At 35.0% G+C, this 1,153,433-nt stretch overlaps 49 protein-coding genes and 5 long non-coding RNA genes across 83 annotated transcripts; 39 read left to right on the top strand and 15 right to left on the bottom strand.

Moving 5' to 3' along the window:
• Positions 1 to 6,160: 6,160 nt before the first annotated feature.
• Positions 6,161 to 10,658, bottom strand: LOC135838242 (protein yellow-like). Its single transcript, XM_065353865.1, has 7 exons — positions 10,230 to 10,658; positions 7,957 to 8,211; positions 7,672 to 7,874; positions 7,286 to 7,409; positions 6,938 to 7,201; positions 6,571 to 6,854; positions 6,161 to 6,488 (listed from the first exon to the last, which is right to left on the bottom strand). The coding sequence occupies exons 2-7, from the start codon at positions 8,168 to 8,170 to the stop codon at positions 6,303 to 6,305; spliced, it is 1,275 nt and encodes a 424-aa protein (XP_065209937.1). The 5' UTR covers positions 8,171 to 8,211; positions 10,230 to 10,658; the 3' UTR covers positions 6,161 to 6,302.
• Positions 10,659 to 13,526: 2,868 nt separating this feature from the next.
• On the bottom strand, positions 13,527 to 22,683 carry LOC135838176 (protein yellow-like). Of its 2 annotated transcripts, none has more exons than XM_065353819.1 (7): positions 22,525 to 22,683; positions 20,883 to 21,119; positions 15,089 to 15,276; positions 14,876 to 14,999; positions 14,537 to 14,800; positions 14,156 to 14,439; positions 13,527 to 14,060 (listed from the first exon to the last, which is right to left on the bottom strand). In XM_065353819.1, exons 2-7 carry the CDS (start codon positions 21,094 to 21,096, stop codon positions 13,674 to 13,676), a joined length of 1,461 nt encoding a protein of 486 aa, XP_065209891.1. In that variant the 5' UTR covers positions 21,097 to 21,119; positions 22,525 to 22,683; the 3' UTR covers positions 13,527 to 13,673. The 2 variants fall into 2 exon arrangements, with proteins under 2 accessions (XP_065209891.1, XP_065209886.1); XM_065353814.1 differs by lacking the exon at positions 22,525 to 22,683 and adding an exon at positions 21,748 to 22,002.
• Positions 22,684 to 27,293: 4,610 nt separating this feature from the next.
• LOC135838206 (protein yellow-like) lies at positions 27,294 to 34,219 on the bottom strand. Its single transcript, XM_065353840.1, has 7 exons — positions 33,647 to 34,219; positions 32,217 to 32,416; positions 29,486 to 29,609; positions 28,331 to 28,594; positions 27,943 to 28,229; positions 27,587 to 27,856; positions 27,294 to 27,496 (listed from the first exon to the last, which is right to left on the bottom strand). The coding sequence occupies exons 1-6, from the start codon at positions 33,876 to 33,878 to the stop codon at positions 27,599 to 27,601; spliced, it is 1,365 nt and encodes a 454-aa protein (XP_065209912.1). The 5' UTR covers positions 33,879 to 34,219; the 3' UTR covers positions 27,294 to 27,496; positions 27,587 to 27,598.
• A 5,384-nt stretch (positions 34,220 to 39,603) lies between these two features.
• LOC135838194 (protein yellow-like) lies at positions 39,604 to 45,603 on the bottom strand. The gene is made up of 6 exons (XM_065353829.1): positions 45,163 to 45,603; positions 41,409 to 41,608; positions 41,196 to 41,319; positions 40,831 to 41,094; positions 40,455 to 40,741; positions 39,604 to 40,290 (listed from the first exon to the last, which is right to left on the bottom strand). Exons 1-6 carry the CDS (start codon positions 45,377 to 45,379, stop codon positions 40,009 to 40,011), a joined length of 1,374 nt encoding a protein of 457 aa, XP_065209901.1. The 5' UTR covers positions 45,380 to 45,603; the 3' UTR covers positions 39,604 to 40,008.
• A 2,383-nt stretch (positions 45,604 to 47,986) lies between these two features.
• On the bottom strand, positions 47,987 to 52,973 carry LOC135838267 (lipase 1-like). The gene is made up of 8 exons (XM_065353877.1): positions 52,773 to 52,973; positions 52,502 to 52,685; positions 52,301 to 52,415; positions 51,957 to 52,197; positions 51,681 to 51,839; positions 51,475 to 51,553; positions 48,340 to 48,482; positions 47,987 to 48,213 (listed from the first exon to the last, which is right to left on the bottom strand). Exons 1-8 carry the CDS (start codon positions 52,896 to 52,898, stop codon positions 48,034 to 48,036), a joined length of 1,227 nt encoding a protein of 408 aa, XP_065209949.1. The 5' UTR covers positions 52,899 to 52,973; the 3' UTR covers positions 47,987 to 48,033.
• An 8,185-nt stretch (positions 52,974 to 61,158) lies between these two features.
• Positions 61,159 to 76,378, bottom strand: LOC135838229 (protein yellow-like). Its single transcript, XM_065353857.1, has 6 exons — positions 75,645 to 76,378; positions 65,957 to 66,244; positions 65,642 to 65,857; positions 65,200 to 65,433; positions 64,805 to 65,109; positions 61,159 to 62,130 (listed from the first exon to the last, which is right to left on the bottom strand). The coding sequence occupies exons 2-6, from the start codon at positions 66,242 to 66,244 to the stop codon at positions 61,899 to 61,901; spliced, it is 1,275 nt and encodes a 424-aa protein (XP_065209929.1). The 5' UTR covers positions 75,645 to 76,378; the 3' UTR covers positions 61,159 to 61,898.
• Positions 76,379 to 148,313: 71,935 nt separating this feature from the next.
• On the bottom strand, positions 148,314 to 150,926 carry LOC135838113 (probable ATP-dependent RNA helicase pitchoune). Its single transcript, XM_065353686.1, has 10 exons — positions 150,683 to 150,926; positions 150,537 to 150,593; positions 150,210 to 150,464; positions 149,975 to 150,124; positions 149,735 to 149,899; positions 149,506 to 149,646; positions 149,199 to 149,359; positions 148,969 to 149,121; positions 148,727 to 148,897; positions 148,314 to 148,649 (listed from the first exon to the last, which is right to left on the bottom strand). The coding sequence occupies exons 1-10, from the start codon at positions 150,762 to 150,764 to the stop codon at positions 148,335 to 148,337; spliced, it is 1,650 nt and encodes a 549-aa protein (XP_065209758.1). The 5' UTR covers positions 150,765 to 150,926; the 3' UTR covers positions 148,314 to 148,334.
• A 5,682-nt stretch (positions 150,927 to 156,608) lies between these two features.
• LOC135838318 (uncharacterized) lies at positions 156,609 to 164,190 on the top strand. Of its 3 annotated transcripts, none has more exons than XR_010557378.1 (3): positions 156,625 to 156,889; positions 157,031 to 157,182; positions 157,322 to 164,190. It is a non-coding gene; the product is annotated as an uncharacterized LOC135838318 (long non-coding RNA). The 3 variants fall into 3 exon arrangements; XR_010557370.1 differs by having other exon boundaries at positions 156,627 to 156,859; XR_010557368.1 differs by having other exon boundaries at positions 156,609 to 157,182.
• A 24,213-nt stretch (positions 164,191 to 188,403) lies between these two features.
• Positions 188,404 to 199,727, top strand: Usp15-31 (Ubiquitin specific protease 15/31). The gene is made up of 11 exons (XM_065353755.1): positions 188,404 to 189,779; positions 189,856 to 190,092; positions 190,172 to 190,310; positions 190,510 to 190,654; positions 194,754 to 195,062; positions 195,145 to 195,250; positions 195,337 to 195,509; positions 195,594 to 195,817; positions 195,901 to 196,128; positions 196,217 to 196,305; positions 198,951 to 199,727. The coding sequence occupies exons 1-11, from the start codon at positions 188,937 to 188,939 to the stop codon at positions 199,014 to 199,016; spliced, it is 2,559 nt and encodes an 852-aa protein (XP_065209827.1). The 5' UTR covers positions 188,404 to 188,936; the 3' UTR covers positions 199,017 to 199,727.
• Positions 199,728 to 200,032: 305 nt separating this feature from the next.
• On the bottom strand, positions 200,033 to 203,157 carry LOC135838317 (uncharacterized). Its single transcript, XR_010557367.1, has 3 exons — positions 202,824 to 203,157; positions 200,449 to 200,578; positions 200,033 to 200,360 (listed from the first exon to the last, which is right to left on the bottom strand). It is a non-coding gene; the product is annotated as an uncharacterized LOC135838317 (long non-coding RNA).
• A 7,107-nt stretch (positions 203,158 to 210,264) lies between these two features.
• On the top strand, positions 210,265 to 228,188 carry wmd (serine-threonine kinase receptor-associated protein wmd). Of its 3 annotated transcripts, none has more exons than XM_065353879.1 (8): positions 210,265 to 210,420; positions 210,681 to 210,961; positions 211,046 to 211,185; positions 211,265 to 211,415; positions 223,372 to 223,496; positions 223,610 to 223,722; positions 223,994 to 224,130; positions 227,213 to 228,188. In XM_065353879.1, the coding sequence occupies exons 2-8, from the start codon at positions 210,841 to 210,843 to the stop codon at positions 227,407 to 227,409; spliced, it is 984 nt and encodes a 327-aa protein (XP_065209951.1). In that variant the 5' UTR covers positions 210,265 to 210,420; positions 210,681 to 210,840; the 3' UTR covers positions 227,410 to 228,188. The 3 variants fall into 3 exon arrangements, with proteins under 3 accessions (XP_065209951.1, XP_065209953.1, XP_065209952.1); XM_065353881.1 differs by having other exon boundaries at positions 210,271 to 210,420; positions 210,723 to 210,961; XM_065353880.1 differs by lacking the exon at positions 210,265 to 210,420 and adding an exon at positions 210,427 to 210,631 and having other exon boundaries at positions 210,723 to 210,961.
• Positions 228,189 to 231,272: 3,084 nt separating this feature from the next.
• Positions 231,273 to 577,039, bottom strand: LOC135838325 (uncharacterized). Of its 2 annotated transcripts, none has more exons than XR_010557381.1 (13): positions 576,920 to 577,039; positions 566,305 to 566,429; positions 533,216 to 533,296; positions 472,571 to 473,719; positions 410,158 to 410,228; positions 398,870 to 398,982; positions 384,447 to 384,492; positions 372,789 to 372,898; positions 315,890 to 315,959; positions 276,760 to 276,828; positions 276,380 to 276,488; positions 248,236 to 248,354; positions 231,273 to 231,499 (listed from the first exon to the last, which is right to left on the bottom strand). It is a non-coding gene; the product is annotated as an uncharacterized LOC135838325 (long non-coding RNA). The 2 variants fall into 2 exon arrangements; XR_010557386.1 differs by having other exon boundaries at positions 398,907 to 398,982.
• On the top strand, positions 240,699 to 248,145 carry LOC135838100 (fibroblast growth factor receptor homolog 1-like). Of its 2 annotated transcripts, XM_065353669.1 has the most exons (7): positions 240,699 to 244,691; positions 245,635 to 245,890; positions 246,203 to 246,480; positions 246,593 to 246,786; positions 246,952 to 247,092; positions 247,227 to 247,329; positions 247,914 to 248,145. In XM_065353669.1, exons 1-7 carry the CDS (start codon positions 241,131 to 241,133, stop codon positions 248,007 to 248,009), a joined length of 4,629 nt encoding a protein of 1,542 aa, XP_065209741.1. In that variant the 5' UTR covers positions 240,699 to 241,130; the 3' UTR covers positions 248,010 to 248,145. The 2 variants fall into 2 exon arrangements, with proteins under 2 accessions (XP_065209741.1, XP_065209745.1); XM_065353673.1 differs by having other exon boundaries at positions 244,567 to 245,890.
• Positions 251,757 to 259,873, top strand: LOC135838090 (plexin-A2-like). Its single transcript, XM_065353659.1, has 7 exons — positions 251,757 to 255,335; positions 257,965 to 258,199; positions 258,473 to 258,759; positions 258,910 to 259,103; positions 259,169 to 259,309; positions 259,409 to 259,511; positions 259,619 to 259,873. The coding sequence occupies exons 1-7, from the start codon at positions 251,790 to 251,792 to the stop codon at positions 259,730 to 259,732; spliced, it is 4,620 nt and encodes a 1,539-aa protein (XP_065209731.1). The 5' UTR covers positions 251,757 to 251,789; the 3' UTR covers positions 259,733 to 259,873.
• Positions 261,427 to 276,282, top strand: LOC135838080 (fibroblast growth factor receptor homolog 1-like). 2 transcript variants are annotated; one of them, XM_065353636.1, is made up of 8 exons: positions 261,427 to 261,611; positions 264,108 to 267,685; positions 273,523 to 273,757; positions 274,090 to 274,370; positions 274,469 to 274,662; positions 274,752 to 274,892; positions 274,985 to 275,087; positions 275,950 to 276,282. In XM_065353636.1, the coding sequence occupies exons 2-8, from the start codon at positions 264,179 to 264,181 to the stop codon at positions 276,019 to 276,021; spliced, it is 4,533 nt and encodes a 1,510-aa protein (XP_065209708.1). In that variant the 5' UTR covers positions 261,427 to 261,611; positions 264,108 to 264,178; the 3' UTR covers positions 276,022 to 276,282. The 2 variants fall into 2 exon arrangements, with proteins under 2 accessions (XP_065209708.1, XP_065209716.1); XM_065353644.1 differs by lacking the exons at positions 261,427 to 261,611; positions 264,108 to 267,685 and having other exon boundaries at positions 267,739 to 273,757.
• On the top strand, positions 278,571 to 290,905 carry LOC135838123 (plexin-A3-like). Of its 2 annotated transcripts, XM_065353709.1 has the most exons (9): positions 278,571 to 278,799; positions 279,085 to 279,470; positions 285,189 to 288,744; positions 288,906 to 289,140; positions 289,460 to 289,746; positions 289,875 to 290,068; positions 290,146 to 290,286; positions 290,383 to 290,485; positions 290,567 to 290,905. In XM_065353709.1, exons 3-9 carry the CDS (start codon positions 285,265 to 285,267, stop codon positions 290,660 to 290,662), a joined length of 4,536 nt encoding a protein of 1,511 aa, XP_065209781.1. In that variant the 5' UTR covers positions 278,571 to 278,799; positions 279,085 to 279,470; positions 285,189 to 285,264; the 3' UTR covers positions 290,663 to 290,905. The 2 variants fall into 2 exon arrangements, with proteins under 2 accessions (XP_065209781.1, XP_065209789.1); XM_065353717.1 differs by having other exon boundaries at positions 278,571 to 279,470.
• LOC135838075 (plexin-A4-like) lies at positions 291,777 to 301,685 on the top strand. The gene is made up of 2 exons (XM_065353623.1): positions 291,777 to 291,956; positions 299,169 to 301,685. Exon 2 carries the CDS (start codon positions 299,214 to 299,216, stop codon positions 301,560 to 301,562), a length of 2,349 nt encoding a protein of 782 aa, XP_065209695.1. The 5' UTR covers positions 291,777 to 291,956; positions 299,169 to 299,213; the 3' UTR covers positions 301,563 to 301,685.
• LOC135843158 (fibroblast growth factor receptor homolog 1-like) lies at positions 307,270 to 315,710 on the top strand. The gene is made up of 8 exons (XM_065360936.1): positions 307,270 to 307,339; positions 308,123 to 308,967; positions 311,960 to 312,194; positions 312,280 to 312,566; positions 312,768 to 312,961; positions 313,069 to 313,209; positions 313,321 to 313,423; positions 313,540 to 315,710. The coding sequence occupies exons 1-8, from the start codon at positions 307,270 to 307,272 to the stop codon at positions 313,624 to 313,626; spliced, it is 1,962 nt and encodes a 653-aa protein (XP_065217008.1). The 3' UTR covers positions 313,627 to 315,710.
• On the top strand, positions 317,192 to 372,653 carry LOC135838069 (plexin-A4-like). Its single transcript, XM_065353608.1, has 8 exons — positions 317,192 to 317,381; positions 342,891 to 345,718; positions 369,888 to 370,122; positions 370,244 to 370,530; positions 370,716 to 370,909; positions 371,011 to 371,151; positions 371,797 to 371,899; positions 372,013 to 372,653. The coding sequence occupies exons 2-8, from the start codon at positions 343,010 to 343,012 to the stop codon at positions 372,190 to 372,192; spliced, it is 3,849 nt and encodes a 1,282-aa protein (XP_065209680.1). The 5' UTR covers positions 317,192 to 317,381; positions 342,891 to 343,009; the 3' UTR covers positions 372,193 to 372,653.
• Positions 374,578 to 384,326, top strand: LOC135838049 (fibroblast growth factor receptor homolog 1-like). 2 transcript variants are annotated; one of them, XM_065353589.1, is made up of 7 exons: positions 374,578 to 374,779; positions 379,839 to 380,073; positions 381,633 to 381,919; positions 382,065 to 382,258; positions 382,353 to 382,493; positions 382,613 to 382,715; positions 382,841 to 384,326. In XM_065353589.1, the coding sequence occupies exons 2-7, from the start codon at positions 380,064 to 380,066 to the stop codon at positions 382,928 to 382,930; spliced, it is 825 nt and encodes a 274-aa protein (XP_065209661.1). In that variant the 5' UTR covers positions 374,578 to 374,779; positions 379,839 to 380,063; the 3' UTR covers positions 382,931 to 384,326. The 2 variants fall into 2 exon arrangements, with proteins under 2 accessions (XP_065209661.1, XP_065209654.1); XM_065353582.1 differs by having other exon boundaries at positions 376,088 to 380,073.
• LOC135842807 (fibroblast growth factor receptor homolog 1-like) lies at positions 396,494 to 398,647 on the top strand. Its single transcript, XM_065360455.1, has 5 exons — positions 396,494 to 396,885; positions 397,117 to 397,310; positions 397,410 to 397,550; positions 397,909 to 398,011; positions 398,127 to 398,647. Exons 1-5 carry the CDS (start codon positions 396,619 to 396,621, stop codon positions 398,301 to 398,303), a joined length of 882 nt encoding a protein of 293 aa, XP_065216527.1. The 5' UTR covers positions 396,494 to 396,618; the 3' UTR covers positions 398,304 to 398,647.
• LOC135838045 (fibroblast growth factor receptor 1-like) lies at positions 403,161 to 409,387 on the top strand. Its single transcript, XM_065353568.1, has 7 exons — positions 403,161 to 404,864; positions 406,539 to 406,773; positions 406,883 to 407,169; positions 407,393 to 407,586; positions 407,696 to 407,836; positions 407,922 to 408,024; positions 408,108 to 409,387. The coding sequence occupies exons 1-7, from the start codon at positions 403,173 to 403,175 to the stop codon at positions 408,216 to 408,218; spliced, it is 2,763 nt and encodes a 920-aa protein (XP_065209640.1). The 5' UTR covers positions 403,161 to 403,172; the 3' UTR covers positions 408,219 to 409,387.
• On the top strand, positions 445,258 to 446,022 carry LOC135842798 (uncharacterized). Its single transcript, XR_010558187.1, has 3 exons — positions 445,258 to 445,289; positions 445,418 to 445,676; positions 445,762 to 446,022. It is a non-coding gene; the product is annotated as an uncharacterized LOC135842798 (long non-coding RNA).
• LOC135842803 (uncharacterized) lies at positions 446,648 to 447,478 on the top strand. The gene is made up of 3 exons (XR_010558188.1): positions 446,648 to 446,980; positions 447,052 to 447,190; positions 447,333 to 447,478. It is a non-coding gene; the product is annotated as an uncharacterized LOC135842803 (long non-coding RNA).
• On the bottom strand, positions 455,385 to 464,997 carry LOC135838037 (uncharacterized). The gene is made up of 2 exons (XM_065353556.1): positions 464,641 to 464,997; positions 455,385 to 459,526 (listed from the first exon to the last, which is right to left on the bottom strand). The coding sequence occupies exon 2, from the start codon at positions 459,340 to 459,342 to the stop codon at positions 456,019 to 456,021; it is 3,324 nt and encodes a 1,107-aa protein (XP_065209628.1). The 5' UTR covers positions 459,343 to 459,526; positions 464,641 to 464,997; the 3' UTR covers positions 455,385 to 456,018.
• Positions 522,142 to 533,071, top strand: LOC135838138 (plexin-A3-like). Its single transcript, XM_065353729.1, has 8 exons — positions 522,142 to 522,314; positions 524,426 to 527,214; positions 529,925 to 530,159; positions 530,278 to 530,564; positions 530,859 to 531,052; positions 531,157 to 531,297; positions 531,410 to 531,512; positions 531,606 to 533,071. The coding sequence occupies exons 2-8, from the start codon at positions 524,551 to 524,553 to the stop codon at positions 531,786 to 531,788; spliced, it is 3,807 nt and encodes a 1,268-aa protein (XP_065209801.1). The 5' UTR covers positions 522,142 to 522,314; positions 524,426 to 524,550; the 3' UTR covers positions 531,789 to 533,071.
• On the top strand, positions 534,950 to 545,046 carry LOC135838169 (plexin-B2-like). Of its 2 annotated transcripts, none has more exons than XM_065353789.1 (2): positions 534,950 to 535,156; positions 542,837 to 545,046. In XM_065353789.1, exon 2 carries the CDS (start codon positions 542,945 to 542,947, stop codon positions 544,541 to 544,543), a length of 1,599 nt encoding a protein of 532 aa, XP_065209861.1. In that variant the 5' UTR covers positions 534,950 to 535,156; positions 542,837 to 542,944; the 3' UTR covers positions 544,544 to 545,046. The 2 variants fall into 2 exon arrangements, with proteins under 2 accessions (XP_065209861.1, XP_065209872.1); XM_065353800.1 differs by lacking the exon at positions 534,950 to 535,156 and adding an exon at positions 536,860 to 537,119.
• LOC135838144 (plexin-A4-like) lies at positions 548,410 to 566,232 on the top strand. Its single transcript, XM_065353742.1, has 8 exons — positions 548,410 to 548,547; positions 555,168 to 557,971; positions 563,150 to 563,384; positions 563,518 to 563,795; positions 563,894 to 564,087; positions 564,890 to 565,030; positions 565,174 to 565,276; positions 565,912 to 566,232. The coding sequence occupies exons 2-8, from the start codon at positions 555,263 to 555,265 to the stop codon at positions 565,948 to 565,950; spliced, it is 3,699 nt and encodes a 1,232-aa protein (XP_065209814.1). The 5' UTR covers positions 548,410 to 548,547; positions 555,168 to 555,262; the 3' UTR covers positions 565,951 to 566,232.
• LOC135842788 (fibroblast growth factor receptor homolog 1-like) lies at positions 574,879 to 576,792 on the top strand. The gene is made up of 6 exons (XM_065360427.1): positions 574,879 to 575,108; positions 575,196 to 575,473; positions 575,614 to 575,807; positions 575,971 to 576,111; positions 576,198 to 576,300; positions 576,536 to 576,792. Exons 1-6 carry the CDS (start codon positions 574,931 to 574,933, stop codon positions 576,629 to 576,631), a joined length of 990 nt encoding a protein of 329 aa, XP_065216499.1. The 5' UTR covers positions 574,879 to 574,930; the 3' UTR covers positions 576,632 to 576,792.
• Positions 577,040 to 578,006: 967 nt separating the features above from the next.
• On the top strand, positions 578,007 to 595,378 carry LOC135838030 (plexin-A2-like). The gene is made up of 8 exons (XM_065353545.1): positions 578,007 to 578,162; positions 587,939 to 591,464; positions 592,986 to 593,220; positions 593,309 to 593,592; positions 593,716 to 593,909; positions 594,009 to 594,149; positions 594,877 to 594,979; positions 595,093 to 595,378. The coding sequence occupies exons 2-8, from the start codon at positions 588,009 to 588,011 to the stop codon at positions 595,171 to 595,173; spliced, it is 4,494 nt and encodes a 1,497-aa protein (XP_065209617.1). The 5' UTR covers positions 578,007 to 578,162; positions 587,939 to 588,008; the 3' UTR covers positions 595,174 to 595,378.
• A 9,282-nt stretch (positions 595,379 to 604,660) lies between these two features.
• LOC135837983 (plexin-A2-like) lies at positions 604,661 to 658,805 on the top strand. Of its 3 annotated transcripts, none has more exons than XM_065353452.1 (4): positions 604,661 to 604,938; positions 613,071 to 616,593; positions 658,200 to 658,302; positions 658,558 to 658,805. In XM_065353452.1, the coding sequence occupies exons 2-4, from the start codon at positions 613,141 to 613,143 to the stop codon at positions 658,563 to 658,565; spliced, it is 3,564 nt and encodes a 1,187-aa protein (XP_065209524.1). In that variant the 5' UTR covers positions 604,661 to 604,938; positions 613,071 to 613,140; the 3' UTR covers positions 658,566 to 658,805. The 3 variants fall into 3 exon arrangements, 1 of the variants encoding a protein (XP_065209524.1); XR_010557284.1 differs by lacking the exons at positions 658,200 to 658,302; positions 658,558 to 658,805 and adding exons at positions 621,266 to 621,358; positions 621,450 to 621,885 and having other exon boundaries at positions 604,662 to 604,938; XR_010557283.1 differs by lacking the exons at positions 658,200 to 658,302; positions 658,558 to 658,805 and adding exons at positions 621,266 to 621,362; positions 621,450 to 621,885 and having other exon boundaries at positions 604,662 to 604,938.
• On the top strand, positions 628,962 to 640,711 carry LOC135837968 (plexin-A4-like). The gene is made up of 7 exons (XM_065353428.1): positions 628,962 to 632,270; positions 632,817 to 633,051; positions 637,896 to 638,173; positions 639,451 to 639,644; positions 639,805 to 639,945; positions 640,094 to 640,196; positions 640,453 to 640,711. Exons 1-7 carry the CDS (start codon positions 629,469 to 629,471, stop codon positions 640,606 to 640,608), a joined length of 3,909 nt encoding a protein of 1,302 aa, XP_065209500.1. The 5' UTR covers positions 628,962 to 629,468; the 3' UTR covers positions 640,609 to 640,711.
• LOC135837996 (uncharacterized) lies at positions 640,852 to 751,131 on the bottom strand. 6 transcript variants are annotated; one of them, XR_010557293.1, is made up of 6 exons: positions 750,876 to 751,081; positions 750,014 to 750,110; positions 709,246 to 709,364; positions 672,988 to 673,121; positions 658,935 to 659,068; positions 640,852 to 640,968 (listed from the first exon to the last, which is right to left on the bottom strand). XR_010557293.1 is itself a non-coding variant. In XM_065353488.1 (5 exons), the coding sequence occupies exons 3-4, from the start codon at positions 744,437 to 744,439 to the stop codon at positions 726,567 to 726,569; spliced, it is 2,382 nt and encodes a 793-aa protein (XP_065209560.1). In that variant the 5' UTR covers positions 744,440 to 744,486; positions 750,014 to 750,110; positions 750,876 to 751,122; the 3' UTR covers positions 725,297 to 725,517; positions 726,539 to 726,566. The 6 variants fall into 6 exon arrangements, 3 of the variants coding, with proteins under 3 accessions (XP_065209544.1, XP_065209552.1, XP_065209560.1); XM_065353488.1 differs by lacking the exons at positions 640,852 to 640,968; positions 658,935 to 659,068; positions 672,988 to 673,121; positions 709,246 to 709,364 and adding exons at positions 725,297 to 725,517; positions 726,539 to 726,679; positions 742,171 to 744,486 and having other exon boundaries at positions 750,876 to 751,122; XR_010557290.1 differs by lacking the exons at positions 640,852 to 640,968; positions 658,935 to 659,068; positions 672,988 to 673,121; positions 709,246 to 709,364 and adding exons at positions 726,577 to 726,679; positions 742,050 to 744,486 and having other exon boundaries at positions 750,876 to 751,131.
• Positions 651,025 to 657,757, top strand: LOC135843150 (fibroblast growth factor receptor homolog 1-like). Its single transcript, XM_065360922.1, has 4 exons — positions 651,025 to 651,750; positions 653,657 to 653,891; positions 653,979 to 654,256; positions 657,560 to 657,757. The coding sequence occupies exons 1-4, from the start codon at positions 651,025 to 651,027 to the stop codon at positions 657,755 to 657,757; spliced, it is 1,437 nt and encodes a 478-aa protein (XP_065216994.1).
• LOC135838014 (fibroblast growth factor receptor homolog 1-like) lies at positions 660,760 to 682,651 on the top strand. 4 transcript variants are annotated; one of them, XR_010557296.1, is made up of 10 exons: positions 660,760 to 662,435; positions 662,664 to 662,721; positions 662,819 to 663,005; positions 667,774 to 667,958; positions 668,073 to 668,264; positions 668,670 to 668,854; positions 671,517 to 671,637; positions 671,723 to 672,036; positions 676,313 to 679,176; positions 679,830 to 680,223. XR_010557296.1 is itself a non-coding variant. In XM_065353523.1 (7 exons), the coding sequence occupies exons 1-7, from the start codon at positions 679,063 to 679,065 to the stop codon at positions 682,270 to 682,272; spliced, it is 1,173 nt and encodes a 390-aa protein (XP_065209595.1). In that variant the 5' UTR covers positions 678,712 to 679,062; the 3' UTR covers positions 682,273 to 682,651. The 4 variants fall into 4 exon arrangements, 2 of the variants coding, with proteins under 2 accessions (XP_065209595.1, XP_065209604.1); XM_065353523.1 differs by lacking the exons at positions 660,760 to 662,435; positions 662,664 to 662,721; positions 662,819 to 663,005; ... (3 more) ...; positions 671,517 to 671,637; positions 671,723 to 672,036 and adding exons at positions 681,417 to 681,610; positions 681,712 to 681,852; positions 681,948 to 682,050; positions 682,174 to 682,651 and having other exon boundaries at positions 678,712 to 679,176; positions 679,830 to 680,064; positions 680,177 to 680,463; XM_065353532.1 differs by lacking the exons at positions 660,760 to 662,435; positions 662,664 to 662,721; positions 662,819 to 663,005; ... (3 more) ...; positions 671,517 to 671,637; positions 671,723 to 672,036 and adding exons at positions 681,417 to 681,610; positions 681,948 to 682,050; positions 682,174 to 682,651 and having other exon boundaries at positions 678,712 to 679,176; positions 679,830 to 680,064; positions 680,177 to 680,463.
• Positions 687,757 to 698,804, top strand: LOC135837957 (uncharacterized). 2 transcript variants are annotated; one of them, XM_065353415.1, is made up of 8 exons: positions 687,757 to 687,954; positions 691,420 to 693,925; positions 694,018 to 694,252; positions 694,352 to 694,638; positions 696,864 to 697,057; positions 697,881 to 698,021; positions 698,097 to 698,199; positions 698,315 to 698,804. In XM_065353415.1, the coding sequence occupies exons 2-8, from the start codon at positions 691,532 to 691,534 to the stop codon at positions 698,411 to 698,413; spliced, it is 3,453 nt and encodes a 1,150-aa protein (XP_065209487.1). In that variant the 5' UTR covers positions 687,757 to 687,954; positions 691,420 to 691,531; the 3' UTR covers positions 698,414 to 698,804. The 2 variants fall into 2 exon arrangements, with proteins under 2 accessions (XP_065209487.1, XP_065209477.1); XM_065353405.1 differs by having other exon boundaries at positions 689,910 to 693,925.
• Positions 700,127 to 709,231, top strand: LOC135837977 (plexin-A4-like). The gene is made up of 8 exons (XM_065353438.1): positions 700,127 to 700,377; positions 702,428 to 705,318; positions 707,041 to 707,275; positions 707,450 to 707,727; positions 707,873 to 708,066; positions 708,247 to 708,387; positions 708,517 to 708,619; positions 708,859 to 709,231. Exons 2-8 carry the CDS (start codon positions 702,502 to 702,504, stop codon positions 708,967 to 708,969), a joined length of 3,879 nt encoding a protein of 1,292 aa, XP_065209510.1. The 5' UTR covers positions 700,127 to 700,377; positions 702,428 to 702,501; the 3' UTR covers positions 708,970 to 709,231.
• A 1,887-nt stretch (positions 751,132 to 753,018) lies between the features above and the next one.
• Positions 753,019 to 758,617, bottom strand: LOC135837947 (uncharacterized). The gene is made up of 2 exons (XM_065353395.1): positions 758,390 to 758,617; positions 753,019 to 756,748 (listed from the first exon to the last, which is right to left on the bottom strand). The coding sequence occupies exon 2, from the start codon at positions 756,556 to 756,558 to the stop codon at positions 753,259 to 753,261; it is 3,300 nt and encodes a 1,099-aa protein (XP_065209467.1). The 5' UTR covers positions 756,559 to 756,748; positions 758,390 to 758,617; the 3' UTR covers positions 753,019 to 753,258.
• Positions 758,618 to 767,278: 8,661 nt separating this feature from the next.
• LOC135837925 (uncharacterized) lies at positions 767,279 to 774,271 on the bottom strand. Its single transcript, XM_065353372.1, has 2 exons — positions 774,177 to 774,271; positions 767,279 to 771,141 (listed from the first exon to the last, which is right to left on the bottom strand). The coding sequence occupies exon 2, from the start codon at positions 770,952 to 770,954 to the stop codon at positions 767,577 to 767,579; it is 3,378 nt and encodes a 1,125-aa protein (XP_065209444.1). The 5' UTR covers positions 770,955 to 771,141; positions 774,177 to 774,271; the 3' UTR covers positions 767,279 to 767,576.
• A 4,554-nt stretch (positions 774,272 to 778,825) lies between these two features.
• Positions 778,826 to 787,664, top strand: LOC135837936 (plexin-A4-like). Its single transcript, XM_065353384.1, has 7 exons — positions 778,826 to 781,630; positions 783,906 to 784,113; positions 784,206 to 784,495; positions 784,624 to 784,817; positions 784,903 to 785,043; positions 786,553 to 786,661; positions 786,744 to 787,664. The coding sequence occupies exons 1-7, from the start codon at positions 778,922 to 778,924 to the stop codon at positions 786,849 to 786,851; spliced, it is 3,759 nt and encodes a 1,252-aa protein (XP_065209456.1). The 5' UTR covers positions 778,826 to 778,921; the 3' UTR covers positions 786,852 to 787,664.
• A 2,322-nt stretch (positions 787,665 to 789,986) lies between these two features.
• On the top strand, positions 789,987 to 804,225 carry LOC135837916 (plexin-A4-like). The gene is made up of 8 exons (XM_065353361.1): positions 789,987 to 790,170; positions 795,217 to 798,068; positions 801,580 to 801,841; positions 802,159 to 802,436; positions 802,519 to 802,712; positions 802,891 to 803,031; positions 803,176 to 803,278; positions 803,517 to 804,225. The coding sequence occupies exons 2-8, from the start codon at positions 795,312 to 795,314 to the stop codon at positions 803,598 to 803,600; spliced, it is 3,819 nt and encodes a 1,272-aa protein (XP_065209433.1). The 5' UTR covers positions 789,987 to 790,170; positions 795,217 to 795,311; the 3' UTR covers positions 803,601 to 804,225.
• A 5,598-nt stretch (positions 804,226 to 809,823) lies between these two features.
• Positions 809,824 to 812,589, top strand: LOC135836880 (plexin A3-like). Its single transcript, XM_065351950.1, has one exon. It carries the CDS (start codon positions 809,824 to 809,826, stop codon positions 812,587 to 812,589), a length of 2,766 nt encoding a protein of 921 aa, XP_065208022.1.
• A 5,787-nt stretch (positions 812,590 to 818,376) lies between these two features.
• Positions 818,377 to 819,816, top strand: LOC135836832 (fibroblast growth factor receptor homolog 1-like). Its single transcript, XM_065351884.1, has 6 exons — positions 818,377 to 818,477; positions 818,565 to 818,854; positions 818,959 to 819,152; positions 819,284 to 819,424; positions 819,523 to 819,622; positions 819,706 to 819,816. The coding sequence occupies exons 1-6, from the start codon at positions 818,396 to 818,398 to the stop codon at positions 819,814 to 819,816; spliced, it is 918 nt and encodes a 305-aa protein (XP_065207956.1). The 5' UTR covers positions 818,377 to 818,395.
• Positions 819,817 to 873,950: 54,134 nt separating this feature from the next.
• LOC135837885 (uncharacterized) lies at positions 873,951 to 880,527 on the top strand. 3 transcript variants are annotated; one of them, XM_065353319.1, is made up of 3 exons: positions 873,962 to 874,837; positions 877,331 to 877,399; positions 877,530 to 880,527. In XM_065353319.1, exon 3 carries the CDS (start codon positions 878,708 to 878,710, stop codon positions 879,893 to 879,895), a length of 1,188 nt encoding a protein of 395 aa, XP_065209391.1. In that variant the 5' UTR covers positions 873,962 to 874,837; positions 877,331 to 877,399; positions 877,530 to 878,707; the 3' UTR covers positions 879,896 to 880,527. The 3 variants fall into 3 exon arrangements, 2 of the variants coding, with proteins under 2 accessions (XP_065209391.1, XP_065209399.1); XR_010557273.1 differs by lacking the exons at positions 877,331 to 877,399; positions 877,530 to 880,527 and adding an exon at positions 874,940 to 876,096 and having other exon boundaries at positions 873,951 to 874,837; XM_065353327.1 differs by having other exon boundaries at positions 877,331 to 880,527.
• A 5,191-nt stretch (positions 880,528 to 885,718) lies between these two features.
• LOC135837866 (deoxyuridine 5'-triphosphate nucleotidohydrolase-like) lies at positions 885,719 to 889,023 on the bottom strand. 3 transcript variants are annotated; one of them, XM_065353308.1, is made up of 5 exons: positions 887,963 to 889,023; positions 887,734 to 887,870; positions 887,506 to 887,651; positions 887,231 to 887,432; positions 885,719 to 886,565 (listed from the first exon to the last, which is right to left on the bottom strand). In XM_065353308.1, exons 1-5 carry the CDS (start codon positions 888,043 to 888,045, stop codon positions 886,549 to 886,551), a joined length of 585 nt encoding a protein of 194 aa, XP_065209380.1. In that variant the 5' UTR covers positions 888,046 to 889,023; the 3' UTR covers positions 885,719 to 886,548. The 3 variants fall into 3 exon arrangements, with proteins under 3 accessions (XP_065209380.1, XP_065209370.1, XP_065209363.1); XM_065353298.1 differs by having other exon boundaries at positions 885,719 to 887,015; positions 887,097 to 887,432; positions 887,963 to 889,021; XM_065353291.1 differs by having other exon boundaries at positions 885,719 to 887,432; positions 887,963 to 889,019.
• Positions 889,024 to 895,762: 6,739 nt separating this feature from the next.
• Positions 895,763 to 899,640, top strand: LOC135837856 (hepatocyte growth factor receptor-like). The gene is made up of 3 exons (XM_065353280.1): positions 895,763 to 897,152; positions 898,990 to 899,101; positions 899,197 to 899,640. The coding sequence occupies exons 1-2, from the start codon at positions 895,839 to 895,841 to the stop codon at positions 899,044 to 899,046; spliced, it is 1,371 nt and encodes a 456-aa protein (XP_065209352.1). The 5' UTR covers positions 895,763 to 895,838; the 3' UTR covers positions 899,047 to 899,101; positions 899,197 to 899,640.
• An 8,793-nt stretch (positions 899,641 to 908,433) lies between these two features.
• On the top strand, positions 908,434 to 910,700 carry LOC135836814 (fibroblast growth factor receptor homolog 1-like; the record flags this gene model as incomplete). Its single annotated transcript, XM_065351861.1, has 6 exons — positions 908,434 to 908,695; positions 908,781 to 909,070; positions 909,186 to 909,379; positions 909,502 to 909,642; positions 909,725 to 909,824; positions 909,900 to 910,700. Coding segments are annotated over 6 exons (1,098 nt in total), but the record flags the coding sequence as incomplete, so codon positions are not given.
• Positions 910,701 to 912,295: 1,595 nt separating this feature from the next.
• Positions 912,296 to 917,642, top strand: LOC135837852 (uncharacterized). The gene is made up of 3 exons (XM_065353266.1): positions 912,296 to 912,451; positions 913,600 to 913,911; positions 916,228 to 917,642. The coding sequence occupies exons 2-3, from the start codon at positions 913,613 to 913,615 to the stop codon at positions 917,216 to 917,218; spliced, it is 1,290 nt and encodes a 429-aa protein (XP_065209338.1). The 5' UTR covers positions 912,296 to 912,451; positions 913,600 to 913,612; the 3' UTR covers positions 917,219 to 917,642.
• A 7,493-nt stretch (positions 917,643 to 925,135) lies between these two features.
• On the bottom strand, positions 925,136 to 933,004 carry LOC135837903 (uncharacterized). 2 transcript variants are annotated; one of them, XM_065353350.1, is made up of 3 exons: positions 932,465 to 933,004; positions 929,964 to 930,099; positions 925,136 to 929,192 (listed from the first exon to the last, which is right to left on the bottom strand). In XM_065353350.1, exon 3 carries the CDS (start codon positions 929,087 to 929,089, stop codon positions 925,136 to 925,138), a length of 3,954 nt encoding a protein of 1,317 aa, XP_065209422.1. In that variant the 5' UTR covers positions 929,090 to 929,192; positions 929,964 to 930,099; positions 932,465 to 933,004. The 2 variants fall into 2 exon arrangements, with proteins under 2 accessions (XP_065209422.1, XP_065209413.1); XM_065353341.1 differs by having other exon boundaries at positions 932,482 to 933,004.
• A 5,304-nt stretch (positions 933,005 to 938,308) lies between these two features.
• Positions 938,309 to 940,596, top strand: LOC135837843 (ankyrin repeat and LEM domain-containing protein 1 homolog). The gene is made up of 2 exons (XM_065353254.1): positions 938,309 to 938,470; positions 938,807 to 940,596. Exon 2 carries the CDS (start codon positions 938,820 to 938,822, stop codon positions 940,134 to 940,136), a length of 1,317 nt encoding a protein of 438 aa, XP_065209326.1. The 5' UTR covers positions 938,309 to 938,470; positions 938,807 to 938,819; the 3' UTR covers positions 940,137 to 940,596.
• A 33,436-nt stretch (positions 940,597 to 974,032) lies between these two features.
• Positions 974,033 to 974,617, top strand: LOC135836763 (uncharacterized). Its single transcript, XM_065351784.1, has one exon. The coding sequence runs from the start codon at positions 974,033 to 974,035 to the stop codon at positions 974,615 to 974,617; it is 585 nt and encodes a 194-aa protein (XP_065207856.1).
• Positions 974,618 to 1,106,860: 132,243 nt separating this feature from the next.
• LOC135837831 (uncharacterized) lies at positions 1,106,861 to 1,113,722 on the top strand. Of its 3 annotated transcripts, XM_065353230.1 has the most exons (3): positions 1,106,861 to 1,107,779; positions 1,110,267 to 1,110,335; positions 1,110,466 to 1,113,722. In XM_065353230.1, exon 3 carries the CDS (start codon positions 1,110,480 to 1,110,482, stop codon positions 1,112,829 to 1,112,831), a length of 2,352 nt encoding a protein of 783 aa, XP_065209302.1. In that variant the 5' UTR covers positions 1,106,861 to 1,107,779; positions 1,110,267 to 1,110,335; positions 1,110,466 to 1,110,479; the 3' UTR covers positions 1,112,832 to 1,113,722. The 3 variants fall into 3 exon arrangements, 2 of the variants coding, with proteins under 2 accessions (XP_065209302.1, XP_065209310.1); XR_010557262.1 differs by lacking the exons at positions 1,110,267 to 1,110,335; positions 1,110,466 to 1,113,722 and adding an exon at positions 1,107,882 to 1,109,274; XM_065353238.1 differs by having other exon boundaries at positions 1,110,267 to 1,113,722.
• A 4,941-nt stretch (positions 1,113,723 to 1,118,663) lies between these two features.
• Positions 1,118,664 to 1,121,638, top strand: LOC135836577 (uncharacterized). Its single transcript, XM_065351503.1, has 4 exons — positions 1,118,664 to 1,118,875; positions 1,118,965 to 1,119,127; positions 1,119,247 to 1,119,591; positions 1,119,668 to 1,121,638. The coding sequence occupies exons 1-4, from the start codon at positions 1,118,664 to 1,118,666 to the stop codon at positions 1,121,330 to 1,121,332; spliced, it is 2,385 nt and encodes a 794-aa protein (XP_065207575.1). The 3' UTR covers positions 1,121,333 to 1,121,638.
• A 17,161-nt stretch (positions 1,121,639 to 1,138,799) lies between these two features.
• On the top strand, positions 1,138,800 to 1,151,323 carry LOC135837822 (plexin-A4-like). The gene is made up of 8 exons (XM_065353217.1): positions 1,138,800 to 1,138,968; positions 1,143,779 to 1,146,604; positions 1,149,524 to 1,149,758; positions 1,149,852 to 1,150,141; positions 1,150,257 to 1,150,450; positions 1,150,546 to 1,150,686; positions 1,150,781 to 1,150,886; positions 1,150,960 to 1,151,323. Exons 2-8 carry the CDS (start codon positions 1,143,818 to 1,143,820, stop codon positions 1,151,053 to 1,151,055), a joined length of 3,849 nt encoding a protein of 1,282 aa, XP_065209289.1. The 5' UTR covers positions 1,138,800 to 1,138,968; positions 1,143,779 to 1,143,817; the 3' UTR covers positions 1,151,056 to 1,151,323.
• Positions 1,151,324 to 1,153,433: the final 2,110 nt, after the last annotated feature.

The following is a 1,153,433-nucleotide window of genomic DNA, read 5'->3' as shown; positions in this document are numbered from 1 at the left end:
TAGAAACACACATGTGCTTTATAGACCTGGAAAAAGCATATGATAGGGTTAATAGAAAAAAACTGTTTGAAGTCCTAAAGGATGAAGAGATAACATATAAAATGCGAAAGGTGATAAACAGCATATATAAGAACACTAGAATAAGAGTACGAATTGGAAATAAACTCTCAGAACAAGCAGAAATAAACAGAGGAGTTAGCCAGGGATGTCCACTGTCTTGTGTTTTATTCAACATGTATATGGATCACATGGAGTTTGGCTAATGCAGCGGTTTGTGTTAGACGTGTTTTTGTGCGTTCAGTTAATGTGTCGGGTATCAGCTGGGTGTGGAAATCTAGCTTGGCTTGTTATCTACTTCGTGAGCCGAGTGTAACGCGTAACGAATGGAAATATAACGTAGTTATCGACTGTATTTATACACACACCTCGTTATCAGTTGTATCAGTTGGTCAGATTAGTTCACATTCGCTTCAAAATGGATACGTTAACGGCTTTAGTAACTAATATGGCAGAAGACCTCAAGCAAATTAAATCAACAACAGGACAAACAAATTCTAAGGTCGAAGATATAGGAGTGAAATTAGACAAAATCGGCTCAGAGCATGAGCAAATGAAGGATGATATTGATAATCTTTTCGAGGAAAACAAGTGGTTGAGAAGTCGTTGCAACGACCTAGAGCAATACTCGAAAAAGCCTAACATCATTATAAGTGGAATACCAATTCAGAAAGACGAAGACCTATACTATGTCGTGAAGTCTCTAGGAAAAGAACTGAATGTAATTTTACACTAGTACGATATTGTGGCAGTGCACAGATTACCATCCAAATCAGAAACACCTCCAATAATAGTTCGTCTGTTGAACTATGATAAAAAGGCATCTCTAATCTCAAGTGCGAAACGCTTAAAACCAAAAACAGATATGCTGGGCATTAACCCTTCAGTGCCGATTTACATTAGTGAGCATTTAACGTTCGAGACAGCAAAAATCCTCCAAAACGCTCAAAACCTCAAGAAAGATAATCTAGTACGTTTTGCCTGGGTTAAGGATGGGAAGATTCTAGTCAGAGTAAAGGAGGACTCTCCAGTAATCAGAATGACGAGTATAAACGACGTAATTCACCTCCGAGAAAATCTTCAAAACACTTCGAACTCGGAACGCGAAGATGGACCGTATACAGAGCCAGTAGCAGCGAATACTAGAAACAAGAAAAACAAACAGCAACAAGCACAGCAGAAGATCACTCATTATGCGAAACCTAAACCTAATAGAAAATGATGTAAAAAGCCAAACTCAGCCTGCCCAGTCAGATCTGGTCAATCAGGGCAGGTAGACCAAATTTCCCCAGCAACTTTTAATAGCTACTCAAAAAAAAGAAAAAATCTAATTAATATTGCAAGTTTTAATGTTCGCACCCTTTTAAGCCAAGAAAATCTGCTTGAACTAGAAAGTGCTTTGGAAAATTCCAAAATTGACATCTTAGGACTAGGAGAAGTGAGGAGAAGGGGGGAAAACTTAATTGAAACGAAAGAAGGAAACCTTTTCTGTTATATAGGCAATAGTTTTGGACAAAAAGGGGTTGGTTTTTGGATCCGTAAGAAATACAAAAAATCACTAAATGAATTTAGAGGAATAAATGACAGAATAGCTATTTTAGTGATAAAGACAGGTAAAAAAGATTCTCTAACACTAATCCAAATTTATGCACCTACAGCTACTTCCAACGAAAATGTGAGTGAGAAGTTTTATGAGGAACTTGAGGAAACCTATAATTACATTAAGAAGAAAAAAAACAATCAAATTATCATAATGGGTGATTTTAATAGCCAAATAGGCAAGAGAAATGAAGAGGAAAAAGCGAACTTGGGTCCATATTTCTATGGCAAGAGAAATGATAGAGGATGGCGATTAGTAAGATTTTGTCAAAAAAATAATTTAAAAGTAGTAAATACTCTGTTCAAAAAAAGATACAACAGGAAATGGACCTGGGAAGCACCTAACCACGAATTCAAAAGTGAAATAGACTACATGCTAACTCCTTTAAACTCGAAAAATATCACAAATTTTGAGGTTATTTATGATTTCCCCTATAATTCCGATCATAGAGTAATATCTTGCACTCTGGCTGTTCAAAACTCAAATTATCTCCAAAACCCTCAAAAATCCCAAAAAAATCTAACCAATACACGTTGTGGAAGACCTTCAGAGGAAAATAAGCAAGCATACCAAAAAGAACTAAACATAAGTCTCAGTGAAATAGATTGGGAAGGGGAGATAGACTACATAAACAAACTCATAGTGAAAGCCTTAACAAGCGCTGAGAAAAACACACAAATAAAAAACAAAACAATAAATCCCAACAAATTACCAGAAGGTATAAAAATCTTGATCCAGGAAAGAGAAAAACTAAAACTTAAAAAACACAAGACAAAAAAAACAAAAATAGAACTGAATCTACTATGTAAAAGAATAAAATCAGAGTTGAGGTTTTTCAACAAAGAAAAAAATGAAAAATACATTTTAGAAATTATGGAATCTACAAAAAGCTTGAAACAGATTTAAAAAAACCGATATCTGGGAAAAATTTACACTCCTTACCTCTCTGATGAAAGGAATAACAAAATTTATGATAGAAACAAAATCAACGAACATGCAACTCAATTCTATTCAAAATTATATGAAGACAAAAATCATCTGAATCCATCAGGAAATGCACTAGGAATAGAGTATTCGGAACCTGAAATTCTATCTAGAGAAGTGGAGTGGGCTATAAAAAACTTAAAAAACAACAAAGCTCCAGGCCCAGACAAAATTACCAACGAATGCTTTAAAATAGGAGAGGAAATTGTTATAGAAGTGTTGACCAAATTCTTTAATAAAATCCTAAAAGAACAAAAGATACCCAAAGATTGGAAATACTCAGATATCATCTTAATCTTTAAAAAAGGAGAAAGGGACAAAATTAATAATTATAGACCTATTTCTTTAAGTTCAAATATTTCTAAAATCTTCTCCAAAATTCTAGAGAGGAGACTTAGACATTTTTTGTATCAACCTAGAGAACAGGCTGGTTTTCGCTCGGGGTTTTCCACAATCGATCATCTCCAGGTCCTAAACCAACTAATAGAAAAATGCAAGGAATATCAAATAGAACTCCACCTAGCCTTCATAGATTTCACTAAAGCCTTCGACTTGTTAAAACATAAATTTCTGCTATTGGCCTTGGAGAGACAGGGGGTCCCTCCCTTTTTTGTTGGGATCATAAGAGAACTATACACTAAGTTGAAAGGAAGAATAATTACAGACGTATCTGGGGAACCTTTTGATATTCAACGGGGAGTAAGACAGGGGGATCCCTTGTCACCCCTGATGTTCAATAGCAGTCTAGAGGAGGTGTTCAGAGATCTGGGATGGGAAAAGAGGGGTCTAAAAATTAATGGGGAGTACTTAAGCAACCTGAGATTTGCAGATGATGCAACACTGGTAGCAGGGACAAAACAGGAGCTTGAAAAAATGATAGCAGAACTGAATGAAAAGGGAAAAAATGCTGGTTTGACAATGAATTTATCAAAAACAAAATTACTCAACAATGCGGGTGAAAACTACAACATAACCATTAATGAAGAAAAAATTGAAACTGTAGAAAGCGTAATCTATCTTGGACAAAAAATTTCATGCAATAACGATCAAATAGAAGAAATCAAAAGGAGAATAACTCTGGCTTGGAACAAATTTTGGTCACTGAAATTCATTTTCAAAGGTCCCTTCTCAGCAAAAATAAAAAGCGAAACCTTCAACACATGTGTCCTCCCAACTCTTACGTATGGCTCCGAAACGTGGACAATATCAAAAAAAATAGAACAAAAAATAAGAACTGCTCAAAATTCAATGGAAAGATCCATGCTAAATTTTAAAAAAAGAGATCGGATTAGAATCAAAACAATTAAAATGAAGTTGAAAAATAACCGGAACGCAGTCAAATTAATAAAATCAAAAAAATGGGGGTGGGGGGGTCACGTGGCTAGATTAGGGGACAACAGGTGGACACAAAAAGTCACTTTCTGGTTCAATGCGGGGAAAAGAAGGCAAGGGAAACAGAGGGCTAGGTGGAGGGACGACTTTAGGAAACTACTGACCCATGACCATTTTCAAAAGATCGCCCAGGACAGGAAAGAATGGTGCAGGCTGGGGGAGGCTTTTGCCCTATCTTAGGGCCACGAGTGTTATTTATATTGTTTATATTTGTAACACCTGTACAATAAAGCTTGATTTGATTTGATTTGATTTGATATGGATCACATGGTAAAAGAATGACAGAAAATGAATCCAAAAGGAATCAAGACAGACAGAAGGCAAGAAATATCAACAGTATTATTTGCAGATGATCAAGCAGTACTAGCTGAAACAGAAGATGACTTACAGAGATCAATGTATAATTTAACAAAGACATCAGAAAAGTATGATATGAGAATATCATCAGAGAAAACAAAAACAATGGCCTTCAAAGGAAAGGAGCCAGTAAGAAGCAAGATTGTAATAAATGGAAAAATCATCGAACAGGTCAATAATTTCAAATATGTACCTGGGAAACACGATATCATACCAGGGAGAAGTAGATGTTGGTGGAAAGATTGCAAAGTTCCTGAGAGTCACAGGACTGATAAATAGGACCCTGAGAAGCAGTAAGGTGCGAAAAGAAACAAGATTGAAGGTGTACAATACCCTAGCAATACCAATGATGACTTATGGAAGCGAGGTATGGGCACTGAAGAAATCTGATAAAAGAAGAATAACGGCAGCAGAGATGAAGTTCATGAGGAGAACGGCAGGGGTGACTCTCAGAGACAGAGTCTCATCTGAGAAAATAACAGCAGATCTCGGAGTGAAGCCAGTCATGAAGAAGATAAAACAGTATAGGAAAGATTGGAGAAATCATGTCAAAAGGATGGAGGAAACAAGATCACCAAAACAGGTCCTTCAATATACACCAACAGGGAAGAGAAGCAGAGGGAGACCAAGGAGGAAACTCACGGGTTCCACACCGCAGCAGACAGGCCAACAGGCCTACCGCTTATAAGGAAACGACAATGACGAAATCAAAAAAAAAAAAATTATAAAATCACGTAATTTGAAAATCAGCTGAAATAATTGTCCATCAGGTTTGAGTCGAGGTGATCTGATTTCCCAAGTACGAATTTGGAAACAATTGATCAAATTTTTGAGTTCACAAACGATTTTGATTCTTAATGAATTTAAAAAAAATTAAACTCTGGTGAAAAATGGAAAAAAATCAAAATTTTACCAAATGGAGCAAGAGAGTGAAATTTGGTGTGTGCCCTGTTTTCGACTCTCCAAATGGATTGGAAACGGTTTTGAACCATTTTGAGTGGCCGTTTTGGAGCACCCAAGCAGATTTTTGAAAATTGAAATTTCCACAACATTTTATGCAATTGAGTTGTTGAAATGAAATTTACTTAGTACCCCATTTTTAATATGCTGGGTCGATTGGAGGTGGTTTTAGGCTGTTCTGGAGCCTTCGGGTATTATTTTGGGAAATTTCAAATTTTCTAAAAAGTGGTCTAAAAACCGTCCGAATTGACTTCAGCGTCATTTTTTTTCAAAATACAGGGTATCTAATAGGTAGTGAAATCAGTGAAAAAGTTGTGATTTTTGAAATGGGTAAAGAGAGTAGTGAAAAAGTAGTGAATTAAGTCAAAAAAGTAAGTAAAAAAATGAAAAAATTCAAACGTGCAACAAAAACTTCCAATTTATTGAAAAAATTGATTGAAATTAAAAATTACTTTGCATACAAATTTTTTTCCAGTTTTCATTTTTTTGAAAATTTTTCTGTGAAAAATTTGATTTTGTTAATTTTTTTGTGTATGGGAGGATGGAAGGGGGTCGAGTGGAGAGCTTTATAAAAATTTGCTTGAAAAAACATGGTGTAAAAAGTGATGATTTTTTCAAAAAAAATCTGTTAGATACGCCATGGTTTTCGCCTCCTTTTTTTTAGGTCAATTTGACAACATTTTGATTTTCCCTCCATTTTTCAACCCATATTTGATTTTCTAAGATTCGCTGAAAATCAAGAGAAGTGCATTTAGTACTTGAAACTGAGGATGATGAACCCCCCCCCCCTCCACCTATTAAAAGCAATAATTCATGTGCTTGCATGATATATTTTTAAAACGATGAATTTCTAATCTATGCAGCATCAAAATTGTAGTTGAATTCTAAAAATAGATCCAAGATTGGAAACATCTTGGTGTGGTCGAATCAACTGGTTTGGTTTGCTGATCACTTATGATTTTAGACACGGCGATCCTTTGAGTAGTTTGTGCACATCGTCGATAAAAATCACCCGATACTTGACATCCGGACCGTTCGAATGACCTATAGCATAATTCTGCAGTTTAGAAGAAGTGATCGTCAATTCCTTATCGTTCTTCAATTTCATCCCATTGATGAATTGTAAATTTTCATAACTCTGTGGAAAAAAAATTGAAAATCATTAAGAACAGGTTTTCAATCCTCGATTTGGTAAATGTGAGGACTGAGTAGTGCTGTACTTGATAAACAACGTGTAAATTTTCTTTTACAAAAGGAGTATTCGAATTCCAACACTTGACCGATAATCCTGGTATATCGGCGAACAAAAGTATTCCACCTTTGGTCATCACTTCGACAGTGGATTGGCCAGAACGAGCTTCGACGCTGATCTTTATTTTGTCTCTGATCTTATCAGGATTTTGAGTAATGGTGGTATTTTTCAGAACGCTGACCAGAGCGTAGGATTCTCGAAAACTGGCGTAACTGTGGAAGTATAATTTTCGCGTGTTGGCGTCTCCAGGTCCTATTGAAATTATTCGTGAAATAGTAGGTACGAGGATGTGAATAGTGAGCTACATATTTAGCATGAGTTTGGTCAATTTTTACCCAAAGCTAGACCAAATACTCCGTCCATAAGATCAAATGTGGTTCCAGCAACGGTCGCTGTGCCAGAGGTTTGCGTCGGCCAAAAGTAATTGTGCTTTACTCTCGAGCTGCTTCTCTTTTTTAAATCAAATACAATTAGTCCATGAGCGCTGCAGTCTGCGATATAAGCGATACTATCCGTACAATCCGATTTGTAAGATTCGGTCACTAGAGTGATTGGAAGACTCCCTTCGATGACAATACCATCAGGAAATTCGTATCTTACTGTAGAAAATTTACAACATAATGCGATAAATGTACTTTACCATACTAATCACAAATGTACATAAATAATGGTGAATTACCTACATAATAATTTATCGTGATTTTTCAAATCGTATATCAGCAATTTTGGAGGACATACTTTTGTGGAATTGACGAAAACATTCACTCTTCCCGAGTCCAGAACCCATAATAAGCCACATTTATCAATCTATATGAACATTGTAACATGTCTAGAGGTTATTTCTGGTGTCTCAAAATCACTTCTAAGCTACGAATTCAATTTTTTTTGGGCGCCACTTTTGAATTAAATGCTCCTTTGATTTTTTTATCTGCTCAAATTTTTTTTGATCAGTTGAAATTATGTATGTACTTGAATACAACTTCATCAAATTGAAAATTAAACTGGTCAAAACATTCCTGAAATATTTTTGCATTTACGAAGGTATAATGTACGTACTTGAAGTACTCACATGTACTCGAAACACAGATTTTGCAAATTCGCAAGTTGAAGGATCAGAGCTACTCCCTGCTGATTCATCAAAGCTAGGAAATGGTCTCAGTAAATGTTCTCCTCGAGCATCGAGTTCTGTGGTAACTTCCGAAATGGTGAATGGTATTCCATCTTTGAGCTGCGGTGTCGTGATGAAGACCCTTTTCGGAGATTTTTCATCGACTGTAAATTTGGATCTTAGTAATTTGAATGGCGTTGTAAAGAATTGATGAGATAATCAAAAGGTAAAATTTTTTGTGCTTACGAGAATAATAATCTGCATCTATGATGGCGACATTTTCCCGTTTGTAGAGATGTTTTTTTACTGCTTCTGCTTGAGTTTGTCCATTGGGGTACTGAAAATGGACAAAGGTCCATTGGTACCAAATTTTAATCGTTGCATCTTTTTCTGTCTGATGAGTACCACAAAAAAGCGAAAATATGATCAATATGTACGAGAATATTTCAAGTTTTCGCATTTCCTCTTGTTTTCTTGTTCTAAATGAGTCTTTGGCTTAATCTAAAACACAACGCAATTAAGGCAAAATTGCATTAATTAATTGATAGAAGAAATTGAAAGATCAAAAGGTTGTAAAAATTATATTGGAGAAACCAGATGACTCTCAGAAGCCAGCCAGACAGCTCAATGACCTTTGAAGGCCAGACAGCACTCGAAAACCAGTAAGACAGGTCAATGACCCTTGGAGGTCAGACAGGAAGCCAGATAGGCAGGTCATTGACCTTGAGAAGCCAGCCATAAAGTCAGATGGTACTCGAAAATCAAACAGACGGGTTAATGACCTTCGGAGGCCAGACTGGACGACATATAAAGAGGTCAAAGACCTTGATAGGTTGGAATGGGCGTCAGACGGCCTTCAAAAGCCAGATAGACAGTTCAATGACCCCATGAGGCCAGACAGGAAGTCATTTAGACAGTTCAACGACATTGAGAAGCCAGCCAGAAAACCAGACGGTACTCGAAAATCAAGCAGACAGGTCAATGACCTCAGCTCGGAGGCCATATGAAGAGGTCAATGACCTTGGGAAGCCAGTCAGAAAACCAGATGGTATTCAAAAATCAAACAGACAGATCAATGACCTTAAGAGGCTATAATGGACGTCAGATGTTCTTCAAAGGGCAGATAGACAGGTCAATGGCCCCCATGAGGCCAGACAGGAAGCCAGATAGACAGGTTAATAACCTTGAGAAGCCAGCGAGAAAACCAGACAGCCCTCTAAAATCAAACAGATAGGTCAGTGACCTTAGGAGGCCAAACTGGACGCCATATGAAGGGTTTAATGACCTCAAGATGTTACAATGGCCGTCAAAAGCCAGATAGACAGGTCAATCACCTCAGAAGGCCAGACTGGAAACCAGAAGGTCTTCAAAAGTTGTACAGAGATGTCATGGAATGACCTTAGGAAGGGACACCAGATGGCCTTCAAAAGCCAGACGAACAGGTCAATGACCTTCAGAAGTCAGATTAGAAGTTGGACGGCCTTCAGAAGACGTCAGACAGACTGGCCAATGACCTTAGAAGGCCAGAGACCGGAAGCCAGACGGCCTCCTCCCCTTTAAAAAAGCGTCATTTTTGTGCCTGAACCAGAGAAAAATTATCGAATTTTCGCACATTTTTTGTAAAGTTTTCTGACTAATTTCATTACTTTCTGAAAATTGAAAAAATCGTATGACGTACTTATGCTTTATTGGGTTTTTGGGGAGCGCTGAATACAAATATCAGATCCCTTTTTTTGATTTGGCCTCTCAAATGCTTCTCATTGGCCTCTCAAATTTTCTGAAGGCGGAAATAAGTTTTGTCGAGTTCAAAGTTGAGCTTTTTTGGATAGATCAGTTTTCAAAAGCTTGCCAATTTCGGAGCTATAATTTAAAAATTTGAAAAAAACAAACTCTGTTTTTCCAGACTTGAGAAAGTTTGGAGGCTAATGATGGTGATTTTCCTTTTTCATAATTATTTGAGGAACTTAAAGTAAAAGCAATGGGTTTTTTTGATTTTAGAGAATGTGGAACAAATAAATTCATCTGGGGTAATTTTCCCAACCCACAATTTTTTAAGGGTTCACCCACCATTTGAAATTGAAAGCCTCTGCATTTCAACCTATAAGTTCTAGTGAAAAAAAGTTTCTAAAAAATGGACAAAAGTTTTGTGATATTCTCTGGAGAAATTTTTTTGTATCATATAAAAAATGAAGGTAGAAACACCTAATCTCAATGATTCAATAAATTATCAAGTTTTTCAACATCTTTTGCAGAGAAATTGCTGATTTCAAATTTCAATTACTTACTTAAGTATTATTAATCCAAAGTCATTTTTTCGAACTTAATTTTTCAATTTAAAAGACATGAGTTCCTATCGAATTTCTGGTGATAAATAAAATTGTGGGAAATGCTTCAATCTGTTTTTTGTTTGTTTGTTTGTTTGTAAAGTCATTGGAGCCAGGTTGCCGAACATACCATGTAGCTCTCGTGCAAAGAAATCAAATTGAAAAAAAAAGAACTGACTCTTATTCTGAACTTACCTGTAGGTGTTTGACCTCTAAAAAACATCTGATGAAAGTTTGTTGTTTTGGTTATTTGTAATGGTCCCTCCACAGTATGAGATCGAGGTCGTATTTTTCAAGAATTCAAATTCTATTATAAAAACAAACGTTATGCATACGCGGTTGATATTGTGATCGGGATTTTGTCCTTCGCGTTTTCAACTCACGAAAATAACATTCCCGATTAAAGAAAACGAATGAAACCCGAAAATGTAAACAAAAATTCTATTCAAATTGAGCAGAAGTGAGAAGGGGAGACAACATTTCACATTAAACACGAATTTAAAACTAGGTACCTGTACCAGTGTATCTATTTACGCTACGACAAATACAACTTGGAAAGTCTTATCATATCTACTTCACACCAGCATGCAGGTAGTAAGTAATTCTACGTACTGGTAAATGGTCTAAGCCATATCATAATGTCAGTACAGGTAGACAAAGTCCCACCCGCCTTCCTTCCACTCCAAGCTTTAAAGCGCTTTTATATGTACATAATTTTAAACAAATTATGTTATTAGATTTTTAAAAAGTTTGTAAGTATAAAAATTTCCATTCACTTTTTTAAAATCCACGAAAAAACGCATTAAAAAGTGTTTTCCAATTTTCAGTGTGTTTGAAAGAATTTTTGATATCAAATTCAAGTTGACTTCTTTTGTCTAGGAAAAAAATAAGCGATACGAGTACGAGTAGTTTGAACTTGTTTTGAACAGGTGTCAGCTGATTTTAGTCAGTTTTATTTTATTACTTATTTCAAAAAACTTAGTCTGACATAATTATGACAATATAGGAATAATCGTCCCTTCCCCGATCCTCTGAGACAACTTTTTCCTTAAATGGGACATCCTGTAGATGAACATTTTAAAGCCAATTTGCCAAAAAAATTCGGCCTTTCTAAAAAAAAAAATGAAGGTCATTTCGATTGACAGGTTAGCCGAAATCACAGCTTTTGCTTTTCAATAAAAGGACTCGCACGAAATTGTTTGGACTGGACAAAGATAGATCGAAAGAGCATGCAAAAATTTATCACCAGCCAAAATTTGGAGCGCTCAAGTGTGTTATTCGATTTTTGGTGAATTTTTGAAAATCAAATTTAGGTCAAAAATGAGGGGAAAACATCAAAATTACCCCAAATTGACCTAGAAAGCTGAAATTTGGAATATGTCCTATTTTTGACCTGCCAAGTCGATTGGAAACGTTTTCCAGCCGTTTTGAGCAGCTCTGGAGCCTCCAGCAGATTTTTGAAACTTGAAATTTCCTCAATATTTCATCAAATGAAATTGGAAATCCGAAATTCACCCAGCAGTCCAACTTAAACACGTTATCAAGTCGACTACTGCTGAGTTTAAGTAATTTTGGAGCCTCCAGCAACTTTTTGAAAGTTTTTAGGGCCTTCAATAGATTTTTGAAACTTGAAATTTCCACAAAATTTCTGCAAATGCAGTTGGAAAGCCGAAATTTATTCTGTAAATTAATTTCAATACGTTATGAAGTCGGCATCAGGAAGATTTCAAGTCGTTTTGGAGCCTCCAGCAACTTTTTGAAAATTACTGGAGCCTCCAGTAGATTTTTCAATGCTCAATTTTGGCTTCCATTTCCATTTGATGAAATTTTGTGGTAATTTAAAGTTCCAAAAATCTGCCAGAAACGGTTTGAAATTGTTGTGAGCAGTTCTGGAGCCCCCAGCAGTTTCTTGGAACTTGAAAATTCAACAAAATTTCATCAAATGGACTGGGAAATCAGTAATTTACGCTGCACTCCAACTTAAGCACGCTATCAAGTCGTCTGCTGGTGAGTTTAAGTCATTTTGGAGCCTCCAGCGACTTTTTGAAAATTCTTGGAGCCTCCAGTAGGTTTTTGAAACTTGAAATTTTCACAAAATTTCATCAAATGTGGTTTGAAAGCGGAAATTTATCTTGTATGTAAACTAATTGTAATACGTTATGAAGTCGACTGTAGGTAGATTTCAAATCGTGTTGGAGCCTTCAGTGACTTTTTGATATTACTGGAGCCTCCAGCCAATTTTTGAATGCTCAATTTCGGCTTTCCATCTGCATTTGATGAAATTTTGTGGAAATTCAAGTTCCAAAAATCTCCTAGAGATGGTTTGAGACTGTTGTGAACAGTTCTGGAGCCTCCAGGTGTTTTTTGGAACTTACAGTTCCCACAAAATTTCATCTAATGAAGTGGGAAATCAGACATTTACGCTGCACTCCAACTTAAGCACGCTATTAAGTCGACTGCTGGTGAGTTTAAGTCATTTCGGAGCATCCAGCGACTTTTTGAAAATTCTTGGAGCCTCCAGTAGGTTTTTGAAACTTTAAATTTCCACAAAATTACATCAAACGAAGTTGGAAATCCGAAATTCATGGATCACACCAACATGAACACGCTATGAAGTCGACTATTTATGGGTTTAAGTCATCTTGGCGCCTCTAGCGACTTTTTGAGCAATTCTGGAGCCTCCAGTAGATGTTCGATACTCGAAATTTCCACAAAATTTGTACAAATTCTGTTTGAAAGCCGAAATTTATCCTATACTAATTTCAATACGTTATGAAGTCGACTGTAGTAGGCAAATTTCAAATCGTTTTGGAGCCTCCAGCGACTTTTTGAAATTACTGGAGCCTCCAGCAGATTTCTTAATGCTCAATTTCGGCTTTCTATTTGCATTTGACGAAATTTTTTGTGGACATTTCAAGTTTCGGAAATCTGCTGGAAGCTCCAGAACTGTTCGAAATGTCAAAAATAGGGTATGTCCCAAATTTCAGCTTTTTAGCTCAATTTGGTAAAATTTTGGTTTTTTTTTCTCTCATATTTGGCCTTAATGTTGATTTTCAAAAATTCACCAAAAATCGAAAAATGCACTTAATTGCTTGTAATTTTGAGTAGGTAGTTTCCAAATGATCGCGGGAGACTCCCAAACGACTTGAAATTCACCTGCAGTTGACTTCACAGAGTATTGAAATTAGTTTCCAAAGTTAATTTCAGCTTTCTAATTCCATTTTAATGAAGTTTCAAAAATCTACAGGAGGCTTCAAAAAATTCTAAAAAGTCGCTAGAAGCTCCAAAATCACTTAAACTCGCCATTAATATAACGTGTTAAAAGAAGTTCAGCGTGAATTTAGAATTTCCGACTTTATTTTGTCGAACTGCTCGGAAGGGTTTGAAACCATTTCAATTGTCATATTCCAGACTAACCGCCTTAACTCATCGTCTCTAGGCAACCTATAAATCACACCAATGAGCGACCGAACGAGAACAAAAAACGCAAAATGTTGTTGTTTGATATTAATTTTTACATAAATGCAAATTTTACCTACATTAAATTGATCGTATCGTGCGACAATAAACCGTATATACAATTACATTTACGCGTCATACAATATTAACCTACAGTGTGAAAAAATTCATTTTCAAGTTTCAATAAGAAGAAGGCTTTGTTTTAGTCGTCGATTTATTATTGCTCCATACTGGCGCATTGCCTTGGGGCTTGACTCTCGATGGAGGACCTTGCTGACTCGAAGATGATCCAGATTCATATCGGTTATCGGTATCATATTGTCCTTGTCCAGAAGGTCTAGGTCGGTTCGATGGTACACCAGCCGATGGTCTCGATGATGAATAAGGATCTTTACACGGCGATCCTTTCAATAAGTTATGTACGTCGTCGATGATAATCATACGGTATTTGACATCCGGATAGACTAAACGACCTGCGATGTAGTTCTGCAGTCTGGATGTGGTGATCACCAAAGCTGTATCTCTTTTCAATTTCATTCCGCTGATGAATTGCAGATTTTCATCGTGCTACATCGAGGGGGAAAACATGAAAATTGGAATTAATCGAAATGAAATTTTTTACAAATGATTAAGTGCAAGGTAAAAAGGTAAGAGTTACGTACTTGATAGGCAACGTGTATGTTTTGTCTTTTGAAAGGTGTGTTCGAGTTCCAGCACATAATGGCTAATTTGGGTAAATCGGCGAATAAAAGTATACCGTCGTTGGTCATCACTTCGAGGGAACTTTGCCCTGTACGAGCTTCTTCGCTTAGTACGATTTGCGTTCGCAGCAAATCAGAGTTTTGTACAATGGTGGTATTTTTCAAAACACCGACAGGTATCCAGGATTCTCGGAAACTAGCCAAACTGTGGAAATACAATCTTCGGTTGTATGCGTCTCCTGGTCCTATTGACGTGAAAAAAAGACGATAGGTACTTAGATTAGAAAATTGAAGTGATCTAGTATTCGAGTAGATACATATTTTGTGAATAATGATTCTAACCTAGAGCTAATCCAAAACATCCGTCCATTAAATCAAAAGTTACTCCGGCTACGTTCAAGTTACCAGCGTGTTGAGATGGATACATGTAATTGTGTTCTACTCTCCAGCTGTTTCTGTTGGGTAAATCGAATACAACCAATCCATAAGCATTGACGTCGGCTATGTAAGCGATACTGTCTTGGCAATCGTCTCGGTACGATTCGGTGACCAATGTGATCAAATTACTTCTATCGTTGATGACGCCGGCGGGAAATTCGTATCTTACTGTAAAATTTTCAAAATCGTGGTACACAGGGATTGATTATTTAAGGAGTTGTAGGCATATGCTTAGATACTTACATAACAAAGTGTCTCCATTTCTCAAATCGTAAATTAGTAATTTTGGCGGACATCCTCGGCTGGGATTAGTAAACGTGTTTATTCTTCCTGTATCCAAAACCCATAATAAGCCACATTTGTCGATCTGCCAGTAGAAAACACGATGCAAGATTAGTTTTTGATTAGTTTAAAATCTCCCTTCAAATGGATATCTGATGAATGATGTGAACTTACATGGATCCGATAAACAGATCTGGCAGCATCGCAAGAAGCAGCACCACTTTCATCCCAGCTTGGGAACGGTCTGAGTAAATATTCTCCTCTGGAATTGAGTTCTCTCGAAACTTCCGAAACTGTGGCTGGTATTCCGTTTCTGAATTGAGGCGTTGTGACGAAAACTCTCTTGGTGTATGTTACATTGGCTGTAATAAATTTCATCAATATTTAATAAAAATGGAAAGGCTTTTATGCAGAAAAATGTGATAAGAAAAAAAAAAGATTAAAATTGCGTAGTTTATGTTTTAATTGGAACACCACCCCCCCCCCAAAAAAAAATTCCATTGTTTTCACTGACCAATGCTAACTTCTAAAAAAGTCCTTTGAAAAGTATATTACTTTTTAAATTGAAAAGGTAACCTCCTATCAGAAAAAAAAAATTATGAAAAGGGGAAGTGTTAGGAGTCTGGTGGATTAAATCAAAAAACCAAGCGGATATTCGGACTCAGCACCTTCAAAAACGTGAAAAACGACATGTCACATGGTATTACCATTTTTTTAAACTCTGGGACCAAATTCGAATGTCTGTGGTGGGGGTTGGGAGGGTCAGATCAAAAAACTCAGTTGAAATTTAGACTTGGTGCTTCAAAAATCCCAACAAACAATATGTCACATGACGTGATCATTTTTTTTTCATCTTCAGATTGCATTGGGCCTGATTGGACGTGATTATTTTTTTTTCATCTTCAGATTGCATTGGGCCTGATTGGGCACCTGTGGTAAGCATTGGGAGGGTTATATCAAAAAACTAAGTAGATATTCGGACTCATAAATCCAACAAACGGTATGTCACAAGGCATCATCTTTTTTTCATCTTTAGTAGATACCAACTTCCTCACGCCAGCAAGGTACTACTAAACATCATACACAAGCGCATCAAGTCATTCATACTTCCTCAAATACCTCCAGAACAGCCAGGTTTTGTCGCAGGAAGAGGAACAAGAGAACAAATCCTCAACATTCATCAGATTATTGAAAAGGCTCGAGAATTCAACAAAACCATCTACGTCTGCTTCATTGATTATGAAAAAGCCATTGACAACGTTAAGTGGAAGATATTATGGGGAAACCTCTGAAAAATGGGAGTACCAAAACACCTGATAGACCTGATGAAGAACCTGTACAAAAACAACAATGCACAGGTGAAAGTAGAAGGGGAACTGACTGACTACTTCAAGACCTGAAAAGGAGTGAGGCAAGGACCCATCCTTATTCTAGCCCAATAGTATTCAATGCATATGGAGAATGGATAATGAGGGATGCTGTAGATGGATGGAAGAAAGGAGTTACACTAGGAAACTGGAAAATATTGAATCTGAGATACACAGATGATACTACAAAATTGGCTGAAAACATCAACAACATGAAGCCAAAGAAGAGCATCAGCAAGATTGAACAAGTTAGCCTATAGCCCCAGGGATCTGAAGGTGAACAAATCGTCAACTTAAAGGCAATGGCGTGTATGTCCATTTAAAAAAATCATCTTTGTTCATAACTGATAAGCGACAACGTTCAACTCTCAACCAAATCAAAATTATTTGTTTTGGTTGGACGTTATGCGTTATATTGAATTGAACATTGAAGATTCCAGCCAATGATAGAGCATCTTCTGCCAGTTGTGTGAGTTGCGCGTTAAACATTGTCGCTTTTGTAGGAGAGCCCTAAGACTCTGGGATGCCCTGAAATGGAAAATTTGCATCATGTGTGCAGTAAAAGTGAACCACAGAAGATCCACAAAGCTAACCAATGTTCAATCAGGAATCAATGAACCCTTCCAAGCATATCCGAACTTCATCAGTGATGCATGAAATCGTACTTCTTTTAATGGACATACACGCCGTTGCCTTTAAGCCGACAAAATCAAAGACCAGGATGATGATAATGGATAGGGTAAATGACATCCTACCTGAGCTGCAAGAGATAGATGGAATAGAAGTGGTATGTACAATATCTAGAATCCCTAATAACCAACCCGTAAAACAACGACGATGCTAATTTCAATGTGAATGTCGACCCATCCATATCCGTCACTTTTGGATGCCACATGTTGATGTGAATTTTGACCCTGTGTCGAGCTAATTGTCAATGTAATTGTTGACTGATGTTGATCTGCATTTGTGTCGACAATTGGCTCGACACAGGGTTGAAATTCACATCGACATGGGGCATCCAAAAGTGACGGATGTGGATGGATCAACATTCACATCAAAATTTATGTCGACCTCCTGCTTCTTAAAGTTATAAAATTTGAGTTTAAAAATTTTTAATTTTTTTTTCCAAAAATGTTTTCCTCTAATGTGGCCATTGCTTATGCTGAAAATAGCATCAATTCAAAGTCCACTTCCAAAGAATGGAAGAAGTACGGATGAAAAGTCTGTATAGTCAAAAAGTTGAACATAAATTCCTTATATCAAAGATGGTGCAATACTTTATCTAAGAGTACTAAACTAATCCATTTTCATGTTGACATGTCGATGTTAATGTTGATGTGAAATTCAACATCAACAAATACATCCACAATATCAGCATCATATCATCTACAACTTCAAACTGTGGAAAAGTGAATAATTTCATCAATGCCCTAAAAAATTAGTTTTCCTCATTGAACAAGATCATATTTTTGAATGTTTACTAAACTTTTGAACACTAAAACAGAAATTTTAATTCTGAAAAATTGGTTGACATAGTTGTAGATGTAAATTTTGAGCATCGATTTTTACATCTACATGTTGAGATGGCATGTCAAGGTATCAGAAATGATGAGAAAATTTTGAAAATTTTCATTTACCGGGCTTTTGTATGGACAGAACATTCCTACTAAATGATTAATTGATCACTTTTCCATCATTATGTTGGAAAAAAACGTAGTCGATGTAAATGTCGACATCGACAATTGTTGTGCGGGTAGATGACACTACAATACTGGCTGAAAACATCAACGACATGAAGGAGATCATGGGCAAGATTGAACAAGTTAGCTTACATAGCCAGGTGGGGTCTGAAGGTGAACATATCAAAGACCAAGATGATGATAATACATAGATAGGGCAAATGACAACCAACCTAAGCTGCAAGAGATAGATTGAATAGAAGTGGTACAAAGATTTGTATATCTAGGTTCCCTAATAACCAACAAAGGAGGTTCTGAAAATGAGATAAGAAGATGCGCATCAATTGCAAAAACAGCAGTAGGAAGACTCAATCAAATCTGGAATAGCCATGGAATTGTCAAGAGAACAAAACTAAAGATTGTAATAACGCTCGTATTCTCAATATTCCTACCTATATGCCTCAGAAACATGAACAGTGAAGAAAACAGATTAGAGCTGGATAGATGCATTCGTACTGCTATAGAGGAATGCTCAGAATCTCATGGACCAAGAAAAGAACAAATAGGTCAATACTGGAAGATCTATAGGTGTGAAGGACAGACTCAGCATCATTGTAAGAAGAAGGATCCTGAGATATTTCAGACATGTAGTGCTGCAAGACAACTTAGAGAAGTTGACGACTGTTCAAAGACACATAGAGGGAAAGAGGTGGCGTGGCCGCAAGGGAGATCACCCAGAAGGTACAGGGACCTGATAAAAAAGGCTACTGGACTCACCCTTAGAGAGTGCACCAGAGAAGCTGAAGATAGAGAAAGTTGGCAGTAGCTAATTGGGTCTGGGGAGTTAATGACGAAGACGAAGGACCAAATTGAGGTGTCGATGATGGGGGTTGGGAGGTCCAGATCAAAAAACCAAGCTGCTATTCGAACTCAGCATCCTCAGAAATCTTTCAAACACTACGTCGCGTCGTACGATTTTTCCACTGCTCGCCAAAAATTGAAACTCTGTGACAATTTTGACAAAAAAATGGGAATTTTTTGACCATTTTGGCAAAAACACGATTTTTTGGGCAATCTTGACAAGAACAGGACTGTCGACAATTTCAGCGAAAATTTACCTTTTTTTGACAATTTTACCAAAAATGAACGCTTTTTGACTATTGTGCCAAAAATGGACATTTTGACTATTTTGCTAAAAATTGACATTTTTTGAAATTTTTTCTTCAAAAATTGACGTTTTTTGACGCAACTTTTCCAAACATTGAAATTTGGCTACAAAGTTTAGGGAAAACAGGGCTTTTGTTTGGCAATTTTGAACAAAAAGAAGACTTTTTAAATATATGTACTTGTAGATGAGATGAACATCAATTGGTTTTGGATGTTCGGGGTGCGAAAAAGGTCGTTTTTGATTTCACAAATTTATTTCTCAAGTTCTTATCGATAAAATAACGTCATCAGAATTGTCCATCTCTCTTCTTTTTTTGCTCGCTTTTCAAGTTTTCATGAGGTTCGACGAAAAATGAATCGTTGAAAAAATACATCGAAGATCTAATACTAAGTATGTTGTGATTTATTTTTCTGATGAACTATTCATCGTTCTGAAGAATATTGTTTACATTGTGATTCATTAAAGAATAAATTGTATTTGCTCTCGCCATTTTGAAAAAATACATCGAACATCTAATACCATGTTGTGATTTATTTTTCTGGCGTAATTCATTATTCTGAAGAATCGTGTTTACATGGTGATTCATTAAAGAACAAATTGCATTTGCTCTCGCAATATTGAGGTATCTCAATTAGAAGAAAATTTTTTGAAGCAGACAAATTGTTCCTATCGAAAGATGAAAAAATACTCACAGGCCAGAATTTCAGAAGCTAAAGTTCATTTTTGATGCTTATTCAGCTTTGGATAATTTTTGAAAATTAAAATTGGCTCCAAAACTGGCAAAAAATCCACAATATTTTACCTAATGGAGTTGGAGAAGCTGAAATTTCGCGAGTGCAACATACCTACCTTTTTACCCCCTCTCCTTTCCTCCTCAACTTCATATTCAAAACGATTTCGAGACGTTTATTTAAACAGTTTTGAAGCCTTCAGTACATTCAGAGAGGAAGGAAGATGGGGGGGGGGGAGTCAAAAATACGAGTAAGAATGTACAAATTCTTGCTCAATGAGATGAAAAATTCAATTCTTATTGCAAAATTTTGTTTGGGTAGAGAAAAAAAATTGATTTTAGTTATCCAAAGTAGTTGTCATATTTCGAAGGAAAAGACGAATATTTCAGGAACTCCAAAATGAACTTTGAACTTTTGTAATGGCCTAAAAGCGATCATATTGAAGTACCTACTTGAGATGTCAAAAGACGACTTGAACTTAAAAAAAAAGTCAAAAAAAAAATTGAAAGAATTGAAAATTGTTCAAATTTTGAAAACTGAGGTCGAGACGACAGGGAGGGGAGAGGGTGTCAAACTCTGACCAGAAAATTTGAAATTTTTTCTGCACCTGATTGAGGTTATTTGGCCATAATTTTTAATCAGGGTACCTATATCGAAATTCAAAAAAAGTTGAAAAACAACCGACTCTAATTTGTAGTACAAATTTTATTAAATTTCATTTAAAAACCAATCAAGGATTGTTAAATTTCCAAAAATTGAGCAAAACATTGATTTAGGCTGCTGAAATTTCGATTAAAGTGTTTTGGAATATGATTTTTTTCAAAATTTGAAACCGGAGCCGTGAAAATTTTCAAAATTGATGCTTAAAAAATTACTCTTCGTTTGGTTTTTCATTTTTGAATGAGTACAAATCTTGCTTTAAATTAATTTTCATTCTTCGTAAGGCTTTAAATGAATTTTGAGGCTCTATTTCATATACTATTAGGTACTACAATAAATGAGAAAAATTCGATCGATTCTTACAAAAATAATAATCCGTATCCAAAATAGCTACATTCTCCGGAATGAAGAGCTGTTGGTTCGTTGCTACAGTTCGTGCTTGCTGACTCGGGTATAAATAATCCGGATAGGTCCAATGGTGCAAAACTTCGATGATCGCATCGTTAACACTTTGTTGAGATTGATAAACTATTGATAAGAATATCAATACGTACGAAAGTACTTTCAACTCTCGCATCTTCTCGAATTGCTGTTTTTAATCTGCAACATTTACGTAGATACCAAACTAATTAGGTACTCATTTTAATTGGCCTATAATTAGCGTATTTGCGATTGCGAATGATAAGATATAAAGTAGCTGGTTGTTTTTTTCCTTCATATCTGTTCAAAAAGTAGGAAGGTACTGATTGGCATTTTACGTCAATCTTTAATTTTTATCTTTATCAAAACTGTGTGGAAATGGAAAAATTTGAGAAGAATGTATTTTTTTAATAAATTCTCGAAGCTTTTGTGATTTCTCAAAAAAATATGGGGGGGGGGTTGAGAAATTGACCCTTTTCTCTCCTCATGCCTCAGTTCACTTGTAACTCGACAGCATGTTTGTAGGATTGGTAAGAATATTGTGATTTGTGATTTGTATTATTTTTAAAAATGAACTATTGGGCCTTTTTTTTGCCAAAAATTACGTCCAGTGGTTCTAAATATTTCAAATTATCCAGAAAAACATCAAATCATTTCACCAAAGTCTATTAGGTACATATTTTAATACCCAGACTCCGAAAAAAAATTCACGATTTGTCCAAAAACACATTATCCAATCACAACGATTAGATCTTCATCAGCATGGTCTTGGTCTATTTTTAGGTAAATTAAAATGCAATGTACTCACAAGAAATGATCAGCAATCGATGCTCCAGCTTATAATATTATTTCTACTACACGTTGAAAAATAAAATACTTATCAGGCACAAATTCGACAAACGAGTATGAGAAGAATACACCAAGATGTGAAAAAAAATTTTGCCGAACGAACCTTAAAATAATACCAATTATATCTGAGACTTATCGAACCGAGTTCAAGTTTACTACAAATATTTCACACTTTGACCGGTATGACCGGTTGGCATGTTTTATCTCCATGAAGCTAAATATTAAATACGCTACCTAACTTATCAATAAAATAATAGCAGAAATTCCCCACGTTATACACGTAAAAATAATAAACAATAACAAAAACATCTCGCGAATAGGAAATATTCTAATTCTACATCGTGTCATTCCCCTTTTACCCTCCACCCTCCTGTGTGGTTTTATTTTTTTCTCATTCCTGTACCAACCTATGACAGGATGATCGACTCTGCGGTGTAAATTAATGATTTAAATATAGCAGGCTTAAGATGTTTTATTTTTATAATTATGGGTAATTAATTTTTAGAAACTTGCGAGGTAGGTAAAATTAGATGGGCACAGTGATTTAAACGTTCGTGAGAGATTTTACAAAATAGGTGTAATTAATGCACGAAAAAAATATAGGAACAAATTCTCAAAAATGAAAAAATTTATCAAAAATTATCGAATTTAATTTTGATCGAAACAGAATTTATTTTTAAAAAATTGCTTTATTTACTGGGTTTAATTAAATATGTAAATGAATTTTTGTACTTACTTGAACAATTATACGATGACTTCGGTGATGAGCAAAAAAAACGTACGTACTTTGCAAGTACTTACCTCAATGTACATTTATAGTTATCAGTCGAGGTATTTCACAACCAATATACCCCGAATGCTATACCTATGATTTCTCATATAGTGGATGTTAACTTGAATTTTTCTTGAAAATGAAGAAGACACACACAGTAGATGTGTTGTTTTTTTTTTTTTTGGTTTAACGTATATTTAATAGGGTACTTAAGATAACGAGTTTTTCAAGTTTTCTTCATCGTACATATTAACTTGGCAACCAGTGCTAATGTTTTTTAAATAATGTATGCTCATTGGTATTCGAGTTGAGGTGAGATTTGGTGGATATATCGCGATCGCGTGATACTACAAATAGAACAAGAGAATGATAATTTTTCAAGCTGGAAAAATAGGTACTGATAAAATGTTTATATTTGTGGTGAGATCAGCGAGATGGATGTGGGTAGAAAATTTGTTGTCCAGTTTGAAATCTAATCCGGAAATGTGAGGATTTTTAGATTTTTCGCAGAAAGAGTTGGTTTTTGTTGTAGGTCAATTTTTATAGAATATGGAGGTGTGGTTTTCGCACGTGGTTATTTGTGTACGTACTTAATTGATTTACGTGCTAATTATGCGGCCAGTCTTGACGTGATTTTGTTGTTCTTCGCATGATTATTTATCGAATGCGACGTAGGTAGGGAAATCCCTGTGACTAATCGTAGAAGTTTAGATAAGTACGTGTATTAACTCTACTTGAGAAATAAGTAGGTTATAATGGAATGTATTTGTATTGTCAGGGTTGAAAATGACGAGTACTTTAACCAGTTTGGAAAAATTTGATCGACGCGACGTCGAAGTACATAATTGAAAAGATTTTTAAAAATCCATCATGAATCATCGTGCAACATTTTGGTACCTATTTTTAATTTTGGCTAATTTTTGAAAATATGCAGCAAACATTGAATAATCGTGTGCCTGAGTTGATCAAAATAGCCACGAGAATGATTAATTCGAGTTTGCAAGCGCTGAATTATTTTAATGGGGATCTTTTAGTGAAATTTTTTAGGAACTGTGGAATGCAATAATCGGTTGGAGACTCTAATGTAATTTGGATGTATTGAAATTAAGAAAAATTTGAGAATTTTTATTGGAAACTTTCGATTTTAAAAAGCAAATTGTTGATTTTTGAAAATCAAGAAATTCTGATTTCAACAATTCGAAGATTTTGATTGCAAAAATTGAGAATTTTTAATTTCAAAATCGAGATTTTTTTTTTCAATTTTTGATTTTTGATCTTAAAATATGAAGAATTTCTGGCTCCAAAATTGTGAACTTTTGAATCCAAAAATTGATGATTACTAACTCCAAAATTGAGAATCTTTCATTTCGAGAAAGCAAACTGTTTTTTAATTTAAAAACTCGAGATTTTCAAATTAGAAAATTGCAAATTTTGGATATAAACATAAAGTTCAAAATTTTTGATTCTAGAATTGAAATATTTTGACTCTATAATTAAAAACTTTGGATTTCAAAATTTTGAATTTTTGATTCCAAAATCAAGAATTTTTATGTTTTAAAATTTTGAATTTTCGATTCCAAAATATTGAGAATTTTTACAGACTCCAAAATTGGATTGATTCCAAAATTGAGAATTTATGGCTCCAAAATTCATCATTTCTTACTCCGAAATTGGGATCTTCAATTCCAAAGAAGCAAACAGTTTTTGAATTCAAAAAACTGGTGATTCTTGAATTACAAACATTGATAACTTTTGATTTCAAAAGTGAGAATTTTTCACTCAAAAATTGAGAATTTCTGATTCCAACATTCAGAACCTTCTGATTTCAAAATTTGGAATTTTTAATAATTCCAAACTTGAGAATTTCTGACTTGAAAATTCCACAAAATTGAGAATTTCTTTCTGACTCCAAAATTGAGAATTTGACACTTCAAAATTGAGAATTCATCACTCTGACATTAAGAATTTGTTAGTCCAAAATTGAGAATTTGTTATTCTAAAAAAGCAAACGATTTTTTTCTGATTTCGAAATTGAGAATTTTTGATTCTCAAACTTTTAATTTTTCACTAAAAAATTAAGAATTTCTGACTTCAAAATTTAGAACTCAATTTGGAATTTTCAATTCCAAACTTGAGGATTTTCAACTCCAAAAGTGAGAATTTTTCACTCAAAAATTAAGAAATTCCGATTCCAACATTTAGAACTCTTGATTACAAAATTTGAAATTTTCAATTCCAAACTTGAGAATTTCTGACTCGAAAATTGAGAATTTTTCATTTCAAAAACGAGTAGTTATTTTTCACTTTGAAATTGAGAATTTCTTTCTGACCACAACATTGAGAAGTTTTCACTCTGATATTGAGAATTTGTTAGTCCTAAATGGAGAATTTTTTATTCCAAAAAAGCAAACAATTTTTGATTTCAAAAACACGAGATTTAAATTACAAAATTGTATATTTTGAAGCCAACGTTCGCAATTTCCCATTTCAAAATTGAGAATTTTTGACTCCAAAATTGAGCTTTTGATTTCAATTTTAAATTCCAAACTTGAGGATTTCCAACTCCAAAATTGAAAATTTTTCACTTTAATAAATTGATAATTTTTTATTTTAAAAAAGCAAATTTTGAATCCAAAGCTCACCATTTCTGATTTTGAAATTGAGAATTTCTGACTCCAAAATTCAGAACTTTCAATTTCAAAATTTTGAACTTTCGATTTTTAAAAATTTTGAATTTTTTATTCCAAAATTGAGAGTTTTTTACTCCAAAATTGAAAATTGACTCCAACATTAAGAACTTATAATATCGAAATTGAGAATTTCTATCTGCAAAAATTAGAATTTTTTGTTCTAAAAAAGCTGACAATTTTGATTTAAAAAACTTGAGACTTAAATTACGAAATTGCAATAATTTTGAATCCAAAATTCACCATTTTTGATTTCAAAATTGATAATTTTCGATTCCAATCTTGAGAATTTTCAATTCCAAAAAAGCAAAAAGTTTTTGATTTTACAAAGCTGAAGGATCTCAAATAACAAAATTGCAAATTTGGAATCCAAAGTACATAATTTTCATCCAAAATTGAGAATTTTTCATTCCAACATTGAGAACTTTGATTCCAACATTGAGAATTTCTGACTCTTAAATTGAGAACTTTTGGTATCAAAACTCTGAATTTTCAATTCCAAAACTGAAACTTTTTGATTTTAAAACCGTAACTGAGAATTTTTGACTTCAAACCTGAGAACTTTTAATTCCAAAATTGAGAATTTCTGACTCGCCAAAATTGAGGACTTCTGATATCAAAATTTTGAAATTTGAATTTCAAGATTGAGAATTTATGACTAGAACTTTCAGTACCAAAATTTTGAATTTTGAATTCCGAAATTGAGAATTTTTGATTTCAAAAGTGAAAATTTTTGATTTCAAAACTGAGAATTTTCGATTCCAGAAATGAGAATTTCAGACTGCAAAACTGAGACCTTTTGATTCCAAAATTAAGAATTTCTTACTCGTCAAAATTGAGGAATTTTGATATCACAATTTTGAATTCCGAAATTGAGAATTTCTGACTCTAAAATTGAGAACTTTAGGTATCAAAACTTTGAATTTTTAATTCCAAAACTGAAACTTTTTGGTTTTAAAACTGTAACTGAGAATTTTTGACTTCAAACCTGAGAAATTTTGATTCCAAAATTGAGAATTTCTGACTAGCTAAAACTGAGGACTTCTGATATCGAAATTTTGAATTTTGAATTTTAAGATTGAGAATTTATGACTCTAAAATAATTGAGAACTTTCAGTACCAAAATTTTAAATGTTGAATTCCAAAATTGAAAATTTTTGATTTCAAAACTGAGAATTTTCGATTCCATAAATGAGAATTTCAAACTGCAAAACTGAGTCCTTTTGATTCCAAAATTAAGAATTTCTGACTCGCCAAAATTGAGGACTTTTGATATCACAATTTTGAATTCCAAAATTGAGAATTTTTGATTTCTAAATTTTGAATTTTCGATTCTGAACTTGAGAATTTCTGACTCCAGAATTCAGAATTTTTTACTCCCAAAGCTAACGGTGTTTTTTTTTTAATTTTAAAAACACGCATAGGTATTTCAATTCCAAACACCAACCGTTTTTGATTCCAAAAATGATTTAACGATGAGAAGTTTGGAGTTCAAAATTGAGGATTGTGGACCCTAAATTGTAAGTTGTAGGTTCTAAAGTGAGAATTTCTCGTCCGAAATGAAGCATCTTCTATCACAAAGTACAAAATTTTTGGCAAAGGTGGAAATTTTTGATTCTTAAAATGAAGAATTTTTTGTTCTAAAATTGAGAATTTATTCTGATTCTTTTGGGAATTTTCTTATTCTAAGAACCAACACTGAGTTTTAAAATTGAAGATTTTTTATTTTGTAAATCTATTTTTTTTTTTTTTGATTTTAGATAGTGAATTAATTAATTCCAAAAACCGACAGTTTTTATTACAAAAATTGCAAAATTGAGGATTTTTGGCCCAAAATTGAAAGTTGAAAGTTCAAAACTGAAATTGAGAAATTTTCAATCATTTTTTTTTAAATTTTAAAAACCAATTGATTCCAAAAACCCACAGTTTTGTATTCCAAGCATATATTTTTTTCTTCTAAAATTTCGATTAAATAATTTTATTGCCAGCTACACTTAGAATGTATCTCTTTTTCTATCTGTTTTTAAAATTCTTCAATTCACATGATTCTAATTTATGTGTTTTTTTTGTTATGATTTACAAACAGATGTACCGTGGATTACATTTCATGACTCGAGAAAATACCAAATACATATTAACATATCTGCATACGAGTGGCTCTGCTCATCTTGTCGTAGTTAATATTATCACCCAACGTTGGATGTTTTTACATTGATTCGAAAACCTTTGCCTTGATCTTCAGCAAGAACCTGCGGATATTCAATTATCGGTAAGTGCCAAATAGCTACATAAGTATTATGTAAATTGGTGGCGGATTACGTATATTAAATATTACATACACTTGTAAACTATTAGTATGGTCTTCCTCCAAAACGATTCGGTGGCGATGGAGGTGGTAACCCTGGCGACCGACTAGGACCAGATGACACGCATCTAGTGCCCTGAAGCAATTCCGAGATGGATTTAACGACCAAAACCCTCATACGAAATTCATTCCTGGCATTGGTGGCATTTGAGGGCGAAAATATATTCTGAATGCGATTCGTGGCGATCCACAATGTATCGGTTTTCAATTTCAGTCCGCTTATGAATTGTAGGTGTTCGTCGTGCTGAAAATATTGTATAAGTACTTGGTTAGCATCGAGGGGTGAAAATTACAGTGAAAAAGAGATGGCAAAGAATGGTTAGAGAATACCTGGTAAATAACTTGAGTATTTGATCTAAGTGGTGGAGTTGCTGTGTTCCAACAAACAATCGCGTTTCGGATTACATCGGCGTATATGAGGATGCCACTTTCGGTCATCACTTCCAGAGTGCATTGACCTTCGCGAAATTCGGGCGAGATTGTGAACAGGTGCCTGATGGCGGTTCTGTTTGTTATCAAAGTGGTGTTTTTCAGCACCGAAGTTGGTACCCAGCTTTCTCGAAGGCTGGCCATACTGTGGAAGTATAGGAGTCGATCTCCTGATGTTTGAATGGGTCCTGAAATATGTGGAATGAGGTAGGTATCAGTGATTGAGTTTTATTTGCTCAGGGTGCCAAAGTCATGTTTATGATATTTGTACTTAGAAGGTGTTTATTACCTAAAGCTAATCCAAAAACACCATCCATTAAATCGAAAGATGCCCCTGCGATGGTGAAAAATCCATTGAGGGGATTTGGAAAGAAATAGTTATGATTTACTCTCCAGCTTGTCCTCTGGCTCATGTCGAATACAACCAAACCGTAGGCGTTTAAATCGGAAATGTAAGCGATGGAATCTCTACAAGTATCCGTTCTGGAGTCGGTTACAGTTGTAGTTAAGCTGCTACGATCGAGATAGACTCCTGTTGGGAATTCGTATCTGTCTGGGAAGAAATTTATAAAAATTATGAATTGTGATGAAAACTGAAATTTCAACTGACTGACGGGGTATCTTTTGAGCAGGCACACTTTTGATTTGATTAAATTCAAGTTAAATCAAAAGGGTATGTTGTAAAACCCCTCGTGATCAACATTTTAGATCCTCAAGTTCATTTTTGAATTTTTGGCGAATTTTTGAAAAATTTAAAAATTCAAAAAAAAAACAGTTTTAAGAGAAATTTTTAGAAATTTTTTCATACAATATAATTTTTCGAGCAAAAAGAACAAATCAACTAGTGTAGGACTATTCTGAAGTCTCCAGCGAGTTTTCAGTTTTCTCCAGAAATTTCAGATCGTTCTGGAGAGCCCAAAAATGAATTTTAGAACCTATAACTTTGGTCGGTGCTTATTGGGCACCCTCTGGGCCGTTTAACGTGATTATTGCAGAATTCCAAGAGCTCCGGTCCAAAATTGAATTTTTGACCAATTTATAAATTCCTGAAAAAGTGTGAAAAAAATCAAACTTTTAAAAGAAAGTGCATCGAGTGATTTTTTGGCAAGATATGGCGTGATGAGAGTGTGTCCAACAAGCACCGACCAAAGTTCAAGGTTCTAAAGTTCATTTATGGCCCTTCTAGGGTCATTTTCGAATTTTGGGGGAAAATTTAAAAATCAATGAAGGCTTCAAAATGATCCAACAGTTTTTTTGAATTTTTTGTATGTTCAAAAATTCCCAAAAAATACAAAAATGAACTTCAGGATCTGAAATTTTAGTTCCTGCGGTTTTAGGACATGTTCTTTCGATCGATAGCTTGGTCAAGTTGTAATCAGAGAGTGCCAGTTCAGAAGGTTCCTTTTGTAAGATTGATTTCCTTGTTGTTTAGTTTTTCACTTACCCACCAAAGTATCGCCATTTTTCAAATCATAAATTAAAATTTTTGGCGTGCAGACTCTTCGAGGTCCTGTGAACAAGTTTGTTACGCTCGTGTCGGTGATCCATAAAAGACCACATTTGTCAATCTGAAATTGTAAAAATACTCATCGTGAGATAGAAAAAACATTGGAAAGAACGGTTGATGTTTGGAATTAAAATATAAAATCAAAAAACTGTTAGATTTAGGAATAAAATTCGAGATTAAAAATTCTCAATTTAAAAATGAAAAAATGCTCAACATTGGATTTAAAATTTGCAATTTTGTAATTGAAGGCGCAAGTTTTTTAAAGTTGAAGTTGTTTGCTTTTTTAAAATGAAAAGTTTTCAATTTTGAAGTCAGAACTTTTCAATTCTGGACTTACAAGTTCTCAATTTTGAAGTCAGTAATTGTCAAATTTGAAATTAAAAATTCAAAATTTTGATATCAAAAGTTATCAATTTTAGAGTAAGAAATTCTCAATTTTGGAATCAAAAGTTCCAAGTTTTGAGGTCAGAAATTCTCTATTTTGAAATAAAAAATGCTTAGTTTTGGAATTCAAAAATTTTTATATCAAAAGTCTTCAATTTTGGTGAATCCGAAATTCTTACTTTTGGAATCAAGAGTTCTCAGTTTTGCAGTCAGAAATTCTCAGTTTTGGAGTCGAAAATTCTCAATTTTGGAGTCAGAAATTCCCAATTTTGGAATCAAAAACTCTCAATTTTGAAGTCAGAAATTTTCAATTTTGGAGTCAGAAATTTTCAGTTTTTAAATCAAGAATTTTCAATTTTGGAATTCAAAATTCAAAATTTTTAATACCAAAAGTTCTTAATTTTGGAGTCAGAAATTCTGTATTTTGGAATCAAAAACTCTCAGTTTTGAAGTCAGAAATTTCAAGTTTTTAAATCTAGAATAAGTATTCAGTTTTGGAATTCAAAATTCAAAATTTTTGATACCAAAAAAGTCAGAAATTCTCAATTTTGGAGTCAGAAATTCTCAATTTTGGAGTCGAAAATTCTCAATTTTGAAGTCAGAAATTCTCAATTTTGGAGTCAGAAATTCTCAAGTTTGGAATTAAAAACTCTCAATTTTGAAGTCAGAATTTCTCAATTTTGGAGTCAGAAATTCTGTATTTTGGAATCAAAAACTCTCAGTTTTGAAGTCAGAAATTTCAAGTTTTTTTCAGTTTTGGAATTCAAAATTCAAAATTTTTGATACCAAAAACTCTCAATTTTGGAGTCGAAAATTCTCAATTTCGAAGTCAGAAATTCTCAATTTTGGAGTCAGAAATTCTCAAGTTTGGAATTAAAAACTCTCAATTTTGAAGTCAGAATTTCTCAATTTTGGAGTCGGAAATTCCCAATTTTGGAATCAAATACTCTCAATTTTGAAGTCAGAATTTCTCAATTTTGGAGTCAGAAATTTTCAGTTTTTAAATCAAGAATTTTTAATTTTGGAATTCAAAATTCAAAATTTTTGATACCAAAAGTTCTTAATTTTGGAGTCAGAAATTGTGTATTTTGGAATCAAAAACTTTCACGTTTTGAAGTCAGAAATTTCAAGTTTTTAAATCTAGAATATTCAATTTTGGAATTCAAAATTCAAAATTTTTGATACCAAAAACTCTCAATTTTGAAGTCAGAAATTTTCAGTTTTTAAATTAAGAATTGCAAAGAATTCTCAATTTTAGAGTCAGAAATTCTGTATTTTGGAATCAAAAACTCTCAATTTTGAAGTCAGAAATTTTCAATTTTGGAATTCAAAATTCAAAATTTTTGATAGCAAAAGTTCTCAATTTTGAGTCAGAAATTCTCAATTTTGAAATCAAAAAATCTGAGTCAGAAATTTTCAGTTTTTAAATCAAGAATTACAAAGAATTCTCAATTTTAGAGTCAGAAATTCTGTATTTTGGAATCAAAAACTCTCAATTTTGAAGTCAGAAATTTTCAATTTTGGAATTCAAAATTCAAAATTTTTGATAGCAAAAGTTCTCAATTTTGAGTCAGAAATTCTCAATTTTGAAATCAAAAAATCTGAGTCAGAAATTTTCAGTTTTTAAATCAAGAATTACAAACAATTCTCAATTTTAGAGTCAGAAATTCTGTATTTTGGAATAAAAAACTCTCAATTTTGAAGTCAGAAATGTCAAGTATTTAAATCAAGAATTTTCAATTTTGGAATTCAAAATTGTGATGTTAAAAGTTTTCAATTTTGGCGAGACAGAAATTTTCAATTTTGATATTAAAAGTTCTCAGTTTTAAAGTCAGAAATTCACAATTTTGGAATTCAAAATTCAAAATTTTTGATAGCAAAAGTTCTCAATTTTGAGTCAGAAATTCTCAATTTTGAAATCAAAAAATCTGAGTCAGAAATTTTCAATTTGGAGTCAGAAATTTTCAGTTTTTAAATCAAGAATTACAAGAAAATCTCAATTTTAGAGTCAGAAATTCTGTATTTTTGAATAAAAAACTCTCAATTTTGAAGTCAGAAATGACAAGTTTTTAAATCAAGAATTTTCAATTTTGGAATTCAGAATTGTGATGTTAAAAGTTTTCAATTTTGGCGAGACAGAAATTTTCAATTTTGATATCAAAAGTTCTCAGTTTTAAAGTCAGAAATTCACAATTTTGGTATTGATAATTCGAAATTTTCAAATTAAATGTTCTCACAATGATTTGATCCGATCCAATAGAGTGTAAAATATGTAGTTACTTACGTGTATTTTATCGACTGAGACGAGCCCATTGCATGCTTCGTCGACAATCTGAGATTCCCAATTTGGAAATGGAGACAGCAGGAATGACTCGTTGTTTCGTATATTTGTGATCGTTGATAAAGTTGCAGGAATTCCTGGTGCTACTCTTGGAGTTGTTACAAAAATACGTTGCTGGGCAGCGTTATCATTCCTCAATTCACCTAAAATACATAGGTAATGATGTAAGAGTAATTTTTTTCACTTCTGCATTATTTAAATCTACCTATCAATAGTTTGCATGGAGAAAGAAATAATGAAATTTGATTATCTCTTCACCCTTTACTCCTCTCTGATACTAGGAACATCCTGAATACCATAAAACTCAGAATCGCATTTAAAATATTCGTCGACCGTATATAATGGACGAATAATTCAAATCGCAGGAAATGACGGCCACATTTTGGATGCAGAATCCAGGAAACCATCTGCACATGCGCCAAACATGATGCTTACGGCGCTGGTGGAGAGAGAGACGGTTCACTGGCTCAACCCATGTTCAACCAGTAAACCGTCTCTCTCACCACCAGCACTGTAAGTGTCATGTTTGGCGCATGAGCAGAAGGTTTCCTGGATTCTGCATCCAAAATCTAGCCGTCACATTTTGTCATTTTTTCACCGTTGAATTATTCGTCCATTATATACGGTCGACGAAAATATTGAAACTATCTCTCTAATAATGAATGAATTTGCTCGGAAAATTGAAATAAAAAAAATTGATGACATTTTTTTCTACTAGTAATTAGCTTTTTAAAATGTCCGAAAAACTTGAAAATTTTACCTCACATTTTTTTTTTTTTACATTTTAAATAATTATTTTTGGCTTTTCATTGCTTTCTAATGAATTTTTATCGATATTTTAGGACCTCCTTCGCCAAATTTGGGACCTTTAAAATAAAGATGGGACCTTTGATATGGTTCTCTGGCAAAGTATGTACTTGTTGAGATCTTTTTAATCTGAAAAAAATCAGCTCCTTTGCTTCAACAAGTGCCGGATGAAAATTTATATAACGTTGCAGGGGGTCCAAAAATTTGAGTTTTTGAGCATATCCCGGCACATATGGGCTCTAATCAGTTCAAATTTGATATTTGGGGTTGAAATGCAATTGAAAAAAAAAAATTGTTGAAAAAAATTTTAATGTCGATTTCAGACCTCCTTACCCCAAATTCGAGGTCCTCAAAATCAAAATTAGTCCCACACTACATTTTCTTCGTGAAGTACTCATTGTGAGCTTTCGATTTTAAAAAAAATTCAGCCTCCTAGCTTCGATAGGAACCAAATGAAAATTCGTAAAATTGTCTCATTAATAAGCTTTGAAATAAAATCGACATTATTTGGTATATTAATTTACATTGAAAAATTGAAATTTATATTTTGTCTCATAAATACTTACCAGGCCAAGCATCGACATCATTTACTACAACGTTCGATGGCGCAAAACTGCCATTCGCAATAGCTTCAGCGCGTTCTGTTTCGCTAGGATATAAATAGTCAACATCTCTCCAAGCATAAGGAACTAGAATATTTTGCGACTCGCAGTCTCGAATGCTGCCGAAATTAAAAATTAATAAAAATAAACAATACGTTAAAAACGATATCGATCTCGTATCACGTTTAGCCTTCATTTTGGCATCAGCTAGGTATTGGTAGGTAAATCGAATTGGTCGAAAAAATTGATAGGTAATTAAAATCTAAAATAACGCATTCACATTGTTATAAAATCGCATTAAGTTAATATCTTTACAATCGAGTGTAAAATTCACATTTCACAAATTCAGCAGTTATACTGTAGTCTTTTATCCAGGTATGAATTAGAACCGAATATGAGCTATTTTTATCAAGATGAAAATTCTTAAACGTCGCAAATTCTTATTTAATGGAAGGAGTAGGGCAGTTTCATGCAGTGACGTTCGTATAATGGAAAATACGCCCGCAGAAAGATCATTATAATATTTTTACAGTCGAAAAATTTGAATAAAAAATAATAAGTTATAGGTACTTAAGGTGCGGCACGACAAGACGGACAAGGTACATTATTATAGTAGTATGATAAAGAAAAGAAGTAAAAACCCGATCAAAATAGGTTCAAGGGTGTGCCACACATGGTTGAAAGTATTCGTCGATTAAGAGATTAAAAAATCAAATCGTAGTGCATCAAAGTGTATGAACTTATGTGAACAGGTGATTTATTAGAATTGGGTTTTCTATTTTTTTTTTTTTTTTTTTTTTTGAGATCAAAATATCGGAGACAAGTAGGTAACATTGTACGCAAATGTAAATATAAAAAAGGATATTTCTGTTTATCGAAGTATTTTTTGGTCGCATATTTTTGGGGATTATTTTGTAAACAACTTCTGGAGGCCCTCCCATCATATTAAAGAACAAATTTGTTGAAATAGTTTTTTTTACTACTTACTATTCAGTTTTGAGTCTTTTCTATCCATGGAAAAATTACCATCTTACATTCATCGTAATTTTCTATTTTTTATTGACAAGGTATGAATTCGGAAGGAAGAACGTCTTCATAAAAATTTCCCTCGGTTTCCTTTTGTTCAGCTGGTCTCGCTCATATTTCAACAAATTGATGGAGAGCTGAGGCTAAGGAAGTTCTGAGCAGAGAAAAACCTACGGATGGAACCCTGGTTCCACCTCCCCTCCCCCACACAAAAACTTATCAAAAAAAGTCGGCTAATTTTCAAAAAGTAATCATTATTTCGTTTAAAGTCTGCAAATTTTACAACTTTATAATTTTGAGGACTTGAGTGTAATTTTTTTCACAAAATCGGAAAATTGACCACGAGAATCGACCAATTTTATAATTTTGAATACTCCTACGGTCAAAAATGGATTTTGGTTCTTGGATTTTGAAAACGTATTTTGCCCCTTCAATTTTGAAGATAGACTTTTAGATAGACCATACCTTCACTTGACTTTTTTTCTCAATGGTATCCGCAGTTGTATCCAAATCTGAATTTTGTATCACCACTCCCCTTACACCATATATACAGGTTTTTTGAGAGGGGGTCGATTGAAAATTTGTCGACTGGTTTAAAAGTTTTCATTTATTTTTCTGTTTTTGGATGTTGAGGGGCCCAAATGTGAATTTTTAAATTTTGAAACAAGAAACAGATTGGCCCGAGTGAACCAAGGGCAACAATTTTTGAATATTTGATTAAGGGTAGAGGCACCAAATATGAACCACTTTTTTTTGGAGGATTGCCACTTGAAAACTATAGGACGTAGAAACCTCCACAAAGGCTTAAAATGAAGTTCCATCCTTCCACCAACACTGTACAAAACTTCAGGGGTGAAGGTCAACTTTAAGTATGTTTTTTTTATTGTTGAGTGATGAGTGTCAAAATGACAGTTCGAAATTTTGGACGCCTAATATGGACCACCTATAAAATTTCAAAAAAAACTTATTCTCAGCAGTTCAGGTTAATTTTGAATAATTTTTTTCAAATTGTTGAATGACGAGTGTCAAAATGACAGTTCAAAATTTTGAACGCCTAATATCGACCACCTAAAGAATAATTTCAAAATAAACATATTTTTACGTTTCAAAACATATTTATTAGTAGAAATGAACAAAAAAAAGTATTTCAAGCATTCCCCTTTTCAGTGGCTGAAAAAAATGAGTAAAAAATTCAATATCACAGGTGGTCCATATTAGCGCACCCCATAAAAAAAATTTTGCACCAAAAATTTCTGTACATACTCTCATTTTTAGCAAAAACTGATCACTCCAGCAGAAACTACATCCTTTTTTGATATCATAAACATCATTGACATTTAGAAAATTACACCACATATATATTTTAATAAAAGTTGAAAAACACACTAAAAAAATTTTTCAGTGTCTCAAAACAGTTTTTTGTAAATTTCTCAGTGAGTTTTGAGTTTACAGTTGTAATTTTTGTCTCATTCGTTTTTTTGATGAAAAATACATCAGAATACATTTTTTCCTGACCGATTGCGCTAATTACCAACGAGAACGGGCGCTGGTCCATATTGCGGACTGGTCCATAATTGGTGCCCTTACCCTTACAAGAAGCATAAAAACGATGTCTTTTTTAGCAAGTAGATTCTGAAAAAAAAGAGGAAAGGCCTGGAATAAAGCTAGGACGAAAACTTATGAAAATTTGTATGTTGAGTGAACTAAAAATGATGTTTTTTATGCAATGAGTTTATTTTTGGACACTTAAAAATTTTTTATTTTTCCATAGGTACTAAAGCCCGAACGAGCGATGTCGTTAGTTGCTACAACGACATCGCTTAGAAGTTGTTAATGATACTGTTAGTAACAGGTTTTTCATATCAGCAAATTATTCACATCGTTTTCTAACAAGTTTATTTGAAACACGTTGTTGTTAGAACTGTTAGTATCAATACTGCTTTTGGATACTGACTCTCACACATACACGCCCCCAAAGCTCATATAAGCGTGCGCAACCATTCATGTATTCATACAACAGATAAGATTTCTTTGCTAATGCATAAGCAATACTGAAATAATCGTTTAATAAAAAGTGATTGTAACAACTAACAGGTTTGAGTTTCATTTGTCAATACCAATTACTAACAGGTATCGCTTTTAAGCGATGCAATAGCTGTTATAAGTACATCACTAATGCCATTGTTCCAGGCTTTAATAGGTACCTACCAGAGTCCTGCAGGGTGTAGTTAAAAGTGATCTGCGTTAGTCGCGCGTCGAGCGCGGATAGCTATGGTTAGTAGTCATCCTAACGGCAGGTTATAACCGCACCGGCCAGTGTGATAATATTTGTAACTCATATAACGTAACCATTGACTAACTTGTAGTTAAAATAACTACACTACCTGCGATTATACCGTGTTCTTATCGGAAAAATAACATTTGCTTCTTTCTTATTTGTTTGATGAGTCACCAAAATGTACTGATGACACACCTACAGAACTGAAGCTAACTTACCGCTGCATCGGCAGGTAGTTGTAGTCTAGTTAGTTATTTGTCGGTTTGCGCGCGCCGACAAAACTAACTACAGTTAGTAACGTGTAGTTAAATTAGCCGATAGCTTCGGCAGTTATCCAGCTATTTTAACTACACCGTGCAGGACTCTGGTACCTACCAGAGCTGAGAACAGTTACACTACCCTCTAACTGGTATCCGGCTAAAATACTGGTTAATCCATCAGTAGCTGGTATCAAGTTGATTCTGGTGCAGATAGTAGGGTATAGAGAGCGCAACCTGATTGTTTTCGCACTTAGTCTGCGCACACACTTCAAAACTTGATAATGTGTAAGTGGGGGGAGTTTCATTTTGGCACCTGTCGTAGGTGCGTGTAATTGACGTTTGATAGTGATTGTTGATGATGATGACATAATGCAGATACACCTGCTATGCATACAACATGCTACCAGCTACAATGTGAACTGGTGTGAAATTTTTCCAACTCACTACCAGCTACTAGCGAGCAGCTGGAATTTACAGTATGGGTACAGTAGTTACCCGCTGCTAGCAAGTACCGTTTTCAGCTCCAGTACCTACTTATAGCCTATTTAATTGCTTTGAAGGATATTTTTAGGGTGTTGGCTGATGAAACAATTGTAGGGGGGAGAGCATGGCACATGTCCGAATTAACAGAGAAACAACATCAGAGAAATTCCACCCTGAGAGAGGAGTTGGACAGGGCTGCATTCTGTCCCTACTCCTGTTTAATCTATGCGTACTGAGAATAATATATAATTTGTGAGATGCTGCAGGTAATTGTATCAGAAAGTGCCGATGACGATGGCTCAGGCAAGTGGCAGGGTGGAGTATTGATCAGAGGTGCACGCATGTGAAATCTTCAATACACTGATGACACAACCCTCATCACCTCAAGTGTTGAAAATATGACCAGTTTTCTGAAATGTCTGGAAGAGGTTAATGCAAAATATTGCCTGTTGATAAATAAAGTGAAGATGAAGATCATGATTGTGAATCGGCCTGAGAACAACTCGCCTGAAATCCAGAAAATTGAGGGAATCGAAGTGGTTAATCAATTTGTATACTTACCTGGGATCCATTATTGATTACAAAGAAGGCAGTGAAGCTGAGATAAGATTTAGAGTGCAAATCACACAAAGCGCTACGTCTCGTCTAAAGAAGATGTGGTTAGATGCAGCAGTGAGCAAGACTCTGAAGATAAGGCTTATAAACACTCTACTTTTCTCAGTTTTTCTCTACACGTCAGAAACCTGGATAGTATGTGAGGGAGACAGAAGAAAAATTGATACGCTCGAGATGTGGTGCTGAAGGAGAATGCTTCGGATCCCACAGATGAAGAAAAGGACCAATGTGCCCGTCCTGGGGGAAATCTGTATCAAGAAAAGGTTGTTGGCAGTGGTACTCAGCCGAATCCTCAAATACTTCGGGCATGTCACAAGGGCAGATGTGATAGAGTCCCTATTCATTCAAGGCAAGGTAGAAGCAACAAGAGGGCGTGGACACTCTCCCATGAGATGGACAGACTCCGACTCCATCCGAAAGGCCATTGGACGCAGCTTCCCAGCATGCATCAGTAGCACCCTAAACAGAGACAGTTGGAGGGGCTGGTATATCGTTGTCATGGAAATGTTGCGGCGGCTGGTGCATCATAGTCACAATACCCCTTTGGGGTGAAACGGCACCAAGAAGAAGAATTTTGAAATAGAAAAGAGAACAGGCCCAAGTGAGGTCGAAAGGTCTTAAAATTGTCCCTTTAATGCATAAATTTGGACCTTTTTTTTGAAAAAAATAATTTGACTGGAAATTTTGCAAACTTGTAAATTTTTATGCAAATTGATTTTTTTTATGAAATGAATATCAATTTAAATCTAAAATTGAGTAAATGTGTATAAAGAACATTTTGTGACCAATTGGTCGATTATCAGTCCATCAGTGACCATTTTTTTAAGCTGTGGTCACATGTGACCACTTTTGCATTAAATGGTCAAGTATTTCTAGAGGCAAAAAAATGTTACTTTAAATGCGAAAAATTTATTTTTTCACTTTAAAGCTTTAAAAGTTTGATTATACCTACGTATTTCTTTTTTCAGAAATTAAGATTTCGAAAATTTGTGTTTTGAGAAGTAAAAACACAACGGTTTCTTTCATCACAGGCCCTTCTTTTGCCGGGCCCTTCAGAAAGCCTGGGCTCGGGCCAAACGTCCTCCTTTGCCCCTCCTCTCGACGGCCCTGCTGAAGAGTTGATATGGAAATGAAAAAATGAAGGTGGTTATTTTACTGGATTGACGAAATGAAACTTGTGAAAAAATTTCAGAAAATTCAAATAACCTCAGTTCATTTTTGGTCGATTCAGTGCAGATGATAAAATGAAAACAAACAAATACTTACATACATTGAAAAATGTATCATTTATTGATTGCGATAGCGAAAAGTTTACAACGATTTGATAAACAATTATTCACGTATGTTGAATATTACTTCATTATCAGTTAATTTATGATTATGACGCCGGAATGTGTTTTTTGTATTTACTTATTACATTGCGAACAATTTTCATCGATAAATTGATATGTACATAGGAACCAATTAAAGTCGAAAAATTCGATAAAATGATAAAACTACCAAATTCCAACGAAAAATCGCAGAGTCGACATTTTCACGATCCTGGTGTTATTTCATTCTTTACGTAGTCGCTTTTTGAACTCCGCAGACCCTTCGTACGTCGATTTTGAAAATAATACTTTCAAGGATAAAAGCCAACGCCATCCAGACTTTTAATAAGAATATTATATCAAGGTTGGCCTAGGGTACACTGGATGCGGAGGAGGTCCCATGCCCAGGGGTCCTCTCTTAGGAGGAGGCGGAATAGATGGAATCGGGTTCAAACATTTGGTTCCTTTGAGTAATTCTGTAATGGATTGGATGACTATAATTCTCATACGGAAATCGTTGGCCGTATTTGTGGTGATATTTGTACGAGATAGGACAGTCTGGACACGATTCGTAGCGATCCATAAGCTGTCTCCTTTCAGTTTGAGTCCGCTGACGAATTGTAAATGTTCGAAGCTCTGCAAAGAGAGAAAAGACAAAAGGATTAAATAAAATCGAATACGAGTAACTACGTTTCGATAATGGTATTGAAAAAAAAAATAATAATCTCGTTATTGAATAATCTGAGTATGCAAATTTATAATCGCCTAGGTCTAGGTCTAGGTATATCTGGTCTAGGTACCTCGTAAATAACTTGGGTGTTCTCTTTGATCGGCTCAGTAGCTGTGTTCCAACATGCTAATGAGTTGTGAATAACATCGCTATAGATGAGTATGCCGTTTTCGGTCATTACTTCCAGAGAGCTTTGACCTTGGCGGAATTCCGGCGATAGATGGAAACGTTGTCGGATTAAGTCTGGATCTCGTACCAGAGTGGAGTTTCTGATGGCTGAAGTAGCTACCCAGCTTTCTCGGATACTGGCCAAACTGTGGAAGTATAGGGTACGGTCTCCGGAGGGTTGGATTGGTCCTATAAAATGTACGAAAAAATTGATAAAAATTGATCCATCTTCATCTTATTTTAGAATACCTCTAGATTCATTCTTCGTCATTAATTACCTAAGGCCAGTCCAAAGATACCATCCATCAAATCGAAGGATTGGCCAGCAATCGTGAAAGTACCAAATCGAGGAAATGCGTAGAAAAAGTTGTGATCTATTCTCCAACTAGCTCTTTGGTATAAATCGAATACCACCAAACCGTTGCCACTTAGATCGGCAATATACGCGATGGAGTCTCTGCAATTGTCTGATCTGGAATCGGTGACGGTGGTCGTGAAACCACTTCGGTCAAGGTAGACTCCTGTAGGAAACTCGTAACGTTCTACCGAGAAAAAATTAAGTATCGTGTAAATCAATGCACAACATAGGATAAGTATAAGTATCTAGTGACAGTCTAGGAAGGCATTCCTGCAGATAACTTACCTATTAAAGTATCTTGATTTTTCAAATCGTAAATCAGTATTTTTGGTCTGCAAGATCTGGTAGGGGCGAAGAAACCGTTTATCACGCCTGTATCTATGATCCATAGCAATCCACATTTGTCAATCTAGAAATTGAAAAGTACGTTTTATTATAGACTGTTTCCTGATATCGAATTTCTAAAAATATTTGCTCAATTTTTATTATGATACTTACATATATTTTATCGACTGAGACGATCCCGTTACATTCTGAATCTATTGTCTGAGATGCCCAACTTGGAAATGGTGACAGAGTGAAAGAGTCATTGCTTCGCAGATTTGTCACTATTGATAAAGTCGCTGGAATACCATTTGTGACTCTAGGAGTTGTGACGAAAACACGTTGCTCTGCGGCGTTTTCATTTTTCATATTACCTGAAAACATACAAGAAAAACGAGATGGGTTAAGTAGGTATATAGGGGTTAATTTGAAAAATTCAACATTCACGATCGTGATGAAATTTCTAGTGATGATAAAGTCTTGTTTTTTTTTTTTTACCAAATTTCAAAAAAAATGTTTTTATCCAAAACGTCCTACTATTTGTGCCAAGTTTGCAAAAAATCATGTTTTTTTCAAAATTGCCCAAAAATTATTTCTTACTGAAAGTTTACATTTCCGCAATTTAATTTTAAAAAATGTGTTTTTAGTCAGGAAGTCTTTTTTTTGTTCAAAATTACCTACTTGAAAATATTTTTTTGCCAAAAATTTTGTATTTTTTTCAACATTTTACAAAACTTGTTCTTAGTTGAAAAGTTCTGTTGTTTAGTAATTTACCTTTTTGTCAAAATTTGAAAAAAACACATGTTTTTTACCGAAAAATCCTGATTTTTCTGCCAAAAAATGCCAAAAAGTCGTGTTTTTTTTTCAAAATGAAAATTTTGCATTTTTTCCAAAATTTTACAAAGCTTATTCTTGAACAAAAAACTCTGCTTTTTCTGCCAAAACTGCAAAAAAGTCATGTTTATCTTCAAATTTGCTACAATCAACAAGGTACGTATAAAATAAATAAGGCTTTTTGCCATAATTGCAAAAAAAAAATCACACCTTATTGACCAAAATGTTCTGATTTTTTTGCAAAAACAGAAAACTACAGCTTTTAGGCCAAAATTTCAGAGATCTTGTTTTTTTCCCGAATTGTAAGAAATCCTCCTTTTTTTAAAATTGCAAAAATCTATGCTGTTTGTAAAAAAATCCAAGTACCTTACCTAATACATATCTGATGCCAAAATTGAAAAAAAAAAACAACATTATTTTACTTTGTAAAATAGTTAGTCGCGGGGGGGGGGGCTTAAAGATCTATCATCCCCCCCGTCGATCCTCTGGGATAACTTTTTTCTAAAGGGGGAGCCCTAAGGAACATTTCTAGCCCTTGTACTCAAAAAAAAAGTGGCCCTACTTCCAAAATGGCGGCCGTTTTAATTGACAGGTCAGCCGAAATCGCAGATTTTGCATTCCAACATAGGACTTGCACAAAATTTTTCAAACCGTACAAAGGTAGACCGAAAGATCAGGCAACAATTTATCACCTGTCAAAATTTCTAGTGCTAAAGTGCCTTTTTCGATTTTTGGTGAATTTTTGAAAATCAAAATTTCGCCAAATTGACCAAGAAAGCTGAAATTTGGAGTACATCCTATTTTCAACATGCCAAATCGATTGGAAACTGTTTCAAACCGTTTTGAGCAGTTCTGGAGCCTCCAGCAGATTTTTAGAACTCGAAATTCCCACAAAATTTCATCAAAATGGAGTTGGATAGCCGAAATTTACGCTGGAAACTAATTTCAATACGCTACTAAGTCAACTACAGCTAGGGAGATTTCAAGTCGTTTGTAGAGCCTCCAGCGATCTTCTGAAAATTACTGGAACCTCCAATAGATTTTCGAAACTCGAAATTTCCCCAAAATTACCTTTCTTTTTCTGCAAAAAACTATGGAAAAGTTGTGTTTTTTTTAATTTCTCAAAAATTTACTTCTTCATCAGAAATTTTGTTTTTATTTTTACCAAATCGGATAAGTCATAACTTTTGTCGAAATTATAAAAAAACTATGCTTTTTTTCCAAAAAGTCCACTTTCTTCTGCTAAAAATTGTCAAAAAGTCATGTTTTTTCTTCAAAATCGCACAAAAGTCTTTTTTTACTAAAAATTTTGCGTTTTTTCCGAAACAGAAAAGTCACGTTTTTTGTCAAAATTACAAAAAAAGTCATGGTTTTTTCCAAAATCAAAAAAGTGATGTTGATTTTTTTATATTAAAACAGAAATGAAAGGGCCTGTAATTTTTTCAAGATTACAGAAAGATAATGTTTTTGTCAAAAAAAAATCCTGTTTTTTCATGATTGCAAAGACACCTGTTCTTTAGTCAAAAAGTCCTGCTTTTTCTTTCAAATCTCAAAAAAAAAAAATTTCCCCAAAATTGCACTAAAATCTTTTTTTTTTAATTGAAAATTTTAATTTTTTTTACAAACAGAAGAAAAGTCACGATTTTTGTAAAAGTCCTATTTTTTGCCAAAACAAAGGAAAAATTGCTGAGTGTTTTTTATCAAAATATGACAAAAATGTCATGTTTGGTTTTTGTCAAAAGTCAAAAAAAAAGTCATAATTTTTCCAAATTTTTGCAGAAAACTTGGCTTTTTCGCCTAATAATTGTCATAAGTTAGTCGAAATTAACAAAAATTGTGGGTTTATAATTATGTAAGTATGAAAAATTGCCTACTGACTTTTTTGCAAATAAGGAAGGCAAAAAAATCATATTCTTTCCAAAATTGCAAAAAACTTTTTTTTTGTCAAAAAGTCCTGCTTTTTCTACCAAATCTGCAAGAATTAAGACTTTTTTTTCAATTACAAAAAAGTCCACCTTTTTACCAGAAGTTTTGCTTTTTTATCATAACAAAAAAATAATTAATGTAAGTACATGCTTCTTATGTCAGAGTTGCAAAAATTCTATTTGAGCCAAAATTGCAAAAAAATTTGTTTTTTGTCCCTATTGTTTCAGTCCAAATTTCCAAGAGGACCTATTTTTGCCAAAATTTCAAAGCAGTACTGTTTTGTTCTTTTTGTCAAGAAATTCTACAATTTTGATAAAAATGAAGTAGGTAGATAATTAAAATTTTTGTTTTACTAAAACAGTCGTGCCTTTTTTGCAAAAATAATAGAAAAGTTATGTTTTTTATGCCAATTGTGCAAAAATCCTGCTTTTGTTAAGACCACAAAAAGGCGTGGTTTCTGTCACAAAGTCCTGTTTTTTTGCCAAAATTTTCAAAAAAATCCAGGATTTTCTGGTCAAAATGTTCTAATTTTTTGCCAAAATAGGAAAAAATTATTTTTTGATAATATTTCAAAAAAGTCTGCTTTTTGGCCGAGATTGTAAAAATGTGCTTTTTACCAAATATGTGAAGGACTTGGTTTTGTCCCAGTTTCCAATTGAAAAAAGAGTCCTGCTTCTTGTCGAAATCGTAAAAAAGCTCATTTTTTCATTTTTTCAATCATGCTTTAAAATTTTCCAATTATTCTCTTTTTTTTACAATTTTGATTTTTTTCTTTCATTTTTAAAACTTTTGAATCATATTTAACTCGATCTCTGTTTTCAAACTAAACCATTTTTAAATGTTTTTTTGTTAGAGGCATTTTTTCTGTCCTTATGACTGCCCGTACAAAAGTTGTAAGTTTTTGAAAATTCCCGATTTTCCCTCAATTTTTAGAATTTTTAGGATCTTTTTGACTTTGACATTTTACATAAGGTATTTTTCAGCGCCTGTTTCTAAAAATGACCTTTTTCCCGCATTTTAATTTTCTTTGAAACGATTTTAAAAATTGATTTGGAACCTTGGAACGTGCCCTCGATGTAAAATATAAAAATGGCTACTACATTAACCCCCCCCCCCACCTCTCTCGTTTACCTCTACAAATTATTAGTATAAAATTATGAAAACTTACCTGGCCAAGCATCTACATCGTTTACGAGAACATTCGCAGGCACAAAATTACCATTCGCGATAGCTTCGGCCCGTTCAGCCTCACTGGGGTACAAGAAATTCACTTCTCTCCAAGCATAAGGAGCGAGAACATTGTGACATTCACAATCGCGAATAGCCCCAAAATTCAAAACCAATAAAACTAAAAAATACATCGATATTTCACTTCTGGTCGACATTTTCTATCACGAAATCTTTAAAAAAAAATCTCGACACCGATTTCAAAGTAGATACTAAATTTGTATGTATAGTCTGAAGCGTCGTCGCAGCAAAAATACTTAGGCTAATCACTATTATGTTGATAATTTTGTAAACCGATTTAGCTCACGACGATGGATGCCATTTTCAAGACGTGATAAATGATGGCTATACTCACAGCTCATTATACTCTACCTGCCCTTATATACCCATCGATATCAGTTTTGTATAAAAAACGGGAATATTGTTGACGCATTGCATGGTGAACTCAGGACAGCAGATTTCTGTTTTACCGACCCGGCTAAAGTGGAAAATACGTTCGATCTAGATTATATATTTATTTATTTATTTTTTTAATCCGAAAGAATTTTAATAAGATTACAAAAAAGGAGAGGAAAAAACCAAACGTAACAAAAATTCGTAGTACAAGAGAAAAGCGAGCTGATATTATGTTGGGGTATTATTATATTATTATTTTATCTCTCGAACGGACCGAATAAATAACAAGTTCAACGATGTGAAAATTGAAATTAAAAATGACGATATGGTTTATCGCATTTTTGATGTGCGGTTTTTAATGATTTTTATGGAGGTATTTAAATAAAGAGCAGGTAGGTAGTTATGGTGTATGCAGGCACCAGGTACACAGATTCATTTGAATTACTTGGTATTGATCTGGATAATGTAATGGCTATTGGCCAGGTCCAGGTAGAAATAGGTACTCGTATGGCTAGCTACGAATATAAGTACCTAATGACGAACAGAAGGGTATAAAACCAATATTTTAAAATCCAATATTCGTGATATTACAGTGAATGACTGACTTTGGAATATTCGTGGAAAAACGACTTGTCTGGTCGAGGTTAGTGATGATCTTGATTTTATATATGTTTTCAAGACGTTGAGCCTTGTCAAAAGGTCTCGAAGTGCTTCGATACATATATTTAATGGTGTGTCACAAATCCATAGTAATTTCCATTTCGATTAACTTATTGGTTATTTCTCTTGTGAGTCGTGTGCTGGTCTAGAAATTTTTTTTTTTGTCAACGTGATGTACTTAAATGGATCATTATCTACGCTAATGCTAATGGAAATTCAGCTGATGATCTTGTTCTTTTGGAATGGAAAATATGAGATTATTTAAATATTGAGACGTCGTAGTAGTTGTTTCTCTACAGTGGCGGATTTAAGGGGGGTGGGCCCAGTACGCAAAACACTTCAGAAGGGCCCACTTCAGAATAAGCCCCCTTACTCTCAGTAACGTCGGGAAGGGTTTCTCCAGGGGGGGGGGCGACGATTTCAACGTGCTGACAATGAGATCACTGTGGCATCAAAAAATTTTGAAAATCTAGTGGTTCTATTCAGAAAAAATGAAAAATTGACATTTTTCATACGCTTTGAGTATTATGAGTAAGTATTTCTGGAATTTTTCTGTTTAATTTTCATTTTCTTATCATTTTTAAAAGGAGCATTTTGAATGGCCCGAGCGAAGCGAGGGCAAAAGTTTTCGAAAATTTATGATTTAAAACGTAGAACAACATCAAGTTTGGATGAAAGAATAGTTTAATTTTCATATTCGTAACACTTCTAAAAAGAACACCAGGAATGGCCCGAGCGAAGCGAGGGCAAAAGTTTTGGAAAATTTGTGATTTGATAAGTAGAACAACGTCAATTTTAATGTAAGAATTCGGTTCTGAATTTTATCAATGGTTTCTTGAGATTTTAAACGAGGGCAAAAGCTTTTCAAAATTTATAGTTTCAAGAAGTTAAACAGCAGTAATTTTGAAGTGAAAAGTCAGATTTTCCACCACTGACATCTTTTAAAGTTTGAACAAAAATACTTTTCAAGCACAATTATGAATAATTTGAGAAACGAGGGCAAAAGTTTTTGAAAAAAATAAGAATTTTGAAAATAGATGGATGATTTTGTCGACAAAGTAAAGATTTTTCCGACAATTTCTGACGTCACGCAGGAGTCGTCTTAGACGACTGAGACGAATATAGGACGACTTGAACGACTGGATTTTTGACTTGGGCGACTCACCCCCTATCACGACGTCACTGCCCACTCTCTACTCTTAACGTAATTTATATCATGTTTCCTGTCTTGTCTCTGTTGCTAATTTTTTTCGTCACTGTGAAGTTTTTATTCCCAATTTTTTTCATCAAGTTGAAGGTTCAAATGAAGGGCCCATCATTTACCTTAGGGGCCCACAGCCAGGGGGGCCCAGTACGCATTTGCATTTTTGAGTACATGTTAAATCCGCCACTGTTTCTCTACCTTTCACTGCATGAATGACGAAGCGAAATGGGTGGTATTTGGATTTATTGCAGGCGATATGGTTATTGTTTTTGTGGAAAAATGATTAAATTTGTACTTATTCATTTTATTTTATTTTTAATGCATTGAAATTGATGTTCAGCGGTGCGATGTATAATTTTATAAGTAGAGGTACCCAAAAAGTCGAGCTGTGAATCCCAGTTTTGTATTTTTAAAGTATCGCAGATATCCACAATGGTTGTAACAAGTCTTTGAACTTCGCATCGGGTATTTTATTACCAATTTATGTCCAATTTTAGTTCATACATTAAACAATTTTTTTTATTATTTTATTGAAAGCATTGGTGTTAATGTTCAGGTGATTGTGCTCGAAGCATTATTATTGAGCACATCATTTACAAATTGTATCACATCATCGTACATTAGTTTTTTGGCATTTTTATTCCAAATGAAGTCCATGTGAGTGAATCCTAAATCAGATATTTCTATCAAACCGGCCTTTTTAGGAAGCTTACTGTACAATGATCGCACATCCTGCAAAATTTAAAAATGATTCGGGTTAGATATCGATTTTTATGAATGTTCGGAGTTTACACGTTACACTGATGCCAACTTGGTGTGATCATTTTGATTTTTGAACACACCTCTGGACCCTCTTACCTTGAGACTTGATGCTATGTCTAGTAATGCGTGATAGATCCTTGTGGGTATGTTTATATTACTGATATTGTATTTCGGTGGCGAAGGTGTGCCGTAAATTTGCTGATTTTCTTTCAAACCGTAATCAAAGTAACTGAAAGAATCTGGGTATTTGGGAAGACAAAATTAGGTGCGTCAAGTTTTTCATTAACGGTCATAGTCCATCATATTACAATAGGAATAATTGCACCCCCTTCCCGATCCGATGTTTTCTTGAAGAAAACGTCCTAAGGAACATTTTGAAGTTGACTTGCCAAAAAAAAGTTTGCCTTTGCTAACAAAATGGCGGCCGTTTTGATTGACAGGTCAGTCGAAATCGCAGATTTTGATTTCCAACTTAGGACCCCCCACGAAATTTTTTAAACTGGATAAAGCTAGATCGAAAAAGCATGCAACAATTTATCTCCAGCCAAAATTTCAAGTGCTGAAGTGCATTTTTCAATTGTTGGTGAATTTTTGAAAATTAAATTTCGACTAATAATGAGAAAAAAAATCAAAATTTTACTAAATTGACCTGGAAAGCTTAAATTTTGAAAATTCCCTACTTTCGACCTGCCGAATTGATTGGAAACGGTTTCAACCAGTTTTGAGCAGTTCTGGAGCCTCCAGCAGATTTTGAAAACTTGAAATGTTCACAAAATCACGCTGATTTCCAACTTAAACACGCTATGAAGTCGATTATTGATGGTTTCAAGTCATTTTGGTGCCTCCAGCGACTTTTTGAAAATTCTTAGAGCCTCCAGTAGATTTTTGGAACTTGAAATTTCCACAAAATTTTATCAAATGCGGTTGGAAAGCCAAAATTAATTCTGTAAACTAATCTAAATTTAGTATGAAGTCGACTGCAGGTAGACATTAAGTCTTTTTGGAGCCTCCAGCGACTTTTTGGAAATTACTGGAGCCTCCAGCTGATTTTTCAATGCCCAATTTCGGCATTCCATTCGCAATTAATGAAATGCCGTGGAAGTTTCAAGTTCCAAAAATCGTCTGGGAACAGTTTTAAACTGTTGTGAGCAGTTCTGGAGCCTCCAGTAGATTTTTGGAACTTGAAATTTCCACAAAATTTTATCAAATGCGGTTGGAAAGCCGAAATTTATTCTGTAAACTAATCTAAATTTGGTATGAAGTCGATTGCAGGTAGATATTAAGTCGTTTTGGAGCCTCCAGTGACTTTTTGGAAATTACTGGAGCCTCCAGCAGATTATTCAATGCTCAATTTCAGCATTCCATTAGCAATTGATGAAATGCCGTGGAAGTTTCAAGTTCCAAAAATCTGCCTAAAACAGTTTAAAACTGTTGTGAGCCGTTTTGGAACCTCCAGGAGTTTTTTGGAACTTGAAATGAACACAAAATTTCATCAAATGAATTTGGAAATCAGAAATTCACGCATCACTTCAACATAAACGCGCTATTAAGTCAACTGCCGGTGAGTTTAAGTCATTTTGGAGCCTCTAGCGATTTTTTGAAAATTATTGGAGCCTCCAACAGATTTTTGAAACTTCAAATTTCCACAAAATTTTTTCAAATGTAGTTGGAAAGCCAAAATTTATTCTGTAATCTAATTTTAATATGTATTAAAGTCGACTACGGGTAGATTTCAAGTCGTTTTGAAGCCTTCAGCGACTTTTTCGAAATTACTGGAGCCTCCAGCAGATTTTTGGAACTTGAAATTTCCACAAAATTTCATCATAAAGTTGAAAATTTGAAATTCGTATTGCACTCCGACATAAACATGTTATTAAGTCAACTGCTGGTGGATTTAAGTGATTTTGGAGCCTCCAGAGACTTCTCGAAAGTTCTCGGAGCTTCCAGTAGATTTTTGAAACTTTAAATTTCCTCCAAACTTTATCAATATTTCAGCTTTCCAACTCTGTTGAGTAAAATTTTATGGAAATTTCGATCATTGAAAACTTGACTGTAGGTTCCAGTATTTTCCAAATAGTCGCTGGAGGCTTCAAAACAACTTGAAATCCACCAACAGTCGACTTAATGGCATGTTTAAGTTGTAATGTAGCGTGAATTTCGGATTTTCAATTTCATATGGCGAAATTTTGTGGAAATTTCAAGGTTCAGAGATATGCTGGAGGCTCCAGAACTACTCAAAATGGCTTGAAACCGTTTCCAATGGATTTGTCGAGTCGAAAATAGGATATTTGCCAAATTTCAGCTTTCTAGATCAGTTTGGTAAAATTTTGTTTTTTTTTTCTCATTTTTGGCCTAAATTTTATTTTTAAAAATTCACCAACTATCGAAAAGCTCACTTCAGCTCTTGAAATTTTGGCTGCGTGATGAAGTTTTGGATGATCTCTCGATCTAGTTTTAAAAAATTGGCCGAAAATCAATAGCCCGTTTGTGCATCTGCACACTTGTAAAAAATTGTATCCCATTGAGTTTGATATCGCGTTTGCGCATATTTAGACTTAGGATTCCCAAAGTACTCAAATTATCTATTTCAACCCCGGTTTCCTCTGGGATTTAAGCATGGCCGGATTCAATTTCATGTATCTTTCGCTCTGGGTAAACTTTTTTTTCGATTCAACCTCTTCCCCCTCTTCCAAAAGTCCCAAACAGCAAATTATTTTCGCATCAATCAAAGGAGAGCTGAAAAAGCACACAAAAACACACCACTAGGACAAATTTTTAATCTCAAAATTCCATTTCTTAATTTTTAATAAATTTTGAAAAAATTCAAAATTGCTTGGTTTTTTATTGAAAACTTGAAATTTGGTCAAATTGAGATAAAAATGCTGAAATTGGGTTCAAATCTTATTTTCGCCTTTCAAATCGATTGATGGAGATTTTGAACTTTCTTAGAACGTCCAAGAGGATTTTCATATTTTTCTGTGATAAAAAGATGCTACATTTTGTTCCTTTTTCACAATTTTCTCAAAACTGGACTATCTAAAAATGCGCTGAAAGAGACTCCAAAAATTGATTCAAGAGATCAACAATAAGACATATTAAGCAAACAGAATGTCCCTTTTAAGAAAAAAGTTGTCTCAGTGGTGGGGGAGGGGGTTTCAATTATTCCTATTGTCATTATTAGGCCGGGCTAAAATGTTTCTGATATAATATGATAGGTACAATGATTCTTACTCTCAAATTGGAATAGTTGTTGTGTTGTTTTGACCGAAGTTCCTGCAGGAAAATTATTATAAATCGTTGGCATTATCTCCTGAAACAGTCAAGAAGCATGGGTAGTTACAGTGGACTTCATCGAGCTCCATATTAGGAGAACTCGAAATTTTCTCAGGATTTTTAGTAATTGTAAGATAACATGATCTATATGAGCATTATCTCACCCTGTTTACGTGATTTGGCAACCAACCATACGCAATTAACAAAGCAAACTCGTATAAACTGTAGCCAAAAAATCGTACTGATGTCAGAACTTTCACTACTAATTTCGTTAATAAATCATGTTCGAGGAATGCTCCCTGCGTGTTCTGATACAGGTATTCCTACGTCATTATGGATGCATGAAATAATGATTAAAAACAGTTTTAAAAAACATACAGGAAGTATTCCAAAGTTCTTATAAATTCTTATGATAGGTAATATAGTTGTGTATGAATTACCAAAATGTAATCTATAATGGGCTGTAATATTATGGTCAAAATCGACGGAGACTCGTGGTAAAATGGCGCTAGACTAACTTGAGCTATAACTTTATCGTTGTATTGTGGTAATACGGATAAGGTGATGTAAAATTCAGAATTTCCAGCAGAATCGCATATGCACATCAATTGGTTGTGGTTTGTCTTGTTCAATACGAAGTCGATGGTTGTTGGTATATCGTAGATACCCATTTCATGAAAACTGTCAAGTTTAAGTACCATTGGAATGGATTTAAATTCAATTATTCAAAGTATAGATTATCACAAAAGTTTTCAAGAACATTGATCTCTTCTCTGATACCTACCTAAAGTCCCAAAAAGCTCGCTCCATCGGAGTGTAATTTGCATGGCTTCGAGAAAATGTATTTCCACGTGTGTTAATCATCCAAACATCATATCCTTGATTAGCCAATAAGTAAGCTGCATTTGATGGATATTAATTGAAACACTTTCTAGATTAAGATTTCTTCGTTTAGATTCATGCTTTACTATACATATTTACCTACCTAGGGCTGTTTCTGGACCATCTGCAATCCATGTAAAAGAAGAATCCAGATATCCATGAACCAAAAGTATCGGTAGCAAATTTCCATCTCTGTTAGGAATCCTATGTAACTGAAGTATAAATCCATCTGGAGTTCGTACATAAAAGGTTTCTACAGGGTATCCGTGTCTTGTGATTATCTGAGGCTAAATACATATCATCTCAAGTTTGAGGCATAAGAGAGTTCTAGGGGAGAAAAATTCGAGATTTTGTTGTTCAGTGCACTTACTTACTGGGGTTAAATAAGTATCCGGATTTGATGTGGTTTGTAGCCCATTAATGAAATCATTAGTCAGATTGATCGGACTGTACACGTAGATCGACAAAATTACATACAGTAAAAAATCTAAAATAGACATTTTTGAACCAGGAATTTTTACAATTGTACGAGTACATTTCCGTTTGCGTTCAACTTTGTTATCAAGATAGTTGTACTTATGACTGTAGAATTTTCAAATGGTTCTCGTTTTACAAGTACAGTCGCATATCAGAAGTCAGGACGATAAGCTTAATTTTCCCCATTGAATGGATAACATTTTTCATGGCCGGAGGTATCGTACTTATAGTTTTCATTGCCATGTATTTCGAACGACTTGGTATACTGTATTTTTCTTCTGAATGTATGTAGATTGTATGAGTAGTTTGTGATTGAATTGATTTTTATGGATGAGGGATGCGATGAAAAGGACTCGTTGTATTGTTTGGATATCAATTGAATAGTCATCTTTATTATGTATGTACTTCGAAGCCTACTCTCTAAATTATGGCGTCATTAATCAGTACCTGTGCTTGCATGAGAGTTGGTTTGACTTTGCCACGGAAGTGCTATGTTTTCACGATTTTTTTTTTTACTACAATTTTGATGATTTTTGAAAAAAAAGTCTGCCCAATTCTAGTCAATTTTTTCCAAACAGGAATATCGATTTTTGGAATTCGATTAATCGATCTATCGATTTTTCATTCGCAAGTCTGTTTTTTAGGCTAGAATATTATACACTCATGTTCGACTACATCAACTACATGATATCGATAATTGCAAATGTAGCGATTTTTAGAATTCGATTAATCCATTTTTGGAATTCGATTTATCGATTTTTGATCACGATCGATTCTTGATCCAGAAATAGATATATTTTTGAAACTGGAATTAATTTTTCATGAAAAAAATTTCATCCGCTTAATCATATGAGGTCTAAAATCGCTAATGATTCGATTTTTGGAAATCGATAAATCAATTTTCGATCATGATCGATTCTTGATCCAAAGATATCATCAACGTCAATGAAAGATATATTTCTGAAACGTGAATTAATTTCTCAAATGTTCGATCATACTCGTATGAGGTTGAAAACCGTAATCGATTTTTGGAATTCGATTAATTGTTTTTTGATCACGATTGATTGTTTGATTCGGAAATATATTATGAGGTCGAAAATCGCTAATGAATTGATTTTTGGAGTTCGATTAAACGATTTTTGATCACAATCAATTCATAATTTCAGAAATATATTTTCGAAACTAGAATTGATTTTTCATTTCTGAAATGTTCGATCATATGAAGTCGATAATCGCTAATGAATCAATTTTTAGAATTCGATTAATCGATTTTTGATCACGATCGGTTCTTAATCCGAAAATCTATTATGAGGTCGAAATCGCTAATGAATCGATTTTTGGAATTCGATTGATCGATTTTTGATCACGATCGATTCTTGATCCAGAAAGAAATATATTTTTTGAAACTGGAATTAATTTTTCATGAAAAAAAATATTTCAACTGCTTAATCATATGAGGTCGAAAATCGCTGATGATTCGATTTTTGGAAATTGATTAATCGCTTTTCGATCATGATCGATTCTTGATCCGAAGATATATTTTTGAAACGTGAATTAATTTTTCATTTCTCAAATGTTATCACTCATATTAGGTGGAAAATCGATAATCGATTTTTGGAATTCGGTTAATCGATTTTTGATCACGATCGATTCTTAATTCGGAAATCTATTATGAGGTCGAAAATCGCTACTGAATTGATTTTTGGAATTCGATTAATCGATTTCTGATCACGATCAATTCATAATTTCGGAAATAAGTATATTTTCGAAACTAGAATTAATTTTTCATTTCTGAAATGTTCGATCATATTAAGTCGAAAATCGCTAATGAATCGATTTTTGGAATTTGATTAATCGATTTTTGGAATTCGATTGATCGATTTTTGATCACGATCCATTCTTGATCCAGAAAATATATTTTTGAAACTGGAATTAATTTTTCATGAAAAAAATTTCAACTGCTTAATTATAATATCAGGTCTAAAATCGCTAATGATTCGATTTTCGATCATGATCGATTCTTGATCCGAAGATATATTTTTGAAACGTGAATTAATTTTTCATTTCTCAAATGTTCGATCATACTCGTATGAGGTTGAAAATCGTTGATCGATTTTTGGAATTCGATTAATCGTTTTTTGATCACGATTGATTCTTAATTCGGAAATCTATTATGAGGTCGAGAATCGCTAATGAATTGATTTTTGGAATTCGATTAATCGATTTTTGATCACGATCAATTCATAATTTTGGAAATAAGTATATTTTTGAAACTAGAATTAATGTTCCATTTCTGAAATGTTCGATCATATTGAGTCGAAAATCGCTAATGAATCGATTTTTGGAATTCGATTAATCGATTTTCGATCACGATCAATTTAAATTTTAAAATTTCGAAAATAATACATTTTCAAAACTAGAATTGATTTTTCATTTCTGAAATGTTCGATTATATGAAGTCGATAATCGCTAATGAATCGATTTTTGGAATTCGATTAATCGATTTTCGATCACGATCAAGTTAAAATTTCGGAAATACATTTTAAAAACTAGAATTGATTTTTCATTTCTGAAATGTTCGATTATATGAAGTCGATAATCGCTAATGAATCGATTTTTGGAATTCGATTAATCGATTTTTGAATTTGATTGACCGATTTTTGATTATGTTCGAACATAATGAGATCAAAAGTCGCTAATACCCCGATTTTGGGGATTCGATTAATCGATTTTTGATCATGGCCATTATGGAATCATAGGTCTATTTTTGAATCTATCGAGTTTTTCATCTCTAACTCTGTCGATCGCATGAGATTAAAAGTCACAAATGATTCGATTTTTTTGGGTTGGATTAATCGCTTTTTGATCGTAATCGATTTTTGAGGCTACGATTGTAGTCTATTTTTGAAACCAAAAATGGTCAAGGTTTGATCTTTTTCCACCGAACGTTGTTTTTCTTTTCACATATTCGCCTATAGCCGGAGATCGAAAATCGCAAATGCATATTCGATTACTGATCTGAAGATGCATTTTTTCGATCTTGATAGATTTTCGATTTGGAATATTCTATTTTTGAATCTATGGTTGATTTTTCATTTCTAACTTGTTTGATTAAACCTGAGATCGAAAATCGCAAATGAATCGATTTTTGGAATAATTTCTGTATTAATCGATTTTCAACCGTGATCAATTTTAATTTGCGAGTGTAGGTACTTTTTATGCTATAAAATTGGACTTTTTCATTTCGAACATGATTGATCGTACGGGCTCGAAAATCGCCAATGAATTGATTTTTGGGATTCGATTAGTCGATTCTTGTTTGCTAGTCTGTTGTTTTTGAGGCTAAAGTTGAGTATTTCTTTTCGAACACTCGCATTGGGATCAAAAATCACGAGTGAGTCAAGGTTGGTGGTTGGAGTAATTGGTTTTTTGATCAGGAGGCCTGCTTCCTGGGGTTGGTGAAAATTGAACGTTTCAAATTGCACGTGAAAAATTGCACGTGCGAAATTGCACGTATACAATTGAACGTGTGTGATAATTGCACGCATGTGAAAATAGAACGTTTACAGCGTTCAATTATTACGTTCAACTATCTGTATTGTTCTGAAAAGGCTAAAAATGAAGTTCAGCCCCTATGATTTTGGTCAGTGCACATTGAGCACCCTTTCGACCATTTTAGGGAGTTGTCGCGAAATTCCATGAGTTCAATTTCAACAGTTTTATCTGCTCATAAATACCAGAAAAAATGAAAAAAATTCAAGTGTAACACCGTAGATTTAACATGCAGACGGTTTCAACCTGTTCAGGCGCCGGTAGCCATATTTCGAAAGTTCAAAAGTTAATTTAGACGGTTTTTATGGAACTTTGTGAAAATCTGAAATTTCCAAAATACAACCGGAGGTTCCAGTTCCAGAACGCCTTGAAACCATCTCCAATTGACTCAGCATGTTGAAGTAAATTTTAGCTTTCCACCTTCTTTGAGTAACATTTTGCAAAAATTTCAACTTTCAAAAATCCGCTGGATGCTCCAGAACTGCTCAGAACGTTTCGAAACTGTATTTTGGGTTGGTGAAAATCTCACATTAATAAATCATTTTCAGACGTTAAATTTGCAGACGTTCTATTTTCACATGCGTGCAATTATCACACACGTTCAATTGTATACGTGCAATTTCACACGTGCAATTTTCTTACGTGCAATTTCATACGTGCAATTTGCGGGTCCCCTGCTTCCTGGTATCCAGGTTATTATTTTGATGTACTGAAGGCCTAACAGTCAACACTAAAGTTTTTCCAGGGCAAAAATACACAAAAAGCAGATTTTCTGAAGTATTAGGCAATATTATCAACTGGTGATTACAAAAAACACGAGGAAAAAAAGAAAAATTTATTATAAAATGACAATGGAAAATCTATTCAAAGTTCACAATTTTTGATTTTGAAAACTTCTGACTCCATAATTGAGAACTTTTAATTTGAAAGTTTTGGATTTTTGGATCCAAAATTGAAAAACTTTTTATTCCAAAATTGAGATTTTTTTCACTTGAAAATAAAAAATTACTCTAAAATTGAGAAGTTTTGTTTTCAAAAATTTTGATTTTTCGATTCTCGTGACTAAAATTAAAAAATTGCAAATTTTGAATCCAAAGTTCACAAAATCTACTCAAGTATCGCGAGCAAGACTTTTCAAGTAGGTATTTTTTTAGTGTGCGTAGCACACTATTAGTTTCGGTCTGAAAGTGGAAAAATTCTTTGGAACGAATGTTCTCTAAGATGGATGGACCGATTTTTTTGAAATTTTTGTAGGTAGGTGTGGTTTAATGTGAGGCATGGAACGCCGTAATTATAATTGCAATTACTCAATTAGCTTCTTGAGTAATTGCAATTAATTACGAAAATTTGTACCAAAAAAAGAATAAAAAGGGGAAAAGGGCCATATCAAAAGGAACGCCGACAAAAGCAAAGCCGACCTCAGTTAAATTTCGAAATTTATGTAACGCCACAGGGGTTCTAAAATCTTTTCTATTGTTCAATTTTCGAATTTATTTTTCAAAATTGAACAAAGGAAAAGATTTTATCAAAAGTGAAGCCGACCCCCTGTGGTGTTATATTTATCAAAAGGGAAGCCGACATCCATTTTAAAATGTAACACTGCAGGTGTCCTAAAATATGCTTATCTACAGTGTTATCTTTCCCTTTGTTCAATTTAAAACATTTCTCTATTGTTCAATTTTGAGAAAGGTTTTTAGAACACCTGCAGGTGTTTCATTTACACACATTCAGTACCTAGACACCGCAAGCAGGTGGTTACCCTTTCGGAACTGAAAGCAGGTGGTTACCCTTTCGGAATCAAAACCCACCAGTCATTTGTGATTTTGCTGTGCTCCCAAGAGGTTCTCTCAGTACCGTAGTGCTTTTGGAGTCGCATATGCTTTCAACTCAGGAGCTTTCAGAATAGCATAGTGTACTTATTCGGAATCGCTTTGTGCTTTTTATTTCAAAATGACGTGTTTTTTTTCAAATTCGCGTTCTTTTTTTTCAAATTCGCGATGTGCTTTTTTTCAAATTTGCGTTCTTTTTTTTCAAATTCGCGTTGTGATTTTTTTCAAATTCGCGTTGTTTTTTTTCAAAATCGCTTGTGGTTTTTTTTTCAAATTTGCGTTATGCTTTTTTTTTCAAATACGCGTTGTGCTTTTTTTTTCCAAATTCGCGATGTGCTTTTTCTTCAAATTCGCGTTGTGCTTTTTTTTCTAAATCGCGTTGTGCTTTTTTCAAAATCGCTTGTGGTTTTTTTTCAAATTTGCGTTGTGCTTTTTTTTTCAAATTTGCGTGGTGCTTTTTTTCAAATTCATGTTGTGCTTTTTGTTCAAAATCACATTGTGCTTTTTTTCAAATTCGCGTTGTGCTTTTTTTCAAAATCGCTTGTGGATTTTTTTTCAAATTTGCGTTATGCTTTTTTTTCAAATACGCGTTGTGCTTTTTTTCCCAAATTCGCGATGTGCTTTTTTTTCAAATTCGCGTTGTGCTTTTTTTTCTAAATCGCGTTGTGCTTTTTTCAAAATCGCTTGTGGTTTTTTTTCAAATTTGCATTGTGCTTTTTTTTTCAAATTTGCATTGTGCTTTTTTTTTCAAATTCGCGTTCTTTTTTTTCAAAATCGCGTTATGATTTTTTTTCTAAATCGCGTGGTGCTTTTTTTCAAATTCATGTTGTGCTTTTTGTTCAAAATCGCATTGTGCTTTTTTCAAATTCGCGTTGTGCTTTTTTTTCTAAATCGCATTGTGATTTTTTTCAAATTCGTGTTGTGATTTTTTTCAAATTTGCATTGTGTTTTTTTTCAAAATCGCTTGTGGTTTTTTTTCAAATTTGTGTTGTGCTTTTTTTTTCAAATTCGCGTTGTGCTTTTTTTTTCAAATTCGCGATGTGCTTTTTTTTCCAATTCGCGTTGTGCTTTTTTTTGAAACCGAGTTATGCTTTTTTTCAAATTTGCGTTTCTAAATCGCGTTATGATTTTTTTCAAATTTGCGTTCTGCTTTTTTTCAAAATCACTTGTGGTTTTTTTTCAAATTTGCGTTGTGCTTTTTTTTTCAAATTCGCGTTGTGCTTTTTTTCAAATTCGCGATGTGCTTTTTTTTCAAATTTGCGTTGTGCTTTTTTTTGGTAACCGAGTTGTGTTTTTTTTTCAAATTCGCGTTGTGATTTTTTTCAAATTCGCGTTGTGCTTTTTTTCAAAATCACTTGTTTTTTTTTCAAATTTGCGTTGTGCTTTTTTTTGGTAACCGAGTTGTGCTTTTTTTCAAATTCGCGTTGTGATTTTTTCAAATTCGCGTTGTGCTTTTTTTCAAAATCGCTTGTGGTTTTTTTTCAAATTTGCGTTGTGGTTTTTTTTTCAAAATAGCTTGTGGTTTTTTTTTTCAATTTCCGTTGAGCTTTTTTTTTCAAATTCGCGTTGTGCTTTTTTTTCAAATTCGCGATGTGCTTTTTTTCAAATTTGCGTTGTGCTTTTTTTCATATTTGCGTTGTGCTTTTTTTCAAATTCGCGATGTGCTTTTTTTTTGAAACTCAGTTGTTCTTTTTTTTCAAAGTCTCCTTGTGCTTTTTTATGCTTTTTTTCCGAAATCGTGTTGTGCTTTTTTTTTTACTGAAATCGCGTCATGCTTTTTTTTCTAAATCGCGTTGTGCTTTATTTTGCTTTTTTACTGAAATGGCGTTGTGCTTTTTTCCCCAAAATCGCGTTGTGCTTTATTTTGTTTTTTTTCGAAATCGCATTTTGCTTTTTTTCTTGAAATCATGTTGTGCTTTTTTTTTCGAAATCGCGTTGTGCTTTTTTTCCGAAATCGCGTTGTCCTTTTTTTGACTTTTTTCCGAAATTGCGTTGTGCTATTTTTGACTTTTTTCCGAAATCGCGTTGTGCTATTTTTGACTTTTTTTCTGAAATCGCGTTGTGCTTTTTTTTCTGTAGTCACGTTGTGCTTTTTTTTCGAAATCTTGTTGTGCTTTATTTTGCTTTTTTTGAAATCGCGTTGTGCTTTTTTTTGAAGTCGCGTTGTGCTTTTCTCCGAAATCGCGTTGTGCTTTTTTTCAAATTCACATTGTGCTTTTTTTTCCAAATTTGCGTTCTTTTTTTTTTTTTGAAATCGCGTTTTAATTTCGAATTTGCGCTGTGCTTTTTTTCAAATTCGCGATGTGCTTTTTTTTCCAAAATCATGTTGTGCTTATTTTTTCGAAATTACGTTTTTTCAAAATTGTTTGTTTTTTTTTTTTAAAATTGCGCTGTGTGTCCTTTTTTAAAAAATCTTATTGTGCTTCTTTTTTCAAAATCGTGTTGTGCTTTGTTTGGAAGTTGTGTTTTTTTAAAAATTGCATTGTGCTTTTAAAATCAAAATTGTGTTCTGCTTTTGAAATCCCAATTGCGTTTTTTCAAAACCGCGTTGTGCTTTGTTTTTCAAATTCGCGTTGTGCTTTCAAAATCAAAATTGCGTTGTTCTTTTCGAAATTGGGTTTTACTTTTGTAACAAAATAAGCGAAGCACACTGTTGCAGCTGCGCTTAGCGCAGCTGTCTAGTTTTTGTTCAATATTCTTCAGGATCAAGTCCATTTATTCACTTTTATGTTACAACTACACAGTAATGTAATTTGAATTGCCGCGCATCTCATTTCAGGAGTCGTCTAGTGCTCTTTCAATGTCTGCAAAGTTAATCACAGCCAAATTATTTATTATGTAGGTAGTAGGTACTCATACTTTTGAAATTTCTGTTGTAGACCACAAAGTTGAACAAAATAAATAAAAATTTTACAAAATTTATTAAATTAGTTACACATTTTAAAACATGGAATGAAAAACTGCGTTTAAAAAATACCATTATTTTGATCGATTGTACATAAAAATATGTATCAACTGAGTGAAAATTATCAGAAATAAATAAGTCGAACAAGCCACTAATTCTATGATTTCTATGAAAAAAAGAGGCGTATGCTGAGCAGTAGGCACATCTTCAAAATAACGTGTGACTATACGCGATTACCATGATACGATTTCGTAACAATCGTATGATGAAGGGGGGCCTGATTAACGCGATGTAGCATTGACTTGTCGACAATTTTTTTTAAGTACATAGATGAGTAGGTACACTATATAATAAGTAGGCGGTTTTATAGGTAAATATCATATTATACTGTATACTGTGCGATAATAATAACACGAAAATTATGGCAAAAAAGGAGGAAGAAGGAAGTACACGTGAATGATGAGACGTTTTATATCGTGTACTTCCATACGATGAAAGGACATCGTTTTGTTGCGTGGACACAATTACCTATTGATGGAAAACTCATAATATACAAAAGGTGGGAATTTTTGGCGGCCTTTTTACGTAGCCCATACCATATGCAATCGTCCACGAGTAGGTAATAGGAGATATGTTATCTCGAAAAATTTTGTATACTAAAAGGAACACTATGTTGTAAAAAAACAAAAAACACAAAAAAATTATGGCAGACGTATCGAGAACATTATTCGATTTGATTATTTCTTCTTCTTTTTATTCAGGTAAAACGACGATGTGCTGTTATGGCCGTAGAGAGGTTCGACTGGTCGTTTAACTCGTAATATTCGTAGATTGAAATCTTGTCCGTTGACTGTTTTCTTGAAGAATTTCTGGAACTTGGTTGTGATCATCCAAATATTACCATTGTCTCGTTCGCTGACTCGAATATCCAATGGGAACTGCAGTAATTCGGGATCGTAAGCTAGGACTCTGTGAATGAAAACGTGAGGTTTTAGCATCACTTATTACCATAATGAGAGAATCTTTTGAATTGAAGCTCTTCGAATTGAACGAAACCAAGATTTAATGAAAATGTTTGAAAATTGCCCTCAAAATAGTTTTTTTTTACTCGTAACGAAAAACTCGATTTTAGCTTCAAAAAAAGTACATGACGGAAAAATCGATTAATTGAATTCCAAAAATCGATTGATCGAATTCCGAAAATCGATATTAATTTGCGATTTTCGACCATAATAAGTATGTCCGAACATGTTCAAAATGAAGAACATGATCATAGCCCCAGAAATTGATTTTGTGAAAAACAGATATCGATTAATCGATTTCAAGAATCGATTCATTTTCGATTTTTCAATTTTAAATGATCGAAAATAGGGCGAAATAAGAAATCGATTTTAGTCTTGAAAATGGGTATGCGGATCAACATGTTAACAATTGATCAAAAATCGATTTATCGAACCCAAAAAAATCGATTAATCGCATTTCAAAAATCGATTCATTTGCGATTTTTTGACCATAATTAGTTCAAACATGCTCAAAATGAAGAACATAATTTTAGCTTCAAAATGGATTTGGTTGAGAAAATACATATATCGATTAATCGATTCCAAAAATTGATTTATCATCAATTTATCGATTTTTCAATGTTATATGATCAAAAATGGTGTCAAATATGAAATCAATTTTAGTTGTAGAAATTTACTTACGGTTTAACAATCAATGCTGATTAAAAATCGATTTATCGAACCCGAAAAATCGATTAATCGAATTCTAAGAATCGACTCATTCGTCATTTTTGATCTTTACATGTTCAAAATGAAGAACATAATTTTTAGCTTCAAAAAATAAATCTTATAAAGAAAACATATCGATTACCTAATCGATTCCAAAAGTCGATTTATATTCGATTTTATATGATCGAAAACAGTGTGAAATAAGGAAACAATTTTGGATTTGAAAATCGACTTACGTATTTATTTACCTATCAATCCTAATTAAAAATCGATTAATCGAATTCTAAGAATCGATTCATTCGTCATTTCCGATCTTTACATGTTCAAAATGAAGAACATAATTTTTAGCTTCAAAAAATAAATCTTATAAAGAAAACATATCGATTACCTAATCGATTCCAAAAGTCGATTTATATTCGGTTTTATATGATCGAAAACAGTGTGAAATAAGGAAACAATTTTAGATTTGAAAATCGACTTACGTATTTATTTACCTATCAATCCTAATTAAAAATCGATTTATGGAACCCGAAAAATCGATTAATCGAATTCTAAGAATCGATTCATTCGTCATTTCCGATCTTTACATGTTCAAAATGAAGAACATAATTTTTAGCTTCAAAAATCAAAAAATCAATCTTATAAAGAAAACATATCGATTACCTAATCGATTCCAAAAGTCGATTTATAGTCGATTTTATATGATCGAAAATAGTGTGAAATAAGGAAACAATTTTAGATTTGAAAATCGACTTACGTATTTACCTATCAAATATCAATCCTCATTAAAAATCGATTTATCAAACCCAAAAAAATTGACCAATCGAATTCCAGAAATCGATTCATTTGCGAGTTTTCACCACAATTAGTTCAAACATGCTCAAAATGAAGAACATAATTTTAGCTTGAAAAATCGATTTTGTAGAAAATATACTTATCGATTCCAAAAATCGATTTATTTTCGATTTTTTGATTTTATGTGATCGAAAAAAGTGTGTAATAAGAAATCAATTTTAGTTTTGAAAATTGACTTACAAATCGACAATCAATGCTGATTAAAAATCGATTTATCGAACCTCAAAAATCGATTAATTTGTGATTTTCGATACAATGTGATCGATAATAATGAACGATCAATTCTTTACACTTTTGGATCAATAATCGACTGTGATTTAAGTAGGTCAAATTGAATCCTCTTAATCGATTCATTTGTAGTGAAACTTGATTTTAGCGTCAAAAATCGATTTTCGGATCAACAATCGAATGATCGAATTCTAGAAGTATTGTTGATTAATTTATGAATTTCGATCCCAATACTTATGATTGAACATGTGTGAAATTAAAAATAAACTTGAGCCCCTAAAATATAGACCTGGTTCGAAAATCACTCATGGCCGAAAATCGATTAATCAAACCTCGAATGTCGATTTTTTTGCGATATTCGACTGACTCATCTTCGAAATTAGAACTCAATTTTATTCTCAAAAATAGACCGCTTCTGGATCAAAAATCGATCATGGTCAAAAATCGAATGATCGAATTCCATTCATCGATTCATTTGCGATTGTCAATCTTTGATTTTCGAAAATTCGCCAAAAGTCGTTTATCAGGTGATTTATTTCTGCATGCTGTTTTGATTCAACTTTGTCTGGTTCGAAAATTCGTCTTAGGTTTTTGGAGGATTGGGAATCATAAAATCTGATTGACACCAGAAAAAGGTGAATATGGTTGACCCCCCCCTCCCCCTCCAGAGAACGCTTAGTTTTGTCCCTGTTTGGCACTTGAAATTTTGATCTCAGGGGTTTCAAGATATGCTCTTTCGATCTAGCTTGGTTTCGATCAAATTGAAGTGTGTGACTTGAACAGGCCACCTTTGCAAGAAAAAGGTACCTATTTCTGGAGATGAGACTTACCCATGATCTTGTGATCCTGGAATCCACGTAGCTAAGGCAGTTTCTGTAATAGGACTAAATATTAAAGCTCCATCTCTGGGTTCGACTGCCAAAGGTGCAGCTTGCGACGATTTATGGCCAACTAATGAGACTGGTAGTTCGCCATCGTCTCCGGGATTCGGACCTGCTTTCAGAACTGACGTAGGCACTGTGAATATCCTATTCGATGCGAATGCTTGGAAATACAGTTGTTTGTGGGGCAGTATTGGGGCTGATAAGGCTAATCCGATGATTCCGTCCATGAGGGTGAACGATTCCCCGGCGACCTGTGAAAGAAATTCGGATTTTTAGTTTGAAAATTCTCCATCAACAATTTTTTTTGAAAATTTATTCGCCATTTTTAATTCGTCGCTTACCCTGTAAGTACCATAATCTGGATCTGGGAACATGAAAGGACTAGATATTCTCCAGGCACTATCTTTTCTCGAATCGTACACTATCAAAGCTGGATTCGTACTATCTGACATGTAAACGAACACATTATCACAATCAGGTACCCCGAATTCTCCTCTGGTGTTATCGTCGATCACTAAATTCGTCAGTAGTGAGTTTCTTCTCAGGATTTCAGGTGGAAAAGTGACGATTCTTATCTAGAAAACATTGCAAATAAATGAATGAAAACCCTGGAATTTCGTATGAAAATATGAATGGAGATGTTTTTGAATTAAAAAAAATTGTTGTTTTTATTCTTGAAAAAAATTTTTTTTACATAATTTTAATTTGAATGCGAAAAAAAAGAGAAAGTTCGTATACAATAAAATCCGTTTAACTATTTGTTTGCATACTTGCGCGCATTACCAGTTGATCGGTCCTTGAATCGAATATCAAAAGCTTTGGCGGACAAACGACCGTAAATGTAGCCAAACTATCCATTACTCCGGAATCCAAAACCCATAATCTGTCACATTTGTCCAATCTGATTCGAAATACCGATATTATATTTGTACAGTTTTCTTTTGTCGACGATACGGTGTTGGTGGTCGCTGCTCTGTGCCAATCCCAGCTCGGATATGCCTTTGGAGACGTAAAAAAAAGATTCACTCATCAAAATACATAAAATCCATAAAAATTTGCTTAAATATTTTGTAGTCTTGTGAAAATATGTAGGTATACCTGTAATGCTGGAGATGTCTCGCCAGTGTTTTCAAAACTGTTTCTTGGGATCCATGAAATGGTAGCTGGGTTACCAGGCCAAAGACGAGGGGTGGCCAAAAATACCCTATCCCAGCCTACTTCGAGTCCGGTAAATACAGCGTTTTCTGGCACGTAATTACGTAATAATGGGTAACTAAATGGTGCGTTGTATTTTAAAAACGTCCATTGGTTCATTATCTCCAGCTGAGCTGATACACCGCATAGCAGCCAGCATATGCATAGTGATAGTTTTATCCACGGCTTCATCTATAAATCACATAAAATCATACCTATTATTAGTGTAATTGTTTCATTCGAGCAATTGAGCATTATTTAGCTAACATTTGTAAGATAACTTTCTATGAATCAAAATACGAGTAGGTGAGCATTTATTTCATTTTCATCAATTCTAAGAATGTCTGAGGATTTATTTCTGCGAAAGCACCTCGAAGTTGGTGTTCAGGTTCGGCTTGACCTTGGAATCGAGAGTGATGACCTTGACCCAGAATACTTCTACGGCCAAGTTTTTAAGATAAGTCAAAATAAAGAATCAATTGATAGAAAATCAAAAGTTGTATTTGTAGGCATATCAATTATCCAAAAATTAGCATCTAACATAAGAGCAATTTGGAGGGAAAAAATCAATTTCCAAATTGACCAGATCTGATCAAAAACTAAAGTTCAAAAACCCGTAATAATTGAAAAAATTGATTCATTTGTGATTTTTGATCTCACATGATCTCACATGGTGTGAAATAAGAAATCAATATTATTTTAGTCTTGAAATAGACCTTCTGATCAAAAAGTGGACATGATTGAAAATCGATTAATCTAACTTCAAAAATAGACCCATTTACGATTTTTGATCCCAGTTAATCACTCATGATCGAATCGAAAATCCCAATTTTGGCCTCAAAAATGGATTTCCGAACGAAAAGTTGATTGATCGATTTCCAAAAATCGATTCATTTGCGATTTTCGACCATAATTTTTTTAAACATGTTCATAATGAAGAACGCAATTTGAGTAGGTATCTAAAATTGAGTTTGTAAAGAATCGATTAATCGGATTGAAGAATCGAATAATCGAATTCCGAAAATCGATTTATTTGCGATTTTTGACCATAATTTTTTGAACATGTTCAAAATGAAGAACGCAATTTTAGCCTCTAAAATTAATGAGTTTGTAAAGAATTGATTAGGTAATTGAATTGAAGAATCGATTAATCGAATTCCAAAAATCGATTCCTTTGCGATTTTTGACCATAATTTTTTGAACATGTCGAAAAAGGAGAACGCAATTTTAGCGTCTAATATATTTGAGTTTTAAAAATTTTTTAAAGAATTGATTAATCGAATTGAAGAATCGATTAATCGAATTCCAAAAATCAATTCATTTGCGATTTTCGATCATAATTTTTTTAAGCATGTTCCAAATGAAGAACACAATTTTAGCCTCTAAAATTGAGTTTGTAAATAATCGATTAATCAAATTGAAGAATCGATTAATCGAATTAATGAATCGATCAATCGAATTCCAAAAGTCGATTCATTTGCGATTTCCGACCATAATTTTTTAAAACATGTTCCAAATGAAGAACACAATTTCAGCAGCTCTAAAACTGAGTTTGTAAAGATAAAGAATTGAGTAATCGAATTGAAGAATCGATTAATCGACTTCCAAAAACTCGATTTATTTGCGATTTCCGACTATAATTTTTTGAAACATGTTCAAAATGAAGTACGAAATTATTGCCTCCAAAATTGAGTTTTCAAAGAATCGATGAATCGAATTAAAGAATCGATTAATCGAATTCCAAAAATCAATTAATTTGCGATTTTCGATCATAATTTTTTTAAGCATGTTCCAAATGAAGAACACAATTTTAGCATCTAAAATTGAGTTTGTAAAGAATCGATTAATCGAATTCCGAAAATCGATTCTTTTGCGATTTTTGACCATTTAAACATGTTCAAAATGAAGAACGCAATTTTAGATTCTAAAATTAATGAGTTTGTGTTTGTAAAGAATTGATTAATTGATTTGAAGAATCGATTAATCGAATTCCAAAAATCGATTCCTTTGCGATTTTCGACCATAATTTTTTTAAACATGTTCAAAATGAATAATGCAATTTTAGCTTCCAAAATTGAGTTAGTGAAGAATTGAAGAATCGAATTAATGAATCGATTAATCGAATTCCAAAAGTCGATTCATTTGCAATTTTCGACCATAATTTTTTTTAACTCGATGCAATTTTAGCCTCCGAAATTGAGTTTGTAAAGATGAAGAATTGAATAATCGAATTGAAGAATCGATTAATCGAATTCCAAAAAATCGATTTATTTGCGATTTCCGACCATAAGTTTTTGAAACTTGTTCAAAATGAAGTACGAAATTATTGCCTCCAAAATTGAGTTTCTGAAGAATCGATGAATCGAATTGAGGAATCGATTAATCGAATTCCATCAACATTTATATTACAAGAAAAGAAGTTTACTCAATTGTGGACAATCATCGAATGAATGTTTATTATCGTAAGATCGTAAGATATGCGCGTCAACAACTTCAACTATCAACATAGCCAACTATTTCTCTAATACTACATTTATATTACAAGAAAAGAAGTTTACTCAATTGTGGACAATCATCCTGAGACTTAAAATCTCCTGTTGCATAACCTCCGAATTACCAGCAGTACCAGCGGCCGCCGTTGCGGCATCGCCTGTTCTCGTTCGAGCCATTTTTATTTTAAATAAATGTCTTTAAAAATTCTCTGCTACCACATCAACATTTATATTACAAGAAAAGAAGTTTACTCAATTGTGGACAATCATCCTGAGACTTAAAATCTCCTGTTGCATAACCTCCGAATTACCAGCAGTACCAGCGGCCGCCGTTGCGGCATCGCCTGTTCTCGTTCGAGCCATTTTTATTTTAAATAAATGTCTTTAAAAATTCTCTGCTACCACATCAACATTTATATTACAAGAAAAGAAGTTTACTCAATTGTGGACAATCATCGAATGAATGTTTATTATCGTAAGATCGTAAGATATGCGCGTCAACAACTTCAACTATCAACATAGCCAACTATTTCTCTAATAAATTCCAAAAAATCGATTTATTTGCGATTTCCGACCATAAGTTTTTGAAACTTGTTCAGATTGAAGTACGAAATTATTGCCTCCAAAATTGAGTTACTGAAGAATCGATTAATCGAATTGAAGAATCGATTAATCGAATTGAAGAATCGATTAATCGAATTGAAGAATCGATTAATCGAATTGAAGAATCGATTAATCGAATTGAAGAATCGATTAATCGAATTTCAAAAATCGATTCCTTTGGGATTTTTGACCATATATTTTTGAACATGTTCAAAATGAAAAACGAAAATTTAGCCTCTAAAATTGAGTTTGATTAATCGAATTGAAGAATCGATCAATCAAATTCCAAGCATCGATTCATTTTCGATTTTTTTGATTTTACAAGATCGAAAATGGCGTGAAATAAGAATTAAATTGCAGCATTAAAAACGGGCTAACAGAGTAACAAATTTTTAAAAATGAATTGAGCTCTAAAAATTTAATAAGTATTGTCACTCGATTCTTTTTCTTGTCCAAAATTTTTTGTGCAGATTCAAATTCATAAAATCGTTACTGCCGAAAGAAAATATTTTTAAATGAATAAACAATTTTCAATTTTTTCAGCCAATTTTGAACCTGAAAAAAAATGAATCTTTTCTTGATTTTGAACGTTTTAAGGTTCAAAATTACCATGTTCAAAGTTCAAACATTTGTAAATTGAATAAATATTCATCCTTAACAAACAGATCGTCCAATATTGAAATCCAATTAGTAATTACTCTAGTTTCAGGATATTGGGGGGGGGGGGGGGGGTAAATCTCGATAGTCGTTTTCAACGCTTTAAAAGTCAACGATCCGGAGCTCCATTCACACAATTCATCTAAACTATGCGACGTATCTAATCACACATAACTCATAAGCTGTACACGGGGCAAAGAGAGGCAAAAGACGAAATGAGTCAGGGCGACATCGACAGCGACACCGGGTATATTAAAAAGCACACCAACAATAAAAATATTAATAAACGAATAATGAAAAAAATAACGCGAGATGGAAAGTCGTACCTAACAAAACAAGTCTGAGGTACTCGTCGTGTAATCAAAGCACAGCCAGTTTTAGTTTCTGAGTAAGCTCTCCGTGAGCCGGACGGACGTCGCGTACGTCGCTCTAAAAAGCAGACATGGTCATCGCAGGAAAAAGATAATTCAACCAATTAAAACGTAAGATTGCCAGAATCAAATAGCAGCACGGGGAGGGCAGGGGTGAGAAAAAAATTACTGCGACGACGAAGAAGGATTTTTTTATTTTTTGGTGAATGGAATGGTACGTTATGTTAAATCTTTTGTATCCGAGTATGCCTTAATCAAGGTTAAATTGTATTTTTACGTAATAAATATTTCCGCTTTTTGACCAACCGTTAATGTTTTGTAATGTCTTCGGCGTTCTCATTCTGCGATTAGCTAGGTATTAAGTGTTAAACTCTATTTAAAATTGTGTAGGTAGCCTATAAAATTGAATTTAATGCCTCATTAGTCCGCGATACACCGTCTTGTCGCGTGCATATTTTCTCTCAGCATTCCGAACGATGCGATCTTTTTAAAATATGTGAGAGGATTCGATGAGTAGTGAGTGATCCTCGAATAAATGCGGATGTATTTGTGTTAGGTAGTGATTGGATTTAAGTGGAAGGGAAGCGAAGTGGGGAGTAAGTGTTGGAACTGTTGGAAGAAGTGATACGTAATATTATGTGATCTTTTAGTCGAGAGCTGAGCTGGAGCTCGAGTGATGCGATGATGATGATGAATATTTTTTATGGTTTTGTATACTGTCTTCTTATTTAAAAAAAAATCAAAATTCTTTATTTTTTTCAAACTAGGTTTTCTTCTTAATTAAAAAAAAAAAATGTTGTTTGATAAGACAACGTCTAGAAAATGAAATTCGTCGTTTTTTTTCTTTTTTCAAAAATGGCAGTGTGCTTTCATGATATGAAAATGAATAAGAATATAGTGTTATTATTAGCTATTGATATATTTGCGAGAAAAAATTAAGAAAATCTGGGTCATAGTTTTCTTGGATTATCCGCTTATCTTCCCTTCTTTTTTTCATTTTGTCGCCAGACATTCTGTATTTCGACGATGAAGAAAAATATTAATCGTATTATATCTACTCGTACAGACTCGAATATAGTGTTGTAATCACATCGAGCTAAAGAAAGGCTTCAATTAGTGATAAAAGCAATATTGTTTCGATAGATACATACGTGTTTTGAGCTTGCAAAGATGAGAATGATTTGAAAAGCAACTTGTTTCGCGAGGGTAAGGCTGTAAAAATTAAATTTTTTTATGGGTTTTTGTTTTTCGTTTTCATTTTTGAGTTTTCTGGTTTCAAGTTTTTATTTTTAGTTTTCTTTTTCGAGATTTTTTATTATCAGTTTTCGCTTTTATTTTTAGGTTTCTTGATTTACAAGTTTTTTTGTTACATTTTTGTCTTTATATTTCGAGGTTCTAATTTTGTTTCTGAGTTCTCGTTTCAAAATTTTTTGGTTTTCGTTAATTCTTTTCATTTCAAGTTTTTTTTTCATTATTTTGTTTTGAAGGGGAGAGGGGTGATTTTTGTTTTATTTTTAGGATTTTTCATGTTTTTAGGTTTTTTGTTTTCGTTTCAAGCGTTTTTGTGATCTTCAGTTTTTCGTTTTTGTATTGATTTTTCAGCTTTCGTTTACATATCAGTATTATTTTATGATTGTCAATTTAAAATTTTTTGAATTTTAGTGTGAGTTTTTGGTTCAATTGTTTTGTTCCAGTTTTTATTTTTCATTTTTGGTTTCTGTTTTGAGGTTTCTTCGTTTTTTGTTCACATTTTCATTTTTAGGTTTCATTGATTTTCTGTTTTTTGGTTTTAATTACTTACTTTGTTTCAAAGTTTTTTGCTTGTACAAATAAGTCTTTGCTCTTTTTTTTTGTTTTTAAAATTTTTTCGAGTTTACAATTTTCATTTCGTTTACTTAAAGGTGTTTTGGTTTTCAATTTCGTTTTAAAATTTTTTAGTTTTCAGGCTTCGTTTCTGTTTTTTTTTCAATTTTCGTTTTTAATTTTATATTTTTTGTTTTTTTTTAAATATATTTCTTTTATCAAAGTTTTTTTGCTTGTAAGATTTTGTTTTTGTTTTTTTGGTTTAATTTTAATTTTTGGGTTTTTATTTTCAATTTTTTTCCAAATTTCATTTAGTTTAAAGGTTTTTTGGTTTTCAATATTCTTGTTTTCAAGTTTTTTAGTTTTCAGTCATTCGTTCTGTTTTTTTTTTTGAATTCTAGTTTTTTTTGAGGGGGGGAGTTCATTTTTATGACCGTTTTAAGGGTTTTAATTTCGTTTTTAGGTTTTTTGGTTTCAATTATTGTTTTAATTTTGAGTTTTTTTTTCAATTTTCATTTTCACGTTTCTTTAATTTTTTAATTTTTTATTTTGGTCTTTTTTTGTTTTATTTTTCTGTTTTATTTTTTTCGGATTTCACAACCCTATCTCATGATTGTAATTTTCTTGTTGGAAAATTTGAAAAAAATGTATTAAGAATCAGAAAAACTTGGCTTGGGATGAAGAATGAAATCGTGTTTGGTTTTTGGGCTTACTTCATGTTTTGAGCTGTTTGAAATTTTCGACATTTTCCATTGAATTAGATGAAGTTTCAAAGATTTTTTTTCATTTTTCTGTCTCTGAATTTTCTCATATTTTTGAAATGTTGACAACTCGAGCCTGAACGAAATCAGATTTCAGAGATTGGGGAGAAGGGTATTTAAGATAAGATTCAAAATCGATAATTCAAAATTTGAAAAACTTTAAACTGATGTTTTGAGATAAAAGCTCGACCACTCTGCATCATGAGAGCGAAAGTTGCAACCAAAATTTAAAAATTTGACAAAAAGAGTGAATAATATAAATATTTTTTCATTTTAATTTCCTTCTCGATAAATTATTTTTCAATTTATAGAATCTGAATCACCTTGGAAAAAAAGACCAACTTTTGATCAAAATTCAAAAAAGTGTCAATTTGAAGGCTCTAAGTGAAAATATTGGTTCATTTTCTCAACTTGACCTCTCTTATCCACCCCTTCCCCTCGAACAAAGCCTGTAATCTGATCAAAATACCATTTGAACCAAGGACGCAAACGTTTAAAAAAACTGTCATTCTGGAACTAAATTCCAAGAGATTCTCTTTACGTATCAATTATTCGATCAATTTTCTCAACATAATTTGACCCATTTTTCAAAAATTCAGTGACTTTGTACTCAAAAAGGCATCTCTGAACGACTTCAGAGCATAATACATACATCAGGTTTTGACCAAAATTCGAAAAAAAAGTCCTTAATGACCTTCAAGCTTTTCTAATTTTGGAAAAAAAATCAAAAATTATAAAAGCATGGTGTGATTGGTGTGGTATATCAATTTCTAGTAATGCAACGGTCGCTGAATTCGAATATCTAATCATTTTTTCGATCTAACCCTTCTGTACCCCTCTTCTTCCCCCATCAGTGTTTCTCAATCATGGACCAAAATACGAAAAAAAAATTGATAATGATGTGTGACATGTGACATTACGTTTATTGTGTTTTTATAGGTACTATTCTTGAATTTCTACTTTTCAAAAAAAAAATTTACCCTTTATTGTGACCCTCAAACAGCCCCAATTTCGAAAAATATTTGAAAATTTTGAAAATATGGTGTGACATATCAATTCCTGCAAATGAGAGGTCGCTGAATTCGAATATTCGTTTAGTTTTTCAACCTGGCCCTTCTGAACCCCTCTTCCCACTTCATCAATGCTCCTCAGACTTGAAAAATTGAAAATGGGTCATTCCACGTCAATTGGACCATGAAGTGGTAGGAGGGTTCGGCGATTTTTTTGAAATTTTTCCTGTGGAAATACCTTCTGAAGGGATGACCAATGGCGCAAATCGCAGCCCTCTAGCCCATTTTTAAAGGCAGCCAGAGGGTGTCAACGTTTTCAGTGAACCTAAAATATCATCCATTTCAGCAGTGGATTACTCGATAGTCACGATACCTACCAAAATGGAACATTTTCCCATAGTTAGTGGGTTTGAAAGGCTTTTTGGTGATATCATAAAAATCAGTGTTGCCACTTTTTTTCGTACAAAAAATTAGCTCAAAAAATTTCAAAACGTAGTTTTCACATCGTTCCGACTCTCAAAAATTCTGAAAAAAATATATTATGGACAACTTTTCATGCTGAACAACATATTGAAAAATTGGGATGGTAACGTTGCAAAGTTGGTTTAAAAAAATTGAAAGGTTGCGAAAAAATGCGATTTTTTGAATTAAAACATGAAAAAAAGTTTTGTTTTAAAGTTGACTAATTTGACCCCTATTTTCACGTATCCGTTGAAAAAGTTGAAAAAATCCCTTCTCTCGGTGAAATTAACTCATCACAAAAAAATCAAAATTCGAAAAAATTCAAAAAATAAACAAATTTTTATTTTTTTGCTGTGAGTGTGATTTTTACAAACTTTTTCATGAAATACGTCAGCAAGAGGTCAAAATAAGACAACTGAATAAATTTAAACTTTTTTTCATGTTTGAAATTGAAAATTGAATTTTTTCGAATTTTGATTTTTTTTTGTGAGAAGTTCATTTCATCGAGTGAAAGGGTTTTTTCAGTTTTTTCAACGGATACGTAAAAATAGGGGCCAAATGGGTCAACTTCACTAATCACAACTTTTTTTCATGTTTTAAATCAAAAAATCGCATTTTTTCGCAAACTTTCAATTTTTTTAAAACCAACTTTGCAACATGTTACCATTCCAATTTTTCAATATGTTATTCAGCATGAAAAGTTGTCTATAATATATTTTTTTCAGAATTTTTGAGAGTAGGAACGATGTGAAAACTACGTTTTGAAATTTTTTGAGCTAATTTTTTGTACGAAAAAAAGTGGCAACACTGATTTTTATGATATCACTAAAAAGCCTTTCAAACTCCCCAACTATGGGAAAATGTTCCATTTTGGTAGGTATCGCGGTTATCGAGTAATCCACTGCTGAAATGGATGATATTTTAGGTTCACTGAAAACTTTGACACCCTCTGGCTGCCTTTAAAAATGGGCTAGAGGGCTGCGATTTGCGCCATTGGTCATCCCTTCGGAAGGTCTTTCCGCAGGAAAAATTTCAAAAAAATCGCCGAACCCCCCTACCACTTCTTGGTCCAATTGACGTGGAATGACCCAAATTATGTTTTTCAAACTTCAGTTTTTGCTTTCTTAGAAAAAAATAATTTTATCGAAATGAATTTTCTAGAAATTATATTTTCAAATAATTTTCTTTGAATGATTATTTGGCATTTTTTATAGTTTGATGAATTTTTTCAAAAACTAAAAGACGATTTTTACAATTTTTTGTCAATTTTCTCGACTATTCATTGATTTTTTTTCCAATAACTCTACAAATTTTCCAATTATTTTGCTGTATTCATAAAGCACCTACCTAAAAGTATACATTAAATAAGCACCACTTTTGCGAGAAAAAAAAACTAAATAAAATACTTCATCTACAACACTAATCGTACGTACCGTGTAATTATTCGCTGGAAAAATTCCTCCAATTTTGGCACACGACACAAAAAATATTCAAAAAAAAAATCAACTCAAAGGCACACGCGAAATGCACATGGGCACGACGAACTTGCAGTCGTAACAAAAAGCACACACTTTTTTATCGGATTTTAAATTAAATCACACACACATTGACCGGCGGCTTCAAGTCACTTCTCACGTGCCGCGAATACGAATATCACGTTAATACGAAAAATATAATTCGCGAAAAATGAAAAAAAAATTATTCAGCGTGGGTGGCTGAAACGAACGTGATTAAATTTTTGAGCAAATCGGCGTACTCGGACGCCTAAATAGGTAGTTGTAAAATTGAAAAGGAAAAGGAAAAAGAAAAATTGCACGTGTTATTATCGGCGTGATTTTGTACGAGTTGGACAGGTAGGTATACGACGAGTACCTATAAAGGTGGATATTCTCGTACGAATATGTAATAATAATATAAAGTAAAACAGCCGACACGACGATATTACACTATCGCGGTATCTGAGAAAGTTACGTTAGCCTTGTTTATAAGAGTACTCGCGTACTCGTATACTCGTACTCGTAGTCGTACCGCACACGACACAATATTATACTCTCACGTAAGTTTTGTACGTAAGTAAATAAATTCAAGTTACCGCAGCGCCACTACGACACATATCGCAGTATACTTAACTCTTTTTACTCGTACATAAACTATACGCGTGTACGCTATATTTGTGCATTTGTTAGCAGCTCTGTGCTCTGTGCCTTAGTAGCCTTATACCGCATCTTTCCCTTTCTTTTTTCCCTCCATGTCCATGGTCTTGAAAGTGTGTGACTGTGTCTGTGTGAGATGATTTTTTTTTTCAACAAATACAAATACGAGCACCCGTTTCTCAGATTTAACTCTTTTTTTTTTTATTTACTTTGCTTTGATTTACGTATGCTAAACGATAGGTAGGTATCTACCTGTTCCTGGTTACTCAACAATTAAACACATGCTATGTCGTAGTATATAGCATCGTCGCGTCTCACATTGCTCAGCCAGGCCAGGCAACCGAAAAAAAAACGAACAATCGTCGTAATTAAATACGAAAACCGATTGCATGATAACGATATTTTGATGTAATGTACATAATATAATGTATTAGTACATATATTGTACTACCTGCAGAATAAATACTCATACGAATTAGTGCTGTACCTCTAGATCCTACATAAGTAAACCTACATCTACATGTACTCGACTATCTACGTCTTGGTTGGTATCGTGGTATTCATCTGATCATATGTATGTACATTGCCTACAAATCTGGTCATTATTTTCGTGTACACTATGCATTGTCATCTTGGTTTAAAATTATATACAGGGTGTCCTATCAAACGTCGAAGAATCACTGTTTTTTTTTGAGTTTGAGTTTGAGATTTAGGTGTGCCTAGGAAGAGAAATCAGCTATCGAGTCTCATGTCTATCTCATCACTTGAAGGGGCAGTGATAATAAAATTTTTGAAAAAATGTACTTACCTACTCCAATGTTAGTCCGGCATATGGTTACAGGAATAATTGTACCTCTCCCTCCCTCCCCCTCCATCATCTGGGACAACTCTTTTCTTAAAGGGGTATTTTAAATCAAACTTTCCTAAAAAAAAAAGGTTGGCCTTCCTAACAAAATGGTGACGATTCTGATTGACAAGGAACTTGAAGCCAAAATCGCACATTTTGCCTACCAACATAGGACCCGAACAAAATTTTTTGAACTGGACAAATCTAGATCGAAAGAGCATGCGAAACTTTATCACGAGCCAAAATTTCAAGTGCTTAAGTATCTTTTTCGATCTTTGGTGAATTTTTAAAAAATAAAAATATTTTGGTCAAAAATGAGAAAAAAAATCAAAATTTTACCAAATTGACCTAGAAAGCTGAAATTTGAAATTAATTCCATTTTAAACCTGGCAAATCAATTGGAAACAATTTCAACCCGTTTTGAGCAGCTCTGGAGTCGCCAGAAGTTTTTTGGAACATGGAATTCCCCCTAAATTTCATCTAAGTAATGAAGTTGGAAATCAGAAATTCACGCTAAATTCCAACATGAACACGCTATTAAGTGCACTTCTGGTGAGTTGAAGACATTTTGGAGCATCCAGCAACTTTTTGAAAGTTCGTGGAGCCTCCAGTAGATTTTTGAAACTTGAAATTTACTCAAAATTTGATGGAAAACTGAAATTTCTTCTGTGAACTAATTTCAAAACGCTATAAAGTCGACTGCGGTCTGATTTCAAATCGTTTTGGAGCCTCCAGTGACCTTTTGGAAATTAATGGAGCCTCCAGCAAATTTTTTAATGCGCAATTTCGGCTTTCCATTTGCATTTTGGTGAAATTTTGTGGAAATTTCAAGTTCTAAAAATTTGTTAGCAATGGTTTGAGACTGTTGTGAGGAGTTCTGGAGCCTCCAGCAATTTTTTGGAACTTGAAATTCCCACAAAATTTCATCAAATGAAGTGAGAAATCAGGAATTCACGTTGCACTCTTACTTAAACACGCTTTGAAGTCGACTGCTGCAGAGTTTGAGGTATTTTGGAGCCTCCAGCGATTTTTTGAAAATACGTCTTGGAACCTCCAGTAGATTTTTGAGACTTAAAACTTACACAAAATTTCCTGGAAAGCCAAAATTTACTCTGTGAACTAATTTAAATATGCTGTAAAGTCGACTGCGGGCTGATTTCAAATCGTTTTGGATTCTCCAGCAACTTTTTGGAAATTACTGGAGCCTCCAGCAAATTTTTTACTACTCAATTTCGGCTTTCCATTCGCATTTTGATGAAATTTTAAGTTCCAAAAATTTGTCAGCAGGGGTTTGAGACTGTTGCGAGCAGTTCTGGAGGCTCCAGCAGTTTTTTGGAACTTGAAATTCCCATAAAATTTCCTCAAATGAAGTAGGAAATGCGAAATTCACGCTGCACTCTTACTTAAACACGCTATGAAGTCGACTGCTGCAGAGTTTGAGTTATTTTGGAGCCTCCAGCGACTTTTTGAAAATTCTTGGATCCTCCAGTAGATTTTTGAAACTTGAAACTTCCACAAAGTTTCCTGGAAAGCCAAAATCTATTCTGTAAACTAATTTCAATATGCTATAAAGTCGACTGTGGACTGATTTCAAATCGTTTTAGAGTCTCCGGCGGCTTTTTGGAAATTCTTGGAGCCTCCAGCAGTTTTTTGAAACTTGAAATTACCTCAAAATGTCAACAAGTGCTTTTGCAAAGCCGAAATTTATTCCGTAAACTAATTTCAATACGTAATGAAGTCGACTGAAGGTCGATTTCAAGTAGTTCTGGAGTCTCCAGCAACTTTTTGGAAATTACTGGAGCCTCCAGTAGATTTTTCAATGCTCAATTTCGGCTCACTGTTTGCATTTTGATGGAATTTTGTAGAAATTTCAGGTTTGAAAAATCTGCCAGAAACGATTTGAAACTGTTGTGAGCAACTCTGGAGCCTCCAGCAGCTTTTTGAAAATTGAAATTCTTTCAAAATTTTATCAAATGAAGTTGATTAGAAATTTACGCTACACTCCAAGTTGAACACGATATTAAGTCGACTGCTGGTGAGTTCAAGTCATTTTGGAGCCTCCAGCAATTTTTTGAAAATTTTTGGAGCCTCCAGTAGATTTTTGAAATTTTAAATTTCCACTAAATTGCTAGAAATGCAGTTGGAAAGCCGAATTTTTTTGTACTTTAATTTCAATATGTTATGAAGTTGACTCGGGTAGATTTCCAGTCGTTTTGGAGCCTCCAGCGACTTTTTGGAACTCACTGGAGCCTCCGCGGTAGGTTCTTCAATGCTTATTTTCGGTTTATCATTTGCATTTTTGATGAAATTTCGTTGAAATTTTAGGTTCCAAAAATCTGCTAGAAACGGTTTGAAGCTGTTGTGAGCAGCTCTGGAGGCTCCAGCAGTTTTTTAGAACTTGAAATATTCCCAAAATTTCATCAAATGCAGTTGGAAATCAGAAATTCACGCTGCACTCTATGTTAAACACGATATTAAGTCGACTGCTGACAAGTTTAAGTCATTTTGTAGCATCCAGCGACTTTTTGAAAATTGTTGGAGCCTCCAGTTGATTTTTGAAACTTGAAACTTCCACAAAATTTCAACCAATGCAGTTGAAAAGCCGAATTTATTCTGTAATCTAATTTCAATACACGTTATGAAGTCGTCTCAGGTAGATTTCAAGTCGTTTTGGAGCCTCCAGTGACTTTTTGGAAATCACTGGAGCCTCCGCTAGATTTTTTTAATGCTCGAATTCGGCTTTACATTTGCATTTGATGAAATTTTGCGGAAATTTCAAGTTTCAAAAATTTGCTGGAGGCTCCAGAAGTGCTCGAAACGGCTTCTAATTGATTTGGCAGGTGGAAGATTGAGTTTATACTAAATTTCAGCTTTCTAGGTTAAGTTGGTAAAGTTTTGATTTTTTTCTCTCGTTTTTGGCTTTTGATTTTTCACAAATTCACCCAAAATTGAAAAATACACTTTATCACTTGAAATTTTGACTGGAGATGAATTTTTGTATTCATCCTTCGATCCAGCTTTGTCCAGTTCAAAAAATTTCGTACGAATCCTAAATATATTAGAAAAGTAAAATCTGTGATTTCTGCAGAGTCGTCTGCAAAAAATGATAATCTGAACTCAGCATCCTCTGATGAGCAAAAAGTGACATTTTTTCGACATCTTTTTCCAAAATTGAAATGCTGGAAGGGCACTGAAGGACCTTTCATCTAAAAAATATGTAGATCTTCGAACTCGGCACTCTCAAAAACATGACAAACGACTCTTATCACGTCATTTTTAATTTTTTTGGTGAACACACGAAGAGGGGAGGGGGAGTTGATGATTTAGATTCAGAAGGGATTAATAGTATATTACATACCAAGTTCAATAATGTGGGTGATTATAAACGAGTGCGAATTGCAGGACGAGCCGAAGGCGAGGACTGCAATTCGCGTACGAGTTTATAATCACCCACATTTTTTGAACTTGTGTGTGTAATGTATTTTATTCAATACATGCATCCAGGGTCACGCTCGTGACCCCACCCCGCCCCCCAAAAAAAAATAAATAAAACGAAAACGACGAATTATAAACGAAAACGAACGGAGGAAAACAACGAAAAAAACGGAACGAGCCGAGCTGACACTGATATTCTGAAAGGAACTCCTCTTTGTTGCGGTGTGTGCCGCCAACTCATTTTACTGAGAAAGCGTTTGTCAAATTGAAGAATTGAAAGTACCATTCTTTCTAATTTTTCAAGCGCTTTCTTTTGAGACCATAGCGAAGTTTCTACGATGAAAATTCGCGAAGCTATAATTTGGCTCTATTTTGTCATTTTTGTAAAATTCTTCGCCATCTTCAAACACTATTCAGAAAAAACGGCAGAATGGATTTTTGCGAAATTTGGGAATTGGGTTCTGTTTATCAACCATTACGGACTAGTGAAGTCAAATTTTGAAAATTTTGAAATTTGACCTTTCACCCCCCCATTTGGGGCCTCAAAATTTTGAAAAAATTGAATTTTATTTCAAAAATATATTTTTTGAGTTTGAAAAAACCTATATGCCAAATCTGAGCGAAATCGAACATCAACTAAAAGCTCCATGAGCTTTCGAAGTTGCAATAATTTTGAGATTTCGCCTATTTTCAAATGGATAATACAAAAAAAAGAGAACTCATTTCAAAATGCAAATAGGAAAGGAAATCCTTCTCATGTTTGAAGAACCCATATACAAAATTTCAACGTACTTCGTTTCCAAAAAAGCTCTGTAGCTTTGATTAAAGTTTTACAAAAAGAAAGGACCGTTACATTTGAATCCATGCGTATTCCCATGCACGTTTTGATATCTAGCGTAGCAGTAATGTGTTGTAGTGACGTAATTTCACAGCAGCTGCGTGGCTGCATGCATTATGTGTCGGATCGCCACGCGGAGAGTCTATGGATCGAATCCCACTCGATTCTACTTAATTTTTTTAAAGCTAATTTTCTTGGCGTAATTTTTTTATTGTCATCTGATCTGTGAAAAGTGAGTACCTGGTGTTTGAAACATACTTTTCGAGAAAAACATGTTTCATTAATGTTTACTTAGTTTTTGAAAATTAAAAAAAAAATCATACATATTATCTTTTCACCATTATGCTACAAATAATGTTTTTAATGTATTTTTTTCACATTGATATCACGAAAAAATTTTGAAATTTCATTGTTTTTTTTTTTAAACCAGTAAAATAAAATTTACACATTCGACTTCAGGTGGATTCAAGTGATTTTGGAGCCTCTAGCGACTTTTGGAAAAATCCTGGAGTCTCCAGGAGATTTTTTAAACGTAAATTTTTACAACAATTTATTAAATGGAGTGAGAAAGATGGAATTCTGCTGCAATTTCATGTTTCAAAAATCTGCTGGAGGCTCTAAGAATTTTCAAAAAGTCCCTGGAGGCTTCAAAATAACTTGAACCCACTATCAGTCAACTTAATGTCGTGCTGAAGTAGGAGTGGAGCCTGAAATTCGAATTTCCTACTCTAATTGATAAAATTTTATGAAAATTTCGAGCATTGAAAATGTGTGGAAGGCTCCAGTAATTTTCAAAAAGTCGCTGGAGGCTCCAAAACGGCTTGAAATCCACCAGCAGTCGACTTAATAGCGTGCTCAAATTAGTTTGCAGAAACAATTTCAGCTTTCTAACTAGCTGCATTAGTTGAAATGTTGAAAGAGTTTCAAGTTTCAGTACCTATCTGAGCGTTTAAAAATTGGATGATTTTTTTTAAGCAACAATTTTTCATTCTGAAGTTTGCATTTTAAAATTTAATGAATTTGAAATTTGAAATTTTTCAATACCTATTGCCAATATTTTGTCCAATTTTTATGATTTAAGAAAAAATGTAACTAATTTCTAACATGACAAAATTTATTTTAAAAAAATGACAACTTCTTGATATTTTGAGATATTGAACTCTTAGTCTGTCTTTTGAAAACAAAAAAAGATCATAAATTGCCAAAATTCTGTCAAACTTTTTAAAAGTTGAAAAAAAAAATTGTACACACTACGTAAGAAAAACAACTGATATCCCCCAAAAAATTCTCCGAAAAAGAATCGTACACCCCGCCCTTATCAGGGGAAAGAATGTAAATATTTTAGTCATAAAATGTTGTGATATAATTATGAAAACCGCCCCCTTAAGTTCAACCAAATTTTTAAGGCTTTTCCTCCGAAGTCAAAATTATAAGTTAATTCTGAAACACCTTCTTTTTAACATAATTTTTAATAAAAATAAGCTTTCAATTATCAATACAAAATTATTAAGTGTGTAGGTTCAACAACAAAAATTTCTAAAAAAAAAAAAAAAAATGAAAAAAATAGGACAGATACAGAGTTTGAAGAAGCTTGTTAATCTAATCTGAACGTTAAACTGTGTCTACCCCAATTTTTTCAGAAATTTTTTTGTTGTTGAACCCACACACTTAATAATTTTGTACTAATAATTGGTCTAAAAAAATTTTGGGCGGACACAGAGTTCGAAGAAGCTGGTTAATTTAACCTGAACGTTGAACTGTGTCCGCCCAAAATTTTTTTAGACCAATTATTAGTACAAAATTATTAAGTGTGTGGGTTCAACAACAAAAAAATTTCTGAAAAAATTGGGGTAGACACAGTTTAACGTTCAGATTAGATTAACAAGCTTCTTCAAACTCTGTATCTGTCCTATTTTTTTCATTTTTTTTTTTTTTTTTAGAAATTTTTGTTGTTGAACCTACACACTTAATAATTTTGTATTGATAATTGAAAGCTTATTTTTATTAAAAATTATGTTAAAAAGAAGGTGTTTCAGAATTAACTTATAATTTTGACTTCGGAGGAAAAGCCTTAAAAATTTGGTTGAACTTAAGGGGGCGGTTTTCATAATTATATCACAACATTTTATGACTAAAATATTTACATTCTTTCCCCTGATAAGGGCGGGGTGTACGATTCTTTTTCGGAGAATTTTTTGGGGGATATAAATATACACAATTATACCATCAATGTTTAGACGTGAAGAAGCGTTTTTATGAGTCGACACGACAACCGAAGTATGCGTAGTGCGTACTCGCAGATGAAGTGTGTAGCCGAAATGATAAAAGGAAAACAAGCTTAGGGCGTGGAGGGAGGGGGAGGTGGTGGATCTCCTGTTTCTGCTACAATTTTTTCCCCGTAATAATCGGACTTTGTCACCTTCCGCGTCATCCCAAACAATAGGATTCGAGCAGTGCGGCCACGTAATGAATGTTTATTATTTTCCTAGGACAATAATGTGAACATTATTTTCGTTTCATTTAGTCGCTCATAAAAACGCACTTTTCGCGTCTAGTATTGGTGGTATAATTGTGCGTTTATATGCCTGTATTGAATAAAAGCACTTTAAAATTGGTGAGAACAAATATTAGGGTGGTTCAAATTGATCTTACTGAAGCTTGTGGAGATTTTTTTCAAGATTTTGTCTTGACTAAATTCTCACCCAATCACTTCCTCCTACCCCCTTTCACCTGTCCTTAAAAGAAATTGAAGCATTTGAAAACATGTTCTTCTTAGCATTAAAAAAAAAACAATGGAAAATTCCATTTTAGTCATCTTCAAAAACTTTGCTGAAAATATTCTATTCAATTGGTGCCTTATATTAAGTATTTCTATACTTAAGTATCTACCTGAATTTGTATTTTCAATTATTTGCTATGTAAGATGATTACTTGATTAGGTCAATTTTACTGATCAATTTTTATTTATTCATTTTTTTGTTTCAGGTGATGTAAGAGGGTAAAATGACTTAAAGCATGAAGTAATTGGATACTTACGATGGTTGCTATTGTGTTGTTTCCTAGAAATATCCCTTAGAGTATTTCTACTAAATACTCACCGGAATACCTCACATGCTCGGCTAGGGCGTGGGTAGGAAAAGGTTGCTTTTACACTCTTAACAAATGATCATACACACCATAAATAATGACAAGTTATACACAAGAATAATATTTAATGTGTGCAAATTAACAACACGTTACAGGTTTTTACATAGTTACATCTGACAATGTATATGTACGTTAACATGACACTTTCTTATAATTAAGTACACACGTTGGTGTAGGTTTGGATAAGTGATCTCCTCTGGCAAGGAGATCTAACTTATTCACACTGATATGTGCAAGTACTTACCCAGAGTGGCGACGAGTAGATCATCAATCCTTCTCGCCTAATAAATGGTTTCACTAATAACTAACTATAACTAACTGACTAAAGCTAACACTTAACACTCGAGAGTAAAACTTATACTTAAATGACTGCATTAACCCATTAACCGTGAATAACATACCCGCGTGCACTCGAATACGTTACTGGCGTTCTGTACTCTCGTCGCTTTACTCGTGTGGCTAGCTGACGAGAATACAAACGCAGTGTTGCCTTAGTGCAACGCAGTGTTACCATGTGGGCGAGCCCTATACATACCACGTACGGCATAGTAGTATATCACATATGCCCCTCTGAGGTTTGCTCGATGGCGTAACCAGCGGAGAAAAGCACGGATAAAAACATGATATACTATGCATGTACGTGGCAGCGGAGCTGTCCCCCTGCCCCCCTGCGTTTCTACGATGAGAATGGCAGAGGCATAGGTAATGAAGAGAAAAATGACAAAATAGATAAATAAATAAATGACCATCAAGGCCCAGCAACAAATACATGTATGGGTGGTACCGCGTAATAATCAAAGGATGGTATTCAAATTACAAATTTTGTGCTTGGTAGCTTCGCTGCGTTGGACATACGTATGCAACATCTTATATGTTGCGTCCATTTATCGAAATCTCTCGCTGCGATGTCTGCCAGGAAAGCTGTCCTCATTTTTTGAGGTTGATAATACGAATTGTCTGCAGGAATCAGACAATATGCGAAAAATGGCACGTGCCTGCCAGGTCGCGATTATCGAAATGTACAGCGATTCCTGCAATTCTCGCCGGGATTTCGCAGGCTGGGAAACCTGTTATTATAGCATATCCTTGTTGCAGCGTTGTCCGTCTGAACATATTATAACACTTCATCTGTGTTAAAATTGGCATTTTTGATAACACGAAAGCTCGAACAACACCAACTACGAAAAGAAACTGGCTTCTTTAATTGAAGCTGTGTCATCGGTTTCGTGTGTGTCATGGCTGCAGAAAGGTAGTCATCGCTACATTTCATGCTGGAACTCGGAATCAGTTCCGTGCAACTCATGGCGTTATCAGGCAGCGTACCTGTCATTTTCGGTAACGTCACGACCGCGGAATCCTCCAGGACTTCGCCTGATTTCTTCCAGATACGGGGTGCGTACCGTGGCAGAGCACCAATTATTAATATGTTCTTATGCGGACTTTCTTGATGGTTCGTAAACCATGCTACCAAATTCCTCTCAATTCCCTAGGTGTCAGCATCCCATTTGGACATACTATAACATCTTCTATGTTACTTCCATGTCACGTGATCGCCGAGTACAATTCTACGATTGTTCACCGAATAGTCACGTGTTCTGTTCTTTTTCGGTAATCTTCGCCTCCCAAGTGAGGGAGATACCGTGGCAGAGAACCGACTATGGTGCATGTCCTTGTGTGGGTTTCAATTGGTTCAACGACCAAGATTGCTGATCAGCGGTCTGCCTGGTTTGAACATGCGTTTATAACACCTTATGTGTTACAGTTCATTTTTGGCTCACATCGTCAATGATTGTGAGAACAAACGCCCTTTCAGACGGTTCTCTCCATTGGCAATGGAGATGGCAATACCGTGCTCTCGAACAAGCTGCATTGCGCAAGGTTGTCGGCATGGTATGCCTCCATGGCAGAGTACCAATTAATAGCATGTCCTTTTTCAGGGCGTTTGGGTTCGTAAACCTCGACCACTAATTTACCAATTTTGAACTTGCTGTAATTGTGGACCAGTTCGAATAATACCTTGCATCTACTCGACGGTAGTTGCATATACCAACACGGTACAAATAAACTCTCCGAGCATACCAATATAACACCTGATGTGTTACGGTCAATTTTCGGTAATATCATTTACACAGCCCAAAGGTGAAGAGGCCTTGAGCACGAGTCTCCCCAAGATCTCGCGATTTGGTGGAGACATGTCCCAATTTCTCAACATCTTGGCGCGTAAATGTACCGCGGCAGAGAACCAATTATTAATATGCTCCTTGTGGAGGTGTTACGAGCGGCTTATAAAATCCGACCTAGAAGTCGATTAAAGCGCATACTTCAACTGGTTGTCATTACAAGCAAGGTGACAAGGCCGAAATGAGCTTTCAGATACGATTCGGCGATCGTTTTCCTATAGCTCGAAAGACTCGATCAGTTTATCGTGTGAGAACTACACCGCGGTAGTTCTAATTACCATCGCGGTAATTGTGCTCCCTGAACATTGTATCACCTCGTGGAGATACTGTCTGTCATTTTTTGGTAACAACATCCAGCGTTGAAAAAATCCAATAAACGTTGTTTTTGAATTTTTCAATGTGGTGGTTACCCAGGCAGAGTACCTGTGGTCATTTTAGGTAATCACAGAGAAGCAATGCGAATCCATCGCTTCTTTATAACCTGCGATACCAGGGCAGAGCACCTATTAAATTAATGTTCTTCTGGGAGTCTTGCGGCTTACATTTCCAACCTTATGTCGGAGAAAGCGCTTTGCAACTGATCGTCTGATTGAGAGGAAAGTCAGTTTATTTTTTAAAGGGACTACACCGCGGTAGTCCCGAATACCATCGCGGTAATTCATTTAGCTCTCTGAACATTTGTAACGTTGTCTCTCTCGTTACTCTTCAAAACAGTACCAACAAGGAGCCATCGGAACTCTGTCCATTGGAACTCGCGCCATCACGATTGGACGGCGATCCTTGATGATACCTCATTTTAGGTCACGTTCGGATCGCGTGAGCTCGCCTCAATCTATGATTCTAGAGAGACAGCGCATCGATAGGTATCGCGTATCCGAATCGTGCCTTGGCAGAGTACCTATTATTTTAATGTTCTTCTGAGAGCGAGCGTCTTACATTTCCAACCTGACTGTCGGATAATGCGCATTCAACTGACTCGTTGTTGCTGTTGAGGGCTGTGGTCCCATAAATAAATACATAGATGGTTGCGTTCGGCGACGCATCCAATGTCAACCAGGACAAAAAAAAAGAGTGCTCTTCGAACTTGCTACACCTGATGTGTTGCATATATCGTTCAAAGAGACTTTGCGGCTTACAGTATCAACCTGTTTGTCGATTCATGCGCCATCTTATCCTGAGGTGGAAACATATCTCTTTGGACTGCGTGATAATCGATTCTGACAAATCAATTATTTCGAGTTTGCACGGGTATGTAGTACCAATTCGGCGATTGGTGCTCACGTGAGATAACTTCAACGAATTGTCATCACGCTTAGCAGATTGCAATATACGGCGATATCGCATTAAAAGGTTAGTGACAACAGCAGAGAAAATAAAATAAAACTCTACGCAAATGCAAAATGATACTACACTATAAAGAACGAAGTCGTTTCTACCTACGATGAGGTGGTAACAGACTGTAGGAACTATGTACAAACATTCAAAAAATTCGAAAAAAGAAAAAGAAAAGAAAAAAAAAAATAATACTAGAACACACAAAAGTAAAAATACAAAACAACAAACAAATTAGGGTGACAAACACATCACTGGGTGAAAGTTCAAACAAAAATTAATGCGAATTGTTACAAAAAAAAAAAAAATTAATACTAATTAAAGGAACAAAAACATTATCACCGTGATACATCAATCACGAAAAATTAAGTCTTCTAAAAGTAATTACAAAACGAAAATACAAATAACGGAAAATTCATACACGTAGGTATGTATTCGAGAACAACAAAAAAATTAATTCTAACATGATATTTACAAAACAGCCATGATGAGAAAAAGTAAAAACAATAAAAACTTTGAACTGTCTACACGCAGGTAGATGTAGCAAAGAAAAATACAAAAAAAAATATATATATATAACAAAATGACAAGAAACTTTGAAATGTCTACACGCAGGTAGACGTAACAAAGAAAAATTATTTTTTAAGCGAAATATTTACAAATTAGTGTTGAAAAACTGGTCATTACGGTGAAATACGAATATCGTCGACGTAAGTCAGCGGCGGCGTAACTCGTTCCAAATGGATGGTGAACGAATGAACTCTCGGCGTTTCGTTGAACGGGAGACGATCGAATTCCACATTCGGTTCGGGTTCGTATCGCGACTGCAGGATTGAATCGACGATAGCATCGTAGCGGTTTAGCGGACGCACAGTTGGCCGTCGATGGACTTGTATCCAGGTGACCTGTCTGTGATCGTTGTAGGTTGCCGGTCCCAAGATTGGTTGGAGTTGCGGCTCGCCATTAGCGTCTCTGGTGATCTCATAATATCGCCGTTCTTCGCCACTTGGCATTACCGTGATGATGTCGGCTGCTTGCGGAATCGATGGTCGGCGAGTGAGAATATTTGGCTGGAACCTTTGACGACGCTCGACGGTGTCATCGTTCGGTGCGAGTAAACGTCTCAACTCCGGGTGCCATGGAGGAATAATGGGCCACGGCCGGGCTGGAACTTCGTTGTCTCGGACTGGCGCATGTAACTCGTCCAACGACGGTTCCCGGAATGAATGCCGTACCGGCATCTTAGATATGCAAACCATTTTTTCGACACTGTAGAACAAAGTATTTATTAGAATTGATGGTAAAAAACTCAACGAACTTCGGCGAGTTCGTAAAACAGAGAAAAAGACCACCAATTCGACGATTGGGATAAATAAAGATGATTTCGATCGACTCCTGTCAGAGACATTCGAAACATCATATATTGAAAGTTTCAACAATGCGACGATTGTGAGCTTTCAATTTTATAGATTTGCCAGATCAAGTCATTGTAGAGTAATAGCAGTGCAAACCATAGTATAAAATATTCTTTGTCGAGTTCAATTGATCGAGTTGTTGTCGATACGTAGAAGCAGTCATCTTGATTATGACGTCTGATGCTCATGTGCGCGATTTTTTCAGATAGAGCATACGTTACTGAGAACGAGTGCACTAATCTGTCGACAAAACGCAATATGTAATAAATATCGTTGAAGGCACACCAGCGTTCTTGAATATTCATTATTGCTGTAATCAAAATAATAACGACGAAGTAATTTAGGAACAATGATTCAAAATCTTATATTTTGATATCAAAATTATACAGTATGGCTTATTACTATTACAACTACGTATTTTGGCAAAAATAAACAAATATCAAAACGAAAGTAACGAAAAGTAGAACGAATATATATCAAAAGACGCGGGTTTATTTAGAGATCTTCGTCGTCTTCGTCGTCGTCTTCACCGTCTTCGTCGTTTTCGGCGGTTGATAATTCATTTGCCGGTTCGCTCGTTTGCTGTACTCCTTCGTCGAGGAGCGCTGCTTCGGTGCGAGGTGACACTGGCTGTTGAGATTCCTCGTCGTTGCGAGGACTCTCATTAGTCAGGTCATAATTACCAATGAGGTGTGCCGGCTCGGTAGTTTCAATCGCTTCAGTGGTGACTACGGTGGTTACTACTTGACGGATGGTGGTGAACTCGTCGTTCTCGGCGGAATGAAGAGTCAAAGTGGTATCCTGCACCGCCGTGTCGACCTTTTTAAGTATACGCTGTTCGATCGACTGCGCTCCTCGCGATAGTTCCTCCTCGGCGGAAGGATCTACCGTGTTGGTGAGGTCGATCGTTTTAAGCGGTTTGTCTGATTCCGTTGAAGACGCAGATTCGGTTAAGTCGACCGTCTTAATAGGTTTCTCATGCGGTGTTGATTCTGTCAAATCAAGCTTCGGCACGAGTACCTGCGGCTGAGTGCTGACTGTCTCTTCCGTCAAAGGGTTGTCAGCTTCAGTTTGCACTTTCGGTTGCGACTGTTTACCGAATACCTTTTTGAGGACTAAGTTGCGCTTGAGCGCTGCGTTTACTCGCTGCTGCTTTGCGCGCTGCTGCCTCGGAATGTAGGTAAGTAACGTTTGCGGCGGCGAGAGCTTAACCTTTACCGAGCTGCGTGATTTGCGCGGTTTTGACTTGACGACTTTTGTCGTGTCGCTTTCTGATGCCGAGGCAGAGGCAGAGGTCGTCGAGTCGGTGGGTTCAGGTACACCATCGGTATTACCGAATATTTCGTACATTCGTCGCTCCGTTTCGGTCGGAGGATTTCCGGATGGTGGAGTTTTGACCATGAATCCAATGTATTTGCTGTCATCGGTAGTCGGGTTAGGTTTAAGACCGGTGTTGAGTACGGACGACTTATCTCCCGACTTTACCTTGCGATCTTTCGATTTATTCGACGATGTTCGGTGCTCTGATCGAGAGCGTTCTCTTGCTTTAGAAGTTGCGCGGGATGGAGTTTTAGACGTGCTTTGCGCGAGTTTGTTTTTTGAATCATCTGACGAATTCCCGGATTTTTCAGAAACATTGCGGGCTGGTTTCTCCTTCGTCGAGGAGATGCCAGCTTTAGCATTATCGTCTTCTTTCTTCCACTCCATCTTTTCCTTCAATGTTTCGCGCGATTTGGCGTCTGCGGCTAGTCGCTCCTGCTCTTTCGCTTTACTAGCTTTTACGTCGGCTTGAATTTTGGTGAGGACCTTTGCGCGTTCGATCACCTCTTTATCAGTAAGCGGTTTCTGTTCGTCGTCAGAAAAACCTACATTTGTCAGGTGCAAGCCGCTGTATGGTGAAATCTCAACTTTCGTTGAAGTTGTTGATTTCGCCTTGGGTTTGCGCGGATCTAATGGATGACATCCTGGTGCCGGTGTATCCACTTTGGGATATGGCGGCGTCCCGACGGCTTTATTTCCCAGGTAGTTCGCTGTTGCCTGTTGCAACTGCGGGTTTACGTAGGATGGTGATAAAGTATCGGTTGCGATGTCAGTCGGAGTCTGCTGGAACGACGATTTGGGCAAATTGAACTGCGGCATCACTGGTGCAGAAGTTTGTTGCGAATCGACGTTCGTATCAAGCTTTGCTTTTGATGTCGGCGGCGTTGCAGGTGACGATGCGGCGCTTTTAGCGTTATTCGACTCGACGGTTGAATCGCTTTTTTCGATGATTGGTTCCGGAATAAATACGGCTGCGATGCAGTTTGCTACTTTTTGGTAAGTAGCTTTCGTATATTTCGGGCCATGTTCGTCCACTGACGCCAGCTCGAGGTTCAAGTCATTAAGCACATGGCTCGCTACCATGTACTGGAATTTTTCACCCCAGTTATACGAAAAGGTTTGGGCTATTTGCCGGAACGTGTTATGGTGCAAGCGACCGCTCGCATTCGGTGGCAGCATTATTACCTGTTCGACTTTTTTATTTCCTAAAACTTCGATGAGCTTCCGGAAATTTAGGTCGAAGGTATTCGGTGGCGTAAATGCGAAAATATCGTACGTACCAATTGAAATCATGAGATTTTTCGGGATTTGTTTTAATTCGACGATTAAATCTATTAATTCCGAAATTTTCATGTTGCGTTTATACATGCGTGGATCTATGTTGGCATGATATGGTTTGCCTTCCGTAATCGCATGCATAATGCCATGGGCATGGATGTCGCCTACGATCCAATATTTGTAGGCAAACAGCGCCATAACCGGTTTTGCTTCTCCGATTTTTAAACCGCACACCGCAAAGTGTTGCGGGTAAGCGTTTGTCGGGTAGAACGGCGCTAGTACCTCATGCGTTACCTCCGGGTATCGTGAGTCGAAGGTATCTCGGTTCGCTTTGGTATTTGATTGTTTTCCCGGTTTTGCCCGTTTCTTCTTTTTTGGTACCACCGCCGGAGACTGATTCGCCGTTGGTTGAGCGCTTTCGGCCTGGTTTTCAGGTTGCAAATTCACGTTCGGATCAACGGAATGTTGCACTTTGGCGATATCAGGCACGCTGGGTTTCGACTGCTCGCCACTTTGGGCGAGTGGTCTCTCCCAGTAATCTGTATCTTTCTTCTGCGGGGTGTTCCAGTAAGATGAAATCGGTGAATGCGAGCTCGCAACCGGTACAGTCGGCGCTGTACCCGGTTGTATAAACGGGATTTTGAAGCTAATAAGCGCCCCGTCGGCCGCGTCCTCGACGAGAGCGAGTGTCCGTGGGGCGGTTGTCGTGGCGGCGTTCGTCGCGATGGTGCTCGTATTCGTTGAAGTGCCGATTGTCGTAGCGCTCGTCGTAATGTTCGTCATAGCGTTCGTCGCGGCGATCGTTGCGGCGTTCGTCTCGGCGTTCGTCGCGGCGCCTGTCATGGTTGGGAAGCCGGGCGGCGGGCGGTGAAGGCCTTGCGTAAGGTTGCTCCCGGTAGCGGCGTTTATTTGAGGTATCCCTGTACCCACCGGCGTGGGCGCGGGGATACCTCTTTCCGCGTTTTTTGACGGCTTCGTCGCTTTCGGCGTTACCTCTGGTGTACCGTTGTTGACTGGAGGTGGTTGCGGGAACGGTGACGGTACAAACCCCTGGCAGAGTTCGTTGGCCGTCGCGGTGGATGCCGTGTTTGTCGTATTTATCGGTAAGGTCACCGTGGATGCTGGTAGCGAAGCTGGAGTCGTCGCGTTCGAGCTGGTCGCAGACTGCTGGTACAATTGACTGGCGATGGCTGTAGAGCTCGGGAACAGCGATGACATTTTGGCTTTACGAAGTGCCTCGTATTTCGCTGTGGTGGATTCCAGTTGAGCTTTCAAACTCGCGATCATATTGTTGGCATCCGTTAATTGTACTTCGAAAGCTGTCATTTTCTTGTACATGTCTTCGGATAGATCTTGTTGTAATTCTTTGTCGGTGATAAGTTTTGCGACTTGACTACGTAGAGTTTGCAGCTCGTCGGTTGCAGCTCCAGCAGTCTCCGGCGTTGAGGTTTGAATGCGAGTCACTTCTACCTTATAACAAAGGTTCTCCATGACGTCGCAGTCGCAGCCAATATGTGTGCAGTGAGTCAACTGCACGCCGGCAGGATCTCGTAGTTCAGAGTTTTTGATCGCTTTCATAATGCAGCTCTTATGGTAAAGATGCTGGCATTTAGTTATGTAGATTGATTCGGGGACCTTTTTATCGCCTCCATACTGCTTGCCTGGTGATGTAATCACCAAACCGCATTTGTCGCATGCGAGATGCGTAGATTCTGCCATCGCTGTGAACAGAAATGCGACGAGATGTTAGACGAAGTTGTAAGGCAATACCGAATTAGCGAAAAATTAAATTCTGAATAATAATAATAATAAAACAAATCGGCATAGTGGGCCTATTGTCTTTTACGTTAACACTGCTTAGTATAGTTGAAGCGTATTAATTGTACGAGTTTGTACTTACCACAGGAGCTGATGACAAATATTTAAAATTGAAACGAGATACGAAAATGATATACTCGAAATAAGTAATAATTACTTACGATAGCAACGCAAAAATAAAACGCGAACCAAGAATACAAAGATTCGAAAGCGCATTGACAAAACATATAGCAAGAGCAAAAGCATGTACTCGATAGCACGTGAAACGAAATAATGATTTCGATAGTTGTATCAGGTTCGTCGTTGCTTCCAACTGCCGAGTCCTTCCCCCACTTCGCTACTCGGCGGCGGCGAACGTGATTGGCCGAACTCGGCGTTGTGTTGGTAGCGATGCGCTCGAACGGCAGGTTTTGACTATAACCTTCTAGAATGTTCTAAGCAGAAAATATCAGACGGCGCCGATTTTCCTGGAACGGGTTTGTCAAAATGTGCGCCTAGATGCGCAGTTCGGCCGTCTTTATTGTTATGATAAACTACGTCGCAATTAAATCGAATTTTTTAACGGCCTGTCAGCCATTTTGCTATCGCTACGAGTCACGTCGCTTTCTTTTCTTCGAAATGAAACATCTGCCTTTTGCTAAGTGCACGTTTTTTCTTTGTCTCGAAAATATTGCGTCAGATTTCTTCATCGATTCCAATCTTTTATCGGATTTGATGGTTGAAATTTGCTATCGAATCGAATTATTCGAGGTTAAATTATTTCTTCTCATTTGTCATCAATTAAATATCATCACTCCTGTGGTTTTTATTTATGTCTTTTTCAGGTATTTGAAGAAATTTGCGTCACTGTCTTTTACTGTATCGCAAATATTACGTGAAAAAATATCCAAAATCTATTATTTCGGTCATTTTTTCGTGTTTTGAAAATTTTCAAAATCTACTATTTCGAAGAACTTTCAAAATCAGAGGCATATGATACATGATGAAAACTGAATTACCATCTGAATATGGTATTACGTGTTTTAGAGTGGGTGATTATCATCGAAAATCTTAATTACTAACACGTCAACAAAATTTAATATTTTGGACTATATGTTGGTGTCGATTTGTATTAGGTATTTTTCAAAATTCGATGAGAAAATGAATTTTAGTTTTCGATTTTAATTTCCAGTCACCGCAAACAAAAAGGGCATATGTATGAAAGAATGAATTACCATTATTATATGGTATTACATTTCAAAGAAAAGTTTTCCAAATCTGTTATTTCGGATAATTTTTCAACATGTTTGCATTTGATTGGAAATCGAAAACTGCATTTTTGTTCTTAGCGAAAAGAAAATGCACCGTCTATGTACGGTGGAATTTTTCATTTTACGAATGTTGTTCGAAAGTATTTCAAAATCTGTTATTTCGATATACTTTTTTCGTCGTAGCTATTTTGAGTCAAAATTTTCTATTTTGTTATTTCAAATTTTAATTCTCAGTGTTAAGACAGGGCATATGTAATCGTACATAAATCTCAGTAAGATAACTAAGTTTTACCTGTACGTATAGATGCGAAGGTAGCTTTCTAATAAAGTTTCCAAGTTGTTGCTTTATTTCCAATTTCTATTTTTTCTGATTATTTCCAGCTGCTACTTTCTGTTGCGAAAATCTGATTATTTTCAACGTACTCGTAGTTGGTTTATCGAGAAAAAACAAACATTGTATTACTTAACACTGATACTAGAAATTTCAAACGATTACATAATTGGTCACTGTACCTGTATTTTCACTGTTAAATGCTACGTCTGGCAACGTTGCTATTCTCCGTCCGTACTGTCGGCGGTGCTATTTTATACAACGATAAAATTGCTCGTCATTCGTACACGATCTGGAATCTGTATGAAAATACAGGAATATTATTAGCGATCACAATTTCTAAATAAATTATTACTGCTAATTATTCATAAATCTACGTTGATTTAGTACGATTATTTGGTCGTGACATGACCGGTTTCAGTTTCGTAGCTCTTTTAGCTACTTCTGAAAAATCGTAGCTTTTCTTAGCTATGATCATTTTATTTTTTGGTAATTTGAAAATAAGCGCTATTTGAACAATCTGTACTTTGAGAGATCGTATGGTACTGATTATATACTTACGTTGAAGTGTATAGTTAGTACTTGCGTGATATTTTATTTTACCAAAGAGAGAATTTTGCTTCAACGTTCGGTTTCATCTTTGTAGCTCTTCCACGTTGAAATCGTTCCACTCACCGGTGAATTGATCGTAGATGTCGTGCTAACTTTCAAAATCTAGTCCTAAGTTCGAAATCGACCCTTGTTAGAGTAATTTTCAACTTACGTACCATTTTGAAAAGAAAACCGAATGTGATAATTCTGCTGTAGATATTAATTTTGAAATGTTTACGTTGCTTGCTTTCTTATCGAATCATTTAGTTTACAAATAAACTTCGAGTTGTTACCTGAATTTGTATTTGTAGTTGTTCGATGTATTTTTCATTTCAGCTTTCATCGTCGCTTAATTGCAGCTTCCATTCTTCTTGATTGCTAAATAATCGATCGAAAATAAATTAGTATCGAGTCTGATTAAAATACCATCAAGCGTTTGAGTTGTTAATCTTATGATGCGTGTGTTGAACGTTAGGTTACTTTCTACGAAGTATCCATTTGTTCATTAGCATGTAATTGAGCTGTGTGCGAATGTACATTGTTTACTTTCGGCGAAGTATGCAACGTAAAGCTGTGTAATGAGAGTGTGAATGACTAATTAAAGCAAGCGGTATGAAATACATTTATATTTATAGCATAAGAAACAAATACGAAAATGCAAATTAATATGATACGACTAAATTGATCACGACGATGATCACATCTTGTATGTGTTTCATTGTCGTAATCTGGTGCGCTGATTCACCCGCAAATACGTCGATTCGCTGGAGTTTCTACGCCGTCGTTATCGTACTAATTAACTACTCCTTGATTTAACAAACAAATCACATGTAATTGGTTAGGTTTGTTAACGGTGATGATTATTCAGAGTGTTGACGAAAGGATATACCTGATAGTGGTTGGTATTCTCCGTAAGATTATCCCACCATTCCAGGTAGGATAGTTGGATCCATTTCGGTGTTTCGTTACCGTTGCCATTTCTGACATAACATTTTCTGAAGATCTCGCCGTTGATTTTTCTAATACGACATGTTTGACGAATCCGCTGCGTCGATATATTGTGTTCATGGTGAACAACGTTTGGTTGAGCTTCCATCTTTCTGTTAAAAGATTGAAGCGAGATTAATGAAACTGTTCGATATTAGTTTGAACTAAATATCACGTAATCGAAGATTTACTTACTCGTTTCGATACAGCTGGCACTGTAGAAATCGGTGAATAATACTTTAACACGTTGATAAATCTCAAAATAGCTTCAATTACTCGAAAGAATCGCAGTTTTACTTGGAGTAACTTAGAAATTCGTCAAACTTTCCTTCGAAGTGATGAAATCGTGATAAGAGCACATTTTCGCCGGTGTTATTTCGTCTGAGTATTTGCGGATGAGGTGGCTCACGTTTTTGCCCGTAACGTAACGCGTAACGTTTCGCGTAGCGTTATTTTTTCAAAATTTTGAGATTTTACTCAAATTTTCACGTTTTAACTGCTCAAAATGATTATTGGCTATTGCGTGGTCATTCCCTTGTGGAATATTCACAAGTTTGGTAATTTTTAAAGTTGAGCTTCGGTTTTTTACCGAATTCCAACTCCAAAAATGCCCAAACTAAGCCAATTTTGTGGTTAAATTTCAATCTTTTATTGAATTTTAACTTGTTAAAAATTATAATGGAGCGTACGTGATTTGTGGCCTTTTCGTAATCATTCTCTAATAGAATATTTACTAGTTTGATGATTTTTCAATGTCAGATTTCGATTTTTTATCAAATTCCAGTTTTTGAAAAAATCCAAACTCAGCCGATTTTCGAGTTAAAGTCCAGTCTTTTACCGAATTTTAACTCTTGAGCGAATTTTAATGTAGGATGTACGTGATTATGTTTTTTCAAAAATCTAATTATTTTCGAAATTGGTCATTTTAAATGCCCCAGTCCGCGTTTACGTGTTTTTTGGTTGTATTTTCGAATCTGATTATTCAAAATTTATAACTTTTCCTCGTGTTTGTGATTTATTCTGACTGTTTAATTTCCTGTTTGAATTTTTACTAATCGGAATAAATTTACATCGTGACTTGGATTTCAGCGAATCCTGGTCCGTGGCGTATTTTGATTACTATCTGGTTATAGTATTCAAAATTTCCAATTATGATTTTACAAAATAAATTGAATAGTCTCAGATTTTATTGAGTAACCAGCCATTCATGGCGTTGGTGATTGTACTCTTTAAGAATTGTGCAATTGCATTTTCATTTCTAGGTATTTCACACTGAGGTGGAATTTCAACCTTTATGATTTCTCCTTCCAGTTTATAATCTGGTGGGAGGGAGATGAAAATGTTAATTTCATTTTCCTCAGGATTGATCTCAACCGTGACCTTATTGACCTCGAAATTTCTCGGTTCCACAGTATAGACTTCTTGTAAGTCTTCTGTGGTCGGTTGTTCTGAGTCTTCAATAAAGTAACTTTTATAGAGACTTTTCTCAGAGTAGTGATACGGGACAATCTGATGAAAATCGTAGGTTCTAGGTGGGTCTTGACCCATACGCATTAAACGTGCCTTGATTCTCTCAGATTTCCTCTGAGATTTAGTCAATTTATTCGGGTCTTTTGCCGGTTGTGCGCTTCCTCCTGTCGTCAAATCTCCTGATTGAGATTGCGACGTTGAAGGTTGCGGTTCCGCGGCGTTTGTCACAATTCTGGATGTCTTTGGAGGTCGACCTCGCGGCTTCTTCACAGAAGGAGTGAGTTGTGCACTTTGTTTGGGTGTGGCTGCGGATGCCCCAGTCGAGGCTGAGGACTCTGGTTGAGCCTCTGCACTCCTCTGAGTTTCTTCAGTGACATCGGTATTTTGAGCTGAGATAGTTGGATCAACCCCCTCTCGTAATTCAGAGGATGTTGATTCCGTAGACTGTTGTTCAGTTGGCACTTCGTCAGTTACTGCAGTTTCAGTATCTGGTGCCTTGTGTACCTCAACTTCTACTCGTAACTCAGTGGATGTTGAAGTACTAGCTTGATCGCGCTTCTCAGCTCTTTGTTGGGCTCGAAGGTCGCGTGCTGTGTTCTCAAGCTGTCGTAAGATAGCAGGTGATGCTTCTGCAATGTCACGCTCATTAATACCGACACCCTGCGGTGCACGAGCTGGCGGATCGTCAACGTCTTCCTCACTGTCTGACATTGCTTCGCGAGCTTTGAATAAAAATTCTTTGATTTTTTCTTCAATTGATCGCTGGTCTAGTAATGATTTGAGACAGTCGCTTTTTTCCATATCTTCGATGTTTTTACTAGTTAGGAATAGCGTTAGCTGTCTTATATTGGAAATTCTATCTACAGTTGTTCCATCTGTAGGTTTCAGAAGGTAACTGTTGAAACCTGACCATTTTATTACTATAAAAGGTCCATGTTTCTTTTGATAGAGTTTCGCAGCTGTTCGTTTTTCGAAACTTGACTGTTTGTGGTTGGTAATTAGAACCATATCGCCAGGTTGCAAATATGTAGGATCAACGTGCGTTTTGTTGAAGCAGTATTCTTCTTCAATACGCTTTTGCCGTCTTTTTTCTCTAATAAATGCTTCAACGGCTTGGCGATCAGTCAAATTCCCGCTTCTGTCTTCTTGCCATTCACTTGTGTACACAGCTTTTTTGGCCAACATATCTGCTATAATGTTAGTGTATTCCACTTTGCGTGCGTATACGTGCTGAAATTCTACATCTTCGAGCTCCTGCCTGATAGCAAGAATACGTTGAAATAGTTCAGCATGGTGAACTGGCTTATTTCGGGAGTTTTTCCAGTTGTTGGTTTTCCATATCGAGCACGTGTTCGTTAGCGCTTTGATTACGTAGTTCGAATCCGATAACAATTTTACTTTTTTAACGCCGTTATCTCGTAATATTTCGAGCGCAATGATTATTGCCATAAGCTCGGCGTAATTGTTCGTAACCTGAAATTCTACGCTTACAATCCTGTCAGATATGTTAGCAGTTGAACCCGGTTTGAAACAGATTCCTATTCCAGCGATGGCTTCGGGTGAGCCATTTTTGGAACAGGCGCCGTCGGCTGTGACTCTAGCATAGCCATTGTTGTCGATAAAGACTTCCTGTTCGTTGGACGGGACGTCAAATATCTTGAGTTCGCGGCTTCGGCATTCCTCAATAGTTATTGATGGAATTTGGTTGTTTTCGTTCTGATCGTGTAATCTTGCTAACGCATCTCGAAAATTGAAGGTTCGTATTTCAGTTGGAAAACCTGGTATTGTCGTGTCTGGTATAAACCAAGCCTCGTTGGGCTTGAAACCAAACGTCGTTGGTGTGTTATTGATTTCGTTTTGGATTTCTCCAACAAATTTACTCCAGCCAAGGTGAGTGCGGTACGGGTCGTAAACTTCGTTGAGTTTGACTCGTAACTTATCGCCAATCACTCTCATTGTTCGTTCCACTGAAGAACTTTGAGGATTGTAGGCTGTCGTGTGTGCAACTTTGATTCCGCATTTCTCCAACAAATTATACCACGAATCAGAAATAAATTGCGTACCGTTGTCAGTGATCACTTTCTTGATCTTGACTTCGTGGATTTCAATTTCAAATAAAATTGATTCCATTGCGTTGCAAACTACTTTCTTTTGAATCCTGTGCATGTCTCGGAGCCAGACACGACTGGTAAAGATTTCTTTTGCAACTAGCAAGTATTTCGGATCGTTCTTCAATGCTGGAACTGGTCCATAGATGTCTACCGATAGCACGTCGCCAATGGCGTACGCCTCGATTTGAGCGTATTCCAGGACTTTGTGCTTCGCGTAGTTCTTGTTCACTTTGCATATTATGCAGGTATTTGTAATATCGCGTATGTACGCGAGTGAACTAGGGTGGTAATATAATTGTCTAAAAATCATGTCTAATCGATTTGCCCCAGTATGCCCATAGGCACAGTGTAGGTAGTCGACAGTGTCATACAACAGGCGATCAGGTAAATATGGTACTTGCGATTTGTCTGGTAAAATTTTCATCAGACGTTTCTTACCATCGCGTGTGTGCATTATATCGTAAATTTGTTTTTTACGAAGTGACGTACCCTGTTGCTTCTTATTATTTGCTGGTACGTCTTCTTCTAAGACATCCATTATCTTTTTGCAATATTTATCTCTAGCTTGTTCTTCTTCTATATTGGATAGTAGGTCGAACAATCTAGGTATGTTTTCGTCCATAAATTTGCAATCCAGAGGTGGTAGGGCGGTCTTTTTGCTGGCACCTATGATTTCATAGTTGTCTTCCTTATGAAAACCTTTCGTAAACCTGGGTACCACTTGGTTAATCATCAATAGATCGAGCTCTGTTAGCTCTTCTACGACGATATTTCCGACTACCAGTTCTGGTGCTTTGATATCGTATAAAGCTTTATTTGACAACTTCATGTCATAGATTAGATCGAAATTGCATATGGTTGTGACCCATTTTGCAGCTTTTCGGTGCGTTTTCGCCAGACTCTCAAATTCCTTGTAAATTGGGAGTAGATTGGCGCGCACGTGAACTCTTCTACTGAAAATCCACATCCAAATCTTTTTAATGACTGAGTAGAGTGTTAGCATCTCTTTGTCGTACAGCGTAAAGTTTTTCTGGTGCTCCTTAAAGCCTACAGAAATGAACATGATGATTTGCTTTTGTTCATCTTCCTTGTAGAAGAGAACTGCATTCATCGCATCGTCTGTATAATGCGTATCCAAGAATAGGTCGCCCTCACGTGGAGGCTGTTTCAACGTGAATTCCTTCAAGTACTCCGATTTGAGTATGTCGAAGGCCTTCTGTTGAGCATCCGTCCAGACTATAGGGTCGTCGCCCTTTGTCAGTTCGTATATTGGGCTCAGGATTTGCATGTATCGGGGAATAAACGGCTTGTACAGCACGGTGTTCCCAACAAGAGCTAACACTTCTTTGTTATTCTTGAGTACGAATTTACCATGTTTCGTATGGTCTTTTTCGAATTTCAGGAATTTTTCCTTTTTTAGGTCCTGTTTATCAATGTTTTCTTTGGATAAGACGAACCCCAAGTGGTCTGTACGCCTCTTGAAAAAATGGGTTTTTGTCGGATTCAATTTTAATCCAGCCTGTCTTATCTTTTCGAATACACTGAGTAGTCTATCAAGTGTTTCTTTAAACGTAGTGCCAGAGACTTTGACGTCATCCACAAACTTGGAGATGCCTTCTTCGTCCTTGAGCACTTGGTTTATCATATGAACAAACTCACCGCTCGAGATCTTCAATCCGTACGGTAGTCTGTTGAATTCGTATACTTGGCCGTTTATAATGAACGCTGTGTACTTTTTCGATTCTTCATCTAGCTCTAATTGCCAGAATCCGGACGTAAAGTCCAGCGTACAGAATAGGCCATCTGGTGAACCACTGAATATCACGCTATCGATTGTAGCGGGTTCAGTTAGTACGCATTGTAAAAAATTGTTCAACTCGTCAGCTGCTAAACACAGTCGTATGTCGCCATTCTTCTTAATGACTGGTGCGAGTGTATTTATAAAAACTGAACGAGATGGCCGAATTATTCGCAAATCCAACATCTTTTGAGTCGTCATATCGAGGGCTGGTTTTAACCGAGCTGGAGGTCTATATTTTTCACCTCTTGGTACCGCTAGGTGCCCCTCGCCGGGAATAAAGTTGAAATGTACTTTTTCGCCTTTGTAGCATCCCGGATTCAGACTAAAAATGTCTTGATAAGCATTAATTTTTTGCATGGCATCGTCTACCTCCTTTTGAGGTGCAATGCCAAGCTCTCGTATTTCAGCTAAATCTTCGATGAGATTTTTCTGCATAATACGTACTGCTTTAATTCGGTCTTCTTCAGGCTCTCTGAGCTTGTCTCTTGTAGACATGCTTGTGGCCATTACATCAATAGTTATTGTAGTGTGTTCAGGGATTTGCTCAATCTTAAATAAAGAGAGCGCATCCTTGTAAACATCTGGATTGATAAATGCAATTGTAAAATGATCGTCATCTTTAGGTTCGTGACTTACGCATCTCTGGCGGAAATGTAAGTGTAGATCCAGGTGTTCCATGGCTACTCTTCCCAATATGAAAGTGTTACCAATGGTGTCCATTATGTAGAATGGTACTACAAATTCCTTCGGTCCGAGGTAAAATGTAATTTCAGCCAGAATTTGTGATGCTCGTTCAATTGCGTTATTGGCCATACGTAGCTGTACGATGCGATCCATTGCGATCTCGCGTACTGCATGTGGCACTTTTAATTTAAGTTGTTTCAGCACATTCCTTGAGATAACATTGGGAAGTGCTCCCGAATCCAACTGGATGGCGACGATCTTATCACCTATTGTGATTGGAACGACGCAAGTTGGGTCATCGGTGCCTTCGTTAACCACTAATGGTTTAGCTTTTTCTGTCAGCTTAGTTTCATATAGGTGAGCGTTGTCTATTGCTTCAAGTGCTCGAGCTTCTTTTATTATTCGTTTCCGAAGTGCGTGGTGTCTCCATTTCTTGTCGGCAGGTAAACCTCTTATGAATTTCACGCGTGTTGTAGTCGTGTCACTATTACACGGGAATGTCTTGATACCATCCCTTGTCAGCAATCTGAGTAATCTGTCTTTAGGAGGTTTCTTGATTATCGCATTTTTAACTCCAAAATCTCCGATTGGTCTACGATCTTTCGCTCTATGGTGAATGTTCAAGACTTCAAAAGGAGTTGGAGAATAATCAAGTTCTGGGATTTCGTCTAGTACGAATTCCGGATCCTCCATTATCAAACATTTAACATCCATCTCTCTTATGGATTTCTTAGTCTGATTGTTTTGTACTAAACCGTCGTCGTCGAGTTCTGTTAACTGAGCCGGACGGGTGTACTTATCCGTAAATGTTTCATAGTACTCTTCTGGCAACATACAACATGTCGGATCTCGTTGGCAATTTGGGTTTTTGCACGAGGTTCGATATTCCATAAACAAGGTTTTCTTTCTAGGTTCAACGACCTGACTACCTTCTAATGGTTCGTCCTTTGTATGTTCCAATTGCGTAGGTTGCTGTTTAGGCGGAACCATGTACGTGTACGGAGGTTGCGGACGTTGTTGGAGTATCTTTTGCACTTCGTCGTATGGAGATTTGAGCGCGTTTCTGCTTAAACGTACTCGTTTCCATTCTTCAAATAGTCTGTAAATACCTGTACAGACCATGTCGTAAATCACACGGTACGTAGGTATAGCAGGGTAGTACTTGTTCCTATCCTTTTCGAATTTGAACTTTCGTTCACAAGGAATTACTCGTTGGTTCTTATATGCCATGACGCCAATTGCTTCGACACCAGAGGCCGTTACCAATTTTTGCGTCTGCAAATAGTACATGGGCGGTTCTTTCCAAAATACTACGATTTGGTCGTCTGCCGCGTTTTGAAATATCTTGCGATATTCAATATATCGGTCTAGTTTAACGCCAATACTCTTGGGGTCACCTGGAATGCAGGGTTTTACTATTGGAAAGATTAATATAATCAATTCCGCCCCTTTGTCCTTGACTAACAGGTCTAAAAGTTTTTCTAAACTTTTCTTTATTTTGTCATAAGGTTGAGGTGAGTGATTCAATTCGAATTGTAGAGCTGATAGAACGAATTTTCCCTCTTCGGGGAATTCCGTTTTTTCTATGCGTCTATGTAATTCTTCGATTGGTAATTGATCACGTAAATATGGTGGTACCGCTACAGGTAATGGCGTGTCTCCTCTTTTTAGGAAATGCGCTATACCGTCGCCTACCCAAATGAATTCCGTAAAAATCGATTTACTGGGGACTTTGATGTTACTAGACCGTGCCCCTGTAGTGTCTAGTCCTTTCAGTTTTCCGAATTATTATCGTTTCCTTGATCTTGACCCTCGTCGGAGTCTTGATCTAGGTCGATTTCTTCAATTTCTGCGTAGAAATCGGCGTTATCCGGAGTTCCTTCTCCTACCGTACCATCTTCGTTTATTACGAAGAAGTGTACTGGTAGAGGTATCTGACTAGACACTTTCGGTTGGAATTTCGTGGGTTTATTGGCTTCGTGCGATTTCTCACCATTATTATCGTTATTGTTCTGGGGTTTTGCGTTATTGTTGCTGTTGTTACCGCCAGAATTGTTGGAATTAGTATTAGAGTTGGTGTTCTGTTTAACACCATTACTATTACTAGTCTTGTTCGAGTTGGGGTAGAAATTGACTTTCTGATTCCCTTTGAAGTTGTTGCCTAAAGCTTTCTGTAGCTTTTGGTATGCCATTTGTAGTTGTCCTTCGTTTACGTTTTTGTTCGTGACAGGTGGGTATGATTTTTTCGGTGGTTCCGGCGCATTGTGCGGTGAGTTGGTGATCATGGGTTGGTTGGTCCAGTTCCCTGTTGGAAGAGGACCTTGCGTTGAATTCCTATTCCTGTCAGAATTAGAATTCTTCGCATTCTTCTGAGAATTCCATCCCCCGTTAGGGTTGGTATTCTTGAAGTTTTGATTGTTACCCATGTTCCAATTCGAGTTGGAGTTTTGATTCCAACTTATCTGTGGGCCGAAATTTTGGTTCGAGTTCATCGGAGTCTGATTACTCCATTGATTCGAATTCCAGTTGTTGTTCGGGTTACCGGGAATTTGAGTCCATTGTCCATTCGCATTGAGTATCCAATACGTGGACTGTGGTACACCATTTCCGTTATTCCAATTGTTGTTAGGCATTCTACCCCATTCGAATGATGGAGTTTGTTGCCATTGAACAGGTGTCATTGTGCTGTCGCGAACTGTAATGCGTACATTGTTTTTGGGGTCAGAGTCATGATTAGCGAATTCGTCAAGTTTTCTTATAAAACCTTCCACCGTAGTTTGTTTCGCTAGTTTCTTATCGTATGGGTAAGGCACTTTTTCAGCTGCCACTTCCAATACTTTGGAAATATTTGGATGTTTGCGTTTGATTAGAGATAGGACCCATCTCTTTATCTCCAAGAACAGACGTTTCTCTGTTTTGGTTTCGCAAAAATATTTCTGAAAGTATTCCCATGCATCGTTTTGGCACTGACTGTTCCAATAATGTTGAAGGAATCTCTGTTTTAGGTCTTCGTAGTTTGTTACTCCCACCATGTCGCCTTTCCACTCAGTCGCATCTTGAGTCTCAATTACTCCTTGGAATGCGTAAATTTTCTGAGTTTCGGCGGCATTGCTTTTGTTTACGTAGTCCTCAAACTGACGTACAAATTCATGGGGGAAGAAACGTTTCGATTCGTCATAATAAATGCCTGCACTTCTGACTAAGTTGGCATTTATTTTCAAGGTTGGGTTAGAATTAAGACCACTGTTGGGTCTACATCCACCTTCCTTTCTCATGTCCGCAACTACATGGGCTAACTGGCTGCATTCTGTCTTGTGTTCGGCCATTTCGACTCTGAATAAATTGGTTGCTTGGTCAACTTTGGTATCAGCTTGCGTTGCCTTTTGCATCGCGCTGTTAGCTTTTTGTAAAGCTGCACCGGTGGTTTGACCTACGTATTCCTTTATGCCAGTGGCCCATTGGGTACAGTGTTCACGAAGGTCTTTTACGTCGTTTCTGAATCCGTCAATGTTGCGGTTCGTACTGGTGGCATGATCGACAAGATTAATTAGACAGTCTTCCATTCGGATGAGACTATGTTCTTGAACTGCTTGACCAATCTGTAGGTTCTCTATGGCACCTTCAGTGAAATCCCACGTTTGTTGAAACAACGATCTCAACGGATCATTTATTTCAGCATCGGTGGAGATTTCAGGTCGTTTAGGTTCAGTCTTCGATCTACATTCTTCCCTTTTCGAGTCCCTGTAATTTTTCAGGTGACGTTCCTTCGCTGGGGGAGGGTTGGGAAGATCAGAGCCATTGATCACGTGGCTTTCTTCGGTAGGTACGTAATCTTCGTCATCCTCATCATCGTCATCGTCATATTCTTCGTCAGAATTGTTTGTTGATGGGTGACTGCTGAATAACGATTCCACAAGGTTCTGCGGACTCGTCTGTGATTCAGGTTGTTCTACGTTCAAATCCTGCGTAGGTGGATCCTTGCGATCCTTCCTTTTGGATTTGCTATTCGCATTTTTCAATGTTATACACGATTCTTCGTGAGTTTCGCCAATACATAGGCAATGTACTTGGTGTTGCGTAAGAGCTACCGCTTTGCTTCGGGTGCCTGCAGCTGGTCCAGTAAATGCCATTTCGTTCGAATTGAATTGCAGCTGGGACAGTATTTCGGCGAATGCTTTCCCGTTTGTGTGAGATCTCTGTTAGATTTCGAACACAAATTTAGGTGCAATGCTGTTTTTAATTCGCGAGCTGGTTCGGTACACAGGAAATATTTTATCACGTAAATCGCGATTCACTAATGCTGAGCTGTGTCAGTTGATCGATTCAAAGGCGCTAGATTACTTTTAAGTAATCCGGACAAGATAACAAGCGCCGAATCAAGACGAACTGTTTTACACGTGCTCAAAACGTGTTTCTTAGCGGGATTCTAGTGCAAAGTCACTTCAGAGGTGACTCGGACAAGATAAAGAGCACTGAATCTCAATAAATTCGCACGTTTTCGAAACGTAATTCTCTAGCGAGCTTCAAGTACAAAGTCACCTCGGCGGGTGACTCGGACAAGATAAAGAGCACTGAATCTGAACTAGAGATGAGTCTCGAAACAAATTTGTTAAATCGCGAACACGAATTGCTGGAGAAAAAATTCAGTTGCCAAAATACCACTTGGTATTTCTGAAAAATACAAGGGCACTGAATTACTGCACAGCTATGAGTGCTGGTCCAAAATACGCGAAAAACACTTGCGGTGTAGTTAAATCACTCGCAAAATGAATAGTAATATTCAACGATATTACTTACCAATACTGCTGCAAAATATCGCTTCGAACGTAAAGTTCTACTGATGACGAACGCGTGGTTGAAAAATAGACGCGAAAAAATTATGCAAATAAATTGCTTAGTATCAAAATTCACTTTAAAAATTAAAACGTGAAAAGATACCGGACAAGACACACACTGAGGACGCAAAAATGCGCGCGAAAAATAACACAATGACAGTCAAGCTGCTTCTCAGGAGGAGCGTGGCTATAACCGTCGTCACACTTGAAAAGAAAAATATTTAATGCGAGCCGCGGTAGCTATCAACTCGACGGTTGGTGGCTACGCAGCTGCAGCGGCGACATCAAGAAGATGGCGGCTAGTGCGACGTGTGTGTCTGTCCTTGGGTGGTGGTAGGGGTCACGCAACAATGCGGCGGACAAGCTGGAACTCGCTTTTCACGTTTCAACGAACGGATTGAGTTCTGAGAAATTCTCAACGGATATTTTATCCATCGATGGATTTCATCATCTACCACCACACCTACACATGTAAAAATAAACACGTTTTCGTCAAATTCTGGCAAATTTGACTAGGTGTGTGTGTGTTTAGGTGAAAGCAACTTAATACTTTCGTGATTATTTACTTTGAAATATTCACAAGTATTCTTTCCTTGCCTATTCTCGGACACGTTGGTCTGATAATAGACAAGAAGTGAATCGTAAGTACAATGAAATCATACTGCAAGTATTATTTTCCAAAGTTTGGCTGCAGTCTAAACTTTGTACTCATAACGATTTACTTCCTCCAAGCTCAGATTACTACGAATCTGTGCTTTTTGGACACTCGGAAGGGCGCCAATGTAAGAGGGTAAAATGACTTAAAGCATGAAGTAATTGGATACTTACGATGGTTGCTATTGTGTTGTTTCCTAGAAATATCCCTTAGAGTATTTCTACTAAATACTCACCGGAATACCTCACATGCTCGGCTAGGGCGTGGGTAGGAAAAGGTTGCTTTTACACTCTTAACAAATGATCATACACACCATAAATAATGACAAGTTATACACAAGAATAATATTTAATGTGTGCAAATTAACAACACGTTACAGGTTTTTACATAGTTACATCTGACAATGTATATGTACGTTAACATGACACTTTCTTATAATTAAGTACACACGTTGGTGTAGGTTTGGATAAGTGATCTCCTCTGGCAAGGAGATCTAACTTATTCACACTGATATGTGCAAGTACTTACCCAGAGTGGCGACGAGTAGATCATCAATCCTTCTCGCCTAATAAATGGTTTCACTAATAACTAACTATAACTAACTGACTAAAGCTAACACTTAACACTCGAGAGTAAAACTTATACTTAAATGACTGCATTAACCCATTAACCGTGAATAACATACCCGCGTGCACTCGAATACGTTACTGGCGTTCTGTACTCTCGTCGCTTTACTCGTGTGGCTAGCTGACGAGAATACAAACGCAGTGTTGCCTTAGTGCAACGCAGTGTTACCATGTGGGCGAGCCCTATACATACCACGTACGGCATAGTAGTATATCACAGTGATTACAAATTTTCGTAATAAGAGTAGCGGAATATGATAATCAGTAGGTAAGTACCTAGGTATTTATTCTATTTGTTTTTTATGAACATTTGTTTAGTTTATGAAATTCAATTACTCATTTTTTTTTATAGAAGGAGAGGAGAGGGGAAGGGGACAAATTTATATTTATTCTGAGATCATTTTGACTCTCGATGGTTCTGTAATCTATGTACGAGTACATTAGAAAAAGTTTACCTCTTCCCAATTTCCTTTTATACCCCACAGCTGCTACGAAGTATTATATGTACCAGCTCTTTAATGGGACACCTTGTATATACGATATTAGTTCTTCAAACTGTCTATTTAGAATATTATTTTGTACGTTCCTTCCTCCTTCTCCTCGTTTTTTTCTCGTTGAGTAAATATTTTCACATCATTGATTGACTCATAGTCGGCTAACTATACTGATGGCAATTACCGTGTATTTATTCGGATAACAAAATTCTAATTAGCGTATTTATTGCCGTTATACTTCTTACCTATACCTGCAGGATTTTCCATCGGTGTTTATTACTTTTCATCTGTACATTCGCGTACCTAACAATAAGTATTATATTGAATTACAGTGATGTGATATTAATATGCGGTTTTGTCGGCGCTCCGCGACTCGCGTTTACTTTTCGGGTTTCCTTTTCGCTCTATTTTGCATGAGAAACGGGAATGTTCCATTGCTGAGCTGTTAATGGAAGCCACCAAGTTTTTTATTAATCATGAATCGCGAATCGCGATCCGCGAATAAATGTCAATCATCCATCATGTTGGTTGGTTTCTCTTATCGTATTTGCTGCTGTTGAACACGTGCTTCTGATACAGCTTCCGCTTCGTTTACCAGGACCAGGGTCTTCGATGTTTGTTGTTTTTTTATTTTTTATATCGGTAGGTATATACCTACTCGTACTTACTCGTGTATCGGTGATAGCGGAACGATAACGTAACGCGAAATACCGTAAATTAGCATAACGGAACGGTACGAGTAACGAAATTTTTCAAGGTATTGGGGTCTATAGCTTGGAGTGCTGGAAAATGGATGGATTTCGAGAACTAGAGTTTTTTGTGGGGTTGGGGGGGGTTTCTAGATTTTGTGATTGGAAAGGTTCAAGAACGTTAAAGATTTTATTCCCTCAATAAAATTTAGGTACCTGGATTTGGTTAAGAAAACTGAACCAAAACTTGGAAAGCTGAAATAGTTGAATAACCTTCCAAAAAAATATAATACATATGTAGGTAGGTGTTTGATGAAAATTTTAGTTACACATGTTTTTTTATCGCCAACTGGTATAAAGAAAAATGTAGACTTTTTTCCTAAATTTCAGATTACTTATACCTTGAAACAGGAAATATTTAACACGAATTTATTTACATAATATAATATGCGTGTGCAAAATATTCGTATTTATACGGTTTACCTATACCCAATCCGGCTAACGACCTAATGCTGCTACGTGATGTGACAACATAAACGTGACCTCAGGCGAGGATCGAATTTCAAAACAAGTGCCTAAAGAAAAAAAAAAGTTAAGTATATTTGGCAACGAAAAATCTGTATATTTTTTCTTTACGCTAAATTGAAAAAAAATGAGACGAAATTATTTTTTTTTCTTAAAAGTTCTTCTACTCCTCAATCCTCATAGTTCGGCATATGACAACAGGAATAATTGCAACCCCCCTCCCTTCGGTTCACCGCGACAACTATCTTTTTGAAGCAGACACTCTGAGGAACATTTTTAAACAAACTTTCCAAAAAAAAGTTGTCCATTTTGATTGACAAGTCTGCTGAAATCGTACATTTTACTTTCCAACGTGGAACTTGCTCGAAATTTTTTGAACTGGGCAATGTTAGATTGAAAGAGCATGCAAAAATTCATGAACAGCCAAAATTTCATGGGCTAATGTGTATTTTTTTGTTGGTTTTTGGTGAATTTTTGAAAATCAAATTTAGGCCAAAAGTGAGAAAAAAAAACAAATTTTTGGCAAATTGACCTAAGAAGCTGAAATTATATCTTCGACCTATCAAATCGATTGGAAATGGTTTCAAATTGTTTTGAGCAGTTCTGGAGCCTCCAGCACTTTTTTGGAACTGAAATTCCCACAAAATTTCAACAAATGCAGTTGGAAAGCCGGAATCGATTCTGTAAACTACTTTCAATACGTTATGAAGTCGACTGCAGGTGGATTTCAAGTCGTTTTGGAGCCTCCAGCTACTTTTTGAAAATTACTGGAGTCTCCAGCAAATTTCTCAATGCTCAACTTCAGTTTTCCATTTGCATTTTATGAAATGTTGTGGAAATTTCAAGTTTCAAAAATCTCCTAGAGACGAGTTGAAACCGTTGTGAGCTGTTCTGGAGCCTCCAGCACTTTTTTGGAACTGAAATTCCCACAAAATTTCAACAAATGCAGTTGGAAAGCCGGAATCGATTCTGTAAACTACTTTCAATACGTTGTGAAGTCGACTGTAGGTGGATTTCAAGTCGTCTTGGAGCCTCCAGCGGCTTTTTGGAAATTGCTGGAGTCTCCATCAGATTTTTTAATGCTCAACTTCTGCTTTCCATTTGCATTTTATGAAATTTTGTGAAAATTTCAAGTTTCGTAATTCTCCTAGAGACGGTTTGAAACCGTTGTGAGCTGTTCTGGAGCCTCCAGCACTTTTTTGGAACTGAAATTCCTACAAAATTTCAACAAATGCAGTTGGAAAGCCGGAATTGATTCTGTAAACTACTTTCAATACGTTATGAAGTCGACTACATGTGGATCTCAAATCGTTTTGGAGCCTCTAGCGGTTTTTTCGAAATTGCTGGAGTTTCCAGCAAATTTCTCAATGCTCAACTTCAGCTTTCCATTAGCATTTTATGAAATGTTGTGGAAATTTCAAGTTTCAAAAATCTTCTAGAGACGAGTTGCAACTGTTGTGAGCAGTTCTGGAACCTCCAGCACTTTTTTTTGGAACTGAAATTCCCACAAAATTTCATCAAACACTGTTGGAAAGCCGGAATTGATTCTGTAAACTACTTTCAATACGTTATGAAGTCTACTGCAGGTGGAATTGAAGTCGTTTTGGAGCCTCCAGCGGCTATTTGGAAATAGCTGGAGTCTCCAGCAAATTTTTCAATGCTCAACTTCAGCTTTTCATTTGCATTTTATGAAATGTTGTGGAAATTTCAAGTTTCAAAAATTTCCTAGAGACGGGTTTGAAACACTTGTGAGCAGTTCTGGAGCCTCCAGCACTTTTTTGGAACTGAAATTCCCACAAAATTTCAACAAATGAAGTTGGAAAGCCGGAATCGATTCTGTATAAACTACTTTCAATACGTTGTGAAGTCGACTGTAGGTGGATTTCAAGTCGTTTTGGAGCCTCCGGTGGCTTTTTGGAAATTGCTGGAGTCTACATCAGATTTTTTAATGCTCAACTTCAGCTTTCCATATGCAGTTTATGAAACGTTGTGGAAATTTCGAGTTTCAAAAATCTTCTGGAGACGAGTTGAAACCGTTGTGAGCTGTTCTGGAGCCTCCAGCACTTTTTGGGAACTAAGATCCCCACAAAATTTCAACAAATACAGTTGAAAAGCCGGAATCGATTCTGTAAACTACTTTCAATACGTTGTGAAGTAGACTGTAGGTGGATTTCAAGTCGTCTTGGAGCCTCCAGCGACTTTTTAGAAATTACTGGAGTCTCCAGCAAATTTTTCAATGCTCAACTTCTGCTTTCCATTTGCATTTTATGAAATTTTGTGGAAATTTCAAGTTTCGTAATTCTCCTAGAGACGAGTTGAAACCGCTTTGAGCTGTTCTGGAGCCTCCAGCACTTTTTTGGAACTGAAATTCCCACAAAATTTCAACAAATGCAGTTGGAAAGCCGGAATCGATTCTGTAAACTACTTTCAATACGTTGTGAAGTCGACTGTAGGTGGATTTCAAGTCGTCTTGGAGCCTCCAGCGGCTTTTTGGAAATTGCTGTAGTCTCTAGCAGATTATTCAATTCTCAACCTCAGCTTTCCATATGCAGTTTATGAAATGTTGTGGAAATTTCAAGTTTCAAAAATCTCCTAGAGACGGTTTGAAACGGTTGTGAGCAGTACTGGAGCCTCCAGCACTTTTTTAGAATTTGAATTTTTCACAAAATTTCATCAAAATGAAGTGCTGCACTCCACCCATTTTAAATATTCCACACGAGACGAGAAATTTGTTTTCTTTATAATTTAGTGAGAATGTATCCGAAATTTTTTCAATTTTTTCCTGTCTTTTGGTGCCATTTTTTAAATTTTCTCATTAAAAGTATCTAATAATTTTTAATTTGAGTCTCAAGCTAAGAGCAATGTCGGTTAGGGCGAATTTTCCCCAAAAAATTCAATAAATTTTGACCAAATTCAGCAGAAACTTTCACTTATAGAGTGGAATGTCACTCAGGAAACATTTCAGCTCCGGAGATGCTCTTGGAGGGGGAAAGGGGCTCTCAAAGAGAGAGCTTTTTCGAAAAAATCGTGTTTTGTTTCACTCCTGTCTCCACTCAACCGGTTTATTCGTGTTTTGAGAATTTTTTTCTAGAATATTTCGCAATAATCGTTCCAAAACATCGAAAGGGAAAATTTCCAAAACTGGAGAAATATTTTGGAAGGGAGTGGTGTCAATTTTTGGATCATTAATTGATGCCAAATTTTTTCGATTTTTTAAAATTTCCAATAATGACTAAAAAATTAGCACCTTTGCGTTCCAAAATAATTCCTCAGTTTCAGGAATTGTAAATGTCGATGTTTTGGCTTGATAAATGCAAAATATGAATTTATCCAAAAATAAACAATTTGCAAATTTTCAACTGTTGAGTAGAACCCTGAAAGTTCCAAAACTGATTCGGTAGCAATAGAAGTGAAAAAACCACGATTTTTTTTTTTTTTTTCAAAAATGCCTCTAATTTGAAGGCTCATTTTCTTCCCTTCTGCCCTAGGGCACCTCCGGAACTGAAATGTTTTCTGAGTAATGTTCAACTCGAAATGATGGTCGTTGGTGAATTTGGTTAAAATCTGTTGATTTTTGAATGTTCTCAAAACAAAAAATCAAGCTTTTCGTGATAAAGTTTCATATTTACCCAAAACATTAAAAATTATATAATTTTTTTCAATCCGTTACAAAATTTAATTTCAATTTTACGACTAAGTATATTAAATTAGAACAAACGTAATTTCTAAACTTTGATTCAAACTAATCACGGTGAAAGCTCTGCTCGACTCCCATTATCTTTCGATTTCAAATTACTCGTACCTTGCTTGGGTTAATGTACAATGTGAAACGTAACAATATGCCGCAGTTCTTCGTATAGTAGAATCGATAATGGTTAAATTAAAAAAAAGGGAAAAAAATCCTACAGTAACACAACTATACATAACTACTCCTATTTATGGTATCTGCGTGCGAACACTTCATTTTTTAGGGTGACGCCAGCGTACAGCGTAAGTTATTTGATAAAAATCTGTAGGTACGCGTGTATTAAAATGGTAGGAAATTGTCGACGTTCACGCTATGGCTATACGAATATACGCGAAACTCCGCGGTCAAGGAACCAATCCCTAGAATAATTTAATTGATTGGTGTTACTGTTGGCGAGAAAGACATTCGAAAGGAGGAAATTAGTGCGGAAAATACTGTACAGCAGTATACGAGTAGCGAATACATTTGTATGCAAGTTTTACGACTTAACCGTGTTCCTTTTGGGTCAAAAAGTCGGGTGAGGTGGTTCAAAAAGGGTTGGTAAAGTTGAGGAGAGCAGCTGAGCAGGGTGTGATGGTAAAGGGGTGAACTAAAATTGAGGAATGCGAATTCGTACGTAATACGTATATAGCTTTATACGCCTATAATGTTTTAAAATAAACCGAAATTTATTTTATTTGTGTTTAAGAGGGTGGAGGGGAGTAGAGGGTCATAAAAATTTATCACGCGATGTTTTTAAAAAACGGTAATAAATTGTTCTCCCACTACCCATTACATTTTCGAGTTTTAAAATTTTTTAAATATTGCTAAAATAGAAAAAAATCTTTTGGTCAAAATTTCGGAAAAATCTTGTTTTTTTTGTCAACGTTGTAAAAAAAACATCAGTTTTTTATCAAAAAATATTACTTTTTTGTCAAATTGCAGAGAACTAACTTTTTTTATGAAAAATGTAAAACAAACTCATCTTTTGCCGAAATTGTCAAAAAGATCTTGGTCACTGTTGTCAATCAGAAAACATTTTTTTGCCAAAATGTTCAGAAATTCTTGCTTTTTTGTCAGAATTGATAAAAAAATCAGTTTTTTTTTCATCAAAATTAGGAGAAAGTTTTACCTACTTCTTTTTCCAAAATTTTGAAAAGTCCTGCTTGTTGTAAAAACTGTTGAATTGTTGCTAATAAAAAAGCAAAAAATTCAAAAATGTTAAAAAAGTCTTGATTTTTTGTGAAAATTGCAAAAAAATATTTTGTTTATCAAAATTACAAAAAATTTACTTTTTTTATTGTCAAAATTGCAAAAAATTCTACTTTTTTCCCCAAAATTTATTAGAAAAGTCTGTTTGTTGTCAGAAATTGTCAGAACTGTCAGAAAATTTAGTTTTTGCCAAAATTGTAAAACAATCTTTTTTTTGATCAAAATCGCAAAAAAAAACCAAAAAGTGTACTTTTTGTCAAAATTGTAAAAAAAGAATCATCTTTGGTCAAAATTGCCGACGAAAAACTAGTTTTCAATTACCAAAAGAAAAAGTTTTGTTATTTTATGGTCAAAGTTCTTCTTTTTTTTAGCCAGGGTAACTTTTTTTGCCAAAATGTTTGTAAAATTTTGCTTTTTTTTTGCTAAAATTGCAAAACAAATCCTGCTTGCTTTTATAGCAACTGTAAAATAAGTCTATTTTTTGTTATTTTGTCAGAAAAAGTCAGCTTTTTAAAAAAAATTAAAATTGCCAAAAATTCTTTTTCATTTTTACTTTCAAAATTTACTAGAAAAAACTGCCTGTCTTGGAATTATCAAAATGACTGGTTCTTTCTTCTCAAAATTGTCAAAATAATTTTTTTGCTAACAATTCTTTTTTTGGTCAAGAGTAAATTGTTTTTTTACATAAAAATTACCTATCAAAAAATTCATTTTTTTGCAAAAATGCAAAAAACCCTACTTTTTTGTAAAAACTGTAAAAAAGACTCATCTTTTGTGTCAAATACTGTCAAAATATCTGTTTTATTAAATCAAAATTATTGAAAAATTCTCGTATTTTGGGTCAAAATTTCATTTTTTTTAGCAGAAAAAACTTTCTTTTGCCACAACGTTCAGGAAATCCTGGTTTTTTGTCAAAATTGATATTCAACAAAATGAGTTTTTTCACCACAATTGGCAGAAAATTTTACTTTGTTTGCTAAAATTGCAAAAAATCCTGCTTGGTTTCAACAAATACTGTAAAATACACCCATTTTTTGTTAAAATTGCTAAAAAAAAAAAAACAGTTTTCTTAATGCCAAAATCCCTAAAAAAAAACACATGGTTCTTTCTTGTCATATATTTGCCTAAAAATTTTATTTTGTTATTAAAAATTAAAGAAATTCTTACATTTGGAGATGAAATTTCTGAGGAAAATGCATCCGTAGAATAAATGGTCGTTTGGGGAACATTAATTCGGGAAATTGAATCCGATAATTCAATAGTGAGGAGAAAAAATGTTTGGGAAAAATATTTGACGAAATGGTCATTCAGGGAGATGAAAGTCAAGAATTATGGATTCGGCAGATTGTGCCGGAATATTTCTCGATTTTTGGTGAATTTTTAAAAATCAAAAATCCAAAAATGTGAAACAACCAAAATTTTACAAAATGAACCTAAAATGCTGAAATGTTCCGAGTTTCTTATTTTCGATCCCTCGAATCGATTGGAAGTATTTTCGAACCATTTTGAGTGGTTCTAAAGCCTCCAGCAGATTACTCAAAGTTGAAATTCTCACAAAATTCTATCTCTAGAAGAGTTGAAAAGCTGAAATCTACTATATAAGTTACGTTTATTTCAACATGGCGAGTCGACCAGAGGTGATTTTAAGTCGTTTTGGGGCCTCCAGCCAAACGTGGCATTTTTCATGCATGAGAGTTGAATTGAAAAAATTATCCATAAAAAAAAAGTTGAAAATCGTCCTTGAAACAGTTTTTTGATTTTTTCCAATTTTCAAAAATTTTCCAAAAGCAAACTCTGGCACTTTAAAGTTTTGTTAAAGGGGTTTCAAAACATACTCGTAATTCATATTTGAAAAATCTGGGAAATCCGAAAAAATTATTTCGTAGGGAAGATTATCTTATTTGAAACACCGAACACTCTCTGTTTACAAATCAGACCATTTCGCAGCTAAAACAAAACATAGGAAATGAAATCTTCACGGATGCCTTCGCTTTTCCTGTTTCGTCTCATTATCTGATTGTACGAGAATTTCAACTCTCGAAATTATACGCGTACTTTTGGCCTCGAATATCAACGAAAGTGCACTTGATCGATTTAAACACCTTGTCTGAATTTGAAAACGATATTTATTATTGTTTTCATTTTCACGTACTCCTATATGAGTAGGTGTCGGTATAGGTAAGGTATACGCGTACATCAAACAAACAAACAGGACCAGCGAATTAAACCGGTGAACATAAAGGTACTCGAATTAACTGCTTCTGTATTTTAGTACGTACCCCGTGGTATATGTGTTACTGGTTTTTTTCATTTTTTTTTTTCATTAGTGTGCCAATACCTACTTACGCTGACTGAATGCACGATCGATATAGGTAGAAATAAAAAGTTGATCATTTGGGAAAGGGAAATGCGATATGCGAAATGGTGCAGTAATACGTGAAACCGGTTTCTTTATTTTCCAATTAATCCTTGCTGTAGTAATGTTTGCGTATTTACTCTCAGAGTCGAACGAGTCGCGGTGGGAAAAATTTTCACATCATAATATGTATTTATAATGCATAAAAATACAGATATAGCATTGCGTTGTGCGGGTGTGCGGCTGGCTTGGTAGTTAGTCTTGGTATCGCACGTATAGAATAAGAGGTGCTATTAATGCACGAGCTAGGTGAACAAGTGCTTAGTCATATCTCAATACGTAAATGGTAATTCATCATCCAGTATGGAATAATGAGACTAATTAATCTTTTTTTAAAATACCAATAAGCTATTGTAAAAGTTTAACACGAATTTCTATGTATTAATGAGTCAGAAACTAGTATGTACAAGTGCTTGCGCTCGATTCGGAGGCATGATTTGAAAACTAATCAGAGCTCCTTTTTGGAACCAATAAAAGTTTGGAAGGAAGGGGGACTGGCAATTAGATGATAACTGATTGGTGAAAAATTTCATATTCTTTAGTAAATCTGCAGCCTCCAGAAAAATTTGAATTTTTCCAAAATTTTGGGTATTTGGTTTTATTAGTTCTTCTCAAAGTCTCTCACTCCCTTTCTTCGAATTGAATGAATCTAAGCTAGATCGAAAAGCAGGGGCTTTCACCCTTCTGAAACATGACAGCCGACAGGGCTGACGAAATCAATGACTTTTTGGATCTCTGATTTCCAAGCAAAAATCTCGAAAGTATTTTTTTTAAATTATAGATAAAATTGAAAAATTAATTTTTCAATTTTATCTTCAGAATTGTGAGAAAAACATATTTTCTATCAAAATTTCCATCGAATTTTATTGTTTTACAAAATTGCAGAGAAACTTGTTTTGGTCAAGATTCTACAGGCATCCCTAGGTACCTACTCTTCTGTCAAAAAAATTTTGTTTTTCGTCAAAATTTCCAAAAAGAAATAATATACCTATGTTCTCATCAAAACAGCCAAAAAATCTTAATTCTGTTCTTCAAAATTGTAAAAAATTTTACTTTTTTGTACAAAAGCTGCAAACAGGACCCATTTTTGACTTTTCATTTACCTATTTTGTTTTGTCGAAAATTTCCAAAAAAAAGAAAGTTTTTTTCATCAAAATTGCTAGAAACTAGAAAGTCATTTTTTGCCAAAATTACTAAAAAAAAAAACGTCAAAAATTCCAAAGTCTTGATTTTTTTGCTACAAAAAATTTTTATTCGTCAAAATTGCGGAAAAAACAAACTTTTTTAAAATAAGTATTGACTCTAACAATATCAATATCCTACATTTCCCAATTAACCTACTACCACCCTGGCAAAATTACAATCCTACCATTGACCTCTCCCTAACAGAATTTAATAAAAAACAAACAAATCCAATAATTTTCAAAAAACATTTTCTCTGTCTTTTAAACAAATATGAAAAATTTAATCAAATATACACAGATGGTTCAAAATCAAATCAATTTGTAGGTTGTGCTTTCACTCAAAAGGACTTTACCACTCCTATTGCTCTACCTTCTCAATGCACTATTCTAACTGCTGAATTGTATGCGATAAAATATGCTATTTTATACACTACAGACTTCTTACAAAACGAAACTGTCATCTTCTCTGACTCACTCTCTGCAATCCTATCTATAAAAAATTATAAATCAAAGAACTCTCATCCCATCTCTCAAGAAATTGTAAATTTTCTTCAGTCCACCCCTCAGCTTCAAAATTTAGTGTTATGTTGGATCCCTTCACACTCTCAAATAGAAGGTAATGAAATTACTGACAAAACTGCTAAACAGGCTTTCAAAAATCTACCTATAGCAAACATACCAGTTCCCCTTTCTGACTTAAAATTACATGCAAAAAAGATCATGTTTGATGAGTTCCACTCCTACTGGTCTCAAATTCCTAACACAAATAAATTGAAAAGTATTAAAAACTCTGCATCATTCTGGAAAACATCTGAACAACCCAACCGTCGTTCAGAAGTAATACTAACTCGCCTTCGAACTGGACACTCTTCACTCACCCATCAATACTTATTCCTAAAACAACCTCCTCCTATGTGTTCCACTTGCAATGTTCCTCTAAATGTTCCCCACATACTCATACACTGTCCCATTTTCCAACATGCTCGCTCCCTCTTTCTAAATTCCAATCAAATAAATACTATCCTATCAGATGATCCAGTCGCAATAAATAATGTACTGAACTTTATAAATATCGCAGGATTAAGACAAAAATTATAATTTAATAATTATATGCTTATTTTATAAATTTTCTTACTTTGTAATATCTATAATTTGTAATTTGTTATGTAGATAACTGTGCCAAATGTAATGATGAGGTGTCCCTAGCCATAGTAGCTGTATATGGCACCCAATAAAATAAATAAATAAACTAATAAATCTTCATTTTTTTAATCTATAAATGTAAATTGCAAACAGCTGTATATTTGTGAAAATATTATTGTATAAAAGGCCCATTTTTGTCAATAATGCAACAAGGGTCATTCCACGTCAATTGGACCAAAAAGTGGTAGGTGGGTTCGGCGATTTTTTTGAAATTTTTCCTGTGGAAAGACCTTCCGAAGGGATAACCAATGGCGCAAATCGCAGCCCTCTAGCCCATTTTTAACGGCAGCCAGGGGGTGTCAAAGTTTTCAGTGAACCTAAAATATCATCCATTTCAGCAGTGGATTGCTCGATAACCGCGATACCTACCAAAATGGAACTTTTTTCCATAGTTAGGGGTTTTGAAAGGCTTTTTGGTGATATCATAAAAATCAGTGTTGCCACTTTTTTCGTACAAAAAATTAGCTCAAAAAGTTTCAAAACGTAGGTTTCATATCGTTCCGACTCTCAAAAATTCTGAAAAAAATATATTGTGGACAACTGTTCATGCTGAACAACATATTATTAAAAAATTTGGATGATAACTTGTAACAAAGTCGATTTAAAAAAAATTAAACTTTGCGAAAAAATGCGATTTTTTGATTTAAAACATGAAAAAAAGTTTTGATCGGTAAAGTTGACCCATTTGACCCCTATTTTTACGTATCTGTTGAAAAAGTTGAAAAACCCCCTTTCACTCAATAAAATAAAGTCATCACAAAAAAAATCAAAATTCGAAAAAATTCAATTTTCAATTTCAAACATTAAAAAAAGTTTAAATTTATTCAGTTGTCTTATTTTGACCACTTTCTGACGTATTTCATGAAAAAGTTGATAAAAATCTCACTCACAGCAAAAAAAATAAAATTTGATTTTTTTTTGAATTTTTTTGAATTTTGATTTTTTTGTGATGAGTTAATTTCACCGAGTGAGGGTTTTTTTTCAACTTTTTCAACAGATACGTAAAAATAGGGGTCAAATAGTTCAACTTTACCAATCAAAACTTTTTTTCATGTTTTAAATCAAAAAATCGCATTTTTTCGCAAAGTTTAAATTTTTTTAAATCGACTTTGTTACAAATTACCATCCCAATTTTTTAATATGTTGTTCAGCATGAACAGTAGTCCACAATATATTTTTTTCAGAATTTTTGGGAGTCGGATCGATATGAAACCTACGTTTTGAAACTTTTTGAGCTAATTTTTTGTACGAAAAAAAGTGGCAACACTGATTTTTATGATATCACCTAAAGCTCTTTAATACAAGTATGGAAATAGAGTATGCTCTTAAGAAAGTCATAGCATTGCATCAAATCAGCTGTTCACGTACAACGTTGCACCCCATTGGTTGCTCCACCGCGTGACGACACCAACCTGCCATGCGCAGTACGTATAACATACGTAAAATGCTATGACTTTCTTGAGAGCATAATATATTTCCATACTTGTATTAAAGAGCTTTAATATCACCAAAAAGCCTTTCAAAACCTCTAACTATGGGGAAAAGTTCCATTTTGGTAGGTATCGCGGTTATCGAGCAATCCACTGCTGAAATGGATGATATTTTTGGTTCACTGAAAACTTTGACACCCCTTGGCTGCCGTTAAAAATGGTCTAGAGGGCTGCGATTTGCGCCGTTGGTCATCCTTTCGGAAGGTCTTTCCACAGGAAAAATTTCAATAAAATCGCCGAACCTACCTACCACTTCTTGGTTCAATTGACGTGGAATGGCCCACAAAAAAACCTGTTTTTTCATAAAAGTTGCCAGAAAGTCATTTTTTTTTGCCAAAATTGCAGAAAACCCCATTTCTTGACCAGCGTGCTCCCTTCGTTTACCTACATTTCCTCCTATGTTACGTTCTTCCAAATCATTTTTTTTTTCATTCGAGAGCTACCTATATGTCTTCTTCAATGCCCTAATTTCAAAATTTCAAGGACGTCTTACTGGTATCCAGAAAATGTCTCGTCATCTGAACACCCAACTCTTTCTCACGACAAATTATAAGGGTGATACTCGTACTTACTCGTGTCATGAAATATCATACCGTAATCGAGCAATTTTCAGAATTCGCATTAGGGCAAGGTTATTGGGCGTCAGTTCATGTGGTGTCACTGGTGTCCTAATTTGAGTAGGTAATGTTCGCATAGTTACCGACTCTCGAAGATGAAATTTTAATGATTTTTTGATTTCGAATTCCTGACCAGATCATATAAGTTGAAACTACCGATATTATATAATTCTTATGTATATGAACGCCATTACTGACCCTCATCATAAGTCATAAGTACAACAGGTGACCAGGAGTACATACATAATAAAGTGTCTCCATCAATTAATACATTGAGAGCAGATGTTATACGAGTGTGGACCTATCATCTGGACAACGTATTCTTACACTTAGCATACGAATATCTAAGCGAATAGAGGAAACAATAATAGTAATGATTTATTCGAAACACATTTATAGATCCTACTCTCACAAGCACCAAAATAATGATTTTGATTGGTGCGATAAGTAACGAAAAAGGAAACGTACCTACTACGAGATGGAGAACCCAAATCCAATAAATTACATTTGTATCATTTATTCTACTCGTATTTGTCGCACCGACGACGACGGACAACACGAAGACAAAAACATTCTTCAGTCGGACAGTTATGGTATTTTGATTAATTTAAAGATAGGAAGGAAGATGACTAGGTTTTCAACGTGTGGAACGTGGGAATAGCTCTGAAATTGGTGGTGAATAATCAGGATGTACGCGCGACGGACATGGCAGTTGGTTGCGTGACGTTTCGATAAAATTAATTACCGCTCGATTTCGAATTGTACAAGTACATATGTATGTATAGAATAAGTACAGTACGAAAAGTACCGAGTAAATCCAAGGAATACGGTACCATCTACACCCCACCGCGAATATCTCTCTAGTATTACGATATTTTGTCTTGATGGTCTTACGTGTGCAAAGCTAGAACAAAATTAATTTCTTCGCGTGCACCTTTATCTACGATTGATCGTATCAGTAACATACAAATGAGCAGAATGATCAAGAAGAGAAGATAGAGAAATAGAAAAAGTGAATAGTAAACAGTACAGAGGCAGACCAAGGGTCTTATTTGGCGATAAATACTTACGAACGATGACACATAGATGACGACGAACGATAGGAAAAAATTAATTCATTATGACTGAGTCAGTGAAGTGTGAAAAAATTCATTAATCTCAACGTATAATGTTCTAAGAATTTAATATTTTGGATGCAAATTTGAAGAAAACTTGCATATTGCAGACTGACACCTACACATGAAGGCGAAATGACCCCCCCCACCACCACCACCACCACAACGATACTTTTGTCGCTTCTGTCGAAATTGGATCTCTTGAAAGGATCAATTTTTCAGCGTGACGGATCCCGATTTTCATTTTTTTTTTTCGTTCGATTTCATGCAATTTTTTGGACAATTTTGGCAAATCCAAGACCTTGGAAGACCTTTAATTTTTTATTTGGGCATTAAGATTTTTCAAAGGAGCTGGAAGTATGCCAATTGACACAAAAAATTTTCAACCATACCAAAGAGAATAGATAGAGAACCCCCCAAGATACACTACAAGCCAAAATTTCAGGTGTTCAAATTCATTTTTTTGTGGCGAATTATTAAAAATTTAAACCAAAAATGGAAAAAATTAAAATTTTACCAAATTTATCTCAAAAACTGAAATTTTTGAGTTGATTGGTGATAGTTTTGATGCGTTCTAAAGCCTCCAGTAAAATTTCAAAATTCTGCAGTTTTAACAGAAAAAAACGCACCAATTATTATAGTAAAAATTAAATTCAGCACTAAAAGCTCAGATTTACCATATTTTGTAACACCTTTCATCGATTTGGACACATTTTTCAAAATCTTTTTGAGCTGATCAAAGTCCACTGGAAGCTTTAAAACTATCACAGTGGCGTTCGCCTTGGCTGGTACCTATAGCGATGCCTGTAGAATCTTGACCAAAACAAGTTTCTCTGCAATTTTGTAAAACAATAAAATTCGATGGAAATTTTGATAGAAAATATGTCTTTCTTAAAATTCTGAAGATGAAATTGAAAAATTTTGAAAATTTTGGAAGAAAATATGTTTTTTTTTTTAGCAATTTACATACTTAGATAAGAGAGAACAAGTCATTTTGAGAATTCTGATTGCAAACAGATTGTTGTTGGCAAGAATTCATCATTTTTTGGTAATTTCAACTATTTTGATGATTTTTTTCCCAAGTGGTTTTACACAATTCTAACGCGTTTTAACCCTTCTTCATATTTTTTTGAGTTTGGGCAACCTTTCATAAATATTTGAAGCGTTTTTGATAATTTTCAGCGATTATTATGTTGTTTTTTTTTTTGTTTGAACTTTTCTTCAAAATTTTACACTTTTTTTTTGGTAATTTCCAGTTGAGAGGGAGGGGGGGGTTACAGAATTTCAAAAGGTATTTGACACTTTTGCATGAATGGAAAAAAATAGAGATTTTTTTTCTTGCAATCTTGACAACATTTTTAAAACTTTTAGTTTATTTTGATAAAGCAAAAGAGCAAATTTCATAGTGTCAAAAAGCGAGATTTTTTATAAATTTTGACCAGAAATTTTTTATTGGAAATTTTGGCAAAAACAAAACTACGAGTAGGTATTTTGGAAATTTTTAACAAACAATTGGTCTTTTTAAAAAGTTTTTACAATAAAGTAGGATGCCTTATTTCGAAATTCGATTTTTTTTCTTTCTTTCTGGAATTTGCATAATGATTAAAAATAGTTCACTTTTGAATTCACAATCCTGGAATTTTGCTGTAACCACCTAAAACGTTTATCGACCAAAGTAATATATCCCAAAGATTTGAATTTAAACCTCGAAAATATACACTAGCAAATCACAAATCGATTTATTTGTCGATTTTCGTCCTCTTTTATTACTGGAAAATCAATCGTAGCCTGATGCCTGAAAAATACTACTAGGACTTTTGAATCAAAAATCGATTTATTTGCGACTTTAAATCTGATACAATCAACTATTTTCGAAATGAAAAACTCAATTTTAGATTCAAATTAGACCAGTGATCCTAAAATTGGCTGTGATCGAAAATAGATTAATCGAATCCCAAAAATCGCGTTATTTGCAATTTTCGATTTTATGTAATCGAACCTATGTGAAACTAAAAAACCGAATTTAGTTTCATAAATGGACTTGTGATTCAAAAATCGATTAATCGCATTCCAAAAATCGATTAAATCGAATTCCAAAAATCGATTAAAAATCGAATTCCAAAAATCGAATAAATCGAATTCCTAGAATCGATTTTATCGAATTCCAAAAATCGATCATCTCGAATTCCAAAAATCGATTAAATCGAATTCCAAAAATCGCTTTAATTGAATTTCAAAAATCGATTAATCGAATTCCGAAAATCGATCTATTAAACCAAAAAATCGATTCATTTCCGATTTTGGATATCACAATACAGTCGAACAGCGAACACGTGTTAAAATACATAAAAAACCAAGGTTCCTAATTTTAGTCTCAAAAATAGACTTGCAAATAAAAAATCGATTTTTCGAATTCTGATTCATTTGCGATTTTCGACCTCATATGATATGATGAAACATTTGTGAAATTAAACAATCAATTTCAACTTGAAAAATCGATTCGTTTGTGATTTTTGAAATCATATGATCGAACATGGTTATTTGTGATATGATAAACTCCATTTCACCTTTGAGAACAGACTTGTGAATCAAAAATCGATTCATTTGCCGATTATCAGATCGTAGGTGCATCAATTTTGAAACGATTTCAAGATGAAATGAACGTTTTTTTTATTCTTACCTAATACACCTACCTAAAACCTATTTAGAATTCAGAAAGTTGATTCCATTTATACCTACTTTGATTCAAATTTCGTTCACCTTAAATTGACTTGACCTTTGATCCCGTCGAGCTTCTTTAATTGACAATGTTATGCATCTGCAATGGTACCTAGTTTAATTAGGTATATTTACGTAAAATGTCAAAGTACCTTCGTCCGCGTTTAGAAGGTACCTACATGTAATGTACCTTGGTGTCCCTTCATATTCAATGCCAATGTCGACGTTAACATGAATAGATGCACGATGCACGAGCTTATAGTTCATATGATAGTATTATTGGTCTCGTGCGTCTACGTACCGTACCTGTATAACAGACGGGAAGATACCTACCCAGCAACTCAGCGTTAATTTGACGTGTGCACGTAATTACCACGTTCTTTGTAATTCATAACATTATATTTTGAAAGAAGGTAAACATTAAACATTCGCTCGGTTACACTTTGTTGGCTGAATGGAATGGGAAATAAAAATACGAACAGGAGCAGCTCGCGGAAGGTATTGTTATGAATGATGGTAACGCGTGCCATTCCATGCCACTGCCTGAGCTGCGCATTCTTTTATCGTATGAGTGCATTGCTTTCGACTCGTGATCTTTGTCAGGTACTTACCTGGATTTATCTCTTCCAAAAGAAAATATCCTTCCGATTAGTATTGATGACTAGATTTGAAAAAAATAAAAAAGAGAAAGAGTGGGGGGGGAGGAGGTTGAATTATCTGTCACTGTCAGGTAGAAGGCTTTAAGAAGCTTTTTTTTTTGGGGGGGGGGGGTTGCAGGTGAGAGGAAAAAAATTGAAATTGGAACAAAAGTGAGGCATCCAGAACCAGAAGTTGAATTTTCATAGACAATGTCCATTTACTGAAGGGGATCTTGACTCAATTACGTATTTCGATTACTACCCATCTAAGTATTTTAGATTGATAATTTAGTATGTACCTATTTTGAAATGAATTAAGAAGTAATCTGTTAATTGGTAGTTCGTTGTATTTTTTTGTTTCAGGTGAGTAATAAATTGTAATAAGAATAATCAAGAGAAGATGAAAGGTAGTGTTTATCTTGTTACTTCTGATAAAAGACTTCGAGCTGAACTATCTATCAGCAATAGCAACCAAAAATTACTATTTTTACTATAAAGATTACCGTCTTCACCAAAAATTTCCACGTTTACCAAAAATTATTATTTTTGGAATTTTTACAAAAAATTACAGTTTTTATCTAAGAATACCTGCTTTGAACTAATAATTACCATTATTTTACCATTCTTACCAAAAATTACCATTTTTACGAAAAAGTAGTATTTTTTATTTAAAATAGCCTTTTTGACCAAAAATTGTCATTTCTACCAAAAAAATGTAATTTTTACCAAAAATCACCAGAAATTTACCATTTTTACCAAAATATTAACAATAATTCACCATTTTATTTTAAAAAAATTATCGTATTTATCAAAAATTTATTATCAATAGATCACGTATGGTATTTACTTCAATTTTTGGTAGTTAAAAAAATGTATTCACGTCTAAAATTTTTTATTGAGAGGGGGGGTGGAGAGAGGGTGTTTGCTATTTGCAAAAATTTGGACTTTATCGAATCGAATTTTAATCCGATTTTCGTATTGTTCAGCATAATAAAAATTGGAAACTCGGTAAAAAATGCTCTGCAACAATACGCGATGTTTAATCGTAATTTTATTACGCTTCGCGAACCACTTAATCAGCACTCAAGTGCAGTTTAATATTTAATTAGGAGTAATTTAAAATTCGCAATGACTGAATATTTCGCAAAATGATCGAATTTATATACTCGTAAGCTTCAATCCGATAACCGAGAAGAAAGTTAGGCGCATAAAGAAGTTTCCTTTTGATCAAAAAATGTGGGGCAAGAGGAACGTGCGTCGCGTCGCGTCGGATGATGTACGAAGCATGTAAAATTTTAATGATTGTTGGTTCATCTTTGTGGACTTTCACTGACGGTAATTTGCGGTACCTTATTAAGGGTTTAAAATAGTGATTCAAATTGGGTACTTTATGATTGAGCACATTTTGGCGATTTCAAGTTCAATGTTCAAGTGCAAATTTTTTTGCAATCATGAATGGGTTATAGTAGGCATTTTTTAGTCACTTGTTTTTTTGGGAGAGCGCGAATTCTCTTAAGTTGTAAGTCCATAATTTTTGCCTCCCCTAACCCCACCCCAAACATCCAAAAAAAATTGATTTTTGTTTTATTTGCTTAAGAAAATTCTCTTTCTGTACAAAAATTGTCAAACAAAAAATCAGTTTTTTTGCCAAACTTGCTTATAATAAGGTTATCGAGTGTCAATTTTTGAAAAAGTTGTCAAAAAGTGTCAATTTTGGAGGGGTAAGATGTGGTGAAAAGCGTCAATTTATGGCAAAACAGTCAAGAAGTGTACATTTTTGGTACAATCGTCAAAAAGTGTTTATTTTTCTAAAAATTGTTATAAAGGGCAAATTTTTGCAAGAATTGTCAAACAATCTTGTTTTTGCTAAGATTGTCTAAACAAATACTGGGGTTGCCAAAATTGTCAAAAAATTTCTATTTTTTGTCTTTGGCGAGTTGACGAAAAGTTGTAATGTTTTTTCGACAAAATTCTCAGGAAGTAGTTTTTTGATAAAGTAATGAAATGGTCGTAACTTTGCAAAAAATTGCCAAGAAATAATATGTGTTTTTTATTTAGCAACACCTGCTAAGAGCATTGATTTTTGCTTTGCCAGTTCAAAAAGTAGGTACCTTTTTTGTTTCAAACTTTTGCGAAAAAATCCTATTTTTATCAAAATTGCTTAAAAGCTTCTAATTTCATTTTTTTCCAAACTCTCCCATTTATCAGTTTTTATGGCAACTTTTCGTTATTTTTGAAATTTTTTAGGAGGACTTTACGTCATTAGCCCGTATTTCTGTCTTTTTAAGGTCACTGACCTACCTGCCTTGCCTTTCATGGTCGTCTGTCTGCCTTTCTGGCCTTACGAGGTCATTAACCCGTCTGTCTAGCTTCCCCATGTCTCCTATCTGCCTGTCTGGTCTCTCAGGATTATTGACCAGTTTTTAATAGTTTCTCAAGGTCGTCTGTCTTCCTGTCTGGTTGGTTCTAAAGGGCATCGACTCGTCTGTTGGCCTCTTAAGGTCGCTGATTTACCTTTCTAGCCTCTAATGGTTGTCTGCTTTTCTGGTCTCTTGAGGTCATTGACCCGTGTGTCTGGATTCTCAAGGTCACTGACCTATGAACTTGCCCAGGCACCCACCGTCGTTTGCCCATCTGTTTGCTGTTTTTTTTCAATGATGTGAGGAAAGGAAACGTAGGTGCTAGTAGGTGCTAGTAGGTGCTCTAACATTGAAACTGAATGCTCTGGACAGATCGATCGATGCTCCATTCTTCAACAACATAATTATTGCTGATTTTAGCTGCGTAGGTTGCGTTATTGTTTCGTCAGCCCTACCAAAGTTTTTTTTTTTTTTTTTTTTTTTTTTTTTTTAAAGAAGAGGAGAGTTTTTGGATCCCTGATTTTCAAGCGAATATCTTGAGAGTATTTTGTAATTATTATTATTATTTCTTCAGAAGAAATTCAAAAATTTCAGAGAAATCGAAAGTCTCCTTGGAAGCTCTAGAATGACCCTATAAATGGGTGTTCATCATTTTTACTGAATGGGATTCATTTTTTTTCAAAAAAACGTGGATTAATCACCAAAGCTAGTGAATTTCTGCATCAAAAAAATATTTTCCAAGTCAATTGCATATGAAACCATGACCTGCCTTACATATGTTTTTATATCCGTTTCTAAGACTTGGGAAAATTTGATGAATATCCGAGCGACAGCTTGAAATATTCTCAAGCAGCTCATGGTACATATTAGGTATTTCTATTCACTCCTTCATTATACATATACGATATAGGTACCTGCTAATGAAGTAATGAAATATCCGCGTCATTAAAATTAATATATCTCGGAAACAATACAATCTTAATTAAATGCGTCATCGATGGCTCCCTTATTCAACACCTAATGGAATAAATTAGCAAAAAGAAGAAAAAAAAAATCTGAATAAATGTAGGTCAAATTATCAGACAACTTTTCTATTCGTTCTATAACTTATGAATGATCCCAGACAGTCTCAATCACCTACCAAAAAATCGCTCGCACGCTCGACGTACTAAATCACATAATGTACTAACATTTACGTACTGGTAAAACAATTATGGCCAAAATATTTGGAAATAGAAATGTAAAACATGGTCACGTGCCCGAAAGTCAGATTCGACAAGACAAAACACACCCACCAAGTATACCCGACAAAGCGATTGTATTGTCGTTACATTAGGTTAGGTTAAGGTAGCACAGCAGCCTTTAGGCTGAAATAATCAACTCCGGTATCATTTATCACTTACGTAGCGAAATTATTTTCGTAACAGTGTATCGCCCGAAGGAGCCTATAGACATGTATGTGTAGTCTACGAGCATTTACAATAATAATAATGCATATATCATCTCACCAGTCTATACTGTACAATCATACGTAAATGTTTAATTGCCAATTGCCTTCATACATGTAGAGTGCCCGAGCACGAAATAATCAAATGTTGATGAAGCAGCAAAGCCAAAGAGAGAGGAATTAAAAACGTATGTACTTAAAATTTTATGTACGAATAGATAAGTTGTAATGTACGAGGCACAGGGAGGAGGAGGATGGCGGAGGTACACTTGTACTTTTAAAGACCAGCGATCATGAATCGTGTAGGTATATGGATATGTCGAGAATAATCTAAAATACATGAACGGAGACAGGCAGGCACACCTAGATACATATTACGAAGGACTTTTTTTTTTCTTCAACGTTTAATGATGAACGAATTACGTAAGACAATTACATCGGACTGTGAGCTGCGTCGTGCACTATACAATGCCCATTCGTTTACGATAAATACGTATACCTATTACCTATGTAGGTATATTTTTATCTGCATTTTATAATGTAAGTAAAAACCTAATAATACCATAGCTGAATGTTTAATCAAATACATTTACCTACGTAGCTCTTGGATATAGAGAATTTGCATTTATGGACTTCAACTAAAATACCTACACCTAAATTCAATAGTCAGCGAGGTAGAGCAGAAGCATGACGAAATGAAGTGTCGTGGGAGGGGGGGGGGTGAGACTGAAATTTTACCAACTTTTTTCGCCAGATTTTCTCAACTTTTTATTCCAGATCCTCCTCTTTCGGATTTTTTCAGCTAATTATCCAGATGTGGTTCGAACAAAGAGCCTTTCAGAATAAGATAATGAAACTGCCACTTTCTCCAATTTTGACAAAACTTGCCCAAAATGTAGTTTTGATGTAAAACCATCCCAATTTTTTTTTGAACCGACCCCCCCTCCCCATTACAACTCGAGAAATGTGCCCAATTGCCCATACGTGCTCAAAGTTCAATTCTTGTTCTCCAGATGTGTTTTTTGCTACCGTCAGGTAATAAAATTTTGAAAAATGGGAAGCTGATGACCCCTTCCCCCTCTTCTACCTCACCCTAACCGGATATCTCTTATTGAGTTTAGCGAAAATTTTGTGCTTCTGTCTGAGCTCCACAAAAAATATACATATGTTACACCTTATATTGGAATGTAACCAAATTTCTGAAAAAATTACGAATTTCTGAAATTAACCCCCCCCCCTCCCAAAAAAACCTTGCAAATATGAAAAAAAAATTGAAACAAAATTTCAAACACGCACCTACCTAAATAAAAGTTTCAACATTTTTTGACCACCCCCCCCCCCTACCTGCAAAAAAATAACTTTGAATTTTGAGCACGTGTATGGGCACATTTCACAGGTTGTGGGGGGGAAGGGGAGTCGACTAAAAACATTTTTTTGGGATGGTTTTACATCAAAACTAACATTTTGGGTGAGTTTTATCAAAACTGAAGAAAGTGTCGATTTCACAATGTTATATCCTGAAGGGTTTTTTTGCCAGGGAGAGTTCAACTTTGGAAGCAAAAATGCTCAGCTTCGAAACATAAAGAGGAGTTTTTAAGCGGGCAAGACAAAAATCAATGCTTTTTGCTCGTTTTTATAAAAAAAAGTACAAATTTTTTAGCAATTTCTTGAAAAAATTAAGACCATTGGACTATTTTATCAAAAAACTACTTTCAGAGAATTTTGACGAAAAAACATTACAACTTTTCATCAACTCTCCAAAAATTGACACTGTTTATTGACAATTTTGACAAAAAATGGAAATCTTTTCACAATTTTGGTAAGAACGTGGACTTTTTAACAATTTTGGCAAAAATTGGCCCTTTTTTTACAATTTTACCAGAAGAGGAAATTTTTTGACAATTTTGAAAAAAATAAACACTTTTTGACAATTGTGCCACAAATGTACACTTCCTCGATTGTTTTGCCAAAAATTGACGTTTTTTGACATTTTCCCTCTGGGTCATTCCATGTCAACTCAACCAAAAAAAGACAATTTTGTAAAGTCATGTCTTTCGATTTCGCTCAAATTTTTTTTACAATATATACCCACCCAGTAAGTAAGAACCCCGTAATTAGTTTGGTCTCAGCCCCCTCAGGAGACGGGTGGGGGGCTTCCATTATTTTCACATTGTCTCGAGGTACTCAACTTCAGCAGCCCATTCCTCCGAAACTATGATACTTTGATCAAAACTGATTTCACAGTTTGAAAGGGCATTGCATTCAGAACTTTTTAAGCATTTTGAAATTTTCAAAAGTTGTAAGTTGAACTTTCAAATTGAAAGTTCAAATTTCAAAATGGCGCTGTAAGTGGGAGCTACCATTTAAAATTTTGAAAACATTTCCATACATGTACCTTTTGATGTTTTTTCGAAATATTTAAGATTCGAGATGGGATCTCTCAATGGAAGGGGAGTACCCCCACCCCTAATTTTGTGCGAAACTTTCGAAAGAAAATCTGGGGCATATGACATGTCAAATTCTATGTTTTTGGTGACGCTGAACACGAGTATGATGTCAGATTTTTGATAAGACCCCATCCACGGCCCCCAGCACCTCCCCAAAGGGGGTAAAAGTTCAAAAAAGTGTTTTGTTCGTGTGACACTCCAATGGAATTGTATGTTTTTGGTGACGTTGAACACGAATATGACGTCAGATTTTTGATTGGATCTCATCCACGGCCCCCAGCACCTCCCCAAAGGGGGTAAAAGTTCAAAAAAGTGTTTTGTTCGTGTGACACATGGAATTGTATGTTTTTGGTGACGCTGAACACGAATATGACGTCAGATTTTTGATTGGATCCCAAGACTTTTTGTTTGACAATTTTTGAACAAAAAGAAAAAGACTTTTTAAACAGATAAGACATAAATTATTTTTTTGGATGTTTATCGTTAGTGAAAGTTTAAAGATACGAAAATCGTGAAAAAATGATTTTGGTAAGGTTGCAGAAAGGAGCTAAGTAGAAGAAATCTATTCACATGGAGCAATATATCTACATCGAATCAAAATTTTTTTGGATGGGGGGGAGGGTTTAGTAGGGGGGGAGGAGGTTACACAAAAACTGTAGATATTTTTGAGTTCAGCGCGAAATTTTAACCCATTTTGATTGGTCACACGGCCACTTTTGAAAAAAAAATTGCGAAGTTGATATTTGATAAAAAGTCATACTTACACAACTTTGAAAATTAATCATGACGAAATGTGCGGGTCGAATAGCGTGAATGTGGTGATTTTGGAAAGGTGAAGCTACGGTGTAACGGTATATGAGGGAAAAAATTACCCCCTCCGCATATATTGGGAACTGGGGCTGAGAAAGCTCAATAAATGGGCGAAAATTGTGTGTACCCCTTTTAGTCAAAAATACCCCTAGTCTGCACTGAATTTGGTCAAAATCCATCAACATTTTTTTTTGCAATTCACTCTCCAAAGTATCGACAGGCTTACATTTTTTCAAAAAAACAAAAAAAAACATAAATCGCTTAAAATTTGAATTCTCGGAAATGATCCCTGAATTGAAAACTCAATCTGACAAGGGAACCTCTTGAGGTGTCCGCCTCCGATTTGAACGGGACCGCGATTTTTGGAAAGAGCATGTTCTAAAACCCCCAAATCCAAATTTTCAGCTGCCCAAGTTCATTTTTCGATTTTTGGCGAATTTTTGAAAATCCAAAATTGACTATTTTGGTGATTTATGCTTTTTTTAAAAAAGTACGTACTTGATCAGTAAAAATGTTCAAAATGAGTCCTAAAACTGATATTAACCTCCCCAAATCCAAATTTCGCCATTTCCAGCCATTCTGGAGCCTCCAGCGCTATTTTTCAATTTCTCCAGAATTTTGAATTTGCTCCAGAAGGCGTGAATATGAAGTTGGGCAGCTAAAAATCGAATTGTGTGTTATACTCGATCTGTTTAACGAATTTATCCACATTTGAGACGATTCTGGAGCGGACACCTCAAGAGTGGTTTTTTGACCAGCTTTTTTCATAATAAGAAATCCAAAAAAAATCATAATTTTACCGTTTGCGAAGAAATTTTTGAAATTTGTGCGAATTGCTGTATTTCGAACACAACAAACCCCCTGAGGCCGAGTTCCGCCACTTCCAGCCATTCTGGAGCCTCCAGTGCGATTTTTCAATTTCTCCAGAATTTTCAATTTACTCTAGATGGCGTGAATATGATGTTGGGCAGCTAAAAATCGAGTTGTGTGTTATATTGGACCTGTTCAACGAATTTATCCACATTTGAGCCGATTCGGGAAAGGACACCTCAAGAGTGGGTTATTGACCAGCTTTTTTCATATCTAATAAAAACATCCAAAAATGAAAGGGAGGCCCAAGAAAGGCTGAAAATGGCGAAATTCGCTCTCGTGTGGTTAATTAATGACGAAATACAGCGATTCGCGCAAATTTCAAAAATTTTCTCACAAACGAGGAATTTTTGGTTTTTGGATATTTTTATTTTGAAAAAAATCTGGTCAAAAAACCACTCTTGAGGTGTCCGCTCCAGAATCGGCTCAAATGTGGATAAATTCATTAAACAGGTCAAGTTCAAACACACAACTCGATTTTTGCTGCCCAACTTCAGATTCACGCCTTCTGGAGAAATTGAAAAATCGCACTGGAGGCTCCAGAATGGCTGGAAATGGCGGAACTCGGCCTCAGCGGGTTTGTTGTGTTCAAAATACAGCGATTCGCGAAAATTTCAAAAATTTCCTCGCAAACGATAAAATTATGATTTTTTTGGATTTCTTATTATGAAAATAGCTGGTCAAAAAGTCACTTTTGAGGTGTCCCTTTCGAAATCGACTCAAATGTGGATAAACTCGTTAAACAGATCGAGTATAACACACAATTCGATTTTTAGCTGCCCAACTTCATATTCACGCCTTCTGGAGCAAATTCAAAATTCTGGAGAAATTGAAAAATAGCGCTGGAGGCTCCAGAATGGCTGGAAATGGCGAAATTTGGATTTGGGGGGGTTAATATCAGTTTTTAGGACTCATTTTGAACATTTTTACTGATCAAGTACGTACTTTTTTAAAAAAAGCATAAATCACCAAAATAGTCAATTTTGGATTTTCAAAAATTCGCCAAAAATCGAAAAATGAACTTGGGCAGCTGAAAATTTGGATTTGGGGGTTTTAGAACATGATCTTTCCAAAAATCGCGGTCCCGTTCAAATCGGAGGCGGACACCTCAAAAGGTTCCCTTGCGTGAGCAGCTGAAATTTATTTCCAAAAATCGCAATCCCGTTCAAATCCAAAGTGGATGTCTCCAGAGCGGTTCCCTTGTTAGATGCCCAATATTTTTCTAGACTGGAGCTCGAGTTCCATATTTCGTAATAAATTACATAAGTACACGTGAAAAAAATTATGCAAACGTACACGTGGTCAAAGTCTTGTAAAAGCAGTTAATTTTTTTCCAAAAAATATACAGCAATAATGTACCTATGTAGATGCAATCCGAATAATTTCTTCGTTAAAAGAGATTATCTCACTCGATTCCTCATTGCTGCTGTATACATAACCCGGACATCGATACCAGCATCGATATTTTTCGCATTCCTGACCAATGTATGAGTACGTAAATATCTTTCATTCATTCTGCTTAAGAATAAAAAAAAAAGACAGAAATACCATAGCAAATAACCTTAACCCTGTAGCCTATACAGCATGCAACCCGTATTACGCGTCTTCGCGAGTACCATAATATACCATGCAGACTGCAGAGGGAACAGGGAACCCAGCCCAGTTACGAGTATTTTGCATATGGGAAATGGAAATGGATACAAGGTACAAGGTATGGCAATTATAGGTTATACGCGAGAGTGATGTTTGATCTTTATACATACCTACATTACATTTAAAAAATGTAGCTCGCCAACTTGACTACACTTACGTAATTGTAGCAAATATGCGATATTCGTTTTTTATTTGTATTTGCGAGCTTATACCTACTCGCTGGTAAATGGAGCATTCTGTGTCTTTCATTCGGTCTTCGGTTCCAAATACCATTGCCAATGTTTCTCATTATTCAACCTTTCTATACCTAACGAGTCGATGAAAGTTACACGAAAGTAACTTTCGATAGATATTCTGCAGTTTTTGTTGCATCTTTATTGATGTTTACTACCGTTTTATTATTATTTTTTTTATTACGATCGGTTTACTCGTATTTTAATTACCTACCTACTCTCTAATTATAGGTAGATTAATACTCTAGAATGGGACAGGTTTTTGGTCATTTCCGCGTACCTACCTATTTAATTTCTTATTTTATTTTTCGTTCGTGTTTGTTGAAAAAAAAAAAAATCCAAAATTAGATCAACACTTGGATATAGGTAGAGGTACTTAATAGATTATCAATGACGATTAAAAACACTCGATTGAACGTTTCTAAAGGACACAACAACGGTTAGATAACGATTACAAAATTGTAGCAAAAAAAAAAACAACACCAAGAGAACAAGATCAATGTCTATTTGTAGATATAGATTGGTTAAATCATGGCTCGGCGTGACTCGTTAATTATTTGCGTAGAAAGGGAAATGGAATGGTTAAAAGTTTCGAGCCAGCTATAAAAACAAGACGGATACGTTTACGTTGAAGGCTCGATACTGAGAAAAGGCGTTTTTTTCGTTTTTTATTAATCAGCTGTTTTTTATTACTGACCAGGATGGATTGGGTGGCCTCCTGCGGCGATACTGGTAAAATATCGGATTCGGTGGTTTTAAAATCTGGCTCGAGGGGAGCTGCAGCGCCAGGTAAGTGATCACCGGGCTGTTCTGGAATGTAACTCGAACTCGAATCAGGCCATTGATCACCGACTGGAGATTCTATCGAGTCTGCAACTTCTCGAGTCGCAGATTGTGTCGAGTCAGCTGCAGAATTCAGGCATATTTTGCAGGTATCGGGTGGTTTATGGGGTCTGCGATGTAATCGACGAGTTGGTCTCTTCACTATGGTCTGATCAGCCGAGCAACATGGTATCTTCGGTATGGTCGAATTGACATTCGAATACGACGGTAAACGAACCACCTCGACTTTGGGACGAGCCACTGTTGGACGTTTGGCTTGGTTTTCGTCGTCGATTCGGTGTCTGATGTTTTTATACGAAGGATATTTCTTGTAGCTGATGGCGCATTTTGATCGGCCTTTCACCGATGTGGTTCGATTTTTTACCACGTGCGACGGTATCTTGCAGGAGACTCGACTGAAACTCGGGTATCGAACGATGCGTTTCGGTGGCGTATGCTGGGTGAGATTTTCACGCTTGTATCGGCTGGTCTCGGTCGAACGACGAATTTTACTGCGGGCTCCAAACGCTCCCCATAACGAAACGGCGGATTTATTTCGAAAATGAAGACCGGTGTGATTGTTTTCTTGGATGGGTATTTTTGTTTCCTAGCAAAATTTCGTTTTTCGATGTTGGTAGGTAAACGTATGAGTGACGAGTAGTTTTAGTTTGCCAGGGTTCGAGCTACAGGACCTCCGAAAAGGTGGAGCTGGGATGCAAGTAGTCGTATATGTACACAAAATAGTGTGAGTGTGTATCTGGAGCCATCATTGGCTGTACTAAAAAAATAAGAAAGGTCCTTTGTGCTGAATTTTTTGGAGTTTTTTACGTGCAGAGGAGAGCCCTTCAAAATGTCATCATTTATCTACCCTTAGTTGAAGTCTATTTCACGAGAGACTCGATGAACAAAAATTATTCATTACGTAATGCATGAATCAACCTCTCCTTCAGAGGCCTGCCAAATGAAGAGAGAAGGGAGCGAACCCCTCCCCCCCACAGAAAAATGTTGGCAAAAAGTTGACAATTTTTGGGAAAAATAGGAAAATTTGGGTTAGAGAAAAAAAATGATCTAGCTCAAGCAAAACAAATTTTCAAAAACTTTCGCTCTCTCGCAGTTTTTTTACTTGAAATTTTCCAAAAAAAATTTAATGAGTTTTCAATCTAAACTATCAGAAAGTCTCTTAAGTTTTGCTGAAATATCTTAAAATGTGCTATTTTTTGCAGAAAATTCGAAAACCATTTCTGATTTTTGTCAAAATTGGTTCCTTATTTTGAAAATGTAAAAATTCATGTCCTTAAAAAAAAATGAAGAATCATGATTTTTCGGGAGCTTCCAAAAATGAATCAACGTTACCTATTTTTAAAACAATTTTTCAAAATTCAAATTTTGAAAGATTGATATAGGGGGGAATGGAATTACTACCCGAAGGTGGTAAAGTTAGAAATTAATACCACTGGGGAGAATTTAGAAATATTCCTTAGATGGGGAATATTTGCCAATACCTAGATAGCTCAGAAGGGTGGTAGTTTTCCTAAACTGCCCTATACATCATTCAAAAGTATATACCCAATAAATACGAATCTGTAATATTTACAAGGTATATTTACAATTTTTTACATAAATTCATTGACCTACATGATTCTACATTTGTTTGTTACTAAGGTCCTAAATGAATTTAAAACGAAGATAGATCTTACCATACGTGTGATGGTATAGATCAACATATTTTTAATCATAGTCCAAATTAACAAGACTTCATCCTACTCCATCTCCGAAGGTGTAGGATGGATAAATTTTGCTTAAAAATATTATTTACATGAGAAAACAACATAAAATATTAATCATCATAGATTTCGACGCCCTGCTCGTAATCTATGCGAAGTGAATACAATTCAAAAGAAAGTAAGTGTACTTATCCTGTTTACCACAAACTGTACGCGTTTTCCATCTCTTTCCTGGTCTCACCTAATACTACGAGCTTTCGATAGAACTTAACCAAATGAGACACATTTCAACTCTTTGCCTATCTTGGTGATGCCCGGGTGCATCCCAAAATATCAAACAGGTACACTCGTTATTAACCGTGAATATTTCGGTTAATCTAGGTTGGATTAAAATATTATCCATCAAAAGATGAGATGGAAAAAACAAAAGAACTTCTGCCATGGTCTCCGATGAGATGTCCATGGCTTAAGTTTAATCAACGATGACGAGAGAACTGACGATTCGCGAGTTGTCTGAACCACGTCAAGACTATGTATTTAGTTGCTGGAACCATGTCCTAAGGCATCCAAAAAGCATCTCCGTCCGTTGCAGTATAAGAATCTGTATTATATAGAGACTTGAGATGGTCAAATCTCCACCCCTATTTCTGGGGGTACCAATAGCGTACTTGCTAAGTACACATAAATTAGACAATTTATGTGACTTTACTTATTTATTGCCGAAATCCCTATCTCGGGCTATAAACGTCAAAGGCTGTCAAGGGCTCGCGAACCCTTTCTCTTTTACATTTGCCAACTCGCGGGTGCGGCCCTACATGCGCGACTAGATCGCGAGTACCTCGAGTACTTACAGGGAACGTTCAGAAGTGTAACCTGCCGATCGGGATGAAATTGTGCCTGTGTGTTGGTGGGTATGCAACTACCAACGCGCTGTATACCTTTTGTCTGAAACACGTTTCCTTCTGTTGGTGGATTTGAAACAAATTATTTTTCAGACTGTGCTTTGACGGGTCACTTGATTTTTTCCACGGCGCTGTCGTGGGAAAATTCTTACTGACCCCCTGCTCGGTGGGTAAAATTTTTATATGCAGACGAGTTTTCTTTTTTTTAATATAGCCCCTAAATAAACTATTTTTCAATCAACATCGATCTCTTTTTCCTAATATTTCATCATTTTGCGCTCTAACTTTCTGAAAACAAATTTTAAATGCCTGAATTGAATTTTGCGTTGATTGTTCATTAAAAAATTCACTTATACGCTTCAAAAAAAATTTTGTACTTTAATTCTTTAACCAACTTTATTAAAAATGAAAAAAACTAGCCTGGATGAAAAATTTTCAACCAACGATTGCGCATTAGGAAGAATTTTAATAGGACAGTGCCATAGAAAAATTCCACTTCATCAGCCGGGGGTCAGTAAGAATTTTCCCACGACAGCGCCGTGGAAAAAATCAAGTGACCCGCCAAAGCACAGTCTGAAAAATAATTTGTTTCAAATCCGCCAACAGAAGGAAACGTGTTTCAGACAAAAGGTACACAGCGCGTTGGTAGTTGCATACCCACCAACACACAGGCGCAATTTCATCCCGATCGGCGGGTTACACTTTTGAACGTTCCCTATCTCTAATAGTCCGGCATATGACAATAGGAGTAATTGCACCCCCCCCCGACCCTCCGGGACAACTTTTTTCTTAAAGGGGACATCCTAAGGAACATTTTAAAGCAAACTTGCCAAAAAAAAGTTGGCCTTACTTACAAAATGGCGGCCATTTTGATTGACAGGTCAGCCAAAATCGCAGATTTTGCGTTTTAACATAGGACTTGCACGAACTTTTTCAAACTTTACAAAGGTAGATCGAAAGATCATGCAAAAATTTATCACCTGTCAACATTTCAAGTGCTAAAGTGGGTTTTTCGATTTTTGGTGAATTTTTGAAAATCGAATTTAGGACAAAAATGAGGGAAAAAATCAAAATTTTACCAAATTGACCAAGAAAGCTGAAATTTGGGATATACCCTATTTTCGACATGCCAAATCGATTGGAAACGGTTTCAATCCGTTTTGAGCAGTTCTGGAGCCTCCAGCAGATTTTTGAATCTCGAAATTCCCACAAAATTCCATCAAATTGGAGTTGTAAGGCTAAAATTTATTCTAAAAACTAATTTCAATACGCTATGAAGTACTGCAGGTGAATTTCAAGTCGTTTTGGATCCTCCAGCGACTTTTTTAAAATTCCTGAAGCCTCCAGCAGATTTTTGAAACTTTTGAACAATAATTATTCATCACGTGCCGAATGAAGAAAGAGGGAAGTGAGCACCCCCCCCTGTCCGACCGTCCTCCAGGAAAATGTTGGCAAAAAGTTGAAAATTTTTCGGAAAAATTGGAAACTTTGGGTCAGAGAAAAGAAAAAAAATGATCTGGCTCAAGCGAAGCGAGGGCGAAAGCTTTTGAAAATTTATAATTCAAGAATAAGTAAAAATACTAAATTTTCATTACTTGAAATTTTCCAAAAAAATTTAATGCGTTCCAATCAAAACTGTCATTAAGCCTCAACTTTTGCTGAAGTATCAAAAAATGTGTTATTTTTCGCAGAAAATTCGAAAACCATTTCTGATTATTGTCAAAATTAGTTCTTTTTGAAAATGTAAAAATTATGTCCTGAAAAAAAATGAAGAATCATGAATTTTCGGTAGTTTTTAAAAAGGAATCAACGTTTACCCATTTTTAAAACGGTTTTTCAACATTTTTAAACTTCGAAAGATTTTTAATTTTTTTTATTTCATTTTCCCCAAGTTTCGATTTTTTTTCAATTTTCTAAATTATTAATTTGGTCAATGTTTTTGTATCTTAAAATTTTAGTTTTTTTACACTTAATTTTTTCAATTTTTGTTTTTCAAGATTCTCATTTCATTAAAACTTTTAGTTTTTTGCTTCAAATTCGTAATGCTCTTAAAGATTGTAATTTTTAAAAATTTTCAGAAATATTTCAAAAAAAAAAATTGAAAAAGAATGAATCTACCAAAAAATAAGCAATTTTCAAGTTTTCAACCGCTCAGTAGAATCCTAAAAGTGGTCCTGGATTTTGATGGCGATCACCTAAGTCGACCCAGAATCTCAAATGCCATATTTTAGAACTTGACTATTTTTCCCAAAGTAAATTCGTTAGATGGTAGAATGAAAAATCCAAATTTTTTTCGAAAATTCCTCTTACATCATGAGAACTCATCTCCCATAGTTTGGAATAGTGGAATTGAAATGTGAGGGCAGGAGTGGTTATTGACAAATTTCAGCTATTCGTGCAAATTTCAAAAAATTCCCTACTACAAACAGGAAAAATATTTGATTTTTTGAATTTTTTCTATACGTTTGGTCAAAAACAATCGAAGTTCCGCCTGGAAATTTCACCAGATGTGAGTAAACTCGTTACACTCATAGAGTCGTAGATCGAGAATAAGCCAGAACTCAATTTTTAGCTCCCCAAATTAATTTTCTCTCCTTTTTGAGAAATTTTTAAAATTATTGAAAATCTGTTACAGTCCCCAGTATTTTCCAAAAAGTCGCTGGAAACTCCAAAACGACTTGAACTCCACCTGCAGTTGACTTTGTAGTGTATTGAAATTAGTTTACAGGATGAATTTTGGCTTTCCAGCATTTGATGAAATTTAGTGAAAATTTATAGTTCCAAAAATTTACTGGAGACTCCAAGAATTTTCAAAATATTAGTGGAGCCTCCAAAATGACTTAAACCCACCAGCAGTTGACTCAATTTAGCGTGTTTAAATTGGAGTACAACATGAATTTCTGATTTCCAACTTCATTGATGAAATTTTGTGAAAATTCCAAGTTTCAAAATCCTGCTGGAGGCTCCAGTAATTTTCAAAAAGTAGCTGGAAGCTTCAAAACGACTTGGAATCCACCCGCAGTCGACTTTACAGCGTATTGAAAATAGTTTACAGAATAAATTTTTGCTTTCCAACCACATTTTATGAGATTTTGTGGAAATTTCAAGTTCCAAAAATGTACTGAAGACTCCATGGAACTGCTCAAAACGGATTGAAATCGTTTCCAATCGATTTAGGAAGTCAAAAATAGGGCATATCCCAAATTTCAGCTTTCTAGGTCAATTTGGTAAAATTTTGATTTTTTTTCTCATTTTTGGCCAGAATTTGTTTTTTGAAAATTCACCAAAAATCGAAAAAAATACTCGAGCACTTGAAATTTTGACTGGCGATGAATTTTTGCATCTTTGTACTTTTGTGAGAGTCCTATGCTGGAAAACAAAATTTACGATTTCGGATGTTCTGTCGATCAAAATGACCGCCATTTTGTTAGTAAGGCCAACTTTTTTTTTGGCAAGTTTGCTTTAAAATGTTCCTTAGGATGTCCTCTCTACATTGGAATATAATTTTGAAGGTTCTTCAATACGTCGAAGCTGCTATAAATCCATCGCGAATAATCCCACCGATTCGTACCAAGTCGCGTGCAAAACAGACGACCTTCTCCATACAGCTAATTGATTCATCGAGAAAGATGATTTTTCATCAATTTTTCAATAAAATCTCCATCATCCGAACTGATGAATTATATGGCTCATCTTGAAATTCTTGTTCAAAACCAATCTCCACCAAATACGTTGTTTGAAATAATTATAAATCAGTATTATAAAGAAAGATGTGCGACCGGCATCAGCATCACTCAAGACTGATTTGATACGAGTATCTCCGCTGTGCGGATTCACGTCCACTGTCAACGATGATAAATTATCGACCGGAACGTTTTGCAATTCGTATTCTGCAACAGCTGACATGGCATGGTGCGGGAGAATCGAAAATTATTAACAAAGTATTTGGTAATAATATTGTTAATTGATGTTTTGAAATAAGCCTACAGAGGCTCGGTGCTCGTGATCAAGCACGGTGTCCCCGAGCAGCCGGAGGTACTAAAGTATCGAATTTATTACCTGTTTATTGGTTCGCGTAAACTGTGAACGATTATTTTAGGCGGACAGATATGTCTCCAGCCTTGATCTAGTACATAAAATATAGACGACCTTTATTACCATCGGTATCCATTGTAATGGGTGATTGGGATTTACTACATTCTCCTAATAATTCCTGTATTGGATTCCAAAATCATGTGGGTGGAGATAAGAATTTGAGTACGATAAATCATAATAGATTTTTATTAACCTTAAGGTACCTGCTGTAGAAAGTTTGGGGTAAGGTCTTGGGCTGAACATTAAGGAATTCTTTGGCCATGGGATCTCGACCAATGTTACTTTTTGGGCCTGGTCTATCCTTGGGATGGTAATGATAACTCGGCCGATGAGCACCATTTTCGCGATCTAAGTGTTTAATTTTTGATTTTCTAAATTAATTAGTCATAGAGTTTGGTTGATTCTTCGATAGGTCCCTAAATGAACTTGGAAGACCTTATTTTAATTTACCTGCTTGGTTATTCTCTTCGGTAACATTTTGCCTGCTGGTAATTCAGCAGCCCAAACTATGTACGCATAGGTTAAGTTGCCGATCAAAAATACTGAAGGGGCAATATTATAGGATATTTTATGCTAAATGTTGATTCTTCAAGTCTGCATGTTGATTACTTGAATGATGAAAAATTTTGAAAGCAGCATTAAAAAGGTTGTTTTCAATTTTAACTCATCGTCAACATTTAGCTAATGAGCTCTGACGGATTGAAATTTTCAGAATTTTTTGTATGGAGATTTCATCGGAGATTTTTTTACTTTTGAGGAATTTCAAAAATTTTATTGCCTGCAGATTTTTTTGTCCAAAAATTTTTCATCTCCTGATTTTTTTGTTCAGAAATCTTTTCCTTAGAATTTAGTCTTTTGAGTTTTTCATCTTGAGATTCTTCCAGGGATATTTTTTTGTGGCTGAAGATTTTTCCAGAGATTATTTGTGTGCGGATTTTTTCATCTGGAGTTTGGTTAAAATTTTAGGTACTGAAGCTAAAATACATTTTTTGATTTTTAAAGATCAGATTTGGGCCAAAAATGAGGGGAAAAAAAATCAAAATTTCACCAAATTGATTTGCGAGTAGAAGTTGAAATCGAATCATATGCATCTGTTTTTCGACTAGTCTTTCCCGCCTCATTGATTAGAAACGATTTTAAACCGTTAGTCTGAAGCCTTCAAAAATTTTTTGAAAATTGAAGTTTCTACAGAATTTTACCAAATAAAATTGAAAAGCCAAAATTTGCTGGGTAACTTTATTTCAACATGTTGAATGGACTGGAGCTGGTTTCAAACTGTTTTGGAGCCTCCAACAACATTTTGAAAATTTCAGTTTTCCAAAAAAAAAACTCTATAAAATATGCTGGAGGATCCACAACATTACTCAAAATTCTTCGAAACTATTTCCGATCGATTCAAGAGGTCGTAAATGAGGCAATCACAAAATTTCATCACTTGAGGTTCACGTTGGTAAAATTTTGGTTGTTTCACATTTTTGGCTTTCTAATTTACAAAAGTTCACCAAAAATCGAAAAAAATTCTGGAAAATTTTCAACATTAAAGTTGCTAAAAAACACAAACAGGATTTTTTGAAATTTTCGCTAAAAAAAAATAAGTAGATAAAATTTTCCGTCAATTGTGGCAAAAAAAAATTAATTTTGTTAATATACAAATTTTAATTTAAAAAAAAAAAACAAGATTTTTCTGACTATTTTTGTAAAAAAAAGTGATTTTGACTAGAAAAACTATACTTTTTTTGGTAATTTTGATTTTAAAAAACGTTTTTTGACAACTTTGACAAAAGATGAGTACTTTTTACAGTTTTAAAAAAAATTGGCTTTTTTGTATTTTTGGGGAAGAATTAAGATTTTTTGATGATTTTAATTTAAAAAACAGTCCTTTTTGCAATTTGTTCTGCAATTTTGGCGAAAAACAATTTTTTTTGAACATTTTCAGGCAAAAGAACCAGTTGTTTTATACTACTAACAAAACAGATTTTTTTTGTAAATTTTGAAAAAAATTGATTTTTTTGCAATTTTGGCAAAAGAAACATTCTATCAATTTTTTTTGAAAAAAATAATCTTTTTATACAGCTTTTGCAAACTGTTTCTCAATTTTGGAAGTAGAAGTAAGTTTCATGGTAATTTAAAACAAAATTATTTTGTTTGCAATTTGGACAAAAAAACAAGGCTTTTTTGGAAATTTTGACCCAAAAAAGTGTTAGTTTCTGCAATTTTGGCCTAAGAGCAATTTTGACATAAAAAACCCGTCATTTACTTAACAAAATAGAGATTTTGATTTTTTTTTTAAATAGCAAGATATTAAGAAATGTTGGTTTAAAAAAGTTCCTCCCCCCCCTTCCAAAAAAAAACAAACAACAATTTTTTGCAATTCTGGAAAAAAATGAGCTTTTGCCCATTTTTGAGAATCCGGAATAATGAAGTTCCAAGAAATTGGATTCGGGAAATTGGTAATTCAGAAAAGTGGCAATTTGGTGTTTTCAATTCGGGGAAATGTATTCAGGAGAATTTGAAAATGGTTCAAAAATTTTGCCAGTTGGTATAATTATGTTCCCTCTTGATTTTTTTTTGTCCAAAGATTGTTGTTTCATGCCCAGATTTTTCGTATGGATTTTTCAAATTCTCATCCTCAGTAAATTGTTTCAATTAGGTATTTCAATTTTTCCAATTTTTTTGTCTGAAGATTTTTTGAAAAACTTTTTTTGTCTAGAGATTTTATCATCTGGAAATTATGTATTTTCGTCTAGTGTTTATTTTGATTTCTTTTTTTGTGCATGAAGATTTTTCCGGGAATGAAGTCTTGTGATTTCTTTGGGTATATACGTTGTTTTATCTCTTGTTTTTTTGGACTGGAAATTTTTCTTAAGATTTCTTTTCCTGAAGATTTTTCCAGATATTTTATTTTATGCAAATTTTTTTGTCTAATCATAAGATTTTTTTCATTTTCTAATTTTTCTTATGTTTTTCTTGGCTCAAAAATTTTTTGACCACAGATTTTTTAGAAATTTTTTTGTGGAAATTGGTTTACCTCCAGCACTTTCTGACCAGAGATTGTTTATCTGAAATAGACTTTTTGCTTAGAAATTTTTTTAGATTGGAAGTACTTCGTTTGGAAATTTATCTGCTTCGAAAACTTTTTGTTCGGAGGATTTTTCATTTTATGTACATATGAATAGAGATTTTTCCAAATATTTGTTAATTTGGAATTTATTTTGGCTCCTGATTTTTTTTTTGTCAAGAAATGTTTTCGTCTGCTGATTTCTTGGAGATCTTTTTGAGCCAAAATTATTCGTCTGGAAATTTTTTTGGTGATTTTTATTGTGTGGAGGTTCACTTGACTCCTGATTTTTCACCCGAAAGATTTTTTTTTGGTCCGGAAAATGAAAAAAAAATGAAGATAGGCGATTCTCTTACGTAAGTTGACAAAAACGATCCTACAGGAAGTGCAACATTGTGATTTTTTATTCAAAAAAATTGAAAAAAAAGGAGAAAATTTTCGCTCAAATCCAACAACTTCCTTCGTTAGAGGCGATTTGGACCAAAAAAATCTCACAAGAACGTCCAAAGAGTTAAAAAAAAAATTACTCTAAAAAAGAAAAAATCTAACTTATTCAACTCTGTAAAACAATCATGTATTTTTCTTCGGTTGCTTATACGTGTATTGCTTATTACTACTTTTGGGTTTCTTGTTTAAGGTATTAAAATATCCTAATCCTCCTCCAGCTTTCCTCTTCCTCGGTCTGTTCTGTTTACTAGATCCGACACTCAAGTCGATAGCCGGAGGTACGATGAATCCAAACGACGCTGCAGCTTTAGCTAAGTCGATGGTCTCTACGTTGAAAATATCTTTCATATGATGCGCGTCGTAAGCTCTAATGTACGATTTGAATGCTTCTTTAGCCGACATATGGAGGAAGTAATTTTTCTGAATTAATTGCTGCAACTGTCGAAACGTAAAAAAAACCAACAGATTATCAAAATTCTAGATATCGATGAGACGGTGTGAAAAATTTAGCTTACTTGGAGTTGAACGTCGGTTACTTTTGCCCATGAAATATCGTATTCGTTTAGAGGGATCTTGGCTTGTTTCAAGTATCGTAAGAAACCCAGTTCTTCGGGTCTTAAAATGAGTAAAGCGTGTCCGCTGGCGTTGGCTCCTCTGGCAGTACGTCCTACTCGATGAATGTATTCCTAAGTGAGAGAATCGTACATAAGTAAGAATTCCAGAGGAATATATGACAAAATTCAAGAAGTAGATTTACTTTAGGATCATCGGGTGGATCGAATTGGACGATCCAATCGACCAATGGAATATCTAAACCTCTGGCAGCTACATCTGTACACAATAATATACCCTTTTCGGCGTTACAAAATTGGAAAAATGTAGTCGTTCGTTTGAGTTGTTTTTGTCTTCCCTGTAAATAAAATGCATGATTAAATCATCCATTGAACGAAATGAAAAACGATGCATTTTATTGCAAAAACAACTCACGTGAATGCTCATAACTGGCATATCGATATAGTTTAGTAATTCGTGGTGGAATTTAACCGACATACAAGAGCTGAAGAAAACCATTATCTTCTTGTTGCGATTTTTCTTCAGAAATGTAAACAGCAGTAAGAATCTTTTTTCTGATGGGCAAACTACGTAACCTGTGAAAATAGACAAGATGAAATAAAGTTACTCCTCTAATTTGATTTTCGTCATAATTTCATTTCAATGAGAAAAAAAATTAGAACTGGTGCAATTAATAATCCCCCACCCCCTCCTGCTCGTAGGAATTGATTCTATTAATTACCTTGTTCTAAGCCTTCAACAGTAGCACTTTCTCTAGTGTCATCAACTCCGATATAGACAGGTTCTTTTTTCAAAGCTAATTTAGTCAGAGCTTCGGTCTTTTCGGTGGTCGTAGCGCTGAACATCATCGTTTGTCTGCGTTCTAGTGATAGAAAATAGATAAAAATATAGTTACCATCGATTTGAAAATACAAACGAGTTAACATCTCGTAGAAATGTAGAATAATTACTTGGTAAAATATTGATAATTTGTTTAAGTTCTTCTTCGAATCCGATATCTAGAATACGATCAGCTTCGTCGATAACCAAACATTGTAAATTTTTGTACAAGAAGTCCGGTGTATTTTGCAGATGATCGAGTAATCTACCAGGAGTGGCTACGATGATATTGATACCTAAACGAGACAAAATATTCAGAAATACTGCAGAGGAAGAAAAACACGAAGACGAGACGAACTTCAATCACTCACCTTTGGATAGTTTCTGAGCTTCAGCTTTCCGATCAGCTCCGCCCATTAGAAGACCGTAAGTGTGATTATGATGTTTCATTAGCTCTTTAAGTACACCGAACGTCTGCATGGATAATTCTCGAGTAGGAGATATGATTAAACAACCTGTGCCTGTATCATAATCACCGAATTATATTGAAAATAAGTCGTGAACAGTAACCATCGTAATAAAATCAATACGAATACGAAAGCTAACCATTTCGAGGCATGAATTTCAACTTATAAATCAGTTCGATGGCTGGAATGAGAAATGCTAATGTTTTTCCCGAACCAGTTCTAGCTGAGCCGACTAAATCGCGACCTTCTAGTAAATATGGAATCGCACGTGCTTGAATATCGGTCATCGTTTCGAAACCCATTTCGGTTATAGCGGTCAACGTTTGCTCGCAGACTTTATCCCTTAAATTAACGAATGATTTTTCATCTACGACTTGAGGTGTTGTATCTGAAGCTGAACAAAGGATATTACTGTAAATAGAGTTGATATCGTGATAATATGCATTGGGTATGGAGTCGGTCTCACCTTCTGCTTCTTGTTGCTGTGGTTCTTCTTCTGCTACGGTTTTATTTTTTAGTTCTTCTAAGAAACACGAACAAAATGCAAAGTGTTAGTATGAAAATTATGAGCACGACGTTACGATTTATTGCGATTATTTCTAATTTACTCACTGTTTTTTTTCTTCTTCATCTTTATCTTTTTCTCTTCGGTTGTACGAATCTTTCGCATCAAGACTTTCTCCGGTAAACCCATTACGAAGTAGGATGATCAAACCTTCGTAGAATATGCACGTAAAATGCTAACTTGCAATAGCTATAATGAGATTAATTAATCGTAATTACAACAGAAATTTGCATTTGCAAAAAAATTGATCAGGTAACACTTCACACGTGTGTTTTGAAAAAAAAAGTAAAGATTCCTAGATAAAAAAACGCACAGATAGATAAAATCAGATCGGTTTCAGAAAGAATGTACTTTTGCGCATGCGCGAATACTCTGTATTTTTTAAATTCCGCCATTTGATTGGCTGTTACTCTGATGACGTAATTAAGATGTTGCAACACTACCTACCTTTCCGAAAATTTTATTTTTTTCTCGATAACAGTGATGGAAAACTGAAACTGAAACTAAAACTGAAACTGGTTAAAAACTTGAACTGAAATGGAGAAACTGAAACTAAAACTGAAACTAGAACTGAAATGAGAAAAACTTAAACTGAAAACTGAAAACTTGAACTGAAAAAAATAAAACTGAAACTAAAAACTGAAAACTTGAACTGAAAAAAATGAAACTGAAACTGAAAACTAAAAACTTGAACTGAAATGTAAAAGTTTTGCCATTCACTGAATTTTGTCGACAAAATCATCAATCCATTCTCAAAATTCTTATTTTTTTCAAAAATTTTTGCCCTCGCTTCGCTCGGGCCAATTTGAATATTTTCTTTCCAAGTTTCCGTAACAGTCAGAGTTTAAAAAAAAAACATTGATAAAAATGAAATTTAGAAAAAGTTGAAATCAGAAAAACAGAATGACGAATTCTCTCATTAAAATTGATATTGTTCTACTTTTTGAACAACAAATTATCCAATCTTTTGCCCTCGCTTCGCATGGGTCAATTTGATACTCTTCTCAGAGTTACAATTTCATTCACATTATCCCGAGGTACTCAACTTCAGAAGCCCATTCCTCCAAAACTATGATACTTTGATCAAAACTGATTTCACAGTTGAAAGGGCATTGAATTTTGAACTTTTTAAGTATGTTGAAATTTTCAAAAGTTGAAAGTTGAACTTCCAATTTGAAAGTTAAAATTTCAAAATGGCGCTGTAAGTGGGAGCTACCATTTAAAATTTTGAAAAAATTTCCATAGATGTACATTTTGATACTTTTTCGAAATATTTAGGTTTCGAGATGGCACTCGTTGACAGAGGAGGAGCATCCCCACCCCCAATTTTGGGTGAAACGTTCGAAATAAAATCTGAGGCATGTGATATATCGAATTGTATGTTTTCGGCGACGCTGAACATGAATATGACGTCAGATTTTTGATTTGACCCGTCAACGGCCCCCTGCACCTACCCAAAGCGGGTAACCCAAAAAAATGGTAACATTCGTGTGACACTGAAATAGTATGTTTTCGATATCGCTGCATGAACACGAATATAGCCATAGTTTTTTAAATCGACCCCACCTATGGCCCCCAGAACCTCCCCCAACAGTTAAAAGTCCAAAAAAATTGTTGGGGGCCGTGGATGAGGCCCAATCAAAAATCTGACGTCATATTCGTGTTCAGCGTCACCAAAAACATATTATTCCATGTGTCGCATGAACAAAAGACTTTTTTGAACTTTTACCCGCTTTGGGGAGGTGCTGGGGGCCGTGGATGGGGTCCTATCGAAAATTTAACGTCATATTCGTGTTCAGCGTCGCCAAAAACATACAATTCGATATATCACATTGCCCAGATTCTTTTTCGAACGTTTCACCCAAAATTGGGGGTGGGGGTGCTCCCCCTCCGTCAACGAGTGCCATCTCGAAACCCAAATATTCCGAAAAAGTATCAAAATGTACATCTATGGAAATTTTTTCAAAATTTTAAATGGTAGCTCCCACTTACAGCACCATTTTGAAAATTTCAAAATGCTTGAAAAGTTCAGAATTCAATGCGCTTTCGAACTGTGGAATCAGTTTTGATCAAAGTATCATAGTTTTGGAGGAATGGGCTGCTGAAGTTGAGTACCTCGAGACAATGTGAAAATAATGGAAGCCCCCCCATCCGCCCCCTGAGGGGGCTGGGGCCAAACTGATTGCGGCTTTCTTACTTACTGGGTGGGTAGATATTGTAAAAAAAGTTGAGCGAAATCGAAAAAGACATGACTTTCAAAATCGCCTTTTTTTGGTTGAGTTGACATGGAATGACCCACTTGTAAGTAGGTGTACAAAAAATGCAAATTTTTCACTATTTCTGAACAGAACAGAACCACTGGATTTTCAAAGTTTTTTGATACTATACAGTGCTCACTGCTCAGCATGTTAATTAAAATTTTGATTATTGTGGCAAAATAACAATTTTTTGTCGGCAAAAGGACGATGCGATCTTCCTCCCATGTACCTATAGCATAACTTGTATTTTCTTCGACCCCCCAGGCCCGGATTTTCTCTGCAAAGCCCTGCATATTTATTCATAATTTTTGAGTTTGAAATGTTTGAATTTGAAATTTGATGTTTTTGTTGCCAAGTACTGTAGCAAATTACATTAGTGTATGAAAAAATTCATGAAAGAAAATAATTTTTTTTCATTTCCTTTTGAACTTCAAGAAAAATTTTGAAAACTGAAACTGAAATAGAAAACTGAAATGAAAACTTGAACTGAAAAAAGAAAAACTGAAAACTGAAACTAAAAACTTGAACTGAAAAAAGTAAAACTGAAACTTAAAACTAAAAACTTGAACTGAAAAAAATAAAACTGAAACTAAAAACTAAAAACTTGAACTGAAAAAAATAAAACTGAAACTAAAAACTAAAAACTTGAACTGAAATGAAAAAGTTTTGCCATCACTGCTCGATAAATAAAAAGAAAAGAAACGAGGATAAAGGAAAATAAAAAATAAAATATAATAACGATTCTGTTTAAAAAATGCTCACTTTTTCATTAGTTTCATTCTTATTCTCCTTGATAAAAAAACATGATAATAATAATGATAATAAATACTTAATAATAATTATTTCATTGTTTTATTCCAAAGGGCAAAAAGGTTTGCATGCAATGCATTTATCTAGCCTGTATACATTGTATTTATTTATCAAAATTTACATTAATTCATCATTCATCATCGCTACAGAAATTCAATCAACGCTATTCAATCAAATACCCAATTTCTTGATTTGTTCTTCGCAATCCACATAATCAATACCATTCGTTTGAAGGGCAGATGAAACGGAGTTACCATCATCACTAATAATTGTACATCCTGGTTTGGAAGATCCATCACCCAACTCCCACATATCTCTGGGAATCTTGACAATCACGTTATATTCTTGAAATCTTCTCGTTTCAATGCGTATTTCGATTCCACCTGGGAGTAATTTAGCAAACTCTACTAAAAGTCGTGGATTTTCTTCAAATAAGTCGGATACCCCTTCAATAAGCTCGGAGGTGGTGATGTTATCGGTACTCCACATTTGTATATAATTGATGAATTTATCTCTATACTCCGGATATTCTTCTTTGTAGCAAGACTCAACTTCTTTTAAAAAATTAGAACCTTCGTCCAACGAATACTTCCTTTCGCCCTTATCTTTAGGGATATCGATTTCAATAAAATCCAATTTCAATCGACGACTCATGACTACCGGTCTACCGATGTAGGTAAAGAAAGTCACACTATAGGTAAATGATACACGTACAGGTACACGTAAACGATTTGGGAAACTCGAAAGTCGAAACTTTATGCTTGCGAATTCGAAATCTTTCAGTAGGTATAAGTATACATATATCGAGAAAACTTCAGAACTTCACCGATTTTTTTAAAATAATGGAGATCAGAAAACATTCGATCAGTGTTCCCAGATGGTTTGAACTCGAAGTCAAAGTCGCAGAAGTCGTCGAAGTCGTCAAATCCAGGCCTCTAGGGTTCAGCATACTTTGATCCGGATCACATTTTTTATGATCCGAATCATTTTCAAGAAATTGAACTTGATCCATGATCCCGATCATTTCACCGATCACCATTGTTTTTTTTTTTTTTTTTTCTTCAACAAAGTTTTTTTTTTTTTACATTTTTGACCTTTTTGAGGCATTGATTGAGTCCTGCCTAGTGCAGTAGTGCACAGCTAGAGAAATGAAAGTATCAAAATGAATAAAAAATCGAACATTGATTTCGATTTTTGAATTAAATTAAATTATGTGAAATTGAGGGGTTTAAATTCCGCCACTTGATTGGCTCTTAGCCTCTTACTCCGATGACGTAATCGTGATTTATTTTAAAATTTCTATCGTAATTAAAACTAAGGATACGTAGCAGTGACAACCAGGGGCAGGGTGTTTTTTTTTCTCTAGCTACGCCGCGGTGGCCATCCGGCGAAATAATGAAAGCTATAGATAGGTACTATTTCTGCGGTTCTTAATATAACATTTTTTCTCGAAGTCATTCATGTTCAGTCAGTCGCCAGTGGCTCATTGATTTGATTTGCTGGTGAGTCTAGTTTTCAGAGTTTTTGGTGGTTTCAACCTATGACCGGGAGAAATTCTGTTTTTTGACCTTTTTTTTTTTGCGTAGTAGAAAATAATATTAAGTGAATTTATACGTAAATTTTGATAGAGACTTTTCTCGTCAAATGAAATTTCACGTTGAATGGCGTTTAAAAATTTTGTTTTCATGCAGAAACAACGACTTTATAATGAAGTATCTATTTTCATTCTCGGATTGTTATGTAAGTATTCATTTTACATTGAGCACATTGGTGTTTCAAAACACCAAAATGTTCAGAATTTTAATTTTTATCCTGTTCGAAGTGGTTTTTTACCCAAAGCTCTAGCATTTAGCGAGCTTGTGAGCGTTTTTTTTTACCTCAATTTGGTTATATAATATTAGGTATACTTATATGGGAGAAATTCTGATGACTTTAAACTGCAATTATTATTACTTTTGAATGGTCAAAGCTAGAGTTTTGAGTAAAAAAAAAAAAACTCTTTTTATGAGTAGATTTCTTGCATACCTACAAAGTAGGTACCTACCTATTGAAAAACAATTTCGATTGTTTGTGAACATTTTTAACCCTTTAATGCATGATTTTTAGATTTTGTTCAAATAATTATTTTTGGATGCCTTACAACCCCCAAAACACAAGAAAAATATTGAAAAAAATCCCAACCCCCAAACACGACCCCAGGGGTCAAAAAACAGCTGTGGTCGTATGTGACCACTCATGCATGTATTGTACTCGAAAGAAAAAAAAATGAAGAACAAGTGAAAAAATTTCTTTGCTTATTGCAAATGAAATGCCTTAAAATAGTTACTAGTTGACCATAAAACCAACAAAAATGCCACATTTTGCACAAAATTCATTATTAAGGTCATTTTTGCATATTTTTGGCACATCCTATCTCTCTACCCTTATATTTTGATCTGTTATCATTCATCAAATTCATGAGGAGCCCATAAATACAGAATTAGAAGTAGTATCAGTACAAAATTAGACATTTACTATTGTTTTCATCATCTCCACTATTGCAACTGTCATCTTTCCTACCCAAAATCATGTTTAGAGCGTGCACAACCGCATCAACATCCTTGAATTTATCAATTATTTTTGTAAATTCGCGTTTCAAGGGAAATTTTTCAGTTGTTTATTCATTTTAAGTAAATATAATTCATTAAAAGTAAAATAAAGTGACCAAAAGACATTATTGATAACAGTTAATGAATCAAAAATTTCATTAGAAGACTTTGTTTTGTGCATGGGTGGTCATATACGACCACAGCTAAGAATTCATTTGTGGAGCCACCAAGCGCGACAATCATCCGAAAAACAGTTTTGATTGCTAGTATAGAGTGCGCCCTACAACAAAAAAAGATACAAGGCACCACAAATTCACCTGGAGGGCTGAAAAAAATTTTTGTGTTTACTGTTATCAAAAAATTATGCGAATTCATGAATTTTTTTAGAAATTAGCATATTATGAGAAATAAATGTGAGAAATTAATCTAAAACTGAGTGAATGTGATGTAATATAGTCTACTAATGTGTATAAAAGACATTTTGAGACCAATTAATAAATTATCAGCATGTAGTGACCACTTTTGTAGCTGTGGTCACATATGACCATCCATGCATTTAAGGGTTAAGGTAAAAGTAGTCACAAGAAATGTATTTTTTGTTAGTGTCTAATCATAAATGAAAAATAATAAAGTCTGTTTTTCTAAATCGCCCTTTTCGTAATGTCATGTCTGGTTAAGCATCTATTATAAATAATATGGTAAACTCTTTCTATCTAACTCTGGTCTAAATTCTTTACAGCATCTGTTCTCGGTTGGCTATAAATAGCAATGGCAAAGTGCCTAGGAGTGACAAAGTGCCTTATACCCTCAAACTTCTGCGACTCTACGTTTTGGTATCCAACATACGACATATCAGCACATCTGTAATGTGTTCGTTTGGTTTAGTATACTGTAAGTACCTCAGATATTTTGTTCTCGAATTAAAATTTACATTACGCTGTACCCAATAGGTACCTATACCTACTATTGAAACTAATTTTCTTTCTTCATCTCGTCACTATTGCTGAATAAATTTCTTGTATAATTTTAGCGCAGTAACTCATCTGGAGCACATCATGTGATTACAGTTCTTTTCTTTACTCCGGTATATTCTGAATGAATTTCATCATTACGATCGAACAACACAGAAAAGTCAGATTCAGGTTATACACGTATGATGGCTGGAATCAAGCTAGTTGTTGAGGAAATGGGTGATATGATCGATACAATATTCCAATAATAGTAATTTTAAGGCATTTCTGACTATTTTAAGCATACCGTACCTATATAATGAACTTTGAGTTATATTTACTTACTTAAAATGTAGATCGACAGCGTCAACTCTTTATTATTACTGTTTCTAAAAGAAAATTTCATGTATGTGGCAACAACATTTTTAGAAAAACATTTTTTTTTCAAGAGTTTTACAACTATGAGCTAACATACCTATCTTTTTTTCTATCGCTCGAATAACTTTCAAAATTTTTCCATTTTGTACTTGAAGACGAATTTAACGTAGATAATTTACCTCGCCTCAAACACCTACGTCGGCTATACGTCCTCGTCCTCACCCAAAATTTCAAGTAAAGAGTCAATTTAATGTAAAAAATCATCTTTTAAATCATAGAGTCAATTATTTAATGTAAACAATCATCTTTAAAATCATAAATTGCACAATCAACTTTGAAAGTCGAATATCTGCGTGAATATTATTAAACGAGGTTCGAAGCTCGCCGACTGGAGGTTCATACACCGAGCCAGACCGGATCTATTGCCATTGAACGGGGCTAAAAGATGGATGCTCAATGGCGGGGCACTCGACAAGAGATGCCGGAGATGTGGGTGCGCGGTGAAGACCCTGCCCCTCGTCCTCATCTGTCAGTGACCAGCAGTACTCGGAAGTCGGAGGCCTGGAAACGCAGACACGATCACGCTGTGCTTGACAGACTCGCCGTGGCAAAAAATGACAAGGATTGGGGAATCATAAGCCCACCTTAACTGTAGGTACCCATAACCCTTTATTCATCTTTCAACTTTTGCCAAAACCATAACCCTAAATTATCAATGTGAAAAAAAGTGCTTACTAGTACAGACATGTATATTAATAAAACCAAATTTGTGATCGTATTTGATAGGTATTAAGAGACAATAAGTTTCTCTTCGAACTGAATACTTTTTCGGATATAAAAAAGAAAAACAACCTGCATTAAGTTTGGCCAATTGATACAATATTCATATGATTTATGAAAAGTTTTCTTTTCTTTTTTGGATGGCGATATGTACGCGATTAATGCAAAAAATAAATTTAAAATTTTTAAATAAAAATTTAATTGAAAAAAAAATTTAAAATTATTAATTTAAAAAAAAATTCAAAAAATTGATTTAATTTTTCAGTTAAACAAAAAAGAAATATTATTTTTTATCAAAAAAAATTAAAATTAGATTAGAATTGTGGTATTATTTACAACTTGTTTAAAAGTTAAAAGGTTGAAAGTTAAAACACTTGTTTAAAACAAGGAAAACGTTTAAAACGTTTTTGTTTAAAACAGTTTCCTTGTTTTAAATTAAAGTGTGAAATTTCGATTTTTTGGCTGTACTTACACTGTTTCATACAGTGTTTCATACAAGCATTATTTGAAAATTTTGGGTCCACATCCCTACTTAAAAAGGGTTGCAAATAAAGTATTGATAATCCTAATGAAATTATAAACACGACCAACGATCCAATTCGCCAATTTTCACGTTTGTTATCCTTTTGAAAGATGTTTTCGTCCTGGTTAGGACTTGTATCAGCATCAGTGTATTTTTTAATTTTTTTTACTGATTTTGAGGTTTTTTTGTTATATCTTTTCCCCTGAAACAAAATCAACAAAACATTTTTAGCCAAATTTTTGTAAAAAATGATGGCTATTGCAGTAGGCCGAACTATGGATAAAAAGGTCGGGGGGGGGTCAAAAATTTTGATAGTTCTCGACGTTTTGAGCTCAAATTGGACGATTCCTGGTGTGTCAGTTTTTATGTATCCAGGGGCACGCTAGTGTCCCACCCCGCCCTCCACCTCCGAGAGCAACGCAAAACGAAAATAATCTCCTCACACCCCATCCCTCTTGCCCACAATATTTTTCAGGAAAAGAATCATACTTCAATGAGTTCCAAACAAAAAAAATTTGAATTCACCCAAAATGTGTGGAGAAACATGAGTCTAGCTACATGAATTTTTTCAAAAATTTTTCAGCTTCACCTTGGGGGTGGGGAGTGGTGGATATTGATGAAAGAGAATTCGAAATCACCATTCATCTCCAAACCTAATTCTGGTACACTAAATATTGTTTCTTTCAAAAATATATCTGCGTTAGTACTATAGAAATTGGAATTGTTTTCAAATTTTTCCTCCTGGTGGTGGGTCATGTTATTAAAACTTGAAAAACACTCAAAAATGTGGTTTTTTTTGCCAGTAATATAAATAATTCTGCAATTTTGCGTTGAAAATTCAATTTTGAGTCCATAGGCATTCCCTTCCTCAATTTTAGGCCGAAAGTAGATTAACAATTTGGTTTTCGTTGTTGAGAAAGTCTTCATTGTCTTCTTCTAACACGGTTTTTTTTTTTTATTAGGGTGTTTTTGGCATCTGTAACAAATTATCAACAAAATGTTTGTTAACATAAGTATATTTAAAATTGAATTTATTTCATGCATTGGAGGTATAGACACCGGACCTACTGAATAATATCGAACTATCATGTGTTAAATCCATTCTATACCATGTTACCCAGAGTTCAACGGGTACCCAGATTGTTGAATCCGCAGGTTAGACCCGGAAATGAACTGGTTACCCAGTTCTGGGACTGGGGTAGTGGAAACCTGTGGGAAATGTGACGTTTCCACTTGAAAGTTACATTTTTGGGCAATTTTTTTTTCATCTTTATAGAGCAATCTGTTGGGAAATTCCACTTATGTAGAAAATCATACTCGAATTAATCGTACATGATTGTTGAACAAAAAAATAACAACTTTTTATTTTATCAAAAAATAATAAAAATAAATAGTAAGTTCGTTGAACTTACGAGAAAAGCGAAGTACGCTCGCGATACAATATAAACTTTGAAAGTTACATGATGACAAAATACAAATGAATGACTAGAATAATTTTTAAAACGTAACATAACAATGTTTCAATAAATTCAAAACAACAAATAACCATTTATATTTCTGAAACTACACCAATAACGCTGCCAGTTATTTTTATCTAATTTTATTTTATTTTATTTTAAAAAACAAATCTAAATTTTGATAGGAAAATTAAAAAACGAGTTTTTCATTTTTCCAACACAATCCTAGCAAAATTTATATGAAATAGGTACTAAAAATAACGTCATTTACTTACGTAAATCCTACTACTTGGATGGTTAATTGGACATTCAGGCTTCAAGGAAATTATTGGGGCTTTTTCGCCCTCATCGCTGGATGGTATTTTTTTATGCAAGTACATACAATAATGTATAAGTAACATTAGAGATAACTGAATATAATCAACACAAGAGGTATTAAGGGGACAATTTCTTCTGGTGGATGTTTATAACCTTTTGATATCGACATTCACTCAGATGGTAAAAGTACATATAAATCAATAATTGATAAAATATCATCATTGGCGAAAACTTATGAGAAAACTGGTAAAACAAACAATCTCACTCCTTGCACTCTTATTCACTCCGACTCCTACTCCACTCTTGACTTTTAGATAATTGCAACACTGGTAAGTATCACCTATTGTAAAGCTCTTTAATACAAGTATGGAAATAGATTATGCTCTTAAGAAAGTCATAGCATTTTACGTATGTGTTACATACTGCGCATGGCAGGTTGGTGTCGTGACACGGTGGAGCAACCATTGGGGTGCAACATTGTACGTGAACAGCTGATTTGATGCGTGCTCGCGCACTGCGCAGTACGTAAAACTTACGTGAAATCCTATGACTTTCTTAAGAGTATAATCTATTTCCATACTTGTATTAAAGAGCTTTAACCTATTGTACCATGTATGTGTACTTACCCCCCCCCCAATTCATCTAAAAATGTAAAAAAAGTTGTTGGGCAGTGAGGAACTCAAAAGGGCTTATCCCTCAAAATGACAAATTGACAAAGACAATACCTACTTACCGACTTGAAATCAAGAACTGGTGGTGCATAGTACTGTTTTGTCCATCCTCCTCCAAAAAAGAAAAAAAAATTCTTACTATTCTACATATATACCTAACAAACTGATGCAATATGAGACGTACTACATACTAGAACTATTATACTGTTACATTTTTACGAAAAATCTCAAAAGCCATTGCTTAAGAAATGGATAATCTTATAAATTTTTATTCTGCATAGAATACATGTGTAGAATAAGTAAGAGGTAAGTAAGTATAGGTACATAGAATAAATTTTTAAAAAATTTTCACCGTTATAATGCTTAAATCCTTCAAAAATGTTCATTAGAGTTTGGGAAAAACTATAAGAAAGAACCGGAATTTTTCATTTACACTTCTAACAAACTAACCATTACATTATTTTGGTTGGAAATTTAAACACGTATTTGAATTCCTCGGGTGATTTCACCCAATTTTGATCGGTCACCTGACACTTGCTCAATTATCACAAGACTCAAAATCTTGACTCAATTTTGAGCTCAAAATTCTCTAAAATGTTCAAATTCAAAACATGTTTTGATCAGAATAATTTAAATTCCTCGTGTAATTTTGACCCATTTTGATAGGTTTGCATTGCATGACTTTTTCAATTATATCTATCTCAAAATCATGATTCAATTATATAAATACATTCATTTGTTGCAAAATTGGAATTTCGATAGGTTGCAAGGTCACTTTGTTCATTTCTTATGCATTCCTGGAGAAAAGTAAATTGTTGAACCCTAAATAATAGATTGTTGGAAATTTTATTCTCTACAACTTCGGTTCAATGCATTTTTCACTTAGAACACTTCGTTTCACCTCCAAATTGATCTCAAAATTGAACATGAGTGAAAATCAATCATTAAAAAAATTGATTGTTTGGTATTTTTTTTGAGGTGAGGTATCTCACATTAGAGCTTTTTTTTTCAACGAGTTTGGAATACAAAATACAGATTAATAATGGTTCCATCAGATTCTGTGTTTGAAGTTTACACAAAAATCAATCATAAAAGAAAAATTGATTTTTTAGTCCTGTGTCCACTTTTTGAATGAGTTGTCACAATATTTTCATTTTCAATGGCACCCATGCAAAACCCAGAATGAACCAAAAAGGGAATGTGGAAACTTGTCAATAGTCAAGAACTGCAACATGAGCTGATGGGTAAAAAAAGTTGAATTTTCAAAGCGGCAGAATGCATCCTCAAGAATCAGTTGATGTCAAAGTCAAACTCTAAAATGGGCTCTAAAAGGGAGGTTCAAATTGAAAAGTTTCAAAAACATATCATGGGTATCAAAATATGTGTTTTTAAAGGGCGCATAATACATCTTTGAATTTGAAGACCATTTGGCTGATTCAACTACAAGGCTCAAAGGGATACTTTGTATCCTCATATACCAGATATCAGAACATCAGTGATGCGTAGAATCGTTATTATTTTTTTTGGATATAGAGGATTCGCCTTAAGGTATCAAAGTGCCAGCTGTATACAGGAATGTTCTGGTGTATTTTTAACCCATATACACACTCGTATAATTAATTCTTGACTTTATCACTTTTCAGAAAAATGAATTCGCATATATACCTAATGAAATTTTAGTTTTTTGAGAATTACCTACTCAAAAACTAAGCACTCTAGAAAAAAACTAACGACATTATGTTGATTGGAAATTTAATTCTCTATAACTTTGTTATCATGCAATTTTTTTGGATGCTTCCTTTTGCCTCCACATCAACTTTAATGAGAGGTTATAACTCAAAATGTTTTCCTAACATTGAAATATTTTCTCTTTAGAATTTTATTTTTTAAAGTATTCTTATGCTATTAAATGAAGGTAAGATACCCAATTTTTAAAATGAGATGCTATGATTCCTTCACAATTAATTATAAGTTGCTGAAAATAATGTATCAAGTTTTAAAAAAAAAGAAAATCGCTCTCCTGTAAAATTTCACTTTTTTGAGATGTAACCTTATTACTCCCAAGGTGCGATTTCTAAAAATCTAAAACTACTTACTTGTATAGTAATATGTACTAATATACTTATTCATTTCCACATTCACTTTTTTCATATCAATTTTTTGACATTGAATGCAAGTTATGCCAAAAGTCATAATAAGTAATTTTGTTCATTTTTCAAAGTATTGCCGACCCTATGGTCAAAATCGGATCTTAGCTCTGCCAACAGCTCACCTCGCTAGCTATACCAGTTGTTGTACGCATTCCTCCTCACGCTTTTGACTTCTTGCTGCCCAGTGGAATACCTTGGTGATCAAGAATTACAAATTTGAATTTATGCTGCGGATACGCTTTCTAAGGACGCTTGGAACTTATCCCATTCATCATGGACCAACACATCGAGTCATGCCTTACGCGTTCTTATATCTCCACCGTATCGTAGGATATAAGTCATGAAGGATCATAAATGAGGAACCGTGGAATGTAACTAGCACTCGGGCGTCGGGGTTAAAAGCTCGTCAGTAGACACGGCACTCCAGAGAACGCGATGTCCTTAACTAAGACCCCAACCGGGGGTTGTATATGAGCTTTTCGGTTTTGGGCTCAATATGCAACTAAAAACGTTGAAAGCCTGCCATCACATTACGCATTCGATTTATTACGTTTTCTACTAGAAGTTTATAATTATCATTTAGTTATAGAAGACTCATTCATGTATACAATTTGAGCAACCTGTGATATTACGTGTTTACACAATCAATACATGAATTTATCATTTGGCTAATTGAGATGTCATAATTTCCTTTGTATGCTTTAACCCTGAGAAGATCTACCATCAGGGCTTCCTACCTGAACAACTTATGACGTTTTCTACTATTTTATGACTTCGCGCTTCACGATATCAAGTTCCCCGTTAAATCGTGTATTTGTTAAGGTTCACTAGGCTCCTTAGGAAAGAGTCAGAGGACATAATGTTGGTGGATAATTGCATTTATGTGAAGAAATGCAATTATATCGAGAATCAACAAAAGTAATGCGTTTGAATTTGCAATCCACCCCCTACATTGCGGACGAGGACTAGATAATTACTTTCTCCCCCTACATTCTTCAATTTGCAAGTTAGGTACACCAAAAGTCATAATAGGTAATTTTGTTCATTTTTCAAAGTACTGCCCAGGGGTGCTAACCATAACCGCAAAAAACGGAAACCCGAACAAGATCCATAATTTCAGCCATTTTCAAACCCTAACTGAAAACAAAAACCGAAATTTCATAGGTTTCTTAAAAATCGTAAAAAAACATAACAAGCATAGGTAGTTGTATTCATGATAGTAACATTTAATGAAATTACTTAATGCAAATCAGATCATACTTAACCCCAGTAAGGCTGGAACACACTACTGAGATGTGAATATGTGATGCAATGCGACGCTTTTAAAAAATATATGTACTTACCTCACAACTGATACAATGGTCAGGTTTTAGTTGATGGATAATCTTATAAATTTTTACTCTCCGTAGAATACCTTTGTGTCGAATAAGCAAGTAAGTAGGTACCTACATAGAATAAATTTTTAAAAAAATATGTACAAAATGTTCTGATTTGCTGGAACTTTACTCGGCTTTTGGATGGGTCATTCAATACACAATAAAATCAATCATAAAAGAAAAATTGATTTTGTAGTCCTGTGTCCACTTTTTAGTTTTTGTATGAGTTGTCACAATATTTTCATTTTCAATGGCACCCATGCAAAACCCAGAATGAACCAAAAAGGGAATGTGGAAACTTGTCAGTTGTCAAGAAATGCAACATGGGTTGATGGCCTGATGGACGAATTGATTGTTTGGTATTTTTTTTGAGGTGAGGTATCTCACATTAGAGCTTTTTTTTTTCAACGAGTTTGGAATACAAAATACAGATTAATAATGGTTCCATCAGATTCTGTGTTTAAAGTTTACACAAAAATCAATCATAAAAGAAAAATTGATTTTTTAGTCCTGTGTCCACTTTTTGTATGAGTCGTCACAATTTTCATTTTCAATGGCACCCATGCAAAACCCAGAATAAACCAAAAAGGGAATGTGGAAACTTGTCAATTGTCAAGAAATGCAACATGAGCTGATGGGTAAAAAAAGTTGAATTTTCAAAGCGGCAGAATGCATCCTCAAGAATCAGTTGATGTCAAAGTCAAACTCTAAAATGGGCTCTAAAAGGGAGGTTCAAATTGAAAAGTTTCAAAAACATATCATGGGTATCAAAATATGTGTTTTTAAAGGGCGCATAATACATCTTTGAATTTGAAGACCATTTGGCTGATTCAACTACAAGGCTCAAAGTGATACTTCTATCCTCAAACACCACAGATATCAGAACATCAGTGATGCGTAGAATCGTTATTATTTTTTGGATATAGAGGATTCGCCTTAAGGTATCAAAGTGCCAGCTGTATACAGGAATGTTCTGGTGTATTTTTAACCCATATACACACTCGTATAATTAATTCTTGACTTTATCACTTTTCAGAAAAATGAATTCGCATATATATATACTGTCTTAGAGTACATTGCGAGATCCGACATATACACAGGCATTGCGAGATCCACCCAAAAAAATTTCGAAAAATGCTAAAAACTCAAATAATAATCCTACAACTTCGTTCGAACGCACGTTGTAGTGTGTAAACAGTGCCTTTCTATGCATTGCCGCTGTCAATTTCGCGATCCGCATAAAGCGAGATCCACCAACGGCCTAAACCTGATTTGGGGGTGGATCTCGCAAGATGCGTCGTTTATCTATTTTCAAAAATTGTATATAAGTATATATATAGTAGGTAAAACGAGATCCGGCTGAAAATGGGTGTACAGGGTCCCCTGGATCTCACGAGTACTGTGGCATATGAAAGAACTTGCGAGATCCGGCAAAAGGATCTCAGGATCTCGCAATGCCCGATTTTATATAAAACAGATCTCGTAATGTATGGTTTTTACATGTATACCTAATGAAATTTTAGTTTTTTGAGAATTACCTACTCAAAAACTAAACACTCTAGAAAAAACTAACGACATTATGTCGATTGGAAATTTAATGCTCTATAACTTTGGTATCATGATTTTTTTTTTGGACGCTTCCTTTTGCCTCCACATCAACTTTAATGAAAGGTTATAGTTTATAACTCAAAATGTTTTCCTAACATTGAAATATTTTCTCTTTAGAATTTTATTTTTTAAAGTATTCTTATGCTAAATGAAGGTAAGATACCCAATTTTTAAAACGAGATGCTATTGATTCCCCACAATTAATTATAAGTTGATGAAAATAATGTACCTATCAAGTTTTTAAAAAAAAGAAAATCACTCTCCTGTAGAATTTCACTGTTTTGAGATGTAACCTTTACTCCCCAGGTGCGATTTCTAAAAATCTAAAACTACTTACTTACATAGTAATACCTTGAATGCGAGATTCATTCAATAGTATAATATTGGAGATAATAGAAAACTGACTAACTAATATTAAACCAGTCAGTTCCCAAATTAATAAAAATGAAATTTAACAAAGATTAACAATCCCAGTGCCATATTTTTGCAGAGTGGTGATGGTGGAAGGAATCTTCATTATGGCAGCCAAATATTATGCTGCACAGATGCCTGCTGGAAGAACACATCTTTCTGTCATGATATTTCTTCTACATACATTTGTACAATGAAAAATTATTTTGAAAAAGTGTGTAATATTTTGGGCAGGATGATTGCTTTTTGGTAGACATTGATAATAATTTACCAGCCACTGTGTGGAATCACAAATAGAGGGAGGGATTGTGAATACAGTAGTACCTTACCAGCAAGCACCAGAAGTGCTGTATACAGGGGGTTCCTGGAGTATCATAATAATACTTAATACATAATATAAGTGAATATATTTTGTTCATGACAAATTTTGAATGTCACCATTCAAGTACCCGTCTTAAGGTATTCAATGGCAAGATTGATCTATGCGTTTCATGTTGATTGCATAGTAATACCTTGAATGTGAGATTCATTCTGTGGTATAACATTTGAGATAATAGAAAACTGAACAACAGAAATTAAACATCCAGTTCCTAAATTAATAAAAATGAAATTTAACAAAGATTAACAATCCCAGTGCCATAATTTTGCAGAGTGGTGATGGTGGAAAGAATCCTAATTATGGCAGCCAAATATTATGCTGCACAGATGCCTACTGGAAGAACACATCTTTTCGTCATAATATTTCTTCTACGTACTTACCTATTAAAAAAAAAACAATTTTTATAATATTCTGTTGTGCTCGTAAATCAATTCAAAATTGACTTCATTGGGTTAAAACTTAAAAGTTTTTCTCTCATTTCGTATGGTGGTTCATATTTCAGATTCAGTTCCTGTGAGGAATCACACAGAACGACGTGGTGACGTCTTATGTGAAAAAGTGTTGTGAAAATACAACTAGGACTGGGTGACAAATACTTACTGGTCTCGTTGTAGTCCTGATGAACCACTAAGGGACAGCAATAATTAATGAATTAAACACTGTTTCAGTTCTGATAAATGTAGAGGACATAATATATACAGGGTGTCCGGGGAGTGATGGTACATACAAACTTAGGATTTAGGTATACAACTGGGACTGGGTAGGGTGAGAGTAAAAACAATCATAAAATAAACAAGTTGCCTATTTTGAAAATTGAAGTGACAAAATACGTTTTCAAAATCTTAAACCCAAAACCAATCTCAATTCTTAACCATGAAGATGGGTAATCTGCACTTTGAAAAATGAGTAGAATTACCCATTGTGACCTTTTCCATAACTTGAAAAATGAAGGGGCTACAAATGATTTTTAATTTCAAAAAATCGCAATGAAAAAAATTGACGCGGAAATGAATACTCTGTCCAAGAAATAAACAAGTTTTGTTATGATTATTTTTATTCTCACTCTGAAATTTAAAAAGGTTTTGAAGCTCAACAATTTTTGATTGGCTGAAAATTTCATTAAATTTACAATTTTCGAGCTGAAAATTTTTCTGTGGGTACTTGTTATTTCTGCGCACCCTGTAGCGTATACCTACATAAAATCACAAAAACTAGGTACCTGTACCCACCTACATATGGACAGGGTGTGCGAAAATATTGTGAACCCCAAAGAAAGTTTTTCATTTAAAATTATATAGGTTGGCGACGTGAAATGGATGCATATGGTTCATAAAATGTTATCACCTCAGTCCAACAATCAATCATGTGCTATTATTATTATCATTCACTGTGACCAACCTAAATATTTAGCAGAAAAATTAATATATTCATTTCCACATTCATTTTTTTTTACACAATTTGTTGAAATTGAGGATCATTTTGAATCCCCTTCAATTTGCAAGTTAGGTACACCAAAAGTCATAATAGGTAATTTTGTTCATTTTTCTAAGTACTGCTCAGGGATGCTAACCGTAACCGCAAAAAACCGAAACCCGAACAAGATCCATAATTTCAGCCATTTTCAAACCCAAACTGAAAACAAAAACCGAAATTTCATAGGTTTTTTAAAAACCGTAAAAAACCATAACAAACATAGTTGTATTCATGATAGTAACATTTAATGAAATTACTTAATGCAAATCAGATCATACTTAACCGCAGTAAGGCTGGAACACACTACTGAGATGTGAATATGTGATGCGATGCGACGCTTTTAAAAAAATACTTACCTCACAACTGATACAATGGTCAGGTTTTTGTTGATGGATAATCTTATAAATTTTTATTCTCCATAAAATAACTATGTGCCGAATAAGCAAGTATGTAGGTACCTACATAGAATAAATTAAAAAAAAAATATGTACAAAATGTTCTGATTTGCTGGAAAATTGAACTTTACTTGGTTTTTGGATGGGTCATTCAATACACAAAAATCAATCATAAAAGAAAAATTGATTTTTTAGTCCTGTGTCCACTTTTTGTATGAGTTGTCACAATACTTTCATTTTCAATGGCACCCATGCAAAACCCAGAATGAACCAAAAAGGGAATGTGGAAACTTGTCAGTTGTCAAGAAATGCAACATGGGTTGATGGGTAACAAAAGTTGAATTTTCAAAGCGGCAGAATGCTTCCTCAAGAATCAGTTGATGTCAAAGTCAAACTCTAAAACGGGCTCTAAAAGGGAGGTTCAAATTGAAAAGTTTCAAAAACATATCATGGGTATCAAAATCTGTGTCTACTTCTACTACAAAATACTTGGTAAAATAAAATCGCCATTCTAAATTCGTTGATAGTTTTGATTTGTGAGTGGAAACGGATAGCTGCAAATTTCCAGTTTATTTTTACTCCTAAAATATCATTTTTCACATTTCTAAGAATCTAAAACTATTGAAAAAATAAAAAAAGTTCAATTTTTATAATTATAGAACAATTCAATACTACTGAATATGGTGAAATTAATAAGAAAAAATTATATGTTCATAAATTGTGAAAATAATTTAAAAAAAAAACAAAAAAGAAGACAAAGGCCCCTTTTCCATTGAACCCCTTTAGTGCAATCAATATTACTCACCTACTTATTAATTGGAAAAACCAAATAATTGAGGCAAGAGAAATGGATATTACTTACAATTATCAATTGGAAAAACATGCGTTTACTTTCCTTTCTGGATAATTGTGGTGTACCTACTGAGTAAGTATGTGTAGAACCATGCGTTTTAGCATGCTGCTCGCATAATTTTTGTCAATAGGGATCATTATTCAAAATGAAATTGAATAAGTTCAACGTATGAAGTTATAACATATAAATCAATCATAAAAGAAAAATTGATTTTTTGGTCCTGTGCCTACCTTTTGTATATATGAGTAATTAAATATGTATTGTGTCGTCACAATATTTTCATTTTCAATGGCCCCCATGCAAAACCCAAAATAAACCAAAAAGGGAATGTGGAAACTTGTCAATTGTCAAGAAATGCAAATTTGATGCAGTGTTGAAACAGATTCAAGGAGTTTTTAAAATATTTCTACTGTATGTATTTTTCTGAATTATGTGATGCATGATTACTATGCAATATCCGACAAAACTTTGCCCACGACACACTTAAAAAAATGTTTTGGAATTTGTTTCAACACTAATGACCTTTGTTTATCACCAATGTAATCTCCTTCACAATAAATTGAGTTTATCCTCCCACTTTTTGACCAAATTTCATTGGTTTTCCTCTTGCCCGGGGTGATTATTCCTTTTGCCCGCATGTGTTTTGAAAAAAATTGGAAAATAAGTTGTTCTGGGAAAATGCGAATTAAAGATTGAAAACGATATGTTTTTTTTTTGTTACTTATTGCAAACACATTTTTGAAATAGTAGAAGGTTTGAGGTTTATTTTCATACTATTACATCAATGATTAAACGATATATGTACATCAACATATTATTATGTTTTTGGCCGCTTAAAGAAAAAATTGTTCGTTTTGCCCGGGCTTCCCCTAACGTTGACGAAAATATTTACATTGAGTATTTACAGTATTAATGATGCACAAATTTGTTCTTCTGTTTTGGGAAATTAAAAAATTAATTGTCTACTATAGTACTAATAGGCAAATTTCTCTGAATAAAATGAATAAATTTTAATTAAATAGATACCAAAAAACAGTATTTTTCCAAGAGTGTGGTGGTACTTATTTTTTTAAAAATAAATAATTCAAAATTACCAAAGACCAACGCCAAGTGGCCACCACATGAATGTACCTATATTATTGAAATATTGGCTCACAAATTGATAGGTATAATAAAGTAACGAATCCTATCAAAATTTAGTTGTCTAATAATAACATGTAAAAAAACGAAGGAATAAATTATAACAATCAAAACACAACAAAAGAACGCGAAACAGAGCAAAATACATAACAAATAAATACCCAAATATCGGACATTTGAATCACTGAGGTCAATGTAACGAAGTATGGAAAATTAAAGCTGATTCCAAATGACCAATATCATATAAATGGTCCCAAATTCGAATTAAAGATGATCTCCAATGACCAATATTACCAAGGTGATCATAAATTGGATTTAAAGCTGATTTCCGATGACCAATTTCAATAAATGGTCCCAAATTCGAATTACAGATGGTCATGAGAATTAAATTACGTACATACAACACGAGGCAATTAATATGAATTATGAATAACATTCGTCGAATGGCGAACAACTCGATGAAAAACGACAATTATTATTTTGTTTTTAAAAACAGCAAAAACAGTACCTACATTTGTTCGGACATCAATTAACAGAAAAAAAAGAAAAAATAAGTATATGGTTGGATCATAAAAAAAAGATGCAGTTACAAAAAGCCAGGAGTCACTCAGGACCAAGAAAAACGTAATGACCAGTCCAATATTTCTCCTTCCCTAGCCCAACCAATTCGCCATGCAACATTCTGACGTCAGAACGTCAGCAGCGACCTTTCTGGAGCTTTTGAAAGTAAATTTAATTTTGTCGCACCGCAAGAGCTTTACAAGTTGAGTTTTCTTACCTTTTTTCTATCTAAAAGATAACTTTCAAACCTATACTATCTTTTAGAGAATTCAATGTTGATAATTTTCCTTACCTCAAACACTTCAATATGTCCTCACCCAAAATTTCAAGTAAAGAGTCAATAATTTAATGTAAACAACCATCTTATAAAATCATAAATTGCGCTAACAACTTTGAAAGTTGAATATTTCCATGAATATTTAAAGGAGGTTCGCCGACTGGAGGTTCATACACCAAGCCAGGCTGGATCTACTGCCATTGAAAGGGGCCCAAAGATGGGTGCTCAATGGCGGGGCAGTCAACAACAGATGCTGGAGATGTGGGCGTGTGATGAAGACCCTGCCCCCGTCCTCCTCGGTCAGTGACCTGCAGTACCAGGAGGCCTGAAAATGCAGACACAGACACAACGCTGTGTTTGACAGACTCGCCGGAGCATTAAATGACATGGATTGGGGAATCATAAGCCCACCTCCTTAACTGTAGGTACCCATAACCCTTCATGCATCTTTCAACTTTGGCCAAAACCATAACCCAAAATTATCAATATGAAAAAAAGTGCTTACTGAAATTGTTTTCAACAAGGTTAATAATGACACAGGTTGTTATAATCACAAAATGATAAGTACACATGAGTCTATGATTGAAATTAAATCTGACATGGCTCCTCTAATCACAGGGCGACCATGACGGAAAGGGCATTGGTTCCGCCTAAGAACAATGGTGCTCCAGGTTGAACAATTTTTTATCGTTATGTTCATGATTGATAGCGTGTATCAAGAAAACGTTTTTAATATATATTGAAAATAAAATTGTCTCTCCTGTAATTGGCTTCCAGCTGTTGGAGAGACCTAAATTGTTTAAATGAATAAATAAATAAATAAATAAATAAATAAATAAGTAATTGAAAACTGAGTAATTTTGACTATTTACTATAGACAAACCTAATACTTTGTGACTGTTTAAACAATATGATAATAATTTAAAAAAAAAACTTGATAGTTGGGGTGGGGAGCCGCATAAGGATCCATTGCACCCCCCGCCGTCGATCCCCTGGGACAACTTTTTTCTTAAAGGGGGAGTCCTAAGGAACATTTCTAGCCATGGTCCTCAAACAAAAAGGTACCTACTTACCTAATGAACATTTTACATTTTAAAACCAACTTCATCAAAAGAAGTTAGTCCTACTCCTACTAACAAAATGGCGGCCATTCTGATTATTGACAGGGCAGCCGAAATCATAGATTTTGCATTCTAACATAAGACATGCAAGAAATGTTTCAAACCTTACGAAGGTAGATCGAAAGAGCAGGCAAAAATTCATCATCTGACAAAATTTCAAGTGCCCGAGTGCCTTTTTTGAATTTTGGTGAATTTTTGAAAATCAAATTTACATAAGCAAAAAATGAGGGAAAAATCAAAATCTTACCAAATTGACCAAGAAAGCTGAAATTTGGGATATATCACATTTCCGACCTTCCAAATCAATTGGAAACAGTTTCAGACCGCTTAGAGTAGTTCTGGAGCCTCCAGCAGATTTTTGAAACTTGGAACTCGCACAAAATTTTGTCATAATGGAGTTGGAAAGACGAAATTCATTCTGCAAACTCCAGTAATTTTCAAAAAGTCGCCGGAGACTCCAAAACAACTTGAAATCCACCCGCAGTTGACTTCGTAGCGTATTGAAACTAGTTTGCAGAATGAATTTCGTCTTTCCAACTCAATTTGACGAAATTTTGAGGGATTTTCGTCAAAAATCAGCTGGAGGCTTCGGAACTATTCTAAATGGTCTGAAACAGTTTCCAATTGATTTGGCAGGTCGGAAATAGGGTATATTCCAAATTTCAGCTTTCTAGGTCAATTTGGTAAGATTTTAATTTTTTCCCTCATTTTTGGCCTAAATTTGACTGTCAAAAATTCACCAAAAATCGAAAAAGGCACTCAAGTACTTGAAATTTTGTCAGATGATAAACTATTGCCTGCTCTTTTGATCTACCTTCGTAAGGTTTAAAAAATTTCTTGCAAGTCCTATGTTGGAACGCAAAATCTGCGATTTCGGCTGACCAGTCAATGAAAATGGCCGCCATTTTGTAAGTAGGGCCACTTTTTTTTTTGAGGACAAGGTCTAGAAATGTTCTTTAGGACTCCCCCTTGAAAAAAAAGTTGTCCCGGGAGGATTGGCAGTGGGTGCAATTGATCCTTCTTATGCGGCCTTTCCGACTATGGAGAAGTAAAATACCACTTTAAAAACGTATCATAGGAAATCCAATACCTACTTACTTCATCCGCTGTGACGAACATCCTGTCCAAATTTAATGAGCTTTTTGAAGACTGAAAGTTCTTCACGATCGACAGTACACCATTCCAGAAAGCATCGCCATTGGTCAGATAAATTGTTTAAGTATAGGTTGTTGGAAACTTCATGCTCTACAACTTTGGTTCTTTGCTTCATGTTTCGGTTTATTAACTATATTTTTATATGAAATTTATTGCTCTTTCCAATGAGCAATTTTACATTTCAATTTTTTTTTAATTTTTAATTAATTTTTTTCTATAATTTCTTGATGTTTTGGGTTCTGGCTTCAGTTTTTTTGACGTTTTGAGTTCTGGCTGCGGGTTTTGTGACGTTTTAGGTCCTGACTTTGTTTTTTTTTTTTTTTGACTTTGTACTACTTGAAGGAGGTTTGTCACCGTTGCTCCTACTACTACTGCCTACATATTATCGTCGCGTTTTTCTTTTTCGTAAGTAAGTACCTACTACACAATTGACCGTCACCGCTCGAATAAACTCCAACATATTTTTCTAAAAATCTCGTAATTTTAATTTTTACCGGAAATTGCTAATTAAAAATAATATGATTATAATAATGACTTACCTAATGACAAAAACTAAAATCTAGATCAGTATTCATGTCGGACAATATGTTGTTGGTTGTCTCCTGTTGGAAAGTGAAATACCAAACGTGATCGTTTTATAATTTATTCAGACAAATTTGTCTATTATTAGCCAATTAATTTTCCAATTTCTCAAAACAGAAGAACTAATAATAATGTGCATCGTAAAGTTTATTTACCTATACCTAACGAAATCGAGTATACCCGATTTCTACATGCAAAGTGAACGCACCCCAGGTATATCGGTGAGTTGTGTATGTAGCCCACAGGCAGTCAACAGTCATACACAGACTAAATTTTACGACGCTAAGTGGAGCTAACGTAAGCTTTAAGTATCCCTACCTAACTACCTATCCGTTCTAATGCGGACAGAACGTGTTTTGGTAGGTAGGTGCGTGGCTCGTGCATAAATCTTTAAATTTAATATTTTTATGCCGCCTTAGCGGAAATAAAAGACAAGATTTTCTCGCCCTACAAAACAAATTCAAAACAACTACAAAATACAATTGAACATTGATCCAAAAACATGTGAAATGGAAGGAATGGAAGGTAGCGCTTCGGAATGTGTAAACCTCTAGGCGCTGTATACTGATATAGAGCAGATGTTCTGACTTATCCCGAATTGTGACTTATCCAGGTGCACCTTCATTATGATTAATAATGAAATTAAACAAGTTCATGCGGGGTAGCAGCGAAAGAGTTAAAGGAAATTTGGATAATTGGGACAAGTGTAATCAATATTACTAACCTACTTATTAATTGGAAAACTGGTTAATTAAGGCGAGAGAAATTGATATTACCTTACTATTTGTCACCAGTAAGTCACCAGCATGATGTTTCTCCTCTAGTATTGCAAAAACTGTTTAGATGCTCTGCTTTATTTCTCTGTTTTGAAATGCGTGTGCATACCTACTTGAAAAGTTGAAAATTGAAATTGAAAAGAAATTTTGAAAATTTGATAATGAATAATTTTCCTCTATAAAAATGATGAAATAGAAATGGTGATACGTTTTCAATATTTCAGCTTTAATAAAATGCTGACAAAGAAATTTTGTGGGAACAAATTATTACCTACGATTTCATTTTCAATTTCAAGCAGCTTTTGGTTTTATTTTCAAAAATGAAAATTTCATTTTCATTTTCCAAAATTAAAATTAGAACAAAAAATGAAAATGAAATGCAAAAATTATGATAATATTGAAAACTGAAAAATGAAATAAAACTAGACAGCAGCGCCAAGCGCAGCTGTAACAGTGTGCATAGCCTCTTTAGCTAGGAAAGCACAACCCAATTGCGATTTTGAAGAAAAAGCACTACACAATTTTGAAAAAAAGCGCAACGCAAATTTCAAAAATGGAAGGAGATTTTGAAAAAAATTGCAATACAATTTTGAAAAAAAGGCACATCACGATTTTCAAAAAAAAAAAGCACAAACTTTGAAAAAAAGCGATTGGGATTTTGAAAGCAGAACGCAATCATGATTTTTAAAAAAAGCACAACGCTATTTCAGAAAAAAAGCACAACTGAGATTTTGGAAAGAAAAGCACCACACAATTTTGAAAAAAAAAGCACAACACGATTTCGGAAAAAAAGCACAACACGATTTTGGAAAAAAAGCACAACGTGATTTCAAGAAAAAAAGCACAACGTGATTTCAAAAAAAAGGACAACGGGATTTAAAAAAAAAAGGCACAATGCAAACATCGAAAAAAAAGCACAACGCAATTCCGAATACACTATGCTATTCTGAAAGCTCCAGCGCACAAGGTGATATATCTCGAAAGCATAATGCGACTCCAAAAGCACTGAGAGAACCTCTTGGGAGCACAGCATAATCACGAATGACTGGTGGGATTTGATTCAGAAAGGGTAACCACCTGATTTCATTGTCTAGGTATCAAACTTGTGTGAATGAAACACCTGCAGGTGTTTAAATAACCAAATTTGAAATGTTTCAAATTGAACAATGGGAAAGATAACACTGTAGATAAGAAAATTTAGGACCCCCGCGGTGTTATCTTTTAAAGCAAACACAAAGGGAAAGGTTTTTACCACCCATTGTGATTTCTAAATTTATGTAACACAGCAGGGGTGGGGTGATTTTTTGGAGATTAAACAATGGGATATGTTCTTACAACCCCATGCGGTGTTACATAAATTTGGAAATTTAACTGACCCTCGGCGCTGCTTTTGATAAGTACCTTTCTCATTGTTCAATTTTGAAAATTTAAAGTTTAGCTCCACGTGGAGCCCCAACATGCTCTTCAAAATTAAATTTTTACCACCCGTTATGTTCGCTCAATTCAATAAAAACCGGCAGATAAGTGAACACAAAGGGTGTCTGCTTCGCTTTTGATAAAATCTTTTACGAACCCCTGTGGTGTAACATAAATTTTGAAATTTAACTGACGCCGGCTTCGCTTTTGTCAGCTTTCCTTTTGATATGCCCTTTTCCCCTTTTTATTCTTTTTTTTGTACAAATTTTTGTAATTAATTGCAATTACTCAAGAAGCTAATTGAGTACTTACCTAATTGCAATTGTGATTACGGCATTCCATGCCTCACGTTAGACCACATCTATGTACGAAAATTTCAAAAAAATTGGCCCATCCATCTATGAGAACATTTGTTCCAAAGAATTTTTACACTTTCAGACTGAAACTAATAGTGTGCTATGCACACTAAAAATTAAAGTAGAATCCAAAATTGATAATAAAATTAAAAAGAGTAGGTACTGAAAATTCAACTGAAATTCTGAACATGAAATCAAAATTTAAAAATGAAATTACTAATTAAAATTTTAAAAAAATTTAAGAAAACTTGATTTTTTTTGGAAACGGCAAAAAAGTGGTGTCACCATTATTTTTCTTACATTATCTTTAAAAAACTGAAGTAAACACTTCTTTTTGTAAATTTTGACCTTTTAAATTTTTTAAACCAGTCCCTCAATCATGACATGGAATTTTTTCAATCAACATTGCGATATTTTTTATTATTACCTATAGGTACAATTTGATTTCTAAGGATAGGATCAACATTTCGTACTTATTCCCATTATGTACTTCCAACTTGAATGTTTCATATTTCATCGAAGAAGAAAATTGTCATTTAAAAAAAACTCATAAAATAGGATAAAAATCGTGGACTGTATACAATGGACGAATAATTCAACGGTGAAAACATGACAAAATGTGACGGCTAGATTTTGGATGCAGAATCCTGGAAACCTTCTGCTCATGCGTCAAAGATGACGCTTATGGTGTTGGTGGAGAGAGAGATGGTTTACCAGTAGAACATTGGATGAATCAGTGAACCGTCTCTCTCTCCACCAGCGCTGTAAGCATCATGTTTGGCGCATGTGCAGAACGTTTCCAGGATTCTGCTTCCAAAATGTGGCCGTCATTTCCTGCGATTTGAATTATTCGTCCATTATATACAGTCGACGATAAAAATGTAAAAATTACTTACACAAAAAATGAAAATAATTTTTTATAAAATGAGAATTTGAATCAGGGATGTTTACCTTTATGAAAAAAATTTCAGTTACGGTTAAAGGATACATTTTTTTTTTCATGTTGATCATTTTGGTTACAGTTTTAGTAAAAATTGATAGATGAATAAAGGTTATGGTTAAGGTTACGGTTACAGTTACAGATTTTTGATGGCATTTTTTCAGTTAATTTGGGTCACGGTTATGGTTACAGTTTTTTTCATGGAGTCAAATTTTTAAAACTTGAAATTTTCAAGGCTAATATATGAAAAATCACCAAAAAGTCTCACGTTTCTGTTGAAAATTTCTAAAAAGTTGCACTTTTTTTTGCTAAAAATCAAGTCAAAAATCAAAAATGTAGCTCTTTTACATAAGGTTTCAATTTTCCCCCCAAAAAATTGCAAAAAAATGTATAAAATGATTACTTAGTTCAAAGTGACAAAATTCAGGTAAAACCGATCACATCTTTGCTCAAAAGTCAAAACTGTTAAAATTTGTGACAATGAATAAAGTTGTAAACAAAAACAAAACACTACTAACTGCTCTACAAATCAGAAAGTGAAAAAAAAATGGAAAAAAATGTGTAATTATAACCGGTTTTTAACCCAAAATTTTTGAGGTTAAGGTTACAGTTATGTTAATCAAATTTTATAATAAAGGTTAAGGTTATTGGTTAAGGTTACTCAGATTTAATTATGAGAATTTTTTTGGTCAAAGTTACGTGATTTTTTATCATTTTTTCCGGTTATTTCCCGAATTAAGGTTAAGGTTAAAAACCAGTCAACATCCCCCCAATTGACAACGAAAAACGCGATCTGCTGGCGAATTCACTGGCGGATAGCTGAAAAAGTCCTAATAAGTTTCACTTTTTGCCATTAAAGTCGCTATCTGGAGTTCTTTTCACATGGCAGAAATGACAGCGGATAGCGAAACCGCTACCGGCAGTTTTATCACAGAGCATTTTTGTGGGTGAAAAGCAAACTGCAAATCCGCTGACATTTTTGATAGCGAAAAGGGCAAAACGCTCTGACGTTACACAGCGTATAAGTGGTTGCGGATATTGATTCCCCTTACATGCTGTAGGCTTCAAGCTAGTGATTGTTCTGTCCACATTGCATTTTGATATGCCAAAACTTTCAAACCATCTCGAGGATCCCATTGCATATTTAATGGCTCTAAATTGTAGAGAATTTTGTCCCCTTTCCAACGGTATTAAATTTTTTGAAATCTGCAAAAGTCTTCCTTGAGAAAATTCAGTTAACGAGCTGAAAAAGGTAGCTATTGTTCTGTTCACTTTGCACTTTGAGGTAACAGATTTTTTTTTTTTTTTTTTTTTTATAATTACAATTTAAAATTACAACGGCCTTGGGCCCTAATTAATTTAGTGAACAACGTACGAATAATTAATTAACATCTGCTCTACATCCCATTGGATGCGACACTTTAATCATAAGTCCAGCACATGCTGTCTTTGGAGTCTTCTTATGGTTGTGCTGTTGTCCAATAGCATAACAGCGTTGATATTTTCATGCTTTTCCAGCCGGAGTTTATATTTTTCACTAATTTTTGTGATAATTGGTTTGACTGCTTCAATGTTGCAATGATCATGGATGGACTGGTTTGTTGCAAACCATGGAGCTTCAGCAATGCAGCGCAGGGTTTTATTTTGAAATCGTTGGATTATTTTGATGTTGGAGCCTTTGGCAGTACCCCATAACTGGCAGCCATAGGTCCAAATTGGTCGGATTATGCTTTTGTACAAGAGTAGTTTGTTTTCTACAGAAAGCTTGGATTTTCTGCCCAATAACCCAAGCATTTTCTTGAATTTCAAATCCATTTCCTTTCTCTTTGTCTTGATGTGAGTTCTCCATGTCATAGTCCTATCAAAATGCAGACCAAGGTATTTTACTGATTCTTTTATTGGCAACTCTGTACCATTCAGCCTAACTGGTAAGGTAGAGCATTTCTTCATTGTGAATGTAATATTTGTAGATTTTGTGGGATTTACTTCAATACGCCACCTTTGTAACCATTCTTCAATATCTTGTAAATGATTCTGCATCTGCTGAGTAGCTTCCTTTATGCATTTGCTCCTGCTCAAAATTGCAGTGTCATCTGCGAATGTGCACAAGACGGTCTCCTCATTGGTGGGTATATCTGCAGTGAACAACGTGTATAGATAAGGGCCCAAAATACTCCCCCGAGGGACTCCAGCATTGATCTCGAAAAGTGAGGACAGCTCATTATCCATCTTCACCATGAACTTCCTCTCGCTCAAGTAGGATTTAAAAAATAGGTAAAACTAATAGGGCAGTAATTGCCTTATTTTGTAGAGGAGGCCCAGATGCCACACTTTGTCGAAGGCCTGCTGAATGTCAAGAAAGGAGGCAGCACAGACCTCTTTCCTTTCTAGAGCAGAGACGATTTCATCTGTCACTCTATGTGCTTGCTCAACTGTGGAGTGCTTTTCTCTGAATCCGAATTGGTGATCAGGGATTATTTTGTGCTTATTAAGCTCTTCTTTTAAACGAGTTAACAAAACTTTTTCAAATATCTTTGACAGCAATGGAAGCAAGCTGATTGGCCGATAAGATGTTGGTAAATTGGCAGGGTTTCCTGGCTTTGGAATCAATATGATTTGAGCTACTTTCCACTGGGATGGAAAATGATTATGTCGAATTATTGCATTGAATAGTGAGGTAATGAAAGATGTAACTTTTTTAGGCAGCATTTTGAGAACTTCTGAGGTGATGAGATCATAACCTGGAGCCTTTTTAGTGGAAGATTGCTGGATATGATGTTTAACTTGGTAGAGTCATCTGAAAGGGTTCCTCCTAGTGCTGTGCGCCGATAAAAAATCCTTCGGCGGCGGCGTTGAGCACTGATTTCATAGGCGGCGAGCGGCGTGCTCGGCGCGCCACAAAGCTGAAAATGACCAGCGGCGGCGGCGGCATTTTATCGGGTAACCCCCCTCCTCCACAGGGTTTTTGAGAGTGAATGGATTTCTTATAAGAAGTCAATTTTTCTACACTTGAAACACAAACTGGGAGGAAAGAAATGATAACAATATGCCCGAGCGAAGCGAGGGCAAAAGATTTTGAAAATTTTGAATTTGTAAACTAAATTTAAAATGCCAATTTGGCACTTTTGGCAGTAAATTTTATGTTCGCCGCCGACAATTCTTTCGGCGGCGGCGTTGGGCTCACGCCTGACATTTCTCAGCGGCGGCTTTTCAGGACAAAAATTTCACTCAGCGGCGGCGTTTATTTGGCGGCACACAGCTCTAGTTCCTCCAATTTAGAACAAATATGATCTTCCACTGACACTTGATTTGAAGGATTCGGAGTGAAAACTTTTTGAAGATGTTTTCCAAATACTTCAGCTTTTTCCATACTTGACCTTGCCCATTTTCCATTTTCGTCCTTAATGGGAGGGGATGGCCTGCTTTGATATTTTAATGATCTTGTAGCTTTCCAGAGAGAGTAGTCATCATGCTTGTCTGGAGATAAATTCTCTAGATAACTTTGGAAAGTTTGGTTATCTATTTTTAATTTGAGCTCCTTCAATTCCTTAGATGATTTATTTAATTTCTTCTTGTCTCTCGGATTTCTACAACAGAACTTTTAAACCATCTCGAGGACCATATTATTTCATGGCTCTAAATTGTAGAGAATTTTGTGCCCTTTCCAACGGTAATAAATTTTTTGAAATCCTCAAAGGTCTTCCTTGAGGAAATTGACTTAAGGAGCAGTGAAATGCGGCAAAATTCAACTCATTGTTCTGTCAGCTTTGCACTTTGAGGTGGCAGAACTTTTAAACCATCTCGAGGACCCTATTATTTTATGGTTTGAAATTGTAGAGAATTTTGTCCCCTTTCCAACGGTACTACATTTTTTGAAATCCGCGAAAGTCTTCCTTGAGAAAATTGACTTGACGAGTTAAAAAAGGTAGCCAATTTAACATATTGTTTCGTCCACTTTGAACTTTGAGGCGGCAGAACTTTTAAACCATCTCAAGGACCCCATTATTTTATGGCTCATAATTGTAGAGAATTTTGTGCCCTTTCCAACGGTACTGCATTTTTTGAAATCCTCAAAGGTCTTCCTCGAGAAAATTGACTTGACGAGCTGAAAATTAGAAGTGAACAGCATTGTTTACAGCTAGACCTGTAAGGTTTAGCCTACCATTCACAGGGCGCATGTATGCAACCTGAAATGCGCGTTTCGCCCTATTAATTTGCATTGCGTTTTGCTTTTTAGCTGGCATATTTGTTATGCATGTCACCATTTTGATTGGTGTAGGTAGGACAAACGCAGTTAGTGTTTTGCTGTTGAATTTTTTTCCTATTTGTCTTTAAAGTACGAAAAGGAAATTAAATTAAATAATTTCTAAAATGGATTTTGATTTAGGAGATTGAAAAACATTTATTTTGATGCTTCATTCACCAAAATTGAAAAATTTCATTTTTTTCTTCATTTCCCTCTTATCCTTGAAGATTGAGTGTTTAATTTAGGATAAAAATAACGCCATGAAATGGAAATTCATCAGGCTTATTCCCCTGATGAATAGGAAAATGTAAAATGAATGTTTTCTGTCCTAAAAAAACTCCAACGAACTAGCCGATACCCGACAAACCACCTAGATACAATCTTTAAAAAAAAGTAGGGTCGAGTTGGCTCAAATTTTAAGTCAAATTTGAACCAATAAATTTCCTTTTCATCATTTTTTTCGGTATAAAATCTACCTATTCTCGAACATTATCGGTATAAAATCGACCCCAAATTTACCATCAAGCATATTTCATATTGAGACATCGACACATATTTTTCGTCGATAATTTGAAGAGTGTGTGTAGTTTATCAGTTGATTTTTCAACACATTTTTGTGATTTGATGCAAAATTGACTCAATATCTGTGTTGATGGTTTTGAGTACTTTCTATCGACAGTTTTTTCTAATCAATTTTGGCAGAACGGATCTCAAAATTTATTCTTTTAATGTTCTTTGTAAACCTTTATTTTTTATCTCTTCTTTCAAAATTTTCTCTAGTTATCATGGTTTACTTAATGATTAGAAGATTTTAGCGTGGGTTCGAACCCCTATTCCATATTTTTTGTTGCTTTATTGTTTTTTATTTTTACCTATTACTATGAGGTTTTTGTGCTTATTCTTGTAATATTGTACCCGATGTTTTTATTTCTAATTTTTTAAAAATGTAGTTTTCTATTGAAATGTGTTGTTTTTCTATCTTTTTCTCTATTGTAAATTTTTGTGATGTATTTGATTCGAATTAAAATGTGTTTGAATATTGATTTGGTCTAGGTTTTATTCAAGAGATGACAGATGAACATGGAGTAATTAGTAGCAAATTGACAGCTGGAACTGGAAGGGAAGAAGAAAAGAGGGAGAGAGGGATCAACGAATGAAAAATATCAAGATGCAGAAAAGATCCACCACAAAAAGTGAAAAAAAAAAAAAACAAAGTCATCAAATCTTGAAGAATCATTCCTTCCTTCTCGAAAAAAAAGATCAAAATTTAAAGGAAATCGTGATTTTTGGAAGAAGAAAAATCACAATTCAACAAAAAATGTGAGCAAAAAATCACTTGTTTTTTAATGCACAAAACTCGAAGAAACTGTTTAAATGAAAAAAATGAAGTCAAAATTTAGGCAAAAAATGACCAAAATTTAGAACAAAACTATAGAATCGTGAAAACTCAAATTTAAAAAGTTTGTCTTAACTGGAGAAACTTGTCAAAATTTGAAAAAAGAACAAAAATTAAATGGAAATTCCGAGAAAATCATCGAAAAACTTGAAAAAAAAGAACTTGCGAAAATTCAGAAAAATTAAATCCGTCAGAATATGGAAAAATTCACAAAAATTCAAAAGAAAACTCACCAAATCGGCGAAGAAGAAAATTCACAAATTTAAAAAAAAAAACCATCGAACCGAAATAAGGAGAAATATCGACTATTTGAGCAATAAAATCACACAAGCTCGAGGGGAAAATTTAAAAAAAATCACGAGAATTCAAAGTGATTAAATTCGGCAAAAATTCAGGCGAAAAAAAATCATCAATGTTTCTTGTATTGCGTAAAAATTGACTTTGTTTTGGGTAGTTTGGGCTAAATGTTCCTGTATAAACTGGTATATATTTTTAATACCTATGTAATGAAAAATGACACCTTCGATGCTTTATGAGAAATATGGTGTAATTTAAACAAGTAAGTTTGATCAGATCTTCTTTTTATACCTAGTTCAAGATGGGTATCTATTTCATATTTACCTATTTCCAACATAATTCACTGCTTACACCCACTCAAATTTTGTAAAAAAAAAGCAAAAACAACAAACCAAATGCAAAATAATTTGCGAGGTCGAGATACTATTTTTAATTATTTAAATTCAACGCAATCACTCAAAATAAAAAAAAAACCAAACAAAAACACAGAATGAAGAATAAATGTTGAAGATATGATTTTAAAATTTAAATAATAATATTATTTTTATAACCAAAAAAGTGTGCTTCTTTTTCAAACTTCCTAACAAGGGAACCTCTTGAGGTGTCCGCCTCCGATTTGACCGGGACCGCGATTTTTTGAAAGAGCATGGTCTAAAACCCCCAAAACCAAATTTTCAGCTGCCCATTTTTATATCTCGATATTTGGCGAAGGAACGTTTGAAAATTCAAAATTGACTGTTTTTGGTGAATTATACTTTTTTCAAAAAAGTACTTACATGATCAGAAAAAATGATCAAAATAAATCCTAAAAATGATATTAATTCCCCAAATCCAAATTTCGCCATTTCCAGCCATTCTGGAGCCTCCAGCGCGGTTTTCCAACTTCTCCAGAATTTTCAAGTTGCTCCAGAAGGCGTGAATATGAAGTTGGGCAGCTGAAAATCGAGTTGTGTGTTATACTCGACCTGTTTAACGAGTTTATCCACATTTGAACCGATTCCGGAAGGGACACCTCAAGAGTAGTTTTTTTGACCACCTTTTTTTCAAAATAAGGAAAAATATCCAAAAATCAAGCATTTTTCGTTTGCGAGAAAATTTTCGAAATTTGCGCGAATTGCAGTATTTTGTCATGAACTAACCATACGAAGGGCGAATTTCGCCATTTCCAGCTATTCTGGAGGCTCCAGCACGATTTTTCAATTTCTCCAGAATTTTTAATTTGCTCCAGAAGGCGTGAATATGAAGTTGGGCAGCTAAAAATCGAGTTGTGTGTTATACTCGACCTGTTTAACGAATTTATCCATATTTGAGCCGATTCTGCAAGCGACACCTCAGAAATGGTTTTTAATCAGGTTTTTTTCAATTTTTTTTTTTTTTTTTTTTTTTTTTAATATTCAAAAATAAAAAATTATCCGTATTTGCGAGAAGATTTTCGAAATTTGCGCGAATCGCAGTATTCTGTCAGGAACTAATCCCACGAGGGCGAATTTCGCCATTTCCAGCCATTCTGGAGCCTCCAGCGCGATTTTTCAATTTCTCCAGAATTTTTAATTTGCTCCAGAAGGCGTGAATATGAAGTTGGGCAGCTAAAAATCGAGTTGTGTGTTATACTCGACCTGTGTAACGAATTTATCCACATTTGAGCCGATTCTGGAGGGGACACCTCATGATTGGTTTTTTGACCAGCTTTTTTTCAAAATAAAAATATGTATCCAAAAATCAAAAATTTCCCATTTGCGAGAAAATTTTCGAAATTTGCGCAAATTGCTGTATTTCGTCATTAATTAACCCCAAGAGAGCAAATTTCGCCATTTCCAGCAATTCTGGAGCCTCCAGCGCGATTTTTCAATTTCTTCAGAATTTTTAATTTGCTCCAGAAGGCGTGAATATGAAGTTGGGCAGCTAAAAATCGAGTTGTGTGTTATACTCGACCTGTTTAACGAGTTTATCCACATTTGAACCGATTCTGGAAGGGACACCTCAAGAGTAGTTTTTTTGACCACCTTTTTTTCAAAATAAGGAAAAAATATCCAAAAACCAAAAATTTCTCGTTTGTGACAAAATTTTCGAAATTTGCGCGAATTACTGCATTTTGTCGTTAATTAACCGCAAGAGAGCAAATTTCGCCATTTCCAGCTTTTCTAGGGCCTCCCTTTAATTTTTTCCTATCTAGGGTTGAAAAGTACTACTTTTCCAACCTCGCGAGAATCGCTCGGATGTAAAAATAAGTACTTTCCACCCTCGTTCGGGAAAAATTACTTCATTAAACTCGGAGAAAAAGTGATTTTGAACTCGTGTGAGTTGTTCCCCTCACTCCGTTCGGGTCACAAACCTCACCCTCGTCAAAAATCACTTTTTCGGCCCTCGTTGTGTAATATACTATTGGATATTTTTATTATGAAAAAAGCTGGTAAAAAAACCACTCTTGAGGGGTCCCCTCCAGAATCGGCTCAAACGTTGATAAATTCGTTAAACAGGTCGAATATAACACACAACTCGATTTTTAGCTGCCCAACTTCATATTCACGCCTTCTGGAGCAATTTGAAAATTCTGGAGAAATTGAAAAATCGCGCTGGAGGCTTCAGAATGGCTGGAAATGGCGAAATTTGGATTTGGGGAATTATTATCAGTTTTAGGATTTTTTTTGATGATTTGTACTGATTATGTAAGTAGTTTTTTGAAAAAAATATTATTCACCAAAAGAAAGCAGTCAATTTTGAATTTTCAAACGTTCGCCAAATATTGAGATATGAAGTTGGGCAGCTGAGGATTTGGTTTTGGGGGGTTTTATTTTAGACCATGCTCTTTCAAAAAATCGCGGCCCCGTTCAAATCGCAGGCGGACAGTGGCGTAGCCAATGGGGGGGGGGGGCGAAGGGGGCCATGGCCCCCCTTGAGAGCAAAAATTTGAAAGAAAACATGCAAAAATGGACGTTTTTTCGTTGCTTGGACCCATTTTTTCCAAAAATTTTCGCTCTCGCTTCGCTCGAGCAGTAATTTTACCTTCATTTTCATGAAATCACCATAAGTACATTACAATAGATTTCCAGAAAATTACCCCTCATTTCGATTTTTCATGCCTAAAAATCTGGTTTTGCCCCCTCCTTGAGAAAATCCTGGCTACGCCACTGCAGGCGGACACCTCATGAGGTTCTCTTGTAAGAAAATTCTCCACAGTCATGTCATCACTCATCAGCTTCATCACCAGTTTTAAAAAGGATACAATTTATTGCAAATTAATTTTGGTATTTTTGGTAACTACATTTATAAGTATGTTATGGTTAGATTAGATTTAGATCATAGATGCGTTTTAAATTTCAAAATATTTTAAACCAAATTATTAAAAAAATCTAAGCAAAATAATTTTTAAAAACAAAAATTTTGAAATCAAATCCAAAAATCTTTAATTTAAAAAAAATCACGGAGTAATTTTTTTTTTTACTATTTTTTGAATAGATATTTTCTGTTAGTGTAGTAATTTATTCTCCTCCTTTGCACTGAGCAGTTGTATTATTTTGTTTTTTGAGGAGCTCATTGCAAAAATAGCCCTTGTCCAAAATGAAAATAAAAAACAAGCGACACAAAAACCCACTGTGGACTGTGGAGTGTAAAGTCCTGATGAATTGGTATAGTGTATTCAAAGTGATTTTTCTATCAACTTGAGTAATTCCTGTTACTCTTTGAAAAACTTTTATAGTGGACTATCATATCATACTGATGCATCCATCCATACAATGCAGTGGAGAAAGAACCTCCCCATTTTTTTTTCAAAGTGACAAGGCTATTTTTATTTTTACAATGAGTTCCTCTTTCATTCATATTTCATTAATTTCATTTTATATAGTAATTCGTAATTCCAATTCGGACTACACTACAGGCTCATGGCTCATAATGAGGGTAATGAGGTATTAAGTACATATTATGACAGAGAAACCGAACCGATATTTAAATTTCAGAAATATAAATTTTTAAATAAAAATGAACTAAAATTTAATTATTTAAAAAAAATAAAATTGACAAATGCGAATCCGATATTGTGATTGGAAGATGCCAAGCTGACGTCATCGTTTCAGATGTTGGCCCTACTGCGTTATTCATTTAGCTACATTCCACGTACCAAGATGGCCAACTCTGAATTTTACCTTAGCTGATTTACGATTTCCTCGAGAAAAAAGTGAGTGTTATCTGTTTTAAATTTTTTCACGTTCGTATTTCGGTTCAAGATTAAATTTGCAACTGTGTCGATGATTTTCGAATAAAACAATGATCCAAATTAAGGTGAAATCGAATTCGTTATCGGTCTGTTATTCGAACACTACGAACGTAAGTACGATCTGATGCTGCCGGAATGTGGTTGATTCGTCGTCGTCGTCGTTGTTGTTGTGATGAAGTAATCCACTTTGTTTTTGTTATTTTGTCATCTTTGTCGCCGTCATCGTCGTCCACCATCATCACCATCGACCGTATATTGTGATCAATCTGTGAATATGCATTACGAACTCGTACGAGTAAAACTCTAGTACTATCTGCGTTGACATTACTAAAATAACCGTTAGAAAAGACGTACACCAACTCACCACTAATACGACTCGTACATTTACCCTTGCATCATCCGAATGCATATGTTTGCGTTGTACTCGAACGATACCAGTATTTCATCATGTCTGAACTTATAACCAATGCTAATTTACAACCGGTGCAAGATGAAACCGTCGTACCCAACGGTCAAGAAGTCATCACGATGGCCGACAGCGAAGTCAAACTCAAACGTACGTTCTCGTTGAAGAAATGTTGCACCAACGGTGGCAGTCGAGTGAGTAAACGTAAATCGAAATACATCGATTCGTCGACTATACCGGAACGTGTTCAAATCAATCAAACCAAATCGACGACCAAGAAGCTAAACATCCTGAATTCCAACTCGATTAACAAGTTGATCACAAAGGTCGTTCATAAAATGACTCATTTCAACCTGAATAGTAAAAATTCGTTGTATAATTCGTACGATTGTTCGGATTCGAAACAGAACAACATGCTGTCGTTGTCTTCGTCCGATATTTACAACGACGATGTTCGTGTACCGCCTATTAGACCTACTTTCATTAAAGGCGACCGAGTACCCGGAGTTATTGGACTGAGGAATCACGGAAACACGTGTTTTATAAACGCTATTCTACAGTGTTTAAGTCATACGGATATTTTAGCCGAGTATTTTGTATTGGATCAGTACAAGGTGGATTTATGTCGCCGGAATAAACTTAACTCGAAGAAATACGGTACCAAAGGAGAAGTAACCGAGCAGCTGGCCGTCTTATTGAAGTCCATATGGTCTTGTCAGTACAATCCCGAGATATCGAATCAATTTAAGGTAGTCGTCGATAAATACGGCAGTCAATATAGAGGTAATAATCAACACGATGCTCAAGAATTCTTACTCTGGTTACTGGATAAAGTGCACGAAGATTTGAACACAGCTACGAAGAAGAAATATAAAACTATCAAAGTACGTGACTCGTTAATATAAATTCAGTCATTGTGTATATTTCATCTTATTACGATAATTTTTGTATCGATTACAGAACTCATTCGGTAGACCGGACGTCGTAGCTGCTGAAACGTTAGCCAATCATGTACGTTGTAATAATAGCTTTGTTCATGCGGTATTTCAAGCGCAGTTTTGCTCATCGGTAACATGTCCGAGATGTGATCGCCAAAGTAACACGTTTGATCCGTTTTTATGCGTTTCCGTTCCAGTACCGCAGAATCATATCGGTATTTACGTTACCGTTTTGTATACCTCGCAGCAACCGAGACAGGTAAAGTAACGATACGTCAACGAAAGCTCATAAAGTAATAACCGAGCTCAGAATTCACTAACGAACGATGTGTTTACAGGTGAAGCTCGGTTTAATGCTACCTATAAACGATGAAATCAAAGATTTAAGGAAATTACTATCTTCCTACACCGGTATCTGCGAACGTAGCATGCTCGTTACCGAAATAACCAGTCAGGGCTTTCATAGAACGTTTTCCGGTGCGTATAAAATCACGATACGTCATCATAACCTGAGACCAGTGCCCAGTATCGTTGGCTGAGATGATACTAATGAATGGATTTCAATCACAGTAGATCTATAATGATCTTCGTCTAGTCGACTGTGGCAGTGGTCCAGATCTTGGAGCATGTTGTTTTTTTTGGCACTCGTTGGTTAATCATCGTTCATTTTTTACAGATAACACACCTGTGAATACTATCAGAGAAACGGACTCCATATATTGTCTGGAATTACCCAACACCAGAGACCCTCCTGATGAATCTGAAGCTTACTTGTTGTTGTGTTGGGTGAATTTACTAGTAGTCGAGGGTAATAGCACGAGGTATGTGTTACGTTTCGAGTTATTTTCCTTATCGTTGTTGAAACACACACACGTCTCCTGCGGTGATAAGAACGAGAACGCGATTACACAGAAGCCAAGACTCACACTCGACAAATTCGTCACGCTAGATTTATCTGGTCTAGTTCGAAATCAACCTTGAGAATTTGTCGATTGGCTACCTTGAAGCTTGAAAACGTATCGAATCTAATGCAAATTTCGATAATTTTCCACTCTCTATCGAGCCTTCTCTCGGGATTTCCTCCTATATTTAGGTTACTCTGACGTCAGTTTTATTCCCTCTGGGTTGCGAAATGATTCGATATTTTCGCGATGAAAATTAGTATAATAATGTTGAAATTTGATGCGGTGTCCTTGAAAATCTAGACAGTGATTTTACCAATTGTGACTCTTCTTTAGTTATTTTTCTCATGTCTTCGTACTTCGTTTCATACTTTTTAGATCCAAGCCTCCCCCTCCCCCCCACCTCCTTAAGTCATGAAAAGGAAATTTGTTGTGCCTTTTGCTTGTTCCTAAAATAGCCAAAAATCTCACATGTTGTCAAAATTGCGAAATAGACTCGTTTCTTGCTAAAAATTCCAAAAAGTTTTCATATTTTTATCCAAAAATTTCTCAATAGTCGCATTTTTTTGCCAATAGTTGCCAATACGTACTGTTTTTTACTTAAATGTTCAATGTTGTCTTTTGCTAGAAAAAAAATTCAAAAATTTTCGGAATTTCGCAGATAATTGACTAGAAATCTTGCTTTTTGCCAAAAATTGCCAAATCAAGAAAATCTCACTTGTCGAAAAAATGTATTTTTTTTTTGGTCAATAATTCCCAAAGATTGTTGATTTTTACTGAAATTGTAAAAATTTCTGTTTTTAGAAAAAATTTTTACGCTATTAAAGATTTTCACTTTTTTTTTCAAAATCCATCCAAAAGCTTACGCTTTTTTTGCTAGAAATGGCCAAAAAATGTATATTATTTTTTGTCGATTGATTTCCAAAAAGTCCTGATTTTTTCCAAAAATTGTTCAAAAGTCTCGCTTTTTCGCCAGAAAGTTGCAAAAATTCTCACGTTGTTTAAAAAATTATCAGAAAGTCTCATTTTTTTGATAAAAAAAAAAATCAAAATAAATTAATTTGTTGAGTTCTGTTTTTAAAAATTTTTATTGAAATAATTTGCTGCTGTTTTGTCACTTTTTTAATCACTTTCTGAAAATTATCAAAAAGTCTCATTTAAAAAAAAAAAAATTCAAAATAAATCAATTTGTTGAGGTTTTTTTCAATTTTTATTGAAATGATTTGCTGGTGTCTTGTCATTTTTTGAGTCACTTTCTATAAATTATTAAAAAGTCTCGTTTTTTTAATCAAAAAAATTCAAAATAAATGTTGAGTTCTGTTTTTTTTTTTTTTAATTTTTATTGAAGTGATTTCCTGGTGTTTTGTAATTTTTTTAATCACTTCTTACTTACTTTTTCCAGCTTTTTTTTTGGTTGCTAAAGTTGCTTTTTTGAAGCACAAATAAAATTGTAGGTATTGCAATCCAGTGCCCTTAGAAAACTTGATAAGGACGATCTGTCGTGTGAGATTATGGATTTTTTCATTTTTAAGATCAGAGTGGGAGTGTCTGTGGAGGGGATTGGACGTATCACATCAAAAAATTACGTAGATATTCGGACTCGGTGCTCTAGAAAACCTAGAAAATGATATGTCATATGACATCATGATTTTTTTTCATATCTAAGGCCAAATTGGGGTGTCTTTGATAGGAGTTTAAGGGCCCAGATCGAAAAACTGCTCACATTTTCGGACTCGCTGCTCTGAAAAACTTGAAAATGATGTGTCACTCGACACGAGAATTTTTTTCATGTTCAGGGTCGCATTGGGGTGCTCGTTGTGGGGGTTGAAAGGGTGGGATCAAAAAACCGAGTTGATATTTGGATTCTGCGCCCCAAAATATGTAACAAACGATATGTCACATGACATCATCTGTTATTTTAAGTTTTTTGTAAAAAATCCCCCTCCCCCCCTTATTTGGGTCAAAATGTTGAAAAATGTCAAATATCGTGTGACATATTGTTTCATATGTTTTCGGGAGTGCTGAATACGAATATCGGCTTAGTTTTTTGATTTGACCTTTCCAACACCCTCTCTGGCACCCCACCCCCACAATTTTCCCAATTTTTTAAAAATGAAAAAAATTGTGTGACGCGTGACGCATGGTTTGATAGGTTTTTGTTTTCGGGGGTGCTGAATACGAATATCGCCTTATTTTTTTCAGATTCGGTCCCTCCAACGCCCCCTCCCCACCAAAAGTTTCTAAAAATTGAAAAAATCGTGTGACGTATGGTTTATTAGGTTTTTGGGAGCGCTGAAAATGATGTGTCACTTGACACGAAAATTTCTTTCATGTTCAGGGTCATGGTGGGGATTGGAAGGGTCGGATCAAAAAACCGAGTTGATATTTGGATTCAGCGCCCCAAAATATTCAACAAACGATATGTCACATGTCACATGACATCATCTGTTATTTTAAGTTTTTGTAAAAATCTTCCCCCTCCCCCTTTATCCCATTATTTTGGTCAAAATGCGGGAAAATGTTGAATATCGTGTGACATATCGTTTCACATGTTTTCGAGAGTGCTGAATACGAATATCGACTTGCTTTTTCGATTTGACCTTTCCAACACCCCCTTTGCCCCCTCCCAATTTTTCCAATTTTTTAAAAATGAAAAAAATTGTGTGACATTGGTTTGATAGGTTTTATGTGCAAGGCCAATTTGGGGTGTCTTTGATAAGAGTTCAAAGGGCCAGTTCGAAAAACTGCTTCCATTTTCGGACTTGGTGCTCTGAAAAACTTGAAAATGATGTGTCACTCGACTAGAGATGTGCAATGTGAAAAGTGAAAAGTGAAAAGTACTTTTCTTTCAATGAAAAGTTGAAAAGAAAAGTTCCTACTTTTCATTTCACTTTTCAGTTTTTACTATAAAAAAAAGCGAGTGACCAATCAATTTACTCATCAGAGATCACTGACCTCATTGATGAAGTCAAATATCAAGTTTCACTCTCTCCACTCCTCCCCCTTCGCAATTCAGCACCCATTTTTGATATTTTTCACAACATTTTTTTCAAAACTGAAAAACCCAAAAATGTTAGAGGCTCTAGAAAGGCTCAAAACTGCCACTATTCGATTAAGTAGGTTAAAAAAATGATTTGTTTTTTGTGTGTTTTAGACATGTAAAAAATACATCAATTTGAACTATTTGAAGCTCTTACAGAGATCTTTAAAATGAGACTCACACGATTTACTTTTCACACTTTTCAATGAACTTTTCACTTTTCATTTCACCAAAATTACTTTTCTGAAAAGTGCACATCTCTACACTCGACACAAGAATTTTTTTCGTGTTCAGGGTCGCATTGGGGGTGCTGGTGGTGGGAGTTGGATGGATCAGATCAAAAAACCGAGTTGATATTTGGATTCAGCGCCTCAAAATATGTAGCAAACGATGTGTCACATGACATCATCTGTCATTTTCAGTTTTATTAAAAATTCTCACCCCCACCCCCCCTCCTCATCAATTTGGTCAATTTGGTCAAAATGTGGAAAAATGTCAAATATCGTGTGACATATCGTTTTATATGTTTTTGAGAGTGCTGAATACGAATATCGACTTAGTTTTTTGATTTGACTTTTCCAACACCCCCTTTGCCCCCTTCCAATTTTTCCAATTTTTTAAAAATGAAAAAAATCGTGTGACATATGGTTTGGTAGGTTTTCGGGGGCGCTGGACACGAATATCGCCTTGTTTTTATGATTCGGCCTCTCCGACGCCCTCTTCTCCCCCCCCAAAAAAAATTGCTGAAAATTGAGAAAATCGTGTGACGTATGGTTTATTAGGTTTTCTAGAGGGCTAAATACAAAATTCGACTTATTTTTCTGATTCTGCCCCTCTAACTTCTTAGTTCGACGTTCTTCTGTGATATCTTCATCCTTAGTTTATTTCAAAACAACTAAGCAGTAATCTCTGTATAAATTTTTCATCAGTAACATTATAATGAATAATAATTCTACATTATTTCTTACCAATTTACAGGTTCGGAAGTCCATTCACGATGCCAATCAGCAGAGAAACATCGTACGTGGACCTGCAAAAATTATTACTAAAAGAGATGGCGTGGATGTTACACGATGACGTACTAACGACTGATCAGGAGATACCTCTTTTCCGCATCCGAGTAGCGGATACGGCAGATGCCCCGGAATTATCCTTCTTGGATCCAACTGTCGACCACCCTTTGTTCACCGAACCGGTGGAAAACGCTTTAGCCATCGGACTCTTCACGAATACCGGACCAGCTCACTTGAAGTTGGTCTTGGTATGGGATTTACAAGCCAAAGAAAGGTACCTATTCAAAACCTCACTCGTTTGAGAAAATCATAATTTCTTATCAATTTATATTCACAATTTTGTCTCCTTTTTTTAGCACTATTGCCGACGATAGCGATCAGATTGAAGAACATTCCAGCGTAAAACAGCTAAAATTGACCACCGAACAAGGAATGACCGTAACGTTGGAAGAATGTTTCAAAGTTGGTGACGATTTTTCATCGAAAACGATCATCTACAGTAATTATTTGAAAAAATAACGCGTTTTTTTGCATTTTTCCCACCACAGTTGTATACCAAAGCTGAAGTATTGGCTGCCGAAGACGCTTGGCATTGCCCGAATTGTAATCTTAAGCAAGAAGTCATCAAGCAGCTCGGTTTATGGACTCTGCCCGATATACTGGTCGTTCACATGAAACGTTTCAAGCAGAACTCCGCCAGAAACTCGTCGAATTCGCCTCGGTTTGGAAATATTTCTCATCGTAGTTAACTTTTTCGAAATTCTGTTTCATTAATGCCCGTTTATTTGTTGTTCAAATACTACAGAATGCCTGTGAAATTATCAACGGTGGTGGATTTCCCTCTGTACGGATTCGATATGACTCCGCATTTGGCGCCCGGTTACCGAGGTTCGTCTCCGCCTTCGTTGTGGTCACCGTGGAAGCGTCCGTCGGCTTGTAAACAATCTCTGAAACGAGAAAGTAACGCTTACGACTTGTACGCGGTGTGTAATCATCACGGGCAAGATTTACAGAGTGGTCATTATACCGGTCAGTTGCCCTCTCAGATTCACCGTACCTAGATTTTTTTGGAAGTAAATTATCAAATTCGTTGTTTCGTATCGTTTTTACAGCCTATTGTCGTAATCCGTACGATGGCCAGTGGTATTGTTTCGACGATGCTAGAGTCACACCGGTGGCCGAGAACGCCTTGATTACTCCGGCGGCGTATATATTGTTTTATCAGCGAAGAGGACTAACTTCTTCGTCGTCTAGTTCGAGCACAGCGTCTAGTACCGAGCATTGGGCATCTCGACTGTCCATAGTCAAGCATGCGAGGTCGTCGGAGGAAATTACCACTAGTAAGAGTCGGTCATTTGAGTTTTGGAGCGCTTTGGCGATGCTCGATATGAGATATTAATTGAGTTATTCTGTTTCGCGTGTTTTCAGCTAATAAAAGATTGAAAAACGAATTTCCTAATCGATCGGAACGCGCTTATTCGACGCTGCAACCAAACCAAAGAATTGTTAATGACGAGGTGAGCTGAACTTAGGCAGTAATCGAGTTTTGGCGCATAAAGCCCAATTTATTGGTAGGGGAGGGGGGGAGGAATAGGATCCAAATTTACAGAAAAATAGCTCTTTTTGAATTTTTGAATTTTTGCGCTTCCACTCTGGAAACTGGAAAGTCATTGGATTCCATTTTTTTTTGAATTTTCCACCAAGCCCCAAAAAATCAAAAAAAATCTCAAGTTATCCGAAAATGTTTCATGTTTATATCTGACTTTTTCTGAATACTTCTATTTTCACGAAAAATAAACTCCTGAATTTTGGTTCCCTTGTTTGAAGCCTACAAAAGTTCAAATAGATCCGAATTCGGTTAAAAAATTTTGGAACGTTACCATTTCTGAGTCAGAATTTATCTAAATGAGCCTTTCATGAAGAAAAATCGTCCCTCCACCCCCCCCCCCCCCCCCCATCAACATATGTGGAGCCCTCCAAAATTGAAATAAATCCAATAAGAAGGACAGATTGAAATCTGTAATGCTTTTTTGAAAATTATGCACTCCTCGTAAAGTCCTTCAAAATTTGAATAAAATTTTTAAAAAACAACAAATTTTAGTCGGTATTGAAAAAAAAACACATTTTCGTCAGAATTTTTCTGAATAATTTTATTCTCAAGGAAAACCACCTCGGTCCTCCTTCCCTCCCTCCCTCCCTCCCTTCAAATTTTTTTTTGGTAAATATCTTTGAAATTGAAACAAAAAATTTTAAAAATATGAAAAACTTAAATTCGTAATCAATTTTTTGATTTTTTGTTTTCATTTCCAGTCAGAATTCTCTCCAAAAAACCCTCTTTAAAAAAAACGTCATCGACGCCCCCCATCCCCTCCAGCTTCTATAGGGCTCTCCGAAATTAGAGAAGAAAGGTTATTTCATTCAGTTTAGAAAGGTTTTGACCAGAAATACGTTACTTGTTGACTTTTGGTCAATTGAAAATTCAATTTTTTCAAATTTTAGTTCTATTTTTTGAGTGAAAAAAAAAATAAAATTGAAAAAATTATGTTGATGTGAATAATTTACGAAAGTATTCTCTTTTTAATTTTTTCCAACTGGTTACACTTCTTTTTCTCCTTTTCAGCCTCTGGCTAAAAATTTTCCAAGTTTCGCTTTCTGCCAAAAATTGGCAAAAAATTTTGTTTTTGTCAAAATTGCCAAAAAGTGTTGTCTTTTGCCAGGAATTTCTTTGAAGACGTTTCGATCCTTGCAGAAAATTTCAAATGTCTCACTTTTTTGACCAAAGGTTGCCTAAAAGTCTCGCTCTGTTGGCAAAATTCGCCAAAAAGCTTCGATTTTTAGTCAAAAGTGCCAACATCTTGCTTTTTGTCAGCATTTTCTAAAATAAATCAATTTTTACTAAAAAAAATTGCAAAAAAGCACTAGTCATGTCTTGCCAGTAATTTCCAAAAAGTTTTGCTTTTTGCCAAAAATTGACAAAAATTCTTGCTTTTTATTAAATTGTTGAAAAAATCTTGTTTTTTACTGTAAAAAGCCAAAAGTTGCCAAAAGGTTCCCCTTTTTTTGCTAAAAATTACTAAAAAAGTTGCACTTTTTTACCAAAAGTAACTTTAGAAAAAAAATGTCTAGAAAATATTTTTTTTTTCTAAAAATTGCGTAGTTGGCAGTTTTGCTGTTTTTCAAAAAGAAAAAACTTATCTTTTGCTGAAATTGTCAAAATCTTGGTTTTTTTTGCCAGATGATGCCAAAAATTTTCAATTTCATGTCACAAATTACCAGAAAAATGCCAAAATAGTTTCGTTTTTTTGACAAAAATTTGGAAAAAGTATTTTTTTAACCAAGAAATTCTTGTTTTTACATTTTTTTGATTTTTCAATGAAATGTTCTGGCTTTCTTGTGATTTTTTGTTACTTTTTGGTTTTTTTAAAACTTTTTTGGTGACTGAAGTTTTTTTTTAAATGAAGGATTTTTAAAAATATTTTCATAGATTTAAATTCTTGTTTTTTTTTTGAAATTTTGGAGTGGGGATTAAAAAGGACCAATATTGTTTGAGAAGCCGAGGAAGCTGTTTTCTATACAAACGAGGGCTTATTTAAAAGTATTTTAAACCGAAATGAAAACAAAAGTGAGCCTGCATTTTCATTTTTTGAGGAAAGATCCGTTCAAAAGCAGCAGAATCGATGGAAGGAGGGGGGGTTCTGAGGAATGTTTTTTTTTGAAAATTTTTGAACAGAATTCTGGCTCAAAAAGTGTAAAGTTTTCAAAAAAAATGTATTCAGTTTTTTTGGGGGCTCAATTCAAGTATACCAAAATAGCTTAAGGAACGAGTGGAAGGTTGTTTACTTGAAAAATCTATGATTTTTGATGTGAAAGTGGAAACTTCTTTGATACAATTGTTTTTGTTCATCATTTTTGAGTGGAGTGAGGGAGGGAGGGGCTTACGACTCTATTTCCATTCAGAGATCTAAAATTTTCAATGTTTTTTCATAAAAAATCAAGGACATTGGGGATGAAAATTTTTAAAAATCAGAAAAATTAGAAGTACGTATAAAAAGTCCCTTCTTGCACATTTTGCCTTCATAATACATAATTGTGTAATTATTTTTTTGTAACAGTATTATAAATATTTAATTTTTCTTTTTCGTTTTTTTCTCGTTTCATACAGACGTCACCTACTACCCCGCAAAGTCCTTCGAATACCGATTCTCCAACAACCAATGAATCTGCTTAAACTTGAAGAGGTTGGTTTTATTATTCCATGATCGAGTTTTCGAATAGGTATTTCAGCTTCTCATCAGTCGTTGAAAATACCATTCGTTCGAATAATCGCGAACGTAGAACGTGAAATTATCATAAAAATATGAAAAATTCATCAGTATTTTTGAGGTACCCTACTCTACCTACCTACCGTTGTCACGTTCTATATGCCTCAAAAATACGAACATCAATCACCTCGCGAGTAAGTTGAAAATTTTCGAAAAGCATCAAGACAAGCCGAAGCAGATATCAAAATAAGAAATCAAATCAGTATAATGTATTATAATTTTACCGTCTCGAAGTCGTGTTTTTTTTTCTTCTTATTTTGTTTTTTTTTTCTAATAATTGTATTGTAATGATAATGTGTATAGAGTTAAATTTTATGTCGATATTATATATATATTTTTTTCATATATATATAATGTAAGTACATGTGCACTACTGCGATAAATATAAATATTTTGTTTTTATTTTTGTAACTTGAAAAAGAAAAAAAAAAAAAAGAAAAAAAGTCGTTATGTTGTATTGATGAGAAAAAAAACTACACGCGAACGTCATTAATTTTTCATGTATTCTTTGTTATACAATTTGATCGTTGATATTCATCTGTTTTGCCTTATATTCGTTTAATTATGTTTTAAAATTTATCTCTCGAACTGAAACCGAATAAATTTTATTCACTATTTTGTCGATTGATTTTTTTCTTCAACGTAGAGTTGACTGTTCGGTGATGCGATCGGTGAGTGTTTTTTACCGAGTCGATTGATCGTGTTATTTGATCAATAACTGTTGTATTTTTTTTTGTTCAGGTGGCATGGGGAGTTGAGAAGATTTGAGCGGTTGTATAGAAAAGAGTAGGATTGATCCAAGATCTAGGATGGTTTAATCTTCAGAATATCCTAAAGGAGCATCTGATGGGAAAATATTCAATCGAGCAGATGAAGAGTTGGCAATGTAGGTATGCAGAAGATCAACAGTGTACAAAACAAGTTTGGTAATAATAATCCCAGTATGGCAGTTTATTAATTATTTTGGTAAAGTGTAAAAAATATTTGAAAAAAAAAAATTAAAATTGAATTTAATTTACAATCGTAAACTTAGTTTTTTCATCGCCTACGAAAGTAATATAGTACCTAGAATATTAAAGTATTCATAACTAATTATAACGCGGAATGTTTCAGTCTTTGGTTAGAAGACCGAGCTCCGAACTATGTACAAATTGGATCCTTCTACGAGATCATCTTCCTCCAAATAAACTCTTCAGAAATCAAATCGCAATGGAGTAATCTTTACTACAACCACGTGCTGGACATTTCGCCTGAAAATAAACATAACAGTTCCTTTACCCAGTGTTCTACTTTTAAATCGTTACTTTGTTGTTGCAGGAATATTATTCGCGTTCTTACAATTTTCTGAAAATTCTGATTTCTTTTAAAATGAGCAACGATGCATTTCTCGTGAAATTCATGATTACACGGTAGTTTGCACTCAGTCACCGGAATATTCGCGCCGCAAATTTTACACGGATTTGTGATCCTGAAACAAGAAGATGATAGAATTGTGTTAGTTGAACGCTTTTGGGAACATCTTGGGTGATTCAGATAGCTCCTTCGGTAGTATCCATGTTAATGGATTTGGTGATGTTTTCAAATGAAGAACGAATAAGGTAAAGAAAATGGCACAGGTTATGAAGAGAATAACAAAACCATCAAAAATACTTTTAAAAAGCAAATTACCGCCAACCAAAAAAAAAAAAAAAAAAAACTTGCAAAAAGAATTGTTAACAAAAATCTGTTCATTAAGTAACTTTAATGAAAAAATTCATGATATCAAAACATCGCCAAGCAATTTTCATTCAGCAGTTGTGATCAGGAATTGATATGGAATTTCAAATTAATTTGGTACTTACTGAAATAAAATATCCATAAGTTTGAGAACTGAATTGAAAAACCGGACCGATAAATTCCGCCGGCGCTTGGCCCGGTTTTTCAATTCAGTTCTCAAACTTATGGATATTTTATTTCAGTAAGTACCAAATTAATTTGAAATTCCATATCAATTCCTGATCACAACTGCTGAATGAAAATTGCTTGGCGATGTTTTGATATCATGAATTTTTTCATTAAAGTTACTTAATGAACAGATTTTTGTTAACAATTCTTTTTGCAAGTTTTTTTTTTTTTTTTTTTGGTTGGCGGTAATTTGCTTTTTAAAAGTATTTTTGATGGATATCACGACTTTTTTTTTTTAATGTGTACATATTGTAATTGTAAATTGTTAATGCGAATCTGGGTACATACTCCAAGACGTTGAGAATATCAGATTTTTGTTGACAATTCTTTTTGTTTTTTTGTAGGTAAGTTTTTTTTTTTTGGTTGGCGGAATTTTTGCTTTTTAAAAGTATTTTCGATTGATATCACGACTTTTTTTTTTTTTTTTTTTAATAATGTACATTATTATAAATTATTAATGGGAATTCGGGTACACCAACAATTTTAGAATAATTTGTTGATTAAATCACAAAGTTTCTCACTAGAAGAACACTACCGAACTGATATGAGTCAAATTTCGTACAGTGATTTAAATTAGGGTATTATTTAAAAATATAACGTTAGTTTTTTAAAAAAATCATTTTTGACTCCCTTTTTCACAATTTGAAAATTGCTTTCCCCCATAAAACCCCCCAAAAATGAAAATTTCTCGTTGTACCGTAGAAAAGGGTCATCTACATTATATTCGCTATCATTTTGCAAAATTTCAAGCAAATCGGTTCATTTGGAGAAGCTGTAGCCTTGTCAACGGAAATTTAAGCATGAAATTTCATGAATATTTCTATTTTTCACCCTCAACCACCCTAAAAATGAAAATTGTTTGCTGTACCATAAAAAAGGGTCATCTGCATCACATTTAATACAACTGTGCAAAATTTCAAGCAAATCGGTTCATTTGGAGAAGCTGTAGCCTTGTCAACGGAAATTGTCATGAATTTTCATGCTGAAATTTCCGTTGACAAGGCTACAGCCTCTCTTAATGAACCGATTTGCTTGAGATTTTGCACATTGATAGTGAATATGATGTAGATTACCCTTTTTTATGATACAGCTAACAATTTTCATTTTTTGGGTGGTTTAGGATGAAAAATGGAAATAGTCATCACGAAATTTCATGCTTAAATTTCCGTTGACAAGGCTACAGCCTTTCCAAATGAACCGATTTGCTTGAAATTTTGCACAATGATGGCGAATATAATGTAGATGACCCTTTTCTACGGTACCGCGAAAAATTTTCATTTTGAGGGTGTTTTAGGGGGGAAAGAAATTTTAAAATTGAGAAAAAGGGGGTCAAAAATAATTTTTTTTCAAAACTGACGTTGTATCTAAAAATAACTCATTAATTTACACCAGTGTACAAAATTTGACTTGAATTGGTTCAGTAGTTTTCTCTTGACACGAAGATTGGTGATTTCAAAAATTACCCCAAAATGCTAACTTTGGGTATTCCAGTCTACATCATTTTTTACCGTAGAAAGTTTGTAAGCATACCAAATTAAAGCTCTCGTTGATGCCAACAACATATCAAAAAATCAGATTCGTGCGTGTATTTATTCGCGAGAAATTCATCATCGAAAATACGCTTAGTTGTTCAGGGAATATAAGCAGTAAGTGGCCGGACTGTCATCACGTTTGGTATTATCGGTTTTTGTTTTTTTTTGTGTTCGTTTTTTTTTCTTGCTTGGCGGGGCAGTCCGACCGGACTGCTTGATAAATATTTGAGTAGGTACCTTTGTTTCAGAGTACTGTTTTTTCGATTGATGGGGGAAGATGATGGTGGACGTCCTCCACGTTTGAATTTATCATCTCGGTCGTCATACTCCAAAGACATAGGTCTCTGTTCGATGGCCTGAATAAAGAGCACGGCTCCCGCCCCGATGATCACGAATGCAGCTAGTGGAACGAGAAATGCCAAAACTCCAGCCATCGAAAAAAATTGTACGGTCTACTTTGAATGAAGAATGGATAATAAAAGGAAAACCTACGTTAACGACAGAACAAGAGGACTTGGACTCGACAAATCGGTAATTAGCTTCTTCTACAGAGATCTTTCTTATCACTGACAGAACGTGAGTACAAAGTATCTAAGTCTGTTTTGTCAGAATCGCAGTTGGATGAGGTGCATTTCCCCTTTTTTTTATTTTTCCTAGTTGGGTTTTAGAATCGAATGCAGTTGTGGGGAAAAAATTCTGGGTTTGCCAAAATATATTTTTATGAAAACTTTTTTTTTTTTTTTTTTTTTTGATTTTTAGAGTAAATTTTGAAATTTGAAACACCATTAGAAAAGTGATGGTAAAAGTTGTGGACCCGTGTCCCGAAATTTTAATTTTTTCCAACAGTTTTGTTGAGGCCCTACAGACACAGACCTTCACACCATTTATCTCAAACACCCTATAATCTTCAAAAAAAAAAAAAAAAAAGGAGAAGACATAAGTGGCCCACCCTAGTAGGTAATTAGGAGTCGAAACCAAGCAAAAAAAAAATAGCAGTAATTTTGGCAAAATGCAAGATTTTGACTTTTTTAAAACAATTTTCGACAAAAAGACTACACTTTGGACAAATTGTTTTTAAAAAATGGAAACTTTTTGACATTTTTTAGAGTTTGGACGTTTTTTAAACAAGGTGGTGTTCAAAACTGTTATTTTTTTAATACGAACTAATTTGTTTTTTTTCAAAATTTTCAGTCACTTTTTTATGTTTTGATAATTTATTTATTGTAGGTAAATATAGGTATAACAGATGAAAATAGAAAATTTCCAATTTATTTGTTTGAACTTAATTCTCTTTGCGTTTTATTTTAAAAAACATGTTTTAAACATAAAAACTTTTCCATTGTTTTAATTTTTGATCATTTTATAAAATTTTAAACAATTTTTTTTTGTTTAAAAAATTGATTTTTTCCAACTCCGAAATTTTTTTGAAAAAAAATGAATTTTTTCAAATTTTTATTTTTTTGCAAAAAGAAACACTATTGACAATTTTAGCAAGAAACAAAACTTTATGGCATTGAAAATTATGGACAAAAAAGGGACTCTTTTTTTTTTTTTTGGAATTTTGATCAAAAAAGCGAGAATTTCGAAGTATTAAAGTAAGACATGTAGTACTTTGGAATTTTCTGCAAAAATGCAAGCAATGTTCTAAGAAGCGAACATTTTTGTAAATTTTTGAAAAGCGGGACTTTTTTTTTGCCAAAAATTTGCAAAAAAAGCAAGTTTTGACCACTTTGGCAATAAGCAGAATCTTTAGTTAGGTTAGGTTAGAAAAGCAAGACCTCGACAATTTCTTGAGCATTATTGGCAAAAAATTATACTTTTTCTCAATTTTTGTTGAACCAAGTGTTCCTTTTGTAAATTTCTGGCAGGAGCGATACCTTTTTCAACTACTTATAAATGAATGAAAAAAAATTAAAAAATAGTAATATGAAAAAAAAACACAAAACAAATTAAAATTATTGTAAAAATTCAAAAATTCAAAAGCAAGAATTTTTCTCACTTTTTTCTAGTTTTTTGAGGGTGTACTTTCATTGTTTCCCTCAAATTCTCTGGGCTGATGAACGAAATGATTTTTGTTTTTGGTTATTGATTGGTTATGGATCACAATTTGGTCGAAAAATACATAAATGCCTAGTTAATTAGTATGGTCCTGTTAAATCATGAAATTCATATTATTTGGTTATTTGTTTTTGAGGGTTGGTTATGGTTTTTCATCTCCGTAATTTGGTTTTTGGTTTTTAAATTTTTTCTCGCCATTTTTAATGTAATACATTGTGATTTTCATTTTTTCTTATTTTTAAAACCAATTGAAATTAAGTGAAAAAATCAAAATATATGATTTATAGAAAAAATTTGAAAAAATTATAACTTATTTGTTTAAATCAGAGCTAATTATTTAAATTTTTGAAATGGAAAAATGAAGAAGAAAACAGAAAATGGACAAAAAATTGCATGAAAAAAATTGACCAATTAAATTTAATGGAGTGGGAAAATAACGTAAAAAAGCGAGGGCAAAAAGGAAAAAAATTGGCACATTAATTTTTTCTTCGGGAATGTGTTCAGATGAACCCCCTGAACTACCAAAAAAAAAAAATCGACCCTCCTAACCCTGGAGCTAATTTTTTTAGGGCGCTAAAACCGGTTGCGATTCACGTTTTTTGCTATTTACTCCGAAAATATTAGGTTTACGATAAAAACTTATTTTTAAGTTTTTCCTTGGTACGTGCCACTCGAATTATTTTTTTATGGGAAATTTAAATTAAATTGATTACCTATTTATAATGTTTTTTATTTGCTGGAAAAACTCATAAATTGATGAAAAATTTTAAAATAGAATCCCAAAAACATACCATTCGATATACTTATCACTCAACTTTTCATGATTTTTCGAAATTTGGCCCCTTTTTGGGGCGAAGAGAGACATTGTGAGGTGGGACCCAAAAAGTAAGTTCATATTCGTACTCAGCGACCTCGAAAACGTTCCATTCGTTGTACGAGTATCACTCGACTTTTCACGATTTTTCGAAATTTGGCCCCTTCTTTGGGGAACAGAGAGGCATTGTGGGATGGGACCCAAAAAATAAGTTCATATTCGTATTCAGCGACTTCAAAAACATTCCATTTGATGTATTACTCGACTTTTTGATGATTTTTTTGAAATGTTGGCCCCCCCCCCTGTTGGGGCACAGAGGGACATTGGGAGGTGGGACGCAAAAACTCAGGGTTGAAAACCGTTTTAAATTGAATTGGTTGTGATGGTGGTGGTTCTTAGAACCTTAGAATATTAGTGGTTCCTGGTTTCGGTTCCCAAAAGGTTCTCAGACATGGCTTTGTAATAATTTTGTTCTGGTTCCAAAAGGTACCTTTCACATTGTTTTTCCGAAATGGTTCTCAGTTCTTCTCAAACTCAAATGGTTCTGGTGGTTCCTTTTACTCCTCCTTTGATGTTTTGCTGGTGGTGCTGGTTGTTCCACCAATTAAAAAATGGTTCCAAATGGTTCCAGGTCCAAAAAATGGCAAAAAATTGAAAATTTGAAAAAATTCCCCTATATCTCGCTTATTTTGCATGAAAAACACGAATTCTTATTTCACTTTGGTAAAAAAAAATAATGAAGTTTCAATGATGAAGGGACCAAAAAGAACCGATTCCTGAAAAGGGTTCTGATGGTTCTTCATATTTGAAACTTGTTATGGTTCTTATTCTGGTTGTTCTTTCCTTAAAAAACTCGATCGGTTCTAAATGGTTCTAAATTGTTTCAAAATCATTTTATATGGTTGTTCTTTTGGCACTTCTCTTTTCCAAATTTTGAAACGGTTTTGATGGTTCTGGTTCCCATTTCACCTGACCTAAAAAAGCGGTTGTGGTGGTTCCAAACGGTTTTCCTCCCTGCAAAAAATAAGTTCATATTCGTACTCAGCGACCTCGAAAACATGCCATTTGATATATCACTCGACTTTTCACGATTTTTCAAAATTTTAACCCCCTTTTTGGGGCACAAAGGGGCTTTGAGGAGTTGGACCCAGAAAATAAGTTGATATTCGTGTTCAGCGACCTCGATGACATACTATTCGATATATCGCATGTCCAGATTCGTTTTTCAAATACCTACAGGATTCAGTTGTGTGTTACTTGAAAAATCAAGCATCCCCAACCAACCCCTTGGGAGGGTTGAAGACCAATCAATGTTGGTGTAATTTAATAGTTGGGTGAGTAGACTTAGTAAAAAAATTTGAGCAAAAACGAATGATATTAACATTAAGTGGTAACTTTGATCAATTTATTGGACTGACTTTTTTTCAAACACTTACTCTTTCCACCCCTATTTTTAGACGCCCCTCTTGAGGGATGGGTATCGAGCGTAGTATCAAATGGTCGAGAAATTGAAGGGGAACATTTTTCGTCATGGTAGTTTTTATCGTAAACCCAATATTTTCGGAGTAAATCGCAAAAAACGTGAATCGCAACCGGTTTTAGCCCCTTAAAAAAATTAGCTCCAGGGTTGAGGTTCGGTTCTTTTTTGGTAGTTCAGGGGGTTCATATGAACACATTTCCGAAGAAAAAATTAATGTGCCAATTTTTTCCTTTTTAAAACCGCTATTTGCCTGCTCTATTTTTAGTCCAGGAAAATTAGATGAAAAAAAGGGTCATTGGGAAAAGTGAGATAGAAAGCTGAATTTTGGTATACTGGTCCATTTTTTTGTGCTGAACACGAATCCGATGAGTCCCCGGTCGTCCCTGGTGAGCGTTCTCCCCTATTGTGGATCTAAGCCCCCAAAACCAGTTTTTTGCAATTTTCTCCCCCGCATTGCATTTTGACGAAAAATATGTGGTTAGATAAAAGAATCTACGTCAAATTTCCGATCTAATGATATATCAACTTTCCTTCTACCCCCCAAGGGGGGTGGAGCAGGGACCATTCAAATGTGAGGGGTTTTCTAAAAAACACAAAAGGGATATCGGCGCATAAGAGGGGTGAAATGTGCCCCGAGAGCGTTCGGGTTGATATCAGTATTGAAAGTGGGTACCATCGAGAAACTACCCCGTGAAAAATTTCAGATCCACACCACTTCCCCTTTTTGCGGAACCCCCCTTTTTTGAAATTTCAGAAACACTTTTCTCAGCCCCATTTCAACCGATTTCGAAAATTTTTCTGGAGGTCATGTATATCCTTGATAGGTATCCCCACAAAAATTTTCAACCCCCCCTCATATCTACCCCTCAAAATGGCGTTTTTTTCATTTTTTTATGCCTATTATCAATCAAGATTGCGAAGTACAATTTTGTAAACACGTTTTTTGGATGTATTTTTGGCCCCCAAACATCATATACTATATTAGAAATTTTTGCTTTGGTGCGCCGTGGTGAAAACTTGGAATAATGTATCGTAGGGGGGTGGGGAGTGAAATGGCAATTTTGAAAAAAATAACTATCAATGAGTACGGTATCGTTTTCATATGATTCGATACCGCTGAGCACGAATATGAGCTCAGATTTTCTGCTACACTCACCTACCCCTCTCCAGAGCCCCTCAGCCCCCCTCAATTTTCACGATTTTCGAAATATAGTTATTTTGATGACATTGGTGTCGTTTTCATATGATTCGATATCGCTGAGCACGAATATGAGCTCAGATTTCCTGCTACACTCACCTACCCCTCTCCAGACCCCCTCAGCCCCCCCTCAATTTTCACGAATTTTCGAAATAAAGTTATTTTGATGACATTGGTGTCGTTTTCATATGATTCGATACCGCTGAGCACGAATATGACCTCAGATTTCCTGCTACAATCACCTACCCCTCTCCAGAGCCCCTCAGTCCCCCTCTTTTTTCACGATTTTCGAAATAAAGTTATTTCGATGATGTTGGTTTCATTGCTGTGGGAAAATTACATAAGTTCATTGTTATTATTCATACAATTTCTCGTAGAAAAAGCTACAGCACATGACTCCCCTCTCAAGAGGGGGTGGACCCTTGAATTTTTTTCCACGCAGAAAATGTGATTTTTATGTAGGTAGTCATTGAATTATGAAATACATACTCATACATACTCAAGTTACACTGTTACAGTTGTCATGAATAATTATTATGCCACATATGCTCCGCATACCTATACAGTGCAGTACACATACAGATTTGTTGCGTTTTCTGCGTGGAAAAAAATTCAAGGGTCCACCCTCCTCGAGGGGGAGCCATGTGCTGTAGCTTATTCTACGAGAAATTGTATGAACAATAACAATGAACCTATGTAATTTTCCCACAGCAATGAAATCAACATCATCAAAATACCTTTATTTCGAAAATCGTGAAAAATGAGGGGCCTGAGGGGGTCTGGAGAGGGGTAGGTGAGTGTAGCAGGAAATCTGAGCTCATATTCGTGCTCAGCGGTATCGAATCATATGAAAACGATACCGTACTCATTGATAGTTATTTTTTTCAAAATTGCCATTTCACTCCCCACCCCCCTACGATACATTATTCCAAGTTTTCACCACGGCGCACCAAAGCAAAAATTTCTAATATAGTATATGATGTTTGGGGGCCAAAAATACATCCAAAAAACGTGTTTACAAAATTGTACTTCGCAATCTTGATTGATAATAGGCATAAAAAAATGAAAAAAACGCCATTTTGAGGGGTAGATATGAGGGGGGGTTGAAAATTTTTGTGGGGATACCTGTCAAGGATATACATAACCTCCAGAAAAATTTTCGAAATCGGTTGAAATGGGGCTGAGAAAAGTGTTACTGAAATTTCAAAAAAAAGGGGGGTTCCGCAAAAAGGGGAGGTGGTGTGGATCTGAAATTTTTCACGGGGTAGTTTCTCGATGGTACCCACTTTCAATGCTGATATCAACCCGAACGCTCTCGGGGCACATTTCACCCCTCTTATGCGCCGATAGCGCTTTTGTGTTTTTTAGAAAACCCTAACATTTGAATGGTTCCTGCTCCACCCCCCTTGGGGGTAGAAGGAAAGTTGATATATCATTAGATAGATCGGAAATTTGACGTAGATTCTTTTATCTAACCACATATTTTTCGCTAAAATGCAATGCGGGGGAGAAAATTGCAAAAAACTGGTTTTGGGGGGCTTAGATCCACAATTCAGCTTTCTACCTCACTTTTCCCAATGACCCTTTTTTTTCATCTTATTTTCCTGGACTAGTATTGGATTTTGGTATTTTTTTGGTTAATCCAAACCAAAGTTTTTTTTTCAAGAGTCATTTATGGTTCGTCTTCGTATTTTAGAAAATCAAGACATTAGAAATAAAAAATTCCATCAAACCAAAAACAATAAAAACATTCATAAAATTCAAAATTGACCCTGTCATGAGTATTAATATAAATGAATTACCCAATAATAAAATAAACACGACTACCCGACCAAGGGCAAAGGACCAACAAAAGGACAAAGGACAAACCAAAATTTGAATTTTATTCAGTGCACCTCATCCACCTACGCGCTGACAGAATAGATTCCGGTGTACAAAAAATAACTTGTCTGTTTCATTTCATCTGTGGTTTCAGAATTCAAACGCCGAGCATAACGTAACCGTTCCGTTACAGATTCCGTTTCCTTACTTGCACAGAAAAATCCAACGCAACCGAATCACCAACGAACTCAGCCGAACTCACCCGACATCTCCTCGTTTTACCGTTTACCCTCCTCGTCACACCGCATTCTCCATCCCATAGATGAAAAAAAAAAAATAGTACTGACTCGTTTACAAAAGTGTGATGTGATAAGAATAGGAGAAATATAAGAAATTGAAGGACCTTCGACTTGAAAAACTCCAATTCCAATTGCAGACACCAGACATAACTACCAACAAGAGAGTAAGTAAACGGTTTTATTTGTTCGTTGTTTATACGCGTAATTCTAATTCGTATTATCGTAGCATACGCGTACGTCGATACGATATGCACTTCATTTGCGAACCGATTCGCAATTCGAGCTGTTGAATTATCAACGTTTCATTGTTTTCTCGTTATATTCGGTCATCATCTCCTCGCGGTGTATTTACGTTATATGTACATAAAAGCCACGGTGATTAACTTTTTACTCATAATAATATAATGAAAACACTCGTTTTCAGTGTGTTTACTACTGTAGTGTTACTCTTCTTCTAACACGCCAGACCCAGAGCTGTTCGGTGTTTGTGTTTTGCTGTCTGTGTACTTGCTGCGATCGTCGTCGTCGAACCAGTTGCAGATATATTTATTCCATAGGTAATGCGTTAAAAATTGGTGTACTCGATGTTCAATATGTCAGTGAAACAAGTACCTTTGACGTGCGGCGGACATACCAGACCTGTTGTGAATTTGGCTTTCAGCGGAATCTCCGAGCACGGATATTTTCTAATATCTGCCTGCAAAGGTAACCCTACCACTAATATAATTCTAGTTTATTTATCAACGCTTGAGTGTGCCGGAAATGTACTAAAGATGGTTTACTTTGCAGATGGTAAACCGATGCTACGTCAGGGTGAAACAGGCGATTGGATTGGTACGTTCGAGGGCCACAAAGGTGCCGTTTGGGGTGTCGCTTTGAACCACGATGGTACCAAAGCGGCCACCGGAGCTGCAGATTTCAGTGCCAAGGTATACCTTGATATCTACTCCTAGTTCTAATTAAGCTAAATCATAATATGCTACAATGTGTTCGTATGATCGGTTTCAGATCTGGAACGCTGTTACTGGCGAAGAGATTCTATCGTTGCAACATAATCATATCGTCAAAAGCGTCGACTTTTCATCCGATGGCAACTATTTTGTAACTGGTTCGAATGAAAAAATAATACGCGTCTTCGATCTCAACAAATTAGACGAAGGTGAGTGTACAGCATACAACATACCGGGTATTTAGTAGTAGAGATATCGATGATGCTGCCAGTAACCCCTCTTCCGCGTCCCCTGTCCCATACCCGTCGCCAGATCCGAACGAAGCAGAAGAAGGGTATAGGGAAAAGTAGACAACCCTGGAAGGAAGTTTTGAATTGCGGATGTATCGAATATGTGTGCGGTGTGGTTCACTGCAAGTCGCAAATCAAGGTGAATGTAATTGTGTAGGAAATGATTAGACACAACGATGATTAGCTTATACATTTATATACAGTACCTATCCGAACTATACTCAACGTTATACTTATTACAGCCTGACTATAGCAGAGTCCGGTGTTTTTTTTTTTTAGTTGTTTTCTTTTCGTAAGCTGACTATAAGAGACTTATTTTATGAATTCTAACAACGTTATAAGCCGTTCATCGGTCTTCTCGAGATGTAAAAGAAATGCGTCGACGATTCACTAACGGCGCTGGCGCTGACTGACGATAATATTGCGTACGTGTATGAGTATGATTATTATTGCCCGTTAAAACTGAACGTCCTTGTCCACTCTCTCAAAACGTTGTTTACGTTTGGTTTCATTGTACCGAACGATGCCTATATACATCGAAGTGTATTACGATGTATTATCAGTCGCGTATCGTATACTTTTATTAGTCTATAGCTATACGGATGATAGCGTACTTAATTACGAATTTAATTGCGAAAACAAAGGAAATCTTTTTTTCCCTATCGAACCGGAAAGGTTGCCGAGCAGTGTTGACCATTTTTAGTAGCGAGATTGGTTTTATACTCGATGGAGGCGATATTCGAGTTATGTAAATGTAGGTACTGCTACGTACTCGTAGAGAATTTGAAAAATTTTCCATTCGTGGTGATAGGGGTGGGGAGGGGGCTCGTTTTTTTCAGCTCGAGTTCAAAGTTGAAATTATTTGATAGTTGGGAGCTCACATAGAAATTTTTTGACCCCCCCCCTCTTCTTTCCCCTTCCCTCTCGTCACACTTGTCGAAGAGTCCTAATGGAAGATTATTCTCTAGCCCTTGTACTTGAAAAAAAATGACTCATAGGTCGTTTGAAAGTATGCTATCCAAATTAATTTTCATTGCAGAATTCCAAATTTTGAGTTAATTTTGGTGTAAAGCCCTTCTCCCGGAGGGGGGGTACCTGTCGGAAATGGAATGAAAATCGAGTGTGGTATCGAAATCAATGTATGTACTTATTTTGGGCAGGGATGAGGCCCCAAACAATTTTTTTTTCGGGTTTCGAGTTTTTGGGGCTTGGGCTTTCAATCAAAAATTTATTAGGTCTTGGGCTTGGATTGGGGCCCAAGAAACTTTGGGTTTGGGTTTCAGGGCTCAGTGCCGGGTGCTTGAATGAAAAGTTCAGGGCTTTCCTGGGCTTTTTGGAGCTTGTAATTGCAATTTTATTTTTAATGAAGAATAAAGTAACATCTTGTTTGATTTTCTGTTGAAAAAAAAAAAAAAAACATTCTAAGGCCAGATTCCGATTGCTTTTTTCAAAATTATTTGAATGGAACTGTTTTTTTAAAAATCAGAATTAAATTTTTTGGAATGTTTAATTATTGTCCAAATTTTTCATATTTTTAAGTATAATTTTTCAAAGAACAATGAACTACCTACAGAATATAAATAGGCACTGTACCAAAAACCCTGAAATATTTAACTTTTTGCTGAAGTTTTGTAAATTTGGGTTTCAAAGGCTCACGTTCGAGGCTTGGTTTTCACAGGAATAGGTTTTGGGCTTTGGGCCAGGGCTTTGTAGGTTACAGTTTTCAAGGTTTTGGGGCTTGGACATTCGGGCTTCAACGAAATAATCGGGGCTTTTTCGGGTTTCGTGTCCTAGTCCTGGGCCGAGTCTCATCCCTGATTTTGGGGTGAAAATTAAGATTTTGATGTCAATTTAGTTGTCCAACCCCTGTTCCCCTACCCCGACTCCAACGGAAGGGGATGGTCCTAAATTCCAATCTGTGGTTCGATCCTTATAAATTACGAAAAGAGTTAGACACTTCAAAAGTTGAAACTTCGTATAGAAGTGAATTTGAGGGTCGGGCAGATTTCATTTTTGATATCCATATAGTCCTTAAAACTCAAAATTAATCCGAAAGGAGGGTTATGAAATTGACATTTTTCAAAAAACTGGATTTAGGTGTCGGGATCTAGGGGTTTTAAGGGATAAGAATTCATTTTTGAAGACCATTTGAATTACAGATCCAGAATTTGTATCAAAATCTGGGGTTTTGAGGATGCAGAATTTATGTTTGAAGGCCATTTTGATCACAAATCTTGAAATAAATGGGCTCCTACGTGAAGGTTCGCATTATTGAAAAATATCAGAAAATAAGATAATATGGTGATGAAAATCTGGGCTTTTAAGGACGCAGCATTCATTTTTGAAGGCAATTTGGGCCTGAAATCCCAAAATGATGACAATGAGGGACGGGGAGGGATTACAAAATTGACAATTTTCCGAAAACATTATACGAGTATCAAAATCTAGAGTTTTAAGGAGTCAAAATTGATTTTTGAAGCCCATTTATAGACCACCGACTTCAAAATGGGCTCCAAAAGGGAGGTAAGGATAAAATTGAAAATTTCAGAAAAAAAAAATTCAATAGGTATCAAAATCTGAGTTTTTGGGGTGTGCTGGATTCATTTTTGAAGATCATTTGATCCCAAACCTTGAAATAAGCTCCAAACTGGAGGTTCAAAGTTGAAAATTTTCAAAACAAAAAAACAAGCATTCATTTTTGAAGACAATTTGAACCTCGCAACTCCAAAATAGACTTCAAAATGGAGACACAAAATCGAAAATTTTTTAACTGAAAAAAACGCGATTTGGGTATTGAGATCTGGGTTTTTGAAAGCGCAGAATTCATTTTTGAAGACCATTTGAATCTCAGACCCCAAAATGAGCTTCAAAAGAGAGGTATAAAATTGAAAATTGAGAAAAAACACACACAAAATGGGTATCAAAATCTAGGTTATTGATGGTGCAGAATTTATTTCTGAAAACAATTTTGAACCTCAAACCCCAAAATGGGCTTTAAGAAGGATGGAGCTCAAAATAATTTTTTTTTCAAAATTTGGTGTTGTGAGGGCGCAAAATTCATTTTTGAAAGCCATCAGTGCCCAAGATTTCAAGATGGGCTTCAGAAGGATCTTTAAAATTTGAAATTTTCAAAAAACACGACACGTGTATCAAAATTTGAGATTTTGAGGGGACAGAAATAATTCATTTTGAAGACAATTTTGATCCAAATCCTTGAAATTGGTTCCGAAGATGGAGATACAAACTTGAATATTTTCTAAGAACCAGATATGGTATCAAAATTTGGCTTTTTCAGGGCAGACAATTTGAACCTCAAACTCCAAATGAGCATTAAAGAGATGAGGGGGTACAAAATTGGAAATTTTCTAAAAACGCTATACGAATATGTACATACATATATCATAATGGAATTTGAAGAGCACAGGAATTAATTCATTTTTGAACACCATTCAGACCCAAGACCCTAAACTAAGCTTCAAAAGGGAGGTTTAAAATTGAGAGTTCTCTAGAAACGAGATAAATGGGTATCAAAGTTTGGGTTCTTAAGAGCGCAGAATTTACTTTTGATTTTTGAAGACAGAATTCAATTTAAACCTAAAACCTCAAAATTGGCTTCAGGGAGAAGAAGGGTACAAAAATTGAAAATTTTCCAAAAACACTGCGCATGTATGAAAATCTGTAGTGTCAGGACATAGAATTCATTTTTGAAGACCATTAGCCCACAATACTTCAAAATGGGTTTCAAGAGGAAGGTATAAAATTGGAAATTTTCAAAAAGCAAAATATGGGAATCAAAATCTGGGTTTTTTGGACTCTGTATTTATATTTTTTGAAAACAATTTCAACCTCAAATTCCAAAATGGACTTTGAAATGAAAGTATAAAATTGAAAATTTTCAAAAAATAGGATATGGATATCAAAATTTATATCTTTTTGAGGGGGCCTAATTCATTTTTGAAAATTCGTTGAATTCAAAAACCTGAGGGTTTGAAGATGTAGAATAATCATTTTCGAAGCCGTTCGATTTGAAAGCCCCCAAAATGAGCTCGGGGGAGGAGAAAGTAGAATATTTGACATTTTTAATTACGTTCGATGTTGACATGTTTCCAAATACCACTTCTTTTAATGAAAACACATTTTTTCGTCTCTCAAACAATGTTATTGATAAAAATTGAAATTAAATTGAAAATTTTCATTTCTGCTCAAAATCTTTTTTCTACGGAAAAAAACCTCTCTGAATTCGCCAAATCAGTGTAGGCCTTCTCGTATAGATCTCATCCCCCCTCCTCTCCCCCCACCACCATCACAAAATGAAATAAAATTCAATAAAATTTTGAATTTTTGATAATGTTTCATCTTTGGTCAAAACCATTTTAAATGTACCCCGTTGGTCTCCCAAGCAGTGTTATTCTCTTTACCCCCCCCCCGATAGTCGAAAAAAAAACATTTGAAAAATAAAATGAATCAAAAGTGGGTAGGTACCATTTTTTAAAAAAATTTCATTGTCATAATTCTACTTACAGGTACATAATCCCTTTTTCAAAAAAATCTCCCTCGGTCCCCCCAGCAGTTTAGGGAGGCTTCATACAAGGGCACTAATAGTTTTCGATTGGGCTCAGAATTGTTTTTCTAAAAAAAAGGGAGATAATTTGAAACCCGAATATTCTGACAAGAAATGAAAAATTATAATATGTATGTATTGTATGTATAAATTTTTTATAGAATTCAGTTTTTCATTTTTTATAAATCTCCCCCCCCCCCATTTTGAGAGCTCTGTTCAATTGGGACCAACATTGTAGTTTTATTCCTGAAAAAGGGTAATTTTGAAGAATTCTGATAACAAAAATAGGGAAATATGCGAACATTTTCCACAACATTTCTTTGTTTTATTTTTATTTATTTTTTCCTTTTTTTTGGAGTGGAGTGGAGTGGAGTGGAGTAGGGGGGTAGGGGCTCTTTACAATGAGACTACAATACAATATGATGGCATTTCTTGAACGAGATTCTCAGAAGAATTCTGACGTATAAATGATTTTTTTTATTTGAGTAAATTGAATTAAAAACTGAAAAGGTTGAAATGGTTTCGGTTTCAGTTTCGTTTGAGTTTTCTAATGAATTCCAGAATTCAAAATTGGGCATTTTTCATGTTTTTTTTTTTTTTTTTAAATACATACTTTTCTCTCTCTTAAATGTAAGAAAATGTGACTTTTTGATGAAATATAGGTAACAAATTTGAATGGTCTGTGAGTGCAAATTAATTCGTGATACAAAGAAGCCAAAAAGATGTTCAAAAATTCACATTTTCAATCATGAAGAAACGTCAGAAGGTCAAAACCTTCAAAAGTCGAATCTATGGGGCACTTATCCATCGATTTTCTGCCAAGTTTCGATGATGATGGAGGCTGTAGGTTCATCTGAAGATTGAAGGATACGAAAAAAGCTAATAAATCGACATCTCTGGTCCTGGATAGCTGAGTCAAATTGGGTGGGGGAAGGGGAGGCTGCTCCATTTTTAGTGAAAATTCAAAGAAGAAATCTTGAAATTGAAGTAGTATATTGATTATTATTAATTCGAAATCACCGAATTGGAATATTGGATCATGTTCCCGATACAATTTCTTCAACCCCCTCCCCCCATCGTCTCGTAACCTTGAACTTGGTCATCGATGTGTGATGTATTGTTTGTGGAGATTTTGAGTGTTCTGAATTCGAATATTCACTCTTTTTTTTCAAAGAAATGACCCCATAGTGCACCCCCAGCATTCCCCTCCTCCAATTTTGAAAAAAAGTTTGAAAAATTATTATTGAAATGTAGAGTAACCTTTGAATTGTTACCAATTCAATGACTTCTCTGATCTTTTAGTGTTCCTCAGCTCCGTATTCTGAAAAAAAAAAGGACAACAATACTTGATTGAGACTTTACATTTAAACCTAGAATTTCTTGCGTTTTTTTTTTTTTTTTTTTTTTTCAAAATTAGAATTTATTTTACCCCTTCTTAGGATGTTGAAACTCGAGATCCATTTTGAAAACCGGTTGCTTGAAAAGATAAACATTATCGTTCAAATGAAAAATCAACATCATTTGTGAATTTTAAAATTTCAGTACGCTCTTCATCATAAAAGACGCACGAAGTTCTACAGTCTTGCTTAATTTCAAACGTAGGTTTTATTTAAATTAAACATCCGATCGTTGTTAATTTGTATGCTAAAAAATTCATCTACGAAAAACGAAAAAAAAAGAAGAGAAGAAATCAACGCTTCAAGGCGATTTATTGTTTTCTAACCATTAATCACTTTTTTTTGTCTACCATTACCTTAAGTGTTTGTAGTGTACCTACCTATTTTTAATCGGATCATTAACAGATGGAGCTGTGCAACAGGAGGGAGGAAGAAGAGAGGAAGAGATGAATCGTAGGCTACACTTCAAACACATCCAAGTCATGAAAAGAAAAAAAAATACGCCCTGATACAAAAGGTATCATTGTTATCTGATATATATAAGAGAAGAGATTGCGGTAGTAAAAACCATAAAAAAAAACCTATAGGACGCGGAGAGAGAGAGAGAGATGAAGAAAAAAAAGCGCAAGAATAATTTATTATTCCGCTTTGGTTTCCTCTTTGTACGTGTACGGGTGTTGTTTATGTTCAATTTGCTTCCTTATTGGATGAAAGACTATTGGCATATGGCATATATGCGGTATAGTATGAGGGCAGTAATGAGACTGTTTAGACGTCAGACTTCGTTAGACCGACGATGACGACTGTGTCGTGTACTGTACATCGCGAATCGAGTCGTGGTAAAAACCCGGAAGGATATTTCAATTGGATTACGACGAGCGTTTTAGGTGTAGAAAAATATGTATTAAGGCATATTGCTAGAGTGTATGGTATATTTTTTCTACTATAGGCTATGGATTCGACCATCGAAAATGTATCTCGTATTTATAACGTGTATTCGGGCAGCTTTCAAGGTGATTGTCAAATAAACAAACCGGTGTATCGAATACGAATAGTTCGAGTAGATTAATTTTTATACTACGCTAGACGTGCGTGTAGATTGTTGTAAAATACGTACCTTACGTACTCGTATCTGGTAGCTCTGCCAGAAATTAGAATTGTAATGCATCGAAATTTAACCAAGGTTTTTTTAAACGTGTGTTTTCCTTTGTTTTGGATCAAATTCTGATGAGTTTTGGTACATTTATGATGGATTTTTGAATAATTAGTGCATCTGTATGTGGAATTTTCGAAAGCTGCTTTAATAATAAGTGTTGTGTGATTTTTGATGGTTTTTGACCTTCATTGTTCCTTATTTGATCGGTTTTCTTTATTGTGTCCCTTGAACCCCTGCTCCAAATCGAATATTTTGACACCATATTGACTTTTATGGATCTGAAACTGGATGAGAAGGGGAAAGGTGCTCCAAAATTTTTTGAAAATTACGAAAAGTCACTCAATTTATGAATTTTTGATTGATGAATAATTCCTCTGATTTGCTCACATTTTTCTTTTTTTCGAGTATTTTCAAAATATTGAACCCCCTACCCCCTCTCTCCCTCACTCCTTCCCTCCCTTCCCATATGAAAAAAAATATGAAATAGTTGCATTGAATAAATGATTTGGACATTGAAATGTGGGTTCTCAAAGATGTTCAGAATCGGAATTGAGTTTCCCAGAAAAGGGTTTAAGATTCATCATTTCGAAAAAAAAAACAGCATGGGTATCGAATTATAGGTTGATTCTGATTGTGAAATTGAAACATTGAAAAAAAACGAATTATTGCTCAAATTATGTTACGATTTCCAAAAATTTGAAAAAAAAATGATGAAATTCCGAAAATTACGACTATACTGGATTTTATATTTTGATTTCTAGAGAAAAAAAATTATATTCATGATTTAAATCGTTTCTTTCAGAGGAGACACTGTACCAATTTTTTGAAACCTTGGGTATCAAGCACAGTTACGAGGTTCCAGGGGGCTCAATTTTGATTTCGGGGCCATAGTGATGTGTATCAGAATCATCGCCCTTGAAAACCACATTTCAATACCCTTGCCACGTAATTCGAGGTTTTGAAAAAACGTAAATGAAGCTATCTAGAAATTCAGGATTTTTGAAAAATTATTGTCATGTTTGCCCATCAAAATTAGTTGGAATTTTGGAATACAGATTTTTTTGAACATTTTTTCCGAATTTCTAGCCCAAAATTAAGCCATGATTTTTGAGATTATTAAAAGTCTTGATGCTATTTAAATTTTACTATATAGAAATGTTTTTAGAACATTTAAATTTTAATCCCAAAATTGGGTCACGAATTGGAGATTTTCGAAAGAATAACAATCATGTTGACTAATTACAAAAATGGAGTAAAATTTTACGAAAATTTCAATTATTGATGTGAAAATGCATTTTGGGCACTTTTAAAGAAGAATTTTGAGCCCAAAATTGAGTCATGACTTTCGGGATTTTTGAAATAATTGTCATGTGACTTATCAAAATGGGTTGATGTCTCGATAGTTTAAAATGCAAGGGCTTCTTGAGCACTTCTAACGAGTTTTGAATCCAAAATTGAGTTATGGGTTTCGGAATTTCTGGCAAAATGCCGGTGACCTTTTTTAAAACGAGTTGTTTTGGAAGAAATTCAAAAGGGTTAAAATTTCGGAAAAAATTAAAATATGTATTTCTGTCAAAACTTATTCTGAGCTGCATTTTTGAAGAATTTTATACCAAAAATTGAGTCTTGATTTTTGGAATTCGAACAAAAAATGGCATTTGACCTATCAAAATGATATGAGTTGAAATTTCACGACGATTTGAAATATTACCATGAAAATGCTTTTTGAGCGTTTTTGAAGAATTTCGAGCTCAAAATTGAGCCATGACTTTTGGGATTTTTAAAAAAATTCCGAAATTCTTTTCAGCATGGGTTAAATTTTTGAGAAAAATTCAAATGTATTTATTAAAACCTATTTTGAACGTTTTTCAAGGTTTTTGAGCCCAAGATTGAGTCACGATTTTCGGAATTCTTGCAGGGTGTCCACAAGACTGGAAAACCTGGAAAACCTGGAAAAGTCAGGGAATTTGGTCGGTCTGGAAAAGTCAGGGAATTTCGTAATTTTCACGCAAAATCCCTGGAATTTTGAAAAAACGATCAATTGTAGGACCTGTGATGAAAGAAAAACGTCATTTTTTACTTCTCGAAAGCTTTTGCCCTCGCTTCGCTCGGGCTTGTTTTCTTTTCTTTTTCAAAGACAAGATGGCCATTGATAGATAATAGTAATAGAAATCAAGTTTTGAAACCAAAAAAATGAACTCCTCACAAAAAAACATCGTTTTTACAAGTATGCATCTTGAAATACAAATTTACAAGAGCTTTCGCCCTCGCTTGGGCCTGTTCTGTTTTCTTTGTCAAAATCAACTTCCTTCGAAAAAAACATCATTCAAATTCTTAAATTTTAAAAGCCAAAAAAACTACTTGTCTTCATAAGAAAAAACCTCGTTTTTATGCCTCTCGAAATGCAAATTTTCAGAAGCTTTCGCTCGAGCCTGTTCTCGTTTCTTTTTTCAAAGTAACTTCTTTAAAAAAACATCATTCCAATATTAAAATTTAAGAAACCAAAAAATGAACTCTTTGCATTAAAAAAACCTCGTTTTTAAGCATCTCGAAATGAAAATTTTCAAAAGTTCTAGCCCTCGCTTCGCTCGGCCCAATTTGTTTCTCATTTTAAAATGAACAAAATTTCATATTTTCAGGCCTCCAAAAATTCAAAAAACAAAAGAAAAATTTGTATAAGTCATATGAATATGAATATTATATAAATTGGCCAAAATTGATGCATGTTTTATTTATTTTTTTTAATTTAAAAAGTTAATAATCGAAGTTCAGCTGTTTTTTATATCCGAAGAAGTATCCAGTTCGAAGAGGAGCTTATGAAATAAAATTACACCCCTCCCCATTCATCTTTAACTAAAGTGTGGAGTAAGCATAGAAAATAAAAAAAAAATGTCTGGAAAAATGGAAAAATTGGTCTGGAAAATCTGGAAAAGACAGGGATAATCATTTCCAGAAATGAGTGGACACCCTGTCTTGGGAAAATCCAGTGCTACTTTTCAAAATACATTAGATTCCAATTTGGGGATAAATTCAAATATTTGTATAAAAATGTATTACGAGAATTTTTGAAGAATTTTGAGCCCATGATTGAGTCACGATTTTCGGAATTTTTGGAAAAATCCAGTGCTGCTTTAAGTTCCAATTTGAGGATAAATTCAAAATATTTGTGTAAAAATTTATTAGAGCATTTTTGAAGAATTTTGAGTCTATAAAATTGAGTCATGATTTTTGGGATTCTTGAAGAAATGCCACGTGCTGACTCATCAAAATGGGTTGAAATTTTCCTAAAATTTCAAATATTGAGTTATTATGCTTCTAGAGCACATCTGAAGAATTTTGAGCCCAAAACTGACGTGAATCACAATTTTCCAACCTATCAAAATGGGTTGAAATTTCGGGGTAAAATTATTCAAATATTTCTAGACCTATCGAAGCTTTTTCCCAATATTTTTGTAGAATTTTGAGCTGAAAATTGAGTATCAAAATGAGCCCAATTAGGTAATATTTCAAACATCAGGAACTTACCTAAATAGTTTTTTTAAATTTTTAATTCGTTTTGTTTTGTGATATCGCTGGGTTTTCTCTGTATGCAATTTAAAGTTAACTCAATTTTGGATTTAAAATTCTTCAAAAATTCTCAGAATAAATTTTGATTAAAATATTTGAATATTTTTTCCAAAGTTTTACCGCATTTTGAGGTAGATTGCGTGACACTATTTTACATAAATTTAGAAATTCAGTACTCGATTTTGGGCTCGAAATTCTTCAGAAATGCTCATAGAACATTTTTTGTCGCAATTTTGAAATCGTCGCGAGATTTCAACCCATTCTAATAGGCTGCATAGCATTTTTTCAAAAGTCTCGATAATCACGACTCATTTTTGAACTCCAAATTATTCAGAATTGCTCAAAATTTTTTTTTTATTGATATATTCGAAGTTCTCGAGAATTTTTAACACGTTTTGATAGATCACAAGGTCACTTTTTGAATAACTCTAAAATATTTCATTTTTACTTGAAATTTGGAGGGGGGGTAACCTTTGCTTTAGTGTGCTAATATTTATTTTTTTTTTTTTCGAAACTTAGGGTCAATGGGCGTGAAATAACTCCTTTATTCAGCGGATATAAAATTTTCTGCGCTTCTGTCATTTTTCGTGCTGTTCCTAAATATCACACTTGAGGGTCATGGGCATTTTTTTGTGTATGTACCGATTCTCTGGTTTTAAGATCAAAGAAGAATTAATGTGGCGACAAAATGTGCAAAAATGACAGAAATTTTGATTTTCAAAATTTTGGAGACATTCAACCTATCTTTCTCATTAATTTTTCACCCCCCCCCTCCCTCTTCCATCGCCTCGATTGTGATTGAAAGAAGTCAAAATTATTTCCTGATATTTATCTCTTCCGAATCCTCTCGTTTGGATTTAAATTTTGGCTATACATAGATGAATTTTTTGTATTTTTGCTTCTAATTTGGGGGCCCTAGCTCCCTCTTAATGATCCTTGAAAATTCCTAATGATTTTATTTGGATGTTCCTGGCAATGAGCTCATCTTCATTTTGAAAAAATCGACCTCCTAGGGCACGAGTTGAACTAAAATTTGATTAATTTTTTTTCTCTCAATAAAACAGTCGAAAATCGAAACAAGTTAGTAAACTGGCTGTATCATTGGTATTTTAATTTAAAAATGTATATTATTTTGTTATAAGTAATTAATAATGAGAATTCATAATAATGAAATTAATTTTTTTTAAATTACAGCTCCGGCTACCTTTGTCGGCCATACCAATAATTTAAAACACGTCACGTTCTTCAATAATGATAAAATGCTGGTATCTTGTTCCGAAGATCAAACGCTCAGAATATGGGATAGAATATCGGGTCAAGTGAGTACATCATGTTTGCAATTTTACGCCTCACCATCAATTTACGTATATTTTCAATTTATTTATTATTAAATACTAATCCTCTTATTGATAATTTTTTTGTTTCGACGTAGGAAGTGCAAAAAATCAATTTTAGTTCGTGTCCGAATAGTTTAGAAGTATCTCAAGATGAAACCACCTTCACCGTCGCTCATGGAAATTCGGTCTCATTCCTTACTTGTGATGGGTAAGTGAAGTGTTGAATTTGTAAATACAATGTTGTTATGATATTTTGTAGTAGTCGAGGTACCTGTAGAAGTACGTAATACACTACGCAGTTCAATAAAAAGCAAATTACAAGTGTTTTTTGGCGTAAACCAAAAAAAAACACTCGCACGAGTGCACGTGCTGCGGCGAATGATCGTCGAATCGATTCACTTAGGCAATAGGCACCTACCTACGTAGATCATTTGTCAGGTATACGAGTATTGGAGTAATTTGACGTTCTATTTTTACAGATTATCGTGCCTTCAAGAAATGAAAATCCCAACCAAAGTTTATTCGGCTTCGTTACATCCGAATAAATCAGTATTCGTGTGCGGTGGCGAAGATTTAATCATGTATAAATACGATTATATTTCCGGAATCGAATTAGGTGAGTAAAATTATTTATAGTATCGTAGTTGTACTTTAATTACACTACCTACCTACCTGGTGGGTTGTTTCGAACATTGTTTGTGTGCCCTTCTAATTGATGGGTCGGCAACTCTAGTTACGTTGGTGTGTTTGCCTGGTATATGACAAATCTTGAAAGTTTTTTCATGTCTCGTAAATTTTTGACTCGATGGAGGCGAGATTTACTGCTTCGGTCTTTGAAAAAAGTGTGTTCGGAATACATTTGATGATGAGAAGGGTTGAAAGTCGTTCTTCTTTTTTTATATTATGACAACTCATTTTCTCGGTGAATTTTCACCAAAATTCTTTAAGTGAGTAGGTAGTAATTTTTGAATATTGAAATTAGTAAATTGCCAACTCGTTATATTATCAGAATGTCTAAAACAAAAATGATTTGAGATATTGTCCAAAGAATACCAAAAATTTGGCGAAAAGATGATGAAAATCAGAAAAAATGACACGAAAGTTGCTCTAAATATTATGGAAAGTGTCCAGTTGTTGCTCAGGATGATTGTCTAACAGGTACTCCCAGCAAATAAAAAGTATTTATTTTTGTCAAATGATCTTTCTTCTTCAAAAAATTCAGGAAAAGGTACTTTTTTAAACCCAAAAGTCCTTATTTTTCCGAAATTTTAAATTTTAATTTTTGATAAAAGTTAAGCCAGAAAATGATCGTTGAAAATTAATTAAGACTTGAAAAGACAGCAAAAATTAAATGGCAATTTGAATAAAATTCAGAAGAAAACAAGCATGGAAAAAATCAACAAAATATTGCCAATGTTTGGCAAACTTTTGAAATATGGCGCAAAATAAAGAAAAATGGCAGGATAAGTTGAAGAGAAGCTTAACTTGAAACCCCGTCAAAATTCAACTAAAGTGTAGAAAGATTGCTAACATTCTAAAAAATGTAGAAAGATGGCTCACTATATTGAAAAAATCTCAAAACTGTCGGAAAATCAGTAGAATTTTTAAAATCCTACCCAATTTGTCAAATTGCTGCAAAAACTAATTAGCCCCTGCAAACATAGAAAAAATGTTCAAATGTTGGCAAAATTGATGAAATTTTATGTGTAATAACACAGCTGGAGCTGCTAAAAAACAGTAAAGAAAGAGAAAAAGAAACCATTTAATCTCATGACATTCATGGTGTGGAAAGACTGCATGCCCCACTGAATCAGAATTTTACCATTTTCAAGACAAGCTGATTCATTTCATCATTTTTCAGTTTTTGGTTTTTCAAACAGTAAAACTTGAAACCTGGTCAAAAAAGTATCTTTTTTGTTTCCAAAGAATAAATTTGAAAATTTAGTTAATAACATTAGACTCTGCCCAAAATGCACATGATTTCTCTTGCCTGCATCTTAAAAGTTGACAATCGTTTCCTTACCATTTTCAAGACAAGTTAATTCATTTCATCATTTTTCAGTTTTTGGTTTTTCAAACAGTCAAAACTTGAAACCTGGTCAAAAAAGCATCTTTTTTGTTTCCAAGGAATAAATTTGAAAATTTAGTTGATAACATTAGACTCTGCCCAAAATGCACATGATTTCTCTTGCCTGCATCTTAAAAGTTGATAATCGTTTCCTAGTTCCATTCCAGTGATTCCATACAGAGCATAAGGCTGTCAGTTGGCCCAAAATCAGGACTTGAAAACCGGATAGATATCACTCTCAGTTTTGGTTTCGGTTTTATGTTTTTTGAAAAAGTGAAGGTTTTGGTTTTGGTTTCTTAAAATATTATCTCTCTCCTTCCAGTTTTGGTTGAAGATTTTGATTTCAAAGGAATCAGTTTCTTTCTACATTTTTTAGAGGGAAGAATTGGTTACGCTCTTGGTTTCGGTTCTGAATCTGAGAAAATAATGCTCCCAGTTTTGGTTTTGGTTTTGATTTTAAGCAATTGTAATCGGTTTTTGGGGTTTCAGTTTCAGTTTGCAAGCCCTGCCCAGAATAGCCCTTAAAACTGGAACTACTCAAAACCCGATTCAAATTACTACCCAAAACAAACCAAAACTCAACCCATTATAGTTTTCCAAAACCTGAAACTGAAATAGATTCAGATTTCAATGTTACTCTCAACCTGTAACCAGAACCCAATATCAATTCAAATCATTTTGGTTTCGGGTTTTTGGGGAAAACATTGAAATTATGTTGAAACAATACAAAAATACTGGTAAAAGCATCAAAGTCCCAGAAAATCACAAAAATATTTCAGGAAATGGCCCAAAAATCCATTTACTTGAAAAAAGAGGTGCATTTTAGAATCTTGTTAGAAAGATGTCAATGAAAACTTGGGTTAAAAGCATTCAGATGAGCATTAAAATCACTGAAAATTATATGTCACTTCTCATTGAATCTGACCCAAAACCGAAATTATTTTTCAAGAACCCAAAACCAAAACCCAACCAAAAACAATATAATTTTATGTGAACCCAAAATAGATGTAACAGAATCCAGATGATTTTGGGTTAACCTCAATGCAATCACATACATGATCTTTTCCTTTGTCCATTGCATAAATTGTCTCACTCACTTCATCCAGCAAGATTTGTGTAGAGCACTGTGTTGTCCCAACTACCAATTTTTCAATTATTTTTCACACCACTGATTTAAAAATTATTCCAGCCACAGTCTTTGCCATAGAGAGTAATGCCAGGGTTGAAAACCATTTTGAATTGGTGGCGACAATAGTGGTTTTCAGAACCTTTGAAAATGACTGGTTTTAGGTTCTGGTTTCCAAAAGGTTCTCAGTGTGCTTTAACATTTTTTTTCTGGTTTCAAAAGGTAACTTTCTGGTTATTGTTTCAAAGCGGGTTTAAACTTATTTCAAATGCAAACTGTTTTTGTTCCTCTGGGTTTCTCTTTCCAAGTCCTGTTTCATGCCTTTTTTTGTACAGCTCTGTGCAATATCTATCATATCTATAGATCTTTCATCCATCCAGATCTCCCAAGTCATAGATAAATAGTATTAATTGAATTATTCAAAGTATTCCATTCCCTTTCCAGTATCTTAAGAATTGGTAAGTAATAATTTCAGTACTCATACCATTATTTTTTCAATTGCAGAAGCATACAAAGGACATTTCGGACCACTTCATTGCGTTAGATTCTCACCTGATGGAGAACTCTACGCTTCTGGTTCAGAAGATGGTACTGTGAGACTTTGGCAAACTAACGTTGGCAAATCATATGGCCTGTGGAAATGCGCTGATGAACCTAATGTGATCTTTGATGAAAATCAATCCGTGCCAGTTAGCGTTTAGATTTACTCCCCCAAACCGTCACCTTCAATGATGATCTTTCATATGTAAATCTAAAACGAATTACCAGTTACGGAAGGTCTTCTTTTTTTGTAAATTTATACTACCCGCGTAATTTATTTTCCATTTTTGTAATATTTATCACGTCGTTGTATTTTCTAGCCGATTGATTTTTGGTAATTTTATAATTGTAATTAGCGTTCTTCGATAATGATTTACCGAGTAGTGGAGAGAGTTGAACATTGAACCTGTGAATGTATTTTAAGCTCTACCTTGGTAATTTCAAATTACCTTCTTCCACCTTATTATCAAAATGTTGAAAAACAATTTGTTACATGTTCCTTTCCTTTTTTTTTTTAAAAAAAATTGCTTCTTATGAAAGACAAATTCGATGTGACATGTGTCACCATGTCTAGTCTCTCTGAAGTCATTGATATTTTGGTAAGTTATGCTGTTGCGATGGATGTATTGTACAATTGAGTACATCATGCATATAAGCATAGCTCTATACCAGTGTTATGTGGAGGAGGGGTAATATAAATACATATTTATTATTAGTATCATGTCATTTCCCCTCCTTCAATGTGATGTTGTTTTTTAAAAATAATTTCTTCCATTGTCGATTTTGATAATCTTATTTGGCCTCGGATAGAGGTTGTATTGTTTTTATAGCATATACCTAGACCGACTTATCTGTGTTAAGGAAGAGGGAAAGTATGGCGAGATTTTAAAGAATGTGATTTAGAACTAACCGAATCGATAATAAATGATTTTTTTACAAACGTGTTGTGGAAGCTTTTTTTTTGGTTTTGTTTTGCTTAGTAAGTCTCATTTAGATTTAGTCTCTTGTTGAAATGCTATGGCTTGGAGTTGTAAGATCATAAATCATAACAATCTTGTTACTGTACTGTCACATGTAGTTGAAACATGTGAGCATTATGAAAACAAAAGTTGTAGTTATGATAATTGAGGAGTTCATTTCTGAGGCAAGCCAGTTAGTTTCAGATCGAAGGAAGAAAATCCTCATCAACAGTGGAACAACTACAGGCAGAGAAATCTTGTAAGCAAAGGCCGACAATAACTAGTTTTCCATTAGCAGTTCATGGTATCACATTTAGCCTAGTTTCCTCCTGTCCTGAAGTATCTACATCCGTCGTCAACAGCATTACATCGGTAAGTGAATCAACTCAAAACATTATTCAACTCCTCATTTAGTTTTATAGGATTATTTTTTTCAATGGATATTTCCATAATTTAGTAAAATATTGTGATAATGCTTTGGCATGTAAAACCTTTTGGCTTTCAACGCGGTTTTTTCTGGTTGTGGTCTCAATACCATTTAATCAATGTATAATTCACCCAGAAATTACACTCTGAGATTTACAGAGATGTCCTTTTTATCACAATTTTTTGTTTGGTTTTCATCTCATTTGATAAAATTGCTGCCTAATTTGATTATTGACATTATATAACAGTTGAAATTCAATCTATTTTAAACTTACTTGAGTATGTCAAGGAAATTTTGTAATTTTCCAAGATTTTTGTATTTATATTACTAAATAACATGGATTCTATTTTGCTTAGTGCCCTTGAATCTCATTATAATAGGATTTTACTGTAGTTCCTTGCTTCTTAGTAATTGAATCAAGCCCACTCAATTCCTTTTCTTGTCTGGCTGTGAAATTGTTATTTGAATGATATAGCTTTGCTTTCATCATGTAACTCAGTAACAGAGGTTGATATTTGCAATTATGATGGCTTTGTTGGAAATGCAGGTTATACATCTTACAGTTGCATTTTAATTTGTGATGTGATCCCATTGTTCATTGTAGTGCTATTGTGCTACTTTGTCATCTTTATGCTCACAAAGCACTGATGGAACACAGTGATGGTTAGAATGGCTTATTTGTTGCAAGACATCATGTGCATCCTATCCCAGTTTTGTTGTCAATTGGCTTCTAGCATGTCTGATGGGTTTTTTCAGGATCTTTAACAGTTGACTTCGAGTTATCGGAGTTTGAGATATAGAGGTTAATTTTGGTATAAGTATTTCGAGTTAGCAAAGTTTTAAATTAGATGAGTGTTTTTTTTTTTACTAGAATGAAATGGAAACACATATTATACATGGTCGAAAAGATTAAAGTATGGAGTATGGAATGAGATTGTACAATAGGTACCATTAAAGATAACTGATATGTGAATGTGAAACAGTTTTGTATTTAATGTGATTCGAATTTACAAGTGTTTTCAACTGGAAATTCGAGTTATAGAGGCAAAACGTTGGCAACGTTCGACTTACAGAGGTTTTTCTTGTCTTTTTCAAAAATTTTACTTCGAGTTATCGGAGTTTTTGGACTTTTTACTTCGAGGTAAAGAAGTGAATTTTACATCGAGTCTTATGGAGAGTTGAAGGGAAACAGACTCCGCCTCGAGTTATCGGAGTTTTCGAGTTAACGGAGTTTGAGTTATCGAGACTCCACTGTAATTGTTGGATTTTCAATCACGTGCAATCAGTGTAGTTGTTGAATGTAGTGTAAGTCATTCTCATCTCCAGTTTTTAAAATTAGTGCCCTGATTTCATTACACTATCGCCTTCCTTTATCATTTCATAGTCTGTGTTAAATCACATCCTCTCATTTCTGGTTCATTTGGTTCTTAGCACGCTATTGGTTGCCTTGGCCATTGGCAAATATGAAATAGCATGAAGGAAATTTTGGAATGTTGGTATATTGAAATTCATGATACAGAGAAGTTGAAAGCCACAGCTGTGTCTTATTGTCCTAGTCCATGGTTTTCTGTAGAGACTCACTCCCTTGACCATTGTCGCACTCTGCCTTTCCATCCATTCACCCATACTGAAGAAGATATCTAGCAATATTCATCAATCAGTTCCTGGCTCATCAAACTGCAAGATGTTCCCACTCTGTATAATGTGAATGTTCAGATTTCCCATAGGTAATCATTGCAATCTTCATCCTGAATTCCTCATATACATACATCATTGACAATCTGGTACATCAACATCTTGATAATCTACATACTACCTGAAGTACTTCCTCTAGTGTGTTAAAATGTTGCAGTCAAATATCAAATAATCAACAGCATGTGATTATAGGGAATTGACTTCATAGCTGTGAGCAGTGAGCTGAATGAGCAGCACAGTTCCAGATTTAATGACATAATGACCGAGTACATTACGCCAAGGTCCACTCCACAGTAGGTACATACAAGGAATTTGAACCAGTATGGAATGTTTGCAAACAATACTGACAAGAAATTTGTTTTCAGCATTCTACATATTGTCAACATTTTCTATTTTACTTTATGTTTCTTTGAATCTTGTTTTTTTGAGTATTTCATTTGTAGTATGCACATTTTTTTCTTTAGTTTTTGCTTTGGTAAAGGATGAACCAAAACTAAGGGGTCCAATAATATTGGAAAACAAAAACTCTCTCCTTATTTTTCAAGCTAAAATAAGGAGAGAGTTGTTACTTTCCAATACCTATCTTTAGTTTTTGTTGATTCTGCATCATGTTTAAAAGCTAATGACAATACAGTCTACATGGCTCACCAGCTGGCATATGTTTTCTATTAAAATGTGATTGTGCCTAAAAATTATTATTTTTCTTCATTTTTGAGGTAGATTTTTAAAAATAAATCAGCATATTTATTCCGCTTTGAGGACGCTGATCACAATTTAGATATTATCAGCATATTTTAATCAATGTTAATGCTAATTCAAGTTTGTGGATCATAAATTAATTGATGTGATTATTATGTATTGAAGCAGTTTTAAAGATGATTGATGCTTCTTTTATAGTGGCTTGTGTCCCATGCAATAATTATGTAATAAGTAAAATGACAAATACAAGAAATACATAAATATTTATTGATGGTTTCCAATAATTAATTTTTATAGTGTACTAAAACTTATAGACTACAATCCATTGGTACTAGGGAAAGACATCTCAAATGTAATCATTTACAGTCACAGAATCTTCTAGGCTGCAGGTGGTAGGTATTAGGTGAGTGCTAATATCTTTGACACAAATGAAATCTTCCATCTTCACAATGAATGAATGCACAATGAAATCTGCAACAAAACAACACAAAACAATTATTTCAATATAGTCAGGGAGCCCATCTGAAAAAAATGTACGAGGGGGGTTGAAATTTGGGACCCGGCCCAAAAGTTACTATATGTATCCCTCTTTTCAGAAATGTCACTCTGGCAATTCACAGCTGGGGCTTTTAAGCACAGCGAAAGCTCAAAGTTCACAATTTTTATGAACTTTCAACTTGGAAAGTTTTATGGTTAAAACCGGTGGATTCTTATGGGATTTTTCACGCTGAATCTGAATATGCCGGTCTGTCGGCCCCTAAGTGCCCCCAAAGGGGTGCCAGAGTGGGTTAAAGGGGTAAAAATCGCAAAAATTTCTGTATTTTTTCAATAAATTTTCATAAAAATCGTCTAGGTAACAAAAAGTGCTGAATTCTTGAAGCATTTTTCGCGCTGAATCCAAATATGCCCGGCTGCTAGCCCCCAAGTGCCCCAAAAAGGGTGCCAGCCTACTTTGAAGGGGTGAAAAATGCAAAATATTTAGGCTTTTCACATCTTATTTGCATAAACGTAGCATTATTCCATAATTATTTTATTCGAAAGTGGTTTGCAAGCACATTTTTGAAAATAGCATTCCATATACTATCAAAGGAGGTGATCAGTATCGCCCCACCGATTTTCTTGCTGCTATGAGAAATGATAATTTTAAAGAATCTTTAGTCCAGTTTTTGGTAAATTATTGGTTGACGTTCGATTTCTCAGAACTCGTCATCGTGGTTCCTTGTCCTTTACAGGACATTGGAAATAGCATTTTTTGTGGTACCCTAACAGGGTGAAGGCGAATACCTATTGCCAATGCGATTATTCTGGGGAATTGACGTTGTTTCGAGCTTCCACTAATGTCACTCGCAATGATGCTGATTGTATATCATTTTCCAAGGACGCCGATGGTATTTTAAAAAGTCATGTATCGAATGTTTTGAGTACTGATTTTCACGAAGAAGCAGGCTCTCACATCGTTTTGCATTTACTTCATTCAAGAGGAAATGTTGTGATCCAGAGTCAGGATACATATGTTTTAATAATCATTTTAGGAAACATCTTCAAATTATCGAATATTACGGTGTTGCTAAAAGTAGGAAAGCATTTTAACCAAACTCATTGTCTCATAAATTGTACCGAATTGGCGAATACTTTGGGTAGAGACTGATCTCTGCCAAGCGCTACCAGCATTTCATTGTTTCACTGGCTGCGATTATATGCAATACACCCACATTCTATCATAAAGCCGAAGTACAACCATTCAAACTTCTGGAAAAAAACCCAAGATTTCAAAAGAGCTTTCAAAAATTTTGAAGTTTCAACAACGTTGAGACAATTAAAGAAGATATTGAAGAATTTGTAGCATTGATGTACGGCGTCAAAAATTGCAAAAACGTGGACAAATGCAGGTATATCATCTTTAAACAGCGTTTCTGCTCCAAAAAAACTGGGGAAAAAAAATGTTTGAGAAACTGAATTATTCTTTGAGCTGCCTTCCACCATGTTCGCGAGTACAACAACACATCATGAGGTGCCACTACATCTGCAGTATCTGGCTTCAGCCAGAGGGGAATACAGCCATCTCACCAAGTAGCAGTGGCTGGATTTTACACGAAGGTAAATACGTACCTCACTGGTATGAAAGTGAGATGATACCCTCTTTGCTGGAAGTAACAAATGAGGCAACCAGTGCCGAAAACGAAGAACAGACAGATAAATGCGAAGAATTGGCTGATGAAGAATCTTCAAAGTGATGATTCAGATTTTGAGTAATTTTTTTTTGTCAAGAAGTATCTATATCTAAAGTTGTCGTATTTCTCTTGTAAAAAAATCAATACATATACTTGTACCTTACTGTTTGTCAAAATTTTTCAAAATAATATGTAATTGTAGGAACATCATAAACATTCTCAGTGTCTCTAGAACAATGATATTTTTTCCTCTTCAACATATTAAGGCAGTTGGGCAGCATTTAGAGGTAGGTAGTGACACATTTGATTTCAGAATACTTGCAAACCGCCTTGGAATAAAACAATTATGGAATAATGCTACGTTTATGCAAATAAGATGTGAAAAACCTAAATATTTTGCATTTTTCACCCCTTCAAAGTAGGCTGACACCCTTTTTGGGGCACTTGGGGGCTAGCAGCCGGGCATATTTGGATTCAGCGCGAAAAATGCTTCAAGAATTCAGAACTTTTTGTTACCTAGACGATTTTTATGAAAATTTATTGAAAAAATACAGAAATTTTTGCGATTTTTACCCCTTTAACCCACTCTGGCACCCCTTTGGGGGCACTTAGGGGCCGACAGACCGGCATATTCAGATTCAGCGTGAAAAATCCCATAAGAATCCACCGGTTTTAACCATAAAACTTTCCAAGTTGAAAGTTCATAAAAATTGTGAACTTTGAGCTTTCGCTGTGCTTAAAAGCCCCAGCTGTGAATTGCCAGAGTGACATTTCTGAAAAGAGGGATACATATAGTAAATTTTGGGCCGGGTCCCAAATTTCAACCCCCCTCGTACATTTTTTTCAGATGGGCTCCTGGACTAATAGGAGTTGAATTGAATGAATTAATACAAAAAAACAGACTCATACAATTAATTTTCAATCAGCCGTCGTTAAAGCCACCGGAAAAATAAAAAAATTACTCTAATGATACAAAGAAGCATTTCAGTTTTGAAAATCAAATTTACTGCTAGAAATGACCTATTTTAGGGGCTCACAAGAAATTGGTCATTTTGAGAAGAATGGAGCGTCGTCGGGTCTGGCTCCGGAAATTAATTCCCCGTCTGGAAAAACCCCCACGGATATATGGAGGATTGATACTCATAATATATGAACTTTTGAATCAATTTTGCAAGTTGTAGAGAGCTTTTTAAGCTGTACGAACTGTACGAATGTGAAGGTTTTTGGGTTCGGTGAGTTTGTTTCTGGTGTTGGTTCTTGCAAAAAGCTCAAAGTCTCCTCCTAAATGAAGCTTTTTTTCATAAAAGTTGAGCTTTCAAGTAGAAAAAAGCTCGATCGACTAAAATAAACGAGCTTGACGTGATCAGCGATGCATAATTCGTGATAATCGACTATTCGTACACGCTATTTGTCTTTCATATGGCAGAAAAGCTCAATTTTGAAAATGCACATTTTTTCAAATTTTGATCATTTTTGAATGTCCTAAAAGATGCTAAATGAGACCAATTTCATTGGGAGAATATAGAGTATCAGGTGGTTCGATACTCCTAATACTTGAACTTTCGAATCAATTTTGCGAGCTTTAGAGAGCTTTTTAGGCTGTACGAACCGCACGACTGAGTGGGTTTTTGGGTACGGAGAATTCGTTTCCGGCGTTGGTTCTTGACAAAAGCTCAAAGTTTCCTCCGTAATGAAGATTTTTTTTCATAAATGCTGAGCTTTCAGGTAGAAAAAAGCTCGATCGACTGAAACTAACGAGCTTGACGTGATCAGCGATGTTGAATTAGTAATAATAGACTATTCGTACAGTTTATTTGGTTATAATTTGGCAGAAAAGCTCCATTTTGAAAAACCACAATTTTTCAAATTTTATTCATTTTAGAGTATAAATGGTGCTAAAAGAGACCATTTTCATTAGGAGAATATGGGATATTAGGAGGTTCGATACTCCTAATACTTGAACTTTCGAATCAATTTTGCAAGCTTTAGAGAGTTTTTCAGTCTGTACGAACGTTACGAATAAGGGGGTTTTAGGGGTCGGCGATTTCGTTTCCGGCCTTGGTTCTTGCGAAAAGCTCAAAGTTTCCTCCAAAATGAAGCTTTTTTTCATAAAAGTCGAGCTTTCAGGTAGATAAAAGCTTCGACACGTAAAATAAACGTGCTTGACGTGATCAGCGATGCTGAATTAGTGATGATCGACTATTCGTATGGGCTATTTGGCTTTCATTCGGCTGAAAAGCTCAACTTTGAAAAAGCACAATTTTTCCAATTTTGATCATTTTCGAGAATAAAAGATGAATCGGTCAGTGCAGAAAGGTAACAAGTCACATTTTTGAAAAAAATTTTTTTTGCGGAAATGGGGGTTTCAAAGTATGGCGGATCGACTGGTGATGTCAGATTTCCGCAAAACTGCCGGGAAAGTGGTATTTGGGCGCAGAAAAAGGGCGGATCCGCATTTATGACTTTTTTGTAAAATTTTTTTAATTCCTTGAAAAATAACTAACATTTTTGAGAAGACCATTTTTTGAAATTTAAGTTAATCTCTGAACTGAAAAATGATGAAAAAATTAACAACTTCGACAAAAAGTCTTAGAACTCAAGGGGTTTTTGGTCAATTTAAACGGGATAGCAGTCTAAATGATGTACTTAGATGTAGAATCAAGCCCCATTCGTGCCCGAGAAATTTCGAAAGAAATTTTGTCAATTCAGTGCAGAAAGGGTCTAAGTCCCATTTGTTTAGGCAGCAACAGCACTGGCGCACGTGAATATTTTTTTTTGGAAACTGCGCTAAAAGTTGTGTCTTGGGGTCCTCTTTCAATGACCTTAAGCATGTTTACTGAAATTTTTTGATTTTTGAATGAATCAGTTTTTTGTTATTCCTGAAAAACGCAAAAATGGACTTATGCCCTTTCTGCACTGACCGATTCAGATGCTAAATGAGACCAATTTCATTAGGAGAATATAGAGTATTAGGAGGTTCGATACTCCTAATACTTGAACTTTCGAATCAATTTTGCGAGCTTTAGAGAGCTTTTTAGTCTGTACGAAGTGGACGAATAGGGGGGTTTTTGGGGTCGGAGAATTCGTTTCCGGTGTTAGTTCCTCCAAAAAGCTCAAAGTTTCCTCTGAAATGAAGCATTTTTTCATAAAAGCTGAACTTTCAGGTGGAAAAAAGCTTCGACGCGTAAAATAAACTAGCTTGACGTGATCAGCGATGCAGAATTAGTGATAATCGACTATTCGTACAGTCCAATTGACTTTATTTTGGCAGAAAAGCTCAAATTTGAAAAAGCACAATTTTTCAAATTCTAGTCATTTTAGAGTACAAACGATGTTAAAAGAGACCAATTTCATTAGGAGAATATGGGATATTAGGTGGTTCGATACTCCTAATACTTGAACTTTCGAATCAATTTTGCGAGCTTTAGGGAGCTTTTCAGTCTGTACGAACCGCACGAATAGGGGGATTTTGGGGGTCGGTGAATTCGTTTCCGGTGTTGGTTCTTGCAAAAAGCTCAAAGTTTCTTCCGAAATGGAGCTTTTTTTCAAAAAAGTTGAGCTTTCAGGTAGATAAAAGCTTCGACGCGTAAAATGAACGAGCTTGACGTGATCAGCGATGCATAATTAGTGGTAATCGACTATTCGTACAGTTCATTTCGCTTTAATTTGGCTGAAAAGCTCAAGTTTGAAAAAGCGGACTTTTTCAAATTTTGATCATTTTTGAGTAAAAAAGATGTTAAAAGAGACCAATTTCATTAGGAGAATATGGGATATTAGAAGGTTCGATACTCCTAATACTTGAACTTTCAACTCAATCTTGCGAGCTTTAGAGAGCTTTTTAGTCTGTACGAACTGCACGAATGAGGGGGTTTTTGGGTACGGCGATTTCGTTTCCGGCCTTGGTTCTTGCAAAAAGCTCAAAGTTTCCTCCGAAATGAAGCTTTTTTTCATTAAAGTTGAACTTTTGGGTGGAAGAAAGCTCGATGGACGGAAACTAACCAGCTTGACGTGATCAGCGATGCTGAATTAGTGATAATCGACTATTAGTAAAGTCTATTTCGCTTTAATTTGGCTGAAAAGCTCAATTTTGAAAAAGCGCAATTTTTCCAATTTTGTTCATTATCGAGTATAAAAGATGCTAAAAGAGACCAATTTCATTAGGAGAATATGGGATATTAGGAGGTTTGATACTCCCAATATATGAACTTTTGAATCAATTTTGCGAGCTTTAGAGAGCTTTTCAGTCTGTACGAACCGCACGAATAGGGGGGTTTTTGGGGTCGGTGAAATCGTTTCCGGTGTTGGTTCTTGCAAAAAGCTCAAAGTTCGCTCTGAAATGAAGCTTTTTTCATAAAAGTTGAACTTTTAGGTACAAGAAAGCTCTATTGATCGAAACTGACGAGCTTGACGTGATCAGCGATGCTGAATTAGTAATAATCGAATATTCGTACGGGCTATTTAGCTTTCATTCGGCTGAAAAGCTCAACTTTGTAAAAGCACAATTTTTCCAATTTTGATCATTTTCGAGTATAAAAGATGCTAAATGAGACCAATTTCATTAGGAGAATATGGAGTATCAGGAGGTTCGATACTCCTAATACTTGAACTTTTGAATCAATTTTGCGAGCTTTAGAGAGCTGTTTAGGCTGTACGAACGTAACGAATAAGGGGGTTTTTGGGGTCGGAGAATTCGTTTCCGGTGTTGGTTCCTCCAAAAAGCTCAAAGTTTCCTCTGAAATGAAGCTTTTTTACATCAAAGTTGAACTTTCGAGTAGAAAAAAGCTCGATCGACTGAAACTAACGAGCTTGACGTGATCAGCGATGCTTCATTAGTGATAATCGAATATTCGTACACGCTATTTGGCTTTCATTCGACCGAAAAGCTCAATTTTGACAAAGTACAATTTTTCCAATTTTGATCATTTTCGAGTATACTCGTAAAAGATGCTAAAAGATATCAATTTCATTAGGAGAATGTGGGATATTAGAAGGTTCGATACTCCTAATACTTGAACTTTCGAATTAATTTTGCGATCTTTAGAGAGCTTTTTAGGCTATACAAACCATACGAATAAGGGGGTTTTTGGGGTCGGAGAATTCGTGTGCGGTGTTGGTTCTTGCAAAAAGCTCAGTTTCCTCCAAAATGAAGCTTTTTTCAAAAATGTTGAGCTTTCAGGTAGAAAAAAGCTCGATCGATTAAAATAAACAAGTTTGACGTGATCAGCGATGCCTAATTAGTAATAATCGACTAGTCGTACAGGCTATTTGGCTTTCATTCGACCGAAAAGCTCAATTTTGACAAAGTACAATTTTTCCAATTTTGATCATTTTCGAGTATAAAAGATGCTAAATGAGACCCTTTCATTAGGAGAATAATTATTATGGATAGATAACTGTTATTCTCAACAGGTTACGTATATCCCAAAGTAATTTCCCTAAAATCAGAACACATTCTGATTAAAATTTTTAAAACATGCTGGGTTTCAGAGAAAGTAAACGCGACGAGGTATGAATTGAAAAGTCATCTCGATTCGTGATCATGTTTTCCAACCATTTTTTACGGATGTGCTAAAATCGAAAATGATAACTCCTGTTCATGTGATAACGCTTCAAAGCTTATCGACATCCAAATTCCAAATTAATCAGAACTTGTGCGCAGATAGATACTGGAAGCTGTTTTGACTACCTATTATCTTACTTTATGTACGTAAAATGTTCAAAATGCGTCCGAAAAAAAGCGGTTTCCTCAGCGGAAATCACAAATACATATGTACCAACCCATCACAGTCACGTACATTGTACGATAGACTCACAATCAGATAGGTACATAGATTAATTGCTGATTTTAGCTCGTATTATGTTTTTCATTATGTTCTCAACAATGTCATGAGTGTCTCGAAACATTTAAATAATCGATTTTTTAAATTACTTTCGCAACAAATCTCGATTTACTGTGCGTTGCTTCAGAGGTCAAAAATACCAAGAACTCGCATTGCAAGTATTCATCCGCGGGCTAAGCGTATTATATTCATCACAAGGAGGATAGCCAAATGGTAAGTAATTCACAACTAGCTGTAAAAATATATTTGCCAATGTACCTATTTAGCGTAGATAAGACTAAGAGGACAGAAAAATCGTTGGTTTACGTTTTACGACAATAAAACGGAGCACTGCTGTGGAAAAAGTACGAAGTAGAGTGTAAGGTAAAGTGCCCAAATGTAATTGCGAACTTTTTGCTCGGATGCGGCAAACTTTGAAACTGAAAAAGTTCAAAAGTAACCAAAAGTGGCCACTTGAAAAAATAAGGAATAAAATTCCAAGAAATCAACACAGAAAACTGAATTCTAGTATGTACATACCTACCTAAGTACTCTGTTTTTGACCCACCGAGTCTATTGGAAACGATTTCAACCCATTTTAAGCAGTTCTGGAGCCTCCAGTAGCCTTATTTCAAAGTTGAAATTCCCACGAAATTTCACCAAATGAAGTTGGTATGCTTAAATTCGCTTCAAACCCTAAATTCAATACGCCGTGTCGACTGAAGGTGCTTAATATTATTAAAATCGTTTAGATGATTTTTTCCCCATAAAACAACGCCCATATCATTGAAGAATAACATATTTTTACATTTTCGAGTAGGTATATTTTTGCCATTGTCGATTTTTATTTACCATGTTCAATTATTTCTAAAAATAAATTGTGAAGTCAAAAAAATATGACTCATCATAAAAAATGAAAAACATTTTTTCACTTCTTGAAATAGGTACACAGTTATGATTTTCTTTTGCCCCAGCTTGGCTTGGGCCTCTTGTGTTTTTTTTTTCAAAATGAATATTGAAAAAATTCCATTACTCAAATTTATTTAAAACAAGCAAGATACACTTTTCACCTGAAAATTTTCACATCTGAAAATAAAGTTTTGCCCTCGCTTTGTTCAAGTTTGTTTGGTTTTCATTTTAAAAATTTAAATTTTTAAAAAGTAGACATTTAAAATCTAAAATTTTGAAGCCAAAAAAATGAACAAATTTCTGAAAATTACACATGTTATTCACCTCTTGAATTTTTGAACGTTTTTGCACTCGCTTCACTCCGCTATTTTTTTCATCCCTTTCCTAAACTGAAAAATTCCATTTTGAAACTTCCAAAAAATCAAGAAGGAAAATAATAAATTTTTTATTAATTCGTATTCATTATTTTATCTAACAAAATTGGTATTTTTTTCTTTTACCAATCACCAAATTTTAGATCAACCTTTTGCCCCCCCCCCACCTTCCTTGAAAACCCACTAGTTTCACTCCAGTCAGTTGAATGAAAAATGTCTGGTAGGTACCTAATCTTTCAACTCTCAGAATGCTCCTGCCTCCAATGCTATTTTCATTCATTGGATTAAACACTTCATCATAACATAGAAAAAAAAAGTACTGATATCCTCCTAAAAAATAACTCTTCAAAAAAGAATTACACACCGCCCTCTCCCCAATTCCTAATGAACTTACTCCATAACCATAAGCAAGAGGTAACAATTTCAGTAAGAAAATGTTATGATATCATGATGGAATCCGCCCCTGAGAAGGCGGACAGATCCCTCAAATAAGTTTAATAATTTAACCTGTCCCTGGAGTCTGGAAGATTTGTCAGCCCCAAATTTTTGGCTCATTAGCTGTTTCATAGTTTGTCTCATACCATCTGGTGAAGTTGGTGAAGTGGTAGGTATTTTTTCTCAAAGGCCGATTTCACCATGATATCATAACTGACATTTTTACCTCTTGCTTATGGTTATGGAGTAAGTTCATTAGGAATCGGGGAGAGGGTGGGGTGTAATTCTTTTTTGAAGTTTTTTTTGGGAGGTACCTACCTATTTTCTCTGTTTTCAGATATTATTACCTAATACAACATTTCCATAACTTGAGAGGAAAACAATGGAGAAGTAAATGAAACATCGAAGAAATATGATCGTTATGATTACTAGCAAACTGTTTCTCACTGTTTTTACTTGCACATTAATATTGGACATAAGCACGAACCACTCGCATGCGAATACCACGGAAGATATCGTGACAATGTATGCTGTCGAAGAGGATCGTTCATTTCACCGCTTGGCAGTAGATAAGTATGGCAGATGGATATATATAGCTGAATCAGGATATCTTCATCAATTATCATCAGACTTGAAATTGCAAGTTGAATATACCAGACAGAAACTACATGATTCTTCAAATTGTGCAACTGACAATTGTTTGCGCAGATTGTATGGAACATATTATAGTTCTGAGACAGATGACAAAATATTAGTAATGGATTATCAGAACCAACAATTGATATCGTGTAATACTTTTTACCGTTATAAGTGTAACGCACATGATTTCAGCAATATATCAAAAATCTTTGCAACTGAGCATGTACAAATTATACAAAGAGGTCATGATGACCCGAGTGTAGCCTTCACAGCGCCTTGTTTACTACACAACTCATCAGCACCATTGCCTGCACTGTACCTTGGTTATGTCGATTACCACACTTATCGACATGACCAAGATTGGTTCAGTACACGTACCCCGCAAATAGAGATCAGAAATCTAGAACAAACACAATTTTTGTCCGTTTTAAGAACAAATTATATTTTTTATTCGAAGAATCATTCCATAACCATTGAGCGTCCCCGATTTATTATGGGTTTCAGTTTTCAAAACAGTAGCTACTTTCTCACCACAGGAGTTATCTCAATCCCATCTATTAAAACCAATACAACTGCTTCACTGTTCCTGGGGGCAGGATGTCTAAGCAAGGTAAATCATAATCAGGAAAAAGATTCATATAATGGTGTTTTTATCACTTGCAATCCCGGCAAGGAGCATTCAGATGTTCAACTCAAGACAATCCAGCATGCTTATATCTATGAGTACATAAACCAATCAAACCCTGAATCAGAAACAGATTCACTTGAAGATGAGAAAACATTCATGTTCGTGCTTTTTGAGCTAGACGTAAAAAACCGATACGCGGGTTTTGCAGTATGTAAATATGATATGAATAACATACATTTCACTTCTCAAAAAACCCAAATACTAAACAAAGATTATATACTTTTCCATGAGGGTAGCCCCTATGTAACAGCTATGGTAATCACTGCTGTTAACAACCACATAGTTCTGTTCCTTGGTACACAAACTGGGAATCTGATGAAAGTATCAATTGAAGGAATTCATTCACCCAATGCTGGCACGGCAAATTACTATTCAGATATCACACTTGATGAGGGATCTCCCATAAATTCTGATCTGCTGCTTGATTCCACAAAAAATTTCTTGTTTGTAATGACCAAAAATAAACTTGCAAAAGTCAAAACGTACAATTGTGACGGATACCGCACATTATATGAATGTCTGCGCCCACAAGATCCTCATTGTGGATGGTGTTTTTCCAAAAATACATGTTGTTTGAAATCAGAATGTACTGATGAACAAAACATCATCAGTTGGATGTCCTATTATATTTATAAACAGATGAACACAACTTTAATTTCAAAGAACAAGTTTTTACTCTCAGCCGAATGGAATGAGACTGCCAGTTTTATAAAATCACATCCTTTTGATAATCTCACCATGATATGTAAAAAATATAAAACGTGTTCAGCATGTGCAACTTCACATTATCCGTGTAAATGGCACTTGCATAATGATAGGTGTATGGATGAAACCATCTGGAGCAGTAATGACATAGTGACAGGTGCTATATCTGATTACATCCCATCTAAAATTCGGAATGAGGAAGTCTATTACACCACAGTTATAAGAGATGCGTTTTTCTGTCCCCAGTTCTCACTGGCCACCAATAATGAACCAGTAATTTTCATCAACGCTGACACTGCTGAATCAGAAACAGCAACAAGCATCATATTAGCGTATAGAATCCCAACGGATTCAATAAATCAGACATTCAAGTGTATGCTTCTCGTCAATGGAAACACAACCATACAATATGAGACTTCATTCACTTCAAAACATATTTCACGCAATTTAGATTATTCAGAAGGAGAAATTGAATGTAAAAATGTGATACATAGATATGCTGACCAAAGAGCATATGCAATGGTCCAATTGTCAATTGTATGGGTATGGAATGGATCAAAACATCTTGATAACCCCAAAAATTTACAAGTAATCCTATATAAATGCCCATACGTGGGAAATCAGTGTAAAACATGTGTGAGTCTGCAATATTGCAAATGGGATTCACAAACTAAACAATGCGAATATGATAGCATTAACCATGAGGTGCGGGATAAGAATGCTAAAATGAAACTATGTCAAGATCCAACAATCTCTTTCTTTACACCACAACTAGGACCATGGGAAGGTGGAACTAGAATACCAATCTATACCAAAAACTTGGGTCGTGTATTCCCTTTGTCAGGGAATATTACAGTAGGTGACATCGCTTGCAACGTACATTCACAATCAACTAATATAGCAAAAGAACCATTATTATGCATTATGGATCCATGTCATTCAACGTTTCACAATTGTAGTGGACCAATTAGGCTTATTGCAGAAGACTTACTTTTGACATCAAAAACTACCTTTCAATTTGTTGATCCTAAAATCAATGACATCTCTCCAACAAGTGGATCAACAAGTGGTGGGACTGAGTTGACAATTAATGGCGAACATCTGAATGCTGGTAATATAATTGAAGTTTACATAGGTGACTTGGAATGTGTAGTATTTGACAATAATTCAAAGCAACTAAAATGCTTAACAGGTCCATCTAAATTACCCATCAAAACTCATATCATGATGAAGTTTGATGGGCATAACCGAACATCTGAAAACATTTATGAGTACGATGAAAACTTAGGACCAGATGAAAACATTCATAAAGTACCAAGGGGTGTTCCAAATGGTGGACAGAATACATCAATAATATTTGATATATCCATTCAAAAGAACATCGTGAAACAGCAGGAAATCTTATTCTACATCCATGATGAAGAGCAAGTGAAGACATACTACAACAAATGTGAAATATCCAACGTTTCATTGGTTTGTTCCATACCAAACATGAATGATCATAATTGGTATTTTCTGGATGAAAAAAAACCCAAACGTATGGATTATGGTTTCAAAATAGTCCCTTTGAAAGGAATAACCATGAATGATTTCGATGTTCCCAAAAAATACCCAAAGTTTTTGCTTTACCCAGATTCAGTAGGTGATCTTTTACAAGGAAAAATTACTAAACAACAAACTACATCAATTATAGCCAAATGGTTGTTGGAAAACATCTATTTGTTCATACTGGGGTTAGTGATGCTCACTGTATTCATGATTACAATATCAGTCATGTATTGGAGAAAATCTGCTGCAAGGTCAAGAAAAATGCAACAGCAGATAAATGTAATGGGAATGGAAAGGATAGCTTTATCACAATTGGTTAAACGAGTAGTCATTGAAAACCAATTGGAATTGGACGAAAATTTATCACGAATGCTTGTAAGTACTTACCAACTTCACCCAATCCTTTAAAGACCTTACTTACTACTTGCCATGCTTACTGTCTACAAGGGAACCTTTTAAACTGGTATAGTCTCCAATTTGAACAAAATCAAGAAACATTAAAAGAGCATGTCCTTTAGCCATCATTAACATCAATTTTGGGTGCTCATTTTTGTTTTTTTGACAAATACTTCCACAGACATCTGACATCAATAGCTACTATGGTTTTGGGCCATTCTGGAGTTTCCATCGATTTTCAATTTTCTCCAGAAACTTGAAATTGCACTATGGAAAGTCCAAAAATGAATCTTACCACCTACAACTTTGGTTAGTACGCATTGGGAAGGTGAAATGAAACTAATTAAGCCAATTCACAAACAAAACAGAGGAGTCTCCACTTTCTTACCATGATACCTACATCTGCCAAAAAGATTTGATTTTTTCAATTTTTTGAAATTTGCAATTTGGTCCAAAATTCATTTTTGAAATTGAACCCCATGGAATTTCAAGAAGGGCCCAGTAAGCAGTGAGCACCCACCAATGATATCGGTGTTGGCAGTTCATTTTTGGCCCAACCAGATCAATTCGGTATTTTTGGATCAAGTTGAAATTTTGCTGGAGAATTCAAAAAGGTCAAACCGTTACCTATTGTTTTTGAGTCGGATGATCATGTAGACACACCAGATTGTACCTTGATCTAGCTTGATTATGTTCAAATCAGAGAGTATCTGTAGTTTGAAAGATACCCTGGTATGATTATTTCATCTGTAATTGGCCTACGCTGTTGGAGAGACCTAAATTGTAAAATAAATAAATAAATAAATAACACAGCTATCAAACACGCGCAATTGGTAGATTTTTAGCAAAATTTGTGAATTTTGTCCTAACATGTAGGTATCTCTATTTTTACATAACTTACATCATTTTGGACTAACTCTAGAAATTGCCAAACGTCTCCATCGTATACGAATCTTATCCAACATTGGACGCAAATGAAATGTCACCGAGGACTGAATATGAAGCACCAAGGGCCGAATATGAATTACCGCTGGATGAAAAGTGGGAAATTCCTCGAGAAAACATTGTTCTAGGGGAATTTCTAGGAGAAGGAGAGTTTGGAAGAGTTGTCAAAGGAAATGTTTCAGGCCTCTTACAGCAACACATTGTCACAACAGCAGCAGTAAAAATGTTGAAAAGTAGGTCTAGATATATTTAAGAAACTTGTTTTTTGTAGGGGACGCATTTTCTTTCCATGCACAAAAACGTTACTGTAATGTAATGACTCGAAACACCAAAAAAAAAAAAGAAAAAAAAATCACAAAGATTAACATTCAGAATTTTTGAGAAGATTCAGCAAAATCATTTTTAAAAAAGTTATCAAAAGTTACTTTAAGTAAGTTAATTTAAGTGATCCAGTCACTTGACAAAGTGAAAAATTCATTTAAAAAATTGTGAGATAAGGTACCTTACATAAGTAATGAATCAATTTATATACATTCATTTCACAGCCACCCACAAGGACACAGACATGGTTAACTTAGTAACCGAAATGGAACTGTTGAAACTAATTGGCAGACATGACAACGTACTTAGTCTACTCGGATGTTGTACACAAAATGGGCCATTGCTCGTCATCATCGAATACTCTCCTCATGGAAATTTACTCGATTTCCTCAGAAATCACCACCAACCTTCAGAAGCCAGCGAAAATGACTTGTCTGAAAAAGTTCAGCTCACATTTGCTCTTCAAATAGCCAGAGGCATGGAATACATGGTTTCTTTAAGAGTAAGTCTTTTCATGGAGTTGACAGTGGAACAGGCGAACAGCCGAGTTCCACTAAAGTAGTAATTATTCAGAAGATACAAGCTTTAATGATTATTATTTTTCAATTTCTCAGTTAATTCATCGAGACCTCGCTGCTCGAAATATCCTGATATTTGACGATTATGTGCTGAAAATAGCTGATTTTGGATTAGCCAAAGATATTCGAAATTCCGACTACTATAAACAAAAGACCAAAGGCAGATTTCCAGTAAAATGGATGGCACCTGAAACCATAACGCACCGACGTCATTCCCCACAATCCGATGTGTAAGTGTAGCAATGAACATGAGAAATTGCATGCATATAGGTAATGTGTGTACCTAGGTAGAAGAAGCGACGTGTACCTATAAAGCTTTTCAACAATTTAGCTTCTATTTTTATATGTAGGTAGGTACCTTGAATGTATGTACATTTATTAATACCTACATGCAGGTGGTCGTATGGTATATTACTTTGGGAGATTGTGACTTTTGGCGAAGTTCCTTACGCTACGTACGACGATGCTAAACAACTACTGAAAGAGATTCGCTCCGGATACCGTATGAAAAAACCTGAAGATTGCTCAATGGACACGTATGTCCCTAGACTTATTCATTCAGTCGATAAAACTTTCGACGCTTCATACGAGTATCATTTTTGCGGAGAATCCAATGAATGCCCATAATTAATGTATATGGTATATTGTAATGCATAAATTTCTGTAACAGGTACTGCCTAATGGTGAAATGCTGGAACCATTTGCCAGAAAATCGACCAGACTTTACAAGAATCATTCATAATTTACAAACCATATTAAAAAAGATGGATGCAGTAAGTGAATAGTGTTTTGCCATTCAGAAGATAAATTTGCACCTTCGGAGTAATAAGGCTATTACAGGTAAAAAAAAACAATGTTGAGATTTTTTGTACTTCTGGGGGTTATTTTACACTCTGCACTCAAATATGTTACCAGGAATAGTTCATATTTACACTTTCAAGTTCTTGGAGAAACGCAAACGTAAATATAAATTGCAAATTATTTAATTCAGAATTACAAATTGCATACTTTCACAAAGGTATAAATTGAAAAAAAAATCTGAAGAAATAATAATTATTTTTTCAAATTGTAGGTACTAAATTTCTAATTTCGATTTCAAAGAAACAGACAACAAAAGAAAGGAAATCCATTTTTAATAATTAATATTCTATATAAAACTTCAACTTTGAAAGAAAGAAAAATTGCAAAGTTAAAAAAGTAACCAGCAGGCAAAAAGCAAAAACTCTTGCAATCAGCGGATACCTAGCTGATAGTTTTGTTCGAGATGTAGGTGACCTGATTACACGGAAGGTGCGAATTCTACCCTTTACAACTCTAGCGAATAAGAAAAATGTTAAAAAATTCAATTTGCCCTTAGGTAATTGAAGAATCAGATTCGGATTGTTCAAGCATTAGCTCGGTACCCAGCCACAAGGCAAATGAAACCAATAGTTTACTATCAGACACGTCTTGAGAACATGAAAAACAGACAGCATTTTTTCCCCCACAAACATTCGAGCATATTTTATGTGAACGAACCTAGGCTAAATTTAATTCAACCAAATGTAAATAATATTTTGTAAATTTAATAAAATTTCAATTGAGCTGAAGGAAGACATATTAAATTCAATTATGTATGTATTATGTACCTAAGTACTTACGTTATAATTTTGCTACTGCATAGTTACTCTTCGACTTACCACAAAAATTCTGCATCTTGCTCAACACTCATTGATAAAACAGAAGTATGACAGTAAGATTTCGATGATTATGATTATTCTGATATCCGCTCAAGTATTCAAATCACCCGACAATGATCCTGAAATCAAAAAGATATTTTCAAATCATTAGAATTTGCTAAATAAAAACAGGAAAGATTGGAAAGATAAATGTAAAAATCTCCGAGTGCGAAACTAACTAGGCACTTGCAAATCTCCCGAAATTGCAATACATCAAAGTCCAGATAGGTAATCATCACAATCAGATACAAGAATTATGGCCTGTTTCACCTTTTTCTACATCAAAATCAGGATAACAAAATAACTTCTCGTTTTCATCGCCTGAAGCGTCTCATAAATTTTAAAATTTCTCCTATTTTTAAGAGAGTTGTTTCACCTTTCAAACTAAGTACATATAGGTATATAGCGCTCCTATCACGGTTTTTAAATTAACGTTTTTGTGTTGATTAAGCATCAAGAATACCCTGCACGAAGAATCGATAATGAATTTAAACAATGGTTCAATCAAATAACAAAAAACAAACAAACAGGAAATCGTCAGAAAGTAGGCAATTCTCAGAAGTTTGAAAATATAATGTCAGAACTTTGTTATCATTTTTCATGCTCATAAAAGTCAATCTATTAGATTAAAACGCTTGCTACGATGTTAATCATAAGTAATATCAGAAATTAGTCATTTTCATTTTAAAAAAATTTCTCCAATGTTGTCAAGAATATTGTGTTTTTTTCGCTATTTATGGATAATGAAATGTCATCGATAGAAACACTACCTGGTAGGTACCTACATAATTGTTTTCAAGTTTTCAAAAGTTTCACAAAACGTCAGAAAGTCATTTTTAAAAGTTAGAAATACTCGTATTGTTGGAACTTCCCCATTTCTTTTCTTTTTTAATGTTCATAAATGCCTTTGAGGGTCACTGAACGGCTTGAAATCACATTCAGTTGACTCAGCATGTTGAAATTAGTGAATTTAAGCTTTCAACTTTTTTTTAGTAAAATTTTGTAATTTCAACTTTCAAAAATCTGCTGTGGCTGCAGAACTACGAGTACTTAAAACGGTTCGAAATTCAATCAAATCAACTGGTTGAAACTGGGTTTATATCAACTCTCAGCTTTTTAGCCCAGTTTGTAAAAATTTTTATTTTTTTCCATTATTGATTAAAATTCGATTGTTAAAAATTCACCAAAAAATCGAAAAATGCACTTCAACACCTGAAATTTTGGCCGGTGATGGGTATTACGTATGTTTTTTTCGATCTAGCTGTGTCCAGCGCAAATTTTTTTGAGCCAGTTGAAATACCTCACAAAATCATCGATATGAAAACCTAAAAAAATAATCAATTCATCGTTTTCATTAATTTGATAGCTCGTATTTCAACGCTTATCAACATTAAAATGATTACAACTCTTCTGCTATGGAAATTCTCATTGTCAGTTAGATATTTTTCGCTTTTTTCCTCAATTATTATTATAAAATGTCAATTTTCAAGGAAAAAATATGGTATCTAGCGGAGATTGAAAAACTTTATTATTACTGCGGATATACGAAAATGACGCAATAATCATCTTTCCGTTTATGATACGAGTACGTACCATTTTCAAACATTTGCAAAAAAAAATTACTCATCTATCCGCTTGATGTAAAAAATCCCCCACAAAAATTACAAACCGTTCCAACTATTGCATTCGTGTTTTTCATTATTCCAAAAAATCGCGAATTTAACGTTCCCTGTCGTGCATATACTTCTAGTTAAGTAATTATCTGAGAAGTTAAAGAGACTAAGAGCTCACATTTTCAATTTTATTACTGACAGAACGACTACCTGATTTATATCGTGATGCTGTTTTGAAAGAGGTAAGCAACTTAAAACTAATAATTATGTACCTAATATACTAGTCTAGGCGAGTCACATTTCAATTTGAGAAAAAATTACTTATGTACGTAAGTTTTTTTTCTCTTAAAATTAGGAAAAATCTTGGATTTTGACGAAACATGTCAACTAAAACTATTTCGAATAGTTTTTGAAGAAAACACGATTTTTTTTGGTTCCCTTTGGGTAGTTTACCTACATATGCAGCACCTCCTCTAAAAATATGTGATGATTTGAGTTTCTAAACTTTTATGATCACAAAAATGGCAAGTATTGCGTATTCATTAAAAGTTGATTCGATGGCGAATAATGCGCAAAAATGGCAAAAATACTCATTTTCAAAATGGAAGGAGCTACCTTATCTTCCCCTCGACCTCCTCCCCCCCCCATCACCAAAAAGTCTGTCTGAAGTCTTTCATATTCCAAATAAAATTAAAATTTTTACATAAACGTTTCGTTTCAATCAAAAAATCCTCGAATTGAGCAAAAATTCATTACATGAAAAGTTCAGCATTCAACCTCTTCCAACTTCCGACCTAACCCCCCCCCCACAAAGCCCAATCGGTTCAAAATCATTCCTTGACGTTCACTTCACACCAATGTTGGAGATTTATGGTCAAAACAAAAAAAAGCTACAGGATGGGAGTTGAAGCATAAATGATTTTGAGCGCCCCCCCCCCTAAGGAGGAGGGAAACACAAACCAGCTCAAAAATGACCCTATAGGTGAAACTGGGAGGAAGGGGGTCTACTCGAGAACATTTTTGATAAATAAAGTCGAAAATCCAGGTCATATGAAATCAAAACGAAATCGTAAATTTTTTGACACAGATCTTTGATCGATATTTCTGAATAAAGCTCATTTCGATATAGTGGATAAAATATCATTATTGAAAGCTAATCTAAAACGATGAATTTTAAATTGTTCAACGAATAAATAACGTTGTTTATCTTTTGCAAAATCCAGAATATCTGTTGAAAGTAGTAAAAATATCTGACAATTTATTAATGATTCATTTCCGATAAATTTGACTGCCGATAAGGTCGACAGATTGTGTTTCTCGGGAAAATTTTAGCTACCTATTAGGTCAATTTGGATGATTTCGGGGTAAAAAAAAAATACAAAAAAAAACCAGTTTTTTCTCCTTCAAATTGCTCCAGAGGGCTGATTTTCGGATAGACTGTGTGGGCCTAATTTTTCCTTTGTTCTAAAGAAAATCAGACTAACAAGTTTTTTCCAAAAAAATAAAAAATAAAAAAAGGTTGCGCAGATACTGGAGCGAATAATCCACGATTTATTTCAAAAATGTCTCTTTTTGAGTACGTTCACCTCTCCTCCAGGGGCACCTTCGAAGTGAACATTGTTCCGGGTGAGTTAATCCCACTCAGAAATGAAGATCTCTACCGAATTCGGTATAAATTTTTCCGACTTTTCTTTTGTGATACACTCCAATGAATGAGCAGAAATAATTTAAATTCCATGACTTTTCCAAATGGGAAAAATTCCCTGCCTTTTCCCAGTTTTCTAAATTTTACCCGCTGAGAGTATCAACTCATTACAGCCGATTTGAATTTTGTTTTTGTAACTTCTATATGTTTCCAGATTTTTCCAAAACAAAATCTATACAGAGACAATGATTGAATAAATGAAACACTGCAAATATCTGATCACTTTCACGATGCATATTTGCGAATTTTTCTTCATTCTATTCACCAACACCTTGACAGTATGCAGGAGCACAGACTACTTGAATGTAAAACCAAGTACCGAAATTTCTGCAACATATTCAGATCAAGAAGCCATTAAATTTGACCACATAGCAGTAGATAAATATGGAAGATGGGTATATATAGGCGCGCCGTACTATCTTTATCAATTATCATCAAATCTGGAATTGCAAGTAAAATTTACCCTACCAGAATTCAATCCTCCGTATTGTACTTACAAATGTTTGAATAATTCATTGAACCAGGTTTATTCACAATATACTACTCGTAACAACATACTATTACTGGACTATCAGAACCAACAACTGATATCTTGCGGTAGTTTTTATTCAGACAGATGTCAAGCTAATGATGCGAGTAATATTTCAAAATTATTGGTTAATTATCCTGCATCTCATGTACGAGGAGACTACGAGGTGTCACATGTAGCCTTCATAGCTCCGAATTTACTGCAAAACTCAACAACATCATCGTCAGTGTTACATGTTGGCGACAGCTCAATTGGCGATGGGTCTTTACCAACAATAGCAATCAAAGACCTAGCACGTGAAAATTTTTTATTTACTCTGAAAGACAATGGTGTAAACCTACACTTTATACTAGGACAAAATTTCGAATATTCGAGATTTATTTGTGGCTTCAGTTTAGGAAACATCAGCTACTTTCTCACCACTGGAATCGTTGTCAACCGACGTTTAGAACTTTTAAATCACCTGACCTACGGATTCGGACACCTAATCAGGATAAATCATCCATATGAAAAGGGAGACTATTTGCTTGATGATAAGTTTTTAATATGCAATAATAGTGAAAAGGAATTAATTTTGGTAAAGAAGAAACTCAAACACGCCTACATCTATGAACATACGAACAGATCAGACTCTGAATTAGGAACAGATTCATACAAGGTAGAGGAGAAAATAGTATTCCTGCTCTTTGAAATGTCACTCATCAGCTCGACTACAGCAACTAAATATCCGGATGGTTTTGTGGTGTGCAAGTATAATATGAATGAACTACAATTATCAGATCCAAAGAGAACTATCATGAGTGGAGATGTAGTATTCTTACATGAAGGCAACACGAATGTGACAGCAATGGCAGTCACCGCTGTTGAAAACCACACAGTCCTGTTTTTTGGCACAAATAAAGGTCATCTACACAAGGTATCCGTAAAAGGATTTAATTCACCCGATGTGAATGCTGTAAATTACTATTCGGATACCATAATTGATGAAGGATCCCACGTAAATTCTGATATGTTGTTCGCTTCTGGAGAAAATTTTTTGTATGTGACAACAAAAAAGAAACTTGCCAAAGTCAAATTACATAATTGTGACCAATATAACACATCATACACATGTTTGGATGTAAGAGATCCTTACTGCGGATGGTGTTTTACCAATAATAGATGTTGCTTGAAAGCAGAGTGCACTGATGAACAAAAAAAATCCGTATGGATGTCATATGATATCTATAATCACACCAATTCATCCTCAGATTCACATAACAAATCTGCAGGATCAATACATTGGAATACAACAAACACATTGATAAAGTCTCATTCATTCATGAATAATACAATGATATGTAGTATATATAAAACGTGTACAATGTGTGTAACTTCATTTTATCCATGCAAATGGCATGTGAATCAACATAAGTGCACAGATGAAACAATCTGGAACAAGAATGACATAGTAATAGGCGATAATTTTGATCAGGTACATTCTCAAAGCCCCAAAAATATGTTCTACAATAAATTTCCAAGAAATGAGTTTTACTGCCCACAATTCTTCACCTTTGATGATAATGAACCAAACATTTACATTGGTGTCGATAAAGAAAAATGGGAAACTGTCAAAGCAAAGTATAGAATACCAGCCGGTTTATTCAATGAAAAATATACATGTGAATTTGAAAGCAAAGGATACAAGACTATACAAAACGCAACTATCAAAGAACATTCTACTCCTCTCAATGGTTACATTGAAGGAGAAATCAAATTCAGCAAAGTGTTTGGATATACTGAACAGAAACCCATCATGACTGTCAAATTCACTGTTTTACAGAATGGATCAAACCCTCTAGAAAACCCTCACAACACTAGTATTGTATTATACAAATGTGCCTATGTAGGCAGTCATTGCAACACATGTGTGAAAATGAAATACTGCAAATGGAATTTAGAAACTAGAAAATGTGAAGATGATGATGTTGGCACTGCTAGCCATTCGGGTATTGAAGCCAAGAAGGAACTCTGCACAGATCCATCAATCTCTTCTTTTGCACCAGAAGTAGGACCATGGGAAGGTGGAACTAAAATATCAATACATGTGCAGAACTTTGCTAGTATATTTTATAGATTTGGCAATGTAACAGTAGGTGACATACCTTGCACTATACTACAAACGCAGTCAACTGATATAGAAAAAGAACCATTAATCTGTGTAGTGGATAGATGTAAATCAACATTTAACAATTGCAGTGGACCAATTAAGCTTATTGTAGAAGATTTGCTTTTGACATCAAGTACTACCTTCCAATTTGTCAATCCTAAAATCAATGATATTTCCCCAACAAGCGGATCGACAAGTGGCGGGACTGAGTTATCAATTAATGGCGAACATTTAAATGCTGGTAGTATGATTGAAGTTTACATTGGTACTCTAGAATGTGTAGTATTTGAATGTAATTCAAAGCAACTGAAATGCTTGACAGGCCCATCTAAATTGTCCTTCAAAACTTATGTTAGTATTAGGTTTGATGGGCATATTCGAACATCTGAAAAAGTTTACGAATACAATGAAAATTTAGGGCCAGATGAAAACATTTATACAGTACCTAGAGGTGTTCCAAGTGGTGGGGTGAATACATCAATAAAGTTTGACATATCTATTCACAAGAACATCACAAAACAGCAGGAAATCTTATTCTACATCCAAGATAAAGAGCAAGCAAACAAGTACTACAGCAAATGTAAAGTATCCAACATTTCCTTGGTTTGCCCAATACCAAACATAAATGATTTTGGTAAATATTTTCTTGATGAAAAGAAACCCATACGTATGGATTACGGTTTCCAAACAAACCCTCCAAATGAAGTAAACATGAATTATCTCAATTATCTGAAAAAATACCCCAAGTTCTTACTGTACCCAGATTCACTTCGTGATCTTTTGCAAGGAAAATTTGTTAAACAACAAACTACATCAACCATTGCTAAATGGTTGTTAACCATTGCTAAATGGTTGTTAGAAAACATATATTTATTTATTGTAGGGTTTATGATACTTGTAATTACAGTATCAATTATATATTGGAGAAAATCTGCTGTAAGATCAAGAAAAATGCAACAACAAATCAATATAATGGGAATGGAAAGGATAGCTGTGTCACAAATGATTAAACGAGTAGTGATAGAAAAACAATTAGAACTGGATGAAAATATATCAAAAATGCTTGTAAGTACTTGTATTCGTTGGTTTTAGCACTAGTGATGTTGATAATTGATCAATATTTCATCATTAACAATTACGTACATTGTACATATGTAAATGTATCTATACTTTTTATTGCAGTATTGATTTTTTTCTTATACAGAATTATCATTGAAAATTTAGTCTAGGCTAGTGTTGGTGCATTAGTTGACAATTGCCTTTCACATATGCATACTCTCTAAATTTGAAACAGTCAAATTTCACTGCTTAGCAGTCACGACATTTTGCCTTTTTAAAAGCAGTAGTTTTTTTACTAAGGGTAAGGTAGCCCAATATGGACCACTGCCTAATATGGACCACCAGCCGATTTCATTGGCTATGAGCACTACCTAGTGGGAACAAGCTTTATCTAGTGTATTTTTCACAGAAAAACACAATGAGACCAAAATCAAACTCCTAAAGTCAAAATTCGCGAACTGAGAGGGAAAAAACGAAATTGATATGGTCAAAATTTTTTTCACGTTTCACGAAAATCTGGATTCTTGAAAAATTTTCCGGGGAAACGTTATGATGTGATTTATTTTTAATACAGAAAAGTGCTACAGTTTTTTGAATCGATCGAGACATTCTAGTAATTATTCAAGGTACTTATAGTTATGATTTTTCAAAGTTCAAAGTTATAGGGTAGCCTAATATGGACTACCTGTAGATTTGCTATGGATTTGACAATTACAGTCCGACCTCGCTAAGTGGCACTTATGTAAGTGGAAAACCTCTATAAGTGGAACAAAATTCGTTTCCCTAGCACTTCCCTATCTAAACCTATGTTAAAGAAACCTTCATAAATGGAAATGGAACCTATATAAGTGGAATTTTGTTTTGAGTAGCCGAACCTCTGAAACTGGAATGTTACTTTCGTTTTACCTCTATAAGTGGAATTATTTTCCTTCTTACCTCAGTGGAATTTTGATTGGAGTAGCAGAACCTCTGTAACTGAATGTTACTTTCGTTTTACCTCTATTAGTGAAATTCTTTCCTTCTTATCTCCAAAGGTGCTGTTATGATAAATGCTTCAGTTGAAGAGGTAAGAAGGAAAGGAATTTCACTAATAGAGGTAAAACGAAAGTAACATTTCAGTTACAGAGGTTCTGCTACTCAAAACAAATAAAACCTCTATTACTGGAATTCCAATTTGTTCAACCTGTATAACTGAAACCTACTTTAGTGGAAAACCTATATAAGTGGAAAAAAATCTGTTTCCCTTGGGCTTCCACTTAGCGAGGTCGGACTGTACAAGTTAAAGTAGTCCATATTAGGGACCCAAAATTTACTTTTCAAATTTTGACTCTTTTCAGGAAAAAAATTATTTTGAGCCACTTGGAATTTACTATTATTGACTTAATTAAACATATTCTAATGGAATTTCAGCAATTGAACGTATTTTTACAACATTGTAGCATTTTTTAAAATAAATTTTCAATGTGGTCCATATTAAGAACCCAAAATTTAATTTTCGATTTTTGACACTTTTCAGAAAACAATATTTTTGACCCACTTAAAATTTCTGAAAACTTTTACGCATTTGGTATATGTGAGGGCGCATACGGAAAGGGACCTTATGACCAAAAAATCAATTTTTTATTTCTTCGCCAAATTTTTGTAGGGACTCTTTAAAAATCGAGTAGAACCTTCCATAGGCCCCAATTTTTATTATTTCATCGATTTTTTTTTACTTTTAAGCGAAGCATGCATACATTTATCAATCATAAAAGTTGAAAAATGACGCAAAAAATTTGAAAAAAGACGTAAAAACGAGTAAAAAAATGAACATTTTACAAAAACTCGTGACTTTAATAAGACACAAGTGGAAAAAATCATTAAAAAAATTTTCCGATAGCGGAACTCGAATCGAAGACTTTCGGCAAGGTACATATACACCTAGCCACCGGTATCGATTTACGAAATGTATTTTTTAACAATATATAACCAACTTTAATGTGAAACTATATAAAAAACACAAGTTGAACCAAAAAACACTGCCACAATCAGCAGCAAACGATTTTTATCAAAACTAATACCCTAAAGTTCTTGATAATATCAACAGAATTGCTCACTTTATCAACTTTGTAGTGCCTAATTTGGCCAGTACAGGTCGTTGGAGGGTGTGTGTGAATGTGTGATAATGTATAGGACCTTCGAAGTTGGAATAGCCATATGTAATCATACCTTAAAACAAGGGAAATAATGCAAAACTTTAAACCCTCCTCTTGTGAAATTTTACTTTTGGTCGTTAGGTCCCTTTCCGTATGCGCCCTCACATATGGTAGTAGACAGATGTAGGTACATTTTAAGCTATCAACGAAATTTTCAGCTCAATTACAGCGGTCACAGTATTCAAAAACAAAAATGTGGTCCATATTGGGCGCCCTTACCCTTACAAAACAGTAGAAAATCTACTGAATTTTTTACTGACCAATTCAGTAGATTTTTTACTGTTTTGCAGCAAAAAAAATACTGCTTTTAAAAAGGCAAAATATCGTGACTGCTATAAACAGTGAAATTTGACTGTTTCAAATTTAGAGAATATGTAAGTATGTATTTGTAGATTCACTTCCAACAAGACTTGAGTTCATTTATCTCGTTCTTATTCCAGAAATTACCAAATGTCAACATCACATACGAATCTTACTATACACCAGATGCAAATCAAACAACGCCAAAGATTGATTATGAATTACCGCTGGATGAGAAATGGGAAATTCCCAGAGGAAACGTCGTTCTGGGCCAATTTCTAGGTGAAGGCGAATTCGGAAGTGTTGTCAAAGGAAATGTTTCAGGCCTTTTACAACAAGATGTCAACACAACAGTAGCAGTAAAGATGTTGAAAAGTAGGTACATAAATATCTAATAATTTACAAAGTTCATTTCAACAGGCATCATATTTTTTTTATGTGTTAGAGAGAGTGAAACAGTGGCTGAAAATATGGGGGAAAATGAAACAAATCACGAAAAACTACATCAGAATTTTTGAGGCTTATGATTTTTTGGGAGGGGGAATGGTGGAATTGACAAGATAAGAGTAAGAGTGACTAAAAGTTTAGAAAAATTGCTAATGTCATATTGATAATATGTAAATAATTATTACACACTCAATTTTGCAGGTAACTACAAAGACGCAGATTTGATCAACTTGGTGATGGAAATGGAACTAATGAAACTTATTGGCAGACATGACAATGTACTTAGTCTACTTGGATGTTGTACAATTGATGGGCCATTGTACATTATCACCGAATACTCTCCACATGGAAATTTACTCGATTTTCTTAGAAATCATTACCTCCCTTCCAAACCTAAGGAAATTTCAATTGACGACTTGTCTGAGAAAGTTTTAGTCACATTTGCTCTACAAATAGCAACAGGCATGGAGTATTTAGCTTCCATAAACGTAAGTTTTTTCATAAAGTTGACATTGCACCAGTCAAGAAGTTCTATTTGTACCACATAGAATAATGATCAAAACCCAGAGTAATTCAGTACCTAGCAACTATGTATCTTCATATGAAAAACTACATACATAATATAATCAATTCTTTAGTGTATCCATCGAGACCTAGCAGCACGAAATATCTTGGTATTTGATGATTATATCTTGAAAATCGCCGATTTCGGATTAGCCAGAGATACTGGACATGCCGAATACTACAAACAAAAAAGCAATGGAAGATTTCCGGTCAAGTGGATGGCACCAGAAGCTTTAACACACAGACGTTATACAACTCAATCTGATGTGTAAGTTCAAAACTTATATTTACTATAGTTTTCAGTAACTATATCTAATTCACAGAACTTCACAGATGGTCATTTGGTGTATTGTTGTGGGAAATTATGACTTTTGGCGCTGTTCCGTATTCGTCATACAATGATTTAGAAAAATTACTGAAAGATATTGAAGCAGGCTATCGTATGATGAAACCCAAAAACTGTTCGACAACAATGTAAACCCTAATTTTAACCCAACTTTGTTCTTATTTCATAACCTGCTCGATAAATCAAGCTATTAAGCTAATAACATTTTGTAATGATTTCTTCAACAGATACTCCCTAATGAGCAAATGCTGGAATTATCAGCCTGAAGAACGACCGGACTTCACAACAATCATTGAAGAATTGAATGTCATACTGGCAGATTACAATGCAGTAAGTGAACGCTTATTCATCCATCATCAAGTGATGGATTTTACCACACTTAAGCTTACCTATGTGTTTGAAAAAAAAAAGTCAAAATAAATTCAATTTACGCGCAGATTATTGAACATCCTGATTTTCCCAGTCAGATGGAAAGTGAAACTGATAGTCTATCGGAGAACACTACAATTGATCATACGAGGGAGGACTGTAATTTTGAGGTTTTACAGTAGCTACGAGGTCACTGTGGGTGATTAAAACCTATACCTAGTAGGTATGCTTCCTTCATTGAATATTATTCTACTGCACATTTACCTACCTAATCATTAAATAATTTTTATTATAGTCATTATAATATAGTCAAAAATATAGATATCTGTAAGTGGATCTGTGCTTCATTCGTGCTTTATTAGAATAAGTAAGTATACTCGTATGTACCTATGTAATCAATATATATCTGAAATTGATTAAAAACTTCGGAAAGTTGCCCGAAAAAGGTGAACGGAAAGATGTGATTGGGCAACTATAGGTAGACTGTGGGTCCCGTAAGGGACCTTGAAGATATCAAAACCATAGATTCTTGGTCACTCGCTTAAAAAAAGAGACACCTACAGGCAACAGTACATATTTGTAAAAACAGTGATTCTCATTTTCAAAAAATCATAATGTGCGTAGAGTATTTTTTGCACATTTTAGAAAAGTTGCCCAAAAATAGTGGGATAATGCGATTAGGTGGCTACTCGTACAATTTAGGAATCGTATTTTCTAGTCACAAGTCAAATTTCCTGCAGTTTGGACGCGATTTCAGGGATTTTCAGGCCCAGCGGCGGACTGGCCTATAATGTTACTGAGCGATCGCCAAGGGCCCCGAGACACCAAGGAGCCTCCGGGGCCACGTTTAAACCAAAAAAAAAGATGATTTTTCACTTTCTCTAACAAAAATTGTTGCAAGCTTTCGCCCTCGCTTCGCTCGGGCCAGTTTTCTTCTCTTTTATTTAAACATCTAAATTTTCAATTTTAGTACCTACATTTCAAATTCTAAAATTGTGTGGTCAAAAAATAAACTCATCAGTCACCACAAAAAACATGGTTTTTTACGTCTGAAAATACAAATTTTAGAAATTTTCTGCCCTCACTTCACTTGGGTCTCTGTGGTTTTTTTTTTTTCAAATTGAGATCGAACTTTTATAAAAGTCTATTATATAGGTGTTCAAATTTCAAGAAATGTTCTAACCAAAAAAAAAAAAAAAAAACACTATTCACCTCATAAAACGTTGTTTTGCTACTTCTAGAAACTAGTTTTTGCTCTGACTCCACTCTGGGCCTGTTTGCGCTTCATTTTCAAATTTTAAATTTATAAAAAAACAGTTATTCAAATTCTAAAATTTTGAGCTAAAAAAGTAAACAAATTTTTTTTTAAATAATCGTTTTTTTACCTCTCGAAATACGAATTTTTAAAAGCTTTTGCCCTCGTTTTGCTCGGGTGAATTTCTATATTCTTCTCTAAACCAAAAAAATCCATAAATAAATCTGAACACTTCTGTTTGCAATTTTAAAAACCAGGCGGGTTTCAGAAAAAGTGAATGCGACGATGCATGAATTGAAAAGTCATCTCGATCAGCGATCACGATTTTCAAACATTTTTAAGAATGTGCTAAAATTGAAAACAATTTGATAACGTTTCAAAGCTTATCGACATTCAAATTAATCAGAACTTTTGCGCAAATAGATACTGGAAGCGGATTCCGACTATTATCTCGCTTTTTGTACGTACAATGTTCAAAATACATCCGAAAAAACAGTTTCCGCAGCGGAAATCACAAATACCAACAAATCACAGCCACGTATATGCGCATCGCACGATAGACTTGGATAGATTAAAATGCTGATTTTAGCTCGTATTATTTGTATGTTTTTCATTATGTTCTCAACAATGTAGTGATGTGTCTCATACCATTCAAATGAACAATTTTTAAATTAAGTACTTTTGTAACAAATTTCGATTTACTGTGTACGCTGCTTCAGAGGTCGTCAAAAGGGCCAAGAACTCGCATTTTAACATTGATCCTCGGACTAACCATGTTATGTTCATCACAAAAAGAATGACCAAAAGTAAGTAACTTACGACAACCATACGTATATTATTTCCCTGCGTATTTGGAGTTTACATAATCAAACGGACAGAAAAATCGTTGATTTGCATTTGACGACAAAAAACGTAACACTGCAACGAGAAAAATACGAAGTACGGTGTAATGTCAAGTGCCGAAATGTGGCCACCTAAAGGTTTCGAAAATTGATTTTTTTTTTGCTGGAATGCGGGCATTTAAAACTGCAAAAGCTCAAAAGTGGCCGCGTGAAATATACGGAATAAAATTTCAAGAAATTTACCTAGAAAAATGAGTTTTATTTTCGCAAACTTTTCCCTTCATTTCGCTCGGACCTATTTCCTTTTCTTTTATTTACTAATTAAAATTTTTAATTACCTAATATTCAAATTTTAAAATTGTGCAGCCAAAAAATAGGCAGACTCATCATAAAATAATTATTTTTCATCTCTCAAAATACGAATTTTTGAAAGCTTTTGCCTTCGTTCCGTTTGGGCTCCTGTGTTATTTTCTTCAAATTGAATTAGTTCATTACATTCAAATTTTTCAAAAAGCATTAAGCCAGAAAACTCACTTTTCATCTGATAAGACTTTACTTTTCGAAATATGGTTTTGCCCTCGCCGAGGGCTCGTACTTTGGTTATAATTTCTAAAGTTTTGGTTAGGTACTAGAGTTACCTACTTACTTTTAAAAAATGTCAAAAATTTAATTTTTGCACACATCTTGAAGAGAAAAAAAAGGCTAATGATATCAGTAAGTTAATAATTTGCAAAAGTATCGAGATCGACCTACTTGTACACTTTTGTTTTGTTTTTCAACTGTCTATAATGCAAAATAATCAAAGTTATCATTTCCGTCAAAAATAGCTAAAAATCTCACTTTTTGTCCAAAGGACAAAAAAAAATTCAAGAAGTTTCCATTCTCCTTCCTAAAAATCACCAAAACACCCCGTTTTTTGCCTAAAAAAATGTCAATGACCAATACATTTCTCCCATTTTGGGAAAAGAATATTTTTTTTTGGGCAATGATCACCGAAAAATCGTGCTTTTCCCTAAAAGTAATCAGTCTTGCTTTTTGCTTAAAGTTGACAAAATTCTCGGTTTTATGCAAAAAATTCTAAAAATTCAATTTTTTTTCAAAAATTGTTCAAAAATCTTTTTATTACTGCTAAAAAGTCTCGATTTTTCACACAAAATTGCCATAAGTTGCAATATGAAAAAGCTCACGATTCGAATAAGAATTTTGAAAATAAGATGCACTATTGTTTTCTTATTGTCTAAAATTGCTAAGTTTTACTAAAAATATTAGATATCTATCAAAATTTTGATTTGAAATTTTTTTCTTCAAAATTATGTAGAAGCCGGTATTTGCCAGAAATTGCCAAAAAATCTCTTTTTACAAATCATTCTCACAAAGTTTTTCTTTTTGCTAAAATTGTTAAAATCCTGCTGTTTGCCAAAAATTGTAAAGAAAATTAATTTGCAAAGTGGACGAATCATCGAGGAATTCGATTACGAGCGAGAAGATACAATGATAAGTTAGGATCGGTTAAAAAAATCCTCACTTTTTAAAGTAACAAAATTTCAAAAAATGGTCGTTTTTTCAGAAAATTTAAAATTTTTACCAACTTAAAAAAAAAATTGTCCAAATGTCCCGCTTTTTTTCCAGAAACTGTCAGAAAACCATCATTTTTGTTAAAATTGTCAGTCTCGTTTTATTTTTCCAAGTCCTTATGAAGGTATGTACTTTTCTGCCAAAAAATAGTCAAAAAAGTCTCGATTTTTCATTAGAATGTTTCGAAATAGTTGAATAACTTTTCAAAATGAAATACATTTCAATTCGTAATACGTATCTATTATACTTATTCTTTTTTTGTGATTTTTATTCTGTATTAAAATTTTTTTGTCACTTTTTTGGTTATTTTTGAATTACTTTTTGGTTACTTTTTCGAGATTTTTCAGTTACAAAATTACTTTTTTGAGGGGAAAAATCGAGTACATAAATGAACCAAACTTGATGTGAGTTCTACATCAATTGGCAGAATTGTCATTACATCATTTATTCATTTCATCATAAAAACTCTTCATATTATTCGAAAAAATTGGCATTCTTTTCTCATTTCAGTCGGCAAATCTTCAATCAGAACCCCGCCACCTAAAAAAAATCCAGTTTTTTTCTCGTCAAATTGATTAATTTTCTCAAAAGTGAATAAAAAATGTTAAAAAACAATTGAGAAAAAAACACCAGGAGGAATATTTTTATTGGGGGGGGTGGGGTTAACGTTTTAGGGCCCCATTCGGTGCCTCTGCCAGGGGCCTTCAACCGACCCAGTCCGCGCCTGATTAAGAGCTCAGCAGAAATTTGGCTATTTTCAAAAGTCCACGTGACACAGACCAGTGTCTCCCGAATTAGCGATCCGATAAACTTCCGACAGAAAAATCGCATCTACGTCAAAATTGGTTCTAATGCCATTTACATGAATATTTTCTCTGTTTTCAGATATTATCGAAACAAAATCTATATAACTTGAGCAGAAAACAATAGAGAAGTAAATGAAACATTGAGGAAATATGTACATTATGATCATAATGCGTATTCGTCAATTCTTTCCCATTTTTACTTTTACATTAATATTGTACATAAGCACAAACCACTCAGATGCACAATCCGAGGAAGATATCGTGACAGTGTTTCCCCAAGAGGGTTCATTTGACCATTTGGCAGTAGACAAGTATGGAAGATGGATATATGTAGCTGGACCAGGAATTCTACATCAAATATCATCGGACATGCAGTTGCAAGTTGAATATACCATCAAGGAACTAGCTGATTTTTCAAATTGTACAACTTACAGTTGTTTGAGCGAATTGTATGGAAATATCAGCGATTATAACCAAATATTAGTATTGGACTATCAGAACCAGCAATTGATATCGTGCGGTACTTTTTACTCGGGTATATGCCATGCTCATGACATGAGTAATATATCAAAAATTTTGGCAACCAAGTTTGAACAAGTTGTACAAAGTAACCATAAGAACCCGGCTGTAGCCTTTACGGCGCCTTGTTCACTACACAACTCATCGATACCATTGTCCACACTATATGTCGGCTTTGTTGAAAACAATATTGCGCAAGTACAGATCAGAAATCTAGGACAAACACATTTTCTGTCAGTACTAAGAGAAAATTCTGCCTTCAATTCGACAAAGAATTCTATACCCGTTCGTGGTTCCACATTTATTAAGGGTTTCAATTTTCAAAACAACAGCTACTTTCTCACCACACATGTCAATATTTCATCTACAATAAATGATACAACTGTTGGACTGCTCTGGGGAGCAGGGTACCTAAGCAAGATAGATGATGAACAGGAAAAAGATTCATATAACGGTGTTTTTATAACTTGCAATTCTAGCATAGAATATTCAGCTGAACTTCAAATCAGGCAGGCTTATATCTATGAGTATGGGAACAAATCAAACTCAGCATCACAAACAGATTCACTTGAAGTGAAGGAAACATTTATGTTCACACTTTCCGCTATGTATGTATTAGGAGGATATGCGGGTTATGTAGTATGTAAATATGATATGAATAACATACATTTCACTTCTCAAAAGAACCAAATACTAAACGAAGATCTCATATTTTTCCACGAGGGTATGCCATATGCAACAGCTATGGCAGTCACATCTGTTAACAACCACATTGTTTTGTTCCTTGGTACAGATACAGGACATCTGATGAAAGTATCGATTGAAGGATTTCAATCACTCAATGCTGACACGGCAAATTACTACTCAGATATCCCATTTAAAGAGGGATTTCCTATAAATTCTGATTTGCTGTTTGATTTCAAAAATAACTTCTTGTATATAATGGCTTCAGATTATGTTGACACTGTCAACACAAGCGATTGTTACAAATACAATACATCATACGAATGTTTGCGCACACAAGATCCTCATTGCGGATGGTGTTTTGCTAAAAATATATGTTGTTTGAAATCAGAATGTACTGATACTGATGAACAAAACAGCATCGGATGGATGTCGTATGATATCTATAAACACATGAACACATCTTCAATGTCAAAGAACAAACTTTTACAAACAGCAGAATGGAATGAGACAGTCAGTTTCATAGAATCACACCCTTTTGATAATCTCGCAATAATATGTAGCGAATATGAGACGTGTTCGGCGTGTGTAACCTCAAATTATCCATGTAAATGGCATGTGAATGATCACAGGTGTACGGATGAAACAGTCTGGAGCAGTAAGGACATAGTAATAGGGGCTACTTTGGATCAGATCCAATCTAAAATTAAAAATACCCTATTCTATGATAAATTTATAAGAGATGAGTATTTCTGTCCCCAGTTCTTCCTCACTAACAATGATGGTTCAGTTTTTCTCGCGAGTGCCGATTTAGAAAAGGAAATAAGCATTACATTTAGGTATAGAATCCCAACAGATTTGCCAAATGAAACATTTACATGTGAATTTCACCTTGAAGGAAACAAGACCATACAATATGCAACTTCGCTCGCAGTCGCTTCAAGGTCTACTGCACCCAATATAGGCATTTCAGAAGGAGAAATTGAATGTAATAGTGTGATACTTACATATGCTGATAAAAAACCAAATGAAACTGTCCAATTGTCAATTGTGTGGAATGGATCAAACCCTCTTGATGACCCTCAAAATATACGTGTAATCTTATTTAAATGCCCATACATAGGAAATCAGTGTAAAACTTGTGTAAGTAAGGAATATTGCAAATGGAATTCAGGAGCTGAGCAATGTGAACACGATGAACACGATAGCATTAATGATGAAGATGGCATTGCCAATGAACAGCGGCGGCAAGATGCTAAAATGGAACAATGTCAAGATCCAACAATCTCTTTCTTTACACCACAACTAGCACCATGGGAAGGTGGAACTAGAATATCAATCCATATTAGCAACTTGGGTAATGCATTTCCTTTGTCTTGGAATATTACAGTAGGAGACACCACCTGCACTGTGCATTCACAACCAACTGACATTATAAAAGAACCATTAATCTGTGTAGTGGATGCTTGTAATTCAACATTTCACAATTGTAGTGGACCAATTAGGCTTATTGCAGAAGGTTTACTTTTGACATCAAATACAACCTTCGAATTTTTTGATCTTAAAATCAATGATATCTCCCCAAAAATTGGATCAACAATTGGTGGCACTGAGATAATAATTAATGGTGAAAATTTGAATACTGGTAATGTAACTGAAGTTTACATAGGTGACTTGGAATGTGTAGTATTTGAACACCAATCTAAGCAACTGAAGTGCTTGACAGGTCCATCTAAATTGTCCTTCAAAACTCATGTCAATATATACTTTGATGGGCATACTCGAACATCTGAACAAGTTTATGAATATGATGAAAATTTAGAAGCAGATGAAAACATTCAAACAATACCTAGAGGTGTTCCAACAGGCGGACCGAATACAACAATAAAATTTGATGTATCTATTCAAAAGAACATCACAAAAAAGCAAGAAATCTTATTCTACATCCAAGGTGAAGGGAAAGCAAAGATATACTACAGCAAATGTGAAATATCCAACATTTCCCTGATCTGTCCAATACCAAGCATTGATCTCAACAGTAATTTTCTAGATGAAAAGAAACCCAAACGCATGGATTATGGTTTTAAAATAAACTCTCCAAATGGAAAAAACGTGACCGATTTTCACATTACAAAAAAATACCCCAAGTTTCTACTTTACCCAGATTCAGTTCGTGATCTTTTACAAGGAAAAATCGTTAAACAACAAACTACATCAATCATAGTCAAATGGTTGTTAGAAAACATCTACTTGTTCATAGTAGGGTTAGTGATACTCGTTGTACTCATAATTACAACATCAATTATGTATTGGAGAAAATCCGCTGCAAGGGTAAGAAAAATGCAAAAACAGATAAATGTAATGGGAATGGAAAGGATAGCGGTGTCACAATTGGTTAAAAGAGTAGTAATTGAAAAAAAATTGGAACTGGATGAAAATTTATCACAAATGCTTGTAAGTATCTTTTCATTGTTTTTAGTTAGTAATGTTGACACGTACTTTATCAATAGTTTACTGATATTATGTACATACTGGGGGGCTACGCCCCCTGAGCCGCTTCGCGGCTCCAACCCCCGGTTCGCGCCCTCGCTTTGCTCGGGCTGCTCGCATGACCTTCGCTTCGCTCGGTCTTTTCCCTATCCTTTGGCTCAACAGCTCGCGCCCTCGCTTCGCTCGGGCCACTCGCCTGATCTTCAGGTTGCTCAAGCCTCTTGCTCTTGTTTTCATACAATCATTGTTAGAAGAAACTCAACATGAATGAAAGAACCCTCAAGAAGTAAGTTTTTTGGATTTTTAACGCGGGCCCACGTCCATCACTTCAAAAAATTTGAAAAAAAATCTACGCACTTTGATTTATGAGTAATAATTTTCCCAAAAAATTTACATAGCACTACTTTTAGGTTTAAAGTAATAGCAGTTTGAAATTATTACCTTCTGAGCTTTTTGGCTAGCATACAGTTCATGAAATTAAAAAAAAACCTAACAGATTCACTTTCCGTACTTCTATACACCACATGAAGTTTAAAAATTGTTTTGTAAGAAAAATACGATTTTCACTCCTAGGGGGCATGGGCGGGGTCGATGATGGGCGAAATTTGTTGAACTCTTAATTTTTTTTTGGTCCTCCAAAGATACCCTGCGATTTATTAATTTGTTTCACATACCTTTTCTTGAACTTATGAATATTTTCAAAATCTGGGCTTCACTTTTTCAATTTTTTGGGTAAAATTCCAAAATTTCCTTTATTTTTTCACATTTTGAAAATCTTTAAATTTCATATGTTTTTTCCTATTTCACAACTTCCCACGATATCCCATCACAGAATTATTCACTTATCACAACAGGGATACCCTTTGATGATTTTTTTTTTGCGTGTTGACTGAAAATCTATTTCCACATAATTTATCTCCATCTATCCTTCATGTCTTTCCTAACTTACCCCCTCCCTCCCTCTTACCCTTCCAAATGATGTATGTAGGCCCATGTGATCTGGTTTTTGTAGAAATTCTGTATAATAAGGCTGTGTTTATTCCCTTATGTATTCATACTATTGACGCATGTGTCTGTTGTGGAGTGTTTTAAAATGAAATGTAGGGTGAAGAGGAAGAGGCGAGTTTCTTTATTGTTGTAAGATACCACTGTCAGGTATATCGCGAAAAACGCCACAAAAGAATCGCCACCCAAACCTGTTTCAGTGCATGATGACGCGATGACGTGTTAAACATCCCTAAACGTTCCATAACTTTGCTTCACTGGATTCGGCTGCATAAGTTCTCAACTTTCAACTCGCTCTAGAAGCTTTCCTAATTAACTTTTTAAAGTTTTTAGATTTTTCCTGATATCCTGTTATCCACACCTTTCCACACCCCAAGTTTGAGCTTTCTAGCTATCATAGTTTCTGAAATAATTTCTATCAGTAACATTCGGCGATATATTATACTAGGGGGCTACGCCCCCTGGCCGCTTCGCGGCCCAACCCCCATACTCGTTCCTCGGGCTTCGCCCTCGGAACTCGCTCTTGGGGGCTGCGCCCCCAAACCCCCCTTCGCTCACTCTCAGAAGAGGTTTGCTCCCAAGTTTATGCTTCGATTAAAACTTTGGTTAAAATGAAAGATGATAGACGCGAAAGCAAAGCACCGAAGATAGACGCATGGGGGTTCAACTCAATGGTAAAAAAAACGAGACCAAGTTTGGCATAGACTTACTATTTTAGATCAGACATGTAGTTTGTCATTCTGTCGCTGAATTTTCTGAGCGCTGCTTGCAATATTTTTATTCATTACAGTAAACACCTGTGGCCATCAAAACAGGGTTCAAACATGTATTTCTAAAATTTTCTAATTTCTACAATTTTCAACAGGATGATAACAAATGTGGTTGTAATAACACAATGTCGATTGATCTTTTTCAATTTAAATTTTGGTGTGATTTTAAATTTATTTATTAATTAATGGTAGTGTACTGCTGTGAGTGCTGTGTACCGAACTGCCGAACCTGAAATGACAATGGACAATCGGGAATTCGGGATCGGCAGATTCGGATGCACATTACCTGTACACTGTTCTGTTATGTATAAAACAAAAACTTAACATTGATTTAAATAAATCACATACTCATTATCGAATCGATGTTTTTTTTCAACTTGAGTAATAAAAATAAAAATAAAAATTTGAATGAAATCGAAAAATAAATAAAAAGTACACATGAATCATACACTAGCGCTCGTCATTGCTGCGACAGAATGACAAACTATGGGTCCGATCCATTCAGATTTTGTTTATGTTTGCGTAAAAAGTAGGTAAAAACTTGGTCCCTTCTCCAGAGTATCTGAGTTGATGATCTATTTCATACATGTAGAATAGAATTATCTATGGATAGACGGATTAACATTATAACATTATTTAGCAATAATATGTATCTGTTTCTGTTAGAGCCCTGCGCCGCCGCGCCGCGCCGCCGCCGCCACCAATTTTTCACACATTTTTTGAGCCGCCGCCGCCGCTTTAAAAATTTTTGAAGCCGCCTTGCTCGGCTGAGCCGATTTAAATCATTCAAACGGCAAATTTCAGGGAAATTTTCCTCATATTTTGGATTTTTTCAAGTGGCTAAATTTTTCAATTTTGCCACGCACTACCTAGAATGATTTCTCTTCTCAGCTTGGAAAAGAATGCTAAATGCTTATCTGAGAAGCTGAATAATTTTCGCAAAAAATTTGTATTTTGAGGTAATTTTATGATTTACGGAAAATTACCTCAAAATTTCAATCTTTGTAGCCGGCTGAGCCGCAGCCGAGTAAAATTTTTGCCGCCGCCGGAAACGTCGGCTGGAATCGGCTACGCCGCCAGCCACAACGCTGCGCTCACCATAGCCGCCGCCGATCATTTCGTCGTCGGCGCAGGGCTCTAGTTTCTGTTGAGAATTTCACGCTGCATCGATATGCACAAATCATAATCCTCGCATTGGACTGAAGAATTCCGTTGTTGGAGGAGGAGTGAGAGGTTTGTATGCGCGCGCATGTCGCGTGATCCTGTCTGGAATTACGTTGGTGGTTGTGCGTATGCTTGTGTGGGTGTGAATGTACACGCATCGTCCTAACGGTTTTTTGTTATAAAATGCCATAAAAATCGATCAAAATCGCACGATATAATAAACTTTTTGCTAATCTGTCTTCGCCATTATAATGAGCATGAATTTTCGGACATTTCCCTCGTTGACAGTACCCATCTAGCGTTTTTAGTTTTCGAGATAATTTAATTCAAAATTGTGTAACTGAAATTCGAAATTTGAATTCAAAATAGCTCAAAAACTAAAAACCCCAGAGGGGTAATGTAATCGAGGGAAATGTTCAGGATTTAATGCTCTTTAAAATGAGATATTAACCACCCTTCTAGCCTTTTTCGTTCTTGATATATTTGAGAATAATCGAAAAAACGGCAAAAACAGCCCATTTAAACTCAAAATTTGGGCCCTTTAATTTCAAAATTTTTGCCCCCGCGTATTTTTCCTATATTCTAGAGACGTTAAGCTGTCGATTAAAAAAAAAATCAGCTCTCTAGGTGCCATAGATCGGGCTGGGAATTTTTTTCCGATTTTTCGAGTATTTTTCGGGTATTTTTTGGGTATTTATTTTTCTTGCAGCTGTATAGTATAGATATAATATATATAGGTATTAGTATCCAGACTTGTCAACTAATCAATGGGTTAATTTTACTATACAAGTGGACTGACCAACTTCTCAACTATAGTTGACAAGTCATGGGTTAATTTTACTATACAAGTCAACTATGAGTTTTTAGAAACTTCCACCAGAGTGCGCATGGATTAGAAATCAAGGCGCGAGGACGAACGCAGGGTCTACAGTCGATTTGTAGTGAGTAGAATGTGATGCGCTGGTGGAGATGTATATAAATACTTCGAACCTGAGTGTACACGACAACAAATTTGACCTAAAATTTTTCAGTATTTTATTGGCCCATGGAAAAATTAAAAACATCAAAATTTTTTATGCTGTTCAAGCTTTCTTGTGGTGTCTTAACTTCCTTAAAATTCAAATTACTTCAACTCCATTTTCAAACTTTTTCTTCAAAATTTAGCCTAAAAATCTGATTACTTTATCCAACCCATAGATTTTTCTAATATTAAATTGAATCTGCAAATAAAATTTTGATAAGTGATTTAGAACAGAAATTATGCCAATTTTAAAATTTTGTTCACTTTTCAGCATATATGCCAAGCATAGTTGACATGTCTGGTCGCAAGCAAATATATATATATAATATATATATTGATTGATAAGTATTGATATTTTTAGTACTTATCCATACTTTTTGGTATTGACGATACTTACAAGGGAGGTGCCCCAGGTGACATGCACCGATTTTAATGATTCTTGCACCATTGGATAGAGGACATCGAACATAGCCTACCACCAAATTTTCAGCTGCTGAAGTTGATATTTCGATTTTTCAGAGCAATTTTTCGATTTTCACATAGCAATTGTGAAAATAGAAAAATCGCCCTGGAAGGGTCAAATACCAATTTCAGCAGCTGAAAATTTCACCGTGGGCTGGTCTCATCATATGTACTGAAATACCCACATAATATTGAAGGTTTAGGTATGCGACCTCCGCCGACCATTTTTGGTAAATTTTTCAGAATTGCCATGTGAAAATCAAAAAATCGCACTGGAAGGCTCAAATATCAACTTCAGCAGCTGAAAATTTCACCGTGGGCTAGTTTCATCATATGTATTGAAACGCCCAAAGAATATTGAAGGTTTCGGTATGCGACCTGCGCCGACTATATCGCACCTCGGGAGTTATAAGGTCACATCTCAAAAAAGTGAAATTTTACAGGAGAGTGATTTTCTTTTTTTTTAAAACTTGATTCATTATTTTTATCAACTTATAATTAATTGTGAGGAATGAATAGCACCTCATTTTAAAGATCTGGTATCCTACCTTCATTTAGCATAAGAACACTTTGAAAAATAAAATCTTAAAGAGGAAATATTTCAATGTTTGGAAAACATTTTGAGTTATAACCTTTCATTAAAGTTGATGTGGAGGCGAAAGGAAGCGTCCAAAAAAAAATTCATGATAACAAAGTTGTAGAGAATTAAATTTCCAATCGACATAATGTCGTTAGTTTTTTTCTAAAGTGCTTAGTTTTTGAGTTTTTCTCAAAAAACTAAAATTTCATGATATGTGCAAATTCATTTTTCTGAAAAGTGATCAATTTAAAAAAATTTTTCCATTTGGTACAAACCAATAAAAAATGCCCTCCTTGTGACTATTTCTAACTGACAAACATTCAACACAATCAAAACTATTTGTTAACACTTTGTATGTACGAAATTTGCTCAAAAAAGGTGGAGTTTTTTGAGATGTGCCCTTATAACTCCAAACAACTTGCAATGTTGTTGAGATTTTGAGTTAGGCTATTTGCGTTTTTTACAAGATCTAGATGATGTACCCAACTCAAAGTGTAATTTTTGGTTGAGGGGAGTCATACAAACCCCAAAAATGCAAAAACATCAAAATCAATTTTTTTTGAGATGTGACCTTATTACTCCCGAGGTGCGATATTTGGCCAATTTTTCAAAATTGCAATGTGAAAATCGAAAAATTGCTCTGAAAAATCGAAATATCAACTTCAGCAGCTGAAAATTTTGTGGTAGACTATGTTCGATGTCCTCTATCCAATAGTGGAAGAATCATTCAAATCGGTGCATGTCACCTGGGGCACCTTCCTTGTTAGATCAACACATGACTGTCTTGTACTTATTACAGAAATTACCAAATGTCAACATCACATATGAATCCTACTATATATCAGATGCCAATCAAACAACACCAAAGATTGATTATGAGATACCACTAGATGAAAAGTGGGAAGTTCCAAGAGGAAACGTTGTTCTTGGGAACTTTCTAGGAGAAGGGGAATTCGGAAGAGTTGTCAAAGGAAATGTTTCGGGCCTCTCACAACAACATGATGACACAACAGTAGCAGTAAAGATGTTGAAAAGTATACTTACACAGTTCGTTTCAACAGGCGTCGCATTTTTTACATTTTTTGAAGGGGGGAAGTGCTAATTTAGTGACTGAAAGCATAAAAAAAATAGTTTACCAAACAAATTACACAATAAAACCAATTTCTTGAGGTCCGTAAAATTTTAGAGAAAAAAAGTTGTTTGAGTGATTAAAAAGTTTGGAAAAGTCGCCAAAAGTTGCTTGAAGTGATACTAATTATTCAGTTACCTACATAACAAAATGACAGATGCGATTCCTGCTTTCTCATTTTAAAAAATTGCATAGTCGTCATAAATCAGAATCAGATTTACACTCCAAATGTTGCAGGTAACTACAAAGACACAGATTTGGTCAACTTGGTGATGGAAATGGAACTGATGAAACTTATTGGCAGACATGACAATGTACTTGGTTTACTCGGATGTTGTACACTTGATGGGCCATTGTACATTATCACAGAATACTCTCCACATGGAAATTTACTCGATTTTCTTAGAAATCACCACCTTCCTTCCAAACCGTCGGCAATTGATGACTTGTCTGAAAAAGTTCTAGTCACATTTGCCCTACAAATAGCAAGCGGCATGGAGTATTTGGCTTCTATAAAAGTAAGTCTTTTCATAATGCTGTCAATACCACAATAATGTTCAAAAATCAGCTATTCAGTACCCACTACCTTTGCATAAATAAATAATCAATTCCTTAGTGTATCCACGGAGACCTAGCAGCTCGAAATATCTTGTTATTTGATGATTATATCGTGAAAATCGCCGATTTTGGATTAGCCAGAGAAACTGGACATACTGACTACTACAAACAAAAAACAAATGGAAGATTCCCAGTTAAGTGGATGGCACCAGAAGCTTTAACACACAGACGTTTCACAACTCAATCTGATACGTAAGTTTCAAAACCTATGTACAATAGTTTTCAGTAGGTACCTAACTGTACTTATCTAATTCATCTCTTATGAACACATGACTTTACAGATGGTCATATGGTGTGCTGTTGTGGGAAATTATGACTTTTGGCGCTGTTCCGTATTCGTCATACAATGATTTAGAAAAATTACTGAAAGATATTGAAGCAGGCTATCGTATGATGAAACCCAAAAACTGTTCGACAACAATGTAAACCCTAATTTTAACCCAACTGTGTTCTTATTTCATAACCGGGTTGATAATTAATCTTTAATTAAATTTTGTAATGATTTCTCCAATAGATACTCCCTAATGTTGAAATGCTGGAATTATTTACCCGAAGAACGACCAGACGTCACAACAATCATTGAAGAATTGAATGTCATTCTGGCAGATTATGACGCAGTAAGCGAACCAGGGCTTAAAACCACCAAAACCAAAACCAAATAAAACCACCATAACCATTGTTTTTAATTGGTTTTAACCACTACCACAACCATTTCAACTTCTTTTTGTGAATTTCAAAAACAACAACAACATAAAACCAATATATTTGAAAAAAATGAAAACCAATTCATTTACTTAAAAACAACCATTTGGGAAAAAAATTTGAATTGAAACAACCACAACCACCAAAAAGTTGTGTTCTTTGGAGAAAACCACAACCACAAGAACCATTTCAATTTTCAAATGTAACCATAACCAATAACAACCAATTCATGAAATGGTTCTTTTTGGTTTTTGCAATTTTTTTTTCAATTTTTCCAGACCTGTGATGGAAATTTTCTAGTTTTTTGTCTCAAATCATACTTTTAGTAGTCCTGAATTAGTTTTTCTATAAATTTATTTGAAAATCAAAATTGTTTTTGATATCAGAACCACCACAACCACCAAAACCATTTGAAAATTTGGAATGGTTTTTGATGTGAAAAACCACCACTACTGCAAAAAAAAACTATTATTACGGAACCAAATCACATCCACACCTTATTAAAAAAATTGAAACCATTTCAAAACCAGAACCAGAAAAACTTTGAAACCTAAACCTTAAAACCAATTGGAACCCTTATGGTTTGTGATTGGAAAACCAATTCAGAAACCATAACCAAAAACCATTATTTTTGAGTCTTTTAAAAACCACCTACCACAACAACCAATAAAATCCAAATGGTTTTAAGCCCTGAAGTGAACACTTATTCATTTACCAGCAAGCGATCAATTTTACAGTGTTTCATGATAAATGTCAAAATATTTCATTTACTCGTAGATTGTTGAACATTCTGATCCTCCCAGTCAGATGGAAAATGAAACTGATAGTCTATTGGAGAGCATTACTTGATGATACAATGAAGGACTGTTATTTTATGATTTTATCATAGCTTTGTGTATTACTCTGGGCGATTAAAACCTATACCTACTTGGTATGCTTCCTTCATTGAATACCTATATTATTCTATTGCACATTTACCTACCTAAGTAATCGTTTATTCATTTTTATTATACTTAGTCAATGTAGTCAAATATGAGTATAGATGTAAGTGGATCTATGGGTATTCTTCATTGGTACATTATGGATATATAATAAAATATTTTCTTTACATCTCCCTTTTTTGAAACTATATCATCTTTTAACCTGAATCCTCCATAATTTAAATCTCAAAAGTAATAAGGAAATGGAACTGCTTACGCCAACTTACCTCAGAAATATTCTGCTTTTATTGCTCAACACACATCGTTTCAAACACAAAAACATTTATGTCCAGGCACTATCTTCTTCATATTGAACTCTGTGTGACTTCCTTTCACCTGTAAAAGAAAATAAAATTTAGTTATTCCGTAAAAATCGTGAAAATTATCTAATCTGGAATTAATTAACAACTTCAGAAAGTTGTTTGAAAAATTGTGAGAGGAAAAATGTGATGGGAGAAACTACACTATGGGTCACACAGGGGCCTTAAAAGGTCTCAATACCTCAATTTTCGTATAATTTAGGAATTGTATTTTCATTTTCTGGTCACGAGCCAATTGATGGGAAAATGACAAAAAAAAAAAACAAAAAAAAAACAAGTCAACTTACCCAATACAGCATCTTGTTCAACGCTAGATAAATATTGAGCTGGAGAATTCAAATCGACCGAAAAACTTCCTGAAATCAAATAAGTAAAATAAATTTGAAATTAAAGGCGTTATCTAGGTACAGATTTGAATAGGTGCCTATCAAAAATATAATGCAAAAAAGTATAAGTTTTCGAGAAAAAAAATCGAAACATTGGAATTCGACATAGCTTTAAATACAAATTATACGATACTAGGGGGCTTCGCCCCCTAGGTCGCTCCGCGACCTCAACCCCCTGCTCGCGCACTCGCTTCGCTCGTGCTGCTCGCCCTGGCCCTCGCTCCGCTCAGGCTGGGGCTCGCTTTTTTGACAACTCAACTCATGCCCCTGCTCCTATATGCAAATCAGTTAAAATGTGTCAATAGCAAATTCTACTCTGGTTCTTAAGTACAATTTTTAAAAAATCAAATTTTTCAAGAAAAAAATTCTAGTTTGAACAATATTTCTAGGTATGAATTTCTAAAATGAATTAACGACATTTTTTCCCCTCAAAAAACGTACGTCTATATCCCAAGTATATAGAAACCCTACCAGTGGTGGCGTAGCTAAGAGAGGGACGTGACTTGAGCCATTAACCCCCCCTCCCACGTGTTAAAATTAGAAATATTGCATGCAATAATGAACCCTTTTTTTGTTTTTTGGGTACGTTTCTTTCAAAAAATTTCCGCTGTTACTTCACTTGAGCAGTAATTGCACCTTCATTTCCATTAAATTTTTATACATTACGAAGAGTTTTCATAAAATTACCTCCAATTCGATTTTTCATGCCTAAAAATCTGTTTTTGCTCTCCCCCCCCCCATTGAGGAAATTCTGGCTACACTGTATTGAACACTTCCCCTATCTTTACTTTTGACTTTTTCACAAACAATGTTCTATGTACTAAACATTTCAATTTGTGTTGTTAGAATAAAACTCCAACCCCAAGTGCAGAACCTCCTCTCCTCATTATTTTAACAGACACTACATTCCAGTTAAAAAAAATTCTACTCTCCGCAGCCCCAACCCACGGCTCACGCCTTGGTATTGGTAAACATGATGCATTATATTTTACGGACAATCACAGCTCGGGCCCTCGCGTTTTTTTGATTTTTTGGACCTTTAATTTCAAAATTTTTTTTTCAAAATATTATTTGACATATCTACAGGGAAAAAGGAATTGATTTAAAAAAAAATCACGAAAAAAGGTTCATTGGGAGAGGCTGGGCGATTGGAAGTATGTTTTTTTCCAAAGATCTTTTAATATATATAGATAGATATATGTAGGTGTAGGTACATTGTACATTTGTCTTCTGAGTTCTGATGCGAACAAAACTTTCATTTGGTGATCCTGGCTTTTGAAGTGGAAGAACCCAACTAAGCTGGCATGTACAAGTATTCGAATTATCGTCTAAAAGCTCGATCACAATTCAAAAAAAATATCAAAGATTCAGATACGATACTGACAATGACGAGACTATAACACGGCTGTAGCAATTGTTTCTGTATTGGAGGGGGGAGGGGGCGCATACATTCTCGACTTCGTTGTAACTTTGCAATTTTCAAAGAGCAAGCGTGTTTCGGAGAACTCAATTTCCACTCATTTTTACAATCGTGAAAAACAATCGCAGACGGGAAATTGAAAATGATTACCTAGCTAGGTACTCGTTCATATTTGATAACGTTTAGACGCTTATCGACGGTTGGAATTTTTATGCGATGCGTAGGTAGTCTATACTGGAAACTCAATCATCATCATTTAGATTTTCCCGCAATTTTCAGAAAAAATTCATAAAATCTTCAGTTGTACGGTGGAAAATAACGAATACCGATTAAAGCCACTCACGTTGCAAGAGATAAATTTACCTTCCTACATCAAACTCATCATTCAAGCTCTCACTGAGTTATTCGTGATTTATTCAACAGCGTTCAGTATGTGTTTAACGTGATGAAAATCGGTTGTTTTCAATTAATTTATACAACAGATTGCGATCCACTGTGAGTTTCAACATTGATGGTCAAAGGTATGTTAACTTACTATTTCAATTCTATTCAATATTGAGCAAATGATGAGTGGAGTGAAATGAAAATTTAGGCAAAAAGTAACCATGTATCAGCCAATATTGTTGCTACTAAAGCATTTTTGCGCTCTGTTCATTTGCTTTTTATGCGACGACGAGGCATGAATTGAAAAGTCATCTCGATCAGCGATCACGATTTTCAAACCATTTACTTAATAACTAGTGTTCATTTGATAACTTTTCAAAGCTTATCGACATTCAAATTAATCAGAACTTTTGCGCAAATAGATACTGAAAGCTGATTCCGACTAACTATCATCTCGATTTTTGTACGTATGTACCATGTTCATAAATACATCCGAAAAAACTGTTTCCGTAGCGGAAATCACAAATACCAACAAATCACAGCCACGTATATATTATGTGCATCGCACGATAGACTTGGATAGATTAAAATGCTGATTTTAGCTGGTATCATTTGTATGTTTTTCATTATGTTCTCAACAATGTAGTGAGTGTCTCACACTATTTAAATGAACAATTTTTAATTACTTTTGCAACAAATCTCTATGTACTGTACGCTGTCTCAGAGGTCAAAAGGAGTAAAAACTCGTATTTCAATTTTCATCCTCGGTCTTACCGTATTATATTCATCACAAGAAGAATGTCCAAAAGTAAGTAATTTTACAACTACCTATAGCAATAATTTATATTTTTCTCCGTATTTTGGAGTTTAGATAGATAGGTACCTAATTGAAGGACGGAAAAATTGCTGATTCGCATATTTAGACGACAAAAAACGTAAGTAACACTGCTACGAGGAAAGTACGAAGTAGGGTGTAATGTGAAGTGCCCTAATGTGTCCACCTCAAGGTTTTGAAAATTGTCATATTTTTTTTGCTGGAATGCAAGCATTTGAAATCTGCAAAAGCCCATAAGTGGCCACTTGAAAAATAAGGAATAAAATGTCAAGAAATTTACCTAGAAAGATGAGTTTTATTTTCGCAAACTTTTGCCCTCACTTCGCTCGGACCTATTTGCTTTTCTTTTATTTCCTAATTAAAATTTTTAATTAAGTACCTAATATTCAAATTTTAACCAAATATGTCAATGACCAAAACATTTCTTCCATTTTGAACGAAGATTGCGAAAAAGAATCATTTTTTTGGCCAATGATTGCCAAAAATTTGTGCTTTTCCCTGAAAGTACTCAGTCTTGCCTTTAGCTTAAAGTAGTCAAAATTCTCAGTTTTTTGCAAAAATTTCTAAAAAGTTTTTTTTTCTCAAAAATTGTTGCAAAATCGTTTCTATTGCTGAAAATCTTAGCTTTTTCGCAGTTGAAAAGGTTCGATTATTTTTTTACATAAAATTGCCATAATACATAATACAGGAGAATTGGGTGAAAAATCGCAATAAAAAAACATTTTTACCTCGCAAAGATTTTTTTGCGGGAAATCGTCGAGGGTGACCCCCCGAATAATTCTTAAGAGTTACCACCCCGTACCCCTCTTGCTAATTTTTTATGGGGGACTGTACCTCCCTGAAATGGGGTTTTCGCAGTTTTCTCTTCAGGGGTTGATTTTACGTCAAAAACAGTTCAGTACTTTTTTGTTCTACGTCAAATTTCCGATCTAGTGATATAATATTATCAACTGTCCTTCTACTCCGAAGGGAGGTGGGGCTAGAACCATTCAAATAAATGGGTTTTCCTAAAAAACACAAAAAAGCTATCGTCGCATAGGAGGGGTGAAATGGCTTCCGAGAGCGTTCGGGTTAATACTAGCATGGAAGGTGGGTACCATGGAGAAACTACCGTGTGAAAAATTTCAGATCCACGCCACCACCCCTTTTTGGGGAACCCCATTTTTTTGAAATTTCAATAACACTTTTCTCAGTCCCATTTCAACCGATTTTGAAAAGTTTTCTGGAAGTTATGTATATCCTTAGTAGGTATCCCCACAAAAAATTTCAACCCCCTCCCTTCATATTTACCCCTCAAAAAAGCGTTTTTTAAAAATTTTTTTATGCCTAATTAACAATGAAGATTGCGAGGTACGATTTTAGAAACGCGTTTTTTGGATGTATTTTTGGCCCCCAAACATCTTATACTATATTAGAAATTTTTACTTTGTTGCGCCGCGGCGAATACTTGGAATAATGTATCTTAGGGGGGGGGGGGTGAGTGGTGAAATGGGAATATTGGGAAAAATAACTATTAATGAGTAAAGGGTATCGTTTTCATATGATTTGATACCGCTGAGCACGAATATGACCTCAGATTTTCTGCTACACTCACCCATTCTTCTCCAAAGCCCCTCAGCCCCCCCAATTTTCACAATTTTTGAAATGAAGTTATTTCGATGACATTGGTGTCGTTTTCATATGATTCGATACCACTGAGCACGAATATGACCTCAGATTGTCAGAAAACAATCATTTTTGTTAAAATTGTCGGTCTCGTTTTATTTTCCAAAAATTGCCTTTTTCATCAGAGATTGCCAAAATACTTGTGTAGGTAATAGGTAGCCTATGTACTTTGCTGCCAAAAAATTATCAAAAAAGTCTCGATTTTTCATTAGAAAGTTTCGAAATAGTTGAATAACTTTTCAAAATGAAATACATTTCAATTTGTAATACGTATATACTTATTCTTTTTTTTGTGATTTTTATTCTGTATTAAAATTTTTTTGTCACTTTTTTGGCTACTTTTGAATTACTTTTTGGTTACTTTTTCGAGCTTTTTCAGTTACAAAATTACTTTTTTGAGGGGAAAAATCGAGTACATAAATGAACCAAACTTGATGTGAGTTCTACATCAATTGGCAGAATTGTCATTACATCATTTATTCATTTCATCATAAAAACTCTTCATATTATTCGAAAAAATTGGCATTCTTTTCTCATTTCAGTCGGCAAATCTTCAATCAGAACTCCGCCACCTAAAAAAAATCCAGTTTTTTTCTCGTCAAATTGATTAATTTTCTCAAAAGTGAATAAAAGAATGTTAAAAAACAACTGAGAAAACTAGCAGTGTGCGTAGTCTATTTTGTTACGAAAGTACAACCAAATTTCAAAAAAAACAAGCCAATTTTGGATTTCGAAAGCAGAACGAGATTTTGATTTTGATAGCAAAACGAGATTTTGAAAAAAAACTACGCGAATTTGAAAAATAAGGCACGACACAGTTTTGGAAAAAAGCACTACACAATTTTGAAAAAAAACACTACACAACTTTGAAAAATAAGCACAATGCGATTTCAAAAATAAGCACAACGCGATTTCCAAAAAAAGCACAACGCAATTCAAAAAAAAGCATAACTCGAATTTGAAAAAAAGCACAACGCAACTTTTAAAAAAAATCACTACACGATTTCAAAAAAAAGCACTAGGTACATGATTTTGAAAAAAAGCACAACGCGATTTTGAAAAAAAGCACAACGCAAATCTGCAAAAGAAGCACAACGCGATTTCGAAAAAAAGCACAACGCAAATCTGCAAAAAAAAAGCACTGCGCGAATTTGAAAAAAAGCACCACACAATTTTGAAAAAAAGCACAATGCGATTTTGAAAAAAAGCACAACGTAATTTCAAAAAGAAGCACAACGCGAATTTAAAAAAAAACGCAACGCAATTTCAAAAACTAAAACGCAACTTCCAAAAAAAAGCACTCGTGATTTTGAAAAAAAGCACAACGTGATTTTTTTTTAAAAAACAATGCAAATTTTAAAACGAGATCTTAAAAAAAAAGCACAACGCAATTTCAAAAAAAAGCACAACGCGATTCCAAAAAAAAGCACTACACAATTTTGAAAAAAAAAACAATACGATATCGAAAAAAAGCACAAGGCGATTTCGAAAAAAAGCACAAAGCAAATTTGCAAAAAAAAGCACAGCGCGAATTTGAAAAAAAGCATTTTAAAAAAAAGCACTACACAATTTTAAAAAAAAACACAACGAGATATCGAAAAAAAAAACAACGCGATTTCGAAAAGAAGCGCAACGCAATTTAGAAAAAAAGCACAAAGCAAATTTGCAAAAAAAAATCTCAGCGCAAAATTGAAAAAGCACAGCGTGAAATTGAAAAAAAGCACCATATGATTTTGAAAAAAAGTACTACACAATTTTGAAAAAAAGCACAACGCGATATCAAAAAAAAGCACAACGCGATTTCGAAAAAAAGCACAACGCAAATTTGCAAGAAAAAAGCACACCGCAATTTTGAAAAAAAGCACTATGCAAATTACGCAATTTCAAAAAACACAACGCGAATTTTTAAAAAAAACACAACGCGATTTTAAAAAAAAGGACAACGCTAATTCAAAAAAATTCAAGATTTTAAAAAATAAAGCACAATGCGAATTTGAAAAAAATTCACAACACTATTTCAAAAAAAAAAATGCACAACACAATTTTGAAAAAAAGCACCACACGATTTTGAAAAAAAGCACAACGCAATTTCAAAAATAAACACGCAATTTCAAAAAAAGCACAACGCAAATTTTCAAAAAAAAAGCATCACATGATTTTTAAAAAAAGCACTACAGGATTTTGAAAAAAAGCACAATGTGATTATGAAAAAAAAAACACTAAGCAATTTCAAAAAGAAGCACAACGCTAATTTAAAAAAAAACCGCACGGCAATTTCAAAAATGAAAACACAACTTCCAAAAAAAGGCACAACGCAATTTTGAAAAAAGCACAACACGATTTTTAAAAAAAAGCACAACGCAAATTCAAAAATAAAACAAAATTTCAAAAAAAAGCACAACGCGATTTTGAAAAGAAAGCACAACGGAATTTCAAAAAAAAGGCACAATACAAATTTGAATAAAAGCACTCTTGTTTTTGAAAAAAACCACCACACAATTTTAAAAAAAAGCACAATGCAATTTCAAAAATGAAAACGCGATTTCAAAAAAAAGCACAACGCAAATTTGCAAAAAAAAGCACAGCGTAAATTTGAAAAAAAGCACATGGATTTTTAAAAAAAGCACTACACAATTTTGAAAAAAAAACACTAAGTACACGATTTTGAAAAAAAGCACAACGCGATTTTTAAAAAAAAGCACCACGCAAATTCAAAAATAAAGCGAGATTTAAAAAAAAAGCACAATACGATTCCAAAAAAAATGCACAGCACAAATTTGAAAAAAAGCACTGCATGATTTTGAAAAAAAGCACTACATACATGATTTCAAAAAAAATGCACAACACGAATTTGAAAAAAGTACTGCACGTTTTTGAAAAAAAGCACAAAGTAATTCCGAATACACTATGCTTTTCTGAAAGCTCCAGTGGACAATGTGATATATCTCGAAAAAAGCACTGAGAGACCCTCTTGGGAGCACATGCAAAATCACGAATGACTGCAGGTGGGATTCGATTCAGAAAGGGTAACCAGAACCACCTGCTTTCATTGTCTAGGTACTGAACTTGAGTGAATGAAACACCTGCAGGTGTTTAAAATAATAACCAAATTCATTTGAAATTGAACAATGGGAAAGATAACACTGCAGATAAGAAAATTTATGAGCCCCGCAGTGTTACATTTTAAAACTGATGTCCGCTTCGCTTTGATAAAAAGCAATGCCGACCCCATGTGGTGTTATATTTATCAAAGCGATGCCGACATCAGTTTTAAAATGTAACACTGCGGGGGTCATAATTCATAAATTTTCTTATCTGCAGTGTTATCTTTCCCATTGTTCAATTTCAAACGAATTTGGTTATTATTTTAAACACCTGCAGGTGTTTCATTTACATAAGTTCAGTACCTAAACAATGAAAGCAGGTGGTTCTGGTTACTCTTTCTGAATCTGTAACACAGCAGGGGGTTAAAATATTTTTTACACCCCCTGCTGTGTTACATACAGTCGGCATTGCTTTTGATATGGCCCCTTTTTCCCTTTTTATTCTTTTTTAGGTGATAATTTTCGTAATTAATTGCAATTACTCGAGGAGCTACTTGAGTAATTGAAATTATAATTACGGCGTTGAATGCCTCATGTTAAGGCGCATATACATAATATGGAAATTTCAAAAAAATTGGTCCATTCATCTAAGAGAACATTCGTTCCAAAGAATTTTTCCACTTTCAGACTGAAACTAATAGTGTGCTACGCACACTAAAAACACCAGGAGGAATATTTTTATTGGGGGGGGGGCGTTAAAGTTTTAGGGCCCCATTCGGTGCCTCTGCCAAGGGCCTTCAACCGAGTCAGTCCGCGCGCCTGGCATTAAGAGCTCAGCAGAAATTTGGCCATTTTCAAAAGTCCACGTGACACAGACCAGTGTCTCGCGAATTAGTGTTCCGATGAACTTCCGACAGAAAAATCGCATCTACGTCAAAATTGGTTCTAATGCCATGTACATGAATATTTTCTTTGTTTTCAGATATTATCGAAACAAAATCTTTATAACTTGAGGGGAAAACAATGGAGAAGTAAATGAAACATTGAGGAAATACATTATGATCATAATGCGTATTCGTCAATTCTTTCCCACTGTTTTTGCTTTTACATTAATATTGTACATACACATAAACCACTCAGATGCACAATCCGAGGAAGATATCGTGACAGTGTTTCCTCCTGCTAAAAGGGGTCCATTTGGCCATTTGGCAGTAGACAAGTATGGAAGATGGATATATATAGCTGAACCAGGATATCTTCATCAATTATCATCAGACATGAAGTTGCAAGTTAAATATACCATTAAGGAACTAGCTGATTTTTCTAATTGTACAACTTACAGTTGTTTGAGCGAATTGTATGGAAATACGAGTATCAGTGATTATAACCAAATATTAGCATTGGACTATCAGAACCAGCAATTGATATCGTGCGGTACTTTTTACTCAGGTATATGTCACGCTCATGACATGAGTAATATATCGAAAATTTTGGCAACCAAGTTTGAACCAGTCGTACACTCTGACCACAAGAACCCGGCTGTAGCCTTCACGGCATCCGCACCTAGTTCATTACACACCTCGTTAATACCATTGTCCACACTATATGTCGGCTATGTTGAAAACTATACTGTTCAAGTACAGATCAGAAATCTAGGACAAACACATTTTTTGTCAGAACTAAGAGAAAATTCTACCTTCAATTCGATAAACAATACAATATGCGGTCATGGTTCCAGATTCATTACGGGTTTCAGTTTTCAAAACAGTAGCTACTTTCTCACTACAAATGTCCAAATTCCATCTACTGTGTTAAATGATACAACTGCTGGACTGCTCTGGGGAGCAGGATACCTAAGCAAGATAGATCATGAACAGGAAAAAGATTTATATAGCGGTGTTTTCATAACTTGCAATTCTAGCATACAACATTCAGCTGAACTTCAAATCAGGCAGGCTTATATCTACAAGTATGTGAACAAATCAAACTCTGCATCAGAAACAGATTTACTTGAAGTGAAGGAAACATTTATGTTCACACTTTCCACTATGTTTGTAGAAGGACGATATGCGGGTTATGTAGTATGTAAATATGGTATGAATAACATACATTTTACTTCCCAAAGGAACCAAATACTCAACGAAGATCTCATATTTTTCCACGAGGGTCCGCCAGAAGTAACAGCTATGGCAGTCACATTTGTTAACAACCACATTGTCCTGTTCCTTGGTACAGAAACCGGACATCTGATGAAAGTATCGATTGAAGGAATTCATTCACCCAATGCTGGCACGGCAAATTACTACTCAGATATCACAATTCGTGAGGGATGTCCTGTAAATTCTGATTTGCTGCCTAATTTCGAAAAAAAATTATATGTAATGACTTCAGATAATATCGTGGGAGTCTACATGAGCATTTGTTACATATACAACACATTATATGAATGTTTGCGCACACAAGATCCTCATTGCGGCTGGTGTTTTGCTAAAAATAGATGTTGTTTGATATCAGAATGTACTGATGAACAAAACAGCATCGCATGGATGTCGTATGATATCTATAAACACACGAACACATCTTCAATTTCAAAGAACAAATTTTTACAATCAGCAGAATGGAATGAGACTGTCAGTTTCATAGAATCACATCCTTTTGATAACCTCACAATGAAATGTAGCAAATATGAGACGTGTTCGGCGTGTGTAAATTCAAGTTATCCATGTAAGTGGCATGTGAATGATCACAGGTGTACCGATGAAACAGTCTGGAGCAGTGAGGACATAGTAATAGGGGCTACTTTAGATCAGATTCAGTCTAAAATTCGGAATAACCTATTCTACCACAAATTTATAAGAGATGAGTATTTTTGTCCCCAGTTCTTCCCCACAAAACATTACAAACCAGAAATTCTCATAAATGCTGAGACAGAATGGAAAGGAAGCATCACAATTGGGTATAGAATCCCAACAGATTTCCCAAATGAAACATTTATATGTGAATTTCACATAGAAGGAAATAAGACGATACAATATGCAACTTCGCTCGCTTCAAGGTCTAATTTACCCAATACAGGTATTTCAGAAGGTGAAATTGAATGTGAGAATGTAATACTTACATATGCTGATCAAAAGCCAAACATAACTGTCCAATTGTCAATCTTATGGAATGGATCAAAACATCTTGATAACCCCGAAAATATAAGCGCAACCTTATATAAATGCCTATACATGGGAAATCAGTGTAAAGCATGTGTGAGTCTGCAATATTGCAAATGGAATTCAGAAGCTAAACAATGTGAACACAATACGATTAACAATGACTGGTGGTATAAGAATGCTAAAATGGAACAATGTCAAGATCCAACCATCTCTTTCTTTACACCACAACTAGGACCTTGGGAAGGTGGAACTAGAATATCAATCCATATTAGCAACTTGGGTAATGCATTACCATTGTCTTGGAACATTACAGTAGGTGACACCGCCTGCACTGCACATTCACAACCAACTGACATTAGAACAGAACCATTAATCTGTGTAGTGGATCGATGTAATTCAACATTTCACAATTGTAGTGGACCAATTAAACTTATTGCAGAAGATTTACTTTTGACATCAAATACTACCTTCCAATTTGTTGATCCTAAAATCAATTACATCTCTCCAACAAGTGGATCGACAAGTGGTGGCACTGAGTTAACAATTAATGGCGAATGTTTGAACGCTGGTAATATAATTGAAGTTTATATAGGTGATTTGGAATGTGTCGTATTTGAACGTTATTCAAAGCAACTGAAATGCTTGACAGGTCCATCTAAATTGTCCTTCAAAACTCTTGTCAATATACAGTTTGACGGGCATACTCGAACATCTGAACAAGTTTATGAATATGATGAAAATTTAGAAGCAGATGAAAACATTCAAACAATACCTAGAGGCGTTCCAACAGGCGGACTGAATACAACAATAAAATTTGATATATCTATTCGAAAGAACATCACAAAACTGCAAGAAATCTTATTCTACATTCATGATGAAGAGAACGCAAAGATATATGACAGCAAATGTGAAATATCTAACATTTCCCTGATTTGCCCAATACCAAACATTGATCTTAACAGTAATTTTCTTGATGAAAAGAAACCCAAACATATGGATTATGGTTTCAAAATAAACCCTTCGAATGGAGAAAACATGGACGATTTCCAGATTACAAAAAAATACCCCAAGTTTCTACTTTACCCAGATTCAGTTCGTGATCTTTTACAAGGAAAAATCGTTAAACAACAAACTACATCAATCATAGTCAAATGGTTATTAGAAAACATCTGCTTGTTCATAGTAGGGTTAGTGATTCTCATTGTACTCATAATTACAATATCAATCATGTATTGGAGAAAATCCACTGCAAGGGTAAGAAAAATGCAAAAACAGATAAATGTAATGGGAATGGAAATGATAGCGGTGTCACAATTGGTTAAAAGAGTAGTAATTGAAAAAAAATTGGAACTGGATGAAAATTTATCACAAATGCTTGTAAGTATCTTCTCATTGTTTTTAGTTAGTAATGTTGACATGTATGTAGGTACTTTATCAATATTTTACTGATATCATGTACAAGTATTGACATTTTTAGTATCCATACTTTTTGGTATTGATACTAAGATCAACACATGAATGTCTTGTGCTTATTATAGAAATTACCAAATGTCAACATCACATATGAATCCTACTATACATCAGATGCCAATCAAACAACACCAACGATTGATTATGAGATACCACTAGATGAAAAGTGGGAAGTTCCAAGAGGAAACGTTGTTCTTGGGAACTTTCTAGGAGAAGGAGAATTCGGAAGTGTTGTCAAAGGAAATGTTTCGGGCCTCTCACAACAAGATGATGACACAACAGTAGCAGTAAAGATGTTGAAAAGTATACTTGCACATTTTTTACATTTTTTTGAAGGGGGGAGGGGGGATAATTTAGTGACTGAAAGCATAAAAAAATATGTTGCGTTGTTGCCATACAAATTACACAGTAAAACAATAAAATCAAATTCTTGAGGTTCCGCAAAATTTTAGAGAAAAAAAGTTGTTTGAGTGATTACAAAGTTTGGAAAAGTCGCCAAGGGTTGCTTGAAGTGATACAAATTATTCAATTGAATAACAAAATGACAGATGCGATGCCTGCTTTCTTATTTTAAAAAATTGCATAGTCCTCATAAATCAGATTTACACTCCCAATGTTGCAGGTAACTACAAAGACACAGACTTGGTCAACTTGGTGATGGAAATGGAATTGATGAAACTTATTGGCAGACACGACAATGTACTTGGTCTACTCGGATGTTGTACACTTGATGGGCCATTGTACATTATCACCGAATACTCTCCACATGGGAATTTACTCGATTTTCTTAGGAATCGCCATCTCTCTTCCAAACCCAAGGAAATTTCAATTGATGACTTGTCTGAAAAACGTTTAGTCACATTTGCACTACAAATAGCAACAGGCATGGAGTATTTAGCTTCCATAAACGTAAGTTTTTTCATAAAGTTGACAATGCACCTGTTAAGAAGTTGTACTAGAATAATATTCAAAACCCAGAGTCATTCAGTAGCCAACTATTCTTATATAAAAAACTAAGTACATAATCGATTCCATAGTGTATCCATAGAGACCTAGCAGCTCGAAATATCTTAATATATGATGATTATATCTTGAAAATCGCCGATTTTGGATTAGCCAGAGATACTGGACATGCTGAATACTACAAACAAAAAACCAATGGAAGATTCCCAGTCAAGTGGATGGCACCAGAAGCTTTAACACACAGACGTTACACAACTCAATCTGATGTGTAAGTTCAAAACTTATCTACAATAGTTTTCATTAACTGTCATCTAATTCATCTTTCATGAACACATAACTTGACAGATGGTCATATGGCATACTGCTGTGGGAAATGATGACTTTTGGTGCTGTCCCATACTCGTCATACAATGATGTAGACAAATTGCTGATAGATATTGAAGAAGGCTATCGTATGATGAAACCCAAAAATTGTTCAACAACAATGTAAACCCTAATTTTAACCCAAATGTGTTCTTATTTCATAACCTCGTTGATAAATATTAATTACTTACCTACACTTCGTAACTATTTCTAAAATAGATACTCCCTAATGATGAAATGCTGGAATTATTTACCTGAAGAACGACCAGACTTTACAACAATCATTGAAGATTTGAATGTCATTCTGGCAAATGATGACGCAGTAAGTGAGCACTTGTTCATTCACCATTGTGATGCATTTTACCACATTTTAGTTCATGTGTTTGGAAATTAATGATACTAGATAGCAGAACAACCTGATCCTTATTACTTACATGTTATCACCGAACCCAGTCAAATGGAAAATGAAACTGATAGTCTGTTGGAGAAGTCTACTTGATGACACGAGGGAGGACTGTAATTTTATAATTTTATGATCGCCATTACTGATGGCTAGGTAGTTAGCTTCATTCATTGAATATTATTCTATCTACTTGCACATTTACCTACCTAATAATTAATTCATTTTTATTATACTTAGTCAATTAATATACATACTTAGATGTACTCATATTATGGATGTATGCTTCATTAGTACATTATGGATAAATATGTATGTAATGTACGTACCTAATGAATATTTTCTGCACTTTTTTTTTTGAATTGAATGTATATACCTATTTATGTAATAAGGAAATAGAACAGTACCTATACATACGCCAACTTACCTAAGAAATACTGTATTTTGCTCAACACACAATATTGTTTCAAAAAAATCTGGTACAATATTGTCTGCAGTTCTGCAACTACGTAATAAGAGAATCTCTCGAGGTATCCGCCTCAAATTCGAATGATTAAGTAATTTTCGGATAGGACATGTCCTGAAATAGGTACCCCAAAACAAGATTTCAGATTCTCGAGTTGATATTATTTTGCTCATTTTTGAAAATCTATAGTGTCTGAAATCAACTATAATACATTTTCGGCGATTTATGCATTTAAAAAAAAAAAAAATTCAGTTCTGAAATTAATTACCAACTTCTGAAAATTGGCCGAAAATTCCGAGAGGAAAAATGTAATCGGGCAACTACAGCATGAGTCCCACAGGGGTCTTCAAAGATCTGAAAATCTCGATTCTCGGCCAAGTTTTGGACCCAACATTCTCGAAAATCTACGAGTACTTGAAATTCTAGGATTCGAAAACACCAAACCATAATTAATTTATGTATTATCATTGCATCAACTAGAAAATATTTTCGTTCATTAAAAAGAGTAAGTACCCATACAAAAAAAAATGTACTTACCCATCTGATAACATATCACGTAAAAAATCGTGAAGGACAGTGATACGAGTACATTGAAACTTTATCGCCCATTATTCTATATCTACCGAGAGAAAAAATATTAGGAAAACAAGCCGACAATCTAATCTACCGGAAGTAGAAAAAAATATTTAGGCAATTTATGTAGAAAACCACATAAGATCAAGCACTGTTCGAAATATCGTATTCGTATTTTTCGATATATTCATCCTGCTATACTTAACAGAAGTAGAGTGTTTTAATGCAACCAGTTGTGTCTATTTTCGGTCAATTACTCGTATCTGAGTGGTCAAAAAGACCACGAGCTAGCATTTTAAATTTTATTAATTGCTTCAATCGATAAATTCAGATCGTGATGCTATTTTGAAAGAGGTAAGTAACTCAAAACTACTTTTAATACCTAACACTCTAGGCCAACTCGTCCAGGTAAAAGTTTAGTGGATATTTTTCAATAGCAAACTCCTTTTTAAAAAAAATCGAAAAGCGGACAAAAGATTTCAGAATGACTCTAAATTGTGAAATTCTGATTCGAAGAGTCAGTTTGTACATGTAGTTGAGGCACACCGATTCGGACAAATTTCAAATGTTTGATATTTTTACAAATTTTTTCCCTATACATACAAGGGAATCTTTTTCAACTCGTACTATTCGATCTGAATTAAACCAAGCTGTACTGAAAGAGCATAGATACCCAGAAAACTTGTCGTAACCAAAATTTTAAATTTCTAAAGGTTGTTATCGTATTTTTGGCGAATTTTTGAAATTTGAATATTTCAACGAAAATGTGTTTTGAGTAACATATTTTTTGAAGAATTTTGATCGCAGAATTGAGTCTGATTTTCGGGATTCTTGAAAAAGTGTCATGAGACCCATCAAAAGGGGTTAAAATTTTGCAAATGTAGCCCTACAAATTATTCCAACGGAAATACACATTTAGAGCATTTCTGAAGAATTTTAGCAGGAAATTGAGCCATGATTTTTAGAATTTTTGAAAGGGTTATGGGGCTTTAAAAAATAATATTTCAACAAAAATGTGTTTTCGGCATTTTTGAAGAATTTCAAGTTTAAATTTAGTGTCATTACTTATTTTTGGGATTTTTTGAGAAAGTGTCATTTGACCTCTCAAAATGAGTTGAAATTTAAGGTAAAGTACCAGCATTGATTTTAAAATCAGTGGTACCAGTTTTGGATTACCTTTTTAAAAAAATTCTGTAATGCGTAAATTTCAACATTTTTCAAATTTGATTATCTATGCTTGTAAAGGGAACCTTCCTCCACAAAATATTGAGAAAAACATTTTTTCGTTCGCAACTGGAGTCTGGGGAGCTGTTTTCGCAACACCCTGAAATAACCGCATGCGGTTTTTTCATTCAATCGTAAAATTATACTCATACATATGTACAAGTACATCGATAGAAGGTAGCTGCCATAACAACCTTAATCACTCGGAAAAATTTCAATGTTTCACAGATAAAAAGTTACAGGGAAAAAATCTAAGACCCAAAAAGTACCAATTGCGGATCAAAAATTTCCGATCCTCAAGCGGGCCCTTATACAAATTAAGGGTGCATTTTAATAGCATTTTTTTTTGAAATTTTTCCAATTTAAGGTTATATTTTTCCAAACTTACGTTTAGCTTCACTGATTTTTATATTTTTACCTATTGCATTTTATATTTTATTCGAAATTAGAGAGAGTAGCTAAAAATTCAATGAAAAACACGAGTACCACTTGCGGGTCAAAAATATAAGGGCCCGGTTGCAGATCAAAAATTTTAGGCCTGCTTGCGGATCAAACATAAATTCACGAAATTCCAATCGAATGCGAATGGTTATCATTGCACATCATCAAACGATAAGTTATAGCCTGGGTTTGATATGCATTGACATGAATTTGGCGAATTATTCATGAATTTGATCATGTTGGAACAAATGCTTATCAAATGGTTCACTCACATTCTCCTCTCATGAAACATTGAAATTTTCAAAGAAGACACTGCTCACTTCCCATTGAATCACTTTTTCAGAAAAAAATAGCACATTTTATATTTTTTTGAATTTTTGAAATTACACATCAAAATTTTTACCCAAAATGTTTTACACAAATTATCAATTATTATTATTTCCACACTCAAAAAACTTTTTTCTGTTGAACTTGTTGTTTTTGTGCATGCTGTATGGATGTCACAGAAAAAGATATCACTTTGTATTTTCATTTTTCACAATTATTTGGAACACCACAAAACAAAGATCCATAAATGGGTACGGGATCCGCAATTGGTAACTTACCTTAGACAAAAAAATCAACAATTTTTAGGAGCACTCCAGAATTTTGCATTCAAAACTGAGTCAATTTTCCAAGTATGCAGTAATGTATGAATAAGTGCACAGCTTATAAGAGTGGCTCCCAAAATTGGATAAGATTTTCAAAACATGATTTTAAAAAATCTGGTAACTACAGATTTCTTTTCAAATTTTGACAGAACATCTGATATAATTTTAGAAAATATACACATACTTTCAAAGGCTATAGGTGGATAAGTATGGTGAATTTGCCCCCGAGAGCTTCAGAGTTGATATTTGCATGGAAGGTTGGTACCCTTGAGCACCTTCCGTCACGAAAGTTTCAGACCCCCAGACCCCCCCCCCCGTTTTTGAGAAACCCCCCCTTTTCTAAAATTACAATAAAAATTTTTTTCTCAGCCCCATGTGAACCGATTTTTTTAATTTTTTGGTATGTTGTAAACATCCATAAGAGGCATCCCCACAAAAAATTTCAACCCCCTCCCCCCATATTTTCCCCTCAAAATGGCGTTTTTTAGTTTTGTTTGCCGTTTTAGCAATGATCATGACTCGGCACAAAAATGCGAATAGCATTTTTAAATGTATTTTTGACTCCTACAAAACATATATTTTTTTCAAAAAAAAATTTTTGGTGGGCCGTGGTCAAAAATTGAAAAAACCAACAGAGGGGTTAAAAATGGATTCTGGTGTAAATCATTGTTTTTGGTAAACAAGGTGTCGTTTCCATATGAATCGAACCCCCCGAACACGAATATGACGCCCAATCTTATGCTACCCTCATCCACACCCCTCCAGCGCCTCTGCCCCCTTCTCAATTTTTACTATATCAAAAGTTCAGCTATTTTCGTAATATTGGTGTCGTTTCCAAATGAATCGAACCCCCCGAACACGAATATGACGTCCAATTTTACGCTACCCTCATCCACACCCCTCCAGTACCTTAGCCCCCACCTCAATTTCTACTATATTAAATATTGAGCTATTTTCATAATGTTGGTATCGTTTCCATAATGAATCGAACCCTCCGAACACGAATATGAATTCCAATTTTTTGCTACCCTCATCCACACCCCTCCCCAGTGCGTCTGCCCCCAACTCAATTTTCACTATATTGAAAGTTCAGATATTTTCATAATGTTGGTGTCGGTTCTATATGAGTCGAACACCCCGAACACGAATATGAAGTCCAATTTAGCTCTACTCTCATCCATCGCCTTTCAGGCTACAGCCAGCTCAACAATTTTTATTATTTGAAATGCTAAACCTATTTCCATAGGTAATGCTGGGTGTCATTTTGGCACGAATGGAAACCTCGAAACTTGAATGTTAAAGTTTGAACCTTGCGATGGTCATTGTTTTACGAGTTTTCAACCTTCGCGAAACATACTTTTAAAAGTAATAACAACCCGAGTAATTATTTGTAGAAGATTGATCAGAGTTGGTGAAAACATTTATGGTTTAGGTGGGGGCGGAGGCACTGTATAGGGTTGTGGTTGAGGTTAGCATAAAATTGGACTTCATATTCGTATTCGGGGTGCTAGATTCATATGGAAACGACACCAACATTTTGAAAATATCTGAACTTTCAATATATAGTGAAAATTGAGTTGGGGCAGAGGCACTCGAGGGGTGTGGATGAGAGTAGCATAAAATTGGACGTCATATTCGTGTTCGGAGTGTTCGACTCATATGGAACCAATATCAACATTACGAAAAATCTGAACTTTCAATATAGTGAAAATTGAGTTGGGGGCAGACGCACTGGGGAGGGGTGTGGATGAGGGTAGCAAAAAATAGGAATTCATATTCGTGTTCGGAGGGTTCGATTCATATGGAAACGATACCAACATTATGAAAATAGCTCAATATTTAATATAGTAGGAATTGAGGTGGGGCTAAGGCACTGGAGGGGTGTGGATGAGGGTGGCGTAAAATTGGACGTCATATTCGTGTTCGGGGGGTTCGATCCATATGGAAACAATACCAACATTATGAAAATAGCTCAATATTTAATATAGTAGGAATTGAGGTGGGGGCTAAGGTACTGGAGGGGTGTGGATGAGGGTAGCAAAAAATTGGAATTCATATTCGTGTTCGGGGGGTTCGATTCATTTGGAAACGACACCAACATTATGAAAATAGTTCAATATTTAATATAGTAGGAATTGAGGTGGGGGCTAAGGTACTGGAGGGGTGTGGATGAGGGTAGCGTAAAATTGGACGTCATATTCGTGTTCGGGGGGTTCGATTCATTTGGAAACGACACCAATATTACGAAAATAGCTGAACTTTTGATATAGTAAAAATTGAGAAGGGGGCAGAGGCGCTGGAGGGGTGTGGATGAGGGTAGCATAAGATTGGGCGTCATATTCGTGTTCGGGGGGTTTGATTCATATGGAAACGACACCTTTTGTTTACCAAAAACAATGATTTACACCAGAATCCATTTTTAACCCCTCTGTTGGTTTTTTCAATTTTTGACCACGGCCCACCAAAAATTTTTTTTTGAAAAAAATATATGTTTTGTAGGAGTCAAAAATACATTTAAAAATGCTTTTCGCATTTTTGTGCCGAGTCATGATCATTGCTAAAACGGGCAAACAAAACTAAAAAACGCCATTTTGAGGGGAAAATATGGGGGGAGGGGGTTGAAATTTTTTGTGGGGATGCCTCTTATGGATGTTTACAACATACCAAAAAATTAAAAAAATCGGTTCACATGGGGCTGAGAAAAAATTTTTTATTGTAATTTTAGAAAAGGGGGGGTTTCTCAAAAACGGGGGGGGGGTCTGGGGGTCTGAAACTTTCGTGACGGAAGGTGCTCAAGGGTACCAACCTTCCATGCAAATATCAACTCTGAAGCTCTCGGGGGCAAATTCACCATACTTATCCATCTATAGCCTTTACAAAAATTTGAAATGACAGTATTCTTTGCAAGTTGTAGAGGTGAGGACCAGGGCTGTTAAATTACCGTAATTTATTCGCTGGTAAAATATGGTAATTTACGGTATTTTATCAATTTGGATATGAAGAGTTATTTGTAGTTTGACTTCAATGTTCTGAACTTCTGACCTGCCTCTGAAGTAAATTTTCATCTGTTTTAGGTGTTATTAAGGCTCGTTTATATTGGCCCCAGAATTGAGGGCTATAGACAACATTCTGTAATTTCTTACAGATTTTCAATTATTCTTCAAAATCCGGTAATTTTATGGAACGGATCCAGAGTTGTTCTGCGGCCAATATAAACGAGCCTTTAGAGATTATAGGAAATATTTGAAGTTTAATGGGGAAAATTTTTGCTAATATTCAAATCATAAATCTCCATGGAAATTTGAAAATTTATGAAGGAAAGATGGGAAAGAAGTGTTCAATTTGGCTTTTTGGTAAATTATGGTAAAATACGGTAATAAACTATTGGTAAAATACCGTAAAATATGGTAAAATACCGCTGTAATTTACCAACATAAATTACCTTACAGCCCTGGTGAGGATTACCTTCTTCTGCTTAAAGAGAGATGAGGTCTACCTTTGCATAGGTGAGTTGAGCAGAACTCAACTAGTGCCCTGGGCTTAATAGCTCATAGGTGATTCTGGGTGTAGAAAACACTTCAATAATAAAACACAAACGTGCACACTTGCCAATTGATGTACCTATTTACCAAGTAATATACAATCAATTGACTAAAACAAAGGCTTATATAAATGTACTCGCCATACCGGCTAAAACGACTTCCCTAACTGTGAGATTACAATCACATGCGAACGGATCAACAGTTAATTATAAGGTGCACTGGAGGAAGTCAGAATTTGGGGTAAGTTGGAAAACTTGCCCTAGCTCCTAGAGATCCTAGAGGTTTACATCCAGGGGTGCTAACGTTAAGAACCCTTATGGGAACCTACATAATAAATTTGATCCATATTGGTTCATTAGAAGGGGAGTAACAGCTGGTCAAAGTTGAAATTGTGAAAAAAACATTCCGACTTGCCCCAGTGCACCTTAATACTAAAGAGAAGTCTTCTACCTAGCTCCGAAGTGGCTTGGAACCCAGTTCCTGTAGATCGCACTGCCTGTAGTGGATTACACTACACAGCAGTGCAGCCACTTCCCTCGGGTCCAATTCTTCTCTTCTGGTGGAAGTGAAGGGCGGTGTAAGGATTGTGGTCTACTACCAGTACAAAGTTTTGCATAATTTTTTATCGAATTCTAATTTTTCTTTTTAGTCTCATTTTCCTCAAAGCAAAGGAAAAATAAGGCTTATACAGGATTCCTGGACATTTTCCCAAAGCCGTTTTCCGGACACCCATATTCCCGACTGGACATTTTCCTGACAGGACATTTTCCCGACACCTATATCCCCGAAACCCAATTTCACGAAATATCTCCCCAAAAGGACATTTTCCCGACACATATATTCCCGGCACCTATACACGTACATTTCCATAGCAGGACTTAAATTTACCAAAAGAGCAGGTGGATATGGAAAGCTGCGTGGCGGAGCTGCCTTTGGGCAGAAAAGTTAAAGCCCTGCCAAAACAGAAGTGGGTGCTGGTATACAGGAACGAATTCAGGCTGTAGCTTCTGAATACAAAACATATAAGAAAGATAATAAGGTCCTGGAGTTCCTCTGTACGTTGTCTTGCAACTTTAAACTGTGAAATTCCCCACTTCAAATTTATAGCCCTTTTCGAAAAAATTATCCAATAAATTTGTATTATTTAAAAACGTTTTGGAAAAAATTAAAAAATGATTCGAATTTATAACAATTCGGGAAAAATTGATAGCATTTGTCTGGGAACCCTTATACAGTCTATCATAGTTCCGGAATTGAGAGGGGGCCATTCAAGAAATCTGTTCAGAGATTTCAAGAGTCCATTCCCATAGTTTTTTCATACTGAATTTTTATTGCTATTTTGTAAAAAAAATATTTTGTCTGACTACAAAAATATCTCAGCTGAAGGGGTTCAACAAAATTTGCTATATTTTGGTATTTAGACTTGGTTTGGCATTGGATTAAAGGAGATCAAGCGGGGATCAAGCGGGGATGACCTTTGGTCAAAATACACGGATGTCAACATTTTTGGAGGGAGTAGAGAGGGGTGAAAATGCCCAAACAAATGTTGCAACACGAAAACATACAAGTAAGGAGGAGTTCTGAAAGAAGGACTTTTCAAGTCCAAATTGAAAAATATAATCACAGCTAAAGAATATCTATTAAGTTATGATCGTATGTAATTGAGTAGGTAAATCAACCACATCTGTATTGCATTTCTATGTTTTCAGATATTCGAATCCCAACACCAATCTTCACAGCTTCAAAAAATTTGAATGAAATATCGAGAAAATTCCATCGCAATGAATATTCAACAACTTGTTTCCATCCTGTTCGCTTACACATTAACACTTTGCACGAGCACCGATAACTCAGCAGTAAAATCAAGTACCAAAATTTCTGAAAAGTTTCTGGTAGATGGAGAAGCCACCATATTTAACCATTTGGCAGTAGATAAGTTTGGAAGATGGGTATATATAGGTGCACAAGACCATCTTTATCAACTATCACCAGATCTAAAATTGCAAATTAAATATACTCCTCAACTCAATCCTTCAAATTGTACACCTGACACTTCAGATAAAATTCCATGCCGTCATAATGATACCGATGTATTAGTATTAGACTATCAGAACCAGCGACTGATATCATGTACTATTTATTCTACAGGCACATGTCATGCTCATGATATTGGTAATATTTCTGAAATTTTGACAACCGATAAAACCGTTGTAGAGAACTTTTTATTTAGACCACATGTAACCTTCATAGCTCCAAGTTTACAAAAAAACTCATCCATAACATCACCTGTACTGTATATGGGCTTTGTAGAAAATTTATTCTATTCCGAAGTACCAACAATAATCATCAAAACATTAGAACAAAAAGATTTCTTATTAGTTCCAGGACAAAACTCCACCCTCCAATTAAAAACACAAGACTATTCATACAATCCGAGATTCATTTGCGGTTTTAGTGTTGGAAACATCAGCTATTTTCTCACTAGTGAAATACAACACATCAGACCTGAAGACAAATATCGAATAAGTGGAAATACAGTTCAAGCAGGACACTTGATCAAGATACAGCACAAAGATGACAAGTATTTGTATGATGAGCTTTTTCTAATTTGCGATGATATCAATAAGATTAAAAACCTTTCTGATACACTGTCATTGGATATCACACATGCCTGCATATATGAAGCAAGCAGTGAATCAGCAACAGATTCACACAAGACAGAAGAGAAAATAATATTCGCAGTCTTTGATTTGTATTTGAAGTCATATAGATTTTCATCTCGGAATAGAGTGGGGTTTGCAGTATGCAAGTATGATATGAATAAAATACAATCTGTAGATCCTGAGAGTACTAAAATTAACGGAGATTTTGTATTCTTACACGAAGGTAACACTATGGTGACAGCAATGGCAGTCACCACTGTTGAAAACCACACAATCCTGTTCTTTGGTACAGATCAAGGCCATCTACACAAGGTGTCCATAAGAGGAATTAATTCAGTCGATAATGATACTGTAAATCGCTATCCAGATACCATAATTGATGAAGGATCTGCAGTAAATCCAGATATGCTGTTTGATTCCCAACAAAATTTCTTGTATGTAATGACAGAGAAGAAACTCGCCAAAGTGAAAATACACAACTGTGACCAATATAACACATCTGGCGCATGCTTGAGTGCTAAGGATCCATTCTGTGGATGGTGTTTTCCAAGCAAGACATGTGGTTTGAAAACAGAATGTACTCAAGAACAAAATAATACCAAATGGATGTCATATGATATCTTCAAGCACATAACCGCATTTTCATATTATGGATATGCATTTTTAAGAAGATTAGAGTGGAATGACACAATCAATTCAATACATTCTCATCCACCTATGAATAACACAATGATATGTGGCACGTATAAGACTTGTATTTCTTGTGTAACTTCCACTTACCCATGCAGATGGCATGTGAATAAACACCGGTGTACAGATTCCACAACTTGGAACAACAATGATATAGTAATAGGAGGTAATTTAGATCAATTCTATTCTAAAAAGCCATCTCGTACGTTAGATAACAAATATCCAAGAGATCCATTGTACTGCCCACAATTCTACACTTATGACCCGTATAAATCAAAGTCTCAGTCTGATTTGTACGAACCAAACATTTACGTCGATGTTCAAAACAAAACACTGCAAAACATCACAGTGAAGTACAAACTCCCACAAGATTTAATCAATGAAACATTTTCATGTGAATTTGACTTTGAAGGAAACAAGACCATACAGCCTGCAAAGGCACAAGTCGATAATACATTCTACGCAGGTTATGTGGAAGGACAAATCACATGTGGCAATACGACATTTGCATATGGTGATCTGAGACCAAATGTAACTGTTAAATTGTCTGTTTTGCAGAATGGATCAAAACCTCTTGACAACCCGCTCAATACAAGTGTGATATTGTATAAATGTACCTATGGGGACAATAATCGCAAAACTTGTGTGCAAATGAGGTATTGCAAATGGAATACAGAATCTAGTGTGTGTGAATATGTCAGTGTTAATAACTCTGCAGGGAAAGAAGGATTAAGTTTTCTTTGTCAGTAGTATATACCTACCTAACCTAAGTTATACTAATTTAAATAGGTATCTATTAGATATTGTATTTACTGTATCATTAATCCATTTTATGTACTTATATGTACTCCAAATTACAAAATTTCAGATCAATTTCTGTGTTTGAATTTCATCTAAATAATTATGAAAGAAATTTCCAACTCGTTAGATTTTGTTAAATAAACACAGGAAACATCAAAAGGATAAATGCAAGAGGCAAGGAGCGTTCTTCAGCAATTGCAATGCAAAGTCCAGATGGGTAATCAGATTCAAGAATCATGTTTCAGATTTCTTACAGATAAGTAGGTAGCTGAGTCTTTCAAAATTTTTTTTGGAAAATGTGACGTTTTGAAAATTTGAGATGAAAAATTGTATGTAGGTATGTACTTCTTCGTTAACTTTCAAATTTGAGGTTTGGAAGATTTTTAATTTGGTTGTAACGTCTGTGAGGAAAATTCAAAATTCAAATTGACGAATGTTGATGCAATGACATCAAACGAACAAAGCAAAACTCGGAGATCTTCCCAGTAAATTATGAATTATCTACATGGTAACATCACGTGTGATGCATTGAAACGTGCAATGGTTTATGAAATTGATTCAGAAGGGATTGTCCAGCTAAACACAATTTGTCCGTATATGGTCGTCTCAAAATCTGCATTCAGTTTTCCTGATGAACTTACATATCTAGTTTGAATATTGAATCGAGAATAATTATCGACAGAAAAACCTGAAAAAATTATGACCTGTTTTTTTCGTGTGATTACGTTGAAGCACTAGCTCAAAAAATAAAAAATGAAAAACAAATAAAATAAATGACTACATCATTGGAAAATTTTGAGATCCAGGGATTCATTATAGGTTTCAACACTAATTCTAGCCATATTTTTTGAGACCAACGAAAATGTAATCTCAAGTCAAGATGGACTCGGCGTTGAAATAGAAAAAAGAAAACTGATGCTGGTATCGATGTGGTGTGATAAAGAATGGAAACTCGTGAAATAGGCTTTTTAGGCACGAATTTTATTTTTTGTGAATTTGTTCTCTATTTACGCAAAAAATAAACTATTAATTTTTTCTATTAGGATAAATAATGATAAAATATACATTTTCTTGCTATTTCGAGTTTTTTTCCAAATTTTTTGAAGTAGGTAGTGGCCCATCAGCGTTCAAAATTTGAAAAAAAAACACTTTTTAAAGGGCTTTCATTCGTTTATCTTGATCAGCGGTTATAATTTTCAACCATTTTTACGAACAAATGCTAAAACCAAAAATAGATTATAACTCGTGTTCATTCGATAACGTTATTTCAAAGCTTATCGACATTGAAACTAGTCAGAACTTTGGCGCAGATTAGATACTGGAAGCTTTCTGCCTGTTATCCCGCTTTATATGTATACAATATTCAAAAAACATCCGAAAAAAAACCGTTTCCACAGAGGAAATTACAAAAAATAATGCACTTATCAATCACAGCCACGTACATCGCACGATTGGCTTAAATATGTGGATTAAAATACTCATTTCAGCTCGTATAATGTTTTTAATTGCGTTCTAAACAATGTCGCGAGTGTCTCACATCATTTAAACGAACAATTTTTAACTAGGTACTTTTGCAACAAATCGCGATTCACTCTGCATTGCTTCAAAGGTCAAAGGGACCAAGAACTCGCATTTTAATATTCATTCTAGGTCTAATCATATTACCTACATTCATCACAAGAACGAGCGCCAAAAGTAGGTAAGTAATTTATTACAATCACCTATACCTACCAATAAGTTATACCTTTGCTCAAGATGCTCCAGAACTGCTCAAAACAGTTCGAAACTGTTTTCAATTGATGGTGATGGGAGAGGGGTGAAACCTAAATTCGGGTTTTTAGATCAATTTGTTGAAATTTTGTAAAGTGGGAAAAAATGTCTAGTTCTAGTAAGTATTCATTTGGAAGCCTTTCGATTTTCAGTCCATTTCCGTTTCGGAGGCTTGGCGTTTTCGTTTTCGATTTTCGATTTAATGTTTACAGTTTTTTTTCTGCTTTTGGTTTTCGTTTCGGTTTCCATTTTCGATTCAGTTATTTCACGATTGATTTAGTAAGTAGATAGGTATGTAAGACATTGTTTTTTGCCTGTTTTTTTGTCCCATTTCATTTGTAGACTTTTTTGTTTTCATTTTGAGCTCCTTCGATTTTCGGTGTTTGTTCTCAAGTTTTTTTAGGTTCCGTTTCATTTCACCCAAATAAAAAATTACTCCAATTCTTAAATTCTTTTTAATTTTGATTATGTAGGTATATGCATGTATTTTCTTCATCTCATCTCATCTCATTTTATTTTATGTCTTTCACTTCATTATTTTTCAATTTTTAGGATTTATTCTTGATTTGAGGGGGAAACATGGTGTTCTTTGTTGAGTGAGATGCTTTTCAAAAACTAATTACCAGGATTTATTTTTGACTTGATGGCGAAATAGGGTGTCGTCAATTGTTCAGTAAGCAGGGTTTTTTTTTGTGGTGGAGAGCGAGGGGGGGTATAACCCCCCCCCCAGAAAAGTTTGAAAATGTCGAAAATTTGGCATAAAAACTAAAAATTTTTGAATTAGGTACCTATGGAACATTATTACTTAAAGAGCAAAAAAAAGTTATCAAAATTTTTTATCTCAAAAAAGATCAAACTTTTTTTAAACAATAAAAAAAATAATTCTGGTAGGTATTTCGATAATTAGTTTTTCTGCTTTTGAAAATGTTGGTAGGTTCCTAGTTCAAAATTTAAATTGATTTTGTTGTTCTTATTTTTTTTTTAAATTTGATTTTGAGATAATGTCGCGACGGGATTCTAGTGTTAAAGATTCGACAAGATTTAATGCCTCTCGGTAAAAAATCAAAATATACAGAAAAAACTTTCAAAATTTGAGATTTTTATTTTTGGCATTTTTTTTTTGGCATGATGCAATGTCGTCATGGAATGAATGTTGGTGAGTACTGAGTAGGTACCTACCATCGGCCTTTGTGGGAGCATAAAAGGTCGATTTTACCTACCCACGTCGACCGGTATTCATTTTATTTATTATCAATTAAAAAAGTGCAACAGAGACGAGTGAAAATAATCCGTTAAAAACGTGGAACCTGAGAATTTAAAAAACACGAAAATTATTTTAAAAAAGAGCGAATCAAAATTTGATCAAAAGTTCATGAAACTTTAATAGGTATTCTAACAACAAATAAAAAAATATTCAAAATCGTGAGAATGTGTATTTAAAAAAAAAACAAATCAAAACTTGATTGAAAACTAAAGCACTTGTGTAGGTAACAAAATTTACTTAATACGACACGTTTTATAAATTTGAGAAGAGAATTCGTTTTGCTTGATACATTGAAAATATACCTACTTATTCAAAATTTTGTTAATTTTTTTTCTGTCTCTTATTGCCATTCGTTTAATTGTACTATTCAAAAATATCCCGTAATTTTAATTTGAGTCTATATTATTGAAGAGTGATATTCCAAAACTCGCTTTGTCCATTTTCACAACTTTTCATGGAAAAAGGAAAAACAGTTTCCCTTTACATGAGTATAAATAGGCTTTTTAGGCGAGTTTAAACTTTATTTGGGTGGATTTATGATGTAGGAGTGTAGGTATACCTATACACTTCATCCACCAGATACTGCTGAAAAAAATTTCAATAAAAATGGACAAAGCGCGTTTTGGAACATTCTTTTTTTAAAATTTTTTAGTGAATTGGCTATTTAGGTGAGTTTAACACCTCATTTTGGTAGGTTGATGAAGTAGTTACCGCTGGTTCCATTGTATTGTCCAACTTCAACAGTTGAGACTATAAGAGCAGGTTTTGCCCCCTTTAGATATTTTCTCGAATTTTATGGTGTTTGGAGCCCTACACAGAGGTGGGGATAATGGGGGTCAATTTCATAATAACTCTAAATTGGAATTTTTTGACAATTAGAGCGGGTTGTGATACTAATTGGCTAGAGCAAAAAAAACTGAGAGTAAGTAAATGTCACATTTTATCCGATTTCTGACACTTGATTTATGCTCTGGAGAATCAATTGACCTTGAATACGACACGAATATCCTTTTATCCTCTCCCACCACCTTCTATAGAATATTTTTTCGTTCAAATAGGGCTACCAAGTGTGACGTCACAAATACCTATGTCACAGAACACAGATGAAACCCTGAATTTAGGAGGGGGGGGGGGTAAAAGTAAGTAAGTAGTCCGATTAGGTAGGATAAAACATGAAATTAACACGGGAAAATTCTGTTTTTTTTTCGTTTTTTTCAAAACCAGTTGTAAGAAAAATTCATAAAACTTTTTTTTTTAGACATTGAAATAAGCCAGTTGACAAAGTTTATTTGAAGCTTCTAGCTTCAGTAGTTTCTGAGAAAAGCTCAAAACACCGATTTTTCCTATGTTAATTTCGCTTTCTATTACTCCTCCCCCCCACCATAAATCTAAACAAACCTTCTACGCACGTTGTGACTTGTGACGTGCGCACTTGGTAGCCGCATTGACCATTCGAAGCCGTTTTTCAACTATCAGCATTTCTTCATAAAATATCGTCATTGATTTCAGATATTTCCAAAACAATCATGAAAGAAAAAGTAATGTCGAATTGACTGAATGAAAGCAAATTCAACAAAATTAACATAAGACTAAAAATACCGGAAACATTTTACCGCAATGCATTTTCATAACCGCTTTCTCATATTAATCATACAGACGCTCATGTTTAACATGACAACGGAACACTCTAATGCACACTTGGGACAAATAGTTTCGGAATTTTTCTCAGACGATCCAGCCATACGATTCGAAAGTTTGGCAGTAGATGAAAATGGTGGATGGGTATACGTAGGTGCATCAAATACCCACCTCTATCAATTATCAGCAGACCTTAAATCGCAAATTAACTACACATCAATGGAATTCAATTCTTCAATTAATTGTACCCGTAAAACGTGTATATATGCATCAAACAATGATGGGATTTATTGTCGAAGCACCGTGCTCGAATCAGATTATCAAAACCAACAAGTCATATCCTGCCATAATTGTCTTTACAACAACAGAATCGTAGAGCTATGCCGTGCTCATAGTATCAGTAATATTTCAGAAATATTGACAGAAGCAACTAAATATAATATTTTATTACATGAAACGAAACCTGTAACCTTCATAGGTCCTAGTTTAATAAAAAACTCATCCGCACTGTATTATGGCTTTAATTTCCCACGTGGAACGGCTCCAAAAATAACTATTCGACACCTAGACCAAAAACGATTTTTATCATACGACAAACAAATAATTATGCACTACTACGCCTTTTTCTCCTCTCCTGAATTCATTTGTGGTTTCAATTCGGGAGATTCCAGCTATTTTCTTACCAAAGAGATATCTGTCAATCAGTATGTCACTATTCCAGTGATATCAGACGTAAAACTAATTGAAATCAGACACAAGGGTCAAAACTATCAGTTGGATGAAGTTCCCTTAAGAAGTTGCACTGGTAGGGAGTATGAGCACATCTGGCTCAAACAGGCCTACTTCTATGAACACAAATCAGGCTCTGAATTAGAAACAGATTCACATGAGATACAGGAGAAAATATTGTTTGTTGTGTTTAGTGTGCCTGATAAATCTGATGACGGATATAGACGAAGAGATTTCATAGTATGTGCATATAATATGAGTAATTTACACTACACAATTCGAAAACGTAAAGAGCTGCATGGAGAAATCATATATGATTACGCAAGTAATATAAACGTGACATCTGTAACTGTTACCTCGATAAATAACCACATAGTCTTGTTCATTGGAACAGAACAAGGTCATCTGCATAAGATATCAATAAGACTTGATTCATCTCACGCCTATATGGCAAATATTTATGCGAATATCACAGTTGATGATGAAGGATCTTCAATTTCTAATATGCTGTTTGACTCTAAAAAGAACTTCTTATATGCATTGACAGAGAAGAAACTTGCCAAAATCAAAATACACAATTGTGACAAATACGACACATCATATTCGTGTTTAAGTGCAAAAGATCCTTATTGTGGATGGTGTTTTCGCAGCAATATATGTTGCCTGAAGTCAGAATGTAGTAATTATGAACAAAATCGCATAGAGTGGATCTCGTATGACATCGATAAATATGTAAACACATCTTCAAGTCCAAGACAATTATTCTCAAGAAAAGCACAATGGAACGTAACTTTCAATCTACTGAATTCACTCCCGTTTCACAATCACAAAATTATGTGCTCCTTTAGATTCAACAGCACGATAATAAATACTACAACAAGTGTAAGAAATGAAAATAAAATCAACTGTTTAACACCGAATCCTAAAGATATACCTCCGATACTCAATGGACATTCCATACGAGCGCAGTTATCAGTACAAACAAACCATTTTCCAGAATTTCGACAAATCGCGGTCGCATTTTTTGATTGTAGTGAATTTAAATCATGTTTAGTATGTGTAAGTTATACTCCATGCAACTGGCATTTAAACGAACACAAGTGTGCAGATGAAGCCGTTCAGAGCAGCGATTATACAATACTAGGTGATAATTTCGATGTATCCGAAGCTACATCTGGAGCATTACAAAATAATATGTTACTCCAATCATTTATCTGTCCAAGTTTTCAACTTAAAAGCACACAATACATACATGCAAACACTAGAAAGAAAGAAAGAATCACCGGATTACTCGGAATCCCAAAAATATTAATCAATGAAACATTTACTTGCAAATTTGACACTGAGGAAAACATAACCATAACACCTGTAAGCCTGCGAATCAACAATCTTGATTTTGCCGGAAAAAAATACATGGCTGACATCAAATGTGATACAATGTTCACATACGCTGCTCCAAAATCCAGCATAGCTGCCAAATGGTCTATTTTATGGAATGGATCAATACCTTTTGATAACCTTCTCAATAAACATATTGTCTTATATAAATGCGCCAACATGGGCAATCAGTGCGCCAAGTGTCTGGATAAAAAATACAAATGCATGTGGAATTCAAAAACCGGAGAATGTAAATATAACAACAGCTCGGATGTAGAATCAGACCACAATAATCATTGGTTAAATGACAAAGAGGAGTGCTTAAATGTGCCATTTAAAAACCAATCAAATTGGTTAACAGACAACGTCTATTGGATCATCATTATCATAATCGCAGTAACACTTGTTACAGTAGCAATATTCTTCAGTTATTGTAGAAACTCCGCTGAAAAATCAAGAACAATGCAACGGCAACTAAATAAAATGGGTATGGAAATGATAGCAATGTCACAATGGGTAAAGCGAGTGGTGATTGAAAACGAAATGGACCTGGATGAAAACGAATCAAACATGCTGGTATGTATGTATGTATGTATGTATGTACTTTTTCAACACATTTGCACATTAATTTCATCAAGTATCGTGACATCCATCAATGCGTACCTATTCCCTTTAAATTTCAAACAGTCGAATTTCACTGTTTTAGGAAGTCGAAATGTCGCCGAATCAATTACTACCTACCGCTGGAAAAAGTATGTACTTAGTTTTTGACTAGAGTTTCAGTAAATAAAAATGTGGGTCGATTTTAAACTTTATTGAATTTTGATGGCCTAGCAAAAAATCATGACCAAATAACCTCAATAAGACGCGGGAACAATTTCAGATTTTTTTGTCAATGTCCCCCTCCCCCACTTTAGCTCAAATTTTTGAACATTTTAAAATTTTGCACGTGTCGAAAACCTATTTTTGAATTTTTGCTTACCGTCACGTATAAATTTAAATCTGTTACTAAATTCTAATTATACCCTCTTCAGGAGATTACAAAATTATCACTAGGCAAAAATGAACTTTGAACTCTAATGATGACCTAAAAGTGATCATATACATACAAGGTACAGATGCCAAAATACCATCTGAACTAATAAAAAAAAATGCAATAAAACTTTTGAAAACTTTCAGCTTGAGGGGGGGGAGGTCAAATGTTGACCAGTGGACCAGTGACCACAGGCCACGATTTTCTAATTGTATCAGCCAAAAAATGTTTCAGTAGGTAAGTATTAAAAAACGAAACTTTGTAATAAATGACGAGACTTGTTGTGATTTTTAGCTAGACGCGAGGACGTTAGGATTTTTTGCAAGTTTTGGCAAAATAGTTAGAATTTTTCTTAAAACAGGACTTGGCAATGCATTGGAAAAAAGTGATGCTTTTTTGAAAATTTTTGTCACAAAAAGCGACACTTTCATGACTTCTTGCGTAAAAGCTAACTTTTGACGCAGTTTTTGATAAAATGTTGCTTGTAGTAATTTTAGTACATTGGATAATTGAAAACTAGATAGGCCCTACTGTTGGTGGATTCATTGCCGTTTTCCAATTAATTTTGTATTTTTTTTTTTTTTTTTTGGTAATAATTGTTACTTTAGTAATCTTCTTGCGGTGAAAATGGTAATTTATGATAACGAATAATGAGAAAAATAACACTGCAATTTTTTGACTGTTTTTGTGTGTTGGGTTGAAAATGGGCTCAATCGATAGTTTAGACCCTAAAGCAAAAACCAGAGAGAGTTTTTAAAATTTGAGTTGTTTTTGTGGTCAGGAGAGACTGTCAATGCTGCGAAAATGGCCATTTTTGTATGTACCTACTTGACTATGTTGGATTTTTTGCTCAGTTTCATTCAGGTGTAGGGATGATTTTAAGGTATGCCATGAATTTTAAAAAAATGAAAAAAAAAATAATAAAAAAAATAGAAGCAATCTGATGACATTTTTGAAATTGAAGAAATCCTAAAATCATGTATAAAACTCGAATCATGTACCCCATAAGCGATCTAAGGGCATATAGATGATTCTAAATTTAATCCTCCGAGCACACGTACAACTCTGTACATCTACATGTCCCCCTAAAAACCATCATTCGCGCGTAAAATTGCGGAAACGTTTTCGCAACCCTTAAAAATTTGCGATTTTCATACTTTCCAGGACTTGTCGGAGGCGTAAGCGAACCCCGAAGAAAAAAATGAACTCCATAGGGAGATTCAGCATCTCAAACTCTACAAATTGAGTGCTAACCGTAAATGTTAAAATCGATTTTGGAGCTTTAACCAGAAAAACGTGTGCATTTTTAGCCAAAATGACCCTACTTTGAGCCCACGTGGATCAGCCCCATGGTGTCGCGGGGGGCTTAACATTTTTTTGGGGTATAACAAAATCAGCGTACTTAATAACCAGATTGTACTGTGCTGTGGGTATCTTAGCCTAATCTTTTTAATACAGTTTTTTTTTTTGCAAAACAATATTGACGTCACTACAAACTCGTGAAGTAGGGCAAAAACGGCCAGCAACTTTGACAGTCTACCCTGAAACCCTGACCACAAAAACAACTCAAATTGAAAAATCCCACTCTGTTTTTAGCCTTTTTGTAAAAAATGGGGGTATTTGCGGTAGGCCAGACATTTACATAATTAGGTAAGTACCTATATTTACATAAGTTTCAGCACCACATTTCATGACCTGGAACCTGTTCTTTTTAATCAAATAATCTCAAACTTGGGAAATAGGGGTTTCTCGCAAAGTATACATATGTATTTGACCCCTGGAGTTAGGATAGGGAGTTGAAAATCACAGAAAGATCATTTTTTTGGGGAAGCAAAATTTGGCCCCCAATTCATGAAAAAGGTCGAAATTCATATACCATTGGTGAGTACCGCTATTGTAAACAACGTATCCAAATTTCAGATTCCTAGGTCATCCCTTCCTCGTTTAAGGTGGGAAAAACCTGATTTTGACCACATTTAACCCGATTTTTGACCCCACCCCACTCTTAAAATTGACCTAGGGCGCCCCAATGTCCAGCATACAATGGGATGGTGCCACTTGAGTGCCTTCTGCAGGTTTCTTCCAACCCTATTTGACCCATCGCCAGGGTCGAAAAAATTTTTTGCTAGGGGACAACAAGAAAGTCTCCCCCCGAACATGTTAAAATTACTTACACATTACCTACCTGTGAAGAAAACCCCAAACAGGAGGATAGAATTGGAAAATTCTGTGAATACCTACATACTTATGTTTGAAAACACTCGTCATGCCATCATTTAATTTAAATGTTTTCAACTGATAAACATTGCCATCGCGTTTAAAAATCCTACAAGGTTTCTGTTACAAAAATTCGGCTTTTACGTAGCAGAAGACCGCTACGACTTTTTTATTTTAGGGTCTAACAAATCGATGTAGCCCATTTTCAACTAGAACACAAAATATATGCAGTTGCCTAGTGTAATCAAATTACTACAAAGTAACCTTGTTGGGCTCTCTGTTGTCTCTACTAAAAAATGTACCACGTTTTTTTTTCAGAGATTACCAAACGTCACTATCCAATACACAACTATTCCAAGATTCGCTGAAAATGAAACTGTACCAAAGGATGAATATGAATTACCACCTGATCATAGGTGGGAAATTCCTCGAAAAAACGTTATTCTAGGAAAATGTCTAGGAGAAGGACAGTTTGGAAAAGTTGTCGAAGGAAAGGTTGTAGGCCTATTACAGCAGAACGTTGTCACAACAGCAGCAGTAAAAATGTTGAAAAGTATATCTCATCTACTATTTACGAGTACATACCTACCCATGTAAGCTAACAATAAAGAATAGGGACTGAAGAACTTATTTCACAGATAGCCACACTGACGCAGACATGGTCAATTTAGTCACGGAAATGCAATTAATGAAAATCATTGGCAGACATGAAAATGTACTAGGACTACTCGGATGTTGTACAATCGATGGACCTACGCTCCTCATCATCGAATATTCCTCGCGTGGAAATTTACTCGATTTCCTCCAAAAAAACCATCACTCTACCGCAGCCCAAAAAGTTAAACAAAATGATTTGTCCGAAGAAGTACTAATTACGTTCGCTCTACAAATAGCAAAAGGAATGGAGTACTTGGCTTCCATAGGAGTAAGTCTTCGCATACAATTGATTTTGATGTCTGTTCTTCTCCTGCCTACAAAAATACAAAATAATATCATGATTGTCATTAAATGGGTTTTTTAAGGCGATGATCACAATTCGTTGTTATAGATGCCTTATTGCCCTATACTAAGAACCATCCCGGTCATTTATAGTGTCTTTATATTGAAACAATTCGATTTTTTTCAGTTCGTTCACCGAGACCTTGCAGCTCGAAATATTCTAGTGTTTGACAACAATGTCGTGAAAATAGCTGATTTCGGATTAGCCAGAGATATTCGACAAGCCGACTACTATAAACTGAAAACCGGTGGTAAACTTCCAGTCAAATGGATGTCACCAGAAGCCTTAATGAACAGACGTCACACTTCAAAATCCGACGTGTAAGTTGAAATTTGAATACCTCAAATAAGTACCTACATACCTACCTACTTACCAATCATGATTTTAATTCCATCATTGTAAGTTACAAATTTATCAACACATGCAGGTGGTCATACGGGGTATTACTTTGGGAGATTATGACATTGGGTGATGATCCTTATCCGTTATATAACGATGCAGAAAAATTAATGGAAGACATCGAGACAGGATATCGTTTAAAGAAGCCCGCCAACTGTTCGATCAACATGTACGAATTGCGTATTATATATTGTATTTCCACTCGATAGATGTCAATGTGGTAACGTAGGTAATATGAATAATGATTACACACATATGTATTATCATGTTTGTTGGACAGGTACTCTCTAATGTGCAAATGCTGGCTTTATCTGCCCGAAGATCGTCCAGAATTTACAAATATCATTAAACACTTGGATGCCATACTGACGAATTGTGACAAAGTAAGGGAATATAGATTTTCATTATTTAATGGTGTATTTTGCCAAGATTTACCTATGTACTTCAAAATATAAGACATGATTATCTAAAAAAATTTAATTTACCTACATATCAACAGACTATCGAACAGCCTGATCTTCATGGCTCAAGTCTTTCAACAGAATCCGATGACACAGAAGATGAAACCAACGATCTACTAGTATAAAACTGTTTTGAATAATTTTAAGTTCTATTTTAGTTGAAACAAAATAAACACGAATATTAAGATTGGGTGGAGCAGAGAAGCCAGCGCCATTTGAGAGTGGGATACGTACTTTTAAAAAAAAATGCTAGATTCTTTTCTCTTTTTTTAAATTAAAAATAACCTTCATTTTGGCCTATTTCAAAATGTAAAATATCTATTTCAATTGGAATTATTTTTTAGAAATCAAAGAATTTACTTAAATGAACATCCATATTTTTAACACAATCGGTAAATATTTTTTCTGAATTCACAAAAATATACTTTTCGCAACAAGTTCTGTGGAATAGCCTCAACTTCGGTTCGAATATTTGCTTTCATGTGTTCTAAGGCGAGTGACTGGTTGCAGTTAGTTGATATACACAGGGATTTGGCTTGGAGGGTGGGGAGGGGGTGAACCGCCCCTTAAGTTGTCAAATCGATGGCTTGGTATAAAAACCTCGTAAGTCCAGATTTTTTCCAAAATGCTTTTTTTGTGGTTTCTTTAGTAAAAAACAACGAGGAATCCGAATTTAAAAACCTCGTAAGTCTAAAACGCATCCTAGCGCTCTAATCGGCGAAAATCAAACATTAAAAAACACGTAAGTCCGACTTACGAGGTAAGTACATGAATTTCATCAATTGTAAATTTGAAAACCACGTAAGTCCTTGTTAAAAACCACGTAAGTCATATGTAAGTACAATGCAAATCTCATATGTTGTCTCTAGAAACCTCGTATGTCCTTCCAAAGCCCTTTAATCAACTAATTATATTTTATCAACCTATAAAATATCATCAGGCGATACCATTAAGACCTCTAAAACATAATAATGCAATCTGAAACTGCAAATAACAAAATATGAATGTTTTAAACGTTTTTTGTGTTCTCCTGAAAAATTTAAGATTTTGGACTTACGTGGTATTTATACCAAGCCATCGAAATGTTGAAAAGGTCGACAAATTATGATAAAGCTAGCAAATTCTGACGAAGTCCAAAAGTTTTAAAAATTTCTAGACTTGATAAAGAAGCTATTTTGCCAACTTTTCTGAAACTTGAATCAGCTACCTGTACCTAACATACACATTTTTGAAAGCTTTTTCTATTGCTTCGCTCGGCCTAAATGCGTACGTACTTAATTTTTTCGTTTAGAATTTCTGCTCACGTAAAATGCCTGCTCTATACCTACTTACTTACTTACTTGCTTACTTACTTACTTACTTACTTACTTACTAACTTACTTACTTACCTAGGTACTTACTTACTCTCCTACTCATTTTTAAAAATTGCCAAATGCGGAAAAATTGACTTCTTCAAAAAAAAAAAAATGTACACATTAATTTAACCTCTTGAATTATAAATTTTTGAAAACTTCGGCGTTCGGCCTCGCATCGCTTAGGCCTGTGAGTTATTTTTTTGAAAATCAAACTTTCTAAAAATCTATTACCTACTCACACTCAAAAATGTTGAAATAAAAAAATAAAACTCCTCACATAAAAACAGGCGTTTTTTTACTGCTCGAAACTCAATCTTCGAATTTGAAATTTCTAAAAAAACTATCATCAAAATTCTAAAATTTCGAAACCAAGAAATCCAACTCTGCACATGAAAAAAACATTGCTTTTTCACCCATAAAAATACGAATTTTCTAAAGCTTTTGTCTTCTCTACGCTCGGGCTAATTTGTTTCTAGCTGTTTGTTTTACGGAATAAGAAATTCCATGTTTGAGATTTCTAAAAATTGAACAGGAAAAACTAATAAGAAGATCTACTGTTGAGTATTGCAAATTAGTAGAATTGTTGTCTCACCTTCGGAAAATTTTCGGTTGCACCCCCTCCCCTCCTCATAACAAATACCTACTTGATATACTAAATTGATTTTTTTTCAAACGTCAATATGTACACCATAGTATAATTATGTGAGTTTAGTGCTTAGAAGTTACTGAGGGTAACCAAACCTTGAGCTTTGTTTTTTCAATTTTTATAATTATTAGTGCACGCAAGCACTCGTACATTGTTGTGAATATGAAGTAAAATAACTAATAAGTAATAAATATTTTCTAAATTCTTATCCCCTGTTCCATTTTCTGCACTTGATTGTCATACTTACAGATAAAACTTATTTTCATATAATATTTTGCAAAAGTGTAGAAGGCAACACCTGAGCAATGCAAATGATATTTTAAGAAAACTCTGGCTTTTACTCGTATATACCCATGTTAAGAAAATAAAACGAATTTGTCCACTCACCAGAAAAATTCTACGAATCACATGATTATCGTGATATCTGCTCAAGTATTCTAATCTTCCGACAATGTGCCTGAAATCAAAAAGAATCATGTTTCAGATTATATAGATATGTATGTAATGTAACTAGTTGAAACTTTAAAAACATTTTTGGAAAAAACGTTCTTTTGACAATGAAAAATTGTATCAACTTTTTCGTCAACTTCAAGTTTGAGATTTGCCCTTCTCTTTATTTGGTTGCAACGTCTGTGAAAAAAATTCTAATTGATAATAAATTAATAGGTAATGTTGATGCAATGACGTCAAACGAACGAAGCAAAACTCGGAGATTTTTCCAGGAAATTATGAATTATCGAGCTACATGGTAACATCAGGTGATGTATGTATCAGCAGTTAGCATAATACCACTAGAATTACATAAATGCACTGAAACGTAAAGCAATGATTTATGAAATTGCTTCATGAAGGAAAACCCAGTTAAGCACAATTTGCCCTTATATGGTCGTCTCAAAAACTACGAGTAAGTCTAGGTATACACATTCAGTTTTTCTAAAAAATTTGTCAAATTTGAAAATTGAAGAGACACCTTTGGTTCTCGGAATACATTACATATTGTAACTTCGAGAAATTAAATCATGGTTTTTCAAATTGGGCTTTTCAAACTAAAAGAACAAGTTTTCTCACGCAATCACCACTTTTCGACATTACCGAAGCTCTGCGCATTTGGAAAATTATCTTAGTGATTTTTTGAGACCAACGAAAATTTAATCTCAAATAATAATGGACGCGCTCTTGGAATAGAAAAACCAAACAGTAAGTAGCGAAGTGGTGTGATAAAAAAAGAAAACTCAAGAGTGGAATGTTTAGGTATGAAGAAACTCCGATTTCAAAAATGGACGATGAACTCGTAGGCCTGCAACTTTCTTTATTTATGGTGATTAGTTATACCCCAGAAGCAAGAAAATAAGATCCTCGGAAAAATAAGTTCACTTTTTGAGCTTTATTATCACTTCCAACAATTTTAAATATACAATTATACAATAATCATCGTCGGGAAAAACCTGATAAAGTGACGACTCGTTTTCATTTGATAAAAGCTGCAGCTCTTACCAACAATCAGACTGATTACAACTGCACTACACTAAAAATCCTTAGTCAGTATCCTGTTTTTATACAATTATCGATAAATTTTCCTAGAAAACAGTTATCCAGGGGAAATTAAAAATGGCAATCAAAGCTACGTAGATTCCCCGAAACACTTATAAATTGAAATGATAACTCAAACTCTTCTCAGTGCATTTTTCACAACCTATTCCACAAAGTCGCGTGTGTTTTTGTCAACGTTATTTCGGTACCTATCTATTTTTGATTAATTTTACAACAACTCGTGATTTATTGTACTCGAGTGGTTCAGAAAACTAAGAACCAGCATTTAAATAGGTATTGATTCTTTGCTCGACGACGTATTTATTAGGTACAAGATTATTCGCCAGAGGTAAGCAATTTGCAACAATTACTCCTCGCTATCTATTTTATGAAATTTCATTTTGAAAAATAATGAACAATTGCGTCACTATAACCACACTTCCTGAAAGTAGAAATACTTATCTATCCGGCCACCTTTTACGATTCTACACATACCCCTCAAAATGGCGTTTTTTAGTTTTGTTTGCCCGTTTTAGCTGTGACGTCCAATTTTATGCTACCCTCATCCACACTCCTCCAGCGCCTCTGCCCCCTTCTCAATTTTTACTATACGAGTATTAAAAGTTGAGCTATTTTCGTAATGTTGGTATTGTTTCCATATGGATCGAACCCTCCGAACACGTAGCCTTTATTGGTTTTCGTATTATTTCGAAATTGGAATGTGGGTCATTCCATGTCAACTCAACCAACGTTTTTGAGTCATGTCTTTCGATTTCTCTGAAATTTTTTTCACAGCATATACCCACCCAGTAAAAGTAAGAACCCCGCAATTAGTTTGGTCCCAGCCCCCTCAGGGGGCGGGTGGGGGGCTTCCATTATTTTCACATTGTCTCGAGGGACTCAACTTCAGCGGCCCATTCCTCAAAAACTATGATACTTTAATCAAAACTGATTTCACAGTTCAAATGGGCATTGCATTTAGAACTTTTTAGGAATTTTGAAATTTTCAAAAGTTGAAAGTTGAAATTTCAATAATTGAAAGTTCAAATTTAAAAATGGCGCTGTAAGTGGGAGCTACCATTTAAAATTTTGAAAAAATTTCCAAAAATGTACCTTTTGATGCTTTTTCGAAATATTCAAGTTTCGAGATGGAATCTCTTGATGGAGGGGGAGTAGTCCCATCCCAAACTTTGGGCGAAACTTTTAAAAGAAAATCATGGGCATGTGATATATCGAATTGTATGTTTTTGGTGACGCTGAATACGAATATGACGTTAAATTTTTGATAGGACTTCATTCATGGTCCCCAGCACCTCCTCAAGGGGGGTAAAAGTTCAAAAAAGTGTTTTGTTCGTGCGACACATGGAATAGTATGTTTTTGGTGACGCTGAACACGAATATGACGTCAGATTTTTGATTGGACCTCATCCACGGCCCTCAACAATTTTTATTGGACTTTCACCTATTGGGGGAGGTTCTGGGGGCCATGGATGAAGTCAATTTAAAAAACTATGGCTATATTCGTGTTCAGCGATATCAAAAACATACTATTTCATGTGTCACCCGAATGTAACTGTGGCGGTTCGGTTGCGGTTTTGCGCCGTAACCTAGCGGCATGTTTATCTGCGCCAAATGCGCGCGCCGCTCGCCTAGCTGAGAGTTATACCAGCTGAGTACTTGATGTATCGTACGTACGTTATTCCATTTTTATCTCTCTTGCTCGCTGATGCTTTTTCTGTATACTTTTATCGTGAATAAATACGTTATAATTTCACGTCCGTGTTGGCTTTTATTTGCCAAAATAGAACTTGTTTAATTGGGTACAAAAACCCCAAAGTAACCATTTTTGGGGGGGGGGTCAACCCTTTTGGGGAGGAGTTCCAATCAAAAATCTGACGTCATATTCGTGTTCAGCGTCACCAAAAACATACTCTCCCATGTGTCACACAAACAAAACACCTTTTGAACTTGAAATTTCTCGATTTTCCGATTTCGAATAGTTTGCAACATGTAACACCCTTTCAAATCACACCCAAAGCACAAAATTTTTCGAAATTTTTTACACAATTTTTAATTTTTGCGATTCGATTTTTGACTGGAAATGAAAAATTTATCGATTTTCTTATTCCGAATATAGAGGGATCAATTTTGTACTCGATAAATTATTCAATTCATTCGCGAATAATTCCCCAGAAATTATTTAAATGAATCGATTCATTCGAGAATGATTCATGAAGGATTGATCAATTCGTTCTCATATAATTTACCAAAAATTAATTAAATAATTCGATTCGCACGCGAATGATTCACCAGAAATTGATTAAAATGAATCGTAAAATTAATTTAATGAATCTATTCGTTCGCTAATGATTCATTAACAATTGATCAATTCGCTCGCGAATGATTCACCAAGAAAATATAAGTAATTAAACAATTCGATTCGTTCGTCAATTCGTTCGCGAATGATTCACGAAAAATTAATTAAATGAATTGAACCATGCGCAAATGATTTACCAACAATATTCGTTCGCGAATGATTCACTAGAAATTGATCAATTCGTTAATTCCATCACCATTCCTATGATGCCGAACTTTCACCATGATCCAAAAGTTCGTATAGCTTTCGCGCGTAATCGCAAACAAAATTGACAATTGAGCTTTTTGAAATTTTCATCGGGAACAGCTGAACCGATTTTGATCAAATTTGAAATTTCAAAACTAGGCTACTAGCCGGACATTTCACCATCATTATCAAGTTTCAAAAGCTCAAACCTTCCAAGTTTATCGAGCGACAAAATTTTTATCGAGATTTTTAAAACTCAGTATTTAGAAAACGGCTGAACCAAATTTGATCAAATTTGAAATCTCACTAGGCCTTCATGATTCCTACAAAGTACTAATACGACCCTCAAATTTTTGATGAATCATTCATAAACGAATTGATCAATTTTTTGAAATAAACATTCGCCAACGGCAACGGATTGATCAATTCTTTAATTTATGTATCAATTAGTTCGCGAATGATTCATCAAAAATTGAGTAAATGAATCGATTCGTTCGCGAACGAGTCACTTATAAGAATCGATTCGTTCGCGAACGAGTCACTTGTACGAATCGATTCGTTATTGCGGTAAGGAAGTTTCTTACATACGTTCACTATTAAAGAAGATGAACTCAGGGTCTTGGGAGGAGAGGCGCAGCGGGGAAGTTCTCAGAACATGAGTTTCAATGAACTTCAAATTTTTGACCTTTTGTATCAAAAGTGAAACCGATGTGAAAAATTTACAATATCTTGTCAACAAAAATTTACGGTTTTCTACAGGTACTATTTTTGAACCGGGTGAGGCCAGATCGAATTCGAAAGAGCACTCAAAGGTGTACCATCATCCACAATTTCATAGGTGAAGTGGGTACCATCAAGAGAAACTCCAGCGTGGAAAGTTTCATATCCACAGCCCTTCTCCTTTTTAGGATTAGAACCACCCTCCTGAAATTACAATAAAATTTTTTTCATCAGCCCCATGTGAACCGATTTCTCTAATTTTCTATTGTGTTGTAGACATTCATAAGAGGTATTCTCATAAAAATTTTCACCTCCCTCCTCATATATTTTTTCCTCAAAATGGTGTTTCAACTTATCTTATGCTTTTTAACAACGAAAATTACGAGGTACAGCTTTGAAACACGCTTTTTGGAGGTATTTTTGACCCCCCCCCCACTACCGAATACCTACTTCTTTCGAAATTGTGAAAAATTGAAGAAACATGTCGGAGTTTACGTAAAACTTCTAAAACTTCGCGTAATTTTTGTATCAGTTCCTGCAACGTTTTGGCAAAAATTAAAATGTCATCTAGAAACGCTTTAGCAATTTTCGGATCCTTTAGAAGAGATAAAACAAGTTTTATAAGCCTAGCAAACACTGACGGAGCATTTTTAAGACCAAAACACATTCGAGCATATTCACCTGTCTCATCTGGAGTAATAAATACAGTTTTATGACGAGAACCTTTTGCAATTTTCACCTGCATGTAACCATGAGCCAAATCAAGCACAATGAAATACTTTGCTCCCTGAACATCCTCCAATAACTCATCAACTAAAGGCAATGGAAAAGGCAATTTTACCGTTTGAGCATTCAATTTTCTATAATCATTAACCAGACGTTTTTCACCAGTTTTCTTATCAACTAAATGCACAGGACTTGCATAAGGCGAGGTGGTTTCTGTTACAAAACCGGCATCCTTCCATTCCTTAACAATACGCGAAATTTCCTCTCTCTCAGCTGCAGTAGTTTTGTATGGTTTTTGACACACTGGGGTGGCATCTTTCGTTTCCTCAATTTCCATCTCTATCAAATCTGTGCAACCTAATTCAGATAAATTCGTTGCAAAACAATCTCTATACTCATTTACCACACTCAAAATTTCGTTTTTAGCTTCCTTGGGGAGATCATCACCTATTACGAGATCGGACATTTCGAAAAGTTTCGCATCCTTATTGACAAAACCTACCCAATTTACCTGCTCTGCATCAGTTTCACTTTTATCCCTCTCAAATTCATCAATTGAAAATGGAAAATTATCCCTAGGTATAAAAACCAATTCGTCATCTACCTTAACCATGGTCACACTGGGATCGTCGATCCAATTCCTACCTATTAGAAAATCGACAGGTAGGGTATGATCAGCTACGATTAAAACTTCAATAGGCACAGTAACACCATCAATTTTTACGTTCTCCAAAGTTTTACCTACAGTTTGGACAGGTGTTTGCTGCCCAAATCCATACAGATTTTCAACATGATCATTAATTTGCAATTTAGCCTTTTTAGCTTGGGTTTCTCTCAAAATAGTCTTATGGGCGCCTGTATCGATCATACCTGTTACATTGTAATTATTTAACATGACAGGCTTAATAAATTTACAAATATGCCTAGGTTCCACACTATTTTCTACACATAGGTTACTATTACTATCTTTACCTAATGGAACACTTGTAGACACGGTTTTAGGATTTTCTTTACGCTGACGTTTGGGGAATGGGCAGTCACGAGCTAGGTGCCCATTTTTGTTGCAGTTAAAGCATCTTGTTGGATCTGAAGATGAAGTTGGTTGGGTTGGCTGAGCGGAAGCTGTTTGAGTTGACTGAGATGGAGTTGTTGGTGTGGATGTCGTATTTTTGGCGGGAAATGCGCGATTTTCACCAAACCTTGACCCAGGGAAAATTCGGCTACATCTCTCCTGGTCCACTTCCAAAAACTGACGAATATCAGCCAACATTTCGTCCTCGTTGATATAGAATTTGTTAGTGATCATATGAGCTAACTCTTTTGTTTGTAGAGACATTAACGAGACTAATGGCTTAGTAGTGTAAGACAATAATAAACACCTAACGATATATATTAACCCTAGGGTGCCGATGTAAAGTCTTAGAACCTGATGTAAAGTATATATGCCTGGATAGCTTTAGCCAAATACCATCAATCTGATCAATGCTTACATAAATCCGTCTATGATCTGTCCGAGGACCTATCATAGGGGTGTATTAGCCTAACCTAAGGGGTCGAAGTACCTACTATTTGCCTATCTACATTTATTGAGCGCCTAGATAAACACATAATAAGAACAATAACACCTATGATTAGACTCCGTGTATTCGATATAATTGAAATACACACCTTATAATTACGCCACAATTAGTTGGTAAAGCTAACTAATTGTATCTTAATAATAACAGGTAAATAAATTCATATATAACATATTATTATGGAAGAAGATGAATACTTACGACCATTGTTGGTGTTAATATAAACGCGGAGATGACTTTACCTTAGCAAGAGTAGATAAAGAGCATACGAAACACGACGAATATTTAACGATTAACGATTGTTAAATAACCCAGGGGTAGTATTAGCAATTAAATCGAAATAAATACTTATTAACAACAAAAATACACTTTAACAAATGAGTCGAGCTGGGTTAACCGGATAATACCCACACGACTGGACTGATATTAGAGAGAGGAGTTTCGGCTTCCTTGGTTCTAATATAAGTGGCGAGAGCTACCGATTCTCCGAGGCTCGATGCTGGCATCTCGCTAAGTCGGAGGGGAAGTCTCTCCCACTGATATAAGTAGGAACATCTTCTTGTAGGAGTAATCTTACACATAGACGCGGAGAGATATATGATATGTGGCAACACCTAAGCGTTGCAAGGCATATGTCCCCTCACATATGCCCCCTTCCTTGGTTCACTCAAGGGATGCAGTAACCGTAGGGGGAAGCACGGACGCCAAAGAATCCTGAGGAGAATATGCCTTGGAACCCTAGGTGCCATGAAGTATCATCGGGATACCCTCTGCCCCTCCGTACTTTCCACTGCAGGTGAGCAGATAAATACGGACAAATAAAGAGACTCAACTACTCAACTTCCTTCACCTCGACAGAGTGAGCATGGTTTGACAAAGATATTTCCAAGTTTTACCATTCGAATCACTTATGAAGCTCAAAGAAAGGTGGTTAATTGGGTCTGAAAGATCAATGAACGTTCTGCGAGGTCAATAGCTGTCCTAGTGCAAGCGACTAGCTGGCTAAGGGCCTGCAGGAGCGTCCATTGAAGTCAAGATTTACAAAGTGGAGCAGAGTTTTCGAAAGTGTTTTAGAAAATATTTACTTTATGTCCACTTACCCCTGATTCATATCAGTGCAACACCAATGATTCACTGTCAGAGACATTGAATGCATTAAATGCCATACTGAGTCCGAAAAGGAATGAAGTGGAGTAAATATTTCAGACATGATCAGACTGCGTCTAAGTGCAAAGAAAAAAGAAACAAGCTGTGGCGTTGGCTGTTTTTTATACGCGTTTTGGCAGCTTGAGAAAGGAAGACGAGACCTAAGAAGAAATCGAAGTATTAGATCTTAAAAAAAAAATTCGTAGAAATATTGAAACTAGGTTCGCCTTGGAATACAAAGAAAATGGAATTCAGACTTTTGATTGAACTATTATTCTTGAGAATATTGATTTGCTCAAGTCTGAAGGTTTTAGGAAAACATGTGCGAAGGAAGGAGAAGGAAAATTGGCTCAAATTAGACAAATCGAGGATGATAACAATTTTTGGGATGTCGTGTGGGTATTAGCGTTCGAATATGTCCATTTTTTGGAATCTTTTCCCTCAAATTTGATGACCTATTGTCGCACTTATGAGAAAATCTATAATAACTTCATTTGTCAAATCTTTATACTAAAAGTGAGTCTTATGAGAGATTATCAGTGATCCTAATTCAAAATACAGAATGTCAGAAATGACTGAAAGCGAAAATGTCAGAAGATGAGTACTAATTTAACCAAAACACATTTGTTACAATGAGAAACAATGCCAATGCACCAAAGTTGGCCGCTTTTCATTAGTAACCTGAAGATTTGGAAAAATTGTCCTAGAGGATGGAAACTCTTGACTGAAAGTGATGACAAAGAAAGAATATCTCGCCAATTGCCATATCCTGTCAATGCAAGCGATCTAAGACCTGACAATATGGTTTGAAAATTCACAACTTTTGTCAAAACAATCTGTCGAATCGAAACTGACATAGAAGACCTATAAAAGATGACTGACAAATGATTGAGAAATTCGAAAGAATTGGATCGTGAATTATTTATGAGACTGGATGATAAGAGAGTATCAAACGTTTCGAAATCATTCGAAAGAATGCTATTTCAATACCTGACTAAGAAGACTATTATAGAATTTCGATATGATTCAAATTCTCAAAGGAAATTTTATCAAAGTGTTTGATTTCGAACGATTTTAAACTTTTATACAAATTTGGAATAATATTTTGACTATACGGATATAGTATTTTTATTTAGTCGAAAATTAGTGATAAATTAGATTGGATTTTTTGTGTAAGTTTAGACAATATTTTGACTATAAAAATATAGTATTTTATTCGATTCGAAAGTTACAAAGAAAAATGCAAGTTTATTGAAATTGAGTAAAAAGAGATTATTTCGAAAAGAGAAGCTAGAATCTGGAAATGTCGCCAAAATAGACAATTTTGGATTAGTTTGTTTAATCTTTGGGTGCAATTATGCAGATAATAATTATGTGTTTATTTTATTTGAAAGTAATCAAAGGTAATTTAGGTTTGTTTTGACCTTATATCGTTTAAAAATTTTATGTTTTGAAGGTCATAGAGTTCGAAAGAGGAATTTTGGGAATGGAAAAATTTTCTATGATTTTTTGTTATTCTTTTATTTTTTGGTTTTTATAATTTTTGACAATTTTTGGTTTTTTGAAAAAAAATTCCAATGAGGATTTTACTCATCTCGAACTCTATCCTACTCTGATGTTTCCGATTTACTAAAGTTTGACAATGAAGACTCTAACTTCTGATGGTACCTGATCTAACTTTCCCTAACAGCGACTGTGTATTTAAGTGTCAATTTTTGTAAAATAATTAGGATGACCGATTACGAGAAAAATATGTAGGGCATACGCGAAAATTACTATTGTTAAACGGATTTTAAAGTCCAAAAATGGTCATCCTTTGGTTAAATAAAGTTTACGTTACGTTAAATTGAGTGGAAAATAAAAGATAGAAGTGAAAAGTAAAAGGAATTTAGAAACAATTGAGTGAAATTCTAATCAAATGGTCGTAAGTAAACTTAATGCAGGAAATATACAAAGCATGCATACACAACATATTACAGATGCAAGAAAAATGCATAGAAATATCACAACATGAACAAATGCAAAAGTATCACACATGAAATACATCGGAAATGCATAGTAAAGGAATAGATACAAAATTTACATAGGGATATCATTATTTTCAACACGTTTATAACCTAATCTAGACACGATTGTATATACAGGAGTGATTCTTAATTCTAGAACTATGTACATACATTTTTTGTTTTCATTCAATTTTTGACTATTGAAAAAAGTTTTGAATCTTAACACATCGGTAACAAAGAAGATTTTTCATGTTTTTACTTTTCGAGTAAATAAGTTGTTATCTTAACGAGTAAATGTTTTTTGAAAACTTAAAGTATAACTAAAAAATAACAAATTCTAAAATTAAACAGAACATACGAAAAAATAAGCAAAGCTGTTTTTTAAGTAGGTTATCTTACTACATAATGCATAACATATAAGTGGATACAAATAGATAAATAGAAAAATCTACAAAAATGGGTACCATTGGTTTCTAGTCGAAGGACTGATAAAGTTAACAAATATGGGAGCAGATTTTTGTACACTTTTCAAAATTTTGATTAAAACTAGTTCTATCGTATAAATGGGGAAATAGACAACGATTATACCTAACAGTATTCAATATCTCAACAAGTTTATACACGATTAAAATTAAAAGGTTATTAGACTGAGAAATAGAATATTCTTAAAACTACATTACTTTTCATCTACATTTTGATTCGATATTTACGTTGAAAAATTTAAAATTTACAATTCGAAAAAATACAGAGAAGAAAATTAAAAATATACCTTTAAAAGAGACTTATCCTAACAAACGAGTATTTACTAAAATAAAAAAGGTCGTTGATTTTATGTTTATTTCAAGTGATATTTTCCAAATAAAATTTAAAAAATGTCTTGTACCATTTTTCGAAGCGTATAAAAAAAGAAAGATTGTTTCCTTTCTTCAGGGTAAGAATAAAAATAGCCTAAGTTGAAATTTTCATCTAAAAATAATTCTAAAAAATAAATCAAGAAACTTAATTAGATATTTAAGCGCTCGAAATGCGAATGGAAAAAAGTTTAACTTCTAATGCTAAAAATAAGAGTCGTTTTCACGAATTAAAAATAATAAAAATGATTATCGATAAACATTTCGATTTCTGGTCACAATCAGCTACTCGTTGAAAAATTGAGCTATTCGAATTGTTCCTCTGGAACTTGGACATGGCTTAGAAGCTCGGAGTTACGCTGTCGACGACATTGGGATCGATAAAGTATTTCCCACGCTCTCCATGTAACCAATTAGCTTTAGAAATCGAAAATTGAATTAATAGATATGAAACTTACGGTGCTAATCTAAAAAATATTTGCTCTAACATGCAATAGAGCTTAACTAAAATTAAATGTACTCAAATATTACGTAATAGAATAGAATAAAAAATAAAAAGGGAGGGGAGGGGGGTCTATTTTGTCCCTATTCATACAAGAGAATGAATCGAACTTATGGACCCAGAATTCTAATGAACCTTCCAGAAAAAGACCAATTTCTAATATACACCCTAAGGTGTCCTGCAACGAAAAAGCATCAAAATCGAGAAAAATTCGAATTCGATCAGAAATCCAAAAATAGGTCCCTATATGTGAAAGTTTTTTCTACTATACGTTCGTAAACGTCCTTCAACGAAAAATTAGTTCCAACAAAGGGAGTTTTTGAAAAACTGACTAAAGGAGAAAGGCTTGGCCCAATTTTAAAATTCATGCACGAAACATGAAGATCAAAATCGGGCAAAAAGGGTTTTATTTCAAAGATTCATTTAATGGCTATTTTCTACGACTCAACACTCAATGACCTGCAACGAAAATTGCGTCATTTTCTAATATTCATCGAGTGCTGAAATTCGAGGAAAATTTCCAAAAATGAATCAACGAATTATTAGCTATTTCATTTTTTCAAAAAAATGCACAGGAGTGTCATTTTTGAGTGAAAAAATGAAATGAGCTCTAATCATGAGGGCGATACTCACGAAGCTTCTCCCAAATTTCTACATGCACTAAAATGTAGATTTTTGGGAGAATGTCAAATCCGGGTGGTTGCAGCTGCGACGAGTCGATTTATGATGTTTCTGGCGTGAATTCGTCTGACATCGGTTCGTCGTCTTCGTCGATCGGGGAACAGACACGATGGTGCTCGTCTTCTAATAATTCCATCTCAGCATCGACGCATGCAACCCAAGACGATGGTTCGGTTGGTGATGTTGGATCTTCGATGTCCATTGCTATCGACTCGTCGAGCTGTTGCTGGTCTATAGATGGAGCAGCAGGCACTGGAGAGAGCAAGGCTTCGGCAGAGTTTCGTCGCGAACCTGCTTCGTTACTCTCCGAAGCTGGAGACGATAAGTACGTGCGAAGGGGTGAATTAGCGTTCTCTTCTGCAAGTATCTCATTAGCTATACGATGCAGAAGTTCCACATTCATCTCTTCACCGCGTGCTGTCGTCTCTTCTCGCTTATTGATCATCCGTAAACGGCGAGAGGTTCTCAAAAGTTCAATATCTACTTGATCCATGGTAACCTCTCGTTCGTTACGCGAAGTCAATTTCTCTAGTGCGCTGCTCATAACTTGATCTAGAAGCAATAAATCAACATTTGCCGAGTTTTCGGCGGTTAGCGATACATCATTACGAGATAAATTTTCCTGAATTTGCACGTCATTGGATTGTTGAGTTTCATCGAAAATATTCAAGTTGTTTATCATGATGTCACTCACCGAGGTGGTGTCGTTGTTTTTTCGATTGAAATTCATCTTCCTCAGCGCTTTTTCAGGAATAAGATTAAAATGCATAGTCATTTTTCTGATTACCGAGACGTATACTTGCGGATCGTAAAAGATGCCTAAATCATCTTCATATACCGGATGACCAGAAAGATCATTGAAGAATTCGCAGAGGTAGTGGGGATCATCTGCAAGCATTTGAGGCCAGTCTGTCGAAATCGACACAACTGGTAACATAAACCGCTCGATGACTCCTTTGGCTGCCAACAGCCCATGGAGTTTCTCCAATCTCTTCGCGAAAATCTCCGGATCGGTCTTTATACAACTATCGTACGTACCTATTGCCACCATTACACGAGAAGGTAAACGGTCGAATTCCTTTAGGTTTTCTATCAGGGATTCGACCGTTAAATCCCTTCCGTATAATCCTTGATCGAGTGTGTCTGCAAACTTTTTACCCTGCAAAAGCCTCTCCGCAATCCCTGTCGCGTGTCCGTCACCAAGGAGGAGTATGTCGTCGATGAAAATTACCGCCGGCATATCTCCTGACTTGGCCACGTATGCCGCAACAGTACAATACAAAGGATAAGAATTTATCGGGTAAAAAGGCGCAAGTACCTCAGCTGGGTTATCAAATCGCTTCTGAAAGAAGGTACAGCTCCGATAGAGTTTCGTGTTGGTGTTTCCCAGCTTCACAACTTGGTCCTGTGCAAGCGGAGTGCGATTCACCTCTTTTGATTTCTTGCTCCCCTGTGATTTTTGAGTCTCCTTCAAGACGTTCACATTGGAGCAAGAAGGCAAATTTTCAACCCCCTCAGATGTTGGCACTGGGCAGTTGCTTCCCTGGGAATCAGACAAAGGTTGGTTTGCCATATACCCGCGTTCTTTGTCTGTTCCCATTGAAGACTGACCAGCGACAACAGGCTGAGGGGTGGGCACGAGCGGAAAGTCGGTCATAAAGCTCAGAAGCCGTTGCTTTCGACGCGGAAAAGATTTTTTACGTCTTTCCTGCGTGAGGTCAACAACCCCCGGCAATACAACCGGCTCAACAATCTCGATATCGTCACTCGAGGAACTGTCCCTACTCTCAACCTGAACTACGTCCCTATCTACATCCGCATCAGCGACCGATTCCCTATCTACCCTTCTCAAAGAGACAACGGGTTGCTCAATGCCGATGCTGGGCAACATTTCGGTAAGTTGAGTCATCGCGATTGCGTCAATTTTGCCCCTCAACACAGAGTCGTAACTGGCCTTTAGTGTACGATACAGCATTTGCTGGGTGCTGTGTTGATTGGTCAAAATGCGCAATCGCTCCTCAGCCGAATTACATCGATTGGTCAATCGCTGATTTGCTGCCTGCAATTCCGCTCTCTCGTTCGGCGTCACTGGAACCACAGGGTCCCTCTGCCTCTGAGGTAGCGAAATGCGGGCAGATTTCGTAGACACACGCAATCGATGGTATTTGTTGCCTTTTATCTTTACTGAGCAACCTGTCGCTCGACACTGCAAAACCGTTTCCTTTTTTGAGTTGGTGTCGATACTTGAGTCGTGTGCAACACGTAAACAATTATAATGATAAACGTGCCTGCACCGACTGGTAACGACCGGATAATCGTCCTTCTTTTTCGTATTTGGATGAGCTTTCTTTAACACATCTTCCTTACAGAATTCACAAAGAATTATTTCGTATTCCATTTTTACACTTGTAGAATGAAAAATACGAGAAAATTCTGAAAAGCTTTAAAAAAAATTGAGTAAAATTACGTTAAGATGGAGAAAAGAAAAAATTTTAAGAAAGAGAGAAAGAAGGCATAATAGGTTTCGTATGAGAAGAAAAATTTACGTTAAAAGGAAATAAAATAGAGAAGTACGAAAACTATGAAAGAAAGTTTATGTTAAAAAAAAAAAATATATATGATAATAATAAAAGAAAGAATTTGAAAAAAGAAGAAAACAGGGTTTCGTATTAAATCGAAAATTACGTTAAATAGAAATAAAAGGGAGAAAGTTCGAAAATTTGAGTAAAAATTTACGCAAAAGGAGATGTAATTATCGCGAAAAGGGTTTCACAAATATCAATAGAAAGTCACGAGAAAAATTGCAACATTTTCAAAGAGAAAAATGCCACGTAAGCCAAAGAAAATGAGACGAAAAGAATATCGACAGATGACACGTATGTTACTGAGACAAAATCGAGAAAGACCTAGTCAATCAAATAGAGACGAATAGAAAGACCTATATTTTGAGATAAGCTCCTATAAGGACACCTGTCCGAAAAAACACTAAAGCACCAAAATTGGTATTTTTCCGGAAACACGAGATCCTGCTATGTAGAAGGCACAACACATATGATACATACGAAATACGTAGATATAATGACAACGCAAACAATGCTACTTTAATCAATCGCAAAATAAATCGGCTACGCCGTACTTACGGTTACCAAAAACGAAAGCCAGCCTTATTCCGGTCAATCAGCCTCCCAACGCACCAAAGTTGGGTTTCTGAGGACCGTTATAAGCCGCCGAACACAAGCAAAAATTAACAAGAATAGCGTAGAAATAATATACTACTATGTAGATGAGAAGTTTGAACGCTATTGAATGACGATAATTTTTTCTATCTCCAAATGCTCTAAAATCTACGAGTCGAATACCTCCCCACCTGCATTTTTCGTGATAAAATATATTTTGCACATCTGATAGTGCTTGAAATGCAAGGCAGGAGGGGTTTCTGCTTTGTAGCAAGAACTGTGTGGAGACATGAAAAATCTGTAACCTATGCGTATACGAAATGCGATAATAGTTGCTGTGTGAAAATCGCCGATGTTATGGCTCTATCACAGCAGATAAGGAACGAGAGAGACAGAGAGAGAAACAAATGAACGTGAAATATCGAAATATTTCTAATGCTATCTCTGTCTAACTGGTTCGAAAATATTCGTCATCTTCGTAAACGTTGCAAAGCTGAGATAGGTAGTTTCGATGATGTGAGAAAGAGAGAGAAAGAAGTATCCAGAAGTGTGTGTGTTCGTTACATTTTATTACTTCAAACTGTCGTTGAGTGATTAAGAGACATTTCCTCCCGCTGGTACTAGGCATTTTATTGCTCACTTGTGTTGATTGACAAGAAGGCAATAAATGCAAACACAATCTTTCGATTCGAAATCGTCGCCTTGTATCAAAGGCAAGTTTTCCGAACTCGTGAGATTTTGTCTACTACCACCGAGAGAATTATCTCGTTAAAGTTAGTTATTTGTTACGTACCTATACCGGTTGCATACAAGTTGCACTGTGCATAATTGCACTTGTTCAAATGCAACGCTATGCCGCAGCTGCGGTTTGAAACAGTCAGTTGATTGCAACAAAACGCAACCCACGAGACAACGCATGCATCGTGCTTGTTATACCTGTATGTCGTTATCCTACTCCTATACCTATTTGTTATCGTTATGTTCCGTTAGTTTTGATTTTTAGAGCGTTTTGTGATAGATCTCTCTCATAAATCGTGTGTATAGGGCATATGGTTGGGAAAAATATAGAAAAATTGAGCTGAAATGAACCACTCATGGGACATATGATCAGGGAATTCGAATAGAAGCTGGACAAGGATTCGTGAGAGAAGTGTGGTGGAGGATGGAAAAGAATGGAAAAAGGATGGAAAGGGGATTAGGCGTATGTTGACAAAATAGGATAGGAGAAATTTGAGAAGAAGGTGACTGTTTCTCATGAATCAATGTTGTAGGATAGGAAGGGTATAGTGAAGGAATTATGAAAACGGATTCATGAGAAGGAATGGAGAAGAGTTGCGAATCAACTCTGAATAGTGTAGCAAAATTCTATCAGAATTCGGTCGAGAGATAAAAAGAAAAATAGGGCATAGTGAAGGAATGTAGATTGACCGAATCTGACAAAGCTATTGCTGTGAAAATGATTTGAATCAATTCGCGAGAAGTTAAAAAGGAATGGAAATAGGAAAATTCTGTACTCGAGCGTATCAGAATTGGTTTTTGGAAATTTTATGACAATGAAATTCCAGGAATTTTAGGATATAGGTCAGGAAATTAATAGAAAAGGAAAAATGAAGGAAATAAGTTGCGAATCAATTCCATAAAAAATGGCCATTGCTATGGGACATATGTTGAGAGGATAAACTAACAGGAATTAGTTCGCAAAAGAAAGCGAACATGGATTGACTCTGTGCTATAAAGTATCAGAGTTGGTTAGATTGAATTTACGAAAAACTGAAATTCCAAAAGTTAATGGATTTTGGAATAGGAAAATCTAGGTTTGTCTCAAAATATATTATTTTGAGAAAGTGAGAATTTTGCGAAAACTTGAAATTCTCAAAAAAGTATAATTTGAAAAATTTGTGAGGGGGGGGGGTAGGCAAAACTCGGCACGAATTTGATAGCACAATAAAGGTGGAAACATTGGCACAAATTCGCGCATGAAGAAACAAAAGATTTGTTTTGTGGACTGCCTACCTACTCCTGAAGTTTGTGAAAATATTGAAAATAATTGGTAAATTTAGGGTCTCTTCTCGTGAGTCAGTGCTATAAAAATAGCGAGGGCATAGTGAGGGAAAATTATAGAAAAGGAACTCACGAGAAAAGCTTATTTGGGAAAATTCAAAGTTTTTAGGATTTTAGGAAGAGCAGACTGAGGTGTTTTTCTCGTGAGCCAGGGCATATGTTGGGGATAAAGTGTCAGGAAGAGAGACTCATGAGATAATAGGTGAAAAAAGAGTAAGGAAAAATTAGTAAATATACGGAAACTGATTTAAAGTATTTTTCTCGTGAATCAGTGCTATAAAAATGCGAGGGCATATGGTGAGGGTAAAATGATAAGAGAGACTCACGAGAAAAAATGAGTGGAAAATCAAGAAATTCATGAAGGAAAATTTTTCTCGATTTGAGTGGAGAAAGTGCAATTTGCAAGTTTCCATGGGGGTTGTAATTTACGAAAAACTGAAATTCCATAAAGTTTTGGGGAAAAGTAGAAAAAAAAAGCTTCTCATTACCAAAGTAATTTCGACGAACCTTATTAGATGGGGGGAAGAGTTGGACGATATAGCACGCTTCAATTGCTACACATTGATTTTTCACAACAGGAATCGCCAACTGACAAGTGGAACTTAGCAGGCAACTAATCGGAGGAGTTTCGGCTTCCTCTGAATAATTTATGGGACCACTCGCCTAATTGAGGGAGAATAATAAAGTCCAAAGAAATACTAATAGCGTCTGAGAGAAACTTTCAGCAAGTAATACACATTGGGTGTGGAGGAGATTTATCAGAATCCGATCAGAAGATGTAGAAGAAGTAATAGGGCATATTGAGGGGTAATTTGACCGAATCTGATAAAATATAAAAAATATGGGGAAAAGAAAAGGAAAAAAAAAATGAAAAAGAATTGAGATAGTTTGAATTGAAATTATGAGGCATAAGAACGGAAAATTTCGCAGGCAAGGTGAGGAAAATACGAAAGTTAAGGTAAGGAATAGTTATAGTTGACGTTAGTAGTTTGCCTCGTTCGTTATGTTTTTTCGTTAAGGTGTTAGAGTATGTACCACCTAAAGTTCAAGTTGTCAAGTGCCCCTCAATAACGTGATTTTTTACGTCACGTGACTGAAAAGAACTTGATAGTCTTTCTCGAACTAATCGCACATGAGGGAGCAATCCAAACATGTGTTCATAAGTCCGGAAAAACAACCAACTCGAAAAGTAGGTGTACATTTGTTATAGTTAGCGATTTATCTGACTACCTCCTCAAATCCAATATATGCACATGATTATGAAAACCTTGTCGCAATATAGAGGGTTGAGAAAATACTCCGACAAATCTGAGGTTGCATACAACTGGTAGGTGATTGCGCTCCATACGTCAAGAATGTTTTGAGTTTTGGAAACGCCTTCATACCACCAGGTATGCAATCTCTTGTCATAGTTATGCGAGACTGCATAAAACTGGTAGGTGATTGCGTTCCGTCCTTACAAGAATGCTTTGAATTTCGGAAACGCCTTCACACCACCAGGTATGCAATCTCTTGTTCTAGTTATGCGTTATTCAGTTATTTAGTTATTTTTTAAAGTTTTGAGAATTTAGCCTTTGCGTCGCAAAATCTTGCACAGGGTTGCCCCAGTTTGAGATATGCGAATACAAAAACTACTTCTCATTGTTATGTTATAGTTAGTTAATTTTTGTTCGTTAAGAGGCGTACGTTATGGTTGGTTATAGTTAGTTAAAATGTCACACACTTCTTGGAAATTTTATCTAAAATTTTGGACGCATTTGCCCCAGTTAGGGGGAAGAGACTTCTTCAAAAAAAAGACTAATTAGGACTGAAGACCTTTTCTAGGTTTCTAATCTATCTATTTCTCACAGCGTCGCCTGACTATGCGTGACTTAAACTCACGTTTAGAACGTTTATGTCTTCTTTTTTGAAGACTTTGACTTGGATGTAAGCACGACTTTTGGAACAAATTCGAGTTCTATTTGTTTCACTTTCTCAGGATGTAGTACAGAAAGTGACGATTTATTTGGCTCATGGTTCGTATTTGAGCCTGAAATTTTATCACTAGTTTTACCTGGAGTGTGAAGATTTTTCGTAGTACCCTTTGAGAGTGTATTCTTTTTCCAAGACATTTCCAGCTGGTGGATTTGGATGTATACTGTGATGTAGACCTCCAAATATACGTCCAATGATGGATGATAGCGTTGGCTAGATTGTATAAACTGGAATCGATTATGCAGCGGAATTACAAGCCTTTGACCATCGACAGCAGGTCTAAGTTCTATTTTATTGAAATGGATGTATTCTTCTGTTTTCAAAAATAGAAGAGCTGGCTCTCGTCTGAAAACAATTCTCAGATCTACCGCTAAACGAATGTACATGTTACGAAACAAAATATAGCGACCTAAAGACACTGGTTTTTCATGTCGTAACTGTGGTTTGATTAAAGGGTGAAGGAGAACTATTCTCTCAGCCTTTTTGTCATCGATCAAAAAGCTCAGAATGCACTGCATCTCTTTTTCTACACTATTAATTGGCCTATTGGAAAAACTTAACTCAAATTGTCCAAAAGAGATGACAAATTTTCTATTTTGTGGAAAAGGAACATATTTGAGTCGATTGTATAATTCTGAGAGGCTTATCTGGTCTTGTAGGAATTTTGGTAATATAGGCGGTGGAGTCATTTCACCTCTACTCAAGAAGTTAGCGACTCCATCCCCGATCCAGATATAATCCTCGAAAATATTTCTTAGGGGGTCCGATATATCGTTAGAAAGTGCCCCTGAACCCTCTAACGATTCTCGTTTCCCAAGTTTGACTCAAAAGTGTCCTGAGGATTTTGAAACTCAGAGGAAATTGAGTTCTCATTCACATTAACATTTTCTAGTTGTTCAATCGTTTGATTTAAAGACGCTAAATATTCCTCTCGTTCTTGTTGATCGTCTTCCTCATCATCTAATAATGAGACTTCGTTGGTATTTGGATCAATATAAACGGCATGCACATTTGCATTTAATTCACGAGGGGGAAATTTAGGTTTAAATTTACGTAATACAATTTCGCTTCTATCATTCATATGAAAGGCTGGTTTGGGTTTTTTATTGTCAAATTTGGGAATATTGTCTTGGCGACTGTCATTTGGATTTTTCGCCGGAGCAACATTTCTCGTATTTACATTAGGAGCTTGCTTCTCGTTTGACGGAGGGGTGGGCTGCCTAAATGTAAATTTTTTGTTTTGAAGATTGACGAATGGTTTTTGAACTTTTGGTACACTTTGGACCTTGTTTGCATTCCAATCTTGTAAAAGCTGGGCATATGAAGGTACCAAAGGCATCGCTTTGTTCTCGAACACATTTCGTCTTTCATATACACGAGTATTCTGAGTGTTACTGCGACCTTTGAGCACTACTGGGACTTCATTGAGAGGATCTTCCTGAATTGACGCAAGGTTTGTCAATTTCAGAAGAAACTCATCCAATGATTGTCCAGGTTGATGAAGACTTAGACGATATTCTGGTGGTGTTTTCGCAATGATAATGCGGATGAGTTCCTGCTCAGGATTCATACGAAAATGACGGAGACTCTTTATCCAACATTTCATGCGAACAGCCAAATCTTTTATATCAATGGACGTGGAGTACGTCTGGCAAAATGCCTTCCAAGCTTCATTTTGTGCTCGAATGTCCCAATAAAACTCGAGAAATTTCGCTTTAAAATCATTGAAACTAGTTGCTTCGGACGAAAATTCCAAAAATTGGGTTCTATTAGACGTAATAATCACACCTTTCATTGCTATAATTTTTTGGGATTCAGGCGCGCGAGTGCCTCGAAAATAATCCTCCATTTCGGTAATAAATTGGTGAGGATAATATAACTTATCGTCGGAAAAATAAATACCTGCATTTCGGACTGCACCTGCATCAATATGCACGCTTGCACGTCCTTCATCTGAATCATTGGTGTGATTATGCGACCGTTGTTTTAAAGATTGAATCTCACCACAAATTTGGCGGAAGCCTCTGTCTCGAGTTGCTAAGTCGAGTTCAGATTTTTCCTTATACTTCGAGTAGTTTTGGTTGAAATTTTCAAAATCTGCTTTAGACATGAAATTTTCGTCATAGTCAGCGAATTTGCTTGTATGACTTTCCAAAATACTCGAAGTATGTTCAATATTTGCGGTGAGGGTATCTTGTAAGTCACTAATCTCTTTTCCTACGCGAGTATCTAAACTGACTACACAATCACTCAGTTTTTCCACTGCAATTTTATTTGCATTGGCCAAATTGGATACCAAGGTACTTTCCTTCGTAAGGGTTGCGTGGTTTTCTTTCACTTGACGTTGGATTGAATCACTCCAATTCCATGTCTGTGTGAAAACTTCAGCAACTAATTCATCTAATACATCAATGTATTTTTCAGAATTAAAAGGTCTGGGTTGCTTGCTCGCATTCCCTTCCTCACTTACGTCAGGTGTAGTATCTTGGTATTCATCTCCGGAAGTATGAGATGAGCTACCAAGCGACTGGGAAAAATCAATATCGACATTTTTATTAACTTCGCTTACCTCAGGAACTGATGGGGTTTCCGGCTCGGAGGTGCGCGATTTCGAATGTGTGCGATTTACGGAATCAAGAAAATTTCCACTGGTTCTACTTCGCGTAATTCTAGGCTCGTTATTCATGATAAAAGGGACGCGATTTAATCGAAAAATACGACGCGAAAAAATAAATGTACCGAGAAACGAATACTAAGTAATTAGGCGCGAGAGATTTACGTTAAATCGTCGAGGGAATACATCTGATTTAATAACCGCGAGTTTAAGAGAGATGCAGTGTATGAGCTGCGTTCCCCCTTTTTACTGTAACGGCAAGAAGGTGTACGATGAGTGTACGAGATGTTTTTGATGGGTGGAGGTGGGGTATGTGGTAGGCACTGTGAGAATACAAGTACTCGTCACGTATGTGTCACCAGGCATTTAGAAGTCTAAAAATAGATTTCTAAAAAATGAAACGAAGGTATGAGAGATGGAAAAAATGCGTAGATACGATGATTCAATGCCTACCAAAAGAGATAGGTATGAATCATCTATCTACGATGGAAAATGAAAAAGATATAAGAGGAAATGAGTCACCTTCACTTGAAGGTGACTTTGGAAAAATGGCGTACGTGATGTTTTCCACGTGGAAATGTATCACGTGTGACGGAAAGGTAAAGGAAGAGAGTCATCTTGACATTGGAATGACCTTTGTGAGAAAACAACGTACGTGACATGCCCCACGACATTCCAAAGCTGACGAAAACAACTTGACATTGAAATGACTGTGGGAAAATGGCGTACGTGATTTTCACACGGAGATAAAGATAGGTATGGAGCTATTTTTAGAAAGGAAAATGGCTTGAGTCCGTTGAAATACGCTGAGATCACTGGAAATGGGTATAGAAAGAATGTTTGGGGCCTATCTTGGGTGGAATTTTTGCACGTGAATTTTGAAAGATTCGAATTGTGCAATTTTCCAAATTGGAATTTTAGAATAACGAACGAGTTTTTCGACGCGAATTTTTTGAAATTGAGTGGATTGGGTTGATGGAAAATTTATGAGACAAAGAGGAACGAACACGTTCTATTGTCTCGATGACACGGTCGACTTAATTAAAAAGTCTCGGGGGTTTTGGGAGAATATAGGGTATCAAAAAATTATTGTGAGCATGCCCGGCCGGAGCACACTCACAAAACTTTAAAAATTCCCTAAGTTTCTCTATTACAACTTATCCTTAGGAATAAGTTAATTTCTTGGGTAGACCTAGATGTAGACATGAAATTTCTTCGTGGTCCACTAATAAGGTACACGGGGGTTTTATGCAATTACTTGCATGTTTGACTCTGTTTTCTGAATTTTAACCTTGAACTGGTCGATACTATATTGTCCAATTCGTGAAAATTTCGACATATAGTATCGGTTGTTCAACTCAGACAAAGGGAAAAGTTATGACACGTTCAGAATACTGGAGACTATCATTTTTCGCAGATATGTACACACTCGTGAAGGTCATTTTTCAGTGAAAAATTACATTTCTTCATTCGCATGTGTGTCCACACCTTAGAAATCTGAATTCTGCAATAATTCTTCGGGAAGAGAAGGAATAATGTGATTTTTTCGAGTCAACTTGTCGGACTTTAAATAAAGTGTTTTGCACATTGACTTCGAAAAAATGCACAGTCGAGGTGTTGTAATAGAAGAATAGCTTGTAGGATCGAGATAGAAATTATAAGGAAATTTTAAACAAACTGGTCACAAGATCCTCTACTTAGCACGAATCTGACTATAATTCGCATGTGATGAAACATAGTGCAATCACGAATCTTCGGAAAAGCACTGAAAATTCCAAGGCTCTCAATTTTTCCGTCGATTTTCGTAAACGAATCCTCGAAAAATATTGAGAATTCCAAGGACTTCAATTTTCTCCGTTAATTTTCGTTATAAAGCACATGATCCCATCACTACTAAAGCTAAGTAGAAAACCTGCGAGCTGAGAATAAAAAATATCCCAAAAAACTTCTAAAAATGAGAAATTCGAAAAATGGACCTAATTACCGAGGATAGGGAAATATCGGCATTTCCCATAGAAATTTCAGATACGAAATGACGAGCATCACGGGGCCTAAAAATTTCCAGAGATTTTAATTTTTCTGTTAATTTTCTGGGGCGAGAAAATTACCAGAATTATGCCGAAAAATGGATTTGTTTAGACGTTCGAACTGCGGTGAATTTACCCAGCTTAGTCTCTGACAAGCAGATACTGAAATAAATTCACGTCACAATTCGAAAATCTAGACAAATAGTTAGATGTTCAAATTCTTCAATCACAATGAACTTGCACTAAAAAATTCATGTAATGAGAAAATCTGAGCAACATAAAGATCCAAATGTTAGGCTTTGTTTAAAAATCCGAGTTACGGCAAGTTTACCCAGCATAGTCTCTGACAAGCAGATACTGAAATAAACTCACGTCATAACTCGAAAATCTAAACAAATAAGGAGATACCTAAATTTTCCGATTACAACGAATTTGCATGAAAATTCGTGTAATCATGAAAATTTTAACATTATGGAGTTCCCTATAGGTAAATTTTGTTCAAAAGTCCGGATTACGGCGAATTTACTCAGCATAGTCTCTGACAAAGCAGATACTGAAATAAATTCACTTATAATCCGGAAATTCGAACAACTAAAAAGGTCCTAATTTTCAGTCTGAATTCTATCACTAGATTTCGGTATGAAAAAATACCTACTTCTAGCGCCTGTGGTATTTTTGATATTTTTTGCGGAATTTCGTGTAAGAAAAACACACAAAAAATACCAAAGTTGCTCAAATTTTCGAGGTTGTCGGAACAATGTAAAATTGACGCAACAACTGAAAATATGAACAACACCTGTGGAATTTTAGTATTCGCGTGCGCTTCTCGTGAAAATAGAGAATTTTTCGACGAATACTAAAACTTTGGAGAATTCCGAAAGTTCAATTTATTGACGAATTTTCGAAAAAATTCGCCAAGTACCTTGAAATTTTCCGAATTTTTCAGAGATGAAAATCCTACATGAATAGATTCTCGTTGATCGTCAGGATAACGAGAAGTCTATTCGCTATTTTTGAGCTTAATATTTTCGTCCGATCTTCGCAAAAAAAAAGATGTTTCAAAAATATTAAGGCAGGGTTGAGATCCTAATTATGACGCAAATTTCGAGAAATTTGAGACATAGAGAGGACCACGTCCGGGCGCCAATGTAGAGACATTAACGAGACTAATGGCTTAGTAGTGTAAGACAATAATAAACACCTAACGATATATATTAACCCTAGGGTGCCGATGTAAAGTCTTAGAACCTGATGTAAAGTATATATGCCTGGATAGCTTTAGCCAAATACCATCAATCTGATCAATGCTTACATAAATCCGTCTATGATCTGTCCGAGGACCTATCATAGGGGTGTATTAGCCTAACCTAAGGGGTCGAAGTACCTACTATTTGCCTATCTACATTTATTGAGCGCCTAGATAAACACATAATAAGAACAATAACACCTATGATTAGACTCCGTGTATTCGATATAATTGAAATACACACCTTATAATTACGCCACAATTAGTTGGTAAAGCTAACTAATTGTATCTTAATAATAACAGGTAAATAAATTCATATATAACATATTATTATGGAAGAAGATGAATACTTACGACCATTGTTGGTGTTAATATAAACGCGGAGATGACTTTACCTTAGCAAGAGTAGATAAAGAGCATACGAAACACGACGAATATTTAACGATTAACGATTGTTAAATAACCCAGGGGTAGTATTAGCAATTAAATCGAAATAAATACTTATTAACAACAAAAATACACTTTAACAAATGAGTCGAGCTGGGTTAACCGGATAATACCCACACGACTGGACTGATATTAGAGAGAGGAGTTTCGGCTTCCTTGGTTCTAATATAAGTGGCGAGAGCTACCGATTCTCCGAGGCTCGATGCTGGCATCTCGCTAAGTCGGAGGGGAAGTCTCTCCCACTGATATAAGTAGGAACATCTTCTTGTAGGAGTAATCTTACACATAGACGCGGAGAGATATATGATATGTGGCAACACCTAAGCGTTGCAAGGCATATGTCCCCTCACATGTTCCAATTGCAATCTCTTTTTTGGTGTCGGAAAATGATAGATCAAGACTTCGGCATAATAAAATTTTATCATGTACCTATATGTAGGCAAAAACTGTTTCTACCTTTTTCTGAACATGATTTTCCATTCTCCGAAATTTTGAAGAACGGCTGTGGTCTGCGGCAAAAGATGCCTTAAATTTTGTTACAAATGCACCCCATGTCAAAAACTGTGTCTGATTGGCCATAAACCAGCTTTTGGCAGCTTTTACACACTGCCTTTTAGCAGCTTCAATTTTAACGAGATCAGTCCATTGGTGCAACGCAGCAAAAGACTCTAAACCTTCGAGCCAATCAATCGCTTCAATGGCACTTTGTTCACCATCAAAATCTGGTATATCACGAATTATTTCGGGGATTATTGGTTGAGGCGGACTTACTGGAGCGACATTAGGTCCTAATGACATCCTCTCAAGCACAGCAAGAAAGCGTTCTTCTCGTCGATTCATCATTTCCATAAGGTTTGCCATGAGGGGATTGACCACTGGAGGTGGAGTTGGGTCTGGTTGACGATTTCTTCTGACCACTGGAGACGGAATTGGATTTGGTTGACGATTTCTTCTTGTTTTAACAACCATGATGATGATTGAATAGCGAATGGTCAAAAATGGTGACCCAACACAAACAGGGTTGAAAAACGGCAACCCAAAATTACGGCGATCGAAACGGCGATCGAAAATCACTGCTGAGGTCGAAAACGGCGACCACCATGTAAACTTCGATTCAAAATAAAATTATCGATTGTTACTCAAAATTGATTTTTTTTTTTTGAAAAACGAGAAAAAAAAATCACCCCATGGGTATTTGGGGGTGAATCCCACTTCTGATTGAAATAAATAAATAAGTCGTATTTGCGAAGTCTGTATTACTGTATCAATACATCTACAATCTACAACAACACTGAAAGGTGTAGGCATTCGCCTACGTAAATCTAACCTAGCATATAGGGATGGTAGCAGGGCTACCACCATATGAAACGTAAATATATTTACTACAGTACCTATCAGAAAACCACTTCATATGGTCATTTTATTAACTGAAACGCAGCGAGCTAATTTCGTACATCCAACTTTAAGTACATATATAAAACTGAGGGGCGTTCCCGGGATAATTCAACCATCAGTAATTTTTCATCTTCGTATGATTTCAGATACCTTATTTCAAACATGATCATTAGAGAAACAGGAATAACCCATTGACCGAATGAAAGCGAATTCGGAAAAAAATCAAGATAGACATAAAATATACCGGAAACATTAATTTACCATAATGCATTTCCATAACTTATTTCTCACATTAATCGTGTACACGCTTACGTTTAGCATGAGAATGAAACACTGTAATGCAAACTCGAGTGAAATAGTTTCGGAATTTTTCCAAGAGGAACAATCCTTCGATAATTTGGCAGTAGATAAAATTGGAGGATGGGTATATGTAGGTTCAGATAACCACATCTATCAATTATCAGCAGATCTGAAATTACAAATCAAGTATACTTTAATGGAATTCAATTCTTCAAATTGTAACTCTGACAATTGTTCATATACATCGAAACATAATTGGGATGATTGTCGAAGCACCTTGCTCGAACTAGATTATCAAAACCAACAACTCATATCGTGCCATGTTTGTCGCCACAATAACAGGCTCCTAGAGGAATGCCGTGCTCATAATATCCGTAATATTTCAGAAATAATGGCAAACACAACCGAATATGTTTCGTCTGAAATGGAACCTGTATCTTTCATAGCTCCTAGTTTAATACAGAACTCATCCGCACTGTATTGTGGCTTTCGCTTATTTGGAATAACTCCAATAGTAACTATTCGACACCTAGACCGAGAACGCTTTCTATCATATGGCAACCAAATTATTATGAAATACCACCCAATGTATAGTAAATTCATTTACGGTTTCAATTCGGGAGATTCCAACTATTTTCTTACCGAAGGGTTCTTGTTCAGTCAGCAAGCTATTAATTCGAAGGTCTTAAAAGAAGACGGGCTAAACCTAATTGAAATAAGGCATGACGGTCAAAACTATCAGTTTGATGACGTTCCCTTAATTTGCGGGACTCTGAAAAATGAGCCCCAGAATAATTCTATGCAGCTCCAACAAGCCTACTTCTTCCAACACAAATCAGCATACGACTTGCAAATAGATTCACATGAGATAGAAGGGGAAATATTGTTTACTGTGGCTGATGTGTTTGACAATAGTATGATGAGAAGTAAAGACAGTTTCAGAGTATGTGCATACAACATGAGTAATATACACCCCACAATTCAAAAACGTAAGGTGTTGAATGGAGAAATCATATTAGATCACGTAGGTATTACTCATGTGAAAGCCATGGCAGTCGACTCAATAAATAACCACATAGTCTTGTTCATTGGAACAGAAGAAGGCCATCTACTGAAGATATCAATAAGACTCAATTCATCTTATGCCTATACGGCAAATATTTATGCGGATATCACCATCATGGATCAGAAACTATATCCTTTTCCTTTCATTTATTCTAGTATGCTGTTTGATTCTACAATGAACTTCTTATACATAAGGAATTACTGGAAACTAGCCAAAATCAAAATTCACAATTGTGACGAATACAACACATCATATTCATGTTTAAGTGCAAAAGATCCTTATTGTGGATGGTGTTTCCTTAGTAATAGATGCTGCTTGAAATCACAATGTCATTACGATAAAAACCGCATCAATTGGATCTCGTATGACGTCGATAAATATATAAACACGTCTTCAAGTCCAAGAAATGAATTCCCAAGGAAAGCAGAATGGAATGTAAGTTTCAATCTATTGAATTCACACCCGTTCAACGATCACACAATATTATGCTCCTTCAGATTCAACAACGCTACAATAAATACTACAAGTGTAAATAATAAACATCAAATCAACTGTCCAACGCCAAATGCAAAAGATCTGCCTCCAACGCCCATTAATAAACACTCTATAGAAGCTCAGTTATCAGTACAAACAAACCTTTTCCCAGAATTTCAAAAAATCGAGGTGGAATTCATCGATTGTAGCACATATAAATCGTGTTTACAATGTGTAAGGTCTACTCCATGCAACTGGCATATAAATGAACACAAGTGTGCAGATGAGCCGAATCAGCGAAACGATGATACAATACTAGGTGATAGTTTCAATGTATCCGATTTTCCAGTACTAAAAAAAAAATTGCGAGAATTCAACTGCCCAACTTTTTATAAAATAAAACAGGGAACACATTGGTACAAACGTGCCGACACTGGAAAGAAAGAAAGAATCGTCGCAAGATTTAGAATCCCAAAAATATTAATTAACGAGACATTTACATGCGAATTTGACACTGAGGAAAACAAAACCATAGCATCAGGAATAATCCTACACTATATCGATCTGTATTTTGAGAAAAATATTTATGAAGGCAATATCGAATGTGAAACAATATTTACATACGCTACTCCAAAATCTAGCATAACTGCCAAATGGTCTATTTTATGGAATGGATCAATACCACTTGAAAACCATGACGATCAACGTATTATTTTATATAAATGCGCCAACATGGACAATCAGTGCGCAAAGTGTCTGGATAAAAATTACGAATGCATGTGGAATTCAAAAACAGGAGAATGTAAATACAACAACGGCTCGGATGTAGAATCTGACATCAATAATCATTGGTTAAATGACAGAGAGGAGTGCTTAAATGTGCCATTTGTTATTAAAAACCAATCGAGTTGGTTAACAGACAACATCTATTGGATCATTATTATCATAACGACAGTAACACTTGTTACAGTCGCAATATTCTTCATTTATTGTAGAAATTTCGCTAAAAGGTCGCAGAATATGCAACGGCAACTCAATAAAATGGGTATGGAAATGATAGCCATGTCACAGTGGGTTAAGCGAGTGGTGATCGAGAATGAAATTGAACTGGATGAAAATGAATCAAACATAATGGTAAGTATGTACTTTTTCACAGCATGTTCGTTTCATTAACCCTTAAACACCCAGGCTAATCCTGAGATGTTGTGTGAAAATGCTTTCAATTTCCTGAATTAGATCATCACAAGCATCACATTAACCCACAGTTTGCCCCCCAGCCCCTTAAAGCCATCTCGTAAAAGCTGTACCGATTTATTCAATTTTCTTTGAAAACCGAGAAAGCAAAAACCCCAATGAGGTCAATCATGGAACTGAATGATATAGTATCATTAGGTGTACTGAATGAGTGAAAGCATATCCCCAAAGAACACCCCCCCTTTTTGGGGGGCAAATTTTCAAAAAAGTTTGGATAAAAAAATTGAACCCATGCTCCATTTTTGGATAAACATATTGATGGTAGACCCTTCACAAAATGAAATCATGAAAGGTGTGAAAATGGTGGACCAGAGCGATTTTTTAAAAATTTGATATGCTTGTCTCGAAATAAAACCCCAAAAAACAGAGCATGAATACGCAGAGTACATAATATGGGAAATATTATCAAGTAGGCTTGAAATGTCAGAAACAAGAATTGAAAGGAACACAGATGCTTTTAACAGCACATAAGTTCAGATAATCTACAATCCACCCATCAAATCTGTTTATCACTATGTGGATATTCTTTCTCGATATTTGTCACCAAATAGTTACATCCTACAAAGATTAGCAGTACAATTGTTTTTCTGCAGAAATATCAAATACGTTTATCTACCACTTTGAAAAGCTTTACACAGTCAAATTGCAGCACTCCCCGGCATTTCATAATGTTCAAGCATTCATGAAGGAGTCACTATCCCTCCTCGATCATAGATAATGTAGTTCTACATCATGAAAATTGCACGAGCAGAAGTCATCGTTTACAATCATGAGATTGTGCCTAGCTTATGACTACAGGATTCAGGGGATTTGAGATTCAGTAAAAAGCTTTCAACTGTTGTTCAACCACAACTCTGAACTTTTGAATGTTTTGAGAAATTCCTGCTGAAGTTGATATTCTTTCTCGATATTTGTCAACAAATAGTTACATCCCGCAAAGGTTAGTGGTACGATTGTTTTTCTGCAGAAGTATCGAAATAGGCTTATCTACCACTTTGAAAAGCTTTATGCTGTCAAATTACAGCTGTCTCTGGCATTTCATAATGTTGAAGCATTCATGAAGAGGTCGCTATCTCTCCTCAATCATAGATAGTGAAGTTCTACATCATGAAAATTGCTTGAGCAGAATTCGTTGTTTCCAATCATGATATTTCATGATGTTGAACTACACTATCAATGATCGAGGAGGGATAGTGACTTCTTCAAGAATGCTTGAATATTATGAAATGCCAGGGAGTGCTGCAATTCGACTGTGTAAAGCTTGTCAAAGTGGTAGATAAACCTATTTCGATATTTCTGCAGAAAAACAATTGTACTGCTAACCTTTGTAGGATGTAACTATTTGGTGACAAATATTGAGAAAGAATATCCAAGGTGTGATAAACAGATTTGATGGGTGGATTGTAGATTATCTGAACATATGTGCTGTTAAAAGCATCTGTGTTCCTTTCAATTCTTGTTTCTGACATTTCAAGCCTACTTGATAATATTTCCCATATTATGTACTCTGCGTATTCATGCTCTGTTTTTTGGGGTTTTATTTCGAGACAAGCATATCAAATTTTTAAAAAATCGCTCTGGTCCACCATTTTCACACCTTTCATGATTTCATTTTGTGAAGGGTCTACCATCAATATGTTTATCCAAAAATGGAGCATGGGTTCAATTTTTTTATCCAAACTTTTTTGAAAATTTGCCCCCCAAAAAGGGGTGGGGTGTTCTTTGGGGATATGCTTTCACTCATTCAGTACACCTAATGATACTATATCATTCAGTTCCATGATTGACCTCATTGCGGTTTTTGCTTTCTCGGTTTTCAAGGAAAATTGAATAAATCGGTACGGCTTTTATGAAATGGCTTTAAGGGGCTGGGGGGCAAACTGTGGGTTAATGTGATGCTTGTGATGATCTAATTCAGGAAATTGAAAGCATTTTCACACAACATCTCAGGATTAGCCTGGGTGTTTAAGGGTTAAGTACCGCGATATTCATTGATGTATGTATTCTCTTAATTGAATTAGAAACAGTCGAATTTCACTCATTTATAAATCAAAATAATGTCGCTAAAATAGTTACCTACTACCGTGCGTTGGTAAAAGTATTTTTTGACGAATAGTCCAGGAAAAATAACATTCCATTGGGAAAAGTGAGGTAGAAAGCAGAATTTTGGTATACAGGTCCATTTTTTGGTGCTGAACACGAATCCGATGAGTCCCCGGTCGTCCCTGGTGAGCTTTCTCCCCTATTGTGGATCTAAGCCCCCCAAAACCAGTTTTTTGCAATTTTCTCCCCCGCATTGCATTTTAGCGAAAAATGAGGTTAGACACAAGAATCTACGTCAAATTTCCGATCTAGTGACATATCAACTTTTCTTCTACCCTCAAGGGGGTTGGAACCACAACCATTCAAAAAAGGGGGGTTCCCTGAAAAATACAAAACGTCTATAGGCGCCTAAGAGGGGTGAAATGGTCCCCGACAGCGTTCGAGTTGATATTAGCATGAAAAGTGGGTACCATAGAGAAACCTCCGCGCAAAAAATTTTAGATCCACACCCCCTCCCCTTTTTGCGGAACCCTCCTTTTTTGAAATTTTAGTATCACTTTCCTCAGCCCCATTTCAACCGATTTTGAAAATTTTTCTGGAGGTTATGTATATGCTTGATAGGTAACCCCACAAAAATTTTCAACCCCCTCCCCTCATATTTACCACCCAAAATGGCGTTTTTTTCATTTTTTTAGGCCTATTAACAATCAAGATTGCGAGGTAAAATTTTGTAAACACGTTTTTTGGATGTATTTTTGGCCCCCAAACATCATATACTATATTAGAAATTTTTGCTTTGGTGCGCCGTGGTAAAAACTTGAAATAATGTATCGTAGGGGGGTGGGGGGTGAAATGGCAATTTTGAAAAAAACAACTATCAATGAGTAGGATATCGTTTTCATATGATTCGATACCGCTGAGCACGAATATGACCTCAGATTTTTTGCTACACTCACCTACCCCTCTCCAGAGCCCCTCAGCCCCCTCAATTTTCACGATTTTCGAAATATGTGACGCGGCATACGAAAAGGTTACCCCAAGCAAAAAAATCAAAAAAGTAGTTTTCGATAAAAATGCGTTTTAAGTGTTCTACTGTCAATTTTACATGAAAATAGCAAATGAAAAAAAAATTCATTTTTTGGTCGGGGTAACCTTTTCGTATGCCGCGTCACATATAGTTATTTTGATGATGTTGGTGTCGTTTTCATATGATTCGACACCGCTGAGCACGAATATGACCTCCGATTTTTTGCTACACTCACCTACCCCTGTCCAGAGCCCCTCAGCCCCCTCAATTTTCACGATTTTCGAAATATAGTTATTTTGATGATGTTGGTGTCGTTTTCATATGCTTCGACACCGCTGAGCACGAATATGACCTCCGATTTTTTGCTACACTCACCTACCCCTCTCCAGAGCCCCTCAGCCCCCTCAATTTTCACGATTTCCGAAATATAGTTATTTTGATGATGTTGGTGTCGTTTTCATATGATTCGACACCGCTGAGCACGAATATGACCTCCGATTTTTTGCTACACTCACCTACCCCTCTCCAGAGCCCCTCAGCCCCCTCAATTTTCACGATTTTCGAAATATAGTTATTTTGATGATGTTGGTTTCATTGCTATGGGAAAATTACATAAGTTCATTGTTATTGTACATAAAATTTCTCGTAGAATGAGCTACAGCACATGGCTCCCCCTCGAGGGGGGCGGACCCTTCAATTTTTTTCCACGCAGAAAACTTAACAATCGGTATGTGTACTGGACTGTATAGGTATGCGGAGCATATGTGGCATAATAATTATTCATGATAACTGTAACTTGAGTATGTATGAGTATGTATTTTATAATTCAATGACTACCTACATAAAAAATCACGAGAAAAAAATATGGTAACGAAATACTTATAAAAAAAAGTAAAGAATGTTAATTTGTGATTCACTTAATCGTCATCATCACTAATGTCATCATCTGTGGTATAACATTCGTCGCTGGAATAGTTGTAATCGTCATTTTCTTTCGAAAATCGTGAAAAATGAGGGGGCTGAAGGACTCTGGAGAGGGGTAGGTGATTGTAGCAGAAAATCTGAGGTCATATTCGTGCTCAGCGGTATCGAATCATATGAAAACGACACCAACATCATCAAAATAACTATATTTCGGAAATCGTGAAAATTGAGGGGGCTGAGGGGCTCTGGAGAGGGGTAGGTGAGTGTAGCAAAAAATCTGAGGTCATATTCGTGCTCAGCGGTATCGAATCATATGAAAACGATATCCTACTCATTGATAGTTGTTTTTTTCAAAATTGCCATTTCACCCCCCACCCCCCTACGATACATTATTTCAAGTTTTTGTTGATTAGACAAAATGTTCACTGTACTATTGCGATGTTATACTGATAGATATGAATATGCTTAAGTGACATTTCTGTATATGTGAACTCCCTCTCAACGAATATCTTGTACCTACCTATACATTTGAATAAACGTTTCATTTTAGTCGTCAATAGTCTCTCGTTTTAACAGGTTATGGGCCCAGTGGCTCTCCATGCTCAATAATTTTTCAAGTTGAATTCAACAGTTGAAAAATATTCACCTCCATTATCACAGTAGAGTGAATTGACTTTTAAGTCAAAATGAGCAGTAGCTTGTGCAACATACTCTTTAAATTTATCAAAAACTTCAGATTTTTCAGTGATCAGGTAAGTTTTGGTATAATGAGTATAACCATCAATAAAAGTTACGAAATAATTTTTTCGATCTATGGTAGGAGGATTTATTGGACCACAAACATCACTATGAATAATATTTAATGGACGTGTGGGCTTATTTCTTTTTTCTTTATTAAATGGTAAATTTGTTTGCTTACCCTGGATACAAGGAACACAAAGGTCATCATTAATTTCGATATTTTCATACTCTAGTCCCTCAAACATTTTGTGAGATATTATTTCTTCAAATTTTGTATTACTAATATGGCCAAGCCTTTGGTGCCATAACTTGAAATTATCAACTTTATTGACCTTTTTTGTGTTTCCCCGACCAAGATAGCATTCACTTTCAACTTCGCCTCATATTCTAACAACCGGTTCTTCACAAATGGAATTGTAATGCGTTCGTCAGTAAGTGTTTCTATGGCAGTAATAACACCATCATACTCAGAAGGCAGGGTGAGGAGGAGATGACAAATCACATCGTCATCTTGGACATTGGCTCCAGCTGCTTTCAAATCTGCCATCATACCTTCAAATTTGGAAAAATGGGAGAGCAACAATTTACCATAAATAAGCTTTTATTTAACATACCATTCAAGATGATTTCTCCATTTTTGAGAATCTCCACCTTAGTTGATGTGAAAAGAACTGCAAAACCCTTTTCTGTCAACTTTTTGACTGATAATAAATTTCCTGGCAACTCTTTACTGAATAGAACACCTTCAATTACGGCAGGTTTACTTTGATTTGTGTTGACTTGAATTGACCCAACCTTGGTGGCGAGGATGAATTCATCCTTCTTGGCAATCTGAATTCTTTTGGGTGGATTCAGAATTTTGACGTTGGTAAGTAACGATTCATCATTGACAATGTGATCAGTTGACCCAGAATCCAGCACACATTCAACAACATCACTAGGAACAGGATTAACACTGCATTCTGCTCCAACCATGAAACACATCGCCCCAGTGGTTGTACCAAATGGCTATAAATTAAAAATTAAAAATCAGAACAAATTCATTTGTGAAAGAAGTATTGAGTGGGAGGAAGATTCCTTCTCAAAAACAAAAAATTCAGTTAAAAATCAAACTTCAGAAAATGAAACTCAAAGATTAAACAGTGATCAGGGGGAGGAGGAGGAAGAAACCGAAAGTATAGAAAATGAGTGCCGCACTAGTAAACGAATAAAATTACAGCCAGATTGGTATGGCGAACGTATCACATATCAAAGTGTTTGTAATGATGCATTTTCTATTTCTTTGCCCAATAATTATGAAGAGATAAAAACTCGTAGTGACAGAGTTGCATGGGAAAAAGCTAGAGATAGTGAAATTGCATCATTATTAGAAAATAATACCTGGGAATTAGTTACGATTCCAAGTGATCAAAATGTCAATATTGTTGGTAGCAAATGGGTTTTTGCTGTTAAAACTGATGAACTTGGAAATCCAATTCGTTATAAAATGCGAGTTGTTGCCCAAGGTTTTTCTCAAAAATTTGGGATTGATTATAATGATACGTTTGCCCCTGTGGCTCGAATTTCAACTTTTCGTTTATTAGTGGCACTAGCAGTCCAATTTGATTTGCTACTTGATCATATGGATGTAACTACAGCTTTTCTCAATGGTGATTTAAAAGAGAAAATCTATATGAAAGTACCTCCTGGTATTCCAAAAAGGTCTGGTCAAGTATGTTTATTGAAAAAATCAATTTATGGTTTAAAACAATCATCACGATGCTGGTATCAAAAATTCGATTATATTTTGAAAAAACTTGGTTTTAAAAATTCATATTATGATCCATGTCTGTATATTTTAGAAAATTCTAATGAATTAGTATATGTTATATTATATGTAGATGATGTTTTAATTGCTTGTAAATCAAAACAAAAAATGAACTTCATTAAAATGCAGCTAACTAAACATTTTAAAATGGTTGATCTAGGCCCAGTGAAATTATTTCTTGGGATAAGAGTAAATCGTATTGGTAATAATTGCATATCTTTGGATCAAGCTGTTTACTTGAACAGTGTGCTTAAAAAGTTCAATATGGATCAATGCAAGCCAAATACAATTCCAATTGAAATTAAATTGGATCACGTTGAACTTGATAAAAAATTAGAGGGAACTAAACCTTGTCAAAGCGCAATCGGTTGTTTGATGTATGCCATGTTGTGTACGAGGCCTGATTTGTGTTTTTGTGTAAATCTACTAAGTCGCTATCAGACTAAAAATAATCTTCTTGTGTGGACTTTAATAAAGCGTGTTTTGCGATATGTTAAAGGTTCGCTAGATTTAAAATTATATTTCAAGAAGAAAGATAGCGATAAAGTAGACATTTTAACTGGCTATGCTGATTCAAGTTTTGCTGATGATGAAACCACAAGGCATAGCACGAGCGGCTTCTTTTTCAAGCTATTTGAATCATACCCGATAAGCTGGAGCACAAAACGCCAACGTTGCGTTGCTCTCTCGAGTATGGAGGCAGAATACATATCTGCTTCAGAAGCAGTACGTGAAGCTATGTGGTTAAAAAACTTACTTCACAGCATTAAAATAAATATTGATTCACCGATAACGATTTACGAAGATAATCAGCCATGTATTAGTGCTGTTCGTCAAAACGATTTCAAAAGATTAAAACACATTGATATAAAATATCATTTTATAAAAGAGAAATCTGCTGATAATAGCATTAATTTGAAATATATTTCAACAGATCAGCAGACGGCGGATGTATTTACAAAAGGTTTGCCGAAAATACGTTTTGAACAGCACAGAATGGAAATTGGTTTTGTGGTGTAGGATTAGGAATTAAAGAGAATTTTTGAACTAGGAACAAATAATGAGGAAAATAGGTATTAGGAAAATTCACGATTAGGAAATATTGGGATGGGTTTGGATTAGGATAAGACAAACCTACCTACCCACATAATACAAAAATGCTCTAATTTTAACTAAAATTCACGAAGATAATTTTCAATCAATATTTCACCAAAGAGAAGGGGAAACTATTTACATAGTAGGTTGAACCTACATCTTACACAATCATGGTTGGAACGTATCCCAGTGTAATAAAAACTCGAATTGTAATAAAATTACGTACATTTCTAGACATTGCAAGCAAGTCGAAATAGTTGGAAATCTACTAAATCTATACCTAGATTATTCAGATTGAATCACTGTTTAAATCCTTACCTAGATCATTCAGATGAATTCTAACTACTTTACCATTAACCTAATCATTACCTTGACCATATCAATAGTAGTTTGGACTAAATCTATTCATAGATTATGTCGTAGCCCTTTACTTTGAAATAAGAACCTAAATGCTGACCAACATATTGGCTAGAGGATTTCCCTCAGCCTGCCGGTAACTCGACCAGGAAACTTACTCCATTTGAATTGAAGTCCAACTAATTAGTGAAATAAGTTCATAGCAACACAAATAACACTCGCGTTACCGGAGAATTAATTCATTTAATTAGTTCAAAAAATAGTTAAACCAAATACTCGAATACAGCCATGAAATGGCAGGAAAATTTTAAGATAAAAAATACAAAAAACGAACGCACGTTCTTAATCGAGTTGAAAAAACATACTGAAGAATAGGTAGGTATTACCTATTGTCATAATCACTCGAGTTTCCCACCATAGATTTTAACCTTGAGATGGGCTCATTGAAATTATGTACCAAGTTTTGCCTAACTATTTCTATTTAGGCTCGTCTATAGCACATAATTTCTCCCCCTGCCAAAAAGAAAATCTGTGGAAGGGAAAACTCGAATGCAAGACTGAAAAAAATTATGTTAAACTATTGAAAGATTAACAATTAACAATGACTATTGAAAAAAAAAAAAAAAAAACAGCTAATTTAAACTCGAGTATGATTAATAATGAAAAGGTAAAAAACATAGAAAAAACAATAACAAAAAGAACAACATGAAAAATAGGCCATCGCCAAAGAACACATTACCCATAAACAATAATCGAGATACATATAGAATATTCACGGTAATACTAATAATACAACTCGAAATGAAAAATTTCAAAAGAAAAAACCAAAAATTAACAAAAAGGAAAAATTTTGAATATACCACTTAATTTTTACTCGTCTTACGGATGAGATATTCTTCGACTGGGTAGAAATTATCTCGTACCTTGAAGCGATCCATCGCTCGTAAGCTTCGAAGGAGACCGATCATGCGAACTCGAGGTACCTTCTCCTTACACCTGACCGTTCTCGAATAAGGGACTGCTGGCGGTCCTCGGAGATTGATTGAAACGGCGATAGGATCGTAAGTTTTGATCAATGGTCCGATGTCTCGCACACCTAAGATTATCGTACCGTGATGAGCCTCGATTTTCTTAGTAGTTTGGAAATTAGCAACATAGCACGGAAACCAATGGACATCGTTTTTGTTGCGCTCGATACCGGGAGTTAATTTCAATGGTACGTTCACTTTTCGACGTACAACTAGCCGGAACTCGTCCTTCCAAGGCACGTATACAACTTTAGGATGGCGGAGAAACTCGAAATCGAACGATACGAAGGGATCGAAATACTCAAGTGCGGCGGTGTTGATCAACGATACTTGTAAAGTCGGATCGATGATTATCTCGACATTATCGTTGGCTATTTTTCCGAGAACTGTGACAAGATGTTTCATGTTGGTCTGGTTATCGTATGACCATCTCGGACGGAAAACGTGTTCACGTGGATAAACCTCATTGCGAAAAGTCGAGCGGACCAAGTTCAAATGATTTCGCCACGTAACCGCTTCGATATCTATTCTTGGCCATTCGAAGGACTGCCGCTTATCATAGTATTCGAATCTTGGCACCACGATTTTATAGTGGACATAGGTTCCTCGGATCAAAGCATCCCATAGATTCACGGCAAGTTGTTCAAACACTCGATCAGTTGGATCCCATTGGAATATGTAAGGTTGGTAACTAGCTGGCCACTCGGTTGGTATATACGGTCGTAGAGTACATACCGGAATATCATCGTCGTCTATTAAATCATGGCAGAAAATCTGAATACCATCGATCTCGGCATAATTCAATCGAGGAAACTTCGCTGTGACGTACGCTGGTTGAGGTGGTGGTAATATGACGGGAGCGATAACATTTTCTACAGGAACAGCAGCGACGGCAGGAGCTGCTTGTTGAGAAACTTCAGCTAATGGAGCTGGTTGGACCGATTCTTCGATGTTCTCGGTGACATTTTCGATCTGCATCGCTTCGCCTGCTGATTGAGTTGCCGTAGCCGAAGCTAACGTTGAACTCGAATTTTCGACTTTCTCATTTTCAACAGTGACAATAGCGACGTCAGTGGAAGGAGTTGCCGCAGCTAATGGAGCTGGCGTTGAACTCGCATGAGATTCGCCCATTGGCAATGTTGATGGTCGACTCTGTGGTGGAATTAGGTCATGAAGGTTGAGCTCAGCCATGATAGAGTTCTGACGGAGGCTTGCCAAAATGCTCTCCACTGAAGGATCATCTTCGCTCGGTTTCGGTTGTTGAAGTGGAACAGTCTTCGAGTCAGGAAACCGAAAACAGACTGTTTTCTTTTCACCGTTCACGTCTTCTTCGTAGCTTAATTTCTTCGCCGGCGGTAGACCTTCATCGGGGCTCTTCAATGCGCTTTTGAGAGGAGCAGGTAATCGAGTAAGTGACACCGTTAAATTTTCGAATTCAGTCGAGTGGGAAGTTGAAGCTTCGTCGTTGAAGGAAGGGATTGATACTTGACGAATCGTTTGATTTAATAATTCGAATACAATATCGCTACTGCTATCGGAGATGTTAATCGGTTCTTCATCTTGCGTCAAGTCAATAGCCGGTTCACTCGACTTCGCTGCAACTGCTTCGGGCTGATTTTCCACGTATTCGAATGAAAAAACCGAGGGTGCGGAAAATGCTCGACGTATCGTTGGAGTTGACTCCGATTGTTGAACTGGAACCGGAGTAGTGGGCGATATTGGTCGATAAAGCGTCTCCATTTGCTCGAACAAAAATTCAGTTAGGCCTTCAACTTCGACCGCGATTAAAGATGGTAAATCACGTAAATTCGGCGTCTCCTTCGGAATAAGACACTTCTTACAAGGTGATAGGCGATCAGCGGTGAAGATGGCTAGAAGGTACTCTCGAATATACAACTCTACCCGTTGAATTTCAGCTTCCATGATATGTCCAGATAAAGGTGCGGGTAAATCGAGTGCGGAAACGGAGATCTCGATGATCTCGGCAATCGGACATCTGACGTTTTGTTTCTTGATTGTGAGAGTATCTTCTTGGTCGTTTCGTATGACGAATACTCGAGTGTCAAGATCTTCCGCTGAGAATGTTTTCTTCAGATTTTCAGGACTCGAGTTAATGATTGGGTGTATATGGTTTTGGCGACAGGTCGCGAACAAATCATTCTGTAAACATTTTAAAATCATACACGAAAATAGGTTAGAATATTTCTAAGAGAGACTTTAGACTTTTTACAAACTATTGAAAAATAATAACTAGAATAAATTAAAAATAAAGAGGGAAAGACATAGAAGACTAAGACGAGTAGACAAAGGCTCCTATTCTATCGGTGGTTGGACAGTATCGTCTGTAGCTGGGTTATACTTTCGAAGATGACGGATATTTTCTCGAATAATATATCCTGGATTTTTCTCATCTTCGAGTTCATATACGTTGATGAAAGGTTTATCGATAACTTTATAGGGACCTTTCCATTGATGTGATAGTTTAGCAGCTACTCCTTTCTCCTTTGACGATACAGGTCTATTTTTCACAAACACTCTTTCACCAATATCAAGTATCACAGGTTTGTGAACTTTATGGAAATAATTTTGTCGACGTTCATGGCTCTTTTTCTGATTTTCGAGTATTCGCTGATTTATATTGAGTGGTAATTTTCGTTGTTTAATTATATCAACTAGCGGATCAGGTACTAAACGTCTACGAACTGCTTCATAGGGTATACAACCCGTCACAGTACTTTCCGTATAGTTTAATTTACGCTCGATATCTGGTAGTATCCGACACCATGACTTTTGTTTATCAGCAATATACTTTCTCATACTCGAACCAATTGTGCTCATAACTCTTTCAGCCGGATTACTATTTGGTGTGTATCTTGACGTGTATCGTATTTGGACTCCTCTTTTTAACCAAAATTTTCTCCAATAACGGGAAGTAAATTGAGGACCGTTATCACTAAGAACTATTTTAGGTAGTCCAAATTCATTTATCCAAAGAATCATTCGCTCGAGTATATTTGCAGAAGTCACGACTTTTAATGGGTATAACTTGACGAATTTGGTGAAATGGTCTTCGATCACAAATACAGTATCGACGCCAGCTGTACTGCTTGGAATTGGTCCAAAATTATCCAAACACAATATTTCGTTGAAGCGTTCAGAAGCGAGGGTTTGGATTGGACCATATAATCGAGTAGTTGACCGCATTGAAATTTGGCATGAAATACAATCATTCACAAATTGGCAGACTTGAGTTGTTAATCCAGGCCAATCAAAATGTCTTCGTATAATGCGAATCAATCGAGTAATTCCAACATGACCGTATTCATAATGATAGTGTTGAATTATCTCGCGTTGTAAACTCTTTGGAATAAATATTCGCCATTCTTGGTCATTGTGATTCTGATAAATAACCAAGTTCAATTTTTTATCAACTCGAGTACGTTCTGGGTATTTCTTGATACATGCTTGTATAATTTCATCGTTGTTTTGGATTGATCGAAGTCGTCTAAATTCTGTGAATAAACACTTTGGCGTTTTGTAATCGAATAGAAAGATGGTAAAATTTTTATCGTTTTCGGTAATGTTAAAGGTGTATCTTGATAAAAAATCAGCAATCGAGTTATCTGCTCCAGCGATGTGTCGAATATCGATTCTGAAATTATCTAAATACAGCAACCATTTCATGATTCGATTAGGTAGAAGTTCATTTTTCTTGAGGTATGTTACTGCTATGTTATCAGTATACAAATGAACTTTATTACCAGCCAAAAGATAGTAATTCTTGGCGAGAAGATGAATAATTGCCAAAAGTTCGAGTTCCATTATCGAATAAGATTTTTCATATCCTTTCAACACTCGAGAGGTAAATGCGATAGGCATCATTAAGTCTTTATCATTTTTTCGACTCGGCTGCATTACTACACCTGCGATAGCTTTCGTGGAAGCATCAGTGTATATGTAGAATGGCTTCTCGAAATCAGGATAGGTCAATAGTGTCTCGTTTGCAAGTTCTTTTTTAAGCAATTCGAAATGTTTGATGTTTTCTTCAGTCCACACTATTGCACCTTTTCCAACTGTAGTCAATGCGTAAAGAGGAGCACACAGCACGCTAATTCTGGCCATATATTCTCGGTAGTATTGGAACATACCAAGAAATTGCTGGAGGCTCTTTACATCTTTTGGCAACTCGAAATTTAAGATTGGCTCAATCTTTTCTGGATCAACCTGTACGCCTTCGTCGGAAAATATCATTCCAAGGTATTTTATTCGAGTTTGACACCATTGGGTCTTCCGAAGATTAAGTGTCATTCCAGCAGCTTTCACCTTTTCAAGGAATATACGAATATGTTCGAGGTGCTCTTCTATCGTTCTCGAGTATATTATGACGTCATCGACGTATACACCGGTGAAATCTTCACAACCACGTAAAACTAGTCGAAGTGCGTAAACGAAAGCAGCTAAGCTATCTTCGGTACCAAAACCCACAACCGTCATAACAAAGGGAATACCGTCGATCGTGAAAGATAGAACACACTGTTGATCTTCTGCTAATTTTATTTGGAGAAAACCATTATTGAAATCGAAAATCGAAAAATATTTCATGTCCTTAAACTTCATCCGCATATTGTTAATATTTGGCGGTTCAGTCGAGTGTCTAAGGATGTATTCATTAAGTGGTCTTCCATCCAAACATATACGGACTTTTCCACCTCCTTTATCCACATAGACGAGACCTAACTTATATGGTGATTGTCTTTCAACCACTTTTCCTTCTTTTTTCCACTTACGTATAATTTCGTGGACACCGTCTTCGTAACGATGTGGAATTGGTCTTGATTTACACCATACCTTATGTGGAGGGGGAAGTTTGTTACCTACAAATGCGAATCTGTGCTCGTAACAATTGCACAACCCGATTCGATTTTCGAAAGTCTCATAATTATTATGAATATGTCTTCTTAACGTACCTTTATGTTTATTCGAGAGTTCTGTACCCTCGACAGCTTCTTCTATTTTATACAGCAACTCGGTACAGATGACATAAGATGGATTCTCGCTGATCGAAAATATCTCTTCAGGCTTCGTAGACATGATATACTGGACCTCTTCTAAGGGATACTGCTTCGGATCTCTTTTTAACTCGAAATTCATAGCGTTTTTGACAGAATCTTTATAGTGAATCTTGAATGTTTTATTCTGGAGGGATGTTACTGTTGGATCTGTCAACTCGATGTAATTCTTGGAGGTATGAATTACTAACTCGAATGAACGCATCAGATTTCGACCCAAAATCAACGGTGTATTCAGGTCTTTGACGATAAATGCCTGAATATTAAATACACTCTTGCTCGGTTTTTGTGTCGGAAAGCTCATAGGTATATAAGCCATTTTCGTGATTTTTGGATGAGCTTTGGTTGCAGCTAGAGAAAACTTTTGTCCCATACCATCAGCTTTTACTTCACTTTTCTTCAGTTCTGGGTACGCTGCAACGATTCGTTCATAAACACTCTCATTCATGAGAACATGAGAGCAACCATTGTCAATAAGTGCATCGACATCGATTTTACCGAACTGGACTGTTATTTTCGGCGACACATCTTTATTAGTATATTCGATATCGACTGGATCGAGTACATCGAGGATGCTGTGGTTTAGATTGAATACCACTGGCTCATCTGATTTACCGTACATACTATCGAGTTTTTCATCTTTTTTCGTGTTCTTATATGGTTGCGTTTTAAAAATATTGATTCCACAATATTTCTTGAAAAAGCTACACATATCGTACTCGAGTTTATTTAAATTGAGAATTTCCCAACTTGCGTAATCTGGTTTCGATCCATGAGATATTCCGCCAGGCTTGTATAATTCTTTCTTGATATCGTAAAGAAAAGCGCCATCAGATGTGTATTTGAACCATTTCTTCTCAGTTGGAACAAGCTCGTTGCGTTTGACAAAAGGAGAAAAAGCATTCCAAAATAAGCATTTATCTTGTTTCGTCGCAGTGAAATAGATCTTTTCATTCACTTCTTCTAAATTCTTCCAATAATCGATGCTTATATTTGGAAAATTTACTGGAGCGATTATTGGAAGAATTTAGAAGAAGTGAATGAAAAGATCTATTTCACTGCGACGAAACAAGATAAATGCTTATTTTGGAATGCTTTTTCTCCTTTTGTCAAACGCAACGAGCTTGTTCCAACTGAGAAGAAATGGTTCAAATACACATCTGATGGCGCTTTTCTTTACGATATCAAGAAAGAATTATACAAGCCTGGCGGAATATCTCATGGATCGAAACCAGATTACGCAAGTTGGGAAATTCTCAATTTAAATAAACTCGAGTACGATATGTGTAGCTTTTTCAAGAAATATTGTGGAATCAATATTTTTAAAACGCAACCATATAAGAACACGAAAAAAGATGAAAAACTCGATAGTATGTACGGTAAATCAGATGAGCCAGTGGTATTCAATCTAAACCACAGCATCCTCGATGTACTCGATCCAGTCGATATCGAATATACTAATAAAGATGTGTCGCCGAAAATAACAGTCCAGTTCGGTAAAATCGATGTCGATGCACTTATTGACAATGGTTGCTCTCATGTTCTCATGAATGAGAGTGTTTATGAACGAATCGTTGCAGCGTACCCAGAACTGAAGAAAAGTGAAGTAAAAGCTGATGGTATGGGACAAAAGTTTTCTCTAGCTGCAACCAAAGCTCATCCAAAAATCACGAAAATGGCTTATATACCTATGAGCTTTCCGACACAAAAACCGAGCAAGAGTGTATTTAATATTCAGGCATTTATCGTCAAAGACCTGAATACACCGTTGATTTTGGGTCGAAATCTGATGCGTTCATTCGAGTTAGTAATTCATACCTCCAAGAATTACATCGAGTTGACAGATCCAACAGTAACATCCCTCCAGAATAAAACATTCAAGATTCACTATAAAGATTCTGTCAAAAACGCTATGAATTTCGAGTTAAAAAGAGATCCGAAGCAGTATCCCTTAGAAGAGGTCCAGTATATCATGTCTACGAAGCCTGAAGAGATATTTTCGATCAGCGAGAATCCATCTTATGTCATCTGTACCGAGTTGCTGTATAAAATAGAAGAAGCTGTCGAGGGTACAGAACTCTCGAATAAACATAAAGGTACGTTAAGAAGACATATTCATAATAATTATGAGACTTTCGAAAATCGAATCGGGTTGTGCAATTGTTACGAGCACAGATTCGCATTTGTAGGTAACAAACTTCCCCCTCCACATAAGGTATGGTGTAAATCAAGACCAATTCCACATCGTTACGAAGACGGTGTCCACGAAATTATACGTAAGTGGAAAAAAGAAGGAAAAGTGGTTGAAAGACAATCACCATATAAGTTAGGTCTCGTCTATGTGGATAAAGGAGGTGGAAAAGTCCGTATATGTTTGGATGGAAGACCACTTAATGAATACATCCTTAGACACTCGACTGAACCGCCAAATATTAACAATATGCGGATGAAGTTTAAGGACATGAAATATTTTTCGATTTTCGATTTCAATAATGGTTTTCTCCAAATAAAATTAGCAGAAGATCAACAGTGTGTTCTATCTTTCACGATCGACGGTATTCCCTTTGTTATGACGGTTGTGGGTTTTGGTACCGAAGATAGCTTAGCTGCTTTCGTTTACGCACTTCGACTAGTTTTACGTGGTTGTGAAGATTTCACCGGTGTATACGTCGATGACGTCATAATATACTCGAGAACGATAGAAGAGCACCTCGAACATATTCGTATATCACGCAGAGTAACAACCAATTTGTTCAACTCGTTCTGGAAACAGGAACTATCGAAATTTTTAAACATTGATTCTTTCAAGCCGAGGTGAATTAAGGCATGTTCGGTTCCGAAAGGTATATCGAAAGTGTTTTCTTCGAATAATTGATTCACCTTTTTTACAGTCAAATTATCATTAACTAATAGAAATTGAGCGTGATCAGCGATGTTTTTATTCTCTTGAAATCGCAGGAATTTATACATGACGTTACTACCGATATATGCAATTCCATCGCAGAAAAGATATATCTTTTCTTTATTAGGAATCTCTGGAACTACCGGAGGAATCACTGGAGCTTCTTTATTATGAATTATAGCAGCTTCAAAGGTCGGCTGATCGAAATTAGAGGTAACACTGCGACCTTCGGTGTTACCTAATTCAAGTTTAAATCTTCGAGTGGAATCGAAATATCGCAGGCGGAAAATTCTTCAAAATTCGGTGGATTTTTTGGATCATACTTCTGTAGATTATGGTCCATATCGATATAATGAACTGTTAGACCGGGTTCGTTGAAGTCGATCTCATTTACACTTGCTACTTTGGTAAATTGAGCTTTTCCACCTCGGTCAAAACGTTTTAGAATTTGACCTTTATCGAATTTTATAAACGGATTTCCTTTCTTCGGTGTGGGATTTGATCGACCTTCACTGGAACTATTATTTTTACTCGAATTAGAATCACCTTTTGAGCTCGATGATGGTTTCGATGATGATGAGGATTTCACTTTATCCATCAAAGGTTTTGCAACTTGGTTATAGTACGATTTGGCATTCACACTTCGCTTCTTAGTTATTCCTGAGTTTTCCATTTCAGCAATCGCTTCAATAATCATTTCGATCGTATCGGTAGGCTCAGTTTCTTTGAAAACTTCACGATATTCTTTACCAATTTTATCGGTTAAAACTTGAGAAACCCATTTTGGCGTAACCGATGTATTCCATCTCATTCTTCTCAACCAAAATGTACAGAAATCGACTACGCTTTGATGTTCATTTTTAACTTCGTTCTTAAATTCTTCGATATCGAGTTGATGATTCATTATGGTGGAAAATTGTTTAACCAATTTTATAGCATTCAAATGCCAAGGTTCGTCAATCTGCAGCGCCTTTTTATAATTGATCAGCTCGGTATGCTCGAGAAAATAGTCAAGACAGAGATTGTATTCTTGATTTGTTTTTACTAATTGGCGAATTTCGTTTTCAAATTCGATGAGAAATTCTTCGACAGTTCGGTAATCGTCACTAGCTTTCCATTTCGTAACTCGAGCTCCTTCGCAGATTTGCTTTACATTTTTCTTACTGCCAGAATTATCGACACTCGAGAATTGTACCGGTGAAATAACTAACAACGAACGACAATCTTCGATTGGAAAGACCAGTTGTTCATTTTTGGCTTTTAGGTTAAAATGTCGTTGAGGTATCGTCAAACATGATGGTTGAGGAACAAAGTCACGATTTCCATCGCCTCCACCACGACTTTGTCTAGCATGTATAGCGAATTGCTTGGCAATATTTTCAGATAATGTTTCGTTATTTATTTCGATAACGTCCATTAGCAACGCAGCAGATACTCCGCTTGTACCTTGAGTTGCTCCTTCTGAAGTTGAAGCAGTGGTAGCATTAGCGAGGGACATTCGTTTCGTAACTTTTGATTGTAGCTCTTCATTTTTCTTTTTAATCGCGGCATTTTCGGCTAACAATCGTTCGTAATCAGCTTGAGAGAATGACATTGTTGGAGATGATTGATCTTCTTCGTCGAAAACGTCAAATTCCTCAGTTGGAATCTCAATATGAATATCAGCGACGTCGTCGTCAGTAGAATCAAAAGTTTTTGGAACTTTTGAACGAAAACGGGATTCTTTGAAGAAACCTTCGGGAAATCGAGGTGATCGTAGATAATACAACGGAGTTGGTCGAAAAAGTTTAGCTCGTCGACGTTCTTTTTTCTCTTCTGGATCTAACTCGAGTTCTGAAGATGAATCGGAATCGAAATGGTCGAATTGTCGTGATGTTTCGTTTAATCGATCTCGTACACCGCTTAACTCGTTATCGATCGAATCGTCAGCTTCTTGATTAGGATTGTCGAAATCAATTAAATCGTCGAGAGAAATTTCGAGTGCAATATTACTGCTATCGATAAAACTAATAACAGCTGGATCGTGAAAATGAGCACTCGCAGAAGACTCGTTGAGTTCAATATCTGGTTCGTTTGAATTATTCACTGTGAATAAGTTTGATTAATAAACACTCGAGTTACCATGTGGCAATGTTGAGTCAGCATTATGGTCCCTAACTATCTAAAAATTCCCTAACTAAGGATCCCTAGATTCCCTACAGACCAAGGTAATGATCTTACAAGTAACACAAATAACACTAACTCGCTCGAAAACATTTGACTATGCATGAGAAAACCAAAGAAGAGTACATACCCACGCAGGCGCCAGGTTGCGAAATACAACCAATTTTGGCATGTCAAATATTCTCGAAAACGAAACACATTACAAACAAGAAGAATCAAATTAAAAGGTAAACAAAATAACTAGATCTAATTTTACCTCAAAAGAAGCCATAATCGTAAATACAGAAACGAGAAAATAATATTCCAATAATATAATCAGCTACGTATTCGGCTGGAACTTTCAAAACAATCGAATCGACAAGCTCGCGAATTACTCGAACTTCACTTCACTAGCGAATTCATTAATTAATTAAATCAAAAGTTCGAAACAAAGATCGCAACAATCGAATCAATTTAGCAAAAAGTAAAAATACCGCACTAAAAAACCATACGCAAACGCAAATACTCGAGAGAGATGTTTACAGTACGAAAGAAAAGATAATACTCAAACCGAATGCGTTTTTAGATTGCGATCGTAGACTCGACTAGAGAGATAAGAGAATAACAAAATGGCGATTTACAAGCATAATACAATAGCGACTAAAACTACGTACGATTCCTAGAAATTTTGTTCAGCCCGATGCTGATTCTTCTACACTAACACAAACACATATTTTTTTTTTTTTTTGTATTTTTTATTACTTTTATTAGGAAAACACGTATCTTAATTCTAAAGGCATAAGCTGAATATGTGGATATTCAGACATATGCTGGAAAGGGGGATGAAAATTTAGCGGCCTTTATCAAAAACCTATCCTAGCCGAAGCTGTACACAGTACCATTCGTAAAACTAGTTATAACATGTTTTATCATATGTGAATAATATACTCGATCATTTTTCTGGTACTTGGAGGTCTTGATGCAATTACTCGATGTTGTTATCTCGTTGATGGTGATACATTTTATTACATGTACAATACCAGAACGACTAGTACAATTCGAAGCTGGTTTCTTCCTGTATCTAAAATATGCTTTCTAACAAACTTTTCCCTAAGTGAAGTAGGTACCTACTACCTATTCGATACCTACCCACAGGCGGACCGTACTTCTCATCAGGCGAAAGCATAGCACAAAAGATAACGCGCTCGAGTTATTATTCTAACGGCCATATAATATTGATCGAAAGAAATCTTCGTGCCGAACATGAAACACATGTTGAAAATGGAATTTTGACACGAAATTTTCTGAAGATGAATTTTGAATAATTAATACCTAAACTCATTAAGCCCTAGCCCCACGTTGGGCGCCAATTTTTACATTATGTGGTGTAGGATTAGGAATTAAAGAGAATTTTTGAACTAGGAACAAATAATGAGGAAAATAGGTATTAGGAAAATTCACGATTAGGAAATATTGGGATGGGTTTGGATTAGGATAAGACAAACCTACCTACCCACATAATACAAAAATGCTCTAATTTTAACTAAAATTCACGAAGATAATTTTCAATCAATATTTCACCAAAGAGAAGGGGAAACTATTTACATAGTAGGTTGAACCTACATCTTACACAATCATGGTTGGAACGTATCCCAGTGTAATAAAAACTCGAATTGTAATAAAATTACGTACATTTCTAGACATTGCAAGCAAGTCGAAATAGTTGGAAATCTACTAAATCTATACCTAGATTATTCAGATTGAATCACTGTTTAAATCCTTACCTAGATCATTCAGATGAATTCTAACTACTTTACCATTAACCTAATCATTACCTTGACCATATCAATAGTAGTTTGGACTAAATCTATTCATAGATTATGTCGTAGCCCTTTACTTTGAAATAAGAACCTAAATGCTGACCAACATATTGGCTAGAGGATTTCCCTCAGCCTGCCGGTAACTCGACCAGGAAACTTACTCCATTTGAATTGAAGTCCAACTAATTAGTGAAATAAGTTCATAGCAACACAAATAACACTCGCGTTACCGGAGAATTAATTCATTTAATTAGTTCAAAAAATAGTTAAACCAAATACTCGAATACAGCCATGAAATGGCAGGAAAATTTTAAGATAAAAAATACAAAAAACGAACGCACGTTCTTAATCGAGTTGAAAAAACATACTGAAGAATAGGTAGGTATTACCTATTGTCATAATCACTCGAGTTTCCCACCATAGATTTTAACCTTGAGATGGGCTCATTGAAATTATGTACCAAGTTTTGCCTAACTATTTCTATTTAGGCTCGTCTATAGCACAGTTTAAGAGTAGATGCGTAGTTAAAAATATTCATATCTATACTCAACCTATTATACTCATACCTATCTACTTACGTAATATTCTAGCATGTAAAAAACATTTTGAGGGGGAGTGTTGATTAGACAAAATGTTCACTGTACTATTGCGATGTTATACTGATAGATATGAATATGCTTAATTGACATTTCTGTATATGTGAACTCCCTCTCAACGAATATCTTGTACCTACCTATACATTTGAATAAACGTTTCATTTTAGTCGTCAATAGTCTCTCGTTTTAACAGTTTTTACCACGGCGCACCAAAGCAAAAATTTCTAATATAGTATATGATGTTTGGGGGCCAAAAATACATCCAAAAAACGTGTTTACAAAATTTTACCTCGCAATCTTGATTGTTAATAGGCCTAAAAAAATGAAAAAAAACGCCATTTTGGGGGGTAAATATGAGGGGAGGGGGTTGAAAATTTTTGTGGGGTTACCTATCAAGCATATACATAACCTCCAGAAAAATTTTCAAAATCGGTTGAAATGGGGCTGAGGAAAGTGATACTAAAATTTCAAAAAAGGAGGGTTCCGCAAAAAGGGGAGGGGGTGTGGATCTAAAATTTTTTGCGCGGAGGTTTCTCTATGGTACCCACTTTTCATGCTAATATCAACTCGAACGCTGTCGGGGACCATTTCACCCCTCTTAGGCGCCTATAGACGTTTTGTATTTTTCAGGGAACCCCCCTTTTTTGAATGGTTGTGGTTCCAACCCCCTTGAGGGTAGAAGAAAAGTTGATATGTCACTAGATCGGAAATTTGACGTAGATTCTTGTGTCTAACCTCATTTTTCGCTAAAATGCAATGCGGGGGAGAAAATTGCAAAAAACTGGTTTTGGGGGGCTTAGATCCACAATAGGGGAGAAAGCTCACCAGGGACGACCGGGGACTCATCGGATTCGTGTTCAGCACCAAAAAATGGACCTGTATACCAAAATTCAGCTTTCTACCTCACTTTTCCCAATGACCCTTTTTTTTCATCTAATTTTCCTGGACTAGAAAGTTTCAGTAAATAAAAGGGTGTGTCATTTTAAAACTTTTTTTTTTGAATTTTAATGGCCTAGCAAAGAATTATGGCGATGGCCAAATAACCTCAATAAGGCGCAGGAGAAATTTCTGATTTTTGGGTCAATATTTGATCCCTCTCCCCTCCCCAAGGTCAAAGTTTTAAACATTCAAAATTTTTGCACGTGTCAAAAATTTTTTTTGAATTTTTGCTCACCATCGCGTGCAAAAGTAAATCAGTTGAATAATATTCAATTCTAGATTTACCATCATAAGAAAATGATTACAAATAACTATGATTTTGAAAAAATTAACTTTAAACTTTTCTATTGGCTTGAAAGCGCTCAACACGCCAGTATTAAAGATGTCAAAAGACCACCTAAATTGATTTTTTTTAAATCGAAAAATTTCAACTTTTGAAAACTTTGAGCTTGGGGGTGGGGAGATCGAATGTTGACCAAAAAATTCGAAATTGTTCCCGCGACTTATTGAGGTCATTTGGCCATGACTTTTTTGCTAGGGTCCATCAAAATTTGAAAAAAGTTGAAAAACGACTTAAACTAGTAGGTACCTTATAAATTACTTAGGTAACTAAATAGATCAGTCAAGCACTACTGCTGTGACCAGCAGTAAGTTATAAATAACTGATTTCGACAATGTGGTACTATTTTTCACTGTTTTTCCTACAAAAAAGTAACCAAAAAACGTACAAAACGCCTACAGAACATTTTTAATGCGGAAAAAATCGCCAAAAAAAACCTTTTTTGATTAAGTTTATACCTAACATAAGTAGGTACATAATTAAAAAAATAATTACGCAACAAACAGTTCTAATTAAAATCAGATGATTAAACTCGATTGAGATTTTGGTCACTTTAGCAAAATGTACAGCTTATTGACAAATAATTGTATTGGCACAAAAAATGTTTGGACGAGTTTTTTTCTAGGAATTTTTGGAAAATTTTCATTTTTTAAAAACAAGACTTTACGGCAATTATAATAAACGACGAGTCTTTTTCCTATTTTTAGCTGAACACACGAGGACGTTAGGATTTTTTGCAATTTTTGGCAATATAGAAGAAAATATTAAATAGGTATTTCTATAAATCTTGAAAAATAAGCGAGATTTTTCAGAAATTCTGGGAAAAAACTTGAATTTCGCCAATTTTAGGTGAAGACTTTTCAGCAATACTCTGAAAAATTAATAATGTTTCATCGCAATTTTTGTCAAAAAAAAACGACACTTTCATAACTTTGTGCGAACAAACGAAATTTTATGGTAGTTTTTGATTAAAAAATGAGGGTTTTTGGAATTTTTCGCCAAGAAGACGACATTTTTTTCAACAATTTTTGGGCACATTTGACGACAGGAGAGATTTTTTGCGATTTGTGGCCGAAAACAAGGCTTTGACAATTTAAATTTTTAAACACTTGAAAAAAAGGAGAACTGCAGTCACCAAAAATTTCTTGTAATAACCGAAAGCAACCTTGTTGGACACTCTGAAGTTAATACTCACAAATGTACCAAGCTTTTATTTCAGAGATTACCAAACGTCACCATACAATACACATCTATTCCAAGATTTGAGGAAAATGAAACCGTACCAAAGGACGAATATGAATTACCGCCTGATCATAAGTGGGAAATTCCGCGAAAAAACGTTATCCTAGGAAAATGTCTAGGAGAAGGACAGTTTGGAAAAGTGGTCGAAGGAAAAGTATTAGGCTTATTACAGCAGAACGTCGTCACAACAGCAGCAGTAAAAATGTTGAAAAGTATATCTTATCTATGTGTATTTTAGTTTTGACAAATAATTAGTAATCGCGTCATATTTTAAGCTGAGTAGGTACCTAAGTAAAACAATAAAGAATAGAGACTGAAAAACTTATTTCACAGATAGCCACACTGACGCAGACATGGTCAATTTAGTCACGGAAATGCAATTAATGAAAATCATTGGCAGACATGAAAATGTACTAAGACTACTCGGATGTTGTACATTCGGTGGACCTACGCTCCTCATCACCGAATACTCCCCGCATGGAAATTTACTCGATTTCCTCCAAAAAAATCATCACCCCACCACATCCCAAAAAGTTACACAACATGATTTGTCTGAAGAAACACTAATTACATTTGCTCTACAAATAGCAAAAGGAATGGAGTACTTGGCTTCCATTGGAGTAAGTCTTCGCATACAATTAAATGTATTTTCTGTTCACTATACTTACTACTTAGATACCTTCAGTCATCTAAAGGGGTTTGGAAGCGATGATCACAATTCGTAGTATATGTAGATGCCCTAAACTTAGAACCACGATTATTTAGTGCCTTTAATATAATACTGAAATCATTCGACTTTTTTCAGTTTGTTCACCGAGACCTCGCAGCTCGAAATATTCTAGTATTTGACAACTATGTCATGAAAATAGCTGATTTCGGATTAGCCAGAGATATTCGACAAGTCGACTACTATAAATTGAAAACCGGTGGTAAACTTCCAGTCAAATGGATGGCACCAGAAACCATGAAAGATAGACGTCACACATCAAAATCTGACGTGTAAGTTGAATACTTTAAATAAGTTCCAAACTAACAATAAGTACTACCAATTGTGACTTTAATTCCATCATTGTAAGTTATAAATTTATCAACACATGCAGGTGGTCATACGGGGTATTACTTTGGGAGATTATGACATTGGGTGAAGATCCTTATCCGCTATACAACGATGCAAAAAAATTAATGGACGACATTGAGTCGGGGTATCGCTTAAAGAAGCCGGCTAACTGTTCGATTAACACGTATGAATTGCCTATTATTTCCATCCGATGGATGTTATAATAATGTAATGTTGATGATACAGGGTGTCCAAGAATAAGGAGTTTTGATAACCTAAAATGGGAAGCAATGGGCCTCCCCCTATAAGATGGGTGAAACGGCTTTTGATCCATAATGGATCGAAAGTGGTTCAAAAAGTCACCATTGATGTAAAAACTCTCCATAAAAATTTTTGACCTCCCTCCCCCTCCCCTTTTGGAGAAACTGCCCCCTTAACATCAAAAATTCGAAGATTTGTTTCTCGGAGGGAGGTTGATGAAAAATTTGGAAATTTTCACAGATTGTGTACTTGGACGACTTTTGATCCATTATGAATCAACGGCCGTTTCACCCATTTTATATAGGGGGAGGCCCTTTCCCCAAGTCAAAAATGAAAAATTGAATAATAATCAAGAAAAAGTGCGTTATTTGAGTTATCCTTATCATCGCGTTTCAATGCCATTGAAACAATTACAGAAACATCCATTTTACTAATGATTATTCAATTTTCCAATTTCCAAGCGGGAAATTTTCTTTTCTTCTGGATAAAATCAAAATCCCTTATTCTTGGACACCCGGTAATTACTACACACTCACACTTAATATGTATCATCATTTTTATTGGACAGGTACTGTCTGATGTGCAAATGCTGGAATTATCTGCCCGCGGATCGCCCAGAATTTACAAATATCATTAAAGATTTGGATGGCATGCTGATGAATTTTGACAAAGTAAGCGAACTGAGTTGCTCACAACCTTGTGGTGTACCTATTTTGCCATGATTCATCCATTCGAAGATGCAGCCTGGTTATCTCAAAAAATTAATCTATACATTAATCTACAGACAATTGAACAACCTGATCCTCCCAGCTCAAACTATTCGAGTACGACAGAATCCGATGACACAGATGATGAAACCAACGCAGTCGAACAACCTCATCCTCATAGCTCAAATTGCAGCACAACAAAATCCGATAACACAGATGACGAAATCGACGATCTATTGAAAATCTGTATTGAATGATTTAATGGCAGTAGTCCTTATTTTTATTGAAATTAAGAATGTATTTCACTATTTATTAGGTTTAATACGAGTATAATTACGTAATAAAGTAGGTACGAACGTATTCTTGTAAACTTTATCAAATCAACTACCTATTCATCTAGATTTATTTATTTCTAACTCTACGAGTATAAGTACCTACCTAATAAGTAAACCCACAGTTACTGATTCTGTTAAATGAAACACGATATAATTTTTTTTTTTGAAACATTGAGTCATGAGTGTGTTCCAATTAATCTAGAGGCATTAAATTGAATTTTTTCTGTATCAAGTCAAATACGAGAATGAGATTTAGTGCTTTTAGCAATTACTGAGGGCCACTGAGGGTAACTGAACCTTATATTTTTTCTCTATTTCTATAACGTTTAAGTAATTGCAAGATGTACATATGAAATAAGTAATAAATATTTTCACAATTCTTATTCCGTGTTCTATTTTCTGCCCCAATGGTCAGATTAAAATTTAGATAGAATAATTTGCAAAGGTGTAAAAGGCCATAAGCAATGCAAATGATAGACTATGTTAAGAAAATAAAACGACTACCCATGTCGACTTACCAAAGAAATACTACCTATGTAGGTTATAGGTACATTAGTTCAGGTTTGATGCTCATTCTCAAAATGATTGTGATATTGAGCTCCAGTATTCCAATCAACTGACAATGTTCCTGAAAGAAATACACAGAAATTTAGAATTTAGCGAATAGGGAAAGATATTTCAAATCATTTTTTTTAAGTACACATGGTCAAAATCTTCAAGTTACAAAACGTTACATAGGTACATCAATTAATGAAATGCCTATTACATCCAAATATTATGAAATTGTAAATAAATAATTTTCAAAATAATTCTACTCGTACCTACATTGCTTTTAAACTATGAATTTTCAAATCAATTTTCAAAATGCCCATTGCCACTAAATTGTGAAATTTTTATTCACTTTTCATAATTCCCATTACCTTCAAATCACGAGATTTTAAAAAAAATTGTTGGAATTCACATTGCCCTCAAATTACAAAATTTTGAATCATTTTGAAGATGTGCATTACCTCAAAATTGCGACATTGCAGATCAGTTTTCGGAACTCTCAAATATCTTTCAAATGATTAAACTTCAGAATAATTTCTGTTTGCATCGCCTTTGAATTGCAAAATTTCAAATTAACTTTAAGAATTATGCATTGTCGCAAAATTATGAAACTTTAAATAAAATTTTTGTAATTCACATTGCCTTAAAATTAGGTCTACAATATTTCGAATCATTTTAAAGAATTCCCATTGTTTTCAAATTACAAAATGTTGCATCAATTTTCGAGTTCAAAATGTCTACAAATGATAAAATTTCAAATCATTTTTCAGAATTCTCGTCGTCTTTAAATTACGAAAATCTAAATAAATTTTCAAGTTAACATTTTGTACCAATTACAAATTGGTTCTTCCATTTTTGGAATTCCCATTACTTATCTACCTTTTCTCAATGTAGACCCACCACTGGAACTCACGTTAGCTCAAAAAATAAAAAATAAAAATAAAACAAATAACTACATTATTGGAAAATTTTGAGATCCAGGAATTCATTATAGGTTTCAAAACAAATTCTAGCCATATTTTTTGAGACCAACAAAAATATAATCTCCAGTTATGATGGACTCGTCGTTGAAATGGAAAAAAGAAAATTGCTGGTAGTAAACAGCGATGTGGTGTGATAAAGAATGGGAACTCGTGAATAGGATTTTTAGGCACGAATTTTAATTTTTGTAAATTTGTTCTCTATTTACGCAAAAAATAAAATTTCATCATTTTTTCTATTAAGAAAATGATGAAATATTTCAACAATATAGGACAAAATATGGTAAGTAGCTATGTACTTTCACCCAGCCAATAAGCCCAGGAGAGAATTTCAATCAGATCATTCTTCTGAACCTTGAAGGTGTGCAGCCAGATTATTTTTTTTTTCAAATTTTCTGAAGTGGTGGTCCATCAGGATTCAAAATTTTAAAAAAAAACAACTTTTTAAAGGGTTTTCATTCGTTTATCTCGATCAGCGATTATAAATTTCAACCATTTGTACGAACGTGCTAAAATCAAAAATTATAACTAGTGCGCATTTGATAACGTTTCAAAGCTTATCGACATTGAAATTAGTCAGAACTTTGGCGCAGATAGATACTGGAAGCTTTCTGCCTGTTATCTCGCTTTACATACCATATTCAAAAAAAAATCCGAAAAAACAGTTTCCACAGCGGAAATCACGAATATGTACTTATCAATCACAGCCACGTATATATCGCACGATTGACTTAAATATGTATGTAGATTAAATAATACTCATTTCAGCTCGTATAACGGTTTTAATTACGTTCTCAACAATGTCGCGAGTGTCTCACACCATTTAAATGAACAATTTTTAATTACTTTTGCAAAAAATCGCGATTTACTTTACTGTACGCTGATGCAAAGGTCAAAAGAACCAACAACTCACATTTCAATATTCATTCTCGGTCTAACCATATTACACCTCCTATTCATCACAAGAACGAGCGCCAAAAGTAAGTAATTTACAACCACCTATACCTATACCTATAGTTGCCACTGCTCAAGATACTCCAGAACTGTTCAAAATGGTTCGAAACTGTTTTCAATTGATAGTGATGGGAGAGGGATGAAAAAAGGTACCTTAAATACCAAAATTCGGGTTTTTAGGTCAATTTGTTGAAATTTTGTTCTCTACTTTTCAAGTGGCCATTCTTGGTTACATTGGAAAACAATGTCTAATAGTTCCTGTATTCACGGTATTCATTTGGAAGCCTTTCGATTTTCAGTCCATTTCCATTTTATGATGCTTTGCGTTTTTGTTTTATCATTTTCGATTTTTTTTTCAAGATTTTCACATTTGATTTTTTGTTTTATTCTTACCAATAATATTCTTTGGCTTTTGTTTTTCGATTTCATTTATTCGTTGTTCTTTGATTTATAGTTTTCATTTTCATTTTGTAAGGCTTTGCGTTTTCGTTTTTGGTTTTCGATTTAATGTTTGCAGTTTTTTTTGTCTGATTTTGGTTTTCGTTTCTATTTCCATATTTTCGATTCAGTTATTTCACGATTGATTTAGTTCGTAAAATTTTGTTTTTTGTTTCATTTCGTTTGGAGAATTTTTTATTTTCATTTTGGAGCAGTGAGGATGATATTTTTATGGCTTTCATTTTGAACTCCTTCGATTTTCGGTGGTTTGTTCTCAAGTTTTTTTTTAGGTTCCGTTTCCTTTCACTCAAATGAAAAATTACTCCAGTTTTTCATTTGTTTTTAATTTTTATTATGTAAGTATGTATTTTCTTCATCTCATTTCATTTATTTTATTTTATGTCTTTCATTTCATTATTTTTCCTTTTTGTTTTTTTAGTTTTTATTTTTTCCAATTTCTGTTTACCTATAAGTATCGTTCTTTTCTATACGTACTTTAAAATTTTCTCTTCATTCAATTCCTATCATTTTTTCGTTTTTTATTGTTTTTTTCTGTTTACTTTTCTTTTCCATCAATTCATCTTTCACTCACGGATATCACTCGAAAGTTCATGAAATCATACGTCAGATAAACAGACATTCTGTCAGACTTTTAGGAAATTGAAAAAACTTGTCTTAGTTCGTGGGCATCAATTCCATATTTTTCCAAGTTTTCAAATCAGAAAACCTTTTTTTGGACATTTTTCACAATGAAAACATTTATTTTACCAAATATTCGAAAAAAAGTCACTTTAGCGAGCTAATTTTAAACATATCCAACTTTACATAAAACTGAGGGGTGTTCCCAGGATGATTCAATCATGAGCATTTCATTAAATATCTGCGTATGATTTCAGATATTCCATACGCAATCACGAGAGAAAAAATAATGGTCAATTGACTGACAGAAAGCGAATTCAAAAAAAAAAAATCAAAATAGACTAAAAATACCTGGAACATTTTGTCACAATGCATATCCATAACTTCTTTCTCACATTAATCATATACACGTTTACGTTTAGCATGAGAATGAAACCCTATAATGCAAACTCGAGTCAAATAGTTTCGGAATTTTTCTCAGATGAACACAACTCATTCTACAATTTGGCAGTAGATGAAAATGAAGGATGGGTGTATGTAGGTTCACGTAACCGCCTCTATCAATTATCAGCAGATCTGAAATCGCATATCAACTACACTTCAATGGAATTTAATTCTTCGGTTTATTGTGAAAACGTCTTGCTTGAACTAGATTATCTTAACCAACAACTAATAGCGTGCCATAAGTGTTATCCCCATGACAGAGCCCTACCGGTATGCCGTGCACATAATATCCGTAATATTTCAGAAATATTGGCAAATGCAACTGAATATGATTCATTACCATGGCGATCTGTACTCTTCATGGGTCCTAGCTTAATACAGAACTCATCCGCACTGTATTCTGGCTTAAATTTTGTAATGGATCCAAAAATAACCATTCGACACCTAGACCGAGAACGCTTGTTATCATATGACAAACAAATCATTCTGAACTACGACCCCGGATATAACAGAATAATTTACGGCTTTAATTCGGGAGATTTCAGCTATTTTCTCACCGCAGGAATCTCGGTCAGTCAGCAAGCGATTAATTCAGAGGTCTCGATAGGAGTAAACTTAATTGAGATAAGACATGGAGGCCAAAACTATCAGTTTGATGATATTCCCTTAACTTGTTGTACTCATGAGCAGAAATTAATAAATGAGACCCTGGCGGATGCAATCTGGCTCAAATACGCCTACTTCTACGAACACAAATCAGACTCTGAATTGAAAACAGATTCACATGAAATAGATGACAAAATTTTGTTTACTGTGGCATCCAGTTCGGTTGGTTTTAAAGTATGCGCATATAATATGAATAATATACACTCAACAATTCAGAAACGCAGGGGGCTGAATGGAGAAATCATATATGAACAAGTGGGGGATACTGGTGTGAGTGCCATGACAGTCACCTCAATAAATAACCACATAGTCTTGTTCATTGGTACATATGGAGGTCATCTACTTAAGATATCAATAAGACTTGATTCATTTCGTGCCTATACGGCAAAAATTGTTGCGGATATCACGATTGAAAGATTTTCAGGAATTTATAATATGCTGTTCGATACTAAAAAGAATTTCTTATACGTAAGGACTTACACAAAAATTGCCAAAATCAAAATACACAATTGTGACGAATACAACACATCATATTTATGTTTAAGTGCAAAAGATCCTTATTGTGGATGGTGTGTTCATAGTAATAAATGTTGCTTGAAATCACAGTGTAATTATGAGCAAAATAGCGTCAACTGGATCTCGCATGAAATCGACAAATATGTAAACAAATATCCAAGTCCAAGAAATAAATTTTCAAGAAAAGCGGAATGGAATGTAACCTTCAATCTATTGAATTCACACCCGTTCAAGTTCAACGATCACAAAATAATATGCTCTTTTAGATTCAACAACAGTATAATAAATACTACAACAAGCGTAAGTAATGAAAATCAAATCAACTGTGTAATACCAAGTTATGAAGATTTGCCTCCGACACCTTACAATGAACATTCCATCAAAGCTCAGTTATCGATACAAACAAACCTTTTCCCGGTATTTCAAAAAATCGAGGTGGAGTTTTTTGATTGTAGTACATATAAATTATGTACACAATGTGTAAGTTCTACTCCATGCAACTGGCATATAAATGAACAGAAGTGTTCAGATGAAGCAATTCGAAGCTACGATGATACAATACCAGGTGATTATTTCAATGTATCCGATTTTCTAATAACGGAGTATGAGGGAAACAACTATCATACCTGCCCAAGGTTTCATCTTAAAAACAGACACGTATACTACATACACGCCAATGCCGAAAAGAAAGAAAAATTCGCCGCACGGATTACAATCCCAAAAATATTAATTAATGAATCATTTACATGTAGATTTGACACTGAAGAAAACAGAACCATCGCATCTGCAAGCCTGCAATATGTGTTCCTGTTTCGTTGGGATCTGAATGTTCGTCATGAGGTAGATGGATATCAAGCCGACATCAAATGTGATGATACAATATTCACATACACTACTCCAAAATCTAGCATAACTGTCAAATGGTATATTTTATGGAATGGATCAAAACATCTTGAAAATTTCTACAATGATAGTATTGTGTTATATAAATGCGCCAACATGGGTAATCAGTGCGCAAATTGTTTAAATACAAATTACGAATGCGTATGGAATTCAAAAACAGGGGAATGTAAATACAACGACAGCTCGCTTGTAGCATCTGACATCAATAATCATTGGTTAAATGACAGAGAAAAATGCTCAAATGAGCCCTTTGTTATAGAAAACATTAAAAATCAAACAAATTGGTTAACAGACAACATCTATTGGATCATTATTATCATAATTGCAGTAATCCTTACAACAGTCGCAGTATTCTTCATTTATTGTAGAAACTCCGCTGAAAAATCGCGGAAAATGCAACAGCAACTTAATAAAATGGGTATGGAAATGATAGCTGTGTCACAATGGGTAAAACGGGTAGTGATCGAAAATGAAATCGAATTAAATGAAAATGAATCAAACATGTTGGTAAGTACCTATGTACTTTTTCACAAATTTGCACATGAACGGTCTACAAGCGATTATATGCTGGTATCAAAGATGTTGAAAGACCGCCTAAAGTATTTTTTTTAAAAAATCGAATCTTTGGAAAACTTTGAGCTTGCGTGGGGGGGGATCACCAGAAAATCCGACCTTTTTCCTAAGTCTTAATGAGGTCATTTGGCCATGACTTTTTGCTAGGGGCAATAAAAATTCGAAAAAAGTTGAAAAAAATCTAGGTATGTAATATGGTGCTTAACTGAATTGATCAGTCAAAAACTATTAAGTATGTCAACCAGTAAGTAATTTTAAATAACTAATTTTGGCAATTCCTTTTAACTGTATTTACATATCACCAAAAAGTAACCAGCAAAAAACGTACTTATTATGAGCTTGTAAAACGCGTACAAAAAATTTTAATACAGAAGAAAATCACACAAAAAAAAACACAAAATACCTTTGAAAAAATTACGAAACAAAACGTTCAAATTAAAATCTGATGGCTAAACTCAATCGGATTTTAGCAATTTCAGCGAAAAACAGGACTTGTTGGCAAAAAGTTGATAGCGGAAGAATTATACCTACACTTTTCAATTTTTGTGAAAATAGTAAGACCACCTTGGGCGAGTTTTTTGTGAGGGGGGGGGGAATTTCAGTAAAAAAAGAAACTTTATGCGGCAATTGTAATAAATGACAAGACTTTTTGCTATCTTTGGTTGAACTATTATGACAATTTCAGCAAAAGTTTACAATTTTTTGGAAGTTTTGGCAAAACAGTGAAACTTTTTAGCAAAAAAATAAGACATTTCCCAGCAATTTACGGAAGAAAATTAAAGTTTCTTGAAATTTTAAGTAAATAGCGAGACTTTTCAAAAACCCTGCTAAAAATAGAATTTTTCCAATTCTTGGCAAAAAGCCGGACTTTTTGGCAATTATTGACAAAAATTGCTTTCATTTCAGAGATTACCAAACGTCACTATCCAATACACATCTATTCCAAGATTTGCTGACGATGCAACTGCACCGAAAGACGAATATGAATTACCACCCGATGATAAGTGGGAAATCCCTCGAAAAAACATCGTTCTGGGAAAATGTTTAGGAGAAGGACAGTTTGGAAAAGTTGTCGAAGGAAAGGTTTTAGGCCTATTACAGCAGAACGTCGTCACAACAGTAGCAGTAAAAATGTTGAAAAGTATATTATTAATTCTTATTATCTATTTAGTTTTTACAAATGATAAGTAATCGCGTCATATAGCTAACGTAAGCTAACAATAAAGAATAGCCCTAATGACAATTGAATGTGCGTAACGCGTACTCCCTTCAGCATACAGATCCGCACACTGAATCAGCACACATACTGCAGGCAGAACGCCTACTGATCAACAGTACGTATTTTTTAGTTCAAAAACTGCATGCGTTCGGTGTACTGAAAATCAGTGTGCGGAACGTTGGCAGATTCTGTATGCGTATTTGCTGGCAGAACACCTGCTTATCAACAGTACCGATTTCTAAGCTGAAAAACGCAATGCGTTCGGTATACCGAAATTAAGTGTGCGGAACGTTGGCAGATTCTGTATGCGTATTTGCTGGCAGAACGCCTACTGATCAACAGTACGTATTTTTTAGTTCAAAAACTGCATGCGTTCGGTGTACTGAAAATCAGTTTGCGGAACGTTGGCAGATTCAGTTGGCGTATTTGCTGACTGAACGCCAACTGTTATTGGAAGTCATTCTTTAATGGTACCAATATACTGCAGTTTGCGTATAGGTCTGCGTAACGCTGGCGTAACGTGTTCCCTAAATACTGAAATTCTATTGGTCCATAGTTACCACCTCCCCAAGAAATTCAAATTTAAAATGACAACCGTTTTTGTTATCAGTTGTTTCTAAGTTTTAACAGAGTGTGGAAAAGAGTGAAATTGAAATTCGAGCTCTTGCATTAAAATTCATATTTTTGTATTGAAGTTTGTGTTTTTGTATTTAAATTAGTGTTTTTGCAATGTTTTTTGTTCATCACCATGAAGAAAAGCCTCTTTGCAAACATTATCAGAACGTAAGTAGGTACTTATGCATTCAATTTTGCATGTAAAAATGCAATTTTTCGATTGTTCGCGGGTTTGGATGAATTTTAAAGTAGTTTCAAATTAAAGGCAATGAAATTTCCTTTCGATCGATGTTAAATTTTTATCATTTTGCGTAAAAATAACGATTTTATGAATAATTTCCATTTGCCAACTTTTGCATAAATACTACATACATGAAGAAAAATGTTCGTAATTTTATTCCCTTCAAAATGGTTTTTTTACCCAAAGCTCTACGTCTGTCTACGTTTCTCCATTCGAATAGTTCTTGAAAATCAAATTTGCGGAAAGTGGTTAGTGATAAACATGGAGTGATTGATAACAATAATGACAAAACAATTCAACCACATTTGGCAACTAGTTTAATCATTAAGTATACGAACCGCATACGTTACGCCCTTCATACGCTCACTTTCCTATAAACAAAACGCCAGTGGAACTAAGCGAAACGTACAAGATACGTATACGTTCCGCCAACTAGGCAAGCTAGGCAAGCGAGCGTTTTCATGGCGTTTTCAGTGAGCGTTCTGTATGCGTTTTCAGTATGCGTTTGAGTACGCGTGTTTGCCGAAATTTGTCCCATTTTCGGCACACGCGTTTTGATGACGTTTTTTTTTAAAATACGCACACTCATTGTCAATTGGGAGGGACTAAAAAACGTATTTCACAGATAGCCACACTGACGCAGATATGGTTAATTTAGTCACGGAGATGCAACTGATGAAAATCATCGGCAGACATGAAAATGTACTAAGACTACTCGGTTGTTGTACAATCGATGGACCTACACTTCTCATCATCGAATACTCCTCGCATGGAAATTTACTCGATTTCCTCCAAAAAAATCATCACCCCACCACAGCCCAAAAAGTTACACAAAATGATTTGTCTGAAGAAGTACTAATTACGTTCGCTCTGCAAATAGCAAAAGGCATGGAGTACTTGGCTTCCATTAGAGTAAGTCTTAATTTTAATGTCTTTTCTGTTCAATATTGGCACATCTGGAAAAAAATATCACGTTATCCAAAGGAATCTTAAAGGTGATAATCACATTCTTTTTACACTTCCTTCATATCAAACTTCAAAATATCAACTTTTTCAGTTCGTTCACCGAGACCTCGCAGCTCGAAATATTCTAGTATTTGACAACCATGTCGTGAAAATAGCTGATTTCGGATTAACCAGAGATGTTCGACAAGTTGACTACTATAAATTAAAAACCGGTGGTAAACTTCCAGTCAAATGGATGGCACCCGAAGCCTTAACGGACAGACGTCACACGTCAAAATCCGACGTGTAAGTTGACTACCTCAAATGTGCCTACGAATACTAACTATAATTGTCATCTTAATTCCATGATCGTAACCCACAAATTTATCAACTCATGCAGGTGGTCATACGGGGTATTACTTTGGGAGATTATGACATTGGGTGATGAACCTTATCCGTTATATAACGATGCAGAAAAATTAATGGAAGACATCGAGTCAGGATATCGTTTAAAGAAGCCCGCCAACTGTTCGATCAACATGTACGAATTGCTTATTACCTACATACGTATTTCCACTCGATAGACGTTATATACGTATCAATGTACATAGTAACGTAATATGAATGATGATTACACATATTATCATGTTTGTTGGACAGGTACAGTCTAATGTACAAATGCTGGAATTATCTGCCCGAAGATCGACCTCAATTTACAAATATTATTAAAGGCTTGGATGCCGTACTGATGAATTGTGACAAAGTAAGCGAGTAGGGATTTTCACAATCGAGTGGTGTATTTTGCCAACATTTACCTACCCATACTTTATAATATAAGACTGGTTATCTCAAAAAATTTAATTTACCCATACATATACGTATCAACAGACTATCGAACAACCTGATCCTCAAAGCTCAAACCTTTCAACAGAATCCGATGACACAGCTGATGAAACCAACGATCTACAAGACGTATAGTTAAAACTGTTGTGAATAATTTCAAGTTATCTATTTTTGTTGAAATTATAAATATACTTGTACATATACTATGACAGGGTGGTGAGCAGAGAAACCAGCTCCATTTAAAAGTGAGATACGTTTTTGAAATAAAAAAATAGCTATAGATTATCTTTTTTTTCTTTTTAATAAAAAGAACCTTCATTTTGGCCTATTTTGAAATGTAAAATATCTATTTCAATTCGAATTATTTTTTTAAAATCAAAGAATTTAAATGAGCATCCATATTTTCAACACAATTGGTAAATCATTTTTCTAAATTCACAAATACTTTTTGCAAAAATACTACTCTGTGGAATTGCCTCAATTTTAGTCTGAATATTTAATTTATTTCTTAAATTATAAATTTTTGAAAACTTCGGCGTCGCATCGCTCAGGCCTGTGAGTTTTTTTTATTTTTTGAAAATCAAACTTTCTAAAAATCTATTACTCACATTCAAAAATGTTGAAATGAAAAAATAAAACTCCTTCCATAAAAAAAGACTTTTTTTACTTCTCGAAACTCAATTTTCGAAGTAGAAATTTCTGAAAAACCATCATCAAAGTTCTAAAATTTCGAAACTAAAAAATCCAACTCCGCCCATGAAAAAACATTGCTTTTTCACCCATATAGGTAAATACAAATTTTCCAAAGCTTTTGTCCTCTCTACGCTCGGGCTAATTTGTTTCCAGTTGTTTTGCAAAATGAAAAATTTCATGTGTGAGATTTCTAAAAATTGAACAGGAAAAACGAATAAGAAGATCTGCCTATAAGTACCTAATGCAAATTAGTATAAAATTGTTGCCTCACCTTGGGTAAATTTTCGGTTTGCAACCCCCCCCCCCCAACAAAACCTTTGGGTTCGTCCCTGCACTCGAGGTTATACTACCTACTTATATAAAAGGCTGGAACCAACTATCTAACAGCTTGTGAAATCCATTCCCCTCTTCTGTTACGCTGAAGAAGCTACTACATATTTTGAAAAGGGCACGGTTTCTCTGCTTCACCCTATTGTAGGACGTAGGTACATAAATGTAAGTACATCGAGTAATCTTGTAAACTTTTCCCAATCAACTGAGTACCTAATTCAGATTTACCTCTTTTAAAGTACACCCAGAGTTATTGATTCTGGTAAATTAAAGATGATACGAGTATTCAATAAACTACTAAATTGATTTTTTTTTTCAATCATGTTAAGTATAGGTACCTACTACGTAGTACGTAAGTTTAGTGCTTAGAACTGAGGGTATTAACCAAACCTTGAGCTTTTTTTCTATTTTTATATCTAATGATTAGTGCACTGTGCACGTAAGTACATTACATTGCTGTGTATATGAAATAACTAATAATAAGTAATAAATATTTTCTAAATTCTTATTCCCTGTTCCATTTTCTGCACCCATACAGATAGAACTTTTAATTTATAATAAGTTGCAAAAATCTAGAAAGCAACGCCCGAGCAATGCAGAAGAATATAAAACGACCATGTCGGCTTACCAGACAAATATATCCGCTCAAGTATTCAAATCTTCCGAAAATAATCCTGAAATCAAAGAGAAATTTTCAAATCATTAGAATTTGCTAAATAAGAACAGGAAACATTAAAAGGATAAATGCAAAAGGGCAAATAAGTAAGTACGAAGCCAACTACTAGCAATTCTTCAGAAATTGTACATAATACAATCTCGTGATGAGTTATCAGAATCAAGAACCATATTTCAGATTTTATACAGATACCTACAATAAGTTATTAGTTGAAACTTTCAAAACATTTTTGGAAAAAACGTTCTTTTGACAATGAAAAATTGTATCAACTTTTTCGTCAACTTTCAAGTTTGAGATTCATCTTTTTTTTATTTGGTTGCAACGTCTGTGAGATAAAATCTAATTGATAATTTAATAATGTTGATGCAAATGACATCAAACGAACAAAGCAAAACTCGGAGATTTTTCCAGGAAATTATGAATTATCTACATGGTAACATCAGGTGATGTATGTATCAGCAGTTAGCATAATACCACATGATTTATGAAATTGATTTATAAAGGAAACCCCAGCTAAGTACAATTTGCCCTTATATGGTCGTCTCAAAAACTACATTCAGTTTTTCTAAATAAATTTGTCAAGTTTGAAAATTGAAAAGATAAGTACTTAATGGTTCTCAGAATACATTACATAATTTGTATACGTAACTTCGAAAATTAAAGCATGGTTTTCCAACTTAGGCCTTTCAAACTAACAGAATACGTTTTCTCACGCAATCACCTTTTTTCGACATAACCGAAGCCCTGCGCATTTGAGAAATTTTGAGATTTGGGGACTCAGTAGGTTTTAAGACGAATCCTAGTCATCCTTTTTGAGACCAACAAAAATGTAACCTCGAGTAATAATGGACCCGGCCTTGAACTGGAAAAAACCAAACAGCTCAAGTAGCGATGTGGTACATGATAAAAAAAAAATGAAATGTTTAAACATGAAGCTAGGTAGGTAGTAGGTACTCCAAATTCAAAAATGGACGATGAGTCGATGAAGTCGTAGGCATACAACTTTATTTATTTAGGCTATGGTAATTAGTTACCCCAAAATTAAGAAAATAAGATCCTCGGACGAATAAGTTCACTTTTTGAGCTTTATTATCACTTCCAACAATTTTAAATCTACATAAATCATCGACGGGAAAAACCTGATAAAATGACGACTCGTTTTCATTTGATAAATAAGCTGTAGCACTTAATAACAATCAGACTGATAAAATCCTTAGTCAGTATCCTGTTTTTTTACAATTATCGATAAATTTTCATAGAAAACAGTTATCCAGGGGAAATTAAAAATGGCAATCAAAGCTACGTAGATTCCCCGAAACACTTATAAATCGAAATGGTCACTCAAACTCTTCCCTCATAGAAAATCACTACTAGCGACTTCAAAAAATTACTAGCGTTTCTGAAAAAGTTACTAGTGATACCGAAAACGTTACTAGCGCTTGTACTGACGCTACTAACGACCAACTCGACACTACTAACGACCAACTCGACACTACTAGCGACCAGCTCGACACTACTAGCGACCAGCTCGACACTACTAGCGACCAGCTCGACACTACTAGCGACCAGCTTGACACTACTAGCGACTAGCTTGACGCTACTAGCGACTGATTTGGCGCTACTAACGATCAGCTTGGCACTACTAGCGACTGTCTCAACATTACTAATGAATGATCCCTCATAGAAAATCACTACTAGCGACTTCAAAAAATTACTAGCGTTTCTGAAAAAGTTACTAGTGATACCGAAAACGTTACTAGCGCTTGTACTGACGCTACTAACGACCAACTTGACACTACTAGCGACCAACTCGACACTACTAGCGACCAGCTCGACACTACTAGCGACCAGCTCGACACTACTAGCGACCAGCTCGACACTACTAGCGACCAGCTTGACACTACTAGCGACTAGCTTGACGCTACTAGCGACTGATTTGGCGCTACTAACGATCAGCTTGGCACTACTAGCGACTGTCTCAACATTACTAATGAATGATTCAACGCTACTAATGACCAAGCCGACACTAGTAACGATTAAACTGACGCTACTAACAGCTATGGCAGGTACCTACAATTGGTGAAAAACAAAAATTAAAGAATTCCCAAAAACCATGTTTTTTTTTTGAAATTATGAATTATTGAAAAGTTTTTGCTTGGGCCAGATCATTTTCCTTTTTCTTTTTCCGACCAAAATTAGATAGTAGCAAAATTGACTTCTCACATCACAAATAATGCGATTTTTTTACATGAATTTTTTTTTAAAAAAGGGTCCTCTGCTGCATTTCAGTCAAACTACCAGAAATCCTCAATCTAAAACTCCCTTTTTTCACCAAATATCTGGAAACAATCATTTAACATTTCAATTTTTTGCATATAGAAATTATATCCTGAAAAAAATGAAGAAGTGTCAATTGTCAAGAGCTTTTGTCATGGCTTGCTCAGCTGCTCGGGCCCCATTTATATTTTTAAAATTCGGAGAGGGAGGGGAGGGGAGAGGAACGGAAAAAAGTCCATGATTTTTGCGAATAAAGCCTAAATTCCAGGCGAAAAATGAAAAAAAAATTCGAGGTACCAGCCCCCTCGGAGGGGGAAAGGAGGGGAGAGGAACGAAAAAAAGTCCATTTTTGCGAATAAAGCCTAAATTCCAGTCGAAAAATTAAAAAAAAATTTGAGGTACCAGCCCCCTCGGAGGGGGGGAACGAGGGTAAGGGGACGAGGAAGGGTCCATTTTCGCAAAGAAATATCGAATACAAGTGTATGATATCCATTTAATTTTTATCTAGAAAAATCAACACACCAAAAACTCAGTTTTAATTTTGTAAAAAATCATTCAACTTGAAATTTTTTCAAAGTCCAGAGTGCTAAAAAGTGCATATAAATGTTTCAAACACCTCATCTTCCAACTTCCCCAGTGGCCTAGTTGGTTATGCAGGTGACTAGAGGATGAGGGATTGCAGGTTCGAACCCCACCCCAGGCATGAAATTTTTTTCAATTTTCAAAATTTTTTTTGGGGAGAATTCGTTGTTCTAGGAGGGTCTACGAGTAAATAGCTGCCATTAACATGTTTTTGCCATGATTTTCAGTGCAAAATGCGCAAATTTGCGCGTGTCACTACTATTGACAAACGTTACTAATCATTAGTAACGTCTGTCAGTAGTAGTGACGCTACTTGCCGAAAAAGTTACTAGTGTTTTTTTTTAGTAATGACGCTAGTAGTGATTTTCTATGAGGGTTCTCACTGCGTTTTTCACAACCTATTCCACAAAGTCGCGTGTGTTTTATGTTAACGTTATTTCAGTATCTATTTTTCGATTAATTTTACAGCAACTCGTGATTTATTGTATGTACTTGAGTGGTTCAGAAAACATAAGAACCAGCATTTAAATATTGATTCTTTGCTCGACGACGTATCTATTACAAGATTATTCGCCAGAGGTAAGCAATTTGCAACAATTACTCCTCGCTATCTATTTTATGAAATTCCATTTTGAAAAATAATCAACCATTGCGTCACTATAACCACATTTCCTGAAAGGAGAAATACTTATCTATCCGACCACCTTTTACGATTCTATACATTACATCAAAGTGGATCGCTAAAAAAAAAAAAATTGTAAGATTTTGACCGAAATTCAGTCAACACCATCACCTTGAATTGAAAATCTATTAGAAGCTCCGGCGCGCTCCTGAAAAGGAAATTTGAATTCACAAAAGGGGACATTTTGAAAAAATTGTGTTTTTTTTTCTCCAGCTCTTTACCCAACCTGTTTTGGCATTTCCATTTGAAAATAATAAAAATTGATACATCTATTTTTTCAAAAAATTGCCAATAATTACAAAAAAGTTTCGTTCTTTTTTGCTAAAATATTGTCAGCCTTGCTTCTTTTAAAATCGTAAAAAATTCTGGTTGTTTCAAAAACTGACACAAAGTAGTATTTTCAAAAAAAAAAAAAAAAATGATGATGACGAAATGTCAGGCGAGTATCGAAGGGGTGCAATTTTAAATGTTATCAAAATCGGTTCAGCCGTTCCTGAGAAATTAATTTTTCCATTTAATGAATTTTTTATATTAAGTATGTCATTTTACCACATGAAATTTATCGGTTTTCATATTATCTCGAAATTCGAATATATACGCGGATGGATTTTTGAAATTCTAGTTCGAGCGAAAATTCTAGGATAGTTTCAATCATACGATGGACTTTTCGTGGATAAATTTCTCGTTTTTGAACACGTAAATAAAAATAATTTATCGATTTTCCGATTTCGAATAGTTCGCAACATGACGTATACCCTTTCAAATCACACCCGAAGCACAAAATTTTTCGAAATTTTTTACACGATTTTTAATTTTTGCGATTTGATTTTTGACAGGAAATGAAAAATTTATCGATTTTCTGATTTCGAATTTATAGAGGGATCACTTTTGTACTCGATAATTATTATTCAGTTCATTCGCGAATGATTCTTCATAAATTATTTAAATGAATCGATTCATTTGAAAATGATTCATGAAGAATTGATCAATTCGTTCTTGTATAATTTACCAAAAATTAATTAAATAATTCGATTCGTACGCGAATGATTCACCAGAAATTGATTAAATGAATCGTAGAAATTAATTTAATTAATGAATCTATTCGTTCGCTAATGATTCATTAACAATTGATCAATTCGCTCGCGAATGATTCACCAAGAAAATATAATTAAACAATTCGATTCGCTCGATCGTCAATTCATTCGCGAATGATTCACGAAAAATTAATTCAATGAATCGAGCCATGCGCAAATGATCCACCAACAATATTCGTTATTTGAGTTTTTAGCATTTTTCAAAATTTTTTGGGTCGGATCTCGCAATGTAGTATAAGACAGTATATGTGACCCGCTCTGACAAAATCGACCATTTCGACAAAAAAAAGTGTCCAAAATAATGACGTTTAAAATGAGTTTTATGGGTTGAAAGATCAGATTTTTGAGAAAAAAACATTTTTTGAAATTTTGTCAAAAAATGGTCGATTTTGTCAGAGCGGGTCACATATTGTATATATGTAGAAGTTTCACCTAAACTTGAATTTTTACATTTTATGACCTGGAACCTGTTCTAATTGATCAAATAAAGTCAAACTTGAGAAATGGGGTTCATTTGAGACCTCAAATTGGCCCCCGAAGTTTCAAGGGTCAAAGTTGAAAATTACAGAAAAGTGATTTTTTTGGAGAGGCATAATAACTAATAAGGCCCCAAATGAACGAAATAAGTCCAAAATCATACCATAGGTCAGTACCTCCATTGTGATCAACATATCCAAATTTCAGATTCCTAGGTCATCCCCACCCCATTTCAGGTGAGAAAAAACACATTTTCCCCTATTTTTGACCCCCTCACCCCTTAAATTGACCAGTGGGGTCCAAATTTTCAGCATACAATGAGAGGGTACCCCTTGAGTGATTTTTGTAGGATTCAACCTTCCAACCACATTTGACTCCCTTCCAGGGTCAAAAAGTGGATTTCTGCGTGTTTTTTGACATTTAGCCAAACCTACAGCCCCTCCAAATTGACCTACAGGGTCCAAATTTTCACAGTACATTGGGAGGATGTACCCGAAGTGCTTTTTGCATGTTTCAACCTTCCAACCCTATTTGATCCCTCTCCAGGGTCAAAAAAGTGGATTTTTTCATCCATTTTATGTGTTTTTTGAAAATTTCGACATTTAGCCAAGCCTACAGCCCCTCCAAAGTGACCTAGAGGGTCCAAATTTTCACAGTACATTGGGAAGATGTACCCGAAGTGCCTTTTGCAGGTTTCAACCTTCCAACCCCATTTGACCCCTCTCCATGATCAAAAAAGTGGATTTTTGCGTGATTTTTGACGTTTAGCCAAACCTACAGCCCCTCTAAATTGACCTAGAGGGTCCAAATTTTCACAGTACATTGGGAGGATGTACCCGAAGTGCCTTTTGCAGGTTTCAACTTTCCAAATCTATTTGAACCGTAGCTCATGAGCCCTCAATGTTTCTGGCACAAAAATTTGGCTCTTACGTAGCGGCAGACTGCTACGAATTTTTTAAGATTAGAACCACCCTCCTGAAATTACAATAAAATTTTTTTCATCGGTCCCATGTGAACCGATTTCTCTAATTTTCTATTGTGTTGTAGACATTCATAAGAGGTATTCCCATAAAAATTTTTACCTCCCTCCCCATATATTTTTTCCTCAAAATGGCGTTTCAACTTATTTTATGCTTTTTAACAACGAAAATTACGAGGTACAGCTTTGAAACACGTTTTTGGATGCATTTTTGACCCCCCCCCCAACTATCGAATACCTACTTCTTTCGAAATTGTGAAAAATTGAAAAAACACGTCCTAGAGGGGGTTAAATAAGAATTGTGGGTGAAATAACTAGGTAATGAGTAGGGTGTCGACTCTGCATGATTTGTTACCGCTGAGCACGAATATAAATAACGTCAAATTTTGTGCTACACTCATCAAGCGGCCCCCTCCATAGCCTCCAGGACTGATCCAAGTACACAATAAATCATCATCTCATCTCATCATCTTAAATTCAGCTATAGTTTTATAATATTGGAGACATTGGAGTCGTTTTCATACGATACGATCTCTCTAAACGCAAATATGATTAAGTATAGATTTCGTTTTACTCTCACACAACCCTTCCGGAGCTTCGGCCTAGCCTTTTCAATTATTTTTTTCATCTCACTTCACTTATTTTACATCAAGTGTTTCATTTGAAGAGTGATGTTCCAAAACTCGCTTTTTATTTCATTATTTTCCATTTTTTTCCTATTCTTGTTCATTGTTCTTTTCTGTGTATATTTTTTAATTTTCCTCTATTCAATTTCTATCATTTTTCATTTTTTTTTTGTTTACTCCTCCATAACTTCATCTTTCACTCATCATCATCTTTCCTTTCATTTTCACTTCATTATTGAGTTTTTCGTAGTTGGTGAGTAGGGGATATTATCCAGAAGTTCATGAAATTATATGTCAGATAAACAGACATTCTGTCGGACTTTTGATAACTTCAAAAAAATCTGCTTAGTTAGTTCGTAGGTAGGTAGTAGGTACCAATTACAATTTTATCCTAGTTCTGAAACGTCATACAACATTTTCCCCAGGTCTTCAATAATCCGGCGATTCGTCAAACCTAATTTCAGGAACTAAACAATAAATACTTTTCCAAGTGAAAACCACTTCCTTGGTCATTTTATTAACCGAAACTCAGCGAGCTAATTTCGAACATCCAACTGCATATAAAACTGAGCGGCGTTCACGGGATAATTCAACCATCAGTAATTTCTCATTAAATGTCTTCGTATGATTTCAGATACCTTATTTCAAACATGATAATTAGAGAAAGAGGAATAGATAACCCATTGACCGAATGAAAGCGAATACCGAAAAAATCAAAATAGACTAAAAATATACCGAAAACATTAATCTACCATAATGAATTTCCGTAACTTCTTTCTCACATTATTTGTGTACACGCTTACGTTTAGCATGAGAATGAAACACTCCAATGCAAACTCGGGTCAAGTAGTTTCGGAATTTTCCCAAGACAAAGAACACTTCGATAATTTGGCAGTAGATAAAAATGGAGGATGGGTATATGTAGGTACAGATAACCACATCTATCAATTATCAGCAGATCTGAAATTACAAATCAAGTATACTTTAATGGAATTCAATTCTCCAAATTGTACCTCTGACAATTGTTCACATACATTGAAAACAAATCAGTGTCGAACCACCTTGCTCAAACTAGATTATCTAAACCAACAACTCATAGCGTGCCATATTTGTCGTCACAATAACAGAATCCTAGAAGTTTGCCGTGCTCATAATATCCGTAATATTTCAGAAATAATGGCAAATGCAACTGAATATGTTTCCTCTCTAGAGAAACCAGTATCCTTCATAGCTCCTAGTTTAATACAGAACTCATCCGCACTGTATTGTGGCTTTCGCTTATTTGGAATAACTCCAATAGTAACTATTCGACACCTAGACCGAGGGCGAGAACGCTTTTTATCATATTATAACCAAATTATTATGAAATACCACCCCATGTATAGTAGATTCATTTACGGTTTCAATTCGGAAGATTCCAGCTATTTTCTTATCGAATGGTTCTTGGACAGTCAGCAAGCTATTAATTCGAAGGTCATAAAAGAAGGGCCAAACCTAATTGAAATGAGGCATGACGGTCAAAACTATCAGTTTGACGACGTTCCCTTAATTTGCGGGACTCTAAAAAATGAGCCTCAGAATAATTCGATCATGCTCCGACAAGCCTACTTCTTCCAACACAAATCAGCGTACGATTTGCAAATAGATTCACATGAGATAGAAGGGGAAATATTGTTTACTGTGGCTGATGTGTATGACAATAATATGAGAAGTACCGGTTTCAGAGTATGTGCATACAACATGAGTAGGCCTAATATACACCTCACAATTCAAAAACGCAAGGTGTTGAATGGAGAAATCATATTAGATCACGTAGGTAAAACTTATGTGAACACCATGACAGTCACCTCAATAAATAACCACATAGTCTTGTTCATTGGTATAGAAGGTCATCTACTTAAGAAATCAATCAGACTTGATTCATCTCATACCTATACGGCAAATATGTATGCGGATATCACAATTGATAAAGGATCTTTCATTTCTAATATGCTGTTTGATTATAAACAGAACTTCTTATATGCGATGACCGACTATAAAATTGCAAAAATCAAAACGCACAATTGTGACGAATACAACACATCATATTCGTGTGTAAGTGCAAATGATCCTTATTGTGGGTGGTGTTTTCCTAGTAACAGATGCTGCTTGAAATCAGAATGTCATTACGAAAAAAATCGTATCAATTGGATCTCGTATGATATCGATAAATACATAGACTCATTTTCAAGTCCAAGGAATAAATTCTCAAGAAAAGCGGAATGGAATGTAACTTTCAATCTATTGAATTTACACCCGTTCAACGATCACAAAATAATATGCTCGTTCAGATTCAACAACGCTACAATAAATACTACAAGTGTAAATAATAAAAACCAAATCAACTGTCCAACACCAAATGCAAAAGATTTGCCTCCAACACCCATTAATAAACACTCTGTAGAAGCTCAGTTATCAGTACAAACAAACCTTTGCCCAGAATTTCAAAAAATCGAGGTGGAATTTATCGATTGTATCACATATAAATCATGTTTACAATGTGTAACATCTACTCCATGCAACTGGCATATAAATGAACACAAGTGTTCAGATGAGCCAAGCCAGCGAAGCGATGATACAATACTAGGTGATAGTTTCAATGTATCCGATTTTCCAGAGCTAAAAAAAAAATTGCGAGAATTCAACTGCCCAGCTTTTCATTATACAGTTTCAGGGCGAATACCGGGAAGATCTTTGTACATACATGCCGACACTGGAATGAGAGAAATAATCACCTCAAAGCTCACCATCCCAGAAATATTAATCAATGAAACATTTACATGCGAATTTGACACCGAGGAAAACAAAATCATAGCATCAGCAAGGCTAAAACATATGCGTCGGTATTCTGATAAAAATATTTATGGAGGCTATATCGAATGTGAAATAATATTTACATACGCTACTCCAAAATCTAGCATAACTGCCAAATGGTCTATTTTATGGAATGGATCAAAACCACTTGAAAACGATGACAATCAACATATTATTTTATATAAATGCGCCAACATGGACAATCAATGCGCAAAGTGTCTGCAGGATAAAAATTACAAATGCGAATTTAATTCAAAAACAGGAGAATGTAAATACATACACAGGTTGGGTGCAGAATCTCACATCAATTGGTTAAATGACAAAGAGGAGTGCTTAAATGTTCCATTTGTTAAAAACCAATTGAGGTGGTTAACAGACAACATCTATTGGATCATTATTATCATAACGACAGTAACACTTGTTACAGTCGTAATATTCTTCATTTATTGTAGAAACGCCGCTGAAAGATCGCGAAAAATGCAACGGCAACTCAATAAAATGGGTATGGAAATGATAGCTGTGTCACAATGGGTAAAACGCGTGGTCATCGAGAATGAAATCGAACTGGATGAAAATGAATCAAACATGCTGGTAAGTATGTAATTTTTCACAGCATGTTCGTTTCATTACGTACCGCGATATTCATTGATGTATGTATTCTCTTTGGATTTGAAACAGTCTTTCACTCATTTATAAATCAAAATAATGTCGCTAAAATTACCGTGCGTTGGTAAAAGCATTTTTTGACTAGAGTTTCGGTAAATAAAAGGGTGGGTCGTTTTAAAACTTTTTTTTTTGGAATTTTAATGGCCTAGCAAAGAATTATGGCCAAATAACCTCAATAAGGCGCAGGAGAAATTTCTGATTTTTTGGTCAATATTTGATCCTCCTTCCCAAGCTCAAAGTTTTGAACATTTAAACGTTTTGCACGCGTCGAAAAACAATTTTTGAACTGTTGCTCACCATCATGTGCAAATGTAAATCAATTGAATATTCAATTCTAGTAGTTTTGCCATCATAAGGAAATGATTGCAAATAATTATGATTCGGAAAAAATGAACTTTGAACTTTTGTAATGGCTTAAAAGGCGATCACTTGGGGGTGGGGGATGAAATGTTGACCAAAAAATTCGAAATTGTTCCCGCGTCTTATTGAGGTCATTTGGCCATGACTTTTTTGCTAGGGTCCATCAAAATTTGAAAAAAGTTGAAAAACGACTTAAACTAGTAGTTACCTTATAAATTACTTAACTACCTAAATAGATCAGTCAAACATTACTGTGTCCAGCAGTAAGTTATAAATAACGGCTTTTGACAATGTGGTACTATTTTTCACTCGTTTTTCCTACAAAAAAGTAACCAAAAAACGTATAAAACGCTTACAGAACATTTTAATGCAGAAAAAAATCGCCAAAAAAACAACTTTTTGATTAAGTTTATACCGAAGTACATAATTAATAAAATAATTACGAAGCGAACAGTTCTAATTAAAATCGGATGATTAAACTCAAACGAGATTTTGGCCACTTTAGCAAAATGTAGAGCTTATTGACAAATATATTATATTGACACAAAAAATGTTTGGACGAGTTTTTTTTAGGAATTTTTGGAAAATTTTCAATAAAAAACCAGACTTTAGGGCAATACAATAAACGACGAGAATTTTTCCTATTTTTAGCTGAACGCGAAGGCGTTAGGATTTTTTGCAATTTTTGGCACTATGGAAGAAAATAAAAATAGGTATTTCTATAAATCTTGAAAAATAAGCGAGATGTTTCAGAAATTCTGGGAAAAAACTTGAATTTCCCCTATTTTTAGGCGAAAAGCAAGACTTTTTAGCAATAATACTCTAAAAAAGTAGATAATGTTTTATCGCAATTTTTGTCCAAAAAATCGACACTTTCATAACTTTGTGCGAACAAGCGAAATTTTAAGGTATTTTTTGATTAAAAAATGAGGGTTTTTGGAATTTTTCGCCAGGAAGATGACATTTTTTTCAACAATTTATGGGCACATTTGACGACAGGATAGATTTTTTGCGATTTGTGGCCGAAAACAAGACTTTGACAATTTGAATTTTTAAACACTTGAAAAAAAGGAGAACTGCAGTCACCAAAAATTTCTTGTACACCGAAAGCAACTTTGTTGGATCCTCTGAAGTTGATACTCACAAATGTACCACGCTTTTATTTCAGAGATTACCAAACGTCACCATCCAATACACATCTATTCCAAGATTTGCAGAAAATGAAACCGTACCAAAGGATGAATATGAATTACCACCCGATGATAAGTGGGAAATCCCTCGAAAAAATATTATTCTTGGAAAATGTCTAGGAGAAGGGCAGTTTGGAAAAGTTGTCGAAGGAAAGGTTTTAGGGCTTTTACGGCGAGACATTGGCACAACAGTAGCAGTAAAAATGTTGAAAAGTATATCAAAATTATTATCTATATAGTTCTGAATAATAACAAGTAATTGCGTCATATTTTAAAGCTAAGAATAAAGAATTTGTGACTATAAAACTTATTTCACAGATAGCCACACTGACGCAGATATGGTAAATTTAGTCACGGAAATGCAACTGATGAAAATCATCGGCAGACATGAAAATGTACTAAGACTACTCGGATGTTGCACAATCGATGGACCTACGCTCCTCATCAGCGAATACTCGTCGCATGGAAATTTACTCGATTTCCTCCAAAAAAATCATCACCCCACCACATCCCAAAAAGTCACACAACATGATCTGTCTGAAGAAACACTAATTACATTTGCTCTACAAATAGCAAAAGGAATGGAGTACTTGGCTTCCATTGGAGTAAGTCTTTTGAAGACGATTAAATGTATTTTCTGTTCACTATACTTAGGTAGGTACCTTAGCTTCATCTGCCTACAAAAATACAAAATAACTATATCATGATTGTCATCTAAAGGGTTTTTGAAGGCGATGATCACAATTCGTAGTATATGTATAATATGTAGATGCCCTAAACTATGAACCACGATCATTTATAGTGCCTTTATATAGAAACAATTTGAATTTATTCAGTTCGTCCACCGAGACCTCGCAGATCGAAATATTCTTGTATTTGACAACAATGTCGTGAAAATAGCCGATTTCGGATTAGCCAGAGATATTCGACAAGCCGACTACTATAGATTAAAAACCGGTGGTAAACTTCCAGTCAAATGGATGGCACCTGAAGCCTTAACAGACAGACGCCACACATCAAAATCCGACGTGTAAGTTCAATAGGTACCTCAAATAAGTAGGACCAATACTATAACCAATCATGATTGTAATTCCATGATCGTAATCTACAAATTTATCAACACATGCAGATGGTCCTACGGCGTATTACTTTGGGAGCTGATGACGTTGGGCGATGATCCTTATCCGTTGTACAACGATGCAAAAAAATTAATGGACGACATTGAGTCAGGGTATCGCTTAAAGAAGCCCGCCAACTGTTCGATTAACACGTATGAATTGTCTATTATTTCCAATTTCCATCCGATGGAAGCCACAGGGTGTCCAAGAATGAGGAGTTTTGATACGTTTTGATAACCTAAGATGGGAAGATAATTTCCCCAAGTCAAAAATGAAAAATTGAATAATAATCAAGAAAAAGTGCGAGAAACATCCATTTTACTAAGTAATGATTATTCAATTATTCAGTTTCAAGCAGAAAATTTTCGCTTCTCGATAAAATCAAAATCCTTTATTCTTGGATACTCGGTAATTACACACTTAATATGTATGTAATGTATATGTACCTCATGTATGCCTCCGGCGCCTGTTTCGATTTTTATCACACGTATTATCATGTTTGTTGGATAGGTACTCTCTAATGTACAAATGCTGGAATTATCTGCCCGCGGATCGGCCTGAATTTACAAATATCATTAAAGATTTGGATGGCATGCTGATGAATTTTGACAAAGTAAGCGAACTGAGTTTCTCACAATTTTGTGGTGTACCTACCTATTTTGCCATTATTTACCTATTCGAAAATGTAGACTGGTTATTTCAAAAAATTAATTTACATTATTCTACAGGCAATCGAACAACCTGATCCTCCCAGCTCAAACTATTCGAGTACAACAGAATCCGATGACACAGATGATGAAACCAACGCAATCGAACAACTTCATCCTCATAGCTCAAAATACACGATTGAATCCGATAACACAGATGACGAAATCAACGATCTATTGAAAATCTGTGTTGAATGATTAAATGGCAGTAGTCCTTATTTTTATTGAAATTAAGAATGTATTTATTAGGTGTAATATGAATCAAGTACAAACGTATTCATGTAAACTTTTCCAAATCAACCAGGTATTCATTTAGATTAATTACTTACTTCTTTCTAAGTGCCCACAGTTATCTACTGATTCTGTTAAATGAAACACGATATAATTTTTTTTTTTTGAAAAATAGAGTGTGTTCCAATTAAGCCAGAGGAATTAAATTCAATTTTCTGTATTAAGTCAAATACGAGTACCTACCTAATGAAGTTTAGTGCTTAGCAGTTACTGAGGGTAACTGAACCTTATATTTTTTTTCTATTTTCTATGGCGTTTAAGTAATTGCGAGATGTACATACATAGATAAAATAAGTAGTAAATACATAATTCTCACAATTCTTATTCCCTGTCCTATTTTCTGCCTCGATGGTCAGATTGAAATATAGGTACATGCATAGAATAATTTGCAAAGGTGCAAAAGGTCATAAGCAATGCAAATGATAGACGATAGACTATTATGTTAAGAAAATAAAACGACTCTGTGGACTTACCAAAGATATACTACTAGGTGTAGGTAAAGGTACGTACATTGGTCCAGGTTTACGCTAATGATCAAAATGATTGTGATATTGAGCTCCAGTATTCCAATCAACCGACAATGTTTCTGAAAGAAATACACATGAAATTCAGAATTTAGTGAAAATGGAACAAAATTTCAAATCATTTTTCAAGTACTTAGGTACCTACACATGGTCTACAAATATCAATTAAGTTAGTGATATTGAAATGTCTATCACCTCCAAATTATGAAATTGTAAATAAATAATTCTCAGAATTCTACATTGCTGCTTTCAAACTATGAATTTTCAAATCAATTTTCAAACTGCCAATTGCCTCTAAATTATGATACCTATGTATTTTTATTCATTTTTCATAATTCCCATTTTTTTTTTGCTATTTCGATATTTTTTTCCAAATTTTTTGAAGTGGTTGGTCATCTGGGTTCAAAATTCTAAAAAACAACTTTTTAAAGTGGTTTCATTCGTTTATCTTGATCAGCGATTATAATTTTCAACCATTTTTTTACGAACGTGCTAAAATCAAAAATAACAACTAGTGCGCATTTGATAACGTTTCAAAGCTCTTATCGACATTGAAATTAGTCAGAACTTTGGCGCAGATAGATACATGGAAGCTTTCTGCCTGTTATCCCGCTTTATATACAATATTCAAAAAACATCCGAAAAAAACCGTTTCCACAGCGGAAATTACAAAATGTACCTATCGCAATCACAGCCACGTACATCGCACGATTACATAACTTAAATAATTATGCAGATTAAAATACTCATTTTAGCTCGTATATGGTAATGTTTTTAATTACGTTCTCAACAATGTAGTGATGTGTCGCACACCATTTAAATGAAAAATTTTCAATTACTTTTGCAACAAATCGTGATTCACTGTTCGCTGCTTCAAAGGTCAAAGGAACCAGAACTCGCATTTCAATATTCATCGTCGGTCTAACTATATTCATCACTAGAAAGAGTGCCAAAAGTAAGTTACTTATTACAACTACCTATACCTATAAGTATTTATATTTCAAGATAAATGCAACCGAGGAGGCCATAATCACACTTACTGGCTTCAAATCATGTCAATCGAAAGAAGTGAGAAATTTGCATCAATTGAACACCTTACCTTACGTATTAGTTATTTTCAAAAAATAAATGTAATTTGCGGATGAAATTTCTGTTTGAAAATTGCAAACATTTTGTTCCACCCAAATGTGGCCATTTTAAAACTCCATAAATCCAAAAGTGGCCACAAGAAAAATCAAGAATAAAATTTTAAGAAATTGATACATTACGTATTTGTAGAACGCTGAATTCCGGTATTATATGTACAAGGAGTACTCTATTTTTGACCCAAAAAATCGAAAATGAATCTGGAATGCTAAAATTCGCATTTAACCTTAATTTCAACACGCTGACTCGCCTTTCGATTTCAAGTCCATTTCCACTTTTGAAACTTTGCGTTTTTGTTTATTGTTTTCGATTTTTGTCTCGAGATTTTCCTGCATTTGATTTTTCGTTTCATTTTTGAAATTTTTCTTGCTTTGTTTCTCGATTTCAGTTATTCGTTTTCGTTTTTTGATTCACTTTTTTGATACGTTTGGTTTATAGTTTTCAATTTTCATTTATAAGGCTTTGCGTTTTCGTTTTTAGTTTTTGATTTAGTGTTCGCAGTTTTTTTTTCTGCTTTTGGTTTTCGTTTCGATTTCCATCAGTTATTTCACGATTGATTTAGTTTGTAAAATTTTGATTTTTGTTTTCATTCTGTTTTTTTTTTGTTCCATTTTCGTCTGTATAATTTCTTATTTTCAAGTTGGGGTAAGTACCTATATAGTCAGGATGATATTTACATGCATGTAGGTTTTCAATTTGAGCTCCTTCGATTTTCTTTTACTCAAATAAAAAATTACTCTATTCTTTCATTTGTTTTTAATTTATATTATGTACGGTACCTTTGTACCTATCAATGTATGCAAGGGCGTATTCAGGGGGGGGGGGTGATTTGGGGTACAATCACCCCCAGGGCCAAAAAATCCTTAGGTTAATATAATTTCCACGATTTCTTGCATTTAATATAGGGAGATAATTTGCTACAAACTTCAAAATTCATTGAAAATCACATTATCTCCCTAGGTAGTTGCATAATCTATGTACTAATTATTTTTTTTTTCTTGAATTATGAATATCCAATGCTTTTGTTTGCTTTCCTTTTTTGAAATTGAAATTTCTGGAAGCATATTTTTCGTTATTATAAGGGAGAAAAAGTGCTCCTTTTACTCCAGCTTACTGATCATTATTGGAATTGAATAGGTACTGGGATTTTCCTCCCTCATAACGAAAAATGTTATCCAACTCAGGAGTAAAAATGATTTTCGACAATTTTGAATTATTTTCCTCGCGACGCTTGGGCAATAAACCACGAAAATCGTCCAAATCATTTTCGCTCCCTAGTTGAACAAACTATTAATTCAAGTCTGAGGACATGAGGAGTGTCAAGTTTTCATTATAAATAGGTAGGTATAAACAATTTACTGGATAAATTTCAAAAACCTCACTCTGATCAACACGTTTTTCAAGCTGAAATTCAGCATGAAAATGTCTGAAATGTGCCTACTATTGAAATTTTTATACATATGAGCCCGTTGGGAATTTTGTGATTTTTGTCCCCTACTTATGAGTCATTTATCACCCCCCCATGAGGAAATCCTGGATACAGGCTTGAATGTATGTATTGTCTTCATCTCATTTCATTTAGGTACTTACTCGTATTTTTCATTTCATGTCTTTTATTTAATTTAATTATATTATTCATCTTTTTAAATACCTGCTGTATTTTTTTAAAATTTCATCTTCATTCAGTTCCTATCATTTTTTTACGTATTTATTTCATTTTGTTAAAACCCCGTTTTTTTTGGTCATTTTTACCACGAAAATTTTCATTTCAATAATCGAAATAAAATTACCTCAGCAAGCTAATTTCAAACATAGTTATCCGACTTTGTATAAAACTGAGGGATGTTTCCGGGATAATTCAACCATCAGCATTTATTTCTTCATTAAATATCTTCGTATGATTTCAGATATTTCCAACACAATCGTGAGACAAAAAGTAATGACCTATTGACTGAACGAAAGCGAATTCAAAAAAATCAAAATAGACTAAAAATACCAGAAACATTTTACCACTATGCGCTTCCATAATTTCTTTCTCACATTACTCATATACCCGCTTACGTTTAGCATGAGAATGAAACACTCCAGTGCAAACTCGGGTCAAATAGTTTCGGAATTTTTCTCAGACGATCCAGCCATAGAATTCGAACTTTTGGCAGTAGATGAAAATGGTGGATGGGTATACGTAGGTGCATCTAATAACCACCTTTATCAATTATCAGCAGACCTAAAGTCGCAAATCAACTACACTTCAGCGGAATTCAATTCTTCACATTGTACCCGTCACAATTGTTGGAATGTATCGAACGATAATTGGATTTATTGTCGAAGCACCTTACTCGAACTAGATTATCGAAACCAACAACTGATAGCGTGCCTTATTAGTTATCACAATAACATACTCTCAGAGGTATGCCGTGCTCATAATATCCGTAATGTTTCAGAAATATTGACAAATGCAACTAAATATTATGATTCATTCAAAACGCAAACGCAACACATATCTTTCATAGCTCCTAGTTTAATGCAGAACTCATCCGCACTGTATTATGGCTTGGAATTCAAAAACGGAGATGCAAAAATTACTATTGTACACCTAGATGGAGAACGCTTTTCATCATATGACGAACGACATATAATTCGGAACAACAGATCCCGGCATAGTTCATTAATTTACGGTTTCAATTCGGGAGATTCCAGCTATTTCCTTACCAAAGAGATGTGTGTCAGTCAGCAAACTATTAATTTAGACCACTCAGAAGTAAACCTAATTGGGATAAGGCATGAAGCTCAAAACTACCAGTTTGATGACATTCCCTTGAATTGCTTGACTGATGAGCGGGAATCCATAAATGAGCCTGGGGAGTTTCTCTTACTCGAACACGAACACGCCTACTTCTACAAACACAAATCTGACTTAGAATTTAAAACTGATTTAAATGAGATAGAGCAGGAAATATTGTTTACTGTATTTACTGTGTACACATACTCGTATAATGAGGATGATTCTGGCAGATTAAGAAAAAAAGGGTTCAAAGTATGCGCATATAATATGAGTAATATGCACAACACAATTCGAAAACGCAGGTGGCTAGATGGAGAACTTATGTATCATCATGTGAGTTACACAAGTATGACAGCCATGACAATCATTTCAATGAATAATCACGTCGTAGTCTTGTTCATTGGTACAGATAAAGGTCATCTGCAGAAGATATTAATAAGACTCGATTCATCTCATCCCTATACGGCAAATATTTATGCGGATATCACGATTGATGAAGGATCTCCAATAAATTCTGACATGCTGTTTGATTCTGAAAAGAACTTTTTATATGTAATGACTCACAAGAAACTTGCCAAAATCAAAATACACAATTGTGACGAATATAACACGCTATACGCTTGTTTGGGTGCCAGAGATCCTTATTGTGGATGGTGTTTTTTTAGTAACAGATGCTGCTTGAAATCAGAGTGTAATTATGAACAAAACGGCACCGAATGGATCTCATATTATGAAATCGACAAATATGTAAATAAGTCTTCACGACCAAGAAATAAATTCTCAAGAACAGCAAAATGGAATATAACTTTCAATCTACTGAATTCACACCCGTTCAATAATCATACAATATTATGCTCCTTTAGATTCAACAACACTATAATAAATACTACAACAAGGGTAAGTAATGAAGATGAAATCAACTGTGTAACACCAAGTTATGAAGATTTACCTCGGACACCTATCAATGAACATTCCATGAAAGCTCAGCTACTAATAAGCTTACAAACAAAACTTTTCCCAGAAATTCAAAAAATCGAGGTGGAATTTTTTGATTGTAGTACATACAAATCATGTACACAATGTGTAAATTCTACTCCATGTAACTGGCGTATAAATGAACAGAAGTGTGCTGATGAAACAATTCGGAGCAGCGATGGTACAATATTAGGTGATTATTTCAAAAAATCAGAACCAACGCATTTTGGGGAAAGATATGACTGCCCACGTATTTTGTTTGGCATATATCCCAAACAAAATACACGGGTGGCTATACTCACACGTTTTGTACATGCCAACACTGGATACAAAGAAAGAATGGCCGCAGTTGTCACAATCCCGAAAATATTAATCAATGAAACATTTACATGCGAATTTGACATTGAGGAAAACAAAACCATGGCATCAGCAAGCCTGCAAAATACATTTCTGGCTCCTGATGGAATTGGGTTTTTTGGCGACATCAAATGTGATGATACAATATTCACATACGCTACTCCAAAATCTAACATAACAGCCAAATGGTCTATTTTATGGAATGGATCAAAACTTCTTGAAAACCGCCGCAATCTAGATATTGTCTTATATAAATGCGCCAACATGGGCAATCAGTGCGCAAAGTGTCTGCAGGATGAAAATTACGAATGCATATGGAATTCAAAAACAGGAGAATGCAAATACAACAACAGCTTGGATGAAGAATCTGACAACAATAATCATTGGTTAAATGACAAAGAGGAGTGCTTAAATGTACCATTTATTGCAGAAAGCATGATTAAAAATCAAACAACTTGGTTAACAGACAACATCTACTGGATCATTATTATAATAACAACAGTAACACTTGTTACAGTCGCAATATTCGTCATCTATTGTAGAAATTCCGCTGAAAGATCGCGGAAAATGCAACAGCAACTTAATAAAATGGGCATGGAAATGATAGCTATGTCACAATGGGTAAAGCGAGTAGTGATTGAAAACGAAATGCGTCTGGATGAAAACGAATCAAATATGCTGGTAAGTGTGTACCTACCTATCTAAGTTTAATTTCACTAATTTAGCCAAAATACTACCTACCTCCGGAAAAAGTACATATTTTTTGTCTGGAGATTCAGTAAATAGATACATATGTACGTAAAAGGGTGGGTCGTTATTCGACTTTTTTTGAATTTTGATAAAAATAATAGCCGAATGACCTCAATAAGGCGCGGAAAAAATTTCCGATGTTTTGGTCAACATTTAATTCCCCCCACGGCCCCCACCCACCGCTAGAGTTCAAAGTTTTAAAAGTTGAAAAAATTATGTACACGTAGAAAAAATTGATTTTTTTCAGCAAAGGTGGTCTTATTAGTGCTCACTATCACATCTAATTTTACAAGGAGCGACGATTACAAAGTTATCATTATGGCTTGAAAGCGACCATATGCAGACATTAAAGATGTCAAAATAACACCTGAACTGAAAACTTTCGAGGACTTTGAGCTCGAGCGAGTGGGTGAGGAAGAGGGGGGGGGGGGTAAACACTGACCAAAAAAACTGAAATTTTTCTTGCGCCTTATTGAGATTATTTGGCCACGATTTTGTGCTAGAGTCATCACTATTCGAAAAAAGTTGAAAAACGACTCACTCTAGTAAATAATTAGGTACCCACTTAGGTAAGTAACTGAATTTATCGGTTAAAAACTACCTACTGTGTCGTATATCAGTAAAAACATCACAAAAAAACAAAACACATAATCTTTTTGATTAAATGCAATACCATATAAAAAAGAAATCATGAAACAAAATATCTGAAGATTAAACCCAATCGAAATTTTGCCATTTCAGCAAAAACCGGGACTATTTTGACAAATATTAGCAAAAAATGATACATTTTTTGGATTATTATCAAAAAAAATGAGGCTATTATGGGCGAATTCTTTTTCTTAGGGGGGGGGGTTCGAAAATTTTTAGTAAAAAAAAACGAGACCTGGCAATTATAACAAATTACTAGACTTTTTGCTATTTCTGGATGAACGCGAGAGGCGAGACTGACAATTTCAACAAAAGGTACGAATTTTTTGAAATTTTGGGAAAATAGTGAAACTTTTTAGCAAATAGCGAAACTTTTCAGAAATTTTGGTGAAAACAAATTAATCCAACTTTACTCGATAATCAAGATTTTTTGGCAATTATTATTGGCAAAAAACTGGAGCTTTTGCGCAATTTTTATCAAAAAAAAAGGGGCACTTCCATAACTTTTTACGAACGAGAGAAGTTTTAACGCAGTTTTTGATGAAAAAATGCGACTTTTTTTGAAATTTTTCGACAAGAAGACGACATTTTTTTAGTGTTTTTTTTTGTTGGCAAATTAGACGAAAAGCGAGACATTTTGCGATTTTTTTTTTGAACACTTGAAAAAAGGCAAATTTATTAACCAAAAGTTACTTGCACTTGGCAGTAACTGTAGTAGGTACCTCGGTTATTTGAAAACCCCTTTTATTACCATTTTCCAATTGATTTTCTGCTTTATTCGAAATTTTATTTTCAAATTCCATGAAAAAAAAAGAGTTATTTTCAGCCACCGTTTTGGTGAAAATAGTAACTCAAGGTAACCAATAATGAGAAAAATAATCTAGTTACTACAAAGCAACCTAACTGGGCTTACTACAGTTTCTGATCACAAATGTACCTACCGCGCTTTTATTTCAGAGATTACCAAACGTCACTATCCAATACACATCTATTCCAAGATTTGCCGAAAATGAAACCGTACCAAAAGACGAATATGAATTGCCATCCGACGATAAGTGGGAAATTCCTCGAAAAAACATTGTTCTAGGAAAATGTCTGGGAGAAGGACAGTTCGGAAAAGTTGTCGAAGGGAAGGTTTCAGGTCTCTTACAGCAGAACGTCGTCACAACAGTAGCAGTAAAAATGTTGAAAAGTAAGCATATTTTATCTATTCACATTAGTTTTGACAAAAGATAAGTAATCTGTCATATTTTTAAGCTAAGAATAAAGATTAGGGACTAAAAAACTTACATACTTCACAGATAGCCACACTGACGCAGATATGGTAAATTTAGTCACGGAGATGCAACTGATGAAAATCATCGGCAGACATGAAAATGTACTAAGACTACTCGGATGTTGTACACTCGATGGGCCTCTGTTCCTCATCACCGAATACTCGTCACATGGAAATTTACTCGATTTCCTCCACAAAAATCATCACTCTACCGTACCCCGAAAAGTTGAACAAAATGATTTGTCTGAAGAAGTACTAATTACATTCGCTCTACAAATAGCAAAAGGCATGGAGTACTTGGCTTCCATTGGAGTAAGTCTTTTTTCTGTTCAGTATAGGTATACCTACCTGTACATCTGCTTACAAATATGTATTCTAAAAAAAATTTTGAGGTGATGATCAGCATTTTTACACATTCTTCACCACTAAACTTCCAAATATTCATTTTTTCACTACTTTCATTGCCTAGTAGATGCTCTGTAGTAGAAACCACGGTCACTTGGTGCCTTTTATTGAAACAATTCGACTTTTTCAGTTCGTTCACCGAGACCTCGCAGCTCGAAATATTCTAGTATTTAACAATTATGTCATGAAAATAGCTGATTTCGGATTAGCCAGAGATATTCGACAAATTAACTACTACAGATTAAAAACTGGAGGTCGACTTCCAGTCAAATGGATGGCACCAGAAGCCTTGACAGACAGACGTCACACGTCAAAATCTGACGTGTAAGTTAAAAACCTCAAATAAGAAATATATACTAACCAAGTACCTAACCAATCATAATTTTGATTCCATGATCATAACCTATAAATTTACCAACACATAATTATGCAGGTGGTCATACGGCGTACTACTTTGGGAAATTCTGACGTTGGGTGATGATCCTTATCCTTTACACAACGATGCAGACAAATTAATGGAAGATATCGAGTCAGGATATCGTTTAAAGAAGCCCGCCAACTGTTCGATTAACATGTACGAAATTACTTCTATTATTTTCCCTCGAGAATGATCTTATAATAATGTAATATGGATGATAATTATCATGTTTGTTGGATAGGTACTGTCTAATGAGCAAATGCTGGAATTATCTTCCCGCCGATCGGCCAGAATTTACAAACATCATTAGTGATTTGGATGCCATATTGATGAATTGTGACAAAGTAAGCGAACAAGTTTTTCACTATATTCAGCGGTGCATTTTGCCAAGATATAAACTGGTTATCTCAAAAAATTTTAATTATAGGTATATCTACAGACTATTGGACAATCTGATCCTCACAGCTCAAAGCTTACAACAGAATCCGATGACACAGAAGATGAAACCAACGATTTATTACAAAACTATTTTGAATAATTTTAAGTTTTATTTTTTTAAAAATTATGTAGGTAACTATTTAAGTATATTAATTAATACAGGATGGAGCAAAGAACCCCTACCCGTTTAAAAGTGGGGTAGGTTTTTGAAAAAAAACCAAAATAGGTTTTTTTTTGAATAAAAAGAACCTTTATTTTGGCCTATTTCAAAATGTAAAATATTCACTGATTTCAACTAGAATTATTTTTTAAAAATTTCAGAATTTAAATGAACAGTCTTATTTTTAACACAATCAGTACCTACCTCTAAAATTCACAAAACAACCTTTTGCAACATTCTCTGTAGAATAACCTAAACTTCAGTTAGAATAATTTGCTTTCAAGCAGAGGTGTAACGATCTACGATTACGATTATAATCGATTATTTCCGATTAATAATCGTCGATTATTTTCAATCGTCCGTAATCGATTAATCGGACCTTTGGCTAATTTTTTTTCAATTAATCCAAATGTTGATTTTATGTCTTCCTTTTGGTTTTAATTTGTTATTTGATGTTTCATATTTTCATTTTTTTTCAACCCTTTCATTACAATTACTTTTTGAGTAAAAAAATGAAAATGGAAAAATTGTTCAGATAATGGGTTCAGAAAAAATTGATGACGATAACTGACGTCACTGAATTCCAACCAATCACGGAACAGCAAATTTTTTTGGCCGATTAATCGATGCAGCATCGATTATAATCGTTACACCTCTGTTTTTAATTCTTCTAAGGTAGGTGCAGTTAGTTGACAATTGACGTATACACAGGGCCGAAACTTGGGGTGGTTGGGGGGAGGGTGTACCACCTCCCAAAGTTGTCAAATTTTTAAAGTCAACAAATTTCGGCAAATTATGATAAAGCTGGCAAATTTTGACAAAGACAGTAAATTTTTAAAATTTTTGGACTTGAAAAGCAGTTATTGATGCTGGTAAATGAAACGTTACCTATTATAAACTTTTTTTAGCAACATGGAGTGTGCTCCAATTAAGCTGGAGGTACCTTCGTACAAAGTTGATTTTTTTATGATGTCAAGTACTATAGTACGTAAGTTTATGTACTTAGAAGTTACATGGGGGTAACCATTTTTATATTTTTATAATGATTAGTGCAAGTAAGTACATTTTTGTGTATGAAATAGGTAAGTAATAAATATTTTTTAAATTCATTATTATTCCCTGTTCCATTTTCTGCGCCTGATTGCCATATCAAATAGAACTTTTTGCATAATAAGTTGTAAAAGTGTAGATACAAGGTATTATGTTTTCTGTTGGCACCGGAACTAAATGAGGGAGGAAGAAACCCAACACGGCATTGGAAAGTAGAAGAGTGAAGGTTTATTTTTGTCTAGTCGTTTTCCATGTTGGAGCACTGGAGGGTCACAGCACACAGTGTTTTTATTTAAAATGTGTTTTTGAAGAAAGTGTCAGTCTGAGGTTACAGCTATTCAAAATTTTCAATTCAAGCAGAAAATGCCAGTGCCTCCGCGTAATAAAGTGGAGCTGTGGGTGAAAAATTTTGCGAAGACAAGTTCCGTCAAGGTGTGATTTCGATTCATGGGGCTACTTTGAAGAATGAAGTTTATATTAACTAGCCGATGACTTTTGATGAGTTTCGAATCAAAATTCACCGCGAAATTGCCCAAATTGATATGAATGCTTTGAAAAAAGTCTCTCCTAATTTTGAAAAATGGCTCTATAAATGAAAACGCGGTGTGTGGCACTCCAGTGATCCATTATGGAAAACGACTAGACAAACATAAACCTTCACTCTTCTACTTTCTAATGCCGTGTTTGGTTTCTCCCTCTCTCATGTGTCAGGTTTTGTTGGGCCACCCTGTAGAAGGCAAAACCTGAGCAATGCAAATTATATTTTTTTTAAACTCTGGAATTTGCCCACGTTAAGATAATCAAACGACCATGTCGATTGTCGACTTACCAGAAAAATTCTACGAATCACATGATTGTCGTGATATCCGCTCAAATATTCAAATCTTCCTACAAATTATCCTGAAATCAAAAATAAATTTTCAAATCATTAGAATTTGCTAAATAAGAACAGGAAACATTAAAAATACCTACCTATAATAATGCAAAAGGTGAGGAGCTCTAAGCACGAAGCTGATAACTTGCAATTCATCAGAAATTACACTTACAAAGTCCAGATGGGTTTTCAGATTCAAGAATCATGTTTCAGTTGAAGCTTTCGAAATTTTTTTGGAAAAAGCGACCTTTTGACAATTTGAGATGAAAAATTGTATGTATGTGATGTAAGTACTTCTTCGTCAACTTTCAAAATTGAGGTTAGCTATTTTTTTTTGTTTGGTTGCAACGTCTGAGAGAAAACTTCAACTTGATAAATGTTGACGCAATGACACCAAACGAACGAAGTAAAACTCAGTGAGTTTTCTAGCAATTAAAGCAATGATTTATGAAATTGATTCATAAAAGAATGGCCAGCTACTTAAACAAAATTTGCCCGTATATAGTCATTTCAAAACCTACATTCATTTTTTCTAAATGAATTTGTCTAGTTTGAAAATTGAAAAGATAATGGTTTTAGGAATACTGTAATCTCAAGTAGCCTACTGATGGACTCGTTGAAATTGAAAAAACAAACCAGTGAGTAGCGATGTGGTGTGACAATGAATTTTCAGAGTAGGTAAGTGTAAGTAGATACTCGTATAAGTTTCAGAGAAATTTCGATACTGGGATGAATCACTTCACTTTTTGAGTTTGCAAAGGTGTTATTTCTATTAGCGATTATCACTTCCCATCCCGTCAAAAATAATCATCGATAGGAAAACTGAAAAAATGACGACTAGTTTCATATGATAATGTCTTATCACTTATCAAACTTCAAACTGATTACATCAGCACTGTACTGAAAATCCTTAGTCACTAACTATCCTGTTTTTCACACAATTATAATACCTAATAATAATATTTTATTGTGACGCATGCGGCAGTTCCTCGGAAAATGGCCTTATCCAGTGAAAATGACAAATGACGAAGCCACGTATGTTTCCTGAAAAGCTTATAAATTAAAATGATCGCTCAAACTCTTCTCACTGCATATTTCACAACCCATCCCACAAAGTTACATATGTGTCTAACGTCAACGTTACTTAAGTATCTTTTTTTAAAAATTAATTTTACAATAAATCGTGATTCATTGTACACTAATTTAGTGATTCAGGAAACTAAGAGCCAGCATTTTAATATTGATTCTTTGCGCGACATTGTATAGATATTCATTCATTACAAGATTATTTGCCAGAGGTAAGCGATTTGAAAATATCACTCCTTGTTGTACATTTTATGAAATTTCGTTTTGAAAAATAATCAGTGACAGCGACATTTGAAGAAATTATTCCAAGTGCAACTTTATAATTATACTGATCAGCTGATTAACACTCATCAAAACCACGAGTTGGCGTTTTCGCGTATCTACTCAGGAAATTTAATTTTTTTTCCAAAAAAGTCGAAATCGCATTAACTCATCTTTTCCTTTTTTTTCATTTTGATCTGTTCTATTCAATAGCATTGTTTTTTTTATAAAAACTATGTGGCATGGGTAATATGTTGATCAAATGGATTTCATCGATCTCACGGAAAGTTTACTGTCACACATGATGATTCTTAATTTCAATTGTGTACCTACCTACAATTTGCATATTGTTAGTTCTTTTTCAGAGGGTTTAGATTTCGTGTTATATCCAAAAAGTTATGGGAAAGTATAAAAAGGTCGGTATTATAAAAGCTCACTTCTGACAATTGAGTAGCGTGAGTAAAATTTATCGACTTTTTCTTCGAATGTGAGGTAAAAGTTTATGGAATGAAGTAAATTTACGAAATTTATAGTTCTCAAGAAAATAATAGGTACCTATTGTAATTTCTCATAATCTTTGGAATTTTTAAATCGAAAATACGAGAAAACGTCGTTGCCTCAATTTTTCGGTGTGTTAATTTATAAACAGGTATTTATAAGCATAAAAAAATTATAATTGAGGTGATTTCAATTTTTTAGAAATCGAGTCAAGTACATATTTTGGAAAGCTTTAGGTTATTTTTCTCGATTTTTTGAATTTTGTAAATAATATGGCCAAAACAATTCTCAGAATTCCGCATTGCCTTCAAATTATAAAATTTTAAATCTATTTTCTGCACTCTCATTGCCTCTAATACATTACAAATTATTTTTCAGAGTTCCCATTATGCTTGAATTACAAACTTTCACATCAGTTTTCAGAATTCCACATCATTGTCTTTAAATTATGAAATTTTTAATCAATTTTTGAAATTCACATTGCCTCTTAATGACAAAATTTTGAATCGTTTTTCGTGTTTTTCAATTTTAGTTGCCTACCTATTCGTTTTCGATTCAGTTTTCGGACACATTTTTTTGAAAATTACTGGAGCCTCCAGTAGATTTTTTAAACTTGAAATTTCTTCAACATTAATTTATCAAATGGAGTTATTGGCAAGCTGAAATTTACTTCGCAGACTACATGGTGGTTTCAAATGGTTTTGAAGCTTCCAGCTACTTTTAGGAAATTTCAATTTTCCAAAAAAAAGTCATACAACCTTTCAAAAAGTTGCTGGAGGCTCCAAAACTACTTGAAATTCACCAACAGTCAACTTCATAGCGTATTGAAATTAATTTGCAGAATGAATTTCGACTCTCCATCTTAGTTTGATGAAATTTTGGAGAAATTTCAAGTTTCAAAAATCTACAGGAGGCGCCAATAATTTTCAAAAAAGTCGTTGGAGGCTCTAAAATGACTTGAAATCCACCAGAATTAAAGTTTCAAAAATCTGCCGGAGGCTTCGGGAATTTTCAAAAAGTCGCTGGAGGATCCAAAACAACTTGAAAAGCGTATTGAAATTAGTTTTTAGAATAAATTTTAAGTTTACAACTCCAATTTGATGGAATTTTGTGGGAATTTCGAGTTTCAAAAATCTGCTGGAGACTCCAGAACTACTCAAAACAGATTGAAACCGTTTCCAATCCATTTGGCATGTCGAAAATAGGGTATATCCCAAATTTCAGCTTTCTTGGTGTGTTATACTCGATCTGTTTAACGAGTTTATCCACATTTGAGCCGATTTTGAGAGGGACACCTTGAGAGTGGTTTTTTGACCATCGTTTTTTATAATAAAAATATCTAAAAAATCAAAAGTTCCCCGATTTTGAGGAAATTTTTTTAAATTTGCGTGAATTGCTGTTTCAAGTTCAGAACCACGTCCGAATTTCGTTTTTGGAGCCGCCTGCCCGATCTTATGTCACACAATGAACATATCATCATTTTCAAAGTCACAAAATTCAATTTGAAAACACTACTTCGCATCTGTGTAGTTTTCTTTTCTTTCTTTTCTTCATGAACAACCGATCAAAATATGATGCAGATAAATAAGTGCAGCATAGAAACGCAACATCGATGGTGAGTTTCTATGGAATACCACTCTTGAGGTGTCCCTTCCAGAATCGGCTCGGCCCTTGTTAGATATAATGTCGCTTGACGAGAAGAAAATTCCTTAGAAATTTCTGAACTCATTGCACGCAAAGATATGCAGTGCACGTTATTGATAAGTAAGTTCTCACTTCTCAGTAAATATTTTCCCAAACTGTATTCAGTGAATTTTTTTGAGTTTTTCATACTGATTTTCTAATTTTCCGGGTATTTCAAACATCAACAACGTACGAAAAGGGGGATGGGTTAACTTTTTCAAACGTCACTAACGACGAAATTTGATAAACCAACCCACAAACTTTTGCCGGATGTCCATAAAGCCATGATGTGTGTGGGACTGTGGAAGTTGGCGAGACTCGAAACGTTTTATTTTTCGATGAATTTGTAAATTTTATCCCTTCATCGCTGAATGTGAGGTAAAAATAGATCGAACGAGTGTACCTATGTATTACGTAGAGGCCCAGTTGTTTAATTGTTGAGAGACACTCCGTTTGAAGTTTTCATGCTAGCATCAAAAACCGTTCTCAACTTTGTGCTTGTAGAAGTTTCTTTTATAACTGCGTGATGAGGAATGTAGTATTCTGGCCCCTTCACAGTGTGGTCAGTGACCTCCACCATTAATTGTCATTTTTATCTGTGAAAATTATTTCTAAATCACCATCGCGTCAGTAAAAAATAAATCATCCAACGGAAACTGAATCGAAATCACATATTGGTCACAATCTATACACCAGAAAAATTTATTCATAACCCTTGATTCATGCAAAATCCCATGAAAAGCTGCGGAAATGAAACACACACGTGTCAAAATTATTGCAGCATTCTATTTTAATCGAAATAATAAAATGATAAAACTGGATTTCTCATCATTCAACGGAAGTCCTTGGTGTCATTGACCCCTAACCTAACTCATCCATTATTGATAAATTTTATACAAAATAGAGTTTCGCAGTAATACCGTGATCGTGGTTTTAAGAGTTTCGAAACTTGTGTTTTGTTTTCATCTTTTGCCGAACGAAATCATCGAAAAGTCAAAATGACAGTTCGAAATTTTGGACGCCTAATATGGACCACCTATAAAATTTCAAAATAAACTTATTTTCACGTTTCAAAACATCATATTTATTATTAGAAATGAACAAAAAAAAGTATTTCAAGCATTCCCCTTTTCAGCGGCTGTGAAAAATGAGTAAAAAATTGAATATCACAGGTGGTCCATATCAGCGCACCTCATAAAAAAAAACTTTGCACCAAAAATTTCTGTACATACTGTCATTTTTAGCAAAAACTGATCATTCCAGCAGAAACTACATCCTTTTTTGATATTATAAACATCAATGACATTTAGAAAATTACTTACACCACATATATATTTTAATAAAAGTTGAAAAACACACTAAAAAAAATTTTCGGTGTCTCAAAACAGTTTTTTGTGGTGCCTGTTTTAAGTATACATAGTCATTGTGGTGCCTGGTTTTGGGCTTGTGGTGCCCGATTTGGGCACCACAAGGTCTTTTTATATAAAACGATGTAGAATCTGATGGAATGCACTCTAAGGTGATAAAAAAATTTTTGAGGCAGGCACCACAAGTACCAAGTTTATATAACGGGCACCACTATGACTAAAAACCCCAAAAAAAACAAACAGCTTCAAAACACCTTTAAGTATCATAATTATATGTGATCCTCTATGTACGCGGGCACTACAATTACGATAAAAGACCCGGGCACCACAAGGTACTAGGTACGTGTATATATAGCAACTTTTTCAACGTTGCGGCACCAATTTACTAGATGGTAGTTGTGACACCAGGGATATAATATGTGTCTTTGAGGCACCTTGCGAGTAACAGTCATTAAGGCACCACTATATATAATTTAAATAGTGTTAAAGCACCTTCGCGTCGTTGCCAAATATTGAAGGTATTTATGTAGCATCAATTCATTTTACAAGCTGTCGTGGGTACGTTTTAAGAATTGGTGGAACAGGAAAAAATGTTGTAGAAGATTTTTTGACATGCGTCTCAACAAAACTGACCATCTTACTCCTCGTGCATGTTTTCTATTGGGGGGGGGGGGTGCAATTTATCCTCAAGTGGGCTCTCCGACTAAGGCGAAAAAAGAGGAAAAAACAACAACCTTCCATTTGTCTTCCAAACATTAGCCGCTTCCGGCATTGCACTCATCCTCTGAGGAGAGGGTTGAAATTGACCTCTTTTGTAGGTGAAGAGTGCAATTCCACAAAGAGAGAAATGATGTTTTACCTGAAGTTTCCTAGGTATGCAGTTAATTTGAATTTTGAAATGATGAAGAATGATTGAAAATGAACTCTCCATTCCGCAATCCTCAATTTTTTAATGGAACCTCCACTCTACCTCTGTTTTTAAGATGAGTAACTACAAGTAAATAAAATTGTAATGGCTTTCGTATAATTTTGTCCTCATACACACCTTTTGGACCCATATTCACCCTCCCTTCCACTTCCTCCGACCATTTACCAGCGATTTAGTAGGATACGTTTCCTCACACCCCCTCCCTCTTTTAAAAGGAGACTTATAGCCATCCAGAAAAATAATAGGTACTTGGTTAGTGCTTTGTAGTGCACATATCTCCGATGTTAGTTCACAGAGGGATGGAATCTGAAAAGAATGTTACATAGGTAGGTACGAATTTCTGTTTTTTTTTCTTTTTTTATCACAACTTAATTGAGAAGGTTATGAAATTCAATGCTCAATAATGCACAATGGTTCAAAAACAGGTATTTTTTGTAGGAAGGGGGTTATATTTTTCTAAATTGGATACCACTTCGATGCCTCAAAAATACCTGTTTTAAAAACAATTGTCCAATCAGCTTCATACCCTGCTCAAAAATTGAAGAAAAGTTTTGATACATGTGAAACATTTTTGAAAATTTGAGGTAAAGGCGGTAAAGGGGTAAACGTTGCTCAAAAATTTAAAACTTCTGTTACGCGTGTTTTATTGAGGCTATTTGGCCATAACTTTAAGCTGGGCTGCAAAAAAATTCAAATAAAGTTGAAAAACGACACAGCACAATAGTTATGGTAGTATGGTACCCTTTCAAAACATGAAATCAATTTTTTCAAATCACATTTGAAGTTCTTTCAGCATTTTTGAACGTCACTAATTTTCTTAAAGAATGCAGCCTCGCGAAGTTATGATCAACAAATTTTTTTCTAGAGAAGTCTGACCCCCCTCCATACGATGAAAGCGTAACCTTTAGAGATATAGTAACTTAAGATATGTATAATATACGACGAATGCTTTATTACTGAACATCTAGGTACATACAATGTAACTGTACATCGACGTGAGATAAAAATTATCTATATTTCAATCTATTATTCTATCTCGTTACGTAAATACGCTAAATGCTACAAGCGTCCCCCTTTTTTTTCAACTATACATACAACTTAAATTAAAAACTAATGGTAACTTTACTTTTGAAAAAGGGAAACGACAAATTCAATTTAAACAAATTTTCGAGCATGAAAAAGAATAAAATTAGGCAAAAAAATCAGCAAATAAAATACAAATTGAAACATAGCAATCTAAATAATTTAGCAACAAGCATCTCCAAATCTCACAGGTTTTCGTATAGTCCTACCACTTTGAGTTTGTGGCTGAGTAGGATCTGGCGATGCAGGGAGAGGCGTTGAGGCAGGAGAGAGGGGAATGGTTCGAGCCTGACTTCGGACATAAATCGATTTTTGGTTCACTTTGGTGTTTCTCAACGTTTCCTCCTCCGCCTGCCTGACATCGTAACCTTTCACAATATATTTCTGTGGCAAATCAGGTTTCCTGTCAGCATTATCACCAGCCAATGAATACGCTGGCTTCAATCTATCAATGTTGACCGAATCCTGCTTACCGTCAACATCGATCAGGTACCACTTTGGAATGCGTTTTATGACGAGGTATGGCCCCTGGTACGGTGCCTCGAGCGGCATTTTGACACGATCAACACGTACATACACCCGATTGCAAGACTTTAAATCAGGGTGTACAAACACGTTAGTGTGTCTTTTTCGGACTGGTGCCGGGCGAATACTCCGGAATGCATTACGCAGATCAGAAACATATGAGAAATTATCTGCAATATGCTCAGAATTTTCGAAAATTTCACCTGGCAATCTCAATGTACGACCAAATGCCATTTCCGCACACGATACACCAGTATCATCTAGAGGTGACAAGCGTAAACCCAATAAAACCGCTGGTAGCATCGTGAGCCAATCTCCACCTCTGCATTTGAGTGCATCTTTCAATCTGCAATGCATGCGCTCGACCATTCCGTTGGCACGGGGGTTATATGCAACAGTTTTGACTTGCTGTGAGCCCAGCAGTGTAGAAACTTGAGAAAACGGCGCAGACGTAAATTGACTACCTCGATCTGTGGTCAAATAAGCAGGTACGCCATACCTAGCCACCCACTGCTCAACAAAGGCTCTAGCTACAGTCTCTGCAGAAATATCACAAAGTGGCACAACCTCTAACCAGCATGTTGCACAATCTACAAAGGTGCACAGGTATTTGTAGCCATCAGGAGTGGTAGACAGTACAACGATATCCATATGCAGGTGCTCAAATCTGTCACTAGGTGGAAACACACCAACTGGAGCTTTAGTGTGCCTAGTAATTTTACTGCCTTGGCATGGTTCACAGGCACAGTGCCAAACACAAACGTCTTTCTTTAAACCAGGCCAATAGTATCGATCAGCTATCAAACATTGAGTGGCCTTCAGCCCAGGATGTGCCACATTATGTATTTTTTGAAAAACCATTTGGCGAAGTGCTTTAGGGACGAGTGGCCTATTCTTGCCTTGAAATAACGAACAAAGCACACTGTTACCATCTTTATTGAACAACTCGCCAATTTGGTGGTTATGTAGGCTATTTCCGCATATCCACTCCATGTCCTTGTCCAACCTCTGTGCTCCGGCAAATTCCTCCAGGGTGAAACCAAACTGCTCATTGACTGTAACTGAGTCTACTTCTGGCCTACTCAGACCATCTGCCACAACATTGTCAACACCGCACACTAGTTCAGATTGAAATTTAGCGCACCAAAAATCAAAACTTCGATATTGTAAACTTCTAGATGTGTAATAAGGGGTAATTTGAGACGCTGAGTTCATTTTTGACATTATTTTTTACTCTAGCCCCAAAATGGGCCCTCGAAGGGGGGTGCTGAGTGGTAAATTTTTGAATTTTTTGAGTGGGGTGTCAAAATCTACATATGTTTGCCTTCCAAATTCGTTTTTAACATCATTTTTTACCCTAGCCCCAAAGTTGGCCCTCAAAGGGGTAGGTATGCTCAATTGTAAATTTTTGAATTTTTCAAGTGGGTGTCAAAATTTACTTATTTTTGCCTTCCAAATTCGTTTTTAACATTTTTCTTTTGCTCAGCCTCAAAATGAGCCCTCAGAGGGAGATGATGAGAGGTACATTTTTGAATTTTTTGAGTGGTGTGTCAAAAATATTCATATTTTTTGATGATTTAGGCTATATTATGTGAAATCTAAAATGTGTAAAAAGAGTCAAAGGCGGAAAAAGTGTATGCATAGTCTTAAACCTAATACTTGGGCCCTCTAAATGCAGATGAGTTTTTTTTGGTATCTCTTGGACAGAAATAGTTTGACACTAAAATGTCAGTAGAAAAAATTCAAAAAATGTACTTTCTTTTTTTGCAAGATCGAAGCACCCACACATACACCATGCGAAACTAGAGAAACTCAGCTTTAAAATGATATATTGGGTTATTGCTTTTGTGCATGATGACTGGAAAAGACATGCATTTTAAAAACACCCTCAAGTAACCACTATTTTTATCATGTGTGTAGTGACATCTTGTCTCATAGATTAGGCAACAACAGCACTACCTCGAGTCTCAATACTCTGGATATTTAGGTTCTAGACTATACTTAATACTTTGGCACAATTTTGAATTTTATTTGAGCACTAATTTATTTTGATTTTGGCGCGCTAAATTTCAATCTGAACCAATGTGCGCCGGAGATATGCACAATCTCACTAGTGAACTGTGAGAGGTAGTGGGCTTGTCTGGACCTACAATGCAGTTTTATGTGCTTTTGAGTTTGAAAAATGGGCAGCAGTGGCTTGCGGTCCATTGCCAAAACCAAGCGTCTACCCTCCACCAGGTATTCAAAATGCTCAACACCCAGGAACAAAGCATATAACTCTCGATCGTAAGTGGGCCACAGCTGCTCACGTTAGTCCAATTTTCGTGAAAAAAAACCTAACGGTTCTCTGGTACCATCTTTCGTAATCTGGTGAAGGGCCGCACCAACTGCAGTGCCTGAGGCATCCGCAGTCAACACCAAAACAGCATCTTCTTGAGGGTAGTGCAACAATGTAAATGTAGAGAATAAGTTTTTGGCATCTTCAAATGCTTTTGTGAGCTCAGGGGTCCATTTTACCAGAGTTTTATCTTTACACTTCGTTCGGCCTTTTAAAATCGCATTCAAGGGGGCAAGGACCTCAGCAGCTTGCAGCTTGAACTCACTGTAGAAATTGAATGTGCCAATTACGCTGCGCAGCACCTCTATCGTCTTTGGGCATTGCAATTTGCGGAGGTAGGCAATACGTTCCTCTGTTGGCTTATAACCATCTTGAGTCACATGATGCCCAAGGAAGCAAACCTCTGGAGCGCAAATGGTGGACTTTTTTACATTCATACTAAGGCCATACTTTGCCAGCCTTTCAAAGATGACCTCAAGGTGACGATAATGCTCCTCTACAGTGTCTGAGAAAACCAAAATGTCATCTAAGTAGATGAAAACGAAGGGTAGGTCACCTAAGATCGAACGAATAAACCTCTGAAAGGTGGCAGGCGCATTTTGTAACCCCAATGGCATCCGGTTATACTTGAAAAATCTGGCACATGATGATAATGCAGTCTTAGGGCAATGAGGAGGGTAGATGGGTATGTCGAAGTAGGCACGAACGAGATCGAGGTTTGAAAATACCTTTTTTCCCAACAGACTCTGAGTAGAATCGCGCATATCAGGCAATGGGTAACAGTCAGGCAATGGGTAACGGTCAGGCAATGTACACAAATTCAACAATCTGTAGTCACCAGCTATTCGAATTTTGCCATTTTTTCGAATAGGTACCATGGGCATCCATCGCAGCTCTGATCTGTTTGGCAATTTGTGGCTGAACCCACCTGGGTTTTTGGTACACTCTGGTGGTCCATGAGTTTCGATGAAATGAAGGACATCGTGAGGTGGACTTGCATGGTACTGAGGTGGGCGCAACAGTGAGGGGTACTTTCAAAAGAGGTCGCCTAAAGGGCCATCAGGCAACTCACCATTGACTAAATTAACACTGGCCTGAGATGTTTCAACCATTTGGCATTGTGCACTCAATAATAATTTCCCATCGAACAGGCGCTTGCGTCGTGTATCAGGTAGCAGATGGCAATAAGACAGAAAATCTGCACCCAAAATTGGCGATGTGACGTCTGCAAAGACGAAATTCCACAAGTAAGTCGTTAACATGCCAAAGTCCACTGTAACTACCTCTGTACCAAAGGTATCAATTTTACTGCCATTAGCTGCTGTAAGTTTATACTGGTATTTTTCTCTGGCACAATGACGCTTTGGCAGGAAGTTGTGAGGTAAAATCAAAATATCGGAACCACTATCCACCAAAAATAAGAAACCAGATTTTTTATCACGTATGAATAGGCGAGGTGAATTAGTATGATTGGTATCGGCAGCTTCAGCGCAACCGGGGGACTGTATCGCTGCCTTACATGTCCCCTCAGTTAGTTTTCCGAGTTTTTCTCTTTATATTCACTGCAACCTGCGTAACATTTACGCACATTGTTTCCCCATTCATTGTGGTACCAACATTTACCATCAAATAAATCACGTGAATGGTACGGTGATGGAGAACGACGGCGCAAACGTGAATGATCTCTACCACGGTGACTCGAATTCGATCTATCCCTCGAGCAACTGAGATTCATAGCGGCGATTTGTTTTGTCAGCTCGGTAACAGCAACCAGTAGCAAAGAATCAGCAGTTTGAGGTGCTGAAGCTGCGCAGCACTGTGTTGGTAAAGTTGCCGATGAGGGTAATGCTGAAGGAGCAAACGTACTGCTTGTAGATGGCGTGGTAGAGTTTGCCATCAAAGAAAACACAGAAGAACCTTGGCTAAACATGCCACTTGCAAGCTGCAAATCCATAATCATCTCGGCCTGCTTTGCAAGCTCATCAAGTGGCAAAGAGAGACTGGATGTCACTGTCATTCTAGTTTGAATGGGAATTTTCGATAAAAACATCTCCTTAATGGTGCTATTGGAGAAGGAGTTACCAGCCAAGGTGTGAATCTGTTCGAGGAGACGAGTCGGTTTTGTTTTGGTGAATGTGTGTGAATTGAGGAGTTTTTGTAACTTACGTTCCTTGGAATCACCATATGTCTCTAGCAATTTTTTCTTTGCATCTGAGTATGGCGTAGAAAGACTTTCAGAACTTTTTATGATTGAACTAATAAATCGCTCATATTGAGCCATGTCTAAACTCTGTAGGAGGTGTGAAAACTTGGTCTTCTCATCTGTAACATCGTTTGCGGCAAAAATCGCATGTGCCGCAGAAAACCATAGATCTGGAGAGGTTTCCGAAAAAGGGGCAATACGTAGCTTGACAGGTGCGGTGGCAGGAGCAGCAGGCGTAGATCCACCGGTCATTTTTGCAAAGCACAACAAACAATACGAATACGTAGAACGTCAGAACACAAAACCGTGCACAAATCCGCCGATAACGACCGCAAAAAACTCGCAAATATACTCAAAAATTCTCTAGAATACCCCAGAGTACTCAAAATATGTTACAACGAGCGAAAATACGCAAAAAAACGCAATTTTTTTTTTACCAAAACCGTTGAAATTACAGGTTTTTAACTGAAAAAAAAATTATCTCGTCACGGTCGCCACTTTGTAACGCAATAACGAGTGCTATACACGACAAATGCTTTATTACTGAACATCTAGGTACATACAATGTAACTGTACATCGACGTGAGATAAAAATTATCTGTATTTCAATCTATTATTCTATCTCGTTACGTAAATACGCTAAACGCTACAGACCATTTATCGATATTAGTAAAACATTGCATACTAAAATTTTTTGAATGGTCCGTTATAGTTGGGCTGTGAGTTGTGCATTATCTAAGACTTACAAAATTGAATCAAACTACGTCATGTTTCAACTCTTTCAAAGATTTTATGAAAATCCACTTTTTTCGTAGATAATTTCCTATACTTACTCTCCCAAACTTTTTTCAAAACAGATGGTGAAGGAGGTGTGCAGCTGTGCACTAACCCGGGATATCTTGACAGTCCTGTAAATCCTACAAATCCTACTTTTGTCCTGCTTCTTTTTAGAGTTTTTGCGCGAAGCGCGAAAAAACTCTATTGTAACCACTTTTTCATGGTAGTCATCGTCGTCATCGTCGTCATCGTAGTCATCGTAGTCATCGTCGTCCTCGTGTAGATTTTTAAAATGCTAAGCAATATGCAAAAATTAAATTCTGATTTCAATTCAAAACTTTATTGTAGATAATATTGATATGAAAATGAAGATAAAACTGTGTATTGTAATAAGCCAAAACTGAAATTGTAGATATAACTTTGGCGAGTACTTTCATTTTTTTTTCAACAACGAAAAACAAATCGAATCGGTGAAGATTGTAATTTTCCAAAATAAAATACAACCGATATTTGAGGCCACTAGAATCAAAAGTGTACTTCTCCACTTTTTTTCGAAAATGAGTTAAGTATGGTTTGGTATACTACAATATGTGCCGCATCCGATGAAAATGTCAAAATTTGAATTTTGTGCCAGGAAGTATAGTAAAACAGCGTGTAAAGTTAGGTGTTGGAATCAAAACTGCACTTTTTTAATGGAGAAGTGCAGTTTTGAAACCAACCTGGCGGAAATTGAATGAAGGACTAGTGTTATGCCTTGAAATTCAGCTTGAAATTGAATAAATTCATCAAGTGAGGACCCTTCCCGCAAAAAACACCTTTCATTTTTATTAATAAAAATTAATTTTTTTTACTTTGAAAAAAAAAGGAAAATCATTTCAATTTCCAAATGAATGGTCTAAAATGCAGTATTATTTCAATTTCTTAAACTTTACAAGATTTCCTGAATGTTTAGCACTCTATTGCTAAAAAAATTTTGATCAAATGCGCTACAAAGATATATTAAGTGTAAGGTTGGAGACAAAACTGCACTTCTCCAAACTTGAAGCGGCTCAGGAACTCTTATGGCAACGTGTAGGGTAAAACAAACATGCGGGTCACTATCGGCATGTTGGTACAAAAATATTAGACGTATTACCTTGGTATTTTATGTTACGATGAATGCTAGGGAGGTTTTTTGCGTTTTTCTCAAAAAGTTCAAAAATGGAGAAGTACACTTTTGATTCTAGTGGCCTCATATTTCGTGTACCAAAATTCCAAAAATTATTTTGAATTTAATTTTATAAAAATGTGGCATCTTTCTAAGTATCTATACAAGAATTGAAATGGTAAATTCAGAAAAATTAATAATTTTTCAAAATAAAATAAATTACGATATTTCGTGTATGTCTGAGGTGAGATTATATTGATCATACCATCAAGATTTGTTGAAGAGCTATTCAAAATCATACAGCATTAGAATTTAGATCACCCAATAAGCGAAAGGTAATGCAAAAACTCTCTTGCAATCAGCGAATAGCTGATGGCTTGTTTCCCTTTTTTTGTGGAATTTTGAATAAAATGTCGTTTTTCCCACATGATTGTTGAAATTTTATGGAGAAATAGTCGTTAGTGGACGCATGAACAACAAAAAACGCATTTATTTAATTTTTTTATTTTGTTGTAAGTTATTTTTGAAGAACAAAAAATGTGGTTTCTTTTTCAAAACGTTTGAAAAATATAATAAAAGTGCTTCTTTGGTACCTATTCTTAACAGAAAATTTTCCAACAATGCTAACTATGCCTCGCTCCACTTTTCAAAAGCATGTTTAATGAATTGATCTGCATTTTTTTTTTTTTTTTTTTGAACAATTCCATTCAAAATGTACAGTCTCTAAACAACTTGAAAATGTTGATAAACGAAAAATTGAGACTGTAAGAATAGGTACTTAATTTACTGTAAACTCTCTCTCACCCACCCCACTCGAAAAAATATTGGAAAACTCTCACACTACTCTAAAAATGAAAAATGTATGTAGTTGTCAAATTTTAACCTCCTTCCCTCCTTCTCCTCCAAAAAATGTCGTGAAGTTTTGCAAAATTTTCAGGAAACTATTTGATAGGTACCTAACCAATTTGAAGAAACGTGTTGAATGAGAGAATGATTTTACCCTCCTCCTGTTTGTGAGGAATTCTCTGAGCCCCTACTAAGTAATTTCCCTGAGCTCTTGCTTAGGAGGGTATCCCATATGCAAGTACACGACTTAAATTTGATTTTTGAATTTTAAGACATTGATAGCCCTTCAACAAGTTGACACGTTTCTCCCATATTCACATCAAAGTACGTAGATGAAAAAACAAATGCTCCTACATACCAGTCCTGAATTTCGGCGAAAATTTGTGGGGAAGTTAACTTTGAGTGAGGGACTACCTGGAAAAATTTGAGCCACCTAGACGATCGAAGGGCTGAACCAGGAGGCCTAAAGTGGGATCACTTTTTAAAAATCGTGCTTTATTGCCACTTTGGATAGGTATAGTACACACAAATAACCTGTGCAATACCTCGGTTCCCCTAAAAAGTTTCGATTTGAGTTTTTGAACCGCCCTAACCCATTGAATTCAAAACTAAATATAATTCTTAGTCCTTTATCAAGCCGTGGAGATTGGCAGATCACAAAAAATACATTTCCTCGTGAATTTTAAATCACTTTTCCAACATCATAAATTTATTAAAATAAAAGACTGATGCTGGATTCGTGTTGAGCGGGTCAAAATACCCTGATTACCACACTTCTTGTGAATGTTTCGATCAAATTTTCAAAATTCATATTTTTGTACTCATTTTGGTACCTAGGTGTCCGAAAAAATTTAAGCAAAAAAAGGTTGTTTGGATAGTTTGATCGAAAAGATCGTGAAATGTCTGGTTATCGGAATACCTATGTATTTTGATCTGCTGAACGCGAATTCAGCGTCAGTTTTTCATCATAGGTGATTAGGTGCCGGTACCCTCTGAATTGTTTTGATTTTTTTTTCTGGTGATAGATATGCTCTTACTTATGTAGGTAGTAGGTACCTACGTACAAAAAATTAAAAGGTGAAAACAAAACTCAAAACTGTGTAATGAAAGTATTCCACTTCATGTAAAATGTCAGAGGTGCAAACATTCTCTCTTTTAGATTGTCGTTGTTTTTCTTGAGCCGCACTCGGTGGAGATGTAGGAGCTGATTTGAAAACTGGACTCACTGGGGACTCCAGAACTGCTGGAAACTACTTGTAATCGACTCGGAGTATAAAAAATACAGTGTAAACTGAATTTCTGCTTTTTTCTTCAGTTGGCGGGGGCCCTGTTAATTTTTCAAGTTTCCAAATAGGAAATTGCTGCACAAAAGTGCACCCAAATTTTGAAAAAATGGCGTAGTATCTAATATGTCAAAAACGCGAGCATGCGTGCTAATAGTTTATTTGGAAAAGAGTTACAGACGAGTCAAAAATTTTCAAAAAAATTGCTGAAGAGGGTTCAAAAAATTTGATTGGGCAAGTTGAACTTCGGAAATTGTTTTTCCTCGTCATTGTTTCATTTTCTTAGCCTTTTGGATGAAATTTTTTGACACGTGCGTTAAGATTGTACTTTTTTTGACTCACAAATTTCAATAAATTATTCAAAATCTACCATAAAATTTGATTGAAAACTTTCAACTATAGAAATCGTCTACCCTTATGAAATACAAGATTGAGACCTCCCCAATTGAATTTTTTGAAATTTTTCGCCTCCTTTGAGACGGATTAAAATCACAAAAATTTACTGTAGAATTAATGAAATAGTAAATATAACTTGTGCAAAATTTTGAAAACATAAACTGTAAAACAAAAAATGTTGGAATAATATTGATGGAAAACTAGAAACATCGAATAAAATTTTTCAAAAATTTCAGGTGCGACAAATTTAAGTGAAAGTCAATTGAAATTATTGATTTCGGAATTTTCCGAAAAATTTTACATGATTTTGGTATTTTGTTCATCAAATGCATGGTGAGTTTCAGTGGTTCTTATTTTACGAAGTTTTTGGTGATTTTTCGACATTTTAGACTATTTTGCGATACTTTTTGCATGAATTTCACTTTGTTTCATCAACTTTTACCCATTTTTATCTGCGTTCATTATATTTAAACTGATTTTTTCAACAATTTTCCAACAACGTGCTGAACTCTGGTAATACTCAATGGATTTTAAAAGTTGAAAATTCGCCGAATCGGCGATTTTTTGCATTTTTGAATTTTTCAAAGAATCATTGAAAATTTAAAAATGACTTTTAGCCATTACAATTTTAATGACAGGGGTTTCAAGGCACGTTTTTCTGATGCATCTTGATTTCGATGAAGTTGGAAAAATTGTGCTGAATCAGTGAAGTATTATAGTCGAGGGGCCCACATAAGGATCCAACCCCTCCCCGTCGATCCTCCGGGGCAACTTTTTTCTTAAAAGGAAAGTCCTTTGCAACATTTCTAGCCCTTGTTCTCAAAAAAAGTGGGTCTACTTACAAAATGGAGGCTATTTTAATTGACAGGTCAGCCGAAATCGCATATCTTGCGTTCCAACATAGGATTTTCACGAATTTTTTTAAACCAAACAAAGGTAGATCAAAAGAGCAGGCTAACATTTATCACCTGTCCAAATTTCAAGTGCTAAAATGTCTTTCTTGATTTTTGGTGAATTTTTAAAAATCAAATTTGGGCAAAAAATGGAGGGAAAATCAAAGTTTTACCAAATTGACCTAGAAAGCTGACATTTGGGATGTACCCTATTTTCGACCTGCCAAATCGATTGGAAACTGTTTAAAAACGTTTTGAGCAGTTCTGAAGCTTCCAGCAGATTTTTGGAACTCGAAATTCCCACAAAATTTCACCAAATGGTGTTGGAAAGCCGAAATTCATTCCGCAAACTAAATTCAATACGCTACGAAGTCAATTACAGGTAAATTTAAAGTTGTTTTGGAGCCTCCAGTGACTTTTCGAAAATTACTGGCAGAGCTTCCAGTAGATTTCTGAAACTTAAATTTCCCCAAAATTTCATGAAATGGAGATGGAAAGCCGAAATTCATTCTGCAAAGTACATAACTTCAATACGCTATGAAGTCGACTGCTGGTGGATTTCAAGTCCTTTTGAAGCCACCAGCGACTTTTTGAAAGGTTTCATGAAGCTTTTTTGGGAAAATTGAAATTTTCAAAAAGTAAGTAGCTGAAAGCTTCAAAACTATTTGAAGCTACCATACAGTCGAATTCATAGGTATCATATTGAAATTAGTTTGCGGAGTAAATTTCGACTTGCTAACTCTATTTGATAAAATGTGAAAATTTCAAGTTTTAAAAACCTGGTGGACACTCCAGTAATTTTCAAAAAGTCGTTGGAGGCTCCAAAACGACTTAAAATCCATCAGCAGTCGACTTCATAGGGTATTGAAGTTATGTAATTGCAGAATAAATTTCGGCTTTCCATCTCCATTTGATGAAATTTTGAGGAAATTCAAGTTTCAGAAATCTACTGGAAGCTTCAGTAATTTTCAAAAAGTTGCTGGAGGCTCCAAAACGACTTTAAATCCACCTGTAATTGACTTCGTAGCGTAAGTATTGTATTTAGTTTGCGGAATGAATTTCGACTTTCCAACTCGATTTGATGGAATTTTGTGGGAATTTTGTGTTCCAAAAATCTGTTGGATGCTCCAGAACTGCTCAAAACGATATGAAAGTTTCCAATCGATTTGGCAGGTCGAAAATAGGGTACATCCCAAATTTCAGCTTTCCAGGTCAATTTTTCTCCCTGATTTTTTGCTTAAATTTGATTTTCAAAAGTTCACCAAAAATTGAGAAAGGCAGTCTAGCACATGAAATTTGGACAGGTCATAAATGTTTGCCTGCTCTTTCGATCTACCCTTGTTCGGTTTCATAAATTTTGTGTAAGTCCCCTGTTGGAACGCAAAATCCGTGATTTCTGCTGACATGTCAATCAAAATGGCCGCCACTTTGTATGTAGGGTCACTTTTTTTTGAAGACAAGGGCTAGAAATATTCCTTAGGACTCTCCCTTTAAGAAAAACGTTGTCCCGGAGGATCGACGTGGGGCGCAATAGATCCTTATGTGGGCCCCGACTTTGTGTAAGTTCGCCAAATTTCTAGCCAAAAATTCATACATTTATTGTAGAAAAACGTACAAATAACTACATTTTACTTCAATTTTTGGTCCTAAAAATTACAAAAAAGCTCAATAAAATTGCTAAGAACACAAGAAGGGGTAGAAGTGCGGAGGGAAGGAAACATGAAAAATTCCTGGAAAATTTTATTTGGCCAGACACATTGACTCAAATTCAAAAAATTGAAATTTTTATAAGAAGTACATAGGTAAAACAAAAAAATTTCACTTCATACTCACAATCACGCACGCAATAATTACATCAGGGACTTTGGAAATCAGCTAGCAACTGCTCCCGATGCAAAATATAATCGAGACAATCAGCAGTGCAATGTTGCCAAAAACCTGATGACTGAACCTTTTGTGTTTTTAAATTTTTTTTTTCTTCGCAGATATTTCGCCTTATTAATTACGCCGAAGTATCGAAAGATATCATTCCTGAAACTGGGGAAATATTTTGGAACGCAGTGGTGCCATTTTTTGATCATTATTATCAATTTCAAAAATTCGAGAAAAATTGCTAAAAACTCGAGAAATTTTTTCAATTTTTCGAAATTTGTGATAATGATCATAAATGAGGATCGATATTCCAAAACGCCCTATGTCCATTTTAAAAAATTAATTTTTAGTCTGGTAAATTTGCTATTTAGGCGGGTTTAAAACTTTATTTGGGTGGATTTATGATGTTAGGAGTGTAGCTATACATTTCATCCACCAGATACCACTAAAAAAAATTCAATAAAAATGGACAAAGTGCGTTTTGGAACACTTTTACCGACTTTTCTTAAGAAAAGTGGAGTACTGTATTTGTTGCGATGGTGGAAGTTGGGTCGGGGAGTGACTTTTCTTTACGTTTTGAGGGTCTGGGATCACGATACGACTAAAGGTTTATATATATATCAATATCTACTTTTGTAACGTTATGGCACCATTTAGTTGAACGTCGTTGTGGCACCAGGTAGCAAGTGAAGAAAACTTAGTCATTTACGCGAGCATTTTTCTGGTAACGGTTTATTCATTAATAAAAACCAACTGGTGCCTCTATATTATATGAGTATAGAGTGATGATTAAGGGTATAAGCAACAGCGCCATCTAATCAAAACATTTTACAACGAATTTTTACAAAAAAATACATCGAAAACCAATGAGACCTGAAAATGGTGCCACAACGTCTGTTGACTATATAATTTTACCAGTATATTAAAAGGAACTTTTAAATGTCGTTGTGGCAGCATTACAAAAATTTGCCTAACGACCCCTGGCAGTGCCCTGATTACATTCCACACGATTTTAAATAAAATACGTTGTGGCACCATTTGGTGGTGCCACAACGTAAATTTTGGTGCCTGAACGTGTGTAAAGTATATAAAATGGTGCCACAAGTACATAAATTATGAGTAGCCTATACCTATATATGTCTAAATATTCTAGGGGGTAAACTCGTAACTTTTTTATAAATTAACCAGCAAACTCATAACGTTTTGGCAAACTCGTAACCTTTTTAGGACGTGACTTTTCGATGAGGTGCCATATGAATCTACAAGGTGTGGGGAGTCTACTGGCAAAGTTTGAGCAGGGACGTGAGATTGCTGTTTATACACTTTCTCTTTTGACTCAATTTTCAAATGAGTGCATAGCCTAATTATTATGTACTAGGACATAAGGAAAAGGTGTTTATTGCCAAGAATGCCAATAATCATTTTTTAAGTTCTGTTTGGTGATTCTGGTGGTTGAAGGTCTCCTCTTTCACGTCGCGTGGTCAAAAATCGCCTAAAATGAATTTTTGACTGCTCAATTTTAATTTAAAGCTGATTATACAGGTCCGAATTTTCGTGTTTTTCAACATTAACATTGATTTTACGAGGAAAGTATGCATCCTATGAAAAAAATGCAATGAAGGAAATTGTAGAGCATAAAATTTCCTTTCTGCTCAGAGCTGGTTTTTTTTTTGTAGGATGCTTTGTTAAAAAGCTATTTGCGAAAAACAGAGATGTATGGGACTTTTAAAAAAAAAGCTTTTCTAAAAAATTGATGTTTCGGCAATGAGATACCTCTCCACAGGTCACCCAAAAATCAAGTTAACGAATATAACGCGGCCTAACATCGAGTACTATCAGGCCTATGGGGTGACGCGTCGAGCGCATGCACAGCAACGAAGTTACAGGTGGGACGTGAGTTTGTATTTTATACAAAACGTTATGAGTTTACCTGTATGCGGCTATATATATATACGTATATATAAGTTTTTTTGGTTTTTTCGATATAACTCAAAAGCTGTAAACTTTTGGATCGTGGTGATAATTTTGGTTTGTAGGGACGGTAAAGGTCTAGTTATATGCAAAGTTTCATCAAAATTGGTTCAGCCGTTTTCTAGATATTGAATTTTGAAAAATTTTGAAAAAAAAAGTTTAAAGTTCAATAACCTTGAAAACTTTGAACTTTTGGAAAATGATGGTTATGTCAAAAAATCGGGCTCGTAACCTAGTTGTATGATATTAAATTTGATCAAAATCGGTTCAGCCGTTCCTGAGAAATTTCATTTTTAATGAATTTTGTGCAAAGTCACCCTGCAAATTTTGTCGCTCGATGAACTCTGAAGCTGGGAACTTTTGAAACATGATGATGATGACAAAATGTTAGGCAAGGATCAAAGGGGTGAAATTTTAAATTTCATCAAAATCGGTTAAGCCGTTCTTGAGAAATTAATTTTTGAATTTAATGATTTTTTTCATATGCCATTTTACCACATGAAATTTATCGATTTTCGTAATTATTTCAAAATTCGAATATTCGCGGATGAATTTTTGAAATTTGAGTTCTGATAAAGTGATATTGGTAATGAATGGGTTAGGAGAGGTAGATGAGAAAGACTATACGGTGGGTTTAATATAATACTTACTACCTGCTAATTTTCTGAGAAATATCCCTAAGGAGATATTTTCCTGCACCATGCTAGCTCAATAGGTGCTTGTACGATCATTACGAATACCCTTTATACACATACAATTTCTTATTAACGTGTAGAAATAAAACACGAGACAAATGCTTTGTGCATAATAATTTAATACATAATGTGGAATTGTAATATTCATGGGGTTTGAAGTCATGAACATTGTATAAATAGATATAAAATATCTAACGCTAGACTATACTAGTAGAAAAGCTGTTCTGGCAGATATAACTCGAAAAGTAGGTTAATACTTGGTCTAGATTAAGCATAGCAATTAAAGGGGGTTTCACAAATTACCTTTAATTGATAGGGCGAACGCAACCCGGACAGGATTTAGGGTACATCTCCTGCCTCAACACTGTACACGTTCCCTGCTCGTCGGTGTGCTACTAATACTAAGCACGTCGCAGGGTATTGGTTGGTAGATACACATTCAATTGTGTCGCCATCCCTTAGATCCGGAACGAAAAGGGATGCTTCCAGAGCACCATTAATTAATCGACATCACGTAATCAATGTTCATGTTAACAATATATACATATTAACCTCGCAGTGGGTTATATCAAAAAGCGGGCGGATTAGATCCTTAAGGGATTAATCGGCGTTAATTACTGAGGGTAGGAACCGAACATCAAATTAGCACTTGCAATTACCGAAACGAAGCACAGAACCATCCTTAAGGGGGCTCATACTTAGTGAGAAGATTTTACGTTAAATTACATTTTGTGCAAAATGCACTGACAACCGAAAAGAACGAGCACTAAGAACATCAAAAAGATCTTCGAGAGGAATCTCTTTTTACATCGGAGGGAACTCTCGAGATGGTCTGTGCAAGAGGTTATATAGTAGAAAGTTCAAGGAGACTGATCCGAGCTTGGAACGACCTACGCTCGGAGATATTCGTACACGTTACCTTGGGCTCCAGAAATGTAGGAGAAGTACGTTAAACTTCTTCGAAAGAGGGGTAATGATATAACCTCCGACGAGAGGTTATTGTACTTCCTCTCTACGGAGTTAAGGCATATCTGCTCCTTACAGTTCGACAAAAATTCGAGGATATTTTTGGTGATATGATGGACGTTTAAACGATACATTTATCGATCAATTTCACGAAAATGAAAATTTATCGATTTTCTGATTTTTGTAATTATTTCGAAATTCGAATATTCGCGGATGAATTTTTGAAATTCGAGTTCGACAAAAATTCGAGGATATTTTTAATGATACGATGGACGTTTAAACGATACGTTTATCGATCAATTTCACGAAAATTAAAATTAAAATTTATCGATTTTCTAATTTCAAATAGTCAACATGTAGGGTATACCTTTTAAAAATACATTTTTGAAAAGTACATCGGTAGCCCTGTGGTGAAGGAAATGGCTTCCTAAACGAGAGGTACAAGGTTCAAATCGTACCCCTAGCACAAATTTTTGAAAAAATTTTTAAACGATTTTTGACAGAAAATGTTGGAATATGAAAATTAAACAGAAAAACTCCAGAAGTACTCATAATTCTCAAAGCGTGAGAAAAATGAACTCCGGGCCGTTCAAGATGCTCCTTTTGAAACTGTTGAGAATACATATCAAAATTAAACAGAAAAATTCTAGAAATACTTACTCATAATACTCAAAGCGTATGATAAATGCCAATTTTTCATTTTTTTCTGAACAGAACCACTATACATTTTCAAAATTTTTAGATACCACAGTGTTCTCAGCACGTTGAAATTTTGATTATTGCGGCAAAATTACAATTTTTTGTCGGCAAAAGAACGATGCACCCATCCTCTCAAATAGCATGACTTGTCTTTTCTTCGCCCCCCCTCCGGCCCCGGATTTTCCATATTTCAGTCGTCCTACATCAATACTTCAGTTGTCCAATTCGTGTGCTCGCCCCCCCCCCCCTAGAGAACCCAATTGGCGACGTCACTTGATCCTACATAGGATATAATATTGTTTTCAGCATAGGTAAGGTACCTAATGCGAAAACGACTTCTTAGAAGTTTAGTGTGTTCTTTAGAACAAAGTTTGGCAAGACACAATGAACAATTTCCTAAAAATGAAGAACCAGTCAACATACAGCCAAGAGACTGTCGAATATTTATTAATATCTTGTGATAGTTGTCAACATAGGTAGATAGGGAGAGGAGGAGAGGATGGGTTGCATAATGGTACTCTCCACAAAGACCATGGATCAACCTTAATTAAGGAAGTTACAAGGCTTAGGTAACGCTAAAATAAACCATTTTTTGCGAAAAATTCAATTTTGGGGCACTATACCCCCCCCAAATGGGGCCCTTGGAAGGGTCTAACTGTAAATCCAACTTCATATTCGTGTTCATAGGGTTCGATTCATCTGAAAACGACACCCATATTGCCAACATTTTTTAGACTCAAAATTGGGTGGGGAGGTGCCCATGGGCCCAAAATGAGCTTTTTGAGGAATATTTGCATCTTCTACAGTTTTTTAAGGTTCTCGTGCAAAGCTTCAGAACTTCACTACGAGTATTTTTTGAAATTGGCGGTGCTATGATACAAAAAACACATTTTGAAGAGTTTTTTGAGTTTTTGAAGATGACCCACCTGGAGAAAAAATTTGAAAAAATTTCCAAAAATAGTACTTACCTGAACATATTTTCAGAAGAAAAAAAATTTTGGGCTCTAGAATTAGGTTCGGAGATATGGCGGTTTCAAATTTTCTTTTGTCAATATCTCCCAAACATAGCTCAAGATGCGACTGATCAAAAATAATAATGAAGGCCCGAGCAAAGCGAGGGCAAAAGCTTTTGAAAATTAATGATTCTTCAGAAGTAAAACAACATTAAATACCTATTTTTAATGCGAGAAGTCAATTATTCTACTCTACACTAGCTGAGGTCAGAAAAAAGCCCGAGCGAAGCGAGGGCGAAGCTATGAAAAATTGATAATTCAAAACGCAAAACAACATCAATCTTTATGCAGAAACTTAATTTTCATGGCTTCAAAAATTTTTTGTTTTCAGAAAATTGAAACATTTTCAAAAGTAGGAATTAGGAAAGCGAGGGCAAAAGCTCTCAAAAATTCACAATTCTTCATTTTTTTTCAGCATAATTATGTTTTCAAATTGGTTGTTTACGAATTTTTGACAAAAACTAGAATTTTTTTTTGGTATTTTAGCAAAAAATTAGGACTTTCTGGTACATAGTTATGACAGGAATGAAAAGACTTTATTTTGGTAAATTTCAAGTGAACAGCATTTATTTCTTATGTGAGAAGATGATTTTTCTACTCTCCAACTTTGTGTAATCAGAGAATATAAAGGAAAAATGATTCGGCCCGAGCGAAGCGAGGGCGAAAACTTTTGAAAATTTTGATTTCAAAGAAGTAAAAATCCATGGTTTTTGGTAATTTTTTGATTTTCCAAACTTACACAAATTCTATTCTCATATTCATTGTCTATCTTTATGACTTTTGTGTTCGTTCAAAAAAAAATTTTATTAAATAAAAAGAAAAATGTAAGTAGCTAAATTTTTTGGAACTGTGCAAAATGTGCGGAGCTGCGCCTTAGAATAGGCCCTGCCAGAAGTCCCCATGACTTGCACAGCTCCATATACAAGGTGTCTTAGTTATAAATGTGCCAATTTTTTTCATTCCCCCCCCTCCATTTTTTCATTACCTACTTCAACTTTGAAATCAATCTGGAGGCGAAACAAAGCGTTCTACGTGAAATTTTCCTTCTCATGCAGCAATACTAATCCATCAACCATCAACGTTATCTATAAGACTGAAGTCCATATTATTTTCTCTATGCTTCCAGATATTTCGAAATGAAATTGACATTGAACGGGAAAAAAATAACGGACAAATCAACCGGATGGTAACGTAACCTTTAACCAAGTGAAATTTTTATCGCGATGAATTTTCCGATGCTCTTACTCTTACAATTGATACACGCGTTTATATTTTGCCTGAATACGAATTACTCAAATGCAAAATCAGCTACGGAAACGTGGAAAGTATTTTTAGATGACAACGCCATAGAGTTCAATCACTTGGCAGTGGATGAATACGGCAGATGGGTATACATAGGCGCAGTAAACCGTATTTATCAATTATCAACGGATCTCGAACTGCAAATTAATTACACTATATCGAAACTCAGTCCATCAGATTGTACTGCTACCAACTGTCCACGTGAATTGAAACGAAATGCAACGACGTTTAATCGGAACGAAGTGCTGGTATTGGACTATCAGAATCAGCAACTGATATCGTGTGGTACTTTTTTCTCCGGTATCTGTCATGCTCACGATATGAGTAATATTTCCAAAATCTGGAAAACCATGTTTGAACCTATACCCGGAGGGTTATCATCTGCTACGCCAATTGTAGCCTTCATAGCTCCCACTTTACTAGAGAATTCATCAACACCTCTATCAACACTGTATGTTGGTTTCACCCCTGCGTATAATTCCAGCACTATAAGTATAACAACTTTTAAAAATCTAGAACGAGATCATGTTACATCAAATCTTCCTCAAAATACTGTCTTACGTTTTACAATAAACGAGTGCCCCCTTAAAGATAAAGAGGAATTACTTTATAGTTTCGGTTCTGAAAACGTCGCTTATTTTATCGTTCAGAACTCTGACGATAACTCTCCGGTTCTTGGGTACCTAATTGTGACAGATAAAGATAAAAACGATTCGTGCAATAGAGTTCCCATAATGTGCAATTCAGGTTCAGATGGTACTAAAATTATTACAGAACAAATTTCAAATGTCTATATTCGAAAGCAAAATTTAGACTCTGGTTTAAAAACAGATTCACATGAAATGCAGGGAAAAATGATGTTCACGCAACAGAGAACGACCTGGAAGCGGTGGCCAGCTGCTTCAGTATGTAGTTATCGAATAAATAAATTACATTCTCTGATTCAAAAGAATGAACCGCTGATAGGAGACCTGATATATTTGCAACAACTTCGTTCTGTAACTGTGACAGCAATGACGGTTACCTCGATAAATAATTACACCATCATATTTTTCGGCACCATTGATGGCCGGCTACTGAAAATATCAATAAAAGGATTTGATTCGCCCGATTTGTCCACTGGAGACAAATATGCAGACATCATGATCGATGCAGAAGAAAAAGTATATGAAAACATGTTGTTTGATTCTACAATGAACTTTTTATACGTAATGACTGAAAAGAAACTCTTCAAAGTCAAAATACATAATTGCGATGAATATAACACATCACACGCATGCTGGATGATAAGAGATCCTTATTGCGGATGGTGTTTTCCCAGTAATAAATGTTGTTTGAAATCAGAGTGCGACGTTGAACAAAATTGTATCAGCTGGGCCTCACATAATGACTACATCGATACATTTTCATGTTCAGAAAATAAATTTTCAAGAAAATCAGAATCGAGTGTAACTCTCAAATTAATAACCCCGAATCCGTTCATCAACCATACAACAATATGTCTATTCGAATTTAGCAATTTTTCTATCCATACAACAACCATCTGCAATGAAAATAGTATAAATTGCGTAACACCAGCTCCTGATCATTTACCTCCAACACCCATCGATAATCATTCCATAGGAGCTCAGCTATCAGTCCAGATAAACCGTGGCCCAGTATTTCAAAAAATTCACGTCATATTTTACGATTGTAGCACATATAAATCCTGTTCATCGTGCATAACTTCTCCTTACCCATGCCGGTGGTATGTGAATGAATCAAGATGCACAGATGATGCGATTTGGAAAGAGAATGATATGGTAATAGGTATGAATCTTGGCAGCACCAATTTCGCTCCACGAAATAGTACAACATCATATGATGGATTTAAATACTCGAAAAACTCGATGTTTTGTCCACAGTTTTTCACCACACATAATTCAGACATTTACATCCCTGCCCACACAGTAAATACGCAACGAATACAAGTACATTATAAGATCCCAATGTTTTTAAATCATGAAAGATTTACATGCAAATTTACATTTGATTCTAAAAATCAGAAGATACAATTTAGTCACCACCTAGAAAGCGGTTATTCAGGAAATGCTATGAAAGAGGGAGAATTGAGATGTACTGATGAGATATTCGCATACACTGAATCGAAACCTTCCATAACAGTCAAATTGTCTATTTTAATGAACGGATCAATACCACTTGACAACACGTACAACACACATATTGTAGTGTATAAATGCGCCTATATGGGCGATCAATGCACCGCATGTCTAAATAAGAACTACTCGTGTATATGGAATTCAGGAACTGGAGAATGTATATATGACAGATTAGATGATAAATCCACCATGACTGATCTCTGGCTGCATGATATTCAACACTGTTCAAATTCGACAATAATTCAAAAAATCTTACGAAAAAACCAATCAACAAATGGGTTGACGAAAAACATCCAAAATTCAACAACATTTCAAACCAGTCTGCAAAATACCCAATCAACAAATTGGTTAACGGAAAACATCAATTTAATAATAACCCTAATAGTGGCAGTAACATGCACTGTAATCGCAGCATTCGTCATTTATTATAGAAAGTCTGCAGCGAGATCGCGAAAAATGCAACAACAAATGAATAAAATGGGTATGCAAATGATAGCTATGTCGCAATGCGTAAAACGCGTCGTGATTGAAAACGAAATTAAGCTGGACAAAAATGAATTAGACATACTGGTAAGTACATACTCATATTTAATTATTTATACAGAAATTTCTAAAGCAAATACACCTAACAACACCTATCCTTAATTTTTAATTGACTGAGAGAAATTCAATTGATAAATTTCAAGAGTGTACGTGTGTGATCATCTCATTTTGGAAATTGGCAACTTCCCTCGATATCGATTTCAAAAGCCAAATATAGGTATATAACTAAATGTAGACGCAAACAAAAAGCCATGAACGTAGGCTGTAAAGTCATCAGCTGAAAATTTCTTCAATCGTTTTTCTCAATTTTTTCATAAGACCCGCAAAAGAAAAACTTAACGCTCCAAAACATAAAATTTCAATCCTGTTTTTCAACAATTTTGACAAAAATGTTTACATCGCAACAAAATATGAGTAGATATAAGGTATCCATTAAAATGATGCTAGGTTTTGAACTTATAGTGATCACTCAAATTCTTTTTTTTTTTTTTTAAATAAGTAGGTATTACTATCTGATTGTTATATTCAAGCAAGTTGAGCAAGAAACACGCTTGCTTCGGACACTAAGGGATGTGGGGGAAGGATGTTAAAATTCAAATTTTGTAACAAAAATCAATGAATATCAAAGTAGGGTCATTTCGAGAAAAAATCTGTTTTTTGATCTTGAAAGCATCATTTTTTGTTCCCAGTCATTTTTTCGAAAACGGGTAAAAACAGCATTTCCTCCACTACTTGGAAAGGGGCCACCACCGTTACCCCGCAGGGGCACGTGGAGGATTAAAAATTTGTTTAGGATCATTGCAACTCAACCCTGTAGGCCTCTAACCAAAAATAACTTTATTGGGCGAGAATGGGGTGCTAAAATTCAAGATTTTCACATTTTTGTGTTCCTGGAGGGCCATTTTTATTTTTGGAATCAAGCAATGTTCGAAAATAAATTCAGCGTCCTTGAAAACTTCAACTTTTCAATACCAGTGTTGTACTTCTTCAAAATTTTCAAAATCGGATCCCCCGCCCTTTAGAGCACATTTTGGAGTTTGGAGTCAAATTGTCATCAAAAATAAAATCAGCGCCCTCAAAATCCCACATAACCAAAAAATAAGCTTTTTTTATGCGAAACGTTTGCAAAATTAAGGGTTTGTTAGGGTGAATTTTCCATCTGGATCACTGCGTGCCCGATGCCATATCACGCTAAAATTCAAATTTCATACCAAAAATCTACTAATTTGTCAAAATCTATGTTTCTGAGAGCACTGAATTCATTATTTTTGAGACGTTTCACTTTTAAACTCAAATCTGGTACCTAGGGGCTACTCAAATGCGTACTTTTTACAAAAATTCAACAAATAAGTAGGTAGAGATACTAGTGTGTCGAGATATCCGTTGCAGAGGACGCTGAATTCAAATTTTAGTTCGTTAAAAAAGTTAAACAATGGCCCTTGAAACAGTCTTTTTGAATTTTAAAAATTTCAAAAACTCTAAAAATGATTTTAGGAGTCTGGAATTTTGGCTACAGACGTTCCAACTTCCAAGACATCCTCTTTCGATCAAGCTTGGTTTTGTTCAAATCAGAGAATATTAGTTTGAAAGATTCTCTGGTAGGCTGTTCAGCCACATAATGCAGCCATTAAACGCGCGCATTTGGCAGATTTTTTGTAAAATTCATAAATTTTGTCCTAACACGATCTCTCTCCAATTCCAGAAACTACCACACGTCAGCATCGTATACGAACCTTATCCAACATCTGAAGCAAATAAACTGGCACCGAGGACTGAATATGAATTACCACCGGATGAGAAGTGGGAAATTCCCCGAAAAAACGTCGTTCTGGGCGAATTTTTAGGAGAAGGAGAGTTTGGAACAGTTGTCAAAGGAAATGTTTCAGGCCACTTACAGCAGCACAACGTCACAACAGTAGCAGTGAAAATGTTGAAAAGTAGGTCTTTCTAAGTGCAAAAATGTTACTCAAATCCAAAAAAAAAGACGACTCAATTTACTTACATACATTCATTCATTTCGCAGATACCCACAAGGACAAAGATTTGGTCAATTTAGTTACTGAAATGGAACTGATGAAACTAATCGGCAGACATGACAATGTACTTAGCCTACTCGGATGTTGTACGCAAGATGGACCATTGCTCATCATCATCGAATACTCTTCTCATGGAAATTTACTCGATTTCCTCAGAAACCACTACCAACCTTCAAAATCCAGCGAAAATGACCTGTCTGAAAAAGTTCAGCTCACATTTGCTCTACAAATAGCCAGAGGCATGGAATACTTGGCTTCTTTAAGAGTAAGTCTTTTCATGAAGCTGACATTGGAACAGGCTAACAGCCGAGTTCTACTGAAGTAAAAAATATTCAGCAGGTACAAGCTTTAATAATTATTATTATTATTTAATTCCTCAGTTAATTCATCGAGACCTCGCTGCTCGAAACATCCTGATATTTGACGATTACGTCCTGAAAATAGCTGATTTTGGATTAGCCAAAGATATTCGAAATTCCGACTACTATAAACAAAAGACCAAAGGCAGATTTCCAGTAAAATGGATGGCACCGGAAACTATAACGCACCGACGTCATTCCCCAAAATCTGATGTGTAAGTGTAACAATAAACATGACAAATACTTATTATAATGTAGGAAGCTAGTTAGGAAAAGTGGTATCCAAGTATCTTGATCTGATTGAATTATAAAGCATTTCAACCATTTAGCTTCAATTTTTATACCTTAGATAAATACACTCTATTAACATATACAGGTGGTCGTATGGTATATTATTATGGGAAATTGTGACTTTTGGCGAAGTTCCTTATGCTACGTATGACGATGCTAAACAACTGCTAAAAGACATTCGCTCGGGATACCGTATGAAAAAACCAGAAGGTTGTTCGATGGACACGTATGTACCTAGACTTATTTCCGATACCTAGTTAGTTCTTTCTACATATATAATTTTTTTTTTTCAAGAAACCAATGAATTCCCTATAATTAATGTAGGTACATATAGAGATAATAATGCATAAATTTCTGTAACAGGTATTGCCTGATGGTGAAATGCTGGAACCATCTGCCAGAAAATCGTCCAGACTTTACAAAAATCATTCATGATTTAGCAGCCATACTAAAAAAGATGGATCCGGTAAGTGAATAGTTTTTCATCGTTCAGAATTCAAATTCGCACCTGCGGAGTAATACCTAAGGTTACCTACATCTTAAAAAAATAAATTTTGAAAATTTTGAACTTTTTGGAGTAATTTTACACTCTGCATCCAAAAATGTTGGCTTGTTTGAAACGTAACCGAAGGTATGAATTCTACCCAAATTTACTACTCTGGTGATTATGAAAAAAGTTTTAAAAAATCAATTTGCACCCAGGTAATCGAAGAATCGGATTCGGATTGCTCAAGCATTAGCTCAGTATCCAGCCACGAGGCAAATGAAACCAATAGTTTACTGTCAGACACTTCTTGAAAACATGAAAAATTAATGGATTTTTTTTTGCAAACATTTGAGTACCTGGGTAATTCTCAGAAAAAGGTAAAAATCGTGTACATGGCAAATTTCTCAAAGGTTTTTGCATGAATTTTTTTTTTTTTTGGTCCATTCAAGGATCATCCCCCACACATTTCACATATGGTATTGAAATTTTTAGCCCCTCCTATCATTGGTGTACATTCGATTTTATACCCCAAATGTCCTTCGACTTGGCTGTCACACACCATGTTTTTGAAAATGAATGTTATAAAGCGTCATGAACTTCATTTTTTTGGGGAAAAATTGGCACGTTCTCATTATCATAGAACACGAAGGTCCATTATTGTGCAAATTGCAATTGGAATAAGTCCATAGGAAGCTGACATTTCACATTTGAAAACTGTCGCACACTTTTTGCGCAAATTTTAGAGCAGTTTTCAATTATTTTTGGTAGCTTCCCAATCCAATATTTTTTACTGGTGAGTGGCTGCACTGGTTCACTGTCTTCATAAAAATGTTACCCCGCAATGTTATTCTCATAACCTACGCAAGGCTCGTTCTGATTGTACTTGTCTCTGAAAATATGATATTTCGCGAAATTGGTGTCCTTCGGCTTGCCTTTTTATTTACCCTGATGAACCCGCCAAAAACGATAATTGAGAAAGGGAAGTTATTCTACATGATAAGTACACATTTATTACGTGTTAAAAATCGAATAATGTCCAGTAGGTAAGGCTAGAAACGAAAATACGTTGAGATTGTCCTTCGGCTTGTCCAGCGCCCATTTGTCCTTCGACTTGGCCAAATTTCAGACTGCTGTACTTTTATCGCGCTAGTCGACATATTACACGATAAAACAAGCAAAATTTGACATTTTCTCCCTCCCCACACCTCACCTCTACCCCTACCATAAAAATAAGTCCAGATTCGAACTTTGCGGCCTGAAAAACATAAATCGACGTATTACATGATAATATAAGCAAAATTTGACATTTTCCCCCTCCCCACGCCTCACCCTCCACCTCTACATAAAAAATAACTCCAGATTCGAATTCTACGACCTCGAAAACATATCAATCGACATATTACACATCGATAAGGGTCGAATCCTAATTATCGCTGTTTTAGGGGGGCCGGGGTCCACAGTGGGGGGGGATTGAGTTGAGGCCAACACTAGAACAGGGATCTGGGACACCTATACAAATGATTCCCACTTGAAATTTTCCAAAAAAATGATTTTTATTTTTCAAAATTATGCACATCAAAATTGACCTTTTTACTGAGAATTACCCACATATGAATTTCAAGTATGTTGGATGTTGGGTTAAATTCAATTCAAAATTCAACCAAATGCACATAATATTTGTAAGATGTAAATTTAATGAAACTCTTCCTTTTAATACGTGGAACAGGTAGACGTACCTAGAGACCTATTGTAACTAAGTAAGCTGAGCGTATTAAATTCAATATTATTCGATAATTTTTCATAGAGCTGTAAATATACATATCTATAATTATGCTATTGTATAATTATTCTTCGACTTACCACAAAAATTCTGCACCTACTCACTGATCAAAACACGAAGTGTGACAGTAGTATTTCGATGATCATGATTAACAGGCGACGCGGTAGCGTTGCCCCCCCCCGCCCTCCCACGGTTTCAAGTGCGTCATGAAACGCGTTCAACCTAAGTTCAACCGTAGGCGGCGCAACGCCAGATGGTCAATTTTGAAAACATTTACAATTTTTTTTACCTTAGTCAGTCAGTAATGGTTGACAAATCAAAGCTGTACCTATTCCAAATTTCATCAAAATTGGTTCGGCCAATCCTTCAAACTTTGAGTGAGACTTGAACAACAATTTCGCCAAAATGACCAAAAACTGGGTACTTGAAACTTCTCGAATTTTTATCATACAAAAATTATTTTTATATATTCTGAAAGGTCTTTGAAAAATAAGAAAAAAAGTATTCTTGCGTTTTTTTGAATAAACGCATAGTTTCTGAGAAAATTACGTTTGAAACTTCGTGAAAAAGACCTTTCAGAATATATAAAAATAATTTTTGTAGGATAAAAATTCGCGAAGTTTCAAGTACCCAGTTTTTTGTCATTTTGGCGAAATTGTTGTTCAAGTCTCACTCAAAATTTGAAGGATTGGCCGAACCAATTTTGGTAATCTGTGCTGACGGTTTCCGGATTGTAATTAATCATAATGGTTTTCTTTCCTAGTTTGCTCAGCTCTCTGAGACATCCTACGGCGCACCAATCGAATTCCACCGAGCTGCCAATTCTATAAACTCCGGAGCCTAGAACGAACATGATTGGTTAATAATTGCCCTTTTGTCTGGCTCTCAAGGGAACCTTTACAGCCAATTGACTAAAACTGAGCTAAAAGTTGGCTCACTGGAAAAATATATTTTGAGCAACTTTGGTCAATATTTTAATTTTTGGAGGATTTGATTTTAGATTTATGCGCAATAATAATTAGCATAAAGTAGTGAAAAATACGGAGCTGAAGCACATCCTCATCCTCATCCTCAGCCACACGAAAATTCACATTATGCAGCAAAGTGCAGCAGCATTTTAAAAACCTGGTTGCGTAAACGGTGATAGCATGATTTTTTTCTTATCACTACTAGGTTAAGGTAGGTAATTAAATTAAATTAATTAAATGAAGGTGATTGTTTTAAGTTGAAATTAGAAGAAGACTATGATGAAAATCTTTCTCTCATATATTAGAATCATGACTGGTGCGGTGGTGCGCCATGTCTACTGTGTATGAGTGGTAAGATAGATATGAATATGATAGGTACGTGTATTTAGTGATAATCATTCTATATTTCAATTCTCTTGTATTAGTTGTATTAAATTCAGTAACTAACCGAATTATCGCTCGTTTTAGGTACCTTATCCACAGTATTTTAGTGGTGTTAAGCCGTCGAACCTGAAGTAGATACGATTCTAGTTTAATCAAAGCCAACGAAATCTCCAACACCATCACTGATCTAGGATTTCCTACTAATGTTAGCCTTATTTAATGAAATGACCAAGACTGTCGAAATTATGGTTAGTGTTTCATGAATGCATGAAGATAATATGATTTTCGGCGGAAATTTTCAATTTATTTCGTTTCGTATTTCTCAGATCACCGGCATGACTTGATTTTGTTTCAATTTTTATTCGATTTTTTTCAGAGTTGTTACTGTTCCAGCCTTTACCGGTGAGGCGGTGACCGCTCTGCAGAATTTTGCTTTCGAAAGTTTACCCATACTAAAGTAAATATTTCACATAGCATACTATACCATGACTATGAAGAGGAATTTTCATCGATTTTTTCATTAATATTTCAGGTGGTTTATAGTTATTGCTCCTTTGAAAGATCTCGTAAAAGAACTGAGAGATTGGAAAGTAAGATTTCAAAGGAAACTAAAAAAGAAATTGTCGAATTGACGGGTAGAAATGTGTATTTTATATCTAGTCTTCCGGGTGGATTATTATTTGATTATGATTACATTATAATGCGAATACGACTCTTTAGGTGATGTTACGCCCGACATACAAGCCATCTCATCCGCATCCATAATTGTAACAACCCCTGACAAATGGGGCAGTATTTCACGTAGTTGGCAAACACGTACTTATGTGAAAAAAGCTGTCTTGATGATAGACGAAATTCATCTGTTGGGAGAAGATCATGGACCGGTATTGATAGTAGATAATTGTTTCTCGAACAAATTTCATCGTTTCTCATATATCGAAAAGAATATTCGTATTGTTGGATTATCGACTACTTTGGCCAATGCGCAACATTTAGCCAATTGATTAAGAATGGACGAAGTACGGAAATTTTTTCCGTCATTCAGTGATTCTCTCCTTAGTCCTATACTTATTTCATTTTTTTTTTTTACAACTGGAATTGTTGTGATAGAAAATTATGACACAGCGTGATATTTTTTTTTTACAGATATGAATGTACAATTTTAGATCATCTGTTAGACCCGTGCCTTTGGAAGCGCATGCTAGCGCTTTCCCGGACAAATATTGTTGCGCACGAATGGCTTCCATGAATAAGCCAGTTTTCTAAGCTATCAAACAGTATTCGATTTCTCAGCCTGTTCCGGTTTGGTTTTTGTGTCTTCTCGCAGACAGACTCGTCTTACTGCGATGGATTGGTTTTACTTGCGCAATTGGCCTCCGAAAATAATTCTAAGCAGTCTTAAAATCAAAGAAAACGTAATTATTGATCAAAATGTTTCGTCAAATAAACATGGAGACAATTCTTGAGAAAATCTGTTGATGAATGTGATTGTGAATGTGTGATATTTATTTGCAGAAAATGGATAAAATATTGGAAACGATGGAAGATGATAATTTAAAAAATGGTATTAGGCTTTGGAATAGGCTTACATCACGCTGCGCTGGTCTTCAGGAAACCCATCGTAAAATTGTCGAAGAATTGTTCGAATATTAACATATTCAAGTAAAATTTCACTAGTTTTTTTTCTCCTTGAAATTTCGAATTTTATAAGTGTAGCTAATTTTGGAATGTTCTCATCGTAGATTTTAACCTCTACTAGTCTACTTCAGCATTAGCCTGGGGAGTAAATTTTCCTGCACATCTGGTTATCGTTAAAGGAACCGAGTCCTACGACTGTAAAAGCCATCGCCACGTTGATATGCCCATCAAAGATATTCTGCAAATGATGGGAAAAGCTGGTCGACCGCGGTTCCATAAATCAGGCATAGCTGTTGTAATGGTACGATGAGTCACGTTCGATTTTTTAAAAAATTGTGGGAAGATTTTATAACTTTGATGTATCATTTTAAGGTGCGTGATGTGAAGAAAGGTTTCTATAGAAAATTCCTTTACAAACCATTCCCCGTGGGATCGAAATGATTTCCTGAGAAATTTGATCAAAGGCGCTGTAACGACGTTACAGAACTCGCATTGCGTTGTTTTAGACGAGGTAATTTTTGTAGTGTTACGTAAGCTTCAAGCTTTACTAGTGAATAGGAATTTTTTGATTTCATTATTTTTGCAGGATAATCTTACTCTGTATCCGACCACATTTGGTCGTATAGCTTCATATTATTATGTTATAATTATAGCCACAATGCCATGCAACATTTCGCTAACAAGCTGAAATCAGATAAATGAGTATCAAAAATCTCCTTCATGTTGTATCGCATGCTTCCGAATACTACGAAATTCCCGTGCGTCACAGTGAAGAAATTTATGACACGCGAGAATTGAATTTTTTCATTCGCAACGAATTCGGAAAAATTACATAGATATTGACGTATTGTTTGTATTTTATAGAGAATTGGCGAAATGTTGTCCAGTGAAAGTAGTGTGGTGTTTATAAGAGAATAAATTTAGATAAAATTTTGGGACAAGGAATAATGGTTTCACATAGGTAGATAGGATAATGAGTTGATTTAACGAATAGGTAAAGTAAGCATAGAAGATAGGTAGATGAAATAGGAAGAGACTAGGGAAATAGGAAACGTACAGTAGGAAACAAAACCTTCTAGACATCACATATATGACTAATTATATCAGAAGTCATCTAAAACAAAATCTTCTACACATAAAAGAAAATAGAATTTGGTAGGTATAACCAAGAAGGTACGAGTTAAACTCGTAAGTAATTTAGTATCTCGAAAACATCATACAACGTATGATTTATTAATCATTATAACTCTCATGTATATTTCAAATTTCGAAGATAGGTAAACCTACCTGAGATTCATAATTAAATCATATCGAGTAAAATAAATAAAATTAAGTCATAAATTAGACTATACATATCATTATTTACACAATTAGGTATTTCATGTCGCATATAAATGAATGCATATATAACCTAGTGAAGGGATTTGGGTTCTCAGCTACATGTCGAATACCATTGGCACCTCTGTGCTAGGTTTCAGACGACCATCATGATATTCATTTCGAAGATGTAGAATATTCCACAAATCACTTCGCGGTACCTATATCGAAAAATAAACAATTCAATTCAGATCATTGTACTTAATATTTCATTTTCACTTTACAATGAACATAATTAATAAATTCAACATAATTAAGAAAAGAAGTACGCGAAAAGAACGCACATACACACGTTATACATCTATTCAACGAAAATTCATAAGTTAGTTGATCCGTTTTATGACGTATTTGAAATTCAATTTTTATTCAAACGGAATCAACTAACGAACTGTAGTATCGTTTTTCTTTACCTACTAGAATTGTACAGGGTGGACAGAAATATCGGGTACCCCTAAAAAAGTTTTCTGCTAAATACTTCGGTTGGTCACAGTGAATGATGGTAATGGTAGCACATGATTGGTTGTTAGACTGGAGAGATAACATTTCACCAATCATATGCATCTATTTCACGTTGCCAACCTATATTTTTAATGAAAAACTTTCTTAGGGGTACCCGATATTTCTGTCCACCCTGATATAGATAGTTAGATAGGTATCTATACCACAGTAGACCCATCTACTTACGATTTTTCGCATACGAAAACGTACATATTTATTATTACCGGCTCATTTTTCCCATCTCGTTTTACTTTGTACCGATTATCAAACTGATTTGAAATCTGTTCTGGATCAGTGTTTAAGAATTTTGCAAGTAAGTAAGAAACTATGACGATACAGGAGATTGAATTTTATAATGACTCATTTTGTGTTGTGAACAAATTATTTTTTAGTTTATGATTGATGTCTGCGGTGAACGTGGATGGCTGGTTTCTACCCTTCGTGCTCAACAATTGATACACAATGTCGGTTCCAGGTCGTTGGGTGACAAATCATCCTTTGCTAACGTTGCCTCACATAGATCAGAGACAGGTGTACTTGTTTACCTCCGGCGTTGCATAAAACTGTGTGATCGTTATTCCGAATTGATGAACATGCTGCAGAATGAGTTCACTAAATCGCAGATCAATTCGGTAAAATACTTTTTTCCCCCTTGAACATGAATTTTACAAATCAACCAATTTGTAAAATTATTGCCATTGTTTTAGATTTACGAGGTATTGTGTAACTTGCCAAAAATTCAAATCAATTTTACAATATCGGAATCTATACAGCAGAATAAATTTGACGACGAGGTAAACTTATGAATTTCACGATGATATTGTTCATGGATTTTTATTAATCACCTGTAATTGTTGATTTTCAGGCAAGTAATGCTCCCAAAATTGAAGTCGTGGATTTACACAAACCTATTGTCGTTCACTCAGGAAAACAGTACGTGCTGAATTTGAGAATGATTCAGCTGGCTAACCGGAAGGATATACGTGTTCATGCTCCAAGATTCCCTAAACCTAAAGGTGAAAGTTGATTCCTAACGTTAGGTTGTATTAGAACTAAAGATTTACTGTCTATGAAAAGGTTCACATTTGGGCAAAGAACACGTGTCTTTCATTATTTAATTTACAAGTTTCCTGATAAAACTGGTGAGCTATTTTGTTGAAATTTTCTACCTGTATTAAATATTCATAGGTCGAGAATGAATAATCATATACCTCATGTTCGATTCATATCTTGGATTAGATCAGCAGTACAATATCACGTTGGATATTGTTTCTTAGAAATATTTTGATAGCCAATTTTTGTCACCCTTTTTCATGTTTTTGTTTTGTAATCAATTATAAATACCAACCTACTTATTTTTGTTACCTACTGAATATAAACAGAACGTAAATTTATATTTTTCATATTTCATAAGGTACCCACATAGAAAAATGCAAAATCGTGAAAAAAATTAGATAATTTTATTATTATTTATCATCTATATCCATAGAACAGTCTACATTTGTACAATCGCCACTTTCAACGTTGGTACTTTTACAGAATTCTGTTTACTGCTTCGCGATGTAATGCATATTTAAACTGGCGATATCACGTTCTAAATCTGTATCCAACGACGAACCGTGATTTTCTAGACAACGAAAAAACGTCATGTTGACTATTGGTGAAAAAAAAGATGAAAAAATTTCATCATTACCTGGTTTGTGTTCGTTAAATGAGTCAAAATACGAATGACTGTAGCTACCACTGCTGCTGTCAAGAACAATGAAACATCCTTCGAGGCTTGTTAAATGACACTTTTTCTGCTGCGTCACTAGTTTTATTTATTACCCTCCAACTTCGGTCGTAGAAAAGAAAAAGAAAATGTTGGTTCGAAATGTAAGTAACAGCATCATTCTTGAATTCTCGATAATGCCAAAAGTTTGTTTCAATGGCTTTAATAGCATCTTCAATTTTCAGGAAATTATAACATGTAAGTATTCTTAATTTATAAACGAGGGCAGAAAAACTCAGAAATCGACAATTCTTTATTTTTATTTCATTTTTTTACTTTTTAGTTTTTGGACCAAATTTTGCTCTTTTCAAAAATAACTGATTTGATACAAATTAGAAATCATTGTTTCCAAATTTTCTGCGGAAAATAGGATATTTTTTGATATTTCTGCAATAGTTGGGACCTTATGTCAGTTTATTTTTACAATGCATTGGAGAGACTTTCTTTTGGAAAATTTCAAGTAAAACAACATTATTTTTGTTGAAAGAAATAAATTTTTCTTCGAAAGTTTTAGACGATTTCGGGATTTCCAAATTTTCAAATTTCCAATCAAATTTTTTGGTAAAGTGATGATTTTTTTAAAATTTTTAGGTTTTTAACTTTTTTTAATGTCAAACTAGTTCTGGTTGCTCCCCGTATTTCGCTTTTGGTGTTCTGCTGATGGTTCCACAAATCAAAAAAACGGTTTCAAATGGTTCAACTTCAAAATGTAGCTCTAAAAATTAAAAATTTCCTTTTATTTCGCTCATGTTGTTGATTTTGCCATTTTTGCCTAAAAAATTTGAATTCTTATTTCAGTTTGGTAACAAAAGACATTTTAAGTAGTAAATTGACTAATTATTGGGGACCAAAAAGAAGTGAGAATCCTGAAAAGAAAAGGGTTTTGATGGTTCTTCTTATTACAATTTCGTTTTTGTTCTTGTGGTGGTTATTGTTATACTCCTCACAAACTCAATCGGTACTACTTTAGCTCTAAAATTTTAATTTTTCAAATCGTTTTTTATTTGTTTGCCCTTTTGGAATTTTTCCGATTTAAATTTTAAATTTTCAAACTGTTCTATTGGTTCTGATAAGCGTTTCAGCTGACCAAAAAAAGAGGTGGTGGATTGGTGGTGGTTCCAAACGATGAATGTTTCAAACGGTTTTCCGAATTCTAAAAAAGTAAGTGCCAGGACGCCCATTTCATTTTCAATTCAGGTAACAATCTAGGCGGGAGTGTAGTGTATACAATATCTGATTGGCTGCGTGCACAGATAACGTATTTCTATTGGTCCGAGTCTGTGCATTGTTCCACTCCCTCCTGAAGTGTATTCTGAATAATGCTAAAGTTGAAATTTGAATGAAACATCTATTTAATTCCATTGAATTAATTAATGGAGTTGAGTTAATACATAATAAAGGAGTATTTTTGGGTGTTAAATTTATAAAAAAAAAATATTTATACTATTATTTATTTATAATGAAAATAAAAAAGTTATTAATGAATCAAAAAGAAAAATTTAAGGTAAAAAAGTAAAAATAATATTAGTAGAAATATAAAAAAAATTAGGAATTAGGTAAATTTATTAAATTGATTGATAAAAAAAATTAATAATGAAATAAATAAATTAAGAATAGTTTTATTTATAATAGGATCATTTTGATTAATATTATTATAAAAATCTTTATTAAATAAATTTAATATAGTTATTTATTCAAAATTGTTGTGCAATGATTGTGCACCTGTCAGTATATCGGTAGGTAATAAAAATGAAAATGCCGATTCAATTTTTGATAATTAAGAACTAAAAAGTACCTACCTACCTAAAAATGTAACTTCCTTTTTTCTCGCCCCCGAAAAAACGAGTAAAATTCAATTTATTATTCAGATTTTTGCAATAACCAAATTACTTACTCGTGTCTTCTGTGTCTTGAAATATTTTCAGTAAAATTTAAAAAAAAACTGAACCATAAATACACAAATTTTGAATGGCTATTGAGTAGATAATTTAATTGTTTTTACAAGACATGCAGTGGCGGACTGGGTCAGGTTGGTGACCCTGGGGCCCTGGCGGATGCACCGAATGGGGCACCCAAAATTTTTCTCTTCTCCCTTAAGAATCATTCTCGTTTTTTTTCAGGTTTTTGGATACTTGAATGCAAGTTGTGCGATTGATTTTTGCTTTTGTCTTTTTATTCAGTATTTATTATAGGAAAAAAGAACCCGGCTAAAGTTATCCTCACATCCTCATCCACACGAAAATTCACATTTTGTAGCAAAACGCATTGGAGGGAGTGGGTGACAAAAAATTTGCCATAAGAAAAAAAAAAATTTTACCAAATGAAATCTAAAATGACAAGTTTTTAAAGTGAAATAAGAGATGAAATGACAATTTTGTCAATTGATACCATGTATAATTCACATTTGGGCTTATGAAAAATTCTTATTTTTCTTTTTGAATTTATGGAAGTTTCAAAAATGTATTTTTTTCTGGGTTTAGTGAAGAGACAGAAATTGACCGTAGCAAAGCGAGGGCAAAAGCTTTTAAAAATTCGTATTTCGAGAGGTAAAAAAAGATGTTTTTGAAAAATTTGTTCACGTTTTTAGCTTAAAATTGTATGTAGTATGCAAAAATCCGTAGAATAGAAGTATTCATAAAATTGTTATTTTTACTCGAAATGAAAAAAATTTAACATCAATCGATAGGGAATTTCAATTTTCTTTAATTTGAGACCACATAGAAGTTCACCTGAACTCGCGAACATTCGAAAAAATTGCGTTTATTACACGAAAAATTGTATACGTACCTACAGCGTTTCTTTTGTTTTCATTCTGGGAAGGAAGACAATGGCGGTCCAGCATACCCCCTGTTATAGTTCCCTAGTATTTATGGAAGTTCCTGAAGGTGCTATGGATGAAACCCAAAGAAAGAATTTTGTTTGTAGAGTGAGAAAGGCGTTGTATGGGTTGAAGATAAGTCCTAAGAAGTGGTATGAAAAATTAGAGTCTGTACTCAAGGAATTAGGTTTTGAAAACAAGTTAAATGAACTCTGTATTTTCTTCAAATACAGCGGCGATAAAATTGTGATAATCGTGATCTATGTAGATGACTTGTTAGTGTTGAGTAATAATACCAGTGAATTGAATGAAATTGTTGAAAAGTTGTCTGCCACATTTTCGTTGAGTAATTTAGGTGAGCCACAAAAATATCTAGGCACCAATATTGTGAGAGACCGAGGTAAGAAAATTATTGCTCTCAATCAAATAAAATATATTGATTTTAGATCAATTCGAGATGAGTAATTGTAAAATTGTTAAGACACCTATGGTGGAAAAAGGTGTGATGACCAAAGAATTGAAAGCCATTGAAGAAAGTGATGAGGGAAGTGAATTGAGAAAACTCTTAGAACCAACTGAGTACCCTTATAGAAAGTTGATTGGTTCTTTAAGATATTTGATAGATGGTACTAGACCAGACATTGCATATGCTGTGCACGAATTATCAACTAAAATGTCAAATCCTACAAATTATGACTGGCAGAGAGCCAAATGGGTACTTGGATGTTTGAAAGGATCAAGAGATTTGAAATTAGTATATTCTAGTTTGACAAATGAAGTCAAAATTTATACCGATGCCAGTTATAGAGATCTGAAACCATCCAACAAAACTACTGAAGGTTTTATTATCAAAGTACCTATTTGGAGATGTGATTTCTTGGGCTGCAAGAAAATGAAGGAGGCGCGTAACTTCGACTTGTGAAGCCGAATTTAGAGTATTAAACAAAGGGATCAGAGAAATGAAGTGCATTCAAAGCACAATTAAAAGTGTGATGTGAGATTATATATATCCAGTGGTTGCATTTTGTGATAGTGAATCTGCTATCAAATGCACTACTGTTACAAGTAAACCTAAACTCAAGCATGTAATTGAGGAAGAGGAACAATTGGTCAGAGAATGTGTCAAATATGGCGAGATGCGAATTATGAAAATTGACACCGAAGATCAGCTTGCTGATATTTGTACTAAGCCGCTTGGTCTGGCTAGATTTGTGAAATTGAGATGCGAATTGTTGCATGATGAGATATAGAATTGTTGCATGATGAAATATAGAACTTTTGCATGATGAGAAAGAACTATTGCATTTTTCTAATACATTTTTGTAAGTTTCAGAAATGAATGTGTCATCAAATGAGTCCCCAAATAATGAGTCCATGGAACATGATTTCAAAATCGAATTATTTGTCAATGACGAGGACATGGAATTGGATTTGAAATGATTTCCGATGTATTTTAATTGTTACTTAGTTGTTATGCTAAATTGATTTACTTGTTCATGATGAGATGCGATTTATAAATTGTTACGTTGTAATTGTACAAATTGTACCTATCTTGTAGAAATTGTAGGTTTTCGTTCGTTTCCGTTTTTCTTATCTTTTATACTCGTACATAGGTAATGTTGTAGGTGAGCTACATACTATGTACATATTGTATATTCTTGTTGAAGCAGTTGTTTCAATTTATGCGTGTTGTTTGTTTTGTTTTTTTTTGTATAAAATATACAGTCCACTGTACTTGATCGTTTATGGTTTTATATTTTATGGCAAACATAAATAGTCACAGTATTTCGGCTTTCACTGTGGCATGGCGCGAGCCGACGGTTGGGGCTGTGGAGCAGCACAGGATGCGGAACTCCCTATTTATTTTTGAAAATTATTTGGTTTAGAATTTCAAATGTTTGTAACCTAGGTATCTACTATTGAAAAAAAAAAATTATCCATTTTTTTAATTTTTTCTACACATTACACAAATTTTCTTTCACTCTCAAAACTAAAGTAGACCCTCCTCAAGGAATTAGGTACCACATTTTTTGAGTCAATCTGGAGCCTTCAAAAATAATTTACTTTTCTCTAGCAATGTAAAATTACTCTAGAAGGTGTTGTTGATGTAATTACAAGCAACTTATGCAGCTCAAAAACTTGGTTCTGAAGAGCTGGTGAAATGTTCTTTCAGGGAATGAGATTTCGGATCAATTGGAGTTAATGGGTTGTGAAGGTTCTCTATTCCGAATAAAAACAATCTAATCAATACATTTTATTATTGAAATTTGTTTCATCATGTGGAGTGTAAGAATAAAGTTAATTACTTCATCAAAATTACTAGTATAGTATGCAATGATAATATATTTGAGTACGTGATGACGGATGAAGTTAGCTAAATTACTTTTGAGGCTATTCCAGTAGATATATAATATTAGTAAAATTAATAACGAGGAAGTACCTATCTTCCATACTGAATGAGATTTCAGCTTAATCGATGTTTATGGGTTGTGAAGGTTTGCTCGTCAGGAGAAAAACGGTCGAATCTATACATATTATTACGAACTTTATCAAAATTTGCTTCATCATGTGATGTAAAAACAAAGTTAACTATTACTTTAAAAATTACTACCTACCTAGTATACAAAATAAGTATACGTATTCAAGCAGGTACGTGAGATATTGGGTATTTGCTTTCGAGGCCATTCTAGTAGATGGTAGGTATCTAGTAGGTACATATCTTAAGGTAAATTATTAATAAAGAGTAAGTATCTTCCTAAAATCTAAAAAGTTGTTCACTTGTGAATACAATGCAAGTTATTAGGGAAGAATGAGAATGTGATTCAAACTTTAGGGCAAACAAAACGTGAAAATTTTGTAAAATGTTTACAAGTGTTTATTTATGCTGGCGATTTGCAACTGAAGATAACAAAATCGACTCCCTTTCTTTTTCCACCCCAAATACATCACTGACTTTTTGGGCAACATGCTCACGAAATTCAGCATTGTCCAAATTATGGAAAATCTCCATTACAGTTTGGAATATGATTTCTTTCAATTTTACGCAATTACCATTGATCAACTCCTTTTCCAATCTGGACATCAGATCAATGGGATCAAATTCTTCAGATTTTATTGGTAAATTGTACCAAATGGATAGATCATTCAGTAATTTTTCAAATTCTGCAATAACATTGACTATAGAAGCTGTAACTTCGACAGAAGTTACTGATTCATCGATGGTATTGTCATAGGGTCTAACCTTTGTAACCAATCTTACAAAAAAGTCCATCAATGCGAGTGATTCGTAGGCATTGAATGTGGCGGCACTTCCAAAATGATTGTTAAAATTCTTATTTGTGTAAGCTTTGAATGGGGTCAGTCCTCCGAACCAAGATTGAACACCTTCCTTGATCAAATGGTAATTTAATATGCTTGGTGAGTAGATTGATTTCCAAGTACCCAAGATTCCACCAATGAAGCCAAATGCAGTGTTTATCGGAGATTTGATGATGTTTGCAGAGCTTTTCATTGGTTCACTGGCATTCATAACTTCGCGTTTGGCACGTAGCTGTTTTGTAGGTTCTTTTGTTTGCTGTTTAAGTGAATTATTGAGCTTTTCCAGAAATTCTACTAAATGAGACCCCTGTATGGTATCATTTAGATTGTTCTGCGCATACCCATTGTAATATTTAATTACATCCGACATGGGTTTCAACTCCTTTTTTTGTGGCAATTCCATAGGGTTAGAGTTTCCACCATTTACACCATTTTTACCCATTGGTGCTTGCTTGTAATTGTCTGCCACGTTGTATTTGCGAGGAGAATGATGACATGGCGACCATATTATGAGATTTTTTCCAAATTTTCCTCCGCTCCCACCATGACCACCTCTTCTATCCAATCCCATGAGTCCTGTTTTCATATCTACTTGTATGCTTGTGGTATTCTGAGGCAACAGTGGAATGAATATAGCTTCACCGGGATCTCCACCAACTCCACCTCTGCCTCCGTCACCACCATCTCCACCAACATGTCCTTCTTTTCCCTCAAGAATGTAACGGCGCCCACTTTCTGTTTTGTTTCCTTCTACTTCATATTTATTTTCATATAAATCTAGTGTTATGGTGTGGTTGCTTGATTTAGCATTACAAATACAAGGTGGTGGATTATATTTCGCTGAACATGTCCCCCTAGTTTCAGTAATATCATCATATGCATCATCTCCATTCCTCCCACTTGCTCCATCACCTCCATCTTGCCCTGGTCCACCTTGACCACCATTAACAGACACACTGAAATCTGATAGATTGATGAAAGTCTCCCAAATGCCTACAAAGTGTCCTCCGGATTTTCCGGGTAATCCAGGTTTACCGTTGAATCCATTTTCATTGGGGATTGTTGCATTTGGAGCTTTTGATAAATTATGTGAGTTTCCAGGCAAACCATCGAGGGTAATTTTTCGAGTACCCCAACTTTCCCAAATTGGTGCTATAATGAAAAGCTGTACCTGGTCACCAATCATGTTCAGGTCAGTGTCTATAAATACTCGTCTCAGCGCTAAGATCTCAATGATCTGGGGCAAAGTTGTGCAATTCTTCTTGTATTCAACTACATCGCTGAGTTTAATGTAATGCCCTTTCATTACCAGCTTATTGGTGTCAGTACATGATGTCGATGGATGTAAATTGTTTTTCAACGCCATGTCTAGAATTTTACGCTGAATATTTAGTTTTGCGTCATTAAGTGTGATGCTTGCAAATTCGTTCAAATCATAATGATTGCATTTTGCAAAACGCTCTTGCAAGAGTTGTATGTATGATTCAGAACTTACATTTGCTTCATGTTGAGCCAAGTGATTAACCACATCAGTACACAGACTTTGACTTTCCAACAATCCATTGTAGAGCTGTTGCATGAATTTATACCAATTGTTTGACTTTTTGGAGTATTCGATGACATTTTTCAATCCCTCAATGCACTTAAATGAATCACCAAGGACATGACCATTTATCATATGCAAGAACGAAGAATATTGAGCATATTCCACAGCGGGTAGTAAACTCTTCTTCACTGGATCCATATCCATGGAGGTAACACCATTCACAAGTTGTTGCACACAGCTTATGGTTCTCAGTTCTAAACTTGCACTATCTCTCAGATTTATCAATTTACTGTGTAATGAGCGTGTTACATTAACCAGTTGGGAAAGTTCAGTAATTTGATTTTCTTTGCCGATAAAGTACTCTTGAATTTTTTCACCACTTTTTTCAACGTGTTGTAATATTTTCTCATTAATTTCCTTTATCAGCTTGCTGACATCATACAGAGATAGTTCGGGTACAAAATAACCAAAATCAGAAGTGTCCTTTTCAACAAAACTGAGTTTATCTATGAGAGCTGTAAGGTTTTGCTTGTTCTCTCTCAGCACAGGAATCTCACTTAGAATACCTTCTTGGCTTGGAGTTCTAGAAATTCCTATTCTTGAGTAGACACCTTCCTGTTTCAACAATAACACATCTATGAGTTTGATTTCATCAGAACTGCGCTCTTTTTTTTTCAACCTTTCCTTGGCTTCTTTAATCGATTCAACCAAAATTTGGATTAGTTCATTGTCTTTCAATTTGGGAAATGGAACCATGGTTACAATCAGGCAAATACCATTTTGAAGTTTTTCAACGTTTTTAACGAATTTAGTTACGTGTTTCAAGAGTTTGATGAAGTCGTTTATCCTTCCACCCCGAGTTAACGAACTGTTATTAACTAAAAGAAGTATTTTAACACGTTGTATTTTATCAATGGCTTTTTTAATAAAATACGACGTGGTTACATCATGAGCCACTTCTCTGGTATCAAAAAATCCTGGAAAGTCGTAATACCAGGCACGTGTGCTGTTGTCTTGCACCAATTCCGGAAATATTGTTACAGATGTAGGATAAGAGTTATTTATTTGGTTATTATGCTGTTCATATATGCCGAAATCGAGACCCTCTTCCACTGAAACTAGGTTAGTATCATAACCTGCAATTCTTTGGGTTAATGTGCTTTTCCCAGACCCTATATTACCCATCAGCAAAGTCACATTCTCCACGCTGGGTATAGCATTCAATTTTGCCTCCCCTTCAGCTAAAAGATCAAAAACTTTCTGGATATCTTCATTTGTTACATTGCCAACTGGTGGCGGTGTATTTGCCGAATCGGGATGTGGATGTTCATGCATTATATTGGTTTTTTTAGTACAATTTGTGAGTCTTGGTTAGACGTGAATCGATATTGTTCTTGTTTGCAGCTTTGATTTTGAAACTATTACAGATCGTGTAGGTATTTCAGTTCTTTGAAATTGATGCTCCTGCAGGTACTTTTGATTGCAGTGATGCAGATTTCATAGAGGTTGATTCGGGGACCTGTAAAAGTGAAAATATGTGTTAAGAAATTTAAAAAAAAACAACTTCGTATAGATTAGAATGGACTGCGAAAAAAAATCGGAAGATCTTTACTAAATTCAATGGAGACCTTCACTTTGAGGTGAAAGTTATCAGTACGAATTTACTCATGCTATAGGTCCTCAAAAGAGAGATTTTTTAGAAGAAAAAACCTTACTTTTTTTTAGCTTTTACCCAACCTGCTTTGGAGAAAAGGGTCCGGTTAAGTGGTTTTAGATTCTATACAGGGTGTTCACTTTCCTGGAAAACCTGGAAAAGTGAAGGAATTTGGTCGGTATCGAAAAGTCAGGAAAAAGTCAGGAAATTTCGTGAAATTGTGAAAATAACGATCAATTGCAAATTTTAGATGAGGGCCTGTGATCAAAGAAAAACATTATTTTTACTCATCAAAGCACAAATATTCGAAAGTTTTTCCCCTCGCTTCGCTCGGGCTTGTTTTCATTTCTTTTTCAAAAGTAAACTGGAAATGTCCATAAAAATCAAATCATAAAAAACATTGTTTTTACGTCACTTGAAATACAAATTTAATTTCATATATGATCGGAAAATGAGTTGTTTCCTAGAAAGTTTTCTGGTTGGAAAATACGTCTTTAACGCATCTATCTAAACATGCGCGGAAAAAAGTTACTTTCCTCTCTAGGGAGGAAAGTAACTGTTTTCGCACATGTTTACAAATTCTAAATTAACAATTTTTAAAAATTTCAGCATTTATTTTCCTCTCATATGAAATTAAAATTGTATACGCGATAGGATTGGACAGTAACGCGATCAACTTGTGCGATTCAAGTCACTCGGCTTCACTTCTCGCTCCTATCACGTATTGTAGGGCCTACTAATAATTTACATATAACCACGATGTCCCCCAGTAAACATTCTGAAAAAATTCTTAGTTTTAGTCCTTTTTATGTAGAATAACACATCAAACAATTGGACTGGCATTTTTATTTCATTTTCGAGGAAAAAAATTACAAGTATTACATTTACCTATTAGCATTTTTGAAATATTTTACCAACGCACAGTGGGCTGTGAGCACCCTCAAAACGGGCGTAATTCAAAAACTTACAATAAACCCAAAAACAATTGTAAAATGATATCCTCCCTTATGTTTTTGGGGTCGCAGAATACGAATTTGACAATATTTTTTTGGTAGGGGTATGGGGGGGGGTGAGGGGGTCAACAATTAAAAATTTGACCATAATGACGTGTGATATGTCGAAATGTATGTTTTCGAGGGTGTAGATCACGAATCTGACCATAATTTTTCATAAGGGTGAATGGTGAGGGATGAAGGGGGTAAAAACGGTGAAAAATTCAAAATTTGATTAAGTATAATGATATTGTGTGATATGTCAAAATGTACCAAGTATGAATAATTCAACTGAAAGTTTAAGTACTTTCCATCAATTTACTGGATTTTAGTTTTTATAAAGTAATTATAGAGATAAGATTCATCTTGAAACCCTGTTTTTCTCCTACTCGGCTGCACAAATTGGAATAGAAAAAATTTCCGCACGTAGATGCACGGGAAATTCCAGTGGCAGGTAATACTTGAGATAGTGTATTTCAAGATGTCAATTGCCATTTTTGACCGAAAGTGGCGGCTCCCCAACAGAAAATCCTTCATCCCCAACCCTTCACCCCTCCTACCCCCCGAAAACGTACATTTTGACATATCACACGTCATTATAGTCAAATTTTGAATTTTTCGCTGTTTTCACCCCCTTCATCCCCCACCATTCACCCCTACGAAAAAAAATATTGTCAGATTCGTGATCTACACCCTCGAAAATATACATTTCGACATATCACACGTCATTATAATCGAATTTTGAATTATTCACTGTTTTCACCCATTTCATCCCCCACCATTCACCCCTACGAAAAAAATATTGTCAGATTCGTAATCTACACCTTCGAAAACATACATTTCGACATATCACACGTCATTATGGTCAAATTTTTAATTGTTGACCCCCTCACCCCCCTCCCCCATCCATACCCCTGCCAAAAAAATATTGTCAAATTCGTATTCTGCGACCCCAAAAACATAAGGGAGGATATCATTTTACAATTGTTTTTGGGTTTATTGTAAGTTTTTGAATTACGCATGTTTTGAGGGTGCTCACAGCCCATGTTGCAACGTGTAGACGAACATGTGAAAAAATCCCCCCCCTCCCCCAATTAGCCAACGAATTGACGATGAATTTTCATGCTGAAATTTCCGTTGACAAGGCTGCAGCGTCTCCAAATGAACCGATTTTCTTGAGATTTTTTGCACATGTAATAGCAATTATGATGTAAATGACCCTTTTTTATGGTACAACGAAAAATTTTTATTTGGGATGGAGTGGTTTTAGGCGAAAGAAATTTTCAAATTAAGAAAAAGGCGGTCGAAAATGATTTTTTTTAAAAATGGCATTATACATATTTGGAAATAACACGCTGATTTACATCACTGTACAAAATTGGACTCATATCGATTCAACACCTTTCTCTTGACACGAACATTTGTGATTTTAAAAAATTGTCTCAGAACGCTCATTTCGGATCTTTCTGTCTACATTATTTTTCATCGCAGGAAGCTTGTAAGAATATAAAATTAGATGCTTTTGTTGAAGCAAAGAACATATTGAAAATTCAGAATCATACGTGAATTTTCTATTATTTTTTTATGGGAAACTGTCCGTTCCACTTGAACACATCATGGGGTCAAGTGGAACGAAAAAAGTTGGTTCAGAAAGAAATTCTGGAGGCCAAGTTTTTGGACCAAATTTGAAAAATGAGGAGTCATTTTGTAGCCGAAGGATGGGACTACGCAACAAAATATTCACGAGGTCTCAAAGTTGAAACAGGTAGTAACAATTTTCGGTCAAATAAAAATCGTTCCATGTGATCCGGTTTTACCCCTAGTAAAAAGTTGTATGAAAATGGCGTTCTTTTCATTTGTTTAAAACGGTTGCAAAATTTTTCCAACATGTATTTCTTGCAAAATCGTAGCCAGAAAAATGGTAGGTATGTATCTCGTAAATTCGCTGACAAATTAGGGGGAGGGTGAATTTTTTACATGTCCGTCTACATATTGGTGAAATATTTCAAAAACGCAAAAATATTCATTTTTTAGGTTTCTGCTCTTGTTTGAAACAGCGGTGAAATTTTTTCGATATGTTTTACTCTTGAAATTATAGCACAAAAAGTGTCATTTCTCGTCAATTCGTTGACAAATTGTGGGGTAAAGAAAATTTTTTCAAATGTTCTACTCATTGGTAAAATATCTCAAAAATTCAAAAATTTTCTTTTTTTAGGTTTCTGATGGTATTTTTGCAATACGTGCCAAACTTGTGATTTTTTTTCTCAAAAATGAAAAAAAAATTCCAGCCCAATTTTTTGATACGTTATTCTACATGAAACATGAAAAGGACTAAAACTGAGATTTTTTTCAGAATTTTTACAGGGAGACATCACGGTTATATTTGAATTATAAGTTTTTGAATCGATTTTTTTAGGTTTTTGAAAGTGGCAATACTGATTTTGACATCATTCGTCAATTACCAACTCAATGTGCTACAATTTGAAAAAAAGTTCAAACTTCTATACCACGTACAACCGGAGCAATTTTCAATCAAAATTTCCCATCTTCGGTCAATTTTGAAAAACTTTGAAATCCTACGGCTCCGCCAAAAAAAATGAAAAAAATGTCCAGTTTGCGTCATTCATCATCGTTTGATGACTTCTAAACATGATCTGATTTTGAAAAAAATCGAAGATCCCTCGCGCAAAAATCTGCTGATTCGGCGTAGAATGACCCTATGCCAATAATAAAAATGACATGATCCAACTATGTAAAATTAGTTAGTATGATAACAGGGTATCTAACGGATTTTTTTGTTGAAAAAATCACTACTTTTTCACTACTTTTTTCACTAAGTACCTTTTTTCAACCAAATTTTCAGAATGCCATCCACTCGAACACCCCCCCCCCCACACTCACAAAAAAATTAACAAAGTCAAATTTTGCACACAAAAGTTTTTTTAAAAAATAAAAACTGGAAGAAAATTTTCAATTTCAATCAAAATTATTGAAAAAAAACAATACAAATAAACGAGCTTATTAGGTACATCCGGATCGTTATAAGACCAGGTGTCAAACAATATTTCAAAATAAAAAATCAGGGCTTTAGCAGGACATTTTTAAACACTAGAGATTTTATTTAAAAAAAGCAGCCGGGGGGAGACAAAATTTTGCAATAGAATTTTTCGCTTTTAGTTTTCCAATGTCTTCAACATCTCAACATTTTTTTCAAGCAAGCGAATGTCAAAAATATAATTTTATCATTTCAATTTTTGATTTTTCTTCACGTTAAAGGTTTTTACTCATGTAATGAAATTGGGCGAATAAAAAACTTTTTTTTAACAAACCAAAATTTCAATTTCGAGAGGGAGGTACATATATGTAAAAAACGATGATTTTTAGTGTGATGAATTGGTTAATTATACTCGTAAAAAATTTATTACTTTGCTTCAAAATTTTGAAATTCAAAAGATTTTTTTTTTTGAAAAATTCAAAATTGAAAAAAAGCAAACGAGCCCGAGCAAAGCGAGGGCAGAAGATTTCAAAAATTCACGTTTCGAGAAGTGAAAAAAAATTTCTTCATGCAGGGAGGGGAGGAGTTTATTTTTTTAATTCAAACTTCGAACATTTCTTGAATCCGAACAATAGGTTTCTATGGGGAAAAAGAGTGAACAGTCCGAGCGAAGCGAGGGCAAAAGCTCTCAAAAATGTGTAATTCAAGCTTTAAAAAAGTCGACAAATGAGCTCTTTTCTACGGAATAAAGATCGAGAAAAAGGAACGAATTTGAATTTTTTTCATTTTTTCACTACCTTTTCGACAAAATTCACCACTTTTTCACTACTTTCACTACCCATTTTAAAAATCACTACTTTTTCACTACTTTCACTACTTGCACTACCTGTTAGATACCCTGTGACAAAGTAAGGAAGACCATTGATGGAAGTGAAACGTGACATATTTTATAAAAATCTTTTCAGTTTACAACGAGTGAATAAATTTCATACCTGAATACGAGCCCCTCGACAAGTACTGTTTGCACTATTTTTCCTCTCGTTCCGATCTCGGGTTTGTAATTTAACTGATTAGATTTCGAATACGTGCACAAGTAAATTTTCGCAAAAACAGAGTTGATCCTGGTATAAAAAAAAATCCACACGAAAAATTTTCCACCGAGTACAAACTTCGAATGATTATTTTTCGGTTACGATATTTCAAAATAAGCGTTTTTAGTTCATGTTATACTTCGAGCAACTGCATCCGAAAAAGTGAAGAAAAGTAAACGCTCATTTCGTTTTAATTTGTGTCGGTGTGTGAAAATGTTGACTAGAAAAACACCAGAGCGTGTAACTATATACTGATCGAAAAATTCCGATACGTAATTAATTAAATGGGAAAAGAACACATGGGTGGCGCGCCGGATATTCTTGTATGTATAATGCTGATAGGTGCCAAGAAAATTTCGTGAAGGTAAACATGTTTTTCAAACCAGTGTTATTTTTAACTTTATGCTTGTTTCAATTTGTAATTCAATAAATCCTCCCACACGAGTATGTGAAAGATTGATAATTGGTTTATAATGTCAATATGTTGAATACTTTTCGAGATACGAAATCACTGTTTGTTTTTTTAATAAATTCATTGAAAATTTTGTTGTCGCCGTATTTATGGGAAAACTACTGAACGGATTTTGACGAAATTTGGAATATTGATTCATTTTTTCGCAACGCTCCCTCGATGGAATGGTGGGAAATTGTATGATGGTAATAAATTCTCAAAAAACTCGATGTTTTGCCCACAGTTTTTTTACCGAAAATAAATCAGACATTTATATACCATGCTCTTACAGAAAAGAATAAACAAATAAAACTACATTATACTGCTCCAATGAGTTCACAGCTCCACATATATTCATGCAAATTTGTATTCGACTCGAAAGAAGAGAAGATACGATTTGTGCGCTTCGAAATGCACTCTTTTCCAGAAAATGGTTTAGAGCAGGGATACATCTATTGTGGCGATGCGATATTTGCATACACTGAATCGAAATCATTCATCAAAGTCGAATTGTATGTTTTATCGAAGGGATCAAAACCACTTGACAACACTTACAACACACATATTGTCGTGTATAAATGCGCCCACATGGACGATCAATGCACAACATGTCTGTCTGTCTGAATAAGAACTACTCGTGTATGTGTGGAATTCAGAAACTGCAGAATGTAAATACTACAGCTCAGATGATGAATCCAACACGACTGATCCCTGATTGCATGATGTACAGAAATGTTCGAATTCAAACCTTTCAACAAATTGGTTAACAGAAAAAGTCCATTTAATAATAACCCCAACAGTGGCAGTAACATTTACTGTGATCGCAGGATTCGTTATTTGGAGAAAATATACGATAAGATCGCGAAAAATGCAACAACAAAAATGAATAAAATGGGTATGGAAATGATATCTATGTCACAATGCGGAAAACGCGTGTTGATTGAAAACGAAATCGAGCTGGACGAAAATGAATCAGACATACTGGTAAGTGTACAGGTAAATAAGGAACCTTTTAGCGAGAAGTTGTTAAATTGGGTGAGAGAATTGTAACCGACATAATGTATTGCGAAAATGTATCTGAGTGATTACCTCATTTTGGAAATTTACAACTTTCCATAATGTTCTCCAAAAGAGTATTAGCTTTTATTGATTTCCATAGCCAAGTTCACAGCTGCAGGCAAAAACAAAATGCCAAGCAGACAGAAATTTGCTGTAAACTCATAATGCTGAAATTTATTTCAATTGTGTTTCTGAATTTTCTTTTCTTATAAGACCTACGGAAGAAAAATTTAAGTTCGCCGATTTTTTTACAAGTACTTGTATTTTAGTCAATTCACATTTTTCAATTATCGTGGCGGTTTCGGGTCCCTTTACCTCAAGAACGAGAAAACATATTTTGAAAAATGCAATTTAGGACTCAAATTATAGATTTCTAAGGATGCTGATTCCAATTACCCAGCTTCGCTGGGCAAAGAGGTGTGTCCAAATTCAAATTTTTGTTCTCCTTGGTACCCATTTTCATGTTTGGAGTCAAACAATGTTCAAAAATTAACTCAGCGTTCTTATTAAAAACTTTGACTTTGATACCCATGTTGTACAAGTATTTATTAAAAATTTTCAATTTAGGGCCTCCTATTACACAGCTTGTTTTGGCTGTGTGGTCAAATGGTCGTCAAAAACGAAATCAGCACCCTCAAACGCCTCCGTAACATAAGTTTCAGCTTTTTAGTGCCAAACTTTGCAAAATTGAGGACTTGTCCGGCTGAATTTTCCATCTGGATCACTGTGTGTTGCGATACCGTAATACGTTTGCTTCGCACGATAAGATAATTACGAAAAACAGGGGGAGGGGGCTAAAATTCCGTAGCAAAAACGGTTTCAAGCACGCTGAATATTTTTGGGTTGTTCTAATTTTCAATACAATTTAGTGCCCGGAAAGGGAGAGGGAGGGAATTGAAAATTTTGGAAAAATTATTAATACAATACAAGTACATATGTTAAAATACTCATACATTAATGAGTTCAACCAATCCCTCAAAGTCATTTCAGTTTGAAAGTAGGTAAAAATTAACAACCCAAAATTTGAATACAGCATCTTCAGTAACACAGATGTTTGTATATGTACAAACCTTTTTCGACATCCTCTGAAAGTGAAACCGAACCGAAGAACGAATATGAATGCTACTGCTAGATGAAAAATGGGAAATTCCTCGAGAATACTTAGTTCTAGAGAAATTTCTAGGAGAAGGAGAGTTTGGAAGAGTCGTCGTCGTCGTCGTAGTCGCGCTCCTTTACAGGAGATAGCGTATACTTCCATCTATATCAGTCAGTTTCTAGCGTACCTGATAGTTTCTTTCAGGGTCTTACAGGGAGAGTTGGCCGGTGAGTTTGTTGTCAACATCTCCGATCGTTTCCTCCCTCTTGTAGTTCTTGTTTGAATTTTCCCCTGTACCGCTAGCATGAAAATACCGTTTTCTCGTATTTTATGAGCTAAATACTTAAGCTTTCTATTCTTTATACATATCTTCTACTACGACTTTACGCTCCTATCCTATTCTTGCAAATACTTCCTGGTTGGTAATGAACTCCTTTCATGAGATCCGTAGTAGCCTTCGATAGCACCACATCTCAAAAGCAGATATTTTCTTCTCGAATTCTGCACTCATGGTCCATGTTTCGCAGGAATACTTCAGAATCGTCCATACGTAGCATCGCATAATTCTCTTCCTCAGAGCTAAACTCATCATTCGATTTCCCAGCACATTGGCTAGGTTGTTAAAGGCGCTTTCTCCCATTCCAATCTGTGATTTAATTTCTTTATGATCTCTACCATCGTTAATCAGCGCTCCAAGGTATCTGAATTGATTTACATTTTCAATTTCTTGAGTTCCAATGTTGATTTTGACCTCTTTGAAGTCTCCTTTTGTAAATCTCATTACCTTGGTCTTGCCTGCATTTATTTTCATTCCATATTTTAATCCAGCACTGTTGATTTGGTTGATCATTTTCTGCATCTGCGCCTCTGTTTCAGCAAGGATCAAAGGATCACTTTGTTGTCTGCATAACTTATTTCATTTATTCTCTTGCCCTTGATCTTGAGTCCCATTTGTTTGATTCGCGCTTGTCTCATTATTTCTTCTGCATACACGTTGAACAGTCTTGGTGAGAGGGGACATCCTTGTCTCACACCTCTCTTTATACCACATCCATTCTCCGAGTACTCAGTTCCAATCTTGATGTTTGCGCTCTGCTCTCAGTACCTACAAGTTCTTGATTATCCGCAGGTCTTTGTCATCGATATTGTATTTCTTCAGGATCTCCAGCATTTTCTCATGGTTGACACGATCAAATGCTTTTTCATAATCGACGAAGCAAGCAATAATTTCCCTGTTTGCATTCAGTGCTCTTTGGATGATCACTTTCAGCAGGGCGATTGCGTCTCTCGTCCCTTTTTTTGCTACAAAGCCATATTGTGTTTCGCTTAGATTTTCATCTATCTTCTTTTCAAGTTTTCAATTCTGGCTTTTATGATGGATAGTAGTAGCTTTAGAGCATGGCTCATTAATGCGATGGTTCTATATTCAGAGCATTTTTGCGAGTTTTTTTTTTGCTACAAAGCCATATTGTGTTTCGCTTAGATTTTCATTTATCTTCTTTTCAAGTTTTCAATTCTGGCTTTTATGATGGATAGTAGTAGCTTTAGAGCATGGCTCATTAATGCGATGGTTCTATATTCAGAGCATTTTTGCGAGTTGTTCTTCTTTGGTATTGGTACAAAATTTACTGCTTTGAAGTCCTTAGACAGCGTACCTTCATCGTATATTTCATTTATAATCTTCAGCAGCTCCTTTTTGTACTCAGGTGTTAGATGTTTAATCAAGTCTACTGGTATGAGATCTTCCCCCACTGCTTTGTGGTTTCTGGCTCTCTTCACCACAATTCTCAGCTCCCACATTTCGATTTGTGGTGCCTCCTCTGTGGATGAAACTTTCATTTGAGCTGGACATGTGTCATCTCCATACAGTTCTTGTGTGTAGCTGATCCAGACCTCTTCTGTTTCTTGATTGTTAACACAATACTTTCTGTCTTTTCTTCACATGTATGCTATTCCACTTCTCCTTTTCTTATTGGCAGCCATCATCTGCTTCACTTTGGTATGCATTTCTCTAGAGTTGTGTCTTTTCTCCAGTTCTTCTGCTTCTCGACACTTCTCCTCATACCATTCATTTTTGGCCATTCTGCACATTCCCATGATCTCGTGATTTAGTTCTGTGTATTCATTACTTGGTCTGTTTGCATTCCTTTGTTCTTCCATCAGATCCAGTATCTCTTGAGTCATCCATGGTTTGTGTTTTCTTTTATCTTAGAGTGGAATAGACTTTTCTGCTGCTGTTTTAACCTTTCGCTTTCATGGGGAAATGTTTCAGGTCTATTACAGCTACATGTCGTCACAATAGTAGCAGTTAAAATGCTGAAAAGTATCGTTTTTGCTGATTAGTTTGAATGAGAAATAATCGTGTAGCATTTCAACTAATAAATCTGGTCTATAAACTCATTTCACAGATGGCCACACTGACGTAGATATGGCAAATTTAGTCAAAGAAATGGAACTAATGAAAAAACTCATCCGCAGACATGACAATGCACTCGGTCTACTCGGATGCTGTACACAAGATGGGCCATTACTCATCATTCGGTGTTAACATCTCGTGGCGGCACCACCATCAACTTGCTGAAAGGGGGACTTTTTGCAGAGAATCGCATTCATTCGCATCTCGACAAGTCATGTGTGCGCGTGTGTAAGGAAATGTCCCCCTTTCAGCATGATAACATGTGTTTCATGCATTTCACCGCCAGAGCGCAACACATGTTTGTTGACTCCGAATCACCGAATACTCCTCACATGGTAATTTACTCGATTTCCTACGAAAGCACAACCACGACTTTTCCACAAATCAGGAAATGACATCGACCAACTTGTCTGAAAAGGTTCTAATCACATTTGCTCAACAAGTAGCAAAAGGCATGGAATACTTAGTTTCTATAAAAGTATGCCTCTTAGCAAACTAGATAAATAGTTTTCAACTCCAATAGATTTAGGTACCTAACATATTATAAGATAACCTAAGAGGTAGTTCATGAAAATAATAAAATAAATCAACTTTTCAGTGCATCCACCGAGACCTCGCTGCTCGAAATGTATTGGTATTTGATAATTACATTGTGAAAATACAGGGTCATCCAAAAAAGACTTTACCATTTCAAACGCGCGTATAAGTACCTATAAGACAACAGTGTATTTTAACGCCGATCTCTTGGCAGCACTGAATTCCTTGAAGAATTTCATTTTTAAAACACTCCCCAAAAAGTCAGTTTGGTATAAACGTTCGGCTGCCAGAGCGATTTTTGTAAAAAAAGTACATTTTTACACAAAAGCTCATTTTTATCATGTCACAACTTTTGAAAATCGAAAGCTTGGGTACTGAGCAAGAAAGTTTTATGAAAAAGTTCAACTGTCCGCGTGGAAAGAAGTCACGAGAGACCTAAAATAAGCATCCTCTCCATAAAATTCAACAAAAAATGAATTTTGGTGACGTGCTCGATAATCACTTCAGTGCAGTAAAGTTGAACTGAAAAAAAAGTCGAGCACAACTTGCACGATTTGAAATTTGTGATGAAACAAGACGAATATCGGTGATGTTCTGCGCAGCACATCATTTTATGAAGAAATTCATTTCCAAAGCATTCCCCAATCTACTAGGCCTACATATCACAGATATTCCCTTGTTTTCTCACAAATTTCAAATCGTGCAAGTTGTGCTCGACTTTTTTTTCAGTTCAACTTTACTGCACTGAAGTGATTATCGCGCACGTCACCAAAATTCATAAATTATGGAGAGGATGCTTATTTTGGGTCTCTCTGGCTTCTTTCCACGCGGACAGTTGAACTTTTTCATAAAACTTTCTTGCTCAGTACCCAAGCTTTCGATTTTCAAAAGTTGTGACATGATAAAAATGAGCTTTTGTGTAAAAATGTACTTTTTTTACAAAAATTGCTCTGGCAGCCGAACGTTTATACCAAACTGACTTTGTGGGGAGTATTTTAAAAATGAAATTCTTCAAGGAATTCAGTGCTGCCAAGAGATCGGCGCTAAAATGCACTGTTGTCTTATATACGCGCGTTTGAAATGGTAAAGTCTTTTTTGGATGACCCTTGACCCTGTAGGTGATTTTGGATTAGCCAGAGATATTCGACATGAATAACTATTACAGGCAAAAAACTAATGGTAAATTTTCAGTTAAATGGATGGCCCCAGAATCTTTGAAACATCGTAGTTATACAATTCAATCTGATGTGAGTGATGTGTAAGTCTAAACGTAACACAATCATTCCTTATCTTCAACATTATTGTACAAATTCCTCCACTTATTCAGGTGGTCGCATGGCATACTACTATCGGGGATTATGACATTTGGCGCTGTTCCCTATTTGACATACGATGATGCAGAAAAATTGGCGAAGGACATTAAGGCTGGGTACCGTATGAACAAACCAAACATTTGTCCAGAAATGTTGTAAGTACGTAATGTTCCTAATTTCAATCCAACAGCTCTCACAATCTCATCATTTCATTAAGAAATTCAACATATCGAATTATTTTCATCATCAATAGGTATTGTCTAATGCGTAAATGCTGGAATTATCTGCCCGAGGATCGACCAAACTTTACAACAATCGTTCAAGAGTTAGATGCGATACTAGCCAGAGCCACAGATAACGCAGTAAGCGAATAATAACAATTTTCTATCAATCGTGATCACATTTTGATCTCTATTTTTCTTTGTGAATAGTGAATACCTATCCAAAAAGTTCCCTTTCATTTATAGGGAATGGAACAATCTGGTCCTCATTGCTCAAACATCGCCACAGAATCCAATCACGAGGAAAGTGAAATCGATAGCTTATTATCGAATTACCGGTATAGCTCTTGAAAATTTAAAATATACCTAGTTTGTAATTCGTATTCTTGTCAAGTACCGATGATGTAAGTAATAGAAAAGTTTTATTTTCAACATGAATCCAAACCAAAATTACCAAAAGTGAGCTGTAAACGCAGGGAAGTGGGAGAGAAAATCAGGAATCTTCACCCGAAGGTATTTTCATTCGTTTTCATAAAAAAAGAATGGTTTTCTTTGTTCTGTATCCAATAATTGTCAGATTGATATTCACCACTTCTCCTTTTGAATAAATTTGCAAACCTCAACAGCGCTCTAAATCAGCGTAGCCCATTATTCCGAAAATAATTATTGTCTCGAGAAAATTACTATCTACTAATAAAAACGAATTAAATATTAAATAAAACGACTTCGTCGACTTACCACAGACATACTGCATCTTTGCATCCAGCTCATCACAACATTCTACAGTTCATTAATGAGACTTCGAAAAAATCCTTTGCGAAGTCCACATTTCAAACACATCGAACTCTCGAAACCCGCGTAAAATTGCACTAAAACGGCCACTGGTTATACCATTAGAATTTACGATTCACGTACTTTCACGAGAAAAAAAACGCGCAAAGCGACTCGCGACACAAACAAACACTCACGATACCATTTCGATTAAGTAAATATTGCGTCAATGTGGGGGGTCAAAGCTAGTAGTCGCCAAATTCCATAGGACGACTACTTGACCAGTCCTAACGCTCACAATACTCGTATTTTGAGTCACACAACACAACGCTCTAACGATTCCTTAATTTTACCAACAGTTTGTAAACTTCTTTTTTAGCATGTATTAAGAAAAAAAATCTACCACATTAAGCGTAGGTATTTCCGTACTATACCATAGAGCCCTTATTTATTTGAAAAAAAACTATGTCAACGGGGCAATGGCGTAAAAAAAATCACGATATCTCGAATTAGCAATACTGATTTTCAAAATTATTTTCGAAACAACAAAAAAAACTCACTAAAAAAAAAGCAAACAGACGGAAATCTATCCTAAAGATTTCTCAAACATTCAAAACGATTTGGTAATGTAGATGAATGGCGATACCGGATACGCACTCTAATATAATAAATGGGAGAAAAAACACCGGATACGCGAATTAAAAGAGAAAAAAATTGATACAAACGTTGATGTATCTTTTAAAATTGGTAACTAATTATCGCGTCGAGTACAAAAAACAAACAAAAAATGACGCGAGATTAAAAAAATACGTACACAGTACACACGAAATATGTACATAAAACGAACTCAGAAAAAAAAGAACGTCTACGAAACGACGTCTTTTTCCAGAGTCAGTTTTTTGGTGGTGGGATCGTAATGGCCGGCCAAATAGTACACGTCATTGGATTCGTGAGGTAACTAATTCTTTTTTGAGGCCACTTGTCCCTTCCGGATGATAGGTAGAACCATTTCACGAGCACCATCATACTTTGATAAGATTCCCACATCGATTTGATTCGGCCGATAAATGGCTTGGGTGAATTTTCTACCGTTAAAAACACAGCACAATCTCCGACCTGAAACATGCGATATTGATGAATCATGTATTATGAACGATGAATCACAGATGATAAGAGGCGAGAAAGGCACGAATGTAGATAATATCTCGTTCGAAATTACAGTTCCTAAAATGTTTTTTTTTTTTTTTTTTTTGGTAGTCTATGTGAAAAGGGAGAGCTTATTGCCAAAACGCGTATTTTTTTAAGAAATCCAAAAATGAAAAATTGAGGCTTTTCATACCAATATGAACCAAAATTGAAGTTGAGTCCTCTGATTCTCGCTCATCGAATGTATTTTACACGTAAAATTTACTATAGAAATCTTACTTTCATGTCAAAATTGCAAACAAATCCCAATTTTTCGCCCAAAATCGTGATTTTTGTCAAAATTTCAAAAAAAGTCTTTGTTTTTGCAAGATTTAAGAAAATCCTGATTATTTAAGGATTTCAATAAAGTCTGCCATAAATTGAGAAAAAAATTCCTGATTTTTATTCAAGTTTTCAAAAAAGTCAAAAAATTATGATTTTTGTCAAAACTTCAAAAAAAGTTTCAGTTTTTGAAAAATTATGTAAAAAAATCCTGATGTTTTTCAGGATTTCAAAGAAGTCTAGATTTTTCCAGAAACTTGAAAAAGTTCACAATTTCTAATCAGGGATTTTGAAAAAATCCTGATTTTTTGCCATAAATTGAAAAAAAAAATTCTGATTTTAGTCAAGTTTACAAAAAAGTTGAGATTTTTTTCAGAAAAAAAGAGACCCGATTTTTTACCAGAGTTAAGAAAGCGATCCTGATTATTTTTAGGATTTCAAAGGAGGTGTGATTGTTGTCTGAAAGATAAACTAGATTTTTCAGCCAGAGTTCGAGGAAAGTCCTGATTTTTACCAGAAATGCGAAAAAGTTTCTACCGTAAACTGGGGTAACATTGAAATCGCGGGGTAACATTGAAGGGTGCGGTTTTTCATCATATTATGCTCCATGGCGGTGGAACTATGAAGTATGGAACAATTCTGACACCGGGAATGGATAGAGTACACTTTGGCGATTATTTTTCCTATTTTATCATTTTCAACTAGTGGTTCCAACATCAGTGAAAAAGCAAGCGAAAAAAAGTGCTGTTTTTATCAATTTTAATTAACATGAAAAGCTTGGTGTCTGGAATTTTGAATTTTCAAAGAACGAGTCAAGTGACATTATAGATGTGTTGGTACATCTCCCGACTATAAATTAGCGCATTTGTTCATGTGCCAAAGTTGTTCCCTGAGGAGTAAAAAAATAATATTCAAACTGGGGTAACTTTGAAGTCTATAAAAAAATCATGAAATTTTGGTAAAATGGACGAAAATGCATGAAAATGCTTGTAAACTTGTTAAAAACGATGTGAAAACTTGAAAAACAGCTCTAAAATCATTAAAAAATCATAAAATTGGATCAAATTGGCCAAAATGCATGAAAAACGCCTGAAAACTAGAAAAATTCCAAATTATCATTTTGGAGCACTCTTTCATAAATTCAATTGTGAATATGGATCATTTTGTAAGTACTTGACGCGTATAAAGTGACCAAAAAGTGAATACTCATGTTTTTGATAATTTTTGACCTTGATTGAAGCACATTTCAAGGGGTCTTCAAAGTTACCCCAAACGCTGGGTAACTTTGAAGGGCACTTCTTTTGGCTCTTGCGCTTGACAGGAAAAAGGTAGGCAACTTCTGTAACCGCCAAAACGTAGTGCTGACATAGCTTTATCAAAAGCACCACACACATTTCCCCTACCTCCGCCATTCATACCTCTAAACATAAAAAATACTGAAAAATCCTTCAATGTTACCCCAGTTTACGGTATCTTCGAACCAGAGTTAAAGAAGTCTTGATTTTTTCCAAAATTGAAAAAAGTCCTGCTTCCACCCAAAATATTTTTTTTTTTAGTTTCAATTTTTCCAGGAAATTTGGAAAAATTTTGATTTTCAAGTGAAAGAGTCTAAAAAGTCTTGATTTTTTGCCAGAAATTTTGAAAAGTTTCGGGTTTTTGTCAGAAACTCAAAAAAGTTCTGATGTTTTGGGGATTTCAAAAAAATTATGATTTAAGTATATGTCCGTTTGCAATTTTTTCTATTTGATAGTAATGTTTGTGAAGGAAATAGATAAAAATGTAGATGTAATGACATCAAACGAACAAAGCAAAGTTGAAAAATTTTTCCATCCATAACTGTGAGTAATTAAGTAACTGATTTCTGCAAATTTGATTCAAAATATAACACACTCATTATTTTACTATGGTGAATGGTCATGGTTCTAAATAATACATACGTATCTACAGATAATAATTCGTAAATCTAGGTTAAGTTATGTGCGCATGTTGCATATGCAGTGCACGTTATTGACAAATAAGTTCTCAGTAAATATTTTCTCAAATTGTACCTACTCAATGAATTTTTGGAGTTTTTCATACCGATTTTCTAATTAACCGGATCTTTCAAATATCAACAACACGTACGAAAAGGGGGGATAAGTTAATTTTTTCAAACGCTCCTTGTGACGAATGTGATCAATCAACCCACAAACTTTTGCCGGATGTCTATGAAGCCATGATGGGTGTTGGACTGTGGGAGCTGGCGTGACTCGAAACAATTCATTTTTCGAGGAATTTGAAAATTCTATCCGTTCACTGAATGTGAGATAAAAGAGTAGATCCCACGAGTGTTTACGTTTAGTACAGTTGGTAAAGTATCGTTTTTATCAACGGAAATTATTTCGAATCACCACCACAGGTCAGTAAAAAAACAGCCATCCAACGGAAACTGATATTGAAATCACAATCGATAAGTATGTACCTGAAAATCCTAATCATCACCCTTGATTCATGCAATATTCCATGAAAAGCAACGTAAAACACACGTCAAAATTATTGCAGAGTTCTGCTTATTGGTTGAAATCCTTGCTGTTGAAACTTTTATCGAAATAATAACATGATGAAACTGATTTCCCATCATTCCACGGAAGTCCTGGGTGTCTTTGTATTACCTAACTCGTCTATTTTCAATGAATTTTATAAAATAGTGCTTCACAATAATTATGCCGCGATGGTGATTTGAAGGATTTCGAGTCTTGTGTTTCATTTTCATCTTTTGCTGAAGGAAATCTTTATCGCAAATCATTAGAAGAAGGTAAGAAACACAAAACTATGTACTAACATACATAAATGCTTGATTTTCTAGATTTATTATGCGGAGGGTCATGTGGAAAAAGCATTTATTGCCAAACAAACTCTTCCAACATAAAAAAACTACTCTCCCCTGGAAAAATCTAGGCCACCTGAACAGAAAAGAAGAAATCCTGATTACCAGACTAAGAATAGGCCACACAAAAATTACTCATAACCACCTATACCAAAAAGAACCAAAACCCTCATGCCTCATGCCAATTTTGCAGAAACGAACCCACATCCGTCCAACACATACTTTTCAACTGTCCCCAACTAAAACAAAACAGACTTACACTACAGATAAAAGAAAACCCACCTACTATCCCTGACGAACCCCCAGAAATACAAAAATTCATCTCCCTAATAAATAACATCAACCTCACAAACCAAATCTAACCCCCCCCCCCTTACGGGTGTAATAATCTTGTAATTATAAACACCCAAAAAAAAAAAAATCTTTACTTGTTTTTTTTTTTTGATTCCAATCATCGAAGATATTCTGTTTCACGTGACGTGGTCAAAAATTATTTACTCGTAAAATGGGTTTATAACCCTTCAATTTCAATTTGAAGTTGATTACTTATAAGAATCCTCTTGAAAAATAATTTTTTTTGTATTTTTCAACGTTAACAGTACGCATTCCAAAAATGAATGGTAATCATCAATCTGCTCAAAGGAGATAGCTATTAAGTTTTCGGTAGGATGCTTCGTTCAAACGATGTTCGTGAAAACTTTAGTCAACTTATTTTACTTCAAATGTTAGATATAGGTAAGTTAAGTTGTAAATAGATGACCAGCGATGATCCATAGTTAACGATTGAAAATAAAACAAGGTGCGTTACTGTGGTGAGCCACAAAAAAAAAAAAAAAAAAAAAAAAAAAAAGGTGGTTAGATAGATAAGTACCTACGCATACTCACGTTTTCCTTTTTAAATCTCTCCCATGAAATGTTTGAGGCCGATTTTCGTACCTTTTTACATGGTTTTTGATTTTGAGTCGTCATTCGAACCTTCCCAAATTGATTCAGTGCTGTTCATTATTTCATTAATTGATTATTAGGTATAAGAAAACAAAATAAATAGAATAGCGCGAAACGAATAATAAAAACCCAAAAAATATGACCCTTTTAGAGCTTTCCTGAAAAATTTACAAACCTACGTTTTGGCAACAAGGAACTTTCTCATGTGGCCTACCACGTATCATGAAATAGTTGAAAGCTCAAGTAATTGATTTTTTTTTTCAAGTTCTTAATAGTCTAACGAAATATTTTCAAAATCAGACATACCTATCAGGGGTACCCTATTTCGCAAAGTTGGAATTTCCCATCGCAAATCTGCGATTTCGGCTGACCTGTCAGTCAAAATAGTCGCCATTTTGTAAATAACGCCTACTTCTTTTTTTTTTTGTTGAAAAGTTTGCTTAAAAAATGTTCCTTAGGATGTCCCCTTCACGAAAGCAGTTGTCCCAAAAGGTTGGGAGGAGGGGGGGGAGGTACAATTAGTGATATTGGCATACGCTAGCGCAGTATTGAAACTTTCTCATGCGGTAGGTATTTCGAATTCATCAACCATCAATGGATTATGCTTCCAGATCCAGATACTTATTTCAAAAGGATACTATCTTTATCTACATCATATTGAGAAAAAATAACGGACAAACCAACTGGACGGTAACGTAGACTGAACAAATGAAATTTTTATCGCAATGAATTTTCCTAGGCTCTTACACATACTATTGATATACACACGTTTATATTCTGGCTGAACACGAATTACTCAATAATTGCAAAATCAGATATTAAGGAAACCTGGAAAGTGTTTTTAGATAAATACGCCACAGAGTTCTATCACTTGGCGGTAGATGAATATGGAAGATGGGTATATATAGGCGGAACGAACCATGAACAAAGTGCTACTATTGCACTATCAGAATGAGCAACTGATATCGGGTGGTACTTTTTTCTAGGGTACCCGCCATGCTCACGATATCAGTAATATTTCGAAAATCTGGAAAACTTGGTTTGAACCTATTGTAGAAAGAAACCATGGGGATGCGACTGTAGCCTTCATAGGTCCGAGTTTAACAAAGAATTCATCAACACCACTACAAACGACGCTGCATTCGCTATCAAAAATAATGTAAGCGTGGTAGAGCGGAAATATTTTTCTTCAGTTATTACACAAAATAGTACCTCCTATTTTATACGAGAAATGAGTGTCCCGCTTCATACCGTGATAGATTAGTGTATGGTTTCAGTTTCGAAAATGTAGGCTATTTTATCACGACGAACATTTATCCGGGGCGTACCGTAACTGGGTATCTAATTGTGAAAGATACTAAAAAAAAAAAAAAAAAAACGATTCGTGCAATAGAGTTCCTATACTTTGCAGTTCAGGTCCAAATGTACATCTAGCAGACGCGATCGCAAACGCCTATATCCAAAAGCGAAATACAGATTCTGGTTTAAAAACAGATATTCTGTACACGCTACAAAAAGACTTCTATTATGACGGGACAGGAACTACATATCTCAGTATGTAGGCATCAAATGAATAAATTACTTACAATCTCAGATTCAAAAGGACGAGCCGCTGATCGGAGAGCTGATATTTTTGCGTACACCTGCTGAAGTACGGGTGACAGCAATGCCGGTTACGCTCAATCAACTATTACACAATCTTGTTTCTTGGTACCACATACATACGGTCGGCTACAGAAAATATCAATAAAAGGATTTGATTCGCCTGATTTGTACACTGTGCATAAAAATGCAGAAATAACGATTGATGCGGGAACAAGGGTACATTCGGATATGCTCCTTTGATTCGAGGATGAACTTTTTATACGTGATGACCGAAAAGAAACTCGCCAAAGTGAAAATACATAATTGCGACGAATATAACACATCACACGCATGTTGGTTGATAGCAGATCCTTATTGTGGATGGTGTTTTTCTATTAAGATGTTGTTTGAAATCAGAATGTAATGTTGAACAAAATCGCATCAACTGGGTCTCGTTTGATATCGATAAATACAATCTAAAGGGGTTTTTAAGGCGATGATTACTACTTTTACACTTTCTTCGCCATCTAACTTCAAGATATCTACTTTTTTACTTCTTTCATTGCCTAGTAGACGTCCTGTAGTATGAACTACGGTCATTTAGTGCCTTTATATTGAAATAAGTCGACATTTTTCAGTTCGTTCACCGAGACCTTGCAGCTCGAAATATTCTAGTATTTGACAACAATGTCGTGAAAATAGCTGATTTCGGATTAGCCATGAGATATTCGACAAGCTGACTACTATAAATTAAAAACTGGTGGTAAACTTCCAGTCAAAATCGGACGTGTAAGTTGGAAGACCTTAAATAAGTAGGACCTAAACTAATCAATCAAAATTTTACAAATTCCATAATGGTAACTTACAAATTTATCAACATTTGCATGTGGTCATATGGGACGTATTACTTTGGGAGATTATGACATTGGGTGACGATCCATATCCGTTATATAACGATGCTGAAAAATTAATGGAAGACATCGAGTCAGGTGTCAGGATATCGTTTAAAGAAGCCCGCCAACTATTCGATCAACATGTACGAATTGCGTATCACGAGTATATTATGTATTTTCCACTCGACAGATGTTAAAGAACGTAATGTAGATGATATAAGTACACATCATGTTTGTTGGATAGGTACTCTCTAATGTACAAATGCTGGAATTATCTGCCCGAAGATCGACCAGAATTTACAAATATCATTAAAGACTTGGGTAAGTGAACAGAGTTTTTCACCATTTGGTGGTGCATTTTACCACGATTTACCTAGGTACTTACTCAAAAATGTAAGCTGGTTATCTCAAAAATTTAATTTATACATCCACAGACTATCGAACAACCTGATCATCACGGCTCAAACCATACAGCAGAATCCGATGACACAGAAGATGAAACCAACGATCTATTAGAAAACGGTTTTAAATAATCTTAAGTTTTATTTTTGTTGAAATTAAGTAGGTACCTAGACCTACCTATTTAGAATGATACAAGGTAGAGTAAAGCAGAGAAACCAGACCCATCTAAAAGTGGTATACGTTTTTGAAAAAAATGCTAGGATTTTGTTTTTTTTTTAATAAGAAAACCCTTTATTTCGGCATATGTATTTTAAAATGTAAAATATTCATTTCAATTAGATTTTTTTTTAAAGCACAGAATTTAAATGAGCATTCTCATTTTAACGCAATCAGTACTTAAGTGGGGAGGGGGGTTGGTGAACCACGACCCATATTCGTTAAATTTTGAAAAAAAGTCAACAAATTTCAACAAATTATAATAAAGCTGCCAAATTTTGACACAGTAAGCAAATTTTAAAAATTTTAGGCTTGATAAAGAAGGTATTTTGCCGACTTTTTTGGATCATGAATTACACATTTTTGAAATCTTTTGCCCTCGCGCTTTTCCTCGGGTACCAAGTATGGAGAAATTAACTTCTAAAAAAAAATACTCATTTTAATTTACTTCTTGAATTATAAATTTCTGAAAACTTTGGCCTCGCTTCGCGCAGGCCAGTTGATTTTTATATTTGAAAATCAAACTTTCTAAAAAATCTGTTATTTACACTCAAGAAAATATTAAAATCAAAAAATAAACTCTTAGCATAAAAATAAAGGTTTTTTTTTATTTTTCGGAACTTAAATTTTTGAAAAGTTTTTGCTCACACTAGGTCCGGGCCTGTTAGTGCTTAGAAGCTACTGAGAGTAACAAGAATACCCTCACACTTACGGTATGATCCAATTTCATACAATATTTCATTGAATTGAATTGAACAATATCCCATTTTTTGTAATTTCAGGTATAGCCTATCTTAATCAGTAAAAAATTCGATGATAAATCAGTCAAGTAGGTAGGTAGGTAAGTGTATTTTACCTACTATTTCAAATTAATGAAAAAATGAATCAAAAAATTATCTCGTTCGGCGTCATCACCTCCGACCGTTTACATTAAACTGACAAATAATTATCGAACGATAAATTTGAAAATGATTCATTTTTTTTCATTTGGTAACGTTTCAATGTTATCGTACTTAACTAAACGAAATCAACACCAACAAAAAAAAAATAAAAATAAAAAAATAACTCCATAGTCAACTGAAAAACCTTAATCATCATCCTGTAACGTATTTATTCCAGTGGAAATTACATCAGGTAAGTAGGTTTCACGAAAAACTTATAAATATGAAATTATCGCATAATCTTTCATCACTGAACTATTTTTTATGATCTATTCAATAATTAAACGGAATCAACAACCACAGAAAAAAATAAATAAAATAACTCCATAATCAATTGAAAACCCTTAATCATCATCCTGTTACGCAGTTATTCCAGCGGAAATTACATCAAGTAGGTAGGTTTCACGAAAAGCCTATTTAAGTACGTACATATACATATGATCGCCTTATTTTTCATCACTGTATTTTTTATAATCCATTCAACACAGTCGTGTACGTGTCGTATTACTCGAGATCAACGGTTTTCACTCAATTTTACAATAATTCGCGATACATAAGTATAAGCTTTAATATTGGTTTTCAAAAAAAAGAACTCGCATTTCAATGCTACCCATTCATTGGCCTAATGATGTACGCTACAAGATAATTTGCCAGAGGTAAGCAACCTGCAACTACCTATTCATATTTAAAAACACACTGATTTGCACATGTACTTTAAGCATATGGCCCATTAAAGAATTTTTTTTCAATTTTTTTTTCAAGTTCGCAAACAAAGTTTCTTCTTAGCAAGAAAGAATCGTTAAAAATTAATAAATCCTCACAAAACCATAGTGCATCTATTTCTCTTATTATTTATGTATGTACTTAAGTACATAATGTAGTTGGATAGGTACCAGAGTAAGGCGTTCGTTCATATTTCAAGTTGACTGAAGCCCCCTTCTCCCTTATTATAAATAAAATCACATCTCCTAAAATCGATTTAAAATTGGTAAGGTTATTAAGGAAGTTTCGTTCGAGTAGGAGACGACTCCGAAAAATTCTGAGCTGACACGTTCACTATGTGAAAGGAGATGAACTTAGGGTTTGTGGGGAGGAGGAGAGGTTCACAGAACATAGGGTGGTTTTAGAAAACTTTAAATTTTTGATGAATTGCATGTTAAAAATTTACATACAATATCCTGTCAACATTGAAAGTAGTCGGTAGGTACCAGTAATAAATTGAAGGGAAAAATAAAATTTACGATTTCCCACAGGTAATACATATTTTTGAACCGGCCAAGCTAGATCAAAAGAGCACAAGAAACCATATCACCATGCCAAAATCTCCGGAGCTAAATGGGTACCATAAAGAAACGTCAGTATAGAAAGTTTCATATCCCCAGTGCCTCTCCTTTTTGGAGACCAGTTCTCTGAAATTACAATAAAAAATTTTTCATCAGCCCCATGTTAAACGATTAAGAGGTATTCCCATAAAAATTTTCACCCCTTTCCCTCATATTTACTCCTGAAAATGGCGTTTTAACTTATTATAATGCGTTTTAAATAATGAAAATTACGAGGTACAACTTTAAAACACGCTTTTCGGATGTATTTTTGACCCTCCAACAAAATGTAGCAATGAGTAGGGTGTCAATTATTCTGCATGTTTCGATACCGCTGATCACAAAATATATGACGTCAGATTTTGTGCTAAACTCATCAACACTCCTCCATAGCCTCCAGCCCCCCACTACAATTTCTACTATTTTTTAAATTGAGCTAGTTTTATAATATTGAAGTCTTTTTTATACGATCGGATCCGACTGAACGCAAATATGACTTCAGATTTCATTTTACTCTCACTTAGCCCTTCCGGAGCTTCGCGGCCTCCTCCTCAGTTATTTTCTTCATAATTTATCACTTCACTCATTTTATATAACAAGTCTTTTATTTCTATCATTTTTTATTGTCTCAGTTCGTTCTCAGTATGTATTGTTGAATGTCCTCCAGTGGCGTAGCCAAGCGGGGCGAAGGGGGCCATGCCCCCTCCCCTTGCGAGCGAAAATTTGAAAGAAAACATGCAAAAATGGACGTTGTTTTGTTGTTTGGATCCATTTTGTCTAAAAATTTTCGTTCTAGTTTCGCTCGAGCAGTACTTTTGCCTTCATTCTCATGAAATCACCTAACATCACTATCAGTTTACACAAAATTACCCCTTATTTCAATTTTTCATGCTTGAAAATCTGATTTTGCCCCCTTCTTGAGAAAATCCTGGCTACGCCACTGGTCTCCACAGAGCAGTGGTTTCAAAATCGTGTTGGGTTTCGCCTACGGGTTTTTTGCAATGTGTGGCGCGGCTTTAGAAAATGAACCACTACGTTGAGTGATGAAATTTTTTCATCATTTGGGTAAAATTGGGTCCAAAACTGTAGTTCTATGATGAAAGAAACGTGGTAATTCTGTTTATTGCCATAAAAGTAATTTTTTAATGGCATTTGAGGTTTTCAAAGAGCTGAGAGTGAGGCAAATTGAATCCTCACGGAGAAAGAGATCGTACCTGTTACCTTTCAACAATTTTTTATCATGCATAGAACTATACGTAGGGTATGTAATAAAATTAGTTTCAACTGTTCATTTCATGATTTAACTATTCACACCTCACTATTTCATAGAATAACTAGATTTTTCAGCATCTGCTTTTTCGTTAATGTATGAATTAGCTATAGTACATAGTAGAAGAGCTATACGCACTGCGATTGCCCTGAAATAACAGAAAGCTGGGACCAGTGTCGAAAGTTAGTATACATACCCCAATTTTAAAAGCACTTGGTCTGCCAATCCGCAGCTGCTGCTTTAAAGCTCAGCGAAAGCTCAAAAGTTCATAATTTTTCTGAAATTTTGCCCGAGAAAACTGATGGCTCAAATTGGTGCCAAATTATAGCATTTTTCGCGCTGAATCCGAATGTGTAGGTCTGCCGACCCTAAAGTGCTGCCAAAGCCCCGCCAGACTGGTTCAAAGAGGGAGTAAATTCGGCTTTCATGTTTTTGTGTGAAGTTGAAGATGAAGAAGAAGAATGCGATGACTACACCAGACGACACCAGCAGTAACGATTCTGATTTCGACTAAGCGTTATTTAATTTTTATTTTTTATATGATGTTCTTTAATTAATTTTAATTTTTCAATGATACCCATGTCCTTTAATTAGGTAATAATTTTAATACATACAAATGATGTGTTTTTTTGTACAACAGTAATTTGCATGCATATTTCACTATGCATAGGTACCAGCCCCCTCCTCTCCCACATAACCTTCCAATGAGAAAAACATTGCCATAATTGAATTCTACGGGCCAAAAAACATATAAAATGTATTCTTATGTATCACAATAAGGCCATATTTGGTGAATTTTTCGACACCCCCTTATGCCCCACTCCCAAAAAATGAAAATTTTGAAAAATTTTGGCACCTAAAAATCATCTTACCCTCAGAGCATTTCGTTAAACTGCTTCAAAATCATTTTTAAAACGATTTTGTAGCTTTTTATGCGAATTTAGCCATAAAAGATGAAATTTGCGAAATTTGACCCCCCTTTAAACCAGTCTGGCGGAGCTTTGGCAGCTTTTTAGGGTCGGCAGACCTACATATTCGGATTCAGCGCAAAAAATGCTATAATTTGGCACCAATTTGAGCCATCAGTTTTCTCGGGCAAAAGTTCAGAAAAATTATGAACTTTTGAGCTTTCGCTGGGCTCTAAAGCAGCAGCTGCGGATTGGCAGACCAAGTGCTTTTAAAATAGGGATATGTATACTAACTTTTGAGACCGGTCCCAGCTTTCAGTTATTTCAGGGCAATCGCAGTGGGTATAGCTCTTGGACTAAGCGAAGTAAATATATATGTAAGTACATTAAAACGGTAACATTACATAGGTAAATAAAATTGAGGGATGTTCCCGGGAACTATTCAAAGATAATTCAACCATCATCACTTTTTTTCATTAAAATACAAGTATCTTCGTATGATTTCAGATATTAAAAAAATGGCCAACGGACTGAATGAAAGCGAATTCAAAAAAATCTAAATAGACCAAAAATATATCTACCGGAAACATTTTACCAAAATGCATATCCATAACTTCTTTCTCACATTAATCATACACATGCTCACGTTTGTGATGAGCAGGAATGCCTCCACTACGTATAGTAGTGCCTATCGTACTCACCACGTTACCTAGTTATTCTTATAATAACTAGGTATCGTAGATATTAAAATATCTATCGTTTCCCGCGAAAACTACTTTTTTACCTCGTTGAGATTTGAAGGTTACGAGGTGATTTTTACCTATATTTCCCAGATTCGCATAGGGCTCGTCTCTATGTGAATTCTGTTCGATCCTCACTTTAAGTTCAATCCGCGGCCGCGATAGATCTTCTCGTCAACGACCGACTTCGTGTCAACTATGGACTATGTCCATCCTCGCTCTTTAATTAATCTTTTTTATTACCCGCTTGTTCGGATAAAATTGTGTATTTTAACGTAAATATGTGGAATAAATCAAAGGAGTGACCCATATTTCGGTATTTAGGATCACCACCTAATTTCCGGCATTAGGTGAGTGTACCCAGATGAATATGTACAACTTTAAATCATAGTTATCGAATGGCCTAGTTTTGGTGAGCCACCGAAGAGATAACTAACGTGAACAGTTAAGGTAATGAAAAAATCCTTTCTAAATTAAGGAGTGCGTTCCTCCTACTAGAATTAATTATTAACTTTATCGTAATTAATTTAACTGACAGCGAGATGACTAATTACTGTCATTCATACTCGTTTCGTAATTGTACTTTAAATAATGATCGATACTTGTATGATTATTATGTATCTTATTTTCTTTAGAGCTGTAGAGATTTGTTCCTCTACAGTCTCCCTTCTTAGAATTAGGAATAATGCATCCTTTTTATTAAGATTTTCGACTTGTATTGAATATAAACCTAATACAGGAGGTCAATACTGGTTGTTTTGAGTTTTATTTGGTAGCAATAATCTCAATTTATAATGTGTGGTTATTGGGAGAAAGACCAAGAGCCTTTTCACTGAGCTAGTCTGGTTCTTAGAAAAATATTCCTTCCCTAAGGAATATTTTTTGGATTTTTCACATAGGCATTTAGACAGATAATATTCACGTCATGTATTTATTATCACCCTCTTTACCTATCGCAGTCTATCCCACTATAACCATTACATTATTGGCGCCTGAACGTGGGGCTTATATTTTCGATTCACGTAATATTGTGCACGAAAATTATCGGATATTTTCCGGCCAAGGACAGATTTTTATTAAAATCTGAATTTGGTCAGAAAACCTCTATGTTTCACATCACAATAATTACGTAAATCGAAAAATAAGTAAAAATACACGAATCCCTTCAGATTCTAGATTTTCTAATCCCTTTTTTATAAAAATTTAAATCGTTCATAAATACCAAAAAGCTACCTGTAAGCACTATTTATGACGAATTTTCTTATTTTTAGCCGAATTTATGAACTCGTTCATGAATCTTGGCACCCCAAAATACGTAATTTTTTATAATTACATCTTTCATATTGAACAGAGAAAGCTAAGAACAATAGCACAGTTCAATCCAAATTTTATTTCTAGTAGATTAAGTTATTTTTTCGAGTACGAAATGTGTCGAAATTTCTCATAAAACTCATGTGTGCCTCGCCAATGATATTCCTCTAAAACACAGTGGCGAGAGAATCAAACGAAAATTGTTACATTTTCGACTGACGTAGTGTCGAAAAATTACGACGAAAATTGTGTAATTAGAGAAATGACCCCTCTAATTGAGCAAGACTGAGTGTCTGACTAGTCTCAAAGGAGGATCGTCATCTCGAAAATCACAGTTGGAATCGTGAAATTTCATAGCACTACAAGCTGAAAAACGACAATCTAGTTTGAAAAAATTATCTCAGAATTTTGGATGAAAATTGTTAATCTCTCGATTGACGAAGTGTGGAAAAATTGCGACGTATACTGTGCAATTAGAGAAAAGACTCCTCCAAATTGAGCAAGACTGAGTGTCTGACTAGCCTCAATGGAAGATGATCCTCTCGAAAACCACAGTGAAATCGTGATTATTCAAATCACTTCAAATTGGGAAAACAGCAATCTAATCTAAAAATTCAAAAACTGGAACGAATTGAGTAATTTCATCGACATTTTCGATGCTCGAAAAAACAAGTCTATTTCTTGGTAAGTTCTTTTTCTCTCTTCGTGAAGAAAAGGATTCATTTTTGAAATTTGACTGATGCATTGTTCCTAGTCATTTAGAATTAAAATATTTAAACTTAAGCTTTTGATCAAGGTGTCAAGTATTTCGAAACGTTGTAATTTATTTTGCAGTTTCGAAATATTTCACACCAAAAAATTGAAATCATCATGACCTCAACTTTTTGCTAAGAGAAAGTTCACGTTGGATGATTTCACAAAATTTTATCCCCTAATTATACATGAAATTCAGGATTTAATGTTTCGAAATTTCGTAATTCAAAAAGCGAAAATTCTGAACATTAAAAACTTGATAAGAATTACTTTTGAGGATCATTTTGGTTTCGTAAAAAATGATACCATCAAAAGAACTCACTTTTTTAGAACGCATTAATTATAAATTCCCACCTGAATGCTTCTTGTTTTTGGATTTTCATAATTTTTCAAACACGAAAATCCAAAAATGACCAGCATTAAATCGAAATATTACCCAAAAATCGCCTTGTATATTACGAGAACGAATTTGGAGAATATTTCATCACCCCCCTAGATATTAGAAATATCTGTGATATGCACTATTCTAGACATATTTCCTCTCTTCTGAAACGCATTTTGTCAAAATTTTACATCAAAATTTCGAAATCTTGAGAGTAGATTTTTCATATCTTTGCATTCTAAGCAGAGAACCATGAAAAACGTGGCAAAAAATAAGCTGAAAAGACCACGTTTCCAGTTGTCCTTTCGTCCTTACAGACGAAGATGGCGACTTGAGGGTGACTTTAAGCCTATTTTTTCAAGGTGTATTCGACGCCATGTCTCACATACGAGCATGGAAATGTCACCCTGACCACCACAAATCCTCTCAAGGCTCTCTGATCAAAGAGATGCCGACAAAATTACATAATTTTACGACTTTTTCTTCCTATTGAAGTAAGAAGAGAGAACAATAGTTTTAAACAAAATTATGGCTTGACAGTTTGTCTTCCCATAAGCTTTGGTATAATAAAATCTATTTTTAGGTCAAATTATGTACTTGACATTGGTACTAGTTTCTCAAGGTCTGGTCACTAATTAGCATTTGAGGTAAAAATCAAAGCAAATGTAGAATTCGCCACTTTTCTGGAAATTACAGGCGGCGAACTGACCTAACTCAAAGAAAAACCATTACCTATCTCAACTACATATGACTTGAGTGTAATAAAATTGTCGTTTTGTCACAAACAAAACCATTATTCTCGGAGATCTTTGCATTACACTAAGCTTCATACCACCGCTTACCCCTTCCTACCACCCTACAGACTCTTTGTACTAATTGCCGAAATTACACTAATTACTTTTGTCAAAGCATAGTTATAGATGTCAAAGAGCATGCCGCCAAAGATGCCGCATATGTACAGGTAAAAATCACGTAAAATTATGGAGAATTTTTTACGATCACATGCTCGGAGATGAATAGAGCAGCCGACCTAGCAAGGCCATCGGAATCGCGAACTTTTCATGGTCAAGTTCATCGTTAAAATTGGCCAACTGACACAGTAACGATGCCGACATTGTCCAGCATTGACACAGTGCCGAAAAACCACACCAGTCAGTCAAGGACATCCGAACCACCAGTTCATTTCTTGGTCAAGTTCAGTTTCCAATTCGACACCAAAATCACTCTGTGCATCGATCTTGAGCCTGTCGGACCTCTCTTCTGCTAGTGTCTTGTAACTTTTATGAATACTCCTCCAGCATATAATACTAGAAGTAGGGTAAGTCAGTCGTTATCATTTCAAGCTTTGAACTTTGATAAATTACGTCAAAGTATCCCCTGCAATAAATCATCCGCGAATATGGATAAATCAAATAAAACTACTATTGATTCGGACACTTCGTCTTTTAGTGACCATTCTCACATCATAGACAAAGAGGGTTCATCCGAAGATGAAAATGCTCCTTTCTCCATGATTGATGAGGGAATTGGTACTCAAAATATTACTCCACCATTCGATTACGAAAAATTGCGCGATAATACCAACGATAAAGTTTTCCAAATTTTTAAGAAAACTTGGAAATGGAATGAAGCAATTCACGGTGAAGTTCGCGCGAATCGTGACGAGTTTAAAGATGAAATTTCTAAAAACGCTAAATCGATTTCGGAAACTAAAAATGATGTGGATCATTTAAAGAATAAAATTTCGGAAGTAAAAATTTCGAATGACGCGCATAATCAAATGTCAAACGTTAAATATGCCGAATTATCGAGTAAACTAGAAGATACCCAAAATACCATCGATGACGCGCATGAAAAAATTTTCGAAAATAAAGTAGACATTAAAACGCTTGCGGATTCGCTTCGCAAAGTCGAAAATGATGCTAAAATTCGCGATGAAGGTTGTGACCAATTGGTAAATGACCTGAATATTGTAAAACAGGCAATTCGTCGGCCAGTACACATGAAAACCGCGAAAGCTAAATCTCTAGCTATCGACGCAGGTTCGGTGAGAAATGCAGGAATTACATTTGCTGACGAGCACTTGTATTTTCCTCACGAATTCCTCCAAGAATTCGATGACTATTTCGCCGAGACAAATGCCGTTGAAAAACACAAAATTTTCGCGTTTAAAGGTGTAATTGCCACTAAAGATCGTAAAGAATTTTTAGAAACCGTCCGCAACGTAAATAATTATCGCGAATTAAAACAAAAATTTCTGGATTTCTACTGGGATCGTCGTGCCCAAAACGAGGCCATGAAATTCTGCCGATATGATTTTGTTATTACTGAAAATGCAAAAGACATGGCGAATCAAATGACTCGTTGGGCTAGATCACTGAAACATCATCGCCACGGCAATGATGAAGAAATCATTGAAATTTTAATCGGAAAAGCACCCGAACAATATCAATGGATATTGCCCGAAGAAGGTCAAATTTTGGACCAGTTTTTGACGAAATTGAATAAATTATCGCGTACGCAACGCGATCCGGACAACGAAGTTCCTATTATTTTTCGTAGGAACCAAAAACGTTTCGATGATTATAACGGTAAAGCTCCTTCAAAACCGCGCTTCACTTCCACGCAAGCACTGGGTAACGACCAGTTGCAGTCTCTACTCGAAGTTATTGCTCAGAAACTTAAACCAGCCGCGACCAATTCGAATTATAATCGCAATAATTATCAAAATAATAATTCTGGCATACCTAAATCGAATTACGAACGAAATAATAATAATCCGACGACTACGAATTCGAACTACAACCGCGGTAATTATCAGAACAGCAATAATACTGCACATCAATCGAATAAAAATTCTACAATTTATCCGCCGAAAGACAAGTCTGATCCGAAATCACCCACTCAAAATACGTCTCAACCACCGAAAAATACGTCGAATTCCAACTCGACTAATTATCCAAAACCTTTCAATGTCGACAAAGGAGGCAACCTCGTAATGAAGCGATTTACTCCAAAAACCCCATCAACCAGCATCCCACTTCCTGTCAAAACTGTTCAAATTGACGAAGAGGATGATGACGACGTGATTATTCAAACTCCTTTGGACGATTCTACTGATTTGACTGCTGTTTGCAACATGCTAAACACTCTTTTTGAAAATACCGACGAAATTGATTCTCAGCAAATTACAGCTGCGGTTCAAATGCTTACGACGAAAGTTTCAGATTCCAACACTGAAGAAGAAGCGTCTTCGGGAAACGAGAGTCACTAGGCAGCCGAGGGGCAACTCCTAGTGTCATAGACGTCCCCAATGAACTCCTATTGGACCAATATACATGGGTAGGCGATGGAATTTCCCATTATATGGCTCGAAGCGAAATTCCCTTTTCATCACCATTGCCTAGATACCTACGAGATCAAATTCCTCTAGAAGACCTTCACTACTTCATTTCTTCCGCTCATTTTCCAAAAGATGCGAATTTTATTCTCTCTGCAGCACAATTGGAACTTAATTACTCGAAGAAACCTTACCGCGTAATCGAGAGACAACTTCGTGCAGTCATATCAGCGCTACTTGAAAAAGAACCAGAAAATATCATTCTGTTATTCCCAATCGTAAAACCCAGATGTCCAGGTGATCCTGAGGTACGACTCCATAGGTACATCGATTTCAAGAACATATTCATGCGAGTTGCAAATCACCCCAAAGTGATGTTTTGGCGCAATCCCGCGATGAAATTCCTGGAAACAGAGAAAATCCTGAATGGCCAGAAACAATTTTTGAGACCAAAAGTTGGCTCAAAAACAGAACTGCTACCTCTCGAACACAAATTCCACTACATCCCTGGACTCAAACGCTATTTTCCATCCATCACTGAGTATCGAGATGTTCGCAACGCCCTACTTTCATCTGTTCGTGCACTAGACAAACTCAAAGAAAGCATGAACAAATTGAAACTTCGAAATGTTGACGTAATCCTGGAATCAGATAATATTTCTTCCGAAGAAAAAGAGAAAGAAGCTGAAATTTTGGAAACCAACAACATCCAAGTTAGCTCTCATTCATTGAAAACCGGATACTCAAAATCACGATTTGCTTCAAGACTCGAAAAAGTTGCCAAAGAACTTCAAAATGACCCAACGTTAATAGAAGATTCTCCCTTGCATCGTAACTTTGGCGACCTTTTACTTGCCAAAATCAATGAACAAAAAGATCAACCTTCAATGACGAAAAATCAATTGAAACGTGTTACTTGGAAAGCTCAAAAGCTCAACAAGGGGCATGAAATCCAATACATTGACGCTATAGACAATGTACCAATCGACCTTGAAGAACCAGATCCGTCAACAGCATCTCAACTCGTAACTGAAAAAACCAATGACCCAGCCTGCGTCATTCCAGTAATAATTGGTGCTCGCAAAGTTGCATTACAACTGGATTCAGGGGCACTTCCGAACGTTTTGACTCGTCAAATGATCAAAACATTCCTACAAGAAGCACCTAGTTGGGTAAGATTCATCAGAATTTCGAAAAATATTCAACTAAAACTGGCTGATAATTCCCTGATTCGTGCAGCAACTCATATCGTCGAAATCCAGATGATTTTAGGAACCGAAGAAATTAGAGTACCATTCTATATACTCGACGCACCAGGTCAAACTTTCATTATGGGCCGCGTATCTATGGACTACTTGAAAATATCACTAAATGTCCACAAACGAATGGCAAAATGTAAACCTCCTTTTTGCGAGAAATTTTACATTCCATTCATGCACCCTGAAGAATTCCAGAATGCCCTGACTGTTTTTTCTCTCGTACTACATCCTGAAAATAATGATCAATTATACAACGATATCTCCGACGACATGTCAGATACAACTTACAGTGCAGAAGAACAGGAAATTTTCGAAGAGCGTCGGCTAGCACAGCAGACCTTTATTCAAAATTTACGAAATGACCTTCGAGAAGCAGCAGAAAATGGGCTAATAACACCAATACAAGCGAATGAAGGATTCGATCGACTTAGTATTTTTGAAGATATTTTTGACCTAAATCCAGGCAAATATACTGGTGAACGCGTACATTTCAACTTTGAAGGAGAAGAACACCTTCAACCTTGGCGAGGTGAAAAGTTTCGTCCGAGTAAGAAACTTTTACCAGCTTTGCGAAAAGCCATCAACAAAATGCTAGCGCTCGGTATCATTCGTTATTCTCATTCATGTTATATAAATACTCTAGCTCCTGTGATCAAAAAGAATGGTGATATCCGCCTTTGCCTTGATGCAGATGAGCTCAATAAATACCTGATTAATGTCTTAACCGAACCGAATACTATCGCGAGTATGTTATACAACAATGCCGGTGACAAGTTCTTTTGCACACTTGACTTCACAGCTGGTTTTTGGCAGCTCGTTCTTTCATTAGAATCGAGAAAATTCACTGCCTTTCAGGTTGAAGGTCAAGTGTATGAATTTACTAGGTTACCATATGGTCTCAAAATCTCATCAGGAGAGTTTGTCCATATGATAAACCAAGTCATACCTAACGAAGACGGTATAACAAAATACGTAGACGACGTAAAGGTCTCCGGTACGACCTTTGAAGAGACTCTTGCCCGTTTGGAAAAAGTATTCAAACTCATTCGCGATCATGGTTTAAAATTAAATCCAACGAAAACGCAATTTTTTAAGAATCGCGCCGATCACCTTGGTTTTATCATCTCGAGCCAAGGAGTAGCTAAACAAAGCGAAAAAATCAAAAAATTAGATGAGTTTGAGAAAAAACACACCAAACGGGGCAAATTTTCGATCAATACTAAAAATGACATTTTGGCTTTGATAGGTAATACCGGACTCTACCGCGATTTTATACCTGAATATTCACAAATTGTGAATCCTATTTACCATCTCACGAAAGGTGACGTTCCTGTAGAATGGACCGAAGTCCAACAAAACGCTTTTGAAAAATTGAAATCTGAATTTCGGAAAGATTTCAAACTTCAACCGGCTCCTAAAACGGGAGACCTTTATTTAGACACGAAACTATCCGACCATGCGATGAACGGAGTTCTATTCTACATGGAAGGCGACGAAAAACGAATAATTTTGTTCGTATCCATAGCCTTCAAAGAACATCAAAGGAACTTTACTCTCTTTGACCGCGAGATCATGTGTCTCGTTAAATGCGTGCAAAAGCTGCAAATGTGGCTACACGGACGCCGCATTCATATAAGATCTAACCTTTTGCCTATAATTAATCGTTTTCGTGAAATTGCGCAGACACATCGAAAAGCTGCGCATTGGATCACTGTCTTAAATTGCTACGATCTGATTTATGACATGAGCCATTCTAATAACGCTTTGTATCGTATAAAAGCTCCTGAGCTTGAGATCAGCTATCTTGGCCATCTCAGAACAGAAGCTACAGAAGAAATTGAAGAAAATTCCTCAGATGATCAGTGCCATCCCGAGCCTGATTTGCTTGACCTTGAGGAAAATGAGTTCAAAACCTCTATTGAACCTTACGAGCTCAAATTTTTGGCTGAGAACATACCAGAACTCCATCAACGTCTCAGGAATATTTCGTCATTTCAAAAAGACGACGAGATGTGCAAACGTCTCGTAGAAATTCTTGAAGAACGTGTTCCAGCGAATAATAAGAAGCAACGTGACATCCAAAAAATAAAGCTCACGAAATTCCAAATCGTAACCAATGCGACTGGAGACAAAATTTTATATAGAAAGCTCGAAAATGGTTCAAAAGTACCTTGCCTACCTAATACGTTATTTTACGATACGATTGATTATCTCCATTGTGCATATGGACACATAGGAGCAGCAAAACTCGATGTAATTTTTCGCCGAATATACTACCATAACAATTCGCTCGCCCATATCCGCGACATATGTAATATGTGTATAATTTGCAAGGTGAATAAAAATTATGCTATTCATAAAACCCTCGAATATGCGCAAATTGAAGCTTATTCTATCGCTGATGTCTTATCTGTAGACCTGTATGGGCCTCTACCAGCGCTCAAAAATGACCCTAAGTATCTTTTAGTAGTAAAAGATGTTTTTACGAATCGTACTTGGCTTCGAACCCTCTTTAACATAAAGAAGAGGTCCATTTGCCAACAGATGCACACTGTAATTCTCAATATCGAAAGTCATAAGGTAAAAATTAAAAAGGTCATTACAGATAATGGCACTCAATTTATTTCTAGTGCTTGGCATGACTTGCTTGACTCTTTTCAAATTCAAATTGCTCACACTAACGCTTATAATCCTCAATCCTCATCGGTTGAACGAACGATGAGATGCATAGGTGATAAACTTCGAGTCAAAATAAACAAAACTTATGACCCATTTCGTTCGCATCGTGATTGGCAAGATCTAATCATTGAAGTTGAAAATGAGCTCAACAATACTCCTACATCTTTTGGTTTTAAGCCCAATGAGGCCTGGGGCATTGCAGATACTATTGGTCTGCAACTTCCTCACGAAAGCTCAAAGTTCAATTTCGAAAAAGAACTAACAAAACTTAGAGAAAAAATGCTCAAACGCGACCTACCATCGGTTACATCTGCAAAATGCCTGGAAGAGAAATTAAACCCGGACATTGACCTCATAATCGACACTGACGGTTATGCTCGAGTCACTGCCGATGGTGCTTGCTCCAAAAACGGAGATGCGAACGCAATTGCGGGCATAGGTATTTGTTTTGCACCGGATTCAGTTCTGAATATTTCAGAACGCATCACTCATGATAGATATCCGATTTCTAATAATCTCGCCGAATTGATTGCAATTTGAACAGCTCTTGAGATACTTCGAGCTAATGAGATCAAGAAAGTCAAGCTTTTAAGTGACTCGAATTACGCGATTAAAGCTTTAACTAACACCTGTTCCTTTTGGCAAACTAACAATTGGAAAAACTCGCGCAATAAGCCTGTACACCACGAATATCTTTTTAAATCAATTCTCCAGCTATGCAAAGAATTCGATAAAGTCGAATTTATCCATGTTTTCGCACGAAAACATGAATTCACGAACATCATTGCGGATTCTTTAGCCAAGAAAGCGGTCTATACGATCGAGCATAGTGAAACGAGAATTAAAGATATGACCTTGCGACAACAAATTGAAACATTCATCCGCGAAAAACGTAGATTGAAGAAAATTGAAGACGAATATGCCTTCAATAAATGTCATCCTGATCCGACCTTCTTTAAGAAAGGTGACTGGGTACTCATGGCAAACCATAAGCAGTCATCTCACGATAAATACACTTCCGGTAAACTTTATCAAAAGAAGACAGGTCCCTTCATTGTGGTTCAACGCAACGGCCACAATTGTTATCTCCTACAACCTACGGATGACTCAGACATTGATAGAGTTGCCAACATCCGACAACTGACTCTATTCATCACTCAAGAAAACCTTGAAAAGCTCAAAAATGAATCCTGTCTCAAATCCAGCATTGACTCAAGATCACTGGAACAACGTATCAAGGAATTCCTAACTGATTTTCAGAATGACGTCGAGGAAGAGAGTGAGGAGGAAGAACCATATTTCGACTCCGATTACGACAACCCTCCAGAAATTGTCATCAGTAAAAAAGATTTCAAACGTGCATCGCAAGCTGTGCTAAAAGAAGTCGTAGAAACAGCTCGAGATCGACGAGGCATCGCTCGTGATAAAAATAAAAACCAGTCAACCTTGGACACACGTCTCCCTGGAGGATCGACTCTTTCTCAACCTCAAGCCTCATCTTCGACCGGGGCATCTGAATCTCAGACTCTACCAAAAAGAAGAGGTAGACCTAAAAAGAACCAGTCAGAGACAGAATCTCAAGCTTCTCAATCCCATCTTGAAGACAGTCTTGACCTTGATCCAGGTGATCCAAATGAAATTGACAACTCGATCATTTCTCAAAATACACCCGGAAATGACTCTCAAACCTCAACTACTTCTCAACACTCTATACCTGATTCAGGCTATACGGATTCTCAACCGAATTCTCAGCAACTCATCGTCATAAAACGCACGACTCGCTCACAAACCAAACGCCCAACCTCCTTACCATCTGGAACGCGAGCAGAACGAATCATGACGAGACGAATGCAAATGACTCCAGAGAAATGGAAAAAACAACTCGAATTGAAATTCCTCGATTACGTTTCTGATGATGACCAGGAGCCATATGCGCGTTTTTATGACATGACACCTGATGAAAAGTCCGACGACGAGGAAAACCCACCTCAACTAGGTAATTAATGTATTTGGGTATTCACTTCAAAAATATACAAATGCCCTATACTTAAATACTTAATGCCTGACTACCCTATACCCGAATACTTTATACTGAAAAAATAATTCAATACGCTACGGAATTTATTTTTTTCGATACTCTATGACTGACCTATGCTAAAATAGGCCAGAAAATGCATTTGCATTCTCGAAATGGAACCTACCTACTTATACTGAACATTGCAATGGTATTTCATCACGTTGACATTTCTTCCATATTGGAAAAAATATCACAACTCGTAATACTTGCGAGTTGCATTTATTTTAACAAAAATACCATTCCATCGTGTAATATTAGCACGATAATGCGAGTATAAACCCTCGCCATATGTGTACAAAATACTCGTCGCATTTAAAGACGAGTCGTATAGGTAAACAACCCCTATACCAAAACAGTAGCAATCGCCCATTGACGAGATCATTTTTACGACTTTGAACCTGTTACGATTCTAGTAACAAACACGACGAGCGGCCTTGTTATATTTCCTTTGAACATCGCTTGCCGCCCGCGCTCGTTCATTCACCAACGAAAATACTACGCGACGACAAGTACTGTGTATTTACACACGTATGTCGCGTAATGCCTTGGTAATATTAGCCAAGATAAATTAGACATGCATAATTAGTGCATATTACGAGTTATCTTTTTCTTCCCATGTATTTCCTTTTCGAGTATACCAACATGACAATTCGATCGAATCGTCATGCTTTTCTCCATTCATATGTACGATCCTTACTCTTCATATAAATACTCCATTCCCAAATGACATTGCATCGATCTTATCATCCTAATATCTCGATCTATCCATCCTCGAACCATACATATCGCACATGGAACTACTTCGCTTCCAGTACCTACTTGTTCTCAAGGATACCCACTTGATTGAAAGCAATCGATCACCGCTTTGGTAAACAGCTTTATTTTTACAACTAGATCTTAGGTACCTGAACTTTACGCGACTATTGTTGTGTGAGTAAGTATTCACTACCGAATGTAGCGATGTACCACTACAACGACAAATTTTCGTCAATCATTTTGCAGTTCATCTACAAAACCTTGAGCGACGAAGTTACGACTTACGCATACTCACGCATCGCGGTTTCCTATTACAAAGTTGTTAATCACCAACTCGTTGCTTAGCTAACCTTTTTTGCCCAAAATTACGAGTGTAAATACATTCGACACGCTCGTAAAATTGCTGATACTGGCAATAGGCTTACTTTAAGATGTACTCGAGAAACGATGGATATGCTATCCGTCAACTATGCATATACGAAGACTCACAATACATAGACGAATCTGTCTATATATTATGCAATTTTAATTCGATTATGAATGCGAATTCCATTGCAAACGTCGTTCCTCATTCATTATCAATTTTTCTGTCGATCTAGCTATTTTTTGATGTAATTTACTTCATCTGGATGATACTGTCCAGACGAACCGTTGCCAGATTTACGATTCCTTCTTCCCTTTTGAGTGTGGCGGCGTAAGCATTAAAAACGCGAAAACATCGTTCCTTCTCTCTCTTGCACATATACCTTTCTCACTTCTCTCATAAATGTCACCTCGATTTTTCAAAATACCACTTCGTCCCCTGCCACAAGCATACTCCAGCGTCCATTTTCAACTTGGTCGCTAGAATTTTATGTCTTAAGGTGGGGACATTTTTTCTCAATTCCCTCTATTTTTCTTCTACAAAAATTAGCACGAAGCATTTAAAATCGTCAGCCACGAACCATTCTGTGCGACGACGAGCTTCGAGCTAGTAAGTATTCTACCGATTTTTTACCCGAACCTCGCGTTTTTAGAATTTTTGCTTCATTTGTGTACTTTCGATTCTTTCTATCGATTTTATCTATTTCACATAGACTAAACGATAGTCAAAATTGCGTCTTTTGCCGAATCACGCGTAACTATGTCGTACAGGGAAATCCTGTGCGAAGCATGCGAACGTACTCTGGCTTTGCCAGGCCCTAGCGCTCCTCCGATTACCGATCCCGATTACATAGATTTGACCATTTGTCACCATTTATTCCATCATACGTGCATTTTCGATCGTTATCAGGCATCTACTCAAATTGATGAGAATGATTGCCGTATTATCCAATGTCCTGCTCGCGACTGTAATCGAACTTTAACCAACGATGACTTTTTTCGAATTAACCATCGTACATGTCTGTTCCGTGTACAAACCATAGTCGATGCGCACATAGCGCAATTATCTAGCCAAATAACTGCCCAACGTGATTATCTGACTCGAATGGAATCAACGTTCATTCGAGAAAATTCCGCATTACGCAACCAACTAGAACATTTTCAGAGAGAGTATTCAGCTCTCTTACATCGATTCAATTCCGTTATAGACCCAAACCAAAATACTCCCTTTTCGGCGTACCGCCAACAGCCTATTCAAAGTTCCATTTGTTCTAGTACTGTCTCTCGCTATACCGGATTTTACCCTCCATTGAATTATCAACATTCAATGCCTTCGACCTCGGGTATGCAATCTTCAGCACCCCCGAGCTTTACGAATTCGATTCCTTTCAATCCGATGAGACAACCCCCACCGTATGAGCATCCTCCACCATATGCTCAAGTTATCCAACAAATTGGGAACCCGATTATTCATCGTAATAATCAGGCGCCGATTTCGACTGTTCATCCGATAACTAGACCTGAACCACCGCGCGCTCCGGCTCCGGCTACAGTTCACTCTTCTATTTCTGTCCAAACTCAAAACCCCATTTTGAATTCCATGCTATCTTCGGCTCCAACGCCACCCTCTACTCCAGGCCCAGCTCCGGCTCCTATCACGGTACCGCAGCCGACGCCCCCTCCGGCACCTTCTAAGGCAAATAGCACCCCCAAACGACCTTATAGCGCTATTTCCTCATACGAATCTGACATTCCGACTGTTCCACCACCACCGCCTCCTTCTGTGGCTCCGGTGAGGAATGCGACGAATACGATTCCGCCTAACCCTCTGCAACCAGCGAAACGTCCGCGAGGACGTCCTCCAAAGAGGAATTATTTCGCTAACAAGGGCTCTTATCACCGTCGTTATCTGCGCCGTTTCGGTACAGATGCTGCGGAGTTATACCCATATTATCCCATAAACACGTACCCGCATTATTTTACTGCGGTAGGCTACGCTTTCGAAGACGAAACCTATGTGGTTGCATACTTTGCTTACAACATCCTCCTCATGGGGGATGGACATAGCGAAGGCCTTGCACGATACCTAGGTAATAGTCGACCTATCGACCGACGATTGGACACGGACCTGTACAGACGCGACCTATACCTTTCCGAACTCTTGCAATATTTGCTCACTTTCGAGCACTTACCTAGACGCATTATGCTGTCAATAGGTAATTACGATGTACATCGTCGTACGACCTTTAAGACCTTTTATAGAGACTTCAAAATCCTCATGGAATTTTTCCATTCGCTAAATGTACAAGAAGTTGTACTTTTACCCCTTCTCCCGCAGAATTACGCCTACCAAGATTCTTTCGCCATAATTTCGGGCATCTTAGCACTTGATTGGGCTTCTGTCCTTCAAGGTACTATAACCCGTATTCCGCAATGTTTCGAAGAGTTACACACCCTTCAAGGTAGACGTAACCAATTAGGACCTTTTTACCCGACACATACGTATGCTGAATCAGCTCGCCTGATAAAGCAACGTTTCATTCCTCCAATTGTTCGACGCACTGTTGCAAGTGCATCTTCCGACTCTGAACCCGAACATACTTCGCCGCCACGTCTCTCTATTCCTTCACCTCCTCGTAATACCAGCTCTGAAATATCTATAGATTTAACTAATGATTCTCCTAAGTTAGTTATAGATGAATCAGCTCCATCGACTTCTCAACAGACGGCAATGGACTTGTCAGCAGTACCAACCAATGACAACGATGACCTCCGCAAGCTTGGAAAACTCGGCAAAATCCGCCGTCAAAGCCACTCTGATCAACCGATGGCTGTGGACTCCGAGGATACGTCAACACGAGCTGAGCTTTTCCGCTCAATCGTACGCCAAGCGTTGAGTAACGATTCACCTGTTAATCAGGTCCCCTCATTAGATATGTTAAGCTCTAGAACCTTAAGATCGTTAAATTTATTCACCATCAATATAGCGCAACCGTCTACATCGCATGCGGCGAATAGCGCTCAAATGAGCTTAAATGAGAACGAAGTGGTGCTCGAAGCACACGAGTTAGAAGCGGCCAGAATAATTGAAAGCCTGTCAAATACGACGATTAACAGTCCTACACCACCTAAGGAAAAGGAAGAGTAATGTATTTGTATCAACCTCGAAAGAGGAATAAATTCCTTTCGATACTCGTAACTTGTAAATATTTTATTGCATGTCCTTAAGTATAATTTCCAGGATGCATTATTTTATTTTTAATACTTTTTCTCTCCATTTCTCTTTTCACATCTTTCTTTTCTTCTCAATTTTCTTTTCTTTTCTTCCCTATTCTATCATCTTTTTCTTCTCTTTTCTATCAACCATATATGTACCTACTTAATTTTTTTTTGAAAATGTTCTAATCTCATTTTGTTTTTTGTACGAGATAAAGCTACTGAGTGCACCTTTGGCCAATGTCGTATGATTAACGATGATGATAGACGACACTTTTGCGATGATGAATGACAATTCCAATCTACATATCGTACCGGCGATTACATCAACGATACACGACGAACTTTATCTACGTTCATCTTGCAAGATATTAAAATTTCGTGCATAAAATTATTTCATGCCTGTATGTACATGTATGTTCTGTTTTTTCAGCTATTTTATTTTTAGACATAGAATTAAGCTATAATTAATTCCCCAAAATATTGTCAAATCCAAAGCCACTACAATTACGCAAAATTGGTAATTTTTTTTTTTTTTTTAACCTTCTTCTGGCTAATTTTAAGTATTTTAAGCAAAAATTTTGCCACCAGGGTGACGTTAAACTTCAGGCTTTGTACATATAATTTTTACGCTTATTGTTAAGTCTCGTAAATTTTTTTTTTTTTTTCTATCCCATTCAAATCGTCACATCTGATACAGTTTTCTTTTTAATTTTTTTTTATATAAAAGCAACCCCATTAATAATGCAGTATGACGTAAAAACAAATTTAGATATAAGCATTAATGAACACTTTCTTTTTCATTCGATTTTCTATAAACTACATTCCCAAAAGATTCCGGAATTTCGGACCATCGTCATACTTGCTAATAGAGAAATTCTCACACCCCTTCTTTTTACACAATTTTATACCGCATCGAGTGCAGTTGACATCGACGACTAGATCTATCAGTGAAGAAACTTACTTACTGTGGCTGTGACATTCGCATTTCATGATTCACTTTCGTAGTAATCATTCAGAGGCCATCTTTTTTTTTAAACTCTTCTTTACTAATATTTGCCAAATTTTGCTTCGATCTTATTTTGTCTTTCTTTGTCAAGTATTGAAGCTTCGTTGACTTGACAAGATTCGCTGCTAATACAGCTGTAAAATCTTTCACCCACTTGGTTCCTTTTGAGCAAGTGTTCTTATACGAGTTCATATTTGGCTTGTTTTTTACTTTACGTATGGAAAACCCAGATTTTTCCAGTTCAGATAAAAGGAGCTAGGTAAAAGCTTTCTTATGCTTCTTTTTCCTTTTGCGTACATGTTTTGATCGATTTTTGTACGTAAGAGATCTTTTGGTCGAAGGACACAAAAAGGACCTTCTTCCACTTCTTTGCCATTCATTTCGTTACGTTTGATTTGTAATTTTTTACTTTCATACTTGCTCCGATTGGCCGAGTTTTCTTAATTTTTTCCTAATGTTTAAATATTGAACTTGAATTTGCTTAAATTCTTGAGAAAAGAAAGAAAATTGAATTTTTTGCCCTTGCTGAATAGGCAAAAGTTGTGAAGTACATTCGAAAGACTTCATTCGATTCGCTTTTAATTGAGAATCATTTTTATTACTTTTAATTACACCCGTAACCGAAAAATCACTATAAAAAAAAAAAAGATAATAAGACATTAAGAAAATTTTCTTCTCATAAAAAATAATTAAAATTTTATTTCACGAAAAAATTAGATTTTTTCAAGATTAAACATTAAATTGCTTTATTAAAACTTACAAAAAAAAAGAGAAGAAGAAAATCCTTTTTTCTTATATTAAAAAATAAAAAATCAAATGAAGCCGGGATTCAGGAAACATGCTAAGTGCCCTGAAAATGAAAATTGAGTTAAGACCGCTACGACGTTCTACATCAAAATCAGCACCTGTTTAACCTACTTACGATACCCAATACCTACTTTTAGTACTTTAAAATGAGGCCGAAAAATAGCGCACACTGTAAGTGCCATACCTGAAAACGTAAGGAAGTATGCTAAGTGCCGTTTGAGCCAGCCTATCGAATAATTGTTTTCTGTACAAGTATATGAAGTTGAACCTGCTTCTATTTGTTAATACGGAAATTACTCGAAATTTTGATCGAGGACATAGGTATTTGAGGTGAGGAAAATGATCTACGTAAAAAACTCTACAAGATGGAGTTGGTTTGAAAGTTTTCCGCGCAATAGAAAAAAAAAATATAAAAGCTCAAAGTAGTAAAACTTTTAAAAAAATATTATTTTTTCGAATTTTTTTGTAGTTAAATGCAATTTACTCGAAATTTTGATCGAGGACATAGGTATTTCAGGTAAGGAAAATGATCTACGTAAAAAACTCTACAAGATGGAGTTGGTTTGAAAGTTTTCCGCGCGATAGAAAACAAAATATAAAAGCTCAAAGTTGTGAAACTCTTAATAAAATATTATTTTTTCGTGTTTTTTTGTAGTTAAATGCAATTTACTCGAAATTTTGATCGAGGACATAAGTATTTGAGGTAAGGAAAATGATCTACCTTAAATTCTGAACAAGATTGAGGTTGTTTGAAAGTTTTCCGCGCCATAGAAAAAAACTTATAAAAGCTCAAAGTTGCAAAACTCTTGAAAAAATATGGTTTTTTCATGTTTTTTTTTGTAGTTAAATACAATTTACATATGTACTTGAAATTTTGATCGAGGACATACTGGTTTTCATGTTTTTTTAGTATTGTCGAATTTCGAGCTTTTAAAATTAAAACCAACTCCCTCACCTCAAATACCTATGTCCTCGATCAAAATTTCGAGTAAATTGCATTTAGCTACAAAAAACACGAAAAAACCATTTTTTTTCAAGAGTCTTTCAACTTTGAGCTTTTATAAGTTTTTTTCTATGGCGCGGCAAACTTTCAAACCAACTCCATCTTGTAGAGTTTTTTACGTAGATCATTTTCCTTACCTCAAATACCTATGTCCTCGATCAAAATTTCGAGTAATTTCCGTATTAACAAATAGAAGCAGGTTCAAATGCAAAAAAGGGTATTTTTCTATACGTGAATTGTTCAATTTAAAAAATCGAAAATCTGGCTAATTTTTTCATAGGTTGGCGAAAAATAGGTGAAAGTATGCTATGTGCCTTGGTGTTCATAGCCACACTCCAATATGACGTCACAATCACGGTTACCCACCTTTAAACGCGAATATCTCGAAAACAGGTTTAGGGCACTTAGCATGTTTCCTGAATCCCTGCTTCAAATCTCATTAAATAAAAAGAATCGCTTACTTTGCTGCTTAATTCGCATACCAGGCAGACCTGACTCATTTTCTTGGAAATTTCTCTACGCCTCTCACTTTCCACGAGATTTCGCTAAATCCTAAGTTGCTCCTTCAAATCGTTGATTTCTCGATTAAGTTTACTTCGAATTGGTAACACTTTTCAACGATTTCCTTCTCAATTTCTAGTTCTTGTGCATTCCACAACCATAAAATCGATTATGAAATGCCACCAAACGCGTTGTGTTGCTGAATTTTACTTATTCTTGCCAGTGGACTTCTTCCACTGAGTTAAATCTTACTCTTAAAAACATTTAATTTTCTTTTCTACTTAATTTACCTTTTTCCGAGCCGTTTTTCTCAGAACTCTGATGAAATTGCTCGAAATTCGCAGTTACGTAGTTTAAATAATCCATAGAAGCAAAATTTACTATTGGATTTGAAAGTTCTTTTTGGGCTTCTTTTCATTTTTAAGCCTATTTTTTCGTTAATTATGAATTTGCTACCCGATTCGAAAATTATTCTTGGGGTAGTTTTAATTTCTACGCGAACTTTTTCTTTTTTAATTATGAATTTTCACTACGTAACTTAGGACTCGCTTACGACATTATCATGTCAATATTTCTCATTTTTTTTTACTTTTACTTAATTTTCTTCATGATAGTCCTTCTGACTATAATTTTTACTTAATCCGTCACTGACGAAGACATAAAATAATTACTTTCTGAGAACTTAAAAACGCTCTCCTTTTACTTATGCCTTTTTTATTACCTTTTGAGTCTTTGAACTCCACACTTGTTAATTTTTTTTTAATTTTTTACTTTTTTATTAACTTTTCTCAGTCTTCTCTCTTTTTCGACCATGTTAGTGTTACTGTCGTCCTTGTCGCATTTCATGCAACTTTTTGACAAGTGATCAGTGCTCCCATTCACTTGGGCACTCGATGCTTTACACTGTTGCCAATACTGTCTTGCACAGGACTTTCAGTACACTTAGTAATTACCTGCCTTTGCTTTTCTCTACTTTTTGGCTTTTATTTTTCGTCACCTCAAAATGCCTGTAGCCATCGCTGCAGACTAGGGAGGGGCAGGTGGTATCCCTAGAGGATACAGGATAGGACAGGGGGGAAAGAGAGGGGTATCGGCGGCATTCCACTCCTATCCTTTTGTTTCTTTTTCCATATTCTCCCCCGATGGCTTGGCTCATTGAGCGAGACTATGGGGGGCATTTGTGATGAGCAGGAATGCCTCCACTATGTATAGTAGTGCCTATCGTACTCACCACGTTACCTAGTTATTCTTATAATAACTAGGTATCGTAGATATTAAAATATCTATCGTTTCCCGCGAAAACTACTTTTTTACCTCGTTGAGATTTGAAGGTTACGAGGTGATTTTTACCTATATTTCCCAGATTCGCATAGGGCTCGTCTCTATGTGAATTCTGTTCGATCCTCACTTTAAGTTCAATCCGCGGCCGCGATAGATCTTCTCGTCAACGACCGACTTCGTGTCAACTATGGACTATGTCCATCCTCGCTCTTTAATTAATCTTTTTTATTACCCGCTTGTTCAGATAAAATTGTGTATTTTAACGTAAATATGTGGAATAAATCAAAGGAGTGACCCATATTTCGGTATTTAGGATCACCACCTAATTTCCGGCATTAGGTGAGTGTACCCAGATGAATATGTACAACTTTAAATCATAGTTATCGAATGGCCTAGTTTTGGTGAGCCACCGAAGAGATAACTAACGTGAACAGTTAAGGTAATGAAAAAATCCTTTCTAAATTAAGGAGTGCGTTCCTCCTACTAGAATTAATTATTAACTTTATCGTAATTAATTTAACTGACAGCGAGATGACTAATTACTGTCATTCATACTCGTTTCGTAATTGTACTTTAAATAATGATCGATACTTGTATGATTATTATGTATCTTATTTTCTTTAGAGCTGTAGAGATTTGTTCCTCTACAGTCTCCCTTCTTAGAATTAGGAATAATGCATCCTTTTTATTAAGATTTTCGACTTGTATTGAATATAAACCTAATACAGGAGGTCAATACTGGTTGTTTTGAGTTTTATTTGGTAGCAATAATCTCAATTTATAATGTGTGGTTATTGGGAGAAAGACCAAGAGCCTTTTCACTGAGCTAGTCTGGTTCTTAGAAAAATATTCCTTCCCTAAGGAATATTTTTTGGATTTTTCACATAGGCATTTAGACAGATAATATTCACGTCATGTATTTATTATCACCCTCTTTACCTATCGCAGTCTATCCCACTATAACCATTACACGTTTAGCATGAGAATGAAGTACTCTAATGCAAACTCAAGTCAAATAATTTCGGAATTCTTCTCGGACGATCCTACAATACAATTCAAAAATTTGGCTGTACATGAAAATGGAAGATGGGTATATGTAAGTGCATCAAATAACCACCTCTATCAATTATCAGCAGATCTGAAATCGCAAATTAACTACACTTCAACGGAATTCAATTCTTCAAATTGTACCCCTGACAATTGTTGGAATGTATCGAACGATAATTGGATTTATTGTCAAAGTCTCTTACTCGAACTAGATTACCAAAACCAGCAATTGATAGCGTGCTATAATTATCATCACAACAACGGGTTCCAAGAGGTGTGCCGTGCGCATAATATCGGTAATATTTCAGAAATATTGGCAAATGCAACTAACGTTTTATTTGACAAGCAACCTAATTCCTATTATCCTGATTTTGCTTCATTTGACCGGCATCCTGCATTCTTCGTAGCTCCTAGTTTAATGCAGAACTCATCCGCACTGTATTATGGCTTTATTTTCGAACGTGGAACGACTCCAAAAATAACTATTCGTCACCTAGACCGAAAACGTTTTTTATCATATGACAAACAAATATTTATGAACTACCAACCCGACTCACCTTCAGTTGGATTTATTTGCGGTTTCAATTCGGAAGATTACGGCTATTTTCTAACCAAAGGGATGGGTACCAGTCAGCAAGCCGTTAATTTGAAGTTCTCCCTAAAAGTAAGCCTAATTGAGATAAGGCATAAAGGTCAAAACTATCAGTTTCATGACGTTCCCTTAACTACTCCGAAGGATGAGCAGGAATTTACAGATGAGTCCCTGGGGAGTGGAATCGTGCCCTCACACGCCTACTTCTACGAACACAAATCAGAGTTTGAATTGAAACCAGATTCACATGAGGTAGAAGGGAAAATATTGTTTACAGTGGTTGATGTGTTCAGGATTGAAGGATATAAGTTTGAGAGAGCAGGTTTCACAGTAGTTGCATATAATATGAGTGACACACACTCCACAATTAGAAAACATAGGGTACTGAATGGAGAAACCATATATAGTCACCTAGGTAATACAGATGTGAGTGCCATGACAGCCACCTCAATAAATAACCACATGGTCTTGTTCATTGGTACAGATAAAGGTCATCTACAGAAGATATCAATCAGACTCGATTCATTTCATGCTTATACGGCAAATATTTATGCGGATATTCCGATTGATGAAGGATATCCAATAAATTCTGGTATGCTGATTGATTCTAAAAAGAACTTCTTGTACGCGATGACCCTCAAGAAACTTGCCAAAATCAAAATACACAATTGTGACGAATACAACACATCATATTCATGTTTGATGATAAAAGATCCTTATTGTGGGTGGTGTTTTTTTAGTAACAGATGCTGCTTGAAATCAGAATGTCATTACGAAAAAAATCGCATCAATTGGATCTCGTATGACATCGATAAATATATAAACATGTCTTCAAGACAAAGAAGTAAATTCTCAACAAAAGTAGAGAATGTAACTTTCAATGTACTAAACTCCCACCCGTTCAACAATCAAAAAATTATATGCTCCTTTAGATTCAACAAAACTATAATAAATACCACAACATGTGTAAGTAATGAAAATCAAATCAACTGTTTAACACCAAATCCTAAAGATTTACATCTAATACCTATCCAAGAACATTCCATAAAAGCTCAGTTATCCCTACAAACAAACCTTTTCCCAGAATTTCAAATACTCGATGTGGAATTATTTGATTGCAGTACATACAAATTATGTTCAGAATGTGTATTTTTTACTCCATGCAACTGGCATATAACTGAACAGAAGTGTGCAGATGAAGCAGTTTGGAGCAGCGACGATACAATACTAGGTAATTATTTCAATTATTCAGTGGTGCAGACACAGATGTACGTCTGCAGAGAAAGGAGTGCCCAAATTTTTATTGTAACATCTTGGACGATGAACCCTTTTACATACATGCCACCGCTGGAAAGAAAAGAAGAATCTTTGCACACTTCACAATCCCGAAAATATTAATCAATGAAACATTTACATGCAAATTTGATACTGACGAAAACCAAACCATGGCATCTGCAAGCCTGCAAAATATGGTTCTGGATCTTGAGACAAATATATATAAAGGTGATATCAAATGCGACGATACAATATTCACATACGCTACTCCAAAGTCTAGCGTAACTGTCGAATGGTCGATTGTATGGAATGGATCAAAAACTGTTGAAAACCTCTATAATAAAGAGATTGTCTTATATAAATGCGCCAACGTGAGCAACCAGTGCGCAAAGTGTCTGAATAAAAATTACAAATGCATATGGAATTCAAGAACAGGAGAATGTAAATACAACAACAACAGCTTGCATGTAGAATCTGACCACTATAATCATTGGTTAAATGATACAGAGAACTGCTTAAATGTGTCATTTGTCGCGGAAAGCATTATTAAAAATCAAACAAATTGGTTAACAGACAACATCTATTGGATAATTATTATAATAATGGCAGTAACACTTGTTACAGTAGCAATATTCTTCATTTATTGTAGAAATTCCGCTGAAAGATCGCGGAAAATGCAACAGCAACTCAATAAAATGGGTATGGAACTGATAGCGGTGTCACAATGGGTAAAACGGGTAGTGATCGAGAATGAAATCGAATTGGATGAAAATGAATCAAACATGTTGGTAAGTACCTACCTATGTACAAGTATTTTTTTCACAAATTTGCACGTTGATTTCATGAAATATCGCGACATTCATTGATGTATTTTCTCTGAATTTGACACAGTCGAATTTCACTCATATTTAGAAGTCAAAGTGATCTCGCCAAAATACTACCGCTGGAAAAATTAGTTTTTCACTAGAGTTTTGGTAAAATAAAAGTGGGGGAGGGGGATTTTGAATTGTTTTTCAATTTTGTCGAATTCTAGCACAAAAAAACATGGCCAAATGACCTCAATAATGCGCAGGAAAATTTTTAGATTTTTTGGTCAACATTTTGACATCTCCCATCCAAATTAAAACAGAATTGTATGTATCAAAAAACAATTTTTTGATTTCTTTAGCCTAGGTGGTCTTATTTGTGCTCACTATCACATAGAAATGTAAACCAGTTATTCAATTCTAATTTTACAGTCTTGAGAACAAAGATTAGAAAATTATCATACAGTAAAAATGGGAGCTTCGAATTTTTCTAACAGCCTAAAAGCGATTTACATGCAAGTGTTGAAGATGTCAAAAGACCACCTGAACAAAAAAAACTCAAAAAAATTGAAAATTTTTCCAGCGTGTTAATGAGGTTATTTCGCCATGACTTATCCGAAAAAAGTTTGAAAAACAGCTATGTATGGTGCTTAACTGAATTTGATCAGTCAAAACCTACTGTGTCCATCAGTAAATAATTTTAAATACCTAACTAATTTTAGCTGCTTCGATTCACTGTATTTCTCACCAAAAAGTAACCAAAAAACTTTAAAACGCGGACACAAAACATTTTAATGCAGAAGAAAATCACAAAAAAGCATAATACCTTTTTGATTAAATTCAATAAGAAAAAATTACAAAACAAAACGTTCAAATAAAAATCTGATGGCTAAACTCGATCGGGATTTTCGAAAACTTTAGCGAACAGCAGGATTTGTTGACAAATAGTTACTTATTATTAGCAAAAAAATGATACACTTTAATTTTTGTCAAAAAGTGAGACTATTTTGGACGAGTTTTTTTGGCGGAAATTTTCGGATTTTTTGCAAGTTTTGGCAAAACAGTGAAACTTAATTTAAGCAAAACATAAAACATTTGACAATTTACGAAAGAAAATACAAATTTTTCTACATTTTAAATAAATATCTAGCAAAACTTTTCAGAAATTCTTCTAAAAAACTATAATTTTTCTCATTTTTGACAAAAATGCAGGACTTTTTTATTGGCAATTAGGTATTGACAAAAAATTGTTATGCATTTACTTTTATTTCAGAGATTACCAAACGTCACTATCCAATATACATCTATTCCAAGATTTGCTGACGATGCAACTGTACCGAAAGACGAATATGAATTACCACCCGATGATAAGTGGGAAATTCCTCGAAAAAACATTGTTCTGGGAAAATGTCTAGGAGAAGGACAGTTTGGAAAAGTTGTCGCAGGAAAGGTTTTAGGTCTCTTACAGCGAGACATCGGCACAACAGTAGCAGTAAAAATGTTGAAAAGTATATCTTATATACCTACCTACCTATATATATTTAGTTTTGACAAATAATGAGTAATCGCGTCATACGTATTTAAACTATCAATAAAGAGTGTGGATTAAGTACATAAATAATTTATTTCACAGATAGCCACACTGACGCAGATATGGTTAATTTAGTCACGGAGATGGAACTGATGAAAATCATTGGCAGACATGAAAATGTACTAAGACTACTCGGATGTTGTACACTCGATGGGCCTACGCTCCTCATCACCGAATACTCGTCACATGGAAATTTACTCCATTTCCTCCAAAAAAATCATCACCCTACCACAGCTCAAAAAGTCACACAACATGATTTGTCTGAAGAAGTACTAATTACATTCGCTCTACAAATAGCAAAAGGCATGGAGTACTTGGCTTCCATTAGAGTAAGTCTTCATGTACAATTAACTTGATGTAGGCATATAGGTACTCAAGTATTTTCTGTTCAGTGTAGGAACATCTGCCCTGCCGACAAAATATTAAAGGAATTTTTAAGGCGATGGTTACTATAGTTTTACACTTCTTCACTACCTACTATACTTTAAAATATCCATGTTTTCACTAAGTATACTTTAAGTGCCTTGTAGGTACATAGATCTTAAGTAAAAAACCACGCTCATTTATAGTGCTTTTTTATTGAAATATTACGCGTAATTCGACTTTTTTCAGTTCGTTCATCGAGATCTCGCAGCTCGAAATATTCTAGTATTTGACAACTATGTCGTAAAAATAGCTGATTTCGGATTAGCCAGAGATATTCGACAAATTGACTACTATAAATTGAAAACCGGTGGTAAACTTCCAGTCAAATGGATGGCACCAGAAACCTTAACAGACAGACGCCACACTTCAAAATCCGACGTGTAAGTTGAATACGAACCTCAAATAAGTACCTACCTACCTATACTAACCAATCATGAATTTAATTCCATTTATCAACACATGAAGGTGGTCATACGGAGTATTAGTTTGGGAGATTATGACATTCGGTGATGATCCCTATCCGTTACACAACGATGCAAAAAAACTATTGGACGACATCGAGTCAGGATATCGTTTGAAGAAACCCGCCAACTGTTCGATTAACATGTACATACGAATTGCTTATTATTTTCACTCGAGAATGATCTTATAATAACGTAATGTGGATGATAATTATCATGTTTGTTGAATAGGTACTGTCTAATGAGCAAATGCTGGAATTATCTGCCCGAAGATCGACCACAATTTACAAATATCATTAAAGACTTGGATGCCATACTGAGGAATTGTGAAAAAGTAAGCGAACGGATTCTTTCACTATTTGGGAGTGCATTTTGTCATAATTTACTTACTCTAAAATATAGACTGGTTATCTCAAATAATATAATTTACATATATCTGCAGACTATCGAACAATCGGCACCTCGCGGCTCGAACCTTGCAACAGAATCCGATGACACAGAAGAAGAAACCAATGATTTATTGCAAAACTGTTTTGAATAATTTTAAGTTATATTGAAAGGGTGAATTTTGCACACGTTGGTAGTAAATATCTTCTGTACCTATACCAAATAATGCTATGTGCCATGCTTTTTGCCGTTTACCACTACTACCTAAGAACTAGATACAAAACAAAATGTTTAAATGCGATTATCTCGGAATTACGTTTTTGGCACTTAGTTCCTTTTGAATTCTTGACATACAAGTATGTAATTTTAAGTGCTTAGAAGTTACTTACTGGGAGTAACCGAACCTTGAGATTTTTTTTCTATTTTTATAACGATATTGCACGTAAGTACAAGTGTATATTGCCGTGCATGAAATAAGTAGGTAATAAATATTTTCTAATTTCTTATTATTTGTTCTATTTTCTGCGCCTGATTACCATACTGACAGAACTTTTCATATAATAAGTTGTAAATTGTAAAAGTGTTGTAGTACACTCATGTTATAGGTTTCCCATTTTCTTTTTTTATGTATTTGGTTGCAATGTCTACACATATACGAGAAAAAAATACAAATTAAAACGCTCCGTGATTTTTCCAGGAAATTACGAACTATATCTAGATGATCACATCCGGTGATGTACATATTCATCAGCACTTCACCTGTCAGCACAATACTGTACCAAAAGTTATGCACTGAAAGGTAAAGCGATGATTCATGAAATTGATTCACAAAGGAAAAGGTTCCCTATATACAATTTGCCCGTATATGGTCATCTCAAAATCTATACTCGGTTCTCCTAAACAGGTAAATTTTTCTAGTTTGAAAATTGAAGCAAAAATAATCATCGACAGCAAAACCTGAAAAATTGACGACTCTTTTTCATTTGATAACGTTATGGCACTTGTCAAACTGATCAAAACGCACTGCGCTGGAAATCCTGAGTCATTGTCATGATTCTCACACAATTAGATATCGACCAGGCATTCCTCCAAAAATGATTATTCAGGGGAAATGAACAATGGCAAAGCCACACGTATGGTCACTGAAAAACTTATAAATTGAAATGATCACTCAAATTTTTCTCACTGCATTTTTTTTCGACCTATTCCACGGAAGTCATGTGTGTTTTACGTCAACGTTACTTTTGGGTATCTGCTCGTATTTGATCAATTTAACAACAAATCGTGATTCATTGAGTGATTCAGAAAACTAAGAACTGACATTTTAATATTGATTCTCTGCTCGACGACGTATTTATTACAAGATTATTCGCCAAAGGTAAGCAATTTGTAACTATTATTCCTTGTTGGGTAGTAGGTATATCTAAGTATGTATTATGAAATTTCATATTGAAAAATAATCAATGATTGTGTCACTAATCCACACTTCCTGAAGGTGAAATACTTATCTATACACCTCTCACGATTCTACATAATACGTATGTATACTTACATAAAGGTGAATCGCTAAAAAAAAGTTTGGAGAACTTCGATCAATCTTCATTTTTGATTTTTGCGGTTTTTCTTGCTTTCTTTATTTTTTAATCTCAGTTAGCCGTTAGGTAGGTATTCGTTTTCGTTTTTCGATTCAGTTTTTTGATACATAAGTAGTTAGGTACCTACTACCTAGGTACATTTTTTGGTTAATAGTTTTCATTTTCATTTATGAGGCTTTACGTTTTGTTTTTTCATTTAATGTTTGCAGGTTTTTCTGCTTTCTGTTTTCGTTTCGATTTTCATTTTCGATTCAGTTGTTTCACAATTGATTTATTTATCAAAATTTTTTGTTTCCATTCAGTTTTTTTACCGATTTTGTTCGTAATTTTTTTGTTTTTTTTTGGAGTAATGAGGATGATTTTTTATGTTTTATTCGGTTTGAGCGCCTTCGATTTTCAGTGTTTTTTTTTCATTTATTTCGATATAAAATTAATTAATTCTTTCATTTGTTCGGAATTTTTATGAGGCATGTAGGTATTTTTTTCATCTCATTTCGCATACTTTGTTATTTTCGTGTCTTTCATTCCATTATTTTCATTTTATTTTTTTCAATTTTTGTTTATCACTATTTTATGTATTTTTCAATTTCCTTTCATTCAATTCCTATCATTTTTCTACTACTTTCATTTTTTGTTGTTAGTCTTTTATTTACTTTTCCATCAATTTATCTTTCATTCATTGTCATCCTTCGTTTCGTTTCACTTTATTATTGATTTTTTTTCCGGAAGTAGAGAAAATCAGGGATGTTTATAGCCAATGGGATTGGCTGAAGCTAACGGCTAAAGATAGAAAAATTTAGTGCTTTGGCTAAGCTGACGGCTATTGGCTAAGGTCAATTCATTGGCTGGCTGTTAGCTGGCTAATTTTTCAAAAATCGAGTGACCCCTCTAAGTACTCTTTTAAATGAGCACATTCCTATTATAGATAATATTTCTAGTTTTAGGAAATAATTATTATTTCACAAGCGCGAATCACAATTATTCGCATTTTCACACATTTTTGATTTCATTCATAAACTGATTTCTCAATTTCTAGAAAAACAAAAAACAACAATCGTTGAAAAAAATTAAGAAAAATAACCGCGGGCCGCTATCGCCAATTTCATTTTTTGGTCTTTTTTACCCACAGGAAACCCATTTACTAGCCTATTTATTTTCAATTTTAGCCAATTATTTTTAGCCAAAATCAATTGGTTAAAGCTATAGCTAATGGCTAAATTTTTCGTTGATTGGCTGGCTAATGGCTAATGGCTAAACATCAAAAATTCGATAAGCTAACTGCTTCATAAAATTGAGGGATGTTCCCGAGAACTATTCAAACTATCAGCACTTTATTCAATTCATTAAATATCTTCTCATGATTTCAGATATTTCCTATACACAATCATGAGAGAAAAAATAATGGCTAATTGACTGAATCAAAGCAAATTCAAAAAAAAAAAAATCAAAATAGACTAAAAATACCAGAAACACTGCACCACAATGAAATTCCTTAACTTCTTTCTGCCATTAATCATACACACATTTACGTTTAGCATGAGAATGAAATACTCTAATGCAAACTCGGATCAAATAACTTCGGAATTTTTCTCAGACGATCCAGCCATACGATTCGAAAATTTGGCGGTAGATGAAAATGCAGGATGGGTATATGTAGGTGCATCAAATAACCACCTCTATCAATTATCAGCAGATCTGAAATCGCGAATTGAGTACACTTCAATGGCGTTCAATGCCCCAAATTGTACCACTGACGATTGGACTTGTCACAGCATCTTGCTTGAACTAGATTATCATAACCAACAACTCATAGCATGCCATCTTTGTAATCACAGTCGCATATTTCTAGAGGTATGCCGAGCTCATAATATCAGTAATATTTCAGAAATATTGGCAAATGCAACTGAATATACTGTATTTGGTATGTATCCTGTATTCTTCGTAGCGCCTAGTTTTATACAGAATTCATCAGCACTGTATTATGGCATTGATCGTGTATGGGCAACTCCAAAAATAACTATTCGATACCTAGGCCGAGAACGTTTTTTATTATACGAAGAAAAAAAAATTATGAACAACAACTTCGATTATGTATTTATTTACGGTTTCAATTCGGGAGATTTCAGCTATTTTCTTGATATTCGGATATCTCTCACTCAGATGGATATTTATCCAAAGGTACCAATCGAAGTAAACCTAAATGAGATAAGGCATGAAGGTCAAAACTATCAGTTCAACGACGTTGCCTTAACTTGTTCCACCAGTAGACAGAAATTAATAAATGATTCCATGCGGCCTGAACTTGCCTACTACTACGAACACAAATCAGACCCTGAATTGAAAACAAACTCACATGAGATAGAGGGGAAAATATTGTTTACGGTGTTTAATGTGCATGTGCTTGATCGTTACAAAATAAGAAAAGTCGGTTTTAAAGTATGTGCATGTAACATGAGTAATATATTCATCACAATTCAAAAACGTAGGGAGCTGAATGGAGAAATCATATATAATTACGTAGGCAATATAAACGTAACATCCATAGCAGTCCACTCAATAAATAACTACATAGTCCTGTTCATTGGTACAGATAAAGGTCATCTACAAAAGATATCAATAAAACTTGACTCAACTCACGCCTTTACAACAAATATTTATGCGGATATCACGATTGATGAAGGCTCTCCAATAAATTCTAGAATGCTGCTTGATTTCAAAAACAACTTCTTATACGCAATGACTCACAAGAAACTTGCCAGAATCAAAATACACAATTGTGACGAATATAGCACATCACATGCATGTTTGGTGATAAAAGATCCTTATTGTGGATGGTGTTTTCCAAGTAATAGTTGCTGCTTGAAATCAGAATGTCATAACGAAAAAAACCCTATCAATTGGATCTCGTATGACATCGATAAATATGTCAACACGTATTTCAGTCCAAGAAATAAATTCTCAAGAAAAACGGAACGGAATGCAACTTTCAATCTATTGAATTCATGCCCGTTCAACAATCAAAAAATAATATGTTCCTTCAGATTCAACAACACTATAATAAATACTACTACAAGTGTAAGTAATGAAAATAAGATCAACTGTTTAACACCAAATCCAAAAGACTTACCTCCGATACCTATCAATGAACGTTCCATAAAAGCTGAGTTATCCCTACAAACAAACCTTTTCCCAGAATTTCAAAAAATCGAGGTGGAATTTTTTGATTGTAGTACATATAAATCATGTACAGAATGTGCATGGTCTCCTCCATGCAACTGGCATATAAATGAACAGAAGTGTGCAGATGAAGCAATTCAGAACAGCAATGATACAATACCAGGTGATTATTTCAATAGGCTAGGAGATTACTGCCCATATTTTTATCGTAAGTTCATTAACAATGAACCCTTATACATACCTGCCAACACTGGGAAGAAAGAAAGAATCACCGCAACGTTCAGAATCCCAAAAATATTAATCAATGAAACATTTACATGCGAATTTGACACGGAGGAAAACAAAACCATAACATCTGCACGCCGCCTGCCTCAGAGAAATAGAATCGAATGTGATGATACAATATTCACATACGTTACTCCAAAATCTAGCATAACTGTCAAATGGTCTATTTTATGGAATGGCTCAAAACCAGTTGAAAACCTCCACAATGATGATATTATCTTATATAAGTGCGCCAACATCGGAAATCGATGCGCAGAGTGTCTGAATAAAAATTACAAATGCATATGGAATTCAAAAACAGGAGAATGTAAATACAACAGCTTCGATGTAGACTTTGACCATAATAATCATTGGTTAAGTGACATGGAGAACTGCTTAAATGTGTCATTTGTTGCGGAAAGCATTATTAAAAATCAAACAAATTGGTTAACAGACAACATTTATTGGATAATTATTATAATAATGGCAGTAACAGTTGTTACAGTCGCAGTATTCTTCATTTATTGTAGAAACTCTGCTAAAAGATCACGGAAAATGCAACAGCAACTTAATAAAATGGGTATGGAAATGATAGCTGTATCACAATGGGTAAAACGAGTGGTGGTTGAAAACGAAATGGAACTTGATGAAAATGAATCAAACATGCTAGTAAGTATTAGTAACCTGCTTATGGTAACCAATAATGAAGAAAGTAGGTACCTAGTCAAGTTATTAGGTACTAGAAATTAATCTCGTTGGGCTCTCTGGAGTTTCTACTCACAAATGTACCACGCTTTTATTTCAGAAATTACCAAACGTCACTATCCAATACACATCTATTCCAAGATTTGCAAGAAACGAATCCGCACCAAAGAACGAATATGAATTACCAGCCGATGATAAGTGGGAAATTCTTCGAAAAAACATTGTTTTAGGAAAATGTCTAGGAGAAGGACAATTTGGAAAAGTTGTCGAAGCAAAAGTTTTCGGTCTCTCGGAGCAAGACAGCGTCGAAACTGTGTCAGTAAAAATGTTGAAAAGTATGCCTATCTTATCAATTTAGTTTCGACAAACATGAGTAATCGCGTCATATTTAAGCAAACAATAAAGAATAGGGACTAAAAAACTTATTTCATAGATAGCCACACTGACGCAGATATGGTCAATTTAGTCACGGAAATGCAACTGATGAAACTCATTGGCAGACATGAAAATGTACTAAGACTACTCGGATGTTGTACAATCGATGGGCCTACGCTCCTCATCACCGAATACTCGTCGCATGGAAACTTACTCTATTTCCTCCAGAAACATCATCACCCTACCACAGCCCAAAAAGTTAAGCAATATGATTTGTCCGAAGACGTACTAATTACATTCGCTCTACAAATAGCGAAAGGCATGACGTATTTGGCTTCCATTGGAGTAAGTGTTCGCATAATACAATTAATTTGATGTCTTTTTCGGTCACTATAAGAACATCTTGCCTACAAAATCTTTCACGATTGTAATCTAAAATAATTTTTGAGGCAATGATCACTATTCTTTTACATTTCACTATACTTTGATTGCCTACTAGTATGTATTAAGTAGATGCCCTAAACTAAGAATCACGGTCATTTAGTGCTTTTATATTGAAATAATTCGACTTTTTCAGTTCGTTCACCGAGACCTTGCAGCTCGAAATATTCTAGTATTTGACAACTATGTCATGAAAATAGCTGATTTCGGATTAGCCAGAGATATTCGACAAGCCGACTACTATAGATTAAAAACTGGTGGTAAACTTCCACTCAAATGGATGGCACCAGAAGCCTTAACAGACAGACGTCACACGTCAAAGTCCGACGTGTAAGTTGATGCCTCAAATAAGTACCTATACCTATCTTATTACTAACCAATTGTGATTTTAACTCCATCGTTGTGAGTTACAAATTTATCAACACATGCAGGTGGTCCTTCGGCGTATTGCTTTGGGAACTCATGACGTTGGGTGATGATCCTTATCCGTTATACAACGATGCAAAAAAATTAATGGACGACATTGAGTCAGGGTATCGCTTAAAGAAGCCTGCAAACTGCTCGATTAACACGTATGAATTGCCTATTATTTCCATCCGACGATGTCATTATAACGTAATGTTGATGATACAGGGTGTCCAAGAATAAGGAGTTTTGATACGTTTTGATAAACCAAAATCAGAAGCAAATTTCCCCAAGTCAAAAATTTTTCAAGCAGGAAATGTTCTCTTCTTCTTGATAAAATCCAAATCCTTTATTCTTGGCCACCCGGTACTTACACGTTCATGCTATTATGTTTTTTATACAGGTACTGTTTGATGTGCAAATGCTGGAATTATTTTCCCACAGATCGACCAGAATTTACAAATATCATTAAAGATTTGGATGCCATACTGATGAATTTTGACAAAGTAAACGAACCGAGTTGCTCACATGATTTAACTATTCGAAAATATAGACTGGTTATCTCAAATAATCAATTTATATATGTATTAATCTACAGACAATCGAACAACCTCATCCTCCGAGCTCAAACTATACTAGTACAACAGAATCCGATGACACAGATGATGAGACCAACTCAATCGAACAACCTCATCATTATAGCTCAAACTACACAATACAATCAGATAACACGGACGACGAAACCAATGATCTATTGAAAAACTGTATTGAAATTGAATGATTTAATGCCAGTAGTCTTATTTTTGTTGAAATTATGTACCTAAGTATGTAAGTACCTATTTATTAGATTTAATATAAGTAAATCAAGTTCACATACCTACATGTACATACTCGTATTCTTGTGAACATTACCGAATCAACTATCCATCTAGATTTACCTCTCTCGTTCCCTCTTCTGTGACGCTAAAAGGAAGCTACTATTTTGAAAAGGGCCCGGGTTCTCTGCTTCACCCAATAGTCGTCTCGAAACCTACATTTATTTTTTCCAAATGAATTCGTCTAGTTTGAAATTTAATGGGATAACGGGTCTCGAAAGTGCTGTAGTCTCAAGTACTGATGGACTCGTTGTTGAAATTGAAAAAACAAACCAGTAAGTATAGCGATGTGGTGTGACAATGAAAATAGAAACTCATGAATGACATTTTTAGGCAGGAAGCTACATCAATTTAAAAAATGGACGATTTAGTCGTATGTTTACAACTTTCGATATCAATGGTAATTAGTTACTTACCCCAAATATTGCCCTGTCAATTTTCAAAGTACATACGAGTAGGTACCTAACTAAATAAGTTTCAGAGAAATTCGATACTGGGATGAATCAATTCACTATTTGAGTTTGCAAAGGTGTTATCTCTATTGGCAATTACCACTTCCCACACTGACATAAATAATCATCGTTTCAAACTGATTACATCGGCACTGTACTGAAAATCCTTAGTCATTATCCTGTTTTTCACACAATTATAATAATAATAATAATAATATTTTACTGTGACACATACGGAAATTCCTCGGTAAATGGTTATCCAGGGAAAATGACAAATGACGAAGCCACGTAGGTATGTTTCCTGAAAAGCTTATAAATTAAAATAATCGCTCAAACTCATTCTCACTGTATTTTTCACAACCCATCCCACAATAGTTATATGTGTCTAACAATAACGTTACTTTAAGTATCTATTTTTGATTAATTTTAAGTACAACAAATCGTGGTTTATTGTACGCTATTTTAGTGATTCAAAAAACAAAAACCATCATTTTAATATTGATTCTTTGCGCGACGACATAATTATTACAAGATTATTTGCCAGAGGTAAGTAATTTGAACTATATTGCTCCTTCTTGTCTATTTTATGAAATTTCATTTTGAAAAATAATCAATGGGTGTGACATTAACCCAAACTTCCTGAAAGTTAAATACTCATCCATCCACCATAGCATACTTACATATGCTCTAAAAGTTTGGAAGTGCAAATTTTTTATGCTGATTAAATCATCAAAAACACAGTTTCACGTTTTCGCTTACCCCTGGCGATTTCAAAAATTCCGAAGATTACACTGACTTATAAATTTATTAATTTTATACCTACTATATTCAGAGAAAAAATGGCATAAAAGTATTTTATGACTTATACTCGACTCATTTTTTCCGCTTCTCATTTTTAAATTTTTTCATTCATTGTCATATCCATCCATTATCACTGTGACCATGACTAACAAGGGAGGTGCCCCAGGTGACATTCACCGATTTCAACGATTCTTGCATCATTGGATAGAGGACATCGAACATAGTCTAACCCCAAATTTTCAGCTGCTGGAGTTGATATTTCAGCCTTCCAGGGCAATTTTTCGATTCTAACATTGCAAATTTGAAAAAATCGAAAAATCGCCCTGGAAGGCTGAAATATCAACTTCAGCAGCTGAAAATCTCACCATAGGGTAGTCTCATCATATGTACTGAAATGCCAAAATAATATGAGAGGTTTCAGTATGCGACCTGCGCCGACTACTCGACTTGGCCAATATTTCAAAATTGGCATGTGAAAATCGAAAAATTGCCCTGGAAGGCTGAAATATCAACTTCAGTAGCTGAAAATTTCACCGTCGGCTAGTCTCATCGTATGCATTCAAATGTCTAAATAATATGGAAGGTTTCGGTATGCGACCTCCGCCGACTACTCTTGGCCAATTTTTCAAAATTGGCATGTGAAAATCGAAAAATCGCCCTGGAGGGCTCAAATTATCAACTTCAGCAGCTGAAAATTTCACCGTCGGCTAGTCTCATCATATGTATAGCATTCATTTGAATGCCTTTTAATTTTCAGTCCAATTTTCATTTTTTAGGCCTTGCGTTATTATCATCTACCTATTCTATTTATTACGTTTTGAATTGTTTTTAAACTTTTAAGATTTTCATTTTTGATTTTTGGTTTTATTTTTAGAGTTTTTCCTTCATTTTAATTTGTGAGACTTTGCGTTTTTACATATTTTTGGTTTTAGATTTAATGTTAGTACATAAGGTAGAGTGGGGTAATTGCAAAGCACTATTTGATTAGTGACATTTTGAGAGGGCGCTGTGAGAAGACTATTGCACGGATGAAGCTGAAATTTGTACCACTTATACTTCAGAGGGTTCTCTATCAATGGTGAAATTTTTGTACAATTTGGTCCACAAATCGTGGAGAAAAATTTGAACATCGACTTTTGCATTTACCCCATGTTGGGGTAAATGTAAAAGTGGGTGATATTTTTTTGCATTTTCAATTGAAAGTAGAATACAGTGAGTGTGTTAACACACTCACTGTATTCTGCGTATCATTTGCTAACTTTTGATGCATTCGTGATCTTGATTCGGTAAAAAATTCGATGACTTTTCCAATTCCCAAAAAAATTTTAGAGGACTGAAAAAAACTTCGTTTCATTGTATATTTTTTAATGTAATTTTTATAATTTTCAAAAGTTTATTTCTGTCGGTGACACGCCTGTTTTTGATAGAAAAAATTTTCCGTGCATTGCCTTATATAAGTTACGTAGCAGTTGAAAGTAATAAAATGTCGTGATTCGTCGTTTGATACATTTATTTTGTCGTTGGAGTATGGAATACCTTTTATGCCGGGGTAAGCTCTTTATTGTCGGGAATTTCCAATTTAGTCGCGGTAATGATTTTTCTGGCGTGAAAGTGCCTATGCTTGTCATGCTGACGCCCTTTTTTTTGTGGTATTAAATGACACCCATCAGATAACCGTTTTTTGGTCATTTTCTATCACGAAAGCTTTCATTTCATTTCAATAATCGAAATAAAGGCACCTCAGCGAGCTAATTTCAAACATATCCAACTGTAGGTACCTTGTATAAAACTGAGGGATGCTCCCGGACAATTCAACCATAAGCATTTCTTCATTAAATATCTTCGTGTGATTTCAGATACCTATATATTTCCAACACAATCATGAGAGAAAAAGTAATGGCCGGCCAATTGACCATGGATGAGAGCGAATTCAGAAAACTCAAAATGCACTAAGTAAAAATACCGGAAACATTTTACAATAATGCATTTCCATAACTTCTCTCACACATTAATCATTTACACGCTTACGTTTAGCATGAGTATAGGCCTAAAACACTCTAATGCAAACTCGGGTGAAATAACTTCGGAATTTTCCTTAGACGAACCGGACAGATACTTAGAAAAATTGGCAGTAGATAAAAATGAAGGATTGGTATATGTGAGTACATCAAATAACCACCTCTATCAATTATCAGCAGATCTGAAATCGCAAATTAACTACACTTCGATGGAATTCAATTCTTCAAATTGTACCCCTGACAATTGTTGGCAAACATGGAACGGTAATTGGATTTATTGTGATAGCTTCTTGCTCGAACTAGATTATCGAAACCAACAACTCATAGCGGGCCAGATTTGTCATCAAAATAACAGAATCGTAGAGGTATGGCGTGCTCATAAAATCCGTAATATTTCAGAAATATTGTCAAATGAACCTAAACATGTTTCATCTGTAAGGAAACCTGTATGTTTCACAGCTCCTAGTTTAATACAGAACTCATCCGCACTCTATTGCGGCTTTAAATTATTTCACATAACTCCAATAGTAACTATTCGACACTTGGACCGAGGACGCTTTTCATTATATGACAAACACATAATTCTGAACAATCGATACAACAGTGACTTTATTTGTGGTTTCAATTCGGGAGATTCCGGATATTTTCTAACCACAATGATGTCAGTCAGTAAACAAGCTCTTCATTCGGATGTCTCAAAAGAAGGAAACCTAATTGAAATAAGGCATGAAGGTCAAAACTATCAGTTTGATAACGTTCCCTTAATTTGTGACACTCTAAACAGTGAGCCTCAGAAGAATAAAATCGAGCTCCGACATGCCTACTTCTTCGAACACAAATCAGCATCAGATTCACATGAGATAGAAGGCAAAATATTGTTTACTGTCGCTAATGTGTATGGTGATAGCACACGTACGTGGAGAAATACAGGTTTCAGAGTATGTGCATACAACATGAGTAATATACTACCCACAATTCAAAAACATAGGGTGCTGAATGGAGAAATCATATATGATCACGTAGGTAATGCTTATGTGACAGCCATGACAGTCACCTCAATAAATAACCACATAGTGTTGTTCATTGCAACATGGGAAGGTCTACTGAAGATATCAATAAGACTTGATTCATCTTATGCCTATACGTATACGGCAAACATTTACGCGAATATCACTATCGATAAAAATTCAATAGATTTTATGATGTTTGATTCAAAAAAGAACTTCTTATATGCAATGACTCCCTATAAACTTGCCAAAATCAAAATACACAATTGTGACGAATATAATACGCCGTACATTTGTTTGGATGCAAAAGATCCTTATTGTGGATGGTGTTTTCCTAGTAATAGATGCTGCTTGAAATCAGAATGTCATTACGAAAAAAATCGCATCAATTGGATCTCGTATGACATCGATAAATATATAAACATGTCTACAAGTCCAAGCGATACATTCTCAAGAAAAGCAGAATGGAAGGTAACTTTTAATCTATTGAATTCACACCCGTTCAAAGATCACAAAATAATATGCTCCTTTAGATTTAACAACACTATAATAAATACTACTACAAGTGTAAGTAATGAAAATGAGATCAATTGTTTAACACCAAATCCAAAAGATTTACCTCCGATACCTATCAATGAACATTCCATAAAAGCTGAGTTATCCCTACAAACAAACCTTTTCCCAGAATTTCAAAAAATCGAGATGGAATTTTTTGATTGTAGTACATATAAATCATGTACAAAATGTGCATGGTCTCCTCCATGCAACTGGCATATAACTGAACAGAAGTGTGCAGATGAAGCAATTCAGAACAGCAATGATACAATACCAGGTGAATATTTCACTAGGCTAGGAGATTCCTGCCCATATTTTTATCGTTTAGACACACCCTACATACATGCCAACACTGGGAAGAAAGAAAGAATCACCGCAACGTTCAGAATCCCAAAAATATTAATCTATGAAACATTTACATGCGAATTTGACACTGAGGGGAAAAAAACCATAACATCAGCAAGCCTGCACAGTATGCATGTGAATCTTGAGAGAAATGTATATCTGGGCAGGATCGAATGTGATAGGCCTACAATATTTACATACGCTACTCCAAAATCTAGCATACTTGTCAAATGGTCTATCTTATGGAATGGATCAAAACGTTTTGAAAACCGCGACAATACAGATATTGTCTTATATAAATGCGCCTACATGGGAAATCGGTGCGCAGAGTGTCTGCAGCATAAAAATTACAAATGCACATGGAATTCAAAAACAGGAGAATGTAAATACTACAAAAACATCCGGAATGTAGAATCTAATCTTTGGTTAGATGACATGGAGAAGTGCTCAAATGTAACATTTGTTACAGAAAACATTATTAAATATCAATCAAATTGGTTAACAGACAACATCTATTGGATAATTATAATAATAATGACAGTAACGCTTACTGCAGTCGCAACATTCTTCATTTATTGTAGAAACTCCTCTGAAAGATCGCGGGAAATGCAACGGCAACTCAATAAAATGGGTATGGAAATGATAGCTATGTCGCAATGGGTAAAGCGAGTAGTGATTGAAAATGAAGTCGACCTAGATGAAAATGAATCTAACATGCTGGTATGTACATAGGATACCTAATTCTAAAAAAAAAGTCAATTTTGATACTTATGTGTAATTTTGAAAAACAAAAATAATTTTTTTGGAAAATTTCAAGTGGGAATCATTTTTATAGGTGTCCCAGATCCCTTTTCTAGTGTTGGCCTCAATATAATCCCCCCCCCCCTGTAGGCCATTACCCCTTAAAACGGCGATAATTAGGATTCGACCCTCATCGATGTGTAATATGACGATATTGTCGATTGATATGTTTTCGAGGTCGTAGAATTCGTATCTAAAGTTTTTTTTTGGTAGAGGTGGATGGTGAGGCGTGGGGAGGGGGAAAATATAAAATTTTGCTCATATCGTGTAATATGTCGACTAGCGCGCTAAAAGTACAGCTGTCTGGAATTTGGCCACGTTGACGGACAAATGAGCGCTTTACAAGCCGCGAAGGACAATCTCAACGTTTTTTTGTTTCTAGCTATAGTTTTACTTACTGGACATTATTTGCTTCTTAACACGTAATAAATGTGTACTTATCATGTAGAATAACTTCCCTTTCTCAATTATCGTTTTTGTTGGGTTCTTTAGGGTAAATAAAAATGCAAGCCGAAGGACACAAATTTTTCTAAATGTCAAAACTTCACCGATAAGTACGGTCAGAATGAGCCGTTACGTAGGTATTAGGTTTTAAAAATAACGGCATGGGGTAACATTTCTATGAGAACAGTGAACCTGTGCAGCTACTCGCCAGAAAAAAATGTTTGATCGGGAAGCTAGCAAAAATAATTAAAAATTGCTCTAAAATTGGCGCAAAAACTGTATGACAATTTTCAAATGTGAAATGTGAGCTTCCTCTGGACTTATTGCGATTGCAATTTGCACAATAACATAACTTTGTGTTCTATGATAGTGCGAATGTGTTAATTTTTCCAACAAAAAAATATGAAGTTCATGATACTTTATAACATTTATTTTCAAAAACATGGCATTTGGGTATAAAATCGAATGTACACCGATGAAAGGAGGGGCTAAAAATCTCAATACCAAATGTGAAATGTGTGGGGGGTGACCCTTGCGTGGACAAAAAAAAATTCATGCTAAAACCTTTGAGAAATTTGCCGTGTACACGAATTTTACCTTTTTTTTTGAGAATTATACCCATAAGTACCTACCCATGTACTTTTTCACAAATTTGCACGTTGATTTCATCAAGTATACGTACCGCGACCTCGCTCAATGAATTTTTTGTTTCAACGTTTGACCTCTACCACACCCGGCTCAAGCTCAAAGTTTTGAAAATTAAAAAAAAAAAAAAAAGGTGGATATTGTACCCAAAAACAATTTTTGATTTTTTTCCAGCTTGGTGGTCTTATTAGTGCTCACTATCCACGCAATATACAAATGTACCTAAATCAGTTATTCAGGACATGATTATAAAATTATCATTTAACAAGAATAAACTTTGAGCTTTCCTAACGGCTTAAATGCGATTATATTCAAGTATTAAATACTGAAAGTGTCAAAAACTACTTGAACTAAATAAAATTCAAAAAATTGAATCTTTTAAAAACTTTGAACTCGAGGGAGGGAGAGGGGTTGAACGTTGACCTGAAAATCTGACATTTTTCCTGCGTCATAATAAGGCAATTTGGCCATGACTTTGCTAGAGTCCATCAAAATTCGAAAAAATTTGAAAAACAACTACTTACGTATGGTATTGATCAGTAAAAAACTACCTACTGTGTCAAGCAGAACCTAAGTGATTTTTAACAACTGATTTTGGCAGTTCCGTTTTACTGTATTCATCTTTTTTCAAAAACATGGCGCGTGACACAAGTCGAAGGACATTTGGGGTATAAAACCGAATGTACACTCATGAAAGGAGGGCTAAAAATCTCAATACCAAATGTAAAATGTGATACTTGCGTAGATAAAAAAAATAAAATGAAAATTATGCCAAAACCGTTGAGAAATTTGCTGTGTACACAAAATTTACCACTTTTTGAGAACTACCCTCCTATCATTTTATGAATTTTTTTTCCCATTTTATTCGATTCGTAACTTTTTTGGTAAAAATAGGCGTGTTGATGGATTAAAAAAAAATTAAAAATAGACGTGTTAATGGATATTTCTGTCGTGATTTTTTTTACCATTGTCGTTCATTTTTTTTTTCACTGTCGTTCAATTTTTTATTTGTCGTGGACATTTTTTATCTGTCGTGGAAACATATGATTGTCGTTCAACTTTTATTTCTGTCGTTCAATTTCTTTTTTAGTCGGGCATTTCTTTTATTTGTCGGGCCTGTCGTTTAGACCACCTTTTCTGTCGTGCGATTCATCTATTCTGTCGTAACGATAAATCATACCCGTTTTTTGGGGGGTGGTGTGGAGGAATTTTCAATAAAAAACGAGACTTTATGGCACATGTAGGTACAGGTAATAAATGACAAGACTTTTTGCTATTTTTGATTTAACTACGACAATTATTTCAGCAAAATGTGAGGATTTTTTTCAAGTTTTGGCAAAACAGTGAAACCTTTCAGCAAAAAATAAGACATTGGCAATTTATGAAAGTATTTCCAAATTTTAAGTAAATAGCGAGACTTTTCAGAAATCCTGCTGAAAAAAACTAGAATTTTTCCAATTTTTGGCAAAAAAAAGATCTTTTTTGCAATCACTTACCCAGTTACTGACAAAAAATTGTTATGCTTTTGCTTTCAATTCAGAGATTACCAAACGTCACTATTCAATACACATCTATTCCAAGATTTGCTGACGATGCAACTGTACCGAAAGACGAATATGAAATACCACCTGATGAGAAGTGGGAAATTCCTCGAAAAAACATTGTTTTCGGTAAATGTCTAGGAGAAGGACAGTTTGGAAAAGTTGTTGAGGGAAAGATTTCAGGCCTATTACAGCAGAACGTCGTCACAACAGTAGCAGTAAAAATGTTGAAAAGTATATATTTTTATCTAATTACAGTAGTTTTGACAAATCATAAGTAATCGCGTCATATTTTAAGCAACCTATCAATAAAGAATAGGGACTAAAAAACGTACCTGTACGTTTTTAACAGATAGCCACACTGACGCAGATATGGTAAATTTAGTCACGGAAATGCAACTGATGAAAATCATAGGCAGACATGAAAATGTACTAAGACTACTCGGATGTTGTACAATCGATGGACCTACGCTCCTCATCACCGAATACTCCTCGCATGGAAATTTACTCGATTTCCTCCAAAAAAATCATCACCCTACTACAACTCAAAAAATTACACAACATGAATTGTCTGAAGAACAACTAATTACATTTGCTCTACAAATAGCAAAAGGAATGGAGTACTTGGCTTCGATTGGAGTAAGTCTTCGCATACAATTAATTTGATGTCCTCTTTGATCACTATAGGTACAACAACATCTGCCTACAAAATATACTTATCATAATTGTCATCTGAAGAGGTTTTTAAGACGATGATCACAATTATTTTACCATTGCTTCACTACCATACTTACTTGAAAAAATCTACATTTTTACTACTTTCATTGCCGATAGTAGTAGTACATAGTAGATGCCCCAAACTAAGAACCATGGTCATTTATAGTGCCTTTAATATACTCTCAATATTAAAATATTAAATTCGACTTCTTTCAGTTTGTTCACCGAGACCTCGCAGCTCGAAATATTCTAGTATTTGACAACTACGTCATGAAAATAGCTGATTTCGGATTAGCCAGAGATATTCGACAAGCTGACTACTACAGATTAAAAACCGGTGGTAAACTTCCAGTCAAATGGATGGCACCAGAAGCCTTAACAGACAGACGCCACACATCAAAATCCGACGTGTGAGTTGAATACTTCATATAAGTAGGACCTACACTAACCGGTCATGATTTTAATTCCATGATCGTAATTCGTAATCAAAGTACAAATTTATCAACACATGCAGATGGTCCTACGGCGTATTACTTTGGGAGCTCATAACGTTGGGTGATGATCCTTATCCGTTATACAACGACGCAAAAAAATTAATGGACGACATTGAGTCGGGGTATCGCTTAAAGAAGCCTGCTAACTGTTCGATTAACACGTATGAATTGCCTATTATTTCCATTCGATGGATATTATATGTAATAACGTAATGTTGATGATATTAGGTAGGTACTTAATTACACGGTCATATTATCATGTTTGTTGGACAGGTACTGTCTGATGTGCAAATGCTGGAATTATCTTCCCGCCGATCGGCCAGAATTTACAAACATCATAAAAGATTTGGATGCCATACTGATGAATTTCGACAAAGTAAGCGAACTGAGTTGCTCACATGATTTATCTATTCGAAAATATAGTTAGACAGGTTATCTCAAAAAAATAATTTTGTATATTAATCTACAGACAATTGAACAAACGAATTCACCCAGCTCAAACTACACGAGTACAACAGAATCCGATGACACAGATGATGAAACCAACGCAATCGAAAAACCTGATCCTCATAGCTCAAAATACACAATAGAATCCGAAAACACAGATGACGAAACCAATGATCTATTGCAAAGCTGTATAGAAATTGAGTGATTTAATGTCCCAGTATTCATATTTTTGTTGAAATTTGGTAACATTAAGGGTACAGGCACCAAATATGGACCACTTCTTTTTTTGAGGATTGCCACTTGAAAACTATACGAGGTATAAACCTCCACACAGGCTTAAAATGAAGTTCCATCCTTCCACTAACACTGTACAAAACTTCAGGGGTGAAGGTCAACTTTAAGTATGTTTTTTTTTATTGCTGAGTGATGAGTGTCAAAATGACAGTTCGAAATTTTGGACGCCTAATATGGACCACCTATAAAATTTCAAAATAAACATACTTTCACATTTTTCAAAAGGTCATAATTATTTATGTGTAGAAATGAACACAAAAACTTATTCTAAGCAGTTCAGGTTAATTTTGAATATTTGTTTCAAATTGTTGAATGACGAGTGTCAAAATGACAGTTAAAAATTTTGAACGCCTAATATGGACCACCTAAAGAATAATTTCAAAATGAACATATTTTTACGTTTCAAAATATCATATTTATCAGTAGAAATGAACAAAAAAAAAGTATTTCAAGCATTCCCCTTTTTCAGTGGCTGTAAAAAATGAGTAAAAAATTCAATATCACAGGTGGTCCATATTAGCGCACCCCATAAAAAAAAACTTTGCACCTCCAATGACATTTTGAAAATTACACCACATACCTATAGGTATATTTTAATAAAAGTTGAAAAACACACTAAAAAAATTTTTCAGTGTCTCAAATTCAGTTTTTTGTAAATTTCTCAGCGAGTTTTGACTTTACAGTTGTAATTTTTGTCTCATTCGTTTTTTTGATGAAAAATACATCAGAATAGGTACATGTTTTCCTGACAGATTGCGCTAATTATCAACGAGAACGGGCGCTGGTCCATATTGCGGACTGGTCCATAACTGGTGCCCTTACCCTTATGTATGTATTTTATTAGGTGTAATATACAAATAAATCAAGTAAGTAAGTATGTATTCTTGTAAAGTTTTCCAAATCTACATATACTATTCATCTAGATTTACCTATTTCTAAGTACATACTCACGTGTACAGTTACTGATTCTGGTAAATGAAACACGATATAAATTCTTTTTGAAACATTGAGTGTGTTCCAATTAAGCCAGACGTATAAAATTGAACTTTTTGTATCAAGTCAAATACTAGTATGTAAGTTTAGTACATATTTAGCAGTTACTGGGGGTAACTGAACATCATGTTTTTTTTTCTATTTCTATAACGTTTAAGTAATTGCGATGTACATATGAAATAAGTGATAAATATTTTAACAATTCTCACTCGCTGTTCTATTTTCTGCCACCTATGGTCACATTGAAATTTACATAGAATAATTTGCAAAGGTGTAAAAGGCCATAGTCATGAGCAATGCAAATACGTAATATGTCAAGAAAATAAAACGACTATGTGGACTTACCAAAGAAAAGGTCCAGGTTGATTATAATGATCAAATTATTGTGATATTGAGCTCCAGTATTCCAATCAACCGACAATGTTTCTGAAATAAATTCACAGAAATAACTGATTAGAATTTTATTGAATAGAACCTTCCCATACAAGCCCGTATCCAGGATTTCCTCCTGGGGGGTGATGAATGACTCATAAGTAGGGGACCAAAATCACAAAATTCCCAAGGGGCTCATATGTATAAAAATTTCAATAGTAGGCACATTTCAGACATTTTCATGCTGAATTTCAGCGTGAGAAACGTGTTGATTGGAGTGAGGGTTTTGAAATTTATCCAGTAAATTGTTTATACCAATTTATAATGAAATTCAGTTAAGCACGAGCGAAGCGAGGGCAAAATTTTGGAAATTTGTCAATCCAAAGAGTAAGAAATACTACATTTCTGATTGTAAAATTGATTTTTCTGGATTTAACTTGACACTCCTCACGTCCTCAGACTTGAATTACTTAGTAGTTTGTTCAAATAGGGAGCGATAATGATTTTTGACGATTTTTGAGGTTTATTGCCCAAGCGTCGCGAGGAAAATAATTCAAAATTGTCGAAAATAATTTTTACTCCTGAGTTGGATAACATATTTTTCATTATGAGGGAGAAAAATCTCAGTACCTATTCAATTCCAATAATGATCAGTAAGCTTGAGCAAAAGGAGCACTTTTTCTCCCTTATAATAACAAAAAATATGCTTGCAGAAATTTCAATTTCAAAAAAGGAAAGCAAACAAAAGCATTAGAAATTCATAATTCAAGAAACAAAAATAATTAGTACATAGATTATGCAACTACCTAGGGAGGTAATGTGATTTTCAATGAATTTTGAAGTTTGTAGCAAATTATCTCCCTAGAAACGTAAAACAACATGATTTTTTTCCTGTGATTCAATGCAAGATATTGTAGGAAATTATATTAACCTAAGGATTTTTTGGTCTTGGGGGGTGATTGTACCCCAAATCACCCCCCCTGAATACGCCCTTGTTCCCATACAAGACTGCAACTATAATAAGTATTTTACAATTTCTTAGTTTGAAATTCAGTTTTAGATGCACGCACAATCTTTTGAGTAAATTGAAGATACAAATATCAAAATGTTTTCCAACAAGGTGGCTCTTAAAAAATAGAAAATTTCAACTTTGATTTCATTTTAGGAGAATTGGTGAGAGAAATTGATGAAAATTGGTACAATTGAAGCAAAAAAAAATGATAAAAAGTCGTTGAAATTTTACAGGAAATTTTTGAAAATCCTGAAAAAATACTTTCAGAAGCAAAACCTCCGTCAAGTTGAGAAAAAAAATCCAAAGCACAGTCAGTTATCATTTATCTACCCACAAGTGTACCTACATAAATACAACACTAATTTTCTGCAGTTTTGTTATACCAACATGGGAATATCTAGAGATATCCATCTCCGATTTGAATGAGACAGTAAATTTTGGATATGGAATGTTCAGTAACCGTCGTAAACAAAATTTCAGTTCTCCAAATTGGCATCTCGCAAATATTTGAAAATGAATCCCACGTTATTGATAAATATTGAAAACGACAACCATACGAGTAGGCTACATCGAAACTTTATCAGCATCCGTATTCCATATCCACGGATGAAAAAAATACTGCGAAAAATATACCGACTATCTAATCTACCGGAAGTAAACAATTCATAAAAATTACTCGTAAGAACAAGCGCCGTTCAAAATATCGTATTCGTATTTTTCATTAATTTTTTTGGTACATATTAAGTACTCGGCAGAAGTCGCGTGTTTCAATGTCACTAATAGTGTCGACTTTCAGTCAACTATCTGGGAGATCAAAAAGACCATCGAGCTCGCGTTTCAAATTTTAATCAGTAATATTGTTATAAACGATAAATTCAGATCGTGATGCCGTTTTGAAAGAGGTGAGTAACTCAAAACTATACTTAATACATACCTAACATATAGGCCAACTCGTCCAGGCGAAAGTTTAGTGGATATTTTTCCATTGTTCAATGACAAAATTATTTTTTAAGCATTTCAAAAAATTTTGAGGCCAACATTTTATTGAGTCACGATTTTTTTGGGGGGTAAAGGGGATTCAAAGTGGCGTTTGGCTTGTTGGAACGAATTTCAAAAAATTCAATAATATAATAATAATTATAAATTTGTCCCAAACATTTTTGAAAAAGTTGTATAAGAGATCAAAATTGGGCCATGATTTTTAGGGTTTCTTAAAACACGTGTCATGCAACCAATTAAAATAGGTTTACATTTTATAAGAAATTCAGATACTCGTATGTATTTCGAGAAAGAAATTTTTTAGCCCAAATTTTTTTGAAAAAAGTGCCTTTCGATCAAGATATATACCAACTAATAGATAACAAATTTTGCGAAAAATTCAAATATTTCAACGAAATTATTTTTCGAGCAGTTTGAAAAATTTAGAGGCCAAAATTGTCCATGACTTTCTTTTTTTTTTGGTTAGGGGGGGGGGTCAAAGTATCATCTGGGGAACTCGATACATATTTCGACGAAAATGAGTCCTAAAAATTCTTCAAGAATAAATTCATATTATTACGAGAAATTCGAATATCTCATCCCCAAAATCTGACCTTACGACATGTCACTCGATCTTTCCTGTTATTTTCATCTCTACTAGAAATTCCCTCCCTGCTCTTTTTGAAATAAAGGTGCCATGATATTCCATGATTTTTTATTCCAAGTCATAATTTCGATCTTTGGTATAGAGGCCGAATCAAGTCGATTTTACCTACATCATTTATTATCAAAAATTGTCTAACGTCATTATATTTTTGGAACTCCTACTCGTCGGCACTTGGAGGAAAAATTCTTGAATACAAATTTTGTCTCTTTTGATACTGGACAAAGTTGGTTCAAAAAGTTTTTTTTTTTAAATTTTCTATTGCAAGGAGTTACATTTTGAGCGAGTTGAAGTTTTCTCAAAGGGGGGTCCCATTCCACACTTTCAGGCGAAGTTAGTGTTTTTTTCATTTTATACATCAATATGAAATGTGATATGCATAAGAACTAGAGATGATAGGAGATATTCAATGGAAAGTTTCTGGAAATTTATCCATTTTTATGGAAATTTGAATGAAAGTTGTTTTCTATAATGAGACAATATTTGAATTTTAGCGAACCTAAATTTACTCTGTATGTATAGGTAAGTTTTTGCTACCATTTTTAAAAACTCTCAATTTTTTGGTGTTAAATCTGCAATTTTTCATAAGAAATAATGTCAGGAAATTGAGAGATATATCCTCGAATTCAGAGTACTGGAAATTAAACGAATTCAACAGTGAAGGTGCTTGGTTACAATTTTCCATGCTCTTCCAGGTAAATCGAAATCCATTTATTCGTACCCTAACACGTAACTATCGTATAAGCTGGAATTATTTTGGAAGTTTTTCGAAATAAAAAAAAAAATCGACCCGGCAACGCTTCTCACGTATAAAACAAGAACGTGTGCGAGTGCCGTAATTAATGCATGCGCGCGCACAATTTTTAATAATTCTTTAAAAATAAATTCTCAATAATTTATTCTATTTTTACTTTGGCGTGTTTTTTTCGTTCGCGAACAAAATCAGTATCTAGGTAATTTGTTTATCTACTGATAAAATAAAAAAGTAGAATTGTACACTCTCGATTTAGTATCTAACCAGATACCTCTCAATGAAAGTTACCCTTTACTAAGTATCTATTTCCTCGAATTTTCGGAAGCTAAAGTATCCTTAATTTTACAATAAATCGTGATTCATTGTACCTATACGCTACTTAAGTGGTTCTGAAAACTAAGAACCACCATTTTCATATCGATGCTTTGCTCGACGACGTATTTATTACCTACAACATTATCTGCCAGAGGTAAGCAATTTTATGAAATTTCATTTTGACAAATAATCGATGATTGCGTTGCTAATCCACACTCGCAAGTTTTGGTAAAGTATAGTGAAACTATTCAGCAAAACAGCTCAACATTGACAATAATTTATGGAAGAAAATTAAAATTTCTCTCAAATTTCAAGTAAATAGCAAAACTTTTTTAAAATTTTGGTAAAAAATCAGATTTTTTTAAATTTTTGACGAAAATTAGGACTTTATAGCAATTATTATTAACAAAAGTAATGCCTTTTCGCAGTTTTTACAAACAAACAAGAATTTAGGCGGTTCTTGATTTTAAAAAGTAAGATTTTTTTGGAATTTTTTTAAGCGATTTTTGGCAAATTGACGAAAGGCAAAACTTTTCGCGACCCTTGGCCGAAAAATCAAGATTTTGTCAATTTATATTTCGCAGCGGTATCCTCCTCGTTTTTTCATACAAATTTTTGAAATTTTCGAACCCCTCCCAAAAAACTCCACAGATCAATTTTTTTTTGAAAAAGCTTTCACACACGCACCTATCTACCTAATGACTATTTTTTGTAAAAATTTCAAAATGTTTGGACCACCCCCCTCGAGAAATAGAATTTAAATTTTTGAGCACGCATGATTTGTTTTTACTCAACTTACGTTTGAGGCTCGAAAATGAAAAATTGTCATTTTCATATCTTTTTACGCACGTTCGTTGCTTGAAATTTAATTTTTTCCAAAAATGTTGACCTTGACTCTTGAGTGTCCAATTATGGCAAAAAATGTCGAAGTATACCTAGCACGTTTTTACATCATTTTGATTTTTTGAGCATGTTGTCCCCATTTTTGAGCTCTACAAGAAATGTATGCTAGGTACACCTTTCGCAGAGGTGACCCCCTTTTTTTTTGATAAATTTTTGAAATTTTCAATCCCCTCCCTTCCACCCTTAATATGAAATTTTTTTGAAAAAGATTTTGCACACGTAGGTAAGTAGGTACTTAATTATTGACTATTCAAATTTTTTGAACCACTGTTATATGGGAGATTGGAATTATTGATATAGAGGAATAGCGACGACATCCCCCTATATGGTGGTTAGATTAAGAATTATTCCTTACGTGGGGAATAATTACTATGTCCAGACTAGCTCAAATACGGACACTGGGATAACTCCAACCTTCCATATACATCATACTAGAGAGTATAAAACAACAAATAAAATGAGTCATATTCGTAAGGTGTACTGAATATGTTTAATCGTCATAATATCCAATGTTTATAAAGCAGAGTCTTTCGGCAATCACACAAATATAGGGTGCGGCAGAACAACCGAACGTATTTTAAATCGCAATTGCGCCTTCTGTATGCGAGTTAGAGAAACGAACAACCCGGCATTGGAAAGAGAAAAAAAAGAACAATTTTTTTAGTATCATAACAAACTATCATGGAGAACTCGTCAGCCGAACAGCGCGCTTATGCGATTGAGTGTTTTTTTTTGTAATAATGATTTTCAAATTTTTACAGTTCGTGAATTTTGAAAATATTCCGCAATTGATCGTAAAAAATCTTTTTTTTTCGGAAAAAATGTAGAGATATTGGGTCAAAAACTTCGTAGAAACTGGCTCTGTGTGTAAAAAATCCTTCAGGTATGCAGAAGTCCGTGAAAACTTCATGGTAATCCAATTTGTTCGTGAAGGGTTAATGAAAAGTCCGAGTTGTTCCGCCTGCATACACGCAAACGCAAGACATCATTTTAACAATATTCCGATGCCCATGTTGGAAAAAGTGTACAAACATTTTTTTGCAAGATTTCACAAATGTATCCAAAATAAGGGTATTCTTTTGACCGATTTTATTTATAAAGCGACTGAGCTATCGAAATGAATTTTTTTACCAAAAAAATTGTTCTTTTTTTCTCTTTCCAATGCCGGGTTGTTCGTTTCTCTAACTCACATACATAAGGCGCAATTGCGATTTAAAATACGTTCGGTTTTTCTGCCACACCCTGTATATGATTCCGAGGTTAAGCATAATTAAAATAGCGTGAACATATTAAATGGGAAAAATAACATATTCATGTTATTCACTGGGGTCAAAGCATTACTTATTATTAAACCAACACAAATACATTAAATGAGAACATGTAAAATATTCATGCAGACTTACTGAGATTTGCTAATTGCAACGCATTGCAATTAAGTAGCGATATGCAATATTTACTGACACTGTCACTGTCCAGCCGTCTCTCCATTGCACTCCTAATACTTGAGGCATTCGACGCCAATTAAGAGTTGTTCGCGATATTTAATCAAAATGATAATTTAATTCAGCATCGTTTAGCAGAGATATTTAAATTACGTTAATGCGTTATTTGAGTGAATTTCAGAGTTATTTATTTAGTTTTCACGAGTTATTTATGAGTTATTTTCACAAATTCACGAGTTATTTATAGAGAGTTATTTAGATGGATTTTACAATCAATACCGCGAATATCGAGAATAAAAACCAATGGCACAAACCAATAATAGATATTTTAAATAGCTATTGCCATGGTTAAATCTCCACGCTAGAAGTGGTACAGACAGTAAAAAGAAAGACACAGGCAAGATGCCTGTGTGTTTGTGCATCTGATATGCCAACGGATTGACACATCAATCGAGGGTGACTTAACTCCAGAGAGCTCGAGATTCCAATGCTAAGTAAAGATCTTATTTTTCGCGATGTACCTAGTAGCTATCAGAAAACATCGCGTCTATTAGAAACACCCACTTTACCATACTTCCAGTATAAGGGTAAGGTGCCCTAATGCCGACCACTACTTTAATTCCGACCACCTGCCTATTTCATTCAAATGATGCCAGAAATTTTCCGGAAAAAATTTATTTCTATTCCTTTTTCATAGACAAAACGAATGACACCAAAATCGTAACCCTAAAACCAAAATTGAATTAGATAGAGCAGAAAATGGGTTTTGAAGGGTCAAAAACTTTTTGGCGCCTCTCACATTGCGTTTTATGACTTCGGTGATTTATGTGATTTTAATTATGTGAGATATCTTTTGATAATAAAAAAAGACGAGGAATTCAATAAAATAAGAATTTTTCAAATTTGATGAAGGTAAGTTGAAAAATTTCTCAAAAAATTTTTTTTTTGAAAAGTGCTCTAATGTCGACTACCTCATATTTCTCCTAAATTACAAGCAAATCACATTACCTATACCTACCTATTAGGGCGGATCTAAAAAATTTACGCAATCTTTGATTTTGCTGAAAATTGAAATATTATGTTGAAGATTTGGAGTTGAAATGGCCCCAAAAATTTTTTCAGTTTTCACCTGCCCCTGCTGCGGAACGGTGGTCTCTCAAAGTAAGGTCGTTTTGGGAAAAAACACTTGGAATGCTCACAAAAAGTCAGTATGTCCATAGCTATTGCTTAAATGAATGATAAAGTTATGAAAAGTATTTTAATTACTCGCAAATAAATTGATTTTGTACTTCTTTTTACACATTTATTTTTCAATTTCGGGGGTGGTCGGAATTAGGACCCAAAAATTTGGAATTCAATTTTTGAGTTGTTGATGAAAAACTTTTGTAAAAACTTTAGAAATTTATTGATGTCAATGAGCTTTTAGCATGTGTTGGGGGAAGGATCAAGGTGTATTTTAAGCCATTTCCGGGATTTCTATCTCGAAACGTGTTCGTTTGGCAGCCAAAAGAAAAAATGTGGTCGACATTACAGCACCTTACCCTTAAGGGTTGTTCTTTTAGAAGAAGGAGAACAGATCGCACTTTCTCCTCTTAGGGATGATTATCATCATTTCCCCTACTGTGATAATTATACGAGAATAACTGCTAGGCAGTTGGGCCATACTTGTACCTTACATCACCCCCTCCAGAGACAGATAGTTTTGAATTTTGAGCACGTATCCGGGCACATTTTTCCCATTGGCGGTGGGGGGAGGTCGACTCGAAATTTTTTTAGGATAGCTTTTTCACATTGAAATTAACCCGATTAGCGCTGATGGCAAATTATTTTGCCATTGCCAAAAAGTGTACTAATGGCAAAAAAATGGTTAGCGTATGGCAAAGCTCCAGCCAATGAGCGTGCAGCATTACAGCTTTGCCATTATGGCAAAAGGTTGGTCTTTGACATTGAATGGCAAAGTAATGGCAGTTTTTTGGCATTATTATTTTTACCATTTGGTGGCAGTTTTTTGGCGATTATATTTCAGAACTCAATTTTCAAAAATTAAAATGAGGGGGTTGGAAGGTGCAATTCTGATTTTTGTTTTGCGATCTGTCATGTATACACTTCGAAGTATTTTTTCAGCTCAACTCTTCCTACGAAAAATCCCTGAACTATTTACCTACCTAACGGGGTTTCGAACCTGGGTCCCTACGATTCCTAACCAGATGCCCTAACCACTAGACTATGCCTACACTATTAGGGTAAGGGCGTTAAAAGCATATATTTGTTTGTCATCGCGTTGTAATGTTTTAAATTTTCATTTAAGGGTACTACTGGGTGAACTAAGTGATATGCCCTGCCCTCGGATTTTTGAAATTTTGTTGAAACATTGTTGGGTACCTTTAAAAACAATGTCGGACCCAAAAAAATTTCCCTCGCCCCATCCCCTTGTCCACAATGGCAAAAAAACGATTTTTTAAAAGAAAAAATCATTCTTTCAACAAGTTTTGATCAAAGAATTTTGAATTCATTGGGAAGGGAAGGGATTGCCCAAAAATTGATTTTTTTTTGTGAAAATGCTTCATTATAGCGTATTTATTCCATGCAACCTTTCCGATCAAGGCGTAAATAGCGCTACAATGAAGCATTTTTCACGAAAAATTCAATTTTTGGGCAACCTCCTTCCTCAATGTGGCTCGGCGAGGTCAAAAATTGTTGAAAAAATTCCTGTGGCTAGACTCATGTCTTCTCTGGATATTTTAGGTGAATTCAAAATTTTTTGTTCAAAACTCATTCAAGTATATGATTTTTTTTCTGAAAAAATCGTTTTTTTGCCACGGTTTTGTCAATGTTGGCAAATTTTTGTCAAAACTAGCATAAACAGAGTGTCATCTGTTCTGCAGCGATTCTCAAAAGTGCCATTGTTTGCAATTTTGTCATGTTTTCCATTTTAATCCAAGTTTTACCACTCTTTTGCCAATAATGTCAAAATATTGGCAAAAGCTAGGCAAAAGTATTGGCAAAATTATTCCATTTTCATTTTGCCAACCATTTGCCAAAAAAGTGACAAATGGCAATTTTAGAATTGCCATTGCGCTAATCGGGAACATTTTGGGCGAGGTTTGTAAAAATTGGAAAAAGTGACGATTTCACTATGTTATCCTGAAAGGGTCTTTTGAGAATTTTTATGAGGTGCAGGTTGAACTGAACAATCAGATTGCGATGTATGAAAGCAAAATCGAATTCGAATGATCACTCTCATTTTAGAAATTGAGTACATATTTTCCCCAAAACATTTAGTCTCCTATAATCCACACTTGAAAAAGTACTCTAGAAGTTGATTTTGTATTGTTTTTTTGAGGAGGGGGGGGGTAAAAACGCGCTGCCAAGATGAAGGTACCTAGTACTTGCCCCATTCAAAAAAAGTACAATTTTAAAATTTTTATGTACTTGATCAAACGATTATAGTATAACAATAATTATAAAATTAGATATAATTAATTCAACATCACATCTGTATTCGATATCTCATCTCTGATTTCAGATAATTCCACACCGATGTCTTCGTAATTCGCAAAAAAAATAATACCAAGTTGACCAAGCTGCAGCAATAACTCAACTGAAAATATTCGCCATTGGGGATCTCCTCGCAATGCATCTTCCGAAACTCTTCCCCATAATCTTCGCAAACGTCGCACTGCTTCTAACCGCTAATCACTCAAATGGACAATCGGATGAAGAAATCACTCGTGTGTTTCAAGATGGCAACCAAAGCTACTTTAATCATTTGGCATCAGATGAACAAGGAATATGGGTATACGTGGACGCGGTAGACTATCTCTATCAATTAACGTCGGATCTGAAATTACATATTAAACACCCTACACCGCAACCCAAGTCTGCAAACTGTACTCGTAGCTCTTACAACTGTTCAAAAGAAGCCAAGCGAGCGTATATGAATGAGAACCAAGTACTGGTATTGGATCACCTGAATCAGCAACTCTTATCTTGCAGTAGTTACTTCCCTGGTCTATGTCGCGCCCACGATACCGAAAATATTTCCAAAATAGTAGCGACCAGCTCTGAACCTGCATTGCAGAGTGGTCCTCTTCAGGAGATGGTAGCCTTCGTAGCTCCCACATTATCATCGACACCAGCTTCTGTACTACATGTAGCCTTTCTTATTCGCAGTCACCAGCCAACAGAGTTCGCATTGATAACAACTGTCAGAAGTACCCAAAGAGACCGTTTTTTGTCGAAACTCGGAGAAAATACTATTAATTATGGCGTCTTTATGAGGACCATTTATGGTTTCAATTATGGAAACTCTGGGTATATTTTGCTTCGCGGATTTGCCGATTGGGGGTTACCTATCGACTCTCTGAGGGCAGGAATTACTCTTCAGGCAAAATCTGCATTGGTAATCAAGATAGATCGTGAAAACGGAAACTATTCGTATAGTAAATTTGTTTTAACTTGCGACGATTACTTTCAAAAATCTAATTTCTCAGCTACAGATTATACGTCTACGAGTATGAACCTCGACAAAGCTTACATCTACGAGAATAAGCAAGAAATAGATGAGAAAGTATTATTCACACTATTCGGAATGTACGCGGATGCGGAAGACTATTATAAAAAACAACCAGTAGGTTTTGCAGTATGCATGCATCGTTTAAATAAGATACATTACGATCCCATCAGAAAATACGACGTTCTGGATGGAGTTTTAGTATATTCTCACCAAGGTCGTGACATAGCCCCTACAGGAATTGCAGTCACCTCGGTTAATAACTACACAGTCCTGTTTATGGGCACACAAACCGGTCATCTACACAAGGTATCCGTAAGAGGGTATGATTCGCCCGATGCGGATACTGCAAATATTTATGCGGATATTACCATCGATAACGGATCTGTGATAAATCCTGATATACTGTACGATTCTAAAATGAACCACATTTTGGGAATGACGAAAGAGAAAATCGTCAAAATCAAAATGCACAATTGTGAAAAATATAACACATCGGGGGAGTGTTTGCTTGCAAAAGATCCTCATTGTGGATGGTGTTCACCAGAAGGCAGGTGTAGAACGCAAATTGAGTGTACTGATACGTATACAAATAGCAACAAATGGATCTCGATTGATGGTCATGAAGTCCCGCAACCGAATTTGGGCAATCCCTCGCAGAAGAAGATGAGTTTTCTTTTAATTGTATGTATTTTTGTATTATTAGTTTTCTACTTGTAGGGAATATCAAGGATTACTAAAAAAATGTTTGTTGATTTTTTTCCACTTTTTTGCAATGTAAGTATTTCAACTGGCGTAAACAATAACAAGGATTTATTAATGCATTATCCTTTTTTTGATGAATTTTTGCTTTTTTTTTTTACTTAATATCCTCCGCATAATTACTTGAACTTTGTAACTAATTTCATAGTTGGGAAATTTTTTTTAAACGCATGCTACGAGCACCTATGTGTCGATTGGCAAAGATATTTTTTATACTTCATTTCATTTTTTTTTGTTTCTATTCATTTTTATTATTTTTTGTATTTATTGAGCTCCCAACCACTGCACATGGTATTTGTGTAGTGTGTACCTACATATTTAACGTTATATTAATTTTTTAGAAAAAAAATCCAAGTAATTTTGTGGGTAAAAATATTTTTTAGTTCTCGAAATTGATAAATTATACAATATAATTATAAAAATGTACTGCTCAAAAAAAATAAAGTTGTAAACCATTTCAACAGGTCGTATGGTAACTTTTTCGATTAAATACACTTTATAGAAAATCACGACCCAATTTTGGACTTAAAATTCTTCAAAAACGCTCAAAAAACATGTACTATTCATGTTGAAATAAGTACATACTTGAAGATGAGTCACATGTCACATGGCAGCTTGACCGAAAATCTTTAAAATCAGCTGCAGCAATTTGGCGCTCAAAAATCTTCAAAAACTTTAAACATTTATTTTCGTTTAATTTCTCGCGAGATTTCAACACATTTTGATAGGTCCTGTGAGAATTTTACCAATCATTCCGGAGATCATGACCTGCTTTTAGAAATCGTTGAAATTGCTCGAAAAATGACTCAATTTTGGGCTTGGAATTTTTCAAAAACCCTCAAAAAATATTTTCGTTGAAAGATTTGAATTTCTTGCAAAATTTTAACCCATTTCGATAGCTCGTTTATAAATTGAAAATCATGAATCGAAACTCTTCAAAAATGCTAAAAACAACATTTTGCTACTTATACTTGTAGTCTGGCATATGACAATAGGAGTAATTGCACCCCCCCCCCACCGCCGATCCTCCGGGACAACTTTTTTCTTAAAGGGTACATCCTTAGGAACATTTTAAAGCAAACTTGCCAAAAAAAAGTTGGCCTTACTTACAAAATGGCGGTCATTTTGATTGACAGGTCAGCTGAAATCGCAGATTTTGCGTTTCAACATAGAACTTGCACGAACTTTTTCAAACTTTACAAAGGTAGATCGAAAGATCATGCAAAAACTCATCACCTGCCCAAATTTCAAGTGCTAAAGTGCGTTTTTCGATATTTGGTGAATTTTTGAAAATTGAATTTAGGCCAAAAATGAGGGAAAAAATCAAAATTTTACCAAATTGACCAAGAAAGTTGAAATTTGGGATATACCCTATTTTCGACATGCCCAATCAATTGGAAACGGTTTCAACCCGTTTTGAGCAGTTCTGGAGCCTCCAGCAGATTTTTGAAACTCGAAATTTCCACAAAATTCCATCAAATTGGAGTTGTAAAGCTGAAATTTATTCTAAAAACTAATTTCAATACGTTACGAAGCACTGCAAGCGAATTTCAAGTCGTTTTGGAGCCTCCAGCAACTTTTTGAAAATTCCTGAAGCCTCTAGCAGATTTTTGAAACTTTAAATTTTCACAAAATTTAATCAAATGGAGATGGAAAGCTGAAATTTACTCTACACTCCAATTTTAACACCCTATGAAGACGACTTCAGGTGGGTTCAAGTAATTTTGGGACCTCCAGCGACTTTTTTTGGAAATTACTGGAGCGTGCAGCACATTTTTGAAACTTTAAATTTTCACAAAATTTCATCAAATGGAGATGGAAAGCTAAAATTTACTGTACACTACAATTTTAACACCCTCTGAAGACGACTTCAGGTAGGTTCAAGTCATTTTAGGGCCTCCAGCGACTTTTTTGAAAATTACTGGAGCCTCCAGTAGATTTTTGAAACTTGAAATTTCCCCTAAATTAATTTATCAAATGAAGTTGGCAAGCTGAAATTTACTTTGCAGACTACATGGTGGTTTCAAATGGTTTTGAAGCTTCCAACTACTTTTAGGAAATTTCAATTTTCCAAAAAAACGTCATACAACCTTTCAAAAATTTGCTGGAGGCTCCAAAACGACTTGAAATTCACCAGCAGTCAACTTCATAGCGTATAGAAATTAGTTTGCAGAATGAATTTCGACTCTCCATTTCAGTTTGATGAAATTTTGGGGAAATTTCAAGTTTCAAAAATCTACTGGCGGGTACAGTAACGTTCAAAAAAGGTCGTTGGAGGCTCTAAAATGACTTGAAACCCAGCAGAAGTCGTTTTCAGAGGGTGTGAAAATTGAAGTGTAGAGTAAATTTCAGCTTTCCATCTCCATTTGATGAAATTTCGTGAAAATTTAAAGTTTCAAAAATCTGCTAGTGGCTTCAGGAATTTTCAAAAAGCCGCTGGAGGCTCCAACACGACTTGAAATTCACCTGCAGTACTTCGTAGCGTATTAAAATTAGTTTTTAGAATAAATTGTAGCTTCACAACTCCAATTTGATGGAATTTTGTGGAAATTTCGAGTTTCAAAAATCTGCTGGAGGCTCCAGAACTGCTCAAAACGGTTTGAAACCGTTTCCAATCGATTTAGCATGTCGAAAACAGGGCGTATCTCAAATTTCAGCTTTCTTGGTCAATTTGGTAAAATTTTGATTTTTTCCCTCATTTTTGGCCTAAATTCGATTTTCAAAAATTCACCAAAAATCGAAAAACGCACTTTAGCACTTGAAATTTTGACAGGTGATAAATTTTTGCATGATCTTTCGATCTACCTTTGTAAAGTTTGAAAAAGTTCGTGCAAGTTCTATGCTAAAATGCAAAATCTGTGATTTCGGCTGACCTGTCAATCAAAATGGCCGCCATTTTGTAAGTAAGGCCAACTTTTTTTTTGGCAAGTTTGCTTTAAAATGCTCCTCAGGATGTCCCCTTTAAGAAAAAAGTTGTCCCGGAGGATCGGCGGGGGGGGGGGTACAATCACTCCTATTGTCATATGCCGGACTAATAAAAATCGCGTAATTTCAACACAGTCATTTTGAAAGGTTCTCGTGAATTTTTTTTTAAATTCTGCAAAATTATTTGGAAATTGCTCGAAAAACATTTTCGTTGAAATATTTCAATTTTTCACAAAATTAAACCATTTTGATAAGTCTTGTGAGAACTTTCTTCTTAAACATTCTGAAAATCATAACCCGATCTTGAGCTCAATATTCTTCAAAAACGCTCATCATTTAGGTAGATAACTAATCGAATTTATCGCGAATTTTCATCTCATTTCAATCCGTAGATTGCATGGTAACTTTTCCAAAAATGTCGAGCATCATGATCCAATTTTAGATTCAAAATTCATCAAAAAGACTAAAAAAAAAACCATTTAGTTGATAGATTTAAATTCCTTGGAAAATAGTACAAAAATACCAATTGAAAATCGTGGCCCCACTTCGCCTTGAAAAATTTTAAAAATTGTTTAGAAAACATTTTTCATTTTTATCAGCGGAAATTATTCGGAATCACCATCGCGTCGCTAAAAAACAATCATCCGACGGAAACTGATATCGAAATCACAAATTGGTCACTCTATACGTATATTAGAAAAACCTAACTATTATCCTTGATTCATGCTAAATTCCATGAAAAGATAATGAAAATGTAAAACCCGTCAACATTTTTTCAGCGATCTGCTTGGTTCAAGGGCTTGTCGCTTACATTTTTATCGAAATAATAAAATGATAAAACTGGATTTCTCATCATTCAACGAACGGTGTCTTTGTCACCAATGACCAAACATAACTTATCCATTATTAATAAATTTTATAAAACAGTGTTTCACATAATTACCATACCGCGATGGTTGTTTTAAGTGTTTCGAATCTCGTGTTGCATTTTCGTATTTTGTTGAACGAAATCTTTATCACAAAATCATTACAAGGAGGTAAGAAACATAAATAAACTATGTACACTATAATGTAAGTGATCAGGCGGGGGGCACGTGAAAAAATGAATTTTTCAAACAACTGCAATGTTTTGGGAGTCAGAAATCAAATGATTAATTAGCTAGGGCTAGGATTTTTATGATAATGCTTTTTTTTTTTTTTGTAGCAACACCCTATACTTACGGCATAAATACATTTTCTCTGAGCTTCATTCCATTCTGAAGCGAATGGAGAAAGTTGATAGTGCCTTTTTTGCTTTTTTTGGGTGTAAATGTTTTAAAATGCTTATTTTGGGCCAAAAAGGCGGAAATTTTGCTTTTTATGATCTTTTTTTCGTCGTAAGCGCTTTTTTGGCTAAAAAATTGGTAAAATAGAAGCAATTAGTTCTAAATTATCATACAAAAAAATATCAACTTTTTGCAAATTTTTGAAAAAAAAAACATTTAAAAAAAGATTAGTTCAAAAAAACGAGGGAGGAGAAACTGAAAAATAACAGATTCAGTTTTCACTTTTCCAGTTCGTTATTGGTTCAAGTTGTGCATAAGGTAGAGTGGGGTAATTGCAAAGCACTTTTTGATTATTGACACTTTGAGAGGGCGCTGTGAAAAGACTATTGCACGGATGAAGCTGAAATTTGTATCACTTATACTTCAGGGGGTTCTCTATCAAAGATAAAATTTTGATACAATTTGGTCCACAAATCGTGGAGAAAATTGCAATTTGAAAATTTGAAAATTGACTTTTGCATTTACCCCATGTTAAGGTAAATGCAAAAATGGGCAATATTTTTTTTATTTTTTTATTTTTTGCATTTTCAACACACTCACTGTATTCTACGTGTCTTTTGCTAACTTTTGATGTATTCGTGGTCTTGATTCGGTAAAAAATTCGATAACTTTTCCACTTCCCAAAAAAATTTTTAGGGGAGTGAAAAAATGTTGAAAAATTATTTTTTTTAAAACTCGCTAAAATGAACAAAAAATCAACTATTGATCATTCCTGATGTTTTTTATGTAAAAAACTCGTCATAAAAGTACATTTTATAAGTAAATCGTTGAAAAGGAGCCATAATTTTAAAATTCAGTAAGACTGTTAATCACTTCTCTAACGTGTAATAACTCATCATGTGACCGTGGAAGTTGTATTTTTTTTGTAATTTCGAACCATTTTCAAGTTATTTAGGGCAAAAAAATATTTGTGGTAATGTGCAAAAATGAAAAAAAAATCGTTTTTGCAATTACCCCGAGTCGTTTTTTTTCTGGGGTAGTTGCAAAAACGCAATTTACGGTCAAAATGAAACAAAAAAATTCAAATTGCGATATCTTACCTTAAACTTTAATCCTTCATGACCCTAAATCGTGAAAATTCCAGATAAATCGACAGTTTTTTCTATTTCACATGCATTTTTTTAAAAAACACCTCTCTTTTTACTTATGAGTGATTTTAACATGCTTTGATAAAAGTGTTTGCTACTTAGTGACAAGTTGAACCCGGCAAGTTATGACCAAGTGAATACGTCGGTAAAGGTTGTTGCTTCGACACCCCCTAGTTGGCACACTGAAAAAAAAAAAACAATAAAAATTACTATTTCAGTATAGTAACCGGATCCCATCCAAAAATAATAGTGATTTTTACTCAGCCAAGAAATACATTTTACCTATAGAATAAGGTAAAATTTATTACTCTGATAGTAAAATTTACTAATCTCATAGTAAAAATCGCAATATTTTTGAATGGGATCCGGTTACTGTGTGAAATAGTAAAAATTATCCATAATTTTTTTTTCCGTGCACAACCAGAAAATTGATATTTTTTTGCATGAGGTCACAATTTTGCAATTAGGTACCCCGTTTTTGCAATTACCCCACTCTACCTTATATTTAAGGGAGGTATGTTGCTGGGTTTGAAATAAACATTCATTTTGATACGTAACATATGTAGTAGGATTTGATGGCGCATTTTTTTGCTTTTTTCTTACATTTTCATTGCTTTTTTATAGCGCTAGCGCTTAGAAATCCCAGCCTTATTAATATTACTAACTTATGTTTTAAATTATCTTGGTTTGAGAAGAGGCTTACTCGTATAAAAATGTTTTTGGATTTCCGACGTAATATTGCAATTTGCAGAAAAAGCTCTTTTAGTAGGTAGATATATCTATTCACATTTCGTTAATACGCCCATTCCAAGTTCTCTGGATAACTTTAGAAAGTAGGGATTGGCCTGTTTTCATTTTTTTATATTTCCCCCTGAAAATCTATTAAAATCGTGTTTTTAAAGTATATGAGGCGTACCGTAAGAAAAGGGACAACTTCGTCAGAAACGTAACTAATTCTTCAGAAATCGCGTTTTTATGAAATCGCATCAAAATTCTCATTTTTCACTTTTTGATGGAATCTTGTAGGAAATTTAACGCTCTTTCCAATGGTAACAGTGATTTTACCCCTACGTGCTCGTAATCACTCATAAATTATACGTTTTAACTTTTAGCAGCCGTTAAGTATCGAATAAAAAAATGAAACAACCATCGAATGAATAAAAATTTCTATATTTTAGGTTATATACATTATTTTTTTATGTAGGTAGAACGCAAACTCAGGTCATAAAATGCAAAAAACAAAAAAAAAATCAAAAACTTGATAAATAATCTTGATACAAGCGTCGTATGTAAGGTAACTAATGACTCTTGTATATTGAATGGAGTGATGCTATCTAGCAACACTAAGTTCACAGCAATTGGGATTAACACAGAGAGCTGATCACTTAGTGTTTTCCCTATCTCGTAATTGAAGATGTCATAGCAAAAAGGACATATGTGTGAAAATTGTATTTTGAGAAAAAGCTGTTTGAAAGTTTGAGTGCTTGTGAAGTTTAGAAATGTGCATATTTGAACATGGTGACGATTTTATCTTATTTTCCCACTATCTAACTATATGAAATGCTATGCACCATCAGTCTGGAGGAAACTGTGTGTTAGCGGTAAGCACTCAAACATTTCGAATTATATGTCCTTTTTGAAGCGAAAAATTGGCCAATTTTTTTTTTGATTTAAAAATGTTTTTGAGCAAATTTTTGGATTTGAACCAGATAAATAATGGTTGATAACACAAAATCGACCATGAGTAACCCATTATCTCTGAAAAAAAATCGCTATGTTGAGTAAAAAAAAAAAAAAAAAAAATAGACAAGTTTTTTTGGCCAATTTTTTTAACGATTTAAAAATGTTTTTGAGCAAATTTATGGATTTAAACCAGGTAAATAATGGTTGACAACACAAAATCCACCATGAGTAACCCATTATCTCTGAAAAAGTAAATTTTTAATCGACTTCGCAGTTTTAAAATGGCGATATCTCACTAGTTTTTCGACTTTGTGAAGTGGGGGTGGTCTCATATGATAGAGGAAGGTCTGAAGAATAACAATATGGATTCGTCTCAAAAAGGACATATGTGTCATATATACCCCTTTTTGTTATGACGTCTTCAATTGACAAATTAGCAGAAGCTGTCTTACCAATACTTACCCCGGCCAGGTGCGCGAAACAGAGAATATCACAACTATTTATCATAAAGAAAAGTTAAAGGAAACATACGCGAATTTCACTTTAAACTTGTATTACACAAAAGAGGTTTACAATAACGAATTATTACAAACGGAAAAAGAACTTAACACAAATAACTTAATCGAAATAATGACCTTAACCCTTTCGGCTATGAGACAAACTGACGGATAAAATTTGAAGTGCTTTAAACTGAGTGAGGTCGGTTGCTACCTAGAACTCAAAATTTGCTGGAAATCGCACATTCAGAAAGTATTCATGTCACAAATGAGGAGGTGGATAGCAAAACGCAATAACTCCAAAATTACGAAAATTGAGTTTGATATCTATCCTTATGTAAAATTCAACGGGGAATCCATTCCCGGTGTCAGATTTTGTCCATCAGTTGAATATCATAGCGCAATCGAGGAAAACAAGTCTGATTTTAGAGCTAAATGCATTGAAAAATGAGATTTTGTTTGCAAAACGCAATAACTCCACTACTTTTTATACATTTCAGTTGCGCAGATGTGGTAACACTGTTTTTTTTCATCGGGTGGGTACTGAAAATCGTTGGGTAGGAGTTACTTAAAAAAATGGTGCTTTCGTTGCCACTCTCTGAATGCCATATCACACACAGGAATTGTTTGAATTTGACATTCCAGTTTTTTAATTGTTTTTTATCGAAAATTCTCGATTAAACTTCAATTTTTTCAAATAAAAAATACGTTTTTTTGCAGAAAAACACCAAAAAAAAATTTTGCGTTCAAAACGCAATAACTTTTTTTTCTTTTCCTCAATGTGCTTACCCAGGTGACCGAAATTTTGAAATTGAGTGGAAATTTTATTTGTGGCACCTTCCCCTTTCATTTGACACCAATTTCGGAACTCGACCCCCCACCCTTCCCCTCCTGACAATTTTTCCTAATTTCCCAAAAAAACCAAAAATGGAGTTATTGCGTTTTGCTATCCACCTCCTCAAATGGCAATAAACCTTAAATTGACTATTTTTCGATTTATGACACCGAATAGCATTATAAATCAAAACCAAGCCTTCTGAGGCATCTGATATTTCAAGATGAAAATATTGATAACAAGCATTTTTGAAAATAGAAAAAAGTATGAGCTAAAATAAAATAAGTTTGTGTAAAAAAAGAAATTTTTGAAGAAAAACAAGGCATGCGACTTCAGATGGTTATTCAAACTGCAGATGTTTGAAGGTGATTGCTTGTGGGAGGATTAAAATTGATGGAAAAATCTTTGTGTTATAGAGAGCATTTTTTGAAATTTTGAAAACTCGTGTCACAATTCAACCTGAAAAGTATGACATACTTTTCATTTTCTGACACATACATCTCTCTTGAGGTGATTTGCTTGGGTGAGTAAGTTACCTCAGAAGATGACTACGTGAACTTTTGCGAGCATTTCAATTTTTTGATAGATACTGTGTCATAATACAGCCCTCAATCTGTTTGTCATAAGGAGATAATAAAAATAAAATACGTACGTCATGTTGTGGAATTATTGGAATCACTTTTTAGAAGTCATCTTACAGATAATGAATTTATTGAGCGCAGTCTTTATGACACAGTATCCATCATAAAATTCAAATGCTTGCAAAAGTTTACCCAGTCATCTTCTGAGGCAACTTACTCACCCAAGCAAATCATCTCAAGAGAGATGTATGTGTCAGAAGATGAAAATGATACATATTTTTCAGAATTTCATTGAAAATTAGCATTGAATTGTGACATGGGTTTTCAAAATTACAAAAAATGCTCTCTATAACACAAAGATTTTTCCATCAATTTTAATCCTCCCACAAGCAAAAATCTTCAAACATCTGCAGTTTGAATAACTATCTGAAGTCGCATGCCTTGTTTTTCTTCAATAATTTCCTTTTTTTACTCAAACTTATTTTATTTTAGTTCATCTTTTTTTCTATTTTCAAAAATGCTTGTTACCAATACTTTCATCTTGAAATATCAGATGCCTCAGAAAGCTTGATTTTGATTTATAATGCTATTTGGTGTCATAAATGGAATAATAGACAATTTAAGGTTTATTGCCATTTGTGACATGAATACTTTCTGAATGTGCGATTTCCAGCAAATTTTGAGTTTTAGGCAGCAACTGGCCTTACTCAGTTTAAAGCACTTCGAATTTTATCCATCAGTTTGTCTCGTAGCCGAAAGGGTTAAATAAGACATAAAAAACCTTTAACCGAGGGCCTGAGCTCTCCTGTATTTTAGGGTACTTTAAACTTGTCAATTCGCGACTCGTGTCGTTTAAGAACTGCGACGAGTTTAGGTAGCTAATTTGGCTAGCCAGCCAAATTAGCACCTTGACCACGCCTATTGTTACCAGATTGGTAAAGGGTTGACATACGAGTATGCTTTATTGACGAATATTGGTAGTGGCTTTAAGGCATATACTTCCTACTCTAACAAACTTTGAACGCGTTTTTCTCAAAACTATGTTTTTTGTTACCTCATTTTTGAAAATTCATGTCTTTTTCGCATATGGTTCGATTTTTTTGCTCTTTGGCTCATTTTTTTTAGCAAATTTTGTCCAGTTTAACGTGGTATGCCTAACTAGGTTTTTTCCAATCTCACGAAGTTGTCCCTTTTCCTACGGAACGCCTCATATATCTGACGATTTCTATTTTTAATTACCACTAGGTAATTTATAATTTACACAGATTTTTTCATACCACTGTACGCCTTCTGCGAAATAAAAAAACACTTCATTCGCGTAGTCACAATCCAGAAAACATTTTTTTTTTTTAAATTTACTGTTTTCCGTGATGTTTTGTGACTCGGGAGCGATGCCTCATCATAATAAACTCACCAGATATCCAACGATGGTTCACTCAAATCATGAGATGCTCGAAAAGTCGAATTATCTTCAAAATCAGCCATAGATACATATCTATTAGAGAATCTCTAAAATACCACTAATTATTTCGAAAATTTGACAGAATTTGGTGTTCCGTGAAGTTTCTTTTCTCATGCAGTACTTCTAATCCGTTAACCATCAACATAATCTATGGGATTGAAGTCCATGTCTTCTTTATGCTTCCAGATATTGCAAAACGAAATCTACATTATACGGAGGAAAAATAACGGACAAATCGATCAGATGATAACGTAAATTGAACAAATGAAATTTGTATCGCAATGAATTTTCCTACGCTCTTATACATACTATTGATACACATGTTTATATTTTGTCTGAACACGAATTACTCGAATGCAAAATCAGCTACGGAAAAGTGGAAAGTATTTTCATATGACAACGCCAGAGAGTTTAATCACTTGGCGGTAGATGAATATGGAAGATGGGTATATATAGGCGGAGAAAAGCGCATTTATCAATTATCAACGGATCTCGAACTGCAAATTAATTACACTATATCAGAACTCAGTCCTTCAGATTGTACAGCTCCCAACTGTCCACATAAATTGAAACAAACAACAACGTTTTATAATAACAAAGTGCTAGTATTGGACTATCAGAATAAGCAACTGATTTCGTGTGGTACTTTTTTCTGGGGCATCTGTCATGCTCACGATATGAGTAATATTTCGAAAATCTGTAAAAGTATGTTTGAACCTATACCCGACGGGTTAGGAAAATATTATTGGGATAGTAGAGCTTTCATAGCTCCCATTTTACTAAAGAATTCATCAACACCACAATCGACACTGTATGTTGGTCGCAAAATGGACTATACTGATTCCAGCTCAATACGAACAATCACTATCAAAAATCTAGAACGAGAACATTTTTCATCAGCTCTTACACAAAATACTGCCTTTCGCTTTACGATAAAAGAGTGTCCCTTGAATATCTACGATTTTTTAGTTTATTATGGTTTCAGTATCCAAAATATCGGCTATTTTGTCACCAAGAACTATTTGTATGAGTTGAATAATCGGGTAGATGAGTATCCAATAGACAATTCGTGCAAAAAAATTCGCATAATGTGTAATTCAGGTCCAAATGGGACAATTATTACAACACCAATCAGATATGTCTATATCCAAAAGCGAAATCCACATTCTGGTTCAAAAACAGATTCCCATGAAATGGAAGAAAAAATCATGTTCACACTACAAGAAGATTATACGGTGATAGGAACCTTCCTACTATGTAGGTATCAAATAAATAAATTACATTCCCTGTTTCAAAAGGATCAAACGCTGGTCGGAGACCTGGTATATTCGCATCCACCTGGTACAGCATCGGTGGAAGCAATGGCGGTTACCTCAATTAACAATCACACAATCTTGTTTCTTAGTATGTATGACGGCCGTTTACAGAAAATATCAATAAAAGGAATTGATTCGCCCGATTTGTCCACTGGAAATAAGTATGCAGAAATAATGATTGAGTCGCTAATAAACCCATCATATTCAGAAACAATGCAGTTTGATTCTACAATGAACTATCTATATGTGATGACCAAAAATATACTCATCAAAGTCAAAATACATAGTTGCGACGAATATAACACATCGCATGCATGCTGGGTGATAAAAGATCCCTATTGTGGATGGTGCTATTCTAGTAATAGATGTTGCTTAAAGTCAGAGTGTGATGTTACACAAAATTGTATCAACTGGGTTTCGTTTGATGAACACATAGACGCATCTTCATGTCCAGTAGACAAATTCTCAAGAACAGCGCAATGGAATGTAACGTTCGAATCAATAACTCCGCATCCGTTCATCAACCATACAACAATATGTCTATTCGAATTTGGCAATTTTTCGATCAACACAACAACCACGAGCAATAAAACTAGTATTTATTGTGTAACACCAGCTCCTAATCATTTGCCTCCAACACCCAGCAATAATCATTCCATAGAAGCGCAGCTATCAGTCCAGATAAACCATGGCCCAGTATTTCAAAAAATTCACGTAATATTTTACGATTGCAGTTCGTATGAATCTTGCTTATCATGCATGACTTCTGATTATCCATGCTATTGGTATGTGAATGAATCAAGGTGCACAGATAATGCAATTTGGAAAGAGGATAATATAGTAATCGGTATGAATCTTAGCAGCACCAATTTCCCTCGACGGGATAGTACAACATCGTACGATGGATTTAAATACTCGAAAAACTCGATGTTTTGCCCACAGTTTTTCACTGAATACAAAACAGACATTTACATACCTGCCCATACAGAAAAGACACGACAAATACCAGTACATTATAAGATCCCAATGTTATTAAATGATGATAGATTTACGTGTAAATTTGTATTCGATCCTAATTCTAAAAAAGAGAAGACACAATTTGCTCATCATCTAAAAAGTAGTTATCCTACAGGGAACGCTTTGAAAGAGGGAGAATTAGAATGTAATGATGAGATATTTGCATTCAATGAATCGAAACCTTTCATAACAGTCAAATTGTCTGTTTTACAGAACGGATTAATACCACTTGATAACACGTACAACTCACATATTATCGTGTATAAATGCGCCAACATGGGCGATCAATGCACAGCATGTCTAAATAAGAACTACTCGTGTATGTGGAATTCAGAAACTGGAGAATGTATATACCACAGATCAGATGATGAATCCACCATGACTGATCTCTGGTTGCACGATATACAGAAATGTTCAAATTCAAACCAATCAACAAATTGGATAACAAAAAACATCTATGTAATAATAACCGTAATTTCAGTAACATTTATTGTAGTCGTGGTATACGTTGTTTATAGAAAATCTGCAGTAAGATCTCAGCAAATGCAACAGCAAATGAATAAAATGGGTTTGCAAATGATAGCTATGTCGCAATGCGTGAAACGCGTAGTGATTGAAAACGAAATCGAGCTGGACGAAAATGAATTAGACATACTGGTAAGTACCTACCTACCTACATACATATATTTATACAGAAATTTCTAAAGCAAATGCACCTAACAATACTCATCATTAACCCTTTAATGACTGAGAGACATTCAACTGATAAATCTCAAGAATGTATTTTGTGTGATCATCTCATTTTGGAAATTGACAATTTTCCTCGATATTGATTTCCAAAGCCAAATTTACGAGTACATAAACGTAGACGCGAACAAAAAACCAAGAACATGGCATGTGAACTCATCAGCTGACAATTATTTCTTCACTTCTTGTTTTTCTCGATTTTTTCATAAGACCCGAAAAAGAAAAACTTAACGCTCCATAACATACGAGTACTTAGAATTTTAATCCGGTTTTTCAAAAATTTCGACAAAAATGTTTACATCGCAACAAAATAATAAGTAAAATTGACGAGGTATTAAAATGATGTCAGGGTTTAAAATTATAGTGATCACTCAAATTAATCATTTTTTTTATAGGTATACTATCTGATTGTTAAATTCAACTTGTTTCATGAATATTTTTCATTTTATGAGCTGAACTTCTCCAATGAAGAGCTGAAATTTTTTTTTAAGATCATATCGACTCAACCCTCAAACCCAAAACAACTTCGTTGCGCGACGAGGGGATGCTAAAATTTAAAATTGTCAAATTTTCGTGTTTCCGGGGGCCCATTTTGATTTTTGGAATCAAGCTATGTTCAAAAATTAATTCGGCGTCCGTTAAAACCTCTGACTTTTCAATACTAGTGCTGTACTTCTCCAAAATGTTCAAATTTCAACCCCCCCCCCCTTGAGAGCATATTTTGTAGTTTGGAAAATAAAATAAGCGCCCTCAAAAACCCACATGAACAAAAATTCATTTCTATTATGCAAAACTTTGCAAAATTAAGGCCTTATTCGGGCAAATTTCTATCTGGATCACTGCATGCTCGGTGCTGTAACACGCTAAAATTCAAATTTTGTAGCTAAAATCGACTAAGTAATACATATGTCGAAATCTACATATGTTTCTCAGAGCACTGAATTCACATTTTTATTCGTACTTTTTGCAAAAATTCAACTAATAAGGAGGTATGTCGAAATCTCCTATACAGAGGATGAGCGGGATTCAAAATTTTAGTTCTTAAAAAAACTTCAAAAGTTGCCTTTAAAGAAGAAACAGACTTTTTAAATTTTAAAAATTTCCAAAACTCTAATAATGATCTTAAGTCTGTAATTTTGGCTACAGACGTTTCAAGACATACTCTTTTGGTAGCTTGGCTTATTTGTTTAAATCAAAGAATCGTCGTCATTTCCTTATAAGCGGTAGGCCTATTGGCCTGTCTGCTGTGGTGTGGAACCTGTTGAGGATGAGCCTGAGGTATCAGTGAGTTTCCTCCTTGGTCTCCCTCTGCTTCTTTTCCCCGTTGGTGTATATTGGAGGACCTGTTTTGGTGATCTTGTTTCCTCCATCCTTTTGACATGATTTCTCCAATCTTTCCTATACGTTTTTATCTTTTTCATGACTGGCATCGCTCCGAGATCTGCCGTTATTTTCTCAGATGGGACTCTGTCTCTGAGAGTCACCCCTGCCGTTCTCCTCATGAACTTCATCTCAGCTGCCGTTATTCTTCTTTTATCAGATTTCTTCAATGCCCAAACCTCGCTTCCATAAGTCATCGTTGGTATTGCTAGGGTATTGTACACTTTCAGTCTTGTTTCTTTTCGCACCTTACTGCTTCTCAGGGTCCTATTTATCAGTCCTGTGACTCTCAGGAACTTTGCAATCTTTCCACCAACATCTACTTCTCCCTGGTATGATATCGTGTTTCCCAGGTATTTGAAATTATTGACCTGTTCAATGATTTTTCCATTTATTACAATCTTGCTTCTTACTGGTTCCTTTCCTTTGAAGGCCATTGTTTTTGTTTTCTCTGATGATATTCTCATATCATACTTCTCTGATGTCTTTGTTAGATTGTACATTGATCTCTGTAGGTCATCTTCTGTTTCGGGTAGTACTGCTTGATCATCTGTGAAAAGACGTACTGTAGTCCAGTCGGTAAAGCACTTTATGGGGGCAAACCCAAACAAAATTGCTAACAAAGATTTTTTTGCTTTAAAATGTCCAGGAGGGTGTCCTAAACAACATATCTGGACCCGTCCCCGATCCACCTGGAGCCTTTCCCCCCACGGTGGATTTTAGCCCCCCAAAACACGTTTTTCGACATTTTCTCCCCCGCATTGCATTTTAGCGAAAATATGTGGGAAGACAAAAGAATCGACGTCAAATTTCCGATCTAATGATGTATCAACTTTCCTTGTACGTTCAAGGGGGGGTGGAACTAGAGCCATTTAAAAAAGGGGGTTTCCTGAAAAATACATTAAGACTATAGGCGCCCAAGAGGGGTGAAATGGTCTCCGAAAGTGTTCGAGTTGATATTAGCATGGAAGGTGAGTACCATAGAGAAACTTCCGCATGAAAAATTTCATATCCACACCCCTCCCCTTTTTGGAGAGCCCCCCTTTTCTGAAATTTCAATAACACTTTTCTCAGCCCCATGTTGACCGACTTTGAAAATTTTGCAGTATGTCATGTATATCCTTAGTATGTATCCCCACAAAAAATTTCAACCCCCTCCCCTCATATTTTCCCCTCAAAATAGCGTTTTTTCATTTTTTTATGCTTTTTAACAATAGTGAAAATTGAAGGGACTAAGTGCTCTGGAGAAAGATAGATGAGGGTAGCAAAAAATCTGACGTCATATTCGTGCTCAGTGGTATCGAATCATAAGAAAAGGACACCCTACTTATTAATACTTGGTTATTTTCCCCAAAATTCCCATTTTACCCCAACCCTCCCTCAGACACGTTTTTACACCATTTTGAGGGGTAAATATGAGGGGAGGGGGTAGAAAATTTTTGTGGGTATACCTACTAAGGACATACATAACTTCCAGAAAAATTTCCAAACTCGGTTGAAATGGGGCTGAGAAAAGTGTTATTGAAATTTCAGAAAAGGGGGGCTCTCCAAAAAGGGGAGGGGGTGTGGATATGAAATTTTTCATGCGGAAGTTTCTCTATGGTACTCACCTTCCATGCTAATATCAACTCGAACACTTTCGGAGACCATTTCACCCCTCTTAGACGCCTATAGCCTTAATGTAGTTGTATTTTTCAGGAAACCCCCTTTTTTAAATGGCTTTAGTTCCACCCCCCTTGAACGTACAAGGAAAGTTGATACATCATTAGATCGGAAATTTGACATCGATTCTTTTGTCTTCCCACATATTTTCGTTAAAATGCAATGCGGGGGAGAAAATGTCGAAAAACGTGTTTTGGGGGGCTAAAATCCACCGTGGGGGGAAAGGCTCCAGGTGGATCGGGGACGGGTCCAGATATGTTGTTTAGGACACCCTCCTGGACATTTTAAAGCAAAAAAATCTTTGTTAGCAATTTTGTTTGGGTCCAACCCCTTACCGACTGGACTACTGTTGATATTTCCTACCTTCTGTCTGTCTTGATTCCTTTTGGCTTCATTTTCTGCCATTCTTTCACCATGTGATCCATGTACATGTTGAATAAAACACAAGACAGTGGGCATCCCTGGGGAACTCCCCTGTTTATTTCTGCTTGTTCTGAGAGTTTATTTCCAATTCGTACTCTTATTCTGGTGTTCTTATAAATGCTGTTTATTACCCTTCGCATTTTATATGTTATCTCTTCATCTTTTAGCACTTCAAACAGTTTTTTTCTATTGACCCTATCATATGCTTTTTCAGGTCTATAAAGCACATGTGTGTTTCTAGGTTGTATTCGATCCTTTTTTCCATCAGTAGTTTTACTGTAAAACTTGCATCAGTGCATGCGCTTCCTTTTCTGAATCCGTTTTGACTTTCTGACATCTTTTCTTCTGCGTGGTCTGCCAGTCCTTTTGCCAGTATTTTTGCATATATCTTGTAGCAGGTGTTGAGTAGACTTATTCCTCTGTGGTTTTTCAGTTTTGACATATCACCTTTCTTGAACAGTGGTATTACAATTGCTGTTTTGAATTTTTCAGGTACCTTTTCTTCTTGGTACATCCTATTTAGGAATTCCAGCAGTCTTCTTTTGAATTCACCACTTGTGTATTTGTACAATTCTGTTGGTATGCCATCTTCTCCTGGAGCTTTTGCATTTTTTGCCTGGACTTTCTCTTGACTTTTGCCGACTGTTTTCGATATTCTTCACCATCAACCTCACTTTTTGAGCTCATGAATTTCCTAAATGTCTGTCGTTTCTTTTGAATAAGTTCTTGGATTTCGTTGTCCCAATTCTTTATTCACTTTGCCCTGATTCTGCATGGAGCCATTCCTAAGCTTTCTTTTGCCGCTTTTGTCACAATGGATTTGATATTTTTCCATTCTTCTTCTATGTCCTGGCTTTTTGGTATTTCTTCACTTATGATGTTCATCTGTCTTTGGTACAGCCATTGCAAATACTATCAACTGACAATACTGGCAACTCCATTGAAAAATGGTGTATTATCCTCCTAGCAGCCTAGGGTGAAACTAAATGTTACCACAACTACCCCAAGCATCTGATTTATTGCTAATTCAAACTTCGCAGACGCGCGAGATTCAAACTAGTTATAAACCAACCAATCAGAGCATTTTTGATAAGAGTTGGTTTTAACCCTGGCCGTTCAGATCGCGCTAATACCATGACAAAAACGCTCAATGTATTTTAAATGGAGTTGCCAGTATTGTCAGTTGATAGTATTTGGCCATTGGTTGGTTGGGTCATCCATGGCTCTTGTGTTGATTTTCTTTTCATTTTTCCTGGCTGGTATTCTTGTTGTTCCCATTCTCATTACTCCTTGAACAAAATGATGGTCAGTGCCTATTTCTAGACCCCTGTATGTTCTTATATCCAAGAATTTCTTTGCGGCGTTTTCGTTGGCTATAAAATGATCGATCATTGAGCTTTGTCCTCTTGTATTGCTCCATGTCATCTTGTGATCTTTTTTGTGTTGGTAGAATGTATTCATGATTTTCAGTCCGTTGAAAGTGCAAAAATCTATCGAAGAATATCTGGTAGAAAGATTCTCTGGTAGACTGTTCACATAATGCAGCCATTGAACGTGCGCATTTGGCGGATTTTCGGGAAAATTCATAAATTTTGTCCTAACACGATCTCTCTTTAATTCTAGAAACTACCAAACGTCAGCATTGTATACGAACCTTATCCAACATCGGAAGAAAATGAACTGGCACCGAGGACTGAATATGAATTACCGCCGGATGAAAAGTGGGAAATTCCTCGAAAAAACGTTGTTCTGGGCGAATTTCTAGGCGAAGGAGAGTTTGGGAGAGTTGTCAAAGGAAGTGTTTCAGGTCACTCACAGCAACATAACGTCACAACAGTAGCAGTGAAAATGTTGAAAAGTAAGTCTATGTACTTACATATATTTTTATAAACTCGATTTTTGTAGGGGTCGCGTTTTCTTTCCACGTGCAAAAATATTAATCCCCCCTCCCCCCAATACGACGAATCAATGTACATGCATTCATTTCACAGATGGCCACACTGACGTAGATATGGTAAATTTAGTCAGAGAAATGGAACTGATGAAACTAATCGGCAGACATGACCATGTACTTAGTCTACTCGGATGTTGTACACAAGATGGGCCACTGCTCGTCATCATCGAATACTCTCCTCATGGAAATTTACTCGATTTTCTCAGAAACCACTACCAACCTTCAAAATCCAGCGAAAATGACTTGTCCGAAAAAGTTCAGCTTACATTTGCTCTACAAATAGCCAGAGGCATGGAATACTTGGCTTCTATAAAAGTAAGTCTTTTCATGATGTTGACATTGGAACAGACGAACAGTCGAGTTCTACTTGTAAAACCAATAAGCTTTATTGTTATTATTTTTCAATTCCTCAGTTAATTCACCGAGACCTCGCTGCTCGAAACATCCTGATGTTTGACGAATATGTGGTGAAAATAGCTGATTTCGGATTAGCCAAAGATATTCGAAATGCTGACTACTATAGACAAAAGACCAAAGGTAGATTACCAGTGAAATGGATGGCACCTGAAACCTTAACGCACCGACGTAATTCCCCACAATCTGATGTGTAAGTGTAACAATAAACATGACAAATACAATGTAGGTAGTAGGTACGTAGGTACTATAGGTAGCTAGGAAAAGCGGTAAGGTGCACCGGGGGAAGTTGGAATTCGGGGTAAGTGAGAAAACTTGCTCTAGCGCCTAGAGGTTTATATCTGGCGAAGTGCCACTAAAGGTGACTTGAGGGTACTACCCCTACTTCATCACAGCATAAAAATTTTCGAGATTCAGTTTCATTTTAGATGTCCTTGGTTCAATTGTATTTTGTTGTTGTTTTGAACTTATTTTGAATTTGGTCTAAAATACAGACTTTCTATTTCTTAGTTTTTCGCATATTATAGCGGACGAACCGTGCGTCCTAGTGAAAATCTGATGAGAGTGATCTCAAAGAGAATTAAATTCTCTACAATTTTGTTTCTATGCAATTTTTCTAGGACGCTCGGTTTGTGATTTACGTCTCCGCAAAGTTTAGCCTGTTCTGACTTCCCCCAATTGGGGTAAGTCAGGACAGTTTATATTTTATTCCACTGAGCGAGAGCTACTGTGTCAATCGCGCTCAAATTTTAACCATAGGTTAAGAACCCTTATGGGAACCTACATAATAAATTTGATCCATATTGGTTCATTAGAAGGGGAGTAACAGCTGGTCAAAGTTGAAATTGCGAAAAATCATTCTGACTTGCCCCGGTGCACCTTATCTACAAATATCTTCATCACGTACATTTCTAATTATAAAGCGTTTCAACCATTTAGCTTCAATTCTTTGTACCTTGATGTTGAATACATAGTACATTTATTAACACATGCAGGTGGTCGTATGGCATATTACTGTGGGAGATTGTCACCTTTGGCGAAGTTCCTTATGCTACATACGACGATGCAGCGAAACTTCTAAAAGACATTCGATCAGGATACCGTATGAAAAAACCAGAAGATTGCTCAATGGACACGTATGTACCTCCACTTCAATCAATCAGCAAAACCACTAATTTCTAATAGTTATTTGTATATAATTTTTGCCAAGAAACCAATGAATGCCCATAATTAATATAAGTATAGCAATGTTGTTATAATGCATAAATTTCTGTAACAGGTACTGCCTAATGGTGAAATGCTGGAACCATTTGCCAGAAAATCGGCCAGACTTTACAAAAATCATTCATGATTTAGAGGGCATACTAAAAAAGATTGGTGCAGTAAGTGAACAGTTTTTTACAATTCGGAAGATAAAGTCGCACCTGCGGAGTAATACATAAGGTTATGTGCATCTATAAAAAAAATCAATTTTGAGATTATTGTACTTTTGGGGATTATTTTACAACCTGCTTTCAAAAATGTCACAAGGAATCGTTTTTACATACTTACCTTACTTTCTAGTTCTTGGAGAAACGCAAAGTTGCAAATTGCATATTATTCGATTCAGAATTGCAAATTACATTATTTCAATAAGTATTTAACTTCGCGAAATGGAAATCAATCATTTTCTCTACTTTTAGAAAAGTAAAAATTAAAAAAAATCTGATCTGAAGAAATAATCATTTTTTCACGTTGTATTCTGTAGGTAAGAATGTTGATTTCAAAAAAAATAAAAAAATAAATCCCTTTTCAGTTGTGTAATATTCTACATAAAATGTGAAATTTGAAAGAAAGAGAAACTGCAAATCTACAAAGCAACCAATGTGCAAAAAGCGAAAACTCTTCTTGCAATCAGCGAATTGCTGATAGCTTGTCTGAGAAGTATCCTTATTATTACAACGAAGGTGCGAATTCTACCCAAATTTACCACTCTAGTGAATAAGAAAAACGTTGAAAAAATTAAATTTGTGCCTAGGTAATTGAAGAATCGGATTCGGATTGCTCAAAGCATTAGCTCAGAATCCAGCCACAAGCCAAATGAAACGAATAGTTCACTCTAAGAAACATCTCGAAAATATGACAAGCAGACGGCATTTCTTTTTCCGCAAACATTTGAGCATTTTTTATGTGAATGAACTTAGGCTAGATTAATTTTAACCAAAAATGTACATACCTAATACTCGTATTTTGTAAATTTAATAAAATGTTCCCCTATACTTACGTGGCATATGTAGACGTACTGAATACCTATTGCAACGAAGCAAAAGGTATTAAATTCAAAGTATTCCATAATTTTTCAAACAATACTTAATACATAAATATACGTATAATTTTGCAACTGTAAGTATGGTTATATTCTTCGACTTACCACGAAAATTCTGCACCTTGCTCAACGCTCACTGATCTGGACAAGAAGTGTGACAGTAGTATTTCGATGATTATGATTATATTTTGTGATATCCGCGCAAGTAATCAAAGCAGCAGACAATGATCCTAAAATCAAAGAAAAAAAAAAAAAAAAATTAATAAATCATTAGAACTTGCAAAATAAGAACAGAAAACATTTAAAAAATAAAAATGCAAGAGGTAAAGAGCTCCGAGTACGAAACTACGTAGGTATAGGCCATTTTGGAAATTCGTGCTTTACCTAATACTTACTTAGTTGTATGGGAACTTTTCCAAAGATGCTGATAAATCATCGCCCCACTCAGTCAAAAAACATTTTCGTTGAAATACTTGATGAATTTCTCGCGAAAGGGTCTGGCCGAATGACCGAATGAGGGGTAAAATCGACCCTTGCTTCGATTTACCTTTTTAGTGAGCTAAGATGATGTGTCTTGATTAGAAAACACTTCCTCAGAAATTTTTGACCACCTACCCTCACTTAATCCTGTATTTTTAGTAATTTAATATAACAGACTCATTATTTTACTACTACGGAGGTTAAGGTATGATCACCGTTCTAAACATACCTACATATAAAAATTTATAAGTCTAGGTTAAAGTTCTCGGTAAATATTTTTCCAAACTGGTATTCGACGAATTTTTTGAGTTTTTCATACCGATTTTCTAATTTACCGATATTTCAAATATCAACAACGTACGAAAAGGAAGGAAGCGTTAATTTTTTCAAACGTCACCAGTGATGAATTCGATCAATCAACCCACAAACTTATGTCAGATTTTTACGAAGCCATGATGGGTGTGACACTTTGGGAGTTTGCGTGACTTGAAACAATTTACTTATTTTTTCAAAGAATTTGGAAATTTTATCCCTTCATCACTGAATGTGAGGTAAACGTAGATCCAACGAGAGTATTACGTTGACATTGACCATGTTGGTAAAGTATAATTTTTATCAGCGAAAATGTTTTCGAATCACCCACGTCGCTAAAGATAAATTACCCAACGGAAACTGGTATCGAAATCGCAAATTGTTCACAATCTACACATCAGAAAAATCTAATCTTTACCCTTGATTCATGCAAAATTCCATGAAAAGCTACCGAAATGAAGCACATCACACGTCAAAATTATTGCAGCGTTCTATTTTTATCGAAATAATAAAATGATAAAACTGGATTTCTCATCATTCAACGAAAGTCCTCGGTGTGTTTGTCACCTAACTTAACTCATCCATTATTAGCATAATTAAATTTTATAAAATAATACCTATTTGCCAGTAATACCGCGATGGTGATTTGAAGGATTTCGAATCCTGTGTTTCATTTTCTTATTTTGGTGAACGTAATATTTATCGCTGAATCATTAGAAAGAGGTAAGAAAAATAAAACTATGTAGATACATACTATGTAGTAACGTAAGTAATTAGCTAGGTACTTCTCAAGGTAAAATATAGGGAAGGGAGATGTGAAAAAATGCATATTGCCAAGGTTTCTTTTCTTTCTGCCGCGTCAATTCCGATTTCAAGTACTTTATTAATGTAGGTAGAGGTACCTATGCGAATCTTTTTGAAAAATCATTTTTGTATTTTTCAGCGTTAACATTGATTTTGCGGTAAGTAAAACTATTGACGCATGTTAGGAATTCATTTTCTCATTTTTAAATCTCCGTCATAAAAATCTGAAGTCGATTTTCGCACTTTTTTAAACGGTTTTTGATTTCGCGTCACCACCGGAATCTTCCCAAATTGGCCTAAATCTGTTCATTATGTCAGTAACCATTTTTTATAAGAAAACAAAGCAAATGTAGAATCGTGCAAAACGAATAATAAGATCCAAAAAAATGATGACCTTTTTTGAGCTTTTCTGAAAACTTTACATACCAAACTACGTTTTCGCAACAAGGGCCTTTCTCACTTGGCCTCCTTCATATTATGGAATAAGTACATAGTTTAATGTTCAAGTAATTGATTTTTTTCTAAGTTTTTGACATTTGAGAAATGTGGATTCATGTCGTCAGGACAGTTTTTTTTTATAAATTGCAAAATCAGGTCGGAAATCCTGAAATAACTTTTTTCAAACCTAAATTCAATATTTTAGAAATAAGAAGTTACAAGAAATAGTAATTTTTAGTGATCTTTGAGACCAGCTCTTTGCTGTTGTTTGAATGAGATTTTCAAACGACACGTAAAGTCGATAACTGAATCGAAAATCAGACATGAAATCTAATAGGCCTATAAATCTCAGTTATGAAAAAATATTTGTTTATTTTTCAAAGCTTTAGATTTTATGTCTGATTTCCGAATTAGTAGGTAGGTAACTAATCAGTTCCATCGTGCAGTGTGAAAATCTCGTTCAAACAACAGCAATGTTTTGGGAGTCAGAAATCACATGATTATAAATTACTAGATAAGTATAACTATGTTTTAAATTATTTTCGCTTGAGAAAAGGATTATAAAAATTGTTGTTTTGGGATTTCCGGCGTAATTTTGCTATTTGTAGAAGAACCTCTCTTGGTGAGATAAAATCACATTTCATTAATTCAATTTTCACCAGACGTCCATCCCAAGTTCTTTGAACAGTTTAGGAAGTAAAGATTGGCCTCCTTTTTTGCGTTTGTATTTATATTTCCCCTTGAGAATCTATTAAAATCGTGTTTTTAAAGTACATATCGCACCTCGGGAGTAATAAGGTTACATCTAAAAAAAATCGATTTTGACATTTTTGCATTTTTGAGAATTGTATGACCCCCCCCCCCCCCCTCAACCAAAAATAACACTTTGAGTTGGATACATTATCAGATCTTGTAAAAAATTGTGGTATCTAGGGGAGTAGAAAATAGAACTATTTTTGAGGCAAGGAATGACAGTTTCAAACGTGAGTGGAAAATTTCATATAGGAAAAAGATAGGTAGATGAAGAAGGATGAGACAAGGGTAAATAGGAATCGAAGTATAGGAAACTAAACCTTCTAGAAACCACATATCTGACTATATATTTCAGTTTTCATCTAAAATAAAAATTTCTTCTTCACATGATAAAAAGGAAAAGTTTTGTACCTATAAACCAAGAAGTTAAGAGTTCAACGACATACAACGTATGACATAATTACAATTCATTTAGTTCCGAAAGGGTGTCTAAGAGAGATCTCATAATCGAGATATAAGATATATCATTTCAATTTAGAAGGTAGGTAAAACCTACAGGTTGCCCAGAAATATCGAACACCCCTAAGAAAGTTTTCTACTAAAATACTTTGGTTGGTCACAGTGAATGATAATAATGATAGCACATGATTGGTTGTTGAACTGGAGAGATTTCATTCCACCAACCATATGCATCTATTTCACGTTGCCAACCTATATTTTTAATGAAAAACTTTCTTAGGGGTGCTTGATATTTCTGGACACCCTGTACTTAGACTTGTAATTAAGCCATACCTATCAAGATAATTAATTCTAAAATGAATCCATGATTGGATTATATCATATTTACAAAAGGTAATTCAGGTCGCTAATTAATTATAGCATATCCTACCTAATTAAGGGGCTTGTTTTCTCATCACATCTCAACCACCCGCACCCATAGTGCTCCTTAGGCAGCCATCATTGTCGTAGACATATCGTAGATCGAAACTCAGAAGCCACTACTCGGTAATTTGAATAATAAAAAGTTAAATCGCGTTTAAATCATTGTAATATCGATATATTCATGACATTACGAGACAATTCATTTTATATCAAAGTAGAAAAATTAATACACGCGAAAAACGCACATAAACATACGTCTAGCTTATTTCAGGTAAATCATACAAGTTAGTAGGCTTGTCTTCAACGTATTCAAACTTCAAAGATTCAACAGATGAGACCTACAACGAGCTCTAGTATCCATTTTCTTAACCTATCAGAATCCTATCTATTTAGCTGATACCTAGGTATCTATACCATAAAATGCAAATGGCCTAACTCAAAATCCCTACAACCTTGCAAGTTGTTTGGAGTTATAAGGGTACATCTTAAAAAAACTCCACTTTTTTTGAGCAAATTTTGTACATAGGTACAAAGTGTTAACAAACAGTTTTGATTGTTTTGAATTTTTGTCACAAGAAGTGCACTTTGTATTGGTTTGTACCAAATCGTAAAAAATTTTTAAATTGGTCACTTTTCAGAAAAATGAATTTGCACATACCTACATATAATGAAATTTTATTTTTTTAAGAAAAACTCAAGAACTAAGAAAAAAACTAACGACATTATGTCGATTGTAAATTTAATTCTCCACAACTTTGGTAACATGACATTTTTTTGGACGCTTCATTTCGCCTCCAAATCAATTTTAATGAAAGGTTATAACTCAAAATGTTTTCTAAACATTGAAATATGTATTTCCTCTTTAAGATTTTATTTTCAAAATGTTCTAATGCTAAACGAAGGTAGGATACCAGATCTTTAAAATGAGGTGCTATACAATCCTCACAATCAATATTATAAGTTGATAAAAATAATGAATCATCAAGTTTTTAAAAAAAAGAAAATCACTCTCCTGCAAAATTTCACTTTTTTGAGATGTAACCTTATTACTCCCGAGGTGCGATATCTGGCGATTTCTATTTTTAATTGCCAATAGGTACCTTTACCTACCTACTTTATAATTTACACCGTTTTTTTTTTCATTCCATTGAACGCTTTCTGCGAAACAAAAAAAAAACACGTCATTTGCTTCGTCGCAATCCAGCAAACATTTTGGAGTGATGCCTCATAATATAAACTACCCAGATCTTCAATTTCGGTTCACTCAAAATATGAGAAGCTCAATGTCAGATTACTTTCAAAATCAGACATACTTATTACAGAATCTCTAAAATACCACTAATTATTTTGAAAGTTTGACAAAATTCAGCGTTTCGTAAAGCTTCTTTCTCGTGCAGTATTTCTAATCCATCAACCATCAATGCAATCTATAAGACTGAAGTCCATATCTTCTTTATGTTTTCAGATATTTCGAAACAAACTCTACATTATACAGGGGGAAAATAATGAACAAATCAACCGAATGATAGCGTAGCCTAAACACATGAAATTTTTATCGCAATGAATTTTCCTGACCTCTTATCCATACTATTGATACACACGTTTATATTCTGGCTGAACACGAATTACTCAATTGCCAAATCAGGTGAGGAAACCTGGAAAGTGTTTTCAAATGAGGAGAAAGGCACATTTTTCCGAAACTTGGTGGTAGATGAATATGGAAGATGGGTATATATAGGCGGAACAAACCGTATTTATCAATTATCAACGGATCTCGAGCTGCAAATTAAGTACACTATATCGGAACTCAGTCCTTCAGATTGTACTGCCCCCAACTGTTCACATACATTGAAACGAACAGCAGCGTTTAATGACAACAAAGTACTAGTATTGGACCATCAGAATCAGCAACTGATTTCGTGTAATACTTTTTTCGAGGCTATCTGTCATGCTCACGACATGAGTAATATTTCGAAAATCTGGAAAACTATGTTTGAACCTATACCCGACGGGTTACCAGATAATGAAAGAATTGTAGCCTTCATAGCTCCCATTCTACTGAAGAGTTCATCAACACCACTATCAACACTGTATGTTGGTCACAAAATTGACAATACTGATTCCACATCAATACGAACAATAACTATCAAAAATCTAGAACGATCAGGACATTTTTCATCAGCTCTTACACAAAATACTGCTTTTCGTTTTACGATAAACGAGTGTCCCGCTGATCGCTACGATAATTTAATTTATGGTTTCAGTTTCCAAAATGTCGGATATTTTATCACCAGGGGCTATTTGTATGGTTTGAATAATCGGGAAGGTGACTATCGAACTGTGACAGATACTCCTAAAGACAATTCGTGCAATAGAGTTCCCATAATGTGCAATTCAGATCCAATTGGGAAAATTGAGCCTATTAGAACGCCAATCACACAAGTCTATATCCAAAAGCGAAATCCACATTCTGGTTCAGAAACAGATTCACATGAAATGGAGGAAAAAACCATGTTCACACTACAAGAAGTTCATACGATGACAAATAGCTTCGTACTACTCGTATGTAGGTATCAACTAAATAAATTACATTCCTTGTTTCAAAAGAATGAAACGCTGGTCGGACATCTGGTATATTCGCATTCATCTAATAGTGAAATACCACGGGTGAAAGCAATGGCAGTTACCTCAATTAACAATCACACAATCTTGTTACTTAGTACCAAGGCCGGCCGGTTACAGAAAATATCAATAAAAGGAATTGATTCGCCCGATTTATCCACTGGAAATAGATATGCAGACATAACGATTGAGGCTGAGGCATACACATTATATCCAGATACAATGCAGTTTGATTCTACGATGAACTTTTTATACGTGATGAGCAGCAAGAAATTCATCAAAGTCAAAATACATAATTGCGACGAATATAACACATCACACGCGTGCTGGAAGATAAAAGATCCTTATTGCGGATGGTGTTTTCCCAGTAATAGATGTTGTTTGAAATCAGAGTGTGATGTTGAACAAAATCCCATCAACTGGGTCTCGTATGATGAATACATAGACGCATTTTCAAGTCCAGTAAACAAATTCTCAAGAACAGCGCAATGGAATGTAACATTCGAATCAATAACACCGCATCCGTTCATCAACCATATAACAAAATGTCAATTCGAATTTGCCAATTTTTCTATTAACACAACAACCACGAGCAATGAAACTAGTATTTATTGCGTAACGCCGGTTCCTAATCGTTTACCTCCAACACCCAGCAATAATCATTCCATAGAAGCTCGGCTATCAATCCAGATAAACCATGGCCTAGTATTTGAAAAAATTCACGTAATATTTTACGATTGTAGTTCATATGAATCTTGCTTATCATGCTTGACTTCTGATTATCCATGCTATTGGTATGTGAATGAATCAAGGTGCACGGATAACGCAATTTGGAAAGAAGATGATATAGTGATAGGTATGAATCTTAGCAGCACCAATTTCCCTGTAAGGAATAGTACAACATCATTAGATGGATTTAAATACTCGAGAAACTTGACATTTTGCCCACAGTTTTTCACCGAACATAATTCAGACATTTACATCCCTGCCCACACAGTAAAGACGCAACAAATACAAGTACATTATAAGATCCCAATGTTTTTAAATTACGAAAGATTTACATGCAAATTTACATTTGATTCTAAAAAGCAGAAGATACAATTTGGTCATCACCTAGAAGGCGGTTACCTAGAAAATACTTTTAAAGAGGGAGAATTGAGATGTAATTATGAGGTATTCGCATACGCTGAATCAAAACCTTTCACAACAGTTGAACTGTCTATTTTATGGAATGGATCGAAAGCACTTGACAACACATACAACACACGTATTATCGTGTATAAATGCGCCTATGTGGGCGATCAATGCGCAAAATGTCTAAATAAGAACTACTCGTGTATGTGGAATTCAGCGACTGGAGAATGCATATACTACAGCTCAGATGATAAATCTACCGAGAGCAATCTCGAGCTTCATGATATATTGGACTGTTCAAATTCAACAACATTACAAAAAATCCTGCGAAAAAACCAATCAACGAATTGGTTCACGGAAAACATCAATCTAATAATAACGCTAATAGTGGCAGTAACAGTCACTGTAGTCGCAGTATTCGTTATTTATTACAGAAAGTCTGCTGTAAGATCGCGAAAAATGCAACGACAAATGAATAAAATGGGTATGCAAATGATAGCTATGTCGCAATGTGTAAAACGCGTCGTGATTGAAAATGAAATTAAGCTGGACAAAGATGAATTAGACATACTGGTAAGTACAACATATTATTTATACAGAAATTTCTAAAACGAATGCACCCAACAACACCCATCCTTAACCCTTTAATAACTGAGATAAATTCAACTGGTAAATTTCAAGAATGTATTTGAGTGATCATCTCATTTTGGAAATTGTCAACATACCTCGATATCGATTTCTAAAGCCAAATTTACATAATATTATGTAAACGAAAACAAAAAGCCAAGGTGATAGAAATTTGTTTTTTCAATTTTGGGCACATTCTGATGTTTGGAGATGAACAATTTTCCATCATGAATTCACCGTCCTTAAAGACTTCGACCTTGATACCTATACACGTATGTTGTATTTGTTTTTTCATTTTAAATTTTGGGCCCCTTTTGAAGTCAAATTGTCATCAAAAAAAAAATATTAGTATCCTTAAAAATCCTCGTAACCAAAGTTCCAACTTTTTACATGCAAAACTTTGCAAAATTAAGAGCTTGTCCGCCTAAATTTTCCTTCTGGATTATATCTTCGCACGCCAATCAAGTGATAAAATGCAGGGAATGGAGCTGAAATTTAAATTTTGTAACAAAGATCGACTGCTGGGTGCTGGGTATGACATGAACGCTGAGAATTCCAATTTTTGGGTCGTTTTACTTTTCAACTCAAATTTTGTCCTAACACGATGTCTTTCTAACTCTAGAAAATACCAAACGTCACCATCGTATACGAATCTCATCCAACATCGGAAGCAAATGAAATGGCACCGAGGACTGAATACCAATTACCGCCGGATGAGAAATGGGAAATTCCTCGAGAAAACGTTGTTCTGGGCGACTTTCTAGGGGAAGGAGAGTTTGGAAGAGTTGTCAAGGGAAATGTTTCAGGCCACTTACAGCAACACATTGGCACAACAGTAGCAGTGAAAATGTTGAAAAGTAAGTCTTTCCAAGTGCAAAAACTTGACTCAAATCCAAAAAAAGATGAATCCATTTACATAATATGTACATTCATTAATTTCGCAGATACCCACAAGGACAAAGATTTGGTTAATTTAGTAACAGAGATGGAACTGATGAAACTAATCGGCAGACATGACAATGTACTTAGCCTACTCGGATGTTGTACGCAAGATGGACCATTGCTCATCGTGATCGAATACTCTCCTCATGGAAATTTACTCGATTTTCTCAGAAACCACTACCAACCTGCAGAATCCAGCGAAAATGACCTGTCTGAAAAAGTTCAACTTACATTTGCTCTACAAATAGCCAGAGGCATGGAATACTTGGCTTCTATAAAAGTAGGTCTTTTTAATATGAAGTTGATAGAGGAACAGGCGAACAGTCGAGTTCTACGAGTGCGATAAATATTCGAAAACCATCGAAAAATTCAGAAGGTACAAGCTTATTTCTTCTTCTTTTTTTTTTTTTAATTCCTCAGTTGATTCACCGAGACCTCGCTGCTCGAAATATCCTGATATTCGACGATTATGTGCTGAAAATAGCTGATTTTGGATTAGCCAAAGATATTCGAAATGCTGACTACTATAAACAAAAGACCAAAGGTAGATTACCAGTGAAATGGATGGCACCTGAAACCTTAACTCACCGACGTCATTCCACACAATCTGATGTGTAAGTGTAACATTGAACATGACAAAAAAAAATATTAATGTACTAGTAACTACATAGGTAGCAAGGAAAAGTTATCTATCTTCATTACATTTAATTATAAAGCTTTCAGCCATTTAGCTGCAATTTTGGTACCTCAATACCTACATTTTATTAATACGTGCAGGTGGTCGTACGGCATTCTACTGTGGGAAATCGTGACCTTTGGGGCAGTTCCTTACGCTACCTACGACGATGCAGAAAAATTACTGCAAGATATTGACTCGGGGTACCGTATGAAAAAACCAAAAGATTGCTCAATGGACACGTATGTATCTACACTTCATTCAGTGAATACCCATAATAAATGTATAGGTATAAGCATTGTAGGTAATGCATAAATTTCTGTAACAGGTATTGCCTAATGGTGAAATGCTGGAACCATTTGCCAGAAAATCGACCAGACTTCACAAGAATCATTCACGGTTTAGAAGCCATACTAAAAAAGATGGATCCGGTAAGCGAATAGTTCTTTACCATTCAGAAGATAAATTAGCACCTTAGGAGTAAGGTTATTTGGAAAAAAGTCAATTTTGAAAATTTCGAACTTTTGGGGGTAATTTCACACATTGCATTCGAAAATGTTAGGTTGCTTGAAATGTAATCTTATTACGCCGAAGGTATGAATTCTACCCAAATTTACTGTTCTGGGGAATATGAGAAGTGTTTTAAAAAATTAAATTTGCGCATAGGTAATTGAAGAATCGGATTCGGATTGCTCAAGCATTAGCTCAGTATCCAGCCACAAGGCAAATGAAACCAATAGTTTATTGTCAGACACTTCTTGAAAATATGAAGAATAGACGGATTTTTTTTTTTTGCAAGCATTTGATCATATTTTATGTGAACGATCCTAGGCTATAAATTCAATTTAAGTAAATGTACATAATATTTTGTCAATCAAATATTCTCCTCTAATACTGGTTTTATGTACTCGTATGTAGATGTACCTACCTAATACATATTGAAACTAAGCTGAAGATATTAAATTCAATATGTATTACTCCTCAATTTTTTACACACTTAAACGTATGTTACAGATAATTTTACTACTGTATGGTTACTCTTCGACTTACCGTAAAAATGCTGCATCTTGCTCAATTCTGATTGATCAAAACAGAAGTGTGACTGTAGTATTTCGATGATTATGATCATTGTGATATCCACCCCAGTATTCAAATCAGCCGACAATGATCCTGAAATCAAATAAGAAATTCAAATCATTAGAATTTGTTATAAATTGTTAAATAACATGAAACATTAAAAGGATGAATGTGCAATATTAGGCAAAGAGCTCCTGCAATTCTTCAGCAATTGCAACACAGAGTCCACAAGGTTTATCAGATTCAAGAATCATGTTTCAGATTTCATACAGGCAGTTGGATCTTTCAAAAAATTTTTCATTTTTGAAAAAAGTCACATTTTGAAAATATGAGATGAAAAGTTGTGTGTACTTATTCGTCAAATTTCAAATTTTAAGTTTGCCATTTTTCTCATCTGGTTGCAACGTCTGTGAGAAAAATTCGAATTGATAAAATGTTGATGCAATGACATTAAACAAACAAAGCAAAACTCCGAGATTTTTCCAGGAAATTATGAATTATCTACATGGTGAAATCACGTGATGTATTCATCAGCAGCCAGATACCACTAAAATTATCCACTGAAACGTAAAGCAATGATTTATCAAATTGATTCATAAAGAAACGGCCAGCTAAACACAATTTGTTCGTGGGTATACCTCTACCTACGTACATGGTCTTCTCAAAATCTGCATCCAGTTTTTCTAAATAAGTAGGTACCTATCCATGTTTCGACATTACCAAAGCTCTGCGCATTTGCAATTCCAAAAAAAAATGACTACTTTCGGTACATTTTGTATTGGGGGGTTCATCAGGATGAATCAGTTCACTTTTTAAGTTTATAAAGGTGTTATCTCTATTGCGGTGATTATCACTTTCACTAACGTCGAAAATAATCATCGTCAGGAAATCCTGAAAAAATAACGACTCGTTTTTATTTGATAATGTTACAGCACTTATCAAGGAAAAATGAAAAATGACGAAGCCACGTACGTGACCTGAAAAACGTATAAATTAAACTGATCACTCAAACTCTTCTCACTGGATTTTTCACAACCTATCCCACAAAGTTATGCATGCCTTACGTAAACGTTACTTCAGTATGTATTTTTGATTAATTTTACAACACATCGTGATCTATTGTACGCTACTTTCGTGGTTTAGAAAACTAAGAACCAGCATTTTAATATTGATTCTTTGCTCGACGACGTATTTATTACAAGATTATTCCCCAGAGGTAAGTAATTTGCAACTATTACACCTGAATACATAAAATGACGAGTTTCTAAAATGAAATATGTAGTGAGAATAGTGAGATGAAATGACAATTTTACCAATTGATAATATAAATACCTAAGAGTATTCGCATCAAAGCTAATTGAAAAATAGTTATTTTCCCTTTGGAATTTATGTGAAAGTTTCAAATGGAATTTTTTTAGTTCGGGAAGGAGATGGAAATTGGCTCGAGCGAAGTGAGGGCAAAGGCGTTCAAAAATTTGTATTTCTATTTTCTTGTGGTGGAAAACAAAATATATGTATGTTTTTCAAAAATTTGTTCATCTTTCAGGGTGTCTACAGGAATTTGTTGACCGAAAATCACTACTTTTTCACTACCTCTCAAAAAAAAAAATCATCACCTTTCAGAATATTTTCAACCCCCGCCCCCCACTTCCACCAACGAAATCGAGTTTTTCCTTCTTTTTTTTTGCAGGTTGTCTAACTGTCTATCACGACTTCAGCAGGACTTTTTGCACGAAATTTTTCATACACTTGAGGCAAAATTTTACATTCAAATTTTTCGCTTTTCTAATATCTTTAAACATCTCAAGATTTTTTTCAAGCAAACGGATGTCGAAAATATCATTTTATAAATTCAATTTTTGATTTTATTTTTACCGTTAAGGTTCTTTGATGATAAATAATCCTAATGAAATTAGGCGAATAAAAAACTTTTTTCAGCGTGACAAATTTTTTAAAAAAGTTTAATGCACAATTTGAACGATTTTTGTGAAAAAATTTCCAATTTTTCGAAATAAAATAACAATTTTGTCATTTGAAAGGTAGGTATAATTTTTCCTCAATATTCATATAACGTATTAAGATTTTCATTTCTTCTTCAAAAGAAAAACAAACGTGGCCCTGACGAAGCGAGCGCCAAAGCTCTCGAAAATCTGTATTTTAGGAGTGTTCTCACACACGTAAGACAAAAAATTCAACGCATTGAGTGGAAAATTACGACGACAACGAAGACGAAAAAAGCAACACGACTTTTCTGTACACAGATTTACAAGTGGACTGTATTTCACAACATTTACAAAAGCATTCGATACATACATAAAACTAGACACATATAGACGTATTTCTACCCTTAACCAATCACGTTGCAGGGAGTAAAACTCATACCACCACTGCAGAACCGGATAGCGGAAATACCTACCAACTAGAAAACCAAACAGACGACTATAAAAAATAACTACATAAAAACTACAAATATACGAGAACAAACTCCCCCCGAAGGAGGGTAAATCCCTCCTTCCAAAGAAGATCAACGAAAAAATACATAAAAAATTACATAATCAATTAAATTTAAGTACATACATTCTACTTTCTAGGCCTATACAATAACACAAACAATCACCATCCAATAGCACGGCAAAATTTTCACAATTTATGTACAAAAAATCTAGAATAAAAGCAACAACCCAAAAATAACAAAATGTAGGTAACTTATTCTACAAACTATACATCACAAATTCGAGAAATTTTAATTACATTATTGAAACGCAAATCAGGGTGTCAAAATAGACGACTAATCATCCTTTGAAACATCTACTGGCAAAGCTACCAATTTTTGTACAGACGTACGACGCACTGTACCATTCCCTAACCTCACGCTCACGTTTCGAACAATACCCTTTTTATCGGGATAAACATCAACGATTCTACCCATCGGCCAATTCATCACGCTATCATTCGGACTAGACACCAACACAACGTCACCTTTCGACACATTTTCCATACGCTCTTTCCATTTACCACGCTGCTGTAGCTGGTTTAGATAATCGTGTCTCCAGGACACCCAGAAAGAATCTACAATCCTTCGCCACAGCATATAACGTTGCTTTAAGGTGACTGAGCCATTGTCCAGCACTGGCGTTTCCAACAACGCTGACCCAACTAGGAAATGACCTGGAGTAACAGGTTCAACGAATTCATTAGTCAATCTATATGACAACGGACGAGAATTGAGTATCGCTTCGATTTTGCATAAAATGGTTGACAATTCCATCAAAGAAAGTATTTGAGTCCCAATGGACTTCATTAATAACGACTTTCCAGCCTTTATCGCGGACTCCCATAGGCCCCCTTGATGCGGGCTGCGAGGAGCGATCATTTTCCATTCGATTCGATTTTCGATTAAATATTTGTCAAGTTGGTTTTGCATTAAAATATTCCGAGCACCAACAAAGTTAGTCCCGTTATCGGAATAAATTAAGCTGGGAAATCCACGACGACTTACAAACCTTTCAAGTGCATTTAAAAACGCTTCGCTCGTGAGATCCTCTACTATTTCAATGTGAACCGCACGCGTCAAAAAACATACAAAAAAACAAGCATAGACCTTTACAACTTTACCTACTCGATGGTTCGTGCATTTAATACTTATTGCGCCTGTTAAATCCACACCAGCTGTGGCAAAAGGACGCGATATCATCACTCTCTCTTTGGGTAAGTCACCCATCAATTGTTCAACAAAATGCGCATCGAATCGGGTACACACAATACATCGACGGACAACTTTCTTAATGATTGCCGCCAAGTTACCAATGACAAAAAAACGAGCTCGAACAAAATTATAAATAAACGATTTTGTACAATGGTAGTATTTTCGATGAGTGTATTCGATGAACCTTTCTAGGTATAAAGACTTGGCGGCTATTATCACCGGAAACTTGGTATCGTAGGAGAAGTTAGAAGCGGCAAGACGACCCCCTGCGCGCATCAGTCCATCATGAGCAATAAAAACATTTAACGACAACAAACGACTTTTTCTCGGAATCGGTTTTCCTTTTAACAAACAAAGATATTCTTTTTCAAAAAATTCCATCTGTACAAAACGCATTAAGGACCAATATGCGTAATCACGTTCCTGGATGGACAGTGATGAAACGATTGCACAAGGTTTAACAGAATGAAATGTTTCCATTGTCACTTGCTCACCCTCGGCAATAGCTAGACGCATCCAGACTCGCCATCGTAAAATGGTTACAAACCGAAGACAAAGAGCAGCAACAGATACCATTTTAAAAATCGACGAGCTTCGAAAGACAATTTCTGAGAAAGGTTTTCGACTCTCTGCTAAAATGGACAAAATGGTACTTTCTTCTTTCATTTCGGGTACATCAATAGAGGGTTTAAACTTGGAGGAAACAAAAGAAACAAAATTATCCTGCAGCCAAGGTGGACCAGCCAGCCATAAATCAGATTTTAAAAGAGAATTCGAAGAAATTCCTCTAGTCCCGAGGTCTGCAGGATTCATTTTACCATCTATATGAAACCACCTTTCTTTATATGTTAAAGCTAAAATATTTGTAACTCTGTTCGAAACGAATACCTTCAGCTTGAGAGGATCGATGTTGATCCAACTCAGGCCTACCATAGAATCTGAAAAGCAAAAATATTCCGTTATCCCTAAATCTTTACGTAATTCAGCTATCATGCGTGATAATAACTCCGCGGACATCAATTCTAATCTATGAATGTGAATAGTTTTGATTGGCGCAATTCGATTTTTTGCACAAATAAATGAAACGTTCACTTTACCATCACAATCTACAGAACGCAAATACACAACAGCACAATATGCGCGTGTTGATGCGTCACAATAACCAATTAGCTGACGAGAACCAATTTTATTCGAGGTAAAATAACACCTCTTAATTGAAAACGAGGATAACTGAATTAAATCATTTCGATACTCTTGAAACGAAGTTGATAATTCGTTCGAAACTGGTTCATCCCAGCCTCTTCCCTCTTTCCAAAGTTCTTGAAGCATAATTTTAGCAATAACTGTGGTAGGTGCTAACATTCCGAGGACATCAAATATTTTTGAAACTTCAGAAAGTACAACTCGCTTAGTTATTACTTCTGGCAACGAATCTAGACAAATTTTGACACTCAAGGTGTCTGACTGTGGGTACCAAATTAACCCTAATAACATGACGAATTCATTACCACCTAAACAACGATTATTTAAGGGTTCAATCAACGAGGGTTCAATATTTGATAAAAATTCCAACGAATTACTTTGGTATTTTAGAAGTGGAAATCCATATTTCGCCAGTGCTGTGTGTATTGATTTTTGCAGGCGAACCGCATCGTCAATATTTGCAGCACCGCTCATTAAGTTATCCATGTAGAAATCTTCTAAATTTGCCCTGGCCACCTCTGGATCATCAACTAACAACGCTTTACCGATTATTTCAAGACATTTTGTAGCCAGATAAGATGCAGGGCCTACTCCATTGGTCAAAGTATTAAGCTCAAATATTTTTATCAAGGAATTCAAAATAAATCGAAATAAAATCCTTTGATATTTGCGATCCTTTTTATCAATTAATATGCAACGGTACATTCGATAAATGTCCACCACAAAAGCAACGAGATGTTGGCGAAACCTCACGATATTTTGAGCCAAATTTGGCTGCAAAACAGGACCTTCTAACAAATGGTCATTTAAGGAGGTACCTGAGTTATCTACAAATGATGCATTAAACACTATTCGATCACTGGGACCACTGGGGGTCTCTTTAGAAACAATGTGATGCGGAATATAATAGGCTGAAGGATCAGGTGTCGAATTAATCTCACTCATATGACCAAGTTTTAAATATTCATCAAAAATTCTCACATACGATTCATGCTTCCTTTCAGACCTACGACGTTCACTATTAACCAACAAAGCTCGCGCCTTTTCAAAAGACCCTTTTAATGACAAAATTGACTCTTTTGTAGGAAGTTGAATGACAAATTTACCAGTATTTTCATCAATATGGTAAGTACTTTCAAAATGACCTTCGATTAATTCATGCTGCAGCGATTTTTCAAGCTTATTTTCGGGTATATCATCGAGAGCATAAAACTTATGAAATTGGTTCGATAATTCAAGATTGGATAAACCGCAAAACTCCGTTGTTTGAATTACATACGGCGATTTTCTTGATCCTGAAATTACAAACCCAAAATGCGAATCCCTAAGACAAATACCTTCGAGAAAATAACGTTTTTCCAACAAGCAAAATTCGACAAATATCATAAGGTAAATCAAAATATTCGGCCAAATTATAATTAAAATTTGTTGCAATTTCTTTCAACTCATTTCGACATACTCGATAAGGAATTCGATCAATAACAACAGCCTCAATAGCAATTTGAAAATCAGTATACCTTGACTTTAAAACACAACGAACAAACTTTTTCAATTCCACTGATTTGTCATTAATACCTACTAACACAGTGGGGTTATTGGCCTCATACATTTTCAACTTTAATCTTTCGCAAAAATCACGCGTAATCAAAGTACTCTCCGACCCTTGATCAAATAAAACTCTACCTAGTTCCGTATTCGCGCTTCCTTGTACCTTAACCACTGCCGTAGATAAAAACACAGTTTTATGCGAAGACAGGGCACAAAAACAATTAGCATTCGAACTATCATTAACAAAATTGACATTTTTAACATCTGGCAAGACAGGCGAAACTGGCGGCTCATTAGTATTGTTCGTATTCGTAAGGGGAACCTCTTCACGATTAATATGAAGTAATTTATGATGAGGTCCATGACAAGTAGCACAATTATACTTATTCGTACATTTTGAAACGGTATGATCATTTTTAAAACATTTAATACATAATCGATTACTTTTTACCACATCAAACCTCTGCTTCGGAGTTTTTGACAGAAATGTTGGGCATTGATCCAGGTAGTGGCTTTGTTGACAAACTACACAGCACAGCGGGAAGGACGACGAGGATTGCGGTGTTCTCGGAGTATCAGTAGCAGCAACGAGTGATTTTTTCTCAATTATTTGCCTGGACTGCTTTACTTGGCCTTTATTTGGAGCTGCCGACGCATTTGACTTTTCATTAGATGACGGAGCTCCTTTTATCGACGCAGTTTCATAGGTGAAGCATTTATTGATCAAAAACGAAGCCAATGACTCGAATGACGGATATACACTGTTGTCCCTATGACTATCATCCCTATCTCCACGTAATTTATCAGGCAATTTTCTCGAAATTAAAAACGACACGAATGGCGACATTTCTTCAACATTTATGCCCGAAACCTTTAAACCTCGAAGGGCGCGTTTAACCTTATGGACACTCTCACGAATTGACGTATTCTTAACAGTAGGAAGATCTGCTATTGTTATGAAGTGTTCCACAATAATTCTACAGCGATTAAAAAACGAATCATATAAACTTTCCAACGTCAGTTTATAGGCGCAACCATCTTCATCATCCTCAATATCTTCAACAAGGTGCTCGGCACCTTTGCCCATAGCTCGTTTTAGTAGATACATCTTTTGGTGAGTATTGTATCTCGCACTTTTATCCACCATACCGCAAAATTCGCTATACCAATCCGGAAAATTTTTAAAAGTGCCATCAAATATGGGTAGGGGAACATCTTTCAAACGAACGAAGGGATCTAATAATGGCCCATCAAACGAATCAACCAACGAATGCCCATTTCTAGATCCACCTTTAGATGATTCAGTAGGACGCAAACTTTCGACAAGCATTTTATAGGTACCAGTATAACGGTTGAACATCGCTTTGGAAGCGTCATGATCCTTGGCGATTTCCTTTTCCTGCTCGGCAATTAGGGCAGCATCCAACGACGCATCAATATATTCCATTAAACCATTATTAGCTTTCGCCAATTCTTTCAAAGCTTCTTTCCACGAATCAAGATGGGCCGCGATTTGGTGATTATTTTCCACCGATTGATGCTTTTCTAAGAGCACTTGCACCGCGGCTTGATCATTAGCACAATTACGCGAAAACTTACGTACATCACGATTTAAATTTTCCTTACACGCTTCACACGCAGCCTTTGCCTTTGCTTCGCGTGCCTCTTGTTCGCGAGCTATGCGTTGCTCGGAAGTTTCACCCATTACGAAATTATTAACTTTCAAAATCGAAAACGAACACAAAAATCATTAAACTTTACGCAAGCCAATTGCTCACACAACGAAGCATCGAATAATCATAAGAAACGAAAACATCATAGGCGACATACCTACCACGAACAGATAGGCGCAAATTTACGAACACAAAACTGTATCATACTTCAAAAAATATCGCACTTCGCCAAAAATAGGCGCACACAACGAATAATTGATAAAAAATTCAAAAAGACATCGCAATAATTCATTAAAAATTCATAAAATTCGCGAATCCATGCCGGAATAATGTATCCGGCTCGCGAGGACCAAAATGTTCTCACACACATAAGACAAAAAATTCAACGCATTGAGTGGAAAATTACGACGACAACGAAGACGAAAAAAGCAACACGACTTTTCTGTACACAGATTTACAAGTGGACTGTATTTCACAACATTTACAAAAGCATTCGATACATACATAAAACTAGACACATATAGACGTATTTCTACCCTTAACCAATCACGTTGCAGGGAGTAAAACTCATACCACCACTGCAGAACCGGATAGCGGAAATACCTACCAACTAGAAAACCAAACAGACGACTATAAAAAATAACTACATAAAAACTACAAATATACGAGAACAAGGAGGTATAAAAAACGATGATTTTTTTGTGTGATAAGTTTATTATAAATTGCTTCAAGAATTTAAAATTCGATTGATGATTTTTTTTCTGAAAAATTTAAAATTTGAGAAACATGCAAACGATCTCTTGAAAATCAGTTTTGCGAGAGGTATGAAAATTATATAGGTATGTTTGAAGAAGCTTATACTTTCGCTTCAAAATTTTAAAATTTGAATATGATTTTTTGTTTAAATTTCAACTCGAAAAAGAAAAGCAAACGAGCCCGAGTGAAGCAAGGCCAGAAGCTTTCAGAAGTTCATGTTTTGAGAAATTCAGGAAGGGGTTTATTTTTCTGATCCAAACTTTGAACATTCTTGATTTTAAACAATAAGTTTTCCACTCGGAGAAAGAAGAGAAAATAGTCCGAGCGAAGCGAGGGCAAAAGCTCTCAAAAGACAGGCCAGTCCACCCCTGCTATTACTTGAAAATCAAAATATTACCTAATATAGAAACGTGAAATTTTATGTGTGACAATAGCTGGGATTATTTCTGGGTTCCTACTAAAAACTAAGTTCTGGCTTATTTTGGGCTATTTTTTTATCTAATTTTTAGATAGTCACCTAATATTTACCCGTAAGAAACAAAATTGAAAAATCAAAAATTTGATCTTGGTATAGGGCAATTTTTGAAGTTTGCGCAAATGAGTCGCGTCTGAAATGAACAACTCTCATAATATGAGTTAGTTTCACCATTTCCAGCAAATCAAGGAACCACCAGCACGATAAAAGTGATCATTCAAATTTCAAGCCAGGGATCCGAGATTTGCCCTGCAGTCTGTTGAACCCTCCCAACTTTTTATAATCTCCCCCCTCCCCTAATTTTCCACAAAAAAAAAATCAAAGACGACCCATCCTATTGCATATGCATACCCCACCCATTAAACCATTACGTTATTTAAACTTTCTTTAGAAAAACGATTTTATTTCCATAGGTAAGTATGTAGTTAATTTTTGGGGGAATATTTTTTGCACGACAAAAATAGGCATCATCACGACAAGCATTTTTTCGTTCATAAAAGATGAATGAACGACTACGATTTAATAACGAGATAAGCAGTATTCACGACAAAATAATTTCATACACGACAGAAAATTATCAGTTCAATTACAATTACATTTTGTACATACAAATTTTGACAATTAATCAACTGAGGGTTTCTTTCAAAAAAATTTGAGTGAAATTGTAACTCAGTAGAAGAAAACCAAATTGGCCTAAGCGAAGCGAGGGCAAAAGCTTAGGGAAAAAATGAGAATTTTGAGGATAGATTGGTGATTTTGTCGGCAAATGAAGGATAATTAAATACACGTCTGTAAAAAATTTGAATTTTTGAAAACTGAAACTAAAATATTGTTGGAATTTTTGTATTTTCCTAACTTTCTTGAATTTCTCAAAATTTCCCAAGTTTTTCCTACTTTTGCGGAACCGGAGGGGGCAAACCGTCTCCTCTTAGTCCCCTTTCGCTTCGTCTCTGAGGTCAAATGAGGAAGAGGGGTCGCCCATCAAAGTCCACAAAACATTGCTTCTATAAATAGCAATTTTTTGCATACCATACCTACTTCGTTTTTTTGGTATCATTTTGATACTTCTTAAACGTTTATTTCTGTCGGTGAAATGCCAGTTTTTGATTGAAAAATTTTGTCGTGCATTGCCTTATATAGCAGTTGAAAGTAATAAAATGTCGTGAATTTTTTAATTCGTCGTTTGATACATTATTTTGTCGTTGGAGTACCTTTTATGTCGTGGTAAGCTCTTTATTGTCGGGAATTTCCAATTTAGTGGTGGTAATGATTTTTCCATCGTGAAAGTGCCTATGCTTGTCGTGCTGACGCCCTTTTTTGTCGTATGGTATTAAATCACACCCTTAATTTTTTTTCTGAAGTAGGTAGGTATTAAAAGTTTGGTAATCTTACAAGTAGGTACTCGTATGATGTCAAAGATTCAAAACAGATTATTTTAGTTTTCGAACGGCTGACATCGTTATATCAAGAATTTGACATGATTATACCTCGTATTTTCAAAAGCCAGTGTCAGCGAATCAGCGTTTTGATGACTTTCTCACAGAAAAATCACATCTGCGTATTTCAAAATAGTTTTTTATCCATTTATATATTGTACTTACTTACTTGAATAATATTTTCTTTGTTTCAAGGTACTCTCGAAACGAAATCATCACAACGTGTGGGGAAAAACAATGGAAAAGTAAATGAAACATCGAAGAAATGAATATAATACGTATTCCTGAACTATTTCGCACTCTATTCGCTTACACATTGATATTGGGAATCAGCACAAATTGCTCGGATGCAAAATCGACGGAAGATATCTCCGCAGTGTTTTCGTCTGAACACCTGCTTCGCGGATTCGACCATTTGGCAGTAGATAATAAGTATGGAAGATGGGTATACATAGGGTCAGCGGGTTACCTTTATCAATTATCATCAGACTTGAGACTGCAAGTTGAATATACCGAACAGGATCTAGGTGATTATTCAAATTGTACAAGTTATAAGTGTTTGAGTCAATTGTACGGAGATTCCAGTTTATACAACCAAATATTAGTATTGGACTATCACTACCAGCAATTGATATCGTGTGGTACTTTTTACATGGGTATATGTCATGCACATGATCTCGGCAATATTTCTAAAATTTTGGCAACCAACTTTGAACCTATAATAAAGAATAATTATTTGCAACGAACAGTAGCCTTCACGACTCCTTGGTTACTGCCCAACTCATCGAAACCATTGTCAGCACTGTATGTCGGCTTCGTCAACGATTTTATTGACCAAGTACAGATCAGAAATCTTGAGCGAACGAATTTTTTGTCAAATCTAACAGAACATTCTGTGTATGATTCGTCGAAGAATGCCATACCCTTTGTCGAACCCAGATTCATTAAGGGTTTCAGTTTTCAAAACAGTAGCTACTTTCTCACAGCAGGACTAGGTGTCAGCACTTCACCTCCTTCAAACAATACAATAGCTCGTCTGCTCTCGGGAGCAGGATACCTAATCAAGATAGATCATAAACAGGGAAAAAATTCATATAACAGTGCTTTCATTACTTGCAATTCTAGCATGGAACATTCAGCTGGTCAACGTAATAGAATCCAGCACGCTTATATCTACGAGTACGTGAAAGAATCGAACTCGGCATTAGAAACGGATTCACTCGGAGTGAACAAAACATTTATGTTTGCACTTTTCAACCTGTTTGACGGAAATGGATACCCATCAGGGTTTGTAGTATGTAAATATCATACAAATAACATACTTTTCTCCGCTCAAAAGAATCGAATACACAACGAAGATCTCATATTTTTCCACGAGGATGAGCCAGATGTTACAGCTATGACAGTGACATCGGTTAACAACCACATAGTTCTGTTTCTTGGCACAAAGGCAGGACATCTGAAGAAGGTATCGATTGAAGGAATTGATTCGCCCGATGCTCGCACAGCAAATTACTATTCGGATATTATAGTTGATCACAGATCTCCTGTGAATTCTGATCTGCTGTTTGATTTCTCCAAAAACTTTTTGTATGTAATGACTAAAAATAAAATTGCCAAAGTCAAGACGTACAATTGTGACGGATATACCACATCATACGAATGTTTGCGCACACAAGATCCTCACTGTGGATGGTGTTCTGTCAAAAATAGATGTTGTTCGAAATCAGAATGTACCAATGAACAAAATAGCATCGGATGGATGTCGTATCACATCTATAAACACTTGAACACATCTTCAATTTCAATGAATAAATTTCTGCTCACAGTAGAATGGAACGAGACCATTAGTTTCACAAAATCACATCCTTTTGATAATCTCACGATGATATGTAACTCATATAAGACGTGTTCAGAATGTTTAATTTCAAATTATCCATGTAAATGGCACGTGAATAATGATAGGTGTACGGATGAAACAGTCTGGAGCAGCAATGACATAGTAATAGGGGCTACTTCGGATCAGATTCGCTCGAAAATTCGGCAATACACATTCCATGAAAAATTTCCAAGAGATCAGTTTTACTGTCCGCAGTTCTTTCCAATTTACTCATCTGAATCAGAAATTCACATCAATGCTGACACAGAGAAAGAAACAACCATTAAAATAGGGTATAGAATCCCAACAGATTCACAGAATGAAACATTAGCATGTAAATTTCACATTGAAGGAAACAAGAACATACAATATGCAGCTTCAATAGCTTCAAATTTCGTTTCAGGTTATTCTGAAGGAACCATTGAATGTAAAAATGTGAAACTTACATACGCTGATCGAAAACCAAAAAATGTAATCATCAAATCGTCAATTTTATGGAATGGATCGAAACCTCTCGATAACCCCCTAAACACACGCGTAATCTTATATAAATGCCCATACATGGGAAATCAGTGTAAAACATGCGTAAGTCTGCAATACTGCAAATGGGATTTACAAGCTAAACAATGTGAATATGATGGCATTGCCAATGAAAGGTGGCAGAAGAATGCTAAAATGGAACAATGTCAAGATCCAACAATCGCTTTCTTCACACCACAAGTAGGACCATTGGAAAGTGGAACTAGAGTATCAATCCATATCAGTAACTTGGGTAATGTATTCCCTTTGTCATGGAACATTACAGTAGGTGATACCCCTTGCCGTGTACATCCACATTCTGCTGATGAAGCAAATGAAAAATTAATATGCACACTAGAAAAGTGTAATTCACCAACTCGAGATTGTAGCGGACCAATTAAGCTTGTTACAGAAGACTTAGTTCTAACATCAAATACTACCTTCCAATTTGTAGACCCCAAAATTAAACACATCTCACCAGGAGAAGGATCAACGAGTGGTGGTACAGAGCTGACTATTCAGGGCGACTATATGAATGCTGGCAGCACAATCGAAGTATATATCGGTGATTTGGAATGTGTGGTGTTTGAAAACAATTCAACGCATCTGAAATGTGTCACTGGTCCATCTAAGCAGGCCTTAAAAAATTACGTGACTGTGAAGTTTGATGGGCACATTCGGATATCTGAATATATCTATGAATACGATGAAAATTCAGATCCAGTAGAGAATATGCATAAAATACCTAGAGGTGTTCCAATGAATGACCCAGGTGCATCAATAACATTCGACATATCCGATCCAAAAACCCTTAAAAAACAGGATGAAATCAGATTCTATATCCAAGATAAAGAGTTAGAGAAGACATACTTCAGCAAATGTGAAATTAGTAATATTTCATTAGTTTGTCCAACACCAAACATTTGTGATACTGATGGATTTCTTCTTAGCGAAATGAAACCTAAACTTATGGATTATGAGTTTAGAATAAATTCTACTGATAAAACATTCAAGCATTTTGATGTCTATAAACGGTATCCAAAGTTTTTGCTTTACCCGAATTCAGTTAGACATCTGTTGGTAAATACCAGCAAAAACCAAACAATCACCTCGAATAACGTCATTGTAACCGTATTAGCAGCGGTAACATTCATTATAATCACAATATTCATCATTTTTTGCAGAAGATCTGCTAAAAAATCACAAAAAATGCAACAACAACTTAATAAAATGGGCATGGAAATGATAGCCATGTCACAATGGGTAAAGCAGATAGTAATTGAAAAAGAAATAGAACTGGATGAAACTGAATCCAACATGCTGGTAAGTACATTATAATAATTGGTGCCACAACTACATACAATTGAAGAGCTCTATTCCAAAGTGGGTTAAGTCATTTAAAAAAATGCACGTTTTGCGGAGATTTTTACTTCAAAAGTGAGTTAAAAGTCATCGGTTTTTCAAAGTGATTTTTTCAACAAGTAATTGTTCTATGTCCAAAGAAAGGAAATGAGCACCGACCTTTCGAAACAGAACAAATTTTAGCAACAAACATTTTAAACGCATTTTTTGGTGAAAAAAATGACTTGACCCACTTTGGTATAGAGCTCTTCAATTATATCTATATATAGGTACTTACAACATTTTCAATTCCACAATAATATTGATTCATCATTAGACCTACCTATTAGCTCAACCGTTTTGCTTAGGTATATGTACATCGGTACATAATTGCCAAAAGATACTTACCTACTTAACTGTGTTCAGAAATAGTGCTACCCTCGCATTATTCCTTCACCAACTGAAAACTGCATTCATCAAGGATTTCATTCCATGTTTGTGGCTACTTTCTCCGAAAGAATATTTATATAATTTTGGATTTTTCTTCTCGAGGGATCTTAAGAGGATGTAAAAATTTCCGTCAGAAAAAATTCCAATATTTTTGTTTATTCATCATGACGATAATTTTAACCTTTAGGTAACCCTCGGCATGTTCTCTTGGTTTACGTGTTGGGAAAAATATTGCGTCCAAGAGTTGAATATGTAATAGGATACCCTGACATAATTGACCAAATCACAGAACAGTTGAGCTTTCAAAGAAAATTCATTTTGAAAATGAAGTTTTTAAAAAACTCAAAATCATTACTTCCAGTAAAACAAATGAATATAAATTGCAAATCCTTTTCAAAAATAATTCAATAACAAAATATAGTAAAAAGCACTTTTTGAATACATTTTTCAAAAATTAATACAGTAGTCGCTTAATGGAATCGGTTTGGGCCGAGGTGCTTTCAATTCTATCAACTGGAATATTCTAATAAGCGGTCAAAAAAAAAATGCAGAAAAAATGTTGAAATATCCTGTATCTTTACTTACAGCATTATCACCTCGTACTACGCAAATCCTATTCATGTTTGCTCTTTTACCTTGTCATAAAATACAAGCTTAGACTTCCTTTGGCATAATTTCCATCGACGGCGCATAGAGATCAGAGCTTTAATCACCTACACATTTTCACAAACAAATTTTCAATCTTTAATTAGGTACTTGATACAGTATAGTAAGTCCCGCTTACTAAAATCGAGTTGTTGCACGGTATGTTTGATTCTATAAACCAGAGAAAGCTGAAGGATAAAACCACACAAAATTCCAAATTTTGTTCAATTCTCATCTTTTTTTGATGGTTTTTAGGAGCCAATTTCAGCACCTTTTCTGGTTGTTTGGTTACATTTAGTCTGAACACTTTTTTGTACAATTTCTACTACAAAAATTTCATCAACTTTTGCCTATTTTCACTCATTACAAATCTTTATTTTTTTGTGTTTTTATGCCATTTTATTCCAGAAATTACCAAATGTTACAATCGAATACTCATCTACTCCTCGATTAGCTGCAAATGAAGTACAACCAAAAATCGAATACCAATTACCACTAGATGAGAGATGGGAAATTCCTCGGAAAAACCTTGTTATAGGAAAAAGTCTGGGAGAAGGCGAGTTTGGAAAAGTAGTTGAAGGTGATATTGCAGATCTTTTTCAGCAAGATGTGGTCCAGAAAGTGGCCGTGAAAATGTTGAAAAGTATGTATTTTCCAGCTGTCAAGTTTTGATGAGGAATACTCGTGTGGTATTTTACATAATGAATCTAATCCACAAACTCATCCCATAGATATCCACACAGACATAGACATGGTGAATTTAGTCAAGGAAATGGAACTGATGAAACTCATTGGCAGACACGACAATGTGCTGAGACTACTCGGTTGCTGTACACAAGATGGGCCATTGTTCATCATTACTGAATATGCTTCACATGGCAATTTACTCCATTTTCTTCGAAATAACGATCCTTCCATGGCTAAGGAGATAACTGCCATTGAATTGTCCGTAAATGTTTTGATTACATTTGCTCGACAAATAGCGAGTGGCATGGAATACTTAGCTTCCATAAAAGTAAGCATTTTCACAAAGTGTTTATACATATTTATTTCAGTGGAAATATCACATCTACACTAGGTAATATTCAAAACACTGCCCCATTCAAAAACTTCATGTGAAAACAAATCAACCTTTCAGTGTATCCACCGAGACCTTGCTGCCCGAAATATCCTAGTATTTGACGATTACATCATGAAAATAGCTGATTTTGGATTAGCAAGAGATATTCGACGTACTTACTACTACAAACAGAAATCCGATGGTAGATTCCCAGTCAAATGGATGGCACCAGAAACATTGATACACCAACGTTGCACAATTCGATCTGATGTGTAAGTCTAACATGCTGAATTTGAATCAATACCTGGGCCTAATTGTTTTCAGTAATCATTTCCTGTTCCTTACTTCCATTGACTTATTGATACATGCAGGTGGTCATATGGTATACTACTATGGGAGATTATGACCTTTGGTGCTGTTCCTTACTCAGCCTACAATGATGCAGACAAATTGCTGCTAGACATTAAGTCTGGGTATCGTATGAGAAAACCTGACGGCTGTTCCATGAATATGTATGTGCTCATTTTTAACCTAGCATCTTCTATACAATAATCTAGGGTGAATGCACTCTGCGTGTCTGCCTTAATTGAATTGCAGTATGCAAGTACGAGTATATACTTATCTCGGTATGGAAAAGGAAAAATAGATAAATGTTTTGGGTGTACATAGTTATGAACATCTAGCCACAACTGATTTTCAGATCATTTCAAAGGTTTGTTGTGGAAAATGTTTGCAGTTGCAATGTGATACTTCACTCAATTTTACATGGATAAGTTTTTCAAAAAGTAATCCACATAAATTTCAACTAAAACCAAATTATTTTCTTTTTTACAAATACATGTGTATGTGTCTATGTAATTTTTCTTCAAATTATTGATGTGAGGGCACGATTAATTCATCTTGCCACTTATGATTCAAGCTCTTGATTGAAGCTGTGACCAGAAAACAAAAACTGATTATGGTGCTGTATAAAGGGAGAAATGGGCTATTCAACGATGTAATTTTTTTTTGTTCTTTTTAATATCTGGGCATAGTTTGGTGCATTTACCTTGGTTTATCATTACCTACACCTATACCTACTATAGGTATGTTAAGTTTATTGAGACTGCATTTGAGAATATTAATATGAATGAAAGAATTTGATTACTTGTCTCTCTATAATGTCAAATTCATTACAAACGGGCATAGTACACATTTTTTTTATTGATTGTAATAGGTATTTACATGTTTCTCCAATAGGTACCGCCTAATGTGTAAATGTTGGAGTTATCAGCCAGAAGATCGCCCAGTATTTACAGAAATCTGTGACACTTTGAATATCATGCTGGCCAATTATAACGCAGTAAGTAAAGAACAATTTTTACATCATTCGAGAATGCACTTCACCCCATATTATTTAGGTGCTTGAAAATTGGTACAAGTACTCGTACATACTGAAAAATTCAACTTATGTAGGTAAGCACAATTGTACAACCAGAATCTCAGTGCTCTAATATTACCACATCCAGTCAACAGCAAAATGAAACTGATAGGTAGTTTATTGCAGATACTAGTAAATGATATGAAGGAGAACTGCAGTTTTATTATTAAGTTATAAGTCAGTACTTTCTCAAAAATGATCTTTTTATGGTTAATGTAGGTATCATATAAAGGAAATTTATTGTTAATGTATCATATTAAGTGATGGATTTTTGTAAGTTATATCTAAGCATGTAGGACGTCAATGTCTCATTGTCTCCATTTCAACAGAACAGTACAACCTTGATAAAATATTTTTCCAAACTTATTAAGATTTACATCCAGTCTTTTCAAAGTACCCAGAGTTATTAATAGTGGTAAAAATAGGACAAGGGCGTAAGCTTTTTTCAAACACAGGAATCATTGAGTTCCTGACTCGTGACTAATTCCACAAAAGTGAAAAAAAAAATATCGATGGAATCATCAAAAATCTGCTAAAAAATTGCAACAACAAAATATTAATACAATGGGCATGGAAACGACGGTCCGCATCATGATACAGATTGAAAAAGAATTGGAGCTGGATACTTCAGAATCAGACATGCGATTACTGAGGTTTTTAATATCAATTCACGTGATTCTGACCTTCGGTAAAAAAAAAAGTGTATATTCATGTGATTTTTGTCAATGAAATCGGAAACACATAATTTTAATTGAGATGCTATGTAGTTAGTGGGAGAAAATTACAGGCTTTTCTTCCACCTTAAGCGGGAGAGAATTATTTTCTTCTGTCACCTATACTGGGAGAAATTTATTCCTTCGTAATTCTGTCACCTATCGTGGGAGAAAATTATTCTGTCACCAAACAGAATCGATTTTTTCTGATCTTATAGGCGAATACATACAGGGGTCGGCATAAGTTAGTATTCCGATTTGCACAAACGAAAATTTTTTCAAATGAAAATGAATTTTTTTTCTGTAGTGACATAGCTGGGAAAAAAACTATTATTACCAAAGTGTTGATGGGACTTCCACGAACACAACGCACTACCTACAAGACCTTCTATCTACTCATTACACACAACAGGGTGTTAAAAAGATCGCATCAGTTTTCGAATACGAATACTAACTTATGCCGACCCCTGTATTTTTCTGTCCCCTTAATGACAGTTCTTTGACTAGTCTTAGTGGCTTTGTTCAATATTCATCCCATCCAAAGCGCCATAGCTTTGGTTGGTATTCAATGAGTCGTCTTCAAGAATTTGTAATAATCTACGAGTACATTACAGGTTGTTAGTTGGTAAGTACTACAACTTCCGATGTCGTCATATCTTCTGGTGGGATTGATCTGCAGCTTAATCCACCAGAAGAATTTAGATCCAGTTCAGATTGTGTTCAAGTCAAATAGGTTATTTGGTCATACGAAACCCACCAAGCTTAATGGATCAGACATCCACAACTCAGACATTTTTGTAGTCATAGACGTTCTTAGTCCTTAACACTGTTTCCATCAAGCATAAGTTAGTGATTCTTGTCTGTCTCGGATCGCTTTCTGACAATTTAGTACAGAGGTAGGCACTTTAGGGTTCTGTATTTTCCTATGTTTTCCAAATTTGGGTACATTTCCCCGTACCCCCCCCCCCCCATTTCGGGAGGGGTGGTAAAAAGCACCTAGAAGGATAGTGCTAGGTTAGTGCTGGTTAGTGCACGTATCGCCGACGTTAGTGCACGCCCCCTTCACCCCCATTTTTTAAAAAATATGTGGGGGGAGGTACAGGGAAACGTGGTACCCCCCCATTCGCGGAAGGGGGTTAAAAACCACCTAGAAGGATAGTGCTAGGTTAGTGCTGGTTAGTGCACGTATCGCCGACGTTAGTGCACGCCCCCTTCACCCTCATTTTTTAAAAAATATGTGGGGGGGTACAGGGAAACGTGGTACCCCCCATTCGCGGAAGGGGGTTAAAAACCACCTAGAAGGATAGTGCTAGGTTAGTGCTGGATAGTGCACGCATCCCCAACGTTAGTGCACACTTTCTTCATCCCCTTTTTTGGCTTTTTTAAAAAAATTTGTGGGGGGTACGGAGAAATGATTTACAAAAACAGGGGAAGAACGTTGTTGAAAGGGTTAAAACCCACATAGTTCGATTCAGTTTCGTTAGTGCTGGTTAGTGCACACACTTATACAATTATTCCCCCTCCCCCTCCCTCCCCCAATATTAAATAAATAATTTTACACCCTATGGTCCAGTAAAATGAGCATCGAATAGGGAAAATCGAAGTGGCAAGCTGATTTTCGGTATATTGGTCCATTTTGATCTCCTGAAAACGAATCCGAGGAGTCCACCATTGTACCGGATCAACTCCCCCCCCCACTCTTAATCGGGGTTTGGCCAAAATCTCGAATAGTACATATTGACTCTAGCGCAAAAATGGTTTTAAAAAATGTTCTTGTACTTGTACGTCAAATTTCCCATTAAATGAGCCATTGATCAAATTTCCAGTCCCAAGGGGGGGTGGACCTACGGCGCTTCGAACACGTTGATAATTAATCATCATTAAATCGATTATATGTATTGTTGTTTTACCAGGCGCATTATTTGACCCCTGTTACGAGATGTATTTTTCAAGGTCAGGGCTGTAAGGTAATTTATGTCGGTAAATTACAGCGGTAAATTATTGTATGTATTTTACCAAAAGTTTATTGCCGTATCTTACCATCATTTACCAAAAAGCAAAATGGAAGACTTTTTTTGCAACTTTCTTTCATAAATTTCCTAATTTCCATGGAAATTTCTGAATTGAAAGTTACCAAAAATTTTCCATATAAATTTCCAAAAATTTCCGCGGAAAATTTCCTATAATCTCTAATAACACCTAAAACCGATGAAAATTTACTTTGAGGGCAGGTCAGAAGTTCAGAACTTCGAAATCAAACTACAAAAAAATCTTCATATCCAAATTGGTAAAATACCTACCGTATATTACCATATTATACCACCGTATTTTACCAGCGAATAAATTACAGTAATTTAATAGCCCTGTTCAAGGTGTTTCAATGACTTTTCAATCCCTCCCCAAGCGGATTTTCACACACTGTTTCGCAAAATGTGATTTTGTGTCTTCGCTGAAGACTCATCTCCACCCCTCACACTTCCTCAAATTTTTCTAAAAGTCCCAATTCTTAAACATTGAACTAAAAATTCCCTTTGAGTACCTTTTTTTAAAGGCGTTCCCATAGCAGTATTGCTAAAAAAAAATCATTTTCCTCAAAAACTTCTAAAAGTTTGGAGGGGAGGAGTGGGATAGGAAATCCCTGTAATCCTAATCTACACACTTCATACTTTCGGTTTTATGTGAAACAAACAAACTTTGGAGACTCTCATTTCTCAAGACTTGAGTGAACTTGAAGCAATTCTTCCAATTTGACCCATATTGAAGAAGATCGATAGGAAAAAGTTTCAGGGGGCTTGGGACCCACAAAGGGGGAGAATTCATTACTCTACGTTAAAATGGGTGTTTGAAACTCGTATTAACATTCCAATTTCCATTCGACATTTTTACATTTTTTCGTACATTTCAATTCACTTCACGTACGTTATATGGGCAAATAACTAAATGATGAGCCAGGTGGGAGGAGGGGTGACACTGGCAGTCCGCTCTATACCTCAAAAAAACAAAGTGAACCACCACCATGCCATTTTTGAATGATTAAAAATATTACGATCAGTATTAACTATCATAGTTATGAAGCTATCCCAAACCCCCTTGTTTTCGAAGCGCAGTAGGTCCACCCCCCCCCTTGGGACTGGAAATTTGATCAATGGCTCATTTAATGGGAAATTTGACGTACAAGTACAAGAACATTTTTTAAAACCATTTTTGCGCTAGAGTCAATATGTACTATTCGAGATTTTGGCCAAACCCCGATTAAGAGTGGGGGGGGGGGAGTTGATCCGGTACAATGGTGGACTCCTCGGATTCGTTTTCAGGAGATCAAAATGGACCAATATACCGAAAATCAGCTTGCCACTTCGATTTTCCCTATTCGATGCTCATTTTACTGGACCATAGGGTGTAAAATTATTTATTTAATATTGGGGGAGGGAGGGGGAGGGGGAATAATTGTATAAGTGTGTGCACTAACCAGCACTAACGAAACTGAATCGAACTATGTGGGTTTTAACCCTTTCAACAACGTTCTTCCCCTGTTTTTGTAAATCATTTCTCCGTACCCCCCCACAAATTTTTTTAAAAAAGCCAAAAAAGGGGATGAAGAAAGTGTGCACTAACGTCGGCGATACGTGCACTAACCAGCACTAACCTAGCACTATCCTTCTAGGTGCTTTTTACTACCCCTCCCGAAATGGGGGGGTACGGGGAAATGTACCCTCCAAATTTCTTTATTCTGATAAGTTATTCTGATAAGTTTATTCTGATAAGTACAACAAGGCATTGGCTCAACATGCCTCTTTATTCTGATAAGTGATTTCCTAAGTAAAATCCCAGTCCCAATAAAAATCCCTTTATTCAGATAAGTAAGTAAGTTATTTCCTATAAGTACACAAATCAAAAAGGACAATTCATCATAGAATGTCAATAGTTTCTCTTGGCCTTAAATATATAATATATAATGTGCATTTGAGTTCTTTTTCTCATTTATTGACATTTATCGAATTTGATTTTTATTGAACTTGGTAATAAGTTATGCATCGTCGACTCTCATATCTTCAAAGAAATCAGAAATTTTCCTTCTGAAAAATTTCTGGGAAATTCCAAAAATCAAAAACTTCAAAACCTCAAAAATGAAAATTTCTTAATTTTTGTTTTTATGGTAGTTTTTGGGGTTTTCCAGTTTTTTCTCCCACTACATGCTGTGTAATCAAAAAAAGGCGCGAAATCCGTTTTTTTGCAGCTGTAAAGGAAAGGATTGATGAGGAGTTGAAAAGTCTAACCAGTGAATTTGACGAGAGAAGCCGCCATGATCGAAGTAATAGGTCGTACACACGAAATCTGGGAAATAAAATTAATGGTACCTACTTATTATGGGCAAATAAGTACGTGGAAGTCTGAAGAAAAACACGAATTGGGTCGATATTTACATTATGAGTCTTACTAGATGTATTTATCGAATCGAGCAATAGCACTGTCCCAAACCAAACTACCTTTGGGATAAGTTGGGAAAGTTAACAAATTCTTCCAATTAGAAGTTCCTAAAATACCTTCGGCCCAAAAAATGGTAGTTAGTACAACAATGGGAAGTGACGAGGAACCTGGTCCCTTTTCTGAAGCCTCCATCAAACTCAACTCGTATACCTTAAACTCAATATCATCAAATGCATTTCTAACAAAATTTTCACCCCAAAGATTACAAATCTGATATTGGTGTTTGAATCAGAAGAAGAATCTGATATTATTTTTACAATTGGAATGAAGTTGGAAGGGGTCACATTAACATGGTCAAATATTATATTTGTTCAAAAATGTAAACGTCGCTTGGTGTCTTAAAACTTTTAAATCTACGAAAATGGAATTTTTCCCCTTCAAAATAGCTAATTATCTATTCTGAACAACTAAGTATATAATCATTATGTGTGTAAAATGTGCATAAAACGTATGATGCAATAAATATTTTCTCAAATTCTTATTCTCTGTTCTATTTTTATCACCTGATAAAAGTAATATAATAGAGGAGAAGGCGAAAAAGTTCGCCGAATTTTCATTTGGCCCCTATTTTTTTTCTTATCGAAAGCTCTTAACGAGTATTTGCTCCCAAAAATATAACGAGGGGCACATTCTGATTGTAATAGTCCCAAATTTGGGGTAGAAAGTCCTTTGGGCACAACATAAAGGAATCATGATTAGTTACAATAATTATAAACTACAAATACAAGAATGCTTGAGCTTTTTCAGAACTTTGAGCTGCCAGCTACTCTCACCTCTAAAGCACATCTGTATAAATTTCACACATCATTTGTAATTCATTTGGATAGTGAAATTTCTGTATGATGATGCAGCTTCTTCTTCCACAAGATTGGGCACAACATTCTCATACAGAAATTTTACTATCCAAATTAATTACAAATGATGTGTGAAATTTATACAGATGTGCTTTAGAGGTGAGAGTAGCTGGCAGCTCAAAGTTCTGAAAAAGCTCAAGCATTCTTGTATTTGTAGTTTATAATTATTGTAACTAATCATGATTCCTTTATGTTGTGCCCAATCTTGTAGTGGAGGAAGCTGCATCATCATCATACATACAGAAATTTCACTATCCAAATTAATTACGAATGAAATGTGAAATTTATACAGATGTGCTTTAGAGGTGAGAGTAGCTGCCGCTCAAAGTTCTGAAAAAACTCAGGCATTCTTGTATATACAGTTATTATTTTTCGTAACTGATCATGATTCCCTTACAATTGGTCCAATGTCTTTGTTGAGTAAATGTCATCATTATATCCAAAATTACATGCTATCCAAATCAATATTTAATTACAAATGAAGTGTGAAATTTATTCATTTGTGCTTTAGAGGTAAGTATGAGAAGCTGACAGTTGAAAGTTATGATAAAGCTCAGGCATTCTTGTATATATGTATTGTTATTATTTTTAGTTACTAATCATGATTCCAGTCGAGTAACCTGCATCATTGCACAAAAATTTCACTTTACCCAAATTACGAATGATGTGTGAGATTTATTCTGATGAGCTTTAGATATTTGTGCAACTAGAAGTAAAAAGTCCTGAAAAAGCTGAGGCATGCTTGTATACCATTTTATAATTGTCGTACTTCTTACTTCAAGGTAAAGTGTATTTCTCATATGTGACGCGACGCGACAAAATCGACCTTCGAGCCGAAAATAAGTTTTTGAGTTATGGGGGGTTAAAGTTTTCAGTCCAGTTCTGCTCGTTTAGCGGAAGCGCTTGCGTTCTAATCAGGTTCTCCGGCTAAACTGAGCTAAACATAGTCTTGGATAACGTTTCTTGCCTGTCTTGTGTGAATATCACTGGGTAAAATGGTTATTTACATTGATACAGGGGGCTCAGTCGTGATTGCGCTCATTTTTTCAATTTTTTATTTTATTTTTTCATTATTTCAATTTTGAAATCGATCTGGAGGCGAAACAAAGCGTTCTACGAGAAAAATATGTCGGGCAAAGTTGTAGAGAATTAAATTTCCAAAAACCTATAAGAGGTTTATTTTTCTCCTAAATGCATAGTTTTTCCGTTTTTCTCAAAAAACAGAAATTTCATGGTAATCATCATGAGGTTTTTGTTTTTTGAGAAAAGTTCGAAAATATCGAAAAATTTTCATAAAAATTAAAAAAGTGAACGAATTTGAAAAAAAAGAAAAAATGAATAAATTTTGGTAACTTTTTCAAAAAATTTTGAATTATCAGAATACTAAAAAGCGAAACCGAGATCAGAATTTACTTACGATGAAAATTTGGAAATCGCTCTGAATCTAAAATTTAGCATTCAAGTTTGTACCTCAGTATCAGAGTGTCTACTGGCAAGAAAATAGCAAAAAAGCAAGAAAATAGTATAGAAATTCCTTCGAAAAGCAAGAAAATTTCTAAAGAATCCAAAAATCTCTGAAAAATTGAAGTTATCCCATCAATTTTGAAAAATATTGGGATCAGAAAAATCGAATCCTTTCATTAAAATTGATGTTGTTCTACTTTTCGAATTACAAATTTTCTAAAGCTCTAGCCCTCGCTTCGCTCGGGCTATTCAAAATGCTACTTTCAAACATTTTAAGAATTCAAAAATTGAGTAAGTACATAATTATAAAATTCCAAAAATAGGTACTCGTAATACCAAAACTGTTTGAAAAGTGCGAATTTTTCATTTTTTCTGAACAGAACCTCTAACGTTCAAAATTTTTGATACTATTATGCTCTGGTGAAAATGTAAAATAAAAACATAATTATGTACTTACAAAATGGTAGTTTTTTCGTTTTTTGAACCAATTTTTTCACCAAACTTTTGCTCTCGCTTCGCTCGAGCAGTAATTTTACCTTCGTTTTGATTTCGAAAATTTATCTATATAAAATGTCGATTTTTTTATTTCTAAGAATTTGGTTTTAATCTCTTCCCCCCAAATCAAAAATAAAAATATAAACTCCCTCTATGATTTCATTCTGTAAACACCACTGATGTTCAGCATGTTTTGCATAATTTTGATTTTTGTCAGCAAAATGACATGACGTCGATCCATAAATTTTTGAGAAAAAACTTTTTTTGTGGGTGGGGGAGGGTAGCCAAAATGACCTATGCGTAAATATGTGGATGGGTACGAAATTTCATGTTTGGAAGCAAGAAAACAGAACGAAGAAGGCAAGAAATTTGCTTTTTTGGTTTCAGTAGACACTTTAAGTACCTACCTTGTACTTGAATTAACACAAAAATTGGGTACTTTTTATAATTCCGAAAATATTTATTTAAACAATAGGTAAAAAAATAATTTGGCGTGGGTAGGTACATCGATTTTTTTCTCCAAAATTCAAATTATGTACAGTGCAGTTAGGGGGGGGGGGAGGTGTATGAAAATTAGGGACTTGCAACTTCAATTTAGAGTCCCCCTCAGAAAAGAAAGTACAAAAAAAGGCCTGATTATACATAATTACATACTTATTGAGAAAATAAAACGACTAAGTCGACTTACCAAAAAAAAAAAGTACAACACGAATTCGTCCAGGTTGATAAATGATTATATCTATCGTCGTATTGATATTGAGCTCCAGTATAAAAGTCGGCCATTAATGTTCTTGAAATAAATTCAAAAAAATTTTCAACACATTAGAATTTGTTGAATAAGCAATTCTGAAAGTAGGTAAACAAGAAACAAAGAAAGAAGAGGTGAAAAGTCCTTCATGCAAGACAACCAAGTATTCTGATGTAAAAATGTTTTTGAAGAAGGTGGCTCTTGAAAAATGGGAAGTAGACGAAGAATTCCCAAATTTTGAAAACGTATAGCATGTTCTTTTTTTAAGGAGAATTGGAAAGGAAAATCGACAAAAATCCATGCATAAAACAAAAACGCAGAAATCGAGATCGACCAATGGTAGAATTTAGTGTCAAGTACCTACGTTAATAGTGTGTGAGTTTTGTCACAACTACTTACATATTCCCTAATAAATGTTTTTCCTGGCATGACACTTTCGATTTACTTGTTCGAGAAAACGTAAGGTAATCCTCGTATTTGTTTAGTAACCTATTAACATATCCGTCTAAAACTCTCGTCTTGTGGACCGTGAACTCTTCACATTATCATTCATTTCACGTTATTACCGTCTTATTTACGCAGCATTCCACGAAGACTCGGAGATTGAAAACCGATTTCGCGAAAGTAAAAAGTATTATCGATGGGAACATTGAAAATAATTACCTACTCGTATTTTACCTACATACACAATTATTCATTTTGATAACAAGTTATCGTTTTATCAACTTGAAACGCTCGCCCTGTACACTGTAAACTCTTTATCATCATCATATGGGTAGAAGTACCTACATTATCTAATCGAAAAAAATATTCTCAGGTAATGATGTGATCGGCTGAAAACGAATAACACCCATCTGAGAAGCCCAATCATTTCACAGAGACTTGGAGAATAGAACGCTCGTTCGCGAAAATTCTCATTCCATATTCCATAACACTTGTACGAGTACATAACACACTCACTCTCAGTCAAATATGTTGTGTGTCTTACATTGACTAAATTATTCGATTTGAATTAAATACCATATACCTAAAACAAATCGCGTTTCGCTCTAAGCTTCGTTAGTGGTTAAAAAATCCTTGGCTCGACGATATAATCCATCGCAAGAATATTTACCAAAGGTGAGCAATATGAAACTAGTATTTAACACAATTATTAGCAATACCTAATTAGAAAACATAAAGATCGTTTAACCTTTCTTCCGAAGTACAATCACAAAAACATCCATGATTTTTTTTTTCAAAATTTTTTCATCGGACAAAACCCTTGAAAAACAAGGATAGTTTTTTTTTTCAAAAGAAAGTTGAAATTCTTTGAAAATAATTTAAAATTAAAATTCCTACTTCTTTGACAACCTCCCAAAGCCCATAAAGTTGACCATATTTTTTCTGTTTTTTTTTTTTTTTGGAAAATTGAAGGAGGAGATTAACAGAAATCTCAAAAACGCTGATTGGAGTTACTTTCGGAGGGAGGAGATGGAGAATGTACGTTGTAAAATCATCAAAATGATTTCTATTTTCAAATGTTGCCTAGGTACTGCGCCACTGCAATTATCTTTCTATGGAGACATCATTTTCTCTATAAGACTTCATCCTCCCCGAAAAAAATTAAAAGAAACAAAAACCTCAAGGCCTGGTAATAGATACTCATTACATCACTTACCTACTAATCAAGAAATCACTTGAAAAAAAAACTTAGTCTTTCATAATCATAATAAAGAAAAAAAAAAACTTCAAATTCAAAATTAAACTTTCCAAAAAATCAATTATTTATAGGTAATGTTTTTTTTTTGCTGGAATTACTCATAAATTGATAAAAGATTTTAAAAATGAAATCTCAAAATCATGCCATTTACCTAATATATCATTCGACTTTTCAACGCTTTTCAAAATTTTGACCCTTTCTTGAGAAAGTTGGGAGCTTTGCGGAGTAAGCTCGAAAAATAATATGTACCTAGTTTCGGTCTGAAAGTTGAAAAATTCTATGGCTCGAATGTTCTCTTACAAGGGAACCTCTTGAGATGTCACACTCCGATTTGAACGGGACCCCGATTTTTGGAAAGAGTATAAATACTTAGTCTAAAACTCCAAAAACCTATTTTTCAGCCGTCCACATTCATTTTTCGATTTTTGGGGAACATTTGAAAAGGGGAATATATAATCGAACGATAAAAAAGGTGGTTAGCACGATAACCATTTGAATGATAAAACGTGGCTTCGTAACAGTAGTTTAGGTGGTCAGCACAGCATTTTTCAACCATTGAAAAAGGTTGTTAGCCCGATAATTTTCATTGATAAACACGATATTTTTCATTGACAAAAGAAAACGCTGGCACACAGTGAGACAGATTCATTTTTTAGGGTATCAAAACTCATATTTCAGAAATGAATGCAAATTTGGACGTCAATCTTTTTGATACACAGGTATTTTGAGGCTCTGAATTCATTTTTGTCGTTATTTTGGATCGAACCTCAAATGGGGGCCCCAGCAGTAGGGTGCAAAGGGGTAAATATGTACGTTTTTTGGGCTCCAGAATTCATTTTTGACGTTATTTTCGTTCGAAACCCAAATGGGGCCCCAGGAGAGGGTGCAAAGGGGTAAATTCATGAAAAAGTCGAGTAGGGTATTGATATGTACGTTTTTTGGGCTCCAGAATTCATTCTTGACGTTAGTTAGGTGCGAAACCCAAATGAGGCTCCAGAAGGGAGGGGGGTTCAAAAGCCATCAAATAGGTAAAAAAAAAATAGAATTTTTCGTAGTTTCATTGAAAATCTGTGATTTTTCCAAGTCCAATTAGGGGAGAATCGAGGCATTTCGAGAAAAAGTATTAGGCTCAGGTGAAAATTTACTGAATTTCAACTCTCCATTGGCAGCAAAATCCATCCCATTGGGTCGAAAAACACAAACGAGGTCGTCCGGCGTTATCTCGTAAAGCTTTATTGAAATAAGTATCTACTAGAACACTTCATTTTTCATTCACTTACGAAAATCTTATACTTTTTGTCGTTCATTTATCCTTATTTATCGTGGACATCACTTATTTATCGTTCATTCTGTCAAAAACCTCTCGTGGAAATCCCCCCCCAACGTTTTTAAATTATGAAATTCATTGCGTATTCAAAAAAAAAAAAAAAAACACTGAAAAATGAAGTAGGTACCAAGAATTGAAAGGGGTATAAGTCCATTTTTGTCACTTTTGAGATACTGATGGTGAGTGGGGCATTGAAGTACGGCGGATCGACTGGTGTTGTCAGATTTTTGCTACCAGGTCGAGAACATGGTTTTTGTCAACGTTGTTCAGTGCAAAACGGGGTATAAGTCCATCCAAGTTTGCTTACATTAATGTGTGCCTAAATAGTTGCTGATAACAATATTTCACCAAATTTCCTGATAATCAATCACATGCGCATCAATAAACTGCGTGATACACTTCGCGAAGTTTTATAGAAAAAATAAATCTCTTGGAGGTTACGCTAATTGGTTAATAACGTGATAAGTTCAAAATTTAATAGGTATATTAAACTTTGAATAACAATACGTAGTCGTTCATCATTTGAAAAGAGAAAAATTATACCCATTAGTTTTTCTAATCGCACGATACCATCTACTTAATCGCGGACAGCCGAACTGATTCAAAAAATTTGTCTTAATTTCAAATGACGATTAAAATTTCCTCGCTACACAATAGATATGAGTACCATTCGAATGATAATTACACTCTCTAAAATCTGAAACAAAAGTAGAGTTTGAAAAACAGAATCATGTAGTGCCTCATTAACATAATAATGAATGTAAAAAATTCCAGCCGCTAATCTGATAATACGTTACAACAAAATAAAAGTAAAAAAAAACACACCGATACAGACGCCGGTTATCACGATTACACATTTCTGGTTAAAGTTAAAAGACAGTACAACCATTAATTTGCAATACTTAAAACGCAGCCAACTTATTGTTCAAAAAAAAAAAAAAAAAAAAAAAAAAAAAGGAAGAAAAACACCAGAAACGAAACTGTTTAAACGTTAAAGACAGATGCAGAACGATAAGGATTTTTTTAACGATGGAATTCATACCCAAAACGTGAAAATATGAACGCGTTTTTAATTTAAAACTATTATTCGGCCACTTGAAAGCATCAAGCATCAACGTTGAATAATAAAATAATGAAAGACTGAGACAGAGAACTGGTTGGCGAATTTTGTTCTGCAACTCAAGCCTTTCATTTTATCAGACCTAATGATTCATCTGGCTGATTACACAAGCGCCCCTCGGGTAACTCGACTACATAGGTAAAGAGGTACATTACATACATTCGTCTGTGTACATTTAGCAAACCTGTCTTGGCGGGAATATAGTAACCCAACATCCTCGATAGTTCATATTTCCATTGCGTGTATTCATTTTAGTCCAGTCATTTTAGCAAAATTTTTAGTCGAACCTCGAAAAAATTGGGGGCAAGCTGAATTCCACATAATTTGTTCAGATTGGTCTCTAAAACAACCCATCAAAAGTTGCACCCCGTAACTTGCCGGCTACCCCCGCAAGAGGTCATTAACCTTTGCCGATACTGGTTTTTCAGCTGTATCGCCAAAATGAAGGGTCCGAGAGGAAAAATGCTCGATCAAAAAATTTTCTACGCAAAATGTCCTATCAGCATGACCAGTTCAGCATTTCACAAAATGACGATTTCAGCCTTACTGAGGAGGGGGTAAAGTTGTCAATTTGATGAAAATTGTTTTAAAAAATGTAAATCGACAATTTAGTACGTGAGCTCGATTCACGGTAGACTCGAAAATATTATGACCAAAGTTGCACATCGCAACTTGTCTGCATACCCCTCCCCCCCGCAAGAGGTCATTAACCTTTGTTAATCTACGTTTTTCGGCTATATCGCCGAAATGAAAAAGTTATTGAACTAAAAATATTCTACGGCAAATTTCCTATAAGCATGACCAGTTCAGTTGAAATATATTTTTCGATTTCTGGTGAATTTTTAAAAATCAAATTTAGGCCAAAAATGAGAAAAAAAATCAAAATTTTACCAAATTGAGATAAAAATCTGAAATTTGGGACATATCTTATTTTCGACTTGCCAAATCGGTTGGAAACTATTTCAAACCGTTTTGAGCAGTTCTGGAGCCTCCAGCACATTTTCGAAACTTGAAATTCCCACAAAATTTAATCAAATTAAGTTGGACAGCGGAACTTCACGCTGCAATCCAATTTATACACGCTATTAAGTCGACTTCTGGTGGATTTGAGTCATGCAACCTTTTGAAAATTCTTGGAGCCTCCAGTGAATTTTTGAAACTTGCAATTTCCACAAAATTTCATCAACAGCAATTGGAAAGCCAAAATTTATTCTGTAAACTGATTTCAATACGCTAGGGAGTTGACTGACAGTAGATTTCAAGTCGATTTGGAGCCTCCAGCGATTTTTTGGAAATTACTGGAGCCTATCCAGCAGATATTTCAATGCTCGAAATTTCTATAAAAATTAACCAAACAGAGTTGAAAATCCAAAATTCACAGTATATTCCAATTTCAATACCGTAAACTGGGGTAACATTGAAATCGCGGGGTAACATTGAAGGGTGCGGTTTTTCATCACGTTTTACTCCATGGCGGTGGAACTATGAAGAATGGAGCAATTCTGACACTGGGAATGGATAGAGTACACTTTGGCAGTTATTTTTCCTATTTTGTCATGCTCGACTAAGTACTGGTTCCAACACCAATAAAAAAGCAAATGGAAAAAAGTGGAGTTTCAATTAATTTTAATTGATGTGAAAAGCTTGGCGTCTAAAATTTTGAATTTTCAAATAATGAGTCAAGTGACATTATAGATGTGTTGGTACACCTCCTGACGACAAATTAGCGCATTTGTTCATGTGCCAAAGTTCTTCCCTGAGGAGTAAAAAAATAATATTCAAACTGGGGTAACTTTGAAGGCTATAAAAAAATCATGACATCTCAGTATAATTGGCCAAAAATGCGTGAAAATGCTTGAGAACTTGTTAAAAATGATGTGAAAACTTGAAAAACAGCTCTAAAATCATTGAAAAATCATGTACATATGTACATACTTAAATAATAGGTATGTTTCTTGAATTTCTCAGGTTAATCGACTCCACGAGCATAAAGATTGAGCTTCCGCCCTTCTGTCCTATCACTGGATGAATCCGTAGTCGTCTGGTTAAACTCAACTGTAGATACCTAGTACTCGAGGAGACGAACAAAAAACGTTATTATGATAAGTTGCCTATCTTGTAAAATGAAGAGGCTACGTGCTCCGCAAAATCGGAAATTTACCCATTTTGATAAATTTATCAAAAATAAGAAAATGTTTGAATCATTCAAATGATGCCACTAACCCATAGTACTTACTCGAGTGGACGAACAAAAAATGTTATCATGACCCATTGCCTATCTTCAAAATTGAAGGGGCAAACCAGATTCAAAATTTCCAAATTTCGAGTGCCCCAAATTTGAGTTTTGAAATTGTGTTTGCCCCTTCAATTTTGAAGATAGGCAATTCATTTTTTGTTCGTCCACTCGAGTACTATGGGTAGTGGCATCATTTGAATGATTCAAACATTTTCTTATTTTAGAAGAATTTTTCAAAACAGGTAAATTTTAGTTCAAAAATGAGGTAATTTCTTCAATTTGCAGACAGTATAATAAAATGTTTGTGCCATTTAAATAATGCTCCTAACCCATAGTACTTGAGTGGATGAACAAAAAATGGTATCATGGCCAATTGCCTATCTTCAAAATTGAAGGGGCAAGCACAATTTCAAAACTCAAATTTGGGACACTCGAAATTTGGATATTTTGAATCAGGTTTGCCCCTTCAATTTTGAAGATAGGCAATGGGTCATGATAACATTTTTTTGTTCGTCCACTCGAGTACCTACTATGGGTTAGTGGCATCATTTTTGAATGATTCAAATATTTTCTTATTTTTGATAAATTTTTCAAAATGGGTGAATTTCCGATTTTGCGGAGCTCTTAGCCCCTTCATTTTACAAGATAGGCAACTTATCATAAAAACGTTTTTTGTTTGTCTCCTCGAGTACTATCTACAGTTAAGTTGAACCAGACGACTCCGGATTCATCCTGACCTACACCAATACAAGCATCGTGGTGAAATTTTCAACCATTTGCAACAAAAAAAGTACCTACTTAACTTCAGTACTCCTTAAAAAAAATGAAATGCACAACCAATGAGGATAGAACAGAAGTGTATTTCTTATCTAAATTTCAATTATCCAACCGTTTGTTAATCTCTCTCCGGGATCGAAAAATTCGATTTTAGAGCTATTTTTCGCGTTTTGTCTTATTAAGAACAGCCTGCAGCCCCTTACACCTAAGGAGCCTAGTTAAATGTTCAATGCACAATGGAAGATGCCATATAGCGGACCCTGTTGTATATTTTTTATTAAAGTACCTAACAATAAATGGCACCCATTTGAAAATTCAAAATTGAAGCTGTGTTTGGCGATTTATGCTTTTTTTTTAAAAGTACGTACTTGATCAGTAAAAATGGTCAAAGTAAGTCCCAAAACTAAAATTGACAACACAAATTCAAATTTCAAAATTTCCAGCCATTCTATAGAGCCTCCAGCGCGATTTTAAATTTCTCCAGAAGTCGTGAATATGAAGTTGGGCAGCTAAAAATCGAGTTGTGTATTATACTCGACCTATTTAACGAGTTTATCCACATTTGAGCCGATTTTGGGAGTGATACCTCAAGAGTGTTTTTTTTGACCAGCTTTTTTCAAAATTAACAAATCCAAAAAATCAAAAGTTTCCCGTTTGCGTGGAAATTTTCAAAATTCGCACGAATCGCTGTATTTTTACCAAAACTAACCCCACAAACCCAAACTTCATCATTTCCAGCCGTTCTGGAGCCTCCAGCGCGATTTTTAAATTTTTCCAGAATTTTGAATTTACTCCAGAAGGCGTAAATATGAAGTTGGTCGGCTAAAAATCGGGTTGTGTAATATTATACTCGACCTATTTAACGAGTGTATCTACATTGGTCAACTTAATGAACCCTCAAAATCTGAGTAAGTTTCACTATTTCCAGCAAATCTGTAGTTACCACCAGCGCGATAAAACTGATGGTTCAATGGTAGGGATCCGAAATTTTCTCTGCGGTCTGTTCAACAACTTTTCATCAAATCTCCCCTTTAATTTTCCAAAAAAAAGAGTCAAAGACGATCCACCCATTCTCATTAGACCATTACATTTAAACGTTCTTTAGATAAAAGACATTAATACCCCCGTGTTTTATAAATCATGTTAACTTTTTGGCGTAAAAACTGGAAATTTAGGGTTAAGTATGGATAATGTTGCATATCATTTGCGATCATCGGAGCGTTTTATTTTATTCGTCAAATTGGAATGAGTGGACATAGCCTATACGTAACGATTCAAAACTGCCCTCTCGAGGAAAACTCATCACCATTTTGCGATTTATTCCTGAGCCTAACATAAAATCGAAATTAGAAAAGTTTGTCATTTTTTTCTAAAATATTTAAAAGTTTGGCACAAGTAGTATGTCAAGGATTTGAAACAGGTTATTTTCCGAGAACTTGACAGGATTTTATCTCGTATTTTCAACATTCAGTGACGAATTTTCCACAGAAAAATCACTTCTCTGTTTCGAAATAATGACGCGGCCAGCGATACCATACCATATGTCGGCAAAAAATTTTTTCGTTTTATTGTGGTTTCTGGTAGTGTTTTTCTTCCTCTTTTCAATGGTGCAAACAGATTTTCAAAATATTAAAATCTGACAAATTTTCAAAATTTCAAAGTTGCGTATTTTTTGAAATTCAAAAACCAAAATTCTGAGAAAAACGTGTTTGAAAGTTTGGGTTATTTTTGTAACATTTTTAAATTTTTTTTTTTTTTTTTTTTTGATTTTCTTCATCTTTTAATGGTATTACATCATAATATTTTTTTTTTTTTTTGACATTTTTTTATGAAAAGCACTTTTGTAAAACCGGTTTTTCACCACTAAAACGACGTGTTTGAGATCGGTGGGTACACCCATTCCAAAGTATAGGCTTCATAGTATATGAATCGACAAAAAATTTTTTTTTGATATTTTCTGACTTTTTCCATGAAAACGCGATTATCTCAAAAAAAAGTTTTCCGACATATGGTATGGTATCGCTGGCCGCGTCACATGTAGTTTTTAATCCATTTATAATAGATACGTGAATATTTTCTCTGTTTCAAGGTACTCTCGAAACGAAATCATCACAACGTGCGGGGAAAAACAATGGAAAAGTAAATGAAACATCGAAGAAATGAATATAATACGTATTCCAGAACTATTTCGCACTGTATTGGCTTACACATTGATATTGGGAATCAGCACAAATTGCTCGGATGCAAAATCGACGGAAGATATCTCCGCAGTGTTTTCGCTTGAATATGGCCGATTCGACCATTTGGCAGTAGATAATAAGTATGGAAGATGGGTATACATAGGGTCATACGATCACCTTTATCAATTATCATCAGACCTGAGACTGCAAGTTGAATACACCAGAAAGGATCTAGTTGATTATTCAAATTGTACAAATTACGAGTGTTTGAGACAATTTTATGGAGATTCCAGTTTACACAACCGAATATTAGTATTGGACTATCACTACCAGCAATTGATATCGTGCGGTACTTTTTACTCAGGATTATGCCATGCTCATGATCTCTGTGATATTTCAAAAATTTTGGCAACCAAGAATGATCCTCGAATGGCGAATGATCAACTTACACGAACAGTAGCCTTCACAACTTCTTTTTTAGTACCCAACTCATCGATACCATTGCCAGCACTGTATGTCGGCTTCGTCGACGATTTTATTGGCCAAGTACAGATCAGAAATCTTGAGCGAACGAATTTTTTGTCAAATCTAACAGAATATGCTGTGTATGATTCGTCGAAGAATGCCATAGGCCTACCCATTCTCCAAACAAAATTCATTAAGGGTTTCAGTTTTCAAAACAGTAGCTACTTTCTCACCCAAGTAGATGTCGCCGTTACACCTCCTTCAAACGCCACAATAGCTGATCAGCTCTTCGGAGCAGGATACCTTATCGAGATAGATCATAAACAGGGAAAAAATTCATATAACAATGCTTTCATTACGTGCAATTCTAGCATGGAGCAATCAGATGGTGAATACAACCAAATCCAGCATGCTTACATCTACGAGTATGTGAAAAAATCAAAATCCGCATCAGAAACAGATTCGCTCGAAGTGAAGGAAACATTAATGTTAGCACTTTTCAATCTGCATGTCGGAGATGGATACACAGGGTTTGCAGTATGTAAATATGATATGAATAACATACGTTTCTCCGCTCAAAACTATCAAATACAAAACGAAGAACTGATATTTTTCAACGAGGGTAAGCCAGACGTAACAGCCATGGCAGTCACAACTGTTAACAATCATACTGTCCTGTTCCTAGGTACCCAAACAGGACATCTGAAGAAAGTATCAATTGAAGGAATTCATTCACCCAATGCTGGAACGGCAAATTACTATTCGGATATCGTAGTTGAAGAAAGATCTCCTGTAAATTCCGATCTGCTGTTTGATTTCACAAAAAACTTTTTGTATGTAATGACTGAAAATAAAATTGCCAAAGTCAAGACGTACAATTGTGACGGATATAACACATCATACGAATGTTTGCGCACACAAGATCCTCATTGCGGATGGTGTTTCGCCAAAAATAGATGTAGTTTGAAATCAGAATGTACCGATGAACAAAATAGCATCGGATGGATGTCGTATCCCATCTATAAACACCTGAACACATCTTCAATTTCCAATAACGAATTTTTACACACAGCAGAATGGAATGAGACCATTAGTTTCATAAAATCACATCCTTTTGATAATCTCACGATGATATGTAGCGAATATACCACGTGTTCGGCATGTGTGACTTCAAATTATCCATGCAAGTGGCATGTGAATAATGAAAGCTGTACGAGTGAAACAATCTGGAGCAATGATGACATAGTAATAGGGGCTACTTTGGATCAGATTCGCTCGAAAACTCGTCGATACACATACCATGACAAATTCCCGAGAGATCAGTTTTACTGTCCACAGTTTTTTCCTACTCTTTTATCTGAATCGGGAATTATTTACATTAATGCTGACACAGAGAAAGAAACAACCATTAAAATAGGGTATAGAATCCCAACAGATTCAGAGGATGAAACATTGACATGTCAATTTCACATTGAAGGAAACAAGACCATGCAATATGCAGCTTCGGTAGTTTCGAGAGGTTATTCAGAAGGAACAATTGAATGTAAAAATGTGACACTTACATACGCTGATCAAAAACCAAATGTAACCATCCAATTGTCAATTTTATGGAATGAATCAATACCTCTTCATAACCCCAAAAATATGAGTGTAATCTTATATAAATGCCCATACATTGGAATCCAGTGTAAAACATGCCTGAGTCTGCAATATTGCAAATGGAATTCACAAGCTAAACAATGTGAATATGATAGCAATTACAATAAATTGTGGAACAGTAAGGATGATAAAATGAAACAATGTCAAGATCCAATAATCTCATTCTTTACACCAAAACTAGGACCATGGGAAGGTGGATCTAAAGTATCAATCCATATCAGTAACTTGGGTAATGCATTACCTTTGTCATGGAACATTACAGTAGGTGATACCCCTTGCATGGTACATCCACATTCTGCTGGTGAAGCAAATGAAAAATTAACGTGCATACTAAAAAAGTGCGATTCGCCAACTAAAGATTGTAGCGGACCAATTAAGCTTGTTACAGAAGACTTAGTTCTAACATCAAACACTACCTTCCAATTTGTAGACCCCAAAATTAAACACATCTCACCAACAGAAGGATCAATGAGTGGTGGTACTGAGCTGACTATTCAGGGCGACTATATGAACGCTGGTAGCACAATCGAAGTATATATCGGTGATTTGGAATGCGTGGTGTTTGAAAACAATTCAATGCATCTGAAATGCGTCACGGGCCCTTCTAAGCATGCCTTCCAAAATTACGTCACCGTGAAGTTTGACGGACACATTCGTACCTCTGAAGATGTCTACGAATATGACGAAGAATTAGATCCAGAAGAGAACACGCGCAATATACCCAGGGGTGTTCCAACAGGTGGACCAGATACGTCAATAATATTTCACCTACCTGTCGATAAAAACTTGACAAAAGATGATGAAATTCTCTTTTACATTCACGATGAACAGATAAACAAATCATACTACAGCAGATGCGAAATTTCCGACGTTTCTTTGGTATGCCCCACACCGAGCATGTGTGATATTCATACGTATTCTCTGAACGAAAACAAACCTAAACTAATGGATTATGGATTCAAAATGAATACTTCAGATGGAGTAGAACTGAATGATTTAAATGTTCCCAAGAAATACCCCACCTTTCTACTTTACCCAAATTCAGTTCGCTATCTCATAGAAAACACTGCAGGTAACAAACGAATCGTGATCGTTAAATACAAAATCATCGCGATCATTTTAGGAGCACTGCTATTCGCCGTGATCGTAATATTTATCTGGTATCATCGAAAATCTGCTGAAAAATTGCGAAAAATGCAACAACAAATTAATATAATGGAAACGGAAACGATGGTAGCGTCACAATTAATGGAACCGATAGCCATTGGAGAAGAATTGGAGCTGGATGTATCAGACTCACACAGGCTGGTGAGTGTGCATCTTTTAATCCCATAATACGAGTAATGTTCAAATAGGGACCATTCCATGTCAAATTACAAAGGTTTTTGACCTTCCATACAAAAATGTACATACGTATATTCGTGTGATCTTTGCTATTTATGAAATCGGAAGCACGTCATTTTAATTGAGATGCTTTGCAATCGAAAAAAGGCGTGAAAATCCACTTTTTATTTTGAAACGGGAAAGGATTGTGGAGGGGTTGAAAATGTTCACCCCCGAAAGGCACATCTGGGGCACCCACCGAATGTGCATACCAAATTTCAGCCTCCTAGGTTCTAACGATGGCATAAAATCAAACCCAATTTTAAAAAGGCGCGAGAATCCACTTTTTTGCAGCAGTAAACGGATGGTGAAGGGTTGAAAAGTCTAACCCCTGAAATGAACACGTGGATCACCCCTTCCCACTTCCCCCGAATGTACATAACAAATTTAGGCCTCCTAGGTTAATTTAGTTTGGAGGGGTGAGAGGCGTTACACAGGATTTTTCAAGGTAAAAAACATGGAAAACCCCCTCTTAATTGTTCTGGGAGGATGATATATGGATACGTAATACCAACAACTTTTTATTTCCTAGAGGAGAAGGTACAATTATGGACCCAGGTACAAATATGGACCCCCCTCTGTTTAGAGAATACTACTAGCGCTGCGGTCACGGTCCGCACTAAAAATTGTTCTAGTAGTGTAGTACTGACGATCTAGTTACATATTTTGGATCGATGCAAAATTCTGTGTCTGCAATCAGCATTTGATTTTTTTTTCGTGATTTTTTGTTGCCATTGGAAAATTTTACTCTGTTTTCTTTTAATAATTGATGTACTTCCAATAACGTTCAAAAAAAAAATTATTAGCGAAATAAGTAGCTCTCAGTGTATACTTTCAGAATATGCTTTCATACTTGTCATTACTTTACTCGATTTTCGTATTTTTTTCCATTTTTCATAAACTGACAAGTTTTTTTACGTTGGTATAAATATGGACCCCTAAATTTTTTCATATAATTTTTCCTAGAATGCTGAGAAAGAAGCAATCAACAAATAAGAGAAGTCCTAAAAGACGGAAATGGGACGAAGAAAGTATAGTACGGGCCATTTTAGAAGTAAAAATAGTAAAATCCAGAAAGTTCGGTTTTTTCTTATGAAAATCGATTTTTATTAATTTCGATTTTTTTCATGTATTTGATGTTTATTGTCATGCATTCGATGTTTTTTTCATATACTCAAGTTAAAAAACGTCTTTAAATATATTTTCGCATCATTTTCTGCAATTTTTAGACATTTTTTTAGGGGGTCCATATTTGTACCCGAGTCCATATTTGTACCAATTTATGTCACTTTTGTAAAATTCAAATTTCTCCGTGAGTTTTCAACCAAAAAAAAAATTTTTTTTACACAATATACTAGAGTCTTTGGCCTTTCGAATGGTATATTCGAAAAACAAATTTGATAATTTTTTCTACCCTTTAAAGCCAAAAAGCTAGAGGGGGTCCATATTTGTACCTTCTCCTCTATCGATTGGTATTTGGGTCATTCCATATGTCAACTCAACCGAAAAAAGGCGATTTTGAAAGTCATGTCTTTCGATTTCGCTCAAATTTTTTTTACAATATATACCCACCCAGTAAGTAAGAATACCGCAATTAGTTTGGTCCCAGCCCCCTCAGAGGGCGGGTGGGGGGCTTCCATTATTTTCATATTGTCTCGAGGTACTCAACTTCAGCAGCTCATTCCTACAAAACTATGATACTTAGATCAAAACTGATTTCACAGTTCAAAAAGGCATTGCATTTAGAACTTTTTAAGTATTTTAAAATTTTCAAAAGTTGAAAGTTGAACTTTCAAATTGAAAGTTCAAATTTCAAAATGGCGCTGTAAGTGGTATCTACCATTTGAAATTTTGAAAAAATATCCATAGATGTACCTTTTGATGCATTTTGAAATATCCAAGTTTCGAGATGGGATCTCTCAATGGTGGGGGAGAACCCCCACCGCAATTTTGGGCGAAACTTTCGAAAGAGAATCTGGGGCATGCAGGGGCATGTGATATATCGAATTCTATGTTTTTATTGACGCTGAACACGAAAATGATGTCAGATTTTTGATAGGACCCCATCCACGGCCCCCAGCACCTTCCCTACAAGGGTGACAGTTCAAAAAAGTGTTTTGTTCGTGTGACACATGGAAATGTTTTTGGTGACGCTGAACACCAATGTGACGTCAGATTTTTGATTGGACCCATCCACCGCCCCCAACAATTTTTTCGGAGTTTTACCTATTGAGGGAGGTTCTGGGGGCCTTGGGTGAAGTCGATTCGAAAATCAAAGGCAATATTCATGTTCAGCGATATCGAAAACATACTATTTCATGTGTCACACGAATGTAACCATTTTTTGAGGGGGCCACCCCTTTTGGGGAGGTGCTGGGGGCCATGGACGGGTCCAATCAAAAATCAGACGTCAAATTCGTTTTCAGCATCACTAAAAACACACATTTTTGAAATTTGTGCGAACTGCTGTATTTCGTCCATAACTAACCTTCCCGAGACCGAATTCCACCATTTCCCACCAATCTGGAGCCTCCAGCCCTATTTTACAATTTCTCCAGAATTTTGAATTTGCTCCAGAAGGAGTGAATATGAAGTTGGGCAGCTAAAAATCGAGTTGTGTGTTATACTCGATCTGTTTAACGAGTTTATCCACATTTGAGTCGATTTTGGGAGGGGCACCTCAAGAGTGGTTTTTAACCAGCTTTTTTCATAATAAGAAATCCAAAAAAATCAAAATTTTACCGGTTATGAGGGAATTTTTGAAATTAGCGCGAATCGCTGTATTTCGTTCACGACAAACCCCCCGAGGCCGAGTTCCACCATTTCCAGCCATTCTGGAGCCTCCAGCGAAATTTTTAAATTTCTCCAGAATTTTTAATTTGCTCTAGAAGGTATGAATTTGAAATTGGGCAACTAAAAATCGAGTTGTGTGTTCGCGCAAATTTCAAAAATTTCTTCGCAAATGGGAAACTTTTGATTTTTTTAAATTTTTTATTTGAAAATAACCAGTCAAAAAACCACTCTTGAGGTGTCCCTTCCGAAACCGACTCAAATGTGGATAAACTTGTTAAACAGATCGAGTATAACACACAACTCGATTTTTAGCTGCCCAATTTCATATTCACACCTTTTGGAGCAAATCCAAAATTCTGGAGAAATTTAAAAATCGCGCTGGAGGCTCCAGATCGGTGGGAAATGGCGGAATTCGGTCTCGGGAGGTTAGTTATGGACGAAATACAGCGATTTAAAAAATTTCCTCGCAAACGGGGAACTTTTGATTTTTTTTTGGATTTTTTATTATGGAAAAAGCTGGTTAAAAAACTACTCTTGAGGTGTCCCTCCCGAAACCGACTCAAATGTGGATAAATCTCGTTAAATACAGATCGAGTATAACACACCACTCGATTTTTAGCTGCCCAACTTCTTATTCACTCCTTCTGGAGCAAATTCAAAATTCTGGAGAAATTGTAAAATAGCGATGGAGGCTCCAGAATGGCTGGAAATGGCAGAATTTGGATTTGGGGGTGTTAATATCAGGTTTAGGATTTAGTTTGAACATTTTTACTGATCAAGTACGTACTTTTTTTAAAAAAAAGCATAAATCACCAAAATAATCAATTTTGGATTTTCAAAAATTCGCCAAAAATCGAAAAATGAACTTGGGCAGCTGAAAATTTGGATTTGGGGGTTTTAGAACATGCTCTTTCCAAAAATCGCGATCCCGTTCAAATCGGAGGCGGACACCTCAAGACGTTTCCTTGTGAGTTTCACTTTTTTGAATTTTTTCATTCCCCCCTCCCCCTACCACTTGAAAATATTGGTCATCTGCGAATTATGACCACAGGTAATCTGCACTCAAACTCCTTCAAGCTCAACGCCAAACCAAGTCGAATTACCAAACTTGAACGAATTTTGTGAAAAACTCTCCTGCCGAGATGTAGGTTGAAAAAATGATTAGACGATGTGTGAAAAAACGCTTATGTAATATGAACTCCTGGGATCCCAAAACCGATTTTGTGAGTGGTCCTACTCTCTGTCCAAGAATTGTGATAGATTGTACATACATAGTACATACGTACGAGCGAAGCCTTAGCATTCTTTTGTTCTATAAGAAAAATCAGGCTAATAAGTCGTGCTTTTTCAGAATTTTCGAGCGTGGACAAGATGAAGAAAATATAGTTTTCAACTTTTCTGGCAAATTTTCATTACAGAATTGGCAACACTGATTTTTACCATTCATATATCTCCAAAAAGAGCTCCCATGATTCTACAAACTTTGAAAAAGCTCAAACATTGCATATTATTTTGCAGTTATCAAGTTAACCTCGCTTGAAACTGATATCCCTATTATTTTCTAAATTTTGAATCTATTCACGTCCCCTCCAAAAACCTTAAGAAAACCGCAGTTCGCGCCATCCACAATCTCTCATAGAAGTCTAACGTATTCACATGAGAACTACCTACTCATTTTAAAAATAGCCAAACCCGCACGTGCAAAAATACATGCGTTTTGACATGGAATGATCCAAAACCAACTAGGTTCAATATTATGTACCAGATGAGTACCTATGCCTACATAAGATTGTTCTTCTTATAGGTACAATCTGATGGTACAATTCTGAAATAATCTGCCTGAAAATCAACCAAACTTTATCAAGATTCAGATGCCTTACAGATACGGACGGACGCAGTAAGTAAGTGGTTTTCATCATTAGGTTATGAATTTTATTCTCATTTATATGTAAAAATGAATCATTCCAAAAAATTCAATCAACCCATAGGTAATCTAACAATCCAATTCGCATGACTCAAAAATAAACAGAGATATACTCGCAGCAATGAAACCGATAGTAAATTAGCGGATACTTGCAGAGATTACGATGAAAGAGGGGCGGCAATTATTTCTAAAAAAATATATAAATTAAGCAATAGGTATGCATTACTTCTTTAAAATCAATCATAAATTTAGGTTTATTTCATAACAGATATTATTAAAGATAACTATGGTAAGTAGGTACATAAATCACACGAATACTGAAAATTTGATTCAAAATAAATCACTGACTCATTATAGTCATTATTTTTCTACGACCATCGATCTGAATATACCTAGACCTACACATATGTAATTCATGAGTCTGAATTAAGTTATGCACGTATGTGTAGTGTATACGTTATTGATAAGTAAGTTCTCAGTAAACATTTTCCCAAACTGTATTCGACGAATTTTTTTAGTTTTTCATACTGATATTCCAATTTTCCGGGTATTTCAAACATCAATAACGTACGAAAAGGAGGATGGGTTAATTTTTTCAAACGTCACCAGCGACGAATCTGATCAACCAACCCACAAACTTTTGCCGGATGTCTCTGAAGCCATGATGGATATGGGACTGTTGGGAGTGTTGGGAGTTGGCGTGACTCGAAACAATTCATTTTTCAAAGAATTTGGAAATTTTATCCCTTCATCACTGAATGTGAGGTAAACGTAGAGTGTATTACGTTGATAATGCAGGTAAAGTATCATTTTTATCATCGAAAATTTTTTCGAATCACCACCACGTCGCTAAAAATAAATCATCGAACGGAAACTGATATCGAAATCACAAAAATTGGTCGCAATCTACCTAAGCTATACATCCAAAAAACCTAATCATCGCCCTTGATTCGTGCAAAATTTTATGAAAAGTTACGGAAATGAAACACACGTCAGAATCATTATAGCATTTTGCTTATTGGTTAAAGTCGGTCCTTGTTGAAATGTTTATCGAAATAATAAAATGATAAAATTAGATTTATCATCATTCAACAAAAGTCCTCGGTGTCTTTGTCACCTAACCTAACTCATCCATTAGGTAGGTATTAATAAAATTAAAGTGTTTCACAGTAATACCTAATGGTGGTTTTAAAAATTTTGAGTCCTGTGTTTTATTTTCATCTTTTGCTGAACGAAATCTTTATCGCAAAATAATTAAAAAGAGGTAAGAAACTTAAGAAACATAAAAACTTGTTTTAAAATTTATTTGTACATCTTGCGGTTCAACGGTTTACGCTTTTTCACGAGGAAGATCAACAGTTAGGTGAAGTTTAGTATATCTGGTGTTGACCCAGGAAGAACGACGTCTTGTATAAACGACTAACGCAATTAAATCAACTACATACTTACTTCCCCAGGTAAAATACAGGAGGGGGCACGTGAAAAAATCATTTATTGCCATTGCCAAGGATTCTTTTCTTTCTTTTTCTGATTGAAAAATCTTCTCTTTCACGAGGCGTCGATTTCGATTTCAAGTTCATTATATGCAAGTCCTTTTGAAAAATAATTTTTGTGTTTTTCAACATTAACCCATCCTTCTCATTTTTGAATTTCCTATTTCATTAATAATTTTTTATAAGAAAACAAAACAAATGTAGGATCGCGCCAAACGAATAAGTAATAAGATCCAAAAAAAATGACTTTTTTGCGCATTTCGGAAAACTTCACACACCAAACTACGTTTTGGTAACAAGGGTTTTTCTCATTCTCACGTTTATGGAATACTTGAAAACTTAAGTAGGTACCTAATTTATTTTTTCCCCAATTCTTGACTTTTCGTGAAATGTGAATTTATGTCGTCAAGACAGTTTTTTTTTTTTTTTTTTTTTTCATAAATTGCAAAATCACGACGGAAATCTTAAAACAACAGTTTTGGTGGTTTCTGACGTGAGGTCAATACTTTTTGCAGTTGTTTGAATGAGATTTTCAAACGACACGTAAAGTCGATAACTGAGTCGGAAATCATACATGATAATCTAATCTTGAATCTCACTTATGAAAAAATAGTTGTCTTTTGTCTTATATTTCATAGCTTTAGATTTTATGCCTGATTTTCGAATTAGTAATATGTAGTTAGGTAATCAGTTCCACGTGCAGTGTAATGTAAATAAAATCTCGTTTGATCAGCAGCAATGCTTCGAAGTCAAAAATCACAAGATTAATTACTACGTTTCAAATTATTTTGGCTTGAGAAGAAGATGACCTACAAAAAATATTGTTTTTGGATTTCCGACGTAATTTTGCGATTTGTAGAAAAAGCATCTCTTTAGTCCAGTCATTTTAGCAAAATTTTTAGTCAAACCTCGGAAAAATTGGGGGAAAGCTGAATTTCACATTATTTGTTCAGATTGGACTCTAAGACAACCCATCAAACATTGCACTCCGCAACTTGACCACCACCCCTGCAAGAGGTCATTAACCTTTGCCGATACAGGTTTTTTGGCTGTATCGCCGAAATGAAGGGTCCGAAAGGAAATATGTTCGAACAAAAATTGTTCTACGCAAAATTCCCTATCAGCATGACCAGTTCAGTTTTTCTCAAAATGGCGATTTCACCCATAGAGGAGAAGGTACAAATATGGACCCCCTCTATAGCTTTTTGGGTTTAAAGGGTAGAAAAAATTATCTAACATTTTTTTCGAATATACCATTTGAAAGGCCAAAGACTCTAGTATATTGTGTAAAAATTTTTTTTTTTTTTGTTGAAAACTCACGGAGAAATTTGAAATTTAGAAAAGTGACATAAAATGGTACAAATATGGACTCGGGTACAAATATGGACCCCCTAAAAAAATGAATAAAAATTTCAGAAAATTGAACAAAAATTTATTTAAAGATTTTTTTCGATGCTTTGGACTTGTCTTCTTTATTGATAACACGTTTCTCGGTATTCTAAAAACCATTGAATCAAAATTAGATGAAAAAAATTTAGGGGTCCATATTTATACCCATGCAAAAAATTGGCCAAGTTTATGAAAAATGAAAAAATCATGGTTCCATTTTTGACACTTTGGACTTGTCTTCTTTGTTAATAACACTTTTCTCGACATTCTAAAAAATATTGAATCAAAATTAGGTAAAAAAATTTAGGGGTCCATATTTATACCCATGAAAAAAATCGGCGCAGTTTATGAAAAATGAAAAAAATTATGAAAATCAGTTGAAGTACAGACAAACATGAAAGTATATTTTGAAAGTACACATTGTAAGCTACTTACTTCGCTAATAATTTTTTTTCCAAACTTTATTTGAAGTTGATGAATTACCGAATGAAAAACTTGTAAAATTTTCCATTGTGAAGAAAATAATGAGCAAGAAAAAACAATTGCTGATGAGAGACACCCAAGTTTGCATGGATCCGAAATAAGTACATGGATCATCGATACTACACTACTAGTATAATTTTTAGTACCCAGCATGACCGTAGCGCTAGTGGTTGTACACTAAACCATGGGGGGTCCATATTTGTACCTGGGTCCATAATTGTACCTTCTCCTCTACTAATGAGGGGGTAAAGTTGTCAATTTTATGAAAATTGTTTTAAAAAATGAATATCGACAATTTAAAACGTGAATTCGATTCGCAGTAGGCTCGAAAATATTTTGACCAAAGTTGCACACCCAACTTGTCTGCAACCCCCGCAAGAGGTCATTAACCTTTGTCAATCTACGATTTTTCGGCTATATCGCCGAAATGAAGGGTCCGAGGGGAAAAAGTGATTGAACTAAAGTTATTATACGCCAAATTTCCTATGAGCATGACCAATTCAGTTGAAATATATTTTTCAATTTTTAGTAAATTTTTAAAAATTAAATTTAGGCCAAAAATGAGAAAAAAATCAAAACTTTACCAAATTGAGCTATAAAGCTGAAACTTGGAAATATGTAGAGGATAAGGTACAATTATGGACTCAGGTACAAATATGGACCCCCCTCCCCATGGTTTAGTGTACAACCACTAGCGCTACGGTCATGCTGGGTACTAAAAATTATACGCAGATTGGATTTCATACAAAACAGTTGAAAAGCTAAAATTTACTCTCTAATCTAATTTCAATATGCTATGAAGTCGACTTCTCGTAGATTTCAAGTCGTTTTTGAGCATTCAGCGACTTTTTGGAAATTATTGGAGCCCCCAGCAGAGTTTTCAATGCTCAAAATTTCCATAAAATTTTACCAAGCAGAAACACGCCACTTTTGACATTACTCTGAGGTGTATCGCAGGCAGTTTCAATCCGTTTTGGAGCCTCCAGCAGATTTTTAGAAACTTTTGTCTTTCAAAACATGCCACAAAATCTATCCGAATCGTGTAGTATCGATGATCCATGTACTTATTTCGGATCCATGCAAACTTGGGTGTCTCTTATCAGCAATTGTTTTTTTTGCGCATTATTTTCTTTGCAGTGGAAAATTTTACAAGTTTTTCATTCAGTAATTCATCAACTTCAAATAAAGTTTGGAAAAAAAATTATTAGCGAAGTAAGTAGCTTACAATGTGTACTTTCAAAATATACTTTCATGTTTGTCTGTACTTCAACTGATTTTCATAATTTTTTTCATTTTTCATAAACTGCGCCGATTTTTTTCATGGGTATAAATATGGACCCCTAAATTTTTTTACCTAATTTTGATTCAATATTTTTTAGAATGTCGAGAAAAGTGTTATAATAAAGAAGACAAAACCAAAGTGTCGAAAATGGAATCATAATTTTTTCATTTTTCATTAACTTGGCCAATTTTTTGCATGGGTATAAATATGGACCCCTAAATTTTTTTACCTAATTTTGATTCAATATTTTTTAGAATGTCGAGAAAAGTGTTATAATAAAGAAGACAAAACCAAAGTGTCGCAAATGGAATCATAATTTTTTCATTTTTCATTAACTTGGCCAATTTTTTGCATGGGTATAAATATGGACCCCTAAATTTTTTTCATCTAATTTTGGTTCAATGGTTTTTAGAATACCGAGAAAAGTGTTATTAATAAAGAAGACAAGTCCAAAGCATCGAAAAACATCTTTAAGTAAATAAATTTTTGTTCAATTTTTTGAAATTTTTATTCATTTTTTGAGGGGGTCCATATTTGTACCCGAGTCCATATTTGTACCACTTTATGTCACTTTTCTAAATTTCAAATTTCTCCGTGAGTTTTCAACAGAAAAAATTTTTTTTTACACAATATACTACAGTCTTTTGCATTTCAAATGGTACATATATTCGAAAAAAAATGTTGATAATTTTTTCTACCCTTTAAAGCCAGAAAGCTAAAGGGGGGTCCATATTTGCACCTTCTCCTCTACTCTATTTTCGACCTGCCAAATCGGTTGGAAACGATTTGAACCCGTTTTATTGAGCAGTTCTGGAGCATCTAGCACATTTTTGAAACTTGCAATTCTCACCAAATTTCATCAAATGAAGTTGGAAAGCGGAAATTCATTCTGTAAACTAATTTTAATACGCTATGAAGTCGACTGTAAGTAGATTTCAAGCCGTTTTGTAGCCTTCAGCGAGTTTTTGGAAATTACTGGAGCCTCCAGTAAATTTTTGAAACTTGCAATTTCTACAAAATTTCATCACATGGAGTTGAAAAGCTGAAAGTTGATTCGGATAGATTTTGTGGCATGTTTTGAAAGACAAAAGTTTCTAAAAATCTGCTGGAGGCTCCAAAACGGATTGAAACTGCCTGCGATACACCTCCGAGTAATGTCAAAAGTGGCGTGTTTCTGCTTGGTAAAATTTTATGGAAATTTTGAGCATTGAAAACTCTGCTGGGGGCTCCAATAATTTCCAAAAAGTCGCTGAATGCTCAAAAACGACTTGAAATCTACGAGAAGTCGACTTCATAGCATATTGAAATTAGATTAGAGATTAAATTTTAGCTTTTCAACTGTTTTGTATGAAATCCAATCCGCAGTCGACTTGATAGCGCATTGAAATTGAAATACAGGGTGAATTTTGAATTTCCAACTCTGTTTAGTAAATTTTTATGGAAATTTCGAGCATTGAAAAATCTGCTGGAGGCTCCAGTAATTTCCAAAAAGTTGCTGAATGCTCCAAAACGACTTGAAATCTACTTGCAGTCGACTCCCTAGCGTATTGAAATTAGTTTACAGAATGAATTTTAGCTTTCCAAACTGCTTTTGATGAAATTTTGTGGGAATTTCAAGTTTCAAAACTTTGCTGGAGGCTCCAGAACTGCTTAAAATGGTTTGAAATAGTTTCTAATCGATTTGGCCGGTCGAAAATAGGATGTATTCCAAATTTGATCCTTCTAAATCAAAATCAATTTAGTTGAATTTTGATTTTTTTCTCATGTTTGGCCTATTTGATTTTAAAAAATTTACCAAAAATAGAAAAATACACTTTTGCACTTGAAATTTTGACTGCTGATGAATTTTCGCATGCTCTTTCGATTTAGTTTTGTGTTTTTCTAAAAATTTCGTCCGAGTTTTACGTTGGAAAGCAAAATCTGCGATTTCGGCGGACTTATCGATTAAAATAGCCGCCATTTTGTTAGTAAAGCCACATCAAAGTTTCTGAAATGAATTCTGAGAACGAGAGTGAGGATGACGGTGATGATACAAATTAGATGGAGTCCGTTGCCTAAGTGCTTTCACCTTCCCCCACCCCCTACCTTAAAAGACTGAAATTGCAATTTCGCGAACAACTGAACTAGTCATACTTATAGGAAATTTGGCATAGAATAATTTTAGTTCAATCACTTTTTCCCCTCGGACGCTTCATTTCGGCGATATAGCCGAAAAATCGTAGATTGACAAAGGTTAATGTCCTCTTGCGGGGGTTTCAGACAAGTTCGGTGTGCAAGTTTGGTCAAAATATTTTCGAGCCTACTGCGAATCGAATTCACGTTTTAAATTGTCGATTTTCATTATTTTTAAAACAATTTTCATAAAATTGACAACTTTACCCCCTCCTTAGTATGGGTGAAATCGCCATTTTGAGAAAAACTGAACTGGTCATTCTGATAGGAAATTTTGCGTAGAACAATTCTTGTTCGAACATATTTCCTCCCGGACCTTTCATTTCGGCGATACAGCCGAAAAACCTGTATCGACAAAGGTTAATGACCTCTTGCGGGGGTAGCGGTCAAGTTGCGGGGTGCAACTTTTGATGGGTTGTTTTAAAGACCAATCTGAACAAATAATGTGAAATTCAGCTTTCCCCCAATTTTTCCGAGGTTTGACTAAAAATTTTGCTCAAATGACTGTACTATATTAGCGACACAAAATTCATATTTTCATTAATTCAATTTTCACCAGGCGCCCATTCCAAGTTCTCTGGATAACTTTAGGAAGTAGGTAGGGATTGGCCTCTTTTTTTTTTTGCGTATTTTTTATTTATATTTACTTACCCCTGAGAATCTATTAAAATCGTGTTTTTAAAGTACCTGACGATTTCAATTTTTAATTGCCAGTACATTATAAATTTACCTAAACAGATTTTTTTTTCATTCCATCATACGCTTTTTGCGAAAAAAACACGTCATTTGCGTCGTCGCAATCCAGCAAACATTTTTTTTCAAATTTCCTGTTTTCCAACATGAAATTTTTTTTTAGATGAGACCTTTTTTTTGCTTTGTAACTCTGGATGCCACACAGCAAACTACCCAGATCTTCGATTTGTGTTAAGTAACTCAACTATGAGAAGCTCGTCGGAAGGTCGAATTATTTTCAAAATCAGACATATAGGTACCATACCAGTACATATTAGAGAATCTCTGAAACACCACTAATTAGGTAGGTAGGTGCCTATTTCGAAAGTTTGACAGAATTCATGTGTTCCCTGTAAAGTTTCTTTCTCATGCAGTACTTCTAATCCATCAACCATCAACATAATCTATTAAAGTCCATATCTTCTTTATGCTTCCAGATATTGCACAACGAAATCTGCATTACACGGGGGGAAAATAACGGACAAATCAACCGGATGATAACGTAGACTAAACAAATGACATTTTCATCACAATGAATTTTCCCAAGCTCTTACACATACTATTGATACACACGTTTATATTTTGCCTGAACACGAATTACTCAATTGCAAAATCAGTTAAGGAAAGCTGGCAAGTGTTTACAGATGAACACATCGGATACTTCAATCACTTGGCGGTAGATGAATATGGAAGATGGGTATATTTAGGCGGAGAAAACCATATTTATCAATTATCAACGGATCTCGAACTGCAAATTAATTACACTATATCGGAACTCAGTCCTTCAGATTGTACAGCTCCCGACTGTTCACATAAATTGAAACAAACAACAACGCATAACATGAACAAAGTGCTAGTATTGGACTATCACAATCAGCAACTGATTTCGTGTGGTACTTTTTTCGAAGATACCTGTCATGCTCACGATATGAGTAATATTTCGAAAATCTGGAAAACTATGTTTGAACGTATACCCGGAGGATTATCATCTTATACGCCAACTGTAGCCTTCATAGCTCCCACTTTACTAAAGAATTCATCAACACCACTATCAACACTGTATGTTGGTGTCAAACATTATGATTACCCACTACGAACAATAACTATCACGAATCTAGAACGAGAACATTTTTCATCAGCTCTTACACAAAATACTGCCCTTCGTTTCACGATAAACGATTGTCCCGATGAACCCAAAGCTAACTTAATTTATGGTTTCAGTTTCCAAAATGTCGGTTATTTTATCACCCGGAACTTCTTGTACTCGTATGATTTGAATAATCGAGTAGGTGAGTATCCAATTGTGACAGATACTCGTATAAACAATTCGTGCAGTAGAGTTCCCATAATGTGCAATTCAGGTCCAAATGGGACAACTATTACAGGAGACATCTCTAAAGCGTATATCCAAAAGCGAAATCCAGATTCTGGTTCAAAAACAGATTCACATGAAATGGAGGAAAAAGTTATGTTCACATTCACACTACAAGAAGATAGTCATACGAAGACACACACCTTCCTAGTATGCAGGTATCAAATGAATAAATTACATTCCCTGTTTCAAAAGAATGAAACGCTGGTCGGAGATATGATATTCTCGGATTCACACTCTTTTACAGAATCCAATGTTAATGAAATGGTGGTTACCTCAATTAACAATCACACAATCTTGTTTCTTAGTACCAATGGCGGCCGTTTACAGAAAATATCAATCAAAGGAATTGATTCGCCCGATTTGTCCACTGGAAATAAATATGCAGACGTAATGATTGAGACGCTAAACACATTATATCCAGATACAATGCAGTTTGATTCTACGATGAACTTAGACACATTATATCCAGATACAATGCAGTTTGATTCTACGATGAACTTTTTGTATATGATGACCAGTCGCAAACTCATCAAAGTCAAAATACATAATTGCGACAAATATAAAACATCGTATGCATGCTGGGCGATACAAGATCCTTATTGCGGATGGTGTTTTCCTAGAAATAGATGCTGTTTGAAATCAGAGTGTGATGTTACACAAAATTGCCTCAACTGGGTCTCGTATGATGAATACATAGACGCATCTTCATGTACAGCAAAAAAATTCTCAAGAACAGCGGAATGGAATGTAACATTCGAATCAATAACTGCGCATCCGTTCATCAACCATACAACAAGATGTCTATTCGAATTTGGCAATTTTTCTATCAACACAACAACCACGATCAATGAAACTAGTACTTATTGCGTAACACCAGCTCCTAATCATTTACCTCCAACACCCAGCAATAATCATTCCATAGGAGCTCAGCTATCAGTTCAGATAAGCCACGGCCCAGTATTTGAAAAAATTCACGTCATATTTTACGATTGTAGTACATATAAAACTTGTTTATCGTGTATAACTTCTCCTTATCCATGCAAGTGGTATGTGAATGAATCAATATGCACAGATAATGCAATTTGGAAACAAGATGATACAGTAATAGGCATGAATCTCAGCAGCACCAATTTTCCTCAGCGGCACAGTACAACATCATATGATGGATTCAAATACCCGAAGAACTCGATCTTTTGCCCACAGTTTTCCACCAAACATAAAACAGACATTTATATACCTGCCCACACAGAAAAGACGGAACAAATACAAGTATCTTACCAGATACCAACGGGGTTAGGCGAAGGCAGATTTACATGCAAATTTGTGTTCGACTCTAATGAGGAGAAGATACAATTTGGTCACCACCTAGAAGGCGGTTATCCAAAAAATGCTTTGAAAGAGGGAGACTTCACGTGCAATGATGAGATATTTGCATACTCTGAATCGAAAGCTTTCGCAACAGTCGAATTGTCTGTTTTATGGAACGGATCAATACTACTTGACAACACGTACAACACACATATTATCGTCTATAAATGCGCCTATTTGGGCGATCAATGCACAGCATGTCTGAATAAGAACTGTTCATGTATGTGGAATTTAGAAACTGGAGAATGCAAATACTACAGCTTAGATAATAAATACAACATGACTGATCCGTGGTTGCATGATATACAAGACTGCACAAATTCAACAATATTTCAAAATATCTTGCGAAAAAACCAATCGACAAGTTGGTTTACAGAAAACGTCTATTTAATAATAACTCTAATAGTGGCAGTAACGTTTACTGTAGCCGCAGTATTCGTTATTTGTTATAGAAAATCTGCAGTAAGATCGCGAAAGATGCAACGACAAATTAATAAAATGGGCATGGAAATGATAGCTGTGTCGCAATGCGTAAAACGCGTGGTGATTGAAAACGAAATTAAGCTGAATAAAAATGAATTAGACATACTGGTAAGTACATACAAAACCTTCCAAAGAAAATTCCCCTAACAACACTTGTCCTTTTAACCCTTTAATAACCGATAGAAAATCAACTAGTAAATTTCAAGAAGTTATTTGTGTGATCATTTCATTTTGGAAATTGACATCTTCCCTCGATAAAGTAGATAAGTAGAAATTTGCTGTAAACTCATCAGATGAAGATTTCCTGAAATGTTTTTTTTTTTCAATTTTTTTTTTATAAGACACGCAAAAGAAAAACTCGACGCTCCCATACATGAAATTTCAATTCAGTTTCTCAAACATTTCGATAAAAATGTGTACATCGCAAACAAAATTTTATTAAAATTGATAAGGTGTTAAAATAATGATCACTCAAATTCAATTTTTTCCCCAAATAAGTACATCTACATACTTACTACATACAATCTGTTTGTTAAATTTAACTTCTTTCATAAAAATGATTGGAATTTAGGAGTTGAACTTCTCCCGGTGTTCAAAGATATTAATACGTAGGTATATCTTGTACCTTCACCTTACATCTTGCTCAAATTCCAGAAATTACCAAACGTCACCATCGTATACGAACCTCATCCAGCATCGGAAGCAAATGAAATGGCACCGAGGACTGAATACCAATTACCGCCGGATGAAAAATGGGAAATTCCTCGAGAAAACGTTGTTCTGGGCGACTTTCTAGGAGAAGGAGAGTTTGGAAGAGTTGTCAAAGGAAATGTTTCAGGCCTCTTACAGCAACACATCGGCACAACAGTAGCAGTGAAAATGTTGAAAAGTAAGTCTAGATATTATTAAACTTGATTTTTTTAGGGTTCGCAGTTTCTTTCCATGTGCAAAAATGCACTCGGACGCCCCCCCCCCCCCCTCAAGACAAAGAACTGTCAGTAAACCAAAAATATGGACTATAATTATTCGTCTGTTTATTGACTGTAAATTGTCAGTAAGTCTAAAATACTGGATGTAAGAGTCTGTACATAGACAGTAACTGTCTTTGAATTTTCTGTGAATTACAATTGCATGAAATTTACTCTCTGTTTTTGGAAGAATGGTCTGTATACTATCTGTACACAGACTGTAAATTACAGTTTCCCAAATTTTACTCTCTGTTTTCAAAAGAATGGTCTGTATACTATCTGTGCATTGACTGTAACTGTCTTTGCACTACCTGTAATTTACAGTTTCCCAAAATTTACTCTCTGTTTTTAGAAGAATGGTCTGTATACTACCTCCCCGTTGACTGTAACTGTCTTTGCATTACCTGTTAATTGCAATTTCCCAAAATTTACTCTCTGTATTTAGAATAATGAACTGCATACTATCTCGTTACTCCCAGTAAAATTAAAATTGTGATCTGTAAATTGTCTTTACTCTCAGTATTTGAAAATAGTTAGAGATTTTTGCATGTAGGCATATGGTAATTGGTAACTCATAATGCTTTGATTAAAAAATGTTTGTTTTATTTTATGACTGAATACCTAATTTCATTTCACTAAAACTCTAGGCATATCTCTACTTATAAAGTGTGGCTGGCTGGTAGTTACCTATACTACCTGAAATGAAAGTGAAACAAGATTTTTAAATTCATGATTGTCATTTTTAAAGGCGGGAGGGGTAGGATAATAAGCTCCTGTATATGGGAAGGAAATTGAATAAGAAAATGCAAAATTAGGTATATAGTTTGTTATCTATACACTAAGTATAATATAGATAAAAATAAATGCCAATTATATTTTTAAAATATGTTTCACATTTAGGGCCGTATTGATAGACATTACTTAAGGGTCACTTGGCTAAGTGGTGAATTTTGAAGCAATTTTTCTCATAAACGAATAGAAATTTCATATTTTTAAAATAATAAATCAATACTTTGGAGTCCAATCTCTCAATTTAACAATAAACAAAATTTCTAAAATTCAATCATGACTCGAAAAATTGCTCCAAAATTCACTACTTAGCCAAGTAACACTTGAGTAATGTCTATGAATATTGCCATTAATTTCAAGTGTTAGTTATTTGATCAGAAACATTGAAAATCTATGGTACTGTATGGTCATTAATTCATTATAAACTAAAGTTGCAATCACATTGAAATTTTATATGGGGTAGAACCTTGCAAAATATCCTAAAATGATTTTAAAATACTGGATATGTAGGTACAGCATAAAATTGAAATTGTACAAGTCATTTTAATTATCTTACATGCGGATATAAATGCTTAAAACCAGGGATGAGGCCCGGCCCAGGACCAGGACCCGAAACCCGAAAAAGCCCCGATTATTTCCTTGAAGCCCGAATGTCCAAGCCCCAAAACCTTAAAAACTGTAACCTACAAAGCCCTGGCCCAAAGCTCAAAACCCTTTCCTCTGAAAACCAAGCCCAGAAAGTGAGCCCCGAAACCCAAACTGTGATCAGGGCTTTCTGGGGCTTTTCAGGGCTTGTGCAAATTTTGTAAATTACTATTGTAATTACTGTTCTGCGCATCTCAAAACTTCAAAAGTCGAAAAAGATGATTTTCAAAAAAAAAAAAATTACAACTTCAGCAAAAAGTTCAATATTTCGAGGGGTTTTTAGTACATTACTCATATTTATAATATTCTGTAGGTAGTTCATTGTTCTTTGAAAAATGACTTGAAAAATTTGGACAATAATTAAGTAAAAATTCCAAAAAATTTAATTCTGATTTTAAAAAAAACCGTTCCATTCAAAATTCAAATAATTTTGAAAAAAGCAATCGGAATCTGCCCTGAAAATGTTTTTAGTTTTTTTTTCCAACAGAAAATCGAATCAGATTTCACTTTATTCTTCATTAGAATTGCAATTATTGAGGGGCTTCATGGAAAAGCTAACATTCTCCAATTCGTTTTTTGTTCATGGAAAAACAGTTCAATATCACTAAATATGGACAATATGGTGAAATTAATTTAAATTTTTTTTTTAAATATACATATTGATATAAAGAGAGTGAGAATGATTAGGTTGGTAAGTTGGTTAATAATCCTTACTACGTGAACGCGGCGAGAAATATTCCTTACGTGGGGAATATTTGCCTTGTTTCCCAGACTAGCTCAATTTGGGAGAGTTCAATCATTCAAACCTTTTATAAGGATATTTCTTGATACCATTTAAATAAAAACACAGCTCTACACCTTTCGATGATGTTTTTATTAAAATAGTTCAAGTCTAGAGATATTTATGTACAGTGTTATAACCTATGTCTTATTTACGAGTATATGCTCGTAACTATGAACATGAGATAGATTTTTCAACGAGTTATTAAACACGCGACGCGAGTTTCTTAGGGATGAACAAAAATATTTACACTTCGTAAAAATGCGATAAAGTTACAATTTTACACTTATTAAAAATATCATTACGTTAAAAGCAACATTTATCTGGATGGGCGAACGCAGCCCAGGGAATTAATTGTAAGGTACTTACATAACAATGCAACATTACTGTCTCTCCTTTGCACTCCCTAATACTAGAGGCGACGACAGAATTGGAATCACGAGATATTTAAATGAAAAAAGGTCTACGTTTCGTTTAGCAGTGATATTTAAATTAAGCATCGTTTAGCAGAGATATTTAAATTACGTTAATGCGTCATTTGAGTATTTCAGAGTTGTTTATTTAGTTTTCACGAGTTATTTAAGAATAATTTTCACGAGTTCACGAGTTATTTATTTAGACATTCACGAGTTATTTAAATTTCTACAAGTTGTTTAGATCGTGTGTAATTTAGCGGATCACTCGCGAGGTGAGATGATCCATGTTAAAAACCAATAAGAGATAATTTAATTAGCTCTTGTCATGGTTAAATCTCCACGCCGAAAGTGGTACAGACAAAAATGCGATGACATGAGCAAGATGCTCATGCGATCATGTATTTGGATATAGCAAGCAAGCTTGCCATACCCCTGGGCAGTGACTAAGAACCAACTATCAAGAAATCGTAAGAACATTAGCAATTTTATGCACTCGTGCATTCGTATTTATAATAAGGGTTGTAGACAGGGTGAAGAAAGGTACCTGAGACCACCCTCTTTAGGTGCGAGCGCGAGCTGTCAGATTAGAAATGATATTCCCCTATGTTTAAAATAATGTTCTCCTATTTTTTACATTGTTTTACACTACACATACACAACGTATGTATGTGTAGGTGAGAATACCTATTTTTTAGAGAATTTAACACATTACCAAAACTTCCAGTTTAAGGGAGTAAAATATGTGTACATAAGGTACACATCGCTAGTGTACGTATTTCGAGACATCGTCTATGAGAGACTGATACGAATCACTAGCAGAGTGTGTAGGGCAATCCTTCCCATAACAATATGTATATTCAAAATTGTAAACGAAAAAAAAAACAAAAAAATCACCAAGGCCCCTTTTTCATGGAACCCCTCTATTCAACTTTCAAGCCCCAAAAAGCCCCGGAAAGCCCTGAACACTTCATTCAAGCCCCGAACACTGAGCCCTGAAACCCAAACCCAAAGTTTCCTGGGCCCCAATCCAAGCCCAAGACCTAATAAATCTTTGATTAAAAGCCCAAGCCCTGAAACCCGGAACCTGAAAAAAAATCGTTCGGGGCCTCATCCCTGCTTAAAACTTGCATGCCATCATAAATTTTACAAGTCATACAGGGTAAAAGCAACATATATCATCAATTTGGGACCTAATTATTCATCAGCCACAGTAGCCCAGTAGGTAAGGTAGTAGGTACGAAGGTAATCCGAGAGGTCCTGGGTTCGATCCCCACCCCAGGTGAAAATTTTTTTTCTCATTAAAATTTTTTTAGGGTAGGTATTGTAAGGATTCGCACTTGACAGCAAAGTAGTCGCCATCTAGCGGTCGAAACAGAACTACAACGAAACTAGGATATAATTTTTCGTTACATGTATTGTTATGGGAGATTTGCAATTTTCAAAAATTAATTAAAAATCGTGTAATTATCGTGGGAGTGTAATTTTTACTTCAAATGAATGTTTAATTCTTCTACTTTTTGAGAAAATTTATTACAATCTCTTAAACATGGTCTTTCTTGCAAAAAAATTGCACCGCATTTACAACGTATTTGCATTGTTTATTGTATCCTGAAATGCTGAAAAACATCGGAAGTGCAAAGCAATTTTTTCACCAGAAAAACAATGTTCAAGAAATTGTAATAAATTTTCTCAAAAAGTAGAAGAATTAAACATTCATTTGAAGTAAAAATTACACTCCTACAATAATTACACGATTTTTAATTAATTTTTGAAAATCGCAAATCTCCCATAAGAATACATGTAATGAAAAATGTTATCCTAGTTTCATTGCTCGTAGCAGCGCGTAGCAGCGCTATCTATTGGGACTGTCAACTGCGAATTGCTGTGCTGTTCAACGAAAAAATCTGAATTCAGCCAATATAAGCACATTTTCACGTTTTTAAATTTACGAGCAGTATGAACCAAATTTTTTCCGAATGTAAATTTACAGACTGTAAAATTTACAATCAATCCGCGAAATTACCTGTCTGTAAATTTTTCTGTAAATTTTTAAAAAATTTACAGACAGTTCTTTGTCTTGAGGGCCCCCCCTCCTTAAATGAGTCGAATCAATTTACATACAATCATTTCACAGATACCCACAAGGACAAAGATTTGGTTAATCTAGTAACCGAAATGGAACTGTTGAAACTAATTGGCCGACATGACAATGTAATTAGTTTACTCGGATGCTGTACACAAGATGGGCCACTGCTCGTCATCATCGAATACTCTCCTCACGGAAATTTACTCGATTTCCTCAGAAACCACTACCAACCTTCAAAATCCAGCGAAAATGACCTGTCTGAAAAAGTTCAGCTTACATTTGCTCTACAAATAGCCAGAGGCATGGAATACTTGGCTTCTATAAAAGTAAGTCTTTTCATGAAGTTGATAGAAAAGGCGAACAGCCGAGTTCTACTAGTGTGATAAATATTCAAAAACCGGGATAATTCAGTAGGGTAAACTGCCCAGTGGTTGACACCCGCCCAGTGGTTGACACTTGTGTAATTGCTTCATTCAGTTTGATGTTTTGGCAACATTGATGCTAGCATGACGTAATTTATACCTTGCTTGTACTTCACGGTGACTTTCAAACCTTTTGCTCATTTCAATGTGGCGCCATTGGAGTTATAAATTTTTATAAAAAATTTGTGAAATTTCAGCATCACATTTTGATGTGCAAGTATTTTACAATAAATTTCATAAATCAAAAAGTTCACTCTTTTTCTGAAAACTAATGAGATATCCTGAAAGGTATTGAAATGTAGATGACGTTGGTCATCTAGATATACTTCATCCTTGCTTTTTTATCAGTAATAAGCCGGATGTCAATCATTGGATATCAAAATGCATAATTTTCCAGTGGTTGACATAGTGTGAAAAATGTGAATTTTGTAATCATAATTCTTTAAAATTTCATGTACAGGTAAAAAATGACATTATCAAAGCCAAATAATAGGAAGGGAGTAAACTTAATTACAAAATTGAAAATTCACATTGTTTAGGTAGACTATGTCAACCACTGGACAATTATGCATTTTGATATCTAGTGATAGACAACTGGCTTATTTCTGATAAAAAAGCAAAAATTATGTACATTGAGATGATAAACGTCATCTACAGTAGTTTTTGAAGTAGGTATAGGTACATGGTACATGTTTTCCTGCATATTTCAATATGTCAATCACTGGGGTGTCAATTACTGGACATGTCAATCACTGGGTTGTCAATCACTGGTTGTTGGTTGTCAATCACTGGGCAAAAAAGTTGTCATTTTCAAAAAATAATTTGAAGGTCACAGCAGTGTCCTTTTTTGATGAAATATAAGTCAAAATGACAGCAAGGGGTGGGGACATATCTTATACCAACTTATTTTCAAAAAAAAACATATGCATAGGAGAAAAACATTTTTTAAGTGAAAAAGTGTCCTGAGATGTGTCAACCACTGGCGATTTTATATAATAAATCCAACCATAAACCGTCGTCTTCGACCTAGACTTTTCCAAGATATTCAGGTTTAAAATCCTGCCCCTTTAATTTTCATCTTTAATAATTATACCTGTTATCTTTTTGTGATAAAGTTGTGAAAACTGAGCCAAATAAATGAAATTGATTGATTGATTGATTATTTTTTCTAAATTCCTTAGTTAATTCACCGAGACCTCGCTGCTCGAAATATCCTGATATTTGACGATTATGTGCTGAAAATAGCTGATTTCGGATTAGCCAAAGATATTCGAAATGCTGACTACTATAAACAAAAGACCAAAGGTAGATTGCCAGTAAAATGGATGGCACCTGAAACTTTAACACACCGACGTCATTCCCCCCAATCTGATGTGTAAGTGTAACAATAAACATGACAAATATTTATTATGTACTCGTAGATAGTTAGGAAAAGAGGTATCTATATCTTCATCACATTTAATTATAAAGCATTTCAACCATTTAGCTTCAGTTTTTATACACCTTGAATACGCTTATTTAATACTTACATGCAGGTGGTCGTATGGTATATTATTGTGGGAAATTGTGACTTTTGGCGAGGTTCCTTATGCTACGTACGACGATGCGGTAAAACTACTAAAAGATATTCGCTCGGGATACCGTATGAAAAAACCAGAAGATTGCTCAATGGACACGTATGTACATTTCATTCAGTCAGTGGATAAAACCATTTATTTTCGACGCTTATACGAGTATCATTTTTGCGGAGAAGCGAATGGATGACCATAATTAATGTAGACTATAGGCTATAGGTATATTGTAATGGGTAAATTTCTGTAACAGGTACTGCCTAATGGTTAAATGCTGGAACAAGTTGCCAGAAAATCGACCCGACTTTACAAGAATCATTCACGAATTAGAAGCCATACTAAAAATGATGGACGCGGTAAGTGAATAGTTTTTTACCATTTAGAATTTAAATTCGCACCTGCGGAGTAATAATGTTATCTATGTACATCATGGGGAAAAATAAATTTTGATACTTTTGTACTTTTGGAATCAGTATTAATTTCACACCCTGCATTTTAAAATGTTAGCTCGTTTGAAATGTAGCCTTATTACACCGATAGTGTGAATTCCGCACCTAAATTTACAACTCTGGTGCACACGAAAAATGTTTAAAAAATGTAATTTGCTCATAGGTAATTGAAGAATCGGATTCGGATTGCTCGAGCATTAGCTCAGTATCCGGCAACAAGGCAAATGAAACCAATAGTTTACTTCCAGACACTTCTTCAAAATACGGAAAACAGACGGTATATTTTCTTCCGCAAACATTCGAGCATGAGTTTATGTGAAGGAACTTAGGCTGAATTCAATTTCACTAAATTAATGTACATATTATTTTGTAAATTCAATAAAATGTTCCACTTTAATACGTGGAATATGTAGACGTAACCAGATACCTATTGTAAGTAACTATGCTGAAGGTAGTGTTAAATTCAATAGGTATTATACCATATTTCTTTATTCAGTTATAAAATAATATAGGTACGTATAAGTTTGCTACTGCATGGTTATTCTTCGACTAATTCGACTTACCACAAAAATCTGTATCTTGCTCAGCACTCACTGATTAAAACAGAAGTAGGTACTTATTTTGATGATTATGATTATTGTGATATCCGCTCGAGTATTCAAATATTCCGACAATGATCCTGAAATCAAAAAAGAAAATTCGAATCATTAGAATTTGCTAAATAAGAACAAAAAACATTAAAAGGATAAATGCAATAGGCAAGGAGCTCCGAGTATGAAGCTAACCAGGGCCGGCGGAAGCCCATGTGCAAACGGGCGCTTGCACCATGCAGGCGAAAATTTCAAAAAAAATTAAACCTATTTTTGTATACAAATTTCAAAACAAATCAAAATCCCTCAAATTTAAAAAATATTTCAATTAGAAAAAAAATAGCAAAACATTTCCAAATTTAAGCCTATTTCTCGCATAAAAATTTCAAAACAAATAAAAATTCATTCCTCTAATTGAAATTATTTCAATTTTGGAAAAAAAAATGGAAGATTCATTTCTGTTGCATATATTGCATAGCATGACCACTCTGTAAGGTCCTTTGTGCAAAAAAAAAAAAAAAAAAATACACAAGTTTTTATACAAACCCCCTCCCCCAAAAAATACCCAAAACTGATATGATGATTCGAATTATACTTTTTTGATTACGCAGTTAAATGTCCCTGGTGTTTTAAAAATTTGTTTTTTCTGAAAATAATAAAATTCTAAACCTTTTTGGCGCTTTTAAAGTGATGGCCAGAGAAGGTAGATCACAATATTTTTTCGGAGTTCCATACTTGTAGGGAAAATCGAGGCTGACCAAAAAAATGTTTTCTGTTTTTTTCCACTTTTTTGCAATGTATATATTTGACCAGGACCAGGCATGAACAATAACGATGATTATACGTATAAATATGTATTTACTGCTTTAAAAAAATAAAGTTTTAATCCATTTCAATAGGTCGCATGGTAAATTTTTCAATTACACTATGAATATAGAAAATCACGACCCAATTATGGGCTTAAAATTCTTCAAGAACGCTCAAAGAACACATTCACGTTGAAGTAAGTACATAATTTGAATTTTTTTGGAACATTTTAACCCATCTTGATGAGTCACATGAAAGCATTAGGTACCGAAAATCTTGAAAATCAGCTGCAGCAATTTGGCGCTCAAAAATCTTCAAAAACGTTAAAAATTTATTTACATTTAATTTCTCGCGAAATTTCAACACATGAGAATTTTACCAATAATTTTGAAGATCATGACCCGATTTTGACGTAAATCGTTGAAATTGCTCAAAAGAAATATGTAGGTATTTTCATCGACATATTTTGAATTTATCGCGAAGTTTGAACTCATTTCAATTGGTCGCATGGTAACTTTGAAACTCATGACTCAATTATTTTCGGCTTAGAATTTTTCAAATACCTGCTACAAATATTTTCGTAGAAAGATTTGAATTTCTTGCTTTTTAACCTAAGTATTTCGATAAATCACGAATCAAAATTCTTCAAAAACGCTAAAAAAAACATTTTCCTAAAATTCGCGTAATTTCAACACATTTTGAAAGGTTCTCGTGAATTTCATTTTTAGCCAAATTTTTGTAAAAAATGATGGCTATTGCGGTAGGCCCAACTTTGGATAAAAAGGTCGGGGGTCAAAAATTTTGATAGTTCTCGACGTTTTGAGCTCAAACTAGACGATTCCCGGTGTGTCAGTTTTTATATATATATAGATTTAAACTTAGTCATTGAGGTGCCCGTTTTAAGTAGAGGAGAAGGTACAAATATGGACCCCCTCTAGCTTTTTGGCTTTAAAGGGTAGAAAAAATTATCAAAATGTTTTTTCGAATATACCATTCGAAAGGCCAAAGACTCTAGTATATTGTGTAAAAAAATTTATTTTTTTTGTTGAAAACTCACGGAGAAATTTGAAATTTAGAAAAGTGACATAAAATGGTACAAATATGGACTCAGGTACAAATATGGACCCCCCTCAAAAAATGAATAAAAAGTTCAGAAAATTGAACAAAAATTTATTTAAAGATGTTTTTCGATGCTTTGGACTTGTCTTCTTTATTAATAACACTTTTCTCGGTATTCTAAAAACCATTGAATCAAAATTAGATGAAAAAAATTTAGGGGTCCATATTTATACCCATGCAAAAAATTGGCCAAGTTTATGAAAAATGAAAAAATCATGGTTCCATTTTGACACTTTGGACTTGTCTTCTTTGTTAATAACACTTTTCTAGATATTCTAAAAAATATTGAATCAGAATTAGGTAAAAAAATTTAGGGGTCCATATTTATACCCATGCAAAAAATCGGCTCATTTTATGAAAAATGAAAAAAATTATGAAAATCAGTTGAAGTACAGACAAATATGAAAGTATATTTTGAAAGTACACATTGTAAGCTACTTACTTCGCTAATAATTTTTTTTCCAAACTTTATTTGAAGTTGATGAATTACCGAATGAAAAACTTGTAAAATTTTCCATTGTGAAGAAAATAATGCGCAAACAGGAACAATTGCTGATGAGAGACACCCAAGTTTGCATGGATCCGAAATAAGTACATGGATCATCAATACTACACTACTAGTATAATTTTTAGTACCCAGCATGACCATAGCGCTAGTGGTTGTACACTAAACCAAGGGGGGTCCATATTTGTACCTGGGTCCATAATTGTACCTTCTCCTCTATACGTAGTCATTGTGGTGCCCGGTTTTGGGCTTGTGGCGCCCAAATCGGGCACCACAAGGTCTTTTTATATAAAACGATGTAGAATCGAGTGAAATGCACTCTAAGGTGAAAAAAAAATTTTTGAGGCAGGCACCACAAGTACCAAGTTTATGTATCGGGCACCTCTATGACTAACTATGATGAAAAATCCAAACTGCACCAAAACACCTTTATCATACATATATATGTGATCCTCTATGTACGCGGGCACCACAATTACCATAAAAGACCCGGGCACCACAAGGTACTAGGTACGTGTATTCATATATATAATTATACAGGGTGTTAAATGAATCGTGGGCAATAATTTCACAATAGATGCAACTCGAGTAGACGAACAAAAAACGTTATTATGATAAGTTGCCTATCTTGTAAAATGAAGGCGCTACGTCCTTCACAAAACTGAAAATTTACTAATTTTGAAAAATTCATCAAAAATAAGAAAACGTTTGAATCATTCAAGTGATGCCCCTAACCCATAGTACTCGAGTGGACGAACAACAAAAGTTATTATGACCAATTGCCTATCTTCAAAATTGAAGGGGCAAACCTGATTCAAATTTTCCAAATTTTGAGTGCCCCAAATTTGAATTTTGAAATTGTGCTGACCCCTTCAATTTTGAAGATAGGCAATTGGTCATAACAACTTTTTTTGTTCGCCCACTCGAGTACTATGGGTTAGAGACATCATTTAAATGATTCAAACATCTTCTTATTTTTGATGAATTTTTCAAAATTGATAAATTTTAGTCCAAAATAGGGGGAATTTCATTAATTTGCAGACAATAAAAAAATGTTTGTATAATTTAAATGATGCCTTTAACCCATAGTACTTGAGTGGATGAACAAAAAAAGTTATTATGACCAATTGCCTATCTTCAAAATTGAAGGGGTCAGCACAATTTCAAAAGTCAAATTTGGGGCACTCAAAATTTGGAAAATTTGAATCAGGTTTGCCCCTTCAATTTTGAAGATAGGCAATTGGTCATAATAACTTTTTTTGTTCGTCCACTCGAGTACTATGGGTTAGGGGCATCACTTGAATGATTCAAACGTTTTCTCATTTTTGATGAATTTTTCAAAATTAGTAAATTTTCAGTTTTGTGAAGGAGTAGCGCCTTCATTTTACAAGATAGGCAACTTATCATAATAACGTTTTTTGTTCGTCTACTCTAGTTGCATCTATTGTGAAATTATTGCCCACGATTTATTTAACACCCTGTATAGATATTATAAGTTTCACCGAAACTTGAATTTTTACATTTTGTGACCTGGAACCTGTTCTAATTGATCAAATAAGGGCAAACTTGAGAAATGGAGTTCATTTAAGACCTAGAATTGACCCCCGAAGTTTCAAGGGTCAAAGTTGAAAATTACAGAAAGGTCATTTTTTTGGAGGGGCATAAAAAGGCCCCAAATGAACGAAAAGGGTCCAAAATCATACCATAGGTGAGTACCTCTATTGTGATCAACATATTCAAATTTCAGCTTCCTAGGTCACCCCCGCCCCATTTTAGGTGAGAAAAACCACAGTTTACCCCTATTTTTGACCCCCTCACCCCTAAAATTGACCTTAGGAGTCCAAATTTTCAGCATACAATGAGAGGGTCCCCCTTGAGTGCTTTTTGCAGGTTTCAACCTTCCAACCCCATTTGACCCCTCTCCAGGATCAAAAAAGTGGATTTTTACGTGTTTTTTGACGTTTAGCCAAGCCTACAGCCCCTCCAAATTGACCTAGAGGGTCTAAATTTTCACAGTGCATTGAGAGAATGTATCGGAAGTGCCTTTTGCAGGTTTCAACCTTCCTACCCCACTTGACCCCTCTCCAGGGTCAAAAAAGTGGATTTTTGAATGTTTTTTGACGTTTAGCCACACCTACAGCCCCTCCAAATTGACCTGGAGGGTTAAAATTTTCACAGTACATTGGGAGGATGTACTGGAAGTGCCTTTTGCAGGTTTCAACCTTCCAACCCCATTTGACCCCTCTCAAGAGTCAAAAAAGTGGATTTTTTCATCAATTTTATGTGTTTTTTGAAAATTTTGACATTTAGCCAAGCCTACAGCCCTTCCAAATTGACCTTGAGGGTCCAAATTTTCACAGTACATTGGGAGGATGTACCCAAAGTGCCTTTTGCAGGTTTCAACCTTCCAACCCTATTTGACCCCTTTCCAGGGTCAAATGTGTTTTTTGACGTTTAGCCAAGCTTACTGGCCCTCCAAATTGACTTAAGGGGGGTCCAAATTTTCACAGTACATTGGGAGGATGTACCCTAAGTGCCTTTTGCCGGTTTCAGCCTTCCAACCCCATTTTACCTAAATCAGGGTCAATACCGGTTTGTTACCACATTTTTCGAAGGAGGAAAAAGAGAGTTGGGCAAAGCCCGAGGGGGGTGCAGGGGACGTCCCCCCACGAATATAAGAAGGAAATAGTGGAAAGAGAGAGTATGGGCGAAGCCCAAGGGGTGTGCAGGGGGGACAGAGTCCCCCCGCGAACATAAGAAGGAAATAGTGGAAAGAGAGAGTTGGGCGAAGCCCAAGGGGTGTGCAGGGGGGACAACGTCCCCCCCCCACATACAGGCAAAGCACAGGAGCGAAGCGAGGGTGCGAGTAGTTCAAGAGAAGCGCAGAACGCAGAACATGAAAAAAAGCATGCACAGGAGGTAGGTGGGCGAAGCCCAAGGGGGGTGCAGGGCCCCAAAAACAGGCGAAGCACAGGAGCGAAGCGAAGGTGCGAGTAGTTCAAGAGCCCTCAATGTTTCTGGCACAAAAATTTGGCTCTTACGTAGCGGCAGACTGCTACGACTTTTTTTTATTTCTGAAAATTATTTTGAATTTTCTCACAAAACATTTTCGTTGAAATGTCTCAATTTTTCACAAAATTTAACCCATTTTGATAAGTCTCGTGAGAACTTTCTTCTTCAAAATTCTGAAAATCATAACCCAATCTTGAGCTCGAAATTCTTCAAAACGCTCATAATTTAGGTACCTATCTAGATATTCGAATTTATTGCGAATTTTAAATTTATTTCAATAGGTAGGTTATTGCATGGTAACTTTATCAAAAATGTCGAGCATCGTGATCCAATTTCAGGTTCAAAATTCATCAAAAACACTCAAAACAACCTTTTCGTTGATAGATTTGAATTTCTGGCAAAATACGAGTATGTAGTACGAAAATACTGAAAATCGTGGCTCCACTTCGCCTTAATATATTTTAAAAATTGTTCAGAAAACATTTTTCGTTTTTATTAGCGGAATTTATTTAGAATCGCCACCACGTCGCTAAAAAACAATCATCGAACGGAAACTGATACCGAAATCACAAATGGTCACAATCTATACGTACGTATATTAGAAAAACGCTATCACCCTTGCAGATTCATGCTAAATTCCATGAAAAAATATGAAAATGTAAAACACGTCAACATTTTTGCTGTGTTCTGCTCGGTTGAAGGGCATTGTTGAAATGTTTATCGGACCTTAAAATGATAACACTGGATTTCTCATCATTCAATGGAAGTCCTTGGTGTCTTTGTCACCTGGCCAAACTCATCCATTATTAATAAATTTTATACATAAAATAGTGTTTCACAGTAATACCGTGACGGTGGTTTTAAGAATTTCGAACCCTGTGTTATATTTTCATCTTTCGCTGAACGAAATCTTCATTGAAAAATAATTGAAAAGAGGTAAGAAACATAAAACTACCTACCTACTTTTATAAGTACACTATAACGTAAGGTGATAAGCTAGGTAGGTACTTCTCAAGGTAAAATACAGGGGGGGCACGTGAAAAAATGCATTTATTGCCAAGGAATCTGTTCTTTCTTTCTTTTTCTGATTCTAATCATGAAGAACCTCTTTTACACGTGGCTTCAATTTCGATTTCATGTTCATACCTATAGGTACTGAGTATGCGAATCCTTTTGAGAAATGATTTTTGTACTTTTCAACGTCAAATTTGATTTTACGAGAAAACTACGCATCCTCGGAATTGATTTTCTCATTTATAAATTCTCCGTCATAAAAAGTCTTTTTAAACGGTTTTCGATTTTGTATCAGCGTTGGAGTCTTCCAAAATTGACCTAAAGGTGTTCATTATTTCATTATTTATTTAGGTATTATAAGAAAACAAAGAAAATAATATGTAGGAAAGATCCAAAAAAAAAATGACTTTTTTGAGCCTTTCATGAGATGTGAATTATTCATGTCGTCGGCGTCAAGACATTGCGAAATCACGTCGAAAATCCTAAAATAACATTTTTGATACCTGAAATTCAATATTTTAGAAATGAAATGTTACAAGAAATAGCAATTTTTGGTGATTTCTGAGGCCAGTACTATTTGCAGTTGTTTGAATGAGATTTTCAGACGACACGTGAAGTAGATAACTGACTGAGTCGGAAATCAGACATGAAATCTAATCTAAATCTCAGTACTTAATGAAAAAAAAATTGTCTATCTTTAATAGCCTTAGATTTTATGCTTGATTTCCGAATTAAGAATCCGTCAAAAATACTTTTAAAAAGTAAAATGACCGCCGACCGAAAAAAAAACCAGAACGAATTGTCAACGTTAACAAAATTTGCTGAATCATTTTAATGAAAAAATTCATGATATCGAAACATCGTCTGGCCCAGTTTTTCAATTCATCAGTTCTCAAACTTATGGATATTTTATTTTCGTATCTAATTGCCAGTACTTTATAATTTACACAGACTTTTTCATTCCATTGAACGCCTTCTGCGAAACAAAAAAACAAAAAAAAACACGCCATTTGCGTCGTTGCAATCCAGCAAACCTTTCTTTATTTTTTTTTCAAATTTCCTCTTTTTTAGGTATGACTTTTTTTTATTTGTAATTTTATTTGTAACTGTATACCCAGACCTTCAATTTGGGTTAACTCAAACTATATGAGAAGCTCGAAAGGTCAAATTCCTTTCAAAATCAGACATGCCTATTAGAGAATCTCTAAAATACCACTAGGTAATTATTTCGAAAGTTTGACAGCATTCAGTGTTCCGTGAAGCATCTTTCTCGTGCAGTACTTCTAATCCATCAACCATCAACATAATCTATAAGTGGAAAAGAAAAAACTCTCTACATATTTTTAAGCTTTATATTGCAAAGATTTTTTCAAAAAGTACAACTTTTCATCATCATCAGGAAGCTTGAAAATAAGGAGAGAGTTTTTTCTTTTCCAATTATTGGACTCCTTAGTTTTGGTTCATCCTTTACCTACTTATAATCTATAAGATTCAAGTCCATATCTTCTTTATGCTTACAGATATTTCTAAACGAAATCTACATTATACGGGAGACAATAACAGATAATCGAATGATAACGTAACCTAAACACATGATATTTTTATCGCAATGAATTTTCCTAAGCTGTTACACGTATTCATGATACGCACGTTTATATTCTGCCTGAACACGAATTACTCAAATGCAAAATCAGCTAAGGAAACCTGGCAAGTGTTTTCAGATGAAAACTCCGAATGGTTCAATCACTTGGCAGTAGATGAATATGGAAAATGGGTATATATAGGCGCGCCAAACCATATATATCAATTATCAACGGATCTCGAACTGCAAATTAATTACACTATATCGGAACTCAGTCCTTCAGATTGTACAGCTCCCAACTGTTCACATAAATTGATACGAAATACAACAGAGTTTAATGAGAACAAAGTGCTCGTATTAGACTATATGAATCAGCAACTGATTTCGTGTGGTACTTTTTTCCATGATATCTGTCATGCTCACGATATGAGTAATATTTCAAAAATCTGGAAAACTATGTTTGAACCTATACCTGGCGGGTTAGGACATCATGCGGGAATTGTAGCCTTCATAGCTCTCACTTTACTAAAGAATTCAACACCACTATCAACACTGTATGTTGGTCGCAGAAATTATACCACTGATTCCCGCTCAATAGGAACAATAACTATCAAAAATTTAGAAAGAGAACACTTTTCATCTGCTCTTACACAAAATACTGCCTTTCGTTTTACAATAAAGCAGTGTCCCATGATTCTCGAAGATGATTTAATTTATGGTTTCAGTTTCCAAAATGTCGGCTATTTTATCACCATGAAGTATTTGTATGAGTTGAATAATCGGGTAGGTGAGTATCCAAGTGTGACAGATATTCATAAACACAATTCGTGCAATAGGGTTCCCATAATGTGTAATTTAAGTCCAAATGGGACAGGATACATCTTTACAGCCTGTATCCAAAAGCGAAATCCACATTCTGGTTCAAAAACAGATTCACATGAAATTGAGGAAAAAATCATGTTCACACTCATACTACACGAAGATCACTATACGAGGAAAGACACCTTCCACGTATGTAGGTATCAAACAAATAAATTGCATTCCCTGTTTCAAAAGAATGAAACGCTGGTCGGAGACCTGATATATTCGCTACCACTTGATACATCACTAATAATAAGAATGGTGGCTACCTCAATTAACAATTACACAATCTTGTTTCTTGGTACCGTTGATGGCCGGCTACTGAAAATATCAATACAAGGAGTTGATTCGCTCGATTTGAACACTGCAAGTAAATATGCAGACATACAGATTGAGTCGCCATCCACATCGTATCCAGATACAATGCAGTTTGATTCTACAATGAACTTTTTATACGTAATGGCCAGAAATAAACTCATCAAAGTCAGAATACATAATTGCGACGAATATAACACATCGCAAGCGTGTTTGGCGATAAATGATCCATATTGTGGATGGTGTTTCCCTAGTAATAGATGTTGTTTGAAATCAGAGTGTGATGTTGAACAAAATCGCATCAACTGGGCCTCCTATGTTATCAATGAATACATAAACGCATCTTCAAGTCCAGCAGCAAACATCTCAAAAACAGCGGAATCAAATGTAACTTTCAAATTAATACCTTCGCATCCGTCCATCAACCATGCGATAATATGTTTATTCGAATTTGGCAATTTTTCTATCAATACAACAGCCACATACAATAAAAATAGTATCGCCTGCTTAACACCAACTCCTCATCATTTACCTCCAATAACACACATCGATAATCATTCCATAGGAGCTCAGTTATCAGTCCAGACAAACCATTTCATGATATTTCCTAAAATTCACGTCGTATTTTATGATTGTAGTACATACGAATCGTGTTTATCATGTATGGCTTCTTCTTATCCATGCCAGTGGTATGTAAATGAATTTAGATGCACAGATAATGCAATTTGGAAAGAGGATGATATAGTAATAGGTATGAATCTTAGCAGCACCAATTTCCCTCTACGGAATAGTACAATATCATATGAGGGAAATAAATTCTCAAAAAACTCGATGTTTTGCCCACAGTTTTTTACCAAACATAAATCAGACATTTACATCCCTGCTCACACAGTAAAGACGCAACAAATACAAGTACATTATAAGATCCCAATGTTTTTAAATTATGAAAGATTTACATGCAAATTTACATTCGATTCTAAAAAGCAGAAGATACAATTTGGTCACCACCTAGAAAGCGGTTATCCAGGAAATGCTTTGAAAGAAGGAGAATTGAAATGTAATGATGAGATATTCGCATACACTGAATCGAAACCTTTTATAACAGTCCAACTGTCTATTTTATGGAACGGATCAAAAGCACTTGACAACACGTACAACACACGTATTGTCGTGTATAAATGCGCCCATATGGGTGATGAATGCGCAGCATGTCTACACAAGAACTACTCGTGCATGTGGAATTTAGAAACCGGAGAATGTAAATACTACAGCTCAGATGATAAATCCAACATAACTGATTCCTGGTTGCATGATATGCAGGACTGTTTGAATCTAACAATATTTCAAAAAATCTTGCGTAAAAAACAATCGACAAGGTCAACGGAAAACATCCAAAATTCAACAATATTTCAAAAGAACCAATCAGCAAATTGGTTAACAGAACACATGTATTTAATAATAACACTAATAGTGGCTGTAACATTCACTGTAGTTGCAGTATTCGTTATCTATTCTAGAAGATCTGCAGTTAGATCGCGAAAAATGCAACAACAAATGAATAAAATGGGCATGCAAATGATAGCTATGTCGCAATGCGTAAAACGCGTCGTGATTGAAAACGAAATTAGGCTGGACAAAAATGAATTAGACATACTGGTAAGTAAGTTATAGAGAAATTTCTAAAGCTAATGCACCTAACAACACCCGTCCTTAACCCTTTAATAACTGACAAGGGAACCTCATGAAGTGTCACCCTCCTATTTGAACAGGGCCGCAATTTTTGAAAAGAGCAGTTTCTAAAACCCCAAAAACCAAATTATCAACTTCACAACTTCATTTTTCAATTTTTAGCGAACGTTTGAAAATTCAAAATTGACTGTTTTTGATAACTTATGCTTTTCTTTTTAAAAAAATACGTACCTACTTGATCAGTAAAAATGATCAAAATATGTCCTAAAACTCTCATTATAATTTTCCAAATACAAATGTCACCATTTCTAACCATTCTGGAGCCTCCAGCGCGATTTCTTAATTTCTCCAGAATTTTGAATATGCTCCAGAAGGCGTGAATATGAAGTTGCGTAGCTAAAAATCGAGTTGTGTGTTATACTCGACATGTTTAACGAGTTGATCCACATCTGAGCCGATTTTTGGGGGGGGGGGGAGGGACACCTCAAGAGTAGGTTTTAAGCAAATTTTTACATACTTGAGGAAAATTGTCAAAAAATAAAAAATTTCCCGTGTGCGCCGACTTTGATTTATGTTGAGGGTTGAAGTCAAATTGTCATAAAAGGCGATAATGCCTATCAGTAGATACCCTTTGAAACCCTCGAAACCAAAGTTCCAGCTTTTTACATGCAAAACTTCGCAAAATTATGGGCTTGTCCGCCTAATTTTTCCATTTGGATCACTGCTTCACACGCCAATGAAGGGATAAAAGGCGGGAAATGGGGCTCAAAATTGTTTGTCTTCGATTTCGCTTCAGCACTTACCTGCCTCTGCGGTGGAACGGTGGCTTCCAAAGTAGGGTTACTTTGGAAAAAAACGCTGTTTTTCTATCTTAAAAGCACCATTACTTACTATTATTTTCGGAAACGGGTAAAACAGCATTATGCCCCCAAATTGGCTATACTATAAGGGGCTATCGTATCACCGCAGACGCACGTGGAGGGCTGAAATTTTTTTTGGATCATTACAACTTAACTCGCTAACCAAAAATAACCTCATTGTGCCAGAAGGGGGTGCTAAAATTCAAAATTTTCAAATTTTCGTGTTCATGGGGCCTCATTTTGATTTTTAAAATCACTAGCAATGTTCAAAAATAAATTCGGCGTCCTTACAAACTCTTAATATTTTTAATAGCAGTGTTGTATTTTTCCAAAATTTTAAATTTGCCCATCCCCCCCCCTTCTGAGAATATTTTAGAGTTTGGAGTAAAAGTGTCAATCAAAAATAAAATCAGCACCCGCAAAAACCCTAAGGGCTTGTTCAGGATGTCAAAATCTATATTTCATCTGAGAGCACTGAATTCACATTTCTGAGACATATCCCTTCTAAACTCAAATTTGGTACCCAGGAATAGCTCAAATTCGTACTTTTCACAGAAATTCAACAAATAAGTAAGTGTGTCAAAATCTCAAATGCAGAAGACGCTGAATTCAAAATTATTAGTTCGTTGTAGGTGCTTTACCCACAACTTTGGTAGTTGTTCATGCGTGGAAGTTGAATTACCTAAAGGAATTATTCACGTTTCGTTAACTTTGCTCACGAAAAAGTTTTAAAATTGCCCTTGAATAAGCCTCAATGAATATTGAAAATTTTTTAAAAATTGCCAAAACACCAAAAATGATCTTGGGAGCCTGAAATTTTGGCTACAGACGTTTCAAGACATGCTCTTTCCATCTAGCTTGGTTTTGTTCAAATCGGAAAATACCCGTTTGAAAGATTCCCTGGTACATAGGCTGTTCATATTACAAGTATGCAGCCATTAAACGCGCACATTTGGCAGATTTTTTACAAAATTCATGAATTTTGTCCTAACACGATCTCTTTCCAATTCTAGAAACTACCAAACGTCACCATCGTATACGAACCTTATCCAACAACAGAAGCAAATAAAATGGTATCGAGGAGCGAATATGAATTACCGCCGGATGAAAAGTGGGAAATTCCTCGAAAAAACGTTGTTCTGGGTGAATTTCTAGGGGAAGGAGAGTTTGGAAGAGTTGTCAAAGGAAATGTTTCAGGCCACTTACAGCAGCACAACGTCACAACAGTAGCAGTGAAAATGTTGAAAAGTAGGTCTTTCCAAGTGCAAAAATATAACTCGAATCCAAAAAAAGATGAATCCGTTTACATAATACCTACATTCATTCATTTCGCAGATACCCACAAGGACAAAGATTTGGTTAATTTAGTAACCGAAATGGAACTGATGAAACTAATCGGCAGACATGACAATGTACTTAGCCTACTCGGATGTTGTACGCAAGATGGACCATTGCTCATCATCATCGAATACTCTCCTCATGGAAATTTACTAGATTTCCTCAGAAACCACTACCAACCTTCAAAAGCCAGCGAAAATGACTTGTCTGAAAAAGTTCAGCTTACATTTGCTCTACAAATAGCCAGAGGCATGGAATACTTGGCTTCTATAAAAGTAAGTCTTTTCATGAAGTTGACAGTGGAACAGGCAAACAGTCGAGTTCTACCAGCGCTATTAAGGGTAAGGTAGCCTAATATGGACTGATGGCCGATCTCAGTGGTTATTAGTGCTACCTGGTGGGAACAAACTTAATCTGATGTATTTTACACAGAAAAACACAATGAGACCAAAATTAACTCTCTAAAGCCAAAACTCGCGATTTTAGAGCGAAAAAACGTAATTGAAAACCTCAAAATTTTTTTCATGTGTTTGATATAGTGAGATTTGACATAACTGGAATAGATGAAATTTATCCGAATTACTACCTACGTGCTTGAATCAAGAAATATTCCCTAAGGTAGTGAATATTTGCCTCGCCTGGTTAGCTCAATTTATCGGAGAGGTCTCAGTCATACTACTCACTTTTCACAGACATAATTTCCAATCACCAATCAAAAGCATACATACAAGATAATATGATTTATTGTTGCTCGGAAATAATATAAAAATGCATATTCGTATGGATAAACGAGCATAAAATGATTTTACTACCTTAGACTCGAGTTAGTAAATTAAGTAATAATTAATATTCGTTAATAGATCATGAGGTTGGTAATTTCTTACCCATTGAAACTGTACACATTTCCTAGAAAATGTGCTATTAATGTTGATGACTTACTCATCAGGTTCACAAACTGTCCGTTTTTCCTGTCTCTTCGGGGTGTCCCTAATACTAGACACTGTCGACAGGTATTGGTTGATTTTACTGAGGGTGCTTTTTCAGACGAGAAGTATGTTCCGATGGCTAGCAGGATCGGAAACATACCCAGAGTAGAAGGTAGACGCGATAAATTACGTACGATAATTTTAATCACGAAAGAAACGGAATTATCCACTTGATAAAGTGGGCGAAATCGGAAAAATAGGGGATGAGTATCCCAGTAGAGGGAACTCATCCGCTTCTAACATACATAAATACACTTTGTGACCAAGAACCTACCTTTGCGACGGTCGGATTCGAGATACACGAGCATACCATTTAATTGGTACAACTTGATTATAAGGTACTGTGCCCTAAATACGCCAGGTTCCCAATAACGCCAACAGCTGATATCTCAAGAACTAAAAGTCCTACTGGGCTATAAGGTATGCTGAGGTACTCTATAAATAAAAACAACGTGACTGGTGAAATGTTGTTGTGATTTTCGAAGTGGAAATCTAAAAATTTTTCATTCAAAGTTTTTTATCAGCGGTGCTATGCAACTAAGAAAAACTTAATTTTGAAAATTCACCAAGAAAAAAATATTTTCGGTAAATTGATAAGCTTTGTAATGAATATTTAAACCTTTTTCTACACGGTGAGCTCATAGACGATCCATTTTACGCATTTCTTCAAGTTAAAATTTTGCTTTGAAGTTGACCATATGGGTGTCTTAACAACGCCAATGTAGTTTTTTTTTCAATTTTTTTTCAGAAATGTCAAAAAGACGTAGAGGTGATTAATAAGTAATAATTACCTATTTCAATATTATTCATTTTCAATATATTTTTTTGTATTTCTTACAATTTATTTTTTTGTTTTTGAAATTTGAAAATGCATTTTGATTGGGGTTAAAATTTACTTTTGCGGATAATTTTGGTGGTAGGGTATACATTTTTCATCGTAGATTTCAGTAATTGCATTCAAAATTGGTTTTATCGCAAAATTTTATATTTAAAATTGAAATCACTTTTTCAAAATTTGAAAATGCATTTTGATTGGGGTTAAAATTCAGTTTTTCGGATAATTCTGGTGGTAGGGTATGCATTTTTCATCGTAGATTTCAATAATTGCATTCAAAATTGGTTTCATCGTGAAATTTTAGGTGAAAATTTGAAAAAAAATTTTGCATTTTTTGAACTTTTTCGAAATTTAAAAATGAATTTTGATCGGGGTTAAAATTTGTTTTTGCAGATAATTTCGGTGGTAGGGTACGTATTTTTTATCGTAGATTTCATTGATTGCATTATAAATTGATTTCATCGTGAAATTTTAGGTGAAAAATAAAAAAAAAAATTGTTGGCGTTATTGGGTACCCGGTTCCAAACAACGCCAGAATGGTGACCTCACTTTGAACCGTTATTGCTCGGAGGGAAAAAATTGTAAAAATTCAAACATTCACTCAAAAGATACCTTCATGTATCCTTTATCACCAGCACCAATCAGAATGACAATACATTTGAATGTGACTGAGTAATTCCACTTTTTTGAGTGCATGGCGTTAATAGGGCACAGTACCTTAAATACCGATCATTTTAAATGCAACTACTCGGTAGTCTTGCGACTACCTCGTAGGTGCAGCTTTATCCGAAAATACAACTGGATTAAAATGCAACTAGTTTGGCTCGTGGCCGTGTTGCTCTATTTATAGTCGTAGGTGCATCGTTCGATGCGCTTGCCGCGGACATATAGAACATAGGTGACATTGAAATGTCACCAAAAAGTAGTAGTAGGAGTTCTCACATTACCAGACTTGCGCAGTCTTTGGGAATTATTATTTTAATCATCGCTACGGCGATGCTTCTATTCAACATCCCTTACGTGATGAAGGCATATTTCCTCATATCATGTTTCGAAAATCCAGCTTCTCGAAAAATTTTCCGGGGACACCCTATAATGTTTTTTATTATTATTATTATTATTATTAGGAAGTGGTGAAGTTTTCTGAATCAATCAAGACAATCTAGAAATTATTCAAGGACTTATACTTATGATTTTTCAAAGTTCAAAGTTATGGGGTAGCCTAATATGGACTGGTGTACATTTGTTATGGGTTTAGTTAATTTCACGTTAAATCAGTCCATATTAGGGACCCAAAATTGACTTTTCAAATTTTGACTACTTTCAAGAAAAAATTAATTTGGCCCACTTAGAATTTACTCTTATTGTCTTAATTAAACATATTTTAACGGTGTTTCAGCACTTGAACGTATTTTTACGATATTTCAGTGCTTTTTTTTTGATTTTTTGAAACAGTCCATATTAGGGACCCAAAATTCAATTTTTGATTTTTGACACTTTTCAGAAAATGATATTTTTGACACACTTAGAATTTCTCAAAAATGTTGAGGCTTTGGAATATGAAAGTAGATAGATGTAGGTATATTTTGAGCTATCAACCAAATTTTTAGCTCAATTACAGCGGTCACGACATTCAAAAACAAAAAACCAGTTCATATTAGGCTACCTTACCTTGAATACTCAAAAAAGAGGAAAGTTTAGTACGTAAGTACATAATTATGTACGAGCTTTATTATTATTTTTTCTAAATTCTTCAGCTAATTCACCGAGACCTCGCTGCTCGAAATATCCTGATATTTGACGATTATGTGCTGAAAATAGCTGATTTTGGATTAGCCAAAGATATTCGAAACGCTGACTACTATAAACAAAAGACCAAAGGTAGATTACCAGTAAAATGGATGGCACCTGAAACCTTGACTCACCGACGTCATTCCCCCCAATCTGATGTGTAAGTGTAATAATAAACATGACAAATATATAATGTACTCGTAGATAGTTAGGAATGTTAGAGGTATCTATCTTCATCACATTTAATTACTCGTATAAAGCATTTGAACTACGTATTTAGCTTCAATTTTTATACCTTGAATACACTCATTAATACTTACATGCAGGTGGTCGTATGGCATATTGTTATGGGAAATTGTGACTTTTGGCGAGGTTCCTTATGCTACATACGACGACGCAGTAAAACTACTAAAAGACATTCGCTCGGGATACCGTATGAAAAAGCCAGAAGATTGCTCAATGGACACGTATGTACCTACACCTAGGCTTCATTCAGTCAACAAAACTACTAATTTTCGACATCTATATCATTTTTGCCCGAGAAAACACCGAATGATCATAATAATTGTACACAGGTATGTTGTAATGCATACATTTCTGTAACAGGTACTGCCTAATGGTGAAATGCTGGGACCATTTGCCAGAAAATCGACCCGACTTTACAAGAATCATTCACGATTTAGAAGCCATACTAAAAAAGATGGATGCGGTAAGTGAATAATTTTTTATCATTCAGAATTTAAACTCGCACCTGCGGAGCAATAAGGTTAGGTAATAGGTACATCTTTTGAAAAAATCAATTTTGAAAATTTCGAATTTTTGGTGGTAATTTCACACCCTGCATTCAAAAACGTTAGCTTGTTTGAAATGTAACCTTATTACACCGATAGTATGAATTCCACCTAAATTTACTTACTACCCTAGTGAATACGAAAAGTGTTTGAAAAATGCAATTTGCACATAGGTAGTTGAAGAATCGGATTCGGATTGCTCGAGCATTAGCTCAGTATCCAGCCATAAGCCAAATGAAACCAATAGTTTACTGTCAGACACTTCTTGAAAAATACGGAAAACAGACGTCATTATTTTTGTCCGCAAACATTCGAGCACATTTCATGTGAACGAACTTAGGCTGCATTCAATTTAACCAAATGTACATATTATTTTGTAAATTTAATAAAATGTTCTCCTTTTATATGTGGAATAAGTATATGTAGACGTAACCAGGTACCTATTGCAACTAAGCTGAAGTTGGTATTAAATTCAATATTATATGTACCATGTTTTTTCATTCAATTATAAAATAAGTTTTCTACTGTATATGGTTATTCTTCAACTCACCACAAAAATTCTGCATCTTGATCAGCACTCATTGATTAAAAAAGAAGTGTGACAGAAGCACTTATTTCGAATATTATATGATTATTTTGATATGCGCTCGAGTAGGTAGGTATCCAAATATTCCGACAATGATCCTGAAATCAAAAAGAAATTTTCGAATCATTAGAATTTGCTAAATAAGAACAGAAAACATTGAAATGATAAATGCAAGAGGCAAGGAGCTCCGAGTACGAAGTTAACTACTCGGAGGTCTTCATCAATAATTGCAATATTACAGAGTCCAGAAAGTTTATCAGATTCAAGAATCATGCTTCAGATTTCATTCAGATAGTCGAATCTTTGAAAGCATTTTTGGAAAAGGCGACCTTTTGACAATTCAAGATGAAAATTTATATGTACCTACTTCTTCGTCAACTTTCAAGTTAGAAGTATGATATTTTTTTCATTTGGTTGCAACGTCATTCGATGTGAAAAATTCAAATTGATAACTGATAAGTAAATGTTGATGCGAGAATGACATCAAAACGCATATAGCAAAACTAGGAGATTTTTTCACGAAATTATGAATTATCTACGTAAGTAGGTACCTACAAGGTAACATCACGTGATGTATTCATCAACAGTCAGCACAATCCCACTAAAATTTTGCACTGAAACGTAAAGCACTGATTTATGAAATTGATTCATAAAGGAATGACCAACTAAACAGTAAACACAATTTTCCCGTAGGTATATGGTCATCCCAAAATCTACGTTTAAATTCAAAACTCGATAACGAAAAAATCGATTGAAAACTGTTTGAATTATTTTACGCGATCTTCACAGTACAACTGCAAGCAAAGAAGTGATGTGCTTTTTTCGAACCAAATAATATAGGTAGCATTTAAAGTGACAGTAGTCATCTGACTCATACCTCTTTCAGCGATAAATAGGTTTCTTCTATAATACAAAATGTAAAACAACGCGAGTGCGCAACTTTGCTGCGCTAGAACGGGATAACATACGATTCGAATATTTCTACTTCTTCGCCGATGACGTATCGGAAATTACATCAAAATTAAAATTTGACTATTCGTTCGAAATGAAATTTAACACTCTACATTCAATTTTCTAAATAGTTGCTTTTTAAAACCGAAACTCACAATCACTTCCAAGTTCCAATCAACTTTGCGAAAGTAAAAAAAAGTGATCGATGAAAATACAAAGTATCAACCATTCGTAAAAAAAATCGCTCATTCGTGATAAAAATTTTCGTGACAGGGGCTTGGAAAAAAAAGCATTCGACTTATTAGAGATTAAAGGTTAAATATTTCGAGATTTTGACTTTCGAGGAACTTGTTCGAAAAATTGTAAGGTAGGTAGGTAGTAGGAACCTAATAATTCTCGTATTCATCATTTACAAAATAACGTATCAATCTAAAACTCTCGCCTTGCGTATCGTTAACTCTCAACATTATCATGTATTTCAGAAGGTAAATTTCATAATACTCGTAGATACCTTATTCTCCGAAAATCAATAAAAAAAAATCCATCTAAATTCAGCCACCATTCCACGAACGCTCGGAAATTGAAACCCTCATCAAGTTTCCCAATTCCAATTTCCAAACGATTTCGCGAAAGTGAAAAATATTATTAAAAATAATTACTCGTGGCTTGGCAACATACCTAATTACTCATTAATTTTCATAACTAGATAATAGATATCAACATGAAACGCTCGCCCTGCACACTGTTAACTCGATTTATCATCATCATTTATCCGAAAATGAGTAACACTGGGAAGCCTTATCATTGCATCCACAGATGCATGCAGAATAAAATTCTCGTTCGTGCAAACTCTCATTTCATATATTTCGTAACACTCGTAACAAAGTCGGATGTGTCGTGTGTCTTAAATTGACAAAATTATTTCGTTAGAATTGAATATAAAACAAATCGCGTTTCACTCTAAGCTTCTTTAGTGGTTAAAAAAAAAAAAAAAACTTGAATCAACGATATAGGTAATTCATCCAGGAATTCGTACCTACCTACTTACCAAAGGTAAGATTTTCTCGAACGAATTTTCTTAGAAAAATACAAATTAAGTTTTCGGTATCTTTCCTAAAAAATTCAATCACGAAAAATCCACGTATTTTTTAAAACATTTCTTCATGAGGCAAACCCTTCAAAAAAAGAGAGTACCTATAGTCTTTTTTCAAAAAAAAAAGGTTGAAATTTTTTTAAAATTCAAAATAACAATTTCTTCGTACTTGTTTGACAACTTTTCAAAGTCCAGAAAGTTGACCATGCTTTTTTTGAAAAATTGGAGAAGGAGATTGACAAGAAAATCGTAGATACTTATATGTATTGTAAGTAACTATAGTCCAATGTAGAACGAAGAAATTGAACGTCATGTGAAATTTATCAGAAAATTTGAAATCGTATCAAAAAGGGATGACTGCATTAGGTACCATTTTTCAAGTCTAATTGCAATTCGATTCAATTTTTGAAATTTTTTAATCTGCATTTATCGCTGCTTCGAGATACATATAACTGCAAATTTCGAGGTCACTTTTTTAGAAGATTGGCCTTTTGTGTTTTGAGCTCAGTATTCGTAGGCTGATACCTATTTTTCTTTCACCACTACCTCCATTTCAATAACCAAAACATCGGAAAATGCAAAAAATAGGGCATCAGGACAATTTGAAAGAAAAAATCTTGAAATAGAAAAACATATACTTACTCGTACATTTAATTTTTCAAAGTAAAATAATTTTAGAGCCGGAAAAATTTCACAAATTTCCTCCTCTCGCACCAAAAGCAAAAATATTGTGTTTTTCACGTAAGAAATTCCTGTTCATCAGCATATCGACCAAAAATTTTGAAATTCCTGTATATGATCAGAGGAACCCGGTGGGGGGGGGGGTCTGGGCATTTCCCTGCCTCTTCGTTTCCAGGAATTAGAGGTAGCAAATAAACGCGGCTTCGGTGGAAAACCTACCTACCGAAATAGGAACATTAAGTTACGTATGAAGGTGTTACCTATCTCAATTGACGATTATCACTTCTAAATATGCACCAACAACGTCGAAACTAATCATCGACAGAAAAACCTGAGGAAATGACAACTCGTTTCCAATTTGATAATGGTACTCGTATATCACCTTATCAACATTATTAAACTGATTACAACACTCTTTTTCGCTAAATATTCTTAATCATTCTGCTGTTTTTATACGACTATCAACAAATTTTCGGCGAAAAACAGTTATCAAGGGGAAATAAAAAATGAAATAATAATTTAAAATGAGCACTCAACCTCTTCTGACTGCATTTACATATCACCACATATCCCATAAGATGTGTGTCCTTTGTTAACGTTACTTAGGTATCTACTTTTTAAATTAATTTTACAACAAATCGTGATTCATTAATGTAGGTACTTTACTTTAGTGGTTCATAAAACTAAAAACCGCCAGCATTTTAATACTGATTCTTCGCTCTCGACGACGTTCGCCAGAGGTAAGCAATTTGCAACTATCAGTCATGGTTGTCTACATATTTTATGACATTTCATTTTGAAAAATAATCAATGATTGCATCACTAACCCACTTGCCGCTAATCGTTGCAAAAAAAAAAAGACGCGAATTATTTACTGCAATCCTTTGATTATGAGTCGCCCCATCTCTGTTTTCAATATTGAAGAATCATTGCTTGATTGCTATAGCTAGATTACTTATAATTTTCAGAGAATCTATAAAATACCACGAGCTGTTTGAAAGTACATACATCAGAATTCAGTGTTCGGTAAAGGTTTTTTCTCATGTAGTAATTTCAATTCATCAACCATCAACGTAATCTATATACTATGAGACTGAAGTCTGTATCTTTTTTATGTTTCCAGGTACATATTTCAAAACGGAATCTACGTTATTTGAGAAAAAATAATGGACAAATCAACGGAATGATAGCGTAGCCCCTAAACATATATGCAATTGTTATCGCAATGGATTTTCCTAAGCTCTTACTCATACTATCGATACACGCGTTTATATTTTGTCTGAACACGAATTCCTCAACTGCAAAATCAGGTATGGAAACTTTCTTATTGCACAAAAACATGCAGCCTACAAAGTTGCTCAAAATTATGTGAAAATCTGTGTAAACAAAGTTGAAAAAAACTCTGAATAGAGAATTTTCAAAAGATTTTCACTGATTTTAAGTTATTCAATTTTTTCATATTCTTCTTAATCTTCTTCTTCTCCTTCTTATTGTGTCCAGGACACTTGGGCTACATCACACTCTTCCCTTCCATCTCGGCACCATGTCTTCGGTGCGGCTGTTCACTTCTCCCCAAAGCTCCTCTTTAGTACATAAGTTATATGCAGTGCTAGCGCCACATACTAGGAAGTGGTCATCATTTTGTATCCGTCTGCAGTCAGGCGACACTTCACATCCTCCTGGATGCCCAATCTGGTAAGGTTTACTGATGTCCTGGCGCATCCAGCTCAGATCCTGTTCAGTGTGAGCCACTCCGCATATGGCAATTCGTGTCCATTCGCCAAGTTTTCTCTACATGTGGCCCCCTCAAGGTCTGACCATCTAGTCTCTCTCCCCTCCAAAGAGTCTACATCCATTACGTTTGTCTCCCTCATGAAACTCTTCCTGGACCTTACGACCTTAGTCTTGGGGTCAGGTCACCTGTCCTTGGCTGAACATGACATGGTGGGGGTCCCGTTCTTTCTTTGTCCTCTCTATATCAGCTGCTACATACCATCTTATCCCAGGAGGTGCAATGCCACATATTCTTGGTGAGTGTTTAATACTAGTTGGTCTGAGGCATCTGGACACAATTCTCATGGTGGTGTTGAGGCCAATGTCAACCTTCTTGGTGTGTGTGGCTGTGGACTGGTCCCAGGCAGCACATCCATACTCTGCCATAGAGTAACACAGTGCCATGTCTGTTGTCCTCAATGTCTTTGGTTGTGCGCTCCATCTAGTTGATAAAAGTTTCCTCAGTAAGTTAATGTCTTTAGCTTCTACCTTCATTTTTGTGTTCTCACAGTGCCTCTTATGGTATGTGAGTGTTTGGTCAGCATAATACCAAGGTACTTGGAGTTTTCACAGTTCTCCAGCTGCACTCCTCCTCCTCCCCATATCAACTTCAATGTACACTTTGCCTTAGCATTCTTTAGATGGAAACTGCACACCTGATTTTTAGATGGATTTAGTCTGGAGGGCATTATCCAATATCCACATATTAGGTCTCCAGTAGAGACCGTCACAATACGTTGTACAATGTACGAGAGTTGTCTCAAAAGTCAAAAGTAAGTTTCGCTGTTTTTTTTTCTCCAGAACTACTGGACCAAACTGGATGAAATTTTGGGGATATCTAAGTTTTGAGTTGCTGGTTACACTGTAATTTTTTCAAGTCCATATGTTGGAGTGATCACGTGCAATTGGTTTTCAAACATGGAGGTACGCTTTTAGACTCATGTTAGCTCAAAGTACCTGTACAAGATATGTTATCCAACATCTACCGGCAAAAATTTGGTTCATATTTGCGTGGATATGTCACATGTGTCTAGGAGACCTAACGTTGTGAATGTCCAAATGGTGCGTTGATGAAAGAAATATTCCTCGAGCGCATCGCGTATGCCTTGAGTGTTGTCAAATGACATGAGACTGTCCTCAATACAGCCTTTTCATGACAAATGACAAATTTTCTAAAGCGTAGGTTCATTGTGACAATTCTTCCAAAAATTTCCTCCATCAACGCATCATTTGGCTATTCACGATGTTAGGTCTACACATTAGACACATTTCCTCGTGAATTTGAATCAAATTGTTGCTGGTAGATGTTGGATAGCGTATCTCATAAGGGTACTTTGAGCCAAAATGGGTCTAAGAGCGTATCTCCATGTTTGAGAACCAATTTCACGCGATCACTCCAACATATGAACTTGGAAAAAATTACAGTGTAACCAGCAACTCAAAACTTAGATATCCCCAAAATTTCATCCAGTTTGGTCCAGTAGTTCTGGAGAAAAAAAAATAGCAAAACTTACTTTTGAGACAACCCTCATACGTTGTTCACATATTGTATTGTGCAATGCATCGGCGTTGTTCAAAAAAAAAAAATACGTCCAATGTGAACCACGCTGTACATTGTCAATGTTGCACAGCACGGATGCTTGACTGAGATGACACATTGTAAACTCCTTATCAAATACCTGCCTCTATCTGCCCTTTTCAATGAAATTGAATAAATGCAATCAGCTGTTTTAATATTTCATTCGAAGTGACATCTTTAAAAACATACTCGTAGTTGTGCGAGCATACCAGATTGGCAAAAATTTGAAAAATTTGACTCATTTTCCCAGTCATAACCCCAGTCACATTAGTTCCGTTTCGTTGTCAGAAATGACAACCAATCAGAAAGCAATAAAATACAATGGCTGCTTCCTCTTTGGAACACAATTAAGACCAGTCAGATCACCAGTCATATCACCACTCAGTTTTGTTTTTTCTGACTACTTTTTGGTGAAATTTTTTTAAAATGGTAAATAAATATTCAAAGTCCACTTTTTATGAGCAATGGACTGGTCATGTATGGTAAATTATCGGTTTTGGCTCAAATATGCACTATTTGGAACCCAAAATTAGACCCCTCTCCAATAATAACAATTGTCATATCCCCAGTCAGAAGCCCAGTCACATTAGTTCCATTTCATCGTCAGATTCGTTCAGTAGTCATATTCCCAGTCAGATTTAAAAATCTGACAGCACAAATTGCCAGTCGGGTACTGGAACCACATATCGTAGCCAGCCAGCATTTTCTATAAAAATGGCAACATACGTTGCCAAGTACTAGTGGTCTGCACGGGCCTGTCCGAAAGCCCGTGGGCCGAGCCCGATAAAAGTCGGGTTGGGTTGGTGCCGGGCTTGTCGGGCTTTCTCGGGTTTGGGTTGGTACTCAACGCATGCGCTGTAGTGTAGCACCATGTTCACGTCACAACAATGCCTATTGTTGGGAAAACCATCTCGTCGCGTCACGCCAACGTTGCAACAAAATTTATCGGAAGTGTAGAAAAATTGTCGGGTCGGGCTCGGGCCCGTCGGGCTTGTTTCGGGCTTTCGGGTCGGGTCGGGCTTTTTGCCCGAGTACTCGGGCCGGGTCGGGTAAGCCCGCGGGCTTGCCCGACCCGCGCAGACCACTACCAAGTACAGTGCATCATTGCTACTCAACATCATGTTGCCATTGAAAATAATGCCAACATGGTGGTCTCTAGTCTCCAGTTTATTCAGAGTTTCTTGTAACATTTCTTAAACTTCTATGTGTGTATCCCCCTGTGGAGTTGCTGCCAAATCACCTACATATAGGAAGTGATTGGTCTGATCTCCAATAGATTGGTCATTTGTGTATATGTTGAACAGGATGGGGGCAAGGACACTCCCCTGTGGCAGCCCATTTTTCTGCCTTCTCCATCTGCTGGACTTTCCCATGTGAGTGACATAGAACATCCTGCTACTGAGCATAGCTTTAATGATGGTGGTAAAATTGTGGTCTTGGGTCACATCATATACTTTCTTGTACAGTAGATGATGGTTCACAGTTCAACAAACACTGCCCTGTGATTTTTTTTCTTCACAAAACCATCCTTGATGTGTTGAATGAGGTTGGTGAACTGGCTTGTACAGTTTTTCCCCCAGGAAAAACTAGTCTGTTGAGGGATGAGCCAGTCATCTATTGTATCCTGCAATCTGTTTAGAAGCAGTCGCTTAAATGACATATATAGCAATGGCACAGGAGTGATATGGGCCTAATAGCTTTTTCTATCATCAGGGTCTTTCCCAGGTTTAAGAATTGCTACTACCTTTGACTTTTGCCAGAGCTTTGGCATCCTTTCTATCATAACCACATTGTTGAAAAAGTCTGTCAGGTATTTAACACCCATTGGCCCAATTCTCTTGATCTGCTCACTGTGTATCCAAGCTGGTATCCATCTAGGCCAGCCAGCTTGCCAATTTTCAGTGACTTGATCACCTCTGAAACTTCTTGGATGGAGAAGGGGGTGCTCAGGTAGTTCTTTTCTTCGCCCTCTGTTCTCTTCCATCTGCTCTTTCAGATTTTAATATGAGGCTTACCATTTTCAACCAGCTGGTTTGCTATTTCATTTGGCGTGACCTTGGGAATAGATGGGCAGCTTGTTTTCTCTCCATTGGGACGCTTGATGAGTTTCCAGGCCTTGGAGCTGTCCTTAACCAGATCCAGTCCCTCTAAGAATTTGATCCATTTTTTACTCCTTCCATCTGCCAGCAGTGCCATCAACTCCTCTCTCTTTTTTTCTAAAAAAATTATTTAGAAAAATTCTAATGAAGCAAAATTGAAAACTTTTGGATCTGGTAAGTAATTGTGTTTTTTTTTGTAATTTTTCTCAAATTACATACAAGGAAGATTATCCCAACTGGTGGAAAATTTTTGAATTAGACAACACTAAATCGAAAGAACAGTACCTTATTTCCAAGCCCACCCACCAGTCGATTATAAACGATTTCAAGCCATTATTGGCAGTCCTAAAGCCTCGAGAAAATTCTTGAAGTTGAAATTTGGCCGAAATTCTACCCAATGAAGTTGGAACCCTGAAATTCGCTTCATATTCTCATAATTTAAACATTCAGGGTCGATTGCAGATGGTTTCAAGCCATGCTGGAGCCACCAACGGTGCTTGAGGAAATATCAGATTTTCAAAAAGTGTCACAAAAACCTTCAAATTCAAAATCTGAACAATTCGCTTCACTCGTGTCGTTTCACGAACAAAAATCTAAAATTCACGTTTATTTTTATTTTTTTTGCAGATAACGCAGCTGAAGAAGAAAACAGCGAAGCAGAAAACGATACCACAGAACACGAGAAGGATATTACGCTAAAACCACCAAAACCTTCGAGTCCTTCAGCACCTTCGTTCAGAAAAAAAGATGACCTTGACCCACCGTTGCCAAACCTGCCGGTAACTCTGTAGAATTGAAATGTCAAGCAACAGGTAGGTACATATGAGAGAAATAAAATTAATACAAAATGCATTACGTTTCTAATCAATTTTTCATTAGGTACCTTTTTGAATAATCACGTTACCTTACCCCCCTTTTTTTTGCAGGCAATCCAACGCCAAACATTACTTGGCTAAAGGACGGTTTCCCGGCGACTAGAACTTTGGGTACAATAAAACCTCGAGGAAAATGGTCAATCATTATGGAAGACAGCCGCATTGGCGATGAGGGAAATTATACATGCGTTGTGTGTAACATGTACGGCTGTATAAATCACACGTTCAAAGTAAAAATAGTAGGTAAGTTATTGTAATTTGTCAGAATGACTCGACTTGAATAGCTGATTATTAATTTTTGATAAAGAATTGCTAAGTTAGTCTTAGTGGTACCGTCTTCTGGCGCAAGCAAATTGAGTTCTAGGACCAATTTTATTAACTATAAGAATAATTCAATGAGAGTCTGAAGTGAAACGTGCTTTTGATGTAGGTAGAGTTTTATTTGCATTTTGTGAGTGCAACGATTCACCTACATACCTACTTATGTCAAGATCGACACCAGTTGATTTATTGTGAATTTTCAAGTTCTCTATTACCGAATTACTAGTTTCACAACTGAGCACGTTTCCTTCGACTTTTCGACTTGAACTAGTAATTCTCATAGCACTGGTAATTTATCAATACACCAACACCGTGATTATATCGTAGAACGACCCCGCGCCAAACCACAAATCAAGGATGGCTTTCCCAAAAATCTCACCGTTTTGGTGAACACAAATGCGACATTCGAGTGCCCGTCGCATGCCAGTAATGCGTGGTATGTGGAGTGGATAAGACCATTTTCAAATCAGTCGTTGAATGCTACATTTCCACCAGAAGGATATCACATAAAGGTACTTGAAAAGGGTTGCAAGCTTTTGGAATCGAGGTGTTCGGGGTTTAGGGATCTCATATGCATCATACTCTTAAGGTGATGCACTTTATTACCCAGGGTCAGGGTTTATTTTGAATACCCATTTACATATTCGTACATATCTATCATATATTTATCAAATTGCATTACACTGCGAGCTTACAACGTGGCGATGTTGTTTTTTAATCTAGGTATTTTATAATTATTTTGTTTTTCAAGTTTATGGAAAATGATAGAAAGTTAAGAAATCACTTTCGAAAGTTTTATTTCAAAAATTCATCGTTTTTTTGAGTTCTTGAAAAAAAGTAGAGCTATCGATCGAAAGTCGCTCAACAATTCTAGCCTCAACAAGGGGTTTCCAATAATCAAAAATCGATTCTTTTGAAATTTATGATTTCAAAAATTAATCCAACTCCCAAAATCGATTCATTTATGAATGTTAGTATCAACTGATCGAAATGAAAAAAGTGATTCTAGCTTGAAAAATGACGCTTTCGATCAAAAAGCGACTGCAAATGAAAACAGAACTCCAAAAATCGATTATTTTGCGATTTTCAATCACAGGTAATGAAACATGATCGAAATGAAAAAATTAATTTTAGCCTCAAAAATGGAATTCCAGATGAAAAATCGATTAAAATCGATAATCGATTGATCGATTTTCAATAATCGATTAATCGATTTCAAAAAATTGATTCTTCAGCAATTTTCAATGTTGCGCGATCGAACTTGTTCGAAATTGAAAACCAACTTTGGCTACATCCGGATCAAACATCGATCGTAATCGAAAATCGATTAATCGAAGATCAAAATCGATGTTAGCCTTTAAAATGGAGCTTTCAATCAAAAAATTACAAAAATCGATTCATTTGCGATTTTTGATACAACTTCGGATGGTCGAATATGATTCTAGACAGCAAAAAACACTCACATTTGCCTCAAACATAGACCTGTAGGTCAAAAATCAATCGATATCAAATATCGATTAATCGAATTCCCAAAATCCATTCATTCAAGTTTTTTGATATCAAATGATCGAAATGACAAATCGATTATAAATTGAAAAATGAAGCTTTTGATCAAAAAACGACTATTTGAAAATCGAACTCCAAACATCGATTAATTTGCGATTTTTGATCACAAGTAATCGAACATGTTCCAAATGAAAGAATTATTTTCCACCTGAGAAATGAAATTTCCGGGTGAAAATCGATTATAATCGAAAATCGATCGCAATCGATAATCGATTGATCGAAAGCCAAAAATCGATTTTTTGCTATTTTCAATCTCGTACGATCGAACATGTTCGAAATTGATTAAATTTTGGCCACTTCCGGATCAAATATCGATCATAATCGAAATCCATTCGTTCGCAATTTTTGATCACAAATAATGACAAAATTAAAAATGGTTTCATTTGCGATTTTCGATCTCAATCTCAAATGATCGCACACGTTCTAAACTAAATAGATGTTTGCCTCAAAAATAGTCCTCTTGATAAAAAATAAATCAACATCAAATATCGACTAATCGAACTCCAGAAATCGATTCTAGTTAGAAAAATGAAGATTTCCATCAAAAAGTGACTATAATGGATATCGAATTCTAAAAATCGGTTAATTTGCGAATTCAAAAATTTCTGAAGAATTTGTTTAAATTCCATAAGCAATAAAGTTATTGAAATTTACAAAAGCTGATGAAATATGGCACTATTTGAGTAGAAACTTATGAAAATGTCTGAAACTTTTAAGAGAAAGAATTGTAAACAGAGTTCAGCAAAATATTGGAATCATCAAAAAATCAATAAAAATCAAAAAACTAATATCGCAAAACTAAAAAAAAAAAAATGGAAAAAAATACCTGCATTGAAAAAAAAATAAAATTACGAAAAATTCATCAGAACTTGATAAAATTGCAGAAAAATTTATCAAAAAACCCTCCTAAATGGCTACAAAAAAATCGTCTGAAATTTTGCAAAAACAACATAAAATATTACAAACTGTGAAATTAGTCATTGAAAATGACCAAAAAATTGAATACTTAAATTGCAGAACCGCTGAAATATGGAAAAATTTGAGCAAAAAATGCCCAAAACATGAAAAAAAAGGGTTGAAAAAAAGGTTACGAAAAATCGATGAAGCATCATCAAAATGTAGTGAAATTACTAGAAAAATTCCTTAAATACCAGACAATGATCGTAGTTCAAAATTAAGAAGAAATCCATCAATCTCGCAGAAATTTCAGAAAGTGAATCATCATAAAAAAACCTGTCAAATCCACTTTAAAAAATCACTGACTTCTACACCAATTGGACCAAACTTCAGCAATTTTCATGATACCTAATATACCTTATACTCATTCAGAAATAATTTTGCTTGTACTCTTATTAAAATATATGTACATCAGAATTTATCATTTCACACAATTTGTAAAAAATTGGTTGACTTAACTTCTTATTCTGTATTAAATCAGCTTTTCTTTAGACAAACTTTTTACTTTCTTTTTCAGCATGTGTCATATTCATTTGTGTGTCTTAACAATACGCATGACAGTGTGAATTAAATTCTATTCAGCTTCGAAAAATGTCTAACTAGATACCTATTACAATAATACACCTAACTCAATTTATTTCTAATTTACAGGACAATGAAGCAATTCTCGAGCTACACAATGTAACTCACGACGATGCAGGATGGTACACTTGTGTGGCAGCAAATAATCTCGGTGCCTCTTATGCAAACGCCTATTTGAAAGTCGTAGACGGTTCGTATTTTTATTAACTTCGAAACAATTATCATTCTGAAAAATAATTATTAATGTTTTTCATCGTTCATTTTTTTTTCTTCAGAACTAGAAGATCCATTAAACATGACAACTATGCCGTCGCCGTATAATTCAACAATATTTAAAAAAGACCAGCCAAATAACCAATCAACAAATTGGCTAACGGAAAACATTAATTTGATAATAATCCTAATAGTGGCAGTAACATTTACTGTGGTCGCAGTATTCGTTGTTTATAGAAAATATGCAGTAAGATCGCGAAACATGCAACAACAAATTAATAAAATGGGCATGGAAATGGCAGCTGAGTCGTAATGCGTAAAACGTGTGATGATTGAAAACGAAATTAAGCTGGACAAAAATGAATTAGACATACTGGTAAGTATTCATACAGAAATTTCTAAAGCGAATGCGCCTAACAACACCCATCCTTTTAACCCGTCAATAACCGAGAGAAATTCAACTGGTAAATTTCAAGAATGTACTTACTCGTATTTGAGAAATCCTGTGATCATTGCATTTTAGAAATTGACATCTTCCCTCGATATTGATTCCCAAAGCCAGATTTACATTTGCAGACGCAAATAAGAATCCAAGTGGGTAGATAGAAATTTGGTGTAAACTTATCAGAGGAAAATTTCCTAAAATTGTTTTTTATTCTTATTTTTTTATAAGACCCGAAAAAGAAAAAATTGACGCTTCCATACATGAAATTTCAATCCAGTTTCTCAAGAAATTCGACCAAAATATTTACATCGCAAACAAAATCTGATTAAAATTGATACCTAGGATATTAATAAATAATTCTAGAGTTTAAGATAATTATAGTGATCACTCAAGTTCATTTTTTAAAAAAATATTACAATCTGTTTGATAAATTCAACTTCTTTCATGGGTTACCTAGTACCATAGATCTTTTTAAAAAATCAATTTTGAAAATTTTGAACTTTTGGGGGCAGTTTCATACCCTGCATTCAAAACTGTTAGCTTTTTTGAAAAGTAATCTTCTCACTACACCGAAGGTATGAATTCTGCCCAAATTTACCACTCTGGCAAACACGAAAAGTGTTTTAAAAATTCAATTCGCGCATAGGTAATTGAAGAATCGGATTCGGATTGCTCAAGCATTAGCTCAATTAGCATAATATTTTGTAAATTTAATAAAATGCTCCCCTTTAATACGTGGCATATAGTTTCCTAAATACCTTATACCTAGGTATTGCAACTAAGCTAAAGATATCAAATTCAATATTATTCCATTAGTTTTCTTACAACTATAAATACACTATCTGTAATTTTGCTATTGTATGATATTATTCTTCGACTTACCACAAAAATTCTGCATCTTGCTCAATACTCAATACTCAGGGATCAAAACACGAAGTTTGACAAGAGTACTATTTCGATGATTACGAATTTGTGATGCCCGCTAAAGTACTTATTCAAATCACTCGGCAATAATCCTGAAATGAAAAATTAAATTTTCAAATTATTATATTTCGCTGAATAAGAATGCAGTAAACTTTGAAAGGACAGATGCAAGAGGTATAAGGGGATCTGAGTACAAAGCTAACTCCTCGCAATTCTTCAGCAAGTATTGCAATACAAAGTCCAGATGGGTAATGAGATTCAAGAGTCATGTTTCATATTTCACGCAGATAGTAGGATCTTTCAAAATATTTTTGGACAAGGTGACCACTTTGAAAATTCTAGATAAAAATTTATAGGTAGGTATGTACATATGTAGGTAAATGTATGCACTATAGCGTCAATTTTCAAGTTCGAGGTTTTCCATTTTTTTTATTTGGTTGCAACGTTATTGAGAAAAATTCAAATTGATAAATGTTGGTGTAATGACTGCATCAAACAAACGAAGTAAAACTCAGGATATTCCAGGAAACTTTTAATTACGAGTATTTAGAATTTCACCTTGTAACATCCGGTGACATTTATCAGCACAATCGCACTATACTAAAATCATCCACTGAAACGTGCAACAATGATTTAAAAAATTGATCAACAAGGGAATGGTCATCTAACAGCATAACTTAATTTGCCCGTATATGGTCATCTCAAAACCTACATTCAAGTCTTCGAAATTTTATTTCATTTAAAAATTGAAAGAGCAATGGTTCTCGAAATACTTTTTCACATCACGGTAGCCTCTGCACATTTAATTTTCCTAAAAACGGACTAAAGGTAAGTATGTACTTTAGAATATTTATTTACAAATTTTGGGATTCATCGGGTTTAAAGGTTTCAACACAAATTGTGCTCCTATTTTTTTAGACAAACAAAAATTCAATCGTAGTCACAAATTTCTTTGTTCATCGTAATCAATGAGTTACGTAGGTACTCCAAATTATTATCTCGTCAATTTTCAAAGTAAGTTCAAGTAAGAGATAAGTTTCAAAGAAACTCGATACTGGGACGTATGATTTGACTTTCCGAGTACCTACTACCTAGTACCTACCTACATAAATACGTTATCTATCTCAATGCTGTAAAGGTGTTATCTCGGTTGTCAGTCGTCACTTCCATCCACGAAGAGAATAATCATCTGGAAAAAACTAAAAAATGACGACTCAGTTTCCGTTTGATTATGTTTTAGCACCTACGAACATTCAAATTTATCGCAATCCAACTGCACAGAAAACTCTTAGTCACGTTATTTTTTTAATACCATAATTTTCAAAAGATAAATATTCCCTCAAAAGCAGTCATCCAGCGGAAATGCAAAATGACAATCGAATCCAAATACGTTTCACGGAAAATGTATAAATTGAAATGATAACTAAAACTCCTCTCAATGCATTTTTCACAACCTGTTCTACAAAGTCGTGTGTGTCTTAGTGTTACCTACTTAAATTAACTCATTTTGATCAATTTTATATCAAATCGCGATTCATTGTATAAGTTACTTCGGTAGTTAAGAAAACTAAGAACTTGCATTTTAATAATATTAATACTTGACTCAACAAAATACTAATATTGGTGCATCACGAGATTATTCATCGAAGGTATGTAACTTGCAAACATTACTCCCCTGTTGTCTATTTTTTTATGAAATTAGGTACCTAACCTTATGTATTTCTTTTCGAAAAATAATCAATAACTAATTGCGTCACTCGGATTTTGAGTTTTAAAAAAGTTAAGTGAAAGCGTTTTCATTTTGAGTTGTAGGTAGATTCCCTTTCATCGCCTCTACGACACGTTTTTTCAATTTTTTCACCAGGGCGCAAAAAAAGCAAAAATTTTGAAAAAAAAAATGTAATATGATGTTTGGTGGTTCAAAATTTCTCGAAAAAACGTGTTTCTAAACTATACTTACTAGGTCACTGCGTGGACCGAGGTCATTTCCCGTCAAAATTCAGGATTTACCTATTTCTAAAAATGTAGAAAAATAGCCAAAAGTTTACCAACTTACTTAATCAATTCGATTTAAAAAAATTGAAATCACCCCAAGTACAATTTTTCATGGTGAATCAAGACATCAAAAATTATTAAGGTTACGTTTTCTCGAATTCTCGCAATGTAAAAATTCTAAAGATTACGAGAAAGTACAATAGGTATCAAAACTATAAATTGCGTAAATTGACTTATTTTCATAAATTCAAGTCCTCATTCAAAGGAAAAGTTGTTAAAATCAACTCACTCTACCCAACACTCTTGAAACGTTGTCAGAAGTAAGCTTTTTATAAGCACTCAACACATTTACAACGTGACGCGGCAAATGAGGAACCACTTCCACCAATTTGCGATAATTTTTGTGCTAAGTTCGGTAGCTATTTTTCTTCCCAAGTTTTAGATCACTTCACCCCATATTGCCTCCAAACTATGAAATTATAAATCAGTTTTCAAAATACGCATTGCCTTTGAATTATGAAATTTTTATTCATTTTTCGAAACTTCCATTACCGTTTTACCTATGATATTTTAAATAAATTTTCGGGATTCACGTCGCCTCCAAATTACAAACTTTTAAATCATTTCCAAAATGTGCATTATCTCCAATTCATACCTGTACGTCAAAATTCGACTCTATAGGTTTAGAGCAGGATATAAACTAAATTACAGCTTTCCAGGTCACTTTGCAAAATTTAAGTTTTCTTTCTAATTCCGACCCATACCTATTTGTATTTTCAAAAATTCATTGAAAAACGAAAAATGAATTTCAGCACCTGAAATTTTGAGGGCCTTTTTTCGATTTCTCTTTGTTAGGTTCAAAACTTTTTTGTCGGTTGGGATACCTACTTCTCTTGTTAGGCGTGAAAAACATTGCGAAAAATAATCGATAAAACTTTACGGGAAAATTTCTCAACCGAACTTCATGTTTCTATCTGCACCTGTAAATTTGGCTTGGCAAATCAACATAATATTTTAGCGAAAATTCCGAATTTCCAAAGTGAGTAGATATAATCCCTCAAATTCGATGTTGCTTTCAAACATTACAATCTGATTGTTTAGTTCGACCATCTTATGAAAATTCTCCAAATTTATTGGTTGAATATATAACTACGTCATTCTCAGACGTCGAAGGGTTGAAATGTTGAATATAACACAACATTGATCAAATGATCATAGTAAACGATTATTGTGAACGATAATTAATTCAACAGCAAATCTGTATTCCATATCTCATCTATTATTGCAGATACTTCAGATACCAATGCCTTCGTAATTCGGAAACAAATAATACCAAGTTGGGCGAGCTGCAGCAATAACGAAACTGTAAATACTTATTCGCCGTTGGGAATTAACTCGCTATGTATCTTCTCAAATTCTTCTTCGTAATATTTGCATACACCGTTACACTCCTTATAACCGCGGATCACTCGAACGGGCAACGGGGCGATGAAATCTCGAGTGAGTTTGAAGAAGATATACCAAACAACTTTACTCATCTGGCCGTGGATGAACAAGGGAGATGGGTATACATAGTTGCGGTAGACTATCTTTATCAATTATCATCGGATCTTAAATTGCATATCAAACACCCTACACCGCATCCCGAGTCTTCCGACTGTAGTCGTTACTCTTACAATAAGGATAGCTGTTCGGATGGTTCTAAGCAAAAGTATGCGAATGAAAACCAAGTGCTGGTAATGGATCACCTGAATCGGCAACTGCTATCGTGCAGTACTTACTTCCGGGGTCTATGTCACGCACACGATATCGAAAATATTTCCAAAATTGTGGCGACCGGGTCCGAACCTGAAGTGCTGGTTGACGGTTTACAGCCGATGGTAGCCTTCGTAGCTCCTACATTATTAGGAAACTCATCGACACCAGCATCTGCGCTACATATGGCCTTTGTTATTCGCAGTCTCAAGCCAAAAATGTTTGCATTATCAATGACTGCCAAAAATGCGCGACGAGAACGTTTTTTATCAAATCTCGGAGGAGATACTATCTATTATGATGGCTTCATGAGACCCACGTATGCTTTCAATGATGGAAACTCGGGCTATTTTTTGATTGGTGGATATGATAACTGGGGTCTACCTATTGACTCTCTGATTCTGAAGAGAAAATCTGTATTAGCCATCAAGATAGATCATGAAAATGGAAACTATTCGTATAGTAAATTTGTTTTAACTTGCGACGATTACTTTCAAAAATATAATTCGTCCACTACACAATATCAGTTCACTAACATGATACTCGAAAAGGCGTACATCTACGAGAATAAGCAAGAAACAGATGAGAAAGTATTATTCACGCTTTTCGGAATGTACGGGATCAGTGGTGATGACTATGAGGCAAAACGTACAAAAGGTTTTGCAGTATGCATGCATCGTATGAATGGGGTACGTTACGATCATATTAAAAAATATCAAGTACTGGATGGAGATCTTGTATATTCATACCCATGTCCTGGCATAGCCCCCACAGGACTTGCAGCCACCTCCGTTAATAACCACACAGTCCTGTTTATTGGTACACAAACTGGTCATCTACTCAAGATATCAATAAAAGGATTTCATTCACCCGATGCGCGTACTGCAAATACTTATGCAGATATTACTATTAGTTGGCTCGCATTTCCAATAAATTCGGATATGCTGTTTGATCCTGAAAAAACCCACTTATATGTAATGACAAAACATACACTCACCAAAGTCAAAATTCATAATTGTAACAAACATAATACATCAGACTCGTGTTTACGTGCAAAAGATCCTTATTGTGGATGGTGTTTTCATAGCGATAGATGTTGCTTGAAATCAGAATGTAATGACAAACAAAATAGAACCAAATGGATCTCCATGTTGGTTGAATTTATTAATTGTGGTGAATACAAATTGTGCTCGCAATGTTTAAATTCTTACATATGCTACTGGAATGTAAATGATAAGAATTGCACAAGTAGAAAGATTTGGAACGATAGTTCTCAGAGGTGTGATGGCGGCTGTTCAACAGGGAACATGTATTCTTTTTTGTTGGACGAATGTCCACAGTTCAGCATCATAAATGAGACTTCATCACACATGTACATACACTCTGATGCAGAAAAGAAAAAAATAATCACAGTGAAATACACAATTCCTGTAAATTCAACCAATGAAACATTTACATGCAAATTTGACATAGACAGCAACGAGAGCATGAAACCTGCACATGCACACACGCGGGATGTCAGATCTAATCATGGTACTTCTAATGGAATTATCGAATGTCCTGAGACGATATTTACATACGCTGCTAAAACAGCTAACATAACTGCAAACTTGTCTGTTTTATGGAATGGCTCAATATATCTTGAAAACATCGCCAATCAACAAATTATTTTATATAAATGCGCCAACATGAGCGGTCAGTGCGAAACGTGTCTGGATAAAAACTACAAATGCATATTCAATTCGGAAACTGGAGAATGCAAATACGACAGCTCGGATGTAGCATCTGACCTGAACAATCATTGGTGGAATGACACAGAAAAGTGTCCAAATTTTGAAATCACTCGAAAAACTCATTGGTTAATGGAAAACATCCAATTGATCATTATCATAATAGTAGTGATAGCACCCGATTGGCACATTTCTGGTGATGTCTGACTAATCATTTCTGCAGTCAGAAATTGCCGTTTTGACAGTCAGATTCGCAGTCTGACTACAATCAACCAATCAGAAACAAGTATTTTTTTGAAATTCCAAGATGGCGGTGACTCGTCAGAAGACTGAGTGGAGATCTGAGCATGGATCTGACTAGTCAGATCCACACTCAGAACCACAGTCAGATATTGCCGTTTTAGCAGTCAGAAAATACATTCTGACTAATATGTAGTCAGATCCCTATTCAGATGCACTGTCTAAAAAATGCCGTTTTGCCAACCGGGCACTTACTGTGGTAGTAGCACTCTTCGTCATTTTTTATAGAAAATTTAAGAAAAGATCTCAAAAAATGCAACAGCAAATTAATAAAATGGGTATGGAAATAATATCTATGTCACAATGGGTAAAACGAGTAGTGATCGAGAATGACATCGCACTGGATGAGAATGAATCAGACATGTTGGTAAGTACCTACTTAATTGAAAATTTTAGTAATATTTTAATTTACCTATTGGTTTACCGTTTATTTATTTTTATACAGTAAGATGAATATCATTGTTACTATGCATGATGAGAAATCGAAGTACGAGGCATTTTCGCTTCACTTTGTTGCTCGATGATATATTTGTAGGTATGCTTAGGTAACCCTGCGAGAAAAACATACTATTTCATGTGTCACACGAACAAAAACATTTTTTTTGAACTTGTACCCCATTTGTGGAGGTGCTGGGAGCCATGAATGGGATACAAACAAAAATCTGACGTTATATTCGTGTTCAGTGTCACCAAAAACATACAATTCGATATGTCACATGCCCCAGATTTTTTTTTTTGAAAATTTAACGCAAATTTGAGGGAGGGGATGTTTCCCTTCCATTAAAAGATCCCATCTCGAAACATCATCAAAAGGTGCATCAGCTATGGAAATTTTTTCAGAATTTTAAATGGTGGCTGCCACTTGGAGCGCCATTTTGAAATTTCAACTTCCAATTTGATAATTTCACAACACTTGAAACGAATTACCTACCTACATCTAGTTTTCATGCAATTATTCATTCATATAATACTCGTATGTACATGTATACAAGTAGACAAATTCGTCGCTTTTTTTGCTAGAGATTACCAAACGTCAGTATCCAATACACGTCTATTCCAAGATTTGCTGAAGATGCAACTGTACCGAAAGATGAATACGAATTACCTCCTGATGCTAACTGGGAAATTCCTCGAAAAAACATCGTTCTAGGAAAATGTCTAGGAGAAGGACAGTTCGGAGAAGTTGTCGAAGGAAAGGTTTTAGGCCTGTTACAGCAGAATGTCGTCACAACAGTCGCAGTAAAAATGTTGAAAAGTATATTTCATCTAATTAGTTTTGACAAATCATAAGTACTCGCGTGATACTTAAGCATAAGCTAACAATCAATAAAGAATAGAAGCTTTAAAAAAAAAAACTCATTTGACAGATAGCCACACTGACGCGGATATGGTAAATTTAGTCATGGAAATGGAACTGATGAAACTCATTGGGGGACATGAAAATGTACTAAAACTACTCGGATGTTGTACACTCGATGGACCTTTGTTTCTCATCACTGAATACTCCTCTCATGGAAATTTACTCGATTTCCTCCGGAAAAATCATCCCTCCACCGGAGCCCAAAAGGTTACACAAAATCAGTTGTCCGAAGAAATACTAATGATATTCGCTCTACAAATAGCAAAAGGCATGGAGTACTTGGCTTCCATTAAAGTAAGTACGTCTTCGTCGTGGACAAAACTAAGGAGGGGAGGGGTGGTCAAATTTTGAAAAAGTCGACAAATTTTGACAACAAATTTTCGGACTTGATAAATAAAAAAGCTATTTTGCCGATTTTTTTGAGACTTTCAAAAATGCCAAATCTGAAAAAACTGATTTCTTGTAAAAAAAAATACCCAATAATTTACCTTTTCAATTATAAATTTTTGAAAACCAGGGCCCTCACTTCGCTCAGGCTTGTTAGTTTTTATTATCTATTCAACATCAAGCTTTCTAAAAAACCATCGTTCAAATTCTAAAATTTTGACACCAACAAAATCAAACTTCCCACAAAACAAGACAAAAAGCTCTTTCACCTTTCAAAATACGAAGTTCCTTAGGGCCTGTATGCCATTTTTTAAAACTTGGATTTTCTAAAAAATCAACATTCAAATGAAGAGTGATATTCCAAAACTCGCTTTGTCCATTTTCACAACTTTTCAGGAGAGAGGAAAAACAGTTTCCCTTTAAACGGGTACCATAAATTGGATTTTTAGGCGAGTTTAGCACTTTATTTGGGTGGATTTATGAGGTAGGAGTGTAGGTATACATTTCATCCACTAAATACTGCTGAAAAAAATTTCAATAAAAATGGACAAAGCGCGTTTTGGAACATTATTTTTTAAAAAAATTTTAGTGAATTGGCTATTTAGGTGAGTTTAACACCTCATTTTGGTAAGTTGATGATGTAGGAATGTGAGTTAATACTTCATCTACCAGGTACCGCTGAAAACCCAACTTCGACAAAAATGGACAAAGCGAGTTTTGGAATATCACTCTTCAAATTTAAAAATTTGTACCCGAATCCTCGTTTTCACTGCATTTATTGCCTGGTAGATGCCCCAAACAAAGAGCCACGGTGATTTAAAGTGCCTTTATAATTATTGAAACAATTCGAATTTTTTCAGTTCGTCCACCGAGACCTCGCAGCTCGAAATGTTCTAGTATTTGACAACAATGTCGTGAAAATAGCTGATTTTGGATTAGCCAGAGACATTCGACAAATGTACTACTACAGATTAAAAACTGGTGGCCAACTTCCAGTCAAATGGATGGCACCAGAAACGTTTACAGACAGACGTCACACATCAAAATCTGACGTGTAAGTTGAATACTTTAAATACGTAGGTACCGAACAACCATCAATAATTATTGTAGTTTTAAGTTCATGATTGTAACCTACAAATTGATCAACACGTGAAGGTGGTCATACGGGGTACTACTTTGGGAGCTCATGACGTTGGGTGATGATCCTTACTCTTTATACAACGATGCGGAAAAATTAATGGACGACATCGAATCAGGGTATCGCTTAAAGAAGCCCACCAATTGTTCGATTAACACGTATGAATTGCCTAATATTTCCATCCAAAGGATATGTTACGATAGCGTAATGGGGATGATAATTACACATAATATGTATCATGTTTGTTGGACAGGTACAGTCTAATGAGCAAATGCTGGAATTATCTGCCCGAAGACCGACCAGAATTTACAAATATCATTAAAGACTTGGATGACATACTGACGAATTGTGACAAAGTAAGCGAAAGTTTTTCACAATTTTGTGGTTTACCCATTTTGCCATGATTTACTTATTCAAAAATATAGACCGGTTATCTCATAAAATTCAATACATATACTTACGTATGTATATCTACACAGACAATTAAAGAACCTGATGTTAATGACTCAAACCTTACAACAGAATCCGATGACACAGAAAATGAAACCGACGATGAATTGGTAGTTCGTCTTGAATGATTCTGTAGTAGTAGTCTTATATTTTTGTTATTAAACTTTTATGTATTTATTGGGCTGTATGGTAGGTAATTAAAGTACCTATACCCACTCTTGAAAAGTTCTACCTAACTGTTTTAAGGTACGAGTACATACCTGATTGTGGTAAATAGAATAGAAAATAACTTTTTCTTCAACATGGAGTGTGCTCCAACCAAGCTGGAGGTACCAATTTAAAAATTGAAATTAAAAAAAAAATTAATACATACCTACTTAATCATGTAAGTTTAATGCTTAGAAGTTAGTTACTTTGGATAATTTAACCTTATGCTTTTTTCTATTTTTATACCGAACGAGTGCACCGTAAGTTTGTAGGTACATAATTCTGGTGTATGAATGAGTAATAAATATCTTCTCAATTCATATTCACTGTTCTATTTTATGCACCTGATTGTCAGATTAAACTTCTTGAAATCGACGTAGAATAAGTTGCAAAAGTTGAGAGGACCAAAAGCTCTCGACGAGTACTTGCTCCTATAAAAATATAGCAAGAGGCCAATTGTGATTGTAATGGCCTAAATTTGGGAGAAAAGGTCTTAAAATTAACAAAAAAATTATCGAAAGTTTGTTTCATTTTAAAAAGCATTTCAACTCGAATCCAAACTTGAACCGTTTTGGTCCCATAGGGCTCAATATTTGTCCCAAAAATCCAAATTTTCCAAATTCTTGGACTCGATGTCAAAATAAAACACTTTCTTACAAGGATTCGAATTTCTCGACATTTTTATTTTTGAACCAATTCGGCTAGGCCCAGTCGCATGGTAATTTTTTCAAAAATCAACGAGAATTTCACCAAAAATTCTGAAGATTATGCCCGAGTTTGGCGTAAATTATTAAAATTGATCGACGAAAAAAAATATTTTCATTCTGAGATACATTATTTGAATTTATCGTGAAGTTAACGTTTGAAAAACATTTTTGTAGAAAGATTTGAATTTCTCGCAAGATTTGAACCCATAAATCGTCAACCAAAATTCTTCAAAAACGCTACAAAACATAATTAGTAAAGATATTCGAATTCCTCCCAAAATTTCAACACATTTTGATAGGTCTCGTGAATTTTTTTCACTTCTAAAATCGCCATGACACAATGTTTATTTAAAATTTCTTCGAAATTGCTCAAATAACATATTTGTAGAAATATTTACATTTTTCGCAAAATTTCAACTTGTTTAGATAAGTTTCGTGAGAACTTTTTTTAAAATTCTGAAAATTATAACCCGATTTTGAGCTCATCATTCTTCAAAAACGCTCATTGTCTAGGTAGATATAGGTATTCGAATTTATTGTGAATTTTCAACTCATATTTCCATAAATCCCATGGTAACTTTTTCGAAAATGTTTAACATCATGACCCAATTTTAGGTTTAAAATTCTTCATAGGTACCTAAATACTCAAAAAACGGTTCGTAAGAAAGATTTTGAATTTCTAGCAAAATACGTAATAAACCAACAGGGCGTATGGGATCGTTTTCAAAAATGCTGAAAATCATGAAGTATTTTTTTCAAATAAGATTCATTATTTTATTTATATATTGTTTTTAAATAAAAGTTTCAGTTGCATTTGAAATTGAAACTCATTTTTCAAAATCAACATTATGAGTGGTGGTCGACGCTCTTGTAAGGAACTTGAGGAAAATGACCGAGGTGTGTGAGTGTATTGTGAAGTCTCGATTTCCTTGAAAAGCTTATTTTCAACACATTTTCGAGTTAAGTGCACGAGGCGAGGTGAGCATTGCACAATTTGTTCTCAAACCTCATCGATAGTAAAATGGATTCTACGTAACAAGGAGACTTTTCAAACTCACACTCTCTGATTCCCACAAAGCCAAGCTAGATCGAAAAATCATACCTATTCTGGAACTAACGTAGGGTAATCAAAATTTTCAAAAGTTGAGTTCATTTTTAGATTTTTGGCAATATTTTTGAAAATTTGATTTTTAACAAGAGTATCTTTTTCCTTAAGTTACAAGTTGATCAAAAATTCACTTTTGAATAACTCACGCTCTTATAGAATTTCGCTGTACCCATCAGAAACATCGAGAGGGTGCCCAATTAAGCTCCAACCAAAGTTACCCATAGGTGGTGCTCAAGTTCATTTTTGAAGAACATCGAAAATTCGCAGCAGCGGTCTACATAATGGATACAAACTAACTTTTTTTGATGGGTGGGAATTGAATTGAAAAATTATCAATTTTTGCTCATTTTGTTCAAAAAAATTTATATTTTACGAAAAAGTTTGAAAATTGCTCTTAAAACCATTTTTTTTGAATTTTCAAAAATTCGCCAAAAATCCAAAAATGAATTTTAGGACATGAAAATTCGGTTACGGGAGTTTCAGGACATGCTCTTTCGATCTGGTTTGTTTTCGTTTAGATCGGAGAAAGCAACTGAAAAATTTAATAACGGGTAAGTGCAATACATTTTTTACGATGTTTCTCAAAATCTATCAAAGCTCAATTTTGAAAATAAAGAAAAATAAATAAAAACATTAAAAAGGCTGACGCGAAAAATCGTCAGGAATTCACATACACACAGAGTAATCCTATCAATGGGTACCTACCTAAACTATTGAAATGAACCAAGTTATCTACATTTTTTTTATACTTATACATATATTTGGAACCCGTAAAAAGATTACCCATTTATTATACGAATTTTGTAAACTCTTCTACTGGCTTTTATTAAAAATACGACCATTTATATCAGTTGATTAACGAACAAGAGTAGGTATAATGAAAATTCGCATAAAAATGGCCAAGTAGGTAGCCTAAATAACGAGATAACAGCTATCATCATACTCGTAGAGGAAAAAAGGTAACTAATTTGCTTCGTGAATTACATTAATGAGAACATATATATCACCTCTTGATAATTGAGATTTTTCATGGATGAATTTCGTGATTATAATTGAACAAAATGACGTCGTATGTCCATCACCTTTGATAAGCTACACACCATTTTTGCTAAAATTGTAGGTACAGAAATTCTCGAAAAATAATCATTCTCATCGCATTTGATCGATAGTGTTTAAATAGGTACATAAATTCTGGAGTGTTCGTTTTATTCGTTCAACGCAGCAAAATATCTATTGTTCAAAACATTCCGATCTTCCTGTCTATACATTATTTTTCACCATAGAAAGCTTGTAAAAATATCAAATTAGAGCTCTCGTTGAGGCGAAGAACATATTAAAAATTCAGAATCATACGTTAATTTTCTATAATTTTCTTATGAGAAACTCTTCGTTCCACTTGACCCGCCCGTCTGTTCCACTTGAACACATCATCGGGTCAAGTGGAACGAAAAATTTGGTTCAGAAAAAAATTCTGGAGCCCAATTTTTTGGACCAAATTTGAAAAATGAGTGGTCATTTTGTAGCCAAAAGATGGGGCTACACAACAAAATACTTACGGGGTCTCAAAGTTGAAACATGTAATCAGAATTTTCGGTCGAGTAAAAATCGTCCCCCTTAAACCGGTTTCACCCCTAGTATAAAGTTTTATGAAAATGGTGTTTTCATTCGTTTAAAACGGCGCGGTGGCAAAATTTTTCCAATATGTATCACTTGCAAAATCATGGCCAGAAAAATGGTATTTCTCGTAAATTCACTGACAAATTAGGGGGAGGGAGGATTTTTCACATGCCCGTCTACATATTGGTAAAATATTTCAAAAATTCAAAAATATTCTGTTAAATAGGCATGTATAGGTCTTGCGATATGTGGTTAGGATAATATTAATTTCCTAGTAGACGAGGATGAAACTTACTCCCGAAGCAGTATATTTCGTCACCATTAAAATCACACTTACCCGCTGCTAGTTCAGCTTAAACAACACCAATAGTTACCAATTTAAACAGATTTTTACTCGTTTTTACCCTATGTCAATTCACACGCGAAATAAGGACACACGATAAATTCGAATACTTGATTATAATTGTTGAAAATAATTATAACAAGTCACACTTAAGTCTAAAATATATAAAAAACTCTACACATATAACCAAGAGAAAGGATAATCCACCAAATAGTGGCGTAAGTAGGATCGCTTTTACCTACTCCCATGTAACAATCACTTTGCCCGCGTTGGGTATGCGAATAGAAAGACTTAAGATATACGCAAATACTCTCCTTAATCACGAACGTTAAGGTAGAGGACCTGGGACTCAAGCACAACTCTTACGTAGGAGTGAGTGGCCTTATTACTTTTCTGCAGTCAGACCTACCAGACGAAGCGCGAATCAACAAGTGAAGATCAATTCCTTCTCAACTTGGCTGTTAGCCTCGAGTTGAGAAAGAATTGAGCTTTACGAACTTACGAGCTTTTCACATCTGTCCTAAATGGAATGGTGTGAAAATACCTCCCGGGTGGTTCCCACGTACTTAAGCACTTTACCTAAAAACATCGGATGTACTTTCATATAAGTAAAGTACCAGAGAATCGAACTATTGATTGGATTCTCCAGTACTTCCCTTATTGATGAAAGATTTACGTTCCCACTAATAGAAATATGATAAGTACCCCTGTCTAGCCAGTGAAGGCACAGTGTCCCCTTACAATTCATTTTTTAGGTTTCTGTTTTTGTTTAAAACAGCGGTGAAATTTTTTCAATATGTTTCATCCGAGTATGAAGCCAACTAGTATTTGAAATTCTTCAGCAATTTTATTTTACCTAAAACAAAGTCCTGATGAGTTAGGTACCAGATTCGAGAATCATGTTTCAGATTATATAGAGATAGCTGAATTTTTCAGAAAGTTTTTGGAAAAGGCGACCTATCGACAATTTGAGATGAAAAATGGCATGTACCTACTGCTTCGTTAACTTTTAAGTTCGAGGTTTGGCATTTTTTTCATCATGGTTGCAAAGTCTGTGAGAAACATTCAAATTGATAAAATGTTGATGCAACGATATCCAAACGAACAAAGCGAAACTCGGAGATTTTTCCAGTTAATTATGAATTATCTACATGGTAACGTCATGTGTGCGGTATTCATCAGCAGTCAGCACCACAATATCACTAAAACGATGCACTGAAACGTAAAGCAGTGATTTATAAGATTGATTCATACAGAAATACCCAGTTGAACACAATTTGCCCATATATGGTCGTCTCAAAATCTACATTCTGTTTTTCTGAATAAATTATTTATCTATAGCATGAAAATTGAAGCGAGAATAATCATCGACAGAAAAACCTGAAAAAATGACGACTCGTTATCATTTTTTTGATCATGCAGCAGTTATCAACATTGAAACTGATGACAACTGCACTGCACTGCACTGAAAATCCTTAGTCATCATCCTGTTTTCTACACAAATATCAAGTATTCCTCTAAAAATTATAATTCAGGAAAAATGAAAAATGACGAAGACACGGGCATGTTCTCTCTCTAAAAAAAAAAAACTTGGATATAAATTAAAACGATCACTCGAACTCTTTCCATTGCATTTTTCGTAACCTATTTCGCGAAGCCGCATGTGTTTAATTTCAACGTTACTTGGGTATTTATTTTTGATTAATTTTACAACAAATCGTGATTCATTGTTCGCTATTTTACTGGTTCAGAAAACTAAAAACTGGCACCTATTTTTATACTGACTCTTTGATCGACGACGTATTTATTACAAGATTATTTGCCAGAGGTAAGCAATTTGCAACTATTACTTCTTGATGTCCATTTCATGAAATTTCATTATGAAAGATAATCAATGATGCGGCACTAATCCACATTTTCTGAAGGTTAAATACCTGCTTAGGTATCTATCCACCTCTCATACTCCTACGCACACCCACACATACATGTGGATAACAAAACAAAAGTTGGACGATTTCGACCAGGTTAGGTTAGGTTAGGTTGTGAAGGCCATCATCTCGAGTTGAAAATCAATCAGAAAAAATTGTAGCTCCGGAGCTGCTCCTGGAGAGGAGCTGTAAGCTATCAAAAAAGAGGCATTTTTGAAAAATAGTTTTTTTCACTCTTCCTCCTTACCTTACCCAACTTGTTTTGTCATCGGAAAATTGTCCAGTTTCAGATGGAAGTACATTTGGGATTCTGCGTGGACCGAGGCCATTTCCCGCCAAAATCCAGGATTTACCAATTTTTCAAAAAAAAAAAAAATAGCAATAAAACTTGTCAAATTACTCGTACTTAATTAATTAAATTTTTAAAAACTGAAATCACCCCAAGTGCAATTTTTCATGCTGAATTAACACATCAAAAATTGTTAGGCTAAGTTTTCTCGTATTCCCGATGTAAAAATTCCAATGATTACAAGAAAGTACAATATTAAAACTATCTACCAATAAATTGCGTAAACTCACTTATTTTCATAAACACTCCACATCCAAAAAAAAAAAATTGTTACAATAACTTTTTGGATAAACTCTCTGAGAAAGAACTGATGATAACTATAATTAATTAGAGACGATTAAATTAAGAATCGTTTACTTGTCATTAAAGTTTCCACTGGATCGATGAAATCCAATTTGATCAACATATTTTATTACCCAGGTCATACTGTTTTGATGAAAAAACAAAGCTGTTGAACGATTCTCGGCCATTTTCTCGCATCTGAATTCCCGAACGGACGTTTTCCGAATAGACTTACTTACCTATAGGTATCTGTTGTCCACCGCTTTTACCTTTGATTCGCGCTCAAGCTAATTTGAATTCAAATGCACAAATTTTTAATAATTTTCAAGAAAGAAAAATCAACTAGGAAAGTTTGACAAAAACTTGACCGAATCAATATAAAAATTCAAATTTTTCGAATACCTAAACGCATTGGTTTTTTAAATATAAAAATATTCAACATTTTTGTTTCCAACTCTCCCTTCCAAAACTTTCTCGAATAATCTTTGGGCAATTGGTTGAAAAAAATACTGAAGAGCCAAAGAGGAGCACGAGATCTTTGATAAATGGAGGGGGGCAGACGGGAAAAGTTAGGAAAATTTCAGTTTCAAACCTTCTCCTTACCAGCGACACATCGCTTTGTTACGCCTCTGCGAGATGGAATTTCATACGACGACGCGACGATGGTTGTTAAAAAGTGAAACACGGTTGTTCGAAAATTCCAAGTTCCTAGCTATTTTTCTTCCCGAGTTACAGATACTTTAACCACATTGCCTAACTCATGAATTTTTAAACCGATTTTCAAAATGCTTATTGCCTCTGAATTATGAAATTTTTATTAATTTTTCAAAACTCTTGCGGTGAGCATAGCTATGGTCATCGCATATCTCTCGTCGTCGTCGTCATCGTCCTCGTATCCTCGCGCCGTTGCCGCGGCTCCTGCTCGCATTCCTTCATCCTCGATCCGTTTCTCCTCCTATGCTCGCGTCGCCGCAGTTGACGCTCTTGCACTTGTCCATCCTGCAACTGCAACGATGCTCGCGTCGCCACCTACGCCGCTGCTCGCTCTCTAACCAGTTTCCCGTTATTCTCATCGATCTTCTCCTGCCTTTACGCGCCTCGCCTTTCCCCGCTTCTTGTCGTCGTCCTCACTTCCTTCTGGCATCGATCCTCGCCTATACAGACGACACATAATTTAGTTCTTCTATGTATACGGCTATATTTCTTTTTTCTTTTTTTTTTCAGGATCTCGCGATTTTTAAATTTCTCCAGAATTTCTGCTACGTGCACACACCAACAAATACATCATTATAACTCCAGCCTCGCCTCGGCTATCTTTATTTCGCGCTCGCGTCGATAATTACGAATGCCCACGTTACGCTCAGGCATATCTATGATTGCGGAACCATACAACCCCGCAACCTCATTACCGCCAAATTATGATATTTTGAATAAATTTTCGAAGTTCACGATGCCTCCAAATTACAAACTTTTAAAATAATTTCCAAAATAGGTACGTATTACCTACGATTCATACCTGTACCTACGTCAACAACTGACTCGGGAGGTTCAGAGCAGGGTGTAAAGTGTAAAATCAATTTCAGTCTTCCAGGTCACTTTGCAAAAATTAAGCTTCTTTCTAACTCATCCAACCTAAATTTGAGGAGTCGGCCTGCAAAGTGACCTAACTGCAAAAAAATGATTTTTGAGATAGCAACACTATGTAATAGTTTAGGACATGCCCTACAAAAGGAATATATCACCTTCATCCAGTTTCACTCGTAACACCCCTTCCCCCTCCCTTGAAAATGATAAAATTAAAAGCATGGCCTGCAAAGTGACCTTATTTTTACTATTTTCCGAAAATGTGTTTCATAGGGTACTGTTTGTTGAAATCAAAATTAATTTTAACCCCTTCTGAAGAAATTCAAAAATTTTGGAGACATCGAAAATCGCACTGGAGGCTCCAGAGTGATTCGAAATGGTAAAATCGTAAGTTGAGAATAAGCCACAACTCCGGTTTTAGCTACCCAGCTTCCTGTACATAAAAAAATCTTGAATAAATGAATAAATCTTTGCTTTCATAAAGAATAACATACGCAATGAAAAACCGGAGAAAATTGCGTACATATCACTAAAAAACCAAAAAAAAAAACGTATGTGCGGCCTGCAAAGTGACCTAACTGCAGCATTTTTCATTTTTATTGCACCCTGTAGCGGACACGCAGGCCGACTCCTCACTTGTATTTTCAAAAATTCCCTGAAAAACGAAAAATGAATTTCAGCACCTGAAATTTTGAGGGTCTTCTTTCGATTTTTCTTTATTTGACTCAAAACTGTTTCTGTCGGTTGGGGTACTTCTCTTGTTGAGCGTAAAAAAAAAATGCGAAAAATAACCGACAAAACTTCATTACGGCAAAATTTCTCAACCCAACTTCATGTTTTCATCTGCAATATCTGCATCCGTAAATTTGGCGTTGCAAATCAACAGACCTAATGTTTTGGAGAAAATTCTGAATTTCCAAAATGAGTATAATCACTCAAATTCGATGTTGCTTTCAAATATCACAATCTGATTGTTTAGTCCCACCATCTCATGAAAATTCTCCTTTATTGGTTGAACTACATACAACTCCTCTCAGACGTTGAAGGGTTGAATATAACACAACATCGATCAAATGATCATAGTAAACAATTATTTTAAACCATTAATTCAACAGCAAATCTGTATTCCATATCTCATCTATTATTGCAGATACTTCAGATACCAATGCCTTCGTAATTCGGATACAAATAATACCAAGTTGGGCGAGCTGCAGCAATAACGAAACTGTAAATACTTATTCGCCGTTGGGAATTAACTCGCTATGTATCTTCTCAAATTCTTCTTCGTAATATTTGCATACACCGTTACACTCCTTATAACCGCGGATCACTCGAATGGGCAATGGGACGATGAAATCTCGAGTGAGTTTCCAGAAGATATACGTAACAACGTCTTTACTCATCTGGCCGTGGATGAACAAGGGAGATGGGTATACATAGATGCGGTAGACTATCTTTATCAATTATCATCGGATCTGAAATTGCAAATTAAACACCCTACACCGCAACCCGAGTTTTCCAAATGTACTATCAGCTATTACGACTGTTCAAAAGAAGCAAGGCGAAAGTATATGAATGAGAACCAAGTACTGGTATTGGATCACCTAAATCAGCAACTTTTATCATGCAGTAGTTACTTCCCTGGTTTATGTCACGCCCACGATACCGAAAATATTTCCAAAATGCTGGCGACCGGGTCCGAACCTGAAGTGCTGACTCAGGGTTATCAGCCGATGGTAGCTTTCATAGCTCCCACATTATCACCAAACTCGTCAACACCAGCGTCCGTACTACATGTTGCCTTTCTTATTCGCAGTAAGGAGCCAGCAGAGTTCACATTAATAACAACCGTCAGAAATACCCAACAAGACCATTTTTTGTCAAATCTTGGAGGAAATTCTATTTTTTATAATGGCTTCACGATGGCCATTTATGGCTTCACCTATGGAAGTTCGGGCTATTTTTTGGTTCGAGGATATAACAACGCAATCAAGATAGATCATGAAAATGGAAACTATTCGTATAGTAAATTCGTTTTAACTTGCGACGATTACTTTCAAAAATCTAATTTTTCAACTGCAGAACATGTGTCCGCGAATAAAGTGCTCGAAAAAGCGTACATCCACGAGAATAGGCAAGAATTAAATTCCGAATTGAAAACAGGTGAGAAAGTATTATTCACACTTTTCGGAATGTACGTGAGTGGGGATGACTATAATGCAAAACGCACAAAAGGTTATGTAGTATGCATGCATGGTATTAATAAGGTACATTCCGATAAATATGAAGTTCTGGATGGAGATCTCATATATTCATACCAATGCCCTAGCATAAGCCCCACAGGAATTGCAGTCACCTCAGTTAATAACCACACAATCTTGTTTCTTGGTACCAGTGATGGTCGTCTACAGAAGATATCAATAAGAGGATTTCATTCGCCCGATGTTCATACTGCAAATCTTTATGCAGATATTACCATTGACCAAAGATCTGCGATAAATTCTGATATGCTGTTTGATCCTGAAAAAAACTACTTGTATGTAATGACTGAAAACAAACTCGCCAAAGTCAAAGTTCATAATTGTAACAAATATAATACATCAGGCTCGTGTTTACGTGCAAAAGATCCTTATTGTGGATGGTGTTTTCATAGCGATAGATGTTGCTTGAAATCAGAATGTAATGACAAACAAAATAGTACCGAATGGATCTCCATGCCGGTTGAATTTATTGATTGTGGTGAATACAAATTGTGCTCGCAATGTTTAAATTCTTACTTATGCTACTGGAATGTAAATGATAAGACTTGCACAAGTAGACAGATTTGGAACGATAGTTCTCAGAGGTGTGATGGCGGCTGTTCAACAGGGAAAATGTATTCTTTTTTGTTGGGCGAATGTCCACAGTTCAGCATCATAAATGAGACTTCAACGCACATGTACATACACGCTGATGCAGAAAAGAAAAAAATAATCACAGTGAAGTACACAATCCCCGTAAATTCAACCAATGAAACATTTACATGTAAATTTGACACAGACGGCAACGAGACCTTGAAGCAGTTGCAACCGTCACACATACGAAATGTCAGTTTCCCTTCTGAACATCTTTCCGATGGAATTATCGAATGTAATGAGACGATATTTACATACGATGCTCAAACAGCCAACTTAACTGTTAACTTGTCTGTTTTATGGAATGGCTCAATATATCTTGAAAACATCGCCAATCAACAAATTATCTTATATAAATGCGCCAACATGAGCGGTCAGTGCGAAACGTGTCTGGATAAAAACTACAAATGCATATTCAATTCGGAAACTGGAGAATGCAAATACGACAGCTCGGATGTAGCATCTGACCTGAACAATCATTGGTGGAATGACACAGAAAAGTGTCCAAACTTTGCAAGCACTCGAAAAACTCATTGGTTGATGGAAAACATCCAATTGATCATTATCATAATAGTAGTGATAGCACTTACTGTGGTAGTTGCAGTATTCGTCATTTTTTATAAAAAATTTAAGAAAAGATCGCAAAAAATGCAACGGCAAATTAATAAAATGGGTATGGAAATAATATCTATGTCACAATGGGTAAAACGAGTAGTGATCGAGAATGACATCGCACTGGATGAGAATGAATCAGACATGTTGGTAAGTACCTACTTAATTTAAGACTTCAGTAATGTTTTTATTTACCTATTGGTTTTTACAAGTAGACAAATATGTGTCGCTTTTTTTGCTAGAGATTACCAAACGTCAGTATCCAATACACGTCTATTCCAAGATTCGCTGAAGATTCAACTGTACCAAAAGACGAGTACGAATTACCTCCCGATGCTAAGTGGGAAATTCCTCGAAAAAACATCGTTCTAGGAAAATGTCTAGGAGAAGGACAGTTCGGAGAAGTTGTCGAAGGAAAGGTTTTAGGCTTGTTACAGCAGAATGTCGTCACAACAGTCGCAGTAAAAATGTTGAAAAGTATATTTCATCTAATTAGTTTTGACAAATCATAAGTACTCGCGTGATACTTAAGCTAACGATAAAGAATAGAAGGTTTAAAAAAAACTCATTTGACAGATAGCCACACTGACGCGGATATGGTAAATTTAGTCATGGAAATGGAACTGATGAAACTCATTGGGGGACATGAAAATGTACTAAAACTACTCGGATGTTGTACACTCGATGGACCTTTGTTTCTCATCACTGAATACTCCTCTCATGGAAATTTACTCGATTTCCTCCGGAAAAATCATCCCTCCACCGGAGCCCAAAAGGTTACACAAAATCAGTTGTCCGAAGAAATACTAATGATATTCGCTCTACAAATAGCAAAAGGCATGGAGTACTTGGCTTCCATTAAAGTAAGTCTTCGTCCGGGACAAAACTAACAAGGGAACCTCTTGAGGTATCCGCTTCCGATTTGAACGGGACCGCGATTTTTGGAAAGAGCATGTTCTAAAACCCCCAAATCCAAATTTTCAGCTGCCCAAGTTCATTTTTCGATTTTTGGCGAATTTTTTAAAATCCAATTTTGACTTTTGGTGATTCATGTTTTTTTTTTGAAAAGCACGTACTTGATCAGTAAAAATGTTCAAAACAAGTCCCAAAACTGATATTAACCCCCGCAAATCCAAATTTCGCCATTTCCAGCCATTCTGGAGCCTCCAGCGCGATTTTTCAATTTCTCCAGAATCTTCAATTTGCTCCAGAAGGCGTGAATATGAAGTTGGGCAGCTAAAAATCGAGATTCGACCTGTTTAACGAATTTATCCACATTTGAGCCAGTTCTGGAGTGGACACCTCAAGAGTGGTTTTTTGACCAGCTTTTTTACAAAATAAAAATATTCAAAAATCAAAAATTTCCCGTTTGCGAGAAAATTTTTGAAATTTGCGCGAATCGCAGTATTTCATCATGAACTAACCCCACGAGGGCGAATTTCACCATTTCCCGCGATTCTGGAGGCTCCAGCGCAATTTTTAAATTTCTCCAGAATTTTCAATTTGCTCCAGAACAGCTAAAAATCGAGTTGTGTGTTATACTCGAACTGTTTAACGAATTTATTCAAATTTGAGCCGATTGTGAAGGGGACACCTCAAGAGTGGGGTTTTGATCAGCTTTTTTCATAATAAAAATATCCAAAAATTAAAGGGAGGCCCAAGAAAGGCTGGAAATGGCGAAATTCGCTCTCGTGTGGTTAATTAATGTCAAAATACAGCGACTCGCGCAGATTTCAAAATTTTTTTCACAAACGGATATTTTTATTTTGAAAAAATGCTGGTCAAAAAACCACTCTTGAGGTGTCACTTCCGAAATCGGTTCAAATGTACCTAGGTAAACTCATTAAACAGGTCGAATATAATACACAACTCGGTTTTTAGCAGCCCCACTGCATATTCACGCCTTCTGGAGCAAATTGAAAATTCTGGAGAAATTTAAAAATCGCACTGGAGGCTCCAGAATGGCTGGAAATGGCGGAACTCAGCCTCAGAGGGTTTGTTGTGTTCGAAATACAGCGATTCGCGCAAATTTCGAAAATTTCCTCGCAAACGGTAAAATTTTGATTTTTTTGGATTTCTTATAATGAAAAAATCTGGTCAAAACCCCACTCTTGAGGTGTCCCCTCCAGAATCGGCTCAAATGTAAATAAATTAGTTGAACAGTTCGAGTATAACACACAAGTCGATTTTTAGCTCCCCAACTTCATATTCACGCCTTCTGGAGCAAATTAAAAATTCTGGAGAAATTGAAAAATCGCACTGGAGGCTCCAGAATGGCTGGAAATGGCGAAATTTGGATTTGAGGGGTTAATATCCGTTTTAGGACTTATTTTGAACATTTTTACTGATCAAGTACGTACTTTTTTTAAAAAAAGCATAAATCACCAAAAGTCAATTTTGGATTTTCAAAAATTCGCCAAAAATCTAAAAATGAACTTGGGCAGCTGAAAATTTGGATTTGGTGGTTTTAGAACATGCTCTTTGCAAAAATCGCGGTCCCGTTCAAATCGGAGGCGGACACCTCAAGAGGTTCCCTTGTAAGGAGGGGAAGGGTGATCAAATTTTCAAAAAGTCGACAAATTTTGACAAAAAATTTTCGGACTTGATAAATAAAAAAGCTATTTTGCCGATTTTTTTGGCACTTTCAAAAATTCCAAATGTGAAAAAACTGATTTCTTGTTTTAAAAAAAAAATACCCAATAATTTACCTTTTCAATTATAAATTTTTGAAAACCAAGGCTCTCACTTCGCTCAGGCTTGTTAGTTTTTATTATTCAACATCAAACTTTCTAAAAATCTTTTCTAAAAAACCATCGTTCAAATTCTAAAATTTTGAAACCAACAAAATCAGACTTCCCAAAAAACAAGATAAAGCTCTTTCACGTTTCAAAATACAAAGTTCCTTACGGCCTGTTTGCCTTTTTTTTAAAAACTCGGATTTCCTAAAAAATCAACATTCAAATTTTAAAATTTGAACCCGAATCCACGTTTTCACTGCTTTTATTGCCTGGTATATGCGCCAAACCAAGAGCCACGGTCATTTAAAGTGCCTTTAAGGTACATATTGAAATAATTCGAATTTTTTCAGTTTGTTCACCGAGACCTTGCAGCTCGAAATATTCTAGTATTTGACAACTATGTCATGAAAATAGCTGATTTTGGATTAGCCAGAGACATTCGACAAATGTACTACTACAGATTAAAAACTGGTGGTCAACTTCCAGTCAAATGGATGGCACCAGAAGCCTTAAAAGACAGACGCCACACATCAAAATCTGACGTGTAAGTTGAATACTTTAAATAAGTACCAAACAATCATCAATAACACTAGGCAACGGCATATTTGTGTTCGGGTTGAAAATGGGCTTAATCGATAGTTTAGACCCTAAAACAAAAAACAGAGTGGGGATTTTCAATTTGAGTTGTTTTTGTAGTCAGGAGAGATGATCAAAGTTGCAAAAATGGCCGTTTTTGCCCTATTTCACGAGTTTGTGGAGACATCAGTATTATGTTTAAAAAAAAACCAAGGTCGTATTCGGATTCTACGCACTTTTTTAAGTAAACAATTTCACCGGATTTTTGATTTTCGAAGTTTCAAGCGCATACGGAAGATTTTTGTTTGTAACGTATTTTAAAACTTGGAGCGAGAGACTCGCCCGCGCGAACACAGTTCCGAGCCACGATTACGTGGTGGAGTAACGCCAGCGTCGCGCGCTCCGAGTTTTAAAATATGTTACAAACAAAAATCTTCCGTATGCGCTTGAAACTTCGAAAATCAAAAATCCGGTGAAATTGTTTACTTAAAAAAGTGCGTAGAATCCGAATATGACCTTGGTTTTTTTTGAAACATAAAACTGATGTCTCCACAAACTTGTGAAATAGGGCAAAAACGGCCATTTTTGCAACTTTGATCATCTCCCCTGACTACAAAAACAACTCAAATTGAAAAATCCCACTCTGTTTTTTGTTTTAGGGTCTAAACTATCGATTAAGCCCATTTTCAACCCGAACACAAAAAAAAGGTCAAAAATTGTTGCCCAGTGTAATTGTAGTTTTACTGTTTTAAATTCATGATTGTAACCTACAAATTGATCAACACGTGAAGGTGGTCATACGGGGTACTACTTTGGGAGATAATGACGTTGGGTGATGATCCTTATCCTTTATACAACGATGCGGAAAAATTAATGGACGACATCGAATCAGGGTATCGCTTAAAGAAGCCCACCAATTGTTCGATTAACACGTATGAATTGCCTAGTATTTCCATCCAAAGGATGTTTGATAATTACACATAATACGTATCACGTTTGTTGGACAGGTACAGTCTAATGAGCAAATGCTGGAATTATCTGCCCGAAGACCGACCAGAATTTACAAACATCATTGAAGACTTGGATGACATACTGATGAATTGTGACAAAGTAAGCGAAAGTTTTTCACAATTTTGTGGTGTACCCATTTTGCCATGATTTACTAATTCAAAAATATAGACCGGTTATCTCATAAAATTCAATATACTTACATATGTATCTACAGGCAATTAAACAACCTGATGTTAATGACTCAAAACTTACAACAGAATCCGATGACACAGAAAATGAAACCGACGATGAATTGGTAGTTCGTCTTGAATGATTCTGTAGTAGGTAGTAGCCTTATATTTTTGTTATTAAACTACAAATTAAGTATGTATTTATAAGGCTGTAATTAAAGTACCTGGCCACTCTTGTAAAGTTCTACCTGTTTTAAGGTACCTACATACTATACATACCATGATTGTGGTAAATAGAATAGAAAATAACTTTTTCTGCAACATGGAATGTGCTCCAAACAAGATGGAGGTACCAAATTAAAGATTAATATTTAAAAAAATGTTTAGTACATACTCGTACGAAAGTTTAATGCTTAGATTACTTTGGGTAACTGAATCTTATGCTTTTTTCTATTTATTTATAATGATTTAGTCCACCGTAAGTACATAATATTCTGGTGTATGAATAAGTAATAAATATTTTCTCAATTCTTATTCACTGTTCTATTTTATGCACCTGATTGTCAGATTCAACTTATTGAAATTGACGTAGAATAAGTTGCAAAAGTTATAAGAAGACCAAAAGCTCTCGACGAGTACTTCCTCCAAAAAATATAGCGAGAGGCCAATTGTGATTGTAATGGCCCAAATTTGGGAGAAAATGTCCTAAAATTAACAAAAAAAATTATCGAAAGTTTGTTTCATTTTAAAAAGCATTTCAACTCGAATCCAAAAATTGAACCGATTTGGTCCACATAGGGCTCTAGATTTGGCCCAAAAACCAAATTTTCCAAATTCTTGGACTCTTTGTCAAAATAAAACACTTTCGTACAAGGATTCTACTTTCTTTAAATTTCTATTTTTGGACCATTTCGGCTAGGCTCGGTCGCATGGTAATTTTTTTAAAAATCAATGAGAATATCATCGAAAATTCTAAAGATTATGACCCGAGTTTGGCGTAAATTGTTAAAATTAATCGACGAAAAAAAATGTTTTCATTGAGATATACATAAAAATATTCGAATTCCTCGCAAAATTTCAACACATTTGGATAGGTCTCGTGAATTTTTTTTCACTTCTGAAATCGCCATGACACGATGTTTGAAATTGCTCATATAACATTTTCGTAGAAATACCCGTAGGTATTTACATTTTTCGCAAAATTTTAACCAGTTTTGACAAGTCTCGCGAGAACTTTTTTTAAAATTCTGAAAATTATAAACTGATTTTGAGCTCAACATTCTTCAAAAACGCTCATCGTCTATAAGATATACGTATTCGAATTTACTGTGAATTTTCAACTCATTTCCATCAATCCCATGGTATCTTTTTCAAAAATGTTTAACATTATGACCCAATTTTAGGTTTAAAATTCTTCAGAAATACTCAAAACCCCGTTTCGTTGAAAGATTTTTATTTTCCAGCAAAATACGTAGATACCATAAACCAATAGGGCGTATGGGAACATTGAAATTTTCGTTGAAGTAATTGAATTTCTCGCGAAAGGGTCTGACCAAATGTTGAAAATTTTATCCCTGCATCACGGTAAATGTGAGATAAAAGTAGATCCAACGAGTGTAATATAAATACCGTATACGTTGACAATGTTAGGTAAGTGTCATTTTCACCGGCGGAAATTATTTCGAATCACTACCACACGTCGGTAAAAAAAAAAACAACAATCTTCCAACGGAAACTGATATGAAAATCACAAATTGATAACAATTTATACTTTTGAAAATCCTAATCATTAACCTTGATTCATGCGGAATTTCGTAAAAAGCTACGGAAATGAAATACACGTCAAAATTATTGCAGCGTTCTGCTTGCCTATTGGTTAAAGCCCTCGCAGTTAAAATTTTTATCGAAATAAAACACGATAAACCTGGATTTCTCATCATCCAACGAATGTCCTGGGTCATCTAATCTAACTCATATATTTTTAATGAATTTATTAAAACAGTGTTTCACCGTAATACCGCGATGGTGGTTCGAAAGATTTTGAATCCTGTGTTTTATTTTCATCTGTAGCTGAACGAAATCATCATCGCAAACTCATCAGAAAAAGGTAAGAAATATAAAACTACTGTTCTACTCGTAACATAAGTATTTACTCAGATACCTAGGTAAAATGCAAAAGAGCTATGAAGACTTTCTCTTTCACGTGACGATATAAAAAATTATCTAAATACATAAAACGGGTTTTAAACCTTCAATTTCGATTTGATGTTGACTACATGAATAGAATGCGGATTTTAATTTTTTGCATATTTTGATACCTTATGTACGAGATAATTGCGCATATCGCATTGATTTTTCTGATTTGGAAGATTTTGAGTAAAATGAGCCCAATTTGATTGTGCATATTTTGCATATTTTGGCTGTAAATGCATAAAACGTTATAATTCATAGCATTAAATGTGCATAAAACGACATATTTTAGCCATTTTCAGCATATTTCAAAAATTTTGATCAAAATTTTCATTTTTCGAGTTTTTTTTAAAAAATCAAAATGACTCCCAAAACAAAAAAAAATAAAAATAAAAATTTTTTACAACTGATTTTGTGATTTTTTGATTTCTTCAACACATGCTGTTTGTATTTTTTTCCTTTTTTTGTGTGTTTTATAGAATTTAATTAGAAAATAACAAAAAATGGCTCCTACCATTGTACTCAGATTGAAAAATGCTTTCCAACAACACCCATCTCAATTGCGCATATTTTGCATTTTTCAGCATTTAAATGCATAAAAATGACATATTTCAGGCTTTTACAATGCATAAATTACCTATGTGCATAATTTGAGATTTTTCGTGCATGAAAATCCGCACTCTATATATAAATCTTTCTGAAAAGTAGGTAATTTTTGTGTTTTTCAACGTTAACATTGATTTTACGAGAAAACTACCTACGCATCCTAGGAATTCATTTTTTTTTTTCATTTTAATCTCCCTCGTGAAAAGTTTGAAGTCAATTTTCGCATATTTTTTAACGGGTTTCGATTTTGTTTCATCACTGGAGCCTTCCCAAAATTTACTTAGTGCCGTACATTACCTAGGTATTTCATTGGTTATAATTATTAAAAGAAAACAAAACACACAGGATCGCGCAAGTCGCCAGGAAGAGAGCTTTTTCCCATAAATTACAAAATCACGTCGGAAGTTCTGAAACAACATTCATTTTTTAATACATACATATACCTACTAAACTTTCTCGTAATTCAATTTTTTAAAGTACTTACCAGGAGATTATAATTTTTTACTTGCCGTTACTTCATAATTTATATACATTTTTTTTCGTTCCATTGCACGTATTTTGCGTATTACTTAATGAAAAACATGCCATTTGCATAGTCACAAATCAAGCACATTTTTTTCAAAGTTTCTCTTTTCCGACGTAAAAAATTCAATCGAAATATGACGCAAAAGTTGGCGTTAGGAGGGGGGGGGGGGTAAATAATGATGGAATATTTTTGCTTTGGAGCGGATGATGTAGCAATGTAGCATAGTGCTTTTCACTAATTTTCTTATGTTCTTGAATCTTTTTTGAAAAAAAATTTCATATTATATTAATTTGTTCGGTTGGAAATGAAGGATTCATTGATCATTATCAAAACTTCCGTTCTCCGAAATAATTTCTCTTTAAAAGCTCAACTTTTCTGAGATTTGGACAATTGGGCAGGGTTCCTCATTAGTCATTAGTTCATTACACTTTTCAAAGCAATCTGTAGGTATACCTAACATGTAAACCGAGAGAACCTTCGAAGAGTTACTGAAAATTTCCGCTGCATTTTATACCTACATTTTTGGGGAAAACGCTACAATTTTTTCACAAATTTCCCTTCGGTGCACCCATTTTTTTCTACTTCTCTCAAGTTCCCAGAAATCAGCGAACGATAGAAAATAGTTTTTCAACGGATAATAAAGAAATACATATGAAAAATCGTAATTTAAAATAGACTTGAGAGTAATTTACTAATTTTAGCATTAGCTGTTACCAAACTTTTGTCAAAATTCAGTGTTCGGTAAAGGTTCTTTATCATACCTACAGTAATTCCAATTCATCATCATCAACCATCAATGCAAGAACTGAAGTTCATATCTCCTTTATGCTTTCAGATATTTCAAAATGAAATCTACTTTACACGGGGAAGAATAATGGGCAATCAACCGACTATGAAATTTTTGTCGCGATGAATTTTCCTAAGCTCGTACCTATACTATTGATACATACGTTTATATTTTGCCTGAACACGAACTACTCAAATGCAAAATCAGGTAAGGAAACGTGGAAAGTGTTTTCAGATGAAAACGCCATATGGTTCAATCACTTGGCGGTAGATGAATATGGAAGATGGGTATATATAAGCAGATATAACCATATCTATCAATTATCAACGGATCTCGAACTACAAATTAATTACACTATTTCGGAACTCAGTCCTTTAGATTGTACTGCTCCCAACTGTTCACATAAATTGATACGAAATACGACAACGTCCAATCGGAACGAAGTGCTAGTATTGGACTATCAGAATCAGCAACTAATATCGTGCGGTATTTTTTTCGATGGTATCTGTCATGCTCACGATATGAGTAATATTTCGAAAATCAGGACAATTACGTTTGAACCTGTAGCCGGGGAAATTGAACTTTATAGGTCAACAACTGTAGCCTTCATAGCTCCCACTTTACTAAAGAATTCATCAACACCACTATCAACATTGTACATTGGTTTCGTTCCTGCCTATAATGAAAGTTTGATACAAACAGTAACTATCAAAAATCTAGAACGAGAACATTTTTCATCAGCTCTTACACAAAATACTGCCTTTCGTTTTACGATAAACAAGTGTCCCTTGGATCGCTACGATGGATTAATTTATGGTTTCAGTTTCCAAAATGTCGGCTATCTTATCACCGAGAACTATTTGTATGATTTGAATAATCGGGTAGGTGAGTATCCAATTGTGACAGATACTCATAAAGACATCAATTCGTGCAAGAGAGTTCCCATAATGTGCAATTCGGGTCCAAGTGGAACACTAATTATAGGAGACATCACACAGGTCTACATCCAAAAGCGAAATCCAGATTCTGGTTCAAAAACAGATTCACATGAAATGGAGGAAAAAATCATGTTCACACTAATACTACAATATGATCACGATGATTTGACGATAAGCACCTCCCGAGTATGTAGGTATCAAATAAATAAATTACATTCCCAGTTTCAAAAGAATGAAACGGTGGTTGGAGACCTGATATATTCGCATCGACGTAAAAATATACGGGTGACAGCAATGGTAGTTACCTCAATTAACAATCACACAATCGTGTTTTTTGGTACCACAGACGGTCAGCTAGAGAAAATATCGATAAAAGGAGTCGATTCGCTCGATTTGTCCACTGCAAATAAATATGCAGAGATAACGATTGATGCGGAAAGCAGGGTATATGATATGCTATTTGATTTAACAATGAACTTTTTATATGTGATGACCAGCAATAAACTCATCAAAGTCAAAATACATAATTGCAACGAATATAACACATCACACGTATGCTGGACGATGAAAGATCCTTATTGTGGATGGTGTTTTCCCAGTAATAAATGTTGTTTCAAATCAGAATGTGATGTTGAACAAAATCCCATCAACTGGGTCTCCTACAATATCGATAAATGCATAGACGCATCTTCAAGTCCCGCAGACGAATTCTCAAGAACGGCGGAATCGAATGTAACTTTCAAATTAATAACCCCGCATCCGTTCATCAACCATACAATAATATGTGTATTCGAATTTGGCAATTTCTCTATCAATACAACAACCATGTGCAATGAAAATACCATCAACTGCGTAACACCTTCACCTAATCATTTACCTCCAACACCCATCGATAAACATTCCATAGAAGCTGAGCTAACAGTCCTATTTCAAAAAATGCACGTTATATTTTACGATTGTAGTACATATGAAACTTGTTCATCATGTATGAGTTCTCCTTATCCGTGCAAGTGGTATGTGAATAAATTTAGGTGCACGGATAGTGAAATTTGGAAAGAGGATGATATAGTAATAGGCATGCATCTTGACAGCTCCAATTTCCTTCAACCGAATAGTAGATCATTATATAATGGAACTAAATTCTCAAAGCACTCGATGTATTGCCCACAGTTTTTCACCGAAGATAAATCAGACATTTACATACCTGCCAACACAGTGAAGAGAGAACAAATACAAGTACGTTATAAGATCCCAATGTTTTTAAATTATGAAAAATTTACATGTAAATTTGCATTCGATTCTAAAAAAGAGAAGACACAATTTGGTCATCTAGAAAGCAGTTATTCTGCAGGAAATGCTTCGAAAGAGGGAGAATTGAAGTGTAATGATGAGATATTTGCATATACTGAATCGAAACCTTTCATAACAGTCGAACTGTCTATTTTATGGAACGGATCCAAAGCACTTGACAACACGTACAACACACGTATTATCGTGTATAAATGCGCCGTTCTGGGCGATCAATGCACAACGTGTCTAAATAAGAACTACTCGTGTAAGTGGAATTCAGCAACTGGAGAATGCATGTACTACAGCTCAGATGATGAATCCACCGTAACTGATCTCTGGCTGCAAGATATACAGGACTGTTCAAGTTCAAATTCGACAAAATTTCAAAAAAGCTTGCAAAAAAACCAATCGACAAATCGGTTAACCAAAAACATCCAAAATTCAACAACATTTGAAAAAAGCCAGCGACAAAACCAATCAACAAATTGGTTAACGGAAAACATCCATTTAATAATAATCCTAATAGTGGCAGTAACATTCGCTGTAGTCGCAGCATTCGTGATTTATTATAGAAAGTCTGCAGTTAGATCGCGAAAAATGCAACAACAAATGAATAAAATGGGTATGCAAATGATCGCTATGTCACAATGCGTAAAACGCGTCGTAATTGAAAACGAAATCAAGCTGGACAAAAATGAATTAGACATACTGGTAAGCACATAAATATTTATACAGAAATTTCTAAAGCAAATGCACCTAACAACACTCATTCTTAACCCTTTAATGACTGAGAGACATTCAACAGATAAATTTCAAAAATGTATTAGTGTGATCATCTTATCTTGGAAATCGACAACTTTCCTCGATATTTATTTCCGAAGCCAAATTTACATAAATATGTAGACTCAAACAAAAAGCCAAGAACATGTGCTGTAAACTCATAAGCTGAAAATTTCTTTAATTTTTTTTCTCAATTTTTTCATAAGATCCGCAAAAGAAAAACTTAAAGCTCCAAAATTTGTAAAATTTCAATCCTGTTTTTCAACAATTTCGACAAAAATGTTTACATCGCAACAAAAACATATGAGTGAAATTGATTAGGTAATAAAATCATGCTAGTGTTTAAAATTATAGTGATCACTCAAATTCATTTTTTTTTCAAATACATTCAACTTCTTTCATGAAAATTATTGGAATTTATGAGTTGAACTTCTCCCAGGCGTGCAAGAATCAAAACTGCATTACATAGGTATAATGACAATACTCCTGCTGCAAAAAAAAATCAAGCAGGCAAATAGGTTGGGCAAGAAACACGCTACCATTCGGATGCTAAGAGATGCGAGGGAAGGAGGGTAAACTTAAAATTTGGTAACAAAAATCAATTAATATTATAGTAGGGTCATTTCGAAAAAAAAAAACGTTTTTTTATCTTAAAAGCATCATTCTTCATTTTTTTCGAAAACGGGTAAAACAGCATCCCCCCCGAACTTACTTTGGGGAGCCACCGTTCCACCGCAGGGGCACGTGGAGAACTGAACATTTTTTAGGATCATTACAACTCAATCCGCTAACCAAAAATAACTTCATTGGGCGAGAACAGGGTGCTAAAATTCAAAATTGTCAAATTTTCGTGTTTTTGGGGGCCCATTTTGATTTTTGGAATCAAGCAATAATGTTCAAAAATAAATTTGGCGTCCTTGAAAACTTTAGTTTTTAATACCAGCGTTGAACTTTTCCAAAATTTTCAAGTTTGAACGCCCCTCCCCCTCCCTATTGGAGCATATTTTGGAGTTTGGAGTAAAATTGTCATCAAAAATAAAATCAGCACTCTCAAAAACTCACACACCAAAAATTCTTTTTTTTTTAAATGCGAAACTTTTCAAAATTAAGAGCTTGTTCGGGTAAATTTTCCATCTGGATCACTGCGTGCTCAGTGCCGTAACACGCTAAAATTCAAATTTCGTAACAAAAATCGACTAATAGGTAGGTATGTCAAAAACCATATTTCTGAAGGCATTGCATGAATTTACATTTTTGAGACGTTTCACTTTTAAACTGAAATTTAGTACCCAGGAGCAGCTCAAATTCATGTCGAAATCTCCGTTACAGAGGACGCTTTATCCAAAATTTTAGTTCGTTGAAAAATTTTCAAAATTGTCCTCGAAACAGTCTCTTGGAATTTTAAAAATGTTGAAAATTTTCCAAAACTGCAAAATTGATTTTAGGAGCCTGAAATTTTGGGTAAGTACAGACGTTTAAAGACATGCTCATTCGATCTAGCTTGGTTTTGTTCAAATCAGAAAATACAAGTTTGAAAGATTCCCTGGTACATAAGCTGTTCATATTATGCAGCCATTAAACGCGCGCAATTGGCAGATTTTTTGCAAAAACATACCTGAATTTTGTCCTAACACGACCTCTTTCCAATTCTAGAGATTACCAAATGTCTCCATCGTATACGAATCCTATCCAGTATTGGATGCAAATGAAATGGCACCAAGGGCGGAATATGAATTACCGCTGGATGAAACGTGGGAAATTCCTCGGGAAAATGTTGTTCTGGGCGAATTTCTAGGAGAAGGAGAGTTTGGAAGAGTTGTCAAAGGAAATGTTTCAGGCCACTTACAGCAACACAACGCCACAACAGTAGCAGTGAAAATGTTGAAAAGTAAGCAGATAAATATATATTTACAATGAGCACCTAGTTGTTTTTCGTAGGGAACGCATTTTCTTTCCATATGAAAAAAAGTTACTCAAACCACTCGGAACCCCCTCCCCTCACCACACCTCACCTCACCCAAACAAAGACGAATCAATTTACATACATTCATTCATTTTGCAGATAACCACAAGGACAAAGATTTGGTCAATTTAGTGACCGAAATGGAACTGATGAAACTAATTGGCAGACATGACAATGTAATAAGTCTACTCGGATGTTGTACACAAAATGGGCCCTTGCTCGTCATCATCGAATACTCTCCTCATGGAAATTTACTCGATTTCCTCAGAAACTACTACCAACCTTCAACATCTAGAGAAAATGATTTGACTGAAAAAGTCCAGCTTACATTTGCTCTACAAATAGCAAGAGGCATGGAATACTTGGCTTCTATAAAAGTAAGTCTTTTCATGAAGTTGACAGGGGAACAGATGAACAGTCGAGTTCTATACTAGTTCAATAAATATTCAAAAACAAGGAAAATTTAGAAAGTATGTAAGTACGTACTACAGGCCTTATTACTATTTTTTTCAAATTTCTTAGCTAATTCACCGAGACCTCGCTGCTCGAAATATCCTGATATTTGACGACTACGTGCTGAAAATAGCTGATTTTGGATTAGCCAAAGATATTCGAAATGCTGACTACTATAAACAAAAGTCCAAAGGTAGATTACCTGTAAAATGGATGGCACCTGAAACTTTAACGCACCGACGTCATTCCACACAATCTGATGTGTAAGTGTAACAATAACAATAAACATGACAAATAAAATCTAGATAGTTATATGAAAATAGGTATACCCACTACTTACTCACCTATCTGCACCACATTTAACTAATTATAAAGCAATTCAACCATTTAGCTTCAATTTTTATACCTTGAATACCTTACAATACATTTATCAATACCTGCAGGTGGTCGTACGGTATTTTGCTTTGGGAGATTGTGACCTTTGGGGCAGTTCCATACGCTACGTACGACGATGCAGAGAAATTACTTCAAGACATCGGCTCGGGGTACCGTATGAAAAAACCTGAAGATTGTTCAATGGACATGTATGTATACCAAGACTTCATTCAGCCGACAAAATCACTGATTTTCGACGTTTATATCAGTTTTGCCCAAAAACCAATAAATGACCATGATTAATGTATGGATGTATTGTAATGCATAAATTGTAACAGGTACTGCCTAATGGTTAAATGCTGGGACCATTTTCCAGAAAATCGACCAGACTTTACAAAAATCATTCATGATTTAGAAGCCATACTGAAAAAGATGGATGCAGTAAGTGAATAGTTTTTTACCATTCAGAATTTTAATTCGCACTGCGGAGTAATAAGGTTATCTACATCTAAAAGAAATCAATTTTGAAAATTTCCATGTTTTGGGGGTAATTTCACACCCTGCATTCAATTAACTTGCCGGAAATGTAATCTTTTTACACCGAAGGTGTGAATTCTACCCAAATTTACTATACTGTGAATACGAAAAGTGTTTTAAAAAAATGCAATTTGCATCTATAGGTAATTGAAGAATCGGATTCGGATTGCTCAAGCATTAGTTCAGTATCCAGCCACAAGGCAAATGAAACCAATAGTTTACTGTCAGACACTTCTAGTAATCGTGGAAAATGAACAGATTTTTTTTTCAAACATTTCAGAACATTTTATGTGAAGAACTTAGGCTAAATTCAATTTAACCAAATGTACATAATATTTTGTAGGTAAATTTAATAAAATGTTCCCCTTTAATACGAGGCATAATGTGTAGACGTACCCAGATATCTCTTGCAACTATAAGCTGAAGGTATTAAATTCAATATTATGTACTTTTTCATAATTTTTCATTCAATTATAAAATATACCTACGTAAGTATAATTTTGCAACTGGATGATTATTCTTTGACTTACCACAAAAATTCTGCATCTTGCTCAGCACTCATTGATTAAAACAAAAGTGTGACAGAAGTACCTAATAATTATGATTATTGTGATATCCGCTCGAGTATTCAAATATTCCGACAATGATCCTGAAATCAAAAAGAAATTTTCGAATCATTAGAATTTGATAAATAAGAACAGAAAACATTAAAACGATAAATGCAAGAGGCAAGGAGCTCCGAGTATGAAGCTAACTACTTGGAGTTCTTCAGCAATTGCAATAAGGTACCTTCACCAGTAATCGGCATACGTTTTTGAAAGCAAAAATGGAACCTTCGTTTTGTCCAATAAATCAATTTAAAATACCCAGCAATCTTGTAAATTTTGAAAATGAACTCTTCTAATTGGTATGTTAGAGCGGGAAAATAAGGTAAAAAAGCGAAGGCGAAAAGGAAAAAATTGGCACATCAATTTTTTCTTCGGGAATGTGTTCAGATTAACCCCCTGAACTACCAAAAAAACCCGACCCTCCTACCCCTGGAGCTAATTTTTTTAGGGGGCTAAAACCGGTTGCGATTCGCGTTTTTTGCGTTTTACTCCGTAAATATTAGGTTTACGATAAAAACTACCATGACAAAAAATGTTCCCCTTCAAATTCTCGATAATTTGATACTACTCTCGATACCCATCTCTCAAGGGGGATGCCTAAAAAAAGGGGTGGAAAGAGTCGGTGTTTCAAAAAAATGTAAATCCAGTAAATTAATCAAAATTACCACTTAATATTATTCGTTTTCGCTCAATTTTTTTTTACAAAGTCTACACACCCAACTACTAATCAAACCACCATTGATTGGTCTTCAACCCTTCTCGGGGGGTGGTGGGGGGAGGGGGGTGCTTCATTTTTCAAGTAACACACAACTGAATCATGTATTGGAAAAACGAATCTGGACGTACGATATATCGAAGAGTATGTTTTCGAGGTCGCTGAATACGAATATGAACTTATTTTCTGGGTCTGACCCCTCAAAGCCCCTCTGTGCCCCAAAAATGGGGGTCAACATTTTGAAAAATCGCGAAAAGTCGAGTGATATATCGAATGGTATGTTTTCTAGGTCGCTGAGTACGAATATGAACTTATTTTTTTGGGCCAATCCCTCGAAGCCCCCCTGTGCCCCAAGAAGAGGGTCAAAATTTTGAAAAATCGTGATAAGTCGAGTGATATACGATTGATATGTTTTCAAAGTCACTGAGTACGAATATGGTATTATTTTTTGCCCCCAACCCCACAAAGCTCCTGACTGCCCCAAAAAAGTCCAAAATTTTGAAAATTTTTGAAAAGTTGAGTGACATATCGAATTGTATGTTTTCAAAGTCGCTGAGTACGAATATGAACTGTTTTTCTGCTAACGATTCCTCAAAACCCCCTTACGCTCCCCTAAATAGGATAAAATTTTGAAAAGTTGCCAGAAATCGTGTAATATTTAGTAGAATATTATATTTTCAAGATCGTTGAAAACAAGACCATGGATTCATTTTCAATATATCACTCATTTTACTCTTTACACTTCCCACCAATTAGTGATGTTTAAAAATAGGGTAATAAAAGCAGGACAATTTCTCATATTTTATTTTAAAGGAAAGGGGAGATAATCAATATTATTACAATCGATTTTTGTCACTACATATTTTGAAAAACATTTTGATTTTTTTTTCAATTCAAAATTTTAAAATGTTTAGATTTAAATAAGGGAAGAATAAGTGGGAAATTGAAAAAATGTTGGTTCAAAATATGAAAATACGAGCCATTTTTTCAAAACTACCTCAATATTCATTCGATATATCACTCGACTTTTCGCGATTTTTCAAAATTTTGGCCCTCTTCTTGGGACACAGGGGGGCTTAGAGGGATTGGCCCAAAAAAATAAGTTCATATTCGTACTCAGCGACCTAGAAAACATATCATTCGATATATCACTCGACTTTTCGCGATTTTTCAAAATGTTGACCCCATTTTTGGGGCACAGAGGGGCTTTAAGGGGTTAGACCCAGAAAATAAGTTCATATTCGTATTCAGCGACCTCGAAAACATACTCTTCGATATATCGCACGTCCAGATTCGTTTTTCGAATACATGATTCAGTTGTGTGTTACTTGAAAAATCAAGCACCCCCCACCAACCCCCGGGGAGGGTTGAAGACCAATCAATGGTGGTTTGATTAGTAGTTGGGTGTGTAGACTTTGTAAAAAAAAATTGAGCGAAAACGAATAATATTAAGTGGTAATTTTGATTAATTTACTGGACTTACATTTTTTTGAAACACCTACTCTTTCCACCCCTTTTTTTAGGCACCCCCCTTGAGAGATAGGTATCGAGAGTAGTATCAAATTATCGAGAATTTGAAGGGGAACATTTTTTGTCATGGTAGTTTTTATCGTAAACCTAATATTTACGGAGTAAAACGCAAAAAACGCGAATCGCAACCGGTTTTAGCCCCCTAAAAAAATTAGCTCCATGGGTAGGAGGGTCGGTTTTTTTTTGGTGGTTCAGGGGGTTCATCTGAACACATTCCCGAAGAAAAAATTGATGTGCCAATTTTTTCCTTTTTAAAACTGCTATTTGCCCGGTCTATGTGATAAATGCATGTTTTTTTACATCATTCAGCATTATGCCTCCAATTCCATGGAACTTCATACACTTAGGAAGACAAGTAAATTGATATTTTGATGGAAAAGCCAAGTTGTATGTTAATTGATAGAACTTTATCTATTTATTTTGATTATTGATTGTAAATTTTTCAATGTTAAATCATTTAAAATTAATAAAAATGAAATGCCGATTATTGGTAGGTAGCTAGGTACCCTAAATGAGGTGTTGCTCCAGTAATCAGCATAGTGCCGATTATAGGCAAACTATCTCAATTTTTTGTGGGTAATTATAATTAATTATGTAATACCATTTAAAATTAATATTAATCATTGTTTAACTTGATTTCAAATCATTTTGATGAGATGAACTTGTTTACCAATTATTGGCATAGCATTTATTTAGTTTATGATCATCTAAATTACTATTGGAAAGTGCCGATCACTGGTGTGCTGATCACTGGCTCAATTATTTTCCATCATTTTCAATAATAAAAAAAAAACTCGACAAAAATGTTCCCTCCCAAGCTACTTCAGAAAAATGAATAATTTTTTGCAGAAGTGTTGAAAATTAGCAAATGTTCGTAACCTAGGCACCTACCTACTATTCACTCTCGAAAGTGAAGTAGACCTACTCAAGGAATTAGGTACCACATTTTTCAAGTCAATCTGGACTTCTGGAGCCTCCAAAAGTCATTTACTTGTCTTTAGCAATGTCAAATAACTCTAGAAGGTGTTGTTGATGTAATAATTACGAGTAACTTATGCAGCTCAAAAACTTTGGTTCTAAAGGGCTGGGGAAATGTTCTTTCAGTGAATGAGATTTCAGATCAATCAGAGTTTATGGGTTGTGAAGGTTCGCTATTCAGTAAGTATAAAAACAATCGAATCAATACATTTTATTATTTTTCAATATTGTTTCAGCATAATGAGGTGTCAGAATAAAGTTAGGTAATTACTTTTTCAAAATTACTAGTAAGTATACAGTGATATAATTAAGACGAATCTATCCATTTTAATACTTATTGAAATTTGTTTCATCATGTGAGATAAAAATAAAGTTAGGTACTTATTACTTTAAAAATTACTACCTATCCAGTATACAAAATATACGTAGGTACCTATTAAGGTACGTGAGAGATTAGATAAATTACTTTTAAGGCCAATTCGAGTACATATCTTGAGGTAAATTATTAATAACGAGTAAGTATCTTCCTAAAATCTAAATAAATGTTCACTTATGAATAAGTACAATGCAAGTTATTAAGGAAGAATGTGAATATAATTCAAACTTTAGGGAAAACAAAATGTGAAAACATTGTAAAATGTTTACAAGTGTTTATTTATGCTGGCGATTTGCAACTGAAGGTAACAAAATCGACTCCCTATCATTTTCCCACCCCAAATACATCGTTAACTTTTTGGGCAACATGCTCACAAAATTCAGCATTGTCCGAATTATGGAAACTCTCCATTACAGTTCGGAATATAATTTCTTCCAATTTTACACTATTACCATTGATCAACTCCTTTTCCAATCTGGACATCAGATCAATGGGATCAAATTCTTGAGATTTTATTGGTAAATTGTACCGAATGGATACATCATTCAGTAATTTTTCAAATTCTGCAATAATATTCACTATAGAAGCTGTCACTTCTGCAGAATTTACTGATTCATCGATGGTATTGTCATAGGGTCTAACCTTTGTAACCAATCTTACAAAAAAGTCCATCAATGTGAGTGATTCGTAGGCATTGAATGTGGCAGCACTTCCAAAATGATTATCAAAATCCTTAGTTGTGTAAACATTGAATGGGGTCAGTCCTCCGAACCAAGATTGCACACCTTCCTTGATCGACTGGTAATTTATTATGTTCGGTGAGTAGATTGATTTCCAAGTACCCAAAATTCCACCAATGAAGCCAAATGCGGTGTTTATCGGAGATTTGATGATGTTCGCAGAGCTTTTCGTTGGTTCACTGGCATTTGTAACTTGGCGTTTTGCACGTAGCTGTTTTGTATGTTCTTTTCCTCGCTCTTCAAGTGAATTATTAAGCTTTCCAAGAAATTCTACTAAATGAGACCCATGTATGCTATCATTTAGATTTTTCTGCGCATACCCAATGTAATGTTTAATTACATCCGACATGGGTTTCAATTCCTTTTTTTGTGGTAATTCCATAGGGTTGGAATTTCCACCATTTACACCGTTTTTACCCATTGATGCTTGCTTGTAATTGTCGATGAAGTTGTATTTGCGAGGAGATTGCTGACATGGCGACCATATTATGAGTCTGTTTCCAAATTTACCTCCACTCCCACCTTGACCACCTCTTCCATCCAATCCGTTGAGTCCTGTTTTCCTCTCTACTTGTATGTTTGTGGTATTCTGAGGCAAAAGTGGAATGAATATAGCTTCACCAGGATATCCACCAACTCCACCTTTCCCACCATCACCACCATCTCCACCAACATGTCCTTCTTGTCCTTCAAGAATGTAAAAGCACCCACGTTCTGTCTTGTTTCCTTCTACTTCGTATTTATATTCATATAATTTTAGTGTTATGGTATGGTTGCTCGATTTAGCATTACAAATACAAGTTAGTGGATAATATTTTGCTGCATTTTCCGCGTGAGTTTCAATAATATCATCGTATGCATCTTCTCCATTCCACCCACACGCTCCATTACCTCCATTTTGCCCTGGTCCACCTTGACCACCATTAACAGAAACGCTGAAATCTGGAAGATTGATGAAAGTCTCCCATATACCTACAAAGTGTCCTCCGGATTTTCCGGGTAATCCAGGTTTACCGTTGAATCCATTTTCATTAGGACGTCTTGCATGTAAAGCTTTTGATAAATTATGCGAGTTCCCTGGCAAACCATCGAGGGTAATTTTTCTAGCACCCCAACTCTCCCAAATTGGTGCTATGATGAAGAGTTGTACCTGGTCACCAATCATGTTCAGGTCAGTGTCTATGAATACTCTTTTCAGCGCTAAGATCTCAATGATCTGAGGCGAAGTTGTGCAATTCTTCTTGTATTCCACTACATCGCTGAGTTTAATGTAATCCCCTTCCATTACCAGTGTGTTGGTGCCAATACACGATGTCGATGGATGTAAAATGTTTTTCAATGCCATGTCTAGAATTTTACGCTGAATATTTAGTTTTGCATCATTAAGTGTGATGTTTGCAAATTCATTCACATCGTAATGATTGCATTTTGCAAAATGCTCTTGCAAGAGTTGTATGTATGATTTAGAGCTTACATTTGCTTCATGTTGAGCTAAGTGATTAACCACATCAGTACACAGACTATGACTTTCCAACAATCCATTGTAGAGCTGTTGCATGAATTTATACCAATTGTTTGACTTTTTGGAGTATTCAATGACATTTTTCAATCCCCCAATGCACTTGAATGAATCACTAAGGACATGATCATTTGTCATATGCAAGAACGAAGAATATTGAGCATATTCCACAGCAGGTAGTAAACTCTGCTTCACTGGATCCACATCCACGGCAGTAACATTGTTCACAAGTTGTTGCACACAGCCTATGGTTCTCGGTTCTAAAGTTGCACTATCTCTCAAATTGATCAATTTACTGTGTAATGAACTTGTTACATTGACCAATTGGGAAAGGTCATTAATTTGATTTTCTTTGCTGATAAAGTACTCTTGAATTTTTTCGCCACTGTTTTCAACGTGTTGTAATATTTTCTCATTTATTTCCTTTATCAGCTTGCTGACATCATACAGAGATAGTTTGGGTACAAAATAACCAAAATCAGAAATGTCCTTTTCAACAAAACTGAGTTTATCTATGAGAGCTGTGAGATTTCGCTTGTTCTCTCTCAGCACAGGACTCTCACTTAGAATACCTTCTTGGCTTGGATTTCTAGAAATTCCTATTCTTGAGTAGACACCTTCCTGTTTCAACAATAACACATCTATGAGTTTGATTTCATCAGAACTGTGCTCTTTTTTTTTCAACCTTTCCTTGGCTTCTTTAATCGATTCAACCAAAATTTGGATTAGTTCATAGTCTTTCAATTCGGGAAATGGAACCATGGTTACAATCAGGCAAATACCATTTTGAAGTTTTTCAACGTTTTTAACGAATTTAGTTACGTGTTTCAAGAGTTTGATGAAGTCGTCTATCCTTCCACCCCTAGTTAACGAACTGTTATTAACTAGAAGTAGTATTTTAACACGTTGTACTTTGTCGATAACTTTTTTAATAAAATACGACGTGGTTACATCATGCGCCATATCTCTGGTATCAAAAAATCCTGGAAAATCGTAATACCAGGCACGTGTGCTGTTATCTTGCACCAATTCCGGAAATATTGTTACAGATGTAGGATAAGAGTTATTTATTTGGTTGTTATGTTGTTCATATATGCCGAAATCAAGACCCTCTTCCACTGAAACTAGGTTAGTATCATAACCTGCAATTCTTTGTGTTAATGTGCTTTTCCCAGACCCTATATTACCCATCACCAAAGTCACATTCTCCACGCTGGGTATAGCATTCAATCTTGCCTCCCCTTCAGCTAAAAGATCAAAAAGTTTCTTGACGTCTTCATTTGTTACATTGGCAACTGGCGGCGGTGTATTTGCAGAGTAGGGATGTGGATTTTCATGCATTTTATCGTTGTTTTTTTTTGGTACAATTTGTAAGTGTTGATTAGACCGACGTGAATCGATATTGTTCTAGGTTGCAGCTTTATCGCTGACTTGAGATTGATTTTGAAACTATAACGGATAGTGGATTTCAGGTCTTTGAAATTAGTGCTCTTGCAGGTATTGTTGATTGTGATGATGCAGATTTCAGAGAGGTTGATCAGGGGACCTGTAAAAGTGAAAATATGTGTTACAAAATTTTAAAAAAAAACAACAACTTTGTGTAGATTAGAATGGATTGTGAAAAAAAAGTCGGAAGATCTTTACTAAATTTAATGGAGACCTTCACTTTGAGTTGAAAGTTTTCAGTAAGAATTTACTTATGCTCTGGAGGTGTCTTTGGAGGAGATATAGATCTTGAAACTAAAATGGCCACTCATTGTTGTGTTTGAAAACTTAATCAACAGATATATTAAGCCGGATTACAAACAATAAAAATCTGCTAATATTTCGCTGGAATTACATCTAGCTTCTTCAGAGCAGTCTTCACCACTGAGGGAAGAAAAGATTGTGATAATGCCACATGTCCAAAACACCACAGACAGGATTAATGGAAAGCTGCTTAAGAAACACAACATAAAACCAGTGTTCAAACCTCTCAAAACCATCAAAGACTCAATCCCCTAAACAAAGGACAAAATCTCCTTGGAAACAGAAGTAGTATACAAGATAACCGGTGGATGTGGAAAACACTAGCAAACTGGAAGACAGATAAGAACGAGGATAAAGGAACATGAAAGTGACACAAGACATGCAAGGGTGAAGAAGTCAGCTGTGGCTGAATATTCAGCAGAATGCCAGAAGACAGTGGACCTCACCAAAGCCAAAGATTGTCCAGAGAAACAAGGTGGACTGACCAAATGGTGAGACAAAGCATCAAAATCTACAAGTACAGCAACAATTTCAACAGAGAAGATGGCTTTACCCTACCAAGAGCATGGAAACCTTTACTCAAAAACAAACAAATCCCAAAAAGCCAATTGGGAAGGAAACCATAATCAAGGACACACTAAGGAAATGAGGCAGAATTAGGACAACACCCCAGACTGTTACTCAGAGGACCACACCCAACACAATGAGGGAAGAAGCCACACCGGTGTGACAGACCACGCCCTTTAGTGCTGGGACCAATCAGGCGAAGCTGTGGGACCAAGATGATTTCTCGATAGGATTTCAGTTTTGGGGTTGAAATTTTTTCATTTTGGGAATCGTTCTTTAAATTTTCATTTTGGTTTAGGGATTGGTTTTGGGATTGAAAAATTTGTTTCAGTTCTGGGTTGAATCAGTTTCTTTTTTTGGAATTTTCATTTCAACCAATTTTAAGCCAAAATTCACTAATGAACCTTGCAGGGGGTCTAAAAAATGGAAGGTTTTGACGTGAAAAATCCAATGGAATGATTAATTTAATGTTTCAAGTGCATATTTTGCTGAATTAGTTGAGTAATTTTTATTGTAATCTGAATGATTTACAATCGTTGTCGTCGTAGTCGCGCTCCTTTACAGGAGATAGCGTATATGTCCATCTATATTAGCCGGTATCTAGCGTATCTGATCGTTTCTTTCAGGGTCTTACAGGGAGAGTTGGCTGGTGAGTTTGTTGTTAACAGCTCCGATCGTTTCCTCCCTCTTGTAGTTCTTCCTTGAATTTTCCCCTGTACCGCTAGCATGAAAATACCGTTTTCTCGTATTTTATGAGCTAAATACTTTAGCTTTCTAGTTTTGATATCTTCAACTACGACTTTCCGCTCCTCTCCTATTCTTGCTAATACTTCCTTGTTGGTAAAGAAGTCCTTCCATGAGATTCGTAGTAGCCTTCGATAGCACCACATCTCGAAAGCGGATACTTTGTTCTCGCATTCTGCACTCATGGTCCATGTTTCGCAGGAATATTTCAGAACAGTCCATTCTCTTCCTCAGATCTATACTCATTGTTCGATTTCCCAGCACATTGGCAAGGTTATTGAAAGCGGTTTTTGCCATTCCAATCTGTGATTTAATTTCTTTATTATCTCTGCCATCATTGTTTATCAGCGCTCCAAGGTATCTGAATTGGTTTACATTTTCAATTTCTTGTGATCCGATGTTGATTTTGACCACTTTATCATCTTCTTTTGTAAATCTCATCACCTTGGTCTTGCCTGCATTTATTTTCATTCCGTATTTTAATCCTGCACTGTTGATTCGGTCGATCATTTTCTGCATCTCTGCTTCTGTCCCAGCAAGGATCACTTTGTCATCTGCATAGCTTATTTCATTTATTCTCTTGCGGTTGATCTTGAATCCCATTCGTTCGATTCGCGCTTCCCTCATTATTTCTTCTGCATACACATTGAACAATCTGGGTGAGAGGGGGCATCCTTGCCTCACACCTCTCTTTATTCCACATCCCTTCTCTGAGTACTCAGTTCCAATCTTGATGTTAGCGCTTTGCTCCCAGTACAGGTTCTTGATTATTTGCAGGTCTTTGTCATCGATATTGTATTTCTTCAGGATCTCCAACATCTTCTCATGGTTGACACGATCAAATGCTTTTTCATAATCGACAAAGCAAGCAATGATTTCCCTATTTGCATTCAGTGCTCTTTGAATGATCACCTTCAGCAGGGCAATTGCATCTCTCGTCCCTTTTTTAGCTACAAAGCCATATTGCGTTTCACTTAGATTTTCATCTATCTTCTTTTCAATTCTGGCATTTATGATGGAGAGTAGTAGCTTCAGTGCATGGCTCATTAGTGCGATGGTTCGATATTCAGAGCATTTTTGCGAGTTGTTCTTTTTTGGTATTGGTACAAAATTTACTGCTTTGAAGTCCTTAGGCAAAGTGCCTTCATCGTATATTTTGTTCATTATCTTCAGCAGCTCCTTTTCATACTCTGGTGTTAAATGTTTAATCAAGTCTGCTGGTATGAGATCTTCCCCCCACTGCTTTGTGGTTTCTGGCTCGCTTCACAGCATTCCTCAGTTCCCACATTTCAATTTGTGGTGCCTCTTCTGTGGATGAAACTACAATTTGAGCCGGATGTGTATCATCTCCATACAATTCTTGTATGTAGCTGATTCAGACCTCTTTGGTTTCTTGATTGTTAGCACAGTACTTTCCATCTTTTCCTCACATATATGCTATTCCGCTTCTCCTTTTCTTGTGGGTGGCCATCATCTGGTTCACCTTGGTATGCATTTCTCTAGAGTTGTGCCTTTTCTCCAGCTCTTCTATTTCTTGGCACTTCTCATACCACTTGTTTTTGGCCATTCTGCACATTCCCATGATCTGATTATTTATCACCGTGTATTCGTTACTTGGTCTGTTTTCTTTTCTTCGTTCTTCCATCAGATCCAGTATCTCTTGAGTCATCCATGGTTTGTGTTTTCTTCTTCCTTTGAATGGAATAGACTTTTCTGCTGCTATTTTAACTTTTCGCTTCCATGTTTGCCACTTTTCCTCGATACCTTGTTCTTCTTCCAACTTGTCTTCCTTTTGCTTTTCCAGTTCTTCTTAGAATTTCTTTTGCACTTCTTTTGATTTGATTTTTGCAATGTCAAGTTGTCGGTATCGTTCTTGGCTTTTCTTCTGGCTCTTCTAGACTAGCTGGCATTTTGCAGCCAATAGTTTATGGTCAGAGTTGCAGTCAGCACCAGGATATGTGTGACAGTTCTTCACTGTGTTCTTGAATCTTCCTTTTATAAGTATGTAGTTTATCTGGTTTCAGGCTCGATCTCCAGTAAAATGACCATTTTTAAAAATAAACTCGCAGAAAAAAGGCAAAAATTCAAATACCAAAACCTAAACAATTTTGTTTTGGTTCCGGGATTGTTTCGGGTTCAAAATTATATTGGTTTTGGAATTTTTTGGTTTCAGGATCAAAAAAAAAATACCAATTTTGGTTTCAGGATTGATTTTGGGATTGGATTTGAATCTGGATTTAAGCGGTACCAGTTTCAGGATCGTTTTGGTCCCACAGCTCTGCAATCAGGAGAGAGACCACACCTGACTTGGACCTATAACCAGATCTCAATCAAGAAGGAACCCTCAGTGGTAAAGACTGCTCTGAAGAAACTAGATGTAATTCCAGCGAAATATTACCAAATTTTATTGTTTGTAAACCGGCATAATACCGTTAATAAAATTTTTAAACAAAACAATGAGTGGCGCAGTATTAGTTTCAAAACTCAAATTAAAGTTTTTCTACCACATCAATTCACAAATTTTCAGTCGGCACCACCCCCTCCAAAAACCTGAAAATAACTTCTATTTTAGAAATAGTGTAATTTTCAAGTAATCTTTACCTCCTTTTTTGCACATATTAATATTGAGAAAAACCCCTTTTACTTGCGCGAAACTTTTAATAAAAATTGAAAAATTAGAACATAAGTATGTATACGAGTGAGACAATGTGATATCTGTCCCAGCTCACATTGGCTTTGCTATTTTTTTTGTAATTTTCATACTGGAATAAATAAAGCATATAGTTGCTCTTATTGTGTTTGTTCTTAGTTGTGCAAGTCAAAATTATTTTCCATTTTTGTCCCGCCCCCCCTCAAAAATTGAAGCAGGACACCATCGTGCCATGCTTGCATCATGTTAATTTATGTTTTTTATTTAAAAAGTTATTAATCAAAGTTAAGCTGTTTTTTATACCCAAAGAAGTATCCAGTTGGAAGAGAAACTTGTAAAAAAAAATTACCCCGCCCCCCCATTGGAAACTTGTTCTTCAATTCAAGTAGGGGTGTGGTAAATATAGAAAACTGGAAAAAATGGTCAGGAAAATTGATCTGGAAAACCTGGGGAAAATGACTTGCCAAAAATAGTGGACATCCTGGGTATAGCATCTTTGATACTTTGTATAATTCAGTATTGGGCACCTTTGGGCTGTTTCCTATCGAGGAAGACCGCCAATGGAAGTGAAACGTGACATGTTATAAAAATCTTTTCAGTTAGCAAAGAGTGAAATTTCATACCTGAAAACGAGCCCCTGCCAAGTACTGTTTGTACTATTTTTCCTCTCGTTTCGATCTTGGGTTTGTAATTTAACTGATTAGAATTTGGATACGTGCACAAGTAAATTCTCGCAAAAATAGAGTTGATCGGTATAAAAAAAATTCCACACGAAAAATTTTCCACCGAGTACGAACTTCGAAAGATTTTTTTTTTGGTCACGATATTTCAAAATAAGCGTTTCGAGTTCATGTTATGCTTCGAGCAACCGCATCCGAAAAAGTAAAGAAAAATAAACACTCCCTATTGACAATTTCAAGTGGCAGAATGCTAGCAACAGTGCTAGCATGACCATGCTAGCACTGGTTGCACCATTTTGAACACCTTTCCTAGCATATCTGCTAGCAAACTGTTGCCAGCACAATGCTAGGAAAATGGTACTAGCACCACGCTAGCAGCATTTCTCTAGCATTATGCTAGCGATGGTTTGCTAGCAGATATGCTAGTACAGGTGTTCAAAATGGTGCCATTGGTGCTAGCATGGTCATTCTAGCATATTTTTAGCATATTATGCTGTCATGCAATTGGCATAATTCTAGCAGGGGGACTAGCATTATGCTAGCGTCAGTTTGCTAGCAGATATGCTAGTGCAGGTGTTCAAAATGGTGCTACTGGTGCTAGCATGATCTTGCTAGCTTTTTGCTAGCTTGTGTATAATAAGTATTATGCTAGAAGTGCATTAATTTCCTTATAAAAGAATAGGGTATTTTTAATTATGGTACGTTTCCAAAAATATCCAAAAATGGGCAATTGCCCTACAATGCTAGTTTACAACTAGCATTGCACTAGCATCTTGTGCTAGTATAAACTGAGTGATTAGTTTGCCAACTTCACTCTTCTTAATTTAAACAGGAAACTGTATTGAGCTTATATTCGACTTGACTACATACTTCATCTAAGAGAAGTTAAGTGTATCATGATAAAGAACAACGCTAGCAATTTGCTAGCATTATGCTAGCACTTGACTGCTAGCACCTGGATAAGAAGTCTTTTTTAAAAAATCCAGCACTATGCTAGTACTTTGACTGCTAGCTTTACCAACGTTAGAATAGTGCTAGCAGTAGACTAGTGCAAGTTTACCTGTGATTGTATTTCTAGCATGTAACTAGCAGATTGCTAGCATGCCTTTTGCTAGTTCACCTCATGCTAGCACCATTACAGGGTGCTAGCAATGCACTAGCAATATGCTAGTAATGACTGCTAGCTTTACTCGGTGGTTATGCTGCTAGCATGTAACCAGCGAATTGCTGGCCTGTCTTTTGCTAGTTCACCGCATGCTAGCATCATACCAGTTCTATGCTAGGATGAATTTTCCAATAAAATGTCTGCTGGCAAAGTGCTAGGTGCTAACACCATTCTGACTGGTAATCTGCTAGTTGATTCCATGCTAGCACCGTGCTAGTATTCTGCTACTAATGCTAGCATTCTGCTAGTAAAATTGTTCATAAGATAATTATTCTGCTAGGATTAACTAGTGTATGGTTAGTGTACTTTTTACTAGCTCATATCATGTTAGCAACATGGTAGCTTTATGCTAGGAGAAACTGCCAGCATCGCTCGGTAATTATGATGCTAGGATATAACTAGCATGTTGCTAGCATACATTGTGCTAGCTCATCTCAGGGTAGTATTATGGTAGAATTTTGCTAGCAGGAGCTGCTGGGATCACTCGATAATTATGGTGCTGGGTTTTAACTAGCATATTCCTAGCGTACATTTTGCTAGATAATCTCACATTAGCAATATGATAGCATCATGCTAGCAGCGACAACTGGCATTACTAGGTAATTATGAGGCAAGGGTTTGACTAGCACATTGCTCGCATACATTTTGCTAGCTCACCCAATGCTAGCGATATGATAGCATCATGCTAGTATGAACTGCTAGCATCACTTGGTAATTAAGGGGCAAGGGTTTAACTAGCATATTACTAGCATGCATTGTGCTAGCTCATCTCATACTAGATATATGATAGCATTTTGCTAGCGGGAAATGCTAGCTTCATTCGGTAGTTATGTTGCTAGCATGTAGCTAGCTCATTGCTAACATACTTCTTGCTAGTTTGTATCATGCTAGTAATAAGCTGGCATTTTGCTAGCATGTTATGCTAGTTCATTTCATGCTAGCATAACGCTAGTATCATGCTAGTTTCCTGCTACTCATGCTAGGTGGGTGCTACTAATGCTAGCATTCTGCTAGTAAAATTGTCAATAGGGCTCATTTCGTTTTAATTTGTGTCGGCGATAACATATGTATGTGGTTCGAGGTATGTGTGAAAATGTAGACTAGAAAAACACCAGAGCGTTGAACTACATATATACTGATCGCAAAATTCCCCGAGGTTGAAAGTTCGTGATACGTAAATTAATTAAATCAGAAAAGAACAAATAGCTGGCGCGCCGAATATTCTTGTACAGGGTGTTCCGAGAATCGTCTGCCAAAATTTAACTGTAAATCGTTCTCGAGTAGATGAGCAAAAAAAGTTATTATGACTGGTTGCCTATCTTTTGAATTGAAAGAGCCACCTGCTTCGCAAAAATCGAAATTTACTACTAATTTTTGAAAAAATCATCAAAAATAAGGAAATTGTTTGAATCATTTAGGTAAATTATGCCCATAACCCATAGTACTCGAGTAGATGAACAAAAAATATTGTAATGACGATTGCCTATTTTCAAAATTGAAGGGGCAAACTTGATTAAAAATTTCCAAATTTGAAGTGCCCTAGATTTTGAAATTTTGAAATTTTCAAATTGTGTTGGCCCCTTCAATTTTCAAGATAGGCAATTTCTCATGATAACTTTTTTTGTTTGTCCACTCAAATACTACGTATGAGTTAGTAGAATCAATGAAATGATCCGAATATTTTCTCATTTTTGGGAAATTTTTCAAAATTGGTACATTTTTTGCCAAAAATTGTGCAACTTCTTCAATTTACAGATAGTAAGAAGATGTCTGCTTCATTGAAATGACTTCGGTAATCCATAGTATAGTGCTCAAATAGACGAACAAAAAATGTTAATATAGCAAATTGCCTGTGTTTCAAAATTGAAGGCGCCAACACAATTTGAAAATTTGAATTTGAAGCATCCCAAATTTAGAAATTTTGAACCAAGGTTGCCCCTTCAATTTTGAAGATAGGCAATCAGTCATAATGATATTTTTAGTTCGTCTACTCGAGTACTAAGGGTTATGGGCATCATTTGAGTGATTCAAACGTTTCCTTATTTCCGATGATTTTTTTCGAAATTAGTAAGTGAAGCGCGTGGCTCCTTCAATTCACAAGTAGCAAATTGCCTGTGTTTCAAAATTGAAGGCGCCAACACAATTTGAAAATTTGAATTCGAAGCATCCCAAATTTAGAAATTTTGAATCAAGGTTTCCCCTTCAATTTTGAAGATAGGCAACCAGTCGTAATAACGTTTTTTGTTCCTCTCCTCGAGGACTATCTGCAGTTGAATTTTAGCAGACGATTTTCGAAACACCCTGTATAATGCTGATAGATGCCAAGAAAATGACTCGCTAAAATCAGCTCACAAAAAAATAAGTTGTGCGATAATTTTTTTCCCAAATGTAAACATTTTTTTCAAACCAGTGTTATTTTATAATTTGATGCTTGTTTCAATATGAACGCCCCCCCCCGCCCTTCCTGTTCGAAAGTAAACAGAACACCGAACTCGTCCGGAGAGTTAACGGAAACGACGGTAATGGCACACTAAATTCATCACAATAAATTATTACGCGTTTCAACCATTTAGCTTTAATTTTTATACCTTGAATACACTTAATATAATACATGCAGGTGGTCGTATGGTATATTACTTTGGGAGATTGTCACCTTTGGCGAAGTTCCTTATGCTACGTACAACGATGTGGACAAACTGCTAAAAAACATTCGCTCAGGATACTGTATGAAAAAATCTGATGATTGTTCAATGGACACGTATGTACACAGGACCTCATGATCTTGAAATCAAAAAGAAATTTTCAAATCATTAGAATTTGCTGAATAAGAACAGAAAACATTAGAAGTACCTACGAGATAAATGCAATAGGCAAGGAGCTCTGAGTACGAAGCTAGTTACCTACTCGTAATTCTTCAGCAATTACAATACAGAGTCTAGAAGGTTTATCAGATTCAAGAATTTCAGATTTCATACACAGATATGTAGTTGAATCTTTGACAGCATTTTCGGAAAAGGCTACTTTTTAACAATGTAAGATGACAAATTATATTGTACTTCTTTGATAACTTTCAAGTTTGAGGTATGGCATTTTTTTCATTTGATTGCAACATCATTCAGTGAGAAAAACTCAAATTGATCAGTAAATGTTGAATTTGACTATTCGTTCTAAATGGAATTTAACAATCTACATTTAGTTTTTCTAAATAATCGCTTTTTGAAACCGAAACTCACTTCCAAGTTCCAATCAACTTTGCGAAAGTAAAAAAGGTCATCGATGGAAATATCAACAATTCGTAAAAAACGCTCATTCGTGAAAAAAATTTCCAGAACAGGGGTTCGAAAAAAACATTCGGCTTATTAGAGATTAAAGGTTACATAAATATTTCGAGATTTTGACTTTCGAGGAACTTGTTCGAGAAAACGTAAGATAATAATCCTCGTATATAGATATTCATAATTTTAATAACGTATCGATCTAAAACTCTCGCCTTGAGTATCGTGAACTCTTCACATGATCATGCATTTTGGGAGGTACCTATGTAAATTTATTAATAATAGATATTCTCTGAAAATCAATAAAATCCATCTAAATTCATCCACCATCCCACGAAGACTCGGAAATAGAACCCTCATCGAGTTTCCCAATTCCGATTTCCAGCTGATTTCGTGAAAGTGAAAAATATTATCAAAGGAAAAATTAAAAATAATAACTCCTGTCTTTCCAACATACCCAATTATTCAATAACAATTAACAAGTATAGGTACCTGATAATGTATTTACGTACAATACGTGTACTTACTCATAGATATTTTGTTGGAAAAGTATTCTCACATGTGTGAGCACTCGTATCTTGTTCGAAGCTCCTGATTGCCATCACATACCCGGCACGTTTTCCTTAGCATCTCGTCTTTTGTATTGTCGGTTATTTTTAAGGCATACGCTAAAAAGTAACAACAAAAAAAATCATAGCAAATAATTAAGGTGTTGGACTAAATTCTACATCAGACTTGACGAAACTAAATCAGAGTTTCATTCATAAATTGAGTTGAAAAAATTGGATCACATTTAAAAGCGACGAGGTGAGAACTGCTAATCAATACTGCGGAAATGGAAAGCTAGGTGAGCCGTATTTTATATTATACCATTTTCTAGCCATACTTGGGACACTTTTGACATTGAAATTCGGCGTTGACATCTCGTGGCGATGGCGGCGCCACCATCGACTTGCTGAAAGGGGGACATTATGACGTAATTTTGTACAGAATCGCATCTTGACCAATACCACCTATAGTAGGTAATGTTAAAGTTTTGGCCATTTATACTCCGAAAATAACTACTTAAAACGAATAAATTTGCCGGCTACATTTTCTCAATATTTATTTCATCATCTTACTTCTAACAACAACTCGTAAGCTAAAGCTATTCTGGACTCTAACACGAGATCACAGATAAAATATAAAGTGAAGTGTGGTTTGATCTGCGCCACACTACCAACAAACAACTGCGACTAAACTCCGAACTTCTACACTCCCCCTCAAACCACACAAACCAATAGAAACTTAACACTATGTATAAAACGATATAAAAGTATAAAAGTATAAAAACTGAAAGTAATACAAAGTCACAACAAAACTTCCAAACGTAATAATTATAAAAATACAAAACTCATAAAAATAGTAACGTTCACCAATAGCACCAAAAAGTAAACGTAATTCAAAAAACACAAAATTTCACTTAATTCTAAAATTAACCATAGGTCGTAGGAACCAATAGGAACTACGAGAAAAACGATACAATAAATCTAGGCAAACAGAACAGTCTTAAATCTACCGGACTTTGATTACAATCTAAACTACTTCAACGATAACATATCAACGAAACAATTAAACTTTTTGTTACTCAAGGACTTCGTAAAAATATCGGCAACTTGAACATCAGTTGCACAATACACAACATCAACAATCTTATTCATATAGATGTCTCTAACGAAAAAATACTTAACATCGATATGCTTGGTCCGTTGACCAACAGCATTTGTACTTTTAATCATCTTAACACAACCTTGGTTGTCTTCGAAAACTTTCACCGGACTTTTCAATACAACACCTAAATCTTTCAACAAACGACGAAACCATAAAACTTCCGCAACACAAACTGACAACGCAATAAACTCAGCCTCTGTACTCGAAAGAGCAACCAAATGTTGCTTCCTGCTAGCCCACACAGTTAAACAACCATACACCCGAAGACAGAAACCAGACACTGACTTACGCGAATTCGGACAATTTGCCTAATCAGAATCAACAAACGCTTGCAAATCATCTTCATTTGGCTCATAAACCAACTTTTTATCCATCGTCGATTTCAAATACTTAAGAACCCTCAACAGATGAGAAAAGTGTTCATCAGTAGGATTCTGCTGAAACGTACCAAAATAACTCACCGCAAAACAAATGTCAGGACGAGTCCCAATCATTACGTACATTAAACATCCCAACAACTCCTTATAAGGCAACTTAGTGTTCGAATGCTCATCTAAGTTCACCGCTAGCTCTAAACCCTTTTCCATAGGGGAATAACAATTCTTTGAATCATCAACACGAAACCTGTTACACAATTTCAAAATCAATTCTTTCTGATCGATACTCAAACGTCTTTCTTCTCTATTGTAATCAACTCTCAAACCTAAAAATTTCTTACACTCTCCTAACGATTTAATCTGAAACTCTTCTGACAACATACCTTTCACTCGATTCATCTCATCAAGGTCATCACCGCACAAAAACATATCATCGACATACAATAACAGGTAAACATAACCTTTCACAGTTTTCTTTATATATAAACAGGGATCATTCTGCGACTGAACAAATCCCAACTTTTCCAACGATTTACGAATACGCTTGTTCCAAGCTTTCGGAGCTTGGGGAAGACCATACAACGCTTTCACCAACAGAACACAAAAATCTTCACGATCACCTTCAATTTTTACCTCTTCTGGCAATTCCATAAATACCTCCTCGTCAAGGTCACCGTACAAAAACGCATTACACACATCAAGATGCTCACAATAATAACCTCTTTTCGCACAAATACTCAACAAAGTTCTCAGAGTTGTAATCTTCGCCACAGGTGAGTACAACTCACTGAAACCAAACTCATCATCACTTTCGTTTCCTCTAACTACCAATCTGGCCTTGAAACAACCTTCGCCTTGCACTTCAGATTTCTTACGATAAACCCAACCACATCCTAACACTTTCTTATCTTTCGGTCTTCTCACAACTTTCCAAGTACCACGTTCTTTCACAATATTCAATTCTCTTTCCATTGCACGTTTCCAACTAGGCCAATCCTTCGAGCGTTTGGCTTGCTTCACACTTCTCGGAACATTTTCTGCATACGCTTCAACACTAAAAATACTACCTACATAACCGGGGTCTTCATCCATACGAATATCTTCAATATTCTCAATATCAATTTTTCCGAAACCTAAATCATCTTTATCGCCTTCACTTTCACTCAAATTGAACCTAACATCTCTCGAACAAACAATTTTCTTATTCACAACATCCACTAAACGATAACCAGTCTGAGCATAACCGACAAATTTCAACCTCTCTGATTTTGAATCCCATTTTGAATCGACTCAATTCTTCAAATTATAGGCATCAGAACCGAACACTTGTAACTCTTCATAATCAGCATCTTTACCGTACCACAACTCACATGGAATTTTTCCTTCGACTGTCGGACACCTATTAATACTATAAACCGAATAATAAACCGCTTCAGGCCAAAACTCCTTGCCTAAGCCACTTTCCCATAAAACCGTTCTGGCTCTTTCCATTATCGTCCTATTCAATCGCTCAGCACGACCATTCTGCTGAGGACGATAAGGCAACGAATACTGCAAATGAATACCTCGATTCCGACAATAATCCTTCATCTCATTACTTATGTATTCGCCTCCGTTATCACAACGTAGAGCACGAACATTTTCACCATACTGATTATACATAAACTCATTAAACTCTCGAAAATTTCTCAAACACCTCGGACTTAGCACTGATAGGATAAGCATGACAAAAATGAGAATAATCGTCGAGAAAAGTAACAAAGTACGTCTTATCATCATAACTTACCGGAGTTAATGGACCTACAACGTCCGAATGTACAAGGTCAAGACACCTACCAGCACGCTTATCATTTTGGTGAAAAGGTTCACGATGTTGCTTACCATGCACACAAGCTTCACAAAAATTCTTATCGATCGTCTCTAAACCCAACTTACCTTTGATCTTTTTCATATCATCATAATTGAGGTGAGCTAACTTTTTATGCCACATCTCACACTCATTGGAACCTGACACAGCATAAACGCCTCTAAACAACTCAAGCTTCAACTTATACATCACACCTTCTCTCACAGCTACCGAAACGACACTATTATCTTTCTGATCAATAAACAAAGCATGCTTACGTTTAAACAGCACATCATAATCGCTATTGTCAGTGATCCGACCGACTGATAACAAATTCGTAGATAAACTCGGCACGAAATACACATTTTTGATAACACCACAACCTGGCTTTCCATCTCTCAACACAAAACGAACCTTTCCTATCTTACGAGATTCCACTAACTTACCATCAGCAATTTTGAACTTAACCGGCACTTTCAAGGACACAACATCAGACAAGTATTTTTCATCATTCACTAGATGATCAGCGGAACCAGAATCAAGAATAAACTCAGTATAATTCACACCACTCGAATTGTCAACCGACCTCACTGGTTTTTCAATATCATTACATTTACCATCTACAAAGAATGTAACATTATCGGTCATATTAGCCTGTCTATTATTACCACTATCATTATTATTACAAAACTTGGCAATATGCCCTTCTTGATTACAACGATAACAAACAGAACGAGAATTATTATTAAATCTGGCATTATTATCATAAGAGTTACCAAACTGAGAATTACCACGATAATTACCGTAATTACCACCATTATGCCCACCACGATTAAAACCATTCGAATTATTATAATTTCCTCCATTATAATTATTACCGCCACGATTATTATTAAAATTGCCACGAGCAGGATTAAAGTTACCACGATTCGGATTAAAATTACCACGATTATTATAATTACCATTATTATTTTGTAACTTTCTCGAACAAAACTTTGCCACATGGCCATTTCTCCCACAAAAGAAACATTTACGCGGATCACTACTTTTCGAATTATTATTCACGTTATTATTATTAACACCAGGATTACCTCGATTAACTTGCATCACCGGAGCCGAAGTTGAAACTTTAGTTGAACTTTCATCAGGTTTCTTCAAACTTTTACCATACGTTGATATTTGACTGATAACATCACTTAACTTCAAGTCAGGATCTTTCTTCGCTTCAACAATTTGAACCTGTGTATCGTATTCTTTCGCCTGGTCTAGAGTTAGCAAAAAGCAGCTTATCTTTTTTGCTTCGGTTAGGTCCGCACCAGCATCATCCAATTCTCTTAGTATCGTTTTAAATTTCACAATATGCTTCTCGATATCCATGACGTTTTCTCCAATTTTTAAGGCTCCCATTTTTCTTTCTGCAATCATCAGGGATTGAAGATCTCTCTGGCTGTAGTTATCATCCAATTCTGTTATTATGTCTGCCGCGTACTCACGATTAACACAGTGGTAAAGATGGGAATCAGCTATATTCTGCATAATCAGATATCTGCACCGTTTGTTTTTCTTTTTCCATCTTGAATCAGGATTCTCTGGTACTCTCGAAATCGCTATATCTTTCACTTCATGGTAATCTAGTAACGCCATTACCCGTATCCTCCAGTTAGGATAATTCGTTCCATCGAACTGCTTAAACGATCTTCCATTATCACCATTCATCGTATCTGAATCTTTCACCAACACTTTACTTTACAATTTACAATTTACACTTAAAAATCGACACAATACCAACGCGCATTTCTGGGCCCATAACCTGTTAAAGTTTTGGCCATTTATACTCCGAAAATAACTACTTAAAACGAATAAATTTGCCGGCTACATTTTCTCAATATTTATTTCATCATCTTACTTCTAACAACAACTTGTAAGCTAAAGCTATTCTGGACTCTAACACGAGATCACAGATAAAATATAAAGTGAAGTGTGGTTTGATCTGCGCCACACTACCAACAAACAACTGCGACTAAACTCCGAACTTCTACAGGTAAAAGGCCTGAGCGCTGAATCGTTATCACCTTCTGACGTCACACCTTAAGGGGACTCGATTGTGTTTACCATTTGAATTTTAACGTATGATTAAATGGCGAATTTGTGAAATTGAGTAAAACTTTCGTTGAAAAAGTTATTGAAATGATGACTTATTAATTAAATTTGTTCTAAAATGTGGTACAGTGATGAAATATTGTTGTTTTCAACTACTGGTGGTGTTGGATTACTCTATTTTTGTACAAAAGTGAATTTTTCATGATCTGTTTGTGTTGTGACTGTTGTGTGATTTGGATGTGTAGATATCTTGTGAACTGTGAAGTGAATAAAAATGAAAACTGATGTGTACCTACTAGTGCCTGTGTTTTACTTGAATAACGTTGCAGTGAAATGAGTAGTGCATAGTGTACCATAAAATCTACAATGAGTTTTAAACCTGCATAGTGAATGCAACCATCCAACTACAATGGATATCTGATCAAGAAACCATCAAAATCTCAAACCAATTTGCTGAAAGTGTTTGAATTATCAATTTTATCACTCAAGTTGGTCAGCAAAATCAGAGAAATCATTTTTATCGATCATATCACTGCTGAAGAAACTAAACTGTCCAGTGTCCTGTGGTTTTTTACCTGTAGTTGAAAATGGAAATGGAATACACACATTGGAATTAGAGTTGATATCATTTTAATTTAGTGGGATTTGGACAAATTCGACAATTATTTATTATATTTCACCAGTGAGTTTTGTAATATCTTCCAGAAGGTATAATTTTGTCATGTCTATGTCTATGCATAACTTTCATCTTTAATGTTGAAAAACAGTGTTGTTTATCACCTCATTTTTTCATTTTTTTTTTCATTTAAATCATTCCTTAGTGATCTTAAATTCATTATTCATGTTATTCATGTGAATAAAATATGAAAAATAAAAATTTTCACAGGAATTAATTCGTTCGAGTGTATTTTTTATTCATATCATAGTGTATTTAGATACAATAGATACGTAAGTAATCCCTCATAGTGATGACGTCACAAAACAGCGCTCAGGCCTTTTACTATAGGTGGTATTGTCTTGACAAGCTGAGTGTGCGCGTGTGTAAGCGTGCGTGAGTGTGAAATGTCCCCCTTTCAGCATGTGAAAAGAACGCTCTATTTTACTCGGAGCAAGTTTTTTTTTTTTTTTACTCCGAGCATGCGAAAAGAAAACAGCTAGTTTTGGAACTAGTCGTTGTGAAAATCTCGTCAACATCTCAAAAGTTGAATGTTGCTAAAAATTTAGTTTCCTTTAAATCCTGACATTTTTTTTTTTTTTAATTTGAAATTGAAATGAACACCAATCATTGTAAAAATCGAAAGTTCTTGAAAGTTAGGTGTTGCATTGCATCCCTCTGTCATGTCATCCCTTTTTCCATTATCACTAAAAATTTAGTCGTCTTAAAATCGTAACATCTTTTCTTTTTTTTTTTTTAAGTGCATGTAATTGGGTCAGGTAAGAACTTGGGAGAGTTGCAACATTTTTTTATTTAATCAGCTGTCAGACTGACATTTTTGAAGGTGGAGCTTCCATTCAACGTTTGGAAAAAAATCGCAACATTTGGAGAATAAAGTTCTAGTGAAAAAATCAAAGAGAAAACACGAAATAAAATCTTAGGGTTTGTGATTGGTAGGTACTAGGTACATACTTATCAGTATACTAATACCAACATACGCACAGTGGGCCACAGACCCTCCAAAAACGGCGATAATTCGGATTCCACCTTCATCGGTGTGCAATACGTCGAATAATACGTTTTCGAGGTCGTAGAATTCGAATCTGCACTTATTTTTTTGTAGGGGTGGGGGATGAGGCGCGGGGAGCGGGAAAATTTGAAATGTTGCTTATATAATCGTGTAATATATCGATTAATATGTTTTCGAGGTCGTAGAGTTCGAATCTGGAGTTATTTTTTTGGTAGGGGCGAGGGGTGAGGCGCGGGGAGGGGGACATTTCAAATTTTGCTTATATTATTGTGTAATATGTCGATTGATATGTTTTCGAGATCGTAGAATTCGAATATGCGCTTATTTTTTTTGTAGGGGTGGGGGTGAGGCGTGGGGAAGTGAAAAATTCCAAATTTACTTTTTGATGTTTTCTTAAACCACTGATTTTTAAAGTTTACAGTTTTTTACACAAAATCAGAACACATTTTGGAACAAAACTCATATAATTGCGCAATCTTGCGTGTTCTCTTCTGCATAGTGATGTGTATTTGGGAATAGTGTATACTATGTTTTAGCGATTTTTTACCCGAAATTGTCCCATTGCTTTGCAGGTTCATTTTTCTATTAAAAATACATCAATTTTCTTCACAATTGCGGATATATCGCAATTTTAAGATCAAAACATGATATACTCGATTCAATTTTGATTGAAATACGTTATTTGAGATATAAAATAATTTTTTCAAATCAACGATACAAACAACCTCGAAAACATAACAAACGGCATATTAAACGATAATACGAGCAAAATTTGGAATTTTTCACCTCTCCACGTCTCGCTTTTAATCCCTACCAAAAACATTACTCCATTTTCGAACTCTACGACCTCGAAAACATATTAATCGATATATTACACAATAATATAAGCAGAATTTGAAAATTTTCCAGTTTCCACGCCTCACCCCCACACCTACAAAAAAAATAAGTGCATATTCGAATTCTACGACCTCGAAAACATATCAATCGACATATTACACAATAATATAAGCAAAATTTGAAATTTCCCCCTCCCCGCGCCTCACCCCTCACCCCTACCAAAAAAATAACTCCAGATTCGAACTCTGCGACCTCGAAAACATATTAATCGATATATTACACGATTATATAAGCAGCATTTCAAATTTTTCCGCTCCCCACGCCTCACCCCCCCCCCCCCCCACGTAGGCCAGTCGGTATAGCACTTTTTGGAGGCAAACCCAAACAAAATTCCCACAAAAGATTTTTTTTGCTCTAAAAGGTCTAGGATGGTGTCCTAAACAACATATCCGGAGCCGCCCCCGATCCACCTGGTGCGTTCTCCCCCACAGTGGATTTTAGCCCCCCAAAACACGTTTTTCGCAATTTTCTCCCCCGCATTACATTTTAGTGGAAAATATGTGGTTAGACAAAAGAATCTACGTCAAATTTCCGATCTAATGATGTATCAACATTCCTTGTACGTTCAAGGGGGGGTGGAATTACAGCCATTCAACAAAGGGGGGTTTCTTGAAAAATACATAAATGCAATAGGCGCCTAAGAGGGGTGAAATGGTCTCCGAAAGCGTTCGAGTTGATATTAGCATGGAAGGTGAGTACCATTGAAACACTTCCGCATGAAAAATGTCAGATCCACACCCCCTCCCATTTTTGAAGAACCCCCTTTTCTAAAATTTCAATAACAGTTTTCTCAGCCCCATGTTGACCGATTTTGAAAATTTTTCAGTATGTTGTGGACATCCTTAAAGGGTATCCTTACAAAAATTTTCAGCCACCTCCCCTCATATTTACCCCTCAAAATGGCGTAAAAATGTGTCGAAGGGGGGGTTGGGGTAAAATGGGAATTTTGGGGGAAATAACTAAGTATCAATGAATAGGATGTCGTTTTCTTATGATTCGATACCGCTGAGCACGAATATGACGTCAGATTTTTTGCTACACTCATCTAGCCCTCTCCAGAGTACTTCGCCCCCTCAAATTTGACTATTTTTGAAAAGCACAAAATAAGTTTAAAACTCCATTTTGAGGGGTAAATATGAGGGGAGGTGGCTGAAAATTTTTGTGAGGGTACCTCTTAAGGATGTCCACAACATACTGAAAAATTTTCAAAATCGGTTAACATGGGGCTGAGAAAACTGTTATCAAAATTTTAGAAAACGGGGGCTCCTCAAAAATGGGAGGGGGTGTGGATCTGACATTTTTCATGCGGAAGTGTTTCAATGGTACTCACTTTCCATGCTAATATCAACGCGAACGCTTTCGGAGACCATTTCACCCCTCTCAGGCGCCCATAGCCTTTATGTATTTTTCAAGAAACCCCCCTTTTTTGAATGGCTGTAATTCCACCCCCCTTGAACGTACAAGGAAAGTTGATACATCATTAGATCGGAAAGGGTATTCCACGGTAAGATAGGCGAAATGGCCCTGTTCCCAGATTTGGAAAATTATGATGGATTATTGTTGGGTACCTCCGATGAAAATTTTTGAGCGGAATTTCCGCCCCCCCCCCAACCCACCCCCCTTGGTCTGTATAGCCAAAAAACGCGTTTCTTACGAGAAAAATTCTGTATCCATGAGTTGTGGGGAGAAAATTTTGGTACCGCGTGGAATGTGTAGGGGAAGCATGGGTCTTTTAACACGATTTTTTTCAAAAATTTTTACCATAGTAGTGGGGGTGAAATTGACAAAAGAAAACTTTGAACCGCCACAGCTCCGGAGTATAGTATGGGTAATCCAAAAAACTGTTTTCGCCAAAATGTGTCTTTTTACTAGTACTCTCTTACTACCAATCCATAAAATCGAAATTTTGTCTGAAAAATGGTCATATATGTAAAAAGCCCTGGAAAATACGCGTTTTTCGCGTTTTTTTGCAAAATAATGTGGAATATGCGAAAAATACATGGAACAAAAATGTTTAGCGTCAAATTTTACCCTAGAAAATGTGTTCACAAGGTTGTCAAAACGCTCATCTACTGAGCTACCCGCGAGCACACGCCGCGCCGCCTCTTTGCAGCAAAGTCAAGAGATGAGATATTATGGCACCTGCACTAGGGTGGTCCTTATTTTCGAAGTTGGAATTTTTTTGCTCCCACCCTCCAAAGTTGTTCCATTTGATGAAAAAATAAATCCTACGAAGTTTAAACCCCCTGTGTAAAAAAAAAGTGGTGCCAGAATGCCCCCCCCCCATTTTTCAAAAAATTGAAAAATGGAAAATGATGCAATTTTTTTAAATTTTTGATTGTTTTCAATCTATCGCACCCCAATATTCCCCCTTTGAACCAAAACAGCCCCCAGAAATTTTTTACCCCCTCCCCAGTGAGGAAACAATATAACTTGCTATTTTGCTATACCGGTGGAGCGGAAAAATTTATGGTATCAATTTCGCTGAAATTAAAGTATGTTGGAGATTGTGCGTTAAAATTACCCCCAAAAAAAGTTCAGCCTCCCACGTGCGCCTGCGGTGAACCTGTGCCCCCCTCCAAAGTGGGGCAATTTTGGGGGAAACGTGTAGCACTCAAAAGGTGCGATTTGAGATTATGAATCGAATAGCGTTATCAGTTTTTTGATTTGACCCCAGCTAACCCCTCCAAAAAACGCTTGAAACATCGCGAATAAGCGTTTTTTTGCTATTTTAATTGAAAATATACTTAGTCCTTTTCACATTGAAACAAGTGAATTCGGCTCGTATTCCAATCTCCACTTCTCCCCCTTTCTTGAGGGGGCCCTTGCTCCATATTCCAAACTTCCCTACCACCTTGAATTATTCCAACAAGAAAAATCATGGAATAAAAGTTGCTTCTTGGAAAATTTTCTAAATTTTGGTTCTTACAAAAATTTCATTTGGCGCTACCCTTGGGCCCCATATTACCAAAAACAATTTCCAAAAAAAGTCAAACAATGATGTTTTTTCATTTTTTATTTTAAGCTGCTATAAAATCTGGTCTTTGGTCAAAATGGCCGAAACTATTTCCCCTTATTTACCAGAATTGTCTAAAATTCTCGCTTCATTTGCGAAAATTCTCAAAAATCTTGCTTTTCTGACAGAACACCCATAACATTTAACCTTTGGTCAAAATTCCTGTTCTTTTGCCAGAATCATGAAAAGATTTCACTCTATGTTAAAATTGCAAAAAAATCCTGCATTTTGGCAAAATTACTATAAAATATGTTATTTTTTTCAAAGAGCCACAATTTCTTTTGCCAAAATTATGTGCCTTCAAAAAAAAGTTGTAATTTGTTCCCAAAAATGAAACAAGGTGCTGATTTTTTTTTATATTGAATTTTCAAATTTTTCTTCCATTTTTTTCTCAGAGTCACAGTTTTGTTTTCCAGTTGTCTCTGAAAATGAGGATTGCGGACCAGAAAAATTCCAACTTGAATGAATTCTAATCCACTTTCTCACCCCCTTTCCTTCCTCCCCTAACTATCAAAATATTTAAAAGAAGATCTCTTCTTCTGCTTTTTAAAAGCACCCTGCCCAGAAATGAAACATTTCCAAAAAATTGGTACAGATACCAATATTTTCAATTAAAATAGCGAAAAAACGCTTATTCGCGACGTTTCAAGCGTTTTTTGGAGGGGTTAGCTGGGGTTAAATCAAAAAACCGATTACGTTATTCGATTCATAATCTCAAATCGCACCTTTTGAGTGCTACTCGTTTTCGGAAAAAATGGGTATTGGTAAGTACTTTTAAATTCAAAAAAACAACGTTTCCCCCAAAATGGCCATACTTGGGGGGGGCACAGTTTCACCGCAAGGGCACGTGGGAGGCTGAACTTTTTTTGGGCGTAATTTTAACGCACAATCTCCAACATACTTCAATTTCAGCGAAATTGATACCATAAATTTTTCCGCTCCACCGGTATAGCAAAATAGCAAGTTATTGTTTTCTCACTGGGGAGGGGGTAAAAAATTTCTGGGGGCTGTTTTGGTTCAAAGGGGGAATATTGGGGTGCGATAGATTGAAAACAATCAAAAATTTAAAAAAATTGCATCATTTTCCATTTTTCAATTTTTTGAAAAATTGGCGGGGGGCATTCTAGCACCACTTTTTTTTTTACACAGGGGGTTTAAACTTCGTAGGATTTATTTTTTCATCAAATGGAACAACTTTGGGGGGTGGGAGCAAAAAAATTCCAACTTCGAAAATAAGGACCACCCTAGTGCAGGTGCCATAATATCTCATCTCTTGACTATGCTGCAAAGAGGCGGCGTGTGCTCGCGGGTAGCTCAGTAGATGAGCGTTTTGACAACCTTGTGAACACATTTTCTAGGGTAAAATTTGACGCTAAACATTTTTGTTCCATGTATTTTTCGCATATTCCACATTATTTTGCAAAAAAAACGCGAAAAACGCGTATTTTCTAGGGTTTTTTACAAATATGACCATTTTTCAGACAAAATTTCGATTTTATGGATTGGTAGTGAGAAAGTACTAGTAAAAAGACACATTTTGGCGAAAACATTTTTTTGGATTACCCATATACTCCGGAGCTGTGGCGGTTCAAAGTTTTCTTTTGTCAATTTCACCCCCACTACTATGGTAAAAATTTTTGAAAAAAATCGTGTTAAAAGACCCATGCTTCCCCTTCACATTCCACGCGATGCCAAAATTTTCTCCACACAACTCATGGATACAGAATTTTTCTCGTAAAAAACGCGTTTTTTGGCTATACAGACCAAGGGAGTGGGTTGGGTGCGGAAATTCCGCTCAAAAATTTTCATTGGAGGTACCCAACAATAATCCATCATAATTTTCCAAATCTGGGAACAGGGCCATTTCGCCTATCTTATACTGTGGAATACCCTTTGACGTAGATTCTTTTGTCTAACTACATATTTTTCGCTAAAATGCAATGCGGGGGAGAAAATTGCGAAAAACGTGTTTTGGGGGGCTGAAATCCACTGTGGGGGGAACGCACCAGGTGGATCGGGGGCGGCTCCGGATATGTTGTTTGGGACACCACCCTGGATCTTTTAAAGCAAAATAATCTTTTGTGGCAATTTTGTTCGGGTTCAACCCCTTACCGACTGTACTAACCCCTACAAAAAAAATAAGTGCAGAATCAAATTCTACGACCTTGAAAACGTATTATTCGACGTATTGCACATCAATGAAGGTTGAATCCGAATTATCGCCGTTTTTGGGGGGGGTCTGTGGCCCACTGTGATACGTTGTAAGGGGAGAAAAAGTACATTTTTATTTCCTCTTGAGGAAATAAAAATATTTTCTGCTTCTTTTGCGAGCCGTGCACCTACCTAACAGACCGCGTACCTATCTGCTACGGCATGTATAGGGACGTTGTTAGGTAGGGACTCGTATGCTATTTCTATAGCTTACAACGCGAGAGCTCTTGGTGTTTAAAATTCAGTCTGTATATGCGCCTACTGGTGGCATGTACAGCTCACATAATACCTAGCCATTAGCTACGGCTTAGGTATTGCAACCTAATACCTACTAGCTTCGGTAGGTAGGTATGGAGTGAGGGTGCTCCTGTCTCTAGGCTATTCTTGTGCCCGGTACCTAGGGGTATAGGATTGGTAGGGTGTCGACGGGATAATCCCGCCCTCATAGAAAATCACTACTAGCGTCATTACTAAAAAAAAAACACTAGTAACTTTTTCGGCAAGTAGCGTCACTACTACTGACAAACGTTACTAATGACTAGTAATGTTTGTCAATAGTAGTGACACGCGCAAATTTGCGCATTTTGCACTGAAAATCATGGCAAAAACATGTTAATGGCAGCTATTTACTCGTAGACCCTCCTAGAACAACGAATTCTCCCCAAAAAAATTTTGAAAATTAAAAAAAATTTCATGCCTGGGGTGGGGCTTGAACCTGCAATCTCTCACTCTCTAGTCATCTGCCTAACCAACTAGGCCACTGGGGAAGTTGGAAGATGAGGTGTTTGAAACATTTATATGCACTTTTTAGCACTCTGGACTTTAAAAAAATTTCAAGTTGAATGATTTTTTACAAAATTAAAACTGAGTTTTTGGTGTGTTGATTTTTCTAGATAAAAATTAAATGGCGATATTTCTTTGCGAAAATGGACCCTTCCTCGTCCCCTTACCCTCGTTCCCCCCTCCGAGGGGGCTGGTACCTCGAATTTTTTTTTCATTTTTCGACTGGAATTTAGGCTTTATTCGCAAAAATGGACTTTTTTCGTTCCTCTCCCCTCCTCTCCCCCTCCGAGGGGGCTGGTACCTCGAATTTTTTTTTCATTTTTTGACTGGAATTTAGGCTTTATTCGCAAAAATCATGGACTTTTTTCCGTTCCTCTCCCCTCCCCTCCCTCTCCGAATTTTAAAAATATAAATGGGGCCCGATCAGCTGAGCAAGCCATGACAAAAGCTCTTGACAATTGACAATTCTTCATTTTTTTCAGGATATAATTTCTATATGCAAAAAATTGAAATGTTAAATGATTGTTTCCAGATAGGTATTTGATGAAAAAAAGGGAGTTTTAGATTGAGGATTTCTGGTAGTTTGACTGAAATGCAGCAGAGGACCCTTTTTTAAAAAAAAATTCAAGTAAAAAAATCGCATTATTTGTGATGTGAGAAGTCAATTTTGCTACTATCTAATTTTGGTCGGAGAAAGAAAAAGGAAAATGATCTGGCCCAAGCAAAAACTTTTCAATAATTCATAATCTCTAAAAAAAACACTGTTTTTGGGAATTCTTTAATTTTTACTTTTCACCAATTGTAGGTACCTGCCATAGCTGTTAGTAGCGTCAGTTTAATTGTTACTAGTGTCGGCTTGGTCATTAGTAGCGTTGAATCATTCACTAGTAATGTTGAGACAGTCGCTAGTAGTGCCAAGCTGATCGCTAGTAGCGCCAAGCTAGTCGCTAGTAGTGTCGAGCTGGTCGCTAGTAGTGTCGAGCTGGTCGCTAGTAGTGTTGAGTTGGTCGCTAGTAGTGTTAAGTTGGTCGCTAGTAGCGTCAGCACAAGCGCTAGTAGTGTCAGTACAAGCGCTAGTAACGTTTTTGGTATCACTAGTAACTTTTTCAGAAACGCTAGTAATTTTTTGAAGTCGCTAGTAGTGATTTTCTATGAGGGCGGGGACCTTAGTCCAGCTCTGTTTATTTTTGTTTCCTTTTTGTATTTCGTTTTTTTGCCTTTTCTTTACTTTGTTTTACCTTATATAATTTGTCGCTTTGCTCTTCAAATATATAAGTTCTTACAGTACTCTGGCAGTGCTTAAGTTTTTTTTTTATTTACCGATAAGCGAATGGCGAGGCGGTAGTTCGCCAGACATTCGCGAATCTGCTTGACAGATAGGTCCTCCCTTAGGAGTGTGTTAGGTTCACTTACCAAGTGAATAGTGCTCTGCTCTTAGCCAACCTAAGGGTTGATTTTAAATGATTACAATAAATCTGGGTGCGCTACACAAGTCTAGTGGTCGCAGATTTTATTGCCCTTCAATGTAACATACCCACGGCTTCATCCCAAGTGCTTGCAAAATGGGCAACATCTACTTGTATCGAATTTGTTTTCGACATGAAAACATTAATTGCCAAGTACTTCACGGAGTCGCAGTCGTGTTCCCGAGCGTCCGTTATCACGTGTGGCGTATACTTTTTGGCCTGTTCTAGTACATGGTTTATTTTAAACTCGGAGTCACTCTTGTACTCAATGATGAGTATTTTTTTGCCGTGAATCATAATCGTATCCGAAAGTCCTCTTGAATCAGCAAATTCGTCGAGAACCGCAGGTTTGTACTTTCTGCGAAATTCCTCCAACATTGGAATGGTAATTCGTCTTACCGCTGCTTCGCACAAGTGTTGTATACCGCATATTTTATCAGTGGGCATTTGTCTGAAATCTTCGACGCCGAGTCTTATGAATGGGTTGGTCAAATAGAATAATTCGGTTAAATCACTACGCAATGTTTCGAATTTCTCAACCATATTCTCAGGCAAATTATCGAAATCAAGGTTCGAAGGTACCTCGTCCTCGAACCATTGTTTAAATGTCTCCACGTATTCATTGTGGTGTTCGCCATATTTCGCATTAGACATTTCTTGGTTAAGATCCCACGATGCGGCGTCCACGAGTTTGTTCAATGCACTTCCAATTTCAAAATTTGGTATATGTAGCAGTACTATCCTCTCATTCTCATCAATCTCATCCGTGTTATTTGCATTACGAATAAAATTTACGATCTCTCCACCCCTAAGTTTCGGTACCGTAAGATAACCTGCTTGACACAGGATTGCCATGAACGCATCTTTGACGGGTTTGTCAAAAAGCTTTTCAAATCGGTTTATTAGTGTTGGTTTACTCAGTACCATAACATCGTGCACCGATTCCAGAAATTTTTCTTCGACACGGTATAGTGTACCGATGGGAATTGAGTATTTCGTCCCATGTTTCACCACGTTATGAAGCATTTTGTAGAAAGCGTCGTATTCTAATAACGTTGAAATTATGCGCGAAGATCCGCTCTGTTCCCAATAGGAGCTGAACAGCTTCGTCTCTGAATATCTCATTATCGACCATGGCGAGTACGTGGATCCGTCTGTGAAGTACAAGGAGCCATATCCGTCATACCACTTCACGGCATCCTTGATTTGGAGTTTTGCTATATCATTATCACAGTTATGTTCTATTAAGGAACTAACTTCGTGCGGCATGAAGCCATAGAACGGTGTTAGCGAGGACATGTTGACGATGTTAAGATCTAAATTGTTAGCAATGTTATTTAGGCAGCTTAGAAACGTCGTTTTTGCCATTCCTGTGATCCCCGTCATCACAACAAGTCGAATATTTGACTCGGCTGGTTCTTTGAATGTAATTTCTACAAAACCTTCCATAAATTCCATAGCTACCTTAACCTCGGCGCTATAATTTTTACTCACGGAATAAAATATTATGTTGTTTTGTAGCGAGTCAAACTCGTCTATCAAAACTATAACTTCTTTGCCGCGGCATTCAAATAACCATCTGCACAGGTCCCGAATTCTGTTTTGCATGAGGTATGGTATCGATTCGGTGATTGTTGGATTCCTTACTTCACGAAATGCGTTCAGTTGGTCTTGTGCATTTTCCTTATCTTCATCCGATTTTTCGGGATTATTTATTATGTTTCTCCAATAGGTTATTAAATAAGAGTGTTCGAAATACAAATCGCGTATCATATTTTGAAAAAGGATGTGCCAATTGTTCAATGTGAACGCCTTAAAATCCAAGTAAACGACCGGGTACTTTTGGAAGTGGTTCATCATGAAATCGGCATCCTTTGCAATCAACGGGCCCTTATCCATTTCAGCTTTCTTCACTCCGTTCTTCCATATTTCATTTCTTGTAAAGAAATTATACGCGAAACCGAAACTCGTTTCGTTATACTTTTTATTGACTGGCATTTGAAAAATGTGTTTGATCATATTTAAGTTCAGACTTTTACCCCACTTTCTGGGGCAAGTGATGATCACAATATTTGTGTCGATTTCGAGTAGTCTTTTAGCTAATAGACTCTTGTCTACCCAAACATTTGAACGGACCAAAAATTCGTTAAGATCCATGTATTTAGGACGTCTCTCGGGTTTGCTCTCATGTATGATACGACACACCTGGGTTTCACTTTTGAACTCATCAATGGTGGGAACGTGAAATTCCGTTTTTTGGTCGGCGGTTAGCGTTGCAATAAAGGGTAAGCAAAGGTTTACGCTCGCTAAGAAGCGTACCAATATGTTCTTCTTCATCGCTGTTCGTAAGTAGCAGCAATTTCCGATAGCGGTCAAGTTGAAAGCTGGAAGAATATTAAAACGTGATTTAGGCCGCGCACGCATCTCCCCTAGCTACGTTTTAAAATGTAGCGTGCCTCAACTTTTGGCAACACTCTACCCAATAACCAAGGGTGCTAGGCTACGTTTTGACATGTTTACATTAATTTTGTTGATACTTGAATGCAGATGTGAAATTGTGAGGGGTGGGCCCCCTCCCAATGTTAAAAAAAAGTCGGCAAATTTTGAATTATAAAACGAAAACACAAAAGTGAAGTACAAGAAATCGCTAAAACCAAAACGGTGCACAAAAATAGATAAGATAACCAAATATACCTACGTATATTTACCTACCTACCTAATGAAAAAATAAAAATTCGAAAGAGAGACGTCACATCGTTTATAAGTTGAGATAAAATCTATCATCTTCAATGCCAAAGTTGGGAAGGATCATGGCAGCCAAGTCGCAGGGAGATACGCGCTTGGAGAGCAGAATGAAAGAGGTGAAATGCTCGTGGAGTTTGCTGAAAGACACGATGTAGTAATATGCAATACCTGGTTCAAGCAGCATGAAAGAAGATTATACACATGGGTCAGTCCTGGAGATCGAGTCAGAAACCAGATAGACTATATTACTTGTAAAAAGAAGATTCAAGAACACAGTGAAGAACTGTCACACATATCCTGGTGCTGACTGCAACTCTGACCACAAACTACTGGCTGCGAAATGCCAGCTAGTCATGAAGAGCCAGAAGAAGAGTCCCTAGTAGCACAATCGACAGATAATATTGACAGGGAATTTTATCTACAAAAAATCTTAAAAAAATTTTAAGATATGTATCCGATATTTTATAGATATTTTCTCAATGTGTGGCGATCACATATCGAATAATTATCAAAAGTCAATCGAAATTGATATCCAGTAGATAAACTGACAATATCCATCACCACTATAACTGACAGAAAATCGTCTAATAACTACTCGTTTCAGATTTCCTGTCGATTTTTACTGTTCATACCATTGACAAAAAATTGTAAACTTATCTTTTTCGATAATCATACAATAATATTACGAAATGTAGCGATCACATATCGAATAATTATTGGAAGGTAATCGAAATCGATATCCAGTAGATAAATTGACTATACCATCACCAAAATAGCTGACAGAAAATCGTCCAATACTCGTTTTAGATTTCCTGTCGATTTTTTCTGTTTATACCATTGACAAAAAATCAAGAACTTATCTTTTTCGATAATGATACAATACTATTACGATATGTGGCAATCACATATCAAATAATTATCGGAAGTTAATCGAAATCGATGTCCAGTAGATAAATTGGCGATAAGTACAATCACCTATACAATTGACAGAAAATCGTCTGACACTCCTTTCAGATTTCCTGTCGATTTTGACTGTTTATATCATTGACAAAAAAACGAGAATTTATCTTTTTCAATAATAATACAAGAATGTTACAATATTATGTATTTCAAGTCATTTTGGAGCCTCCAGCGACTTTTTGAAAATTTTTGGAGTCTCCAGGAGGTTTTTGAAAAACATGAAATTTTCACAATATTTCATCAAATAAAATCAGAGAGCTGAAATTTTGTTAAATTTTAAGTTTCAAAAATCGGCTGGAGGCTCCAAGAATTTCCAAAAACCCAATGGAGGCTCCAAAATGACTTGAAATCTATCCAAAGTTGATTTAATAGCGTGTTGAAATTAGTTCACACTTTACAGAACGAATTTCGGCTTTCCAACTTGCATTTGATGACATTTTGTAAAAAATTTAAGCTTTAAAAATCTGCTGGAGGCTCCAGAACTGCTCGAAACGGTTTGAAACCGTTTCCAATCAATTCCGCAGGGCAAAAATAGGGTATATCCAAAATTCCAGCTTTCTAGGTCTGTATGGCAAAATTTTGATTTTTTCCTCAGGCAAATATATAAATGATCTGTTTTGCCTATTGCTTATTGAGGCTAGGTGGCTCAGTTAGTTAGGATATAGGTTTAGGAGTTAGGGGACCCGGGTTCGAATCCCCCCGGGTCAAAAATTCCCCCAGAGTAAAAAATTTCAAAAGTGGATTTTAAGTAGGATATGCTGGTGGTAGGGCAATCCACAGGCAGAAAATTGCTCTGAAATGCGTTTTTCTATTTTTTCCAATTGGTTTAAAATTCGGAAATGCATTTGCTTCGATTTTCTCCGGAAATTTTTTCGATAATTCAAGTTGTCGATAAATTGTAGATAAAGTACAGATTTCCTCCCGATTACAGGTTTCAATAAAACTGAATAATTATCGACTAAAAATCTAGTATTTATCTGTCGATGAAGTATCAATATGTGGACTATTCTTTTTTCTATTAGATTTTCTGTCGATGCTCCTTTAAGGTATTCTCTACAAATTATCGACGAAAAATTGAATTCGAAAAAGTACCCGAATAGTTCCGCAAAAATCGAGTGTTTATTGATCGATTACATCGTCCAATTTTCGACAAAATATTGTTAGACAATACACCGTCGATAATTTTCCGATATATCGATCGATAAACACTCGATTTTTGCGGAACTATTCGGGTACTTTATCAAATTCGATTTTTCGTCGATTTTCTTTTTCGATAATTTGTTGATTGTGCTACTAGGGGTAATGAACAATATCGACAACTGGACATTGCAAAAATCAAGTCGAAAGAAGTTCAAAAGAAATTCCGAGAAGAACTGGAAAAGCAAAAGGAAGACAGGTTGGAAGAAGCACAATGTATTGAGGAAAAGTGGCAAACATGGAAGCGAAAGGTTAAAACAGCAGCAGAAAAGTCTATTCCATTCAAAGGAAGAAGAAAACACAAACCATGGATGACTCAAGAGATACTACGTTACCTTAATGCTAAATCCGAGTATGTCCATCCAAAAAAACGTCCTCGTTTTGCATCACTGATAAGGCTCTGGGAAGCCCTGAATTGAAAAATTTGCATCAGAGTACAGTTAAAATGCACCACCGAAGATGCACGAAGCTGACCGATGTTCAATCAGAACTCAACAAACCCTTCCGAGCATATCAGAGCCTTATCAGTGATGCGTAAAATCGTCCTTTTTTTGTATGGACATACTCGGATTTGGCATTAAGGTAACAACTGGATCTGATGGAAGAACAAAGAAAAGCAAACAGACCAAGTAGTGAATACAGGGTGATAAATAATCAGATCATGGGAATGTGCAGAATGACCAAAAACAAGTGGTATGAGGAGAAGTGCCAAGAAATAGAAGAGCTGGAGAAAAGGCACAACTGTAGAGAAATGCATACCAAGGTGAACCAGATGATGGCCACCCGCAAGAAAAGGAAAAAGCAGAATAGCATATATGTGAGGAAAAGATGGAAAGTACTGTGCTAACAATCAAGAAACCAAAGAGGTCTGGATCAGCTACATACAAGAATTGTATGGAGACGATACACATCCGGCTCAAATTGTAGTTTCATCCACAGAAGAGGCACCACAAATTGAAATGTGGGAACTGAGGAATGTTGTGAAGCGAGCCAGAAACCACAAAGCAGCGGGGGAAGATCTCATACCAGCAGACTTGATTAAACATTCAACACCAGAGTATGAAAAGGAGCTGCTGAAGATAATGAACAAAATATACGATGAAGGCACTTTGCCTAAGGACTTGGAAGCAGTAAATTTTGTACCAATACCAAAAAAGAACAACTCGCAAAAATGCTCTGAATATCAAACCATTGCACTAATGAGCCATGCACTGAAGCTACTACTCTCCATCATAAATGCCAGAATTGAAAAGAAGATAGATGAAAATCTAAGTGAAACGCAATATGGCTTTGTAGCTAAAAAAGGGACGAGAGATGCAATTGCCCTGCTGAAGGTGATCATTCAAAGAGCACTGAATGCAAATAGGGAAATCATTGCTTGCTTCGACGATTATGAAAAAGCATTTGATTGTGTCAACCATGAGAAGATGTTGGAGATCCTGGGAAAATACAATATTGATAACAAAGACCTGCAAATAATCAAGAACCTGTACTGGGAGCAAATCGCTAACATCAAGATTGGAACTGAGTACTCACGAGAATGGATGTGGAATAAAGAGAGGTGTGAGGCAAGGATGTCCCCTCTCACCCAGGTTGTTCAACGTGTATGCAGAAGAAATAATGAGGGAAGCGCGAATTGAACGAATGGAATTCAAGATCAACAGCAAGAGAATAAATGAAATAAGTTATGCAGATGACAAAGTGATCCTTGCTGAGACAGAGGCGCAGATGCAGAAAATGATCAACCAAATCAACAGTGCTGGATTAAAATATGGTATGAAAATAAATGCAGGCAAGACCAAGGTGATGAGATTTACAAAAGGAGATGATAAAGAGGTCGAAATCAACATCGGATCACAAGAAATTGAAAATGTAAAGCAATTCAGGTACCTTGGAGCGCTGATAAACAACGATGGTAGAGATCATAAAGAAATTAAATCACGGATTGGAATGGCAAAGACCGCTTTCAACAACCTTGCCAATGTGCTGGGAAATCAAACGATGAGTATAGATCTGAGAAAGAGAATTATGCGATGCTACGTATGGACCATTCTGAAGTATTCCTGCGAAACATGGACCATGAGTGCAGAATGCGAGAAGAAAGTATCTGCTTTTGAGATGTGGTGCTATCGAAGGCTACTACAGATCTCATGGAAGGACTTTATTACCAACAAGGAAGTATTAGCAAGAATATGAGAGGAGCGGAAAGTAGTACCTAGTTGAAGACATCAAAAACAGAAAGCTAAAGTATTTAGCTCATAAAATACGAGAAAACGGTATTTTCATGCTAGTGGTACAGGGGAAAATCCAAGGAAGATCGACGAGAGGGAGGAAGCGATCGGAACTGTTAACAACAAACTCACTGGCCAACTCTCCCTGCAAGACCCTGAAAGAAACGATTAGATACCCTAGATACCGGCTAATATAGATGGACATATACGCTATCTCCTGTAAAGGAGCGCGACTACAACGACAACGACGACGACGTAGATATTAGATAAATTACAATCTTTGTAACATACCATGCACAGACACTCATTGTAGGACATAACTTTGATTGGAATTTCATATTTGGAAAAGAAAAAACTCTCTCCTTATTTTTAAGCTTTATATTGCAAAGATCTTTTCAAAAAGTACAACTTTTCGTCTTGCCTGATGATGAAAAGTTGCATTTTTTGAAAAGATCTTTGCAATATGAAGCTTAAAAATAAGGAGAGAGTTTTTTCTTTTCCAATTATTGTACTCCTTAGTTTTGCTTCGTCCTTAACCTATGGAATTTCATAGGTAAGTAACTTTCTTATGAGCTTATATTATCTAACCTTTGATCTTTGAAAGGTTGCATCACTAGCTGTTTGGCCAAAAAAAATGTCAGTTCGAGGTTACTTATTCCAACAAAAATTGTTTACTTCTAGCAATTGGAAAAGTACCTACTTGACCGTAAAATTCACGACTGCTTCTTTTTTTTAGACGTTATTTTTAATAAGCTATACGACTATACGTGTTAATTACCTGTCGTCCCATGAAAATATGTATAGGTACTCGAGTGCTTCGGAATATTTTATCGGATCTTTACCAACGCAATGTTCTTTTTTTTAAATACTCGAATCTGAAATAATTCAAGTGACGTTTCAATTCAAAATTGTTAGATAGGTAATATTAACTTATACGGAGTGAATGTGTACTAGAAACCGCACTAAGATACAAATACCTACGTATAGTGCACCTAAGATCTAATATTTTACGTAGTTGCCTATAATTAAGATACGACTACGTAACTGTAGTAGGTATAAGTAGTGATTTTAAAAGTTGATTTTTATCACCAATAAATTTGAACGTATCTAAGTAAATGATTTGAAGGTCAACAAAGACTACCTAAGTTTGAAGCTTAGGTTGGAAATATTAAAATATTTTCAATTTTTTTTTCTTTTGTTTAATACCTACCTATTTTTTATTTTTCATAAATTTTTTATCAGTCGTTTATAAACTTTTGCCAATTTTCTATATTCCGTTTTTTTTTTTCATTTTCAATTTATTCTATTTCAATTTCGATCGTTTATCTAATGTTGTATAGGTAATTAAAAATATTCGGTCGTGTTAATTTTGCGGTTTATTAACCCTTTCGGACCCCGGAGAAACCGGCGGATGAAACTAAAATGTATTCAGATTTCTAAAATGGACTTGACGTTTGATTTAAAACAAGACAAAAAAATATGAGGGAAACCATAAACACAAGTTTCCATACATTTTTCAATTTCTAAAGTGAAAGTGCTCAAGTTAACCTTAGCAAAAAATTTCTAATGAAGGGTAGATACTCGGATGTGGAATTAAATACTATGGAAGGGAGTTACTAAAAAAATATTCGGTCACTCACCCTTCTACTCCATCGATGCGAGATCTCGAATTATAACAGCAATACAGGATACGTGAATAGAGTATTCACTTCAGCGCAGTGGTGAGAATTAAGAACCTACAATTACCTAAATGAAAAATTTTTCCGTAAATCGTTATCGCGAAAGCGATCATTGGCATTTGATTTCTACTGATTAGGTATCTCATGGTATCAACGTGATTAAGATGATTTTAATTGAAAGTGAAATCCCGATTCGCGCAGTGGCAAAATAAAACTAGGTTTTTTTTGCCACTGTGGCAAAAAAAACACAAATTCTCAATCATGAAGGGGTGCTTTGCCAACGTGGCAAAACATGGCGGACAAAAGTTTGCACGTGTCATTTTTTTGCCAACCAGTGGCAAGGAAAATTAAAAATAATTACTCGTGTCTTTTCAACATATCTATGTAATTATTCATTTTCATAACAAGGGATCACTAAATGAAAAAAGAATTCGAAATAGAAAATTTTTGCAACGAATCACTTGAAACTTCTTTCACTCACCAAGCTCAACCTTCTCATTATCTCAAATCAATGGTACATCTTCAAGGCGATCCGCAACTTCCAGGAGAAGTTCAATTTTTTTAGAAACAATTTCAAATCGTTCCAGAAAATTTTGTTACTTACCTATATTGATTTCAGCAACTTAAAACGTGATTCTAAGGTGTGAGTGACATGCTCTTTTAGGGAATGAAAAAGTTGTAAAATTTCCCTCTAGAGAAAAAAAAATACAGTTGAAATGGTTGCATTTTATTACTTTGTTGACAAAGTGATTATTTCTGAAAATTACTTGGTTTAGAAATTCAAATTTTCGTAACCTAGGTGCCTTCTAGGTAAGTATTATTGAAAAAAAAAAAAAAAAATTGTAAATTTCATCTACAAATCAAGCAAATCTTTCTTTCACTCTATGGTAGACCCTCCTCAAGGAATCAGGTACCACATTTTTTGAGTCAATCTAGAGCCTCCAAAAATAATTTACTTTTCTCTAGCAATGTCAAATTACTCTAGAAGATGTTGTTGATGTAATTACAAGTAACTTAATATGCAGCTCAAAAACTTGGTTCTGAAGGGCTGGTGAAATGTTTTTTCAGTGAATGAGATTTCAGATCAATCGGAGTTTATGGGCTGTGAAGGTTCTCTATTCAGGATAAAAACAATCGAATCAATGCATTTTATTATTGAAATTTGTTTCATCATGTGGGAAGTAAGAATAAAGTTAATTACCATAAACTGGGGTAACATTGAAGGGTGCGATTTTTCATCACGTTATGCTCCATTGTGGTGGAACTATGAAGTATGGAACAATTCTGACACCGGGAATGGATAGAGTACACTTTGGCAGTTATTTTTCCTATTTTATCATTTTCAACTAATGGTTCCAATAGTGACATTATAGATAAAGGATAAAAGAACATATCTCAGCTTGGAAAAACAAACATCTGGGGAGAAGTAATTTTGCAGACCATTTAATAAACTCAGGCCATGACTTTATACCTGACTCAGGCATAGCGATACTGCATACATCCGAAAAAGGTCATCGACTCAACACCCTCGAACAATTGGAAATAAAACGCCATGAAAATTCAACACAATTCGACATGGTCAATGATATTTCACCGAACAGCATTATCGATTCTCTGCTTCCTATTTTAAATCAACCCCTACCCAGCCTACCTCGGTCATAATTTACGTCGTATTTTCGTCTTGTTCTTGTTATCGCCCCCCCCCTCCCTCCCTTAGATAATTTTTCAACGCATCTACACATCTTCTACAATGTATCTCGCAGTTTTCATCTCATTCGTGATTGATAATGGTCGCTACGACGACCGAAACGCGTCTCATTTTAATGTATTTGTAATTTTAATTTTTCGTGAATAATAAAAAAGTGTTCGTGTTGTAAAAGGTGACATTAATTGATTATAAAATGTGCGAAAAAGGAGAAAAACACTACATTCAAATCAGGAAAAAGGTAAGCAACTTCTGTAACCGCCCAAACGTAATTCTGACATAGCTTTATCAAAAGCACCACACATTTCCCCTACCTCCGCCATTCATACCTCTACACATAAAAAATTCTGAAAAATCCTTCCATGTTACCCCAGTTTACGGTACTTCTTCAAAATTACATAGTCAGTATACAGTGATATATTTAAGCAGGTAATGACATTATGTAATTTTACTTTCGAGGCTATTCTAGTACCTACATATCTTAAGGTAAATTATTAATAACGTGTAAGTATCCTCTTAAAATATAAAAAGTTGTTCGCTTGTGAATACAATGCAAGTTATTAAGGAAGAATGTGAATGTGATTCAAACTTTGGGGCAAACAAAACGTGAAAAATGTGTAAATTTGCAACTGAAGAAAACTAAATCGACTTCCTTTCTTTTTCCAACCCAAATGTATCGTTCACTTTTTGGGCAACATACTCACAAAATGCAGCATTGTCCGAATTATGGAAACTCTCCATTGCAGTTCGGAATATGATTTCTTCAAATTTTACGTGGTTACCATTGATCAACTCCTTTTCCAATCTGGACATCAGATCAATGGGATCAAATTCTTGAGATTTTATTGGTAAATTGTACCGAATGGATATATCATTCAATAATTTTTCAAATTCTGCAATAATATTGACTATAGAAGCTGTAACTTCGGCATAATTTACTGATTCATCGATGGTATTGTCATAGGGTCTAACCTTTGTAACCAATCTTACAAAAAAGTTCAACAATGTGAGTGATTCGTAGGCATTGAATGTGGCAACACTTCCAAAATGATTGCCAAAATCCTTAGTTGTGTAAACTTTGAATGAGGTCAGTCCTCCGAACCAAGATAGAACACCTTCCTTGATCAAATGGTAATTTATTACGTTTGGTGAGTAGATTGATTTCCAAGTACCCCAAATTCCACCAATGAAGCCGAATGCGGTGTTTATCGGAGATTTGATAATGTACGCAGAGCTCTTCATTGGCTCACTGGCATTTATAATTTGGCGTTTTGCACGTATCTGTTTTGTATGTTCTTTTGCTCGCTCTATAAGTGAATTATTAAGCTTTTTCAGAAATTCTACTAAATGAGACCCACGTACGCTATCATTTAGATTTTTCTGCGCATACGCAATGTAATGTTTAATTACATCCGACATGGGTTTCAATTCCTTTTTTTGTGGTAATTCCATAGGGTTAGAATTTCCACCATTAACGCCGTTTTTACCCATTGGTGCTTGCTTGTAATTGTGCTCCAGGTTGTATTTGCGAGGAGATTGATTACATGGCGACCATATTATGAGATTTTTTCCAAATTTTCCTCCGCTCCCACCTTGACCACCTCTTCCATCCAATCCGTTCGGTTCGGTTTTCATCTCTACTTGTATGTTTGTGGTATTCTGAGGCAAAAGTGGAATGAATATAGCTTCACCAGGATATCCACCAAGTCCACCTTTCCCACCATCACCACCATCTCCACCAACATGTCCTTCTTTTCCTTCAAGAACGCAAAGGCACCCACGTTCTGTTTTGTTTCCTTCTACTTCGAAGTTATTTTCATATAAATCTAGTGTTATGGTGTGGTTGTTTGATTTAATATTACAAATAGAAGGTGGCAGATTACATTTCTCTGAACATATGCCCCTAATTTCAGTAATATCATCGTATGCATCTTCTCCATTGCACCCACACGCTCCATTACCTCCATCTTGCCCTGGTCCACCTTGACCACCATTAACAGAAACGCTGAAATCTGGAAAATTGATGAAAGTCTCCCATATACCTACAAAGTGTCCTCCGGATTTTCCGGGTAATCCAGGTTTACCATTGAATCCATTTTCATTAAGACATCTTGCATTTAAAGCTTTTGATAAATTATGCGACTTTCCTGGCAAACCATCGAGGGTAATTTTTCTAGCACCCCAACTTTCCCAAATTGGTGCTATGATGAAGAGTTGTACCTGGTCACCAATCATGTTCAGGTCAGTGTCTATGAATACTCTTTTCAGCGCTAAGATCTCAATGATCTGGGGCAAAGTTGTGCAATTCTTCTTGTATTCAACTATATCGCTGAGTTTAATGTAATCCCCTTCCATTACTAGCTTGTTGGTGCCAGTACACAATGTGGATGGACGTAAATTGTTTTTCAACGCCATGTCTAAAATTTTACGCTGAATATTTAATTTTGCTTCATTAAGTGTGATGTTTGCAAATTCGTTCAAATCGTAATGACTGCATTTTGCAAAACGCTCTTGCAAGAGTTGCATGTATGATTCAGAACTTACAATTGCTTCATGTTGAGCCAAGTGATTAACCACATCAGTACACAGGCTATGACTTTCCAACAATCCATTGTAGAGATGTTGCATGAATTTATACCAAATGTTTGACTTTTTGGAGTATTCGATGACATTTTTCAATCCCTCGATGCACTTAAATGAATCACTAAGGACGTGATCATTTGTCATATGCAAGAACGAAGAATATTGAGCATATTTCACAGCGGGCAGTAAACTCTGCTTTACTGTTTCCATATCCATGGAGGTAACATTGTTCACAAGTTGTTGGACACAGCCAATGGTTCTTGATTCTAAACTTGCACTATCTCTCAAATTGATCAATTTACTGTGTAATGAGCTCGTTACATTGACTAATTGGGAAAGGTCATTGATTTGATTTTCTTTGCTGATAAAGTACTCTTGAATTTTTTCGCCACTTTTTTCAACGTGTTGTAATATTTTCTCATTAATTTCCTTAATCAGCTTGCTGACATCATACAGAGATTGCTCAGGTACAAAATAACCAAAATCAGAATTGTCCTTTTCAACAAAACTGAGTTTATCTATGATAGCCTTGAGGTATTGCTTGTTCTCTCTCAGCACTGGAATCTCACTTAGAATACCTGCTTGGTTTGGAGTTCTGGAAATTCCTATTCTTGAGTAGACACCTTCCTGTTTCAACAATAACACATCTATGAGTTTGATTTCATCAGAACTGTGCTCTCTTTTTTTCAACCTTTCCTTGGCTTCTTTAATCAATTCAACTAAAATTTGGATATGTTCATTGTGTTTCAATTTGGCGAATCGAACCTTGGTTACAATCAGGCAAATACCACCTTGAAGTTTTTCAACGTTTTTAACAAATTTAGTTACGTGTTTCAAGAGTTTGATGAAGTCTTCTATCCTTCCACCCCTAGTTAACGAACTGTTACTAACTAATAGAAGTATTTTAACACGTTGTACTTTATCAATGACTTTTTTAATAAAATACGATGTGGTTATACATGGGGGTACATCACGAGCCATTTCTCTGGTACCAAAAAATCCTGGAAAGTCGTAATACCAGGCACCTGTGCTGTTGTCGTGCACCAATTCTGGGAATATTGTTAAAGGTGTAGTATAATAGTTGTTTGCTGGGTCATTTAGTTTATTTATGGCGAAATCGAGATCCCGTTCAACTGCAACTAGGTTTGCATCAAGACCTGCAATTCTTTGCGTTAGTGTGCTTTTCCCAGACGCTATATTACCCATCACCAAAGTCACATTCTCCAGGCTGGGTATAGCATTCAATCTTGCCTCCCCTTCAGCTAAAATATCAAAAACTTTCTTGATGTCTTCATTTGTTATATTCCCAACTGGCGGCGGTGTATTTGCAGAATAGGGATGTGGATCTTCAAGCATTTTATCGTTTTTTTTTTTTATTAGTTCAATTTGTAAGTGTTGGTTAGACTTGAATTGATGTTCTTCTTGGTTGCAGCTTTGATTTTGAAACTATTATTACAGATCGTGTATTCCAGGTCTTTGAAATTTATGCTCTTGCAGGTATTGTTGATTGCAATGATGCAGCTTTCAGAGAGGTTGATTCGGGGACCTGTAAAAGTGAAAATATGCGTTGTGAAATTAAAAAAAAAAACAACAACTTTGTGTAAGGTACTGTGCCCTATTAACGCCATGCTAACGAAAAATTGAAATTAGGTACTCAGTCACATTCAAATGTATTGTCATTCTGATTGGTGCTGGTGATAAAGGATATATGAAGGTATCTTTTGAGCGAATTTTTGAATTTTTACAATTTTTTACCTCCTAGCAATAATGGTTCAAAGCACGCCAACAATTTTTTTTCTATTTTTCACCTAAAATTTTGCGATAAAACCAATTTTGAATAGAATTATTGAAATCTACGATAAAAAATGTATACCCTATACCATCAAAATTATCCGCAAAAGTAAATTTTAATCCCAATCAAAATGCATATTCAAATTGAAGCATTTTTTTCAATTTTAAATCCAAAATTTTGCGATAAAACCAATTTTGAATGCAATTATTGAAATCTTCGATGAAAAATGCATCCCCTACCACCAAAATTATCCGCAAAACTGAATTTTAACCCCAATCAAAATGCATTTTCAAATTTTGAAAAAGTGATTTCAATTTTAAACATAATATTTTGTGATCAAACCAATTTTGAATGCAATTACTCAAATCTACGATGGAAAATGTGTACCCTACCGCCAAAATTATCCGCAAAAGTAAATTTTAACCCCAATCAAAATGCATTTTCAAATTTCAAAAACAAAAAAAAAAATTATGAGAAATGCAAAAAAATTTATTGAAAATCAATAATATTAAAATAGTAATTATTACTTATTAATCACCTCTACTTTTTGGCATTTCTGAAAAAAAATTGAAAAAAAAATTACGTTGGGGTTGTTAAGACATCCGTAGGTAAGTTCAACTTTGAAGCAAAATTTTAGCATGAAAAAATTCGTAAAATGGATCGTCTATGAGCTTAACATGTAGAAAAAGGTACAATATTCATTAAAAAGCTAATGAACTTATCAAAAATATATTTTTCTTCATCTATTTTCAAAATTACATTATTGATGTTTGCACCGCATCACTAATAAAAAACTTTGAATGCAAAATTTTTAGATTTCCACTTCAAAAATCACAACAACATTTTGCCAGTCACGTTGTTTTTATTTATAGAGTACCTGAGCATATACCTTATAGCTCGGTAGGACTTTTAGTTCTTGAGATATCAGCCGTTGGCGTTATTGGGCACCTGGCGTATTTAGGGAACAGTACCTTAGATTAGAATGGATTGCGAAAGTAGTGCCAACTTTTTGAGCATTATCACTAATTCCAAGAACTTGCTAGAAAAAAGTTTATCAAATTTTTAGTCGTTTTTATCAATATTTTCTAATTGACAATGGCAAAGAAAAATGGGCACATTTGTTTTCCGTTCAAAATATTCTCCTAATTCGATGTTTTTGGCAAAATTAGCGCGCAGTTTTCGACAAGAAAAAATTTTCATACCTCAAAATAATGCGGTTTGTAAATTTTTAACCACTCAGTAGTATGCTAGTTAGGGAAGTGGTTTTAGATTCTATATACGTATGCACTGTGTGGTCACCTTTAGGCTATTTCCTATCGAGGAAGACCATCAATGGAAGTGAAACGTGACATTTTATATAAATCTTTTCAGTTTACAACGAGTGAAATTACATACCTGAATACGAGCCCCTCGCCAAGTACTGTTTGCACTATTTTTCCTCTCGTTCTGATTAGATTTTGGATACGTGAACAAGTAAATTCTCGCAAAAATAGGGTTGATCCTGGCATTTAAAAAAAATCCACACGAAAAAGTTTTTCACTGAGTACAAACTTCGAACGATTTTTTTTCGGTCACGATATTTCAAAATACGCGTATCTAGCTCGTGTTATGAATGTGCTTCGAGCAACCGCATCCGAAAATGTGAAGAAAAATAAACGCTCATTTCGTTTTAATTTGGGTCGGCGATAACATATATATTACGTATGTGGGTCGAGTTGGGTGTGAAAATGTTGACTAGAAAAACACCAGAGCGTTGTTATACTGATCGAAAAATTCCCCGAGGTTGAAAGTTCGTGATACGTAAATTAATTAAATGAGAAAAGAACAAATGGCTGGCGCGCCGAATATTCTTGTACGGGGTGTTCCGGGAATCGTCTGCCAAAATTCACAGTGGTTCGTCCTCGAGTAGACAAACAAAAAAATGTTATTATGAGCGGTTGCCTATCTTGTGAATTGAAGGAGCCACGTACTTCGCAAAAATCGAAATTTACTAATTTTTAAAAAACCATCAAAAATGTGGAAATGTTTGAATTATTTACATGATGCGTTTTTAAACTGACAACACAGGCTCAAATGAACGAATTCAAAATGTTATTATAACAAATTGCCTAATAACGTTTTTTGTTCGTCTCCTCGAGGACTATCTACCCTTTTGAATTTTGGCAGACGATTCTCGGAACACCTTGTATATAGAGATGTGCACTTTTCAGAAAAGTAATTTTAGTGAAATGAAAAGTGAAAAGATCATTGAAAAGTGTGAAAGGTTATGAAACGTGTGAAAAGTGAAGCTCTCTGTAAAAGCTTAAAATTGATGTATTTTTTGCCTATCTAAAACACACAAAAAACCAAAACCATATTTTTTCACCTACTTGATTGAAAAGTGGTAGTTTCGAGCCTTTATAGAGCCTCTAACATTTTTGAGTTTTTCTGTTTTGAAAAAAATGTTATGAAAAATTTCAAAATGCAATTCAGCGCCCATATATGGGTGCTGAATTGCTAAGGTTGAGGAGTGGAGAGAGTGAAACTTGATATTTGACTTCATTAATGAGGTCAGTGTTCTCTGATGAGTAAATTGATTGGTCAGTTGTTTTTTTTTTTTTAGAAAAAATTGAAAAGTGAAATGAAAAGTAGGAACTTTTCTTTTCAACTTTTCATTGAAAGAAAAGTACTTTTCACTTTTCACTTTTCACACTGCACATCTCTACTTGTATAATGCTGATAGATGCCATGAAAATGACTTGCCTGCGTGTGCGTGGTGTAGGTAAGCTAAAATCAGCTCACAAAAACAAGCTCTATCTAGGTAGACGAAAACCAATATCCTAGGAGCAGATACCACCTTAGTATGTATCAAAAACATAAAGGGGAAAGAAGTTGATCTTGCCATCTCAAAGCTCAAAATTAAACACTCGCTAGGTCCAGACAATGTACCCTCATATCGCACCTCGGGAGTTATAAGGTCACATCTCAAAAAAGTGAAATTTTACAGGAGAGTGATTTTCTTTTTTTTTAAAACTTGATTCATTATTTTCATCAACTTATAATCAATTGTGAGGAATGAATAGCATGTCATTTTGAAGATTGGGTATCCTACCTTCATTTAGCATAAGAATATTTTGAAAAATAAAATCTTAAAGAGGAAATATTTCAATGTTTGGAAAACATTTTGAGTTATAACCTTTCATAAAAAGTGATCTGGAGGCGAAAAAAAGCGTCCAAAAAAAATTTCATGATAACAAAATTGTAGAGAATTAAATTTCCAATCGACATAATGTCGTTAGTTTTTTTCTAGAGTGCTTAGTTTTTGAGTTTTTCCCAAAAAACTAAAATTTTAATATATATGCAAATTAATTTTTCTGAAAAATGTTCTATTTTAAAAATTTTTTGTTTTGGAACAAACCTACAAAAAATACACTCCTTGTGATTATTTTACATCTTAAAAACGTTCAACACTATCGAAACTGGTTTCTGACACTTTGTATGTGCAAATTTTACTCAAAGAAAGAGGAGTTTTTTGAGATGTGACCTTATAACTCCAAACAACTTGCAATGTTGTAGAAATTTTGAGTTAGGCCCTTTGCATTTTTTACATGATCTAAGCAGCATACCCGACTCAAAGTGTTATTTTTGGTTGCAGGGGGTCATGCAAACCCCAAAAATGCAAAAACATCAAAATCGATTTTTTTTGAGATGTGACCTTATAACTCCCGAGGTGCGATATGTCTACAAAGGAGTGGGAGATTTTCTGATTGAGCCCCTTACCTATATATTCAATTTGATAATACAGAAGAGCAAGTTCCCAACTGAATGGAAATGCTCAAAAGTCATACCTGTTCCTAAAAAAGAGGCATCAGGAAATGTTATAAACTATAGGCCTATTTCATTAATTCCTACGCTGCACAGTGGGCTGTGAGCACCCTCAAAACGGGCGTAATTCAAAAACTTACAATAAACCCAAACACAATTGTAAAAAGATATCCTTCCTTATGTTTTTGGGGTCGCAGAATACGAATTTGGCAATATTTTTCTTGTAGGGGTATGGGGTGGGAGGGTGAGGGGGGTAAAAAATTCAAAATTTGACCATAATGACGTGTGATATGTCGAAATGTATGTTTTCGAGGGTGTAGATCACGAATCTGACAATATTTTTTTCGTAGGGGTGAATGGTGTGGGATGAAGGGGGTAAAAAATTCAAAATTTGACCATAATAATGTGTGATATGTCGAAATGTATGTTTTTGAGGGTGTAGATGACGAATTTGACAATATTTTTTTAGTAGGGGTGAATGGTGGGGGATGAATGGGGTGAAAACAGCGAAAAATTCAAAATTTGACTATAATGACGTGTGATATGTCAAAATGTACGTTTTCGGGGGTGAAGGAGGGGTAAAGAGTGGAGGATGAAGGATTTTGTTGGGGAGCCGTCAAAGTCCTAGTAAGACAAAAATTTGTAACATTTTAACGAAATTCACCAACATTTTTCACTATAATCGACTGTGGAGGTCGCCGGAGCACTTTGGAGCAAAAATGGCAATTAACATCTTGAAATACACTATCTCAAGTATTACCTGCCACCGGAATTTCCCGTGCATCTACGTGCGAAAATTTTTTCTATTCCAATTTGTGCAGCCGAGTAAGAGAAAAACAGGGTTTTGAGATGAATTTCATCTCTATAATTACTTTATAACAACTAAAATCCAGTAAATTGATGGAAAGTACTTACTTTCAGTCGAATTATTCATACTTGGTACATTTCAACATATCACACATCATTATAATCAAATTTTGAATTTTTCACCGTTTTTACCCCCTTCATCCCCCACCATTCACCCCAACAAAAAAAAATATTGCCAGATTCGTGATCTACACCCTCGAAAACATACATTTCGACATATCACACGTCATTATGGTCAAATTTTGAATTTTCGACCCCCCTCTCCCCCCACCCCATACCCCTACAAAAAAAATATTGTCAAATTTGTATTCTGCGACCCCAAAACCATAAGGGAGGATATCTTTTTACAATTGTGTTTGGGTTTACCTATTGTAAGTTTTTGAATTACACCCGTTTTGAGGGTGCTCACAGCCCACTGTGCGCTGGCAAAACTGTTTGAAATGGTGATATATGGCAGGCTATATCCTAAAATTAAGAATATTATTTCACCGAACCAGCATGGCTTTGTTGAGGGTAGATCAATCAACACAAATTTAATGAACTTTGTCGAATATAGTCTAAGCTCCCTAGATGGTGGTGCTCAAGTAGATGCAATATATACAGATTTTAAAAAAGCATTTGATAGTGTCAGCCATAGGATACTGATCCAAAAACTAGCCAGATTTGGTTTCTCCAATGAGTTGTGTAACTTGTTCTGGTCTTATCTTAGTGGTAGAACCCAATATGTCTCTTACAAAAATAAAATATCTAGTATTTACTCCTGTCCATCGGGTGTTCCCCAGGGTTCCAACTTGGGTCCCCTTTTCTTTCTTTTATTTGTAAATGACCTTCCATCTGTGATAGGTAATTCTGAAATAGAGCTATTTGCTGATGATGCTAAGATATACAAGAAAATCCAAGATATAAAGGATTGTGAGGGTCTTCAAGCAGATTTGGATATGTTTGTAAAATGGAGTATTGAGAACAAACTGCCCCTTAATATTTCTAAATGTGCAACAATGACATTTACTCGAAAAAAACTCTTTTGGAGTATAAGTACACAGTTAGTGGGGAAGAACTCTGTTGTTTAACTACTGTTTGGGACCTGGGTATAAACCTTGATGTGGGACTTACTTTCAAGTATCACACCAACTGTGATAGCAAAGGCAAGGAGGATGGCCTATTTTGTTGTCAGAAACTCAGTGCACTTTAAGAGAATAAGTACACTCAAAGTCCTATACTTCTCCTTCATCAGGTCAATTCTGGAGTTTGGTGTACTAGTTTGGTTCCCTCATACTGAAAAATTTATAAAAGAGCTTGAAAAAATTCAAACTAGATTTTTTAAATACCTAGGTATATCTAAAGACTTTTGAGTATTATCCTTATGACCTATCACGAAAAGAGCTTTCGGAAGGGTTTGAAGTGGATCCGTTGGAAAAAAGAAGAGAAACAATTGCATTAATGTTTCTATATGATCTCATCCACTGCAACATAAATGACAGTAACCTTTTGGGAAAAATCAATTTCTGGGCCCCAAAAATCCACTCCAGGCAGAAAAAAATATTCTCCTTAAACAATTACAACACATTTAGGATGAAGGTATCTCCTATGAACAATGTCATGGGTATCTCTGACGCTTTCCTCTGTAGGTTTGCAGATGCTGATATTTTTAGTATGGGTAGATCTGCTTTCAGGCGTGCGGTGAGGATGGCATAGGGGTAGGAGTGGGGGTGCAATGGGGGCTGTTTGTGAACCATTTCATATTCTGTACCTTTTCCTTTGGTTTTCTATGTTTTTTTTGTCTTTTTTTTGTTTTTTATAAGTATTTCTTCTGTTTGGTGTTATACCTTTTTGCTTATTTCTTACCTTCTCTTTTAGATAGGAAGAACTACATTTTATGAATATTTCTTTTGTTTTTTTCTCCTTTTTGCTCGCTTTTGTACTTTTGTATTTCTCAAACTTGTTTCTCTGTCCGGAGCAAATCATAGTCTTATCTCTTTAATTATAAATAGTCTCTCCTGTAATTGGCTTTAGCTGTTGGAGAGACCTAAATTGTAAAATAAAAATAAAAAATATTCTTACATTGAATACCTTTTGAGATACGAAAACCACTGTTTGCTGTTTTAGTATAGGTAAATTCATAGAAAATTTTCTTTTCGCCATCTTTAATGGCAAAACTACAGAACGGATTTTGATGAAATTTGGAGTATTGATTTATTTTGTCGCAGCTCAGACAACGTCGTTTGATAAGTATGTTTTCCAAGCCGTATAGTTCGAATCTGGAGTTATATATTCTTGATAGGGCGGGGGGAGGGAGGTTAGACGTGAAGAGGTGAAAAAAATCCAAATTTTGCTCATATCATCGTGTGATAAGTTGTTTGTTAATGGTTATGAGATCGCTGATATAGTTGATTTGAAATATTCATTTTACTAAAAAAAAAAACTCTTCAAAAAGGAATTACACCCCGCCCTCGCCACCGTTCCTAACGAACTTACTCAATGAACAAGAGGTAAAAATATTTCAGTAAAAAAATGTTTTGATATACTTAATGGTGGAACCCGCCCCTAATGAAAAAATACCTACCACTTCACCAGATATGAGACAAACTATGAAACAGTTAATGAGACAAAAATTTGGGGGCTGACAAATTCTAGAAAAAATGGTTATGAAACGTCTTACTTGGTATATTGACTCTACAAATTCCCTCAGTTCTTTTCAAAGTGGCTTTTGGAAAAAAAGATCTACTCTGGACCATCTTTTTAGTCCTAAACAGGAAATCAATACTGCCTTTCAAAATAAAGAATTTGTACTCTCAGTCTTCTTTGATCTTAAAAAAGCTTTTGACAAAGCATGGAGATAAAAAATACTTCAAAAAATACATTCTATAGGGATTAGAGGGCATTTAGCTTACTTTATTAAAACTTTTTATCAAATCGTAGGTACCTTTAGAGTCAGAATTGAAAATACATACCCTGAACTTTTTGATATTGAAAATGGAGTCCCTCAAGGCTCTGTACTTAGCACCATACTATTTATACTCCTAATTGATGATATCTGTAGTATTATTTCTCAACCTCTTTCCTTAAGAATTTTTGCAGATGATATAAACATTTCAATATGTTCAAATAACATCAAACTAGCCTCAGAAATTATCCAAAAAACTCTAAATTGTATTGAAAAATGGGCTGAAACAAATGGACTAACATTTTCTGAATCTAAAACTCACTGTATACTTTTTACCAAGAGAAATAAAACCTACCCAGAACCTATCCTTGAATTCAAAGGACATCCTTTAGTTTTTAAACCAACTACTAAATTCCTTGGACTTACTTTTGATAAAAAACTTACTTGGACGCCTCATTTTCTCAACATAAAAGCTCAACTTAACAAATGTCTAGATTTACTAAAAATTGTTAAAAATCCAAAGTATAACCCATCATGCCAACTATTACTTCACTTGTACAAAGCTCTGATACGTAGTAAAATTGAATATGGAAGTCCATGCTTTACAGACCTGTCAAATAAAACTACTAACATTCTCAAAACTGTTCAAAATTCCTCCTTGCGCATCTGCATAGGTGCTCTCTATTCGTCTCCAATTGATAGTATTTATTGTGAAGCTGCAGAGCTTCCTCCTGATTTTAGGAAAATTCTCACGACAAACAAATTCTTAACAACTGTTGCAAATAATCCATCTCACCCTCTTCAAAGGTCACTCAATGTCTACAGATCTCAGCATTTCCTCCATACTTCAGGTCCAATCCCAGAATTTATCAAAAATATGAACAACCTACAAATTGACCTAAAAAACCTAATACATCAACCAATATCTTATCCGCCTTGGTCTCTCAAACCTATACAGATGGAATTTTACTTAAGAAACTACCCAAAACATGATCACCCCCCCCCATTATTAATCAAGAGCCATTACTTAGAACTGTTATCAAACTATACTGAATATAACTTATGCTTCACAGATGGTTCAAAAATTTCTAGTATTCATACTGGTTATGCTTACTCAATTAATGACAAAGTTCTCAGTTTCAAAATTCACAACTGTGCCTCAATTTTTACTGCTGAACTCACTGCCATAAAACATTGCCTAATAGATATAATTTCCATTCAATCAGAAAATAAAAAATTCTTAATCCAAAGCGACTCACTAAGTTCACTGCTATCCATTCAAAACATTTTTTCTGACCATCCCATAGTCCAAGACATACATAAGTCCCTTTTTAACCTCCAATATTATGATTACTCAATTAGCTTCATGTATGTTCCCAGCCACATAGGTATTCCTGGAAACAAAACTGTTGATAGACTAGCAAAAACAGCCGCTACCCCCTCCCCTCCTACCACTCTCACTCCTGATGACATAAAATCTCTAATCACTCACAACACATTTACTAACTGGCAGAACTTTTGGTCACAACAAACTTCAAATAAACTCTTCCAACATAAAAAAACTACTCTCCCCTGGAAAAATCTACGTCACCTGAACAGAAAAGAAGAAATCCTGATTACCAGACTAAGAATAGGCCACACAAAAATTACTCATAACCACCTATACCAAAAAGAACCAAAACCCTCGTGCCAATTTTGCAGAAACGAACCCACATCCATCCAACACATACTTTTCAACTGTCCCCAACTAAAACAAAACAGACTTATACTACAGATAAAAGAAAACCCACCTACTATCCCTGACAAACCCTCAGAAATACAAAAATTCATCTCCCTAATAAAAAACATCAACCTCACAAACCAAATCTAACCCCCCCCCTTACCGGTGTAATAATCTTGTAATTATAAACACCCCAAAAAACAAAAAAACAAAATCTTCCCGACTCCAGAGTCATCTCAAATCAATTGTCCATCTTCAAGCCGATCTACAACTTCCACCAGAAGTTCAATTTTTTTTACCATTTCAAATCGTTCCATAAAGTGTTGTTATTGATTTCAGCAACTTGAAACGTGATTTTAAGGTGTGGGTGACATGCTCTTTTGGAGAATGAAAAAGTTGTAAAATTTCCATCTAGAGAGAAAAAATGCAATTGAAATGATCGCATTTAATCAATTTGTTGGTATTTCTATCATCACGTATAAAAATAGGTTTCATTATAAATTATTATTTCTGAAAATTACTTGGCTTAGAAATTCTAATGCACGTAACCTAACCTAGGTAACTACTAACAATTAAGTAGTAGATACTAAAAAAAAAAAAAAAAAACTAACCCAAAATTGAAATTTTGTTCTACAAATCACACAAGTCTTCTTTCACTAGATCGAAAGTAAAGTAGTCCTAGGCTACTCAAGGAATTAGGTACCACATTTTTTGAGTCAATCTGGAGCCTCCAAAAATAATTTACTTTTCTCTAGCAATGTCAAATTATGTACCTACTCTAGAAGGTGTTGTTGGTGTAATTACAAGTTACTTATGCAGCTCAAAAACTTGGTTCCGAAGAGCTAGTGAAATGTTCTTTCGGTGAATGAGATTTCAGATCAATCAGAGTTTATGGGTTGTGAAGGTTCACTATTCAGGATAAAAACAATCGAAACAATACATTTTATTATTGAAATTTGTTTCATCATGTGGGGTGCAAGAATAAAGTAAATTACTTCTTCAAAATTACTAGTAAGTATACTGTGATATATTTAAGACAAATCTACATATACATTTGATTATCTGCTTTATTGAAATTTTTTCATCATGTGAGGTAAAAATACAAATTATTACAGTAAAAATGACTACCCAGTTACCTAGTATACAAAATATACTTAGGTACCTACCTGAGAGATTAGGTAACCTTAATCACTTTCGAAGCTAATTCTAATACATATCCTAAGGAAAATTATTAATACCAAGTAAGTACATATCTTCCTAAAATCCAAAAAGTTGTTCACTTGTGAATACAATGATGTGAATATGATTCAAAGTTTAGGGCGCACAAAACGTAAAAATTTTGTAAAATGTTTACAAGTGTTTATTTTATGCTGGCGATTTGCAACTGAAGATAACAAACTCGCCTCTCTTTCTTTTTCCACTCCAAATACATCGCTGACTTTTTGGGCAACATGCTCACGAAATTCAGCATTGTCCGAATTATGGAAACTATCCATTACAGTTTGGAATATGATTTCTTCTAATTTTACGCAATTACCATTGATCAACTCCTTTTCTAATCTGGAAATCAGATCAATGGGATCAAATTCTTGAGATTTTATTGGTAAATTGTACCAAATGGATATATCATTCAGTAATTTTTCAAATTCTGCAATAATATTGACTATAGAAGCTGTAACTTCGGCATAATTTACTGATTCATCGATGGTATTTTCATAGGGTCTAACCTTTGTACCCAATCTTACAAGAAAGTCCATCAATGTAAGTGATTCGTAGGCATTGAATGTGGCAGTATTGCCAAAATGATTGCCAAAATCCTTAGTTGTGTAAACTTTGAATGAGGTCAGTCCTCCGAACCAAGATTGAACACCTTCCTTGATCGAATGGTAATTTATCAAGTTTGGTAAGTAGATTGATTTCCAAGTACCCAAAATTCCACCAATGAAGCCGAATGTGGTGTGTATTGGAGATTTCATGATGTTCGCAGAGCTACTCATTGGTTCACTGGCATTCGTAACTTGGCGTTTTGCACGTAGCCGTTTTGTATGTTCTTTTCCTCGCTCTTCAAGTGAATTATTAAGCTTTCCAAGAAATTCTACTAAATGAGACCCATGTATGCTATCATTTAGATTTTTCTGCGCATACCCAATGTAATGTTTAATTACATCCGACATGGGTTTCAATTCCTTTTTTTGTGGTAATTCCATAGGGTTGGAATTTCCACCATTTACACCGTTTTTACCCATTGATGCTTGCTTGTAATTGTCGATGAAGTTGTATTTGCGAGGAGATTGCTGACATGGCGACCATATTATGAGTCTGTTTCCAAATTTACCTCCACTCCCACCTTGACCACCTCTTCCATCCAATCCGCTGAGTCCTGTTTTCCTCTCTACTTGTATGTTTGTGGTATTCTGAGGCAAAAGTGGAACGAATATAGCTTCACCAGGATATCCACCAACTCCACCTTTGCCACCATCACCACCATCTCCACCAACATGTCCTTCTTGTCCTTCAAGAATGTAAAAGCACCCACGTTCTGTCTTGTTTCCTTCTACTTCGTATTTATATTCATATAATTTTAGTGTTATGGTATGGTTGCTCGATTTAGCATTACAAATACAAGTTAGTGGATAATATTTTTCTGCATTTTCCGCGTGAGTTTCAATAATATCATCGTATGCATCTTCTCCATTCCACCCACACGCTCCATTACCTCCATCTTGCCCTGGTCCACCTTGACCACCATTAACAGAAACGCTGAAATCTGGAAGATTGATGAAAGTCTCCCATATACCTACAAAGTGTCCTCCGGATTTTCCGGGTAATCCAGGTTTACCGTTGAATCCATTTTCATTGAGACGTCTTGCATTTAAAGCTTTTGATAAATTTTGCGAATTTCCTGGCAAACCATCGAGGGTAATTTTTCTAGCACCCCAACATTCCCAAATTGGTGCTATAATGAAGAGTTGTACCTGGTCACCAATCATGTTCAGGTCAGTGTCTATAAATACTCGTTTCAGCGCTAAGATCTCAATGATCTGGGGCAAAGTTGTACAATTCTTCTTGTATTCAACTATATCGCTGAGTTTAATGTAATCCCCTTCCATTACTAGCTTATTGGTGCCAGTACACAATGTGGATGGATGCAAATTGTTTTTCAATGCCATGTCTAGAATTTTACGCTGAATATTTATTTTTGCATCACCAAGTGTGATGTTTGCAAACTCATTCACATCGTAATGATTGCATTTTGCATAACGCTCTTGCAAGAGTTGTATGTACGATTTAGAGCTTACATTTGCTTCATGTTGAGCCAAGTGATTAACCACATCAGTACACAGACTATCACTTTCTAACAATCCATTGTAGAGCTGTTGCATGAATTTATACCAATTGCTCGACTTTTTGGAGTATTCGATGACATTTTTCAATCCCTCAATGCACTTAAATGAATCGCCAAGGGCATGGCCATTTGTCATATGCAAGAACGAAGAATATTGAGCATATTTCACAGCGGGCAGTAAACTCTGCTTTACTGTTTCCATATCCATGGAGGTAACATTGTTCACAAGTTGTTGCACACAGCCAATGGTTCTTGATTCTAAACTTGCACTATCTCTCAAATTGATCAATTTACTGTATAATGAGCTCGTTACATTGACTAATTGGGAAAGGTCATTGTTTTGATTTTCTTGGCTGATAAAGTACTCTTGAATTTTTTCACCACTTTTTTCAACATGTTGTAATATTTTCTCATTAATTTCCTTTATCAGCTTGCTGACATCATACAGAGATAGATCGGGTACAAAATAACCAAAATCTGAAGTGTCCTTTTCAACAAAACTGAGTTTATCTATGATAGCCGTGAGGTTTCGCTTGTTCTCACTCAGTTCAGGAATCTCACTTAGAATACCTTCTTGGTTTGGACTTCTAGAAATTCCTATTCTTGAGTAGACACCTTCCTGTTTCAACAATAACACATCTATGAGTTTGATTTCATCAGAACTGTGCTCTCTTCTTTTCAACCTTTCCTTGGCTTGTTTAATCAATTTAACAAAAATTTCGATTAGTTCATTGTCTTTCAATTCGGGAAATGGAACCATGGTTACAATCAGGCAAATACCATTTTGAAGTTTTTCAAAGTTTTTGACGAATTTAGTTACGTGTTCCAAGAGTTCGATGAAGTCGTCTTTCTTTTCACCCATACTTAATAAACTGTTATTAACTAAAAGAAGTATTTTAACACGTTGTACTTTATCAATGACTTTTTTAATAAAATACGACGCGGTTACATCACGAGCCATTTCTCTGGTATCAAAAAATCCTGGAAAGTCGTAATACCAGGCACGTGTGCCGTTGTCTTGCACCAATTCCGGAAATATTGTTACAGATGTAGGATAAGAGTTATTTATTTGGTTGTTATGTTGTTCATATATGCCGAAATCAAGACCCTCTTCCACTGAAACTAGGTTAGTATCATAACCTGCAATTCTTTGCGTTAATGTGCTTTTCCCAGACCCTATATTACCCATCACCAAAGTCACATTTTCCACGCTGGGTATATCATTCAATCTTGCCTCCCCTTCAGCTAAAAGATCAAAAAGTTTCTTGACGTCTTCATTTGTTACATTGCCAACTGGCGGTGGTGTATTTGCAGAGTAGGGATGTGGATTTTCATGCATTTTATCGTTGTTTTTTTTGGTACAATTTGTAAGTGTTGATTAGACCGACGTGAATCGATACTGTTCTTGGTTGCAGCTTTGATTTTGAAACTATTACAGATCGTGTATTTCAGGTCTTTGAAATTGATGCTTCTGCAGGTATTGTTGATTGCAGTGATGCAGATTTCAGAGAGGTTGATTCGGGAACCTGTAAAATCGAAAATATGGGTTAATTAAAACAAAAAAAAACCAACTTCGTGTAGATTAGGATGGATTGAGAAAAAAAAAATCGGAAGATGTTTACTAAATTCAGTGGAGACCTTCACTCTGAGGTGAAAGTTATCAGTAAGAATTTACTTATGCTATAGGTCCTCAAAAAGAGAGATTTTTTAGAAAAAAAATATGCTTCTTTTTCTTTAGCTTTTACCCAACCTGCTTTGGAGAAAATGGTCCAGTTCCGAAAAGTACCTAGTGATTCTGCGTCGACATGGCCCATTGACGTCAAAATACATGATATCTTACGTTATAACGTTCTAGTGAGTGATTGAAAACTTGCAAACCGCGAATTATTTTGGGGTAAATTCGTGTTTTTTAATTAATTTTTTCCTCTAGAGTATTTCGCGTTAATCATGCTAAAACATTAGTGGTGCCAACTTTTTGAGCATTATTGCTAATTCCAAGAACTTGCTAGAGAAAATTTGATCAAATTTCAGTCGTTTTTATCAATTTTTTCAAATTGACAATTGGTAAAGAAAAAATTGGCACATTTTGTTTTTCATTCAAAATATTCTGCTAATTCGACTTTTTGGCAAAATTAACACGCAGTTTTCGAAAAGAAAAAATTTTCACACCTCAAAATAAGTATGTTGTTCGTAAATTTTTAACCACTCAGTAGAACGCTGGGTGGGGAAGTGGATTTATATTCTATATACAGGGAGTCCACTTTCCTGGAAAACGTGGAAAGTGAGGGGAATTCGTCGGTCTAGAAAAGTCGAGGAAAAGTCCAGAAATTTCGTAATTTTCACGCAAAATCCCTGGAATTTTGAAAAAAAAAACGATCAATTGCAAATCATGGATAGGGACCTGTGATGAAAAGAAAACATCATTTTTACTTCTCAAAATACTAATTTTTGAAAGTTTTGCTCCCTCGCTTCGCTCGGGCTTGTTTTCATTTTTTTTTTTTTTTCATTAGAAAAGTGAAATATGTACTTGTATTTAATAAAAATCAAGTTTAAAAGCCAAAACATAAACTCCTCAGAAAAAACATTGTTTTTATGCACCTTGAAATACACATTTACAAGAGCTTTCGCCTTCGCTTGAGCCTGTTCTGTTTTCTTTTTCAAAATCTACTTTCATTAAAAAATACCTCATTCAAATTCCGAAATTTTTATAGCCCAAAAATGAACTACTCGTCCTCGTTTTTATGCATCTCGAAATTCAAATTTTCAGACGCCTTTTTGCCCTTGCTTCGCTCGAGCCTGTTCTCTTCTCTTTTTCAAAAGTAAGTTCCTTCGCAAAAACATTATTCTAATTTTAAAATTAAAAAAAAACAACAAAAATCTACTAGCATTGACCCCCCCCCCCCGTTTTCAGACATCTCGAAATGAAAATTTTCAAAGGCTCTCACCCTCGCTTCGCTCGGGCCAATTTAACTCTCGTTTTGAAAGTGAACAAATTTCACATTTGAGGCCTCCAAACATCCAAAAAAGATAGGAAACATTTTCACAAGTCGTATGAATATTGTATCAATTGGCAACATTGAAGTTTTTCTACCACATTAATCTTCAATTTGTAGGTGATTGTCAAAAAGTGGCTGCTGAATTCAAATCAATAAACCGGTTTCAAAATGTGATAGAACAGAATTGTATAATTTCTCATGCCCCACAACTTTTGTTTCAAGCTTTTTTCTCGATCTCCAATTTTTAGGTAATTTTTGATAACTGGTTGCAAATTAATGAACCGGTTTCAAAATCCGATCAGCGAAAATGGTTCAATTTTTCACGCTCGCTCTACAACTTTTGCTTCAAGCTTTTTCTCTCTATCGCCAACTTTTGTGTGATTGTCAAAAATTGATTGCTAAATTCGAACCAATGAGCAGCCGGTTTCAAAATGTGATTAGAAAGAATTGTGTAATTTTTCACGCTCTACAAGTTTTGTTTCAAGCTTTTTTATCTATCTACAATTTTTGGGTATTTTTTGTTAACATGGTTGCAAATTAATGAACCGGTTTCAAAAAATTCATATCACGTTTTTGTCGCCTTAGGGTCATTCCATGCCAACTCCACCACAAAAAGGCGATTTTGAAAGTCATGTCTATCGATTTCGCTGAATTTTTTCTTACAATATCAACCCATCCAGTAAGCAAGAACCCTGCAATTAGTTTGGTCCAAGCCCCCTCAGGGGACGGGTGGGGGCTTCCATTATTTTCACATTGTCTCGAGATACTCAACTTCATCAGCCCATTCCTCCAAAACTATGATGCTTTGATCAAAACATAATTTCACAGTTCGAAAGGGCATTGTATTTAGAACTTTTTAAGTATTTTGAAATTTTCAAAAGTTGAAAGTTGAACTTTCAAATTGTAAGTTCAAATTTCAAGATGATGCTGTAAGTGGGAGCTACCATTTCAAATTCTGAAAAAATTTCTATAGATGTACCTTTTGATGTTTTTTTGAAATATTTGAGTTTCGAGATAGGATCTCTTGATGGAGGGGGAGCACCCCCACCCCCAATTTTGGGAGAAACTTTCGAAAAAAAATCTGGGGCATGTGATATATCGAATTCTATGTTTTTGGTGACGTTGAACACGAATATGGCGTCCAATATTTGATTGGACCTGTCCACGGCCCCCAGCACCTCCACAAAGGGGGTGATTCCCAAAAAAAGGATTACATTCATGTGACACATGAAATAGTATGTTTTCGATATCGCTGAACACGAATATAGCCATAGTTTTTTAAATTGACCTCACCCATGGCCCCCAGAACCTCCCCCAATAGGTAAAAGTCCAATAAAATTGTTGGGGGCCGTGGATGGGGTCCAATAAAAAAAATCCGACGTCATATTCGTATTCAGCGTCACCAAAAACATAATATTCCATGTGTCGCACGTAAAAAACACTTTTTTGAACTTTTACCCCCTTTGGGGAGCTGCTTGGGGCCATGGATGTGCCTCAATCAATAATGAAACGTGACATTTTATATGTAAAAATCTGTTTAGTTTACAACCAGTGAAATTTCATACCTGAATACGAGCCTCTCGCCAAGTACTGTTTCACTATTTTTCCTCTTATTCCGATCTTGGGTTTGTAATTCAACTGATTAGAATTTGGATACGTGCACAAGTGAATTTTCGCAAAAATAGGGTTGATCCTGGTATACAAAAATATCCACAAGAAAAATTTTCCACCGAGTACGAACTTCGAACGATTTTTTTTCGATTACGATATTTCAAAATAAGCGTTTCTATCGTACTTGGTTCATGTCATATGTACTTCGACAACCGCATCCGAAAAAGTGAAGTTTTAATTTGTGTCGGCGATAACATAATATGTATGTGGTTCGAGTTCTGTATGAAAATTTTGACTAGAAAAACACCAGAGCGTTTAACTGTATATACTGATCGCAAAATTCCCCGAGGTTGAATGTGCCGTGACACGTAATTAATTAAATGAGAAAGGAACACATGGCTGGCGCGCCGAACATTCTTGTACAATTGTGCATGCATATAATGCTGATAGATGCCAAGAAAATGACTCGCCTGCGAGTGCGTGGTGGTAAGCTAAAATCAGCTCACGAAAAAATAAGTTGTGCGATGAATTTTTTCTCGAAAGTAAACATTTTTTTAAAACCAGTGTTATTTTTAATTCGACGTTTGTTTCAATTTGAAATTCATTAAATCCTTCGACACAAGTACCTATGTGAAAAATGGATCATTGGTTTGGAACATTTTGAGATCTCGGAATTCATTAGGATGAATCAGATCACTTTTTAAGTTTATAAAGGTGTTATCTCTATCGGTGATTATCGCTTCCACCGCGCCGCAACGTTAAAAATAATCATCGACAGGAAAATCTAAAAAAATAACGACACGTTTTCATTTGGTACCGTTGCTGTGTAGCACTTATCAACATTCAAACTGATCACACCTACACTGTACCGAAAATCCTTAGTCATTATCCTGTTTTTCACACAGTTATCAACAGGTATTCCGGCGAAAATGAAAAATAACGAAGCCACGTACGTATGTTCTCTGAAAACCCTATAAATTGAAATGATTACTCAAACTCTTCTGACTGCGTTTTTCACAATCTATTCCACAAAGTCATGTGTGTCGTACGTCAACATTACTTATGTATCTAATTTTTATTAATTTGAAAAAAAATCGTGATTTATTGTACGCTACTTTCGTGCTTCAGAAAACCAAGTAATAGCATTTTAATATTGATTCTTTGCTCGAGAAGACGTATTTTATTACAAGATTATTCGCCAGAGGTAAGCACTTTGCAACTATTACTCCTCGTTGTCCGTTTTATGAAATTTCATTTTGAAAAATAATTAATGATTGTGTCACTAATCCACACTTCCTGAAGGTTAAATACTTATCTATCCACCTCTCACGAGTCTACATAATATACTTACATAGAGATGGATCACAAAAGAAAATCTGTTGGGGTTCAATGAAAATTCAGTGAAGACCTTCATCTCTCAAGTTGAAAATCAATCAGAAAATTTTTCAGATGCCCTCAGAGCCATAGCGAAGTAGGGGGAGGGGGAGGAACATAGAAGTACCAACTCTTGAGTTTTTTGCCTTGAAAGGGTATTCCCGGATAAGATAGGTGAAATCCCCCTGCCCTCGGATTTTTAATTTTTTGATTGAACATTGTTGGGTAGTGGGTACCTGGTACCTCTAAAAAAAATTGTAGACCTAAAAATTTGTCCCCCATCCCGCCCCCCTTGTCCACAATGACGAAAAAACGTTTTTTTCGGGAAAAAAATTGCACATCAACGAGTTTCGAATAAAAAATTTTGGTTTTACCCAAAATATGTACAGGAAGCATGGGTCTATCCACATACATTTTTTCGAAATTTTTCTGACCCCCGGGAGGGAGGGGAGACATTGACAAAAGAAAAGTTGAAACCGCCATATCTCCGAACCTAATTCTTGTGCACAATTTTTTTTCCTAATAAAATATGTTCAGATAGTACTATTTTTGGAAATTTTTTAAAATTTTTTCTCCAGGTAGGTCATCTTTAAAAACTCAACAAAATCTTCAAAATGTGATGTTATGGGAAGGATTGCCCTACACACTCTGCTAGTGATTCGTATCAGTCTTTCATAGACGATGTCTCGAAAATACGTACACTAGCGATGTGTACCCTAGTACACATATTTTACTCCCTTATACTGGAAGTTTTGGTAATGTGTTAAATTCTCTAAAAAATAGGTATTCTCACCTACACACACACTCGTTGTGTATGTGTAGTGTAAAACAATGTAAAAAATAGGAGAACATTATTTTAAACATAGGGGAATATTATTTCTAATCTGACAGCTCGCGCTCGCACCTAAAGAGGGTGGTCTCAGGTACCTTTCTTCACCCTGTCTACAACCCTTATATAAATACGAATGCACGAGTGCATAAAATCGCTAATGTTCTTACGATTTCTAGATAGTTGGTTCTTAGTCACTGCCCGGGGGTATGGCGAGCTTGCTCGTTATACCTAAATACATGATCGCATGAGCATCTTGCTCATGTCATCGCATTTTTGTCTGTACCACTTGAGGCGTGGAGATTTAACCATGACAAGAGCTATTTAAAATATCTCTTATTGGTTTTTAACATGGATCATCTCACTTCGGGAGTGATCCGCTAAATTAAACGTGATCTAAATAACTCGTGAATTTCTAAATAAATAACTCGTGAATTTCTTGATAAATTAAACTAAATAAATAATCTTCATCTGAATTTCTCTGCTAAACGAAACTTAATCGAAATATCACTGCTAAACGAAACTTAAACCTTTTTCATTTAAATATCTCGTGATTCCAATTCTGTCGTCGCCTCTAGTATTAGGGAGTGCAAAGGAGAGACAGTAATATTGCATTGTTATGTAAGTATTTTACAATTTATTCCCTGGGCTGCGTTCGCCCATCCAGATAAATGTTGCTTTTAACGTAATTATATTTTTTATTAGTGTAAAATTGTAACTTTATCGCATTTTTACGGAGTGTAAATATTTTTGTTCATCCCTAAGAAACTCGCGTCGCGTGTTTAATAACTCGTTGAAAAATCTATCTCATGTTCATACTTACGAGCATATACTTGTAAATAAGACATAGGTTATAACACTGTACATAAATATCTCTAGACTTGAACTATTTTAATAAAAACATCATCGAAAGGTGTAGAGCTGTGTTTTTATTTAAATGGTATCAAGAAATATCGTTATAAAAGGTTTGAATGATTGAACTCTCCCAAATTGAGCTAGTCTGGGAAACAAGGCAAATATTCCCCACGTAAGGAATATTTCTCGCCGCGTTCACGTAGAGAGGATAAATATCTAACCTTCCAACCTAATCATTCTCACTCTCTTTATATCAGTGCTTTTTGTCATAATAGCACCTGGGGCACTGTACCCCCCCCCCCAGGGTCCCTCGGAAGAGTCAAACTGTAAATCCAACTTCATATTCGTGTTCAGGGGATCCGATTTATATGAAAACGACACCCATATTGCCAACATTTTTCAGACCCAAAGTTGGGTGGGGAGGTGCCCAATTGCCCATGGGCCCAAAATGAGCCCTCAGAGGAATTGTTGCGTCTTCTACAGTATTTCAAGGTTCACGTGCAAAGCTTCAGAACTTCACTACGAGTATTTAAAAGCACATTTTGAAGAGTTTTTTGAGTTTTTAAAGATGACCCACCTGGAGAAAAAATTTGAAAAAATTTCCAAAAATCGTACTTACCTGAACATATTTTCAGAAGAAAAAAATTTTGTGCACAAGAATTAGGTTCGGAGATATGGCGGTTTCACATTTTTTTTTGTCAATAATCTCCCCCCCCCCGGGGGATCAGAAAAATGTCGAAAAAATTTATATGGATAGACCGTTGCTTCGTGTACAATATTTTCGGTAAAATAAATTTTTTTTATTCAAAACTCGTTGAAGTGCAATTTTTTCCCGAAAAAAACGTTTTTTCGTCATTGTGGACAAGGGGGGGGGGTGGGACGGGGGACAAATTTTTTGGTCTACAATTTTTTTTTAGAGGTACCCAACAATGTTCAATCAAAAAATCAAAAATCCGAGGACAGGAGCATTTCACCTATCTTATCCGGGAATATCCTTCCCAACTCAAAATTTTTGAAGAATGATACACACAGGCAAACAAAACTGAAAGTTAAAAAGAAAAGCAAACGGCCCGAGCGAAACGAGGGCAAAAGCTCTAAAAAATCAGAATTTTAAAAGGTACTATACATATAAAAAACGACGTCTTTTAGTGTGATGAATTACTTACCTACAAGAATTTTATTATTTCGGTTCAAAATTTTGAATAGAAAAATTTGAAAATGAAAAAGAAGAGCAAATGAGCCCGAGCGAAGCGAGGGCAAAAGCTCTCAAAAATCAGTATTTCAAAAGGTATAAAAAACGATTTTTTTTGTGTATTGAACGAAGGAGTTATTACTTTTGCTTCAACATTAAATTTATTTTTCATTTTTTCCCATTTTATGGGGGTTTTAAAAAATCTGCAAAGTATGTTTCGTGCAAAATGAATCACTTTTTCAAGACTTTCATGACCGTTAGACACCCTGTCATGCAGTAATTCTAATTCATCAGCCATCAACATAATCTATATTAGGCACTGAAGTCCATATTTTCTTTATTCTTCCAGATATTTCATTCGAAATCTATTACATTACACGGGGGAAAAATAATGGACAAATCAATCGAATGATAAGGTAACCTAAACATATGGATGAATTAATATCGCAATGAATTTTCCTCAGCTCTTACCCATACTATTGATACACACGTTTATATTCCGCCTGAATACGATTTACTCAAATGCAAAATCAGCTAAGGACACCTGGAGTGTGTTTTCAGACGAAAACGCCATAGAGTTCAGCCACTTGGCAGTAGATGAACATGGAAAATGGGTATATATTGGCGCAGTGAACCGTATTTATCAATTATCAACTGATCTCGAACTGCAAATTAATTACACTATATCGGAACTCAGCCCTTCAGATTGCACTGCTGCCAACTGTTCAGGCAAATTGAAACGAAATGCAACGACGTTTAATCGGAACGAAGTGCTGGTATTGGACTATCAGAATCAGCAACTGATATCATGTGGTACTTTTTTCTCTGGTATCTGTCACGCTCACGATATGAATAATATTTCGAAAATCTGGACAACTAGATTCGAACCTATAGCAGAAATCAACTCTTCTATGCCGATTGTAGCCTTCATTGCTGCCAGTTCACCAATGAATTCATCAACCTCAGTATCGACACTGCATGTTAGTTTCACTCCTGACTATAATCTAAACTCCATACAAACGATAACAATCAAAAATCCAGACCGAGCAAATTTTTCATCAGTTCTTATACAAAATAACGCCACCCAGTTTACGAAAAACCAGTGTCCAGCAAAACACAATGAATACAATGATAGATTAATTTCTGGTTTCAGTTCTGAAGATATTGGCTATCTTATCCTAGCTGTCACTGATCCGTCACTATGGTTCAGTGGGTATCTAATTGGGACAGATACTCATAAAAACAAATCGTGTAATACAGTTCCTATAAGTTGTCCTCTTGAAAATAATGCACCTGTAGAGACAACCGCATTTGCCTACATCCAAAAGCGAAAATCAGATTCACATGAAATGGAAGAAAAAATTATGTTCACACTACAAAAGAGCATCAATTCGTCGAAAGGATCTTTCTCAGTATGTAGGCATCGAATGCGAGTGAATGAAGATGGATGGCTGGAAGGATACCCGATATTTAAGATTCCAGATAGTGAAATAGTTGTGACAGCAATGGTGGTTATCTCAATCAACAATTACACAATCTTGTTTCTAGGTACCAAGGATGGTCGATTACAGAAAATATCTATAAGAGGAGTTGATTCGCCCGATTTGTACATCGCGAATAAATATGCAGACATAACGATAGATGCAGGAAATGAGATACATTCGGAAATGCTGTTCGATTCTACAATGGACTTTTTATACGTAATGACCAAAAAGAAACTCGTCAAAGTCAAAATACACAATTGCGACAAATATAACACATCATACGCATGTTGGGCGACAAAAGATCCTCATTGTGGATGGTGTTTTCTAAGTAATAAATGTTGTTTGAAATCAGAGTGTGATGTTGAACAAAATCCCACCGACTGGGTCTCGTTTGATATCGATAAATACATAGACGCATCTTCAAATCCACCAAACAAATTCTCAAGAACAGCGCAATGGAATGTAACTTTTAAATTAACAACTTCGCATCCGTTCATCAGCCCTACAATAACATGTTTGTTCGAAATTGGCGATTTTCCTAAAGAACAAGAAGCCATTCGCGATAAAAATACTATCAACTGCGCAAAACCAAATCCTAACAGTTTCCCTTCAACACCTATTGGTAATCATTTCATAGGAGGTGAGCTATCAGTCCGGATGAGCCGTTTTCTAGTATTTCAAAAAATTCAACTCATATTTTATGATTGTAGTACATATAAATCCTGTTCATCATGCATAACTTCTCCTTATCCATGCCAGTGGTATGTGAATGAATCAAGATGCACAGATGATGTGATTTGGAAAAAGGATGATATGGTAATAGGTATGAGTCTTGGCAATACCATTTCCTCTCTACAAAATAGTACAACATCATATGATGGATTTAAATACTCAAAAAACGCCACGTTTTGCCCACAGTTTTACACCAATCATAAAACAGATATTTACATACCTGCCCATATAGAAAAGACTCAACAAATACAAGTACATTACAAGATACCAATAGCTTTGAATGATGAAACATTTACATGCAAATTTGTATTAGACTCTAAGAATGAGAAGATACAATTTAGTCACAACATAGAAAGCAGTTATACAGAAAATGTTTTGAAAGAAGGAGAACTCACATGCAATGAGGAGATATTTGCATACACTGAACCGAAACCTTCCATAAAAGTCGAGTTGTCTGTTTTATGGAAGAGATCAATACCACTTGACAACACATACAATACACATATTATCGTGTATAATTGCACCTACATGGGCGATCAATGCGCATCATGTCTTAATCAGAACTACTCGTGTATGTGGAATTTAGAGACTGGAGAATGTAAATACTACAGCCTAGATGAAAAATCCAACATTGCTGATCCCTGGTTGCATGATACGCAGGACTGTTCGAATTCAACAATATATAAAAAAATCTTGCGAAAAAACCAATCAACAAATTGGTTTACAGAAAACATCTATTCAATAATAACGATAATTGTGGTGATAACATTTACTGTAGTCACGGTATCTGTCATTTGTTCGAGAAAATCTGCAGCGAGATTGCAAAAAATGCAACGACAAATTAACAAAATGGGTATGGAAATGATATCTATGTCACAAGTGGTAAAACGCGCGGTGATTGAAAACCAAATCCAGCTGGATGAAAATGAATCAAACACATTGGTAAGTATTTATTCAAAAATTTCTAAAGCCAATGCACCTAACAACCGCCACCTTGACCCTTTAACGCCCGAGAGAAATTCAACCGATAAATTTCAGAAATGTACCTGCGAGTGATCACTTCAAATAAAAATCTTTTACTACGAACGAATTGATTCACTTTTTTTTGAAACATTTGTACAGCAGTTGAATCGAATCATTCACAAACGATTGGTGATTAAATAAATTGATTGATTTCTTGGTGAATCATTCGCAAACGAATTGAATTTTTTAGAGAATCATTTGCGAACGAATTGAATAATTTTTGGTGAATCATTCGCGAACGAATTGATTAATTCAAGTGACTTGTTCGCGAACGAATCGATTTATTTACTCAATTTATGATGAATCATTCACGAACGAATTTGTATAATTTTTGATGAATCATTCGCGAACGAATTGATTCGTTTCGTATGTATATGTGACTCGTTCGCGACCGAATCGATTTACTCACTCAATTTATGATTAATCATTCACGAACGAATTGAAAATTCTTGGCGAATCATTCGCGAACGAATCCATTCACTTACTCAATTTATGGTGAATCATTCACGAACGAATAGAATAATTCTTGGTGAATCATTCGTGAACGAATCGATTCGTATAAGTGACTCGTTCGCGAACCAATCGATTCAATTACTCGATTTTTAAATTTTGATGAATCATTCGCGAACGAATTGATTTGTTTAAGTGACTCGTTCGCGAACGAATCGACCAATTTACTTAATTTTTGGTGAATCATTCACGAAAGAATTGAATATTTCTTGGTGCATCATTCGCGAACGAATCGATTCAATTCACTTAATTGTTGGTGAATCATTCGCGAACGAATTGATTCATTGACATTAACAGGGTGTCTGCCGGAATTTTTTGGCCGAAAATTACTACTTTTTCACTACCTTTTTCACTACCTTTCAAAAAAAATCACTGCTTGTCAAAATATTGTTAACCCCCTCCCCTCTCCCCAAACCATTTTTTTCATTTTTTTTTTTTTTGGTTTGAACTTTGTAATTTTTTACATTGGAGTAAGTACGCGTTTTCATCAATTTGAAATCAATTCAATGATTTTATATAGTTACATACAATTTCTCATGTGTATCTACCTACATGTTAAAAATACAAAATGAGCGAACTCGAAAAATAATTAACAAATCAACTATTTCGAGAGTAAAATTCTTTGAAATAGGTATGAAAGATGAAGAATTTTTTTTAATTTTTAGCAGTGATTTTTCAGGGTGTCTAGTCCAACAAAATTTCAAAATAAAAAAGCAGAACTTTAGCAGGACACTTTTTAAACACTTGGGATTTTTCATGAGGGGAAGGGGGTCTTCAAACATCCCAAGATTTTTTTCAAGCGAGCGAATGTCGAGAATATAATTTTGTCATTTTAATTTTGGATTTTATTTTCACCTTCAAGGTTCTTGTTACCAATGAAATTGGGCGAATAAAGAACTTTTTTTCAAAATAAAAAAATGAAAAAAAAAATAATGAAAAATTTGAACATTTGGAAAAAATATACCAATTTTCAGAAAAATCTATCGAAATTAGTATTTTGAGGGGTATGAAAACGTTGTTTTCTTGTGTAATGAATGAAAAATCTTATTATTTTTGCTTCAAAATTTTGAAACTTGTATGATTATTTTTTTTTTTTAAATCAAACTTGGAAAAAAAAGCAAACGAGCCCTAGTGAAGCGAGGCCAAGAAAGCTTTCAAAAATTCATGTTTGAAGAAGTAAAAAAAAACGTTTTTTTTATGGAGGTAAGGGAGTATTTTTCTGATTGAAACTTCGAACATTTCTGGAATTTGAATACCTAATAAGTTTCTTATATCGAAAAAGAAGCGCAAATAGCCCGAGTGTGAAGCGAGGGCAAAAGCTTTCAAAAATATAAATGCAACAAATGAGCCATTTTTACAACATTTTTCTTGTGTGGAAAACCAGATTTTTCGCTTTTTTTCATTTTTCACTACCTTTTAGGCAAAATGTCTGAAAATCACTACCTTTTCACTACTTTTACGGCCGACTTTCAAAATCACTACTTTTATCACTTGGCCCCCTCTCTCCAACATTTTATCCTCTAAGGAGGGAAACAAGTGTTGTACAGCACCATCCGTTACATAGCGTATTGAAGAAGAGGGTATAATACTACCTGGCGGCAAAAAATTATCGGTATCAATTTGTCTGAATAAAAGTTGTGATTCTCCTGGATATAATATTGAAGAAAACATTCGTGTATTACAGAGATTATCAAACGTCAATATTGAAAATGACACTGAATCAAACGCCGAGTACGAATTAGTGCCGAATGAAAAATGGGAAATTCCTCGAGGAGACTTACTTCTAGGGGAAATTTTAGGAGAAGGAGAGTTTAGAAGAGTAGTCAAGGGAAATGTGTCAGGTCTCTTACAGCAAGATGTCGTCATAACAGTAGCAGTTAAAATGCTGAAAAGTATCGTTTTTGCTGATATGTAATTCGTTTAAAAGAGAAATTATCGTGTAATATTTCGACTAATAAATCTAGTTTATAAACTTATTTCACAGATACCCACACTGACGAAGATATGATAAATTTAGTCTGCGAAATGGAACTAATGAAACTCATCGGCAGACACGACAATGTACTCGCTCTACTTGGATGCTGTACACAAGATGGACCATTGTTCATCATCACCGAATACTCTTCACATGGCAATTTACTCGATTTCCTACGAAACCACAACCCTCACTCATCCACAGCTCAGGAAACGACATTAGTCGACTTGTCCGAAACTGTTATAATCTCGTTTGCTCAACAAGTAGCAAAAGGCATGGAATACCTGGCTTCTCTACAAGTAAATACATACATACCTTATGTCTCCTTGCAAAGTATATACATATAAGATGAAAACAGCTCCAATAACTCTTCCTAACACGTAACATCACCTCAGAGATACTCTATGAAAATGAATCAACTTTTCAGATCATCCACCGAGACCTCGCTGCTCGAAATGTGCTGGTATTTGATAATTACACCTTGAAAATAGGTAACTTTGGATCAGCCAGAGATATTCGACATGATTACTACTTCGAGCAAAAAACCAATGGCAGATTTCCAGTCAAATGGATGGCCCCAGAAGCATTGATACATTTTCGTTATACAATTCAATCTGATGTGTAAGTCTAAATAGAACACGTACCGAATGTTTTGCAGCAATCATTTTCTATCTCTAAACTGGTACGAATACCTCAACTTATTCAGTTGGTCCTTTGGCGTATTACTTTGGGAGATTATGACGTTTGGCGCTGTTCCCTATTCAGAATTCGATGATGTAAAAAAATTGGTGCAAGCCATTCAGTCGGGGTATCGCATGAAGAAACCGGACACCTGCCCAGAAATGTTGTACGTATAAATATGCTCCTAATTTCAATCCAACAGCTCTCACAATGCCATCATTACAGGCCCGTAGCCAGAATCTGGCTGTAGCTGGGGCGAAGGAAATATCAGCTGGGGCAGCACTTTTTGAGGCTCGAACATCCGTGAAAATCCCCCCCCCCCCTTTAACCCTCCTCAACCATCCGTTATTCCAAATCCAAAACAATTTTTACAAAAAATGAACATAATGCGTGATGCTGGGGTTGAGTCTAATACTTACAGCTGTAATCTGCGCGATTTACTGTGAAACTCTTGTAATAATTCTTTGGCTGTGACTGTTTCTGATTAAATTTTGTCATGAGGTAAAATAGTCAAATTTGACTCGCGTCCAAACAACATTAAAAAAATATATTATTCAAATTTTTAAAGAAATGTTAAGACAAAAAACGCTCTTTTCACCTGAAAAAACTTTACTTCTCGAAACAAACTTTTGCCCTCACTCAGGGCTCGTACTTGGTCACTTTTCAAGAAACTAAGTTACTAAATTGGGTTACTTTTTCAATAAGTAGCTTTGGTTTTCCAAATTATTATTATTTTTTTTTTAATTTCAAAAATTCAATTTTTGCATTTAACTTGATGAGAAAAAAATGCTAGTAATATCCATAAGTGAATAATTTGATAAAGTTGACCTACTTATACATACACTTTTATCGCCAAAAATAGCTCAAAATCTCACTTTTTGTCAACATTTTCAAAAATATCCTCGTTTCTTGCCAAAAATTGTTACTTTTTGGTAAAAAAAATTCAAGAAATATCCATTTCCCTTTCTAAAAATTACCAAATAATTCCGCTTTTTTGCTTGAAAAAAATGTCAATGACCGAAATTTCTCCCATTTTCAACTGAAGGTTGCAAAAAAAATAATCATTTTTTTGGCCTATGATTGCCAAAAATTCGTGGTTTTCCTCAAAAATAGTCCATCTTGCTTTTTGCTAAGATTGTCAAAATTATCGGTTTTTTGCAAAAAATTATAAAAATTTTCATTCTTTCTTAAAAATTGTCCATAGGTCTTCCCTATTGCTGAAAATTTTTGCTTTTTCGTAGTGTAAAAGTCTCAATTTTTTATGTAAAATTGCCATAAATTGCACAAAGTGAAAGTCTCACTTTTCGAAAAAAATTGCAAAAAGATGTACCTACTGGATTTCTAATCCTCACAAATTACTAATTTTTACTCAAATTACATATCAAATTTTTGATTTAAAATTTAGTGAACGCATCGAGCGAGCCATCGAGCTATCAAATGCAATTCATGCTAGTGTAGCCATTTCATGAACGTAACCATAATTTTACATTGTTGAGTTTTTGGTTTTTTGCACTTTCTGATTTTTTTTTCTGATTTTGTTGGTCGGGGCAAACGTGTTTTTTTTTTTATTTTGCTACCTGGGGCAAACAGCCTTTCTAGCCGCTGCCCCTACGCTGGCTACGGGCCTGCATCATTAGATTACTCATTTCAACATGCCGTATTATTTTTACAATAGGTACTGTCTAATGCGTAAATGCTGGAAGTATCTGCCAAAGGATCGACCAGACTTTACAACAACCATTCAAGATTTAGATACCATACTAGCCACAGATAACGTACAGATAGTAAGCAAAAAATAACTAATTTTCCACTAATCTGTGACCACAATATTTATCTCTATATTTTCTTGCTGAAATTCACTTATAGGGAATGGAACAATCTGATGCTCATTGCTCAAACACCAATACAGAAACCAATCACGAGGAAAGTGAAACGGATAGCTTATTACAGAAAAGTTCAATTATGAAAAAATGAACTTTCTAGGAAAATTGGTTTAGAGTTCTGCGTGCCTTTTTTTTTTTAAGTACTTTATCCACAAGAAACTTGAAAATGCAGAAAACTGAAAATTCTACAAAAATAAAATTGCACAGAGCTAAAATTGTAGAACTTGGAAATTTCCTAATTTCGGTCAGAATTTTATTTTGAAAATTATCTATGTTACAAAATCTACACAAAGGATCTTTCCAAGCTATAGAGTTTTTCACAATTTTGTGGTGTTCCATTTTGTCATGATTTAGGTACTTAAGTATTCGAAAATATGAACTGGTTATCTCAAAATATAATTTAATATTATACATATGTACTTACATCTACATACATCAGACAATCGAACAACCCAATCCTAATGACTCAAACCTTACAACAGAATCCGATGACACAGAAAATGAAGCCGACGATCAATTGGAAAACTGTCTTAAATGATTCTATTTTTATGTTATTATTAGATATTTATTATTTATTAAGTGTAATACATGTAATTGAAGCACCCACTCGTGTAAAGTTTCGCCTCTTTTTAAGTAGGTACCTACGCGGAGTTATTGATTCTGGTAAATAGAATAGGAAATAACTTTTTTTGCAACATGCAGGAGAGTGTTCTATGGCTCTAACTCAGCCGGAGGTAGATACTAAATTAATAATACCTGATTCAAATTTTTAGTGCTTAGAAGTTAATTTGGGTAATTGAACCTTATAATTTTTTCAAATTTTTATTATGAATAGTGCGTTGTAAGTATGTACATAATTTCAAAGTAAGAATAAGTAAGTAATAAATATTTCATCATATTTTCATGCTCTATGTTCGATTTTTTGCAACTAATTGTCAGATTGAAATTATATTTAAATAGACACAGAATAAATTTCCAAGGTGCAGGAGGTCATAATCAATGCAAATGATACTTCAAGAAAACTCCAGCAACTTTCTCTCAGTGTTATAATGAAGGCGAAAAAGTTCGCCGAATTTTTATTTGGCCTATATTAAATTGCATTTCAACTAAAACCCAAAATTCGAACCGATTTGGTCTCATAGGGCCCGAGATATGTCTCAAAAACCAAATTTTTCAAATTTTTAGATCATTTGTCAAAATTATGAAAAAACCAAAATACAACAACAACTATGTACCAGCTAAAAATTTGAACCATTTGACCCTGTTGAGGAAAAAATTACTTGATAAAATCCAAAAACTCTAACATAAATAAAGGCAAAGTAAAAGTTCTGCGAATTTTCATTTGGCTCATTTTAAAGCTAGGAGACGAGGCTGATTTTTTGTTATCCAAAGCTCTCAACGAGTACTTTACTTAAAAAATATAGCGGGGCCAATTTTGATTTTAAGAGTCCCGAATAGTCCTAAAATCAACATTGAGATTTTGTAAAAAAATTTTTTTTTTTTTTTGAATCGTTTCTACTATAAGTTTCAAATTCGAACACATTTGGTCCCATAGGAGCCAAGATGTGCCCCAAAAAAAAAAAAAAATTTTGGACTCCTTGCAACGTTCTATAAATTTTCATTCAGTACCTGTTGGAGCTGAGGAGCTGATTTTTTTCAGGCTGAATCGAAGGGTCTATCTTTATTATAAGGGTCGGACCCCCTCCCCCAATCATACTTATTAAGAATATGAAACGACTAAGTCGACTTACCAAAAAAAAAAAAAAAATGCTTCACAAACTCGTCCAGGTTGATGAATGATTATCGCAATATTGAGATCGGGCTCCAGTTTTCCAATCGGCCAATAATGTTTCTGAAATAAATCCAGAGAAATTGTCACATTAGAATTTGTTGAGTAGGTAATAGAGAAAGTAGGTACCTGGTACCTAGCCTAAATCAGAAAAAAAGAAGGAAGAGGTGAAGAGCCATCCATGCAAGACAACCAAGTATTTTGCAATTTCCCATTTTAAAATTCAGTTCTAGATACACATTTTCATTTTTGATCGGAGGTATATCAAAATGTTTGAAAAATTGAAAAAGTTCATCGATGGAAATATCAACCATGCGTAGAAGTTTTCGGGACAAGGGTTCGAAAAAAAAAACATTCGGGTTATTAGAGATTAAAGGTTAAATTTTTCGAAATAACTTTCCAGGAACTTGTTTGCGAAAACGTAAAGGTAATCCCCATATTCATTTGATAATAATCTAATAACATATCAATATAAAACTGTCGCATTGTGCACCGTGAACTCCTTCACATCATCGTGCTTTTACCTAGTAAATTTACTAAAAATAGATACTCGACGAAAATCATCAATATCCACCTTATTCATCCTCTAAAGGACGCATATCCACGCAAAATCAAGCTTTCTTTCTTTCTAGGCCAGTTTTCGAATCTTTTATGCATTTCTTATGATTCTGAGACAATGTAGGTATTCCATACATTTAATGTAACAAAGTGTCCAGAACATAACACCCGGCCCTCATTTTGGAATCAAACGGAAATATCACAAGTTTGAAAACGTTTGAGGATGAATATCACAAATTCACGTTATAAATTAAGGTTTACTAATTTCATAATTGCCTGTAGTTTGTTCTCCAGCCGTTTTTTCTTGTAGTCATACTCGAAATAAAAAATCGTTGACTTCACAAAAATCATACACATTTTTGAAAAAGTCAAATATTTTCGTGTTATGAACTGCTACTGGAATGTTTGTTAGTGCAAACGAATGTAGTACCACAGTGCCACGTAATTTTGGGGGGAAAAATTTTTTAGGCACAGTCAAACTGATCAAACTAGATTTTGTCCAGAACATCACCCTGTCCAGAACATCCTCATTCTCCCCCACTTATACCTACATATGGTATATGAATAGGTAAGTACAGGTGTTATTCTCTGTTGGCGATTACCACTTCCGACAATGTCGAAAATAACCATCAACAGGAAAACCTGAGGAAATGACGACTTGTTTTCATTCGATAATGTCGCTGCACTTATTAAAATTTTGCATTGTAACTAGTTGTGATTAATTAATCATTATCCTGTTTTTATGCAACTATCAACAAATTTTCATAAAAAAACAGTTATCCAGAGGAAATGAAAAATGACAATCAAAGCCACGTATGTTGCCCAAAGAACTTATAAATTGAAATGATCACTCAATCTCTTCTCAGTGCAATTTTCACAACCCATCTCTCAAAGTCATGTGTGTCTAACGTCAACATTTTTCGGTATCTGTTTTGTGATCAATTTTACAACAAATCGTGATCCATTGTACGCTATACTTCAATAATTTAGGAAACCAAGAACCAGAATTTCAATATTGATTCTTTGCTCGACGACGTTTTTATTACAAGATTATTCGCCGAAGGTAAGCCATTTGCAACTATTACTCCTTGTTGTCTGTTTTATGAAATTTCATTTTAAAAAATAATCGGTGATTGCGTCACTAATCCACATTTTCTGAAGGTTAAATACTTATCTATTCACCTCTCACGATTCTACACGTACAATTCATACATAAACATGGATCCAAAACAAAACACCAAAAAAAATTGAAAAATTTAAACCAACATTCAGTGAACAACTTCGTAATTTTAGTAATTTTAATTTGAAATTGAGCTCTCAAGAAGGGACATTTTCGAAAAAACCGCAGTTTTTCCGCTCTAGTTGCTTACTTAATCGGAAAAATGGTTCAGATTCAGATTATAGTACCTATATTTGAGATTCTGCGTGGACCCATAGACCATCATCATCAAAATCCAGGATAATTTTTACGATTCTACTGGGCGGCTGTGCAAATCAAATGGCTCATTTTTGGGAAAATTCGCGGTTTGAAAATTTCTTCTATTCAAATCATTTCTGCCAAAAGTAGATAAAAATCTCATCTTTTGTCAAAATTTCCGTATAGCCTTGTTTCTTGTCAATTGTAACTTTTTCACCAAAAAAATCGGGAAGCATCCATTCCCCTTTCTAAAATTTAGGTACCTAAAAATCCCGCTTTTCCACCTAAAAAATTATCAGTGAGCAAACAATGTCTGCCTTTGTAGGCCAATAATAGTCAAAAATTCGTGCTTTTCCACAAAAATAGTCAGTCCCAATTTTAGCTTTAAATTGTCGAATATCTCGGTTTTTTGCAAAAAATTCTCAAAAGTTTTATCACCTCCCAAAAATTGTCCAAAAGTCTTCCCTATTATTGTACTGAAAATGCTAGCTTTTCCGCAGTTTAAAAGTCGCGATTTTTTACGTAGGTAAAATTTTCATAAGTTGCGAAGTGAAAAATCTCACTTTTCGAAAAAAAATCGCGAAAATATGTAGGTCTTAGTACTTAATTTCTTATACTTAAAAATTTGTTGTTTGCCAAAAATTGTAAAAAAATCCTCGCCTTTTTACTACAAAATTTCTAAAAATATTCTTTTTTTTTTTAGAAAATCTCGAATTTCCGATTTTTTTAGAAAATTATCCAAATGTCTCGCTTTTTCACCAGAAGCTGTCCGAAAACCACTCCTTTGGTTAAAATTGTCAGTCTCGTTTTATTTCTCCAAGAATCGCCTTTTTTGTCAGAAATTGTCAAAAATTGTTACGTTCGTTGTTTGCCGAAAATTGTCAGAAAATTTCAAAATAGTTCAACTTTTCAAAATTAAATACACTTCAATTCGTAATACTTAATCCTTTTTTTGTGTGATTTTTTTCTGCATTAAAATGTTTTGTTCGCATTTTGACACCTTTCTGGCTACTTTTCAATTACTTTTCAATTACTTTTCAATTACTTTTCAATTACTTTTTGATCAATTTTTCGAAATTTTTCTGTTACAAAATTATTTTTTTGGTGGATTAATTGGGTACAAACCCTACTTTCCATTTTCAAAATTAAAATTTTTAAAAACTTGCCATTCAAATTCTAAATTTTTGTATGTATCAAAGGATCAAAGGAAATAAACCAATTTTTTGCTTCCATGAGGTCAATTCTTATATTTAAACGAAAAAGAATCCCGTTTCGAACCATCCCATAAATTCAAAAATGAAAATAACAATTTTTTAATGAACCTACCTAAATGTGAGTACATATTATATCAATCGGCAAAATTGTAATTTCATTCCCTCCCCCCTCCACCCGGAGGGCAGATTTTTCTTATCAGATGGACTATTTTCGTATACTCAATTAAATAAGAAATAAAAACAAATTGTACAATTCGCACTCAAGTATCCGAGACAGAAAACAAAACTTTCACGCATTTAGCGTGAGAAGACCGACTTTTCGTAAAATAGAAATCTTTTACGAACGAATTGATCCACTTTTTTTTAAACATTCATTCGCGAACGAATTGATTCGTGTAAGTGACTCGTTTGCGAACGAATTGATTCATACAAGTGACTCGTTCGCGAACCAATCGATTCGTATAAGTGTCTCGTTGGTGAACGAATCGATTCGTATAGGTGACTCGTTCGCGAACGAATCGATTCATATAAGTGATTCGTTCGCGAACGAATGGATTCATTTACTTACTCAATTTTTGGTCAATCATTCACGAACGAATTGAATTATTTTTGTGGATCATTCGCGAACACATTGACTTTTGTTTATGAATCATTCGCGAACGAATTGATTCATCTCACTATCGTAACAAATACAATACAATACTCCACTTTTCTAACGAAATGTCGGTAAGAAAGATTCTGGGGGAAAGTAAGATTTCGAGGGCCCCTTTCGGTGCATCCGCTAGGGGCCTGCTCGAATTCAATGTTCGGTAAAGGTTCTTCCTCATGGGTCATTCAATGTCAATTTGACCAAAAAAATTGCAATTTTGCAAGTCCTGTCTTATGATTTCACTCCAACTTTGTTTACAATGTCTACACATTCTGAAAAAATTTCCATACATGTACAATTGTACTTACCTACATTTTGATGGTTTTTTGAAATATTTAATTTTTGAGATGGGATCTTTTAATGGATTTTCGACTGGGGAGCACCCCTCCTACAAATTTGGGCAAAACTATCAAAAAAAAAATCTGGGGCATGGGAAATTGATATAAAATATTGTACCTAATGAAGATAATGGAAATTCTGAAAAATTAGAGGCAATGTGAATTTCAAAAATTGAGTAAACGTTTTGCAATTTGTGGACAGTATGAACTTGAAAATTGATTTGAAATTTTGTAATATGAAGACAATAAGAATAATTCTGAAAAATTATTCAAAATTTGGTCATTACAGGCAATGTGAATTCTAAAAATTTATTGGAAATTTCATAACTCAGCAGCATTGCAATGCAAAATTCGGGAAATTGATTTGAAATGTTGTAAATTTTAAAACAACGCACACTATGAAAATCAACTAGAAATTTTTTAATCTCGAGGCAATGCAAACTTAGAAATTACCTATTCTGAAATTTTGTAATATGGAAGATATGTATGAAAACACCGAAAAACAATTATCATTTAGAAGCAATGACAGTTTCGAAAATATTATTATTTCTCGTCACTGTGACATGGTTGAGCCACTTATGCACTAAGTAGCTATGTATGTAATAGCGGTTATAGCTGTTGAAAGGCAGTTATAGCTACACATACCTGTCTAGTTTTTTTATTAAACCGCATTCACGGAGCTTCAGGTCCTCTTTTGTGACTGTTACACAGAAAAAAGAAGTAAACGCTCGAAACCTTTGGTATAATTACCTCCTTTGGGGAAGTGCTGGAGGCCGTGGATGAGGTCCAAAAGAAATTTGACATCATATTCGTGTTCAGCGTTACTGAAAATAAATAATAATATTATAGAATTCGATATATCGCATGTCCCAGATTTTTTTTTTAAAAGGTTTGCTCAAATTTTGTGGAAGGGTGTTCCGCCGCTATTAAAATATCCCATCACGAAAATTGAATATTTCGAAAGACCATCAAAAGGTACATCTATGGAAATTTTTTCAGAATTTTAAACGGTAGCTCACACCTATAGCGCCATTTTGAAATTTCAACTTTCAACTTTTGAAAATTTCAACATATTATGTACGTATTTTACTTAAAAATTGTAATAGTAGCGGCGCTACCATACGCTTCTAGGAGCGCAGTTAATGCTTTGCCAGCTGGGTACTTGAAAATTTCAAAATGCAATGACCTTTCGAACTGTGAAATCTGTTTTGATCAAAGTATCTTACAAGGGAGGTGCCCCAGGTGACATGCACCGATTTTAATGATTCTTGCACCATTGGATAGAGGACATCGAACATAGTCTACCACAAAATTTTCAGCTGCTGAAGTTGATATTTCGATTTTTCAGAGCAATTTTTCGATTTTCACATAGCAATAATTGTGAAAATAGAAAAATCGCCCTGGAGGACTCAAATATCAACTTCAGCAGCTGAAAATTTTACCGTGGGCTAGTCTCATCATAAGTATTGAAATGCCCAAATATTATGGGAGGTTTCGGTATGCGACCTCCGCCGACTATTTTTGGCCAATTTTTCCAAATTGCAATGTGAAAATCAAAAAACCGCCCTGGAGGGCTCAAATATCAACTTCAGCAGCTGAAAATTCCACCGTGGGCTAGTCTTATCATAAGTATTGAAATGCCCAAATAATATGGGAGGTTTCGGTATGCGACCTCCGCCGACTATTTTTGGCCAATTTTTCCAAATTGCAATGTGAAAATCATAAAATTGCCCTTGAGGGCTCAAATATCAACTTCAGCAGCTGAAAATTCCACCGTGGGCTAGTCTTATCATAAGTTTTGAAATGCCCAAATAATATGGGAGGTTTCGGTATGCGACCTCCGCCGACTATTTTTGGCCAATTTTTTAAAATTGCAATGTGAAAATCAAAAAATCGCCCTTGAGGGCTCAAATATCAACTTCAGCAGCTGAAAATTCCACCGTGGGCTAGTCTTATCATAAGTATTGAAATGCCCAAATAATATGGGAGGTTTCGGTATGCGACCTCCGCCGACTATTTTTGGCCAACTTTTCCAAATTACTATGTGAAAATCAAAAAATTGCTCTGAAAAATCGAAATATCAACTTCAGCAGCTGAAAATTTTGTGGTAGACTATGTTCGATGTCCTCTATCCAATGGTGCAAAAATCATTTAAATCGGTGCATGTCACTTGGGGCACCTCCCTTGTTAGCTTTGGAGGTATGCGCTGCTGAAGTTGAGTACCCAGAGGCAATGTGAAAATAATTGATCGCCCCTCACACCCACTCCCCTCTGGGGGCTGGGACCAAACATGATAGCGGGTTTCTTACTTATTGGGTGCGTAGACATTATAAAAAAAATCAAGCGAAGTTGAAGGTCATGACTCAAAAACTTTGGTTGAATTGAGGATGGAATGACCCACATGCGCTAATTAAAATACATCAAACACCAACTATATTAACATGATGTTATAAGACTAAAGTCCATATTCTCTTCTTTAATATGCTTCCAGATATTTCAAAACGAAATCTACATTACCCGGTAAAAAAAATAATGGTAAATCAACCGAATGATAGCGTAGCCTGAACATTCGAAATTTTTATCGCAATGAATCTTCCTAAGCTCTTACCCAAACTATTGATACACACGTTTATATTTTGCCTGAACACGAATTACTCGAATGCAAATAAGTCAGGTAAGAAAACGTGGAAAGTGTTTCCAGATGAAAACGCCATAGAGTTCAATCACTTGGCAGTGGATGAATATGGAAGATGGGTATATATAGGCGCAGTAAACCGTATCTATCAATTATCAACAGATCTCGAACTGCAAATTAATTACACCATATCGGAACTCAGCCGTTCAGATTGTACTGCTCCCAACTGCATACAAAAATTGAAGCGAAATACAACAACGTTCAATGGGAACGAGGTGCTCGCATTGGACTATCAGAATCAGCAACTGATATCATGCGGTACTTTTTTCAAGGGTATCTGTCATGCTCACGATATCAATAATATTTCGAAGATCTGGCTAACTAGGTTTGAACCTATTGTAGAAAGTCACTATCGGCATCCTACTGTAGCCTTCATAGCTCCTAGTTTATCAAAGAATTCAACAACACCACTATCAACACTGTATGTTGGTTTTACTCCAGTCCATAATGAAACATCAATACAAACAGTAACTATCAAAAATTTAGAACGTGAATATTTTTCATCAGTTCTTACACAAAATACTGCCTTCCATTTTACAAGAAACGTGTGTCCCACTGCACGCAATTATGATGAATTAATTTATGGTTTCAGTTCTGAAAACGTCGGCTATTTTATCGCCGGGAACACTGATCCAAGGCATCTAGTACCTGGGTATATAATTAAAGCAGATACTCATAAAAACAATTCGTGCAATAGAGTTGCTATAATTTGCACTTCAGGTGGTACAGATCTGACACGGACCGGAAGAACCTCGCTTGCCTATTTCCAAAAGGGAAATCCAGATTCTGGTTCAAAAACAGGTTTACATGAAACAGAAGAAAAACTCTTGTTCACAGTACAAACAGAGTACATCAATGATGAGAATGGGTGGGCAGAAACTTTTTCAGTATGCAGGCATCAAATAAATGAATTAGATTCTCTGATTCAAAAGGATGAACCACTGAGAGGAGACCTGATATTTTCGCATCCACCTAGTGAAGTATTTGTGTCAGCAATGGCGGTTACCTCAATTAACAATCACACAATCTTGTTTCTTGGTAATAATGATGGTCGCCTACTGAAAATATCAATAAAAGGATTTGATTCGACGGATTTGTACCCTGCAAGTAAATATGCAGACATAACAATTGATGCGGGAACGAAAGTACATAGTGATATGCTGTTTGATTCAACAATGAACTTTTTATACGTGATGACCAGAAAGAAACTCACCAAAGTCAAAATACATAGTTGCGATGAATATAACACATCAGACGCATGTTTAGTGATAAAAGATCCTTATTGTGGATGGTGTTTTCTTAGTAATAGATGTTGCTTGAAATCAGAGTGTGATTTCGAACAAAATCACATCAATTGGGTCTCGTATGATATCAATAAATACATAGACGCGTCTTCAAGTCCAGCAGACAAATTCTCAAGAACAGCGGAATCAAATGTAACTTTCAAAGTAATAACTCGCCATCTGTTCATCAATCATACAATAATATGTTTATTCGAATTTGGCAATTTTTCCATCAATACAACAAGCATATGCAATAAAAATAGCATCAACTGCGTGACACCACCTCCCAATAATTTACCGCCAACGCCCCTCAATAGCCATTCCATAGGAGCAGAGCTATCAGTCCAGACAAACCATTTCCCAGTATTTAAAAAAATTCTTATCCAATTTTTTGATTGTACAACGTACAAATCGTGTTTATCATGTATGAGTTCTCCTTATCCATGTAAGTGGTATGTGAATGAATTTAGGTGCACAGATAATGCAATTTGGAAACAAGATGATATAGTAATAGGAATGAATTCTAGCAGCACCAATTTCTCACGGCGGAGTAGTAAATCATTATATGATGGTAATAAATTCTCAAAAAACGCGTTGTTTTGCCCACAGTTCTTCACAAAACATGAATCAGACATTTATATATCTGCCCACACAGAAAAGACCGAACAAATACAAGTATATTATAAGATGCCATCGAATTTACAGGAGGGAAAATTGATATGCAAATTTGTATTTGACTCTAAAAAAGAGAGGACACAATTAACGCTCTTTGGAGGTTACCGTTTTCCAGGAAATGATTTGAAAGAGGGTGATATCAAATGTAATGATGAGATATTTACATACACAGAATCGATACCTTTCATAACAGTCGAATTATCTGTATTATGGAATGCATCAATACCACTTGATAACACGTACAACACACATATTGTGGTGTATAAATGCGCCCATATGGGCGATCAATGCACAGCATGTCTGAATAAGAACTACTCATGTATGTGGAATTCGGAAACTGAAGAATGTAAATACTACAGCTTAAATGATACTTTCAACATTACTGATCCATGGTTGCATGATATACAGAAATGTTCGAATTCGACAATATTTCAAAAAAACTTGTCCAAAAACCAATCGACTAATTGGTTAACAGAAAACATCTATTTAATAATCGCCCTAATAATAACAGTAACTGTTGTTATAGTCGCGGTGTTTGTCATTCGTTCTAGAAAATCTGCAGTAAGATCGCGAAAAATGCAACAACAAATCAATAAAATGGGTATGGAAATGATAGCAATGTCGCAATGCGTAAAACGCGTGGTGATCGAAAACGAAATCGAGCTGGACGAAAATGAATCAACTATATTGGTGAGTATTCATTCAGAAATTTCTAATACAAATACACTCAACATCCCACCTTTACCCTTTAACCCCTGAGAGAAATTCAATCGATAGATTTCAAGAATGTACTTGATTGATTATCTCATTTTGGGAATTGAGAACTTTCCTCAATGTTTCTCAAAAGATGAGGTAGGTACCTATGTTGATTTCCAATGCCGAATTTACAGATTTAGAAGCTATAAAGTCATTCTACGTCAATTCTCGACCAAGAAGTGGTAAAAGGAGGGTCGGCGTTTTTTTGAAATTTTTTCTGTGGAATGACCTTCCGAATGGATAACCAATGGCGCAAATCGCAGCCCTCTAACCCTTTTTTAAAGGCTGCCAGGGGGTGTCAAAGTTTTCAGTGAACTTGAAATATCATCCATTTCAGCAGTGGATTACTCGATAACCGCGATACCTAACGAAATTGATTTTTTCCAGTAGGTGGGGATCTTGAAATGCTTTTTGATGGTATCATAAGAATCAGTGTTGCCACTTTTTTTCGTACAAAGAATTTGCTTGAAAAGTTTTAAAACGTACTTATAGTTTTCATATCATTCCGACTCTCTAAAATTTTGAAGAAAATATATTATAGTCAACTTTTCATGCTAAACAACATATTAAAAAATTGGAATGGCATTATTTCGTAAAGTCGATTTTAAAAAACTAAAAGTTTGCGAAAAAAAACGATTTTTTTAAATTTAAAACAAGAAAAAAAATGTTGATTGGTGAAGTTGACGTTGAAAAAGTCGAAAACCCCATTTCACTAGATGAAATAAACTCATCACAGAAAATTAAAATTCGAAAAAATTCAATTTTTAATTCCAAACATCAAAAAAAGTTAAAATTTGTTCAGCTGTCTTGTTTTGACGTCTATTCGACGCATGTATTTCATGAAACAGTTGATAAAAACTACACTCATCGCAAAAAAAGTAAAATTCGTTTATTTTTTCAATTCACTCGGAATTTTGATTTTTTGTGATGAGTTCATTTTATCGAGTGAAAGGTTTTTTTTCAACTGTTTCAACGGATACGTAAAAATAGGTGTCAAATGGGTCAACTTCACCAATCAAAACTTTTCTTCGTGTTTTAAATCAAAAAATCGAATTTTTTCGTAAACTTTCAATTTTTTTAAATCGACTTTACAAAATAACGCCATAGCAATTTTTCAATACTAGTACATATGTTGTTCAGCATGAAAAGTTGTCCATAATATATTTTTTTCAGAATTTTTGAGGATCGGAACGATAGGAAAACTACGTTTTGAAACATTCCGAGCTGATTTTTCGTACGAAAGAAAGTGGCAACACTGATTTTTATGATATCACCTAAAGCTCTATATCACCAAAAAGCCCTTCAAAATCCCTAACTATTGAAAAAAGTTCCATTTTTGTAGGTATCGCGATTATCGAGTAAGCCACTGTTGAAATGGATGATACCTATTTCAAGTTCACTGAAAACTTTGACACCCCCTAGCAGTCTTTAAAAAAGGGCTAGAAGGCTGCGATTTGCGGGATTGGTCATTTCTTCGGAAGGTCTTTCAACAGGAAACATTTCAAAAAAATTGCCGACTCCCCACCCTCACCACTTCTACGTCGATTCGATTCGACGTAGAATGATCCCATAACAAAAAGCCAAATAGATAGAAATTTGGTGTCAATTCATTAGCTGAAAATTTCTCAAATTGTTTTTATGACTCGCAAAAGAAAAATTTAACGCTTCAAAACATAAAATTGCAATTCCTTTTTGCAACAAATTCGTAGTGTGTATTAAAAAAGATATTGTGGTTTAAAAGTGATCACTCAAATTCAATTTTTTTCCAAATAAGGGTAAGGGCACTAATTATGGACCAGTCCGCAATATGGACCAACGCCCGTTCTCGTTGGTAATTAGCGCAATCTGTCAGGAAAAAATGTATTCTGATGTATTTTTCATCAAAAAAACGAATGAGACAAAAATGATAACTGTAAAGTCAAAACTCGCTGAGAAATTTACAAAAAACTGTTTCGAGACACTGAAAATTTTTTTTAGTGTGTTTTTCAACTTTTATTAAAATATATATGTGGTGTAATTTTCTAAATGTCATTGATGTTTATAATATCAAAAAAGGATGTAGTTTCTGCTGGAGTGATCAGTTTTTGCTAAAAATGAGGGTATGTACAGAAATTTTTGGTGCAAAGTTTTTTTTTATGGGGTGCGCTAATATGGACCACCTGTGATATTGAATTTTTTACTCATTTTTTACAGCCGCTGAAAAGGGGAATGCTTGAAATACTTTTTTTTTTGTTTATTTCTACTAATAAATATGATGTTTTGAAACATAAAAATATGTTTATTTTGAAATTATTCTTTAGGTGGTCCATATTAGGCATCCAAAATTTTGAACTGTCATTTTGACACTCATCATTCAACAAATTGAAAAAAATATTCAAAATTAACCTGAACTGCTTAGAATAAGTTTTTTTGTTCATTTCTACAAATAAATATGACCTTTTGAAAAATGTGGAAGTATGTTTATTTTGAAATTTTATGGGTGGTCCATATTAGGCGTCCAAAATTTCGAACTGTCATTTTGACACTTATCACTCAACAATAAAAAAAACATACTTAAAGTTGACCTTCACCCTTGAAGTTTTGTACAGTGTTAGTGGAAGGATGGAACTTCATTTTAAGCCTTTGTGGGGGTTTCTACCTCCTATAGTTTTCATGTGGCAATCCTCCAAAAAAAAGTGGTCCATATTTGGTGCCTCTACCCTTATCATTTCAAATATAACTATGGCTCATTCCATGTCAAATCGGCAGATTTTTGCACGATAGATCTTCGATTTTTTTAAAAATCAGATCATGTGTAGAGGTCATCAAACGATGACGAATGACGCAAACCGGACATTTTTTCGATTTTTTTTGACGGGGCTGTGGCGCTTCAAAGTTCTCCAAAATGGCCGAAAATGGAAAATTTTAGTTGCAAATTGTTGCTGTTGTACATGGTATAGAACTTCGAACTTTTTTAAAAATTTGTAGTACTTTGAGAGGGTAATCGACGAATGATGTCAAAATCAGTGTTGCCACTTTCAAAAACCCAAAAATCAATTTAAAGACTTATAATTAAAATGTAACCATGATGTCCGCCGAGTAAAAATTCTGAAAAATTCTCAGTTTTAGTCATTTTTATGCAGAATAAAATGTCAAAAAATTATACTGACATTTTTTTTTCATTTTCAAGAAAAAAAAATACAAGTTTTACACTTACTGCAAAAATACCATCAGAAACCTAAAAAATGAAAAAAATTGCATTTTTGAGATATTTTACCAACGTGTAGACGAACGTGTGAAAAAAATTCTCCTCCTCGGAGCCCCCTCCATTCGTCAACGAATTGACGAAAAATGTCTGAAACTTTGGGTACTTTAGTTTCAGGGCAACTTTTTTAGAAAAATTCATGAATTTTATCCTAACAAAGAATCTAATCTACCTTCACCTAACCTCTCATTACAATTCTAGAAAATACCAAACGTCACGGTCGTATACGAATCTTATCCAATAATAGATGCAGAAGAAGTGGCCCCAACACCGAGGACCGAATATGAAGGACCGAGGAGTGAATACGAATTACCATTGGATGAAAAGTGGGAAATTCCTCGAGAAAACGTTGTTCTGGGGGAATTTCTAGGAGAAGGAGAGTTTGGAAGAGTTGTCAAAGGAAATGTTTCAGGCCTATTACAGCCACACATCGTCACAACAGCAGCAGTAAAAATGTTGAAAAGTAAGTCTCTAGGTATATTTATAAACTTTGTTTTTCGTAGGGGGCGTATTTTCTTTCCAAGTGCGAAAATATTACTCAGTGAGTTGACCCCCCCCCCCCCTCTCAAAGAAAAAAAAGAAGTAGCCGAGTACGTACCAAAAAAATCACAAAGATTGTTATGAGAAAATCCAGCAAAATCATTTTTAAAAATTTACCAAAACTCACTTCAGGTGATTCGAGTGATTTAGTCACTTCACAAAGCGAAAAATGCATTAAAAAAATTGTACATACTTTACATAATGAATCAATTTACATAAGTATGTGTATTCATTTCACAGCCACCCACAAAGACACAGACATGGTTAGCTTAGTAACCGAAATGGAACTGTTGAAACTAATTGGCAGACATGACAACGTACTTAGTCTACTCGGATGTTGTACACAAAATGGGCCGTTGCTCGTCATCATCGAATACTCTCCTCATGGAAATTTACTCGATTTCCTCAGAAACCACCATCAACCTTCAACAGCCAGGGAGAATGACTTGTCTGAAAAAGTTCAGCTCACATTTGCTCTACAAATAGCCACAGGCATGGAATACTTGGCTTCTATGAGAGTAAGTATTTTCATCAAGTTGATAGTGGAACAGGCGAACAGCCTAACTCTACTGAAATAATAAAATGTTTTCAATTCCTCAGCTAATTCACCGAGACCTCGCTGCTCGAAATATCCTGATATTTGACGAATATGTGCTGAAAATAGCTGATTTTGGATTAGCCAAAGATATTCGAAATTCTGACTACTATAAACAAAAGTCTAAAGGCAGATTTCCGGTAAAATGGATAGCACCTGAAACCATAACGCACCGACGTCATTCCACAAAATCTGATGTGTAAGTGCAACAATAAACATGACAAATGCATAGGTATAATGTAGGTAAATGGAAGCGGGGATTGATCTTACATAAATGTACATTCAATTACTCACGTAGGTACCTATAAAGCTTTTCAATAATATTTAACATCAAATTTTTACACCTTGAATATATGTAGATTTATTAATACATGCAGGTGGTCGTACGGTATATTACTTTGGGAGATTGTGACTTTTGGCGAAGTTCCCTATGCTGCCTACGACGACGCAGGAAAACTACTGAAAGACATTCGATCGGGATACCGCTTGAAAAAACCTGAAGGTTGTTCGATGGACACGTACGTACCTAGACTTCAATCAATCGACAAAATCACTAATTTCCGACGTTTATAATATCATTTTTGTGGAGAAACCAATGAATGCTCATAATAATTAGTGAATAGGTACTTACCTATATTGTAATACATAAATTTCTGTAACAGGTACTGCCTAATGGTTAAATGCTGGAACCATTTGCCAGAAAATCGACCAGACTTTACTAGAATCATTCACGATTTAGAAGCCATACTAAAAAAGATGGATCCAGTAAGTGAAAATTTTTTTACCATTCAGAATTTAAATTTGCACCTGCGGAGTAATAAGGTTACATTTTTAAAAAAATCAATTTTGAAAATTTCGAACTTTTGGGGGTAATTTAACATCCTGCATTCAAAAATGTTCGTTTGTTTGAAAGGTAACCTTATTACACCAAAAGTGTGAATTCTACCCTAATTTACTACTATGGTAAATATTAAACATTTAAAAAAATTTAATTTGCACCTAGGTAATTGAAGAATCTTATTCAGATTGCTCAAGCATTAGCTCAGTATACAGTCACAAGGCAAATGAAACCAATCGTTTACTTTGAAAATATAAAAAACAGACGGCATTTTTTTCCCCGCAAGCATTTGAGCATATTTTATGTGAACGAACCTAGGCTAATTAATTCAATTAAACCAAATGAAGAGTGATATTCCAAAACTCGCTTTGTCCATTTTTGTCGAAGTTGGATTTTCAGCGGTACCTGGTAGATGAAGTATTAACTCACATTCCTACATCATCAACCTACCAAAATGAGGTGTTAAAGTCACCTAAATAGCCAATTCATTAAAAATTTTAAAAAAAATAATGTTCCAAAACGCGCTTTGTCCATTTTTATTGAAATTTTTTTCAGCAGTATTTAGTGGATGAAGTGTATACCTACACTCCTACATCATAAATCCACCCAAATAAAGTGCTAAACTCGCCTAAAAATCCAATTTACCCGTTTAAAGGGAAACTGTTTTTCCTCTCTCCTGAAAAGTTGTGAAAATGGACAAAGCGAGTTTTGGAATATCACTCTTCAAATGTACATAATATTTGTAACTTTAATAAAATGCTCCATTTTAATACGTGGCATATGTGTACCCCCAGATACCCTATACCTATTGCAACTAAGCTGAAGATATTAAATATACTCAATAATTGTTCATACAGCCATGATAAATATAGGTACCTACGTATAATTTTGCTATTGTACCTAAGTATAATTATTAATTTATTATTCTTCTACTTACCACGAAAATTCTGCATCTTGTTCAACATTCATTGACCAAAACACGTCGTGCGACAGTGGTAGAGAGTATTTCAATGAATATGATTATTGTGATATCCACTCAAGTAAGTCAAATTATCCGACAATAATTCTGAAACCAAAAGGAAATTTTCAAATAATTAGAATTTGCTAAATAAGAACAGGAAACATTATGTAAAAGAGTACTAATATACCTAAATGCAAGAGACAAGAAGCTCCGAATACGAAACTAACTCTGTACTTGCAATTCTTCAGCAATTGCAATACGAAGTCCAGATGCGTTATCAGATTCAAGAATCATGTTTCAGATTTCATTCAAATAGTTAAATCTTTCAAAACATTCTTCAAAAGGCGACCTTTTGATAAATTTGAGTTTTAAAAAAATGATGTACTTTTTTGTCAACTTTCAAGTTTGAGATTTGACATTTCAACGAGAAAAATTCAAATTGATGAAATTTTGATGCAATGTTATCAAACGAACAAAGCAATACTCGCGGAGATTTTTCCAGGAAATTATGAATTATCTATAAATGGTAACATCGCATGATGTATTCATCAGCAGTCAGTACAATAACAATAAAATGATGCACTGAAATGTAAAGCGGTGATATATAAGCTTGATTCAAAAAGGAAAAGCCAGCTAATCACAATTTGCCCGTATATGGTCGTCTCAAAATCTACAATCAGTTTTTCTAAATAAATTTGTCCAGTTTGAAAATTGAAGCGAGAATAATCATCGACAGAAACCCCTGAAAAAAATTACGACTCGATTTCATTTGATAATGTCGCAGCACTTATCAACGTTCAAATTGATCCCAACTGCACTGTATTGAAAATCCTTAGTCATTATCCTGTTTTTCACACAATTATCAACAAATACCTTACCTATTCATCGGAAAATGATTATTCAGGGAAAATGAAAAATGACGAAGCTATAAGTACGTGCGAGTTCTTTGAAAAACTTATAAATTAAAATGATCACTAAATCTCTTCTCACTGCATTTTTTACATCCTATTTATTCCACGAAGTCGTGTGTGTTTTGTATCTAACGTCAACGTTACTTGGGTATCTGTTTTCGATTACCTTTACAACAAATCGTGATTTATTGTACGCTATTTTAGTGGTTCAGAAAAATAAGGACTAGCATTATTATACTGATTCTTTGCTCACCGAAGTATTTATTACAAGACTATTGGGCAGAGGTAAGCAATTTGTAACTTTTATTCCTCGCATTATCTATTAATTTTATAAAACTTCATTTCGAAAAATAATCAATGATTCCATCACTAATCCACACTTCCTGATGGTTCAATATACCTACCCGCCGTGCAAAGCAGGAGTGTCGAATGACGCTTTTTTGACGTGATAATTTTGACAGTGCGTTTGACACTATTTTGACAATTTCCAACCAATCAGAAAGAGGCTGGAAGTGTCGAAAACGCGTCAATACCATGCCACCAAACCGGTTTTGCAAGGATCTCTTGGCAAATATGTGACAGTATTTTGACGATATTTTGACTACTTTTTGACAAAGTGAGGCAATTAAAATTAATTTTTAAAAATCGAGTAATTAATTGGGGAACGTAATTCAATTTTCAATGACCTTTTGCTATAGATAGGAATTGATCAGCATCATCGAAATTTGAATTGAACTCCGAAAATTCCTTACCTACTCTGGGATTCGAACGTGCAACCCTAACATTTCTAACTACCCTACAACCTACACCTAACGTATGGGCTACGTTGACTTATCTATAAACCACGCATTAGAAGCAATGTATATTGTGCAATGATAGATACCTACAATTTGTTTATGCATGTGCTTTTTAAAAACTCTGCTTAGCAGATCGGTACTTGAGTGAATTTAACCTACCAATTTCCTTAAATTTTTTTTACATAAATAACGAATTGAAATAATTAGGTACCTAATACATTTTTGATTTTGAAGGTACCTAAGTTAGATAGGTACCTAATACCTACATTAAAACACAATGTAAAAAAAATGCTCAAAAAAAGATAAACCCAAATTTAAATTTACAATTAAGTAAACACGCATAAAATTTTAATTTATTTTTAGGCCTACTTGGAAATGAAGTATGTAGGTACCTACTTATGGATTCCACAAAAATGACTCTTGATTAGATCTCAAATTACGTAATTGATTAATTACCTAATCTATCAATTGCATACCTATATAGAAGTATAAAAAAAAAAAATTAATTCAATTTCTTGCATACTGTTTATAGACACTGGACCTGCGGAATAAGACAACCAACTGCAGGCCGAGGGGAACGGAAACGGTAAGGAAATCTTGAGTAACGCCAATTTATCCCGCTGGGTGATCTTGGCAGCGCTGTACTTCAATTTTGCAGGCAACAGGGAAGAGGGAGGGTTGTGTAGTCCGGAAGGAACTCCTGGCTGCGGGATAAATTGGCGTTACTCAGGTTTTTTTGCCAAGATGGCTGCCAGTTGGTTGTCTTATACGCAGGTCCAGTGTCTATAATACTGTTCAATTTGATAAAAAAGTAAATGTTAGATACCTATTTCAAATTTGGATTTTTTTTGTTTAAATAATACTCAGAAATGTTAAATTTTATTGCCTTTTTTTTTACAAAAAATTTTCAAAATATTGAGGCCATTTTTTAAAAAATTTGATTGGCATTAAACCTCAAAAATTATCACAAATCAAGAAATTGCTCAGAAAATGACAATTTATTTTAGGATAAATGTTGCTAAAGTGTCACATAAGTGTCAAAACCAAGCCAAAGACCCATGGTCGTTTCACTACATTAATTTAATCCATTCAGTGTCCTTGAAAATTGTCAATAATATGTCATATTAGTGCCAATTTTGTGTCATGGATTTTGTGACACAAACTTGACGCAAATTTGACTGTTTACTGACAGTGTTAAATCTTCGTCAAACCTGAAACTGGAAAGTAGGCGGAGCTACCTCTATTCTGATTGGTTGAAATTCGTTGACAGAGAATTGACGATGTTTTGGCTATTCATTGACAGTAAAATGACACGAAATGTTCGGCGGGTACATATCTATCCACCTACCACAATTCTACACATACATGAAGGTGGACCACAAAAAAATAAAATTGTTGGAAGATTTCAACTTTAATTCATCACGGAAAAAAAGTATGGGTAATTTTTACTATTTCAGCATAGAGTGATTTTTACAATGAGATTAGTAAATTTTATTTTGAGATTAGTAAATTTTACTATGAGAGTAATAAATTTTACCTAATTCTAGGTAAAATGTATTTTTTGGCTGAGTAAAAATCCCCCTCTATTTAATGTTTTGAAAAATCTTATATCCAGAAGAATATTGTCAAAAAAGTCTCATTTTTGTCAAAATTGTACAGAAGTTTATTTTTAAAAAAAATTATTAAAAATCCCAACTTCTGTTAAAATTGGCAAAACAGTCTTGTTTTTTTGCCAAAATGGTCGAAAAATACCTTTTTTTGACGTCATCAAAAAAGTCGTAAAATTTTTTGCAGAAATGACTAAAAAACATTAGTCAAAATTTTGAAAATTCCTGCTTTTCCCAAAATTATCCTAAGAAGTCCTTGTTATGTTTTTTGCCAGAATTGTCTGCAAAGTTCTGTTTTTGCCTAAATTCTGAAAAAAGTCTCGTTTATGTCAAAATTGTAAAAAAGTTCCTTTCTTGTCAAAATTATAAAAAAATCCGAACTTTTGTAAAAATTGCCAAAAAAACTTCTGCTTTTTTCCAAAATGTTCAAAAAAATCCTGTTGCTAAAATTGGCAAAAATTCTTGCTTTTATCAAAATTGTCCTAAGAAGCCCTTTTCTTGCCAAATCAAAATTAATTTTATTCGATAAAAAAACAAACAGTTTTTTGCCAAAATAAATGCATAAGGATTTAATATCTATTGTAAAAAAAAACTTCGCTTTTAGTCAAAATTTTCAAAACTCCTGCTTTTTGTCAAAATCGTCAGCAAGTTGTACTTTTTTGACATGGTATTGTAGACAAAGACCTTTCTTTGACACATGTTATCCATGTTTTAAGCCGAAATGTTCAATGCTTTTTTGAACAATTTCGACAAAAGTAAGGATTTTTTTAATAATTTTGACAAAAGTCAAAAACGACACTTTTTTGATAATTTTGGCAAAAGCAGGAATTTTTGGCAAGTTCGCAGTGGCGATTTTTCACGTCATGCTATGTAGGGACACGACCAATGTAACAATCAGAAAGTGCAGCAGGTACCATACATGTATGTACAGTTTTTTTTTGTTAATTTTACCCCCACCACTAAGATAAAATTTTTTGAAAAAAATCCTGTTGAAAAGGACCAGGCTTTTTCTACATATTCCGCGTGGTGCCAGAATTTTCTATTCACTACTCATGGATACCGAATTTTTCTCCCGAAAAACGTGGGCTATACTACCCGAGGGGAGTGGGTTGGGGGCGGAAATTCCGTTCGAAAATTTTCATCGGAGGTACCCAACAATAATCCATCATAATTTTTCAAATCTGGGAACAGGGCCATTTCGCCTATCTTACCATGGAATACCTTTTTACCACACTTTGATTGGTCGCAGCACCTTTTTCAAAAAAATCTTAGAAGTCATGACTTAATTTTAACCTTGAATTCTTCAGAAAAGCTCAAAAAATATTTTCTACACTTATCGACTTTGTCAAGTCCCAGCACGGTCGGCACATTTACCGACTTTTTCAAGACTTGACAACCTTGAGTGGGTGGTTCACCCCCACCACCCTAGTTTCGTCCCTGAATCAACTTATTTTTTCGTGAAGAAGTTGGGAAAATTGAAAGATTAAGATGAAAAATGATTAAGCATAACGTTCGAAATTCAGAAATATGAAGAGAAGTTCAAAATATTGCCTGAACGGAGCAAAGGCGACATTTTTGTGGAATTTTGTTTAAAAAATGGTGATTTTTTTCGGACAATTTTAAACACAATTTTCCCCAAAAACTAAAATGAATTTGAGAAAAAATACATTAATATTTAATTTCAAGGCAAAATGCATTACTTTACCTTAGGTACTTACATTACCGAAATTTTCAATGCATTACTTTTATATTACTTACATTAGGCACCTGTTAGACATCCTGAAATAGTTTTTCAACCCATAAAAAAAAAATCTGTAAAATCGTGATTTAAAATAGAATTGAGAGTATTTTTACTGCGATTCATTGAGGGGAAAAAACACCAATTATATTGCAATCCTTCGCGCGATTACGAGTTGTCTCTTCTCTGTTTTCAATATTAGACAATAATTTAATTTTTAGAGAATCTTTAAACACCACTAGCTGATTCAAAAGATTATCAGAATTCAGTGTTCAGTGAAGGTTTTTTCTTTCTCATGCAGCAATTCTAATCCATCAACGCAGTCTAAGTATAAAGCTGAAGTCCATATCTTTTTTATGCTTCCAGATATTTCAAAACTAAATCAACAATACACGGAGAAAAAAAATGCACAAATCAACCGAATGATAACGCAACCTAAACATGAAATTTTTATCGCAATGAATTTTCTTAAGCTCTTACCCTCACTATTGATACACACGTTTATATTTTACCTGAACACGAATCACTCAAATGCAAAATCAGCTAAGGAAACGTGGAAAGTATTTTCAGATGAAAACGCCACGAAGTTCAATCACTTGGCAGTAGATAAAATTGGGAGATGGGTATATATAGGCGCAGTAAACCATATATATCAATTATCACCCGATCTCGAGCTGCAAATTAATTACACTGTATCAGAACTCAATCCTTCAGATTGTACTGCTCTCAACTGTTCACATAGTAAATTGAAACGAAATACAAGTGAGTCAAATTGGAACCAAGTGCTAGTATTGGACTATCAGAATCAGCAACTGATATCGTGTGGTACTTTTTTCTCGGGTGTCTGTCATGCTCACGATATCAATAATATTTCCAAAATCTGGACAACTAGGTTTGAACCTACAGTAGAAAGTGAATACTGGTATTCAACTGTAGCCTTCATAGCTCCCAGTTTACCAGAGAATTCATCAACTCTATATGTTGGTTTCAATCTTGCCCATTATGCAAAGACGATACAAATAATAACTATTAGAAACCTAAAACGAGAATATTTTTCATCAGTTCATACACAAAATACTGCCTCCCATTTCACGAGAAACGAGTGTCCCACTGGACACCCTGAAACATTCGTTCATGGTTTCAGTTCTGAAAACGTCGGCTATTTTATCGCCGGAGACGGTGATCCGAATACTCCGGCTGGTGGGTATCTAATGGTGACAGATACTCTCAAAAACAGTTCATGCAAGAGAGTTCCTATAATTTGCACTTCGGATTCAGATGTGACACCTCCAGAAAGAATCGCGCATGTCCATATCCAGAAGCGAAATGAAGATTCTGATTCGAAAAGAGATTTACATGAAATGAAGGAAACAACGATGTTCACAGTACAAAACCAGTACTCTCGAGGACAGACAGCAGGTTTTTCAGTATGTAGGTATAAAATAAATGAATTACATTCTCTGATTCAGAAGGATGAACCGCTGATCGGAAACCTGATATTCTCGCATCCAGCTGTTGATTTTGTATTTGCGGTAGCAATGGTAGTTACCTCAATTCACAATTACACAATCTTGTTTTTTGGTACCAATGACGGTCGGCTAGAGAAAATATCAATAAAAGGAGTCGATTCGCCAGATTGGTTCAGTGCAAATAAATACGCAGACATAACGATTGATCCGGGAAGCAGAGTAAATTCGGATATGCAATTTGATTCTACGACAAACTTTTTATATGTGATGACCGAAAAGAAACTCACCAAAGTCAAAATACACAATTGCGATGAATATAACACATCGCACGCATGTTTGGTGATAAAAGATCCTTATTGCGGATGGTGTTTTCCTAGTAATAGATGTTGTCTGAAATCAGAGTGTGATGTTGAACAAAATCCCACCAACTGGGCCCCGTTTGATATCGATAAATACATAGACGCTTCTTCAAGTGCAGCAGACGAATTCTCAAGAACAGCGCAATCGAATGTAACTTTCAAATTAATAACTTGCCATCCGTTCATCAACCATACGATAATATGTCTTTTCGAATTTGGCAATTTTTCCATCAATACCACAACCATATGCGATAAAAATAGTATTAACTGCGTAACACCAACTCCTAATCGTTTACCTCCTACACCCATCAATAATCATTCCATAGGAGCTCAGCTATCAGTCCAGACAAACCATTTCCCAGTATTTCAAGAGACTCACGTCATATTTCACGATTGTAGTACATATGAATCGTGTTTATCGTGTATGGGTTCTCCTTATCCATGCCATTGGTATGTGAATGAATCAAGGTGCACCGATAATGCAATTTGGAAAGAAAATGATATAGTAATAGGTATAAACTTTAGCAGCACCAATTTCCCTCAACAGAATCGTAAATCATTATACGATGGAAATAAATACTCAAAAAACGCGATGTTTTGCCCACAGTTTTACACCGAGCATGGATCAGACATTTACATACCAGCCCATACAGAAAAGACAAGACAAATAGAAGTATATTGCACGCTGCCTATCAGTTTACAGTCTCATACGCTTACATGCAAATTTCTATTCGATTCTAACATAGAGAAAACACAATTTCTATTGTTTTTAGGTAGTTCCTCTCCGCCAGAAAATGGTTTGAAAAGGGAAAAATTAACATGTCGTGATGAGATATTTGCATACGCTGAATCAAAAGCTTACATAACAGTGGATTTGTCTATTTTATTGAACGGATCAATACCAATTGAGCTTGACAACACATACAACACACATATTGTCGTGTATAAATGCGCCTATATGGGCGATCAATGCTCTACATGTCTGAACAAGAACTACTCGTGTATGTGGAATTCAGAAACCAGAGAATGTAAATACTACAGCTTAGATGATAAATCTAACATCACTGATCCTTGGTTGCATGATATACAGTACTGTTCGAATTTAACAGCAATTGAAAAAAGCCAGCCAAATAACCAATCGAAAAATTGGTTAAAAGAAAACATCTATTTAATAATCAGCCTAATAGTGGCAGCTGCATTTACTGTGGTCGCAGTATTCGTTGTTTACAGAAAATATGCAGTAAGATCGCAACAAATGCAACAACAAATCAATAAAATGGGTATGCAAATGATAGCTATGTCACAATGCGTAAAACGCGTCGTGATTGAAAACGAAATCGAGCTGGACGAAAATGAATTACACATATTGGTAATTATTTTATTCAGAAATTTCTAACGCTAATGCACCTAACAACACTTATCCTTAACCCTGAAAGAATGTAATTGAATGATCACCTCATTTTGGAATTTTCACAACTTTCCTCAATGTTCTCCAAAAGTGGGCTAAAATTCAAATTTCGCAACAAAAATCGACTTGGGAAATTGATCAAATTTTTAAAAGTCAGACGTAACATTAATTCAACAATTTTGTCGTTTTCAAAAGTCACCGAGACGCTCAATTTTTTTTTTCAAGCTTATAAAACTCACGACAGATGCACTTATTAAGAGTTCAGCAATTTTTTTCTGTTTTCAAAAGTTGGCGTAACGCAGATTAGAGTCTTAAGGATCGGGATTTCATGAAGTGTCGCGAAAATTTTGGACAGACATTCGGTCCAAAACGTGTATCAAACCTTTGCGTAAAAATTGAAGTTTTGCTTCCTTGTTTTTTTGACGACTTTTTTCAAAATATAAAATTTGTTATTCTACTGGACATAATATTGAAGAATATGCTCATGTATTCCAGAGATTACCGAACGTCAATATCATATATGAACCTGTTTCGACATTGCCTGAAAATGAGACTGTACCGAAGAACGAATATCAATTACAGCTCGATGAAAGATGGGAAATTCCTCGAGAAAACTTAGTACTAGGGAAACATCTAGGAGAAGGAGAGTTTGGAAGAGTAGTCAAGGGAAATGTTTCAGGCCTCTTACAGCAAGATGTCCCCGCCGTGCAAAGCAACATGTCAAAAAAGTGTCGAATGACACTTTTTTGACGTGATAATTTTGACAGTGCTTTTGACACTATTTTGACAATTTCCAACCAATCAGAAAGAAGCTGAAAGTGTCGAAAACGCGTCAATACCATGCCACCAAACCGGTTTTTCGGCGATCTCTTGGCAAATATTTGACAATGTTTTGACGAAATTTTGACTATTTTTTGACAAAGTTGAATAATTAAAATTAATTTTTAAAAATCGAGTAATTAACTGGGGAATGTAATTTAACATGTAATGCCCTTCTGCTATAGGTAGGAATTGATCTGCATCATCGAAATTTGAATTCAACTTCGAAAATTCCTTACCTCTCCTGGGATTCGAACCTGTAACCCTAACAATTCCAACTATCCTATAATAACCTACACCTAACGTATGGGCTACGCCGACTTGACTGTTATGTAGACATTAAAAGCAAAGTATATGTGTGCAATGATAAGATACCTACATATAATTTGTTATGCATGTGCTCTTTAAAAACACTGCTTGGCAGATAGGTACGTAAGTGAATTTAATCTACCAATTTCCTTGAATTTTTTTACATGAATAACGAATTGAAATAATTAGGTATTAACTTTTGATTTTGAATGTACCTAAGTTAGATGGGTACCTAATACTTACATTAAAAAAGCAGTGTAAAAAATGCTCAACAAAAGATAAACCCTTTAGAATAAACTCACGTAAAATCTATATATTAAAATTATGACCGGATTTTTGTAATACTGAGATCTCAGGAACGGCTGAACCGATTTTGATCGACAAAGTCTCAAAAAAAAGCTTTTGACCCATAGATGTGCAGGTTTTTATCAAAAGTTCAAAAAGTTGCGCCGTAAAGCTCAAAAAAGCTCAATAATTGATTTTAGCCTATACGTAGCGCATTTAACGTATACAGAGAAGTACGTATATTATACCTTGAAAGAGCATCGAAAGAAGTGTAATGTTGAAGAAAAAAGTTTTCAAAAAAGTTGCGCCTTAAAGCTCAAAAAAGCTCAATAATTGAATTTAGCCTATACGTAGCGCAGTTAATGTAAACAGAGAAGTACGTATATTATACCTTGAAAGAGCATCGAAAGAAGTCTAATGTTGAAGAAAAAAGTTTACAAAAAAGTTGCGCTTTAAAGCTCAAAAAAGCTCAATAATTGATTTTAGCCAATATTTAGCGTATTTGACGTATGTAGAGAAGTACGTATATTATATCTTGAAAGAGCATCGAAAGAAGTCTAATATCGAAGAAAAAAGTTTACAAAAAAGTTGCGCCTTAAAGCTCAAAAAAGCTCAATAATTGATTTTAGCCTATATTTAGCATATTTGACGTATGTAGAGAAGTATGTATATTATATCTTGAAAGAGCATCGAAAGAAGTCGAATGTTGAAGAAAAATGTTTACAAAAAAAGCTGTACTGTAAAAAGCTCAAAAAAAGCTCAATTATGACCAGATTCTTTTGACTCTAAGATCTCAGCAACGGCTGAACCAATTTTGCTCGACGATGTCTCAAAAAAAAGCTTTTGACCCGTAGATGTGCAGGTTTTAATTAAAAGTTCAAAAAGTTGCGCCGTAAAGCTCAAAAAAGCTCAATAATTGATTTTAGCCTATACGTAGTGCATTCAATGTATACACAGTAGCACGTATATTATACCTTGAAAGAGCATCAAAAGAAGTCAAATGTTTAAGAAAAAAGTTCACAAAAAAGTTGTGCCTCAAGCTCAAAAAAGCTCAATAATTGATGTTAACTCTATACTCAAAGCCTTCAACGTATATAAAGAAGTACGTTACGTACTATATTATATACTTTGAAAGAGCATCACAAAAAGACAAATCTTGAAGAAAAAAAGTTTCAAAAAGTTCCAGGTCAAAGCTAAGTGAATGCTTGAAAGTTTTGAATTATGACCTGATTCTTTTGTCTGTGAGATCTTAGCAACTGCTGAACCAATTTTGATAAATGACATATCGAGAAAGGTTTTGAAGTGTAGATGTGCAGGTTTATGTTGAAAGTTCAAACAGTTTCACTATAAGCTCAAAAAAGCTCAATAATCGATTATGCCATATTCGGCAGGTACACAAAGTAGGTACCTACATTGTACCTCAAAAAGTCTCCGCGGAAAAAAACTTATGACAAAGAGAAACTTTCAAAAGTTGAAAGTTGTGGTCATGCAGTATTTGATCTTATTTGATGTGTAAAAAAATTATACAGATTGTACCTTGAAAAAGCACAGTGAAAAAACCATACTAGACTGTAAAGAGCTTTTAAAAATTGTTGGCAAAAGTTCAGCGAAAGTTTAAAAGTTCATTATGAGTTGGTTTTTTGTCACAGCAAGATCTCTGCAACAGCTGAACCGATTTTTATAAACAGCCGCTTGATAGAAAGGTTTTGAATAGTACATAGATATGCAGGTTTAAGTTGAAAGTTCAACAATTTTCACCATGAGCTAAAGAAAGCTTGAAAACCATTTACTAAATTTTGAAATGTGAAACGAAGTTACGACAAAAAGTTGATTTTATAATAAAAAAACATTCAGGGTGCATCGTCAACATTACCTCATGACATGAACTTTAAAGCTTTCGCTGAACTTTTACCATAAACTTTTGAGAGTTTTTTTCTGTTAAAAATTGTTTTTCAACTTAGATCTTTCAAGGTACAACATAAGTATTTTTGTCTGCCCATCAAATGTTTTTTCAGCTTACTACAAAATTTTTTGTACTTTCAACATAAGCTTGCACATCTACATTTCAAAGCCTTTTTACTGAGAGGTTGTTATTTTAGGTCAAATACCACATGTCAAGAAGTTTTGAGCTTTCGCTTAGCTTTTTTTCAGAAATTTTCAAAAGTTGATGGTAAAAGTTAAGCGAAACCTCAAAATTTTTTGACATGAGATATTTGACCAGATCAAGTCATATATATATATGCAAGGTTGAAAGTTTTCACCAATTTATGCAGATGGTGCAGCAGATTGAGTCATTTGAGTCGAGACTTTGATAATCTTAGCAAACAGAAAAAAAACTACTGAAATTTTTGGTAATTTCTGATAAAAAATGATTTTTTTAAAACTAAAAAACAAAACATTTTTGTGAATTAAAAAGAAACAAGATTGTTGATTTGGTAAAAAAAAAAAAAAAAATTCTCCATTTTAGCAAAAAGTAGCAAGTTTGGTAGTTATCTACAAAAAAAATATGACGTTTACATTTTTTGCAATTATTTTTGTTGCTTTCATTAGGTAAAACTATGGGGTAAAAAACGAGTTTTTTTTTGATATAGTTATCATTTTTTTAGACTTTTTAAGAAATGAAACCAGGACTTTTCGCCAATTGTTGGAAAGAGTGATAATACTTTTTCGCAACTCTGGACATTATTTTGATTTTTGATGAGAGTGATTGAGTGTTTTTAGAATACATTTGGGGAGAAAGCGACGCTTTGGGGTAAATTTCCGACTTTTGGTGATAACAGTTGAAATAAGTACATATTGGAATTTTTTGCGATAAAACAATATTTTTTTTTCTGTTAATTTTTAAAAAAGCCTCATCAAGAATTACAATGTTAGCCAAGAGCGGAACTTTTTGAGAATAAGATATAAACAAAGAAAGACCCTTTCAAAACTTTTCAATAATTATGTATTGCGAAAAAAGTAGAACTTTTTAGTACCTAATTATCAATTAACAGTTTCTGGCAAAACAGGTAGATTTTTGAACAATTTTTTGAAAAAAAGGTAGGCCGCAGATTTTTTACAAATTTCATTTAAAGCAAAATTTTTCATCAATTTTTGCCAAAAAGCAAAATTTTGATATGTACTTAAGGGGATATTCTCAATACATGGTAGTATATCTGTCCGCCTGCCAAACTTCAAACACATAATTCAGAGCCATTTGTGCATGGAATAGCTTCAAATTGCGTATAATACGTTTTTCAAAACATTTTGAACAATCCTGTGCATGCATTTGTTGATACGTTGAGTAGTTTTCGAAAAAATACGATTTGATGAAATGTTGGACTTTTTGAGAAAAAATCCAACGTTTCTTAAAACTGTATTTATTGAAAAACTATTCAACGTATTGAAACATTAAAGTTTGTCCCATAAGACCAATGTAAAATAAGGCATTTTGGTTATACTACTACTATGTATTGAGAATATCCCCTTAATAGGAAAAAACAAGGTTTTTTGACAATAATTGTCAAAAAAATTACACCTTTTTGCAATTCTTTTTGAAAAAGCGAAGCTCATTTTTTTGAATTTTCCAATAACTAACAGTGAAAAAATCATGATTATTCTACATATTAGCTACTGAATTTTTAAAATGTAGGTACATTTAGGTTTTGAAGAATCGCGCAGTATGCGCGATTAACGGGTTGGCTTGTTAATTTATTTTTAGGCCTACTTGGAAATGAAGTACCCACTTATGGATTCCGCGAAAATTACCCTTAAGTAATTGGATCTCAAATTACATAGTTGATTAATTAATCTATCAATTGTGTATCTTTATAAAAAATTGATTTTTAGGTATTTCTTGCATAAACATTCGATTTAATAAAAAAGTGAATGTAAGTAGGTATTTCAAACTTGATTTTTTTTAAAAAAAGAAGGGTATTACCCAAAAATCTCTAAATATTACTTTTTTTCACAAAATATTGCAATTATTAAAATAAATTTTCGAAATATTGATAAGGTAGATATCTACTTATAACAATTTTTACACTAGGCTATTTTTGAAAAAATGTCATTGACATCAGAGCTCAAAAATTACCACAAATCAAGAAATTTCTCAGCAAATGATAATTCTAGGATAATGTCACGAAAGTGTCACATAAGTGTCAAAACCTAGTCAAAGACCCATGGTCGTTTCACTACATTAATTTAATCAATTCAGTGTCCTTGAAAATTGTCAATAATATGTCAAATTAGTGCCAAATTTGTGTCATGAAATCATGACACTAACTTGACGCATATTTGACTGTTTATTGACAGCGTCAAATCTTTGTCAAACCTGAAACTGGAAAGTAGGCGGAGCCACCTCTATTCTGATTGGTTGAAATTCTGTGACAGAGAATTGACGATGTTGTGGCGGTCAGTTGACAGTAAAATGACACGAAATGTTCGGCGGGTCGTCACTGAAGTAGCAGTTAAAATGCTGAAAAGTACGGTTTTTTCTAATATTAGTTTAAAAGAGGAATTATCGTGTAACATTTCGACTAATAAATCTATTCTATGAACTTATTTCACAGAGAAGCACAGTGACATAGATATGGTAAATTTAGTCAAAGAAATGGAACTAATGAAACTCATCGGCAGACATGACAATGTACTTGGTCTACTCGGATGCTGTACACAAGATGGACCTTTGCTCATCATCACCGAATACGCCACGCATGGTAATTTACTCTATTTCCTACGAAACCACAACCGCCACTTTTCCAAAGCTCAGAAAACGACATCGTTCAATTTGTCCGAAAAAGTTCTAATAACGTTTGCTCAACAAGTGGCAAAAGGCATGGAATACTTGGCTTCTATGAAAGTAAGTACCTAGATAAGTATGTACCTAGTTTTAAACTCCAATAGATCTACGAAACACACAAGATCACCTCAGAGATACTCTACGAAAATGAATCAACTTTTCAGTGCATCCACCGAGACCTCGCGGCTCGAAATGTTTTGGTATTTGATAATTACATCGTGAAAATAGCTGATTTTGGATTAGCCAGAGATATTCGACACGATTACTACTATAGACAAAAAACCAAAGGCAAACTTCCAGTGAAATGGATGGCACCAGAAACCTTGATACAAAAGCGTTATACCACTCAATCTGACGTGTAAGTAGCATAATTATGCTGAATAAATTCAAGTACCGCTCTAAATCATACAGTGGTTTTGAACAGTATCTATTAATTTCTCATAACCTAGAATCTATACATACCTATGTACTTATTTACCAACTATGCAGGTGGTCATTCGGGGTACTGCTTTGGGAAATTATGAGTTTTGGCTCCGTACCTTACATGGCATACGATGACGCAGAAAAATTGCTGGAAGACATTCAGTCGGGGTATCGTATGAAAAAACCTGATGGTTGTTCGATAATGATGTAAGCTATGTTCTTAATTTAAATGCAACATTTCTCATTATGTAATGTCATTATCTGATTGATAATAAATTATGTTACCTATCATGTTTCTTCAAAAGGTACTCTCTAATGTGTAAATGCTGGAATTATCAGCCCGATGATCGACCAAAATTCTCAGAAATTATTGGAGATTTGAATGAAATATTGGGAGATGACGCAGTAAGTGAGCGAAAAATATTTAACCTAATTCTTATCGAAAATTATAACCATTATTAAAAATTCCATTTTCTACCTACATGCAGATAATCGAATGCCCTGATTCTGACTGCTCCGATTCTGATTCTCCGAACTCTACTACATCACGCCACATGACGCAGAATGAGACCAATGGTCTCTTGGAGGACAATTGCTGATGATTTTCGAAAAAAAATACTACGATTACCATTATTTAAAAATGTATTATATGTAGGTACCTACCTACTTAAGTTATTCATTTAAGAAAATGAGATATATTTAATTTTTCAACATATGTGTATAAGTATATGAAACTACAGGTATACAAGGGGTATTCAGAAACAACTGAGAATATTTTTTTTTTGCAAAGCGGCAACACTGTTTGGGGATGAAATGACTTTAAAATCGTGCAGAGTGGAGTTTTATATGGATTACTAAATTACTAATCTATATCGACGATTTTGACGTCCACTGAACTGGCAGTGTAGGAGTTCGCGCATTTATGTATGTAGTTGAGTACTGCACGTGAATTGTTACCACTGCACAGCTGCCATGCCATGGTTCGCCTCAGTAAAACTCGAAGCCCGGTTTAGAAATTCAATTTCCGAATTTGTATACCTCGTTGAAATTTCATCAATTTAAACCCCGAATCTCATTTCTAAAATTTTTATTAAGAATCTCAACAAAAGATTGATAGGTACGTAAGTTTCATTATTCATTTCATGTACTTACGTAATTTTTTTTGCAAAGATTGGATTTTAAATTCACGCACCTGAGCTGCTGGTTCATAACTGAGTACGTGAGTAGGCTTCGGATTTTTTTTCTCAATATGATTTTTCGGCGTATGCATAGTAGGTCTAGGTATCTAATGTTGATCAATTCTACGGAAGTAAAAAAAAAAAAAAAACGACGGAAATGACGAAAAATAATATCTACAGCTCGTGTTCATTTGATAACGTATCAACACTCGCTTATGGACATTCGTACACCGAAGACTCAGTTACCCATCATCCTACGAAGTCTTGGAAATTAAAATTCTCATTTAGGTACGCGATCTCTCATTGCGTATTTTGTAAATTATCCAACAGCGTCCTGTGTGTCTTACGTAATCTAGATTATTTTGTTAAGGCCTAATTTGAATTTAGAACAAATCGCGATTCACGGTAACCTATACGAGTACAAATACGTTAGTGGTTAAACAAACAACAAGAACTCGTATCTTATTATCAATCGGTGATCATTGGCTCTCGACAATATGCATCGCAAGAACATTTGCTAAAGGTAAGCAATTTGAAACTAGTAACATAAGTAACTACACGACTACACGACTACACGTATTAAGAAGATCGTTTGCGAAAAGCTGTCATTTACGAATTTTTTATTTTTATAGGTTGAATAATGTTTCGTTTTCCTTTATCGTATCATCGTCTGATTTAATTTTAGTTTTTTTCGAATGATTCGTCGTTTTTGAACGAATCATGAGCAATCAAATCAACTCAAATTTTTCTTGATAGATTCGCAGGTGATGAACAATGCTATGGTGCATAGTCTACATACAATGTAATATACCTATATTATAATCGTCGATCTGGTTTGATTAATTGACAATTCATTCATTCGCGATCAAATTTTCGCCTGCCTTTAATCAAATCGTTCGAGAAGAATCATTTTTAATTTGTTGATAATGGATTTGAAAATGCGACGATTTGTCAAGAAAATCAGGGGGAAAATTCATGAAAATCACACTTACAAAATCAAGAATCATTCAGAAAACTAGTAAATTCAACCAAGAAAATTAGCGGAGTAATGCTGAAGTTTTGCTAAATATTGCAATGAGTACCTACACAAAATATGCATGAACAAAAATCAAAAAATCAGTAAGTACAATTAATAAAAAAAATAATGGTACGATGAGAAATTCATAAAAAATCATGAAAATGCGTTAAAATCGGGTGAATTTATGCAGAAATTTTTGGGGAAATGAGCTGATTGCACAGAAAATTAGTTGAAAAATGAAGTAAAGGGTTGATAAAAAATTTCTCAAAAAACAAAGAGAAAATATTCGAAAGCCAACAGTAAACCGGCGTAAGTAGGTATCTCTAAATCACGCCCAATCCCCAAAAAAACTCCATTTTCGACCAGGAAATAGGTACAATTCCTAGATTTTCAGCTGCCTAATTTTTTTTTTGACCTTTTTTGGACAATTTTGTCAAGGGACCAAAAAATACCTACATATGTACCCACCCTAGTAGTATACAAAACAACGTTCACGCATCCCTCAGGGGGCCAAGGGTATTTTTGACCCTTCCGTTTGAGGCTCGAACTCAGTTTTGGGGCTATCCGAGTCAAGCTAGCTCCGTTTCAATGTACTAATAAAAAATAAAAACTGTGTTATGACGTCATGCGCACTCCATCCAACCAACAACCAGTTCTGTGTGCTGCTGCAGGTTCCAAAACGTGCCACATAGAGCGCGTTCCAGCAGCAGCAGGCAGTGTAGTAAGCACACAGCAACAACCAGTCAGCTGTTTTGTAGTGCTTCCATTTTCCGTCACATAGAGGGTGCTTTGGTAGTTGATATTTTTTCATTTTTTTATTTTTTATTCAAGATGACAATTGTAATTATTTTTTTTTCCATTAATTGATGGAAGGAGAAAATTCTTTTTCACATCGTTGGTGGGGGAAAATATTATTATTTTTTTTCAAGAGCAGTTATTAGTTGTATACCAATTAGGTACAGTGAACAGTGCAGTTGTGTTTTTTCAACAATTGTGAATTTTTTGTTCTTGTTGTTTTAAATTCAATAATGGGAACTGATAATTTCACTTTGAAATTAATTAATGTTAATAGTGAAAATTTGCAAGAAACTTTGCATGAAATTGAAAATTTCAAAAATGATATTTTGAAAAAATATGATCGTGAAATATTATATATATTTGTGAAAGATTATTTAACAAATGCTAGTTGTGATTGTCTTCAATATGCTTATGTTGATCAATTGAAAAAAGAAACAATAGATATTTTATTTCAATTACCTAAATTTGATTATGATGATTGTATAGATGTACATGTAAAAATTTTGCCCAGTACTGAATTTTTTAATATGTTTAAAAATGAATGGATAGATCCAAAATTGCAAAAATTGGAATTTTCTGAAGAAAGGGAATGGGTAATTAATTTATTAAATGAAACAGGTCAGAAAATGAATGTTGATGTATTCAATAGTTTATTTGTTGGTGAAGATCAATGTTTTTCTAAAACTGTCATTGGTGGAGAACAGTCTGTAATGGAATATTTGATAAACTGTATTAATTACATATTGAAAAGTGTTGAAGAGGAAGAGGTGGAGGAGGAGGAAGAGAAGGATGAAAACCAGATATAATATTTTTGAGTAGCAATATTTTGATAATATAAAAATACATTGTATTCAGTTAGTTCATTTGTGGACATGCTTGTGTATGGTCATTTATTACAATTTGTTTTTTTTTATGACTAGTATAGCATTGTGAAGTGGTTTAAATATTTTTCAAGAGTTTTTTCATTCTGTAAAATGACATCTGTACATCATTTGTTTAAAAATGATCATATTTTATACATGGAAATTATTGAATGGAACGAATGGGAAAGAGAAACATGGAGTTTTTTTGTACCATATGATCCAAAGAAGGTTTCCCGAAAAGTACGCAAACGTTTACAGAATTTTATAAATACCTCGAATCATTTTCGTGTTGGTCAAACTTGCATGACAAGAAAAATGAGAAATTTCCTAATGTGTAGAAATCAACATGAAAATACTAAGTTTATGAATCGATATAATTTGAGGGGACGAACAATTTTAACAGACAATATTATTTTGAAATTCATGAATTTACCTACATCATTTGTATCTGAAGATGATCAAGAAGGAAACAGTAGTAGCTGTGAGGAAGACAATGATTTACAATACACAGCCGAAGATTTAGGTCTAGATAGTTATTGGTATAAAGGTAACATTAAATTTTCACCATATGAAAAGTGGACGTTGATTAATGACTCTTTTTAATCTTTATGACAATGATGTACAAATATACCTACCAATCTACTTACTTAATTACAAAGATGTAAGTTAATAAAATATTGTAATAAAAATTTATATTTTTATTGAGTCAGTTTTTTTTTTTATTACAAGTTGATAATTATTGTATAGGTAATAAAAAAAAGTGAAAAATTAAAAGAGAAGGTAGGAGAAGAAAACTGTACTGTACTGTACACTGACATACAATGTTGCACATCATACATTGTACAGTTTTCAGTTGTTAATATCACATTTTCGTGCTCGTTGCAGTGTTTTTATTCTTTCTTATAAAACTACTTACTGAAATTTTCAATTCATTTTTTTAAATTTTTTTTTCAAGTACAAAAATTAATATTATTTAAGATGACTTCTGATAATTCAAAAAAATTCACTGCTTGTTTCATCAGAATAAGAATGATCGATTCCCGACTAAGCATGGAAGATTTGAATGAAATACTTAAGCTGTCCATATTTCGAGAATATGCTGGAGTAAAAGTACAAGAAACAGTAAGTACCTCAACAATTTCATTTTTTAAAAAAATGATGAATTATTTTTTTCCCTTTGATTTTGAATAAAATTTTCATTTTTGAGTAATATTTAGATTTTAAGTATCTACCTAGGAATCAATTTTTCAACAGTGTTTTTTCATTTTATTTTTTAGAATCATGATACTAGAACAATGGTTCTAGGATTTCCATTTATGATTAGTGCAGATAAATTGACAAATCTGATCACACAAAAAACAGGGCTCCCAATCAACATCATGATAAAAATTACTAGAGATTCAGATTACGAAGATGATGATATTTCAAATGCAATACAGAGATTGCTTATTAAGTATCGTAATAATGACAATGGAGCTGGTGGTTCAGGTGAAGGTGAAAGTGCATTCATGGCTGATGCTTGATTTTATTTTTTAATTTTTTTTAAAAATCAATTTGAATTAAATAATTATAAGTTTTTTTTAAAAAATTAGTGCAATTTTTCAATAGAAAATAGGAAAAGTGTATATATATATATCAAGAATGTAAGAAATTTACATTAAGTTGTGTTGTAAGAAAAAAATAAACTTAAAAAAAAAAACTTGTATTTTATTCACAATATTTACAATATTTGTTTTACATTAGAAGTGTGAAGTGAATTATAGGAGAACAGGCGATCATAAATGATCATACAGTAAGCAACTGTATTTGCTGGTATGTTGGCATTACAAGTAAAATCTAGACGAATATTCATTGGAGCTATGCCACTAGCTTCAATAGTATCTTTTTGCTTGGAACAATTAAACACCACCATTGGAATTGGATAAGTACCATCAAAGAAATCATTGGAGGAAAAATAAGTTTCTGGGTAAGGTTTTTCATAATAAGAAACTTGAAATTCCGCAAACATTTGATAAAGTAATTCACGTAAATTGTATGTATAATTCAAATTTGGAGCTTCATAAGGATAAAGTTGATCATTTAAAGATAGTCTAATGGTTTGCAACCCAATTGGATCTAATATTGAAGGGTTAGCAGAATAACTGTTTCGACGATTTGTTTGAAAAACAACTACTACATATCTTGGTTTCAATAGAGAATGGGTTGTTTTAATAGTCCAACTTACTGAGGTACTTTGAGGTAGTGTGGGGTATTCAAAAAGGTCCCAAGTTCGAAATTGAATTTCAATTGGTCGATTTTCTTTAATTATATTGAGTAGTTTTATACGAGTGAAGTCTGAGTATTTTAAAATTGGTACTTTCCATGAAATTTCAGCTAGCGAAATAGTAGGATTCACATAGGTTATGTGAGTATTAGCAGCATCAGCTGCAGCTCCAGTATGAATAAATACGTTACTATCATCTCTAGAACGAATTAAAATCAAATCTTGTACTGAATTAATTATTGGATTTTTGTAATCTTCACCAAATCCCATCAACATGTAAAAAGGAATATAAACTTGAAAGTAGCCACTACTGCTAGCCTTATATGAATTGTACGGAGTTGTACTATGTTGAAATCCGCAAGATTCTAAATATTTCGCATTTGAATATGATTTTGTTAGGTAAGATTTTATAGTAGTGGTAACACCTGGGTTGAGTGTGCGATCGATAACATGTCCATTCAGTTCGTAGGAAATGCTATTAAATAAATTCATTAGTGCATTATAGGGCATTTGATGGACATATGTAGTGCTGTTATTTCTTTCAATTCGGCCAGCAATGTATAGGTATGAACGATGAGGTATGGATATAACATCTTTACTATTGATAGAAATTCGTATTTCATCTCCATATGTCATGCTTGGAGAAAATGGTTTGTATGTAATATATTCCCATTGCTCAATTGAATTATCAAATTGAGTTGGTTGTAAAATATCATTAATATGCTTACTTGTCATTTTTTTTTGATTTAGTATGGTAAATATGTGATTAATTATGACGAGATCGAGGTTTTATTCCAAGTGATTTCAAAAATTTCAAGTTGACTTGAGATATTTTTTTTGGTTTTGTTGATTGAGTAGGTGTTTGATAACTACGAGGATGACGACCACGTTTAGAAACAGCAGGTACTTTAATTTTATTAATTTTTTTCAATGAAGGTCTCACTGTAGGCTGCTGTTGCTCTTGGTTAATATGAGTTTTATTATTATGTACAATCATGAGAGAAATTTTGAAATTTCACGTAAATGAAGTACAATGGTGAAATAACCAAAATCACGAACTGTATCTGTTGGATGATAGCGAGTTATTGTGAGACTGAATCGCTGAATAATTTTTTCCCTGTCTGTATTTTCGTAATTTGACGCTAAAGGAAGGTAAATTGGGTATCTAGGTTCTTCTTTGACTAGACGTATAGGATGTGATGTAGGATGTGAATTAAAAACAAAGGAGTAGAGTATGTTGGTAGACTTTTCGTTTCTATAACAACAATGAGGAGAAATCAAATCACACCTTATATATATAGTTTCCATGTTGACCCTATTTTCAGAGGACTGAGTTGATGTAGGAAGACCTGTAGGTACTTGACGTTTAGTTCGTTTTTCGGGAAGTTCACAGTATTCTCGACCCTCTGCATCAATTTTTATTTCCTTACCAGCACACTCATCTTCTCCTTCTGTTTTTGTTTTTTGAGAGTTGTTAGAATTTTTTATTGATTTAGTATTGATAATAGGTGCATATTCTTCAACTTTTTCAACTGTGCTTTGATAAACAGTTTTTTTTAGTAGAGATTGTGATGGTGGAAGTGGAGCAGGGTTATTATTTGTATTTATTGGAGGAGGAGGAGGAGGTGGATTTCTTCCTTGAGAATTTGTACCTGTGTTGGTATTATTTGTATTTATTGGAGGAGGAGGAGGAGGCAGATTTCTTCCTTGAGAATTTGTACCAGAGTTGTTGGTATTATTTGTATTTATTGGAGGAGGAGGAGGAGGAGGTGGATTTCTTCCTTGAGAATTTGTACCAGTGTTGGTGGTATTATTTGTATTGATTGAACCTTGTGAATTTGTACCAGTATTGGTAGTGGAGGGATTAGGTGTTGGAATATAACCAGAAGAACTGTTGGTTGTGAGAGGAGGTGAAGATGGTGGAGTTAGGGGTAAATTTCCATAACTGTCATCTCTGCCTTGTTCAGCATGTGAATCAAGGTATGTAAATGATATTAGAGCCAATTCGTATTTTTTATAAGGTTTTAAATAGATTGGAGGATGAATTTTACAATCTATATTCGGAGTATTGTAATTAAGAACAATTCTTTGTGAATACATTTTTTTTTATTTTGAAATTTTGATTATAAATAATGTGAGTAAGAGTATATCATTACAATTGAACTAAAATTACATATCTTAACTTATTTATAGTTGAAAACTCAGATAAACCTGTTATTGATTGAAATACCAAGTCATAAAAAACCAAAATACTAATAATTTCAAATTCAATAATGCACATCCATCAGTGTGAAAATAGCATGATCCATATAGATGAGCAATGCCTGGATATTGTCGACGTAGCTCTCGAAATGTTGGAATATCTATGAATTCAGACTGCATTTCTTTTATAATAGTATTTCCTCTATTTTCCCAACAGTTGTTGTTGCTGCTACCTCTACTGTTACTGTTATAGGTATTGGAAGTAGAAAAATGTGTTGAAGATGATCCAATTTCTGGTATAAGTGAACTATTATCAATAATGTCTCTATTGTTATAGAGCACACTATGCAGAAATTTGCATTTTTCAATTCCTTTCACATAGATCAACATTGGATTGTATTTTACAATTTTTTTTATGATTTCACGCATTGTAATATCATATGGTTTTAATCCACAATTCCATGGAACATTCCCCATATTTCTCCATACCCATTCATTGCTGTTTTGATAAGTTGAATCAACAGTAGAATGCAAGTATGGAGGGAGTAAAATTTCATGAAGACTGAACTGACCATCCAAACTAAGACATGCAATTTCTTTGACAATCACTTCGCGATTTACACCATAGTAATAATTAAAATCAATGAATAAAACTTTTTTTCCACCATTAATATTAGTTTTAAACAATTTGAAACACATGGTTTTTTTTCAAGCTGATACAATGTAAAAATTTTCAACTGATGAAGTATTCACCACTATTCCAACAAGTCGAATAAAAATTTTTCATCACAGATACCTGCTTATATACTTTTTTAGTTGCTAAAGTTTTAATTTGTGCTACAATCAAACGACAAATGGTGTCATCCAAATTTTTGAACAATTTCAATTTTTTGCATGATGTGGCTACAGTTGATACAATTTCCAATGTAAGAGTAGAAGGAGTAGTTTCATTTATATTCTTGAAAGATTTATTATTTAATAAGAAATTGACTAATTGTGAAAATGCAAATTTTGCAAATAAATGATACTTATTCAAGGTTTCCAAGTGAACTGTCAACATGTCATAATAATGAATCAATTCTAAGAATAAACTTTGTGTTAAGATCATTGATTGAGTACTGTATGCTGTTCCTTCATAAATAATTATTTCTCCATTTTCAGAATTAAAATGTAATTTATACCTTCCAATTTGTTCATCTTCGATTTTCATATCTGGAAAACTAAAAAATTTCATAATTTTTTCATATTCTCCACGCATAAGTAAAAACCATTCGTCTGTGGAAATTGTCCATATAGCAGCATTATTTCCATTATTTGTTCGAAATGCAATCAGTATTATTGGTGAAAAATTCAAGTCACTCAACAAACCAGTTTCCACATAATAGTTTTCTAAACTAGTGAATATGTAGGATTTTAAAATCATAATAATTATTTGAAAAAAATTAATAACTTCACATTAACCGAACAGAACAAAGAAATCTACTGCACTCTGTGAATATTGAAAAATCACTGATCATTTGTTTGTAGATACAGCAAGTTTTATTTGGAAAATAAAAAGAATACAACCATCTCATACATTGAGTACAAATTTCATATCATTTAATATCTGTTCAAAGTAGTGGAGTGTAGACATTTTTGTAAAATTTGTTCTGGATTCTTATTGACTTCAATTAAAAATTTTAAACATATGTGTCCGCAATTAACTGTGTTAGGTTTCTGCAAAGCTTCATGATTGTATAAAATTTTAGTATTTTTAAGATACCGAAAAAGTTCTGCAGGTGGTCCACAATTTCCCAAGGGATCCATGTATAGAGAAATGTTATTATGACGGAAAAAAGTTACCCAATGAGTACCAATACCGCTTTGACTATCCAAGTTGACAATTGCACATTCTTTTTTTCTTGGTTTTTTAGGTAATGAATCTCGTGAAAATATACCTCTGAAATGTTTAATTTTAAATTTTCTGACAAGAGATTCTAATTGAATTGAATCTAGAGGTTTGTTAGAAGAAGGTAATCTAGGAAATTTTGTTTTTTGCTTTCTGTTCGATAACATGATTTCATGAAACAATTTCTAATCCCAAACCTTTTTTATGAGGACGAATTAATAGATTTTTACCATCAATATAATGTATACCACTGCCTTGCTGAGCTTTATATTGATCTCTAACACTTTTAATATTTTTAATTGCATTTACAATTGATGACACACCTCCGACTAGTGTTCCAACGTGTGATAGAGCTGTTAATATTGGTATAAGTGGAATGGCACCTCCAACTTTGGGAAGTGGAATAATGCGACTAATACGTGGATTTTTGTTCACCTTATACTTCTTAATAGCAGTTAATGAACTCTTTACCAGAGCTGATATATCCTTGTCCACCGTACTCCGTCTTGTTGATGCACTACGTTGTTTCTTTCCACTCACTGGGAGATGGGAATGACTGTGGTCATCCTTCACTTTTTCCTTAATCTTCTGTACAAGCTGATTGAATGTAAGACCATCTCTAGATTTCACCTCTACAGTTGGTTGTTTGTCCTGGTTACCACGGCCTCGATGGTGTGATTTCTTATTTGGTTTGGAAGGGTGACGGTGGTTATGTTTATTTACGTTTACACCTGCTCCTAGTTTACGCTTCAATTTCATTGCATTTGTTGTAAACCAAGCAGTTGCTCTTTCTGGTATGTTTGCATCTGCACTTATTACTCTGTCCCATGCTCTATTCTCAAGTTCTTGATCAGCTTTGTGACGATTTTCTAGATCGTGATAACGAGAGTAGGCAATATCATGCTGTCTTGCTGCTTCATCCAATGGATTTATACCTGAAATATTTTTTGCTAGTTTTTTTTCTAATTTTGTTCCTGGACCAAGATATCTATATCCGGGTACATGTAGCTCAAATGGAAGTTTATCTATGATTGTATTCAACAGCCCTTTACCAGATTGAAATTTTTTCCTTTTTCGGGAAATACGTTTACTACGATTTTTATTATGCATTAGAGGGGTGTGATATTTCACATTACTATACTATAAATAGGTATGCATACGAATGAAAATTTATATTTTATACACCTATATTTATACTTTTTGAATACATGATTGATTAAATATGTCGTCTATTGACCAGCAAGATTTCAAAGTAATTGAACAAGCCATCAAACTACCAATAAACAAACCTATTTTTGAATCTAAATTGAATAGTCCTAAGCAGAATTTTCGAAATATTCACGGACCTTTGTTCCCAGATTCAGTACGTGGGTTGGTGGTGGGGAAATCAGGGTGTGGCAAAACTAATTTAATGATCACATTATTACATCATAAAAATGGTTTAAAATTTGCAAATGTTTACCTAGTAAGTAAAAGTTTATATCAAACAAAATATGAAAAGCTCAGAAAAATATTCAAGCTAATTCCTCAAATTGGTTTATACTGCTACACAAATTGCAATGATTTACCTAGTCCTGAAAATTGTAAACAAAACAGTATTGTAATATTTGATGATGTCTCAGCGACTAATGAGGCGAATGAAAAATTGAGACAATATTTCTCAATGGCTCGTCACAAACAAGTTTCTTGTTTCCTACTATGTCAAAGTTATGCTAGAATCAGTAAATCATTAATTCGAGATAATGCAAATTTTATCATTCTATTTAGACAAGATGCATTAAATTTGAAACATGTTGTAAGGTACAAGTATGGCCCAACTGCCTAGCAGTTATTCTTATAATCAACACAGTAGGGGAAATGATGATAATCATCCCTGAGAGGAGAAAGTGCGATCTGTTCTCCTTCTTCTAAAAGAACAACCCTTAAACTGGAAGTGTGGTAAAGTGGGCGTTTCTAATAGACGCGATGTTTTCTGGTAGCTACCAGGTACATCGCGAAAAATAAGATCTTTACTTAGCATCAGAATCTCGAGCTCTCTGGAATTAAGTCACCTCGATTGGTGTGTCGATCCGTTGGCATACCAGATGCATAAATGCACAGGCATCTTACCTGTGTCTTTCTTTTATCTGTCTGTACCACTTCTAGCGTGGAGATTTAACTATGAAAAGAGCTATTTAAAATATCTCTTATTAGTTTTTAACATGGATCATCTCACTCGGGAGTGATCCGCTAAATTACACATGATTTAAATAACTCGTGAAAATTTAAATAACTTGTGAATTTCTAAATAAACGACTCGTGAATTCGTGAAAATAAAACATAAATAACTCGTGAAAACTTTATAAATGACTCTGAAATTCATTCAAATAACGCATTAACGTAATTTAAATATCTCTGCTAAACGAAACTGAATAAAATTATTATTTTGATGAAATAACGCGAACAACTCTTAATTGTCGTCGAATGCCTCAAGTATTAGGAGTGCAACGGAGAGACGGCTGGACAGTGACAGTGTCAGTAAATATCGCATATCGCTACTTAATTGCAATGAGTTGCAATTAGCACATCTCAGTAAGTCTGCATGAATATTTTCAATGTTCTCATTTAATGTATTTATGTTTACTTAATAATATTGCTTTGACCCCAGTGAATAACATGAATATGTTATGCTTCCCATTTAATATGTTCACGCTATTCTTAAATTACACTTAAATCTCGGAATACTGAAAGACATTGCTACATAAATACTGTATATTACGACGATTAAACATATTGCGTACACCTTACGAATATGACTCGTTTTATTTGTTGTTTTATACTCTCTAGTATGATGTATATGGGAAGGTTGGAATTACCCCAGTGTCCGAATTGAGCTAGTCTGGACCATAATAATTATTCCCCACGTAAGGAATAATTATTAACCTAAACACCTTATAGAGGGATGTCAGCTCTATTCCTCTATAGCAGTTATTCCAATCCCCCATATAACATTATTTGGCGCCCTAACCTGGCTTTTTTATGGCTTAAGCATATGCTCAGGTCATAAAAAAGTATAAAAACCCATTACCCACTTTGGTACTTAAAAATATTTCGATGAAAATTTTTTCGAGACAAGTTTTTCTGGAAAAAATTCGGGATCTTCATGAAATATTTGCGTGAGTGAGAAATGGTGGATTTTAGTTTTATCAACATACCAACACCTCTCAGCGTATGTGTGGTAACCAACACCTCTCGGCGTATGTGTGGTTAAGTTGAGGAACTAAAATTTTGTCAGTTCTCATCTCACGTGATCCTTTTGTGGAGAGAAACGAATTAAAATTCCACAAGTCACATTCGCGAATTGTTGGAACAAAATTCTAAACACTCGAGAAAAGTTTCAGAAAAATGTTTTTAATACCCCCTAAATTCGAATTCATTTTCCTATCTCAATAAAAATTTTCGTGACTAAACTTTTCGAAAAATTTGAACATCTTTTTTGGGGTATATTTAAGTGAATGCGGAATGGCGAAATCTGGCCTAAAAAACTAAGATTTCTTCATTCCAACTTCGCACTGTATTCCATAAAGTTGAACAAGTTCAAAATCCCACAATTTGTGAATTAAAAACTCACCAATTTAGGAACAAAATTATTTTAAACACTTCGAGAAAAATATTAGAAAAATCTTTCAAACACCTCTAAATTTCATCTAAATTCAATTTTCCTTCTCTCATAACTTTCAAAAAAATATTTCGTGACCCAAAATTTTTTTTTGTTGAATAAATATTTTGTAAGGTACAAGTATGGCCCAACTGCCTAGCAGTTATTCTCGTAATAATCACAGTAGGGGAAATGATGATAATCATCCCTGAGAGGAGAAAGTGCGATCTGTTCTCCTTCTTCTAAAAGAACAACCCTTAAACTGGAAGTGTGGTAAAGTGGGCGTTCCTAATAGACGCGATGTTTTCTGGTAGCTACCAGGTACATCGCGAAAAATAAGATCTTTACTTAGCATCGGAATCTCGAGCTCTCTGGAATTAAGTCACCTCGATTGGTGTGTCGATCCGTTGGCATACCAGATGCATAAATGCACAGGCATCTTGCCTGTGTCTTTCTTTTATCTGTCTGTACCACTTCTAGCGTGGAGATTTAACTATGACAAGAGCTAACATATCTCTTATTAGTTTTTAACATGGATCATCTCACTCGGGAGTGATCCGCTAAATCACACATGATTTAAATAACTCGTGAATTTCTAAACAAACCACTCGTGAATTCGTGAAAATAATGCATAAAGAACTCGTGAAAACTTTATAAATAACTCTGAAATTCAATCAAATAACGCATTAATGTAATTTAAATATCTCTGTTAAACGAAACTGAATTAAATTATCATTTTCATTAAATATCGCGAACAACTCTTAATTGTCGTCGAATGCCTCAAGTATTAGGAGTGCAACGGAGAGATGGCTGGACAGTGACAGTGTCAGTAAATATCGCATATCGCTACTTAATTGCAATGAGTTGCAATTAGCACATCTCAGTAAGTCTGCATGAATATTTTCAATGTTCTCATTTAATGTATTTATGTTTACTTAATAATATTGCTTTGACCCCAGTGAATAACATGAATATGTTATGCTTCCCATTTAATATGTTCGTGCTATTTTATAAATTACACTTAAATCTCGGAATCATACACATGTGTGTATGATTACCGAAAAACATTGCTTTATAAATACTGTATATTACGACGATTAAACATATTGCGTACACCTTACGAATATGACTCGTTTTATTTGTTGTTTTATACTCTCTAGTATGATGTATATGGGAAGGTTGGAGTTACCCCAGTGTCCGAATTGAGCTAGTCTGGACCATAATAATTATTCCCCACGTAAGGAATAATTATTAACCTAAACACCTTATAGAGGGATGTCAGCCTTATTCCTCTATACCAACAATTCTAATCCCCCTTATAACATTATTTGGCGCCCTAACCTGGCTTTTTTATGACTTAAGCATATGCTCAGGTCATAAAAAAGTAGAAAAACCTATGACCCCCTTTGGTACTTAAAAATATTTCGATGAAAATTTTTTCGAGACAAGTTTTTCTGGAAAAAATTCGGGATCTTCATGAAATATTTGCGTGCGTGAGAAATGGTGAATTTTAGTTTTGTCAACATACCAACACCTCTCAGCGTATGTGTGGTAACCAACACCTCTCGGCGTATGTGTGGTTAAGTTGAGGAACTAAAATTTTGTCAGTTCTCATCTCACGTGATCCTTTTGCGAAGAGAAACGAATTAAAATTCCACAAGTCGCATCGCGAATTGTTGGAACAAAATTTTGATACTCGAGAAAAGTTTCAGAAAAATCATTTTAATACTCCCTAATTTCGAAATTATTTTTCCTACCTCTAAAAAAATTTTCGTGACTAAACTTTTGGAAAAATTTGAACATCTTTTTTGGGATATATTTAAGTGAATGCGGAATGGCGAAATCTGGTCAAAAAACTATGGTTTCCTCATTCCAATTTCGCACTATATTCCATAAAGTTGAACAAGTTCAAAATCCCATAATTCATGAACAAAATTCATAAATTTGGGAACAAAATTATTGTAAACACTTCGAGAAAAATATTAGAAAAATCTTTCAAACACCTCTAAATTTCACCTAAATTCAATTTTCCTTCTCTCTCAAAAAATTTAAATAAAAAATATTTCGTGACTTTAAAAATTTTTTTTGAAAAAACAGTTCTAATCTAAAATTTTTTTTTCTTGAAAAAATTGAGCATCTCTATGAGATCATTACATGAATGTGGAATGGCGAATTTTAGTCTGAATTGAGCTGAGTTGGAAATCCCAGACTGTAAGAAAAGCCCTCATTTATGGTGGCCTGTCCGCCTATTTAAGATCCCTTTTTCATACAAGGCTCGGGAAAGTCAGTCTCAAAAACATAGCCATGGACAAAAAATTCCATCACAAAATTGACTCAAGATTGGTATTTTCATAAATTTTCGTGAAAATCATTTTATCCATAGAGAAACTGGGCACTCTCCCAGGCCAACCTGAAGTAATGGTTCATCTCTTAATTTGGATAATTTATTGTCACGGAAGTTTATGCTTAATAGCAATCTAAGTTAAAAAGTATTTTAATTGACTCTTTCTGATCTAGTTTGCAAAATATAGCCTCTCAGGAAAATCATTTTATCCACAGAGAAACTGGGCACTCTCCCAGGACGATCTGAAGTAATGGTCTATCTCTTAATGTGGATATTTTATCATCCTGAGAGTCTTTGATTTTTTTTCTCAGAAAAATCAGAAAATTGCATACGAACATCAGAGGAAGTTAATTAAAATAACCCATGGTTCTAAGTTAAAAATAACTGAAATTTTCCAATTTCCACTTCAACACAGGTTTCATAGAGGTGAACAATCAAAAACCTACAATTCGTGAACAAAAATTCGCGAATTGGAAGATCAAAATTAATCTTCATTTTCAAACCAAAAAATACCCCTGTAAAATGACAAGTGAAGTTGGTTTAGAGAGGTCTAATTTTAAGGAACTGAGTTGGAAGTCTTGAGCTTACAAAGTCAGGAAAGTCAGTTCCAACAGCATACCAACACCTCTTGAGGAAAGTATGGTTATGTTGAAAAATTAGATTCTTCTAAGTACCAATTTCACAGTCATGTCTTATAGGGGCACATTTCCAAAATTTCATAAAAAACCAAATTTTATTTTTTTTTAATCTTAAAATTCCACAAAAAACACTTCGATTAAATTTTCCTTCAAAATTCACTTTTCTAACATCTTTTTTCCAAAAATTTCGTAAAAAACATTTCGATTAAATTTTCTTCCAAATTTCATTTGTCTTGTATCTTTTTTTGAAATTATGAACACCCAGTGGGATTTAAATGAGTGTGGACAGAAAAATCTCAAAAATCAGTCTAATTGTTACGTGACAGAAAGCACTATTTGAGTTGAGGAGACCTAGGTCATACTCTAATTGATTTCAATGTGGTGATGGCACCTAAATGAAATCTTTGCTCAATGTCTAAAAAACACCAAGACAAAACTCTCTGCTTCGTAACAGTCAACCTGAGACAGCACACCAACATCTCATAGAGAAAGTATGGTTAAGTTGTCAGATTGGGATTTCTCCAATTTCAGACTCATAATTTTGTCTCATGAAGGTGGGCAATAATTTCTATCAAGTCCGAAAAATTTTTTTTTAGCAACTTATGCATGATGCATAAGTGGCGAGTTAGGAAAAACAAAATTTAAAAGAGTGATTTTTTTTTTCTTTTACAAAAAAAAAAAAAACAGCTTTGAATAAAGTCTACCTGTACTTTTAGAAAACTTGTAAAATTATGCTAGAGTCTGAAAAATACAATACAAGGGAAACTCGAACTTTCTCATAGATTTCGGATATCTGGTTGAAAGATGTGGTTCCTATTTGTGTATTTTTCAGAGTCTTACATAACAATAATTATGAGATAATGAAGGTACAGGTACATAAAATGCTTAAAATCAATCAAACACCATCATGAAAATTTTAAGTCCAAAATTAAAAAATTTTAAAAATTATCACTCTTAACCCTTGTCAAAATTTTGATCTAAATTTAATCCCCATTGTAAAGGTTTGCGCCGAACATATTTCTCATCTCACTTACATAAATTATGCAAAGGCCTGAGATTCAACACAAGGGAAGCTCGAACTTTCTCATAGATTTCGGATATCTGGTTGAAAGATGTGATTCCCATTTTGTGTGATTTTCAAGTACCACATAATAAATAAATGCAAGTCAGGTGAACAATATGTTATGTACATAGTCTAGATTAAGAAAATTATTTGCCAAAACCACACTCTCTGATATTTGTCAGGGATTGAGGGGCAAATAATCCCAGTTTATTGATTTGTAAAAATTACTGTGAAAAATATTAGTCAATAAAAATAATTATTTTCGAAAATTTTTTTTAAGACAAAAATCTTAATTAAAAATCGGAAAGGTGACTAATTAGGTAGAAATTCACTCGGGAATTCACCTTATTACAACTCGAGGTGAATTCTATGAGTGGATCAAAACCTAATTATTTTGTAGTCACAACTATAAAATTCACAGTGATAAAAATTACAGGTCAATAAACTCCAAAATTCCCCAAACTAGGGACTATGGTGTGTTTTTCAAAGGTGGCATGAGTAGCAATATGACAAATTCAGAGAATTGAAAATCAAAAGTGGAATTTCATGAGATGAAATTTCATTCGCGATTGATCTTCTCTGAATAATCAATTGCTTACAAACAGCCTATATTCCTGAAAAGAGAGACACACCATAAAAGTCAAAAATATTGTCTCACAATCAAAAATACAGTGTACTATTTTTTCGTGACTGTGTGAGCTTATATTGGAATGTTTTTTGGGAAAAATTTAGATGAAAAATGAGACCCAAAGGGCCTCATTCATTTTTTCCCATCAATTTCTTCGAGACAAACCATACACATTCTCTGAAAAATATGCATATCATAATCATCCAAAATTTAATTTTTTTTTCAAAATTCAAATTTTCTGGAAATTCCCTCTATGTTCAAAAATACTGTGGTATGTTTTAATTCGCGAATACATTAGCCTCTGTAAATAAAACATGATGTTTTATTTTTTTTTACAGCACTTCTATACTCGTGAATATATAGGTACACCACAGTACATAATCTTTATCTTCTTAAAATAAGTCCCATGATATCTAAAGTACACTTTTTAAATCTTTCGGCTCGCAAAATTAGAACCTTCCAAATCTCACCATCTCTAAAAATCAGTTAGCTAGGTCTTGTATAAAAAACCATGTACACTGTGTATTTCGATTCTCTCTTCTTGTCTCTCTTTCTCACCCTCGTTAGAAAGGGACAGAATAAACTCACCATCACACACAGACACACACAGTGTACAAAAATCCAGACATTCCAATGTTTTGATTTAAACCCTAACCTAGCCAACGTTGTAACAGTTAGCGTGTGTATAAAACCAGTCTGCCACGCTTCTTTCCTTTTGCTTCAGGCAATTATTTTGGCTACCTGCTCTGCGGTGCATCTCCGAGAACCTTTTTTTTACACATACTAGGTGACGAATTTGTGTGTGTGTGTAAGTGCACAGACACAGACACATGAATATTACGAGACCACCACATCAGCACACCCTTCTAAATTATTATTTTTGTTTTACATCTATTTTTCTTGGCTAATAGATACACATACGAGACAATGTTTTTACACTCAACAACAACCAGTGTAATGTTCCTAGTATTCACCCCCCAACACCCCACCACCACCAGGGATAATATACATATATGTGTACATTAGAGAGTTCTCATACCTTCGAGGTTAAAAAATCTTCAATCCCTTGTGTGTGATTTTTTTTTACTCTTCTTTCTCTCTCTTTCTCTTTGCTTCTTCCTTCCTTCTCCTTTTTCTTCTTTCTCCTTCTTTCTCTTTATCTTTCTCTCTTTCTATCTCTCTCTCTCTTCTTTCTTTATCTCTATCCTTCCTACTTTTTATTTTTTCTTCTTCTTTCTTCTTCTTTCTTCTTTCCTTCTACCTCTATCTTTCTTCTTTCTCCCCCTTTCTCTTTAAAGATGTACCTGGTATTAGATTTTTTTTTGCTACACTTTTCTTACGATTACATGCGTGAGAAAAAGGTTTAGGCACACAACAAGAAACCTCCCACTGGAACCACCCCTGTTGGAGGAGGAGCTGGACCATACCAGCAATCCCACTTTATGTAGGATTTCTTTTTCGGATATATCAACCCTGTAAAAAACAGATCGATTCTCAACTAATGAATGAGCTCATGAAAGATAAAATTATCATGACAAAAATTACATGTAAGATGCGTGTACAACACTGTGGTCACCCCTATGACTCAAAAGATAGTTTTATTTTCAAAAGAGGTCTTTCTGGGGCAAGTTGAGCAATGCCTATCTTTTTGTATGAAAATTAAGCATGATGCTCAATTTTCAAAATTCATAAAATTAGGGATAACACAAATTTTTAGGCTCAGAAGACCAAGAATTACAAGAAATCACTGACAACAGCCCAAGTTAGATGGAAACATTGCCAGGTAAGAAATAATTCAATTTTTCGTTAATTTAGTTAAAATAGGTTAATTAGAAAATTAAGAATACTTTAGCCTTTAATAGTATTAAACTTAGCCTTAATTTATTGATTCATAAGAAAACTAGAATTACTTTAGTTAATAATTTTTCTTTCTCATGTACATACTTTTTTTCCATTTTTTTTTCCAAGTTCGAACTGATACAATTTAAAAACCCTATAAAAAATCAAAAAAATCCCAAAAAACATATGTGTACATCTTCGAAAGTATCCTTATTAACTAAAGTTATCGAGTGTTTGTTTTTGAAAGTTTCAATACCTACAAATGCACCCAGAAATAGTAAGAATTTAATTTTTGTAACACAAATCAGTATTTCAAAAACACCATCCCTGCCTTACTTTTGCCTCAAAATACAAACTTTTTGTCAAAAATTCTCTACAAATGTCCCAATTTCGCATAAAAATATTTCTCTTTGGTCCAAAAAACCTTACATTCGTCCCACTTTTGATTAAAAACTCACGATGAAATAAATTTTAAAAACTTAAACTTTAAAGATTGACCAGTGTCAAAACTTCAAACTTTGTCTTTAACAACGGATACCCTAAATTATGACACTGGCAATACATTTTTTTTTGTTCATTTGTAAAAATTCAAAAATTCAAAATTTTTCTCATCCAAAAAGCATCACGAATGTTACAAATCCCAAAATTCTACCCTACAGATGTCCCAAAATGTAACATTGAATTTTTAAAATCCCCCAGGAAAATTGAAAAATTTCTTCAGTGCTGAAAAAATCCAAATTTCGTCCCATAAAAACTCAAAAATCCACGATACTAGCTTCCAAGACATGTGATCTGTCCAAATTGACGATTCACTTCGTCTGGCGCCTGACGTGGGTTACAAACCTTTTTGACCAAAATCATACATGTCACATGCCTTCGGAGCTAGAAAATTTTGCAATTCATCATTTTTTGTTTGTCCATAAAAAATTCAAAACCCAAAAAATATTTAAAAATTCCATCATCATGTTGAAATACTGAATTATTTGTTGCAGGAAATAAATCAAATTGTCAAACCCAAACCAACCCAGTATGACACAATTCGTGCCAAAATTCTGTCAAAAAATCAAATTGAAAATGATTCTCATTTTTAGTAACCTGGTTCTTGCCAGTTGATTTTGGGCTCTATTTTTGATAGAGTTCAGGGTTGATTGGAAAGGGCTGAGTGATTAAAGACGATGATAAATTTCCATCTTACATTTTGCAATGAAATTTTTTCTGTTAAAAATCCCAACCTTTCAAAACAAATGCTCGTAACGATAACGAATACTAAACCTACCCTAACTATAACTTAAAAGACCACCCAACGAAAAGGGAACACGATAACAAGCAGCTGGAGTTTTTCGACCATTCATAAACATGGTATTTCCGACAGAACAGTTCTATTCAGTTTCTATTTTTTTTTGCAAAAATTCGATTTTCCAAAAAATTCAATTTTTCATCCCTGTGAGAACTAATATGCAAATGCATATTACTCTCAACAATCCCAATACTCGAAAAGATTCACCCAAAAATGATTTTACCCGTTATAAAAAACCAAAACTCAAACCCAAACTATTTTGAAAATTATTTAAATCCCAAAAATCAATTTTTCAAATTTCAAAATTAGCTTTTTTGAACCATTCTTCCCCAAATCAAAACTAAAACCCCACTTTCCGGTCCCAAATTAAATTCTTTCGATGAAATAATTATTTTGCAACTTCCAGAACACAAAATTAATTGATTAAAAAATCCCATAACACATTTTTCGTCGAAATAGTTCGTTTCAAAATTTGATTCACAAAAAACACCCTAAATTGCTCATTTTTCCGAAGATTTCATCATAATAAATCATCCCAAAACACTCAAAAAATTACAAAGTCGCGTGGGGCAACTTTCTTGATCATCCCCAACCACTTTTCTACCCTTCAAAAATTCAAAATTCAGTTTTTCGAAAAAATTTAAAAAATTAAAAATAAAATTTTACACTTCCCCATTAAAAATGCAGTCACTAAACTGAATTGGCTACGACCAATCAAAAGCCCCAACTACGCGCAACCCCACATGAAACCAGTTTTGCAAAATAGATAAAACTGATTGGAAAATCTTCTTCAAAAAATTCTTTTGTTCCTGAGAATTAATTACGATTCTGGGTAAAAAACCAAGAAAGCTAAAACTTTGCTTGAAAATCCAGCTGCAAAAAACGGGAACGCATATAACTAACTAATAACCAACAAAAGGATGCTTTCGAAACAGGAACTGAAATTTATAAAAATTTCATTGAACAAAAAGTGACCAATTTCTCAACCTGTAACAAACAAAAATAACATAATGATTTAGTAACACATGAAATGTCTCTAAAATACACACATATAACTAACTAATCAAACTACCAACTATTTTTCAAAATTACTTCAAAATTTATCAAAAAATTAATAATTTTTCGACTCAAAATTTAACTTTAATTAGCAACGTCAACAAGCACACAATGCAATGTTGCCAATTATAGGATGCTGTACTCTTTTTGGCAATATGATACAGCTATACAAAAACACATTTTTTTTTCTTCTTCCCCTCCCCTAACCTCCTTACACCCACTCTTTGATATAACAAGAGGAGGAATAATGTTCTAAAAATCTTTTATTTTTCATTAAAATATGGTAATTTTTCCTATTTTCTGTTCATAGTGTAGTACGTGTAAGATCCAAGTGGTAATATACAACTATGATTCGAGTAATTCTAATTTTCATCAATGACGAGTAGGAAAAATACCAACGTAAATTTTTTTTTGAATTTTTAACAACATTTTTAATTTCCATTGTGTGTGTATTATTGTGTGTGTTTTCGTATGTGTGCTAATCAAAATGTTTCAGACAAAAGAAGTCATGAGGTTTCATACGGTGATATGCTTGAAATACGGTGAACCCCTGTTTCCAATTGAAGCTCACAACCATCTACATATTTTGACATGTCACCACGTCTATCATAAACAGTGTGTTGGTCAATTTTTAATTTGCCTAATAAATCTTCTTCTGTTCAGCCTCAGGCGCAAGATACGTCTGACACTTCTCAGGTAGATGCCTCAGAAGACATATCGGAGCCCAACGTGGCTGGAATCCATCAACAAAGTAGATGAATTTGACGAAGCGATCAACAACATTGTCGATCAGATCGAAAATGCACCGACTACCTACAATGATAAAAAACCCGATGATGACAAAAATCCCGACGACGACGATTAAAAAGGTTGATGATCCAGAAAATGAAGGACAGAAATCTCTCGACTAATTCGAAATCATCAAACTTGATCAGTATTGTATCAGTTCATTTTTTTTTAAATTTAAATTTAATTTATTTTTTAGTTTATTTTTCTTTATTTTTGAAAAATATGTCACTTAATTTTTAGTTTTTTGCCAATGAATTTATGTTCAGGTTCATTATGACCATTTTACAGGACTATTTTTGTGTTTATCGTAATATTTTTTGTGTTTTCAATAAACAGGAGAAGATTTTGAGAAGAAGATAGTTTATTAGTTTTATTTCATGGATCGAACTAATTTTACCCTACTTTTTCAGAAATGTTTCTTTTGTGCTTGCAAAAGAGAAATTTAACAATTTTTTCCAGACATCAACACTTTCTTCAATTTTTGGCAACATTTTGGCATAATCTTGTAATTTTTTTTTTACAGCTTTCAACAGAGACAGAAGCGTCTCAGTCAAAATTCAAAATTTAACAACTATCTAAATTAACTTACGATACACTAAAATAATATTTATGCATTGTACTAACCTTGACTATTCATTTCGTAGATCGAATCAATCTAGTCACACAAGTATATGCTTGTAGTATGAACGCAGCAGGCTCAGCGTAATGATAATTGCAATTCCATCTTCAACTTTGCATCCTGTAATAGAAATGAGAATCAGCATTGGACGTAATTTCTTCAAATATTTTATACTATTGTACAAAAACAATAACTAAGCTAAGATTTATATTTTTTTTTGTATTTTTGTTTATGTTGTCGTATATCACATGTGTAGAAAAGCATTGTAAATTTCCCCCCTCTTTTTTGAAATTTATTACTGGCACTGTCTACAAATTGTATAAATTATTTTTTTTTACCATCTATTTTTCTGTTCAAAAACTATAATCGATCATATTTTTTTTTGTATTTTTTTATGTACTCATGTTCGATAAATCTATCTTAAATTTAATTTTTTTGATTTTTTTTTTACATTCAAAATTTTTTCCATCCCATTATTCAACCGCGAGAAATTGTAACCGTTTTGATCCCAAATTTGCATTAATTTTCAATTTTTTTTTAATTTTAATTTTTTTTTGTGTAATTTTCGAACTTTACAATCTTGTCAATTTTTTCAAAATTTTTTTTTCTTCTTTTTTCAAAAGCATTGACAAGCATGTGCTTGGACTCTGCGGATAATCCAAAACAAATTGTAATTTTTTACATTCTTTTTTGTATTTTTGATAACTTTTCTCAAAAATTAATCTCTAAGCTGTACCCTTACTTACTTACAATCAATGTGTACTTAAGTTAACTCTTCCGTTGCACTCACTCGCTCAATAAGTTAGGTTAGCAGAGAATATCAATTTTTTTTTTTTACCTGTAAATCATCTTCAAAATTTCCGTATAACCGCAATTTTCATTTTTCTTCTTTTCTTCAAACCTGAAACCAAAAAGCAAAAAATTTTTCGAGTTAATACAAAATTCAACAAAAAAGCAATAGCCATACCAAAATTGTAACGTAAAACATACCATACCATCAATTTTTTTTTTCTTTTTGAATCCGGAACCTAAAAACTGAAATAGAAACAAAAACTACAATAGTTCCAAAAACTACATCAACGAAGTGACTTACTCAGTTTGCTGTGCAAAAACGCACCTAAAATGAATTCTTCATGCTAGGTAAAGAGATTCGCGCAAGTAACCAATTCCAGAGCTCTATCAAAAAACATTTTTTTTTTTTTTAAATTTTTTCCAACTTTCCAAAATTTAACTTTTTTCAAAAGATCTATACCAACCATGACCATCTACTCTCAAAGTCTATCCTCTTGACCCTGTCGTGTTTTGATTATTCCATTTGATCTTTTATCGAGCATTGATTGATCATTAGTGTTCCATCTTACCCAAGTTGTGCACTGTGGTCTAATGAATGTTCATAAACTCAAATGTCGTAATCACTTCACCATTGAAATTTCCCGCCTCCGACCCATCTTTGGCAAAATTTTTTTTAGTTTTCTTTTCTCCAAATTAGTCTGCAGCTCAATGCAGCAAAGTACGGAGGGGCAGTGGTAGGATGCTTATCATCAAATTAGATAGGGTAGGAGGGGTGCAGGGAGTTGGTCCACACAGCATCCTTTATTCATGATCCGTTCTTTCCTTCCTAAGCTGCTCATCGGGAGCAAAGATCGAAGGGGCATCTGTAAGGTACAAGTATGGCCCAACTGCCTAGCAGTTATTCTCGTAATAATCACAGTAGGGGAAATGATGATAATCATCCCTGAGAGGAGAAAGTGCGATCTGTTCTCCTTCTTCTAAAAGAACAACCCTTAAACTGGAAGTGTGGTAAAGTGGGCGTTCTAATAGACGCGATGTTTTCTGGTAGCTACCAGGTACATCGCGAAAAATAAGATCTTTACTTAGCATCGGAATCTCGAGCTCTCTGGAATTAAGTCACCTCGATTGGTGTGTCGATCCGTTGGCATACCAGATGCATAAATGCACAGGCATCTTGCCTGTGTCTTTCTTTTATCTGTCTGTACCACTTCTAGCGTGGAGATTTAACTATGACAAGAGCTAACATATCTCTTATTAGTTTTTAACATGGATCATCTCACTCGGGAGTGATCCGCTAAATCACACATGATTTAAATAACTCGTGAATTTCTAAACAAACCACTCGTGAATTCGTGAAAATAATGCATAAAGAACTCGTGAAAACTTTATAAATAACTCTGAAATTCAATCAAATAACGCATTAACGTAATTTAAATATCTCTGTTAAACGAAACTGAATTAAATTATCATTTTCATTAAATATCGCGAACAACTCTTAATTGTCGTCGAATGCCTCAAGTATTAGGAGTGCAACGGAGAGATGGCTGGACAGTGACAGTGTCAGTAAATATCGCATATCGCTACTTAATTGCAATGAGTTGCAATTAGCACATCTCAGTAAGTCTGCATGAATATTTTCAATGTTCTCATTTAATGTATTTATGTTTACTTAATAATATTGCTTTGACCCCAGTGAATAACATGAATATGTTATGCTTCCCATTTAATATGTTCGTGCTATTTTATAAATTACACTTAAATCTCGGAATCATACACATGTGTGTATGATTACCGAAAAACATTGCTTTATAAATACTGTATATTACGACGATTAAACATATTGCGTACACCTTACGAATATGACTCGTTTTATTTGTTGTTTTATACTCTCTAGTATGATGTATATGGGAAGGTTGGAGTTACCCCAGTGTCCGAATTGAGCTAGTCTGGACCATAATAATTATTCCCCACGTAAGGAATAATTATTAACCTAAACACCTTATAGAGGGATGTCAGCCTTATTCCTCTATACCAATAATTCCAATCCCCCTTATAACAATTTCGTAACTTAAAATTTTTTTTTTTTTGAAAAAACATTTCGTGACTTAAAAATCTTTTTTTTGAAAAAATATTCCAACTTAAAAATTCTTCCTTTTTGAAAAAATTAAACATCTCTATGAGGTCATTAAATGAATGTGGAATGGTGAATTTTAGTCTGATTGAGCTGAGTTGGAAATCCCAGACAGTAAGAAAAGCCCTCATTTATGGTGGCTTGTCCGCCTATTTGAGATCCCTTTTCATTACAAGGCTCGGGAAAGTCAGTCTCAATAACACAGCCATGGACAAAAAATTCCATCAAATTTTTGACTCAAGATTGGTATTTCCATAGATTTTCGTGAAAATTATTTTATCCACAGAGAAACTGGGCACTCTCCCAGGCCAACCTGAAGTAATGGTTCATCTCCTAATATGGATAATTTATTTTTGCAGAAGTCTATGTCTAATAATAATCTAAGTTAAAAATATTTTAATTGGGCCTTTCTGATCTAGTTTGCAAAATAATGCCTATCAGGAAAATAATTTTATCCACAGAGAAACTGGGCACTCTCCCAGGCTGACCTGAAGTAATGGTCTATCTCTTAATGTGGGTACTTTATTGTCCTGAAAGTCATTGATTTTTTCTTCAGTGAAAAAATCAGAAAATTGCACACGAACATCAGGGAGGACTAATTAAAATAAACCATGGTTCAAAGTTGAATAACTGAAATTTCCCAAATTCCACTTCAACACAGATTTCATAGAGGTGAACAATTAAAATTCTACAATTCGTGAAAAAATTTGTGAATTGGAGAAACAAAATTAATTTCTTTATCAAACTCCAAAAAATACCCCTGTAAAATGACAAGTGAAGTTAGCTTAGAGGGGTCTAATTTTAAGGAACTGAGTTGGAAGTCTTGAGCTTATAGAGTCAGGAAAGTCAGTTCCAAGCATACCAACACCTCTTGAGGAAAGTATGGTTATGTTAAAAAATTAGATTTTTCTAAGTACAAATTTCACAGTCATGTCTTATAGGGGCACATTTCCAAAATTTCGTAAAATCCAATTTTTTTTTAATTTCATAATTCTGTAAAAAACACTTCGATTAAATCTTATATCAAATTTCATTTTTCTAACATCTTTTTTCCAAAATTTTTTGTAAAAAACATTTTGATTAAATTTTCCTCCAAATTTGATTTTTCTTGTATTTTTTTTTGGAATTATGAACACCCAGTGGGATTTAAAATGAGTGTGGACAGAAAGATCTCAAAAATCAATCTAGTTGTTATGTGGCAGAAAGCACTATTTGAGTTGAGGAGACCTAGGTCATACTCTTATTGATTTCAATGTGGTGATGGCACCTAAAAGAAATCATTGCTCAATGTCTGAAAAACACCAAGACAGGACTTTCTGGCACATAACAGTTAACCTGAGTCAGCACACCAACATCTCACAGAGAAAGTATGGTTAAGTTGAAAAATTGAGATTCCTTCAATTCCAGGCTCATAATTTTTTCTCATGAGGGTGGGCAATAATTTCGATCAAGTCCGAAAAATTATATTTTTTTAGCAACTTATGCATGATGCATAAGTGGCGAGGTAGGAAAAACAAAACTTAAGAGTGATTTTTTTTTTTTTACAAAAAACAGCTTTGAATAAAGCCTACCTGTACTTTCAGAAAACTTGTAAAATTATGCTAGAGTCTGAAAAATACAATACAAGGGAAGCTCGAACTTTCTCAAAGATTTCGGATATCTGGTTGAAAGATGTGGTTCCTATTTGTGTATTTTTCAGAGTCTTACATAACAAATAATTACGAGACAATGAAGGTACAGGTACATAAAATGCTTAAAATCAATCAGATACCATCTTGAAAAATTTTAAGTCCAAAATCAAAAATTAAAAATTGTCACTCTTAACCTTTGTCAAAATTTTAATCTAAATTTAATCCCCATTGTAAAGGTTTGCGCCGAACATATTTTTCGTCTCACTTACATAAATTATGCAAGGGCCTGAGAATCAATACAAGGGAAGCTCGAACTTTCTCATAGATTTCGGATATCTGGTTGAAAGATGTGATTCTCATTTGTGTGATTTTCAGGTACCACATAATAAAATAAATGCAGGTGAGATGAACGATATGTTTTGTACATAGTCTAGGTTAAGAAAATTATTTGCCAAAAACTCACTCTCTGATAGTTGTCAGGGATTGAGGGGCAAATAATCCCAGTTTATTGATTTGTAAAATTACTGTGAAAAAATATTAGTTAATCAAAAAATTATTTTCAAAATTTTTTTTTTCTTAAAAAAATCGGAAAGGTGACTAATTAGGTGGAAATTCACTCTGGAGTTCATCTTATCAAGATGAGGTCTATGAGTGAATCAATACCTAATTATTTCGTAGTCACAACTATGTGGGGGGAGAAAATTTCAAAAACTAACATAAAACAAAAAATTAAATTTTTTGTTTTATGGTTTTTGAATTTCTTTCAAAAGTCTCAAATCCTCATTCTCCTGGTTGAGATGAACTTTTGAAGATTGTTTTCTTCATAAATATAGGATCTGCCGGACCTCTAAAAGGAGCTATTCGACCTATACCTACTTTGCGGCACTGGATATCCTATCAAGCACTCTCCTTGTTTTGGGGACTATTGTAATGGCGTGGTTAGAGTGATTGTAATTAATATCTCGCTCGATTCGTTGACTAGCTCAAAGGGGGTACTCAGGGTCGTTTGTATCGAGGGCCTTAGGGGGTTCCCTCCCAAGGTTTAAATGTATTTATATTTACGTGGGGACACGACGCAAAGATGCCTGTAATGGGGAAATGCGTGTAATATCATTCGAAGATCAACGGACGTTCGAATAGGAATATTTGTTTCAATCGAGTATCAAAACACTCGATCTGGAGCATTGGGAATTGGGAATTTAGGTGAATATTTGGGAATATTCAACTCGTAGCATTTTTCACTGGGGGACTTAGACACGATTGCGTATCTAAGTGGGGGCATCTGTAAGGTATTTCTACTCACCTCGAGTGTCGATGGAATTATTACTCTTCGGTGACGTAATAAATATTTGATCGTCAATATTACCATAAGTCAATGAAGATAAAAGTCAATAAATAAAAGAACTCGTGACATGGAATTATATAGGGAATATATTTAATCAAAAATAGAAAATTGTAAATTTTCGTTGTTGTCTTGTGGACTTTTTGTGGGTTTGGGGGTTTTTACTTATCCAATAACTTATCCAATAAAGGGCGAGAACGCCGGGGTTTGACTTATCCAATAACTTATCCAATAAATGACTTATCCAATAAATGACTTATCCAATAAATGGCAGGGTGCGCAATGCCGGGGTGACTTATCCAATAACTTATCCAATAAACTTATCCAATAAGGTGTGATTTGGGAAACAAAGGAAAATAAATGGCCAAAACAACTATCTTCGGTGCCATATTTCGATGGTAATTCAAGATGGACAGAATAATTACCATTATATCCAAGGGAATAGGAATTACCACGTATGGCCATGGCAATAACGAGAGTCTCAAGCTCAGATCCATTTCTTCTCGAAGTGTTTATTGGCATGATAGGGACGATGCACCATCTCTAGCATCTCATATTCACAGGGTAGGATTTGGATTAAGTTTCTCTTCATTGGATTTAAGGCCAAGGGAGGGAAACTGGGGGAGCAGGGACTTATGCCGACTTCCTGGGACCGCGAGGAGATTAATCCAGCGAGAAGTAGCATTTGGGGGGAGATAGGATGGTGCCTCACCTCTACCTGGGACCGCGAGGAGTGTATTCCAGCGAGTAGAAGATCATCGAAAACCATCCTCGATTCTGTGCTCTGCAGGGCATTATATAGTCGTCATCGGGTGGGTGAGAGGGTAGGATAAGTGGCGCACGCGTCGTAGACTTCCGGTGGCGCCAAGATCCGCGGCTGGCGTTGTATTCGCGTCCTAATCGAGCATATTCGGCGATATTCGTGAAATACTCGTTTTTGATTGGTCGCCGATGCGGAAGTGGTGGAAAACTAGGCGCCACCACCGGAAATACGAAGTTCTATTCGCGTAACATCGGCGATGATCGATTATTAATGGGTTTTTATAGGTCAAATCATCGGAAATACGAAGGTATTCGTATAAGATCGATAATTTATGTCATCCCATTGGTCAATTGGAATTGTAGAGGGAAAATAGTCGCGGCACGGTCATTTACGTAATAAATGGTCACTAAACTCCGTCATCTAGGGGACAGAAAAATAGATTCCCAATTAAGCGACTGAGAAAAATTCCATCGCCTAAGTGACAGATTATTTTTCTCCCAGTAAAGCGACTGAAATAAATTTCTCCCAGTATAGGTGGGAGGTTTTTTCGGGTATAATTTTCTCCCAGTATAGGCGACAGAAAATAAATAATTTTCTCCCAGTATAGGTGGGAGAAAATGTAAAATTTTCTCCCACTACAAATGCCCCGATTTAGGTGACATATGTAGCGAAGAAAATAGGGAACGTAAATCTTGTACATAGGGAGGAATCTGCTTGTCGCTATACTGGAGATATGATGGGAATTAAAGATGTAAGATGTAAAGTTGATTCGTGGGTTCAGTCGACGAAGTAGCTGCAGGGAACCAGTGACCATAAACCATGGGACCAATTGACCAATCGCCGATGTTTGGAAATTCTACCACTTTATCCCGATGTACACCCCCTGCCCCGATTTTCGTGGCGTATTTTCGTAGCAATAGGCACAAGGGAATAGTCGTATATGGGGGATAGTCGTGTAGGGACATTGGGGGGATGTATTGGATATTATGGCAATGGCAAAGCGCTAAGTTAGAATTGGATGATAAGTCAAACCACTAATTTAGAAGGCCAAGATGAAGTACCACAAGTCCACAAACCAAAAAAAAAAAATACATGCAAATACATAATATGTTACATGATACATCTTAAAAATAGGTATATAGGGTATGATAATTATTACAAATCAAAATATCTTCTAGAAAATAAAAAGTGAAAAATTCTTTTGAAAAATGAAAAAGAAAAATGTTACAATACTTGTTGAAATTAAATGAATGAACTTTGAAAATGAAAAAAGTTTTGAAAATAGGTGAAGCCTATTTGAAAAGTTACATGTGTTTATTACACTTTAAAGTTTTACAATTTTTTTGGTTTTTTTTTTTTTTACTACGAGTCTGGAACTCGTATAAACACTGCATCGTAGATGGTGTCGTCGAAAATCTGCGATCCCTTGATGTATGAAGACAGCAAATCCGTTGAGTCGACTGTGTAGTATACTAACTGCTCAGTATGTCCGCTGAGTGCTACGATTACGTGTGGTAAACTGTCGTAGATTGTGTTTTTCTCATTGTTGGATCGAACAACGACTATGAATTTACTCTGCTTTCCCTGATACCCGTGTATGGTGTTAATTGGGAATCCACATCGATGAAAAAATTCCTCCTCCATTTGGGTAAAGGTAAGATAATGGGCCTGATCAACATAGGGTACCGATGATATATTCGTATATTTATAAATCTTCATTTAAGCTCGTACAGTTGATGTAGAAAACATGTCTTTAAGTTCAGCAAGTTTGGTAGGTATAAATGAAATAAGTATATTCACAACGTCGTGAGACTATTCATAACTACCAAATGCAGGGTATTTGACGGAGAGGGGTGAAGGACTGGGTGAATAAAGTTAGTTGGTATGCAATTTCAGCGTGAATACTCGGGTGAGAGTAAAAATTTCCCTTTTTGTCTTTATAAACAGGGCTCGCTTTGTCCAGTATATCTTCCAGGAACCAAGCGAAATTCACAATGTCACTCCAATGATAGGGAAGCACTTCACGAAAAAATAAACGGTATTTATCTCTAATTCTCCAATCTGGAATTGATCGTGAGCTTATATTGGGAAGTACTAAGATTTCCTCAGCGCCTTGCCTTATGAGGAACTCAATCAGTGCTCGGGTATTGTCACATACTGCGAAGAATGGCAAATTGAGTAGGTCGTGGCTACCTATTGGGAGAATAATTCGCAGTGGGATCATTATTCTATGGCGTTTGATGTTGGACATCATCTTTTTCTGGGAGAGATTGGTGCCAGATACTACAGAACAGTCCCATTGATGGAGTAATCGTCTATTTTCCATGAATAATTCTCAAACTATGGCATGAGCGATTCCATTGCCAATAATCCACCTAACATTAAGGAATGAATGGATTAAATTGGTACCATTATGATGTGAAATGGATCGGTATCTGCTTATGTACATATGCTGCCTAGTGAAGAAATATTCATGGGGTAGGGTAGGAGGAAAATTCGGACCCACGTTACATCTCTCATCAATTAATTTCATCTCAAGAGTCTCATAATTAAAGGGTAAGCTCACGTCTTCGTAAGTACCGTCGAATACTCTGATTTTGCGTATAGTTGGGTCAATGCTGAAAATACTTTCGTCGCTAGAAAAACCCATACTTGGAATTGGGCAAACTGTCTTCGTAAACAATGGAATATTTTTGGGTATTCTATGAGAATAGAACGGCTTTATTGGGATTTTGCTATTTTTATTGGGTTTTATATTTATTAACTTAAATCTAAAAATGGGAAATAATAAATCTGCTGTAAATAATAAAGCTGAAAACTTTGAAAAAGACAAGCTGTACAAATACCTAACTTCGTATTGATAGGGATAAAGAGAGAAAGATCGAATCAGAAATACGCCAGTCTAAACGAAACAACAACAGGGAATGAAATGAGACACAATTCTCATAATTATCACGCTAGATGATATCAGTGCAAACGAGCTCCTTGGTGGTGGGGGGTACGGAAGACCAGGTCGGATGAGTAGTGTGTAGATAAGTAAATCTAATACGTTCCTCTCGATCTATAAGGTATAAAATGATCGAATTTAATTGCTTAAATTTCTTCTTTTTAGGGGTAGTTCGGCTATCTTCAGGTAGATTAACTCCTTCATCATAATTAATACGTGGTCTTTTACGTAATTGGTATCGTGCGTTTGCATCTTTGCAAATAAAATTCCTAGTGGTTTTATCTGGAATAGTTTCAGCCAACACAGCATCACATTGCTCAGCTTCGGATTCAGATGGGTTTTTTCGGAATTTCTCACATAAGTGGTCAAATTCTTTGATTTGCTCTGTATTATCGAGACCCTCATATTTACAGGCTCGTTACGCCTTTTTAACAGTGTCAATTTTATGAATAAAATCGTTGAGAAGGTCTTTGTACTCGGAGAATTGTTTGATATGTTTATCTAGGGAGCGGATATCGAATTTGGAGTGGAGTTTGGGCTCATCTTTCATCATTTTGAGATGATGTAAGTTAAGGTATGTAGAGATCTGTCGAATGTTGATGAGTCTTTTGTCTTTCTCATCAACCATACCTCTAAATTCATGGCAATTTTTACCTGCATGAGCACTTATTACAAATGGCCCATAACGCTTAGGGAATAACTTAGCTGAGGCACCCTTATCAGCCGATGATAAGCGGTGGTTAGTGATCATAACAAATTCTCCAAGCTGGAAAATTCTAGGGTCTCCATACTTCTTATTGTGTTTCTGTTCGTTAGACTGGTGCTTTAATTCTTTCTTTTCTCTTAGTAGTCTAATTAGGGCTTGATGATTGGTTAATCGGTCAATTCGGGAAGTATTAAAATCATTAGTGTAGACTGCTTTTCTGGCTAATAAATCGGCTGTGAAATTGCCATAATCCGTTTGTCGTGCGTAGACATAATTCAATTGAAAATCTTCGAACTCATTCTTAAGCTTAGGGGTTTGTTTGAATATATCTTGATGGTGGACGAGCTTCTTAGAAGGATTTTTCCAATTATTCGCTGACCATTTTAGGTAGGTATGGTTTACTGCTGACGTGAGATAATAGGAATCTGAAATAACTCGAAGCTTGGGAACTTCATTAAAGATCATTATACACATTGCGGTAAGTAGAGCTAAGGCTTCGGTTAAATTATTCGTTAATGGGTAATCTGAGTTCGTGATTCTTTCTGAAATATTTTTCGATCCCTCAGGATGAAAACAAACGTCAATTCCAGCGATGGCTTCCGGAGAACCGTTGTTAGCGCAGGCACCGTCGACGGAAATCCATGCGTAATCATCAGTTGAAATGTATACGTCATTCTGGAGATCCAGTATACTAAGGAATAACTCGCTACTCGTTACAGAAGGTACATTCTGTTGTTCTTTCAATTCACGTAACTTTCTGAGTTCAAATCGAGCGTCGATTTTGAATCTCTCAGTTGGGATATCGGTATGCATATCTTCGTCATTCCAAGCTTCATTTGGAGGGATTCCTACGTCATTCGGGGTATCATTAATCTCTTCCTCGATTTCCTGGATAAATACACTCCAGCCATGATGGGAATAAGCGCCTTTGGAATTGGCATTCATTTTGATATGTAATCTCTCACCTATCAATCTCATAGTGCGTTCTACGAGGGTAGATTGGGAATTATACGCTGTCGCGTAGCTGTGTTTGCTTTTATATTTATGTAAAAGGCTGTTGAATAAAGCATTCGTGAATTGGGTAGCGTTGTCGGTGATAATTAAGCTTATTCGCTTTAATTTGGCTAATTACATCATCCATTGCAGCTGGAATGGTTTCCGGAACGGTATCTTTCGTGGCTAAAATCCATACACAACCGGACAGTACACCTTTGGAAACTAAGAGATAACGGGGAGCATCTGAATAATTGGAAATTGGTCCTAAAATATCAACGGAAATGACGTCAACAAGTGAGTAGGCTCGGGTATAAGCATATTCGAGCGGTTTTTTTCTCAGAATATGATTTATTAGCTTTACAATGTAAGCATTCGTTCATAATGAATCGAGTATAATTATTCGCGTTCGGGGAATAATAAAGACGTTGAAGTATGACTTCAACCATAAGTTTCGTGTCAAAACACTACTAAATCTTTGAATATTTTGACTGGAACCACTGGAACAAATGTTTGATCGGGATTGTTAAACATTAGTAAATGTTTACCATTATGGTTATGGAACGTAAAACATTTAGCTAGATTATTTTTAATAATCTTGTTTGTTGCAGACAGCTTATGATCGGGTTCCATTAATCGGTGAATAATATTCATATACTTCGAGTCACAGGCTTGAAATCGATCAACGCGATGTAAGTAGTCGATTAAACGTGTTTTCATTCTGGAGGAAAGTTCATCTTCATCAGAAGTCAAGCTAGAAATACTATTGGAATTAATGGCAAGCTCAGGAGCCTGAATGGTAAACCATTTTTTACGTCTGGTATGGATATCATACTTCAAATCATAACAATTGAACAGAGTAATGTAACTGGCGACTTTGCGATGGACTTCAGCGATTGTCTCAAAATTATTGAAGATTGACATTAAATCGCTACGAACGTGATTGTTCGTCCATGCAGCCAAAGCTGTAGCTTCTTGATACTCTTTGCACGTTCAATTAGGGTATACTTCTTTTAATGGGGTTTAAAGCTATGACTCGTATACATAATGATTTCGTGCTTTTCTTCGTAGATTTGGAATAAAACGGCATTGATCGCATCGGTGGAAGTATAAGTGTCAAGGTACAGATCAATTTTGTCTCGGGGAGGAACGAGAGAAAAATCTTTGCAATATTTTCTTCGTAATTGTTCAATGGCTTCGTCCCGTTGAGGACCCCATTCGAAAGGTAGTCGTCATACGTTAACTCGTAAAACGGAGCAATAATTTGCTGATAGGTTGGGATGAAACACCTGTAAAGACCAGTCAAACCTATTAATTGGAGAATTTGATTCTTTTCTTTCAATTTGAATTTACCTTTCGAAGTGTGCTTTTCAATATAAGCATTGAACTTTTTGGCTCAAATCGAAACATAAATGATCTGTTTCAGCCCTGAAAAACATGGTTTTTCGGGCATTTAGTCGTAGATTGTGGGTACGTATAATCGATAAGACAACTCCAATATTTTATCGAAAGTTGCAGATCATAGCCGAATGTCATTGATATACTTCGTAATACCGTTGATATCGGGAATAATTTCGTTGACCATTATAACGAATAGTGCTGAGGAGATTTTCAGTCCATATGGGAGTCTAATGAATTTACTCGACCATTGACCTGAGAAGCGCAACATTGTCGTGACAATTTACTCAGAACTAATTGCCAAAACCCTAAAACAAAATCCAAGGTACTAAATAATTTGGCTTCGGGATTATCTGTAATTATGCGGTCAAGCAGACCTGCTTTGCTATAATTGTTCTGTAATATTGGGTTCAGGTCAACGGGATTGAGACATACACGGATTTCTCCGGTCTTCTTTACATTAACGTCGATGGGATTAACGTATACAGAATCCGATGGTTCAATGACATTAGTCGCTAACATGACTCACAGTTCTTTTCGTAAGTCGTTCATCAATTTTTTCGAGGGATTGTACTTAACTCCACAATATTTGATATCTTCAACGGGAATATTAAATTTCAATTCCACCTCATCTCCGGTATATTTTCCAGGGAACTTCGAGAATACATTCTGAAATGTTGATAATTTATCGTAAGCAAGATTGGACTGCTCCTGAGTAATTCTATTTTCGGATACCGCTTCGACAAGGTCATCGTGTAATCACTGGAGTAAAATTTCGGGTCCATTATCGCATACACCATCTGGGAGTCTGTAATAACGCTCACGTGTATTGGTACGTTGTAAAACTCGATTCATTTGGGGATTATATTGTGGTCTCATATGAATATTGCCAATTACTAGCATTCCACAATATTGGTCTGGAGTTAGGAGATCGAGCGTTTCCAGATGATGCTTAGTTGTCGGACGACACATCGCTTTACGTTCGTGGAAATTTTAACTTCAATTCCAAGTTATTCGATCGATTGAGTACCAATGATAAAGTATGGTTACAATCGCGAAGCACGAAACATGGGATTTTCAACACATGGGAACCGAAATGCAAAGTTGGTACGAGTATAATCTTTGACGTTTTAATATCTTTATTATCAGTGAGTACACGAACAGCTGGACGATCAGGCTTGATATAATCCATACTATTCGGGTGTTCCATGACAAGTCAAATGGCAGTATCTTCGGCTATGATGTTGGGAATTGCTTCAGAATCAATCTGAGAGGGGTATTTCTTTCCATCAATCATTAAGGGAATCACACAGGTAATGACACTATTACAAGGTTGCTGTTGTAGCTGACATTTCAGGCTATTGTCAATGTCATTGAGTTTCTTGGGGGGTCTGATCGAACAAATATTCGTTGAATTTGTGTTGATATCTGTATTTTTTGTGATTTGCTTCCTATTTCTCAATGATTGATACTTGATTTACCGGAATTATAGGATCAAGGGAATTAATGATTAGTAGACCAATAATTGGGGCATTAGTGGATATTAGTCCAGAATTGGTATTTGAGGCATTCGTGTCTGCTAATCGGACATTAACAGTAGGGGCACTTGTATCAACCGATGGAGCATTTACCAAATCCAATTGAGTCGACGTAATTTCGCTCGTCGTGGGAATGTTAATCGCATTGGTGGCCTTTTGATTCAACACTTTCATATATTCGAGCGCACTCTCTTGATCCGGTAATGATGAACTATCCTGTATAATCTGTAATGAATTAATTGGCATATAATTAACGTCAATTTTAAGGTCATTGGGCAGTTGTTCGGTTGCTTCGTAACTTCGGGATGATGTAGTTGACAAATCAAATTTAGGTATGTGGTTCTTAGAATCGCTGCTCCGATTCAACGAATCCAATACTTTTTCACGCATGCCTAAATTCAACTTGATCGTATTTTCAGCTACGGTGGAGAAGCAATTTATATCGGGAATCAATCATCGCGTCCGTATCCTTGGCCAGGATTAGTTGGTGAACTTCATTGAAATAGATATTATATTCCAAGAGTTTCACGGCGATGTCAAATGAAAAACGGATGTTTTCATGCTTCGAACAACTGGACTGAAATGCACACAGGAATTCATACCATCAGTTACATGATACAGTGAGTGTAAAATCGCCTTGAGGTTTCGTGATCGGGAATAATACTTAGATAGTAGTAAAATTTTGATTTACTAAAATATCTAGTATTTTATCAAGTAATAGTTCGACCTATTTACCATCGACGGTGGAATTATTTAATTCGTAATGGGCTATAGAAACGATGACATTTGGTTGGGTAAGAGTGACATTTTCCAAGGCGAGAATTAGGTCTTGTAAGGTCAAACCTTCTCTAAGATATGGCTCCTGCGGGGTATCGCTTTGTTCAATTCCATATTTAATGAAATAAGCCAAATCATCGCAAATGATATCGCAATTGGTAAGGAAAAATGTCGTAAAATCGTGTATTTCAACCTGAGAGCTGGAGTCAGAATTGAGTGAAGATTCGTATAAATCAATATGATTTACTGGGATGATCCCTCCCCTGTGGGCAGAGGGGCAATCCAAGTTTTTTGTATTCTCTTCTTCTTGTTGACGGTGCAATTCCTCTTCAGCATCGCGTTTCTTTATTTCAGAGAAATATTGAGCCATCTCTTTGAGTAATGGCATGTCAGTGGTATTAAGGTTGGGTCGAGGTGGTTGATTTGGTTGTTGAACGGTCATTTTGGAGGAAGATCCACTACTGGAATTATTGGTGGAACTTGCCCCAGTGTTGTGAATTGGATTACGTATTTCGCGGGCTCTTTGATTCGAACGTGTGTAAGGTGCCTGAGGGGGTTACTAGTAATTGGTATTGTTCAATACGTGGGGAGGATCTGGTATCATAAATGGTGAATTTATGAATTTCTTCGTGACGTGCTATATCGTGTAATGTCTTCTCAAATACACCGATATCTATTCGGGCTTTGCCAGGGAATTAATGCTTAAAATTATTAGGAACTTTCATAAAAATGGTGACGTCAGGAAGATCTGTGTCAGCTAAGATGCTGTACCATCTCAGCAAAATGTTACCTAGTTAAGTGGAGGATCGACTAACGATTGGCATCGTGAGGAAAACTTGGTACGCATTATTTTGCTGAATTCCATCCCAGTCAGTTTGTATGAACACGTCACGATGTGCATAGTAACCATTTTCGAAAATGACTCTCTCTTTCCAGCGTTTACCTTCGTCACTTTGAATGAGTTGGCTCAACAGTCGGCAATGTTGGTATTCAATTTCTCGTTCATGGTGCACTCAAACTTCTGAATGAAACTCATAACCGCATATTTATTCAAATTATTGTAATAAACATTGTAAGCAGCAAAAAGCTGTGGGGTTATTGATTGAGTTCCTTCTTGAAATACCAAATTGTATCATAATTGACGTTTATGTGGATTACTGCTAACTTCATTCATCGTGGTAAGAGGTTGGGAAGGTACAGAGTAGTTGGGAAAATTCTCAGGAATTTTGATGTTGGCGTTTGTTTGCCCCAGTGGGGTTAGGGAATTGATCAGGGGTGTTAAAATTACGTGGTCGTGGTTGAAATTGTCTCGGTTGGGGATTCAATACTCGTACATCATTTCCATTGCATTCAGGATATCGTCCATGTTGGTTGTAATCATTAATGGACTGGGTATTTTTACGATTATGTTCTTCCAAGATTTTTACGTCTTTCATAACCGCAACACAATTATCGTTAACGCATTGGATCCAATTTTCATTGGCTTGCTGATGATATTCTAATTTCCCGAACGCTTATTTAAGAAATGTCTTTATCCTAATGTCATTAGTCAAACGATTCTCCTCAACTAGCATGCCAAAATCACGTAAATCACCGCAAGTGGCAGATAATCCGGATTCAACTCCTCGGATTCGTTCTTGAACATCTGACGTACGAGTTTTGCAAGCTGACTTCCCATCTTTGATCCATCTCGCCATTCCACGTAGATGATCGACTTTAACGCCAAATTCGCCATCTGGTAACTGAAACTCAGTTACTTGGGGGCTCGCAAATTCAGCTTTATGATCGAAAGTATTGAAATAGTATTCTCGCGGTACGTATTGATCAGTGGTGATCACTGATGGTTGGGTAGAATCACTGCTACTTTCGGTTCGTATTTGAGAAATTGATCTACGTGTACCTGTAATAGGTGGCAGAAAAGTTGTATCAACTTTGGGATCTAATCGTGAAGTTCTTTGCCAATACATCGCTGAAGGGATGGGCTGAAATTTACCTTCAATGTCAAGATAGATTCTAGGTGGAAGACCATATGCTGATTCTGACTCAGCTCGTTCGGCAAGTAATTTCTGGCCAGCTGGAGTCTTTGATTTCGAGTAATCCAAATAATCCATCGTGTTGACAATACGAGAATCAACATTAAAATCAGCATTCTAAGGTAGGACATTTGAATCAGCTTAGCGATTAACAAATACTCGGGAAATATTCGGCGTAGTTCAGGGCTGAAGACAGGTATTACTTAGATAATTCATCCTTCTATATACCAAAAAAAAATAGGAAGATGAAAAAAATAAACATCAACGTCTGTGATAATTGAATCGTTTGTAGATTGCAATAGGGAACTAATTACACAAAGTATTAAATGGTGTACGTAGCTGTAAAATAATAATATCGTAAGCAATACGAATATTAAATGACAGGGAAATTGGAAGTATGACCAGAAAAACGTTAACATGCACTTATCACCAGGGAATGCTGATAATAAAATTCGCTGAAATAGAAAGCTAAAATTCCTGCAAAGGGAATCTGTAAAATATTCAAAGTTCGAATAGAGGTTTAAAACCAATATCTTATTGTAGAGTTGTAATTATTTATTTCAGAAACGCTTGAAGACAGGAATCACTTGACTGTAGCAGCTGAAAATAATTTAGTCTGATCTGGAAGAGCGATGTAGACGTAATGATTTCTTATGCTTTCTATGTGATCGACACGTAATTTGTGCTACAAAACGTAGAGCGAATGTATTGATATGAAGAGGGAAGTACACCCGCGTTGGCCTAGTTTTATGTATCGCGTGTTCTTCGTACACGATGGTCGGGCAACAGCGAAGTGGGGGGAAAATCAAGCCAGAAGACTGCAAACAGCGCCATACCTCTTCTCGTCCGGTTTTCTTATCACCTCTGGTCTTTGTCAAAACGTGAAATTCGGGCAACGTGAAATACTATGCACATTGGTGGTAAATTGCGAATTTGATCTGAAGTGACCAATTGATGTCGATCAATTAACACAAAATCTCGTTCAGTAATATGAAAACAATGGGAAAATGGTGAAATCCGGCCGAATTTCAACACATTTTTGTGTTATCATCTACGAAGGTTGCGAAATTCTTGAATATTCGATATCCTTCGGCAGTATAAGCTCGAACAAATGGGATGAACGGAATTTGGGAAATTAATCGTTGCAAATAGTCCAAATTTGCCCCGGTGACGTGTAGTGAATAGAATCTCTGGATACTTCTAAATTCTACGGGTATAATTATGGTCATAATTGGTTGAGTGATAAATTTTTTAGAAATTTATCGTGAATGATAATCCTGTGAAAGGATATGGGACTAAGGGCGTGGGGCTTAATCCGTGTAGCGTATAAACCGTAAAATTGCTAAAGTTGAGGTGAAAATTGATGCAATCGTAATTGCATTCCCTTCGGTTTATTCTGCTGAAATTATCTACGTATCGATTTATGAATAAATCGAGATTGTGAATCGTAGAAACGTGGAAAATCGCTAAGGTGATGGAATATTGAATTCCATGGGCGTTGATAACAAAAATACATACATGGTTATGAAATATACTCCTCTGTCACACGTCGTAAAACAAAATAAACAAGTAAATGGGGGGCAAAACAAAATAAACAAGTAAATGTGATGTGACTCGATCCAAGTGTTCCCTATTTCAACTACAATTGCTTTTTGCAATCAAAATAGACAAATCAGGGAGAGTCGGTTACATAATGAAGAATTAATCACCGGAATGATGAATTAGGGAAGGACATTTTCCTCAACTATCGGAACGAACTTTCGAAATTTATTTATTCGGGCAAATAATTCCACACCAACGAGGTGTCTCACTTCTCGCGGGAATTTTGTTACAAAGACATTATCTAAAACAAAATAAACAAGTAAATTGGGGATGCGACTCGATCCGAAATTCTCTGATTTAACCGCAATAGCATTTTACGATTAGCACAGTAAAACTGGGGAGAGTCATAAATAAATAAAAAAATATATCAATGAAGAATTAATCATCATAATGGTGAATTAGGGGAGGACTTTTCCTAAGTTGTTGGAACGAACTCTCAAAATTGATGTCTCATGACAATTATTTCCACACCTATAAGGGGCCTAGGGCTTATAGGAATTTTTGTTACAAAGACCTTTATAATGCACGAATGAGGAAATCCTTTGTATGGACATAGTGCGACGGAATGGTCCATCGTCGCGTTTCCAGAGGAACCCAATCTGTTGAGATTTCCACACCAACAAGGTGTCTAAGTCTTGTTGGAATTTTTCTTACAAAGACATGAACATTGACGAGGGTCTTCTTTATTAACAATTTAATTCATCTTATTGCCCCATGGCAATTGTCCAATCCACGGTTGGAAAATAGTCCTGAGTGAGCTAGGGGGAGGGGTGTGTGCAAGATGGGATTTAAACAGTTCGGTATAGGTATAAGGGACAGACTAAAAAATGGCTGAGATAGTTTTGGGAAGGAGACATACTCAAATTCGTGATAAATAAATGTATCATTTTGAACCTAAGGCATGGAAAAATCGTAACTTGTGCTTGAGTATAAAGTGGCAATTAAAGATGGTAAATTAGGTCTCGTGTGTGTGATATGGACCATTTGATCGATGTAAATACTCGTATTCGATGCTCTAGTATAGTTGGGAAATATTTTCAAACTCGTTCATAATCGATATCATAACGATCTCATCCCTCTCGGATGGTACAATCATAACTTCGAACAAAAATCTCATCCTTTAATTTGGATGGTATAATGGGAATTTTAGTTCAAGCAACACAACGTACATTGCCAGCATCATGTGATCAAAATTTACTACTCATCTTGATGCTCTATCGTAAACATCAATACCACAACACTGGAATATGGGGATGGCAGAATCAAAATTTATTAACTTGTCTCGGGTCAAGTGGTCAAAATTTCAATTCGGGTATAGCTGAAATTTCCCACACTGCATCGAACGGTTGATTGGAATTCGTAATATGGGTGGCGAGTACGTGTGAAAATACAGAGTATTTTTTCAATCTCCAAAACAATCTCGTATGTAATTCTACATGATAAGTAAAATCACTTCGATTCATAGGATCGAACGCCGGGTATTTACTCAATCTGTAAACTATTGTAATTGATGGAAACATGTAAATATTGGCTCAAAAGGTGCTCGGTCGGTAGATAATCTGATAATTATTCGAGGGAGTTGGAATGGAATGTTATTTCGGCCTTGACGGCGCTATCGTGTTACATATTAATCTCAGACGCAGGTTCGTTATCTATAATGGCGCTACGTAGATTTCTATTGTATTCATCTACGTTGGAATTTCCGTCTGGTCAACTTTGTCGTTTCGTGCCTAAAATATTGAAAATCACGGCAAGTTTAAGATGGAAATGTTACGACGACGAATTCTCAAACTGCGTGACTATTGAACCTGAAAAATATACAACTTCCCAAACTTGGTCAAATTATCTAATTTCTATTCGCCAAAATTTCTGTGGAAATTCGAACTTTTTCATATGAAATACGAGTTCGTCTGGGTATAGAATCTTTGTATGTGAACTAATACAAACCAGGCTAAAAACATAGTAATTTTCTCAAGTCATTTTCATGGTGGATTTTCATGAAAATTAAACTGTAAGCTGAAATAGAGCATAAATTCGACCAAATCCTTTCTTCATGGTATTAATGGGAACTTATGGTGGGTGGAAATTCGATCGAATCGTTTCTTGTTCACAATATGGATTCGATTGGAATTTATGAATCTAGCCAAAAATTTGTATAGTTGATCGAGCGGTTTTGCACAAAACACAAGCTAATTGTGTGTTGGGATTCAAGCTTCAATTTATGATATGCTGGGTGAAAAATTGGTTGATTTCTTAAGTCATTTTTTAATGGATTTCTCTGAAAATAAAATGTAGACTTGAGGATCTGAAATTGGTGTGTACATCGAAATCTTTTTCTGTATATAGACTCAATGTAATTTTATGAGAGGTATGAGAAATCGAACCAATAAACTTCCGTCAGTTTATCAAGTCATTTTTCTTGACAGAACGTATACTTGACAGGTGGAGGAAGTCTAGCCAAAAAATTTTCATTTCAAGTCCTTCTTTATAGACTGGTTAGGAATGAAAATCTAGCCACAAAACTATGATGAATATTGGGTATAATGGATCGAGCATTAATTTGAAAATCTTCATGAAATTGATTTTCAAAAATGGAATTACGCAACTTTGGATATTCGATGAAAATCTTGATTTAATGGGTATCCAAATTTGAATCGCGTGCATGCTCGGTGGGGATAACTTTATAATGGACAAAAATAATTCCATTAACACCAATATTTATTCTCTAAAATGGGTGTATATTTTCAAAACGGAGCTTTGAAAATCTGCTTCATTTTGATTTTCAAAATTGGAATGGATAGAGGGGCGAGAAGATACAACCTTGGATACCTGAAAAATTGATTTTAAATGTGCAGGGGGGCTGTATCCATGCCCCACGTCGGTCTCGGAAAATTTGTAATGGACAAATACATCGAGCCAAGTGGGGATCAATACCTAAAATTCAAAATTCGAGCTTTTTTCGCATAAATGCGAGCTCGTCGGGGCTGGGGGGACGGGAGGACGCAACTGTGGATTTTCGTGAATTCAAAATATGCAGGGGGTTGCGTCACTGCCCCACGTTGGTCTCGGAAAATTTGTAATGGACAAATACATCGAGCCAACTGGGGTATAGGGGTTCGAGCCTGAAAATTGAAAATGTGCAAAATTTTCAAAAACTGTAAATGGGCGTATCGATGCAACATTGAATTCAAAATTCAAAATATACGGGGGGTTGCATCGCCGCCCCACGTTGGGCGCCAAAAATCTGTGGGGGGAGAAAATTTCAAAAACTAACATAAAACAAAAAATTAAATTTTTTGTTTTATGGTTTTTGAATTTCTTTCAAAAGTCTCAAATCCTCATTCTCCTGGTTGAGATGAACTTTTGAAGATTGTTTTCTTCATAAATATAGGATCTGCCGGACCTCTAAAAGGAGCTATTCGACCTATACCTACTTTGCGGCACTGGATATCCTATCAAGCACTCTCCTTGTTTTGGGGACTATTGTAATGGCGTGGTTAGAGTGATTGTAATTAATATCTCGCTCGATTCGTTGACTAGCTCAAAGGGGGTACTCAGGGTCGTTTGTATCGAGGGCCTTAGGGGGTTCCCTCCCAAGGTTTAAATGTATTTATATTTACGTGGGGACACGACGCAAAGATGCCTGTAATGGGGAAATGCGTGTAATATCATTCGAAGATCAACGGACGTTCGAATAGGAATATTTGTTTCAATCGAGTATCAAAACACTCGATCTGGAGCATTGGGAATTGGGAATTTAGGTGAATATTTGGGAATATTCAACTCGTAGCATTTTTCACTGGGGGACTTAGACACGATTGCGTATCTAAGTGGGGGCATCTGTAAGGTATTTCTACTCACCTCGAGTGTCGATGGAATTATTACTCTTCGGTGACGTAATAAATATTTGATCGTCAATATTACCATAAGTCAATGAAGATAAAAGTCAATAAATAAAAGAACTCGTGACATGGAATTATATAGGGAATATATTTAATCAAAAATAGAAAATTGTAAATTTTCGTTGTTGTCTTGTGGACTTTTTGTGGGTTTGGGGGTTTTTACTTATCCAATAACTTATCCAATAAAGGGCGAGAACGCCGGGGTTTGACTTATCCAATAACTTATCCAATAAATGACTTATCCAATAAATGACTTATCCAATAAATGGCAGGGTGCGCAATGCCGGGGTGACTTATCCAATAACTTATCCAATAAACTTATCCAATAGGGTGTGATTTGGGAAACAAAGGAAAATAAATGGCCAAAACAACTATCTTCGGTGCCATATTTCGATGGTAATTCAAGATGGACAGAATAATTACCATTATATCCAAGGGAATAGGAATTACCACGTATGGCCATGGCAATAACGAGAGTCTCAAGCTCAGATCCATTTCTTCTCGAAGTGTTTATTGGCATGATAGGGACGATGCACCATCTCTAGCATCTCATATTCACAGGGTAGGATTTGGATTAAGTTTCTCTTCATTGGATTTAAGGCCAAGGGAGGGAAACTGGGGGAGCAGGGACTTATGCCGACTTCCTGGGACCGCGAGGAGTGTATTCCAGCGAGTAGAAGATCATCGAAAACCATCCTCGATTCTGTGCTCTGCAGGGCATTATATAGTCGTCATCGGGTGGGTGAGAGGGTAGGATAAGTGGCGCACGCGTCGTAGACTTCCGGTGGCGCCAAGATCCGCGGCTGGCGTTGTATTCGCGTCCTAATCGAGCATATTCGGCGATATTCGTGAAATACTCGTTTTTGATTGGTCGCCGATGCGGAAGTGGTGGAAAACTAGGCGCCACCACCGGAAATACGAAGTTCTATTCGCGTAACATCGGCGATGATCGATTATTAATGGGTTTTTATAGGTCAAATCATCGGAAATACGAAGGTATTCGTATAAGATCGATAATTTATGTCATCCCATTGGTCAATTGGAATTGTAGAGGGAAAATAGTCGCGGCACGGTCATTTACGTAATAAATGGTCACTAAACTCCGTCATCTAGGGGACAGAAAAATAGGTTCCCAATTAAGCGACTGAGAAAAATTCCATCGCCTAAGTGACAGATTATTTTTCTCCCAGTAAAGCGACTGAAATAAATTTCTCCCAGTATAGGTGGGAGGTTTTTTCGGGTATAATTTTCTCCCAGTATAGGCGACAGAAAATAAATAATTTTCTCCCAGTATAGGTGGGAGAAAATGTAAAATTTTCTCCCACTACAACTATAAATTTCACAGTAATAAAAAATACAGGTCAATAAACTCCAAAATCCCCAATCTAGGAACCCTGGTGTATTTTTTCTAAGGTGGTATGAGTAGCAATTTGAAAAATTCAGAGAATTGAAAATCAAAAATGGAATTTCATGGTTGAAATTTCATCCGCGATTGATCTTCTCTGAATAATCAATTGATACAAACAGCCTGCATTCCTGAACAGAGAGAAACACCATAAACTCAAAAATATTGTCTCATCATCAGAACTATAGTGTGCTGTTTTTTCATGACTGTGTGGGTTAAGATTGGAATGTTTCTTGGGAAAAATCTAGATGAAAAATGAGACCCAAGGGCCTCATTCATTTTTTCCCATCAATTTCTTCGAGACAAACCATACACATTCTCGGAAAAATATGCACACTATAACCACCCAAAATTTAACCTTTTCTCAAAAAATTCAAATTTTCTGGAATTCCCTCTATGCCCAAAAATACTGTAGTGTACTGTAATTTGCGAATACATTAGTCTCTGTAAATAAAACATGATGTTTTATTTTACAGTACAACTTCTATACTCGTAAACATACAGGTACACCACAGTACATAATTCTTTTCTCGTAAAAAATAAGTCCCATGATATCTAAAGTACACCTTTTAAATCTTTCGGCTCGCAAAATTAGAACCTTCCAAATCTCACCATCTCTGAAAATCAGTTAGCTAGGTCTTGTATAAAAAACCATGTACACTGTGTATTTCGATTCTCTCTTCTTGTCTCTCTTTCTCACCCTCGTTAGAAAGGGACAGAATAAACTCACCATCACACACAGACACACACAGTGTACAAAAATCCAGACATTCCAATGTTTTGATTTAAACCCTAACCTAGCCAACGTTGTAACAGTTAGCGTGTGTATAAAACTAGTCTGCCACGCTTCTTTCCTTTTGCTTCAGGCAATTATTTTGGCTACCTGCTCTGCGGTGCATCTCCGAGAACCTTTTTTTTACACATACTAGGTGACGAATTTGTGTATGTGTGTAAGTGCACAGACACAGACACATGAATATTACGAGACCACCACATCAGCACACCCTTCTAAATTATTATTTTTTTTTTTTTACATCTATTTTTCTTGGCTAATAGATACACATATGAGACAGTGTTTTTACATTCAACAGCAACGAGTGTAATGTTCCTAGTATTCACCTCCCAACACCCCACCACCACCAGGGATAATGTACATATATGTGTACATTAGAGAATTCTCATACCTTCGAGGTTAAAAGATCTTCAATCCCTTGCGTGTGATTTTTTTATATACTCTCCTTTCTCTCTCTTTCTCTTTGCTTCTTCCTTCTTTCTCCCTTTTCTTCTTTCTTCTTCTTTCCCTCTATCTTTTCTTCTCTTTATTTTTTCTTCTTTCTTCTTCTTTCTTCTTTCCTTCTACCTCTATCTTTCTTCTTTCTCCCCCCTTTCTCTTTAAAGATGTACCTGGTATTAGATTTTTTTTTGCTATACTCTTCTTACGATTACATGCGTGAGAAAAAGGTTTAGGCAACGATAAAAAAACCTCCCACTAGAACCACCCCTATTGGAGGCGGAGCTGGACCATACCTGTAGGATCTTTTTTAGATATATCAACCCTTACAAAAACAGATCGATACTCATATTGCGAATAATCGTCTTGTGTCGTGCAACTTCCAAGCTAACAAGGAATCAACAGGTGGATATTCACTTCGATCACCAATACCAAGGTACACATTTCCAATTGCAATTATTTTTATTTTTTTTTATTTATTTTATTTTTTTTTGCTTTGCAACTTTTCTTTTTCATTTTTTTTTTTATTTTAATTAATTGATGAACTCAAAAAATCATAACATCGCTTTTGCTAATCCCCTTTACGAATTAGTGAATAAAATGGACCCCAGTGCTAATTCTCAGAGTCACGATGAAATGCGTGAATCTGAGAATAATTCCCCAAACTCGCGGTCTCCTAAACGAACATCTTATGTCTTTGATTGTGAAATCACACCGAATAAATTAAGTCGCAGTGATAATCCTCAGATTCACGATGAAATGCGTGAAACTGAGGACAATTCTCAAAATTCTGAGTCTTCTAATGATGCAGCCTACTCATGTGAATGTGAAATCGCGCATAAAAGGATAGATAAGGTCATCAAAAACTTAGTCAATCATATCAACGATTGTGTTTCCCAAGATAAAAAATCGCGTAAAAATCCGAAACTCGATTCCGATCAATCTTCTGACTCTGAGGAAAAAACTTTGATTTTTGACGAAAAAACCGATTCTTACCTTGACGAGGAAAAAATTCTTAAAAATGAGAGTTATCTCACAAAAACAAAACTCGAAGAGGCTATACCGATTGATGCGGTGATAGGATCTAAAACTTTGCAACAATTAATGGAAAAACCCCCTCATAGTTTGGAAAAAGAAGCTGCCACTGCAGCTCTCAGTTTGATGACAACTGAAATTTTGGAAAGCTCAGACAAAGAAAATGATGACCGAGAATATTTATCGGAAAACTCTAAATCGCTAGGTGACTATGGGGCATCTACTAGTGAGATCCTCGCCCCTTACAAAACATCGATTTTGAGTGATTACATCTTTGTAGGAGATGGTTTAAGCTATTTTCTTGCGCGCAACGAAATGGGTAATCCCCAAAGTATGCCAGAATTCTTGAGAGATCAAATTTCGCTTGAGGAATTGTACAGTCGAATTCTTTTGACCACTTTTCCACCCAAACCAAAATTTATTTTTTCGGCTGCACAACTCGAGTACAATTATTCTAGAAAACCGTACAGAATAATTGAGGATCAATTGAGAAACGTCTTGAATTTATTATTGATTCAGAAAGATGCTAAATCAATAATTTTACTTTTCCCTCTCTTGAAACCTCGGGCCAATACGGACTCAGAAGTAAAAATCAACAGATACCTTGACTTTAAAAATATGTTTTCAAAATTAAGTACTGACCCTAGAGTCACCTTTTGGATAACCCCTTCTTTCAGATTTTTGGAAACTGAAACCGTGTCTCGTAACAAAAATCCATACCTTCGGCCAAAACTAGGAAGAAGAGATGAATTGCTACCCATCGACAGCAAATTCCACTATGCTCATAATTTACGACGATACTTTCCAAAAACACAGGAATTTAAGGCCGTTAGAGACAAAATAATTGACAAAATTACAAAATTAGAAAAATTTCTCGAAAAACAAGACCAATATAACCAACGTAAAAAAGTCAAAGGAAGTCTCAAAGTAATGTTCGATCCTCACACTGCTCCGTACATAGACCCAGGCCACCCTGAGTCAGAACTTGACCTATTCCAAATTAAAACATCTCAATACTCAGGTCAATTTCGAGAGGGGCAAGATAATTCTGGTAGATACTCACCAACCGAAGCTTGGGAAAATCAGGGAAATTGGCCTGATACGCCAGAACCACCTCATGTTGAAATCCCAGTCGAAGATAAAGTTGAGAATGAGATCGAAAAAACTCTCACTAAAAATCAAAAAAGAAAAATAAAAAAGAGAGCCAAAAAATCCAAACCCTTAATTCCCGTAAAATTTGAAAAAATTAAATTAATCAATCTCAAAAAAGTAGAAAAATCCACCATTTATCAATTAATTGATAAATACACGAAAGATCCAGGATGTACGCCATTACTGTGATCATTGGAGGCAGTTTCGTTACCCTCCAACTTGACACAGGATCCCTGCCAAACATCATTTCAGAACCCTCTGTTGAATTTTTACAACAAATAGCCCCCAATAGTATTCGATTAATACCTCTGCCTGAAAAACTCAGAATCAGTTTAGCTGATGATACCACCAAAATTATTTCAGATCAGTGTTTAGAGATTGAATTATCTTTACGCACTGAATCATTCAAAATGCCATTTTATATTATCAATTCACCTGAACAAATTTTCATTCTGGGTAGACTTTCAATGGAATATTACAGAATGAAAATTAATATCCATAAAAGAACACTGACCTGTGAGTCTGAATTTTACAAACCTTTCGATGTATATTTCAACCCCCGAAAAGAAGCAAAAATCACCCCCGTAAACTTCATCAATACCTTATTAATCCAAAATCAGGCAGAGGATTCAACCCCTCCATCCCTTGAAGATATGATAAGAGATCCACCTCAAATATCTTACGATCTGGGCTCAACATGGGAGTACACTATTCCAATTGAGGCACCTCCTTGTTTTAAACCCCTCATAAATGGACAAATTTATCATTTTGAGACTCTAAAGCATGAATTCAAATACCCAAATGAATTCAGACGTATGCTGGATGAGCTTATAAGGGATGATAATGCGGAAAGAACTACACGTGAGATGCGTGCACAACACCGCGACCACCCCTATGACTCAAAAGATAAGTCAATCCAGAAGAGATTTTACTGGGGCAATTGGAGTAATGACCCCTATTTGAAAAAAATTAAGCACGATGCTTAATTTTCAAAATTTATAAAAATTAGGGACAACACGAAATTTTTAGGCTCAAGAAGACCAAGAATTACAAGAAATCACTGATGACAGCCAAAATTAGATGGAAACATTGTCAGGTAAGAAATATTTCAAAATTTTTTTTTAATTTAATTAGAATAGGTTAGTTAAAAAATTAAGAATACTTTTGCCTTTTAACAAGTATTAATTTTAGTCTTAATTTATGCTTCATAAGAAAAACTAGAATTAATTTAGTTAATAATCTATTTTCTCATGTACATAGTTTTTTCTCATTTTTTTTTAAGTTCGAACTGATACAATCTAAAAACCATATAAAAAAAAAAAAAAAAAAAAAAAAAAAAATAAAAAATCAAAAAATCCCAAAAAACATATGTGTACATCTTCGAAAGTATCCTTATTAACTAAAGTTAATGAGTGTTTGTTTTTGAAAGCTCCAAGACCTCCCCCGTTCAATACAATAGTTTCCATAACCAATTCAAACTCAACCGCAATAGATACTAATTTCACCTAAAAATGCACCCAGAAATAGTAAGAACTTAATTTTTTGCAACATAAATCAGTATTCCACAGTCGTCCCTAAGTATAAAATTTTTTTTATCAAAATATTACAATTTTTTCACTCGTGCCTTACACTTGCCAAAGTGTAAAAATTTTTTTTTTGTTTTGTTTTTTGTCTTTGTCAAAAATTCAATACGTATGTCCCAATTTTTCATAGAAATTTCTTCTCTGTTCATCCCACTTTTTGGTTAAAAACTCATGATAGGACAAAATTTAAAAATTACCAGTGTCCAAATTTTCAAAATTTTACTCAACATATGCCCTAATTCATGGCACTGGTATTTTTCCTTTTGTACAACCTTTTTCTAAAATTCTAAAATCCAAAAATTTTATAAATTCAAGAAACCTCACATCTGGCCCATTTTTTGATCAAAACTCACGATGAAATAAACTTTAAAACCTCCATAAAAATTCAAAAATTACCAGTGTCCAAAAATCCAAAAATCACAACACTGACACTATTCTAAATTACGACACTGGCAATACATTCCCTTTTGTTTTGTTCAATCTTAAAAATTTCAAGATTCCAAAATTCCAAATTTTAAACTCACCAGTGTTGAAATTACAAAATTCACTTAACATATGCCCTAAATTTTAACATTGGTAACATATCTTCCGTTCATTCTACCTTCATCCCCAAAATGTCAAAAATCTATTTGTAGAAAATCCCCAAGAAAAATTTCTTCAATGTTGTGAAACCAAAAAATGATCATAAAAATGTACTTACGTATGCCCTAAAAATTACAACATTGAAATCATAATCTTTTCTGTTTTTTCTTCATTTTCCCTCTATAAAAAATCCAAATTTTTGTCCCATAAATACCTAAACATTCACGATACTAGCTTCCAAGACATGTGATTTGTCCAAATTGACGATTCACTTCGTCTGGCGCCTGACGTGGGTTACAAACCTTTTTGACCAAAATCATACATGTCACATGCCTTCGGAGCTAGAAAATTTTACAAACAATTCCCTTTACAGAAAATTCAAAACCCAAAAAATATTTAAAAAATTCTATCCTCATGTTGAAATACTGAAACTTATTTATTGCGAAAAATAATTCGAAATTGTCAAACCCAAACCAACCCAATATGACACAATTCGTGCCAAAATATTGTCAAAAATTCAAACTGAAAAATATTCTCATTTTTAGTTACTTGGTTTTTGCCAGTTGATTTTGGGCTCTATTTTTTTTGATAGAGTTCAGGGTTGATTGGTGAAGGCTAAGCAATTAAAAGCTACAATAAAATTCATCTGAGCGATGATAACTTTCCATCTTACATTTTTCAACGAATTTTTTTTTGGTAAAAATCCCAACCTTTCAAAACAAATGCTCGTAACGATAACGAACACTAAAACCTACCCTAAATATAACTTAAAAGACCACCCAACGAAAAGGGAACACGATAACGAGCAGCTGGAGTTTCTCAACCATTCATAAACACGGTATTTATGAATGAAGTCTCAACCCTCTCGGTTATGGTACTATGTGTACAGTTGTACACATAGCCTTTTAGTATAGGCAGGTAAAGGAACCAGTTTGAGTTGCGAGAAAAAGGCATTCACCTCTCTATCGCGAAATAAACGTTCAATGAACCCTTCTAAAACATTACGAAGCGTGTTTTGATACAGAGTAATTCTATTTCGATTTCTATTTTTTTTTTTTTTTGCAAAAATTCAGTTTTTCAAAATTCAATTTTTCAATTTCTGTGAGAACTAATATGCAATGCATATTACTCTCAAGAAACCCAATACTCGAAAAGACTCACCCAAAAATAATTTTAACCGCTATAAAAAACCAAAACTCGAACCTAAACCATTTTGAAAATAAATTAAATCCAAAAAATCCATTTTTCAAACTTCAAAATTAGCCTTTTCGACCCATTTTTTCCCAAATCAAAACTAAAACCCAACTTTCCGGTTCCAAATTAAATTCTTTCCATCAAATAATTATTTCGCAACTTTCAGAATGCTAAATTAATTAATTAAAAAATTCCAAAACACTTTTTTCATCGAAATAATTTATTTCAAAAATTTGATTCACAAAAAACACCCTAAATTACTCATTTTTCCGAAGATTTCATCGTAATAAAATACCCCAAACCGCTCAAAATTTTCAAAATCGCGTGGGGCAACTTTCTGGATCATCCCCAATCACTCCGCGACCCTTCAAAAATCCAAAATTTATTTTTTCGAAATTCTTTGAATTAAAAATAAAAATAAAATTTTTTCGGCACCTCCCCACGAAAAAAGGACTTCCGGTGGTGAAACGACACCAAACCGAATTGGCTACGACCAATCAAAAGCCCTAATCACGCGCGTGCCCACCCCATAAAACCAGTTTTGCAAAGTATGCAAAATTAATTAAAAAACTTTCTTATCAAAACACATTTCACTTGATGAGTTGATGAATGTTTCTAAGCAAATGCCGTTCAGTTAATTCGAATAATTTAATTATTTGCAAGTGTGTTCTGAATATCAAAGTTCAAAATCGAATGAAAATGTCATTAGTAACAAGTATTACGAAAAATTTCAACGCCACGGTGTACGGTGAAAGATTTATGCGTAAGTAATGGTGTTATTAAATCTCAAAAAGAAATCGCTTGCTCTTACATTTCGTAGCTTACTTTTACATTTAGTGCTACAAGTATCTTTTTCTTTCTTTAGCGAAAATGACCATACTATCGAAAGACACCGTAGACAAACTATTCGTGAAGTACACGGTAGAGACCGATATTGAAAGAAATAGAGTATACGTCTGCGAAAATCGAAAAGTGATTCTAAAATCAGTGATCGATGAGACACGAATGTGTCCATCGAAGAAATGATCAGCGAAGTCCTTTTTCTTCCCCTTTCGTTTATCACCGGTTGTTGTTTCTAATTTGTTAAGATTTAGTACTCGCTTGTAACCTTTGCCTTTGAGATTTACTCCTCAGCTCGGCGGCTCACGATCAAGATCGATCAAGCAATGCTAGCTGAGTAGTACTTCTCAAAGGCAAAGAAGTATCAATCGATTGATTGATAATTTTTTCGTCGCGTACTCGCAATATGAACGGGCATATGTGAGTAACTAAAATTTTATTACTAAAAGTGATCCACGTGATGGTAGGGTAACATCACGTAGATCTCAAATGAAGAGTAGCTACTCCTAGTTTGAAGCTACCTTCTGAAAAGCATTTTGTTTCTTTTTCCATTGAAATTCGAAGCAAATGCTTTTCTACAAAATTTCTAGATCAACCTCAGACTGACTGATAATAAAATTATTTCAATTATCCTAGCTTTAACATCTTATCAGCGTTCAGTCTACTTTCACATTTTGGCCTTTATGATCTAGAAATACAAAATAATTTTCAAAATCAACACTGCCCAAAAAACTTATCATCGATCTCAACTACAAATGATCTTGGCACTTTTGGCATAAAATTTTCGGCAAATTTTCCAAATTCGATCGATGATAAGTGCAATTTATAACGTATTTTTTTTTACATTTTTCCAAATTCCCGCTAGTATTACAAAAATTGTAAAAGCTACCGATTTTTTTTTCGTAGGTTATATTTTTGTTTCACATATCGTCGACAAATTTGGTCACAATGTATAGTTTTTCTGTTTTTCAAGATTACTCAGAATTTTTTGTTCTTACTTGAATCATTATATTATTTTTTTTTCGTAGACCATTCGAATGTAATAATTTTCTTTTTCTTCACGACGATTATAATCATCAAGGTCTCCTGAAATTTTTTTTTTAGTAGATTGCGATGTAATTTTTTGTTTCCCTCCCTCCTGATATCCGGTGACAATATAGTTATTTTTTCTATTTTTTCTTACTTTGTGTACTGATTTTTCCATCGACACTTATACTAATCTCACTCACGGCTCAAAATTCAACATTTTAAAATTTTTTCTTTCATGTAAAATCTATTTTTTGGACACCAAAAGTAGAAAAATACAAAAATGCAAAGATAGTGAAAAGGAGAAATAAAGAAAAATCTTCAAGTGTGATTACACTGCATGATAAATATCGCCGGTACTGATCAAATTTTGAGCAAATTGGACAGCCTCGATCCTACGAATAAAAAATTTTTTTTTTTAGATGCTCATAGAATTTGATCAAAGGAGTATGAAAATTTTATTAAATGAAAAAATGGAATGTTACCTGAGAAAAAGGATTCTGCACAGATTTTGAGAATTCATGTCGTACGAATTTTAAACTTCTCCAAAAAATTCTCAAATTTTCAAATTCAACAAAAATTCTGCAATTTTTTTTTTTTTAAAAAAATTCTTGATTTTGAGAAAAAGCATGGATTGATGAATGAAGATCTGCGAACAAAAATAAAGAAGAATGAGGAAAGAAATAACCCAAAGTTCTGGGTAAAGAATAAGAAAATTTATACTTAACTTAAGATCTCCAGCTGCGAAAAAATGAAAACATACATAACTAACTACAACTAAGTTAGGGAAAACTGATCTTTAACTAACGAATAACTAAACTACTAACTAACATTTATGCTTCGAGAATAAAAGTGTAAAGAAATAACATAACAAATAACTAAAAACTAGAAAAAAAAAAAGGATATTTTCGAAGCAGGAACTGAAATTTGTAAAAAATTTCAAAAAACCAAAAATTGACCCAAAAAACCAAATCTGAAACAAATGAAAAAAACATCACAAAAAATTAGTCACACATAAAAATGTCTCTTAAAAATACACATATAAAATTAAAATAACCTAAAAACTACCAATTACTTAAAAAACAAGTCAAAATTCATCAAAATTCAAAATTCTTGGCTCAAAAAATTCAATAACAACCAGCAACGTCAACAAGCATGAAATTGCAACGTTGCCAATAATACGATACTGTACTATTTTCGGCAATAAAGTACAGTTGATAAAAATTGACTATTTTTTCTTCTCCCTCCCCTCTTATCCTCCTTATACCCACTTTTCGATATAACAAAAGGAGGATTAAATTTCTCAATTTTTTTTGAATTTTTTTTGAAATTTTTCGTGTATGTGCACTAAAAATTTGGTATTTTTTTTTTTCTCAATATCTGTTTACAGTGTAGTTCGTGTATCCTGTTGCGTGGGAATAGAGCTTGTTGTGGTATCTACGATTCCAAAAGAGGACGAGTAAGAAAATACTAACGAAAAATTCTAATTAAATTTCCAGATATTTTATTTATTTTTTTTTGAAAAATAATCTAATCTTCATTTGTGTGTATTTTTGTGTGCCTTGTGTGTGTATTAATTTTGATTTCAGATTTAGATATCGAGATGTATTTTCAAGCGATTTGTGCGAAGTGCGGCGAGCCCCTCTTCCCAGTAGTACACTACAACCAGCTACACATTTCGACTTGCCACCATGTCTACCACCAACGATGTGTTAGTCAACTTTTGACCGAAACCCCGAATCGAAACCCTCGAATTGCACGCTGTTCTTCATCAGGCTGCTCTCGATTCCTAGCGACGCAGGATTTCTCGAGGATTGACTTCATGTTCGTCTCCCAGGAATCAGACCCGCATCAACCACCTCCACCAACCCCACCAGCGACCAATCGAGGTGAAATTGATATGCTGCGCGATTTAAACCGTCAACTCGAGGCTACGATTGTTGGAATGACCGAAGAAAGGCGACACCTAAAAATTCGACTATTTAATGCGGAACAAGAAATTAAAAACGCGAATGATCGATATCAACAGCTCATGAATCATCAAATCGATCGATTACAATCATCAGACCAACGAAACCCAGCGACCTTTTTTCGAACTTCGAGTATTCATCCTCAACCTGGCGCTGGTCCAAGTCAGCTAAATATTCTTCGTATGCCTATCAGCCAAACGTTCCACTTCGATCGAGACAATCAACCAACCGGCTCTTCGATTTCGGCTGATCATTTCAAAACGCCACCACCCCCCCCTTCTCGACCGCAGCCTCGAAGAAATTCATCTAATCGCGACAATCCGAGCGACAACGCGAGCCAAAAACGCGACCGAGACAGCACATCATCAGAGGACAATAGCCCAGACAACCGCCAACAACCACCTACCCCCCGCCGCTCCAAAAAGAAGTCAAAAATAAGGAAACCCCCACCAACACAAATCAAGGGGACGCCGGGATGCAAAGGAAGCTACCACACACGCTACCGCAAGTGATGGGGTACCGAATCAACGGAATTATTACCATACTACCCTTTCAACTCGTACCCCCTCGATTTCACCGCTGCCGGATACAAGATCGGAGAAGGAGAATTTGTTGGTGCTTGGTTTGCCTATAATATTTTATTAATTGGCGACGGGCATATCGCTTCCCTGGCTCGATTCCTGGGAAGAGGGAAGGAATACGATGAATATTTAGATCTAGATCTATACCGAAGAGACTTACTTTTGGAAGATTTAGTTGCGTATCTCAACGAATTCGATAGTCTACCCCCCAGGATTATGTTATCCATTGGGAACTATGATGTTCACGAGGGAACAACATATCAAGAATTCACCAACCTGATGTGTCAGCTGTCAATGACCTTTCAACGCTTTCGAGTGAGAGAGCTCATCCTCGTACCGCTCTTACCTCTACCCCTTCGCTCGAATTACCTGCATTCGCATGAAAACATCACACGAGCCTTGGACACGAATTGGGGACTCGAATTTGGCGCAACCACAACTCGCATCGACCAGATATTCGAAGCAATACACGCAGGCCACGCGTATTACGACGAATTTGGTCCATATTATAACCTCGACGACTACCTGAATGTAGCAAACCAAATTCATTCACGATTCATTCCACCCCTGCAACCTCGCCCCTCTGCTCTTCGCGCAGCGCAGGCCGCAGCAGAAGCTGCAGAGAACGCCGGTGAAAACCAGGTAAACGACCAGGCGGCAGGAGTCGAACGAATGCAAGAAGATGAACCCCGCGCTCCCACCTCCGCCGACAGTACAGCCAACAGCGCCGTAAATCCATCTTCAGGCAACCATTCGATCACAACATCCCAAAATCAAATCTTTTCATCTCAACAAGTTGGCAACGCGATCATTACTGCGGTGAAATCAAGTAAAATCAACGAAGAAGAACGAAAACGTCAGGAGTTGATTGCAAACCGCCATTTGCAAGTACAAAAGGAGGCTGCAATCGAAGCAGAAGAAAATCGACGACTACAACGTCATGCTGATAACATCGAAGCTTTTGTCGATTCTGTCAACAAAGGAGAGGTCAATGATATCTACTTGCAAACACAAGTATTCGATAAACTTTGCAAAAAGAACCTCGCAAAAAATACACGATCTACCTGCTCCACTCCTCGAACATCACCCATCCCTGATGTATCTACTTTATCGGTAAATTCGCCTAATAAATCTTTTTCTGTTCAGCCTCAGGCGCAAGATACGTCTGACACTTCTCAGGTAGATGCTTCAGAAGATATATCGGAGCCCAGTACAGCTTCAACATGGCTGGAATCCATCAACGAAGGAGATGAATTCGACGAAGCGATCAACAACGTTGTCGATCAGATCGAAAATGCGCCGAATACCGATAACGATAAAAAACCCGACGATGACAAAAAACCCGACGACGACGATAAAAAGACTGATGATCCAGAGAAAGACGGGCAGAAATCTCTCGACTGATTCGAAATCATCAAAAAACTAATCAGTATTGTATCAGTTCATTTTTTTTTAATTTTAATTTAACTTATTTTTAGTTTATTTTCTTTAATTTTTGAAAAATTTAGGAACTATGTCATCTTATTTTTTAATTTTTTGCCAAAGAATTTATGTTCATGTTTATTGTTGACCCTTTTACAGGACTATTTTTTGTGTTTATCGTAATGTTTTTTGTGTTTAATAAACAGGAGAAGATGTTGAGAAGAAGACAGCTATGAGTTTTATTTTCACTGATTTTATCTTACTTTTTCAGAAATGTTTCTTTTGTGTTTGCAAAAGAGAATTTTAATAATTTTTTCCAGCTATTAACACTTTATTCAATTTTTAGGAATATTTTTGACATAATCTTGTAATTTTTTTTTGTAGCTTTCAACAGAGACAGAAGCGTCTCAGTCAAAATTCAAAATTTAACAACTATCTAAATTTACTTACGATACACTAAAATAATGTTAATGCATTATACTAACCTTGACTATTTATTTCGTAGATCGAACCAATCTAGTCACACAAGTGCATGCTTGTAGTATGATCGCTGCAGGACCAGCGTAATAATTGCAATTCCATCTTCAACTTTGCATCCTGTAATAAAAATGAGAATCAACATTGGACATAATTTCTTCAAATATTTTATAATGTTGTACAAAAACAATAACTAAGCTAAGATTTTTTTTTGTATTTTTTTTTTTTGTTTATGTCGTCGTATATGCACATGTATGAAAAAGCATTGTAAATTTTCCCCCTCTTTTTTAAAATTTACTACTGGCACTGTCTACAAATTGTACAAATTACCTTTTACCATCTATTTTTTTTTGTTTTGTGTGTTCAAAAATCATAATCGATCATTATTTTTTTTTTGTATTTTTTTATGTACTTATGTTCGATAGATGTATTCTAATTTTTATTTTTTTTTATTTTTTTTTTACTTTTTTCAAAATTTCTCTTATCCCATCATTCAACCGCGAGAAATTGTAACCGTTTTGATCCCAAATTTGCATCAATTTTCAATTCCTTTTTCCATTTTAAAATATTTTTTTTGTTTGTTCTGTAATTTTCGAACTCTACAATTTTGTCAATTTTTTCAAAAACATTTTTCAAAAGCATTGACAAGCATGTGCTTGGACTATGCTAGTAATTCAAAACAAATTGTCATTTTTTATATTCTTTTTTTGTATTTTTGATAATTTTTCTCAAAAATTAATCTCTAAGCTGTACCCTTACTTACTTACAATTAATGTGTACTTAAGTTAACTCTTCCGTTGCACTCACTCGCTCAATAAGTTAGGTTAGCAGAGAATACCAATTTTTTTTTACCTGTAAAATATCTTCAAAATTTCCGTAACCGCGATTCTTCAATTTTCTTCTTTTCTTCAAATCTGTAACAAAAAAGCAAAAAATTTTTTTTCGAGTTAATACAAAAAGTAATAAAAAAGCAATAGGCACACCAAAATTGTAACGTAAAACATACCATACCATTTTTCTTCTTTTTCAATTCCGGAACCCTAAACTAAGCTAAAAATAACAATAGTTCAAAAAAAAACTACATCAACGAAGTGACTTACTTACTCAGTTTGCTGTGCGAAAACGCACCTAAAATGAATTCTTCATGCTAGGTAAAGAGATTCGCGCAAGTAACCAATTCCAGAGCTCTATCAAAAAACAATTTTTTTTTTTAACTTTTTCCAACTTTTCAAAATTTAACTTTTTTTAAAGACCTATACCAACCACGACCATCTTACTTTCAAAGTCTATCCTCTTGATCCTGTCGTGTTTTGATTATTCCATTTGATCTTTTATCGAGCATTGATTGATCATTAGTGTTCCATCTTACCCAAGTTGTGCACTGTGGTTTATTGAATGTTCATAAACTCAAATGTCGTAATCACTTCACCATTGAAATTTCCCGCCTCCGACCCATCTTTGGCAAAATTTTTTTTTAAATTTTTCTTTTCTCCAAATTAGTCTGCAGCTCAATGCAGCAAAGTACGGAGGGGCAGTGGTAGGATGCTTATCATCAAATTAGACAGGGTAGGAGGGGTGCAGGGAGTTGGTCCATACAGCATCCTTTATTCATGATCCGTTCTTTCCCACCTAAGCTGCTCATCGGGAGCAAAGATCGAAGGGGCATATGTAAGGTACAAGTATGGCCCAACTGCCTAGCAGTTATTCTTATAATCAACACAGTAGGGGAAATGATGATAATCATCCCTGAGAGGAGAAAGTGCGATCTGTTCTCCTTCTTCTAAAAGAACAACCCTTAAACTGGAAGTGTGGTAAAGTGGGCGTTTCTAATAGACGCGATGTTTTCTGGTAGCTACCAGGTACATCGTGAAAAATAAGATCTTTACTTAGCATCAGAATCTCGAGCTCTCTGGAATTAAGTCACCTCGATTGGTGTGTCGATCCGTTGGCATACCAGATGCATAAATGCACAGGCATCTTACCTGTGTCTTTCTTTTATCTGTCTGTACCACTTCTAGCGTGGAGATTTAACTATGAAAAGAGCTATTTAAAATATCTCTTATTAGTTTTTAACATGGATCATCTCACTCGGGAGTGATCCGCTAAATTACACATGATTTAAATAACTCGTGAAAATTTAAATAACTTGTGAATTTCTAAATAAACGACTCGTGAATTCGTGAAAATAAAACATAAATAACTCGTGAAAACTTTATAAATGACTCTGAAATTCATTCAAATAACGCATTAACGTAATTTAAATATCTCTGCTAAACGAAACTGAATAAAATTATTATTTTGATGAAATAACGCGAACAACTCTTAATTGTCGTCGAATGCCTCAAGTATTAGGAGTGCAACGGAGAGACGGCTGGACAGTGACAGTGTCAGTAAATATCGCATATCGCTACTTAATTGCAATGAGTTGCAATTAGCACATCTCAGTAAGTCTGCATGAATATTTTCAATGTTCTCATTTAATGTATTTATGTTTACTTAATAATATTGCTTTGACCCCAGTGAATAACATGAATATGTTATGCTTCCCATTTAATATGTTCACGCTATTCTTAAATTACACTTAAATCTCGGAATCATACACATGTGTGTATGATTACTGAAAGACATTGCTACATAAATACTGTATATTACGACGATTAAACATATTGCGTACACCTTACGAATATGACTCGTTTTATTTGTTGTTTTATACTCTCTAGTATGATGTATATGGGAAGGTTGGAATTACCCCAGTGTCCGAATTGAGCTAGTCTGGACCATAATAATTATTCCCCACGTAAGGAATAATTATTAACCTAAACACCTTATAGAGGGATGTCAGCTCTATTCCTCTATAGCAGTTATTCCAATCCCCCATATAACAATGTGTATGATGATCACTTGAGCGGAGATGACATAACTTTTGAAAAATTCCAAAACATATGCAAATATGCCTGGAACAAAACTTCATTCGGATTTGTAGTAATTGATACAGAAAGAAACTTATATAAAGGGAAACTAAAGTGTTCATTCCATCATTTTATAATTTTAAAAGAAAGACGAACGTAGTGTAACAGTGTGTTTAATAAAAAAAAATCAAATCATCATGGCTACTACCACACTCCATCCATCAACTGATATTCAAGAGAACATCAATCGAGAAATTGCTGAAAAAAAAGAAATTGTAGAAATTGTGGGTAACATTAGACAAAAATATAATGATTTGAAAAATAGATCAAATGAAACTCAAGAACAACTACTACCACTGATACAACCTATAGCCAATATTGGATCAAGTTTAAAACAAGTTTTGGAAAAAAAGAAAAAATCTACCAAAAACATCGACAATAAAATCAGTACTCAAGTAGATAATAGCATATTGTCATTTCCTTCTCAAGGTGGACCAGATACTGAACCATTTGAAATACAGCAATCAAATTCATTACCAAACGATAATGTCGAAGATGGAGATGAGGATGAACAATATATTAATTTATCTGATTCATTATCTTATCAGCAGCAGTTTAATGATATAAATGAAGAAAATGCAGCAGTGTTGAAAGAATTACCTAACCTGAATGATATTTATTACGGGTTGAAGTACAGTGCAAGAGAAGATCAATTTTTAATTGGAAAGCAAAATGTAGCCATACCAGATATAAACACTCTGATAACAGCGGATTCCACTCAATATGAATTGACACCAGGTTTAAGATATTTATTAACTTGTCAACAAGTGAATCAAAATGAAAATTTGTACACACAACAAGATTTGGACAATTACAGAGATGTTATGATTCGAACAAATGCAGCTAGAAAAGTCAATAACACATGGAATAATATTACGGGAGGACGTGATAAATTTCAATTTATAAAAAGTCTAACAAGTGATCATCCTGATTATCAATCACCTGCTCATTCTCCCGTACATCTATCAACTACTCCATATTATACACCAACTAAAAATCCGGAAGATAGTTATGATACTGGACCAACATTGCAGGTACCTTCTTCATCTTCCTACTTTGGATCATCTCACAAGAAAACAGGATCTGGTTTAGTGAAAAAAAAAAATAGGAGAAATAAAAGTAATATAAATAAACGAACAGTCCGCAGAAATAAATCATTACTAGGAAATCATTTTCTTGTACCAGACCTCACACATCAGTACCAGTTAATTTACTTTGATGATCCTAATGAAATAGTTGAACGATTGAAATTATTATATGGTGAACAATTAGCTGGCAATACTTCAATTCAAATATCAAACGAAATTCAAGCCATACTAGAAGAATTACAAGAACGTAATATTTATTAATTATCTGTGGTGATGTCAAATTTGAAAGAAGATCTTATCAATCAACTGTACAGTCCAGCTAGAAAAAACTATCAACGAAAACGAGTAGAAATTCATTCATTGTATGATTTATATGCAGGGGATTTAATTGAAATGGGTCAATATAAAAATGTAAATAAAAATCATTCTTACATTTTAGTAGTTATAAATTGTTTTTCTAAAATGTTATTCACAGAACCTCTAAAAACTAAACAAGGCCTGGAAGTAGCTAAGGCACTTGAAAAAATTTTCATCAAAGCTAAACCACCAAAAAATTTTCATACAGACCATGGCACCGAATTTTGGAATCAACATTGTAATAAAATTTACAAAAAATACAAAATCAACCATTATAAAACATACTCTGTAATCAAAAGTTCGATTGTGGAAAGAGTAAATCGTACCTTGAAACAATTATTATTCAAAGAATTTGCCAAACAAGGATCCTATAAATTTTTACCTATACTCTCTGGCATTGTAGAAAAATATAATAATACAGTTCATAGAACTACTAAACATAAACCCATCAATGTGAATGAAAAAAATGAACAAACTGTGTTGAAAAATATTCTCAAAAGTACTGCTCCAAAAATTAATTTCAATAATCTAATGTCAGATAAATTCAAAATAGGTGACTTGGTGAGAATTAGTAAACAAAAAGGTGTTTTTGATAAATCATATCATCAGAATTGGAGCAATGAAATCTACAAAATTAGAAAAATTATCAAGACATCCTATCCTACTACCTATCTGTTACAAGCAATGAATGGAGAATTAATTACTGGAGCATTTTATCTGGAAGAATTAATGTTAGCCAGACATCCAGATGTACATTTAATAGAAAAAATTGTAAAACGCAAGGGGAATAAAATACGAGTTAAGTGGATGGGTTTACCTACCAGTGAGAATTCATGGATAAATGCTAAAGATTTAGTTAATTAAACTAATGAAACCATATGTATGTTTTTTTTTCTAAATAAATATGTAAACCATTTAATAGAATTTCTTTTATTTGATATCTTAACAACATTTACAATTTATTTTCTAATACATTATTACATGGATAGGTAGGTAATTATTATTCAGTATTTTTTAAAAAATTTGAATCTGTTTGATTATGCACTATGTTGGTATCCTTTCTGATTTTTTCAACAGTTTCATCCAGCCATTTCAAAAAATCTTTAACTTTACGTATTTCGCCTCTTGATGAGGTTAGATCAAAATTTAAAATTCTTTTCAGTTCACTCTCTTCAATAAACTTGTGTTTGGAGGATCTGCATATATCACTTCCTTTACTGACATCATCTTTGATATCTTCCCAATCGAACACCCAAAGTTCATCTTCAATTTTGCAACGACATGTAGACATCAAATGCAGTAGAATATTTGTTTTCAAATAGATACAATCAATATTATCATCATCAATAAAAATATTCACACGAAATGATTTACTTTTTTGATTATGACATGAAATATCACTTTTATTTGGAAAATTATATGTTTCAACAATATGCATTTTACAATTTTTTTTTCAATATAGTCGATTAAAAATGGTAGGTAAAACACGACCAACAGATTTCAGTGACAAAACTTAACTGAAATTAATTCTACATTGATAAATTATTTTATAATTTATTTTACTATGAATCTGAACACTCAGACTCTGTTGACGATTGAGATGATGGTGATGTTGATGAAACTTCCCATCTGTCATCTTGTGAAAAAAGAGTAAAACCAACAGGACCATCATATATTTGAGATTCATCAGAGTCCAAATATTCATCCTCTATATCGAAAAGTTCTCTCAACATTTTTTTTTTGGTTAATATTGTTGTGTATCTGAAAAAAAATACAACCTCATTTCATAAACATGTAAGTTTTGCAATTACAATGACAAAAGCAATAAGCTAAGCATTTCAAACAACTAACTCCATCAACTTCAGTTGTATGCTCATTACGATCTATGCATTCTAAAAAACAGCAAAATAAAGGTTCTTGTTTTCTTACTTTCACAAGAGTAGAAGAAATTAGTCCTGTTTTCCAAAACCAATCTCTATACTTTTGTACTCTCATCATTGCACAATCATAATTTGGAATACCTTGTGTATACATCAAATTATGACCATGCAAGAAACAAGATTTCAAATCTGAAGTATACACTAGTCTATCTGAATCTGGACATCCCACATCTTTCAAATTCTTCACAGTATCATTCTTGAGAATTTTTGAAAATATCTTACATTTATCTTCACCCATGGTCCAAACTGTCAGTGAATATTTTGTCAAAATCTTAAACATAATAATGACATCCTCTATAGTTACATTTCCGTCTTCCCACTTTATACCATTATTCTTAGTAAATTTCAATACCCTAATTTGTTTATCCAATGACAACTCTTCAAATGTACATGGTGATTTTATGTGAAAACATAGAACATCATTGTTGCTTAAGAATGCTAAAGACATTTCCTTAATTATAAAATTTCCATGTTCATCATTAAAACCTTCAAAGTCCACAATGACTTCTGTAGAAACATTTGAAATATTTTTTTCATCTTTTTTCTTCTGTTCTTCATCATCCATTTTTTTCTTTTTTGAAAGATCTTCAATATACTCAAGTACAGAATTCGGTTTTTTTCCAACACCAACACTATCATCAGTAGATCCAAATCCGTTTTTTCCTCTTTCTGTATTCATTTCAATTTTCTATAAATAAATACAAAAAATTAAAAAAAGATTATTTTAAAAAAAAATGAATGAATTTGAAAAATATACTCACATCACATTCAGTCAACTCTGGAAACATCACTTTTTCAATGATGATTTGAGCAATACGATCTCCTTTTTTAACCATATATTTTTCATGTGCATGATTGAATAAAATCACTCCAATATCTCCTAGATAGTCAGGGTCTATTACTCCACCTAAGAAAATAAATAATTTTTAAAAAAATTTCTCAACTAAAAAAATAATAATTTAATATGCAATTTAATAATTTTTCTTCACCTCCAACAGTAATGAAATGATTCAAAGCTAGACCACTTCTAGGAGCTATACGTCCATAAGTTCCTTCAGGAAATAAAAATTGCAAATCTGTTTTAATCAATTTTCTACCAGCTGCCGGAACTTCATAATCATATGCACTAAATAATAAAAATGAATAAATTCATAAATAAGTTGTTGTTTTTCTTTTGTTTCATTTTTAAAAATAATTATAATAGAAAATACTGCTTACCTGTACAAATCAAAACCAGCTGACATTTCAGAACCTCTTGTTGGAGTAAAAGCATTACTAGATAATTTTGTGTATTTCAACATTTTTCAAAATGAAAAAATATTTTTCAATTGAATGAGAAATATGAAAATTGAAATTCTCAATTGTTGAAAAAAAAAACACCACAACTACACTGTTCACTACACTTGATTGGTATATACAACTAAAATCTGCTCTCTAAAACAAGGTGAAAGGAAATGTTCTCCTTCCAATAATTAATGAGAAAAGAAATAATTATTTTTACTGTTTCCCATCTCTTACACAAGAATTGAGGTTATGAGTAAAAAAAATAAAAATAAAAATAAAAAAAATGAAAAAATATCAACTACCAAAGCACCCTCTATGTGACGGAAAATGGAAGCACTACAAAACAGCTGACTGGTTGTTGCTGTGTGCTTACTACACTGCCTGCTGCTGCTGGAACGCGCTCTATGTGGCACGTTTTGGAACCTGCAGCAGCACACAGAACTGGTTGTTGGTTGGATGGAGTGCGCATGACGTCATAACACAGTTTTTATTTTTTATTAGTACATTGAAACGGAGCTAGCTTGACTCGGATAGCCCCAAAACTGAGTTCGAGCCTCAAACGGAAGGGTCAAAAATACCCTTGGCCCCCTGAGGGATGCGTGAACGTTGTTTTGTATACTACTCACCCTACCTACCTACCCTTTCGGATAGCGTATATCCGAAGTTGCGTCTAAACCCCAAGAAACTTGACTTGTGATTATTTTTAGGAAAGAAAATTCCCAAGTGGTAACTGCCCAATCACATTTTTCCACCATTTCTGAACAATTTTTTGAAAATTTTGAACCGAAGAATTACCGTTTTGGATACGTAGACTCGAAATCGCACCCAATCCCCAAGAAACTTGACTTGTGACTAGAAAAGACGATTCCTAAAGTTGCAACAGCCCATTCACATTTTAGACCATTTTTGGGCAATTTTTTGGAAAAATTTTACTCAAAAAAATACGCTTTCTGATGCGCAGACTTGAGACTCAGAACTGCATACAAACCCCAGAAAATTCGACTTGTGACTACTAATAAAGACGAGTTTCAAAGTTTTAGCTGCCCAATCACGTTTTCAGGGCTCGTACTCAATCTTTTCTAAAAAAAAAAAACAGTAATTTTAGTAACCCCCCCTCCAAAAAAAACTCGAAAAACTAATCCGAAAGTGATGAAACGTGATAACGACATTTCAATGCAGAAAAAAATCACAAAATAAATAAAACAAACCAAAATAGAACATTATTTGTGCATCGAAGAAATGTTCAGCTTTTCAATTTATTTTTAAAGGTTGAACTAGGTAGTAGGTCTAGGTACCTACGAATGTGGCTAGTAGCTGCTTAGAATGAGACTTTTTGACCAAAAAAAAGTGAGACTTTTTCAATTTTTAGCAAAAAAGTGAAAATTTTTGCGGTTTCTGACCAAAAAAATCAAATTTTTGAGAAAAGGTGAGACTTCGACAATTTCAACAAGAGGAAAGGGTTTTTCGTAATTTCTGGCAAAAAAATAATAGACTTCTTGTAATTTTTTGTGAAAAAAAAACAACGATAATTTAAAGCAATTTTGTTGAGAAACAAAAAATTTGAAAATTTTAACAAGAATCAGCAATTTTTGGGAATGTTCTATTGGCAATGAAATAAAATTTTTTCGCAATTTTTTTCAAAAAGTAAGACTTTTTCTGCAGTTTTTAGATTGAAGAAAAAAGTAATACTTTCATTGGCTAAAAAGCTTGCACTTTTGGCAAAAAGCAAGAAAGTTTTCAAAAGAAGCGAGACTTTTTGGATTTTTATTTCTAAAAGACTATTCTCAGCAATGTTTCTAAAAAACATAATTTTTGGAAATTTTTAATTTTTGAAAAAGTGACCATTCTACACAATTTTTTAGCGAAATACGAGGTTTTTCTGACGATTTTAGGCAAAAACCAAGGCTGACGACTTCAATTGAAAAACAGAACTTTTTTGCTACTACCTATTGGCGAAATTTTCAACGGAATTTTTTGACATAAAATCGAAATTTGTGGGAAATTTATAGAAAAAAAGCAAGACAAAAGTGATGACAATTTTCAGCGAGAAACAAGACCATAAATTGAAAATTTAAAAAAAAATGTGAGATTTTTTTGCTATTTTTGGCAGGAAACCAGACTTGGACAATTTTAGTAAAAGGCAGAGCTTTGTGCAAAAAATTTGAATTTTTGAAAATTTGTGAAAAAAGTAATTTTAATAACTAAGACTTTCAAAAAGTAACTAAAAGTTAATTTTAGTAACTTCAGTAACTCAGTTTCTACTTAAAAAGTAACCGAGTACAAACCCTGCATTTTTCGACCATTTTTGGACAATTTTTTGAAAATTTTAGGCGCATGATACTCTTTTGGGTACTATGCAGACTCTAAATCGTACCCAAACCCCAAAAAAATTGACTTGTGAATAAAAAAGACAATTCCCAGGGTTGTAGCTGCCTAATCACATTTTTTGGTAATTTTTCAAAAATTGGCGCTCAAAAAATAGAGAAAAGGGTGGATAGTCTGTGCACTTTTTTCCATTACCAAACTGTGCTTTGAAAATCGAAGATTTTTTTTTTTGGGAAGGGCTTTCAAAGTATTATCTAAACTCTACATTTTGATGGGAAAATTTAAGATGCAGCAGACCCTTCGCAGCAAATTTTTGAAAATTTTCCATTCTTGTACAGACTTTCCCACAGTATTGACTCGTAGATTTGCCATTGGACATCGATTTTGGGTAAAATACCCTGGTGGTTCCTTTACTTTCGAAAAAAATAATCCTCTCAAATCTTGCAAAATTCTGCCATAGGTACTATAAAGAGTTTAAATATCTTTTTTGTTTTCAGATATTCCCAAAACGAAACCTCGAAACACAGTTGCCCAAGGATACGACAAGTTGAATGAAACATTGAAGAAATTTCATCGCAATGCACATTCATAGTACCCTGTTTCCTGCTCTATGCTTCTTTCACGGGTTAATATTTAGCATCAAGATGAACAACTCAGATGCAAAATTTGGTGCAGAAATCTCGGAAGTATTTTCAATCGACGAAGAAGCCAATGGATTTATTCGATTAACGGTAGATAAGTATGGAAGATGGGTATACGTAGGTACAAAAACCAATCTCTATCAACTAACATCAGATCTGAAACTGCAAATAAAACACGCGGTAACAGAACTAAATTCTGCATATGATTCCGATGATTACGACGATTCCGACGATTCTGACGATTCTGACGAATACAAACTCAACGTACCATCATTGGTATTGGACTATTACAATCAACAACTGATTTCGTGTAATATCTTACGCTCTCTCATATTATGCCACGCTCACAGTATCAGCAATATTACCAAAATCTCGGCAACACTGAGTGAAAAATACCGTCGGAACGATCAATACGATAAATGGGCTGGTATGGTCACGTTCGTAGCTTCTTTTTTACCATACCATGCATCCACACCACTCTCAGCACTGTACATTGGCTTCAGAGGTGGACTACATATTAGAAATCTGCAACCAGCACACTTCTTGTCACTTGTAGAACAGAAATTTCCTCTCAACCCGAGCAAACATCCCATTGACGCGAATAGTGTGCGATTCGTGAACGGTTTCAGTTACCAAAACAGCGGTTATTTTCTCATGGCGGGAGTTAGTGCTGCTTCGTATTCTGAAAACGCTACAGCTAATACATTGAGTAAGGGATCGGGATACCTATTCAAGATAGATCAAGACGAAAAACAGTATCCTTATTCTTACAACGATGTATTCCTAACCTGTAATAATTATAACTCGAAGGCTTGGCAATTTAGACTACTCAAACACGCCTACGTCTACGAGGAGTACGTGAACAAATCATCAAACTCCTCGATCGAAGCCAAAGAAACCACCATTTTCGCGCTTTTCAACGTAAATAATGGTGTAAGAAACGTCGCATTTGTAGTATGTAAATACCATATGAATAAAATACAATTTCCAGCTCAAAGGGGTCAAATACTAAACGAAGATGCCATTTTTCATCACGAAGGTAATCTAGATGTGACAGCTATGGCAGTCACATCCATCAACAACCACGTGGTTCTGTTCCTTGGTACGAATCGAGGTCATCTACACAAGGTATCGATTAAAGGATTTCACTCACCAGATGCCAGCACAGCGCATTACTATTCGGATATCACAATTGATGCGGGATCACCAGTCAATTCAGACATTCTATTCGATTCCACGTTCAAATTTCTGTACATAATGAGTAATAAGACACTAGCCAAAGTTAGAATATACAATTGCGACCAATATAACACATTATATGGGTGTTTGAGCGCCCAAGATCCTTATTGCGGATGGTGTTTGGCCAGTAATAGATGTTGTTTGGAAACAGAGTGTACCAGTGAAGAACAAAATACCATCGAGTGGATTTCAATCGATATTGAGAAATACGTAAACACATCTCTGAGTACAGGCAACGACTTCTTTAAGACCCAACAATGGAATAAGACATTCAGCTTGATGAAATCACACCCTTTCAATAACTACTCGGCGATATGTAACTCTTATAAATCATGTTCGACATGTGTAAGTTCTGTTTATCCGTGCGAATGGCACGTGTACGAACACAAGTGCATAGTTAAAGCAGTCTCGAACAGCGATGGCATAATAATAGGAGTTAATTTCGATCAGATCGCCAATCACAGATTTACAAAGGATGAGATTTACTGTCCACAGTTCACACTCAGTGACTGGCCCAAGTCTGATATCTACATAGATGTTGATACTCCTCAGGAAAAAACCCTCAGAATAGAATACACAATTCCCAAAGGTTTAAGCAACGAAGCGTTCAAATGTGAATTTAATATCGCCGGCAAGAAAATCACACATGATGCAATCCTCAGGCCAAGTACTATGGATACCTATCACGACTATAGTAACGATAACTTTAAAACATACGCGACAGGTGTGCTCGAATGTAAGAATGTGACGTTCGCGTACCCCGATCTGAAGCCAAATATAACAATCCAATGGTCTATTCTGTGGAATGGATCAAAACCTCTGGATAATGCCGATAATATACGCATAATCTTATACAAATGCGCCTACTTGAGCAATCAATGCAAAACTTGTTTAGATTGGCAATACTGCGAATGGAAAGCGCAAACTAAAGAATGTGTAAACTACGACTATAGTCCAGGAAAAATGACATTCCATTGGGAAAAGTGAGGTAGAAAGCTGAATTTTGGTATACAGGTCCATTTTTTGGTGCTGAACACGAATCCGATGAGTCCCCGGTCGTCCCTGGTGAGCTTTCTCCCCTATTGTGGATCTAAGCCCCCCAAAACCAATTTTTTGCAATTTTCTCCCCCGCATTGCATTTTAGCGAAAAATGAGGTTAGACACAAGAATCTACGTCAAATTTCCGATCTAGTGACATATCAACTTTTCTTCTACCCTCAAGGGGGTTGGAACCACAACCATTCAAAAAAGGGGGGTTCCCTGAAAAATACAAAACGTCTATAGGCGCCTAAGAGGGGTGAAATGGTCCCCGACAGCGTTCGAGTTGATATTAGCATGAAAAGTGGGTACCATAGAGAAACCTCCGCGCAAAAAATTTTAGATCCACACCCCCTCCCCTTTTTGCGGAACCCTCCTTTTTTGAAATTTCAGTATCACTTTCCTCAGCCCCATTTCAACCGATTTTGAAAATTTTTCTGGAGGTTATGTATATGCTTGATAGGTAACCCCACAAAAATTTTCAACCCCCTCCCCTCATATTTACCCCCCAAAATGGTGTTTTTTTCATTTTTTTAGGCCTATTAACAATCAAGATTGCGAGGTAAAATTTTGTAAACACGTTTTTTGGATGTATTTTTGGCCCCCAAACATCATATACTATATTAAAAATTTTTGCTTTGGTGCGCCGTGGTAAACACTTGAAATAATGTATCGTAGGGGGGTGGGGGGTGAAATGGCAATTTTGAAAAAAACAACTATCAATGAGTAGGGTATCGTTTTCATATGATTCGATACCGCTGAGCACGAATATGACCTCAGATTTTTTGCTACACTCACCTACCCCTCTCCAGAGCCCCTCAGCCCCCTCAATTTTCACGATTTTCGAAATAAAGTTATTTTGGTGATGTTGGTGTCGTTTTCATATGATTCGATACCGCTGAGCACGAATATGACCTCAGATTTTCTGCTACAATCACCTACCCCTCTCCAGAGTCCCTCAGCCCCCTCATTTTTCACGATTTTCAAAAGAAAATGACGATTACAACTATTCCAGCGACGAAAGTTATACCGCAGATGATGACATTAGTGATGATGACGATTAAGTGAATCACAAATTAACATTCTTTACTTTTTTTTTATAAGTATTTCGTTACCATATTTTTTTCTTGTGATTTTTTATGTAGGTACCTAGTCATTGAATTATAAAATACATACTCATACATACTCAAGTTACAGTTATCATGAATAATTATTATGCCACATATGCTCCGCATACCTATACAGTCCAGTACACATACAGATTGTTACGTTTTCTGCGTGGAAAAAAATTGAAGGGTCCACCCCCCTCGAGGGGGAGCCATGTGCTGTAGCTCATTCTACGAGAAATTTTATGTACAATAACAATGAACTTATGTAATTTCCCCATAGCAATGAAACCAACATCACCAAAATAACTTTATTTCGAAAATCGTGAAAATTGAGGGGGCTGAGGCGCTCTGGAGAAGGGTAGGTGAGTGTAGCAAAAAATCTGAGGTCATATTCGTGCTCAGCGGTATCGAATCATATGAAAACGATATCAACATCATCAAAATAACTTTATTTCGGAAATCGTGAAAATTGAGGGGGCTGAGGGACTCTGGAGAGTGGTAGGTGAGTGTAGCAAAAAATCGGAGGTCATATTCGTGCTCAGCGGTGTCGAATCATATGAAAACGACACCAACATCATCAAAATAACTTTTTTTCGAAAATCGTGAAAATTGAGGGGGCTGAGGGGCTCTGGAGAGGGGTAGGTGAGTGTAGCAAAAAATCTGAGGTCATATTCGTGCTCAGCGGTATCGAATCATATGAAAACGATACCCTACTCATTGATAGTTGTTTTTTTCAAAATTGCCATTTCACCCCCCACCCCCCTACGATACATTATTTCAAGTGTTTACCACGGCGCACCAAAGCAAAAATTTTTAATATAGTATATGATGTTTGGGGGCCAAAAATACATCCAAAAAACGTGTTTACAAAATTTTACCTCGCAATCTTGATTGTTAATAGGCCTAAAAAAATGAAAAAAACACCATTTTGGGGGGTAAATATGAGGGGAGGGGGTTGAAAATTTTTGTGGGGTTACCTATCAAGCATATACATAACCTCCAGAAAAATTTTCAAAATCGGTTGAAATGGGGCTGAGGAAAGTGATACTGAAATTTCAAAAAAGGAGGGTTCCGCAAAAAGGGGAGGGGGTGTGGATCTAAAATTTTTTGCGCGGAGGTTTCTCTATGGTACCCACTTTTCATGCTAATATCAACTCGAACGCTGTCGGGGACCATTTCACCCCTCTTAGGCGCCTATAGACGTTTTGTATTTTTCAGGGAACCCCCCTTTTTTGAATGGTTGTGGTTCCAACCCCCTTGAGGGTAGAAGAAAAGTTGATATGTCACTAGATCGGAAATTTGACGTAGATTCTTGTGTCTAACCTCATTTTTCGCTAAAATGCAATGCGGGGGAGAAAATTGCAAAAAATTGGTTTTGGGGGGCTTAGATCCACAATAGGGGAGAAAGCTCACCAGGGACGACCGGGGACTCATCGGATTCGTGTTCAGCACCAAAAAATGGACCTGTATACCAAAATTCAGCTTTCTACCTCACTTTTCCCAATGACCCTTTTTTTTCATCTAATTTTCCTGGACTACTACCCCGTCAGCATTTATTACAGGAATAACAATATCAGAGAAATGAGGTGGGAGTGTCGAGACGCTGAAATATCTTTCTTCGCACCAAAGCTAGGACCTTGGGAAGGTGGAACTAGCATATCAATCCGTATAAATAACTTGGGCGATAAGCTTCCTCTGTCTTGGAATATCACCATAGGTGACACCCCTTGCACTATATCTCCAAATTCTACAGGTAAAGCGAATGAAAACCTATTATGCGTACTGGAAGAGTGTAAATCACCAACAGAAAACTGTACCGGACCAATTAAGCTTATTTCAGAAGACTTGGTTCTAACATCAACTACCATCTTTGAAATTGTAGATCCTAAAATCAAACACATTAAACCAACACAAGGATCAACCAGAGGTGGTACAGATCTGACTATTTACGGCGACTATATGAACGCTGGTGATAAAATTGAAGTATATATCGATGATTTGGAATGCGTCGTATTTGAAAGCAGTTCATTACGACTGAAATGTATCACTGGTCCGTCGAAACAGCCATTTAAAAGTACAGTGACAGTGAAATTCGATGGACATATTCGAACTTCTGAAAACGTTTACGAGTACAGTGAAGATATAGAACCAAATGACAGTACACTCGAAGTCCCTAGAGGTGTTCCATCAGGTGGACCAAATATATCGATAACATTTGACATACCTGCTGAAGAAAGAATAACCAGAGATGATAAAATCTTGTTTTACATACGAGATAATGAGCTAGAGAAAACTTACTACAGCGAATGCGAAATTTCAATTATTTCCTTAATTTGTCCAACACCGAGAATGCGCGATATTGATGTTCATGCTCTGAATGAACAGAAACCCATACTAATGGACTACGGATTTAAAATACGAGCAAATACTACAAATGGAACTTTCTCGAGTTATTTACATGTTCACAAAAAGTATCCGAAATTTATGCTTTACCCTGATTCGGTTCAGTATCTTATAGAAAATACTGGTAACAAACAAACGATAACATCATCTGTTCAAAGTAACAATGGTACTGCGATCATTCTAGGTGCAGTACTGTTCATCGTAACCGGCATATTCGTCATTTATTGTATAATATCAGTTGAAAGAGGGCGAAAAATGCAACGAGAAATGAATGCACTGAGTATGGAAATCATGGTTATGTCGCATTTAGTGAAGCAGGTTGAGTTGGAAAAAGAAGTGGACTTGTATACATCGGAATCGGATATGTTGGTGAGAGTATATTCGACATTTTAATGATTCATAAATTCCATTGGAGTATACATAGAAGTCATTCCATTCAAATCACCGAGGTTTTAAATAAGTCGACTGAAAAAAAAAAAATGTGTTTTCATGTAATCTTCAACATTTTGTTCATCTCAACAAAACAGAATTCTTTTGGACAAAAATGAGGACCTTCAAGATTTTTTTTAAAAAATCAGTGCCTTTCAAAATTTAAAAAAATAATGAAGAATTTTTTACAATTTTGGCAAAAAAAATGAAACATTTTTGACCATTCATGCATGAAATTGGAACTTTTTATCATAAAAATTGGACCTTCTGTTATTTTTGACCAAAAAACTAGGTTTTCTAGACAATTTTGGACATTTTTGTCAGAACATTGAGGCTTTTTTTTGATTTTTTTTCAAAAAACAGGATTTTTGCAATTTTGTAAAATACTAAACTTTTATTTGACAATTTTGAAAAAATGGGGGGGAGGGGGGAGTTGGACAACTAAGCCACAAGTAAATACCTACTTACTTTTTAAATATTCAGGGGAAAAAATAATTTCTTAACTTCGGCAATTTTGGCGAAAAATGAGACTTTCAGATCGTTTCACCAATAAAATGAAACTTTCTGTCACTTCATAACATACCAGAACAGTTCTTTTTGACAATTTTGGCAAAAAAGAGATTTGCTAATAATTTTGCAAAGAAGCAGATTTTAATAGTATTTTTTTTTAAGAACGAAAAAAACGGGACTTTTTTTGGAAATTAAGGCAAAAGAATACCTATTATTATTTTTGGATGGAACTTTCTATTATTTCTGACAAAAACCAAGACCTTCTCTCGGCAATTTTCGCCAAAAAATGAACGCTTTTGGACATTTGAAGCACAAAATGGAACTTTTTTCTTTCATTTTTTTTTTTTTTGAAAAAACGTTTTTTTGCACTTTGTCAAAACACAAAATTTTTGTCTGGCAATTTTGAAAAAAAAACAAATAGTTTTTTAGACAGCAAAGCTACAAATAAATACTTACTTTTTGAACATTCAGGCAAAAAAGCAAATTTCTTCGCAATTTTGGCAATAATTGGGACATTTTGACATTTTTGGCAAAAAATGAGACTTTGCAGACAGTTTTTCCAATAAGGGGGCTTTCCATGAATTTTTGACTAGAAAGAACAGTACTTTTTGAACATTTTAGCAAGAACGAGACTTACATACTTAAGTACTGATGACTTTGCAAAGGAGCAGGATTTTTATGGCAATTTTGAAAAAAAAAAAACAGCAAAACAAACAGAACTTTTTTGGCAATGAAGGCAGAAATTAAAAAATCAATTCGCGAAATTTTTGGCCAGGTTTTCATGAAGCTATCTAAACACGGGTTTATTTATAGTTTTCGATTTATGTATTGTTGTAAGTAACTTAAATAAAAAATACAAATCTAAAAACATGATCGAGGGAAATTTTCATCACAAGAAATAAAATAAAGTCCGAAGTTTTACATACTTACCTCAGTAGTTAATTAATTAATTACTGATTAAATCGGTGATTATATGACATATAAAATTCACTGATTTTGGAGTGGGAAATTTCCCAGAAATTCCCATGACTTTTCTAGAAGAATGAAATTCCTTGACTTTTCCCACTTGTATAGGGTTTCCAGAGAATGGACATCCCGAAGGCTAACCCCCTCCCCCCACAACTCTAAAAAATAATTTCATGCGGCTAAAAGCTGAAATACTCGTAAAAGCTTTACCGGGACCGAGACCGCAAGTGCAAAAACCTCGGCGATTTTAAATGGAATGACCCACTTCTACATTAATACATAATATTATTTCTTTTTATAGCTGCAGCCTGATGGCAGAATGCTGGAGCTACCTAAGCCTAAATTGCCTAAGGATTGACCGGACTTCACAAGAATCATTTTAATGGTCATTGGTCAATATGGACGTACTCGTAGTAAGTGAACAGTTCTTACCATCTAAGGAAAAATTTCACAATAATTCAGGTACATGAAAATTAGTAAAGTAATGGAATTCCAATTGTACATTTAGGTTACCTATCGAGCTATTCATTTCGTATTGTTGAAACAACAACACGGGATTCAATCACACGACGGCAAATGAAAGCGGTAGTTTATTAGCGGATACTTGTTGAGAATTTGAAAATGGGAAGCTAATTTCATCATTTAAAAAAAAAAATGTAGGTATCTATAGATAGAAAGTATAAGACCAAGCATATTTTTGTAAAATTAATTAGATGCATATTAATTTAGTTTTACCTACGTATTTTATATTCAGTGTATTTGATTGAGAAATTTCCGAAAAACTCGATTGAAACGAGTTTTTTCAAAATATACCTTAAAAGATTGATAATCAATAGGTAATCATTTTATTAATCATCGTTCCAAAATATGTCAAGGTGAATGGAAAGAAAACCATACAAAACCCTTCATCTTGACGAAAATTGATGAAAAATTTTACTTTTAGTCAGGGAAATTACTCAGCATTTTTTTTTTGAAATTTTTGAGGATCATTTTTGAAAAAATCGTAGTTTTTTGTTGTAAAATACGTCTTCTTTTTTTCAAAATAAAAGAATGAAGTTGAATTAACTTATTATTTTTTTTAAATTTCCAATTTACTTATATTCATTTGTTTTGTTGGAAATAAAGAATTTGAGCTTTTTTAGAACTTTAACCTCAACTTTTTCGTGATTTTGCCAATTGGGCGGGGTACCCTATCTCTTCGGAGCAATTTGTTTCCCCAACATAGAAACCTAGAGAACCTGCAAATGGTTAATACGTGGAGTAAGTATAGGTAGACGTACCTAGATCCCTAATGCAATTTAGCTGAAGATATTTAATTAGATATACGTATCTAATAATTTTGCTATTGTAGATATAATTACTCTTCAACTTACCAAAAAAATGCTGCATCTTGCTCAGCACTCATTAATCAAAACACGAGGTGTGACAGTATAGTATTTCGACGATTATGATTACTGTGATCCGCTAAAGTGTTCAAATCATCCGACAACGAACCTGAAATCAAAAAAAAAAAAAAAAAAAAAATCAAATCATTAGAATTTGCTAAATAAGAACAGAAAACATTGAAAAAATAAATGCAAGAGTCAAAGAGTTTCGAGTACGAAACTAACTAGGTACTTGCAATTTCTATAGCAATTGCAATACCAAGTCCAGATGGGTTATCAGATTCAAGAATCATGTTACAGAAAGGCAGTTGAATCTTTCAAAACATTTTTGGAGAAGACCACTTTTTGACAATTCGAGAAAAAAACGTGTAAGTATGTACTTTTTCGTCAACTTTCAAGTTTGAGCTTTGGCATTTTTTTTGTTTGGTTGCAATAACGTCTGTGAGAAAAATTCAAATTGATAAATGTCGATGCAATAACATCACACAAACATAGCAAAACTCGGTGATTTTTCCAGGAAATTATGAATTATCCACATGGTAACATCACGTGATATATTCATCAGTAGTCAGTACAATACCACTAAAATGATGCACTAAAACGTATAGTAAAAGCAGTGATTTATAGGATTGATTCATATTAAAGGAATGGCCAGCTAAACACAATTTGCCCGTATATGGTCGTCTCAAAATCCACATGCAGTTTTTCTAAATAAATTTTTTCTATGTAGTTTGAAAAGTGAAGCGAGAATAATCATCGATAGAAAACCCTGAAAAAATGACGACTCGTTTTCATTTAATAATGTTGCAGCACTTATCAACATTTAACTTGATTCCAACTGCACTGCAAATCTTTAGTCATTATCCTGTTTTTTCACACAATTATCAACAAATATTCCTCGAAAAATGATTATTCGGGAAAAATGAAAAATGACTAAGCCACGTGCATGTTCTCTGAAAAACTTATAAATTAAAGTCATCACTCAAACTTTTCTCACTGCATTTTTCACAACCTATTCTATAAAGTCATGTGTGTCTTATGTCAACGTTACTTGGGTACATATTTTTGATTAATTTTACAAACAAATCGTGATTGATTGTATACGCTACTTTGTGGTTCAGATAATCAAGAACCAGCCTTTCAAAATTGATTCTTCGCTTAACGACGCGACGTATTCATCACAAGATTATTCGCCAGAGGTAAGAAATTTACAAATTTTATGAAATCTCATTTTTTAAAATAATCAATGATTGCGTTACTAATCCACACTTCCTAAAAGTTAAATACTAATCTATCCACCTCTCACGATTCCACAAACATATTTGTACATATGTACTTGGTGGTCTACGAAAAGGGTAACATGCGAATTGCGAAAGTACGTAGGTAGTAGGTAGGTACTAACGTACTTTCCGAGAAAAACGCGTGTAAATCTTACTGAGCTTTGGAAATCTAAAAAAAATCAAACGTTTTTAATGCGTTAATAACGTATTTTTTCACGTAGAACACGAATTCGTGGTAATTTTTGCTCTATAGTCATGCCCGTTTTTGGAATCGCGAAGAAACATACTGAAATTTCACCTTTTTTTTCATCAAAAAAGTAATAAAATTTAGACCAACTTTTTTAAAATTCAACTTCAAAGTGAAACTAAGCGTCGTACAAAAATTTTATGTAAACGAAATTGTAGAGAGTTTAATTCTCTTTGAGATCAGTGCCATCAGATTTTTGCTAGGACGCACTGTTCGTCCGGTAAGTATATGCGGAAAACTAAAAGACTAAAAATGTTCTCATGTTTACACCAGTGACCTTTTGGAAAACTAAAGCTTGAACCCAAAACACAAAAAAAAATCGAAGGCAGGCGACCTAAAACGTCAAAGAAAACGAAGCCAGAACCCAAAACGTCAAAACCAAACTGAAGCTATGAACCAAAATATTAAGAAATTATGAAAAAATAAATTTAAAATTTAAAAAAAATTGAAATGTGAAATTTTTATATTTTTGATTTTTTGTAATGTTTTTTCTTACTTTTTCGTGTATTTTGAAGAAAAAATGATAACTCCTTCAATTTGCAGTGTTGCTGATTGGAAAGAGTATTAAATTTCATATAATAAATAGTCAATAAACCGAAAAATGATTTTTCGCACGTTAACCCCCTTTTCGTAGATCAGGGCACAATAAAACTTGGTCACAAAAAAAAAAAAAATATTGGAGGATATGGGATTTTTTACCAAAATTTATTGAAGACCTTCATCTTGAAATGAAAGTCAATCAGAAAATTTTTTAGCTCCGAACCTGCTCCTGGAGACGAGATTGTACCTACCTAAGCTTCCAAATAAAGGACATTTTTGAAAAAATCGCGGTTTTTCGTACTACCTCCTTATGCAACCTGTTTTGGCATTAAAAATGGTCCAGATTTGAGGCCATGGACGCAATAGAGAAATCAATTTTTTCAACTTTCTACAGTATCTACTCGTACCTAGTTAATTTTAGATGTTTGGAAAAGCAGCAACCAGGGTGTCTGCTAAAATCCAGAAAGCTAAATTCGTGCTGTTTACTCTGGAGAATCAATTGACCTTGAATATGATATGATCATCCTTTGATCCCCATCCCACCGGGAAAAACAAGATGGGATATTCGTGTTCAGCGTGAAATTCCCATGCTTCTTGACACCTTGTTTGCAATTTTTACCCAAACTCATTTGAGGGGAGGGGGGTTGGTAGGGCATCCCAACAAACTTCAAAAAAGGGGCTAGGGCATAAGCGGTTTAAAGCGGATTCAAGAGAATTTTGGATGTGTTTTTAGAACACCTTCCTTGATACATTGGGACATTGGGAATCGCATTTTTGTGGTACCCTAACAGGGTGAGACGAATGCCTATTGCCACTGCGATTATTCTAGGGAATCGACGTTGTTTTGAGCTTTCACGTAGTAGTTTCCCTTTGCTTTCTATACTATCTAAAAAACCAGTTACAGCTTTTTTATACTGGCAACAGATTGCGTGCATTTCTGTTGCCTCTGCTGTTCTGGTGCTCGGAGCTTAACGTGTAATAGATGTTAAATGCACTATAAACCCGACAAACCACCTCGACACAATCTTGAAAAAAAAATAGGGTCAAGTTGACTTAAATTTTAAGTCAAATTTGAACCAATTTATTTCCTTTTCATCATTTTTTTCGGCATAAAATCGACCTATTCTCGAACATTATCGGTATAAAATTGACCCAAATTTACCATCAAGCATATTTCGTATTGAGCATCGCCACATATTTTGTGTCGATAATTTGAAAAGTGTATGTAGTTTTTCAGTTGATTTTTCAACACTTTTTTGTGATTTGATGCAAAATTGACTCAATATCTGTGTCGATGGTTTTGAGTACATTGTATCGACACATTTTTCTAGTCAATTTTGTGTCGAGCTTATCAAGCTTATGAAAAACGACCTTAAATCTTCAGAAAATTGCTCTTCATATTCTAGTGCATATTATAATTGCAATTACATATTACATTGTGAATTGATATTTAAGATGATTTGATGGGGAAAATCCCTGCACCTCGACTCTTTCTTGACTCAAAAATTGGATCTAGATGACCCCTTAGAAATGAAGCGAAATGTTATAACATTTCTTTTCTCCAACTTTGAAGTTTTTTGAAAAACTACTTATAGTTTTTGCTACACACTTTATCTGCGAGTAGTGAATTGATGTCAGCGATGAATAATTGATGTCTATTTTTTATCAATTTTTGGTCTACTTTTACTACTACTGTGCTGTTAATCAACCATAAAATTTTGAAGCGATTTTCATACTATTTTCATTTCTCAGCAAAAATGAGTCAAAATCAACTCCAACTTCAATGTGCAGAAAAAATTTTATATTTTCAAGAAAAAAATTGATGAATATTTTGTGTCAAGTTTTGACTATTTTCAATTCATCAAAAAATTGATGAAAACTTGATGAAAAATTGATTCAAATTTTGAAGCTTAAAAAAAACAAATGACTACAACAGCACAAAAATATGCATTAATTTTTAATCAATTTTCACGCCATTTTCATTTCTAAGTGATAATTGGCTTAAAATCAACTTCAACTTTTATGTGCTAAATTAATGTCTATTTTTAAGGCAAAATCTATAGATATTTCAAATCAAGTTTTCATAGTCTCATCATTTTGACAAAAAATTGATGAAAAATAGATCCAACTTATGATTTAAAAAGTAATCAATTTTTCTACCATTTTGCAACGATTTTGAATCGATTTTTTACATATTTTCATTCGAGCAAAAAATTGGTAAAAAATTGATCCAGCATTGAAATTTTAAAAAAGGCATCGATTATGATACCACAAATTTAGAACAATTTTTAATCGATTTTCACATCATTTTTATGACTTGGTAAAAATCATCCTATAATTGACTTCAACTTTTGTTTGCATAATTGATGCCTATAGAGAAAAAAAAATCAACAAACATTTGCAGTCAAGTTTAGGTCCTCAGCAAGAAATCGACCTGAAATCGATTTGAATTTTCATCATGAAATTGTGATCGATTCAAGTACTACAATAAAGGATGATTTGGGATCAAGTTTCCATCAATCTTACATTTTTTAAAAACTTGTTGAAAACTATCAGTCGATTATTTTTATATTTTTTGTCGATTCTCAAAATCGTCAAAAAAAAGATCAAAAATATTTGCCGATTTCTACTCGATCAAAACTCGACCTCAAACTGAAAGTCGAGATGCTTTGTCGGGAAACGCCTTCGTTTTGGACTTGATTAAAATGTCAAGGTTTAAATTGAATGTTTAAATAATAATAAAGGCATGAAATTGGAATTCCTTCATTATAAAACTTTATATCGGACTTTGCTCAACACAAATTGTACCAAGTTGAACACTTTGTCCGGACCCTCCGGACATGGTACGAACAAAGCCCGATGAAAAAGTAATATTCACGCTTGGTCCAGACACTTCGGAGATGGTATAAAATTGGCTGTACCATCCCCGAATTGTACAATTTCGGACTTGGTACCTAACATATACATACATTATACGTTAACGCCTGCGTCTCTAGTGGGATTTACAACTGGAAAAATGATTCATAATTTCAGCTATCTTGATAAAAGCAAAAAATGTAGTTCTGCGCGCGTGGTTTTACGATCGCGCAGGGATGAAGCGAAGGGGAGGCTGGGGAGCACCCTGCCCCCCCGTGTTCCGCAAAAGTTGGGAAAAGTTGGGAAATTGTGAGAAATACGAGAAAGTTGGGAAAATATAAAAATTCTGGCAATGTTTTTGGAGTTTTCAAATATTAAAATTTTTTACAATCATCAAAGTTGAAAACTTCCCCAACTTTTGAAGCCAAACCAGTTTCTAAATCTATGATTTTCGCAACTAAAATTCACATTTTTTTCAAAAATGTTTGCCCTCACTTTGCTCGGGAAAAATTGTTGTGCCTTTTCCCATTAACATAACAACGGTTTTGCTTCTTGAAATTACAAATTTTGAAAATCTTTTACCCTCGCTTTGCTCGGGCTAATTTCTTTTTTTTTCACACTTGAAAATTGACATACCTATTTCTTAAAAAGTTGAGATCAGAAAAACGGAATTTTCTCATTAAATTTGTTGAATCACAATTTTTCCAAAGCTTTTAGCCTCGATTCGCTCGGATCAATTTGATTCTGTATTCTTTTATTAAAATTGATGTTCTACTTTTCCATTTCAAGTCACATATTTTCCAAAACTTTTGCCATTGCTTCACTCGGGCTAATTTAGTTCTTTTTTTCACACTAAGAATTTCACAAAACCATTGATAAAATTAAAAGAAAGTTGAGATCAGAAAAACCGAATTCTGACATTAAAATTAATGTTGTTCTGCTTTGCAAACGACAAACTTTTTAGAGTTTTCGGCCTCGCTTCGCTCGGCCCTAATTGATTCTCATCTATGCAGTTACAATATTTTAAAAAATCTATGATTGAATTTGAAAAATGTGGAGATTAGAAAAACCGAATTTTTTCATTAAAATTGACGTTATTCTACTTTTCAAATCATAAATTTTTCCAAAACTTTTGCCCTCGCTTTACTCGGGCCATCCAAAATACTCCATGAAAATTAAACAGAAAAATTCCAGAAATACTCATAATATTCAAAGCTAATAAAAAAATGCAAATTTTTCATTTCTTTCCGAACAGAACCACTAGCTTTTCAAAATTTTTTAATACCAGAGTGTTCAGCACGTTAAAATTTTGATTATAGTCGGCAAATTTACAATTTTTTGGCTACAAAATGTCGTGATACAATCCTCTCACTATTCAGTCAAATTAGTTGGGAATCTTAAGATCTTTGCCCCCCCCCCAGCAAAACCACTTCGCTACGTCCCTGCGATCGCGTTGTATAGATGAATTTTTAATTACACATTCTGAGGTAAAATTTCACGCTGAACAACTTTAGTTCTCTTCGATTTCCGTCCTGTGTCCATAGTTTTGGGAAAAAACGTGAAAAAAACTTGGTTTTTGAGTTTTTTTTAAACTTTTGAACTCGACTCACCACTCCAAATGGCCGAGTGATGATTTTTATAGAAAGTAGACTTGAAGATACGTATTTGACGAAAAAATCTTAATTATTCGTTTACAGAAAAAAATCTGCTAAAAAGCGTTTTTTGGACCCCCCTCCCCCCCCGGCTGAGGGTGGTGGGGTGGAAGGCGGGATATGGGCCCAAAATTATTTTTTTGGGGTACTAAACATACCTTGTGAGTTTTATCGAAATCCGAGGTTGAGAGAATTTCGCCTATCCTAATGGGTGGGGGGGGACCCTTTCTAAGTTTTTGAAGTTACAAAATACGTGTGTACGATTGTTACTTAATTGCATAATTTTTCCTCAACACAAAAGCAAATAAATTTTAAAATTCAATCTCCAAGTTTTTGGCGCTTCAAGTTTTAGATTAGGTATACGGTACACGGGTTGAAAAATATTTCTAAAAAACATCATTTTTGGCACAAAAGTCGGTTCATTAGACTTAAATTTCTCAGATTTGAAGGATGTAATATTTCTATGTAGAAAATTTACGTAATCTGGAAAAAGAGCGAATTAGCCCGAGCGAAGCGAGGTGAAAACAAAAGCATTTGAAAATTCATCATTCAGGAAGTTTTGAACAGAGAAAATTGAAAAAAAATTGGAAACAATGACAGTTTTAATAATGACACCAATTTTTTTAGAAATTGTCGTGATTTCCAAAGAAATGTCTTTACCATTTTCGTCGCGACTTTTTCGTACTATAAGAAAAAACGTTTCTAAGGCCTCATAAACTGGCGAAAATTCCAAAAAGCACATTGTCTGCTGTCCCACGTAGACGCAAGTCAGCTGTGGCATGGCGATTTTTCGACGGATAAAAAAAGTCTGAAAAAAATTGTAATTTAAAATAGAATTAAGTAGGAGTATTTTTACTGCGAATCGTTGCAAAAAAAAAGTTGCGAATTATAATTGCAATCCTTCGGTTACAAGTATCGCTCTATCTCTGTTTTCAATACTCAAGAATCATTGCTATTTAGATCAATAATTTGTAGAGAATTTCTAAAATACCTAGGTGGCACCAGCTGTTTCGAAAGTTGCTCAAAATTCAGTGTTTGGTAAAAGTTCTTTCTCACGCAGGGATAATTTTAATTCATCAGCCATCAACATAATCTAAACGACTCAGGTAGGTTACAAATTTTATTTATGCTTTCAGGTAGGTATTTCAAAACGAAATGGAAACGGGGAAAAAAATAATGAACGTAGCCTGAACGTACGCAATTCTGATCGTAATGAATTTTCCTAGGCTCTTATTCATACTATTGATACACACGTTTATAGTTCGCCTGAACACGAATTACTCAAATGCAAAATCAGGTAAGGAAATCTGGAAAGTATTTTCAGATGAAAACGCCGTAGAGTTCAATCACTTGGCAGCAGATGAATACGGAAAATGGGTATATATAGGCGCAGTAAACCATATTTATCAATTATCAACAGATGTGAAAGATATTCAACCAATGAATTTCAAGAACGTATCATCTGGATAATCATCTCATTTTGGAAATTCACAACTATACTTTCCTCAATGTTCTCCAAAAGGGGGGCTACAATTCAACAACATATTAAAAATTCAACAATTTTCGTTTAGGTAATGTTTTCAAGAGTCACCGTGACGCAGATTAGAGTCTTGGAAATTATGATTGCATGCATTAGCGTCGTGAAAATTTTGGAAAAACATTCGGTTCAAAAAATTGCAGTGTTGCTTCCTTTGTTTTTTGACGACTTTTTTCAAAATGATGGCTTCCCACCTTCCTCCAAACCAATATACTTAAAATGTGTAATTCTACTGGATATAATTTTGAAGAATTTACTCGTGTACCTATTTGCAGAGATTACCAAACGTCAATATCTTATATGAACCTGTTTCAACATTGCCTGAAAATGAAACTGGACCGAAGAACGAATATGAATTACAACTGGATGAAAAATGGGAAGTTCCTCGTGAAAATTTAGTTCTAGGGAAACTTCTAGGGGAAGGAGAGTTTGGAAGAGTAGTCAAGGGAACTGTTTCGGGCCTCTTACAGCAAGATATCGTCGCAACAGTAGCAGTTAAAATGCTGAAAAGTATTGTTTTTGCTAATTAGTTCAAATTAAAAATAATCGCGCAACATTTCGACTAATAAATCTATTCTAAACCATTTTTTCACAGAGAAGCACAGTGACACAGATATGGTTAATTTAGTCAAAGAAATGGAACTAATGAAAATCATTGGCCGACATGATAATGTACTCGGTCTACTTGGATGCTGTACACAAGATGGACCATTGCTCATTATCACCGAATATTCATTGCACGGTAATTTACTGGCTTTCTTACGAAAGCACAACAACCACTTTTCCAAAGCTAAGAAAAAGACATCGATCGATTTGTCCGACAAAGTTCTAATCACGTTTGCTCAACAAGTAGCAAAAGGCATGGAATACTTGGCTTCTATAAAAGTACGCCTCCTCACAAAGTACATACATAAGTAGTTTTAAATTCCAATAGATCTACCTAACACATAAGATCACCTCAGAGATAAGCTCTATCTATGAAAATCAATAAACTTTTTAGTGCATTCACCGAGATCTCGCTGCTCGAAATGTATTGGTATTCGACAACTACATCGTAAAAATAGCTGATTTTGGATTAGCCAGAGATATTCGACACGATTACTACTACAGACAAAAAACCAAAGGCAGACTTCCAGTGAAATGGATGGCACCGGAAACCTTGATACAAAAACGTTATACCACTCAATCTGACGTGTAAGTACAACATGTTGAATAAATTGAAGCACACACCACCTCCTCCTTTAATCATAATGGTTTTCAACAACATTAATTTCTCTTATAATAACCTAGAATCTATGTATTTACCAACCATTCAGGTGGTCATATGGCGTTCTACTCTGGGAAATTATGAGTTTTGGCTCCGTACCTTACATGGCATACGATGACGCAGAAAAATTGCTGGAAGACATTCAGTCGGGGTATCGTATGAAAAAACCTGATGGTTGTTCGATAATGACGTACGCAATGTTTCTAATTTAAATGCAACAGTTCTCATCTGATTAATAATAAATTATGTCACCTATCATGTTTCTTCAAAAGGTACAGTCTAATGTGCAAATGCTGGAATTATTTGCCCGAAGATCGACCCGAATTCTCAGAAATTATTGAAGATTTGAAAGAAATATTGGGAGATGACGCGGTAAAGTGAGCAAATACTTGACCTAATTCTCATCGAAAATTATAACCATTAAAAATTCCATTTACCTACGTACAGATAATCGAATGCCCTGATTCTAACTGTTCCGATTCTGATTCCTCAAACTCTACCATATCACGCCACATGACGAGGAATGAAACCGACGGTCTCTTGGAGGACACTTGCTGATGATTTCAAAGAAAAGACTACGATTACGATTTAAATAATTATCTAAGTTATTCATGTAGGAAAATAAGATAGGTACATATTAATTATTCAATTTTTGAACATACAGGGTGGCCAGAAATATTGAGCACCCCTAAGAAAGTTTTTCATTAAAAATATAGGTTGGCAACGTGAAATAGATGCATATGATTGGTGGAATGTTATCTCTCCAGGCCAACAACCAATCATGTGCAATCATTATTATCATTCACTGTGACCAACCAAAGTATTTTAGTAGAAAACTTTTTTAGGGGTGCTCAATATTTCTGGGCACCCTGTATATGAAATGCAGGTATGTCAACCAATTCAATAGAGATCTTAATTTTGAGTTGAAAGTCATCTGAAGATATAATTTCTGAAACCGAAGAAATATTGTGAAATGCAGTAGTACCAATTTTTTGGCCATTATATTACAAATTTTTAAAAAAATAGCCCATTGACTAATTTTATTTTATGTATTTTATTTTATTTTATATTGAAATTTATATATTTCCATGTTCTGTAGTACAATCAATGCAAAATATTTGGGAAAAAAATTTGCAAAACACAAATAGGTAAACCCAAAAATATGTGATTTGTAAGTAAACTTTCAACTGCTCAGTAGAACCATAAAATAGTCTTGAATTTGGATGAAAATAACCCATCGGCGCAAAATCTCAAAAATATGATCTATTATTGAGGCTGGGCAATTTTTTACAAAAAAACTGAAGCTATCAAAACATTGAGAGGAAAAATAACAATATTTTTGGAAAATAGTCGCTCTTTGAGAACCCATTTATCTCGCCTGCAGGACACTTCTAGAAATCAATTTTTTTCAGTGACCTTCAACTTTGGAAGGAAGGTCTCCACTGAATAAGGCAAAAATCCTTCAAAAAAAAATTTCGCGATCGACTCTAATGTTTGAGGTTTTAAATGTATAACACCTACTAATCAGTAAATTTTAGCAATTCATGTATATTTACGTATGTAGTCTTATTCAAGGGTTACTTCGCGTGGTAGAATCTTCAACCTTTTCTTTTAGAGTAGGTTAATGATTCAATTATAAGACTTTTATTCATTTGAGCATATTATTTGTTTGTTTTCATCCCCCCCCCCCAACCAAAAAAACCTGGAATACATAATATATTTGTATGTTCATTTCTCGAGAGACTTTCTGTTTCCGTTGTTTTCATTTTAGTCTTCTTTGTTTTATTTATGCATAGATATTTATCATTGCTTTTATTTTATTTTTGAAAATTGTTTCATTTATTAGATGAGCCCTTTTGTTTCAGTCGTTTTTATTTTTATATTTTGTTTACATCAGTCTTCTCTATTTTAGTTATTAATTCCTTAGTTTTTATTTTTTGTTTGTCTAAAAAAAATCATAATGTGAAAGAATACATCAAACTATTCTTTACGGCGGATCCTTTTGTGTCAATTGTATTCATTTCAGTTGCTCTGATTCGTTTTTTTCCAATTTCCTGGTCCAGAAAATTACCCACGCTGCTGCGGGGTAATGTGGACAAAAATTGTAAATTTTCAAAAATTTGCTGTGAGGGACCTACTACATCTTTTTCAACATTTTTCCAGTCAAAATGTAGGGTTTATGGAGTACTTTGAAAGCCTTACCTGAAAAAAAAATCGTCAATTTTCAGAGCACGGTGTTCTGTAATGAAAAAAACAAAAGTCCAGACCATTCAGATCCGTCCTTCCCCCAACTCAATTAGGTAGTAGAATTATGTAACTAAGTTCAGAAACACCAAAATGTCGACCTACAGCTACAGCATTTTTGACGTTATTTTCAAATATTTTAAAAAGATGGATTAGGGTCAAAACCTAAAAAAAATCAATTTTTCGAGTTTTTTTTTACTCGTTTTCAAGCACATAAAATACAAAGAAATATCCAACAGTTGATTTTAAACGTTGTTTTTTTTTTGTTGGTTCTCCACATCTCCACCCTCCTCCCCTCAACTTCTTCATTGATTTTCTATTCGACAGAAAAGAACTTTATCATTTCGAATAGGTAGGTAAATGAAAACGGGTCCATTACGTATGTATACAAAATGTATTGTATGTAAATCGAAAGCTCCTGTTGACGTACCGATAGCGAATTTGTTTCATCAGCTACCGCATGCACTCTGATTCATTAGGTTTTTTCAACTTTACGACGATGTTCATAGAATTATTGAGGTTTTTTTGATTGCGCGGCGCGTATTTTACGTAGGTAAATCGAATTTACACAGCGCATGCGTCCCTCTCGCGGAATTTTATACGTACGTGTACCAGATATATATATCGGCGAGTTGATATCGATTATCAGTAACAGCCAAAGTTTCAAATCGCCATTATTGAACGAGTATAGTGGGTTTACTGTAAGTGCAGTAAATCGAATTCTTCAGTAATCATCGATTCAAATCACCGTTTCAGTAAGTAATTTTATATTATTTTGAAAATAATTTATATTATTGCAAAGTAGGAGTCCTGATAAGGCTATTTTTTGGGCCCAGGCAGTTATCGACTCGATCACTTTTAAAATGTTGCAATATTTTTCGTAATTTCGATATTTTAGGAACCCCTGGAAATCTAGAAACCAGCGATTCCGGCCAGATGTAACATTTTGAGGTACACATTCAATTATTCAGATGAAAAATGTGCAATTAAGCTTCTGTATATTCGTAATTTTGAACCCTTTTTTTTAGAGCTCCCCACTTTAGGCACCCCTAAAAAGAGCGTTTATGCATATTTTTTTCAAATAAATTGAAAAATTTATGTTTGAAACACATTAACAAGTGCCCGATAATTTTTCATTTCATTTTTCCTATAACTTTCATAATTGAGCTTTTTTGGGTCAAATTCTGAGATTTTACTCTTGGAAATTTTTAGGGGTGCCTAAAGTGGGGGGCTCTAAAAAAAAAAGGATTCAAAATTACGAATATACAGGAAGCTTAATAAAACTTTTTCATCTAGGTATATAATTGAATATATACCTCAAAACGTTACGTTTGACGCAAATCGCAGGTTTCTAGTTTTCCAAGGGTTCCCAAAATATCGAAATTACGAAAAGAAAATCGGAAAATTGTATTTTTGAATACCAGTGGGAAATTTTATTAACCGCAGAATTTAGTAGAATTGAGGTCTTTTGGATACTAATAAATTGTGAGCAGCTTTTAAGCAAGGTTCAAAGGGTCAACTTGAAAATGGTGGCTTCAAAATTTTCTAAAAATTAACCCCCCTTTACTCATTTCTGCCCCGAGGGTCGAAAATAGGAAAACCACCTCGCATAACGTTCATCTGGCTCAAACAGATTTTTACGCTAGAAAAGTTTAAAATAAAGCTCAGTGGTTCCTAAAATTCTTTTTTTATTCAAAACTTTGGGTACCCCTGGAGTCCAAAAAATTGTCATTTTGGATTACCTAACCACGGATTCGTATTTTGGGACATTCATTACAATATTCTAAGAGTGGTCGAGTCGATAACTGGCAGGGCCCAAAAAATGGCCTTATTGGGACTCTTTCTTTCCACTGAAGTTCATTTCATTTACCAATTTAAAAGCACGTACGTTTTATATTTCCAGTTCGATATCAAATATGGATTCACCATCAAAGGAACTAGATCATGAAGACGATCTGTTAGAGCAATTCATAAATTATTACAAGATGAACTCACGTAAGCATCCACAAGAAACCGAAGACAGACTTCATACCATTAATCAAAAAGAAAACCGCAAGCCGAATAAATGTACTAAAAGGCATGATAGTAAATCCATGTCCGGTGATTCATCTCTACAATCGAATAAAAAAAATGAACTTTTAAGGGCATGGTTCGATTCAACAAAATTTATCGACGGATTGGACGCGAACCTTCGTTCTCGTTTAAAGTCAAATAGTCCAGTAGAATTAGCATCGAATAGTGAATCTCTAGGTGGCAAGCTGATTTTTGGTATACTGGTCCATTTTGATGTCCTGAAAACGAATCCGAGGAGTCCCCTACTGTCCCGGGTGTGCTTTCCCCCAAATTGTGGATCTTAGCCCCCCAAAATCGGTTTTTGACCAATTCATCGAAAAATATTCACTCTAGCGCAAAAGTGGTTGAAGAATGTTGTTCTACGTCAAATTTCCGATCTAGTGATATATCAACTTTCCTTCTACCCCTAACGGGGGTGGAACCACAACCATTCAAAAAAGGGGGGTTCCCTGAAAAATACATAACGGCTATAGGCGCCTAAGAGGGGTGAAATGGTCCCTGAAAGCGTTCGAGTTGATATTAGCATGAAAAGTGGGTACCATAGAGAAACCTCCGCGCAAAAAATTTCAGATCCACACCCCCTCCCCATTTTGCGGAACCCCCCTTTTTTGAAATTTCAGTAACACTTTTCTCAGCCCCATTTCAACCGATTTTGAAAATTTTTCTGGAAGTTATGTATATCCTTGATAGGTATCCCCAAAAAAATTTTCAACCCCCTCCCCTCATATTTACCCCTCGAAATGGCGTTTTTTCATTTTTTTAGGCCTATTAACAATCAAAATTGCGAGGTACAATTTTGTAAACACGTTTTTTGGATGTATTTTTGGCCCCCAAACATCATATACTATATTAGAACTTTTTGCTTTGGTGCGCCGTGGTGAAAACTTGGAATAATGTATCGTAGGGGGGTAGGGGGTGAAATGGGAATTTTGAAAAAAATAACTATCAATGAGTAGGGTATCGTTTTCATATGATTCGATACCGCTGAGCACGAATATGACCTCAGATTTTCTGCTACACTCACCTACCCCTCTCCAGAGCCCCTCAGCCCCCTCAATTTTCACGATTTTCGAAATATAGTTATTTTGATGATGTTGGTGTCGTTTTCATATGATTCGATACCGCTGAGCACGAATATGACCTCAGATTTTCTGCTACAATCTCCTAGTCCTCTCCAGAGCCTCTCAGCCCCCTACAATTTTCACGAATTTTCGAAATAAAGTTATTTTGATGATGTTGGTGTTGTTTTCATATGATTCGATACTGCTGAGCACGAATATGTCCTCAGATTTCCTGCTACAATCACCAATGAACTTATGTAATTTTCCCATAGCAATGAAACCAACATCATCAAAATAACTATATTTCGAAAATCGTGAAAATTGAGGGGGGGCTGAGGGGCTTTGGAGAGGACTAGGAGATTGTAGCAGAAAATCTGAGGTCATATTCGTGCTCAGCGGTATCGAATCATACGAAAACGACACCAACATCATCAAAATAACTATATTTCGAAAATCGTGAAAATTGAGGGGGCTGAGGGGCTCTGGAGAGGGGTAGGTGAGTGTAGCAGAAAATCTGAGGTCATATTCGTGCTCAGCGGTATCGAATCATATGAAAACGATACCCTACTCATTGATAGTTATTTTTTTCAAAATTCCCATTTCACCCCCTACCCCCCCACGATACATTATTCCAAGTTTTCACCACGGCGCACCAAAGCAAAAAGTTCTAATATAGTATATGATGTTTGGGGGCCAAAAATACATCCAAAAAACGTGTTTACAAAATTGTACCTCGCAATTTTGATTGTTAATAGGCCTAAAAAAATGAAAAAACGCCATTTCGAGGGGTAAATATGAGGGGAGGGGGTTGAAAATTTTTTTGGGGATACCTATCAAGGATATACATAACTTCCAGAAAAATTTTCAAAATCGGTTGAAATGGGGCTGAGAAAAGTGTTACTGAAATTTCAAAAAAGGGGGGTTCCGCAAAATGGGGAGGGGGTGTGGATCTGAAATTTTTTGCGCGGAGGTTTCTCTATGGTACCCACTTTTCATGCTAATATCAACTCGAACGCTTTCAGGGACCATTTCACCCCTCTTAGGCGCCTATAGCCGTTATGTATTTTTCAGGGAACCCCCCTTTTTTGAATGGTTGTGGTTCCACCCCCGTTAGGGGTAGAAGGAAAGTTGATATATCACTAGATCGGAAATTTGACGTAGAACAACATTCTTCAACCACTTTTGCGCTAGAGTGAATATTTTTCGATGAATTGGTCAAAAACCGATTTTGGGGGGCTAAGATCCACAATTTGGGGGAAAGCACACCCGGGACAGTAGGGGACTCCTCGGATTCGTTTTCAGGACATCAAAATGGACCAGTATACCAAAAATCAGCTTGCCACCTAGAGATTCACTATAGAGCCTATTTTTTTGCTAATTCTACTGGACTAAAATAGAAAACCCGAACTTGTAAAACCACCGCTACAGTCAACAAAAAGTACTGAGAATTTGTTCATTAAGAAACATTCCACATCGAGTCATTCTCAAAAGCCAAATAAAAAAGTTGAACTTGTGACACCTTCACTGGAGTCGACAACTGATAGTGAGACTGAGAATTCGATCACTAAACAAACAACTGCAAGACAGAAAAGCGTACATTCCACATCGAGTCGTCTTCCAAAGTCGAACAAAAAAACTGAACTTGTGAAACCTTCACTGGAATCGACAACTGATAGTCAGACTGGAAATTCCATCACTAAGAAAAATACTCCAAAACCGAATAGTGAACATTCCACATCGAATCATTCTCTGAATTTGAATGAAAAATCTAAATATTCAGATCCATTATTGCTGTCAATGAAAACCTGGATTAAAACCTTAGACGAATACAAGAACACAATAAGCAGAGTCTTCGTAGAAGACTTCAAACAACTGGATTCATCAGAACCGAATAAAGGCTCATGCTTCAACTACTTCCTGCTCGATCCACGAATCACGAACAATTTCCCCGGTAAAAATAAAAATCGTAGCTTGAAAATATCTTGGGAAACCTTCCTGTCGGGTATTTTTTATATAGGAAAAGGTAAATCGGACAGACCTTACGATCATCTAAAAAAAGCCCTAAAAGAAAGTCGTAGCAATGATCCGTCTAAAAAGCACGGAAAGAAAATTCAAACGATTTTGGATATTTGGAACGAGGGTAAGGGAGTCGTCATTCTGCAAATGTTTGAAAGAAAAGTGGATTTAGAATCTTTTACGAGGGAAGCCGCCATGATCGAGGTAATAGGTACACGAAATCTGGCAAATGAAAAGAATGGTAGTTACCATGGGCAAATATTTATGTGGAAATCTGAAGAAAAACACAAAGTGGGTCGATATTTACTTTACGAGTCGTATCAGACGTATTTATCGAAACCAGCACCTGAAATCTTTCCTCACGATTTGTGACTTATAAGGTTTAGGTGGGGTACTTTAGTTGGGAGGAGGTTTTCAAAATTTCAACTTTGGCCAATAGGTTATTCTTTGAAAATGAACCAATATGGTTGGAATTTATTCCTTGTGTTTCTACAAGATAGTTTCCGAATCTGTGATAAAATTCTGAGCTCAATCATATAAAGTGTGGTTTGGCTCAGTGCATTGAATAATATGCATTGCCCCAAATTACCTTTAGGATAAGTTTTTCTCTTCTTCGTATGATCATCATTTATTAATGTTTATTTATTTTTTTGTTGTTGTTTTTTTTACTTTATTTTTTTGTTTTTTTATATCTTTGTAATTTTTTTCTGTCAGTTTTTAGAATAAATTTTATGTTGTAGAGGCTTGAATTGTTAAATAAAAAATAAATTTAAAAAAATATATGGCCTTTTATGATTGTATTTGTTTTTTTCGACACTACTGAAGCTCTGCGCATTTGGAAAACTTTTGAGATTTCACTCAAATAGTCAGTCTGTTTTTCTATGAATTTTTTCAGTTTTTCAATAAATTGTCTAAATTACCGGCTAAAGGAGGAAAGAGGAATTGAAATTTTTTCAATCATCATCAACGACAAATTCCATCACTTAATATAGAGAGGTTGGGAGAATGAGTGAGGGATAAAGTGGCTTCCATTTTGAATAGGTAAGTCGAAGCAAAAGCGAAAGGGAGAAAAGCAAAAAAATTCTCGATTTTTTGTACAAATAACTCCCAAAATTTTCAACATTATCCCCTCATCTTCTCGTAAAGTTTTCCTATCACATTATTAATGCGTAGAAGAGAAGAAATGAACGTAAATGTCTCGAACAGCAGCAACACTTGCCGGAATTTATTTTATATCAACACATCGTAAAAAATATCACAAAGAATAGGTATCATATTCACAAATGGAAATGCAAAAAAAAATATAGAAGACATCAAGGGGTACTTACACAAGTAGGTGCTTAAAATTAGATAATTGAAAAGATCACAGATTTTGAGAATGCGATTTTGGAAGTTATGTCTTTCGATTTCGCTCAAATTTTTTTTACAAACTTTATACCCACCCAATAATTAAGAAACTCGCAATCAGTTTGGTCCCGGCCCCCAAAGGGGGCGGGTGGGGGGGCTTCCATTATTTTTACATTGTCTCGAGGTACTCAACTTCAGCAGCGCATTCCTTCAAAACTATGGTACTTTGATCAAAACTGATTTCACAGTTCGAAAGAGTATTGAATTTTGAACTTCTTCAGCATTTTGAAATTTCAAAACGACGCTGTAAGTGGGAGCTAGCATTTAAAATTCTAAAAAAATTTCCATAGATGTACCTTTTGATGCTTTTTTGAAATATTTAAGTTTCAAGATGGGATCTCTTGATGGAGAGGGAGCACCCTCACCCCCAATTTTGGGCAGAACTTTCGAAAAAATATCTGGGGCATGTGATATATCGAATTGCATGTTTTTGGTAACGCTGAATACGAATATGTCGTTGGATTTTTTATTGGACGCCATCCACGGCCCCCAGCACCTCCCCAAACGGGGTAAAAGTTCAAAATAGAGTTTTTTTCGAGCAACATATCAAATAGTATGTTTTTGGTGACGCCGAACACGAATATGACGTTAGATTTTTGGTTGGACCCCATTCACGGCCTCTTGAAATTTTTTTTTTCGACTTTTACCAATTGGGGAGGTTCTGGGAGACATGAGTGAGGTAAATTTGAAAAACTAAGGCTATATTCGTATTCAGCGATATCGAAAACATACTATTTCATGTGTCACACGATTGAAACCATTTTTTTTTTCATGTTACCCTTCTTGGGGAGGTGTTGGGGGCCATGGATGGGCCCAATCAAAATTCTGACGTCATATTCGTGTTCAGCGTCACCAAAAACGTCCCATTTGATGCGTCGCACGAAAAAAACTCTATTTTGAACTTTTACCCCACTTGGGGATGTGCTGGGGGCCGTGGATGGCGTCCAATAAAAAATCCAACGTCATATTCGTATTCAGCGTTACCAAAAACATGCAATTCGATATATCACATGCCCCAGATTGCGGGTTTCTTACTTACTGGGTGGGTAGATATTGTAAAAAAAAAATTGAGCGAAATCGAAAGACTTGACCCAAAAACGTTGGTCGAATTGACATGGAATGACCCTAGGTTAAAAGATCGACGCTTACAAAATAGAAATTTGGTATCACAAATGCACAATATCATCAACACGTTACATTTTTTAAAAGAGAAACTTCTTCGCAAAATGCATTGCCTCATTAGCCAATTTTGAACTTTCAGATAAAATAATTAAGTAGGTACAGGGTGCCCAGAAATATCGAGTACCCCTACGAAAGTTTTTCATTAAAAATATAGGTTGGCAACGTGAAATAGATGCATATGATTGGTGGAATGTTATCTCTCCAGTTCAACAACCAATCATGTGCTATCATTATTATCATTCACTGTGACCAACCAAAGTATTTTAGTAGAAAACTTTTTTAGGGGTACTCGATATTTCTGGGCACCCTGTACATAGACATACCTTTACCTACTAAGACTTTAAAATTTTCAATGGGTTTTTGGAGTTAAGTATAAGGGTACATCTCAAAAAACTCCACCTTTTTCGAGCAAATTTCGTACATACAAAGTGTTAACAAATAGTTTTGATTGTTTTGAATGTTTGTCAGTTGGAAATAGTCACAAAGAGTGCATTTTTTATTGGTTTGTACCAAACGGAAAATTTTTTTTTAAATTGATCACTTTTCAGAAAAATGAATTTGCACATATATCATGAAATTTTAGTTTTTTGAGAAAAACTCTAAAATTAAGCACTATAGAAAAAAACTAACGACATTATGTCGATTGGAAATTTAATTCTCTACAACTTTGCTATCATGAAATTTTTTTTGGACGCTTCCTTTCACCTCCACATCAACTTTAATGAAAGGTTATAACTCAAAATGTTTTCCAAACATTGACTAAAAAAGTTTTCTACCAAAATACTTTGGTTGGTCACAGTGAATGATAATAATGATAGCACATGATTGGTTGTTGAACTGGAGAGATAACATTCCACCAATCATATGCATCTATTTCACGTTGCCAACCTATATTTTTAATGAAAAACTTTCGTAGGGGTACTCGATATTTCTGGGCACCCTGTACATAGACATACCTTTACCTACTAAGACTTTAAAATTTTCAATGGGTTTTTTTCTTCATATTTTTCTATTCGAAAATATATTCTGGCAATTGCATTAAAATCGTTCAACAGAACATAACTGCATGTTCTTTAGGATGATTTGAATGAATAAAATCAAAAGAAAAATTCCTAAATAGGCGAGAAAGTACATACTACATATCGCACCTCGGGAGTAATAAGGTCACATCTCAAAAAAGTGAAATTTTACAGGAGAGTGATTTTCTTTTTTTTTAAAACTTGATTCATTATTTTTATCAACTTATAATTAATTGTGAGGAATGAATAGCACCTCATTTTAAAGATCTGGTATCCTACCTTCATTTAGCATAAGAACACTTTGAAAAATAAAATCTTAAAGAGGAAATATTTCAATGTTTGGAAAACATTTTGAGTTATAACCTTTCATTAAAGTTGATGTGGAGGTGAAAGGAAGCGTCCAAAAAAAATTTCATGATAGCAAAGTTGTAGAGAATTAAATTTCCAATCGACATAATGTCGTTAGTTTTTTTCTATAGTGCTTAATTTTAGAGTTTTTCTCAAAAAACTAAAATTTCATGATATATGTGCAAATTCATTTTTCTGAAAAGTGATCAATTTAAAAAAAAATTTTCCGTTTGGTACAAACCAATAAAAAATGCACTCCTTGTGACTATTTCCAACTGACAAACATTCAAAACAATCAAAACTATTTGTTAACACTTTGTATGTACGAAATTTGCTCGAAAAAGGTGGAGTTTTTTGAGATGTACCCTTATACTTAACTCCAAACAACTTGCAATGTTGTTGAGATTTTGAGTTAGGCCATTTGCGTTTTTTACAAGATCTAGATAATGTACCCAACTCAAAGTGTAATTTTTGGTTGAGGGGGGTCATACAAACCCCAAAAATGCAAAAACATCAAAATCAATTTTTTTTGAGATGTGACCTTATTACTCCCGAGGTGCGATATTAGAATATTAGACTTAACACATAAGAAAGAACAGTACCTAATAAGTATGTATAATAGCTAATACAATTACATAGGTAGGTAAAAATAATTAGGTATAATTCCTAACGATAAACTCACGACATAGACTCGCACTCCAGTACGCAGGTCTAGGTACCTTAAATATAGAATAATTGACTAAATAAGACTGTATATAGAAATTTTACTGATAAAACAAAATAGCAAAAAATAATAATGGAAAAATTGTGAATTTAGAACTAGGTATGTACTTTGATTTAAATAAACTTTTTCAACAATAATGCTTTTATCATCTCATCATTGAGATGAATGAGTTGAGAAAAAACATTCTAGTACATACCATTTTAAAACATTATTTACTACACAAATGATATTATTCAAATTATGATCAACTTACAACACTTACACCTAAGTACCTACTACCTACATATAAAAAATAATTATAAAACTAAAATAGGTAGCCATCCCATGTTTTAAAATCAGTAAGAAGTAATTTACAAGTATGAAATTCCAAATTTTTGAGTCGCTATAATTCTGGAAGACAATTTGCAGAAATTTCAAATACCCACCTAGTTGCATCGAAATGGGAATTAAATTTAGATTTTTGAAAACGATATAATTTCAATTTTGTCACTCGATTCTCAACCCATGACCTTGAACTGCGACCTTTAATGATGATTGTTCTAAACATTTCGAATAATTATCAGTTGTTAAATGGTTCCGATTATGAAAGATATGTACAGGTATACCTATGGGAAATTTGTTTTTCTCACCAACCAGCAACACCTTTCAAATAATGTAAAAACTACCTACAAACCTATTGAGTAGATCTTTGGAGAACGCGGGACTCCACAAATCTTAATTTTTCTGAAAGAAACTCAAAAATATCTTTCTGCTCATTATTCTTGGTCAATTCTAAAAGTGTCATATCATCGGTGTTTTTCGCATTCAAGACAGCTTCCCAGGAATCAAAATCTAATACCTCGAAAATAGAATCAACGGCATTTTTTTCATCCTTCTCAACCATTTGAAACAGTCCATCGATAGAACGGAGTAACTTTTCAACCTCAGATCCAGATGTCGCAAGATTTAAAGGAGTTTTACCTTTTTTATTTAGTACATCGTAACGAGCTCCGCTTTTTAAAAGTAACTGAGCAATTTTAAAACTACTCTTACCACACGACAAAGCTGATATGTGTAGTGGTGAATAACCACCTTTACCTGGATTAAGAACATGATTAACATTAGCGCCCCTCTCTATCAAATTCTGAACCACTTGTTCGTGATCATTCAACACTGCGAAGTATAACGGAGTCCAATTTACAAAATCGTCCGACGGAAAAGGGTCTTTTTTCATTTTTTCCACAGCTTGTGAGAAATGAGTTATTTTTTCAAAATTGTTATATAGTCTGAGATTAAGATTGGCCTCATAGTCTGAAAAGATGTTTATTATGTCTGCTTGTCCGTTGAGAGCTGCATAATGTAGTGGTGAGCCATAGTGTTCATCTTGACCATTGATAATTGCCTTCACAAAATCTTGTTCAACGTGTTGTAACTCGCTCGTTACCTTGTCTATATCATCCTCTTTAACAGCACAGATGAGGTTTTCATACCCCTCATGTAGCTTTTCAAATAAGCCAAAAATTTGTTTCGAGTGATCATAGCCCTTCAACATTTGCTCCAATAGTGGCATTACATGTCGCTGGCCTATATCACCCAGGTTTCGCCTAATCTCAAGCAATGCATTAAAGCCCCTGTCATCATGAGAAATTTCTGATACTAATTTTTGTAAATCTTCATGTTCACAAGCAATATTTTTCAAACCCAAAATATCCAATATTTGATCTACATTAAGTATCATATTACTAGTACCTTCACTACTCAAATTCATTTTCTTTTTCAGCAGCTTATTAATTATATCTTCAAGTTTGCCCAGTCGTTCTGCAATTTCATCCAATGCATCGGTGATTTCATAATATTGATGATAATACAGTAACATAACATCACACACACAATTAGTCACCAACTTCTTGAGAGATTCTTTGAAATTATCGTTTTCTTCGTCAACATTTTCAAGCATCTCACTTTTATGATTAATCTCACAAATGTATGCGCAGTAGTATCTGAAATCGTTCAACTTGTTAGGAATTGGAAGTGCACCGCTTTCTGCTAACTTTAATACACGTTTTTTTAGTTCATTCACAGCGCTTTTTACCAAGTTACTATTACCATCTACTCGTAGAATGTAATGCTTGAAAAATAATTCCGCCATAACATTTTTGTATTGAGGAAAGTGCTCTCTGAAACCCTCAGTAGTTTGATTTTCTGTAGCATACGGCCGTACGCATATCGTATAATTCTGTTCAGCTTCTACATCCAAGTTGTTTTCAAGACGTTCAATATACCCAGACAAATCAATAACCCAAGAAATCGCTTTATGTATTTGAAATTCATGTTCACATTCCTCTTGATAATGAGGCAACATAAGTAGTTCCTTCTGGTTTATTGTGATTTCCACAGCTTCAAAACCACGAGATCTAATATAATTGAAAATCAATCTAGATAACGTTTGTACTGGGTCGTCATTTTCTTTATCGTTTTGTTTATGTAAGCTATAGATTTCATGTAGAAGCTTATAAATGTCATTGTATCGCTTAACAACCTGGTAAGTTGAACCTGCTTGCTGACCATATTCACCATCTATGGAATTATATCCTATACCAGCTTTCAAAAGCAATTCAATAATTGGGAACAAATTTTCAAAGCGATCATATACAAGTTTATTATAATATGAAGAACATCGATCAATAAAGTCTCTACGATCATCAAAGTTACGCGTTACTATTAATTCACAATATCTTTCAACATGTAATAATTCACCAATAACATTATTCAAACAAAAGGAGAAATCAATGCCTTTTTTTAAAGCAAGCTCGACCAATTCCACTCCGTTATCAAAATTCAGTAATTGTGTGAACATACCTTCACTCAGTGGGTCTTTGCAAACGATATATGCATTCGCAATACTAGCATTGGTTTTTTCTATCAACAATCTAGGAATCTGTTTGTCTAATTCAAAGGCACATCTAAGGCCTTCACGTATTGGTAATCTTTCAACATTGTACTGGTCCTTGAAAGGCCCACAATCAATAATATCCAATTCTAAACAATATTTCAGAACATTGCTGGGTTCAAATACACGTTCTGCAAATATGTGCTGAATTAAAAATAGTCCATCAATGTCCTGCCACTCAGCATCATAAGAGAACCTTTCAACTAGAAATTTGATCATATCAAGATGGTTGTTTTCAGCTGCTAACCATAAGGGACAATGGGGCCATTTCCTCTGACTAAGATGTTGTTTCAGCAATTCAGTATTTAGACTCGTCAAAGCTCCTGCAAGTTTTGTGTATCCCATTTCAGCACACACGCATAATAATTTTAGCGACTGATTCTCACTGATTTGTGAAATGATTACTGTATTATTGTCTTGCTTCAGTAAGAAAAACTCAATGATCCCTAGTAACCATTTGGTGGACTGAAAACCATCTTTCTTAGTGTCACCATAATTGTCAACTTTATTATTAAGTTTCATTAACAAAATTTTAATTTTACTTTCCCATGTGGAAAGATCAATTCCACTATAGAAATATTTTTTAGCCAGCAATGCCAAAAATTTAGAAACTTGTATCGCACCATTCTCAATTAACATCTCAATAACATTACCACGAACAATTTTTCCCTCAAATTCTTCTAGTTCAATGTTGGAAATAACTTTTTTCCAAATAAATTGCGCAGCAAAATATTCAGCAAACGTACGATGAATAAATTCTGGTTTATCGTCAATAATATTAACAATGACTCCGGTTTTTTTTCTGCTTCGCTTATGAGACCTTTTAACTCTTTTATTTTTTTCAGTTCTCCTGAAGATAGCACTTTTTTACACTGATCTACTTTAAATAACGAACACACAGCCAATATTTCATGACCTATCCTAAATTCTAAACGCTTACTTTTTTCATCAATTAATGCGCCAGGTTTTTTCCTATCACATTCATTGGAGATTATTTTTTTGAACTCAATGTCAAGCTTGTTTTCAAGAAATTTCTCATAAAGGGTGACTAAATCCAGCTTATCAGGCTGTACATTTTCATTTTCCCAAAAAGGTTCTGGATTTTTTTCAAACTCAACAGAAAGCGTATCAGCAAGCATGCAAATTTGCAAAGGTATACTTAAAAATTTTCTATCTGGATCATTTGTCGTTTTAGAAAATTGATTCGTCCACTCATAAATAAATTTGTCAACTTTCTGTTCATCAAATTTTGTAAGTTTTATGTTTTTTGTCCAGTATTTATTTAAAAAAAGGTTCTGATCTTCCTTAAGAAATGGTTGCACTGTGTAAGCGAATGTACCAAAGTAATTTTCAGGATCGCGTAAAATGTTATAAGGACGAGTAGTCAACCACATGCTTCCAACTTTGGTATCTTTTAAAACCTTCAGCAACTTCACAACTAGATCATTATAATGTGGACTGATCTCGTCAAATCCGTCGAACAGTAATACCACTTTACCCTTATTGAAAAAATGAGTGAAAAGATTGATTTCCAGCAATGACGCTCCTGACACTTTTTTTATAATGTTACTTCCAACATCGATCTCAATATTTTGTTCATTCTGTTTAAGACATATCACATTTTGCGTTTTTTCATTAACTGCAGGATCTCCTGAAAGGTACACATCTTTGTCAAAAATGATTTTATAGAGAAATTTCACAGCTTCCAGCATGCTGATTTCTTTAGCATCTGGGTTAGTTTCCATCCAGTGTGAGAATTTACTGGAATGATCTACCAAGTCACTTCTAACTATCCACAGAGGAGGTTGTATAGACTGGGTTTCTAGTGACAAATGAGATAGCAAAACTGATTTTCCCATCCCTGGCTCAGCAGCAACAAGAATCACTTTATCAAATATACCTGTAATTTTGTATTCTTTGACCCTTCCTTCCGATGTATTTATAAACCTACGCAATTCTGTCAGATCTCCACTAGATTGTTGCCATTTGTAGATGTACCAAAGATCTCTTGGGTGTCTTTTCGACCAATACAAATTTCCTTTTTCTTTTTTCAACCAATGTATACAATGCTGTTTCCTATATTCATCACATAGTTTTAAGAATTCGTCACGTGAATCAGAAATGAAAATTATATCTGTAACCTTAACCTTACGTGAATGATTACGAGCTTCAATCTCTCTCTTTACATAATCACACCAGTCAACAGACCTACGAGTATCTCGATTGTTGTCCTCAAGCACTAAAAAATTTTCTTCTTTCATGAAAGCTGACTTGACTATAATATCATGACGAGTAAGGGTACGGTCGATGAAGCAATCCTCGACCTCAATATATGTAGGGTCAATAGGTGATTTACCTAACTCTATTTTATCACTTCTAATAAGCATAGATAACACTTCTCCAGACAATAGATGTGTTGACTGTGCATCTACCACTGCATTTAAACTTATTTCTTTACCAAGAAATATAACTTTTTCTTCTTTAAATTTGTTTTGGGAATCGACAATAAGATCAGTTAGGTTTATATTTTTATCTTCAATTTCTTTGTAATGATTATTCTCAGAAAAATCACTTTTAAATTTCTCAGCAAAGGTATCATTCTTCAAAGTTATAAGAATAACTTTTTTTTTTCTATTACTTTTTAATAAACCAGACAGTTTTTTGTATAATTTGGATGAAGATTTGTATAATTTAGACAAATCTGCCTTATTTTTCTTGGATTTGCATTCAATTGCCAATAGATTACACGTTTCTGAACTAAACGCTTCCATCACACGTTTCCAAATATACAAAAGAGAATCCAAACGCATATAAATATAACTATCCTCGGTTTGGTAGCTATTCAGGTTATTCAATGTTTGGAGTACTTTAATTGAACTAAAAATTGTGTCGTCACAGGAGCTAATCAAGTTGAAAATTCGTTTTTCTGATTTTAAGAAATCTTGTAATGCTTGTAAATCCTCACAAAATGAGATTCCAAACTGCTCCATCTTAGCACGATAAACTAAGGTGGGGCCAATCAATACCAACTTGGAGACTTTCTGGTGAATTTTTACAAACAGTTCATTACCTTCTTCATTTGTTAAAAAACGACCCTTTTTCTGTTTCATCCAATTCAGCATATCTTCCAAAAGCTTAGTCGCCATGAGGTCACTATCAATCAATTTGAAATCTTTACCAATTTCTTCTTGGATAATATCACCCAGCTGTTCTTCATTAGGCTGTTTGACTGACAAAATGAAATGCTTAAAAAACTCTTGTATATCTGTATCATCGATGTAATCATCTGGTAAAGAAGGTTTCATGTAAAGCTGCCCCTCTTCACACGTCACAAACTTGGCTATATGAAATTTATATTCATTCATTTTGGAAAATTCTATCCCTATGTCTTCAAGTTTTTCTACAAATTTAGTACGGAACTCTTTCAAATGACACGGCAATTTTTCATTCTCATCAAGAAATTTTGAGTTGAAATAGAATTTTTTATTCTTATCTCCCTTTTTTACAAAAACATATCCCGCTAATTTATCAATATTATCTTTAATAATACCGCCCTTCTTTCCTGATTCCCGAAGTATTTGGACAACATTATCACTATCAGCCCCTTTTATTGCTTCTGCAATTTTTTCAGCTAATGTTTCTTTATCGCCCTTAATCTCAGGATTACGTTCTAATTTAAAGTCTTTTCCAAAAGTGGAAGATATTTTCAAATTTGTGTCTTTCATCTTTACCCAGAAGTCATTCTCGTCAATTTGTGTTTTTGAGACACGCTGATATTCCTCATAAAAACTTTTTCTGAACCTATCCAACACTGACGATTGATCACTTTCACCATCTATGAACTCACTGCGAAATTTACCTTCTTCAACACCATCAATTTTAACTCGCTCGATTACTTTTTCTCCGAGTGCACCATGGTAGGCTTTGAATAAATCACTCAATTTTAAAGTTTTATCCTCATGCACGTGAACAGCCAGCATATTTGCTAGTCTAAGATGTTCTGAGGTCCGACGTAAAATTGACAATAGTCTATCTTTTTCAGGAAATTGATCTAGATTAATTTTGTAGCGTCTAAATCTGTCGTGATATTCAAAATGTAAAATATCATCTGTGTCTGTAATTTTTTCAAAATTGTTCACTAAATTTTCGTCTATATTAATATTTGTGCAAATGGTAAAATCTCGCAAATAATAACCTTTGAATTCGAGATTTTGTTTAATTTTACGATACGAAATGAAGTACTTTTTAATACTAAAATTATCGTCTTCTTCTGTGAGCAAATCACGAAGCGTTATTTTCTTAGTTTCATCTTGCTTATGCTTTGCTTGCAAAAAGCGACATACATCTTGACCATTTTCATCTGTATAACCGAAGACAATATCGTCGAATTTTTCAGCTTCGACTATTTCAGTTGCTAAAGTAAAACTATATCCTAAATCCAGACCTCGTTTTAAAAATAAGGTCAACAACTTCAGTTGATAAACGTTACCATGAATTGCTGATTTTAATCCCTCCGCCGCGTAATATTTGGAAAGTTTTTGTCTCTTTACTGGACGAATATCTGATGAAGTACCTTCACCAAGTGACCTTTTGGTTGCTCCTGTTTGTCCAGCGGAATGAGATGTTCCTGACATGTTTCAATAGCGGATTTTTCCTCCAGAAAGTAGATAGGTACTTATTCTTTTTCCATTTAGGGTTCACAGGAAGCTTGTGGATATGTTCAAGAGGAGTAGCAATCTGAAAGTGCAAATACCTATTGTGTCAGCACTAAAAATCACCAAACATGAGAAGAGTATCCCAACTATCTTAAATTTTCTTTAGCCGAACACAGCTCGATCGAAAAAACATGCAAAAATATACGAGTAGCACAAACCAAAATTTTAGATCATTTTTTGAGTTTTGATATATTTTTTAAAAACAAATTCTGGACTTCAAAACAAGAAAAAAAAATCAAAATTTCACCAAATTGACCAGAGAATCTGTTTAGGGCATACCCTATTTTCGATCTGACAAATCATTTGGAAACGGTTTCGAACCAGTTTAATTGAGTATAACTAATTCTGACGCCGTCAGCAGATATTTGAAACTTGAGAATAAAATTTTGTGAAAATTTCAAGTTTCAAAAAGGCGAGTCGAAAATAGGGTATAAGTATACCTATCTATGTATCTACGAACAATTTCAGGTTTCCAGGTCAATTTGATGACGTTTTAATTTTTTCTCATTTTTGGGTCCAGATTTGATTTACAAAAATTCGTCAACAATCTAAAAACACACATTACCATCTGAAAGGCTGCGTGGTATATTTTTCCATGCTCTTTTTGCAATCTACCGTAGCTCTGTCCGTCTGAAAAAAATTGCGCGAGTTGGGACATCTTTCCCCCGCTCGCCCAGGCATAGGGGTGTCATTAATTTGTGCATGAGTTCCTATGTAATGTTGAAATGAAATAAATAGATTTGAATTTGAATTTGAATATTTTCAATTCAAAAGGTGCCCATGAACAAATTACCTGATCTCCATTATAATTTCTTCTTCATAAAAACCATATTGCAAAGTGAAGTTATAGTTTTGAAGAGTAGGTCTACGATTCAAATAGGGGTGTTTTTCAACTTTGATCAAAATGGACCAGAAAAAGTAACGAACTCCTGTAACAAATATTTCTCGTCGTCAATAGGTTCACCATGCGTTATGAAAGTGTGTCAGCAGTGACGTAGCAAAGCCAACGAACGATTTCGGGGTAGTGCCCTTCGAAAACGTCAAATTAAAATATTTTATAGTTTAGATACAATGTACGTATCACCTAAATTCAAACTGAATAAAAAAAATTTTTTTTGAAACGCCCAAAGTCAGTATAAAAAGTTGTAAATAAAAACCTTGTAAATTCATAAAAATTTCATCAAAAATGCAGCAAAAATTAGAAAATTTGGGAAGAGCGAGTCAACAGTAGAATCTTAAACGAAAAATAATAAATAAATAAACAAATACGTAAAGACTATTAGGCTACCCTGATGGTTAGAAATTTCATTCCGTACAACTTTGGTTCTCGTTGTTGCTATTTAAAATCAAAGAGCACTACGGGTTCGAAGGCCTAACACGGAAACCTCTTGAGGTGTCACCCTCCGATTTGAACGGGACCGCGATTTTTGGAAAGAGCATAGTCTAAAACCACCCAAAACCAAATTTTCAGCTGCCCGAGTTCATTTTTCGATTTTTGGCGAATTTTTGAAAATTCAAAATTGACTGTTTTTGGCGATTTATGCTTTTTTTTTAAGAAGTACGTACTTGATCATTAAAAATGGTCGAAATAAGTCCCAAAACTAATATTAATTACCCAAATCCAAATTTCACCGTTTTCAGCCATTCTGGAGACTCCAGCGCGATTTTTCAGTTTCTCCAGAATTTTGAATTTGCTCCAGAAGGCGTGAATATGAAGTTGGGCAGCTAAACATCGAGTTGTATATTACACTCGACCTGTTTAACGAGTACATATATCCACATTTGAGCCGATTTTGAGAGTGACACCTCAAAAATGGCTTTTTGGCCAGCTTTTTTCAAAATTAAAAAATCCAAAAAGTCAAAAGTTTTCCATTTGTGAGGAAATGTTTTAAATTCGCGCAAATCGCTGTATTTTGTTCGTAACTAAACCCCCGAATCCAAATTTCACAATTTCCAGCCATTCTGGAGCCTCCAGCGCGATTTTTCAATTTCTCTAGAATTTTGAATTTTGCTCCAGAAGGTGTGAATATGAAGTTGGGCAGCTAAAAATAGAGTTGTAGATTACACTCGACCTGTTTAACGAGTTTATCCACATTTGAGCCGATTTTGAGAGTGACGCCTCAAGAGTGGTTTTTTGAGGTGTCAGTCTCGCTCCAAAACTGCTGGAAATTGCAGAATTTGCGCTCCGGGGGTTTGTTCTTGAAGAAATACAGCGATTCGCACAAATATCAAAAATTTTCTCACAAACGGCGATCTTTTGATTTTTTGGATTTTTTAATTTCGAAAAAAGCTGGTCAAAAACCACTTTTGAGGCGTCACTTCCAAAATCGGCTCGAATGCAGATAAACTCGCTAAACAGGTCGAGTATAATACACAACTCGATTTTCAGCTGTCCAACTGCATATTTACGCCTTCTGGAGCAAATTCAAAATTCTGGAAAAATTGAAAAATCGCGCTGCTGGCTCCAAAATGACTGGAAATTGTAAAATTTGGATTTTGAGAGTGAGTTTTGGACAAAATACAACGACTCGCGTGAATTTCAAAATTTTCCTCACAAACGGGAAAGTTTTGACTTTTTGGATTTTTTAATTTTGAAAAAAGCTGGTCAAAAAGCCACTTTTGAGGTGTCACTCTCAAAATGGGTTCAAATGTGGATAAACTTGTTAAACAGGTCGAGTGTAATATACAACTCGATTTTTAGCTGCCCACTTCATATTCACGCCTTCTGGAGCAAATTCAAAATTCTGGAGAAATTGAAAAATCGCGCTGGAGGCTCCAGAAAGGCTGGAAACGGTGAAATTTGGTTTTGGAAAATTAATATTAGTTTTGGGACTTATTATTTTGACCATTTTTATTGATCAAGTACGTACTTTTTTTAAAAAAAGCATAACTAAATCGCCAAAAACAGTCAATTTTGAATTTTTAAAAATTCACCAAAAATCGAAAAATGAACTCGGGCAGCTGAAAATTTGGTTTTGGTGGTTTTAGACAATGCTCTTTCCAAAAATCGCAGTCCCGTTCAAATCGGAGGATGACACCTCAAGAGGTTCCCTTGTAAGACTTACTTCCCCAGCGTCTCAGTAAAGAGGTTAAAATCAAAAAATGCTTAGCCCTTTTTTGATGAAAACGTCCAAAATCTTCAATTTGGCAACTCGAAAGTCAAAATTCACAATTTGATTGCTGTTCAAAACCATTGACTGGAAACTTTTACTCTCCATACCCCCCCCCCCCCCCGAAAACATTGGTTGTTTTTGCTACATCGAAATTTAATCTGATAATATTAGGTATAGTTACCTAGGTAATGAACTCACCACGTTGTATCGAATCCGATCGAATCACATATTGAAATTAATTTTCAAACTCGAAAACGAGTTATCACCATTTAAAGAGAAAAAAACCTCACGATTATTACACAACTCAGTACGTAAAATTGAACAAACTCAAAAATCTATCATCGAAAAGATGAGTCTTAATTAAAAACGTTGACGAATTGTACTTAAAACAAGACAACACAACATTCACCGGCATCCGGCATTAGAGAAAAAAACACCACATGCGCGCTTATCAACATTCTTGAATGATAATGATAACAATCCAAACAACTCAACAAGTAGTTGTTGTAATCGTATTCGCCGTTTTTAATCGATTATTCGCGTATTTCTCTACGAGATTCATCGAGGTAAATTACAGAAAAACTAATACGAAAATAAAAACTGAAAACTGTACGAAGCATTTTAAAGGAACTTTATAATACACTCACGTAAACGGCACATTACATTACAAATACAAAGTATGATATATGTAAAGTCGACTATGGACTTATGGTTGGTGTGACATAATTATCTAAAAATATAGAAACTCGCACCTCTAGCTCTGTAGTCTGCTACGGGTTTCTTTTCGCGATTCGCATGACGCATGCGCAATAGTCGGAAGTCGACTCGAGTGGTGAGCGCGGTGTGGGTTAATTTGCAATGATATGTGCCTATGATAACGTATACATTGTATGCTCGAGTCAAAATTTCTTGTATTACCAGTTACGCGTCACAAAATAATTCTTTAATTTATTCGTTGCGAAAAAAATTTGCAGTTACAGTTTCGTTGAGTGAACGTAGGGGAAGGGAGAAGCCAGCACGTTGAACGTTGATCGCGAAAACACGACGTATGACAATTTGAAAAAAAATTTCTCGATGGTGTTCTATTATAAGGTGCAAGATAAATGCCTGGAATTTATAGGTGCCACCAGTTATTTTCCAAAGCGATTATATGTACATAGGAACCCGCACTAGCTGGTAGGTACAGAATATGATCGTGAAATGGCGGAATAATAAGGTGTTTAGTTTCTGGAAACCTGCACGAAAAATTTGGAGAATTTCGCTCTTTTGGAAAAGTCAACAAAATGACGAGGAATTTTGCGATTTTAATTTCAGAAACGATGAAATCTCGTAAATGATAAAATAAATAATAGAGTTTCGTCATTCAAACGGATTCTTCTGTTTTTCTTCTAATTTGTAGGTGAAAAAGTTTACTCTCATCGACGAAAAGAGAATGGTTCCAGTACAAAACATACTTACATATTTTCTAATCGTTCTAGTTATATGGGTTGATTTCAATTTTTTTCATTTTTAAAACTTTGTCCAATTCGAATTTTATTTTAAGGTCTCTCTTCATTAATTTAATTAAATAAAATAATTTTTTTATAAATTCTTTCATTCTATTATTCAATTAAAATACAAATTATTATGCTACCTTTGTACAATTAAAATATTGCAGCTATTTAATTTTTAATCATTGAGCAGAATATATTTAAAATTATAATCTTTAAACAATGTTTTTAATAAACAATTAAAAAATTTTTTGTCTAATTCATTTAAATACTCTCTATTGTGTATTTTGGAGGAGAGTTTTTTCAAAATTTTACTGCTCTCTCGATTGCTAAACCAATTAATTTTAGCTCAAAAATGAGTTTTTCATCCTTAAGGCTAAAACTTGAAAAATTCCGGGAAATAACTGAGATAAGTATTGAGCCAACTGAGTAAAATGTTGAGGAAATTTCAACTCTTAAAAGCCTGTTGGAGGCTCCAGAAGTGCTCAAAACGATTCGAAACTCGTTTCTGATCTAACTATTAGGAAGGTAAAAAATAAGGCGCTTACCACATAACAGCTTTCTAGGTCAATTTGGTAAAACTTTCAATTTTTTTAAAAATTTTTGTCCGAAAATTGGGTTTTTAAAAATTTATCAAAAATCGAAAAATTCACCTCGGAGATTTTTTTGAACATGATAATTTTCCATATGATTTTTCATTGGAGTGGGAAAAAAATTCAATTCGAATAGATTTTCAGAAGTTGAACGATAGGAATTCTCCCTAAAATGTTTAATTTAGGTATTTCTTGTTTAATCGATTTGGGATGTACTCGTAGGTAGAATTTATGACAGGGTTAAAATCTTCAGCTGCTCAAGTTAATTCTATAACGTTGAACTGTTGTTGAAGGTGATCACCTCGGAAATAGTGAAAACCGATTCGATATTTCGAGATGATGTCGACTTTAGCACCATTTCGTTTAAAAAAAGTCTAAAATTTTATTATTTAATTAAATATGGTAGGTAACAAAGAAGCCTGAAAAAGCGAAATCTTTACGAAACTAAAACTGTTTTCTGAGCGATTTTAAACAAAATAAAGAGAAAAATAGTAAGTATAACAAAAGTTTTCGACTTCTCGAATCGATTAGAAAATTATTCTGAACTGTTTCGAGTAGTTTTAGAGTTCAGGGACGTAGCGAAGTGGGTTTGCTGAGGGGAGGGGGCAAAAACCATAAAATAAAATTTTTAACTGATTTGACAGAAAATTTCAAGTTAGGTGAAAAAAGAGGGTATTTTAGTTACAGGTTTGTAAGAAGGAAATTGAAGAAAATTTAAACGTTTATTCTCAACTAAATATATATAAGAAGAGGTATAAGTACAAGGACGGAACCAGCATTCTTTTTTTTGAGGGGAGAGGATGGTCAACCAAAAATTTGCCAACTGATATGAGAATAAAAATATTGGTACTAATTTGGCCGAATTGCGAGTTATTTTATGGGCAATAGGTATGTAGGTAAAAGATGAGAAGAAAATGTTGCCAATTGACAGATATAATTACGTATGTATGTACATAGGTACTAGGTATTATGACTTATTTATAAAAAATGTTCGTTTTCATCAGTCAATTTTTAGAAGTCAAATATAAAATGTTCACGCTCAGGCAAAAAAGCTTTTGAAAATCGCTATTTTGATAAGTATGACTATAGTAAAAGAACAATGCTTTTTTTATGGGAGAAGGTTGATTTTTTTGGCTTAAAAATTTCGGAATTTGAATCATTTATTTTTAGAAACTTCAGTTCCAAAAAATAAATGCAAAAAGGCTCGAAATAAGTGAGGGAAAAAGCTCTCAAAATGTCGCATTTCGAGACTTGAAAAAACCTTTTACGTTTCTAGGGAGATAATCTGCTACATTACCTCCCGCTCGCTAATCGCTCGGCGGACAAATTAGTGATTCTCTCCCTAAAAAACGTAAAATATTTTATGGAACTGGGGAGATAATGTGATTTTCAACCATTTTGAGTTACTTCCCTCGCTTCGCTCGGGAAATAAACCTCAAGATTCGTTGAAGATCACATTATCTCCCTAGTTGCATAATATACTATTTTTTCTACATGAGGAGTTTATTTTTGGATTTAAAGATTTTTTTGAGTTTAAAAAATAGATTTTTAGAAAGTTTGATTTTTGAAAAAAAAAAACAACCGGCCTGTGTGAAGCGAGGGCTGAAGTTTTCGAAAAATCATAATTCAAGTAGGTACCCAGTAAATTATTATCTTCTTCAAGAAGTCAATTTCTTAATTAAATTCGACATTTTTCAAAATTAGGTACCTCTACCTACCTAGAATAGATATTTTCCTGGTGCATTTTTAAAAAAAATAAGTAATTCGAATTTGTCGACTTTTTCAAGATGTGGCAACTTTGACCGATTTGGTCTAATTACTCCCCCCTCACCAGAGTTTTGTCTCGGCCTATAATACTTCAATACGGGAGCAAGGTCGATGACCTATCGTTTCAAAATCAAAATTTCATAAATCGTAATTCCAACTTCTAAGTTCCAGGTTGTTGAGGCATTACCCTACCAATACCAAAAGTTAGAAAAATCATAGATACAGACACAGATCTGGCTTCCAAAGTTGGGAAAGTTGTTAATGGGTCATTCCACGTCAATTGGACCAAGCAGTGGTAGGATGGTTCGGCGATTTTTTTGAAACTTTTCTTGTGGAAAGAAAGACTTTCCGAAGGGATGGCCAATGGTGCAAATCGCAGCCCTCTAGCCCATTTTTGAAGGCAGCCAGGGGGTGTCAAAGTTTTCAGTGAACCTAAAATATCATCCATTTCAGCAGTGGATTACTCGATAACCGCGATACCTACCAAAATGAAACATTTTCCCATAGTTAGGGGTTTTGAAAGGATTTTTGGTGATATCATAAACATCAGTGTTGCCATTTTTTTTCGTACAAAAAATTAGCTCAAAAAGTTTCGAAACGTAGTTTTCACATCATTCCGACTCTCAAAAATTCTGAAAAAAAATATTATGGACAACTTTTCATGCTGAACAACATATTAAAAAATTGAGATGGTAACATGTTGCAAAGTTGATTTAAATAAATTTTAAGTTAGCGAAAAAATGCGATTTATGTATCTGTTGAAAAAGTTGAAAAAACCCTTTCACTTCTATGAAATGAACTCCTAAAAAAAATCAAAATTCGAAAAAATTCAATTTTCAATTTCAAACATCAAAAAAAGTTTAAATTTATTCACTTGTCTTAATATTTTGACCTCTTTCTGATGTACTTCATGAAAAAGTTGATAAAAATTACTCACTACAAAAAAAATGAAAATTCGTTCATTTTTTTGAATTTTTTCCAATTTTGAATTTTTTGTGAGGAGTTCATTTCATCGAAGTGAAAGGGTTTTTTCAACTTTTTCAACGGATACGTAAAAACAGGGGTCAAATGGGTCAACTTCACCTATCAAAACTTTTTTTCATGTTTTAAATCAGAAAATCGCATTTTTCCGCAAACTTAAGTTTTTGAAAATCAATTTTGCAACATGTTACCATCCCAATTTTTTAATATGTTGTTCAGCATGAAAAGTTGTCCATAATATACTTTTTTCAGAATATTTGAGAGTCGGAACAATGTGAAAACTACGTTTTGAAACTTTTTGAGCTAATTTTTTGTACGAAAAAAAATGGCAACACTGATTTTTATGATATCACCAAAAAGCCTTTCAAAACCCCTAACTATGGGAAAATGTTTCATTTTGGTAGGTATCGCGGTTATCGAGTAATCCACTTCTGAAATGGATGATATTTTACGTTCACTGAAAACTTTGACACCCCCTGGCTGCCTTCAAAAATGGGCTAGAGGGCTGCGATTTGCGCCATTGCCATTGGTCATCCTTTCGGAAGGTCTTTCCACAGGAAAAGTTTCAAAAAAATCGCCAAACCGCCCTACAACTTCTTGGTCCAATTGACGTGGAATGACCCAAATAAATATTATAGTGATTGCTCATGATAGGTAAACTTCGATGATCGATGATTGTAAAAATTTTGAATTTTTGAAAACTATAAAACTAAAATATTGCTGGAACTTTTGTACACATTTTCTCAATTTTCTCGAATTTCTCACAATTTCCGAACTTTTTTCACCTTTTGCGGAACCCTGAGGGACCAGGCTGCCCCCCATGCCTCCTCTTCGCTTCATCCCTGGTCTCTTGCAGGTTTCCGGAAATAAGAAATTTCCATTAAATTGTTATCTAATAAAATGGAAAGCTACGATTTCATTATATTCTAATTTCAACATGCTGAGTCGATTGAAGAAGATTTCAAGCGGTATCGAAGCCCTATGGGCTATAATGGAAATACCAGATTTAAAAAAAAAATCCATGAAAACCGTACAAATTTTAAGTACGAGTAGACGAACTGAAAGCAGACGATATGGAAAGTATCATGATTCATGTTTTTTTTCCTAGCTTTACGACGACGATGTGCATAGAAATGATGAGTTTTATTGATTGCATACGTTACGTATTACGATTACATAAATCGAATTTACACAGCGCATGCGCAGCATGCGTCTCCCGGGATTTTATTCGCGTATCCGCGAATTCATATCGATTATCAGTAACAGCCAAAGTGTCAAATCGTCATTAGATTAAACGAGTTGTGTGTTTTCTGTGAATCGAATTCTTCTGTATTAACGCTTCATATTATCATCTCAGTAAGTATTGAGTAATTTCATATTTGAAAATAATTTAGGCTATATTGTAAATTTCCAGTGAATTTTATTGCTCGCACAATTTTACGATTAAATGACTCATTATCAACTCTTCAATGCCTAATTTTTGCGAGTTGTTTTTTAATCGAACAACTTTCAAAATACGAGTAGGTAAATTAGGTATTTCTCTGAATGATATAAGATAGCGTGCATATTTATGTTGATTACATCGAGTACGCAAAAATTACACAAAATAATAACAGAAAGATTATTTTTTTTAGTGAGAGAATTTCACTTCATTTACTAATTTAAAAACATGTACATTTTATGTATTTTCAGTTCGATATCGAGTATGGGTTCACTACCAAAGCACCTAGATCGTCTAGACGACCTGTTGGAGCAATCGAAAAATTATAAGACAAACCCACGTAAGCATCCACAAGAAATCGAAGCCAAACTTCACTGCTCTAATCAAAAAGAAAAGCCCAAGACGAATAAATACACTCAAAGGCGTGATGGTAAATATTCCATGTCCGGGGATTCATCTCTACAATCGAACAGAAAAACTGAACTTTCAAAGCCACCGTTGGAATCAAAAAAATGTATCGAGAAATTGGACGTGAACAGTCGTTCTCCTTCAAAGTCAAATAGAAAACCTGAACTAGTAAAACCATCGCTGGAGTCAAAGACAGGTACTGAGAATATATTCATTAAGAATAAAACTGCGAGACAGAGTGACGTGCATTCCACCTCGAGTCGTTCTCAAAAGCCAAATAAAAAAACCGAACTTGTGAAACTTTCACTGGAGTCGACAACTGAAGATAGTGAGACTGAGAATTTGATCACTAAAAAAAATACTGCGAGACAGAATAGTGCACATTCCACATCGAGTCGTCTTCCAAAGTCGAACAGAAAAACTGAATTTGTGAAACCTTCACTGGAATCGACAACTGATAGTGAGACTGGGAATTCCATCACTAAGAAAAATACTCCTAAATTGAATAGTGAACAGTCCACACCGAGCCATTCGCTGAACTCGATTGAAAAATCGAGATATTCAGATCCATTATTGCTGTCAATAAAAACCTGGATTGAAACCTTGGACGATTACAAGAACACAATAAGCAGAGTCTTCAGAAAAGACTTCTATCAACTGGATTCATCAGAACCGAATAAAGGATCATGCTTCAACTACTTCCTGCTCGATCCACGAATCACGAACAATTTTCCTCAGCGAAATAAAAATCACAGCTTGGAAATATCTTGGAAAACCTTCTTGTCGGGTATTTTTTATATCGGAAAAGGTACATCAGATAGACCTTATCATCATCTAAAGACCGCTCTAAAAGAAAGGCGTAGCAATGATCCGTCTAAAAAGCACGGAAAGAAAATTCAAACGATTTTGGATATTTGGAATGAGGGTAAGGGAGTAGTCATTCTGCTAGTGTTTGAAAGAAAAGTGGATTTGGAATCTTTTACGAGAGAAGCCGCCATGATCGAAGTAATAGGTACACGAAATCTGGGCAATAAAATTAATGGCACTTATTATGGTCAAATAAGTACGTGGAAGTCTGAAGAAAAACGTGAATTGGGTCGATATTTACTTTACGAGTCGTATCAGACGTATTTATCGAAACCAGCACCTGAAATCTTTCCTTACGATTTGTGACTTGAGGTTCAGGTGGGGGTACCTTTGTTGGGAGGGGGTTTTCAGAATTTCAACTTTGACCAATTGGTATTTCTTTAAAAATGAACCAATATGGTTCGAATTTATTCCTTGTGTTTACACAAAAGAGTTCCAAATCTGTGATAAAATTTCGAGAATAAATTGTCAAAGTGGTTCGACTTGGTGAAATTAAATATGCATTGTCTTAAACTACCTTTTGAATAACTTTTTCTCTTCTTGATGATCTTAATTTATTAATGTTTATTTTTTGTTATTTTTTTCACTTTACTTCTTTGTTTTTTATTTATTTTTTGTGTTTTTTTTTTTTTTTGTTTGTTTTTTGAACCAATTTTTATTTTTATCCTCTCTTATGTTATACGCAGTCTCTCCTGTAATTTGCTTCAAGCTGTTGGAGAGACCTAAATTGTTGAATAAAAAATAAATTAATAAAATATAAAGTATATGGTGTTTTATATTTGTGTACGAGGGCCTATTTCCAAATTGAGAGTTCCTTTATCGAAGGAGGGCCTAAAATATAAGTAGGTATGTACATTTAACATAAAACATTTTCGAAAGAAAAGAGTTTTTTTTTTTTTTAAATTGCATTTTGTAACCATAAATCCAAAATTTTTACTGATTTGGTCCAACTGGGGCTACATGAACATTACCTATTTGTATACCTATTAACAAACTAAAATTTTACGTTACACAAAATAAATATTTGGGGCCTGGATACTACAAGTTCGTCCTACGTAATGATCTTACACAAGCGGAGCCCCCTATAATTATAGTTACTGAGAAAATAAAACGACCAAATCGACTTACCAAATAAAAAAAAAAAATACTACACGATTCGTCCAGGTTTATAAATGATTGGCTCGTCGTATTGATATTGAGCTCCAGTATTTCAGTCGACCATTAACGCTCCTGAAACAAATTCAGAAAAATTTTCAACATATTAGAATTTGTCAAATAGACAATAGAAAAAGTACACATAGGTAGATATAAACAAGAAACAAAGAAAGAAGAGGATGAAGCAAGACAACCAAGTATTATGCGATTTCTCATTTTAAAAATCAGTATTACTCGTAGATAGGTAGGCAGATACCTAATTACCTACGCTCGAAAAAACGTAAGGTAATCCCCGTATTCATTTATGTATGTAGTAACCTAACAATCTAATCAATCTAAAACGTTCGTCTTCTGCACCGAGAACTCTTCACATTATCGTGTATTTTTCGCAGTAAATTTACTAATATATTCGCCGAAAATTTGCCCACATACACAATTATTTATTTTGATAAAAAGTTATCAACATGAAACGCTCGCCCTGTACACTGTATACTCTTTATCATCATCTTAAGTATAATGAACATTATCTATATTGTATTTCCCGAGAAAAAGGTTTGAAAAAAAAATTTCTCAGGAAATGAAGTCAGCCACCGAAAACGAATAACACCCACCTGGGAAGCCCCATCATCCCACAGAGGCTTGGAGAATAAACTTGGTTCTAGTTTGTGCAAATTCTTATATCAATTACATAACAATATCACACTCGGATGTATCGTGTGTCTAACAGACTAGGTAAATTATTCGATTTGAATTTAGGTAATATAAAAGAAATCGCGTTTCACTCTAAGCTTCGCGTTAGTGGTTAGAAAATCTATTCATCGCAACACCAAAGGTAAGCAATTTGTAACAAGTAGATATTAACACGAAGATTAACAAAACCTAATACATATTTTCAGCAGCCCAACATCATTATCTCGATGTTTGGCGAACGTTTGAAAATTCAAAATTGAAGACGTCATAGCAAAAAGGACATAGGTATGTGTGAAAGTTGTATTTTGAGAAAAAGCTGTTTGAAAGTTTGAGTGCTTGTGAAGTTTAGACATGTGCATATTTGAACATGGTGACGATTTTATCATATTTTCCCACTATCCAACCATACAAAATGTTATGAACCATCAGTCTGGAGGAAACTGTGTGTTAGTGGTAAGCGCTCAAACATTTCGAATTATATGTCCTTTTTGAAGTGAAAAATCAGTCAATTTTTTTTTTATTTAAAAATGTTTTTGAGCAAATTTTTGGATTTAAACCAGGTAAATAATGGTTGACAACACAAAATCGACCATGAGTAACCCATTATCTCTGAAAAAAAGATCGCTATAATTTATGTTAAATAAAAAAATAGCAAAAAATGACAAGTTTTTTTGGCCAATTTTTTTTCTTGATTTAAAAATGTTTTTGAGCAAATTTTTGCATATAAACCAGGTAAATAATGGTTGACAACACAAAATCGACCATGAGTAACCCATTATCTCTGAAAAAAGATCGCTACATATAATTTGTAATAGGGTTAATTTTAATAGATTGGATAGGTAGGAATATAGCTAATTACTTTTTAGGGTAATTATCTTCGTCTAGCGGCTCATAAAAAGAAATCTAATAATTATTCCCTAGAAGGGGAATAATTACTCGATACCTGACTAGCTCTGGATGCAGGCTCTTATCTATTATTTTCACCCGTACATTATAAAAGTTGAGCTTTATGATTAAAAGAATAAAACTCGAAAGCACATGTATAGATAGCCTATATTCGACATTTTAGTCTATACATGAAAATTATATAAATCTAACAGGTCATAAATCGATTTATACAAGAGACAAATTGCAGATGAACAAATATCTGCATATTTAGCAAAATGATCAACATTTGATGACACGTAAATACTTAGTCATCAATTAAGGTAAAGATTATGACATGAAAATAGATACGATAGAGGAGAAGGTACAATTATGGACCCGGGTACAAATATGGACCCCCCATGGTTTAGTGTACAACCACTAGCGCTGCTGCCATGCTGGGTACTAAAAATTATACTAGTAGTGTAGTATCGATGATCCATGTACCTACTTATTTCGGATCCATGCAAACTTGGGTGTCTCTCATTAGCAATTGTTTTTTTTGCGCATTATTTTCTTCACAATGGAAAATTTTACAAGTTTTTCATTCGGTAATTCATCAACTTCAAATAAAGTTTGGAAAAAAAATTATTAGCGAAGTAAGTAGCTTACAATGTGTACTTTCAAAATATACTTTCATATTTGTCTGTACTTCAACTGATTTTCATAATTTTTTTCATTTTTCATAAACTGAGTCAATTTTTTGCATGGGTATAAATATGGACCCCTAAATTTTTTTTACCTAATTCTGATTCAATATTTTTTAGAATATCGAGAAAAGTGTTATTAACAATGAAGACAAGTCCAAAGTGTCAAAATGGAACCATGATTTTTTCACTTTTCATAAACTTGGCCAATTTTTTGCATGGGTATAAATATAGACCCCTAAACTTTTTTTCATCTAATTTTGATTCAATGGTTTTTAGAATACCGAGAAAAGTGTTATTAATAAAGAAGACAAGTCCAAAACATCGAAAAACATCTTTAAATAAATTTTTGTTCAATTTTCTGAACTTTTTATTCATTTTTTGAGGGGGGTCCATATTTGTACCCGAGTCCATATTTGTACCATTTTATGTTACTTTTCTAAATTTCAAATTTCTCCGTGAGTTTTCAACAACAACAAAAAAATTTTTTTACACAATATACTAGAGTCTTTGGCCTTTTGAATGGTATATGTACTCAAAAAAAAATTTTGATAATTTTTTCTACCCTTTAAAGCCAGAAAGCTAGAGGGGGTTCATATTTGTACCTTCTCCTCCATTATGGACAACTTTTTATGCTGAACAACATATTAAAAAGTTGGGATGGCATTATGTCGAAAAGTCGATTCAAAAAAATTGAAAGTTTACCAAAAAAATGCGATTTTTTGATTTAAAACATGAAAAAAAGTTTCGATTGGTAAAGTCGGCCCATTTGACCACTATTTTTACGTATCCGTTGAGAAAGTTGCAAAAAACCCGACCACTTGATGAAATGAACTCATCACAAAAAAATCAAAATTCGAAAAAATTCAATTTTCAATTCCAAGCATCAAAAAAAGTTAAAATTCATTCTGTTGTCTTATTTTGACCCCTTTCTGACGTATTTCGTCAAAAATTTGATAAAAATCACACTCATAGCAAAAAAATTAAAATTCATTTATTTTTTGAATTTTTTCGACTTTTGATTTTTTGTGATGAGTTCATCTCACCGAGTGAAAGGGGGTTTTCAACTTTTTCAGCGAATACGTAAAATTAAGGGTCAAATGGGTCAACTTCACCACTCAAGACTTTTTTTTGTGTTTTAGATCAAAAAATCGTATTTTTCGCAAACTTTCAATTTTTATAGACTTTACAACATAATGGCATCCCAATTTTTTAATGCACTGTTCAGCATGAAAAGTTATCCATAATATATTTTTTTTTTCGAATTTTTGAGAGTCGAAACGATATGAAAACCACGTTTTGAAACTTTTCAAGCTAATTTTTCGTACGAAAAGATGTGTCAACACTGATTTTTATGATATCACCAAAAAGCCTTTCAAAACCCCCACCTATTGGAAAAAAATCCATTTTGGTAGGTATCACGGTTATCGAGTAATCCATTGCTGAAATGGATGATATTTTCAATTCACTGAAAACTTTGACAACCCCTGGCAGCCTTTAAAAAAGGGTTAGAGGGCTCCGATTTGCGCCATTGGTCATCCCTTCGGAAGGTCTTTCCACAGAAAAGATTTCAAAAAAATCGCCGACCTTCCTTACCACTTCTTGGTCAAATTGACGTAGAATGACCAGATACTAAAGTCCATCCATATCTTCTTTATGCTTCCAGATACTTCAAAACAAAATCTACATAAAACGAGAAAAAAAACGGACAAGACAACCGAATGATAACGTATGCTAAACATATGAAATTTTCATCTCAATGAATTTTCCTAAGCTCGCACCCATACTACTGATACACACGTTTATATTATTCTGCCTGAACACGAATTACTCAAATGCAAAATCAGGTAAGGAAACCTGGAAAGTATTTTCAGATGACAACACCAAAGAGTTCCTTCACTTGGCAGTTGATGAATATGGAAGATGGGTATATATATAGGCGCAGTAAACCGAATTTATCAATTATCAACGGATCTCGAACCGCAAATTGAGTACACTATATCGGAACTCAGAGCTTCAGATTGTACTGCTGCCAACTGTTCACATAAATTGAAACAAAAAACAACGAATAATGAAAACAAAGTGCTAGTATTGGACTATCTTAATCAGCAACTGATTTCATGTGGTACTTTTTTCGAAGATATCTGTCATACTCACGATATAAGTAATATTTCGAAAATCTGGAAAACTATGTTCGAACCTATACCCTGCGGGTTAAATTATAATGAGGAAAGAACGGTAGCCTTCATAGCTCCCATTTTACTAAAGAATTCATCAACACCACTATCAATACTGTATGTTGGTCACAAAAATTACTATAGTGGTTCCAGCTCAATACGAACAATATGTGTTAAAAATCTAGAACGAGAATATTTTTCATCACCTCTAACACAAAATACCGCCTTTCGTTATACGATAAACGAGTGTCCCGCTGAACTGAATGAAAAGATGGTTTATGGTTTTAATTCTGAAAACGTCGGCTATTTTATCATCCAGAACAATGCACTGAATAATCGGATAGGAGGGTATCTAATTATGACAGATACTCAAAAAAACAATTCGTGCAACAGAGTTCCCATAATGTGCAATTCAGGACCAGATGGGACAATAATTACAGGACAAATCACAAATGTCTATATCCAAAAGCGAAATCCACATTCTGGTTCAAAAACAGATTCACATGAAATGGAAGAAAAAATCATGTTCACACTCACACTACAAAAAGATAACTATACGAGGACAACAACCCTCCGAGTATGTAGGTATCAAATAAATAAATTACATTCCCTGTTTCAAAAGAATGAAACGCTGATCGGAGACCTGGTATATTCGCATCCACCTGGTTTAGTATGGGTGGACGCAATGGTGATTACCTCCATTAACAATCATACAATCTTGTTTCTTAGTATCAATGGCAACCGTTTACAGAAAATATCAATAAAAGGAATTGATTCGCCCGATTTGTCCACTGCAAATAAATATGCAGACATAACGATTGAGGGAAAGAACACATTATATCCAGATGCAATGCAGTTTGATTCTACAAAGAACTTTTTATATGTGATGACCAGCCGCAAACTCATCAAAGTCAAAATACATAACTGCGATGAATATAACACATCACATGCATGTTTGGCGATGAAAGATCCTTATTGTGGATGGTGTTATTCTAGGAACAGATGTTGTTTGAAATCAGAGTGTGATGATGAACGAAACTGCATCAACTGGGTCTCGCATGACATCGATAAATACATAGACGCATCTTCATGTCCAGCAAACAAAGTCTCAAGAACAGCGGAATCGAATGTAACATTTGAATCAATAACTCTGCAACCATTCATCAACCGTACAACAACATGTCTATTCGAATTTGACAATTTTTCCATTAATACAACAACCATGTGCAATGAAAATAGTATCAACTGCCCATCACCAACTCCTGATCATTTACCTCCAACACCCATCAATAGTCATTCCATAGAAGCGCAGCTATCAATACAAATAAACCATGGCCCAGTATTTGAAAAAATTCTGTAAAGACTCTAGTCGTCCTGCCAATGTAAAGAGATAAATAGATAATAAACACCTAAAGAAATATATTAACCTAAGCATCCTACTATCTACCTATATGCAGCTAATATAATAATGCACCGGATAGCTAAAATGCATTGACTGAGACTAAAGCTTCACATATAACCGTCTATGATCGACCCAAGGACCTATCATAGGGGTAAATTAGCCTATTCTTAGGGGTAGCAGTACCTACTATTTTGCCTATCTACATTTATTCAGCGCTTAGATAAACACAATAATAGGACAACAACACCTATGACTAGACACTCCGTGTATTCGATGTAATTGTAATACACACCTTAATATTACACCACAAATAATAGATATAATTTATTATTTGTATCTTAATAATAACAGGTGAATAAGTTCATATCGACATCTAGTTATGGAAGAAGGTTTTTACTTACAACCATTAATGTTGTAGTTGACGCGGCGAGTACTTTACCTTAGCACGAGTAGATAAAGAACATACGAAACGCGACAAATATAACGATTGTTTTGTATCCCGAAGGTAGTATTGACAATTAATCGTTTAAAAGATCTTATTGACCAAAAGTACATTTTGACAGTATCGAGCTGGGCTTTCCTAGGCAAAGTCCCACACGATATGGACTGATATTAGAGAGGAGTTTCGGCTTCCTTGTTTCCAATATAAGTGGCGAGAGCTACCATTTCTCCGAAGCTCGATGCTGGCATCTCGCTAGGTCGGAGGTGGAGAGTCTCTCCCAATGATATAAGTAGGGACATCTCCTTTAGGAGTAATCTTACACATAGACACGGACAGATATATGATATGTGGCAACACCTAAGAGTTGCAAGGCATATGTCCCCTCACAATTCACGTCATATTTTACGATTGTAGTTCATATGGATCTTGCTTATCATGCATGACTTCTGATTATCCATGCTATTGGTATGTGAATGAATCAAGGTGCACAGATAATGCAATTTGGAAAGAGGACGATATAGTAATAGGTATGCATCTCAGCAGCACCAATTTCCCTCTACGGGATAGTACAACATCATACGACGGATTTAAATACTCGAAAAATACGATGTTTTGCCCACAGTTTTTCACTGAATATAAAACAGACATTTACATAGGTACCTGCCCATACAGAAAAAACAAAACAAATACAAGTACATTATAAGATCCCAATGGTATTAAATTATGAAATATTTACATGTAAATTTGCGTCAGATTCCAAAAAGGAGAAGACACAAATTAGCCACCATCTTGAAAGCGGTTATCCAGGAAATTCTTTGAAAGAGGGAGAATTGAAATGTAATGAGATATTTGCATTCACTGAATCGAAACCTTTCATAACAGTCGAACTGTCCATTTTATGGAACGGATCAATATCACTTGACAACACGTCCCGTGAGGCACCAACGCTTAATTTACGTCAATAATACGTCAATGATGCGATTGGTTTACCACAATTATACGTCAGCGTATAATCACCCATCAATTTCGCTTTTGCACGCTGAAAATATGTGGGTGAATACGTTAGTTGAACGCCCAACTTACGCTGTCGCAAAACTGTGGTTTATAAGCTGAGTATTCAAGAGTAAATCTGCAGTAAAAACGACAAAAAAACCATTGAAATTTCGTAGTAACATCGGCAAAATTTCAATGGTTTTTTTGTCGTTTTTACTGCAGATTTACTCTTGAATATTCAGCTTATAAACCACAGTTTTGCGACAGCGTAAGTTGGGCGTTCAACTAACGTATTCACCCACATATTTTCAGCGTGCAAAAGCGAAATTGATGGGTGATAATACGCTGACGTATAATTGTGGTAAACCAAGCGCATCATTGACGTATTATTGACGTAAATTAAGCGTCGTTGCACGCAGGAAACCATCAAAATTTTGCCAATCCTACTGTATATTTCAGCATAAATCATTGTATGCTGGTATTGCTGGTGTATGAGCCAATGAAACGTCATACATACGTAATTTGATAAGGATCTCTAATACTGTAGAATGATCCTATAATTGTCGCATAAGCCATTGTGTATTTGTCGTATAAACCAGTGTACACTTGTCGTTTCAACGCCAGTTATAAGCCACTCGAAGATAGCTGACCAGATATTCACATTAATAATTTTCTAAATTTAAATACTTACGAAAACTTCTTGCCTTGGCTGGGATTCGAACCCAGGACCTTTGGATTAGTAAACCATAATCTTGTGCATGCAGCCATCACCTGGATATTTTTCTTTAGACACTAAACTTGTACTCATGTAAGAATAGGTATATGAATACCATGCACTCAACTACGATCCTATGATGGAAACATCATATGCTCAAACGACAAAATCACCATTCACAAAAGTTGGATGTTTTTGAAACGTCAGTATGCAGTGATTTAGTGCTTATTTAAGGTCAGGGACGTAGCGAAGTGGCTTTTCTGGTGGTGGGGGGGGGGGCAAAAACCCTAAGATTACCAACTAATTTGACTGAAAATTCTCAACTTATTCGACTGAAAATTCCCAAGCTGGGTGAAAAAAGAAGGTATTTAAGTTACATAAATTTTATCAATAGTTTCTTGGAATTGTGAAGTGTAAAAAAAAACAAATTGGCCCGAGCGAAGCGAGGGCAAACGATTTTCAAAATTTGTAATTTTAAGAAGCAAAACAGCTGTAATTTTACTGTAGTACAAACTGCAAATTTACAACAAAAATACCATATGCGAAAATTTGACGTATTTTAGGCTGTTTGACAATGTCATATTTACTGCAATTTTTTGTCAGAATTACCCTGGCAAATTCGACGTTACTACGTCTCACCAACCATGGCGTATGTACCACAATTTAACGTTGCAAAAACTACATCTTAATGAAAGCGTTTTCCAAGAGTAAAAACTATGATTTAGTTACCACACATTTATGTCAATACTACTCGTCACAACTTTGGCGTATAATTGACATACCTGTGATGCGAATTTACGTCGAAAATACGACAGTTTTACTCTTGAAAAACGCTTTCATTAGATGTAGTTTTTGTCAACGTAAAATTGTGGTATGTATGTCATGGTTTTTGAGACGTAGTAACGTCAAATTTGTCAGGGTAATTCTGTCAAAAAATTGCAGTAAATGTGACATTGTTAATCTGACTAAAATACGTCGAATTCACTCATAGTATTTTTGTGGTAAATTTGCAATTTTTACTGCATTGCGAGTACGTCAATTATACGCCAAAGTTGCGACGAGTAATTTTGACGTAAATGTGTGGTAACTAAATCATAACTTTTACTCTTGAAAAACGCTTTCATTAAGATATAGTTTTTTCAACGTAAAATTGTGGTATGTACGCCATGGTTTTTGAGACGTAGTAACGTCAAATTTGTCAGGGTGATTCTGACAAAAAATTGCAGTAAATGTGACATCGTTAATCAGCCTAAAATACGTCGAATTTGCACATAATAGTATTTTTGTGGTAAATTTGCAATTTTTACTGCATTGCGAGTACGTCAATTATACGCCAAAGTTGCGACGAGTAATTTTGACGTAAATGTGTGGTAACTAAATCATAATTTTTACTCTTGAAAAACGCTAATATTACTCCTCACAACTTTGACGTGTAATTGACGTACTTACGATGTAGTAAAAATTCCAAATTTACGTCAAAAATACCTCATGCAAAATCAGACGTTTTTTCAGAGTTCAGTTCATGACGTATCAACCATAAAAATATCACAAAAATACTACGCGCGAATTCGATGTATTTTAGGCTAATTGATGATGTAGTATTTACAGCAATTTCATGTCAAAATTACGTCTCCAAATTCGACGTTAATACGTCTTACAAAACCATGCCGTATGTACCATAAGTTTACGTTGAAAATACTACATCCTAATGAAAGCGTTTTTCAAGAGTAAAAACGATGATGTAGGTACGACACATTTACATCAAAATTACTCCTCGCAACTTTGGCGTAAAGTTGACGTACTCGCAAAGTAGTAAAAAGTGCAAATTTACGTCAAAAATACTACTCGCAATATCGCAGTATTTTGAGCGAACGTAAAATTGCCGTGTATACGACTATTATACCACAATTTTACCATGGTTTTTATGGCGTTTTTTAGGCGTTTGATACGTCAGCGTACCTATCAGCGTAAAAGGCCTCACGGGGACAACACACATATTGTCGTATATAAATGTGCCTATATGGGTGATCAATGCACAGCATGTCTGAATAAGAACTACTCGTGTATGTGGAATTCAGAAACTGGAGAATGTATGTACGCCAGATTAGATGATAAATCCACTATGACTGATCTCTGGCTGCACGATATACAAGACTGTTCGAATTCAACAATATTCAAAAAAGAGCAGCTAAATAAACAATCAACAAATTGGTCAACAGAAAACATCCATTTAATAATAACCCTAATAGTGGCAGTAACATTTACTGTAGTCGTAGTATTTGTTATTTATAGTAGAAGATCTGCAGTAAGATCGCGAAAAATTCCACAACAAATTAATAAAACTGGTATGGAAATCGAGCTGGACGAAAATGAATCAGACACACTGATAAGTATTTAATCAAAATGTTCTAAAGCACATGCACCTAACAACACCCAACCGATAAACTTCAAAAATATATCCGCGAGTAAATCATCCCATTTCGGAGATGACAACTTTTCTCAGTGCACTCCATAAGAGTAGGTATGTTGATTTCCAAAGCCAAATACACGAACGCAAAGACAAACAAAAAGTCGCATAGGTAGAATTTTGCTTGCTCCTCTACCAAAAATAACATCACAAGGCGAGGATGGGATGCCAAATTTTCCCATTTTCCTCCCACTTGGAGCCCATTTTGACTTTTGGAGACGAAACACTATTCAAAAATGAATACAGCGTCCTTGAAAAAAACTGACTTTGATACCCACGTTGTATTTTTTTTTTTTTTTTCAATTCTCAATTTTTGACCTTATTCTGGGCTTTGGAGTCGAATCAAATGGCCATCAAAAAATGATATCAGCACACTCGAAAACCTCCCCAACTAATGTTTCAGCTTTTTACACACAAAACTTTGCAAAATTAAGAGCTTATCCACCTAAATTATCCATCTGGATCACTGCGTGCATCGCTATTTGCGCTAACACACTTGCTTCAGCTCTCACAATGTCATCATCAGATTTATAAATGATTTCTAACATGCTGTATTACTTTTTACAATAGGTATTGCCTAATATCTAAATGCTGGAAGTATCTGTCCAAGAAGGATCGACCAGATTTTACAACAATCATTCAAGATTTAGATGCCACGCTATCCAGAAAAAAAAGCATGTATGTAAGTAAGCGAATAATGATAATTTTTCACTTATCTGTGACCACATTTTACCTCTATTTTTCTTGCTAAATAGTACCTAACCAAAAAAAAAAAAAACAATCAATTCACTTGTAGGTAATGGAACAACCTGAGCCTCATTGCTCAAAAATCACTACAGAATCCAATCGCGAGGAAAGTGAAACAGATTACCGTATTACAGAATGGTTGTTGCAAATTCAAAGGATGAACCACATTCATATTAAGTATACCTACACCTAGCTCATATGATATAAAATATTATTCAAGTGTACACTTTTTCAATACTGAATACATATTTAGGGGAGATTGTTGTACCAGGGACCGATTTTTCGTTTTTTGGGAATGGACTCCACCCATTAATTATTTTTGAAAATGTGAATAGGGTGCATCAAAGAATGGTCTTTTACAAAAAAAACGAGATATTCACATTTGTTCAAAACTCATTCTCCTCCCCTCCAGAATTTTTTGAAAAAGTCACTTTTTTTTGGTCCATGGTACAACGGGTCGTGTACCAAGGACCAAAAGGAAATTTACCCTGGAAAATGCCTAAAAGTTGGCAGTGAAGGCATAAAGTTCACGTATGGATCATAGACATTCATTATACATATTTACTTTTTACAATAAGATCATATAAAATTTTGCAGAATTTTTTTTTTTAATTTCATAAGTTTGTCATGTTGTACCACGGACCATAGATTTTTCCTCAAATTTCCACCAATTTCAAATAAATTTTGAAACGTTTTCAGATGCTACAATGTAAAAACTGTGTAAAGGGCATCCTGGCATCTGAAAAAGTATCAAAATTCGTGAAAATTAGATGAAAAAATTGCGGTCCGTGGTACACGATGAAATTTGGTCCCAGGTACAAGACCTCCCAAAATTTAGAAAAAAATTTCTACAAAATTTCACACAATATTTTTCCAAAAAGTGAATATGTGTACTTACACTTGGATGGTGTAGCTACACGTTGCACTAATTGCTTTGACAAATTTCAAATAAACAACAGGTCAAAATGAGTTCACAAAACATGGCAAAATGAACTTTTTGTTTTAAAACCTGATAATCGTGTGCAAAATTTTCAAATGAAAACTTTATCGCCTATAGTTCATTTTGTGGCATACCCTAGTGATGCTTTAAAACGTAGTGGGGTCAGAATTCCGCAAGTGGCGTTAGTGAGGGAAAGGTCCCTGGTACAACAGGTCCGGGGTACAACAATCTCCCCTACTATGTACATAAAATTTATGTTATTCACGGTAAGCAGTCCTAAAATCAACATTGTAAAATCTTGGAAAAATATTTTTTCCTGAATTAGGTACGTTTCAACCTCAAATCCCAAATTTGAACGGATTTGTACCACATGAGCCAAGATATGCCCTAAAAACCAAATTTCTGGATTCACTGCAACGTTCTATGAATTTTCATTCGACACCTAGTAAAGCTCGGAAACTGATATTTTTCACATTGAAAGCTCTTAACCAGTGCTCTGCCGGAAAAATATAGATACCTATCGAAGGGCCTACTTTTATTTCAAGGGTCCCAAATTTCGTGAAGGAGGACCTGAAATATACATTACAAAAATTATCGGCTTGATTTTTAACAATTTTTACGAATGTGCTGAAATTGAAAATGATAACTCGTGCTCATTTTATAATAACGTTTCAAAGCTTATCGACATCCAAATTCCAAATTAATCAGAACTTTTGCGCAGATATGTAGATACTGGAAGCTGCTCCGACTACTATCTCGCTTTTTGTACGTACAGTGTTCGAAATACATCCGAATTCCGAAAAAAACAGTTTCCGCAGCGGAAATTACAAATACCTACCAATCACAGCCACGTACGTCGTACATGGCACGATAGACTTGAATTGTAGATTAAAAATACACATTTCAGATCGCATTATGTTTTTCATTATGTTCTCAACGATGTCGTGAGTGCTCACATCATTTTAAATGAACTATTTTCAATTACTTTTACAATGATCCAAGGTAAGTAGGTAATTAATTAATATATTTTCTTACGTATTTAAAATAGATACTTGATAATTAAAGGATAGGCGAATTGTTGATTGCATTTGACGACAAAAAAACAGAACACTGCTGCGGGAAAAGTACGAAGTAGGGTTAAGGTGAAATGCTCAAATGCTATATTAGGTTTTGAAAATTGCAAAAGTGGCCACTTGAAAAAATTAGGAATAAAATTTCAAGAAGTTGACATAAAAAGATGAATTTCAGTACATATTTTTGACCCACCCAATCGATTGGAAAAACGATTTCAAACCATTCTGAGCAGTTCTGAAACCTTTAGAAGATTTTTCAAAGTTGCAATTTCCACAAAACTTTACCAAATGAATCTGGAATGGTAAAAATTTGCTTAAAATCCCAACTCTAATTTAATTAGGTAACATTTTTCGGAAAAATTCAACTTTGAAAAATCTGCTGGAGCCTCCAGAACTGTTCAAAATGGTTCGAAACAGTTTTCAATTGATTTGGGGCAAATGCATCTCATTCAACAACATTCCTAAAAAATATTATAATAAAAATTTTGGAAATTTTTTAGCTTAAAATTTGCGGGATCTACATCAGCTAGGATGAAATTCCAAATCAGTGGTCTTCGTAACCCTACATTTAAAGTAAGGGTACGTTGACCATAGGTGCGGATAAACGAATCGTTTGCCGCATAGAGTAACATATCGTGACTGTGGCAAGTTTTTCGGCGCTGGAAAAACTGAAATAATTGCGCCAGAGTCAATAAGGAACGAATTTCGGGAGTTTCTATCAAAAACGAGTGCGCGGTGTAAGAGGGTAAAGTGACTTTAGACCTACAGATGGTACGAGGGGAAGTCAATAAGTTCTTTTAATTTCACTCTAAATTTTGAACGGATGGGAATTTTTGGATGAAATTTGGTGGTAACTTAGTTCAAACCTTCGCACAGACCTTGTGATAGTTCACCTTTCATTTGGGCACCGTGTTGATAAATTGTAGCGTTATCAAAGAAGTGATTTTTTGAAAATGCCGTCCAAAGAAGAATTACACTCAACATCCATTTTTTATGGTTGCAAGAGAAAAGTCCGAGTAAAATTTATCAAGAAATAATTCAGACATACCATTATAATGTTATTACAAAACAAACCGTGTTTAACTGGTGTTATTCGTTCAGTGATGGTCGCAAAAATATGAAGGATGAAAAGCGTAGGGGCAGACCGCGGTGAAGGTGTCGACGGACAAGATCGTTAAACGGATTGACGAACTTATTCAGTCAGATAGACGAGTGAAAATTGATCAAATTGCCGACGAACTGAGTATTTCACATGGTACTGTGCATAAAACCTTGAAACGTTTTAAAAAAACGATTAAAAACCAAAGACCTGGGAAACTGTCAAAGAAAATTGTTTTTTTGCAAGACAACACAACATCACATTCCGCGAAAATCACTCAAGATTTATTAAAACAGCACAATTGGGAGATATGGGACCATCCTCCATAATCCCCTGATCTTTCTCTGTGTGATTTTCATGTTTTTGGACCAATGAAACAATGTTTAGCTGCCGAACAATACGCTAGTGGTGATGAAGTCAAGCGCGTGACTGAGTCCTGGTTGCGGAGCGTTGGACGGAAATTTTTCGAACAGGATATTTTCAAACTCGTGTCACGTTATGAAAAATGCCGCGATGTATTCGGCGATTACGTTGAAAAGTGAAGAAAAGATTGTAGTTTCATAAATGAAAAAGTTTTTTAAAATTGGTTCATTGGTTATTTTTTAAGAGCAAAATTAAAAAAACTTATTGACTTTCCCTCGTAGGTAGTGTTGTTTCCTAGAAATATCCCTTAGAGTATTTCTAATAAATACTCTGCAGAATATACATGCTCGGCTATGGGCGTGAGTAGGAAAGTATTGCTTTTACACTCTTAACAGATGTTCACACACATCACAATAAATAACACAAGTTACTAGAAAGAACACTGTAAAGTGTGTGATATTATACAACACTATTGACACGATTACAGGCAGTACATATTCATAGATATGTTCTAGCTTAGTTCATATGGGATAATATACTAATCTAGTACACTCCAGTGGTGTATTAATGAAGGTATCCTCTAGCAAGGATTCCCGATTGTATTCAACGATACAGTCTTACCTTGGTGGAATGGATCACTGATCCGTCCCAGAGAGTGTGAGTAGATCATTAATCCTTCTCACTAAACTGATCCTTAATAATAAACTAACACTAATTTAATATGAATAAGAACGAAGGTATGTTAACGGCTATACACTAAAATACTTAACTCGAGGATAAAAACTATACTTAATATGACTGCATTAACAAATGAATAGCATAACGCGTCGACTCGAATACACTACTGACGTTCTGTATACTCGTAGCTCAGCTCATGCGGCTAGCTGACGAGTATACAACACAGTGTTGCCAGTACAACACAGTGTTGCCAGTACAACACAGTGTTGCCAGTACAACACAGTGTTGCCAGTACAACACAGTGTTACCATGTAGGTCCCCTCTAAACATACCACATACGGCATAGGAGTATATCACATAGGCCTAAATTGGGCTCTTCAGGTGCAGCCTCAACTGAAGAAACACGTTTTTTGCTGCTTTTGAGCATGGCGTGCCATCATCAAGTGCTTTGCACTTGTGGGTGTTTGTGCCATATTTATACTTAATGATAGTAACACAGGGCGATGCCTGGTGGGACTCTTGTGGCCAAGTAAGAATGATTACTTGGTCTAGGGGACGAAGAATCACGATAACGTTGTGCATTTTATTGATTCGGACTACGAGATCTACGATAATTATTGCTAACAGTATTATCTAATTTTATCGTTAAGTCACTTACAAGAGCCGTTAACTTGGTCACTTGTTCAGATAACAAATTTAGATGTACTTGCATTGACGACACATCAGGTGAGGGGGCTGGTTTTGGAGTTTTCACAGCGTTAATTGAGAGAGCATTCGGTTTATTCACAGCGTACACAACCATTTTATCTGCCATCTCAGCTAATTTTTCGACAAATTCTTCGGAGCTGGCAAGGACGAATTAGACTTCCTAAAGGAGTTGTTCGAGGAAAAGCGGGCGGAGGATCTCGTCTTGCATTTCCCCATCTGACAAGCTTTTCATTTCTTTTAGTAGCTGGCTTGGACTCGGACGTTTATCACCCAGCGATAAGCATCTCGGTAATTTATGGATATTCCCGAGCTAACATTGTTTTGCCTCATATAGGGTCCCTATATCTTTGATTTGAGACAAAAAAGTCACCTCAATGAGGCAAGAATTCTGGTGAATTAGCCTGAAAATCAAGTGCCATCTATTGGCAAAACTAAAAATTATGCCTTTGCCTTATACAGAGCGGAGGTAAAATGCAGTGAAAGCTGATAGCTGGAACATGTAGCCCAACAAAAGAAAAGATTCTTTTGTGACAGAAAAGACAGAACTACAATTAATGATTTAAACAGGAAGATGAATGTCTGGGGTAGGTGTCTGTCTAGGTGGTACGGTATGTTGTATTTGCACAGCAACGTTACCTCCTCCTACCCCACATAACTGGTATTGATAGGTAAGGGATGTTTGTCAACTACTTTTAAATGAGTACACCACCACTGCAGGTTTAAAAATAGGTCTTAAATTATGCATAAATGGCAATCGAGCCTCCTTTAGGGAAGTAATTTTTTTCCATCAATTTTGAGTAATTTATCCTTCCAAACATATGTGTTTGGAGGGAATAATTTTTCAATTTTTTTGAGATGTGTTTGAGCAGCATGTGATATGTTTATTAAGTAGGATGAAATATTCTTTTGAAAAATAAATTAGTTGCCTATTTGTGAAAATTTTCCAGCAAATAAGAGGAAAAGAAAAGAAAAACGACTGTTTTTTGAGTCAAAAACCATGTTTTTTCAAAATTTAGTCCCAAAAAAGTGAAAAAAATGGGCAACAGTTCCACATAAAAATTAAAATTGCACACAAATCTTCAAAAAAATGATGGAGCATTGAAATTTGTGTTACCTATCTAATTACTTCGAGTTTTTTTTAGTCAGAATGTCAGAAAATTGTAATTTTCAATTTTCCTATTCAGGGGAATAGGGTAAATGTGCCTAAGTTTGCGCACCTAATTTTCAAACAGTCACTACTTTTTATGAAAAGGAGCTAGAATATTGAAATTTGTACAGCAGGTTCTTCAAACATTTGGCTATGATTTGTCCCAGAAATAAAATTTTTATTTGATTTAGTTTTTGACATTTCGACCAAAAACCAAAAAAAGTCAAATGCGCAAACTTAGGCATATGCCTTCCTAAGATTGTGCATTCACCTTCCCAAGATTGTGCACCAGTGAAAAACTTAGAATTCGTCAATATTGTTTAATTAATGATGAAAGCAAACAAAATGTCTTACACGAACGTGCATTTGAAACTTCTGAGTGAACCACACTGGAAATGGGCTCATATCTGGTATTTCCAGCGTTACACCCATTTCTCCATAGCTTTTGACAAGGAGTAAACTCGATATAAGGTGCACCGGGGGAAGTCCGAATTCGGGGTAAGTCAGAAAAACTGCTCTACCTCTTAGAGGCTTATATCTGCCGAAGCGCTACCCAGGGGTAACTTGAGGGTACTACCCCTACTTCATCACAGCATAAAAAATTTTGCGACCCAGTTTCATTTTACAGGCTTTTGATTGGTTCTTTTTTAGTTGCTGTTTTGAATTTGATTTCAAATTGTAACCAGTGTTTTTCAAACTGCTTTTTACCTCAGAAGAAATGATCAGTAAAAGTGATATTATAAGTGAAAGTATTCATAAAACAATAATGTAAAACCCCAAGTATTCAATTTTTTAAAATTTTCAATTATTCATTATTTATATCGCTTTTTCTGACTTACCTCCTAAATTAGTGCTATGGGGTAAGTCAGAAAAGTGAACATTTATAATTAGGATTTGACTTCATCGATGTGTAATACGTAGAATAATATGTTTTCGAGGTCGTAGAATCCGAATATAGAGGTATTTTTTTTGTAGGAGTAGGGGGTGAGGCGTGGGGAGGGGGCAATTCCAAATTTTTCCTACGTTATTGTGTAATATGTCGATTGATATCGCACCTCGGGAGTAATAAGGTCACATCTCAAAAAAGTGAAATTTTACAGGAGAGTGATTTTCTTTTTTTTTAAAACGTGATTCATTATTTTTATCAACTTATAATTAATTGTGAGGAATGAATAGCAACTCATTTTAAAGATCTGGTATTCTACCTTCATTTAGTATAAGAACACTTTGAAAAATAAAATCTTATAATTGTGAGGAATGAATAGCAACTCATTTTAAAGATCTGGTATCCTACCTTCATTTAGTATAACGATGGCTTGGTATAAAAACCTCGTAAGTCCAGATTTTTTCGAAAATGCTTTTTTTGTGGTTTCTTTAGTAAAAAACAACGAGGAATCCGAATTTAAAAACCTCGTAAGTCTAAAACGCATCCTAGCGCTCTAATCGGCGAAAATCCAACATTAAAAAACTCGTAAGTCCGACTTACGAGGTAAGTACATGAATTTCATCAATTGTAAATTTGAAAACCTCGTAAGTCCTTGTTAAAAACCACGTAAGTCGTACGTAAGTACGATGAAAATCTCGTATGTCGTCTCTAGAAACCTCGTATGTCCTTCCAAAGCGCTTTAATCAACTAATTTTATTTTATCAACCTGTAAAATATCATTAGGCCATACCATTAAGACCTCTAAAACATAATAATGCAATCTAAAACTGCAAATAACAAAATATGAATGTTTTAGACGTTTTTTTGTTCTCCTGAAAAATATAGGATTTTGGACTTACGTGGTATTTATACCAAGCCATCGATAAGAACACTTTGAAAAATAAAATCTTAAAGAGGAAATATTTCAATGTTTGGAAAACATTTTGAGTTATAACCTTCCATTAAAGTTGATGTGGAGTCGAAAGGAAGCGTCCAAAAAAATTTCATGATATCAAAGTTGTAGAGAATTAAATTTCCAATCGACATAATGTCATTAGTTTTTTTCTAGAGTGCTTAGTTTTTGAGTTTTTCTCAAAAAACTAAAATTACGTGATATGTGTAAATTCATTTTTCTGAAAAGTGATCAATTTAAAAATTTTTTCCATTTGGTACAAACCAATAAAAAATGCACTCCTTGTGACTATTTCAAACTGACAAACATTCAAAACAATCAAAACTATTTGTTAACACTTTGTATGTATGAAATTTGTTCAAAAAAGGTGGAGTTTTTTGAGATGTGCCCTTATAACTCCAAACAACTTGCAATGTTGTTGAGATTTTGAGTTAGGCCATTTGCGTTTTTTACGAGATCTAGATAACGTACCCAACTCAAAGTGTAATTTTTGTTTGAGGGAGGTCATACAAACCCCAAAAATGCAAAAACATCAAAATCAATTTTTTTTGAGATGTGACCTTATTACTCCAGAGGTGCGATATGTTTTGGAGGTCGTAGAATCCGAATCTGGAGTTATTTTTTTTGTAGGAGTGGGGGGTGAGGCGTGGGGAGGAGAACATTTCAAATTTTTCACAAAACTATTGTGTAATATGTCGAATAATATGTTTTCAAGGTCGTAGAATCCGAATTTAGAGTTATTTTTTGGTAGGAGTGGGGGGTGAGGCATGGGGAGAGGAAATATTTCAAATTTTTCCTACATTATTGTGTAATATGTCAAATAATATGTTTTCGAAGTCCTAGAATTTGAATCCGGAGTCATTTTTTGTGGTGAAGGTGGAAGGTGAGTCGTAGGTTCGTATGGGTGGGGGATTTCAAATTTTGCTTGTAAAAAATTCCAAATTTGGTTTTTATTTATCTCAATGTTTTCTTATACCACTGATGTTCAAAGTTGACAGTTTTTTATGTAAAATCAGAATTCAGAACATGTTTTGAAAAAAAAATGCTATACAATCAGACAATATCACGTGTTCTTTTCTGCAGGATGATGTCAGATGTGTATTTTAGAGTGGTGTTACTATGTTTTGGGGATTTTTTGTTTTGTTTTCTCAGATGATGATTATTTTTTCTCCTAACATGAGTTTTTCAATTTTTTACAAATACATTTTTGTACTCTACAATAAATTGTCACATGAATTGTTTTTCTGAAGTTACCACAATGACAGCCAAAATGCCATAATAGGCAGGAGGGGGAGATTTCTACAAATCACCATTTTCATACACATCCGTGTATTTGAGCGGAAGTTGTAAGGTACAAGTATGGCCCAACTGCCTAGCAGTTATTCTCGTAATCAACACAGTAGGGGAAATGATGATAATCATCCCTGAGAGGAGAAAGTGCGATCTGTTCTCCTTCTTCTAAAAGAACAACCCTTAAACTGGAAGTGTGGTAAAGTGGGCGTTTCTAATAGACGCGATGTTTTCTGGTAGCTACCAGGTACATCGCGAAAAATAAGATCTTTACTTAGCATCGGAATCTCGAGCTCTCTGGAGTTAAGTCACCTCGATTGGTATGCTGATTCGTTGGCATATCAGATGTACAAACGCACAGGCATCTTGCCTGTGTCTTTCTTATTTTCTGTCTGTACCACTTCTAGCGTGGAAACTTAACCATGACAATAGCTGTTTAAAATATCTATTATTGGTTCGATCATTGGTTTTATTCTCGGTATTCGCGGTATTGATTGTAAATTCCATCTAAATAACTCTCTATAAAATAACTCGTGAATTCGTGAAAATAACTCATAAACAACTCGTGAAAACTTTATAAAATAACTCTGAAATATTCAAATAACGCATTAACGTAATTTAAATATCTCTGCTAAACGAATCTGAATTAAATTATCATTTTGATGAAATAAGGCGAACAACTCTTATTAACGAACCGGTTTCAAAATCCAATCGGCAAAAACGGTTCAATTTTTCACGCTCTACAACTTTTGTTTCACACTTTTTTCTCTATCTCCAATTTTTAGTTGATTGTCAAATACTGGTTGCTAAATGCGAACCAGTGAACCGGTTTCAAAATATGATTACACAGAACTGTGTAATTTTTCACGCTCATCAATTTTTGTTTCAAGCTTTTTTCTCTATCTACAATTTTTGGGTATTTTTTGTTAACTGGTTGCAAATTAATGAACCGGTTTCGGAAAATTCATATCACGTTTTTGTCGCCTTGGTGTGAAAAATACATTGCACCAATAAAAACCGATTTGAATTTTTTGACCAAACCGGTTTTACAATTTGTGGACACCCTGTGCATGGGCCTGAAATTTTCAAGGCCGCTTTTGAAAGCCCTTATTTTTCCCTACTCAACGCCGCTTCATTCGCTCGCTAGCTCTTTCCACTTAGAAATAAAAGCCACCGAACACTACTTTTGTGTCATACTGTATAAGTTCAACTTTCAAACTTTTAAGCTCAATTAAAAAAAATAAGTAGATATTTGGGAGTATTTTAAATTATATGCTGGAAAGTTGAAATTGTGAATAATCCACTCTCGGTAATTCGATTTTTTTTTTAACTAAGAGCTTTTATTTGCGTTTTGGTTTTAAATACGTATCTACGATGATTTCAAGAATTTGGACAATCAAGCCCAACATCATCCTTTTTCAATTAAAATGCCCACACATTTAAAACAATTACAAGACCACAGCAGGTAACCATACCAAATAATTACACGGTTGTTACCTACCGTCTATTCAAACGACTCGATGAAAAAAAAAAAAGCTAAAACGCAGAAGCTGATGTGAAATTGTTACACAATCGTGTCTCACTGTCTCGTCGTCGTCGTCGGTTCGCAAGAATACGAGTAAAAATTGAGAAATTACGACGACAAAGCGGATTTTATAGTGCCATTTGTAAAATACATATTATTGAGGCAAAGCAAAGATATTTGTTGAAAGCGGAACCGTGTACCTGAGCAAGCAACTTTGTAATTAAAAGCGAGGAATTAAAAGTGATAAAATTATAACCCTCATTCTTTTCATGCTTTAAATAGCGTCTTTTCGTATTACAAACTTCAAAATACCAATTAGAATTTTTTTCTCGGCAACGAGCACGGAAAGGGGCGAAATCATTAAAAAAAAATCACAGGTATTTCGTACCCCAAATACATTTTAAAGATTCGCTTATTTAGTATTTTTCAGTGAAAAAAATCTTCGAAATGAACAAATATTCATTAAGGTGCACCGGGGCAAGTCAGAATGATTTTTCGCAATTTCAACTTTGACCAGCTGTTACTCCCCTTCTAATGAACCAATATGGATCAAATTTATTATGTAGGTTCCCATAAGGGTTCTTAACCTATGGTGAAAATTTGAGCGCGATTGACCCAGTAGCTTTTGCTCAGTGGAATAAAATACAAACTGTTCTGACTTTCCCCAACTGGGGGAAGTCAGAACAGGCTAAACTTTGCAGAGGCGTAGATCACAAACCGAGCGTCCTAGAAAAATTGCACAGAAACAAAATTGTAGAGAATTTAATTCTCTTTGAGATCACTCTCATCAGATTTTCACTAGGACGCACGGTTCGTCCGCTATATGCGAAAAACTAAGAAATGGAAAGTCTGTATTTTAGACCAAATTCAAAATAAGTTCAAAACAACAACAAAATACAATTGAACCAAAGACATCTAAAATGAAACTAAATCGCGAAAATTTTTATGCCGTGATGAAGTAGGAGTGGTACCCTCAAGTCACCTTTAGTGGCACTTCACCAGATACAAACCTCTAGGCGCTAGAGCAAGTTTTCTAACTTACCCCAAATTCCAACTTCCCCCGGTGCACCTTACTTGAAAAGTTTTGGGTCTCATCCCTTACAAAGCCGCATGGGTTCAAAAATTATTCCACGATGTTCAACTCACACGAATGTTGCAGTTTTATGATCAAAACAAAAAAATAGACACTGACACCGTCCACTCCAGAACGACGTCCTTCGCAATAAAAAAAAAAAAATACAAAATACAAAATACACAATATAATTTATGTAGGTACTTTCTAAAGAGCACGTAAACAAGAGTGTCAGGGGATAAAACTAGTAATTCGAATTGACATATGATTCACGTTTTTTAACGGGAGACAAAAAGCATGCATCGCGACGCGACGTATACTTATCTTAATTACGTGTTATACTTACTTGTTGCATTATGCATATTGCATACACAATCTTGATATACACTATACAGTGCACGCTATGCGTGTTTACTTGCCTTTTTCTTGCGGCAAAAAATGTAATAATTACTACGGTTTGTCGCATTTTCAGCCTAAAACGCAAACCTACGAGTGTGATAACATTGATAACAATGATAACATGCACCGAGTGCCGATCCTCCGGAACACCTTTTTTCTTAAAGGGGGATCCTAAGGAACATTTCTAGCTCTTGTCCTCAAAAAAAAAATGGCCCTACTTACAAAATGGCGGCCATTTTTGATTGACAGGTCAGCCGAAATTGCAGATTTTGCGTTCCAACATAGGACTAGCATAAAATGTTTTAAACCGTACAAAGGTAGATCGAAAGAGCAGCCAAAAATTCATCACCTGTCAAAATTTCAATTGCTAAAGTGCCTTTTTCAATTTTTGGCAAATTTTCAAAAATCAAATTTTGATTCCGGCAAAACTGTTTATGTTAATGAAAATTCTGTTATTTTGGCACCAGTTATTGCTGACATCCTAAACAAATCAATAAATCAAGGAAGATTTCCATGGTCTCTGAAAAATGCCATTGTAATTGTCCCTGTTCATAAGAACAAGAGTAAATTATTTATGGAACATTACAGGCCAATCTCCCTTCTTTCAGTAGTATTAAAAATTTTTGAAAAAGTTGTAAAAAATCGAATTTTAAATTTCCTGCATACAAAAGATTTCTTTTCAAAATAGAAGTATGGATTTTTGTCTGGAAAGAGTACCAGTGATGCTCTGTTTGATCATATTACTGAGGTAGTCGATGGTCTAGATGCGGGTGATAGTGTTGAGGCAGCATACCTCGATCTCAGTAAGGCATTTGACACATTTGATGTTGGGATTCTTTTACAGAAGCTCTGGAACTGTGGGATAAGGGGTGTGCAGCATGACTGGTTCAGATCCTACCTGGAGGGAAGAACTCAAGCTGTTAAAGTTGAGAATAAAATTGGGAATTTCTTACCTGTAGTGCATGGGGTACCACAGAGCAGCATACTAGGACCAATCCTCTTTTCAATTTACATTAATGACATTTTCAAACTAAAATTAAATGGGACATTAGGTATATGGATTTGCAGACGATACAACTTTAGTAAATAGGGCCAACAATCAAGATGATCTTATTAAGTTTATTAATGAAGATTTGAAATTATTGGGAGGCTGGTTCTGGCAACATAAATTAAAACCAAATTCGTCCAAATCAAAATTGTTAAGTTTTGGCTATAGGGTTTCCCCTGAGCTGGGGTCTAGGTGCTACATAGTGTTGGGCAAATTCACGAATATTCTTTTTTTGCTTGCGCATGCGCAAGAATATGCGCATATTCCGCAGATTCTTTTCAAAAAATTAGAACATTATTGCTTAGTTTAGAGATAATAGGAAACTTTCCATGAAGAGGTTTCAAATTATTAAAGAAAATTGGAAATTTATAAAGAAAAGTAGTGGTATAACTTGTAAATTGTGGAAAATTGTAGAAAAATCTTTAAATTTTTTGAAAAAAGTCATGATTTTTATTTTTTTGAGAGAATATTCTCCAAGCATTTGTGAATATTTTTGCGAATATTTGCGAATATTCTCAGATTATGCGCATTGAGAATATTCTCAGGCCAACTTTAGTGCTACATGCATGAAAGCCCTGATTGTGGGGCTCCATGAGGCTGCATGCCCCATCACAAGTTGAGTCAACTCAGTACCTTGGAATAATGATTGATTCCAAATTGATCTGGAAAGAACAGAGTTTATACTTACAAACTAAACTTAGAAAACTAAACTATTTGATTCACTTAATGGCACAACATTTTGGCACTGAACACATGGTAAAAATTTATTATACTCTCTATCAATCTGTGCTCCAGTATGGCTTGTTCATCTGGGGGGGGGGCAGCGGACTGTCACTTAGAGCCTATCCATATTCTACAAAAATGGGCAGTTAGAAGCATTGTAGGTAAAAAAGGGGGGAAAGTACAAAAAACAATTTTCAAAAACTAGAAATTCTGCCTATTCAAAAACTCTATCAAGTCCAGGTAAGTAATTGACTATATACAGGGTGGCCAGAAATATTGGGTACCCCTAAAAAAGTTTTCTAACTAAATACATCGGTTGGTCACAGTGAATGATAATAATGATAACACATGATTGGTTGTTGGACTGGAGAGATAACATTCCACCAATCATATGCATCTATTTCACGTTGCGAACCTATATTTTTAATGAAAAACTTTCTTAGGGGTACCCGATATTTCTGGCCACCCTGTATAAAGGAATAGGTCCAAATTTAGAGTTTATGTGAATGAGAGGGAGAGAAAAATTGATAACACTGTTGCTCCCCTACCTAGGTACTGATGAGACAGATCTGGTGCTCATCCCAACAAACCACCTTGACACAATCTTGAAAAAAAATAGGGTCGAGTTGACTCAAATTTTAAGTCAAATTTGAACTAATTTATTTCCTTTTCATCATTTTTATCGGCATAAAATCAACCTATTCTCAAACATTATCGGTATAAAATTGACCCAAATTTACCATCAAGCATATTTCATATTGAGCATCACCACATATTTTGTGTCGATAATTTGAAGAGTGTGTGTAGTTTTTCAGTTGATTTTTCAACACTTTTTTATGATTTGATGCAAAATTGACTCAATATATCTGTGTCAATGGTTTTGAGTACATTCTATCGACACATTTTTCTGATCAATTTTGTGTCGAGCTTATGAAAAACGACCTTAAATCTTCAGAAAATTGCTCTTCATATTCTAGTGCATATTAATGCAAATAAGTACATAATATTATATTGTGAATTGATATTTAAAATGATTTGATGGGAAAAATCCCTGTACCTCGACTCTTTCTTGACTCAAAAATAAGATCTAGATGACCCCTTAGAAATGATGTGAAATGTTATAACACTTCTTTTCTTCAACATTGAAGTTTTTTGAAAAACTACTTATAGTTTTTGCTACACTCTTTATCTGTGAGTAGTAAATTGATGTCAGCGATAAATAATTGATGTCTATTTTTTATCAATTTTTGGTCTACTTTTACTACTACTGTGCTGTTAATCAACCATAAAATTTTGAAGCGATTTTCATACTATTTTCATTTCTCAGCAAAAATGAGTCAAAATCAACTCCAACTTCAATGTGCAGAAAAAATTTTATATTTTTAAGAAAAAAATTGATGAATATTTTGTGACAAGTTTTGACTATTTTCAATTCATCAAAAAATCAATGAAAAATTGATTCAAATTTTGAAGCTTAAAAAAACAATTGACTACAACAGCACAAATATGCATTAATTTTTAATTAATTTTCACACCATTTTCATTTCTAAGTGATAATCGGCTTAAAATCAACTTCAACTTTTATGTGCTAAATTAATGTCTATTTTCAAGGCAATATCGATAGATATTTTCAAATCAAGTTTTCATAGTCTCATCATTTTGACAAAAAATTGATGAAAAATAGATTCAACTTATGATTTAAAAAGTAATCAATTTTACTACCATTTTGCAACAATGTTGAATCGATTTTTTACATATTTTAATTTGAGCAAAAAATTGGTAAAAAATCGATCCAGCATTGAAATTTTAAAAAAGGCATCAATTACGATATCACAAATTTAGAACAATTTTTAATCGATTTTCATATCATTTTTATGACTTGGTAAAAATCGTCCGATAATTGACTTCAACTTTGTTTGCATAATTGATGCCTATAGAGAAAAAAAAATCAACAAACATTTGCAGTCAAGTTTAGGTCCTCAGCAAGAAATCGACCTGAAATCGATTTGAATTTTCATCATGAAATTGTGATCGATTCAAGTACTACAATAAAGGATGATTTGGGATCAAGTTTCCATCAATCTTACATTTTTTAAAAAATTGTTGAAAACTATCAGTCGATTATTTTTATATTTTTTGTCAATTCTCAAAATCGCCAAAAAAATGATCAAAAATATTTGCAGATTTCTACTCGATCAAAACTCGACCTCAAACTGAAAGTCGAGATGGTTTGTTGGCAAGCTCCATGGTGTTTGCCAAAGCGCAGAAGCTGTTTAATGCAGTGATGAGTAGAGGTTTGGGCTCTCGGCTGGCACTAGTCAGGTGTTTACTGGAGAGCAAAAACACCTTACAGACTACTGGGTAATATTATGTCATATGTCTGCCCTCTGTTTGCTTAGGCCTATAGTATGTGAGGTCCTGTTATTCCGCTGTAGATGTGCTTGTTTACGTATTCGTAGGTATTCGTAGTATTTTTTGTAGTTTTTTATGTTTGGGTTTTAGTTGGTTAGTTGGTAGGTATTTCCGCTATCCGGTTCTGCAGTGGTGGTATGAGATTTTACTCTCTGCAATCTGATTGGTTGAGGGTGGAAATACGTTTCTATGTGTCTAGTTTAGTTTTTATGTACAGTATCTAATGCTTTTGTAAATGTTGTGAAATACAGTCCACTTGTAAATCTGTGTACAGAAAAGTCGTGTTGCTTTTTTCGTCTTCGTTGTCGTCGTAATTTTCGACTCAATGCGTTGAATTTTTTGTCTTCGTTATGAGAGAACATTTTGGTCCTCGCGAGCCGGATACATTATTCCGGCATGGATTCGTGAATTTTATGAATTTTTAATGAATTATTGCGATGTCTTTTTGAATTTTTTATCGATTATTCGTTGTGTGAGCCTAATTTTTGGCGAAGTGCGATGTTTTTCTCGTATTTTTTGAAATATGATGCTGTTTGTATTTATAAAGTTGCGCCTATCTGTTCGTAGTACCTATGTCGCCTTGATGTCTTCGTTTTCGTCTGATTATGCAATGCTTCGTTGTGTGGGAATTATCTCCCATTAAGTTAAATGATTTTCGATTTTTGTTTCGTGAATGATGTTCGTTTTCGATTTTGTATGTTGATAAATTCGTAATGGGTGAAACTTCCGAGCAACGCATAGCGCGCGAGCAAGAGGCACGCGAGGCGAAGGCAAAGGCTGCGCGTGAAGCGCGTAAGGAAAATTTAAATCGTGATGTACGTACGTTTTCGCGTAATTGTGCTAATGATCAAGCTGCGGTGCAAGTGCTCTTAGAAAAGCATCAATCGGTGGAAAATAATCACCAAATCGCTGCCCATCTTGATTCGTGGAAAGAAGCTTTGAAAGAATTAGCTAAAGCTAATAATGGTTTAATGGAATATATTGATATGTCGTTGGATGCTGCCACAATTGCCGAGCAGGAAAAGGAAATCGCCAAGGATCATGACGCCTCCAAAGCGATGTTCAACCGTTATACTGGTACCTATAAAATGCTTGTCGAAAGTTTGCGTCCTACTGAATCGTCTAAAGGTGGATCTAGAAATGGGCATTCGTTGGTTGATTCGTTTGATGGGCCATTATTAGATCCCTTCGTTCGTTTGAAAGATGTTCCCCTACCCATATTTGATGGCACTTTTAAAAATTTTCCGGATTGGTATAGTGAATTTTGCGGTATGGTGGATAAAAGTGCGAGATACAATACTCACCAAAAGATGTATCTACTAAAAAGAGCTATGGGCAAAGGTGCCGAGCACCTTGTTGAAGATATTGAGGATGATGAAGATGGTTGCGCCTATAAACTGACGTTGGAAAGTTTATATGATTCGTTTTTTAATCGCCGTAGAATTATTGTCGAACACTTCATAACAATAGCAGATCTTCCTACTGTTAAGAATACATCAATTCGTGAGAGTGTCCATAAGGTTAAACGCGCCCTTCGAGGTTTAAAGGTTTCGGGCATAAATGTTGAAGAAATGTCGCCATTCGTGTCGTTTTTGATTTCGAGAAAATTGCCTGATAAATTACGTGGAGATTGGGATGATAGTCATAGGGACAACAGTGTATATCCGTCATTCGAGTCATTGGCTTCGTTTTTGATCAATAAATGCTTCACCTATGAAACTGCATCAATAAAAGGAGCTCCGTCATCTAATGAAAAGCCAAATGCGTCGGCAGCTCCAAATAAAGGCCAAGTAAAGCAGTCTAGGCAAATAATTGAGAAAAAATCACTCGTTGCTGCTACTGATACTCCGAGAACACCGCAATCCTCGTCGTCCTTCCCGCTGTGCTGTGTAGTTTGTCAACAAAGCCACTACCTGGATCAATGCCCAACGTTTCTGTCAAAAACTCCGAAGCAGAGGTTCGATGTGGTAAAAAGTAATCGATTATGTATTAAATGTTTTAAAAATAATCATACTGTTTCAAAATGTACGAATAAGTATAATTGTGCTACTTGTCATGGACCTCATCATAAATTACTTCATATTAATCGTGAAGAGGTTCCCCTTACAAACACGAACAATACTAATGAGCCGCCTGTTTCGCCTGTCTTGCCAGATGTTAAAAATGTCAATTTTGTTAATGATAGTTCGAATGCTAATCGTTTTTGTGCCCTGTCTTCGCATAAAACTGTGTTTTTATCTACGGCAGTGGTTAAGGTACAAGGAAGCGCGAATACGGAACTAGGTAGAGTTTTATTTGATCAAGGGTCAGAGAGTACTTTGATTACGCGTGAATTTTGCGAAAGATTAAAGTTGAAAATGTATGAGGCCAATAACCCCACTGTGTTAGTAGGTATTAATGACAAATCAGTGGAATTGAAAAAGTTTGTTCGTTGTGTTTTAAAGTCAAGGTATACTGATTTTCAAATTGCTATTGAGGCTGTTGTTATTGATCAAATTCCTTATCGAGTATGTAGAAATGAGTTGAAAGAAATTGCAACGAATTTTAATCATAATTTGGCCGAGTATTTTGATTTACCTTATGATCACGTCGATCTGTTGTTGGGTAATGAATTTGTCGAATTTTGCTTGTTGGAAAAACGTTATTTTCTCGAAGGTATTTGTCTTAGGGATTCGCATTTTGGGTTTGTAATTTCAGGATCAAGAAAATCGCCGTATGTAATTCAAACAACGGAGTTTTGCGGTTTATCTAATCTTGAATTATCGAACCAATTTCATAAGTTTTATGCTCTCGATGATATACCCGAAAATAAGCTTGAAAAATCATTGCAGCATGAATTAATCGAAGGTCATTTTGAAAGTACTTACCATATTGATGAAAATACTGGTAAATTTGTCATTCGCCTTCCTACAAAGGAGTCAATTTTGTCTTTAAAAGGGTCGTTTGAAAAGGCGAGAGCCTTGTTGGTTAATAGTGAACGTCGTAGGTCTGAAAGGAAGCATGAATCGTATGTGAGAATTTTTGATGAATATTTAAAACTTGGTCATATGAGTGAGATTAATTCGACACCTGATTCTTCAGCCTATTATATTCCGCATCACATAGTTTCTAAAGAGACCCCTAGTGGTCCCAGTGATCGGATAGTGTTTAATGCGTCATTTGTAGATAACTCAGGTACCTCCTTAAATGACCATTTGTTAGAAGGTCCTGTTTTGCAGCCAAATTTGGCTCAAAATATCGTGAGGTTTCGCCAACATCTCGTTGCTTTTGTGGCGGACATTTATCGAATGTACCGTTGCATTTTAATTAATAAAAAGGATCGCAAATATCAAAGGATTTTATTTCGATTTATTTTGAATTCGTTGATAAAAATATTTGAGCTCAATACGTTGACCAATGGAGTAGGCCCTGCTTCTTATCTGGCTACAAAATGTCTTGAAATAATCGGTAAAGCGTTGTTAGTTGATGATCCAGAGGTGGCCAGGGCTATTTTAGAAGATTTCTACATGGATAACTTAATGAGCGGTGCTGCAAATATAGACGATGCGGTTCGCCTGCAAAAATCAATACACGCAGCACTTGCAAAATATGGATTTCCACTTCTAAAATACCAAAGTAATTCGTTGGAATTTTTATTGAATATTGAACCCTTGTTGATTGAACCCTTAAATAATCGATGTTTAGGTGGTAATGAATTTGTCATGTTATTAGGGTTAATTTGGTACCCACAGTCAGACACCTTGAGTGTCAAAATTCGCCTAGATTCGTTGCCAGAAGTAATAACTAAGCGAGTTGTACTTTCTGAAGTTTCAAAAATATTTGATGTCCTCGGAATGTTAGCACCTACCACAGTTATTGCTAAAATTATGCTTCAAGAACTTTGGAAAGAGGGAAGAGGCTGGGATGAACCAGTTTCGAACGAATTATCAACATTGTTTCAAGAGTATCGAAATGATTTAATTCAATTGTCCTCGTTTTCGATTAAAAGGTGTTATTTTACCTCAAATAAGATCGCTTCTCGTCAGCTAATTGGTTATTGTGACGCCTCAACGCGTGCATATTGTGCTGTGGTATATTTGCGTTCTGTAGATTGTGATGGTAATGTGAATGTGTCGTTTATTTGTGCAAAAAATCGAATTGCGCCAATCAAAACTGTTCACATTCATAGATTAGAATTGATGTCAGCGGAGTTATTATCACGCATGATAGCTGAATTACGTAAAGATTTAGGGATAATGGAATACTTTTGTTTTTCAGATTCTATGGTAGGCCTGAGTTGGATCAACATCGATCCTCTCAAGCTAAAAGTATTCGTTTCGAACAGAGTTACAAATATTTTAGCTTTAACTTGTAAAGAAAGGTGGTTTCATATAGATGGTAAAATGAATCCCGCAGATCTCGGTACTAGAGGAATTTCTTCGAATTCTCTTTTAAAATCTGATTTATGGTTGGCTGGTCCACCCTGGCTGCAGGATAATTTTGTATCTTTTGTTTCCTCCAAGTTTAAACCCTCTATTGATGTACCCGAAATGAAAGAAGAAAGTACCGTTTTGTCTATTTTAGCAGAGACTCGAAAACCTTTCTCAGAAATTGTCTTTCGAAGCTCGTCGATTTTTAAAATGGTATCTGTTGCTGCTCTTTGTCTTCGGTTTGTAACGATTTTACGATGGCGAGTCTGGATGCGTCGAGCTATTGCCGAGGGTGAGCAAGTGACAATGGAAACATTTCATTCTGTTAAACCTTGTGCAATCGTTTCATCACTGTCCATCCAGGAACGTGATTATGCATATTGGTCCTTAATGCTTTTTGTACAGATGGAATTTTTTGAAAGAGAATATCTTTGTTTGTTAAAAGGAAAACCGATTCCGAGAAAAAGTCGTTTGTTGTCGTTAAATGTTTTTATTGCTCATGATGGACTGATGCGCGCAGGGGGTCGTCTTGCCGCGTCTAACTTCTCCTACGATACCAAGTTTCCGGTGATAATAGCCACCAAGTCTTTATACCTAGAAAGGTTCATCGAATACACTCATCGAAAATACTACCATTGTACAAAATCGTTTATTTATAATTTTGTTCGAGCTCGTTTTTTTGTCATTGGTAACTTGGCGGCAATCATTAAGAAAGTTGTCCGTCGATGTATTGTGTGTACACGATTCGATGCGCATTTCGTTGAACAATTGATGGGTGACTTACCCAAAGAGAGAGTGACGATATCGCGGCCTTTTGCCACAGCTGGTGTGGATTTAACAGGCGCAATAAGTATCAAATGCACGAACCATCGAGTAGGTAAAGTTGTAAAGGTCTATGCTTGTTTTTTTGTATGTTTTTTGACTCGTGCAGTTCACATTGAAATTGTAGAGGATCTCACGAGCGAAGCGTTTTTAAATGCGCTTGAAAGGTTTGTAAGTCGTCGTGGATTTCCCAGCCTAATTTATTCCGATAACGGGACTAACTTTGTTGGTGCTCGGAATATTTTAATGCAAAGCAAACTTGATAAATATTTAATTGAAAATCGTGTTGTATGGAAAATGATCGCGCCTCGTAGCCCGCACCAAGGCGGACTATGGGAGTCTGCGGTAAAGGCTGGAAAATCGTTATTAATGAAGTCCATTGGGACTCAAATACTTTCGTTGATGGAATTATCAACCATCTTATGCAAAATCGAAGCGATACTTAATTCGCGTCCGTTGTCATATAGAGTGACTAATGAATTCGTAGAACCTGTAACTCCAGGTCATTTCCTAGTTGGGTCGGCGTTGTTGGAAACGCCAGTGCTGGACAATGGCTCAGTCACCTTAAAGCAACGTTATATGCTGTGGCGAAGGATTGTAGATTCTTTCTGGGTGTCCTGGAGACACGATTATCTAAACCAGCTACAGCAGCGTGGTAAATGGAAAGAGCGTATGGAAAATGTGTCGAAAGGTGACGTTGTGTTGGTGTCTAGTCCAAATGATAGCGTGATGAATTGGCCAATGGGTAGAATCATTGATGTTTTTCCAGATAAAAAGGGTATTGTTCGAAACGTGAGCGTGAGGTTAGGGAATGGTACAGTGCGTCGTACATCTGTACAGAAATTGGTAGCTTTGCCAGTAGATGTTTCAAAGGATGATTAGTCATCTATTTTGACACCCTGATTTGCGTTTCGATAATGTAATTAAAATTTCTCAAATTTGTTATAGTTTGTAGAATAATTTACCTAGATTTTATTTTTGGGTTGTTGATTTTATTCTTGATGATGATTAGTCATCTATTTTGACACCCTGATTTGCGTTTCGATAATGTAATTAAAATTTCTCAAATTTGTTATAGTTTGTAGAATAATTTACCTAGATTTTATTTTTGGGTTGTTGATTTTATTCTTGATTATTTGTACATAAATTATGAAAATTTTGCCGTGCTATTGGATGGTGATTATTTGTGTTATTGAATAGGCCTAGAAAGTAGAATGTATGTACTTAAATTTAATTGATTATGTAATTTTTTATGTATTTTTTCATCGATCTTCTTTGGAAGGAGGGATTTACCCTCCTTCGGGGGGAGTTTGTTTACGTATTCGTAGGTATTCGTAGTATTTTTTGTAGTTTTTTATGTTTGGGTTTTAGTTGGTTAGTTGGTAGGTATTTCCGCTATCCGGTTCTGCAGTGGTGGTATGAGATTTTACTCCCTGCAATCTGATTGGTTGAGGGTGGAAATACGTTTCTATGTGTCTAGTTTAGTTTTTATGTACAGTATCTAATGCTTTTGTAAATGTTGTGAAATACAGTCCACTTGTAAATCTGTGTACAGAAAAGTCGTGTTGCTTTTTTCGTCTTCGTTGTCGTCGTAATTTTCGACTCAATGCGTTGAATTTTTTGTCTTCGTTATGAGAGAACAGTGCTCATTTTTATATTCTAGGTGATAAATGAGTTTGCTCTTAAACTTTCCTGTGTGTTCATTATTTTTAGCTTTTAGTTTTGTTTTATACCTACTCTTTCATTTGTTTATTTACGTATTTTTGTTTTTATTTTTTAGTTTGTTTTGTTTGTTTCTCTTTCTTTTTTCTCTCCTCCTTCAATCTGTTAAATTTTTTTATCACATAAATAATGTTACCATGGAGGCCCCCTCACTCGCATAATTGCGCATAGGGGGGGGGGATATTTTGTAATCCGGAAATATTTTTAGAAATAGAAATATTGATTGATTGATTGAACTCCATTTGGATGAAACGAGGAGTTGTGATAAGGCCATTTTTTGGCCCCACCTAGTTCTCAACTCGACCACTCTAAAAATGTTGTAATAAATGTCCGAGATACGAATCCGTGGTTAGTTAACCCGAAACGACCATTTTTTGAGCTCCAGGGGTTCTCAAAGCTGCGAATAAGATAATAATTTTAGGAACCAGTGAGTATTATTTTCAAAAACTTTTTTATCGTAAAATATCTTTTTAAATCAGATAAACGTTATGTGAGGTGAATATTCTTATTTTCGACCCTCGAGGGCAGAAATTGGGAGGGGGCGTTCAATTTTTTGAAAATTTTGGAACCACCATTTTGATCCTACCCCTTTGAACCCTGCAAAATAGGTTTTTACAGTTTATTAGTATCTGAAAGACCTCCATCCTATCAAATTTTGAGCTCAATAAAAATTTTCGATGTGGTACTCAAAAATCCAATTTTCCAATTTTTCATAATTTCGAAATTTTGGGAACCCCTGGAAAACTAGAAACCTGGGATTTGCGCCAAACGTAACGTTTTGGGGTAATTATTCTATTATTTACTTAGATGAAAAAGTTGAATTAAGCTCCCTGTGTATTCGTAATTTTGAACCCTTTTTTTTAGACCCCTCCCCCATTTTAGGCACCCCTAAAGAAGGCGTTTATGCGTAATTTTTCAAATAAATTCAAAAATTTACATAATATGTATAAAGCGACTTTTTAAATTTTTTTTTTCACGCTAAGCCATCCACTCGTCGAGCTCTTCGGAACCGTGCATCACGTACCAATAAGCGATTCGTGGTGACACTGGTCACGCGAGAATTTTACCAAAGGTAAGCGCAACAAACTACTAACAATAATATCTATCTACATATAATTAGAAAACACAAAGATCGTTTTGCTATCACTCTATTATTAGCACTAAATTATTCACGCTTGGAATAATGCAGTTTTCGCGAGCTAGTATTCATACCTAATTTTTTCGAATGAATCTTCTTAGAATCAGTTTTTCGGTAAACTTTCCTCAGAAATGCAATCACAAGAAAAATCCATTCATTATTTTCAAAATTTCTTCAAGGCGGCAAAACCCTTGAAAAACGAGGGCAGTCTTTTTTCAAAAGAAAGTTAACAAAATGAAAATTGCTAATTTTTCGACAACCTCCCAAAGTCCCAAACGTTGATCATGATTTCATTCGGAGGAAAATTGCAGAGTGAGATATGATCAAAAACATCGACGTGCAGTCCGATACAGAACGAACAAAGTGAAAATCATCAGCGAATTTGAAATCATATCAAAAGGGAACTGCATCAAGACACCATTTTTCAAGTCGGAGTGTAAACCGATCTAATTTTTCAAATTTTCTATTCTGCATCATGCAAATTTTGAGGTCACTTTTTTGGAAAATTGGTTATTTGTATTTTTCAGGCTGTCTAATAAAATTTTAAAACAAAAAAGAAAATGGCAGGACTTTTGCAGAACTTTTACCGGCACATTTCTCAAACACTTGAGATTTTTCGAGAGTGGGACGGGGATGTGACAATTACAAATGTGAGCGTGATATGTGACTGACTTTTCACATGATGGATTCTTCAAACTTGTGAAAATGTGTCAAAATTTAAAGAATCTCATTTTTAAAAAAAAAATCACATTTTTCATGACGACCTTGAAACTAAATTTCCAAAAAGATTTTTCTTCGAATAAATGACAAAAAAAAATTTGTTTTGAAAATTATGTCACTCCCACATTTTTAAGTAATTGTTATAACTATGAGCAGAAAATCATTCTTCATTTTTTCTCAAAATTTTGGATTTATTTTTGGCTTTAAAAATTTTTGACGTAACATATTATTTGAAATTTTCTGATTTTTGTTGGTATTATCTAGAGAAGCTTTTCGGAAAATTTAGATATTTTCAGTTAAGAATTTTTTAAAGTGGTAGGTCAAAGTCAAACATGAAAAAAAAACAAATTTTTAAAATGTTTTTTTTTTGTGCACATAAAATATGAGGAACATAAAACTTATGGTAAGAGCTGATTAGAGACCGTTTTTGTTAATTCTCAACCCAACCCCTCTCTTCCAATCCCGTATTAATTTTCCATTCTACGATAAATAACCTTTCCATTACAAGAAGTGGAACTGAAGTGAGAAAAAACATACTCTGGATTTTGAGGAACCTTAGTGAGGAAGTTTTTTTCGACTATGGAATAATTTTTTGATCACATTTGGCCAATTTAAAAAAATAGAAAAAAAAATAGATCACTTAATTTCGGTTGGAGAAATATTATTTTGGAATGTAACAGTGTCAGTTTTTTGATCGTCGCCAATTTCAAAAAACCGCGAAAAATCACCAAAAATTTATCAATTTTTTTTTTCGGTGTTCGAAATTGTCAGCAATGAATGAGTAAAAAATTTTTCCTGTTTGAAAAATGATAACCCTCGATATTTTCATGCTTCGATATGAAAAATTAACTGAAAGACGAATTTTCTGCATAAAATTTATTCAATGCTGCAGTTAAATTCGTCAAATGGTGAATTTTCTCTACACGGTGATTGAAATTTCGATCGTTGAAAATTTGTTATTAGGTAATTAATACTTTGCATAGACCATCGAATAAAAAAAAACACACTCGTACCAAAAATGGTACCTTTTTATCCTATTTTTCACGTTCTTAACCACACGCAAACACAATGTCCTTATGACAAATTGACGTACTTTTTTACAGCACGCTAGAATAATGATATAAATGTACAAATTTACATCAAGTTGTAATTTTTTTTCAAATTTAACATTTTGATGTATTTTTATTTACATCGATTGTTGTGTGAGGGACTGCTTATAAATATTTATTGTACAATAAATATGTACTCCTATTTTGGCGAAGTAGATACATACAATATTAACCCTTTGAGACCCCAGGAGTACCATTAACTTCATTAAGCAGATTTTTTTTTTAAATTGAGGATTACTCAAAATTTGTTTTTTTTTTCATTTTTGACTCGAGTTTGATTTATTCAAAATTTATTAGAAATCAATTTTTTTTTACAATATCTACCCAGGGTCATTCCATGTCAATTCGACCAACGTTTTTGAGTCATGTCTTTCGATTTCGCTCAATTTTTTTTTACAATATCTGCACACCCAGTAAGTAAGAAAACAACAATCAGTTTGGTCCCAGCCCCCCCAGGGAGCGGGTGGGGGGGACTTCCATTATTTTTATATTGTCTCGAGGTACTCAACTTCAGCAGCGCATTCCTCCAAAACTACGATACTTTGATGAAAACTGATTTCACAGTTCGAAGAGTTATTGAATTTTAAACTTTTTAAGCATTTTCAATTTTCAAAATTTGAAAGTTGAACTTTCAAATTGAGAGTTTGAATTTCAAATTGGCGCTGTAAGTGGGAGCTACCATTTAAAATTCAGAAAAAATTTCCATAGATGTACCTTTTGCTGCTTTTTCGAAATATTCAAGTTTCGAGATGGGATTTCTTAATGGAGGGGGAGCACCCCTACCCCCAATTTGGGGCAAAGCTTTCGAAAAAAAATCTAGGGCATGTGATATATCGAATTGTATGTTATTGCCATTGGTAATACGAATATTATGACGTTAAATTTTTGATTGGACCCCATCCATGGCCCCCAGCCAGCACCTCCCCAAATGGGGTAAAAGTTCAAAATAGGGGTTTTCGGTACGACATCATATAGTGTGTTTTTGGTGACGCTGAACACGAATATGACGTCAGATTTTCGATTGGACCCACCCACGGCCCCCAGATTCTCTCACAAGGGGGGGGTAACATAAAAAAAATTGTTATATTTGTGTGACACATGAAATATGTACGAGTAGTATGTTTTCGATATCGCTGAACACGAATATAGCCATAGTTTTTCAAATCGACCTCACCCATGGCCCCCAGAACCTCCCCCAATAGGTAAAAAGCCAAAAAAATTGTTGCGGGCAGTGGATGGGGTTCAATCGAAAATCTGACGTCATATTCATGTATGTACAGCGTCACCAAAAACACATCTATTTGATGTGTCGCACGGAAAACCCCCTATTTTGAACTTTTACACCATTTGGGGAGGTGCTGGGAGCCATGGATAGGGTTCAATCAAAAATCTAACGTCATATTCGTGTTCAGCGTTACCACAAACAATGCCCTAGATTTTTTTTCGAAAGTTTTGCCCCAAATCGGGGGTAGGTGTGCTCCCCCTCCATTAAGAGATCCCATCTCGAAACTTGAATATTTCGAAAAAGCAGCAAAAGGTACGTCTATGGAAATTTTTTCTGAATTTTAAATGGTACCTCCCACTTAAAGCGCCATTTTGAAATTCAAACTTTCAAATTTTGAAAATTTCAAAATGCTTAAAAAGTTTAAAATTCAATCAGTTTTGATCAAAGTATCATAGTTTTGGAGGAATGGGCTGCTGAAGTTGAGTATCTGGAGACAATGTGAAAATAATGGAAGTCCCCCCACCCACCACCTGAGGGGTCTGGGACCAAACTGATTGCGGTTTTCTTACTTACTGGGTGGGTACACATTGTAAAAAAATTGATATGAGTGAAATCGAAAGACATGACTTTCAAAATCGCATTTTTTTTTTGGTCGAATTGACATGGAATGACCCCCCCCCCCACTCAATAAGTAAGAAACGCGCAATCAGTTTGGTCTCAGCCCCTTCCGGGGATGAGTGGGGAGGGGGCTTCCATTATTTTCACATTGTCTCGAGGTACTCAACTTCGGCCGTGCATTCGTCCAAAGCTATGATACTTTGGTAAAAACTGATTTCACATTCTGAACTAATTTAAGCATTTTGATATTTTTCAAAAGTTGAAAGTTTGAATTTCAAAACGGCGCTGTAAGTAGGAGCTACCATTTAAAATTCTGAAAAAATTTCCATAGATGTACCTTTTGCTGCTTTTTTCGAAATATTTAAGTTTCGAGGCGGTATCTCCTAATGGAAGGGGAGCACCCCTACCCCCAATTTGTGGCAAAACTATCGAAAAATAATCTAGGGCATGTGATATCGCACCTCGGGAGTTATAAGGTCACATCTCAAAAAAAATCGATTTTGATGTTTTTGCATTTTTGGGGTTTGCATGACCCCCTGCAACCAAAAATAACACTTTGAGTCGGGTATGCTGCTTAGATCATGTAAAAAATACAAAGGGCCTAACTCAAAATTTCTACAACATTGCAAGTTGTTTGGAGTTATAAGGTCACATCTCAAAAAACTCCTCTTTCTTTGAGTAAAATTCGCACATTTAAAGTGTCAGAAAACAGTTTCAATAGTTTTGAACGTTTTTAAGATGTAAAATAATCACAAGGAGTGTATTTTTTGTAGGTTGGTTCCAAAACAAAAAATTTTTAAAATAGAACATTTTTCTGAAAAATTAATTTGCATATATATTGAAATTTTAGTTTTTTGAGAAAAACTCAAAAACTAAGCACTCTAGAAAAAAAACTAACGACATTATGTCGATTGGAAATTTAATTCTCTACAATTTTGTTATCATGTAAATTTTTTTGGACGCTTTTTTTCGCCTCCAGATCACTTTTTATGAAAGGTTATAACTCAAAATGTTTTCCAAACATTGAAATATTTCCTCTTTAAGAGTTTATTTTTCAGAATGTTCTTATGCTAAATGAAGGTAGGATACCCAATCTTCAAAATGACATGCTATTCATTCCTCACAATTGATTATAAGTTGATGAAAATAATGAATCAAGTTTTTAAAAAAAAGAAAATCACTCTCCTGTAAAATTTTACTTTTTTGAGATGTGACCTTATAACTCCCGAGGTGCGATATGTCGAATTGTATGTTTTTGGTAACGCTGAACACGAATATGACGTTAGATTTTTGATTGGACCCACCCACGGTCCCCAAAACCTCTCCAAAGTGGGTAACTTGAAAAAAAAACGGTTTCATTTGTGTGACACATGAAGTATAGTATGTTTTCGATATCGCTGAACGGGAATTATAGCCTTAGTTTTTCAAATTGGCCTCACCCATGGCTGCTAGAACCTCCCCCCCCCATGGGTAAATAACCAAAAAAATTGTCGGAGGCTGTGGATGAGGTCCAATAAAAAATCTTCCGTCATATTCGTGTTCAGCGTCACCAAAAACATTCAATTCGATTATATCACATGCTCCAATTTTTTTTTTGAATGTTTTATCCAAATACCCACCCCCTTTCATTGAAAGATTCCATCACGAAAATTGAGTATTTCGAAAAAGCATTGTTATAAACCGTAATTAATTCAGCAGCAAATCTGTATTCAATATCTTATCTATGGTTTCAGATAATTCGACACGACTTTGGAAAAAAATAATACCAAGTTGACCAAGCTGCAGCCATAACTCGACTGAAAATATCTACCATTGGGAATTTCCTCGCAATGTATTTACCCAAACTCTTCCCGGTAATCTTCGCATACACCACTACACTCCTTCTAACCGCGGATCGCTCAAATGGGCATTTGAACGAAGACACCCTGAGTGTATTTCAAGATGGAAACCAAAGCTACTTTAATCATTTGGTAGCAGATGAACAAGGAAGATGGGTATATGTAGATGCGGTAGATTATCTCTATCAATTATCGTCGGATCTGAAATTGCAAATTAAACACCCTATGCCGCAACCCAAGTCTTCCAACTGTAGTTCTAGCTCTCCCAATTGTTCAAAAGAAGCCAAGCGAAAGTATATAAATGACAACCAGGTATTGGTATTAGATCACCGGAATCAGCAACTTATATCCTGCAGTACTAACTTCTCAGGTCTATGTCACGCACATGATACCAAAAATATTTCCAACACAATGGCGACTGGGCCTGACTCTGAAGTGCAGAGGGAGACTGATTCTGCTCAGCCGATTGCAGCCTTCATAGCTCCTACATTATTAGGAAACTCATCGACACCAACGTCTGTACTACATGTTGCCTATGCTATTCGCAGTGACCAGCCAGACAAGTTTGCATTAATGATGACTGCCAGGAATGCGCAACGTGAACATTTTTTATCGCATCTCGGAGGAGATAATATTACGTATTATCACGACTTTAAGAGACCCACGTATGGTTTCAATGATGGAAATTCGAGCTATTTTTTGGTTCGCGGAGATGCTGATCCGGGTCTACTTATTGACTCTCAAGAAAAAAAATCTGCAGCATTAGTAATGAAGATAGATCAAGAAAATGGAAACTATTCGTATAGTAAATTTTTTCTAACTTGCGACAATTACTTTCAAAAATATAATTCGTCAAGTACAGAACATTATAATGCTAAACTCAAAAAAGCTTACATCTACGAGAATAAGCAAGAATTACATTCTAAATCGGAAACACCTGAGAAAGTATTATTCACGCTTTTCGAAACGTATGTAGATTCGAAAAACAAATCAAACCGTGCCGACGGTTTTGCAGTATGCATGCATCGTATGAATGAGTTACATAACGATTACCGGTACGTTAACAAATCTGAAGTTGTGGATGGAGATCTCGTATATTCTCACAAAGGTAGTAACATAGTGCCCACAGGAATCGCAGTCACCTCGGTTAATAACTACATAGTGCTGTTAATTGGCGCACAAACCGGTCATCTATACAAGATATCAGTAAAAGGATTCGATTCGCCTGATGCCACAACAGCAAATAATTATGCGGATACCGCCATCGATGAAAGATCTGCGATAAATTCTGATATACTGTACAATTCTACAATGAACCACATTTATGCAATGACGAAAGAGAAAATCGTCAAAATCAAAATGTATAATTGTGAAAAATATAACACATTGGATTCGTGTTTGCTTGCGAGAGATCCTCATTGTGGATGGTGTTCACCAGGTGGCAAATGTAGCACGAAAACCGAGTGTATTGACAATGATGAAGATAGCGACAAATGGAGCTCGATTGACCCGCAACCGAATTCGGGAATAATAGTAATTCCGAACGGAAAAATTATAACAGTTTTTTTTTACTTGTACATGTTCAAAAACTTTTAGTTTTGCAAACTACCGTACCTTTATCAATATTCACGCACGAAAATTGAAAGCAGAAAACTACAAAAAAAATAAGGTTTAAGTAAAAAATAGTGAATTTTTGATTTTTAATTTCAGCACCAACCTTGCGATAGAACAATTCAAATTTTTTCTCCGGGATAAAAGTGTCATTTTTGAACATTTAAGTAAATTATTCAACATTTTCTCCTCCGACTTCCCTTTCCAAAAATTTCATCATCATCACATTTATGTACTGCACCAGTACATAAAGTACATGTACTATTGCAAACTTCCATTATATTTTATAATATGTAAGTCTAGTATTAATTTAGGCTTTAATCTTCTGTTCATGGTAGGTAAAAGTACATATGTATTCATACTTAAAATTAGAGCATGAGTGTGCAGATCTGCTATATTTAATTCTTGGTGTATTTGTGAATTACGGGCAAACTGCGGGCTGTGGGTTACAATTATAGACACTGGACCTGCGTATAAGACAACCAACTGGCAGCCATCTTGGCAAAATAACCTGAGTAACGCCAATTTATCCCTCACTGCTGGCTGCGCGCGCAGTCAGGAGTACCTCGCGGACTACACAACCCTTCCTTTTCTCTGATGCCTGCAAAATTGAAGTACAGCGCTGCCAAGATCACCCAGCGGGATAAATTGGCGTTACTCAAGTTTTCCTTACCGTTTCCGTTCCCCTCGGCCTGCAGTTAGTTGTCTTATATGGGTCGTGCTAGATTCACCGACTCCCATTCCAAAAGAGTCGATTCACTGTAATTCAATTCTTTTTGCTGTTTTATGCAATATGTTTTTGTTACGGTAGCTGTTTTCAGTGTTGGGGGGCGTTGTGTCCGCTCACCTCGGCTTTGCCTCCGTTGCGCGGGTCGCTTTGTTGTTCATACTATGTCTATTAACTTCCCTCGGCCTTCGGCCTCGGTGAGTGCAGTTTTTTAGAAACTACAGCAGGTACTGTCTACATACACGGTACTGTCTACATACACAGTAATGTCTAGCCTCTGTCTGAACTTACCAAGGGGAGTAATCTGTACTCCAATGCAAAAAGGATGGAAGTCCTTTTTTTTATTTTGCGCAGCACTTTTTTCAAACGCGAATTCCTCTGCACCAAATAATGCTACAGTGCTCAGAATGGTCTTGTTGTGAAGCAAAAAGTATAGGCTATCCCCAAATACCGCAGTTGTTCCCCTACTATTATCGTGAGCCGAATGGTGAGCATGGGAACTTTATTTTTCAAAATCTATATACATGGACTTCTATCCTTTTTGCATTGGAGTACAGAATTCTCATCGAATGAAATGTAAATTTTAAACGGCTCGGCTTCGCCTCACCTAATTCGGCATATGATTCGAAAAATAATATTAATAAATTTATTCATTGTTTGAAAGCAAAAAAAAATAATTTAATTACATTTTCTGTAAAAATTCAACTCGTAAAAATAAAAATCGCAAAAATAAATTTTGAAAAAATTTGTGCCCGATGCGGGATTTGAACCCACACCTTCTGCACTCCGATCCGTTATCTAAACCATGCAGCTATTGGTGCTGCTTGGCAAAGTCGTGTTTTTCAACGCTGTACATGTTGCTAAACATGGTCGAAAACTACCCCCCCCCCCACGCGCGCGCACGTATATGCGTACACGACTGATTCAGTTCTAGTTTGGACTGATTGTGAGAGTCGGTGAATAAAGTAGTACCCGTCTTATACGCAGGTCCAGTGTCTATAGTTACAATGCAAAGAACTTTGTTTTGAAATGTGTTGAGTTTTTTAACATTTATTTCAGACAGTGCTGTCAGTTTAAAACAGTACTGTGTGTTTAACACGTTTAAAACAGTGTTTTAAACGTCGAGAAAACTAGTTGCTTAGCTGCAAAAGTGTGCGTAGCTAGCTGCCTTTTCTACAGCTATAACCGTTAATAGGTACATCTAGGTAGTGCATAAGTGAATCAACCATGTCACAGTAATGAGAATTTTTGAAACTCTCACTGCTTCAAAATAATAATTGTTTTTCAGTGTTTTCATATTTTCCAAATTACAATAGGTATTTCAGAATAATTTATAAGCTTGTATTGCTTCTAAATTAAGAAATTTCTAGTTGTTTTTCATAGTTTGCATTGTTTTAAAATTTACAAAATTTCAAATCAATTTCCTGAATTCCCCATCACTACAATTTCATAAAGTTTTCAATAAATTTTCAGAATTTTACATTACTGCTGAGTTAGGAAATTTACAATCAATTTTTAGAATTCACATTGCTTCTAAATAGTCAAATTTTGAATAATTTTTCAGAATTCTTATTGTCTTTAAATTAAAAAATTTCAAATTCAATTTTTGAGTTCATATTGTCCACAAATTGTAAAAACGTTTACTCAATTTTTGGAATTCACATTGCCTCCAATTTTTCAGAATTCTCATCATCTTCATAAATATTACCTACAATACTTATTTCATATAATTTTCAAGTTCACATTATCTGCAACTTACAGAACTTTTAATCAATTTTTGGAATTCTCAGCGTCTCTAAATACAAATTTTCATATTATATTTTTTAGAATTTCCATTGTCTTCAAATTTATAAATTTTCAAACCAATTTTCATAACTTGCCTTTATTCTAAATTAAGTATTAAATCTTATAAAATATGTTAAGAATTCACATTGCCTCTAAATTACTTGAAAAAAAAATATGGGTAATTTTTACAAAAAATTTTAACTGAATACTGGTATTTAGCACAATTAAGTACCAGATCCCATTCAATAATTTTTACTGTAATCATATAAGGTGCACCGGGGCAAGTTAGAACGATTTTTCGCAATTTCAACTTTGACCAACTGTTACTCCCCTTCCCCTTCTATAGAACCAATATGGATCAAATTTATTATTTAGGTTCCCATAAGGTTTCTTAACCTATGGTGAAAATTTGAGCGCGATTGACGCAGTAGCTTTTGCTCAGTGGAATAAAATATAAACTGTTCTGACTTACCCCAATTGGGGGAAGTCAGAAGGGGCTAAACTTTGCAGAGGCGTAGATCACAAATGGAGCGTCCTAGAAAAATCGCACGGAAACAAAATTGTAGAGAATTTAATTCTCTTTGAGATTACTCTCATCAGATTTTCACTAGGACGCACGGTTCGTCCGCTATATGCGAAAAACTAAGAAATAGAAAGTCTGTATTTTGGAACAAATTCAAAACAAGTTCAAAACAACAACAAAATACAATTGAACCAAAGACATCTAAAATGAAACTGAATCGCGAAATTTTTATGCCGTGATGAAGTAGGGGTAGTACCCTCAAGTCATCTTTAGTGGCACTTCGCCAGAAATAAACCTCTAGGCGCTAGAGCAAGTTTTCTAACTTACCCCGAATTCCAACTTCCCCCGGTGCATCTTACTACATAACTCCAAAGCATTTACCTATCCAACATTTCCTACGAAAAATCCGTCACCTACCTACTTACCTCTCGGGGATTCGAACCTGGGTCCCTAAACTTTTCCTATTCCTACCTACATGCCCTAACCACTCAGCCAAGAATTCACTACGAGGGTTAGGGCATTAAAATAATATATTTGTTTAGTAAACGCCCCACAAAACCACTCCCACTTGGAATTTACAGCTAACAGACCGGGGGTGTAACAGGGTACAATGAAACACGGCTGGTGATGGAATAGACTGGGGGTATAGCAGGGTACAATGAGCGGCAGGTGTTCTACAAGTCCCATTTTCCCTTTTTTAGGATTTAATGCATTAAAAAAAATGAACTAAAATTGCAATTACTCAGCAATTACCCATCCGAATTGAATGAAAATTAATCTATTCCCTCCGCCTTAATGATTCTCAAATGGTGTCCAATAGGTACAAAAAACGGTTGGATAGCTTAAGAGAACATTCATGTATAATGAAATTTCAATTTCTCAAAGCGAAACCAATAGTGTGCTACGCACACTAAAAACAGACAGTGTTTAAAACAAAATTATGTTTAAAATGGTTTTTTTTTGTTTTAAATAAGTTTTATTTTCAACTCCAATTTCCTGAAAAAAACACTTTTTTTTTTCAATTTCTTGTTGAAAAATTAGTGGAATTGAAGCCTGAAGGAACTGAATTTTTATACTTTCATTCTTCTTCCTATAATGTTTTTCAAAGGCAAATTTTGTGTTTTGATTTCAATTTTTCAATAAGGCTTTTGACGTATTGCGGGTTGCATATCGGTTTGCCTGAACTTTATCGGTTTGGTGGGCATTCTTATCAGTGAGTATCAAAATTTCATATTTTGAGCAATTTTCACAAGGTGTTTTTAAAGTTTATAGCTTTTATTTAGTTTTTCCTTCAATTTTAAACACTGTTAAATCCTGTGATGGAAAAAGATCCTCTCTTCGTCTAGTTTTAAAGAAGTTGATAAAACGTCTTTGAACCTCAACAAAGAGCGGATCTTTTTCCATCACAGGATTTAACAGTGTTTAAAATTGAAGGAAAAACTAAATAAAAGCTATAAACTTTAAAAACACCTTGTGAAAATTGCTCAAAATATGAAATTTTGATACTCACTGATAAGAATGCCCACCAAACCGATAAAGTTCAGGCAAACCGATATGCAACCCGCAATACGTCAAAAGCCTTATATTTCTTGAACCTTATAACTATTTTATGACGTTGCATCTTGAAAGTTGATGACTGGATAACATAATATATTTGAAAAACCTAATCCAAAACAAATGAATTTAAAACACATTTTAAACATGTTTAAAACACGTTTAAAACACATGAGGATCCAGCAGTTTAAAACCCTGTTTAAAACAAAAAAAACGTTTTAAACAAAAAAAAAACGTTTGTTTTGTCTTTTTTTTTTAAAAAAAAAAACGTTTTTTTCCAACACTGGTTTTAGAGCTACCTACTTATTCATACTATCAAACCAAAAGTTAAGATAGGACAGATTGAAGATGGGTAAAGTACATACCTAGTTCACCATTTGGTATAGTGAGAGTAGATTTCTTTGTTTAGAAGTGGATACAGTAGATTTAAACGATTATGGACAGTTTTTAATTTGATATCAATATGACCAGTAAAATTTAATTTTGTGTCTAGGCGAATGCCTAAATATCTGATTGAATCTTTTTTCCAGGGTAAATTGTGGTATAGATACCTATTAAGTATCTTTATTACTGGTGTTACCTTGTAGGTTATGAAAATGGATACTAGAGCTGGTGGTAGGTCTCGTCTGTAAAATACTTTGGATTCAAAATACAAGAAGACAAGCCTACTAACTTTGTTTGATTTATCTGAAATAGCTTATAGACGTGTTTTTGTGCGTTATTCAGGATTATTATTTCACTTGAATTTTTGATGTAATTTTTTGTATGATCATCTCGAATTAAAATGACTTGAACTTAATTGAATTTTAATTGATTTACCGATTCGCGACTTGTCTTTTTCTTGCTGCTGATATGTCTCCTGAAATTGCTGCTTATGCCTACAGCACAGAGGTGTGGGTGATGATGCGTTGCATTGAGATGTGGTGAGAGAGCATAAGTCCCTTTAGCTTAGATATGCCTTAATTAAGAGGCCTTTGAATTACTGTTATGTATATATGAGATAGTCTAATTAATGACTTTAATTAAGGTACACCAGGGGAAGTCCGAATTCGGGGTAAGTCAGAAAAACTGCTCTAGCTCTTAGAGGCTTATATCTGCCGAAGCGCTACCCAGGGGTAACTTGAGGGTACAACCCTTACTTCATCACAGCATAAAAAATTTCGCGACCCAGTTTCATTTTACAGGCTTTTGATTGGTTCTTTTTTAGTTGCTGTTTTGAATTTCATTTCAAATTGTAACCAGTGTTTTTCAAACTGCTTTTTACCTCAGAAGAAATGATCAGTTAAAGTGATATTATAAGTGAAAGTATTCCTAAAACAATAATGTAAAACCCCAAGTATTCAATTTTTTTAAATTTTCCATTATTTATTATTTAAGTATATCACTTTTTCTGACTTACCCCCCAAATTAGTGCTATGGGGTAAGTCAGAAAAGTGAACATTGATAATTAGGATTTGACTTCATCGATGTGTAATACGTAGAATGATATGTTTTCGAGGTCGTAGAATCCGAATCTGGAGTTATTTTTTTGTAGGAGTGGGGGAAAAGGTGTGGGGAGGGGGCAATTCCAAATTTTTCCTACATTATTGTGTAATATGTCGATTGGTATGTTTTCGAGGTCGTGGAATCCGAATCTGGGAGTTATTTTTTTTGTAGGAGTGGGGAGGGGGCGATTCCAAATTTTTCCTGCATTATTGTGTAATATGTCGATTGATATGTTTTCGAGGTCGTAGAATCAGAATCTGGAGTCATTTTTTCTGTAGGAGTGGGGGGTGAGGCGTGGGGAGGAGAACATTTCAAATTTTTCACAAAATTATTGTGTAATATGTCGAATAATATGTTTTCAAGGTCGTAGAATCCGAATTTAAAGTTATTTCTTGGTATGAGTGGGAAGTGAGGTGTGGGGAGGAGAAAATTTCAAATTTTTCACACATTATTGTGTAATATGTCGAATAATATGTTTTCGAGGTCCTAGAATTTGAATCCGGAGTCATTTTTTGTGGTAAAGGTGGAAGGTGAGTCGTAGGTTCGTATAGGTGGGGGATTTCAAATTTTGCTTATATTATTATGGTGTAATACGTCGATTGATGTTTTCGAGGTTGTAAAGTTCGAATCTGGAGTTGGTTTTTTGGTAGAATGAGGAAAGTAAAAAATTCCAAATTTAGTTTTTATTTATCTCAATGTTTTCTTATACCACTGATGTTCAAAGTTGACAGTTTTTTTTATGTAAAATCAGAATTCAGAACATGTTTTGAAAAAAAAAGTGCTATACAATCAGGCAATATCATGTGTTCTTTTCTGCAGGATGATGTCAGATGTGTATTTTGGAGTGGTGTTACTATGTTTTGGGGATTTTTTGTTTTGTTTTCTCTGAAGATGATTATTTTTTCTCCTAACATGAGTTTTTCAATTTTTGACAAATACATTTTTGTAGTCTACAATAAATTGTCAGATGAATTGTTTTTCTGAAGTTACCACAATGACAGCCAAAATGCCATAAATGGCAGGAGGGGGAGATTTCTACAAATCGCCATTTTCATACACATCCGTGTATTTGAGCGGAAGGTATTTCAAATAATCATTAGTTAGCTCATTTCGTTACTGTTCCAACTTGCACGGGGCACAGTAGGCCACAACCCCCCTCTCCCCAAACGTACTTGAATAGCACTCAACCCTAAAAACTAGCTCAAGATTTGAATTCTGCGACCTTGAACACATATCAATCAACATGTTACACAATATTATAGGCAAAATTTGAAATTTCTCATCTCCCCTTGCCTCACTTCCTACCCCTGCAAACAAATAACCCTAGATTCGAATTATACGACCTCAAAAACATATCAATCAACATATTACAAATTAATATAGGCAAAATTTGTAATTTACTCTCTCTCCCCTTGACTCACCAACCACCCCTACAAAAAAAATAACTCCAGATTCGGATTCTACGACCTCGAAAACGCATTACTCGACATATCACATGATAATGTAGGATAATTTTGAAATTTTCCCTCTCCCCACGCCTCACCCTCCACTCCTACTAAAAAATAACTCCAGATTCGGATTCTACGACCTCAAAAACACACTACTCGACATATCACATGATAATGTAGGAAAATTTTGAAATTTTCTCCGCTCCCCTTGCCTCACCCCCCACTCCTACAAAAAAAATAACTCGAGATTCGGATTTTGCGACCTCTAAAACATACTATTCGACATATTACATGATAATGTAGGAAAATTTTGAAATTTTCCCTCTCCCCTTGCCTCACCCCCCACTCTTACTAAAAAAATAACTCCAGATTCGGATTCTACGACCTCGAAAACATACTATTCGACATATTACATGATAATGTAGGAAAATTTTGAAATTTTCCCTCTCCCCTTGCCTCACCCCCCACTCCTACTAAAAAAAATAACTCCTGATTCGAATTCTACGACCTTGAAAACATATTATTAGGGTCGAATCCTAAAATCACCAATTAATTTTGTAGATTTTCTGACTTACCCCAAAGCGGGGTAAGTCAGAACAAGTTACATTTTATTCGATTGCGCGAAAGCTACTGTGACAATCGCGCTGAAATTTTCACTATAGGTTAAGAACTCTTATGGGAACCTACATACCAAATTTCAGCCATATTGGTTCATCAGTACGAGAGTAACAGCTGATCAAAGTTGAAATTGTGAAAAAACGTTCTGACTTCCCCCGGTGCACCTTATATTAATTTACCTCGATATGATTTGATTATAAATCTCAGATAGGTTATACCTATCTTCTAAATTACGTATTCTTTGAAACCCTATTTGGAGCAATGAGATTATAATTGATTCATACGTTGTATGATTATCTATAGATATAAATTTACTCACGAGTTTATCTCATTATTTTGGTTCATTTGAAAAGTATTCATTTTTGCTACGTAAAGAAGATCTTTTTATTTTGGATGATATTTGAAATGCATAGTTAGTAATGTGGTATCTGGGAGGTTTAATAATCCTACTAGTCGATTCCTATCTCCCTCAGTCTCATCCTTATCATCTACCAATCTTCTTTCTAAAAATATAATCCTACCTACTCAATATGGAACCATCACTCCTTTGCATGAAAAATCCTTGAATAATATTGAACCCTAGATACCACATATACTAATATGGCGCCCAACGTGGGGCTCAAGAGAGGTTTCCTTGAGTTATTATCCCCCTCAAAATTCTATTTTAGTTCTGTGTTCCAAAAACCATTTGATCATGGGTATAGCCAAATAGGTATTTCAGATTTCATCACCTATTTTTCTTTTTAATTTGCCATAATGTAACATAATGTAACTTTATTTAGTTATCTGATTATTATCTAAATAGACAAATGTAGACTAAAGTAAAGTGGTGCACTTACATAAAATCTGAAAAAGTAACGTAAGTAATGAAAATTAAGCACGAAAATTCCAGGCAAAAAAAATATCATCTTCGCACCAAGCAGGCAAGCAAGTAGGAAAAGATAAAACCAATTTCAAGGTTGAAAATCTAGTGTACTTATTGTTCATGACTTTAACGAATACATGGTATGTAACGAGTACATCGAGAACATGCCGTATTAGTTAACTTTGAATAATTATTTAGGTATTATCAATTTGAGTGTTCATATTGGTATCAATTTTATAAACAGAAAACTTTTTGAATTCACATTTGTTTGGGTTAAGTTCCAGCTTCCATCCAGCATTTGAGCCAGTTACAACAAATATTTATAGAATTTTGCAGGGAATTGATAGCTATATTGAGGTTGGTGTTTTGGTGAAGAAGGCAGATATCATCAGCAAAGGATGCAATGACAGAATCTTGTCCTACTATAAAGTCACTGCAGAATAGGTTGTACAGTGTTGGACTTGAAACGGCACCTTGCAGAACACCAATTGTTATACTTATTTTAGTTATTTTTAATGGGAGAAAAACTAGAACCTAACAGTAAACGACCTGTTTTCTAAAAATGATTTTATTATTTTTATCAAGTATAAGCGTCGACCATATATAATGGACGAATTTTTCAAATCGGTGTATATGAAGGTGACTAACAGAATCAAAGGCTTGTTTGACATTACAAAACATGCAGTTGAATATAATTTGTTTTCAAAATTATCATTAATGTGTTTGGTAATTCTTTGGGCTTGGTAAACAGGAGTATTTTTTACAAAAACCAAATCGATGAAAAGGAACAGATTCTTTTTTTGAAATTTTACTAAAGATTCGTTTAAGAAGAATGTGTTCAAGAATTATTGGAGAGGGAACAATCATGTGCCTAACAGAATCAAAGGCTTGTTTGACATTAGAAAACATGCAGTTGAATATAATTTGTTTTCAAACCTATCATTAATGTGTTTGGTAATTCTTTGGGCTTGGTAAACACAAGAGTATTTTTTACAAAAACCAAATCGATGAAAAGGAACAGATTCTTTTTTTGAAATTTTACTAAAGATTTGTTTAAAAAGAATGTGTTCAAGAATTATTGGAGAGGGAACAGAGGAGACTGATAGGCCTGTAGTCATAGAAGGATCATTTTTTGGTTTATTAGGTTTAGGTATCACAATTAAGACAGCAGTTTTCCAATTTTTGGCAAAATAAGATAATTTAAGACAGGCATTGAAAATATTTACAAGTTGATTTATAAAATTTTCAGAAAGGTTTTCAAGAGTTGAATTGGCAATACTGTCTATAACTGGAGATTTCTTGTTTTTAAGTTCTTCAAGAATAGTTTCAACTTCAGCAGCATTGGTTTCTTTAATTCTTTTTGTGGGAGTCTTAGTGATGAATGATAATATAGTTTGTTGCATTAGATTTTCTTCTTGTTGTGAGGTATGTAGAAATTTTCCTACGAAATATTTTTTGAAAATGGTTAGCAAAAATAATACCTTTCTCTTGGTCTGTAGTAGCTGGAATATTCCAGCGTTCAGGAGAGCAAAAAATCAAAAAACAAAAGTAAAAACTGTTCAATAAGAATAATCGGTACCGTATTCAATTAAATCACGAACTGATCGACATAATGCATATCTCACCTGAAAACCTTACTTTGTTCTCCCTAGCCCCACAGGAAAATCCCATTTTTTTTTTTTTTTTTTTTTTTAATATAAGAACTACATAGTATCTAGTTTGTTTTTTTACTTTTAAAATTTTAGATTTTGAATGATGTTTTTTTGAAAAAATCACATTCTTATTAAGTACCTTCTACGATATAAAATATCATTTAAGTATATATTCAGTAAGCATGCTCATTATTCTATCTCGAGTCCTTCGTATCCCAAATATAATTTGAGTACCTACCTATTTATTTCGACTTTTCAGTCAAAAAAATTCTCGGATTTGGCAAATTGTCGTAATTAAAAACGAGCTGGGGCACATGAACTCCCTCCCCCACAGTGGGCCTTATAGGGTCAAAACTATTCAGCGATGTTCACTTCAGGCGGTTATTCCAGTTTTGTGATAAAAAAATGTACTGTACCAAAGTCCACTCATTATCGAATTATTTCCCATTTTAGCATCAATTTTGAGGGCTCAGTCATCCCCCCCCCCCAACGTAACTCTTTCGGGCCCAATATACATCGTAATGAAGCAAGTACACGTACCTATATTTTGGGATTTTAAAATAGAAACGGTGTTTTTCGAATCACAATGCTGAAAAAATACGTTTTCATCGTAATCTTATATTTTGGAACTTTTGGGGATTATGAATCAATCTAGGAATTGGAAGCGATGAAATTCGAAAAAAAAATCATCGTGTATAAATAAAGACCACCCGGGGGGGGGGTAAGGTACCTCAACTCCGTTCTTTCCCCCCACAAATTCATCACAGGTATTTCGTATCCCAAATACATTATTCAAAGATTCGCTTACATTTTTCAGTCAAAACATCTTCGAAATGAGCAAATATTTATTATTTGAAAAGTTGTGGGTCTCAATCCCTTACCTCTCCCTCACAAAGTCTCATGGGTTCAAAAATTATTCTGCGATGTTCACTTCACACGAATGTTAAAGATTTTACGATTAAAACAAAAAAATCGACGCTGGCACCGTTTGGAAAAAAAAAACAAAAAAATTCAAAATACACATAGTATGTAAGTACATTCTAAACGGTACGTAAACAGAGCATTAGGGGATAAAATTACTACCTAACAGAAATTAATACGTAGGCAATATAGTACAAATTGAAATCTGTTTCATGTTTTTGAACGCCAGCCAAAGAGCATCGCATCGTATGTACTTATCTTCATTAGATATATGTACCTATGTATGTGTTATACTTACTTGTTGCATAATGCAGGTACACATTGTCTACATCTATCTTGATACACGAGTACAGTACAGGCCATGCGTATTTACTTGGCTTTTTCATGCGGCAAAAAAATGTAATAATTAAAACGGTTCGTCGCAATTTTCAGCCTAAAACGCAAACCTACGAGTATAATAAAAAATAATACAAGGTGCTTTTATGATGGTATTATTGTGTTCGAAAATAATACACGTTTTTTCGCTTCATTTACTTAAATACTTAAACAAAGGTATCAAAATGTTTTCGAACAAGGTGACTCTTGAAAAATACATAGAAAGTTGACGAAGATTTTCCAGAGAATTGGAGAAGGAAATCGATAAACATTCGTATACTTATATCAACCAAAATTAGAAATCAGTCATATGATAATATCGTGTGATGTTTAGTCACAACCATGCCTCAAAAGTTTTCTTCTGATACGATCAAATTATTCACTCAGTTTTTACAAATTTTTCTTTTTCTGAAACCGAAGCTCGTTTCCAAATTCCAATCTACTTTGCAAAAGTGAAAAAAGCTCATCGATGGAAATATCAATCATTCGTAAAAACGCTCATTCGTGATGAAAGTTTTCGGGACAGAGGTTCGGTGAAAAAGCATTCCGCTTAAGAGTATTACAGATTAAAAGTTGAATTTTTCGAGATTTTCACTTTCGAAGAACTTGTTTGAGAAAACGTAGGTAGGTAATTAAGCTAGGTAATCCTCGTATTCATTTAATAATAACCTATCAATCGGAAACTCTCGCCTCGTGCATCGTGAACTCTTCACGTAGTTAATCATATAAATTTTACGTGGTAAATTTATTAATATAGTAATTGGTCGGAAATCGATAATATCCATCTTATTCGCCCACCTTTTCCACGAAGACTCGGAGTCATGTTTCTCAATTCCAATTTCCAACCGATTTCGCGAAAGTGAAAAATATTAACGAAATTGAAAATTAAAAAATAATCACTCGTATTTTGCCCACATAAGTACCTAATTATTCATTTTGATAATAAGGTATCAACATGAAACGCTCGCCCTGTACACAGTAAACTTTAATCATCGTCATTACATCTATTTCACAAGAAAAAGTGTCCCGAAAATTTTCTAAGGAAATCAAGTTATCCGCCAGAAATATAAACAACACCCCCATGATTCCACATATTAATTAGGGGCATTCCACGTCAATTGGACCAAGAAGTGGTAGGTGGGTTCGGCGATTTTTTTGAAATTTTCCCTGTGGAAAGACCTTCCGAAGAGATGACCAATGGCGCAAATCGCAGCCCTCTAGCTCATTTTTAAAGGCAGCTAGGGGGTGTCAAAGTTTTCAGTGATCCTCAAATAACATCCATTTTAGCAGTGGATTACTCGATAACCGCGATATCTACCAAAATGAAACTTTTTCCCATTGTTAGGGGGTTTGATAGGCTTTTTGGTGATATCATAAAAATCAGTGTTGCCACTTTTTTTTGTACAAAAAATCAGCTCAAAAAGTTTCAAAACGTAGTTTTCATATCATTCTGAGTCTCAAAAATTCTGAAAAAAATATATTATGGACAACTGTTCACACTGAACAACATATTAAAAAAGGCCGCATATCCGAATGTACCAATTAGTAGAACACAATAGAACCACAGGGGGTAAAAACAGTATCCGAATGTCCGAAGCGAAATGTCCACCAATGTCCCAAAAGGTGTATCCGAATGTCCGAAGTAAAAAAAAATTTGTATGACTAGGGATTCCCAAACATAGGTATCTGGGTTTTGACGAATATAGAAGCCAATGGAAAGTACAACTACCTTGCATGTAGCATAAAAATACCTAGATAAGCGTAAGGTCGATGAAGATGGGCTCGTGAAACCCCAGAACAGATTTGTGAGAGGCCCCACTCCCGCAATCCTGAATTATGATCGACAGTATAGCCTAAGCCTTATTGCATTTTTACTTCAGGAAAATCAGGCTAAAAACCATTTACTTAGAAGGTACACAAATCTACTTTTTTACAACTGAAAAGTCGAAACCCCTAAAAGGCATATCTAGAACCTCGTCCTCCTCCAAATGCTCATGCAAATTTTCCAGCCTTCCAAGTCGATTTGTGAGGGTAAACTATTTTTTCAAATTTTTGAAATTGGCAAAAATGATTTAAAAATTGGCACCACTGCCTAACAAAATATTTCCCTGGTTTCAGGAATGATATCTTTCTACAATTTAGCATATTAATTAATGCGAAATATTTGCCAAGAAAAATTTTTTGAGCTACATTATATTCAACAGAAGTAGGTACCTACTTTAGAAACCCCTGTAAGCGCAAAAATCCAAAACAGACATTCAGATACACTTTTTGGGACATTCGCGGTCATTTTGCAACGGACATTCAGATATAGTTTTTACCCCCCATGGTTCTACTGGTACCCATAATCGGTACATTCGGATACACACCGTTAAAAAATTGGGATGGTAACTTGTCGCAAAGTCGATTTTAAAAAATGTAAAGTTTGCGAAAAAATGCGATTTTTTGATTAAAAACATGAAAAAAAGTTTTGATTGGTAAAGTTGGCCCGTTTGACCCATATTTTTACGTATCTGTTGAAAAAGTTGAAAACCCCCTGTGATATACTACTATGCCGTACGTGGTATGTTTAGGGCGCGCCCACATGGTAACACTGCGTTGTACTGGCAACACTGCGTTCTATACTCCTAAGCTAGCCGCATGAGCTGAGCTACGAGTGTAGGAAACATCAGTAATGTGTTCTAGTCGACGCAGGCATCCCGTACGGAAAAATACTATGGCGAACTATAGTATTTTCGCGAACTATAGTTAACTATAGTAACCATGAATTTTTTTTTCAATATTTTGGACAATTTATTGGCTTATAATTCCTGAAAACACACAATTTATCATTGCACTGATAAATTGTGTGTTTTCAGGCATTGTAAGCCAATAAATTGCCCAAAATATTGAAAAAAAAATTCATGGTTACTATAGTTAACTATAGTTCGCGAAAATACTATAGTTCGCCATAGTATTTTTCCGTACGGGATGTTATTCACAGTCAATCGGTTAATGCAGTCATTTAATTATAAGTTTTTACTCTCGAGTGTTAAGTGTTTATATTAATTCTTCAGTTATTTCTAGCTAGTATTTTAGTTATTATTAAGGTCCAATGTGCTGAGATTAGGTTCAAGGCAAGTAGGTGAGAAGGATTAGTGATCTACTCATTGCCATCACAGTAAGACTGTATCATAGAATACTATCAGGACTCCTCGCTGAAGGAAAGCTTTGCCACCCTACACCTCAGAGTGTATTATTAGTTTTAAGAAAGTGTCATGTTAACAAGTATAATTACATAGCAGATGTATTTGTACAAGACATGTAACGTGTTGTTAATATCACACTCATTATATATTTCATCATGTTTATCTTGTTGTTATTTATGGTGTGTGTGAACATCTGTTAAGAGTGTAAAAGCAACCTTTCCTACTCACGCCCTACCCGAGCATGTGATATTCTGGTGAGTATTTATAAGAAATACTCTAAGGGATATTTCCAGGAAACAACACAACATTATAGGCACCTACCCTATCATGCTCTAAGTCATTTTACCCTCTTACACCCCTTTCACTCGATAAAATGAACTCATCACAAAAAAAACAAAATTCAAAAAAATTCAATTTTCAATTACAAACATCAAAAAAAGTTTAAACTTATTCAGTTGTCTTATTTTGACTTCTTTGTGACGTATTTCATGAAAAAGCTTATAAAAATCACACTCACAGCAAAAAAATTAAAATTTGTTTTTTTTTGGATTTTTTCAAATTTTGATTTTTTTGTCATGAGATAATTTCACCAAGTGAAGGGGTTTTTTCAACTTTTTCAACGGATACGTAAAAATATGGGTCAAATGGGTCAACTTTACCAATCAAAACTTTGTTTCATGTTTTAAATTGAAAAATCTCATTTTTTTGCGAACTTTCAATTTTTTTAAATCGACTTTGCGACAAGTTATCATCCCAATTTTTTAATAGGTATGTTGTTCAGCATAAACAGTTGTCCATAATATATTTTTTTCAGGATTTTTGAGAGTCGGAACGATATGAAAACTACGCTTTGAAACTTTTTGAGCTGATTTTTTGTACAAAAAATAGTGGCAACACTGATTTTTATGATATCACCAAAAAACCTATCAAAACCCCTAACTATGGGAAAAAGTACCATTTTGGTAGGTATCGCGATTATCGAGTAATCCACTGCTGAAATGGATGATATTTTAGGATCACTGAAAAATTTGACACCCCCTGGCTGCCGTTAAAAATGGGCTAGAGGACTGCGATTTGCGCCATCGGTCATTCCTTCGGAAAGTCTTTCCACAGGAAAAATTTTAAAAAAATCGCCGAACCCACTTACCACTTCTTGGTCCAATTGACGTGGAAAGACCCAGTATAGGTACATATAAAAAATCAGAAAAAAAATGTTCAAAATTCCTTATACGATTTTTTGTAATTTTCATGTTTTATAGAAATCAGTACAGTAAGAAAAATTTCTATTTAGCAGAATTTAAATTTCAAATATTGGAATTCTTGGATTCAAAAAACTTTTTCAGTGTCATTTTGGAATTATTCTTTTGGTAATTCTTAATTTTTAAATTTTTTAAAAAAATTTTGTGTTTTATAAAAAATTATCAAAAGAAAATTCATTTTGTGGAATTTATGTGAAAAAATTCAAATTTTAAAAGGATGTTACCTGGGTAATTCTCAAAAAAAAAGTCAATTTTGATGTGCATAATTTTGAAAAACAAAAATCATTTTTTTGGAAAATTTCAAACGGGAATCATTTGTATAGATGTCCCAGATCCCTTTTCTAGTGTTAGCCTCAATTCAATCCCCCCCTGTGGACCCCGCCCCCCTAAAACAGCGATAATTAGGATTCGACCCTCATCGATGTGTAATATATCGATTGATATGTTTTCGAGGTCGTAGAATTCGAATCTGGAGTTATTTTTTATGTAGAGGTGAAGGGTGAGACGTGGGGAGGGGGAGAATGTCAAATTTTGCCTATATTATCGTGTAATATGTCGATTTATGTTTTTCAGGCCGCAAAGTTCGAATCTGGACTTATTTTTTTGGTAGGGGTAGAGGTTAGGAGTGGGGAGGGAGAAATTTCAAATTTTGCTTGTATTATCGTGTAATATCTCGACTAGCGCGATAAAAGTACAGCTGTCTGAAATTTGGCCAAGTCGAAGGACAAATAGGCGCTGGACAAGCCGAAGGACAATCTCAACGTTTTTTTGTTTCTAGCCTTACCTACTGGACACTATTCGATTTTTAACACGTAATAACTGTGTACTTATCATGTAGAATAACTTCCCTTTCTCAATTATCGTTTTTGTCGGGTTCATCAGGGTAGATAAAAAGGCAAGCCGAAGGACACCGATTTTGCGAAATATCATATTTTCAGAGACAAGCACGATCGGAACGAGCCATTGCGTAGGTTTTGAAAATAACATTGCGGGGTAACATTTTTATGAGGACAGTGAACCAGTTCAGCCACTCGCGGGAAGCTACCAAAAATAGTTGAAATTTGCTCTAAAATTTGCGCAAAAAGTGTGTGACAGTTTTCAAATGTGAAATGTGAGCTTCCTATGGACTTATTCCAATTGCAATTTGCACAATAATGGACCTTCGTGTTCTATGATAATGAGAATGTGTCAATTTTTCCCCAAAAAAATGAAGTTCATGACACTTTATAACATTCATTTTCAAAAACATGGCGTGTGACACCCAAGTCGAAGGACATTTGGGGTATAAAATCGAATGTACACCAATGAAAGGAGGGGCTAAAAATCTCAATACCATGTGTGAAATGTGTGGGGGATAATCCTTGAATGGACCAAAAAAAATAATAAAAAACTTCATGCTAAAACCTTTGAGAAATTTGCCATGTACACGATTCTTACCTTTTTTTGAGAATTGCCCACATACCAACTGAAATTTCCTACCTAACTGATGAAAATTTAACAGTTACCTCCTTCAAGATGTGGCTAATGTCCTGGCCCAATCTTTTGCAAAGGTTTCTTCTACAAACTCTTATAGTCTTACATTCCAAATAATCAAAGCACAAGCTGATACTTATAGTCCAGTAGAATTGGCATCGAATAGTGAATCCCTAGGTGGCAAGCTGATTTTTGGTATACTGGTCCATTTTGATGTCCTGAAAACTAATCCGAGGAGTCCCCTACTGTCCCGGGTGTGCTTTCCCCCAAATTGTGGATCTTAGCCCCCCAAAATCGGTTTTTGACCAATTCATAGAAAAATATTGACTCTAGCGCAAAAATGGTTGAAGAATGTTGTTCTACGTCAAATTTCCCACCAGATGAGCCATGTATTGATTTTCCAGCCCCAAGGGGGGGGGGTGGGCCTATGGCGCTTTGAACATAAAGGGGTCTGTATTTAGCTCTATTACATTGATTGTTAATATTGGTCGTAATATTTTTAATCGTTTAAAAATGATATGGGGGTACTTCTTTTTGTTTTTCTGAGATACAGAACGGACTACAGCGTCAGCCCCTCCCCCCTCCCCCTCACAATTCAGTTATCTGTCGATATAACGTACGTCCGGTGAATTGAAATGTATCTACAAAAAAGTGTAAAAATGTCAAATGGAATGTTGATACGCGTTTCAAACGCCAATTTTAACGAAGCGTAACCAATTCTCCCCCTTTGTGGATCCCAAGCCCCCCAAAACTTTTTTCAATCCATCTTAATCAATATTGGTCAAATTGAAAAAATTCTACAATTGTTATGTACTAATCCATAAAATTTGCCATAAAATGAACCTTCGTTCATATTTCTCGCCCCAGAGGGGGGAGGAGTGAACCTAAAACATTGAATAGGTAGCTACTTTCTCGTTCTCACAATGTGCAAATCTCTAGGTATGAAATTTCCAATTCAATCGCAATATGAAACGTAAAAATTTGAAATTAGGTAGAAAAGTAATTATATATAAATCCTTAGATAAATTTGAAAGGGTGGCGTGAGGAGAGGATGGAGTCTTCACCGAAGACAAAAAATCACATTCAGTGAAAAAGTGAGGTGGAAAGGGATAGAGAAGGATTGAAGAGTTATCTAAACACTTGGAAAATACATCTTGTAACAGAATCAAATAATTCGTCTGATAAAACATTATGATGAAGACTCCCTCCTCCCCTCCCATCTTCCCAAATTTATCTGAGAGGCCCTATCTCATTTCGTAACATTGAACCAGAAATTCCCTCTACGTAGGGCAAATGTGCCTAAGTTCGCGCACCTAATTTTCAAACAGGCACTACATTTTATGAAAAGGAGCTAGAATATTGAAATTTGTACAGAAGGTTCTTCAAACATTTGGCTATGATTTGTGCTAGAAATAAAATTTTTAATCGATTTAGTTTTCTGATATTTTGACCCAAAAACTAAAAAAAGTCAAATGCGCAAACTTAGGCACATGCGTTCCTAAGATTGCGCATTCACCTTCCCAAGATTGCTGAGCACCAGTGAAAAACATAGAAATTCGTCAATATTGTTTAATTTATGATGAAAGCAAACCAAATGCCTCACATGAACGTGCATTTGAAACTTCTGAGTGAACCACACTGGAAATGCGCTCAGATCTGGTATTTCCAACATTACACCCATTTCTCCCTAGCTTTTGATAAGGAGAAAACTCGATATACGTATATAAGGTGTCATTTCATTCAAATAAATTGAATTCTTAATGAAAATTTCGAAAAGTATCATTATTAGTCTAGAAAAGTAGCAAAAAATAATAATCGCAATTTTAGGAACAGGGGTGTTTTTTTAAAAAAGTGAAAAATTGAAACCTAATTAAAGTAGAAAACACTTGAAATATGTGCTTGTTATGATCCCCAGACAATAACGAATCTAAAAATAGCTTATTTAGATTCCATAAAAATTGTCGCGTGCCACTTTTATTGGAAAAGTTATAAAAAAATTCGCTTGTCAGTTGGAAACACTTGGTGCTACCATCACCAAAAATCGTTAAGTATGGTCATTTTGATTTTTCTTTAAAGTAAAGGCGGTGTCAAATGTTGTAACTCTCACTGGTTCTGAGAAATCGTTACTGCGCAATCTTAGGAAGCGCACAAACTTAGGCTCATTTACCCTACTTACCTCTTTTTACGAGTAAAGGTGTTCCCTTCAACAGTCTTGCTAAAAAAAATAATTTTCATCTCAAACATCTAAAAGTTTGGAGGAGAATGGAAGGAAGGGACATCCTTGTTATCTTCACACTTCATATTTTCGGTTTTTTGCAAAACAACCAAACCTTGGAGACTCGTTTCTCAAGAATGACTAGCGAGTGAACTTGAAACAAAACTGAGTAAGGGATTTCAGAAGAATTACATAAGAGATTCTAAATCAGTGATTAAAATTTGAAAATCTTCTTGCAATTGGACTTTCAGGGAAACACGTTGAAGTTGAAATCCAAAATTGAAAAAAATGTTGTTAGAGTAGGAAGTATATGCCTTAAAGCCACTACCAATATATTTGTCAATAGTAGCATACTTGTATGTCAACCCTTTACCAATCTGGTAACAATAGGTGTGGTCAAGGTGCTAATTTGGCTGGCTAGCCAAATTAGCTACCTAAACTCGTCGCAGTTCTACAACGACAAGAGTCGTGAATTGACAAGTTAAAAGTACCCTAAAATACAGGAGAGCTCAGGCCCTCCGTTAAAGGTTTTTTATAGTGTTTTAAGCTATTATTTCGATTAAGTGTAATTTGTTAAGTATTTGATTTGCAGTAATTCTTTATTGTAAACTTATTATATTTATATATAGGCATCGCGGCAGGCTTATGAGCCAATTTTTCAAAATTTCAAAATTTTTAAAATTATTTTCAATTTCTGTTCTAATTAACTAATCGAAATTCTAATTGCACAGTCATTGAAATATATAATTCATCTGTATCAGGAAACAGAATAAAAAATTTTTGGAGAAAATTTTTTCAAAAAAATTTTAAAATTTTTTGAACTATATTGAATTTTGTGAAAATTGCTTGGTTGTCAAAAAGTCTGAACCACATCAAAATTTTTGGTATCAACAGTATTCCCATAGAGCAACAAAATGCAGAAAAATCATTAGTCAAATTTATCATCGTGCATACCCAATTTCAACAGGGCTTTGGGTATGCCGACCAGTACTTCCTATTCTATAGGCCTCATGTTAGTACTACATCTAGCGAACATCTCTGAGAAACATTTGGTGCGCGCAGCTAACTTTGACAAAACTAGTTTGAAACTGGTGGCTCACTTGTTATGTAACTTTAGCCTTTACAAAGTGAGCCAGGCTGGTAAACCTACTGGTTCACTTCTTATGCAAGATTAACCCATACATGGGTTCATAAGTGTGCTGTCGTGAACATATATATGTACAATACAAGTTCGAGTACATAATCGCGTATTTATTCCTCGTAACTTCTCTTATGATAAATATTCGTGATTCGGTTCTCTACTCGCGCACCTAGCCGGGGTAAGTAATATTCAATTAGCAGTGGCTGATTAATAATACGAGTTAGGGAACCCATTAAGTATATAGCTCTCTGTGTTAATCCCAATTGCTCAATTGCTGTATACTTAGTGTGGCTAGCTAGCATTCACACAAGTCAGTCATTACCTTATGATAAAGCTCTCTGACGCCCAGTTATTTATCAATGTTGCGAAGACCTTTTTTGGCTTTTATACGTACATACATTTGATTTAAATGATTAAGGTACCCATCTAATCTCAAAATTTTACGTTTCCTATCGCGATTGAATTGGAAATTTCATACCTAGAGATTTGCACATTGTGAGAACGAGAAAGTAGCTACCTATTCAATGTTTTAGGTTCACTCCTCCCCCCTCTGGGGCGAGAAATATGAACGAAGGTTCATTTTATGGCAAATTTTATGGATTAGAACATAACAATTGTAGAATTTTTTCAATTTGACCAATATTGATTAAGATGGATTGAAAAAAGTTTTGGGGGGCTTGGGATCCACAAAGGGGGAGAATTGGTTACGCTTCGTTAAAATTGGTGTTTGAAACGCGTATCAACATTCCATTTGACATTTTTACACTTTTTTGTAGATACATTTCAATTCACCGGACGTACGTTATATTGACAGATAACTGAATTGTGAGGGGGAGGGGGGAGGGGCTGACGCTGTAGTCCGTTCTGTATCTCAGAAAAACAAAAAGAAGTACCCCCATATCATTTTTAAACGATTAAAAATATTACGACCAATATTAACAATCAATGTAATAGAGCTAAATACAGACCCCTTTATGTTCAAAGCGCCGTAGGCCCACCCCCCCCCCTTGGGGCTGGAAAATCAATACATGGCTCATCTGGTGGGAAATTTGACGTAGAACAACATTCTTCAACCATTTTTGCGCTAGAGTCAATATTTTTCTATGAATTGGTCAAAAACCGATTTTGGTGGGCTAAGATCCACAATTTGGGGGAAAGCACACCCGGGACAGTAGGGGACTCCTCGGATTAGTTTTCAGAACATCAAAATAGACCAGTATACCGAAAATCAGCTTGCCACCTAGAGATTCACTATTCGATGCTAATTCTACTGGACTAGGGTGTAATAATCCTGCAATTATAAACACCCAAAAAAAAAAATTGTGTAATTTGTGTAATTTGAGTTTTAAATTAGGATAATCCCATTATTGAGTTTTTTGACGTGCTTAGTGAAGAAAAATAGTCCATCGTGGGCTTTGGATAACCAATTTTATTGTTTTATGTAGATGATTGGAATTTTTTCACTTTTTAAAAATTTTTCTAGTTTTTTCAACTTTTATTTATTTTTTGGAATTTTCATTTTTTTCATTTTTTTTATACCTAGAATTTACTTACTGAATTTTTTCAACCTAAAATTTCTGAATTGAAAAATGCATATCCTACCTATGAGAGAAATGGAAAGAAAAAATATTAACAAAATTTTATCACCCTATTTAAAGTTTCAATGAGGATCGATAAAAAAAATGTGTGCTGCGAGCGAAATTCTACCACCTGACTCTGGCGCGCAGATTCGGTGAGAATTTCAAAATGCCGCGTTCTCATTGGTCGAAATTAATAAAATTTTGGATAACTTTCCCGACCTTAGAAAGCGAATTTTCGATTTTTTATTCGCGCCAAGTCATCTGCTCGTCGGGCTCTTCACAACGGTGCATCACGTACCAATAAGCGATTCATGGTGACACTGGTGACGCGAGAATTTTACCAAAGGTAAGCACAACAAACTACTAACAATAATATATTATTAAGTACTCGTCTTCTAAAAATTATTCACGCTTGGAATAATGCAGTTTTCGCGAACTATTCATAATTTTCTCGAATGAATCTTCTTAAAATCAGTTTTTCGGTAAACTTTCCTCTTTCCTCAGAAATGGCAATCACAAGAAAAATCCATTCATTATTTTCGAAGTTTCTTCACGGAGCAAAACACTTGAAAAACAAGGGTAGTTTTTTCACAAAAGAAAATTTAAATGCTTTGAAAATTCAAAATGAAAATTATTGCTAATTCTATGACAACCTCTCAAAGTGCCGAAAGCTTACTAGGATTTTCGGGGGGGGGGGGGGGTTCATGTAAGATTTATCAAAGAATTTGAAATCATATCAAAAAGGAACTGCATTAGGTACCATTTTTCAACACGGAGTGTAAAATGCGAATTTTGAGGTCACTTTTTTTTAAATGAAACTGGCTTTTCGTATTTTTCCGGCAGTCTAAGAAAATTTCAAAACAAAAAAGCAAGACTTTAACCAGGACATTTTTCAAACACTTGAGATTTTTTAAGAAGGGAAGGGGGAGGAGACTCGAGATAAAAATTTTACATTCAAATTTTTTGCTTTTTTTCATGCATGTGGATATCAAAAAAATTCGCTTGTCAGTTGGAAACACTTGGTGCTACCATCACCAAAAATCGTTAAGTATGGTCATTTTGATTTTTCTTTAAAGTAAAGGTGGTATCAAATGTTGTAACTCTCACTGGTTCTGAGAAATCCTTACAACGACGAGGGCGAAAATCGAGCAAAACACTGAGTAGGATAAGGATTTCGACATCCTAGCAATATTTCTTTGGATTTGTAACAAACGCGTAAAAAAATATAGAATGTAGATACAAGGATCCAAAAATTGAAATTGGAAGAAAATTTGTACAGAAAGTATTTCTTGGTTTTTTTCTGTTTTTGTGGAAGTATTTTTGTTTTTGTGGAATTTTTTGTTTTCGCGGAAGTATTTTTGTTTTTGTGGAAATTTTGTTTTTTATAAATTTTTTTGTTTTTGAGGATATTTTTGGTTTTGTGGAAATTTTTTTGTTTATGTGGAAGTTTTTTGTTTTTGTGAATTTTTTTGTTTTTTGTGGAAGGTTTTTGGTTTTTGGAGAATTTTTGTTTTTTAAGGCATTTTCTGTTTTTGAGAAAGTTTTTTTTGTTCTTGTGGAATTTTTTGTTTTTGTGGGAGTTTTTTTTGTTTTTGTGGAAGTTTTTTTATTCTTGTGGAATTAGGTATTTGTTTTTGTGGAATTTTTTGTTTTTGGGGATTTTTTTTGTTTTTGTAGAAGTTTTTTTGTTCTTGTGGAATTTTTTGTTTTTGTGGGAGTTTTTTTGTTTTTGTGGAAGTTTCTTGGTTTTTAAGCCATTTTTTTGTTTTTGTGGCATTTTTTGTTTTCTGAGGAAGTTTTTTTGTTCTTGTGGAATTATTTGTTTTTGAGGATTTTTTTTTTGTTTTTGTGGAATTTTTTGTTTTTGAGGATTTTTTTGTGTTTTGTTGAAAAATTTTTTTGTTTTTGTGGAATGTAGTGGGAGAAAATTACCCAGTTCCTGTCTCCTAACATGAGAAAAAATTGCCCATTTTTTCTCACTTATACTGGAAGAAAGTATTTTTAGCAAGAACCAGCTACTTATACTAGAAGTTGAATTATTACGCGTGTTTGATACTGAATAAAAAAACTGTAGTAAATCATTACACCCAATTTATTTCACAGATAGGTAATAACCGAACGTTTCGGCAAAGCTTGTTGCCTTCTTCAGCAGTAAAACGATACTAAATACACAACGAAAAAGCGAATTCGGTCGTAGATGCAACAATGGACCATGAAGAGAAACAGACATACATAAAAACTAACTTATAACTAGACGATATATCTCGTTAAAACTCGCTAAATCCGTCCTAAAATTAATAGCATTATCACATTGGTTAATTAAAATGCATTCGAGAATGCGTCTTTTTAAAACATTCTTCTCATAAGTCAAAATTTTGACATTTTCAAAATCGAAAGAATGGCCAGTATTTTTAGCGTGTTGAGACAGAGCGGTGGTAGTTTTAAAGGTTCTAACATCATATTGGTGCCTGTACAAACGATCGGCTAAATAGGTACCAGTTTCACCTATGTAGATACCATCGCAATGATTACATTTTATCGAGTATACAACGTCGCTACATTTCAATTTCTCGTTTCTATCTTTCAGCCTGGAATAAAATTTCATTTTATTATTGATTGTAACTTTTAGCAGCAATTTTGGTGGAGTCAGAGTTTACAATATATTTTATACCGTCTTAATAAACACCAGTGTAAGGAACGGAAACATATTTAACAACCGGTCTATCGTAAACATTATTGATGGTGTTTTTACTCCGACTGAATTTTTTAGAATGAGAATCGAAAATTTTTTTAATCATGGTTTGGGAGAAAAATTAATTTCATCAGAAATCAGTCTACTATGCTGGGAGAAAAATATCACGATAATTTTTCTCCCTCTTTAGATGGTAGAAAATTTTTCTGTCCTCAGTCACAAGGAGTGCATTTTTTATTGGAAAAAAAATTTTAAATTGATCACTTTTCAGAAAAATGAATTTGCACATTTAATGAAATTTTAGTTTTTTGAAAAAAACTCATAAACTAAGCACTCTAGAAAAAACTAACGACATTATGTCGATTGGAAATTTAATTCTCTACAACTTTGTTGTCATGAAATTTTTTTGGACGCTTCCTTTCGCCTCCACATCAACTTTAATGAAAGGTTATAACTCAAAATGTTTTCCAAACATTGAAATATTTCCTCTATAAGATTTTATTTTTCAAAGTGTTCTTATGCCAAATGAAGGTAGGATACCAGATCTTAAAAATGAGGTGCTAATCATTCCTCACAATTAATTATAAAATGATAAAAATATTGAATCAAGTTTTAAAAAAAAAGAAAATCACTCTCCTGTAAAATTTCACTTTTTTGAGATGTTAAGGGTAGAGGCACCAAATATGGACCACTTTTTTTTGGAGGATTGCCATTTGAAAACTATAGGAGGTAGAAACCTCCACAAAGGCTTAAAATGAAGTTCCATCCTTCCACTAACACTGTACAAAACTTCAGGGGTGAAGGTCAACTTCAAGTATGTTTTTTTTATTGTTGAGTGATGAGTGTCAAAATGACAGTTCAAAATTTTGGACGCCTAATATGGACCACCTATAAAATTTCAAAATAAACATACTTTCACATTTTTCAAAAGGTCATATTTATTTTTAGAAATGAACAAAAACACTTATTCTAAGCAGTTCAGGTTAATTTTGAATATTTTTTTCAAATTGTTGAATGACGAGTGTCAAAATGACAGTTCAAAATTTTGGACACCTAATATGGACCACCTAATGAATAATTTCAAAATAAACATTATTTTTACGTTTCAAAACATCATATTTATTAGTAGAAATGAACAAAAAAAAGTATTTCGAGCATTTTCCTTTTCAGAGGCTGTTAAAAAATTCAATATCACAGGTGGTCCATATTAGCACACCCCATAAAAAAAACTTTGCACCAAAAATTTCTGTACATACCCTCATTTTTAGCAAAAACTGATCACTCCAGCAGAAACTACATCCTTTTTTGATATTATAAACATCAATGACATTTTAGAAAATTACACCACAGATATATCGATGGTGTTGTGGAAGAAGGGCCAAACTGTATTTTTCAAGGTGTAGGGCCAATCTGTTTTGGTGAAAAATGCGAAAATTATAAAAGGGCCAAAGTGTCGATTTTTAGGGCCAAACTGATTCTAAAATTTTGAAAAAGGGCCAAAGTGTCGATTTTTAGGGCCAAACTGACTCCAAATAGTAAAAAAGGGCCAAACTGCGATTGAATTTCGTTGATATTTTTACATTCTGCGTATCTGAACCAGTTTCATCTATTCCCAAGATAAAATATTTGTTTACATTTGACTATAAGAGCAACACTGACGATTAAAAATGAGAAAAACACTATTACTTAGAGCCAAGAACCACACTTACCCAAAAAATTGAAGTATTACCTTGTGTTATAGTTTTTCAAAAATATTACGTTAACTCGTGAATTTCACAAGAACGACCGATCTGATCTGAAAACTAATATCACCGTTGGAAAGAGCGTTAAATTTTGAATCAGAGTACATAGTCAATGGTCCTTAATTTTCAAATTTTCCCATTTTTTTGTGCTTTATTTCCCCTTTTCCCTAGCTACTTGCCCACAAAAATTCTCAATTTGGGTGAGAACGGGTGGTCGGATTCAAAAATCGTTTGCGGCATTCGATCGGACATGAAATTTTACATCCGATAGCAAAATAAAATTCATGGGTCACTGCTGAAAATTTTTCAGGGCAAGTGTTCAAAGTACCTGCTACCTCAAATAGGTTATCTGTTTTAGGTTATGAGGTATGGAGAACAATGCAGTTTGGCCCTTTTGACATACTGTGAAAATATAGTAGTAAGTGAGTAAAAGGGCCAAACTTCACCAAACATTTCTAACTTATTTTTATTTTCATTACAAATCAATTTATCTGAATAAATTGTTTTGGTATGGGTACTCATATCCCTAGTGCTGGTCCTGAAACTTCATCCTCACTCTTAAATGCTTTCCATATTGTATAATAGTGATTCCCGTTTTACTTTGTCGTTTTGAAAATACAGTTTGGCCCTTCTTCCACAACACCATTGATATTTTAATAAAAGTTGAAAAACACACTAAAAAAAATTTTCAGTGTCTCAAAACAGTGTTTTGTAAATTTCTCAGCGAGTTTTGACTTTACAGCTGTAATTTTTGTCTCATTCGTTTTTTTGATGAAAAATACATCAGAATACATTTTTTCCTGACAGACTGCGGTAATTACCAACGAGAACAAGCGCTGGTCCATATTGCGGACTGGTCCATAATTGGTGCCCTTACCCTTACCTTATTACTCCCGAGGTGCGATATTTCTATGCTTTCAAAGGAATCAAAAATCAAAAACTAAAAATTACTTTCAATGGTAGTAAAGTAATAGGATTTTTTGGTTTATTTTCGAATTTTTCAATGATATTTCTCCCCTTACAGGAAGTTTTTTTGTTTTTGTGGAATTTTTTGTTTTGTGGAATGTTTGTTTTTAATTAAAATTTTTGTTTTTTGTGGAAATTTTCGTTTTTTGTGGAATTTTTTGTTTCTGCGGAATTTTTTGTTTCTGTGGAATTTTTCGTTTCTGTGAAATTTTTTGTTTTTGTGGAAGTTTTTTTTGTGGAAGTTCTTTTGTTTTTGTGGAAGTTTTTTTGTTTTTGTGGAATTTTTTGTTTTTAATGGAAATATTTGTTTTTGTGAAAAATTTTTTGTTTTTGTGGAATTTTTTGTTTTTTAGTTTTAATTAATTTTTTCACGACTCTCACTACCTATCCGTTTTTGAAATTACTATACTTTTTCACTATTTTCACTGCCTGTTAGAGAGTACATAGATAGATACCCGGTATTCTGAAAAAATTGACACTAAAGGGTTATTCCACGTCAATTCGACCAAGAAGTGGTAGGATGGTTCAGCGATTTTTTTCAAACTGTTCCTATGGAAAGACCTTTCGAAGGGATGACCAATGGCGCAAATCGCAGCCCTCAAGCCCAGTTTTGAAGGCAGCCAGGGGGTGTCAAAGTTTTCAGTGAACCTGTCCTGAAATATGTATCATCCATTTCAGCAGAGGATTACAGGATAACCGTGATACCTTCCAAAATGGAACTTTTTTCAATAGTTAGGAGTTTTGAAAGGCTTATTTGTGATATCATAAAAACCAGTGTTGCCACCTTTTTTTGTACAAAAAATTAGCTCAAAAAGCTTTAAAACACGTAGTTTTCATATCGTTCCGACTCTCAAAAATTCTGCAAAAAATATTTATAAGTAATAGACAACTTTTTATGCTGAACAACATGTGTATTAGAAAATTGGGATTGCACTATGTCGCAAAGTCGATTTCAAAAATTCGAAGCTTGCAAAAAATTCGATTTTTTTAAAAAAATTAAGTTTTGATAGGTGAGGCTCACCCAGTTGACCCCTATCATTAAGTATCCGTTGAGAAACTGGGAAAGTTGAAAAAACTCTTCCACTCGATGAAATGAACTCCTCACAAAAAAATCAAAATTCGAAAGAATTCAATTTTCAATTACAAAAACATCAAAAAAAGTTTAAATTTATTTAGTTGTCTCATTTTGACCTCTTTCTGACGTATTTCATGAAAAAGTTAGTAAAAATTACACTCACAAAACAACTTTTTCAACAGATACGTAAAAATAGGGGTCAAATGGGTCAACTTAACCAATCAAAACTTTTTTTCATGTTTTAAATCGAAAAATCGCAATTTTTCGCAAATCTTCGAATATTTTTAAATCGACTTCGCGACATAGCGCCATCCCAATTTTTTAATTTATTTTGTTTAGCATGCATAAGTTGTTCATAATACATTTTTTCAGCTAGGGTGCTCCAGAACTACCACTCAAAATGGTTAGAAATAGTTTCCAATCGATTTAAAGGGTCAAAAACAGGGCACCCGCCAAATTTCAGCTCTCTCGGTCTATTTGGTAAAATTTCAATCATTTTCCCATTTTTGACCGGAGTTTATATCTTTTAAAAATTCATTAAAAATCAAAATCGTTTGTGAATTAAAAAATCTTGGAAGATCAGATCACCTCGATCAATTCAAACCTGACCTAGGGAAAATTACTTCAGATGATTTTCAAATTCCGTGATTTTAGATTTTTTTTTTTGATTTGCCATTGAAAATAAAAGGTCGCAGGTGTAGAAAGGACTTACGTAACATTTTTCATAAGGATTATAAAATTACTCACTTATTCTCATACGCGAGTTCATATTTCAGCATGTTTGGAAGGAAATTTGTGCTCACCTGAAACAAAGAAAATTGAAGGTGGATTAGTTAGTTATAAAATTATTGATCAATCAATAGTTTTTTTTTTTTTTTTTTGATGACAATAATAATAGTTCAAAGGCCAAAGTAAAAATTCTGACGATCTCCATGTTTAATAAAGAGCCAGAAATAAATATTCACAAGTAAAGTACATATCATAAAAATTGTAAACTTGATTGTGAAAATCACTCAAAAATATCAAAAATTAAGCTTCCTCAGAAAACGACAAAAATTTGAGAAAATTTCTCATTCGGGTGAAATTTTGCACAGACTGCTCAGATTATTGAAAAATACCAAGAATTAATCGGAAATTTTCGAAATTGAATAATGGTATGCCAAAACTGCAGAAAGTCGTCATAAAACTTGTAAAATTTTCAGAAAGATCTCTACTCGACCCCCCCCCCCATACACGCAAAAAGAACTAACAAAAGTCCAATTTTCCAATACAAAAAATTTGAAATGGAAGAAAATTTGTATGTAAAGTATGTTTTAATTTCAATCAAAATGATTTAAAAAAAAAAATGAACGCATTAGTGAATTTTTTCACTACTTTTTAAACTAAATTCACTACTTTAATTCAGCAGCAAATCTGTGTATCTCGTCTATGGTTTCAGATATTTCGACACGAATTCGGAAATAAAATAATACCAGGTTGACCAAGCTGCAGCCATAACTCAACTGAAAATATCGGTCATTGGGAATTTCCTCGCAATGTATTTTCCCAAACTCTTTCCGGGAATCTTCGCATACACCATTACACTCCTTCTAACAGCGGATCGCTCAAATGGGCATTTGAACGAAGAAATCCCGAGTGGATATCAAGATGGAAACCAAAGCTACTTTAATCATTTTGTAGCAGATGAATTAGGAGGACGGGTATATGTAGATGCGGTAGATTATCTCTATCAATTATCATCGGATCTGAAACTTCAAATTAAACATAAAAACCCTACACCACAATCCAAGTCTTCGGACTGTAGTTCTAGTTCATCTGACAGCTGTTCGGATGAATCGACTAAGCGAGTGCTGGTGTTGGATCACCGGAATCAGCAACTGATATCTTGCAGTAGTTACTTCCCAAGTCTATGTAACGCCCGTGATACCTACCAACTTTCCAACATATGGGCGAACGGGTCTGATTCTGGAGTGCAAACTGATCGCCTTCAGTCGATTGTAGCCTTCGTAGCTCCCACATTATTAGGAAACTCATCGACACTATATGTTGCGTTTGATGTTCCCAGTAACGAATCAAACACGTTCCCATTAAAAGTAATTGTCAGAAATGCCCACCGAGAAGGTTTTTTATCAGATATAGCAGAAAAAACTATTAGCGACACGGTCTTTATAAGGGCCATTTATGGTTTCAATGATGGAATGTCTGGCTATTTTGTGATTCGCAAAAATGCTTTCTGGGGTCTACCTATTGACACTCAGAAAATAAACCCTGCATTCGTAATGAAGATAGATCAAAAAAATGGAAACTATTCGTACAGTAAATTTGTTTTAACTTGCAAGGATTACTTTCATATATTACATAATTCGTCAACTACGAAATATTATTCTACGGAACTCGAAAAAGCATACATCTACGAAAATAAGCAGCAAAAATTTGATTCTAAATTTAAAACCGGCGAGAAAGTACTATTCACACTTTTCGGAACGTACTACGTGGATTCGAAAAACAAATCAAAGCGCACATACGACGGTTTTGCAGTATGCAAGCATCATATAAATCGGGTATCTTACGATTGGAGTATAGGTCATCATGTTGTGGCTGGAGATCTCGTATATTCTCGCCCAGGTAGTGACATAGTGCCCACAGGAATCGCAGTAACCTCGGTTGATAACTACATTGTGCTATTTATTGGTACACGAACTGGTCATCTGCGCAAGATATCAGTAAAAGGATTCGATTCACCTGACGCCAATTCGGCAAATAATTATGCGGATATCGCCATCGATGAAGGATCTGCAATAAATTCTGATATACTGTACAATTCGAAAATGAACCACATTTATGCGATGACGAAAGAGAAAATCGTCAAAATCAAAATGCATAATTGTGAAAAATATGACACATCGAATGCGTGTTCGCTTGCAGAAGATCCTCATTGTGAATGGTGTTCAGCCGGTGTCAAATGTATCACGAAAACCGAGTGTACAGATAAATATAAAGATGACAGTGAACCGAATTCGGGAATAATAGTAATTCCGCACAGAATAATTATACTAGTTTTCTTTTACTCGTACATGTTTAAAAACTTTTAGTTTTGCAAAATATCTTTATCAATACTCATGCACGAAAATTGAACGCAAAAAATTCAAATTCAAATAATTTATTGTAAGGTTACCGCAAGCAGCATTTACAAGCCAATTACAAGCCAATTATAGTACATAGGCATTGCTTATATTATTGAGCTACTTTACACTATGCTTATGATTAAGGTTTCCCACGAAAAATAACGCGAAAAATTGTGAATTTTCAATTTTTGATTTCAGCTCAACCTTGCAATAAAACAATTCAAATTTTTTCTCAAGTATTACATAAAAAACTCGTTTTTGAACATTTAAATAGGTATTATTTAACATTTTTGCATAAGAGTTCCCGTTCCAACACGGAAAAAAATTTTAACATAAATTACCTGTTAAAAAATAATAAATGTCCGCCAAAAAATATATTTTACCCAAAATTAGGTAGAATTTACAAACCTCATAGTAAAATTTACTAATCTCATAGTAAAAATCACTCAACGTGTGGTTCAATTCGTGATGAAAGTAAAAATTACTTTTCTGTATAGTATTTTTTTTCCACAAAATTCAATGTAATTTTTACTATTTACGGATGGTAAATTTTTACTATTCTGTTCTGGTAAAAAATAAAATTGTATGATTGAATAAAAAGTACTGCACCAGGTGGTATTATCTGTTGCGATTGTAACGGTAATTTTTACTATTCACGGATAGTAAAGTTTCACTATTCTGCCCAAGTAAAAATTACTCAGTTATAAAAGTAATTTTTACTATTATTTCTAAGTAAATATCACGCATTGTGAGAGTAATTCTTACTACATGGAAAACACGAATTACTGTGTCAATATTAATAGTCCGGCATATGACAATAGGAGTAATTGCACCCCCCCCCGCCGATCCTCCGGGACAACTTTTTTCTTAAAGGGGACATCCTGAGGAACATTTTAAAGCAAACTTGCCAAAAAAAAAGTTGGCCTTACTTACAAAATGGCGGCCATTTTGATTGACAGGTCAGCCGAAATCGCAGATTTTGCGTATCAACATAGGACTTGCACGAACTTTTTCAAACTTTACAAAGGTAGATCGAAAGATCATGCAAAAATTTATCACCTGTCAAAATTTCAAGATCTAAAGTGCGTTTTTCGATTTTTGGTGAATTTTTGAAAATCGAATTTAGGCCAAAAATGAGGGAAAAAATCAAAATTTCACCAAATTGACCAAGAAAGCTGAAATTTGGGATATACCCTATTTTCGACATGCCAAATCGATTGGAAACGGTTTCAAGCCGTTTTGAGCAGTTCTGGAGCCTCCAGCAGATTTTTGAAACTTTGAATTTTCACAAAATTTCATCAAATAATGGAGATGGAAAGCTGAAATTTACTCTACACTCCAATTTTAACACCCTCTCAAGACGACTTCAGGTGGGTTCAAGTAATTTTAGGGCCTCCAGCGACTTTTTTTGAAAATTAATGGAGCCTCCAGCAGATTTTTTGAAACTTTAAATTTTCACAAAATTTCATCAAATGGAGATGTAAAGCTGAAATTTACTCTACACTCCAATTTTAACACCCTCTGAAGACGACTTCAGGTGGGTTCAAGTAATTTTAGGGCATCCAGCGACTTTTTTGAAAATTACTGGAACCTCCAGTACATTTTTCGAGTTTCAAAAACCTGCTGGAGGCTCCAGAACTGCTCAAAACGGGTTGAAACCGTCTCCAATCGATTTGGCATGTCGAAAATAGGGTATATCCCAAATTTCAGCTTTCTTGGTCAATTTGGTAAAATTTTGATTTTTTCTCTCACATTTTCAAAAATTCACCAAAAATCGAAAAACGCACTTTAGACCTTGAAATTTTATACGATATACCGGTAACACAGAAAATACACAAACAAACATGTGAAAAAGCGCTATCCAATCAAACTGCACACAATAAATAGTAACGTGATTTGAAATAGCACCACGTGTTTGCAAACAAATATATTCTTTTAATCCTCGTTTATTAGTAGCGTGGTCATAGCCGAGTAGTTAAGTTAGGTAGTTAGGAAAACGTAAGGTACCAGTAGGAAAACGTAAGGTACCAGGTTCGATTCCCCTTTAGGTCATTAGCTTAGGAAATTTTCGTAAGAGATTAAAATTGTAAAAAATCCTCCACATCGAGTACAATCCAATGGTGCAAAAAAAATTCAAAACAATGTAATCCTACCCCTTTATTTTAATTTTTTAAAATTTCATTTTGAAAATTGATATCATTGCTCCAAAGTAAAAATTACCTCACCACAAGTACTTTTTATTTCTCAAATAGTAAAAATTACCTCAAAATGAGCATTTTTTACTTCAACGCCTATTAATCTTTACACAATTGGTTCGAGTAATTTTTACTATTGAAATACAGTAAAAATTATTACGACAGAATAATTTTTACTTTTCAAATAGTAAAAATTACTTCAAGAGGAGTATTTTTTTCTTCACCACACATTAACTTTTACATTATTGGTTCGTGTAATTTTTACTATCATGGTACAGTAAAAGTCATTATGGAGGAATAATTTTTACCATGCCATCACATTAAAAATAATTTGTGTGACCAGTTGAAAATACCAAGTTCTAAAATAAATTCTACTGTATTTTCGAATGGGATCCGGTTATTGTGCTAAAATAATAAAAATTACCTATACTTTTTTTTTCCGTGAAAATATGTTTGAACCACATAATGGCCAATCGGCGTGAAAAATGCTGGAAGATGGTGGGGGGGGGGGTAAAAAGTTGGAAAGTTGTAAACATTTTGGTCACTTACCCCCATAGACTAATTTTCTTTTAGCACTCATGTTGTTGAAATATTTTTGAAAAAAAAAGTCCAATTTATTTTTTTGTCGGAAATTGAGGATTTGAGATTTTTCAAAACTTTCATTTTGTAAAATTGGGTTTCTTTGAAAGCTCGACTTTTTTATGATTCTGCTAGGGATAACGAATTCGTATTATCGCGATCAATTTGTTTATTTTCATTCATAGATTTGCCTTTTTAGTGTGCGTAGCACACTATTAGGGGAAAGTCTCCCAATAGTGCGCACTTAGTACCAAAATCGCTGTCATTCCGCCGCAAAGTTACCTAGGATCGTGATTTTTTGATATGTTGTAGCTGTATCATTCAGCTACATAATTCCAGAGTTTCAAAATTTTTCATTGATAATTGACTGAGAAATCCTACCTTGAGTAAAAAATGTCAAATGCGCACTATTAGGAGCCATGGGCTCCTTCAAAGTGCGCAGTAGGGTTCCTAATAGTGCGCGATGTGTAAATTTACTTCAAAAAAATTAATTCTTGACAAAAATCGCAATAATACGTTTTATTATCACGAGAACACTAAGAACAGATATAAAAAACATGAGTACTTCACAAAAATTGCGAAAATATGTTTTACTATGAGTAGGGGTTATGTGTGAGCTTATTTCTGCAAAGAAAGCCCATTGTTCAAGTATTCTTTCACTCTTAGGAATGTTTCTTCACTGAAAACTAACACCCTTTAGCCTTTTACAGGTATTTAACACTCCATTCTATCAAAACAAAAGTCAGGTAGTGAAAAACACAAGCGTATTTACAGATTTTCTAGGATGCGCACTATTGGGAATCCATGGTTCAAAAATATCCTCTATTTCTTTAAAAATTATTTTCAAGAAAACGAAAGGATGAATTTTCAAACTCTTACAACAATATTAAAGAGGATAAAATTCCCTACAAAATGATATAATATAAGTTATCTCATAAATTTTTGCAATTCAACGAGAGCAATACAAATTGTCAACTTTTCAAAAAAAAAAATTACATCAGAAATTGAAAATTCACATTTTTTGACTTTGCACGCGTAAAATTTAGCCAAATGGCTTGTATGATACATCAAAATAATTGTCACGACACGCTCTTTCAAATGAGCTACCTCACGAATTTTTCAGTGGTGCCAATCGCGAGATATGGCGCTGCGCACTATTAGGAGACTGCGCACTTTTAGGGGACTTTCCCCTATAGTTTTGGTCTGAAAGTGGAAAAATTCTTTGGAACGAATGTTCTCTTAGATGGATGGGCCGATTTATGGAACGCCGTAATTATAATTGCAATTACTCAAGAAGCTACTTGAGTAATTGCAATTAATTGCGAAAATTTGGACCAAAAAAAGAATAAAAAGGGGAAAAAAGCCATATCAAAAGCAAAGCCGACAGCATGTAACATCGCAGGGGATGTAAAATATTTTCTATAAAGCGAAGCCAACATAGGTTTTAAAATGTAACACAGCAGGGGTCACAAAATATTTTCTATTGTTCAATTTTCGAATTTATTTTTAAACATTGAATAATGTAAAAGATTTCATCAAAGGCGAAGCCGACATCCGTTGAATTTCAAAATTTATGTAACACCACAAGGGTTGTAAAATCTTTTTGTGTATTTTCGAATTTATTTTTCAAAATTGAACAATGGAAAAGATTTTATCTAAAATGAAGCCGACCCCTGTGGTGTTATATTTATCAAAAGCGAAGCCCGACATCAGTTTTAAAAATATGTAACACAGTAGGGGTTGTAAAATATTCTTATCTAAGGTGTTATCTTTTCCATTGTTCAATTTCAAACATTTCAAATTTGGTTATTTTCTAAAAGTTATAAATCAAAGTGATTTGCCGCCTATTGATTTTAAATGACCCTTTGTATCTCTTATCTGTCTCCCTTATACCTAAATGTAACACCACAGGGGTTATAAAATTTTCTCTATTGTTCAATTTTGAGAAATGTTTTTAGGACACCTGCAGGTGTTTCATTTACATAAGTTCAGTACCTAGACACCGAAATCAGGTGGTTACCCTTTCTGAATCAAAACCCACCAGTCATTTGTGATTTTGCTGTGCTCCCAAGAGGTTCTCTCAGTACTGTAGTGCTTTTGGAGTCACATTATGCTTTCGAGATATATCGCATTGTGCTCTGGAGCTTTCAGAATAGCATAGAGTATTCAGCATCACGTTGTGCCTTTTTTTTTAAATTGTGCTGTGCTTTTCAAAATCTTGTAGTGCTTTTTTTCAAAATTGCGTTGTGCTTTTTTTTAAAATCTCGTAGTGCTTTTTCTCAAATTCCCATTGTGCATTTTTTGCGAATTTGCATTGTGCTTTTTTTTTAGAAATCGCGTTGTGCTTTTTTTTCAAATTCGCAATGTGCTTTTTTGAAATTGTGTTGTGTACTCTTTTTTAAAACTCACAATGTGCTTTTTTTTTGAGATCACATTGTGCTTTTATTTCAAAATCGTGTTGTGTTAGGGTGGTTGCGGGTTAGATGCCCCTAGTGGCGGGTTGGATGCTGATGGTCTGCGGTTTTTCGAGCCTTACTGCCATAATTTCCATCAAAATGTTTTAAAATTTGCGCGAATTGGTAGAGCAATTATTCCTCTACATTATACTAGAAACACAATTTTTTTTAACCATTAGTTTTTTTGCAATTTGAAAAAAAACAAGGTCACTTTTTGACCAGCATCTATCCCCCCAGTGCGGATTAGATGCCGATTTGGTGTGGGATAGATGCCTCACCCAAACCCCCCCCCCCAAAAAAATGCTCCTGGAATATTGAATTCGATGAAATTCTTTTATTTCATGCACAACAATTTAAATGAACATCAAAAATTCACAATGGCAGTTTAAATTATAAAATAATCACAAAATAAAAAATGGTGTTTTTGAAAATTGACAATATGTGTTGAAAATGAATGTAATTCCAACTATTGACAATGCCAGTTGAAAATATTTAAAAAACCATCATTTTTGGACTATTTGCCTCAGTATTAACAAAAAAAAAATTCACCTTCCTCACTCTCATTTAATTACTATGGGGCATCTATCCCAATCATGAAAACCGGCATCTATCCCAAAATGATCGATCAGATAGCAAGGTCAATTTTCATACCAGAATCGAAACAAAATTTTGCAAATTTGCGTAAAATGTGTTAGTTCAAGGTATATACTTATGTGTGAGATACTTACATGCCATTTTGGAACACTTTTTCTGGAGCAAAAATGCGTTTTAAAAATTACGTGCAAAAAATATCACCTGTTTTACCTACATAAATTTTTTCATTTGCAAATCAAACCAGGTTAACAATAACTGTCACAGATCAAAACTTTAGCACAAACTACAGCATCTAACCCGCAACCACCCTACTCTTTTTTTTAAATCATGTTGTGCTTTTTTTGCAAATTGGCGTTGTGCTTTTTTTTTCAAATTTGTGTTGTGCTTTTCTTTTGAAATTACATTATGCTTTTTTCCAAAATCTCTTGTTTTTTTTCAAATTTAGGTTGTGCCTTTTTTTAAAAATTGTGTTGTGCTTTTTTTCTAATTTGTGTTGTGCTTTTTCATTTGAAATCACGTTGTTCTTTTTTTCAAAATCTCGTAGTGCTTTTTTCAAATTTGGGTTGTGCTTTTTTTTTCGAAATCACATTGTGCTTTTTTTCAAATTCGTGTTGTGCTTTTTTTGAACTCTCATAGTGCTTTTTCTCAAATTCGCGTTCTGCTTTTTTTGCAAATTTGTGTTGTGCTTTTTTTCGAAATCACATTGTGCTTTTTTTCAAATTCGTGTTGTGCTTTTTTTTTTGAAATCACGTTTTTATTTTGGAAATTGCGTTGTGCTTTTTTTAGTCAAAATCCCGTTGCGCTCCTTTTTGAAATCACGTTTTTATTTTTGAAACTGCTTTGTGCTCTTGTTTTGAAATCGCGATGTGCTTTCTTTCAAAATTGTGTTGTGCTTTTTTTCGAAATTACGTTATGCTTTTTCTCATAATTGTGTTGCATTGTGCTTTTTTCTCAGAATCGTGTTCTGCTATTTCTTGAAATCATGTTTTCATTTTCGGAGTTGTAAATCAAAATCGTGTTCTGCTTTTGAAATCCAAATTGTGTTTTTTCAAAATTGCGTTGTGCTTTTTCAGGAACCGCTTTGTGCTTTTTTTTCAAATTTGGGTTGTGCTTTCAAAATCCAAAATTGTGTTTTTTTTAAATTGGGTTGGTAGGTACTAGGTAGGTATAATCAACTGATATGATTCCTATCATCATAACAGCATTCTAAGTGAAACACAGTTTGACTTCTGTCAGGGAAAAAACACCGCCGAAGCAATATTTAATTTATTTAACAAAATTCTCCAAGTTGGCCAAGAGGGTGAAAATTTATTTGCATATTCTGTGATTTATCAAAAGCTTTTGATACCATGAACCATGGAATTCTATTGGGAAAGTTGGAAAAATATGGGTTAAGGGGTCCAATCCACAGTTGGTTAAAATCTTTCCTTGAAAATAGGGTACAAATTGTCAAAATCCAAAATGGCGAGACTTGCACTTTTCTGAAGAGAAAATAATAAACAAAGGAGTCCCCCAAGGTTCCATATGTACTTGCACCTGTATTGTTTATTCTCTATGTTCAAATAAGAAGAAGTCTCAATGCACTTCTAACACAGTTTGCAGATGATACAACCATGTTTTTGAAGGGTGGTAGCTGGGACATGCTGCTTAAAAAAACAGAACATGTTCTCAAAAACTTAATTTGTTGGTTTAATGCAAATTACATGAGCTTGAACTTGAAAAAAACAGTAACAGTGCCTTTCAATGTATCCCCCAGGGAGGCAGACCTGGTAGCAGAAACTCTCTCAACTCTGCCTAATGTCTCCAGTGCTGCAAAGTTCTCAGGGGTTGATATTCAATGCAATTTAAAATGGGATGTATACCTCAATAAATTAACATGTCGTTTGTTATCTGTAAACTTTTTACTCTTTCAGCTATGCCAAATTACAAATCAAAAAACTCTCAGACTAGCTAGCATATTTTGGACTATTCCACTCTACAGTAGCCTATGGGGTGGTTTTTTGGGGAGGTAATGCGTCTATGTCAAGCAAATTCTCACACTACAAAAATGTGCCATAAGAACAATTTATAAAATACCTCTAAGACAAACATGCAGGCCCACCTTTGTTGATAATAAAATTCTCACTACAATATCACAAATATATCGTGGACATATCTCTCATGGTTTATACTGTGGTTATAACATTTCCAAAAATTACCCATCCATACAGTAGGTACTACATCACGAGATAAAGCAAAAGTATACAATCAGATTCCAGGGAGTGTAAAAAACCAGCCCACTGCAAAAAAATTCAAAAATGCCTTCGAAGAATGGCTGATAACTAGGGCTTATTATACCCTGGAAGAATATCTCAGCTCCCTGGATCAATAAGCATTCAAAAAATTTTGAAATAACCTGGTGTAGACTCTTATTTATTTATAATATGTAGTTTTAACTCCTCATCTTTTTATGTTTTAATCATGTACTTTTATACAATTTAAATGTGTATTCTATAGATACTTATTAAGTAGGTACTATTCAAAACATTTTGTTTCATCTATGTAATGCTTAACGTGATATGATGGCAGCAATGCTGCCGCACGTATCTCAAATAAGGAATTTGAATTTGAAATTTGAGAAAACTCGAATAAAATGTTGAAAAAAATCCTCAGAAAACAAAAGAAGTTTGAATCATTTTTTGAAACAAAATCGAAAAAATAAATACCTACTTGAAAATTTAGGAATACTTACTCCAGGGAAAAATTTTTAATAAACTAAAAAACAACACAGATGGAATAATGAAAAAGTCGGATTAACATTCTTAAAAATTCTTATAAAATAAAAAAAGAAAGTTTTCAAAAAAAAAAAAAACATGAAGTAGGCTATTATAATGAAATGATCTGACACTGATAATAATAACCTTTCCCCATTTTGTCAAAATACTTATAAAATTGTTTTATGTTGATTTTAGCCCCCTCTTCCAAATTTGGGACCCTTAAATTCACTTGTAGTAGCTGTATTATATAGAAGCATATCTATTTATAGGTAGTTGTAGATTATTATTAAGTACCTAATGATATTATTTATTATTCTATGTATAAATACAGTATTAAATTGATTGCAGCATGAGTAAAAACGTGATATTATTCTGTTCAAAGTATCATCCACTTGATTTTAATTAGGTAGGTAACATTATTTCAAGAATTTGTAGAAGAAACCCAGTTATTGAAATGATACAAGATGTCACTGTAAATAAAATAAATGGTGACTGAAAACTACATTGGGCTGGATGAAAATGAATCAAACATGCTGGATTGCTGGTAAGTACCTTATCTACTTCTTTAAAAACTTGTAGTAGGTACATAGCAAGTACATATCGCACCTCGGGAGTAATAAGGTTACACTTACATCTAAAAAAAAACATCTTGCGCAGTAGGCAAGATTAACCGACTTTGCTCTGTTATACAGGAAAATAAACAAATTTACCGAAATTTACAGATTTACCAAAATTTACCAATTTACCAAAATTTAGCTATTTACCAAAATTTAGCTATTTACCAAAATTTACCAATTTACCAAAATTTACCGAAATTTACCGATTTACCAAAATTTACCGATTTACCAAAATTTACCAATTTACCAAAATTACCAAAAGTTACCAATTTACCAAAATTTAGCTATTTACCAAAATTTACCAATTTACCAAAATTTACCGAAATTTACCGATTTACCAAAATTTACCAATTTACCGAAATTTACCAATTTACCAAAATTTACCAATTTTCCAAAATTTACAAATTTACCAAAGTTTACCAATTTACCAAAATTTACCAATTTACCAAAATTTACGAATTTACCAAAAATTACCCCAGCAATTTACTAACATTTACCGCAGTAATTTACCAGACATTACCCACTAATTTACCAATTTTACCGACTTTTTCCATTTTACCAAAAATTACCCCAGCAATTTACCAACATTCATCTCAGTAATTTACCAGACATTTCCTCACTAATTTACCAATTTTTTACCGAATTTTAATTACCCCAGTAATTTACTGCCAAAGGTTTTTACCAATTTACCAAAAAATACCCAAGCAATTTACCAAAATTTTCGACCAACTTTAATTACGAGTAATTCACCAAAAATAACTAATCATTTTATTTACTAAAAATTACTATTAATTAACAAAAAAAAAAACAAAATTACCTAAATTTACTGGCTATTTACCAAAAACTTGATGTTTTTTGTTAAAACAAAAATTACACTAGAAATTTTTGAAAAATTTTGATTTTTTATGGCAAAAAAATTTTGGACGGATAAAATTAGCAAAAAAATTAACAAAAAATTTTCGCCTCTTGACTCACACGGGATTCGAACACCCGACCTCCGGCGCACCAATCTGCAACCTACACACCCTAACCACCCCATCTGTTTGTTGGGGGTGAACCATTTTCGAGATATAAGGGTTTACACAAATTTCTGCTTATCCATAACGTTGAAACACACTTAAACGTTCATATCTCGTAAACGACTGAATCGATTTCGACCAAATTAAAAATTTCTCTAGTTCAGTATCAAAGCAATATTTTGCCATCATCAGTTTCGACTTTAAAGTTCGGAGCTTTTGAGTTCAGCCCGGCACAAATTTATACATAAATTGATATACCTATAAATAAATAAATATATAGGCCTATATATATACAATACATATATAAACTTATCTCGTTTTGCGCCATATGTCTTATCGTGATCAGCACACTTCAATTCGTCAAGAAAACCCACCCCCGCCCAAATCCTCAACCATCATGACAAATACAATACCTTGACTTTCCGTTTCACGGCAAAGTCGGTAAAAAATTGATTTTGACGTTTTTGCATTTTTGGGGTTTGTATGACCCCCTCAAGCAAAAATTACGTTTTGAGTTGGGTACATTATCCAGATCTTGTAAACAACGCGAATGGCCTAACTCAAAATCCCAACAACAATGCAAGTTGTTTGGAGTTATAAGGGTACATCTCAAAAAACTCCACCTTTATTGAGCAAATTTCGTACCTACATACAAAGTGTTAACAAACAGTTTTGATTGTTTTGAATGTTTGTCAGTTAGAAATAGTCACAAGGAGTGCATTTTTTATTGGTTTGTACCAAATGGAAAAAAATTTTTGATTGATCACTTTTCAGAAAAATGAATTTTACAATATCTACCCACCCAGTAAGTAAGAAAGCCGCAATCAGTTTGGTCCCAGCCCCCTCAGGGGGCGGGTGGTGGGGCTTCCATTATTTTCACATTGTCTCGTGGTACTCAACTTCAGCAGCCAAATTCCTCCAAAAGTATGATACTTTTGATAGAGTGAGATCTGGCATAACTTGGTAACAGGGAAATTACCTGAATTCCTATTTACGTGATTGAGTTAAGAAATATTCCCTTAGGTAGGGAATATTTACCTTGCCCAGGATAGCTCAATACATCGGAGAGGTTTCAGTCATACCACCTACTCTTCACAGCAATAATCTCTGATCACCAATAAAGCTCATACTATTTACACGAAAGTGATAATATGTTTATTGTTAATCAGAAATAATATTAAAAATACACATTAAAATGGTCATAGAGTATAAAATAACTATAGGGTTATTCTATAATAAATAAAAGCTCTGGCTTCTAATTTACGTCGCGCGTTAGTGAATTAAACTATAATTAATATACTTCAATGGAGAAACTGTACACATTTCCTAGAAAATGTGTGATTAACAATGGTGAATCTACTCACCAGGCTCGCATAATGTCCAAGTTTTCTGTCTCTTTCGGGGTGGCTCACTAATACTAGGCCGGTCGACAGAAATGTAATACATGAGGTGCCTTTTCTGACGAGAAGTATCTCCGATGGCTAGCAGGATCGGAGAATACCCAATTGTAAACGCGATTAATTATGTACATTAATTAAAATCACGAGAGAGAAACATTTAAACCACTAATGAAGTGGGCGATATTTGAGTAAAAGGGGCTGAGTGACCCACTAGGGGGACCTCGTATGCCGCTCGTATCAACATAAAGACACTTTTTGACCAAGAACCAGCTTCGCGATCTCCGAATCCAAGATCAAGTTTATTTGGAAATGCATCTTATTGGAAAATACAACTTGATCGATATTCAACCATTTTAAATACAACTGGTTCGGCTCGAGTTCGCGTTGCTCTATTTATACTCGTAGATGCATCGTTAGATGCGTTTTCCAGGGATAGCTATGACATTGAAACGTCATAGAAACGTAGTAGTAGGAGTTAACACATTACCATACTTGCAGTTTAAGGGAGTTATTCTATTAATCCTCGCTAGGGTGATGATTAATTTAATCATCGCTTGGGTGATGAAGGCATATTTCCTCATATCACTTTGATCAAAACTGATTTCACAGTTCGAAAGGGCATTGAATTTTGAACTTTTTAAGTATTTTAAAATTTTCAAAAGTTGAAAGTTGAATTTTCAATTTGAAAGTTCAACTTTCAAAATGGCGCTGTAAGTGGGAGCTACCATTTAAAATTTTGAAAAAATTTCCAAGGCAATGAGAGACATTTTGATACTTTTTCGAAATATTTAGGTTTCGAGATGGGACTCTTGATGGAAGGGGAGTACCCTCACCCCCAATTTTGGGTGAAACTTTCAGAAGAAAATCTGGGGCATGTGATACATCGAATTGTATGTTTCCGGCGACGCTGAACACGAATATGACGTCAGATTTTTGATGGGACCCCATCCACGGCCCAAAACAATTTTTTTGGACTTTTACCTATTTGGGGAGGTACTGGGGGCCATTGGTCAAGTCGATTCGAAAAACTAAGGCAATATTCGTGTTCAGCGATATCGAAAACATACTATTTCATGTGTCACACGAATGTAACCATTTTTTTTTAGGTTACCCCGTTTGGGGAGGTGCTGGGGGCCGTGGACGGGTCCAATCACAAATCTGACGTCATATTCGTATTCAGCGTCGCCGAAAACATACAATTCGATATATCACATGCCCCAGATTTTCTTTAGAAAGTTTCACCCAAAATTGAGGGTGGGGGTGCTCCCCCTCCGTCAAGAGTCCCATCTCGAAACCTAAATATTTCGAAAAAGTATCAAAATGTACATCTATGGAAATTTTTTCAAAATTTTAAATGGTAGCTCCCACTTCCAGCGCCATTTTGAAATTTGAACTTTCAAATTGAAAGTTCAACTTTCAACTTTTGAAAATTTCAAAATACTTAAAAAGTTCAAAATTCAATGCCCTTTCGAACTGTGAAATCACTTTTGATCAAAGTATCATAGTTTTGGAGGAATTTGGCTGCTGAAGTTGAGTACCTCGAGACAATGTGAAAATAATGGAAGCCCCCCCCCCACCCACCCCTGAGGGGGCTGGGACCAAACTGATTGCGGCTTTCTTACTTACTGGGTGGGTCGATATTGTAAAAAAAATTTGAGTAAAATCGAAGGACATGACCCAAAAACGTTGGTTGAGTTGACATGGACTGACCCTAAAACAACCCATCAAAAGTTGCACCCTGCCACAAGAGGTCATTCACCTTTGCTGATACAGATTTTTCGGATGTATCTCCTAAATGAAGGATGCAAGAGGGAAAATGTTCCAACAAAACTTTTCCAAGCTAAATTTCCTGTCAGCGTGACTAAATCAGCTTTTCCCAAAATGGCGATTTCATCCTTAGTGAAGAAAGGGTAAGTTGTCAATTTTATGAAAATTGTTTTAAAAAATGAAAATCGGCAATTTAAAACGTGAACTCGATTCACGATAGACCCGAAAATATTTTGACCAAAGTTGCACACCGCAACTTGTCTGCTACCCCCGCAAGAGGTCATTAACCTTTGTCAATCTACGTTTTTCGGCTATATCGCCGAAATGAAAGGTCATAGAGGGAAAAAGTGAACTGAAATTATTCTACGTCAAATTTCCTATAAGCATGACCAGTTCAGTTAAAATATATTTTTCGATTTTTGGTGAATTTTTAAAAATCAAATTTAGGCCAAAAAAGAGAAAAAAATCAAAATTTTACCAAATTGAGCTATGAAACTGAAATTTGGGACATACCCTATTTTCGATCTGTCAAATCGATTGGAAACAATTTCAAACCGTTTTGAGCAGTTCTGGAGCCTCCAGCACATTTTTGAAACTCGAAATTTCCACAAAATTTCCTCAAAAGCAGTTGGAAAACGGAAATTCACGCTGCAATCCGATTTAAACACGCTATTAAATCGACTGCTGGTGGGTCTGAGTCATTTTGTGGCCACCAGCAACTTTTTGGAAATTCTTGGAGCCTCATCCAGTAGATTTTTGAAACTTGAGATTTCCACTAAATATCATCAAAAGCAGTTGGAAAGCTAAAATTCATTCTGTGAACCAATTTCAATACGCTAGGGAGTCGACTGCATGTGGATTTCATGTCGTTTTGGAGCCTTCAACGACTTTTTGGAAATTACTGGAGCCTCCTGTAGATATTTCAATACATCGAAATTTCCATAAAAATTTACCAAACAGAGTTGGAAATCCAAGATTCACTATGTACTCCAATTTTAATACGCTATCAAATCGACTGCAGGTTGGTTTAAGTCATTTTGGAGTCTCCAGCGACTTCTCGAAAATTCCTAGAGCATCCAACAGATTTTAGAAACTTAAAATTTCATGAAAAGCAGTTGGAAAGCTGAAATTCATTCCGTAAACTAATTTCAATACGCTAAGTACATAAACAAGGTGCACCAAATCCATGTTTCAACATTTTACAGTTCAAGTTAAGGGAATAAGTTACCAACCTACACTCCTACAGCCAGTATAAAGCCTGCTTCATTTTTTAGTTCAGTTAGTTTTAAAATGAGTTTTAAGTTAAGATGTTCTCTCTCGAGATGATGAAATTTCCGAGTAAAATGATGTTTTAAGCAATTTTACTGCATCTTTGTTTTATTTATTTTTTCTAACATCGTTTCAATTCGATTTTCGTTTTAAATGAGTTAATAACACTAACACCAGGTATATATGGGCAAAATACGAGTTATTATTTTTAATTTTTCATTTCGATAATATTTTTCACTTTCGCAAAATCGGTTGGAAATTGGAATTAAGAAACGTGACGAGGATTTCAATCTCCGAGTCTTCGTGGAAATGATGGGCGAATAAGATGGATTTAATCGATTTCCGACTGCTATCTATTACTGCTCGTAATTAATAAGTTCACCACGTAGAATGCATGATTACCTGAAGAATTCACGATGCACGAGGCGAGAGTTTCGGATTGATAGGTTATTATTAAATGAATACGAGGATTAACTTACCCAATTGACAAAAATTTGGATAAAAATGCTAGATAATAGCTAGCTAATCACGCTACAATTGCGCTAGCGCACTAGCGCGATTTTGGGACTCTCTGCTAGCTTTTTTTCGCCAGTGTTTCACGCTAGAAAATCACTAGCAAAAAGCTAGCGTGTTCGTTAAAAGAAAGCGAGCCTCAGCTAGGAAAAAGCTAGCAGAAAGCTAGCGTTTTGTGCAGTTTTCGGATTTTTTTGAGCGATAAAAATGCTAGCAGAACATGTTGCTTCTTTCTCAGCTCGCTATACGCTAGCATTCCACTAAATAAAATAATAATCACCCATTAAAGTCAAAATTTTATTTTCAAAAATTAAAAGAGTGGGGTTAGGTACCCTCAATTTTGAGAATTTCTTCACGTCTGAATTCCCCTTAACACAACGAATTTTTTAAGACCTAATTTACCTACGAAAATTTTCCTACCTAATTAACGGGGATTCGAACCAGTAACCCTATGTTCCTAACTACCTACGCTTAACGACATGGCCACGACGGAGATATTTGATTCAGGTCCTCCAAGTATTGATTGGTGTATCACTGTACAAGTTTGTAATGTGGCATTTATTGGATTGCAGTGTGTGAATCAGTGTTTCTCATTGCAAATTTTTTAAAGAAGAATGTTCATTATCAATCATTTATCTATAAATTGAATTTTCAGTTAGTTAGGTAGACCTACCTACGTACATACCTACTTAAAACCTCAATAAAAAATTGAAAAATATCCATCATAGTCCAGGAAAATTGGACAAAAAAAAGGGTCATTGGGAAACGTGAGGTAGAAAGCTTAAAATTGGTATACCGGTCCATTTTTATGTGCTGAACACGAATCCGATGAGTCCCCGCTCGTCCCTGGTGAGCGTTCTACCCCTATTGTGGATCTAAGCCCCCCAAACCAGTTTTTTTGCAATTTTCTCCCCCGCATTGCATTTTAGCGAAAAATATGTGGTTAGATAAAAGAATCTACGTCAAATTTCCGATCTAGTTATATATCAACTTTCCTTCCACCCCCAAGGGGGCCGGAGCTGGGCCCATTCAAATGAGAGGGGTTGTCTAAAAAACACAAAAAAACTATCCGCGCATAGGAGGGGTGAAACGGCCCCCCGAGAGCGTTCGGGTTGATACTAGCATGGAAAGTGGGTACCATCGAGAAGCTACCGCGTGAAAAATTTTAGATCCACACCACCTCCCCTTTTTGGGAACCCCCCTTTTTTGAAATTTCAATAACACTTTTCTCAGCTCCATTTCAGCCGATTTTGAAAATTTTTCTGGAAGTTATGTATATCCTTGGTAGGTATCTCCAAAAAAATTTTCAACCCCCTCCCCCCATATTTACCACTCAAAATGGCGTTTTTTTTCATTTTTTTATGCCTATTAACAATCAAGATTGCGAGGTACAATTTTGGAAACACGTTTTTTGGATGTATTCTTGACCCTCAGACATCATATACTATATTCGAAATTTTTTCTTTGGTACGCCGTGGTGAAAAACTTGGAATAATGTATTGTAGGGGGATGGGGGGGGGGTGAAATGGGAATTTTGAGAAAAATGATTATCAATGAGTAGGGTATCGTTTTCATATGATTCAATACCGCTGAGCACGAATATGACCTCAGATTTTCTGCTACACTCACCTACCCCTCTCCGGAGTCCCTCAGCCCCCCTCAATTTTCACGATTTTTGAAATAAAGTTGTATTGATGACATTGGTTTTGTTGCTATGGGAAAATTACATAAGTGCATTGTTATTGTACATAAAATTTCTCGTAGAATGAGCTAGAGCACATGACTCCCCCCGAGGGGGTGGACCCTTGATTTTTTTGCTACACAGAAAACGTTACAAATCTGTATGTGTACGCACTGTATAGGTATACGGAGCATATGTGGCATAATAATATTCATTATAACTGTAACTTGAGTACGTATGAGTATGTATTTTATAATTCAACGACTACCTACATGAAAAATCACGAGAAAAAAATATGGTAACGAAATACTGATAAAAAAAAAGTAAAGAATGTTATGAGGGGGAGCCATGTGCTGTAGCTCATTCTACGAGAAATTTCATATACAATAACAATGAACTTATGTAATTTTCCCATAGCAATGAAACCAACATCTCAAAATAACTTGATTTCGAAAATCATGAAAATTGAGGGGGGCTGAGGGGCTCTGGAGAGGGGAAGGTGAGTGCAGCAGAAAATCCTAAGTCATATTCGTGCTCAGCGGTATTGAATCATATGAAAACGACACCAATGTCATCAAAATAATTTTATTTCAAAAATTGTGAAAATTTAGGGGGGCTGAGGGGCTTTGGAGAGGGGAAGGTGAGTGTAGCAGAAAATCTCAAGTCATATTCGTGCTCAGCGGTATCAAATCATATGAAAACGACACCAATGTCATCAAAATAACTTTATTTCAAAAATCATGAAAATTGAGGGGGGCTGAGGGGCTGAGGGGCTCTGGAGAGGCGAAGGTGAGTGCAGCAGAAAATCTTGAGTCATATTCGTGCTCAGCGGTATCGAACCATGTGAAAACGACACCAATGTCATCAAAATAACTTTATTTCAAATATTGTGAAAATTGAGGGGGCTGAGGGACTCTGGGGAGGGGTAGGTGAGTGTAGCAGAAAATCTGAGGTCATATTCGTGCTCAGAGGTATTGAATCATATGAAAACGATACCCCACTCATTGATAATCATTTTTCTCAAAATTCCCATTTCACCCCCATCCCCCTACAATACATTATTCCAAGTTTTCACCACGGCGCACCAAAGAAAAAATTTCGAATATAGTATATAATGTCTGAGGGTCAAGAATACATCCAAAAAACGTGTTTCCAAAATTGTACCTCGCAATCTTGATTGTTAATAGGCATAAAAAAATGAAAAAAAACGGCATTTTGAGTGGTAAATATGGGGGAGGGGGTTGAACCCAACAATGTTTCATTAAAATTTCAAAAATCCAAGGGCAGGGGCATTTTATCTATTTTACTCTGGAATACCCTTTGAAAACAAAGACTATAACCGTAATCATGTGATTGTGACGTCATGCGTCATGAGTAGGAAAGCTTGCAAAAATTCACTCGCTGATCGCTAGAATTACACGAGCAAATCTAAGCATTTTCAAACTAGCTCAAGTGCGCGAGATGATCGCTTGCTTTTCGCGAGCATAAAACGAGCAAATCTAACAATTTTTAAAGTAGCTGAAATGCGCTAGATGATCGCTACCTTTTTGCGAGCATCTAAAACGCTAGCTTACAATCGCTAGCAAACTGCTTGATTTGCCTGAGGAAGGAATGTTGCTAGCTGGAAATCGCGAGAAATTCGCTAGATAAACGCGAGTCAGCGAGGTAAACGCGAGGTTCCGCTAGCAAAACGCTTACGATTTTGTCAATTGGGTACTTACGTTTTCTCAAACAATAAGTTCTTCGAAAGTGAAAATCTCGAAAAATTTAACGTTTAGCCTCTATAATAAGCCGAATGCTTTTTCACCGATCCCCTGTACCGAAAACTTTTATCACGAGTGAGCGTTTTTACGAATGGTTGATATTACCATCGATGGGCTTTTTTCACTTTCGCATAGTTGATTGGAATTTGGAGGCGAGCTTCGGTTTCAGAAAAAGACTTCCGAGTGTATGTAGGTACGAGTACGATTTACTTATGCTTTTCTGTTTTCGATTTCCCTCTCCAATTCTCCTGGAAAATCTTCGTCAAATTTCTATGTATTTTTCAAGAGTCACCTTGTTCGAAAACATTTTGATACCTCTGATTAAGTACCTATTTCAGTAATTGAAGCGAAAAAACGTGTATTATTTTTGAACACAATACGTAATTTCATTAGAAAGGCAACCGGAATTATTACAGGTCTGCGTTTTAGGCTGAACATTTTGACGAAGCGTTTTAATTATTACATTTTTTTTTTAGCCGCATGAAAAAGGGGCAAGTAAATACGCACGGCGTGTACCTATGTAAGTATATCAAGATTGATGTAGACAACGTGTATGCAACAAGTAAGTACCTAAGTATAACGTATAGTAATGAAGATAAATACAATGCGATGCTCTTAGGCTCCCGTTCAAAAACATGAAACAGATTTCAATTTGATATTGCCTATTAATTTCGGTTAGTAATTTTATCCCGTGATACTCTGCTTAAGTGCTCTTTACAATGTGTTATGTGTATTTTGTATTTTTTTTTTTTTTTGCGAGGGACATTATTTCAGACGATGCCATGTGTGGATTAATTGAAAACACGGCAAAAACAGCCCATTTCAACTCAAAATTTGGGTCCTTTATTTTCAAAATTTTTGCCCCCGCGTATTTTCCCTTGTTCTAGAGATGTTAAGCTGTCGATTAAAAAAAAAATCAGCTCTCTAGCTGGTAGGTACCATTAGATCGGCCTCAGGACTTTTTTCCGAGTTTTCGGGTATTTTTAAATTTATTTATTTTTCGTGTATTTTTCGGATATTTTTTTTCTTGCAGCTATAGTCCAGTCATTTTAGCAAAATTTTTAGTCGAACTTCGAAGAAATTAGGGGAAAGCTGAATTTCACATTATTTCTTCGGAATGGTCTCTAAATCAACCGATCAAAAGTTGCACCCTGCAACTTGCCCGCTACCCCCGCAAGAGGTCATTAACCTTTGCCGACACAGGTTTTTCGGTTCGGCTGTATCGCCGGAATGAAGGGTCCGAGAGGAACAATGTTCGAACAAAAATTTTTCTACGCTAAATTTCCTATAAGCGTGACCAATTCAGATTTTCACAAAATGGCGCGACTTCACCCTCAGCGAAGAGGGGGTAAAGTTGTCAATTTTCATAAAATTGACAATTTAAAACGTGAACTCGATTAATGATAGACTCGAAAATATTTTGACCAAAATTTCACACCGCAACTTGTCTGCTATCACCGCAATAGGTCATTAACCTTTGTCAGTCCACGTTTTTCGGCTATATCGCCGAAATGAAAGTTCAGAGGGGAAAAGTGAACTGAACTTATACTACGTCAAATTTCCTATACGCATGACCAGTTCAGTTAAAATATATTTTTCGATTTTTGGCGAATTTTTGAAAATCAAATTTAAGCCAAAAATGAGAAAAAATCAAAATTTTACCAAATTGAGCTATAAAGCTGAAATTTGGGACAGGCTCAATTTTCGACCTGTCAAACCGATTGGAAACGATTTCAAACCGTTTTGAGCAGTTCTGGAGCCTCCAGCACATTTTTGAAACTTGAAATTTCCACAAAATTTCCTCAAAAGCAGTTGGAAAGCTAAAATTCATTCTGTAAACTAATTTCAATACGCTAGGGAGTCGACTGCAAGTAGATATCAAGTCGTTTTGGAGCCTTCAGAGAGTTTTTGGAAATTGCTAGAGCCTCCGGGCTCCGGTAAATTTTTGAAACTCGCAATTTCCACAAAATTTCATCAAATGGAGTTGGCTAGTCAAAAGTTGATTCGGATAGATTTTGTGGAATTTTTTAAAAAAACATAAGTTTCTGAAAATCTGCTGGAGATTCCAAAACGGATTGAAACTGCCTGCGATCCACCTCAGAATAGTGTCAAAAATAGGGTGTCTCTATCTGCTAAAATTTTATGGAAATTCCGAACATTGAAATTATCTGCTGAAAACTCCTAAAAATCTACTGGTAGTCGACTTCATATGTATACATATATACTACGGTGAAAATTACAAGAAATTTAGTGATGTAGGTGATTCGTCCTACAGTTATAACCAGGGCCGTCGAGAGCCAATGCGGACCCGCCCGCGCCCGGGCAAATATAATTTGACACTATTTCTAGGGATGAAACTATACTTAATAGAAGTTTTTTGATAGGGGAAGGGGGAGGGGTTCGACTGATATGGGGAAAATACATACCAATTTTGCCTATTCATATCATAACTATTCATATGAATCATAACAGTTTACATTATCTGTTTTGGATTTTTTGGGGCACAAGTTTTATTGTTTTTTTAATTTAGAAGACGAAGTCTAAAATCGAGGAATCACAACAGGCTCGAGCCAAGCCAGGGCAGAAACTTTTGAAAATTTGTATTTTGAGAGAACTAAAAACCACGATTCTTATACAAGGAGTTTTGGCGTTCGAAATTTTAGAATTTGAAATTCAAATCTTATTGTACCTCTACCTACCTCAATTATTATTTTAGAAATTTGATCCTCACTTCGGTATAGGCAAATGTGCAACTAACTTGTACCTACATAATTAAAACGGTTCGTCGCAATTTTCAGCCTAAAACGCTAAACTGTAATAATACGAGGTGCCTTTATGATGGTATTATTGTGTTCGAAAATAATACACGTTTATTCGCTGCATTTACTGAAATACGAGTATGTACTTAATCAGAGGTATCAAAATGTTTTCGAACAAGGTGACTCTTGAAAAATAGAAATTTGACGAAGATTTCCCAGGAGAATGAAAATTCCTACTTATTTAAAACAGAAAAGCATAAATTGTACGTAAGATCAACCAAAGGTAGGAATCACTCATACGATAATATCGTGTGATGTTATTTGTTACAACCATGCCTTAAATGTTTTCTTCTACTTATGTAATACGACACTCTCAAATCAAATTATTCACTCAGTTTTTCCAAATGTCTCTTTCTGAAACTGAAGCTCACTTCCAAGTTTCAATCAACTTTACGAATGTGGAAAAAGCTCATCGATGGAAATATCAACCATTCGTGATAAAAGTTTATTCGGGACAGGGGTTCGGTGAAAAATCATTCGGCTTATTCTGATTAAAGGTTAAATTATTCAAGATTTTCACTTCGAAGAACTTGTTTGAGAAAACCTATCAAGTAAGGTAATCCTCGTAGGCATTCATTTAATAGCCTATCAAACTAAACTCTCTCCTCGTGCATCGTGAACTCTTCTGGTAATCAATTAATTATGCATTTTACGAATCAACACGTGTCCATTATATTATTTAAACATTTGAGATCGATAAAAAAAAATTGCCCTGCACGCGGCATTCAAACATCTGATCCCAGCGCGTAGATTCGGTGAAAATTTCAAAATACCGTGTTCTGATTGGTTGAAATTAATAAAATTTTAGTCAAGTTTCCCGCGCTTAGGAAACGACTTGTCAAATTTTTTTTTCGCGCTAAGCCATCTACTCGTCGAGCTCTTCACAACGGTGCATCGCGTACCAATAAGCGATTCGTGGTGACACTGCAGGTGACGCGAGAATTTTTACCAAAGGTAAGCACTACAAACTATTAACAATAATATCTATAATTAGAAAATATAAAAATCGTTTGCTATCAGTGGCGTCGTCTAAAAATTATTTACGCTTGGAATAATGCAGTTTTCGCCAGCAATTTATACCTAATTTTCTAGAATGAATTTTCTTAAAATCAGTTTTCGTAACTTTCCTCAGAAACGCAATCACAAAAAAATCCATTAATTATTTTCTAAATTTCTTCAAGGGGCAAAACCGTTGAAAAACATGACCAGTATTTTTTCAAAAAAAAGTTAAAATGCTTTGAAAATTCAAAATGAGAATTGCCAATTCTTTGACCAGCAAATTTTGAATAGGTTCAGTGGCAAACTGTAAGTAAGCGGCAAATCATGATAAAGCTATGAAATTTGGTATGATGAACAAGGACATCAAAAGGAAATTTTTGAGCCCGGGAGCCAATCGCCAAGTCCCATAGGAAGGGAAGAAGGGTGATTGGGGGGGGGGTTCAACCCCCATTTTTCAAAATGGGGCGATCGGCGCGATATTGGTATCAATTCCATATGATTGAACCCCGCTGAGTTCGAAAATACCATTACTTTCAAAATCTGAAGAAAAGACATGCCTCAAATTTGAGATTTTCCAAGTAAAGTTTTCACATTTTACTCAAAAATACCCCCAAATTACAGTTTTTCAACCCTAGACGTCACGCTGACCTTCCATCGGCATTTTTATGGTCATTTTCGGATTCTACAGGTCAATTACAATGCGAATCGACCATCGATACTTTCGCATACCTCTACCGCGAGTGCACAGAGGGGTCAAAAGGGGTTAAAAATTGACAGTTTTTCGGCATTTTCTTACAAAAATCACGGTTTTTACCGACTTTGCCGTGAAACGGAAAAGTAAGGTATTGTATTTGTCATGATGGTTGAGGATTTGGGTGGGGGTGGGTTTTCTTGACGTTTTGAAGTGTGCTGATCACGATAAGACATATGACGCAAAACGAGATAAGTTTATATATATAGGTATAGGTCAACAAGTTCCAGAAGGTCGTGGATCATCAGATCCTATATTTATAAAAAAGTTCAGAAAGATCCAAAATTGAAGATTTTTGAGATTTTTGAAATTTTTGAAAAGGTCAAAAACTTCAGAATTGAAAATTTTCAATTTTTCCACTTAAGTTTTATGATCAAAACAAAAAAATCGACACTGGCACCGTCCGAAATGACGTCCCTCGCAATAACAAAACAAAAAAAAAATACAAAATGCACATTATGTAATACATTCTAAAGAGCACGTAAACAGAGTACCAGGAGATAAAATTACCAACAGAAATAATTAATAGGCAAAATTGAAATTGAAATCTGTTTCATGTTTTTGAACGCGGGTATTTATCTTCATTATAATGTACTCGTATATTATACGTCTTATATTACCTACTTGTTGCATACACATTGTCTACATCTATCTTGATAATATACAGTACACGCCATGCGTATTTACTCGTCATTTACATGCGGCTAAAAAAAGTTAATTATTAAAACGGTTCGTTGCGTCGTAATTTTCAGCCTAAATGCAAACCTGTAACACGAGTAGGTAATATACGAGGTGCCTTTATGATGGGAATATTGTGTTCGAAAATGATACACGTTTTTTCGCTTCATTTACTTAAATAGGTACATACTTTATCAGAGGTATCAAAATGTTTTCGGACAAAATGACTCTTAAAAAATAGAAAGTTGACGAAGATTTTCCATAGAATTGGAGAGGGAAATAGATATAAAAATTCATATTATTTAAAACATAAAATCAACTAAATGTAGAAATCCGTTACAACCATGCCTTAGGTAAATGGTTTCTTTTAATACGACACTCTCAAATCAAATTCTTCTCTCAGTTTTTCTAAATTTTTCTCTTTCTGAAACCGAAGCTCACTTCCAAATTCCAATCAACTTTGCGATAGTGAAAAAAGCACATCGATGGAAATATCAACCATTCGTAAAAACGGAAAGTTTTCGGCACAGAAGAGGTTCGGTAAAAAAGCATTCGGCTTATTAGAGATTAAAGGTTAAATTTTCGAGATTTCCACTTTCGAAGAACTTATTGTTTGAGAAAACGTAGGTAAGTATAAGGTAATCCTCGTATTCATTTAATAACCTACTAATCTGAAACTCTCGCCTCGTGCATCGTGAACTTTTCAGGTAATCGTGCATCTTACGTGGTAAATTTATCTTATTCGTCCACCATTTCCACAAAGACTCGGAGATTGAAATCCTCGTCACGTTTCTCAATTCCAATTTCCAACCGATTTTGCGAAAGTGAAAAATATTATCTAAATAAAAAATAAAAAATAATTACTCGTTCTTCGCTCACATACCTTATTATTCATTTTGATAACAAGGTATCAAAATCAACATGAAACGCTCGCCCTGTACACAATAAACTCTTCATCATCGTAATATACCTACATAGGGTATATACATTTCACAAAAAAAAAACCAAAAATATTCTAAGGAAATGAAGTTATCCGCCAGAAATAAATAACATCCCCAATTCAAAAATGAAATCATCGCTCCCCCAAAATTCTTAGTTCACATTTTCAAAATGCCGCGTTCTGATTGGTCGAAATTAATAAAACATTTCCAAAGCATGCACCAAATTCCTACAAAGTACTAATACCTCTCTCAATTTTTGGTGAATCATTCATGAACGAATTGATCAATTTTTTGAGAGAACCATTCGCCAACAAATGGATAAATTCTTTAATTTATGAATCAATTCGTTCGCGAACGAGTCACTTATATGAATCAATTCGTTTGCGAATGATTTATCAAAAATTAAGAAAATCAATCGATTCGTTCGCGAACGAGTCACTTATACAAATCAATTCATTCACGAATGATTCATCAAAAATTAAGTAAATGAATCAATTCGTTCGCGAACGAGTCACTTATACGAATCAATTTGTTTGCGAATGATTCATCAAACATTGAGTGAATGAACCAATTCGTTCGCGAACGAGTCACTTATGCGAATCGATTCGCTCGCGAACGAGTCACTTATACGAATCGATTCGATCGCGAACGAGTCACTTATACGAATCAATTTGTTTGCGAATGATTCATCAAAACCTGAGTATATGAATCGATTTGTTCGCCAACGAGTCACTCATATGAATCAATTCGTTCACGAATGATTCATCAAAAATTAGGTAAATGAATCGATACGTTCGCGAACGAGTCACATATGCGAACCAATTCGTTTGCGAACGAGTCACTTATGTGAATCGATTCGTTCGCGAACGAGACACTTAGACAAATCAATTCCTTCACGAATGATTCATCAAAAATTAAGTAAATGAATCAATTCGTTCGCGAACGAGTCACTTATACGAATCAATTTGTTTGCAAATGAAGGAATGATTCATCAAAAATTGAGTAAATGAATCAATTTATTCGCGAACGGGTCATTCATACGAATCGATTCGTTCGCGTACGAGTCACTTATACGAATCAATTCATTCGCAAATGATTCATCAATCATCAAAAATTGAATGAATCGTTCGTTCGCGAACGTGTCACTTATACGAATCAATTCGTTCGCGAATGATTCAGTAACTATTGATCAACTCGTCTTCGAATTAAATTGAAGGGACCTATGAAAATCAGCAAAAAATAATTTTTAAAATGAGCTTTAAAAATAATGTTAATTTCTTGGAATGTTGGGATTTGAAAAAAAATGTCAGTGGTATTTTGGAATATTCTTTTTCAAATACCTACGGTACATCTTGATGACCCTTTTTTTCAAAGATTTTTTGAATTTTTGTTTTATAGAAATCAGTGCAAAATTTTTTATTTTGCAGAATTTTTTGAATTTTTGGATTTTAAAAAATGTCTAGTGCCCTTTTGAAATACTTTTTTGATAATTTTTCATTTTTAAAATTTTTTTGGAATTTTGTGTTTTAGATAGAGAAATCACGTAAAAAAAATTTATTTTGCGGAATTTGTATTTGAAATCAGGATAATCCATTATTGAGCTTTTTGAAGGAATTAATGAAAAAAAAATTGCCCATCGTGTGGAATTTAGGAACCCAATTTTATTGTTTCAAATGTTTTGAATGATCTTTAAATTTTCTTAATTTCTTTAGAATTGTTGGATATCTCTAAAAAATATTTTCGGTGTTATTTTAGAATAGGTACCTACTATTTCGGTAATTTTTCATCTTTTAAAAAAAATGTTATAAATTTTTTGGAATTTTTTCACTTTTTTCATTTTTTTTAGTTTTTCAACTTTTTTTCTATTTTTTGGAATTTTTATTTTTTCATTTTTTTTTTTTTTTTTTTTTTAGAATTTACCAAATTTTTTCAACCTGAAATTTCTGAATTGAAAATTGCAGATCCTACCTAGGTACCTCTACCTGCCTACGAGAGAAATTGAAAAAAAAAATTAGAAAATTCGATCATCCTATTCGAATTTTCTACGAGGATCGTTAAAAAAAATTGTCCGGCGCGCGGGATTCAAACACATGACCAAGCGCGTAGATTCGGTGAAAATTTCAAAATGTTGCGTTCTGATTGGTCGAAGTTGATAAAATTTTGGATAACCTTTCCCGAGCTTCGGAAGCAACTTCGCGAATTTATTTTTCGCGCAAAGCCATCTACTTTACTTACTCGTCGAGTTTTTCACAACGGTGCATCATGTACCAATAAGCGATTCGTGGTGACTCTAGTGACGCGAGAATTTTACCAAAGGTAAGCACAACTATTAACAATCATATCTAATTAGAGAACATAAAGATCGTTTGCTATTTGCGTTAAAATAGAAGTCATATAAATATTATTTATTCTTGGATTAGCGCAGTTTTCGCGAGCTATCCATAATTTTCTCGACTGAATCTTCTTTAAAAAAATCAGTTTTCGGTATATTTCCTTAGAAAAATGTAATCGCAAAAAAAAATCCATTCATTATTTTCAAAATTTTTTCACGGGGTAAAACCCCTGAAAAACGGGGGCATCATCTTTTTTCAAAAGAAAATTAAAATGCTTTGAAAATTCAAAATGAAAATTATTGCTTATTCTTTGATAACCTTCCAAAGTCTCGAAAATTTACGATGATTTTTTTGGAGGGAAATTACATAAGTAGATTGACAAAAACATCGTACGTCTAGGTATATAGTCCAATACAGAACGAAAAAAGTGAAAATAATGTGAAATCAGAGAATTTGAAATCATATCAAAAAAGGAACAAAACTGCATGAGGTACCATTTTTCAAATCGCAGTGTAACTCGATTCAATGTTTTAAATTTTCTACACTGCATTATACAAATTTTGAGGTCACTTTTTTGTAAAATTGGCTTTTTGTATTTTTCATGGTGTTTATGAAAATTTCAAAACAAAAAAGCAGGACTTTTACCCGGACATTTTTCAAATACTTGGAATTTTTTAAGAGGGAAAGAGGAGTTGTGCGAAAAAAATTTTACATTCAAATTTTTTGCTTTTCCAATGTCATCTTCAAACATCTCACGATTTTTTTCAAATAAGGGGATGTCGAAAATATAGTTTCATCATTTCAATTTTTGATTTTATTTTCACCTTCAAGGTTCTTGCTAATTTATAATGATACATAAAAATAGGAAATTCGTACGACCTATTTATAATTCGTTCTAGATCATGGTTTGGTTCAAAATCAAGAGGTAATTTTACGCGATCATAGAAAAATCAGGTCAAAGTCTCATGAAAGTGAATGAAAAAAAGTGATTCCAAAAATAGCCGAATGATCAGGTCAACGTCATCAATTTTTATCTGAAAAAAAATATGTACGTTGTGTATCTTATGTATAGAGATGTGATAATTTACATAGGTACCTATCAATTTATTTGCAAAGTATGTAGGTACATTTTTTTGTGGTCAACATTTTTCTATTTTTAAAGAGAACTAGAAAAAATGAATAGAAAAGAAAAATCGAGAAGAAAAATAAAAAATTACGAAAATTGATTTTAAAAATGGAAAAAGCAGCACTTTTTAGACAATTTTTGACTAAGCTTAGGACTTTTTGACAATTTTTGAAAAAGTTGCTCTTTCAGACTATTTTGGCCAACAACAAGATTTTCATTTTCCATTTCAGCATTAAAACAGAATTAACTTATTCGCCCAAAATATTTCGTCAAAAAAGTACAACTTGCTGGAAATTTTGACGAAAATCAGGAGTTTTGAAACTTTTAGCTAAAAGCAGAAGTTGTTTTTACAACAATTTATTTTTTTGAGCAAAAAAAAAAAACAGTTTAAAAAAAAATAATTACGAAAAAAAGCATAGGTAGGTATGACAATGATTCCGCGGGGAAAAAAAGACGAATTACGATAATTTTGGCGAAAGCAAAAGTTTTTTTTTGGCAATTTTTGCAAAAGTTGGGGGTTTTTTAAAATTTTGACAAAAAAAGAACTTTGGAGCCAATTCTGGAAAAAAACATAACAAGGACTTTTAACAAGGGAACCTCTTGATGTGTCACACTCCGATCTAAACGGGACCACAATTTTTGGAAAGAGCATAGTCTAAAATCCTCAAAATCAAATTTTCAGCTGCCCAAGTTCATTTTTAGATTTTTGGCGAATTTTTGAAAATTCAAAATTGACTGTTTTTGGAGATTTATGATTTTTTTTAAAAAGTACGTACTTGATCAATAAAAATAGTCAAAATGAGTCCCAAAAATAATATTAATTACCCAAATCCAAATGTCACCATTTCCAGCCATTCTGGAGCCTCCAGCGCGATTTTTCGATTCCTCCATATGAAGTTGGGCAGCTAAAAATCGAGTTGTATATTACACTCGACCTGTTTAACGAGTTTATCCACATTTGAGTCGATTTTAAGAATGACACCTCAAAAGTAGCTTTTTGACCAGCTTTTTTCAAAATTAAAAAATCCAAAAAAATCAAAAGATAACAGTTTGTAAAGAAATTTTTAAAATTTGCGCGAATCGCTGTGTTTTGTCAGTAACTAACCCCCCAAAATCAAAATTTCACATTTTCCAGCCATTCTGGAGCCTCCAGCGCGATTTTCAATTTCTCCAGAATTTTGAATTTGCTTCAGAAGGCGTGAATATGCAGTTGGGCAGCTAAAAATCGAGTTGTGCATTATAACTCGACTTGTTTAACGAGTTTATCCACATTTGAGCCGATTTTGAGAGTGACACCTCAAAAGTGTCTTTTTGACCAGCTTTATTCAAAATTAAAAAATCCAAAAAATCTAAAGATAACCGTTTCTAAAGAAATTTTTGAAATTTGCGCGAACCGCGAACGAGTCACTTATGCGAATCGATTCGTTCGTGAACGAGTCACTTATGCGAATCGATTCGTTCGTGAACGAGTTACTTATACGAATCGATTTGTTCGCGAACGAGTTGCTTAAACGAACCGATTTGTTTACGAACGAGTCACCTGAACGAATCGATTCGTTCGCGAACAAGTAATTCATGCGAATCTATGTGTGAGGGCGCATACGGAAAGGGACCTAACGACCAAAAAAAAAAAAAAAAAAAAGTTCTCTAAAATTGTTGTAGGAACCCTTTACAGAGTTCTTACAACAATTTCAGAGAACTTTTTTTTTTTTTTTTTTTGGTCGTTAGGTCCCTTTCCGTATGCGGGCTATGCGCCCTCACATATGTTCGCAAACGAGTCACTTATACGAATCAATTCGTTCGCGAACGAGTCACTTATACGAATCAATTCGTTCGCGAACGAGTCACTTATACGAATCAATTCGTTCGCGAACGAGTCACTTATACGAATCAATTCGTTCGCGAATGATACATCAAAAATTTAGTAAATGAATCAGTCCGTTCGCGAACGAGTCACTTATACGAATCGATTCGTTCGCGAACGAGTCACTTATACGAATCGATTCGTTCGCGAACGAGTCACTTATACGAATCGATTCGTTCGCGAACGAGTCACTTATGCGAATCAAGTCGTTCGCGAACGAGTCACTTACACGAATCGATTCGTTCGCGGACGAGGCACTTATACAAATCAATTCGTTCGCGAATGATACATCAAAAATTTAGCAAATGAATCAGTTCGTTCGCGAACGAGTCACTTATACGAATTGATTCGTTCGCGAACGAGTCACTTATGCGAATCAAGTCGTTCGCGAATGAGTCACTTATACGAATTAATTCGTTCGCGAATGATTTATCAGAAATTGAGTAAATGAATCGACTCGATTCGTTCACGAATGATTCAGTAACTAATTGATCAACGCGTTCGCGAATGATTCACCTAGAAACAATCAATTTGTTCAATCACCAATCGCTTGTGAAAGATTCGATTCGATTCGATTCGATTCGATTCATTTTGCTTGAAAACAGATCAATTCTTATACAATAGTTTCACAAAAACCATATTCAATCGTAGATTAATTGATCCGTTTGCGAATGATTCACCAACCCCAATCATTGGTAAATGATTCGATTCGATTGTAAACAGATCAATTGCTTTGCTGTACAAATGTTTCAAAAAAAGTGAATCAATTCGTTCGTAAAAAAAAAAGAATTTATTTAACTTATTTGAAGAAAAGCCAGTCTTTTCACGCTAAATGCGATTGTGTTTTTGTCCTTAATTTGATTTTCAAAAATTCACCAAAAACCGAAAAAGGCACTTTAGCACTTGATAAATTTTCGCCTGCTCTTTCGATCTACCTCCTTACGGTTTAAAAATTTTCGAACAAGTGCTTGACCTGTCAATCAAAATGGCCACCATTTTGTGAGTAGGGCCATGTTTTTTTTTGTTTTTTTTTTTGGACAAAGGCTAGAAAATGTTCCTTAGGACCCCCCCTGTAAGAAAAAGTTGTCCCGGAGGATCGGCAGGGGCTGCAATAGATGCTTATGCGCCCCCCCCCCCCACGGTGTTTTGGAGAAAATCGGGGGAAATTGCCTATTTCCAAAATCTGATTGTTTAGTCTAACCGTCTCATGAAAACCCTCGTAATTTATCAGTTTAACTTCTCTCAGACATTGAAGAGTTGAATATTACACATTGTTGATCAAATGATCATACATACCTACTCGTATATACTTAGTAAAACAATTGTTATAAACCGTGATTAATTCAAAACCGGAAATCTGTATTCGATATCTCATCTATGATTTCAGATATTTCAGACACCATAACGAAACTGAGAATATTCGGTCATTGGGGATTTCCTCGCCATGTATTTTCCCAAACTCTTCTCGGTAATCTTCGCATACACCATTACACTCCTGCTAACAGCGGATCGCTCAAATGGGCATGTGAACGAAGAAATCCTGAGTGTATTTGAAGATGGAAACCAAAGCTACTTTAATCATTTGGCAGCAGATGAACAAGGAGAACGGGTATACGTAGATGCGGTAGATTATCTCTATCAATTATCATCTAATCTGAAATTGCAAATTAAACACTCTACACCACAACCCGAGTCTTCCGACTGTAGTTCTAGCCCTGCCAGCTGTTCAAAAAAAGCAACGCGAGAGTATATGAATGACAACCAAGTATTGGTATTGGATCACCGGAATCAGCAACTGATATCCTGCAATAGTTACTTCCCAGGTCTATGTAACGCACATGATATCAAAAATATTTCCAACAAAGTGGCCACCGGGTCTGACCCTGCAGTGCAGACACATCCGACTCAGCCGATTGTAGCCTTCATTGCTCCTACATTATTAGGAAACTCATCGACACCAGCGTCTGTACGGTCTGTACTACATGTTGCCTATGCTACAAGTATTCGCAGTGACAAGCCGAACAAGTTTGTATTAATGATGACTGCCAGGAATGCGCAACGAGAACATTTTTTATCACAGCTAGGAGAAAATACTATTTATTATGAGCACTTCATGAGAGCCGTGTATGGTTTCAATGATGGAAACTCGGGCTATTTTTTAGCTCGCGGAGATGCTGAGTGGGGTCTGCCTATCGACTCTCAGAAAAAAAAATCAGCAGCATTAGTAATCAAGATAGATCAAGAAAATGGAAACTATTCGTATAGTAAATTTGTTTTAACTTGCGAGGATTACTTTCAAATTTTCAATTTGTCGACTACAAAATCTTATTCCACGACACTCTTAAAAGCTTACATCTACGAAAATAAGCAACAATTAGATTCCGAATTGAAAACCGATGAGAAAGTATTATTCACGCTTTTCGAGACGTCAGTGAAATCGAAAAACGAATCAAATAGCAAAAACGGCTTTGCAGTATGCAAGCATCGTATGAACGAGGTACATTACCATCCCGTCAAAGAATATAAAGTTCTGGATGGAGATCTTGTATATTCTTGCCAAAGTAGTGACATGGTGCCCACAGGAATCACAGTCACCTCGGTTAATAACTACATAGTGCTGTTTATTGGAACACAAACCGGTCATCTGCGCAAGATATCAGTAAAAGGATTCGATTCACCAGACCCCACAACAGCAAAGAATTATGCGGATATCGCCATCGATGAAGGATCTGCGATAAATTCTGATATACTGTACAATTCTACAATGAACCACATTTATGCGATGACGAAAAAGAAAATCATCAAAATCAAAATGTATAATTGTGAAAAATATAACACATTGAATTCGTGTTTGCTTGCGAGAGATCCTCATTGTGGATGGTGTTCAGCAGGTGGCAAATGCAGCACGAAAACCGAGTGTACTGATAAATATAAAGATGACAGTGAGTGGATCTCGATTGACCCTCTCGAAGTCCAGCGACTGAATTTGGGAATAATAGTAATTCCACACGGAAAAATTATACTCATACTAGTTTTGTTTTACTTGTACATGTTCAAAAACTTTTAGTTTGGCAAAATATCTTTATCAATATTCATGCACGAAAACTGAAAGCAAAAAATTCAAATTCAAATAATTTATCATAAGGTACCTATGTACTACCTACCTCAAGCGGCATTTACAAGCCAATTATACATGGCATTGCTTATATGTATTGAGGTACTTTACGCAGCTATGCTAATGCTTAACATTTCACACAAAAAATACATAACGTGAAAAAATTGTGAATTTTCAATTTTTGATTTCAGCCCCAACCTTGCAATGAAACAATTCAAATTTTTTCCCAAGTACATAAAAAAATCGGTTTTGAAGATTTAAATATTATTTAATATTAGGTGATCCCACCGTTATTGCTAATGCTTTTGCCCAGATGTTTGCTAAAACCTCTAGTGATGAAGCTCTTGATCAGAACTTCCTCAATTTTAAACTAAACAATGAACCTACCCCTCATATTGACGATGCTACAAATGAACCTTATAATTCCCCCATTAGCATTGAAGAATTTAACACTGCTCTCTCTTCAGCTAGAAACTCGGCCCCAGGTGCTGATTTAATTCACTTACAATTTATTAAAAATGGACCAGAAAATGTGACCCTCTTACTATTGGAAATTTACAACCAAATCTGGACATCTCATTCTTTTCCAAATTGCTGGAAAACTGCAATAGTTCTACCTCTCTTGAAACCAGGTAAAAACCCATTTGATATCAATAGCTATCGCCCAATCTCTTTGACTTCCAACCTCTGCAAACTATTTGAAAGAATTATAAACAAGCGCCTTTTATGGATCCTTGAATCAACCAAAAAACTATCCCCATCTCAATGTGGTTTCCGCTCCTCTAGATCAACTTTTCATTAATTAGCCTTCATTAACTCTGAAATCAACAAGTCTAGAAAGAATAAAACGCATTTCCTATCAGTTTTCTATGACATTAGTCATGCCTTTGATACTATTTGGAAGTTTAAAATTATTAAAACTTTACACTCATGGAACATCCAAGGTAACCTACTGCACTTTATAGCCAATTTTTTAAAAGATAGATACTTCAGAGTTAAAATTTCAAGTGAAATCTCTGATGAATATTCTCTTGTTAATGGAGTTCCGCAGGGTGCTGTTTTAAGCCCAACTCTGTTCATTGTAGGAATTAATGACCTCACTGAAGCAATTCCCTCTCCAATCAAGAAAGCTCTATTTGCTGATGACCTCAACATTTCTTCATCTTGTAATGACATAGAACTTGGTGAATCTCTACTACAACAAGCCACAGACCAGCTACTATCATGGTCACAACAAAATGGTTTGAAATTTTCTCACTCTAAATCTGCTGCTCTGCATATTTGCAAACGAAATAAATGTGCCCATGAAATAAACATACACTTCAATAATACTCCAATTCCAACCCTTCCCTCTGTTAAATACTTAGGTATCATCTTTGACAACAACCTTTCCTGGTCCTCTCATATAGAAGAAATCAGATCCAAATGCTTCAAAAAAATAAATCTTCTCAAGAAACTTTCACACACTTCTTATGGTTCTGATCGTCATACCTTACTCAAACTATACCGCACACTCATCAGACCAGGTTTAGATTATGGATGTTCTGTCTATACTCATGCCCCTGATAGTCGCCTATGCAGGCTAAACACTATTCAAAATACAGCTGTCCGAATTTCCACTGGAGCCTTTAGAACTACCCCCACTGTAAGCCTTCTTAATGATGCTTCTGAATGCCCACTTGACATATGTAGACAATATACAGGGGTCGGCAGAAGTTAGTATTCCGATTTGCACAAACAAAAATTTTTTAAAACAAAAAGTAATTTTTTTTCTGTAGTGACATAGTGGGGAACAAAACTATTATTACCAAGGTGTTGGTGGGACTTCTACGAACACAACGCACTACTTACATGACCCTCTATCTACTAATTACACACAACAGGGTGTTGAAGAAAACTCATCAGTTTTCGAATGCGAATACTAACTTACGCCGACCCCTGTATTTCCACATCAACATACTTGAGCATAATATCAAACCCTGACTTCAACTTAAAGTTAGAACATACAATTCCGATACATTCACTATCTGTAAAATTCCAATCTTTTCTCAAACAAATTGAAGAAAATACCATTAAAATACACCACTTGTTAGTAAACCCTATCCCACCTTGGCAATCTTTTAACCCTATTATTGACCTATCCTTGACAGAATTTAACAAGAATCACACCAACTCCATCATACTTAAGAGACATTTTCTTCTCCTTCTTAACAAGTATGAAGAATTCAATCATATATATACTGATGGTTCAAAAACTCAACAATTCACTGGATGCACAATCATTCATGGCAATGTATCTATCCCTATTGCTCTCCCCTCCCTTTGCACTATCCTTACTGCTGAACTATATGCAATTAAATCTGCAATTTCATATTCCCTTGATTTTTCTTTAAATAATGTCATCATTTTTACTGACTCTTTAGCTGCGCTTTCATCAATAAAAAACTATAGGTCAAAGTATTCACATCCTATATCACTTGAGATCATTGAACTCCTTCAACTCTTCCAAAATACCACACCCATATTATGTTGGATACCTTCACACTCCCAGATTCAAGGAAATGAGCTAGCAGATAAACTAGCTAAACAGGCACACCTCCACCTCCCCCTTGACAACATACCAATCCCTCTATCTGATTTGAAACTCCATTCCAAAACACTAATGCATGAAGTATTTCAATCTTCATGGTCTCAAGTCCCAAGTTCTAATAAACTCAAAAGCATTAAAAACACCACATCTTTATGGAAAACTTCTGAGCAACTTCAACGTAAATCTGAGGTTCTTCTCACCAGACTCAGGACTGGCCACTCCCTTCTCACTCACCAATTCATATTCCTTAAACAGCCTCCACCATTATGCCCAGAATGCAACAACATCCCCCTAAACATTGCTCATTTACTAATAGACTGCCCTTCCTACCAGAATGAACGCTCCAGACACCTCAGTTCTAACCAACTCCAGGTCCTCCTTTCTGACAACCCTTCACACGCAGACGAAGTTATTAAATTTCTAATCTCAACAAAACTAGATAGAAAAATTTGAATTTGTATGTACATACTTAACTTTATTTCCTGTATAACCTAATTTTAAGCTTTTCACTCGTAAATACGAGCCTCTAGCCAATAAGTTGCTGTATATGGCTCATTAAATAAATAAATAAATAAATAAATAGGTATTTAACATTTTTGCCTCCTAAGACTTCCCGTTCCAAAATATGTTTGAACCACATATGGGTCATTCCATGTCAATTTGACCAACGTTTCTGAGTCATGTCTTTGGATTTTGATGCAACTTTTTTTTTACACAGAGGGCGGGTGGGGGGACTTCCATTATTTTCACATTATCTCGAGGTGCTCAACTTAAGCAGCGGAGCGGATTCCTCCAAAACTATGATATTTTAATCAAAACTGATTTCACAGTTCAAAAGGGTACAGAGACGAGACCACAATCCATACACGAAAAAGTGCTCTAGAAGTTCATTTCGTATTTTTTTTTTTCGGGAACCAAAGAAATGCGCTGCCAAAATGAAGGTACCATGTGTCCCATTCAAAAAAGTGCAATTTTGAAATTTTTCCCTTGCACAAATGGGGGTTGGACCCTCAAAAAGGTGATTTTGGGGACAGGGTCGGAACCACAAAAACTCGACGCGGTTGTGTTGGGAGACTTCTCCCGATACCAAATATGTGATTTTTTTCCGTGACACCCCGCACAACTGCATATTATGGCGCTTTGAATGCGATTTTTATGCATTTTTGGCCAATTTCGACGATAAAACGGCTCTTATGACCAGAGTATGGCCTGGAACCAATGGATTCTTGGACGTGTGTTAAACGAGGATATTTGAAGTCCAACTACGCAAAAACGGTGAAAAAATACTTGCACAACGCGATTTTATGCGCACTAATGGGTTTGTCAGCTACCCCCCACCACCGGAATTCAACAATGCATTATCTATCCGATAATATCGATGCGACCTATCAAAATGGTACAAAATTTCGCGCTGAACTCTAAAATCGCAGACATTTTCCATTTCCACCCCCGCATGATAGTGTTTTGCCCCCCCCCCAAACTGAATCCAACTATGATATTGAACACATTTTGCACATTTCACGTTGATGGTGCGGATTTATGTGTACGCAATCAGAATGAATCTCATATTCGTTATTTGGGAATACTTTTATTTGCTTCAAAATTTTTCATTCAACCTCCACCCCCTCCCCCTTTCCTCCCCTCCCCTCCCCTTCCATTTCAGGACTATATTAGAACATAGATTTTAAAACATAGACATGACACATCGAAATGGTATACAATTTTGCGCTGAGCTCGAAAATTGCAATCATTTTTCATTCGCACCCCCTCGGTGGAGTTTTGCCCCCTCCCTCCATAAAGCTAACTATGAAATTGAACAATTTGCATATTACGTGACAATATATGAGGATTAATGTGCACCTCAAATTCAAACGATTCTCACATTCGTTATCTGGGAATGGTTCTGTTTTTTTTTTTCATTTTTCATTTTTGTTCCAATTTTCTTATTTGTTCGTATTTTTCTCTCGTTGTTCTTAATTTACTGTTTTTTTTCATTTCATTTCGTTTTTTCCGTTTGTATTTTTGGAATTTTTTATTCATGTTCCATTTTTTTGTTTGTATTTTGAAAATCACTTTTCTATTTTTGTTTTTACTCATTTCACATCATTTTTTTTCATTTACATTTTTTGTATCTTTTACTGTTGTTCCATTTTTTGATTTGTATTCATTTTTTATTTTTCTATGTAGTTTTTCTGATTTTATATAAGTAATTCCTTTTCATCTATACTTTTTTCATCTTTCATTTTTGTTCCAATCTACTTATTTGTTTGTATCTATTTTTTTAGTTTTCTGTTATTTTTTTGGAAATTTTAATTTAGGTTCCATTTTTTTGTTTGTATTTTTTAAATCGTTTTTCTTATTTTGTGTTTACTCATTTCACATAATTTTTTTTCATTTACATTTTTTGTATCTTTCACTGTTGTTCCATTTTTGGCTTTGTTCCAATTTTCTTATTTGTTTGTATTTTTTCTCGTTGTTTTTATTTTTCTTTTTTTTTTCTCATTTCATCTTGTAAGTGTTCAATTTCATAATTAGCTTTATGGAGGGAGGGGGTAAAACTCCACCGAAGGGGTGCGAATGAAAAATGATTGCAATTTTCGAGCACAGCGCAAAATTGTATAACATTTCGATGGGTCATGTCTATGTTTTAAAATCTATGTTCTAACATAGTCCTGAAATGGAAGGGGAGGGGAGGGGAGGGGGGAAGGGAGGGGAGGGGAGGGGAGGGGAGGGGAGGAAAGGGGGAGGGGTGGAGGTTGAATGAAAAATTTTGAAGCAAATAAAAGTATTCCCAAATAACGAATATGAGATTCATTCTGATTGCGTACACATAAATCCGCACCATCAATGTGAAATGTGCAAAATGTGTTCAATATCATAGTTGGATTCAGTTTGGGGGGGGCAAAACACTATCATGCGGGGGTGGAAATGGAAAATGTCTGCGATTTTAGAGTTCAGCGCGAAATTTTGTACCATTTTGATAGGTCGCATCGATATTATCGGATAGATAATGCATTGTTGAATTCCGGTGGTGGGGGGTAGCTGACAAACCCATTAGTGCGCATAAGATCGCGTTGTGCAAGTATTTTTTCACCGTTTTTGCGTAGTTGGACTTCAAATATCCTCGTTTAACACACGTCCAAGAATCCATTGGTTCCAGGCCATACTCTGGTCATAAGAGCCGTTTTATCGTCGAAATTGGCCAAAAATGCATAAAAATCGCATTCAAAGTGCCATAATATGCAGTTGTGCGGGGTGTCACGGAAAACAAACACATATTTGGTCCCCAACACAACCCCGTCGAGTTTTTGTGGTTCCGACCCTGTCCCCAAAATCACCTTTTTGAGGGTCCAACCCCCATTTGTGCAAGGGAAAAATTTCAAAATTGCACGTTTCTGAATGGGGCACATGGCACCTTCATTTTGGCAGCGCGTTTTTTTGGTTCCCGGAAAAAAAAATACAGAATCAACCTCTAGAGCATTTTTTCGTGTATGGATCGTGGTCTAGTATTGAATTTTGGACTTTTTAAACATTTTGAAATTTTCAAAATTTGAAAGTTGAACTTTGAATTTCAAATTGGCGATGTAAGTGGGAGCTACCATTTAAAATTCTGAAAAAATTTCCATAGATCACATAGATGTACCTTTCGATGTTTTTTTGAAATATTCAAGTTTCGAGGTGGGTTCTCTTAATGGAGGGGAGCACCCCCGCCCCAAATTTGGGGCAAAACTTTCGAAAAAAAAATCTGGGGCATGTGATATATTGAGTTGTATGTTTTTAGTAACGCTCAACACGAAAATGACGTTAGATTTTTGATTCGATCTCATTCACGGCCCCCAGCACCTCCCCAAATGGGGTAAAAGTTCAAAATAGGGGTTTTTCGAGCAACACATCAAATAGTATGTTTTTGGTAACGCTGAACATGAATATGACGTCAGATTTTCGGTTGGACCTTATCTATGGCCTCCAACCAATTTTTCGGAATTTTACCAATTGGAGGAGGATCTGGGAGCGATGGGTGAGGTCAGTTTGAAAAACTACGGCTATATTCGTGTAACATACTGTTTCATGTGTTACACGATTGAAACCATTTTTTTTGGGGGTTACACCTCCTTGGGGAAATGCTGGCGGCTGTGGATGGGTCCAATCGAAAATCTGACGTCATATTCGTGTCCAGCGTCACCAAAAACATACTATTTGATGGGTCGCACGAAAAACACCTTATTTTGAACTTTTACCCCATTTGGGGAGGTGCTGGGGGCCGTGAAGGGGGTGCAATCAAAAACCCAACGTCATATTTGTGTTCAGCGTTACCGAAAACATACAATTCGATATATCACATGCCCCAGATTTTTTTTCGAAAGTTTTGCCCCAAATTGGGGGTGCTCCCCCTCCGTCAACGAGTGCCATCTCTAAACTTGAATATTTCAAAAAAACATCGAAAGGTACATCTATGAAAACTTTTTCAGAATTTTAAATGGTAGCTCCCACTTACAGCGCCAATTTGAAATTTGATTTTTTAATTTTAAAGTTCAACTTTCAAATTTTGAAACTTTCAAAATGCTTAAAAAGTTTAAAATTCAATACCCTTTCGAACTGTGAAATCAGTTTTGATCAAAGTATCATAATTTTGGAGGAATGCGCTGCTTAAGCTGAGCACCTTGAGATAATGTGAAAATAATGGAAGTCCCCCCACCCGCCCCCTGAGGGGGCTGGCACCAAACTGATTGTGGGTTTCTTATCTACTGGATGGGTAGATATTGTAAAAAAAAATTGAGCTTTTGGTCGGCTTGACATGGAATGACCCATCATATGGCTAATTGTTGGGAGGGAGTTCTGGGGCAAAAAGTTGTAAAGCTGTGAACATTTCGGTCACTTACCCCCCCCCCCCCCCCTCCACCGACTAATATTTTTTAGGTACTCGTGTTGTTGAATTGATTTTGAAATAAATTTACAATTAATTTTCTTGTTGGAAATTGAGGATTATTTGAGTTTTTTCAAAACTTTTCATTTTCTAAATTTAGGTTTCTTCGAATAAGCTCAACTTTTTTATGATTTTGCCGATAGGGCCGGGTGTCCTATTACACTCTTCAACGCAATTTGTTTCTCCAACATGGGAATCTAGAGAGCCTTCAAAGGGTAAATGAAATGGCTAGGGATAACCAATTCGTATTATCGCGATCAATTCGTTTATTTCCATTCGTGGATTCGTTTTTTTTTCCCCAGTTGCCTAGGTGGATCGTATAGATAAGAGTACTAGGGGGCGGATTTTTTTTTGAAAATATTCAAAGAAACTAGAAAGAAAATGAGAAAATTCGAATAAAAGTTTTTTTTTAAAAATCCTCAGAAAACGAATTTTGAAAAAAATCGGAAAAATGAATAAAAATTTAAGAATACTTACTCGAGGGAAAAAATTTTAATAAATCAAAAAACAACACAGATGGAATAATAAAAAACTCGGATTAAAATTCTTAAAAATTCTTATAAAATAAAAAAAGAAAGTTTTTTAAAATAATAAATCATGAAGCAGGCTATTATAATGATCTGACACTGATAATGATAACATTTCCCCATTTTGTCAAAATGCTTACCTACATATAAAATTGTTTTATGCCTTAAATTCATAATTTCCACTTTTACGCTATTAGTTCTCGCATCAAGTAGTCGTCAAGGGCTTTCTATTTAAAAAAAAAATAAAAATAGCTTCCTATAACTATATGTACTTAATAGCGGCTGCATGAATGAGAGCCCGCTGAACTTTTTTGCTTGTAGTAGCTGTATTTTATAGTAATGCATACATATATCTATTTATAGGTACTGTAGTTGTAGATTATTATTTTAAGTACCTAATGATATTCATTATTCTATGTATTAAATACAATATTAAAATGATTGCAGCATGAGTAAAAACGTGATATTTTTTTGTTCAAAGTACCCACTTGATTTTAATTAGGTAACATTATTCCAAGAATTTGTATTAGAAGAAACATGGTTATCGAAATGATACGAATGTCACATGTAAATAAAACGAGTTGTCACTAAGAACGACTTTTGAGCTGGATGAAAATGAATCAAACATCTTGCTGGGAAGTACATAGTACATACTTAGTACATACCTTATGAACCCACTTCTTTAAAAACTTCTATGTGGGCCATTCCACGTCAATTGGACCAAGAAGTGGGTAGGTGGGTTCGACGATTTTATTGAAATTTTTCCCACTATCCATGATCGAGGAGGGATAGTGACGTCTTCATGAATGCTTGAACATTATGAAATGCCAGGGGGTGCTGCAATTTTAGTGGTAGATAAACCTATTTCGATACTTCTGCAGAAAAACAATTGTACCACTAACCTTTGCGGGATGTAACTATTTGTTGACAAATATCAATTAAGAATATAGACTTCAGCAGGAATTTCTCAAAACTTTCAAAAGTTCAGAGTTGTGGTTGAACAGCAGTTGAAAGCTTTTTACTGAATCTCAAATCCCCTGAATCCAGTAGTCATAAGCTAGACACAATCTCATGATTGTAAACGACGACTTCTGCTCGTGCAATTTTCATGATGTAGAACTACATTATCTATGATCGAGGAGGGATAGTGACTTCTTCATGAATGCTTGAACATTATGAAATGCCAGGGAGTGCTGCAATTTGACTGTGTAAAGCTTTTCAAAGTGGTAGATAAACCTATTTCAATATTTCTGCAGAAGAACAATTGTACTGCTAACCTTTGTGGGATGTAACTATTTAGTGACAAATATTGAGAAAGAATATTCACGGTGTGATAAACAGATTTGATGGGTGGATTGTAGATTTTCTGAACTTATGTGCTGTTAAGAGCATTTGTGTTCCTTTCAATTCTTGTTTCTGTCATTTCAAGCCTACTTGAGAACATTTCCGTATTATGTACTCTGCGTATGCATACTCTGTTTTTTCGGGTTTTTATCGAGACAAGCGTATCAAATTTTCAAAAAATCGCTCTGGTCCACCCTGCACACACCTTTCATGATTTAATTTTGTGAAAGCTCAACCATCAATGTGTTCATCCAAAAATGGACCATGGGTCCCTGTATTTTATACCAACTTTTATCAATGTTTGCCCCCCAGAAAGGGGTGAGGTGCTCTTTGGAATTATGCTTTCACTCATTCATTACATCTCATGAAACTATATCATTCAGTTCCAAGATTGACCCAATCGGGTTTTTTGCTTCCTCGATTTTTGACAATAATCAAATAAATAAGTCTATCATTATCGAGATGGCTTCAAGGGGCTGGGGGGTGAACTGTGAGTAAAAGTGATACTTGTGATGATCCTATTCAGGAAATTGAAAGCATTTTTTCATAACATCTCAGGATTTGCTTGGGTGTTTAAGGGTTAAACCTAAAAGTAGTGGTATGTAAATTTTTTTGGAAAAATGTTACGCTCAAACCAAAGTATTTTTTTTCTCAAATTTTTGAAGTGATGAACCTGGGTTGAAAATCTAAAAAATTTACTTCTTGAGGGTTCTTTCATTCAATGATTGTATGAAAACAACAGTAAGAGGCTTGAGTGTGAAGATCAGGCGAGCAGCCCGAGCGAAGAGAGGGCGCGAACTGTTGAGTGAAATGAAGGGGCAAAGAGCGAGCGAAGCGAGGGTTATGCGAGCAGCCCGAGCGGAGCGAGGGCGCGAGCCGGGGGTTGGGGCCGCGAAGCGGTTCAAGGGCTAGTTGTACACATATTTACCTACTCCAAATTGTTTAAAAATGTCAGTGATAAAAGTAGTGATATAATGTGAATAGCCATCATTTTTCCATCGAATTCTCCGAGTTCTTTCTTAAAAGTAAATATCATAAACGAATGTTGAGACAATTTCCTCATAAAATTTTCAATAAGTACACTGAAACAAATTGCAAAAAAAATTGGGGCGGACACAGATCTTACAAAGTAACTTGGTCTGCTACTTTATTAGCATGAACATTGAACCTATACATATGTCCGCCCCAATTTTTTTTGCAATTTGTTTCAGTGTATTGAAAATTTTATGAGGAAATTGTCTCAACATTCATTTATGATATTGACTTTTAAGAAAGAACTCGGAGAATTCGATGGAAAAAGGGCGGCTATTCACATTTGTACCTATCATTACTTTTATCACTGAAAGGGCCTCCTCCTATAAGATGGGTGAAACGGCCTTTGATCCATATTGGGTCTAAAGTGGCCCAAAAAGTCACCCTTGGTGTAAAAACTCTCCATACAAATTTTTGACCCCCCACCCCTCCCCCTTTCGGAGAAACTGTCCCCTAAACATCAAAAATTCAAAAAATTTTTTCTTGGAGGGGGGTTGATGAAAAGTTTTGAAATTTTCACAGATTGTGTACACTATATAGGGGTACACCCAGTAATTTTTTGAAATTTTTCCCTCTCCATTTTCTTAGTTTTTGGGGGGGTTGAAAATTTTGAACCCTTTTAAAAAAATTTGGAGGGGGGGGGGTACATCGCTGAATTTTTTTTTCAAAACTTGACGATACTCTAAGATATAACATATAATTTTCCCGAGGTCCCAAAACGGGGTGCAACATTGTCAAAAAAAAGAAAGTTTGATCAAAAAAACGTCTATCTCTCGTATATGCTACCGCGCGTTTTGTCAACAGTTTTCCACGGCACCACGGTGAGAAAACTTCATCCGTCGCGCGCTCTCGAACTTGGATTTTTTTTGATAACCCTATTGAAGTACCATAATTGCCATCAAAGGTTTTTTGGTGAATATTGTCTTGGGTGGTGTGGTGAACAACAGAGGTATACGTAAAAGAATTTTCAACTCCCCCCCTTCTTATTTACCTCTAAAAATTCCGTTTTTTAACTTGTTTTACGCATTTTTTAACAATGAAAATTGCGAGGTACCTACAAGTACATTTTTTAAATATGTTTTTTGGATATATTTTCAACTCTTAATAATATTATATTATATTTTTTTAAATTTTTGCTTTGGTGCGTCATGGTCATAAATTGAAAAAAGGCGTCTAAGAGGAGGTAAAATGAGAATTTTGGTAGAATTAACCATTAATGAGTGGGGTGTTATTTCTGCATGATTCGATATCGCTAAGCACGAATATGACGTCAGATTTTCTGCTACAGTCATCAGCCACCCTCTCAAACTCAATTTTTACTATTTTTTGAGTGATGTTGAATTAATAAAAGAGGCTTCAGAAAACACATTAGAAGAAATGCTGGCTCACAGATGGTTAACAAGTCTTCCTCCGAAATGCACAATAGTGCATTTCTTGGAAATGCACAATTAGTGCCTGCGTTATAACAATGAAGAGACGAGCTGGTATGTACCTCGCAATTTTCATTGTTAAAAAATGCGTAAAACAAGTTAAAAAACGGAATTTTTAGAGGTAAATAAGAAGGGGGGGGGAGTTAAAAATTCTTTTACGTATACCTCTGTTGTTCACCACACCACCCAAGACAATATTCACCAAAAAACCTTTGATGGCAATTATGGTACTTCAATAGGGTTATCAAAAAAAATCCAAGTTCGAGAGCGCGCGACGGATGAAGTTTTCTCACCGTGGTGCCGTGGAACACTGTTGACAAAACGCGCGGTAGCATATACGAGAGATAGACGTTTTTTTGATCAAACTTTCTTTTTTTTGACAATGTTGCACCCCGTTTTGGGACCTCGGGAAAATTATATGTTATACCTTAGAGTATCGTCAAGTTTTGAAAAAAAATTCAGCGATGTACCCCCCCCCCAAATTTTTTTTAAAAGGGTTCAAAATTTTCAACCCCCCCAAAAACTAAGAAAATGGAGAGGGAAAAATTTCAAAAAATTACTGAGTGTACCCCTATATAATGTACACAATCTGTGAAAATTTCAAAACTTTTCATCAACCCCCCCTCCAAGAAGAAAAATTTTGAATTTTTGATGTTTAGGGGGCAGTTTCTCCGAAAGGAGGAGGGGTGGGGGGTCAAAAATTTGTATGGAGAGTTTTTATACCAAGGGTGACTTTTTGGGCCACTTTAGACCCAATATGGATCAAAGGCCGTTTCACCCATCTTATAGGAGGAGGCCCTTTTTAAACAATTTGCAGTAACAGGGTGTCTACTGGATTTGAAAAATAAAATTCCTTACTATTTCCTTGTTTTTCCTTGCCATTTTCCTTGCTTCAAATTTGAGTTTAAAAAGACAACCGCCCCCTTGTGTGCATGTACTCGTTTTGTAGGAAATTTCTTGACTTTTTTCAATCATTTTCATGCTGATGGAACATTACAAAGAAAAAAAATGGCATGATTAAGAATTAAAAATGTATAATAACACGAAGACAACTAAAGAACAATTCGACTTGAAAAAATTATTCTTGGTATACTCAAATCGAAAATTCATACCTATTTTCGTCTTTTTTGTGATTTATTCAGCTTTTGAACTTTGAAAATTGAATCTAAGACGAGAAGATAAGGGTGAAGATTTTAACAATTTAGAGCAGTAAAATCAGTACCTACACTTGCAAAGAAGTTTCAACACTAAAACTTCGTGCTTTTTGATGTTTTTGAAAGACGTTTCTCACCTCTTTTCGCTATTTGTGCAGCATAATAAAGTTTTGCGTTTTTTGAGGTACAACCCTGAAATTTTATAAATTCCAATTTCAAAGCGAAGTGAGGGCAAAAGCTTTTGAAAATTGATAATAATTCAAGAAGTAAGTATAAGACCATCATTTTCTTTCAATTTTCACTTTTCACTTTCGACTTGTTTAATTAAAGATTTGTCAAACAAAATAATTTAGGAAAAACGAATTAATTCAGCCCGAGCGAAGCGAGGGCAAATGCTTTCGAAAATTTATGATTCAAAAAGTAGAAATCAACCATTTTTAATGAGAAAATTACAAGAAAAAAAATGGAAAATGCATTAAGAAATTGAAAATTCAAGAGGAGCTTTTTTGAAAAATCCTTGCCATTACACAAAAATTGTCAAAATCCCTGCTATTTTCCTGCTTCCTTGCTACCTCAAGTGAAATCCTTGCTATTTCCTAGTTTTCCTTGCCAGTAGACACCCTGAGTAGGTAAATATGTGTACAATGAGCAAATTCAAAAGAAGTTTTTCACTTTTTTTTCAGTGTAAGCTTACTGAAAATTTCAAGAGAAAGCGTTGTGGTATAGAAAAAGAAACTTATTCTTCAGGATTTTGATCAAGGAATATAATGGTTCATAAAAATGGAAAATCTGACATGAGTATTGAGGATAGGAAAGTTCTAAAAACACCAATATGTACGTAAGATAGTAGGCTATTATTTTAGGGCAACCAATCTAGGTTTGGAATAGGATAGGTAGGTAGGTATCGGCAGAAGATAAATAGGAAATGGAAAAATACAAGCATAGGGAAGCAGGAAAGAAATAGGATGAGAATATAGAAACCTAGTTATACCACATAACCTTAGATAAATCAGTTTCCATTACCAAAACAACATAAAGAATCTTCTACACAATAATAAATTTAGAAAAGGCCAAGAAGGTATCGAGAAGACATCTCGATAAGATTTTAATTCTCAAAGATAGATCAAATAAAACACATTGATTCGATTACTTCACCATTGTGAATGTAGGTCAGAAAGTTAATCTCATGAATCGAGATATTTCAATTTGGAAAAATTACACGGAGGACCGAAGTCCTATGTCGAGATTCATAATCGAACCATATCAATAAAAAATAAACTCTAAGCCAAATTCGGCTATATCAATTGTACATCACTAAGTCTAAAAGCCTTACAATCAAGGCATATCGTAAAGGGACATTTTACCTAACACTCACTCACCACATCATGGCAGAATTGCCATTACCGGCAACTCCGTTGCTAGGCTTCTACTCAGCCATCTCGATGAGTTCAGCTCAGGTAAGTAAATCAGTTACTTCGCGAAAATAAATCTCGAAATGTAAATAAAGTTCAAATCATTGTAATAAATGAAAAATATCACATCAAAAAATACATAACAACATAAATCAAAAATTAGGAAAAAGAACGCGAAAACGTACGTCTAATTCATAAACGGAAAAATCATAAGTTACTTGAAACCAGATTCAAAAGTTCCAACAACACACCGAATCTGAATTCAAGTAACGCAATCTAGCTTCAATTTTGTTCAATTAAACAAAGACTTCCAAGATTATAGCCATCTATACTACAGCGTGTCTCAGAATCCATTTATGATGTTGAAAAGGGCGGTTTTTCACATTATATCAGTACTTCTATGACTGAAATTTTAAAACGATTTGCTGCAAATTATATGTGTAGGTATCAAAAGTACCAGGTAGAATTTCTATTTTTTTTTTAGCAAAGAGAATTTATTTTGCGTTTGCGTTGGTGGAGCCGGAGGGCGGGGTATCAATTCTTTTTCGGAGAATTTTTTGAGGATTATACTTATTTCATAAGACTTTGTAATACAGTTGGATGTGTCGTGTGTCTTACATGGACTAAATTAGTATTCGGTTTGACTTGAATTTAAAACAAATCGCATTCAACTCCAAGTTTCGTTAGTGGTTAAAAAGACTAAGAACTCGGTTTCAATATTGATCCTCGGCTCAACTATATGTATAATTCATTGCAAGAATATTTACCAAAGGTAAGCAATATTTGAAACTAGTATTAACACAGCTATTAACATACCCAATTAGAAAACTTGAAGATCGTTCGCTATCGTTAACAAAATAAGTGTCTTCTAAACATAATTTACGCTTGGAATAATGTAGTTTTCGTAGGTTATTTAAAATTTTCTCGAATTAATCTTCTTAGGAAAATACGTGTGCTTCAGTTTTCGGTAACTTTCTAAAAACTAAGGTCATATTCGGATTCTACACACCTTTATAAATAAACATCTTTACCAGATTTTTCATTTTCGAAGATTCAAAAAGCACATCGATGGTAATATCAACCATTCGTAAAAACGCTCACTCGTGATGAAAGTTTTCGGGACAGGGGATCGGTGAAAAAGCATTCGGCTTATTAGAGATTGAAGGTTAAATTTTTCGAGATTTTCACTTTCGAAGAACTTATTGTTTGAGAAAACGTAAGTACCTACATATAAGGTAACCCTCGTATTCATTTAATAACCTATCAATCTAAAACTCACGCCTTGTGAAGCGTGAACTCTTCAGGTAATCATGAATTTTACGTGGTAAATTTATTAATATAGAAATACACAGATATTGTTCGGAAATCGATAAAAAAATCCATCTTATTCACCCACCATTTTCACGAAGACTCGGAGATTGAAATCCTCGTCACGTTTCTTAATTCCAATTTCCAACCGATTTTGCGAAAGTGAAAAATATTATCAAAATTTAAAATAATAACTCGTACTTATCATTTGCCCACATACCTACCTAATTATTCATTTCGATAACAATAAGGTATCAAGATCAGCTCGCCTTGTACACAGTAAACTCTTTATAAACGTAATATACTTACTACATCTATTTCACAAAAAAAATAAAATCTACCAAAAATATTCTAAGGAAAATGAAGTTATCCGCCAGAAATAAATAACATCCCCAAGATTCTATACAATCTTTAAGAATAAAATCATCGCTCCCCCAAAATTCTCATTTCATATTTTCAAACTGCCGCGTTCTGTTTGGTCGAAATTAATGAAACTTTGGACAACTTTACAAAGCTTGCACAAATTCCTACAAAGTACTAATACGACCCTCAATTTTTGGTGAATCATTCACGAACGAATTGATCAGTTTTTTGAGAGAACCATTCGCCAACGAATCGATCAATTCTCAAATTTATGAATCAATTCGTTCGCGAATGATTCATCAATACTTGAGTAAATGAATCGATTCGTTCGCGAACGAGTCACTTAGACGAATCAATTCATTCGCGAATGATTCATCAAAAATTGAGTAAATGAATTGATTCGTTCGCGAATGAGTCACTTATGCGAATTGATTCGTTCGCGAACGAGTCACTTACACAAATCAATTCGTTCGCGAATGATTTCATCAAAATATTGAGTAAATGAGTCGATTCGTTCGCGAACGAGTCACTTATACGGATCAATTCATTTGCGAATGATTCATCAAAAATTGAGTAAATGAATCAATTCGTTCGCGAAGGATGTTAGACGGGTATGCCTTAATGGTAACAACACTTATATAAAATAGGTAATTTAACCCTTCCAGCACCGTTCGGTGATGTGGTTGGTAACATTGACGTGGTCAAGGTGCCAAATAAGCCTCCAGCTTCTTTGGCAGCTGGACCAACTCGTAGTTCGTTTTCGCAAGTCTTCGTGCTTCCAAGTTAATGTGTCCTTAAATCTCGTGAGCTCCGGCCCACAGTTTAAGAGTTTCTGTATTGATTTAATTACAGTTTAAAAGTAATATAAATCCCCCCCGAGTAAATAATGTGTTTATCCTATTGATAACTGCGAGTCGGTTTAATAAGTGTTTCGTTTATGACAATAAATTTGTTAACACAATCTGGTGTATGATAAATTAGTGTGTTGTGCGTGTATGAATAAATCCTTAGCCGGGGGGTGGGGGGGTTCATTCCGTGTCAACTCAACCAAAAAAAGACGATTTTGAAAGTCATGTCTTTTGATTTCGCTTTTTTTTACAATATATACCCACCCAGTAAATAATAACCCCGCAATCAGTTTGGTACCAGCCCCCTCAGGGGGCGGGTGGGAAGGCTTCCATTATTTTTACATTGTCTCGAGGTACTCAACTTCGGCAGGCCATTCCTCCAAAACTATGATACTTTGATCAAAACTGATTTCATAGTTCGAAACGGCATTGCATTCAGAACTTTTTAAGTATTTTGAAATTTTCAAAAGTTGAAAGTTGAACTTTCAAGTTGAAAGTTGAACTTTCAAATTGAAAGTTCAAATTTCAAAATGGCGCTATAAGTGGGAGCTACTATTTAAAATTTTGAAAAAATTTCCATAGATGAACCATTTGATGCTTTTTCGAAATATTTAAGTTTCGAGATGGGATCTCTCAAAGGACGGGGAGCACCCCCACCCCCAATTTTGGGCGAAACTTTCGAAAGAAAATCTGGGGCATGTGACATATCGAATTCTATGTTTTTGATGACGCTGAACACGAATATGACGTCAGATTTTTGATAGGACTTCGTCCATGGCCCCCAGCACCTCCCCAAAATGGGGTTAAAGTTCAAAAAAGTGTTTTGTTAGTGCGACTCATTGAATAGTATGTTTTTGGTGACGCTGAACACTCTATCACTTGTTAATTTCGTAAAATTACTATCTAGTAATTTTTGGTAAAATCAGTATGATAGGGAAAAGTCGGTTGATCTTGCGCACTGCGCAAGATTTTTTATTTAAATGTGCTTTGAATTTTCTCAATTTTTTAGAATTTTTGGATATCATTAAAAAATATTTTCAGTGTTACTTTAGAATACCATTTTTTTTTTTTTTTTTAGAATTCACTGAATTTTTCAACCTGAAATTTCTGAATTGAAAAGTGCAGATCTTACCTATGAGAAAAATGGACCAAAAAAAATTAAAAAATTGGATCCATCGATTAATTGAGCTTCTTGCGTTTACATTACAACTTTTTAAACGTTAATAAGGATCGATAAAAAAATTTGTCCCGCGCGCGGGATTCAAACACCTGACCCAGGCGCGCAGATTCGGTGACAATTTCAAAATGCCGCGTTCTGATTGGTCGAAGTTGATAAAATTTTGGATAACCCTTCCCGAGCTTTGGAAGCCACTTTTCGAATTTCTTTTTCGCGCAAAGTCATCTACTTACTCGTCGAGCTTTTCACAACGGTGCATCATGTACCAATAAGCGATTCGTGGTGACACTAGTGACGCGAGAATTTTACAAAAGGTAAGCACAACTATTAACAATAATAATATCTAATTGTAGAACATAAAGATCGTTTGCTATCAGTACTAAAATAGGCGTCTTCTAAAAATTATTTACGCTTGGAATAATGCAATTGTTTTCGCGAGCTAGGTATTCATAATTTTCTCGAATGAATCTTCTTAAAATAAGTTTTCGGTAGATTTTTTCAGAAATGCAAGTAGCAAAAAATCTATTCATTACTTTCAAATTTTTTTTACGGGGCAAAACCTTTGAAAAACGGGGGCATCGTCTTTTTTCAAAAGAAAATTAAAATGCTTTGAAAATTCAAAATGAAAATCTTTTGTATTTGAATTTCAAAACAAAAAAGGAGGACTTTTACCAGGACATTTTCCAAATAATACTTGATATTTTTTAAGAAGGGGAGGGGGCGTGCGAAAAAAATTTTACATTCGAATTTTTTGCTTTTCCAATGTCATTTTCAAGATTTTTCTCAAGCAAGCGCATGTCGAAAATATAGTTTCATCATTTCAATTTTTGATTTCATTTTCACCTTCAAGGTTCTTGCTAATTTACGAGTATAATGAAATTGGGCGAATAAAAAACTTTTTTTAACGTGACAAATTTTTATACGTAAATTTAAAAATCAGATTGTTGTCCTAAAATCAGGAGGTAATTTTACGCGATCATAGAAAAATCAGGTCAACGTTTCATGAAAGTGAATGAAAAAAAGTGATTCCAAAAATAGCCGAATGATCAGGTCAACGTCGTCATCAATTTTTTTTTAGCATTTTTAAAGGTCTTTTACCCGTACTGAATACTCTTGAAAAAATATGTACCTACGTTGTGTAACTTATGTAATAGAGATGTGATAAACATAGGTACCTATACCTATCATTTAATTTGCAAGTTTATTGCACATTTTTTTTGTGGTCAAAATTTTTCTATTTTTTAAGAGAACTAGAAAAAATGAATAGAAAACAAAAATCGAGAACAAAAATATTACATTACGAAGATTGATTTTAAAAATGGAAAAAGCAGCACTTTTTAGACAATTTCCGACTATAAGGTTAGGACTTTTTGACAATTTGTGTAAAAGCTGCTCTTTCAGACTATTTTCGCCAACAACAAGATTTCATTTTCCATTTCAGCATAACACAGAATTTTTTGGATAACATGTCAAAAAAGAGTTATTGCCTACAATATTTCGTCAAAAAAGTACAACTTGCTGAAAATTTTGACAAAAAACAGGAGTTTTGAAAATTTTAGTTACAAGCAGAAGTTGTTTTTACAATAATTTATTTATTTGGGCAAAAAACAGCTTCTTTTAAAAAAATAATTACGAAAAAAGTATATTATTTTGACAATGATTTGGCGGGAAAAAAAGACGTTTTAGGCAGTGGCGTAGCCAAGGGGGGGCGAAGGCCCCCCCCCTTACGAGCGAAAATTTGAAAGAAAACATGCAAAAATGGACGTTTTTTCGTTGTTTGGACTCATTTTTTCTAAAAAATTTCGCTCTCGCTTCGCTCGAGCAGTAATTTTGCCTTCATTTTTATGAAATCACCACATATTACAATATATTTCCAAAAAATTACCCCTCATTTCGATTTTTCATGCCTAAAAATCTGGTTTTGCCCCCTCCTTGAGAAAATCCTGGCTACGCCACTGGTTTTAGGATAATTTTGGCAAAAGCAAGAGTTTTTTTGGCAATTTTTACAAAAGTTGGGAGTTTTTTTTAATTTTGACAAAAAAAGAACTTTGGAGCCAATTTTGGCAAAAAACATAACAAGGACTTCCAAGGATAATTTGGGAAAAGCAGGCATTTTCGAAATTTTGGATACTAATGAAGTGTTTTCATAATTTTTGCCAATAGGAATTTTTTGATAACACGTCAAAAAAAAAAAGGTATTTTTCTACAATTTTTGCAAAGAACAGGACTTTTATGGAAATTTCGACAAAAGTTGAGATTTTCAAATAATTTTTTCAAAAAAGAAACTTCCGTACAATTCTGCAAAAAACGAGACTATTTTGACAATTAATCTGGCGATAAGATTTTTCGAACATTTTAGCATAAAACAGGTGTTTTTTTGGCAATTTTTACAAAAAGTTAAAATTTGTATAGTGAATTTTCCCCCGAGAGCTTCAGGGTTGATATTTGCATGGAAGGTTGGTACTCTTGAGCACCTTCCGTCACGAATGTTTCAGACCCCCAGACCCCCCCGTTTTTGACAAACCCCCCCTTTTCTAAAATTACAATAACATTTTTTTTCTCAGCCCCATGTAAACTGATTTTTTAAATTTTTTGGTATGTTGTAAACATCCATAAGAGGCATCCCCACAAAAAATTTCAACCCCCTCCCCTCATATTTTCCCCTCAAAATGGAGTTTTTTAGTTTTGTTTGCCCGTTTTAGCAATGATCATGATTCGGCACAAAAATGCGAATAGCATTTTTAAATGTATTTTTGACTCCTACAAAACATATATTTTTTTCAAAAAAAAATTTTTGGTGGGCCGTGGTCAAAAATTGAAAAAACCAACAGAGGGGGTTAAAAATGGATTCTGGTGTAAATTATTGTTTTTGGTAAACAAGGTGTCGTTTCCATATGAATCGAACCCCCCGAACACGAATATGACGCCCAATCTTATGCTACCCTCATCCAAACCCCTCCAGCGCCTCTGCCCCCTTCTCAATTTTTACTATATCAAAAGTTCAGCTATTTTCGTAATATTGGTGTCGTTTCCAAATGAATCGAACCCTCCGAACACGAATATGACGTCCAATTTTACGCTACCCTCATCCACACCCCTCCAGTGCCTTAGCCCCCACCTCAATTCCTACTATATTAAATATTGAGCTATTTTCATAATGTTTGGTATCGTTTCCATATGAATCGAACCCTCCGAACACGAATATGAATTCCAATTTTTTGCTACCCTCATCCACACCCCTCCCCAGTGCGTCTGCCCCCAACTCAATTTTCACTATACTGAAAGTTCAGATATTTTCATAATGTTGGTGTCGGTTCTATATGAGTCGAACACCTCGAACACGAATATGAAGTCCAATTTAGCTCTACTCTCATCCATCGCCTTTCAGGCTACAGCCAGCTCGACAATTTTTATTATTTGAAATGCTAAACCTATTTTCATAATGCTGGGTGTCATTTTGGCACGAATGGAAACCTCGAAACTTGAATGTTAAAGTTTGAACCTTGCGATGGTCATTGTTTTACGAGTTTTCAACCTTCGCGAAACATACTTTTAAAAGTAATAACAACCCGAGTAATTATTTGTAGAAGATTGATCAGAGTTGGTAAAAACATTTATGGTTTAGGTGGGGGCGGAGGCACTGTATTGGGTTGTGGTTGAGGTTAGCATAAAATTGGACTTCATATTCGTATTCGGGGTGTTTAGATTCATATGGAAACGACACCAACATTTTGAAAATATCTGAACTTTCAGTATAGTGAAAATTGAGTTGGGGGCAGACGCACTGGGGAGGGTTGTGGATGAGGGTAGCAAAAAATTGGAATTCATATTCGTGTTCGGAGGGTTCGATTCATATGGAAACGATACCAAACATTATGAAAATAGCTCAATATTTAATATAGTAGGAATTGAGGTGGGGGCTAAGGCACTGGAGGGGTGTGGATGAGGGTAGCGTAAAATTGGACGTCATATTCGTGTTCGGGGGGTTCGATTCATTTGGAAACGACACCAATATTACGAAAATAGCTGAACTTTTGATATAATAAAAATTGAGAAGGGGGAAGAGGCGCTGGAGGGGTTTGGATGAAGGTAGCATAAGATTGGGCGTCATATTCGTGTTCGGGGGGTTCGATTCATATGGAAACGACACCTTGTTTACCAATAACAATGATTTACACCAGAATCCATTTTTAACCCCCTCTGTTGGTTTTTTCAATTTTTGACCACGGCCCACCAAAAATTTTTTTTTGAAAAAAATATATGTTTTGTAGGAGTCAAAAATACATTTGAAAATGCTGTTCGCATTTTTGTGCCGAATCATGATCATTGCTAAAACGGGCAAACAAAACTAAAAAACTCCATTTTGAGGGGAAAATATGGGGGGAGGGGGTTGAAATTTTTTGTGGGGATGCCTCTTATGGATGTTTACAACATACCAAAAAATTTAAAAAATCGGTTCACATGGAGCTGAGAAAAAAAATTTTATTGTAATTTTAGAAAAGGGGGGGTTTGTCAAAAACGGGGGGTCTGGGGGTCCGAAACTTTCGTGACGGAAGGTGCTCAAGGGTACCAACCTTCCATGCAAATATCAACCCTGGAGCTCTCGGGGGCAAATTCACCATACTTATCCACCTATAGCCTTTGTCAAACGGTGAATTTTCTCTACGAGGTGATCGAAATTTCGAGCGTTGAAAAGTTGTAATTAAGTAATTAAAACTCTGCATAGGCCACCGATAAAAAAAAACACTCGTGCTAAAGACGGTACCACAATGCACTTCTGAAGAAGAAAACCACTCTTAATTTTCCATCTCTCGTGAGACGAATGGAATAAATCTTAGAATAATGGTAATACCTACACATTTACATGCAGGTATTGTTTAAGAGCAATCATGAAAGGCAACAACATTAACCTAGGTATCTTCAAAACAACAAATATTCTTACGACGAAGGCGAAAATCAAGCAAAACACCGAGTAGAGGATTTCGACATCGTAGCAATATTTCTTTGGATTTGGAACAAACGCGTGAAAAAGTTATATGTAAAATGTAGATACAAGGATCCAAAGTAATCTGCGAGTGAAGCCTCCTCCCCCCAGAACAGAAATTATTAAAACGTGAACAAAATGCCGAGAAATAGACGCTGGCTGTAGATACGAGTAAGTAACTATAACGAGCGTTGAATACATTTTTTTCATCCTATTTTTCACGTCCTTAATAACCTCGCAAACACAATGTCCTTATGACAAATTGATGTACTTTTTTACACCGCGCTAGAATAAGAAAATTTTCCACAACGTTGTAAAATTTTTATCCAAATTCAACATTTGATGTATTTTTTTACATCAATTATTGTGCGAGAGACTGCCTATAGATATTGTACTTATAAATACTCCTATCTGGACGAAGTTAATATTAAACCCTTGAGACCCAGAAGAATCTGACTGATGAAAATTGAAAAATTTTATTATCTATGAAAAGGAGTATATTAATTTCGTTGAGAAGATTTTTTTTTGAAGTTGAGGTTTACTCAAAATTTTATTTGGAATTTGAGGAAATGCTCAAAATGAACATTTTTTTCTATCCCGAATTCCAAAGTAAATTTTCCATGTAGGGATACAAAAATTTTCGAATGAAATTCAATTTCGATCAATTTTTAATTTCAAGGTTTCTGTTGCGCGTTCGAATTTTTTCATAATTTGGATAGTTTTTTTAGACCACTTCTTAGGAAATGTGAAATTTCCAAAATATACCCTAAGGCTCCAGAACAGCCTGAAACCATCTCCAATCGACTCAGCATATTAAAAATCGGGTACTAAGTAAATTTCATTTCATTTTCAACAACTCAATTGGGTAAAATGCTAAGGTATTCCAGAACTAACACTTAAAATGATTCGAAACCGTTTCCAATCGATTTGTAGGGTCGAAAACAATTTAAGGCACTCACCAAATTTCAACTCTCTCTCAGTCTAAGTATTTGGTAAAATTTTGATTTTTTCCCATTTTTTACCTGAGTTTGATTTTTTTTTAAATTCATTAAAAATCAAAATCGTTTGCGAACTCGAAAATTTCATCTGCTGTTTCCAATTCGTATTAGGAAAATCAGTTCACCTCGATTCAAACCTGATGGACAATTACTTCAGACGATTTTCAAATTCCGCGATTTTAGAATTTTTTTTGATTTGCCATTGAAAATAAAAGGTCACAGGTGCAGAAGTGACTTAAGTAACTTTTCTCATAAGGATTATAAAATTATGTACTCACTTATATTCTCATACGCGAGTTCATATTCTATCAATTTTGGAAGGAAGTTGTACTCACCTGAAACAAAAAAAATTAAGGTGCATTAGTTAGTTGTAAAATTATTGATCAATCAACAGATGACGTACGATGAAATAATAATGGTCGAAAGGACCAAGTGAAAATTCTGACGATCTCGACGTTCAATAAAGAACCAGAAATGAATATTGACAAATAAAGTATCATAAAAATGATTGTAAAATTGATTGCGAAAATCACAATAATTAATGAACCCTCAGCAGAAACGACAAAAATTTGAGAAAATGTGTCATTTAGGTAGAATTTCACACAGACTGCTCAGATAATTTGAAAAACACCAAGAATTAATCGGAAATTCTCAAAATTTAATAATGATCTGTCAAAACTGCAGAAAATGTCATAGGGTCATTCCATGCCAAATCGGCGGATTTTCGCACGAGGGGTCTTCGATTTTTTTCAAATTCAGATCATTTGTAGAGGTCATCAAATAATGACGAATGACGCAAACCGGACATTTTTTCGATTTTTTTTGACGGAGCTGTGGCGCTTCAAAGTTCTCCAAAATGGCCGAAAATGGAAAATTTCAGTTGCAAATTGCTCCGGTTATACGTGGTATAGAATTTTGAACTTTTTTTCAAATTGTAGTAGTTTGAAAGGGTAATCGACGAGTGATGTCAAAATCAGTGTTGCCACCTTCAAAAACCTAAAAAAATCGATTTTAAAACTTATAATTTAAATATAACCACGATGTCCACCATTAAAAATTCTGAAAAAATGCTCAGTTTTAGTCCTTTTCAAGTAGAATAACATATCAAAAAATTGGAGGGGCCTTTTTTTCATTTTCGAGAAAAAAAAATTACAAGTTTTACAATTGTTGCAAAAGTACCATCAGAAACCTAAAAATTGAAAATTTTTGCATTTTTAAAATATGTTACCAATGTGTAGACGAATTTGTGAAAAAAATCCCCCTCCCCCGCAATTTGTCAACAAATTGACGAAAAGTTCGATTTTTCGTGCTGTAATTTTATTTTATTAAGAGCGAACCTGCATTTTTCGTCAATTTGTTGACAAATTGCGGGGGAGGGGGATTTTTTTCACAAATTCGTCTACACATTGGTAACATATTTTAAAAATGCAAAAATTTTCAATTTTTAGGTTTCTGATGGTACTTTTGCAACAATTGTAAAACTTGTAATTTTTTTTCTCGAAAATGAAAAGAAGGCCCCTCCAATTTTTTGATATGTTATTCTACTTAAAAAGGACTAAAACTGAGAATTTTTTCAGAATTTTTACTGGTGGACATCGTGGTTATATTTAAATTATAAGTTTTTAAATCGATTTTTTTAGGTTTTTGAAAGCGGCAACACTGATTTTGACATCATTCTTCGATTACCCTCTCAAAGTACTACAATTTGAAAAAAAGTTCAAAATTCTATACCACGTACAACCGGAGCAATTTGCAACTGAAATTTTCCATTTTCGGCCATTTTGCAGAACTTTGAAGCGCCACAGCTCCAAAAAAAAATCGAAAAAATGTCCGGTTTGAGTCATTCGTCATTATTTGATGACCTGTACACATGATCTGTATTTGAAAAAAATCGAAGACCCGCCCTCGTGCAAAAATCCGCCGATTTGGCATGGAATGACCCATAAAGTTTGTTCAAAAAAATTGAAATCAAAATTATTTAAAAAAAAAAACAATATCGCATTTGTGAATTTTTTTACTACCTTTTCGAATAAATTCACTACTTTTTTCACTACTTTCACCATCCATTTTTAAAATCACTACTTCTTCACTACTTTCACTAATTTTACTGCCTGTTAGATACCCTGTAATTCCAAAATGAAATTTTATGTAATCCTGTTATGGGAAGGATTGCCCTACACACTCTGCTAGTGATTCGTATCAGTCTTTCATAGACGATGTCTTGAAATACGTACACTAGCGATGTGTACCCATGTACACATATTTTACTCCCTTAAACTGGAAGTTTTGGTAATGTGTTAAATTCTCTAAAAAATAGGTATTCTCACCTACACATACATACGTTGTGTATGTGTAGTGTAAAAATAATGTAAAAAATAGGAGAACATTATTTTAAACATAGGGGAATATTATTTCTAATCTGACAGCTCGCGCTCGCACCTAAAGAGGGTGGTCTCAGGTACCTTTCTTCACCCTGTCTACAACCCTTATTATAAATACGAATGCACGAGTGCATAAAATCGCTAATGTTCTTACGATTTCTAGATAGTTGGTTCTTAGTCACTGCCCGGGGTATGGTGAGCTTGCTCGCTGTACCTAAATATATGATCGCATGAGCATCTTGCTCATGTCATCGCATTTTAGTCTGTACCACTTTCGGCGTGGAGATTTAACCATGACAAGAGCTATTTAAAATATCTCTTATTGGTTTTTAACATGGATCATCTCACCTCGCGAGTGATCCGCTAAATTACACACGATTTAAATAACTCGTAGAAATTGAAATAACTCGTGAATGTCTAAATAAACAACTCGTGAATTCGTGAAAATTACTCATAAATAACTCGTGAAAACTAGATAAATAATTCTGAAATACTCAAATGACGCATTAACGTAATTTAAATATCTCTGCTAAACGATGCTTAATTTAAATATCACTGCTAAACGAAACGTAGACCTTTTTTCATTAAATACCTCATGATTCCAATTCTGTCGTCGCCTCTAGTATTAGGGAGTGCAAAGGAGAGACAGTAATATTGCATTGTTATGTAAGTACCTTACAATTAATTCCCTGGGCTGCGTTCGCCCATCCAGATAAATGTTGCTTTTAACGTAATTATATTTTTTATTAGTGTAAAATTGTAACTTTATCGCATTTTTACGAAGTGTAAATATTTTTGTTCATCCCTAAGAAGCTCGCGTCGCGTGTTTAATAACTCGTTGAAAAATCCATCTCATGTACGTATTTACTAGCATATGCTCGTAAATAAGACATAGGTTATAACACTGTACATAAATAACTCTAGACTTGAACTATTTTAATAAAAACATCATCGAAAGGTGTAGAGCTGTGTTTTTGTTTAAATGGTATCAAGAAATATCGTTATAAAAGGTCTGAATGATTGAACTCTCCCAAATTGAGCTAGTCTGGGAAACAAGGCAAATATTCCCCACGTAAGGAATATTTCTCGTCGCGTTCACGTAGAGTTGATTAATATCTAACTTACCAACCTAATCATTCTCATTCTCTTTATATCATATTTTGGCGCCCTGAACGTAAGGCATCTGCTAATTTTACTTGAAATTAGCAGAAAAACCTAAGCTCTAACCCACTCTTAAAAAAGCTAAAATTTTCATATTTTTCGAAAATTCAAAAAATACAAAAATTCGTCAGAGTCTTTTTCACGCATGATGCGTGAAAGAGAGAATAGGAATAGTTTTGAATTTTTAATGGTATTTTAATCTGATTATTTTTTCGAGTACGTAATATTTCTTGGACTTCGAAATGATGTCAAAGTACTGAGAAATATTGCACCAAATTGATAAAAATCACTTTGAGGTCTATTTTTTCAATCACTTTTTCGAAAAATGTTGACGATTCTGTGAATAAAAATGTGATTTCGGATTGTTTAAAATTCTGGCCCCAGCATACCAACACCTCTCGAGGAAAGTATGGCTACGTTGGAAACTGGAGTTTTTTGCAGTTTCGTCTTTGCATCTTCGCAGATGAAAACAACATTTAGAGAAAAATTCTGTGATTCGCAACAAAATTACGTGAAAATAAATTGTGAAATTTCGGTGACACGAACTAAGTTGGAAATCTTGAGCTTGACCACCAGGAAAGTTGGTTCTCCGAACTAAGATGGAAATCTTGTGTGTAAAGGCCAGGAAAGTTGGTTCGAAAATCCGGAATTCTCACAACAAAATTCTAACTAAAAATTAATTGACTTATAATTGATACTTTCAAAACCTTCCGTGAAAATAATCTTATCCATAGAGAAACGGGGCACTCTCCCTGGCTGATCTGAAGTAATGGTCTATCTCCTAATTTGGATAATTTATCATCACGGAAGTTTTTGCTTAATACCAATTCGAGTCAAGAATAATAATTTAATTAAATTGATTTTGGTCTTCGTCTGCAATAAATATTGCCTCTCGGAAAAATCATCTTATCCATAGAGAAACAGGGCACTCTCCCTGGCTGATCTGAAGTAATGGTCTATCTCCTAATTTGGATAATTTATTATTCTGAGAGTCTCTGCTTTTTTCCACGGAAAAAATGTAAAAATTGCCTACGACCATCGAAACATTAATTAAAGAGAAACTGTGGTTACCCGAGAGACCAGAGTTTTTACAGTATAGAATCCAAAACGTACGAGTTGCGAATTACGTGAATTTTATGAGAAATTAGCCAGAAAAAATAATTAAATCACAAATATGTGTTTGTGAAAATTTTTTGAAAAATTCAAAAAATTAAGAATACCATTTTCAAAACTATTTCACCATGAAAACTTAATTCATAAGTTTCTCATTCACGAGTCATTATTATTCAGGATAAATAATAATTTAAGTTATTTTTAAATTAAGATCCCAAAAGGTTGATCTAAGTTAGCTTATTCATTCATAAAATCGCTTATTGAATCGAATCCTTTTCTAAAATTCTTCTCTTAAGTCGGAAATCCTCATTTATGGTGGCTTGACCGCCTACTTGAGATCATTTTCGACTATCTATTCCTTGTTGGAGACCTTCATTTATGGTGGCCTGACCGCCTACTTGAAGTAATTTTCGACTACAGTTCTTGGCTAAAAAACCCTCATTTATGGTGGCTTGACCGCCTACTTGAGAAAGTTTTTTAGCTACTTATCCACGAAACCCTCATGTATGGTGGCCTGTCCGCCTACTTGAGAAAGTCTTCGTAAATAAAATCCTTCCAAAATCCTGATGAAATTAGCAAAAAAAATATAATAGATATAATAAGTAATTTAGGAAAATGACTCGTGACTTAAATTTAAATAAGTAGATTAATTAAGATCCCGAATGGTCGATCTAAGTAGTTTAATTAAGATCCCGAATGGTTGATCTAAGTAGCGTACGTAATCTTAAGAAATACGATCCTCTGGAAGTAGATCTAAGTTAGGATTTTATTGATAAGTGATTAAAAAATTACGATCCTTCCAGAGTTGATCTAAGGCCTTTTTAATCGTATACCTAACTACCCTAAAATAGTGTATTTTTAGATAGCATAAAATCTACATAAAAATAGGATGGTTCAGAATGGTCAACACTTTGAATTTACCCCATAAAAAAAAACACAAGTCTAAAAATATCCTATAACCAACAAAAAAAGGAGTGAGCCAAAAACTATTTCATCAAATAAATTTCGTACATGCGAAATTTAAAGATTTAGCAAAATTTTGGTAACCATTCAACAAAATAAATACCCTCGCGTGTCTGCTAATAGATTTAAAGGTGACGATCCGACGATCTGTTCCAGGTAGTGAGAGTGTTGAAAAAAGGTTAGAAAAAACATGTGTCGTGTGTATTTTCGTGTATATGCGCGAAAATACAACGACCATGTAATTAGTTAGGTGAGATTAAAAAACAACCAAGAAAAACCATCACTTGAAATCGATTAATTTTTTACCAACTCAACGTAGATAGAAAATCAAATTTGTTTCAAAGTTAAAATCAGCATACTCTATAAAAATATATGCAGAAAATAATCAATTCGTTCGCGGATCATTTTAAACTGTAAATAACCATCAATTTGAATACCATACTAAAAATGATTTTTTTTGATTTTCGGTAAATCTTTGCAACGAACTATTTACATCCATTTCTTACGAGCATATGCTTGTAAAAAATGGAAGATTAGCCCAGAGTATCTCTATCTCATTATTTTTTTTTCTCTTTTAATCGTCCATAAATTGAGAAGTTTTCAGTCCCATACATGCCGATAACTTAAACACCAAGTTACCTGGTTTTTCTACTAACTGATTTTTTACTTTTAGTAGACATTACTTTCTTTTTGATTCTATGATCTCGCATCAAATTTATTCCTTGCTTTTCGAGATATTTTTTAATTTTATCACCGTCCATATTTTCCATAGTGATAGAACACCATAATTTTTGAAAATCTTCATCGATATTCAAATTGGCAGTTTCATCATTATAAAATACAACTTTTTTCTTATCAAATGGACGAGTGATATTTATTTCCAATCTAAATTTTCGTTCTCGTAAATGAAAAAATTAGAGAGTTCCTAAAACGCATATCCCTGATTTTTTTTTACATAGAAAAAACACACAGAGATACCTTTTTCATCTCGAATGATGCGAGGCAGGTAAAAAAGAGAGAAGCTGTGTGTTACAGTAGCGTCTGTACACACGTTTTCTATCTCTCTCTGGTGCACTTTTTCTATCTCTTTCTAACAACCCTAGTTCTTCTCTCTCGTGGTGTCTGTGTTCGTTTGTTCTTTACACACACACCTTCATTTATACAGTTATTTTTTTTTTCCCCACTTGATTCTGTCTGTCACCTATGAAACGAACATTGCAAGCAAGGTTCCTTCATGGCGCAGTAAAGTCTCCGAGCCGAAAATATCGCCGCGAGCTATAACACTCCAGGCAGCCCCAAATTAGCTTCTCAATTCTTTCTTTTTATTTTCTATCTCTTTCTATTTCATAGCAAAAAATGAGATACATACTCTGTATAGACGAGGTGAAAAAACATGACATAGTACATGTTTTTAAAGCTGGAAAATTTGGTAACACATTACGTACACCTCAGCTTCCCCACCGCCACCCCTGCAAAGAGATTTACTAAAACTATCTAATAAAGAGGTAGGATACACGCAAAAATACACGTAGATTCTATCTTTATTTTTTCATAGTTTTAAAATCCAAATAGATACATGTATCATGCATGTATCTATCAACCAAAAATCGCTCTTTTTCGTATTCGAAACATAGAATAAGATTTCGCGTATAAAAACGAGTGGTAAACATTTTAACAAGTGTACAGAATTTTTTCTTCTTTTCAAAAACCAAAAATCTGCATAGAAATAGGTGCATACACTTGTATGCATCTATCGAATACCTAATTAGCTTATTTTGGTGGGGTTAAACTCGTGATTTTTTACCACCACTAAGGGTTGGAAAAGTTAAAAAGAATCTAAAAATATCCCCTCCAATTTTTCAGTGAGATTGGTGGTATAAAACAAACCAAAATCACAACCTACGATTATAATTTTGCCAGCTCTTAAGCAATTAAGACTTCGCTTTTTCGAGTTCTCCAAATTTAGGTTTGCTTTTCTTCGAATTAGTATTTTCTTCTTCTTTTTCAACTTAGTATTTTCTCTCGCATTTAATACTTCGTGACTTTGAACCAGCATCACATCGCTAAGACTTAAAAAATTTTTTTTAAGAATTATTGATTGTGCCTTCGTGATTAATTCTTCGATTTTTCGACTTCGCAACATTTCTCAAAACTACAGATTGTGCGTTCGAGTTATTCGCATTGTTGACTTCGAGAATATTTTCAAAATAATCTTCGACTTCGTCATACGAGATCGGGCCAATTCTATCGAAAAAATATTTTTTATCGACATCGAATAAAATTTTGTAAAATTTTCGTTCTCGTTTTTGCGAATTCGTACCGATTTTTTTTAAATTTTATCGACATCGTGCAATCATCCAGATTTCCGAAATCGCAAAATCGCGTCATCTGTTCCTGCACCTTCGAGAATCGAATCAACTGTCCGTAATTTCCAAGTCCGTGCTGTCCACGATTCCTGAATATTTGTTGCTGTCCAAATCGAGTCAAAGCTGTGATCTATGAGCACCCCTGCCCACAACACACGGAGCAAAGTGAGTACAAAATTACGCAACCGCCGCACATTAGATTTTGATAGATCAGTTCGCAAATCTAATCCCATAATTAACGTAAATATGGCGGAATTAAATAAAAATATCGAAAATAACCCCAGTGGTCCTAGTGACAAAAACCCCAATGACAAACAAGTTCAAGCACAAGGTTCCGAGCACTCATTCTTCAGCGATACAACCCAAGTCTACAAAGAGCAATCTTCTGACGATGATTTCACACAAGCACAGAGTGATCAGGGAATTGGCACTCAAGAACCAAGTTCTCAAGAATACATTCTACCGTCTGATGCTGAGCGTTTAAAAGACACAACGAATGATGCAGTTTACGAGATTTTCCGAAAGACGTGGGATTGGAATAAGGTCATTCACACCGAAGTGAGACAGAACCTTGCGAACCAGAAAAAAGAGATAGAATTGTTGGCAAAGCACATCGCTCAAGCAAAGGAAACTGCCATCTACGTAAACAACAAAGTATCCAGCGCAGCAGTCGATTCTCATAAAAATCTAATCAAAGTTGGAAGCTGGATCGATGAATTGAACGATAAGCTAAAGGCAACTAACATAGCACTAGATGAGACCGCTAACACTACAAAAGAAAACATATCAAAAATCAAAACATTGTCGGAAGCTATGGAATTAGTTTATCAAGATAATGAAAAGCGTGATGAAGGATCCTCAAAAATGGTCAGAGAAATCAACGCCATCAAACAGACCGTGAGACAACTTCCACACGCCACTGGAATTAAATCCAAATCTCTCGCTATCGATGCAGGATCCGTGAAAAATGCAGGAATCCAATTCACTGATAACCAGCTACATTTCCCGCATGAATTTCTGGACGAATTTGACTGTTATTTTATGGAGACCAACGCTCTCGAGGGGCATAAAATTCTGGCATTCAAAGGAGTCATCCAGACGAAAACAAGAAGTTCATTCCTCGAAACCGTCAGAAACGTACAATCCTACGTCGAACTAAAAGCTAAATTCTTGGATTTTTACTGGGATCGTAAAGCTCAGAATGAAGCTTTGAAAGCGTGTAGATATGAATTTATTTACAGTGAAGATTTGAAAGACATGGCGAATAAAATGGCCAGATGGGCTAGATCATTGATATATCATCGTCACATGGATGAAGAGGAAATCATTGACCTCCTGATAGGCAAAGCTCCCGAAGATTATCAAGTTAGATTGACTGAGGATGGTCAAACGATGGAACAATTCTTGGAAAAATTAGCCAAGTTGACGAAAATCCAACGCGATCCTGATAATGAAGTACCGATAGTGTTTCGACGTCAGTATAAACGCAGGTATGATGACCAAGTTGTACCCCAGGGTCCACGATTCATAAATAAATCAACTCAAGCACCTGAAACTCAAGTTGTGCAACCACTTCCACGAACATCAAATCAACAAGGTCCATCAAATGACCCGATAACTGCTCTATGGAACATCATCAAAACAGCACAACCAAATTTTAAAAACAACTTCAATCGTACTCCCGCTCAAACCGACGCACCGAAATCCAACTCCCCGATGAAAACTGTACCAATTTATCCTACAACAGCAAATCCGGAACAAAGAACGATACTTCAAAATCCTCAGCTGCAGAAACCCAATCCAACGCCAACGTCTCCAACTCCACCACCAAGGACCTTCATCATTGACAAAAATGGCAATATGGCCATAAATAGGTTTAAACCAAAGACTCCGTCCACTACGCCAGCAGCTCCTATCCAAACTGTACAATTTGATCCTGATTTGAATGAATATGTTGTCATCGAGGATCAGCAAGAAGAATCGATCGACCAAGTTGCGATGTGTAATCTACTCAACACCATATTCGATAACACAGAATCAGAAGAAGAAAGAGAAGGTATGACAGCGGCAGTCCAGTCATTAATGATGAATATACCATCGGACCAAGATGAAGGCGAATGCTCAACATCGGGAAACGACAGCCACTAGGCAGCCAAGGGGCAACTCCTAGTGCCTTCAGAGCCCCAATTGAAGCTTTGACCAAAAAATACATCTGGGTAGGCGATGGAATTTCCCATTACATGGCGAGAGGCGAAGTCGACACACCAACTAACTTACCAGAATATCTACGTGACCAACTCTCAATGGAAGAAATTCTCCTGAGAATCAGAAGAGCAAAATTCCCGAAAAAGTCGAATTTCATCCTATCAGCTGGCATGTTAGAATTCAACTACTCCAAAAAACCGTACGCTGTAATTGAGCATCAACTCCGCAAAATTGTCCACGCATTACTTGACAAAGAAGCAGAGAGCATTATACTGCTGATGCCAATAATGAAACCAAGAATGGAAGGAGAATTGGATATAAAACTCAACCGATATAAGGATTTCAAAAACATCTTTATACGCATAGCCAACAATCCACTAGTTACGTTCATGAAAGAGCCTGCATTGAAATTCCTGTACACAGAAACCGTTGTAATACAAGGAAAATCGGTAATAAGACCAACAATTGGCGCGTCTGCAGAACTCCGTCCAATTGAGCAGAAATTCCATTTCAACACGGTACTGCAAAGACATTTTAGCAAATACGGAGTATAAAGATATCCGAGAAACAATTTTTTCTGAAATTGCAAAGATTGAACTCGCAAAAAGGAAACAATATATGCCTCAAGTACGTCGCACAGAAATAACATCAATGACCTTTCAATCTGAATCCGATATCGAAAACTTCGCTGAATTGGTACAAAGAGACCAATCAAAAAATGCAACTCAGCAAGACCAAGAATCTAAATCAGTAGAGGAATTATCACCACAGGACCTTGGTGAAATACTAGTGGAAAAAATCAACGAATGGCCGCAATTGCAGATCAAAAGCAACTCCGAAAAAATTCAAAACCCAAAAAATAAAGGACTTGACACGATCGACGCAATTGACAACGCATACTTCAACAATGAGGAACCAGATCCTTTCACTTCAGCCCAAATAGTAACCCAGAGCTCAGATGATCCGACATGTGCAGTGCCAATATACATCGGTAACAGGAGAATCGCACTACAACTGGATTCTGGGGCACTTCCTAACGTCTTATCTCGACTAATGATAAAAACTTTTTTCGAAGAAGCACCACAATGGATAAAATTCATCAAGTTGAAGAAACCAGTCACGCTCAAACTGGCTGATAATTCACTGATTCAATCAGCAACACACATTGTTGAGATCCGAATGATATTAGGACCAGAATCAATTAAAGTCCCATTTTACATCATTGATGCACCTGGACAAACTTTCATTATGGGAAGAATTTCCATGGATTATCTAAGAATGACACTGGAAATACACAACAGACTCGTAAGATGCGAGCCCATGTTCTGTAACAACTTTATAGTACCATTTCTACACCCTGACGAATTCCAAAGTGCGCTGACAGTATTCATGATGAATTTTGAGGATGCAGATTACGACATGTTCATTGAAAACCTATCAGAAACCAGGTATACAATAGCAGAGCAAGAAATATTCGAAGAACGACTGCTAGCTCAAAAAACATTTGAAGAAAACTTACAAAAAGACCTCAAAGAAGCAGTCGCTCTAGGACTAATGACACCTGATCAGGCAATTCAAGCAACGGTCAGACTACAACAATTCATAGATATTTTTGATTTGAATCCTGGGAAATACATCGGAGCCCAAGTTCACTTCAATTTTATTGAAGGAGACGAACACCTAAAACCATGGAGAGGTGAAAAATTTCGTCCAAGCAAGAAACTATTGCCTGCAATCAGGAAAGCGATAGATAAAATGCTCGCATTGGGAATCATCCGCTATTCGCACTCATGCTATATTAACACCATAGCACCCGTCATCAAGAAGAATGGAGATATCAGATTATGTCTTGATGCAGATGAACTTAACAAGTTCTTGAATAACGTGCTTACGGAACCAAACACGATTACCAGCATGTTATATGACAATGCTGGAGATAAACTATTTTGTACCCTCGACTTCACCGCAGGCTTCTGGCAACTTGAACTTGACCCAGAATCGCGCAAGTTCACCACATTCCAAGTAGAAGGCCAAGTTTACGAATTTACTCGACTACCTTATGGGTTAAAAATATCTTCAGGAGAATTCGTAAACATGATCAACCAAGTAATTGCGAATGAAGAAGGAATCACAAAATACGTCGATGACATCAAAATCTCTGGAACAAACTTTGAGGAAACTCTCGCGAGAATCGAAAAAGTCTTCACGCTGATAAGGAAATACGGCTTGAAATTGAATCCAACTAAGACGCAGTTTTTCAAAAACCGTGCAGATCATCTTGGCTTTGTGATTTCTGATAAAGGAATTGGAAAACAGAGTGAAAAGATGAAAAAACTTGAAGAATTCGAGAAAAAACATACAAAACGTGGAAAATTTTCCTTATCAAAGAAGAATGATATCTTGGCATTAGTGGGTACCACTGGACTGTATAGAGACTTCATCCCAGAATACTCACAAATCGTCAATCCGATTTATCTGTTAACCAAAGGCGACGTACCTGTTGAATGGACTGAAATTCAACAACGTGCCTTTGAGAAGTTGAAAGAAGAGTTTCGAAAAGATTTCAAACTCCAACAAGTTCCAAAGAAAGGTGATCTATACCTAGACACTCAATTATCTGAAGATTCAATGAATGGAGTACTCTTTCACATGGTCAACGATGAAAAGCGGATAATCATGTTCATTTCTATTGCATTTAAAGAACATCAGAAGAATTTCACACTTTTCGATCGTGAAATCATGTGTCTAGTAAAATGTGTTCAAAAACTACAAATGTGGTTACACGGACGAATAACCCACGTCAGATCGAACCTTCTTCCTATAGTTGACCGTTTCCGTGAAATTGCTCAAACCCATCGAAAAGCAGCTCACTGGATAACAGTCCTGAACTGTTACGATCTATGATACGATATGAGTTTCTCTAATAAGACGCTCTACAAAGTGAGGGCGCCTGAATTAGAAATTCAGAGCATGGAAGTAGCAAGCGATTCAGAACTCAAACCGACTGAGCCAATCGATATAGAGACAGAAGAATTTCAAACCAATATTGAACCATTTGAACTTGGATTTATTGATGCGAAAATCCCAGAATTGCACCAGAGCCTTAGAGACATCGCATCTCACCAAAAGGAAGATGAAACTTGTGCAAAAATCATTGAAACACTCGAGGAAACGATCCCGGCGAATAACAAAAAACAACGAGACATACAGAAAAACAAAAGGTCAAGATTTGAACTCGCTAGGAACAATAAAGGAGAAAAGATCCTCTATAGAAGACTAGAAAACGGTTCAAAAGTGCCCTATCTACCCAACAGCTTATTCTATGACACTATAGACTATCTACATTGCGCATATGGGCATGTTGGATCCAACAAACTCGATGTTATATTTCGACGAATGTTCTATCACAACAACTCCATGGCATACATTCGAGAAATATGCAATATGTGCATAGTATGTAAAGTTAACAAGAACTATGCAAACCATAAGACGATTGAATACGCTCAAATAGAGGCATATTCACTTGGCGACGTCCTATCAGTGGATTTATATGGACCGCTACCAGCCAACGTAAACGATCCAAAATACCTTCTAGTTGTTAAAGACGTCTTCACGAGCCGAACATGGCTGCGAACGTTATACGACATCCAAATAACGTCAGTAGTACAACAGATGGTAACCGTGATTCACGACATTGAGACACACAAAGTCAGAATAAGGAAGATAATAACGGATAACGGATCACAATTCATTTCAAACTCCTGGTATACCCTACTCAATACTCATCATATTCAAGCGGCTCATACCAGCCCGCACAACCCACAATCTTCATCAGTGGAGCGAACGATGCGTTGTATTGGTGATAAGATTAGGTTAAAAATCAACAAAACTTACGATCCATACCGTTCACACCTTGGATGGCAAGAAATCATCAACGAAATCGAAAATGAACTAAATAACACACCGACATCATTTGGATTCAAACCCAATGAAGCCTGGGGCATAGCTGACATCATCAGTTTACAGATCCCAACTGAGTGCACAAAGTTCAACTTTCGGAAAGAACTCGAGAAAATTCGCGAAAAACTAGCAAAGCGCGAACTTCCCTCAGTCACCTCAGAAAGATGCCTGGAAGAAACACTCAATCCAGACATAGACCTCATTTTCGACACTGATGGTTACGCACGCGTAACTGCAGATGGTGCTTGCTCAAGGAATGGTGATCCAAATGCAATAGCAGGAATCGGAATATGCTTTGCACCAGATTCAATCCTGAACGTATCTGAACGAATCATAAGTACAGAATACCCGATATCCAATAATCTTGCAGAACTAGTTGCAATTCGCACTGCATTGCAAATTCTCAAGGAAAACGATATCAAGAAGGTTAAATTGCTCAGCGACTCGAATTATGCAATAAAAGCATTGAACAACTCCTGTTCGTTATGGCAAACGAATAATTGGAAAAATTCCAGGAACAAGCCTGTACATCATGAACATCTGTTTAAAGAGATTCTTGAATTACGTAAGGAATTCGACAATGTTGAATTTATTCATGTGTTCGCTAGAAAACATGAATTCACCAACATCATTGCGGATTCATTGGCCAAGAAAGCAGTCTACACAGTCGAGCAAAACAGCTTGAAAATTCAAGAAATGACACCTCGACAACTGATTGAAACATTCATCAGAGAAAAACGTAGACTCCAAAGAATTGAAGAAGAACATGCCTTTAACAAATCTCACCCGGACCCAACGTTTTTCAAAGAAGGTGACTGGGTCCTTATGGCCAACCATAAACAATCTTCTCATCAGAAGGGGACCTCAGGAAAACTATATCAGAAGAAAACAGGTCCATTTATCGTAGTACAACGAAATGGTCATAACTGTTATCTACTGAAGCCAACAGATGATGACGATATTGACAGGATAGCAAACATTCGTCAATTAACTCTCTTTATTACACGTGAAAATTTAGAGAAATTACGAAATGAAATGTGCCTAAGGTCCCGCCTGGACACACGCACACTTGAACAAAAAATCAAAGATTTCCTCACTGATTATCAGAAAGAACCAGAGGACGAAGAATACATAGAAGAGCCATCTGACTCAGACCCTGATGATCCAGAAATTATAATCAATAAAAGTGACTTCAAAAAAGCATCTCGAGTTGTCATGAAGGAAATTAACACATCAACACGAGAACAGCGTGCTGCGTCACGACAGGGGCAAGCCAATAACATGTCACTCGACAATCGTATCCCACGTGGCTCCACTCTCGCAAAACCTTCAGCATCGACATCAGCTGGGGCACAGGATGACACATCCACTAAGAAAAGGTGAGGAAGACCTCCAAAACAGAGAGTCACTTTTGGATCCCAAGGTTCCCAAGATACTATTGATACCTTCGAGGATAGTCAAGACAGTGACCAGGATCTATACGATGACATATTTTTGGATACACCTAATATGACCATGGGAACTCCTGTGGTACCTAATAACTCACCTGAAGACATCCTTCAAAATGCTCAAAATCAAATGGATACCCCACCTGATTCAGGAATTGTTGATACGCAACCATTGTCGCAACAAACGACTGGGGCAAGAGTTCAACGCCCTACCTCACTACCAACAACGAGGAGATCAGATCGTGTTGCAGCCAAAACAGGTTCTGAGACACGCTCTCAATCAGCTGATACAAAAGCGTTAGAATTCATACCCAATATCTACAAAACGCCAGTCGTAAGACTATACAGAATTCCAACTGAGGAGACAACTGACTCAGAAAACGACGATACTGTTGCATCAAGCAGCAGAAAGAAGCGTTAAGGAAATCATAACCCATATAGTAACATGATTCGTAAATATCAACATTGTCCCATCAAATTATGTTACTAAACAACTCTGCAATGAGATAGGTAAACTATACGGTTCCATCCTATCTCATTATAGACAACTTAAAGAAACATTTTCAGGTAAGAATTACTAATACAGATTAAATAATATGTGATCAGTCTAGTTCGATTTAAAAACCACCTAAAAACAACACAGTACGATGCGTAAAATGTAGTCATTGACCTATACACAATATTCCAATTAGGAGTCCAAACAAGACAACAATTAGTGTCTCGACTAGTTCGATTCACTAATTAACCTACTTGGAAAATGGCTACATCAAGCATGTAAATAGGTATCCCAATACTAGGCAAATAAAAAATTGAAAATAAAAACAAAAAAAAAACCGCCCAGTATTGTAAAAAAAAAAATCGAATGAAAAAATCGCATTAAAATAAAAGGGATAGCACCTACGCTTCGGTACAATCGATCATTCACGGTGTACATGAATTCGCATCGGAATACACGTGCATAAATCCGTCTAGCAAAACACAACGCGTTAAGTGTGTATAAGTCTCTCTTTTTTTTCTCCCACACCCCAACGTTCTAAAGAATACCACCGTATATGTATATGAGAAGGTAAGAGAGAGAAAGAATACGGAAGAAAACATGTTTGCTACACGAGTAGACGAGTTTAAAAAGTATAGCAAACATCAGTACGACGAAAGGCACCCCGCTGTCTGGCTGAGTACCTGACCCAGTCTCGAGCACACCAGCCGCGATCCGCCAGACAAACAAGCATCGTATACAAATGTATACGATACGAGAAAGGTTCTAAAAGGTTCACCGTCAACTATGTCTTTATCCACCTCGTCATACCTTTCCAATTAGGATATATTTTTTTACATGTACTATGTACACGATGCTTTCTATCGATTATTCGTACCTCGCTTGGATCATGGCATACTATCATAAGCCCATGAAAATAACCCTTTCACCCACTTCATTAAAATGAGCCATTTTAATTAATTTCTTTTCGTCGTAATCTTTTTTTTGCAATCCATAGCATTGTCCCATATTACCCCTAATTAAAATTATGACGATTAAAATCTCTTTTTCTTCAGGCAATTTTGTTGCACTAATAATCGAATCGTGACAATTGTACTGATCATACAGCCATCACTATCGATTTAGATCAATATAATTATGCTGATCACATGATTATTACGATCAATTTTTTCCTTTTCACTATTCAAATAATTGACAACTCAAGCAAATACTTGAAGTGCCAATTTGAATATTTACAACCATTATCAATATTACATGTATCGAATCAAAATACAACCCACCTATAAGGCACTCTTCAGCCAACTCGTATGTAATCTGAAACGACACATAAAAATCCCTTAAAAAACCAATTCGATTCTGATTCGAAGTCTTATTCACGTGTACACCATTAGCACTTTCGAAATGGTACCTTGTCATGTTTCAATGAGTCGTAAAATTCATACAAATCTTGCGACACATAAGAAACACCTGTACAATAAATCGTTGATAGAAAGTATCTAAAATTGTGTAATATCATACACACAATAACACTCGTTCATATATCACCCTCTGGACCATAGTGATACATAGTCACGAACAGAGAAAGAAAGCATTTCATCTACCTGCGGAAGATGCAATGCACATACATTGTATCTTATAGCAGAGATGAAAATGTTTTTTATCAATGAACTTGACCCGCGAATATTACAGGTAAAGACTTCTTCCGAGTTTAAAGAACGCCTAATCCCATTCGACACGCTTGCGAATGATCGCTAACGGTGATCTTACCGCGTAAGGGTCGCTCAGGTGAAATAAAATACCACCCCTCTATTCATTGCACACGTAAGGTGCGTGTAGCTAATGATTGACTCGCGACCAAACCGCCGAATATTTACGATGACAGGAACAAGATCGCTATAATAAATAACTCGACTTTGCGAGTTTATTTAATTCTGACACATTTCAACCTTTTTTTTTAATACCCAAGATTTTTTTTTACATGTTCCGAAAAAATTTCTCTTTTTTAGCGAGCATCCGTTTCTTTCAAAGCGCTGTCTTTTGCTCTCTCTACCTACCCCTTTGGTCCAGCGGCGAAAGGCCAGCCTCTTCGGTAATACCTTGCTAACTAATACACCCCAAAGAGCCAATAATCAATACGAATCTAGATCTTCTCTCTTTTACGCCAACCCATTTCTTCGAAAAATCTTACCTCACCTACTCTACTAAATACACGCAAATGTTCACTACACACCTAAGATACCATGCCTAGGTAGTGGGGACACTTTCTCATCCCTTAGCAAAAAAAAATCGCCGCTAAAAAAGTCAGCCAGAGTCAACGATTTTTTCGAAACGAAGATTATTTCTGTTGGTGATGAGATCGATGCAAGTTCCTCCAGCCAGGTTTACGAGTTCCAATTCCGACTACTTAAGTTCGCACTTGATGGTAAGTTTGCAATTGCATTCGTTGATTATTTTTTCCAAGTAATCCAGGTGTTAACGTAAAGTACATTAGTAACTTGTATTTGCGAGTTACTAATACGAATTGATTTATTTTTTTAAATTAAAAATCGTGTATTATTCTTTCTCAAGTTCATTCAGTTGACCCTGTCTCTGTCTTATGATGTCTACTGTTCGAGAGATAATTTGCGAAGAATGCAAGCTACCCATTTTGGGAAATGGTCCGCACAGATTTAAGGAGAAAGATGCTCCTTATATCACTTCGTGCTTCCATGTTTACCATAATGGATGCATTTTTTATTTACGAATGAGTTCCAATATAACAAACAAAGATGACTTAAGGATGTTGAAATGCAAAAGCAAAGACTGTAACAAGATGTTAGATGCACTCGACTGTAATGAAATAAAATATATCGTGAGAGAATTTCCAATCAAGAGAGACGATTCGAGGTTGAATGAGATCAGAAATAGGCTAATTATACAACAGGACTATACGCATCGTCTTGAGAGTACTATATTAAATGAGAATAAAGCATTAAGAAGACAGATTGACCTGCTCCATCGTGAGCATGTAAATCTGCAATCAAGGTATGATATGATTATGAATAGTAGAGTGAATTCTGCGATTAATGGTGCCATATCTCAGACGACTCAAGCACCTAACTCTTATCATCCACGATTTCCGCACCCCCAACAGCAACAAACTATGCTGATTCCATTATATCAGATTCAGCCGGCACCTAAAAATCCTATTCCTACGTCAATAGTAAAGCCCATACCAATCCAACCGCGTCCGCAAATTGCAAATCATACTCCCTTACCACCACAATTATCGCCCAAACCTCTGAACCCTCAAATTAATAATATTGAATCGTCTATATCAGAACCGCCAGCCACATTGGCGCCTTTTTCGGTAAATTCAATCTCGATAGTAGAAACCCATTCACTAGCAAATACTAGTGAACAGGAGAATAAGAGAAAAAGATCGAGCGAAGAGATGAATGAAAGCAGTACGTCAGGTAGTAAGACTCAGATCTGGAACCCCGCGTTCGATGCGCAGGAAACAGAAGCTGAAAGTGAAATTATTGAACAAGAGGAGAAAAGGCAGAAAATAGAACTACCACAGGAAAAAGCGCGTTCGTTAATTGAGAAAAGTGCATACCATCGTCGTTTTGAGGATCGCTATGGTATAAGTTCAACACAACTTCGACCATTTTTTCCAACGAATTCATATCCGAACTCTTTCTTAGCAGCGACATATCAGTCCAAAAAAGGAGTCTATGCTATGGCGTTTTTCGCATGTGATATTTTAATCCTAGGCGATGGCCATGCAGATGGCATCGCACGCACTTTACTCTCAGGCAGACGTTACATTGGCCTACTCGACACAAATCTATATCGCCCAAATTTACTGCTAATTGAGTTACTCACTCACCTTCAAACCTTAAAATCTTTTCCCAAACGAGTCATGTTATCAATAGGAAATTTCGATGCGCAAAGCGGAACGTCTAAAAAACGATTTGAGGAACTTTTCACACAACTATGTGTATTTTTCAAAGAATGTGGCATAGAGGAATTAATTCTTCTCCCTTTAATACCACACGAACACGCGAATAGGGAAGCCCTAGCCAATATATCCCGAGTACTTGCTCAGGATTGGCGAGCAGTACTCAACGCCCCAGTGACGAGAGTCCCTGAATGTTTTCAAAGAGTAAGGTCCAGTGCAGTCCGATTAAATGAACATGGCCCATATATGATACCAAAGGCGAATGAAGAAATAGTAGAGGCTATAAAAAATCGTTTTATCCCTGAAGTACGTAAAAAAGCGAAACTTACTGCTCCCAAATGTCGTACGAGAGCTGAAACCAATGCGTATGCTACCAATACGAATGAACAGGATGCTCGTCCGCCTATACCCAAACTTCGCATAAAATTTACCGACTCGCAATCGAGATCATCGTCAGATGAGAGTTCTAGTAGTGATCGCTTGAGCCCAACATACACTGTTGAGGAGGTACGCAAGATGCCTACCCCCCCAACTTCGACCCAAAATGACGAAACATCCGAACCTAATATAGATTATAAAGGAAAAGGAAAATTTGGAATTTTGAAGCGCAAGTTAGAAGCTAATAGTACTCCACCGAATGAGGATGATGTAGAAGAAGTAAGAAAGCGAACTGAGAAAATTCTCCAAGTTAAGAATGAGATTCTAGATGAAGTTAATGGAAAAATTATACTGAGTGATTGCTCAGTACAACCTTGTTCTGTTCAATTGCACTCCGAATGTACTGATAGATGTGAGAAAAAACCAGTCCCTCTAACAGTACGACTACCTTCGTTCAAGTCCTGGACAGACGAGGTAGAGAAAGAGGCACAAATAGTGAGAATTTTACGAAATCGCTCGATTCCGGATAAAAAATGAGTTTTCGACACGAACATGTATTCGTGCCGAAATGCGCATTTTTATCCGACAAATGTTGTACATAAAATCGTATCGTAAAACCTTTCGAATGATGTATTAGTTCTAATTTTAATTTTAGTTTTAATTTTAATCTTAATTTTTTTATTTTATGCAACCTAGATGTTAGAAAAACAGATCGTGTGTCAATGTACCTGAATCGATTTTAATTTTATTTTTATTTGTTTTAGAAAGTGTAGACAAGTACAGTTTGACCAACTGCTATCAATTATCCGATCAACCAGAAATAATCATCTTCAATAATTTTTTTTAATCCCACAGCACTAATCAAAATTTCCTTTCAGTCAATAATGCAACCTGTAATTTCAACAATAATTGATATTCTTTCAGCTCTAATCGATTTTCTAAAAGCACAGTCAACCATAGCCCAGTACATCTCAAAGAAAGTTAAAGACCTTTTTGGAAACGCTCGCCGCAATTCACGTTGAGAATAACACGGAGATAGTGCCTGAAAAGTGTTGATAATTTTCTTTTCTCTCCCTCCACAGCAATAATCAAAATTTTCTTTCACAGCAATAACCAATTTTTTATTATCATCCACAGCAATAACCAAATTCTTTTCAGCCAATAATGGACCCCTTAATTTCAGAATTAATAGATTTTATTTCAGCAATTATCGATTATTTAGAAGTACAAAGAGATATCAATTTAACATTAATCAATCGTATCGAAGAACTTCTCCAAAACGCCCAATGCAACCACCAACAAACTCATAAAAAACGTAAAAAGTAGGTATTTCGAAAACCATGACTAATAATTTTTTCTCCGCAGTGTAAAAAATCGCCCACCAGCATCCCAAGATGTGTTACCTGTCCAAATTGACGATTCACTTCGTCTGGCGCCTGACGTGGGTTACAAACCTTTTCGGAAAACTGTCATACATGTCACATGTCTTCGGAGCCCCGGAAGAATTTCGCGATTTACCATCTACCAACAACGATCCTGAGCATATACTCAGGATACACTGTCGGCGACGAAATTATTTCTTCAAAAAATTCAACTTATTTTACTTTTTGTTCTTTCATGATTCTTTGTTGATCTTGCATACCGTATACATTTGTCATCTGTTCATTTTGCATACTGTACATGTTCTGCATTGACTATTTTTTAATTGTAAATATGTTTACCTAGATTTACGCAAAATTTTAGACGACAATGCAATAACAATTCTTTGGCAATTTAATCTTAAGAAAAACTCGTAAATTCAACCAATAGAGTGACTATTTTTTTTAGTTTTAAGACGATAGCGTTTCGAACTTTCGAATATTTTTTTTTACATCACTCTCAAATCAAAAGTAACATAAATCTCAATTTTTTCCAAATTTTGGTATGACTATGTAAGGTACAAGTATGGCCCAACTGCCTAGCAGTTATTCTTATAATCAACACAGTAGGGGAAATGATGATAATCATCCCTGAGAGGAGAAAGTGCGATCTGTTCTCCTTCTTCTAAAAGAACAACCCTTAAACTGGAAGTGTGGTAAAGTGGGCGTTTCTAATAGACGCGATGTTTTCTGGTAGCTACCAGGTACATCGCGAAAAATAAGATCTTTACTTAGCATCAGAATCTCGAGCTCTCTGGAATTAAGTCACCTCGATTGGTGTGTCGATCCGTTGGCATACCAGATGCATAAATGCACAGGCATCTTACCTGTGTCTTTCTTTTATCTGTCTGTACCACTTCTAGCGTGGAGATTTAACTATGAAAAGAGCTATTTAAAATATCTCTTATTAGTTTTTAACATGGATCATCTCACTCGGGAGTGATCCGCTAAATTACACATGATTTAAATAACTCGTGAAAATTTAAATAACTTGTGAATTTCTAAATAAACGACTCGTGAATTCGTGAAAATAAAACATAAATAACTCGTGAAAACTTTATAAATGACTCTGAAATTCATTCAAATAACGCATTAACGTAATTTAAATATCTCTGCTAAACGAAACTGAATAAAATTATTATTTTGATGAAATAACGCGAACAACTCTTAATTGTCGTCGAATGCCTCAAGTATTAGGAGTGCAACGGAGAGACGGCTGGACAGTGACAGTGTCAGTAAATATCGCATATCGCTACTTAATTGCAATGAGTTGCAATTAGCACATCTCAGTAAGTCTGCATGAATATTTTCAATGTTCTCATTTAATGTATTTATGTTTACTTAATAATATTGCTTTGACCCCAGTGAATAACATGAATATGTTATGCTTCCCATTTAATATGTTCACGCTATTCTTAAATTACACTTAAATCTCGGAATCATACACATGTGTGTATGATTACTGAAAGACATTGCTACATAAATACTGTATATTACGACGATTAAACATATTGCGTACACCTTACGAATATGACTCGTTTTATTTGTTGTTTTATACTCTCTAGTATGATGTATATGGGAAGGTTGGAATTACCCCAGTGTCCGAATTGAGCTAGTCTGGACCATAATAATTATTCCCCACGTAAGGAATAATTATTAACCTAAACACCTTATAGAGGGATGTCAGCCCTATTCCTCTATAGCAGTTATTCCAATCCCCCATATAACATTATTTGGCGCCCTAACCTGGCTTTTTTATGGCTTAAGCATATGCTCAGGTCATAAAAAAGTATAAAAACCCATTACCCACTTTGGTACTTAAAAATATTTCGATGAAAATTTTTTCGAGACAAGTTTTTCTGGAAAAAATTCGGGATCTTCATGAAATATTTGCGTGAGTGAGAAATGGTGGATTTTAGTTTTATCAACATACCAACACCTCTCAGCGTATGTGTGGTAACCAACACCTCTCGGCGTATGTGTGGTTAAGTTGAGGAACTAAAATTTTGTCAGTTCTCATCTCACGTGATCCTTTTGTGGAGAGAAACGAATTAAAATTCCACAAGTCACATTCGCGAATTGTTGGAACAAAATTCTAAACACTCGAGAAAAGTTTCAGAAAAATGTTTTTAATACCCCCTAAATTCGAATTCATTTTCCTATCTCAATAAAAATTTTCGTGACTAAACTTTTCGAAAAATTTGAACATCTTTTTTGGGGTATATTTAAGTGAATGCGGAATGGCGAAATCTGGCCTAAAAAACTAAGATTTCTTCATTCCAACTTCGCACTGTATTCCATAAAGTTGAACAAGTTCAAAATCCCACAATTTGTGAATTAAAAACTCACCAATTTAGGAACAAAATTATTTTAAACACTTCGAGAAAAATATTAGAAAAATCTTTCAAACACCTCTAAATTTCATCTAAATTCAATTTTCCTTCTCTCATAACTTTCAAAAAAATATTTCGTGACCCAAAATTTTTTTTTGTTGAATAAATATTTCGTAACTTAAAATTTTTTTTTTTTTTGAAAAAACATTTCGTGACTTAAAAATCTTTTTTTTGAAAAAATATTCCAACTTAAAAATTCTTCCTTTTTGAAAAAATTAAACATCTCTATGAGGTCATTAAATGAATGTGGAATGGTGAATTTTAGTCTGATTGAGCTGAGTTGGAAATCCCAGACAGTAAGAAAAGCCCTCATTTATGGTGGCTTGTCCGCCTATTTGAGATCCCTTTTCATTACAAGGCTCGGGAAAGTCAGTCTCAATAACACAGCCATGGACAAAAAATTCCATCAAATTTTTGACTCAAGATTGGTATTTCCATAGATTTTCGTGAAAATTATTTTATCCACAGAGAAACTGGGCACTCTCCCAGGCCAACCTGAAGTAATGGTTCATCTCCTAATATGGATAATTTATTTTTGCAGAAGTCTATGTCTAATAATAATCTAAGTTAAAAATATTTTAATTGGGCCTTTCTGATCTAGTTTGCAAAATAATGCCTATCAGGAAAATAATTTTATCCACAGAGAAACTGGGCACTCTCCCAGGCTGACCTGAAGTAATGGTCTATCTCTTAATGTGGGTACTTTATTGTCCTGAAAGTCATTGATTTTTTCTTCAGTGAAAAAATCAGAAAATTGCACACGAACATCAGGGAGGACTAATTAAAATAAACCATGGTTCAAAGTTGAATAACTGAAATTTCCCAAATTCCACTTCAACACAGATTTCATAGAGGTGAACAATTAAAATTCTACAATTCGTGAAAAAATTCGTGAATTGGAGAAACAAAATTAATTTCTTTATCAAACTCCAAAAAATACCCCTGTAAAATGACAAGTGAAGTTAGCTTAGAGGGGTCTAATTTTAAGGAACTGAGTTGGAAGTCTTGAGCTTATAGAGTCAGGAAAGTCAGTTCCAAGCATACCAACACCTCTTGAGGAAAGTATGGTTATGTTAAAAAATTAGATTTTTCTAAGTACAAATTTCACAGTCATGTCTTATAGGGGCACATTTCCAAAATTTCGTAAAATCCAATTTTTTTTTAAATTTCATAATTCTGTAAAAAACACTTCGATTAAATCTTATATCAAATTTCATTTTTCTAACATCTTTTTTCCAAAATTTTTTGTAAAAAACATTTTGATTAAATTTTCCTCCAAATTTGATTTTTCTTGTATTTTTTTTTGGAATTATGAACACCCAGTGGGATTTAAAATGAGTGTGGACAGAAAGATCTCAAAAATCAATCTAGTTGTTATGTGGCAGAAAGCACTATTTGAGTTGAGGAGACCTAGGTCATACTCTTATTGATTTCAATGTGGTGATGGCACCTAAAAGAAATCATTGCTCAATGTCTGAAAAACACCAAGACAGGACTTTCTGGCACATAACAGTTAACCTGAGTCAGCACACCAACATCTCACAGAGAAAGTATGGTTAAGTTGAAAAATTGAGATTCCTTCAATTCCAGGCTCATAATTTTTTCTCATGAGGGTGGGCAATAATTTCGATCAAGTCCGAAAAATTATATTTTTTTAGCAACTTATGCATGATGCATAAGTGGCGAGGTAGGAAAAACAAAACTTAAGAGTGATTTTTTTTTTTTACAAAAAACAGCTTTGAATAAAGCCTACCTGTACTTTCAGAAAACTTGTAAAATTATGCTAGAGTCTGAAAAATACAATACAAGGGAAGCTCGAACTTTCTCAAAGATTTTGGATATCTGGTTGAAAGATGTGGTTCCTATTTGTGTATTTTTCAGAGTCTTACATAACAAATAATTACGAGACAATGAAGGTACAGGTACATAAAATGCTTAAAATCAATCAGATACCATCTTGAAAAATTTTAAGTCCAAAATCAAAAATTAAAAATTGTCACTCTTAACCTTTGTCAAAATTTTAATCTAAATTTAATCCCCATTGTAAAGGTTTGCGCCGAACATATTTTTCGTCTCACTTACATAAATTATGCAAGGGCCTGAGAATCAATACAAGGGAAGCTCGAACTTTCTCATAGATTTCGGATATCTGGTTGAAAGATGTGATTCTCATTTGTGTGATTTTCAGGTACCACATAATAAAATAAATGCAGGTGAGATGAACGATATGTTTTGTACATAGTCTAGGTTAAGAAAATTATTTGCCAAAAACTCACTCTCTGATAGTTGTCAGGGATTGAGGGGCAAATAATCCCAGTTTATTGATTTGTAAAATTACTGTGAAAAAATATTAGTTAATCAAAAAATTATTTTCAAAATTTTTTTTTTCTTAAAAAAATCGGAAAGGTGACTAATTAGGTGGAAATTCACTCTGGAGTTCATCTTATCAAGATGAGGTCTATGAGTGAATCAATACCTAATTATTTCGTAGTCACAACTATAAATTTCACAGTAATAAAAAATACAGGTCAATAAACTCCAAAATCCCCAATCTAGGAACCCTGGTGTATTTTTTCTAAGGTGGTATGAGTAGCAATTTGAAAAATTCAGAGAATTGAAAATCAAAAATGGAATTTCATGGTTGAAATTTCATCCGCGATTGATCTTCTCTGAATAATCAATTGATACAAACAGCCTGCATTCCTGAACAGAGAGAAACACCATAAACTCAAAAATATTGTCTCATCATCAGAACTATAGTGTGCTGTTTTTTCATGACTGTGTGGGTTAAGATTGGAATGTTTCTTGGGAAAAATCTAGATGAAAAATGAGACCCAAGGGCCTCATTCATTTTTTCCCATCAATTTCTTCGAGACAAACCATACACATTCTCGGAAAAATATGCACACTATAACCACCCAAAATTTAACCTTTTCTCAAAAAATTCAAATTTTCTGGAATTCCCTCTATGCCCAAAAATACTGTAGTGTACTGTAATTTGCGAATACATTAGTCTCTGTAAATAAAACATGATGTTTTATTTTACAGTACAACTTCTATACTCGTAAACATACAGGTACACCACAGTACATAATTCTTTTCTCGTAAAAAATAAGTCCCATGATATCTAAAGTACACCTTTTAAATCTTTCGGCTCGCAAAATTAGAACCTTCCAAATCTCACCATCTCTGAAAATCAGTTAGCTAGGTCTTGTATAAAAAACCATGTACACTGTGTATTTCGATTCTCTCTTCTTGTCTCTCTTTCTCACCCTCGTTAGAAAGGGACAGAATAAACTCACCATCACACACAGACACACACAGTGTACAAAAATCCAGACATTCCAATGTTTTGATTTAAACCCTAACCTAGCCAACGTTGTAACAGTTAGCGTGTGTATAAAACCAGTCTGCCACGCTTCTTTCCTTTTGCTTCAGGCAATTATTTTGGCTACCTGCTCTGCGGTGCATCTCCGAGAACCTTTTTTTTACACATACTAGGTGACGAATTTGTGTATGTGTGTAAGTGCACAGACACAGACACATGAATATTACGAGACCACCACATCAGCACACCCTTCTAAATTATTATTTTTTTTTTTACATCTATTTTTCTTGGCTAATAGATACACATATGAGACAGTGTTTTTACATTCAACAGCAACGAGTGTAATGTTCCTAGTATTCACCTCCCAACACCCCACCACCACCAGGGATAATGTACATATATGTGTACATTAGAGAATTCTCATACCTTCGAGGTTAAAAGATCTTCAATCCCTTGCGTGTGATTTTTTTATATACTCTCCTTTCTCTCTCTTTCTCTTTGCTTCTTCCTTCTTTCTCCCTTTTCTTCTTTCTTCTTCTTTCCCTCTATCTTTTCTTCTCTTTATTTTTTCTTCTTTCTTCTTCTTTCTTCTTTCCTTCTACCTCTATCTTTCTTCTTTCTCCCCCCTTTCTCTTTAAAGATGTACCTGGTATTAGATTTTTTTTTGCTATACTCTTCTTACGATTACATGCGTGAGAAAAAGGTTTAGGCAACGATAAAAAACCTCCCACTAGAACCACCCCTATTGGAGGCGGAGCTGGACCATACCTGTAGGATCTTTTTTAGATATATCAACCCTTACAAAAACAGATCGATACTCATATTGCGAATAATCGTCTTGTGTCGTGCAACTTCCAAGCTAACAAGGAATCAACAGGTGGATATTCACTTCGATCACCAATACCAAGGTACACATTTCCAATTGCAATTATTTTTATTTTTTTTATTTATTTTATTTTTTTTTGCTTTGCAACTTTTCTTTTTCATTTTTTTTTTTATTTTAATTAATTGATGAACTCAAAAAATCATAACATCGCTTTTGCTAATCCCCTTTACGAATTAGTGAATAAAATGGACCCCAGTGCTAATTCTCAGAGTCACGATGAAATGCGTGAATCTGAGAATAATTCCCCAAACTCGCGGTCTCCTAAACGAACATCTTATGTCTTTGATTGTGAAATCACACCGAATAAATTAAGTCGCAGTGATAATCCTCAGATTCACGATGAAATGCGTGAAACTGAGGACAATTCTCAAAATTCTGAGTCTTCTAATGATGCAGCCTACTCATGTGAATGTGAAATCGCGCATAAAAGGATAGATAAGGTCATCAAAAACTTAGTCAATCATATCAACGATTGTGTTTCCCAAGATAAAAAATCGCGTAAAAATCCGAAACTCGATTCCGATCAATCTTCTGACTCTGAGGAAAAAACTTTGATTTTTGACGAAAAAACCGATTCTTACCTTGACGAGGAAAAAATTCTTAAAAATGAGAGTTATCTCACAAAAACAAAACTCGAAGAGGCTATACCGATTGATGCGGTGATAGGATCTAAAACTTTGCAACAATTAATGGAAAAACCCCCTCATAGTTTGGAAAAAGAAGCTGCCACTGCAGCTCTCAGTTTGATGACAACTGAAATTTTGGAAAGCTCAGACAAAGAAAATGATGACCGAGAATATTTATCGGAAAACTCTAAATCGCTAGGTGACTATGGGGCATCTACTAGTGAGATCCTCGCCCCTTACAAAACATCGATTTTGAGTGATTACATCTTTGTAGGAGATGGTTTAAGCTATTTTCTTGCGCGCAACGAAATGGGTAATCCCCAAAGTATGCCAGAATTCTTGAGAGATCAAATTTCGCTTGAGGAATTGTACAGTCGAATTCTTTTGACCACTTTTCCACCCAAACCAAAATTTATTTTTTCGGCTGCACAACTCGAGTACAATTATTCTAGAAAACCGTACAGAATAATTGAGGATCAATTGAGAAACGTCTTGAATTTATTATTGATTCAGAAAGATGCTAAATCAATAATTTTACTTTTCCCTCTCTTGAAACCTCGGGCCAATACGGACTCAGAAGTAAAAATCAACAGATACCTTGACTTTAAAAATATGTTTTCAAAATTAAGTACTGACCCTAGAGTCACCTTTTGGATAACCCCTTCTTTCAGATTTTTGGAAACTGAAACCGTGTCTCGTAACAAAAATCCATACCTTCGGCCAAAACTAGGAAGAAGAGATGAATTGCTACCCATCGACAGCAAATTCCACTATGCTCATAATTTACGACGATACTTTCCAAAAACACAGGAATTTAAGGCCGTTAGAGACAAAATAATTGACAAAATTACAAAATTAGAAAAATTTCTCGAAAAACAAGACCAATATAACCAACGTAAAAAAGTCAAAGGAAGTCTCAAAGTAATGTTCGATCCTCACACTGCTCCGTACATAGACCCAGGCCACCCTGAGTCAGAACTTGACCTATTCCAAATTAAAACATCTCAATACTCAGGTCAATTTCGAGAGGGGCAAGATAATTCTGGTAGATACTCACCAACCGAAGCTTGGGAAAATCAGGGAAATTGGCCTGATACGCCAGAACCACCTCATGTTGAAATCCCAGTCGAAGATAAAGTTGAGAATGAGATCGAAAAAACTCTCACTAAAAATCAAAAAAGAAAAATAAAAAAGAGAGCCAAAAAATCCAAACCCTTAATTCCCGTAAAATTTGAAAAAATTAAATTAATCAATCTCAAAAAAGTAGAAAAATCCACCATTTATCAATTAATTGATAAATACACGAAAGATCCAGGATGTGCCATTACTGTGATCATTGGAGGCAGTTTCGTTACCCTCCAACTTGACACAGGATCCCTGCCAAACATCATTTCAGAACCCGCTGTTGAATTTTTACAACAAATAGCCCCCAATAGTATTCGATTAATACCTCTGCCTGAAAAACTCAGAATCAGTTTAGCTGATGATACCACCAAAATTATTTCAGATCAGTGTTTAGAGATTGAATTATCTTTACGCACTGAATCATTCAAAATGCCATTTTATATTATCAATTCACCTGAACAAATTTTCATTCTGGGTAGACTTTCAATGGAATATTACAGAATGAAAATTAATATCCATAAAAGAACACTGACCTGTGAGTCTGAATTTTACAAACCTTTCGATGTATATTTCAACCCCCGAAAAGAAGCAAAAATCACCCCCGTAAACTTCATCAATACCTTATTAATCCAAAATCAGGCAGAGGATTCAACCCCTCCATCCCTTGAAGATATGATAAGAGATCCACCTCAAATATCTTACGATCTGGGCTCAACATGGGAGTACACTATTCCAATTGAGGCACCTCCTTGTTTTAAACCCCTCATAAATGGACAAATTTATCATTTTGAGACTCTAAAGCATGAATTCAAATACCCAAATGAATTCAGACGTATGCTGGATGAGCTTATAAGGGATGATAATGCGGAAAGAACTACACGTGAGATGCGTGCACAACACCGCGACCACCCCTATGACTCAAAAGATAAGTCAATCCAGAAGAGATTTTACTGGGGCAATTGGAGTAATGACCCCTATTTGAAAAAAATTAAGCACGATGCTTAATTTTCAAAATTTATAAAAATTAGGGACAACACGAAATTTTTAGGCTCAAGAAGACCAAGAATTACAAGAAATCACTGATGACAGCCAAAATTAGATGGAAACATTGTCAGGTAAGAAATATTTCAAAATTTTTTTTTTAATTTAATTAGAATAGGTTAGTTAAAAAATTAAGAATACTTTTGCCTTTTAACAAGTATTAATTTTAGTCTTAATTTATGCTTCATAAGAAAAACTAGAATTAATTTAGTTAATAATCTATTTTCTCATGTACATAGTTTTTTCTCATTTTTTTTTAAGTTCGAACTGATACAATCTAAAAACCATATAAAAAAAAAAAAAAAAAAAAAAAAAAATAAAAAATCAAAAAATCCCAAAAAACATATGTGTACATCTTCGAAAGTATCCTTATTAACTAAAGTTAATGAGTGTTTGTTTTTGAAAGCTCCAAGACCTCCCCCGTTCAATACAATAGTTTCCATAACCAATTCAAACTCAACCGCAATAGATACTAATTTCACCTAAAAATGCACCCAGAAATAGTAAGAACTTAATTTTTTGCAACATAAATCAGTATTCCACAGTCGTCCCTAAGTATAAAATTTTTTTTTATCAAAATATTACAATTTTTTCACTCGTGCCTTACACTTGCCAAAGTGTAAAAATTTTTTTTTTGTTTTGTTTTTTGTCTTTGTCAAAAATTCAATACGTATGTCCCAATTTTTCATAGAAATTTCTTCTCTGTTCATCCCACTTTTTGGTTAAAAACTCATGATAGGACAAAATTTAAAAATTACCAGTGTCCAAATTTTCAAAATTTTACTCAACATATGCCCTAATTCATGGCACTGGTATTTTTCCTTTTGTACAACCTTTTTCTAAAATTCTAAAATCCAAAAATTTTATAAATTCAAGAAACCTCACATCTGGCCCATTTTTTGATCAAAACTCACGATGAAATAAACTTTAAAACCTCCATAAAAATTCAAAAATTACCAGTGTCCAAAAATCCAAAAATCACAACACTGACACTATTCTAAATTACGACACTGGCAATACATTCCCTTTTGTTTTGTTCAATCTTAAAAATTTCAAGATTCCAAAATTCCAAATTTTAAACTCACCAGTGTTGAAATTACAAAATTCACTTAACATATGCCCTAAATTTTAACATTGGTAACATATCTTCCGTTCATTCTACCTTCATCCCCAAAATGTCAAAAATCTATTTGTAGAAAATCCCCAAGAAAAATTTCTTCAATGTTGTGAAACCAAAAAATGATCATAAAAATGTACTTACGTATGCCCTAAAAATTACAACATTGAAATCATAATCTTTTCTGTTTTTTCTTCATTTTCCCTCTATAAAAAATCCAAATTTTTGTCCCATAAATACCTAAACATTCACGATACTAGCTTCCAAGACATGTGATTTGTCCAAATTGACGATTCACTTCGTCTGGCGCCTGACGTGGGTTACAAACCTTTTTGACCAAAATCATACATGTCACATGCCTTCGGAGCTAGAAAATTTTACAAACAATTCCCTTTACAGAAAATTCAAAACCCAAAAAATATTTAAAAAATTCTATCCTCATGTTGAAATACTGAAACTTATTTATTGCGAAAAATAATTCGAAATTGTCAAACCCAAACCAACCCAATATGACACAATTCGTGCCAAAATATTGTCAAAAATTCAAACTGAAAAATATTCTCATTTTTAGTTACTTGGTTTTTGCCAGTTGATTTTGGGCTCTATTTTTTTTGATAGAGTTCAGGGTTGATTGGTGAAGGCTAAGCAATTAAAAGCTACAATAAAATTCATCTGAGCGATGATAACTTTCCATCTTACATTTTTCAACGAATTTTTTTTTGGTAAAAATCCCAACCTTTCAAAACAAATGCTCGTAACGATAACGAACACTAAAACCTACCCTAAATATAACTTAAAAGACCACCCAACGAAAAGGGAACACGATAACGAGCAGCTGGAGTTTCTCAACCATTCATAAACACGGTATTTATGAATGAAGTCTCAACCCTCTCGGTTACGGTACTATGTGTACAGTTGTACACATAGCCTTTTAGTATAGGCAGGTAAAGGAACCAGTTTGAGTTGCGAGAAAAAGGCATTCACCTCTCTATCGCGAAATAAACGTTCAATGAACCCTTCTAAAACATTACGAAGCGTGTTTTGATACAGAGTAATTCTATTTCGATTTCTATTTTTTTTTTTTGCAAAAATTCAGTTTTTCAAAATTCAATTTTTCAATTTCTGTGAGAACTAATATGCAATGCATATTACTCTCAAGAAACCCAATACTCGAAAAGACTCACCCAAAAATAATTTTAACCGCTATAAAAAACCAAAACTCGAACCTAAACCATTTTGAAAATAAATTAAATCCAAAAAATCCATTTTTCAAACTTCAAAATTAGCCTTTTCGACCCATTTTTTCCCAAATCAAAACTAAAACCCAACTTTCCGGTTCCAAATTAAATTCTTTCCATCAAATAATTATTTCGCAACTTTCAGAATGCTAAATTAATTAATTAAAAAATTCCAAAACACTTTTTTCATCGAAATAATTTATTTCAAAAATTTGATTCACAAAAAACACCCTAAATTACTCATTTTTCCGAAGATTTCATCGTAATAAAATACCCCAAACCGCTCAAAATTTTCAAAATCGCGTGGGGCAACTTTCTGGATCATCCCCAATCACTCCGCGACCCTTCAAAAATCCAAAATTTATTTTTTCGAAATTCTTTGAATTAAAAATAAAAATAAAATTTTTTCGGCACCTCCCCACGAAAAAAGGACTTCCGGTGGTGAAACGACACCAAACCGAATTGGCTACGACCAATCAAAAGCCCTAATCACGCGCGTGCCCACCCCATAAAACCAGTTTTGCAAAGTATGCAAAATTAATTAAAAAACTTTCTTATCAAAACACATTTCACTTGATGAGTTGATGAATGTTTCTAAGCAAATGCCGTTCAGTTAATTCGAATAATTTAATTATTTGCAAGTGTGTTCTGAATATCAAAGTTCAAAATCGAATGAAAATGTCATTAGTAACAAGTATTACGAAAAATTTCAACGCCACGGTGTACGGTGAAAGATTTATGCGTAAGTAATGGTGTTATTAAATCTCAAAAAGAAATCGCTTGCTCTTACATTTCGTAGCTTACTTTTACATTTAGTGCTACAAGTATCTTTTTCTTTCTTTAGCGAAAATGACCATACTATCGAAAGACACCGTAGACAAACTATTTGTGAAGTACACGGTAGAGACCGATATTGAAAGAAATAGAGTATACGTCTGCGAAAATCGAAAAGTGATTCTAAAATCAGTGATCGATGAGACACGAATGTGTCCATCGAAGAAATGATCAGCGAAGTCCTTTTTCTTCCCCTTTCGTTTATCACCGGTTGTTGTTTCTAATTTGTTAAGATTTAGTACTCGCTTGTAACCTTTGCCTTTGAGATTTACTCCTCAGCTCGGCGGCTCACGATCAAGATCGATCAAGCAATGCTAGCTGAGTAGTACTTCTCAAAGGCAAAGAAGTATCAATCGATTGATTGATAATTTTTTCGTCGCGTACTCGCAATATGAACGGGCATATGTGAGTAACTAAAATTTTATTACTAAAAGTGATCCACGTGATGGTAGGGTAACATCACGTAGATCTCAAATGAAGAGTAGCTACTCCTAGTTTGAAGCTACCTTCTGAAAAGCATTTTGTTTCTTTTTCCATTGAAATTCGAAGCAAATGCTTTTCTACAAAATTTCTAGATCAACCTCAGACTGACTGATAATAAAATTATTTCAATTATCCTAGCTTTAACATCTTATCAGCGTTCAGTCTACTTTCACATTTTGGCCTTTATGATCTAGAAATACAAAATAATTTTCAAAATCAACACTGCCCAAAAAACTTATCATCGATCTCAACTACAAATGATCTTGGCACTTTTGGCATAAAATTTTCGGCAAATTTTCCAAATTCGATCGATGATAAGTGCAATTTATAACGTATTTTTTTTTACATTTTTCCAAATTCCCGCTAGTATTACAAAAATTGTAAAAGCTACCGATTTTTTTTCGTAGGTTATATTTTTGTTTCACATATCGTCGACAAATTTGGTCACAATGTATAGTTTTTCTGTTTTTCAAGATTACTCAGAATTTTTTGTTCTTACTTGAATCATTATATTATTTTTTTTTTGTAGACCATTCGAATGTAATAATTTTCTTTTTCTTCACGACGATTATAATCATCAAGGTCTCCTGAAATTTTTTTTTTAGTAGATTGCGATGTAATTTTTTGTTTCCCTCCCTCCTGATATCCGGTGACAATATAGTTATTTTTTCTATTTTTTCTTACTTTGTGTACTGATTTTTCCATCGACACTTATACTAATCTCACTCACGGCTCAAAATTCAACATTTTAAAATTTTTTCTTTCATGTAAAATCTATTTTTTGGACACCAAAAGTAGAAAAATACAAAAATGCAAAGATAGTGAAAAGGAGAAATAAAGAAAAATCTTCAAGTGTGATTACACTGCATGATAAATATCGCCGGTACTGATCAAATTTTGAGCAAATTGGACAGCCTCGATCCTACGAATAAAAAATTTTTTTTTAGATGCTCATAGAATTTGATCAAAGGAGTATGAAAATTTTATTAAATGAAAAAATGGAATGTTACCTGAGAAAAAGGATTCTGCACAGATTTTGAGAATTCATGTCGTACGAATTTTAAACTTCTCCAAAAAATTCTCAAATTTTCAAATTCAACAAAAATTCTGCAATTTTTTTTTTTAAAAAAATTCTTGATTTTGAGAAAAAGCATGGATTGATGAATGAAGATCTGCGAACAAAAATAAAGAAGAATGAGGAAAGAAATAACCCAAAGTTCTGGGTAAAGAATAAGAAAATTTATACTTAACTTAAGATCTCCAGCTGCGAAAAAATGAAAACATACATAACTAACTACAACTAAGTTAGGGAAAACTGATCTTTAACTAACGAATAACTAAACTACTAACTAACATTTATGCTTCGAGAATAAAAGTGTAAAGAAATAACATAACAAATAACTAAAAACTAGAAAAAAAAAAAGGATATTTTCGAAGCAGGAACTGAAATTTGTAAAAAATTTCAAAAAACCAAAAATTGACCCAAAAAACCAAATCTGAAACAAATGAAAAAAACATCACAAAAAATTAGTCACACATAAAAATGTCTCTTAAAAATACACATATAAAATTAAAATAACCTAAAAACTACCAATTACTTAAAAAACAAGTCAAAATTCATCAAAATTCAAAATTCTTGGCTCAAAAAATTCAATAACAACCAGCAACGTCAACAAGCATGAAATTGCAACGTTGCCAATAATACGATACTGTACTATTTTCGGCAATAAAGTACAGTTGATAAAAATTGACTATTTTTTCTTCTCCCTCCCCTCTTATCCTCCTTATACCCACTTTTCGATATAACAAAAGGAGGATTAAATTTCTCAATTTTTTTTGAATTTTTTTTGAAATTTTTCGTGTATGTGCACTAAAAATTTGGTATTTTTTTTTTCTCAATATCTGTTTACAGTGTAGTTCGTGTATCCTGTTGCGTGGGAATAGAGCTTGTTGTGGTATCTACGATTCCAAAAGAGGACGAGTAAGAAAATACTAACGAAAAATTCTAATTAAATTTCCAGATATTTTATTTATTTTTTTTTGAAAAATAATCTAATCTTCATTTGTGTGTATTTTTGTGTGCCTTGTGTGTGTATTAATTTTGATTTCAGATTTAGATATCGAGATGTATTTTCAAGCGATTTGTGCGAAGTGCGGCGAGCCCCTCTTCCCAGTAGTACACTACAACCAGCTACACATTTCGACTTGCCACCATGTCTACCACCAACGATGTGTTAGTCAACTTTTGACCGAAACCCCGAATCGAAACCCTCGAATTGCACGCTGTTCTTCATCAGGCTGCTCTCGATTCCTAGCGACGCAGGATTTCTCGAGGATTGACTTCATGTTCGTCTCCCAGGAATCAGACCCGCATCAACCACCTCCACCAACCCCACCAGCGACCAATCGAGGTGAAATTGATATGCTGCGCGATTTAAACCGTCAACTCGAGGCTACGATTGTTGGAATGACCGAAGAAAGGCGACACCTAAAAATTCGACTATTTAATGCGGAACAAGAAATTAAAAACGCGAATGATCGATATCAACAGCTCATGAATCATCAAATCGATCGATTACAATCATCAGACCAACGAAACCCAGCGACCTTTTTTCGAACTTCGAGTATTCATCCTCAACCTGGCGCTGGTCCAAGTCAGCTAAATATTCTTCGTATGCCTATCCGCCAAACGTTCCACTTCGATCGAGACAATCAACCAACCGGCTCTTCGATTTCGGCTGATCATTTCAAAACGCCACCACCCCCCCCTTCTCGACCGCAGCCTCGAAGAAATTCATCTAATCGCGACAATCCGAGCGACAACGCCAGCCAAAAACGCGACCGAGACAGCACATCATCAGAGGACAATAGCCCAGACAACCGCCAACAACCACCTACCCCCCGCCGCTCCAAAAAGAAGTCAAAAATAAGGAAACCCCCACCAACACAAATCAAGGGGACGCCGGGATGCAAAGGAAGCTACCACACACGCTACCGCAAGCGATGGGGTACCGAATCAACGGAATTATTACCATACTACCCTTTCAACTCGTACCCCCTCGATTTCACCGCTGCCGGATACAAGATCGGAGAAGGAGAATTTGTTGGTGCTTGGTTTGCCTATAATATTTTATTAATTGGCGACGGGCATATCGCTTCCCTGGCTCGATTCCTGGGAAGAGGGAAGGAATACGATGAATATTTAGATCTAGATCTATACCGAAGAGACTTACTTTTGGAAGATTTAGTTGCGTATCTCAACGAATTCGATAGTCTACCCCCCAGGATTATGTTATCCATTGGGAACTATGATGTTCACGAGGGAACAACATATCAAGAATTCACCAACCTGATGTGTCAGCTGTCAATGACCTTTCAACGCTTTCGAGTGAGAGAGCTCATCCTCGTACCGCTCTTACCTCTACCCCTTCGCTCGAATTACCTGCATTCGCATGAAAACATCACACGAGCCTTGGACACGAATTGGGGACTCGAATTTGGCGCAACCACAACTCGCATCGACCAGATATTCGAAGCAATACACGCAGGCCACGCGTATTACGACGAATTTGGTCCATATTATAACCTCGACGACTACCTGAATGTAGCAAACCAAATTCATTCACGATTCATTCCACCCCTGCAACCTCGCCCCTCTGCTCTTCGCGCAGCGCAGGCCGCAGCAGAAGCTGCAGAGAACGCCGGTGAAAACCAGGTAAACGACCAGGCGGCAGGAGTCGAACGAATGCAAGAAGATGAACCCCGCGCTCCCACCTCCGCCGACAGTACAGCCAACAGCGCCGTAAATCCATCTTCAGGCAACCATTCGATCACAACATCCCAAAATCAAATCTTTTCATCTCAACAAGTTGGCAACGCGATCATTACTGCGGTGAAATCAAGTAAAATCAACGAAGAAGAACGAAAACGTCAGGAGTTGATTGCAAACCGCCATTTGCAAGTACAAAAGGAGGCTGCAATCAAAGCAGAAGAAAATCGACGACTACAACGTCATGCTGATAACATCGAAGCTTTTGTCGATTCTGTCAACAAAGGAGAGGTCAATGATATCTACTTGCAAACACAAGTATTCGATAAACTTTGCAAAAAGAACCTCGCAAAAAATACACGATCTACCTGCTCCACTCCTCGAACATCACCCATCCCTGATGTATCTACTTTATCGGTAAATTCGCCTAATAAATCTTTTTCTGTTCAGCCTCAGGCGCAAGATACGTCTGACACTTCTCAGGTAGATGCTTCAGAAGATATATCGGAGCCCAGTACAGCTTCAACATGGCTGGAATCCATCAACGAAGGAGATGAATTCGACGAAGCGATCAACAACGTTGTCGATCAGATCGAAAATGCGCCGAATACCGATAACGATAAAAAACCCGACGATGACAAAAAACCCGACGACGACGATAAAAAGACTGATGATCCAGAGAAAGACGGGCAGAAATCTCTCGACTGATTCGAAATCATCAAAAAACTAATCAGTATTGTATCAGTTCATTTTTTTTTAATTTTAATTTAACTTATTTTTAGTTTATTTTCTTTAATTTTTGAAAAATTTAGGAACTATGTCATCTTATTTTTTAATTTTTTGCCAAAGAATTTATGTTCATGTTTATTGTTGACCCTTTTACAGGACTATTTTTTGTGTTTATCGTAATGTTTTTTGTGTTTAATAAACAGGAGAAGATGTTGAGAAGAAGACAGCTATGAGTTTTATTTTCACTGATTTTATCTTACTTTTTCAGAAATGTTTCTTTTGTGTTTGCAAAAGAGAATTTTAATAATTTTTTCCAGCTATTAACACTTTATTCAATTTTTAGGAATATTTTTGACATAATCTTGTAATTTTTTTTTGTAGCTTTCAACAGAGACAGAAGCGTCTCAGTCAAAATTCAAAATTTAACAACTATCTAAATTTACTTACGATACACTAAAATAATGTTAATGCATTATACTAACCTTGACTATTTATTTCGTAGATCGAACCAATCTAGTCACACAAGTGCATGCTTGTAGTATGATCGCTGCAGGACCAGCGTAATAATTGCAATTCCATCTTCAACTTTGCATCCTGTAATAAAAATGAGAATCAACATTGGACATAATTTCTTCAAATATTTTATAATGTTGTACAAAAACAATAACTAAGCTAAGATTTTTTTTTGTATTTTTTTTTTTTTTGTTTATGTCGTCGTATATGCACATGTATGAAAAAGCATTGTAAATTTTCCCCCTCTTTTTTAAAATTTACTACTGGCACTGTCTACAAATTGTACAAATTACCTTTTACCATCTATTTTTTTTTGTTTTGTGTGTTCAAAAATCATAATCGATCATTATTTTTTTTTTGTATTTTTTTATGTACTTATGTTCGATAGATGTATTCTAATTTTTATTTTTTTTATTTTTTTTTTACTTTTTTCAAAATTTCTCTTATCCCATCATTCAACCGCGAGAAATTGTAACCGTTTTGATCCCAAATTTGCATCAATTTTCAATTCCTTTTTCCATTTTAAAATATTTTTTTTGTTTGTTCTGTAATTTTCGAACTCTACAATTTTGTCAATTTTTTCAAAAACATTTTTCAAAAGCATTGACAAGCATGTGCTTGGACTATGCTAGTAATTCAAAACAAATTGTCATTTTTTATATTCTTTTTTTGTATTTTTGATAATTTTTCTCAAAAATTAATCTCTAAGCTGTACCCTTACTTACTTACAATTAATGTGTACTTAAGTTAACTCTTCCGTTGCACTCACTCGCTCAATAAGTTAGGTTAGCAGAGAATACCAATTTTTTTTTACCTGTAAAATATCTTCAAAATTTCCGTAACCGCGATTCTTCAATTTTCTTCTTTTCTTCAAATCTGTAACAAAAAAGCAAAAAATTTTTTCGAGTTAATACAAAAAGTAATAAAAAAGCAATAGGCACACCAAAATTGTAACGTAAAACATACCATACCATTTTTCTTCTTTTTCAATTCCGGAACCCTAAACTAAGCTAAAAATAACAATAGTTCAAAAAAAAACTACATCAACGAAGTGACTTACTTACTCAGTTTGCTGTGCGAAAACGCACCTAAAATGAATTCTTCATGCTAGGTAAAGAGATTCGCGCAAGTAACTAATTCCAGAGCTCTATCAAAAAACAATTTTTTTTTTAACTTTTTCCAACTTTTCAAAATTTAACTTTTTTTAAAGACCTATACCAACCACGACCATCTTACTTTCAAAGTCTATCCTCTTGATCCTGTCGTGTTTTGATTATTCCATTTGATCTTTTATCGAGCATTGATTGATCATTAGTGTTCCATCTTACCCAAGTTGTGCACTGTGGTTTATTGAATGTTCATAAACTCAAATGTCGTAATCACTTCACCATTGAAATTTCCCGCCTCCGACCCATCTTTGGCAAAATTTTTTTTTAAATTTTTCTTTTCTCCAAATTAGTCTGCAGCTCAATGCAGCAAAGTACGGAGGGGCAGTGGTAGGATGCTTATCATCAAATTAGACAGGGTAGGAGGGGTGCAGGGAGTTGGTCCATACAGCATCCTTTATTCATGATCCGTTCTTTCCCACCTAAGCTGCTCATCGGGAGCAAAGATCGAAGGGGCATATGTAAGGTACAAGTATGGCCCAACTGCCTAGCAGTTATTCTTATAATCAACACAGTAGGGGAAATGATGATAATCATCCCTGAGAGGAGAAAGTGCGATCTGTTCTCCTTCTTCTAAAAGAACAACCCTTAAACTGGAAGTGTGGTAAAGTGGGCGTTTCTAATAGACGCGATGTTTTCTGGTAGCTACCAGGTACATCGCGAAAAATAAGATCTTTACTTAGCATCAGAATCTCGAGCTCTCTGGAATTAAGTCACCTCGATTGGTGTGTCGATCCGTTGGCATACCAGATGCATAAATGCACAGGCATCTTACCTGTGTCTTTCTTTTATCTGTCTGTACCACTTCTAGCGTGGAGATTTAACTATGAAAAGAGCTATTTAAAATATCTCTTATTAGTTTTTAACATGGATCATCTCACTCGGGAGTGATCCGCTAAATTACACATGATTTAAATAACTCGTGAAAATTTAAATAACTTGTGAATTTCTAAATAAACGACTCGTGAATTCGTGAAAATAAAACATAAATAACTCGTGAAAACTTTATAAATGACTCTGAAATTCATTCAAATAACGCATTAACGTAATTTAAATATCTCTGCTAAACGAAACTGAATAAAATTATTATTTTGATGAAATAACGCGAACAACTCTTAATTGTCGTCGAATGCCTCAAGTATTAGGAGTGCAACGGAGAGACGGCTGGACAGTGACAGTGTCAGTAAATATCGCATATCGCTACTTAATTGCAATGAGTTGCAATTAGCACATCTCAGTAAGTCTGCATGAATATTTTCAATGTTCTCATTTAATGTATTTATGTTTACTTAATAATATTGCTTTGACCCCAGTGAATAACATGAATATGTTATGCTTCCCATTTAATATGTTCACGCTATTCTTAAATTACACTTAAATCTCGGAATCATACACATGTGTGTATGATTACTGAAAGACATTGCTACATAAATACTGTATATTACGACGATTAAACATATTGCGTACACCTTACGAATATGACTCGTTTTATTTGTTGTTTTATACTCTCTAGTATGATGTATATGGGAAGGTTGGAATTACCCCAGTGTCCGAATTGAGCTAGTCTGGACCATAATAATTATTCCCCACGTAAGGAATAATTATTAACCTAAACACCTTATAGAGGGATGTCAGCCCTATTCCTCTATAGCAGTTATTCCAATCCCCCATATAACAACATTAAGAAACGCTCAAAAAACCTAGTCTTAATTAGAATTAGAGAACGCACCCTAAATTTTCGTCAAACTTAAACAAAAAAGCAGAGACTTCTTGGACGTCATACCCTCAAAAATTAAAAAACTCAAGTGATAGGTTAAATTAATCGTAATGACAAAGAACCAACTTCGCTCAACGAATACGCACCTGGTGTGCATATCCAATCAAAATTTTTAGGATCGCTGGGCAGAATTTCTTTGAATTGACCCCCATACTTACGAATTATTTGGCCACTCACAAAATCTTAGAATTTTTTTTTTTCATTTCTCAACTATTATGAACTCTAAATTTATTCAAAAATTATTCCCTTACAAAATCATTACCTTTTTCGGACCTGTAACTTGATATTATCATAGATGACGTGTCTTACAGGCATTAATCAGACATTTAGCCTCCAATATCTTCGGAGATTGGTCACTGGTGCGCTGGTTGGTGTCTCTAAGTGCGAAATGCTGATAGTATCACTCTTCATCTTAAATTTCCCGCCTCCGACACACTCTTTGGTATTGTTTCACATAAGTATGTATTTGCATACTTGTGTGGCTAAATTAGACTGCAGATAACGCAGCAAAGTACGGAGGGGCAGTGGATCCCTTCCAGATTAAGATCAGTTCAGGGGGAAAGAGGGAGTAGAGGTGTAGGTCAATGACCTTTTTCTTCCCATTTTTTCATGATCCGTGCTTTTCTGAGTGATCTTTGCTCTCTAAATCAAAGCCACGAAGGGGCAATGTTATGGGAAGGATTGCCCTACACACTCTGCTAGTGATTCGTATCAGTCTTTCATAGACGATGTCTTGAAATACGTACACTAGCGATGTGTACCCATGTACACATATTTTACTCCCTTAAACTGGAAGTTTTGGTAATGTGTTAAATTCTCTAAAAAATAGGTATTCTCACCTACACATACATACGTTGTGTATGTGTAGTGTAAAAATAATGTAAAAAATAGGAGAACATTATTTTAAACATAGGGGAATATTATTTCTAATCTGACAGCTCGCGCTCGCACCTAAAGAGGGTGGTCTCAGGTACCTTTCTTCACCCTGTCTACAACCCTTATTATAAATACGAATGCACGAGTGCATAAAATCGCTAATGTTCTTACGATTTCTAGATAGTTGGTTCTTAGTCACTGCCCGGGGGTATGGTGAGCTTGCTCGCTGTACCTAAATATATGATCGCATGAGCATCTTGCTCATGTCATCGCATTTTAGTCTGTACCACTTTCGGCGTGGAGATTTAACCATGACAAGAGCTATTTAAAATATCTCTTATTGGTTTTTAACATGGATCATCTCACCTCGCGAGTGATCCGCTAAATTACACACGATTTAAATAACTCGTAGAAATTGAAATAACTCGTGAATGTCTAAATAAACAACTCGTGAATTCGTGAAAATTACTCATAAATAACTCGTGAAAACTAGATAAATAATTCTGAAATACTCAAATGACGCATTAACGTAATTTAAATATCTCTGCTAAACGATGCTTAATTTAAATATCACTGCTAAACGAAACGTAGACCTTTTTTCATTAAATACCTCATGATTCCAATTCTGTCGTCGCCTCTAGTATTAGGGAGTGCAAAGGAGAGACAGTAATATTGCATTGTTATGTAAGTACCTTACAATTAATTCCCTGGGCTGCGTTCGCCCATCCAGATAAATGTTGCTTTTAACGTAATTATATTTTTTATTAGTGTAAAATTGTAACTTTATCGCATTTTTACGAAGTGTAAATATTTTTGTTCATCCCTAAGAAGCTCGCGTCGCGTGTTTAATAACTCGTTGAAAAATCCATCTCATGTACGTATTTACTAGCATATGCTCGTAAATAAGACATAGGTTATAACACGGTACATAAATAACTCTAGACTTGAACTATTTTAATAAAAACATCATCGAAAGGTGTAGAGCTGTGTTTTTGTTTAAATGGTATCAAGAAATATCGTTATAAAAGGTCTGAATGATTGAACTCTCCCAAATTGAGCTAGTCTGGGAAACAAGGCAAATATTCCCCACGTAAGGAATATTTCTCGTCGCGTTCACGTAGAGTTGATTAATATCTAACTTACCAACCTAATCATTCTCATTCTCTTTATATCAATCCTCAATTTTGTTTAAATATCTTCTTTTTTTTTTTTGCTCAACGTGTAGAGGCATTTATCCATTCTGTACATGCGATTGCTAAAGCGAGATTTTCTCGCCCTCTGATTGGCCCGTTAACAGTGGTCTTCTTATCACCATCCGCTATCACTTTATCACTTCTCTTCACTTCAATTTTTTCGCCCGCTTTTTTGCTCGGCAAAAAAAATTTACAAAATGCCGACCCAATTTGTATTCCCGCTAAAAATGCCAAAAATGCGGATCCCAAATCGTCGAATACGGATGGCGAATACCACCTCGCAAATATGGAGTTTTTGCAAAACGTAACCGAGAATGATTTACCCTCCAATAGTGCGTTCGATACATCAAAGTGCGAGCCAGGGACATATTACATTCGATGTCGCATCCAAAATTTAAAAGATGCAGCCGAATGGTTGGAAACATTTGCTTCCAACACTTCCACGCAGTGGAGGACATGGGATTCTAAACCGAACGCTTCTCAGAAAATTGTATGCCAGTAAGTACATTTTATTCACATTCTTTCTTAATTCACTTGCCTTCCAGTGCCAATCTGACATCTAATAATATCCCTTCTGTTGTTTATAGAAAAAAGTGGGTATGCCACCATAGCGCATATGCTAAAAAAGCGCTGGATGAATATAATAACAACAAGAGAGGTGCATCTAAGAACACAGGCTGTTTGGCTGAAATTGTAATCACAGTAAAAGTAACTACTCCTTATACCAAACGAACAGATCCTTTCATAAAGGTAAGTTTCTCAACAATGGAATTCATTATCGACAATTCTTCATTAATCATTATAATGCAAGCTCAATTTTGATACACATGCAATACTAACATTCGTCATTCATCATATTTTTAAAATAGAATGGAATGCCTGGAATCGTACATCTTCGTGCACGTCATAATCACCCATTAGTTTCACCATCTGCGTTGAAATGCTTATCTACACCAAAAAGTGTACGCGATCAATTTCACGAGTATTTTTCCATGGGTATGATGCCTTCCGTCGCGAGCAATTATCATGAAAACAAATTACTTTTCGAAGATGACGTTGATTTACCTGTACAAGATTCAGATTTGCCAGTTGATGATAAAGAGGTTCTTTTGGATCATGCACGCTATAATCCTACAAAAAGGACCGTGAAGTACTGGTTTGAGCGCTGGAAAAACTTGCAATATGGTCCTAAAGATGGTTCAAACTTGGAAACAGTGAGTAATTCAGAGTTGTAGAAAAATCGTCGTATTGTTACGTACATACCTATAATGGTGTATTTTATGTTTATAGATTCTGAATCAAAAAATTGCTTCGTATGCATCGCAAGGTGTTACAGTACGTTATGTAAATAATGAGCAAGATCCATTCGCATTAGTTGTCATTACTCCAATAATGGAACGAATTCATCAGTGCTCATTTTCGAAAGATGTGTTGTTTGTAGACACAACATCGGCATGTGATCATGAAAATACATCGATAACATTTCTTCTGAGCGTTACCCCATGCGGTGCTGTTCCATGCGGCGTTTTAATCACAAAAGAACAAACCAAAGCAGCCTTTACTACTGGGTTTAAATTACTTCAAGAAGTCGTAAGTGAGAAACTTGGTACCTCATTTGGAGGACAAAATTACCCAACAGTGCTAATGACAGATAACTGTAGTGCTGAAATTGGCGGAGCACTTGCTATATGGCTGGACAGTATCTCTCTATTGTGCGTATTTCACGTATTGCAATATGTATTGCATTGGCTGCAAGATAGCGCTCATCATATACCAAAAGAACACCAACGGGACCTGATTTCAACCTTCCAAACGATCCTTTACTGCACGGATATAAACGAAGCAGAAAACGCCTTTGAAAGTGCCATGGCTGTAGGTGGATCTTTTCCGCAGTGGCAAAATTACTTACAAGATCAATACAACAGCAAAGAAAAATGGTGTTTAGCTTATCGTAAAGGGTTAACTGGTCATCACACCAATAACTATGCAGAAATATCAATACGACTATTTAAAGAAAATGTACTCAATCGTGTGAAAGCCTATAATTTTATTGCATTGCTTGATTTTATTGCATCAACGATGGAATTGTTTTACAAGCGAAAATTACGTGAATTTTTTAATTCTAGAGATCGCAGAAATCATCTTTACTTGCAGTATCTCTTGAAGAATGCTGCATACATTCGTAAAGAAAACATTGTGGTGATTAATGAACACACTTACGAAGTACCGAGTGAAAACGACCCAGCTACAATGTATATTGTCAATCGTGAACAGGCCAGCTGTAACTGCAAAGCAGGCCAAATGCAGAAACTCTGTAAACATTTCGCTGCAGTTTTCAAGTTTTTTGACGTGCGAAGCAACATAATTCCTGATGTTACAATCGAAGGTAGACGTACAATGGCATTCGTTGCATTGGGAAAAGACAATATGCCTCCATTTGATTATTTTCTCCCATTACATGTAAATGAACTCACTCAAAACGAACGTGAAGAATCGGCGAAAGAAAACTGTGATCCTTCGGTCAATAATAATCATCCAGAGGCTCCAGAGCAACCCTCGTCAGTGTGCACTGATAATACTCTAGCGCCAAATGATGTACCAGTACAACAACCATTATGTGGAAATGTTAGTTACACTTTTGAAGAGTTTTTAGATGTTCAAAGGAAGCTTTATGAGCAGTATGGTGCCACTGACTCAATAAATCAAGGTATCACCAAAGCAACCTCAAGATTGTTGAAAATTCGTTCCACCGGACAATGGAGTAGTTACTTACACACTGTTGGGAAAAGCATACCTCTTCGCCGCGCAACAGGGGCCAAAATAAAGGTCCAACCGACTGCGATTTCTAGAAGAAAGGCCTCAAAAAGTCGTCTACCAGTTGCGATAAAAAGACGCGGTCGAATTCATCCTAAAAAGGGTGAAAAGCATTCGATTTCTACTTGTATGTATGCATAATGATTATTTGAATTGCTCACAACATAAGTATGTTTATTGTGTTTGAATAATTTTGACTAAAGAGGCATACTATTATACTAAATATGATATATTTTTACTTGCATAGCGATGTAGGTGGCTAAAACGCTAAAGTCATTATTTTTAATTTTATTACTTTGCCAAATTGATCGAATTTACTCGTAGTTGTAGTCATAATGCACCAAAATGTTTCTTTTTTTTTAATTTTTTGTATTTACGCAAGCTCATTGTGTTAAGAATGGACGTAAAGTTATCAATTTATCGATACCACTTGTTGATTTTTACAATGTTAAGTTCGAAATTGAATAAAGAGGACAGTTTTGTCATAATTTTATTTAATTATTGTCCATTTGCGGGTATTTGAAAGAGCAAGCAGCTGATGGAGGCGGGGCTTATTGAAACGCAAAGGAATTGGCCAATCGGAGGGCGGTATAACTCCGCTTTAGCAATCGCATGTACAGAATGGATAAATGCCGTGTAGAGGGAGAAAGTAATTAAGCGCATTTTCTCTCGTTGTCTATGGTTGTACTTGTAAAATGCACACATCTGCGTCCAAAATGTGGGGGGCACATCTCAAAATCAAACACATTACTTTTGTTGATTCTCAATATAATTACATTTCTTCGCATAAAAGTAATTATCCACCAACATTATGTCCTCTGACTCTTTCCTAAGGAGCCTCGTGAACTGATACTTAATTCACGATTTAACGGGGAACTTGATATCGTGAAGCGCGAAGTCATAAAGTAGTAGAAAACGTCATAAGTAGTTCAGGTAGGAAGCCCTAATGGTAGATCTTCTCAGGGTTAAAGCGTAGGAAGGAAATTATGACATCTCAATTGGCCAAATGATAAATTCATGTATTGATAATGTAAACTCATAATATCACAGGTTGCTCAAATTGTATATATGAATGAGACTTCTATAATTAAATGATAATTATAAACTTCTAGTAGAAAACGTAATAAATCGATTGCGTTGTGTGATGGCAGGCTTTCAACGTTTTTAGTTGCATATTGAGCCCAAAACCGAAAAGCTCATATACAACCCCCTGTTGGGGTCTTGGTTAAGGACATCGCGTTCTCTGGAGTCTGGAGTGCTGTGTCTACTGACAAGCTTTAAACCCCAATGCCCGAGTGCTAGTTACATTCCACGGTTCTTCATTTATGGTCCTTCATGACTTATATCCCACGATATGGTGGAGATATAAGAACGCGTAAGGTGTGACTCGATGTGTTGGTCCATGATGAATGGGATAAGTTCCAAGCATCCTTAGAAAGCGTATCCGCAGCATAAATTGGTAACTCGAAGTCTTGGTCACTGAGGTATTCCACTGGGCAGCAAGAAGTCGAAAGTGTGAGGAGGAATGCGTACAACAACTTGATCAGCTAGTGAGATGGTTGGTTGGAACTAACAACTGAGGAAAAAACGCTTGTGCAGGAGCTTATAAGGGCAAAAGTTCAACGTAAAAGTGGCAGGGATGACGGATATTCTTACGTAGAAGTAGGGACATAACGGCGCGCGTCGCGTAGGTCTTATTGGCGGTAATAAATAGGTAGTGGTATCGTGGAAGGGTTGAAGAGTCGCGGATATTTCCAGCGGCTGACGTCACAAATACCATAAATGAAATGCGTATGACGTCACGAACACCTTGTATAATTACATGAAAACGTTCATTTTCTACCGCCTATAGTGGAAAAAGTGATCATTTCTGTCACGTACAGCGTGAAAAGCCCAAAATTTTAGTTTTTAAGTTTAGTTTTTTGTACCAAAGTTGTTATACCTGTTTATTGTAATTTTTACCTTGTTGAATAAAACATGGAGAAAAGGATTGAACATTTTATTTCCTTCATAATTAATGTCTTTTAATTCATTTTATCGTGAAAATCATTTCATTTTTTCATTTTTTTTACTCTTGAGTCTCAGACTCAAGACAATTTCTACCACTACAAACGAAGTTATTCTACTTGAAATAAAATAAAATGTTTCTGTGTAGTTTTCCACTCCAATACCTCGCCAATTACATACATTATTCCTCACCTCATCACATACCTATCCATCACAAATTGACTCCACGTGCGAAAAAAATTTCAGCTTTCCGAGTTAATTTGCTACAATTTGAAGTTTTCCAATTTCCACAATTAATTTTGAAAAATTCGCTAAAAATTGAATGAAATCTCACTAGGCCTGCACAAATTCCTACATACAAACACAAAGCACTAATACGACCCTCCATTTTTGGTGAATCATTTACGAACGAATCGATCAATTTTTTGAGAGAACCATTCGCCAACGAATCAATCAATTTTTTAATTTATGAATCAATTCGTTCGTCAATGATTCATCAATACTTGAGTAAATGAATCGATTCGTTCGCGAATGATTCATCAAGAAAATTGAGTGAATGAATCGATTCGTTCGCGAATGATTCATCAAGAATTGAGTAAATGAATCTATTCGTTCGCGAACGAGTCACTCATGCGAATCAATTTGTTCGCGAACGAGTCACTTATGCGAATCGATTCGTTCGCGAATGATTCATCAAGAATTGAGTAAATGAATCTATTCGTTCACGAACGAGTCACTTATGCGAATCAATTTGTTCGCGAAAGAGTCACGTATGCGAATCAATTCGTTCGCAAATGAGTCACATATACGAATCAATTTGTTCGCGAATGATTCATCAACAATTGAGTTAATGAATCTATTCATTCGTGAACGAGTGACTAATACGAATCAATTAATTCGCGAATGATTCATCAAACATTGAGTAAATGAACCAATTCGTTCGCGAATGATTCATCAAAAATTGAATAAATGAATCAATTCGTTCGTGAATGATTCATCAAAAATTGAGTAAGTAAATGAATCGATTCTTTCGCGAACGAGTCACTTAAAAAAATCAAGTCGTTCGTGAATGATTCATCAAAAATTGAGTAAATGAATCTATTCGTTCACGAACGAGTCACTTATGCGAATCGATTCGTTCTCGAACGATTGACTCATACGAATCAATTCATTTGCGAATAATTCATCAAAAATTGAGTAAATGAATCGATTCGTTCGCGAACGAGTAACTTATACGAATCAATTCGTTCGCGAATGATTCAGCTAGAAATCAATCAGTTAACAGTTTGTCTGATCGCCAACGGTTGCGAATGATTCGATACGATTTGATTCACTTCGCTTGAAAACTGATCAATTACTATACAATATTTGTTTCACTAAAACCGATTCAATTGTAAATTAATTGTTCCGTTTGCGAATGATTCGCCGCAAGAAATCAATCAATTTATTTAATCGCCAATCGTTGGTAAATGATTCGATTCGATTGTAAACAGATCAATTGCTGTACAAATGTTTCAAAAAAAGTGAATCAATTCGTTCGTATAAAAAAAATTTTATTTGAAGAAAAGTCAGCCTTCTCACGCGTGAGTGTTTTCTGCCTAAATTTGATTTTTAAAAATTCGCCAAAAATCGAAAAAGGCACTTCAGCACTTGAAATCTCGTCAGATGATGAATGTTTGCCTGCAATTTCGGCTGGTCTGTCAATCAAAATGGCCGTCTTATTGTGAGTGTAGCCATTCTTTTTTTTCGAGGATGAGGGCTAGAAATGTTCCTTAGGACTTCCCCTTTCAGAAAAAATTCTCCCGGAGGATCGGCAGGGGGTGCAATAGATGCTTTCGCCCCCCCCACCGACGTTTTGGAGAAAATCGGGGGAAATTGCATATTTCCAAAATCTGATTGTTTAGTCCAAACATCTCATGAACATCCTCGAAATTTATCAGTTTAACTTCTTTTAGACATTGAAGAGTTGAATATTACACATTATTGATTAAAAATGATCATACGTATATTATAGGTAATTCTCAAAAAAAGGGTCAATTTTGATGTGCATAATTTTGAAAAACAAAAATAATTTTTTTGGAAAATTTCAAGTGGTAATCATTTGTATAGGTGTCCCAGATCCCTTTTCTAGTGTTGGCCTCAATTCAATCCCCCCACTGTGGGCCCTGGCCCCCCTAAAACTGTGATAATTAGGATTCGACCCTCATCGATGTGTAATATGTCAATTGATATGTTTTCGAGGTCGTAGAATTCGAATCTGGAGTTACTTTTTTTGTAGAGGTGGAGGGAGAGGTGTGGGGAGGGAGAAAATGTCAAATTTTGCTTATATTATCGTGTATATGTCGATTAATGTTTTTGAGGCCGCAGAGTTCGAATATGGATTTATTTTTTTGGTAGAGATGGTGGTGGTGAGGCGTAGGGAGGGGTAAAATGTCAGTCCAGGAAAATTAAATGAAAAAAAAGGGTCATTGGGAAAAGTGAGGTAGAAAGCTGAATTTTGGTATACTGGTCCATTTTTTTGTGCTGAACACGAATCCGACGAGTCCCCGGTCGTCCCTGGTGAGCGGTCGTCCCTGGTGAGCGTTCTCCCCTATTGTGGATCTAAGCCCCCCAAAACCAGTTTTTTGCAATTTTCTCCCCCGCATTGCATTTTAGCGAAAAGTATGTGGTTAGTTAAAAGAATCTACGTCAAATTTCCGATCTAATGATATATCAACTTTCCTTTTACCCCCAAGGGGGGTGGAGCAGGAACCATACAAATGTGAGGGGTTTTCTAAAAAACACAAAAGGGTTATCGGCGCATAAGAGGGGGGAAATGTGCCCCGAGAGCGTTCGGGTTGATATCAGCATTGAAAGTGGGTACCATCGAGAAACTACCCCGTGAAAAATTTCAGATCCACAGCACCTCCCCTTTTTGCGGAACCCCCCCTTTTTGAAATTTCAGTAACACTTTTCTCAGCCCCATTTCAACCGATTTCGAAAATTTTTCTGGAGGTTATGTATATCCTTTATAGGTATCCCCACGAAAATTTTCAACCCCCTACCCTCATATTTACCCCTCAAAATCGCGTTTTTTAAATTTTTTTATGCCTATTATCAATCAAGATTGCGAAGTACAATTTTGTAAACACGTTTTTTGGATGTATTATTGGCCCCCAAACATCGTATACTATATTGGATAGAAATTTTTGCTTTGGTGCGCCGTGGTGAAAACTTGGAATAATGTATCGTAGGGGGGTGGGGGGGGTGAAATGGCAATTTTGAAAAAAATGACTATCAATGAGTAGGGTATCGTTTTCATATGATTCGATACCGCTGAGCACGAATATGACCTCAGATTTTCTGCTACACTCACCTACCCCTCTCCAGAGCACCTCAGCCTCCCTCTTTTATAAGTATTTTGTTACCATTAGAGAAGTAGGTGAGTGTAGCAGAAAATCTGAGGTCATATTCGTGCTCAGCGGTATCGAATCATATGAAAACGATACCCTACTCATTGATAGTCATTTTTTTAAAAATTGCCATTTCACCCCCCACCCCCCTACAATACATTATTCCAAGTTGTCACCACGGCGCACCAAAGCAAAAATTTCTAATATAGTATATGATGTTTGGGGGCCAAAAATACATCCAAAAAACGTGTTTTAGTACAGTCATTTTAAATTTTTTATTCGGACTAAATCCTACAAAAGGTTTTTTTGCGGGATACTGTAGTGGAAGGGGTCCTATTTAACATACTAAAAGTCCCACCCCGTACCCCGCGTGCGTCGCGTGCTAGAGCGTGAAAAGTGTCCCGCCGCGGCGTTTTTTGCGATTTTCTCGCGAGGGTTTGATTTTACGTCGAAAATGGCTTTATTTTTGTGTTCTACGTCAAATTTCCGATCTATTGATATATCAACTGCCCTTCTACCCCCAAGGGGGGTGGGACCAGAACCATTCAAATGAGAGGGGTTTTCTAAAAAAAACAAAAAAGCTATCGGCGCATATGGGGGATGAAATGGTCCCGGAGAGTGTTCGAGTTGATACCAGCATGGAAGGTGGGTACCATCGAGAAACTTCCGCGTGGAAAATTTCAGATCCACGCCCCCTCCCCTTTTTGGGGAGCCCCCCTTTTCTGAAATTTCAATAACACTTTTCTCAGCCCCATTTCAACCGATTTTGAAAATTTTTCAGTATGTTATGTATATCCTTAGTAAGTATCCCCACAAAAATTTTCAACCCCCTCCCCTCATATTTACCCCTCAAAATGGCGTTTTTTTATATTTTTTATGCCTATTAACAATCAATATTGCGAGGTAAAATTTTGGAAACACGTTTTTTGGATGTATTTTCGGCCCCCAAACATCATATACTGTTTTAGAAATTTTTGCTTTGGTGCGCCGTGGTGAAAAATTGGATGAATGTGTTTTAGGGGGGTAGGGGGTGAAATGGGAATTTTGAAAAAAATAACTATTAACGAGTAGGGTGTCGTTTTCATATGATTCGATACCGCTGAGAACGAATATGACTTCAGATTTTCTGCTACACTCACCTAGCCCCCTCCAGAGCCCCTCAGCCCCCCTCAATTTTCACTGTTTTGGAAATAAAGTTATTTTGATGAAATTGGTGTCGTTTTCATATGATTCGATACCACCGAGCACGAATATGTATTCGAATTTCCTGCTACACTCTCCTAGCCCACTCCAGAGCCCCTCAGCTCCCTCAATTTTCATTATTTTGGAAATAAAGTCATTTTCATATTTTGATTATCTCGCGAAATAGGTATCGCGTTTTTCGACAAAGTTGTGTTATTCAAAAAATGTTCTCATATAATTTCCTATAAAAATGGTTCTTATCATGTTTTTGAAAAAAACTCAATTTAAACTCCCAAAAATCGTAATTTTTATATGGCAGTTTCTATCGCGGTGCACATTCATTTTCTTATTCCATGGTACATACCTAGCTGCACTCAACATGATGCATATTTGCGTTTTTATTTCGTCATTTCCATGTCTGGATGACGTTTTTCAAGGTCACACTCAATGGAGGGGATAAACATCACGTTCTAACTTGTATAACGGAGTGCAGGTGTGGGCTAGGAGAGTGTAGCAGAAAATTCGAATACATATTCGTGCTCGGTGGTATCGAATCATATGAAAACGACACCAATTTCATCAAAATAACTTTATTTCCAAAATAGTGAAAATTGAGGGGGGCCGAGGGGCTCTGGAGGGGGCTAGGTGAGTGTAGCAGAAAATCTGAAGTCATATTCGTTCTCAGCGGTGTCGAATCATATGAAAACGACACCCTACTCGTTAATAGTTATTTTTTTCAAAATTCCCATTTCACCCCCTACCCCCCTAAAGCACATTCATCCAATTTTTCACCACGGCGCACCAAAGCAAAAATTTCTAAAACAGTATATGATGTTTGGGGGCCGAAAATACATCCAAAAAACGTGTTTCCAAAATTTTACCTCGCAATATTGATTGTTAATAGGCATAAAAAATATAAAAAAACGCCATTTTGAGGGGTAAATATGAGGGGAGGGGGTTGAAAATTTTTGTGGGGATACTTACTAAGGATATACATAACATACTGAAAAATTTTCAAAATCGGTTGAAATGGGGCTGAGAAAAGTGTTATTGAAATTTCAGAAAAGGGGGGCTCCCCAAAAAGGGGAGGGGGCGTGGATCTGAAATTTTCCACGCGGAAGTTTCTCGATGGTACCCACCTTCCATGCTGGTATCAACTCGAACACTCTCCGGGACCATTTCATCCCCCATATGCGCCGATAGCTTTTTTGTTTTTTTTAGAAAACCCCTCTCATTTGAATGGTTCTGGTCCCACCCCCCTTGGGGGTAGAAGGGCAGTTGATATATCAATAGATCGGAAATTTGACGTAGAACACAAAAATAAAGCCATTTTCGACGTAAAATCAAACCCTCGCGAGAAAATCGCAAAAAACGCCGCGGCGGGACACTTTTCACGCTCTAGCACGCGACGCACGCGGGGTACGGGGTGGGACTTTTAGTATGTTAAATAGGACCCCTTCCACTACAGTATCCCGCAAAAAAACCTTTTGTAGGATTTAGTCCGAATAAATCTTCCCATATCATCTAAAATTCCTGTACTATTACAAAATTGTACTTCGCAATCTTGATTGATAATAGGCATAAAAAATTTAAAAACGCCATTTTGAGGGGTAAATATGAGGGGAGGGGGTTGAAAATTTTTGTGGGGATACCTACTAAGTATATACATAACTTCCAGAAAAATTTTCAAAATCGGTTGAAATGGGGCTGAGAACTGTGTTACTGAAATTTCAAAAAGGGGGGGTTCCGCAAATAGGGGAGGTGCTGTGGATCTGAAATTTTTCACGGGGTAGTTTCTCGATGGTACCCACTTTCAATGCTGATATCAACCCGAACGCTCTCGGGGCACATTTCACCCCTCTTATGCGCCGATAGCCCTTTTGTGTTTTTTAGAAAACCCCTCACATTTGTATGGTTCCTGCTCCACCCCCCTTGGGGGTAAAAGGAAAGTTGATATATCATTAGATCGGAAATTTGACGTAGATTCTTTTAACTAACCACATACTTTTCGCTAAAATGCAATGCGGGGGAGAAAATTGCAAAAAAAACTGGTTTTGGGGGGCTTAGATCCACAATAGGGGAGAACGCTCACCAGGGACGACCGGGGACTCGTCGGATTCGTGTTCAGCACAAAAAAATGGACCAGTATACCAAAAATCAGCTTTCTACCTCACTTTTCCCAATGGAATGCTCTTTTTCCTGGACCTGAAATTTGGCCAAGTCGAAGGACAAATTAACACTGCACAAGCCGAAGGACAATCTCAACATTTTTTCGTTTCTAGCCTTACTTACTGGACATTATTTGATTTTAAGCACGTAATAAATGTTTACTTATCATGTAGAATAACTTCCCTTTCTCAATTATCGTTTTTGGGCGGGTTCATTAGGGTAAATAAAAACGCAAGCCGAAGGACATAGATTTTGCGAAATATCAAAACTTCACAGATAAGTACGATCAGAACGAGCGGTAATGTAGTGTTTTAAAAAAAACGGTGCGGGGTAATATTTCTATGAGAACAGTGAACCAGTGCAGCCATTCACCAGAAAAAAATGTTGGATTCGGAAGCTATCAAAAATAATTGAAAATTGGTCTAAAATTTGCGCAAAAAGTGTGTGACAGTTTTCAAATGTGAAATGTGAGCTTCCTATGGACTTATTGCAATTGCCATTTGCACAATAATGGACCTTCGTGTTCTATGATAATGAGAATGTGTCAATTTTTCCAAAAAAAAAATTAAGTTCATGACACTTTATAACATTCATTTTCAAAAACATGGCGTGTGACAGCCAAGTCGAAGGACATTTGGGGTATAAAATCAAATGTACACCAATGAAAGGAGGGGCTAAAAATCTCAATACCACATGTGAAATGTGTGGGCGGTGATCATTGAATGGACCAAAAAAACAAAAAAAAAATTCATGCTAAAACCTTTGAGAAATTTGTCATGTACCCGATTTTTACCTTTTTTTGAGAATTACCCTATAGTAAACGATTGTTATAATCCGTGATTAATTCAAAACAGCAAATCTGTAGTTGATATCTCATCTATGATTTCAGATATTTCAGACACCAACGCCTTCGTATATCGGAAAAAAATAATAAGTTGATCGAGCGACAACAATAACGAAACTGAGAATATCGGCTATTGGGAATTTCCTCGCAATGTATTTTTCCAAACTGTTCTCGGTAATCTTCGCATACACCATTACACTCCTTTTAACAGCGGATCGCTCAAATGGGGAATTGAACGAAGAAATCCTGAGTACATTTCAAGATGGAAGACCGAGCTACTTTAATCATTTGGCATCAGATGCACAAGGAAGATGGGTATACATAGACGCGGTAGACTATCTCTATCAATTATCGCCGGATTTGAAATTGCATATTAAACACCCTACACCGCAACCCGAGTCTTCCAACTGTACTCTCAGCTATTACCACTGTTCAAAAGAAGCAAAGCGAGAGTATATGAATTACAACCAAGTATTGGTATTGGATCACCGGAATCGGCAACTGATATCCTGCAGTAGTTACTTCCCGGGTCTATGTCACGCCCATGATGCCGAAAATATTTCCAACATAGTGGCGAACGGATCTGACTCTGCAGTGCAGACTGATTCTGCTCAGCCGATAGTAGCCTTCATAGCTCCTACATTATTAGGAACCTCGTCGACACCAGCGTCTGCACTGCATGTTGCCTATGTTATTCGTAGTCTCCAGCCACAAATGTTTGCATTTACAATGACTACCAGAAATGCGCAACGAGAACATTTTTTATCAAATCTCGCACAAGATACTAAATATTATGATCACTTCATGAGAGCCATGTATGGTTTCAATGATGGAAACTCGAGCTATTTTTTGGTTCGCGGAAATGCTGACTGGGGTCTACCTATTGACTTTCAGGAAAAAAAATCTGCAGCATTAGTAATCAAGATAGATCAAGAAAATGGAAACTATTCGTATAGTAAATTTGTTTTAACTTGCGACAATTACTTTCAAATGTGCAATTCGTCGACTACAAAATCTTATTCTACGAAACTCGTAAAAGCTTACATCTACGAAAATAAGCAAGAATTAGATTCTAAATTGGAAACCAATGAGAAAGTGTTATTCACGCTTTTCCGAAAGTACACGCGTTCAGTCTATCCAGATCGCCCAGGAGGCGGTTTCGTTGTATGCAAGCATCGTATGAATGAGGTACATTACGATACCGTTGAAGAATATGAAGTTCTGGATGGAGATCTGGTATATTCTCACCAAGGTAGTGACATAGTGCCCACAGGAATTGCAGTCACCTCAGTTAATAACTACACAGTGCTGTTAATTGGCACACGAACCGGTCATCTACACAAGATATCAGTAAAAGGATTCGATTCACTCGACGCCAAAACGGCAAATAATTATGCGGATATCGCCATCGATGAAGGATCTGCAATAAATTCTGATATACTGTACAATTCTACAATGAACTACATATATGCAATGACGAAAGAGAAAATCACCAAAATCAAAATGCACAATTGCGAAAAATATAACGCATCGAATGTGTGTTTGCTTGCAAAAGATCCTCATTGTGGATGGTGTTCACCAGGTGGCAAATGTAGCACGAAAACTGAGTGTATTGACAATGATAAAGATAGCGACAAATGGAGCTCGATTGACCATCTTGAAAGCTGTCTTAATGCCCAGCAACCGAATTTGGGAATAATAGTAATTCCGCACAGAAAAATTATACTAGTTTTATTTTATTTGTACATGTTCAAAAACTTCTAGCTTTGCAAACTATCTTTATCAATATTCATGCACGAAAATTGAAAGCAATAAGGTGAAAGAATGGCGAATTTTCAATTTTCGACTTAAGCTTCAACCTTGCGACAGAACAATTAAAAATTTTAACCCTTAAAGGCCTGGACCAAACTGTAAATGATTCAAAAAAATGCTTTCAATTTATTGAATAGGACTGACATGAAATATCACTTTAATGTGTTGTATGCCCCCCTCCCCCTCAAAACCATTTTGTAAATGGGGGTCAACTTTTTCATTCTTTTGTAAATTACGAAAGAGCAAAATACCTAATTGGCCCAAATTTGAGGTATAATCTTATATAATCGCATTCCACCCACCTAATTATTGATAGCAAATCCTTGATGTGCCCCTTCCCATTTTTGGTGGGGCATAAATATGTATAAAAAAAGTTGAGGTAAAATACGGGCCAATGTCCTCCATTTTTAATTTTATGAATTTGTTAATAAATGCGTTCACAAAATATAATCACAAAGGGTATACGCAGTGCCGCAGTGGGGTACAGAGCGATTTTTTCATTTTTTGATTAACTAGTTTTGTAAAAGTGGCTAAAAAATGAGACACGAGCACATCAAGTACCGCATATGAGAATACACTTTACTTGAAGTAAAAAGTACGACAATTATAAAATGTGTATAAGCATGCCTCAGTTTTTTTTGTACGATAATGCAATGAAGGTTACTCGACTGGAATCATGATTAGTTACGAAAAATAATAAAAATATATACAAGAATGCCTGAGCTTTTTCAGAACTTTCAGCTGTCAGTTTCTTATACCTCTAAAGCGCAAATGAATAAATTTCACACTTCATTTGTAATTAAATTGGATAGCGTGTAATTTTGGTATAATGATGCCATTTACTTGACAAAGACATTGGGCTAATTGTAAGGGAATTATGATTAGTTATGAAAAATAATTAATACAAGAATGCCTGAGTTTTTTCAGAACTTTGAGCTGTCAGCTACTCATACCTCTAAAGCACATCTGTATAAATTTCACATTCAAATTCAATTCAAATATCTATTATTTTAAGTTACCACAAGTGGCCTTTACAAGGTCATTAACATAGATAGTGCCTACAGAGCCACTTTACAGTAATCAACATACACAATAAAATGAAATGAATTGAAATAATAAGTATAAAATAAAATAAAATAAAATAAAATAAAATAAAATAAAGTAATAGATATATAATTATAATTAAACAGAGGGCTAGAGTTTTTCCAGGAACTCATCTACACAATAAAATGCCTCCTTGGATAGCCATTTCTGAAGAACTTTTTTGAATAATTTAGTATTATGAACATCTCTGATCTATGGAGGGAGACTATTAAAGATTTCGACTGCCATAGTATCCATTCCTTCCCTGTTGACTTAAGTCCTCATTTGATCGGCAAAGATTGAGTTTATCCCTCTAGTATTGTAGTTATGGGTTAGGACAGAGGCTGAATACCTATTCTATTTTATCATTATTGATACCTGTAGTATATATAGGGATGGTGTTGTAATAATTTTTTCATCAATGAAGGTTTGTTTACAGGATTGGGTAGGGGCTAAGTTGAACATTGTCCTAATAATTCTCTTTTGGATAACAAATGTGACGCGACCAGCGATACCATACCATAAGTCGGAAAACTTTTTTTTTGAGATAATCTCGTTTTCATGGAAAAAGTCAGAAAATATCAAAAAAAAATTTTTGTCGATTCATATACTATGAAGCCTATACTTTGGAATGGGTGTACCCACCGATCTCAAACACGTCGTTTTAGTGGTGAAAAACCGGTTTTACAAAAGTGCTTTTCATAAAAAAATGTCAAAAAAAAAAAAAATTATGATGTAAAACCATTAAAAGATAAAGAAAATCAAAAAAAAAAAATACTGTTCACTTTTTTTAAAAAATGTTACAAAAATAACCCAAACTTTCAAAAACGTTTTTCTCAGAATTTTGGTTTTTGAATTTCAAAAAATACGCAACTTTGAAATTTTGCAAATTTGTCAGATTTTAATATTTTGAAAATCTGTTTGCACCATTGAAAAGAGGAAGAAAAACACTACCAGAAACCACAATAAAACGAAAAAAATTTTTGCCGACATATGGTATGGTATCGCTGGTCGCGTCACAAATATCCTATCTAGAAGAGTTTTGTTTCCTCCCCAGAATGCAAAGTCCATATGACATAGGGCATTTACAAAACCGGTTGTGGCGGGTGGTATCACACTGCCCCGTTGCGTTGGGTGTGCAAACAAACACGAAGCTGTACTAATGCATATACAATTTCATATAGAAATACAATTGTTTCGATTATTCGCGAGTTCGGGTGAACTATTATAATATGGTCTCAAATTAAAGACGATGAAATTCCCTATCGATTGATGTTAAATTTTTATCATTTTGCGTAAAATTAAGGATTTAATGAATACTTCTATTTACCAATTTTTCTTGCTAGGTATATATGTCAACTTTAAACTAAAAATACTTGAAATTTTCAGTGGACACATATGTGTTTTATTAATTCAAAATGTTCGTAATTTTATCCTCTTTAAGATTGGTGTTTACCGAAAGTTCCAACTTTCACCGTTCAAAAGTTCTTGAAGATCAAAGTTGCGGAAAGTAGTCATAATTGTGCTATCACTGTTATCAGTTACTTTGAGTGTTGATCTGAAACTACTTTCCACAACTTTGATCTTCAAGAACTTTTGAACGGTGAAAGTTGGAACTTTCGGTAAACACCCATCTTAAAGAGGATAAAATGACGAACATTTTGTTGTATTAAAATAGCCACGTGTCCACTGAAGATTTTGAGTAATTTTAGTTCAAAGTTCAAAACGTACTGCTTGTAGCTTGTTTTCGTAACTTAAAACTTCAAAAACTTTTGAACGGTGAAAGGTAGAACTTTCGGTAAAACTCCATCTTAAAGAGGATAAAATTACGAACATTTTGAATTAATAAAACACATATGCGTCCACTGAAAATTTCAAGTATTTTTAGTTTAAAGTTGACATATATACCTAGCAAAAAAAATCGGTAAATAGAAGTATTCATTAAATTCTTAATTTTACGCAAAATGATAAAAATTTAACATCAATCGATAGGGAATTTCATCGTCTTTAATTTGAGACCATATAATAGTTCACCCGAACTCGCGAATAATCGAAACAATTGTATTTCTATATGAAATTGTATATGCATTAGTACAGCTTCGTGTTTGTTTGCACACCCAACGCAACGGCAGAGAGGTATGCAGCAATTTTGTAAATGCCCTATATGACATATTGGAGTAAAACAATCCATAGTAAGCTACTTTTAATGTAGGAATGGATGCTGTTTTCTTTAATTGATAGAGAAGGTAGTTATAAGATGATAGTTTGTTTGAAAGCTTATTTACATGGTTAGTCCACTTCAAATTAGTTTCTACAGTAATCCCCAAAAATTTTGCAGTTTCCTTGAATTCTGGTAAAGCGGAATTTCTAGAATTCTCCAAAGTATGCTGTATGCCAGAGGTGAAGGGGACTACAACAGTTTTCTTTAGGTTCAGGGCCATTTTATTCATTTCAAACCATGAGGTGAGATCAGTTAGTACCTCTTTAAGGATAGCAATTTGGTTATTTTTATCTACTTTTAGGAGAACAGTGGAATCATGTGCAAATAACGTTAAAGGATATGAGATACAATTGGGTAGATCATTTATGTATGCTATGAAAAAGAATGGACCTAATATTGTTCCTTGGGGAACACTCTGTTTTGTTTCCAACTCATCTGAAAAAACAACTCCATTATTATCATTAATTTCAACTTTTTAACTATTTGTAACCTATTAGCCAAGAAAGATTCAATCCATGAGAGTGCTACTCCCCTAATGCCATATCTCTCAAATTTTCCAATTAAGATATCAGGAGCTACACGCTCAAAAGCTTTAGACAGGGCCATTATCTGCTCATGATTATTGATTGAATGCAATACCTGATGAATCACATTATAAATGGCATCCATAGTGCTCATATGTTTTCTGAAACCATATTGAGATGGATTAAAATTTCTGTATGAGAATGTTGTGCCCAATCCTGTGGAAGAAGAAGCTGCATCATCATACAGAAATTTCACTATCCAAATGAATTACAAATGATGTGTGAAATTTATACAGATGTGCTTTAGAGGTGAGAGTAGCTGGCAGCTCAAAGTTCTGAAAAAGCTCAAGCATTCTTGTATTTTATAGTTCATAATTATTGTAACTAATCATGATTACTTTATGTTGTGCCCAATCTTGTAGTTGAGGAAGCTGCATCATCATACAGAAATTTCACTTGAGGGGGAGGGGGGCATACAACACATTAAAGTGATATTCATGTCAGTCCTATTCAATAAATTGAAAGCATTTTTTTGAATCAGTTACAGTTTGATCCAGGCCTTTAAGGGTTAAAGCATTGTTTTTGAACAAATTATTCAACATTTTTTGCCTCAGACTCCCCTTTCTAAAATTTGTTCGAGCCACATATGGCTGATTAGCGTGAAAAATGCAGGAAGGGGAGGGAAGATCTGGGGGAAAACGTTGTAAAGTTGTGAAAATTTTGGTCACTTATTCCCACAGACTAATATTTTTTAGGTACTCGATGTTGTTGAATTATTTTAGAAAAAATTTCCAATTTATTTTTTTGTTGGAAATTGAGAATTTGAGCTTTTTCAAAATTTTCATTTTCAAAATTGATTTGCTTTTGAAAGCTCAACTTTTTTGTGATTCTGCCAATTGGGCAGGGTACCCTATTATTACACTCTTCAAAGCAATTTGTTTCCCCATCGTGGGAACTTATAGAACCTACAAAGGGTAAACAAAATATTTCCATTCATAGATTCGCTTTTTTTTCTCTCGATTGCCTAGGTGGATCGTATATGTATACTTAGAATATATGATATACACATACCTAATTACCTATTCATAGTTGTAGATTATTATTAAGTACCTATAGGCTACCTAATTATACTTATTACTTGTTATCTTATGTATAAATAAAATATTAAATTGACTGCAGAATGAGTAATTTTATTGCTTAAAGTACCCACTTGATTTTAATTAGGGAAAATTATTCCAAGAATTTGTAGAAGAAACATAGGTTATCAAAATGATACACATGTCACAGTAAATAAAACGAGTGGTGACTGAAAACGACACATTGAGCAGGATCTAAATATTGTAGGTATAACATTTTACGAAAAAAACAAAACTTTCCTACCACAATTTTTTCAGCATTTTTGAAAAATTGCAGCTTGACACTTTGTTGGTTTTCAGAAATAGTCATAATCACCAGTAAAATTTATTAAACCAGATTTGATCTTGAAATGTTTCAAAAACGCTCAAAAAAATTTTTTTAAGAGAATATTTCATTTTTTGGCAAAACTTCCACTATCAAAGTAACAGATTGCATGATAACTTTTTCATAAATGTTTAAAATCATGAGCTGATTTTGAGCTCAACATTTTTTTAAAATACTTACTCGAAAAAAATTTTCTACGAAACATATCTATGAATTTTTTGCAAAATTTCAATTCGCGATACGTTGGGTGGCAATTTTATCAAAAATGTTGCAAATCATAACCCAATGTGCTCGAAATTCTATAAAAACTCTCAAAAAAAAAAAAAAAACATTTTCATGCAAGGGTTCGAATTTCTAGCGATTATGAATTTTGAACGAATTCGGTAGGTCGCAAGGAGAATTTTTTGAAAATCGGTCATCCGAGGCAAGGGCAGATTCATCCATCTTAACCAGGAGGAGTCTTAATATGATTGGCAACACTAATCATTCTTTTTTTCGAATTGTGCTATGATTTAATTGATGTAACTGTATAACTGAGGTTGGTAGGTATGAATTGAAAAGTCATCTCGATCAGCTATCATGATTTTCAACCATTTTTTACGAATGTGTTAACATTGAAAATAATAACTCGTGTAACTACATTTGATAACGTTTCAAAGCTTATCGACATTTAAATTAGTCAGAACTTTTGCGCAAGTAGATACTGGAAGCTATTTCAACAATTATCTTAAATTATATTATTATGTAAGTACGTGCAATGTTCAAATAATATTCGAAAAAACAGTTTCCACGGGGGAAATTACAAATACCAACTAATCACAGCCAGCGTGTATCCGCACGATAAGACTAAAATAGATTAAAATGCTCATTTTAGCTCGTATTATGTTTTTCATTATGTTGGTAACAAAGTCGTGAATTTATCACACGATTTGAATGAACTATTTTCAATTACTTTTACGACAAATCGCGATTCGATGTGAGTTACTTCAAAGGTCGAATGGACGAAAAATTCGCATTTCAATATTCATTCGCCGTCCAACCGTACTACACATAGGTATTAATCAAAAGAAGGATTACCAAAGGTGAGTAATTCAAGACTATACCTACTTATATAGTAATATACGTATTTGACGTAGGTAGATAATAGTTAGAGGACAGAACAATCGTTGATTTGCATTTGACGACAGAAAACGGCCCACTGCTGCGGGAGTGTAAAGTAAAGTGCCCAAATTTGGTCTCCTTGAAGTTTGAAAAATTGCAAATTTTTTGCTCGAATGCGGTCATTCTAATACTGCAAAAGCCCAAAAGTGACCAAAAGTGGCTAAACGTGGCTACTCGAAGATAAGGAATAAATTTCCTGAAATTGGCCACGAAAGATGAATTTCAGTACACACCTAATTTATTTTCGACCCACGAAATCGTCAACCCATTTTGAGCAGTTCTGGAGCGTCCAGCAGATTTTTAACGTTGCAATTCCCACAAAATTTCACCAAGTGAAGCTGGAATGTTGAAATTATGTCACATTCTGTTGTTCGATATATATTTATCTACTTCCCAGTTGAAAAGATGATAAAGTCTTTTACACGTCACATCCTCTCCTCCTCCCGCCCTAAATAACTGATCACCACATTTCATGCGACCGTAGAAATGTAGCCACCTAGCCAGGATATTTCCTACAAACGAGAGTTAGAGATTTATCGATAAAGAGTGTCAAATTTGAAGCGATTAATTAATCATCTGTAAGATACGACTGCTTTATAAAAAGAAATACAGAATTACAGCTCGAACCAAAATTTGCCACAAAAAAAATAGAACATACAGTTTTAAGTAGGGGAGACCGGGGATGTTCTGGATGGGGCTATGTTCTGGACAATGTCTAGTTTGAGCATTTCTCCAGTGCTTTTCAAATATTTTTTTACAGAAATGTGTGGCATCATAGTATTACAGTAGCTTCCACAGATCGGCATTTCGTCATCACAAGCGGTTTTGAAAACATTTCGCATTTTCAAAATTTACTTAAAAATTTGTTGGGACACATGTTTTTTAAAATTTGAAAATTTCGTTTTTTCTCGAAGTGAATGAGCAAATACCAGGTGAATATGACATAATTAAACATTATTCTTGCATTTTCTTCCGAGAGATGAAAAGTTTAGTGCCTGTAATTGATAGAAATCATCACTTCATTCCAAAATGAGGGGGTGCTATGTTCTGGACAAACACTATTAAACATAGCTTAAATTGTGTAAAAATCATTTCTTTCTCCTTCTTATCATAGAATGGTTTGTTATTGTGAAATAAAAACAGAAAGAAATGATTTTTACAAAATTTAAGCCATATTTAATAATTTTTGTCCAGAACATAGCACCCCTTCATTTTGGAATCAACTGAATCAAATGAACATTTCTTTTTATCAATACAGGCACTAAAATGTGACGTGTTTATGCATGAATAATGTCTGGGATGAACTAAAGAAGATAATGGATTTGATTACATGCCCAAATTGTGAAGATTAGGTTTAATAATAAACAATTTTACACTGTGTCCATAACATAGCACCTCGATGTCCATAACATAGCACATATTCTATGTTCTGGACAAAAAGTTGCAAAATTTTCAAACCTTAATTGCTCTTCAGTAGTAATATTTTTCAGGTTGGTTTCAAGATATGATGTGTAAAATGTTGAACTTTAACCATATAAATGTCTAACTACATGTTTAGGTGATTTCCGCAGCCTAAAACGACAAATGAAAATTTTTGTCCAGAACATCCCCGGTCTCCCCTACATCAAATTTTCATCTGTTTGGAGGATCAAACCTCTCATCACGTCATTTGGTGATCAGCGATATTTCGGCGTAGAAAGTATCTACATTATGAAAGTACACCAAAGCATGTTGGTAAACTAACAGATTTTTTTTCGACAACGAAACTTGCACTCAAGGGGAAAACATTTACAGATAAGATCTTATTCGAATACATTTTCCACGATTTCATGATTTTCCGAGTAAATAGTAGGTAGGTATCATTTTTAAAACAAAATGATACAATATGATGAAAACAGTTGCGTGATGCGAAATTTTTCAAAAATATTGCTGTATTTTATAAATTTTTGAGGAAAACTACACAACTTTTTCAAAAATTCCCTTCAGTGCATTCATTCAAAGTGTGACCTTCCACTGTTTCTCCCGCTTTAACATTATGCTGACTACGTCACAGAATTTTTCTACTTCTCCAAGGCCACAGAAATCACTAATCAGCGATTAATAGATGATAGTTTTTCGACGGATAAAAAAAAATCAAATGAATCGTAATTTGAAATAGAATTGAAAGAATTTTCGCTGCGAATTCTTGAGAAAAAAAAAACAAGTCGCAAATTATAATTGCAATTCTTCGATTATGATGAGTCGCCCCATCTCTGTACACAATATTGAACAATTGTTGCCAACTAGACCTTAAATATATTGAGGAGCTGAGAATCAAAACTCACATTTGCCAAAAAAAAAAAATACCGTTTTATGGCAGATTTGGATATACCGTTTTACACTCTATAATGTGACATATTCGGTTTTTTTGGATCAAAGTCATTTTGGTGTGAAATTCACCTTCAAAACCAAGGGTTAGAATCAAAACTCACATTTGCCATTGGCAAATGTGAGTATGGCAAATGTGAGTTTTGATGAAAACTTAGTTTTGTTTGCAAAATTCCATAGGGAAAAGTTTGATAACAAGCTGAATTTTGGTACACGGGGGTTTTTTGATACGCTGAACACGAATTTGGGGTGTCCAGGTGAATCCGGTGTACGCTTCCCCCTTTTTTGTGGACCTTAAGCCCCCAAATTTGTTTTTTTGCGTTTAAGTCCGAAAATATGCAATTTTATGCAAGATTTATGTTTTTTGGGTTGCAGAATACGAATTTGACAATATTTTTTTTGTAGGGTGGGGGATGAGGGGGTTAGGGGGGCGAGAAATTCAAAATTTGACTATAATGATGTGTGATATGTCGAAATGTATGTTTTTGAGGGTGTAGATCACGAATTTGACAATATTTTTTATCGTAGGGGTCAATGGTGGGGGCTGAGGGGTGAAAATGGTTAAAAATTCAAAATTTGACTATAATGATGTGTGACATGTCGAAATGTATGTTTTCGTGGTTGTAGATCACGAATTTGACAATATTTTTTTCGTAAGGGTTGATGGTGGGGGATGAAGGGGGTGAAAAATTCAAAATTTGACCATAATGATGTGTGATATGTCGAAATGTATGTTTTTGAGGGTGTAGATCACGAATTTGACAATATTTTTTTCGTAGGGGTGAATTGTGGGGGATGAAGGGGGTGAAAACGGTGAACAATTCAAAATTTGACTATAATGATGTGTAATATGTCGAAATGTACCAAGTATCAATAATTCAACTGAAAGTGAGTAATTTTCATCAATTTACTCGATTTTAGTTGTTATAAAGTCATTATAGAGGTTTAATTTACGTTAAAACTCCGTGTTTTGCCTATTCTGCTACATAAATAGGAATAGAACAAATTTTTGCACGTAGATGCACGGGAAATCCCAGGGGCTATTACTTCAGATAGTGTATTTCAAGATGTCATTTGCCATTTTTGCCCCCGAATGCCCCAGCGACGACAACAGTCAATTATAGTGAAAAATCATGGTGAATTTTGTTTAAATGTTACAAATTTTTTCTTCCAGGGACTTTGACGGCTCTCCAATAGAAAATTCTCCATCCCCCACCCTTCACCTTTTCTACACCTTCAAAAACATACATTTTGACATATCACACATCATTAAGGTCAAATTTTGAATTGTTCACCGTTTTCACCCCCTTCATCCCCCACAATTCACCCCTACGAAAAAAATATTGTCAAATTCGTGATCTACACCCTCAAAAACATACATTTCGACATATCACACATCATTATGGTCAAATTTTGAATTTTTCACCCCCTTCATCCCCCACCATCAACCCTTACGAAAAAAATATTGTCAAATTCGTGATCTACAACCACGAAAACATACATTTCGACATGTCACACATCATTATAGTCAAATTTTGAATTTTTAACCATTTTCACCCCTCAGCCCCCACCATTGACCCCTACGAAAAAAATATTGTCAAATTCGTGATCTACACCCTCAAAAACATACATTTCGACATATCACACATCATTATAGTCAAATTTTGAATTTCTCGCCCCCCTAACCCCCTCATCCCCCACCCCTACAAAAAAAATATTGTCAAATTCGTATTCTGCGACCCAAAAAACATAAATCTTGCATAAAATTGCATATTTTCGGACTTAAACGCAAAAAAACAAATTTGGGGGCTTAAGGTCCACAAAAAAGGGGGAAGCGTACACCGGATTCACCTGGACACCCCAAATTCGTGTTCAGCGTATCAAAAAACCCCCGTGTACCAAAATTCAGCTTGTTATCAAAGTTTTCCCTATCGTCGTAATTAAAACAGTGAAAAAAAATTTGATTGCAAATCTTGGAGTCAAAACTCACATTTGCCATTCTTTGTCTGGATATTAAAGCAGAAGGGAGCTAGGTGAAAATCAGTCAACACAGGGAATCGTGTTCTAGTAGCGCTATCTAATGATTCATTTTGGTATTATAAGTTTTTTCAACTGGCAACACTACTAACTCAGTTTTTCGCGTTTTTCTCAAATTCGTTTATGGTGGCAAATGTGAGTTTTGATTCTCAGCTCCTCATATAGAAAATCTCAAAAACACTACTGGCTGTCTCGGAAGTTTGTCGGAATTCAGTGTTCGGTAAAGGTTCTTTCTCACGCAGTAATTCTTGTAATTCATCAACCATCACACCATTAACGTAGAGGTAATCTTTCAAGACTGAAGTCCACATCTTCTTATGCTTTCAGATATTTCAAAACGAAATCTATATTATGTAGGAAAAAATAATGGACAAATCAACCGGAGCACATGAACTTTTCATCGCAATGAATGTACGTAAGCTTTTACCCATACTATTGATACACGCGCTTATATTTTGCTCGAACACGAATAACTCAAATGCAAATCCAGTCAACGAAACCTGGCAAGTGTTTTCAGATGAAAACGTCGAAAGATTCAGTCGCTTGGCAGTAGATGAAAATGGAAGATGGGTATATATAAGCGCAAGAAACCGTATTTATCAATTATCAACGGATCTTGAGCTGCAAATTAATTATACTATATCGGAACTCAGTCCTTCAGATTGTACAGCTCCCAACTGTTCACATAAATTGAAACAAACAGAAACAGACACGGATAATTGGAACGACGTGCTCGTATTAGACTATCAGAATCAGCAACTGATTTCGTGTGGTACTTTTTTCTCGGGTATCTGTCATGCTCACGAAATGAGTAATATTTCGAAAATCTGGACAATTGGGTCAGAACCTATAGCAAAAAGTAGCTCTTACACGTCAATTGTAGCCGTCATAGCTCCCAATTTACTAAAGAATTTGTCAACACCACTATCAACACTGTATGTTGGTATCACTGTTGATAATGATGTACAGCCGATCCAAGTAATAACTATCGAAAATCTAGAACGGGAGCACTTTTCATCAGTTCTAACACAAAATACTACATCCCATTTTACGAAAAAAGAGTGTTCCACTGCAAATGCTGGATTCATTATTTATGGTTTCAGTTATGAAAACGTCGGCTATTTAATCACGATGAATAACCATGACCTAAACGATCGGATAGGAGGGTATCTAATTGTGGCAGATACTCATAAAAACAATTTGTGCGATAAAGTTCCTATAGTTTGCACTTCAGCTTCAGATGAGACATTTATGGGAATAATCTTATATGCATATATCCAAGAGCGACATCCAGATTCTGGTACAAAAACAGATTCACATGAAATGGAGGAAACAACGATGATGTTCACACTACTACACAAGAGCTCCGTGAAGGTGCGCGTTTCGTCGGTACAAATATGTAGGCATAAAATAAATAAATTAAATTCTCTAATTCAAAAGGATGAACCGCTGATAGGAGACCTGATATTTTCGGATCCAGAAGATAAAGAACAGATCACATCAATGGTGGCTACCTCAATTAATAATTACACGATCTTGTTTCTTGGTACCGGAGACGGTCGGCTACTGAAAATATCAATAAAAGGAGTAGATTCGCTCGCTTTGTTCACCGCAGATAAATATGCAGACATAACGATTGATTCGGAAACCTCAGTAGGGGATATGCAGTTTGATTCTACAATGAACTTTTTATACGTAATGACTGAAAAGAAACTAACCAAACTCAAAATACATAATTGCGATGAATATAACACATCACACGCATGTTTGGAGATAAAAGATCCTTATTGTGGATGGTGTTTTCCTTGCAATAGATGTTGTTTAAAATCGGAGTGTGATGTTGAACAAAACCACATCAACTGGATCTCGTATGATATTGATAAATACATAGACGCATCTTCAAGTCCAGCAACCAACATCTCAAGAACAGCGGAATCAAATGTAACTTTAAAATTAATAACTTCGCATCCGTTCGTCAACCATGCAATAATATGTTCATTCGACTTTGGCAATTTCTCCATTGATACAACAACCATGTGCAACAAAAATAGTATCAACTGCGTAACACCGACTACTAATCATTTACCTCCAACACTCATCGATAATCATTCCATAGGAGCAGAGCTATCAGTCCACACAAACCATTTCCCAGTATTTCAAAAAATTCACATCATATTTTACGATTGTAATACATACGGATCGTGTTTATCATGTATGACTTCTCCTTATCCATGCCTGTGGTATGCGAATGAATATAGATGCACAGATATCACAATTTGGAAAGAAGAAGATATAGTAATGGGTATGAATTTTAGCAGTACACATTTCCCTGGACTGAATAGTAGAGCATTATATGATGGAAATAAATTCTCAAAAAACGTGATGTTTTGCCCACAGTTTTTCACCGACCCTATATCAGACATTTACATACCCGCCCACACAGTAAAGACGCAACAAATACAAGTACATTATAAGATCCCAATCTGGTTACCTTATATTCCTCAATTCACATGTAAATTTGTATTCGATTCTAACAAAGAGAAGATACAATTTGTGCAGTGCGGATACAGCTATACTCCAGGAGGTGGTGTGATAGAGGGAAGAATCACATGTGATCATGTAATATTCGCATACGCTGAATCGAAACCTTTCATAACAGTCGAATTGCACGTTTTATGGAACGGATCAATACCAATTGACAACACGTACAACACTCATATTGTGGTGTATAAATGCGCCCATATGGGCAATGAATGCATAGCATGTCTGAATAAGAACTACTCATGTATGTGGAATTCAGAAACTGAAGAATGTAAATACTACAGCTTAAATGATACTTCCAACATTACTGATCCCTGGTTGCATGACATACAGAACTGTTCAAATTCAACAATATTTCAAGAAATCCTGCAAAAAAACCCATCAACAAATTGGTTAACAGAAAACATCCATTTAATAATACCCTCAATAGTGGCAGTAACGTTTACCGTAGTCGCAGTATTCGTTATTTATAGAAAATCTACAGTAAAATCGCGAAAAATGCAACAACAAATTAATAAAATGGGTATGGAAATGATATCTATGTCGCAATGCGTAAAACGCGTGGTAATTGAGAACGAAATCGAGTTGAACGAAAATGAATCAGACATACTGGTAAGTATTCAACTATTCATTCAGATATTTCTAAACCAAATACACCTTACATAACATCATCCACATTAATCTATTACCGCCTGGCAAAAGCAAGAATTTTTGCCAATTTTGGCAACAGGATTTTTTTGAACATTTTGGAAAAAAGCAAACTTTTTTTTGGAAATTTTTACAAAAGTTAGGAGTTTTTTATAATTTTGACAAGAAAAGAACTTCTTTACAAATTTTGACATAAACGAGACTTTTTTGACAATTTAGGCAAAAACAGAACTTTGCAGACAATTCTGGCAAAAAACATAACAAGGACTTCAATTTTGGCAAAAGCAGGAATTTTCAAAATTTTGGCTACTGTTTTTTGGTCATTTCTGCAAAAAATATTACGACTTCTTTGATAACGTCAAAAAAAACGGTATTTTTCGACCATTTTGGCAAAAAACGAGACTGTTTTGCCAATTTTAACAAAAGTTGGAATTTTTTAATAATTTTTTTAAAAAAGAAACTTCTGTACAATTTTGGCAAAAATGAGACTTTTTCGACAATTCTTCTGGATATAAGATTTTTTCAAACATTTTTGCAAAAAACGTGTGCTTTTTTGGCTACTTTTACAAAAAGTCAAGATTTTTTAATAATTTTGCCCAAAAATAGGAATTTTTAAAATTTTGGCAAACAACAGGGGTTCTTGTTTATTTTAACAAAAAATTTTGGAATTTTTTGTTAACGTCCGAAGAAAATGTATTTTTTGACAAATTGCCAAAAACACTGTTTTTTTTGACAATTTCGACAAAAAGTGAGGGTTTCTTTATAATTTTGGCAAAAGCAGGAATTTTTGGCAAGTTCGCAGTGGCGATTTCGCCTATCTTACCGTGGAATACCCTATTTAACCGATTAATCTGGAATGCATTTAAGTGATCGTCCCTATTTTATGAAATTCACAACATTCCTCAATATTCTTCGAAAGAGTATGTTGATTTCCCAAGCCAAATTTACAGATGCAGACGCAAACAAAAAATTTTTACATAACAAACAAAATTGGAATAAAAGTAATAAGGTATTGAAATAACGCCAAGGTTCAAAATTATAGTGATCACTCAAATTCAATATGTATCAATTCAACTTCTCTCGTGAAAATTATTGAAAAGTTGAATTCCTCCCAGATGTTCAAAAAATTGTAGTGGCAATTTTGGCCACAGTACCCGCTCTTATACAAAATCAAGCAGGCCAATACGTTGGTGAAGAAAAGGTGATCCTGTACTGCTGGGTTTATCGAAATTCTCGCCAAAGAATAAAATATGATTAGAACTATGCCAAGAAGACCAGACCATACCAATGCTAGTAAACGTTATCTTAACAACGCCCATCTGACAAAATTGGGTTGAAAATTAATTCTAAAAAAAAAAAAAAAAAAAAAAAACCGCAAATAAGTGAAACTTGATGCCCCATACAAATTTTATATTGGCATCAGCCCGTGACATGGCGTGTTGCAACTTGCAATCAACTTTTAAAATGTTCAGTTTCAAGCAAGTACTTTCCCCCACTTTTGAAAAAGTGGAAGGGTTACGCTAAAAATGAACCACAATGAAAAATTTAGAAAATTGTAATATGGGAACCAGATTTTGGGTTTTTGAAGACACTGATTCCGATTTCATCGACCATTTGTCCCTCTAATCAAAAATAACTTCACATGGCAAAGAAGGTGTGCTTAAATTCAAAATTCTCAAATTTTTTGTTCCTCTTGGGGCCCAATTATTATGTTTGAACTTTGAAGTCAAGCAATGTTCAAAAATGAATTCAGAGTTCTCGAAAACTCTGACTCAAATTTCGTAACAAAAATCGACTAATAATATATCAAAATCCATGTTTCTGAGAACGCTGAATACAAATTTTTGGGTTGTTCTTCTTTTAAACTCCAATTTGATCACCAGAGATCCACTCAAACTCGTAATTTTTAAGAAAATCCACAAAAATAAATACATCGAAACCTCCGTTTCAGAGGACGTTTTGGTTCGTTGCACTTTTCAACTTAAATTTGGCCCAGGGAGAAGGCACTCACATTCGTAGTTTTTGAAAAAACCGACCAATATGTTGAAGTCTACATTTTTGAGGACGCTGAATTGAAATTTCTGGGTCGATTTACTTTTCGACGCAATTTTGTGCCCGGAGGGGTGGAGAGAGGGAATTAAAAGTTTTGAAAAAATTATTAAAAAGTTGAAATATGTACCTACTTACATCTACATTCGTGAGGCTTATAAATGATTTTTGAATCTGTTAATCTACCTATCTTCAATCTATTCGTGAATCAAGAGAATATTTTTCACTAATTTTCCAAGAGTCCTCCATGATGTCGAAATGCAAGAAATTGGTCATTCAAACCCAAAGTAAATAATGGAAAATCGATCAATTTTTTTTCCAAATTTTTAAAAGTCAGACGTAATACAGAAAACTTGACCACTTTTTTGTTTTCAAAAGTCACCAAGACACTCTTTTTTTCAACTTGAAAGTCACAACATATTAGGTATGAACTCACCAATTTGTTCCATGTTTTCAAGCTTTTGAGAAAGCCCCTACTCACCTATTTCAATGTTAAACAGTCCCTCGAGTGCCATATTTTAGTTTGAAAGTACAAATAAAAAGAAACCATAAAAATTGAATTTTGCTTCTTCAAAAACATAGATTTTCATAATTAAGTATATTGGTTGACTTTTGTTGCATACAATGTTTGAATTTTGGCTTCCTCTCTCGACATTTAACGACATAGCGATGGGAGCAAACGTGTTACAGCAACGTTGCATAGAGCGTATGTAGAAGAAGAGGCGAACACTACCCATTACCCAATGACGGAAAAAATTTCTGCATCAATTAATCCGAATAAAATGTGTAATTCTTGCGGAGATGGTATTAAAAAAAAGCACTCGTGTATTGCAGAGATTGCCAAACGTCAATATCGTATACGAACCTTTTTCGACATCGTCTGAAAATGAAACCGAACGGAAGAACGAATATGAATTACTGCTGGATGAGACATGGGAAATTCCTCGAGAAAACCTAGTTCTAGGGAAATTTCTAGGGGAAGGAGAGTTTGGAAGAGTGGTCAAGGGAAATGTTTCGGGCCTCTTTCAGCAAGATATTGTCACAACAGTGGCAGTTAAAATGCTGAAAAGTAGGTACATATTGTTTTTGCTAATTTGTTTAAATAAGAAATAATCGTGAAACGTTTTAACAAATAAATCTGGTCTATAAACCTATTTCACAGAGAAGCACACTGACGTAGATATGGTAAATTTAGTCAAAGAAATGGAACTAATGAAACTCATCGGCAGACACGACAATGTACTGGGTCTACTCGGATGCTGTACACAAGATGGACCTTTACTCATCATCACCGAATACTCTCCACATGGCAATTTACTCGATTTCCTACGAAACCACAACCGCGACTTATCCACAGCTCAGGAACCAACATCGATTGACTTGTCCGAAACAGTTCTAATCACGTTCGCTCTACAAGTAGCTAAAGGCATGGAATACTTGGCTTCTATTAAAGTATGCCTCCTTATGAAGTACATATTTATGAGTAGTTTTCAACTCCAATAAATCTACCTAACATGTTATAAGATCACCTCAGAAATACTCCTATGAAAATTAATCAACATTTCAGTGCATCCACCGAGACCTCGCTGCTCGAAATGTATTGGTATTCGATGATTACGTCGTGAAAATAGCTGACTTTGGATTAGCCAGAGATATTCGACATGAATACTACTACAGGCAAAAAACTACAGGTAGATTCCCAGTCAAATGGATGGCCCCAGAATCTTTGAAACATTGTCGTTATACTATTCAATCTGATGTGTAAGTCTAAATGTAACACATACAATATATCAAATGATTTGCAGCAATCATTTACTATCTCTAACCTGGTACAAATTTCTACATTAATTATTCAGGTGGTCATACGGCGTATTACTTTGGGAGATAATGACGTTCGGCACTGTTCCCTATTTAGCATACGATGATGCAGAAAAATTAGTAAAGGACATTAAGGCGGGGTATCGTATGAACAAACCGGACGACTGTCCAGAAATGTTGTACGTAATGTTCTTAATTTCAATCCAATGGATGGTCTTACAATGTCATCGTCTGAATAATAATTTCAACATATCGTATTATTTTCTTCAATAGGTATTGTCTAATGCGAAAATGCTGGAATTATCTGCCCAAAGATCGACCAGACTTTACAACAATCATTCGAGAGTTACATGCAATAATTCTAGCCGCAGAAAACGTAGTAAGCGAATAATAACAATTTTTTGCCATTTTGTGATCCCATTTTATCTCTAAGAAATTAAATTCACTTGTAGGTAATGGAACAACCTGATTCTCAGAGTTCAAACATCACCACAGAATCCGATCACGAGGAAAGTGAAACAGATAGCTTATTAAAGATGAGTCGTTGAAAAATTAAGGAATACACCGCAATCTTATTAAATACCTATGATATAAAATATTATTTAAGAACCTATTTATGTTAGTATACTTTTTAAATGTTGAATTGTTGAATATTTATTTTATTTATAGTACATACATACATAGTACCTATTCAGTGTCTCCCTCTATCTGATTTTTAAAGGGTCATTCCATGTCAACTCAACCAACGTTTTTGGGTCATGTCCTTCGATTTCGCTCAAATTTTTTTTACAATATCTACCCACCCAGTAAGTAAGAAATCCGCAATCAGTTTGGTCCCAGTCCCCTCAGGGGGCGGGTGGGGGGGCTTCCATTATTTTCACATTGTCTCGAGGTACTCAACTTCAGCAGGCCATTCCTCCAAAACTATGATACTTTGATCAAAACTGATTTCACAGTTCGAAAGGGCATTGAATTCTGAACTTTTTAAGTATTTTGAAATTTTCAAAAGTTGAAAGTTGAACTTTCAATTTGAAAGTTCATATTTCAAAATGGCGCTGTAAGTGGGAGCTACCATTTAAAATTTTGAAAAAATTTCCATGGATGTACATTTTGATACTTTTTTGAAATATTTAGGTTTCGAGATGGCACTCGTTGACGGAGGGGGAGCACCCCCACCACCAATTTTGGGTGAAACTTTCAAAAGAAAATCTGGGGCATGTGATATATCGAATTGTATGTTTTCGGCGACGCTGAACGCGAATATGACGTTAGATTTTTGATAAGACCCCATCCACGGCCCCCAGCACCTCCTCAAAGGGGGTAAAAGTTCAAAAAAGCGTTTTGTTCGTGTGACACATGGAATAGTATGTTTTTGGTGACGCTGAACACGAATATGACGTCAGATTTGTGATTGGACCCGTCCACGGCCCCCAGCACCTCTCCAAAGACGGTGACACCCCCCCCCCCCCCGAAAAAATGGTTACATTCGTGTGACACATGCAATGGTATGTTTTCGATATCGCTGAACAGGAATATTGCCTTAGTTTTTCGAATCGACTTCACACATTGCTCCCAGAACCTCCCCAAATAGGTAAAAGTCCAAAAAAATTGTTGGGGCCGTGGATGGGGTCCAAGCACAAATCTGACGGCATATTCGTGTTCAGCGTCACCAAAAACATAGCTACTATTCCATGTGTCACATGAACAAAACGCTTTTTTGAACTTTTACCCACTTTGAGGAGGTGCTGGGGGCCGTGGATGGGGTCCTATGAAAAATCTGACGTCATATTCGCGTTCAGCGTCGCCAAAAACATACAATTCGATATATCACATGCCCCAGATTTTCTTTTGAAAGTTTCACCCAAAATTGGGGGTGGGAGTGCTCCCCCTCCGTCAATGAGTGCCATCTCGAAACCTAAATATTTCGAAAAAGTATCAAAATGTACATCTATGGAAATTTTTTCAAAATTTCAAATGGTAGCTCCCACGTACAGCGCCATTTTGAAATTTGAAACTTTTGAAAATTTCAAAATACTTAAAAAGTTCAAAATTCAATGCCCTTTCGAACTGTGAAATCAGTTTTGATCAAAGTATCATAGTTTTGGAGGAATGGGCTGCTGAAGTTGAGTACCTCGAGACAATGTGAAAATAATGGAAGCCCCCCCACCCGCCCCCTGAGGAGGCTGGGACCAAACTGATTGCGGCTTTCTTACTTACTGGGTGGGTATATGTTGTAAAAAAAATTTGAGCGAAATGGAAAGACATGACTTTCAAAATCGCCTTTTTTTGGTTGAGTTGACAATTGACATGGAATGACCCAAGTAGGTCATTGTGGAGTAAAATATTATTCAAGTAGCGTACCACGCATCGTGTAAGTTATAAGCATACCTGTTAAAATTGTATACAGTGTTGCCAACCCTTCCGGAAATCTTCGGGTAAAGGGATTATTCGACATTTTGAAAACCCGAAAAGATTCTCCAGAGGAATTAATTTCTTCTGAACATTATAGATTTTTCTCTTCAAAGTATACTTTTTTGAAAATTGGGCTGGCAACACTGAAAATTTATTTATTTATTTATTTACTTTGCTTGTTTATTAATTTACTTAATTTATTAATTTAACGATATACCATGTTATAAAATTAATAAAACTATCGTACATCGACTTACCAGAGTGCGGAATATTATTGTGTTTTGATGATCATGATAACCATGATATCCGCTCAAGTATTCAAATCGGCCGACAATGATCCTGGAATGAGAACGAAATTTTCAAATTATTTAAATTTGCTAAATAAGAAATGTGAACATAAAAATATAAAATCACAAAACGAATGTTTCAGATTTCAGATAAGTAGATATTAATACTTCAAAAGTTCAAAACCATCTTGAACAAACCGATCTTGTGAAAATTCGAGAAAAGAATA

Source organism: Planococcus citri, chromosome 1 (genome assembly GCF_950023065.1).
Source record: "Planococcus citri chromosome 1, ihPlaCitr1.1, whole genome shotgun sequence".
In the NCBI taxonomy this organism is placed as follows: Eukaryota; Metazoa; Arthropoda; class Insecta; order Hemiptera; family Pseudococcidae; genus Planococcus; species Planococcus citri.
The sequence above is the reverse complement of the archived record's forward strand: the minus strand, read 5'-3'. Positions and strand labels throughout refer to the sequence as shown.

Bases quoted from the DNA above. Each gene is read 5' to 3' on its own strand.
- LOC135838242 (XM_065353865.1), bottom strand. From the start codon at position 8,170: ATGCGAAAACTTGAAATATTCTCGTACATATTGATCATATTTTCGCTT. The intron at 6,855-6,937 runs GTAAAAATTGAC...TAATTTCAATAG, and splicing joins AGTATTTGGTCTAGCTTTGG to GACCTGGAGACGCCAACACG. The intron at 6,489-6,570 runs GTACAGCACTAC...TTTTTTCCACAG, and splicing joins ATTTACACGTTGTTTATCAA to AGTTATGAAAATTTACAATT.
- LOC135838176 (XM_065353819.1), bottom strand. From the start codon at position 21,096: ATGCGAGAGTTGAAAGTACTTTCGTACGTATTGATATTCTTATCAATA. The intron at 14,801-14,875 runs GTAAGTATCTAA...AAAATTTTACAG, and splicing joins AAATGGAGACACTTTGTTAT to TAAGATACGAATTTCCCGCC. The intron at 14,061-14,155 runs GTACGTAACTCT...CCCTCGATGTAG, and splicing joins ACATACACGTTGCCTATCAA to CACGATGAAAATCTGCAATT.
- LOC135838206 (XM_065353840.1), bottom strand. From the start codon at position 33,878: ATGAAGGCTAAACGTGATACGAGATCGATATCGTTTTTAACGTATTGT. The intron at 32,417-33,646 runs GTAAGTATTTAT...TATGTATTTTAG, and splicing joins TGATGTCGATGCTTGGCCTG to GTGAATTGAGGAATGATAAC. The intron at 28,230-28,330 runs GTAATAAACACC...CACATATTTCAG, and splicing joins TGTTTTTGGATTAGCTTTAG to GACCCATTCAAACATCAGGA.
- LOC135838194 (XM_065353829.1), bottom strand. From the start codon at position 45,379: ATGTCGACCAGAAGTGAAATATCGATGTATTTTTTAGTTTTATTGGTT. The intron at 41,320-41,408 runs GTAAGTATCATA...TTCAATTTCTAG, and splicing joins TCTCAGTCGATAAAATATAT to ATTGACAAATGTGGATTGCT. The intron at 40,291-40,454 runs GTACCTAGACCA...CTCTCTTTGCAG, and splicing joins ACACCCAAGTTATTTACGAG to AGCTTCGAACATTTACAATT.
- LOC135838267 (XM_065353877.1), bottom strand. From the start codon at position 52,898: ATGTCTATTTTAGATTTTTTACTGTATGTAATTTTGTCGATCTACGTG. The intron at 52,686-52,772 runs GTAAGTAAGTGC...ATATGTATTTAG, and splicing joins CGGATACTTATTTAACCCCA to CCTCAGATAATCACAAGACA. The intron at 48,214-48,339 runs GTAAGAGGGTCC...TAAATTTTGCAG, and splicing joins ACATAGCATCAAGTCTCAAG to GATGTGCGATCATTGTACAG.
- LOC135838229 (XM_065353857.1), bottom strand. From the start codon at position 66,244: ATGAAGCCGTGGATAAAACTATCACTATGCATATGCTGGCTGCTATGC. The intron at 65,110-65,199 runs GTAAGCGACGAA...TTTCTTTCACAG, and splicing joins CAGATTATGGTACTTACAGG to GTCGCCGGGGAATCGTTCAC. The intron at 62,131-64,804 runs GTAAGTCTCATC...TTTCATTCACAG, and splicing joins CCAGGATCACAAGATCATGG to AGTCCTAGCTTACGATCCCG.
- LOC135838113 (XM_065353686.1), bottom strand. From the start codon at position 150,764: ATGGGTTTACCGGAGAAAGTCTTGATGCGAAAGATTCGTACAACCGAA. The intron at 150,465-150,536 runs GTGAGACCGACT...TCCTTTGTTCAG, and splicing joins ACAGCAACAAGAAGCAGAAG to CTTCAGATACAACACCTCAA. The intron at 149,647-149,734 runs GTAATTATTCTA...TTCTATCACTAG, and splicing joins AATTATCAATATTTTACCAA to AACGCAGACAAACGATGATG.
- Usp15-31 (XM_065353755.1), top strand. From the start codon at position 188,937: ATGTCTGAACTTATAACCAATGCTAATTTACAACCGGTGCAAGATGAA. The intron at 190,311-190,509 runs GTGCGTATAAAA...CATTTTTTACAG, and splicing joins CTTTCATAGAACGTTTTCCG to ATAACACACCTGTGAATACT. The intron at 190,655-194,753 runs GTATGTGTTACG...ACCAATTTACAG, and splicing joins GTCGAGGGTAATAGCACGAG to GTTCGGAAGTCCATTCACGA.
- wmd (XM_065353879.1), top strand. From the start codon at position 210,841: ATGTTCAATATGTCAGTGAAACAAGTACCTTTGACGTGCGGCGGACAT. The intron at 223,723-223,993 runs GTAAGTGAAGTG...CTATTTTTACAG, and splicing joins TCATTCCTTACTTGTGATGG to ATTATCGTGCCTTCAAGAAA. The intron at 224,131-227,212 runs GTGAGTAAAATT...TTTCAATTGCAG, and splicing joins TATTTCCGGAATCGAATTAG to AAGCATACAAAGGACATTTC.
- LOC135838100 (XM_065353669.1), top strand. From the start codon at position 241,131: ATGAAACATCGAAGAAATATGATCGTTATGATTACTAGCAAACTGTTT. The intron at 245,891-246,202 runs GTAGGTCTAGAT...TTCATTTCACAG, and splicing joins AGCAGTAAAAATGTTGAAAA to CCACCCACAAGGACACAGAC. The intron at 247,093-247,226 runs GTATGTCCCTAG...TTTCTGTAACAG, and splicing joins GAAGATTGCTCAATGGACAC to GTACTGCCTAATGGTGAAAT.
- LOC135838090 (XM_065353659.1), top strand. From the start codon at position 251,790: ATGAAACACTGCAAATATCTGATCACTTTCACGATGCATATTTGCGAA. The intron at 259,310-259,408 runs GTAAACCCTAAT...TTTCTTCAACAG, and splicing joins AAAAACTGTTCGACAACAAT to ATACTCCCTAATGAGCAAAT. The intron at 259,512-259,618 runs GTAAGTGAACGC...ATTTACGCGCAG, and splicing joins TACTGGCAGATTACAATGCA to ATTATTGAACATCCTGATTT.
- LOC135838080 (XM_065353636.1), top strand. From the start codon at position 264,179: ATGTACATTATGATCATAATGCGTATTCGTCAATTCTTTCCCATTTTT. The intron at 267,686-273,522 runs GTAAGTATCTTT...TACTTATTACAG, and splicing joins AAAATTTATCACAAATGCTT to AAATTACCAAATGTCAACAT. The intron at 273,758-274,089 runs GTATACTTACAC...CAAATGTTGCAG, and splicing joins AGCAGTAAAGATGTTGAAAA to GTAACTACAAAGACACAGAT.
- LOC135838123 (XM_065353709.1), top strand. From the start codon at position 285,265: ATGATCATAATGCGTATTCGTCAATTCTTTCCCACTGTTTTTGCTTTT. The intron at 289,141-289,459 runs GTATACTTGCAC...CCAATGTTGCAG, and splicing joins AGCAGTAAAGATGTTGAAAA to GTAACTACAAAGACACAGAC. The intron at 290,069-290,145 runs GTAAGTTCAAAA...ATAACTTGACAG, and splicing joins TACACAACTCAATCTGATGT to ATGGTCATATGGCATACTGC.
- LOC135838075 (XM_065353623.1), top strand. From the start codon at position 299,214: ATGAAATATCGAGAAAATTCCATCGCAATGAATATTCAACAACTTGTT.
- LOC135843158 (XM_065360936.1), top strand. From the start codon at position 307,270: ATGAGTAATTTACACTACACAATTCGAAAACGTAAAGAGCTGCATGGA. The intron at 312,567-312,767 runs GTAAGTCTTCGC...GATTTTTTTCAG, and splicing joins AGTACTTGGCTTCCATAGGA to TTCGTTCACCGAGACCTTGC. The intron at 312,962-313,068 runs GTAAGTTGAAAT...CAACACATGCAG, and splicing joins CACACTTCAAAATCCGACGT to GTGGTCATACGGGGTATTAC.
- LOC135838069 (XM_065353608.1), top strand. From the start codon at position 343,010: ATGCATTTCCATAACTTATTTCTCACATTAATCGTGTACACGCTTACG. The intron at 370,123-370,243 runs GTATATCTTATC...CTTATTTCACAG, and splicing joins AGCAGTAAAAATGTTGAAAA to ATAGCCACACTGACGCAGAC. The intron at 371,900-372,012 runs GTAAGCGAACTG...ATTAATCTACAG, and splicing joins TGCTGATGAATTTTGACAAA to ACAATTGAACAACCTGATCC.
- LOC135838049 (XM_065353589.1), top strand. The intron at 382,259-382,352 runs GTAAGTTGACTA...CAACTCATGCAG, and splicing joins CACACGTCAAAATCCGACGT to GTGGTCATACGGGGTATTAC. The intron at 382,716-382,840 runs GTAAGCGAGTAG...ACGTATCAACAG, and splicing joins TACTGATGAATTGTGACAAA to ACTATCGAACAACCTGATCC.
- LOC135842807 (XM_065360455.1), top strand. From the start codon at position 396,619: ATGGTAAATTTAGTCACGGAAATGCAACTGATGAAAATCATCGGCAGA. The intron at 397,311-397,409 runs GTAAGTTCAATA...CAACACATGCAG, and splicing joins CACACATCAAAATCCGACGT to ATGGTCCTACGGCGTATTAC. The intron at 398,012-398,126 runs GTAAGCGAACTG...ATTATTCTACAG, and splicing joins TGCTGATGAATTTTGACAAA to GCAATCGAACAACCTGATCC.
- LOC135838045 (XM_065353568.1), top strand. From the start codon at position 403,173: ATGTATCATCATGTGAGTTACACAAGTATGACAGCCATGACAATCATT. The intron at 404,865-406,538 runs GTAAGTGTGTAC...CTTTTATTTCAG, and splicing joins AAAACGAATCAAATATGCTG to AGATTACCAAACGTCACTAT. The intron at 407,837-407,921 runs GTACGAAATTAC...TTTGTTGGATAG, and splicing joins GCCAACTGTTCGATTAACAT to GTACTGTCTAATGAGCAAAT.
- LOC135838037 (XM_065353556.1), bottom strand. From the start codon at position 459,342: ATGCATGAACATCCACATCCCGATTCGGCAAATACACCGCCACCAGTT.
- LOC135838138 (XM_065353729.1), top strand. From the start codon at position 524,551: ATGCATTTCCATAACTTCTCTCACACATTAATCATTTACACGCTTACG. The intron at 531,053-531,156 runs GTGAGTTGAATA...CAACACATGCAG, and splicing joins CACACATCAAAATCCGACGT to ATGGTCCTACGGCGTATTAC. The intron at 531,298-531,409 runs GTATGAATTGCC...TTTGTTGGACAG, and splicing joins GCTAACTGTTCGATTAACAC to GTACTGTCTGATGTGCAAAT.
- LOC135838169 (XM_065353789.1), top strand. From the start codon at position 542,945: ATGCATCTTCCGAAACTCTTCCCCATAATCTTCGCAAACGTCGCACTG.
- LOC135838144 (XM_065353742.1), top strand. From the start codon at position 555,263: ATGAATTTTCCTACGCTCTTATACATACTATTGATACACATGTTTATA. The intron at 557,972-563,149 runs GTAAGTACCTAC...CTTTAATTCTAG, and splicing joins AAAATGAATTAGACATACTG to AAACTACCAAACGTCAGCAT. The intron at 564,088-564,889 runs GTAAGTGTAACA...TAACACATGCAG, and splicing joins AATTCCCCACAATCTGATGT to GTGGTCGTATGGCATATTAC.
- LOC135842788 (XM_065360427.1), top strand. From the start codon at position 574,931: ATGGCACCGAGGACTGAATACCAATTACCGCCGGATGAGAAATGGGAA. The intron at 576,112-576,197 runs GTATGTATCTAC...TTTCTGTAACAG, and splicing joins AAAGATTGCTCAATGGACAC to GTATTGCCTAATGGTGAAAT. The intron at 576,301-576,535 runs GTAAGCGAATAG...ATTTGCGCATAG, and splicing joins TACTAAAAAAGATGGATCCG to GTAATTGAAGAATCGGATTC.
- LOC135838030 (XM_065353545.1), top strand. From the start codon at position 588,009: ATGAATATAATACGTATTCCTGAACTATTTCGCACTCTATTCGCTTAC. The intron at 591,465-592,985 runs GTAAGTACATTA...ATTTTATTCCAG, and splicing joins AAACTGAATCCAACATGCTG to AAATTACCAAATGTTACAAT. The intron at 594,980-595,092 runs GTAAGTAAAGAA...CAACTTATGTAG, and splicing joins TGCTGGCCAATTATAACGCA to GTAAGCACAATTGTACAACC.
- LOC135837983 (XM_065353452.1), top strand. From the start codon at position 613,141: ATGAATATAATACGTATTCCAGAACTATTTCGCACTGTATTGGCTTAC. The intron at 616,594-658,199 runs GTGAGTGTGCAT...TTTCTGTAACAG, and splicing joins TATCAGACTCACACAGGCTG to GTACTGCCTAATGGTGAAAT.
- LOC135837968 (XM_065353428.1), top strand. From the start codon at position 629,469: ATGAATTTTCCCAAGCTCTTACACATACTATTGATACACACGTTTATA. The intron at 638,174-639,450 runs GTAAGTCTTTTC...TAAATTCCTTAG, and splicing joins AATACTTGGCTTCTATAAAA to TTAATTCACCGAGACCTCGC. The intron at 639,645-639,804 runs GTAAGTGTAACA...ACTTACATGCAG, and splicing joins CATTCCCCCCAATCTGATGT to GTGGTCGTATGGTATATTAT.
- LOC135843150 (XM_065360922.1), top strand. From the start codon at position 651,025: ATGTTTTTAAATTATGAAAGATTTACATGCAAATTTACATTCGATTCT. The intron at 651,751-653,656 runs GTAAGTAAGTTA...TTCCAATTCTAG, and splicing joins AAAATGAATTAGACATACTG to AAACTACCAAACGTCACCAT. The intron at 654,257-657,559 runs GTAAGTCTTTTC...TAAATTCTTCAG, and splicing joins AATACTTGGCTTCTATAAAA to CTAATTCACCGAGACCTCGC.
- LOC135838014 (XM_065353523.1), top strand. From the start codon at position 679,063: ATGCAACAGCAAATTAATAAAATGGGTATGGAAATAATATCTATGTCA. The intron at 680,065-680,176 runs GTATATTTCATC...CTCATTTGACAG, and splicing joins CGCAGTAAAAATGTTGAAAA to ATAGCCACACTGACGCGGAT. The intron at 681,853-681,947 runs GTATGAATTGCC...TTTGTTGGACAG, and splicing joins ACCAATTGTTCGATTAACAC to GTACAGTCTAATGAGCAAAT.
- LOC135837957 (XM_065353415.1), top strand. From the start codon at position 691,532: ATGTATCTTCTCAAATTCTTCTTCGTAATATTTGCATACACCGTTACA. The intron at 694,639-696,863 runs GTAAGTCTTCGT...GAATTTTTTCAG, and splicing joins AGTACTTGGCTTCCATTAAA to TTTGTTCACCGAGACCTTGC. The intron at 698,022-698,096 runs GTATGAATTGCC...TTTGTTGGACAG, and splicing joins ACCAATTGTTCGATTAACAC to GTACAGTCTAATGAGCAAAT.
- LOC135837977 (XM_065353438.1), top strand. From the start codon at position 702,502: ATGAATTTTCCTAAGCTCGTACCTATACTATTGATACATACGTTTATA. The intron at 707,276-707,449 runs GTAAGCAGATAA...TTCATTTTGCAG, and splicing joins AGCAGTGAAAATGTTGAAAA to ATAACCACAAGGACAAAGAT. The intron at 708,620-708,858 runs GTAAGTGAATAG...TTGCATCTATAG, and splicing joins TACTGAAAAAGATGGATGCA to GTAATTGAAGAATCGGATTC.
- LOC135837996 (XM_065353472.1), bottom strand. From the start codon at position 716,522: ATGCATGAAAATCCACATCCCTACTCTGCAAATACACCGCCGCCAGTT.
- LOC135837947 (XM_065353395.1), bottom strand. From the start codon at position 756,558: ATGCTTGAAGATCCACATCCCTATTCTGCAAATACACCGCCGCCAGTT.
- LOC135837925 (XM_065353372.1), bottom strand. From the start codon at position 770,954: ATGCATGAAAATCCACATCCCTACTCTGCAAATACACCACCGCCAGTT.
- LOC135837936 (XM_065353384.1), top strand. From the start codon at position 778,922: ATGAATTTTCCTCAGCTCTTACCCATACTATTGATACACACGTTTATA. The intron at 784,818-784,902 runs GTAAGTCTAAAT...CAACTTATTCAG, and splicing joins TATACAATTCAATCTGATGT to TTGGTCCTTTGGCGTATTAC. The intron at 785,044-786,552 runs GTACGTATAAAT...TTTTTACAATAG, and splicing joins GACACCTGCCCAGAAATGTT to GTACTGTCTAATGCGTAAAT.
- LOC135837916 (XM_065353361.1), top strand. From the start codon at position 795,312: ATGAATCTTCCTAAGCTCTTACCCAAACTATTGATACACACGTTTATA. The intron at 798,069-801,579 runs GTGAGTATTCAT...TTACAATTCTAG, and splicing joins AAAATGAATCAACTATATTG to AAAATACCAAACGTCACGGT. The intron at 802,713-802,890 runs GTAAGTGCAACA...TAATACATGCAG, and splicing joins CATTCCACAAAATCTGATGT to GTGGTCGTACGGTATATTAC.
- LOC135836880 (XM_065351950.1), top strand. From the start codon at position 809,824: ATGAATTTTCTTAAGCTCTTACCCTCACTATTGATACACACGTTTATA.
- LOC135836832 (XM_065351884.1), top strand. From the start codon at position 818,396: ATGTTGTGGCGGTCAGTTGACAGTAAAATGACACGAAATGTTCGGCGG. The intron at 818,855-818,958 runs GTAAGTACCTAG...TCAACTTTTCAG, and splicing joins AATACTTGGCTTCTATGAAA to TGCATCCACCGAGACCTCGC. The intron at 819,623-819,705 runs GTAAGTGAGCGA...ACCTACATGCAG, and splicing joins AAATATTGGGAGATGACGCA to ATAATCGAATGCCCTGATTC.
- LOC135837885 (XM_065353319.1), top strand. From the start codon at position 878,708: ATGTTATCCATTGGGAACTATGATGTTCACGAGGGAACAACATATCAA.
- LOC135837866 (XM_065353291.1), bottom strand. From the start codon at position 888,045: ATGTTGAAATACACAAAATTATCTAGTAATGCTTTTACTCCAACAAGA. The intron at 887,871-887,962 runs GTAAGCAGTATT...TTTATTATTTAG, and splicing joins GCTGGTTTTGATTTGTACAG to TGCATATGATTATGAAGTTC. The intron at 887,433-887,505 runs GTGAGTATATTT...ATTTATTTATAG, and splicing joins CAGAGTTGACTGAATGTGAT to AAAATTGAAATGAATACAGA.
- LOC135837856 (XM_065353280.1), top strand. From the start codon at position 895,839: ATGGACCTGTATACCAAAATTCAGCTTTCTACCTCACTTTTCCCAATG. The intron at 897,153-898,989 runs GTGAGAGTATAT...TTCTTTTTATAG, and splicing joins CATCGGAATCGGATATGTTG to CTGCAGCCTGATGGCAGAAT.
- LOC135837852 (XM_065353266.1), top strand. From the start codon at position 913,613: ATGGATTCACCATCAAAGGAACTAGATCATGAAGACGATCTGTTAGAG. The intron at 913,912-916,227 runs TCCAGTAGAATT...GGACTAAAATAG, and splicing joins TCTCGTTTAAAGTCAAATAG to AAAACCCGAACTTGTAAAAC.
- LOC135837903 (XM_065353350.1), bottom strand. From the start codon at position 929,089: ATGTCAGGAACATCTCATTCCGCTGGACAAACAGGAGCAACCAAAAGG.
- LOC135837843 (XM_065353254.1), top strand. From the start codon at position 938,820: ATGGGTTCACTACCAAAGCACCTAGATCGTCTAGACGACCTGTTGGAG.
- LOC135836763 (XM_065351784.1), top strand. From the start codon at position 974,033: ATGATCGCGCCTCGTAGCCCGCACCAAGGCGGACTATGGGAGTCTGCG.
- LOC135837831 (XM_065353230.1), top strand. From the start codon at position 1,110,480: ATGTATTTTCAAGCGATTTGTGCGAAGTGCGGCGAGCCCCTCTTCCCA.
- LOC135836577 (XM_065351503.1), top strand. From the start codon at position 1,118,664: ATGGAGTTTTTGCAAAACGTAACCGAGAATGATTTACCCTCCAATAGT. The intron at 1,118,876-1,118,964 runs GTAAGTACATTT...TGTTGTTTATAG, and splicing joins TCTCAGAAAATTGTATGCCA to AAAAAAGTGGGTATGCCACC. The intron at 1,119,592-1,119,667 runs GTGAGTAATTCA...TTATGTTTATAG, and splicing joins ATGGTTCAAACTTGGAAACA to ATTCTGAATCAAAAAATTGC.
- LOC135837822 (XM_065353217.1), top strand. From the start codon at position 1,143,818: ATGGACAAATCAACCGGAGCACATGAACTTTTCATCGCAATGAATGTA. The intron at 1,150,142-1,150,256 runs GTATGCCTCCTT...TCAACATTTCAG, and splicing joins AATACTTGGCTTCTATTAAA to TGCATCCACCGAGACCTCGC. The intron at 1,150,451-1,150,545 runs GTAAGTCTAAAT...TTAATTATTCAG, and splicing joins TATACTATTCAATCTGATGT to GTGGTCATACGGCGTATTAC.